This window comes from Schistocerca piceifrons, chromosome 2, assembly GCF_021461385.2.
Source record: "Schistocerca piceifrons isolate TAMUIC-IGC-003096 chromosome 2, iqSchPice1.1, whole genome shotgun sequence".
In the NCBI taxonomy this organism is placed as follows: domain Eukaryota; kingdom Metazoa; phylum Arthropoda; class Insecta; order Orthoptera; family Acrididae; genus Schistocerca; species Schistocerca piceifrons.
In genome coordinates, this window is record NC_060139.1 from 292,959,642 (window position 1) to 294,113,074 (window position 1,153,433).

Sequence of the window (1,153,433 nt, forward strand, 5' to 3'; positions counted from 1 at the left end):
AACCATTTTTTGAGAGGTTCTTCAAAATTGCCTCTGCAGCCTTCACCACTGCTTCTGATGATCGATAATGCCTCCCACAAAGGCATTTCTTCATGTTAGGGAATAGAAATAAGTCACATGGGGCTAAATCTGGAATATAGGGAGGGTGAGGGATGCACTTCATGTTGATTTTTGCAAGATATTCAGCAAAAACATTGCCAATAAGTGGCTGCGCATTATCGTGGTACAGCACCCAGCCTGCTTCATGGAAATATGGTCTTTTACGCCTGATATGGACTTGCAATGTTTTCAGGACATCCCTGTCGTATTGTGCAGTTACTGATGTGTGTGCAGGTACAACATGCTGATAAACCATCCATGAATACCAAAGACTGAGATGACCATAACTTTCCCAGCAGAAGCAACCACTTTTGCTTTTTTGGGGATTGGTGATGAAGGAAATTTCCACACTGAGCTTTGCTTTTGCTCTCAGGATCAAAATGATGTAGCTAAATTTCATCAGCAGTGATTAAATTTGAAAGAAACTCTGGATCTTCCTCTAACATCAACTTTAACTGCATGCAGACCTGAACGCGAATGTCCTTTCGTTCGGGAATCAACAGTCTTGGAACCCATCACGCATAAACACATGTTGTGTAATTTTTCTGTCACCAACATGTGGGTGCCACCCAATGAAATGTTCAGTATTTCAGAAAGTGATATTAGGTAATTTGTCGATCCTCTCTCGCGATAACAGCAGCAGTGTTGACGTTTTTTTCCGTAAGAGCAGTAACTACAGCACCGGGTCCATCTTCCTTTGAAATTGATTGTCTTCCCTCTTTAAACATTTCAAACCATCTTCGAGCTGTGCTGTAGGGAAGAACAGACTCTCCATAGGCCTCCTGTAACATTGTATAGGCCTCAGCTGAAGATCTGTTGAGATGAAAGTAGAATTTCAAGGCCACATATTGAACCTTGTGTGTTACCTCCATTGCAGCGGTAGGCAATACTGAACATGCCTCTCACAGGTGGGAACCAGGAGTCCCAACACTGAAACTACAACGGTGTGTTTGTTGCACATTAAGCAAACAGAATATCGTAAGATTAAATTTTAGTGCAAGAAATTATGACCATGAAAAAATTATGATCATTCTTTATTGAACAGCCCTCATATATTGTATGTCCCTATAACCCCACCCACCCTTAACCTTCAGCAGGCCTTGGCACCAACTAACTATCCCCTTTCTTGCTCCACCTACACAGCCTTCTATTCCACCAACGCACCCACTAGTATTTTCCAGCTTCTCTACACCTCTCCTTCCAACCTCCCCCAAGCTCACTACTGCACCTAGCAACCCTACCTTGTTCCCACCATGTCTCTGCATGCCACACAAGCAGCACTACACCTTCCCTCACCCCTAACCTGCTATCCTTACTTCCCCACTCTATGCTGCCTCCTTACCCCACTGCCGATGCCAGATTGCTTCTCCCATCAGGTGCAGTTACAGTCTGCAGTCACAGTGTGTGTGTGTGTGTGTGTGTGTGTGTGTGTGTGTGTGTGTGTTTTAGTTTGGAAGAAGGTGTTTTTGCCAAAAGCTTATGTGTATAGCAGTCTCATTGTTGTGGTTGTCTGCAACTGGGCGGTTCATCTATACGGAGGGTAAAAAATCTACTCTTTTCATAATACTGTTGTTATTCCATCCTGCACTTTCTATTGTTTGAATATCCTTTACATTATTTAGGCTTATTTTATATTGCATGGATTATGACATTGTTTAAATGATAAAATAAAGTGTGCTTAATTTGTGCACTATAATTTAATATTAACTTTAGTTTTACGAAACAGCCTAAAAACCACGGGCAGTTCGGTACAGCTGGCAAAGCAAACTGCAATCAAATAAAATTTATTTCACCATTTTTCCCACTGGAATATCGTCATGTAATTTGGTGTAAATAGTATACAACAGAAAAATTTTTCAGCACAAAAAACGTGTTATTAAAATATTTTCAAATTAAAAAAAAAATGGTTTGGGAAAATTTAGTAGACTTATGAGTACTGTCAAGTAACACATATTTCTAAACCTTATAAGAAACTAGAAGGTCTGCAAGTCAAATAGTGTTGGAGATATGGCCAATCTGTGGTTTCAAAATTTGTCAAAAATCACACAATTTTGGTGATTAAAAAACTCTAAAATGAAAAGTCCAACAGTCTTAAATATTTCAAGTTACCTTTTTTTGATAGGTAGCATTAAATGACAAAAAATTACAAAATCATAAATCATCAAGATTTAAATTAATTTTTTTAACTGACAACCTATATTTTATCACTTTTATCATTTGTAAGTTTTACAAACACACACACACACACACACACACACACACACACACACACACACACACACACACAGAGAGAGAGAGAGAGAGAGAGAGAGAGAGAGAGAGAGAGAGAGAGAGAGAGAAAAGGGTAGTAACAGATTATTACTTCATGCAACACGGCTTTACAGACATCTATATTACATAGTGCTTTGCCAAAAGGTTTTTATACATACATACATACATACATACATACATACATACACACACACAGCATCATTGACTTATTATCTCCTACTTCTTAAAATGTAACGTGTAATTTTATTTGTTTGGTCAGGTGTACAGATTTCTTTTGTTACTTGGTTTGTGGAATGGTTATGTGGGCTTTTCGTTTTCCTTGTTCCTTTGGTAGAAGATTTAGGCTTTGATTTTTTTGCTTTTTGTAGGACTGAGGCTAAACTCCTTTTGGTTTCCAACTGTAACTGAAACTCAGCAATCTTTTCAGAGGTATCACTTGTGCTCATTTCTGCAATATCATCATCCTCAGCTAAGGATGTGCTTGTATCTTTATTCTTTTTTCTTCTTCCTTTTGGCAAAGATTTTAATTTGGACTTTCTTGTCTCCATCATTTCAGGTGCATCAGTCGTGCTCCTTTCCGCAATACTTTCTTCAGATGATGCTGAGCTATTATGTCCTTTTCTGTTTCTTTTTCCTTTTGCTGACAATTCTGATTTGGACTTTCTTGCTTCTTCCACAACTGGCAACAATCTATTTTCTCTGTTCACTTGTTCAGGGACAGCATCGCTGCTCATATCCTCTGATATTGAGATGCTATCATTAACCTGTAAAATTAAGAATATGACATTTTTTTTAAAATGGTGACCTTGTTTTGAGAATACAATGATATACTAAAATTATGATGATGTATGTCATTATACTTAATTAATTATGGAATTTATTTATTTGTTTGCTGATAGTTATCTTCAAGTGTTCTCACCTCTTCATTCAAGTTTTCATTTGGTACATCTACCTTTGTAGACAATGAAAATCTTTCGGTTTTAATACAGCATATTTCAAAAGCTTCTCTCAAATAATATAATTTGAATCCTGTAAACTGTTCCTTTGCAACAGCTAATTCTTCCTCCTCCATTTCTGTTGAAATAAAATATATCAGGAGATTCCTCTGATGAAAGTGGGAAAGATGTCACAGGAAAATATTGCCAGTATCAGCAGAACATACTCACCACTGCTCTCAATATCAATTGTTGTTGGTAGGTAACAATCTGAATCATAATGGATTACCAGATTCACTGATCCACAATTCGTTACTTTCAGAGTGTCATCCATTCTTGCAGTGATTACAATATAATTTAATGAGAATGGATGGAATACTTTTAGTGTTATATTTTGACTGTTGGCCCATTCCTGAAGAGAGGACAATCATTCGTGAAACATTGCCTTCTAACATAAACCTATTACAATGGAAAATAGCAGTAACAGACTGCACATTTTAAATATCTACCAAAAAAAGTGACAAATGAATGCTGGAAACATATGCACCTTCACTAGAATTGCTAAACATGCAGCAGGATCACGGAAATGATCAAATATGTCATGGACTGGACAAAAACATGGTAACACTGTGAGAAATGCATGCCTGAACATAACTGCAGATGCTAGCCAAGCCCGCAGGCAGCACTGTTGAATTTGACCATGAATGGCACTTGTTCAATGTCCTCAGTTCATAGCCAGTGTCAGTCACGGCCAGAACAGTATGAGTGCATTATGTCACAGCTACATGAATTCGAACTTGGGCAACTTGATGGTGGTCCTATGGTGGGTGCTTTCTTAACCAAGATAGTCAAAGTGTTTGGAGTTTCAAGGCACTATATTGAAGATTTATACTGCACACACGGAAAGTGGAAAAACATCATCCATTCATTTAAATACAGAAAAAAGTGCATTGAGTGATTGTGATAGACAGTCATTGAATGGGGCTTTGATGAAAAATAAAGAGGATGACAGCTGCAAAAGTCACTTAAAAACTTAGTTTTGCCCTCAAGAACCATGTCAGCATCAAAACAACATGAAGGGAGCTCCATAACCTGGGAACTGGAGGGCAAGGTGAAATTCCAAAACCGCTCATCAGTGATGTGAATGCCCATTAAAGGAAAATGTGGTGCTGAAGCTGTAAAACCTGGAGTATGGAGCAATGGAAGAAAGTCATTACATCCGGTGAGTATTGTTTCACACTGTCGCCAACTTCTGGGTCAGTTCACATTCCAAGAGTGAAACATGGTGGGGTGTTCAGTGATGATTTGGGAAGCCAAACTGTAGTATTCCACAGGCCCCATGGTTACTCTCAAGGCCATCTTATGTGACCATTTTGGTTGTCAGGTCAATCCCATGGTACAATGTTTGTTCCCCAATGATGATGTTGTGTTCCAATACAACAGGGCCCCTTTTCACACAATTCCCATTGTCCAAGATTGGTTTTCGGAGCACCAGGAACAACTGTCGCATTTCCTCTGGCCATCAGTCTTCGGATCTCAATACTACTGAGCCTTTGTGGTGTATTTTGGAGGGAAGTGTGCGACTAATGTCTACCTCCTTCACCATTACTCAAATTTGCCACTATTTTACAGGAAGAATGGTGTAAAATGCCTTTGAAAACCATACAGGACCAGTATTTATCCACTCTGAGACAACTGGAATCTGTTTTGAATGTCAATGGGTTTCCTACGCCATATTAGGCATGGTAATGTGTTGTGTTTTTGGAGTTTCCTTATTTTTGTCCAACCCCTGTTTCTACGAAGTCTGCAAAGGAAGTTAAATAACTTAAATCATTTACGTTAAAGAAAAACACGACCAGGGAAAGTTACAGGCGGAAGGTAATTAAAACAATATAAAGAAATAGCCAATCATTAGGTGAAATCACGGAAGATAACAGACTGGAAAAGTAATAAGGTTGTGTAACAGATTACAGAAAGGCAGCACTTTTTCAATAGTGGAAAGATCAATATTTTATTATTATTGTCTAAAGAAAATAAAGTCCAGATAAGTAAAGATCTACTATTTTTTCTGTAGAAAAACATAACTGATCTATATTTTACTGGCTCCATATTGTTTCTTTTCTATTACTTCTCTCTCTGTTTTTGCCATGTCCTCAGGAAATTTATTTTTTATCATAAATAAACTCTGTTTTCAAGTTTCCTAACGATTATAATAAACATCAAAATATTTTAGGAAATTAGTAGTTTTTACCACAGGTTTCTGTGTTGCCTTAATAGAAATCTCATTTTGTGTATTTGCTTCAATTCTTATAGGGAATTAGCAACATTTAAGCTCAACAGATTAAAAGATAATCAGAAGGCTTAATTTCAAGTTATTTGTTCACTGCGCCAGCCAAAATGCAGCCCCGCTGTGAACACTGTTCTCGAACATGGGATGTGTTGGCTGACATTCATATGCAGCCGGAAATTGCCCTGACTATTGTCAAACAACTGGCAGCTGCTGCGAATAAGTGTGTTGGAAGAGTTGCCCAGAGTCGTGTACCCGTGATACCTGGACCAGAGGTACCTCAAGTATTAACAACTCTCATGGATCCTGTCTCCTCTGCGGAAAGTACAGGATCTGTTATTACTCATTCACTTGACTGCAAGTGGCATGTCAATGGCAGAACTAGGTGGCCTGTACAGGGAGGATGGGGACGAGGGAGGACTCAGGGAGTATTGTACTGATCCCCCTAAACAACAAGTTTGGGGTGCTGTGTTTCACTGAAACTGCAACTTAGACAGTGGGACTCACTTCACCTGTTTTTGGGGAAACCTGTTTTTTCTGGTGTCACAAACAAGCAAACACATAAGAGTAGGGTCTATTAATTGTTGGCAGTTCAAATGTATCGTGAATGACAGTACCCCAAAGGGAAATGGCAGCAAGGGACAAGAAAGGACATCAGATGCACTCAGTGTGTATGCCTGGAGGCCTCATTCTAAATATTGAAGAAGCTATTCCAGCAGCCACTGAGGGAATGACACCTGTCGTCTGGGGTCTGAGGTCATTCTTGGGTCATTTCAGCGACTGGCAGAGAAGGTTGAGAAGACTAGCCTTGCACATGGAGTTTCAACAAAGCCCACAATTTGCAACATTGTCCCCAGAACTGATCGTGGCCCTTTGGCTCTGAGTTGAGTGGGAGGACTGAACAATGGACTTTGAAAGTTCTGTGGCAAGCTAGCTACGACTTCCTGGACTTGCACCACACGGTTGAGAACTGTAGGGTCCTCTTAAATGGGTCAGGTGTGCACTACACATCAGAGGCTGCTGCTCAGGTAGCTGACTGTGTGTGGGTTGCACACTAGGGTCTTTTAGATTAGGCGACTCTCTATCCAATCCAGATAATGATAGCTGTAGGAAATCCAGAAGTATTAGTGTAAGACTGAAAGAAATGCCTCCCACAGGTGGACATGACATGGACATGTTTGTATAGGCACACAGCAGCAAGGACTTTAGCACTGGCACGAAAACGAATTGAGACGAGTGTCAGTAAAATAAACAAAACAGAATGTAAAACACAGGTAACAAAAGTTGGAAAACTACATGTGTACCTGCGCAGAACCATGGAATGAAGTACTGCGTCAGTAGTAAAACATTAACAACACAGGAAGACAGTAGTATAAGGAGCCAAAACAATATAGCAGATGGACATGGCTGGCTGACCACAAGAATAAGAAAAGGAGAAGCCAGCCATTCTGCAACACACTAACACCTCCAGCCTAAAAGTTTAGGCCAGAGTTCAGACATATCACAAAACTTTAAAACCTTAGTCACACTCATCAGCTAAAATAGAGGACAGATCTGTACCAAAATTTGCTTCTGCCCTTACAACATGATATAAAATGCACTTTATTAAATATGGCTGATAGAAATGTGCATGCCACAAGCATCACAAAACGGAGGATTCTCTCGCCATAGTAAAAAGCTATATGTAAGAGAGCAGTGCCGAATTCTGAGACACATGAGGGTCATGTCATCCCGCCTGAGAACTGGAAGGAGGAACGCCACAACCAGGTTGTTGACTTCATCAACTGCAGCTTATTGGTCATCACCGCCAGCCATTCCTCATCCCACAACTGCATGCACTTCCTGTGCAGTGCAGAAACAACACCCTGCAAAAGAATAGGACACTGTGCCACATCCTATCCTCTGCAAGCCTCCTTGTCAACCCAGCCTGTTCATTTCCCCTTATCCCTACATGACCTGGCACCTTGCAGAATGACACCTGCTTACCCTGCTGTTGGAGCAAGTACAGTTGGTCATATATTAGCCAGACCAGCTCCTCAGCTGGGTATAGGTTCTGTAATAATTGTAAGGCACTAAGGGAACCAGAGCAAATGAGAAACTTCTTGCCCCCTATACAACACATCTGCTCCAGTGCCTTCAGGATTGCCTGGAGCTCCACTGAGAAAACGGTATACTCATCATGAAGGCGAATCCTGGTGACATGGTTGGGGAACATCACAGAGTAGCCAAGGGAATTCCCTTGTTTGGAGCCATCAGTATATACTACTGTGAAACCATGATGCATATCTAAAATGTTCAAAAACAGAGGCTGAAATGTAAAATCTGACATACAATCTTTCTTAAAATTCGTCTAGTCTAAAATAAGTCTGGGTCTCCGGAGATGACAAGGTGGAAATCTGCTCCCACTGTGATGTAAAACACGAAGACCGGCCACACCTACCTCTAGAAGGGAATCCTGTGGACGAATCCCATATGGCCTCATTGCCTTTTACAAAAAAGCCTTTCCATTGGAAGCTGAGCAATGGTATGATAGCCGGGTGTGAATGATACAGACAGAGTTTTACAAGCCTGGCACACTGTAAGTAGCCATCGCCTGACATGAAGTGGTGGTTCACCAGCCTCTGGACAGAGGCTTGGTATGGGGCTCATTCTGAATGCCCCAGTGGCCAACTGAATCCCTTCATGGTGCACCACATCCAACATCTGTAACTATGAAGGTCTCACACCCATACATTGTGCACCCATAATCGTGCCGAGATTGCACAAATACCCTGTAAAATCTGAGCAGACAAGTCCTGTCTGACCCCATGTGCTGAGGCTAAGACATTTTAAATACTTAAAGACTTAAGTGACCATTTTTTCAGGTCCTTAGGATGTGGTAACCACGTAAGCTTAGTCAACTGTGAGGCCCAGAAACCTCACTGTGTCTTTAAAAGTACGGCCAGTGACCCTCACCCTCAGCTCAGGAAAGTTTAAAATGGAACGAGAATGGTTAAAAAGAACACACACAGACTTCTCGGATAGAAAACTTAAAACCACTCTTCTGCACCTATTCGTCCACACGTCGAAGAGTTAGTTGCAACTGACATGTGGTTGTTGTGAGGCTTGAAGAAGATAAAAACACAGAGAAGTCATCCACAAACAAAGAACACTAGACAGGCCTTTTCACTATGGACGTAATGTTATTAATAGGTATGGCAAAGACAGCATACTTAAAATGCTACCTTGAGTGACACCGTCCTCCTGCTCAAAGCGATCAGACAGGACGTCACAAACTTGGTGTCTAAAATACTATGGTAAGAGGAAGGACTGAATAAAAATGGGAAGACAACCACGAAAATCCCATTTGTGAAGCTGCTCCAGGATAAGATGCCTTCAAGTAGTATCGTAGGCCTTCTCGATATCAAAAAATATACCTAGAAGGTGATGCTGGCGTAGGAAAGCCTGTTGTCTAGCTGCCTCCAGGAGGGCAAAGGTGGAGCGATACCTCCTGAACCCGCACTGAAAGCGACTAAGGAGTTGCGTGGATTCTAAGATCCAGACAAGGCGGTGGTTGAGCATCTGCTCCAAGGTCTTCACCATGCAGCTAATGAGGGCAACACTACGATAACTACTTGGGCATGTACGGCCTTTCCCAGGTTTTAAAAGAGGAATTAAAATTGCCTCACACCACGAGACAGGATACTGACCTGATGCCCAAATGGCATTAAAAAGTGCGAGGAGGATATCTTTGTTCCGCCTTGTGATGTGCCGCAGCATACTGTAATGGATCCTGTCATGACCAGGGGATGTGTCATGAGCCACAGACAACGCAGAATCCAGCTCCCACATGGAAAATGGGCAGTTGTAATCTTCAGAACCACTCTATGGCACTGGAAACCTGGATCGTGACTGGCTTGCAGTAACTGTGGCAAAATATGCTGCCATAGTCTGGGCAATGTCTCGTGGATTGATTTGGAGAGTACCGTTCCCCATTGTGACACTTTGCCCTCGCCACCCGAAAGGCTGCAAGATTCTCTGCAGTTGGCCGACACTTGAACCTACACATAGCCACATGCCTGGTCCTGATTGCAGTGCAGCATTCAGCACTCCAAGGGAGAGGTTGCCTCTTCTGTAGTCCCGTGGACATATTTAAATATGTCTGCTTGTGTCTGTATATGTGTGGATGGATATGTGTGTGTGTGCGAATGTATACCCGTCCCTTTTTCCCCCTAAGGTAAGTCTTTCCGCTCCCGGGATTGGAATGACTCCTTACCCTCTCCCTTAAAACCCACATCCTTTCGTCTTTCCCACTCCTTCCCTCTTTCCTGATGAGGCAACAGTTTGTTGCGAAAGCTTGAATTTCTTGTGTATGTTTGTGTTTGTTTGTGTGTCTATCGACCTGCCAGCACTTTCGTTCGGTAAGTCACATCATCTGTGTTTTTAGATATATATATATATATATATATATATATATATATATATATATATATAAAACAAAGATGATGTAACTTACCAAACGAAAGCGTTGGCATGTTGATAGACACTCAAACAAACACAAACACACACACACAAAATTCAAGCTTTCGCAACCAACGGTTGCTTCATCAGGAAAGAGGGAAGGAGGAGAGGGAAAGACAAAAGGATGTGGGTTTTCTTTTTCGTTACGTCATCTTTGTTTTTAGATATATTTTTCCCATGTGGAATAAACATTCCACGTGGGAAAAATATATCTAAAAACATATATCTAAAAACAAAGATGATGTAACTTACCAAACATTTTGAAGCTGAGAAGGAGGCCTTCTTGTCCCAGATTGTGACAGGTGATGAAACCTGATTTCACCATTTTGAGCCTAAAACCTCAAAACAACTCATTCTGCCAGTAAGGTCATTATCAACGTGTACTGGGGCTGTGAAGGTGTGATTCTCATTTATGAGATGCCAAGACGCGGTACCATTAATTCAGAAGCATATAGCAACACATTAACAAAACGCAAGACACACTTCTGGCGACTTCAGCGTCACAGCATTTCAAGAGATGTTTTGGTACAACACAATAATGCTCGGTCCCACACAAGTCCAAGGTCTACTGAATACATCGCAAAACAGTGTTACCTCATCCACCCTACAGTTCTGACCTAGCCCCCTTCAGATTTCCAGTTATTTTTTTTTTTTTTTTTTTTTATTTACAGGTCAAGTACCATAGTACCAAATTGAGAAGCAAATCTCCAAGGTCATGGAATGTATCAGTACATGAAATTACAACATACAAGTAATAACAGATAAAAATAAAAGTTTATGAACCTGGAAAAAATCAATCCATAACTTTAAGTAAACATAATCAACAATACAACAAGAATCAGCTTAATTTTTCAAGAAATTCCATAGAAGGGGTGAGGAAGCTCTTCAGTTTTGATATGAAAGCGCGTGGATTACTGCTAAGATTTTTCAGTCTGAGTGGTAGCTTATTGAAAATGGATGCAGCAGTATATGGCACACCTTTCTGCAAAAGAGTTAAGGAAGTTCAATCCAAATGCAGGTTTGATTTCTGCCGAGTATTAACGGAGTGAAAGCTGCTTATTCTTGGGAATAAGCTAATATTGTCAACAAGAAATGACAGTAAGTAATATATACATTGAGAGGCCAATGTCAAAATACCCAGACCCATGAACAGGGGTTGACAAGAGGTTCATGAACTTACACTGCTTATTGGCCGAACTGCCCTTTTCTGAGCCAAAAATATCCTTTTAGAATGCGAAGACTTACCCCAAAATATAATACCATATGGCATAAGCGAATGAAAATAAGCAACGTAGACTAATTTTCATGTTGAACGATCATTCACCGTTTGAATAGTAAATATGTCAGCATTAAGTCTTTGAATAAGATCCTGAACGTGCACTTTCCACAACAGTTTACTATCAATCTAAACACCTAGAAATTTGAACTGTTCAGTTTCACTAATCATATGCCCATTCTGTGAAATTAAAACGTTAGGTTTTGCTGAATTGTGTGTTAAAACTGTAAAAACTAAGTCATACTGAGATCTAGTGTTAGTTTATTTTCTACAAGCCACAAACTTTGGTCATGAACTGCACAATTCTAAACTAAGCCAATGTTGCACACATCATTTACTACCAAGGCAATGTCATCAGGAAACAGAAATATTTTAGAGTTACCTGTATAATAGAGGGCATATCGTTTATATAATTAAGGAACAGGAGTGGCCCCAAGACTGATCCCTGGAACAACCCCCACTTGACTGTACCCCACTCAGACCCCACATCACAATAATTCTCAACATTGTGAATAATGAAGACCTTTTGCTGTCTGTTGCTAAAGTAAGAGGTGAACCAATTGTGAGCTACTCTCCATATTTCACAATGGTCCCACTTCTGGGGCAATATCTTGTGATCAGCACAATCAAATGCCTTAGCTAAGTCAAAAAAATATGTGTAGTGTTCAAAACCATTTGTTTAACCCATCCAGTACCTCACAGAGAAAAGAGAATATAGCATTTTCAGTCATTAAACTACTTCTAAAGCTGAACTGTACATTTGATGGCAAATTGTGTGACATAAAATGATCAATTATCCTTACATACATGTTGTTGTTGTTGTGGTCTTCAGTCCTGAGACTTGTTTGATGCAGCTCTCCATGCTACTCTATCCTGTGCAAGCTTCTTCATCTCCCAGTACCTACTGCAGCCTACATCCTTCTGAATCTGCTTAGTGTATTCATCTCTTGGCCTCCCTCTACGATTTTTACCCTCCATGCTACCTTCCAATACTAAATTGGTGATCCCTCGATGTCTCAGAACATGTCCTATCAACCGATCCCTTCTTCTAGTCAAGTTGTGCCACAAGCTCCTCTTCTCCCCAATTCTATTCAGTACCTCCTCATTAGTTATGTGATCTACCCATCTAATCTTCAGCATTCTTCTGTAGCACCACATTTCAAAAGCTTCTATTCTCTTCTTGTCCAAACTATTTATTGTCCATGTTTCACTTCCATACATGGCTACACTCCATACAAATACTTTCAGAAACGACTTCCTGACATTTAAATCTATACTCGATGTTAACAAATTTTTCTTCTTCAGAAACTCTTTCCTTGCCATTGCCAGTCTACATTTTATATCCTCTCTACTTCGACCATCATCAGTTATTTTGCTCCCCAGATAGCAAAACTCACTTACTTCTTTAAGTGTCTCATTTCCTAATCTAATACCATCATCATTGCCCGACTACATTCCATTATCCTCATTTTGCTTTTGTTGATGTTCATTTGATATCCTCCTTTCACGACAATGTCCATTCCGTTCAACTGCTCTTCCAAGTACGTTGCTGTCTGTGACAGAATTATAATGTCATTGACAAACCTCAAAGTTTTTATTTCTTCTCCATGGATTTTAAAACCTATTTTTCTTTTGTTTCATTCACTGCTTGCTCAATATACAGATAGAATAACATCGGGGAGAGGCTACAACCCTGTCGAACTCCCTTCTCAACCACTGCTTCCCTTTCATGCCTCTCGACTCTTATAACTGCCATATGCTTTCCATAAAAATTGTAAATAGCCTTTCGCTCCCTGTATTTTACCCCGGCCACCTTCAGAATTTGAAAGAGTATTCCAGTCAACACTGTCAAAAGCTTTCTCTAAGTCTACAAATGCTAGAGACGTAGGTTTGCCTTTCCTTAATCTATTTTCTAAGATAAGTTGTCGGGTCAGTAATACCTCATGTGTTCCAACATTTCTACGGAATACAAACTGTTCTTCCCCAAGATCGGCTTCTACCAGTTTTTCCATTCGTCTTTAAAGAATTCGTTTTAGTATTTTGCAGCCCTGGCTTATTAACCTGATAGTTCGGTAATTTTCACATCTGTCAATACCTGCTTTCTTTGGGATTGGAATTATTATAGTCTTCTTGAAGTCTGAGGGTATTTCGCCTGTCTCATACATCTTGCTCACCAGATGGTAGAGTTTTGTCAGGACTGGCTCTCCCAAAGCCGTCAGTAGTTCTAATGGAATGTTGTCTACTCCCGGAGCTTTGTTTCAACTCAGGTCTTTCAGTGCTCTGTCAAACTCTTCACGTAGTATCATACCTCCCATTTCATCTTCATCTACATCCTCTTCCATTTCCATAATATTGTCCTCAAGTACATCGCCCTTGTATAGACCCTCTATATACTCCTTCCACCTTTCTGGTTTACCTTCTTTGCTTAGAACTGGGTTTCCATCTGAGCTCTTGATATTCATACAAGTGGTTCTCTTTTCTCCAAAGGTCTCTTTAATTTTCCTGTAGGCAGTATCTATCTTACCCCTAGTGAGATAAGCCTCTACATCCTTACATTTGTCCTCTAGCCATCCCTGCTTAGCCATTTTGCACTTCCTGTTGATCTCATTTTTGAGATTTTTGTATTCCTTTTTGCGTGCTTCATTACTGCATTTTTATATTTTCTCCTTTCATCAATTAAATTCAATATTTCTTCTGTTACCCAAGGGTTTCTACTAGCCCTCGTCTTTTTACCTATTTGATCCTCTGCTGCCTTCACTATTCATCCCTCAAAGCTACCCATTCTTCTTCTACTGTATTTCTTTCCCCCATTTCTGTCAATTGTTCCCTTATGCTCTCCCTGGAACTCTGTACAACCTCTGGTTCTTTCAGTTTATCCAGGTCCCATCTCCTTAAATTCCCACCTTCTTGCAGTTTCTTCAGTTTTAATTTACAGTTCATAACCAATAGATTGTGGTCAGAGTCCGCATCTGCCCCTGGAAATGTCTTACAATTTAAAACCTGGTTCCTAAATCTCTGTCTTACCATTATATAATCTATCTGATACCTTTTAGTATCTTCAGGGTTCTTCCATGTATATAACCTTCTTTTATGATTCTTAAACCAAGTGTTAGCTATGATTAAGTTATGCTCTACGCAAGATTCTACCAGGCGGCTCCGTCTTTCATTTCTTAGCCCCAATCCATGTTCACCTACTATGTTTCCTTCTCTCCCTTTTCCTACTACCGAGTTCCAGTCACCCATGACTATTAAATTTTCGTCTCCCTACACTACCTGAATAATTTCTTTTATCTCATCATACATTTCATCAATTTCTTCGTCATCTGCAGAGCTAGTTGGCATATAAACTTGTACTACTGTAGTAGGCGTGGGCTTCGTGTCTATCTTGGCCACAATAATGCATTCACTATGCTGTTTGTAGTAGCTTACCCATACTCCTATTTTTTTGATTCATTATTAAACCTACACCTGCATTACCCCTATTTGATTTTGTATTTATAACCCTGTATTCACCTGACCAAAAGTCTTGTTCCTCCTGCCACCGAACTTCATTAATTCCCACTATATCTAACTTTAACCTATCCATTTCCCTTTTTCAATTTTCTAACGTACCTGCCCAATTAAGGGATAGATACATACATACGCCTTTTCAATAACTTTAGCAAACACTGATGGCATAGAAACAGGTCTAAAATTGTCTGCATTAACTCTTTCTCTCTTTTTATAAAGCGGCTTTACAACTGAGTACTCTAATCATTCAGGAAACTGACCATTCCTAAAGGAAAAATTACAAATATGGCTAAATTCAGAGCTAACATGTGCAGCACAGTACTATATAATATTCTGCTAGGCATTCCATCATATCCATGAGAGTCCTTACTCTTGAGTGATTTGCTTAGTGACTCAATCTCCCCCTTGTCTGTATCACAGAGGAGTATTTCAGACATCAATCTCGGAGAGGCATTTGCTAAGAAAGTTATATGAGTCCCTGTAGATACTAAATTTTTATTTAATTCACCAACAATGCTCTGAAAATGATTGTTAAATACTGTACATATATCTGATTTATCAATAACAGAAATATTTTTAATACGAACTGATTTTATATCGTCAACCTTGTACTGCTGACCAGACACTTCCTTCACAACTGACCATATGGTTTTAATTTTATCCTGTGAATTAGCTATTCTAGCATACCAAATACTCTTTGTCTTCCGAATAACATTTTTAAGCACCTTACAATACTGTCTGTAATGAGCTACTGTAGCTTGATTGTGACTACTTCTAACATTTTGATATAATTCTCCCTTTGTTCTACATGATATCCTTATCCCACTTGTCAGCCACCCAGGCTGCCTATTACTGCTAGTACCCCATTTAGAACGTTCTAATGGAAAGCAACTCTCAAAGAGCACGAAATGTGTTAAGGAAAGCATTATACTTATCATCTATGTTATCGGCACTATAAACATCCTGCCAATCCTTGACAAGGTTTAAAAAACTCTCTGCCGCTGTTGGATTAACTTTCCTACATAGTTTGTAATTAGATGTGACATTTGTTTGAGTACAAAAGCCTTCTAGTGTTAAAATTTGTGCATCCTGGTCTGAAAGGCCATTCACCCTTTTACTAACAGAATGACCATCTAGTAATGAAGAATGAATAAAAATATTGTCTATGGTTGTGCTACTGTTCCCCTGCACCCTAGTCGGAAAAAACACAATCTGCAACATATCATACGAATTTAGGAGATCTACCAAAATCTTTTTTCTTGCACCACCATATACAAAATTTATATTGAAGTCATCACATATAACTAATTTCTGCTACTTCCTACAAAGTGAATCAAGACCCCTCTCTGGATGGAGCAGAAATGCTCTGAAGTCAGAGTTAGGGGACCTATAAACAAGAAAAATTAAAAGTTTAGTTTCACTAAATTCAACTGCCCCTCCACGACATTCAAATATCTGTTCAATGCTGTGCCATGATACAGCTATGGACTCAAATGGAATACTGTTTTTTATATACATAGCCACTCCCTCACCCCACAAGGAGGTCCTTGAAAAATAGCCAGATAATCTGTATCCTGGTAAAGGAGGCCTCTGAACTGCACAGTTATTAAAGTGGTGCTCTGACATACCAATAATTTCAGAGTCAATATCTATAAGCAGTTCACTAACTTTATCTCTAACGCCTCTTATATGTTGATGAAATATGCTAATTCCTTCTCTACTTGGAAACATGACATCATCTGAAGGTGAACCCTTAGTTAGAGGGACTTCCTTTAAGCAGGTATACCTATCAGCTGACTTCAATCTAAAAAAGGTATACCTCTAACACCAACTACCACAGGAATTTTTCCATGAGTGATTCCACGACCACCCACTACACGGTCACCTATAAGCTTTTCCAGCCTTCCCTTCCTATACCTACCGAGGTGCAGGCCATGAATTATACATCGCTAGAGACAATAAGAAACGTTAGCTGAAAACTAAAGCATGAAATTTACTAAATGACTTCAATGTACAGAAAACTCTTGGGCCATTAAAGGAACATCCTTGTTTCACACTGGAGGAAGGCAATAGAACGGGATGGAGATTACAAGGAAAAGTAGGGCATGTAGATGAAACACCATTCTTTCGTGTGTGTAATTCCCTTTACGTTTAATAAAGAAATGTTGAAGAAAAAATGTGGTGCATTACTTTCTGGGCAACACTCGTACAAACAACAACTAAACAAGCAGAAAGGTATATATGTTCAGTAAACTAGATAAAAAATCAGCAATTTGAAACTTTCAGCACAGGGCAGGAGCATGTAGAGGAACTCGACTCAATTTTGAAAGAATAGTTGACCATGCATTAATAAATGTGTACCCAATAGAAGAGTTCATAATGGGAAGAAACCTCCATGGTATACAGTCACTGTAAAGAAACTTCGAAAGAAACAGAGATTATTGCATAACAGGTGTAAAACAAAGTGTAGGGCTACAGATGGATAGATGCAGAATGAAATGTGTTTGGCTGTCAAGAGAGCAATGCGTGATGCTTTCAATGACTACTGTTGCAGAATATTGTCAAGTCATTTTTCACAGAACCTGAAGAAATTGTGGTCATATGAAAAGGCACCAAAGTTAGTGGTCCAGTCCCTAGTGTATGAGACAGGAACTGAAATTGAGGGTAGCAAAGCAAAAGCTGAGATGCTTAACTCAGTTTTCAAATGTTCCTTTACAAAGGAAAACCTAGGAGAATTGCCCCATTTAATCCTCATACCACTGAAAAGATGAATGAAATAAGTATTAGTCTCAGCGGTGTTGAAAAACAGCTGAAATAATTAAAATTGAACAAAGCTCCATGGCTCGATGGAAGGAATCCCTGTCAGATTCTCTGCTGAATTTCCAGCTGAGTTAGCTCCCCCTCTAATTAAAATCTATCGTAGATCCCTCAAAGAAAAAACCATTCCCACTTCTTGGAAAAAGTCACAGTCACACCCATCTACAAGAAGGGTAGCAGAAGTGATCCACAAATCTAATATCCAATATCCGTGACATCAATTTGTTGTAGAATCTTATAACATATTCAGAGCTCAAACATAATGAGGTGCCTTGAACAGAACGACCAACTCAATGCCAAACTCGATCATGTGAAATCCAACTTGCACTTTTCTCACGTGGCATACAGGATGCTTTGGGTCAAGCCAATCAGGTCCATGCTGTATTCCTTAACATTCAAAAAACATTTGACTCAGTACCACACCTATGCTTATTGTCAAAAGTATCATCATATGGGGTATCACGTCAAATTTGAGACTGGATCAAGTACTTTTCGGTAGGGAGGACACAGCATGTTATCTTGGATGGAGAGGCATCATCAGATGTAGAAGTAACTGCCTCAGGGAAGTATGTTGGGACCCTTGCTGTTCATGTTGTATATTAATGGCCTTGCAGACTACTTTAATAGCAAAATCAGGTTTTTTCTAGATGATGCAGTTATCAATAATGAAGTAATATGTGAAAGAAGCTCCTTAAATATTATAAATTAATATTCTAATATTCTAAATTAATTGAAACGCTCAGCAGCAGACAGGTGTTGTTGATATACCTCGATGGGGACAGCTCAAAATGTGTGCCCCGACCGGGACTCGAACCCGGGATCTCCTGCTTACAAGGCAGATGCTCTATCCATCTGAGCCACCGAGGACACAGATGAATAGCACGACTGCAGGAACTTATCCCTTGCACACATCCTGTGAGCCCCACATTCCCAACTGTTCACAATCTAAATACATAATGTACCTAGTAGATATTTGCCCATCCACTCATTACTCGTTCACACTAAGGTGATGATTCCCGTAAGAGTTCGGGCAACCTGTGCTCATTCGCACAGATGAAGGTCAATGGCTGGGTAGCCTTTTAACTATATATGTGAAGATAAGGGATAAGTCCCTGCAGTCACGCTATTCATCTGTGTCCTCGGTGGCAAGATGGATAGAGCGTCTGCCATGCAAGCAGGAGATCCCGGGTTCAAGTCGCGGTCAGGACACACATTTTCAGCTGTACCCATTGAGGTATATCAACAACACCTGTCGGCAGCTGAGGGTTTCAATTAATTATCATTTATTCTAGAGAAACTGCACGGTCATCAATGGTATCTGTTCTTTCGAGAACAGTTACTATCTTCACATATACCATAAATATTCAGTCAGATCTTGATAAGATTTCAACGTGGCGCAGAGATTGGCAACTTGCTTTACATGTTCCAAAATATAAAATTTTTCACTTCACAAAATGAAAAAAAAGTATCCTATGACTTAATATCAATGAGTCACTGTTGGAACTGGCCAACTCATACAAATACATGGGTGTAATACTTCATAGGGATATGGGTAAAGCAGGTGGTAGACCTCAGTTTATTGGTAGAATACTGGGGAAGTGCAGTCAATCTACAAAGGAGATTGCTTACAAATCTCTCATGCGATAGGTTCTACAATATTGCTCAAGTATGTGGGACCCATGCCAATAAGACTAACAAGGGATATTGAACGTACACAGAGAAGGGCGGCACAAATCGTCACAGGTTTGATTAAACTGTGGGTGAGAGTCAGAGAGATACTGAAGAAATTGAACTGGAAGACTCTTGAAGATAGATGTAAACTATCTCAAGAAAGTCTATTAACAACGTTTCAAGAACCAGCTTTAAATGATTACTCTAGGATTATACTACAACCCCCTACGTATCACTCACATAGGGACCGTGAAGATAAGACTAGAGTAATTACTGCACAGACAGAAGCATTCAAACAATCATTCTTCCTGCATTCCACATGTGAATGGAACAGGAAGAAACCGTAACAACTGGTACAATGGAATGTACCCTCTGGCATCCACCTCGCGGTGGTTTGCATGGTGTAGATGTAGATGGAGCTGTAGAAGGGAACGATGCCAGACTTATGCAATTTAGAGAAATCTGGATCACCTAAATAAGCCAATGCCACTTTGAACTCCAATTGCCATGAATGTCAGCTCGGTGTGCCACTAATTGTGCCATTTTACCTGTTACCTATGTATGTGGAAGGACAGAAGTGTTCCATATTAAATTAATATGGTTAAAATGATCAAGATAGTTGTATCTCTTCTTCTTTAGGCTGGCATAGATTGATAAATAAGATAAATTTAGCTTTAAAGCAAGTTATACAACAGTGAGTTAAAGTATGTGTATCATAATAATCATGATGATGATGATGATAATAATAATAATAATAATAATAATAATAATAATAATCTCGTATGGTTTCCCATCACTGACAGGGTCTGCTTGGAACACAAGCCTCTCCGCATCTTCCATGATCGTCTCACCATCTCTTGGCTACTGCTCTGGCCCAATCCTCTTCTTTCCTCCACATATTCATGTCAATCAATTTATTAAACATTTCCTCGATGCAATACAGAAAACTAGTACAGACAGCTCATGAGTAAAAAAGCACGATGTAGGGAGACAGGTGTGTGTGTGTGTGTGTGTGTGTGTGTGTGTGTGTGTGTGTGTCTGTTTTTCCCTACAAGCTATTCCAAAAGCTAGCAAAGCTCTGTACCTTCTGTTTGTGTACCAACCAATGGCGCAGTTCTTCTGGATTTCGATGAGTTGTCTCCTTTATTCCTAAATAATTCATAATTCTCAAACAGAACTTTCCATACATTACTTTAAAAAATGGAGCATATGTAACAATACTCAACGTAAGTTATCGATTACTGGGGAATTAAGAACATAATTAACTTCCTAAAACATAAAATCCTCCAGGGAGATCGTATATTTTTAAGTGCCTGCACAGGATTACAAATCCATTTTTGTACTCAAGATTTTAACAATTGATTCTGCTGTATCCACCAAATACTGTAAGTGATTGTCTCAGGTCTGCTTGATAAGTGAGCCAAGCAACCTGTTTGGGTATCTGAAAACATATTCTCTATAACAAGACTAATTTTGCTGCAAATCCAGAATGATGAAAAATTCAGATTATACAAAGATGAAAGCAGCAATTGCTTAACATATTTAATGCAAATAACAAAAGATGTTGCAGCAATGAAGACAACACAAGAAGAGAAAATCTCAAACAGAATGTGGCAGGTATTAAAGAAAAGTTGGGAGTTTTGTGAAAATCGTAGTGAGAACTTGATAAAACATGGTGAATTAACAAAACTATTCAAAAATGTCTTTGATAGGATAAGAGAGGCTACAATGAAAATATGATATGAGAAATTACTAAAAACAAAGTATGAAGAAAGCAAAACATTAACTTATTTTGTCAGCTGAAATGGGAGACCGCATAGTAACTAACAACAGAGAGAAAACTGTATGAGCATTCAAAGATTTCTTTAAATGTTTATGTAATCAAAGAGATGAATCAGAAACACAGATATATAATAATGAAAACAACAAAATACCCAAAAAATGCCAGATGAGAGCAGATGATGGTGTCTCAACACAAACAGTTAAGGCCAAATGAAAAGTTGAATGGAAGGAATTTATTTAGAGATTGTTTGTAGAAGAAGACAGTTCCTCAAAACTATAACAACATTGTAATTATTCTCCTCCACAAGAAAGGAAACAGACAAGGCACACAAAACTGTTTACTTATCAGTCTCCTCCTGTAATGTGCAAGATATAAACAAAAATTATAACCATCCACATAGAAAACACTCAAGATTTTAATCAGGCAAACAAACATGCTGTCTTTAGAAATGGATTTGGCAGAATTGACTATTTGCACGATAACCAACAATGAGTGTGTATTACCGCTTTGTCTGGGTTGGTTGGTTGGTTAGTTTGTGGGATTGAAGTCCCAAGATTGCTAGGGCCATCGGTCCCTTTTTCCATGAAAGTGAAACACCCACAAAGAATAAAAACAAACAATGGATTTGACAAGAGACGACACAGGACAAGAAAGACTCAGACAGAGATCAGACAAAAGGAATTAAAATCACACAGTGTGTGACAGTGGTTGGCCGACCATAAAGACAAAAAAGGAAAAGCGAACCACCAACAAATGCACTAAAAAACCCAGTCTAAAATCGAAGGCCAAAGGCCAGACTCAACACAAAAAAGGACAAACACTTAGATCAAGTGATAAAAGCCCCCTGCCCCGGAATAAAACGCAAAACTAAGCCTGCCATGGTAGCGTCATGTGTTAAAAGTGCAAGGAGTATATCAGGCAGCGCAAACGTCTGCCTGAGCGCAGTTAAAAGGGGACACGCCAACAAAATGTGTACTACCGTCAAAGCTGACTCGCAGCGACATACAAATGGGTTCTCACGGTGCAATAAGTAGCTGTGCGTAATCCGGGTGTGCGCAGCCGGCAGAGAAGAACAGGCTCCTTGCGAGAGACCCGCAAGGAGGAGCGCCATGCACCAGTAGACTGCTTGATGGCCCGAAGTTTGTTGGGTGAAGGAAGGGTGTGCCACTCTTCACTCCAGGTGCGAAGTACCATCTGCCACAAAACTGACCTGAGGTCACTCGCCGAAAGGCCAATCTCCAAGGCTGGTGCACCGACAGCCTGTCTGGCCAGCGTGTCAACATGTTCATTTCACGGGATGCCGAGATGAACTGGGGTCCACACAAAGACCACAGTGGCCACAATGGGTAAGAGTATGGAGGGACTCCTGGATAGCCATCACCAGACAAGAGCGAGGGAAACACTGGTTGACAGCTCAAACTGCTCAGGGAGTCACTACAGATAACGAAGGGCTCACCTGGGCAGGAGCAGATATACTCTAGGGGCGCGAGAGATGGTGACCAACTCAGCAGTGAAAACAAAGCAGCCAGTGGGCAATGAGTGTTGTTCATAATCAACACAACCAGCAACCATTGAATCATCAGTATAGACAATGTCAGAGCCTTGAAACGCAGCAAGGATTGAAAGGAAGCGGCGGCGGAGGGCCTCAGGAGGGACTGAGTCCTTTGGACCCTGTGCAAAATCGAGCCGAAGGCATGGGCGGGGCACACACCACGTGGGGATATGCAGAGGGGCCTGGAAAAGAGGTGGAAGACAGAAGACCACAAGCCCAGAGAGAAGAGCTCTGATGCGAACCGCTATCGTACACCCTGGCTGGGGACGCCGTTCCAGAAGATGGACGACCGAACTTAGGGAACAGGAGACGATAATTGGGATGCCCAGGCAAGCTACAAACGTGTGTAGCATAAGTGGCCAGTATTCGTTGGTGCCAGAACTGCATTGGAGGGACACCTGCCTCCACAAGTATGCTGTTGACAGGGCTTGTCCGGAAAGCTCCAGTGGCGAGTCGGATCCTGCTGTGAAGGATGGGGTCCAGTAACTGCAATGCGGAAGGGGATGCCGAACCGTAAGCCAGGCTCCCATAATCCAGATGGGACTGAATTAACGCCTGGTACAGTTGTAGAAGGGTAGACTGATCGGCACCCCAGCTGGTGTGGCTTAAGCAACGAAGAGTGTTAAGATGCCGCCAGCATGTCTGTTTAAGCTGCCGAATATGAGGCAGCCAAGTCAACCGGGTATCAAAAACCAACCCCAAAAACCGATGCATCTCCACCACAGCAAGAGGTTCACCGTCAAGATAAAGCCATGACTCAGGGTGAACAGCGTGTCGCCGACAGAAATGGATAATGCAGGTCTTGGCAGCCGAAAACTGGAAGTCGTGCACTACAGTCCAAGACTGCACCTTGCAGATGGCACCCTGCAGCTGCCATTCAGCAACTGCAATGCCAGCGGAGCTATAGTATAGGCAGAAGTCGTCAGCGTACAAGGAAGCTGAGACAGGCGTTCCCACCGCCACAGCGAGCCCATTAATTGCAATTAAAAAGAGGCAGACACTTAAGACACTCTTGCGGTACCCCATTCTCCTGAACTCAGGAGGAACTATGGGAGGCCGCAACTTGCACGCGGAAGGTACGACGTGACAGAAAATTTTGTATGAAAATTGGCATCGGACCCCGAGGACCCCAACCATGAAGTGTAGAGAGGATGTGATGTCGCCATGTCGTATCGTATGCCTTCCACATGTCAAAAAAGACAGCGAGGAAGTGCTGACTGCAGGCAACGCCATACAGATGGCAGACTCCAGGCTCACCAGATTATCGGCAGCAGAGCAGCTCTTACGGAACCCTTTGTCTGGAAATCAATGGTTCTGAGAAAGCTTTTGACTCTGCTTCACAAAATCTTAAGTGATGGGCCTTACGATAAAAGGCACAGATGACAATTATTATGGTATGCTGAAGAATATCAACATTAATGCTATAGAATTCATTAAGATAGTGGGAAATTCACAACTGAAAGAGGACTCATGCATGAAGCTCCAATGTCAACTATTCCCAGCAGTTCTACAGGAACTTTTCAAGTCCCAACAGTAAGAAAAAAAGTAAGAATACATGGTCCATCTATGTTTTGCTGATGACAGTGTACTGTTCCGAAATAAGTCTTTCATAAAAGACTGCTTCTTAAGGGCTGAGACACTTCACATGCAAAAAATTATTGGTACACTGCTCCAGTCATTTTGACACCACTATACGTTTTGGTGGCCATGTCATCATCTTTTACACTGTAAAATTTGCTTTAACACACACGTTTTGTCTATTCGGCAACACTGATATTGCTAGGATATACCTGAAGATGATGGTATTAAAATCGAAATGTGTAATGTTGTTAAAAATAAAAGTCACTAAAGTAGTGTACTAATAAATGAGTGTACTGTTTGCTTCTAGTGCATATAAACTTCAACAATATTATGAAAAGAATAGATTGCTAAACTCTGTAAGGGTGACACCCTGGGTTGCAGGCAGGCACAGTGAAATGACTGTTATACATTGAGCTTTCAACCAAAGGCTTCTTCAGAAAGGAAACACACTCAGATTTCCGCAAGCAAACACACTTCTCGCACACATGACCCAAGCAAACACACTTCTTGCACACATGACCGCTATTTCCAGCTGCTCCAGCCACAATGCAACTTTGTTGAACTGAAGCAGCAATCTGGAGTTGGGCAGAAAAGGGAGAGGGATAACAGGGAACAGATGGGACAGAGAAATGAGTGCCGCCTGGCAGAGCTTGCAGGTACTAGATAATACCAAGACATAGCTTCCAGATGCAGCATTGGGAGGTTGTGGGGGAATAGAGAGAGTGAAAGGAGAGGAGCAGAGAAGGGGAAGAGACTGGTGGCTCCGTTGGCAGAGTGGCACACAATGACGGTGAGAGGATTGGTGGTTTTAATGTTGACAGATGTGAGGATGGAGCCATCAGAGAGGAGGAGATTGATGTCTATGAAGGTGCCACGCTGGGCTGAATGGGATCAGGTGAAGAGGGTGGGATAAAAGTTGTTGAGATTGTGAAGGAATCACGGTATCTTGGCCCTAAGTCAAACTCATAAAGAGATCATAAATGAACATGAACCTAACCAGGGTTTGGGATTTTTGGAAGGTTAGGAAGATTTCCTCTAGAAGGCCCAAACAGGTTGGCACAGAAGGGTGCCATGTTGCATTGTGGATTTATTTACATACGTTCCCTTCAAAGGAGAAAATAGGGTGTGTGTGTGTGTGTGTGTGTGTGTGTGTGTTTGGAGTTTACTGTGGATGCAAGGCTAAAAAGATTATCACACAGTGAGGAGTAAACTTACAAAATGACACTCCCTCACTCCCACCTCAGTCATGTTGACCTACACAAATTATAAAACAATGGAGAAAGGGTAGAAGATGCTATACCTGGGATGAAAACGTAAGTAGAATGACAGAGAAGCTAAAATAACAGCACAGGGAAATGTGTTTTGTTGACCACTTACACACACACACACACACACACACACACACACACACACACAAACTTAAAACTCTCGTCACATTTGTTTGAACATCATTTAAAATAGATGGCAGATCTGTTGGCAAATCTGCAGAAGCCCTCTCATCTGAAAATAAAACAGTCTAATAAAATGTGGCACACAGTGATCTGTACACTACAAGCACAATACTTCTTGCAGGAGCAAGAGGCCATGCATTAGGACTGTGTCCTATGAGAAGGCAAGTAAGGAGGACCTCATCCCACCCGCATGGCTGGAAGGAGTGACACCACAGCCATGTTGTGGTCTTTACTAGACGGAGCTTATTGTCTGTCACTTCCAGCCACTCTTTGTTCCCTCGATGCGTGACTGTGTACCTAACAGCAAAATGACAGCATGCAGAAAGATTCACTGTGTGATCAAAAGTATTCGGACAGCTGGCTGAAAATGACTTACAAGTTCGTGGTGTCCTCCATCGGTAATGCTGGAATTCAATATGGTGTTGGTCCACTCTTAGCCTTGATGACAGCTTCCATTCTTGCAAGCATACTGTCAATCAGGTGCTGAAAGGTTTCTTGGGGAATGGCAGCCCATTCTTCATGGAGTGCTGCACTGAGGAGAGGTATCGATGTCAGTTGGTGAGGCCTGGCACCAAGTCGGCAATCAAAACATCCCAAAACTGTTCTATAGGATTCAGGTCAGGGCTCAGTGCAGGCCAGTCCATTACAGGAATGTTATTGTTGTGTAATCACTCCGACACAGGCCGTGCATTATGAGCAGGTGCTCCTCCATGATAAACATGACTACACCATAACACCACCGCCTCCGAATTTTACAGCTGGCACTACACACACTGGCAGATGACGTTCACCGGACATTCGCCATACCCCCACCCTGCTAGTGGATCGCCACATTGTGTACTGTGATTCGTCACTCCACACAACATTTTTCCACTCTTCAATCGCCCAATCTTTACGGTTCTTACACCAAGCGAGGCATCATTTGGCACTGACCAGTATGATTTGTGGCTTATGAGCAGCCACTCACCCATGAAATCCAAGTTTTCTCACCTCCCACCTAACTGTCTCAGTACATGCAGTGGATCCTGATGCAATTTGGAATTCCTGTGTGATGGTCTGGATAAATGTCTGCCTATTACACATAATGACCATCTTCAACTGTCGGTGGTCTCTGTCAGTCAACAGACAAGGCTAGCCTGTTTGCTTTTGTACTGTACATGTCCCTTCATATTTCCACTTGACTATCACATCGGAAACAGTGGACCTTGGGATGTTTAGGAGTGTGGAAATCTCGCTTACAGACATATGACCCAAGTGACACGCAATCACCTGACCACGTTCAAAGGTTGTGAGTTACGCGGAGCACCCCATTCTGCTCTCTGATGATGTCTAATGACTAATGAGGTCGTGATATGGATTACCTGGCAGTAGGTGGCAGCACAATGCACCTAATATGAAAAACATATGTTTTGGGGGGTGTCCGGATACTTTTGATCACATAGTGTAGCACACTGAACAAACAGAGGTTCTCGATATGGATTCTGGGGCTGCTATATCCACACTTTCATTCCCCGCAGTAACCATGTGCCCTGGTGTGACCTTTGTGGTCAGAGAAGGGCATCTTGAATACTCTGGACCACTTTATCTGTTGGGTACAAGTGTTGCAGTGACTTAAGGGCACTCATAGAGTTTGAAAGACAAGGAATTTAGCACTGATAACATATTTCATCTGCTTCAGTGTTTACAAAAACCCATATAATTCCATATTAAATACAATAATCTCCTGAGGCAATTCTAGCCTGATGACATGTTCAGGGAAAACAACAGAGCAACCAATGGACCCTCCCTGTTTAGACCCATTTGTAAGTACAGCTACAGAGTTGTGGTGCTCAGTTAAATCTCATTAAATAATGTATTAAAAATTATATGGAGGAGGGCAAACTCATCTGTACTGCACTAAATCTAAAATTACTCTGGGCCTCTGTAGTGACCAGGATGGCAGGTGATTAAAACTGTGGATTTGCAGTTGTCCTCGCTCCACACCAAGGGACTCCAGTTTACACTTCACACAGATCCCAAACAGCCGTGGACAGTTGGTAAAGAGGCATCCCATAGCCAGATGAGCAATGATATGGTGTGCTAAGGAATTGCAAATAGCAAGGAACTTACAAGCCTGATGAACCATGAGTTGTTGTCAGATGGTAAGTGGTGGTTCATCAGCTTCAGCACAGAGACTTGGTATGGGGCTGGTCCTGTAAGCGCCTGTGGCCACAGTGTTTCCTTCATGGTGTGTAGCGCCAATGATCTTCAGTTAATTATGATTCACCGGCCTGTACATAGTGCACCCACAGCCCAGTTGTGATCACATGAAAGCTCTATCTTGAGCAGACATGCTCTGTTCACTCCCCAAGACCAGTGGTTACAATATTTCTGGAGATTCAGTGCCTTCCAGGACCTTGCCTTCAGGTCCTTTAGGTGTGATAGCCACAACAGGTTTGAGTCAAGAATGAGGCCCAGAGTGCTCACAGTCTTTAAAAGGGAGAATGGTGTGCCACACATGCAATTCAGGTAAATTAAAAATACAATGAGAATGATTACAATGAACACACACCCTTATCAGCAGAAAACTGAAAACCCTTCTTTGCAGCCCACTCTTCCAGCTATTACACTGTAAGTTGCTACTGACCAGTCACTGTTGCAACACTGAAGGAGGAAGAGAAATTGCTAAATCGATCACAAATAAGGAGCACGTTACAGGATTCCTTACCATAGACAGGATGCTGTTTATAGCTATGGCAAAGATGGTAACACTTAAAACTCCGTCCTGAGGAAGACGATTCTCCTGCTCAAAACGATCTGATAGCATGTCACCAACTCGGGATCTAAAAAAGCACTTAGACTGGAAGGACTACGAAGATGGGGAGGTGCCATGAAAGACCCATTGGTGTAGCTGAAAGAAATTACGGCATTTCCAAGTAGATCCATATGCCTCACTGATGTCAAAGAACACACCAATACAGTGGTGATTACATAGGAAAGCCTCCTGAACAGCTGTCTCTAGCAGGGTCAAGCTGTCAACAGATGATACAAATCTCCTGAATCCACACTGAGAGCTAATAAGGAGCTAACATCCAGACTAGATGACAGTTAAACATGTAAAAGAGTAAGTGGTTTGGGGATGGGGAGAGAAACTTCTGACCCCAATCTTAATGTATAAAATGGCAGGGAAGGGGGAAGAAGGTTGTTAAATATGCCTCGTGGCGGTAATGTGCAGAAGGTCGAGCAGTCAGGACTTGATAGTGGGCAGCTACAGCTGCCGTTAAATGACAAAACAGGAAATGAAGTACAATAAAGAGGACATATTTCAATATACAGAGCACAAAGGGCGCGCCTAGGGTCAGAAGTTAGTAGGCTTAGGCCAGTCTAGCAGGTCGAACAATTAATTAAATTGGGCAACGGAGGGGGAAGTGGTTCATGTTAACTTACGTAGGTGGCCGGTTGTGAAAAGCAGAGCCAGAGGCTCTGCATTCCAAAAAGACGTCTGTTCTGCTCGAGGTCTGGATTACAAGAGAGAGAAGGAACTGTGTTCTGCACCGCAGACCACTCCAGCGCCCACACATGTGATTGGTATCCCGCACACGCTATTGGCTAAAACCAATGACGTGAATTCTCTAGCAGTTTCAGCAGAGGGCTCAAGGCATCTCCTGTCAGCAGTTTTAACAGGACAGAACTGCCTTGGTTTTGAAAGGCAAGCAACTTGTGTCACGTAGACACGGCGTGAATTACTCTGGGAGAAAACTTGTAACGATTCCATTGGGCCTTTGAAATAAAATTTTTAAACTAATTCCCTAAAATATTCCTTGACTGGCTGCCATCCTGTACAAACATTTGTTCCATAGTCTTTTCTACACAGCTCATCAATGCAATGCTCCGGTAACTAATGGGACATGTTTGGCCCTTTCCTGGTTTGGGTATCAAAATGGCCTCTCACCACAAGTTGGAAAAGTAGCCTCTATGGTGTATCAAATTAAAATATTCAGGGAGGATTCCCTTTAATGCTGCTGTCAAACATCGAAGCATGCTGTACTGTATTTGGTTGTGAATGGAAGCATCATCAAGATTCTCAGATGGTGCCGAATCAAGCTCCTGCGTGGAGAAAGGGCAGTTGTAAGACTCAAAATTGTAGGCTCTGAAATCCATCTTGCCCTTCTTCACAGTCACATTGTAGCGGCAGAACACTGAATCCCAGGTGGCATTAGCAGTAGTCATTGCAAAATGCCCTGCCAACATCTGGACAATGTTTCTGGGCATTATTTGGAGACACCCCTGTTTTAGCAATCCTACTATTGGTAATCAACAGTATTTACTAGAAGCCTTCCTGAAGGTTTCCCACACTTTTGTAGAATGAGTGGAACAGTTTATAGAGATCAGAATTGCTTGCCATGACCTGTAATTACACATTAGCCTTGGCTCCTTCAACTCAAAACACTGTGAGGTTTCCCACCATTGGACGTTACTTAAACCTTCACAGAGCTGCACACCTGACTAGGATTACTGAATGGCACTCATCAGTCCACCAAGGGACAGCTTGCCTCCAGATATGGTCTGAGGATTTTGGGATGGAGACGTTAGCGGTATAGTGTATCACTTTTGTAATGTGGTTTAACCTCCTAGATGCTGTCATGGTGTCCAAACACAGCCAGCTGGCTCAACAGTGTCATGTCAGCTCTGCTTATCATCTATCAGGGAAAGCTCCATCCATTAGGTGAATTTTGAGGGGGAAGTGGTCACTGGAATGAAGGTCATCAGTCAGTTCACGCTGAACAGAGTCCACAAGAACAAAGACAGGTCAATGGCTGAAAATGATTCGGTAGTAGCACATAAATGAGTGGCTACGCCAGTGATGACGAGGAACAATTCATGAGAGGTTATGAGGGTCTCCAAAATCCAAGCCCAAGGGCAAGTAGAGGTTGAGCCCCACAATACATGATGGGGGAGTTGTTCTATAAGAGCTATTAGAGACTCAGGATTAGCCACATTTTGAGGAGGTAACTACAATGAGTAAACAGTGATCCTTTAAGAGATATGAACTTCAACTGCATCTGCTTGCAGGTCAGTAGCTGAGGGGAGAGAAGAGGAGTGGTGCACATTATTGAGAAACACAGTGACCGCTCCCTCGGGTCTTTCCCCAGTCAGGTCATCCTTGTGAAGAAAGGTATAGCTGCATAGTACAGGAGCATCAGACACTTTAAAAAGCATTTTCTACAAATACAAGCACAGGGCGCATTCCTGTGCTAGGAGTTCTTCCACATGTGTCCTGAGCCCACTAATGTTCCACTGTAGTGTGGGAGCCATTTATCATGGGGGTAAAGCTTTCACCCTGTCTTTGAACCAGGGAGGAAAGCCTATAGTGGGAGCAGGCTCCAACTTGGGCTGAGATGAGTACCCCAGGCCAACACCAAGGTCCAACGGCTCCAAAGGCAAATCGTGAGAGATGTCAGAGACAGTGACATTGACATTGTCAGACTCCTTATTTCCTGTCTCCGTCAGCTGCTGATTCTTTACCTTTGACTTTGATTTGTTGCCTGTGGAGGCAGCACTAGACAGTGAACCAGACTGAACCTTTGGAGGAGCCGAGAGCTCCTTAATGTTGGCAGCCACAGGCTTTTCTGGTGTTTTGGGAGGAGGTATGGGTTGGGAGGAGGTATGGGCTTCGAAGTAACTGCAGCAGTACAAGTGCACTGACAAATGCAGGTACTAGTGCCGACACTAGTAAGCTCCGCCTGTGTAACAGCATCGATCTTCTGATCTGGCTGTTTAAGAACAGAAGCAAAGGAAATTGCAAAGGAAGGGGCGCTGCATGGCTTTATATATCTTTCTGGCCTCACCATATGAGATAGGCTTCACAGTTTTAAGTTCTTGTATCTTGTATTCTTCAAAATATATGCTGCAGTACCTACTCCAGATAGGGTCATGCCAGAGCAATTCACACACTTCAAAGGACGTGAGCAAAGGACTACTCCATGGGTGGCCTTACAACATTTGCCACAAGTGGCTTGTCTGTTACACCCCAGAGTAGTATGCTCAAAGCCTTGTCATTTGAAACAGTGCATAGGTTTGGGGACATAAGGTGACACACTTAGGGGAAGGGAAACTGCCTTGACATGCTCTGGAAGTTTTGTGCTCTTACAAGTAAGTATAAATGAGTCTGATTGAACTAGATCACCATCCACCCTTTTCATTACATTTCTGACATGAGTGCGTGTTTTACTAGTAGTGTAAAATAATGTGAATATTAGTACAATCTGACTTTTGTACGTATTCAGTGCAGTAATGCAATAACTGCAAATATGTGTTGTAAAATGATTCTTCTATTCAGTGTTTATCGCCTCATAAATTAAAGGTTTTTTTTTTTTTTTAAAAAAAAAAAAAACCCTGACTCATTCCACATCCATGATCATCATTCCACTTTGGATCAGTGGAAGGTACATTAGCATATTTACTTTTCATATTAATATTTATTGTGTTTTCTCATTGTTCTGACATGTTATACATCCTGGAGGATCTCCTCATTGGATCATTTCGAACTATAAGTACATTCAATCTAATCTAATAATACTTTCTTGGGCCAAGTTCATTTTTGGGAATGTCTGCCAGAGTCCTGCAGGTCACCACACCTTTGCTGTAACATGGTATGGAGCACAGTCTCAAAGGCATATTCCCATAGGCTTTTGGCTTTCTGCAGGTTTGTCGCTTGTTGGGAACTTGATGTTCTGATCAACAGTGTCCCACTGTACAATCACTTAACTGATTTTAATAGATGTTAGCAATGTCCTCTAAGCCTTTTTGAATGTAGAAAAAAGTGTAAGTTTCTCGAAGCTGCCCTCTTTCCTCTTAAATATTAAAAACACATTCTCATTACCAGCAAGCATTCTGTTACTACAGAAAAAGTTTTTGGAACTAATTCCTGAGTCAGACTGGCTACACTAGCCCTCTTGTTGACTGGGTGTTGGTACCTACCAGTGGCCCAACCATTCCACTGGGCAGAGGGGGAGAAAATTACGAGGCTTCCATCTCGGTCCCACACACAGCTAGGGAAATAAAAGTCCATCCAGACAGAGCCCCACGTCCCTTAGGTATGCTTTATACAACTGAGGTGTGGCAGGTCCCCCAGAGGTTGCCTGCTAATGACTGTTCCCCCTCAACAGCAATGCGGCTCATTGGCACAAAGCACGCCTTGATATTGAGGGTTTTTCTATAGAGGTTTTTTTCCATTCCTGGGGTCTTGGGAGGTCAAGCCATGATCCCAGATCCCTGTGACGCACAATTTTCCATCACCGCACCATACAGTGGTTGCTGAAGCATGCCCAGAGCTTATAGTGACACTGGACTGGTGGCACTTACAAGGTCCTAGCTCAGTAACCCTGAGTCACCAAGCCTGTATCCCAGAAACTAAAGCTGAGTTCCCAAGGGCAACAGTTGAGTGTTCGGATAAACTTAGTAAAGTGTATGAGGAATGAGGTAGTCGGCTTTGGGGCTGAAGGACACTGAGAGAAATAGTGTTCAACAGCGGCAAGATCATGGGCATGAAGGTTGTTGGTGTATAGGGAAGTGGCATCAACAGTGGCAAGCAGTGATTCAGCGGGTACTAGCAATTGGCTGGAGGTGTCGTTCAATGATGGCCGAAATTCTTTCAGTGGGATCACAATAACCAGCCACAAAGGGCATCCAGGATTGTTGGGTTTGTGGATTTGGGACGCATTGAGAAGGTGAATGTGCGCAGAGTACCACAGGGTTGAGGATGGAAATGGATTCAGGGAAGAAGTTCTGGAAAGGGTCTATGGCTTCAAGCAGGTATTGGAGGTTCTGTTGGACTTATGGGATGGGATCATTCTAGCAGAGTTTGTAGCTGGAGGAATCAGACAATTGGCAGAGCAGAGGCCTTCCAAAAGGTAGTTACTGTGATTCATACCAACAATGGTAGAAACTTTGACTGCAGGTAGGATGATTAGATCAGGATCTGTTTTGAGGCTATGTATGGCTGTCTTTGCTTCTGCTGAAAGGTTCGTGTTCTTAGGAAGGCCTGCAGGAAAGGATGTGAGGCCAAGATGAAGTTGAGGAATTCCTAGAAAGTGACCAGGGGATAGTTAGTTGTGTGGGGAATGGGGTGGATCCAGCTGGATGATGGTGAAAGTCACTGTGAAAGGAGGAGTGGGATCCAGAGAAAGGGCTTTTGTGGTTAGGCCATTGGGGGGGATTCCACAGTTTCGGCAGTACTGTGGCAGGTATGATGTTGGGGAAATGGTAATAACACGGGAAATGGAAATGACATAGGAAATGGGCAAATGAAGGCATTAGGTGGTTGTGTGGGAAGCTAGATAACAGAAAAATATGAATTAAAATACACACAACCACATAAAAACATGCAAAAATATGTAAAAATATACCCTGAAATGATGGACATCCAACCCAAGATCCTTTCCACCCCTTTCCCTGCTCCTCTCCTTTTCACCTCCCTGTGCCCCCCACCCCCCTCTCCTCACAATACTGTGCTTGACAGTCGTCTTGTGGCACTATCTAGAACCTGCACACTCCACCAGGCAGTGCTCACTTCTCTCCTCTACCCGCATCCTGCTTCAGTTTAATGTGACGCAGTTGCCCTCTGGTTGGAGATAGTAGTCATGTGTCCGAGAGGTGAGCTTGCTGGTTTGAATGTGTGTGAGTATCCTTTCTGAAGAAGGCTTTGGCTGAAAGCTCAATGTGTAACAGTCTTTTCATTGTGCCTGTCTGTAAGTCAGTGTGTCATCTTTATAGTGATTAGCAATCTACTCATTGCACAATGATTTTGGTGTTCAAACTTAAGCATTCCCTTGTTTGATTAAGCTTCCAACAATGAATGCAATAAAAGATTTGAACTGAAAATCAATAACATCAGAGGCAAGCTTACGACTCTCTCACTCCGCAGAAATAACCATATTCCAGAGGGTTTACAATTTTTCTTAACAAATGAATTTCTATTAGATTCTGTTACATTATTAATTTTGATTATTGTTTAATAAATGAATCCAGAAATAAACATAGTAAACAGTACAGAATTGTGTAATTAATAATAGAAATTCACCATATAGCGGAGATGCTGAGTCGCGATATGCACAATAAAAAGATTCACACAATCATAGCTTTCGGCCATTAAGGCCTTTGTCAGCAGTAGACACACATACACACACGCACACACACACTCACTCAAGTGCAACTTGCACACACATCTGCAGTCTCAAAGAGCTGAAACTACACTGTGATCAGCAGCACCAGTGCATGATGGGAGTGGCGATTGGGTGGGAGTAAGGAGGAGGCTGGGGCAGGGAGGGGGAGGGATAGAATGGTGGGAGTGGTGGACAGTGAAGTGTTGCAGTTTAGACGGAGGGTAGGAGAGAAGGTGCAGAGGGGGGAGGGGGTAAGTAGTGGAAAGAAGAGAAATAAAAATAAAAATAAAAGAAATTAAAAGACTGGGTGTGGCGGTGAAATGACGGCTGTGTAGTGCTGGAATGGGAACAGGGAGGGGGCTGGATGGGTGAGGACAGTGACTAACGAAGGTTGAGGCCAGGAGGGTTACGGGAACGTAGGATGTATTGCTGGGAAAGTTCCCACCTGCACAATTCAGAAAAACTGGTGTTGGTGGGAAGGATCCATATGGCACAGGCTGTGAAGCAGTCATTGAGATGAGGGGTATCATGTTTGGCAGCGTGTTCAGCTACAGAGTGGTCCACTTGTTTTTTGGTCCCTGTTCCCATTCCAGCACTACACAGCCGTCATTTCACCGCCACACCCAGTCTTTTAATTTCTTTTATTTTTATTTTTATTTCTCTTCTTTCCACTACTTACCCCCTCCCCCCTCTGCACCTTCTCTCCTACCCTCCGTCTAAACTGCAACACTTCACTGTCCACCACTCCCACCATTCTATCCCTCCCCCTCCCTGCCCCAGCCTCCTCCTTACTCCCACCCAATCGCCACTCCCATCATGCACTGGTGCTGCTGATCACAGCGTAGTTTCAGCTCTCTGAGACTGCAGATGTGTGTGCAAGTTGCACTTGAGTGAGTGTGTGTGTGCGTGTGTGTATGTGTGTCTACTGCTGACAAAGGCCTTAATGGCCGAAAGCTATGATTGTGTGAATCTTTTTATTGTGCATATCGCGACTCAGCATCTCCACTATATGGTGAATTTCTATTATTAATTACACAATTCTGTACTGTTTACTATGTTTATTTCTGGATTCATTTATTAAACAATAATCAAAACTAATAATGTAACAGAATCTAATAGAAATTCATTTGTTAAGAAAAATTGTAACCCTCTGGAATATGGTTATTTCTGCAGAGTGAGAGAGTCGTAAGCTTGCCTCTGATGTGATCAGATGTATTTTTGTGTGAACAATGTAATCTTGGCTTTGCTAATGTGAAAAATCAAAATACTGTATGATATACTAAAATGTGATAAAATATATATGAAGTTAGTATCTGTTCCCAAAAAAAAGAACAGATACCATTGATGACAGTGCAGCTTCTCTAGAATAAAATGATAATTAAATCAACATCCTAGCTGAAACAGGTGTTGATATACATCATTGGGGGCATGTAGCAAATGTTTGCCCTGACCGGGACTCGAACCCGGGATCTCCTGCTTACATGGCAGACACACTATCCATCTGAGCCAATGAGGGCACAGAGGATAGTGCTCCTGCAGGGACTTATCCCTTGCACACTCCTGTGACAAAATATATTTATGTAGAAAATGCTGCAACAACAATTTTCATATTTATTTTGTTCAAATCAACCGTGAGGATCTGAAGTGAAATCTTTGGCTTCAAAAATCAGACCCCTAGACAAGAAGAACTGGAGCTATTTTAACATGACAAGCTAAGTAAATCTGAAAGTTTATTGTAATCTTTGCTCCTCTCAAATCTTCATAAAATACTTTGCTTATTAATTACTTGGACTGGACATTGTTTAATGTGGACAACAGATGGAATCAGGAAGGAAGGGGGAGATTGCAACTTTTAGATGCGAACATACTAATACCAATGTTACACAGGGCAGTACTGCTTTGCTCTTACCCATGAAGATGGTCCATGACTGATACTGGTTGATATTTGGGTTTAAAATAAAATCAGCTGATGGTCAAACATGCATTTTATAAAAACAAATCAGTGGTACAGCAAGAATCCTTATAACCACCAAAACTCCCAAACCCTCACCTGCCTCAGATTTACTGTTGACATCTTCATGGCATGGAGCAAGGGTGAGGGCACACTATCCATATTCCTTCAGAACCTCAACGCCTTCTCTTCCATTCGCTTCAGCTGCTTCTCCGCATACCAACAAGGCACCTTCCTCGATATTGAGCTCCACTTCAATATTGGCTACATCAGTACCTCCATCCATTTCAAACCTACCAACAACCAGCAATACCTCCACTTCAACAGTTGCCACCCATTCCACAAAGAAGCCCCTTCCTTACAGCCCAGCCACACATGGTCGTCACATCTGTAGTGAGGAGCAGTCCCTCTCGAAATATACCGGGCATCTTACTGAGGCCTTTAGAGATCATAATGACCCTCCCAACCTTGTACAAGAACAGATCTCCCGCACCTTCTATCTCCAGTCACCTACTACGTCCCACAGACCCATTGTCTGGCCACAAAGAAGCACTCCCCTCATGGCTCAGTACCACGCAGGACTGGACCAACTGAATCACATTCTCCACCAGGGTTTATACTACCTCTCATCATGCACTGAAAGAAAATACCCTCTTCAGTATCCTACCAACCCCTGACACACAGGTATTCCACCACTCAATGAACCTAGGCAACATCCTTGTCCATCCCCAATCCACTGCTGCTCCATATATTTAACAGTTCAGTACACACATCACCTTTCTTCACAGCAGTGTACGACACACATAGAGCATTCCCAATGGAAACATATCCATTATGTGGTACTCCTTTGAGCGAACAGACAAGGTAGTAAATTTTATCTTTGGCACAACAAGAACCTTGGATATTGTCTGATGGTTGCAGCACATGTCCAGGATTTATGACTACATTCTTCACTAGCAGTTTGCATTAAGATATTGGTGTCTTAAATTTCAGTTGAAATTATTGCAACCAGTCACATCTATTATTCTTTCCCCTATGTGTTTCAGAGGGCAGTACCACAATCATCACGAGTGAGTATATGCGCCTCGTCTCAAGGTTTATATCTCTGCAACAGACCTACATGCAAGACTTGTACCATACAGCCTCCCACTAACACCTACTCTAGTCTGGTCACAGGCCTCTCCTATCCCGTCGAAGGCTACCTGTGAAAGAAGTCAAGTGATCTACAAACTAAACTGCAGCCACTGTGCTGCTTGCTATGTGGACATGACTGCTGACAAGCTACCTGTCCACATGAATGGCCACTGACAAACTGTGAGTCCCTCACCTCCATCTACATATACCATTTCCTGTTCCCACTCCAGCACTACACAGCCTTCTTTCTGTTGTGCCAACGGATCTACCAATCCTTTTCCCCTTCTCTACTTTCCTCCTTTTCAGTTCCACCCAATCCCAGCCCCCCACCCCCACCACCAACCCACCCAACTGCACGTAACAGCCCTCCCACAAGCAGCACTACAGCTTCCCCCACCCATATCCAGCTATCCCTCCCCCTCCTCACTCCATGCCTCCTTCTTACCCCCACCACCCACACCAGATTGCTGCTCCCAACAGGCAGTTACAATGCAGTCTGGTCACAGCAGCCAGAGGCAATGGTCGTGTGTGTAAGTTGTGCATGTGTGAAACTGTGTGTGTTTTCTATTTCAGAAGAAGGCCTTTTGGCTGAAAACTTAAATGAACAGCAGTCTTTTTGTTGTGTCTGTCTGCAACTCAACATCTCCTTTTTATAGAGGGTTGCAATCTATCTTTTTAATGATACTGATATTTTTGTTCTGGACTTTCCATCTTTTGATTATTACAATCAAGATGTCATTCAACAACTAAGGATGCCAGTACTGAATGTCACATACTGCAGATTATTATACAGCCTGAAATCTATCATATTTTTCTAACTGTTAATTATGCAAACATGTCAGAGTGTAGATTCTTTCATACACATGCTTATAATGAATGCAGCATGTTCTACCCAGAACTGACCCTATTTTTCAATATGTCTTCTGCACAGTTTTTTTATATCGATTTATTCGTTAATTAATTCAATATTCACTTGGCTATTTATGTCATTTGAAAGTGATGGTACCTTCATAAATTCTATAGCAGCCATTAAACAAAGCTTGAACAGATAATTCTTAAGAAGAAGGCTTTGGCCAAAAGCTATAATACGCGAGTCTTTTCTGTGTGCTTGACTGCAACTCAGCATGTCGTCTTGATGGTGAGTAGCAATATATCCTTTTCGTAATACTGTAGACAAGCAACTAAGTAACATTTATCTATGTAAAAATTATGGTGTGAGCTTTATCAAATCTAAAAATATATGTAAAAACAAAACTGTGTATCACTCCATTGGAAATAAACTGGAGATTCCTTAGAAAGGTGTAACACATCTGGAAATTAAATACACTGCAGCAAGAAAAAGTCATTTCAACAAATATAACAAATATTTATGGTATATGATGATAAGATCTGTTTGTGCAAAGATCCTGCTCCTCAAAATACCAGGAAGCTGTGGCTAATGATCCCACTTTATTTTCCAGATGACCTTGGTGCACTAGTCAGGTCAGTAACTAGGCAATCTGACATTCTGAATGAAGACACAGTATACCATGGAGATATTTCAGGACATTTGTCCTACCATTTTTCATGATAAAACCAGTGATTAAGAAGTATTTTTAAAACAAATATCATTTATTATTACATACACAGCCATTATTCTCTGACTGTGTGTGCATTCATTGTCCTCTTCTGATGTCACCTACTAGTTTCCAGCACACTACTGTGGCCTCTCTGCTAACTTATTCAATTCAATTCAATGTTCATTTCCGTCTCCTCTCCTTCAGAACAGTCCTCCATACAGTTTTAAACAGCAGTTACAATTATGTGTTGTAACTGTGGTCTTCAGCCCAAAGACTGGATTGATACAGCTCTCCATGCTAGTATAGCCTGTGCAAGCCTTTTCATCTCCGCATAACTGGTGCAATCTGTGACCATTTGAATCTGCTTAGTGTATTCGAGCCATGGTCTCCTGTAACTTTTACCCCATAGCACTTCCTTCCATTACCAAATTTAGATTCCCTCGATACGTCACGTTGTGTCCCATCAACCAGTGCACTCTTTTAGTCAAGTTGTCCCATAATTTATTGTTACCGTTATATTCACCACCTCTTGATTTGTTATTTGATCTACCCAACTAATCTCAGGATTCTTCTACAGCACAACATTTCAAAAGCTTCTATTGTCTTCTTGTCTCAAATGCCTCCCCCCCCCTTCACAGGAGGACGTCGTTATCAGCAAAAAGAAAACTACGGATCGGAGCGTGGAATGTCAGATCCCTAAATCAGGCAGGTAGGTTAGAAAATTTAAAAAGAGAAATGGATAGGTTAAAGTTAGATATAGTGGGAATTAGTGAAGTTCGGTGGCAGGAGGAACAAGACTTTTGGTCAGGCGAATACAGGGTTCTAAATACAAAGTCAAATACGGGTAATGCAGGAATAGGTTTAATAATGAATAAAATAATAGGAATGCGGGTAAGCTACTACAAACAGCATAGTGAACGCATTATTGTGGCCAAGATAGACACGAAGCCCACGCCTACCACAGTAGTACAAGTTTATATGCCAACTAGCTCTGCAGATGACGAAGAAATTGAAGAAATGTATGATGAAATAAAAGAAATTATTCAGATAGTGAAGGGAGATGAAAATTTAATGGTCATGGGTGACTGGAATTCGGTAGTAGGAAAAGGGGGAGAAGGAAACTTAGTAGGTGAATATGCATTGGGGCTAAGAAATGAAAGAGGAAGCCACCTGGTAGAATTTTGCACAGAGCACAACTTAATCATAGCTAACACTTGGTTCAAGAATCATAAAAGAAGGTTGTATACATGGAAGAAGCCTGGAGATACTGACAGATTTCAGATAGATTATATAACGGTAAAACAGAGATTTAGGAACCAGGTTTTAAATTGTAAGACATTTCCAAGGGCAGATGTTGACTCTGACCACAATCTATTGGTTATGAACTGTAGATTAAAACCTGAAGAAACTACAAAAAGGTGAGAATTTAAGGAGATGGGACCTGGATAAACTGACTAAACCAGAGGTTGTACAGAGTTTCAGGGAGAGCTTAAGGGAACAAATGGCAGGAATGGGGGAAGGAAATACAGTAGAAGAAGAATAGGTAACTTTGAGGGATGAAGTAGTGAAGGCAGCAGTCGATCAAGTAGGTAAAAAGACGAGGGCTAGTAGAAATCCTTGGGTAACAGAAGAAATATTGAATTTAATTGATGAAAGGAGAAAATATAAAAATGCAGTAAATGAAGCAGGCAAAAAGGAATACAAACGTCTCAAAAATGAGATCAACAGGAAGTGCAAAATGGCTAAGCATGGATGGCTAGAGGATAAATGTAAGGATGTAGAGGCTTATTTCACTAGGGGTACGATAGATACTGCCTACAGGAAAATTAAAGAGACCTTTGGAGAAAAGAGAGCCACTTGTATGAATATCAAGAGCTCAGATGGAAACCCAGTTCTAAGCAAAGAAGGGAAAGCTGAAAGGTGGAAGGAGTATATAGAGGGTCTATACAAGGGCGATATACTTGAGGACAATATTATGGAAATGGAAGAGGACGTAGATGAAGATGAAATGGGAGATATGATACTGTGTGAAGAGTTTGACAGAGCACAGAAAGACCTGAGTCGAAACAAGGCCCCAGGAGTAGACAACATTCCATTAGAACTACTGACGGCCTTGGGAGAGCCAGTCCTGACAAAACCCTACCATCTGGTGAGCAAGATGTATGAGACAGGCAAAATACTCTCAGACTTCAAGAAGAATATAATAATTCCAATCCCAAAGAAAGCAGGTGTTGACAGATGTGAAAATTACCGAACTATCAGTTTAATAAGTCACGGCTGCAATATACTAAGGCGAATACTTTACAGACGAATGGAAAAACTAGTAGAAGCCGATTTTGGGGAAGATCAGTTTGGATTCCGTAGAAATATTGGAACACGTGAGGCAATACTGACCCTACGGCTTATCTTAGAAGCTAGATTAAGGAAAGGCAAACCTACATCTCTAGCATTTGTAGACTTAGAGAAAGCTTTTGACAATGTTGACTGGAATACTCTCTTTCAAATTCTGAAGGTGGCAGGGGTAAAATATAGGGAGTGAAAGGCTATTTACAATTTGTATAGTAACCAAATGGCAGTTATAAGAGTTGAGGGGCATGAAAGGGAAGCAGTGGTTGGGAAGGGAGTGAGACAGGGTTGCAGCCTCTCCCCAATGTTATTCAATCTGTATATTGAGCAAGCAGTGAAGGAAACAAAAGAAAAATTCGGAGTAGGTATTAAAATCCTTGGAGAAGAAATAAACACTTTGAGGTTCGCCGATGACATTGTAATTCTGTCAGAGACAGCAAAGGACTTGGAAGAGCAGCTGAACGGAATGGACAGTGTCTTGAAGGGAGGTTATAAGATGAACATCAACAAAAGCAAAACGAGGATGATGGAATGTAGTCAAATTAAGTCGGGTGATGTTGAGGGTATTAGACTAGGAAATGAGACACTTAAAGTAGTAAAGGAGTTTTGCTATTTGGGGAGCAAAATAACTGACGATGGTCGAAGTAGAGAGGATATAAAATGCAGACTGGCAATGGGAAGGAAAGCGTTTCTGAAGAAGAGAAATTTGTTAACACCGAGTATAGATTTAAGTGTCAGGAAGTCGTTTCTGAAAGTATTTGTATGGATTGTAGCCCTGTATGGAAGTGAAACATGGACGATAAGTAGTTTAGACAAGAAGAGAATAGAGGCTTTCGAAATGTGGTGATACAGAAGAATGCTGAAGATTAGATGGGTAGATCACATATATAATGAGGAGGTGTTGAATAGGTTTGGGGAGAAGAGAAGTTTGTGGCACAACTTGACTAGAAGAAGGGATCGGTTGGACATGTTCTGAGGCATCAAGGGATCACCAATTTAGTATTGGAAGGCAGCGTGGAGGGTAAAAATCGTAGAGGGAGACCAAGAGATGAATACACCAAGCAGATTCAGAAGGATGTAGGTTGCAGTAGGTACTGGGAGATGAAGAAGCTTGCGCAGGATAGAGTAGCATGGGGAGCTGCATCAAACCAGTCTCAGGACTGAAGACCATAACAACAACAACATGAATCTTAAATTTTCATCTTCTTTATGTATCTGAATAATTTCCTTTCCCTGTTTCAGTCTCTTTATCATCTTCGGAGCTAATTGGCATGAAAACCTGTATTACTAGGGTGGCTGCTGGCATCTATCTTGGATATGATAATGCATTCACTATGCTGTTCATAGTAATTTACCTGCATTCTTATTTTCTTAGTCTTGTTATTCCTGCCACTGTTCTTTACTAATTCCCACGCTATCTATAATGTAATTGAGTAGATTAAAAAAAAATCTACACACCCAGTGGCAGCAGGAGAACACGCATATAAATATACTGAAATTTGTAAGCTCTCAGCTCCTTTTTCTGGCAGAAGGATTGAAGGGGAAGGGAAAGGGGTGAAGAAAAAGGACTGGTGAGGTGTAAAAAATGGGGGCAGTTCCAAAAAGCTGCCCTTTTTGTCTATCCAATTACAGTATATGTTCAAAAATTGATTATTTTAATTGATAATGCCAGTCTATGTGACTGCAGTAAAAATACATACAGTTTTCACAGTCTGCTCCTTTAAATTGCACTTTTCTTAACGTCTCTTTTAGTAGAATTTGGTAACACCTTTACCTTCTTTTGTAGTTCTCACTGCTCTCCGTGTTCTTGTAATTGAAAATTTATAGTCACTTATACCACTTTCTTTTTCTGCAACTTTACTCTGTTCACTCTTCTATGCCTGACCTTTTGTGCGGATGTACGAGGGGTGTTCAATAAGTAACATACCACATTTTTTCTCCTCAGCCAATTTTGGTTCAAAAAATGCAATATTTCTTGTGGGACATCATGAATATTCCTGCTTCATCCCCTATAGGTGGCAGCGCTACACATGGCCTTCAAAATGGCATCTGTAATGAAGGCGCATTCCAAGCAGAGAGCTGTCATTGAGTTTCTTTAGGCAGACAACCAGAGCATCACAAATATTCAAAGGGATTTGCAGACTGTCTATGGAGACCTGGCAGTGAACAAAACCGCAGTGAATTGTTGGGCAAGGTATCTGCCATTACTGCAACAAGGTAGCACAATCTTGTCCAACCGCCCGTGCCCCCTGCAATGTTGGCACATGTGGATACTCTCATTGGATGTGACTGACGAATCACAATCAAATATCTCACTGCACAACTGGTGTGTCTGCTGGTAATGCTGACAAACTCGTTCACCAAGTGGGGTAATCAAAGGCGTATGCCCACTAGGTTTCTCTCCACCTAACGGAAGACCATAAAGAGCAATGAAGGACCATCTGTGCAGAACTGCTTGTGCGTTAAAAAGGTGAACATGACAATTTTTGTCAAACATCATCGCTTTGAACTGGAAACAAAACAGCATTTCATGGAGTGGCACCACATCTCCTCTTCTCTGAAGAAAAAGTTCAAAGCCATACCCTCAGCTGTTAAAGTAATGACGACAGTCTTCTGAGATTCTGAAAGGGTTATACTGCTTGATGTCCTCCCTCATGGTGCAAAAATCAACTCTCAAGTGTTTTGGGCTACCCTCTGGAACAAATGTAAATGAACTTCTCCTTCTCCACAAGAACACTAGGCCTCACACAAGTATGCACACCAGTAGATGCTCACAAAACTCATTGAACTCTTCTTCCTCATTTGTCTTACAGCATGGATCTTACACCTTCCAACTTCCACATGTTTGGCCAAATGAAGGTTGCACTCCATGGGAAGCAGTACGTGGATGATGGGGAGGTTATTGATGCAGCAAGATGTTGGCTCTTATGTTGACAAGTGGAATGGTACCATATGCGCATATAGGTTCTCCGAGTAAATATAAAGCCGTTGCATTGCACAGAGATTATGTTGAAATGTACTGGAATCCTGAACAAAAGCAACTTGTTTTCAGAAAAAAATGTGTTCCATTACTTATTGAACACTTCTTGAGGTAGGAAACACAAAACATAAAGGCCATATTTTACAGCAATATTTGGCCGCAGTAACTTACCATCAACATGGCTACAAAGTAACTGCATACACAAAAATTTTGCTGCATGTCTACGCAATATTGCTGATGTTGCAGGCTGTTGCTGATTTATTGCCAGTGTTGTCCACCAAGGGTGGAGAATATTTCATTTGGCAGGGCATATCTTTGTCCTTGCTGTACATACTTCTATCATCTTTGTTTCCTACTTCTCTCCCAGATAGCACTGCAATCATGTCTGAGTGAAAACAATATCGTTTCACTTTTGTTCAAAAGTTTTCATGTGTACATGTAGCCACCTGTCTTGTTAACTACACACTGTGAGCAAGTTTAATGTGTAAGCAATGGAGAAATGGACATATGAGAAATCTACGAATTTCAAAAATGTCATTCATCTACAATCAGAACTATGGACATCAAAAGCATTGTATACAAAGACAGCAACCTGAAAAATGACACTTGGCACACCGTTCCCGATGAACCTGGGATTACACTCGATGAAGCAGAAAAAAAATTCCGAAGTCTTCAAGCCTATGGCAAATGTGACGTAGAAAAGATGCATAGGAAAAGTGAAACTGCAACTGACACATCATCCACATGCTTTGCATTTCATGCCACAAGTTTCATATTATCTGAAAATGTGTCTGAACCAGGAATTTACAGTGTAAACAGTGGTGTGTACTGGTGAAGAAAAATAAAATTCATCAACTTACTTCAAACTTACCTGAACGAAACTCTTGTTCTACCAAAACAATGCAAATTTTTGGAATCTAGATGATTACTGACGAATAGTGCACTTTAAAGAGGAACATTACACTTCTATACGAATTAGATAAAGAGGTATATTTGATACTAGTCATTGGCTTTGACCAGACATAGGAAACAAGTTACAAGTGTCACATTTGTTGGCTTCGCCAACTAACAACCAAACTGTGAAAACACTCACCAAAACATGACGTCACAGCAGACATTAACATTACGTCACTGATGAAAGCCGATGACTAGTACTGAACATTCCTCTTGACCATATGAATAACTGAAATCTAAAACCAAAAGGGTGATCGTCCATCAGTTTGTAACTGATATACACTCTCTCATATTTGTGTCAGTTTTAACAATTCTTGGACCAGTTGTTTGAGACATTCAAAACCATATTGATATTCTGGCAAAATTCTGAAAAAGCACCAATTCATGAGTTAAATTTTATGAAGCATTCAACTTACTTAAAAAAACAATGCATCCACAAAGAGCCATTTCTACTGTCGTTTATTACTTTAATCCCTGTGTGATGTAAATGCAGAAGAGACACAATCACTTTCACTAGCTCACATTTGTCCATTTTGTGGAAATAGTAGTGTAGCCCCACTTTGGCCCGAAAATGTATTGTCACAAACATTGCTACGCAACAGTGGCTGCTAATGTTGTTGTACATGTGGCAGCAGTTCATGTGATCACAATGTTGCCGGAAACCATTGTCAGGATATGTGCAATTTTTGTAGTGCATATAAACATAGCTTAACATTTATTTGTTGTTTGCTAAATACTGCACACTTACTAAAATTCAAGGTTACAAAAATCTGTTAAAACATATTATTACACACATAATTTCAAGCAATTAGATTCCTATACATTCATTTTACACAGTATGATGTAACTGAGTGTGTGTATTGGTACACATGTGTTTCTGCCAATCCTATTTTACATAAACAATATCTTTTAAAAAATAATAATTTTTTAAAACTAAAATAAAGCACTGCTGATAAGTGTTACTCAACATTAATTACTAGATAGTTTTCACTTCTGTAATTATATTACCTTGAGTTCCAGTACCTGGTTCTGCCGATGATGGAAAGCATTTATCCGCTGTTTTACATCTAGCAAAAAGTTTTTCAAATTGTCCTGTTTGAGAGGAGACCATCGTTGTACCATTGTTCTCATTTGTACCGAGTGTGGTAGATAATACTTCTCAACAGAATAACCTCAAAGCAAAAAACAATGTTAGTAAATTTTTTCATCTTTCAAAAATCAACATAAAACTCACGAAAGACTAGTACAGAAACAAGATGTTAAACTGCATGACAATAAATGTAAAGTCTACTTATTGGTATCATGCTTCACAGCAGCTCCATAATGATTAATTCAGTGCAAAATACACCATTTAAAACAAGAGGTTCCATCTTAGAAAATAGTGATGAAAGAAGAGAACATGGCAAATACTTTTTAATGGATTATGTTTGGATGCCTTCCTGAATCTCTGGTCAAGAGAGAAATCAGACAGCAATAGCTGAAGTTAACAACAAAGAGATAAAATGACAAGCTATGGATATCAATGAAGTTACAATGCTGATCAATTACTGAGCACAATCATGACCATAAAATATCAACAACCAAACTGAGAGTCATAGGAAGAATCCTAAGGAAGTGTTATTCACCGAATAAGGAGACTTTTTGTCAGTTTGAGACAATAAGAATGTAGAATTGTGCAGAAAGCCCAAAGAAGGGAAGTTTGTTTAACCATGAGACGATTCAATAAGCGCGAGTGTGCCTTGCAGGTGTTCGTTGAATTCCAGGGCAGATGGCATACTAGAAACATTATACACCAGGGAGAGGTTTACTGTTAGAATTCCAAAAATGCATATTTCAATAAAAGTCACGTAATATCTTATCTTCTCTCTCACACATCTTACAAAATAACCGTTTCAGTAAAATCTAAACTGTTTAGTTCATACAGGGACTTACCAAGTCATTTCTTTCATGCACAATTTGTGAATGGAACAGGAAAGAAAAAATAAATGTAGTTCATGAAGCATTCATTAATTTATTCTACTAACAACAAATTGTGACTAATACTAACCCAATCAAACTGATAATAATGGGAAAAATCAGTACGTAACTTCATATATGTATGTGAATGCTAGGAGAAAAGCAGCCAGTTTAGGGGAGAAAAATGGCAAGCCAACTTTCCTCATCCTTAATATTATTATCTAACCCTTGAAGCAAAGTATTTATGTAACTTCACACAGAATGTCATAAGCTGTCTACACACTGAGGTAACAAATGTCATGGGATAGTGATATGCATAAATACAGATGATGGTAGTATCACGTACAAAAGGTATAAAAGGGCAATGCACTGGTGGAGCTGTCATTTGTACTCATGTGATTTATATAGAAAGGATTCCGCCATGATTATGGCTGCACGATGGGAATTAACAGACTTTGAATGTGGAACGGTAGTTAGAGCAAGAGGCATGGGACATTCCATTTCAGATATCATTAGGGAATTCTATATTCCCAGATCCATAGTGTCAAGAGTGTGCTGTGAATACCAAATTTCAGGCATTCCCTCTTACCATGGACAGTGCAGTGGCTGATGGCCTTCATTTAACAACTGACAGTAGCAGCATTTGTGTAGAGTTGTCAGTGCTAACAACAGGCAACAATGTGTGAAATAACTGCAGAAATCAATGAGGGACATACAACGAATGTATCTGATAGGATACTGCAGTGAAATTTGGTGTTAATGGGCTATGGTAACAGATGACCGATGCAAGTGTCTTTGATAACAGTAAGAAATTGGCTGCAGTGCCTCTCTTGGGCCCATGACCACATCACACATCAGTTGGACACTAGACGACCGGAAAACCATGGTCTGGTAAGATGAGTACCACTTTCATTTGTTAAGAGCTGGTGGTAGAGTTCAAGTGTGGCAGATACCCCATGAAGCCATGGACCTAAGTTGCCAACAAGGCACTGTGCAAGCTAGAAGTGGCTTCATAATGGTGCGGGCTTTGTTTACATGGAGTGGACTGGGTACTCTTGTCCAACTGAATTGATCATTTGCTGGAAATGGTTATGTTTGGCTACTTGGAGGCCATGTGCAGCCATTCATGAACTTCATGTTCCTAAATATGTCACCGCATTACAATTGTTCACGATTGGTTTGAAGATGATTATGGACAATTTGAGTGAATGATTTGGCCACCCAGATCGTCCAACATAAAGCCCATCGAACAACAGCATGCACAAAGGCATTCAATCAATCATTCTTCCTGCACTCCATATGTGCATGGAATGGGAAGAAATCCTAATAACTGGTATTACAGGATGTACCCTCTGCCATGCAACTCACGGTGATTTGGATAGCACAGATGTAGATGTAGATTCAGATTCATGGTACATAATCAAGAGGTCCGTTCACGCACAAAATTCTGCACCGGCAACACTTTCGAAATTATGGACAGCTATAGAGGCAGCATGGCTCAATATTTCTGCAGGGGACCTCCAACGACTTGTTGAGTCCACACCATGTCAAGTTTTTGCACTGTGCTGGCCAAAGGAAAGTCCAACTCGATATCAGGAGGTATGCCATGACTTTTGTTACCTTAGATTATAATGGCCACACTGAGACATGTTTACTGCAAACGTAAGTGGTATTTACATCCCAACCTATTTATATCCCAGAGTTGATAACATGCAGCAGTTGCTAATAAGGTTTTCTTGTACTTTAGTTCTTATTATCCAAGAATTTTCAGTTCCCTGTTTGATGTGTATCAGCAGCCTGTTAAAGCATATAAAAATCCATTCTCAACCTTATATAGGCATGCATAACCTATACAGAAGTTAAGGAATGCGAAGTCCAGGTTGGAATATCAGCAATTATGAAAAGGATACACTGCCACTCACAATGAAATGACTGCTACATGCTAAGCTTTTGGCCAAAGCCTTCTTCAGAAAAGAAAACAAAATGCACACATATTCACACAACCAGGCACACCTCACGCACACATAACCGCTACTTCCAGCCACTCTATTCCAATCAGAGTGGCCGGAGATAGCGGTCGTGTGCGTGAAGAAAGAGAGAGTGAGAGAGTGAGAGAGAGAGAGAGAGAGAGAGAGAGAGAGAGAGAGAGAGAGAGAGAGAGAGAGTGAGAGTGAGAGAGTGTGTGTGTCCCTCGAAGAAAGCTTTGGCCAAAAGCTTAGTGTGTAACAGTCTTTTTACTATGCTTTTTTCAACCATCAGCTCTTACCAACAAGCAGTAAACTATCCCTTACAGAAATTATTTCACAAACTTCCAGTAGATGGAATAATTGCAGGTCAGCAACTTCTGTTAACCAGTACAACGAAAAACATGCCACAGTTGCAAATTTCACTTGTTTTATTTACTCAATGATTAGTTTTGAGCCAGGACCCATTCTCAAATCTGTATGCACTGCAACTGTTCATTTGCACTTCATAACATGTATATATTTTTCACATGGTTATTTATTTTTGGAAATACCATTTTGACAATCTGGCACGATGATTTGAAAATGGGTTCCAGCCCGAAACTAGTCATTGGGTAAAAAAAAGTGAAATTTGAAACTGTGGCTGGTTTCGTGTACGTTTACTAGAATTACTAGAATCAACAACTGTGTTAAATGGTGTTTCCTATTTTCTTATCTGTCTCATGCTTGGTCAGAATTCTCCTTTTTTTTTTTTTTTTCTTGAAAACAAGTGTACATCTTTGGTCCAGGAAATCCAGCAGATGATACAGTAGTTGGACAGTATAAGAATGCGTTACAGATGAAACACATTTCACCACAGCATACATGTGTATTTCTCCTACATTCGATAAAGTTCATCCACGTACTATTTCATATCCTAATCTTGACCAATCTATTTTCCACTGTACCTTTCACCTGCGATTACGGCATTGGCTTTGTGTACAAATGCTGCAGCAGTCTCCATTGTGTCTTTTTTGTCCTTTATTCCATTCATAGAAATGAATATTGTCATTTTTTGTGAAGGAATGCAGGTTTCTCTTTTAAATCTGTCAACAATATTTTTTGATGCAAGGCATTTTGTGAGTTTGAGTCTTAGTCTGTCACACAGTTTTACTATGCCAGTAAGCTTCATTTAACATTATGTTTTTTGGCGGAAATAACAACCCAATTTCATAAACTGTAATCATGGACAATTAGACCACTACCTCTATATTCTTTAAGTTTTCAAAACATTTCCTTTTTACAGGCTACTAAAAATCCTTTTCCTCAAGAAAGGGTACACATATTAAGTCGAAATTTATGTCACATACTAAGGTCTACTGTCCCTTCACAACGTAAAATGCTGGAGCTTCTAAGTTAATGTCATCAAAAGATATGACTGTTTATGTCATATATTCCGATACTCAAAACACATTCGTCAATACCTGCAGGGAAATTTGGCAAGAAGCAAGGATTAACAGTACATATAAAGGAAAAAAAATCTGAAAATTGTGAATTTGTAATTGCAACACAATGTCCACCTGCCTGCCTGTCTGTCTGTCAATACCACTTTTTCTCAGTAAAGGGTGAATGTATCAAGTTGAAATTTATGTTATATACTACAGTCTACAGTCCCTTGGTGGTGCACACAACTTAAGCTTGTAAGTCAACTTTTTACACTCTCTGAAGTGTAATAATAATAATAATAATAATAATAAAAGAGTTCCTGAGCGATTTCCGTATGGATAACTTGAACCAAAGCAGCCAAAAAAATAAACACTCGAAAAAAATGTGAAGTTTAGCTTTTTATATTTCCAGAAGTAATAGTGGGAAACAGGTCATTCATGTCACATACTTTGATACTCAAAAATTCACTGACCAAAACCTATAGGGTACTTACCGTTGGCCTAGAATCATGAAATTTGACAAGAAGCAAGGATTAAAGGAAAAAAGTCCGAAAATTGTGAACTTGTAATTATATTACACGAAAAAAATATTCTTCTTTTTTGTCATTTGTTGTCCTAATGTCTGTCCATCAACACACCTTTTTCTTGAAGAGGGGTAAATGTATCACGTTAAAATTTAGGTCACATACTAAGGACTATCGTCCCATGGTGGTGTCATAAATGAAGGCTTTTAAAATCAAAATAAACTGCCACTTACATCACATATTCTGATACTCAAACACTATCTCATTGAAACCTGTAGGATACTTACCATTGCCCTAGAACCATAAGATTTGGCAAGATGCAAGGTTCAATAGCACAAATAATGGGAAAAAATCCAGAAAGTGTTAATTTGCAATTATATAACATAATAAATTGTCATTTGTTATCAGACTTCAAACTGACAATAACAAAATTCTCGAAAGTCTTGGAATTCCTGGGACTGATATCTTTCCTGAATCAATGTCAATAACAGGCAAAAATCATACAGATTCTCTATTCCTGGGATGGATGAACAGTCTATATATATAATTATGTCTGTACGGAACCCTCGGAGAGTGAGTCCTACTTGCACCTGGCAAGTTTGTTATTAACCCTTGGATGTATGAGTGGCTCGATTAGTATCAATGCACGAAAGGGCTCTGTAAGACCCCTACCTCAACAGAAGTACTAAATGTTTGTATTAAAGAAATATTATAAAGTTTTGAAGTGACTGGTGATGCAGAATCAATAAGAAAATATTTATTATGATATTGGGTCACTCAATGCCTAGCGATCTAGAGTGTCCCGCATCACCATCACATACGTCCGATGAAATTTTGAATGAACACTTTTACATGCTCCCAAAAAACACCAGTAAGGTTTCACAATTATTAATTCAATACTTTTGGAGGTATAGACTTTGTCTGACCGCACAGCACAGCTGTCAACACTGCACCCCTGAGTTTTCAGCAAATTTGACACATAAAATCTCTCATATTATTTTCTTGAATGAAACAAAACTAGGCCATCGTGTACCACATTTTACACTCTCTGAAGCGAAATAATAATAACAATAAAAGACTTCCTGAGCGATTTCCATACGAATAATTTAAAGCAAAGCAGTCGAAAAAATAAACACTTGTAAAAATGTGAAGTTTAACTTTTTATATTTCCAGAAGTAATAGTGGGAAAGACCTGAGAGCTTGCACATAATAACTTACCAATACAAGATCTTAGAACATAAAATTTCATTCTTCTACTGCTTTCCAATAGTTTAGAAACAAAGGGCAAAGTTTATGATTTTTCTAAAAACACCAAAAGACTAATTTCGGCCCACTTTTACAAAAATAGTCTTCTGTAAACTATTTTAAGCCATTTTCATTAGGAAGATCACTCCCTACACATCCTAAAAATTATATCTGGTTTTGCAATATGATCATATACAAGCATTGAAAATGGGCCCATATTTTGCTGGTGTAGTGGTTAATAAAAAAAGAAAAGAGAGAATAAAAGAAAAAGAAAAAGAAAAAAAAAGTTGAAAATGTGGGAAGAAATGGTGAATAAAAAAGGGGTTTTAATATCGTAAATGACCGTGAAAAAAAAGGGAAAGAATGAAAAGCAAATCGGACTTCGTATTACAGAAAAGCTATTGTTGGGGTGGTCCTTGTGGCGTTTTTGAGCAAAAGTTAAACCAATTTCCACTACAAAAAGTATTGAAAAAGAACAGAGAATAACAAAATGTAACTGACAGGGGGAAATGACGTAGATAAGAGTTCATCCTTTACCAGGTAAACTTGTCTTCTTTCGTACGGCGTTCAGGTCTTCAAAAATCTCCTTCAATTCTGCGTGAAAAGACTGCTCTGAAATCTTGCAATTAGTTTCATTGTCCAGGATTTTGTAATGTATACAAAACTGTCTTGATCTTAAATACAATTTATTTTAGTTGCTTCTCTCCATCCTCCGAATTTCATAACAACTTCCACAATGTCTACACATTACAATCAGATCAAGACTAGCTATTAAGTTTTTTACGTCAGCATCAGATCACGTCTGCCTTAAGCTCCGGCTATCAAGAGACCATTCAGAAATGAATAGAAAACAAAAAAAGAGTTACAATTTTAGTAGTTTCTCTGCCGTCAAGCGCTCATACCGCTGCGACGGGATATTTTTATCTGAGGGAACGAGTGTAGCGCGGCGAAATTCAAAGTCCCACTACATGTGCTTGCTCGTGTGTATGAATGGTGTGTGTCTCTCTTCTACTCATGAAGACTGTAGCCGAAAGCTTTCTTGTAACTGTCTTTTAATTGCACTTGTCTGCAACTTGATGTTTCTTCTTTGCGGTAAGTAGCAATCTGCCTTTTCCTACATAGTTGATATTCATACTTTACAATGCAAAAATATTATGTGACTTTTGCAGATGGTCTGAAATGGCAATCTAGCTGAAATGGAACCATCACAATAAAACACTAAACAACTATAGCAGCAATTTGGATTTCATTAAATAATGTCCCTACGAGATTTCTCCAACGCTGTGGGTCCACTGGATTACAAAGTCAGAAAACGTTAAAGAACCTAGGTCTTGGTATTAAAAAAAAGGGTGTTTTGAATGGTATAGCTGGGGTAATTATTGAACTCCGGTGTATCCATCATTTTTGTTATCCAGTTTGATTTTCCATCTAAGATAGCGGCCAGAGTGAAAAATACACAAAGTTTCATCACAAAAAATTGTGAATTGGGCAATTAAAAAGCAATTGTGTACAAAGTGTAAAGATGAAATCACAAAGCTTAAAGAACATAATTCAAGTCTGCAATTAGTTATTAGTGAATTGAAAATGAGTATCTCGAAAATTCAGAACGAAAAACTAGAGTCAATGTCAAATCAGAACTTGGCAAACCTTCCTCAAGGGAGTTCAAACAACTCCTAAAAGTGGACAAAAAGGTCGTATAAAAACAGCAGACATAAAGTGAAAACCGCTGAAGACTGTGCAGTACCACGAAATTTAGTGAATGACAGCCAATTTCAGATACTTTCTAATATGGACTATGCAAAAGCTGTGAACAATGTGATACTATGTGATAAGATCGAAGACGGTGCAAAGTAGATGAGACAAGAGCATATTCCACCATGGAAAAACAACCAACATAACAGGAATATGAACAAGATACATCTACCGACTATCGGAAATTCTCCAAAGGTATTATCATCTCTTGCTCGCACAAAAAACGACGTGGAAAATGTGACTCAAGATGACATGGGTACCTGTAGCTATAGACTAAATAACAGTAATCTTCCCACAAAAAGTAGGCCTACGTATAAAATTGACATCTATGCTGATAGCCACGTGTGAGGAGTAGCCTCTGAATTGTGAAGTTTATGTAAACACGAGATCAACAGCATGGTAAAACCAGAAGCACATCTCAAGGCAGCAACTACAGCCAATCACAAAACAATCTCAGGGCTAAATAGTAATGATTTTTCCACCTTTCTTGCAGGTACTAACGGTGTAGCAAAAAATGAGGCAAAAGATCTTGTACCTACCCTTAAATGGAGGCTGCACCAATTTAGAAATATGAATATGATTGTATTTTCTATACCCCATCATCATGACCTACGCAGCTGGTCCTGTGTGAATAAGGAAGTGAAAAAAACGGATAAAGCAATGCAAAATCTATGCAGGAACATACGTCAACATAAGCACACTATGGAAACATTCCATACAACACATGGTTTTCACATCAACAGACAGGGAAAAGCATTTATTAGCAGTAAGATCGTGGAAATAGTTCATATGAAAAAAAACATGCTCCGATCACTAGTCGAATTATAGCATTGAAGGACAAAAGTGATTTAACTCCAGAACCAACTTCTATCAAAAGCGATAAAGAAAATGCTTTTTTACCAGAAGTAAACATTCCTGCAGTTCTGACACAGACAGCTAGAGTGCCTATAATTTGGACATATCATGTAACTGCATAACTGAGAAACAAACAGTGCTAAAATATTTACATTGGTGCAGGTCGATATCTATTGTATAAGAAATAAATTATCAGAATTGCAAAATTTTTGTAACATTAAGAATGTTAGATGTGATATGCTTGGCAAAACATTGGCTAAAAGAAAATGAAATTGAAAGTTTCATCCCTCAAGGATATGTAGTAGCTGACATAATCTGTAGGAAAAGGCGAAAAAAGGGTGTCGCTGGGATTTACATCAAGAATGTGCTAAAATTTTCAAAACTAGATGTGACACTGTATTGTTCAGAAATAAATGCTTAGTTTAGTTGTCTGAGACTAACTGAAGGAAATGAAATAATCGTTAGCCTGTATTGGTCTCCAAATGGAGATATAAATGTATTTTTTGAACAATTTGAGTTAACGGTTAAAAAACTCCTTAAACTAAAAACAAAGGTCATTATCTGTGGGGATTTTAATATTGAAATGGGAGACTCAAAGCAACAACTCTCTAGAACATTAAATATTTTGAGATCCTTAAACCTGCACTGTCATAATGATGCATGTCTAGGCAATATTATTGTTAACTTACATAGAGAGGAATATGTGACTAGCCCGGCTGATGGAGTTTTTGAAGATCATGATCCTTTGCTTTTAACAGTTTATCACAAGCATTCAACTTATTACAATAAATCTAATGTGGCATGAGTGAGAGGTCAGAGGGAGGAGCGCATTATGTTGTTCATTGAAAAATTAAAGAACACAAATTGGGACTGTACATATGGGAGTCAAACAGGAAAAGCTAGATTTGAAAATGGTTTTGATGATCTCTTTAAAAAATACAGACTTATGGTATTCATGCTTCCCATTAATAAAAGTTAGTTCCCCACGTAGACCTACACATAAAAGCACAAAAATCAACTTGTATACAAAAGAATTTGCAGAAATTATGAAAAACGCACAAAAATGAGGATAATTGAGGAGAGGAAGAGAGGAGTGGGGTCTACAATGACTACCTCTGGAGTAAAAAAACATTACAAAGATAAGCTCAGAAAGGCCAAAACAGCAGCATGTGAAAGTTATATGGAAGGTGCTACAAAGTAGTGCAGGACAGAATGGGAAGTTATTAGACAAGATAATCCTTTCAGCCACGTGTGTCAAACTCGGAAGGTGCTACAAAGTAGTGCAGGACAGAATGGGAAGTTATTAGACAAGATAATCCTTTCAGCCACGTGTGTCAAACTCTTCTTGATCCATGAGATCTGAATGACCATTTTGTCATGTTAGAGAACTAAGAGATAAACTTAACACCTCAGATACTTCTGCAAGGGATCTCCTCAGTCCCCAGCTGCCTGAAGAACCTTTATTTCGCTTGGACAAAATAACACCTGATGAGGTCTGTAAAACTGTTTCCAAATTGTCCAGTTCCAAAAGTATGGACTGCTACTGGATGTCCAATTATGTTGTTAAAAGATCAGGTCACTTGATAAGTGAGCCACTGAGATTTATTTTTAATAAATGTTTAGAGTATGGAGTTTTTCCAGATTCACTCAAAATCTCAGAAGTTATGCCCAAACACAAAAAGGGTGATAAACTATTCCCCCAGAACAATCGACCAGTTTCTAGTGTGCCAATGATCTCAAAAAAATATTTGATTCACTATGTACATTCAATAAGTAATTAATTTGAAAAACATGCCCTCGAAAAACATGGACTCTTACGCAACAATCAGTATGGATTTCGGGCAGGTAAAAATACAACTGCGGCTGTTCTAGAAACTGTTGACGAAACTTTAACTGCTTTTGAAAATAAGAAGATGGTTTCACTTGTATTATGTGATTTACGTAAAGCTTTCGACTGCATTCCTTTTAACATATTACTAACAAAATTGTGAGTATTATGGTCAACAGAAATGTACATTGGCAGTAATCCGTCCCTACCTGACCAACAGAAGACAGTCTCAATTAGAAACAGACATTCTCCCTTAGTAGAAATTGGTACAGTGCTCGGTCCTTGGCCCCTTCTTTTCCATTGCGGCTATCAATGATCTGCCCCACTGTGTATCGCAGTCTGTAATCTGCTGTGCTGATGATACAACTTCACATTCTTCACATCATGCCAGCCCAAGCCTTAGTAAGAATTCACAAAAACTCTTGACTCTGCACTGAACTGGTTTGCAGCCAATAAACTTGTCTGTAATCTAGACAAAACTCAAAAGCTTATATTAGGACTGACTACGGAGATGAAAATAAATGTCTCAAACTTTTAGGAACACATATTGATGCCAAACTCAGTTGGGAAGAACACATGAATCAAGTCTGTAAAAAAATCCCACAAGTGTCCTACCTCATACGGAAACTGAGATATATGGTCAGTAATAATTATCTAATTCTAAAGGTGGCAGGGGTAAAATACATGGAGCGAAAGGCTATTTACAATTTGTACAGACACCAGATGGCAGTTATAAGATTCGAGGGACATGAAAGGGAAGCAATGGTTGGGAAGGGAGTGAGACAGGGTTGTAGCCTCTCCCCGATGTTATTCAATCTATATATTGAGCAAGCAGTAAAGGAAACAAAAGAAAAATTCGGAGTAGGTATTAAAATTCATGGAGAAGAAGTAAAAACTTTGAGGTTCGCCGATGACATTGTAATTCTGTCAGAGACAGCAAAGGACTTGGAAGAGCAGTTGAACGGAATGGACAGTGTCTTGAAAGGAGGATATAAGATGAACATCAACAAAAGCAAAATGAGGATAATGGAATGTAGTCAAATTAAATCGGGTGTTGCTGAGGGAATTAGATTAGGAAATGAGACACTTAAAGTAGTAAAGGAGTTTTACTATTTAGGGAGTAAAATAACTGATGATGGTCGTAGTAGAGAGGATATAAAATGTAGACTGGCAATGGCAAGGAAATCGTTTCTGAAGAAGAGAAATTTGTTAACATCGAGTATAGATTTAAGTGTCAGGAAGTCGTTTCTGAAAGTATTTGTATGGAGTGTAGCCATGTATGGAAGTGAAACATGGACGATAACTAGTATGTACAAGAAGAGAATAGAAGCTTTTGAAATGTGGTGCTACAGAAGAATGCTGAAGATAAGGTGGGTAGATCACGTAACTAATGAGGAGGTATGAATAGGATTGGGGAGAAGAGAAGTACAGCACAACTTGACTAGAAGAAGGGATCGGTTGGTAGAACATGTTTTGAGGCATCAAGGGATCACAAATTTAGCATTGGAGGGCAGCGTGGAGGGTAAAAATCGTAAAGGGAGACCAAGAGATGAATACACTAAACAAATTCCGAAGGATGTGGGTTGCAGTAGGTACTGGGAGATGAAGAAGCTTGCACAGGATAGAGTAGCATGGAGAGCTGCATCAAACCAGTCTCAGGACTGAAGACCACAATTATCTAAATACAGCATATTTTGGGCTCTTTCAGACACACATCTCATACAGCCTTCTCATATGGGACATTCTCCTCATATCAGCAACATTTTAAAAATCCAAAAACAAGTTGTCTGCATATTATGCAAGGCTTGTTCTTAACAGCATTGTCACCCTCTTTTTACCAGGCTTAAGCTACTAACAGTTGTGAATCTATACATCTATGAGTCTACAGTCTGTCAAGAACAGCATTAAGTAATGTGTTTTAAGAGAAACAATACACAAACATGACACAAAAATAAGGCAAACATTGACATTCCAAGGCACTGGCTAGCTATAACAGGAAACTGTCATAAAGTAAATGCCCTCAAAATTTTTAACAAGCTGCCTCTTACTGCTCAATCCCTGCCATTCGAAACAAAACTGTATGACTGGCTGACAAAAAAACCATTATACAATATGAAAGAGCTCTATGATATGGACAATACTGATGTTAATATTTGAAATTATAGCTGTATATAAGATAGTTAATTTGTACATGAACTATAAAGGTTAACTACAATAATTTAAGTGCGACTGTAACTTGATATTATGAAGATAGTACCTGATATTATTAAGAAAGCCTATTCTATGGCAACGAAAGATTCTGAAAGTCTAGAAACAATGTTTCATCTTTACCGTGAGTTGCAATCTGTCCTTTTCATAATTGTTTATATTCCAACCTGGACTTTCCATTGTAATAGTATAGATATAGATGTCAACCTGCTGAACCTTGATGTGTGAATTTCTTTTCTATATCTGTTTGTACTTTCAGTCCCAACTGTTCCTATCTTTATTATCAAGAGATGTTTAATAGCAGCATATATACAATTATAAATACATTCCTATTAACAATGTACACTCTTTTTCACAAGTGTTTTGCTGTTGTGAGTTCTATTATTACTGTTTCCTTTCGTAAAAATAAGGGACTGGTTTTAAGCTATATGTTACAGATTTCATTCTCATTTAGATGGTTTTTTGCAAACAAAAAATTTTCCTAGTTCAGTCTTGTCCTCCTCTCAATAGTCACTCCTCTTATGTGTCACCTAATGCTGAAAAAACTTCTTTATTTGTTGCAACCTGTTTCCACTTACATAATGAATACACATATTTACTGAAACAGTATTTACAATGCTCCAATAATCGGAACACAGAATGGAGCTCCATATTTTGTTTGTATGGCACAAGCAAAACTTGCAAGAAATATGTAAGTTAATGCATTACAATAACATACGACTCATATTACCATTACTTCCTGCCAAAAGACATATAGCATAGACCTCTGGAAGAATCTTCTCCAGATAAGACGGTCTGAACTGCACTACCAGTTTAGATTTATTGTAATCCACAACCTTCAAACCTGAAAGAAAAGGAATGGTTAAATACAGTAATTAACATTTTAACATGTTAAACATATGACATCTTTTGATCTTGCAGCATTTAAGTTAATTCTCACAGTTTATAAACGACATTCTTACTATCAAATTCTATGACGGAGGACAGATAATTCTGCAGCACCTATTACAGGTACTATATGCCATATTCATTCACTCATACAATAAATTATAATGATGCTGCAAATGACCTCGAGATACTGGAATGTTTTGGATGGCTTACATAATTCTAAGACAGAGATTTAGAATTAAGATTACAAACTAAATAACATCTTTCAGGTCATGTACGGACTCTGACAAGTCTGGCTTCAGCTGCCAAACACCGTGGTCATGTTTGTGTGAGTTGTGTTTGCATGTGTGTGTGTGTGTGTGTGTGTGTGTGTGTGTGTGTGTGTCTTGTGACAGTCTTTTTGTTGTGCTTATCTGAGACTCAGCTTCTTCGCTATATGGTGAGAAGCAACTACCCTTTTCATAATATGAAATGTGTCATAGAAGCAAATGATTTGTAAGATGAGTTGAACAGAATGGATAGCAACTTAAGAAGAGTTTACAAGATGAACATTAACAAAAGTAAAACTGGCTAACAGAATGTAAATGAGTTAACCCATTAACTGCCAAACTACTTTTCTTCAACCTACATTTATTTTTGGGTTACCTGAGTGACACATAGGCTGTGACAATGAAAGAAAATGCTATACTTTAGACAAACCCCAAATGAGGATCATGGCAGTTAACGGGTTAAGTCAGGTGATGCTGAGAGTATTAGATTAGAAAATGAGACACTGCAAGTTAAAGGAACTATGGGTGGCAAAATAATGGTGATGGCTGAAGTAAAGAGGATATAGGGTCCAGAATGACAATAGCACGAAAAGTGTTTCTGAAATAGGAAATTTGTGGACATTAAATATAAATTTAATAGTCAGAAAGTGTTTGAAAGTATTTATCTGGAGTGTAGCCTTATATGAAAGTGAAATATTGATTATAAATAGTATTGGCAAGAAGAGGTTTGAAGCTTTTAAAATGTGGTTCTACAGAAGAATGCTGGAGTAGGATTGATAGACCACATAACCAGTGAAGCAGTAGAAGCTGTCAAGTGTGGTTTAAGCTTGGATTGTATGATTGTGAAAGTCCAGATTGGTGAGGGACAGATGGAATTGGAAAAGTTGAAGGTTCTTTGGTAGGCTGGGTGACAGCCCACCATGCCAGTTTTAATGGTCAGGCCATTAGGTGGGATACCACGTGTCAGACAAGATTTCAGAAAGAGAATGTGTGCTTGTAGTGTAAAGGAATACTGCACTGAGAAGGCATTTTGGCTTCCTGATGTAATGGGAGACATATAGTTCAAAGGCAATGTATATCCAAAAAAATGAAAATTTTCAAGTTACTCATCTATATCTGCAACAATCTACTCTTCATTTATTGATACCCCATTTTCTCAACAACTCTGGTTTGGGAAATAAATAATTGTTACTCATCTCTCAACAAATGAAATATTATATAGTGCAGAGTTGTCATTATTCCATACTGATTTTTCACCTCAGCGAATCTTATATTCATGGGCTTCTGTTAGAGCTAATATAAGAGATCAGGTATATTACATGGTTCATTTAACTGTTGTTGCTGCCAATTGAATCATATTTTGCAGTTTGTTTATTTTTGTTGTTATATACTGTTCTATGAAAATCGTCAGTTTCAATCCACATATCACACATGCATTCAGCCTCCATACACATTAATGCAATTAGATCAGGCCAAAGGACCACCCGTCATTACCACATAGCATGTGGCACTCCAATCGTTCAAGAAACCGTACATCTGAAAATCTATGATGCAATCCATCTGCAATTGATAAAGCCTTTGCTTCAGACAGTGCCCCATACTTGCTACCAAAGTTGATTGGTTGGGTAGTGTGAATATCCTTCTGCAATTGCAATTTAATATCGAGCAACTGCTTCCTTCTCTTCAGCAAATCTTGTTTTTGGGAGAATAGGAGATGCTCTCTCCCATCTGGAAACAAGAAAGGAATTCTTGTTAATTAATACTATAACATTGAATAGACGGCACTGTGTGAGTATGTTTATTAAAGTCATAAAAAAACTAATGAACGATTAGTATTCCAAAGTTTTTACTGACCAACATATTTTCAAGTACTTTACATTCTACATTTGTAAAAACATTTTTTAATTACAAACCAGTCAAATAAACACAATTCAAGAACAATTTTAAATAGAAGCCTAAGTTTGATGACAAAGGACCATTCACCCCCAAACTTTCTAAGCTTGTGTGCTATAGTTAAAAATGAAAAAAAAAAAAAATCAAGAGTTTTTTTTTTTTCTTTATGTGGTACTGCCGACAGCTTAAATCAATTACAGGAATTTACAACAAATCTGTAAGTTACAATGTACAGTTCAACATCACCACTGAAGGTCTGATGAAAAATTTGTTCTCACTCCTCCCCTCAAGGTGTTAACTACCGTCTCTATAAGACAGCACACAGATTAGTTCTGTTTGTAGTGAGCAGTTGCAACTATATCTACATCCATACTCTGCAAATCACCACAAAGGGCCTGGCAGAGGGAACATTCAACCAGCATTCATTTAGCAGTGATGTGAGATTCCAGTAAGTCATTTAGCTAACTATTCTTCTCACAACAATTTTGCAAGTAACCGCTCCAGAAATATACATACCACAAAAAAAAACATTCACCCTGAGCACTTACATTCACTAAATATTCCTCATTCCTCTAGCACAATACTTCATCAGGCAAACATAAATGACTCATCAGGTATGTACAGATGTGGTGATCCCCACTTTCAAAAAAAAAGGACGAAGAGATAGGTACTTTGAGAAACATGTCTCCCATAATACTTCACGGAGGAAAAGGAAGATAGGCAACGACATCAACAGGGCTTGGGCAGCAAGAGCTTAGAAAGAAATTGGCCAAGCCCTGATCAGAGGAATAATCATGGCCTTTGCTTTAAGCAATTTAGGAACACCACAGAAATCTAAATCTGGATGTCCACATGGGAATTTCAACTGACATTCTTCTGAATATGAGGCTATTGTCTTAACCATGGTGCCACACAGTACAGAGCTTCCAAAACCTAGAGTTCAGCAGTGTCTGATCTACATATAATTAGTATAAGAGCATCAGAAAGACAGTTTCATTTGCATACTTCAGTTCATTAATGTCATGTGGAATCTCTTTTTGGGGCAATTCCACACACAGACAAAGTATTCATTGCAGAGATATGACCTTTCCACCCATGAAACTCGCGTAGACAACTATTTTAAAACTAGACATACTAACAACAACCTAACAATAAATTCAGAATTTTTTAAGTTTTGCATGAAGGAACAGTCACAGTTTAAAAACACTAGCAGCATTCATAAACTTAACACTAGGAGGAACCAAAGCAGTACCACATTTCATGCCTTAATTTTATCTTCACACAGAAAGGAGCAAAGTATGCAGCCAGTTGGGTACAGTCTCGAAATAGCTAGAAATTGCACTGGCCACAGTCAGTAGGCATCAGGCTCCAACACTAGGCTGCAGTGACAAAATCTGTAACATCTCTGGAACCCTTGGAAACCTCTTCTTCATTCTGCCTTCCTATGTGCAACATCTTACTGGTTTGTCATCGTTTGAACATAAATGGCAGAAAGTAACAGGGATGTGTGTCTGGAAAGAAGGCAGATGTAGGAACTGGCCGCATACCTGCCCCTCATGCCTTAGCTACAGGTAAGAGGTGCTGCACTGTGTTGATAACACATCTAAGGCAGCACTGTGTGCCTCATGTTGGACGAATGGACAATTTTCTATATCTGGACAACCACATAGATTGGATGTGTAGGTTAATGGGAGCTACAAGGTTTGGCAAGTAATGGAACCTCTAGAGGAAATACCCTCCTGGAAATGGAAAAAAGAACACATTGACACCGGTGTGTCAGACCCACCATACTTGCTCCGGACACTGCGAGAGGGCTGTACAAGCAATGATCACACGCACGGCACAGCGGACACACCAGGAACCGCGGTGTTGGCCGTCGAATGGCGCTAGCTGCGCAGCATTTGTGCACCGCCGCCGTCAGTGTCAGCCAGTTTGCCGTGGCATACGGAGCTCCATCGCAGTCTTTAACACTGGTAGCATGCCGCGACAGCGTGGACGTGAACCGTATGTGCAGTTGACGGACTTTGAGCGAGGGCGTATAGTGGGCATGCGGGAGGCCGGGTGGACGTACCGCCGAATTGCTCAACACGTGGGGCGTGAGGTCTCCACAGTACATCGATGTTGTCGCCAGTGGTCGGCGGAAGGTGCACGTGCCCGTCGACCTGGGACCGGACCGCAGCGACGCACGGATGCACGCCAAGACCGTAGGATCCTACGCAGTGCTGTAGGGGACCGCACCGCCACTTCCCAGCAAATTAGGGACACTGTTGCTCCTGGGGTATCGGCGAGGACCATTCGCAACCGTCTCCATGAAGCTGGGCTACGGTCCCGCACACCGTTAGGCCGTCTTCCGCTCACGCCCCAACATCGTGCAGCCCGCCTCCAGTGGTGTCGCGACAGGCGTGAATGGAGGGACGAATGGAGACGTGTTGTCTTCAGCGATGAGAGTCGCTTCTGCCTTGGTGCCAATGATGGTCGTATGCGTGTTTGGCGCCGTGCAGGTGAGCGCCACAATCAGGACTGCATACGACCGAGGCACACAGGGCCAACACCCGGCATCATGGTGTGGGGAGCGATCTCCTACACTGGCCGTACACCACTGGTGATCGTCGAGGGGACACTGAATAGTGCACGGTACATCCAAACCGTCATCGAACCCATCGTTCTACCATTCCTAGACCGGCAAGGGAACTTGCTGTTCCAACAGGGCAATGCACGTCCGCATGTATCCCGTGCCACCCAACGTGCTCTAGAAGGTGTAAGTCAACTACCCTGGCCAGCAAGATCTCCGGATCTGTCTCCCATTGAGCATGTTTGGGACTGGATGAAGCGTCGTCTCACGCGGTCTGCACGTCTAGCACGAACGCTGGTCCAACTGAGGGGCCAGTTGGAAATGGCATGGCAAGCCGTTCCACAGGACTACATCCAGCATCTCTACGATCGTCTCCATGGGAGAATAGCAGCCTGCATTGCTGCGAAAGGTGGATATACACTGTACTAGTGCCGACATTGTGCATGCTCTGTTGCCTGTGTCTATGTGCCTGTGGTTCTGTCAGTGTGATCATGTGATGTATCTGACCCCAGGAATGTGTTAATAAAGTTTCCCCTTCCTGGGACAATGAATTCACGGTGTTCTTATTTCAATTTCCAGGAGTGTAGTAGGCAAGTTGGGAAAGATAGCCAGTGTGCATTCTATGTGTTTCCTGTGAAGTCTCGTTTAAGATGTGATAGAGGCTTTGGCAGTAGCTGTTGAAAGCAGTGAGCCCAGATGTAACCAGGAGGAAATTGTAGCTCATCTCCACACAAATGGAGTTTGTCATCTGAGTTCTCAGGCCACTCTCGATTCCTATACATGGTTGGCTGAATTGGTGAAGAGAGCTAGCATCGCACTGTACTGGCCATTTAAGTAGTGGCAACATAAGGGAGGAGTAAATAATATGGACTATTTTGAGGTGTGTGGCTGTCGGATACTTTCACCAGCAGTGATTGATGCAACTAAGTTCGCATCTCCACAGTTTCTTGCTACGCTTACCACTGAAATGGTCTAAATGATTAATATTCTCCTTTTAACAGAATGATACTTACTTCTCCTTTCTTGAAGAAACAGGATCATCTTTCATCCCCATGATAAAGAATGCAGTATGATACGATAATAAATGAGGTCACTGTTATACTTGAAGATTGCAGTTTGTTGTGTTTCCAGGTAGCATTTTCTGGATGAATAATTTAGAAGTAAAAACTGCCTCTCTTTCCAGAAGATATATTACAACAAACTTTTACACAAATACACATACCTCACTCATCAATACGTCCCCCCAGAAGTGTGGACAGGAAAAATGCAGATAGTTGAAGAGTGAAAACTTTGATATCGGCGTAAGGAAACATTTTCATATGAGAGTACCTCTTAAACCACTTTTTGGCCTGACTGGGGATCCAATCCTTTTATTTGGGACCAAGATTTTATTTATCCCCTCCCCATGTCAGCATTATTTATGTTACAATTAATGTACATGAAATTTACAAATCTACAAAAGTTCAGTTTACAAGAGATCATGACTCGACGAAGGACATGTTTGAATTAGGAGTCTTTTGCTCCATTATTGAGACATAACCAACGCCTACAGTTCGTGCAGTGACATCTCCACATGCTAAGTGATGTTTGTTGTGAGCATGCCTTGCGGTACCATCGGTACAACTATGGTGAACAGTTCAGCCTTGGATCTATAACTTTGTACATGATGTCAAATTGCATGTCATTATAGTGACTAGAGGGTACTTTGATGTGTGTGTGGTTAAAAAATTCAATGCCGCGACAGTGAAGCCATAAAGTTCTGTCCATGGTTATACAGACCACGGCATCATCACATATTTCGGTGTGCAGAAGGCCATCTCATATCACCGGCACAACATCGACAGCTCACCATATTCCAGGTAAGTCCGTAAATTACTTGCTGTAATTCCTCCTCCGTAGTAAATTTCAACGTCCAATGCCACTGCAAAGGACACTTGGAACATTTTCATCATTGTAGGGACAAGCAAGTTTGATCACTGCTTCAAACGAATGTGTATTCCTCATTTTGTACATGCTACATGTATTATCCATGGACGGTTTTTCTTTAAGCCTCTTTTCATTTCACACATGTTAAATAGCCTTTTCACATACAGTTTTCCTAACATGTCTTTATACATGAGTGTAAAAATTCACATCACATACATAAATAAATTAAGACATATTGCAAATTTATGTAAAACATTCTCAGTTTTCTTGCCACGACAATTCGGGATAAAATCTTGAGCTTTCGATTATTGCCTCCATCGTCATCGTCAGGAGCAACTGACTATCTTCACTGTTGCTGTGATGGCCTTGTATAGCCCGTAGAGGGCTTCTGATTGGTCAGCTTGTGATTGGTCGGCGATTACATACTGTTGGCTTCTGATTGGTCAGCTTGTGATTGGTCGGTGATTACATACTGTTGTCGCAGGCGGTGTCAATGTCTGCACTGGTAGTGCCACTTCTTCTGTCGGAATGTAAACATTGCAAGGAATGTGTCAGCTGCTTCTCTGCATCGAGCACTCGTTTTCGTGCACCATTCAGGTAATACGCGCTATCATGGTGAAAGTTCTTCTCACTCATTCTTATTTCAACAGTCTCCTTAATAACAGAAACCCAGTATGTGGAGGCATAGGAGAAAATTTTTGTTTTGTCAAACAATATTTTGTGTTTGTTAGTGAGACTGTGCGCTACAATTGCCGATTTTTCTAGTTCTCTGATTTTAACATGCCGTTGGTGTTCTGCATAGCAGTCAGAAACTGTACGAATGGTCTGACCTACATAATTGCTTCCACACTCTCAGGGGATATTATAAATTACAGGGACGCTGAGGCCAAGACTGTCCTTAACAGGGTGTATCATCTCCTTAATTTGCTTAGGAGGACAAAAAGTCAGTCTTATACACCATCTATGCAGCACTCTTCCTATTTTACTGGATATAGCGCTACAAAAAGGAAGAACTGCAATCAGTGGTTCATCCTGTGAGTGTGCAGCATTTTCCCGTTTCGTTTTCTTGGAGAACACTGCCTTTATATCACACGCATAATAGTCATTCTTTTGGAACACATACTTCAGATGGTCAATTTCGGACTTCAAGTGGTCCTCATCAGAAACAGTTTTTTCTCTATATACCGATGTGTTCAAAACAGCTCTCTTCTGGGCATTAAGACATAAATCGGTATGTGTCAGCCTGTGGTACACAAGTGGCCGAGACGCCCATCTGCATGTTGTTGTACTAAAACGTCCAAGAATTACAACCTTCCTTTCTTCTTTCCTTCCTTCTCCATCTCGACAGTGAGCTGGATGTTCAGATGTATGCTGTTCATGTGTTGTTCAAGAGCTTCTGCACTGTGTGGCCAGACCATAAACATATCATCAACATAATGATAAAATAAGAATGGACAGAGAGGAGCCGAATTTAATGCACGTTCCTCAAAATTCTCCATAAAAAAGTTAGACAATAATGGAGAGACGATTGCCATACCATCCGTAATTTCACAAAATTTAGTACCATACAAGAAATAGGTGGCCATCATCACATGCCGGAGCAACTTTTTAGTTTCAGGAGGAAAAAGTTCTCACAGCATTTTCAAAGTGTCCTCCACAGGAACTTTTGTGAACAGTGATACCACATCCAAGCTGACTAAAATGTCATTTGGACCAAATCTAATCAGTTTAATTTTTTCAATGAACACCTGGAAGTTTTTGATGTGATGTTCACAACATTCGATTAGAGTTGGTTGGTTTGGGGAAGGAGACCAGACAGCGTGGTCATCGGTCTCATCGGATTAGGGAAGGATGGGGAAGGAAGTCGGCCGTGGCCTTTCAGAGGAACCATCCCGGCATTTGCCTGGATTGATTTAGGGAAATCACGGAAAACCTAAATCAGGATGGCCAGACGCGGGATTGAACCATCGTCCTTCCGAATGCGAGTCCAGTGTCCAGTGTCATTCGATTAGAGGAATCATCAACTTTGTTAGGTATTTTTTTGTCCTCTTAAGAAAATTAAGGAGATGATGCGCCCTGTTATGGACAGTCTCGGCCTAAGGGTCCCTGGAATTCACAATATCCCCTGTGAGTGTGAAAGCAATTATACAGGTCAGAACATTTGTACCATTTCTGACCACTGTGCAGAACACCAACAGCATATTAAAAATAGAGAACTAGAGAAATCAGCAACTGCAGAGCACAGCCTCACTAACAAACATAAAATACTGTTTGATGAAATAAAAATTTTGTCCCATGCCAGGATTCCGTTATTCAGTAAGCTGTTGAAAGAAGAATGAGCAAAAAGAACTTAACTGTGATAGCGGATATTACCTGAGCGGTGAATGGAAATGAGCACTCGATGCAGAGAAGCAGCAGAGACATTCTTTGCAATGTTATATTCCCATGGAAGCTGAGGTGCCACCAGCACAGACACTGACACCGTCTGCGACAGCAGTACATAATCGCCGACCAATCACAAGCCAACCATTCAGAAGCCATCCAAAAGCTATATAAGGCTACCACAAAGGCAGTGAAGATAGTCAGTTGCCCCTTGACGATGACGATGGAGGCTATTGTTGAAAGCTTGAGATTTTATCCCAAATTGACACAGCAAGAAAACCAAGAATGGTTTACATATCAGTGCCATCGCAAAAGACTTCACTCTCACGATGTAAATTTGCTCCTTATAACTACACATAAATGTCATTTTAATATTATTTGACACATGACAACATTTCAGTGACAAGTTATTTCATAAAAATTCTCATCAAATTTTACAATGAGTTAGTACTCCCTTTTACTTTTTAACTTGTGACATAATCTTTGTTTACATGAATAATTTGCAAAACATGTGACACGTCAGAACTGAAAAAACGATATCCATCTATGCAATTCAGTGTACTACCACGGTCACATCTCATTTAACTCAAGCGTTTGTAATTCCAACACAAGCAAGTATAACTACACTTAGCCACGCTTCTCTCAATTCTACCAAAAGGTGGATTACGAATCTACAGGGAGTTATGATAAGGAATAGAAAGAAGCATTTATCATCTCCTGCAGAAATCCATCATTTACACATCACATAATAATTGAGCAAATTCTCTGTAACGATTCTTCGTGTTTTAGGACAAACTATTTATTCAGCATTTGCAGCACTATAGATAAAATTCTAATTTCATTATGTCATACTAGTTTATTAATGTCATTTGCTTAAAAGTACCTGTAATGATTGTTCTTCAGTGTACTTAATTTATACTTTTCTTCGCGGGATACAGCTCTTATGTGTAAATACTTTGCTGCAAAGGTTGTGTCAAAAAGAAATGTTCATGGGAGGGCATTCAGATAAGCCGTTATCACATGTAATTGTGTCTTGGACACTTGTATTCAACATTCATTCATATAATGTTACTTGCATTCTTCAACGCACGGTCCGACCCCCTATTTTTCATTCTTTGGTAGTACAGGGCCTTGATTGCATTTCACAACATTTTACATATATAACTTCTTTATATTCATGCATTAGATTCACATTATCACAGTCATACACATATTTGTATATAAACAATTACTCAAACTGCAGTTTGCACCATTTCTTTTGGTACCAGCTACCTAAATTCTCTTTCTTCTCAAGATGTGACCAAGCATTGTTCCTTGTAAAAAAAATTTAATATTCATTTATCAACTAAACAAGTAGTTGCACCAAGGCCAATCAACATATCATTCACACTTTTAACATACATATTTTCATTCAGTATGCAATTGTTCTTAGTTCATTATTTTTCTGACCGGTTCTCAGAATATAACTCTTGTTTGTGTGAGAGCAAATATTAACAGCATGTCTATCACTTTGACTTACCTTTTCGGTCTCTTCCATATTCATACAATGAGTTCATTACCCCTTCTCACAGCTTATTCAGAGCATGAACACATCCCAAGAATTATTCATTCTGTCATGGTATGCACAGATTTCCTGTACTTTAGTGCTTAGTTTACTTTTATATAGCTATAATGTAAATTTTTGTCTATACTTTGTAAAAGAACATCTTAAATAACTAATGAGTAACCTTATTTTTATTTATACACAAATAAATAACACGAGAGAAAATTATCCTAAAACTAAGTGAACATCTTTCATAATTTATAGTGAAATATTTCTACACTTAAGCATGACAACTTCATAGTTGGTTTAACCTCTTGTCAAACCCAGTCAACATACAAATTCCTTTCGATCTTTGTGTGGATAAAGGCCCTTGTCCATTCCCTTTATGGGGTAATCTAGTCTATTTGATCCTGGACGAGGGACTTACGTAATTACAAATGGATCAGTGTGTAAGAGTTGCCATCTCCAGTTAAGTTTTCCATGTTTGGGTCATTTGCAATAATACTTCTTGTCCTACGTGGAATTGTATGGTGTGCCCTAATCTTTAGTCATAAGACTTTTTTCCCTGCTAATCCTTTTCTCCTAGGTTAATCAAGGTTTGGCGTATTTTTTCTTCAAATAACGTATCTCCCTTAGATACTTTAGGGAGTGATTTTTCTCATTCATCCATTTCTCATTTCTCAAACATTAATTCAGTTGGTGTCAAACCTGTCAAAGTATGTGGCAAGTTATTAATGATTTGCTGAAATCCATTTTGTATGTTTCTGTGGTTTGTAGCAGCATATAAATCTATTAAATTTCTTAAACACCCTTTCTACAGAGCTTGCTTCGGAGTGGAATCATGATACCAGCATGTGTTTAATTATTTGTGATCCTGAATTCTTTCCATCTGTTGCCTATGAAGTACGATGCATTATCAGTAACAGTATCTGTGGCTTCCCTACTCTCAGGAGAAAGCCGTCTGTAATTCTAATAACAGAACCAGCTGTCACTGTCCTCAATGAATACAATTTAACATACTTAGAAAAAATGTCACATAAGGCAATTACATACTTAATGCCTGCTTTTCCTTTTGGAAAAGGACCAGCAACATCCAATGCTACTAATTCTAAGTGTCTTGTGGGACCTATTAGATGCAGTTTAATTGATTTTAATTTGTTGGATTGTTTAGTATCCTGACAAATAGTACATTTTCGAATTATCATCATCATCTCCTTCACATAGTTTGAGTCTTATTTTTTACCAGCATGGATCTACTTCTTGCAATTGCTCCAGGCTATTGGACGATTTTACATAATATGGTTGGTGTGTTTTGTCTTGCATAACTATGACACGGATTTATCATATTTAGTGAGTTCTAAAACTTCATTTAGCCCTTGGGGTAGGCTCCACAAGGTGTCAGCAATTACATTTTGTTTACCTTTGATTACACTACATAAAAACTGAATTCCTGCAACTAAGACACCATCTGGCTATTCTTCTGTGCAGCAATTTGCATGTCAAGAGAAAGGAATGCGTTTGGTGGTCACAATCGAGTTTGGTGTATTTTCCCTACAAATAATATTTGAATTTCTTAAAAGCCCCCACTGCAGAGAGAACTTCATGCTCCATTACTGAATATGACTGCTCACATTCACTAAGAGTTCTGGGAGCAAAACTAATTATCCTGGGTGTTTGTTGTCCATATATCTCAGTGATCTGGAACAGGCACGCCCTCAGGCCTGTGAAGATGCATCAGTAGTTAAACAAAACCCTTATGACATGTCTGGGTGATGCAATATATTTACACAGAGTAAAGCTTCTTTTATGTTTTTGAAGTTGGTTGGAGACTCACTGATCCACATCCATGGGTTATTCTTCCATAACAAGTTTAACGTGACATTGCTGTTCAGCAACTGGTCAGCAATAAATTTTCTAAAGAAAGATACTAGGCCTTATTGCTGTTCAGCAACTGGTCAGCAATAAATTTTCTAAAGAAAGATACTAGACCTTCATAAGCTTTGAGTTGGGGGGGGAGTCTGATTGCATCTAGTTTCCCTGGCTCTGGCGAAATACATTTTTGAGTTTTTTTTCCTGAGGTGGGGCAATATGTCTGACTGCATCTAGTTTCCCTGGGTCTGGGAAAATACCTTCGAGTGATATGATGTGTCCTAGGAATTTGACCTTTTCCTTCCCAAATTCAGACTTCTTTAAATTTGCTGTAACACCGTATTCTGAGAATCCTTATAAGTACTTGCCCCAAAAGTCACAAATTCTCTTTCCGCATAGGTGTTGCTATTAGCGAGTCATCCAAGCAGACAGTGACATTATTAAGGAGTTCTGGACCTAAAACTTTGTCCCACACAGGAATGAAAACACTTCCACTCACATTTAACCAAAAGCCACGACACAAAATTCACAGCTTCTGCCTCCAGATAAAGACTGTGTATTTCCTACTGACCTCATAGAGAGCTACCTGCCAATACGAACTTTAAATCAATTGTGGTAAGGTATTTGACTTTACGGAACTTCAGTAACTGTTCTTCTAAGTTGTTGGGACATGTCCTAAAAAGGAACAATGATCTTGTTTATATTCCGTGCATCAAGTACAAACCTGACACTACCATCAGATTTGGCAATAGCTAAAATCAGATTACAATCTGGCAAGTATGAGCATTGTACGGCTCCACAATCTCTCATCCTCTCAATTTCTTTCCTCACTGCCTCCTCCTTGGACCATGGTACAGGACATTATGAAAAACAGAATGTTTTGTAAAGCTAAACATCCATTTCATATGTGTAACCTTTTATTACTCCTGGGAGCTTTTCAAATACATGCTCATAGTGTAGTATTAATTCCTGTAGCTCCTCTTAGTGGTCTTCCAACAAACAAACTGATTCACTTATGTTTGCTTGTATTACTGCTACATCTATACTTCCTTCATGTAGCTGTTTGTCTTTTTGTGCATTGCGCAACAATGCATCTCTATAAGACATTTGCACTCTAATGTCTATATTTAGCAGAGGTTTGTTTTCTATTGTACCTTTTTTGATTAAATCTACTGATAACCTTTGTTAATTGTAAAGAAAAACTTTTCCAGTCCTATATCAATCTGTACCTTGTATTGATGGAAAGTATCCATGTCAATAAGACAATTAATTACAAGTTTTTCCACCACTAGAAAAATGCATTTTAAAAAAACTTTTCCGATAGCAATGGGTATTAATGCTTGAAGTCTCACCCCTTCTGATTTGCTGTTCTGCTGGTCCTAGTTACCAGGAGGAGGACTGCCTGACCATCTACCACCTGGTGGTTCTTGCCAATTATTATACTGGTTATTACAACCCACCAGGGTTACATTTTGAATCTGTTGTCCAAAACCCCTTTGTTCAGTATAAGCTGGTCCATTTTTATTAGGTTTATGGTTTCCTTTAAAACCTCATTTGTCTCCTTGATTCCCAGTTACTTCTTGTGTGATTATTATTACGCAAGTGGTAAGAGTGCCCACTGTTACTACTTTGCGAATAGTTATTTTGCGGATGTTTACTTCGCACATTATTGTTCTGAGTTTGTAACCACCCTCTTCATAAATTGAGGGCAATCGAATCCAGAATGGATAAAAGTATTCTACATCATTCTCAGGTATTGTGATTAATTTTTCCTTGCTTTGTGGTGGTGAGTGACTTCCGAGTATTTTTAGAACATCCATGTGAGAGACTGGATTTGTCCAATATCTTGTTTTGTTTACATATTTTTTCAAAATATTTCTGTAGGCCCCATGTTTAATGATGAATGGTACTGGGTTAAATAACTCCCGCCTTAGCCTCTCTTCCTCTGCTATGTACCAGAACTTGTCCAAGAAGGCACTCTCAAACTGTTCATGACACTGCTCGGCCATATCAGTTGCCCGTAATAAAGCATCACCCCACAACGAACTTCATCTTCCGTGCCTCAGTCCAGTTGCATGGTAACACATTATGGAAGGCTCTGGTGAATACCACAGGGTGCGTCTTTTACCCTCTGTAGTAAAAATAAGAAACTATGCTGTAGTAACCCCTTGTCAGCTAGAAGAACAGACAGGCAGGAGGTGCAGTCTGATACTGCCATTGCATTGTTCAGCTGCATGTGGGTATACTCTGTGTACGCCAGTGCAACTAGTATTGACATTGGCAGTGCCTCCTGAATTTTATGCTCTCCTTCCTCTCCACCTGAGCGGCCAGCGGTAAACAACAGATATGTATGGCAGCTTTCTAATCCGCCAGACTGCACTTGATTGCTAGTGATTAGTGGCTCCTTTGTGATGTCAGCACCACTAGTTAAACTGTTAGGTAATTTTTCTTCTGCTGCTTTTAAGCATGATTTGGTCCCGGCAATTAGTTCCTTACCTCTTTGAGCCCTTCCACATTGCTCTTGTGCTCTTGCACCACGTTCTTTGCTAATGTTGTATCCTTATCTAGTAATCCTGATTCGGCTCTCTCCATTAAGTTCTTTACATCCTTATCAATTCTTTCTTGGGTTTTCTTTACAAACTTACTGCTCAATTTTAAATTATTCATTTTTACAAACAGTTCCTATACTTACTCAGGCAAATCTTTACATATTGTTTGCGGCTTGGTAATAGTATCTTGCATCTCCTTTACACTTTTAGTAATTTCTGATTGAGTCACCTGCATTTCAATCTGTGTGTCACTCATGTTTTTCACCTTACCTGTCACTTCCCCCTATGCTGTGTCAACATCCAATATCTTTTTATCTAACTTATCTTATTCCCTGAGACAGATCTGTGAATAGCTCCACATTTAATTCTTTTCCCTTTTCAGACAACTTACATGTAAAATCATTTGACAGGTCAGTGCACAATGTTTTACTTACGTCATAAAATTTTTGCATTTGTTGATTTGAAAGTTCCTAAAATTTTTGTGTCACAATTCCTTAAAATCTTTAAATGTTTGTGTTTGCTGGTTTGAAGAATCTTTGACTTTTGTGTTAAATTATTAAATGTTTGTGTTAGATCACTAAAGTTTTCAGTTTGTTCATTAAATTTTTGTGTTTGTTCACTCCTAAATTCATTAAGAGTTTTCATCATCCCTTGCTTAAGTTGCATCAACATTGGGGTACCTTTTCAACACCTACAGGTCTGTTTTGGCTGATGCGGAAATTTTAGATCTACTAATTTTCTCTACCGCGCCTTTCACTAGCCCTCATGTGGAAAACTGCTTCCCAGTGATATTCGTGAATTTATTTCATCTGCCATAAATAACCTCTGTCATTAATCACATTGCTATCCACAATAATAATTGAGCTTAAATAATACTCGCCACTGTCATCTCTCTCGTCGACATTCTCACACTCAGTATCGTTTGTCGTCGCATTAGTTGAAGTGACATTTTGTGCTTGTACATTAATTACTGACTTGTCGACAATGGTTTCATTTGCTTTATCCATTTCTGTCCTTGTGGTTTTCTAATTGCAAAATTTTAAAATGAATATGCTTTTCTTCATTACTCTGAGAAATTTGCTAAATTATCCTGTGATGTGTTGCAAACATATAATGCAACTCATTGTTGCCACACTTACACTTATTCAAAATTCCCAGTCAAAAATTGTTTTTAATAAATACTAATATTATAATGCTCCAATTTTTTAGGATGGGAGGGGAAGGTACTACAACTATTAGATACGAGTGAGGCGCTATCAAGTGCAGCTATGCAAGCTATAAGTTAGTGTCTTCCCACCTTCTCGATGGGTTTCACAATTTCTATTTCTGGTAGTTTCCAAACAAATTTTATTCTCAGTCCATGCATATCCTTTCATAATCCTTCCCTCTTTCTTTTTTCAATATTACTCATTTCATGCAACAAAGAAATGAAAAGATAATTAAAACACTGGAAATTTTTACCACATTTTATATATTGTAATTACTTCAATTATCTATACCTAGCACCATCCTTTTTATGGTCGCCAGTTATACTGCTCAATTAAGTACCAGCCACGTAAAAGAGGTTCGCATAACATGGAGGTGTGTGACTGGCAGATACTTTCAACAGCATTGATTCATGCTTCTAAGTTTGCACCTCCACAGTTTATTGCTACGATTATCACTGAAACAGTCTAATTTATTAATATATTAATTCTTTTTTTAACAGCTACTTACATCTTTTTTCTTGAAGAAAAGGGAACTTCTTCCACCCTTGTGATAAAGAATGCAGTATCGTACAATCATAAATCAGGTCACCATTAGACTTGAAGATTGCATGTTGCTGTGCTTCCAGGTATCATTTTCTGGGCGACAATTTAAAAATGAAAGAAACTGCCTCCTTTTCTAGAAGACATATATTGTAAAACCCTTTAACAAATACAAACAGCTCACACACGCAACACGTCCACCCAGAATCACAGACCGGAAGGGACAGCCTTGAAGAGTAAACATTAGAGTGAAGATACATGTTCACCTTTCTTTTCTTACATCTCTCTTATTGGTGTGGGTATGTTTATATTGCATCTTTGTCATGCAGTGTTCTGATACTTATTAAATGACATATGCTTTATGGGTAAACCAAAATAAGATCTCTATCACAGCACACAGAGTGGAAGCTCAGCTCACTATCTGCAGCATAGTATCCAGAGTCAATTGTGGTTCTCTGGTTCGGAGGCAAGTGGAAGGTCAAAAACAGAGGCTCAGATGATTATGCAGCAATCTCAGATGTGAACTTCTCAACCTCTGCTATCTGACAACAAATTGTGGGGCTCCCCTCAATAGTCAGGCATGCACTGACAGAGCAGCTGGTGGGTAGCAGAGTATCTGTGGTGCGTACTAAAAAAAAAACGCACCTTTTATATATCAATGTTAAATTACCTTTAATCAATGGAGAAAGATTAGCCACATTACTCTTGGAAATGAACTTCTGTCATTGTAGATCACAAAACAGAAAGATTAATGTGGTACATCTACATGGACACTCTGCAAATCACACTTAAATGCCTGGCAGAGGGTTCAACAAACAACCTTCACAATAATTGTCTATTATTCCACTCTAGAACAGCATGCGGAAAAAACGAACACCACTTCCTTTCCATCTGAGTTTTGATTTCCCTCATTTTATCATAATGACTGTTTCTCTCTAATGTAGGTTGGCGTCAACAATATATTTTTGCATTTGGAGGGGAAAGTTGGTGATTAAAACTTTGTGAGAAGATCCTGCCACAACGAGAAATGCCTTTGTTTTAATGGCGTCTACCCTAAATCCTGTATCATGTCTGTGACACTCTTTCCTGTTTTTCTTGATAATACACAACAAGCTACTCTTCTCTGAACTTTTTCAATGTACACCATTAATCCTATCTGGTACGAATCCCACACCTGTAGCAGTACTTCAAAAAGAGGACGGACAGGCATAGTGTGGGCAATCTCTTTCGTTGATCTGTAGCATCATCTAAATGTTCCACCAATAAATCACAGTCTTTGGTTTGCCACAGTCTTTGGTTTACCTTCCCCACATTTCTGTGTGTTCTTTCCACTTTAAGTTTTATGTAATTGTAATTCCTAAAGATAAATCATTTTGTGCGTGTGTGTGTGGGGGGAGGGGAGGGGGGGTGTTCTGCTGCCACTTGGTGAGTAAATTTGTTATCTATCCATTTATATTAGGTATTTAGTTGAATTTACGGGCTTTAGATGTGATTGATTCAATGTGTAACTGAAGTTTAACTTATTTCTTTTAGCACTCATGTGGATAACCCCCAACTTTTCATTATTTAGGGTCAATTGACAATTTTTGTACCATACAGACATCTTTTCTAAACCATTTTGCAATTTGTTTAGATCTTCCAATGACTTTACTAGGATGATAAATGAGAGCATCTGCAAACATCCTAAGAAGACAGCTCAAATTGTCTCCTAAATAGTTTATATGGACAAGGAACAGCCAAGGGCCTATAACACTATCATGAGGAACACCAGAAATCGCTTCTGTTTTACTTGATGACTTTCCCTCAATTACTACAAACTGTGATCTCTCTGACAGGAAATCATGAATCCAGTTGCATTACTGAGACAAAAGTCCATAAGCACGTAATTTGATTACAATCCACCTGTGAGGTACAGTGTCAAAAGTCTTCTCAAAATCTAGAAACGCACAATCAATTTGAAATCCCTTGTCAATAGCTCTCAACACTTCGTGTGAGTAAGGAGTTAATTGTGTTTCACAAGAAACATGTTTTCTAAATCTGTGTTGACTGTTTGTAAATAGACTGTTCTCTTCAAAGTAATTCATAATGTTCGAACATAATGTATGTTCTAAAATCCTGCTGCATATTGACATTAATGGTATTGTTGTTGTGGTCTTCAGTCCAGAGACTGGTTTGATGTAGCTCTCCATGCTACCCTATCCTGTGCAAGCTTCTTCATCTCCAAGTACCCACTGCAACCTACATCCTTCTGAATCTGCTTAGTGTATTCATCTCTTGGTCTCCCTCAATGATTTTTACCCTCCATGCTGCCCTCCAATACTAAATTGGTGATCCCTTGATGCCTCAGAACATGACCCACCAACTGATATTAATGATACGGCCCTGTAATTTAGTTAATTACTGCTATTGCCTTTCTTGGTTATTGGTGTGATCTGTGCAACTTCCCAGTCTTTGGGTATGGATCTTCCGTCGAGCAAGCGGTTGCATATGATTGTACGTAAGTACGGAGCTACTGCATCAGCATCCTCTCAAAGGAACCTAACTGGTACACAGTACAAACCGGAAGACTTGCTTTTATTAAGTGATTTACATTGCTTCACTACTCCAAGGACATCTATTTCTAAGTTACCCATGTTGGCAACTGTTCTTGATTCAAATTCTGGAATATTTACTAGGAAGTGGCCGGCATCACAGGTCTCAGGGATGCGAGATAATGCCGGATTGATTGTGGGACCCTCTTTACTGCAATGGATGTCACAGCAAATTGGAGCAGCCTCAGTTGCAGGCATCTGATGCAATGTCAATCAGCAGGGCAATGCAGCACGACGTGTGTGCTTGGTCATCAGGCACCAGCCATACACTGCATTTAGCACCATAGCATCAACCGCCATCTGACCCCTGCCAGAGAGCAGAGGGTCAAATCCCACGCAAAGCACTCTCCGCATCACCACAGTGAACGCATGCGGAGCTGAGAAGCTATTCTACATGTACACAAATACTCTGCAAATAACACTTAACAGCCTGGTAGGCACTTTGTCAAACCACTTTCACAGTAATTCTATATTATTCCACTCTCAAATAGCAAGCAGAAAAAAACCAAACATCTATATCTTTCCGTGCGAGCTCTGAGTTCCCTTATGATAATTTTATCCTGTATAGTTCAGCGTCAACAAAATATTCTCACATTCTGAGGAGATCGTTGGTGATTGAAATTTCGTAACAAGATCCTGCCGCAATGAGAAATGCCTTTGTTTTAACGGTGTTCACCCCAAATCCTGTATCATATCTGTGACACGTTTCCCCATTTCTCAATTATACATAATGTGCTACCCTTCTTTGAACTTTTCAGTGCACTCTGTTAATCTTATTGGGTAAGGATCCCATACCATGCAGCAGTACTCCAAAAAAGGACAGACAAGCGTACTGTAGTCAGTCTGTTTAACAGACCTGTTGCATCTTCTAAGTGTTCTGCCAATAAAATACAGTCTTTGGTTCACCATGCCACAACATTTTCTATTTTTAGGTTTGATTGATTTATCATGTAACAAAAACTTAATGGCTTCCTTTTAGCACTCATCTGGATGACCTCCCACTTTTCATTATTTAGGATCAATTGCCAATTTTTGCACCATACAGATATCTTATCTGAAATGTTTTGCAATTTCTTTGATTTTCTGATGACTTTATTAGACGATTAACGACAGCATCATCTGCAAACTGCCTAAGGTAGCTACTCAGTCTGTCTCACAAATAGTTTATACAGATAAGGAACAGTAGAGGAGCTAAAACATACCTTGGGAAATGACAGAATTCACTTCTGTTTTATTCGTTGACTTTCCATCTATTATTACAAACTGTGACCTCTCTGACAGGAAATCGCAAATCCAGACACATAACTGAGAAGACATTCCGTAAGCATGTGATGTGATTACAAGCTGCTTGTGAGGTACAGTGTCAAAAGACTTCTGGAAATCTAGAAATACACAATCAATTTGAAATCCTTTGTCAATAGCCCTTCACACTTCATGTGAACAAAATGCTAGTTAATTTCACCAGAATGATGTTTTCTAAATCCATACTGACTGTGTCAATTCACCTTTCTCTTCAAGGTAATTCATAATGTTTGAACACAATGTACGTTTCAAAATCTTGCTGCACATTGATGTTAATGATATGGCCCTATAATTTAGTGGATAACTGCCTTTCTTAAATGTTGGTGTGACATGCGCAACTTTCCAGTCTTTGGATATGGATCTTTCCAAGCGAGCGGTTGTATGTGATGTTATGTATGGAGCTATTGTATCAACATACTATGAAAGGAACCTAACTGGTATACAGCCTGGACCAGAAGACTAGCTTTTATCACATGATTTAAGTTGCTTCACTACTCCAAGGATATCTACTTCTAAGTTACTCATGTTAGCAGCTGTCATCTTTGGCTATTCCAGGCACCATCGCGAGCACGCTGCTGATCGAGAGTTAGCACGCTGCTGATGTCACAACAGTGGCCTACAGTGGCCACCAGCAACCCATGGGCAAGCTGTCAGCAACACAGAAGACCTACACAGCATTCTCTCACCACGATGGAAGCTGCTGCCTGTATGTTAGTGCCGGCCAGTGTCAACAAAATGAGGTATGTTTTGCCCTGTTGAGCTACGACGAAGCATGTACGGTGACTGTATAAAGCATTCCTTACTGTCAGCAGGGTTTCCACTGGGCCCACCAGTCCATCAGCACAGTCAGTCATCTCACCAAGTGCAACTGCACTTTTCGGAGTGGTATTGGCAGGGGATCTTCGAGGTCATCACCACGCCATTTGGTGGCAGAGCTAGCGACAAAACCTACAATGTCATCTGTGGATGAAAAAGATGACTTGATGACTGTAGGGGTGCAGTTTCATCAACGCCTGGTGGGGTAAGTGCAATCTCTTTGTTTTATTTTTAAGTTCAGCAGATGACAGGTGAACTCAGACGGATGAGGAGAATTAAACATAAGTGCTATTTTTCACCTGGTTGATATGGACAAGGTGGGTGTCATGAGGAAGAAATGTGACTCATTGTCTAGTAGTACAAGCTGTCAACTATTAGTAGTGATTCAGAAGGTGAAGCTAGGTTTGCTCATTGCTCTGATGTATAGCAGTGAATTTTGCTACTCAGGTGAGAGTAGTTAAGTGACAGTAAGAAATAATCTGATAGTATTATGGTTAAATGTTTTTGTAACTTGATTTTGTTTGGTGCAGAACTAGGAATATAGCTCAGCATTTACGCACGTAAGGTAGTGATAATCTACGATAATGGTACGTTTAAATAGTTTTTTCTTGTTTATTATTGTGTAATTGATGAGAAGTAATCATGCCATGATCAGTTCCACAGGGATTTCAATACTGCAAGGAGTTATCACAGAAGAGGTATTGAGAATTTTAAGAGGTGAAGTAGGTAAGTTGCTGGCAGAGAAAATAGAGCAGCCTAAGAGTTAGAAGCACTTGATCCTGAGGTGAATGAAACAGCTTTTCACAAAGCTCCGGAGTATAGGGAAAAGATGCAGAGAGAACATGAGAATTGGATATTGAAGAATGGGCCTCAGGATGTGAGTAATATGTTGATTATGGAAAGAATTGGAAAAAGGAAAAGGGGAGGAAGCAGAGAGGAGGAGGCTGAAAGGCAGAGGAACAGACTTGTGGATAGTTTACAGAGAATGGAAAAAAGGAAAAGGATAGTAAGTAGAGAGGAGGGAGAAGGAGAAAGCTGAAAGGGAGAAGAACATGCTTGAAGATAGTTTAGTGAAAACAAAAAAAAGGAAAAGGACAGGAAGCAGAGAGGTGGAATGAGGAGGAAGCTGAAAGGGAGAGGAACAGGATTGTGGATAGCTTACCTAATCAGACAGTGACGAAACACATGTTTCTAAGAATTTACATGAGGCACAGAATAATGACATTACTGAAGTTAGGATGAGTAATGTAGAAGTACCGGCTCTGATAATCAGTGGAATTGTGGAGTCTGAGGCAGTTCAGATTGTATCACGAGTGCAAGTACTGGGTCACAGCCTTGCAGAGCAAGCAGCTAATGTGTGCTGTGAACTGTTTACAGCACAGCCGAAGTCAGATGTAAACAATGAGTATGGGGTGGGTGAGGGGTACAACGTGAGTCCAAAAGTAAACATTCTGACTGAACATCATGCCAAAGTTAACACACAGTGACAGAAAGCTGTTGCCAGCGAAGAGCAATTTCAAGGTGTGTCTACCGCACAAAACAAACCTGTCAAACCATGCACAAATAGATTGAGTAATTCACATGGTATAGTGCCAGAAGACACCAGGAAGTCGTTTTGGGCATGCAGGAGGAATGGAAAATAAAGCACTTCACGGAGAATATGGTCTGCAATGAGTGCTACAGTGGGAGGAACAGGTGGGACTACTTGTCAAAGCTTTGTAAATTGTAGTCATGTATGTGGTACTCTCATGAGGATAGGTTTTGCAATATGTTATCTTGGGAAGCATAAAAAGAACTACTGTTGCAAGGACCAAGTTCCAAAAGTACTGCAAAATAAAGGATTAAAAAACCACCCAGCAGACAGAAGAGATGCCAAGCGTAAAAGTTTACTGAAGCCAAACTATGTTTTGTTGAAGTTGATATGTGTGTCATATTTGCTTGTAAGTGTGGAATGGAGAGTTTCTGCGTACATAAGCATGGCAAGGGGCCTAGCAGTGAAATATGTTTCGTAATATTTGAGTTACTGAGTGGGGCAAGGGACCTTTTAAGCAGTACAAGCGAGAAACAAGAAATTTGTTTATGTTGCTTTTAAAGATTAACGTAGTAAACATATAGCAGTTAAGAATAGCCAACCTGCTAGTATGTACTTGTTTTACAGATTAAGGGTAAAAGTTATTTCAATACAGAACCGGGACAACACATGACATGAGGGAACGGGTCTTTTCTGTGAATGTCAGTGTAGTGTCGCTACCCAGTCTTTTAGTAAAAGTAATAAAAAGTACTGAGAAAGCCACTGTGAAGTATTGCATTAGCACCTGCTGGCTGGTGGCCACAATGTGGTGACACATGGGCTAGCTACACTTGGCACAGAGGTGATAACCAGTGCAGGGCAAGTCTTTTGTTATGGGTGACATGACTAGGTGGCAAGTTTTAGTGAAACAAATGCACCAGTGAGTGATATAAATACACTGATCAGCCCCAACATTATGACCACCAACCTACTATTCATATAAACCCATCCAGGCAATAGCAGCATCACCTGGTGAGGAATGACAGCTAGTCAGGCACACACTCAGCGCATGTAGTATCAGTCACAGATTCTGGTGCCCTGGAGGCTTGGCATGAGCATGTCGGAAATTGCACGACTTGTTGGGTGTTCCGAGGAGTGCTGTGGTGAGTGTCTTCAACACATGGCGAAACCAACGTGAAATCATGTCTACACATCGTGGGGTTGGGCAGCTGCCTCTCATTTCAGATGTTGGACATCGTAGTGTGGAGAGACTGGTAAAACAGGACAGGCGGTGAACTGTGGTGGAGCTAACATCAGACTTTAATGCTGGGCAGAGTACAAGTATGCTAAACACACAGTGTACCGAAATCTCCCAATTGCCGGCCTTCGTAGCTGAAAAGCCACGCATGTCCCAATGTTAACATCACTACATTGACAACTACGACTGAAATGGGCATGTGACCATAGGCACTGGACGTCGATGCAGTGGCAGAGAATTGCAGGGTCTGATGAATCCCGATACCTTCTTCATCATGCCAATGGGAAGGGTGGGTGGGGTGTGCGTGATTCCGTCTTCTTCCAGGTCAACAGCTCCTTCACACCTGTCCTGTGGGTCACAGAGAAGATGGCAGCGGCTCCATTATGCTCCGGGGAACATTCAAGTGAGCATTCATGGATCCACTGGAGCTTGTGCAAGGCACTATGACAGCCAAGGAGTATCGTACGCTTGTTGTAGACAGCATACAACCTTTCATGACAATCATGTTTCCCAATGCCTGTGGCATTTTTCAAGAAGATAATGAGCCATGTCACAAGGCTAGGAGTGTGATGGAGTGGTTCGAGAAACACAGTGGTGAGTTCCAATTGATGTGCTGGTCCCAAACTCACCACATCTGAACCCGATCTAACATGCCAGGGATATGACTGAATGTGACATCAGAGTTCATCAACCCCTCCTCAGAATTTACGAGCCACAAAAAGGCATGTACTGGGGCTGTACAAAGCATTCTTTATCGCATAGTACATTAATTATGAGCTTACTGAATATCATGCCAGATTTGTGACCAGATTCAGGATTTGCCAGCAGAAAGAGTTCAACAAGTTATTCTTTACATGACAAAACTGACAGATGTTAAGGTAATTTTGGAGGTACCTAAAAGAATATTTTAGGACCATTACTGTTCACAACATAATATATAAATAATCTAATGGATAACATGGGACTTCCTGCAGGTGATGCTGTTGTGTATAGGAATACTGCAATGCCAGAAGAATATAGTGAAATGTAAGATGACACGAGAGGACAAACAACTAATGCAGGGACAGGCACTTGACCCTGAATATAAATAAATTTAACATATCGCACCCCCCCCCCCCCACCCCCCCTTGGCTCTACAGCCCTTGGAGGGCCTTGGCCTGCATAATAATATCCTGCCATTCTATACGGTCCATAGCTTTCCTGCATCCTCTGACACCCAGCTTTTTCATGTCTTCTTCAATTCTGTCCATCTATCTCTTTTTGGGACGTCCCTTCCATCGTCTGCCTCTAGCCTTGCCATCAAAAATCTTCTTACATGTTCTGTATTCCTCCATTCTGACCATGTGTCCTGCCCATCACAGTCTTCTTATTTTAATGGTGGTGACAATGTCAGGTTCTTCAAAAAGTTTTTCTAATTCTGCATTCATATGCTTGCGCCAACATTCTTGATCATATACTGGGCCATATATTTTATGCAGAACCTTTCTATCCCAAATGCTAAGGATCCTTTCCACATTTGCAGTTATGGTACATGTCTTGACACCATACACAACAACTGGTCTTATAATTGTTTTGTAAATGAGGATTTTAGATTTTCGTGATAGAAGTGAGCTCCTAAGCATTGGTAGTGTGGCAAAGTAGCATCTGTCGCCTGCTGCTATTCTAGCTTTCACCTCACTGCTGATGTCATTTGTCTCTGTGATAGTCGATCCGAGGTACTTAAGTCTCTCACCCTTTCAAACTCCTTGAGGACTATCCTGAGATTTGGTAGGTTTCACTGGTTGGTCATTGCCAAATACTCGGTCTTTTCGATACTGACTACCACGGCAAGTTCTGTTGCACCTCTCTCCAGATGTTGATAGGCATCAGCCAGCACAGCGGTGTTTCATGCGAGTAATGCCACATCACTTGCGTAGGCCAGGTACTGCAGTGAACAATTAAAAATGGTTCCTCCTCTATTTACCTCTATCTGACTTATGACTTTTTCTAGGCAGCGGTTGAATAGCAGTGAGGAGATATTGTCACCCTGTCTCAGTCCCTTCTAGACTTCCACTTCTCTGGAGATTTCACCCTATATTTTTACTTTACAGCTGGTTTCACTGAGGGTCATCAAAGTAAGTTTAACAAGCTTCTTAGGTATTCCTGCCTCTTCGGGACCGATGACCGTAGCAGTGTGCTCCCTGCCGCCGTTGGATAAGCAGCTGCCACCAGCAAGTCGTATACTCTTAGCTCATTTATTTGTTACATAGTTTAATTCTTAATTTCTTTGCCTGTTTTTGGTACTTGCATTGTTTAATTCATACATTTCGGGCGTATTATAGTATTTGAGAGTTGTAGCATCGCGTTTTAGTACCTGAATAGTGTAAAATCGCGTAGTCTCCTTCCACCGCCGAGCAGTGTGTCAGCAGTGCGCAGGTAGCAGCATTACTGCATTTACTAGGCAATCTTGTATTTTAATAACCGTTTAAATTTTGTGTCGAATTGTTTGTGCTCTCTGTAGATTAGTTCAGACGTTCTTTGCACAACAGTTTTTAGCATGGATAGGGACTGCAACTGCTGTGTTCGGATGCACGCTGAGTTGGCATCCCTTCGCTCCTAGCTTCAGGCAGTGTTGGCTTCGGTCACACAGCTTGAGGCTGTTGCCAATGGGCATCACTGTGGGGCTCCGGATGGGGGTTTGTCGGGGACGGCCAGCTTGTCCCACGCATCCCCCGTTCAGACTACGACTGTGGCTGCCCGGGATACTGCCCACATTGAGGCTGATCCCTCACCTGTGGTAGAGTTGGAGGTCGTCTCGAGGTGTGGCAGGGAGCGAAAGACATTCCGGAGGGCTGAACGGAAGGCCTCTCCAGTTTGTCAAACGAACCGGTTTCAGGCTCTGTCTCAGGCTGATACTGATCTTCGGCCGGACATGGCTGCTTGTCCTGTGCCAGAGGTTGCCCCTCAGTCTGCAAGATCCGGGCGGTCGCAGAGCGTAGGCTTACTGGTAGTTGGGAGCTCCAACGTCAGGCGCGTAATGGGGCCCCTTAGGGATATGGCAGCAAGAGAGGGGAAGAAAACCAATGTGCACTCCGTGTGCATACCGAGGGGAGTCATTCCAGATGTGGAAAGGGTCCTTCCGGATGCTATGAAGGGTACAGGGTGCACCAATCTGCAGGTGGTGTGTGTCGCTATGGGTCGGAGGAAATCCTCTCTGGCTTCCGGCAGCTATCTGATTTGGTGAAGACTGCCAGTCTCGCTAGCGGGATGAAAGCAGAGCTCACCATCTGCAGCATCGTCGACAGGACTGACTGCGGACCTTTGGTATAGAGCCGAGTGGAGGGTCTGAATCAGAGGCTGAGACGGTTCTGCGACCGTGTGGGCTGCAGATTCCTCGACTTGCGCCATAGGGTGGTGGGGCTTTGGGTTCCGCTGGATACGTCAGGAGTCCACTACACGCAGCATGTGGCTACACGGGTAGCAGGGGTTGTGTGGCGTGGACTGGGCGGTTTTTTAGGTTAGATGGCCTCGGGCAAGTACAGAAAGGGCAACAGCCTCAAAGGGTGCAAAGCAAAGTCAGGACATGCGGGGACCAAGCAGCAATCGGTATAATAATTTTAAACTGTCGAAGCTGCATTGGTAAACTACCGGAACTTCAAGCGTTGATAGAAAGCACCGAAGCTGAAATCATTGTAGGTACGGAAAGCTGGCTGAAGCCAGAGATAAATTCTGCCGAAATTTTTACAAAGGCACAGACGGTGTTTAGAAAGGATAGATTGCATGCAACTGGTGGTGGCATGTTTGTCGCTGTTAGTAGTAGTTTATCCTGTAGAAGTGGATAGTTCCTGTGAATTATTATGGGTGGAAGTTACACTCAACAACTGAGCTAGGTTAATAGTTGGCTCCTTTTACCGACCTCCCGACTCAGCAGCATTAGTGGCAGAACAACTGAGAGAAAATTTGGAATACATTTCACATAAATTTTCTCAGCATGTTATAGTCTTAGGTGGAGATTTCAATTTACCAGATATAGACTGGGACACTCAGATGTTTAGGACGGGTGGTAGGGACAGAGCATCGAGTGACATTATACTGAGTGCACTATCCGAAATTTACCTCGAGCAGTTAAACAGAGAACCGACTCGCGGAGATAACATCTTGGACCTACTGATAACAAACAGACCCGAACTTTTCAACTCTGTAAGTGCAGAACAGGGAATCAGTGATCATAAGGCCATTGCATCATCCCTCAATATGGAAGTTAATAGGAATATAAAAAAAGGGAGGAAGGTTTATCTGTTTAGCAAGAGTGATAGATGGCAGATTTCAGACTACCTAACAGATCAAAACGAAAATTTCTGTTCTGACACTGACTATGTTGAGTGTTTATGGAAAAAGTTCAAGGCAATCGTAAAATGCGTTTTAGACAGGTATGTGCCGAGTAAAACTGTGAGGGATGGGGAAAAACCCACCGTGGTTCAACAACAAAGTTAGGAAACTACTGCGAAAGCAAAGAGAGCTTCACTCCAAGTTTAAACGCAGCCAAACCTCTCAGACAAACAGAAGCTAAACGATGTCAAAGTTAGCGTAAGGAGGGCTATGTGTGGAGCGTTCAGTGAATTCGAAAGTAAAATCCTGTGTACCAACCTGACAGAAATTCCTAGGAAGTTCTGGTCTTAGGTTAAATCAGTAAGTGGATCGAAACAGCATACCCAGACACTCCAGGACGATGATGGCATTGAAACAGAGGATGCCATGCATAAAGCTGAAATACTAAACACCTTTTTCCAAAGCTGTTTCACAGAGGAAGACCGCACTGCAGTTCCTTCTCTAAATCCTCGCACAAACGAAAAAATGGCTGACATCGAAATAAGTGTCCAAGGAATAGAAAAGCAACTGGAATCACTCAACAGAGGAAAGTCCACTGGACCTGATGGGATACCAATTCGATTCTACACAGAGTACGTGAAAGAACTTGCCCCCCCCCCCCCCCCCTCTAACAGCCGTGTACCGCAAGTCTCTAGAGGAACGGAAGGTTCCAAATGATTGGAAAAGAGCACAGGTAGTCCCAGTCTTCAAGAAGGGTTGTCGAGCAGATGCACTAAACTATAGACCTATATCTCTGACGTCGATCTGTTGTAGAATTTTAGTACATGTTTTTTGCTCGCGTATCATGTCGTTTTTGGAAACCCAGAATCTACTCTGTAGAAATCAACACGGATTCTGGAAACAGCGATCGTGTGAGACCCAACTCGCTGTATTTGTTCATGAGACCCAGAAAATATTAGATACAGGCTCCCAGGTAGATGCTATTTTCCTTGACTTCCGGAAGGTGTTCGATACAGTTCCGCACTGTCGCCTGATAAACAAAGTAAGAGCCTACGGAATATCAGACCAGCTGCGTGGCTGGATTGAAGAGTTTTTAGCAAACAGAACACAGCATGTTGTTATCAATGGAGAGACGTCTACAGACATTAAAGTAACCTCTGGTGTGCCACAGGGGAGTGGTATGGGACCATTGCTTTTCATAATATATATAAATGACCTAGTAGATAGTGTCAGAAGTTCCATGCGGCTTTTCGCTGATGATGTAGTATACAGAGAAGTTGCAGCATTAGAAAATTGCAGGAAGATCTGCAGCAGATAGGCACTTGGTGCAGGGAGTGGCAACTGACCCTTAACATAGACAAATGTAATGTATTGCGAATACATAGAAAGAAGGCTCCTTTATTGTATGATTATATGATAGCAGAACAAACACTGGTAGCAGTTACTTCTGTAAAATATCTGGGAGTATGCGTGCGGAACAATTTGAAGTGGAATGATCATATAAAATTAATTGTTGGTAAGGTGGGTACCAGGTTGAGATTCATTGGGAGAGTCCTTAGAAAATGTAGTCCATCAACAAAGGAGGTGGCTTACAAAACACTCGTTCGACCTATACTTGAGTATTGCTCATCCGTGTGGGATCCGTACCAGATCGGGTTGACGGAGGAGATAGAGAAGATCCAAAGAAGAGCGGCGCGTTTCGTGACAGGGTTATTTGGTAACCGTGATAGCGTTACGGAGATGTAGTAGAACAAACAGATGTCAGGCTGAGATTCAACAGAAGAAGCTTCAGTAAAAGTAATTCATTCATGCAAGAAGTGACTTACAAAACACTTGTTCTGACTAATTCTTGGGAAATGCAAATCAATCTGAGATCCTTGCCAAGCTGGATTAATAGAAGACATAGAAGAACAACATATGGCAGTGGGTTTTGTCACAAGATTGTTTAGAGATAATCTGGACAATTAACACTAACAATACCACGTGGGTCATTTTTGACCCATGAGGGTTCATCAAGGTCCCTACCCTCCTCCATAACCTTGGCAGAACCAAATGCCCTTGTGACTTTTAATCATTTAAGGTGATGTACAACTCACCAAAATTTCATCCCCCTAGCCCATCTAGAAGTATGAAAAATTTATCTGTTGCACCTGAAGTACCACGTGGGTCATTTTTTTACCTATACACAGTTTAACGCAATCTGATATCAATAACACAGGTATTCAGACTCTAAATAGTTTCTGGGAGATCCTCGGCATTATTAACTAGATTTCAGAGTACATCACGACAGTTTAGGACAAACATAACCTGAAATATGAAGAATTTGAAGGTCAGATGATGCTTTATGTCAGCATGGCTTTCGGTTCCCTACGCACTGGCAACATGCAGACCAACAAAGTGGCACAGAAATATACTGTTGTCTTAGGTTTGATACTATGTGATCAAGGAGGCAACACAAGGAAACATAAATTTTGCCTTGCTTCAGAAATATGAAATCTATTTACCGACAATTGTATTGCCTGATACAAGTCAGGTGAGAAAATGACTGTCGATGAAGAGCTGTATCCCTGCAAGTGCGGGCACCCATTCATACAATACACACTAAGTAAGCCTGATAAATATTGTATAAATTACGGGCTTTTGTGTGATGCTGACAAGCACTACTTTCTGAAATGATTCTCTTATCACGGCAAACATGAAACTCATGATCCGGGTAATCATATTGGTCACGTCATTATGAAGTTGGTACGGCTATTCCTCAGCTGTGGTCATAATATCACAACTGACAACTTCTTCATCCGCCATGAAACTGGAGGATGACCTGAAACAAAAAGTAACAAGTTTAGTTGGCTCTCTTTGGAGATCACTCAAAGAGTGCGGTGCGAAGTGGAGATGGTGAGGTGTATGGAACACACCTGTAAACTCAAGTGACAATCTTCTCACAGTGTACCAACGGGGGGAAACGAAAAAAATTCCTTATTCTAATAGAGTATCATGCATGCTGGATGTCAGGTCAATGAGAATAGTTGACCAAATGCCTATACTCTATAGTGTCCAAGCTTGCATCCACTGATGGTCCGTGCATGTCTTTTACAACATTTTTACCTTGGCATGATCAAGAAGATTTCACGGGAAGACTTTGTCCCTCAGAGTAGCATATGAGCTTGCTGGCCCCTACAAACTGTAGAGATGAGCCAACCTCCATGCAAGAACCTCCCACTAGTACTAAACCTCTGGAAATGTCTCAGCTTAGCTGGTGAGTCCACAGATAGTGGTATAAGGAGCATACAGTATAACTGGCTACACTTTCTCGCACGAATTTTGCGGCAACTAAGCCAGTCCGCTCTTGAACTGACTTAGTGAGCCACCATGCAGGAATTCTTCCTGCATGTTGTGTGATGCTCACTTATGTCCCCTTGCAGAGCCATTACAGCACTGTCGGATTCTGATAGTGCAGTACTACTGTCTATGTTTTATGTAATGAAGTGGGAAGTAGGTTTTTGTGCAAACCATTTTTATACGGGATGCCATTATGGTGTGTTTGTTTAAGAAACACCGTAAAATGAACTTGTTCACACTAATTATAAGCTAACTGTTAATGGTATGAGAGCACAGGCTACCGCATGACTAGATCGAAGGGCAACCTATTGATGACTGCCGACTATGGCGCATGATCTTTAACTTGAGCATATAATTGGTATAGTTCGTATAAGATCATACATCTTCGGTTATGGCAAAGTTATTTATTTATTAACATCAACGTTTCCTTGCACTGTAAAATTACTGTGACCTGTAGACTCCTCCTACTGTCTGAGTGCAAAAGGCAACTTTTGTTAGTAAATATTTATTAATAAAAATTACTTGATTCACACCAGAGTAGATGTACTTTCCCTAAGTATCTATTTACAGAAGTAATGAGCAATTTCTGCATTTGCACCTCATCCCATTGGCTCTGAAAGCACCAGATGGCCAACTGCCTCTGCTAGCCAGCATGCGAACCTATCACTCAGTCCTTCCTCCAAACACTGTCAAATTCAGGTTTCCTGCAAAGAACAAAAGGGGACTAGAACTTCATGTACATGTTTCAACTGCAACAAGCAGGTGTACTGTCACGCCAAAACTCTCATCGAAAGTACAAACTGTGAGCCCATTCCAGGTTAGACACAACAGTTTGAGCCAAACCAGTATCAATATCAGATGATGCTTAAGTGTAGCATACAGGAAAAGGACATTTAAGCGCGGAGAGAACGCAAACTTTGCAGAAGGATATGGCCGACAGCTTTAAATAAACAGGAACTACTGATTCACCATATGTATAATGCTCAGAAGGTCAAAAGACAAGATTATCTTTCCAACATTCTGAGCCTAGAGCAAACAGTATTCTTGAATTAGCAGAGTCTGACTTCTCTGGATGAAAGGAAACAAGGACATTTGAAGGTGCTAGACATTTCTTGAAACTAACAGATAATTGTTCAAGAAAAGTACTGTTGTACACATTTGGTGATAAAAATCATGTACCTGAAAAATTATAAGAGATTTCAAGAACCTACTGTAAAGATACACCAGTAATAAACTTTATGACCAGTGCACTGACAGTGGAAAGGAAAGTGTGAACCAGGAACAAAAACAACAGTAACTTACACACCTAAAGAAAACAAAGTGGCAGAAAGAAACAACAGAACATTATTTTAAAAAAGGGGGGGAGGGGGCAAGTGCCTATTGTCTGATGCATGATTACTAAAAAGATATATGGGTGAAGCAGTGGCTATGGCTGTGTATCTCATTACAAATTTTCATACAAAAACCTTAAAAAGCTAGGTGCCAGAAGAACAATTCCCCAGAAAGAAACCAAATCTTAGGCATCTCAAAATTATTTACCAGCAAAGACAGGTTTACTGAAGTTACGTTACCAGTTTGACAAATCACAAATAAATCGTCCTCTTTCAACTTAAGCCATCCTTCAGACTACTGTGTAGCTCAATCTGTCGCCACATCCTACATTCCAAAACATAATACAGACACAAAAAAGTCAGTGTTTTGTTCTCTTCCTGTTTGCCCGTTTCCTACATCATATGGCAGAACAACATTACTTTCAGGAAAACCAAATATTCGGTATTGGTAGTTTCAACTGAAAAATCAAGTAGGTATAAATGAGATACAAAGAACATTGAATGCATACTGGTAGTATATTACAAGAGAATAGGGCATTATCAGTTATTGCAAGCTACTCAAGAAAAATTAATTATAGCAAGAAATCAGATATCTGAAGAAAACACAGCTCAGAAGAGTGATGATGTACTAACAGGTCCCAAAAAGTCTCTGGAATGGTTAATAATACTTATTCAATTCACCTGCAGAGAAAGATACAAAATTTAGCAACCTAACTCAAAAATAGTTCAATCTGAAATTGTTACCTATGAGACAAATGACAACTCACGATAAATTTAGCCATTAAAAGCAGCTTATAGGAATCAAAGGCAATTGAGTCAAATAAAAATTCTCCTCATTTCACAGCAAATTCAAACACAAAAAAATCATCGAGAATCCCGAATCCAGTAATGATGAACATTTAAGCAACTTATTACTTTTTGTTTATTATTCATACAGGAATCATCTCACAATAATATAGAATTTGTCATCATAATAAAATAAAAACAGATAGCCCAAAACACACACTTACTCTACAAATGCACAGAAATCAGATCCCTCATTAGAAGAAGTACTGTAAAGTGAAGAATCACTCAAATGATTGCATATTAATAACTTTGCAGACAGTACCAATAGTTACTTCAGAATTTTTGCAGATGACACGCAATTATCTACAATGAAATACTGTGAGAAATAGGCTACACAAATACGCAGTTTGATCTTGCTTAAGTTTTGGAGTAGTGGAAAAACTGGCAACTTTGTTTAACTGTTCAGAAATATACAATTGTGAGTTTCACATATGGCAGAAACGTGAAATTTTGAAGTGTCAGTGTGTCACAATTAGTATCAATCAGTCAGCTCATATTAATATCTGTGTGTAACAATTTGTTGTGATGTGAAAAGATCACATGGGCTCAGTCATCAACAAAAGCAGGTGGGAGAATTCGGTTAATGGGTAGGATATAAGGTTAATGCAATGCACCAACGTAATAGTTTGCTTACAAAATCAGATCCAAAATGTTGTTCAAGTCTGTAGGTTCCATACAAAACAGGGCTAAGAGTGGATATCAAATATGTACAAAGGCAGCAGAAATTGTAGGAGGAAGATGCGATTACTGTTTAATGTCCCGCCAATGATGAGGTCATTAGAGATGGAGCACAAGCTCAGATCAGGAAAAGATGAAGAAGGAAAGCAGCCGTGCCCTTTCAAAGGAACCATTCCCCCACTTGTCTTAAGCGATTTACAGAAATCACGGAAAACCTAAATCAGGATGGCCAGACACGGGTTTGACTGTCACAGGTCCATTCGACACATGAGAGAGCATTACTGAGATGCTGAAAGCCCTGAGTTGGCAGACCCTTGAAGACAGGTGCCAATTACACTATGAAAGCCTACTTACAGGGTCTCCAAAACCAGTATTAAGTAATGAATGTTAAGAAAATGCTTGTGATATGAACAAGTTGTACATCGGCTATAAGGTAATAAGTATACAAAATAGATATATGCTGTAACAATTGCTGTATTTTGTACATGTAACTACCATTATGGCTATTACTATTTCTGATGTTTGCAGAAGCAGTCATTGTGATGACTCCATGCAAAGAAAATGTCAATAAATAAACTGTTGAATGCATTTTTACCCATGTATGAAACTCCTTTCTGTACCTAATAACAAGCCCTTGAGGGCTTTGTAAAGGTTGTTTTTGGTCCCAGGGTTATATTCGCGATTTTCACCATTTTTTGTTAAAAGGGAAAAATTGGTAATGACAAAAGACGTCAGTGAGTATAGGTAGTATGCTGTATAGTAGTTTCAAAACACTCAATTTTTTGAAAAGGTATCTATGGGAATTATTACCATATGTAATTTTTAAAACTCGCTTTGTAGTCTGAAAATACTATACCTACAACTTAAATTTCCCCAGAAAAAGTGATTCTATAAATCACTGGTGAATGGAATATGGGCAACGAACTAGTTTCGTTTTCTAAATCAGCCATTGCAGCAATCATGCGTACTGAAATAATAGCTGAACCAAGGCACTTCATTAATGACAGACGTTTTTCCAATTAAGACCGTTATCTATCTGAAGTCCCAAGAACTCAACTCTTTCTACTTCTTGTATTTCATTGTTTGAAAAACCTACATTTATAGTTTATGATATTCCGTGAGGAGTACTGAACCGTACACAAATATCTTTTTCAAGGTATCACGCTAACGACTAACACAAGAACTGTTATTATTTAGATGTCGTGACGCCAGTAAAAATATTGAATTTAATGTAACTGTATGACAAATAAAAATTCTGGTCTGGCACAAACACGTTTGTATAGCAAACTGTAGAAATAATCCTGCGTTGTAATTCCGCTGATTGTATGTATATAAAGCGTTTAACATATTATCTAAAATTTTTAACTAATATTTACCCATATTTGAAATACGACAGATGCAAACACTGTTTACAAAACAGTCGTATTGCCGCTCTAACAAATCAAAGTTTAATGTAACGCCTGGGCGCGAGCCAAAGGGATTTACTGTTCTGCACAGGTTCTGCTTTATCTTCCAACTCTTGTACAAACTTTGGTAGCGCACCGGACACAAATAGAAATAGGTTTGGAATATGGCACTGTGTTACAGGTGAAATTGGCAATAATTTATTTTTCAAGCATTATTGTCGATATTATTAGAGATAATGTGCGTCGTCTACTATTCTATATGTCTGTCACAGATTGCTGGGAAACAGGCAGTTATGTGGGAGCTTCGTACGAGGATTATATAGCCAGCAGTAAGTTTTACTTTTTTCGTTTCCTGTTTTTTTTTTAAAAAAAGCTTTAAGTGACAGTTTATTAATACGTATTTCATTTGCAGCTGTTTGAATGTACACGTCGTTAATATGAGAATCTGTTAATTTATGATGAAATCTTCTCGGGCTATCCGGATGGAAGTCCGAGAAGATTTCACCAGCTGTATACACCGGGAAAGCCTACATTCACACTGTTAATTTATGTTTAAATGTGTAGGAAGTCCAACGTTGATAGTCATACTCTTCTAGTAAAGACTTGCTTCGTCGACTACCGTAAATAGAAAGCAGAAACGGAATTCGTGCACTAGTTAACTCGACTTAACTACTGTACTGAAAGACATGCATCCATCAAGTTAATTCATATAATGTGGTTCTTAGTCGCGTGGAAGACTTGAACCAGAGACTCGGAGGGTTCTGCGACAAGTTAGGCTATGACTCCATAGACTTGCACCATAGGGTTGAGAGTTCTAGGGCCCCCGTAAATAGTCCAGATATTCACTACACATCTGAGGCAGCTAGCCAAGTAGTTCAGTGTGTGAGGTGCACACAATGGTTTTTTAGTTGAGGTGACTCTCCATCCAATCCACATGACAGTAGCTGTGGGAAACCCAGAAGTGCCAGTGTAAGATTCAAAGAAGTGCCTCCAAAAGATGGATGTATCAGAATCCTAGTAGTTAACTGTCACAGCATTCGGAACAAAGTGCCAGAATTTGAAGCGCTGTGAGAAAGCACTGAAGCTCATATGATTGGGTGATTTTGATGATTAGAATGAAGAGAGTATATTTGAAAGCTGCTGTACAGAGTTGAGGGATATAAATGTCATAGTAGTTTCTATTTATAGAGTACCAGAGAAACCTGCGAGTGAAGCCTTTATGGTGAATTTTCATTGCCTGCTGGGAAAGCTCAATAAAGGAAAAAGATAGTAATTAGCTGCTGACTTCAGTATTATCATAGTTGAAAACAGTGATGTGTCGAAATTCACTGAGTTAATAAAAAACTTTGCCTTCAAAATAAACTTCATGCAACCCACTGGAGTAAATACACAGTCAGCTACCTGTGTGATAATATTGTAACAAATTATGTATTTGAAAATGTTTATAAATTTTGCGTAGATTTAGGGCTCTCTGACCACTTCGCATTATTGATTCACCTACCAAAAATTATCGAGATTTCATGTAACAAAAGCCATACAAAAAGGAATTCCACTGAAAAAAATTCAGTTAATTTAGAAATAAGTTGAGAGAGATTGAATGGCCACACAGCAGCATTATTTCGAGTAATAGTAACTTTAACAAATTTTTAAGTAGCTTCCTTGAAATGTTTAATGAGACTTTTCAACTTGTAACCACATGTTACAAAATGACTATTAAACTTAACTATTTAACTCAGGCTATAAAAATTTCTAGTGCCAGGAAGAGGAAGCTCCACAATGAACTGAAATATAATAAAAATAGATGTTTTGCTGAGTATGCTTGTTATTATAATGCTATATTTAAAAAAGCTGTGAAGGCAGCCAAGCAACTGACAAACAATAAGTTCATAGCACAACATAAAAGTACAAGACAAAAGCAGTGTATTCTGTTGTCAAATCAGAGTTAGGTGTTGGAGTTAGTAGTAATGAAATATATAGGATTTATGTAGATGATAGCATTATTGTAAACCCAGCTCAAATATTAGTGTGTTTAAATGAAATCTTCATAAATGTGGAAAAGTCAGATGTTGATGTAGCAGAGTATCAGAGTAAAGTAAATCCCCGTGGGCTCTGGCAAGAAGCTGAGTGTGTTGTGGATTTTAAAACAAGTCTTAATAAAGGATGTGGAAAATGTTATGTTATCAGTAAAAAATAAAACTCTGCTGAGTGGGATGGGATACCCTCTAAAGTGATTAAAACAGTGTGTTACATAACAGTACCTCCCCCTAGCTAAAATGTTTAACCAATCTCTTGAACAGGAATCTTTCCTGTTGTCCTGTAGTGTGCCGAAGTCAGACCTCTGTTCAAGAAAGGGTCAAGGGGAACATGGGAACTACAGCCCTGTTTCTGTTCTTCCAGTCCTGTCAAAAGTGGTCGAGAAAGTAGCTGCAAACCAGATCAAAAATTTTATTGTAAAAGTATTAACATAAGTAAGCAATTTGGATTTCAACCAGCAAAAAACACTCTGGATGCAGTGAATAACATTATTGAAAAGATATGCCAATCATTGGATCAGATGTGTAAAGTTGCAGGTATCTTCTGTGATCTCACAAAGCATTTGACTCCATGATCCATAACTTGATTATTTACAAGTTAGACAAATACAGGGCTACGGACAATGCTCTATATTGGCTCATATCATACTTGCACAACAGAAAACAAAGATAACTACCACTTCAAATGCAGTGAATAATTAATTTTAATGGAGTACAGTATCACAAGGTATGCCTCAAGCTCCATTTTGGAACCAATCCTGTTCCTATTCTACGTAAATAACTTGCCCATAAATATAAATTCTCCATCAGTTCTGTTGCAGACCATAATTCTGTTTTAATTGCAGATGATAATGTAGGAAAAAAATTCAAGCTCCATCGTAAGCATGAAAACTGGTTCCAGTTAAATGTGTTGAAACAGAACTTTGCAAAAACCCATACAGTATATTTCAAAACCAAATGTTCCAAATGTGTGGAACTTAAAATATACAGCATAACAGTTGACTTATGGAAAAAGTTGACACTGTCAAATTCCTAGGACTAAGTGTGGACAAGAACTTAAGCTGACTTCCTATCAAATAAGATATGCCGGTTTGCATTTGCAATGCAAATACTAACAAATTTCACTGATTTCAGTACATGAAAAATTGCTTTTCATAGTTATTTTGAATATGTTGTTAGATATGATATAATTTTCTGGAGAAGTTCAAGTAGTGTATCTTGAATACTGAAACTTCTAAAGAAAATTGTCAGATACGTGTGTACTGCACAGCAGAGTCTTGTCAGCCGTTATTTCTGAAACTACAAATCCTAACTGTTCCCTCCATACACATGTATGAATCAAGAAATGAGAAATGGAGGTGGCGTATTTGTTGCAGTAGACATGAAACTCAAGTCCACTCAGATAGAATTCCCACCCCCCTCCCCCCACCCCCCAAGGCTCAATCTCAGGGGTGAGCAAGTTGTTATAATAGTGTCCTACTTTCAACCATCAGATTCTGCTCCTGATGTAGCCAAAAAACTTGAGAGAAAACCTCAGTTTACTTGTACATGTGAGCTATTATTGTTAAGTTATCTGTTTTGTGAAAAAATATCTATTTCTCTGGCTTCGCTAAATTTATATTTCATCAGCTTCGTGTTATAGCCCTGGTTTAATCAGTGCAATACAATGTTAGATAGCTGTTTCTCTGGTGAGGTTAGTCAGTGTATCACAAGCATTGGGCTTAATTGATAGCATGTTTGTTATTTTATGAAGTTCTGTTACTTTCATCACCAGTGTACACAGAGAATGGGATTTGAAAGCTGTACTCCATAATTAATTGTATGTATTGAAGAATGTTATTTTATAAGTGGAATGAAGTGTCAGATATAACTGCTTGATTAACGGATTTTAGAAGACTAAATTGTGCAGGAGAGAGAATCTGAAAGAGAGCAAAGTTCATGAAATTTATTTGAGCTATTGCTGCCTCCAGTCAAACAGCTCCCAGTGAATTATATGTAGAGCACAATGTGAATACGAAACTGCAGTACCTGTGCTATTCTGATTACGATGCAAAGTTCTTTTGGACATGCATACATGAAAGGAACATGCACTGTGGCAACCACAGTCGTTACAAAACACATCAAATGAATTAGCAATTGCAAATAATGACTAGCATCAGCTGCAGAATGGAATGACGATGATGAAAATTTGTTCCTGACTGGGACTTGAACCCGGGTATCCCGCTTATCGCGAGCAGTTGCCTTACCATTTGACTATCTGTGCATGACTCAGGCCAGACCCAAACTTCCATAGGCTGTCAACCATACATCTAGAACAGTATATGAGTGACTGCCTATAGCTGTTTACAGGGCAGTCATCTTCTGTTCACCATTGTCATACCTCTCTGGTACTTGAGTTGATAGTTACCGGTCAACTGTAAGACAGCAAATCTGGTTTGCACTATTCACACATTCCTTGAAGGCAGTTTGTAAATGAGAATTGTCCTTTGACGCCAAAATACTGGCTTCAATTTCCATTAGCCATTGTGTGACATCCATTTCACTGTCCCCATACATCTACACCCAAACTCTGCAAGCTACTTTGAAAATTATAGGCCAATTTCTCTACTATCATGCTTTGCAAAAATATTAGAAACTATTATGAAAGATAGGCTAATCAATTATTTAAATAAATACAACTTACTGTCTGTTGACCAGTTTGGATTTCGATCAGGGAAAAGCACAGAATCAACAACAGCACACCTCACAAAACACATTCTAGAAGCATTAGATAAAGGGAACTACACAACAGGTATATTTCTTGATCTAACTAAAGCGTTTGATACAGTAGACCACAACATATTGTTAAATAAGTTAGATGAACTTGGAATTAGGTGACTTGTGAAAAAGTGGTTCCAGTCATATCTAAAAAATAGAAGACAGATAACTGAAATCTCACATATTTCAAGTTGCTCAAAACTATATTGTAAAGTATACTTCAGACCCAAATTATGTAAATATAGGTGTCCCACAGGGTAGTGTCCTTGGCCCAGTACTATTCCTCATTTACATAAACGACTTCCCACAGAGCATCAAGCATGGACAAACAATATTGTTTGCAGATGACTCAAATGTTCTAATCAGTGACAAATCACCAGATGCACTAAAAGAAAAAGCCGAACAAACACTAAACAGTGTACGTGAGTGGGCATCCAATAATAAACTAACACTAAATCTTAAAAAAACAAATGCTGTTAACTTCTATGTCTGCAAAAAACCACACTTTAACAACTTTAAGTTAAACAATGAAACTATAGAATGTGTAGACTACACAAAATTTCTTGGTATGCATGTTGACAGTCAGTTAAAGTGGGAAGAACATATTAAAATACTTAGTAACAGAATCGCTACAGCATGCTATGCTCTGAGAATTCTGACTGCAGTTTGTGATACTACATGTGTCAGATCTGCATATTTTTCTTATATCCACTCTGTTATTACCAGTGGAATAATATTTTGGTGGCTCAACAGTAAAAATATTCAAATAGTTTTCAAATTACAAAAAAGAGCAATTCGTATAATAACCAAGAGTGGCAGTAGGGCTCACTGCCTTGAACATTTCCAAAAGCTGGAAATCCTAACTGTCCCCTGTGAATACATTTTTCAAAGTGTAATGTATGTAAAAAAAAATATTGACTGCTATATGAAAAATTCATTAGTACACAGCTATGAAACTAGAAACCAATTCAATCTGCATCTAGAGAGGAAAAATAAAGTTAAAACTCAGCAGAGCTTGTTCTACAATGCTGTTAAATTATATAATAAATTACCCCAAAAAATAAAAGATATTGACACAATCGGACAGTTCAAAACAAAACTAAATTTTTTTTTACTAAATAAAAGTTATTACGCAGTAACGGACTATCTGAATTAAAACATGTAGTGTAATTAAAGTAGCCTGCATTGTAATACATGAGGAAATAATTATGATATGTAATCAAAAATTGTACAGTACTATAAGAAAATTACAAATTACACAAGGATATAAAACTAATTTAAGATACCTCAAAAATGTGTGTAAATACTAATTTTATGTGTATAATTGTAGGTATATTGTATTGTATATGATTTTGCTTACGAAATACACACAATGTAAATTGTTACATGGATTAATAAAGAAATCAATCAATCAATCAATAAGTGCATGGCAGAGGGTACTTCCCATTATTCAAGTTATAAGGGCTTATTTCATTTTCATTCACATATGGAGTGTGAGAAGAATGATTGTTTAAATGCCTCTGTGTACACTGTAATCTCATTTTGTTCTCACAGTTCCTTTGGGAGTGATGCATAGGGAGTTCCTGATATTCCTAGAGTCACCATTTAAAGGACACTGTATACAATACACTTGTGTGCCCGCTCCTAGAATAGTGGACTAGTGTGTTGGACCTGTACCAGATAGTACTAACAAGGGATATTGAATGGGTATAAGAAGGGGAAAAGCAAATGGTCAAAGGTCTGTGTGATCCACGGTAGACTGTCACGGATATGTTTACAGATCTTAATTGGTAAGCACAGGCTATCCCATGAAAGCCTACTTTCAAAGTTTCTAGAATCAAGTTTAAATGATGTATCTACGAATCCACTATAATCCTTTACACATCGCATCCATAATGACTGCGAAGAAAAGATTAGGCTGATTACAGTGTGCACAGAGGTGTTTTAAGTCATCATTCTTCCCATGCTCCATATGTGAATGGAATGGGTGAAAAGCCTTAATAAAAGGGTACAGTGGGACATACCCTCTGCCATGCACTTCCTAGTCTCTCTGGCATTGACATGGGCCAAACAAACCAGTGACTATTTGTGCTGTCCTTCTCTGTATACCTTCAATACCCCATGTTAGTCTTAGTTGGTATGGGTCCCACACTTGAGCAATATTCTAAGATGGGTCGCACAGGTGGTGTGAAAGCAATCTCCTTTGTAAACTGATTGCATTTCCCTCGTATTTGACCAATGAACTAAGTCAGAAGTCTGCCGTCTGCTTTACCTATGACTGAGACTATGTGATAGCTCCATTTCACATCCCTACAAAGTGTTGCATTGTTGTGGTCTTCAGTCTGAAGACTAGAGTGATTCAGCTCTCCATGCTACTCTGTCCTGTGCAAGCTTCTTCATCTCCAAGTAACTACTGCAGCCTATATCCTTCTCAATCTACATACTGTATTTGTCTCGTTCTCCCTCTATGATTTTTAACCTCCGCACTTCCCTCCATTACTAAATTGGTGATCCCTTGATGTCTCAGAATGTGTTCAACCAACTGATCCCTTCTTCTTGTCAGGTTGTGCCACGAATTTCTTTTCTCCTCAATTCTATTCAGTACCTCCTAAGTACAATTCATTCATCATAAGAATAATATAATTCGTTCATCATAAGAATAAACCTCATGTAAACAAACACACATGTGATGATTGGTAAGCAGCTGTAGCTCTCGTACACTGGTGTTGTACTGCTCTTGGAAGGAGGTCTAAGTTATGTATTAGATATCTTATTACTATCTCACTGTAAATGAAACTTTAAGACATTCTGATGTATTAACAGTCATCAACATTTTAGTTAATCACACTGTAGCTAGGTAATTGTTATTTCAAAAATCGTGTACACTCAGTCTCTGTAAGCGCTATTTGTGCTCCGATTGTCTCGCTGTTCACACATACCGTGGAAATGGATGACACTGCTTCCTGATTCGTAGTGAAATGTGCGCGGAACACTGTTAATGGCTAGAAGTAAGTTGTTCTTAATGTTTTTCATAAAATTAGAGAGAAAAATCTGCTCAAATAGTTTTCGAGAAACACTATGACTAAATATATGGGTGGTGTTACAATTGTATGGGTGGCGTATGAGATTGGTAATCTTGTGTGCTGGTGGGCTGTGGTTTGAAACCCATTGTGGTATCTAATTTTTTTTTTAATACCTAAACTAACCACCATTTTTTCAAGAAAAATGCACATCTTTTAGTTTCTAATTGCATATCACACACAGAATTCTGGTTTTCAATGCAAATACACATTCTCAGTTATTGATATTTTATAACTGATTGTTGAAGGGAAATACGGAAGCGTCCGATCCCACCCGTCTGCTTTGACCCATGACGTCACAAATATGGCGGAAACAAAAACAAACACACACACTTTCCACAAGAAGCCTAATGACACTAACGGGACAAGCACGGGAAATGGGGTGTTTTGGGTGGGGGGCAAACTAAATATAAACAAATTTAGATGCCTTGCGTAGCTACAACGTGTAAGTGAAGACAGCCATGCATGAATACCCACCCACCTCCCCAGGGGTCGTAACCCCTGCAACCCATAGAAGATAAAGATGCTTCAGTAGCTGATTAGTGTTTTTTGTCTTTTTTTAAAAAAAAAAAAATCTCATGGGATAGAACGAACAGATCAGAAAGATAAATATAATAAACTAAAACAGAAATTGGAGGAAACAGATAATTAAAATAAGTAATAAGTGTTTTAAAAATAAAAAAAAAAAAAAAAAAAAAAAAAAAAAACTCCTCACGAGATAGAACGAACAGATCAGAAAAGTAAATAAAATAAGATAAAACAGAACTGGAGACGGGTCAAAGACGACGCATGGGATCGGACGCTTCTGTCAACCCTGTTGAAGTTCAGAAAACATTACATAATTAAATTTTTTGGAGAGAAGTGAAAAATCAAATACTCCTTGTTTGAATATGTCCATTGTTTTGTAGGACAGATATGCTTTCACACGAGACAGAGTGGTAAGTATCATAGAAGTATGGAAAACAATAATATTCACAGTGTTGATCACACTGTACAAATGCTGCATTTTTATGATTGTAACCTTAACACTGCAATCTGAACCCAATAGAATTGATCTGGAGCCGAGTTAGGGGATTTGTCACGAGAAAGTAAGACATTTAAGCTGCCAAACATACTGGAATTAATGCATGGAGATTTGACACGTCACTACCAAATGAAGACGAAATGCAGAACAGTGCATCGTAAAAGAGGAGGGAAATGTGGATTTTTTTTGGTGGCTTGGGATTCTGTTGCTGTTCGCTTTGTAATGTAGCAGTACTGAAATGTATTCCTTGGAGTCCCATATGGAAGGAGTCAGAGATTATAAGATGACTGAGTGTGATACCTTCATTGGCTTCAATATTTAACTACATGGTGAAATCCCAGCAGGGCACTTTTACACTGCACATAGCTCATGCAGAAAAATTACCCTTGTTCAAGTCAAGAATTTTCATCACTCTTGTTTTTAATTACAATAATATGTTATCTAAGATCCAGAGCATGTTATGTTTTCCATCAGATCACCTAAGAAGCATATCGCCTGAGTTTTACCATTATTTCCTTCTTTCTAAAAATTAAATGACATGCAAAGCTTTATTGTTCTCTGCTCGTCTCTTTTTATTCTTTACAGCCAGTTGTTCACATTACAGCATGTTAGTTGGACCAGGTGGCTGCCCAGTGCTGTCCAAGTTAAATGCACTGGTAATGCTTTTGTCCTGTATTACAACTGATCCTCATTATTGTACTTGACTGCACACACAACAGCTAAGCTTCCGCTCTACGTGAAACAAAACCCAATGAGGTTTCAGCAAATGCAGAAGAATACATAGTGTAATATTTACTTGAGGTTTATTCTTATGATGAACAGAGTATAGTTATGTGATCTACCCATCTAATTTTCATCATTCTTCTGTAGCACCACATTTCATTACCTTCTACTCTCTTCTTGTCTAAACTGTTTATCATCCTTGGTTCCCTTCCACACATCGCTACACTCCATACAAATACTTTCAGAAAAAGACTTCCTGATGCTTCAATCTATACTGGAGGTTAACAAATTTCTCTTCGTCAGAAAGTCAGACAGTGGAAACTCCATGCATTCTGACCCGAGATGCTGTAGTTGGCAGTTGTGTATACATGAGGTGTACTTCCTTGTGTTTTGGAATCGTTTGTGTCTCTGTTTTACTGATGAAGGCAGTGGCCAAAAGCTATATGTCTTTCAGTTGTGCCTGTCTGCAACTTGATATGTCTCATTTACAGTAAGTAGCACTCTGTCTCTTCTTCAGAAAAGCTTTTTTTGCCTTTGCCAGTCTTAATTTTACATCCTCTCTTCTTCAGCCACCATCAGATATTTTAATTCCCAAATATCAAAACTCATCTACTACTTTCAGTGGCTTATTTCCTAATTTGATTCCCTCAGCATTGCCTGATTTATTTTTACTAAATTCCATTATCCTCATTGTGCTTTTGTTGATGTTCATCTTATATCATCTTTTCAAGGCACTGTCCATTCCTTCAGTTGCTCTTCAAAGTCCTTTGATATCTCTGACAGAATTACAATGTCATCAGGAAACTTCAAAGTTTTTATTTCTTCTCCCTGTACTTTAAATCATACCTCCAATTTTTTCCCCCCTTTACTGTTTGCTCACTGTAAAGCTTAACATCAGGAACAGGCTACAACCTTGTTTCACTTCCTTCTCTTTCATGCCCCTTGACTCTTATAACTGCCATCTGGTTTCTGTACAACGTGTAAGTAGCCTTTCGCTCCTGGTATTTTACCCCCCGCTACCCTCAGAATTTCGAAGAAAGTGTTCCAGTTAACATCGTTAAAAGCTTTGTCTAAATCTACAAATGCTATAAATGTAGGTTTGCCTTTCAATAACATATCTTCTATGAGAAGCCGGAGTCAGTACTGCATCTTGTGTTCCCAAATTTTTGTGGAACCTAAGCTGATCTTCCCCGAGGTCGGCTTCTACCAGTTTTTCCATTTGTCTGTAAAGAATTTGTGTTAGTACTTATTATTGGTGTCAGTGCTGCACCTGCTTTCTTTGGAATTAGATTTATTACATTCTTCGTGAAGACTTGAGGGTATTTCACCTGTGTCATACATCTTGCTCACCGGGTGGAAGAGTCACGTCTTGAGTGGCTCTCCCTAGGCCATCAGTAGTTCTGGTGGAGTGGTGTCTACTCCTAGGGCCTTGTTTTGACTTAGGTCATTCAGTGCTCTGTCAAATTCTTCAACCAGTATTTATCTCCTATTTTATCTTCATCTACATCCTCTTCCACATATATAATATTGCCTTCAAGTACATCACCCTCGTATAGACCCTCTGTATACTACTTCTGCCTTTCACCTTTACCTTCTTTGCATAGGACTGGTTTTCCATCCAAGCCCTTGATATTAGGCAGTATCTACCTTTCCTATTGTGATATATGCTTGTAAATCCTTACATTTGTCCTCTAGCCATTCCTGCTTAGCCATTTTGCACTTCCTGTCAATCTCATTTTTTAGGTATTTGTATGCCCTTTCTCCTGCTTCATTTAATGCATTTTTATACTTTCTCCTTTCATCAATTAAATTCAGTATCTCTGTGTTACCCACAGATTTCTACTAGCCCTCACCTTTTTACCTACTTGATCCTCTGCATCCTTCACTGTTTTCTCCCTCAAAGCTATTCATTCATCTTCTACTGTATTCCTTTCCTCTGTTCTTGTCAACTGTTGCCTAACACTCCCTCAAACTAATGGCAACCTCTGGTTATTTCAACTTATTCAGGTCTCATCTCCTTAATTTCTTATCTTTTTGCAATTTCTTATGTTTTAATCCACTGTTCGTAACCAATAAATTGTGGTCAGTCCATATCTGTCCCTGGAAAAATCTTACAATTTAAAATCTGGTTCTGAAATCTCTTGTCTTACCATTATATAATCAATCTGAAACCTTCCAGTGACTCCAGGTATTTTCCACATATACAGCCTTCTTTCATGATTATGAAACCGAGTGTTAGTGATAATTAAATTATGGTCTGTGCAAAATTCTACCAGGCAACGTTGTCTTTAATTCCTTTGCCCCAGTCCTTATTCACCTACTATTTTTCCTTCTCTTCCTTTCCCTACAAACAATTTCCAGTCCCACATGACTATTCAATTTTCATCTTCCTTAACTGTCTGAATAATTTATTTTATCTCATTATACTTTTCTTCAATCTCTTCATCTGTGCAGCTGGTTGGCATATAAATTTTTGCTTCTGTAGTAGACATGAGCTTTGTTTCTGTCTTGGCTATGGCACTGTGTTCACTTTCTTATCTGCGTGCCTCCACTTTTTAAATATTCTACTCTACCTGCCCACTTAAGGGATGTGACATTCCATACTCTGATCCTTAGAATACCAGGTTCGTTTCTCCTGATAACGATGTCTTCCTGAGTAGTCCCCACCTGGAGATCCAAATAGGGCTATTTACCTCCAGTATATTCTACCCATGAGCATGCCGTCATCGTTATTGAACCATACAGTAGAGCTGCATGCCCTCAGGAAAAATTATGACTTTAAGTTTCCTCTTGCTTTCAGCCATTTGCAGTACCAGCACAGAAAGGCCATTTTGGTTGATGTTACAAGGCCAGATCAGTCAAATCATTCAGACTGTTGTCCCTGCAACTACTGAAAAGGCTGCTGCCCCTCTTCAGGAACCACACGTTTGTCGTGCCTCTCAACAGATAGCTATCTGTTGTGGTTGCACCTGTTATGGTACGGCTATCTGTATCACTGAAGCACTCGAGGCTCCCCATCAGCAGAGCAAGGTCCATGTTTTAGAGGGTGGGGTACAAAGTATTACACTCAGCTCTTTGTGTAAGTAATCTGTCGTTACTTTAGAAATATGCTATTCGAAACTCCCTTACTACCTCTCCACCAATGACAGGCTTCTTGCTTGTTGCCAAGACTGCTTACCCTCCCTGCCTTGATTCACTGTGAAGTGCTTGGCAAAGGCTACATCCCATTGTACCAGTTATTACAATTTTTTCCTGTTCCATTCTTGTATGGAATGTGGGAAAAATGATTGTCTGGATGCCTCTGTGCTTGCTGGAATTACTCTAATTTTGTATTCACTATCCCCATGGGAGCAATACATAGGGGGTTATAGTATACCATGAGAGTCGCCATTTAAAGCCAGTTCTTGAAGTTGTCTATCTTCAAGATACACCACAGCCACTATGGCATCCATTTTTGGACCCTTGAAACTTTATTGCACAATGTTAATTCACTGCAGTATTGTAATCATGGAATCGTGTGTTGTTAATGTGAATGCCGTTGATCCGAATTATAAACTCATTACAAGAGCGGGAACACTGGAGTATTTAAAGGGAGCAACAGGCTATTAACTGTGTTGTCAGTTTCTCACTACAGGCTCTTGTGTAAGAGAGTGAGTTTCTTGCGCCACGTCTTATGAGCTAACGAATATGCTTGTCTCACTTCCTTTGGTTTTCTGTCGCAGTCCTCCTCCTCCTGAATGCTTATTTTCACTTAGTGGATGGTGTTGTAAAGTGTTGACAGCCTGACCCCACTAGCGACATACTGACTCGTTTCCTGGTTCCACTTCTGCCTCTGGGATGACTGGATTTTGAATGTGGTAACATTAATGAGTTTCAGTAAAAATTTGTGATATCCTACCCCTTACTATTCAGTCCTGTAACAGTGTTTTGTTTGCCTTCTGACTTGAGTAAAAATACTCATGACCATCTCCCCTTTTCTTGGGTATCCTGATATTAGCCCAGCCAGTTTACCCTTCTATTTCGTGTTTATGTGAAGACTGTGCCTGGTATAGTCCCATGTACAATTTGAATTAGAAGGAACAACACCAGTGTGTGATATTGCACTCAATATATGGAACCATTCGTCACCAAATATTCTCTCCTGACAGAATTCACATGAGGTCCATCATGGCAACTTAGAAAAAATGCAGGTTCAACACTGTATGTCTTTACCTGATCACACTCTCTGTATTCCATGGAAGAATTTCTGTTACTTTAATGTGAGTAGGAGCCTACTAACTCCAATCTGTATAATTATTTTTTCTCTTTGTACTAAAAAAGAGAATTAGAAATGTTCAGAATGTAAACATATGTACAAATTAATTTGCGATGTGAATGTAAATAACTTGATCCATGTCATTATGATCCATCATGGAGAATGGTCCGTGGAACATGCAACTAACTAGCTAACTAAGTATAGTCAGGCTTTATGCGAATACAATGTCGAGTCCATTCATTATAACCATGGTGTTTTCTTTGGTGACCGAGCATGGAGCTCACTGGGCTCACATTCAGGACAACAACGGTTCAACCCCGCGCCTGGCCATCCTGATTTAGGTTTTCCGTGATTTCCCTAAATTGCTCCAGGCAAATGCTGGGATAGTTCCTTTGAAAGGGCACGGCTGACTTCCTTCCCTGTCCTTTCCTAATCTGATTAGACTGATGACCTCGCTGTCTGGTCTCCTCCCCCAAACAACCCAACCCTCTTCTTTGGTGAAATCTTTACAAAGTGATCCTATTCTCAATCGCCTGACCCAGATCAGCACTATGGTTTTATTTTTTAAAGTGATGACGTGGTATTCTGAAGTTAGCTCATACTGCAACAGTTGGCCTACACTTCTAGCATGAGAACTACCTAACTGTAAAACCACCTAACAACAAAACCATCTTTATTTTTACTGACTTCCCTGTGTCTCTCGCTGAAGAATATTGTGTGAGAGGTCAGCAGTATTTTGTGTTGTTTATGTGCACAATGACAGCTCAGTGCCTCAGCAGTACAGAGAGTGGTTACCTTTACTACAGTAATTGTAGTCCATCCAGTATCCTCAGTATTATCTATGAATTGTAGCTGGTACTGTGATTCACAGTGTATTACTGTCAAATTAATCTTTGTGATACCTCTCTCTTCCTTCATCTTTCCACTCACCTCATCTTCACAACAGTTTCGAACCTTCCCAACCACTTCCCTGAACAAGGTACATATAGTCCTGAAAGCATCTGTTAACAGTAGTATGAGTTCAACCTCATTAAGGTAAATATTTGCCAGATTTTCTTTTCCTGCATTTCTGACTATCGATATCTCTTTTAGGCTACACAATTCTGTACACAATTGTGAACAAAATGGATATGCTGTCCCTTAACATGGGCATTGAACTTTTTGGTGATGTAACTTAATATCAATAAATAAAACTGTTTCTCCATCTCTTGGTTAATTTTCAGATAATTGTAAACACAACCTTACACATCGTAGTTTGTGGACAGTAATAAAATGTTTAATTAGTGAAGATTCATGCACCTTTTCATCTCTCTTATTTTTGTCCATGTTCCAAATATTTACACTGTCCTCTTCACAAAAACTATTTGAGAGAAAATGAATGCATGGGGGATATATTTTTGGTTGGTGATTAACAGGCTGAAGACATTACACAAATAAAACTGTCAGTGCCCACAAAAATAGTAAGGCAGAATGTAAATAATACAGGAGCAAATGAGACCACTCACCAAATAGCAGAAGCATTGAGTCTTTGAGAGGCGCACTCACAAAAGAGAAGAAAACTTTGCCTGCTTTCAAAAGGAGTAATTTCACATGCTGGAGAGCACGTGTATGTGTGCCCCCCCCCCCCCCCCCCCCACACACACACACACACACACATACACACACACACACACACACACACACACACACACACACATTGTCCTGGCTGCTGTTATGCTACAGATGTGTATGTGTTAGTGTTTGTGGGGGCCAGAGCTCATTAAAACATTTCCTGTGAAAGCTAGTGAAGTTTTCATTCTCTTTTGTGTGTGGTGTTAATGATGCACTTTATTTTGTTGCTTGATTTTTATATATTCAAAGGCGGGCACTAATTTTGTATTATCATGAAATAGGGGAGATAGTACCACGGATATGATAATGTGAATTCGAGTGGAATCGTTAAAATAATGGCATTTTTCATTCCAGCAGGATCTTTTCATAAAATTTCAGTCACCAACTTTCTCCTTCAATTGCAAAAATATTCTGTTTGCATTCACCTACATGGGGAGAAACGATCGTCCTGGTAAAAGAAGAGAAATCAGAGCTCGCCCAGAGATATTTAAGTGCTCCTTTTTTTTTTTTATATACCATTTGAGAGTGATCATCATGGTAAACTAAGAGAAATCGGAGCTCCCGCAGAAAGATTTAAGTGCTCATTTTTCTTGAAAACCATTTGAGAGTGGAACAGTAGAGAAATAGCGTGAAGATGGCTTGATGAACCCTCTGCCAGGCAATTAATTGTGAATTGCAGAATAATCTTGTAGACACAGATATTTTATTTTGCACAAAATCAATGGAAAAAACATTTTACAGTGTGAAGAAAGGAAGGAGCCTAAAAGTGTTTGCATTTGTGAACTTGCAAATGCAGAATTTAGCATAGCTTATGCTGCAGGTATTACCTTTCCTTGTCTCATTGCTATTCAGTGTAGTTACGTTATTACATTTGTATGAATTTTGGTATCATGTAACTGCTGCAAACTAATAAATTGTCATATTTTGCATTGAATTTCAAAAAGAAAAGAAATATTACAAATCTGAACAATTTCAGCGGAGTATGTCAATGACTTACCAACATATTAAGTGTGGAAATGTATAAAACTCATTACTAGTTGTAAACAAACTGCAACTTAGGGTCGTCTCCCTTTTAACGCATTGCTGTTAAATAAGAGTTCCATTATTATCCTTCGGATATAAGTACTGAGAACTATAGATGAGTTTAACAGTAATAATAATGTAATAGATGAGACCCACACAGGGGCTCTCACCCTTTTTGTGAGTATTGGATTGGCAAGCATGGGGCTCCAGCCCTTGCCGTACTACTTCCTTTTCTGTGCTGCTTGTCTGTCCTTCTACCATACTTCCCATTGTGCTTCCTTTCTTTTCTTGTCCTCTTCTATCTTACATTCTACCTCCACTTTACGGTTTGAGGTGTTCTTTTTTGTCTCTTTTCCTTCCATGTCTGTTCCCGAAGCATGGCTAATGCACGAGGTGCATAAAGGGTGCCTTAATGCATAATTCTCTCCACTGGGGTTGAAGGGTAGGAATCGCATGTACCCTCTGGTAAAAGCCAGGCCCCGGGTGGGGTGATCACCTGAACCACGGTACCTTCCCAATTTCCAACTGATTACTCTGTCTGAAGTTTGGAAGTGGTGCCCTGAGGTGCGAACAGTCACTAAAATGGGTTAGTACCCTTGTGTGTGGATCTCCCATCAGGAAGGAGCATGCTGTTGGAGACACTGGCAATCGTATCACAGTGATTACACTGAGCCAATCCGCTCGACCTCAGTCTCAAAAATGGTCATGGAAAGAAATCAAGGAAATGTCAAATCTTCCAGCTGCAATGTGCTGCTTATTAAATGCGAACCGAGGCAAATTGTGCATTTCAGGGCTAAGAATTGTTGAAAGCTACACTACTCCTCAGGTACGCTGTACGTATAGTGGCCCATCGCTTACTGAATCACAAATTTGTTTACCACATGGCCCCTTGACAGATTGACTAAGGAAGAAAGGAAAGGTTACTTCTCTGACTAAGAGCATAAAGGCAGTACATCAAATTATTAAGAGGGTTGGTAAGGAATTAGTGCCTACTTATACTCCATTCCTTACAGCTACTAATGTGATGTTTCTGTCAAAGATCAAAGAGGGGTATGAGTTGATTGTTGTGAGACGCTATGGTGTTAGTGTTTCAATTAAATTTGTATGTCCTGTAAAAAGCAACCAAATGTGGAAACTGTGACAGAGATGCATTTGAGGCAGATTGCATACCTGCTTCCACCTACTGGGTAACTGAACCAGATGATGCGCCTTTATCCTGCTAACAGCCTGTGTTCCATGATCAGTGGGATGTACAGGACACCCATGTAGGGAAAAGATCTCAACTACTGCTGTTTTGAAACACTACCATGTTACGCACGTTATGGAGCCCTGAAGGAAATAGGGTCCAGGGCTGGAAAGAAATCCAATGTTCCTTCAATGTGTCTGCTGGGGTTCCTCATCCAAGAAGTGGAAGTGGCCCTGCAGCTATCGAGGATGCGGGGTGCAGTAGTCAGCAACTCGTTGCTCATGTCAGTACCAATAACACCTGTCACTTTAGTTCTCAAGACATCCCCTGTTCCTTCACTTGGCTGCCAGAAGTGCTGCAGTGGATGGGGACGCTTTGCTTTGAAGCCAAATGTAGTCTCAACCAAAGGCTTCATTAGTTCTATGACGATCACAACTGCAGATTTCTGGATCTATGTTACAGGATAGAAAGTTTTATGGCTCCCTTTGATAGGTTAGGGGTGCCCTACACAAAGGAACAGCTTAGGTAGCAGAGTACTTATGGAGTGGACATCAGGATTTTTTAGGCTAAGGTGGCAGTTTGAGGTCCTCTGATGAACACTCACCAGTCGATAACCCTCATAGTGAAAGTTTGATAATTATTTCTTTGGGACCATCTACTCACAACTGAATGAAACAGTTTTTGCGCCTTGCACGTTTCACTGTTATTATTTTCAGTGGCTTGGAAAATGTGCATAATTTTGTTTATGCTGTTTGAGGTTTTGCTTTCCTGTCATGTAGTAATAATTTAAAGTTGTTCTTGCAGATTTCGTGGATGATTATCTGTATGTGTTCTTTTTCCTTTGTTAAAGTTTGCTTCATCTGCTTGCTTCCATTTAAAATTTTGTTTTCACAGCACTAGGAATTGAACACATCAAAACAAGTACTCAGTTATACTTCATAAAAAAGCAAGAATGTGCAAGTACTCATTATAACCTAAACATATAGCATAAGACATCCCAAACATACAACATACAGCATACGACATCCCGAACATAAAGCAAATAGTATAAACAAAGTGAGACATTTTCCAGACCACTGAAAATGCCTTGCAAATAGTAAATATGTAAAAATAGTATGACACAAAAATTGTTTCACTCACTTGTGAAAAGATGGTCCCAAAGTAATAATTGTCAAAATACTGTAAAATTATTGGTATTTGTAACAAAGCTCCTGAACTTAGTGTCCTCCAGGAAAGTTGTCACATTCAAATTATTCTTGGAACTGGGGACTTAATGAAATCTGAAATAGAGGGCTTCCAAATATCTATCAAGACATGTAACGTATATCGGAAAAACAAATCAGACTCCACAGGAGCGGAAATGTTCATCACTGTCAACAAAAATATTGTGTCTATCGAGGTTGAAATTGTGTCATCTGTGAAGTTATTGGACATCGGTAACAAGCCTAGATGAACTCGGTTATCATATATTTTGAGAGACCACCTGATTCTGCCATAACAGTTGTAGAATTGTGCATTTTCAACTTTTCGCAGCATAATGAATGGTCCATTAAATTTTGGGCATGCGACCACGCAAATAAAATTTCTTCCACTGGTATTTCGGTTGCATACGTCCGGCCATTTTCAGAGTAAGTCACGCAGCCGAAATATCAGTGGAAGAAATTTTATTTGCGGAGCTGCATGCCCAAAATTTAATGGACAGTTGTAGACTTATTCAAAGTACACTTATTCAGTAGTGCGGAAATACCCAGTTTGTGCAGCATTAGTTGGAGGCGACTAAGCTACCAAGTATAAACTGGGATGATGCCTATGAATTCAATGTTGCTGATACTGACACTCTTGAGTAATATTTTTGAACACATTACCCGAGAACTGCCTTGAACTACTAGTTAGACAACCAACATACAATGGAAATATTTTATACTTTGTCCGCAGCTCGTGGTCTCGCTGTAGCATTTTGCTTCCCGAGCATGGGGTCCCGGGTTCGGTCAGGGATTTTCACGTGCCTCCATATGTCTGTGTGTTGTGTCATCTTCATCATCATCATTTATCCCTATTATAATCGGAGGAAGGCAATGGCAAACCACCTCCGCTAGGACCTTGCCTAGTACAGCGGTGCGAGTCTCCCACCTCCTCCCCTACGCTCTGTTAAGGAATATGGGACTTCATCATTATTTTATACCTTGAAGCTACAAATAGGCCTGGCAATATTGGCAGTGTAAGTATAGAGACAGGTATTAGTGATTATGATGTCATTATAGCAACAGTTGTTGAAGTTAATAAATCCATCAAGAAGGCTAGGAGAGCATTTATGCTAGAGAAAGCAGATAGGCAGTTGTTAGCCTCCTACTTAGACAGTGAATGGGCTTCATTTAGTTCAAATATGAGAGACTTGTTATGGATGAAGTTTAAACTGATTTTAAATCGCACGCTGGAGATGTATGTTCCAAGCAAGTGGCTTAAGGATGGAAAAAATCCACTGTGGTTTAATAATAGAATATGGAAAATGTAGAGTTTGCTGCACTCTCAGTTCGTGTCAGTAAGAAGACCAGTGCGCTAAGCACACAACTTACACCGTCATATCTTAGCGAAAGATCTTGCCGAGAACCTGAGAAAATTCTGTCTCTCATAAAATCACAAACTGGTCGAAGGCTTCTAACTGGTCGCTTGTTGACAAACCTGGGGTGGCAATAGAAGACAGCAAAAGGAAACCTGAAGTTTTAAATTTAAGAAAGCATTCATGCAAAAGGATTATTACGGACACACAACACCGTGATTCCAGTACAACATTAATTCAAGGATAATCAATATTTCCAGAGTGTCTGTAATTACAAATATCAACCCGCAACACCCTCCCCACCCTGGTCAACTTCTAAAGGAATGACCAGTTGAACGGGACGTGAGATTATGGATCCTTCTGAAGTTCGTAAGGTTACAGTTCGTATTTTACCATCTCTTCCTTCATGAAGATCTTCTATCTGCGCCTTCCTCCACATGTGTCATGGACGAACATCCTCTTGTAGAAGAACGACATCACCCAACTGGAGTCTTCCTGAATCTGGCCTTCGTTGATGAGTTTCATGGAATTTTTTGAGCAGGATCTGATACTCTTTCTTCCATCTGTTCCAGAAGTGTTCTACCATCTTCTGCAGCTGTTGAAATACCTTGGACAAGTCCTTTCTAACTGGTGATTCTGGACCAGTAGGTAGTGTTGTGAGTCCATCACTTACGAGGAAATGTGTGGACGTCAGTGGCTCAGATTCCTCTCCCCCTTGCGTAATTGGTCTAGAGTTTATTGCTGCTTATGGCTTGCTGGGTGAGGTACTTATGCGTCTTGCTTGCCATGAGAGCCTGCCAGAGCTCCTTCAGCTCTAAGTGCATGGCATGGAAGGTAGTAGCATTATCAGTGTAAATTGTGCTGGGTGCTCCTCGTCTTCCGACAAACCTTTGTAGGGCTTGAAGAAATCTGTCAGTTGACATATCTGAGCATAGTTCCAGGTGTATGGCTCGTGTTGTTGCGCATGTGAATAGAGCAATATACGCTTTCCTCGTAATATGTCCTTGTCTGACATATAATGGACCAGCAAAGTCAATACCTGTTACTGTAAATGGTTTCAGTGGTGAAACTCGTTCAGCTGGTAATGGAGCCTCAGTTTGTTGAACAATGTGAGCTTTCACCATCTTACAAGGTAGGCAACGGTGTAGAACATGTTTAATTGCCTGTCGAGCTCTAAGGATCCAGAATTCTGTTCTCAGTTCAGATAACACTATGTTTACTCCAAGCTGTTGCAAACGAATGCGAGTCTGCTGGATCAGTAAACGTGTGAAATGATGATGTCCTTCAAGAAGAATCGGGTGGCATTGATCTCTGGGTAATTCTGCAAACTGCAGCCATCCACCGAGACGAATAAGACCATTATCCAAGAATGGGTTGTAGCGAGCCATCTGAGAATTACATGGTAGAGGCATGTTGTTGTATAGTGCATGCAGTTTGAGCGCAAAATGTTGCTGTTGAACAGCTTGAATCCAGTAAGTGCCGTTTAAAGCGAAGTACCCATTCTGTAACTCTTAACAGCTTGAAGTAGCTACTGTACCGTGTAGCTGTTAAAATAGGAATCATTGTTTGTACCATGAAGACTTGGTCTGTTAATTTCTTCTTTCCTGGCAAGGAGTGCTCTTCCGTCTGCAAAATTTGAGTCTACTGTGTTTTGTTCTTTGTTAACCAAGCAGGTCCATGGAACCATACAGAAGCATGGTGAAGTTCATCTGCTGTGGTACCTCGGGAGGTTAGATCAGCTTGATTTTCGTCACCAGGGCAGTGCCTCCACTGTGACTGATTCGTTAAGTCGTCGTATTTCCGTAACACGGTTTGGCACAAAGGTTTTCCATCAACTAGGGTCATGTTGTATCCATCCTAAGTCTACAGTTGAGTCAGTCCACAATGTTGCACGACTTGCATTATAGCTCGTGGCCCAACAGAAATAATGAAGTAGTCTTGATCCAAGAAGTGTCGCTAGAAGTTCCAGCTGTGGAAGAGTTATTTTTTTGATGGGAGCTAGTCGGTTTTTACTGCAAACTAAATGGACTGATACCATATTTATTGTGGTGCACCGTACGTAAAGGTCTGCTCCGTAGGCCTTTTCTGATGCGCCGCAAAAGACATGGATTTCTGGCTCAGTGTTTTCAGATACACCAACCCATCGGGGCATTTTTGTGTGTGAACATGATTGCAATGTTGATACCCACATTCGCCAGCATTTGCTAAGATCAATGGGTAAAAGCTCATCCCATTCAATTCCTCTTGACAAAATTTCTAGAAAAATTATTTCTGCAGTGAGGGATACAGGCGACAACAAACCCAGTGGGTCATAGAATCTAGCAGTGTTTAGTAGTACTTCTTGCTTAGTGGCAGGATGATTTGTAACATTGTCGGTAACATTGTTGTGAACAACATTGAGCGTATCTGTAGTGTTTATGACACCTTCTGATTGCCATATTCCAATCAGTTGGCTTGAATTTGTGGCCCACTTTGCCATTGGTAGACTGATCTGTCCTATGAGTGATGTAAGCTCATAATATAAGTTAAATACGGCATTGCCATCTTTAGCACCTGCTACAAAATCATCCACGTAATTATTATCTTCAACAAGTAAAGCAGCTTGCGGAAAATTCATTTTGTGCATTACAGCAAGTTCTTTCAGCATGGCTGCAAGAAGAAACGGACTGTTGTTAAGTCTGAAAGGTAGCCAGGTGAAGCGGTATGTAATCCTTTCTTCAGTTGTAATATAGTTTCCATGTTGATCTACGATTACTTTGTACCAAAAAAACCTCGTGAGATCTCTATCTTTCCTGTGAAGAATTAACTGTAGAAATGCTTGTTTGATATCGGCAATTAAGGCTACTTGATGTAGACGATATCTCAGTAATATTGAAAGAATGTCAGGAAGTAAATTAGGACCTATTTCTAAAGAGTCATTCAATGAACATGCATTCTGGTCGTGCGACAAACCATCAAATACAATCCTCCATTTGATGACGCCTAACTTTTCTTTCTTTACTGCATGATGTGGCAGATAAATTGTCACACAATTTCTGTCCAGAAGGGGTGACTTCCACATGTTTCTTCTTGATATGTTCTATTATTTGCGCCTCATAAATTTGTTTCAGTTTCTTGTCCTTCGTAAATTTTTTCTCCAGTGAAGCAAATCTCTTCTCTGCTTGCTGAAGATTATTAGATAACATGACGTTGGGTTTTCTGGGGAAAGACACTACTCTTCTTTTGCCTTTGATGCAGTAGGATTTTGAGAAATCTTGCAATAACGCCAATTCCTTCTGATTCAGAGTTGTTGTTTCATCTTCTGTGATTCCCATTGTTTCTAAATTCCAGAAACGTCGTAAAATATCGTCTGTTGTTGTCGCTGTCTCTAAACTGATGTAGTTTGCCGTCACAAGGTTAGCTGTGGTGTTTGATTTGCTTCCACTAAGAATCCAACCTAGAATGGAAGGTACCAGAACAACTGATGACGTTAGTCAAATCGGAGGGGAATCTTTAACGTTTTTCCATTAGTAATCTGCTCTGATAAGAATCTCGATGGCAAGATCTTATGTACCATCCCTTAGGTCCGCAAACTGAAGTCCCTGTGTGCATACAAGTTTTCTTAAATCGGAAGGCACAGTTGGGTGTGCGGAAAATGAGTATGCGCTTCCAGACACAGTCATAGACGTCTTGGAATTAGTCCATATACCCTGTAGTGTGAATTCTACGACTCTACGATGCGTTGAAGTTGCAGACGACATTTCAAAGGCGTTGACAGGTAGATCACGATGTTCTGTAGTTCTTAAACCTAGCTCATCAATCAGGAACTTGGAAATGAAGCTTGACTGACTACCGCTATCCAGAACGCAGCGAGTAAGTTTGCTTAATCCTACGGGTCCACTGACCCAAACTCGAGCTGTCTGAAGATAACTAAAACCTGCTGAACTTGCGTCGATTCTCCCTACAGATGTAGAGCTAATTTGCTGAGAAGATGAAGAAGAGGCAGCAATGTCAGTACAGATAGCTTTGTGATGACTCTTCTTGCATTTAGAACACGAGACCTTGCCCTTCTTACTGCAGTTTCTAGCATTATGACCTCGGTTTAGACATATAAAACAGCGATTATCTTGCTTTAGTTTATGGATACGTTGTTGGCTGTCAGTTACTATGTTGCAGTCTTGGGTCCAATGAGAGCGAGCTTTGCAAAATACGCAATACGGTTGTACCGGCACTTCTCTTTTAGGCTTAACGCGGATTTTTCGCTTGCTTTGAATTTTGCAGTGGGCGTGAAGCTAGGAGATGACCGATATTCTGTACGAATCTTTTGTGCAGTGAGAGCACCACAAACCTCTTCTTCCAAAAATTTAAGTAGTTTCAGTACATCTCCTTCCGTTACTTCGGTTCTTCTAGCATGAATGACCCATTTCTGGCACATTTCAGCGGGAAATGAACGCAGAATTTTCGGAGTGAGAATTTTACCGTATGCCACGTCGTCTTCTCCTAAGGCACGCAGTGCTTGAATACGACGGTTACATTCCAGTAATGTACTGTTCAGCATTTCAGGTGTCGCTGACTGTACTGGCTTTAGCGCATCCAAATAATCGAGCTATAATGCGATTGCTATCTCCGTATCTATTCAATAAAATTTTCTTTGTTTCTTCGTATGTGTTAGCCGTTATAGGTATTGCATCTACTAGCAACTTCGGCTCGCCTGACAGATACCCTCGTAGGAAAACATGTTTGTTTACTGTAGAAAGGGTCTTTATCAATGGTCGATTCAAATTGTTCCCAGAAGCGGGACCACATTTCGACATCTCCACAAAATGACTCAAGCTTAATTGCTGGTAGCTTGACAGAGTGGAATAAAGTTGGTTATGTGAGCACTGGTGGTGACGTGATATTCATCTGCGACGTTGTGGCTGAAAGCTTGTAATCAATTGCTTTTGTAGCCTTCTGTATAGCGTGTTTGACTTTGTTTATATATTCCTCACAGCTCAGCACGTCTGCATTGTATTCGTCGTCAGAGAGAAAATTATGAATAGCGTCGTCTAATGAAACGAGCTTCTCTAGGGTTTCTTGAAGACGTTCCCTGTAATGTTCAAAACCATCAAACGGGATTTCTATGGTAAGAGCATCAACAGCCGCACAAAACCACGTAGCATTAGTCCTCTCCCTAGTTCGCTTTCTTTTGAAGTGTGCTAAGTGTATCTCTGATTTGTCCTGCATTATGTCTTACCAAAGATGGCTGTTGTAAGATTGTTTACGAGTGCGCTTGTGAATAGCTTAAACGTTTAACAAGCAGCGTACGCGCAAACGTAAGTGAACGAAAATCTTTTAATAAAACTAGCTACTCTGAGTGCAAGTTTCAGGTTTGCAATGCAAAGCCGCAAAAATTGTTTTGAAGCAACCAGTTGATGCGATCATATTATATTGGAATGGACTTAACTTGTGATACGGTCCGACGTCGTCTCTTGTTTCCTACAGCGTGAAGTAAGCCGTTAATTGTTGAAATCACACAGGAAATCGCAATTTCTTCGGCACCAAAATATTACGGACACACAACACCGTGATTCCAATACAACATTAATTCAAGGATAATCAATATTTCCAGAGTGTCTATAATTACAAATATCAACCCGCAACAAGGATTATACCAACAACGTTACCATTGATTGACTGTCACACAGACTCCCACATGTAGGGCAAAGATATAGGCATCACCGGGACAGAGAAGCAACTGAAAGGGTTAGAAAAAAAGGGCAGCAGGTCCAGATGGAATCCAAATTTGGTTTCACAGAGAGTACCCTGTAGGATTACCCCTTTCTTAACTTACATTTATCATGAATCTCTTACCCAGCACAAACTCGAAAGTGATTGGAAAAAGGGCAGGTGACTCCTGTATGTAAGAAAGGTAAAAGAATGGATCCACATAATTACAGAAGAATATCGTTAACTTCGGTTTTCTGCAGAATTCTTGAACACATTCTAAGTTTGAATGTAATAAATTTCCTAGACAAAGTAGATTCTGTCCACAAGTCAGCGTGTATTTAAGAAGAATTGCTCATGTAAAACTCAGGTGGACCTTTTCGTATGTGACATCCTACGAACTATGGATGAAGGGCTACAGGCAGATTCCATATTCGTAGATTTCCGTAAAGTGTTGGGCACGGTGCCCCACTACAGATGGTTGATGATAGTCCAAGGGTACGGAATTTGTGCCCAGATATGTGAGTGGCTCAAAGACTTCATAAGTAATGGAACCCAGTACATTGACCTCGATGGCAAGTGTTCATCAGGAGTGCACCAGGGAAGTGCAGTAGGACTACTACTCTTATTCACTGTGTACATAAATGATCTGATGGACAGGGTGGGCAGCAATTTATGGCTGTTTGCTAATGGTGATGTGGTGTACATGAAGGTGTTGTTATTGATTGACTAGGAAGGGGATATAGGATGACTTACACTAAATTTCTTGTTGGTGCGATGAATGGCAGCTTGCTCTAAATCTAGAAAAATGTAAGTTCATATGGATGAATAGGAAAAACAATCCTTTAACATTCGAATACAGCAGTAGTAGTATGCTGCTTTACACAGTTACATTGATTAAATATCTAGACTTAATGTTGCAAAGCGATATGAAATAGTGGGAGTATGTCAGATTAATAGTAGGAAAGGTGAATAGTCAGCTTCATTTTATTGAGAAAATTTTGGGGAAGTTCTATAAAGAAGGTGTATAGAACAGTAGTGTGACCCAGTCTTAAGTACTGCTAGACTGTTTGGAATCACCACCAGATTGGATTAAAGGGAGACATCAAGGTAGTTCAGAGGCATGCTGATTTATTTGTTAGCAGTAGGTCTGATCAGCACGCAAGTGTTGTGGAGATTCTTCGTAAATTTAAATGGGAATCCCTGGAGGGAAGACATCTTTCTTTTCACCAGGCACTGTTGAGGTAATTTATGGAAACTTCATTTTAGTCCAGCTGCAGAATGATTCTAATGCCACAAACTTACTTTTCACATACTGACCAAAAATCTAAGATGAGAGAAATTAGGGCTTATACGGAGGCTTATATATAGTCATTTTTCTCTCACTCAGTTTGCAATTGGAACATGGTGCTTTCTGCCATACACCGTACGATGGCTTGCGGAGGATGTATCCAAATGTAAATATAGCTAGTATTGCTACACCACAACCGGAAAAGGGTATGGTCACACAGGCCTCCAGCTCCGTGCCGCAAAAGACAGAAGTCTGTGAGCTTTAAAGTAGCATCCTCGTGCACCGCTGCTGTACCAGCAGAAACACTATAAAACTTTTATGCACACAAGGGTAGTATCTTGTAACTCATACAAAAGAACAAAGATTTAAGAGGGAATACTCCTGAGAAAGTTTTCTGCATACATCTTGCCAGAAAAGCTTGAATCCTTGTCCTTCAAATGCAGAGTGTATATGCTCACTTATTATGAATTTCTGGAAGCCTAAAATCTTTGTAGGAATCAACAAGGATTCCAAAAACAATGTTCATGTGAAGCCCAGCATGCTCTGTTTGTCTAAGAGACCCAAAAAGCAGTAGACACAGGTATTGAGGTAGGTGTTATGTCCCTTTATTTCTGAAAGCCATTCAGTACAGTTCCGCACTGCCACCTAATGAACAAAATATGAGGATTCGTAATATCAGACTAGCATGATTGGATTGAAGAGTTTTTAGCAAGCAGAACACAGTAAGTCATTCTCAGTGGAGAGAAGCTTTGAGAAGTAAAAGTAACTTTGGATGTGTTATAGAAACATTACTTTTCCCAATACGTATAAATGATCTAGCAGATAACGTCAAAAGTTCTGTGTGGCTTTTCGTGGATGGTAGTGTATGGAGAGAATTCATAATGGTAGAAAATTGTATCGAAATGGATGAAGACCTGCAGAGGATCGACGCCTGGTGCAGGAAATGGCAATCGACTGTCGACATAAAAAAGTGTAACATATTACAAATACATGGATAACAAACCCCTTCCATCAATAAAAAAAGTGGCTACAAATCACTCGTTCAGCTAATATTTGAATATTGCTCATCAGTCGGGAACCATTCCAGATAAGATTGACAGAGGAAGTAGAGAAGATCCAAACAACGGCAGCAGCATGTTTCATTGCAGGTTCATTTAGTAAACACAAAAACATCACAGAGATGCTTAGCCAACTCTAGTGGCAGATATATTAAGAAAGCATCATGCTGTAGTTTATTGTTAAAGTTCTGAGAGCATACTTTTCCGGAAGTTGACCAATGTATTGCTTTCTCATAAATATGTCTCGTGAAAAGACCACGAACTTAAAATTAGAAATATCAGAGCTCACACGGAGCCTTACCGTTTATTGTTTTTCCCGTGATCCATTCGCAACAGGGACAGGACCCAAATCTGAGATCCTATGCAAAAACACCGCTTGGCGAACTCTCATTTCAGCAGTGCAAATTGCACACCAATCCTGTTCCTTACAGGCAGCATATTGAGCCTGTGAGGAAATTCCTACCTCTGAAAAAATAATAAAGTAGGATCCTCTTGCTTCTGAACTCTTTATTCCAATAGACATGAAACCAGGCACTCATAAACTGCCAATGTGATAGCAACTTGCATCTCTCTTACTTAAATAAGGCTATCTTTCAGTGGAATGTACTTGGCATCAGAGGCCGTAGAGAAGAACTGCAGCTGCTACCATTTTCACAATCCCCAGCTGTTCTAAGCGTGCAAGAAAGGAGATTACTTTTACCTTTCACACTTCAGCCCAGTACACTACAACCTGCCTCTTAAGGAAGGAACTCTAGCTCCCTGGGATGTAATGATGCTCAGCTAAGATGATATCTGTAGCCATTTCATTCCATAGAAAACCCAGTTAACAAGCTGTTGCTGTTTGTATTTCCCCATCAGCAATTACATTTTTTCTTCGCAATATTTATGTACCCTCTACTTGTTCTTAGCAGGGTAGGCATTAGAGTGCTGCAACGCTCAATGTTTGACCAGTCACGGCTCGCCTGTTGACGGGGGGACTGAGCCGCTTGTGTCTGGCCCGACACTACTTGGCTCGGCCAAGTACTCGCCTCATGTCTGTTGTCCGGATTCCGGACACACGGATAACCTAGCATGACCGGTTACCGCTGACTGCTCAGCTTGCCTCGCCTCGCCCCGGCTCGCTGCGCTGTACTGTACAAATCCAACACCCCCCCCCCCCCCCCCTCTCTCTCTCTCTCTCTCTCTCTCTCTCTCTCTCTCTCTCTCTCTCTCTCTCTCTCTCTCTCTCTTTCTTTTTCTCTTTTAGTACAAAAGTAACGCGACACAGCTAAATTTATAAAGCACTTGAAAAGTAAAATGATATTTCCCTACACTCGGGGATAGAAGACGAGTCTCATTTCCAAACAGAAGATATATTTTTCCTTTCATTAATAGGAAACATTAAATAAGTGCTGTCCCTGTAATCTAGAAGGCAACTATCTGCATAAAGAAAGCATACAAAGAAAATTAAACATTTATAGGTGTAACTTGTCATACTTTTCACTTGTTTGCAACAGAAACAAAATTATAGTTATTGTTGATCAGTAGTAAATCACTAACTCGCTCCGGATTTTGTTGGCTGCGGCGATTTATTAGTAACATGCCAGTTTTACTAAAGCATCTTTCGCTAGGTGTGGTTGTTGCTGGGATACATGAAATAAGTCTTGCAACTGCAGCCAGGCCTGGCAGAACTGTTTCAGGTCTGCTCTACCGCTTTAAGGTGTCATCATCATCTCCGGGGTGCATTAAAATGTAGAGATCTACTTTATCTGCTGCGGATGATGTGTTGTTCCTCCATTCCTTGAAACGATCTCTCTTTCTGGGTGGTGATGACACAGTATTTGAAGGATTTATGACAATAGAGAAAAGAAACAAGTAATACAGAACTTATGTGGAAATCATCGAAACGTTCCCGTAAAAATGAGGTGTTTTATGTTAATGAAATATTATATGATTTATAACATTCCCGTTTCTCTATAATACACTATCCACTAACTATGCAAAAACCATTATGTTAATGATTGCATGTTGTACCTGCGTAAGTGGCACACATTTGTCACGCATTGCTAAGAATTTCATGCTTTTCATTTATTTCGAGCATATTAAATCACGGAAAGATAGCCAAAGAAACGAAGCAATTTTATGTCTGGAAGTGATCACAATCTTCTCACAAACGAAAGTCAAGGCTCGATTTTTAATCCTTTGTACCTCCTGTTGAAAAATACATATCTGTTAGTACACATCAGTTACACTAGTTAATTATAAATCTATCGCATATCATAATGAAACAGTGCTTTTAACTGCAGTAATTACTCACTTGACAGTCAGTGTCATTGACACTGAAAGTTTGTTGCAGTTTGTGAAGCCAAAGAACAACTAACTGGATTGTCAGTTCTTTTTCGCCTTCTAATTCATCTGTGGCTTCTTTAAATGGTCTCAGGAAATGCGCAGTTTTTCAATCTGTAAGTGCCATCACCAAGACAGCAACTTCGTTATACTGAGTTTGTAAGGATTCCAGAATAGTGTACAAGCTGTTCCAGCATGTGTAGACCTCTTGTTTCAACGATGATTTCAAAGACGAGCAGAGGCCACTTTTCTTAATGTACCTTACAATGCATTTTTCAGTATTTATTGTTGATGCAATGTTCAGGGAATGATTTGACAAGAAGTTATCTTCTTTGAAAGTATGGCTAAGTGATTATACAATGAGGAGCAGAAGGAATCCTTTCGTGATTTTCCAAAGCCTTTATTACATTGGCACCCTGGTTGGAGACAAAAACAAAACTGTGCAACATGTCCGGCGAATTGTCCCAATCAACCATCCTCTCTTCAATTTCTTTCATAGTATTTACTTCCGTCTTCTTAACGTCCGGGAATTTTGTTGCAAATAAAACAATGTTCACAAGAGACCAATGTGTGTTAATGTAATGTGTTGTAAGCGTCAAATAGTGCACCTGATTATGCGAATCAGTCCACATATCAACTGTCCCAGCACATGTTTTATTAATAACTTCCACAATAACAGAAGGCATTATGCTGTTTCCTATTGCATCAGCTTGTTCTTTGACATTTCTGCTTATAGTAGAGGGATGTGGCATGACATCTGCGCATCTCCATAATGTGCACCTAGATGTATTAATTCTTGGCCTAGTTCTCTGAAACGTTCACCGGAAACAGCATTAAAAGGTCTGATATCTTTAGCACACATTGCAACACACTTTGCTGTATTACTATTTTTTGTTATTGCCGGTATCCCTGAAGGAGCTGTATCTTTGTGAGGTTTCTTGCAACTGTGTTTCTATAAATGAACGGTTCCCGACTGGAAACACACTAGTGTGGAGCAGTTTATGCACGATATGTACCCAGTAGATGCACTGTTTTCGTGTACAACCAACAGAAATGTACTCCATACTTGGCTTTTTAGACCTTCCCGTTTCTTCAATGTGTAAAACATTGGTTTCAATCTTACGTCTTCCTGCACTGGCTTCCTCGCGCTGCATTGTTACAGAGAGAGAGAGAGAGAGAGAGAGACACCATAAATGAGAAGCCCGTACTGGCTGCAGTCTCACACAGAAAATGACATGTGTAATTGTGTGAAGTTACATGCTACATATTCAGTCACGGCTACTATGCTCGGTCACCAGAACTAGTGCGGGCAGCCTATCCAGTTAGGGTGTGCTCGCCCTTCCTCGTATTTTGTGCTCGCTTACTCGGTCATGCAGGACTCTAGTAGGCATACTACAGCTTACTGCCCAGCCCACTGCACTTTTCTTACCGCTCAGTTACTGCAGTGCCCACCATCCAATTTGCGACTCTCTCAGAGCATGTGCAAGGGGCTCGCTCCTTACAAATATTGTGGACCGGTTCTTCCCCCCCTCACACACACACACACACACACACACACACACACACACACACGATGATCTACCATGATGCACAGTTTGTTTGCTCAGCCACATTCAACCAATGCTTAAGATGACTTGACAGCTTTCTAAAGTTGACTGGAAGCTCTGCTCTTTATTGGCGACCTTTGACAAACAACTGTTCCTCAGCATTGAGATCCAGGTAGAGTACCTTATGAATGATACTCTTAACTGCCACTAATTTTCCACACCTCGAATATCTTCCCTCCTGTGACAAACCCAAGCTCCCTGGTGGACTGAGCAATGCTGAACCGTGATTCGTGGGCGATGACATGGTCTCTTTGTATTTGAATACCATCCCACAGTGGAGAACTTTGATGAATATATACAAATGTGTGCAGAGAGCCAGCATACTATCAGAGACAGCAAAAAAAAAAAAAAAACCTCTTGGGTCTTTCGTTAGTTCTCTTAGTCATTTTACTCCCTGTACTGTCATTTGTGGTAAACTTTATCACATTGCTGGCAGAAAGGTCTACCTTCCAATACCCAGTCTTACTGTTGCAAATAATTCTGTCAGTATCTCAACAGTTTAGGCCAGCAAGCTCCACCCACTATCATTCCAACTCCTATCCTGGAAGTGAGTGAGAGAGGCTTGGGAGATCTCATTCACTTTGCATAATCATGAATGCTACAATACATTTTTTACTGCAAAGGAACTAGAGCATGCCCTTTCGCCAGCGTGTTGTTCTGTCCTGAAACCAGGTGACATTCACATTCAGATGTTGCAGCACCTCTCTGTCAGTGGTGTTTTCTCCTGCACACCTAAAATTTTATCTAGGAAAATAGTATATTTCCTTCAAACTGACATGAAGTCACCATAATCCCTAAACCTAAACATCCTAAAGACAGACACGTTCCTTTCAGCTACAGTCACATTTCCCTCACCGGTAATGTGTGCATGGTGATGGAACAATTAATCACCAGCTGCTGATATTAGGGCTGAAGAAACAAAAATTGCTAACAAATGTCCAACATGGCTTTCATAGTCATGACACTGTCGTTGACCATCTCATCACTTTGTTGACTCATATCGTCGACAACTTTTTGCGGAATTACCAGATTGCAGATGTATTTTTGATTTGGAAAAGGCCTGTGACACTTGCTGGAGTACAGGTATCCTTCATACAGTTTACAGACAGAGGCAACGAGGCTGCCTGCGTCACTTGATTAGGTACTTTTTAAAAGATGAGTGCATGGGTTCGGCTTTATTAGACTCTTTTATCCAGAACAGTATAATTTACATTTCAGTGCTGACTATAACGATATTTTAGCAATAAAACCTATTATTGACTGTTTCCTGCAGGCATCTCAGGCGCTCTGTTTGCTGGCATTGTGTGGAATCTGTAAATCTGTTGTATGCTCTGATTCTCTCTGTGCTGCCCAGATCCACTGTCTGATGTATACATACAATCCTATATACAGTACACTGGATCCAGGAATGCTTTCACTCACTCACTAATGCTGGCCATTGTGTCATTTGTACAGGCTCTGAGGCACATCAGGGTGTCGGGGATGAGACTGTTAACACTACTGCGAAGGCTGTTGATTTGCTACCCCATTCTTCTAGCAGTTCTGTCCCCTCGGACTCTCTCAGCACTGCTTCATGTAGGAACATTCTATTACTCTGACGTGAATACTGATCATCTCTCTCTGTGGGAACAAGCTACGTGAGATTAAACTCCTCCTACAGCTCTGGGGACTTTGTCTTGTCCTCTCATTGCGAGGAGATAATTTTAGCTAGCCCACACATTGATCGCTGTCCTTTCAGCCATCATCATGTGTTAAGCAGTGACCCCATCATAATTTTGATCTCACTGCAACAAACAACTGACGGTGCACCACTTGCGAACCCAATGTCAGTTGTCTGTAATGACTATGCTGTCGGCTGGAAGTTAAACTTCCTACCTTCCGAATGTCAGTCCTTTAACCCTTCACACTTTAATGTGTTTTTGTCGTAAAATGATGGAGGAGATTTAATTTTCAACTGTAGATACCAGTTGTCTTAGAAATTCTTCCCAAACAACCTCTTAAACAGGATGGTCATTGTAATTGTTCATTTTACCTTACCACTATGGGTTTTTTTTCTTATAACTGGTGTTTCAGGTTCACTTTAATTATTCATTATAGTTTTAACCACCTGCTAATGCTGTTTAGGTTCAAAAGTATCAACTAACTTCAAGACCCAAAGAATGGTTTTCCTGGCCCATTTTAAATCATGATTAGGCACTTATTACCTCAGCTGTTTCACACCCCAGATCCAAAAAAAAAAAATAAAGAAAAAAATAGATGAGATTATAATGGTATCTCTTCAATACACTTAATGTCCATCATTCTATATTTTGCTATCGAGCAATCTCAGCTTGGGTAGCACTAAGTATCTATATGTAGTGAAATACACAAACATCATGAATTTGACTGTCGTGTCAAAATCCTTACAATAGTTGCAGGGATTAGCCATCACATACAGACAAAAATGTAGCGAGGGACTGCAATTTATAATATGTATAGATATTTTTGCTTCTGTTGTTATAAACTATTCTCCACATACTATATGTAATATGCAAACTACATTTGGCTCATCTCAATATGTGTGTCTATTCTGCAGGTGTCGTTGTGTTTCACTGAGAGTAACTCAGTATGAACCTCCTCCCAGTGAGAGCCACGATGAGCGAAATGCTAGACTGGGACGGCCGCAGTCACCTCATCTTACCATCATCAAATACCAGCTGACAACGGTGCTTTCAATATCCCATCGAATGACGGGACTAGCATTGAGTGTCTATATGACAACGTTGGGCTTAGGTAAAAATTTGTGGACAGTTACGTCGGCCATAAGAATAATTTATTTTCTAATTTACAAAATGATCCATAATATTGTATTCTTTAAGACATATCTGCGTACATTCCTTAACAGAAAACACAGCTGACGTAAAGTCCTGCAAGACAGCACCACAAACCCTAAAAAGTAATAATCATCACTTTGAAAATATGGCAAGCCCAAATTCACAGTGATCATTTGAGGATGGAGCCAAGTATCAGAAACAGACCATTATTGATAAAGTTTCCTTGCAGTTATTTTGCATACCTAAATAATTTAACTTGGTAACATATTGAACTTTTTATAAATATAGTTACATACAAGGATATTTATTAAAATCAGAAGGTAAGTACTAATAATATACACGATAGAATAGGAGCATTTAGTCAGCTGCAGGGTCAATCCATATGAAGTGGCCCAATGAAGATTGCTTGACCATTTTTAAGTATTTTAATTTTTTTGTATGTCATTGCCCTATAGTCGAGAAGTTCAAAACAGTTTTTTAAAATAATTTATCTTGCACTTTTACTGGATGGCGGCCATATTCATTTGTAAGCGTGCAACGATTTTTCAGTCTGAAGACATTAGTGAAAATTGGAATATCTCTGCACTGGATTAAGTTACAACATTGAAATTGACATGATTGTTTTTAGAAAAGTGTCCTCTACAACATTGACTATTATACAAAATACCCTAAATTCAAAAATAACCAGTCAAAATGACCTCCAAAAATAACAAACAAGGAGTGATTTATGAGAACTTAAATATCTTCGACATTTCGCGGCCCTGTCAGCAACTGTATAAATATTAATTTTAAACGAGTGCTGTACTGGAACTCCAGATACTGTTATTCTGAAGAAGGTTGGGTTATCCCGACTGAAACTTAGGTGAATTCTAGGCTATTCAAGGATGTTCATTATTAAAATTAAAATTAATGATTTATGAGAGTGTATTTTTTTCCTATAGTTAGATATCATACACTACTAGCCTTATATCGAGCAAGAACACTTACAAATGTTTCCTTAATTTTTTATGAATTTTTGCATTTTGAAAATTTTTATTTTTTGTAAAGTTTGGGGTTAGTTATCTCAGGTTGGACTGAATATAAAAATACTATTTTGACAGTTTGTACACCTATATGATAGCAACATACTGTAAACATTTCTACATTGATACCTGACTGTGAACAAAGATATGAAATTTTGAAAATGAGGAAATAATTCACATTACTCTACAACTGATCTTACGGCTGTTGCCTATTTAAATGGTTTATTGTTTCATTGTAATAAAATTTAATTGTGACATATATTTAGTTAACGCGATCACCCAATATTCATTTAGTTTATTTATTTTTAATAATGCAGTATTAAACAATAGGAGCTTTCACTTTTGTTCTTTGGTAATAAAAATGCCCATTTATGTTTAGGTTTGTTGTCAATAAAGCAGTACATGATTGCTGAGTGTCACATAGTAGAAGTACATTATTGCTGGGTGTGGCATTGTTGTAGTCAGTCTGTTCTGAAACCTTTGTTGGAGTGGATGTACATACTTAGAGAGTGTAGAACATGTTACGTGCTTTGTTCTGTGTGTAATTTGTAATTAATTGTGAGAGATTAACTGGAATGCAGTAACATGTATGAACAGTGCTCTGTTAGACAGATAGCAAGTGAAGTGTGTCACAAAACAGTTTATGGTTCAGTTTCAAAAAACTTGAAAAATTTCAGTGACTTTGATAAAGTTAGACAAACTTTGTTTAAATTTCGAGTAAGTTCTTCTGTAGCATCAGTGTTTGAGTATCATGTGAAGAAATATATTCTGAAGCACGGCGACATTTTTGGAAGAAAGAGCTGTGATCCACTTAAAGTTCATAAAAAGCCTATTATTAAAGGTTTGAGAGAAATAAAAATTGAACATTTGTTCTTGTTATGTGAGAGTGAAAGAGCTTCTCAAGTGAAACACAATGTGATTCCTGGAAATTCTCTGTGCCCAAATTGTTACTCAAAAATATTTGTTGTGAATCCAGAACCAATATCATGTAACCTTGTTAATGACATTTATATTCCTAATGAGGAAGCTGTTAGCATATTGGATTTTGCTTGTTCTAAGTTAGACGTATCTCCTGCATTGAAAATAATAAAATTAAGTAGCAGTAAAGAAAATCAGCTATTGAAAATAAGGTACAACAAATTTCAGACAAAATTAGAAAAGGCTTGGAATCATGCTTTAATAATACGGATACCAACATTGTTTCTAAAGAAGAAGAAAAGCGACCACCAGCATCATCTGACACTGAATATTTGAGCTTAATAGAGAAGTTGAAAATTAAACATTCAGTGACATCTAAAGAGGAAAAAACTAAAATTTTAAGTTTGCTCCCTTACTCATGGTCAAGAGAAAAATAGATCACGGATTACACATTTCTCATCATTTGGTTAAACTAACCCGAAAATTAGTGAAAGAGCAAGGCATTCTTCCAGTTTTAGGAAAGAAGAAAGGAGTAGATGTAAGTGAAGAAACAATTAAAAAGATCCAGCAGGTTATTGAAGGTGATGAAAACAGTAGAATGTGCCCAGGTTGCAAAAAAGTAACAAAGCAGAAACAAGTAGTGCTGTCAAATTTAAATGAACTTTATGCAGCTTTCAAAAATTCCCATCCTGAATGCAAAATTGGAAGGTCAACATTTTTTGGTCTTCGCCCTAAGTGGTCTATTTTGGCTGGATCCTCAGGGACACGCTCCGTATGTGTTTGTTTATATCATCAAAATGTCAAAGTGATGATTTATGGTGCAAAACTCAGTGATCTTAACTACAAAGAGTTACTAGTGACACCAACAGTTATGACTGCATGATGAGTTTGTGTAATAAATTCCCTGGTAAGGAAACCGTTTTTGAATTGTTTCAGGAATATGATGATGAAATGCCAGACAGTATTACCTTCAAACATTGGGTCACAACTGACAGGGCAGAGATGATAACAGTGGTTACATCTCAGTAAGAGTACTTGGAATATTTAATTGATAACTTACAAAAACTCAAAAGTCATCAGTATGTTCCTAAAATCCAAAGTAAGTTTTTGAAGGACAAAAAAGCACAACTTCATGAAACTGAATGCATAGTGCTAGCTGATTTTGCAGAAAATTTTACATTTCTGATTCAGGATGCAATAGAAGGGTACCACTGGGTCAATTACCAGCAACAGTGCATCCATTTATTCTCTACTTTAAAAATGAGAAAGATGAAGTTTTCAGTTCTTCAATTTGCATTCTAAGTGACTACTTGGAGCACAACACTTTGCCTGTACATTTGTTACAAAAGTACGTGATAAATTTCATAAAAGAAAATTTTCCCTAGGTTGAGAAGCGGATACTTTTCAGATGGAAGTGGTAGGCAGTATAAGAACAAACAGAATTTTTCAAATCTATGCAACCACGAAGTAGACTTTGGATTGGAGGCTGAATGGCACTTTTTTGCATCTTGCCATGATAAAAATGCACGTGATGGAGTAAGAGGTACAACAAAATGTGAAAAATAAAGCCAGCCTACAAAGACCAGCCACAGACCAAATTCTCGCAGTACAGGACGTGTATGTCTTTTGCAAGGATAATATTAAAGGCATTACCTATTTTCTGATTAAGAAAGAAGTGGTTCTGCATATGAAAACAACACTTCAAACCAGATTTGAAAACTGTTTAGCAATAAAAGGAACAAGGCATTTTTACAAATTCCTTGGCATTGCAGAAAACTTGGTTGCATGATGTGTAACATCAGAAACCAAAATTTATGAGGATTATTGTGGTAGTAAAAATACATCTCTGTCCTTAATGTTGAATGACATAGTGGCATGTGTGTAATGGACAGTGGTGGCTTGCAGAAGTTGAAAGATTAAGTTTGGAATACAATGATGTTTTTGCGCATATTTACCACCCTGCTGGCCCAAGAACATAAATCAAGAAATCTGTTAGTGACAAAGTTTGGATACAAATGAAAAATATTTTCAGGAAACTTTCAGTGCTTGAACTTACTACAGCAACTGGTAGGGCTTATTCTATATCACAGAAGCTGTTTGAAGAAATAAGTGTTCTTAACATTCACCAACAGGTTTAGGAACAGTCGCACCTCGAAGGATGTTAATTGAAAATATTTGTTTTAAGTATGTCAGAATAACATAAATGTTAATTTCAGTGAACTTTCCACTTTTTGTATATAAATCAACACCTTACTTCAATAATAATTGATTATATCCTGCCAATATCACACATGAATAGGCAACAGCCATGAGATCAGTTGTAGAGTAATATGAATTATCTCCTCATTTTCAAAAATTCGTACATAGCCAGATATCAATGTTGAAATTTTTACAGTACGTTGCTATCATATAAGTGTACAAACTGCAAAAATCATACTTTTATATCCAGTCCCATCTTAGATAACTAACTCCAAACTTAAAAATATCAAATTCCAAAAATTCATTAATAATTAAGGAAACATTTGAAAGTGTCCTTACTCTATATGAGGCTAGGAGTGTATGATATCTAACTATCCCCCCTGCGGGTCCAGGGATTAGAATAGGCCTGTCGTAAGAGGCGACTAAAAGGAGTCCCTCCCCCTCAAGGGGGTAGTTAGCGCCTGCGTCCGGAGACGTACGGTTCCACGACCTCTATTTGCGGTCATTTTGCTTTTTCACTTCTCGTTTCTTCCTTCCTTTGGTTGGTTCCTTTCTTTGCTCTTCTCCACCTCACTGTCTTCCTTACTCTTTCCCTTGTCTTCTTCTCCTTGCCTTCTCATTGCCTTCTTCTCCTTGCCTTCTTCTCCTTGCCTTCTCATTGCCTTCTTCTCCTTGCCTTCTCATTGCCTTCTTCTCCTTGCCTTCTCTGGTCTCCGCCTCGGCATTTGAGACAGTCTGTCCTCTCTCTCCCTCTCTCTCTTCTTTTTCCTCTTCTTCCTTCCTCCCTGTGCGTGCCTGAAGGCCAACCCACGCGTTCGCACGCGTAGCCGGTGACGGGGTAACGTGTAATTCCCCGCCCTGGGTAGACATGTAAGGCACGCACGTACCCCCTGGTAAAGGCCAGGCCCAGGGAGGGGTGATTGCCTGAGCTGATACCTTCTGACCATCCCCCCTGCGGGTCCGGGGATTAGAATAGGCCCGAGGTATTCCTGCCTGTCGTAAGAGGCGACTAAAAGGAGTCCCTCCCCCTCAAGGGGGTAGTTAGCGCCTGCGTCCGGAGACGGACGGTTCCACGACCTCAATTTGCGGTCATTTTGCTTTTTCACTTCTCGTTTCTTCCTTCCTTTGGTTGGTTCCTTTCTTTGCTCTTTACCATCTCACTGTCTTCCTTACTCTTTCCCTTGTCTCCTTTTCCTTGCTTTCTCATTGCCTTCTTCTGCTTGCCTTCTCATTGCCTTCTTCTGCTTGCCTTCTCATTGCCTTCTTCTGCTTGCCTTCTCATTGCCTTCTTCTGCTTGCCTTCTCATTGCCTTCTTCTCCTTGCCTTCTCGTTGCCTTCTTCTCCTAGCCTTCTCGTTGCCTTCTTCTCCTTGCCTTCTCATTGCCTTCTTCTCCTTGCTTTCTCTGGTCTCCGCCTCGGCGTTTGAGACAGTCTGTCCTCTCTCTCCCTCTCTCTCTTCTTTTTGCTCTTCTTCCTTCCTCCCTGTGCGCGCCTGAAGGCCGACCCTCGCGTTCGCAAGCATAACCGGTGACGGGGTAACGCGTAATTCCCTGCCCTGGGTAGACATGTAAGACACGCACGTACCCCCTGGTAAAGGCCAGGCCCAGGGAGGGGTGATTGCCTGAGCTGATACCTTCTGACCATGCCGATTGGTCCCTCCATCTGTTTCACGGGAGGTGTGACCTGAGGTGTAAACATTCACCTAAGGCGGGAGTGCCCTCTGAGAGGGTCCCCACAAGGAAGGAGCGCGCCATCGGAGACGCTGGCAATCATGGGGGATTCCTCCGCAATGGATTTCACTCCATCTCTCTCGACTTCTGCCCAAAAACGGAAACTTGACCAGCCACCAGTGACCAAAGTACTACTGCCTGCCCCACAGTTCCGCGTCGTTTCTCGATCTGAGGACCTAAAGGATTTTTCCTCTGTCAACCCTTTCGTTACCCAGAAGGGCGTAGATGCCATAGCCGGATCTGTCAAATCTTGTACCAGGTTGCGTAACAGTACCTTCTTACTAGAAACTGAGAGCGCCTTTCAGGCACAAAAACTGCTTCGGGCCACACTCCTGTACACGTTCCCTGTCCGGGTGGAGGCTCACCGAACTTTGAATTCGTCTCGTGGTGTGGTCTATACTAGATCCCTCGACGGATTGACTGACGAGGAGATTCAATCTTTCCTCGCTGAGCAGGGCGTGACGGCTGTCCATAGGGTAATGAAAAAGGTCAACAATGACCTTGTACCGACCCGGACACTTTCCTTGACCTTTGATAGTGTTAAGCTGCCATCGCGCATCAAGGCGGGCTACGAGGTTATTTCTGTTCGCCCCTATGTCCCGACACCTACGCGCTGCTACCAGTGTCAGCGTTTCAATCACACTCGACAGTCTTGTTCCAATGCGGCTAAATGTGTCACTTGTGGTAGGGATGCCCATGAGGGTGACTGTCCACCTCCGTCTCCTCATTGTGTGAACTGTGAGGGTGACCATGCCGCATCCTCCCGTGACTGTCCTGTCTATAAGGACGAACGCTGTATCCAAGAAATTCGGGTCAAAGAGAAAGTGTCCACCTCGGCTGCTCGCAAGCTATTGGCTAGTAGGAAGCCCACGCTGCTCCCAGCGGGGAAATACAGTACTGTCCTCGCCTCTCCTCGGACTACCAGGGAGGTGGCAACCCAGACATGCGATCTGACCTTCAGCACCACGGTCGTCCGTTCGGCCAGTGCTAAGATCGCGCGGTCGACGTCTCCTCTTCCTCCCATCACCCCACAGACACCAGCCCCTTCATCAGCTTCTGCTAAAACGAAGACCCAGAAGTCAGATGCACGGGCCTTCAAGAAGGAACTGCCCCGTGCAGACTTCCTACGTACCTCGACCTCCCAGCCTTCGACCGGTACTTCCACCAAACGACCTTCCAAGAAGGCTCATAGGAAGCACAGTTCTCCTTCTCCGCCACGGCGCATTTCTTCTCCTGCGCCACCCAGCGGTTGCCGCCCCAGGCCGTCATCCGTTTCGCCTGGCCGCACCGCTGGTAGCCGAACATCTGGCCGTTCACCGGCGGAGGAAGCTCTCCCTCCCGGCCATCTTACCAAGATGGCCGATGAACCTATAGACCCAATGGACGATGACTGTCCGCCTACTGATAGCGGCGGCAGTGCTCGCTCGAAGCCAGGCCCTCAGCGGCCTTCGATGTGACCCCTTCTTTCATCTTCCTTTTCTTCTTACGATGGCACTTATTCACTGGAATATTCACAGCATTCGCTCCAACCGAGAGGACTTGAAGTTGCTGCTCCGCTTGCACCGTCCGCTCGGCGTAGCCCTCCAGGAAACGAAGCTACGCCCATGCGATCAAATTGCCTTGGCACACTACACCTCTGTGCGTTTTGACCTACCCCCTGTGGTAGGTATTCCGGCTCATGGAGGGGTTATGTTGCTGGTCCGGGATGATATTTACTACGATCCCATCACATTGCACACCGGCCTGCAGGCAGTTGCCATCCGCATTACTCTCCCCGCTTTTACATTTTCCATTTGTACCGTCTACACTCCATCGTCATCTGCCGTTACCAGGGCAGACATGATGCAGCTTATTGCTCAGCTACCTGCCCCATTTTTGTTAACTGGAGACTTCAATGCCCACCATCCCCTTTGGGGCTCTCCGGCATCCTGCCCGAGGGGCTCCCTGTTAGCAGACCTTTTCAACCAGCTCAATCTTGTCTGCCTCAATACTGGCGCCCCTACTTTTCTTTCGGACACATCTCACACCTATTCCCATTTAGACCTCTCTATATGTACTACCCAACTTGCACGCCGGTTTGAGTGTTATGCACTTTCTGATACATATTCGAGCGACCACTTCCCGTGTGTTATCCATCTCCTGCAGCATACCCCCTCCCCGTGCTCATCTAGTTGGAACATCTCCAAAGCAGACTGGGGGCTCTTCTCTTCCAGGGCGACCTTTCAGGATCAAACCTTCACAAGCTGCGATCGTCAGGTCGCCCACCTCACGGAAGTCATTCTCACTGCTGCTGAATATTCCATCCCTCACCCTACTTCTTCTCCACGTCGCGTATCGGTCCCCTGGTGGACCGCAGCATGTAGAGACGCTTTACGTGCTCGTCGACGTGCTTTACGCACCTTTAAACGCCACCCTACAGTGGCGAATTGTATCACTTATAAACAATTACGTGCACAGTGTCGTCGTATTATTAAAGAAAGCCAGCTGGGCTGCTTTCACAAGCACCTTCAACAGTTTTACTCCTTCTTCTGTTGTCTGGGGTAGCCTGCGCCGGCTATCTGGCACTAAGGTCCACTCACCAGTTTCTGGCTTGATGGTCGCGAATGACGTCCTTGTGGCCCCGGAGGATGTCTCCAATGCCTTCGGCCGCTTTTTTGCAGAGGTTTCGAGCTCCGCTCATTACCACGCTGCCTTCCTCCCCCGCAAACAGAGAGAGGAGGCTAGGCCACCTAACTTCCGCTCCTCAATTCGTGAAGGTTATAATGCCCCATTCACCATGCGGGAACTCGAAAACGCACTTGCCCGGTCACGGTCCTCCGCTCCAGGGCCTGATTCTATTCATATTCAGATGCTGAAGAACCTTTCTCCTGCGGGTAAAGGTTTTCTTCTTCGTACTTACAATCGCATCTGGACTGAGGGACATGTTCCCGCATGCTGGCGCGAGTCTATTGTTGTCCCGATTCCTAAACCGGGGAAGGACAAGCACTTGCCTTCCAGTTATCGACCCATCTCGCTTACCAGCTGTGTCTGTAAAGTGATTGAGCGAATGGTTAACTCTCGTTTGGTTTGGCTGCTCGAGTCTCGACACCTACTTACCAATGTACAATGTGGATTTCATAGGCGCCGCTCTGCTGTTGACCATCTGGTTACCTTGTCGACCTTCATTATGAATAACTTCTTGCGGAAGCGCCCGACCGCGGCTGTGTTCTTTGATTTGGAGAAGGCTTACGACACCTGTTGGAGGGCGGGCATTCTCCGCACCATGCATACATGGGGTCTTCGCGGTCGCCTCCCTCTTTTTATTCGTTCCTTTTTAATGGATCGACAGTTCAGGGTACGTGTGGATTCTGTCCTGTCAGACACCTTTCACCAGGAGAATGGGGTGCCACAGGGCTCAGTTTTGAGCGTCGCTCTCTTCGCCATCGCGATCAATCCAATAATGGATTGCCTCCCAGCTGATGTATCAGGTTCCCTTTTTGTGGACGATTTTACCATCTATTGCAGCGCGCAGTGTACACGTGTCCTGGAGCGCTGTCTTCAGTGTTCTCTTGACCGTCTTTACTCCTGGAGTGTCGCCAATGGCTTCCGTTTTTCTGCCGAGAAGACGGTCTGCATTAACTTCTGGCGCTACAAAGAGTTTCTCCCACCGTCCTTACGACTCGGTCCCGTTGCTCTCCCAATCGTGGAGACAACAAAATTTTTAGGTCTTACATTTGACAGGAAACTTAGCTGGTCTCCACATGTGTCATATTTGGCTGCCCGTTGTACCCGTTCTTTAAATGTCCTCCGTGTTCTCAGTGGTATGTCGTGGGGAGCGGATCGAACCGTCCTACTTCGTCTATATCGGTCGATCGTCCGCTCCAAGCTAGATTATGGGAGCTTTGTATACTCCTCTGCATGGCCATCCATCTTACGCCGCCTCAACTCCATACAGCATCGGGGTTTACGACTTGCGATCGGAGCGTTTTATACTAGTCCCATAGAGAGTCTTCATGCTGACGCTGGCGAATTGCCACTCACCTACCGGCGCGATATACTGCTTTGTCGGTATGCCTGTCGGCTACTGTCAATGCCCGACCACCCGTCTTATCGTTCCTTTTTTGACGACTCTCTCGACCATCAATACGGGTTGTATGTCTCTGCCCTGCTACCCCCTGGAGTTCGCTTTCGTCGCCTCCTTCAACACCTTAATTTTTCACTCCCTGCAACCTTTCGAGTGGGCGAGAGCCACGCGCCACCTTGGCTCCAGGCTCAGGTTCGCGTCCACCTTGACCTCTGCTCGCTCCCGAAGGAGGTTACCCCCGGTTCAGTCTACCATTCCCGTTTTATCGAACTTCGTTCGAAGTTCATTAATATGACCTTCATTTATACAGATGGCTCTAAGACCAATGACGGGTTGGGTGTTCCTTTATTGTCGGGGCACAAAGTTTCAAATACCGGCTCCATGGCCTTTGTTCGGTCTTCACAGCTGAGCTCTTTGCCCTCTACCAGGCTGTCCTTTACATCTGCCGCCACCGACATTCTGCATATGTCATCTGCTCCGATTCCCTGAGCGCTATCCAGAGCCTCAGTGATCCGTACCCGGTTCACATTTTCGTGCACCGGATCTCTTCAGCAGCTGGTGGACGTCGGTTCTCCGGTTAGCTTTATGTGGGTTCCTGGCCATGTCGGTATCCCTGGGAACGAAGCTGCAGATGCCGCGGCCAAGGCTGCGGTCCTCCAGCCTCGGACAGCATCTTGTTGTGTCCCTTCGTCAGATTGTAGCAGGGTAATTTGTCGACGCATTTTATCGCGGTGGCATGCCGATTGGGCTGCACTTACAGACAACAAACTTCGGGCCCTGAAACCTCTTCCCGTGGCTTGGACGTCCTCCTCACGCCCTTCTCGGCGGGAGGAGGTCGTTTTGGCCCGGTTACGAATTGGCCACTGCCGGTTCAGCCATCGCCATCTGCTGACGGCTGCGCCGGTGCCGTTCTGCCCCTGTGGGCAATTGCTGACGGTCAGCCATATTTTAACGGTCTGTCCGGATTTTAACACCCTGCGTCTTGATCTTGGCCTGCCATGTACTGTAGAAGCCATTTTAGCGGATGACCCACGAGCAGCTGCTCGCGTTCTTCATTTTATCAATTTGACAAACCTCTCTAAGGACATTTGATGATGCTGTTTTTTAATCCTATGCCTGTCAGTCTGTCTTTTATCGTGTTTTCCCTTTTAGTTGTTGTTTTAAACTTGTGCCTCGCGGTGCATTTTTAACGTAGTCAGGGCGCTAATGACCATTGAACTTGTGCGCCCTAAAACCACAAAAAACAAAAACAAAAAATATCTAACTATAGGAAAAACCTCTCATAAATCACTCCTTGTGGTGTTTTTATTTTATTTTTTTATTTTGTTTTATTTTTTTTGGGGGGGGGGGGGGGTGTCTAAAAAGTGGATTTTTGAAAATTTGGATACCTAACTTTGGAGGTCATTTTGACTGGTTGTTTTTGAATTTAGGGTATTTTGTGTAATAGACAACGTTGTACAGGACACTTTTCTAAAAACAATCATGTCAATTGCAATGTTGTAACTTAACCCAGTGCAGAGATATTCATATTTTTGCCAACGTCTCTAAACTGAATCATCACCACACACTTACAAATGAAAATGGCCACCATTCAGTAAAGGTGAAAGGTAAATTTTTTTAAAAAAACTGTTTTGAACTTCTCAATTACAGGGTAATCACATATAAAAAAAATTAAAATATTTAAAAATGGTCAAGCAACCAACTTAATTTTTATTGGACCACTTCATTTGGATTGACCCTGCGGAGTAAATAAAATCTCGATCGAAAGTGACTCCCACACGACAATGAAGAAAATGATATTAATCAGTGGGACGTCCGAATAAATAACTATAATATTACGAAAAGGGATAGATTGTTACTCATCATATAGAGGAGACTCTGAGTCACAGACAGACACACTGAGAAGACTGCTATACATTTAAGCTTTCAGCCAAAAGGCCTCCTTCCGAAGTTGAAAACTCACACACACACACACACACACACACACACACACACACACACACACACACACACACAAAAAAAAAATTAGAAGCTCTGTATTTTGTTTGTGTGTCAGTTTATCTTTCAGTACATCAGTTATACTGAGAGGCATTACAGTTAATTTTTCTTACAGTGGTTTTAGTAATGTAATGTAGATAAACCACTATTCTAAAAAAAAAAAAAAGTGTAACATTCTATGTATAGAGATCACCCTAAACTAATTGACACATGTTACATTGTAATGAGAGACCAAGAATAGAGTGCATGTGCTTGTGTGTGTGTGGGCATGTGTCCCTGTGCATGCACACTAGTTAAGTAAACAAAACTCACCAGTATTAGTGACTAGTATTAAGAGTTATACCAAATTAAATAAATCAAATAAAAACATGGCAATGTTGATAGATGGAAGATGTGATGGGAATGATGTGCTGTGTGAGCTGGTTTTGAAAGACTGTTTTGAGTTTTATAATAATCTCTTGGATGTTGCCATCCGATTTTGAAATTCTGATGAATATAATAGGACCAGTTGTTTCTGGGAGAGAAAAACAGTTCCTGTGAAGCAAAGATTTTATGGTATGCTTTGTCCCCCCTCCCTCCCCCCACCCCCAGCAGGAGATACCTTTCAAAGCCTTGCATATTTTTTCCACATTTCAAAGGCAGCTGTATCTTAGATAGGGCATGCAGTTTGTGAAGCTTTGGTTGAAGGTAATTCATTTATGGTAACTCCACCAAAACGTTTGATCATACATTTATTTTTATTTGCATTTAAAAATTAATTCATATTATTTTCAATAACACTTCTTCAGCCTGATGGTCATTAATGTGATGGGGGATATCTGCAGTTGATGATTCCCTCATCCATGTTTACTACTGCCTGCTTCCTCCTACATAAATTAGCTTCTGCGTCAAAGAGAGTGTTGTACATTCTTTTTTGCTGTCACCGTCCTTTCATAGGGCGGCAGCTCACGCAGTGCATTGCTTTTTTGGCCCCCCCCCCCCCCCACACACACACAAAAACCACAATCCTAAATCTCTTCACCCGAAGTGTACTTTCCAGTACATTTGTATCACAGCTTCTCCATTTCTTCTTTAGAAATCTCTTGTGAGGCCTGAAGTGAAATTTACATGTTTCAGATGCTGGTGACTGAAGATGAATGGCATGCAACAGAAATTGTTTTCTGCCAGGTACTCAACTTCCCCTGTTGTGTGGGAACAGTTGATGGGAAGCAAATTTCCCTACAGTGCCATGTTCCTAGTGGGAGAAAATTTTGCAGTTACACAGGGTCATTTATCTGTGTGTTTCTTGCTGCTGTTGTTGTCACTAAATACTGATATTGGCTGCCAAGGAATGATTTCAGATGGAGGTGTTCTGTGAACCCTTGCCATGCCATTTAGTTTGATGAAATCCATGCCCAAGCTATTGGGGATGAACTATGTGAACCGGGCCAGGTGATGTGCAAGTCAATCGCAATACAAACCGATATAAGGCTGCCTGTTACATAGCTACATATGTTTTTCATGTGATACTACTCTTGACACCCCCCCCCCCCCCCCTCCCCCATGAACCATGAACCATGGACCTAGCCCGTTGGTGGGGAGCCTTGCGTGCCTCAACGATACAGGTAGCCGTACCGTAGGTGCAACCACAATGGAGGGGTATCTGTTGAGAGGCCAGACAAACGTGTGGTTCCTGAAGAGGGGCAGCAGCCTTTTCAGTAGTTGCAGGGGCAGCAGCCTGGATGATTGACTGATCTGGCCTTGTAACACTAACCAAAACGGCCTTGCTGTTCTGGTACTGCGAACAGCTGAAAGCAATGGGAAGCTACAGCCATAATTTCTCCCGAAGGCATACAGCTTTACTGTATGATTAAATGATGATGGCGTCCTCTGGGGTAAAATATTCCGGAGGTAAAATAGTCCCCCATTCGGATCTCTGGGCGGGGCCTCCTCAAGAGGACATCATTATCAGGAGAACGAAAACTGGTGTTCTATGGATCGGAGCGTGGAATGTCAGATCCCTTAATCGGGCAGGTAGGTTAGAAAATTTAAAAAGGGAAATGGATAAGTTAAAGTTAGATATAGTGGGAATTAGTGAAGTTCGGTGGCAGGAGGAACAAGACTTCTGGTCAGGTGACTACAGGGTTATAAATACAAAATCAAATAGGGGTAATGCAGGAGCAGGTATAATACTGAATAGGAAAATAGGAATGCGGGTAAGCTACTACAAACAGCATAATGAAGATCATTATTGTGGCCAAGATAGACACGAAGCCCACGCCTACTACAGTAGTACAAGTTTATATGCCAACTAGCTCTGCAGATGATGAAGAAATTGATGAAATGTATGAGATAAAAGAAATTATTCAGGTAGTGAAGGGAGATGAAAATTTAATAGTCATGGGTGACTGGAATTCGATAGTAGGTAAAGGGAGAGAAGGAAACATAGTAGGTGAATATGGATTGGGGCTAAGAAATGAAAGATGAAGCCACCTGGTAGAATTTTGCACAGAGCACAACTTAATCATAAATAACACTTGGTTCAAGAATCATGAAAGAAGGTTGTATTCATGGAAGAACCCCGGAGATACTAGAAGGTTTCAGATAGATTATCTAATGGTAAGACAGAAATTTAGGAACCAGGTTTTAAATTGTAAGACATTTCCAGGGGCAGATGGGGACTCTGACCACAATCTATTGGTTATGAACTGTAGATTAAAACTGAAGAAAGTGCAAAAAGGTGAGAGTTTAGGGAGATGGGACCTGGATAAACTGACTAAACCAGAGGTTGTACAGAGTTTCAAGGAGAGCATAAGGGAATGATTGACAGGAATGGGGTAAAGAAATACAGTAGAAGAATGTGTAGCTTTGAGGGATGAAATAGTGAAGGCAGCAGAGGATCAAGTAGGTAAAAAGACGAGGGCTAGTAGAAAATCTTGGGTAACAGAAGAGATAATTGATGAAAGAAGAATATATAAAAATGCAGTAAATGAAGCAGGCAAAAAGGAATACAAACGTCTCAAAAATGAGATCGACAGCAAGTGCAAAATGGCTAAGCAGGGATGGCTAGAGGACAAATGTAAGGATGTAGAGGCTTATCTCACTAGGGGTAAGATAGATACTGCCTACAGGAAAATTAAAGAGACCTTTGGAGAAAGGAGAACCACTTGCATGAATATCAAGAGCTCAGATGGAAACCCAGTTCTAAGCAAAGAAGGGAAAGCAGAAAGGTGGAAGGAGTATATAGAGGGTCTATACAAGGGCGATGTACTTGAGGACAATATTATGGAAATGGAAGAAGATGTAGATGAAGGTGAAATGGGAGATACAATACTGTGTGAAGAGTTTCACAGAGTACTGAAAGACCTGAGTTGAAACAAGGCTCCGGGAGTAGACAACATGCCATTAGAACTACTGACGGCCTTGGGAGAGCCAGTCCTGACAAAACTCTACCATCTGGTGAGCAAGATGTAGGAGACAGGCGAAATACCCTCAGACTTCAAGAAGAATATAATAATTCCAATCCCAAAGAAAGCAGGTGTTGACAGATGTGAAAATTACTGAACTATCCGTTTAATAAGCCACAGCTGCAAAATACTAACGTGAATTCTTTACATATGAATCAAAAAACCGGTAGAAGCCGACTTCGGGGAAGATCAGTTTGGATTCCGTAGAAATATTGGAACACGTGTGGCAATACTGACCCTACGACTTATCTTAGAAGCTTGATTAAGAAAGGGCAAACCTACGTTTCTAGCATTTGTAGACTTAGAGAAAGCTTTTGACAATGTTGACTGGAATACTCTCTGTCAGATTCTGAAGGTGGCAGGGGTAAAATACAGGGAGCGAAAGGCTGTTTACAATTTGTACAGAAACCAGATGGCAGTTATGAGAGTCGAGGGGCATGAAAGGGGAGCAATGGTTGGGAAGGGAGTGAGACAGGGTTGTAGCCTCTCCCCGATGCTATTCAATCTGTATATTGAGCAAGAAGTAAAGGAAACAAAAGATAAATTTGGAGTAGGTATTAAAATCCGTGGAGAAGAAATAAAAATTTTGAGGTTCTCCGATGACATTGTAATTCTGTCAGAGACAGCAAAGGACTTGGAAGAGCAGTTGAATGGAATGGACATTGTCTTGAAAGGAGGATATAAGATGAACATCAACAAAAGCAAAACAAGGATAATGGAATGTAGTCTAATTAAGTCGGGCGATGCTGAGGGAATTAGATTAGGAAATGAGACACTTAAAGTAGTAAAGGAGTTTTGCTATTTGGGGAATAAAATAACTGATGATGGTTGAAGTAGAGAGGATATAAAATGTATACTGGCAATGGCAAGGAAATCGTTTCTGAAGAAGAAAAATTTGTTAACATCGAGTATAGATATAAATGTCAGGAAGTCATTTCTGAAAGTATTTGTATGGAGTGTAGCCATGTATGGAAGTGAAACATGGACGATAAATAGTTTGGACAAGAAGAGAATAGAAGCTTTCGAAATGTGGTGCTACAGAAAAATGCAGAAAATTAGATGGGTAGATCACGTAACTAATGAGGAGGTATCGAATAGAATTGGGGAGAAGAGGAGTTTGTGTCACAACTTGACTAGAAGAAGGGATCGGTTGGTAGGGCATCTTCTGAGGCATCAAGGGATCACCAATTTAGTATTGGAGGGCAGCGTGGAGGGTAAAAATCGTAGAGGGAGACCAAGTGATGAAAACACTAAGCAGATTCAGAAGGATGTAGGCTGCAGTAGGTACTGGGAGATGAAGAAGCTTGCACAGGATAGAGTAGCATGGAGAGCTGCATCAAACCAATCTCAGGACTGAAGACCACAACAACAACACTACTCTTGAAGAAGATAACACTAGTTTAATTGTTGTTCGTTTGTATATACATTTTTGTATTTGCAATACTTCAAACAATAATCTGTTTTTACACACAAACAGTACTTTAATAGAAAAATCGAATCTCCAGATTCAGGATATCAACAATATTAGGAAAAAGATAGATTGCTACTCACCTTAAAGATAACCCATCGTGTTTCAGACAGGCACAATGAAAAGACTGTGTCACATTATGGCTTTTGGCCAAAGCCTTTACACACACACACACACACACAGTGCCGGTAGAAGTAGTCGTGTGCCTGAGGTATGCTTACTTGTGTGAAAGTGTGTGTATTTTCTTTGCTGAAGAAGACTGGCTGAGAGCTATAATGTGTAAGTCATTTCATTGTGCCATTTTCACAGTGAATAACAATCTATCCTCCTCCAAATATTGTCAATATGTCCCTTGGCATCTTCAAGTGTGACTACTTCAAAAGGAATTTAATAACATGACACACAAATAATTGTCAAAAAAATGTAATTACAAAAAGAAATGCTCCTCTTGAATGAATTTCTCATAGGGAAATAGCTGCAAATCTGAAAATTAGTAGCCCAGCATGGCACGGTACTTTCAAAAGCATGTTGGAGACATAACGCCAATTTACACTTTGTGAATTTCCACAACATTTTGCTCCGTACTTTGTGTTTCATGCAAACTTAACACATCTTTCTTCTTTTCTTTTTTTATGTTGAATCGATATGTTTTGGGAAATGGGCCCAATATTGCACTTGGGAGTCGAAGAGGTGTAACACGCAATCGTGGTTTTCCACGCTTTTCATAGTTCAGCAATTGGACATTTTTTAACATTATTGCTACTATATTTATTCGGTAATCCACATAAGTTTCCTTTGTCTGACCATGTATTACTGTTTGAGCAGTGTGCATATTGAATAGAGCCATATCTAACTCAGGAAAAAAAGTTTGGCCTGACTTTTGTTCACAAGAGTGTGATTCTTGATGTTCATTCTGTCCACATTCCTTTCCACGAGTTGGACTTGTAAAAGTACAGCTAGGGGTTAAGAATGCCTCTATAAGTGAATTTATTTACAAGGAAAACTTGCCACTTCACAAATGTTATACCTAGAGGATAACGCTGCCACTATGTATTTTCATGGCAGATGATGATTTTCCGTTACAGGAAAACATCATGACATGATGTCCAGGAAGACAGAACCGAGGTTCGAACTACTGATTGTGTATGGCAGGGATATTTGCATAAAATGCATTTTTTTTTTATGGTCTCGGTGTTTCTGACATACTGAAAACTGATGTTGTTGCAGTGTGACTGTATAATTTTTTAGGGAGAAATACCTAGTCAAGGAGCTATTAGAGCCTACAAGGAAGCTTCGATTCTTGTTGCCTGCAGGCAGGAGAAATGATGCCAGGCACATGGAGATGAGATACTACTACATTTTCTGTTAGTCCATATATCATGAAGAACTTCAAACACATACAAAGATATTTGTGATGAATTTGCAAGTTACTTTGTAAACCCAGAAGTTGTACAGTGCAAAATAATTACAGCTTTTGAATACTGTTGTATAGTAAAAAATACAAATAAACATAAGCAAGCATAACTTTGTTTCTCTCTGTACCTATTATATCCCATGTTTTGTTTGGGTCCTGAATACCATCCAGGTACCGGACACAACTGAAACCAAACATCTTAGGTTGATACACATCATCTGTATCACACACAGATTTCTTGCTATCTTAAAATTTTCATTTCTCAAATCAGTATTGAGAAATGAAAGACTTGATTTCTTTATCTGTATCACTGCTGCTAATGTCAAGCAACGTGGCAATATTTTGTAACAAGTTGTGCTTTGGTTTAACACTAGGACTACATGCCAGAGGCGTTCCTGTGATTCACAGAGTACGATAAGTTCGTAATTTTGCATCTTGTCCATTCCATTTCATAAGAGAAAACACAATGCAATGGAAAGACAACATACAACACAACAGAGAGAGAGTATAAACACTAGTGCCGCATAGCAACACTAGATCTGTACCAAAACAGCCATGGAGTACTGGTTTTGAATTGTCAACATGTTGCCAGCATTGATAGCCCAGCACTAACTGCAGACAATGTTGGAGAACATGTTTTGAACACAGTGTAAATGTGCCTTTATTCTCATTTGAAAACTGATGAAATAAACTCTAATATTGCAGAATTCTAGTCCTATTTCTGAATCAAAATCAGATTTTCTCTTGTTAATTATATATAGTTAAAGAACAGATTGAAGGCTAAGCTTACACAATTGTGGCAGAAAAAAGTAAGTCCTGTTGGTGGTGGTAGTTATAATTAAGTTTGTGCAATTTGTAGATGTAATGCATTTAAATATTTTCTAGGTACCCTTGTATCACCATATCACTTCACTGATTACATCACTTGGATACAAGAACTGCACTTGAATCCAGTACTTATCGCTGCCACAAAGGCAATTATTGCATTTCCTCTGGCATATCACACATGTAATGGTGTCCGTCACTTGGTAAGTAACAATATGTGTTCTTATAAAGTTCTAGTTGTTTATCTTTCGCTTTGACATCAATGGTATCATACAAAACCCTGCATCTGGTCACATTCAAAACACTATGTATTGAAGAAACAGACCAATTGCGTAGGAAGATGTGCATCCGAAGCAGTAGAATAATGGGATTGATGGAAATTTATAAAGATAATCACTTGTCAAATAAAAAAGTAAATAACAGAAAGAATTGCTAACTTGGTGGAACTGTTGTATTATTTCGTCTTTGATGATGGGTATACTAGCACCAGCAAAAATTTATCCAGCGGTAGGGGGCTGGATGGGGGAAGCAGAGCCTATGCACAGGGACGCCAATGTATGGGGAGGTGGACACTGTTTCCCTAAAATTTCAAGAATACGTAAAGATATAAGGCAAGAGCTACTTTCTTAAATTGTTATGGAGCTGACTCTCATGTTCATGAACTATTCAATTCCAATAGTGTAAAGGTGGCTCGATCATGGAGTGTTATCTGAAATGAAAAATAATGGATTTGCTGGATCAGATGAATTAATTGTACAAATGACCAAAGCAGTTAGAGATGCAGCCACGGTGATTATATAGGGTTGTAGACAGAATTTGGAAAAAAAGTGCAGTACTTAATTGTTGCAAACATCCTGTGGACTAAGAATTAACACCTATAGCTCATTCTGTAGGCTGTCACCAGTGTGTGCCTTTCTTCAGGCATCTGCCAGATTTTTCAACATTTCCATGCCACTCTCCCATGTGTGTCAAATAAATCTGTGGCCCATTGTACTGTCCTGCGTTGTAGACATTTCCCTGTTTTCCTGTTTAGCATGGGTCCCACACACTTAAGCAGTATTTTAAGCAGCTTGTAAATGGTCAGTAATACTGCGCAACATTATCGTCTTTCTCCCTACACTGCTAAGTAATGTTGTGCAATAATACTGTGGTTTGGAATGTTTTATGATGGTGCTACTGCTGTGGGTAATTGCCCTACTTTGTTGCAAGCAAAAAAGAAAGGTGGATGAATTATTGGTGTACATTGGCATCACTGTTCAGAGGCTCTGCCCCCCCCCCCCCCCCCTTTTCTCTCTCAGGATAAATTTGTGGAGGCATTAGTATCCCCATCTTCAAAGACAAAATAATACAACAGTTCCTCAAAGTCAGCACTTATCTATTACTGTATGCTGCAGTACCTTGCTACAGGAAATTCTTTCAAAAACTTGAAATTCATAAATTCAGTTTCACTTACAGTGTAGTTATGGAAATGTGTCATGCAAAAACACATACATGAAAGGATTATATTCGGGTAAGTAATGTATACACAGAGATAAATATCTATATATATCTTTATTCATAACTTTGTATTCGTTAATTATTTTTAAATATCTTCCTCTGTGGCGGTTCCCCATATTTTCTGAGAAATAAATCATACGATTCATCATTTTAACACTTCTGTTTTTGTACTTATCTGAACTGACATCCCACAATGTTGGCAATAACATATTTTTATGCACTCTAATAATAATAATAATAATAATAATAATAATAATACTCTTTCATCTTGTTTTGAACTCTTTTCCACACATAACAACAACAACAACAGCTGCAGCAAAACCTAACCACCTTGATCTATGTATTACCTGAGACTGTCAAGGATATTGTCAGTAGTGCCCACAGATTGATATTGTAGTCATAGAATATTATGGAACTTTTTTATTTTGTTAAGTGCACAGTTTTACATTTCTGGATATTCAAAGCAAGTTGCCTATCTCTGCACTACTGTGAAATTGTATCAAGACCTAACTGGCTATTTGTGCAGCCATTTAGTTTTGGCTAGGTCTTTATTTTTAGATAACTACATTATCTACAAAAAAGTTGGAGGTTAGTGTCAATATCACTGTCGATTCATTAACATAAAACATGGACAATAAGTGTCCTAGCACACTTCTGTAGTAGACATCTGAAGTTACTTCTGTCAACGACTTTCCATCAAAGATAACATGCTGTGTTGCACTCACCAAGAAATCTTCAGTCCAGCCACAAATTTTATTTGATACCCATGTGGTCATCTATTGCTTAATACGTGTTGGAGTGGTACTTGATCTAAGTGTGTGTGTGTGTGTGTGTGTGTGTGTGTGTGTGTGTGTGTGTGTGTTTTAAAAAATTACTATATCCAGTAGTTTGTCACGATTTATTTCTTTCAGAATGTCATGTGAGAAGAGTTGCACTTATTGATAAAGTTTAGTTAAAATGCTGTCAAAATCTACTCATTAACACTTGTGGTGCTGGTCTTGTACATTCCTGCCATTGCACCTGTGTACGGGCTAAAATGTGTGGTTTTTATATAAGTTATAACTCTTGTGTACAAATATGTAGTTGAAATTTCAAAACTTTTTAGGTTTATAGGACTTGCTACTTTAAGTATACATATTTTGGCATTTCTAATGTCAGATCTGAACCCACAGATGAAACTTTAATTTAATAGTACTTGTCACTGAAAAAACTGGAAATGAGTTCTGGTATTCATATACATGCCACAGTAAGCAAACAAATGATCTTTCTGTTTAAATTTCTTTTACAGCCCATTTAAATCTAAAGAAACTCACAAAACACAAGAACAAAGCAAAAGTTAGTGCTCATAGTGGAGTACAGTGTGATACAAATTGAAATATGGGGAGATACATAGTCCACCATTATACTCACCGACATCATATGCTCGTATTATTTTCCTAATTTACCTGCAGAAAAATCCTTCATAACAATACAGTCTATGAAAATAATACAATAGACGTGTTATCTGAATCGTCATCAGATATTTCATTCTCATCATCTGCAGATTCATGAGTGACTTTGTAAATCATTTGCTCCAGATATTTTTCTTGTTCACTGCACATTATGAATACAAAATCCATGTAACAGAGAACTTAAATGTCAACTAACACCTACAAAACAAGAGATAATAATAAAGGTTTAAAAAACAAAAGTTTTTTGCGGTGATACTGCTACTGCCATCTGGCAAAAACTACGATGTCTGAAGACTTGACACACATTTCCAGGAGCCGTAAATATACATTTGACTTTGCGGAAAGTCGTAACAACTGGCGTGACATAATATTACACCTGCCACACATTCCCATTTCCTGCAAGCACTGTAATATTACGTTAGCTGCACACTAACTGTTAACAGAGATAATCTTACGTTAAAAGTTTAACGTAATAAGACAAATATTACAGTTGGAAACTGTGAGTATGTCGTGAGGCAGCATATCACGTGGCACACAAATACCATGACTTTATTCCTCCAGTATTTGAGAATGAGAGCACTTAGTGACCTCCAATAAACTTTACATAAAATTTCAAACTTTTACAAACATTTTTTTCTTGCCAATCCTTCCACAAAATGAAAAACAGTTTGTTGCTTACTACATTTTCGCTGTTCATGCAGTAAAACTTCAGCATCAGGCCTGATGTTGTAAATTATTACTTTTTTACTACTAGTTCTATTCATGACGCAGTTTGTGGACAGAATCAACCTATACCACGCAATTTACCTGCAAAATTATGTCATTGTATGACACATAGTTCAGGAAATATAAGATCCTCATTGAAGTTTGTGAAAAACTATCTTTTGCTTAAAATGGAGTGCAAATTACCTAAACTATATTCATTCAGTGTTTCATAACAACACTTAGTGACTTCCACCTTCTGGGCATTGCCTAAAGTTTTTGTTCGTGGGATCTACGGTTTATTGTGGTTGAGAGATGGGCTAAACAAGTTAGAAATTGTATATGTGAGACAGCCTTCAGTTTTAATAATTTCAGTTGTTTGTGTCTCTTCCTGTGTAACGAAATATTTGTAAATGGTATTCAGAATTTCTGATTTTGCTTTACTGCCCTTGATTTTGGGTACTTTGTAATCATGAGTGTGACATTGTGACGCCATTGTAAACTTTAATGTATTACTGGAATTTCTTTGGGTTTTGACAAAGGTCTTTTGATAAGATCTTGCCATAGTAGTCGTTAGAGGCTTTTATGCAGAATGAGATTTTCACTCTGCAGCGGAGTGTGCACTGATATGAAACTTCTGGGCAGATTAAAACTATGCACCAGACCTCGAGTCCAACTTGAGACCTTAGCCATTCATGGGCAAGTGCTCTGCCGACTGAACTAACCAAGCACAACTCACGACCCATCCTCACAGCTTCAATTCTGCCAGTACTTCATCTCCTACCTTTCAAACTTCACAGAAGCTCTTCTGCAAACTTGCCCATGAATGGCAAAGGTCCCAAGTTTGTGTCTCGGTCCGGCACACTGTTTTAATGTTCCAGGAAGTTTCAAAGGCTTTTATGCATTGCCCTCTTGACAGCCAAACAGATTAGATAGCTTTGGCACAATCACATAATATTTTTGCAAAACGAGCTCCTCGTCCAGGCCATAAAGAGCCAAGGGATGTTAGCCGGCCACATTGTCATTCTCTATCTTGCGGTCTCATGCAGGTGGGATATAGAGGGACGTGTGGTCAGCACACTGCTGTCCCAGCCATTTTGCAGACTTTCCAGACTGTGGAGCCATTACAGCTCATTCAAGTAGCTCCTCAGTTGGCATCATGAGGCTGTGTGCACCCCGTACCAGCCCTCCCACCAAGAAAAAATCCTTTTCAGTTCCAGGAATCAAACACAGGTCTTCTTCTTGGCAACTGTGCTGAAATAGGTGTGTGGAGTCCTTGAAACAACATTTTATTTTCCAAAACTGGCTGTGATGAAGTTGGCATACAGGTGATCAAATGTTGCTTACTGCTGTTATATGCAATTGTGTCGAATAAAAATAAGTGTATAATGCGATTCATTTAGCATCTCTCTCTCTCTCTCTCTACAACCGTAAGCTTCAGAACCAATTCCTCTTCATGCTCTTGTTCATCAGAGTTAAACGTCTCATCATTGCGATATGAATTGCTCCATCTTTCCTTAGTTTGCTGTACATACAGCATAAATATTTCTACTTGCTGTGATTGTTTTTTGTACATTAACAGTTATTTTTGCTACAACTGCGTCGTGATCATTAATATCAGTTTCAACATGGATATCCTCGAAGAGATCAGGTCTGTTTTTTGCCATTAGCTCTAATATATTTGTAATGAGTGGACTTCAAAAGTGTTTTCTATGTGGTTTCCAGAAAAAGCATTTATTATTATTTTGCTGGATGTCTTGTCACATTTTCCTTGTACAAACTATAAGTATTGTAATGTTTTTGAACAATTGAAGTTTCCATTGGTGATAATATGATTGTGGAACACGACATACTGGCAAGCTGATGTTTCCTTTAACATTCTTAGCTACATATGGGATGACTGGTTGTTGATAGGACTCATTATATAAGTTTATGCCCACTCTTGATACTGAGTCTTACCTAAACAATCTCTCATGCAGTTTCAATTTTTTATCGTGTTGGATCATAGTTTCTTGTCTACTGTGACAAATTCACCACATCAGTTTCCCATTAGCCTATCCTTTTGAAATACATTTAGGTTTACCTTAAATATCTCTCCTCTGCCAGTTTCAGATGTTTGCCAACTTTCTGTAATTAGTGTTATGTGAGTGCCACTGCTTTTTAGGTGTGCTTCAAACTCTGGCACATTGTTGAGAATGCTTTAGCAGTTGATCATTAGGATTTTAATATTCTCATCTATGGCACCCTTTCTTCTTGTCTTAACGTAATACATCAGGGTCACCTACAGCTTTTATTATTGGGCCCCTGTGTTACAACACAGTCAGCTACCTGGGTAACAGCTTCTGATGTGTAATACACCCCTGGGCCATTTAGAGTGACCATACAGCACTCATTCCTATGATGCAAGCACAGGAAGCTGCAGCCCAACTTTTCACAGAATTTTTCATGAGTAAACCACTAATTGATGAAACAGAGCTGCATACAGATCCAAAGTGGATGGTCGGGTAGGTGTGATACAATTGAGTCTGAAGAACTTCACAAGATAAACATCATAAATCAAGACATTGGAGAATACAAAAAGTTTCCAAATTCTACCATGCGGTCCATTGTATGCTTTGAAATGCAACAGTACCACAAGGCTCTAAGATCAGCCATTAAGATATATACCTTGTAAGTGTGCTAACATTTGGACTAGAAGCACCAAGTACTGAACCAAGTAAGAACCATCTCTAGGCAAAATAAATTTTCTCGTTCTTGCCTACAGCAATCAAAAATAAATCCGGAGTGAGAATCTGACAGCACACTAGGTTTTGAAGGAAGCTTCCTTGAACTAAGTAATTGCAGTGGTATGAGCACATGAAGGAAGTTTTCCCCAATAGGACCTCCTGGAGCTTGCTTTGACCAAAATGTCTGAGGGAAACCACCAAGAGGAAGACCATTTAACACCTAGGAGAAGTGAATCCTGTAGGACCTCAAATTTAGAGGTGCAAAGTGGCATCAGTTAAATAAGTAGCAGCTGTTGATGTACAAGGAAAGTGTGAGGAGGCCTATTTACAACCACACCCAGATTGCCGGAATGGAAAAATGAGGATGAAGCAAGAGAACTACAAGGGAAGGTCAGATCGTCATTATTCGGGAAATGAAACCTTGTCACAGGAATGGAGAATGTCACTGTGTACCAATTCTTAATTGTTTTATCTGTAATTTTAAAAAATCTTAAAATTTGAGTATTTTGAATTGAATTTAAAAAGAAAAAAGTGAACTACAACTCATGATCTGAGTGTTCTGGCCTCCTTTCAAACCTTCTCTCAACTAGTTCATCCTTTCTTCCTGGAGAGTGAACATATTGTACTGAAAATTAGAAATTCTGTGCTGTAATAGGAAAAACTGAATGGTTCCTACATGCGGTAGCAGTAGTCAAGGCATCCCTATATGCATGTTTGCAAGTGTGTTTGTCTGTTTTCCTGTCCCTGCCTCCCTCTCCATTTCCTTTTAACCTTCTTCTGATTAACCCAATACAAGTATTTGATTTTCCAGGTGCTCAGTGCACCATGCATAAGGTGATTACTTGCTTATGGGCTGCATATGTTAGGTTAAAAACTTTCAACCTTTGCGTTGGGTTAGACTGTTTCTGTCAAATATGATCAAATATTCTAAATGTTGTTGTTTTGTTATTTTTAGGTGTGGGATTTAGGGAAGGCATTAACAATAAAAGAAGTCTACTACACAGGATATGCTATGTTAGCTGCAACATCGATCATGACAGCTTGGTTAATGTCACTGTAATCTAAAATACCTCTCTCATGAAGTGTTTTTGGTGTAGTGTGTTTGAAGACTGTACAACAGTATTTATTTATGAGACCATATGTAAATCATTAACACTTTTGTGTACATAACTGCTCCATGAGTATTAGTTCAAATGTTTAAATACAGAAATGAATTCACATTGTAGTATTTGGTTGTGTAAAAACTGGCACTGTCCAGAATAGTATGTAATTCAATAATAAAATGTGCAAAAGTCTTTTTTCTGCTCACGTGGCTTAGGTGCATTGCCTTAATTGTTTGAATAATTGCATTAAATTGTAAATGGATGTAACTGAAAATACTTTATGGGTCATTCTACATTTAGAAGAGTATTATGTGCAGATTTTTTTTATGATGTAAAAACCATTGTGCCTGACACAGAAAACATTCAGGACAACTATGTGAATTTTGTGGAATGGTGTGTGAAGCCAGTAAATCATTACATAGAATTGAAATGATGTGTTATATTCTTTCATTTGCCAATATCCATAATGTTTTCCAAAATAGATAAATGTGATGCTGCACCAAAGAACAAAGCTTGCAAAAAAATATCCTGTTCAATGTATTACCAACAGATGAATCACTGAACGCCTTGCATAATATTTTGACTCCTAACAGCGAAAGTGCAATGTCAATACCATGTAAGTGACAATTCAGAACAAACAATGTTGTGACGTGTGTGTGTGTGTGTGTGTGTGTGTGTGTGTGTGTAAACAAAGATGATGTGACTTACCAAATGAAAGTGCTGGCAGGTCGACAGGCACACAAACACAAACATACACACAAAATTCAAGCTTTCACAACAAACTGTTGCCTCATCAGGAAAGAGGGAAAGACGAAAGGATGTGGGTTTTAAGGGAGGGTAAGGAGTCATTCCAATCCCGGGAGTGGAAAGACTTACCTTAGGGGGGAAAAAAGGACAGGTATACACTCGCATACACACACATATCCATCCGCACATACACAGACACAAGCAGACATTTGTAAAGGCCTTTTGAAGGAATACCTAGGAGGCTGACAATTCACTTCTGATGAATAGATGAAACAATTTCGGGCAACATGGCTGAATATGCAAATGTAGTTTTTCAAACTCATCCCATTAAGCATTGAGTGCTTCAACCAAAACGAAGACTGTTGAAAAATAACCTAATGTGTGTTCTATCAGTTGGATGTATTGGTTGTATGAAATAAAGTGCACAAGCAGGCTTTTTAACCTTAGTTTCTGATCTCTCCTCATATTTAGAGACTGTGTTAGTGATTAGCTTCTGGCATCACCAAGGATTATGTGTATATTTTGTATGAATAAACTGCTCATAAACAACAAATGCCTTGTGTCTGTGTTTATTATTTAACACGCCACTGCCAATATTGAGAGAGAATGAAAGTGTCTTGTTTTGCAGCCAACTAATGGACAGAGAAGCTTGACATGGTAAGAAACACCATCACCTACTATAAACGAAAATGTTTCATTGTCCACTCTAGTTGACATCATCCATACAATTTGTACTGTCTGTAGATGAATGAATAATTAAATAAATAAATAAAGAGAACTTTTTTTAGTTTACATTATTAAACAGTTGTGGATATTGATGATAATGTCACAGTACATTTACTCCAGTATGGAGCTTGTTGTCAACAATAAATCACATTTATAAAATGGTAACATACATAGATATAATATTGGAAAGAGAAATGACTTAAAACACCTCAGTTTAATGGGGTATTCTCCAATACAAATCTGTAACCACTTACCCAGTGATGCGAAGGATGTGACAGACAATACAAACTAAGAGGGGCCTACCTATTATGAGGAAGGCAGTCTATGAAGGATAAAGTGTCAGAGAGGTTCCTTCAAACTGTTTTTGAAATTATATTAAAAAGTCAAGGAAGTTAGTTTTGCTGTATCTTGATCTTTAAACTGTGGGGTTAACTACACACGATTCAAGGGACAGCGAAGAGATTCAGAAATGGCACAAGAATTAAATCTCATAGTATAATTTGGAGTACGGAAAATATCAAAATAGTGAAGAAAAACCTGTAGAGGTAAGTCGCTACAGTTTTTGCAAATTATCTACATTTCCGTAAGTATTATGCAAGCCACCATAATGTGTCTGGTACAGTGTACCCTGTACCGTTACTAGTCATTTCCTTTCCTGTTCCACTCGCAAATAAAGTGCAGAAAAAATGATTGTATCACTTCACAGTGGCATATAGACATTTACTTTCAAATATATGCGTCCCCAAAGTATTTGCTGTACCACACAACTCTCTTTATATCACCCGCATTTGTTGTACCTTCTTCCCTCACTCACAGCTCACAATTTTCTAATGGGACGTACAGGGATAAACAAAATTATCAACAAGCTAGGACAACACATTTGATTTTGGGACAAGCAAAAACAGCTGCTCCTTTTTGATGCTGATGCTGAATCCTATTGGTGTCCATGAAAATTTGCTCTTGTATCCTATGATTGGCCACATATTTTATTTAATATAAAGAACATATTAACAATCACTAGAGACAAAATAGACTGTGCCAACTGGAGTACTTTACATCATGACTTCCATTTTTAAAAAAGGCAAAAGACTAAAGCCAATGAAGCAAAGGTAGAGTTGCAGGCAGTTGAGCTTACAGCCGTAGTCTTCTTCAGAGAGGAAAATGCACACACTTTCATACGAGCAAGCACACCTCACACACACCACAGCCATACCTTGGCCCCCAGCCAGAATGCAGCTGTATCTTGTTGAATAAGCAGCAATCTGGAGTGATGTGGGAGGGAAGGGGGGATAATAGGGTACAAGTGGGGGAGAAAAGTCAGCACTGCATGGTAGAGCGTGTAGGGACTAAATGTTGGCAAGACAAGGCCGTTGAACACAGCATCGGGAGGCTCTGAGGGTGAGGAAGGGGGGAAGGCTACAGGGAACAGAGAAGAGGAAAACACCAGTGGGTGCATTGGCAGAGAGAGGCACATGATGTGTTTTTCAGTTGTTCCAGTCCGGTGTGGTATCTGCTGACAAAGGGGCCACTTGTTTGTAGCTGAATATTATTATTATTATTATTATTATTTTTTTTTTTGGGGGGGGGGGGGGGGGGGAGGACTGGAAGTGTGTGAGGATACGGCATGAGAAACTGCTCGTGGACTAGGTCTGGGGGATAATGCTTGCTGGTAAAGGCCTTTACGAGACCTTCATCATACTGGGCAAGTGATTTGTCAGAGTAGATACACCATATGCAAATGGCCAGACCACAAGAGAGGAATTTTTGGTGTGGAAGGGATGGCAGCTGACCAAATACTGATGGTGGTTGGTAGTTTAAAGTGTATAGAGCCATCAGAGAGGAGGTAGTCCAGGACTGTGGTACATTGGGTTGTAGACATCATAGTCTGATTTATATTGATTGACTGTATATTCATGATCTGAACTCAGGGCCAAAACACCCTATCATCATTCCTTCACAGCCTCAACACCTTCTCTACCATCCACTTCAACTGGTCTTCCTTATTCCAACATGCACCTTCCTGGACATTGACCACCTATTGTCGTGCCCTGAAATAAGAGACACCGTACACGTGATTCTTTCCACATCTCTGAAAGTGGCATTCTGTTGCCTACCTAACCTCCGCAACATCATAGTCCATCCATACGACACTCTCAGACCCACCTGTTGCCATAGGGATCATATCCCTATGGAGGACCCAGGTGCAAGACCTACCCAATCCATGCACCCAGCACTTCCTATTCCAGACCTGTCACACGTGTATCCTGCCCTTCCCCCTGTAAGATGCCAGGCCACTCGTGACACCAGCCATGTCATATACCAACTCTGCAGCAATCATTGCTCAGTTTTTTATATTGGTATGACTATTAACTGGCTGTCCACAAGGATGAGTGGCCACTGCTAAACCGGCCAAGAGCAAAGTGGACTGCCCTGTGGCACAACATGCACCTGAACATGACAGGCTTCATTCCAATGGCCACTGGAACCTCCCCTTCACCACCAGCTTTTCTGAACTGCACAGATGGGAATTACCCTTACAACACATTCTCCACTTCTAAATTTATCTCGTCCTCAACCTATGGTAACCTGCTGTCCCCACATTCTACAAACAACAGTATTTGCCCCCCACTGTCCTATCACCACCTCCCATTTCATGTCCTCTCACCCTCATTGTGCACCAGTGCACCCAACTGTCTTTTCCCCTTCTCTGTTTCTCTCCTCCTCCACTCTCCATTGCCCCCCTCCCTTCACTCCACTACAGCCTGCTGAAGCTGTGCCTGATAGCCTTGTCCTGCCACCATCTGGTCTCTGAATGCTTCATCAGGCCGTGCCGACTGTCCTGCCCCCTCCCATTCTCTGCTATCCCTACCCTTCCCCGCCCCACCCCGGATTGCTACTTCTGTTCAGTGCAACCCAGGACACAGTTGTATTCTGTCCAGACGGGTCAGGGATAGCAGTCAGGTGTGAATGAGTTGTGCTTGCTTGTGTGAATCGGTGTTGTTTTTTTCCCTCTGAAGAAGCCTTTGGCCAAAAGCTCAATTTGTAGCAGTCTTTTTGTGGTGCCTGTCTGCAACTCAATGTGTCATCTTTGTGGTAAGTAGCACTCTATCTTTTTCATAATATTGTTTTTGAGGGTAGAAACTGTTGGGCGGAGTGTATGGGAACAGTAGGTTACCATAGGTCGAGGCTGGATTGATTTCAGGTGTGGAGAATGTATTATTAGGGTAACTTCCATCTGTGCAGTTCAGAACAGCTGTTGGTGGGGGTGGGGGTTCCAAATGGCCCGTGTTGTGAAGCAGCCATTGAAACCAAGCCTGTTATGCCCAGGTGCGTATTGTGCCACAGGATAGTCCACTTTGCTCTTGGGCAGAAATTCCTTACCTCCAACTTAGCCTCACCATCCTTCGCCAAGTCCCTTCCTAAGAACACTAAATTTTCAGCAGAAGAAAGTACAGTCGTACACAGCCTCAGAACAGATCATGACATAATCATCCTACCCGCAGACAAAGGTTTCACCATTGTAGTTATGAATCACAGTAACTACCTGGCAGAAAGCCTCTGCCAGTTGTCGGACTCCTACACCTATAAACTCTGCCAGAGTGATCCCACCCCAGAAGCCCAACATAACTTCCGTTCCCTGCTTAAAGCCTTAGACCCTTCCAAGACCCTCTCCTTCAAATCTATTTCCCTGCTCACACCTATGACACTCCACACACCCCATACCTGTATATCAGTGGTTCCCAAACTGGGGTAATTACCCCCTGAGAGGTGAAAGTAAAAGTGTTAGATTGAGTTTGTCATGAAATATCTATTTTTAAAAGATCATTTCTTTTTAAAAAAAAGTGTGCTAATCTTCACACCACTTCACTCGGTAAAGGGTCATTACTGTTATCACTATTACTAAGGTTGTAGTAATTACTGCATAAGTTACCGAAATTATTTTTTAAAACAGCATTAATGTGTGACACAATGTTTTGGTGTCACAGATTTTGAAACATTTTCCTTACATAATCCACCCACTACACTACATTGTACTTTGTCATGCATCTATGGTGATAAAATGGAGACACATATGGGAGTGTGTTGTACTTAGAGGATAGTTTACCAAGGAACATGTGATGTTTTCTGGTCACCGTTTCAATCTAATGACCAATTTTAGAATCACATGAAGGATTACACACTAGAGACCTGCCAGACACAGTTTTCAATATTTTCTACTGTTTTTGTTGTAAGAAGTGAGGTTGTGTTTTGTGCAGCATTTGTAAATATTGAGAGTCCTACATATTAAGTGTTGTATAATATATTGAACCTAGTTTGAGGATATTCTTGATTCTTCAGTTGCAGAGTTTTATGGTGAGTAAATTTCTTTATCCATCTTTTTAAAACTTTTAACACAATGTGTAACTAACTGAATGATACTTTGTCAACCATGCGCCATCCTATAGCTGAAGCGGAAGGTACCTTTACTATATAACCTGAAAATTTGCAAATTGAGTTTCATTAATGTCTTAACAATTTTCTGTGTCTCACAAATGGAAATTTGTTGTAATTGCCTATAGCTTCTATTTCAGAATGTTTTTAATGTGTAACTGTTGTTGATGACATTTATTAATTTGATTTCACCCACTGATTATTGATATGGAGTAGAGTAATAATGTAATGTGCAGACAATTAAATAAAGTTGTAGGCAGTCGCTAAACAAGAGGAAATTTTGCACTGCCTTGCTCTTTCATCAGTCCAGGCAAATTCACACACTCATTGCAAAGGAAAGGAAAGATGGCTGAGAATAAAAGTATTTTACTTGTAAAAGTGGATTGTCTGTATAACACTACACTGTGCAAGACAGTTATCAGAATGTCTGAGCAGTTTGGCGGTCACAGGCAGTCATCCCAACCTCTGCCTTCATCCAGCCGTCGTATCACGGTGAAAGCCAGGTAGAAAATCTTATAGTGACAGTGACCAGTTGCTGCTGCACCCTCAAGAGGGCACCTTGCACCAATGCAGAACAGTCTGCCCTCCTAATTTATATGAATTAGACAAACACAAATATTCACAAGCAGCATAAGTTAGGTCAAACAAACAAGAAAATAAAATGATTGAATTAGTCATCTTCACTGTACACAAAAGAATTATGTTCGGCTAGCAGTTGAGTAGTTATGTGGAGGATTGAAGTGTGTTTCCAGATCTTCAATAGCTGTCATTTGTTGGTTCCCATTGCTATGTGCACTAAAACAATGCACCAAATTGTCGAGATCAGCGTGTATGTAAATAATGGCCCCCAGACTGCAAGACAACAACTTGCAAGTTGTCTTCCTTCAGGAGAAACAATGTACCTGTCTGTAGATTCTTTCGTTGAGGAGCGCTTTGTTCTCTGCTGCAGCTGTGATAGGTAGCCCTTTCACCACAGTTTACACACATGCTGCTTACACTGCTGGATGAGCTGCCATCTCAGCGACCTGGATAATGGTTCTGAATGCAAGTCTGACTCTGGGACAGTTGTCTAGGGTTCACTGATAAGAAAATAGACTGAAGTGAGGTATGAGAATTCGTATGGCTTATCAGAAAGGTGTGTAATGGGTCGGGAATCCGAAATGGGCATCAGAGGACTGTATAAATCTTCAGATATCAACACTTGGTTTTCCACAAGTCTGTTTAAATGTGTCTTGATGTATTTTATATCTGCTTCCCATAGTGCACCAAAATGCTGCGCATGTGCGGAATAAAATGCCACTGTATTCCATTCTTTGATGCATAGCTACGGATTTGTGTTGTGTGGAGCAGAGTACTAAATAGTTAGTGCAGTTCACTCAGCTCATTCATTACTCCCACGAATGTCTTCTCATTGTCACTGTACATATTTGTACAAAAGCTTTGTCGTGAAATAAATCTTTGAAGAGCAGAAAGAACTGTTCAGTGACAAGCTTGATGTGTGCTGCCTTTGTTACCATTCAGATGAACAAGGCAGTGTAGATCTTTGCCCTAGCTTTGTTGCTCTTTCCTCCATTCCAGACGTATAGTGACCTTCCATACTCAACCCAGCAGTTAAGGAAAGGTCTCCTTTGTTCTATTCGGACTAAAGGAAGTTGTCCCATTAGCTGGGTTGAAGGGATTGCCTTCTGGTGGTAACAAGGAAGGCTCTCGTGAATTATTTTCTTTCTTGCATATCTTCAGTTGGGTATCCAGTACCTTTATCTGAGGCTTGCTAGTGGGAGTTGAGATCCTGCTCGTAACAAACTAAGATGCTCACCCATGACTATCAATTTAGTTATGTCATGCTTAGGAGGGAGAATCCTGGGGTGCTTCTGACTGTAAGAAGCCACTGACTGTCCGCCCAGGCTTGATGACTATCCTTTGCCCAGAAAGGGATGAAGTGAATTCAATTTGCTTTTTGTGCGCATTGTTCGACCTTGTTGCAGTTCTTCAGTCTCCATGTAATAGTCCAGCTGTTGCACCATACGAGTGATTGCGTGTGATGCCGTGCAAAGTTCTCGTGCAGTCAAGTTTCCATTGTACCTTTGTGGTTTGCTTCTTGAGATTATTTATATATCAAAACACATATGCTATGTCTTTGCAGCAAGGTTATTTCTAAATGATACGTGATTTGACTCCTCTGTTAATGAGAGTTGCTGGATTTCACACACAGTTTCCAACAAATGTTTTCCACAATGTGGCTCTTTCACCAATCGTGCTAAGATAACAGTAGAATGTCTCCAAAATTAAGTTTTTGTGATATTTTAGGTGTAGTCCAGTATTAGTCTTTTCCACTCATCCAGCAAGCAGTAGAACTGCACACAGTTTGTCTTGGTAGTGATACTGGCTTTGGATTTTGAACTCAAAGTTTGACTGAGAAATTACTTTTTTCAGAGACATCTGAGAATGCGTGTGACTTCAGCCTTTTTAGTCAATTGCTGATCACTCTTTGTTCAATCTAAGTACTATTCAGTGACAATAGATTATTCGCCTGCTCATATTGTGTCTTCAGGTCATCTGATAATGGCTTACCCCATTCTATTAGTCTGTGCTAAAATTGATGCAGAAATGTCTTGCAAGTCGCTACCACTGGTCCTAGAAGTACCAATGGATCAAATATGAAGGCAGTTTGAGAAAGCACATTCCATTCAGTCTAATTTGTGTTACTGCTCTCTGCATCAGTAGCCAAGAACTGAAAGGTATCATTATGAAGAAAAAAAAAAAAGAGTACCACAATAGACCCAAAGTCTTGACTGTTGCTTGTTGTTCATTGCCCAGACTCCATTGGATTTGTGCTTCACAGTGTTCAGGTTGGATGTTTTCTGGCTGTACTGAATCATTGCCACAACATTTATGAAAGAGAAGTTCTCCACTCTGAAGTAATTTAATCAGCACTCTTTACAGACTGTTGCCTCCTCTGTTGTGTCTGCTCTACTCAAAACATTGTCTACATAAAAATCTCTTTTTATAAGGGGTGATCAAAAAGTTTCCATTCAAAGGTCATCCAGTCCAGAGTTGGTAAGCCAATCAGGCAAAATTGCTGTGAGCATTGAGGTAACAATCATCCCACTGATGTACTATGTGGAAGATATCTGTTTGGTAAAACCCCTTGTCCATCTGTGTGAAGAAGTTCGTATCTGCCTGCTGCACATCCTCATCTGACAGGAATCGTCGACTCTTCAAGGCCTTTTTTAATGGGCCGAAGGCATGATAATCATATAAAGAGAGATCAGCACTATAGGGCGGATGCTCGAGTGTCTCCCACTTGAGTTGGCATAACTTCTGCATTACATTTGCAGTATGGAGACATTCATCTTCATGAGGGGGAGAAGCACCCCTTGTTGTGGACCATTCCATAACGGTGGTTTCTGACAGTCAAGTTGCCCTATACACATTTCTCATTCTCCAGTGGATGTCTACCAGTGTTCGTCCTTTATTAGCCAAGAAAAGATCTGTTTGGATGCACTTGGTAGTAATGTCTTCATAGCATGCGTTTCCCTGTTTACCACATGCATGTCGGAAAGACATAATGTTACACTGATACGTTGTGTACATGTCAGTGCTTATGTATCTGCATCAGAGTCGTGCTACAATGCATATACATTGCAGCAGTGCCGTCACAAAAAAATTTTTTGATTGCCCCATGTAATATGGTTGCAGACTTCATATAGGCTGCTCTTTCATCTTCTGCTAGTTGTGACAGGCATCTTGTTTCTAAAAAGGGCACATCTACTGTGCCATTGGTGACTATTGTCAATCGATAGGACTCGATTGGTCCATTGGGAGACTCACTCCGTAGTATTCATTGTAGGTCTCTATCCGCCGTTCGGTCCTCAATGCGTCTATACGTTTTTGTAATTTCAGCAGTGGAGGCATATCTGTGTAGTATCTGCAATAGGATCTAAGTAATTCTTTAATGTTGTTCCAACCATCAAGATGGCATTGAAAGAAGTCTTAGATGTCTTTGCAGAGGCATTAAACACTACTTGATGTTTAGCAGCAGTACATGATATGGCATGAAATACATACGGTTCTCTGTATATATGGTGACTATTTCCATATTACCCAAATCTTCGTATTCTCTCATAAAACTAACATAATGTGCCTTTAATTATGGCTGTCGTTGTAGTGTTCTCTCAAAGCTTTGTAAGCAGTGTGTAGCTTTATTTCTGGAATTTTTCAGCCCTACATAATTAATTTTCACTGGTAGTTTCACCACAAACCTACCATTTGCATTCCTCTGAATGTTTGAAAAATGCTCCCCACATAATCGCTCTTCTTCCATGCGCACAGAAAAGACTTCATTTCTTCCTACTGCTAGAGTCGTTCAACCTGAATGTTAAGGCGGTTGTTGCCTGTGAGACATGACAGTACCCTTTGCACATTGGACTTCATTGAGTGATGTGGTATCTTTCTGGACAGAATCCAACTAATGATGTTTCCTGTAATGCTAAATGGTTGTCTCCCTTTAGCTAACCTTATTTCAATACGTCAAAAAATATGAATGAATGCTGCACGCAGAAGATTGGTATCACCAGTTTCATTGAATGTTGGTTATGCTAATCTTATGTGCTTAGGAAGTTGCCAGGTGGAGATATCAGGGGAAGCTGTTGGGAGTGGCCCTGTAGTGCATGGCAGTAACGCACAGATTGCATGTTTGTGGTAGTCGCAACTCTGGAGGATGTGTACACCTCGCCAATGTGTAACGATTCTGTGATTTAAACATCGTTGATACCACTTACTGGAATCAGATGCTGACTGAGTCATAGTCCCACTCGATCTGCTAAACACCTAGACATGAAGTCAGACGTCTGTCAAGCAGTCCTCTGCAATGGTATACCTTCCCAATTTTGTCGGAGATGTTTACAAGGGTAGTTGATAACAGTACATCTGCATGCTGATGGCTTTTTTAAAACTGTGCAGTATGTTTGCTGGTGTGATATACCTATTTCTTGCATTTTATTGACATTATAACTGGCTTGTATATTATGCAGTAGCACATTGTGCTGCTTGTTGCAAATGTGGCAGCTGCTGCCACAGCATTCCTTGTGCATATGATTTGTGCCCAGACAGTTGAAACATAGCTTTTGTCCGTTCACAAAGTCTATCGTGCTTTCAATATCGCTCTCTTTGATCTTAGGATGGCTACTTATTCTGTGTATTGAGGTAAAGAATTCACATTTAGAAGCAGTGTTAAGAACGGTAGTCTTCTGTGATAGCATGCTTTGCGGCTGTCTGCTGGGACTGGTGCAGGATTTTGTCTGGCAATAATCTCTGACATGTGGTTTCTTTAAATGTCACCAGATCTTTCAGACAAGGAAATGTGGTATCAGCAGTTTTTGATTCCCACTATTTCCTCAGATTCACTCTAACATGATCCAGCAAAACGTGCTACAGTAATACCTCACACAATGGAATGCCACCCTACATGACCCTAGTTCTGTTCAGATTCACATCAGCTGGATGATTAGCATCCCTAAGTCATTAGCAGATTTATTTTTGGTGTTAGGCAGATTCAGCCGTTCCTTTGCGTCTAAATCAACAGTTAACGTGGAATTGTTATACCTTTGAAAAGTCAGATCACATGCCATGTTAAAGTTACTTTCTGTAACTGGTAAGTTTTCAGTCAGCTTACGAGGTTCATAGAGACACATGATAACAAGCAATAGTACCGCTGGACATCAGTTAAGGCCTCATTGCTAATAGTGTCTTGAAGGTATCAAGAAAAATGCATGAATTCTGCAATGCTACCATTAAATTTTGGCAGTGAAATCGCTGTAAGCCTTATGTCAAGCGAACCACATGAACCTGCAGAATGAAGTGGTATCACAACATTTGACAGGAGTAATGTCATTATCTTTGATTCTATATGCAAGCACAAGTGTTCAAATGACATCCTGTCTGCATCAGGAGATTCTTCCACATTGTTAATCTCTACCTGAGTTTGTATATTATCATACTCATCTTTACTTGTATTTATCAGTGACTGCTTTACTCTAATGTTGCTGAGATTTGATCCTTCCTGAAAGATATTAACAAAAATTCAGTCACTGTGACTAGATCACTACTCTTTTCTCAATTAAACTTTGTCCCCAGCTCTTGGTCTAGTGGCTAGCGTTGTTCCCTCTGGATCACGGGGTCCCAGGTTCTATTCCCGGCTAGGTCAGGGATTTTCTCCACCTGGGGACAGAGTATTTGTGTTGCCCTCATAATTTGGGAAAGTGGTGAGGCTGGACAGTGAAAAGATTTGGACTTTGTACGGATACTTATAACCATGCACTTGAGCACCCTACAAACCAAATATCTTCATCATCATCAGTTAAACTTCGTTTTTTGACAGGATCTGTCATTAAGGATATCAGAACACAGGATAATAGATTAAGGAAACTGAACTAGACTGCTAAAAGAGCAGGACGACTGTAGTTGTGGCTGTGGCATGCTGATTGGGCTGCAGCTGCTGGTGGTCTTGGCAGTGAGTTGAAGTACAAGGCGTCTGCTGACTTGACACGAATTTTAGGACATGATTCTGGTGGAATTTGTAGCCAGAAGTGCTTTACTGTGGGCGTACCTCAAAATCAAAGCACATGATGTTTTGGATCATGCCCAAATAGCTTTATTCATGCAGAAGGTTTAAAATGTTAGCAGCCATAAAACGTGAGAGTTCTGTGCTACATCACTTTTTACACACTCCAGACAAATGTATACACTTGTTGCAAAAGGAATGTCAGTTGAAAATAAAGGTACAAAAGTGGTAAAAGTGGACTGTATCTTTAACACTACTTTGTGGGACACAGTTACAGGTAAGCGTGAGCAGTTTGGTGGTCACGGCCAATCTCCCACACCTCTGCCCTCATCCTGCCATCGCATTATGTCAAAGGCCAGGTAGAAATTCTTATCTGCATTGACAGCAACCAGTCACTGCTGCACCCTCGCGAAGTCACCTTGCACCAATTTGCTCCACTGCATCTCTTCAATTTGAATGCAAAGTTTGTTCCTGGTTACACTATACTGGAATAGTTTTTCATATTTGGGAAGACCGAACTTTTCTGTAGTAATTTTTGTAATTTCTGAAAAAGACTGCAGCACACGCAAAGTGAATGCTAGAGGCGAAAGTGTGAAAAGAGTTCAGGCATACAACAGTGTCCCCTTTGTCACATATCCTTACCTGAGTTGCAGGTAGTTCCCACAATGGACCCAAAATTGATTCATTATTGACTTTGCAACATATAAATGAACAAGTTAAGAGCACAATGCAGTACTAATTTAACATTGGCTACTACATTTTTGTATGGCCTACACATTATTATTATTATTATTATTATTATTATTGCTTTAATATCTGTGTTAGAAAACTGCTACATAAACAAAGAGAGCTTCATCACAAATTCAAGAGAAGTAAAAACATAGCTGAAAGCAAAAGCCAAAGGGAGCATAAGGAGAGGAATGAGAGAAGCATTCAGTGACAGAAAATAACATTATGTCATCCAATCAGACTAAAAACCATACAAGGTTTTGGTTCTACGTAAAAATCTGTAAGAAGTTCGAAATCCTCTATTCAGTCAGTCAGTGACCACACTTTCGCCTGCCGGGGTGGCCGAGCGGTTCTAGGCGCTACAGTCTGGAACCGCGCAACCGCTACGGTCGCAGGTTCGAATCCTGCCTCGGGCATGGATGTGTGTGATGTCCTTAGGTTAGTTAGGTTTAAGTAGTTCTAAGTTCTAGGGGACTGATGACCTCAGATGTTAAGTCCCATAGTGCTCAGAGCCATTTTCGAACCACACTTTCACCAAAATGGAAGATAATAGAGTGAAGGCCAAAATAGTGAATAGTTTTCTGAAATTGTTTCCATCAGCGTGACCACTATGGGTTTCAAGCACAGTGCACACCACCAAGCTTGTCCAAGGGACAAGTGGTGAGTACGCAGGTCTGCTGAAACAGTTTCCTGTTTTGATGCAACCTCCTGGAGCTCCTAAGGAGGTACATTTTTGTACTGTTCACCATATTAAGACAATGGTCTACTTGTCTCTTGCAGACCTAGACAATTTGCTTCCAACCATCTGGCCACTGTGAAGGCAGAATTTGTTTCCAGATCAAGAAAGACACTATGTGCCTCTCAAGTAGCCCATGGTCATCTTCTTCCACATTAGGCCTAAGGCTCCAGGTATAAAGGAGCGGTGTGGCATGATCAGAGCAGAGAAACAGTGGTGAAACAAACTAGTAGTGTTCAATGCGCATGATTATGGTGGCGCTGCAAGCAGAGCAGTGCTAAGTGAATCAGATATATTTGTTTCTGAGAGCGGCAACCAGAGCATTCAAGTGACCCCAAGTGCAGTTGGGCAGTGCAGGTAGGATTTGTCTGTTGCTGAAGGCAGCAGAGTCAGTACTGTTGGTGGCACTTCTGTTTCTTCTGTTGTACTGTTGAGAAAATGGAGAAATGTAGGGTCCCCCTGAATAGGTCAGGCGTGCACTACACGCCGGAAGCGGCTACAAGGGTAGCGGAGTACGTGTGGAGTGCACATGGGAGTTTTTTAGGTTAGAGAATTCCCTCCCTAGGCCCGACAAGACGCCTCCTGAGACGCGGCAAGGTAGGAGTAGGCAAAATGCAACAGGGAATTACAATATTAAATCGCTAATAGTAAACTGCAGGAGCGTCTATAGAAAGGTCCCAGAACTGCTCTCATTAATAAACGGTCACAACGCCCATATAGGACTACGGACAGAAAGTTGGCTGAAACCAGACGTAAACAGTAATGAAATCCTAAACTCAGATTGGAATGTATACCGCAGAGACAGGCTGGACAGTGAAGGGGGAGGCATGTTTATAGCGATAAGAAGTGCAATAGTATCGAAGGAAATTGACGGAGATCCGAAATGTGAAATGATTTGGGTGAAGGTCACGGTTAAAGCAGGCTCAGACATGGTAATTGGATGTCTCTATAGGCCCCCGGGCTCAGCAGCTGTTGTGGCTGAGCACCTGAAGGATAATTTGGAAAATATTTCGAGTAGATTTCCCCACCATGTTATAGTTCTGGGTGGAGATTTTAATTTGCCGGATATAGACTGGGAGACTCAAACGTTCACAACGGGTGGCAGGGATAAAGAATCCAGTGAAATTTTTCTAAGTGCTTTATCTGATAACTACCTTGAGCAGTTAAACAGAGAACCGACTCGTGGCGATAACATATTAGACCTTCTGGTGACAAACAGACCCGAACTATTTGAAACAGTTAACGCAGAAGAGGGAATCAGCGATCATAAAGCGGTTACAGCATCGATGATTTCAGCCGTAAATAGAAATATTAAAAAAGGTAGGAAGATTTTTCTGTTTAGCAAAAGTGACAAAAAGCAGACTTCAGACTACCTGACGGCTCAACACAAAAGTTTTGTCTCAAGTACAGATAGTGTTGAGGATCAGTGGACAAAGTTCAAAACCATCGTACAATATGCGTTAGATGAGTATGTGCCAAGCAAGATCGTAAGAGATGGAAAAGAGCCACAGTGGTACAACAACCGAGTTAGAAAACTGCTGCGGAAGCAAAGGGAACTTCACAGCAAACATAAACATAGCCAAAGCCTTGCAGACAAACAAAAATTACGCGAAGCGAAATGTGGTGTGAGGAGGGCTATGCGAGAGGAGTTCAATGAATTCGAAAGTAAAGTTCTATGTACTGACTTGGCAGAAAATCCTAAGAAATTTTGGTCTTATGTCAAAGTGGTAGTTGGATCAAAACAAAATGTCCAGACACTCTTTGACCAAAATGGTACTGAAACAGAGGATGACAGACTAAAGGCCGAAATACTAAATGTCTTTTTCCAAAGCTGTTTTACAGAAGAAGACTGCACTGTAGTTCCTTCTCTAGATTGTCGCACAGATGACAAAATGGTAGATATCGAAATAGACAACAGAGGGATAGAGAAACAATTAAAATCGCTCAAAAGAGGAAAGGCCGCTGGATCTGATGGGATACCAGTTCGATTTTGCACAGAGTATGCAAAGGAACTTTCCCCCCTTCTTGCAGCGGTGTACCGTAGGTCTCTAGAAGAGCGTAGCGTTCCAAAGGATTGAAAAAGGGCACAGCTCATCCCCGTTTTCAAGAAGGGACGTCAAACAGATGTGCAGAACTGTAGACATATATCTCTAACGTCGATCAGTTGTAGAATTTTGGAACACGTATTATGTTCGAGTATAATGACTTTTCTGGAGACTAGAAATCTAATCTGTAGGAATCAGCATGGGTTTCGAAAAAGACGGTTGTGTGAAACCCAGCTCGCGCAATTCATCCACGAGACTCAGAGGGCCATAGACACGGGTTCACAGGTAGATGCTGTGTTTCCTGACTTCCGCAGGGCGTTCGATACAGTTCCCAACAGTCGTTTAATGAACAAAGTAAGAGCTTATGGACTATCAGACCAATTGTGTGATTGGATTGAGGAGTTCCTAGATAACAGAACGCAGCATGTCATTCTCAATGGAGAGAAGTCTTCCGAAGTAAGAGTGATTTCAGGTGTGCCGTAGGGGAGTGTCATAGGACCGTTGCTATTCACAATATACATAAATGACCTGGTGGATGACATCTGAAGTTCACTGAGGCTTTTTGCAGATGATGCTGTGGTGTATCGAGAGGTTGTAACCATGGAAAATTGTACTGAAATGCAGGAGGATCTGCAGCGAATTGACGCATGGTGCAGGGAATGGCAATTGAATCTCAATGTAGACAAGTGTAATGTGCTGCGAATACATAGAAAGATAGATTCCTTATCATTTAGCTACAAAATAGCAGGTCAGCAACTGGAAGCAGTTAATTCCATAAATTATCTGGGAGTACGCATTAGGAGTGATTTAAAATGGAATGATCATATAAAGTTGATCGTCGGTAAAGCAGATGCCAGACTGAGATTCATTGGAAGAATCCTAAGGAAATGCAATCCAAAAACAAAGGAAGTAGGTTACAGTACGCTTGTTCGGCCACTGCTTGAATACTGCTCAGCAGTGTGGGATCCGTACGAAATAGTGTTGATAGAAGAGATAGAGAAGATCCAATGGAGAGCAGCGCGCTTCATTACAGGATCAGTTAGTAATCGCAAAAGTGTTATGGAGATGATAGATAAACTCCAGTGGAAGACTCTGCAGGAGAGACGCTCAGTAGCTCGGTACGGGCTTTTGTTAAAGTTTCGAGAACATACCTTCATCGAAGAGTCAAGCAGTACATTGCTCCTCCTACGTATATCTCGCGAAGAGACCATGAGGATAAAATCAGAGAGATTAGAGTCCACACAGAAGCATACCGACAATCCTTCTTTCCACGAACAATACGAGACTGGAATAGAAGGGAGAACCGATAGAGGTACTCAGGGTACCCTCCACCACACACCGCCAGGTGGCTTGCAGAGTATGGATGTAGATTTAGATGTAGATGTAGCAGAAGCCTTGATAGCAGTTGTTTTTACTCACCTTCATTTATCGAACCAGTGAAGCAAGTATCATTACAACTGATTCATTTTGTACAAGTTATTTGATGAGGTGGCAGCAGTATTACAAACTATAAGTCCCAAATACATTTCCTTAATCTCTTATTTCCTTCATTGCTCTTAAAACAATATGCAATAATAAAGTTGAAGTAGCCTAGCTGACAAACACATGAAAAATGTGTTTTATTATGTGAGGAAAAAAATTCAAAATCATCTCATCTGACAGCTTCATTTGAAGCTCTGTTAAAGTTTCATCCTGTCTGATGAGTACCTTGTGTAAAACACTCGATTTTTGCCGTATGTTGCTCATTGACACTCTAGGATCGTTCTAAATCAATAACAGTGTTGTGGAGAACATGTACAGTTCACAGTATCGTGAGCAAATTCTGGTGATGTTTGTACTGGCTTCCAAAATATGCTCAAGTTAGCGCTTATTATTCCAAATGTACATTCAATTAATTGTTGTGGTCTGGAAAAGCGTTTGTCGAAATATTCCTCTCTGGATTGAAACCCATCGACTGAAAGAGTTTATAAAATATCTCAACAGTGGATATGCCTCATATCCAATGAACACAAATGACAACACACCTGATGCCTTTAGTAGTGTTCATCACAGACGAGGGCATCCTCAGGAGTGTCCCAGAGAAGTGTGATAGGACCACTATTATTCTCTGCATACGTAAATGATTTGGCAGACAGGGTGGGCAGCAATCTGTGGTTGTTTGCTGATGATGCTGTGGTGTATGGTCAGGTGTTGAGTTGAGTGACTGTAGAAGGATACAAGATGATTTGGACAAAATTTCTAGTTGGTGTGACGAATGATACTTAGCTATAAATGGACAAAAATGTAAGTTAATATGGATAATTTGGAAAAACAAACCCATAATGTTCATATACAGCTTTAGAAGTGTCATGCCTGACACAGTCACATCGTTTGAATATCTGGGTGTGACATTGCAAAGTGATATTATGCAATTACCATGTGTGGATTGAGGTAGGGAAGCATATGGTTAACCATAGTTTGTTTGGAGAATTCTAGGAAAGTGTGGTTCATCTGCATATAGAACACTAGTGCGACCTATTCTTGAGTATTGGTTGATTGTTTGGGATCCATACCAGGTCACATTAAACGAAGACATCCAAGCAACTCAGGGCTGGGCTGTTAGATTTGTTACTGGTGGATTCCAGCAAGATGCAAGTATTACAGAGATACGTTGGGAACTCAAATGGGAATCCCTTAAGGAAAGGCGACATTCTTTTCGAGGGACGTTTTTGAGGAACTTCAGACAACTAGCATTTGAAGCTGACTGCAGAACGATTCTATTGCCTCCACCATACATTGCACGTAAGGACCACGATTAGACACGGGAAAGTAGGGCTCATACGGAGGCATATAGATAATCGTTTTTCCCTCGCTCTATTTGCAAGTGTATTGTGAAAGGAAGTGACTCTTAGTGGTATGGGGTACCCTCTGCCACGGACTGTATGGTGGATTGTGGAGTATTTATGTAGATGTAGTGGCGAGTCTGGCGGTATATTAAGCTCTCCTTCTGCACCAAGCGCAATACAATAGAAGAATGAAACCTAGCACCTTCTCTTTACTTCTCATATCACCCAACATCGATTATAAAGGATCTGAAACTGCTTGTAGGGAGATTGAATTAAAATCTTTTATGGTTATAAACATTGTAGCAGCGTTTTAGACGAATTTATTTTCTTTCAACATCACTGACTGCATTCAGGGCTTTTGTTTGTTATGTATATCATTTATAGTATTTAGAAAATCATCTTCAAAAGGCAATCGTGTAGTGGCTAGAGGCAATACCGCAATACTTTGGTAGTTGACTCCACAATTCTTACAGTGGCTGTGAATTGTATTTTGAATGTCATGTTTCGAAAACTTCTTGTGGTTTCTAGGAAGCTGTAACTATTATCTTTTCACCAGCTGTCGATGACATTTAAAAATTACATTATTTGATTGAAAAAAAAATCTGGTATTACTTGTATGTCGCGCTAGATAAGGAAGTTACGCACAGTAAGCATATGGCAACATACTGTCCTATTTGCATGCTATCCCTTGCCAATACCCTTTTTTAAGATATCAGTCAGTTTATGAGATACAGGGGTGTTATGAATATTTCATTCTACTTTTATCATTTGGGCATGCGAGTGAAATGGAGTGCACTTTATACGACACATTTTCTCGAGAATGGAGTGAGTTATAGATCCCATCTCAAGTTTAAAGAATAGTTCAGTATGTTAACTACATTTGATATGTGACAAAATACAACCTAACATGCACCAAACGCAAATTCATAGCGACCTCTGTATTTCATTGTAAACTACTCGATTTTCTTGCAGCAGTTTCCTTACTTTTGAAATATCTTAAAAACTTATTTTACACCGAGTGGTTTCCTTACAATCGTTTGAGAAAAATTGCGCGTTAGCCATCCACATTGTCAAGTGAAGCTGCCGCGCCGCGCTCTGCCCCTCTATACCTGTGTCGAAGGACCCTTGCAACTTTGGGACTGATGACCTTCGCTGTTTAGTCCCCCTTAAACATGTCAATAACCACCACCACCCTTGCAACAGCTGGCCTACATGCAGTCCCGCTTTGCTCTGCTGCGCCGTTCTACTATAATCCGAGACTGAGGAGTGCGGTACGTGGCGCCCATGCAGCGACTACTGAAAACTTAATGCTCAGACAGTGGCAGACCTGTACCCAGTACCCCTGCTGCGGAATTACAATTACGCTTCACAAGGCGCAAACGTGTTCAGCACTGCACTAAGGCTTTCACTCAAATCCCAGTAGCAGAAGATGACGTCCCTAAAATAGCCATAATCACTCCACTTGGTTTATTTGAGAGTCTTTTATGATATTTCGCCTACATAAGTCTCCACAGTCGCGGCAAAGGTTCATAGAGTCAATATTGCAGGGAAATATCACAATAACTATGACGACTGACGAAATGATGAACAGTTTATTCTGAAGCTGAGGAATAAAGCTATGCGCGAAAACGTATTGTGTTTCGCGTACTTGGACAGAATCCTTGCCTTTTCGGCCACTGTGGAACACCACCAACAACACCTAATCAAAATGTTGAAATGCATAGACCATCATGGAGTGGTACTGAACACTGCTGTGTGTGTGTTTGGCCAGTCACAGATTAGCTATGTAGGCCATCAGATTACCTCCCCAGGCTCACTACCATCGCTAGAAAGAGTAGAAGTCACTGCGAAGATTACATGACGAAATACTGACAAAGAATTACCCCACTTCTTGGATATGTTGAATTTTTACCGTCACCATTTGCCACATTCCACTAAACTGCAGGAACCACTGACTGCAGCACTAGGTGGTCCAAAAATCAAAGTAAATTTTCTGATTCAGTAGACAGACACAGTGAGCTCTCCCTTTGAACTGGCAGAACAGAGCGTGGCGAATTCTGCACTCCTGGCACACCATGAATTGGATGAACCACTTGCGAATTGGATGAGCCACTTGCTTTAGTGGTAGACTTGAACCAGACTGCTATCGGTATGACATTGCAGTAATTACATGATCTGAGTTAACCGACCTGTGCTTGGCATGAACAAACTGTGTCTGGAGGTTTCACAGAACAAAATGCTTTATTTTACTAACAAAAAATGGTTCAAATGGCTCTGAGCACTATGGGACTTAACTTCTGAGGCCATCAGTCCCCTAGAACTTAGAACTACCTAAACCTAACTAACCTAAGAACATCACACACATCCATGCCCTAGGCAGGATTCGAATCTGCGACCGTAGCAGTCGCGCGGTTCCAGACTTTTACTAACAGTGTCTGCCATAAAGATGGGACAAGTGGTTAATAATTTGGATACAAATCTGAACGTTTAACTCGCAGCTGAAACGTTCTGAACATGCATATAACTCAGGAAGAGGCAAAACAGTAAAACTTTCGTTGACACACACTGTCTTCCCGAGAGACTGGAGAAAACATACAAACATAGACCAAACGAAATCATGTAAAAATTCACATGTCAAGGAGTAAACAATACAAAAGATTATAAAACGTATAATGAAACACAGTGCCACTGGTGGTTGGCACGGAAGCTGTTTGATGGCTGCGATTTCTTTGTTAACAGGGACCACACCATACACAACACTGTACCACTGAACACAATAACAACACCAGTTGGTGCGAACTGTGTAGCAGACGCTACATCAGCCCCTGCAATGAAAGTGAAGTTTTGTCATAGAACTGGGCCGCAAAGTGTACATGACGGCCTGAACGAGTTGTACACTCTTGTCAGTCGAATTTGGCCGGTCTTTGCAATTTACCACACTGTCTAAAGTCTGCATGCTTCATTTTACGAGGGCAGTTCAATAAGTAATGCAACACATTTTTTTTCTCGGCCAATTTTGGTTGAAAAAACCGGAAATTTCTTGTGGAATATTTTCAAACATTCCCGCTTCGTCTCGTATAGTTTCATTGACTTCCGACAGGTGGCAGCGCTGTACGGAGCTGTTAAAATGGCGTCTGTAATGGATGTGCGTTGCAAACCACGGGCAGTGATCGAGTTTCTTTTGGCGGAAAACCAGGGCATCTCAGATATTCATAGGCGCTTGCAGAATGTCTACGGTGATCTGGCAGTGGACAAAAGCACGGTGAGTCGTTGGGCAAAGCGTGTGTCATCATCGCTGCAAGGTCAAGCAAGACTGTCTGATCTCCCGCGTGCGGGCCGGCCGTGCACAGCTGTGACTCCTGCAATGGTGGAGCGTGCGAACACACTCGTTCGAGATGATCGACGGATCACCATCAAACAACTCAGTGCTCAACTTGACATCTCTGTTGGTAGTGCTGTCACAATTGTTCACCAGTTGGGATATTCAAAGGTTTGTTCCCGCTGGGTCCCTCGTTGTCTAACCGAACACCATAAAGAGCAAAGGAGAACCATCTGTGCGGAATTGCTTGCTCGTCATGTGGCTGAGGGTGACAATTTCTTGTCAAAGATTGTTACAGGCGATGAAACATGGGTTCATCACTTCGAACCTGAAACAAAACGGCAATCAATGGAGTGGCGCCACACCCACTCCCCTGCCAAGAAAAATTTTAAAGCCATACCCTCAGCCGGTAAAGTCATGGTTACAGTCTTCTGGGACGCTGAAGTGGTTATTCTGTTCGGTGTCCTTCCCCATGGTCAAACGATCAACTCTGAAGTGTATTGTGCTACTCTTCAGAAATTGAAGAAACGACTTCAACGTGTTCGTAGGCACAAAAATCTGAACGAACTTCTCCTTCTTCATGACAACGCAAGACCTCACACAAGTCTTCGCACCCGAGAGGAGCTCACAAAACTTCAGTGGACTGTTCTTCCTCATGCACCCTACAGCCCCGATCTCGCACCGTCAGATTTCCATATGTTTGGCCCAATGAAGGACGCAATCCGTGGGAGGCACTACGCGGATGATGAAGAAGTTATTGATGCAGTACGACGTTGGCTCGACATCGACCAGTGGAATGGTACCGTGCAGGCATACAGGCCCTCATTTCAAGGTGGCATAAGGCCATAGCATTGAATGGAGATTACGTTGAAAAATAGTGTTGTGTAGCTAAAAGATAGGGGAATAACCTGGTGTATTTCAATGCTGAATAAAACAACCCCTGTTTCAGAAAAAAAATGTGTTGCATTACTTATTGAACTGCCCTCGTAGCACACAGTACAGGCCAGTGTATGATGGTTGCAGCGGTGGCTTAAAACTGTTCAAAGCATCACGTGTGTGCAGCTTTCCAAGTCACAGGGCACATAATTGGTTGCCATACTATGCCTGGAGGCTGTGGGGGGGGGGGGGGGGCGTACACGTGTGATATGGTCTCTTAATTCTTGAAGAAATTCGGACTAATCTGAGTTGGGAACTGTAGAGAGGTAGCCTCAACAAATTTCCCAGAAGAGACAGTGGTTCAGCGTAGACTAATTCTGCAGCCAAGGAGTCCAAATCTCGCAAATGCATTGTCTTAGGCCCAGGAGAACAATCAGAATGGCGGAAATACAGGATGTACCACGGTACAGAAGTGCTACCTTCAGGGAATGGGGCCATCTCTCGACCATGCCGTTAGTAGCATAATGGTAGCTAGTAGTTTCATGATGCACATACCTGCAGAATCTACCCAGCTCGGTGAACAGTTCTGATTCAAACTGCCTGCCGTGTTCGGTAGTTATATGGAGCGGGCAGTCAAACCTAGCTAGCCAAGTTGGTGTGAAGACAGAGGCTAAGGTTTCTGTGGTGATGTTGCTCACAGGTGTTGCCTCCGGACAGGGCGTAAATCATTTGATCACTGTAAGGAAATATTGCTGGCCGTTCAATGGGGAAAGTCGTCCTACAACATCAAGATGTACATAAGTGAAGCGAGATGTTGCATCTCAAAAGTTATCCACGGGCAGATGCACATAATGGGACACTTTGCAATGCTGGCATTGAAGGCATGTCCAGGTTCGAATCCTGCCTCGGGCATGGGTGTGTGTGATGTCCTTAGGTTAGTTAGGTTTAAGTAGTTCTAAGTTCTAGGGGACTTATGACCTAAGATGTTGAGTCCCATAGTGCTCAGAGCCATTTGAACCATTTTGAAGGCATGTCCACTTCCACTCTCAGCAATCCCTCTCCATACCTGACCAAACAAAGCACTGTGACACTAGGCGAAAGGCAGGTTAACTTAGAGTGTGAACACTGTCGAAGGCTTGTTGTTCAAAGGGTGACGGGAGAAAAGGGTGAGGTCTTCATTGGGAGGCATCATAATATTGTCTGGCATCTTCTGCCATAACACCGACGAGTTGCAGCTGCAATGCCGACGTGGGATCGGTGACAAAAGTTCGGAGCTCTTGGTCATCTAGTTGTGCATGTGCCAGTTCCGAAAAGTCAATTGGGCTCACTAAACTGCTGACACGTGAGAGATAGTATGCCACTAAATTATCGATGCCAGATATGTTCCTTAAGTCCATACTAAAGTGGCTTATAAACTTCAAATGGTTGAATCGGCAAGAAGAGCAGTTGACGCTATTCCTTTTTAGTGCATAGATCAGTGTTTTGTGATCTGTGTGTATTGTGGATGTCCTAACGTCTATCTGTGGACGGAAGTATTTAATTGCCTCATACATGGGCACGAGTTCGTGATCATATGCACTCCACTTACTCTGCGATGGTGACAATTTGTCGGAGAAATATGCAATAGGTTGCCACGAATCTTATGACTATTGTTGCAGTAGTGCGCCGACAGCTGTTGTCTTGCATCTACCACTAACACAAAAGGTACATCCAGCTTAGGGTGCACAAGCAGTGCTGCATTTGCTGCGCTCTTTTTTGCAGCCTCAAAAGTGGAGCACATAGTTCCAGTCCACTGCCCTGCAATGCTGCCATGAACCTTGCGGCCATAAAGTGCTGCATTCAAATGCTCTTGTAGTTCCACTGCACAGGGAAAGTTTCGGCGATAATAGTTCAGCATGTCTAAAAACCAGCGTAATTCCACGACTGTCGTTGGTCGTGGTGTTTAAAAGATTGCTTTGACCTACTCAGTTAGTGGTGGGAGCCTGTAGATAAAATGTGGTGGCCTAGGAACATCACGTCAGGCTGTCGACACATACTTGGTCACATTCAACATCACGGCATGTTGCTGTAGATGCTCAAATATTTCTTATAGGTACTGGTTATGTTCTCTGGTGGCAGGAAACACACCAATATGTCATCCAGGTATGTGAAGTAAAGCGGCAGTCCTCGTAGAACAGAGTCAGTAAACCTCTGCCAGGTTTGTGCAGCATTCTGTAACCCAAACGTCGTAAATTTGTGCTCAAAGAGCCTGATTAGATTGATTGTGTCCATCTTGGGAATGCCCTCTGTGGCACAGGTACACTGAATATCGTTGCACTGTGCTGCGCTTAATTATAGTCATGCAACAAAGGCACTGTGTATCGATCAGGCACAGTTCTTGCATAGAGAGCGCGATAGTCACTACATAAGCGCCAGGCTACTCCTTTCTTTGGAACAAGGTGCTGCACAGACGGTCACAGGCTGTTTCATGGCCGGATTATACCTTCCTTAAGCATCACATTGAATTCTACTTTAGCGATGGCGAAACAATCATGTGCCAATCTCCTGGGTCTACAACACACCGGTGGGCCATACGCGGTTTCTATATGGTGTGCCACGTGCTTAGGTGCACTGGTGGCCTGGTCAAGGTCAGATATTGCCACAACAGTGCAGCATACTTCTCGTCATGCATCTGTATTAGCTTGGCACTATGCACTAATGTGTCATGGTGAAAACCCGCTGCAGTAAGTCCAGTAACACTGTCAGTCAGTTTGGCATTGGTTACATCTGATAAAAGAGGGTAACATGCCAGAAGATCAGCTGTTATTATCGGCTCCATAACATCAATTATGATAAAGTTCCATGTAAACGGATGGTGTAATTCCAGATTTAACTCTTCCACTGCATTCCATGTGTAGAGATGGATGAGTTGTTTGCAGCATATAAGTAGAACACAGTAAGCGGTCTACAGCGGCGGACTGGAGTTTGTAGCAGGATGCTTAAGTCTGAGCCAGTGTCTGTTAACTATTTTTGACCATATCTCTTGTCTCTAACAAACAGGCACCATGACTTTATTGAACAGTCGGTTGCACTTACTTCCGGCTGCCACTCGCATTTGGGTGGGGACGTGGTGCTGTAAATTTATGTGCCTGTTCGCCAAACCTAGGGTTGTACCAGTTCCGTGTTCGACGATGCAGCTTTAGTTGATGACCGGCTTCTGAATCTCTGGCGATTACATCCTCTACCATTTCAAACACCGCCCTGAGACAGTAGCGCTCGGGTCTGTGTGCTTAGCGTGTATACATAAAAGGGGCGTTCAAAAAGAAACGAGCGAGAGGCAAAATTACAGAAACCAGTATCTGAATGTTAGAACTATTGACCCTGCCTGTTGAGACACTTGTCCCACTGTGACACAAGGTGTTGAATAGCTGTCTCATAAAATTCCCAGTGCTGCGATGTTAACCAGTTCTGCACAGCCAGCTGGACGTCGTCGTCCGAGGTGAATCGTTTGCCCCCTTGCTGACGCTCTTCTTTGACCGAGATGGCCCCCTTCTGATTCACTTCCTGCAGCACGGGACTACAGTAAATGCCCAGTGTTACTCGCAAACCTTGACCACCCTCCGCCAAGCGATCAAATCAAAATGACCAGGCAATCTCACCCGTGGGGTCACTCTGCACCATGACAATGCAAAGCCTCATACACCCAACACAGTTGCGGCACTCCTGCAGAAATTCAAATGGGAGGTTCTCTGCCACCCTCCATACAGTCTGGACCTCTCACCCTGTGAGTAAGCCACTTTTGATCCCCTTGAAAAGGCTCTGAGGGGCAAACGATTCGCCTCAGATGACAACTGCCAGCTGTACGTGCGGGACTGGTTAACATTGCAGCGCCGGAAATTTTATGAGACAGCCATTCACGACTTGTGTCACAGTAGGACAAGTGTCTCAACAGGTAGGGTCAATACTTCTAACATTCAGGTAATGGTTTCTGTAATTATGCCTCCGGCTCATTTCTTTTTGAATGCCCCTTATAGTTTTGCTGCCAGCAAGTTCATTCCATGTGCACAATTGTCGGTGTCACTGTCGCTCTACTGAATGACACTGTCACTGCATTAGCCTGTGTGGGTGCGATGGCCCCTTGAATCTGATCTCCTAGCTCTGCCACTGCATCCAGTGACATTTCTGTCTGTGATGCAACAATTGCTTTGACTTGCGGAGATAATCAGGTACTCCACAGGGTGCATAGCAAGTTGTTAAGGACGATAACTGTATCGACTTTGCTCCACACATGACGCAGATATTGCGATGGCTTATGGTCACCAATGTCTTCTTGCGTCTACACTCCTGGAAATTGAAATAAGAACACCGTGAATTCATTGTCCCAGGAAGGGGAAACTTTATTGACACATTCCTGGGGTCAGATACATCACATGATCACACTGACAGAACCACAGGCACAAAGACACAGGCAACAGAGCATGCACAATGTCGGCACTAGTACAGTGTATATCCACCTTTCGCAGCAATGCAGGCTGCTATTCTCCCATGGAGACGATCGTAGAGATGCTGGATGTAGTCCTGTGGAACGGCTTGCCATGCCATTTCCACCTGGCGCCTCAGTTGGACCAACGTTCGTGCTGGACGTGCAGACCGCGTGAGACGACGCTTCATCCAGTCCCAAACATGCTCAATGGGGGACAGATCCGGAGATCTTGCTGGCCAGGGTAGTTGACTTACACCTTCTAGAGCACGTTGGGTGGCACGGGATACATGCGGACGTGCATTGTCCTGTTGGAACAGCAAGTTCCCTTGCCGGTCTAGGAATGGTAGAACGATGGGTTCGATGACGGTTTGGATGTACCGTGCACTATTCAGTGTCCCCTCAACGATCACCAGTGGTGTATGGCCAGTGTAGGAGATCGCTCCCCACACCATGATGCCGGGTGTTGGCCCTGTGTGCCTCGGTCGTATGCAGTCCTGATTGTGGCGCTCACCTGCACGGCGCCAAACACGCATACGACCATCATTGGCACCAAGGCAGAAGCGACTCTCATCGCTGAAGACGACACGTCTCCATTCACGCCTGTCGCGACACCACTGGAGACGGGCTGCACGATGTTGGGGCGTGAGCGGAAGACGGCCTAACGGTGTGCGGGACCGTAGCCCAGCTTCATGGAGACGGTTGCGAATGGTCCTCGCCGATACCCCAGGAGCAACAGTGTCCCTAATTTGCTGGGAAGTGGCGGTGCGGTCCCCTACGGCACTGCGTAGGATCCTACGGTCTTGGCGTGCATCCGTGCGTCGCTGTGGTCCGGTCCCAGGTCGACGGGCACGTACACCTTCCGCCGACTACTGGCGACAACATCGATGTACTGTGGAGATCTCACGCCCCACGTGTTGAGCAATTCGGCGGTACGTCCACCCGGCCTCCCGCATGCCCACTATACACCCTCGCTCAAAGTCCGTCAACTGCACATACGGTTCACGTCCACGCTGTCGCGGCATGCTACCAGTGTTAAAGACTGCGATGGAGCTCCGTATGCCACGGCAAACTGGCTGACACTGACGGCGGCGGTGCACAAATGCTGCGCAGCTAGCGCCATTCGACGGCCAACACCGCGGTTCCTGGTGTGTCCGCTGTGCCGTGCGTGTGATCATTGCTTGTACAGCCCTCTCGCAGTGTGTTCTTTTTTCCATTTCCAGGAGTGTATATCTCTCTGATCCACTCTTCGTGCTACGCAGTGACTCTCCAGATTAATTCCGATTTGAGCTTCTCATTTGAATTTTCGTCTTGCGGTGCAGTGATCATGTCTTGTACCTCTGCAGCATAGCGATGGTCAATTTGGCTCTCAACGAGGTCGAATTTTGTTGAGTCAGCTGTAATTCCTGAGTAGCTGAAACTGGCTTCGGCTTGAGAAAACCATGAAATCTGGTTGTTTGGCCAGAACGGAGGTAAACGGATTGCTAGTGTACACACACTTAGCTCATCTGTATCTAGCATGATATTTAAGTTCCATAGTAGTCGCTCAACCATTTTCTTCATCCCAGATCACGTTGGGGGATTAGTACGATTCGAACTGACCAGCCTTTGCTTGGCGTGAACACACTGAGTCTGGAGGTTTGACAGAACAGAATTCTTTATTTTGGTAACATTGTCTGGCAAACAGAATAGACACGTGGTTACTATCTAAGCTGGATGTCAATCTGAACGTTTAACTCGCAGGTGAAACGTGCCGAACGTGCATATAGCTCAGGAAGGGGTGAAACAGAAAAGACGGTCGTTGACACTGTCTCTCACCCACACAAACTGCACCATTGAACACAATAACCACGCCAGTTGGCGCGAACTTCGTAGCAGATGCTACAACACAATGGTGCATGGCAGCTGTTCACTTTTTATTCGCATAAGCTGTCACCCTAGCTGAAAAGTGTGGTGCATATGATCCAGAAGTTCTCACTCTCTAAGAAGCAATCAAGTAATTCCCTTCACAGCTGGAAGCCAGAGAGTCCATCTTCATGGACCATAAACCGGCCACCTATGCCCTTTGACAAAACAATCAATCACATCAATACAGCCGTTTGAAATTTATCTCTCAGTTAAGGACTGATATGAACATATCTCGGGCATCAACAACGTAGTAGCTGATTATCTTTCTTTCACCAGCAGTGTGACGAGAACCATCACAGTTTGCCAAGGCACAATACACAGACCAAGAGCTTCAAAATATCCTAAGTGATGAATCATCAACCTTAAATTTGCGACTAGTCGATGTTCCTGGTGCAGATGTCAAATTATAGCGTGATGTCTCAAGTTGAAGGCCTTGCCCCTTGTTGCGAACTACATTCTTCAGATGTGCCTTCGACAACATGGATAACTTGTGCCACCCAGCTGTCAACCATCATTTCGCCTGGTCTCGAAAATATTCGTCTGGCGTAGAATGCAAAAAGACTGTCGCAAATGGACTTGTAATGTATCATACTATTATTATTTATCTTTTCTCTCTTGCTCGTTTCTTTTTATACACGTAGGATTAGATATATAATTTTGTACCATAGATAATACTAGCATAGAAACAAAACAAGTAGAGATACGCTCTTCAACTGTGAATTTTTGTATGTTCACCTGACTGTCTCAATAAGTGATAGTGCGGGGACATATTACGAGCTTCACTGAGTTAATATTGTAAAAAAAAAAAAATGTATTCCAACGGTACATTAAAAAGTATTATAGAAAGTTATCAGAATAGCAAAGTTTATTCTCACAGTCATATTCTGTTCGTTATTCCGAGACGCGCCGAGAATCCTGCATCAAGAATATTGAAGCTAACAAGAAGAATTTGCGTGAGCAGAGGAGAGGCGATCTGGAACCAGTATTGTCATATCAAACTCCATGCACAATAGTGGTAACAAGAAAAGGCTGTACGTAAATTTACGAATGTTAATCTAAATATGTATCGAATATTGATATTAATGCCAGCTAAAGTTAATCAGGATATGAGTACTTTCCATTTTTTTCAATTATTCTTTCGAAATTTCTTTTTTAATTATTTAAGCAATAATTTTAATCAGTTTCCATTATGTATTATATTTTATGCACGACCCCCTATTATCCTATTCCTCTCAGCAACTATTAAATGGCGGCCATTCAATGGACGGCGCCGAGCGGAATATGAACAGACCTTTCAATTGTTGAGATAAAATTTTTATGAGACAAATGATCCATTTTATCGTTACAAGAAACTACTGAGGCATTTGTTACATGTACGTGGGATTGGAACTATTAACAACTTGAAGGAGCAAATTAAAATTAAATATTGCCAGAATACGTGACGCGGCCGGAATGATGATTTCAGCGATAAAGGGAGGAAGCTGCTACGCTGTATGCTTATATGGCCGCTCTTGGCGTCATCTCTCTCGCAGTAAATAATTCCTTTACCTTCCAATTAATATCCTTTACGGAAAGTGCATTTGTATACGAAAGACGAAAATTTATGTAAAGTCAACATTAAAGTGCAAAATAATTCATTCAAATTCTGTAAGACTGTATCAGAGAAAAATCAATTTCATTAATGAATACACATATAAATCTGCTTTAATTGAAAAATACCGATACAAACAAAATTTCTAGTTTAACTTTTTTTTTTCTTTTCATAATTTTGTTAAACACTGTTCACAGTGGAGTCAAAGGAAACGGCCATTGTTGAAAACTCATTAAAAATGGAATATGCCAAGATGGCAGAAATTTCCCTCAGTAATTCTTCACGGTGTAAATGGAGCATGGTACACTGCCATGTGCCTACACCAGTGAGAGGCTGCCCAGACGCAACTTTAGAATTTGCAGATCAATGTTGTAGGCTTATTATCACTGGGAGATGGTCAACATTTCCTTCTAATAGAGATTGATTGCTTCACTTGCTGGCCGGTTGATAACATTTCAGCAGAAATGCTAACCTCAGTATTGGTATCAAACTGGATATCTTGTGATTTATGTCAGCGATTGTCTTGGAGTTGCAGTTATCAAGGAGAACTGTAAGTGTTAGTCTGATATAAATGAATGATACAAATGAAGTGAGAAGAAAGCATGGTCGAATTTAAGACTAATAATGGTTGATGTCATGAAACGATTCAATTGAGCCCTCTTGAGCCATAGTATGGAGATCACTTGAGGTTGTAGAATTGCATAATAACCACCTTTATGTTGTTTACGTTTATTCCACTTCTCTTGCATTGGATGAGGGTAAGATGCGTGGTGTTATGCATATAATCCGTATACGGTGTTTTGTAGTCAAGAATACTGCCTGCTGAAATCGCGTAGTTAGCTAAGATGATCACTTCCTTGTTGTATTTTATACCTGCATAAGAATAATTTGGCCTTTCTTAGAACAGTGATTAATTTCCTTGATTAATCTCCTTGATTAATTTCCTTGATCACATCCAGAACACATTGGTTATTGATTTATTCCAATGCCGAAGCTTGGAATTTTTCAAGACACTATGGGAATCCAACACAATTAAAATCCTAGAGAATGAAGTTGAAAATATAAATTTAAGAGCCTGTAAAATTGCTACTGCTTCTGTCGTGAATATAGAAGTTGTCTTGGGTAATTTGTATGTCTTCCAGATTTGAAGCTGGGGGCAAATATAAGTGCATCCAGTATATTCCTCTTACGAATCTTTTTAATCCATCAGTATAAAGATAAGTGAAATTTGGCAACTTTTCTGTACAGTAGGGGTGAAAATAGAGTTTATTAAATATATTATCCCAAGCGATCTGTCCAAAATAACGTACTGGTATTTGAAAGCTGAGTACATCTAGATCGTACTCAGATAGTGGGAACAGAGTGGAACATTTAATGTCTGAAGTGATAGTGTTGAAACTAGAGCAGATGGCATGATTTTTAATTCTTCTGTTAGAAACCACGCTAATACATTAAAAAATGCTATATTTAGTTTCATAGACTGAGCTGTCCTTAAATACAGTGCCTTGAAGATAAAATTTATCAGCAAGTTTTTATCGCCGAATGTTAAGGGGATAGCCTTCACCTCCGCTAATAGTGCATTTGTAGGTGTCAATCGCTTAGCCCAAACACAAGTAGGAATGGTTCTGAATTGTAGAGTGTCTAATTCTGATGCCAATAGCTTCCTTCGTTATGGATTCATTATTCATACTCATGTGTAAAAGTTCTCTCAACTGCGTTTTCTTATCGAGAAATGCTTTGTCTATGTTATCCTGAATAAAGATATTTTCCAAGGTAGGCAGAAGTTATATTTCTTGTATCAGCCAGGCTGAACATTATGAGAAGCATTTGGTCAAATTGTTTGGATGGCCTCTGCTTTAGTCTATTCGAAACACTTTTTGCAGACGATACCCGTATATACCACGAAATGTATCTGCAAAATTATATCATTGTATGATACACAGTTCAAGGAATATGAAATCATACACAATTAGATGCGTGAAAAACTAGATTCTGCTTAAAATGATTTACTTTATAACATCATTAGTACTAATTCGCAGCACACTTTGCTGACTGCATCAACATGGATCACTGTACCTGCGAAATTATATCATTGTGTGACAAACAGTTTATCAGATATGACGTAGTAAACATTGAGATGCATGAAAAACTAGCCAAATGGTAATCATCAAGTGTTTCGTAATAAAAACACTCAGCGACTTCCAACAATTAGCCTAATTTCAAACCTTTCTGAAATATTTAACACATTAACGTGTCTGCAAAATAATCAGATGTTTAAAGTTGTTCCGTACATGGGCGTTCGATTCTTTACAGAACTGGCGCTTCCCTGATACTGGGGATATTGAATAGATACAAAGAAGTGTAGAGTAACACATACAGTTACAGGTTTGTGTCACAAAGATGTTGAAACAACTTTACTGGCGGACACTATCCTGTGAAAGCCTACTTAGAAAGTTCCTAGAAACAATTTTAAGTGATTGATATAGGAATATATCGCAAACACTATACAGGCCTATAATATTGCCATAGGTCTCACAAAGATAACATCAATTACATCGCACACAGAGGCGTTTAAGCAATCGTTCATCCTGGCCTCTTTATTTGAATTGAGCAGGAAGAAGCCTGTGGAACTCCAGTACACAGTGATAGCGAATGATAAGGGACACATTAGTATGGCGTACACAACACACTTTATTTTATACAAACTAGATACATACAAGAATAGACAATGTAACACACTTGAGTCACAGAGTGAACTGACTTACTACTGTCAACCGTCATAGATAAGACTGTGAGTCTGAGTCGTTTTCTCTGGCCAGCGATGCTAACGTTCCCACAGAGCCTCCCCCTCCATCCTCGGTAGTGCATAGAATGGTGTAGATGGGGCAATGACTGGGGAGTGGAAGTGCTGCTCTGGTGTAGGGTGTAGAGATGATAATCATGGTAATGGGTGGCCATGTGGATGGCATGGCCTGCATGGGTGGGGGAGGTGGGGAAGATGTATCCCCCAGTATTTGTGCATGAGGTGGATCCGTTAGGAGCTCTCTGTGCAGAGAGGGCAGATGAGTAGTGGAGATGGTCAGGCAGCCATCATCAGTGACATGTGCACACGGCGTTGTGGGGTCGACAGGTGAAAACTTCCTGGAAATGGTGTAGCATGGACCCAGGTGAGACTGTATAGTCATCGTGGGCCCCTGTGACTACCAGCTCCTTTCTGTAACTATGAGGCTAAGATCCTCTAGGCAGAAACAGCACACGAGTAGTGTCTGGAAATGAGGGGATGCAGTCACAGGAGGAGTAGGGTCGGGAGTAGGGGGGATCCACCATGATGGTAGAGTCTGTATCAGGGAGACAGTCAGTGAGATACCATTCATGTTTCAGTCGGTTGATGGAGACAGTGGCTGGCTTCCCTCTAAGCAGAATGTTATAGGAGTTGGGACTGCATCGTAGGACTCTATGTGGGCCCAAGAATGGGGGTCTGAGTATGTTACGGACAGTACCATCATGCAGCATGATGTGGTCGCATGTGGTTATGTCTTTGGAACTAAAATTTTTGGATGGGATGGGGGAGGGTGGCAAAACATGAAGGTTGGAAATGTGACACCAAACATTGTCAACCAAGTTGGGAAGTGCAGCTGATGTAGATGGGCAGCCGGAAGAGACAAAATCACTGGGGACGGACAGTGTCTCACCATATAAAATCTTGGGTAGTAAGGCATTGAGGTCTTGTTTATTTGCCTTGCTGACACCCAGCAGCACCCATGGGAGTGTGTCAGACCAGTCACCCCTGTAACCTTTAGGGTACAGTGCCACCTCTCAATAAGCCCCTTAGCTTCAGGGTGTCAACTGGAAGGAAACTCAGCATTGGCCGTATTTTGTTGTTTTATTGTCCACAAAATAAATTTTCGGTCACTTATCGACCATCCTCAGTGCTGTAATATACAATTAAAATTGGTAGGCACTGGTATCAAGCTATAACCACAAGCTTAGAGCGTTTATGTGATCGCTCTAAGCTTGTGGTTATAGCTTGATACCAGTGCCTACCAATTTTAATTGTATATTACAGCACTGAGGATGGTTACTATGTGACCGAAAATTGATTTTGCGAACAATAAAACAACAAAATACGGGCATTGCTGAGTTTCCTTCCAATTCTATCCACTATTTGGTCGTGGTGCACAGAACACTCCATGGAGTCGCCAATCAATTGAGGGTGTCAGGCGGTGGTTCAGTAATGGATAATCCCACATAGTCTACAGAGTTCAGCAAACAGCAAGGACTAGAATTATCTACCTTGGTCTGTGATTATGGAGGCAATGTGGCTGAAACCCACAAACCATAGACACGAGAGCACTGGCAACTGTTTCCAGCAGTGATGTCTTGGGGATGGTGTACTCTCTACCCAGTGTCAACAATAGAGATGAAGTAGCAGTAGTTGTCAGATGGGGGAAGGGGCTGACCAGGTTCACATGAATGTGCTGGAGGTGTCTCTTTGGTGTGTGGAAGGTGCCTAGTGGGGGCTAAGTGGGCTGGGTGGTTTTACATCGCTGGCTTGGTACACAGGACTTCATCCACAACTTTCAGTCTCACTTAACATAGAGCCAACACATATTACTCAGTTATGAAGCAAGTAATAGGTTTGAGATTGGGGTAGGCGAGGTTGTGAAACAGGTAGAAAATAATTCTGCAGAATTATTGTGGGATGATGGTCATGTGCATCCCTGGGACGTGCCACAGAGAACAGGGCAGGTTGAATTGGGGATAATCTTTGGCTCAGTGATGAGGGTGGAGGAGGCATTATTTAAGAAGTCCTATAGCTGACACTCGTCCTGCTGAAACTGCACGAACTTGGGCTTCTATCCCTAAACAGCTTAGGACAGCAGTGATGGACAGGGGAGCTTCTGGAATAGGGTGAGCTAAGGTGGCTCTCTGAAACAGATCGTCCTTGATCACTTGGAAGGCGCACTGCATGTCTGCGGTCCATTTGAGCTTCCTGTGACCAGCTGTATTTTTGCTTTTGAGGGCCCATGTTAAGGGTGCCTGCAGGGCAGCTCATTGCACTCTGGAGTTGCGATTGCCAGAAGTGTTAACGATGTGCCGCAAGATGGTGACATGCACCCAATGGAGCTGACATCAAGGGCACCGAGAATTGTTTGATATGAGCAGAGTGTGAGTTAATATCTGGCGAAAAAAATGAGGATATATTTCAGATACGCATAGCAAAAAGAAAATTTAAAAAGCAGGCTGTCTATAAAGTGTTGCCATAATTGCGAAGCGCTTTTTAGTCCATAAGGCATAAAAAGGAGCTTCAACAATCCAAAAGGCATGGTTATGGCAGTCTTGTGAATGTCATCTTTGTACATTGGTATCTGAAGATATACCTTCTTACAATCAATTACACCGAACACTTTAGCGCTGGCAAGATAGTGTGTGAAAAACTTGGATATTAGGAAGATGATTGTGTGAGCATTCCAGGCATGATAGTCCCTGCACAGTCTGACTGAGCCATCCTTCTCATGGACGAGGCAGATGGGTGACGCCCAGCTGCTATCTGATGGGTGAATGATACCAGCTTGTAACATCTCGTCCACTGCTGCCTTAGCCATGTGGAGGCAATTAGGGGGTAGACATCAGGGTGCTAACTAACTGGCGGGCTGGGTGTAGTGTTAATGCAGTGCACGATGTTGTAGTGGATTGCTGACAAGATAAAAAGATCACATGGGGTGGAGCCGCTGGTTGAGAGTTTGTCAGCATGAGCAGTGTGGAGGTCAGTGTCCTGAGCAGCAGAAATGAAATTGGATTTCAGCTGTAGAGTGGAGCCAGATTGCCTGACTGAGCAAGGTGGCAGTCTGTGTGTGCACGGCGCGGTCAGTCAGCTGTGGAGTTTCAAGTGTGGTGCAGTGCTACGTGCAGGTGCTGGCTTGGCCTGGGAGGCAGTGGCGTCAGATGGAGGCTGCAAACTGGAGCTGGGCTACCTGGATGAGGCCAGTGCTTGCATGTGCCTAGTGACATTGACAAGTTGCAAAGATTCGGTCATGGTATGGCAGGCAGTGCTGGGTGCAGGTGCTGGCTCAGCATGGGCAGTGGTGTACCGCGTGGGTGTGGTGCAGGTGAGGCTGTTCTGCACAGACTCAGGTGTGGAGCAGGAGGCAGCGTATTGTGTTGGTGTGGGCACAGCATGGCAGGCATCATCTGGCATGGGCGCAAGGGTGGAGAAGGTGAGCAGCAGTACTGTCAGCATAGCAGAGATGGCAGCAGGTGGCGGAGCAGCAGGCACAGAATAAGCGGCAGGCAATGTAGTGACCTGGGTGAACAGTGAGGCAGGGGCGGCTGCGTCAAGCAACTTGAAGTATCAGGTGACAGGTGCAGGTCTCCAAGCATAGGCAATAGGTGAGGTTTGGAGGCACTCGAGGCTGGAGCAAACCTCTGCAAATTCTGCCTGTGCTGTTTGGATGCGACTGTGTAGGGACACGTTGTCCTGTCGGAGGTGAGTGAGTGTTTCTTGCATGTCCACACACTGTTGACAGATGTGTAGCAAGTAGTCAGCGTAGTCCACACACTGTTGTATGTACTGTTGTGTGGGCATGGCTGAGGGTGAAGGAGAACTGGTATCATTGCATTGTGGCTGTGTGGTGGGCATGGTGTGTGTGCTGTTAGCAGTGCAGTCAGGACACATGTAGGTGAGCCTGTTTGTGTGCAGTAAGGCCACAAGCTGAAAGGCCCATAGGAAATAAGCACACAGGACCAGTTTCATAACATCAGCAACAATGAACAACCACATGAACGCTGTTGTCAAGCCAAGATCTAGAGTGCATGTCCGGATACCCCTAATGGCGATAGGAAAGCAATTAGCAGCTGTCAAGGGAAAGCGTGAGTCTTCAGATGTAGGCAAGACAGGCATGTGAGGCGTCATGCAGATCTGCGATCTGCTGTCGACCAGGAAATGCAGTCTGCTGATGCGGTAGAGGATGTAGAAATGATTGTTCAGAGTGACATCAGAAGCCAGCAGCAGGTGGCCACTTAATGTGTGTCAAGGCAGCCTATGCATAGTTCATGGCTCATGGCGCCTCAGGTGAGGCGAGTACAGGGTAGTCACAAGGTTGATGACAGAGGCACACAGTGTCAGCAAAGCACACGTGGTGCCAGCAGAGGCGAGACAGTGTGTGCACGGCTGCTGATTCATTGGGAGTGACAGCTGGAGCCAACTTTGATTTGTATACACAGTGGGTGGTGGTCATTGTGACGCAAACATCAGGCATGGCCGACTGTCGATGGCTCCAGGAGGTCGCGCACGTGGCAGTTCAGCATGCATATCCATACCATTGTTGGGAGCTTTGTTGTTATTGTGCCTATGTCGAGAAATTACAAAAATTCGGTCGGACAAGGACAGCCAGGCGTCAGGAGTCTGGTTACGAGTGGCAAGTAAACTCATCTGTACCTAGGATGGGAGCTTGATGATCCAGATCGTCCACAGCACCTCTTCAGACATGATGCGTGGGTGTATTTTGCTGCAAAGTAGCCGCCACAATTAGGAGGAAGTCCCATTCTGAAATTGTTCATTGTAAAGTACCTGTTGCAGTTGCTCTTAGGGAGTCTGAGAAAGGTATCATAAGAGGATTGTTTTGGCGGTCACATACTTGCCATAGACGGTGGTGCCAGGATGACGTTGTAGATAACGTTAATGTGGGTTCCAAGGTGACTGAGTAGAGTGACGTACTTCATGTCGTCAGTGACGATGGCGTTGGAACCTTTCGACGATCGTGAACCACAGGCGTCTGTTGCCTGTATTGAACGGAGGTAACGTGAGCCATGGAGCAATTGTATGGTAACGTGGTTGGAATACAGCCGCACAGCATTGGGAGAACTGTGAGTGAGTGGTGACCGATAATACAGGCGTCTGCATGGACTGGGACGGACGGCCCGTCATGCGGCGTGGCTGAGACGGGACGCATATTGGGAGGACACGTGTACGGTACGTACGATAGTGGCCACGACGCGGTCGGCACGGATCGGTAATCCAGGTCGTGAAAATGTTGACGAAATGAAAGGGTAAAAGTTACACTGGTAGAGTCCGTAACAAAGTCAATAAGCGAGTTGTCAATTGCTTTGCACTGCTGTGCCCCTGCGATTTGCAATGAGAATGCAATGTGAGAAATGTCACTGTCTCTTTTAGTCACTTGGGCAACATTCGGAGCACTGTTCATCTCTGTCGATAGCAAGAGGCGCGATAGTTCAACGAAATTCGCCGTCGGCGTGACGCAATGGGGGTGTGATGGCCAGATTGTCGCGACGCGAATTTGGACTATTTTAATGTTCACTCGTAGTTCAGGGTCCCCAATGTGGATCTTTGGTATGTAGTGATAGTGAATGATAGGCGATGCAGTGGTATGGAGTACACAACACACTTTATTTTATAGAAACTCGATACAGGCAAGAATACAGAACTGTCTTGCAACCATCATAGATAAAACTGCGAGGCGTTTTCTATGGCCAGCGATGCTAACCTTCCCAAATGCCCTACTAACTTGTCCAATGTAAAGTGCCCTATGCTATTTACTTCACAGTGATTTGAGGAGCGTAGATGTAGATGTGGACACTGCCTCCAAAGATTATAACGGAGGAGATTATTGTGTGCAAGTGTTGTAGCAATCCCGCATGTAGGCTAACATATTGAGGTTTCTAAGCTCAAAGCAAGCAGAACTAATAATTTGTTTATGGTCCATGGGATGTTTTTTCTTTTAAAATTACAGTTTGCTGTTTGCTGCTGCGTCAACCCTCTTATTTTCTCTATTGAAGAATTGAGAGCAGCTGCCTTCTTATCTCAATCACTGTAATCTTTGAGCCTCTCCTTCCACAAACATGTGACTCCTATATAGTTCAGTACATCCACCAATGAATTCGCGAAAGCACTGTCGTGTATCAATCACTACAGAATTGACTGCTTTCCCAATTATGAGAACTACTACACTGAACAAACAGCAGACTCAAAAACTTTCGCGCCCCGTATTTTCGGCAGTCTTCTCTGCAGGCGCTACTATTTTCCTGGACCGATGTGATTTATGACCACAGAATTGGGCAGTTTTACTCAAACCAAATTCCAGGTTTATGCACATCTTTCCACAAATCTCTTGTTCACACGCTAAGATATGTCTCCGTCGTTGAGATGTCCGGTGGGCACAGATTTTTGTGCAGGCACATCGTTCCGTGCTGATTTGTATCAAGGATGTAACCACCACACTACAGTAACCACTACAGTCTTGATTAAGCATCTGGGATTCTGGGAGAAACGAAGTTATTCATCTATCATCTATGACTGAGGAACTGTAGTCTTCGTAGTAACTGCACTGAAACTGGCAGACGAATTGAATAATAACGTTTGTAAACAAGAAGTAATCCATTCCAAAACAGAAGAGCAGGTATATAGTGTAGGTGGGAAACCATAACTTATGTATTGAAAGCTGCACAAATAAGTATATGAAATATCAATGCCAGTCAGGGTGAACTCCATTTACTGTCAGTTACCTGTGAAAACAGGCGGATGGACAGCAGTCACTTTGCAGTGAAGTGAAATCGTGACACCAAATAATAATAATAATAATATGCAAGGGACTATGATTTCAACGCCGCATTGAATTTTATGAGGTCATTTATTACCTTAATTTCTTTTGGCTCCTTATTATAGATAATTTTACCATTGCGTATTGTTTTTCTTTGGCAAAGACACATTTTTATTTGTTGCTTGTTTTCTGCCAGGTGTTATGATAATGAATATTTTGATTTTTGCATAAAAAATATAGAATATGAACAGAAGTTTGTTGCTAAGGCAGAATATTCAAAATTTCTGAATGTGTGCATTGACGAGAAATTGAATTGGAAGAAACACATTGTTGATCAGCTGAAATGGTTAGGTTCACCTACTTTGGGTTATTGCAAATTTTGGCCTACTATGCCTATTTTCATTTACTGCTTTCATATGGCACTATATTTTGGGGCAATTTATCATTAAGAGAGAATGTATTCATTGCACAAAAGCGTGTAATCAGAGTAATAGCTGGAGCCTGCCCAAGATCACCTTGCAGGCATTTATTTAAGGAACTCAGGATGTTCACAGTACCTTCACAATACATATATTCACTTACCAAAATTTGTCATTAATAACCCATCCCAATTCAAAAATAAGTTAAGTGTATAGCTACAACACTTGAAGAAAGGATGATCTCCACTATTCTGGATTAAATCTCACTTTTTCACAGAAAGAAGTGAATTATGCTGCCACAAAAGTCTTTGGTCATTTGCCGAATAGCATTAAAAGTCTGACAGATAGCCAAAAAGTCTATAGCCAACCAACATTTAAAGGCAAATTAAAAGAATTTCTGAATGAGAACTCCATTAACTCAATAGATGAATTTTCAGATAGGAAGTTAAAAAAAAACCTTAATTATATCACGCAAAGAAAACCTGTGTTAAAGCGTGATGGGCAATTCCATAGTTACGGGTGTTACATGTACACACCTTAAAATCAGGAAAAATAATGTAAGAAAAAATATTTATTGAATTTAATATTGAAAACTTTTAAGGCTTACATTATATTTCATGTTAGAAATGTTGATACTGGAATTGTTTTATTGTTCTCCTGGTTATTAATCAAAAAAGTAGTGTTACGGGTGTTACCAAAAGTAGACCTGGTCTCTGTTATGAGTTAGAGAATTCTCAAATTTCTGCAAACTTGATGAAGCTTTTATTCTTGTAAAACAACTGTCAAGAGGTATTGCCCCAAATTTTATTTTGAAATATAAATTTTTATTTTTTTGGACTTCATAACTCAGTATATATATATTTTTTGCTGTTACGGGCGTTACATTAAATGTTACGGGTGTTACATAGATGCATCAGATTTGATTCTTGAAGGAATAAATCTACCTCGTACAATTGCATAAAAAGAAAAGAAGTATTGTAGTTTATTTGGAATAAAAGTACGTACTTAAGAGAACATATTTGAAGGATAAAGCTATTTATTGCACAAAAAATTTTGTTAAAATTTTATAGTAGAACTAGGCCAAGATATCGTTACTTACTTAACATTTACCTCATTTTGTAGGCCTAATAAATTTATGACAAAAATGTTTTCTTACTATTGATAGGTTTAAAAACTTCATTTAATAAACTTCAACATCCGATTCAAAATTGAACTCATAGTACAAACGGTTACCTTGTTTGATTTCTGGTGTTGTTGCCTTAGACAGTACTTGACTGAATTTCACAAAACAAACATCAGTTTCATCTAGTTTAAAAAGTGTTTTACTTTTTCCTGCTGACTTCAGTAACATTATTTTCACATCCTCCTCTTCATCAACCTTACTCTGGCAGATTCCCAAGTAACGGTGTTGAATTTTGGATAGGGTTGGCTTCTTTTTGTCACTTGGAATGTCAACCAAGACAAATAACCCAAATTTTAAATCAGACTTTTCAATTTTATTAGTTAGGCTTAACTCACAAGCACTTCCAATATTGTCTTGTGATTCAGATGGTGAAACAGTCTCCTGATCAGAATCATCAGAATTGCACATTTCATAGAAGTTTATGCATCTTTTTGCATGTAATGTTTTAACTTTGGCATCCTCAGTAATAAATACTGACATCCTTGTCATTAATGACTCTGCTGTTTTTGAAACCAGCAAATCAGTTGTGTTATAAGCCCGAAAGTGATGGCAGCCCGGGATTTGAGGAATTGCTTGTACATTTTTCCACCTTTCATCCAAAATAGGAATGTTATGCTCCACTGTTATCAGTCCATAGTACCTTAATTTTAGAAAAATTCTTCAGAATGTTGTCATAAAAGTCAATTGCGTTGTTAATAATAACTTTCCTAGATCTAACAGCTGTCCACATACTCCTCTTCAGTGCACCTCCTATGCCATCCATGGCTCCTTTACCATGTGAACTGGCAAAAAAAATCCATTCAACTGTCAATCCAAAGTTTCAGAGCCGATTATATCGGAAACTATCTTTTTAATAACACCAGATGTTTTACTGGGGCTTTTTGGAAGTACCTTCAACACTTTTTTCACAGCTTTACCAAATGTCTGTTTACACTTGTAAGTCCCAATAGGAGAAGATTCATTTGGAACTTTTGATCTTGCGAGTTCTAGTTTTTTCTTTTCTCTGAATGCTCTCACTCTCTCTCTTATTTTTCTTCGATTCTTATCTCTAAGATGTTGATGATTTTTCAATTTTTTTTTTAACCTGCAATCTTCTTAATTCGTCTCGTTCTTTCTTCAAGTAAGCTTCTCTGTTTTCATGGTTATCTTTCATCTTTTCTTGGTACTTCTTCACTCTTTCCCTTGCTGGTACTGGTGTCATGGTCTCCGAAGACAGAAATCATGATAATGTAGGCCTATATATGTATAAACATAACGCTGTCCAGAGAGATAAAAGTAAAAGACATTGTTAAACATAGGCTCTTATGAATGACTAGAATCTGCCTCAATGAACAGTTTACTGGGCCTATATAAAATTTAAAACTGAGGTTAGCAATATTGTTGTTCTTGGAAAAGTTAGAATGGAAAACATAAACTATATGTAATCTAATTTTGGGCTTATTTAACTTTTTAAGAGGATGTCAGTTGAGTCAGGTTAATGCCCTAATTAACTTTTATAATGTAGGTGTAGTGCTTAAACAAATGTATGCAGTGGAATAAAAATTTTAGTTTTCATGCTTAAAACTGTTTTCAAAAATGACTCTGAGCACCATCGGACTTAACATCTGTGGTCATCAGTCCCCTAGAACTTAGAACTACTTAAACCTAACTAACCTAAGGACATCACACACATCCATGCCAGAGGCAGGATTCGAACCTGCGACCGTAGCGGTCACGCAGTTCCAGACTGAAGCGCCTAGAACCGCACGGCCACACCGGCCGGCAAAACTGTTTTCATATGTCATAAACATAGTTAAGAAACTTTATTCATTAATAATAATACCATTTGGTTATAATTTAAATGTAGGGCCTAGGCCTACTAAAGATTAAGGTGGCATTAAACCTTCCAATTCAAGTTACGGGTGTTACGCATGTGTTAAGTAACACCCGAAACAAAAATTAGTAACACCCGTAACAGCTCTAAGAGTGTTAAATAAGATTTCAAAATGCCATGTAATGGTATGATATTGTAAAACGTGCATAACCTCACTTTTACAGAAAGGTATTGTGCAGAACAAATTTACTAGATTACAAATTAAACTTTTGTATCTTTTTTGTTATGGGTGTTACAAGCTGCATATATATTATAAAACTAACAGAATAAAGAAATGCAATTAGCTTACCTCAGCAAAATGAATTATTATGAGCTATAACAATGTTGACTTCAATATTCTTTGCAACAATAGAACAATCAGCCATAGATAACACAACTAATATTCATCTGGAAATAGCATAAAACATACCTCTCTTTGGTGCCATAGAGTAGTGCACTTCAACCACTTAATGAAGGTAGAAATTTATTTTTTTCATATTCATGATTATTTTGCAATGAACAAATGTACTTTTAACTTGGCATTTTTAAGGTTATATTTGTAATATTGTCATTTTAATTTTTTTGTCACAAAGTCTCTTTAACATGGAATGACCCAGATGTTCCACACCATTATGAAATGTCGTATTCACGATCTATGGAACAAGGGTTAATGTTGAAATGTCGTATTCACGATCTATGGAACAAGGGTTAATGTATGTATACCAGGACATATTATTGAATACTCCATAATAAACACTGCACTTTCGAGACTGTAAGTCAAAGAGGAAGCATCCCCAGCTTTTAAGAGTCATATACAAGGTTTGATCTTTTCGGTTCATCATGATTCTCACTATTCTTTTGCGCACGCTAAAGAGTTGTAATCAGAATGGTGGGTTGCCCCAGAAAGAGGTCTCATACATTAGGGGAGGACATAAATTAGCATAGTACACAAGTCATCAGACAGTCCTTATGAAACAAGTTTCAGGCTTTTCATTAAGTAGCACAGGGTACTTAATCTGTTAAACATACCATCAATATGTGAATCCAATATAGGGTTGTCTTGAAGCCAGATCACTAGAAATTTTGCAGTGGCTGCACTAACAATAAATGTGTCCGACAAACTGACTTTACATGTCCTCCTCAGTCTCTTTGTCACTGTTATGGAAATTTAATGCTACGATTTTACTTTTACTCATTATCAGCTTTCTTTTTTTCTTTTTGGCTGAACAAGTTTGAAGCATTTCTGCTGTCTCACCACTGATTAATATGCTTCTTCAATCAGCAAACTGAATAATGTGAAAGTGTACGTTTCCTGTTAGATCCCTTAGACAAATCAAAAATAGAACGATTCGCCATACTGACCCTAGTGGCACATTTTATTTTTCTTCATTGTGAACAGAACAGTGGCTGGTTAATTTTTTTTTTTTTTCATTAAATTGTATTTCTACTACTTGCTTGTAGCCAGTACGATCTTAGTCAGTCATTAGGTGCGCTTCTGATACCAACACTATCAAATGTCTGCAGCAATAAATTATGGTCTATAATGTCGAAGGCCTTGGACAGGTCAACATATACACCTGTAACTTTTTTGCCACTATCAGGCTCTCAGAGTTCTTCATTGAGATATTCAAATATTTAAAATTTCTGTTGATCAGCCTTTCTGAAAACTGCATTGGCTGTAGTGAAAATATTGTATTTTCTACAAAATTAACACCTTCTTCTGGAAAACTTTTTGTCCAGTATTTTTGAAAACCAAGACAACAGAACAATGGGTCTATAATCAGCTAACTCTCCTTTTTTCCCCCATTTTGAAAAGTGGCTTGAGCATCATGATCTTTAAATAGCAAGAAAATATTCCACTTGTAAATGTAGTGTCGAACAGGTGGACTAACGTTATTGCAATGAGGCCACCAATGTTTTAAATGATATAGTTCGGCACTTTATACTTCCCAATTGAATATATTGTTTTTAACATTCTAATTACTTGCATAATCCTGTGGGTTGGTTGGAGAAAGGAAGAGGGAGTTAGGTTTTGTATTCAGTTATACAGATGATATTGTACAATATAACCACTCAATAACTGATCACAGATATTTGAAAAAAATGTGGAAAAAGTAGTAGAAGCTGACCTTAGAAATGTAGGACCACATGAGGCAGGGAAAGGTGGCAGGAGAGGGGGGGACCCCTACCACTTATCTTAGAAGACAGGTTAAGGAAGGGTGAACCTACGTTTATGTTTATAGCATTTGTAGACTCTGAAGAAGCTTTTGACAATGTTGACTAGACTACTCTCCTTGAAATTCAGTACTAGCAGGAGTAAAGTACAGGGAGCAAAAGGCTATTCACAACGTGTACAGTAACCAGACAGCAGTTGTTAGATTAGATTAGTACTTGTTCCACCGTGAATACGACACTTCGTAATGATGTGGAATGTGTCAGGTTAATAGTGGGTGTCTATACAAGATATTACATTACACAAAATATTACATAACACTCAATATTTTTTTATATATTTTTTGTGGTGGTTATGGAATTACCTACCCACTTACTATATCCAAAAATTCATCTAATGAGTAGAAGGAGTTGCCATTAAGAAATTCTTTTAATTTCCTTTTAAATGCTATATGGCTATCTGTCAGACTTTTGATGCTATTAGGTAAGCGACCAAAGACTTTTGTGGCAGCATAATTTATCCCCTTCTGAGCCAAAGTTAGATTTAACCTTGAGTAGTGATCATCATCCTTTCTCCTAGTGTTGTAGCCATATACACTGCTATTACTTTTGAATTCGTTCGTATTGTTAATAACAAATTTCATAAGTGAATATATATATTGTGAGGCTACAGTAAAGATCTTTAGCTCTTTAAATAAGTGTCTGCAGGATGATCTTGGATGAGCTCCAGCAATTATTCTGATTACACGCTTTTGTGCAATGAACACTCTTTTACTCTATGATGAGTTACCCCAGAATATTATGCCATCCAAAAGCAGAGAATGAAAATAGGCGTGGTAAGCTAATTTACTCAGATGTATATCGCCAAAATTTGCAGTGACCCTAATAGCATAAGTAGCTGAACTCAAACGTTTCAGCAGATCCCCAGTGTGTTTTTTCCAGTTGAACCCCTCATCAACGCATACACCTAGAAATTTTGAATATTCTACCTTAGCTACCGATTTCTGATCGAAGTATATATTTATTAATGGTGTCATTCCATTTGGTGTGTGGAACTGTATATACTGTGTTTTGTCAAAGTTTAATGAGAGCCCATTTGCAGAGAACCATGTAATGATTTTCTGAAAAACATCGTTTACAATTTCACCAATTAATTCTTGTCTGTTGGGTGTGATAGCTATACTTGTATCATCAGCAAAAAGTACCAGCTTTGCATTTTTGTGAATATAGAATGGCAAGTCATTAATATATATTAAGAACAACAGAGGACCGAAGACCGAACCTTGCAGCATCCCATTCTTGATTGTTCCCCAGTTTGAGAAATCACCAGTTTTTTGCATATTGTATGAACTGTTTATTTCAACTTTCTGTGCTCTTCCGATTAGGTATGATTTAAACCATTTGATTCATACCCCAGTACTTGAGCTTATCTAGAAGTATTCCATGATTTACACAATCAAAAGCCTTTGATAGATAAAAAAAAAAATCCCAATGGGTGACTTCCGGTTACTCAGAGCATTTAATATTTCATTAGTGAAAGTATATATGGCATTTTCCATTGAAAAACCCTTCTGGAAACCTAACTGACACTTTGTTAAAACTTTTATTTTACAAAGGTGTGAAGCTACTCTACAATATATTACTTTTTCAAGAATTTAGAATAAGGCAGTCAGAAGAGAGATTGGGCGGTAGTTGTTGAGATCAGACGTATCCCCTTTTTTATTCAGTGGTTTAACAATGGCATACTTCAGTCTATCTGGAAAAATACCGTGCTTCAGAGAGCTGTTACATATGTGGCTAAAAATCCCACTTATTTCTTGGGAACGCACTTTTATTATCCTGCTGGAAATGCCATCAATTCCGTGTGAGCTTTTGTTCTTGAGAGAGTTTATTATCTTCCTAATTTCAGAAGGAGAGGTGGGTGGAATTTCAGTTGTATCAAATGGTGTGGGTAAGGCCTCTTCCATTAACTGCCTTGCTTCTTCTAATGAAAATTTAGATCCTATTTTCTCTACAACATTTTAAAAATGATTATTCAAAATGTTTTCGACTTCCGGCTTGTTGTTTATCAAGTTTCCATTTGCTTTGATGGTGATGCCGCCATCCTGTACTCTTGGTTGCCCTGTCTCCCTTGTAATAATATTCCCAATTGTTTTGATTGTGTTATCAGAGGTATTAATCTCAGACATGATGCACATGCTTCTGGACTTTTTAATAACCTTTCTTAATGGAGCACAGTAGTTTTTATAGTATTTGGCTCTTTCTGGGTCATTACCCTTTCATGTTGTTAGATACAGTTCCCTTTTGTGGTTACAAGATATTTTTATTCCTTTAGTAAGCCAAGGTTTTTTGCATGGTTTCTTATAATTAGATTTAACTACTTTCTTGGGGAAACAGTTTTCAAATTCTCTTACAAGTGTATCATGAAATAATTTATCTTTTAAATTAGCATCGGGTTCCCTGTACACCTCATCCCAGTCTAACTGCTGAAGATTTTCTCTGAAATTTCTAATTGAGTCATTAATTGAACGCACAACTTTGGAGGGTAGTTTTGAATTACTGAATGGAGCTGTGTCATATACTGTAACTAGCTGAGCATCATGATCAGAAAGCCAATTCTCAACAGGACAATAATTTATGTTTTTAAACCTATCTTGGTCTATAAAAGTGTTATCTATCGATGTGCTGCTGTCCTTTACTACCCGAGCAGGAAAATTAATGACAGATGTCAAATTGAAAGAATCGAGCAAGACTTCCAGGTCATTCTTCCTATTACACTCTTTCAGTGAATCAACATTGAAGTCCCCACAAATAATTATTTGCTTCCCCCTATCTGACAGATAGCACAACAAGGGATCCGAGGAATAAATGAAAGTTTCCTGAAGGGGACCTATATACTGTTGCAATTATAAAAGAGCCCTCCTTCAGTTTAAGTTGACAGGCACATGCTTCTATATGTTCCTCTAGACAAAACTTTTTTGTATCTAAGCTTTCTACACAGTGATAACTTTTGACATATATGGCAACTCCTGCTCCCACCTTATCCTCTCTACTCATATGTGCAGCTAGTTTATAACCACTGATATTTACCTTTTCCATATCAGACACAATGTGATGCTCAGACAGGCATAGTATATCTATTACATTATCAGATTCAATGTCATCTAAACAAACCAGGAGCTCATCTACTTTATTCTTCAATCCTGGAATATTTTGGTGAAATATGGTAAAATTATTTTTTACTTTACTTTTGTGAGGATCTACTTTTTTCTTAATCCAACAATATTTTGGTTAAATATGGTGTACCTCCTTTTTAGACTAATACTAGTGTCCAATGAGAAGTTTAGGCAGGCAGGTGCTAAAGAGGTCCAAAACTCACAAAATTCTCACAACTGGAAAGTACTAGTCCCCACCCTATGGATTTCGCTAACAACCCTGTCAGTTTACCCTTCCATTTCCTATTGAGGTGTAGGCCATGCCTTGTGAAATCCCCCACTATCAATAGCCTCAACAGGAACCAATCCAATGTCTAACAGAGTGGCCGCCGTACGCAACTGATCCAACTCCATGTTTACCCTCCTGACAGAGTGGTTCAACTGGGGCTGATCATGCTGCATGAAAGCAGGCACCAGCCCAACATTGGTATGGGTGGTTGCCAAGGCTATTTTCACCAGGTCACGCTCAATACTGTAGCCCTGATCCCTATCAATACTGTTTCCCACTCCACCCACTATCATCACATGATCCTGCTTTGTGAATCCCTTGCACAATGAACCTATATCGTTTACCACCTGGCTAAGACTTGCACTTGGCTTGAAAAAGTTTGTGACCTAGTACCTCTCACTTAATTTTTCCTGCAAAATCTGGCCCGCACCTCTTCCATGGCTGCTACCTAAGCAACAGAACTTTCCTCTTACTATCTACTTTTTTTGAAACAGTTGGTTTCCTAGTGAGATTCTGTTGCATCTTAACTACATCTACTTCTACTGGAGCCTCTTCCTTACTTAACTGTGGTTAAGTGGCATGTAAAGTAATCAGTGGTTGAGAAGGTAGTGAGACAATGTTGTAGCCTATCTCTGATGTTACTCAATGCGTACATTGAGCAAGCAGTAAATAAAACAAAGAAAAAAATTGGAATAGGAATTAAAGTTCAGGGAGAAGTTATAAAAGCTTTGAGGTTTGTTGATGACATTTTAATTCTGTCATAGACAGCAGTGGACTTGGAAGAGCAGTTGGTTAGTTTGGACAGGGTGTTGAAAGGGAATATATCATGAATAGCAACTAAAGCAAGGCAAGACTAATGGAATGTAGTTGAATGCTGAGGGAATTAAATTAGGAAATGAGACACTTAAAATAGTAGATGAATTTTGCTATTTGGGCAGAAAATAAATGATTGCCAAAGTAGAGAGGATATGAAATGTAGACAGGCAATAGCAAGAGAAGCGTTTCTGAAGAAGGGAAATTTTTTAACATCGAATTCAGACTTAAGGGGAGTTAAAATGCAAAAAAAAAAAATTTTTTTTCACATTTTCGGATTTTTATCTCATTATAAAATTTGCAATTTTCCAAATAAAATGATATGTATATATCACTTATAAACTCACATGGGAAGTAGTTCATTTTATTTTTTTAAAATATAATCTACACTGGTTGAAAATGTTAAAAAATTTTATGTGCGTTACTTAAAGATCTAATAAAAATCAGTAATTTTTTGTATAGTAGGCTGTGGATTGCTGTGTTACAAAGGTTAACAGTGGTGGTCATGTCCAGAAGATGATGGGGACGAGGTTGAGGAAATTGAAACGAAGTTTGAGAGACAAGAAACATTCTGATGGTAAAACCATAAGAGGCAGGCTGGCAGACAGAATGATTGATAAACTACAGCAATATTATGGGATAGCCATTAGAAATAATACTGAGGATTTGTTGAAAATGAAGCAGGCAGTATGGGCTACCTTCTTCCATGGACTGTCAACTGATGAAAGACCAGTACACCACCTTTGCCCTCCTGGACCTGAGTCATGGTGCAATTACTGCAATGCCCAGTACTCAAACAGTTCCTACAGCCATAAACATTTCATCCTAGCAGCAGTCATGGATATCATAAAACCTATTTACAGAGACTGGCAAATCCTGAATTACTGAAGAAGCGTCTGCATAGTCAGACTCAAAATCCCAGTGAGTCATTCAGTTATCTTATATGGACTTACTTACCAGTAAATGTTTTTGTTGGAATGAAGACACTTAAGTGGGGCATTACTGATGCTGTTATTGCTTTTAATGATGGCAAACAGCAAACTGCATCAGAGAAATTGAACAGATGGACAGGTTCATATTGATAAAGAAGAGTATGCATCACAGCTGGCCACTAAGGAGTCCAGAATCAAGAAAAGAAGAAAAAGCTTGGAAAAAGATCGAGAGGATGCTATACCTTACAGTGCAGGGTGCTTCTGAGTGACTAAAAATAAAAAAATAAGCATATATTAACATACATATCCTGAGGCTACTACATTAAAAGAACAACATAATGTTATGTATAATTAAAATTATTTAGGATAACGTACAAAAAAGTACACAAAATTTTAACTGTGTAATTAAAAAACCGTATTTCTGAAAGCAGTGACTGAAATGCAATTATTTGTAGTTCAGTAGACTCAGAACATGCAGTTTAATGCCATGTAAAAGTTCCATGTCAATGGCTACAGTGGTTCCTGAAATATAGGGAAGCTAAGTCACTAAATTTAATATTGTCGGGATAGGGTGTTCCAACTTCCCTTAAGTGTTAAGAAGCCTTTTCTCAAAGTATTTGTATTGAGTGTAGTCATGTATGGAAGTGAAACATGGACGATAAACAGTTTCGACAAGAGGAGGATAGAAGGTTTTGAAATGTGGTGCTACTGAAGAATACTGAACATCAGATGGGTAGATCACATAAGTAATGAGGAGTGCGAACACACACACACACACACACACACACACACACACTCTTTTTTCCCAGTTTATATTCTCATCAGTATGGACACCTAAAATTTCTGAAGTTTTCACTCTATTTAGTATATCCTCATCACATGTTACACTTATCATTGATGTGGTACCTCTAGGTGTGCAAAACTGAATACATTGTGGCTCTTAAAATTGGGAGTTAGCCCATTCGCAGAAAACCAGTCAATTACACTTAAAAAAAATAGTTTATCACTGTTTCTCTTGCTGTATGTATACTTGGATTGATTGCAATACTAGTGTGATCCACAAAAAGAACTATTTCTGTGTGTTGCATTTTACTGAAATCAGTATATATATGAGGAACAGTAAGAAGTCTTAAGTTTGAACCCTGGGAAACCCCATACATGAATTCTCTCTAGTCAGAATAATGTTCCCTAACTACATTGGTTGAATTAGTAAGTAACACTTTCTGCAGCCTTTTGGCTACATATGACATTATCAATGGTTGACTATACCGTCAGTCCTATAACACCTCAGTTTATCCAGGAGAATATTGTGAGTCACACAGTAAAATGCCTTAGATAGGTCACAGTAAATACCAACCAGTGCAGTTTTGTTATTTAATGCTTGTGAAATAAGGCGAGTGAATGTTTAAATGGCATTCTCTAAAATCCAGACTGCAAGATATTACAGCACATAATGTACATTGTGTGAAGAATGAAGAATGCTGCTAGAAACTTGCTTTCAGTGAGTGAAATATTAAGGACAGTAAATTATTTTTTTATTTAAATTGTGCAGAAATAATTGATCAGAGTGGCTTTGTAATAGCCACAGTAAATAAAGAAAGCAGTATTTATAAATTAGATGCTCTTCAAGTTGGAAATTGTTATCCAGTATATCCTGCAAAAGGTTTTTTGTGAAATCAAAGACTTGGCTATCTTAATTGGAAAGGTATTGCCTTGCGAAAAGGTATGGCAACAAGGATAAAAGTAACTTATGAAATTTGAATACAAGGAAAGCTAGCCAGATTACCATTCAAAACAAGTAAAAGTAGATTTATTGAGCTTTTACAGCTGATACTCATAGAAGTGGGCCTGTGGAAAAGGAATTTATAGGAGGCAGTAGTTATTTCCTTAACTTTTTGATGATTTTTCAAGATATACCCATTTTTATTTCCTTAGAAACAAGGACAAAGTGAGTGAAATATTTGACAGTTTTCACGCTATGGTTAAAAGAGATACTGGTAAGAAGATAAAAATTCTCAGATCAGACAATGGTACCCAATTTGTCGACAAACAGCTTAGGCAACAACTGAGTGAATTTGAAATCAGACATCAAACTACGTTATTAGGCAGAAGCAGCATCAACTGCAGTGTATCTAAATAATAGATTACCTTCTGAAACTGTACTAAACAAGATTCCACATGATATTTGTACTGGAAACAAAATTCATCTAGATCATCTAAGAATTTTTAGATGCAACACCATGATCCAAGTTCTCAAATGACTTGGAAGAAAATGCAACCCTAAATCTCAAAAGTATATTTTATTGGTCACTGTGAAGATTCCATATGTTACAGACTTACAAATGCTAAAAAGAAGAAAATAATAACTAGCAGAGATGTAATATTTTTAGATGTGCTTAAAATGAAACAAAGGGCGAAAAAGTATGTGAAGATATTAATCCTGAATATGATGCACAAGAGCATGCAAAGGCAAAGTTAGAAACTAAAAGACTTGAATAAGTTGTTCAAGAGCAGTTATATATATGTTTATTTAAGATGAAATGGATGATGAGATCCAGTAAACTCCAAAAGCAAAGTTCTGTACATGTACATGGCTGCTCAAACATCCAACAATAAACATCTTACAGCTGAGGAAGCTGTGGCCAGACCGAATGCAAATAACTGGAAGAAAGCTATAGAAAAGGAAGGTAACGGCTTGCCACATAGTTGAGGTGCTGTGTCATCAACAGTTACATGAACAAAGACAGAGAATGCTGCTAGCTTTGAGCATCCTTCTTTTGACTGTGATTGACTGACATGCGGACACACAAACACAAACACACACACACACACACACACACACACACACACACACACACACACACACACACACACACACACACACACACACACACACCTGTTCACTGTTAGTGAAAGCTTCCAATGTTCTCAGTCTTTTTTTATGTGCCTGGTGACGACTTGGAACCTCATCTATCCTCATCTATAGAACAGAGTGTACAGCTGATAGTAAAGAAGGTGAAATGTATGAAAAGGAAGTACCTTATTTGGAAGCAGTGGAAAGTCCTGTACATTTAGCTCAAATTTCCGTGCCAGATATTGCCTTAGCAACGAACACTGTGAACAAATTTTGCAGAGACTATAGAATTGTACATTGGGTTGCAGTTAAATATTTAAATGGAACAGTAGATTACAGATTAAGGTATTGTAAGGCAGGAAACTGGAATGTCTTATTGATGCAGATGGGCGGAATGAACTGCATAACAAATTTCTGTTACAAGTAGCTGTTTCAAGTAGATGGGAGGAGTAATATTCTGGTCTTGTGAGAAACAAAGAGTCTGATTGTCTCTCACCTTACGAGGAGTGTTACGGTTAAGAACTCTGAAAGGTGAATCTGAGCCGCATGTGATTACTGAACCGACCAAAGTGCATTGAAAGGAAATGAGAGCTAATCATGTTATCTCAGATTGAAATAACAAGTGGGAGCTCCAAGCACATTGATATTAGGCAACATCTTATTAGGTACCACCAAAAACAGAATGATATTACTATGAAATATTTGTGTACAAAGGAAATGCTTTGATTTATTGGCCAAGCCAATCCGTAAAGACAAATTCCAAAAATTGGTAAACTTGTGTGGTTTAAATGCATAAAGTTCCATGCGTAGTGCTTTGAGATGGTGTAGCGTTCTATATTATTGTGAGCACATAAAAATATTTGTTCAGGGTGGGGTGTTGGGATTTGGCGAACAAAGTATTTGTTGTGTTTGTTGGCAGTGAGTTAATTTGTATTTAGTCTCTGCCTATTATATGTATTCTTAAGTGCTCCGTAGATGGTCAATAATATTGGCAGTATTTCTTGGATGCACAGTAATATTGACCAACTAGGAGTGAGATTGAGAGGTTGCGCAATAACGTTCACAACATCAAAAACTTTGAAAGTATGTTGTGGACCCTGGAAATATTGTGCTGACTGTGTGTGCAGTGTTGATGATATCCTTGACAGTCCCTTGGTGTTACATAGACAGAGGAGATTGTTGTTGTGTGGAAAATGAGTTCAAAACAAGACGAGAGAGCATTATTGTTAGAGTGCATCAAAATGTGTAAATCATTGCTGGCATTGTGAGATATTAGGTCACATCAATATAAAAGCTGAAGTGTTAAGAATGATGAATTATGTGTCATGTTGCTCAGAAAATAAATCGAATGACCACAAAAGAAGATATTAAAAATTAATTAATGCAAAGTTTTGAATAAAACTATGTATGGCTATTTATTCGTGTGTTTATGTTACTTATTTTACTGTTTAGTGCACATATTATTGCATGGTATGTTTCCATAACTATGTCTCCTCGTGAGTCACTTGTGTCCTGTATCACTGTAGTGCCCTTAGTGGCATATTTATATATTGTTTTAAAGTTTTGACTATACCTGTTATGTATTCAGGTGGAAAATGTTTTAATTGTGGTCTTAATGTTTTGACTAGAGCAATGCCTCTCAAATTTCCTTTTAACCACAAATAAGGTAACAGTTTCTTCTGAAGAAGGCGCCCCTAGTTGGTGTTGAAAACTAATTAAAGAATTTTAAATTCTATTTGCAACCCGTTGGCTGGAAATTTGTGACATTGCCAGAATATGAAAATAAACAAATTTGTTTTGGCTTCTTACTACTGCAGGAAAACTGGCAATCAGGGTGGGGTGGCAATTTACACAAATGAAAATGTAGATTTTATTACCCTACCTGACTTAACTAGAACAAATGTCGAAAAGGATTATGAAATTGCAACTATAAAAATTATTTAGTTCAACCTGGTTATTGCCACAGTTTACCGATCACCACCTGGAAATTTTGAACTCTTCTGAAACAAAATGGAGTCATTGCTAAATAAAGTAAATAAAAAGGATTATGAGTTGATAATCTGTAGTGACTTCAATATTGATTTCCTCACAAATAGCGGAAATAGAGAGACCTTTTTGAACCTCACAACAACCTACAATTTAAAGGCTGAAGTAAAAGTGGCTACCCGAGTAACAGAAACTTGCCAAACTGCTCTAGATCAATTTCTAGTCAAGAAGTCTTTACACACCACTTCATTAAAAATTTTCAATGCAGATTTTAGTGACCATCTTGCTCAAATATTAAGCACAAAAGTAATAGGCAGTATTATTAACAAGATGTCTTTAAGTACCTCGTGTAGAAGTTATAATCAGGATAATGTAAACAACTTCAACACCTTATTACAGAAAGAAAAATGGTCAGAAGTGTACAAAATGAATAATGTAAATGAAAAATTCAACACCGTCACTGATACATTAACCCATTTCTATCAAATTGCATTCCCACTGAAAACTGTAACCATAAGGGGAACTCTAGAAAAAACAGCTGGATCACAAGGGGAATAAGAATTTCATGCTAGAAGAAAAGACTGCTTCATGAAATATGTAACTCAAAAAGTTCCTCACTTGAAGTATGAGCGTACTATAAAATATATAAAAAAATATTCCTAGATATTAAGAAAAGTAATAAAAGCAGCAAAAATAATACATAATGATGAATTCATTTATAATTCGGCTAATAAATCAAAGGCTATCTGGAGTGTTATAAAAAAGAATCTGGAGAATGTAGACAACCTTGCAAAAATATAACACCATCACAAAAAATAAAAAAGTGACAGACACCTTTCACAGGTGTTGCTGATAATATGTTACAATCGAACTTACATAAGAGCACCCGGGCAAATGAATATAAAATAAGTGCATGTAGAGGATCAATGTACATAAGTTCTGTTTCACAAGATGAAGTAGTTAAAGCAATGAAAGGACTGAAAAATTCCAACCCTGTAGGCATTGATGGTGTACCTGCAACAATATTAAATAAGAGTGCAAGATAAGAAAAAATTACGTATGAGAAAGTTATGAAATTTTTAAATAAAAACTACATTGTATGTAAAGAACAACATGGATTTAGAAATAAGAGGTCAACAACAACTGCTATTTACGAGTGCATCAGTTCCATCCTAAACCTGATGGACAAAAAACTGGAATCAATAGCACTAATTGAACTGTCAAAAAGCTTTTGACATGGTGGATCATAAAATTCTGCTATGAAAGCTTGAAAGATACAGTATTTGAGGTCTGTCCGACAACTGAATCAGTTCCTTTCAGACTAATCGAAAGCAGACAGTGTGCATCAAGCACACACATATCAAACTAAAAACTGTACCTGAACACTTACCTGACTATAAAAAAAATTAAATGTGGTGTACCCCAAGGATCAGTAATGGGACCCCTTCTGTACATAAATGATCCGAGCTTAACTGTTGATGCACATAAAACAATCATATTTGCAGATGACACAACAATTCTACTAAAAGGAACAGCAACGAAAAGTTACAGCAGTTAGTAAACACGGTCACAAAACAACTTAGCAGCTGGGCGTAGAATAATCAGCTTGTAATAAACGTTAAAAAAACATTTCACTAAAATTCCACAATGCTCCTAACAAGGACATGTTCATCCCATCAGTCTCTATCAATGGTGAACTTGTTGGTAACAGTATTGAAACCAAATTCTTATGACTTTCGCTGCAGAGTGGCTGATTATTGGCCGGACATGGCTGCTTGTCCTGTTCCAAAGGTTGCCCCTCAGTCTGCAAGATCCGGGCGGTCGCAGAGGGTGGGCTTACTGGTAGTTGGGAGCTCCATTGTCAGGCGCGTAATGGGGACCCTTAGGGATATGGCTGCAAGGGAGGGGAAGAAAACCAATGTGCACTCCGTGTGCATATCGGGGGGAGTCATTCCAGATGTGGAAAGGGTCCTTCCAGAAGCCATGAAGGGTACAGGGTGCACCCATCTGCAGGTGGTTGCTCATGTCGTCACCAATGACGTGTGTCGCTATGGATCGGAGGAAATCCTCTCTGGCTTCCGGCGGCTATCTGATTTGGAGAAGACTGCCAGTCTCGCTAGCGGGATGAAAGCAGAGCTCACCATCTGCAGCATCGTCGACAGGACTGACTGCGGACCTTTGGTACAGAGCCAAGTGGAGGGTCTGAATCAGAGGCTGAGACGGTTCTGCGACTGTGTGGGCTGCAGATTCCTTGACTTGCGCCATAGGGTGGTGGGGTTTCGGGTTTCGCTAGATAGGTCAAGAGTCCACTGCACACAGCAGGTGGCTAGAAGGGTAGCAGGGGTTGTGTAGTGTGGGCTGGGCGGTTTTTTAGGATAGATGGCCTCGGGCAAGTACAGAAAGGGCAACGGCCTCAAAGGGTGCAGGGCAAAGTCAGGACATGCAGGGACCAATTGTAAACTGTCGAAGCTGCATTGGTAAACTACCGGAACTTCAAGCGTTGATAGAAAGCACCGAAGCTGAAATCGTTAAAGGTACAGAAAGCTGGCTGAAGCCAGATATAAATTCTGCCGAAATTTTTACAAAGACACAGATGGTGTTTAGAAAGGATAGATTGCATGCAACTGGTGGTGGCGTGTTTGTCGCTGTTAGTGGTAGTTTATCCTGTAGTGAAATAGAAGTGGATAGTTCCTGTGAATTGTTATGGGTGAACGTTATACTCAACACCCGGGCTAGGTTAATGATTGGCTCCTTTTACTGACCTCCTGACTCAGCAGCATTAGTGGCAGAACAACTGAGAGAAAATCTGGAATACTTTTTACATAAATTTCCTCAGCATGTTATAGTCTTAGGTGGAGATTTCAATTTACCAGATATAGACTGGGACACTCAGATGTTTAGGACGGGTGGTAGGGACAGAGCATCAAGTGACATTATACTGAGTGCACTATCTGAAAATTACCTCGAGCAATTAAACAGAGAACCGACTTGTGGAGATAACATCTTGGACCTACTGATAACAAACAGACCCAAACTTTTCGACTCTGTAAGCGCAGAACAGGGAATCGGTGATCATAAGGCCGTTGCAGCATCCCTGAATATGGAAGTAAATATGAATATAAAAAAAGGGAGGAAGATTTATCTGTTTAGCAAGAGCAAGGAGGCAGATTTCAGACTACCTAACAGATCAAAACAAAAATATCTGTTCCGACACTGACAATGTTGTGTGTTTATGGAAAAAGTTGAAGGCAATTGTAAAATGCGTTTTAGACAGGTATGTGCCGAGTAAAACTGTGAGGGACGTGAAAAACCCACCATGGTCCAACAATAAAGTTAGGAATCTACTGCGAAAGCAGAGAGAGCTTCACTGCAAATTTAAATGCAGCCAAAACCTCTCAGCCAAACAGTAGCTAAACGATGTCAAAGTTAACGTAAGAAGGACTATGCGTGAAGTGTTCAGTGAATTCGAAAGTAAAATTCTATGTACCGACTTGACAGAAAATCCTAGGAAGTTCTGGTCTTACATTAAATCAGTAAGTGGATCAAAACAGCATATTCAGACACTCTGGGATGATAATGGCATTGAAACAGAGGATGACACTCGTAAAGCTGAAATACTAAACACCCTTTTCCATAGCTGTTTCACAGAGGAAGACTGCACTGCAGTTCCTTCTCTAAATCCTCGCACGAATGAAAAAATGGCTGACATCGAAATAAGTGTCCAAGGAATAGAAAAACGACTGAAATCACTCAACAGAGGAAAGTCCACTGGACCTGGCGGGATACCAATTCGATTCTACACAGAGTACCCGAAAGAACTTGCCCCCTTTCTAACAGCCGTGTACGGCAAGTCTCTAGAGGAACGGAAGGTTCCAAGTGATTGGAAAAGAGCACAGGTAGTTCCAGTTTTCAAGAAGGGTTGTCGAGCAGAGGCGCAAAACTAAAGGCCTATATCTCTTGACATCAATCTGTTGTAGAATCTTAGAACATGTTTTTTGCTCGTGTATCATGTCATTTCTGGAAACCCAGAATCTACTCTGTAGGAATCAACATGGATTCCGGAAACAGTGATTGTGTGAGACACAACTCGCTTTATTTGTTCATGAGACCCAGAAAATATTATATACGGGCTCCCAGGTAGTGCTATTTTCCTTGACTTCTGGAAGGCGTTCGATACAGTTCCGCACTGTCGCCTCATAAACAAAGTAATTGCCTATGGAATATCAGACCAGCTGTGTGGCTGGATTGAAGAGTTTTTAGCGAACAGAACACACCATGTTGTTCTCAATGGAGAGACGTCTACAGATGTTAAAGTAACCTCTGGCGTGCCACAGGGGAGTGTTATGAGACCATTGCTTTTCACAATATATGTAAATGACCTAGTAGATAATGTCGGAAGTTCCATGCGGTTTTTCGCGGATGCTGCAACTTCTCTGTATACTACAGCATCATTAGAAAATTGCAGTGAAATGCAGGAAGATCTGCAGCGGATAGGCACTTCGTGCAGGGAGTGGCAACTGACCCTTAACATAGACAAATGTAATGTATTGTGAATAATAGAAAGAAGCATCCTTTATTGTATGATTATATGATAGCGGAACAAACAATGGTAGCAGTTACTTCTGTAAAATATCTGGGAGTATGCGTATGGATTGATTTGAAGTGGAATGATCATATAAAATTAATTGTCCGTAAGATGGGTGCGAGGTTGAGATTCATTGGCAGAGTCCTTAGAAAATGTAGTCCGTCAACAAAGGAGGTGGCTTACAAAACACTTGTTCGACCTATACTTGAGTATTGCTCATCAGTGTGGGATCCGTACCAGATTGGGTTGACAGAGGGGAGAGAGGAGATCCAAAGAAGAGTGGCACGTTTCGTCACAGGGTTATTTGGTAAGTGTGATAGTGTTACGGAGATGTTTAGCAAACTCAAGTGGTAGAATCTGCAAGAGAGGCACTCTGCATTGCGGTGTAGCTTGCTGTCCCGGTTTCGAGAGGGTGTGTTTCTGGATGAGGGATCGAATATATTGCTTCCCCCTACTTATACCTCCCGAGGAGATCACGAATGTAAAATTAGAGAGATTTGAGTGCGCACGGAGGCTTTCCAGCTGTCGTTCTTCCCGGGAACCATACGCGACTGGAACAGGAAAGGGAGGTGATGACAGTGGCATGTAAAGTGCCTTCCGCCACACACCATTGAGTGGCGTACGGAGTATAAATGTAGGTGTAGTTGTAGAAAATGGAATAAACATATGCAGTACTGAGAAAAACATGTTACCTTCTTTGCTCACCAAAATTATGCTGTAGTGAGAAAACAGTAATGAACGTATATCATGCTTACTTTCATTCTCCTATTAGATATGGGATCACTTTCTGGGGAAACTCTAAAACTGCTAATAGCACTTTTAAACTACAGAAAAGGGCCATGAGAATCTTATTTGGGTGCAAGTGTAGAGACTCTTGTAAACCTCTGATTAAGAAATCTGGTATTCCACCATTACTCCCCCAGGGGGTCCACAGATCTTTTGTGGATATGTTTGTGGCGAGCACGGGACCCTGAGCTAGTGCGGCCCTCTTTCCTGTCCGGGCTGCATACCTACCTTTTCCACATCCTTCCCCATCCCCCATCCTACCTACCCCCCTCACCTCCGCCTCTTCCCTTCCCCTTCTCCCCCTTTGGGAGTATGTTTTGTGCCTACATCCGGAGATGGATGCTTGTAACTGTAAGACAGTCTCTCATCTTCACTTTCTCTGCTGGAAAGTCTCTGTCCTTCTCTTTTCCTTGCTTCTTTTCTCTACCCTCTTCTCCGCTGAGCGTTTGAGACCTCTCTTCTTTCCTCTCCTTTTCTTTGTACATCCCTTTCTCTTATTTCCCCCCTGTGCGTGTCTGAAGGCTGACCCACGCATTCCCACGTGTAGCTGGTGACGGGGTAACGCGTAATTCCCCACCCCGGATAGACAGGTAGGACACGTACGTACCCTCTGGTAACGGCCAGGCCCAAGGAGGGGTGATCACCCGAGCTAGTACCTTCCGAAAGTGCCGATTGGTTCCTCTGTCCGGGCCCCCACAAGGAAGGAGCGTGCCATCGGAGACGCCGGTAATCATGGGGGATACTTCCGCAATGGTTTCCTCATGATCTACTATGTCTGCTCACAAGCGAAAGTTAAATCAGTCTCAGCCATGGATAATTCTTCTACTAGTGCCACAGTTACTTGTTGTTTCTTGGTCGGACGAAGGTCAAGACTTCTCCACAGTCTACTCTTTCATTATTAAGAAAGGTGTCGATGCAATTGCAGGTCCTGTAAAGTCTTGTTCCCGATTACAAAATGGCACCTTGTTGTTAGAAGCAGTCAGTGCCCTCCGGGCTCAAAAATTGCTGCGAACTTCACTGCTACACACGTTCCTTGTCCGAGTGGAAGCGCACCACACTTTAAATTCATCACGCAGGGTAGTTTATACATGCTCCCTTGACGGATTTTCTGACAAGGAAATTCAAAACTACCTGTCTGACCACGGTGTAACAGCTGTTCGAGTCATGAAAAGGGTTGCTAAGGACCCGGTTCCAACCCGTACTATCTTCTTGACATTTGACAGAGTTCAACTTCCATCGAACATAAGAGTCGGCTATGAGATAATTTTAGTTCGCCCTTACATCCCCAACCCTACGCGTTGCTATCGGTGTCAGCGGTTCAATCATACCAGCCAGTCGTGTTCCAATCCAGCCAGATGCGTTACATGTGGCAAGGATGCCCATGAGGGTGCTTGTCCACCTCCATCCCTCATTGCATCAACTGTATGGGTGACCACTCTGCTTCCTCTAGAGTTTGCCCCATTTTTAAAGATGAATGGCTCATTCAGGAAATCAGAATGAAGGAAAAGGTGTTGACATTTGCTGATCGAAAGTTATTCGCCAGTCGAAAGCCCACTGTGCCTCCCGCAGGTAAATATAGCACTGTTCTTGCATCTCCTCAGCCTACTAAGGAGACAGCCACACCGACTTGTGATCTCACCTTTAGTGCCACGGTCGTCAGATCGGTCAGTGCAAAGATTGCTCATTCAACCTCCCCACTATCACCTGCTCACTCTATGGCTCACCCTTCATTGGCTTCTGCTAAATCACAAGCCCCAAAATCAGAAACCCGGACTTCCAAAAAAGAGCCTACTCGCGAAGATTTTTTACGTACCCCGCCTTACACAACCATCGATTCCTCCCTCATCACAACGTCCTATTTCCAAGAAGGCTCATAAGAAACCCAGTTCCTCTCCTCTTCCACGGCGTGTCTCATCTACAGTGCCACCTGGCGGTAACCGCCCTCGGCCGTCTTCCGTGTCGCCAAAGCGCACTGCTGGCGGCCGATCAACCGGCCTATTGCTGGTGGCAGGAGCTGCTCCTGAACAACCTATGGATCAGGATCTTCTGCCTTCGGCTGAATGCCGTTCCATGCTGTCGGCTGCCAGCTCTTAGCAGTCGTTGAGTTGAGAGCAACCGTGGTAAGATTCTTCCCTTTCTGTCCACCCTATGTCCATTATCCATTGGAATATCCACAGCATTAGAGCCAATTGGGATGAATTGTCGATCCTCTTATGATCCTACCGCATTGTACTGTATATATTCCATCCTCCACACCGATGGCAAGAGTTGATCTCCTTCATCTCCTTGGTCAGCTCCCGCCCCCTTATTTGCTGGGGATCTCCACGTCCTTGTCCGTGAGGCTCCTCATTGATTGATGTCTTCCACCAAGTGGATCTTGTTTGTCTCAACACTGGGGACCCTACATTTTTGTCTGCCTCCATGACACATTTCTCTCATTTGGACCTTTCGGTCGGTACTGTTCAGCTAGCTCGGCACTTTGAATGGTTTGCTCTTGCTGATACACACTCGAGTGACCATTTTTCATGTGTCCTTCGATTGTAGCAACAACTGCCATCTATGCGCCCGAGATGCTGGAAGTTTGCCCAAGCTAATTGGACACTTTTTTCGTCTCTAGCAACATTCTATGACCGTCACTTTCCTAGCGTCGATGATCACGTCACTCATATTACAGAAGTTATTCTTACAGCCACGGAACGTTCAATACCTCGCACCTCAGATTTGCCCCAGTGCCCCCCAGTTCCTTGGTTGAACAAGGCGTGTCATGATGCAATACGTGAGCGGCGACATGCTCTTCGCATTTTCTGCCATCATCCTACCTTGGCCAACTGTATCCGACATAAGCAGTTACGTGCACAATGCCGTCGCGTCATCCGCGGTAGCAAAAAGGGAGGCTGGGACTTCTTTACTAGCTCTTTTAACACCCTCACTCCCTCCTCTGAAGTTTGGAGTCAAATTCGACGGTTATCTGGTGCGCCTAGTTCCCCCCAATCTCTGGGCTCACTGTCACGCATGATACCTTAGTGGACCCCGTCGCAATTTCTAACTCATTGGGTCAACACTTTGCTGAGATTTCGAGCTCTTCAAATTACCCACCAGCCTTTCTCCCAAAGAAACATGCTGCTCTTCAAATGCGAGCTCTTCAAATTACCCACCAGCCTTTCTCCCAAAGAAACATGCTGTGGAAGTGCGACCTCCTGCTTTCTCCTGTCAAAATAGTGAAAGCTATAATATTGTTTTCTCAATGCGGGGACTCCAACACACACTCTCTTCTTCATGCTCTTCCGCCCCAGGACCGGATGGTGTCCACATCCAAATGTTGCCCACCCTATTTGCCAAATCATTTATGTAAATCGAGAACAACAAAAGCCCCATCACCCTTCCCTGGGGCATTCCTGGCTATACCTTTGTCTCTGATGAGCACTCGCCGTCGAGGGCATACTGTGTTCTATTATTTAATAAGTCTTCGAGCCACTCACATATCTGTGAACTTATTCCGTATGTCTGATTCATCACTTAGAACTGTTTCATCCAATTTTGTAATCAGGATTTCAAAGGATAGTTTGCATCTATCTTCAAGTATCTGCCAGTTCAATTTTTTCAGCATTTTAGCACTTTACTAGTATCCTACCAGTGAATTGAGGGCTGCTGCCTACACAAAATTTTACTTGGTTTTCACTCATGGTATTTTCTATTTCTGTGGTATCAGTTATGCTGTGAGGAGCACAAACTTCACTGATATGTACTTAACATCTGTGTGACTGGCTGTGATTTATTGTAAGAATAGTATGTGTGTTAGGAATTTTATGTAAATTTGGCTTTCATTCATAACCCTTTGACATATTTTCTATTTACAACTCCAGGTGACTAAAGACATTGATAATCCTGAGCAAGACATTCATGTAACAGCATAGAAGCTAAAAAGAGGAGATGGCTTCTCATTCGTCATCTAGTAATCCAAACAAAGAAGATAGCTATGAAGGTGAGTTTGAGTTATAAACAAACACCTTCCACACTGACTAATTTGTTCATTTCTAATGTCATTATTGTTACCTCTCTCATCATTCTGAATTTTTTTATTTTACTTACCTTTTAACCAAGACTTATTAGAAATGTATCAAACCGTTAAATTTTGGGAGTGTTACTACTAGATAATCTCATTTCACATTTTAGTAATTTTGAAATAACCCAGATTATAGTTTAACTACGGTTAGTGGGAAGAACAGTCAGATTACGAGGGTAGTTTAAATAGTTCTCTAAGTGGAATAGAAAGAAATGACTTACCTCAGTGAAACATTTCTATTTTACAATGTAGTCTAATACTGACAAAGAGATAGAGGGGCTGGCCAGTACTTACCTCAGCTCAGTACAGCCGATAGATACACAAAAAACAGAACCGAAAATTTACGTTCCTAGCTTTCGGAACAAATGTTCGTTCATCAGGGAGGAGAGAGGGGAAAGAAAGGGAAGAAGGGAAAGTGGATTCAGTTACTCACAACCCAGGTTATGAAGCAACAGGGAAAGGAAAACAGGGAGGGTAGCAAGGATGGAGGCATGGTTGTCAGAGGGAAGCCAAAGAAATTCTACTGTAAGTACTGTGCCAGCTTCAAACCAAAGAGGATGCATACAGAAGTAAAGAGGTATACAGTATAAAGATAAACACAACTATGTAGGATGAATAGATGCGTGAATGGCTAAAGAGGAAAGGGAAATAGGAGAAGACTGAAGAGTAAATGGGAGTGAGGTTGTTTAACATAGGTTCAGTCCTGGGGGATGGCGTGATGAAAGGATATGTTGGAGTGCAAGTTCCCATCTCCACAGTTCAGAGGGACTGGTGTTGGGTGGGAAAAGCCAAATGGCACATACGGTGTAGCAGGTTCCTAGGTCCCTAGAATTATGCTGGAGGCATGCTCCGCTACTGGGTATTGGACATCTCCTAGGCGGACAGTTCATCTGTGTCCGTTCATGCGCTCAGCCAGTTTAGTTGTTGTCATACCGATGTAAAAGGCTGTGCAGTGCAGGCATGTCAGCTGATAAATGACATGTGTAGTTTCACACGTGGCCCTGCCTTGAATTGTGTATGTTTTACCAGTAGCGGGGCTGGAGTAGGTGGTTGTCGGGGGATGCATGGGGCAGGTTTTGCAGCGGGTTTGGTTACAGGGGTAGAGAAGGTAGTCTGGGAATATTGTAGGGTTTAACAAGGATGTTACGGAGGTTAGGGGGCGGTGAAAGGCAACTCTGTGTGGTGTGGGGAGAATTTTGTCAAGGGATGATCTCATTTCAGGGGTTGACTTGAGAAAGTCATATCCCTGGTGGAGTAATTTGTTGATGTATTCGAGGCCAGGATAATATTTGGTGACAAGGGGAATGCTTCTGTGTGGTCTGGGGGTAGGAACATTGTTGTTGGACGGGGAGGAATGTATTGCTCGGGAGATCTGTTTGTGGACAAGGTCTGCAGGATAGTTGTGGGAGAGGAAAGCACTGGTCAGGTTATTGGTGTAATTGTTGAGGGACTAATCACTGGAGCAGATACGTTTGCCACGAATACCTAGGCTGTAGGTAAGGGAACGTTTGATGTGGAATGGATGGCAGCTATCAAAGTGAAGGTACTGTTGTTTGTTTTGTGGGTTTGATATGGACAGAGGTGTGGATGTGAGCTTCAACAAGATGAAGGTCATCATCCAGGGGGGTGGCTTGGGTTTTGGAGAAGGACCAGGTGAAATTCAGATTCAAAAAGGAGTTGAGGTTATGGAGGAAATTAAGGAGTGTTTCTTCACCATGAGTCCAGACCACAAAGATGTCATCTATAAACCACACCAGGGCAGGGGAAGCAGCTGTTGGGTCATCAGGAAAGCCTCCTCCATGCGGCCCATGAAGAGGTTAGCATAGGATGGAGCCATCCTGGTTCCCATGGCCGTTCTCCTGATTTGTTTGCAGGTCTGGCCTTCAAAGGTAAAGTAATTATGGGTTAGGATGAAGTTGGTAAGTGTGATAAGGAACGAGGTTTTTGGAAGATCTTCTGGTGGGCGTTGGGAGAGATAGTGGTCAAGGGCAGAGAGACCATGGGTATGTGGGATGTTTGTGTAAAGGGATGTAGCATCTATGGTGACAAGAAAGGTTTCAGGTGGGAGAGGAGTGGGAATGGATTTGAGGTGTTCTAGGAAGTGGTTTGTGTCTTTGATGTAGGATGGGAGTGTGTGGGGGACAGGTTGGAGGTGTTGGTCTATCAGAGCTGAGATATGTTCTGTTGGGGCTTTGAAGCCTGCTACAATGGTTCGGCCAGGATGGTTCTCTTTGTGGATTTTGGGTAATAGGTGGAAGGTAGGAGTACGGGGCTCAGGTGGAGTAAGTAAGTCTATGGAAGCCGTTGTGAGGCCTTGTGAGGGACCTTGGATTTTTAGGATTTTCTGCAGCTGAGTCTGGATGGAGGGAATGGGATCCTGGGTAACAGCTTTGTAGGTTGAGGTGTCGGAGAGTTGATGCAGTCCTTCTGCCACATATTCCACACGGTCAAGTACCACAGTTGTGGAGCCTTTATCCGCCGGGAGGATGACAATAGAGCGGTCTGTTTTCAGCTCCTTAATGACACGGGATTCAGCTAGGGTGATGTTGGGGGTTGTCGGATGTTCTTCAAGAAGGACTGGGAGGCAACACTGGATGTGAGGAATTCCTGAAATGTCTGCAAGGGATGGGTTTGGGGGAGGGGAGGAGGATCCCTTTGAGAAGGCGGTCGGAACTGTTCCAGACAGGGTTCAACACTGGAGCTAGTATTTGGGGGCTGTGTTTGGGTAGTGAAGTGATATTTCCAGTTGAGGTTCCGGGTGAATGAGAGGAGATCTTTAACCAGGGCAGTGTGGTTGAATTTAGCCGTGGGGCTAAAGGTTAAGCCTTTTGATAGAACAGATGTCTCTGGAGGAGAGAGGGATCTGGATGAGAGGCTTAGAACTGAATTGGGACTGGTGATATGTGGCATTTGACTGTGGTTATAGTTGAGATTTGGTCTGTGTGGGGTATGTGCTGGGATGGGGAGATTGAGTAGGGTGGCTAGGCTAGGTTTGTTGGCTATGAGGGGGGTTTGTTGAAGGTTCTGTTGTGGTTGGTGTTTGTGAGGGATAGGGAGAGGGACCCCACTTCTTAGGTGTTGCACTAGCACTGTGGATAGTTTTTTCAGGTGGTGTGTGGCATGGAACTCAAGTTTGCAGCTGGCTTCTAGGATGATGTTCATGAGCGTGTTCTCCAAGCAAGGGTTTGAGAGGTGGAGGACTTTGAAGAGAGATAGGAGCTGTTGGGAGTGGTGGTTACATGAAGTAGTGTAGAGATTCAGGACAAGTTGGGTAAGGGCTAAGGATTGAAGGTTCTGGAAGTCCAGGAGAGACTGGTGGAAGGAAGAATTGCACCCAGAGATGGGAACTTTTAAGGTAAGTCCTTTAGGGGTAATTCCAAAGGTTAAGCAGGACCGGAGGAAAAGTATGTGGGATTGCAGTTTGGCTACGGTGAATGCATGTTTCCGGAATGAATGTAAATAATGTGGTATAGGATTAGGGTACATAGTGGGTAACTGGTGGGTAGGGAAATTAAATAACTAAAGTTAAAATAGTAATCATTAGAAGGAATAAAACACGGAGGGAAGGACGAGAAAGAAAGAAATTTTGTTGGTAATGTTCAATACCAAAGGAAGACCACTAAATAAGAAAAATACGGAAAAAGTTGACCAGACCAAGCAAGTATGTCCAGATCAGGGGAAAAGAACACACGTTGCTCAAAAACTGAGATAGCGAGTGGTGAAAAAAAAGTCGCGCATGCCGCAAAAAAGATCGCGCGTGACGCAAAAAAGATCGCGCGTGCCGCAAAAAGTTCGCGGGTGGTGCAGAAATGTCCCAAAAAAATTTTCCTGTGGCAGAGAAAGATAGCCAATGACACAAAATTATCGCCAGCAACACGAAATCGACGGAAATGGATGATACTGGTAGGTGTGGAAGAGATTGTTGGCTGGAGAACAGCGAATAACGAACGTTAAAGCTATGGAATGTTAAATAAATAAATCAATAAATAAAAAAGGAGAAGTGGACTATAAATGGAACAAGATAATAGGAGGAAAATGAAACTAGCACAGCTGGTGATGAAACTATTTATTTATGTATATATAAAACACTGAAGAAGAGAAAGTGTTTAGATGACAGATGTAAGTGATAGCTAACAAAAGGGACAAAACAATGAAGGATGTGGACCATATAGGTGATCTAAATGATTAATGGAAAATCTCATATAAAGATGTGAAACAAATACTAACGAAGAGATAGAGGGGCTGGCCAGTACTTACCTCAGCTTAGTACAGCCGATAGATACACAATAAACAGAACTGAAAATTTACGTTCCTAGCTTTTGGAACAAATGTTCCTTCATCAGGGAGGAGAGAGGGGAAAGAAAGGGAAGAAGGGAAAGTGGATTCAGTTACTCACAACCCAGGTTATGAAGCAACAGGGAAAGGAAAACAGGGAGGGTAGCAAGGATGGAGGCATGGTTGTCAGAGGGAAGCCAAAGAAATTCTACTGTTAAGTACTGTGCCAGCTTCAAACCAAAGAGGATGCATACAGAATTAAAGAGGTATATAGTATAAAGATAAATACAATTATGTAGGATGAAAAGATGCGTGAATGGCTAAAGAGGAGAGGGAAAAAGGAGATGACTGAAGAGTAAATGGGAGTGAGGCTGGTTAATGTAGGTTCAGTCCTGGGGGATGGCGTGATGAAAGGATGTGTTGGAGTGCAAGTTCCCATCTCCGCAGTTCAGAGGGACTGCGCTCAGCCAGTTTAGTTGTTGTCATACCGATGTAAAAGGCTGTGCAGTGCAGGCATGTCAGCTGATAAATGACATGTGTAGTTTCACACGTGGCCCTGCCTTGAATTGTGTATGTTTTACCAGTAGCGGGGCTGGAGTAGGTGGTTGTCGGGGGATGCATGGGGCAGGTTTTGCAGCGGGTTTGGTTACAGGGGTAGGAACCGCTGGGTAGAGAAGGTAGTCTGGGAATATTGTAGGGTTTAACAAGGATGTTACGGAGGTTAGGGGGCGGTGAAAGGCAACTCTGTGTGGTGTGGGGAGAATTTTGTCAAGGGATGATCTCATTTCAGGGGTTGACTTGAGAAAGTCATATCCCTGGTGGAGTAATTTGTTGATGTATTCGAGGCCAGGATAATATTTGGTGACAAGGGGAATGCTTCTGTGTGGTCTGGGGGTAGGAACATTGTTGTTGGACGGGGAGGAATGTATTGCTCGGGAGATCTGTTTGTGGACAAGGTCTGCAGGATAGTTGTGGGAGAGGAAAGCACTGGTCAGGTTATTGGTGTAATTGTTGAGGGACTAATCACTGGAGCAGATACGTTTGCCACGAATACCTAGACTGTAGGGAAGGGAACGTTTGATGTGGAATGGATGGCAGCTATCAAAGTGAAGGTACTGTTGTTTGTTTTGTGGGTTTGATATGGACAGAGGTGTGGATGTGAGCTTCAACAAGATGAAGGTCAACATCCAGGAAGGTGGCTTGGGTTTTGGAGAAGGACCAGGTGAAATTCAGATTCGAAAAGGAGTTGAGGTTATGGAGGAAATTAAGGAGTGTTTCTTCACCGTGAGTCCAGACCACAAAGATGTCATCTATAAACCTACACCAGGGCAGGGGAAGCAGCTGTTGGGTCTTCAGGAAAGCCTCCTCCATGCGACCTATGATGAGATTAGCATAGGATGGAGCCATCCTGGTTCCCATGGCCGTTCCCCTGATTTGTTTGTAGGTCTGGCCTTCAAAGGTGAAGTAATTATGGGTTAGGATGAAGTTGGTAAGTGTGATAAGGAACGAGGTTTTTGGAAGATCTTCTGGTGGGCGTTGGGAGAGATAGTGCTCAAGGGCAGAGAGACCATGGGTATGTGGGATGCTTTGACAAGAAAGGTTTCAGGTGGGAGAGGAGTGGGAATGGATTTGAGGTGTTCTAGGAAGTGGTTTGTGTCTTTGATGTAGGATGGGAGTGTGTGGGGGATAGGTTGGAGGTGTTGGTCTACCAGAGCTGAGATACGTTCTGTTGGGGCTTTGAAGCCTGCTACAATGGGATGGCCAGGATGGCGCCAATTCCTGTTTTAGTTTATGTATTTTTGCCATGACAATGTCACTTGTGCATGGGCATACATTCTCATCTAAATCTGCATTACTACTCTGCAGTTCACATTTAAGTGCCTGTCAGAGAGTTCATCAGATCACCTTCAGACTATCTCTCCACTGTTCCTCTCTCAGACATTGCGTGGGGAGAAATGAACACACGAAATTTTCTGTACGAGCTTTGATTCCTATTGTTTTATTATGATGATCATTTCTTCCTATGTAGGTTGACTTCAGTAAAAAAATTTAGCATTCAGAAGAGAAAGTTGATAATTGAAGTTTTATAAAAAGTCCTTGTTTTAAAGATGGCCACTTGTTTATCATATCCATGGCACTCACTCCCCTATTTCACAATAATACAAAATGAACTACCCTTCTTTGGACTTTTTTGATGCCCTGCATCAATTCTATCCAGTAAGGATACCATACCATACAGCAAAATTGTAACAGAGGATAGACAAGTAGTGTAATCTTTTGTTTGTCTTCCCCAACAACATCATCTATGAGATCGTTCCAATTTAAGTTGCTCATAATTATAATTCCCAGGTATTTAATTGAATTGACAGCCTTTAGATTTGTGTGATTTATTGCCTAACTGAAATGTGATGGCTTCCTTCTAGTACTTGTGTGCATGACCTCACATTTTTTGTTATTTGGAGTCAACTGCCTCTTTTCGCACCATACAGATATTGTGTGTAAGTTATTTTTCAATTGGTTTTGGTCTTCTGATGACTTAACCAGATGATAACTGACAGAATTGTCTACAAACAATCTAAGAAGCCTGCTCAGATTGTCTTCTAGATCATTCATATAGATTACGAACAGCAGAGGGCCTTCATAAAATGCTTCTTTCTTCCTTGTCAGACTTGTCTTTTTTCATGTATCTTTTGCTGTAGTTGCTCCATTAGGTTAGTGCAGTATTGTCTTGTAATTGTTTGACCAGTGGGAAGATAATCTATTCTACCAGCGGGAAGATAATCCATCAGCAGAATCCCTTTCTTATCCCAGGAAACTGATGCCACAACCTTTCTGGCCAATTGTATTGCCTTTGCTTCCTTTGGTGGTGATGAATCAATGTTTTCATTACATTGACTGTTTTGTCTGTGGGTGAAAGTAGTGGATCGAAGTTTCATCTTGAGTGGTCTTGTTGTAGATTGATTTTAAGTGATAAATATATTTCAAGATGCCAAGTCCTTACTTGTTCCCTGTAATAACAGTTACCTGATTCTCCATCCGTTGCTGTCTAGTTTTCTCTTGATTATTGTAATAATGTGGTTTGTTTGTTTACCATGAGATGCTAAATTTTGCCCGCCATTTACCTTAAGGAGTTACATGTTAGAATTTCATCTTGTCTTACTTTCCACATTTACAAATCTCAGAATTGTTCTTGTTCAATGTGTATTCAAGAAGGAAAAGTCTGCAAAATCAGTCAGGTCCTGGTAGGTCCATATGCTTTAACTATTGTCGAGAATACTTCCTTGTTTTCATTTAATTTACTTTCCTAGTTTTGTATTTTTACATTTGCTGCATTCTCTCATAAACCAGCTTTCTGGTTCTTCCTTCCTTGAATCCACCTGATGTTATTAGCTATAGGTTCTCTCTTTCATAGGTGTAGGTAAGCCTCCCTCTCATTCCTACCAAACCTGTTCAGGTCCTTTCTTCTGTGAATTCACCTGACCTCAGGTATAGGTTCCCTTTTTCTAGGTAAACCTACCTTCTCGCCCCCCCCCCCCCCCCCCCCTACCTCTCTACAAATCTGGATACACGTCACCTTCATGCTTACAATCATATCCCTAGTCTCTGACCATACAGCTTTTACCATTTCTAATATTGAAGATTTCTCCTTAGCAAAGTGATCTTACCCAAAAGCTACATAAAACATTAGTTTCTTACTTCCTTCATTTCTCTTATCACTCCTCTTTCTCAACCTGTTGTTATTTGTGTGTTATATAAGTGCCTTTGAATAACTTAGCTTATATTACTATGTCCTTCCTCTCTAATCAGTGTGGGCTTGTAGCCATCTGTTGTGTGTGGCCGAGACTAATACAGTGTGGTTCATTAGTAGAGCGTGCAGTGAGGTTCGTAAGGTACCAAAAGAAACACAGGAACAAAGAAAAAGAAGAATGGACATTGAGTATAGTAATGCATTAGAAAATAGTAACAAAGGATTGAAGAAGCCAGAAGCTTAGATTGTGACAGTCTTTTTTTGTGCCTATCTGCGACTCAGCATCTCCGCTAAATGGTGGATAGCAACTTCCCTTTTCATAACATTGGTGCAACATCTTATTTCCCACATTACTCCCGCCGATATCATTAATCCTATACCTTCAAATTGATTACTGTGCCTGTTTCACTCTCCTGTATTTTTGCGTGTTATATCCCACACTTTTCTGGTGCCTCATGATCTTGTATCTCATCATACGAACCCCTCCCCACCACCCACTCTTTCTCCGTTCTGTCACAGTTTGCTCCCACTAATTCCCTCTAATTCACTTCATCCAGTCACATCAACCATCCCCCTTCTTCGCACGTACCCACCCTCAGACCTGCTACCCACAGTAAAACCGTTTTTAAAATTATTTCTATCTGTTTTTTGGTCTTGAAATTCAACAAAAAACCTGCGGTTTTGGAGGAGGGTGCTGAGTAGTCTAACAAGGTGGGCGTTGTTGATCATATTGTATAGTTTTGCGTGGAGTAACCGATGATGGACAGTATCATATGCTGCTGTGAGATCCACGAAGATCACGCCTGTTACGTGACGGGTTTCAAAACCATCCTCTATAAACTGCTTGTGATAATCCTATGTTAGATGTAGCTATTTTGCTTCTGGGTTCCTATTTGGTATCTTCTAATTCTTTCCATAATTTCTGTAACTTTCTCGTATTAATAATAGTGTTATCTGAGGAATTACTGGTAACGCTGTTGGTATCTACTTTTTCTTGTACTTTTTGCTCTACCATTTCTTCTAGACGCTTATCCAAATCGGGTGAAGTATTTGGATCACTAGAAATTTCAATAAGTTTTTTATTTTGTGCTGATATTTCTACCCTACCTCGTGTCTCTAAGTTTTGATTGCATATAGTTTTGTAATTGCTTGAAGATGATTTCTGTAACTGTCATCTTATCATTTACATTTTTAAACTGGATTTTTACTTCTTGTGTAACTATATCGCAATGGTCGACTACTTATATTTCGAACTCCTTAGGTAAATTAGCTAAGGTTTCCTCTAATTTGGAAATTTTATTTTTTTTTGTGGCTAAATTGTCTAATTTTTTATTATTTTGAAATAGTTCATGTAGTTTATCAGCTCAATTTTTTCTATTTTGGGATAGTTCATCTAATTGCTCCATTTTATGAGACGTCTATTTTATTTGCTTGTTCTTCTAGTTTATCTGCTTGACTTTTATTGTTTTGACATAGTTTATCTAATTTTCTAATGCTGTAATTTTATCTAGAATTTCTGCTAAGACCATATTGTCCATACTTCTGGTTGTGATAGGCATGTAATCTAAATCACTGTACTACTTACATCACACTAAAAACCTTCATTGTTAAGCAGTGTATTTGCATCATCACCCAATGTTGTTCACTGTCAATTATTTCAGATTAAATAACTACTCACAAATTCTATACAGCTCACATAATTTGCGTAACCAGGTGCCATAGTGCCCTGCCGATGCCATCGTGTGTAGTGCAGTCTAAGGCAGTTGCTCAGTAGCCGCTGCCATAGTCTGCTGCACTGCTGCTGACTATGAAGCAATGGAGTGTTGCCGTTGGAAGCCTTCACAGTACTTGTCATCATTGAAACCACTCGCCAAAAATCATCTCTGTAGTCAGCTTATCTTCATGTGATTTACATGCCAAGAACAACTCCAACATGTGAATAATGTTTGTTGTTGACCTGATTGCTATGGCCAACTGGTATTCCTTTTGTTATAGATCATGACAATCTAAGTTGTTTGGGTTTAATTAAAGCCACAGTCTCTTTAGTTGGAATAATTCACTGTTGTTTGTACTGTTGCAGCATATCTGCTTACGATACAGTTCTTGATAGCTTGTTTTCTTTTGTCGCCGTTGGCAGTGATGTACATCTTCCCATTTTTTGTAAAATTTTAGTTTTAATTTCTTGTTGCTTCACTTATGATGCCACATAATGTGTTTTTGTTGTTCTGGGTTGATTTTAAGTGATCAGTATATTGCGAGATGGCAAGTCTTTACTCGTTCCTTGTAATAACAGTTACCTTCTTTTCCAAATATCCCAGCCCCTGTCTTGTTTTCTGTTGATGCTACAGTCCTGCTATGTAATGCTACGTATTTGACTGTTGATTTCTTTTCCAATTGCAAGGGGCAGGGGCTGTAAAAAAGCTTCTGCATCTAAACAACTCACTATGAAATCACAAAACACAGTTTCCATAATTCTTCTGTATTCAAATAAATTCTCAAATCACAACTGATAATTAACAAAGCTTCTCAAACAATGTGTTTGTACATGATGCTTCAGTGCTTGTCCACAACTATAAGTTCATACTTAACTACTTAACTTGAGATAGCATAGCATAGAGTCCAAATAACAACTTTCATTTTTCTTTAGTGCTTGACCATTGTCATCAGGCCCCTTTCATGTTTGGAGTCCACAGCACCCCCAAAGCCCACCTGCTAAGGGTAAGTGGCCCCTCATTGGCCAGTCCGAATTACACATATGTTGTCTCTTTCTAGTATCTGCACATAAATTCCAACAAACCTGGTCAAAGTGGATGCTCTTTATGCTACTACTGATTAAAGTCACATTTTTCACATGCACGTCTTTCAGCAGTCTAGTAAAGGGTAAGAGAGACGTATTGCTATGCTTTATAGCAACATTCACCATACAATCTGCTGTCACAAACCAGTGCAAAAAATCTTGTTGGTTGCTCTGGAAGTGAGTCAAACATAGTTTGGACATTTCCATTCTAATACATTTTTTATCTTGCATTAAGAATTGCAGCACCCACCTTACAGACAAGTTTCTCATGTTCAGTTCTACTGGCAAAATGTGATGTGCCCATTCAGGTGACATTCTTACAGCTTCAGCAATTTTTCCCACTTTCAGTCGGCACTCCTCCATGACAATTTTATGCACTTTCCCAATAATTTCTGGGGTAGTAGCATATCTTGGCTGACCACAGCACAGATATAATCTAAGCTGTCCTGATAATGTTTAAACTCGTTTGTCCACCTGGCAGTATTTGAATATGAAGGAGCGGAGTTCCCCAGTGTGATCTGAAAGCCAGCATTAATTTCCTTTTTCTGTCATTCTTTTCTTTATCAAGCACTTAATCACTGCTTGAATCTCAGTTTTTCCATCTTCACAAATAACTACACAAGAACAACAACAGTGGGAGATACTTGTATCACAGAGCTCCACCCAGAGTGTGCGTGCGCGTGCGCGTGCGCGCGCGCGCGCGCGCGCGCACACACACACACACACACAAACACACACACACTCTCTGTCTCTCTCTCTCTCTCTCTCTCTCTCTCTCTCTGCCTCTGCGTGTTTCCTTATAAAAGATGACCTGTTATGTCTCTCTCTCTCTCTCTCTCTCTCTCTCTCTCTCTCTCTCTCTCTCTCTCTGCCTCTGTGTGTTTCCTTATAAAGGATGACCTGTTATGCAGGAATTTCGTTGCAGTAGTTCTGACACCTGGTGGTGATTCCGTGTACTTTTAAAACCACTCTTGCTTCACCTGGTATTTGTCATTCATATTTGTTGTGTCTTATGTAAATTACTTGAGACAAAGTGTACCACCTCATGGCAACAATCTGTCCCATTTCAACTGTTATGTATTATCCCTTATGAAGGAATAATGTGTTTATGTGTTGATGAAACAATGTCAAAGATTTATGTGTTGTGGGAACAATAAGGCACTCACTAATTCCGTAAAAGTGGTGAACATTTGGGCAGTAGGCCAGTGGAAACACCCATTCATCCAAGAGACCCTTGGAAGAATGCCTCCCTGATCAGGTATCATTAAAGAAAAGTACTGTAAAAGAATATGCCTAGCATGTCAAAATGTATGAATAGCCATTAAGTGGCAAGAAGGAACATTCAAGAAGGGTTCATCCTTTGGCATCCAAAGAGCTTCAGAAGTTTAGGTGCATCCCTAAAATCAGTCAAAAGACTGAAGTACAATTAAAAGCTAAGAGAAAAGGGAGATGATAGGAAAACACCAGAGAGCGAGAGTGGGAGATCAGAGGTAGCAGGCGAATAAGACTTAATAATAAAAAACACAATAAAATGATGATAGTGGAAAAATAATGACAGTTGAAAAGAGGAGGTGGTTTATGTTAATGGAGATTAGGTTCAGAAGAGTATTGGGATGCAAAGATATGTTGCAGGGTAAGTTCCCCTCTCAGAGTGGAGGATCACTATACTTCATTTGTCATAAGAATAAACCTGATGTAAACAAACACAAACGCTATGATTGGTCAGCAGCCATAGCTCTCGTAAACTGTTGTTGTTGCTCCACTCTTGGAAGTAGGTGCCACTTATGTATGTATGTATGTATGTATGTATGTATCAAAGCATGTGGTGCATGCTAAAAATCTTTTCAGTGACAAATCTAAAGTGTTCAGTGAGAAAGATTTATGTGAGCAATGATAAGAATGCAGTGGGAATGTGTTCACATCTGTTGGACGAATGTTATGAAAACAAACACTCCAAACTGACATTTCACATAATTCACATCCAATGAAAATCTGTAACGCAACCATCTGTGTGTGGCATGCTTATAATTATGTATTATTTATATTTTAGGACAATTAATCTGTAAAAAAATGCACCAAATGTTGTAAGGAAAGCATGTAAACCGTCTGAAGATGAATCACAATGATTCGAAACTGGTAACAGTACCCTGTGAATAAAGGAACTGAAAGTAAATTTGTGGCTGGTTGCTGCCAAACACCATAAACATTTGTCTTCGAATAACAGCCATGGTCTCCAACCATGCCATCATATGACAAAATTGCAAATCGTTGAATATTTTGAAATGGGTAGCTGACAGGTTCTACCTCCTGCAGCTTTACAGGGCATTTTTCAGATAGATTACGGGAGCATGGTTTGTGGATCAACATGCACCTCCTATCTCAAGATGTTAGATGCTGCCTTCCATGAGGGCATTCGGATATCAACTGGAACCTATCGGACTGGCCCAGTTCAGACACCTTGTGCCGAGGCCAGTGAAATACCACTCCAGATTTGGCACCAATCCTTCTGGCTTGACAGGCCCTGAAAATCTTTGCATTGCCTCAGTCATCAGCAATAAATCTGGCCACCCATCTCAACTCTGAGCGGCTGTTCAGGAATAGGCCCCATACGACCAAACCATTTATGATATGTGCTACTGACTGTCTCACAGATATATCATAGATATGCAGCCAGGGACAGAACAAATTGCTACACTGGTGTCTTCAGAGGCCCAAAATAATTGTAAGCTTGATGCGCTTCTATAAACATGCGCCCCAGAGTACATTTTACATAATTTATTTTCTTCAGTTTTAAGTATATACCATGGTTTTATCATTGTATATACTGATGGCACTCAGCACAGGAATGCACTCACTATGTTCTCTAATGGGGTACTTTCCAAGTACACCTTCCAAAACATTACAGATTATAATGTGGATTATGAATGCACTGGATTGAATCCAGATCATCACAGTGTGAAGTTTCTCAGCTACTCAGGCTGATTCAGTGCATTACAAGCAATCCACCAAATGTATCCAGTAGACCTGTTGACTTAGATCATGCACGACACACAGCAGATCCCACACCAAGGGGGAGGAGGTGGTGTTTTGTTGTGTACTTGTACATGTCAGTATTGTTAGTATACAGGGTAATGCCATAGCTGACAATGAAGCCAAAGAAACATCTAGCGATGTTGTGCATCGATGTACCTTGTATGCCATCATCTCATTGACAAACGAATTGTGCATCCCAAGTGGTGACCAACAAACTGCGGTCACTTGTATTGACCACACAAGCTTGGTGGACTCATGCCAGCCACACAGGTAGAAGGAAGTGCTGCTCACTAGTCTCTGAATAGGACATTGCCCACTAACACATGGTTTCCTCTTCCAGTGGGAGGATCCACCACTCTGTGAAGTTTGTGGTGATCTCTTTCCAGTTCAGCATGTTTTGGCTAAGTGTGTTTTACATACTGACAGTAGAGCAACCCCCAGTTTGGCAAGATATCTGCCCTCCACCATCGCTGATACTGACACCAATGCAATACTGGCACTGAAATTTTGTAAATTGCTGTGCCTCATCCATAAAGTGCTGGGGAGGAGAGGTCAACATGCTCTGGTTGGATAGCTTGCCCAGGCAGTTTGACATTTTTATTAAATGGGTTTCATTTCAATAGTTCAATTAATAATGAGAGTATTTTTTTATAATTGCTAGGTGGTGTGTCAGACACTATAATCAACTCCATCTGTGAGGACAGCCTTCGTGCTCCCCCTCCCCAGCAAATGGCATGCTGACATTTCATAATGGTGCTGATAACTATGCTGTTGGGTGCCCCACACTCAACATTATCATCATCATCATCATCATCATCATCATCAGATAGTTATGATTCCAAATCTCGGAAGTCAGATTAAAATGGAATACTTGTTTCTCTTTGGTCAGTGCCGTTGGGCCCTGATGGCCTGTTTTGGCGGAGGTTTTTTTTTCCTTAATGGGACTGGACCACACACAATGTGCAGTAATAATAATGTCCTCTTATTACCAGAAATAGCACTTAATGATATGTTAAATGAAAAATGAGTAAAATTATGTATAGTCCAGGTAGCTAATGAACTAAAACACAAGCAACATCTGCTAAAGCAAAGAATTTGTTCCTTCTTTCCTTTCTTTCCTTCCTTCCTTCATTCATTCATTCATTCATTCATTCTGTCATCCATCAAGTCTTGTAGATATGAACATGAAAATTAATTCAACATGATGACCTCCCAAGTGCAAGCTTATCTTCTTTTGCTTTAGCTTATAGTTCACTGTAGGACTTAAATGTGCCCAAGATGGTTAGCTACCAACTTGTGCTAGCACTGATCCAGAGCTGTGTTACTGTCAGTGAGAACTTGTGGCCTATAAATGCCTGTAAGTTGTCTAGGTGTCACCATACAGCCTCACACTGTGTCCCCGAACTTAAATAAAAATGAGTTTATATTCATAAAAGATAGGAATGTGGTTGATTCTCTTAATTAATGTTTGGGCAACCCATAGTTTGAATTTTAAACAGATAGCAATCTGTTTCACCCCACACATCTCAGATGTGAGACAAAAAAGCATTTCATTGGCAGGACACTTAGAAGATGCAACAAGTCCACTAAAGAGACAGCTTACACTACACTCGTTCGTCCTCTGTTAGAATATTGCTGCGCGGTGTGGGATCCTTACCAGTTGGGATTGACGGAGGACATCGAAAGGGTGCAAAAAAGGGCAGCTCGTTTTGTATTATCACCTAGTAGGGGAGAGAGTGTGGCAGATATGATACGCGAATTGGGATGGAAGTCATTACAGCAAAGACGTTTTTCGTCGCGGCGAGATCTATTTACGAAATTTCAGTCACCAACTTTCTCTTCCGAACGCGAAAATATTTTGTTGAGCCCAACCTACATAGGTAGGAATGATCATCAAAATAAAATAAGGGAAATCAGAGCTCGAACAGAAAGGTTTAGGTGTTCGTTTTTCCCGCGCGCTGTTCGGGAGTGGAATGGTAGAGAGATAGTATGATTGTGGTTCGACGAACCCTCTGCCAAGCACTTAAATGTGAATTGCAGAGTAGTCATGTAGATGTAGATGTAGATGTAGAGGATTTAGCCATAGGCAAAAATTGACTAACACTAGAAAGCATGAATTAATGTTTTGCAGAATTGTATGCAGTGGGCCAAAAATGAAATTGTAATTTGTAATTTGGCTAAGTACCAGAATAACTTTTGTCGTTGTTCCCAAGTGCAATAACAAGTAATTTAGAGTCTTGTAAGAAGCTCCCAAAAATGACACAAGTTCTGTCTAACTCTGCATTAATTTTAAACAGTGGAAAATCCAGGATGGAGTAGCGACAATATTATGGAAAGGATAGATTGCTACTCGCTACTTGCTACTTTTAGAGGAGATGTTGAGTCACAGACAGGCACAGCTGGAAAGCTGCTTTACACCTGAGGCCACCGAGGCCTTAGTGGCCAGAGACAGTGCTCGTGTGTGTGTGTGTGTGTGTGTGTGTGTGTGTGTGTGTGTGTGTGTGTGTGTGTTTTTTGTGCTTGCATGAATTTGTGTGTTTTCTATGTTAGAAGAAGGCCTATTGACCAAAAGCTCGTGTTTATAGGAGTATTTTTGTTGTACCTGTTTTCAACTCAACATCTGCTCTATATGGGGAGTAACGATCTATCCGTTCCATAATATTGTCGACACTAATTTTATAAGAGATAACTAGTATTACTGTTTTACTTTGTGTATGTGTTTTGGCTCAACAGTTTTCAGTCTGTGGTTGTTTCCTTTGATAGAGCTGTGCATCTAATTAATTAAGATAGCAAAATCCTCATTGGACTTCTGACCTCTAACTAATGGGAAGAACTCCTAATTACAATAGGGACCTCATAAGTCCTGTTACAATCTCTCATAAGCAACAAACGCCCTGTTCTGCATGCAAAAATATTATGTTCCATGTTTTTTCTTTCTTTTATATTCAAATAAAAAGTCAAGTAATTGTGTTTACCCATGACCTCGATCATATATCATATTAATTCTTTGATCACATGCTGTATTAATACTTTGAAATCATGTAATTACACCGATGTTACAGACTGTAGATATTACCTGCTTTATGCATTTTAAAATGATTTATCCTTTTTCAGCAACTGCGGAGGAAAAGCTTGCTGCAGTTGATTATGAACTGCAAGAAATTGAAGCTAAAATTCAAAGTTTACAGGAGAGAAAAAATGCATTGGTGAAAATGAAAGAAAAACTGAAGGATGAAATGCTTTTGAGGAAAAGCGAGCAGGCAGCAAGTCGTAAATGGGATACAAAAGGTAGGACTGTTCTAAATAATCTAGTTTCAGTACTTGCAAGAGTAATTACTCCTCAAATGAATGGCAGGAAATCCATTCATATTAAACATGGGATTGAGAGAGGTGAACCTTTCCTGACATTAATGTTTTTGTAATACTTAAGAAATTGCTGGTTTTTCAGTTTAAAGCTTTATAAAAAGAAGACAGTATCAGAGGTTTGAAACTTTGTTAAAGAGTCTGTGAGTCCATGATATAGTCAGTACCATGGTTTTCTTTCTCAAAACAGCTACAGTAATACTTCACTGTATTTTAAGTGCATGGGAGAACAGAAAGGTGGAACGAATAATGAAATCCTCCATCTTCTGGTGGAAACTGGCCATCGTATAATTTCTGGTGATGACTGGTGTAGCTTAACTCATCCCATATGCTAAGATAATGCTGACTCAGGGTAAGTTAAACAAACTCAGCAGCCTACTTAGTAAGTAAAAGTGAACAGAGATATATGCAGCCAATGGCACAGCTTTGAAGAAGCATTACCATAAAAAACCAGTAAGGTTTAAGGGAAACAAGAATGAATTACACCAGCTATAAAAACCTCCTGCCGGAGTGAAAGAATATTCCACAAGTTGCGCAAACAAAGTAATGGCTCCCGTCAGTTACTCAAATACTATAAAAATTATGTTTCTATCCTCAGGAGTGATAAGACAGGCAAAAGGTTGCACAGTGATGAGTACCTTGACAAACACAACAACAAAGTAAAAGCAGGTTGGAGTATCATGTAAAGAGAAAGAGGGGAAAACAAAGCATGCATGCAAACATAGAAATTAAACACAACAATAAAGTAGCAAACTAATCTGGAAACTTTGGTGACCACTGCCAGAAAACTCTTTTCAGGCATTAACTAAAAGTAATGCAGTCACAAAATATCAACCAGAAAACTAAAAAAGTGCATGTGCAAAGAATCAATGTCTTTTAGTACAATCACTAAAGGTAGCAATGAAAAGCCTTCAGAGGATTAAAAAGTTCTTATGCAGTGGGCTTCGATGGTGTTCCAGCGATCGCCAAAAAATGCGGGCATACTATGGTATTGCTGAACCACTAACTCACATCTGTCACTGTTCTTTGCAGGCAAGTAATTTCCCAGAGTCACTGAGAAAGACAAAAGTAATTCCCATTTTCTAAAAAAAACATGACAAAATGGACATGAACAGTTATTGGCCTGCGTCTGTTAAATATTTGAGAAAAAAAATTATGCCCAAAAAACTGATGGGCTTCATTGGCAAAAAAGTTGTACTAGCGTACATGTACCTCAGCGTGGGTTTAGACACAAGTCTACACAAACAGTTGTATACGGCTGAATTAATATGATACTAGATTCAAAATGATGGAGCACAGCAATCAGTCATCCTTTTCTTTCAGACTTTATTAAAGCAAATCTGGATTTCAACTAGTGCCTAGCCATTATCAGTGCACACTATTTCACAGTTTCAGTACATGTCCTAGTCCATCAGTCCCCTGTTGTTCAGACTTCTGTCATAATTCTTTCAAGACTACTGTATAATGAAAGTAGGCTTTGCGAAGAACTTGTTTCTCTGCAAAGCCAATGTCCTGTCACAGTCATGGAGTGTATCCACATTCCTAATGGAAGGTAACGTGATGGTACTAGATCTTTTGGATGCAAAGTAACCTGCCACAGGCATATTTATAGGTCTGTCAAAGCCTTTTGATACAGTGAATAATAAATTATTGCTGCTAAAAATTGAACAGCATGATATCAGAGGACTCGCAAACAAATGGATTGCATCATTCCTAAGCAGTTGTGTACAGGAGGTTCAATATGACATGTACAGATGACTAACTTATTTCAGCAAATGACATGTTTATCTGGAAGTAAAACAGTCAAGCAAGGTGTGCCTCGGGGCTTGATACTGAGACCTCTTATATTCCTCTTGTATATCAGTAACTTAACCGTGAATATTGATCCCCATCGAACTGTTATATTTGCAGAGGATGGAACTGTTTTCCTTAAAGGGGATAACACAGAATACTGTGAACTTAGCTACTTAGCAACTTAGCGACTGATCCATAAATAGCAGACTAATGATCATTGTTATAAAGAGTGTTTTACTAAGTTTGGCACCACACAAAATACAAACCCAGTCAACTATCTGCAACAATTAATAAGCAACCAATAGAAATTATCACTGAATTCACAGTTGTGGATCTGTGGTTAAAAGATAATCTGAAATGGAATGAATATATTGACCAGACAAATGTTAAAATAAGCACTAGCTGCTATGCCTTAAGTGTGGTGTGAGCATGTACTACTCAGAAAACAGTAAAAAGGGCATACTATACATACATAACAAGTTCACTTAAGATATAATTTGATATTCCAGGTAATTTTTGAACTGCTCTTATCATTTTCCAAATCAAGAAGAGAACCGTGAGGAACATTAATGAAAGCAAAACTAGAGACTCTGGCAAACCCATTTTTTAGGAAACTGGAAATCCTAACACTACCTGCTTATATATTCTCGAGACTGTAAAATCCTCAAAAAATCTCATAGTGCCAACTGAATGCAGACTGAAGAAAAACAGTGAAATTCACAATCATTACACTACAATATATTCAAACCTGTATTTGTTACATGCTAATACATGACTTTGTTCAAAGGGATAAACTTCATGGGCCTTCAGCTGTTGAATAAGCACCCCACAAGTGTAAAGCTTATTGAAACTATCCACAATTTTATGGGCCATACTATATTTGCTGTGGCACTGTTCTTACTTGTAAAACAATACCTAGAACTGTAAATGTGCTGGTTATGATTAAGTGCAACACATGAACTATCCAGTGAAGCAAATTTTATACAAACTTGTTGCAATATATTGTAAACCATAATTTACCCAGTATAAATATTAACACACCTGTAGCACACTGATGATTTCATATCACATGGACCAAATAAATAAAAGAAATGACACATTGCAGATCATGTGCATAGTCCTTGTGAAACTGAAAAAATATAGATGCATTTGTAACATGAAATACAACACAATGTCTAACATTACGTACATATGTTATAACAGCATATTAATTGCAATTATTTTTTGACAAGTTGTCTTACTTGTTGTCATGCATGTGGAAAAGACTGCAGTGACAATACAGTGTGCCAAGAGATTTTACACAATAGTGCTATGACACATCAAGAGATAAGTGATTAAGTGTGTTAAGTGCTATAACCACTTTTATCAGCTCTTTGTTTTTTGTCTTTGAGTAAGGCTAATTGTAATGGTCTTCTGTAAGTCAAAGGCAGTTCATATATGTTAGTTTTACTAGGAAGGTTCTAAAGTAATAGGGTGGTTTGCCCTTTGCTTATATGTAAATAGCTTTTATAACTATTTATGGAAACGCTGACTAAATTTATATATTTTTGTTTGGTACAGAATTTCCATGGTCAAAACAGCTTGATGAAGCACTGCACAAGGTTTTTGGCCTGACAGACTACCGTTCATTACAGTTGTCTACTATTAATGCTGTTTTGTCAAAGGAAGATGTAATATTAGTTATGCCTACTGGGGGAGGAAAGAGTCTATGTTACCAGTTGCCAGGTGTAGTTTCTCAAGGTAAGGTAGGTAACACTACATTGTTCTGTGTACTTTTCACTTCTGTCAGTTTATCTTCTTGATCTTTTCGTGTTAATAACGTGGTGAAATATCTTAATGCTTTTTGTGTTGTTTAAAAAAAGGTTGGTTAATGTGTATTTTCTGTTTTATAAGGTGTTACTCTTGTAGTTTCACCACTAATTGCTCTGATGGAAGACCAGATAATGGCATTAAAGGCTCTGAAAGTGGGAGCAGAGATGTTAACTGCTACAGCTACAAAAGCAGATGTTAACTCTATACAGGCAGTAAGTATACATGATACATCTGATTCAGTTACTGTAAATTGTCAGTCTGTGCTTCAAATAATTAAATAAAATGTGTACATTTCTGGACATAGCATGGCATTATGCTTCTGTAAATAAAATGTTGACATCTGCTAAACTCATACTAAGCTTCTGAAGATTACAAATTAATTTATCAAAACCGGTAAAGCATAAAAAAATTATTTGCAACTGATGACTGAATTTTGTCCTGAAAAAATACATACTATAGTTTCTGTAAATTAGAGCCATGTACAAAATAATATGTATATGTTGTGTTAGTAAATCACAGTGGGCTACTCTCATTTTCAAATTTGTCTTAATGTCAATAGTATTTTTACAACAGATAGAAAATAAGCATGAAATTTTGCTTAGTTGCAGCAAAGCTGTAGCTTAAGCATTGGGTGTCATTAACCTATAATAAACTAGTGAATTTTACTGAATATTTTCCAAAATTTGTAGTGTACATTATGTCTGGCCATTATGCTTTACACTAATAAAATGCCAGATGAATGGAAATTAGTTTTTGAACATTTGTAGAGTGATTGTCACTGCTTAATTGATATTTTGAGTAAGTTGGAAACATTGTGTTATTGGAGTGAGTGGTGTGTGTAAAGAAATAAGAATATAAAGCTACTGACATCTGCATCACTGCTCTGCATTCCATATCCAAATGGTTGGCAGAGGTTTCTCGGAACTACTTTTCGATTATTTCTCGACCGTTCCACTCTCAAATAGCACATGAGAAAAATGAAAACCTAAATCTTTCTCTTTATTTTCTATTTATTTTACTATGATGGCCATTTATCCCTACGTATGTGGGAGTCAACAAAATATTTTCACATTCTGGGGAGAAAGCTGGTGACTGGAATCTTGTGAAAAGATAACTGGTGCAACGAAAAGTGCTTTTGTTTTTCCCATTGCCATCCTGCTCGCACGTCATATCCATGAAACTCTCATCCCTATTTCGCGATAATAGAAAATGAGCTGCTCTTCTTCAGCCTTTTTCAATGTCCTCCATCTATCCTTCATGGTAAGGATTCCATACTAAACAGTAATACTCTAGTAGAGGACAGACAAGCATAGTGTGGAGAGTCTCTTCACTAGGTTTGTTGCATCTTCTAAATGTTCTGCCAATAAAACACAGTCTTTGGTTTCAATTCCCTACAACATTTTCTCTGTGATGTTTCCAATTTAAGTTGTTCACAGTTGTAATCCCTAAGTGTTTGTTTGAAGTGAGATACTTTAGATTTGCACACATTTATCATGTAACAGAAATATAATGGATTCATGTCCACCCCAATAGCTGAATGGTCAGTGTGACGCGCTGACGTCCTAAGGGACCCAGGTTCAATTCCCGGCTGGGTCGGGGATTTTCTCCACTCAGGGACTGGGTGTTGTGTTGTCTTCATCATCATTTCATCCCCATCCGGTGCACAGGTCGCCCAATGTGGCATCGAATGTAATAAGACGTGCACCAAGGCGGCCGGACCTGTTCCGTAAGGGGCCTCCCGGCCAATGACGCCAAACGCTCATTTCCATCTTTGTACTCAAATGGAGGACCTCACAGTTTTTATTGTTCAGTATCAATTGACACTTTTTACACCATACAGATATTTTGTTCAAGTTATTTTGTAATTCACATTGCTCATCTGGTGACCCTACTAGATGATAAATAACAGCATTGTCTGCAAGCAATCTAAGAGGGCTGTTCACATAGTCTCCCAGATCATTTGTATAGATAAGGAACAGCAGAGAGCCTATAACATTTCCTTGGGGAATGCCAGTGTAGCTTCTGTTTCCCTTGATGACTTCACTCCAATTAGTAGGAATTATGTCCTTTCTGATGGGAAATCACAAATCCAGTTGCACAGCTGGCAAGCAGTTTGATTAGAAGTCACTTATGAGGAACAATGCTGAAAGTCTTCTGGACATCTAGAAATCAGAATGCCTTTTATGTACACAGTGTTGCAGGGCTTGTAATTGATTCTCATTTTGAGAATAAGATATTCATATCAAAGTATTTAATTTCTTTGCTAAGTTTTCAGCTGTATAATTCCTCAGAACTACAATTTTCTAGCTAATATGAAAAATACAAAGGTCATTTAGAAAAATTTGTGATTGCGTCCAGAGCCGCCATGTTGATAAACTGGAATTCATGTTTATAGTAACAGAGAAGGGGTATGAGGCAATAATGTGGTGCAATTTCAATGTTCTGATGTCAGTTTTTATGTAACAGTTCTAGGAAAAAATGGGAGTGTTAAGATTGCCTCCAACTGATTGTGAGCATCATGCGGTTGTATTTCTATGTTCTCAGAAGCAAACACCAGCAGAGACACCATGAGCTGAGTCATGTGTATCGACCTAACATTATGAGAGTGTGGTTGGAAAGAAGGTGCAAGAAATGCAGTGAAGGCTGAACCAACGTGCAAGACAAAGACCATTGTGACTGGCTACTCTGGGAAAATCAGGGGCACTTTGTAATCTTTTAATTAGAATTTTGACTTTCCGATAAAAATATACGCTGCTCAACCAAATCATTGTGATCACCTAGCTAATAGACAGTTGTCCACCTTTGGCATGGATAACAGCAGCAACACGTCATTGCATGGAAGGAGTGAGCCTTTGGTAGGTCGCTGGAGGGAGTTGGCACACCTGCACACTTAAGTTACCTAATTCCTGTAAATTCGGGGGAGGAGGGTGATGAGCTCTGATGCCATGTTCAATGACTTTCCAGATGTATTCGCCCAGGTTCAGATCTGGTAGGTTGGGGGGACCAACACATTAATTGGAAAACACCATTGTTATCGGGATACATGAGCACCATCAAGGTGTGTATGTGGTCTGCAACCAGTGTGCGATGCACCTTGGCCATCATGATACCTTGCACGAGCTCCACTGGACCCATGAATGTCCACGTGAGTGTTCCCCAGAACATAATGGAGCCACCCCTAGCTTGTCTCCGTCCTGCAGTACAGGTGTTAAGGAGCTATTCCCCTGGAAGGTGACCGATTTGCGCCCTCCCATTGGCAAGGCGAAGAAGGTAGTGGGATTCGCCAGACCATGCAGATCTCTGCCACTGCGGCAATGTCTAATGCCAATGGTCACATGCCCGTTTTAGCTGTAGTTGCCGTTGTCATGGTGTTAACATGCCCAGCATTAAATTATGATGTTACTTCTGCCACAGTTCGCCTCCTGTCCTGTTTTACCAGTCTGCCCAGCCTACAATTTTGGACAAAAAGTAATGAGGGGTGGCCGTACAACCCCATGATGTCTGGACGTGGTTTCACCTTGGTTTCGCCACATGTTGAAGACACCACAGCACTCCTCAAACATCCGACAAGTTGTGGAGTTTCCAAAATGCTCGTGCCGAGTCTCTGGGCCATCACGGTCTACCCTCAGTCAAACTTGGAAAGAGTGTGCGACCTCCCCATTCTACACAAGGACAGCATGTTCACTGATACTACATGCACCATGCTTGTGTCTGACTAGCAGTCATTCCTTGCCAGTTGACACTGCTATTACCCAGGTGGGTTTATATTGATAGTAAGTCAGTGGTGATAATCTTCTGACTGATTAGTGTACATCACAGAGTTGAGCAAGACGAGTATTTTTGGGTGGAATGATCTTCCTCATTGTCAAATGTCTCATCATACACTGTAAAATCTGCTTGGCCACCTCACGAATTCACCAATAGAACAAAGTTGTTGTTAGCAATGTAAGTTTTTAAATGTTGTTTCCAGAAACTTTTAATAAAGCTCTTTTGTTAGTGTTAATGACTTGAAGCAAGAAACGATGATATTCTTATATTCTTCTTCTGATTTTTTCACGGTACCAGCAACTCGAGGACCAAATTTAGTGCCAGGCTCTTGCATACATAAAAACACAAGGGGTAACAGTTTCCATCAAGCAATTAAACTGTACTGTGCTGTGCAACAGTGGATGGTTTGGGAGAGAGTGAGTTTGTTCACCAAAATGGTCTTCGAACTCTTGTAGTTGTGTGTGCTGCTGTACACTGATTCATACTGGCATCCAGTCTGGTCAGTGTTAATTACATAATCAAGGTTGAAGTTTTGAATTATACAGGGTGATTCAGAGAAATGGGAAATATTGAAAGTTGTGTTGGTAGTCATGGGTGATTAGTAGCACTGAATAGAGTATGCATGTCAGTGATATCCTGCCATGTAGTTATCACTGATGCTGGGAGTGGTGTGCAATGTGCATCTGCAGTCAAAGCGTTTTACGAGAACAATGATTGTGTTGAGGGGGCACATAGAGAATTCTGCTGTCATTTTAATTTAGTCTGCCATGATTGTGTTCCATCAGCACATACAATTAAAACATGGATATGTAATTTTGAGGAAACTGGTTTGGCAATGAAAAAGAAGCCTCCAGGCTGTGTGCAAATGGTTCATACACTGCACAATATAAAAATTGTTTGAAATGCTGTCATAGGAAGTCCATACCTGTCAATCTGTCGCTACGCAGCATCTTTACGGTTGCATAGTTCAAGTGTTCAAAGAATATTAGTGCAAGACTTGTAATGCCTTCTGTACAAGTTGCAGATCGTCCAGGAACTGATAATCAGTGATCATGTTCTGGAGATGCACTTCTGTGAATTAGTGCTTGGAAAGATAATTGAGGACGAGGAGTTTATTAAAAAACTATGAATATCAGATGAAGTCCATTTCCAACTCAGTGGACTTGTTAATAGACTAAATTTTAGATATTGGCACAAGACAGTCTTACGGAACTACACAAGCATTCATAGCACAACCATAAAGTTGCTGTGTGATTGCTATGTCATCATATAATGTGATCGGCCCTTATTTTTTTGAGGATGAGACTGGCCATGCAGTTTTAGTCACATCAAATTGTTCCATCACCATACTGGAAACCTTTCTTGTGGAACAACTTCAGAGATTTCCACACATTAATGGCACAACCTGGTTTCAACAAGATGGATCAAGGTCACACACGTGCAACAATGCGGTTTCTATGTGCTCGTCCAACAGAAATAATGTTCCCTCACTTTATGGTGAATTTCTTCTTCCGCAGTCTGGTCCACACACCTTCCCTGTAAAAAAGGAATGATGTTCTTCTTCTGGAATAGCTGTAGTAGAACCAGTAGCATTATATCAATTGAGCAGGAGCAACAAATGCTTTTCAGTATCAGGTTAACTGAGCAATTAATAAAAAGATACTTTGTGTGTGAAAACTTCAATATATTGTTACTTTTTTATACAAAAACACTGTTAAGCCTGTGCTAATCTTAAGTTCTAGTTTCAGCACTCTCAATCAATCATAGTCGCTCGTAATAGCCAGCTCATGGTATTGAACCGAACATGTTACCTGAAAGGATTACAAAATGGATTAACCATGACAGTATTCTCGCTCAAATATTATACAATTTAACCACCAGAAGTGTTCAGCTTGTGGGCACTACTTGTATAACATGCCACAGGGATTTCATGTGTTCAATTTTCTCACATGTCCACATCCACTTTGCAGCACTTCACACTCAAGTTTTAATCATTATTCTGCAAAACCAACACATATGTTCAGAGATCCTTATATCCACATCTGAACATGATGATGGCTGAGTGCTGAACTGGACCGTAGACTTCACAAAGAAATTCTTTAGCCCACAAAATTTGCTCGTACATACTTTCCTTTGATTGGCTGATACACATCATAGCCAATCTGATCCTAGTATTAAATCGTGCAATCCTGAGTCTTTTACCTTTGACCGATCACAACTTTATACATTTTATGAATAATTTACTAAATGAACAAATTCAGAAAATGCACAATTATAAAAATAACTCCTCTTTAAATAACAGACTTAGTATAATATATTTTTTGTTTCCCCAGTCCCTTAAGCTGGCTAGTTGCACCTTACAATTTCCCCTGAATATGATTCACTCTCACACTAATGCATACTCAGTTGATAGACACAGCATTATTAATTTCTTATCTTATTTTCCATTCACACCATCATTCATACTAATAAACAAATTAAATTAACAATAATTAATGAAAGTTGTAATAGACACAGCATTATTAATTTCTTATCTTATTTTCCATTCACACCATCATTCATACTAATAAACAAATTAAATTAACAATAATTAATGAAAGTTGTAGTTGTCACAGTAGGGCAGTTTTGTTTCTAAAATATATTTTAACTACATATTATTTTATAGTATGTAAGATACTGATACCTTTCGACCACAGTCATAACTGCTTGCAGATAGCTACTGGATCAGAGCACAGCTGTTATGTGATGGTATGAATCGTTGTATCTATCTGCTTGCTTCGGTCTCATACTTACATAGGTGCGAAGTAAGGCACTGCACCTTACAGCGTGAATATCGATGGCTGCTTTACAACAATTGTTTGGGGAATGTGTAATTTCAGAGAAGTAATTGCTGAAATTCCAGTTGAGATGTTACATCAAAGCGTGAACAAGGTAACGATGAAACTGCAGGAATATTTGCGTAAAGGAGGAGCTCACCTGCAAGATGTCATCTTCAAAAAATGAACTGTACTTTATGTATTCCAAAAAGGCATTATGTTTACTACCAAATGATACAAATAAATATTTTTAAAAAATTGTCTTCATGAAATTATATAATTTTCTAAATTCCCAATTTATCTGTATCACCCTGTATGTCTTGTCTGTATATAAAACTTATCTGCTGCTTCCGCCGTTTCTTCAAAACTTGCAACTTCTTTTTTGCTGACAAACTTGGTGATTTTTCACTGCCTTATTGAATGTTCATGTTTGAAGGCTTTTGTTCAGATATCACTAGCAATAAACTGACATTTTTCTGCTAAATATGGGAATGCGACTGCCATTGCCCATTGTTGTAATGTTCTCACCATTACTTGTTCTTAACAGCCTTATACTTCCTGAAATCTTTACCATGTTTTGGAGCTGATGAATGCAGTTTTGTCATTTCTTGTGCCACCTTGTCCTGTTTCTTTACTCGAAATCTGGAGATTTTTTTCTCCTCCAAGGTTGAAAATTGTGATTTTAGTGATGGGGACTCCCATTTGGGATGGGTATCACCAAAACAGATCACTTTCTTCTTATGAACCAGGGGCACCAGAGTGTGAGAAGAATATTTGTCTGGATCATACTCATCATCATTCATGGCTGTACTTGATGAAAGAACCTGTTACAAATAAAATAGGACTGCATACAGCAAAAGTGTATGTGGGCACATAGAGGAAGAGAGAATAAGAAAATCCACATACCTCTTCATAGAGATTTTGTTCATTTGGTTCAGTGTGTAATATTAAAGCTGTATCATTTACTATGAAATTATCGGTCATAATTTCAGTAACCTGCTCTGCAGTTGCTTGACCTATGGCTGTTGCTGCAGGGCCCACAGGTGTGTGAGGATTGTCCGTTATCATGCATTTTTCTTTACGAAATTGAATAAGTGTAACAAAGAGCACTGGCGATTTATTTTTTTTTTTTTTTTTTTTTTTTTTTTTTTTAAAAAATCTTCATCAAAAGTTTTATTTACAATATTTTCACCAGTCACTTCTCTGGTAGAAAATCCTTGCTTGGTTTCCATTTTCCAATAAAATAAGTTTTTATGATAAATCACCACAGACACTTGGTGAAATACTGTTCACAGTTGTAGAAATTGTTACATTATCTCTTAAAACGGGTGAAACAACAAACTGTTAGAGATGAATCATTTAAAATCAATCCCTGTGTAACTATTCTCATTATTCAAATTAAAGTAATCATAACTAATTGTAAATTGTATATATTAATTTTGTGTACATAAATTGAACTGTTAAACTATATTTAAATTTTGTAAGCGATGATTTAACTTTGTTGAGGAATAAAATACAATGAATTAAAAAGAAATAAAAATAAAAAAAATTGGGGAACAGTGGAAATCAAACTTGAGCCACGGAATTATCACTCCATTATACTTTCCAACTGTACCCCACCACTAACTGGACAATATTTATTCCAACATTACTCACAACGTAAGCAAAAAACTTTTGAGAGCATTTTCTCTTTTTCTTCGGCCCAGTCAGACAAAATATTTTAGGAACTTCAAAGGATCATCATGTACTTGTTTCTACTCACACAATTTGAGCCAAATCGATGGGACTCGTCCCATGCCCTCCCCTTGTCAGTTTAAAAAAGAGTGCAGAAATTTTTAGAGGAAAAAGTTAAAAGAAATTTGTACATCTAAAAAATGATTGATGTGTGAAGCCTACAACAACTTCCACCATGATATGTTAGGGGAAGATCTTGCTGAGAACCTGAGAAAATTCTGGTCCTACATAAATTTGCTGAGCAGGTTGAATGCTTCTCTCATATCACACATTAACCAATCTGTTATGACAAGAGAACACAGCAATAGGAAAGCTTAAGTTTCAAATTTTATGTTTAAGAAATCATTTGCACAGGAGGGCTGTACAGACATACCATTGTACAGACTTTTGTATGGGGGACATAGTAATACGAATCCCAGGTGTTGAGAAGTACCTGAAAGGGTTGAAAACAAATAAATTGCCAGGTCCAGGTGGAATCCTAATTCAGTTTTACAGTATTTGACATCGGTTCTTTATTTAGCTTGTGGATATGACAGATCTCTAGCCCACCAGTGGAGAAGCCCATGTGACTGGCGGCGGGGGGAGGGGGAGGGGGAAGGGAAGGGGGGGGGGGAAAGAGAGAGAGAGAGAGAGAGAGAGAGAGAGAGAGAGAGAGAGAGAGAGAGAGAGAATGCAGTTGACCCCTGAGGGTAAGAGAACGAGAGATGGATCCACAAAATTACAGACGAATATCCACAAAATGCAGAATTTTGTAACATTTGGTGTAGAAAGCTTGTTTTTCAATTAGAGCAACTGGAGACTGTTTCGTGATGAGCTTTCGATATTATTAACTTGAGATTTACCAACAGTGCAAATGCCATTTATATGGCAGGTAAAGCTATATGTTCCAGGAGGGTGTCTTGGTATATTTTATAGATTGAACTATGATGCAGATAACTATTCACATCTTATCAACAATATTAGGATAAGAATAGACTGCTACTCACCATAAAGATGATTTGTTGAGTTACAGATAGGCACAAGTTTTTTGTTGTGTCTGTCTGCAACTCAATGGGTCATATTTACAGAGAGTAGCAGTGTACCATTTTCCTAATATTGTTGATATTCCAACCTGGAATTTCTATTATTCACGTCTTATGTTTCATAACTTGTCCCGATAAACATTTCACTACCTTAACCTCATTTGTGATCTACTTTTGCACACTTTTACATATATTTGTTTTGTTTTGTTTACTAACCTCATTCTCTTCTTGAATGTTCCTGTGTTTACTGTTCCTGGATTGTTGCCTTTGTTTACATTTACAGGGTTATTACAAATGATTGAAGCGATTTCACAGCTCTACAATAACTTTATTATTTGAGATATTTTCACAATGCTTTGCACACACATGCAAAAACTCAAAAAGTTTTTTTAGGCATTCACAAATGTTCGATATGTGCCCCTTTAGTGATTCGGGAGACATCAAGCCGACAATCAAGTTCCTCCCACACTCGGTGCAGCATGTCCCCATCAATGAGTTCGAAAACATCGTTGATGCGAGCTCGCAGTTCTGGCACGTTTCTTGGTAGAGGAGGTTTAAACACTGAATCTTTCACATAACCCCACAGAAAGAAATCGCATAGGGTTAAGTCGGGAGAGCGTGGAGGCCATGACACAAATTGCTGATCATGATCTCCACCACGACCGATCCATCGGTTTTCCAATCTCCTGTTTAAGAAATGCCGAACATCATGATGGAAGTGCGGTGGAGCACCATCCTGTTGAAAGATGAAGTCGGCGCTGTCGGTCTCCAGTTGTGGCATGAGCCAATTTTCCAGCATGTCCAGATACACGTGTCCTGTAACATTTTTTTCGCAGAAGAAAAAGGGGCCGTAAACTTTAAACCGCGAGATTGCTCAAAACACGTTAACTTTTGGTGAATTGCGAATTTGCTGCACGAATGCGTGAGGATTCTCTACTGCCCAGATTCGCACATTGTGTCTGTTCACTTCACCATTAAGAAAAAATGTTGCTTCAGCACTGGAAACAAGTTTCGCACTGAACGCATCCTCTTCCATGAGCTGTTGCAACCGCGCCGAAAGTTCAAAGCGTTTGACTTTGTTGTCGGGTGTCAGGGCTTGTAGCAATTGTAAACGGTAAGGCTTCTGCTTTAGCCTTTTCCATAAGATTTTCCGAACCGTCGGCTGTGGTACGTTTAGCTCCCTGCTTGCTTTATTCGTTGACTTCCGTGGGGTATGCGTGAAACTTGCCCGCACGCGTTCAACCGTTTCTTTGCTCACTGCAGGCCGACCCGTTGATTTCCCCTTACAGAGGCATCCAGAAGCTTTAAACTGCGCATACCAATGCCGAATGGAGTTAGCAGTTGGTGGATCTTTGTTGAACTTCGTCCTGAAGTGTCGTTGCACTGTTATGACTGACTGATGTGAGTGCATTTCAAGCACGACATACGCTTTCTCAGCTCCTGTCGCCATTTTGTCTCACTGCGCTCTCGAGCGCTCTGGTGGCAGAAACCTGAAGTGCGGCTTCAGCCGAACAAAACTTTATGAGTTTTTCTACGTATCTGTAGTGTGTCGTGACCATATGTCAATGAATGGAGCTACAGTGAATTTATGAAATTGCTTCAATCATTTGTAATAGCCCTGTATATAGGACTATTCATATGCCTTTGTTAAAGTGACTAGCATTTTTTTCTATGAAACTTCTTCTTTGTATCAACATTCCCAAGTATAACAACTTTGTAAAATGTAAAGCCAGGCTTTCATTACTTTGATATGGAGAGAGGCAGTGGAAGATTAAATGGAAAACTGCCTTGAGTTGCGCTCGAGTTGCTAAATTTATAAGAGCACTGCTCTAAATAAGCGGGCATCTGTGTTCAAATTCCATCTGGTTCACAATTTCCATCTTGCAATTAATGTTTAATTCTTAACTAGAAATGAAAAAGGATATATTTTTAAAATTACATTATTAAAAGGTATTAACAATATTTCTGGAATCCTCAGATGTTAATTAACAAATATATATTTTTAAAAAATTACAGCATTTTTTAGTGAGAGCACTGAACGTGATGTAATGGTACTAATTTTTCAATATTTGGTATCGTGTTTGTCACGATCAGTTTTAAATCACCATGCTCTGTGGTTGACAGTATGTTTCTGTTCTTGCTAACCACGCTAAATCCTCTTTGCACTAAATACTTCTTTGTTGCAGCTCATAAAGGTGTATGTACTATAGGAATTTGCCTTTGAAGCCATAAATAAATCTTGATATCCCTCTTGGAATTTTAATTTTAACCTTTCGTTTGTTGAAAGTTCCATCAGTGGTTCCTGAAAGGTGTCAGTACTGAACCTGAAATGGTCGCTTGATGATCCTGTAATCTGTTTGTAAAATCTTCCACAAGTGCGTCCGAATGTTGACAACAATGTCCTAAAATATCATCATTTGTTTCCACAAGAGAAAGATTTGGAAAGTTTCATACACAATGATAAGGAGAGGTGGGCTCCAGAGCAGCACAGCAGTGTTGTAGGGAAACTGGACAGGAGCAGAAATGATTAGCAAACACGTAAATACAGCAAACAAAAGTTTTATTTAACTTGTTACTTTCTCTAAGTTTTGTGAAGAAACTGTAGAGAAGACCAAACAGCAATAAAGTCCAGCTATCCCAAGAAGCAAACTAAAGAGCCTCATGCAGTGTGAAGCTCCCACTTCTAATGCACGGGTGAACTGTTGAAGGCTGGTTAAGAATGAAGATGGTCAATCACTGCAGCTGAGACTGGGCATGCAGCTGCTGCAGGTCATCCTATATCGCGGTGGCAGAGGGAACTTGTAGTCGGTGCTGCTGAAGGTGTGGTGCAGTGGGCACACATTATCGCATCTGCTGGGTCCCCACGTGACTGCTGTCAGTGTTTGTCAGAATGTGCGTTTCCATTTTCAGCTGAGAGACGCGAGTGAGCGTGCTATCGATCTATAACACCACAGTTTTTGACAAAAATTATATCTGTACTAGACAAATTTTGACACAAAAGTAGAAATATACTACACAACAGTTGAAAGGATTACTCTTTCAGCGTCCTGTAATTGTTTCCCATTGTGCCACACAAGTTTGAAATTTGGCTTGAAGGTGCCTACAACCTTCATCTGTAATGGTGCAAAATCATGACATTCTGCTACATGACTCTCATGCTGAGCGATGATTCAATCAGCAAGGTGTCAACATGTGCGAAAGAAAGGCCACAGCTCAGAAGTTTATGTGAGATATAAGGTGGGCTAATGCTGTCATTTTGGCACCAAATTTCACCTTAATTCTGCTCAACACCACCTCAGCTGTGTCACACAATGAGAAGGTCATCACAGCTCCTCTTACCCACATTTCACCCCTTCTTTTGACGTCTCAGCAGTGGAAGTCAGAGCCGTCACAACTGGCACTGAAGTAATGCAATTTTCTGATTTGTAGCTGAGCAAAACATTTTGGACACACCACTGCTCAGAATTGACATGAAAAGGCCACAGGGGATGGCATAAATGGTGTCAATGAAACTATCCCTTTCCCCGGGGCACTCATTCTCACACATTATGTGATTGAAAATGATAGTTCGCAGTGTGATGAGCAGCAGGAAGAAATTCTTGTCGCCCTGACACTGCTGACACCCTCATACACTTCAACCTTTCTCTGAGGACATGTGGGGCTACATTCCCACTGAGTGTGATCAAACCCCTTTGGAGTGCAGTCCGAACACAAGTTTTGCTCTTGTGTATGGGTTGGAGCCACTAGGAACCGTTCAAAACCATCTGATGAAATTTGAACATGATCCGAGGCAGTGAAGGATATATATGTTTTTTCAACTCTCCTATTTTTCACCCTCCTATGGCATGATCACATGTGTGTTAATAAAAGAGCAAAGGGTCTCTCTAAGACCCTCCAGTTTGGTAATGCCCTTGGTGCCAATGACGCACCTATATTGAGCATGTTAGAAATGTACCTTCAGAAATTTTGACACCAAATTAGCCTGGCAGCTACTCTAGCAGTTGAAGGTTAGGCAACACGTTCACCACCCCTCAGGTGCGGTTTACCTATCTTCGGACTCTAGAGCAGGTGCGGGCTGAATTGGTGTCAAAGTTTCTGACAGGTACATTTGTAACACACTCAACAAAGGTGGGGTGGGTGGTTCCAAGGGCGTTGCCCAACTGGGAGGTCTTAGATGGACCCTTTGCTCTTTTATTCATGTATATGTTACAGTTGCACTCCCATGTGATAGCACCACAGGAGGGTGAAAAACAGGGGGGCTGAAAAATCATAAGTACCCTTTGCTACTTCAGATGACATTTAAATTTCATTGAATGATTTTAAACATTTCCTAATTGTTCCAGCTTGTAAATGAGTGCAAACATTATGATCGCGCAGCACTCCAAAGGGATGCCATCATGTTCAGCAGGGATGCAGACCCACAATGAACTTGGGGAAGAATTGAAGCATATGATAGTGTCAGCAGTGTCAGGGTGATTGCACTGTGAACTATCATTTTCAACTGCATAATGAGTGAGAATCAGCATCGTAGGGAAAGGGGTGGTTTCATTGAAGCCATTTATGCCATACCTCCCAAGCCCTTTTTATCATGTCGATTTTGAGCAGCGGTGTGTCTGAAATGTTTTGCTTAACCACCAACAAAAAAACCACATGATTTAAACACTGGTTGTCGTGTCTCTGACTGCCACTGCTGAGATGTCAAAAGAATGGATGAAATGTGGGTAAGAGGGGCTGTGACATGTCCACAGTGCTGGGCAGAATTGTGCTGACATTTAGTGCCAATGTTGACATCAGTGACCCACCTTACAGCTCACATAAACTTCTGAGCTGTGGCCTTTCTTTCGTGCTTGTTGACATGTTGCTGCTTGGAGTGTTGCAGAGCCTGAGAGTGACTTTGCAGGGTGCCATGATTATGTGCCATTACAGAGAAAGGTTGTGCTCTGAGCCAAAATTTCAAACTTGTGCACTGTAATGGGAGACAATTACGTGGTTTAGAAAAAGTGATCCTCTGAATTTGTTGTTCTGTGTAGTTGCTGTTCTGTAGATTAAATTGAAATCCTTACCTTGCAGCTAAGGATTTGTGTCATTAAATTTACTCTGTAAGTAGTGAAATATGCTATATCATTCTTAAACTTCAGTAAATTATCCCTTAAAGAGTGATCTTTGTTTGCAAAAATGTTACAACTGTATCAAAGAGGTTTTAAAATCTTTTGAGTAGGTACCCTCTGACAGCCAATTTTGTTGAGGAACATCTTTTTCTTTAAAAATAGTGCCCAGTAGATAAAACACTGATTTTCCTTAAGAATTGGTTTATAATTTTCTGGCAAATAATGATGCGTGACAGATTTTATCATGTTTTATGAAACGAATGTAAGCAAGAAGTGAATGGTCATTGTTTGGTAATATTGATTCATTGACCTGCAAAGGAAATTAACATATCATATAAAAATAAAAATAATAAAGAAAAAATTGTTAGTGTTCTCGACATTCTTGGACAGTCCATTGATTCGTCCCTGTACTGAGCTGTTACTCAGTGGGACTTTCTTAATGGTATCTGACAATGGTTTATGCAATGCAGTTTGCAAGACCTCACTAACAGTTGTAGTATCAATTCCTCTCCAATAGTGTGGGGTTTTTCAGATTTAGCAGTAAGTAAAGAAATTTTATAAGAGGCAAGTAACCCATCCTTATTTTGATTCAGGGCCACGCTAAACATATTAGGTATCATTTGATGCATTGAATGTCGTTCTTTGAGGCTTTGTAAGTAAGACAAATTTTTATTTTCTTTATCAGGATGCATTTTTATCAAATGTTCTTCTAATCTCGAAGATTTCGTGACTTCATTTGGAAGTACTTTCTGGCATATCACTCACATTGGTAATTTCTAAAAACCTGCTTTAGCCGCCACCATACAAATCATTGCTATATTAAATTAGTTATTATGATTTAATTGTGTAAATATAAATAACATTTTGATCTGTGTTGTTATTAGAGTCTGCAAATACAAATATAACATGAAAAAAATAAAAATTTGAAGTTTAATTGAAGATAATATTTCCTGCATGTTTTTTTACCTGTGTTTTCTATTGTAACTCGTCCCTCATGGGAAAAATTTATGAAGCTGTTCCGTAGTATCTTAGTGCACTAGTGGCCTATGATGCACAATTTTTGTATTTTTTTGTTGCTAAGTGTTTTACCTTTCAAGTGCATACAACAATAACTGCTTACAAGATTTAGCAATATTTATTTATTTATTTATTTATTTATGCATTTATTTTACCTGGCAAGATTAGGGCCTTCAGGCCCTCTCTTACACCTAACCAGGCATACTCAGATTCAACAAATTTCAGTGTCTACAGAAAATTAGGACATATAACATGTTATACAGTATTAATGTTAAAGAAAAAAAATAGAGATATAAAAGTAGTACAATGATAATTAAAGCAATCAAAAATAATTATAACAATCAAGAATAATAAAAATAAAAATAATAATAATAATAATAATAATAATAATAATAATAATAATGACTATGTATATGAAAGTAAACATATTTTTCTTTTATGAGTGTCAGTCCTATTGCTAGTTGGGAATTTTCTCGTTATATTCTTGCAGCTTGTGAGCTATTCTCATCAAGCAGAGACATAAGACGATGGAATGGGGTGAAAGAGATATAGAAGAGGTAGATAGGTTAGAGGAAGAGAAATAGAATGGTAAAATTCGAAGCTATGATGGAGAGGAGAAAGAAAAAGATGAGGGGGGGCACAACAATGGTGGCTATACCGTCCCTAATATGTAAGTCTTAAGTTCCCTCTTGAATGTTGAGTGGTTTTGGATAAGACGCAGATCACAGGGGAGCGCGTTCCATAGTCGTATGGCTGAGATGGAGAATGACACGGAGAAAGATTTTGTGTTATGTAAAGGTACAGCCAAGATGTTGGACGTATCCGATCTGGTATTGCGGTTGTGGAATGATGATAGGTGTTTAATGTGAGAAGATAAGTATTGGGGGCACCAGTTGCTAAGAAATCGATGAAGTAAGCACATCGTGTGGAGATCGCGTGCCTTATGTGGGCGTATCCAACCTAGCTGGGAGTATGAAGGACTGATATGATCATACAACCGTATGTTGCATACGTATCTAACACAAGCATTCATCACTAGCTCGAGGCATCTCGAATTTTCATTATTTGTGCCATGTTGAACTACATCACAGTAGTAAAGATTAGGCAAGACTAGTGTTTGGACTAATTTTTGTTTAACATGGGTTGGAAATATTTTTCTAAATTTTTGAATTGCATGTAGGGAGGAGAGCGATTTCCGGCAAGCTGTGACTGTTTGTTCTTCCCAGTTTAGGTGTTCATCCAAGATTATTCCAAGGTTTTTTACTGTTTTTTGGTATGGTAGTTGGGTACCATTGAGGAGTATTTGAGGGACTATTTCGCGAAAGTACCGACTGATTAACTTTGGATGGGATATAAGTATGACCTGGGATTTCTTGGGGTTTAGTTTCAGACCTAGGTTCTGTGCCCATCGAGAAACAGAGCAAAGATCTGCGTTCATACTCGCTACTGCGTCAACAATGTTCTTGGGGCTTGCACTTATGTACAGTTGGATGTCGTCGGCATATAGATGGTAGTTGCAGGAGTGAATCACTGAAGAAATATCATTAATGTACAGTGAGAAGAGTAATGGACCAAGGACGGAGCCTTGGGGAACTCCAGAGCGCACGTTTTTCCATGATGACTTTTCCGACCCACAAATGACTTGTTGACTTCTGTTTTTGAGGTAGCTGTCGAACCAGTGTATTGCGCTGTTTGAGAAATTCAGCTGCTTCATTTTAATTAGTAATATATCAAAGTCAACTGTATCAAAAGCCTTGCTAAAGTCAAGCAGTGTTAGGATGGTAGCTTCACGTCTGTCCATAGCATGTTTAATGTCATCAGTTACTTTGATTAATGCAGTTGCTGTACTATGGTGCTTTCGAAAGCCTGACTGATATTTGTCGTGGATGTTATGAGTTTTGAGGTAATCCGTCAGCTGTTCATGGACGATGTGTTCTAGGGCTTTAGATATTGCAGGAAGTATGCTGATCGGCCTGTAGTCACCTGGCGACTTAGGGTTGTCAGTCTTGGGTATAGGTTGAATTAAGCTTTGCTTCCACTGAAATGGTGGAGTACAAAATACCAGCATGCAGTAATGGATTTTTTCCCTAGCTATTATTCAGTTATGGAGATAATATATCAACTTTTGGCGCAACACTTCCCAAAGTCCCACCTAAGTAAGCTATACTTCAAAATATGTCTTTTTGAGAAATAACTTGCAGTGTTGCCCTTATACAGAATATATTTAGAGTCTGTGCCAATAAACCAACAAATGTTCTTTAAAGGTGCCATAAGAAAAGTAACTGAATTCCTATCAAACGAAATACTTTTTTACATCATGGAACAAGTGTTTGTTCATATGATATTATTATTATGTAATGGTAAGACAGAGATTCAGGAACCAGGTTTTAAATTGTAAGACATTTCCAGGGGCAGATGTAGACTCTGACCACAATCTATTGGTTACGAACTGTAGATTAAAACTGAAGAAACAGCAAAAGGGTAGGAATTTGAGGAAATGGGACCTGGATAAACTGAAAGAACCAGAGGTTGTAGAGAGCTTCAGGGAGAGCATTAGGGAACGATTGACAAGAATGGGGGAAAGAATGGGTAGCTTTGAGAGATGAAATAATGAAGGTAGCAGAGGATCAAGTAGGTAAAAAGACGAAGGCTAATAGAAATCCTCAGGTAACAGAAGAGATATTGAATTTAATTGATGAAAGGAAAAAATATAAAAAATGCATTAAATGAAGCAGGCAAAAAGGAATAAACACGTCTCAAAAATGAGACCAACAGGAAGTGCAAAATGGCTAAGCAGGGATGGCTAGAGGACAAATGTAAGGATGTAGAGGCTTATCTCACTAGGGGTAAGATAGATACTACCCACAGGAAAATTAAAGAAACCTTTGGAGAAAAGAGAACCACTTGCATGAATATCAAGAGCTCAGATGGAAACCCAGTTCTAAGCAAAGAAGGGAAAGCAGAAAGGTGGAAGGAGTATATAGAGGGTCTATACAAGGGCGATGTTCTTGGGGACAAATTTATAGAAATGGAAGAGAATGTAGATGAAGATGAAATAGCAGATATGATACTGCATGAAGAGTTTGACAGAGCACTGAAAGACCTGAGTCGAAACAAGGCCCCGGGAGTAGATAACATTCCTTTAGAACTACTGACAACCTTGGGAGAGCCAGGCCTAACAAAACTCTACCATCTCATGAGCAAGATGTATGAGACAGGCGAAATACCCTCAGACTTCAAGAAGAATATAATAATACCAATCGCAAAGAAAGCAGGTGTTAACAGATGTGAAAATTACTGAACTATCAGTTTAATAAGCCACAGCTGCAAAATACTAACACGAATTCTTTGCAAATGAACGGTAAAACTGGTAGACGCCAACCTCGGGGAAGATCAGTTTGGATTCCGTAGAAATGTTGGAACAAGTGAGGCAATACTGACCCTATGACTTATCTTAGAAAATAGATTAACGAAAGGCAAACTTACGTTTCTTGTATTTGTAGACTTAGAGAAAGTTTTTGACAATGTTGACTGGAATACTCTTTTTCAAATTCTGAAGGTGGCGGGGGTAAAATACAGGGAGCAAAAGGCTATTTACAATTTGTATAGAAACTAGATGGCAGTTATAAGAGTCGAGGGGCATGAAAGGGAAGCAGTGGTTGGGAAGGGAGTGAGACAGGGTTGTAGCCTATCCCCGATGTTATTCAATCTGTATATTGAGCAAGCAGTAAAGGAAACAAAAGAAAAATTCGGAGTAGGAATTAAAATCCATGGATAAGAAATAAAAACTTTGAGGTCCGCCAGTGACATTGTAATTCTGTCAGAGACAGCAAAGGACTTGGAAGAGCAGTTGAATGGAATGGACAGTGTCTTGAAAGGAGGATATAAGATGAACATAAACAAAAGCAAACTGGGGATAATGGACTGTTGTCAAATTAAATTGGGTGATGCTGGGGGAATTAGATTAGGAAATGAGACACTTAAAGTAGTAAATGAGTTTTGCTATTTGGGGAGAAAAATAACTGATAATGGTCGAAGTAGAGAGGATATAAAATGTAGACTGACAATGGCAAGGAAAGCATTTGTGAAGAAGAGAAATTTGTAAACATCAAGTATAGATTTAAGTGTCAGGAAGTCGTTTCTGAAAGTGTTTGTATGGAGTGTAGTAATGTATGGAAGTGAAACGTGGATGATCAATAGTTTAGAGAAGAAGAGAATAGAAGCTTTCGAAATGTGGTGCTACAGAAGAATGCTGAAGATTAGATGGGTAGATCACATAACTAATGAGGAGGTATTGAATAGAATAGGAGAGAAGAGAAATTTGTGGCACATCTTGACTAGAAGAAGGGATCAGTTGGTAGGGCATATTCTGAGGCGTCAAAAGATCACCAATTTAGTATTGGAGGGTAAAAATCATAGAGGGAGACCAAGAGATGAATACTCTAAACAGATTCAGAAGGATGTAGGTTGCAGTAAGCACTGGGAGATGAAGCAGCTTGCACAGGATAAAGTAGCATGGAGAGCTGCATCAAATCAGTCGCTGGACTGAAGACCCCAACAACAAGAAGTAAGCAGTGTTTCATTATATTTCTGGTATTTCATTTATCATATTACATACAACATAGGCTACTTTGTTCTTTGTCAGAAAGCTTAACAGACACAATTATAATCTGTATAAATACACGTTCATTTGCCACCATGAAAATTACTAATGTCAGGTGCTAGAAGAAATACTAAACATATAACTCTAGAAAATGTGATTGTAAACGTACCTCTGTTGTAAACAGTTATTGCAACAGATATGTGTTTTTAACGAGCGGTCCGTGTAAGTAATCCTTTGAATTGGTGTGCAGTGGTTCACAGTTGCTCTGAATGACCTTTGAAAAAAATCTACTGGAAACAAAAAGCCTTGGGTGTTTGAAACACTGTAAAGCATAATGAACCATTTGGGGGGAAAAACAGGTATCTTCACTATTCTGCACATATGTTGATCTTGCCACAAACCACTGCAAACTGGTATAATGTAGGCTTTATTGATTCAGCCACATCAATTGCAGATTATTCCACTTGGTTTTGCTGTGTGTCAGGTAGCTAGGTGCATCAGAAGGTGTACCAAAGAAAAGACAGCAACATAAAAAAAGGGGAGCTTATACTTACTAAGTAAACTGTCATGTACTCCTTGTCAAAAATGTTGTAAGGATGAGAGCTGATTGTTTTAAATTTGCTCTGGATCAACCCCCCCCCCCTCCCCTCCCTTTCCCAGACATCATGACTGGCCACCGGTAGGTGGTACCACCCCAGTAAGAACTGCTGCACTTGAAATAACTATAAATGAGAAATATCTTACATGAATAAGTCAAAAGGTCCAGTTTCAGATACTGGAAACATAACTGTGTGCAGCCTCTCAGTGATACTAGTTGCCGGAGAATATTTCTCTGGAGATAATTTAATAGCCTTTTGTTTCTTTTTTATTTACCTTGTTTCTTTCAAGGTTGTGTTACCTGTTTGTGACTTTCCAGGCTATGCTGGACCATAAGGCTTCATTAAAACTGTTGTATGTTACCCCAGAGAAGCTAGCTAAGAGCAAACGGTTTATGGCAAAGCTGCAGAAAATGTATTCAATGGGAAGACTGTCACTTCTTGCTATTGATGAAGTACATTGCTGTTCCCAGTGGGGCCATGACTTTAGGCCAGGTATGACAAAAAAGTACTATAATGCTTGTGTGAGTGTGTAAATCATTTGTTTCATTTTGTTTCTTAGTATAGACGTAATATAAAACTGGACAGGACACCATAGTAAGTAATGGCATACCATTTGAAAATGTTATTCTTGTTGAGTTTGTGTTAGTGGTAAAATTTTTATTAGATGAGTTTTGAAACTGATATCAGGCTCATTCTTTGAAATATGTACAATTATAAGTGTGATAGATCACAGTTTATTGAATAGACTGAATTATGGCTTTTAATCAGAATATATGGCAAAGATGCAGTGAACACCCGAAACCAAGAATTTCCATTTTTAACTTGAAACAGGTTGTGGGATGGAAAGGACCAGACTGCTGCGGTCATCGGTCCTAACTTGAAACAGGAAAAATAATGCTCATACATCAGTATTTGTGTTGGCCAAAAATTTGTGTTTTCTAAGGCTTTTCCATTTCAGTTTTGTTAAATTCTTCTAGCTATCAAAAGGAGTCAGGTGTTCCCAATTTCTTTGGTGATAAATCCCATCTGAAATGTCTTCAATTTGATCACCCTATTGGTGTCACATGTTGAAATACACACATCAAAAATAGTTTTACATCAACCCGGTTCCCAGAATTTCTGAAGATAGACATTGATTGTGGATATTGTATCACAGACACAGTCCTTTCGACTGTTCAGAGATCTCACTAAACTCGCCCAAAGATGTAAACAACCATGCATGAGCAGTGCCTATTAGACGGAGGGGGTCGGACAGCTGATCAGTTCCAGTCATTCCACCAGGAAGGAGGTACATGGCTCGTATTGTCTGTAGTTCAACTGTGCCTAGACGGTCAATACCTTGGTTCGACCACACCCGCATTGTTACTTTATGCCAGGAGGAGCACTCAACAAGGGAAGTGTCCAGGCATCTTGGAGTGAACCAAAGCAATGTTGTTCGGACATGGAGGGGATACTGAGAGACACTGTTGATGTCATGCCTCGCTCAGGCTGCCCAAGGGCTACTACTGCAGTGGATGACTGCTACCTATGGATTATGGCTCAGAGGAACCCTGACAGCAATGCCACCATGTTGAATAATGTTTTTCGTGCAACCACAGGACTCAAACTATGCGCAGTAGGCTGCATGATGTGCAACTTCAGTCTCGATGTCCATGGTGAGGTCCATTTTTGCAACCACGACATTGTACAGTGCAGTTCAGACAGGCCCAACAACATGCCGAATGGACTACTCAGGATTGGCATCATGTTCTCTTGACCAATGAGTGTAGCATATGCCTTCAATGGAACAATTATCGGGGACGTGTGGAGGCAACCCGGTCAGGTTGAATGCCTTAGACACATTGTCAAGCAAGTGCAGCAAGGTGGAGGTTCTCTGCTGTTTTGGGGTGGCATTATGTGGGGCCGATGTATGCCGCTGGTGGTCATGGAAGGCACTGTAATGGCTGTACAATATGTGAATTCGCTGTACCATATGTGAATTCGCTGTACCATATGTGAATTCCACCCTCCAGCGAGTGCAGCAAGGTGGAGGTTCTCTGCTGTTTTGGGGTGGTATTATGTGGGGCTGATGTATGCCGCTGGTGGTCATGGAAGGCACTGTAATGGCTGTACAATATGTGAATTCGCTGTACGATATGTGAATTCCATCCTCTGACTGATAGTGCAACCATATCGGCAGCATATTGGCGAGGCATTCGTCTTCATGGACTACAGTTCGCACACCCGTCGTGCACATCTTGTGAATGACTTCCTTCAGGATAGTGACATCGGCCGACTCGGGTGGCCAGCATGTTCTCTAGACATGAACCTTATTGAACATGTGTGGGATAAATTAGAAAAGGCTGTTTATGGATGACGTGACCCACCAACCACTCGGAGGGATCTACGCCGAATTGCTGTTGTGGAGTGGGACAATCTGGACCAATAGTGCCTTGATGAGCTTGTGGATAGTATGCCACAATGAATACAGGCGTGCATCAATGCAAGAGGATGTGCTACTGGGTATAAGAGGTACCAGTGTGTACAGCAGTCTGGACCACCACTGCTGAAGGTTTCGCTGTATGGTGGTACAACATGCAATGTGTGGTTTTAATGAGCTATAAAAAGGGAGGAAATGATGTTTATGTTGATCTCTATTCCAATTTTCTGTACAGGTTCCAGAACTCTTGCAAAACGTTTTTGGTTGTGTGTACTTTTCACAGCCTCAGAAATATGTTCTTTTACTTTTGTATTTTCTTCTTAAGTAATAAAACAACATTCAATGCAATGCTTCTTATCAGTCAAATATTTTCTGTTCCTCAGTTTTCATCTCATAAAGATTATCATTTTTTCCAGCATATTAACACTTTCTTTTTTCTGTACCCCTTTTTTCTGTCCAGCACTTTCACAAAGCCTTCAGACCCATTGTAATTTTAGTTTTGCATGCTTCCTGATGGCTGAGCAAGGTGGTGCAGTGTTAAGACATTTGACTTGTATTCAGGAGGACAGCAGTTCAAATCCACATCCAGCCATCCTGAGTGAAGTTTTCTGTGATTTCCTTAAATCGCTCAAGGCCAGCATCAGGATGTTCTGTAAAAAAGGCATGGCCAGTTACTTCATGCAAACTGGTTTAGTGCTCTGTCTCTAATGAACTTATCACTGATGTGATGTTAAACCCTAACCTTCCAGCTTCCTGGTCATTACAACTGTAAAGTAATGTACACAGTTGCTTTCTTTTGTCTGTTCCAGAAATCAGAAAATTAACAATAATATGAATTAGGTCAGATTGCTACTCCATGCATAGAGGAAGCATTGAGAGTCATATGGGCACATGTAAAATAAAAAGTGGGGCTGCAACATCCAGACTACAGATGACAGTGGTCATATGTGTTTGAGTTGTGTGTGTATGAATGTGTGTGTGTTTCTTTGTCTGATGGAGGAGGATGACTAAATAATATCCAGCAATCTGCTTTTAAATCTACCTGTCTGCTGTACCACACCTCCTCCATGTGGTGAGTAGCTATCCGCTACAATTTATACGCTTGTTCCGTCTTGTATTTTCTGTTCTTTTGTTTCAGAATTAAGCTATTCTGCCTGTCAATTAGTCCAGAAAAGATGTCATCTGTGAGCTGTGTCCTGTGATAAGCTCTCAACCCTTGAATTTTTTTGTATGTTCCATTTTATGATGGTTCTTTTCAGACAATATGCTTGTAGGCTAGGAGTGGGCAGGGGGCATTAGGAGTGTGCTTGCATTTCCAGCATTTGGTTTCGCTGACAACCAAGAGAAACCTCCTAAAAATGTTTCTAGGTAATGGGGGCTTGGAACTATTATTTCTGTACATGACGTATGTATGTGTGTGTACGTCCTAGGACCTCAGGGTAACACATTATAGCAGTTCCCTGAAGACATTTACATATGAGTGAGTTATTCAAGTTTTAGTAGTTGTTGCATAATGCATTTGTAATTTTTACCATCGTAGGTGACTTTTTGTCAAAATGAGGTTTTAGGGTGATAAAAATGATGCCTTTATTTGCAATCAATATGGTACTGGGAAAGGGCATGGATCAGGAGCATGTAGGCCTTGTATATGTGCACTGTTAGTATGGTGTGATGTGATAACAGTAATGGCAAGAAGTGTGTTATGTTGGAGTACAGATTTGAGGCAATTAAATCTGTGGTTAGTGTCCTGTGTTAAGGTTGGGAATTGACAGACAATGACATATAGTTGGTAAACTAATGACAATGTATGTTGAGTGGAAAACTTAAAGGTAGCAACAGCATGACTGCCAACATGACTGGGACAATGTCTTAGGAAATGAGTAGAAGATACAAATGCAAAATTCACACTGTGTGACAAATTTAATGGAGCCAGGAGCTACACACTTACCTGAAACAGCTGATTTTGAAGGCCTTTGAAGTAGGCTCAGATTTTTCACATAGAATCACAGGGATAGATTTTGTGCACTGTGTGTAATTGAAGAAGGCCCTTGACCATATAAAAATTACTATGTAGCACAAATGTAGTGGAATCTTTGTCACCTACGAGGGTTATATACCATGAGCACAAGAGCAAACAAATGATACAATGTTTAGCAGGACTTTTATTGGGATTCTGAATGCCCCTGTATAAGGACTGGAAATAACCGAGTTCTAAAAGGTTATTGGGAAATGGTGGAAAATCATAGTTTGCTGATGGACAAGATTATTCTCTTTCAGGGTCACATATAGCAGCTGATCGTGCTGACAGTTGATCTTTCCATAATAGGGCAATGCATTTCTCACTCAACAGTTGTATGTAATGTGTTAATATAAAATGAAAATGGAAAATCTGCGATGGAAAAACAAAAATATGAAATAGGATATATCACTGCCCATGACATGAAGGAGGTATTGAGCAGCAGACTTGCATATTGAATGAAGACTATTACGTATTATAAGCTGTGGGATAGAGTTCTTCTTCAGGCACACACACACACACACACACACACACACACACACACACACACACAGCCATCATCATCTCTGGTCATTAAGGCATGAAGGCATGACTGCAGCGAACCAGAATCTCAGATGGGATGGAAGATAGCAGGCATGTGCGATGCCAGAGTGGGAGCAAGGAAAGTGGTAGAGGTGGGTGTGGACAGGGACTAGCGAAGGTTGAAGTGGGGTAGGTGGGAAAGTGAATGTAAGTAAATGAAAGATATGTTGTAGGGAGAGTCCCCACCTGTGCATTTCAGAAAAGCTGGTGTTGGTGAAAGAATCCACATGGCGTGGTCAGTGAAGCAAACAGAGAGAGAGAGAGAGAGAGAGAGAGAGAGAGAGAGAGAGAGAAGAGAGAGAGGGAGAGTTGTATGTTTATGTGTATGTGGTTTTCTATCTGAAGAGTACTCTTCTATCCATAGGTTATGATACCTAACAGTCTTCTCTCAACATGCCTGTCTGCTGCTCAGTGCCTCCTCTATGTGGTGAATAGCAATCTGTCCTCTTTCAGATTGTTAATATTGACGCTCCGTGTGATTCTTTTTCCTTACAGCCTATTTTGGAGGATGAGGAAACACCTGGATTGTCACTTTATATGCTAATTTTTCTCTTCATTCACTTAAAATAAAATCTGTGATTCTGAAACTAAATAGTTCAAATACTTGTCTTGTCTGAAAACAAATTGTTTTTCTAGCTCTCCTCTCCGTGTCTCTCCTTCTCTTCATGTACCTCGTGTTCCATATCTTTCTTATTTATCTTGTAGAGATGTGGAAAACCAAACAATGGAAACTCCAGGATGGAATAATGACAATGTTGTGTGAAGATAGATTGCTACTCATCATGTAGTAGAGATTTTGAGTCACAGATAGGTACAACAAAAACATTGTTAAACAAGTAAGCTTTAGGCCAAAAAGGCCTTCATCAGAATTGAGCAAAACGAAAAAAAGAAAAAAGAAACACCCCACAAAGACACACACACACACACACACACACACACACACACACACACACACACGACCAGGGTCTCCATCCGCTGAGACCAGACTGTAAACAGCGGCACATGATGGGAGGAGCAGTCTAAGTGGTGGTGGTAAGGGAGGGGGGAGGAGGGTGAAGCGGGGATCAGAAAAGGAGAGAAGTAAAAAGACTGCGGGTGTGTTGGTGGAATAGAGGGCTGTGTAATGCCAGAGTGGGAACAGGGAACAGAATAGACAGGTGTAGGACAGTGACTGACAGAGGTTGAGGGCAGGAGGGTCACAGGAGAATAGGATACATTGCAGGGGGAGTTCCCACCTGTGCAGCTCAGAAAATCAGGTGTTGGTAGGAAGGATACAGATAGCACGGGCTGTGAAGCAGTCATTAAAATGAAGAATGTGTTGGGCAGTGTGCCCAGCAACTGGGTGGTCCAGCTGTTTCTGGGCCACAGTTTGTTGGTGGTAACTAATGCAGACCGACAGCTTCGTTGGTGGTCATGCTCACGTAGAACACAGCACAGTGGTTGTAGCTTAGCTTGTAGATCACATGGCTGGTTTCACAGGTAGCCCTGCCTCTGATGGGATAAGTGATGCTTGTGCCTGTACTGGCACTGGTGGTGGTGGGCAGATGTGTGGGACAGGTCTTGCATCTTGCCTATTACAGGAATATAAGCCATGAGGCAAGGGATCGGGAGCAGGGGTTTGGTAATGACTATTGAAGGAGTGGGAAGGGTAGTGGGTAGGACATTTCTCATTTCAGGGTAGGACAAGAGGTATTTGAAACCCTGATGGAGAATGTGATTCAGTTGCTCCAGTCCTGTATGGTAATGAGTACCAAGGGGAATGCTCGTCTGTGGCCAGACAGTTAGACTTTAGGAGGTGATGAGTGACTGTAGAGATAAGGCAAGTAAGATCTCTTTGTGTACAAGGTTGGGAGGATAATTACAGTCTGTGAAGGCCTCAGTGAGGCCTGTGGTATATTTCGAGACGGACTGCTCATCACTAAAAATGAGACATCCACACGTGGCTTGGCTGTGTATAGAAGGGACTTCTTGGTATGGAATGAGCAGCTGTTGAAGTGGAGCTATTGCTTGTGATTGGTTGGTTTGACATAGACGGAGGTACTGATGTAGCCATCTTTGAAGTGCAATCAGCATCAATGAAGTGGCTTGTTGAATTGAGGAGGACCAGGTGAAGTGAACTGAAGAGCAAACAGCTGGACCACCCAGTTTCTGAGCACGCTGTCCAACACCCAACACAACGTTCTTCATTTCAATGACTGCTCATTGTGGAAAACAACACACACACACACACACACACACACACACACACACACACACGCACACGCACCTACACCTATCCCCTTCCCTGTTCCCACTCCAGCACTACACAGCCTTCTATTCCACCAACACACCCACAGCTTTTTTACTTCTCTTCTTTTCATATACTCGCTTCAAGGATAGGAAAGTCAAGGCAAAGGGAACAGAACGTTCAGAAGAAAAAATAGTGTGTAGGTAAGGTTGTAACGGCCAAGATTTGACTTGCACAGTGCCAATAATAGAAACTTTACAGTTACCAAATCAAAGATACTATAGCAAAAAACTGAAAAAGGACCATTATTTGCAGATAGAAATGTAAGTTTACAGATTGAATTAGAGGTGTGGATGAGAACTTAAAAAGGTGAAACATCATGTTAGAGAAACACTTGATTAATGCAGAAATGTTTCATAATAATTGAGAATCTACATTTTACCATTGCAATACATTGACGATTGCCTATTTTGATACCATTTTCTCTTATTTCAGATTATAAATTCTTAGGAGTGATGAAGGCGATGTTTCCTGATGTTCCTATTTTGGGGCTAACAGCTACAGCAACTGCAAAAGTGATTACAGATGTCCAGAAAATGCTCAATATTCAAGGGTGCCTTGTCTTGAGAGCTTCATTTAATAGGCCTAATTTGTATTATGAGGTAATATTCAGTTCCCCTACACATACGTATCACTTTTTTTCATGATGGTATAACAACAGTATTGTGAAAAGGTTACATTGCCACTCGCCATATAGAGGAGATGTTGAGTCACAGACAGACACAATGGAAATACTGCTATACATTTTAGCTTTCAGCGAAAAGGTCTTCGTCTGAAGTGGGAAACACACACACACACACACACACACACACACACACACACACACACAAAGAATCTTCAAGGATTGAACAAAAGACACATGAGTGAAACACAGGTTGCTTTATTCACACCTAACATATTGCAAATATTAGATGTAGGTGAACAGATATCTGTAAGCATTTGACACCATAATTAATAGTCAATGTGATCATATGGATCATCGTCACAAATATGTGATTAGTTCATGGAATATTTGAGTAATAGAGCACAGTATGTTATTTTGAATGTCAGATATTCCATTTGGCGAGCAGACATTTCAACTCCAGCTGAGATTATCTAATCCTATAACATTTTATACTTAATAAAACAATGTAACCAGGCACTACTGAATTTGTTTTTAATTTTAAAATATGAAAATTCAAAATAAGATCACGATGATTTGTTGTGCTGTTTTATTTGTGTGTAAAACGTGGACCTGGTCTACCCACCATTGTTATTTTTAACTCAATGTAACCAGATGTCATCTGTTCAACATAGAAAAGCATGGCCTTCAATGTTGAACCTTTATATAGGTTAGGCAGTTATGTCATCTTTTTCTGTGTCTGTCTGAGAGTCTAGCCAAGACAAGTGATTGTGCAGTGGTTTTTGTCTTGGTTAAACCATTAGCAAAAATTTGGAACACTCGCTGTGGGTTCAGGAAGATCCTCAGACATCCCACATCATCATCTTCAGAGAGAAACTGGGCTAGATGGTACAGTGGTCATCATGGTGGACTTACATGTGGGAGGATGGCAGTTCAGATTCGTTTCTGGGCATCATGATTGGATTCCAGGGTTTCCGAAAATCAGATGAGACAAATGTCCAAGTACTTCCTTCAAAAAAAAAAAAAAAATATGGCCAATTTCCTTCCACATACTTTCTAATCCACATTTACATCTGTACTCTGCACACCATTGTGAAGTGCATGGCTGAAGGTACTTCCCATTGTACCTTCCCGTCCATTCACTTACGGAGTGCAGGAAAAATGATTTCTTAAACACCTCTGTGCACATTGTAATTAATCTAATCTTGTCTTCATTGTCTATGAGAGCAATAGATTTATTATTTATATTCCTAGTTTTTCCATTGAAATTTGTTTCTTGAAATTTTGTTAATAGGCTTTCACTGGATTGTTTGCATTTATGTTCCGATGTCAGTTAATTTTTTTCCCTGCATCTCCATGATTTATTTCTATGTGTCAAGCAAATCTGTCACAGTTTGTGCTACTCTTCTGTATATATGATCAATTTTCCCTTATAGTCTGGTTTGATACAGGTCCCACACACTTCAGCAATACTCTAGGATGGGACACAACCTGCTTTGTTATGATTGAGCCTCTGTGATCATTCATTTTGTATCCCATTTTGTATCCCAACAAAATGTGATTCCCAGCTATTTGTATGTTGGGTGAATCCAGTTGTGACTCATTGATATTGCAGTTATAGGATACTACGTGTTTTGTTTTGTGAAGTGTGCAATTTTACATTTTTGAACATCCAAAGCAAGTTTGCTAGTCTTGTCACCACTTTGAAATCTTATCAACTGGGTGTCCACTTTTGTTTTCCATGGTTTCCCAAAATCAGATAAGATAAATGCCCGAGTACTGCCTTTGAAAAAGTATGGTCAGCTTTCCCCATTCTTCCTGTATCTATATTTACATCTATGCTCTGCAAACCACTATGAAGTGAAAATTCGTGCAGCCTTTTTTGGTAAGTGCTTTATTACAGACAACTGTAACTTAAAAAGGTCAGAAGGTACTATTAACATTATGTGCGAGGTCATTAATATGCAGTGTGAACTCCAAGAGTCCCAGGACATTTTCCTGTGGCACACCTTAAGTTATTTGTACCTTTGTCAATGACTCTCCATCCAAGATAACATGATTGCATCCTTCCTGCCAAGAAATCATCAATCCACCCATAAATTTTGCATGATACAATACAGTTCTACTTTTATTAATAATCATTGGTGTGATACTGAGTCAAATATTCTTGGAAATAGAGTATCACTGCATCTACATGCCTCCTGAGATATCATGTGACAAGAATGCAAGTTGTTTTCCACAGAAACGATACCAGTTTTGACCCTTTCCTCAGACCATCTTCAGACTTTTCCTTGCTGTTATGGCAAGGTGGCAGCAGATGGAGCGAGATCTGTAGAAGTAAAGTTGTCACTGCTGCTGGAGCTTTGTTCAATTTGAGTGATTTCAGCTTTTCCACAATATCACTGGCACTAATAACTTATCTCACTCATCTTTCCTGTGGCATGAGAATTAAATTGGGGCAATATTCCTGGGTTTTCCTGTGTGAAGGAACATTTGACAATGAGGTTCAGCATTCCTGCTTTTGCTTCCCTAACCACAATTTCAGTTCCAGAGTAATCCATTAGTGTGTGAAATCCGACTTTCATGCCACTGACAACCTTTACATAAGACAGAATTTCTTTGGGTTTTGTGAGAAATGTTGTGATAATATTCTGCTGCGACAGTCATTTGAAAGCCTTATGCCATGTGTTCTTGACAGTGAAATGAATTTCATTTAACATTTCCCTATGTATAGATCCATGCTTTGTTTTGCAGGTATTGTACAGTAATCTATTTATTTATAGTGGCTTATACCATGGATGGTTGTTCTGATCATGAACTGTTCTATTAGGTATGTTTCTATCCAGTGCAGGGTCAACAATGTTGTAAACGTGAGTCACATTTATTCTGTGTGCTCCTGGCCGGAGATAGAAGTTTTCAAGTTCCCTATTGAGATACACACAACTCCCTTTTTATTTATTTTAACAACAACATGAAAGGAATAGATTGCTACTCCCACGTAGAGGAGATGTTGAGTCACAGACAAGCACTATGAAAAAGACTGGTAAAAACTTAAACTTACAGACAAAAAAGTCCTTCTGAAATAGAAAAGATTTGCACGTTCTCACAAGCACAACTCACCGTTGTGCTGCCTGTGTGGATATGCAAGTGTTGGAAGGCTGAGTGGGGATGGTGGCAGGAGGAGGGGGAGAGAAGAAGAGAAGAGAGAAGTAGAGAAGGGGAAAAGACAAGTAGGTGCATTGGTGGGAAGGGAAGGGATAGGTAGGAGGAGGACAGGGATTAGGGAAGGTGAAGGCCAGGAAGTTTACAGGAATGAAGGATATATTGTAGGGAGAGATCCTACCTGCACAGTTCAGAAAACCTGGTGTTGGGAGGAAGAACCCAGATGGTGTAGGTTGTGAAGCAGCCATTGAAGTGAAGCACATTGAGTTGAGCAACAAGTTCAACAACTGGGTGGTCCAGCTGTTTCTTGGCCATAGTTTGGCAGTGGCTATTCATGTGGACCGAGAGCTTGTTTTTGTCTTGCTCACATAAAAAATGGCACAGTGGTTACGGCTTAGTTAGTAGATCACATGGCTGCTTTCACAGGTAGCCCTGCCTTTGATGGGGTAGGACATGGCTGCTACAGGGCTGGAGTAGATTGTAGTGGGAGGATATACGGAAAGGGTCTCGTATCTAGGTCGGTTGCAGGGATGAGTCATGAGGCAAGGGGTTGGGAGGAGGAATGGAATAGGGTTGGGCCAGGATATTGTGTGGGTTTGATGGGCAGCAGAATACCACTGTTGGAAGGGTGGGGGAGGATGTTCTTCATTTCAGGGCGCAACGAGAAGTAATAGAAAGCCTGGTGGAGAATGTGATTCAGTTGCTCCAGTGCTAGGTGGTACTGAGTCATGAGTGAAGTGCTCCTTCGTGTCAGATTGTGATTATGTGGAGGATGGTAGGTGACTGGTGAGACAAGGCACAGATTGTGATTATGTGGAGGATGGTAGGTGAGTGGTGAGACAAGGCACAGGATATCTGTTTCTGGGTACTGCATCCGGACTGTTCCAAGCTGTCAACAAGAACAGTTTTAAAGTCTGAAGCACTAAACCAATTGAAGCAGAACATGAGCAAGAACGTCAAAAGGGCACATAACGTGACAAGAGGCAAACTGAGAAAAAAAACCCTAAATATGCAAATGTGTAAGTGTGGTAGAATGTAGGCAGGTCAGGCTTCTAAGGAAGCAAAAATACAACTGACATGAGTCAGAGGCAACCTTAACTCCTCACCGCGGAGGCTCTCTCCAGCACCGACAGCGCGGGCATGCTCTGCCAGTGACCACAGTGACTAGTTCGCTGGCTGCCAGCACTGTTGGTTCTGCATCCTCCATTGCCACGGCATTATCAGCAGCCACAGACACCAAACTGAACAAGGTTTGTAGTGTATTTTCAGTCTGAGTAGGCCGCAGTGAGACCCTTGGCATATTTGGAGAGGGACCACTCATCACTGCAGATGTGATGACCTTGATTGGCTAGGCCTGTTGTTGAAGTGGAGATATCTTTGTCTGGTTTGCTTAACATATGAATCATTCTACTTGTTTTAGTTGCCATTTGTACTCTGGTAATCATTGTTGCTATAATTATTTCATAGTCTGTGACCTTAGTTTCAGCACGGACATTCTCAAAGAGATCAGGTTTATTTGTTCCCATTAGGCCCAATATATTTCCATAGTGAATGGCTGCCTGAACTGTTCTACATATTTTACAGAGAAGGCATTTAGTATTGTTCCACAGGATGTCTTGTCAGGCTCATCACTTACAGAACTGTAATCATCTCAATTGATTGCTCAATGACTAAAGTCTTTGATTATAACAGTGTGATTGGAACTTTTGTACTAGCGAAATGAGTCATTCCCCTCCCCCCTCCCCCCTCCCCCCAAGGTTTTCAGTCACATTTGAAGGTGAGTCTCATGGTTGAAAGAAAGATCAAATTGTAGGTTTACACCCATCCTGGGGACTGAGTTTTGTCACGTAGTCTTACATAAAGTTTCAGTTTTTATCTCAGTGGAACTGATTTTCTTGTTATTGTGACCAATTCACAGTCTCTGTTTCCTATTAGGCTATCCCACTGATATTCGCCTAAATTGTGCCCAAAAATCTCACTGCTATCATTTTTGTGTTTTAACCAGAATCTTGTGCTCAGTATTATGTGAGCTCCACTGCATTTTAGGAGTGTTTCAAACTCTGGTGCATTGTTGTGAGTGCTTCGGTAGTTAAACTCTAGGATTTTAGTTTTCTCACCTGTGGATGGCATTCTGTGGCTGTTAAATACTTTGGAGTCTCCTGCAGTTCTCATTACATTGAGTAGCTGCAGAGATGCCTCATTATATATTATTGATATTGAGGTAAGTCAACAATGTAGGAAAAGATAGAGAGCCACTTACCATAAAGAAGACACGGCAAGTTGCAGACAGGCATGATTATAAGACACTCACATGTTGCTTTCGGCCACAGCCTTTGTCAGTCAATAGACACACACACACACACATGTGTGACTGTTGTGTGTGTGTCCCTCTTTACTGACGAAGGCTGTGGCCAAAAGCTACATGTGAGTGTCTTTTAATCGTGACTATCTGTAACTTGACGTGTCTACTTTACGGTAAGTAGCTGTCTGTCTTTTCCTACATTGTTGATATTGAGGTAAAATAAGTGTGACAACACAAATGTATTGTAATGTAATGTTTATTGTCTCTGTAGGCAATATACATTGTATAGACCAAGTCAAATTTGTACTACAAGCATGGAAAAAATATAAACTACAATGTCCAATTTGTAGCATTTAGCAAATTATAATGATATACCTCAATATTGTAGGCCTATGTCATACTAAATTACAATTTCGTATGTGTCACCTATGCTGTGAGCAAGTTTTATTTTAACTAAACAACCTTTTTCATAACTAAAGATTTCATTTTATTGTGGTGATTACTATGTGAAATTGTAATCTATGCTCATGACATGAATATAATGATATTCAACCACCTGAGCAGACAGTGATTGCCTTAGTGTTAGAGAGAAGCCAGGCATCTTTCTGTTGTTGGTCTGTTGAAGAATTCTAATTGCTAAAAATATGACTAAGATACATTCCTGCTATAAATTAAAACCCTTCATTTGTAAAGGTACGCCCAAAGCCAAACAGTCAAGCTGATTGTGTCGCAGAACTCGTAGACCTCTTGAAGCACAGATTTGCTGGCAAGTCTGGCATCATCTACACAACATCCATTAAGGATTGTGGTGATCTAATGGACGAGCTGCGCAGCAAGGGATTGGCTGTAGGCATGTACCATGCTAACCTGGATGCTCAGTTACGAAGCCGCTGCCATGCCAAGTGGCTTAATGGTGAATATCAGGTGTGTTAATATGTTAACATGACTGATTCATTAAGTGAACTATTTCTTGAATCATTGTTTTCTTCTTCTTGACTGTATTATCTTACTGTCAGTACTCTGTAAGGTTTTTTTATCTAAGAAATTATGTTTTGGTTTTGTATAACCTCTGCATAAAGGAACTACCTTTTTATATTGGTTAGATAAAAAAATCTACTCACCAAGCGGCGCCAGAACACACACATAAAAGGAGGTTGCAATTAGGCAAGCCTTGGGAGCCAGTGGCTCCTTCTTCAGGCAGAAGGGTTGAAGGAGAAGGAAGAGGGATGAAGGAAAAGGACTGGAGTGGTGTAGGAAAAGGGATAGATTTTGAGAAAGTCACTCAGAACCGTGGGTCAGGGGAGACTTACCACACGGGAGGAGATGGAATGAGTCTTTCCTTTTCATCCCGTGCGGTAAGTCTCCCCTGATCCATGGTTCTGGGTGACTTTCCCGAAATCTACCACTTTTCCTAGATCTCTCCAGTCCTTTTTCCTCATCCTTTTTTCTCTTTTTTTACCCTTCTGCCTCAAGAAGGGGCCACCGGCTCCAAAAGCTTGTCTAATTACAACCTCCTTTTATGTGTGTGTTCTGCTGCCTCTCAGTGAGTAGATTTTTTATCTATCCAATTAAATTATTCTGTCACAAATTGATTTTAAGAATATGTATGTTATTTTTTTCATGAAGTCAGCAGACTTACATATTTTGCAAAAGTTAGAAATAATAGTATTACAATAGTTATGCTTATAATGTATGTGTTTGAATGTCCCTTTACTCTGATCAGTGTACATTAGGATTTTGGAAGCAAGGCTGTTGGTTCCAAATACTGTCAGATCTAAATGGTGATATGAATTTAACTCACTGCTGGGAATGGCAATGACGTGTCACTCAACTGCAATACTTTTGATATGGAGTTATTAATGAATACAATGATTTAAGTTGCTTCTAATGTTCTGTGGAAATTAATATTTACGCTGGCTGAATAATTCAGTTGCTTCAAATGAACTAGGATAATTTTGAAGTTTATACAGTTGCCAGGCCAGCTCAACAAACTTCACTGCAAATCAGTCGATTACAGCAATATGTAAAATAAGGGAAAGGCAACCACTCACCCTACAGAAGATCCATGCATAGTGCACAGACACACACAGTAGAAATTAGCAGTCACGCATAATGTTGTGGGTCAATACTGTAGTCTACCACACAGATCTACACTGGTACAAAACACAATATTCTAGGTAAATTACTTTTTTCAAAAGAGTCACTGGGATAGACAATTTGAATTATTGATGACTCTGTGTGTCAATCTTACATTCTCGTGATGCTGATGTGTCAAACATCGTACTCTTGTGGAGATGTTGGTCCTTGACAACAATGCTCCTGAACAATTCCATTTCTGAAGTTTGCGACAGCTCATTAATATCGTGCTGTGACCGAAACTGGTGGCCCAGTTTTCTTCTCTGCCTACTGCAAACCATGAATGCCAGGATTGTGAGAAATCACATGCTGTTAAAGTCACACCTCACAAATGAATGTGAGTTCAGTCTGCCATTTATGAGCCCACCTTGTGGCTCAAACCTGCTGCTTTGCAATGCTCTTTGCCCTGTCGTATTCCAGCAATTGCAAGGATTACACATCAACACTAGAAGTAAGGAATGTTTGATTAAAATAAACTTCATCATTGCTCAGGAACAGTAAACCTGACTATGTTACTATATATTAGAGAAATAAAAAAATAAAAAAAAAATGCGTAACTAACTTTGTTGTGCTTTTATATGTGCCTTACGGTTTCTCAGTGAATGATTACAACATGAAAACAAGGCAACATCCAAACAAACAATGTGTCACAACGCTCAGGAATCTACAATGTTTCCTTACAGAACCAAAATTTCTTACATAAAAGAATCTCCACCACTATTAGGCTCTGAAGATCAAGTGATTGTCTGTTGGTCACTGTTTCATCCTCTGCCATGGCGTATCATGTGGATGCAGTATGGGAGGCATAGTTCAGCACGCCGCTCTCATAGGTGTTCTCGAATTTTCAGACCTTGGAGCTGCTTCTCAGTGTACTCTGTTCTAGTCCTTCGTATGAGTGTCAGACGTCCTGACTACTCGGCTGTGGAGGTGGACTTCTTACATAAAGCAGTTAAAAAAAAATGTGTGAATTATCTTTTTTGCATGAAATAGAAATGTGTACCAGTTACATTATTTTGTCTGTGTAATGTTCTCTCATACATAGTGCATGTTGTATATGAATAAATTTTTCATGTTCATGGAAAAATCTTACACAACAAATTTGTGTCACAGTCACCTAAAACACAATTGTAACATTTTTTCTTGTGTACTTCAAAACATAGTTGTAAAACACCTTAAACTGTTAATTAATGCACCAAATTGTAAAAATGTTATGCACATATGAAGAATATTGAAATCTTAAGGATGTAATGCTTTTTTAAAATACTATTATCGAAATAGAGTGATGATAACGAGCCTTTTATTTACCACAAAATGTATATTGAAAACCAAAAGATGTGTTGTGCATCTTGTTGTACAGTATATTTAACAAATATACATAATTTTATTAGTTAACTGAAAACAGAAAGATTCAAATGGTCATTTGTTGCAAAAGAATCAGATTAATACAAAATTCTCCTTTTCTCCTACTACAGGTGATATTTTTAAGGGTGAATTCTGTAGCTTAATTCACAGAATTATATATCTTTTTCCATTATTCCTCAAATATGCCCCATGTGGACACATTTTACCACTTAGTTTTGCACGTGCAAAGGTTCAGTTGACATACATCTGCCTTTGCTCATGCATCATATCACTGACATTCCCTTTCCTCTTTTTTCCTCATAATCACTGGATGACTTACAGTGTCCAAAAACAGTACTTTTCACCTGTATGTTATACAGTTGTCTAAGTACATTCACAAAATAGAAAATGTTTTGCTCTTAAAATGTTTTTTGAGCTGCATCTACGACCTTAGTTTAAGATTTCTTTAACCTAATACTTGGTGTCGTAGATGATCACTATTGAGACTGCTCACCATGCAGCTAAATGCTCTTGATTACATTTCAAATAAGACTTGCATAGGTATCGGTGTGCTGTGTATCAGAAATTTTGAAATGACCTTGAAAACAAATCTGAACTTCGAGATTTCATTATTCAGTTCACATGTGTTAATGGGGACAAGGACACCTTCCTTAAATTTCACAGGTGTTTTTTTTTCACTTGTTCCTGTGATACCTCCTTTTTCTGGACAAGGTCCAAGTCATGCCTTAGTGATAAGTTAACCGCTTCTCCCACTAACTTTTTGACCTTTTGTTTTTCAGAAGAAAACTCTGTACATTCATGAACTAAAGTGTGTAATGTGAGTTTGAATTCAGGTACTTATTTGCTCCGTACCCTGTAGTTATGATGACTACACAGTCTTAAATAATCTGGCTAGCTCATGCATGTAGTGTCCCATTGTCCCCTTTTAGAACGTTTTTCTCTACTGCCAAGTCATTCCATAACAGACCTTTCAGTTTGCTGTTTCTTGTCTCATCTGCTTGGTTTCTTTCTTTTTTTTCCTTTTTTCCCAATTGCTTTAGTAACTTTGTAGTGATGCTGTAACAAATGTCTGTCTCTGTCGGGCAGTGTTTTCACTCTTTTTCTCTCTTCAATCTTTTGCTACTTTATTTCAGTTTTGCATGTGCCTGACATTTCATTATTGTATGACTGTTTCTCATCTGACTCATCATTATCAGACCATTTTATGTCCATTTCACTTTGTAGATACTGAAATCTCTGTGTTCCCCAATGATATATACATGGTCATCAGTTTTACCTTCCTTCCACCCCCAAGTGCTGTCCTTGCTCAAAAAGTTTTGTTAACTGGTCAGCGTGATTTGGCTATGGCATCAACAATGAACTGAGCCACTTGCATCTGTTGTATGGTGCACTTCTCTTTAAACTTGCTAATTCATCCGGGTCAGGTGACCTATGATGACTTTTCCCACCACCTCTCCCTTTCTGTTCTCTGTCATGATGTACAAGCCCTTAATACAGTCAACCAAGCTGCTTAAACCAAATCACCAAATATTCTGATTCATTATCCTGTATAATGGCAATTTTATCCATTTCCAGATGATGTATTCCAGAATGCCCCTTTGTTCAACAGGGCTATTTCCTTGAGTGGTAACTTTCACCACAACTAAATTTTCACTTTCGACCATTATTGTTTTGTCTTTATGTATGCTAGGTTTGTCTCCTCTGCAAATATCACATTTTAATTCTTGGGTCACTTTGTGAAGCTCATGCATCTTTGTGTTCTCTAATTCAACTTCATGGCAGTTTTCTGTCAGCTGTTTTCACCAGTAAGGTAAGCCATCGATGTTTTTAGGCTTTTGGTTGGGCTGAAAACACCTCCCTGTGCCCACTTTGCCCATGGCTAAAGGTTCTACAGATTTCCTGCTCTTCCCATAGAAGCATCATTGCTGTTCTCTCTTTCTGTTTAAAGAGGTGTATTATTCCACCATCATCTCCTCCCATCATTCCTCGCCATATTTACATGCTAGCTCTTTCATTCATTCCTGTAATGTTCCCTGTTCCTATCTTGACCACAATCATAGCTTTGATGAAAAGTTCTCTGGTTTCCAGCCAGGTGGTAGTGTTAAAATACCGTGACATTTCGAAGAGTGTCATATTCGTGATCTTCTGGCAGAGCGTAGGGGTGTTGTAATACACTCCTGGAAATTGAAATAAGAACACCGTGAATTCATTGTCCCAGGAAGGGGAAACTTTATTGACACATTCCTGGGGTCAGATACATCACATGATCACACTGACAGAACCACAGGCACATAGACACAGGCAACAGAGCATGCACAATGTCGGCACTAGTACAGTGTATATCCACCTTTCGCAGCAATGCAGGCTGCTATTCTCCCATGGAGACGATCGTAGAGATGCTGGATGTAGTCCTGTGGAACGGCTTGCCATGCCATTTCCACCTGGCGCCTCAGTTGGACCAGCGTTCGTGCTGGACGTGCAGACCGCGTGAGACGACGCTTCATCCAGTCCCAAACATGCTCAATGGGGGACAGATCCGGAGATCTTGCTGGCCAGGGTAGTTGACTTACACCTTCTAGAGCACGTTGGGTGGCACGGGATACATGCGGACGTGCATTGTCCTGTTGGAACAGCAAGTTCCCTTGCCGGTCTAGGAATGGTAGAACAATGGGTTCGATGACGGTTTGGATGTACCGTGCACTATTCCGTGTCCCCTCGACGATCACCAGTGGTGTACGGCCAGTGTAGGAGATCGCTCCCCACACCATGATGCCGGGTGTTGGCCCTGTGTGCCTCGGTCGTATGCAGTCCTGATTGTGGCGCTCACCTGCACGGCGCCAAACACGCATACGACCATCATTGGCACCAAGGCAGAAGCGACTCTCATCGCTGAAGACGACACGTCTCCATTCGTCCCTCCATTCACGCCTGTCGCGACACCACTGGAGGCGGGCTGCACGATGTTGGGGCGTGAGCGGAAGACGGCCTAACGGTGTGCGGGACCGTAGCCCAGCTTCATGGAGACGGTTGCGAATGGTCCTCGCCGATACCCCAGGAGCAACAGTGTCCCTAATTTGCTGGGAAGTGGCGGTGTGGTCCCCTACGGCACTGCGTAGGATCCTACGGTCTTGGCGTGCATCCGTGCGTCGCTGCGGTCCGGTCCCAGGTCGACGGGCACGTGCACCTTCCGCCGACCACTGGCAACAACATCGATGTACTGTGGAGACCTCACGCCCCACGTGTTGAGCAATTCGGCGGTACGTCCACCCGGCCTCCCTCATGCCCACTATACGCCCTCGCTCAAAGTCCGTCAACAGCACATACGGTTCACGTCCACGCTGTCGCGGCATGCTACCAGTGTTAAAGACTGCGATGGAGCTCCGTATGCCACGGCAAACTGGCTGACACTGACGGCGGCGGTGCACAAATGCTGCGCAGCTAGCGCCATTCGACGGCCAACACCGCGGTTCCTGGTGTGTCCGCTGTGCCGTGCGTGTGATCATTGCTTGTACAGCCCTCTCGCAGTGTCCGGAGCAAGTATGGTGGGTCTGACACACCGGTGTCAATGTGTTCTTTTTTCCATTTCCAGGAGTGTATTTACACTAGCAGTGGACCCCCTCTTGGGTACTGTCTGACTGGCGGGCGGGGTGAGGGTCGAGGTTGCAGTGCTTGGTATAACAGGTGTGCTAGAGGCTGTGCATGAATCTCTGTCTGGCTGTTCCAGTTGCATCTTGGTGTTGTGGTGTTCTTGTATTGTCACTAGTGCAGGATTCTATTCCAGACTAAGTTATTGTCCTTCATCCATATTGACCAGGTACCACAACATCTCTACACTTTCCCAGATGATGATGATTATGTCACTCTTCAAGACATCACAGTATTTTAACACTGCCACCCTCTTGGACAACTGAGCACTTTTCATCATTAGTACACACTGGAAAAGTCAACATTCCCAAGTAATTCCTTAATTATGATTATCTCGGTTATCATAATTATTTCTTCAATAGTTGTCCTGATTAACATGTCAATTATCTTCATTTTCAATGCTTTCTAAAACTGAAGCGAATGCTCTGCATTTGCAACCTATAATCTAGAGTCATCTGGCAATTTTTTCCAGAGCTGTCAAATAATTTTCAACTCTGCTCTGCCTTGCAGGTACTCCACTCTGCAAATCCAACCTTAGCAAAATTCCTTGATTATCAGCCTATTCGCGAAATGTCATGCCATTCAGAGGTAAATTTAATACTCTCCCCTTTGCAGATCCAGCAAACACATCAATTACAACATTAATCTTTTCACTGTTGGAAATTACTGCAAGTAAAACAGATTCACAGTTCCTTATGAATTCCACAGAATACCAGCCACCCTCTTTCTTTTGGATTGAAATTTTCTTCTTTCAGTCACACTTCCATGTAGTCCATTTACCTGCGGCATGTTTTGGCTGTTCAAGTAATCTTCTTTCTGTAGCAGCCAGTTTGTTACTGAGTTCAGATGTGGTAGTGGTTAACATATCTACTGATTAACCTTTCTGTCTGCAGGATTGGTGTGTATGTTAACTTCAGATTTTGAAATTTTGGTTCTCACATTTGAGACCTCTACATAAGTAACTTGCTTACTTTCATGTTTTACTACTGAAAATGTAATTCAATGACAGTATTTTCAAAAATAGGACTTATATTCTCCTCTATTTTTGTAACTTTTTAACTGCATTGACTATTTATCACATGCACAGTGCATTGTGTTGACTTCTGGTTTCAGGATTCGTTGTCCCAATGGTATTATTTATAGTATTCACTTTATCATCTAAACTACGTACTTAGCTTGCCATTCAGTGCTGATGATTGTGTATTAAGCTATGATTTTATTGTTGATGCCTATGCATCTTGCTAGTCAAAACTGTTAATAAATCATTAATTGATGAAAAAGAGGTTTGGATTCTGGTTCTGATTTGAATTTGGTTTGTACAGTATCAAATTCTGATTCTGTCTTAATTACTTGTTTAGGCTCCACACTCGACACCTTCTATGAATGTGTGGTCCATTCCAGGACCATCATAGTTTTCTACATAATCATGATCAGTGTGAGCTTCTCCAGTTCCGACAGTGGCATATGGTCCCTAGCGTGAACTATCAACAGTGGGCTCCACTTCGAGTGTGGCATCTGTTATTCCGTTCACATTTAATTAAACAGTTATTTCTCTATTGTACAATTTTATTTGTGTGATATCAGTGCATTTTGCACAGTCTGGGCTGTGAGATACACCAGTTTCTGGTATGTCCTGTCATCTCAAGCCAAGTTTAATGTCATCACACGCTGATTGGTTAAACCACTTGACCTTGTCATAGTGTACCTAAGGCTTTCAGAAGTGAGGTTATCAGTTCTGAAAACTGTTGAAAGGGGAATCACATACAGCACACTGCCATGAATACCAGGGGGGATTAGAAAACTCTTCAGTCCCACTAGAGTTTATCACTCTTATCTTAGGCTCTTATGTGACCATCCCTCCCTCACAACCTTCCCCAACCTCTCTCTTGCTGCTCCCCAAATAAAGAACTAATAGTTCCAAAACCTAAGAATGTACTATTTACTTTTATATATGTCTATTGGTAGTAGTAAACATTTCGTTTCCTGAGGGTAAGGGCTATCCAGAAATTCTATATCATAATTTTGTATTTTTCCAAAGTGAATTTTCCTTTTTATACAAAGTATAAAAACAGTAGCAATTATCTACCACGCAAGAATAAACACTATGAATTTACTCCGAAGAGAACTTGAAAAAGGCCTTAATGGCCGAAAACTATAATTGTGTGAATATTTTTGTTGTGTCTATCGCGACTCAGCATCTCCGCTGTATGGTGAGGAGCAACTTTCCTTCTCTGGTATTGTTACATTCCATCCTGGATTTTCCATTGTTTGACTGTAACCCTTCTCAGATCAGAATCTAAGCGTAACAAATATGCAGTCTACTGGATTCTGGAACAGCCAGACACAAAAAAAGTTCAGCTTAACAATGCACTCCCCTCCATTCTCTCTCTCTCTCACTCGCTCTACACACACACACACACACACACACGCACACACACACACACACGTCTTTCTTACAGTGCGACAGCATCCAGTATCTTAGAAAGATAAAAAAAAAAAATAATTTTTCTGTTACCAGGAATGAAGTGCTTTAGAACCCTGTAATAGAAAATTGGGAGAATGATACTGTCAAATACATTGCAAATAGTAAAGAGGGAGGAAGATTAAGACTTAACATTTCATCACTGACATATTCACTAGAGACAGAACACAATTCTGGATTGGGAAAGAATAGGAAAAGAAGTTGGTTATGTTCTGTAGCAATTAACAATTTAGGAAAAGTGTAACAAGCCAAAATTTGGATGGACAGGCAGATGTTTGAAACCCAATGCTCTCAATACAAACCAAGTGTCTTAAAAACTGCACCTCCTCGCTTGGAAAGAAACAGAGACAAAAGAAACTGGTTTTAAAATACCTGTTGTTTATACTGTCAGAAATTACAAAACTATAGGACTCAGTCCTTTAATGGAGTGTATGACTACCGGCACAACAAAAAGTTTATAATAAGATAGATGGGGGAAAACAAGAAAGGAATGGATTGAAATGATGAGGATTGAGAGAAATGGATCAGAAAGAGAAACAGTCCTGGATCAATAGCACCAAGAAGAAACCTCAAGTGCTTCAATGCTGTACCTGAGATACTGGACTTGAAAAATGGTGAGTTTGATGATGATGATGATGATGATGATGGAAGAGTAGAGGTATATGAGCAAGGGTAGCAGGACTGAAATATAAATAGACCACAGACGAAATTTTGCACTCATCTGATACTCGCCATAGCCTCACCTAAGGGTCTAATACATTATATTTTCGTTACTCCTGTATTTGTAATTTTTTGAACCATCCTAAAATAACAGTTGTTATAAGTAGTGTAATACATTAATTTAATGTATCCTGGCTTTGAGTAACTGCATAAATTACATTAATTTCAGGCAGTTGTGGCAACAATAGCATTTGGACTCGGAATTGACAAACCAGATGTACGATTTGTAATTCACCATGCCTTATCAAAGTCCATGGAAAATTTTTATCAGGTGAGGAACATGATGTGTTTTTAATGTTTTTTTTTTCAAATTAATGTATTTCTGAAGATATTTTTGAGCTAACAAAAACATTGTGTAATATTTGTGAAGAGGACACATTCTTGAAATGCATTTGCATATGCACTATATAGCTTTTGCAGAGGTAATTTGTAGAAAAATAAAAAATTCCATGTTGACATAAGATTTCAGTTTGCATAGAATACTTTAAAAAGCACTGAGAAACAACTCAGTTTTTTGCTGTGTATTGGTTGGATTAATAAATGGTCTCATCATTAACTCGTTGACACCTCTTCTCCAATGTTAGCAGCCACTAGTTCTAACTAGATCATCGATTTCATATGTTCATTGATAGTATTGCTGGGCACCAGTAGTAGATGACATTAGAAAACATGCAAGTGCAACATGGATGCATATAGGCAAAGACTGTAGTGCATGGAGAATTCTAGAAGAGGCCTTCGTCCAATGGTGGATGTCAAACGGCTGATGATCTACTTCAGCTTCTTCCAGGACTTTATAATTCTTACAGTTGTTGGCTGGAACTTTTAGTTCTTATTACTCCCACACGTATGAGATGGGATCTGGAAACTCTAGAAATTCAGAACTTAATTAAAAGCATTTCTTAATTACTGTTGGGTCTGTAAATCATCTGAATATCTCGATTCTGAATTTGAAATATTACCTTACACAGTGAGAAGTTTACTAAACAGGAAAACAGAAAATTTATAGTGAAAGTTAAAATAATGTGTAAATTATAAATCTGTGACCCTTTTTGGTAATACTCACTTTTTTAATAACTTGTTATTTTCTAACTATAGATAGAAGACAGCTATTGTTAATGGTATCTTTAGTTTTAATTTGCAAAAACTTTCATCAGTGTTTTTTGTATATTTTGACAATTTCCACATACACAAGCTTTCGTCGGAAGGACATCTGCAACTGAGCTTCATTGTAGAATCAGAAAATCAATAGCTTCAATTGTAAATAGGTTTACTGCTTCAAATGCACAACCGGTTTCAGGCAATTATAAACCCATCTTCAACTGTACAAGAACAGTGAGATGTGGGGCCACCGCACACTGTGAACACTAGGCTGTCGACAGCTGGCTGCCGCACGTGATGCCAAGATGCCTGTATCTCAGCTTCATTTGCGGCGGTCACCTGCACACAGCCTAGTGTTCACAGTGTGCATCAACCACATGCCTCATGGTTCTTGTACACTTGAAGATGGGCTTATAATTTCCCAAAACTGGCCATATTTTTTTCATCTACATTGTCTCCAAATTGGATCTACAGAACATTGTGTGGATTAATGTCTTCAACATGATGGCCACCTCTAATTTGTCTTCAGTGTATTTTAGATTTTTCATTATATTACTTGATATTAATGTATTTTTTTCATAGCTTTCAGTTTTTTTGCAGTAGTTGATAAGGCCGTGTGTTGTAGGAAAGCGGTCGTGCAGGGCGTGATGGGAAACCTTCAGACTGCATTCTCTTCTATAGGTTTGCTGACATTTTCCGTTTAAGTACCATGGTATTTTCTCAGCAGACTGGTCTGGAGAATCTTTACAGTATTGTAGATTACTGTCTTGATACAAAGCGGTGAGTACATGATGTATATGATTGATTGTGCATTTTCCACCTTTCCTCTTATTGTTACTTTAAGAACAAGCTAGCTTTCAAATCAAATAGCAAGTACAAGGTTTTTTTGGCACATGGCAAGGTCTTTAGTGTCTGTACTAAATTGTTAAAGTAACTTAACATTTTTTTAAAAAAGAACTACACTAAAATGGGAATAAAATATTTTCATTAATCTTCTTTTACTCAACACACACACACACACACACACACACACACACACACACAGAAAGTAATACAAAAATGACTAGTGCAAATACACAACACTAACGTTAGCAGACAGTTATTAGTATTCTGGTAATGCTTTGGTCAAGTTTTGTTGTGCCACCAGTCTTGTTCTAGAATACTAATTAAATGCACGAAAGTCTATTAAAAAAACTGAAAGTAACCCTAAAAGTGAATGAAACTTTCAATAGGGGGAAAATAATTATACTAATAATAACAAAGACAGAAAATTAATATTTCTCTTGGACTAGGTTGAGAAATACATTAAGTGTATTGTAAAAGTGCAGTGCATCTGCAGAGTATCTCCACAGCAGCAGCACATATCGCACGGGCATGTTCCGTGGACCTGCAGTGATAGGGTGGGTGTAGTACTGTTGCGTGTGTGTTGCAGTTCAATTGTTAGCTGTGTTATTATCAAGTTCTTGTGTAAGGTGAGTGTAGTGAGAATGCTTACTATTGCACAGAGTGTGTTTTTAGTGGAAGAGATTTTTTTTTGTGCAGCAGGAATTACGGAGCATGAGGGGCAGCAATTTAGATTGCATTTTCCTGCTTCGAGGTGTCCACATTGTTACACTGTATGTGATTTAATTAAAAAATTCCAGCCAACAGGTTCAGTTCATGATGCACCACAAACTGGTAGACCAACAATTTTAACAGAATGGAAGCTTGACATTTTGGGCATCACGTTGTGGAGTTCGACAAAATCAGTGATGAGATTGTAGCAGGAGGCGAAAGTCTCTCATACAGCAGAACACAGGACCTTACCAAAGATCTTGGGGTGTATTCCATGTAAAATTACTGCTGTGCAACAATTAGATTCTATGGACCATGCGAAATGAATAGTGTATTGTGAATGGTTTCATCGATTTGTTAACTGATGTGGAGTTGGTATTTTAGATCAATTTTTTTCACTGATTAGGCTTGGTTTCACCTATCTGGCTACATTAGATCCCAAAATTCTTGAATTTGGCCATCAGAAAATCCATATGCCTTAAGAGAAATGCCATTGCTTGCAGAGAAAATTGGAGTGTGGGCTGCCATAACACAAGTGCGAATTGTAGGGCTGATCTTTTTTGATACTACAGTCGCTTCTGACGCATATTGGTCCCAGATAATTTATCCATTTATTGCTCTGCTGAATGAAAATGAGATCAATCATTCATTTTTCCAACAAGATTGCTACTGCTTATGTGGCACACCAGTTTCTATGGCTTTTGGATGAAATGATTGGAGACAGAGTAATTATGAAAGGTCTGTGGCACCCGTGCTCACTTGGTCTGTCTCCACCTATTTCCTTTAGGGTGCAGCTAAAACATTTTTGTTCTGAAATAACCCGGAGACTATAGATGAACTGAAGATTATCTGCATTTGATTATGCATGAAGCACTGGTTAAGGCATTCACAAATAAATGTAAATGGCCTGAGCTATGCCTTCAAGAAAGAAGAAAACATTTCCAGCACCTACTGTGAATTGGTGAGTACAGTTTATTTCATTGCAATTATAATAATTAATTAATTTCATTGTTTTAGTTGTAATAATGTTGAATCTCAGCCCCTAGCTTATACGTTGACATGAATGTGCTGCCAACGTTACGCACCCCGCAAGGCAAGACACGTGGAGCTCGCCACAGTTGAGAGACTTTACGGATGCACTGTATCTCTAGGAGAATGAACATATTCTTTTATATGCTTAGAGCTCTCCATAAGCACAATAAACCAAGAACTTGAGTTCCTGCTTCAGGGTTTCTGTAGCTGTTGATCAGAAACTGGACAGAGGAAGGAAGAAATACAAACAGTCATATTGTTAATTTTTCATTAGGAGGTAAAATGCTTATAGGTGATCTGTTCAGTACTGAAAGATAACTTTTCACATTGCCCTGTGATATGCAGATGACTTGTGGAGTGTGAAAGGAGAAACTTCTTGAAGAAAATGTTGCTCCATTATGGAAACTAGTCCAGAAAAACCAGTGTGTGTCATATTTGTGGAGATATCATGTGCAAATCCCTAATTCCCAGTGCTCTGCAACACCACATTGATGTAAAAAATTGTTCTTTGTGGGTACTAAAATCTTATAAGGAGGATCTGATGGCACATTGTGTGTAGTGATTCAAAGAAACTGTCAAAATATTTTAAACTGTTGTGTTTCAGCATGTAAGCAGAATGCTTACATATCACAAAAACTATTTAATTTCCATGCTGTTCCAACCGAATCACTGAACAAAATGTGCGTGTTTAATTTGATCATTCACTCACTCATTTACTCATCCGTCACATTCTGTAGAATGTTTGAAGGTGAGGGCACACCAATTGCAGTCTGAATTCTCTGTTTGTAGAGAAGAAAATGAATTTATTGAAATCTTTCACCCCCTCCCTTACACACACACACACACACACACACACACACACACACACACACACACACACCCTGACAGTGACAGTGAATGACAACCTGAAGTTCCAAGGGCACTCTAAACTATGTGTTTAAGGATGAAACATTTTTAAATATTTGTTACCTTTATACAAATTTGATATCGGCATTTTAAAACTGCAGTAAATTGCAAAGTCCTGGAGCAATCTCCCACCAACCATGATACTGTCATATGTAATGATGCCCTGCTTCCACAGCCACAGACTTGAATAAAAGGTTGTAGAGAGAGGTAGATTGCTACTTACTGTAAAGAAGACACATTAAGTTGTAGACAGGCATGATTAAAAGACACTCACATGTAGCTTTCAGCCACAGCCTTCATCAGTAAACACACACACACACACACACACACACACACACTTATACACATACACATGTGTGTGTGTGTGTGTGTGTGTGTGTGTGTGTGTGTGTGTGTCCCTCTTTACTGATGAAGGCTGCGGCTGAAACCTACATGTGAGTGTCTTTTAATTGTGCCTGTCTGCAACTTCATGTGTCTTTTTTATGGTGAGCAGCAATCTATCTTTTTTCCTAGATTGTTGATATTCCTACCTGGAGTTTCCATTGTTTGAATGAAAGGTTGGTTAGTTTATGCAGATGAGGAGTTGATGTGTTTCTAGGGGACAGTGAATGTGCGTAGTAAAATATACAATTTTCACCCCTTGGAACAATGTTTGATGTTTTATTTTCTTGATTTAAAAGCAGCATTATGTGTTGTGTCAAGTGCTGTAAAAATTAAAACAAATTGATCTGTATTTCAGTATTTTGCGAGTTCCGTCCCTAACAGTTCACAGTTCTACTGCATTCTAACTACTCACTGCCATAAAAAAGTGAAACAACATTAATTTCTGTGTAATGAACCTGAGCTGACGATTGAAAATTCTTGCCAGACCAGGAGTCAGACCCTGATTTCCCACTTATTGTAAGCATTATATTTAACCATTAGACTGCCCCAAACACACCTCGACTCTTGACTCAAACTTTCATTGTCACTAATATCGCCACCTACAGTAGTGCTTGGGCAGTTTTGTGATTAAAGTGACTTCTTGAGACAGGGAGGAAATGTGAATTTTCACCTTGGCAGTCACACCTTTGTGAGTATATTTGAAAACTGTTTCACTAAGAAAACAGTGAAACATAATTGGAAGAACCCATCTAAAAATCCATGGCTTACTGAAGGGATAAAAATACCTTGTAAACAGAAAAGGGAAATGTATCTTATAGCTAGAAGGGCTAATGATCCAGAAACAGCCAAACATTATGAAAACTACTGTACTGTATTAAGAAAAGTTATTAAAAAGTTCAGAAGTGTGTGCATTATACTGGGATCATTACCTCTGATAATTAAATTAATACTTTTTGGAATACTGGTAAAAGGGAAACAGGGTAACTGAGAACACGAGAAGGCTGTGTTTCTATTGAACTCAGTGAAAAGTTTGTTAGCAAAAAGTCAGAATGAAAATAATTAATAATCATTTTTAAGTGTTGTAGAGAAAATAGGATCCAGCTGTTCATTAGAACATGCAAGGCTGCATATGGGATAGGTAAAACCTATGCAATTTGATAAAATTGGAATTCATTCCACCCCTGCTACTGAAATTAGGAAAATAATAAATTCACTCAAAAGTAAAAGCTTGCGTGGAATTGGTCGTATTTCCAACAGAAGACTTAAAGCTTGTTTTCAAAAGACAAGTAGGATTCTCAGCCATGTATTTAGTAGTTCATTGAAACAGGGCACTTTCCAGATAGACTGAAATATGCTATCATGAAACCATTGCAGTAAAAAGGGGATAGGTCTAATGCTAACAGCTACCGCCCACTCTCACTTCTGACAGCTTCATCTAAAATTCTTGAAAAAATAATGTATCAAGACTAGCTTCACATATTTGTGAAAATCAAGTACTAACAGGATGTCAGTTTGAGTTTCAGAAAGCCTTTTCAACAGAAAATGCCATATATGCTTTCATTGATCAAATATTAAATGCTCTGAAAAACTGATCATCACCCATTGGGATATTTTGTGATCTCTCAAAGGATTTTGACTGTGTAACAATATTCACCATATAATGGAGATGCTGAGTCACAGATAGGCACAACAAAAAGACTGTCACAAATAAGCTTTCAGCCAACAAGGGCTTCGCCAAAAATAGATCTCACACACACACACACACACACACACACACACACACACACACACACAAAACTCACACACATACATTCCATCCTGGATTGTTTGAATCACAAAATTCTTTTATATAAGCTTAATTATTGTGGTATGAGTGGGACAGTGTACAAATGGTTTAATTCATTAATTCATATTTAGCTGGAAGAATGCAGAAGGCTGAAATTATCTGTACAGGTCGTCTGCAAACATTGGCAGAGTCCTCTAACTGAGGAGCTATCAAGAATGGTGTCCCACAAGGTTCAGTTTTTTTTTTTTTTTTTTTTTTTTTTTTTTGGGGGGGGGGGGGGGGGTGGGGTTCCTTATTGTTCTTAATACATATTAATGACTTGCCACTCTATATTCATAAAGATGTAAAGCAAGTTCTTTTTGCTGATGAACAAGTATACTAAGCACACCCAACAAACAAAAATTAGCTGAGGAAATTGTAAATGTCGTCTTTCAGAAAATCTAGTTTGCAAATGGACACACACAAAATTTTGAGAAAACACAGTATATACAATTTTGTACAGTAAATGGTAGTATAACACCACTGATAAATAAGGACTTTGAACAGAAGTGTGTTGCTAAGGCAGAATACTCAAAATTTCTGGGTGTGTGCATTGATGAGAAATTAAATTTGTGATGAAGCAAGCTGGGATCTCTGTACTTCCTCTCTTGTTTTGTCATCTGACTCCTTAAATTCATTTTGTTTTAATTTTTGCCTAATACCATTAACATGCATGAGTATAATCTGCATTTCCATAAAAGAGAAAGGTTGGCCCTCAGTCTTAAAGAATATAGCACCAGTTCTAATTATGTGCTTAGTTTTGTGTATGTAATTTATTTCATAATTTATTTTTACCATTCCTAGTTAATACCTATGTTATAGGATGAAATAATTAATTGTTTTGTGACTTAGATTCTATTGTTGACTTACAAACAATTATAAATTGTGTACTAATTATAAACATTTGGAAGACATACTACTAGTATTCTTATAGTATTTATTTGGCTCTATTTGAAAACACATTAGCAAAGCCACCCCTTAATTAATTTCAAAATAATTACCATGTTTGTTAAAAGCATTGTTTATGTAACTGTGTCTCTTAATTTCATTACTTAAACAAATGATTTGGCGGAACCTTTGTGGTAGAAGAAACTGTTAAAAAGAAGGAATTTTTCGATGAATCCAGTTAATTGAATGAGTTATGTTTTAATTGTAATTTCTGTAACTTAAGCATTGAACAATGTACAGTTTCAGTGCCTATTATTGTGAGGATATATAAAGGACAGATTTTTGGTCTAGAGGCAGTCAGTCCACAGTCAATTTTCAGAGGGGAATAGTATACTGTTTCAAGTAATAACAATGCATCAACTTAACAATAGAATTAGTGTAACACAAATAGGCCATGCGTTAAATAATGACAGTGTATGTTCAATTTATTTGAGAAATAGTGTCACACGTACTGAATTATTTTGCAAGAACTGTGAACTTGTGGTTAGGTTTTTACTGCTTGCAGATGTTCAACAGCAAACTTGTAGCAGTGTGTGGTGTTTGCCTGCACACTATGAATGAGGCTTATCAAACTTTACCAGTAGTGAAGTGGCCATATAACTATGTAATATTGGGGGGTTGTGAACAGTGAAGGGGTGTGCAACTGTTGGCTACGTGATTTAAAGTAGTCAGTGTTGAACTTCTATCCCCCTCCCGTTTTTCAGCCAGTATAACATTGCAGTATGTCAACACCGAGGACTATCAATGAAGGAATAAAGCAGGCAAACATCATAAATTCTAAGAAACAATTAGGTTCAGCTTCTTATGCTACTAGGGTTATTGCAAATTTTGGCGATAGACATACCAGTGGATTAGCCTACTATGCCTATTTTCATTCACTGCTTTCATATGGCATCATATTTTGGGGTAATTCATCATTAAGAGAAATGTATTCATTGCACGAAAGCATATAATCAGAATAATATCTGGATTGCACCCAAGATCACCTTGCAGACATTTATTTAAGGAATTTAGAGTGCTCAAGAACTTTCGCAATACATATATTCACTTATGAAATTTGTTATTAATAACTCATTCCAATTCAAAAATAATAATGAAGCGCATAGCTATGACACTAGAAGAAAGGATAATCTTCACTATTCTGTGTTAAGTCTGACTTTGGTACAGAAAGGGGTAAATTATGCTGCCACAAAAATCTTTGGTAATTTGCCAAATAGCATTAAAAGTCTGATAGATAGCCAGTCAATATTTAAAAACAAATTGAAAGAATTTCTGAGTGTCAACTCCTTCTATTTAATAAATGCATTTTTAGATATGAAGTAGTAAAACAAATTTTATATATATGTGTATAAATAAATGAAAACATGTTAAACTGACGTATTCCACATCATTATGAAATGTCATTTTCACGATGTGTGGTACAAGAATGTGGTGTAATGTAATGTAGGTTCAGTGCATTTGAACAAATTGCAGTGACATCATTTCATGCAACAGCATCTTCATCAATTTCACAACCATCTATCAGTTATTTCATTGTAGCGCAGTTAATTCATTTCATTAATGTCTCTCTCCCCCCCCCCCCCCCCCTCCCCCCCCCCCCCTCTCTCTCTCTCTCTCTCTCTCTCTCTCTCTCTCTCTCTCTCTCTCTCTCTCTCTCTCTCTCTCCCTCTCCCTCTCCCTCTCCCTCTCCCTTTTTTCCTTAAAGTTATTTATACATTTTATTTTTTACTGTAAGGTGTCGACGGTCAGTCATAGCATCACACTTTGATGAGACATGGGAACCAGAACATTGCAGGGCTATGTGTGATCACTGCAGATCTCCACGGGAATCTAAGGAGATTGATATCACAAAATATTGCAGACAGCTGTACCAAATATTGCAAAATGCTGCTAAGGGTGATGTTAAACTTACAGGTAAAGCATAATAATTATGTTTAGGAATGATATATTTGGACTGCTTAAATAATCTTTGTTCATGTAGCATGTGAAGTTTTGTTGGCAGAGGCGTACTGAAATGTCTGTGTTCGCCTGTAAAATGAAATATGTTGGCTGCAATCTGTGGTACTGTTAATGAAGGAAACTGATTCCACTTGTAATAGGAAATGTATGACTTAGTAATGTATTTTAATTCTGTTTCCAGCATGCATACCCGCTTCTCTCTCTCTCTCTCTCTCTCTCTCTGTGTGTGTGTGTGTGTGTGTGTGTGTGTGTGTGTGTGTGTGTGTGTGTGTGTGTGTGTGGGTGGGGGGGGGGGGGGTTACAGAGTATAGATGTAGAAGTGGCCTTTACAAATGTCTGCTTGTGTCTGTGTATGTGCGGATGGATATGTGTGTGTGTGTGTGTGAGTGTGTGTGTGTGTGTGTATGTGTGTGCGCAAGTGTATACCTGTCCTTTTTTCCCCCTAAGGTAAGTCTTTCCGCTCCCGGGATTGGAATGACTCCTTACCCTCTCCCTTAAAACCCACATCCTTTCGTCTTTCCCTCTCCTTTCCTCTTTCCTGATGAGGCAACAGTTTGTTGCGAAAGCTTGAATTTCATGTGTATGTTTGTGTTTGTTTGTGTGTCTATCGACCTGCCAGCATTTTCGTTCGGTAAGTCACATCATCTGTGTTTTTAGATATATTTTTCCGAAGTAGATACGAATATAGATTTTCTTGACTGGACAGGTGTGCACAGATGTCCTTGTTAGCAGGTAATGCTAAGTTTAAAAGCTAGGCTGCAGATTTTGGGACAACGTTCTTGTCACAGTGAGACGCTCAACAATTTTCTTATTTGGTGAGTACTTGTCATTTTGCTCATAATTATCCCTTTTTCATAAAAATTAAGCACCCATGAATTTTAAAATTTCGCCAGTGAATCAATGCGCAAACAAATTTCAGGCTTGCAGCCGGTTGTTGTTGAATTCATCGCACGATATTTCGACTGGGCACCTACCAGTCATCTTCAAGTGACCCATCAAAGACTGGCGAAGACTTGCTCTTCCACCATATACATCACGCAGTGGGTATTCCGCACGTGCATCAAAATTCAAGTTGGCTGATGGACCACACATTCCGGCAACAATGCCCTGGCTGGTGGAACTGCGGAATTTAGCTGTCCACTGTGTTACCTGTCACCGCAGCCCTTGGTGCACTCTGTTGACATTAATTAGAACAAATTGTGGAAATGATGGGGTTCCATGAACTCCCCAACTGATAGCTGATATCACAGTTCATCAGATTTTCTGCCAGGTGAATTTCCACTGATTTTTTAATGTTGGAGTCCCAAAACCACACACACTGTGAAAGAATGCTGCACTGAGCATCAACATTGCACTCACCTTTTGCATACAATCAAGTCTGCCATTGCTGAACACTGTCTTTCGACTGGACAGTCAGTGGGGTATGATTAAACGTAGATTCTGAACAAAGAAACATGTTTTTGGGATTACATTATTGAAGAATCTGAGGAAATATGCTGGAGGAAAATCTGATGAACCGTGATAACAGTTGGACAGTGCATGGAAACCCATCATCTCCATGATTTATTCTAATTGAAAATGACAGAATGTGTGAATAGCCACGGTGAGTGGTAATGCAGAGCACAGCTGAGTTCCACAGTTCACCAGTGAGGTGCTGCCTCCGGGAAGTGCGGTCTACCTGTCAACTTGAATTTTGTCGAATGCACGGGATACACACCACACTATATAGGGTGAAACGGAACAAGTCTTTGATGGCTCATCTGAAGATGTCTGGCAGGTGCTCAGTTGAAATATCTACTTCTACATCTACATCTACATCTACATCCTCACTCCGGAAGCCACCTGATGGTGTGTGGCGGAGGGTACCTTGAGTACCTGTATAGGTTCTCCCTTCTATTCCAGTCTCGTATTGTTCGTGGGAAGAAAGATTGTTGGTATGCCTCTGTGTGGGCTCTAATATCTCTGATTTTATCCTCTGGTCTCTTCGCGAGATATACGTAGGAGGGAGCAATATACTGCTTGACTCCTCAGTAAAGGTATGTTTTCGAAACTTCAACAAAAGCCCATACCGAGCTACTGAACATATCTCTTCCACTGGAGTTTATGTATCATATCTGTAATGCCTTATTCATTACTGAATGATTCTGTAAAGAAGCGCGCTACTCTCCGTTGGATCTTCTCTCTCTCTTCTATCAACCCTATCTGGTACGGATCCCACACCGGTGAGCAGTATTCAAGCAGTTGGTGAACAAGTGTACTGTAACCTACTCCCTTTGTTTTTGGACTGCATTTCCTTAGGATTCGTCCAATGAATCTCAGTCTGGCATCTGCTTTACCAATGATTAATTTTATAAGGTCATTCCATTTCAAATCACTCCTAATACCTACTCCCAGGTAATTTATGGAATTAACTGCTTCCAGTTGCTGACCTGCTATATTGTAGTGAAATGATAAAAGATCTTTCTTTCTATGTATTTGCAGCACATTGCACTTGTCTACATTGAGATTCAATTGCCATTCCCTGCGCCATCCGTCAATTCGTGCAAATCCTCCTGGATTTCAGTACAATTTTCCATTGTTACAACCTCTTGATATACTTCAGTGTCATCCTTAAAAAGCCTCAGTGAACTTCTAATGTTATCCACAGTGTCATTTATATATATTGTGAATAGCAACGGTCCTACGACACTCCCTTGCGGCACATCTGAAATCACTATTACTTCAGAAGACTTCTCTCCATGCTGTGTTCTGTTATCTAGGAACTCTTCAATCCAATCACACAGTTGGTCTGATAGTCCATATGCTCTTACTTTGTTCATTAAACGAGTGTTGGGAACTGTATCAAATGCCTTGCAGAAGTCAAGAAACACGGCGTCTACCTGAGAACCCGTGTCTATGGCCCTCTGAGTCTCGTGGATGAACAGCACGAGCTGGGTTTCACACGATCATCTTTTTCGAAACCCATGCTGATTCCTACAGAGTAGATTTCTAGTCCCCAGAAAAGTCATTATACTCGAACATAATACGTGTTCCAAAATTCTGCAACTAATCAATTTCAGAGATATAGGTCTATAGTTTTGCACATCTGTTCGACATCCCTTCTTGAAAACGGGGATGAGCTGTGCCCTTTTCCAATCATTTGGAGCACTATGCTCTTCTAGAGACCTACGGTACACCGCTGCAAGAAGGGGGGGGGGGGGGGGGCAAGTTCCTTCGCATACTTTGTGTAAAATCGAACTGGTATCCCATCAGGTCCAGTGACCTTACCTCTTTTGAGTGATTTTAATTGTTTTTCTATCCCTCTGTCATCTGTTTTGATATCTACCATTTTGTCATCTGTGCGATAATCTAGAGAAGGGACTACAGTGCAGTCTTCCTCTGTGAAACAGCTTTGGAAAAAGACATTTAGTATTTTGGCCTTTAGTCTGTCATCCTCTGTTTCAGTACCATTTTGGTCACAGAGTGTGTGGACATTTTGTTTTGATCCACCTACCGCTTTGACATAAGACCAAAATTTCTTAGGATTTTCTGCCAAGTCTGTACATAGAACTGTACTTTTGAATTCGTTGAATGCCTCTCGCGTAGCCCTCCTCACATTACATTTTGCTTCGTGTAATTTTTGTTTGTCTGCAAGGCTTTGGCTATGTTTATGTTTGCTGTGAAGTTCCCTTTGCTTCTGTGGCTGTTTTCTAACTCAGTTGTTGTACCGCGGTGGCTCTTTTCCAACTGTTATGATCTTGCTTGGCATATACTCACCTAACGCATATTGTACGATGGTTTTGAACTTCGTCCACTGATCCTCAACACTATCTGTACTTGAGATAAAACTTTTATGTTGAGCCATCAAGTACTCTGAAATCTGCTTTTTGTCACTTTTGTTAAACAGAAAAATCTTCCTACCTTTTTTAATATTTCTTTTTACAGCTGAAATCACTGATGCTGTAACCGCTTTATCGTCACTGATTCCCTGTTTTGCGTTAACTGTTTCAAATAATTCGGGTCTGTTTGTATTCAGAAGGTCTAATATGTTATCGCCACGAGTCAGTTCTCCGTTTAATTGCTCAAGGTAGTTTTCAGGTAATGCACTTAAAAAAATTTCACTGGATTCTTAGTTCCTGCCACCCATTATAAACATTTGAGTCTCCCAGTTTATATCTGGTAAAGTAAAATCTCCACCCAAAACTATAACATGTTCGGGAAATCTACTCAAAATATTTTCCAAATTTTTCTTCAGATGTTCTGCCACAACAGCTGCTGAGCTGAAGGGCCTATAGAGACATCCAGTTACCATGTTTGAGCCTGCTTTAACTGCGACCTTCACCCAAATTAATTCACATTTCGGGTCTCTGTCAATTTCCTTTGATACTATTGCACTTTTTATCGCTATAAACATGCCTCCCCCTTCACTGTCCAGCCTGTCTCTGCCATATACATTCCAATCAGAGTTAAGAATTTAATTACTATTTATGTCTGGTTTCAGCCAACTTTCTGTCCTTAGTACTATGTGGGCATTGTGACCATTTATTAATCAGAGCAGGTCTGTGACCTTTCTATAGATGCTCCTGCAGTTTACTATTACCACATTAATATTGTCATTCCCTGTTGCGTTTCGCCTACTGCTACCTTGTCGTGTCTCAGGAGGTGTCTTGTCGGGCCTAGGGAGGGAATTCTCTAACCTGAAAAACCCACATGTGCACTCCACACATACTCCACTATCCTTGTAGCCGCTTCCTGAGTGTAGTGTGTGCCTGACCTATTCAGGAAGATCCTACATTTCTCCACCCGATAGTGGAGGTTGAGAAATTTGCAGCCCAGATCTCCGCAGAATCGTCTGAGCCTCTGGTTCAAGCCTTCCACTCGGCTCCAAACCAGAGGACCGTGATAGGTTCTGGGAACGACACTACAAATACTTAGCTCAGATTCCACACCGCGAGCAACGTCTTCTGCCTTCACCAACTCCACCAACCGTCTGTATGAACTGAGGATGACCTCTGAATCCAGACAGCAGGAGTCATTGGTGCTAACATGAGCACAATTTGCAATTTGCATTCGGGTGCTCCCTGTGCTCTCTATCACTGCCAGCAGGGCCTCCTCCACGTCTCGGATGAGACCCCCCGGCAAGCAGACAGAGTGAACACTGGCCTTCTTCCCTGACCTTTCCGCTATTTCCCTAAGGGGCTCCATCACCCGCCTAACATTGGAACTCCCAATCACTAATAACCCCCCCCCTCCCCCTCCCCGTGTGCCTGCTTGGACCTTCCTGAAGGAGCGACCACATGTCCATTCACAGTACCAGAGCATGCTCACCAGCACAATTCAAGGGACTTAGGAACCTGCTACAACATACGTGCCATTTGGCTTCTCCCACCCAACACATCCTTTCATCCCGCCATCCCCCTGGACTGAACTTACGTTAACCAGCCTCACTCCCATTTACTCTTCAGTCATCTCCTTTTTCCCTCTCCTCTTTAGCCATTCACACTGTTATGTCCTAGCCAGTAATGCCACCCGAGCCCGCTGCCAAAAGGTTGGCAGCATCAAAGTTCGGACGCCGTCCGTATAAGCAGGGCCAGCGATACAGGAAATCGCCGCAAGTCTGCGCGCGCCACCGCTGGCTTCTGGCTTCTTAAGCGCTGGAGTCGCGAGCGCTAGGACAGTTCTGTATTCGCCGCTCAGTTGTATACTCGCCACCGAATTGTGTACTTGCTACTCAGTTGTGTGTTCATCGCGGCAGAGTTGTTGTTTATCGTCAGCCGACGCTGACCTAGCCGCTCCGACTCGAACTAGACAGATTTCTGTAGACACCGAGTTCACTACTGTGTTTCTGTATCTTCATGAATAAAGATAAGTACCGACTTATTTAATCAGAGTGTTTGGGGTTTCATCTTTCTGTTTACTGTTCCAGCGGACCGGTCGGCCCGCTATTAAAAGTGTGGCGGTGACTTCGTAAGCCATTTCTACAGCCAAGTGTTTGTCGCTACGAACACCGCCACAAAACTGGCGACGAGGTCTTCCGAACTCGTGTGCAGGGCTGGTTCAACTTGTTCTTGTTATACTAATTCTAGCGATAAACTTTTGGGGGCTGGTTTAATTTGTGTTCACTATGTCTGCCGAATTACAACAGTTGATCTTGTTACAGAGTCAGCAAATACAAAGTCTGGTGGAAGCAATCGCCAAACAAGCGGCTAATCCTCCAACACAAAAGGAACAAGCACAGGCAGCACCACAGTTCCGGGCTTTTGATGAATCCAGAGAAGAATGGCGAGAATATTTCGCGCAGTTGCAGGCGCACATGACAGTCTACAAAATCACAGGTACTGAGCGGCAGCTTTATTTAATTTCCACTGCAGGCGTGGAAGTCTATCGACTACTTTGTAAGTTGTTCCCGGAATCCCAGCCAGAAGCTTTAGACTATGACGTTGTTGTTAACAAGCTTGCTGAGTATTTCGAGTCGCGAGTTCATGTGGCAGCAGCCAGATTCAAGTTCTTCAGATTAAAGAAACTGCCACATCAATCTAATAAACAGTGGTTAACAGATTTACGGGGCCTCACCCGTCAGTGCCGATTTAATTGTGTGTGTGGAGCTTCCTACAGTGATGTCATGCTACGAGACGCTATTACTCAAAACATTGCAGATTCTCGTATTCGTGCTGCTATCTTAAAGTTGCCTGACCCGTCATTAGAGACGGTGATGAACATCATTGAAGCCCAAGATACTTTTGACTATGCTGAGTGTGAATTAGATCAGCCATGTATTTCTCAAATTGCCTGTGCTAAGCAAGTTATGTCACGCACGCGGCCCCACCGGCAGAGTCAGACTGTAAACACTAGCCGGCCGCGGCGTGTTACACACATTCGTCAGCCGCGTGTGCAAAATGATAGAGTTAAGTCTTGCCCTAAATGTGTTCTTGCACATCCTCGTGAACGTTGCCCGTTAAGAAACACGGTTTGTCACTTTTGTCAAAGGAAAGGACACATCCAGACTGTTTGTTTGCGTAAAAGCAAGAACAATTCTAGTGCTGCCCAGCCCATGGATATTCATGTTCTTCAAAGCCAGCCCGCCCAGAAGGTCGCGTTTAAAGACTCTTCCACGGTTCGTGTGGGTAATAAACTTGTTCGCAATAAGCCACCCACCCAGCCCTCTGCTATGCGCCCCAAGTGTCATTCAAACACTGTAAAAAGTAATGTACAGACTGCAAGTGAAGCGGGAGTTGTTGTTCCACCCGCCCAACCCACGAGTTGTCGTAAGCAGCGAACACGCGCTAAACGCGCTGATTTTGTGTCTTCCGCCTCCACTGCACCAATCCAGAGACAGTGTAATAAACTATTTGTGAAGCTACGCATCCGGGATAAGACCTTCAATTTTCAATTAGACACTGGTGCGTCTGTGACTCTCATAAATAGTGCTACATATGCGGCTATCGGCTGCCCTAAACTTTCAGCGGCAAAACATTCTTTGGCTACTTATAGTGGAGAACGAATGCCTGTGTTAGGTGTATGTAGCGTGCCAGCCACATTCTGTGGCAATACAAAAACAGTTTCATTCACAGTGCTCCGCGCTACAGACAGTGTAAACATTTTCGGATTAGACTGTTTTGACTTGTTTGGCCTGTCTATCCAAGACAATGTGTTGCAAATTAATTCTGTTGTTGTTCCTCAAGACAGCATAACCGAGTTGTGTAAACGATACAGTGACATATTTAAAGACGAACTAGGTTGTGCTGCGAACTTTTCCGCTCATATTACGTTAAAAGATAATGCTCAGCCTCGATTTTGTCGTGCTCGTCCAGTGCCTCACGCCCTCCGGGCACCTGTAGAAGATGAACTTCGTCGTTGGCAAAACAACGGTGTTATTCAACCCGTTTCAGCGAGCCAGTGGGCTTCTCCCTTAGTTATTATAAAGAAACCGTCTGGCAAGTTACGTTTGTGCGCTGATTTTAAGTCGACAGTTAATCCTCAGACTGTCATTGATTCTTTTCCTTTGCCTAGACCGGACGAGCTGATGGATAAGTTAGGGGAAGCTCGTTTCTTTTCCAAAATTGATCTCCGTGAAGCATATTTGCAATTGCCCCTCGACGAGCAATCACAACAGTATTTTGTCATAAACACGTCGTTGGGGTTGTTCCGTTTTCTGCGTTTGCCTTTTGGTTGTGCATCAGCTCCGGCTGTTTTTCAGCGTTTTTTGTCACAACTTCTGGCTAATGTGCCATCGTGTTGCAACTATTTAGACGATATTGTTGTGTCCGGTCGGACGCCTGCTTGCCTACGTTGCAACATCGATAAATGTTCATTTTTCCTTACGGAATTGGAGTATCTGGGACATGTTATTAATGCTCAAGGCATTCATCCCTCCCAGTCACATTTAGCAGCTATTCGTGATTTGCCCGCCCCTCGCAATCTGCATGAATTGCAAGCAGTTCTTGGCAAATTGACGTATTATCTTAGGTTTATACCTAATGCATCACAGATTGCTGCACCGTTGCATCGTCTCCGCCGTAAGAATGTTCCGTTTGTGTGGTCAGCTGATTGCCAATCAGCCTTTCAGCAGCTTAAAGAGGCCTTATTGAATGATCGTTGTCTGGTCCATTACGACCCTAACAAGCCTCTGGTGTTAGCTTGTGATGCCTCTTCTTTCGGCCTCGGTGCTGTGTTGTCTCACCGAGTCGGTAACACCGAACGTCCTATTGCGTTCGCATCTAAATTGCTAAACAAAGCTCAGTGTAATTATAGCCAATTGGACAAGGAAGCGTTGGCTCTTGTGTTCGGTGTCCCAAAATTCCATCACTACCTCTATGGTAGACCATTCTATTTAGTAACAGATCACAAGCCTCTGACGTCACTGTTTCATCCGTCTAAACCAGTTCCTCAGCGGACAGCTCAGAGACTACAACGTTGGGCTCTTTTGTTATCACAATACCAGTATGAGATACTGTATCGCCCTACAGCTCAGCATGCAAACGCTGACGCGCTTTCTAGATTGCCGATTGCTGCGGATGATGTCTTCGATTCCTCTGAAGACTCTTGCCATCAGATTGACGCCGATGAGCATCAATCCCTCCGGGATTTTCCGATTGATTATCGTCAGGTGGCACGTGAGACAGCTACGGATCCTCATCTGAGTTTACTATTACGTTTTGTTCAACGTGGTTGGCCGTCCAAGGCAAAGGACATATCGGAACCTGTGGTTCGTCGCTATTATCCGCAACGTCATCTGTTGTCTGTTTCGCACGGAGTTTTGCTGTTACGCACCGAGAATGACCAGCTTCGTGTAGTGGTTCCCCAAGTGCTCCAATCCAAGGTCCTCGACTTGTTGCATCAAGGTCATTGGGGAGTGGTCCGCACCAAGCAGCTTGCCCGCCGTCATTGTACATGGATCGGCATTGATAAGCAGATTACGCAGATGTCTACAGATTGTTCGACGTGTGCCGAACACCAAGCTGCTCCGCCTCAACGCTATTTTGAGTGGGCACGCCCTGCCGGTCCCTGGCAGCGAGTCCATATTGATTTCGCTGGTCCATATTGGCATTCTCGTTGGCTCATCGTGATAGATGCATTTAGTAATTTTCCGTTTGTTGTGCCCATGCAGTCTACAACGTCTGCACAAACTATACAGGCGTTGACTTCAATTTTTTGTATTGAGGGTCTTCCAGAAGTTTTAGTGTCTGACAATGGTCCACAATTTACCTCTGCTGAATTTGAAAGTTTTTGTTCTGCCAATGGCATTCGCCATGTTCTTACTCCGCCGTTCCACCCTCAATCGAATGGTGCAGCGGAACGTTTGGTACGCACATTCAAGGATCATATGGACCGCCTTCGTGCTACGCACTCTCGTCAGCAGGCCCTCATCACGTTCCTGTCGTCGTACTGGACCACGCCACGCGACGGCCCTTCGCCTGCGGAGCTTCTCCACGGCCGTCGTCATCGCACCCTACTACGGTTGTTGCACCCCCCCGCCGCTTCTGAGCATCGCACGCGTTTTCAGCGCAACGACGCCGTTTTTTTCAGAGTTTATCACGGTCGCCGTCGTTGGGAACGTGGTACAGTGATAAGTGTCCCGGGTCGCGGTTTTTATACTGTTCAAGGTGCTACTGGGGTGCACAGGAGGCATCAGAACCAGTTGCGCCGCGCTGGCCGCCCGGATTCTGCCGCTCGTTCTTTGTCCACAGATTTGGTCCGCGGCGGGTTCCAGCCGCGCCTTCCGACTTCGCTGCCGTCCCAAGGGCAGCAGCAGCAGCAGCAGCCGTCGCCGCTACCACGCCGACAGCCCGTCCCGTTGATGCCTCCCGCGCAGCTTCATTCGGGAGCGCCCCAGGTGGTCGCTCCGGCGCCTGCGGTCCCTCTTCAGTCGCCACCGCCTTCGGAGCAGATGGACGTCGACCCCTCAGCCGGGCCGCCTTCCCAAGCGGTGGCTGTGCAGCCTGTCCTGCAGCCGCTTTCCCTGGGCACCCCCAAGGAGTCTGACACCGCAGCGCCTTGTCCGGCGCCCACTCAGCAGCCGTCGACGCAGCGTCAGGAGACGCTGCCTCTCTTCGTGGGTCCCGACGCCCCGTCGCGTCCAGTACCAGAAGCTGCGCCCGTGGTCACAGGCGTGCACCCTGACCTCGGTTTTCAGTCGGTGTTTCCCGAGGCCCCGCGCAGCCAATGCTGGGGTGCGGACCGGGGACTGCCACCGACAACAGTCTCCGCCCCGGTCTCTTCTGCTACGCCTGCGACCAGACCCCTCCCCCGCCGTCGACGCTCGCCACGTCATTATTCAACGACGGTGTGACGATTTGGGGGGGAGGAGTGTTATGTCCTAGCCAGTAATGCCACCCGAGCCCGCTGCCAAAAGGTTGGCAGCATCAAAGTTCAGACGCCGTCCGTATAAGCAGCGCCAGCGATACAGGAAATCGCCGCAAGTCTGCGCGCGCCACCGCTGGCTTCTGGCTTCTTAAGCGCTGGAGTCGCGAGCGCTAGGACAGTTCTGTATTCGCCGCTCAGTTGTATACTCGCCACCGAATTGTGTACTTGCTTGTCAGTTGTGTGTTCATCGCGGCAGAGTTGTTGTTTGTCGTCAGCCGACACTGACCTAGCCGCTCCGACTCGAACTAGACAGATTTCTGTAGACACCGAGTTCACTACTGTGTTTCTGTATCTTCATGAATAAAGATAAGTACCGACTTATTTAATCAGAGTGTTTGGGGTTTCATCTTTCTGTTTACTGTTCCAGCGGACCGGTCGGCCCGCTATTAAAAGTGTGGCGGTGACTTCGTAAGCCATTTCTACAGCCAAGTGTTTGTCGCTACGAACACCGCCACAAAACACACATCTTTTCATCCTACATAGTTGTGTTTATCTTTATACTATATAACTCTTTACTTCTATATGCATCCTCTTTGGTTTGAAGCTGGCACAGTACTTAACAGTAGAATATCTTTGGCTTCCCTCTGAAAACCATGCCTCCATCCTTGCTACCCTCTCTGTTAACCTTTCCTGTTGCTTCATAACCTGGGTTGTGAGTGACTGAATCCATTTTCCCTTCTTCCCTTTTTTCCCCTCTCTCCTCCCTGATGATGGAACAAAGTTCCGAAAGCTAGGAATGTAAATTTTCTGTTCAGTTTTGTGTATCTATCGGCTGTACTGAGCTGAGGTAAGTACTGGCCAGCCCCTCTATCTCTTTGTTAGTATTTGTTTCACATCTTTATATAAGATTTTCCATTAATCATTTAGAATTTTAATATGTATATTTCTTACCCAAACAGTTTCTTTACAGAACGACCATTTTGTGTCTCCCTCTTTCAGGGACAGGGATGAGTCCATTCCTCTGAGCACAAGAGATATCCCTTCTCTCAAACGGCATCTTTGTTTTCAGTTTTGCCACAGTTGTATCCATACACTAACCTTCTAGAAGCTGCTGTATCATGTAAATCTTCCGACCATGTCAGCGACCCCACTCAGCCGTTTCTTCTCCCATCTTCTGAACCACTGGCAGATATGGCTCTCTCTCACTCCCTTGAATTCTGCTGCTCCACTGTCTTCAAAATTGTATACAAATCAAACTGTAAGTCTGAGTTAAATGCTGATCACATCAATTAAATGGAAATTTTCTACTGCATATTTTCGATCCTAGTACCCATAATTTATTCTTTATGTTAACTTACATTATAATGAAATTTAGTTTTGGTGATGAGCGTGGCCACTGCCTTGTGTCATGTGATTAACATTTAACAATATGCAACATGAGACAACTTGTACGATGTTTTCTTCTCAGCAAAAGGCCTTGAATGTAAATGAGGATCAAAAATTGTTTTGTATCACTCTTAGATGCAGAATGAAATGTTTATATTTGATATGACTGACACCGAAACATGCAAAGCTTCAGAATAGAGAACAAACATCTGTAGACAAAAATTCAGGCTATGTGTGAGCCTATTGTGAAGTCTATTGTCAGAACTGCACCATACTAAGTGGATTAAAATGCTTTATCAAACCTTAATGTCTTCAGAGTCTGATCAGAGACATGAACGTGCAAGTGTGAATACAGATAAGGACTTGTGTGTGGATAGGGATAGCATACCTCTACCAATATGATATAAGCATCACCACCAGCATATGAAACTACTAATGGAGACACACATCTTTCTTGTAATATTTGTAGTGGTGTCGATAATGTTCATAGAATGTAACAGTGGTAACTCAGCAACTATTTGCACCAGTACCCTACAACAAACTCCATTGCAATTTATGTCTTTTCTACTATCACAGTAGTACTAATAGCGTAGTACTAATAAGTTGAAAAATGTATTTGGGATGATATTAAACATTATTATTATTATTTAAGCTAACTTCATGAGTTCCATTCAGTATAAACAACTCTCTGTTGCACGTCTTCTTATGGGAAATATTCATGGTGAGAGATTCCATTGAATCACGTGGTGTACAAAGTGACGTATATTGTGCAAAAATTAATAAAATGCATTTAAGTACTACTCTAGGTTTCGGTAATACTTTACTTAATTTGAATGTCATTTTGTAAATTAGTATCTGGTATGTTGTTGTGCTCTTCAGTTTGTAGACTGGTCTGATGCAGGTCTTCATGCTACTCTGTCCTGTGCAAGCCTCTTCATCTCTGAATATACCTACACATGCACACACATGCATGCATGTAGCTACATTGTACCAATGAAACACACAATGCCAGGGCTACAGTGTGGCAGGTAGTTTGGCATGAAGAGTTGTGTTGGGTGGGATGGATAGAGGGAGAAAGAAGCAGGAAGGAGGGGAGTATTGGAGATGGGTAGCTGATGGCTCAGAGGGAGGCAGTAAGTGTATAGGGTAGGAATGCAACACACAGGGAGTTTGTGCAGCACATGATAAAATGAGGTGGAAAATGGATTGGGAGGAGGTGACAGGACACAGGAAGGGGAGATTGTTGGGTAGAAGATGTGGGTATAGTGAGTTAGCAAAGATTGAGGCCAGGAGGGTTAAGGGAGTGGAGGATATGTTCAAAGGATAAATCACATTTGCATAGTTCAGAGAACATGATGGGATGAAGGATCCAGATGGCACCAGTTGTGAAGCAACTATTGAACTCGAGTGTTTTGTGCTCAGCAGTGTGTTCTGCCAGTGGGTGGTCAGCTCTGCTCTAGGCCACGGTTTGGTGATAGGCATTCACTCTTTTGGACAACTGATTGGCGGTCATGCCCACATAAAATGCTGTGAAGAAATTGCAGCAGACACAGATGCTTCCACAGGTTTCCCTGCACCTATCAGTATTGGGTAAGCCTGTGACAGGACTAGAGTAGGATCTGCAGGGTGGGAGACTCAGGCAGGTCTCGCACCTGGATCTTCCACGGGGATATATGACCCCTTTGGCAAAGGGTTGGGAGTGGAAGTGGCATAAGGATGGACCAAAATGTTTTGTAGCTTTGGTGGCGGCTGAATAACACTTCAGGAAGGGTGAGAAGGATTGTGGGTAGGATTACCTCATATACAAGCCTGGTGATAGTTAAATCCTTGACAAACAACTTGGTTCATTTGTTCCAGGTTGGCAGGATATTGGGTAATGAGAAAGGGGGGGGGGTACTCTTTTACCTTTTACAGCTGGTTCTTGGGGGATGTGGGATTAGGGTGTATTTGAGAATATGGTGCCGTTAATCTGTTTGTGGACTGGGTTTGGTGGATGGTGCCTGTCTGTGAAGGACTAAGACTGTGAGCAAAGGAATTCTCATCACTACAAATACACTTTCCACAGGTGGGTATGAGAAATGGCAGCTATTTTTTGTGTGGAAGAGATGGCAACTGTCAAAATGCAGTTACTATTGGTGGTTAGTGGGCTTGAGATGGACAGAGGAGTGGGTGGAGCCATCAGAAGGATGTCAGTGTGTGTTTGTCTTGGGTCCAGATCTTGAAGATATCATCAATTAACCTGAACCAGATCAGGGATTTGGCAAATACTTTCGTTATTTGCAGTATTATGTAGAGAACTTAAAAAAAAATCATTCACATAGCTTATGAAGGGATATGGAGCACTGGAGCACTGAGGAACACCAAAATCTGTATGTCTTATTCTTGACCATCTCATCTCTAGTACTTCTCAATTTTCTTATGTAATTTCTCAACACTGTTGTTTAACATTAAATATGTTGCTAGTCATTGCATGGGTTTTCCAATGACACCACCTATTGTAATTTATGACAAGACTGCATCAAGATGTTCTGCGTTGAGAGGTCAGTTAATAGTTCTGCTGCTGACGTGGGACTTGAACCATTTCTCAAACCTGGAAATCCCTTAATATATCTGCGTTGTTGTAATGTTCCAAGATGCTTTTTAAGATAGTTTCTCAACCAGTTTGCTGTATGCGGTTTCATGCAGACACCACTTTCAACAGTATCTATAAAGTAATGAGTAAAAATATTGCTAAGTAGAAGGGAATCAGAAGTGGTATAATTATTCACAGTTAATTCTACATTATTAATATTAATTTATGTTGCATGGTTTCTGATTATATTTATAACTGACCAGCAAGACTACAAAATTTTACCTTAGCATCCCATAGGAAACTTCCTGACAGATTAAAGCTGTATGCCGGACCGAGACTCAAGATTGGGACCCTTGTCTTTTGCGTGTAAGTGCTACCCAAGCACAACTCGTGAACTGTACTCACAGGAGAACTTCTGTGAATTTTGGGAGGTAGTACATGAGGAACATGTGGAAGTAAAGTAGTGAGGACAGGTTGTGAGTCTTGCTCCAGTGCCTCAGATGGTAGAGCACATGTTCACAAAAGGCAAAGGTCCTGGGTTTGAGTCCCAGTCCAGCACACAGTTTTAATCTATCAAGAAGGTTCTTGAGAACTCTCATGTTTGTTGCACTACTTCAGATGTTGTATGGATGTCATCACTAGCTGAGTGAATACATTCAACAAATCTTGTGGAAGTGTTTTCACTGTCAGAGTATAATGATGTGTAATGCTGTGGCTGATCATTGCATTTGAAGCAACCTCTTTCACCAATGTGCACAATCCAGAGTGAATGCTCACCAAGGAATATGCCATGTATGTTCATAACACCTGCCAGCTTTGACCAGTGCAATTCGGTATCCTCAACAAAATTCTTCAGTGACTGGAAACCAAGTTCCTCATGTGTAGAGGTGTCCATTGAGTCTGGGAACAAGTATTTTTCTCTCATTTTCTTTCATGACATCATCTTTTGTGTGCTGAATGTAAACAAGCAGCAGTGAATGAAATCCAACATTGACCAGTTTATCATCCCATGAAAGGAAAAAATCTCACAGCAATCACTCTTTCTCCTCACCCCTTATGATCAGGTATGTCATGAAAAGCATAACAGTATCATTGCACACTTATATTTAAATGAGGAAATCTGACTGTGCCACAACTTCCAAAAATGCTCTCCTTATTCTGCACCTTTGTATTTTGTACTTCACAATGTCTTGTGAGTACAAGTCGTGAGTCATGCTTGGGTAACTCAGTCGGTAGACTACCTGCCCGCAAAAGGCAAAGGTCCTGAGTCGAGTCTGTGGCACACAGTTTTAATCTTCCAGGAAGTTTCATGTCAACACACACTCTGCTCCAGAATGAAAATTTTATTCTGGAAATATCCCCCAGGCTGTGGCTAAGCCATATCTCCACAGTATTCTTTCTTCCAAGAGTGGTAGGCATTCAGGCTTTGCAGGAGAGCTTCTGTGAAGTTTGGAATATAGGAGATGAGATACTGGTGGAAGTAAAGCTGTGTGTTTGGGTTTTGAATCATCCTTGGGTAGCTCAGTTGGTTGAGGTAAGGCAAAGGTCCTGAGTTCGAGTCTTGGTCTAGCACATGGTTTAAATCTGCCAGGAAGTTTTGTACCAGCACACACTCTGCTGCAGAGTAAAAACTTCATTTAGGAGCTTCATATATGTTGGGTAATTCTTTTCTGCATTCAATCTCCTAGCTTATTTTCAGACCTGATATTTGTGCTGCTTCTAGAATTGTTTATATAACTTGTAGTTAGTCTGTGCAAGCTATACAATTTTCAGAACTTTTGTTATAACATATAATGGCAAAGGTTTTTATTTTAAAGGTGGATTTTTATAGATATTATTCACTTTTTTTGAATGTGATTGGTACTGTTTTTGTCCAGTGAGGACTTCTAAGAGGAGGTTCCATTTATTGTTGACCCACGACTGTGTCTACGTATAGCAATTATGTGCAGATAGATATCTTTTGTGTTTGTACATTTTTCTTGGTTTTAATTTGGTATTGCAATATCTGCTGAGATGATGTGGTCATAATGATCTATTAAAATACCGTTTGTGTTAACTGTACTGCAGGTACTTGTCATCATAGATCTTTAACCTCATAAGATAGGATGCAATATGTTAAAGTTTGCTTTCCTGACAATCATGAGAAGTGTTCATTTTCAGATCTCCGGGTATGGTGTTATTTAAATTCCTACACCATGGCATTAATTTATTCAAAACTCCATCAAAAGATTTCAGGAATGAATTAAGTTTTCCAGATGAGGGTATGTATCTACCAACAACAAAGAAATAAATAGAGTGAAACGTGAATTGAAATTTTGACTCTTTGTCAACATAAAACTTATTCACGCATGACACTTTCCCTGTAGTGGATAGAAGCTTATGTTTTCTCAAGTATATGATGATGCCACCTACTTTATCACGTGTCATGCAGTAAGATGTTTCTAGCTTATAATTTGAAATAGTGAATGTTATCTACTGATTTCTGGTGTTCTGTTACAAACTACTGTAGATGGAGTCAGTCCTGTAATAAATGATGCAAAAGCATCTCATTAACATCTTGTACTTATAACGCAAAAATGATAGCGTACTCTTTCATGAACTTAAGGATGTATGAGGCATATATGAAACATATTTTCATTTTCCAGGCCTTTATTGTGTTTCTTCATGGGATCAGAACATCAATTTTTGGATTTGGCATTGTTAATGTTAGAGTATGGCCAGATGCATTTTCTGTCACCAGCCGCAAATGTTTGAGTCTAGTATTATCTCGTGTAAAAGTGTGCAAATATTTTCTGTACATTTAGAAATTGTGTAACTGAGGTAGGACATGAGAAGCAGCCTGGTATTCTCTTGTTGAATGTTAGAAACTGCCTAAAAACTACATCTGTGCTAATTGGCGCTCTGAATCTCATTGTTAATCCACCAGGTGAATTCCAGCCTGCTGATGTGTGCGGATAACCACGTGGGTCCATAAATGAAACACACACGCTGGTGTTATCTCATGTAGCACCAATGCAGTGTTTATTTGTCCTTAAAAAAAAGGTCACGTTTGTCTTGCATGTGCATTGCTTCAGTGACATAGTATTTCAGGATTAACTCTCCCAAGAAATTGTAATTTTTGTCCTTGAGATGAATGACCTCTGTAACATTACATTGCACATTCAACTTATTGTTTACTATTTCTAGAAACTGTGTTTGTTACCAAGTCCTTCCCTAACCTACTGAGATGTAGATGATGGGTCATATGGAATTTTATTCCTGTGCAGCTTATGTCAGCAAATGTTATATTATTAAATCTTGTGTATGTATTTTGTATCTCCTTATTTACACATGACCAGTCTGCTTACTCGTTATGATGCTTCTCAGTGTGTGCAGTCTTCTTTTGTCAAGATCACTAGATCTTTTGTTTCATTACTTGCTACATTGTTCGTTTCCACTAAGATCAAGAAAAAGTCTTTGTTTGATAATGGTGACATCCGAACAGAAAGCATCCCATAGAAGTTGCTGCCTGGAATTTTGTGCCTAGTTTCACTGTACTGGTTATATTTTAATGTACGACTTCTATTTTGAAACTTTGCAGCTAAGATTTGCCCTTCCATATAGAATTATTTTACATTTTTTGACAGTTTACTGATTTTAGGCATAATAGTACTTTGGTGCTGTGTGATGACACTGTTTTGTCTTTTGCCCATAGTTGCTGATAACGTCGTATGAGAAATTCTTTCAGATCACTTCATTATCAGTGACCACACTATGATAGCATTATTTTTATAATACTGAAAATGTCTGTGTCATGCTTTGATTTCAGTTTAGTTTTTCTTCTCATGTGATTCGAGACTGCTCATTGCACTCTCACAGTCTGTAACTAAAAGCCCATAAAAGGGGTTTGGATTTTCATGTACAAATTTGTGTTGCATGCACTGTTTACATGATTACGGACTTCTTACATGTTGTATTTGTGTGTAACTTCCATCCACTTTCAGAAGCAGATTAGATACTTGCACAACTTCTAGCATATTCAGCTTACTTTTTCCTACATGACATTTCAAAGTGTCCATTTTCAGTGCATGAATTGTAAACTGTAACCTCTATGCATTCAACTTCGTGATTTTCACATGCTTTCTTTGTCATGGGGAAAAATTAACATTTTTATGAAGAGAAATGTGATCAACATACACATTGGATGCCATCTTGATCTTATCTGTGTATTTTTCTCTGGCATTTCAGTGAGTTCCCTTTCACATTATGGCAGTGGCATGACTGCAGTTCTCAAAATCTCTGTACACAAAAATTTGGCGTTTTTTTCTTTGTACATCTTGCACGGCTGTAATCAGACATGATTGGTATGGTTGGTATGGGCCCCACACACAACTGCACTACTACATATGATGTCTTACCAGGAAAAAGTACTCTTCTTGCTTCACCTTTCGCAACCAGCCCTCCAAGATTCTTGTCACTTCCAAGAAGACCCTGTTTGCCTTGCAGCCCACCCCACTTTCATGCATTTGTGTTTTCAGCCAAAATAATTAGATGGAAACTTTGGTTCCCTACAGGTCAAATGTTGATCGATGCCTGGCTGGGTAAAGGAAAAGCCAACCTCAGGGTGAGTGATGTTCCTATACCACAGTTCAGCCGTGAGAATTGTGAGGCAGTGGTGGCATATTTATTGATCCAAGGGTTCCTGCAAGAAGATTTTCATTTCACCCCATATTCAACTCTTAGTTACATCAAAAGAGGTAGGTATTTAGCTTATCACAGTTTTGAAGATACCCTTTTGATGAAGAAATTTTAAATTTTTGGATAAAATAATCATCATTTTCTAAAATTTTTGAGAAGGTAATGTACTCCATGATTGTTGCCCACCTGTATAGTAATTGGGCAGCCTACTTAGCCAATCACAGTTTGGATTTCAAAAGGGCGTATTCTATTGAGTCAGCTTTTTATACATTTATACCCACATAATACAATCATCAAATGATAAAGTATAATCAACTGGGATCTTCTGTGACATGTTGAAGGCTTTTGATCATGTCAGTCTTTATATTCTATTAGAGAAGTTAGGTTTTCATGGCATGCATAACTCACCTAATACCAAACAGTGTTGTGAAGCTGAGCAAAGCAGCATCATCAGAGAAGATAGTAAATGATGTTTTTGTGATAGTTACTGAATAGTTTTGCATAAAGGGCTAACTTTAAACTTTAAAAAACACAGTTCATCCAGTTTTGTACTGTCAAAAATATCCCACCTAGTATGCCAACAATAAATAATAGAGTAGAAAATAATAAGTGCTTAGATGTACATGTTGATGAAAACTTAAACTGGAAAAACCATTTAACTCAGCTACTTTTGCCACAAGAATAATTGCCAACATTGGGAAACAGAAGTCAGTAAGATAACATATTTTGCATATTTTATTTCGTTGATGTCTTGTGGGATAACATTCTGCAGTAACTTCTCAATTAGGCTAAAAGTATTTATTGCACAAAGCAAGATAATTAGAATTATGTGTGGAGTTCACATGTGTACATCTTGCAGGGATCTCTTTAAGCAGCTAGGAATACTAATGACAGCCTACAGTAGGTCTACATTTATTCACTTATGAAATTTGTAATCAACAATCCATCTAAGTTTAAGATGAACATAGATATTGACAAGTACTACACTAGAAGAAAAAAATGATCTGCATTATGCTTCAGGGAATGGCACTTTATCACCAAGTGGGGTGAGATACGCAGCTATAAAACTCTTTGGCAATATACTTGTGGAAATAAAATGTCTGGCAAGTGGCAGAAATGTTTTCAAATGTAGATTTAGCAACCTCGTCTATATCATACAGGAATTCTTAAGTAGAGATAGACATTTTTAAATAAAAGCACCTGTAAATGACCAGCACATAGCCTTATAATTATTATATTTTATTTTTTTAAATTTTTTAGTTTTTTGCATTTGTTCTGTTGAAATATTGCATATAATAAGGTTTATTGTGAATTTAATGTGTATAACAAGTAACTAATTAAACTAAAAAAAGGTGTTTTCTGTAATAAATTAAAGTTATATGTTAAATCCAGTTACTGGACAACAGTCCTGACACCATGCATTTAAAATAGATAAGCTGTTGCACCACAGTTTGGAGTCCACATTAAACTGTAGGTCCCCCAGTAACAGATGAGGTAAGTCAGTGTAAAGGCTGAAGGAAGGTAATGGCATACCATCTCCATTAGGAGGAGAGGGCAAATTAATGCCTGAACATAATTCGTGAGTTATCTTGTTTTATTATTTTGACAGAAACTTAAAATCCTGAGCATACTTGGGCTATTTAAGGACAGATCTTGCGGAGGGGGGACCACTTGTATCTGTTTCAACACTTATAATTAAGTGTGCGGCTGTTGAGTTTCGGTTCAGGTTGTTGCCACTAGGTATCCTCTTTACTGTGTACGGCTTTGGATACTTGACAACAAAACACGCACTTTCAGCCCCTCTCCTGTGGTGTTGTCAATTCGACACTTTCAACAGAGGATGGCGATAATGATTCTGAGTTTGACGTTGAATATAGCAGCTCAGAAAGTGAAGTAGAAATTGATGTTACTTCATTAGAGCTGAAAGTGACAACAGTTTGTCAGTTGAATGACAAGTGCTTGCCAGTGGTACGAGATAAATACACCCACTGAGCTTCAGACAGCTTCTCCATGATTTTTGTTCACATTAAACCATTGTAAAATACATGGTTAGACTTCATAGTTACACAGAAACTAAAAAATAACTTCAAGTTTCAGGATATTTTAGTGAAAGTCCAGTGCATGAGTATACTACGGATTTTATTATTGGTGAGATTCAATTTTTTTTAACCCATTATTTTGAGCTTTGAAAGCTATCTTTATATTCTGTGTGTAATGCCCTTCATTATAGGATGTTTTTCACCAGTAAAGAAATGTTTTTGTAACATAATTTGAAAAAAAAAGTCATTAAGTGAAGCAGTTGATAAATTTGAAAAAAAAAAAGCAAAGTTTAGTTAACTTACAAAAGTTGTTCAAGGAGATGAAGTATTTATCTAAAGCTGATATGAAGTTAGACTGGCCAGTTGTGTTACCAAAACAAAAAATTAATTTAACTGGATAGATAAAAAATCTACTCACCAAGCGGTGACAGAACACACATGTAAAAGACAATTGTAATTGTCAAGCTTTCGGAGCCAGTGGCTCCTTCTTCAGGCAGAAGGGTTGAATTGGAAGGAAGAGGGGTGAAGGAAAAGGACTGGAGAGGACTAGGAAAAGAGGTACACTTCAGGAAAGTCACCCAGAACCATCGATTAGGGGAGACTTACCACACAGGATGAGAAGGAAAGACCGATTGTTGGGGCTGCATCGGATGAGATTTGAAAACCTGAGAACTTAAAGGTTTAAGACGGGATAACATGCAGACAGAGATTACTGCTTAAATATCATGCATGAGTTAATAAGGGGGGAAAACTAAGTGCATTGTACATAACAGAGGTGGGAGGGGGGCAGTGAAAAATATATGGGTGAGACAATGAAAGATGTAGAAAACTAAACTAGAGTGAAGCAAATAGTAGTTACTGTGAAGAAATGCTGAGACAGAAGAAATTAACATAAATTAAGGCCAGGTGGGTGGCGAGAACCAAGGACATGATGTGCTAGTTCCCAACTGCGGAGTTCTGAGGAACTGGTGTCTGGGGAAGAATCCAGATGGAACATGGGGTGAAGCAGGCGCTGAGGTCACAATTGTCATATTGTAGAGCATGCTCTGCAGCAGGATATTGCGAGTTGCCAGTATACACCATCTGCTTATGCCCATTCATCCTAATTGATGATTTGGTGGTAGCCATGCCAATGTAGAAGGCCGAGCGGTGTTTACATAACAGCTGGTATATGACGTGTGCCGTTTCACAGGTGGCTCTTGCTTTGATAGTATATGTTTTGCCAGTTACAGGGCTTCTATAGGTGGTGGTAGGAGGGTGCATAGGGCAAGACTTACAGCGGGGACGGTCACAGGGGTAGGAGCGATAGGGTAGGGAAATTGGTTCAGAAGGAGCATAGGGTCTGACAAGAATATTGTGGAGATTGGGAGGGTGACAGATAACTATTCTAGGTATGGTGGGCAAAGTTTCAGACAGAATGGATCTCATTTCAGGGCATGATTTTAGGAGTTTGTGGTCCTGTCGAAGTAGCTGATTAACACATCCCAGACCAGGATAATACTGAGCCACCAGTGATGTGCTCCAAAGTTGTTTTTTGGAGGGATCAGCAGTAACAGGATTGGATGTGATGGCCCAGGAAATCTGCTTTTTAACTAGGGTGGGGGTGTAATTATGTGCAGTGAATGCTGAAGTGAGAATGGTGCTATATTGCTGTAAAGAGCCTGCATTCGAACAAATACATTTGCCTCAGATCCCAAGGCTTTATGGGAGGGAATGTTTGACATGGAAAGGATGGCAACTGTCAAAATGCAAGTACTGTTGTTTATTGGTAGGTTTAATGTGGACGGAAGTGTATAGCTGGCCTTCGGTGAGGACAAGATCAACATCAAGGAACGTGGCATGTGATTTGGAATAGGACCATGTGAAATTTAATTGGGAGAAGGTAGTCAGAGATTCCAGGAATTTTAGCAGGTCAGCCTCACCATGAGTCCATATGGTAAAGATGTCATCAATGTATCTAAACCAAACCAGGAGCTGAAGACTTATGGATCCCAGGAAAGTGCCCTCCAAGCGACCCATGAAACGGTTGGCATTTGAGGGAGCCATCCTGATTCCCATGGTCGTACCCCTGGTCTGTTTGCACGTCTGTCTGTCAGAGGTGAAGTAGTTGTTGGGAAGTATAAAGTTGATTAAGGTGAGTAGGAAGGATGTCGTAGGTTTGGAAATGTTCAGCCGCAGCTGACCATGTATGTGGGGGCTGTTGGTATAGAGGGAGATGGTGGGAGTGGGACGGGCATGGATTTCAGACGATCTAGGACATGGTTGGTATCTTTGATGTAGGAAGGGAGTCTTTGTACTGTGGGTTGCAGGTGTTGATCAACTAAAGCAGATATATGTTTAGTGGGTGCTTTGAAGCCAGCAACTATAGGATGGTCAGGATTATTGGGTATGTGGATCTTAGGAAGAAGGTAAAAGGTGTGGGTGTGTGGTTTGAGTGGGGTGAGAAGCTCTATGGATTGAAGTGTTAGCCCTTGTGAGGGGCCTGATGTTTTAAGGAGGGACTGCAGGTCAATTTGAATCACAGGGATGGGATCTTGATGGCAGACACTGTATGTAGAGGTGTCAGGCAGCTGGCATAGACCTTCACTAACATACTCCTTTTGGTCAAGTAATGCAGTGGTAGACCCTTTGTCTGCTGGGAAGATAATGATGGAGTCATCAGCATTTAGGGAATGTAGAGTCTGGAGTTCTGTAGAGGACAGGTTAGGGTCATGTTGTAGGGAAGATGTTTGAAATGTCTCATAATAAACATAGAATGTCAATGCTGTGTAAGGTAGTGATGCACTGCAGGAATTCTTGATTTCACCTAATCAGTGAGAAAATTCCACTACCAAATACAAAGATGTCTGATTTAACTATGAATGGTTGTACTGTGTTGTGGAAGATGGCCAGTGGTTTGTAGGTCTTGAGTGAAGGTGGTTTGAAACTCAAACACTGCATTAAATTTGTTGATGGTCAGAGCTAAGTGTTTAATTCTCTGTGTTCACATAGGTCTACATTATCAGGACAAATCCTTGATAGAGAAGTACACATGGTAAGAATATGTTTTTGACATGAGTAACATTCTAGTTTGAAGAATACTTTAATGTAAAAATTGAAAGCTTTCTGACAGCATGTTGTAAATTAGGCAGAGCAGTTGTCATAAGCTGTGATTTGCAACTAAGATATCTAAAGAAGAAAAAGCAAACAAGAAGAGATGTACAAGAAAGTAGTGTGTACCAGTCTCTTGGCATCCCACTACAAAATGTTTCCAGTGGATGAGGGTTCTGGACTTGGGTTGACCGGGGCAACAGTCAAATACCTTCTGGCTCCAGAAATAGGCCAAGGCGGCACGGGAAACAGGCAGTATTGCATTATCCAAAATAGAATTTCAAGAAGACTTCGAAGATAGAGCACAGTCACCATACGTAACACATCAAGAATGAAATGCATAGTATCTAAACAACTTTAACAATTGTTGCATGCAATCTTCAAGGTGTTGCAATTTTAATGAGCAGTGTTGTATGCAGTGTTGGATCACAAGCCTTGCCACATCTCATATTATGAGCATATGCCAGACATTGGTGACACATAATTTGATTGGTTGATTCAATGGAGCATGTACCACTTCTTTACTTGAGTAATAGTCTCACATGTTTGCTGAACACATGTCACACTAGTTTTTGGTAAACGGGGTGTATACTTCTCCTTGTGCTGCTTTCATAGAATTTAGCAATGTTGAGTAATCTTCCTGTATGAAGAAACATTTGAAGAGTCTGTTAATGGTGATGTACATTTTCCCCTGTTTTTGCTTATCATTTGAAAAATTTTTGTAATTTAATTACTGATGTGATTTTTTTTTTTTTTTTTTCCAGGGCCGAGGGCAGCAAGTGTGTTGGCAAACAGCTACTGTATAAAGATGGCCGTCCCTGGCAAGAAGCTCCCAATGCCAGCCATGGTGAAACCTGCACTTGTGTCATCTGGTGCAGCTGAGAGAGAACCAGGAGCATACAAAGAGAAGTGTACAAATAATAAGACTACAATTGTGATAAGTCCTGATAGGGAAACGGATGTGAAAAAGGAAAAAATGAAACAGGGTGGTGGGCACTCGAAGTTGAATGGTGGTCCGAGTGCTTCCTCTGTAAAGAAACGTAAGAGTGATCATGAAACATTGTCCAACAAAAAACACAAATCAGAATCAAAATCTGATGTGCTTAGTAGTTCTTCTAATCATATTACCAAGAAATCAGATTTCATACCTACAAGCAGTGTTGAAACTGTGACGTTAGAGGACTCTGATAGTGAAGAGGCACCTGTTTTGAAGAGCACATCATTTTCGGCCAAGAAGCACAAGAAATATATAAGTTCAGGTAGCAGTGATGAGGACTTGGAATGTGGTCGAAATATGACCAAATGAGACTGTAATATGGCTATTTTTGTTACAAATGTATTGTGTAAAATACTGAAATATTAATATCCATTGCATTTTTCTAAAAGTAATTTACATATTTATTTATTTATTCATTCTGAATCATTCCATTAATGTGGAATAAGAAATAGTCAAACAAACTTTGTGTTGTGACTTAGCACGACAGCCAAGTCACAACGAGAGGAAGCCGAAAGGCACGCGTTAAGCTCACGCAGATTGGCGTGAGGTCTGGAACAGTTAAAAGGAAATGAGAACTTAGAAAATGGATGCGGTTGCTGTAATACTTAACTTTAATCCACATTTGTAGAACATCGCTCTTGATGATACATGCTTCACAATATTAATTATCAAAGCTATGGCGCCTTGCTAGGTCGTAGCCAATGGCTTAGCTGAAGGCTATGCTAACTATCGTCTCGGCAAACGAGAGCGTAGTCGTCAGTGAACCATTGCTATGAATGTCGGCTGTACAACTGGGGAGAGTGCCAGTACGTCTCTCTAGACCTGCCATGTGGTGGCGCTCGGTCTGCTATCACTGACAGTGGCGACACGTGGGGCCGGCGTATACTAATAGACCGCGGCCGATTTAAAGGCTACCACCTAGCAAGTGTGGTGTCTGGCGGTGACACCACACTTTGATTTGTATATTTTCAACCTCAGCTTGAGTATTTTGTGTATTATACAAGTAAATATGCAATAAGTAGATAGATCAAATTGAAGTGTATTGTGACATCATTTAATACTGTCAGTCAGCTTCCAAAACAAGAATAGCATGATCGTGCTTGACAAGCCAATAAAACTCTTTAATTACACCACTTTTAAAATGACACGTCTGTAGGAGAAACAACAAATTAGAATGTAAGATGGGAGGAAAGTAAGCATGGGGACTTTAAGAAAATATGTGTTAACACTTTGAAGTGTGTGATTTGGGGAATAACAAACTGAAGAAAAGTATTTAGAAATAACAGTGAATTATAACATAAGATTCAGGTTCCAGTTTGCTTACAATGCATTGGCAGAATTTTATATGTAAAAAAATTGAGAACTTCATTTGAAATAAAGGACAAGATAGAAACAAAAATAAAAGAAATGGTGAGAAAGGAGAAAAAAGCGAGGCAAAGATTAAGGGGGAAGTGAAGGTGGTGGTTTTTTGAGAGGAGGGGGAAACAGTAATAATAATAATAATAATAATAATAATAATAATGTAGCAAGCCTAATGTATACGTCTCTGTTAACTTCAAAAAGGCCTATGACTCAATCCACAGACCCCCACTATTTAGGATTCTTGAAGAAAAAGGATTGGATTGGAAAATACAGAAAATCATTCAGCAGACACTAACAAATACAACATCCAAAGTGAAATTTATGGAAAAACTTTCAAGACCATTCGAGATAAAAACATGGCTTAGACAATGTGATGGGTTATCGCCTTTGTTATTCGGTTTAGTTCTAGATAGAGTCATGGAAGAATGGGAAAAGAAACTTCAAGAAAATTGCTGGAAACCATTTTAATTAGGGGGGGGGGGGGGACCTATGAATCCCCTACGTAGCCTTTGCAGATGATCTCCCAGTAATGGAAGATTCTTGTGAGACGGCTATAAAACAGATAGAAACTCTAAAAGAATGCACAGAGAAAGTCGGCCTGTAGATCTCATTTGGAAAGACAGTGTTTATGACGACAAATTTAGAAATTTTCAAATTACAAACCAAATATGGAGAAATTAACAGAGTATCACACCTTAAATACATAGGAGGAATTATCTCTGAAAAATATGCACAACAAGAAAGAATAGAAAAGCTCGTAAAGGTTTAGGATTTGTGCAAAACCTCTATAATAAAAAATGCTTATCTTTAAATGCCAAAATTAGACATTACAAAACAGTAAGTAAACCATCAATGTTATATGCCAGCGGAACCTTGGCACTAAACAGGAAAATGGATATAGAAAATCTAAAGAAAGAAGAAAGGAAAATAATTACAAAAATTTTTGGACCAAGATGGACCGCGAATGGATGGAGACTACAGAAAACGCCCAAACTTGAGGAATATTCTAACAAAGAGAGAGACATGAGGAAAGGATGCCTCAAATTCTATGCCTTCATAATGAGGCTTCCCGAACACAGACTAACAAAAAGAATAGTAAAATACATAGATTCCCTCGCTAATGGAGGAGAGTGAATCCAAAATGTTAAAAAAGACTTGCAATTAGCCAAAATCACCAAAGAAGAAATAGACGTAAGGAACAATTTTAGAATAAAAGTAGAAAAATGGGAAGTTAAATCAGAGACAAAAGCCCAAAGAACCGGAATGAAAGGGAGCAAAGAAAGAAGAACTAAATTCTCACAAACAATAAAAAACTCATGGGCAAATAAAAAGAACAAGAACAGAAAATGAATGATCCTTACGTAGCGTCCTCCACTCCGGGAGCTTTAAGACTAATAATAATAATAATAATAATAACAATAAGGACAGAAAAGGCAATATATACAGTGAGATGGAAGGATTCATGATTGCAATACAGGATCAAACAATAAACACCAGACATTACAGCAAGCATATTATTGAAGATACCAATACTACAACAGATAAATGCAGACTTTGCAAACAACAAATAGAAACAGTAGATCACATCACAAGCGGATGTACAATACTAGCAAATACAGAATACCCCAGAAGACATGACAATGTAGCAAAAATAATACATCAACAACTTGCCATACAACATAAACTAATAAAACAACACATTCCCACATACAAGTATGCACCACAAAATGTACTGGAGAATGATGAATACAAATTATACTGGAACAGAACCATTATAACAGATAAAACAACACCACATAACAAACCTGACATCATACTCACCAATAAAAAGAAGAAATTAACACAATTAATCGAAATATCCATACCCAATACAACAAATATACAAAAGAAAACAGGAGAAAAAATTGAAAAATACATCCAACTGGCTGAGGAAGTCAAGGACATGTGGGATCAGGATAAAGTTGACATTATACCAATTATACTATCAACTACAGGAGTCACACCACACAATATCCACCAGTACATCAATGCAATACAGCTACATCCAAACTTATATATACAACTACAGAAATCCGTAATTATTGATACATGTTCAATTACCCGAAAGTTCCTAAATGCAACATAACATATACTGTACAGTTAAAAGGAAGTGATGCTTGATCAAGGTCCGTGTCACTTTCCATTTTTAACCAGACTTAACGTCTGAGAAAGTAAAGAAATAACAATAATAATAATGTAGAGGGAGACAACAGCTGCTGATAAGCCAAATAGTAAAATGCATGAATCTATATAGATGGGGTGGGGTATGTGTTGTAAAGTCACTCCCTGCCTCTGAACTTGAGTAGTGTTGTTATTTGGGTTGGAAATACAAATGATGTGAGTGGCTAGGTGTGAAGGAAGTATACAAGTTGTCTCTGTTATACATCATAATGTGCTTGAGAACGGAATACTGAATTTTGTTTGTGGACATTCATTCTGAGCGTGACTTGTAACATTCACCTGCTTTAATTCCTCATTGATTGTCCTCAGTGTCGACATACAGCGTTGCTACACTGGCTGAAAAATGGGGCGTGGAAGTTCATCACTGACTACTTTAAATGATGTAGCTGACAGGTGTAGTTCTTTACTTTCACAGTTCATAACCCCCCAATAATACACAGTTATATGGCCAGTGCACTTTTGTTTAACTTTCAATAAGTCTCATTAATAGGTTGCAAGCAAACATCAACATACTGCTACAGTATTTTACTGTTGAACATCTATGAGCAGTAAAAGCCTAACCTCACAGATCTTGCCGCATAATATGGTACGTATTGAACAGACACTGTCATTGTTTTAGCACATGGCCTATTACACTTATTTCACAGTTAAGTGGATACATTGTTGTTAATCTAACCAATGTTCCTCGTGTGATATTCGGCTGTGGACTGACTGTCTCGGGGCCAAAAATCGAGCCCTTATATATCTTCACAATAATAGGCACTGAACCTACACATCGTTCGATGTTTAATTTAGAGAAATTACAGTTAAAACATACCTCATTCAATTAACTGAAAATGTGGAAAAATTCTTTCTTTTCAACAGTTTTTTCCACTACAAGGGTTAAGCCGAATTATTTGTTTAAGTGATGAAATTAACAGATATAGTTATGCGAACAATACTTTTGACAAAACTGGTAATTACTTTGGAATTAATTAAGGGCTGACTTTGCTAACATTTTTCGAACAGAGCCAAATAAATACTTAAAGAATGCTATTAGTTGTTCCTTCAAATGTTTGTAATTACTACAGAACTTATATTTGTTTATAAGTCAACAATAGAATTTAAGTTATGAAACAATTACTGATTTCGCCCTAAAACAAAAGATATTAACTAGGAATAGTCAAAATAAATTAGAAAATTACACACATAAAACTAAGCACTTACATAAAACGAAGCACAAAATTAGATCTGGTGTTATATTCTTTAAAACTGAGGGACAACCTTTCTCTTGTATGAAAATGCATATTAAACTCACACATGTTAATGGTAATTAGCCAGACATGAAAAAATGAATTTTAAGGAGGCAGATGGCAAAACAAGAGGGGAAGTAAAAAAAATCCCAGTTTGCTTCGTCACAGACTGGTGCAGGTAGAAATTTAAAAATGGGGCTAGGCACAATGTTCACAAATATGAATATAAATTAATAACAGTTTTTCTCTCTTTGTAGCATCTTGTCCTGTAGAACTCCATACCTACGTATTTTTGGTATTCTGTATTCAGTCAAATGCTTCCATAAATTACATTATCATCATTCTTATGGTTATAACTGATTCTGCTTATACTTTGATATTGAGCTTTTGTCCAAATTAATTACATGACATAGTGCTTGTTACTGTGCAAGATTCAGAAATGTATTTCTGCCCTTTCTGTCAGCGTGAAGGGAGTCGTTGACTAGTGTAAGGTTTGTTACTGTGCAAGAATCGTAAATGTATTTCTGCCCTTTCTGTCAGCGTGAAGGGAGTCGTTGACTAGTGTAAGTTCATGTAAGTGTGTAAACAACCTGGCACAATTATTGTCATAGTACTATCATGGTTGAAGCCCTAATAATTCCAAAACATGTTTCAATTCTTCAATGAAAAAATTGTAGATAGGTGGGTGAGCTACCGAAGCCTGTTTCACAAATAAACTTTGGTCTCTCTTGTACCCTGCCAACAACAAATAACAATAACTTTTCCCCATTTCAAGTTGAACTAATGAAAGCCTCTCTATTTTTCCCCTCCTCATGCGGTTACTCCAGTTTTTATAGCAGACGTAGACATCATATTTTCAGGTGTCTAGTTGGATGTGTAATTCCATTTCATATGCTGAATATTCCTGTGAGTAATAAAAAAAGTACAAAAGGCAATCATTCAGTTTTAGTTAAATGATGAGTGGTGCTTAGGTACACTTAACAGACAAAAAAGTCACTCTTGGTTTCAAACTTTTGTTCTTCTGCTGTTACCCATTGTTGGTCATTGTTCTCTCTATCTCAATCAATCAGAATCATCATCATCATCAGAATGATCATCATTATTTTTTGGGTGTGTGTCCGGGATAGCATTTTATCTTCTTTCAACATTTTGGCTGGTAACCTCACAGCCATCTATTAGGTGAGTCGCTGGCAGTATTTCAACCACTTAATGCAGTACTGTGAAACTGTGGATTAAATGGATGTGTGTCAGAGGTAACTTTGTCAATAACCCAACTTGAAGATGGCTGTAAGATTATCAGCTGAAATATTGGAAGAAGAAATAATACTGTCCTGGGTTCATGTCCAAAAGATGATGGAATATTTTATCTGCTGGTAAAACCTCAAGGAACACATGATAAACCTCATTCATTCTAATGGAACAACATCCAATTTCATTGTGTTTGTATTGTATCTTTAATGTCTTTGAATTTATATTGAAAAATTTTAATCATATCATCTGTATTGTTTATATTTATTTCACCATTACATCCAACTCATTAGGAAATCAATAACAGTCAAAACAAAAGCAGTGACAGGTGGAACTGTTCAGTTTCACTAACAAACACAGACATCTAATTCCTGTGTTTGTTAACTGTTCTAACATTCAATTCTGTGACTCTTTTTAGCTTGCTGATATTCATCTCGTTGCAGTGCCTGTACAAGCCAGTCATCTGTTTCAGCAATTTCATTTTCTTCTCCATCACTGCTGGCATCAGATTCGGTGGAGGCAATAGAAAATGAATGTTGTCGTGCCTGCTGCCTCTGGTTTGCAGTACACCTTGCCACCCTGAAAATGAGTAAATGAACCAGTGTCACCCATGAAAATATTCTACAAATTGATGTATGTTTTTCTGCCTGCTTTTAAAGCAAACACAAAAAAAGGAAATTTAAAAATGATTTTTATTTGCTGACAATCATAATTGTGTTTTCAGATGATGGGTTTCAACCATCTGCAATGGAATCCTCAGACATTTGTGTGCTGCACAGCAGTGTCATGCATTGTCCAGGCAGTACATGGATATGAGGATGGTTGTTGGAGATGTTTGGAACCTGTTATCTGAAAACACAGTTGTGATTGTGTCAGAAAATTAAAACACTTTTAACAGTTGCAGCAGTTATGGTTATCTTCACTTTATGATTAAAATATGGTACCGTACAATAATATATGATATCGTTCTGCAGTTTCTCTAAGTACATTTGATGGCAACAAACTGCTTCCTATTTTGTCCAAATGGTACAGTATTTAAGAGTGGGTCCAAGACAAAATAACAATATTATGAAAAGGATATAAATCCAACATGATTTCCAGCCCCTCCTCAAATCTGTAGGTCCGCCCCAGAACCACCCCCTGAGTCTGTCTACCTCCTGATCCTACAACTCCCCACACTCCTACCTTCCTGAAGTCTATAAACCCAACCACCCAGATGCCTTTTGTGGCCAGTTACTGTGCCCCCACTGCTCTTGTGAACCAGCACCTTCAGCCTATTACCCATGACCTACCTTCCGATATGAAAGACACCAACAATTTCCTTCACCAACTTTCTACAGTTCCTGTTCCTTTACCACACATTACCCTGCTCATCATGGTTGTTACTACCTCCCACTACACTAAAACCCCCAATGCTGTAATTACTTCTCCTTTGAAGGCATCACCTGCAAAAAATTCATGGCACCATCCTGTGTCAATCTATTCAAGGGTCATCCAGAGGAACCACTCCTAACCACTCAGAATCCCAAGCCCCTCACCTCGTCCAGATTCATTGATGACATTTTCATGATCTGGGCTGAGGGTGAGGACAACACTATCCACACTCCTCCAGAACCTTGACACCTTCTCTCCCATTCACTTCGCCTGATCCTCTTCATCCCAACAAGGCACTTTCCTCAAATTTGACCTCCACCTCAAGGGTGGCGGGTGGCTACATCAGTACCTCTGTCCATATCAAACCTACCAACCTCTAGCAGTACCTCTACTTGAATATCTGCCACCCATTTTAGAATGAGCGTAGCCACCCATGGTCATTGCATCTGCAGTGATGATCAGTCCCTCTCCAAATATACCAAGGCTCTCACTGAAGCTTTCGCAAACCAAAATTACTCACCCAGCTGTGTACAGAAGCAGATCTGCCATGCCTTATCCCTCCAGCCACTTACCACCTCCCACATATCCACTGCCTGACCACATTCTGCTCGTGTTCAGTGCTGCCCAGGACTGGAGCAACTGAATCATGTACTCTGGCAGGGTTTCGACTACCTCTCCTCATGCCTTGAAACGAGGAACATCCTCCTCACTATGCTTCCCACCCCTCCCACAGGGGTATACAGCTGTCTGTACATCCTCCCACCACTCCTGTCAGATCATGAGCATCTTCTATCCCATCTGAAAAAGTAGTCCGTGATCTACAGATTAAGCTGCAATCACTATGCTGCTTTCTATATGGGCATGATGACTGACAATCTGTCTGCCTGCATGAATGGCCACTGCCATATTGTGGTCAAGAGACAGCTCAACCACCCAGTTGCTGAACATGCTGCTCAACAGTGTGTTTTACTTCAACAACTGCTTCACAGCCTGCACTGTCGGTATCCTTCCTACCAACACTAGTTTTTCTCAGTTGTGTAGGTTGGAACACTCCCTGCATTATATGAGGGTGGTTTTTAAAGTTCTCAGAATCACCATGAGAGGTCAGTGCTAGCGCAATGAGTTGTTCATGTGATATTCATCGGGCTGTGGCCTGTAAACACATGTCATGTCAGTGCTCTTGGAAGAGATCTGTGGCAGTGACGTGGCTCTGTTGTTGTTCCCGCATAGTGATTTGCAAAGATGGGAAAAATTGAGATTAGAGCAGTGATCAGTATTTCATAAAGAAAGGTACGAAAGCAAAGGACATTCATGCTGATTTCCAGAATACACTGGGCGACTCTGCTTTTTCATAATTCAACTGTTATCAAGTGGACAAATGAATTTAAATTTGGTCGGGAGAGCTTCAGTGATGATCCACACAGTGGTCAGTTAAGATGCGTCAGTACTCCAGAAATCATTCCAAAGTGCACAAAATGGTCATGGAGGATTGCTGATCGAAAGTGTATGAAGTTGCTCACGCTTGCCATATCTCATCTGTAAGGGTATATCACATTCTGACAGAAGAATTAGAAATGAGAAAATTATCTGCAAGATGGGTGCCATGACTCATGATGCACGCCCGCACACGTGCTGTCCCTATGGCAAAATTATATGAACTCAGGTATGAATTGTTGCCACATCTACCTTATTCACGTGATATGGCTCCATCAGACTTCCATCTTTTCCCAGAACTGAAAATTTTTCTTGGTGGTCGAAGATTCACTTAAAATGAAGAATTGGTAGCCAGAGTTGACAGCTGTTTTGCAGGCCTGGAGGAAACTCATTTTCAAAATGACATTCACAGCTACATGGTTCTCTACTCGTCTCTTTTTACGTCTCTACTACAGCTGTTCACATCACTGCAGGTTAGTTGGATCACTTCCCTGGCCAGTGCTGTCCAAGTTACATGCGGCGGTAAAGCTGTTGCCCCATATTATCTATGAGCCGATGGACACGTAATGTACAGCATAGAACATATCCTCATCATCATACTTGACTGTATTCGAACATCTTCACTTCTGCTCCATGTGAAACGAAATCCAATGAGCTTCCAGCAAACGAGGAAAAATACATCATGTAATGTTTACATGAGGTTTATTCTTAAGATGAATGGAGTATAGTTATTCAACAACAGCTCCAATGGCCATGCCATTTTTATTCCACCATTCTCCATCACTGTCTTCTCAGAACAGTCTTTCTATCACATCCTTCAGTCTTGCAATCCCTTCAGTCTACACCTCATAGTTTACATACACAGCTGTCCTAAAATATATGGTAGCTTTTTGAGAGCAGTAAGGAAAGATTTCATTCATTCAGAATATCAGTAATTAATTCAGATGCTGCCTTCCCCATTCTGCAGTCTTTATGGGATTCCAGTTCATAATCCTAATTAGAGTTGTCATATTTATATACTTTAGAATCCTACTCTTCTTCTTGGCCTACATAAATAACTTACTAAGACATTAGAGAATTATGAAACAAATACAATGATAACTGATCCAAACACATTCATACCAGAGGCAGCATGGAGAAGTGCAATATGGGCTTACAACTGGTTCACAACAAACAGCTCAACTCTTTGATCTTACAAAAACTCATATTATTCACTTTCTAGCCAACAGAAATGTCTTACAGGTACTGGAGCTATTTATTATTTCCTTAGCATTGATGTAGTACCTCTAGATGTGCAGAACTGAATACTGTATGTTGTGTCTTTTAAAAACTGAGGGTGAGACCAATTGCAAAAAACTAGTCAATAATACTTTTAAGGACCTTGTTTACTATTTCTTCTGTTGCTATATGTGTGAAAGGACTGATTACAATACTAATGTCATCTGCAAAAAGAACTAATTCTGCTTGCTGTATTTTAGATGGAAGGTTGTTTACACATTCGTATATGAGGCACAGTAGCAGACATAAGACTGAACAATGGGGAACCCCATATGTGATTTCTCCCATCGGAATGATGTCCCCAGACTACATTGGTTGAATCGCTAAAGGTTGAACAAGTATGTAGCCTACAGAAATGTACAATAACAACACTAGCAGAGATGCTGAGTCACAGATAGGCAAAACAAAAAGACTGTCGAACATGTAAGCTATCAGTCAAAAAGGCCTTCATTGGAAATAGACAACACACACACACACACACACACACACACACACACACACACACGACCACAGTCACTGATGAATGCCTTTTTGGCTGAAAACTTACTTGTTTGACAGTTTTTCTGTTGTGCCTATCTGCGACTCAGCATCTCCACTATATGGCGAGTAGCAGCTATCCTTTTCATAAAATTTTCATTATTCCATCCTGGATTTTCCATTGTTCAGTATCAATGTTTGTTAGTTGTGTGGTCCATAGACCATTTTGCATGATAAATCACAATGATGTGGAATGAAGCATGTAAAGCTGATAACCCGACTGCTTACATTAACTTCTTCAGTGCCCTTGGATTCCTTACACTTAAATGATAAGGAATTTAGTCCCTAATGGTATTAGTGGTCAATGACAAGAGTGGAATGAATGTGAAATACACAATCACAATACATCGCAACTGGTTTTCAGTATGCTTTACAGTAATAGTGTGCAGTGGCTACTTCTGCCAATTGATGTATTGTGACTGCCCCAAATCCCTAATGATTTTTGTTAGTGATGGGATCTGCAAAACATGATGTGCAAATTAATTAATTTATTTGTATACCGTAGTATTAAAAATATTTGAGTTCATTGGGATGTTTCTGAATGGATGACTCTGTAAAGACAAACACTTCCTTTTTCTTCATTGTTTATCTTCTTCTTCTTCTTCTTCTTCTCCTCCTCCTCCTCCTACTCCTTATGCTCCTTGTTTGTGGCTTTTATACCAATCTTAATGGGGTCAGTATGTTAATTTATTGATTTGACAATGTTAGTGGTAGAGGGTGGCCAGATGCCTGTTCGTGAACCCCTCCCCTCCCCCTCCCCCTATGGGACAGATGTTATATGTCCCTGTCTGTGTCTAGTGTTACACCATGTGAACGTGAGTGAAAGTTTCCGAAATGTTTGCCAGTTGTGTGTCTGGAGCTAGCCTGCTAATCCGTGCAGGCTTCAGAAAGGACTTCCTAACAGTTAAATTTGTATTAGAAGTTAAGAAATTCCTCTTTTTCAGATATGTGTTCTTGCTATTTCCTGTCTGCATTTTATATCCTACTAGCTGACAAACCCAGCATTGCCTGGGTATTAATTTTGCCAATTTTCTGTTAGAAACAAAAACGAAAAATTAACTGGGTTTGTAGTGTAATACCTAAAAAATTTAATTTCCATGTATTCATAGAAACACCTGAGAAATTGTGTGAGAATTTATGTGTGCTGGGCACAGCTGCTTCATGCATTTACAATTTGATGTTGCAAGTGTCTCTGTGACAACACCTCTTCATAACTCTGTAGGCAGCTATTGTTTTTTTGCATACAGCCATTTGCACTTCACATTTGAAAGCTGTCAAAAGCTTTGCCAGGTATCAGGGATTTCCTTAAGTTGACTTGACTGTATCAGTGTCCTAGTAGTAAAGAACAAAAGTATTAAAACTTCATGCATGATACAGCATTTTTTCACACATCTCAGTATTAATGATATCATATCTCCTGAATTGTGTGTGTTATCATGACATAATTTTCTAGGTTCATTTTGTGGCATATATGGATACTGTCTGTGAAATTTTTTGTGAATCGAGCTAGTAGGTAGGTGGTTCTTATGCCAATAGTGATTTTTGCCTGGCAGTAAGGGATACGTGTACCAAGGTTGGCTGAAATCGGCTGCTTTGGTTTAGGAGATATGAAACATACACTTATATATTCTAGGGATGGCCATTATTTCTGGAACAACAAATTTTTTTGTCTGCAGTTAACCTCACTATTAAAGCCATTCAAAATAGCCAGTTTCTGAAACAACTAATTTTTTAAGAATTGTTTTTACTTCCAGTAATAAATGTGGACTTCATACAAAGATTGGAAAATTATAATGAAGGTGAAGGTACACTAGATCACAGTCAAGATGGGGTTTAGGCTATGTCATACATCAGTCTCATTGTCCCCATGAAGGACTGTGATGGTGTAGGAGATGGGCGCGACAATATTGAGAGAGAAAGTTCACAAGCTGATGTCTTCCCTGTGTCTTCAGGATGGTATCAGTTTTTCACCCTAAAGCAACCACAAAATTATGAGTTCAGTTATTGTCTCGAGTTTAGAGCTCATCAATAAAATTGTAGCTAGGAGGATGTGATGAAAAGTGATGATGATGATGAGGTCCCATACTCGAGGAGCGTAGGGGACGATGCGAGAGACCCGCACCGCTGTACTAGGCTAGGTCCTAATGGAGGTGGTTTGCCATTGCCTTCCTCCGACAGTAATGGGGATGAATGATGCTGATGAAGATGACACAACAACACCCAGTCATCTTGAGGCAGGAAAAATCCCTGACCCCACCAGGAATCGAACCCTGGACCCCGTGCGCGAGAAGTAATGCCTCCAAATTTTTTATGTGAAAATGTTAAAGCTTTTTATATAAAACAAACATGATTAACGTTGTACATCATTATTCTTCATATCTAGATAATTGCAGCCCTCTGCCACTAGAGAGCTCTGAATTGTAGCATGTAACAGGGTGGTGTGTAATGTAACTGTCGGTGCGTGAGGAACAGCTGCTGTAATCGAGTATTGATTTCGAAAAGTTTATCCACACATGAAGCACCTTCTTCTTCAGCTTCACAATGCTAGACCGCACATGAGCACTGCGCCATCTGCAACAATCCAGGACCCTAGATTCACTGTCATCAAGCACTCTCCATAATGTACAGTCCTGACTTGGCCTCATCTGACTTTCATCTGTTCCCAGTACTCAAAGAACTACTTCAAGGACTTCACTTTGATAGTGATGGAGTGGTGCAAGCAGAGGTGAGGCTGTGGCTCCATCAACAAAGTCAAATATTCTACAGTGACAGCATCGACAAACTGGTCTGTGGTTGGGAGAAATGTGTTTGTCTCCAGGGTGACTATGTTGAAGAATAAAGATGCTGAATAGTAATGATGTTTTGTTGTATTTAAAAACTTCAAAGTTTTCACATAAAAGCTTCAGAGGCATCACTTTTCAGCACAACCTCATACATCAATTAAATTTACCTTCTCTTCTGTGGAACATTGTGGACGTTTTCTCGTTATATGATGTCGCAAGTTTGTTGTGCCTCCTCCCATCTTTAATCTTTGAGAGCAAATGTAACATTGTACTTCACTGCTACTGCACTTTCTAAAATACTTGTAAACAAGGGATGGTATCGTTCTGCAATGCAACTGATGTCCGAGGCCATCACTGAGAAACTATCATATAGACCAGGTGGCGGCAAAAGAAAGGAAGAAAGATCAAGATTTAACGTCCTGTTGACATCTAGGTAATCAGAAATGGTGACGAGCTCTCAATGTTTCAAGGATGGGGAAGGAAATCTAATTTCAAAGGAACACCTGATGCAATTTAGGGAAATTATGGGAAGCCTAACTCTGGATGGCTGGATGCAGATTGGAATTGTTGCCCTCCCAAATGAGAGTAGTGCACTAACCACTGGAGCATCTTGCTCAGTCAGTTTGGGGGCAAGTCTTGCACACTGCATGTTCACGTACACCGTCTGATAGGCCACGCCACATGCCAACAGATACATTATTGTCACTGCAGTGTTGAACTAATTCTTATGTCATGTGTAGGCATTGTTATTAAAATAGTGCTAATAGCATTTCTCAATTTCTGTACCAGTCCAATATTTGAAAGTAATATAAATTCTATGAGAAAAATTAACTCATTTCTAAAAAAAAGTTTTATTTAAAAACCAAAAATTTTACTACTGTTACTATGGCAAATAGATTTGCTGGTTTTATACCCGATTATCAGTAAAAAATGAAAGAAACTTGTTATAACTGAGACTAAACAAGTACTGGAAAATAATGGTCATTCAGAACTAAAATACTGGTATCATTTTTAACCAGTCAGTTTTTCCCATCCCTAGTATATACATCAATTTTTATAACATCTGCTTAAACTATCCTAAGTTATTTTGCTGCCCAAATAGCAAAACTTATCATTACTTTTAGTGTTTCACTTTCTAATTTAATTCCTTCAGCATTGCCTGATTTAATTTGAGGACATTCCTTAATTTGACTGCATTCCATTATCCTTGTTTTGCTTTTGTTGATGTTCATCATACACTCTCTTTTCAAGACACAATCCTTCCCATTCAAATTCTCTTTTAAGTCTTTTGCTGTGTCTGACAGAATTATAGTGTCATCAACAAACCTCTAAGTTTTTATTTCTTCTACGTGAACTTCAATTCCCTTTGCAAATTTCTCCTTTACTGCTTGCTCAATATATAGATTGAATAACATGGGGCTTAGTCTACAACCCTGTTTCACTTGATCCTTAGCTACTGTCCTTTCACTCCCTGTATTTTACCCTGCTACATTTAGAATGTCCAAGAATTATTTCAGTCAACATTATCAAAAGCTTTTTCTGAGGCTACAAGTGTAAGTTCACCTTTCTTCAACCTATTTTCCAAGATAATGTGTAGGATGAGTATTGCGTCACATGTTCCTGCATTTCTCCAGAACCTAAATTGATCTTTGCTGAGTTCAGCTTCCACCAATTTTTCCATTCTTCTGAAAATAATTTGCATCAGTATTTTGCAATGTGACATGTTGAAACTGTTTTACCATCAGGTATGATGCTAATAAGTGCAAAACAAGTCGTGTCTGAGGTATAAATAATTGAATATTTGCTGTCCAGACTTAACTCATTAGTGAAAGTGCCAAAATTGCTGTTGCCTCTAGTTTTTCTTGATAGATGAAAGAAAACTAAGATTGGAGAAGTTCATAAACCAGCCTTTCCAGCATCAAATTCCATACTGTTTTCTTGGACACTTAAAGAATGATCAATACACTAATAAATTTCTTTTGTGACTGTTCCTTCCACACTGGAATGTGAACAACTTTAATGTTGATATATAAAAAAAGAAGGCATTTGAAGCACATACATGCACTAAGTTGTCTCAAGGTATAATTTTCTGGCCTGATTTTCCCGAGATGATCTGTAGAATATTTATTCGCGAAAATTGAGGAGTAAGAATGTAGTGCCGTGTAGAGAAATATACATCTCAAAGCTATCTTTATGGTAAATGTCCATTTGCATGACAGTATTTTTAAACAATGTTATGAAAAGGAAAGTTGCCACTCACCTTACTGGCCAAAAGCGTTATTTGTGACAGTCTTTTTGTTGTGCCTATCTGCGACTCAGCATCTTCGCTAATGGTGAGTGGCAACTTCCCTTTTCATAATATTGTTACATTCTATCCTGGATTTTTTTACAGTATTTTTAAAACTTTATGATTATTAAGGAAAAGTTGCAACTGTGTCAGAGCAATCTGTACAACTTCAGAAGTTGTCTGGATTGGGTCGCCGAAGCCATAACATTTCCACTGCTGGCAAAAAGGAGTTACTGCACAGTGCTCCACTTTTTCAGTGAGCTGCACCTTCTTATTTTGTCTCCTCTGGTGGTGTGCTATGATACCAGGATTCCTGACTTGTACTTGCAAACAAACAACAAATGAATTACAGAAATTTATTTTTCGAAGTAATGATTAAAACTTTATGGTTACCCCTCATACATATGAGGAGTGCATTGTCAAAGACGGTCAATTCCACCTTTAATTACTATGATCCTTTAAAAGTAAATTTCAGTTCATTTTTTTGATATAGAGTGAATAACAAAGTTGAAATTTGTGAGTAAATTTAGGAGCTGTCCAGTTATGTTGCACATATGAGTATTCTGTGGTCATGTTCTGATTACTTCTATCTCTTGACTTTTCTTGCTTGTTTAAAATGAACTTCTTACACATTCCCTTCTGTAATTGCACTTTATTATGTTAAATTGTAATGTAAGATACAACTGAAAATACAAAATCTTACAACATAAGCGGTTCCACCAAACTGGATATGCGTAGCAGTATGGGAATGCCAGAAAGGTGATCCTGTCATTTTATTGGCTGCTGCTGAAGTTGGCCTGATATGAAGCTGAAATATAATGGAGATGCCCAAATTTTGTCCATTTTTGAAACTTGAGAAGTTTATGATTAGATTTGACTTGAAAAGTACTACTGGAATCAGTTAACATCTAAACTTAATGAAAAATGGAAGTGTCCATCTTTGTAATGAACTCATTTGAGTCAGAGCCATTTGACTGAAGAAGATGATGAATACTATTTCTATTCTTTGGTATGATGCATAGACAACCAAAATCAGTGCTTTCCTATTCTTTTGCATATGACAGATCACTTTGTGTTTACATGTGTTTATTTTGATTTTTGTTGTATAATTTGTTTGGTTCAATTTAATGAAACACTGCCAGGAGAAGAAATGAAGAAACCACTGAAATGTGACACTCTTCATATAAAAAAGAAAAGGAAATAATTCTTCATTCTCCTTATGGGATTGGTTGTTGCATATCTCAAGAAATCTAAATTGACTTGCTGAATCTAAAGTGATACTTTTAATAGTTTGCAACTATTGAATGTAATGTTTTCTCTGGCAGAAACAGAGTAGGTGATTTCTTCATGACTGGTTGATAGAAACATTTTAATTAAATTTTTCCAGTAATATTTGATTAAATCATATATGCAATATACCTGACACATTAAGATATATCACAGTCACACATTTAGAGCTAGAATAACACTTCACCAAGAATTTGATAATGCTTCATAGATGTTGAGAACTCTATCCCAGCCTTATGAGAGTATTTTACCACTCAGCATGGTTAGCAAATTTTCTGGTTCAAGGTAAATGTTGATTCCCTCTTCTCTCTCTCGAAAGTATAAACAGAATGTGCTATTATAATACATGAGACAAAAAAGGCCAGAATTTTGCCATTTTTGCACTATTTGGAGATTGAGTTCAGAAATGGAACTGCACACTGAAAGAATGATAAATATCTATGACATAAGCATGATGTGAATGCCACACAACCAAAGATTATAATTTGCTGTGGATGAAAGCAACTCTCGAACATTTGAAAATATTGTAAATGTGTTCTCTGAAAGCAAAACCAAAACTGTGTTAAGTAAATTACACAATGGAAACAAATAATTGTGAAGATAAATTTTATTATAGCCATTATCACGAGGTCAAAGTGTACATTATAAACAGTTTCACATACATACACACAGTGTTTAGAGTTAGTTTTAGGTAACATTAAATTTCTGGATGTGTGCTCAATGATTTCACAAAGTTACGTGTCACTAATGAATAATGCAGTTTATTTCATACAAACCTTAGCAGTTATGAATATATAGCTACCTCATTTGTCAGAGATTTTATAATATTACAGTTATAGAACACAATCTATGACAAATATTTTACCGCTCAAATGAAAAGATAAAACTGCTATTAAACTGAGTGCAAAACTGAAGCTGTAAATATGTTTAATTTGATATGAGTTTTAGCTGAGAATCTGAAGTTATATGCTTAACTAGAAGATGTGTTCAGACTGATTTTCTACCTCTGATGTCATATAGCCTCCCTCCCTTTGTTGAAAGTGGAACAGATTTCATGAACAGCAAACAGTTTCATTTAACAAGGACTCACACACCACACAACATCCAGTCATTTATCATTTGGATCACAGTTCTTATGAATTCTATATTATTACTTGCTCAGTGGATCAGTACATACACAAATACATATTTACAAAGTGGACACAGTATTTTTACAGATAACACAAGTAGCTGATAGCTTCCAAATACATAGAACATCTCTCAGACCATCTGCAGAATTTTCTGAAGAAAATAACGAAATAATATGCCATAAAATACACAACTCACATCTGTCATGTGCCCAAAATTTTGGAAGAAGAATTGTACCGATGCATTTTGCAGGCAAAGGTTTAAAAAATATTTCCCTATCCTACATGAATTTTGGTTAAGCTTATAGCTCCTTTGTAGGACGTGACATCAATCATTAGCTGAGGGAATCATATGAGATTTTGTTGGTTAGCCGACTACAAAAATCCATCTGCCCCCCAAGCGCGCGCGCGCGCGCACACACACACACACACACACACACACACACTCTCTCTCTCTCTCTCTCTCTCTCTCTCTCTCTCTCTCTCTCTCTCTCTCTCTCTCTCACACACACACACACACACACACACACACACACGCACACGTGTGCACTGAAGCTAAAGAGGCAGCTGAATGGGAGGAATGATGCAGCGGACAATGCTGCCCTGTAATACTATTGGGAATACCAAAACCCATTTTAATTCTTATGCTGATGATGTTACATTCAAGGTAATTGTCAAGTATTTCTGTTACTGAACAGCATAACGTGGAGGAGGAGGAAGTAAGTCTGTTCTGTATTAATTTTGTGGTATTTTTCTGTCCAAGTGATAACAGATTCCGTGCCAGATGACTGCCTTTTGCTGGTGAACTCTCACTTTCCACATACTGACAGATTCAGCCTCCTTCCTTCTACAGATCCACCTCACAGCCAGTCTTCTGACAATGTAAAGTGGTTTTGTTGTCTTTAAACAATTTGACGGTGAAATTAGACACACTCAAAGTGTCGCTGTAGAATATAAAAGTGGCCAGCACAGACATGTCGCTGCTAGCTAAATGCCTGTCTTCTTTTACAAATGGAAAACTTGATACTAAAGTCCGTCTACAGGGTTATCAACGGCGTTTTTACTACGCCAATGTGCATTTCAAGGCACAGCTCCATCACCAGGGGTTAAGTCTCTTATGGAAGGAGCTTCTTGTGACGTGAAAAAACCAGAAGCTCGATTATGGCTGATATCTGTCGTAATGTATCCGACATCGGATCCAAATACATAGAACATCTCTCAGACCATCTGCAGAATTTTCTGAAGAATATAACGAAATAATATGCCATAAAATACACAACTCACATCTGTCATGTGCCCAAAATTTTGATAGAAGAATTGTACCGATGCATTTTGTAGGCAAAGGTTTAAAAAATATTTCCCTGTCCTACAAGTTGTTTACACTATTGTACGATCACAGACAGTTGTCAACGATGATATGGAGTTACTTCAGTGTGATGTTGTTTAACTCAGAAATTGGAAAAATTTGTAGATTCGCTTTTCTAGTGTGCTGGCATAGAAATGAAGGTCCTTTGACAACTCGATGAAGCCTTTACGTGGATCTGTGCTTCAAAGTGTCCATTGGCAGTAGAGGGGGCTCGTTTATTAAGTTTTCCATTTATTTCACTGTCTCAGTTTTGCGAAGAACAGAGACTACGGTTACCACGAAAGAAGTACAGCGAATTTTGAAAATGTTGGTCGAGTGCCACACACTAAGAGTGTTCTCGCTTGTAGCGAGCGTCGTGCGGCGCGACTAAGTACGAGTGCTCGGTGATTTTTACTTCACAGTTAGCACCTCAGGCTAGAACGACTAGCATCGGCAACAGCAGTAACGAGTAGAGTAGCACCGTGACGGCCGGAGCGGAAGCCCCGCCGTCTGCGTGCGGCGGCACTGTAGTGGTGGTGACGAAGCTACTGGTGCTGCTGCGGGTGGTGGCGGCTGCTCCGGGCACGGTGAAGGCGCTGCCCTGCTGAGGCGTCCACGCGTCGTCGCTGTACAGGTACGACTTTGCGTCGACGAAGGCGCGGATGACGCGGTAGTTGGGCGTCTGCTGGTTGACGGTGCCGGCCATGAAGTTCTGCAGCCGGTTGCTGACGACCCAGAGGTTGCGGTCGGCGTCTACGGCCAGCGACGAGATCCACTGCAGGCGCTCCGGGTCCTGCGTGAGCAGGCGGGCCTGCGCCAGAGGCTGCGAACTGTCCCAGCGCGCGACGGCGTCCTGCTGCAGGTAGCCCAGGTAGAGGTTGCCGTGCCAGTCGGCCGCCGCCGCCTGCACCGGCGACTGCATGCGGCCGTGGTTCCTGACGAGCGCCGAGACGGCGACGCCGGGCGCGGCCAGCGCGTCCGCGGGCAGCGAGAATAGGTCGTAGCTGCTGAGCGGCGAGTAGAAGAGGCGGCGGGGACCGGCGCGCGGCCGCGGCGACAGCGCCAGCGCGAACACGTTGTGGCGCAGCTCGGTGCGGCGCTGGCCCACCTGCACGAAGGTGCTGTCGGCGCGCATGGTGCGGTCGCGCACCTTCCAGGCGCGGCTGTCGCGCGCGCTCACCACCACGATGCCCGGGTCGCTCGGGCTCGCGTCGCTCACGTACGCCACGTCGTCGTCGCCGACCACGACGTCGGCGAGCAGCGAGTCCGGGGCGAGCAGGCCGGGCTCGAACTGGACGGTGCGCTGAACGCGCCCGCTCTCCACGTCAATGACGAGCAGCTTGGGCGGGCAGCGCGCGTCCGCGTTGCCCGACTGCGTGTTGACGCGGCCCGAGTCGGGCACCCACATCCTGCCGGCGGCGTCGATCTCGACGCTCTGCACGTACTGCAGCGCGGTGCAGTTGCCGACGGCCTGCATGTCCCAGGACGGGAAGGGGTCGAGCGGCGGAGAGTAGGCGGCCGGCGGCGCGGCGGCCGGCAGCGAGGCGAGCGTGGCCGGCACGCCCGGCAGCAGCCGCGGCACCGTTACGTACAGCCGGTCGCGCCACGCGCGGATGCCGGACAGCGCGCAGTTGACGGGCTGGAAGCGCGCGTCCGACAGCGCGCGCAGCCTCGCCGACTCGTCCGGCCACTTAAAGTCGAACTGGTTCCACATGTACACCTCTTTGAACTCGTTCAGCTCGGGCCTCTGCGCCGCGGCGACGCAGAGGAACGGCAGCAGCAGCACCAAACACCGCATGGTGCGACGGAGACTTCGACGCGCGGACGGAACGGCAACTCTAGTCGATTGGGTTCGCATGCGTGCGCGCACGCTCACAGAACGGTCGTGGAGGGACTGGAGCAAACCCCGCCTGTGCGCGACCCCTCTCTATATACCCGGTGGCGATACGACGCGTCACGCGGACCCACACGGCGCAGTCCGAAGTATCCCGAAGCGTGACTGCCTAATCTCTCGACTGTAGTGCGCGCGACTGTGGCCTGCGGCTGGCGGCAAGCACGAGGCCGTGGAGGGGGGCGGGGGCGCCTGCGCCCGAGGTGGGGACGGCGGCCGCCTACGCGCAGACGGCTCCCTCCACTCTCCGCGACAACTCGGTTTAACCCTAGCGTACTACCAAGGGGAGGGAGGGTGAGGTGGTAGAGGGGCACTTTATACCCAATTTCGTCAACTGCTGTTAATGTTCACTAGCAACATCCTTTTTAAATAGATACTGATGCATAACAAGGATGCAGGACCTGAAAATATCTTTTGCGCAGTCCTAGCAGTACCAACGCATTTTCCATAGAGTGTACACAGAGAGGAGGGGTAGTTTATGACCACAAAAAAAAAACAGATTTCGTTAATTATCGTTAAGTTTTATTCGTTTTATTCACACCATACTTTTTAAAGATACAGGGATGTGAAGGAAGGGAGCTGAACTTGAAAATACCGGTATGACATCGGTTCGAATCGCCTAGTCACTCATCATCAGATGGTACATATATTAATTGTTTGCAACAGTGAGGCAGTCATGTAGCTGTGCCAAGATGTGTAAACGAAACATGTAAGCACTGAGCGTGGCGAGAATTATTCACATTTTGAGGTAGGTTTTGTTGCTTTACTTAAAGCGATAAGTATCCGTTGTACACCGTATTCTGGAAAACGTAGTGAATGATTTCCAGGGGATTTTTGCGTTACATTTAACTGAAAAAGTCAAAACAGTTACGCAATCAGCTTTAAGAAAGCATTAAAACATGTTTTTTCAGAATTTTAAGATATTTTCAAAAGGTGGGCATAAAGTACCCTCGCCCCTCTCTTCGCTTGGTGTTGAGAGGGTTAATACGACGCAAAATGTACCACCTGACAAATTTTGTTCACAAACAAGTTCTTAAATGCCCCGCCTCGTGTAGTGCAAACCGACCAGGTAAGTTGTAAGAGGAGGACGTAACTCGAACCTGTACCGAATACGAACGGCTGACTGTTGTAGCATCCCAGCCAGCTTGAATGAGGCATTTAGGTTTTCTTCCCACTACCGACTGAGCAGTACGTCTCAGAAACCTTGCAGGTAAATAATTTCAAAAGGACATGTCTGAGTAACAGATAGCGATTAGTTTTGTTTTCCACACTTAAAATGAAAGGTAATGTAATTTTACAATTTGGGATAAAAATAGGTACACTACAGCAAAGAATAGAGAGTATCATGCCCGGCTCGACGTACCACGTTTCGTACCAAGTATCTCGTCAAAATCACTCCGTGTATAACGTTTTAACTGGTCTGAAGATGACAAACGTCCGAAACTAGTCATTCCTGAAGTAATGTTCCGAAGTGACGGACGAAAATATCATTGACAATGAAAGCCTGGAGGTGTGTTCAAATGGCGTACAAGTTGAAGCGAGTACTCGCTAAAAGCAGGAAATCCAGGTTCGAGTCACCGCCTCGCATAGCTTTTCACTTATCACTCCAGACGCAGCAGTAACTGATGAGAGACGAGGACATGCGTGAGCTTGCGCGGCTGTGTTCCGCGCTCTTTATTGCGTAAGGCCGGAACTGTGGACGCCGCCGTCTCCACCCCAGCTATATCGACCACCGCGTGCTCGGTAAAACCCAGACAGCTGGCACGGCGTCGATTTTCGACGGGGGAACGCGTTAGGCGGGCAACACGGTGTGGGTTACCCCACAGCACAGCACTGCGCTGCCTTGCCGTGCCCTGCCCTGCACTGTCACTGACGAGGTGGCGCAGTGGTTAGCACACTGAGCTCGCATTCTGGGGGACTGTTCAAACCCGCGTCCGGCCATCCTGATTTAGGTTTTCCCTAATTCGCTTCAGGCAAATACCGGGATGGTTCCTTCGAAAGGACACGGCCGACTTCCTTCCCCATTCTTCCCTAACCCGATGGGATCGACGACCTCGCTGTTGATCACCTCTTCCCAAATCAACCGTCTCTCGTCAGAAGTAAATCACTGAACTGGGTGCCACAGCTGTAAAACAGTGGAACTTAGCGTCTCAGCAGAGACTTCCGTTAACGTATCCTAAGATCTGCTCAGAATTTCTACCATTTCGGGGGGTCACACGTGGTCAGTATGACAACATGATAACAGGACATTTTGGCTGTAGACTGATAGATTCAAAATGTCTGCAGAAATGACACTGGAGCTCAGACCTGATGGTTTTCTAAGGATTCGCATAAAGTCTATAATAGAGTGTTGCAGCAACTGTTAGAAAATTACAACCGGCTATTTATTTCAGACGCAGTTCCGATTTTAAGTCTACACACAGCCGTCCTTTGAAATACAGTTCGGTATAATTCACGTTATGGGACACAGCTCGTATTTGAAGATCAGTAATCTAGATCTACACACCACTGTGTAAACCACTCTCAGCGCATGGAGATGACGCTTACGCTTCTACGAACTGATTAGACTTGTTCCAATTCCATTAGGGTACAGATAACGGGAGTAATGACTGTTTAAATGCCTCCCTGTGCGCTGCAATGTTAGACTAATCTTGTCTTCACGTTACTGCACGTAGGTGACTGAAGCAGATTCCTACATTCTTCATTTAATATTCAAATAAAATGTGTGTGAAATCTTATGGGACCTAACTGCTAAGGTCATCAGTCCCTAAGCTTACACATTACTTAACCTAAATTACCCTAAGGACACACACACACACACACACACACACACACACACACACACACACACACACACATGCCCGAGGGAGGACTCGAACCTCCGCTGGGACCAGCCGCACAGTCCACGACTCTAGCGCCTCAGACCTCGCGGCTCATTTAATATTGGTTCTTGTAATTTTAACGTACGCTTTCGCGGGAGAGTGATATTTACCTTCAAGCGTCTCCCAATTAAAATTTTTCAGCATCTAGGTGACATTCTCCCGCGGGTAAAACAAAGCTATGACTATTCCTGCAGCCCTTCTTTGTATAGCCTACCTACAGTAACTTCTGGTAGTCCTATTTGGTAGGAGTCCTACACACCTGAGCAATGCTGTAAGACAAGACGCACAACCGTTTTGTAAACACTTTCCTTTGCAGACTTACTGCATTTTCTCAGCGATGAACCCGACCGCCACGTGCCGTACCTAAGATTCCATTTCATGTCTCCACAAATGGTTATTCCCCGGTGTTTGTATAGGTTCACTGATATCAGTTATTAGTCACGAAATTTTAGTCATAGAATACTACTTACCAGCGTTTTCTGACTTGCACTAGTTCAAATTTAAAACCAGTTGCTAAACTCTGCAGCTCTCTGAACGCTTATCAATATCTGCTGGGATATGTGTGCAGATTTGTTCGTAGAGCACTTCGTGGTAGATAACCACATCTACAAAAAGTCTGAGGTTGCTGTTATCTGCCAGATCACAAATATACAACATGAACAGCAAGGGTCCTAAAACGCTTCCCTGAGCCACTCCTGAAGCTATTTTCGACTCTCCACCCAACACAACGTGCTACGTCCTCCATACCAAAAATTCATTTTATATCCCACTGATAGAACATTCTCTCAGTAAAATTTTGTATGCTACTGAGACAAATGTTTGTTGGAGTCATGAAATACTGGATCTACATGACTGCCTTGAGCCACGGCTTTCAGGATGTCATGTGAGAAAAGCACAAATTGGATTTCGCATGCTAGATGTTTGATCTTCGGATACCTTAAGCTTACTTACGGGGCACCTCGTTAACGTTGTATTTCAATGCTGAGGGAGCCACATACGGCGAATAAGTCGATGAGTTACAATGTAAGTAATGTGAAGAAATGTGAAGATGGCTACAACGCTCTGAAGTAAATAATGATATATTACTCCTGAAGTTTTGAACTGGCGTACAAGGCGTGCGCAGTTGGGAAATGTCATGTCTTACGGTTGGATACTTCCTCTGCTAGCAATCCCTTGTCGCGTTTCTGACAACTGGGACAATCTTCTTTAACTGATTATGCGAAATTTTTTTTTAATTTTTCATAGTAATGATCAAATTTATATTAAGATATTGTGTCACAGTCCGCAGCTCGTGGTCGTGCAGTAGCGTTCTCGCTTCCCACGCCCGGGTTCCCGGGTTCGATTCCAGGCGGGGTCAGGGATTTTCTCTGCCTCGTGATGACTGGGTGTTGCGTGATTTCCTTAGATTAGTTAGGTTTAAGGAGTTCTAAGTTCTAGGGGACTGATGACCATAGATGTTAAGTCCCATAGTGCTCAGAGCCATTTGAACCATTTTTCGATATTGTGTCACTAATGTAGCGGAGAAGTTCGATGTTCAAATCTGTATTCATCAATGCTGCTATATTTTTTCTCTTGTTTTTTTTTTCAGTAGAAAGCAGGGATAGTTGTTTTAATATGGAGAGGGAAGCAAGCTTAGAGAGCAACGCTTTTTATACGTCAAGCTCATTACGAGGGAGCATTAATTCCAATTAGACGAAGAGAAAGACGCATTCATTCCTCTCCTTGTGGAAGGAACCATTCTGGTATTCTCCTGAAGTGGTGTACGATGGGGGGAAGGGGGGGGGTCGAAATTTTCTAAGCTGACTAAAGAATAACAAAAATTTCATAATACGAATTTATTTTTCAATATAATATCCGCTTAGATAACTTCTGTAAACCATTCAGCCGGCCGGAGTGGCCGTGCGGTTCTGGGCGCTACAGTCTGGAGCCGAGCGATCGCTGCGGTCGCAGGTTCGAATCCTGCCTCGGGCATGGATGTGTGTGATGTCCTTAGGTTAGTTAGGTTTACTTAGTTCTAAGTTCTAGGCGACTGATGACCTCAGAAGTTAAGTCGAATAGTGCTCAGAGCCATTTGAACCATTAAACCATTCAAATAAAAGGTCTTCGGTTTTGAGTCCAACGAAGCCTTCACTGCATCAATCATTGCACCATCATTGTCAAATCGTCTTACTTTGATGTCTTTTTTTAGGTTTGGGAATAGAAAAAGTCTGATGAAGCCAAATATGGAGAAATGGCGGATGACGTCACAATTCGAACCCGCAGTCACGCAGAGTTTCCAGTATTGCGAGGGCTTTGTGCTCTGGTGCGTTGTCCTGATGCAAAAGAACTCCGCGCACCAATTTTCCGCGCCTTCTTTTCCTTTATCTCTACTCTCAAACGGCGTAGGAGGGTGCAATAGTATGATGTACTGACAGTTACGTCTTTTTGCAAGTAAACTACAGTAATTAGCCCTTCTGCATACCAGAAGATGGATGCCTTCACCTTACCGGCTGATTTTTGCACACAGAATTTTTTTTGGGGTAGGGGATGAAGGATGCTTCCATTATTGTGACTGTTGTTTTCTCTCAGGATAAAGTGGTGAATACACGTTTCGTCCATTGTCACATACCTTGCAAGAAAGCCGCCTTCATCCGCTTCAGATTGGCGGACGATTTCTTCACAACACTGCACACGCTCCCGTCTCTGATCCGCATTCGTCTTTCGGGACCCACCGAGGTGAAACTTTCCGCATTCCAAAAATATTCACAACAATGTCATGAGCACGCCCATGGGAGATTCCAAACGTGGTTTGAATGTGCTGTAACGTTGTTCGACGACCCTGCAAAATCGTATCGTGAATTGCACTGTTTCATCAGTGGCAACGGTGACAGGCCTTGCGCTCCTTGGCGCCTTTTCTACACTCATTCTTGCACGTTTGAAGTCGGACATACAGATTTTCACTGTTGCATAAGACGGATCACTGCCCTTAAGTGTGTACCGCATGTCTTCCGCAATTTCCTTGGGCGTCATTCCCTTCATATGAAGATACAGAACACAGCATGTTCTTCTCAATGGAGACGTCTACAGACTTTAAAGTAACCTCTGGCGTGCCACAGGGGAGTGTTATGGGACCATTGATTTTCACAATATATATAAATGACCTAGTAGATAGTGTCGGAAGTTCCATGCGGCTTTTCGCGGATGATGCTGTAGTATACAGAGAAATTGCAGCATTAGCAAATTGCAGCGAAATGCAGGAAGATCCGCAAACAGAGACAAATGTAATATATTGCGAATACATAGAAAGAAGGATCCTTTATTGTATGATTATATGATAGCGGAACAAACACTGGTAGCAGTTACTTCTGTAAAATATCTGGGAATATGCGTACAGAGCAATTTGAAGTGGAATGATCATATAAAATTAGTTGCTGGTAAGGCGGGTGCCAGGTTGAGACTCATTGGGAGAGTCCTTAGAAAATGTAGTCCATCAACAAAGGATGTGGCTTACAAAACAGTCGTTCGATCTACACTTGAGTATTGATCATCAGGGTGGGATCCGTACCAGGTCGGGTTGACAGAGGAGATAGAGAAGATCCAAAGACGAGCGGCGCGTTTCGTCACAGATTTATTTGGTAAGCATGATAGCGTTACGGAGATGTTCAGCAAACTCAAGTGGTAGACTCTGCAAGAGAGGCGCTTTGCATCGCGGTGTAGCTTGCTGTCCAGATTTCGAGAGGGTGCGTTTCTGGATGAGGTATCGAATATATTGCTTCCCCCTACTTATACCTCTGGAGGAGATCACGAATGTAAAATTAGAGAGATTCGAGCGCGCACGGGGGCTTTCCGGCAGTCGTTCTTCCTGCGAACCATACGCCACTGGAACAGGAAAGGGAGGTAATGACAGTGGCACGTAAAGTGCCCTCCGCCATGCACCGTTGGGTGGCTTGTGGAGTATAAATGTAGATGTAGACATTCAATCACAGCACGGTTGCTGATTCTCTCGATATTCGCCATTTTGCTTACACTGCGGTATACAACTCATCGTAGTGGCAAAACTAACGAGGCTGGAACCGCGAAATTTGACTTGCGTACCCAAAATGGGTCACCATAAAAGTCGGTGGTGTTGTTTGTGAGAGACATTACGGTAACTATCTCGGGCTAGAAACTTTTCGACCGCCCCTCGTACGGAAGCTACGGCAAAACTAGACCAGGGCGGCCGGTGCGGGATGTGAACGGCGGTCTTCCTGCATGCGAGACCAGTGTCGTGGGGCAGCCGCCACCACAGAGTCACCGCAATCGTTCCCCCCGTGCGAGTTGCGCCCGGCATACTTCCGCTTGCTGCCGGGTCCACGAGGGATCGCCCATTCTTTGAAGGTTTCTGATTGTGGTTCTTCAGGTTATTCTTTCAACTGCCAATATCTTCCTTTTGCCTTTACGTAAATTATATTTTCTACTTTTGTCCAGCACCACACCCCGAAGCTCCCTAAATACTTCCTTACCGTCCTGCATTATGCCCCATACAACAACCAGCGTCGTATGCAATCCTCTTTGGCTACCGTGGTTCTATTGACACACATTCAACATGGGTTTAGAAAACAACGTTCCTGTGAAACACAGCTGGCTCTTTATTCACATGAAGTGTTGAGTGCTATTGACAAGGGATTTCAGATCGATTCCGCATTTCTGGATTTCCGGAAGGCTTTTGACACTGCCACACAAGCAGCTCGCAATGAAATTGCGTGCTTATAGAATATCGTCTCAGTTATGAGACTGGATTTGTGATTTCCTGTCAGAGAGGTCACAGTTCATAGTAACTGATGGAAAGTCATCGAGTAAAACAGAAGTGATTTCAGGCGTTCCCCAAGGTAATGTTATAGGCCCTTTGCTGTTCTCTATCTATATAAACGATTTTGAAGACAATCTGAGCAGCCGTCTTCTGTTGTTTGCTGATGACGCTGTCTTTTGTCGACTAATGAAGTCATCAGATGATCAAAACAAACTGCAAAACGATTTAGAAAACATATCTGAATGGTGCGAAAAGTGGCAGTTGACCCTAAATAACGAAAAGTGTGAGGTCATTCACATGAGTGACAAAAGGAACTCGTTAAACTGCGGTTGCACGATAAATCAGTCTAATCTAAAGGCCATAAATTCAACTAAATACCTAGGTATTACAATTACGAACAACTTAAATTGGAAGGAACACATAGAAAATGTTGCGTGGAAGGCTAACCAAAGACTGCCTTTTATTGGCAGGAGAGTTAGAAAACGTAACAGACCTACGAAGCAGACTGCTTACACTACGCTTGTCCGTCCTCTTACAATACTGCTGCGCGGTGTGGTTCCTTACCAGATAGGACAGACGGAGTACATCGAAAAAGTTCAAAGAAAGCAGCACGTTTTGTATTATCGCGAAATATGGGAGAGAGTGTCAAAGAAATGATACAGGATTTGGGCTGGACATCATTAAAAGAAAGGCGTTTTTTGTTGCGACGAAATCTTCTCACAAAATTCCAATCGCCAACTTTCTCCTCCGAATGCGAAAATATTTTGTTGACACCGACCTACATAGGGAGGAACGATCACCAGGATAAAATAAGGGAAATCAGAGCTCGTACGGAAAGATACGTGTGTTCATTCTTTCCGCGCGCTATACGAGATTGGAATAATAGAGAATTGTGAAGGCGGTTCGATGAACCCTTCTGCCAGGCACTTGAATGTGATTTGCAGAGTGTCCATGTAGATGTCGATAACTAAATTCATTGATGAAATTAGCATCTCTTGTTATGAGACCTCGCTTGTATTCGAACCGCTTGACTTCTGCAGCTGTACCGAGCGAGGTGACGCAGCGGTTAGCAGACTGGGCTTGTGTTCGGAAGGACGACTGTTCAGACACGTGCCCGGCCATTCAGATTTAGGTTTTCCGTGATTTCCCTAAATCGCTCCAGGCAAATGCCGGAGTGGTTCCTTTTGCAAAGGCACTGCCGCTTTGCTTCTCCAGCCTAGACGCCATCCGAGCTTGTGGTCCGTCTCTAATGACCTCGATGTCGACGGGAATCTTCCTTCTTCTGCTGATGCGACGGAAGAAGGAGAATGCACTTGTTTGGAGGGCACTGTTTCAGTCAACAGGAGGGAATGGGCGACAACCATCTCAATGACACACTCATCTGCTTTACAATAGGTATTAAATAGTACGAAAAGAACTACACATTCTTTCCTAGCAACAAACATGGACGTCCAGTGCGAGAGTATGGAAGGAACCCGTTACGCAAACGGTTTTTTTAATCTTTTGTTCAATCCGGCAGCGTCGTTTTTAAAATACAGGGTAGTTATAAATGAACTTTCGCTACCAGAGTTGCGCACAAGAAAATCTATTTATCCATATAGGTACCGAACTTCATAGGAATGACGTTCAGTGCGTTGCAGCATTTGCGGACACGGAGACGCCGTGAATTAGTTTGAGACAGAGTTGGAAAAGGGCCTCATTGTGGGTTCCCATTTCGCCGGCCTGTCGAATTGTGGCCTACGCAGATTGTGGGGCATTCAGATGGTACAGTGGTCCGGCGTTGGACTGCATGGAAGCGTGAGGCCGGCAGGCATATTCGTCGTCAACGTTCCGGTCGAACACGTCTGACCACCGAGAAGGGAGGATCGCCATAGTGTGCACCAGCAACCACCTCACATGTGCGCCTGCCATCCGAGAACAAGTGATGAAATCCCTGAAACACTGTGTGCGCCATTCCACGCCATTGGTTGGACACCAGCAGAAGGCGAACTAGGGAACTACTGTCCGATACGTAGATTGCCATTAACACCACAACACAAATGATTGCGTGTGGAGTGGTGCTGTGACCGGAAAGCATGGACTGCTGCGTCGCAGTGTGTTCAACGACGAATCGCAGTTCTGCACCATCGTCGGCGAAGGTGATGGCTTTCTCTGCCTCGTGGTGACTGGGTGTTGTCTGATGTCCTTAGGTTAGTTAGGTTTAAGTAGTTCTAAGTTCTAGGGGACTGATGACCATAGTGCTCAGAGCCATTTGAACCATTTTTGAAGGTGATGGTGACCTGGGGAGAGGTCCGACTCTTCCAATGTTTTGGACAGGCACAGTGATGTTACTCGTGGCGTCAACGCGTGGGGAGCCGTCGAGTATGATTCCAGGTCAGAGGTGATAGCGATTAAGGGAACTCTGATCGTTCTAAGGTATGCTACGGACATCCTGCGTCCTCGTGTCTTACCTTTCGTGCGGCAGTATTGTGGTGCCATTTCTCAGCAGGACAATGGTCGCCCACACTTGGCGATTGCGTGACGTTTAGGTACTCCCATTACCAGCAAGATTCCCACATCAGTCCCACACGGACCTCAACTCTGTGCCATTGCCGATAGCCAGGATATCAAGGACCATTTGCAACAGTCGGCGCTAACTTGCCTCCGGAGAGAACACAACGGCTTTATGACAGCACTCCCAACCGACCCAGTGGATGCGTCCAGGTCAGAGTGAGTGCAACGTCGTACTAATACATGGGCCCATACTGCTAAGTTCTATATAAATCTGACTCGATTTCGTAATCGCTGAGATAACACCCTCTATGACATTCAATGGGGTGCTAACAAGCCCTTCCATTTGAAATGAATGTACATTAATTCTGATGTTTTGGCATTAAGCCTTGTTCTTTACATTACACGTGATAGTAATTGCATAGTAATAACATTGGTTTTTATTTTTCTGGGCAGATTTGAAGTGAACATGGCTGCAAGAAAATAGGTAATTCGTAGTGAAAGAGAGCCGTGCTGTGATTGTCTTCTTTTTGAAAATGTAACACCGCTAAACAAATTTATGATGATATGTCAGTTACATTGAGTGGTAACTGTCCGTCCTACTCCATTATGAAGGTTTAAAACAGTGCTGAAAATCAAGCGCGTCCTACAAGGCCAACTTAAGTCACAGTTCCTCAAACCGTGGATGCTGTTCATTCCATCACAGGCTGTGTGCATATCCCGAGAACTTCAGCGTAATATTATTCATCAGATTTCGGACATGAAGAAGATCTCGGTCAAATGAGTTCCCAAATGTTTCAATACAGACCAAAAGCATGTACGAATGATTGCTTCACAGTCCGTTTTTGTCCAATTTCGCCGGAATCCTGAGAGATTTTTGGATCGTTTCGACACCATGGGTAAAACGTACACTTATGATCCAGAGACCAAAGAACAGTCCAAAGAATGGAGACACAGTGGTTCTCCACGTCCAAAGAAGTTGAAAACACATAGATCAGCAGACAAACTGCTCATGTTCGTCTTTCGGGATAAAGATGGAAGCTTACTTATTGACTACTTACAACAGTGTTAAACCATAACGGCAAAGTACTATGTTGAATTTCTCGAGGTCTCCAAACGTCACGGCAAGCTGAGAAAAGGAACCTAGTTTTTGCTGGACAGTGCCGCTCCTCACAAGATGGCCATCACGCAGCAAAAACTGGCAGGTATTCACTCTGAAATACTCAAACGTCCACTGTATTCACCTGACTTGATTATTTGTTCCCAAACCCCAAGAAACGTCTCAAGGGAAGACGATTTCTGAACTCTGAGGAAGCCAGAAAGGCTGAGGATGAGTGGGTTGCAGTACAATCGAAACAACTGAAGCTGGAACAAAGCCGTCATAAATATGTTGAGCTCAAGGGGAAATATGTTGAGCAAATAATTTTTTGTCAATCCTGTAACAGTACTTTTTCTTTATAAAGCCGAGGACTTATCAGCACCTTCTCATATATACGTAGGAGGCTGTTGAATATTCGTAGTTTGTTCCCTGCGAGTCGGTTCTTGAAGTTTCCTCAGGCTTGCCTGTCTGTCTGCCTGCCTGCCTGCCTGCCTGTCAAGATTTTTAGACGTTTCTGTTATAGGTCTCTCGCTGGTGAAACGAATCTGTGACCATTCGCGCCGCCTTTTCTGTATGCCCGCTGTCTCCTGCTGGTCCGACCTCATTTAGTAGAGAAATAGTATGAAAATGGTTCGATGAATCCTCTGCCAGGCACTTAAGTGTGTGAATTGCAGATTAACCATGTAGATGTAGATTTTGATCACAAACACTTGAGCAGTGTTCAAGTACGGGCCTTTGAAGTGTCTTCTGTGCACACTCTACTGTAGACGAACAGCAGTTTCCCAGTCTCCCACCAGTGAATGAAACGTAGCCTGCCATTTGGGTTACCTACAACTGAGCGTCTGCAGTCGTTCAATTTCACGCACAATGTTAATCTGCAATGTCCGTACGGCGTGAATGACTCCAAATCGCGTGATATACAGAACTTTTCATTTCTCTACATCAAGACCGAGGCGCCTATCTTTCCATCACGCTCGTATTTTGTTGAAATCTAACTGAATATTGTTTCACTTTTTGCCAGGTATAATTTTCTCATAGACAACCGAAACATGTGCGAAAAGTTTTAGACTGCAACTAATATTACCCGCTTAGTGATTAGTGTATAACATGTACAGCAAGACTCCTATTACACTTCCGAAGGTTGTCTGGGATGCATAAGCGATTCCCGTTACTGATTACTTCTGAATCGCTGAAACAATAAGTGATGAATTCTAAGCAAATCTTGAGGGCCAACCGAGCAATGATGAGCGCTTACGAAAATCTTCCTGCCAGTGCCTTCGCTGTGGAACAACAGAACGATCTGAAGCACGATTTGCAGGGATCTCCATCCCACCCAAGAGATTTGGCTTTCTCATACTTGTACCTGTCCCACATGCAAAGAAATTTGCGACTGGAGAAATATTTTTGGTTTAAAACAGAGACTGTGCTATCCGTAGGTGGATATCTTCCAGATCTTCCGAAACTGCAATTAAAGGATAGAAACAGCTTTGCGTAATAAAGGTTCCAGAATTGATGTGATGTCTGATAGGGGAGAGAAGTAGTGATTTCGCTGGTTCCCTTATACAGGATGCGCAGGTAGGAGTGGTCAAACTTCGTGGACAAAACAGGAACGATCATTCGAAGTAATAAAGTCCAGTAAACGTGGATTCTAAAAGCATACCTTAAAAGCTGTGAGCATTTGTTCAGTAGAAGAGTTGTGTTTCACAGTAGCAATGATGAGTAAGTGCCTTTTAGAGCGTGTGTTTACAGAGACATTTTTGCTTTCAATGGTCGTTTCTGTCATATCCCGGAATAATGACCATTCCTCCTGCATAACCCGGTATAGGAGTACTGTTAGATTACAGTTAAAGGCTTTCTAACTTCCAAGTAATGATTAAAAACTCTGCTCGCCGTTTGGTGTTGCGGAACCTCTAGACCGGCGGCAGATGGCGTTACGCCATCGCCCGTAGCGAGAGCGATTACTTTTCCTGAAAGGGTCAAGACTTTCAACTCTGCTCTACTGGTCGTGGGAACACTGGGGGAATATCACTCGTATCAACAGTTCCCACGAACATACGTCAAGTGGCGAAGATTTATTGGACTATCAGTGACACAAGTCAAAAGACGCACTTGTTTTTCTAGCTCCCATTTAGGGCTGTGTGTGATGATTAGCGTGTGTGAAACTCTGAACAAATGGAACATAAGAAAAATTGAAGTCAACGAAATGAAGCAAACTCTCACACATCGACAACATCACACAGAAATGGCATAATACACAGAAAACGCACTTGAAAATGGGAATCATTTCCCGAAACGCGTAGTGTGAAAAGCAAATAAAAAATCGTGACTGGTAGCAGAAGAATTATTTATAAACAAACCTCTCGGTAAGTCATGACACTAATGCTACTAACAACGCACGTGCTTCACAGCGATCAACATCTGACGCTGTTGACGCCTCTTACCCTACCCTGCCAGGCCTGGTGACGGCACTAAACACTAACAACTCCACTGCTCCCTGGTGGCTGTACTTCCTGTCACAGAGAATTGCAACTCTAATCACTTACAAGCCCGCCGACGGTGTGTACGCGTACCTAGTTACACTGACATCCGACTATGTTTTCCGAATGTTTCACATTTTTTTGTCGGTCAGTGTATACAGTGCAGTAGACAAGGACCCTTCGCCTTGCCTTTAGGGAGATGTAGGTATCAAAACATTTCCAGCACATGAAATCGACGCCTACAACTCTGGTGTCGGGCCCTCGACTTCCTCCCACTTCTTAGGCAGATATTTCGTTTCTGCTGTGACTTTATTGAACTAACGACCCACGCTCAGCAACAAAGCGACCCACAATAATTCCCGGATTCATCTTAAAATGGTCCAGTTGCTACTGAAACGTTGTTTTCGCATTGACCTTTGAAAGTTGGAAGTTGTGGTAAGGTTCTATGGAACCAAACTGCTTAGGTCATCGGTCCCTAGGCTTACACATTAATTAATGTAACTCAAAGTAACTTACGCTAAGGACAACACATACACCCATGCCCGAGGGAGGACTCGAACCTACGACGGGGGGAGACGCGCGAACCGTGACAAGGCGCCCTAGACTGCGCGGCTACCCCGGCGGCATTGACCTTTCGTCTACTTTTGTCTCAGCCAAATCTTCATGGATGACGTACCGCTCCCTTTCTTCTTATTGGCCCGCGTCGCCAGCTGTACGATACACTATTACCCGTCGACCGTCCAGTACCGTACTGTCTACGCTGCCAATGTTTCCTCTGTCGTTGCTGGCCGCGGTGGTCTAGCAGTTCTAGGCGCTCAGTCCGGAACCGCGCGACTGCTACGGTCGCAGGTTCGAATCCTGCCTCGGGCATGGATGTGTGTGATGTCCTTAGGTTAGTTAGGTTTAAGTAGTTCTAAGTTCTAGGGGATTGATGACCACAGTAGTTAAGTCCCATAGTGCTCAGAGCCATTTGAACCATTTTTTTTTTCCCCTCTGTCGTTGAGTTTGGAGCATCCATCGTGTGGATTGTCTGTTGTGCAATAGAAGTACGGCGACGCTTGAATTCATCTCAAAAAGAAGAGAAAGAATGTAATGTATTAGAACTCATGTGGTGCTGTTCTCCACGTTTTACTATCTTGGACTGAACTTTTAACCTATAATTCTTGCACCCTATGGTCTGTGTAACCTGTTTTATGTATTGTACCCTTGGTCTGCTTCTGTTACTTTTCCCCTCCATTACTTCCAGTGCCATCTGTTAACTGTCCCTGGCGGCCGTCGAATATGTCCCAGTAAGCGTCCCTTCTCCTGGCAAGTGTCAGACTCGTATCCGCACCCGTTCTTGTTAATGCGTGTTTATTATTAAAAGCAAGGACGTAAACATTAAGAGTGCAGTGGGAGAGAGAGAGAGAGAGAGAGAGAGAGAGAGAGAGAGAGAGACCGTGTAAGTGGAAACCAGAGCCCTACTGAGCCCACGGCGAGATAGGCCCCCGCCCAGGACGCAGGTATACAGAGGGCGCAGAAACTGGATGAGGGTGAAAAAATCACGGAGGTCGGTTTAACAACTAACTGCGAGAATTGCGTCAGTTCACTTGCCGTGTGTTACTACCTTCTGCCTGCGAGAAGTCGAGACCGTAGACGAACACTGCTGTCACAATGCCAGCTCCTCCAAGTACCATCATAACGAAGTTACTACCGAACAGGCGTCACAGAGGTTATGCGCCAACGCTGCAGTTGCTTCATACAACTGCCGCCTGCACTGTTTGCTCCTGGTCAGCAACTGAGTTTTAAAGATTTTGCTGCAACTTCGCAATGTTATTAGAGGACCTCGAAGGTTCGCGAGTGGGTGCTGAGGCAAATATGCTGCCTGACTCAAAGCATACGATTTTTGTCGATTTCTGTACTACTCCAGTTTTCATTTTACAGCCTCTGGCTCATTTCTTCTTAAATGATGATAATATACAGCGTCATTTTTTTCCACCGTGTACAAACCCTAGGGACTGATCGATGAGAGGATACGAAACAAAAGAGGTATAATGGGTTTATGTCCGGAAATGCATGGTTTCCTTGCTACAGACCACTTATTCAATCATACATTGTCACAGAGACTGCGGTCTAATGCGCGCTGTACCATGCAGCCACAGTTACAGTATGTGCTGAAAATGGTTTCCATGTACCTCAATGCATGCGTGTACGCGCCATAGCATGTTCTGTCTTACATGTTCACATCGGCCAGGCTCCATCCGAACAGTGTCAAAGGCAGCATGAATATGCCGCTCCAGTGTCTCCACACCCCGAATGAGCTCTGCGGACACGATACTTTTGAGGTGGCTCCATAACCAGAAATCGCATGGGCTGAGACCCGGCGAACGAGGAGGCCATGCAACTGGATCCCCTCGTCGGATTCACAACCAGGGAAGACACGATTGAGATTAACTCCTTGAATCATCAATGGCACTTCTTCCAGTAGGGAAGGCGTAGTCACCCGTAAGAAACGCCGATAGTTCCGGCCTACTACGCGACGTGGAAGGAAGACTGGTCCCAAACTGCAGTCGCCGATTACCTCGGCCCACACATGCCGGCTGCACCGATGCTGATTATTCGCCGTCACCATTCCGTGGCGATTCTGCATACTATCCCACAGATGACTGTCATGAAAGTTGAAGATACCACTCCGCGTAAAGGTGACCTAATCTGTGAATAGGATGGATGACACAAACCCCGGAATCGTGGTTGCCTGGTGAAGAAGCCAGTGACGAAACTGCTCCCGATGTGGAAAATTTGTCTATAGTAGGTTCTGCACACGCTGTAACTGATAAAGGTAGTAACAATTGTCACGGAGAATGTTCCACGCGGTCATCTGGCTTACCCTGTACTGGCGGGCCAACTGCCTGGTACTGACACGGCGGTCGCATTCCACAGTGTTAATCATATTTTCCTCCAAGTCTGGTGTCCGAACATTTCAGGTACGTATTTCATGATTTCGTGCTTCCTGAAATGACCCTTTCTCAGATAGACGGTGAAACACTTTTGCAAATATTGAATGCTGTGGTTGTTGTCTGTGAAGATAGGTCTCCTGATGAAACCTTGCTGTCCGCCGCCCTCTGCCATCTGCCTTTCCGTAAGTAAACACCATGTCGGCAAGCTCTCGATTCGAATACAGAACCACTGCGTACAACGCTGTATCACATCCACTACATGGTGAGTCAGCAAGAGAAGTGAATCGGATACAACATTGCCAATGACTGTGGCAGGAGAGAGCGCGAGGGCATGACGTGTGAGGAGCAGTACCACCCTCCAGCCGCAAACCATGCATATTGTAAATGTGGCTACAAGGTACAGCTCGTATTAGACCGCAGTCTCTGTAACAAAATATGATCGAATAAATGGTCTCCAGCACGGAACATACATTTCCGGACATAAGTTCATTAGACCTTTTTTGTTCCATATCCTCTCGTCGATCAATCGCTAGAGTTTATACACGCTGGAAAAAATCACCCTGTGTAGCTCATTTAACTAATATTTTCCAATAATGCTTAATTTTTTGTAACTTGTGAGACAGAAGTTACAAAAATGTCCTAAATCTATACAGAAAAAATTGCAGAGTGTTAGTTTGTGTGTGTGTGTGGGGGGGGGGGGGGGGGGGGGCGCAGACTTTGCATTCTGCCAAGGGCACAGGACCACCACCGTCCAGCTCTGGTGGAAAGAGTACACGATCTCTACGAGGGGAAGGACGCGTCTGATGATGTGATAGAAGAAGAAATGAGAGTCGATATGAAATACGTAAGGAGTCCATATTAGAGTCAGAGCTTTGGAAGACTTGCGATCAAATAAGGCAGAAAACACAGATAACGTTCCTTCGGAATTTCTGAAATCGTTGTGGGACGTAGCAACCAAGCGACTATTCAAGTTGGTATGTAGAATCTATAACTCTGGAGACATATCGTCACTCTTTCGGAAAAATATCACCCACACAGTTCTGAAGGTAGCCATCGCGAGAACTACCATGCAATCAGCTTAACGGCTCATGCTTCCATGTTCCTGACAACAGTAATCTACAGAAGAATGGAAAAGGAAACTGAGAATCTGTTAGGTGACTATCAGTGTGGCTTTTGGAAAGGTAAAGGCACCAGAGAGACAGTTCTGTCGTTGCGTTTCATGATGGAAGACTTAAGAAAAATCAAAACAAGTTCGTAGGATTTGTTTACCTGGAGAAAACGTCCAACAGTAGGGAATGGTGCAAGACGTTCCAATGTATGGGGAGGGAGGATGGCGGCGGGGTGAGCAACACAATTCTGAACGTTATCCAGCAACAGAGTTCGATTTCACACATGTGCACCTTAGAACAGGCTACCTTTATTCTAGCTGTTGTTTTGTTTTTACTCCACATCAAAAGTTTTTGGTCAGATGGGGCTGCTAAGTGCTATACCACCTACTGCACTCCGCTGACTTAGGCTTTCGTGAGTTCAACTCGGTTTCTAAACTGAAAGAAACACTTCGCGGCATTCGCTTCAGATCTGCTACAAATTCGTCGGACAATAGACCACGCAGCTCGAACTGTCAGCACAACTGGCACTGCTAAGAGTATCCTACGACTTCCACAACGGGTTAGACACAATGCTGGTGACTACTTTGAAGGTCAATAAAACTTTGAAACACGTATCTATTTTGTACGAGCTGTAAATAAATAGTTGCCAGTATTAAAATTCCAACCCTCGTATATTACACATATATTTAATTTGCTTTTGAATAATGCTAGAAATCATGTACAACAAATCAGGTGCGTCAAATATTTCTTTTAAGTAAAAAATTTCACAAAACATTTCACAGATTTTTTCCAAAATATTTTGTTATTCAGTTTAATGAGGCTTATTCTTTCTTTCTCACTCACTCCTGGTTATATTTATGGGTCGTGAAACGCGTTTGAGCTGTTTATTTTAATAACTGGCAACTGTTTGTTGTCCATAATGATTTCCACATTACACACAAGCGTCGAAAGCCAAGGATTTCATATCTGTTATTGTATTGCTTGTAAGCGTTGACGAGACTCATAAAAAACAGTAAACAGCCCTAATCAGTCAAACCATTTAAATGGCTGTGAGTAGTAGTACGAAGCGATGTCAATGAAACGAATTTGTGGTTGTAAGACAGCGATTTTTTGGGTGAATAATGCGGTGTGTTAACGAAAGCGCATGCAGTACTCCAGTACGAATACTCGTCCAGTGTTTGAATCCTTGTCGAATGGATCTGATGGCTGACGTTGAAAGAATTTAGACTCGCGCTGCTTGTCTGATAACACCTCGAGCGCTTCCCACACGAAAGTGTAACGGAGATGCTGAGAGAACTCGGAGTTGAAATCTTTGGAAGAAAAGTGAATTCGTTCTCGCCATACACTATTGGATAAATCTAGAAAACAGATATTCGAAGCAGGCTGCAATACATTTACAACCTTTGGGCGTGGGTACCACGCGAATGAGATACGTCATACGCGAACGGGATACGTTAGGACTACGTAAAAAGATTACGAAATACCATCCGCAGTTGTCCTTAAGTAAGAGACTAGCAGTAAGAAGATAAGTAAAAATAGAGGGTAGCAACAAACTGTTTGCTAAAAAACAATTGCAAATCGGATTTTTGGCTATTACTTATCAGTATGGGGCCCTTATTGATTTGGATTAATGAAGGAGACAGAGAAAATTCACAGAAGAGCGGCGCGTTTCGTCAGGGAATCATTTAGCCAGCGCGAGGTGCCCAACAAACTCCAGCAGCAGACGCTATGAGGAAAAGAGGCGTTCGTGCATCATAGAGAGGCTTATTGTTGAAAAGTCAGAGAGCGTACGTTCCGGTAAGAGTAGGACAACAAATTAATTCATTTTCTATGGCAGGGTGTCGTCGTCGTCCCAAACCATCTCGTGAGATGAGTCTGACGAGAAAAATCAGAGAATTCGGAGCTCATACGTTAACTTTACGGACATTCATTCCTGCTACGCACCGTTGGCGAGTGAAACAGGAAGGGGCAGAGGTACCCTCCACCACAAACAGTAAGGTGACTTGAGGAATGTAGATGTAGAGGTAAATAGTGTAGTTTTCGGAATGTGGATTGAGCAAAGAAAGCAAATTAAGAAATGGAGGAGAAAAAAACCAGACAAATCTATTTAAACCTACTGAAATTTCCCAAGAATGGCATAATTCATGAACCACCCCGCCTCCCTCTCCCTCCTACACCATCCATATACCTTCATTTCCTTTGCCAGGAAATTTTGGATACAGATCACAGTCCGTTAGAGCACATCACATTCTAGAGAACCTTTCTGGTGGGGCACTAAAGTGCTCGATCTCTGGATGGATGCAACACAAGATTCCATCTCATATCTCTTACCTATTCCTGTGCATATCAGTTACCTTTCAACAGTGTCATTACCTTATGCCAAATTTGTATTGATTGAAGAGAATACAAAAATTGCAAAATAGCAAATGTTTTATAATTTTAGAAAGGCCAGTTTATGAAATTTTTGTAAATGGTTCCTAGCCAATTCTTTGTCAATAAACTTTGAAAAACACACTACATACAGTTCAGAACTTGTAGGAGGTTTCCCGCCAGTAAATGCCTCAAATATGATAATAAGCAGATGGAAACAGTTGACAGCGTTAAATTCTTGCGATTACAACTCGATAATAAATTCAACTGGGAGAAGCATACCGTAGAACTTGTGAAGGGCCTAAGGAAATAACTATTTGCAATACGAATGTTGTCAGACGCAATTAGGTGATATAAAAATAAAAAATGCTAGCTTACTACGCTTACTTTCATTCCATAATGTCATACGAGGTTATTTTCAGGGGTAACTCATCAAGTCAAACTAAAATTTTCCGCGTCCAAAAACGTTTAATCAAGAATTATTTGTGGCGCGAACTTAAGCACGTCCTGTTCAGGCGTGATTAGGAAACTACGGACACTAACTTTTGCTCACCAATATATTTATTCCTTAAGGAAATTTGTTATTAAAATGTATCTCTTTTCCAAATCAACATAACTAAAGTCGCTTACTTTCGGCCAGAAATGTGTCCATTATTCAGGAACGCATATCTTCAATAACTTGCCAGCAGCGATAAACAGTTTAACTACAGATAAAGTTTAGATTAAGAGGAAAATAAAGGATTTATTGGTGGCTATCTGCTTTTTCTCCATTGACAAATTTGTTGGTGAGTCAACTTATGTGTATATGTTATTTATAATATCAAACAATGCGAGTATTACGTACAATCTAACTTCTGCACAAATTAAAAGCAGTAATGCGATTATTGTAAATTAGTCTAGTGATGGTGCATGGCTAAGAATTATCACAGACACTTCAATATATTTAGAATTTACCTGTTTTGTTCAAAAATGGTTCAAATGGATCTGAGCACAATGGGACTTAACATCTGAGGTCATCAGTCTCCTAGAACTTAGAACTACTTAAACCTAACTAACATAAGGACATTACACACATCCATGCCCGAGGCAGGATTCGAACCTGCGACCGTAGCGGTCGCGCGGTTCCATACTGTAGCGCCTAGAACCGCTCGGCCACGTCGGCTGGCTTACCTGTTTTGTGACAAGATTGCTATTACCTTTTAAATGAAAATATTTAAGATTTTTAACTTATTCCACACCCATAAGGACCACTTTACTTGGTATTTGGGGAAGGTACATTGGCATATCTGTTGTTCTTGTTCTCTGACACAGTCTGCATCCTACAGGATCTCCTCACTATGGATCTATTGGAACAATAGGAACGTCTAATCTAATGTAGACGACAGGCAGAAGCAGCGGCAATGCTGGCTTCTCCGTCGTGACTTTCTTTGTGATCGATACGCAGAGCCCGCACTTCCCGGGTTTTCCCAGCCCCACTGGGTTATCCCCGCCTAGGAAACCGCATTGCGGAACAGCAGCGAGAGGTCTGTAGCACAACTGCAGGCCGCGTACCCCAGGTGCCCGTCACATCCTGAGATTTCTCGTTTCCTGTGGCAGGTGGCCTCACGGTCCCGGACCGCAGGCATCACGGTTCTCAGTGTGTGGGCGTGCTGAGTTCGCCAGAGCGAAATGACGCAGTGGTCAAGACAGACAATGGACTCGCACTTGGAAGCAGTGGGGTTCAAATCTACGTCCAGCCATCGAGATTTCTGTTTTTGCTGGTTGCCCTGAAACACTTCCTCTACAGACATCACTCCGCAAGCTACTGTATTAGTATCCATGCGACAGCACGCGTACGTAATATGTTCTAAAACGCCGCGCATAAAAACGGAGTTTTATGGTGCTCATACCACGGGTTCGATTGGTAATGAAAAGGTAGGGTAAAGTGTTTTGGATAGCCCCTGGCCCAGGGACCATTTGTCTACGCAACAAAGGATTGTCCTGTTGTACATGGTCAAAGTGTGAATATCACACTTCCTCCTATTTAGGAAAAAGGACGAAATAGTTTGGTTCTTTTGCATCTGATGTGGTCTATGATGGGCTTGATAGGAGTTGTGGAGGCACCAATAGTTAATGGGCACTTTGTCGGAAAACCGATCTCGAACAATCTTGAAAATTTTCTGGATGTCTTTATCCGTTTCCGAGACACAGAGGTTCAAAGCTACCCCTACTTGTACGCGTAAAATCCGGTGTGAGGCGAAAACGTTGTTTATAAGATGATGTAGCACGGAGAAATATGCTGTAAAGTATCTCTGTCATCATCTTGGAATTCCATGTTATAGTACTGAAGCACATGCAAAATTTTTTGCACGTAAAATCATGTCTGAGGTGTGAAGTTAGTTTAGCGTTATTTCAGTTTGACATAAATAAACTATCTAAATTTTAATGATCCATTGCATTTCTTTTCATATGAGTTACATCCCCTGCTGCAGCAGGGAAAAGATGGGAACAAGCGGAAAAAAGGTTCCTATTTGAGCACAAAAAATTGCGAATATGCTGCTGTTTTTTTAAAGACTCTGACTGAAAAGTGGGGTATGAGCTGCATTTTTCTACCTTCCTCAGCACCTTTAAAAATGTTCCCAAAAATTTTGGGATGCGAACATATTCGCGCTTTTTTCTGAGAGAGAAGAAGACAGGAGCAATGACAAAGAGACGGAAAAGTAATAAATACTGGAAGATAGGAGACAATGGGAATGTGAAAGAAAGAGAGGGACACAGTGGAAGTGGAATATAGGTGACAGTGAGAGAACAGTGATAAGAAAGGAGTGAAGGGACAGTGCCAGTGGGAGAGGAATAAAGAGGAGAAAGGGGAAATGGGTGGGAGCCAGTGATAATGAGAGACTGGGTATATGACGACGACTACGAAGAAGAGAGATAGTGACAGTGAGAAGACACCACAACAGTGTGAAGGAATAAATGAGCCAGTAGCAGTAAAAGAAAGCAAGAGGGAGACAGTGCAGTGGCAGTGACAGTGAGAGGAGACTGGAGACAATGACAGTGAGAGAGACACAAACGGATAATGGCAGTGGGTTTGGCTAAATGAGTGAATGAGAATGGTCAAGTAGTAGAGTGGATGGGTATGAGCGACTTACAGTGATGGATTAGTAAGTGTGAATGAGTTACAGGTAGGGGAGCTTGGGGGAGCGAGAGGTGAGTTGCATGTTAAAGAGAATGCGCTTATGTTTGCACTCCAAAATGTTTGGGAAAATTTTTCGAGGTGCCGAAGAAGGTAAAATGAGGCACCTGGTACTCCACTTTTCAGTCAGAGTCTTTAAAATAAATGGCAGCATATTCGCAATTTTTGTGCTCCAATAGGAGTATTATTCTGCAGGTGGTACATGGCGGAGTGTATTTCGTACCACTGCTAGGCATTCGCTTTCCCTTCCACTCGCAAACAGAGGGAGCACAAACGACTGCTTGTGTTCCTCTGTATGAGCCCTTATCTATTTAGTCTTTGTAAGATGAAACATTAGAGGCTGTAGAAACACCTTGCAGTCTGTTACAACTGTTGGTTCTCTAAACTTCCTCAACAGCAAACGCAGTGATAGAAATTAATGTACGTACGAATCCGCCGCAGATCGCGTGTTATTTTTTGCCTTATTATTAGTTTAGGTCTTCAGACGAGAGCATTCTCAGATATTCATTGTTCTAAAGACAACGCATTCAATGATTTAAAGTTTTGTAAGCAACCATTGTCAACACAAAGTGTGAGTTGGATCGATGAGGTACAGAATTTCAGAATTATTTCGTCTTATTAGGAAAACGTACGAAAGACGACTATTTACAGAAAAAGCGTTACGGTGATACTAAAGAGGAAACCAGAACCGGACAGATGTGATAATTATTGGACCATCAGACTGACTTCTCATCTACATATCTAACTCCCTTTAGTAATATACGGAAGAATAGAAAGAAAAATGTAAGCGTTACCGGATGAAGATCAGATTAGCTTCAGAAGATGCGGGTTACAGGAAAGCTGCTCCTCTATATTGCTGTGGACGGCGGGGCGTCCGATGTATATAAAGATACATAAGGATACCTTCATCACTTTTATGGACCCAGACAGACGCGTCTAGATTGTAGGGTGTAATACGATGTTCGGAATTTGGATGATGATGATGATGATGATTGGTTTGTGGGGCGCCCAACTGCGCGGTTATCACCGCCCGTGCAAATTCACAACCTTTCTCAGTCCAATCTCGCTACTTACACAAATGATGATGAAATGATGAGGACAACGCAAGCACCCAGTCATCCCGAGACAGGTGAAAATCCCTGACCCCGCCGGGAATCGGACCCGCGACCCAGTGCTCAGGAAGGGAGAACGCGACAGCGAGACCACGAGCTGCGACGGGAATTTGGAAAAGAAGAGGATAAATGAATGATCTTATACCCGTAAAAAATTTAAAAAGTAAATAAAGATGAAAGAAATAAAACTGAAAAATTGAACACTAATTATTATGGTGGGCGCTATTGTGTTAATAAAACTCGATTTCAGAGCAGAAAAAAAATTGCAAGCATAACAGATGCCAATTCGTAAGAACTTAACAGAACTGCTTACTCGAATCTACAACGTATGTACTGTACAATATGTATCAATGAAAACAAATGAAAGGAATTCATAATAGTTGAAAACAAATTATCGACTTTCTAGACATCAGATTAAGGGAAGATGTGGATTGCACAAGAGAGCCAATGAGAGGATGTCATCAGAAGCTGATAGAGCCAAGCGAAGAAAGTTTTCCCATACAGCAGAGCATCACTATGCGTCACATTTTGGCACATAACAGCGAAAGGATATGTGTCACGCTGTTCCTTCTGAGGAAAGCATTGAATGAAAGTGTAATAGGAACACACGAGAATGATCTGAAATCATCTGAAATGTGCTGTTGCAAAAGGGTGTAAAAATTAATCGGATAAGTACTTTACGGAAAGAAGAGAAAGTAAGTATAATAGTGTAGGAAGGAAGTCAATTACCGGCAGAACGGGACGGGTTAGTGGGTACACGTGTCCAAAACTAGTTACCTTGTAGACCAAGAAACAGTACAAGGGAAACGCTACGGAAACACAGAGTACTGAAATAAGTCTTTTCATATCTGCGTGACTCCTGCAACCTATATCCATTCCAACCTGATTCCTGTATTCATCCGTTGGTCTCGCTTTACAATTCTTACTCCCCACACTTTCTCCTGGCGATTCATTGATGCTTCAGAATGTGTCCTGTCTAACGATTCCTTCTTTTAATCACGTTGTGCGACAAATTTCTTTTCTTCTCATTTCGATCCAGTACTTCCTCATTAGTTATTACGACTATCCATGCAATATCCAACGTTCTTCGGCAGCACAGCATTTAAAAAGCTTCTATTCTCTTCTTGTGTGAATTATTTATCGTGTACGTTTCACTTCCGTACAAGGTTACATTCCAGACAAAAACTGGCTGCAAAAGACTTTCTAACACGTAAATTTCGTGTTAGCAAATTTATATTTTTTATAAACACTTCTCTTGATATTTCCATTCTGCATTTTATGTCGTCTCTACTTCGGCCATTGTCAGTTATCTTGCTGCCCGTGTACGAAAACTCAACAACTACTTTTCGTTTCAAATTTACTAATCTAGCTCCCTTTGCGTCGCCTGACTAAATTCGATCACACTCCATTATTCTTCTCTTCCTTTTTCTTCCAAATCGTTTTCAATCTCCCACAGAATTATAAGATCAGATTTTATTTCTTCTACCCGAAGTTTCATTTCCTTTCCAAATTTCCGTTTGGTACATATGTATAGCTTGAATAACGTAGGGGATAGGCCATAACTATGTCTCACACCTGAATTTTCAAACACTGTTTTCCGGTCAACATTGTCGAATACTTCGTCTGTATTTGCTTAAGGCAATACTGTTTTTCTCCGCAGTGAGTTTTTAACGTCAGTTGAGTAGCGAGGTCGCAGAAACCCTCGTCCTGTGCCATCAGGTGACGCAACAACGGAAGCATCCGTGGCCGTCATGGGTCACATACAACAATTCCACTCTGACGTGAGAGAAAAGTCAGCGTGTGTGTGTGTGTGTGTGTGTGTGTGTGTGGGCGGGCGCGCGCGCTTCGGGGAAGTTGCGTGCCTGCTGAAACCACGGCCATTGGTTTCGAACTTGACTTATCACAGTGACGGATCAATCCGATATCATGGCTGGCTGCATATTATACGACGAGTTCCTCAAAAACACACCTTTTTCTCGACACACCCCGCGTGTACCAGCTGTAGAAGTATGAAACCGGAATTTGGTTGCAATAATTACACGTCTGTTGTTTGAAACGGATAAACAATATTTTATTAAAAACAATCTCCATTCCTATTTATACATTTCTCCCATCTCTCCAGCAGGCTATGAATGACAAGCCACTAAAACAGTTTTTTCTTTTGAAGCTAACCAGTCAGCGAACTTATTGAAGCTTTGCTCAGCGAGAGCGTACCCCAGTGACGCAAATAGATGGAGGATAAGCCGTATGCCCTAGTGTCTCCCAACTGAACGCCTCGATCGTTTCCCTAACGCGTTTTTCTTTGTGTGATGGGGCGTTATCATGGAGCACCCTTTGTGTTGCCTTTTCCCATATTCCGGTCGTTTTTCATTTAATGCTCGATTGAAGTCGATCATTCGCTGTTGGTAGCGATCAGTGGTAACGGTTTGACCAAGTTTTACCAGCTAATAATAGATGATACCGCCGAAGCTGACCGGCCGGTGTGGCCGAGCGGTTCTAGGCGCTTCAGTCTGGAACCGCGCGACCGCTACGGTCGCAGGTTCGAATCCTGCCTCGGGCATGGATGTGTATGATGTCCTTAGGTTAGTTAGGTTTAAGTAGTTCTAAGTTCTAGGGGACTGATGACCTCAGCTGTTTAGTGCTCGGAGCCATTTGAACCATTTGAATAGATGGCACCCTTCTGATCCCACCAAACACAGAGCATTATCTTCTTTCCAAAGCGATTTGGTCTTGCGGTGAAAGTGGATGGTTTGTCTGGATTCACGCATGATTTAGACGCTTAGAATTCTCAAAATATATCCATTTTTCATTTCCTGTCACTACTCGATGTAGAAAGACTTTCTTTTGTATCTGGTGAGCAGCATTTCACAAGTAGTCCTTCGATTTGCTTGCTGTCTTTCATTCAGTTCATGCGGAAGCCATTTTCTCACTTTCTGTACCTTTCCTAGAGCTTTCAACCGAAGAGAAACGGCTTTCTGCGTCACATTCAACACATTCAATTGTTCCACAATTACCTGGTGAGTTTGAGTATCATCGTCATCCAATAAGGCCTGCAATTAGTTGTCTTAGAACTTTTTCGGTGGTTTCTCGCGCTCGTCGTTTCTCACGTCAAAATGACCACTTTCGAATTTTTTTGAACCACAGAAAGCTTCGAGAAGCATTCAATGCGATTCTGCAGCAGTTTTTTCAAATGATAACAGAAAACCAATGCTGCACACAAATCGTAGTTCGTAGGCACAAAACTTGACATTTTTATGGGTTTGAAACAGATACCGATGTATGGAACTTGGGTTACTGTGTGTTGACATTCGTCGTCAGCCGTTACAGGAAGCAGATGGTGCTGTAGACGAGGTCTCAGGGCCCCTAATCTGACGGCTAGCACCATCTATAGGGAAATTTCGGTTTCATACTTTCTACACCTGGTAATTCGACACAGATACTTCACCAGTTCTGTGTTTCCGAGTCGTAGAGAGGGGAGAAAATCTTCGCACGTATACGTCAACCTGAAGCGTCAGCAGAGTCATGCCACAGGGTTCTTGTCCCGCATAGATCTTAGAATTCAAACTCTTTCATCAATCTACATAGAGGATGACTCAAAAGTAATGTTCCACAGGGCAAATAGAGCGAACCACCACTCCACCGACAAACGAACAAATGCTAATACCTTGTAAGATACGCATTTTAGTGCCCATGTTCACTAGGTACTTTTTTTTCTTGTTTTGGTCCATACTACCACCTCTATAAAGTTCGTCGGTGGAGTTTTGGTTCACCCTGTTTGTCCTACGGGACTAGACTTGAATCACCCTGTATACACTAAAATGGGATTTGTTGTCGACTATGTCGACTGACTCAGAAGAAACTGGAACATTTATTCATTGAACACCAGATGGAAAACGATTTGCAATTGAATAAAACTTCCTTAAGCGTTGTAAAGAAACGTGTGAACTTTTCAGCAGATTTCATTTCCAACAAGACTTCAGCGGAACCGAAAAGAAAGTGACTGACAAACCGCAAATCTTCAAATACAAGCGGAAAGATTTCTGTACAGGAGTTCCTCGCAGAAACTGATGACCTTTCTCTATAATCTGTTATGCGCTGCCGGGAAAAAATGCAGCACCTTCAACGACTATGTTCAGCGGAACCTCGGTGTAATGTGTGCACACTGAGGAGCTGTTGTGTTAGTGATTCATTTGTCATCGGCGTGCGTGTGTGCGCGCTGTGTCTTGACTCCGCAGGCTCTAACTTTTCTGTGTTTAGATGTGAACGGTATCTGCAGTGTTCATTGTAGGATACAACCTTGTCCCACAGACGAGTACGTAATCCTGTTGAACAGCTTCAAGCATTTGAAAGGGGTCGCATTGTGGCATGCGGGAAGTTGGGTGGGCGTATCGAAGGACTGCTGCTCATGTTGGGCACAACTTATCGGTGGTGGTCGCTGCTTTCAACAGTGGTATGCGGAACATTTCCATGCCTGTAGACCAGGTTATGGACGTCCGCGTAGTACAGACTCACGTCAAGACAGACGCACTGTGCGTGAAGGAGTGGCCGGCCGATCATCGTCCAAGGGCGAAATGGGGTAAGAGTTGCCGTATCATCAGGGACCATAGGGAAGCGCCTACTTGCAGCAGGATTAAAATCGCGTGTGCCTCTGGCCAGGCTACCACTGATAGCACGATACTGGCAAGCGTGGCTACTCTAGTGTTGCGAAAGAGACGACTAGAGAATGGAATGGCGCTCTGTTGTCTTCAGTGATAAGGGTAGGTGCTACCTGTATGCGGGTGATGGTCGTACACGTGTACGATGTAGGCGTGGTGGACGGCCTATTCCGGAGTGCATCCACCCACGCCACACAGGTCCCACTCCGCGCGTCATGCTGTGATGGGCCTCCAGTTACAACTCGCGGCCACATTTGGCGTTCTTGCAGGGTAAAGTAACCAGTATCCGCTACAGTGCACAGGCTGTTGGCCCAGTGTTACTACCATTTCATCGACAGGAAGGTAATATGCTTTTCCTGCAAGACAATGCAGGTCCACTTATAGCTGCTGCGACACAATGTACCCTTCGTGGTGTGCACCAACTTCCCTGGCCAGCAAGAACACCAGATCGCTCGCCAATTGAACACGTATGGAACATCATGAAGCAGGAACATAATGGTTCTCCACAGCCCGTAAGAACCAGTGTCGAATTACAAAAAGAGGCACATTGTGCTTGGGACAATCTATCGCAGTTTCATGCCGTTTGCGTTCCGGAATAACACCCGTGTTGTTGCCAGAGATGGGGCGCACTGTGTATTGATGCGACTGTTTGGCAACTCTTTACCGTGACGTGTGCGTTTCATTTGGTCTCAATTTGTTATCATACACTCCTACAAAGGTGATCTAACTGCGACCTTATCTGTCAATAAAATGACTGGTCATTGTGGTAAAAAAAATGGTTCAAATGGCTCTGAGCACTATGGGACTTAAAATCTGAGGTTATCAGTCCCCTAGAACTTAGAACTACTTAAACCTAACTAACCTAAGGACATCACACACATCCATGCCCGAGGCAGCATTCGAACCTGCGACTGTAGTGGTCGCGCGGTTCTAGAATGAAGCGCCTAGAACTACACGGCCACAGCGGTCATTGTGGACGTTGCATTTGTAGTGATATATACATACCTATTGATGTGCGTGTTGTTGAATGGAATGTGGGGTTTTATTATTTAATATAATTTATATTTTATTTTTATTTTTAATTTGATTTTGGTTTCACTGCAAAGAACGCGAAGGCACGGATCGTTTTTAGATTTTACTGACACAAAAATGTAGCGTGAGATCCTGTATAACTACTGAAATTACTTAGACGAATCCGTGCTCAAAAACAGTTAATCATTATAGGCTATATACACACACAAAAATGTATTTCACCATTTTCAATACGTAAGGACCTACGTAGGATTTAATTACGTCTTAGTGCAGGCCAAATCTGTGTCCTATTGCATGTAACATAAATCGTCTGAATAAATCGTTCAGTACTTTGTAAATAGTTTCCCATAGATCATAAACGAAAGAAATAACATCGCCGATCTCCATCGTCCCCTATGGAAAGAACGAGATAAAAATTACGATAATTTCAAATTGCCGCTTAATGGCGGCCAATTGTCGCCGCACAGCGATGTTCAGCTTGCTGCCGGCGCGGCGTCTGAAATTCTTTTAAGAATGATGGGACAAGCAAACGGAATATGTGGTGCAGGTTACAGTTAAAATTAACAACAGCAGTACTGTAGACATATATTGGAGCTCACTGCTCAAATAATAAAACGTGTACACACCTTCTTATGTAGACTGCGCACAATGGCGTCCTATCCGAACAAGACAAAGCAGGATAGAGCCTGGCGCTTTTTGTTTCACGCCGATACCAAAAAGAACAAAGATAATAATACTTTCAGTAGAGTTTCTTTTACACATGACAAATATAATTGCTTAATATCGTGAAAAAATATTTAATCCAGAATGAGATTTTCACTCTGCAGCGGAGTGTGCGCTGATATGAAACTTCCTGGCAGATTAAAACTGTGTGCCCGACCGAGACTCGAACTCGGGACCTTTGCCTTTCGCGGGCAAGTGCTCTACCATCTGAGCTACCGAAGCACGACTCACGCCCGGTACTCACAGCTTTACTTCTGCCAGTATCTCGTCTCCTACCTTCCAAACTTTACAGAAGTTCTCCTGCGAACCTTGCAGAACTAGCACTACTGAAAGAAAGGATGCAGCGGAGACATGGCTTAGCCACAGCCTGGGGGATGTTTCCAGAATGAGATTTTCACTCTGCAGCGGAGTGTGCGCTGATATGAAATATTTAATCATTTGAAATATTTAATCATTTATAGTTAACCTAATCTGAGCCATGGGACGTCATACATCTTTGTCCCTGGCTGTATATTATTACACTATCTCATATTTGTTTTCGTGTTTCATGAACTCTTTAGTTTCTTTTCTTATATACGTTTTCTAACCAGCGTTCTGTAAACCATATACCGACTCGTATGACGAAGCAGTTTTGGCTCGCTGGGTCTCACGGAACCTGACAAATAAATAAATAATGTGCAGAAGTCTATGAGAGACTGCCGATAGATATCAGATAGAAAACTGAAAATCACCGGATATATTGAAAAGCGAAATAAAAGAGTATCTTATGAGCCACGCTAACAATTGGTCAGAATACCTGGACCGTGGGATCTAAGTTCCACTGACCACTCAGCCTATGTTCGTGTTATACACGTTTCCAACTTTACCTGTATATAGACAGCTTAAAGTAGTGACATCGGCAGAGTTACATAAATGCTTAGTATGAAGGAGCAGAACGAAAAAAAAGTTAGTGAGTGAAAGAGAAGAATCATTGTTTTTCCCCAAATTAGCAGCTTCTTCTCTAATATAAATCAAGTTATTTGGAAGTAATTGCCATAATTATCAGCGCGAGTAAATATGCATTAGTTGTAAATTGATGTTAGTATACGTTACAGAAGCAGCCAGGACAATTTGCTCCTGCCTTTTGGTGTGTAATTTGAGCCTTTCCTCAACCCTGAAGCGTCTACTTTGTCATGGGATTTATGAAGCGCAATGTGTGACTGAACCAGAGATTGAATGAATCAGTGTGCTTTGTCACTGTACTCTCCTAGTAGATATTCAGGTGAAAATATGGATCCAGGAGGTGACGTCTGGCGTTAAAATCACAAGCTGGGAGGCTTGTTTCTTCCTTCACGTCTCTCCGCTCCCGACTCACGAGTCTCCGCCGCCACTCATCTAACTGAAAACTCGTCGCTTGAGTCTTTTGTCGGGAATAAGGGGCTCGACCCGTCTGGGAAGGAGGCGAGCACACGACTTTACAAGTATAACCGCTAACTAGTGGCACTGCCACTACATACGCAACGGTTGGGCATGGCGATTATTATATACCAATAGAGTGACTGACGGGAAAAAGATCGCGAAAACCAAGCAGGAGTAGTGCGACATAAACGGAAGTTGGTAGGCGTGTTTCTACATCTGAAAGACGATGTCTATGCAGACTTCGTGACAGTCGCATACGAGTGGCGCTAGCAGAGCTACTATGGATGCAAACCAGGTTTGCTTTAAATACACGTTGTAACGGTCGTGAGCGTTAGATACCTTTGAGATTGGACGTGGTGAAGTGACGTTAGACAACAACGAGTTTGAACGAGTCGTGTAATAGGACAAGAAGAAGCTGGACGTCCCTACTGCAATACTGCAGAGACTTGGAAAGAATGCAGCCAGTGTACATGATTGCCGGCAGCGGTGGTCGCAAGAATGTACGGTCGCAAAAAGACTGGGCTCCAGACGGCCACGTGGCACTACCGAGAGGGAAGACCATCGTCTTCGGCGTATGCCTCTGGCGCATCGTACTGCACCTGGAGCACCAATTTGAGCAGTAATTGGCACCACAGTGACACACCGCACTGTTACAGACACGTTACTTCAAGGAAAGCTCCGAGCTAGACGCCCTGAAGTGTGCATTACAGTAACCCCATACAACCAGTATTTGCGACTTCAGTGATGTCAAGCGAGAGCTCATTGGAGGGCCGGGTGGAGGTATGTTGTGTTTTCTGATGAAAGGTGGTTCCGCCTCGTTGCCGATGTTGGTTAGAAGAAGGCCAGTTGAGGACCTTCGCCGCGCGGAATTAGCCGAGCGGTCTGGGGCGCTGCAGTCAAGGACTGTGCGGTTGGTCCCGGCGGAGGTTCGAGTCCTCCCTCGAGCATGGGTGTATGTGTTTGTCCTTAGGATAATTTAGGTTAAGTAGTGTGTAAGCCTAGGGACTGATGACCTTAGCAGTCAAGTCCCGTAAGATTTCACACACACATTTGAGGACCTTCAACCAGTCCATCTTCGTAGTAGGACCTACTCCTGGAGTTATGGTCGGGGTGCTATCTTGTATGACAGCAGGAGCACTGTCGTGGCTATCCCATGCACCCTGACCTCAAATTGTACGTCAGTCTGGCGATTCGACCTGTTGTGCTGCCATTCATAAACAGCATTCTAGGTGATGTTTCCCAACAGGATTACGCTGGCCCACATACCGCTATTGTAACCCAGCACGCTCTACGGAGTGTCGACATCTTGCCTTGGCATGCTCGATCACTAGATCTGTCCCCAGTCGAGCACATGTGGGACATCATCGGACGACAACTCCAGCATCATCTACAAACAGCATTAACTGTCCCTGTATTGACCAACCAAGTGCCACAGGCATGGATCTCCAGACCAAAAACTGACATCTGGCACCTGTGCGACACGATGCAAGCACGTTTGCATGCTTGCGTTTAACATTCTGGTGGTTGCAACGGTTATTAATGTACCAGAATTTCACATTTGCAATGGATGATCTTGCGCTTACATTAACCTATGATATTGCAGCGTTGATCACTTAAATATGTTACCTAGATGAATGCATTTCCGAAACTACATTACTCTACATTAATTATTTTTTGTGTTGCGATTTTTTCCCGCCAGTTGGTTGGTTGGTGTGGATAGAAGGGGTCCAAACTACATCTATTCAGGGAATGTCTAATAACTACGTTGCCATACACACACTTTTAAGGCGCTGCCAAGCATGTGATGACAGTACAAGAAAACATGACATGAGGACGAAGTACTTTCTCTAAATGGTGATTACTTATTAAAATAGATTTACAATAGTCTACAACATAAATACAGAAGCGAACGATAAATTACACAACTCGCTGTTAGTCCACAAACGAATGTTACCATGACCATGATCGAAGGAATAGCGCGCTTTTTGGTTGCGGGGCAGAACAGTGACGTTCCTCTGTGGCCAGTTTTCGTATGAAGCAGCACACATGTTTTCTCATGTTGAAGGTGGAATAAACAAGAATATAACCACTTTGTTTGCACTGGACGAAATCTCTATGTTTGCATCTGAAGCTTGGACTGTAGTATGGAACTTATTTAAGACATCACTCCTCTTCTAATGGAACACATTTGCAATTGTATAGACTGCATCGCTCAAGTTCCGCCTTACACCATCCACAGTCTCAGAAAACACAGTTTCGTTGCCCATTTGATCCCGACAATTGGTCATTTCGCGTTGTTGGTACTACTTTACAACAGCAAGATCGTGTACTCAACTTCCATATTAACAAGTAGTCACGACTAGCCTTATACTCCTGCACGCTTCATTTATGAAGAAAAAGTCTACAAGTATGAAGCGACTGCAGCGCCACATTTCTCGGGCTCATCACACTCGCGGAACTACAGAAGGAAGGCAGGCAGGAAGGCAGGAAGGAAGGACTGACGTAACAGCGGCGCCTTGATTTGTTAGGTATGCAACCCGCAATGTTAGACTCTTAACGCGCTCCATTTGTGATCTCCACTGCTGACTCATCGGCGCGCCGGTTTACCGCCTCGCGCTGCCCCACCACTGCCACAGCTTGTTAGTCGAGGTAACAGGCACATGGGTATTTGAAAACACCAAACAGCATGTCTGTTTCTACCGAGTGAGTCAGTAGAGTAGGTAAGATACAAAGTTTCTGTCAGGCAGCAGTTGGGTTCAAATCCCTGCTGCCCCTATCGAATACAGTTTACCACATGTTCCATGCAATCAGCTCTGGCCAATTCTAAGATAATTCCCTCTAAAAAAAAGTTGCAGTCGATTTCCTGTTCCCTACTTGCCTGACTGTAGTAGTGTTGCATTTCTAGTGATGCGGCATTGATAGGCCATCACCTCTAACCTATCTTCCTTTCTTCCCTCTTTTGACCCTTCTCTGCACCTGCATGAGGCCCCATCATTCTTGCATCATGCCCTGTCATAGGATGTCTTAATGCCTCAGTGCCATACTTGGAAAGGTGATAGCTCACATGGATAGTATTACTCACTGTTCACGAAAATAATGCATCAACTTCTCATTCATGATCTATGTACCTGAGAAATCTGTAACATTCCAAAACCTTTCACGAATTATATTTCATTTTTAATATATTTAGGTACTGTAACACTCAAGTTGTAGCAATACCCAGCCTTACGAAAAGAATGGAATCTCCCTAGCATGACACATCACAGCATCTGAAAAAGCTAACTCTGTAAGCTGTTCCCTCCGTGAAGCTGCATATGGAGGGCAACGTCGGACAAATTACGAGAGCGAATTCTTACAGTCTGCATGTCATGATTGGTTGATTGTAAGAACAGAGATCTGCTCATCTTGTGCCATCTAAAAATGTCTCGTTGTCCCAATTGGAATTGCTCTCCATAGGTCAAAGCTTCTAACTTAGCTATTTTCAACAGTGAAAATAAGTGTGGCTATGGGGATCGCTACTCATGGCACTACAGGAATGTTCATAGTTTTTGACTTAATAAAAACGGACGCCATCTTATTTATCTGTATAACTGCTGAAATAATGGAAATGCTTGTATCGGTAGGTATGGTAATATAACTGCCGCATGAGAGCCAGTAAAAATCCATAGATCAATGTTACAATCGCGATGTCTAATCATGACATCGGACGCAGCAACTGTTGTGCATAATATCACTGTCTTTTCTTGAGAACCACTTGGAAGGGTTGTTGGAAGAAGTCTCTGTTTTGCATGGATTAAAAATGGTTCAAATGGCTCTGAGCACTATGGGACTTTAACTTCTGAGGTCATCAGTCCCCTAGAACTTAGAACTACTTAAACCTAACTAACCTAAGGACAACGCACACATCCATGCCCGAGGCAGGATTCGAACCTGCGACTGTAGCGGTTGCGCGTTTCCAGACTGTAGCGCCTAGAACCGCTCGGCCACTGCGGCCGGTACTGCATGGATTAGTCCGATCATATTAACAGTTGTGTTTTCGAATGCACATCATGCTGGTAACACATATTTCAATTGGTACCGCTAGGAAGAACTATTTTCTAAGTAAATTCTTTTGTCTTACTCTGCAATTATGTTTTTGTATTGGAAGTTAAACGATCGTGAAAGGTGCAGTAACTCAAAATGAGTCTCTCGTGGGTTACCACTTTACTCCACAAATCCCTTAATTTAATATTGCATTAGGCGTCGTCGAGGCACTTTTAACATGTATATCTTTCGTTAACGAGTTAAATGTTAAACATTACCGAGCAACCGAGCTAAACTGATTGATGACCTCATCTAATAGTTTGCTCCCCTGGCCTCTCAAGACGCATACCCATCAGAGATGGGCGCCATTTCTGCTGACATTCGTTACGTTAATTTGGTTCATTTGTGTTTTTTCCGAAAGCTTTTGTTAAAAAAAATAATGTTGCATTTATGAAACTTCAGCATGAATAAGGATTCCCTTGTGCTCAGCTTGCTTTTTGATGAAGTGTTTATTAGTTACCGTAAGCTAAAGCTGTAGCTATTACCGTCAGCTTTTACGGGAGTCTTCTGACGGGCACAGCCATAGCACTGAACGTAATTCTGTATCGGAATTACAGTACGACAAGCAGCGTGGTATAAACGCCACAACGTGTGAACCTCACTGCAAGCTTCATACCAGCCAGAAGGAAGGAAGCTGAGGCACGCTTTAACGTCCATCTGCGACGAGTGGGATTGACGCCCCACCACGGCGAGTTCATTAGACACAAATCTCACGGTTTGGGTAAGGAAATCGGCCGTATCCTTTGCAAAGGACCCATTCCGGCGGTTTCCTTACGCAATTCAGAGAATCCTAGATCTGCATGGCTGGACAAAGATTCGGACAGCTTTCTCCCTGTCTAGAATGGGAGTCCCGTGTACTGACCAAACGACCTGGGTCCTGGGTTCGAACCTAGCCCCTCCTTAGATATTGAACAAAATCATGAGCAATACTGGATGGAGACTACCTTCATAAGAAGTCACCCTCGTTCGGCCAACGGCCTTGTCAAAGAGGGCGGAGGAGCGGACAGAGGTTCAGGCACTCTCTTGCCTTTGGGGCGGGACACTGCCCCTAAAAGACGGAAGAATCAGCAATGATCGACACCATGAGAATGCAGAGGCAGCAGAAACCACTGACTTAAGGGCATGTAAGATGTATCCACAAGATATGTAACGTGTAATTAAAAAGTGTCTTGGAGATCTCTCTATTGCCAACTAGGCCCCTATTCAGATCTTCGGGAGGGGACTGCAAAGCGAGAGGTGACCATGACAATGATTTCTGGGCAGATGAAAACAGGGTAATATCAACAGCAGCAGAAAAGGGACGCAGGATGTAGAATTCAATTATGAGTAGGAAGATCGGACAGCGAGTGAGTTACTGTGTAGAGTGCATGATAGGATTGCTCTCATCAGAATCGACAGCAAACCAACACTGACAATAAGCCAGGTATACATGCTGACATCGCAAGCAGAAGACGAAGAGATAGAGAAAGTATATAAGGATACTGAAACGGTAATTCAGATGCAAAGGAAGCTAGTCATAGGCAATTGGAATGAAGCAGTAGAGAAAGGGATAGAAGAAAGGTTGGGGGAGAACGTGGGCTTGGTAGTAGGAGTGAGACAGGAGAAAGGCTCATTGAGTTCTGCAATAGATTTCACAGCTTGTTATAGCTCATTTTCTGTTCAGGAATCACAAGAAGAGGAGGTAACCTGGGAAAGGCACGGAGACACGGGAAGATTCCCGCTGGATTTCATCATAGTTAGACAGAGATTCCGAGATCAGATATTGGATTGTAAGGCGTACCTAGGAGCAGACACAGACTCAGATCACAAATTAGTAATTATGAAGAGCGGACTGAAGTTCAATGGAACCATCTGGAGGATTCAATGTGGAACGAAGTAGGATACTGATTATGAATGAAATGCGTTTCATGTTCTCTGAGGGTATGGGTAATGTGACAATGAATTTCACAGTAGGCAGTTCAGTTGAAGACGCATGGACATCTTTAAAAAGAGCGATGACAGAAGTTGGCCTGCCAAACATACGTTCAAGGAGGGTGAAACTTCCCCTTTTGAACATTTATACATGACTGTGCTTAAACTGACATAAAATATTTGTAGCGCAACGCAATTTGACTATCAAACCGTGTAGTTGTCACATAAACTAACCACTGTGTCGTCTGGTATCTCACAGAAAGTACATTAAACCCAGAATGTATTTTCAAGTAAACCAAAATGTTGCATTAAAATCTCATTAGCAGTACCAGATATAATGTTATTTTTCTCGGAGCCAGCCGGCGCACGTGTATGCCTGCGGTGCGAGTCATTGTCTGTCTCTTTGTTGCCGCGCGTCGTTACTGGGATTAGGAGGCCTAACTTCCACAAATTCGCCTTGCTGAGAGGGACCAGCTCTGTTTAAAGCTCGCCAGTTCTGATGGAATTCAGGTCTGTCGTTTTGTCGGTAGTTTACACAGTTTCTTTCGTGTCGGTCATGTGGTGGAGAATTTCTCCCTGAATCGTAACTGCGCGCTGAACTGTTGCGTCTGAAATTATTCTGTCTCCCTTGATAATAATAGTTCTGATTACCATATTGTCTATTTCTATGGTTATCTCTGTCATATTCATTACTACGGAAATGTGATCTTTCTCTGTAACTATTACTCTGCCAATGGTTGTCATATGGGTGGTGTCTGTTTTGGTCACGATTTGCGTTGTAAGAATAGGCTTGTCGTGGCCAGTTATTGTTTCTGTCGTCACGGAATTGTGACGGATGTGACCTGTAGTGATTGTTTTCCTGTTTTCGCATCCCGCGACTGTCTGTGTCAATTTCTAATTCTTGTAGGAGTCCCTGAAAAGCTTCAATGTCATCTTTGCAACGTCCTGCCAAAATAATATGTCGTAAATGTTCAGGCAATTTGAGTAAGCAAATGCGGATGAGTTCTGAGGGGCTGTATGGGTTTGAAAGATACTGATTCTTATGCAACATGTCTTCAAAATATTTGACAAGACTGGAAAATTCAGATTGTTCAAAGTGTTTCATCATCATGATGCTATGTTTTACTCGGTCTTGTGTGGCTTGAGACCAATATGCTGAGAGGAAGGCATGGTAAAACTCTCCTTCACTGTGGCAATCGTGAATGACCGATCGCATTCTTACAGCTGGTTCATTCTCTAAGTAGCCACACATAAATTCTAATCTGTGTTCTAACGACCAGTTGGGAGGAAAACAATGAGAGAATTGATGGAGCCATGCTTGTGGATGAATGTCGTTGCCAGAATTCTTAAATGTTTTGAATTTACGTGTAGTAATGAACAGCTTATAGTCAAAATCGTCATGTCGGCGAGTCGCATGTTGGTCATTGTTACTTCGTTTCGGCGGTTCCATCTCAAAATCCAATGCGCCTTGCCAATTTCTTTCATAATTTCCGAAGTGTCCTGTGTTATTATTTTGTGGTTGTTCCGTATTTCTATGTCCCTCTTCCCGTATTGGAGCGCGAGTGTCCTCTGAAATACGTAATTCTTGTATTACCTGCGTCAACTGATCTTGTACTTCCCGGATTTCTCTTCTACCTTTGTAGATAAGTTAGTGAACTGATCTGAAAGTTCGGCTACTTTATCCGACAGTGAAATTATTTCCTCTGTATGTTTTTCTGAACCAAGTTTCAGAGTATCTACTGTGTCCTTTAAGTTTTCCTGAGTTTTTGCAAGTTGCGTAACCGAATCGGTAGATGCAACTGAGTCAATTTTAGCTTGCAAGGTGTCGTGATTTTCATGAACAATGGTTTGCAGTTCTTTTATGGCTGCTTCGTGATTCTGTAATACATTTTCATGCCGCGAAAAAATAGGTTGAAAATGCTCACAAATTTGTGTTTTTACGTCATTACAGACTTTTTGACATTTCGATTCAATGTTATGTAACTCAGTAGTTAAATCTTCACGTGTTTTTTCAAGTGTGGTGTCTAACTTTTGAAGCTTTTGCTGTGTTTGTCTCTGATTTTGTTCCATTGTGTCTAACTTTTGAAGATTTTGTCCCATTTGTTTCTGATTTTGTTCAAGTGTTGTGTCTAACTTTTGTAGCTTTTGTCCCATTTGTTGCATTAACTGTAATAACAATGCACTGGTGTCTGAAACATGTTCCTCAGTGCTTTTCGGCAGTGAATTTGCACCGGCAACATTCACATTTTGACAAGCGGAAAACGTGTCTTGACTCATTTGGGAAAATGGTGAGGACGCAAAACCTGAATCTACAGTATTTGCAAAATTGTGTCCTGTCATTTCGGATTCCTGAGGCGAGCTGTTGCCGACCGATCGATCGATAGTGCTTCCCTCTTCACTAATTGTTTCACTGTCCACGCCATTGTTTGCCGCCCGCTCCATTTCCCTATGCACAATTACCAAATTACTACTTTGAACATCAGTTAATTCATTACTCGGTGGCGCTAACACATTGCTTTCATTTTCACTGTCATTTCTCAGTTTACTTTGGAGCCTAGTATTACGTTTTTCACACGCCATTATTGTCACAGTATTTCACACGACAACACAGAAAAACACAATTTGAAGATCAAAAATAAGAGAACACATTAACATAGCACTGAAAATAATGTTTAGTTAATTGCAGCTGCGAAATACTTGGTGCAAATCTACATGCATGCCACAACTGTTTTACCGTACAACAATGAAAGTCTGCAACTACAAAGGAGATTTTCTCTACAATTACACGCTAGCAATAAACAAAATCTACACTAATTACACAAACTACAACAAAAAATCAGAAGATTCCAGTGAGGTATCCTCGGCTAAGGGTCGACATATGAAACTTCCCCTTTTGAACATTTATACATGACTGTGCTTAAACTGACATAAAATATTTTTAGCGCAACGCAATTTGACTATCAAAGATCCCTGCAAATGAAACTTCCCCTTTAAACAATTTATACAAGACTGTGCTTAAACTGACACACAATATTTTGTTAGCGCAATGGAATCTGACTTTCAATAATCCCTACAAAAGAATGGGCCCTGACTAACAGTAAACTATACCTTTCACAAATCACTTACCTCACAAAAATCTTCGCTACTCAAGCTACTGCAATACAGCGAGCGCCACTACTGCCAGCTAAATAAAAGATTCAAACTACTGAAGGCACTAACTACTGATAGGGATAGTTAGCAAATGAAAGATATTAATAGAGAAATGGTTCAAATGGCTCTGAGCACTATGGGACTCAACATCTTAGGTCATAAGTCCCCTAGAACTTAGAACTACTTAAACCTAACTAACCTAAGGACATCACACACACCCATGCCCGAGGCAGGATTCGAACCTGCGACTGTAGCAGTCCCGCGGTTCCGGACTGCAGCGCCAGAACCGCTAGACCACTGCGGCCGGCTATTAATAGAGAACGAACAATGTATTTACCTTGATATCATCATATATAAATATAGCAGTTCATGACAAATTACAAACCTCCACCATCTCTCTCCCCACATCCACCACTGCTGGCGGCTCACCTCCAACTGCGCAACGCTACGCGCTGTTCACAGCCAGCTGCCTAACACTACAATGGCGAGTATTACAACAATGCAAAGCAGCCACAGACTGCACACAGCACAGCCAGTGATTTTCATACAGAGGTGGCGTTACCAATAAAAAAACCTAAACAGCCTACTTACATAGCCCCCATGCTCCCCACAAAAAATTTTACAAATTTTTTTTGGGCACTGGCCAATACATATTTGTTAAAATTTTTTTTCACAATTACAATAACAAAGAAATCAGATGCACACACTTATTGATCAATGTTGGTCAAAAGCTAAAATTTTCTCACAGACTATAAAGACAGTCCTGATTCATCACAGTAAAATTACAGTGTTTTTCCTTTTTTTTTCAAAGTCTGAACAGTAAAAGAAAATGCACACAGAAGTAGTGGATTTCCATGCTGTCTTGAAGAAGTAGTGTTGTCCTTCCAATGGAAAGACAGTGCTGACTCTTGACATGCAGACAGGTAATGGGCCACAACAGAGCAAACCCACAGCAGAGTCAGTCGTAATTTTGAAGAGTATTGGTAGGTAGGTCATCACAGAGCAGACCCACTGTAGTCCTGGTAGAGATTACGGTATTGGTGGGCCACCAGAGGTGCAGACCCACTGCAGTCCTTGTAGAAATGATGGTATTGATGGATCATCAGAGGTGCAGACCCACTGTAGTCCTTGTAGAGATAGGTATTGGTGGGCCATCAAAGATGCAGATCCACTGTAGTCCGTGTAGAAATAATGGTATTGGTGGGCCACCGAAGGTGCAGACCCACTGTAGTCCATGTAGAGACGGCCAGCAGCCATCTGTTGCGACTGTGCAGGTGCACAGTCACCATCGAAGAGTCTTGCGGAGAATATAGCAAGTCCATAAACCACCACTTGTCCACTCACAAAAAGATTTTTTTGAAATGTCCTTAGAACCAGCAATGCTGTTATCCAGTCCCTTGCTGAATTTTTAACACACGTGCAAACACTAACAGTCCCTACTTCTCACATATTGTCCATATACTATGACCAACAGAAACGTGTGCAGTGAAATGTAACTTAATTTGAAGAACTGGTGTCTATACAATTATAAATTTACAACATGAAAACAAAATTACAAAGGTACAAAATACATCATTAAAGAACATAACAATACAGATAACATTTGTAGTACAGGCTTTACAAAAGAATCGAAATAACATATACATCAGAGTTACAGGAATTATGACATAAGTAAATATATAAAATAATGAGAATAGTTTTCGAAACATTAATTTCACACATGAACATTGAAACAGAACAGAATTGTAAACAACTTTACAAAGAAAATAACATATTATAAATGCAAATTATGTTTGAGGATAACAGTATTCCTCATCATAGTGAATGTAGCTTAGTATTAGAAAAATTCTACAACATAAGTCTTATCAGATAAACATATAAATACAGGAAAAACATAAATACCCAAGGGTACACAAACATATAGAGGGATGACACCAAAGGAAAGGACAGGGTTTGTTTTACTGCAGTATTTTGCATGGAGATCTCCCTTTGTTCATCATTATTCCCAAAAGTACCATCTATACCTGCTTTCTGTACTTTTTTCGTTTAACTTATCAATGCATTTCTTCCAATTCATCGCAACTCATTCTCTTATATAGTCTACCCCCTCTTAAGCTAACTTAAATCTACTGAGCTCAAATGCTAAACTAAGGGACGAGGCAATGCAGCAGCACAAAACAAGTAACACAAACAGCAATGACCAAAAAAATGGAAAATTGCAAAGCAAGCTACAGTAAATCTAAATTAACAGAAAAAAATGCAAAATTACAACTAATATGAGCCAATGTGCAGCAACAAGAAAAGCTTAACAGAGTAATACAAAGTTAAATTTAGCAGCACTATGCCTGGCAAACAGCAGTAACTTATACCTAAACATGACATAGCTCAAGCAGAAAAAATATTACAGTAAAAACAACAATGCAGATAAGGGAAATGTATATTCACATCTTAATGTCTATGTAATTAAAGTGGTGCACCACAACAACTTGTTGTAAAAGAAATATTACCATGTACTTGAAAAGAAAATTATGTGTTACTGTTACTAGTCCCTTCTTATTGTTCTTTCCTTTCCAAGTGCTCCTTTTTTGAAGAATGTGGATCACAAAATTATTATTTAACAGATCTGTTGACAGAAAGTGTTCACATTAGCAAATGCATTTAATTTTATTTTATGAAACCAATGCTGCAACACAGCTGAAAAACAGATGTCAAATGAAATAAGCAGTTACGCAAACCAAAGCATAAAAACATCATTCAATAGTCATGTGGCATTTCGTAAGTCAGTAGCTCTCAACTCTCATAGAAACATGCTTGTCATAATCAGGTGTGCAGATGTAAAAATATTTCTTGTCAATTCATAAGCATTTCAGTAATTAGCACAAAGTACGAGTAACCATATGTTTTCAGGTAATGAGCGTGTAATATTTGCAATGCTTTCTACAAAGGAACGTCAATAGCCAGGATAATGGCCTCCCTTTTTTTTTCTACCTGTGCCCCTGAAAGGCGAATGGCTTTTTTTCGGGCGGCTGCCGCCCAGGTGGGTGCCCGCGACGCATTACGTGCAGGTGGTCACTTAACTTTCTTACGGAAATATTTACGACACCAGTTTCCGCTACAGTGACAGTCTCACATAAAAATATTTCACAGGTCAAGAATTAGCGTTGCAAATCTGTAGAAAGAAAATCCTATAAATATAAGTGTCCAAATAAAATATTCGTCAGCATTGTGATACAGTCACGCATTTACGCACATTTCATAACTCTTAAAGTACGATTCTTGGTTTCCAACATCCTGTTTCACAAGTCAAGAGTCCCTACCCACTATTCATTACTCCTTACCTTATTACACATATACGTATCCATCAACACTCGTCAATATTTCGTCATTATAAATATGAAGCATAATCAAATAACTCATATAGCCTCAGCCTATTAATCATAAACATACCTCAGCAGCATAATACACATCGTCGTTGTAAAAATAACATCATAACACCTCAGTCAAATCTCAAAATCGTCGTAGCTTCCTCCAATAATTAAAAAAATTCTCTGCTCATGTCAAAAGTGTCATCTGCCTCAAACGTACTTTAAAAATCATGAATCCATACCAAATACATCATTCAAAGCTCTCATAGTATCACAATGGTTCCAAAAAGAATATGAACAGTTTACAAAGTACAGACAAAATACAATTTCATAAGTGTGAAGTTATCCAACTGTGTAATTGCGTAAACATCTGTCACTGATGTAGTAAAAAAATGTTTATCTCTCAGTTAAATGATCAGATAACTCTGTAATTTGTGTGTTAGAGAAATATGGTACCGATGAGTAAAGTTGTATAAGCAAATACCATATTAGCTAGGGTTCCTTGTGGTTGCCACACGCATGGTACACAAAGTAAGCGTGTACCCCCCTGAGGATTAATGTAATTATACCCTCAGGTGTTACAGATTACAGCAATGGAATGAAATGTATCACGGAAAACTTTCTTTGTAATTAAAAAAAAATCTTTAAAAATAAGTGTTTTAAGTATAAGATTAATCACTCAAATACGTGTACTGTAGCGCTAAATGTGCGTCTTGTTGCAACATAATCTGTGTGGAAGTGTCGTAGTTATCGTCCTCCGAAAGCTAAGTTCTGCAGAAGTCAATGTACTTACCTCATAATACACAAAAGTGAAATGCTTTGCGTATAAATGTCTTAGTTATTACGCTTATTGCCGTGATGAAGAAAGTACTGTACTGTAACGTATTGTTGTGCTACGGAAAAGGCAGTCTCATTGTAGCTATACTACAAAAGTTACTACTAAAACCTGTTTTACTTTCCAGAATAAAACAGAAAACTGTGCACATATAAAACAGAAACACTGCAAAAGCAACATTGTAAATTTTCACTCATTAGTAGCGTCGTGATAAAACCGTGTAGTTGTCACATAAACTAACCACTGTGTCGTCTGGTATCTCACAGAAAGTACATTAAACCCAGAATGTATTTTCAAGTAAACCAAAATGTTGCATTAAAATCTCATTAGCAGTACCAGATATAATGCTATTTTTCTCGGAGCCAGCCGGCGCACGTGTATGCCTGCGGTGCGAGTCATTGTCTGTCTCTTTGTTGCCGCGCGTCGTTACTGGGATTAGGAGGCCTAACTTCCACAAATTCGCCTTGCCGAGAGGGACCAGCTCTGTTTAAAGCTCGCCAGTTCTGATGGAATTCAGGTCTGTCGTTTTGTCGGTAGTTTACACAGTTTCTTTCGTGTCGGTCATGTGGTGGAGAATTTCTCCCTGAATCGTAACTGCGCGCTGAACTGTTGCGTCTGAAATTATTCTGTCTCCCTTGATAATAATAGTTCTGATTACCATATTGTCTATTTCTATGGTTATCTCTGTCATATTCATTACTACGGAAATGTGATCTTTCTCTGTAACTATTACTCTGCCAATGGTTGTCATATGGGTGGTGTCTGTTTTGGTCACGATTTGCGTTGTAAGAATAGGCTTGTCGTGGCCAGTTATTGTTTCTGTCGTCACGGAATTGTGACGGATGTGACCTGTAGTGATTGTTTTCCTGTTTTCGCATCCCGCGACTGTCTGTGTCAATTTCTAATTCTTGTAGGAGTCCCTGAAAAGCTTCAATGTCATCTTTGCAACGTCCTGCCAAAATAATATGTCGTAAATGTTCAGGCAATTTGAGTAAGCAAATGCGGATGAGTTCTGAGGGGCTGTATGGGTTTGAAAGATACTGATTCTTATGCAACATGTCTTCAAAATATTTGACAAGACTGGAAAATTCAGATTGTTCAAAGTGTTTCATCATCATGATGCTATGTTTTACTCGGTCTTGTGTGGCTTGAGACCAATATGCTGAGAGGAAGGCATGGTAAAACTCTCCTTCACTGTGGCAATCGTGAATGACCGATCGCATTCTTACAGCTGGTTCATTCTCTAAGTAGCCACACATAAATTCTAATCTGTGTTCTAACGACCAGTTGGGAGGAAAACAATGAGAGAATTGATGGAGCCATGCTTGTGGATGAATGTCGTTGCCAGAATTCTTAAATGTTTTGAATTTACGTGTAGTAATGAACAGCTTATAGTCAAAATCGTCATGTCGGCGAGTCGCATGTTGGTCATTGTTACTTCGTTTCGGCGGTTCCATCTCAAAATCCAATGCGCCTTGCCAATTTCTTTCATAATTTCCGAAGTGTCCTGTGTTATTATTTTGTGGTTGTTCCGTATTTCTATGTCCCTCTTCCCGTATTGGAGCGCGAGTGTCCTCTGAAATACGTAATTCTTGTATTACCTGCGTCAACTGATCTTGTACTTCCCGGATTTCTCTTCTACCTTTGTAGATAAGTTAGTGAACTGATCTGAAAGTTCGGCTACTTTATCCGACAGTGAAATTATTTCCTCTGTATGTTTTTCTGAACCAAGTTTCAGAGTATCTACTGTGTCCTTTAAGTTTTCCTGAGTTTTTGCAAGTTGCGTAACCGAATCGGTAGATGCAACTGAGTCAATTTTAGCTTGCAAGGTGTCGTGATTTTCATGAACAATGGTTTGCAGTTCTTTTATGGCTGCTTCGTGATTCTGTAATACATTTTCATGCCGCGAAAAAATAGGTTGAAAATGCTCACAAATTTGTGTTTTTACGTCATTACAGACTTTTTGACATTTCGATTCAATGTTATGTAACTCAGTAGTTAAATCTTCACGTGTTTTTTCAAGTGTGGTGTCTAACTTTTGAAGCTTTTGCTGTGTTTGTCTCTGATTTTGTTCCATTGTGTCTAACTTTTGAAGATTTTGTCCCATTTGTTTCTGATTTTGTTCAAGTGTTGTGTCTAACTTTTGTAGCTTTTGTCCCATTTGTTGCATTAACTGTAATAACAATGCACTGGTGTCTGAAACATGTTCCTCAGTGCTTTTCGGCAGTGAATTTGCACCGGCAACATTCACATTTTGACAAGCGGAAAACGTGTCTTGACTCATTTGGGAAAACGGTGAGGACGCAAAACCTGAATCTACAGTATTTGCAAAATTGTGTCCTGTCATTTCGGATTCCTGAGGCGAGCTGTTGCCGACCGATCGATCGATAGTGCTTCCCTCTTCACTAATTGTTTCACTGTCCACGCCATTGTTTGCCGCCCGCTCCATTTCCCTATGCACAATTACCAAATTACTACTTTGAACATCAGTTAATTCATTACTCGGTGGCGCTAACACATTGCTTTCATTTTCACTGTCATTTCTCAGTTTACTTTGGAGCCTAGTATTACGTTTTTCACACGCCATTATTGTCACAGTATTTCACACGACAACACAGAAAAACACAATTTGAAGATCAAAAATAAGAGAACACATTAACATAGCACTGAAAATAATGTTTAGTTAATTGCAGCTGCGAAATACTTGGTGCAAATCTACATGCATGCCACAACTGTTTTACCGTACAACAATGAAAGTCTGCAACTACAAAGGAGATTTTCTCTACAATTACACGCTAGCAATAAACAAAATCTACACTAATTACACAAACTACAACAAAAAATCAGAAGATTCCAGTGAGGTATCCTCGGCTAAGGGTCGACATATGAAACTTCCCCTTTTGAACATTTATACATGACTGTGCTTAAACTGACATAAAATATTTTTAGCGCAACGCAATTTGACTATCAAAGATCCCTGCAAATGAAACTTCCCCTTTAAACAATTTATACAAGACTGTGCTTAAACTGACACACAATATTTTGTTAGCGCAATGGAATCTGACTTTCAATAATCCCTACAAAAGAATGGGCCCTGACTAACAGTAAACTATACCTTTCACAAATCACTTACCTCACAAAAATCTTCGCTACTCAAGCTACTGCAATACAGCGAGCGCCACTACTGCCAGCTAAATAAAAGATTCAAACTACTGAAGGCACTAACTACTGATAGGGATAGTTAGCAAATGAAAGATATTAATAGAGAAATGGTTCAAATGGCTCTGAGCACTATGGGACTCAACATCTTAGGTCATAAGTCCCCTAGAACTTAGAACTACTTAAACCTAACTAACCTAAGGACATCACACACACCCATGCCCGAGGCAGGATTCGAACCTGCGACTGTAGCAGTCCCGCGGTTCCGGACTGCAGCGCCAGAACCGCTAGACCACTGCGGCCGGCTATTAATAGAGAACGAACAATGTATTTACCTTGATATCATCATATATAAATATAGCAGTTCATGACAAATTACAAACCTCCACCATCTCTCTCCCCACATCCACCACTGCTGGCGGCTCACCTCCAACTGCGCAACGCTACGCGCTGTTCACAGCCAGCTGCCTAACACTACAATGGCGAGTATTACAACAATGCAAAGCAGCCACAGACTGCACACAGCACAGCCAGTGATTTTCATACAGAGGTGGCGTTACCAATAAAAAAACCTAAACAGCCTACTTACATAGCCCCCATGCTCCCCACAAAAAATTTTACAAATTTTTTTTGGGCACTGGCCAATACATATTTGTTAAAATTTTTTTTCACAATTACAATAACAAAGAAATCAGATGCACACACTTATTGATCAATGTTGGTCAAAAGCTAAAATTTTCTCACAGACTATAAAGACAGTCCTGATTCATCACAGTAAAATTACAGTGTTTTTCCTTTTTTTTTCAAAGTCTGAACAGTAAAAGAAAATGCACACAGAAGTAGTGGATTTCCATGCTGTCTTGAAGAAGTAGTGTTGTCCTTCCAATGGAAAGACAGTGCTGACTCTTGACATGCAGACAGGTAATGGGCCACAACAGAGCAAACCCACAGCAGAGTCAGTCGTAATTTTGAAGAGTATTGGTAGGTAGGTCATCACAGAGCAGACCCACTGTAGTCCTGGTAGAGATTACGGTATTGGTGGGCCACCAGAGGTGCAGACCCACTGCAGTCCTTGTAGAAATGATGGTATTGATGGATCATCAGAGGTGCAGACCCACTGTAGTCCTTGTAGAGATAGGTATTGGTGGGCCATCAAAGATGCAGATCCACTGTAGTCCGTGTAGAAATAATGGTATTGGTGGGCCACCGAAGGTGCAGACCCACTGTAGTCCATGTAGAGACGGCCAGCAGCCATCTGTTGCGACTGTGCAGGTGCACAGTCACCATCGAAGAGTCTTGCGGAGAATATAGCAAGTCCATAAACCACCACTTGTCCACTCACAAAAAGATTTTTTTGAAATGTCCTTAGAACCAGCAATGCTGTTATCCAGTCCCTTGCTGAATTTTTAACACACGTGCAAACACTAACAGTCCCTACTTCTCACATATTGTCCATATACTATGACCAACAGAAACGTGTGCAGTGAAATGTAACTTAATTTGAAGAACTGGTGTCTATACAATTATAAATTTACAACATGAAAACAAAATTACAAAGGTACAAAATACATCATTAAAGAACATAACAATACAGATAACATTTGTAGTACAGGCTTTACAAAAGAATCGAAATAACATATACATCAGAGTTACAGGAATTATGACATAAGTAAATATATAAAATAATGAGAATAGTTTTCGAAACATTAATTTCACACATGAACATTGAAACAGAACAGAATTGTAAACAACTTTACAAAGAAAATAACATATTATAAATGCAAATTATGTTTGAGGATAACAGTATTCCTCATCATAGTGAATGTAGCTTAGTATTAGAAAAATTCTACAACATAAGTCTTATCAGATAAACATATAAATACAGGAAAAACATAAATACCCAAGGGTACACAAACATATAGAGGGATGACACCAAAGGAAAGGACAGGGTTTGTTTTACTGCAGTATTTTGCATGGAGATCTCCCTTTGTTCATCATTATTCCCAAAAGTACCATCTATACCTGCTTTCTGTACTTTTTTCGTTTAACTTATCAATGCATTTCTTCCAATTCATCGCAACTCATTCTCTTATATAGTCTACCCCCTCTTAAGCTAACTTAAATCTACTGAGCTCAAATGCTAAACTAAGGGACGAGGCAATGCAGCAGCACAAAACAAGTAACACAAACAGCAATGACCAAAAAAATGGAAAATTGCAAAGCAAGCTACAGTAAATCTAAATTAACAGAAAAAAATGCAAAATTACAACTAATATGAGCCAATGTGCAGCAACAAGAAAAGCTTAACAGAGTAATACAAAGTTAAATTTAGCAGCACTATGCCTGGCAAACAGCAGTAACTTATACCTAAACATGACATAGCTCAAGCAGAAAAAATATTACAGTAAAAACAACAATGCAGATAAGGGAAATGTATATTCACATCTTAATGTCTATGTAATTAAAGTGGTGCACCACAACAACTTGTTGTAAAAGAAATATTACCATGTACTTGAAAAGAAAATTATGTGTTACTGTTACTAGTCCCTTCTTATTGTTCTTTCCTTTCCAAGTGCTCCTTTTTTGAAGAATGTGGATCACAAAATTATTATTTAACAGATCTGTTGACAGAAAGTGTTCACATTAGCAAATGCATTTAATTTTATTTTATGAAACCAATGCTGCAACACAGCTGAAAAACAGATGTCAAATGAAATAAGCAGTTACGCAAACCAAAGCATAAAAACATCATTCAATAGTCATGTGGCATTTCGTAAGTCAGTAGCTCTCAACTCTCATAGAAACATGCTTGTCATAATCAGGTGTGCAGATGTAAAAATATTTCTTGTCAATTCATAAGCATTTCAGTAATTAGCACAAAGTACGAGTAACCATATGTTTTCAGGTAATGAGCGTGTAATATTTGCAATGCTTTCTACAAAGGAACGTCAATAGCCAGGATAATGGCCTCCCTTTTTTTTTCTACCTGTGCCCCTGAAAGGCGAATGGCTTTTTTTCGGGCGGCTGCCGCCCAGGTGGGTGCCCGCGACGCATTACGTGCAGGTGGTCACTTAACTTTCTTACGGAAATATTTACGACACCAGTTTCCGCTACAGTGACAGTCTCACATAAAAATATTTCACAGGTCAAGAATTAGCGTTGCAAATCTGTAGAAAGAAAATCCTATAAATATAAGTGTCCAAATAAAATATTCGTCAGCATTGTGATACAGTCACGCATTTACGCACATTTCATAACTCTTAAAGTACGATTCTTGGTTTCCAACATCCTGTTTCACAAGTCAAGAGTCCCTACCCACTATTCATTACTCCTTACCTTATTACACATATACGTATCCATCAACACTCGTCAATATTTCGTCATTATAAATATGAAGCATAATCAAATAACTCATATAGCCTCAGCCTATTAATCATAAACATACCTCAGCAGCATAATACACATCGTCGTTGTAAAAATAACATCATAACACCTCAGTCAAATCTCAAAATCGTCGTAGCTTCCTCCAATAATTAAAAAAATTCTCTGCTCATGTCAAAAGTGTCATCTGCCTCAAACGTACTTTAAAAATCATGAATCCATACCAAATACATCATTCAAAGCTCTCATAGTATCACAATGGTTCCAAAAAGAATATGAACAGTTTACAAAGTACAGACAAAATACAATTTCATAAGTGTGAAGTTATCCAACTGTGTAATTGCGTAAACATCTGTCACTGATGTAGTAAAAAAATGTTTATCTCTCAATTAAATGATCAGATAACTCTGTAATTTGTGTGTTAGAGAAATATGGTACCGATGAGTAAAGTTGTATAAGCAAATACCATATTAGCTAGGGTTCCTTGTGGTTGCCACACGCATGGTACACAAAGTAAGCGTGTACCCCCCTGAGGATTAATGTAATTATACCCTCAGGTGTTACAGATTACAGCAATGGAATGAAATGTATCACGGAAAACTTTCTTTGTAATTAAAAAAAAATCTTTAAAAATAAGTGTTTTAAGTATAAGATTAATCACTCAAATACGTGTACTGTAGCGCTAAATGTGCGTCTTGTTGCAACATAATCTGTGTGGAAGTGTCGTAGTTATCGTCCTCCGAAAGCTAAGTTCTGCAGAAGTCAATGTACTTACCTCATAATACACAAAAGTGAAATGCTTTGCGTATAAATGTCTTAGTTATTACGCTTATTGCCGTGATGAAGAAAGTACTGTACTGTAACGTATTGTTGTGCTACGGAAAAGGCAGTCTCATTGTAGCTATACTACAAAAGTTACTACTAAAACCTGTTTTACTTTCCAGAATAAAACAGAAAACTGTGCACATATAAAACAGAAACACTGCAAAAGCAACATTGTAAATTTTCACTCATTAGTAGCGTCGTGATAAAACCGTGTAGTTGTCACATAAACTAACCACTGTGTCGTCTGGTATCTCACAGAAAGTACATTAAACCCAGAATGTATTTTCAAGTAAACCAAAATGTTGCATTAAAATCTCATTAGCAGTACCAGATATAATGCTATTTTTCTCGGAGCCAGCCGGCGCACGTGTATGCCTGCGGTGCGAGTCATTGTCTGTCTCTTTGTTGCCGCGCGTCGTTACTGGGATTAGGAGGCCTAACTTCCACAAATTCGCCTTGCCGAGAGGGACCAGCTCTGTTTAAAGCTCGCCAGTTCTGATGGAATTCAGGTCTGTCGTTTTGTCGGTAGTTTACACAGTTTCTTTCGTGTCGGTCATGTGGTGGAGAATTTCTCCCTGAATCGTAACTGCGCGCTGAACTGTTGCGTCTGAAATTATTCTGTCTCCCTTGATAATAATAGTTCTGATTACCATATTGTCTATTTCTATGGTTATCTCTGTCATATTCATTACTACGGAAATGTGATCTTTCTCTGTAACTATTACTCTGCCAATGGTTGTCATATGGGTGGTGTCTGTTTTGGTCACGATTTGCGTTGTAAGAATAGGCTTGTCGTGGCCAGTTATTGTTTCTGTCGTCACGGAATTGTGACGGATGTGACCTGTAGTGATTGTTTTCCTGTTTTCGCATCCCGCGACTGTCTGTGTCAATTTCTAATTCTTGTAGGAGTCCCTGAAAAGCTTCAATGTCATCTTTGCAACGTCCTGCCAAAATAATATGTCGTAAATGTTCAGGCAATTTGAGTAAGCAAATGCGGATGAGTTCTGAGGGGCTGTATGGGTTTGAAAGATACTGATTCTTATGCAACATGTCTTCAAAATATTTGACAAGACTGGAAAATTCAGATTGTTCAAAGTGTTTCATCATCATGATGCTATGTTTTACTCGGTCTTGTGTGGCTTGAGACCAATATGCTGAGAGGAAGGCATGGTAAAACTCTCCTTCACTGTGGCAATCGTGAATGACCGATCGCATTCTTACAGCTGGTTCATTCTCTAAGTAGCCACACATAAATTCTAATCTGTGTTCTAACGACCAGTTGGGAGGAAAACAATGAGAGAATTGATGGAGCCATGCTTGTGGATGAATGTCGTTGCCAGAATTCTTAAATGTTTTGAATTTACGTGTAGTAATGAACAGCTTATAGTCAAAATCGTCATGTCGGCGAGTCGCATGTTGGTCATTGTTACTTCGTTTCGGCGGTTCCATCTCAAAATCCAATGCGCCTTGCCAATTTCTTTCATAATTTCCGAAGTGTCCTGTGTTATTATTTTGTGGTTGTTCCGTATTTCTATGTCCCTCTTCCCGTATTGGAGCGCGAGTGTCCTCTGAAATACGTAATTCTTGTATTACCTGCGTCAACTGATCTTGTACTTCCCGGATTTCTCTTCTACCTTTGTAGATAAGTTAGTGAACTGATCTGAAAGTTCGGCTACTTTATCCGACAGTGAAATTATTTCCTCTGTATGTTTTTCTGAACCAAGTTTCAGAGTATCTACTGTGTCCTTTAAGTTTTCCTGAGTTTTTGCAAGTTGCGTAACCGAATCGGTAGATGCAACTGAGTCAATTTTAGCTTGCAAGGTGTCGTGATTTTCATGAACAATGGTTTGCAGTTCTTTTATGGCTGCTTCGTGATTCTGTAATACATTTTCATGCCGCGAAAAAATAGGTTGAAAATGCTCACAAATTTGTGTTTTTACGTCATTACAGACTTTTTGACATTTCGATTCAATGTTATGTAACTCAGTAGTTAAATCTTCACGTGTTTTTTCAAGTGTGGTGTCTAACTTTTGAAGCTTTTGCTGTGTTTGTCTCTGATTTTGTTCCATTGTGTCTAACTTTTGAAGATTTTGTCCCATTTGTTTCTGATTTTGTTCAAGTGTTGTGTCTAACTTTTGTAGCTTTTGTCCCATTTGTTGCATTAACTGTAATAACAATGCACTGGTGTCTGAAACATGTTCCTCAGTGCTTTTCGGCAGTGAATTTGCACCGGCAACATTCACATTTTGACAAGCAGAAAACGTGTCTTGACTCATTTGGGAAAACGGTGAGGACGCAAAACCTGAATCTACAGTATTTGCAAAATTGTGTCCTGTCATTTCGGATTCCTGAGGCGAGCTGTTGCCGACCGATCGATCGATAGTGCTTCCCTCTTCACTAATTGTTTCACTGTCCACGCCATTGTTTGCCGCCCGCTCCATTTCCCTATGCACAATTACCAAATTACTACTTTGAACATCAGTTAATTCATTACTCGGTGGCGCTAACACATTGCTTTCATTTTCACTGTCATTTCTCAGTTTACTTTGGAGCCTAGTATTACGTTTTTCACACGCCATTATTGTCACAGTATTTCACACGACAACACAGAAAAACACAATTTGAAGATCAAAAATAAGAGAACACATTAACATAGCACTGAAAATAATGTTTAGTTAATTGCAGCTGCGAAATACTTGGTGCAAATCTACATGCATGCCACAACTGTTTTACTGTACAACAATGAAAGTCTGCAACTACAAAGGAGATTTTCTCTACAATTACGTGCTAGCAATAAACAAAATCTACACTAATTACACAAACTACAACAAAAAATCAGAAGATTCCAGTGAGGTATCCTCGGCTAAGGGTCGACATATGAAACTTCCCCTTTTGAACATTTATACATGACTGTGCTTAAACTGACATAAAATATTTTTAGCGCAACGCAATTTGACTATCAAAGATCCCTGCAAATGAAACTTCCCCTTTAAACAATTTATACAAGACTGTGCTTAAACTGACACACAATATTTTGTTAGCGCAATGGAATCTGACTTTCAATAATCCCTACAAAAGAATGGGCCCTGACTAACAGTAAACTATACCTTTCACAAATCACTTACCTCACAAAAATCTTCGCTACTCAAGCTACTGCAATACAGCGAGCGCCACTACTGCCAGCTAAATATAAGATTCAAACTACTGAAGGCACTAACTACTGATAGGGATAGTTAGCAAATGAAAGATATTAATAGAGAACGAACAATGTATTTACCTTGATATCATCATATATAAATATAGCAGTTCATGACAAATTACAAACCTCCGCCATCTCTCTCCCCACATCCACCACTGCTGGCGGCTCACCTACAACTGCGCAACGCTACGCGCTGTTCACAGCCAGCTGCCTAACACTACAATGGCGAGTATTACAACAATGCAAAGCAGCCACAGACTGCACACAGCACAGCCAGTGATTTTCATACGGAGGTGGCGTTACCAATAAAAAAAACCTAAACAGCCTACTTACAAGGGTAACTGCGAAGAATCACTGGAAAACGGAAGTAATACTTCAAGTGATCAACGAAAGAAGGAAGTACAAAAATGTTCAGAGAAATACAGGAATACAGTAACTTAAATGGAATGAAATAAACAGGAAGTGCAGGGAAGCAGAAGCGAACTGACCACAGGACAAATCTGGAGAAGTAGAGAAAGAAATGTTCGTCGGAACGATTGGCTAAGCGTGTAGAAAAATCAAAATAATCTTCGGTGAAATAAAAAGCAAGAGTGGTAACACTAATTGTGCTATGGGAATTCCATTGTAAACGCAGAGGAGAGAGCGTATAGGTGGAAAGAGTACACTGAATGCCTCTACGAGCGGGAAGATTTGTCTGATGACGTGATAGAAGAGGAAATTGGAACTGATGTGGAAGAGATAGGGAATCCAGTATTAGTCAGAATTTAAAGAAGCTTTGTAAGATTTAAGATCAAATAAAGCAGAAGGAATAGATAACATTCCATCGGAATTTCTAATTTCATTGGGGGAATCGGCAACCAAACGACTATTCAGGTTGGTGTGTAGAAACTATTAGATTGGCGAAATACCATCAAAGTTTCGGAAAGACATCAACACAATTCCGAAGATAACAAGAACTTACAAGTGCGAGAACTGTCGCACAGCTTAACAGCTCATGCATCCAAGGCGTTGACAATATACAGAAGAATGGAAAAGAAAATGAAGGATCTGTTAGATAACGAGCAGTTCCGCCTTAGAAGGGTAAAGGTACCGGGGAGGCGTCCTCACGTTGTGCTTGATAGCGGATGCAAGACTGAAGAAAAATCAAGATATGTCCACAGGATTCTTCGCCCTGGAAAATGCATTGGTCACTGTAAAATGATGGAAGATGTTCCAAATTCTGGGCAGAATATGAGTAAGCTATATGGAAAGAAGGATAATATTCAGTATGTACAAGAACCAAGAGAGAACAATAATAATGGAAGACCAATATCTATATGCTCGGATTAAAAAGAGCGTAAGATAAGGATGTAGTCTTTTCATCGAAGGAGCAGTGACTGAAATGCAAGAAAGTTGCAAGACGTGGATTAAAATTCAGGGTAAAAGGGTATCAATGACAAGATTCTCTGATGACATTGCTACCCTCAGTGAAAGTGAAGAAGAATTATAGGAAGTACTGAATTGAATAACAGCCTAATAAGTACAGAATGTGGATTGAGAATAAACCGAAAAAAAGACGAAGGTAATGAGGAGTAGCAGAAATGAGAGCAGCGAGGAGCTTAACATCAAAGTTAGTGACCACGAAGCAACGAGCAAGGAGGACATAAAAAGCTGACTAGCACAAACAAAGAGAATGATGCCAATGGCGGAGGATGACACGGCGGTAGATCGGTATCGATTGCTCCCCAGGGCCTGTGGACGGAGCACAGTCAAAGTGGGAATTCATGGCCAAGAGAAGTCTGCTAGTATTCCGATGTCCTCACATCACACCCTTCATCGCCAACATGCTCACCAAGTAGACTCCCAATTTTTCAAAAGCGTCGATATTGTGCAGCAATTTTACTTTTTTATTGTGTAGATGTACTTTACACAAAAACTTCTATACTACTGACGTTTACTTCAGTTTTAGATACGTAGCATGGTATGTCGAACCTAAACTTACATTCAGGAACGTTTACATACAGTACGCTGTCGATTACATTTTGCTTTGATGAAAGTCATTTAGTATGGTACGGAATGTTACAGGACGTCTAAAAACGCTTCGAGGACCGGTAGGAACGTCGCAGTGGTTCATTTTGTGATGAAGAATACATCGTTTATTACTGATAACTGATGGAGACACACAAAGCAGATTAATGCTGCGACGGAACAACTTAAGATGCGGTGCATATTGACCAAGTCACCTAGGTCTGAACTGCCACACTGCTCCGTTCTTAAACGAACACGATCCAACACTGAAAGGTGTGCCGGCTCTTTTTACAAATGGAAGAAAATAACTTCTCCAAGTTGTGACTGTGGTGTTGAAAAGCAGACTATGTGGATCAAGAATGTCCTCTGAGACCTTCTCCTTGAGATCCAACAGAGTTCCTGGTGATGACGGAGAGACCAGTAGACTACATTCGTGGCCTGGATGTTACACTACTGGCCCTTAAAACTGCTACGCCAAGAAGAAATGCAGATGATAAACGGGTATTCATTGGACAAATATATTATACTAGAAGTGACATGTGATTGCATTTTCACGCAATTTGGGTGCATAGATGCTGAGAAATCAGTACCCAGAACAACCACCTCTGGCCGTAATAACGGCCTTGATACGCCTGGGCATTGAGTCAAACAGAGCTTGGATGGCGTGTACAGGTAAAGCTGCCCATGCAGCTTCAACACGATACCACAGTTCATCAAGAGTAGTGACTGGCGTATTGTGACGAGCCAGTTGCTCGGCCACCAAATACCAGACGTTTGCAGTTGGTGAGAGATCTGGAGAATGTGCTGACCAGGGCAGCAGTCGAACATTATCTGTATCCAGGAAGGCCCGTACAGGACCTGCAACATGCGGTCGTGCATTATCTTGCTGAAATGTAGGGTTTCGCAAAGATCGAATGGAGGGTAGATCCACGGGTCGAAACACATCTGAAATGTAACGTCCACTGTTCAAAGTGCCGTCAATGCGAACAAGAGGTGACCGAGACGTGTAACCAATGGCACCCCATACCATCACGCCGGGTGATACGCCAGTATGGCGATGACGAATACACGCTTCCAATGTGCGTTCACTACGATGTCGCCAAAACGGATGCGACCGTCACGATGCTGTAAACAGAACCTGGATTCATCCGAAAAAATGACGTTTTGCCATCCGTGCACCCAGGTTCGTCGTTGAGTACACCATCGCAGGCGCTCCTGTCTGTGATGCAGCGTCAAGGGTAACCGCAGTCATGGTCTCCAAGCTGATAGTCCATGCTGCTGCAAACGTCATCGAACTGTTCGAGCAGATGGTTGTTGTCTTGCAGACGTCCCCATCTGTTGACTCAGGGATTGAGACGTGGCTGCACGATCCGTTGCAGCCATGCGGATAAGATGCCTGTCATCTCGACTGCTAGTGATACGAGGCCGTTGGGATCCAGCACGGCGTTCCGTATTACCCTCCTGAACCAACCGATTCCATATTCTGCTAGCAGTCATTGGATCTCGACCAACGCGAGCAGCCATGTCGCGATACGATAAACCGCAATCGTGATATGCTACAAGACGACCTTTATCAAAGTCGGAAACGTGATGGTAAGCATTTCTCCTCCTTACACGAGGCATCACAACTACGTTTCACCAAGTAACACTGGTCAACCGCTGTTTGTGTATGAGAAATCGGTTGGAAACTTACCTCATGTCAGCACGTTGTAGGTGTCGCCACCGGCGTCAACCTTGTGTGAATGCTCTGAAAAGCTAATCATTTGCATATCACAGCATCTTCTTCGTGTCGGTTAAATTTCGCGTTTGTAGCACGTCATCTTCGTGGTGTAGCAATTTTAATGGCCAGTAGTGTAGTTTACAATTTGAGGTGATAGTAATTTTTTGTGATCTAGCCACACGCTAAGGAAATAAATAAAACGTGTCGTTTATGAGAAATATAATTTGGAGAGAAGGACTGCTCACAGGACACCAAGCGCCATCATGGTGAACTTGTAGTTTGTTATTCTGTTCCTAGGCCTGAAACCTCACCAGTTGTTGTTTACACGTGACGTTTTGAGTCCAGTGTATACTACGAACTGTTTTACCCACCTACACGATTTTGTATTACAACGAGTCGCGTCTACTAGTATCGATTTTCAAAGAGGAGACATTCCTCTAGATAAACAGTATTATCACACTTCCGTGCATTTCAAATCAGAAGCTTACCAACATTTAAAAATTCTGGCAACTGGCTGTCAGATGTTACTTCTTGGTCGCGAGGCTTTCCTTGAGACAAGTTCTTGTGATTCGGTACTGTGCTGAAACGTATGCTCAGAATTGTGCTTCAGGCGTAATGACCTACAACTAGCTACTTAATACTATAGTTAAAGACATAACATTAAGAACATCATTGTACATTCTGAATGTTAGGTGTCCCTCATACAATAGAGTGTGCATCTTTGTACGTGTCTTTCTGCTTGTGAACTATGATTCTAGGAGGGTGAGGGCGCAGCGTAATAGAGATAGATATGCCTAGGTCTGGCTATGCGTAAGTAAACTGTTCGTGCATTTTCATCACTTCAGACAGAAGAGGCTTGAACATTCGCAGTAGCACACATCGTTTTCTAAAGCGGAGTATTGATTTCACAGTCGAGGAGTCATGGGAATGCCAGAGGAATTAGGCCGGAGATCCCGCATGTAGCATCAATACCCGGGTTCCGCAGCTCCGGAAAAGAGAGAAAACTGAGCCGCACTTTATCCAGATACAGTTACAAACTTTCCCCAATTAGTGATAAGCTCAGTCGCCTTTTGTAGCATTCGCGGCTTTCCAGCCGAGTAAAATAGTTAAATCCGCAAAATTTACTGCCAGAAAATCTTTCTAGAGTCACTGAGTTGAGTAGAAATGCTGTTACAAGCTAGAATGAGTTCACGTCAGGATCAGCGGTCGTGATTTCTGCGTAAAATTCAGCTTCTCGTCCCGGCAAGTAATCCACCTGTGCAGGATAGCTTCTACGCCGATATACACCGAAACGCCATAGAAACTGGTATAGGTATGCGAATTCAAATACAGAGATACGTAAACAGGCAGAATACGGCACTGCGGTCGGTAACGCCTATGTAAGACAACAAGTGTCTGGCGCAGTTGTTAGATCGGTTTTTTCTGCTACAATGGCAGGTTATCAAGATTTAAGTGAGTTTGAACGTGGTGTTATAGTCGGTGCACGAGCAATCACCGGGGTAGCGATGAACTGGGGATTTTCCCGTACGACCGTTTCGCGAGTGTACTGTGAATATCAGGAATCCGGCAAAATATCGAATGTCCGACATAACTGCAGCCAGAAAAGATATAACTGCAAGAACCGGACCAACGACGACTGAAGAAAATCGTTCAACGTGACAGAAGTGCAGCTCTTCCGTATATTACTACAGATTTGAATGCTGCGTCATCAGTAAGTGTCAGCGTGCGAACCATTCAACGAAACATCATCGATATGGGCTTTAGGAACGGAAGACCCATTCGTGCGCCCTTGATGACTGCATGGCACAAAGATTTACGCCTCGCCTGGGTCCGTTAATACTGACATTGGACTGTTGATGACTGGTAACATGTTGCCTGGTCGGACGAGTCTCGTTTCAAATTGTATCGAGCCGATCGACGTGTACGGGAATGGACACAACCTCATGAATCCATGGCCCCTGCATGTTAGCAGGGGACTGTTCAACCGAGTTGTAAGTGGGCTGCTTCTGTGTTGGCAGCGCTGTGTAGCGCTTGGCATTGGATCTCTGACTGCGCTTTCTTTGTAAGAGACTCTGTGACTGGTTGGACTCGTTGTTGGAAGTTAATCGCCAGTAGTGTTGGGTAGTTGGAAGTTAGTCACCAGCAGTGACGAAAGTACTGTTGGGCAGTTGGAAGCGAACAGCCAGCAGTGATGGATGTTAAATGTGAGAAGTTGGCACTGATGGAGGATAGAGGTCTGAAGTGTTAGCGTAGGCTAACGATCTGGAAGTATCCGACTTGGAGATTGAAAATTATTCATGACCATATATCTTTGTATTGGATGTCAATGACGATTTATATTCGTGTTTGAACTGGGTGTCATATTATTAAGGTAAAAAATACATTATTTGGTTTGCAACAAAATCTTTCCTTTGCTAACCACATGCCTATTAGTAGTTAGTGGCTTTAGTGGTTAGAATCTTTTATTTAGCTGGCAGTATTGACGTTCGCTGTATTGCAGTAGTTCGCGTAATGAAGATTTTTGTGAGGTAAGTGCTTAATGAAATGTATAGGTTATTGTTAAGATTTCTTTTTCGTCAGGGCCATTCTTTTGAATTAATTATTTGAAGTCAGGTTGTAATTTTTTGAGCAGTCAGATTGCGTTGCGCTAGAATATTGTGGGACAGTGTTGACATGATAAGAAAAAGTAAAGAGAAAGCAGGCTCAGTACGTTCAGTTTTGCTCAGTTGTTTCAGAATCAAATAACGTAGAAGTTTCATCTTCTCAGTCATTCAGCAATTTAAGTACAGACACACACATTTAAATAAAGAAGTTTTAAAGTGGAGGCTCTGTAATGGTGTGGGGTGTGTGCAGCTGGAGTGATATGGCACCCCTGATACGTCTAGATACGAGTCTGACAGGTGACACGTACGTAAGCATCCTGTCTGGTCACCTGCATCCATTCATGTCCATTCTTAACAGAATTCCGGCAGGACAATGCGACGCCCCACACGTCCAGAATTTATACAGAGTGGCTCCAGGAACACTCTTCTGAGTTTAAACACTTCCGCTGGCCACCAAACGCCCCAAACATGAGTATTATTGATCATATCTGGGATGCCTTGCAACCTGTTGTTCAGAAGAGATCTCCACCCCTTGGTCCTGTTATAGATTTATGGACAGCCCTGTAGGATTCATTGTGTCAGTTCTCTCCAGCACTACTTCAGACATTGGTCGAGTCCATGCCACGTCATGTTGCGGCACTTCTGCATGCTCGCGGAGGCCCTACACATTAGGCGGGTGTACCAGTTTTTCGGCTGGGCAGTGTAATTTACGCTGCGTCATTGCTACTGAGTTGGGTGAAATTTTTTTATTAAAATGAAATACATTGGCACAGTAGATAACGTCAACCCCCAACTAATTTCGCCCTCCTCTCAGGCGTAGGAGCATGAGAAATGGAACACAATTCGCCATTTCAGCATATAGAAGGAAGGCAAAGTCGTAATAAAAGCATGTCCGCTAAATCAGCGGCCGTCTTTGCAGCTACAAGTCTTTCACCAGCAGGTCTGTTTCTAATTTAATGAAGAAACCAATGAATGGATCTTCGAGTTTAGCGTCCAGACGGCATCGAGGTCGTTACAGATGGAGCATCAGCCCAGGCGAAAGAGAGAGCTTAGCAGGGAAGGGACAGGGAAAGCAGTGCATGATTATCTTAATGACCCATCCCTGCATTCGTCTGAACCACAGAAAAGCCAAATAAAAATCGTGGATCTGAGCTGCTTTCCTACCGAATCCATCGCACCAAACACCTCACTTGATGATGCCAAATGAATCTGAACCCTATTTCCCGATGACGTCAATATTCCCAGGATATACCGTTTGGTTTTTCATTATCAGTACTATGATGTTCCTCTGTTGAAATTTGTCTGGTAAGAATATTTGTCAGTAGGAGTATGCTTCTACATCAGCTTCAACTAAAGAAGCCACTACTATTGTTTATAAATGCACAATGATGACTCAGAAATATGACGATGTATGAACAAGCTGACCAACTACAGGGCGATGTAGTTAGCTACAGGCCTTTAGCCTTGAAATTAAATTCAGCACATACACCTTCAGTGCTGTAATGTACACACTTTAACAAGTAACTCCTGATAAAACAAGTCTCCTTATGGCAGAACTGTGTATAAGATAGTGAAAGAGCTAATACAGGGCGTTTCAAAAAGAAAGAGCAGATTTCAAACATTTATTTCTCAAAAACTACAAATGATAGAAACACAATTCCAACGGTCCTTCACTCAATATGAGTACCAAATGTTACACAACAAATATCAAAACTGTACCTCAATATGAGCACCATTTGTTACACGACAAATATCAAACCGGTATCTCATTTCTTGCCACACACGACGCAACTGGTCTTTAGTTACCGAATTCACGGCCGCAACAATTCGATGTCGTACCTCTTGAAGAGTAGCGGGCATAGGTGGGACATAAACACAGTCCTTTATGTACCCCCACAAATAAAAATCGCAGGGAGTAAGGTCTGGTGACCTGGGAGGCCACAGACGATGACATTGATCTTGTGCTCCTGCTCTTCCAATCCACCGTCCTGGAATGGTGTTATTTAGGTACCGTCGTACAGGTTCAGAGAAGTGTGGTGGGGCGCCATCTTGCATGAAGATGAAGTGATTTGAATCTTCCTGAAGTTGAGGAAATAGCCAGTTTTCTAACATGTCCAGGTAAATGGTTCCTGTGATAGTTTTCTCCATGAAAAAGAAAGGTCCATAAACTTTGTTTACCGAAATTGCACAAAAGACGTTAACCTTTGGTGAGTCTCTTTCATGTTGAATAACGTCCCTCGGAGTTTCACTCGCCCAAATTCGTACGTTATGCCGATTAACTTTACCAGAAATGTGAAACGTTGATTCATCTGAAAAAATTAATCGTTCGGCAAAATTGTCCTCTTCCATGTCCTGTAGAATTGCAGTTGAAAATTCGAACCTTTTGTTGTGGTCGTCAGGACGCAATGCTTGCAATAACTGCAGTTTGTACGGCTTCATGTGCAGACGGTTACTCAGAACGCGCCATACCGTTGTTTTAGACATGTTTAGTTCGTGACTTGCCCGTGCCGTGGATTTTCTAGGGCTCCTTTCGTAAGCTGCACGGACACGCTCGACATTTTCATCCGATGTGCGTGGACGACCCGTGCTTTTTCGCTTGCAGATGCAACCATCTTCTACGAATCTGTGATGCCACTCATAAATTTGCTTATGACGAGGCGGCTGTTTGTTGAATTGACGGCGGAATGCACGTTGCACACCAACAATGGACTCTAACTTTGCAAATTGCAGCACACAAAATGATCGTTCCTGTGGTGTCGTCGCCATTTTCCTACAAACAAACGCCAGCGCCACTGCGGATTTGCATGGAACTTCTGCGCGGACCATTGAAAAACTTTGAACCTTTCTCTGACAAGAAACGTTTGAATTGTGTTTCTATCATTTGTAGTTTTTGAGAAATAAATGTTTGAAATCTGCTCTTTCTTTTTGAAACGCCCTGTATAAGAGCGATGAGTGAAAAGCGACGTGCCCTTACACAGAACTTCTTAGGACGTGTCTTACAAAAGAACATTACTTGAAAATTTTCTGTCACATCGAAGTAAGAGTAACAACACACACAAGATTCATGTCCACGGAGGGCACATAATTCAGACGCAGAATTATTTACTCAGACCATCACAGAAGGTCAAAGTAGCAAAAGAGATCATCTGGCAGAAATGCTCACTACCACGAAGTCAACCATTTCGATGTGAAAATGTCGTTTGAACAGCTCTATAAAGCAGACGCAATAAAAAGCAGACGTGGTGCAAATATGGAGAGTCACAAGGGAGGAAGCTGCTATTAACATCGTTGTGCAGCCTCAAAATTAATTTTACGTTATACCACAAGACGAAATCGAAAGTAACTGTAACGACAGAAGTACAATAATTATAATGTGATTCCTTACGCTCTAACTGAAAACAGGTTTCTAGAATAAATAATTGCATCGGATTCTGCCTGTTGAGGCAAAACACCAATTCTCCTTAATTTAGTTTCTTGTTCACACACTTTACAGCACATCTTAGTGTTCTTCCGTCGGTACCTAATGTATTGAAATATGAAGTTACATGATACTTTACAGTAACAATTGCCAGCGAAAATTAGCGCTCAGAACATTTTTTTCAGTTCTTAAAAAAAATCACAGTCACATTTGTTGACCACTAAGTTGCCCGCAGCCACTGTTCAGTAAAAGTGGAAACAGTTCTAAAAGAACAACTTGCACCAAAAACTTGCCATTGAAGAAAACTTTCTTTTTGTATCATTACATTACGCTACCCAGCACAATGTTTAATACATTCAAAGAATTATACAGAAAAGAGCACACATATAGAGTTAGAAGGTTGGAGTGCACACACACACACACACACACACGCACACACACACACACACACACACACATATACGCGCGCGCGCCCGCGCGCGCGCGCTCTAGTGCTTGAGAAAACAAGATCAAGCCAGAAATTCAAATGATGCGCCATATTAAGTAGTACAACAATAGAATATCGACGTATAGCAAGAGCATGAGCATTGTGTTTGCAGTTAACGAACTTGTAAGTGCCGTTACAAAGAATAACAAAAAATGGGTCAAATGGCTCTGAGCAGTATGGGACTTAACATCTATGGTCATCAGTCCCCTAGAACTTAGAACTACTTAAACCTAACTAACCTAAGGACATCACACAACACCCAGCCATCACGAGGCAGAGAAAATCCCTGACCCCGCCGGGAATCGAACCCGGGAACCCGGGCGTGGGAAGCGAGAACGCTACCGCACGACCACGAGATGCGGGCAAAGAATAACATGTGCAGCGTTTTTACACCCCCATTTTCACTGGAAGAACATGTCCTTAATGTTAAGAACGTCTAAATATTTTCACAGAATTAGAGTGAAAGAATTGAGTTTCAATAACTAATTAATTATTACCATGAAATACCATCTTGTTGTAGATATGCGACCCATCCAGTTAGTGAACATTCTATCTGTCCATACATTTTCTTCAGTGTGTCTTCTTCTAATGAAGAGGCCGGCCGAGACACAAGCAGCAAAAGGGAAGTAACCGATTTTGTGACATTTTAAGAGATCCTAACCAGGAGCGAATTATATAGTTTCACCTGTGTGCTTTAGTGGTTTAGTTTCTTGAATTTCTGGGTGTTTACGTTTGTGTCGGAAAGTAAACAGATTTTTGGAGATTCAAAAGGATGTAGGTTGCAGTAGGTACCGGGAGATGAGGAAGCTTGCACAGGATGGAGTAGCATGGAGAGCTGCATCAAACCAGTCTCAGGACTGAAGACCACAACAACAACAACAACAATTACAAGTTCCTAATCAGGTGCGAATTATTTAGTCTCACCTGAGTGCTTTGGTAGGACATGTTCTGAGGCATCAAGAGATTACCAGTTTAGTATTGGAGGGCAGCGTGGAGGGTAAAAATCGTAGAGGGAGACCAAGAGATGAATACACTAAGCAGATTCAAAACGATGTAGGTTGCAGTAGGTACCGGGAGATGAAGAAGCTTGCATAGGATAGAGTAGCATGGAGAGCTGCATCAAACCAGTCTCAGGACTGAAGACCACAACAACAACAACAACAACAACAACAACAATTACAAGTTCCTAATCAGGTGCGAATTATTTAGTCTCACCTGAGTGCTTTGGTAGTTTAGTTTTTGTATCTCTGCGTGTTAATCTAATTTATTAGACACCTTTCTTGCGTTTTCGTCAGTGTCGACAGTAGAGTTCCATACCGTGTGTCGCTAGTCCTTTGTCTGTGTAGTGTAGTTTTCCGTTATCTGTAGTATGGATAGGGACTGTGATTCTTGTGTGTGGATGCGAGCCGAGTTGGTGACACTTCGCTCTCAGCTCCAGGATATGATGGCTTCGGTTTCACAGCTTGAGGCTGCAGTGGATGGCTACCTCTGTTGAGGGCCGGCCTTGGCGATCCAACGGACATCCATACCGACTCAACAGTCCGCCGATCGGTCCGCACCGGTGGCCAGCCCAGTTATTGTTCCCACTGAGATTGACCCCTCACCGGACCGGTGGTCGAGTAGGAGGTCTCCTCGGGGCGTGGCAGGCGCCGAAAGATGTGCTGGGGAGGGGGGGGGGGGGAGGGGAGGCGAACGTAAGGCCTCCCCGGTTAGTCTGACAAACATGTTGCAGGTGCCATTCATGGCTGACACTGCCGCTCAGCCAGATGTAGTCACCTGTCCAATTTTAGAGGAAAGCACTCAGCCTGCGTGGAACGGGCGACCACAGAGGGTGGGATTATTGTTGGTTCGGAGCTCTAACGTTAGGCGCGTTATGTGGCCACTTAGGGACATGGCTGCCAAGGAGGGGAAGAAAGCCGGCCGTTGTGGTCGAGTGGTTCTAGGCCCTTCAGTCCGGAACCGCGCTGCTGCTATGGTCGCAGGTTCGAATCCTGCCTTGGGCATGGGTGTGTATGATGTCCTTAGGTTAGTTAGGTTTAAGTAGTTCTAAGTCTAGGGGACTGATGCCCTCAGATGTTTAAAGTCCCATAGTGCTCAGAGCCATTTGAACCATCTGAGGGGAAGAAAGTCAATGTGCGCTCCATGCTCATACCAGGTGAAGACATTCCAGGAGTGGAATGGGTCCTTCTGGATGTCATGAAGAGAACAGGGTGAAGCCAACTGCAGGTGGTGGCTCACGTCGGCATCAGTGATGTGCGTCACTTTGGATCAGAAGAGATTCTCTCTGGTTTCGAGCGGCTAAGAGAAGTGGTAAAGGCTGCCAGTCTTGCTTGCGAGTTGAGAGCAGAGCTCATCATTTGCAGCGTCGTCGACAGCACACATTGCGGACCTCTGGTACAGAGCCGAGTGGAGGGTCCAAATCAGAGACTCAGACGGTTCTGCGACCGTGTAGGCTACAGGTTCCTCGACCTGCGCCATAGGGTGATTGGGTTTCAGGTTCCGCTGAATAGGTCAGGGGTCTACTACATGCAGGAAGCGGCTACACGTGTAGCAGGGTCTGAGTGGAGTGGACTGGCCGGTTTTTTAGGTTAGAAGGTCTCGGAATTACACAAAAAGGGCTTCAGTCTCAAAGGTTGCAGGTCGAAAACAGGAAGAACCTAGACCCAGGAACCATCGACATAACAGCTGTAAACTGTCGTAGCTGTGTTGGGAGAGTACCAGAGCTCCAAGCGCTAATAGAAAGCAGTGATGCTCAAATAGTTATAGGCACTGAAAGCTGGCTAAAGCCGGACAAAGGTTCAGCCGTAATTTTGCGAAGGACCTAACGGTGTTCAGAAAGGATAGGCTAAACAGAGCTGGCTGCGGCGTGTTTGTTGCTGTTAGAAGCAGTTTACCTTGTAGCGAAACTGAAGTAGATAGTTCCTGTGAGTTAGTGAGGATAGAGGTCATTCTTGGCAACCGGAATAAAATAATAATTGGATCCTTTAACCAATCGCCCAGCTCAGATCATAAAGTTGCTTAAAGGTTCAAAGAAAACTTGAGTCTAATTTCAAACACATACTCGACTGATACAATTTCAGTTGGTGGTGACTTCAATTTACCCTCGACTTGTTGGTGAAAATACATGTTTAAATCCGGAGGTACTCACAAAATTTCGTCCGAAATTGTGCTAAACGCGTTCTCTGAAAATTATATTCGCGCATTTAGTTCATGAGCCTACTGGAATAGTAAGCGGTTGTGAAAACACACTGGAACTCTTAACATCAAATAGTTCTGAGCTAATAACGAGCATCAAAACTGATACAGGGATTGGTAAACTCAGGGTTACCGGAGGGAGTCACTGTAACTCCCAAATACTCAAAAAATAAATGAAAAATATATCCATTTAAAAAAGAAGATAAAAATTCGCTTTACGCCTTCCTGAGAGACATTCTCCACTTCTTCCAAATTAACAATGTAAGTGTAGACGAGATTGGGATTGAATTCAAAGAAATAGTATCGACAGCAACTGAGAGATTTATAAATAAATTAACAAACGATGGAGCTGATCCTCCATGGTACACAAAAAGGGTCAGAATATTTTTGCAGAAACAACGGAAACACCACGCCAAATTTAAACGAACACAGAATCCCCAAGAGTGGCAGTCTTTTTCAGAAGCTCGAAATTTAGCGCGGAATTCAATGCGAGATGTTTATAATAGTTTCCAAAACGAAATTTTGTCTCGAAACCTGCCAGAAAGTCCAAAGAGATTTTGGTCGTATGTAAAGTATGCTAGCGGCAAGACACAATCAATGCCTTCTCTGCGCGATAGCTATGGAAATACTATCGACAACAGTGCTGCTAAGGCAGAGATACTAAACTCAGCCTTCCAAAATTCCTTCACCAAAGAAGACGAAGTAAATATTCAAGAATTTAATCAACAACAGCTGCCAATTTGAGTAGCTTAGTAGTAGATATCCTCGGAGTAGTGAAGGAACTTAAATCATTTAATAAAAGCAAGTCTTCTGGTCCCGAATATATACCAATTAGGTCCCTTTCAGCGTATGCTGAGGCAGTAGTCCCACAGTTAACAGTCATATACGTCTGCTCGCTCGATGAAACATCCGTACCCAAAGACCGGAAATTTGCACAGCTTAAACCAACATTCAAGAAAGGCAATACGAGTAATCCAATAAATTACAGGGGCATATCATTAAAGTCGATATGCAGGAGGAGTATATATTCTGTTCGAGCATCATGAATTACCTCGAAGAGAACGTTCTATTGACACATAGTCAACACGGATTTAGAAAAGATTGTCGTTGAGAAACACAACTAGCTCTTTACTCACACGGCATGCTACGTGCTATTGACAAGGGATTTGAAATTGATTCTGTATTTTTAGATTTCCATAAGGCTTTTGACAACGTACCACACAAGCGACTTGTAATCAAACTGCGTGCTTATGGAATATCGTCTCAGTTATGCGAATCGATTAGTGATTTCATGTGAGAGAGGTTACATTTCGAAGTAACTGACGGAAAGTTATCGATAAGACAGAAGTGATTTATGGCGTTCCTCAAGGTAGTATTAATTGGCCTCTGCTGTTCCTTATCTGTTTAAGCGATTTAGGAGGCAATATGAGCAGCCGTCTTGCGTTGTTTGGAGATGCCGTTGTCGTTTACCACCTAGTAAAGTGATCAAAAGATCAAAATAAACTGCAGAACGATTTAGAAAAGATATCTGTTTGGTGCGAAAATAGGCAATTGACCCTAAATAAATGAAAATGTGAGGTCATCCACACGAGTGCTAAAATGAATCCGTTAGACTTCGATTACACGATAAATCAGTCAAATCTAAAGGTCGTAAATTCAACTAAATACTGAGGAATTACAATTACGAACAACTTAAATTGGAAAGTACACATAGAAAATGATTTTGGGAAGGGGAAACTAAAGACTGTGTTTTATTGGCAGAACAGTTAGAAGATGCAACAGAGCTACTAAAGAGACTGCCTACATTAAGCTTGTCCGTCCTCTTTTGGAGTACTGCTGCGCTGTGTTTTGTATTATGGCGATATAGGTGATTATGCAGGATTTGGGATGGACCTCATTAAAAAACAAAGTCGCGTCTCATTGCGGCGAGATCTTCTCACGAAATTTCAATCACCAGCTTTCTCCTCCGAATGCGAAAATATTTTGTTGACTTCGAGCTACATAGGGAGAGACGAGCATCATAATAAAATAAGGAAAATCAGAGTTCGCACGGAAAGATATAGGTGTTCGTTTTTTTTCTGCGCGCTGTTCGAGATTAGAATAATAGAGAATTATTGTGAAGGTGGTTCGATGAACCGTCTGCCAGACACTTACGTGTGATTTGCAGAGTATCCGTGCAGGTGCAGATGTAGGTGTAATGTCTGAATTCCTTGTACCTATGTGACCGGTGTCTCCCTCTTTTCTTCCTTCGTTGTGATGCCCGTTCCGTGATTTGTAGTGGCTGTTTGTCCTCTGACGTGCTTTACGTATGTCGATACCATAAGAGTTGTTTTTCCTCCATAAAATCAAAAATCGAACTTTTAATATTTGTTTTCATCCCCAGAACTTCATTTCTGACCCTTTTACGCTGGATACCCTGTAAACCGTCTCAAATAGTCCACCTGATTTGCTTTTGACTAATTCGGATTGAACTGTCGATGCTACTGATCCACATGTCATAACGTTTCTGATAATTGTTTTGAAGACTTTTTCATTTGTCTCCTTTCTGATCTGTTTATCCCATAGGGCGCCTACACAAGTGGCGGGTGGAGGAATGATCATTAAATACGGCGTATCTCGGAAAAATGAAATACTCCGGGCGGACCAAAACTGCCAGCTCCTGCCTGTTGTTAGATATTAGCTTATCAAAGGCTAAAGGAAGACAACAGTGAACAAAAATTATCTGGTCCTCCAGGCTGGGGGTTGATCCGATAGATGAAGTTCCCCATTCATCGTAAAATGGACTCTGAGCACTATGGGACTTAACATCTATGGTCATCAGTCCCCTAGAACTTAGAACTACTTAAACCTAACTAACCTAAGGACAGCACACAACACCCAGTCATCACGAGGCAGAGAAAATCCCTGACCCCGCCGGGAATCGAACCCGGGAACCCGGGCGTGGGAAGCGGGGACGCTACCGCACGACCACGAGCTGCGGACTCATCGTAAAAAAACAGATGTTAACGAAGTAGTAACTTAAGTAAAAAATCGCAATAGACGCTAACATATTTTTCGACACAATTTTTACTTGTAGCTGTCTTCATAAAAGTTTTGTATTTTCAGATTTGATAAAAACCCCACTGATGATGGCGCAGATTTGTTGAAACACGTCTAGGGAGAAAATTAAGATAAAAAGTTTATTTTTCAAAAAACAGAAGGAACCGAGTCATATAACTGGATTGCCCAGTTACGTTCATGTGACCGCCTGTCAAAAGCCGGAATAACCACCTTTTTCAGCCTGGACTGGTTCGAGACGTGCAGGAAGGCAGTCAGTGAGGTTCTGGAAGGTATCACCAGGGACGTGGAGCCATGCCGACTCCAGTGCCGTGGCCGTGGCCAGCTGGGTTGCCGCTCCATGGCAAGAACAGCACGATCGAGGTGGTGCCACAGATTCTCGGCTGGGTTTTAAATACGGGGAGCCTGGTGGCCAGGGAAGTACTATGTAGTCGTGCTAGTGCTCTTGGAACCACGCACATACACTGTGAGCTGTGTCACACGTTGTATTGTTCTGCTGGTAGATGCCATCGTGCCGAGGAGCAGACACGATCCCCAAGGATAGATGAATACTTGTTGATCCAGTGTACCTTTGAGAATGATGAGGCTACCCAGGGAATGCCACTAAAACATTCCACAGACCATAACACTTCGTCCTACGGCCTGGACTCTTCAGATGATTTTTGTAGGATGTTTTTGATTCCAGACGTTTCACGACGGATGGGGCATAAAACGTGATTCATATGAAACGCCCACGTGTCGCCACTCAATTAAAGTCCAGCTGCTGTATTGGCTAGCAAATACCAGCCTACGACGTGGGTGCTTGAACCAGGCGCCTGCCACAGAGGCCCATACGCTGCAACGTTCGCTGAGTGGTCGTTGAGGAGACACTGTTGGTAGCCCCTTCTGACATCTGGGCGGTCAGTTGCTCAACAGTTGCAAGTCAATTCGGCCGTACACATATACAGACCTCCGCAGCCGTCGTTCATTCTCCTGTCATCTATGGCCCGTGATGCACCATAGTTGTCTCGGCACCGGTTTTGGATAGCGCCATTTTACCATGCACGATATACTTTAACCACGGCGGCACCCGAACAGTTTAGAAACTTATGCTTCCATGCTTGGGCCGAAAGCCAATGACCACGCCCCTTTGGACATCTCATAAATAGCTCCGTTTCCGCTTTATGACAACGAGTGCGTTGTTTTCCTCATTCCCCCGACACGCTTTATATACCGTCCACTGCTAGTACTGCCCCCTCCGGTCTGTGAGTGATTCTTGAACGTTGACCTCGGATATAGGCGGCAGTCACATTAATGTGACTGGACTGTGTATAATTTGCGAGAGATGCAATACTTTCTCGAATATCTTCTATACATCTGTAAACTGAATACGCGAGACAATAATAGGAAACTTGACCAAAGTTGTATACAACAGTAGCACCCAAGAGTGGTTTTTTTATATACTTATTCCAGAACTCAATTATCCAAAATACTTTTTGCTCTCGACGATGTTTACCTCGGAATGGCATTATTTTTGTTTTATTACTAGAAAGTTTAAAGTTGAGTCTCTTACGTATTTGATTCAGCTGGTATATTGAACTTTGGATGTCATCTTCACTCTTTTGAATAATAACAATGTCGTCTGCAAACGAAAATACATTCAGGTATTCCTCATTCGTACTCTTAATTCCTTTATTTACTTTACATTTCCATTATTTAGGCTGTGTCATAAGCTTCGATTTTGACTCTGATATTGAGAGTAAAACAAACAGATTCCAAGCTGTCCGTAGCACCATTAGCAGAACATTGGGCCATAAAGAACAAAAAGAGAGCGTCATGATATTCTACACTGAAGCGCCAAAGAAACTGGTACAGGCGAGCGTAGTCAGATACAGAGAAATGTAAACATGCAGAATACGGCGCTCCGATCGCTAACGCCTATACTACTGCTACAATGGCAAGTTGTCAAGATTTAAATGAGTTTGAATGTGGTGTTATAGTCGGCGCACGAGCGATGGGACTTAGCATGTCAGAGGTAGCGATGAAGTGGGGATTTTCCCGTATCCGGTAACACATCAAATTTCCTAAGAGAATCGTTCAGCGTGACAGACGTGCAATCCTTCAGCAAATTGCTGCAGATTTCAGTGCTGGGCCATCAACAAGTGTCATCGTGCAAAGCATTAAACAAAACATCATCCACATGGGCTTTCGGAGCAGAAGGTCCAATCGTGTACCCTTGATGAGCGCACGGCACAAAGATTTACGCCTCGCCTGGGCCCGTCAACACCGACATTGGACTGTTGATGACTGGAAACATGTTGCCTGGTCGGATGGGTCTCGTTTCAAATTGTATCGATCGGATGGATGTGCACGGTAATGGTGACAACCTCATGAATCCATGGACCCTACATGTCAGCAGGGGACTGTTCAAGCTGGTGGAGGCTCTGTAATGGTGCGGAGAGTGTGCAGTTGGAGTGATAGGGGACACCTGATACATATAGATACGACTCAGACAGATGACATGTACGTAAGCATCCTATCTGATCATCTGCATCCATTCATGTCTATTGTGCATTCCGACGGACTTGGGCAATGCTAGCAGGATAATGCGAAGTCCCAGACGTTCAGAATTGCTGCAGAGTGGCTCTAGGAACACTCTCCTGATTTTAAACATTTCCGCTGGGCACCAAACACCCCAGAAATGAACATTATTGAGCATACCTGGGATGTTTTGCAACGTGCTGTTCAGTAGAGATCTCCGCCCTGACGTCCTCTTACGGATTTATGGACAGGCCTGCAGGATTCATGGTGTCTGTTCCCTCCATCACTACTTCAGACATTAGTCGAGTCCATACACGTCGTGTTGCAGCACTTCTGCGTGCTCGCGGGGGCCCTCCACGATATTAGTCAGGAGTACCAGTTTCTTTGCCTCTTCAGTGTATATGTGCTCTCATTTACTTTACATTTCCATTATTTAGGCTGTGCTGTAAACTTAGATTTTGACTCAGATATTGAGAGTCAAATAAACAGCTTCCAAGCTGTCTGTGGTGCCATTAGGAGAACATTGGGCCGTGAAGAACAAAAAGTGACCCTTCATGGTATTCTCTAAAGTGATGGCAGTTCCTGTGTTATCCTATGAAAGCGAAAGCTAGGTTACCACAAAAAATAAAAATAAAATAAAAATCAAACAGGAAAGATGAGGTTGCTAAGGAAGAAGAAGGGCTGCACGAGAAGAGATGTGATTAGAAATGAAGACATTAGAGCAGAATTAAATATCTGCAAGATAAATGAGAAAATTCAAACATATGGTGAAGACTGGAGACAATACGTCAGGAGAATGACAGGTTACAGAATCCCGCTTATCCTGATCAACAGGCGGAAATGGGAGAAGAGATACCAGAAGTCCCCGAAAAAGATGGGAATGTTTTTGTGAAGTCGGAACAGGCAACAGGATAATCCTTGAAAGGATAATGATGATGATGATGATGATGGTGACGGATTTTTTAACACATTGGGGACTGTGTATTTGCTACGCCATTGTAGCCTGTTTAACACTTACAGCACGGTGCCCGTACGCCATACGGGCGCGGCCGCTCTGACGTTGGCGACGGCGCCCGTATACCGTACGGGCGAGCCTTTATTTCGCTCCGTAAGCGCGTTTAGCGCGTCTTCGAAGCAGTTTCAATAACTAATGTGGAGGTATTTCATTCTTCTTCCGCAAGAGGCAAGCACTTATCGGCTATCTCATCACGGGAGCGGCTATGAGCACTGCAATGACGAAGTTACCTGCAGTTCATTCACAGGTGTTTACGATCGTGAAAATATCGTGCAGAGAGTTGACGGAGGCAGAGATCTTAGATATTCTTTATGGAGATGCAGGATCTGACATTGACGATTCTTACAAAGAGGATTCGTACTCTCCAGACGAAATTACAAGTGATGATTCAGGTATGTATATGTCTCAATTGTTCATAAAGTGAAGAGTTCATTATCGCATTTTGTATTGTGAGTAATGTTCATTACTTCACTTGCATTTAGTACCTTGTAGTACCAATCTTAGCATTATTTTTTTTCTATGCAGACAATGGTACAGACCATCAGTCACACCATCTGTGGTACCTGGTCGTGTGTGCCTCACTGAGCACAAAGAGCAAGATTGGTCGCAACTGGACGACCAGCCAGCACTGCCGGATTTCCAGAAAGTAGTCGGCGTAGCATCATATTTTTCAGATGCCACTGAGGAGCTTCAACATTTTAGTTATTTCTTTGATGACAATCTTATTCGGCTCATCAAAAGTGAAACCAATCTGTACGCTGGTAACGTTATTACGACAATGAAACGCAAAGGTAGCTTGAAAATAAACTCTGTTTAGCATAAGTGGTCTGCAGTAAAATTGCAAGAGATTTACTGGTCTCTCAGTATTATTTTGCATACGTGCGTCGTCAAATTGCCGAAAATCAGTGATTATTGGGCAACAGATTCGTTTCCGCAGAAAGGATTTGCGAGTAAATTTTTGAGTCGCGATCGATTTTGCGCTACATTGTCGAAGTTACACTTGAATGACAATACTACGTTCATTAGCAGAGGCGAAGTAAAGCACGACCCACTTCACAAAGTGAGGCCTTTGTTTGATTTCTTTGTGAATAAAAGCAAAATTAGTTTTCGTCCAGGCACGAATCTGACATTAGAGGAGGCAATGTGTCCCTTTCGTGGTAGAACAAGCTTCAGAGTATACATGAAAAACAAACCCAATAAATATGGGATAAAATTGTATGCTCTCTGCGATTCATCAACTGGTTATATACTAAACTGTGATGTACATACAGGTTCTGCAGGCAGTGTTGACAATAGTATCCAGGACCTTGTAAAAAGGTTGTGTTCACAGTACTTTGGCAAAGGAGGGAAAATAAAGCTCTTGGAGTGGGAACTGTAATGAAAAACAGGAACGGTTTGCGACGAATATTCAGAACACTAAAACTACAAAAAAAGATCGTTTTTCAAAGGAAACACACCCTCTTGGCAGTGAAGTGGAAGTCAAAACTAGATTTTTTTTGTCTTGCCACAAAGCATAAGTCTACCAGCACTAGTATTCAAGTGAGGGCCAAAGGTGGAATAGCAGAAATTGTAAAGCCAGACGTTATTATTGATTACAATAAGAATAAAGCTGGGGTTGACAGAGCAGATCAGTTCTCCAGCTATTATCCGTTTGACCGAAAAACTTTGAAGTGGTGGTAAAAGCTGTTTTTCCACTGTTAATCGTGTCAACTGTCAACAGTTTTATTTTATATAAAGAGAACACTAGGAAGAATGTATCCCTAGTAGACTTTATTCACAGAGTGGGGAAGAAATTGGCTGAGAAGGGCGGAAATATCTTTCAGCAACAAGCCGCTTCATCCTCACAAATTGAGAGGACATTTGCAAGGCACTTTCCAGAGAAGGTCCCACCCACTGCAAACAAGGTGAATACTACTAGGTACTGCAAAGTATGTTCAGACAGGGGGAAGAAAGAGACGGGTAAGCGCATCAGGAAGGAAGTAGATGGTGGTGCAAGGACTGTGGCGTTGGCCTTTGCCTCCCACAGTGTTTCCAGGATTTTCACACAAAGGCTAACTACATCTGAACTATTAAAATATTCTAGTTTACAGGTACCTGCAGTTAGACAGTCCAGTGATATTTTGTTTTAAATTTAGTTACAGTAATAATGGCACTACTCAAGAGAGAGATCATGTAAAACTTCTTTATCCACTATATTTTTGTGTTTTCTTGTTTTAATTATAACACCCATTTGTATTTTATATTGTAAAATAATCTCAGATTCATGTAAAGCTCTTACTTTTTGCTTTTAAATGATGCAATTCCTATCATTTTTCTGTTCTTTGCAATCTAATTTCAAACATCCATTAAATATGCCAGTTCACAGCCAAGTGCCGGTTGTAAAGAGGGCAGTGTTGAAAGTGTTAACATAAATAACTCGAATTTTAAAAGTGAATTTAGAGGACTTCTCGGGACCGGCAGAAGACGGCCTGGAGATTGGTGGTACCGAAGTGAGTGCGGGAGGACGGCTACAGGACGTACTCTGACTCTCTGGGCACCACAGGTGAGTCAGCACACCGTGCGTCACTGGCGAGCCGCGTCCAGGTGCGTTGACACCCGCCCGGCAGGCCGCGGCGGACTCGCCTGTTGGCGGCCGCGGACGCTGTTTGCGAGCCACTTCTGGCCGTGACGGCGTTCCTCGAAAATTCAGCGGACGGCGCCGAGGGAGCGACTCTGCGCTCACAGTGTGGGAACGTCGGGCTGCCCTCAAGATGCAGCACTTGCTCCCAAAACAGTTTAGTTACCCATATCTACGAACGTAGTCCGTAAGCCAATGGATAGCGCGTGGCGGAAGGTGATTCGTAACAATATTAGCGATTCTCTCTCCTAATCGATTTGCGTACTGAGCGCAGAAAGAAAAATGATGTGTATATATCTGAACACAATCTGATCAAGAGTATCAGGACATCTACTGGTGGATATGAAAATGGGATGTGTCACGCCTTCGCCCTTATGACGGCTTCAGCTCTGCTGGGGACGCTGTCAATAAGGTCTCTAAATATCTGTGGACGAATGGCAGCCAGTTCTTCCTCAAGAGCCGGAACGAGAAAAGTTGGACGCTGGGGTCTGCGGTGAAGAGGACGCTCTAACTAACCCCAAAGAAGTTCCAAAGGGTTCAGGTCGGAACTGCAGCCAGGCCAGTCAATCTCAGTAATGTTAATGTCCACAGACCTCTGCCTCGCAGATGCCGCTTTATAACACGGTGCATTGTCATACTGATACAGTCTCTGTGTAGCAACTGTTGCTCTGCTGTACGCAGTAGAAAATGCTGTAAAGTGAGTTCGTATTCTTCCACATTAAGAGTTTTCTTAAGTGCAAAAAGTGGACCACACCCTAACTACGAGAAACACCCCCACGCCGCAACACCATCTCCTCTGTACTCCACTATTCGCACAGCAGGTCATGCATGGCACGTAACGTCCTCCAGCCAGTAGACCAAATCAGATCTTTCCTGCATCCACTCCCTCTTTACACCGTCTCAAGCGGTCATCTAGCATTGACTATAGAAGTACGTCGATTATGAGGAGCTCCTCGACCATTGTCCTCCCCCCCCCTCCCCCCCCCCCCCACGTACCGATTCCTTTTGAATCCCTTCGCACAGTTATCGTGCTACCTAGACTGTTGGCAGCACTTTCGAGCTCACGAGTGATTCTTTCGCCTGATTTCACGTGATTTTTTACAATTACCCAATACAATCCTCCTTAGTCCCTATCCCTCAGTACATGACCTCTGCCTGGTCTCGGTTTAGCTGTGATTGTTCCTTCGCGTTTCCATTTCACAATCGCATCACCAACAATGGATGGAGCAGCTGTAGAAGGACTGAAATATCCCTAGTGGATTTGTTGTTCTGGTGATATCTAAAGACTGGTCCACGTTCCAATTCAGTGAGCTCTCCTGGACGACCCATTCAGCTGTTCCTGGTTCTCTACTAACAACGCAGTACTAATGGTTCAAATGACTCTGAGCACTATGGGACTTAACATCTGCGGTCATCTGTCCCCTAGAACTTAGCACTATTTAAATCTAACTAACCTAAGGACATGACACATATCCATGTCCGAGGCAGGATTCGAACCTGCGACCGTAGCAGTCGCGCGGTTCCAGACTGAAGAGCCTAGAACCGCTAGGCCACGCCGGCCGGCAACACAGTACTACCCGCCAACTTTTGTGCTTGCGGGTCTGCCTCTCGTGACATCTGGTGGTCAGTTTCGCATTACACAGCGGTTAATTTTGATCAGATAGCGCATATGGGCTTCAGTTTGCTTTAAGACACGCAGGAATTAATGACATTTATCTGACAGCGGACATTGACTTACATCCATGGGGGATATTTAAAATTTGTGCTGGAATGATATTCGAATCCAGGCCTCCTGCTCACTAGCTAGACGGTCTGACCACTAAGCCGTCCCGACACAGTGGTCATCACAACTGTACAAACTACCCTAGCATGCTTCCCGTCAGGTCCAAATTCTCACCTTATCCACACACTACTGACGTAGTGCCCCTGCCCATTATGTTCTTTACTCGCGGCATTTCGTCGATTCCCGTTAAGAGTTCGAGCATGGTGTGCATCTGCACTTAAGACATCACTAGCCAGCTTTGATTATATACGTGTTGTCTGTTCTTTCGGACATCTCATAAAGAATTGACACAACGTACATGTCAATTTGTTTTATTTTATCATCACGGTTCCTCCGCGAAGCATACGATGGTGGCACCAGAATTCTCCTAAAATTTCCCTTCAACAGAGTCCGCAGCTCGTGGTCGTGCGGTAGCGTTCTCGCTTCCCGCGCCCGGGTTCCCGGGTTCGATTCCCGGCGTGGTCAGGGATTTCCTCTGCCTCGTGATGACTGGGTGTTGTGTGCTGTCCTTAGGTTAGTTAGGTTTAAGTAGTTCTAAGTTCTAGGGGATTGATGACCATAGATGTTAAGTCCCATACTGCTCAGAGCCATTTTTCCCTTCAACAGTGGTTCTCTAAATTTACCCAGCACGTTTCGCGACGGTAGCGTCACCTTTCTTGCAGATGTTCACTGAAGGAAAAAATATCTCAACACCAATGAGTTGTGCGACATAATCGAAAGTTCGTAGGCGTGTTTCTACATCTGAAAGATGATATCTGTTAAAATTCCGCGCCAGTCGCGTAAGAGTGGCGCTAGTGAGTGAGGATCCAAATCATGTTTGCTTTACATACACACTGTAACGGTCGTGAGCGTTAGTTACTTTTGAAATTGGACGTAGTGAGTCAATGTTAGTCAAGAATGCCTTCAAGGCTACAAAGACGTGGTTATCAACACCTCACTCACTTTGAACGAGGTCTTGTTATAGGGCTACGAGAAGCTGGATGTTTCTTCAGCAATATCGCAGAAAGAATTGGCAGGAATGTAGGCAATGTATGTGACTGCTGGGAGTGACTGTCACGAGAATATATGGTCGCAAGAAGACTGGGCTCAAGCCGACCATGTGGCACTACCGAGAGGGAAGACAATCGTTTTCCGTTTCTGGCTCTGGAGCATCGTACTAGATCTGCAGCAGCAATATGAGCAGCAGTTGGCACCACAGTGACACAAATCGGTTACTTCAAGGACAGCTCAGACCCAGACACCCTGTACCGTGCATTCTTTTGACCTCAAACCACCGCCATTTGCGACTTCAGTGGTGTCAAGCGAGAGCTCATTGGAGGGCAGGATGGAGATCTGTCGTGTTTTCTGATGAAAGCTGGTTCTGCCTCGGCGCCAGTGATGGCCGTGTGTTGGTTAGGAGGAGGCCAGTTGAGGTACCACAGCCAACCTGCCTGCATTTTAGTCACACTGGACCTACACCTACACCGCGCCCAAGCCATAAATCCATTATTGTCTGTGATGGGATTTCGAATGACAGCTCCGGCGCTCTCGTCGTTGTCTCACGCATCCTGATTCCAATTTGTGCGTCAATCTGGTGATTTGACCTGTTGTGCTGCCACTCATGAATAATATTGCTGGGGGTGTTTTCCAACACGATAACGCAAGCCCAAATACAGTTGTTCTAACACAAAATGCTCTACAGAGTGTCGACATGTTTCCTTGGTCTGCTCGATCACCAGACGTGTCTCCAATCGAGCACATATGGGACATTACTGGACGACAATCCCAGCGTCATCCACAAACGGCATTAACCGTCCCAGTATTGGCCGACCAAGTGCAACAGGCATGGAACTCCATACTACAAACTGACATCCTCACTTGTACGACACAATGCATCCACGTTTGTATGCTTGCACTGAACATTCTGATGGTTACATAGGTTACTAATATACCACCATTTCACATTTGCAATGGCTTATCTTTCGCTTACATTAAATTTTGGTGTAGCCATATTAATCACTTAAATACATTACCTAGACAAATGTATTCCCGAAATTTAATTACTATACATTAACTGCTTTGGAGCGTTCCGATTTTTTTCCGTCAAATTTCTCAAAAACCTCTTACATATTTAGTACGATCTTGGCCAACCCGTTGCGATTCTGACAGCGTGTTTTTGAATTCGTTCCAAGTCTAGCGCGATGCCTATTTCCTAAAGACCCGAGAAGCTGGAATAAAACTCTACAGTGGTCGCATTAATGTCTTGTAAGCAATTTGCCTTACAGATGCAATGGACTTTTCTAGTACACCACTCGTCACATCGAGTCACTTTCCTTAATACTGATAACATCTGTCACACCTGTTCATATTACTTTTCAATATTATCCCTCGATATTTATGCGATGTGACATGCTCATAACATTCGGGCCTAATCTTGTAACTGATTCTTTCTCTTTGTTACAGGTGTTTCGTGTATTTATCCACACTGAAAGAGAACTGCCATGGACTGTGCGGCTTGTCCCGGCGGAGGTTCGAGTCCTCCCTCGGGCATGGGTGTGTGTGTTTGTCCTTAGGATAATTTAGGTTAAGTGGTGTGTAAGCTTAGGGACTGATGACCTTAGCAGTTAAGTCCCATAAGATCTCACACACACACAAAGAGAACTGCCGTGACATAGCACCAAGTAGTAATTTTATCCAGGTCTATGTACACTTCTGTACGATCATTCTACATAGTACTTTCGTGCAGACAACAGCATCGCCAAGTTACAGACTGTCAGTGTTGTTGTTCTTTGATAAACCGTTATGTATACTGAGAACTTTAGAAATCATATTCCTCTTTCTTGGGGCACGCCCATTATTTATTTTCTGTGTGTGGAACTTCATCGAACCAGTCGCATATCTCTTGCTCTACATGATCATATATAGGGTGTTAATCAGTATGTGATACAGTCCTGAACGCCTTTCATAAGCCGGCCGCGGTGGTCTCGCGGTTAAGGCGCTCAGTCCGGAACCGCGCGACTGCTACGGTCGCAGGTTCGAATCCTGCCTCGGGCATGGATGTGTGTGATGTCCTTAGGTTAGTTAGGTTTAAGTAGTTCTAAGTTCTAGGGGACTGATGACCACAGAAGTTAAGTCCCATAGTGCTCAGAGCCAATTGAGCCTTTCATAACCGAGGACGACGTAATGTAGTTGTTCACCTCAGTCTGTTGTTTGCAAGATATCATCTGAGAATAAAGCAAGCTTTGTTCCACATTTATGTGGGTTCCCAAAATCTTTACACGACTTTTTAGATTATCAACATTAAAAGCTTCGTTCGCGTTGGCCCCAACTCTGAGTATATAGTGCTCTGCTTAGACTGGCCGTGCTTTTGCCGGGTACTCCCTGATCATCCTGAAGGAAAAACTGATTATTACCGTGTGCACGTATTTTTTTACACTTTTAGTTTCATTCCCAAAATGGGATGCATACGTGGAAGAGACGTGGAGAGACCGAAAGTTTTCTTACTGTTTACATAACGGCAAGGCAGGGTTTTCAAAACCAAATTTTAATTTGCACATCATTTCCGGGGGCGGTAGATGAGAACCATGACCATTTGTTCATGAATTGCAGATCAAAATTCATGAAATTGCAGAAAGACTAGAAATTAAGGAGGTGACTCCTGGATAAATTGATAGAACCAGAGATTGGTGAGAGTTTCCAAGAGACCACTAGCCACGATTGACTGAAAGGCGGGAAGGACTACATAACTGAAATGGTGAGTGAAGTAGAAGTCAAACGGGGAACATTACATTGAGGCGTCCAAAGTCATGGGATAGTGATATGCACATATGCAGATGGCGGCAGTATCGTTTACACAAGGTATAAAAAGGCAGTGCATTGGCGGAGCCGTCATTTGTATTCAGGTGATTCACGTGGAAAAGTTTCCGACGTGATTGCGGCTGTACGACGAGACTTATCGGACTCTGAACGCGGAATGGTAGTGGAGATAGACGCATGGGACGTTCCATTTCGGAAATCGCTGGGGAATTCAATATTCCGTGCTGCACTGTGTCAAGAGTGCGCCGAGAATGTGAAAGTTAAGACAAAGCTGTGGCCAACGGCATTCGCGTAACTACCGAATACATTGACATTCGCGTAGAATGGTCAGTGCTAACAAACATGCAACACTGCGTGAAATATCGGCAGAAATCAATGTGGGACGTACGTCGAACGTACCCGTTCGGGCAGTGCGTCAAAATTTGACGTTAAAAGGCTACGTCAGCAGAACACCAACGCGAGTGCCTTTGCTAACAGCACTACATCCCTGCAGCGCGTCTCCTGGGCTCGTGACACATCGGTTGCGCCCTAGATGAGCGGAAAACCGTGACGTGTTCAGATGAGTCCCGATTTCAGTTGGTAAGAGCTGATGGTGGGGTTCGAGTGTGGTGCAGACTCCACGAAGCCATAGACCCTAGTTGTCAACAAGGCACTGTGGAAGCTGGTGATGGCCTCATATTGTTGTGGGCTGCGTTTACGTGAAATGGACTGGGTGCTCTGGTCCAATTAAATCGACCATTCATTTTAAATAGTTACACTCGTCTACTTGGAGAGCATTCGCTTTCATGGACTTCATGTTCGCAAACAATGATGTCACCGGGCCATAACTGTCTGCTATTGGTTTAAAGAACATTAGGGACAATTCGAGCGTTTATTGGCCACCCAGACATCAATTCCATCGAACATTTATGGGACGTAATCGAGAGCCCAGTTCGTGCACAAGATCCTGCACCAGCAATGCTTTCGCAATTACGGACGGCTAAAGAGGCAACATGGTTCAGTATTTCTGCAGGGGCTTCCAACGACTTGTTGAGTCCATGCCACGTCGATCTGTAGTACTACGCCAGGCAAAAAGAGGTCCGCCATGCTATTAGTAGGTATCCCACGTCTTGTCTCACTTCAGTGTAAAATGAAGGCTTTCACGACCGGATCACATGGCTGCTGGTAAACCTTTCGGGATGTGAGGTCGTGATCCAAGAAACTCTTCCGTTCCTGACGTTTCGTCCAGGACTGCGCTGGACATCTTCAGACGCACTGAGTCGACATGACTCAAAGGAGGAGCGCCTCTGAAGATGTCCAGCGTAGTACTGGACGAAACGTCAGGAGCGGAATAGTTTCTTGGACCACGACCTCACATTCCGAAAGGTTTACCCGCAGCTACTTCAGTGTAAACTGGAAACTTACGAATGAGTAACTGCAAGTCTGACAGCCTTCAAACTTACACCTTTACTTGAAATGTAGAAAAAAATTATTTCATATCTCTGGTATGACATGGCTTGATAGCTCCCTACCAACGTTTGACAACGTTAAGAAGGGGAACCAGCAGTGGAGAGGGACCAGCAGCACACACGACGCCCGTGTGAGCTCCCCGCTGTCGTCTGGTGAGGTGAGGTCACCCAGCGTGGGAGGGCAGAGGCGGCGCTGCGCTGCGTTGCGAAGTTCGCCCTTCGAGCACGCGCCGCGCTTCCGCCGCACTTTGCGAGCTGGGGCCGGGAGCGTCCAACCGCGCAGAAAGCGCGCGGGCGTGCGTTGCTCGCGACTGCGACTGCAGTGCGCACCTCCTGCCTCAACACACTGACAGGTGGGCGGGAGAAAGCACTGGCCTACTTGTGAACGTTATCAAGCTATAATCTGTCTTGTCCACCCGATCAATAAAAAAAAAAAAAATGGAAATGTCGTGTGGCTAGGGCCTCCCGTCGGGTAGACCGGTCGCCTGCTGCAAGTCTTTTTGGTTGACGCCACTTCGGCGACTTGCGCCTCGATGGGGATGAGATGGTGATGACAACACAACACCCAGTCCCTGAGCGGGAAAAATCTCCGACCCAGCTGGGAATCGAACCCGGGCCCCTTGGCGTGACAGTCCATGGCACTGACCACTTTTTTTTTTTTAATTATCTTCATTTTGTTCGGTATTGTTCGTTGCGCTTGGTCTGGGCGGACGACACAAGACTTCTGTTCAAGTTGATCGTTGATTCCTTGACTCAGTTTTTTTTATTTTTTATTACAGAGAACACGCAGCCCTCTGACCGAACACGCTGAGCTACCGTGCCGGCACACAATACCCAGTCCCTGAGCGGGAAAAATCTCCGACCCAACCGGGAATCGAACCCGGGCCCCTTGGCGTGACAATCCGTCGCGCTGACCACTGAGCTATTGGGGTGAAACCGATCAATAAAGGGACGGCGATCTGATCGCTTTTCAGCACGGAAACTACGCCCGGAAATTTGTTGATCGGGCGTTGTGCGAGGTCAAATTTTGTGAACGGTTCGGATGTGGTGACTGGGCGTGCCCTCCACAGTAAGAAACAGAGCACCGAGCAACAAATGCCAATTCGCTACGAAAACGTTGACCCCCAACCCACTTGCACAGTGCTCGTCGACAGCGTAAAGATTGACGCGCTTGGTGGGTTACTATGTGTGGCGGTGCGCTCAGTACGAAGTTGGTGCATAATCCGTAGCGTTTTTCCATAAGTTTATTAAACACAACAAACAGACATAACAGAGACCTTAGTCATCAACAATGTATTTTCCTTTACAACCGCCTGCCAATGTAGAAACTACTTGGTTTTGAAGCGAAGAACTCGTTGCGCCGTGCTCGGAGCGCATTTTCTTTCGGAAAGGAAATTCCTTGAAGGTTGTTCGATAGAGGGCGGAAAATGTGAAAATCTGAGGGCGCAAGATCAGGTGAATAAGGAGGTGCGGATTGACTTCCCAACCCAACTCCTGTGTAGTGCCTTTTGTCAGACTAGCAGAATGCGGACTGGCGTTATCGTGGAGTAGCATCACGTCACGCAGTCTTCCTGATCGTTGCTGCTGGATTGCGTCTGCAGGATGTCTCAGTTGTCGAGTTGGATTGTTTTGCCGGCCGCTGTGGCCGAGCCGTTCTTGGCGCTTCAGTCCGGAACCGCGCTGCTGCTATGGTCGCAGGTTCGAATCCTCCCTCGGGCATGGATGTGTGTGATGTCCTTAGGTTAGGTTTAAGTAGTTCTAAGTCTAGGGGACTGATGACCTCAGATGTTAAGTCCCGTAGTGCTTAGAGCCATTTGAACCATTTTGAGGTTGGTTTGTTTGGGGGAAGAGACCAAACTACGAGGTCATCGGTCTCATCGGATTAGGAAAGGACGGGGAACGAAGTCGGCCGTGCCCTTTCAAAGGAACCATCCCAGCATTTGCCTGGAGCGATTTATGGAAATCACGGAAAACCTAAATCAGGATGGCCGGACGCGGGACTGAACCGTCGTCCTCCCGCATGAGAGTCCAGTGTGCTAACCACTGTGCCACCTCGCTCGGTTCCTCAATTGTTGACAATAAATGTCAGCAGTGATGGCTATGCCTCGGGGAACCAATTCCTAGTAGACCACAACCGTCGCTGTTCCACCGTATCCATAACATTGTCTTTTGTGGATGTGCGGAAGTCTTTGCTCGGGGAGTTGCTGCTTCGTTTTGGCTCAACCATTGCTTTGTTTTCGTTACGTTATCATAAAGACACAATTTCTCGTCACCTGTAACGATACAGGATAGGAATGGTCGGCGTTGTTCACGAGCCAGCTGATGACGAGCAAGCAGAGATGTACATATTGCCACCCGCTGATTTGTCTGATTTTGACTTAGAGCATGTGGTAGCCATGCATCCGATTTTTGATGCTTCCCCATTGTATGCAAACGTCACACGATGGAAGAAAATCACAGTTTATCGCATTTTCCAGATACCGAGCACACCGACGTGGATCATTGTGGATTAATGCGTTTAAAGGATCTTCATGAAACCCCGAGGGTCTTCCTGAACGTGGAGACTCACTAATGACAAAAAACGAAAAAACCTGATTTCTTTCCGTGCTCTGTGCAATGGCACAAATGTTAATGGCTATTTCCGCTGCTGCCCCCCCCCCCCCCCTATATTGAACTCAAATAGTTGAATACGTCAGAAATGTTCCAAGTTCTCCACTGGGCACTTCTTTTTCTAGAGTCCGCAACACCACTCACTATCTGCAAATGACAAAATGAAAATGTGTAAACTCAAATAGAAACAGTGAACTAGAAATAAAAAATGACAATCGATAAATAAATCCATAGCAACCAGAACACTAACATAGGGAAAAAAACGCTACGAACTTATGCACCAATCTACAGTAGTACTCTAGTTGCAGCGTGGATTCGAGAACTGAGGTCGTACTCTAATGTTACAGGAGTAACGGACTCCGTATTGGCCGGCCTGAGTGGCCGAGCGGTTCTAGGCGCTACGGTCTGGAACCGCGCGACCGCTACGGTCACAGGTTCGAATCATGCCTCGGGCATGGATGTATGTGATGTCCGTAGGTTAGTTAGGTTTAAGTAGTTCTAAGTTCTAGGGGACTGATGACCTCAGAAGTTAAGTCCCATAGTGCTCAGAGCCATTTGAACCATTTTTTTTTTTTTGACTCCGTATTGTTCGTACTGTGCCACGAAAGGCAGGATTGTCAGAGGGTGTAAGGGCTAGTGACATTTGCAGAGGTAGGTGTGGATGTACAGTAGCCAGGGTGCAGTTCACCCTTTATTATTCCAAGGGTCTGTGGCGTCCAGATAGCGTCGCGAATTTGCATCGGAGTGACCTGTAGCTTCATCGTCTTGCAGCCACATTGTCTAACGACCTAGTAGGCACCTCAAGCAAGGAAATCTCTAACAAAAGAGAGGTAGGACAGTGCTATTAGAGCAGCTGACATGTTAAGCGGCTCAGCGATATGATCACAAATTATCGCAGCCCTTTCGTTCAAACTGATCTTGTGTTGGTTACTCCTAAACACTCAAGATCGTGGAATTTCGTTTGCCCAGATATTAGTTTTGTGTAAGTTCGTAGTGACGTCTCGAGTGAAGTGCGTTCATCATGAAACTTTCGTCGGCGCCCAGAACCTTCCGTGGCGTCACGCGAAGCCACTCTCGCGGTTGCGGCCAGAATCGACGCCACTGTTGGCGGCGTGAGCCGCGCAAGACGTGCTGCTTCGCGGATTTAATTGGAAACGTTTCCTCGGGTAAACTGACTGCACCGCTGCGTTAGCGAATACGTATGAATAAGGATCGCTAGCCTCGCTTTCATCCGCGAGACAGGCTTAAACTTCTGACAATTGCAGATGGTTTCATTAAGAGCCCTATAGCTATCTAAGTACTCTCTGGACGATAAGAGTGGTTCGGTGTGGGGCGGCGGAGGGGTGAAGTGGACTGCGGTAGTCGTCGTGGGGTTGTGGACCACTGCGGCTGCGGCGGGGACGGAGCCTCTCCGTCGTTTCTAGGCCCCCGGTTAACATACAATACAATATAATACTCTCTGGACGATTCCAAGGTCCGACCATCCGCAAGGAATTCAATACACCAAATAGTTCCTAACAATTGCCATTGATAATTACCAGCTGGTCGCTGTGGCCGAGCGGTTCTAGGCGTTTAAGTCTGGAAGCGCGCGACCTCTACGGTCGCAGGTTCGAATCCTGCCTCGGGCATGGATGTGTGTGATGTCCTTAGGTTAGTTAGGTTTAAGTAGTTCTAAGTCTAGGGGACTGATGACCTCAGATGTTAAGTCCCTTAGTGCTTGTAGCCATTTGAACCACTTGAAAAAATTGTACAGTGCCTAAGCAAGAATCGATGCCCGCGTGAATGAATGCACTTTTGAATACTTCCTAGGCTTTCCATACCAGAAAAGTAACTTGGTTGGTCCCAGAGGATCACTAACTCCAGAATTCCGAAACGAGAAAGACTTAAAAAACACAAACTTGGTCCCAGAGGATTCGCAGCTCGCCACCCCAGCTTCGCAAAAAGTCCCGGCCAGCTACTCGATTTCGCGACCCCGCACTCCTCACGAAATTATTTAGCACCAGTTGTTAGTCACGGCTCTGCTCGTTTATCAGCTGAGTGACGGTGAGTAAGTAAACTACTGTACTTGCAATTACGACAGCCGCCCTCACGAGTCTACCTGTTCAGGTTAGCGTAACTCGTGATGTGCACATCAGTCTTCCAACGCCCACTCCTTCCCCCCGTGCCCCTCTAACTGCCCAATACAAGACGCGGCGGCAATGCACTGTGCTATTGAAGTAGCTATACAGTATACAACGTGGACATAACGCAACAATTCTTAATATGGTTCACGTTTGCCGATGTAAAAAACAATGTTCCATTCCGCGCTTCACCCTCTTAGGGGCGCCGCCCTTCTCTTCCGGCGAGCCGCGCCTGCCTCCTTGTTCACTTGTTGCTCACGCGTACGCTCAGCATTCTGCAGGCATCCGTCCATGACGGTTCTCACTGACTTGTATCAGTTCCGTTCCGTAGGAGTTTAAAATATCAAGTCCTATTTTGCATCTTTTTACTGTTTCTTCATTCATTCTCATTTTATTGTACGACCCCTTGTTAGTGCTTTTCACTCCGTCCTGTCTTTTAATAAGATTGCTATATAATTTCACTTCCATCCGTAAGCCCTCCTTTCCCCTGGTTTTACAGTTTCGTTCTTCTTTTTGGAGCTGACTTTCGTCTATCGTCGTCTTCTTCATTCCACCTGTTTAAAGCTTTGACTTTCGTCACTATTTTCACGTATTATTACAACCAGACTGGGAATGGTGGGACCTCCAATGCGCTCAACTTTTGCCTGGAAATGATCTGAAGGTAAGTCGGCTCCAAACGGCACCCATTTACGAGGATGAGCTAAAATTCATCTCGTCTTCCTCAGGCCGAACAAAAACTTCCTTTCCTGGCGTAGACAACAGTTGCCGAAACGAGGAAACAGGCACGGTCCGTAATACGTCGCAATCAGTGAATAAAGCAAATCACAAACTCTGGCTGCGATATCCGGCGCTGTAAATGAAACTGATTTCTGCAGATGGTGTGACTGTAGCTCCCAATCAGACAACTCCCACGTGTCAGCGTGAGGTCTGCCCAATGCTTGTCTTATTTCGTAGATACTGGTCGGCGGTTGGCGTTCAGACTGTCTCAAAACGCTCTCTTCAGAGGCAACTGTTATAACCGAGCGTAGACAGCCGACATTCCCGTGTGAGACCAAACACTCGACAGGAATTCAAAGAAATTGCCCGGTGCTCAGATGTCCTACCATATATACAACTAATTTCTCAGTATCACACAGTACTATTGTACACACAGGGAAATATAACAAGAGCAAAAAACGTACTTTGCTTTGAATACAGGCAGCATTGGGAAGAAATTCAGGCGCTAAGCTCGTTATCTACTTGCAACTTTCCGGTCTCTTGCAGTCTTCTCTAAATTCTTGCGAGCACCGAATCGAATGATGTGGAGTATATATATATATATATATGTTAGGCATACCACCTTACGGTGTGCGATGGAGGCCTCTCGTAGGACTACCGTTTCTCCTTTTGCTTAGTGGGGTGCAGGACAAATGACACTCGACTGAACCTCCGTTGAGATCTGATTTCTCCGATTTTCCTGTCGTGGTATTTTAGCGACATTTATGTTGCCAGACTACTACGTAAGGCTTCGAAATTTTTACTGGAATCTGATACCATTCATCCTAAAAACGGTGGCTAGATCAGGCGACGATGATGGATGTGGACAGCGATCACTCACCCCTCTCCGAAGTAGACAACAAAGGCTCAATAATATTGAGACGAGGTAACTGTGGTGGCCAGGGGAGATGCGACAATTCATGCTGGTGCTCACAAAACCAGTCCTGTACCATAGAATGGACCTAATCTGCCAAAATGGTCACATAATCCTTAGCAGTAATTCGACCTTGCAGAGTAACGATGAGACCGATGGATTACCACGACACGGCTGCCCAAATCACCACCGATACCCCCTCCATGAGTCATGTTTGGCGTCTGCATCGTAGGCTTGAGGTGGCGTACGCCAGATGTAAACTCGCCAAGAGGTTGGAATCACCGTGAAACGAGACTGATTCTACGAAATGCCTTTCTTCCATTGCTCTATAGATCAGGTTTTATGGCTTCGGTACCACGTTTTTGCCGGCCGGTGTGGCCGAGCGGTTCTAGGCGCTTCAGTCTGGAACCGCGCGACCGCTACGGTCGCAGATTCGAATCCTGTCTCGGGCATGGATGTGTGTGATGTCCTTAGGTTAGTTAGGTTTAGATAGTTCTAAGTTCTGGGGGACTGATGACCGCAGATGTTAAGTCCCATAGTGATCAGAGCCATTTGAACCATTTGAACCACGTTTTTCTGTTAACGTCATTTGCATCACTAATGTGTGGTTTTGCAATTCCAGCTCGCCATGCAATTGTCTGCTTCTGGAGCTCCCTTCGTGTTGTTCTGGTGCTGATAGGGTTCACGAGTGCGACATTCAGTTCTACAATGACTTTTGTAGCTGGCGTCCTCATATTTTTCTTCACAATGCTCTTCAGTGACTGCCTGTTACGATCAGTCAACTAGCGCACACACTTTCGTCCGCGTTGTGACTTAGCATATGGTGCTTTTCCGCTTTGCCCGCTTTCGAATTCACTTTGCTCCGACATAATGCACTCACTACTACACAGAACACTGTTCGCACCACAACCGACACTTGTAAGTTATTCAGGGCATTTCACAGGAGCCATTCGTGGTCAAATGCAGCAGCGCCCCCTACAGGCTTGGCTAGCATCTAGATTTCTCGCGACGTTTTCATATTTTCGTTCAACCACCGTATTGTTACAGTGTTGCTTATGGAAGGTATGGGTGGGGATTCCGGTGCCAGCTCTTAGGAGGCAGGCTACTCATCTGCCAGGAAATACCGACGGCCCGGAGGACCGCGCATTCCCTCCCTCTAGATGGATCTGCGTCACCGTTCTAGCGCAAGCTCACCCCGCAACACACTGCCGGTAGTTCTAACTGCAGGTACTGACACAGGGGCCGTCTGCTGGCGCTGAACCGTACACCGCACGCTCTCCTTCCTTCCTTGCCGGTAATGAATGTTCGTAAAGGGAAAATCGTGATGACCAGTTAGCGTCAGCTCGTTAATAGGTGTCAGCCGTGAAGGTAGTCCTACGTAATGGTGTACTGGAGGATTTTTCCATTGCCTGATTCTGACACACACACAGGATGTTTCAAAAAGGACTTGACAACTTTGAAAACTCATATAAATTAATTGACAGTACTTACAGCGGTGATTGTAGTGTCAATTTGTAGGGAAATACATAAAGTTTTGTCTCTCGTACTTCGCTAGTGCCGAATCGCACAGTAAGGAGCGCTAGCTGCAGTTGCGTTAAAGATGGCTGCCTTCACTGGACCCGAGCGTGTTAGCTGTGTGTTTTGGTTTGAAGAATCGAAGTCGGCGAGAACAGTTCAGGGTAATTTCTGTACCAAGTACGCTAATGATCCTCCTAAAAGGCCTACAATTTATGAGTGGATTAATGTTTTGTAGAAACAGGTTGCTCGGTAAGATACGGGAAATCATCAGGTCGTCCAAGCACATCTAACGACGTCATTGAGCGAGTGAGACAACGTTTTGTCAACAGCCCTACGAAATCGACCCGGCGTGAAAATCCCACATACTGTTTGGTGTATGTTCAGAAACCGTTTGCATTTGAAACCGTACAGATTGATGATCGTACAAGCAATAAAAGACACTGGAAAAATTGCTCGCAAGAACTTCTGTGCGGATATGTTAAATCGATTACATGAGTATGAACATTTCTTGGACAAAATCATATTTTCTGACGAGTCGACTATTCACTTAAGTGGCAAGGTTAACACACACAACTGTAGGATTTGGGGCAGTGAAAATCCACATCAAACATTGTAACATGTTCGTGATAGCCCTGGACTGAACTTTTTTATGCATTGGGCAAGAACAAAGTGTACATGTCCTTTTTTCCATGAGGGAACCATCAGTGGGATAATGTACCTGGATATGTTACAACAATTTTTGATACCACAGATCGCTGAGGATGACCAAGAACGAAATGTTTACTTCATGCCAGATGGTGCAAAACCCCACTACCTGGTTGACGTCCGGGATTTTCTCAATGACCGCTTTCCAGGTCAATGGATTGACCGTGATGCGCCAATTGCATGGCCCCCTCTTTCCCCAGACCTGACACCATTCGATTTTTTTATGGGGATTCATCAGAGATATATTGTTTCTTCCTCCTGTGCCGGCTTCCCTACCAGAAATTAGAGCAACAATTTACGCCGCCACTAAGAAAGATACACCTGCAATGCTACAGCGAGTTTGGGAAGAAATTGACTTCCGATGGGACGCGTGCAGGATAACTTTAGTCAAAGGTTAAAAAAAAAAAAAACTTGATGGGTTTCCCTTCTAAATAACACTAAGCCCAGCTCTATATCTTCTTTCAATAAATTTATATGAATTTTTAAAGTTGTAAAGTCCTTTTTGAAACATCCTGTAGACTAGGTGCCACGTCCAGTGACGTACAGAATTGGTGCATGCGCTGGATGAGTATTTTTGTAACAGGCGGAAAAGCTGAGGAAGGGCAAAAGGAAAGGGAGAGTATATCAGGAGAAAGAGGAAGAAGAAGAAGAAGAAACAGGAGGGCAGTGAAATGGGAAGGGGGCGGAGTTGTCTGAAACTCATCACGCTGGAATTCGGATCGAGCAAGAGCTCCGTAATATGTTCTTACTGCCACAGAGGCGCTCTGCACGCGTACTGCCATTCCGAGGTAGCCTTGTTTTGAAAATTTCAAGCTGCTGTTGAGTGCAGCTGGTCATTGTCGCTGCCCCCCCCCCCCCCCCCCATGGCCACGTCAGTACAACACACAGAGCATACACACAACCGTGTGAAACTATCAGAGAAGTCCTTCTTTTTCGGATGTTCCTCAACTCGCGCGTCACATTGGCTTGAATTTCAGTTACGTCATTAAAGCGTTTGAGCCGTCATGTGAATTTCTTCACATTGTCATTTTTTAATATGTGAATTTCTGGACATTGTATTTTTGTGGTGTGTGAATTTCTGTACATTGTCGTTCTGAGGTAGGTTCGTACTGATAACACCAAATCTCGTCACCTGTGATGGTTTCTTCCAGAAAACAACTGCCCGCGTTTTTCATTTCCTCTTCTTCAAAACATTCTGGAAAAGTCTTAACAGTCGGTTTAGAGGTGTTTCTCTACTGCGAGTTTTGGCACAGCAATCTTGACGCACTGCGGCCGCAGGTCCACTACTTAAGACTGCTGCCCACAACTGAATGGTCGAATGCAAGCCTGCTGCTTACAGTTGTTAGTTGATGTTGCAACCGTAATTACTGCGCTGACGTTGCTTACACGCAAGGAATAACATCAGCCTCGTATCTTTTTTGACGGCTGTTGTATGTCCTATGGAAGAGCGGTTGCGGTATACAAACAACGCGGCGTTGGTATTAAGCACAGAGTGTGATTTTAATGCGACGTATTGATGGTATAAAAACGCCTCATTTATTGTAGTAAACTGCATTCTGGCAAAATCTGGTGAGCAGAAGGCGACTGATTACCGAAGCAATAAGTACGCACTCATGCGGTACATCTGGGGCGGTAATACGACGAACTCTAAAATATTTTCGGAACACGATCAGACAAACCCCTATCGGGGCTGAGCTAGAGGCAGTGCAATTTCGGCAATTCAAAATGGCACCTCACGTAACTACCGTGAAGCATTCAGGACTTGTAATTGCAATAATGGCCGGCCGTTGTGACCGAGCGCTTCTACGTCCTTTAGTCCGGAACCGCACTGCTGCTACGGTCGCAGGTTCGAATCCTGCCTCGGGCATGGATGTGTGTGATGTCCTTAGGTTAGTTAGTTTAAGTAGTTCTAAGTTCTAGGGGAATGATGACTTCAGATGTTAAGTCCAATAATGCTTAGAGCCATTTGAACCATTTTTTTGCAATAATGGTCTGCCGATAGTCCGCCCTGGCCACTAGTAAATCAACTATAAAGAACTGTGTAAAATGTAAGTAAGTAATTTATATGAACCACTTTCAGAATATAAGGAAGTGTCAAAAATGGCTCAAATTGCTCTAAGCACTATGGGACTTAACATCTGAGGTCATCAGTCCCCTAGACTTAAACCTAACTAATCTAAGGACATCACACACATCCATGCCCGAGGCAGGATCCGAACCTGCGACCACAGCAGCAGCGCGGTTCCGGACTGAAGCGCGTAGAACCGCTCGGCCACAGAGGCCGGCTTAAGCAAGTGCCCTAGTAACTCGTGGAACGTTACCTAGCACGAAGTTTTGTGAAACTGCAGCTGGTGTACCGAAGCACTGTGGCGCAAGGCTGAATCAGTGCATGAATCAGTACAAAGGTGGATGATTTCAATGAACTGTGTTCAAGTGAATCACCGTCATTCAAAACTACGTAGGCTCTCGCACTTTATTTGTAATGCGCCAACTGCGAAGTTTAGGCACGCCACCCACCTGCCAAAGAACGGTTTACTATCGCACCGGGAAGGATATGAAATCGCTAACCATGTGATGTAAGCAATTACGGGAGCTCACAGCTTGTGTCTTGTTCCTGGCTACTAGACAGAGCCACACTCGCTATGCCAAGAAACCCAATGCAATGAAAATGGAAGAGGTATATTTTACTTTTGTTGATTTGCTTGTTACGGCTTTGCATTCATCGCCAATGGAACAGTGAAAAGAGACTCATGTCACTTTAGTAAACAATACACGTTTTGAAAGTACTAGGGGCGTTTGAAAAGTCTATGCAAAGTCCGAGAGTTGGCACCGCCGGCGCGTATAGAGGTCATGTTTAGTTAGTAGCATCTTCGGAAAGAGCGCACACCAAGTTTCAACCATATTGGTCTATTTCGCCGGCGATTGGACCGCTAAAAAGTCCTTTTCCATCACGACAATGCACCAGCACACACCTCAGCAGTTGTGGTCGCAAAATTAATGGAAATAGGATTCCAACTCGTTTCATATCCCCCCTATTCTCGAGACTTGGCTCCCTCGGAATACCATTTGTTTCTCAATTTGAAGTAAATGCTCGCAGGACAAAGATTTTATTCAAAGGAGGAGGTGATTGCAGCAGCTAGTAGCTGTTTTTCAGACTTTGACAATTCCTATTAATCGGAAGGGATCAACAAATTAGGTACAGCGTTGGACGAAGTGTATAAGTCTACAAGGAGACTATGTCGAAAAATAAAAAAAGGGTACTCCAAACAATTAAGTAGTTAATATTTTTGCACGGACTTTTCAAACGCCCCTCGTAGTATAACTGACATAAGAACCCGTTACCTCATTGTGAATTCGAGTCTATCTCAGTACAACAGCCGGCCGGTGTGACCGAGCGGTTCTAGGCGCTTCAGTGTGGAACCGCACGACCGCTACGGTCGCAGCTTCGAATCCTGCCTTGGGCATGGATGTGTGTGATGCCCTTAGGTTAGTTAGGCTTAAGTAGTTGTAAGTTCTAGGGGACTGATGACGTCAGACGTTAAGTCCCATAGTGTTCAGAGCCATTTGAACCATTCAGTACAACAATAAAAGGACTGCGCAGCGATGAAGATAAAAGGGAATAAAAAGTGGGAGTAATGATGGCAGGAGCGGCGTGGGAGCGCCAAGCTGACGTTCGCTCAGGGCCTCCTGTCGTTCTCGGAACACTGGATGTGATAATTTCGTTACCAGGGGACGAACGAACCACTTCCGCAAGGTGTGCTGCCGCCGCGCACGTTCCTCCCACGCAGCGAAACCCTCCACCTGCATGGCGGTGCGGCGGGACGCAGGAGACTGGGACTTCCCTGCGCTGACGTGGCACCGGCTCACGTCACACTGACTCACCCCTGCTCCGCCGGCTGAATCCCGAGGCGGCCGCAATACTATACAGGACGTATTCTACAGCCGCGTTGCTGTGGTGGGGAGGGGCGGGTTGCGACACGCGCCACTCACCCACTACCTGACCGGCTTAGCGAGTGCCGACGCCACCGCATCCTTCTGTGGTTATTAACGTACCTTACAGCATGCTGCAATGGAAACGTCCGTCCCATTTGAACCCTGGCAGAAAATTGGTAAAGAGCCCCTGAAGCAACGATCCCTAATAAGTGAAAGTTTATTCACATACTATCTACGATCTCTTTTTAATTCCATATTTCTGCCTCCTGTCATCCTTAGGTTCCTTTGTGACATCGAAAATGCAGATTACCTTCTGCACCATCCAAAAATATTTGCCGTTTAATATCCGTTGATAACTCGCACTGTACTTCTGTTTATGAATCTCTAAGCCGTACTACAGAAACCGTATTTAATGCGTAATCGATGCAATAATGTATTTATTTTTGACTGTATCTAACTGATTGCAATTATAATGAAAAATTTTAAATTGCTGGGTGATAGCCAAGGGAACTTTGTTTAAATGTATCGATAGCAACGACGAAACGGCAGTAGCTGTGCCGTCGTTTATCTTCGCGTATGGAGAGTCTCTGTCGCGCCGTGAGCAGAGAGGAGGCAGAGCAGCTTGAGTTATGAAAGAGTGCGGAAGTGTTTGTTGTGCGCTCCCGCAGACGTGGCGTGCAGCAATGATGGCACTAGTGTTGGCGCGCCTAATTCTTTCTAAACTCCTCCAGAACAGGCCATGAAGGCCCAACGGTACCGACCGGCCACCGTGTCATCCTCAGCCCATGGGCGTCACTGGATGCGGATATGGAGGGGCATGTGCTCAGCACACCGCTCTCCTGGCCGTATGTCAGTTTACGAGACCGGAGCCGCTACTTCTCAGTCAAGTAGCTCCTCAGTTTACCTCTCAAGGGCTGAGTGCACCCCGCTTGCCAACAGCGGACCGGATGGTCGCCCATCCAAGTGCCTGGAACCGGTGTTACCACTGCGGCAAAACCGTTGGCTGCCTAATTCTTTAAGACGCAATTACTGAGCGCACGGTAGGTGTGGACAGGCGGAGGAAGCTCCAGCTGTTCCCTGTCCCATAATTATCCGTGGCTCTGGAGACGACACCGGACTCCTCACCGAACAGCAGCAGCAACAAGGCAGGTCAGCATTGTGGTCGGCTACATTCTTCGTCGTTGCACAGCTACAATATCGTAAAACTGTTAAGTGAAAAATTATAAACTTACGTAGGCGGCATAACCCAACAACATTTCTTTCATGAAGTATGGCTAACCTGAATAATAACATGCAATAGTTAATACTTGTAGGGCACCTGTGGTGTCATTGACCTCAGACATTATTACCAAGCAGGGTCCCTTTTCCTTTCCATGCAATCACGGAATGTCGTAATAATATGAAAATTGATTAAATATTTACTGCCAGTTTTGCGTGTTTGCTATTGACCAGTTTCAGTCTAAATTTTATGCCTCAGTAACTGTTCATTGTCGTATTTCGTGACAAAGGCTACTTAAAGTAACCTAAAATTTCACTGGCAAAACTAATAACTAAAAGATACAGCACAAATTAAGAGTGCACGTTTCATTTATTCTGTATTTGCCTTAGTGAGTGACTTCTGCTGGCTTGGTATGTATCTTACTGCAATTACATTAAAAGTAAAATCAGTTGCTCATTTGCTTAAATTAAACTTAATTCAATCTTTCAATAATGAGAAATAAATTGCTTGCCTTTTTCTAAATTTTGCATTACGTTACACTACGGTTACTGAAAGTAATTTTTTTTACATAATAAAGTTTTAGTTACATTTAACCAGTAATTCCATTTAACTTTATTTTTAAAATTTAATATTTCAGAATAAGTAACTGCAAAATCAGTGCTTTCTGATTCATTTATTTTCTCGTGAACTGTTGTGGTGCGGAATAGGGTGACAATCTTCTGTTGCCGCGCCAGTGATTATTGCTTAAATTTCTTTGCCATTGCCTTTCTTAAGATTCTGGAGCTAATGAGTCTTTTCTTTGTATTATCAGTAATATTGTAGTAAATATTAGTGCTACCCTCCCCCTCTCCCCCCTGTGTGCTTCGTGAGCGATTGCAATATATTCCACCCATTTCAAAATAATCATAAGTGTTCAGCTTAAGTTTAGAACAGATTCTTCCTTCAGAAGAGTCTGTTGTACATTTTCCTCCAACTGACCGGTATTATTTTCCTTCCATAACGTTAGTCTTACTACCCACTGTAAAATTTAATTAGGCATATGCGATCACGGTCAGTCATATTGAAATCCAGTAGGCCGATTAGGAAGGTGCAGGTTACACCTTACATTTAAAAATTACCAAAAAGTTCCGTATCTGATTTTTTTTCCTGGCGTAAAAGCAACGTCAGCGCAATAACTGCGGTGGCAGCTGGAAGTAAGAAGTATAAACAAGAGATATGCACGTCCGACCATTCAGTTGTGAGCAGGCAGTGGTAAGCAGTGGCCGGAGGCCATTTCGTGTTGACGTCGTTGTGTTACAAATCACAATGCAGCAACATGTCTAAACCAAGTGTTCAAGACATTCTCCAGAAGGTTTTAAAGAAGAGGAAAGTCTGCGCAAAGTTTGTCCCACACACTTTGACTTCCGAAGAAAAACAATGGCGCGTGGACCCCTGCCGTGACTTGCTGTAAAAGCAAAACGCGGATTGGAAAACACCATCAACGGTGGCAAGACTTGGTGTTATCAATGCGAGCCTACCAGATGACGATACAGTGTGGAAATTTCAGTGAAGGGTCAACGGTTTGACGACATGACGACACTGAAACCAAATGATTCCCGAGTTGATTAGATTCACTTAATTACATGAAAGTTGTGTCCGTTGTACTCAAGTGCAGGGAGACTTTATAGAACACCTGAATCATTAAAACCATGATCTTAACTTTTCTCTGTTGTTTATCAATCCGGACTCGAAACTTTATGGGCTGATGGGGTACGCAATACTGCAATGGAGGTTCAGGAACCAAGGTGCATAAACTGAATAAAGTATAAAGTATCACAAACAATATTTAAAACAAAGAGTCAAAAAATGAAGAATATGACAGGATAAATGAGATACTCTGTCTAATCGTGCAGAATACACTAATAACTTCCTTTTTACGCTGCCAGGCAAAAACAGTGAAGCATCGAGAAGACATGGTGGGATGTCAACGTATCTTCACACACACGCTGGGTATGTAAACGATTAGAGCTGCAGTTCTCTGTAGCAGGTAGAACGGCCACCAGAGTGCAATGCATTAGTTCGTGTTTAGTGTTGTTATCAGGTCTGCTAGGGTGTATAATGGGCGTGGACACTGTCGTATACTGAGAGATTACTGTGAAGGACACGGAGACGCTGCGCACTCGTGTGACACAGTGATATCAGCACCTGACGGAGTTTGAAAGCGGCCTCACAGTGTGTCTCCATTTGGCTGGCTGGTCAAGTCGTGCAGTATCCAGATTTGTGGGACATCGCGGAAGTCACAGTTGCCAGATGTTGGGAACATGAGGACAGGTTTAATAGGCGTCAAGGTTCCTGTCGGCAACCTCTGACCACCATAATGGAGGATCACCATAATTTGCACCAGTTGCTTACTAACCCCTTCACGTCTACGCCTGCCAAGCGAGGATATGTTGTGGATTCTCTGCAGATTCTGTGTCACCTGCATCATTGGTAAGACACTAGCAGCAGCTGGACAAGAGAATTACCGTCCCAATGTAGGCTGCCGCTGTGGGGCCATTTTTCAACAGTATAATACTCGTCCAAACATGTCTCGCGTCTCTATGAACCATCGTGGTAACCACGTGGCCAGCAAGATCCCCCGATCGTTCTCGACAGAACATGTGTGAGGCCAGGTCGGACATTAACTCCGTCCCAGTGCCAATATCCGGGATATCAAGGATGAGTTACAACAGCTGTGGGCCAGCTCGTCTCAGGAGAGGATACAATGGATTTATGGCACCCTACACCGATCGAGTCAGTGCGCGCATTCGGAGCAGAAGGGGTGTAACGATGTACTGATAAGTGGTCCCATACTACCATGTTCTTTGTAAATTTGGTGCTATATTGTAATCACTGAAATAACATCACACATCCTGTCAAGCTTTGACCCGCCAGGTTAGCCGAGAGCGCTAATGCACTGCTTCCTGAGCTGGAGTAGACGCGCCGGCCCCAGATCGAATCCGCCCGGCGGATTAACGACGAGGGCCGGTGTGCTGGCCAGCCTGGATGCTGTTATTAGGCAGTTTCCCACATCCCACTAGGTGAATACCGGGCTGGTTCCCACGTTCCGCTTCAGTTACACGACTCGCAGATATTTGAATACGTTTGCACTATTTCGTGGTTTACACTAGATGCAGATAGCTGGGTTATAATACTTCTGTCCCAGGGGGATACGGGGTGGTGACAGGAAGGGCATCTGGCCACCCTCTGACACTAACATCGCCAAATCCGTAGTAGCAAGGCCGACCCCGCGTTGAAGTGGGACAAAGACCCAACAAAAATGATGATGATGATCCTGTCAAGCTTTGCTTTCATTTCTGAGTGATTCACTTTCTTGTCAGGCAACGTATAAGGTATAGACACTTTCCATGTCTCTCTAGATCAGTATAAACCTGCCTAAAACTGGTTATGCGGCTAAATGTGTTACAAATGTTGAAGGCACAGCACGAGTTCCATTAGTTCAGTAGCTCAGTTTCCAATAGTGACTTGTTACCGTTGATTGTTAGCTCGGACAATAGTCGATAAGTTGCTAAATCGTTTAAATTTAAGTGGGTTTGGATTCTAGTTGGAAACTGTTGGCCAAGTTTTTTAAGATTACTTTCGAGTATTTTACGTGCTCGTTCTCCCTGACACATCGAAAAAAGAACGAAAACTTGTAGTTTGTATCACATAGTGGTCTGGTACTAAGGCTGACCCTGTGAAGATGTTTCTTGAAGTTCCAATGATTAAACTTCAGTCTCGCAATAGCTGTTGTGTTTTTCTCATGAAAACCACGTAACTGCAGGGTTATTCGATTAATTAATGCATAATAGCCACCTTTGATTTTAGATATTCTTGACCATTCACCTTGCGATTTGAATCTCATCTGCTGTTTGAGCAAGGGAATCATATTTTTTACAACGATTTTCTCGTATTTAACGTTCCCATTTGCAGATGCCTGCTTAGTGAGGATGTTTACCTTTTCATTTCCAGGTATTCCAGAGTGGCCTTTCATCGCAGTTATTCCGATTTTTCGATGTTTTCTATTCATCTCGAACATGACAAAGGCCATGTTAGCTACTGGATTTGTATGACTACTGTGGTGCTTTCTGATTAATTGCAGGTCGGTTATGTTGTCGAATGTTTCGACTGTTGTGATCTCTCAGTGTTTCTCGTCGCCGTTGATTAAAGGCGTGCTTCGGCGTGTTCTGGAAACGCACTATTAGTTATGATTGTTTTTCCTTCAATGGTCGTCTGCGCAAATATCAAGGCTCCCAGTACTGTAATCATGTCAGAAGTCACCACGGTATAGTCTGGGTCCAACTTATATTGTATGATCCTCGTTGTTAGGCACATTATATTCTTTGTACATGCTACTCCCATTTGTTGTAGCTGTTGCTCAGTGTAGGCCCCGGAATATAAGAAACATCCAGGGGAGTACGGTGGGTCATGTGCGAAGCCTTCTGCCCTGCTGGAAGAGCACGCCTTCCTGGATGTTGTGGTCCGACGCACTCTGAAGGATTTCCCTCTCCTGGTCGAAGCGTCACCAAGCGGGTCGAAGCAGTGACACGAGAGGGCTGCGGCTTACGTCTCAACACGCCTTCTCAGCCTACAACGACGCGCGAGACAAGAGGCTGCTCCCCATGAGACACACATTCCCAACTTAATGTCACCACACTACATTCGTAGTGCCCCTGCCCATTACACTCATTACTCGTGGCAGACGATCTTACCGACTCCCGTAAGGGTTCGAGCAATGCGTGTTCATCCAGCACAGAAGAAGACGGTCAATGGCTGGTTAGCCTTAACTATATGAAGATGGTATCTGTTCTTTTGGACATGTCCAAAAGAACAGATACCATCTTTATAGAGTACACTGTTTGTTTGTTACATATTTTTACGAGCATCCAACAGGAGCGACTTCAGTAATGCATAGGAACAGTGATTGCTGTGTGCAGATGCGAGCTGAGTTTGTGAACGTTCGCTCAGAGCTGCAGGCAGTGTTGGCTTCTGTCACACAGCTTGAGGCTACTGCCAAGGGGCATCACTTTGGGGGGGTGGGGGGGGGGGCGGACGCCGGGATGCGAGGGACGTCGAGCACGTCCCACGTGTCCCCCGATCAGTCCACTAACTGTACTGAGGTCGACTTGTGGTCGAGTGGGAGATCATTCCAACATCTGGCAGCCAGCGAAAGACTCTCCGAGGGGCCGATTGCTGAGCCTCCCCGATTCGTTTGACGAACAGGTTTCGGCTCTTATCTGTGGCTGACGAAGTCTCTAAGCCGGATGCAGCCGTCCACCATGTTCCGGAGGAAGCTTCTCGGCCCGGAAAGTCTGGGCATTCACAGAGGGTGGGTTTGCTACTCTATCCTGTGCAAGCGTCTTCATCTCCCAGTACCTACTGCAACCTACATCCTTCTGAATCTGCTTAGTGTATTCATCTTTTGGTCTCCCTCTACGATTTTTACCCTCCACGCTGCCCTCCAATACTAAATTGATGATCCCTTGATGCCTCAGCATATGCCCTACCAACCGATCCCTTCTTCTAGTCAAGTTGTGCCACGAATTTCTCTTCTCTCCAATTCTATTCAATACCTCCTCATTAGTTATGTGATCTACCCATCTAATCTTCAGCATTCTTCTGTAGCACCACATTTCGAAAGCTTCTATTCTCTTCTTGTCTAAACTACTTATCGTCCACGTTTCACTTTCATACATGGCTACACTCCATACAAATATTTTCAGAAACGACTTCCTGGCACTTAAATCGATACTCGATGTTAACAAATTTCTCTTCTTCAGAAACGATTTCCTTGCCATTGCCAGTCTACATTTTATATCCTCTCTACTTCGACTATCATCAGTTATTTTACTCCCTAAATAGCAAAATTCCTTTACTACTTTAAGTGTCTCATTTCCTAATCTAATTCCCTCAGCATCACCCGATTTAATTCGACTACATTCCATTATCCTCGTTTTGCTTTTGTTGATGTTCATCTTATATCTTCCTGTCAAGACACTGTCCATTCCGTTCAGCTGCTCTTCCAGGTCTTTTCCTGTCTCTGACAGAATTACAATGTCATCGGCGAACCTCAACGTTTTTATTTCTTCTCCATGGATTTTAATTCCTACTCCGAATTTTTCTTTTGTTTCCTTTACTGCTTGCTCAATATACTGATTGAATAACATCGGTGAGAGGCTACAACCCTGTCTCACTCCCTTCCCAACCACTGCTTCCCTTTCATGCCCCTCGACTCTTATAACTGCCATCTGGTTTCTGTACAAATTGTAAATAGCCTTTCGCTCCCTGTATTTTACCCCTGCCACCTTCAGAATTTAAAAGACAGTATTCCAGTCAAAATTGTCAAAAGCTTTCTCTAAGTCTACAAATGCTAGAAATGTAGGTTTGCCTTTTCTTAATCTATTTTCTAAGATAAGTCGAAAGGTCAGATTTGCCTCACGTGTTCCAACATTTCTACGGAATCCAAACTGATCTTCCCCGAGATCGGATACTACCAGTTTTTCCATTCGTCTGTAAAGAATTCGTGTTAGAATTTTGCAGCCGTAGCATATTAAACTGATAGTTTGGTAATTTCCACATTTGTCAACACCTGCTTTCTTTGGGATTGGAATTATTATATTCTTCTTGAATTCTGAGGGTATTTCACCTGTCTCATACATCTTGCCCACCAGATGGTAGAGTTTTGTTAGGCCTGGATCTCCCAAGGCTGTCAGTAGTTCTAATGGAATGTTGTCTACTCCCGGGGTCATGTTTCGACTTAGGTCTTTCAGTGCTCTGTCAAACTCGTCACGCTGTATCATATCTCCTATTTCATCTTCATCTACATTCTTTTCCATTTCTATAATATTGTCGTCAAGGACAACGCCCTTGTATAGACGGTCTATATACTCCTTCCAACTTTCTGCTTTCCCTTCTTTGCTTAGAACTGGGTTTCCATCTGAGCTCTTGATATTGATGCAGGTGGTTCTGTTTTCTCCAAACGTCTCTTTAATTTTCCTGTAGGCAGTATCTATGTTACCCCTAGTGATATGTGCCTCTACATCCTTACATTTGTCCTCTAGCCATCCGTGCTTAGCCATTTTGCACTTCCTGTCGACCTCATTTTTGAGACGAAAATGGCTCTGAGCACTATGGGACTCAACTGCTGTGGTCATAAGTCCCCTAGAACTTAGAACTACTTAAACCTAACTAACCTAAGGACATCACACACATCCATGCCCGAGGCAGGATTCGAACCTGCGACCGTAGCGGTCGCGCGGTTCCAGACTGTAGCGCCCTTAACCGCGCGGCCACTCCGGCCGGCCATTTTTGAGACGTTTGTATTCCTTTTTGCCTGCTTCATTTACTGCATTTTTATATTTTCGCCTTTCATCAATTAAATTCAATATCTCTTCTGATACCCAAGGACTTCTATTAGCTCTCGTCTTTTTACCTACTTGATCCTCTGCTACCTTCACTATGTCGTTTCTCAAAGATACCCATTCTTCTTCTACTGTATTTCTTTCTCCCATTCTTGTCGTTCCCTAATGCTCACCCTGAAGCTCTTTACACTCTGTGGTTCTTTCAGTTTATCCAGGTCCCATCCCCTTAAATTTCCACCTTCTTGCAGTTTCTTCATTTTTAATCTACAGATCATAACCAATAGATTGTGGTCAGAGTCCACATCTGCCCCTGGAAATGTCTTACAATTTAAAACCTGGTTCCTGAATCTCTGTCTTACCATTATATAATCTATCTGATACCTTCTAGTATCTCCAGGCTTCTTCCATGTATACAGCCTCCTTAAATAATTCTTGAACCAAGTGTTAGCTATGATTAAGTTATGCTCTGTGCCAAATTCCACCAGGCGGCTTCCTCTTTCATTTCTTCCCCCCAATCCATATTCACCTACTACGTTTCTTTCTCTCCCTTTTCCTATTATCGAGTTCCAGTCACCCATGACTATTAAATTTTCATCTCCCTTCGCTACCTGAATAATTTCTTTTATCTCGTCATACATTTCATCAATTTCCTCATCATCTGCAGAGCTAGTTGGCATATAAACTTGTACTACTGTAGTAGGCATGGGCTTTGTGTCTATCTTGGCCACAATAATGCGTTCACTATGCTGTTTGTAGTAGCTTACCCGCTTTCCTATTTTTTTATTCATTATTAAACCTACTCCTGCATTACCCCTATTTGATTTTGTATTTATAACCCTGTAATCACCTGACCAAAAGTCTTGTTCCTCCTGCCACCGAACTTCACTAATTCCCACTATATCTAACTTCAACATATCCATTTCCCTTTTTAAATTTTCTAACCTACCTGCCCGATTAAGGGATCTGACATTCCACGCTCCGATCCGTAGAACGCCAGTTTTCTTTCTCCTGATAACGACATCCTCCTGAGTAGTCCCCGCCCGGAGATCCGAATGGGGGACTATTTTACCTCCGGAATATTTTACCCAAGAGGACGCCATCATCATTTAACCATAGAGTCAAGCTGCATGCCCTCGGGAAAAATTACGGCTGTAGTTTCCCCTTGCTTTCAGCCGTTTACAGTACCAGCACAGCAAGGCCGTTTTGGTCAGTGTTACAAGGCCAGATTAGTCAATCATCCAGACTGTTGCCCCTGCAACAGCTCGTTTTGTATTATCGTGAAATAGGGGAGATAGTGCCACAGACGTGATACGCGAATTGGAGTGGCAACCATTAAAACAAAGGCGTTTTTCGTTGCGACGGGATCTTCTCATGAAATTTCAATCACCAATTTTCCCCTCCGGTTACGAAATCATTCTGTTGGCACCCACCTACATAGAGGGAAATGATCATCACTATAAAATAAGAGAAATCAGGGCTCGTACAGAAAAATTTAAGTCCTCGTTTTTCCCTCGCGCCGTTCGAGAGCGGAAAGGTTGAGAGACAACTTTAATGTGGTTCATTGAACCTTCTGTTAGGCTCTTTGTTGTGAATAGCAGAGTAATCACGTAGATGTAGATGTAGATGTAGATGAAGAGCGGAGAAAGCATGACGTAGCTTCGAGTCCTGAGAGGTCGTGAGAGGGGTAATACTTACTCGTTCCTTGGTCCGTACTGGCAACCAACGGATGTGCTCGGCTGGTACCGATCAGTAGCTGTAGTATAAATAAAGCACGGAACTAACAAGGACTCGCGAAAGCAGGTTATAGGGACATTCGGGTTCAAACACACTCGTTATATTATATACTTCTCTGCAGACCTGCACAAGGTTACTGTCAGCTGTGTAAGCGTGACTTCAGAATGGCTCAAAGGGTAATGTCGATTAAAATCAACGTTCTTGTTGCAGAAGTTCATCATTGGAACGACAAAGAAGTGAAGGCGTTCTCAAATCTACTAAAATATTTTGGTAATGGCAGCAAGGACATTAAAAGCATTACAGGTGAGCTAGCCATAGTTTTTCACATTGTCAAAGATAGTATCACAACAGAAGTATGGATTGTGGAAATAAATTATCTACTGATGGATATTTTCCACGATTCCAATTTAGGAAAGGTGATGACATGTGCTGGAACTAAGGCAGAAGCAACTGTGAAACAGGTTTTGGCTACAAAAAGTGTTGAGAACTTCAGTGGTGTCTTGAAAGATCCAGCTAAATCAAGCAACTTTTTCGCTCCAACGAATAAAATAGAAGGTATTTTGACCATGAAAAGGCAATAAGAAATATGTTTCTATACGTTACTGAACAGGCTGATGTTCACAGACTCATCAAGCCTTCACTGAATCATCACTGCATACTGTGCCGATAATTAAACGTTAATAAACGAAAGCATAACTGTATGTTTGAATTGTTTCAAGAAGACAACAGGGACTTGGTGAAACCACATATTCAAATAACATGCTGCATAATGCAACAAAACATGTATGTGATGCAGTAGATATAGAAATTGAAACATTATTCTTTAAAATATATGGACATTTGTCTGTATCACCAAATCCAAGAAAACGCGATGTAGTCGTGCAGTTGAAATTTATTGCGACTAAATTCCCCTTGTTGTTGTTGTTGCCTTCAGTCCTGAGACTGGTTTGATGCAGCTCTCCATGCTACTCTGTCCTGTGCAAGCTTCTTCATCTCCCAGTACTTACTGCAACCTACATCCTTCTGAATCCGCTTAGTGTATTCATCTCTTGGTCTCCCTCTACGATTTTTACCCTCCACGCTGCCCTCCAATGCTAAATTTGTGATCCCTTGATGCCTCAGAACATGTCCTACCAACCCGTCCCTTCTTCTTGTCAAGTTGTGCCACAAACTCCTCTTCTCCCCAATTCTATTCAACACCACCTCATTAGTTATGTGATCTACCCATCTAATCTTCAGCATTCTTCTGTAGTACCACATTTCGAAAGCTTCTATTCTCTTCTCGTCCAAATTATTTATCGTCCATGTTTCACTTCCATACATGGCTACACTCCATTCAAATACTTTCAGAAACGACTTCCTGACACTTAAATCTATACTCGATGTTAACAAATTTCTCTTCTTGAGAAACGCTTTCCTTGCCATTGCCAGTCTACATTTTATATCCTCTCTACTTCGACCATCATCAGTTATTTTGCTCCCCAAATAGCAAAATTCCTTTACTACTTTAAGTGTCTCATTTCCTAATCTAATTCCCTCAGCATCACCCGACTTAATTCGACTACATTCCATTATCCTCGTTTTGCTTTTGTTTATGTTCATCTTATATCCTCCTTTCAAGACACTGTCCATTCCGTTCAACTGCTCTTCCAACTCCTTTGCTGTCTCTGACACAATTACAATACCAGCGGCGAACCTCAACGTTTTTATTTCTTCTCCATGGATTTTAATACCTACTCCGAATTTTTCTTTTGTTTCCTTTACTGCTTGCTCAATATACAGATTGAATAACATCGGGGAGAGGCTACAACCCTGCCTCACTCCCTTCCCAACCGCTGCTTCCCTTTCACGCCCCTCGACTCTTATAACCGCAATCTGGTTTCTGTACAAATTGTAAATAGCTTTTTGCTCCCTGTATTTTACCCCTGCCACCTTTAGAATTTGAAAGAGAGTATTCCAGTCAACATTGGCAAAAGCTTTCTCTAAGTCTACAAATGCTAGAAATGTAGGTTTGCCATTCCTTAATCTATTTTCTAAGATAAGTCGTAGGGTCAGTATTGCCTCACGTGTTCCAACATTTCTGCGGAATCGAAACTGATCTTCGCCGACGTCGGCTTTTACTAGTTTTTCCATTCGTCTGTAAAGCATTCGCGTTAGTATTTTGGAGCTGTGACTTATTGAACTGATAGTTCGGTAATTTTCACATCTGTCAACACCTGCTTTCTTTGGGATTGGAATTAATATATTCTTCTAGAAGTCTGAGGGTATTTCGCCTGTCTCATACATCTTGCTCACCAGATAGTAGAGTTTTGTCAGGACTGGCTCTCCCAAGGCCGTCAGTAGTCCCAATGGAATGTTGTCTACTCCCGGGGCCTTGTTTCGACTGAGGTCTTTCAGTGCTCTGTCAAACTCTTCACGCAGTATCGTATCTCCCATTTCATCTTCATCTACATCCTCTTCCATTTCCATAATATTGTCCTCAAGTACATCGCCCTTGTACAGACCCTCTATATACTCCTTCCACCTTTCTGCTTTCCCTTCTTTGCTTAGAACTGGGTTTCCATCTGAGCTCTTGATATTCATACAAGTGGCTCTCTTTTCTCCAAAGGTCTCTTTTATTTTCCTGTAGGCAGTATCTATCTTACCCATAGTGAGATAAGCCTCTACATCCTTACATTTGTCCTCTAGCCATTCCCCTTAACATCCCTTAAAATCAAGGCCAGGTGTTGATCATCTCCCTCAAAACGATCTTCATATGCTGGTCACCCTATTTCGCTTCCAGACCATAAAGTCAATCCTGAGCTCTATCCAATCAATTGTAACCTGCTCCACCTCTTCCATTCCAAATGAAGGCTCCAGTTCACCCCTCCCCTATATTCTGCCCACCTACTACCCTACTGCCTGTAGTGCATGCTGTTGTGGACCTGAATGGATATGCCTGGGACCAGTTCAAACACCAGTCGCATCGCCGTAGGAATCGTCTTCTCACCTGGGTGACGTCGTTAAGACAGTGGAATCTATGTAGAACAGAGTGAGGCACTGACGATATGAGAGACAGACTAGCGGTCCTGATGGTATACTGAGTGATTCAAAAAGAATACCACAACTTTAAAAATGTGTATTTGATGAAAGAAACATAATATAACCTTCTGTTATACATCATTACAAAGAGTATTTAAAAAGGTTTTTTTCACTCAAAAACAAGTTCAGGGATGTTCAATATGGCTCCCTCCAGACACTCGAGCAATATCAACCCGATACTCCAACTCGTTCCACACTCTCTGTAGCATATCAGGCGTAACAGTTTGGATAGCTGCTGTTATTTCTCGTTTCAAATCATCAATGGTGGCTGGGAGAGGTGGCCGAAACACCATATCCTTAACATAGCCCCATAAGAAAAAATCGCAGGGGGTAAGATCAGGGCTTCTTGGAGGCCAGTGATGAAGTGCTCTGTCACGGGCTGCCTGGCGGCCGATCCATCGCCTCGGGTAGTTGACGATAAGGTTTCATAACTAACCTTTTTCGTAGGACTCTCCATACACTTGATTGTGGAATTTGCAGCTCTCTGCTAGCTCTGCGAGTCGATTTTCCTGGGCTGCGAACAAATGCTTGCTGGATGCGTGCTACATTTTCATCACTCGTTCTCGGCCGTCCAGAACTTTTCCCTTTGCACAAACACCCATTCTCTGTAAACTGTTTATACCAACGTTTAATACACCACCTATCAGGAGGTTTAACACCATACTTCGTTCGAAATGCACGCTGAACAACTGTCGTCGATTCACTTCTGCCGTACTCAATAACACAAAAAGCTTTCTGTTGAGCGGTCGCCATCTTAGCATCAACTGACGCTGACGCCTAGTCAGCAGTGCCTCAAGCGAACAAATGTACAACTAAATGAAACTTTATAGCTCCCTTAATTCGCCGACAGATAGTGCTTAGCTCTGCCTTTTGTCGTTGCAGAGTTTTAAATTCCTAAAGTTGTGGTATTCTTTTGAATCACCCTGTATTTTCCAGTGACCGGTGACGCTGGACTTCGGGCTGCTAGATGTTTACACCACTTTACATAGACTTAGGAGAGACGTCACAGAATGAAAGGCCAGGCAGTTCCTCGTCGCAGCTCGCTGGCACTCTTCTTCCGGCTGCGATGTGTTTACGTTTGCTGGGCAGGCGTTTAGGAAGCGCAGACGCGGTGCTCGTTCACCAGGAGGCCCACACTCAGCTGGAGCACGTATGCAGGAAGCAGCGACTAATTCAGCTGAGTAAATCGTCGTTAATGTTAAAATAAGCACCATCTCCAAACTAATTTTTTTAACTGAGGAGTTCATCCGGTTCTTTGCGTTTCAGAAAGTAAAACACCAGTTATTCTGAACTTTCTAACCATCTTCTTGCTTCGACACTATGTACGATTTTTAGTTATTGGCCAATGCTACGAATATCATGTTCCTCATTTTGCGTATGTAAACCTAATGCTGTTTTTATTGCTGGCTTAGGTATATTATTTGAATCTTAAGTCAAACGCCGGCCGGAGTGGCCGAGCGGTTCTAGGCGCTACAGTCTGGAGCCGCGCGACCGATACGGTTGCAGTTTCGAATCCTGCCGTGGGCATGGATGTGTGTAATGTCCTTAGGTTACATAGGTTTAAGTAGTTTTAAGTTCTAGGGGACTGATGACCTCAGAAGTTAAGTCACATAGTGCACAGAGCCATTTGAACCATTTTTTTCAAGTCAAACGACATGCCAGTTTGGCCAATATACTGCTTCTCACAGTCATTACGTAGTATTGTGTAAATGCCTGACTTATGGTATATATTTGATTCCCCAGTTGTGTGTTTCAGTTTCATCTTTAGTGGGTTATTGCTTTTAAATGCTATTGTCACGCTTGTATTCTTAAATAAGTGGCCGTAACTTTCTAACACGAATTAAGGAACATACTACTGGTACTGTACGTACCAAATCAATATTTGGTCAACATCTTGATGGATACAATCATTCTGAGGGTTGCGTTTCTAACAAAGGACTACTGCTAAATACTTTAGAAGAAATTGAAATCTTTTCACTTCACAAAAGTAATCCGTTATCTGTTTTAAACGAACAACTTCAGTTCAAAGACAGACATTTCTTTGAGCTTTTCGATGATCTGCTTTAGAATGTTCACTCTTCTGTCCTTCGTTTTTAAAATTATTAAGACTTTTAGGAAATATTTTGTCTTTACTTTGTAATTTTATTTCACCAAACATTATTTTATGACTGACTATCTGTTTTTAGAATGTTTGCTTATTTGATTTCAGACTGTATATTGCTAATTCACTTCCCTTTATTTTTGACACTACGGCTCATAGTATTATTATTCTAAATTCATTCCATTTTCATTATTTTTTATAAGACTGGTATGCAACATAAGTAATAGCAATGTCTTTTTAAAAATTGTCACATGTTATTTAAAAAAAATTTGGAATCTACATACGAACTTCGTAGACAATATTTCATAACTATGCACAACTACTGTGCCCTCTCGATTTTTTTCTCTTAGTATTGATCTGTAAGAATTGTTATGTAACCTATGTAAATGAAAGTCTCTTATTACACCAGTAAATCGTATCTGTGCAGCATGTACTATACATATCAGATAAAGATTATTGCAGCCTACTCATTGAAAATCGTTTCAATAAAGACATGTTGCTGCTCAATAGTACATCGTCTGACGTTACAGTCTTTGCCATTCCACTTTCGCAACAACTTCGTTTGAAAGAAGCCTGCTGCCACATCTTTGCACTGGCGTTTATCCTCACCATGGCAACCACTAGTTTGCCTATCGACTTTACAACAACTTCAGTGGAAAGGAGCCTGCTGCCTCATCTTTGGAACGGCGTCCAACTTCACCATGGCAACCAGTGGTTCCAAATGGTTCACTGACAGGCCTTGAGAGGGCAACCCGTGTACTGTCAAAACGAAGTTCATTTATCCTACATGTTTAAATATTTTTAACGCTTCTTAATTGACAATAGCTGTTAAATGAGCTAAGTTTAGTGTGTGTTTATTTTTATTTCTTGACAATGTTCTTTTAACTAAGAAATTTTACATTGTTATTCGACCTATAACCCATTGGTTAGTAATGACATCATTTCGTCAGAAGTGAGCGGAGTCTCCATTATACAGGGTGAGTCACCTAACATTACCGCTGGATATATTTCGTAAACCACATCAAATACTGACGAATCGATTCCACAGACCGAACGTGAGGAGAGGGGCTAGTGTAATTGGTTAATAAAAACCATACAAAAATGCACGGAAGTATGCTTTTTAACACAAACCTACGTTTTTTTAAAATGGAACCCCGTTAGTTTTGTTAGCACATCTGAACATATAAACAAATACGTAACAGTGCCGTTTGTTGCATCGTAAAATGTTAATTACATCCGGAGATATTGTAACCTAAAGTTGACGCTTGAGTACCACTCCTCCGCTGTTCGTCGTGTGTATCGGAGAGCACCGAATTACGTAGGGATCCAAAGGGAACGGTGATGGACCTTAGGTACAGAAGAGACGGGAACAGCACATTACGTCCACATGCTAACACCTTTTTATTGGTCTTTTTCACTGACGCACATGTACATTACCATGAGGGTTGAGGTACACGTACACACGTGGTTTCCGTTTTCAATTACGGAGTGGAATAGAGTGTGTCCCGACATGTCAGGCCAATAGATGTTCAATGTGGTGGCCATCATTTGCTGCACACAATTGCAATCTCTGGCGTAATAAACGCCGCAGTACATCTGGTGTAATGTCGCCGCAGGCTGCCACAATACGTTGTTTCATATCCTCTGGGGTTGTAGGCACATCACGGTACACATTCTCCTTTAACGTACCCCACAGAAAGAAGTCCAGAGGTGTAAGATCAGGAGAACGGGCTGGCCAATTTATGCGTCCTCCACGTCCTATGAAACGCCCGTCGAACATCCTGTCAAGGGTCAGCCTAGTGTTAATTGCGGAATGTGCAGGTGCACCATGATGCTGATACCACATACGTCGACGCGTTTCCAGTGGGACATTTTCGAGCAACGTTGGCAGATCATTCTGTAGAAACGCGATGTATGTTGCAGCTGTTTGGGCCCCTGCAATGAAGTGAGGACCAATGAGGTGGTCGCCAATGATTCCGCAACATACATTTACAGTCCCCGGTCGCTGTCGCTCTACCTGTCTGAGCCAGCGAGGATTGTCCACGGACCAGTAATGCATGTTCCGTAGATTCACTGCCCCGTGGTTTGTGAAACCCGCTTCATCGGTAAACAGGTAGAACTGCAACGCATTCTCTGTTAATGCCCATTGACAGAATCGCAGCCGGCCGAAGTGGCCGTGCGGTTCTAGGCGCTGCAGTCTGGAACCGCGAGACCGCTACGGTCACAGGTTCGAATCCTGCCTCGGGCATGGATGTGTGTGATGTCCTTAGGTTAGTTAGGTTTAACTAGTTCTAAGTTCTAGGGGACTAATGACCTCAGAAGTTGAGTCCCATAGTGCTCAGAGCCATTTGAACCATTTGAACAGAATTGCACTCGATGATTAAAGTCATCACCATGTAATTGCTGATGTAGTGACACGTGAAACGGGTGAAAGCGGTGACGATGCAGTATGCGCATGACACTACTTTGACTCTGTCCACCGGCTCTCGCAATGTCCCGTGTACTCATGTGTGGGTTCATGGCAACAGCAGCTAACACACCAACTGCACCCGCTTCTCCTGTGACGGGCCTGTTGCGGACCCGTTTGCGTGCTACGACCATACCTGTTGCATACAGTTGGTGGTAGATGTTTTGCAATGTGTGGATGTTCTCTGTCCGGGTACCGTTCTGCATACACCCTGCAGGCTTCAGCTGCATTTCGTCGACACTCGCCATAGATGAGTATCATCTCCGCCTTTTCAGAGTTCGAATACACCATGGTCACAGTTCCTACAACACTATACTATCACAGACGTCTGGTAACACGGTGTACTACAGTTGGTCTGCGTGCGGAGACGAATGCAGGATAACAATAGCAGCAAGCGCTACGTGCGGACACAGCGACAGCTAGACCAAACCACAACAGTGCACCACAGCTACACTCGTAAACACGGTCGTCATCGTAAACATGTCCCTGCAGATGCTGCTCGCCGACCGTGGCCCGTGTTTGTTACAACACGCAACTGAACGTCGGAGGTTTCAAGCGTCAACTTTAGGTTACAATATCTCCGGATGTAATTAACATTTTACAATGCAACAAATGGCACTGATTACGTATTTGTTTATATGTTCAGATGTGCTAACAAAACTAACGTGTTTCCATTTAAAAAAACGTAGGTTTGTGTTAAAAAGATACTTCCGTGCATTTTTGTATGGTTTGTACTAAACAATTACACTAGCCCCTCTCCTCATGTTCGGTCTGTGGAATCGGTTCGTCAGTATTTGATGTGGTTTACGAAATATGTCCAGCGGTAACGTTAGGTGACTCACCCTGTATATAGTAAGACGTGCACTGGTTTCTCCAGTAGTGATTCTCCAGCAGAAGGAGATTCTTACTCATTGGTAATTCATCGTTTTATAGCTTTATAGCTGTATGTATTTTCTTTAATGTATGTAGCCCTCTAATTAAAGCTTTGTATACGACTTGTAGGTCTGAAGATGACCACAGTAGTGGTCGAAACCGGTCACCGTAATAAATAAGTTGTGATCAGGACTGTTTTTGATAGTAAATATTTGTAACACATTGATCACTGTCACTCCCATAATGTATTCAAAAGTAATTAACTTCTTACTGGTGGCTGGAAGAAGTAGTGTCATGTAGTCATGCGTGAACTTTTCAGCGCAGCCTCTTTTTCGTTTGAGGAATTCAATGTCTTTTAATCTCCCGGATCTCATACTCTTTTCTGTTATCATTCCACTTGACAAAACAAACTGCGCTTTTCATTAGCTTTATTCACTGTCATGGTAAAATCCCGTTTCAGAAAAGCTTCTTTGTAAGAGTTTTTCAGGTGGTATGGCCCTTAAAGAAGGGAAGAGTGTCTGAAGAACGGGTAGCAGAGAGCGAGAAACACACGGTAACGTATTTCTGAACAAAAGTGTCGCGAAAATGTAACATTATTTGTCAAGAATGTATTGCAACTGACATTTACTATACTGATGAGTTTAATATTACGTCTATTTGCAACTGAGTTAATACAATTTATATTTCGCTAAGAACTTTTCACCTCAATTCATTATTAAGCACCTTCAGTAGCCTTACATGCTGCTCATGCCATTTTTTTTTTATCCGTATACGCAAGTAAACTCAAAATTCGCAATACAATATTGCTACATTTTGTTCATTGTAAGTTTAACACAGATATCATTGCGCTGTGTATTACCCGGCAAAGAACAGTGTAACGGCACCGTGTTTACAGCCCCGTACAAACTGAGCGCTCACGAAGGCTCCGTTTCCTCTGACGTACTGACGACAGGCGGACTGTGTTCGGCACGGCACGCTCAGTATGTACGCGCCTTAACATATTCAGATAGTATTTGCCTGGACACTTTGAATTTACAGTATATGCAGAAAGACTAAGAATAGCGTTAAATTTGAACAACATATTATGGACGGAGAGGAAACCGCCAAAAAAAAAAAGTCAAATTTTACCAACAAATGGCTCTCTAGGCGTCTTAACGTAAATGGGTCGGCTACAAAAGGTAGATGAATCGCAATACGGCGGCTATGGTTTGAGTTACACATTACACTATCCATACTGTTCAATGTGCATCACTGCACAAATTCGACAGTCAACAGTTGTTTCACTGTTAATTAGGTAAGCCCATGCGCCAAGGCACGGTCGTACCACACCGGATGGGAAAAGTCGGTTTTTAAGTGTCCCGAGGCCAAAAACATCATTAAAAGCAAAGTGATAGCGGTTTTTAAATGTCTTGGAGCCAAAGACTGCGTAAAAAACAAAATGACATTGGTTTTAATCGTCGTGAGACTGGCGTAAGACATGTTCAGTATGCTGTCCACCGTTTTGTATCACAAATTGAAATCGAGCAACATCATATTCCACAACAGATCGCAGTGTCTTGGGGATGACGTTCAAATGGCGTTGCACTATGCGAGCCTTCATTTCAGCTATGTTCGTAACTGGAGCACTTAAAATAACACCTTTCACATAACCCCATAGCCAGAAGTAACACGGATTAATATCACAAGATCTAGACGGCCAGGCTGTAGGGAAACAACGGCTGATAATTTTAGCATTTCCGAAATGTCTCTGCAGCAGCCGCTTCACTGCCTGTGGAATATGAGGAGGAGCGCTATCTTGCATAAAAATGATCATACCCACATATCCACGCTGTTGCAGGGTTGGTATGACGTTGGCGTGCAAAAGACTCCCATAGCATTTACCAATGACGGTACAGGTGATAAGACCCGCAGGACATATCTCCTCGAAATAATAAGGCCGTGTGATAAACGATGCCGCAAACCTTCACCACACAGTCACCTTTTGCGGAATGAAGTGGTACCGGCTGATGTGCGAGTGGATTTTCTGTTGTTCACAGTATGCAGTTCTGCATATTGACATATCCTTGGAGTTGGAAATGGGCTTTGTCTGGCCACATGATGTTCCATGGGCATCTTGCGTACAAGAAATTCCAGATCGAACGTTTGTCTCGTTGGCAGGTCAGCAGGAAGCAACTCCTGAACTGGGTAATTTTGTATGGATAGCAATGCAGGATGTTTCGTGGGATTTTATGCACTGTGCTTGCAGGCATGTCCGATGTTCGGGCGATTCCCCGTGCACTGCATGTTCGCACACCACCTCTCGACCCCTCCAGCAATGCCGTGGCCACAACTTCAACAGACGTCGCGTCAACTGCTTTCCTCCCTCTGTTGCGCTTCAAAAGAACCCGCCTTTTCGAATTCTGTAATCATTTACTCCAGATTTCTTGCAGACAACGCACCAATGACTTTTTCATACCGTTGAGTGTCCGAAATTTCTGCAGGGCTACTGGCGTACAGTCACCGTTCTTGTAAAAGAACTTTACCAGCCGTTATGCTGGTAGTGATGGGGTGGAGTAGCAGTCATGGAGGCAGTCATGTTGGCCGTCTCTGATGCACACTGAGGAACAGCCGTGTGCCGTGCGTCTGTTGGCGTGCATATTCTGACGCTTGCAGCGTCATCTACTGATCGAAGTTTCGTTAAAATATTTGTTGTTCTCATATTGAGCAGTGGCTCTCTTTCTACAGCGTTGTCAAACTGGAACTTTAATTATTGATATCCTGTCTAAGACTGGTAAACGAATCCCCACAGGCGAGAAAGATGTATAGGTATTTTACAAGCATAAAAAATCATTCAGATGTGTTAGCTGCATTTGGTACATAGCAATGTATAATATAAAGTACACCAACCGAAAAGTAGCAGAATTCCTCATAAACAATGGTAGATGCGGGAGCTTCTTGAAAGAATTTTTATGGCAAAAATCTTCTTCAGACGCTAAAAACGAAGGTTGTGATGGAATTCAGAAACTCCTTGCTGGTGACTACACAAGTTTTCGAAAGACTTCTAGAGTTGATTGGGGAATGCATTTTGAAAGAAGACGACAGTGTGAAGCTCCCAATTTCTGCTTTCCTCACAGTATCAGTCGCACTTCGCACTCGTGAGTCACTGAAAATACTTCGAACAACGGGCAGTGAGTTACTTAACTTCTAATATCGTAATAAATATTGTCAGTAATGAAAAGATAGCCACTTCATCATCAAGCTGCGATGTGAGACTATGAAATACAAAATATTTTTACCGAATAGTTTCCTAGAAATCGTTTGAAATAGACAGAATAGCGAGAAAACAAGCTGATCCAAAATCTGTGGCTTTTAATTTTTTATGTAAAAACCAAACCTTTTTCCGAAAACCTACTTCAGCAAACGATGCAGCTTTGTTTCGTTTGCATAAAGAAATTTTTTTCATCAGTGCAGCAGATGACTGACTTTTCAGCTTTCTGGTTTCCTTGAATTAAACCTAGACACAGACACGATTATTTGCACGGTAGCGTGAAAAAGTCTGCGACAAAGAATCCGCGACAGAGGACTGAGGCACTGAGTCTGAACAATGAACGACCACAGTGCGCACTGAGGTTATCAAATGAAGTGCTGCCACGGGCTACACGCCCAGATCGTCGAGCTCTGGACGCGCCGTGATGAAAGAGGGGGACCAGACGGACACTGCAGTCTCGGCGCTGGTTACATTTGTTGTAGCGTTCATCCCATGCAAAGACACTTGCTGTACTGTGACAATATCGAGTATTCCATCCTTTTATGTTCATGAAAACATTGTAACAAATTACATCTCATAGAATTCTGTAAGGATTTTCCTCACCCTAAATCACCTCGATTTCACAAGCTTGAAACCACTATTATCTTTGAAATCGACCTACGTCTGTGCAACTTTCATTGCACAGTGAAAAAGGTGACTTAAACAACATGCAGAATTCAGATGTGTCTAGTGATCTTTTCACGATTACAGCTCAGTGGCAACGGAACTAGAAAGGAACTTACACAGCTATTTACATCTTGTCAAATGGGCTATTTATGTCTGATAGCTAAACGACAATCAGTGGTCCCAAATTAGCAATTTCTTACCCGAGCGATGGCACTTGGATAGGAAAATTTTCACTTACTCGCTTCTCTTTCCTTCTGGTTCTCGTCTAACAGCCAGAAATACGTTCAGAAGATAGTGAAATCAGAGGTACCGACAATGCATTTATTCACGTTTTCATCATCTGGGTTGGTGAGTGAACGACTTACAAACTAAAGATGAACGGTGAACGAACCAATAATTCGTTGGAACCAATAATGGACGTCCCACGCCAAGCAAGTGGCCGGCAACCCGATAGACAGCCCTTAGTTTCCGCATGCCTACAAACAGGCGCTAGAGCAGCAGCAGAGCTTCGCTCAGCTGAATGAGCATCGAAGTCTCTATACAGGTACAAATTTGAAGTGTTCAACAAAGGTGTACAGGTGGAGCCAAGGTTGTTGCCGAACTAAGAGGGATCCTTCATCATTTTATTCATTCACGTACATGCCAATGCTACACCCCCCCCCCCCTCCCGCAATCACCACGCCACAGGGGCGCGTAATACAAGGGGACTCAAAAACACAAACATCCTTTGCTACCTCGGATCTCATTCAAATTTCGTCGAATGGCTTTTAACAGTCCAAACTGTACAGCAGAGCAAAGATTGTGTGGTCGCGCTACATTGGAAAGATATCAGATCTCGTTCAGTGGTGTTGCAACCCTACGATGTCCTTCGTGAAGTGTTCAGTCGTCCGGTGGTTGTCAGCAGACTCTTTGGCATTAGTCAGTCATGCAGGCAGGCAGCAGCAGCCGACCGTGACAGCGGCAGCAACAACACGGAAGCAACAGATTTTGTGATATTCATAAAATGTCTAACTAGGAGCGAATCATACAGTTCCATCTGTGTGCTTTGGTAGTTTAGTTTTTGAATCACTGCGTGCTAATCTAATTTATTAGACACAGGTCTTCCGTTTCCGTCAGTGTCTACAGTAGAGTTTCGTAGCGCGGGTCGATAGTTGTTTGTACGTCTGTTAAGTGCAGTTTTCCAAGGTCGTTAGTATGGATAGAGTCTGTGATTGTTGTGTACGGATGCGAGTCGAGGTGATCATACTTCTCTCTCATCTCCATGCTTTATTGGATTCAGTTACTCGTCTTGAGGCTGCTTTGGATGGGAATCACTGTTGTGGGACGGCCGTGGGGATCCAAAGGACGTCCAGCACACCTGAGTCCTCCGATTGGTCCTCACCTGTGCCCAGCCCAGTTACAGTTCGCATTGAGTTGATTCCTCACTTGCGGTTGAGTGGGAGGTCGTCCCGAGGCGTAGCAGCCGGTGAAATACTTCCCAGGGGGTTGTACGTGTCTGTGTCTAGGTTTAATTCAAGGAAACCAGAAAGCTGAAAAGTCAGTCATCTGCTGCACTGATGAAAAAAATTTTTTTATGCAGTTAGTCTGACAGACAGGTACCAGGTGCTGTGTGTGGTTGTCATTGCCCTCAGCCAGATACAGTCACTTGTCCTATTTCAGAGGAAACCTCTAAGCCTGCAACATCCGGGCAACCACAGAGTTATTGATAGTTGGGAGCTCCAATGTTAGGCACGTTATGGTGGCCCTTAGGGACGTGGCTGCCAAGGAGGGGAAGAAAGCCAACGTGCACTCCGTGTGCATACTGGGTGGAGTCATTGCATACGTGGAACGGGTCCTACCTGATGCCATAAAGAGCACAGGGTGCAACCAACTGCAGATAGTGGCTCACGTTGGTACAAATGACGTGTGTCGCTATGGATCGGAAGAGATTCTCTCTGGTTTCGAGCGGCTATCGGAAGTGGGAAAGGCTGCCAGTCTTGGTTGCCAGATGAAAGCAGAGCTCCCTACTTGCAGCATAGTCGACAGGACCGATTGCGGACCTCTGGTACAGCGCAGAGTGGAGGGTCTGAATCAGACGCTCAGACGGTTCTGCGACCATGTAGGTTGCAGATTCCTCGACTTGCGCCGTAGGGTGGTTGGGTTTCGGGTTCTGGGGACTAAACAGCGAGGTCATCAGTCCCATCGGATTACGGAAGGACGGGGACGGAAGCCATTCCGGCATTTGCCTGAAGCGATGTAGGAAAATCACGGAACACCTAAATCAGGATGGCCGAACGCGCGTTTGAACCGTTGTCCTCCCGAATGCGAGTCTATTGTGTTAACCACTGCAACACCTCGCTTGGTAAATAGAAAGCGCTGATGCTCAAATCGTTATACGCATGGAAACCTGGCTAAAGCCGTAGATAGTTCAGCCGAAACTTTTGCGAAGGACCTAACGGTCTCAGAAAGGATAGGCTACACACAGCTGGTGGTGGCGTGTTTCTTCTTGTTAGAAGTTGTTTATCTTGTAGCGAAATTGAAGTAGATACTTCCTGTGAGTTAGTGTGGGTAGAGGTCATTCTTGGTAACCGGAATAAAATAATAATTGGATCCTTTTACCGACCTCCCAACTCAAATGATACAATTACTGAAATATTCAAAGACAACTTGAGTCTAATTTCAAATACATACCTGGCTCATACATTTACAGTTGGCGGTAACTTCAATTTTCGCTCGATAGTTTGGGGAAAACACATGTTTAAATACGGAGGTATGCATAAAACTTCATCTGAAATTGTGCTAAATGCATTCTCTGAAAATTATTTCGAGCAATTAGTTCACGAGCCCACTCGAATAAAAACGTTTGTGAAAACATTCTTGACGTTCAAAATGGCTCTGAGCACTATGGAACTTAACTGGCTCAAATCAAATGGCTCTGAGCACTATGGGACTTAACATCTATGGTCATCAGTCCCCTAGAACTGAGAATTACTTAAACCTAACTAACCTAAGGACAATACACAACACCCAGTCATCACGAGGCAGAGAAAATCCCTGACCCCGCCGGGAATCGAACCCGGGAACCCGGGCGCGGGAAGCGAGAACGCTACCGCACGACCACGAGGTGCGGACGGACTTAACTGCTGAGGTCATCAGTCCCCTAGAACTTACAACTGCTTAAACCTAACTAACCTAAGGACGTCACACACATCCATGCCCGAGGCAGGATTCGAACCTGCGACCGTAGCGGTCGCGCAGTTCCAGATTGTAGCGCCTAGAACCGCTCGGCCACCCCGGCCGGCCACTCTTGACATCTTAGCAATAACCTAATAACGAGCATCAGAACGTATACAGAGATTAGTGAATGCAGCGTTGTCGTAGTGAGACTGAATACCGTAACTACCAAACCCCGCCAAAAATAAACGAAACATATATCTATTCAGAAAAGCTGGGACAATCTCCACTCCTTCCAAACTAACAATGTAACTGTAGACTAGGTATGGCTTACATTCAAAGAAATATTATCGATAGCAGTTGAGAGATTTATACCGATTAAATTAATAAACGACGGAGCTGATCCCCCCATGGTACACAAAGGAGATCAGAACAGTGTTTCAGAAACAACGGAAAAAACATGCCATATTTAAACGAACGCAAAATTCCAAGGTTGACAGTCTTTTACAGCAGGTCAAAATTCAGCGCGGAATTCAATGCGAGATGCTGATAGTAGTTTCCACAACGAAACTTTGTCTCGAAACCTGGTAGAAAATCCAAAGGGATTCTGGTCGTATTTAAATTATGCTAGCGGCTAGACAGTCAATGCCTTTTCTGCACAACAGCATTGGAAATACTATCGAAGACAGTGCTGCCAAAGCGGAGTTCTAAACGCATTCTTCCGAAATTCCTTCAGCAAAGAAGACAAAGTAAATATTCCAGAATTCGAATCAAGAACAGCCGCCGATATGAGTAACTTAGAAGTAGATATCGTCGGATTAGTGAAGCAACTTAAATCACTTAATAAAAACAAGTCCTTCGGTTCAGACCGTATACCATTTACGTTCCTTTCAGAGTATTCTGATGAAGTAGCTTCATAGCTAACAGTCATATACGACCGCTCTCTCACCGAAAGATCCGTACCCAAATACTGGAAAGTTGCATATGTTACACCAATAATATAGAAAGGCAGTAGGAGTAATCTACTGAATTACAGGTGGATACGCAGCAGGATTTTGGAATATCATGAATTAACTCGAAGAAAACTGTCTATTGACACATCGTCAAACCGGATTTAGAAAATATCGTTCTTGTTAAACACAACTAGCTTTTTATTCAGATGGAGTGTTCAGTACTACCGACAAACGATTTCAAATTAATTCTTTTTTTTTTTTTTTAGATTTCCAGAACGCTCCAAACACCGTACCTCACAAGGGGCTTGAAATTAAATTGTTTGCTTATGGAATATCGTCTCAGTTATGCGATTGGGTTCGTGGTTTCCTATCAGAGATGTCACAATTCGTAATCATCGAGTAAAACAGGAGTGATTTCTGGCGTTCCCGAAGGTAATGTTATAGAGCCTCTGCTGTTCCATATCTATGTAAGCGAATTAGGAGACAATCTGAGCAGTAATCTTGGGTTGTTGGCAGATGGCGCTGTCGTTTACCGGCAAGTAAACTGATCAGAAGATCAAAATAAATTGCAAAACGGTTTAGATAAGATATCTCTATGGTGCGAAAATTGGCAACTGACCCTAAATAAATAAAAGTGTGAGGTCATCGACATGAGTGCTAAAAGGAATCCGTTATACTTCTAATACACTATAAATCAGTCAAATAAAAGGACGTAAATTCAACTAAGTACCTAGGAATTGCAATTACGAACAACTTAAATTGAAAGGAACATACCGAAAATGATGTGGGGAAGGCGAAATAAAGACTGTGTTTCATTAGCAGGACACTTAGAAGATGGAACAGGTCTACTACATTGCGCTTGTCCGTCCTCTTTTGGAGTACTGCTGCGCGGTGTTTTGTATTATGGCGAAGTAGGGGAGAGAGTGTCACTGGTATGATAGAGGATTTGAGGTGGATCTCATTAAAAAACAAAGGCGTTTCTCGTTGCGGCGTTATCTTCTCAAGAAATTTCAATCACCAAGTTTTTCTTCCGAATGCGAAAATATTTTGTTGACGCCGACCTACATAGAGAGAAACAATCATCATAACAAAATAAGAGAAAGCAGAGCTCGGATGGATAGATATAGGTGTTCGTTTTTTCCGCGCGCTGTTAGAGATTAGAATAATAGAGAATTTTTGTGAAGGTGGTTCGATGAACCCCCTGCCAGGACTTAGGTCTGATTTGCAGGGTATACATTTAGATGCAGATGTAGATGTAGCGGTGTCGAAGGGTGTCAAAAACATCCTTCTGTTGCTTATCGCATTCCGAATTGTCGTTTTTGACCTCGAAATGTGTGCGAATCAACGCCCCAAGCGAAGGGGTAGTTTTCATTGACTCCCTTTATGCCACCCCTGAGACCTTTCCGTGTTGATTCCGAGCGGCGGCGTGCGTCAAATGTTTAGCTCGGCCACCCAGAAGACCCGCGTGATTTTAACGCTGGGTGTCGCGGTTCTGACCTCCATCGCAGAAGCGTCGAAAGAAGGGGTGAAATGTGGTTAAGAGGAGGTGTGTACCTTACCATCCTGCGAGATGTGCATGGTGGCGCTGGGCAGAACTGTGGTGAAATTTGGTGCCATTGTGACATCATTAACCCGCCTTACAGCTGACACGAGCGACTGAGCTTTCTTTTTTTTTCTTTCCGCGCGTGTCGACACCTCTCTGTTTGAATCGTTGCCGAGTTCGAAGGTAACGTCGCAGGACGGCCCGCTTTTTCACCATTACAGAAGTAGGTTGCAGGCATCTTTGGGCCAAATTTCAAACTTATGCGTTGGAAATGGAGACAATTACCATGCTTAGAGAAAGTGATTCTTTAATTTTGTTGCACAGTGTATGTCTGGAAACCAGCACCCGTGGATTGTAACGGGACGTCCTCCTCTAGAATTACTTTTCCTCAACAGTAGTTGTCGATAGCAGTATTATTTTTCGAATTTTGGACAGGTCAATATTATCTCAGTTGCTTTTCTGAAAAAATTCATATAATTTTATACACGGTATGGTATATTTCAAGCTAAATTTTATGAAAAAGAATTACTGTATAATGTATTTTAGTCTCGGTGTTATAATCGATAAGTCCTAGTTCTGAACGCACAGTTGAAATTATTTTTGTTTAGAAACATTTGAAATTACGAATTATTGACACACTTAAAATTTCTATTATTAATTACTCAATCGTGTACTGTTTACTATATTTATTTCTGGATTTATTTATGATATAATAATCGAAATTAATAGTGTAACGAAAACTACTACACATCCATTTGTTAAGAAAAATTGTAAACCCTTTGGAATATTGTTATTTCCTCAGAGTGTGACAGTCGTAAGTATGCCTCTTATGTGATGGGACGTATTTTTGTATTTTTGTGCGAACAATTTAATTTCGGCTTTGGTAATGTTAAAAATCAAAATACTGTATGGTACACTAAAATTTGAGAAAATATATTTACATAAAAACAAAAATTCTGCAACAACAATCTTCAAATTTGTTTAGTTCAATCCACCGGTGCGGACTTAAGATGTAACGTTTTCAGCTTCATGAATCAGACCCCTAGACATGACAAGCTAAGTAAACAAGAAAATTTTCAGTAATCTTCGCTTCTCTCAAATCTTGATAAAAGACATTGAGCAATGTGGACTATAGATGGAAGTAGGAAGGAGCAGGTAGATTGCAGGAGGTAGAGCCAGTCTGTTCTCTCATCACAACCTGCCTGTTAACGGGGAAGTAGGTACTATAGGCATATCCGCATGTGTTTACCTCGTATCCTGACACATACTTCAGCCCCTTTTAGCAGTGAATCACACACTCTATCAACTGCATCTGGCTCATTTCGGATTGCGTAACAGGCATCGGTGACACACACCCGTAACATCTGCAAATTGTCGATAGCTTGGGCTTACCCAGCGCCTTTAAATGTAATTACAAATAATTTCAAAGGATTCGGGTCCAGTGAACATTCTACCTGACCTAGACCAATCCATCGTTCATGAAACTTTGCAGTAAGGTAGAGTCGCACGATCCGCCGGGAAATCAATGGAGCCCCGTCGTGCATAAGCCACAATCGTCTTTCGCATAGGTAAGTTTCAGCAGTAGCGCTGGTAGTCCATCGCCCAGACACTGGTGATACACAACACCTTTTAATCTGTTTGGTAAAGTGTATGACCCTGTAAGTCGCTCGCCGACAATTTCTGCCAGTACAGTGATAGTGAAGCTATCCTGAGGCCTCACCTCCACATTTGCTTGAGAACGCCCACACGTGCGTATTGCGGTTCTTTCCTACGCCACCTCATGTGAATCCTGCCCTATCTCAAAACAAAATGCAGGCTGCGGATTGCTGATCTTCCACGACCCGCATTGCAACAGCTTTTGGTGTCCGGACACATCATTATAGGAAATCTTCTTCTGTTTTTGACCAATACTTCATGTGACACTTTTTTTAAACCCACTGTATTTCTTAATTCAAAGCAGCTGTGAGTTTCATTGCATAACATACGAGCTTAATTATGCTACATTGTGGAAATGTCCGATTCTGAAACGCAGCATACCTTCTTGCATTGACGTGCACCGAAATTTAATATCATGTGGGCAATAGTAACCATGTGGAACAGATGTGCTATTATCAACGGAAAAGAATTACCCTGTAATTTGCTTAAAGACCTAGGGAAAGCTCCGTTTCATATAATGCTTTTGTTCCTCTTCCTGTTCACATGAGATGCGGAAGTAATTGCTAAGGCCGTAACGAGAGACAGGAATAATGCCTTTCCTTAACGACTTCAGAAGCAATGATTTGCAACTGTCGCCAGACAGTACGGAGTCGCTTGGTGCCTTCTGCTGCACGGCCAGAACTGAACAATGGCAGCGAGTTCAGTAGGTGAGAGAGAACAAAGACCCAGCGGGGCCTGGGGTTCCCAGAGCTACTGCAGTCCATCAGCAGAAGTAACGTGAGAACTGTGATCTCTCTGGTGAGATACAACTCCAGACCGGGCCGCGTGGGACGCTATATACACAGTTGCATTTACTTTTCCCAATCTGCTTTAACGTAGATGCGAGGATGCAGCTCTTTTATCACTCCCTGTTAACTGTTCCGTTTTTGAAAGTGGATTAAAACATTTTGTAGTCGAGTATTTCTTTGCTCGATAAAAAGAAGAAACTGCGCAGCTAATTTGGTCTCTCATAGTTGCAAGATGACCCTGTTTCCAGTGTTAGACAACAGAAATACGCTCGGTCACAGCTACTGTCTCAAGAGGGGCAACACGGACGGGTCTGAATAATATCCGTAGATAGCTCGATGAATACTCGTTCTTGGTGTTTTCTGAGTTCGCCTTTACCACGACACGAAGACTTATTTTTCTACTCTAAATTTTTCTCTAGGTTTCTGTATCACCTTCTGAGTAGACAAACAAGCCTCTGAACATTAGAGTCCGTGTACCCTGGATGACGGTAACGTCACCATGTCAGTGAACAGTATTCCAGCGTACGCCACACAAACGTATAGTACAAAATGTTCTTCAGAGACATCTTACCAATGAAACAAAGCTTTCCTCTTGTTTTATATACGTTTAAGTTTGAATCAGAATTTCACTTAATACACATAACCATTGTTGTTTCATGACCATGGACTGACAAAAGTCTTTGATCTTGATAAATGACATCTGCATTTATATTCCACACACCACCTTACGGTATATGGCAAAGCTCTTTCGTGCAGAACTACGATTTTGCCCCCATTTCCCTGTTTCCTTCGCTTATGTCGCCGTAGTATCAGGTCGAATGTCCCTAACTTTCTCGTCCAAGTCAGTTCGCAAGACATATGTGGGAAGACGGAATACGTTACCCGATTCTTGTTGTAACGTACGCTAATCAAATTTTAACAACAATCCTCTGAGTGACTCACAAGATTCTCCTGCAGCGTCTGCCCCAGGTGTTTGTTCAGAACCTCCGTAACGCTTTCGCGGTAATTATACAATCTAACAACGAAATGTGCCGCTCTTCGTTCTTCTACTAACACTTAACTGCATAGTGTTCCATATTTGAAACATGGATTGTAAAAATTGTTTTGTGCACCTCTAGTGGAAATTTGGTGAACTAATCAAGTTTTACAGATGCAAAGAAGCTCACAGAGAGAATCTCTGATACTAGGCATGTAGTTGTTGGCTGCACTGCGGACTTCTGGTAACCTCTTTGGATGAGACCAGAGAAAGCTGTCGAGTACGAATTTTTCTTGGTTTTGGATTGCGTTTGCCTTACTAAGAGCCAGTTTAGGAAGTAGGGGAAAATCACACAAACTAAAGCAAGTATGTAGAAACATATTAAACAAAAACAGCTGTGCAAGTTATACAACTTCAGACTGTGTATGTTGCATGTGTGGAACCTAGTGTGAATACTGAAACACAGCACTATTCAGACCGCTTTGCTTTGTCAGGATTTTTTAAGTAAGTATTCTCATTCAATGTTCTGTTTTTGTGTTGGGTGTTATGTTTTAGGATGGTACAGGTACTACAGCAGTTAATTATTGGCTGTTTTTTTTGTGGTGGTAAGACCCTGTGGAACCAAACTGCTGAGATCATCGGTCCCTAGGCTTACACACTACTGAAACTAACTTACGCTATGGACAACACACACTCCCATGCCCGAGGGTGGACTCGAACCTCCTATGGTGGAAACCGCGCGAACCGTGATAAAGTGCCCAAGACCGCGCGGCTACCAATCGCGGCTGTTGGCTGTGATTTAAAAAAAGTGTTTTAGGTTAATCACAGTGTTTTCTTGAAAAAGGCGCTGCTGTAGAGAACATAAGGCAGCTATTAGATTTACCTTATGGGAATGCTGATGAGTTATGATCTCTCAGCGAAAGATAAAACAGAGACTGTAGAGTTATGACACATCCCTGCAAGTAGTTCACAAAGGGTTGGAAATGAGCATATTTCTCGTTATGTTAAATGAATAATCGAGCACCATAACAGCAAACCCAATGACTGTGCTCATAAGCATTCTCACAAGAATGGTGAACCTAAAAGCATGAAAGCAACTAAAAAACTCAACCAGTGCATATGGGAAAGAAAGAACCTCTCCCTCATTGAGGAACTAAATAAATTTAAAAGGAACTTAAATTATCGAGACGAAAGAAAAATATTTCAGGCTGGTTTACCGTTTGCTTGATCTTTCAATCAGAAATTTTTGGGCCGTTTATAAGGAAGTAGTGCTGAGCAACCCTTAAATCAGCAACAGTTCAGGATTAAGATTTTTTCGTAACACAGAAAGATCTGGACGAAAGAAGGGAAGATCAAACAATATAATACAGCAGTAGCTAGAGACAAGAAAGAAGTGTCCCAGGAGTATTCTCCCACAATAAGATATGCGAAGTGACACTAATGGCCACTGCCCTACATCTGCGTCATGCTCCGCAACCACCTAATGGTGTGTGGCAGAAGGTAGTTTTGCACCTTTAGTGGAATGCCAAAAGAAATCGATGCAGGTATCTTCGATGTCGTGGGTATACTTTCGTTTCTTGTAGAAAATGTGATGTATACCTTTGTTCAACAAAGACAAGAACTGCTATTTAAGTTTCCATCAGTAGTTGGAACTTACTGTTACTACGTAGAACATTGGTCAAAATTCATACGCGATGTTACCATTGCAGTTTGTGTTAGTTACATATTTATAAAAATGTCAGATTGATGTAGAGTAAGTATGTGAGTTTAATTTCAAAATATTTTAGAAACAAAATTGTAGGATTGATGTTTTTCTACGTTGTATTGTGTTGTTTATTGACTGGCAACAGTATGATTCCACACGGTGTTGCATACAGGGTGCTCAGAAAGCAATTCGATACGTTGAGCTGTTTCCTGGTTAACTAGCATTGAAGTTAGCCAATCTGGCCGTTGAGCGCCCAAATTCTAACGGGCCGCCACATACGATTAGTATCAGTTGTTCTCACAGCGTAGATGATAGCACACGAGACTGCGTATAGTCCGTGAGACGAGTGATTGGTACTGACAGGTCCGGCGGGCAGACGGCGCTGTTGCCGAACGTGGTTCACAGCACGCGGCGCCCTGTCTGCTACACGCATTCTCCAGCAGCAGAAATAAAAGCGAGACAAAGTACAAGTCGTATTGGTACGCGTGAATTTATTTAAAGTTGATGCTTTAAATATATTAACTCGAAAACTGATAAGAGCTATTTAGTACAAGTATCTAAGATGCTGAAACATAATAAAGTTATTTGTTAAACTTCACAACTGAAATGAAAACTATTTTCGCAAGTTGTTGAACATTAGCAGATTTGGTTTCCATTGTTAAGTATTAGCATTATTAATTTGTTCTACTACAAGCTACAGAATAATTGGTCAGTGTATTAAGAGTTATAATCTGAAGAAAGTACTCACAATATGATGATCTGGTTGTAGATCGATAGCAAACTCCCTCCTTACATTCCTGAATACGTTGTAGTTACTGTAATGGAAAAACACCACTCACATCACTGTCAGAATCTGATTTGACATTGTCTTCCGCAGCACTACTCGAACTATCACTGCTCTCTGCCAGATGTATAATTAAATTTTCGATGCATTCTTCCACAACCCCTTCGGTTTTGGCCGCCTCTCTGATGGCACTTGCAGTGCTGTTTACAATTTTAGCCCACGTCTCGCTTGTCACTTTATTGATAGCTGCTGGAAGGAGAGTTTCCACTTCAGAGATCGTGAATTTTTTATTGTTTGCAGCAATGTAATTTTTTATCTGCACCCACACTCCTTCAATTGCATTGAAGTGACAGTGGTATGGAGGAAGCCGAACGATTTCATGCCCGTGCCTTTTAGCAATCTCGTCAATTACATATGTTAGAAATTGGGGTTTCTTTTGTGCCACAATTTCGAGCAGTTCTGCCTTCCTTAAATCTTCTCTGAAATCTACTTTTCGCCGTTTCAACCACTGAATGATATCGTCTTTTTTTGTTGCCAAGGTTGGTGCCTTATCGTGAACAACGGAATAATAAGGCGCATTGTCCATCACAATCACTGATGGACTTGTCAGATTCGTCATAAGCGATGTCTCGAACCATTCTTGAAATACTACACTGTTCATTTAATCATGGTAATCTCCCGTCTTTTTTGACCGAAACATTTTCAAGCAGTTTGGCACAAAACCTTTCGATGTTCCTGCATGTAAGACAATAATACGCCCTCCTTTGCCAACAGGCACTGCCATTGTCCCCTCGGGCGTTCCATCATTCCAGCCTCTACGTAAAGAATGGCTGGCATTGACCCAAGTTTCATCTAACCACACTATACTTTCGAATTCCACACCCATGATCCTGCGCAGAAATCCACACCGCCATGCAACTACATCTGTCCTTTCCATTAATACACTCCTGGAAATTGAAATAAGAACACCGTGAATTCATTGTCCCAGGAAGGGGAAACTTGATTGACACATTCCTGGGGTCAGATACATCACATGATCACACTGACAGAACCACAGGCACATAGACACAGGCAACAGAGCATGCACAATGTCGGCACTAGTACAGTGTATATCCACCTTTCGCAGCAATGCAGGCTGCTATTCTCCCATGGAGACGATCGTAGAGATGCTGGATGTAGTCCTGTGGAACGGCTTGCCATGCCATTTCCACCTGGCGCCTCAGTTGGACCAGCGTTCGTGCTGGACGTGCAGACCGCGTGAGACGACGCTTCATCCAGTCCCAAACATGCTCAATGGGGGACAGATCCGGAGATCTTGCTGGCCAGGGTAGTTGACTTACACCTTCTAGAGCACGTTGGGTGGCACGGGATACATGCGGACGTGCATTGTCCTGTTGGAACAGCAAGTTCCCTTGCCGGTCTAGGAATGGTAGAACGATGGGTTCGATGACGGTTTGGATGTACCGTGCACTATTCAGTGTCCCCTCGACGATCACCAGTGGTGTACGGCCAGTGTAGGAGATCGCTCCCCACACCATGATGCCGGGTGTTGGCCCTGTGTGCCCCGGTCGTATGCAGTCCTGATTGTGGCGCTCACCTGCACGGCGCCAAACACGCATACGACCATCATTGGCACCAAGGCAGAAGCGACTCTCATCGCTGAAGACGACACGTCTCCATTCGTCCCTCCATTCACGCCTGTCGCGACACCACTGGAGGCGGGCTGCACGATGTTGGGGCGTGAGCGGAAGACGGCCTAACGGTGTGCGGGACCGTAGCCCAGCTTCATGGAGACGGTTGCGAATGGTCCTCGCCGATACCCCAGGAGCAACAGTGTCCCTAATTTGCTGGGAAGTGGCGGTGCGGTCCCCTACGGCACTGCGTAGGATCCTACGGTCTTGGCGTGCATCCGTGCGTCGCTGCGGTCCGGTCCCAGGTCGACGGGCACGTGCACCTTCCGCCGACCACTGGCGACAACATCGGTGTACTGTGGAGACCTCACGCCCCACGTGTTGAGCAATTCGGCGGTACGTCCAGCCGGCCTCCCGCATGCCCACTATACGCCCTCGCTCAAAGTCCGTCAACTGCACATACGGTTCACGTCCACGCTGTCGCGGCATGCTACCAGTGTTAAAGACTGCGATGGACCTCCGTATGTCACGGCAAACTGGCTGACACTGACGGCGGCGGTGCACAAACGCTGCGCAGCTAGCGCCATTCGACGGCCAACACCGCGGTTCCTGGTGTGTCCGCTGTGCCGTGCGTGTGATCATTGCTTGTACAGCCCTCTCGCAGTGTCCGGAGCAAGTATGGTGGGTCTGACACACCGGTGTCAATGTGTTCTTTTTTCCATTTCCAGGAGTGTATTTTGCGTCCGTTAAACAGTGAATAGCTGAAGCCTATGTCTTTCAACACTGTACGCAATGAAAATTTGCTGCCTTTAAAAAGATCGTCTTTCTGAAGCGACACCTGTAATTTAGATAGAGTGGGATGTTCCCTTCTCTTATAATAGCTGTATATATGACGACGAATAGCGTCTTTCTGAAAATCGTCCAAAGTTGTCACCTGCTTATTTCTCGGTCGCTTCTTTCCTGGTGTGTGCAGCTTTCTTGTGCCACTCTCGTCACAATCTACACTATACTGTTCTTTCCCTATCTTTACAACAGTGTTCTTACTTATTTTCAATGCTGCTGCAGTTCTCTTCACAACCTGAACAACAGGAATCAAGGGCCCACCTTTGTCCTTTTCTTTCTCAAAGTAATCCCTCACAGAGCACACGAATTCACGGGCCTGGGTGTGTAGCACACTTTTCTTCATCCGTTTCACTTATTGTGTTGGGCTGGTACTACCCGCCGCACTAGACATTGTTTACAACGAAACATAAACAAAGAAACACTAAAAACAACAAAAACGAAATAAACTGCTAATTCAACTTCAGACAAACGACGAACGACCGCACCGCCTGCACGCGAGACACTGGTAAGTTTCATAAGCGCGCGCGACCGGGTTTCAGAGCGGCAACGTGGCCCTTGCTACCCGCTCAAAGTCAGGCCGTTATTGGCTGCCTGCCTGCGGTCGCTAGGCAACGGAAAGACGCTACCGAGCTGTCAATACCAAAGACTCGTCTCCCAGACTATAACCGTTGGGTTGGGTTCAGTCTTTATTACCGCCTGATGTCCAATTGTTGCATCGCTCTCTTGTTTGGTTTTAGGAAACCAAACGAGGAACACGTTTGGCGACACCATCTCTGGTGGGCCGCTTGAATTTGCGCGCGCAACGGCCTGATTGCCCAACTCCAATGGTAAATAACTGGGAAATGGCGCATCGTATCGAATTTTTTCGAAACAATTATTTCTCAGTACAATCTACCCTGCAATACAATCTACCCTGCAATCCTTACACGCTTTTCAGACTTTTTCTGACCACTCTGTATATTCAAAATGTGGAAAATATGTTTTCTTTTTAAGTTTTTGGTTTTTTGTTTTTGGAAACTGACAACGCAGGATTTTGCCTCTGTTGTCCCCTTGCTATGAACCTACTTAAAGCAGTGGACGTCAACCATTTTTGTCCAAGAGCCAGTACTAACATGATGGGGCGTCCTCTCGGGCCGCATACGTACCGATCTTACGATTTATTTGTAAGCTACGTAAATTAGTGTGTTACGAGCCGCCAGCAGAGTAGCTACAGTAACGGCTTCGTAAGTCGGCCGCTGGCTCCCAAGTACTGATCGTTAACAGTCGGCACCATTCGGAACGCTTTATGTTGACTCTTCTGTTTCATATTCCTGCCACTTTGAGTGACCCAAAGTACTGTACTTGCCTGACGAAGTTTTGTTGTGTTGTCTGTGTGAGCCGATGATTACTTCATTAATAACAGTAACTCCGCTTATACGGGGGTAATCCCAAAAGTAAGGTCTCCTATTTTTTTATAAGTACAGAACTCTGTTTGTGTGGCAGTTGGTCACACTGTTATGAAGAATGCTTCACGCCATCATGCGCACGCCGCGCTGAGGCGCTCAGTCTTGGCTAGGCAGCTGTTGAGAATGGAGCTCCCGTTGCATGTTGCCGCCAAGTGCGAACTGCGCGCAGTTATTCGGTTTTTGAACGCAAAGGGCACTGCGCCTATTGAAATCCATAGCCAATTGACAGAAGTGTATGGTGAGTCGTGCATGGATGTTCCTAAGTGGTGTAGAGAGTTTGCAGCTGGTCGGACCGAAATTCACGACTAACAAAGGAGCGGGGGACCGTCAATTTCCGAGGAACCAGTGTTGAAGGTTGAGCAAAGCATGCGTGAAGATCGGCGGATCACCCTGGATGATCTTTGCACGTTGGTTCCTGACGTTTCCCGAAGCATCGCTCACAGAATTTTAACGGAAACATTAAACTACCGGAAGGCGTGCGCAAGATGGGTGCCACGCATGCTGACTGAGGAGCACATGCGGCAACGAGGTGATGCTTCCCGCGCTTTTCTTCACCTCCTTGCAGTCGAACAGGACAACTTTCTGGACTCAATTGTCACGAGTGACGAAACCTGGGCATACCACTTTACACCTGAGACCAAGCAACAGTCACGCCAGTGACAGCATCCTTCTTCAGCATGGCGACGAGCTAGTATGACAGGGGCATACAAAAACTGCCACAGCGTCTACAAAAATGCATTGACAGAAATGGTGATTATGTCGAAAAATAGCTAAACGTTCAAGCTGTAAACTGAAGTAAATCATTGTAGAAATAAACAGTTCTGTGTACTTATAAAAAACTAGGAGACCTCACTTTTGGGATTACCCTCGTATTTAAATACACTATTGAACGTGAGACACCTAAAAAATCTTACTAAGTATTTTGAATGTTATTTTTCTTTTATCGTTTTGGTATATTGCTGCACTCTTAATTTCATGTTACTTGCTACAAATATGTGCCGCATTTGAACACGACAGTCTCTATAAAGCGCACTAACGAATCCATGTTACTTCCGTGTCAAAATCTACGGTATACCGCAGCAGTGGATCGGTACGAGCAGCGCACGACCGTTAGTGGTCAGTACTGGAAGACAAACAGTAAAACATTCGCAGTCTCGCATCTCTAACCCCGCAGTGACCACGCTATTTGAGGTATGCAGACAACTTTACTTGGTTCGCAGCCAAATTCACCAACTTCAGTTAAAATTAAGCACATATTGAAATGTTACTGCCTCTTAAAGTACTTCTGTACCTCACGGAGCAGGAAAACTACTTTGTTAAGAAGCTCTTAACGTCGGTTGACTTTTTGGATTCGGCTGTTATTTGCTACATGCACATTATGATAAAATAGGCTGAGAACCGATAGCCACACTAACACTTGATTGAACACTAGCCATACTAACACCCACTAACACAGGCCACCGTTTGACGACCACTGTCTTAAAGATTTCAAAATTAACTTCTGAAGAAAACACAAAAAAATCGTGTATACCTCGAGATGCCTGGATGTTGTTGTATCGTCTTCATCATCATCATTCATCACCATTACGGTCGGGGAAGGCAATGGCAAACCACCTTCGCTAGGACCTTGCCTAATCGGCGGTGCGGGTCTCCCGCATCGTCCCCTACGCTGCTCGGAGTATGGGACCTCATCATAATCATCATTTAACGGTTAACACTTCCTGGTAATCGTCGCAAGCTACAGAGCTATCTGTCAAACGACGGCCGGCCCCTGTGGCCGAGCGGTTCTAGGCGCTACAGTCTGGGGCCGCGCGACCGCTACGGTCGCAGGTTCGAATCCTGCCTCGGGCATGGATGTGTGTGATGTCCTTAGGTTAGTTAGGTTTAAGTAGTTCTAAGGCTAGGGGACTGATGACCTCAGATGTTAAGTCCCATAGTGCTTAGAGCCATTTGAACCATTTGTCAAACGACGGTTTTACAAGTTACCTCCTTCGTGAATGAATTCTTCCAATGAATCTCAGCCTAGCACGTGCTTTTCCTGTGACTCGCTTTATGTGGTCGTCCCGCTTGGGCAGTTCTGTACGATTACATCTGTGTGTTTTACGGCTGTTGCTGTTGCCATTGATTTATCGCCAACCGCGTAATCAGCCAGTAGTATCTCTTCGCCTGTTTATGTGCAACACGTCACACTGATTCACGATCAGAGTCATATGCAAGTCTCTGCGCCAATCTTAGATCCTTACATATCTCCATACATTTCCATACAATCTACTGGTATTCTAACCTTTGTATAGACAACAAAATTGTCCATGAACAGCATCACGGATTTTCCGACTATATGCACTGGATCATTTATATGTATTGTATGTAGTAATTTTCTTTAAAAACTCCCTTGGAACACTCTTGAAATTACCTTTACAGTTATTGAACTTGTCCCTTTAAGAGCGGTGTGTTAAGTTCTGCCGGCCGGTGTGGCCAAGCGGTTCTAGGCGCTACAGTCTGGAACCGCACGACCGCTACGGTCGTAGGTTCCAATCCTGCCTCGGGCATGGATGTGTGTGATGTCCTTAGGTTAGTTAGGTCTAAGTAGTTCTAAGTTCTAGGGGACTGGTGACCTCAGCAGTTAAGTCCCATGGTGCTCAGAGCCATTTGAACCATTTTTGTTAAGTTCTGTGTGCAGGGAAGTCCCGAGCACAGTCACAAATGTGATCTGATACTCAGCAAGCTCATTTTTTTCACTTATCTACAGTGCGGAATTGTGTCGAATGTCTTGCGAAAGTGAAAGAAACATGAATGTTTTCGATCTCCGAAAAGGCCTTAATATGTGAGCACAAAACAGGTTCCACACTTGTATGTAGTGCTGCGTTCTCCTTACGGGAGACGAGGAACAGTGCTGCGCCCTATTGTCAGTCGTATTTTGCACACCGTTTTCTATTTTTGTGACTAGGAGGATGTCGCCGTGGCAGACTGGCTGGTTTTATCTTCGTGTTTTGTTATTGTGTACCTTCAGGCACTCATTGTCATACAACGTTTCTCACCAACAAAGAGGCAATAACAGCCAAGAGAAATGACGTGTTAGCGCATTTTCTTCGGAGCAAGCGTCTCTTGCTGCCGTGCCTTCTGGCTCGTTTCACTGGTTTCGCACGTGATCTGGCACCCAGCAAAAGGATAAAGCCGTCCTCTGTCGGTTTTTTAGGTGAATGGTGTCTTGTACATCATGTGCCAAATTGTCTGCTAGGTATGTCTGCATAATTTATTGGTATATTTCGTGACGGAACCTATACGCTTTACAAACTCCAAGAAGAAACTATGGAATATTTAACATGACATGAGTGTTTGAAACGACGAACACTAAGACATTTCTAACAGCAGCTTAAATTTTCTTGTGATAATATTCTGCCTGTTTTGTTGCTTAGACGGCCGCTAATAGTAGAATCGTCATGCCGCACGGCGCGGCATTTGAGGTCAGGTTAAAATATGCGTCATTGATTGACTTTTTCACATATGAGACCCGGGTCTTCTAATATGAAGCACTTAACTAAATTATCTTTTCACGTGTCTTCTTCAGTCCTCAACCGCTTAAGGGTTCTGCTGCGCAGTTTCTTCAGCAGTTCTCACACACTCACTCGCGTTGAAAGAAGTTGCTTTCTTTTGATCCACACGAGCTTTCTCTGGTGATTGTGCTGGCTCTTGGATATTCTTTATAAAGCTCCTCTTTGACCTAAATCGCGACGTGCAGTAAATGTAACAGTAATAGGAACACCTACTGCCTTTCAGAGACTTATAAATTTCACATCAGTACAGACTATTCTTCTGATGTTTGATCGCAGACTTGGGTATAAGACAACCAGTGACAAATCGTGCAAGTGTTTTTGAGTTCAGTGTCGCCCACCTAATGGTCTGAACGGTACTTACACAATCAGAACACACCCTTGAATTATTACATAGCTCAGACACACCTCATCTGTTGCAGGGACTTTAGGACCGCGCAGTGTTCTGCGTCAAATACCGCAAATTAATTTTCAGACGTCATGGAAAATTACCGAGGCAGCGGAATTTTCTTCTAACTTAGACCCATCGCTACGTACAACTGTAAAGAACAATTACCCCTCTAAAACAACTTTGTAACAAGAATATTTATTAATTCAGTCTTGTGTACAGGGGCTCTTGTCCTTTGTCAAGTGTTAAAATGGCTCTCACTGCCGGCTAGGGACAAAACTTACTGTAACACTGTGTCATAACGTTCAGCTTTGCTACACCAAGAAACATTCGTCAACCATCTTACATCAACTGATAGAAAAAAGTGTTCCGGCGTAAAGACAAGCGCGGGCACAAAGATCAAGAACGATACAGCAGAGGGGGCTGTGAGACGACGTCACGCTGACGGGGACCGCACCACGACGGGAGCGGCCTCTACACGAAGAGAATAAAAGAGACGCGCCGCCTAGCCTCGGCCGCTCTAGTAGACCGGCACCACATGACGGACTAGAAGAGAGGCACTAGAAGAGCCGTAGTCATATTAACGACAGCAGTGACGTATGAACTTGTGTGATTAGCTTCCATAGAAATTGTATCTGTCAAAGGACACTCGAGCAGTACTCAAGACTGGGTGATGCTATTATTCTACATGCCGTCTCGTTTATAGATCAGCTACACTTCCCCAAAATTCTTCCAATAAAATCAAGTCGAATATTCACCTTCCGCACTACCGTCATTACGTGCTCGTTCCAGTTCACTAGCTTTGCAGCATTACGCCCAGATATTAAATCGATGTGACTGTGTCAAGCAACACGCCACTAATGTTGTATTCGAAAATTACGGGTTTGCGGAATGACATTTTCGCTACTACTAATGTTGTATTCGAAAATTACGGGTTTGCGGAATGACATTTTCGCTACCACTAATGTTGTATTCGAAAATTACGGGTTTGCGGAATGACATTTTCGCTATGGAGAGAGTATGTGCTAGTATGAAACTTCCTGCCAGATTAACAGTTGTAATCTGACAGGAAGTTGCGTTACAGATTTGTTTTTCTTACTCATTTGCATTAACTAACATTTTTCTACATTTAGAGCAAGCTACCATTCATCATACTAACTAGAAACTTTGTCTAAGTCATCTTACATCTTTTTTCAGTTAGTCAACAATGTCACCTTCCTGTACACCGCAGTGTCATCAGCAAAAACAGCCACAGATTGCCGCTCATCCTGTCTGCCAGAACATTTACACATGTACAGAACACTTTGCAAGACTGTACTGCACTTGCGGTATGTTTTGGACGGGGACAGGCGACTCTGGTTTACCGCGCTGACAGAAATCGTTTTAACGAGTAAACCTTCCACTTGCCTACCTGTCCCAAGCATCTGATACATCGATTTTGCCCTTCAACTGTGTGTGTTGCTGATAGCACAGTTATCAGAATCTAAATGAACATGAATGCTGAAACAGTGTTGACGAAATGGTGGTCGTGTCATTATTTTTGTCAACTGTTGATGGGTGATTAATATATCAGTAGGGGATTGGTCTTTTATAAAAGTTATGGCACAAGTTTATTGCTAAAAATTGGACAAAATACATGTTACGCATGATGATAAAAAATAAACATGATCTGATGGTAGCACAAATATGCAACGAACAGTTGACAACCGTGTGGGATGGCTGGTTGGCGAGAACTAACGTTTGTCTGATTGAACTATTTACTCTGGCTCTAAATATGGATAACTCATTTTGAAATTATCTAACACTCAATAAACCTTGATGCATTTATTCTACACAGAAGTTATACTACGTTGGTGCACCTGAGAACAAGTGGCAAGATTGTCATCTTGTTTGCCCTAGCAAGCCAGAGCAGCTTTTCTTGATTTGCAGTGCTGTCTCAGGTGACAGTCGTGGTTCAAGTGTCTGCAGAGCAGCGATGTGTGGCGCCTGTAATTCCCCACCGTGACCACAAAATATGCAAAGTCGCTGATAGCTATCTGTTAGATGGTTCGCAAATACTCTCTAATGGAGCTCTGAAATCGCAGCAGATCCAGTGTGTGACACTCCCGTTCACCAGTCGCACCGTGGACCAATTTGACTCACTTATACAGCAGTGCACACAAGGAGATCAAACGTCAAAGCGGCAGACCTGTCACGAATAAGATTACCTCGGCACAGCCGGTTGTCCGAGATGACTGAGGTCTAAACTGTCGCTACATCTAAGCATTCACCACAGGTTCCCCAGTCAACATCAGTGCTAGCGCAGAGTCATGTTCAGGTTAGTGGTCCCAAGTGCAGCCCACTCATAACAAAAGTCAAGACCAGTACCCTCTCTAGACCGAAGTCTGAATCAGAAGGCCCACTACAACCCAGAGTCTGAATTGGAAGGCCCACTCCAGAACAGAGCCTGAATTGGAAGACCAAATATCTCCTCTCCTCACTTTACATCAAACCTTGGTAAACTCTACAAAGCATTCCTGCAACTGCCCAAATAAGGGTTTCCCGCCAATCATAAGTCTCCATGAGTTCCATGTCTCCCCTCTAACTTATCTGCTCTACTCATCGACGAATCCAAATCAAAGTTCACAATATTCTTCACTTCTCAGGAGAAGCGGCCAATCCCTGACTCAGATATTACTGTGCAGAGAGGAGGAGCCGCTGCGCTCCCGAATTGCTTTTTTTTCTTTTTTTTTTTTTTTTGACAGCATCTTATTTTGAGTTTCCTCAAAACTCTAGAGTGAACAACACATTTATCATGGAGATCATTTTCTGGACGGCCTGAACGCTACCGCGTGTCCGAGCATTGGTCGTGGTCAAACCAAGAGAAGTGATTTTGTATCTCAACATCATCGTTTCAGAGCTCCCATAAATGTTCTATTCCTTCTAAAATTGTTTTGAAGGTCTGAGGCTTCCCAAAAAAACTCTGGCAGGCTGAGGGATGACAGCACCTGATGGCTCCCTCAACAGCGTCCTGCCACGATCAGCATGGAAACTCGCGAATTTTTATGGTCACCATCAATGTTCACTAAGGCCGTTTATGATGCTGTCGTAACGCATTGGCCGGGTGAAGTGGATTTCTCTCACGCCCCCGACATATGCTGCGGCAAGGTGCGCCTAACAGATAGATCTAGGTAGGCTCTTTTTCCACATCGTCGACTGAATGCACTATCTGCACACCATGGGAGAAGTTCTTGGGCCCAGAATTCTGTCCCCAGTAAGTGCTTTGAGACGTCCCTTTAGCTAATAGGTGCACGTGGCTTTCAAGCCCTAAACGTTCACTGCAAGATTTGTTGTTAAATGACCAAAGTGCCTCTTGTTCTCAACTCCAGAAAAATACTGTTGGAAGGAGGGCCACCATAAAGACCACGCGTACATTAACAATGTGCATGCTTCCAACATTCCCTGCTCATGTTGATACTTCAAGTCGTCTCACAAATTTGATGTCAAAAAAATGGTTCAGATGGTTCTAAGGACTATGGGACTTAACATCTGAGGTCATCAGTCCCCTAGACTTAGAACTACGCAAACCTAACTAACCTAAGGACATCACACACATCCATGCCCGAGGCAGGATTCGAACCTGCGACTGTAGCAGCCGTGTGGTTCCTGACTGAAGCGCCTAGAACCGCTCGGACACTGCTTGTGATATCGTAGGAGAGAAACCAACATCACTAAATTGTACCCTTGAGAGGGGAGAATAGTGAGAGAGTGACTTGTCCTCTCTCAACTTCCCTGGGGCACTCCTGACGATACCCTTGTCTCTGATGAACATTCGCCGTTGAAGAAACCTACATGGTTCTATTACTCAAGAAGTCTTTGAGCCATTCACATACCTAGCAAGCTATTCGGTATCTCAAACTTTTGTTAACAGACTGCAGTGGGGCACTGCATCAAACATTTTTTGTAAATCTATGAATATTTATGAGACACTGTGGGGAAGTTTGGAATGTAACCCAGAAGATTGGCGTAGAGAGAGAGAGAGAGAGAGAGAGAGAGAGAGACATGATCAGAAACTTTACGCCGCCACCTCTTCTCCCCTCCCCTTGCCGACCGATTACTGGCAGTGAGAATTCCATCCACCACCAGGATTCAAACCGGCTTGCCTCCGAGTCTGTGCTGACGCACAGGAGTGCGTTGGTGACGTATGCGGGATTCACTACGGTGATGTGTCCCCCACTCTCACTGGCCCAGCGTCGCAAACGTCCATTACTGGCATCCTTGTGAGCTTCGCGCCTGAAAGTATTAAGCTACATATTGCACACGAAAATGTCAAATATCCGATCTCTGCCAACTCATCTCGACGAGTCCCAGTTATATATTTCAACACACAGAAACGCATCTAATACTTCTGTCAGAGACCTGGTGCAAACCTAGTATTCGCACAAGTACGGCAAATCTAGAGGGGTTGGAGTAGGGGATTTCTCACCTAGGTGCTACACACGTCCAACAATATCGAAGATAGACAAGTGGAATTTATGTTCATAGAGACTAAATCCCTCGACAGAGAGTGCCTGATACGTCTCCTCTACAGAATTTTAAAAAAAAAGCTGGTTTGTATCTTTCGAAACTGCTCTTTCAAGTCTCGAAGCGACACACGAGCACGCAATTATAGTTGGTGACACTAATACAAATTTGATGTAAAATAGTCCATACAGTGCGAATGTAGGCGGGTGCTTTCTTCTTCAGACGTGTCACTACTTCAGCCTACTCCTACCCATCACACAAACAGTAGTCACACTCTCACAGATATATTTGCAACTAAATCCCCAGAGTAAATCGTACTTCTCTATTGTCTGCATTGCTATTGTCCGCCCATGACATAATTTATATGACGTATTCGTTAGAATATCCCAGAAAGAAACCGCAGTTGACTACATACCGACACTTCAAATGCATTAATTTATCTGAACTTGCAACTGATGCGAAATAAATAGCTTGAGGGACGTCTTCTATTACTCTCTCGGAGATAAAAGAAAAACTTCGTAGGTTTACTAATAAACTTGCTCAACTACGTGAGAAACATGCCCCCTTAAAGACCAGAAAAATAAGAAGGAAAGCTGCACCTTGGCTAACATTCCATTAACCACGTTTTGCTTTTATTGATGTTCATCTTTATGCTCCTTTCAAGACACTATCCATTCCGTTCAACTGCTCTACCAGGTCTTTTGCTGTCTCTGGCAGAATTACAATGTCATCGGCAAACCTCAAAGGGTTTATTTCTTCTCCTTGGACTTCTACTCCAAATTTTTCTTTCGATTCCTTTACTGCTGGCTCAATAAACAGATTGAATAACATCGGGGATAGGCTACAACCCTGACTCAGTCCCTTCTTAGCCACTGCTTCCCTTTCGTGTCCCTCGACTCTTACAACTGCCATCTGCTTTCTGTACAAATTGTAAATAGCCTTTCGCTCCCTGTATTTTACCCCTGCCACCTTCAGAATTTGAAAGACTGTATTCAGGCCAACATTGTCAAAAGATTTCCCTAAGTCTACCAATGATAGAAACGTAGGTTTGACCTACTTATGTTCTAAGATAAATCTTAGGACTCTGTAAGGAACGGGAAGAAGGGAGATTCATCTGTAGTGATTCACATTAGATTTGTCTCCTTTTTAGTGAAGTGGGTGGATGAGTGCGCATTTCCAGTCGTCTGGGAGTTCTTCACTTCGCTATATGTTCTGAATGATCTGTGTGATTTCCTCTAATGACTGTATTCCGAGTTTTTTCATTAATTCTGTCATGATCCCATCTTCTCCTGATGTCTTTCAGTTCTTCAGTTTTGTGATGTTGGGTAGGATTTTTTTTGTTTCGGCGGATCGGCGTCGGGTACCGTGTGACTTGGGGATGTGTGTGGGAATCGTTCGGATGGTTAAGGGCAATTAAGAAGGTCGGAAAAGTAGTGTGTTAGTTCTTTGCAGTTCTCGGTTGGCGAGTGCGAGTTTCCCATATTTTTTCATGAAGGTCAAATTTCGTGGTGAGTAACCTTTGATTCTGTTAGCGAAAGCTCTATAGAAATTTCTGCTGTTGTAATTTCTGAAGTTGTCCACAATGGAGTTCAGCTGTTCGGTGATGTAGTCACGTTTGGTTTTCCTGATGGTTCTGTTGGTCTCTTGGTGGATACAGAGGATGTGTTGTAGGATTTCCGCCGAGTTGTTGCTGTTGTATTTCTGAAAGGCGATTCGACGATTGATGATGGCCTGCTCGCAGTTGGAATCCCACGATGGGTGTTCCGCCTTTTTCTGAAGTGGGATTAATTCTTTGGCTTTGGTAATTATCTTACAACAGAAGTCAGTCCAGTTGTTTGTCTTTTTTTCATTCTTCTGTGATCTTTGTTTCTTGAATTCTAGATGTGTCGAACTTTTCGGTATGCGGTCACAATTATTATTGTTATTATTATCGAATTTTCTCATTTTGAGAATATAGAAGGAGCGATCTGTTGTACTTGCTAAAACACTCAGCAGCCTAGATCATTGAAATATTTCTTAAAGACTGGTTGTCTCAAATAAAGAAATATTTAGGCGATCTATGCTCTTGAATGGTTTTGGCAGTTAGTGTTGTTACTATTTGTGGCTGCAGCCGCAGTAGCAGAAGTAATGGCAATATTAACTTTGTTAGTTCATAGTCAGTATAATTTAATCATACCGCCAATGCAGACATTCAAATCATTTTAATACTAGTTGTCATACTAAAATTGTTATTGTGTTATTTATTTTACACGTCTAGTTTCGTAGGACCAAACTGAGAAGCAAATCTCGAAGGTCATGCAACGTGTTAGTGCATTAAATTACAACATAAAAGTAATAACAGATAAAATAAAATGTTTATGAATCCAAAAAAGACAAATCGTACGTTTATGTAAACGCAGTCAACAATATAACACAGGATGCAGGTCAATTTTTCAAGCAGCTCCTCGGCAGAATAGAAGGAGTGACCCAGGAGGAAACTCTTCAGTTTCGATTTGACAGCGCGTGGATTTTTGAATTCTTGTGGTAGCTTAACGAAAATGGATGCGGCAGTGTACTGTACGCCTTTCTGCACAAGAGTCAAGGAAGAGCGAATCAAATGCAGATCGGATGTCTGCCTAGTATTAACTAAGTGGAAGATCCTAATTCTTGGAAATAAGTTGATATTGTTGATAAGAAACGACAGTGAAGAATACATATATTGAGAGGCCAGTATCAGAATGTCCAGACTAGTGAAGAGAGGTTCGCAAAGTTACACCATTTATTGCCCGAACCGCCCATTTCTGAACCAAAGATATCCTTTGGGAATGGGAAGAGTTGCCCCAAAATATAATACCATAGATCATAATCGAATGAAAACAAGCAAAGTGGACTACTTTTCGTGTCGAACTGTCACTTACTTCAGATGCCCTTCGGATAATAATAATGGCAGCATTAAGTCTTTGAACAAGATCCTGAACGTGGGCTTTCCACAACAGTTCTATCTGAACACCTATGCCAATGGCATGCCAATTCTGTGAAATTAAAACGGGTTTTGTTGAATTGTGTGATAGAAAATGCAAAACGGAGTCTAACTGTGATTTAACGTTAGTTTATTTTCTACAAGCCATTAAGTTATGTCATGAACTGCGCTATTTGAAACAGAGCCAATGGCACACAACATCCTTACTACCAACCTAGTGTCATCATCAAACAGAAATATTTTAGAATTACCTGTAATACTAGAGGGCATATTATTTATATAAATAAGGAACAGGAGTGGTCCCAGCGAGGATCCCTGTGGCACCCCCCATTTGACCGTATCCCCTCAGACCCCACATCATAGCCATAGGTAACTATGATGTAATATGTACAGTATGTGTGAAGTCCTCGTCCGGTGTAAGAGAGGGTCTGATGGCCCCTATCAGATAGGGTGAAATAAATAAATAAAATGAGAATATGTTGATAATTAGGCCGCCTGGGGTGGCCAAGCGGCTCTAGGCGCTTCAGTCCGGAACTACGCGACTGCTACGGTCGCAAGTTCGAATCCTGCCTCGGGCATGGATGTGTGTGATGTCCTTAGATTAGTTAGGTTTAAGTAGTTCTAAGTTCTAGAGGACTGATGACCTCAGATGTTAAGTCCCATAGTGCTCAGAGCCATTTATTTTTGTTGATAATTATGTCGCCTTCCGTAGTCTGCTCTCCGATCAATTCGTTTGTTTGTTTTTTCTTCTGCCTTTCTAGTAATTCCCAAAACACGAGCACGGTTTCCGTCGGACAGCAGATGATTGGCTGTAGGCGGCCTCTGTCTGGTTTACCTAGAGTTGTCGATGCCGCGACGCAGCGAGGACGGTCGCGCCGGCGGCAGCTGTCGGGTGACCTCTGTGTCTTCTGTTGGAGGTCAGACCTGCTCGTCCCCATTGCATGCTGTCCTAGGACGAGGCGTCTGGAGAGGCCACCGCGAACGGCAAGTGGCGCTTGTGTTTCACACCTCGGCTGTTGCTGCTCCTGTTGCGCGAGCACCAGCGACTCGGTGCTAAACGGGTTTCTCGGGTGGAAACCTTCCACCTTCCTGCCTGTCACTCAGACGCAAGTGAACCTCGCCACTGGTGGCGGCCCTCGGTAGTCTGATAGGCCGGTCAGCCCTGTGTACTAGCCACGGCCTGAGGCCAGTATTCATATGTCGCTAGTCGAGGTCGTACGGCTGCCAAGTCGATGATCGAGGTTATTCCAGCACTTTATCGCCGCACACGTCCGCATCAGAAACCGTCCCAAACGTTATGATTCTCTCACTGATATACGGGCCGCTTCTTTCACGATGTTGCAAACTTTCAGGTATGATAGAGAAGGGTGAGAGTGTCAATTTGAGGTAAGGGACTCTGGTTCGGAAGCAACCGAGCCGGAAGTTATAAGCGAAAATCGTTTTTGGAAATTTGTGGTAAGGTGTTATGTACCAAACTGCTGAGGTCATCGGCCCCTAAGCCTACACACTACTTAATCTAACTTAAACTAACTTACGCTAAGGACGACACACACGCCCATGCCCGAAGGAGGACTCGAACCTCCGGCGGGGGGAGCCGCGCGAACCGTAACAAGGCGCGTCAGACCGCACGGCTACCCAGCGCGGCGAGCGAAAATCGTTCTGATGCCTCTGACAATCGACCTCTTGTACTGCAAGCTCTCCATATTTTGGGGGGAGCAGAATAAAAACAAAAAAAATGGTCAAGTGCCGCTGGGACTCGTCCACAGAGGGTTCTGTACTAACTTAGCTATGTGTATAGATAGTTCACCCATCCCGGGAATCTAGAATCTCGGTAGTTTTTTCCTGTTGTCGATGTCGATACTGGCAAGATATCGGTCCCAGGGATTCGAATGCCGTATAGAAATGTCCACAGTAGCTCCTGGGACTAGCCTGGACATACAGAATGGAGCGAATAGGTGACTTCCATTTATATATCTATAAAGAAAGTATTTAATAAAATATTTTTTATTTACTTAGTAGAAGATCACAACTTACATTTTATGATTGCATGCGGTAATATTTTTTCAATTACGCTTCTGACGCATGATGAATGCAGTTTAAGTTATAATGGCGAAAAGATATTTTTTATATAAAATAATTACAATTTAAATATTTTCGGACTTCTTTTTTCTATACTTGTACTGTGAGAGATCGTCTCCTGTCAGATTTGTTATGCTCCAGGATAGTACTCTCGGCGGACACTAAAATCTCGTTCAACTTCTACCTTGGCAGCTGCTGGAAGCCGAACCGCCTGTGTCAATGACCAGTAGACCGCCAGCTAGGAGGAAATGCTGAGCGAGTTGCTGCAAACACGGAAGCTGTCGCAGCATGGGGAACGACCGAGAGCCCTAGTTTACAAGCTAAGCGTAATGACGTTATGGAAGCTGAGAGATACTGTCATACTAATGACAGAGTTTCGTAAGGAAGGCTAGTTACGACACAACAATGATTATTCAGGTGTCGAGCCAGCAGAAAAGAGCCTCTGAAAGGTGAAGTTGCGAAGATCGGAAAACATTAGGAGAACTGACAGCGAAGGAAAACCAGGACACATGACGTCATTGCCACCACCACAAATACCCCGCACATTCATAACAAATGTCTCACTGCTGAATGGTGATAGCTGACCGCCCAGTGCGTAGTCTCAGTCCATTTGTCAGTTGCATCTACCGAGTGTGAAGGGAGGCTATGGAGGTCGACCCTTGGCAAGCGTATCTGTCTTCGAACTTCTACGGAATGATGAATTTGGTTGGAAGGACGCTGCTGCTGCCAGCAGCACTGCCATCTTCTGAGAAAACAATGATGGGGCGCGTCTTTGCCGGAGTCTTGACCTGCATGACCTGGGCAAAGTTCGTCATCCGCCTCCGAGAAGGGGGTCACTGCAGCTGCTATTCCCGCTCCAGTGGTAGATGCCAGTGCTGCCGACTTCTAAACAGGGCTGAGAGCCGACACCTGCATGCCAGCGAGTACTTCCGGTGCAACTGCGCGAGACTTCTGATTGCAGATCTTCGACGACAATTAGTGCACTTTGGGGATCGACACGTACAGCTGGACGCCGCAGATCGACGGCCGCTCCTTGATGTAACAGCCGCCACCCGAAGCCTCGGTGTCCTGGCAGTATGGCAAGACAATCACTGCTCTGCTGGCCCAACTGTGGCGTGGCGCTCTGGAAGATAATCGTTTTTACTGCCCAATAAAACTACTATTGTCAAAGACGTATTCTTGGCACTCATGAGCGTAGCTATGTCTTCGTCACCGCATCCCTTCCAGCGCTCTCCTGACGACTGTAAGAGTCTGGGACTGGATTCCTGTAGATTTCATGACTGTAGGTAAACGAGAAGTAGCCCTTAGGTTTTGATGAGTGAATCTGAGAGTATCTTTTGCTTGTACCGAGTTAGAAGATTAAATATTTTATTCCAAGAGAGCGTAGACCTTAATACACTACTGGCCATTAAAATTGCTACAACACGAAGATGACGTGCTACAGACGCGAAATTTAACCGACAGGAAGAAGATGCTGTGATATGCAAATCATTAGCTTTTCAGAGCATTCACACAAGGCTGGCGCCGGTGGCGACACCTACAAAGTGCTGACATGAGGAAAGTTTCCAACCGATTTCTCATACACAAACAGCTGTTGACCGGCGTTGCCTGGTGAAACGTTGCTGTTCAAATGGCTCTGAGCACTATGGAACGTAACATCTGAGGTCATCAGTCCCCTAGAACTTAGAACTACTTAAACCTAACTAACCTAAGGACATCACACACATCCATGCCTGAGGCAGGATTCGAACCTCCGACCGTATCAGTCGCGCGGTTCCGGACTGAAGCGCCTAGAACCGCACAGCCACCATGGCCGGCAAACGTTGTTGTGATGCCTCGTATAAGGAGGAGAAATGCGTACCATCACTTTTCCGACTTTGATAAAGGTCGCATTGTAGCCTATCGCGAATGCGGTTTATCGTATCGCGAGGTTGCTGCTCTCGTTGGTCGAGATCCAATGACTGTTAGCAGAATATGGAATCGGTGGGTTCAGGAGGGTAATGCGGAACATCGTGCTGGATCCCAACGACCTCGTATCACCAGCAGTCGTATCGCGCAGCCACGTCTCGATCCCTGAGTCAACAGATGGGGACGTTTGCAAGACAACAACCATCTGCACAAACAGTTCGACGACGTTTGCAGCAGCATGGACCATCAGCTCGGAGACCATGGCTGCGGTTATCCTTGACGCTGCATCACAGACAAGAACGTCTGCCGTGGTGTACTCAACGACGAACCTGGGTGCACGAATGGCAAAACGACATTTTTTCAGACGAATCCAGGTTCTGTTTACAGCATCGTGATGGTCGCATCCGTGTTTGGCGACATGGCGGTGAACGCACATTGGAAGCGCGTATTCGTCATCGCCATACTGGCGTATCACCCGGGGTGATGGTATGGGGTGCCATTAGTTACACGTCTCGGTCACCTCTTGTTCGCATTGACGGCACTTTGAACAGTGGACGTTACATTTCAGATGTGTTACGACCCGTGGCTCTACCCTTCATTCGATCTTTGCGAAACCCTACATTTCAGCAGGATAATGCACGACCGCATGTTGCAGGTCCTGTACGGGATTTTCTGGACACAGAAAATGTTCGACTGCTGCCCTGGTCAGCACATTCTCCAGATATCTCACCAATTGAAAAAATGGTGACCGAGCAACTGGCTCGTCACAATACGCCAGTCACTACTCTTGATGAACTGTGGTATCGTGTTGAAGCTGCATGGGCAGCTGCACCTGTACACGCCCAGGCGTATCAAGGCCGTTATTACGGCCAGAGGTTGTTATTCTGGGTACTGATTTCTCAGGATGTATGCATCCAAACTGCGTGAAAATGTAATCACATGTCAGTTCTAGTATAATATATTTGTCCAATGAATACTCGTTATCACCTGCATTTCTTCTTGGTGTAGCAATTTTAATGGCCAGTAGTGCATTTTATTCCATGAGAGCGTAGACCTTAATATGCGACAACTTGATACATTTATCTGTACCTGAGGAAAAGGGTTCTAAACAGTCGGACAGATAGAGAGCAAAGCTATCCTATAAGGGTCCCCTTTTTACGGATTGGGGTGTATTAAAATGCAAGCCTCTCCAGTTGTGAGCACTTCTTCTGTTGCAAGAGACGTGTTTCAGAGTAACAAAGATGAACAAGATCTCATACCTCGTAATGTTTGCAGTTCGCAGCCCATGTTTACCGGAAATTTCTTTCTTGTTATGGTCCATACTACCTCACCCCAAAACATGGAAAGCAAAGAACCTGCAGTAGCAAAGGTCCACTGTCAGAGGTATGAGAATTATCTTCGCTTATAACTTTCGATTCTGTCGTTTCCGAACCACGGTCCCTGACCTCAAATTGATACATTTACCCTTCTCCCTCATCCCTCAATATTCGCAACCTCGTCACCGAATCACCCTGTATACTAGTGAGCCACAGCGCTTGCCCACACTACGTGTGAATTGTCGCCTGGTGGCGTTACTGGCACGTGCCGCCGTAAGGAAAGTACATAAGCTGGTCAGAGACAAATAGAGGGTCAATCCTCAAATGCGTGTGTGTGTGTGAAATCTTATGGGACTTAACTGCTAAGGTAATCAGTCCCTAAGCTTACACACTACTTAACCTAAATTATCCTAAGGACAAACACGCACACCCATGCCCGAGGGAGGACTCGAACCTCCGCCGGAACCAGCCGCACAGTCCGTGACTGCAGCGCCTTGTCTGCTCGGCGCTCAATCCTCAGAAGCGTAAAATTTTCGCTTCACAAAACGGGAAAATGTAGTACCCTATGACTGCAATATGAATGAGACACCTCTGGAATCGGTTAACTCGTATAATTACCTGGCTGTAACGATTTGTAGCAATACGAATTGGAACATTCACATAGACTTAGACGTAAATAATGCAGACGACAGACCACGGTTGATCGGTAGAATACCAGGGAAATGCACGAAGTCTACAAAGGAGATTGAATACAAAACTCTCGTGCGACCCATACTAGAATACTGGTCAAGTGTGTGCGACACTTGAAATAAATTGTCGTATTTCCTCATTTTTATGTCAAAGTACAAGATGTGAGGCATAACATATTTATATGGATGTTGTTACGAGACTGCCACACTTTGTGTGACATTACACGCATAATGCCCCAGATAAGTCTAGTGAATGGTAAACGTGCACTCAAAATTCATCTCATAGACAAACTGTTGTGATAATTAAACTATTACAGATAAATAAAGTTTCTGTATGACGAAGCTCACGGGAATGGAAGAGCTGCCCGTCGCATTTATCAAGATCGTTAGCCACAACGTCCGGCTCCATCGCATACCCTTTTCGCCACAATTACGCAACGGCTTCGAGAAAGGGGAACCTTCAACGTCAGCAGGCGTGACTCATGCTCCAAGGAGACGCCGCAAACCTGAATCGGAAGAGGCACGGTATTCATGAAAACTGATTAATTGTTTGTTTCTTTATTAATGAGTGGAGTTGTAAAAAAAAGATTTACTGGGTTATACCTAATAAATTACTTGTAAAAGTGGTCGCGTCATCAACATGTTTTTAAATGGTTGTAGCGCGAAAATGATACTTTTCAGGACGACGGGTTCCCATTCAAAATATTATCGTCTTTGTCCCCTCTACAAGTCCTAGAACTTTTTAAGGGGAATTTTAGAGCACCCTGTAGATAAAGGCTAAGGTATTCTACATGCGTGGGGCGAAAATGCTACCTGTTCACCACCAGATATTTCGTGGAACTATCAAACCTCCTTAAAAAATTTATATACAAAGTGTCCCAGGAGGAACGGTAAATATTTAGGGATATAACGGAACGATCATTTGAAGCATTAAACTTCACACAGACGTATGTCCCATTCCGAATGGTTTTTCGAGACAGAACAATTTAATATATAATGTTATTTATTTTCTCTACTATTCGGTACATTGTCAGGTTTACACTTCCACAACAGTTAGTGAACATTAAAACACGCGTATCAGTTGATAAATACGTATTTTAACACACTCACCTCAAACCATTGTCGTACACGTCACATTACAGCTGCTGTACTGTTCACAATAAATGTTCGAATATCCCACGGTCAGCTTCAGTGCATTTGTGCGCTCTTCAGAGACATATGTTGCTTGTCTGAGTGTGTGTGTGTGCACTTTCCCTAAGGACGGCAACAGCGTCCATTCTGCGACCAAGCAGTTCATCTCGCTTCTTTCGTTTGTACATCTCAGACTTCATCCAACACTATAAACAAAATTCTAACGGTGTAAGGTCTGTCGATCTCCGTGGCCGGTTAATTTTATTACAACGAACAATCCAGTGATTAGCAAAAGTATGGCTCAGATGTCCCCTCACATGACTGAACCTATCAAAATGCTACCGATCATGTTGCACCAAACAATTATTGAAAAACAAACCCGGAAATTGGTTTCCGCTGTAACGTGTGGATTTTCCTGCTACCGTAGATGATTATTACGTGTGTCGTTAATTCCACTCCGTGTACACGTGGCTTCCTCAGTGAACAGTATCAACGGGAGCAATTGAAGATTGTCATGCAATCATCGACAAAATCCAAGTAGTGAGGCATTGTCGCCAAAGCGAAAATTGTGGACACACTATACATATGTGCTACGGACACAAGTTTTCCACATGTAATGTTCGCCATACAATTGTTCGTGGCCCATTGGTACGTGCAGAAAGTCTCTGTGTGCTGGTAGCAGCACTACGCTGCACCATTTCAACGCTGTGTTGCTGTTGCTGGAGAGGTTGTTGAACTGCACGTTCAGAAGAAGAATGGGAACTTGGTTGAATACTTGTTTCAAGCAGTGTGCTAAAAACTCTGGTGAATGCTCCACGATCAGGTATTCGGCATGTCGGAAATGGCGGACGGTATTCTTCGACAGCAGCAGGAACACTACGGTTGCAGAAGTGGTAAATATACACCTTACCTGCAATTTCAACATTAGTGTAGATTTGTGGCATTTTGGCCAGCGCGTGTACAAACACAGTTAACCGATGCTTCTGTCTGTTACAGTCTCCCGCACTATTTCACTCACAAACAAACCAGGAACAACGGCACGTTCAACGAGCTAGTGTAATGGCAGAAAGAGATCCTGAGCGAAGAGGTTGGAAACAGCGAGGTAGTTTGGGCTGGAGTAAAACATTACAGAGGCTGACTGTCTAGGGTCACATACATTGATGAGCCAAAACATTGTGACAACTGCCCACCGCGAGGTTGAGTTCCTGGTACTGTTGCAGACGTGTGAAGCAGTAAGGAAAGAATACGAGCGGAAGAGAGACGAACGGGCAGTCACTAAAGCGGATATACGGGCCGCAAATGCGGAAATCCACTGATATAAGCGGTTTTGACAAAGGCTAGATCGTTGTGCCGCTGCGGCTGGAGACGAGAATCTCTGAAACGGCATATCTGGTCGCCTGTTGGCGTGCTAATGTCGTGAGCACGTATGGGATGTGGTTGAAGGATGGTGGAATAACGCGTAGGCCATATGGTACTGGGTGACCACGACTCATCACAAAACGTAGAGGTCGGAAGGTCCCCCACTGTGTAATACAGGATAGGCAGCAATCTGCGGCAGATCTCACGACATAATACAATGGTCGTGCAGTCACAAATGTTTCGGAGTACGCCGTTCAAAGCCATTGTTGAACATGGAGCTCCACATCACACGACCCCAACGTGTGCCTGTGTGGACTCAACTACATCGTCAGTTATGATTGCAGTGGGCACAGACTCACTGGGTTTTCACCCTGTCGCCTGTCGAATGAATCGCAGGCATTTCTTGTTACACCAGGTCGATGGCTGGGTCCTCACACGCCGTCGTGCAGGCGAATGGCTGCAAGAAACATGCACCGCGCCACACGTGAAGGCCGGTGAGGGCAGAATTATGCTGTGTGGCACAATGAGCTGGGCTTCCATGGGGTCTGTGGTGGTAATCGAAGGCACTGACATCTTCTAGCAGGATAACTGTCCGTGTTGCAAGGTCAGAATCGTTCTACAGTGGTTTCAGGGGCTTTGTAGTGAACTCACATTGATGTCTTAGGCAGAAAATGTGCCTGATCTGTATCCATTGGAACACATATAGGATGCCAGCTGCGTGCTCGTAAACCACCATTCTGTAATTAGCGGGAATTGCTTGACGTTTGCGTAGACGTCTGGTGCCTCATATTTCTGGAATCCTGTCAAGGATTTGTAGAATCAATGCTAAGCAGAATTTCTGTTGTATTGTGTTTGAAAAGTGGAACAACACGCTGTTAAACAGTTGGTCGTAATGTTTTGGCTCATTGGTGCACGTGCGCGCCACTAGCCCAAAAACGAATTTTAATTGAGTGAGTTTTGTCTCAGAAGCCATCAGGAATAGGGCATACTTCCATGTGAACTTTTTTGCTTCAAGTGAGCGTTCCTGTCATATCCCTGAATATTGACCATTTCTACTGGGAAACCCTGTATGTACAAGAACACGTCACAAAGGGGATATTTCCTGTTGACGAATCACATGCCGACGGTTGGTTATCGTCACATTAAGTGACATTACGAGTGAGACAATGCGCTGGAGGTGAAGTACCGTTGCGAGCGTTTGTTTTCGTGAGGAGGGGGTAGGGGGAGGGCAGTGAGCGCGTCTTGTACGCCGCAAGGGCCCACGGCTGATTGTGAGCGGTCGACAATGCGCATTGTGCGCGTCTGACACGCACGCCACGCATGCCGTCGCGTCCCTCACGCACGCTGCGTGCCAACGTCCCGGCACAGCGCCACAACGCCGCTTGCGAACCGTCTTCCAATGCTGTCTTCTGAGCAGGACGGTACCTTATACACTGTAGCTGTGTGGTCTTCAGTCCGAAGACTGGCCGGACGGAGCTCTCCACGCTACTCTATCTTCAGTATATCTTTTCGACACTGCATAACTACCACAACCAGAATCCACTTCAACCTGCTTTGTATACTCAAAAACTTAGTCTTACTCGACGACATTTCACTCTCACACGTCCCTACGTTAGAGAATTCCCTACTCCTTGAGCCTCAGGATGGAAACACTTTTAGCTAAGTTGTGCCGTAAAGTTCTTTTCTTCACAGTTTAATCTCTTCGTTAGTTACTTGAGCTACCCATCTAATCTCTAGCATTCTTCTGCTGCCCTACATTTCAAAGGTTTCTATTCTCTTGCTGTCTGAACTCTTTACCGCGGACTTTTCACTCCCGTGCAAGGCTAACCCTAGACAAATCTTTAGGAAAAGGTTTCCTAACACTTAAATTTAATTTGATGATAACAGTTTTGTGTTTTTCATAAATGATTTTCTTACTGTTGCCAAACTGCATATCAAAATTTCACATACTATCTACTTTGGCCATCGTCAGTTAACCTACTTCCTCCAGCATCACTTACTTCGACTTACTCCTTTACCCTCTTTTTACTTTTATTGATTTTCTTCTTGTAACCTATTTTCAGGACACTGTGGATTCCGTTTAACTCATGTTACAAGTAGTTTGCCGTCTCTACCAGAATCACAACACCATCGCCAAACCTCAAAATTTTTACTTCCTCCCGTATGACTTTAATGCCTGTTCCAGATTTCTTGTTGGTCCCCTTTACAGCTGCTCAGTGTACAGATGGGCCAGAATCCTGTCTTATTCTCTTCTCATTTATTGCCTCAGTTTCTTGTACTTACACTCCTACAGATGCAGTCTCGTTTCTGTTCTAGTTGTAAATAACGTACTATTAGTGCTACAAAATATATGGATTTATAACTGGAACAATAATGTTTTCATAATTCGAACACGGTAGCATCTTGTGTGTACAATACCTGTCCTGTGCATAAAATGCACTTGTCTGTAACGAGCGCTTGTACAGTGTGGTGTAGTTTCTTGTTACAGGTTTGGACGATGGAAGCGCTGCATCACATCTCCGCTGTACCACAGCGGTAACTGCCTACGGTAGGGTCACTAATGTACCCCGGAAAGATGACGTTCTGGATGAAGACAGTTTCGTTGGCTGGGAGGAGCTACACGTTGAGCAGATAGCTGGTACAATCGATGGGAATGTCTTCTGCCTCACTTCCTGCCACTCTCCCAGTCAAGGATGCATGATGCTGTGGAGGGACGGTGCATGTAGGGGGACTACGTGCTAGGTAATGTGCAGACTTCCCATACTACTGTATCCGCCAATTTATCTTTCCGAGTTCCCAAATGATCTGCCATCTAACTAAGCATTACCTTCTTCCATAGTCGGAACAGGAGGCGGACGAAATCTTCAATTCATTAGGCTATGATTACATTTCCCCTGCTTAAGTAACCTTAACATCAGAGGTACCTCGATGTAAACACTGCAGTTGATTATCAGATGCAGACCAGACGCTTAGACGAACCAGTGTAATTTGGGAAATAACTACGTTGTTTACTTAGGAGGTCGTGGACTAACCATTTAAATTTGCAATCCAGAATGTAATTTCTCTTGTACTGCAGGAGATCGGAAATAGCTCGGAATCTCCTGACCATCCAGTACGACAGTCGGCTTTAGCCGTGGACTGACACTTATCTCCGATCTCCTTCGTTCCCGACTGGCTTTGTGGATCGCTGGTGATTGGAGGAACACGACTGCATAGCGGGAGCGATCAACCAAGTGGCGTCGATAGTCGATCGAACAGGATGCTGTATGATGCAACTCGAGGCGCTTCAGTCAGATAGACAGTGGTCACTTACTAATTCCAGCACAGAAAGTGTCTATGCCGTTGGTGTCGTTGTCACCTGTGGTCACCAGAATCCTCTCATGGTGGACAGCGTCGATGATATTTTAATGCATATCTCTTGGTACTCTTTTCAGCTGGAATTCATGCAGTCCATTCCAGGCACAACCATCTGTGGACTTCAGAAAGTTGTAGCAGATACTCTCTGTCCTCTCTCCAAGAACTGAGTCTGTAGCTTGAGAAACCGTGCCATCAGAGCATGCAGGAATGCCTATTAGCTGAGCTTGCTATCAAGTATGATCCTCGTTATGTAACTGGCCTCTCTTGTACCTCGTCTCTCTGAGTCTGAAGCACTGAGAACATTTACAAAGCATGTGACTTAAAAAGGAGCCATGAATGCTGCAAATGGACGAATCCAAACTTATCTGTAGAAAATCTAAACCCAGAGCATCCCATGATTGATCCAAGGCTTTTACCTCACTACACTCAGTTGCAAAGTCATTCACAAATGTGGAGGGCTGAGTTAGTCTCCTAATGGTGAACATTTTACTGTTGATGGCTGGTTATGACTGTTACTTCAGTTCTGTACGGACTTCTTCAGGCGACGCTTGCTTATGCGAAATTAATGAGGTAAGAATGAACATTTATTTTTTCGTGCAGTTAGAAGGAATTAAACGGAGCACATCGGATTCAAAAGGTAAAACGATGTGTAACAGTCATTGGAAGGAAGGATGATAGATGGCGTAACGTCGATTAAAGTATGTTCAACTGATCGCTGCAATGTAGCCACGAGATCTAAACAAAGATCAAACAGAGCTTGCTACACTCACATGCGATTAGCTTCGGACTGCGGACAGTAGACGAAGGTGAGCAGCTAGATTCCTCCATCTCAGGTTTCCGAAAGACTGTTGTTGATCATTCTTTGGGGTTATATGGCCGTGGTCTATGGAATACTTCTATTCCTAACGTTTCGTCCAATACTATGTTGGACATCCTCAGAGGTATGGCTGGTCCTGTTGAGTCCTGCCGACTGACGAGTCAGGCGTCGGAGAGCGGCCTAAATACCGAGGAAAGTGGGCGTGGTCTAGCTTGCACATAGTAGCAGAGAGAAAACTAGTCAAAGATAAAATGTAACTATCGATAGTAGTCCGTCATAAATAAAAATCACTTATCGATTCTGTAACGCCACTGTCCATATCTCGCTTAATTTCAAGGCCTCTTCTTTTCTATTAAAATTATCTTCATATTTATAAATTTCAATAGCCTCCCTATACAGTCGTGGATAATAGTTCGCGGTAGCACTTAAAACTGTAGTTTCAGAAAACTTAACTACATGGTCACCGGACTGAAGAGCATGTTCCGCAACGGCCGATTTATCTATTTTACCCAGTCGGCAAAGACTTTTATGCTCCTTTACCCTCGTGTTCACACGTCTTTTCGTAGTACCAATGTAGACCTTGCCACAGGTACACGGAATTTTATACACACCGCTAGATGATAATGGTGGCCTTCTATCTTTAACAGAACGAAGTACTTGTCCTATTTTTCTGGTAGGTTTGAATACCGGTTTCACTTTATGTTTCAGCAAAATTTTGCCGATTCGATCTGTAACTTTACTAATGAAAGGTAAAGACACCGTGTTCTTCCATTGTTTGAACCATCCTTGTCCTTTGGCTTGCTGTAATTAGGTTTTAAAACTCTATTAATTTCTTTGTTTGAGTACCCATTCTTTTCGAAGGCCTGTTTCAGATGATTCAGTTCCGTATCCAGATGTTCCGGCGTATAAATCCGCTTTGCCCTGTCTACTGAACTCTGAGGATGTCCAACGTAGTATTGGACGAAACGCTAGAAATAGAAGTATTCCATGGACCACGGCCATATAACCCGGAAGAATTATCAACAACAGTACCATCCGGTCGTGAAAGCCTTCATTGTTTCCTAAAGACATCCCCTACTGTACCACACCATCCAGGTGACTCTCATGCCTATCTTTACAAATATGTTGTTGTGTCGAGGACTTTTGGCAACCGAACACAGTACGTTATACTGGGCAGTGGACGTTCAGCAGAAAGGAAAGTTCCAGTGAAGTCTAACAGGACCTCTGATGCTCTCCGTGTCCACCTTTGTAGCTGGTCAGCATGGCTGCCTTCCATGCGGGGTACCAGGTTTCGATACCCGGGGTTTTTCCTCTGTCGTACGTGGTGCACTCAGTCTCGACCGATCAGTAGCGGTTCGAAGGTCGAAAAAACCCGACAAACGCCGAGAGAGTGCTGTCCTGACAATACGCCCCTCAATACCGCATCCGATGACGCCATTGTCGGAGGATGGCACGACGGTCGGTCGGACCCCACTAACCCATCTAGGGCGAGAACGCGCAAGTCTACCATCACCTTTAGTGTCCTCTGTACACATTAACGATGGATCAGATAGGATCTGCAACATTGTCAGATTGTTCGCTGACGATGTCGTCTACAGGAAATTATCATCGATGGGCACTTTTAAGGCTATTCAGAAAAGTTTGCCCAACATTTCAACGTACTGTAAAGAACGGCAACTCTCTCTGATTGTGGGTAAACGCAATGTAATTCCCAGAAGAAAGAGAAACAGCCCGATAGTAGGTTACTCGCTTTCAAGGTAAGTGGTCAACATACACGGACTATATCACGTCGTCTCAGTTTTTAATGTAATACTGGAAAGATGGAAGGCGAAGGGATAATGAGAATAAGATACGGGTCATTAGGGAGTAATTCAGAGGAATACAGACCGTCGCTTTTCCCTCCTTCAGTACGTGATGGGACAGGAAATGTACTTTCAAAGTACCATCCGCCACGCAGAGGACAATGGTTTGGGAACTATACGTGTAGATGTAGATATGGATATTCCGATTAGGCGCGCGTTCGCATGTCAGTTAACGTTTACATACATGAGATGAAGTAAAACAGACGTCCACGTGGTTCCTTTCTTCTACGGGTTTCGGCAGGTTCAGTCGGAATCTGTGGATGGCAAGTTAAATATTCCGCGGAGCTGTGGAGATAGAAGAGCGCCGCTTGGCACAGAAGTCTGCCTGTTCTGGAGCCGTGGTTCCACGTGCAAGCAGTCGCGGGTTCTGATCTCACGTAGGCAGATAGCGCGCGCACCTCCCGCGCGGCTTGGACTGCCTGCCTGTGTGTGTGTGTGTGTGTGTGTGTGTGTGTGTGTGTGTGTCTTGTCTCCAGTCTGACGTAAACGCGCTGTTGCGCATCGTCCGCTCTCCATGGTCGCCTGTAAGACGCATCTTCAGCAAAAACCAGTGCCAGGATATGTTCCGCGGTGTTAGGCCGGTGGCCATTAGTAACAAACTGATCAGAGCAAGTTCTGTAGTAAATTAAACGAAACAGTTCTACATGACAAACCCACTTCCAAATGATGAGTACGAAATTACCTATTAAATATGCTCATAAAGTTTCGCACCGCCTTCTAGCTCTGCATAGTTTGTGGCTTTTGAGCGGAAACACTTTTCTCAACATTCTTTTGATCGCAGGTAATTGCTATCTGTGTAACAGAGGGAAAGTAAACCAGCATTCAAGATGAAATTTCGTAGAACTCGCTGTACCTCCAATCATGAACGGGACAGTGCGGCGTTGTGAACGATCTTCAATCCGTCCCTTTACACCAAGAACGGTTTTCAGTACACGAAGTTTCCTGTTGAACTGACGCACCCCACCGAGCATTAAACCACTAACGCGAGACACTTAACATAAAAGATCTGCTTTGTGGTCACATACGATCAATAACATCAGCTGATAGCCGCTGTCTCCTACCTATAGCTCAGAGGTACCCCGATAAGAACACAACAGAACTTTCTGGAGGGAACTGGTGGACTCTGTCGACTGTACGTAACCGTCTCCGCACTATCTACAACTACAACTACTCCGCAAGCCACAGTACGGTGCGTGGAGAAGGGTACCCTGTACCACTAGTTGTCATTTCCTTACCTGTTCCCATCGCAAATCGAGTGAGGGAAAAACGACTATCTGTATGCCTCCGTATGAGCCCTAATTTCTCGTATCTTCGTGGTCCTCACGCGCACTGTATGTCGGCAGCAGTAGAATCGTTTGGAAGTCAGCTACAAATGCCGGTCCTCTTAGTTTTCTCACAAGGGAACCTCCCCATCGCATCCCCCTCAGATTTAGTTATAAGTTGGCACAGTGGATAGGCCTTGAAAAACGAAACACAGATCAATCGAGAAAACAGGAAGAAGTTGTGTGGAACAATGAAAAAATAAGCAAAATATACAAACTGAGTAGTCCATGCGGAAGATAGGCAACATCAAGGAGAGCGTGAGCTAAGGAGCGCCGTGGTCCCATGGTTAGCGTGAGCGGCTACGGAACGAGAGGTTCTTGGTTCAAGTCTTACATCGAGTGAAAAGTTTAATTTTTTATTTTCAGACAATTATTATCTGTCCGTCCGTTATGTTTTCATCACTTTTTTGGGAGTTATTATCACATCCACAAGAAAACCTAAATCGGTCAAAGTAGAAGAATCTTTTTACCCATTCGCCAAGTGTACAAGTTAGTTGGGTCAACAACATATTCCTGTCATGCGACGCACATGCCGTCACCAGTGTCGTATAGAATATATCAGACGTGTATTCCTGTGGAGGAATCGGTTGACCTATGACCTCGCGATCAAATGTTTTCGGTTCCCATTGGAGAGGCACGTTCTTTCGTCTACTAATCGCACGGTTTTGCGGTGCGGTCGCAAAACACACACTAAAGTTATTACAGTGAACAGAGACGTCAATGAACGAACGGACAGATCATAACTTTGCGAAAATAAAAAAAGTAAACTTTTCACTCGAGGGAGGACTTGAACCAAGGACTTCTCGTTTCGCAGCCGCTCACGCTAACCACGTGACCACGGCGCTCCTTAGCTCACACTGTCCTTAATGTTGCCTATCTTCCGCATGGACTACTCAGTTTGTATATTTTGCTTATTTTTTTTTCATTGTTCCACACAACTTCTTCCTGTTTTCTCGATTGATCCGTGTTCCGTTTTTCAAGGCCTATCCACTATGCCAACTTATAACTAAATCTGAGGGGGGTGCGATGGGGAGGTTCCCTTGTCAGTAGTTTCTCGGTCAGCGTGGTCTCTGGGCGTGCCCTACAAAAAACAGTAAAAAGCTCCAAGCCTGTGGTGCTTGTAAATGATGGGCAATGAAATATCTGAAATCCAACCTGGATCAGTGGCAACGGGTTATCTTGACTGACGAGTGTAGCATCTGTCTGACGCTTACGATCATCGTAGAAGTGTGTAATGGCGGCCAAACACCAAAGTACAGCACATCTCAGACATATAGCTCCATGGCTTCAGAAGGAAGCTGGGTGAGACTTGTTTTGGGCTGGTGTCAGGTACGAATGTTGGACGGCTCTCAAAGCTATCTAGGACAATTTGAGGGCTGTGCAGTATGGGAGATCCTGTAACCTATTGTCCAGACCCACAATCAACATTTCGGCGATGGGTTCTTCTTTCAATACAATAATTCCTGAATACACTGCGCCCTCCTCGTGAACATATTCCTCCAACAAGCAGCAAACATCCGAATTGAACGACCTGCGGTACCTGCTTCCGAGAGCATGCCGAGCTGAAGCCCGCAATGCGTCGTCGTATGGGCTCTCCTCATGCACTGTACGACCTCAGGAGAGATGCACATTACGGACTTGAGCAGCAGCGCCTCCACCACCTCGTGGATAGCATGCCAACTAGCATCCAGGCGCGTAAGAGTGCTAGGGATGGAGAAAGATGGTACTGTATTTCACCCAGCAGTAGATTTTGATTTCACAGATGTGGAAAGATGTGTACTTTCGAACAGACTGGCTGTTCAATTCCCTGCTCCCCTTGAACCAAAGTCATATTTGCGGAAATATTGTGGCACTAACCTTTTTTGAGCTGTTTATGTCAGAAGGCGCGGACGTGTGTGAATGTTCTAATTTAACACTGGAACTGCTGGCAAAATTTCAACCAATCTCGGTACACATATGAAAAAAGTGATGTATGGTAAGTCACTCTTAGGAGCCACAGTGAAAAAAAGTCTCCAACAGACTGTCCACATCAGAAAATACTGACTTTTATTTTATTTTACACATCGTTCAAGTTGTTCACAGTGAAAACATATATATTGGCGGCCGTTGTGGCCGAGCGGATCTAGGCGCTTCAGTCCGGAACCGCGCTGCTGCTACGGTCGCACTTTCGAATCCTGCCTCGGGCATGGATATGTGTGATGTCCTTAGGTTAGTTAGGTTTAAGTAGTTGTAAGTCTAGGGGACTGAAGACCTCAGATGTTAAGTCCCATAGTGCTCAGAGCCATTTGAACCATTTGAAAAAAAATATTACTACGATAATAGTTCCGAACATCGATCAGCGGCCACGACAGAATGTCAATGGGAAAGCTCATGTGGCACCGAAGGCACGGGAGCCTGGACCACACCTTCCCGTATGATGTGTTTCCAAACTCTGCTGTCAGCTCCTGGGACATAAATAAACCAACTCACATGTGTCTGAATGCGGACTCCATCAGGAGCTGCGTGAACTACCACGACCACACCAGTATTAATATCAAAAGATGGGTCAGCATTGGTCGTTGAAGTAGAAATCTTTATTTCTGGTGCAAATACATTTCGATCACTACGTGACAATCATCAGTGCTGTAGATAAAACAAGAATAAAATAATCAGACTTCACTACAACATACAACATCTACCCAAATATACAAGTAAGGACATACAGAAGCGACCGTTTACATTAACATATCTGGTAGTACAGCCTTGTGGACTTATAAATGCAAGCAGTAAAACTGTAATAAGTGCATACATCAGTGACGAGTACTAGTAAGACCGAAAATACAAGTGCAGCTGTGCTGGATGCTTACACTGGCCTACGCAGCTGCGCTCACTGCCAACATCGGACACAACAGCGCCCTCTTTAATTACCATTATCACAATTTTTTTTATTAATAAAAATAGAAGACATGACGAAGTATAGTATCTAATCTGCGCACACATCGAGAATCTTAAACGTAAAAATCAGGAGGATTAATAGTAAAATCATAAAACTGACAGTGCTGACGCCTTGTACCGTGTGTTGCAGGAACCATGCCCCGATGTACGCGGTGTAGCATGAGTCATTCGAGAACATATCATTGCAACCATTATATTAACATAACACTGAAATAATTCCAGCGAAGCCAAAAGAATTGGGTTACACTTTTATGCCGTTTGACATTAATTTTTATACTCATACAATTTCAAATGCCCATATGATAGACAATGTTTAAAATACAATGTAGATATGAAAATACACAACACCGTGTAAAAACTTTTAAAAAACCAAATTCCAAATTCGTCATTAATCATATTTAGGTAGAGTGACTGTATTCACACCCTCAGCCTTAATTCTGACGCTCATATGTTTTTGAATGACGAATGGAAAACATCTAGATAGAAACACAGATAAAACACCATCTAAAACCTTTTAAAACCAGCATAGAAAATTCTCATAATGATATTTAGGTAAAGTGACATTGATATCATGTATTGCTATATCGTGCTCATTGAGTTTGAATCCGAAGAATGATTACCCCACCTTACCGCAGTTGAGACTTAGTGTACAATAAAACATTACAGTTTGCTGTTAAGAAGTGTTTCTTGTCTATCTTGTATATGTTCTTACTTGTATGACTGGGTAGATGTTGTATGTTATGGTGTAGTCTGATTATTTTATTCTTGTTTCATCTACAGCACTGATGATGGTTACGAAATGATTGAAATCGATTTGCAATAGAAATAAAGATTTCTACTTAGACAACCAATACTGACCCTCCTTTTGTTATTAATATTTTTTTACCATGACAATCTTAAATCTATGGATCAAGGCGGTCAGGCAGATGTAACTTATTTTGACTTCGGAATGGCATTGGACTCAGTACTATACGTATGCTTATTAACGAAGGTACGATCATACGGTGTATCAAATGAAATTTGTGGCAGTATTCAGGATTTCCCGGTAGGGAGTACGCAGCATGCAATCTTGAATAAACAGTCATCAACAGATATACACTCTGCTCAACAAAAGTTTGCAGTACTTTTGTAAAATGTTGTCTACTACCCTGGAGGTCTTATTAATGTAGGCGCTTCATGCATTATCCAGTCAGAGCCCATGTAATGCACGGTGTTTACCACAGGCATGGGTTGCGGCCGTTTCCCAGCCATGTAAACATACCGCTGCCGCAGCGGCATACCGCGAGCAGTCTAGTATCGACAACAGCTTCATTCACTTGTGTTCAGCACTGCAGTAATATGCCACATACGGGCATACAACACATTGACAGAGTCGGGATAGAGGCTCTATCTTCAGCGAGTCACATGTCACTCAGCATGTTGTGTGTAAGGAGTGGAGAAAGTACAGAGAGACGAGAAATGTGAACGACAGACCTCGCAGTGCTCGTGCTCGTATGACAACACTAATGCAGGTTCGTTTCCTCCAACCGTCGGCTCGCAGGCGTCCAACATCAACTGCCAGAGATATTGTAAATGACTTCTCTCGGGTAACAGGGATTCGTGTCTCGGACCAAACAGTGCGTAGAAGATTGCGTCAGGGTGATCTTCATTCCATTAAACTAATGAGAAGTTTTGCACTGAACCAACGGAACCGACGCAGTCGAACGACCTGGGCTCTTGCACATCAACACTGGACCATTGCAGAATGCAGTAACGTCCCTTTTGCTGACCACACCAGGAAGTCCTACAGTCCTGCTCAGGAGCACATTCAAACCTCTCAAGATATGAAGTCCCTTCAAAAGTTGAAGTATAGCATCGGCCGTTCACCGTCCAGAATTAATCACTTATAAGACCGAATCACGCACTTTACTGCAGGCAGGTCTGCCTTCTTCAAGAACTCGACGTAAAGTGCCAGAATCGCTCCCTTGAGCTCTTCACTCGAAAAATCCCAGTCTCCAGTTGACTCCCGCAGTGTTCCACTACCGTCGGCTTTTTAATTGGCCGAAGGCTGTCTCCACCAAAAATACGTCGTTCTGAAGCTCTACAGACATTATTTGATTCAGCATTACCACTTCCCGAACTAAAGTAATATACAGAGTCCGCCAGAAAAACGTATACACACGTTAAGGAACGAGAAAGTATTACTTATGTGTTTATTTTACATTTAATAATTGATCACACATGGTTACTTTAAATGTTCAAAACGTTCACCGTAGGCCGCTATAGACATAACAGAACGACGAGCGGTCGCCCCAACTACGACAGTCAATGTTACAGTGAAGATCGCTGCACATGTCGCTGTAATCTCCTGATGAAGTTCCTCCAGCGTGCGTAGCTTACGTCGATAGGCGTTATCTTTCACAGTTCCCCACAAGTGAAAGTCCATTGTTGTTAGATCTGGCGCCCCTGGAGGGCATTCAATGGGCCCTCTTGGTCCAAACCAACGCCCCGGAAAACTGTCGTCCAGGAAAGCTCATAATGCTAAGTGGTAGCATGGAGGCGCCCTGTCCTGTTAGTAGAAGACCTCTTCATCAGCTCTATAAAGCGCACGTATACCTGGCAAAATTAATTTGCGTAACATTTCCAGGTACACTTCTCCAGTGACAGTAGCATCAAAGAAAAATGGTGCTACTAAGCCCCTAGAAGACAGTCCACACCACACATGAACCTCTGGTAGATTGAACGCTTTATCCAGATAAACATGCGGATTTTCCGGTGCCTAGTACACACTGTTATGCGAATTCACGGTTCCATTAAGTTTAAATAAATTGTGCATCGTCACTCCACGCTACCTTGATCACAAATTGTTCGTCATCAGTTACCATTTGCTGGTACCATTCGCAAAATTGCATTCGGCGATCAGAATCGTCATCTTTAATCTCGTGCAGTAATCGTGCAATGTAAACTTTCCACTTTGCAACTTTCAGAATTCTTCGTCCACTTGTACTGCTATTCACCACTTCACGTGCACATTGCCTAGCAGACTTCTGTGGAGAATTAACAAACGTTTACAACAGGAGAGCAGACGAAGCAGAACTTGAAGCTGTACGCTGTCTTCCTGATCTTCGTTTGTGAATATCACAAATCGTTCCATGCAATTCAAATTTGTCAATGACGCGTTTAATTGCTAGGCGGGTTGGCGGTTATGTTTCAAACTCCTGCCTCCATTGACATCGCACTTTAACGGCATTATCAAACTTGAAAAACCACTTCACAATACATTTTCGTTGCTCGAATGTCAAGCGTGCTCCAGCCATCTTGTTTTCTTAATACCGAGATGAAAGTACTAACATCTGTTGAGCCAAACATATTCGTAACTCAAATCGAACGGCAATATCGATATCTCGATAGAGCCTGACAAAGAGTGCATACATTTTTCTGGCAGACTCTGTATTTTTTTTTTTGGTCATCAGTCTACTGACTGGTTTGATGCGGCCCGCCACGAATTCCTTTCCTGTGCTAACCTCTTCATCTCAGAGTAGCACTTGCAACCTACGTCCTCAATTATTTGCTTGACGTATTCCAATCTCTGTCTTCCCATACAGTTTTTGCCCTCTACAGCTCCCTCTAGTACCGTGGAAGTCATTCCCTCATGTCTTAGCAGATGTCCTATCATCCTGTCCCTTCTCCTTATCAGTGTTTTCCACATATTCATTTCCTCTCCGATTCTGCGTAGAACCTCCTCATTCCTTACCTTATCAGTTCACCTAATTTTCAACATTCGTCTATAGCACCACATCTCAAATGCTTCGATTCTCTTCTGTTCCCGTTTTCCCACAGTCCATGTTTCACTACCATACAATGCTGTACTCCAGACGTACATCCTCAGAAATTTCTTCCTCAAATTAAGGCCGGTATTTGATATTAGTAGACTTCTCTTGGCCGGAAATGCCTTTTTTGCCATAGCGAGTCTGCTTTTGATGGCCTCCTTGCTCCGTCCGTCATTGGTTATTTTACTGCCTAGGTAGCAGAATTCCTTAACTTCATTGACTTCGTGACCATCAATCCTGATGTTAAGTTTCTCGCTGTTCTCATTTCTACTACTTCTCATTACCTTCGTCTTTCTCTGATTTACTCTCAAACCATACTGTGTACTCATTAGACTATTCATTCCGTTTAGCAGATCATTTAATTCTTCTTCACTTTCACTCAGGATAGCAATGTCATCAGCGAATCGTATCATTGATATCCTTTCACCTTGTATTTTAATTCCACTCCTGAACCTTTCTTTTATTTCCATCATTGCTTCCTCGATGTACAGATTGAAGAGTAGGGGCGAAAGGCTACAGCCTTGTCTTACACCCTTCTTAATACGAGCACTTCGTTCTTGATCGTCCACTCTTATTATTCCCTCTTGGTTGTTGTACATATTGTATATGACCCGTCTCTCCCTATAGCTTACCCCTACTTTTTTCAGAATCTCGAACAGCTTGCATCATTTTATATTGTCGAACGCTTTTTCCAGGTCGACAAATCCTATGAAAGTGTCTTGATTTTTCTTTAGCCTTGCTTCCATTATTAGCCGTAACGTCAGAATTGCCTCTCTCGTCCCTTTACTTTTCCTAAAGCCAAACTGATCGTCACCTAGCGCATTCTCAATTTTCTTTTCCATTCTTCTGTATATTATTCTTGTAAGCAGCTTCGATGCATGAGCTGTTAAGCTGACTGTACGATAATTCTCGCACTTGTCAGCTCTTGCCGTCTTCGGAATTGTGTGGACGATGCTTTTCCGAAAGTCAGATGGTATGTCGCCAGACTCATATATTCTACACACCAACGTGAATAGTCGTTTTGTTGCCACTTCCCCCAATGATTTTAGAAATTCTGATGGAATGTTATCTATCCCTTCTGCCTTATTTGACCGTAAGTCCTCTAAAGCTCTTTTAAATTCCGATTCTAATACTGGACCCCCTATCTCTTCTAAATCGACTCCTGTTTCTTCTTCTATCACATCAGACAAATCTTCACCCTCATGGAGGCTTTCAATGTATTCTTTCCACCTACCTGCTCTCTCCTCTGCATTTAAAAGTGGAATTCCCGTTGCACTCTTAATGTTACCACCGTTGCTTTTAATGTCACCAAAGGTTGTTTTGGCTTTCCTGTATGCTGAGTCTGTCCTTCCGACAATCATATCTTTTTCGATGACTTCACATTTTTCCTGCAGCCATTTCGTCTTAGGTTCCCTGCACTTCCTATTTATTTCATTCCTCAGCGACTTGTATTTCTGTGTTCCTGATTTTCCCAGAACATGTTTGTACTTCCTCCTTTCATCAATCAACGGAAGTATTTCTTCTGTTACCCATGGTTTCTTCGCAGCTACCTTCTTTGTACCTATGTTTTCCTTCCCAACTTCTGTGATGGCCCTTTTTAGAGATGTCCATTCCTCTTCAGCTGTATTGCCTACTGCGCTATTCCTTATTGCTGTATCTATAGCGTTAGAGAACTTCAAACGTATCTCGTCATTCCTTAGTACTTCGGTATCTCACTTCTTTGCGTATTGATTCTTCCTGACTAATGTCTTGAACTTCAGCCTACTCTTCATCACTACTATATTGTGATCTGAGTCTATATCTGCTCCTGGATACGCCTTACAATCCAGTATCTGATTTCGGAATCTCTGTCTGACCATGATGTAATCTAATTGAAATCTTCCCGTATCTCCCGGCCTTTTCCAAGTATACCTCCTCATCTTGTGATTCTTGAACAGGGTATTCGCTATTACTAGCTGAAACTTGTTACAGAACTCAATTAGTCTTTCTCCTCTTTCATTCCTTGTCCCAAGCCCATATTCTCCTGTAACCTTTTCTTCTACTCCTTCCCCTACAACTGCATTCCAGTCGCCCATGACTATTAGACTTTCGTCCCCCTTTACATACTGCATTACCCTTCAATATCCTCATACACTTTCTCTATTTGTTCATCTTCAGCTTGCGACGTCGGCATGTATACCTGAACTATCGTTGTCGGTGTTGGTCTGCTGTCGATTCTGATTAGAACAACCCGGTCACTGAACTGTTCACAGTAACACACCCTCTGCCCTACCTTCCTATTCATAACGAATCCTACACCTGTTATACGATTTTCTGCTGCTGTTGATATTACCCGATACTCATCTGACCAGAAATCCTTGTCTTCCTTCCACTTCACTTCACTGACCCCTACTATATCTAGACTGAGCCTTTGCATTTCCATTTTCAGATTTTCTAGTTTTCTTACCACGTTCAAGCTTCTGACATTCCACGCCCCGACTCCGTTATCCTTTCGTTGATTATTCAATCTTTTTCTCATGGTAACCTCCCCCTTGGCAGTCCCCTCCCGGAGATCCGAATGGGGGACTATTTCGGAATCTTTTGCCAATGGAGAGATCATCATGACACTTCTTCAATTACAGGCCACATGTCCTGTGGATACACGTTACGTGTCTTTAATGCAGTGGTTTCCATTGCCTTCTGCATCCTCATGTCGTTGATCATTGCTGATTTTTCCGCCTTTTGGGGCAATTGCCCACCCCTAGGACAAGAGAGTGCCCTGAACCTCTATCCGCTCCTCCGCCCTCTTTGACAAGGCCGTTGGCAGAATGAGGCTGACTTCTTATGCCGGAAGTCTTCGACCGCCAATGCTGATTATTTATCAAAATTTAGGCAGTGGCGGTGATCGAACCCGGGACCGAAGACGCTTTGATTATGAATCAAAGACGCTACCCCTAGACCACGGGTACACTCTGTATTATAAGAAAATTTAAATAACGAAATGTTATAAACAATTGGTCACAGTCAGACCATTCACAGTAAATATAAATAAAGTTTTGTCCATACACAAATAAGCCTGTATTCTTGCACAAGTATGCTCACGACAACAGATTGTCGTTATATATTGTTTAAAGAATTGTTTAGACCTGCTTGTCAGAAGTGTCTTTTGGTACTATTTTGGAAAGAAGGTGTCAGCTAACACATGCAACTGTCCACTTCTTGAATTAGCTCAGTTTTTAATAGCACTTAAAGTCATCATTTAAATAATGTTACTGGCTAAATAGGAAACAGTTCATTAAATAAATACGCAAGTACTCATACTGTGTTCTCTTTCTGTGTAACTTTGGAAAATACGATGTTCTGACAAATATTTGTTTAATAAAAAAGATGCAAAAGACTTCAAAAGCCAATATAAGAAAATAAATACAGATAAATTTCTTTCTGTGATGGTAGCTATCGTGCAAAGCTATCATACATGATATCGTCTGCTGACATCGCATGAAGCGCTTAAAAGTTGCTAATTCAAAGGTTCATCATGTAAATTTTTATTCACTGTGATACATTAACCTCTGCAGTTTTAAAAATATTGAAATAATGTTGTGTCTTTCGATGCGCCTCGTTTATCTGGGGTCACCGATTATCCAGATTTGCGTTAATACACGACTGTGAGTTACTGTCGAAACTCAGAGAGCTGTAACTTAGCCACAAGACTCTGTGACACTCCGCCATTTTTGGAGTGTCGTCTCCTGCACAAAGGCCATGTGAACAGCAGCCATCACAATTTCCCGTACTGGAATTTTTCCCATTTCTGGCCCAACTGCTAGTCTTTGTACCTGGACTCGCTCGTAGCGGTCGCCTAGCCGCAAGCCGGAACTCCCGCAGTGCGTCCTGAGACCTTTACCTGCTAGTGTTCAGCCGTACAACAAATTCATCTTACAGCGTACCAATATTGGGCGACCGATTAGCTGGCCTAAACACGCGTGACGTTATGTGGAGAAAGGTGGTAGAAATCGCAACAGAAATAAAAGATTTAGAAAGTAGCACAAAGACGTGTATCCTGAAACAGCGGAGAACAACTTACTCTTAACCGAGGGCAACCTTCACTGACATAGACACATTCAAAGAGTCACGTATAGAGATAGCATTCAAGTATAGCTGGGCCATAGAAGTGATGGCTTCCTTTCTTTCCCCAGAAGTTTGCTAACCTGGCGCAGCCTCGGCCGTTGGGATGGCTGGATGTTCTGTGTTTGTAGCTGCCTCAAGAAAAAGAAGACGCTCCGTTTCAACTTGAATCTTTCTAACGGCCGCCGCCATTTTGAACAGTTTATTAATTCTTCTCAAAATGACGCCAGCTGAGACTTGTTTACAGTTCTTCTGTACCTAGAGAATTATTATTACAAAGTTTCTTTAGTTTCTGTATTATTTAGCTGCTTTAATTCGCGGTTCAATCCTTGTTGTTATTGTGGTCTTCAGTCCAGAAACTGGTTTGTTGCAGCTCTCGATGCTACTCTATACTGTGCAAGCCTCTTTATCTTCAAAAAGTACTGCAACCTATATCCTTCTGAATATGCTTAGTGTATTCATCTCTTCCTCTCCCTCTACAATTTCTACCCTCCACGCTTCCCTCCAATACTAATTTGGTGATCCCTTGACGCGTCAGAATGCGTCCTGTCAACCGATACCTTCTTCTAGTCAAATTGTGCCACAAATTCCTCTTCTACCCAATTCTGTTTAGTACCTCCTCATTAGTTACGTTATCTACCCATCTGCTTCAGTCCAGAACCCCGCGCCTGCTACGGTCGCAGATTCGAATCCTGCCTCGGGGATGGATGTGTGTGATATCCTTAAGTTAGTTAGGTTTAAGTAGTTCTAAGTCTAAGGGATTGATGACCTCAGATGTTAAGTCCATAGTGCTTAGAGCCATTTGAAACATCTACCCATACAATATTCTGTATTCTTGTGTGGTAGCACATTTCAAAAGCTTCTATTTTCTTTTTGTCTAAACTGTTTATCGTCCATGTTTCACTTAGATACGTGGCTACACTCCATACATATACTCTCAGAAAAGACTTCCAGTCACTTAAAAGTATACACGACGTTAACAAATTTCTCTTCTTCGGAAACATTTTCCTTGCCATTGCCAGTCTATATTTTATATCCTCTCTACTTTGGTCATCATCAGTTATTTTGCTCCCCAAACAGCAAAACTCATTTAGTACTTTAAGTGTCTCATTTCCTAATCTAATTCCCTCAGCATCACCCGACTTAATTCGACTACATTCCATTATCCTCGTTTTGCTTTTGTTGATTTTCATCTTATATCCTCCTTTCAAGACACTGTCCATTCCGTTCAACTGCTCTTCCAGGACCTTTGCTGCTCTGACAGAATTACGATGTCGTCAGCAAACCTCAAAGTTTTAATTTCCTCTCCACGGATTTTAATTTCTACTCCAGGCTTTTCTTTTGTTTCCTTTACTGCTTGCTCAATATACAGATTGAATAACATCGGGGGTAGGCGAAAACTCTGCCTCAGTCCCCTCTCAACCACTCGTTCTCTTTCATTTCCCTTCGTCTCTTATAACTGCCATCTGGTTTTTGTTCAAATTGTAAATAGCATATCGCTTCCGGTATTTGACCCCTGCCACGTTCAGAATTTGAAAGAGGGTATTCCAGTCAATGCTGTCAAAATCCTTCTGTAGGTCTGCAGACAATAGAAACGTAGGTTTGCCTTTCTTTAATCTATCTTCCAAGAGAAGCTCAAATGGCTCTGAGCACTATGGGACTTAATATCTGAGGTCATCAGTCCCCTAGAACTTAGAACAACTTAAACCTAACTACCCTAAGGACATCACACACATCTATGCCCGAGGCAGGATTCGAACCTGCGACCGTAGCGGTCGCGCGGTTCCAGACTGTAGCGCCTAGAACCGCTCGGCCACACCGGCCGGCTCAAAGAGAAGTCGTAGGGTCAGTATTCTGTGTTCCTACATTTCTACGAGATCCAAACTGATCTTCCACGAGGTCGGCTTCTACCAGTTTTTCCATTCAACCATTAGATACTTCGAATTAAAATTGATACAAATTATAGATAGAGAAGCGGTCTATTCCTCGTCAGAAAGTCCCGAATCCGTCAGCTGAGTTCATATTCATTAATTACTTCTTGACTCATCCCGTGTTTCCGCCCTTGCGTGGCCGCTCAGGCCCTCCTCACTGCACGTGGCAAACTAGGGAGGGTTCGCAATTCGATTTGTTACAAGAGTACGGTGTGGAGTGGCGGACGGCTTTCGTAGCTGATGACGGCGCAGTGGAATGTTTGCGCTTGCTGGAGTGGCGTGCTCGCCAGTGCCGGGTACCACGTTACCGCGCTACCACGTGCAGGGGGAGCCCCCCATCTGACCGCAGTGTGTGTACACTGTACAGCGCCGCTCGTACCCAAGGCCGACCGGTCTCCGTCTGTTTACCGTGCCGGCAGTGACGCAAGCGCTTCGCCTCGCTACGCCGCCCCCTCAAGACGGCACGCATTAGGCACGCCGCAGCACGGCACACCAGGACGTGTCGTGCCGCGCTACGGCAAGGCCCGAGCGAGTTCCCACCCGTTGCGGGGTGGGGTGGCGTCGCAGTGGCTGCCGCAACCGCCTTGTACGCGCTGTCGGCGATGCCGATGTAGCCCTTATCGGAACATCATACTTCGCTTCCAGTATGCCTCTAGTTGTAAGGACTCGCAATGTTCGTAAGGCTAATGAGACTGAATCTGTTTTTGCACGGTGGTGGTTGTTGTGCAAAAGTAGAAATTCTAGCTTATTTTACGAGGGTCGTTCAATAAGTAATGTCCCACATTTTTTTTTAGAACGTATTTATTGTTAAGAGTCAGAATTTGGTGACAATGTACATCAACATGTCTTATCCATGTCCTATTTTTCTACGTAGTCTCCGTCACATTCTACGGCCGTACGCCAACGTTGTGGAAGAGCATGTATTCCCTGCTCATAAAAGCTCTAGCCGGCCGCTGTGACCGAGCGGTTCTAGGCGCTACAGTCCGGAACCGCGCTGCTGCTACGGCTGCAGGTTCGAATCCTGCCTCGGGCATGGATGTGTCTGCTGTCCTTAGCTTAGTTAGGTTTAAGTAGTTCTAAGTCTAGGGGACTGATGACCTCGGTGTTAAGTCCCATAGTGCTTAGAGCCATTTGAACCATCATAAAAGCTGTTGTCCTGTAGGCGTAGCCATATTTTCACTGCATGACTGACAGTCTCGTCATCTTCAAAGTGTGTTCCCCGCCCAAAGAGATGGAAGTCCGAGGGTGCCAGGTCCGGATTGCAGCGAGGATACACTGCACACAAACGTTTATGGATGTTCACCACGGTTTCTTTTTCTGCACACAAGAATTCAATAACAGCACGCTGCTTATAGCGTGAGTCCTATGTAGGAGCCATTTTGACGCTATGCTATGGCTCTGCCATCTTCAGCGCCAACAAGGAGGTTTGTCTGTGTATATTAATGGCTTAAAAAAATGTGAACGACTTTGGTACAATGTCAGTCGAAGGAGGTCAGTCAAAGCAGGGCACGAGGTGACCTACAGAAGCGGGACGACGGCGCTAGATTCGAAATGAAAACGCAGGTGGCGGTAGTGAGTCATGAGCAGGAGATATGGCGTCAGCTGGTTCGTCATAGGAAACGCAAATTAACGCTAATGACTCACCGAAACGTATCGTAGCCCATTAAATGCATGACAGTAATTTTATCTCGTTATCCAAAATTATGAAACAAAGATTTACCCACTAAACAATTGTAATTACTGACTTCACTCTTACGTTAGATAACATCCCACCTCCACGACACTGCTTCCATCATTTAGCGACTGTATATCGAGAAACTCTTTTTCATCCTCTCCCCCTTCTCTAAGGAATTCTACGTCATATATGTGGTTAAAGAGTGAAAGTGCCCCTACCCCACTCAGCTGAAATCTTGGTTGTGGTGGCAGATTGATCTTTACCATAGCTCAAGGTCTAAATTAGGTCGGAGGGTGACAGTTTGCTTGTGAGTTGGCGAAGCCAACGAATGTGAATACGAAATGAAGTTTGTAGTATCGGATATGCTTGTAGCATAGTACAATGTCTGCAGTCGCGCCACATCTAATGCACTATTCGTTATGATAGTTAAAACTGCGAAATAAATGCAAAACGCTGTATTAGATAGTAGATAAATTTACGACGATTATTTTAGAGTATATTATGCACGTGCTTCTACCCGCATGATCCGTTTCAATCCTATCACACTACTCTCTTGCCGGGCTTTCCAATACACTGGCCTGCAATCGTAAATCACTTTTGATATTTTTCCATTCCCCATCCTATTTAACTGCTCCTTCCAATTCCTTCTCATATCTTTTATTTTATAATTGATACCAAACAATTTAAGTTCTTCTCTGACTACATTAATTGTTATCTTTTGTATGTCCCTTGACTGATCTAAGGAATTCCTTCTCCGCCGGCCGGTGTGGCCGTGCGGTTCTAGGCGCGTCAGTCTGGAAGGGCGAGACCGCAACGGTCGCAGGTTCGAATCCTGCCTCGGGCATGGATGTGTGTGATGTCCTTCGGTTAGTTAGGTTTAAGTAGTTCTAAGTTCTAGGGGACTGATGACCTCAGATGTTAAGTCCCATAGTGCTCAGAGCCATTTTTGAATTCCTTCTCCGCTACGTAAGAGTAACAGCTGTCACGAATATCAGATAGATGCGATTTCACAACGCATAACAAAATGCGAAAGCAAACTGACACGGCTACTATCCACAACAACACACATAAAACTTAAACAAAAAATTTAAAAAATCTCCGACTCAAAAAATCTCTAAAAAGAATATATATTTGATGTTTCACTAAATCTGTTTGCCTCTGTAAGTTACGAAGTAATAGGCGACGAAAATGTTTATTGAGGTAGGCCACCATAAGAAACGTTACACTGTCTGCGGAGCTATGAACATAGTTTATTGTGTTATTATCCAAAGAGTTACAGCGAAAAGATATAATTTTTTAAATGGAACAATAGTTGTTTCTATCATGCACTGGAATTAGTAACACGAGCTGTGAATACATCAATTTAATTACATTCCAATCGCTATTAGTTTGGGAGTTACAACCTTTCTGGGTTTCAGGGGCAGATACCACATACGCTGCGCATAATGCAATGCGCCTTCTAAATGTGGTGCGGCCGAGTTGTAACGTCGCCGGTGTCACGGAGCGAGAAGCTTCCTCGATGCGCTGTTAGACTGCTGACTGTTGCCGCACACGGCCGTATACCCGACAGTTCGAGTCACACAAACAAACGGAGCTCAATATACCACGGTTACTGACATCGAATGACGATGGCACACACGAACAACGAGTACTTTGACATGTTGCAGATGCTCGGTGAGTGCCGACTCGATCCCACTGAAGCAGCCATGGCGTACACCGTGAGATATCCTAGGCGAAGAGCTCCGGCAGCCATTACGTTCTTACGTACCGAACAACGACTTCGGGAAACAGCCAGCTTGGTAATGCGCTGCAGTAACAGACGAAGAACTGAAAGAAGTGAGGAGACGGAGGTGTTTGTTTTAGCTGCAGAACACCACGATCCTCATGTCAGGTTACGAGCCGTTGCTGCAGTCGCTGGTGTCAGTCTCACATCTGTGTAGCGTATAGTACACAGCCACAGGTTTGACCCGTATCACCTGTCACTGACCCAGGAGCTGCATGGAAAAGATTTCTGTGCGAGAGTTACATTCTATGAATGGGCCATGCATAATTTCATGCTGTAGTCTTTACAAGGTGTTATGTTCTCTGATGAGTCCACGTTCACAAACTATGGTGCAGTGACTCGCCGTGACGTGCACTACTGGGATGCAGACAATCCTCGGTGGATACGACCTGTCGACCGTCAACGCAGGTGGTCTATTAACGTATGGTGTGGAATCCTTGGGGGTGAAATCAAGGGTCCACACTACTTCCCAGGTACACTGACAGGTGAGTTATATCGCGCGTTTAAAGTCGACTGTTTGGGTGGTCTCCTTGAACATGTGTGTTTTCACACGAGAGTCCATATGTGGATGCAGCACGATGGTCACCCACCCCATACTGCGCGTGCTGTTGTGGAAAAACTAAACAACAGATTTGCAGGAAGGTGGTTGGGGCGCCATGGTCCTCATTCATGGTCCGCAAGGACGCCCGATTTAACACCGTTATATTTGTTTTTGTGACGACATCTAAAGGATCGTGTTTATGTCACTGAGCCCACATCCCCAGATGATCTAAAACGGCGCATCGAGGACGTATGTTGCTCCGTGACACCGGCCATGTTACATCTCGTCCGCAGATCCTTTAGAAGCCGCATTGCATTGTGCATTCAGGAACATGGACACACATGTGAACATATCTTGTAAATCAACTTCCCACCGCCAGAACATCCATCACACAGCACACAGCCATGTATTAGGTACAGCGTTTGGTATCTGCCCCTGAAACTTTGAAGGGTTTTAGCTCCCCAACTAAAAGTGATAGAAATGTAATTTAAATTGATGTACACACAGCTCGTGTTACTAATACCAATGCATGATAGAAACAACTATAGTTCCATTAAAAATATTTTCTTTTTGCTATAACTCTTTGGATAATAACACAATAAACTATGTTCATAGCTCCGCAGACAGTGTAACGTTTCTTATGGTGACCTACAGCAATAAATATTTCCGTGCCTGTTACTTCGTAACTTACAGAGGCAAACACATTTAGTGAAACACCCTATATATCTCTAAGTTTAACATAAGTATTAATATTCTGATCCAAGCGCCATCGCCTCGGGGGTCCGCTAAGTAAATAAAATAAGTAAGAAGTTAACAAAAATGGCTCTGAGCACTATGGGACTTAACTTCTGAGGTCATCAGTCCCCTAGAACTTAGAACTACTTAAACCTAACTAACCTAAGGACATCACACACACCCATGCCCGAGGCAGGATTCGAACCTGCGACCGTAGCGGTCGCGCGGTACCAGACTGTAGCGCCTAGAACCGATCGCACACCCCGGCCGGCAAGAAGTTAACAGCAGCTATAATTTCTGTAACAGCCTACTTTCATTGCTTGCATAAGGCTTTTCTAATTGACGTCATCTCTTCCAATCCTGTGCATCCCGCAGTCGCACCTCAGAACAGCTAGTGAAGTTATAATTACTTATCATATAAAATTTGAGAACCAGTCCGTCCTTAATAAACCTAACGTAGTTAAAGAATGAGGTTACCTATTTATGTTTACCATATTTTACATAATTACGTACGAAGTTAGTTTGATGCCTTGATCTGTCTTACGAGGCCAATGTCCTGCACTGGTTTGGCTACAGCGTACTAACTCACGCTTCATCAAAGCCCGGGGCGTTACGTTATGGTGGTGGTTTTATTATTATTTTTTTATTTTATATTTTATTTTATTTTTGGAATTTAATTACCACCATCAAGATTCATATTTCTTTAGCTAGGCTTATCTACCGAGATTGTCTATTGGCGAATATAATTTTGGGACGTGATTTACTTCTAGCAGCTATCGTACTTCGTTTTGGAAAAAGGGGATTTTAGATGCAGGTTCTATTTTGAAAGCAAACCAAAGGTATTACACTGATTGGTGCCGTTAATATGCGTTCATTCACCAACAAAAATCCCCACACAAAGTAAGCCACATTTACTTATCAAATTCATGAGAAAAGCTGAGGAAAAAAGGTATGATTAGTCATAATGATAAACAGAATCAAATTAAGTAGTTATTGTTACGCAAAATGAGCATAAAAAACATAATCTCTACGTAACACAGATTATTGCGACCGTACCGGACAATGGCTGAACAGGAAGAGAGCGAACAAAAGGTTGTCGGTCCGGTTCATTTAAAATTACATAGATAATGAAATTACAGAGAGGTTTTATTGTAATCACAGAGTCTGTTAAGCAGCGATAAAATCGTCCCAGCGCTACTGCACGAAAGCACACTGTCACGAAATCCGCTAACACTTGGGGAACATTACAACGTGACCAAGTACGGCGATCCGAATGTGCATTCGTGTGAGGGCAGGTGTCAATGACGGATGTGTCTGTATTGCGAATTATTCGGAGTAAATTATTTAAAGATTAGGTAGTGTTATTATGATATTTACCTACGTTGCCTAGGTGGCTTACTTGTATTTAAAATTCATACTTAATCATTTTTAGATGTATTGTGTTTTATTTTATTTACTTAGTGGTTCATCGATGCGACGGCACTTGGATCATAATATTACTACTTATATTAAAATTAAAGGACAATACATATTTTTAAAAATTTTTTAGACGATTTTTTGTGTCAGGGTTATTTTAAATTTTTAATTCAAGTTCTATTTCATACTTTCCATACTTTATATCTTACTAGTAGACACGGCTCTATCGCTACTCTATCCCCATAGTCACATAAATACTTTTCGGGACGAAGCACGAAATTGCGACGCGAAATATTGCCTCACCGAAATCTGCGTATTCCGACAATGGATGTATTTTCGTAAATATTGCTACAGTTACACGATTTTGGAAATGTAATATCGCATGTACTGTTTTGAGTTTCAATCTGAAATTATTATTCCAACTTTTTCTTTTATTTGATATTTTCTTCACTTACTCAATTTACGTGTTTCTGTTTTTGATTCACAAGTATATTCATTAACTGTGTTTTAGTATATCGTTGGCTAATTTAGGTGACATAAGCAATAAGCAGTGGCGATAGTTCTATATCAGATCGGAAGAAAGTGGGTTGCCCTTGCGCTCTCTTGCAATAGGCTGGCTAAACTATTAGGGCACAATCATTTGGTTTGGTACTGAAATGTGGAGCTCAAAAAGAAGTACAAATGTATGCGAGTGCTTATGTTTATCTTTTACAGTTGAGTCACAGTCACCCTTTTTCTGCTTTGTAGGTGCTGAAACAGGCGACCTCAAACGACCGAAGTCATCATTGTTGGTCAACCGTAAACGGTAAACATATATTCTCTTGGATGTCTAAGATCTTTTTGAGCTCTATAGTCTAGTACTACGTAAATTGATGTTGCTCTTATGTATTACGTAGCACATATCAAGGGACCGCTCTGGCGGAAAACATTTCCCTGGTGAAATTTAAGCGGCTGAACAACAGAAAAAGAAAAAAAAAATCATCAATGTTGGTCAACCGTAAAAATAGATATATGTTCTGCGGACTTTTATTTGTATCTTTTTGAGCTCTACAATCTGGTACAACGTAAATGGATGTAGCTCTTATTTATTTAGTCACGTATGTCAAGAGAGCGCTCTGGCGGAAAACATTTTTTTTTTTTTTTACTTAATGTCTCTGATAAAATTTAAATAGCTGAACGGACTCCCATGGAACATAGCTAAAAACCATCCCGATTAAATCAGCTTTCAAATATAAAAAACTGCGTTAAAGTCGGGCCTTTCGTTTGGGGGCCACAGACAGATACACATGTTAAACTTATAACGCCCCTCTCTTAGCATCGGTGGTTAAAAACTCGTAACTCCCTTCTCTTTGGGGCGGCAGTGAAAAAGCCTAAGTATATAACTGTACCATATTTAGGAGTCACTTCACACAAAATAACCAGCCTTTTTAAAAACACAGCTATGAGGGTCACTGTTGCCACCACCAATAACTTAAGGAACAGACTAATGCATGACATCTCACAACCAGTTGACAAACTGAGCAAATAAGGAATTAGCTAACTAATATGCAGTCACTGCAACAAATACTACATTGGCCAAAGGCGTAGAAATTTTAATAGTGTTACAATAGACAATATTCTGAAGTACTGTCCGCCCCGGTAGTCAGTCGGCTCGCAGCCGTGCTAGCGTGCGGAGCTGCTCCGCGCGCCGTGTGACGCTCCGCTCTTGGCGGTGTTTACTTCCGCGTCGCGGTGTTTGTGTCTATCGAGTCCAGTACTAACGTACACCATGGCGCACTCGTACCGCCGTGCAACGGTCAAAGTAACGTTTCAGGCCGAACATCCACGACCCAGAGCTTTCGAAGTCGAACAGTTCATACGTGAGGATCTACGTTTGAACCCCCAGGACGTAATCGGCATACATTTTTCCATCACTGGAAGTGTTGTCTACATCAAGATGTCGACGGAGGAAATTTGCAATGACATAATTCACCGTCATGCCACCGGACTGAAATTTAAACACTCTGATGGACATATGGGTGCTGTGACAGTCGCCCATGCTGGATTCGGTCTCCGGACATTGCGGGTGTTTGAACTCCCGTTCGAGGTGCCTCAGGATGTGGTCATTGCCGCTTTCCAACCATATGGCACCGTCTTGGGTCACGTCGCGGAGAAGTGGCAAACATTTACGACCTACCCCGTATTAAATGGCGTCAGACAAATAAAAATTGAGCTGACGAAACATGTCCCATCGTACCTGCTGATTGGCGGTGTGAGGGCCATCGTCATGTATGATGGACAGCCACGAACGTGCGCAGGATGTGGCCAGGAGGGACATGTACGTTCCGAATGCTTACACGCCGTTTAATACAGACGCCGTTACGTGAAGAGACCCAGGCTTCGACGGTCACGTCCTTACCCATCACCTACGCCAAGGTTGCGCAGGACCCCGTCGTACCAATCTCGATTGCGCCAGCAGCATCGTCAACGCCACCCGCCGCAGCACAACGCGCCGACGACACAAGCACGGCGTCGCCTCCAGTGCTCGCTTCAGGACCGTACGGGTTGCAGACCGAAACCGATGTTGCTGTTGGAACCATGGACGTCGACCTCGGTGTCGTGCCGACGTCTGCCTTTGTCCAGACGGGTTCGGCGTCAGACGACGGGCGACCACATTCTGATTCAGAAGGCCACATCAGAAAACAGCGGTCGCCTCGCAAACACAGGAAACGACGACGAACGCCTTCCGATGACGCCCTTTCTCAGACGGCCCCACGAGATGTCGACCTGATGTCTGACGGTGATCTCCCACATTGCGTCCAGTCACGCGATGTGGCAGCAACAGGAGCCCCTCCTGTGACGCCTACTCTCCCAGCCAGGGACGTGTCCTCGCCGTTGTCAACGAATAATGACGGCGGTCCCCCTGCCACTCATGTTGCGGAATCCACAACACCCGTTCCGGAAGTACGTGACCGTCACATGTCCACGTCGTCAGCTTCCTGGGCCGATGACGTTGAAGAAGAAGCGGAACAGACTGCCAGCGTGTCTGCACAGGAGTCCACCTCGGCGACACTGGGGCTGGCGCCCCGCCAGTAATTATCACCACTGCGGGACCACCGGCGGGTCTCCACCTGCCGACTACTTCTACCGCACGTTCTGCAAATACTGCGGATGGCCGCACACAGCAATATCGTATCGCCACGATGAATCTTGCCACCATTCGTGCCCCCCATAAACTGGCCATGTTCAGAGACACTATTTACTCTGCGGATGTGGATATAGCACTCTTACAAGAGGTGTTTGTGGTTGACTTCCTAGTTCCCACCGGATACAACGCCCAAGTTTCCCCCGCATCCGATACCGGTAGCGGCGTCGCCATCCTGCTACGCGACGGACTCCCTGCAGAGGACGTCATCTACCTCCGCACTGCGCGAGGTATGGCCCTCACACTGTTCGGCGTGCGTATTATTAATATCTACGCTCCGTCCGGCACTGGCCGCCGTCATGATCGACAAACTTTTTTTGCCGAAAGCGTCACACCCCTCGGCACCGGTCCGCAGGACGATTTGGTACTCGGTGGGGATTTTAACTCGACACAAGAGCCCGCGGACCAACTCCCGCGACATTCCCCTTGTGCATCTCTCTCAGTGGTCATCGACCGTCTCCGACTTGTTGACACATGGAAGAAGCTCCACGGAATTCAACCGGGCTATACATTCTACACCTCTCACTCGTCAAGCCGCATAGATCGCATCTTCGTTACCCGCTCCCTTGCTGATGGCACACGCCATGCGGAAGTCAGGCCCTTGGCCTTTTCAGACCATGATGCATACCTCTGTGACGTCACTCTCGCCCGACAGCAAGTGTGGCATAGTCGTGGTCTGTGGAAACTCAATGTCGCTCACCTGACCTCCTCAGACTATCGCCGTATGGTCGAAGAAGCGTGGGCACGCTGCCACCATCGTCGAGAAGCCTATGACTCCACCTTATCATGGTGGCTCTCCTGTGCAAAGCCGACCCTCAGGAAGACTCTGATGAGTTTTGGGAAGGAATTAAAGGCGTGGCAAACTAATACCCTGCACTTCTACTACACCATTCTACGTGACTGTGCGACGATGCCTTTCTCGCCAGCCCGGCAGTCGATGGTCCATCGCACGAAGGCGCAGATCTCCTTGATCATGCGGCGTAACTTGGAAGGCACTGTAGTCCGTTCTCGATCTTCTAATCGAATCCCTCAAGAATGTCCGTCGATGTACCACCTCCTTCAGGAAAGACAACGACGACGACGAGCTCAGATCCAAGTCCTCACTGATGTGGAAGGGCGCCGGCACGACACCCAACAAAGCATCGGCCGTGCTCTCCATGCTCATTTTGCCGGGCTATACGCAACCGTACCGCATTCTGCAGCACTGATCACAGAAGTCGCTCAGCTCACTACGAACACTCTTCCGGAGGATGCAGTGCATGACCTCCAAGACGACGTAACCACAGATGAAGCGGTAGATGCTATCAAGGCGGGTTCCGATAACAGGTCTCCTGGACCTGACGGTATACCCATCGAATTTTATAAAAGTTTTCAGTATTTGTTGGCTTCCACGTGGACGGCAATCGCACAAGAGCTGATGTCACCGAGGACAGTGGTCCCGAGCGCCTTTCTAGAAGGAATTATTATCCCCGTACATAAACCGCGCGGGTTATCGAGGGTCCAGGACTATCGACCAATTACTTTGCTCAACAGCGACATGAAAATATTCACACGGCTACTGGCATCGCGACTCAAGAAGGTCGCACGTTACGTCACATCCTGCGACCAGACTTCCCTAGGAGGCGACAACAACATCCGTACGGCCCTTTGCCGTTACAGAGACATGATAGCATTAGCGCATCATCAGCGTCTCCCTGGCGCCTTGGCTTCACTGGACTTTAGCCAGGCTTTCGACCGTGTTGACCACTTCTATTTACGGACAGTTCTTCAGCATATGGGTTTTCCTGGCGGTATTGTAACAGTGGTTATGCGCCTGTTAGTAGTGCAACCTCTAAAATCATGTACAATGGTCGTCTTACACCGTCCCTGGTCATCGCACGATCTGTACGGCAAGGATGCCCTCTTTCCACGATTTTGTATGCTTTCGCCTTGGAACCCCTGCTCCAGGGCATGCGCCAACGTTTGGAAGGCGTGGCTGTGCAAGGCCACCGTTTTTGTTGTACAGCCTACGCAGACGACATAGTACTATATCTGCGCAGTGAAGATGAAGTACGAGCAGTACTGACATGGGTGGCGACTTACGGCGAAGCGTCGGGGAGCTGCCTCAACGTGTCAAAATCCAAGGTCCTGCTCATTGGTGAGGGCTTGCCGGAGAGATGTGCTGCCTCCCTTAGTGTCGCCGCCACCATACGGTGTCTTGGACTTGATTTCACAGCAGACCTGCGCCGCTCAGCGGCTATCAATGGTAGACGCTTGCTACAGACAATCAGAGCAAATCTAGCAGATCACCGGCTACGAGCTCTCGACGTTATCCAACGCGCGCAATACGTGAACATGTATCATGCTTCCCGTATACCACACGTGGCTCAAGTACCACCAGTCCCAAATCTCCTGGCGCGACGACTGTTGATGGCTTTCGGCTCCTTCGTCAGCTCGGGGATGTTATTCAAGGTGCAGTATGAATCCCTTGCACTGCCACGAGATCGTGGCGGGGTGGGACTCATCCACGTGCCGACTCGTGTCAAGGCACTATACGTCAGCTCCCAACTCAAACTTTGGCATCGTTGCCCGCAGAGCCTTACTAGCTTCCTGCTTCACAACTTTGCACCGGCCTCCTTGTCCGCCCCAGTACTGATATCGACCATTCCAACCCCCTTTTATTACATTCAACGATTTTTCCTGGAGTTCAGTTATATCTACCGGTCCTTACCACTTACACGTTTGTACCTCACGAAAACAGTCTCCGAATTGTTACAACAGTGCCGCCCGTCCAACCCCATCGAACGTAAGTATCCACAGTACGTGTGGCGACACATATGGAAGGCGATCCATGCGCGTTTTCTCGAATCAGACGTTCAATCAGCGTGGTACATCACCCTGAATGGCAAACAAGTTAACCGAGATCGTCTGCACCGCATCCATCTCGCCGATTCATCCCTCTGCACCCACTGTGGCGTGGATGACACGGATGTCCACCGGTTCCACTGTGGCACAGCGCTAGACGTCTGGACACTTGCGCGGCGAATTTTGGCGTTTCTTACTCGCCAGACACCGGCTCAGATCGACGTCCACATGCTTTTGTACCCCGATAAGACTTTCTACCCCTCCGCCAAAACTAACTCTGTGAATTGGATCTGTGGCCACACGATCCGCTATCTTTTTACTTCAGGCGACAATTCTACGCTAGGATATAGGACTTACCTCAACGAACGACACTGCGTCCTGATACGCAACCCACGCTATAAACAATATTTTTCTAATTTCTTACGGAGCACTTTCGATGACCCACCTAGTAGCTGGAACGTCCAAGCCCTGAGAAGCTGAAAACTGTATAAAACGAAACGAACTGAATAGATCTGCTACCCAGAACTCACGCCTACGCCATGAGAAGACACGTTTGGACGAGCTGGCATGCTGTAGGCGGATACACTTCAGGAGCTCCTGTAAGAACTGGACTTTAACTACAAGTCGCATGACGACTTAAAAAGCTTTTCCTTATTTCTTCCTCATAGTTTATTCTTAAAGGAAAAAGAAATTTGATTTTGACTTTGAGAAACTTTTTTTTGTTCCAAAGGATTGCTTCTTCGCCAACAAGACGATGGAGACTCATTTTTGTTTACTGGAAGGAGAAACCAGTATAATCGGAGTCTTTGTTTTCTTTCGAAAAAACAAAAAAAACCTTTTTCTTATTTATTCCTCACAATTTGTTCTTAAAGGAAAAAAAAGGTAGCTGAGTGGTCAGCGTGACAGACTGTCAATCCTAAGGGCCCGGGTTCGATTCCCGGCTGGGTCGGAGATTTTTTTCCACTCAGGGACTGGGTGTTGTGTTGTCCTAATCATCATCATTTCATACCCATCGACGCGCAGGTCGCCGAAGTGGCGTCAAATCGAAAGACCTGCACCAGGCGGACGGACTACCCGACGGGAGGCCCTAGCCACACGACATTTCCATTTCCATTTCTGAAGTACTGCATGCTTTACTAAAGAGCTGGATCATGTACATCTCGGAGGAAATGGAAATATTCATACATTACCAAAAGTTGAAAAATTAGATCCTAAAATAAATTACAAAGTTAAAGACCTCACATTTTTTACGTATTTCAATTCAATACTCTTAATATGAAACACACGCAAAAATTACGGACGTACATGAAACTGTGTTCCAGAAATATATTTGTAATTCTTTAAAATAATTTTGTACTGTCATTTTTAACATCAGAGTGTCACAGTCTCGCTAATTGCAACATATTTCGTCTGCTAAAATCAGAGATGCGACAACGAGTTGCACAGAAGTCATTAAATCGAAACAAGCTTTGTTTTGACTGCCATCTTGTTTCTACTACACAATAATTGCTTGTGATGTGTTTTAAGTATCCCTTACAGGTTCATGAAGAGTAGTTAACAGCATCCTAGAAGCCATAGCAACGGAAATATATGAACACACCACAAGAAGAAAGCCATTTAATATGAACACAGTGGGCGATTACTTAAATTTTTTTATGTGAGCTGCAGGCCAACAAAAGAAATGAATACTTGCTCATATTATGTTATCCTTCTCTTTCTCCATAGGACGACCGCAGCACGTGCCAGCACCCTACAGAACAACTCTGAGATCTACCTGGATTTTTATTAAATTATTTTTGTATTTGCTCTTGTAGCTTGAAGATGAGGTTTGTACTTAGAAACATGTTGCTCCATTAAATAGCTTGGGCAGTTAACAAATTTTGTGAGCGGTACCGGTCTCTGAAGAAAACCTTTTCATATAGTGAGAAACTTGTCGAACTGGTTTATTATCGATAGTTATTTTTTGCTCAACACATGTATGTTGCTACGAATGCGGTTACTTGATTTTTTCAGGTCAGTAAATTCTAGTCAGAGCAGATCTGATTCATTTTATGAACAGAGAATTGCAGACCGATTACTGCGTCACCTACAGTTAAAACATGATAAGCAGCAATAAGCCCCTGTGATATCCTACTGTCGTCAGTTTTACTCATTTGTGTTTCAAACTGAAAGGTTGCATCCATTTCGGAGACCATGATCCATAATTCTTTTTTCATCATTTGACTTTTGAAGGTCGATGACTGTTTTGGTATTCTTGCTGATTTTAGTTTTATGGACATGAGGCTGTGATCTAAGGCTTAGTGCCCATACAGATAAACTCACCAAGGATGTAAATGGTGGCCGGGAAAAACTACGTTGTACTAAGTAATGTGTAACTTTCCAGTATTGTGTATAAAGTCTATCAGGTACCTGTATTCTTTAATGATCTGCCGTAGCAGTTTTCTGCCAACTCAGTAGAAGGCTTTTCACAATTTATAATTGCCTTGTGAGTTGATTTATTGAATTTGCTGCGCTTTTTAATTATTTGTTTATTAACACGTATAGGATAGGCGAAAAGTCATGAAGGGGTTATAAGTGTGCATAGCTTTTTTATTTATTGTGCTCAATAATTATGATGTTTTTGAAGAAACAAAATCAGTTCTATAAAAATCAATATGAATTCCGCAAACTGAGATCTTTCGAGACCCACCTCACTCTGTTCCTCCATGAGATTCATAGCGCCGTAGACAAAGGCGCTCAGGCGGCTGCCATGTTCCTTGGCTTGAGGAAGGCATTTGACACTGTCCCATATTTCCGTTTAGTGAAAGAAAAGCGAGATTACCGATTACTGGGCCAGATTTGATACTGGATTCAAGACTTCATTGCAGATAGAACTCAACACGTCACTCTTGACGGAATAAAATCGACAGATGCAAAGGTAATTTCCGAAGTACCCCAAGGAAGAGTGATAGGCCATTACTGCTTACAATATATACAAATGATAGAATAGAAAAAAGCGTCGGAAGCTTTTTAAGACTGTTCGCAGATGATTCGATTGTTTATAACAAAGTAGCAATGCCAAAAACAGTGACCATTTGCAGACTAATCTCCAGAGAATTGATAAATCGTGCATTTTGTGGCAGTTCACCCTGAACGTGAATAAATGTTAACACATTGAGCAAATATAGAAAATAAATCAGCTACTGCACAACTTCACTACTGACGACGAATTACTGGATACAGTATCTACCGTAAAATATCTAGGAGCAACTTTAAGTTTAAAGATCGCATAAACCAAACAGTGGGAAAAGCTGATGCCAGACTGAGATTCATAGGCAGAATCTCATGGAAATGTGACTCATCCACGAAGGAAGTGGCCTATAAGGTGCTTGTTCGACCGTTTCTTGAGTACTGTTTATCAATATGGCCTCCCTACCAGGTGGGATAGACAGAGGAGACAGAGAAAATTCAACGACGAGCGGCGCGTTTCGTCAAGGATCATTTAGTCGGCGCGAGAGCTTTACAGAGATGCCCAACAAACTCCAGTCGAAGACGATACAAGAGAGATGTTGTGCATCACAGACAGGTTTACTGCTGACATATGGAGAGAGCGCTTTGCGGGAAGAGTAGTGCAACATATTACTTCCTCCTATACATCTGGCAGAATGAGCAAGACGAGAAAATTCGAGAAGTTAGAAGTAATATAGAGGCTTGCAGACAGTCATTCTTCCCTCGCGCCATTCGTGAGTCGAACAGTGAAGGGGGGATCAGTGGTAAAAGAAGTACCCTCGGCTACACACAAAGGTGGTTTGCGGAGTATTGATGTAGGTATGGATATTCTTTTCCCCTTTTTTGCTTTAGAGTCTGACAGAGGAAGGAAGGGAGATTGACCACGGAAAAACTGAGTAGCTACTATTCAACGAATCACGAAAATTAATGATAAACGTTATTTGGAGCTATAACCCTTTCCTGACTTCGTGAGTTTCGGCGCACCCTGTGTTTCAAAATCTGTTTTATAAATGTTATCAAGTAATAAATAGAATTATTTCTCTATTTAATTCTCTATTTACCCCCAAGTCCTGGAATATACAAATCTAATATCGATGAACCTGAGTTTTCTCCCTCATTCATAGAGAAAGGGAGTCAGTCTACCGTGTACATAGCGTACCTGCTTCCTTCCAACCACCACTCCCTAACACTACATGTAAAGAAATATTTTTTTCGTTCTCCACAACATTTAGCATTTCAGCTGAATGTACGAATTGCGGTTTGTGTGTGTGTGTGTGTGTGTGTGTGTGTGTGTGTGTGTGTGTGTGTAGTGCTTTCTCTTTATAATTTTAGCGTCTATTTCTTCGTTTCATTTATTTCAGAGACGTTTGTAGCACTATTAACAACGCGAAAGGGCCCAATAATAAGCAAGCCGGATAAGGAATTAGTCACTCCCAGGAGACATGACGTTAATACTGTGTAACACCGCTTGTAGACTTCATCGTGTCCTCAGTTCGGTGAGGAAGACAATCGATACGTTTGTTCAGGTATACCATACCGAGGTGAAGCCAGCCATTTATGATTAGATACCGGAGAGCTACCAAATTACGGGGATGTCAATTGCTACGCTACACACTGTGTTCCAGGTAGTCTCAGACATTTTCTATGGAATTAACAACGGGCGATTTTGCGGGCCAGTTGTGGTGATACAGGCTGAGTTTTCGCCAAACCAGGAACGTACGCGTGAAGTACTGTGAAGGCGGTTGTTGTATCTTGGAAGACAGGAGTGTCCGCAGCAGACTCGCCACGAAGGTGAGGGAAGGGCGACACTTGGTTACCGAGAACGTTGAAATACTTCACGTTGAGAGTTAACCGAAGTCATGGTTTGCGAAATATCTCAAAAGTATCACGGATCCGTATCTGGTCTCAACTACCCTCTCCAAACGCTCTAGGTTAAACGCCTCATTTGTCCATCCGTGCACCCGACGCCTTTCTTCGTTTGAAAAGAGGCAAAATTGCGACTCGTTGGACCACAGTACATTCCCGTCATCTTCTCTCTAATTCCTGTGATGTATTACACAGTGAAGAAATGCAGCTTTCTGTGCCGCTATGGACAATCGCCTTTTTAGAAGTACCCGATTCCAAATGTCCATTGCATGCACTTCCCGTAGCGACGTTCACTCGGAAACTGGTTTAGACTGACCTGCGTTGGCTGAGAGCAGCAATTCCTATCGAATTTGAAAACGATTGTCGTAACACTTGTCTGTGGTTCCTGTCGGGTTGGGTAAGAGACCAAACAGCGAGGTCATCGGTCTCATCGTATTAGGAAAGGATGGGGAGGGAAGTCGGCCGTCCCAGTATTTGCCTGGAGTGATTTAGGGAAATCACGGAAAACCTAAATCAGGATGGCCGGGCGCGGGATTGAACCGTCGTCCTTCCGAATGCGTTCCTGTCGGTTACGTTCTTTCTAGAAACACTGTTCTCACGCCCTGTTACAAGGCCGCGAGCGGTGCATCATTCTTCGTAGACACATTGGACAGTCCACGTTGATACGGAAGCAAGTCAGGTAAGCTACTGATAGCTTGGCAATGAACACGTCCAAACAAGATAGCTCGTTTCTGCCATTACGTCACATGGACTCGTCGACTCACGTTCCATACAGCCGACTGGCTCAAGCACACCATTTTACTACCGTGAGTTAATGCAACCGACTTCACATGACAGTCTGGTAACAGATGTACGGCGCTCCACAGAGGCCTTTGTGTTCTTTTAAGGCGTCACTAACATTTCGTACCGTCTGTGTACAAACACAGTCGAACATAACTCGTACTCGGGGTGGTCATTACTACCCTTCCGTTTCTTAGGTGCAGTATAAAGCAGACTGTAAAGTGATAAATTCATCGAAAAAGTAGTATACTTTAGAAATGCTATCCAGAACGCGGCTTTAGCGTGGGCTTGCGGAAACCAGCTGCTCGGAGGACGTTGGCTTCTTTGCCTTCAGCACTCGTTTTTACGACTGCCACCTTAGCGTGTGGCATCGCCTCTTGGCCGTGAATGTCTTGCGTGCGTGCAGCCAGTGCTGACTGGCCGTTTCGGCGACTACCGGTCGTGCGGTCAGTGGACAGTGACCTGGGCGGCAGAGGACAGCTGTATAACGTGGTCTGAAGGTGGTCACAGAAACAAAAATCAATGATGTTTGCATCTGTAGGATACTTGAACTTAATGCTGTGACAGATTACATCAAAATCCGTCATCTCTGTGGAAGTGAACCGTCAGTTTACTGGAGACATGTTGTGAGGAGTGTGTCAGAACTCTCCATTACATTGGAAACAATATAGTCAGCTCAGAACTCTCCATGACACTGAAAACAATATAGTCAACTCAGAACTCTCCATTACACTGAAAACAATATAGTCAACTCAGAACTCTCCATTACATTGAAAACAATACAGTCAACGCTATTCTTTGCATTGTGTAAGCACCTAGATATAGATAGTAGCAATCTGAGGGCGAAATATGGGAGCGCGATTCTAAGCATTGTTCTGAGACGAGGTCTGTCTGAGAGAGTGGGAGTAGTAGTGTCGGTCGAGAGATCGGAGACAGATGACGTGTCACGCTGCCTTCACGTAAGTGGTGGCAGATCTGACCACAGTCAAGGCCTGATTTCATTGATATAGCCGGGAGAGGTTTAGATGCCATAACTACGCCTGAAGATGGAATTCAAGGTAAAATTCGCAAGCATAGCGTAAAAGTAATTGCAGGGTTAGGCTCGTGATTGTTAGTCCGAGTTTGCAACAATCCAGTGTTTTGCTTGTCAGTTAAAGAAAGCCTCCTTATCCTCCAAATAATAATAATTACTCTCCACATCTAATTAATTAATAAATGCTGTGGTGATTAAATGTTAATGTAACTTTAAAATTGAAATAACTTGTTAATCTGGCACTCAGCGTTGATTGATACCTATGTCATTGTCACTTAATTAATGAAATCCCTTCTCACAAGTTATTTAGTAGTTAACAGGACCTAAACAAACTCCTTTTTATTAAATTCATTCTTACTAACAATAAGCTTTAGCCGCTGCTGCTGCTGCATCCTGCTGCGAATTGCTGTAAACCACATGGAAAAAAGCAGTCTAAAGAGGTGAGGGCAAAACTTAGGGCCAAAACAGAGACGCTGACACACCACAACACGCCATGTACTCTAATCCAGTAAATTCAGTTGCACAAGTCAGATTCTGTATCACTTGTAAATTCTTGTTCAAAAACGCAGTTAGATAGCTTAGGTATTCATTGTTACAGGTTTTTCGTATTCAAATACGCAGTCAGATAGCTTATCCAAATTTTAATTTTAAGTTTTTCATGTAACGATCTGTTGAGGGCTTAAATGACAGTGAAGCTGACACTCTTACAACACGCACACAGTGTTATGCAGGTTACATTCTGTTTACTGATAGCTCATGTTGATTATCGAGTCCAATTTCACAGACGAATATAGGCAATATTGGCTGTAGCTACGGTACTTATATTAGCTGCATATACGTTACAATGTCTTGCTCTCCGCCGCAAAATGTGTACGAGATCCGACACAAGAGAATACAGAATGATGATGCCAATACGTATACTAACCAAATATGATCTGTCAGTGGTGGTTATCTTCAAAAGTAGGACACACGTAAGCCCACACACGTCTGCATTTGTTCCCACCACGGCTCAAAGCGTGTATGCATATCGCTCTTCGTAGGCTGAAAGAAAATTTGCGGAAGGAAATAAACGTGAGAAGAGAACAGGCGCAGGTACTACAGTTCGCAGGCGACGTGGGCCACAGAGACGGATGTATAGAAGCAATGGATAGCATATTAGCAGAGAATACGGCTAACGGGTAAATAAAGAAAAGGTAATGAGCAGTAGTGACAAGGAGCGTAAGGACGCGCTTCAAAACGAAATTGCGACAGACACGATGGTGAAAGAAGTGAGGGAATTCCGGTTACGAATTACAGTAACTCGCGACAGCCGAAGCCAGGAAGGTATTAGAAGTACCGAGTGGTTATAACTAAAATGCAGCTATTCACGGAGGTCCATTGTGGGCTGTTATTGTCATATGCAACCGAAATTTTGTGAATATGCTAATGCGTTAATGTGGAAACAATCTACGCTGGAAAAAATCAGTTCTAGTTGTGGGCACCAGGCGCAAATCTGGCGCTGTGCACTGTTTGTATGACGGATCGTTTGACAAGCCATAACGTGAGGGAACAGTACGGCTGTCGAGCAGAGAGACCGTGCGCTTTCAGTGAAACTGTTGGACGTAAATGGCAGCAATTACAGTGCTGCATTGCTGGAGAATCGAGGACCGAAAGGCGAGTCTCTATGTCATTAAATGGTTTAAAGAAGATGATAATTAAATTCGAAAACACGGGTGAGCTTGGTGCGACATCTGGAAGACGAAGGCGTCCTATCCCGATAGAAGTTACTGACGAGGTTGCTGTTTGTGTAACTGATCATGCAGCACGTTCCCCCGGTAGTGCTAGTCCTCGTGCAGTGTAACGAGAATTGCCCACCCCACGGTCAACAGAACGGAAATTTTTGGGTATGTTTTACAGTGGTACCCGTAAAAGATGTAACTGAAATTTCAAGATCCGTAGCAATGTTCTGAATTTGCTCTTCGGTTTCTTGCATGGATCGAATTTGATGACTCGTGGCCGGGCAATATTCATTAGAGTGACGAGGCACATTTTACACTACAGAATGCAGTGCATGCATAGAATTTCGGATAATGTTAAATCGCATGTTGTGCGCGAAGAGCCACTGCACTCGCCATATGTGACTGTGTGGCGTGAATTCACAAGCACCTTTATCGTCGGTCCGTTCTTCTTTGAAGAGAATACTGTCAGAGGGCATGTCAGGTGTACCGTGACGTCGGTACGTTATCGAGATCTCCTTGTACAGCATGTGATTCCTGCTTCGGAAGAGCGCAACTGTGTGCAAACCACTGTTTTCATCCAAGATGGGGGCAACGCCTAATGTTGATCGCCCAGCGAAAGCTCTGCTTAATGCAACCTTCCACGAATGTGTCATGTACAGAGGTTTTTGGCCTGCAACATCACCTGATGTGAATTCGTATGACTTTTGGCTCTGGGAACATCTGAAATAATGTATTTGGCAGGGACACATTCGGTCTCTACCTGGTCTGAAGGCCAGTATACAGGAACACGTTGCTCAGATTCCACCGAAACTGCTGCGAACAACTGTTGATCACGTTGTTTTACGAATGCAGCATCTGGCCGACGTCTCCAGTGTTCATACTGAACAAATTATGTGAGAGGAGGGTAGTAATAAAATCAGAATTATGCCTTTGTCTCTTGTTTGACCTTTTGTGCCCACGTCCTAATTCATTGCATATCGAAACATTTCTATACGTCTCTCTCGCATTCTCAGCGCCAGATTTGTCACACCTAGTGGCCAAAATTGGAACTAATTTTTTCGAACGTAAATTGGTTCCGCATTAGCATGTGTACCACGTTTCGCTGTCAGTCGTTAATTAAAGCCCACACTGGACGTCTGTGAGTAACTATACTGTAATTATAACCACCCAGTAGGCTGGCACAGGTGAAGAAAGTTTAGTACGATAAAGCAATTCTACTGATTATCACATATTTGATACTAACATGGAACTAGGAATACGTTCGTGAAAGAGTTGGTCTGCAGGACAGTATTGAATGGAAGTGAAACATAGTCCATCGGAAATCTTGAAAATCAGAAACCCGAAGCATTTGAAAAGTGGAGCTGCCGAAGAATGTCAAAAATTAAACGTGCAGCTAGAGTAGGAAATGAAGAGGTACCAAGAAGAGTACCATGAAAGACCTCTACCAGAAGAAGCGACACGCCAGTCGGACATTTGTAGAGGCTCTAGGAATTTGTTAACTTGGCGTTGGAAGGAACAGTGGAGGAGAGAAATAGAGGGAGCAGACAAAGACTAGAATATGCAAAGAAGATTGTAGACGGTGTTTGGTGTAGTAGTTGCATGGGGATGACAAGTTTCGCACTCAGTATGAAAATGTGGATGTCAACGTCAGGCCACTCGAAAAGTTGACGGCTTTAAAAAAAAAAAAAAACTGCGCTGGAATTCCGCCATCTTTGCCTTCCCGTGTGAGTGCTTGCACGTCTAATGGCACTGCGCTGATCGAGTTTGATGAAATGTGTTGCAGCGAAAGGATACAGCGTAAGTGCCAAAAACAATGGCGCACTGATACGTCACGACAAGCACATCGTTGTCAATGTGAAAAGTCTCGTGTTAGAAAATCTAGTATGGTTGGTGCCCGTAGCTTGTAAATATCTATTGAAACACATCTTGCTGTACGCCTTGTGCACATGAACCTCTTGGTGTAAAGCAAGATATCTTTTAACAAAATGTCGTACGCCGATTATTCCTGAGATCCCCATTGGCAAACGAGACTTGACGTGTTGTTGATATCCAGTTTACATAAGGCGCGATACTACTGTAGAAATGGCCACGTGCAAGGTTATGAACCGAAGAGGCCAGGACGACTGGGTAGTAATGCGACACAGAGTCCAAAATGTGACAAAACTGTGGGATGACAGAGATCTCAACCTTCTCGACAGGAGAGATATCTTCACATCGAGTGTTAAAATAATAATAACAAAAATATACTTGACTACTTCCTCGTGTACGACACCTCCTTCTTCTTTTACAAGAGAAGTACACCTGTTCGAATGCCTAAAGCCAATTAAAAATTCTTATAAAATACGGAGATGTGTCTACTCTACCACTAATTAAGGATATTTGTCTATTAAGCTCTGTTTGCGTGTAAAATTGAAGCTCGTAAATAAATGAATCTAGTGTACATAAGGACAAGTCACGGAAGAAAGAATTCTGTGAAACAGTGTTGGTCAGCAGACTCATGAGAGTCACATATGAGATGATATTTGACAAAAAGCTGAACATTTGTCTGAAACAATGTATGCTAACATACGTAGTACTTACAGAGTCACATTTCTCACACGAGAAGTTTCTGAGTTGTAGAAAGATCGTCGCCTATTCGTCATCGACGTGGAAATGAGTCCCATCTAGCGTATTAAAACTGTATGCAGGAGCGGGACTCGAACCCAAACCCGCACTCACAGCACCACTTCTATCAGTACCTCATCGCCTACCGCGCATACTTCGCGGAAGTTCTGGTGCATACCTGCAGGTCGACCACATATGTGAGAAAGCATAACCGGGAGAAATGGATTAGCTGGAGATTGTTTACGGAATGCAGGGCTTCTGGGTTCGAGTCCGGTATGGCAGACATTTTAAATCTGCTAGGAAGTTCCAAATTTCACAAATTTGCAATGAGCTTGTGCATTTCATAAGTAGCATAATATCATAAACGGCTTGCTACTACAGATCGAGGCAACAGTTGAGTAAAGGCATCTTATCTCTCGGCTTCTGAAGTAAGTGCTTCGAGTCTTATCTGCCTCCGGAGCAGTCTGGAAAGCGCGCAGCAGACAAGTTTACTGCATACAGCACTTTGACCGCTGCGTTATGAAGCGCGCAAGAGGTTGTTCTGAGGGCACACCAAGGCTGTTGTAGTTTTTACTCTCCTACAGGCGCGGATTATATGTATGAGCGCTGATTGCAGTGCTGCGGAAAGTCGTGTAATACACCGCGTCCCAACTCCTCCAACCGGCGTTACGTGCCGCCATCGCTGGCTTCCGCTAACAGCGAATATTTGTAGGAAAATTACTGCGCTTCTCATCAAAAGGACTCTCAGAGGTGCCTGCCAGGTTAGGGTCTAAATGGATACCGTGAGGCGTCGGAGTCCGTGATAACGAGGGGTTGTTGTATTTAACAGCCAGGCGGCTTACTCAGACAGTGTGCGCCGTTTTCGTGATTTAGAGTAAACTTCAATGCGAGATGCTTTTAGTATTTTCCGCAACGAAACTCTGTCTCGCCGCGCGGTTAGAGGCGCCATGTCACTGATTGCGCGGCCCCTCCCGCCGGAGGTTCGAGTCCTCCCTTGGGCATGGGTGAGTGTGTTGCTCTTAGCATAAGTTAGTTTAAGTAGTGTGTAAGTCTAGGGACCGATGACTTCAGCAGTTTGGTCTCTTAGGAATTCACAAACACACAAACTCTGTCTCGAAGTCTGGCAGAAAAACCAAAAAGATTCTGGGCGTATGCAAAGTACACCAGGGCAAGACGTAATCAGTACCTTCGCTGCGCGATAACAATGGTGATGTTATTGATGACAGTGCCACTAAAGCAGAGTTACTAAACACAATTTTCCAAAATTCCTTCATAAAAGAAGATGAAGTAAATATTCCAGAATTCGAAACCAGAACAACTGCCAACATGAGTAACTTAGAAGTAGATATCCTCGTTGTATGGAAGCAGCTTAAAACACTTAAGGAAGGCAAGGCTTCCGGTCCAGATTATATACCAGTCCGGTTTCTTTCAGAGTAAGCTGACACAATAGCTCCATACTTAGCAATCACATACAACCGCTCGCTCGTAGCAAAGTCCGTATCGAAAAACAGGAAAGTTGCAAAAGTCAGACCAATGTCTAAGAAAGGAAATAGTAGTAATTCGCTGGGTTACAGACCCATATCACTAATGGTGATTTGCAGTAGCATTCTGCGACATGTATTGCGTTCGAGCGTCATGAATTACCTCGGAGAAAAAGATTTATTGACAAACAGCTAACACGGATTCAGAAAATATAGTTCTTGTGAAACACAACTAGCTCTTTATTCTAGCGACGTAATGAATGCTATCGATAGGAGTCCGTCAAATTGATTCCATATTTTGAGGTTTCGAGAAGGTTTTTGACACCGTTCCTCACACGCGGTTTCTATTCAAATTGTGTGCCTATGGAATATCGTCTCTGTTGTGCGACTGGATTCGTGATTTCCTGTTAGAAAGGTCACAGTTCGTTATAATTGACGGAAAGACATCGAGTAAAACAGAAGTCATCTTTGACGTTCCCCAAGGAAGTGTTATAGGCGCTCTGTTGTTCCTGATCTATATAAACGATTTAGGAGACAATCTGAGCAGCCATATTAGGTTGTTTGCAGATGCTGCTGTCATTTATCGAAGTCAAGTCATCAGATGATCAAATAGAAGTACCAAATGATTTAGAGAAGCTATCTGTATGGTTCGAAAAGTGGCAATTGACTCTAAATAATGAAAAGGGTAAAGTCATCCACATGAGCACTAAAAAGAATTAGCTAAATTTCCGTTACACGACAGATCACACAAATCTAAAGGTTGTAAACTGAACTAAATACTTAGGGATTACAATTACGAATAACTTAAACTGGAACGATCACATAGATAATTTTGTGGGAACGGAAAACCAGAAACTGAGATTTATTGGCAGAATGCTTAGAAAAAAAGAGACTGCCTACACTACACTTGTCTGCCCTCTTCTGGAGTACTGCTGTGCGGTGTGGGATCCGCATCAGATAGGATTGACGGAGGACATCGAGAAAGTTCGAAGAAGAGCAGCAAGTTTTCTAATATCGACAAATAGGGGAGAGAGAGGCATGGATGTTATACACGAACTGGGGCGGCAGTCATTAAAATAGTGGCTTTTTTCGCTGCGACACTACCTTCTCATAAAATTTCTCTTGCTGTCTCACCTTGTAGTGGAAGTGATGCAGCATTGTACACAACGCTTCCGTATTCGAATAGTGAGCTTGCTGACATGATGTTTACTTACGGAAAGGCAAATGGCAACGGGAAGCAAGATTGTATCGGGGGACCTGTCCCCGCCGACAGAAATTACAGCATTCAATGTTTGCAACAGTGTTTTGCCGTTTCTCAGAGACAGGGTCGTTTCGGAAACAAGAAGTCATGAAGGACGTACTCGAAATGTTCGGACACCAGACATGGAGGAAAATGTGATTAATACTGTGGAAGGCGGCCGCCGTGTCAGTACCAGGCAGCTGGCCCGCCAGTACAGGGTAAGCCAGACGACCGTGTGGAACATTCTCCATGACAGTTGTTACTACCCTTGTCACTTACAGCGTGTGCAGGGCTTAGTAGCGACAGATTTTCCGCATCAGGAGCAGTTTTGTCACTGGTTTCTTCACCAGGCAAGCACGATTCCTGGATATGTGTAATCTAAACTATGCATGATGCGGCCACCTTTACGCAGAGTGGTATCTTCAACTTTCACAACAGACAACTGTGGGATAGTATGCAGAATCGCCATGGAATGGTGACAGCGAATCATCAACATCAGTGCAGCCGGCATATCTGTGCCGAGGTAATTGATGACCGTACTAGGGAACCAGTCTTCCTTCCATGTCGCGTAACAGGCTGGAACTATCGGCGTTCCTTGCGGCTGACTTCGCCTCCCCTGCTGGAAGAAGTGCCATTGATAATTCGAGACGTTACGTGGCTGTTCCGTGATGGTGCTCCAGCCCACTTCGCCGTTAACGTCCACATGCATCTCAATCGTGTCTTCCCTGGTTGATGGATCGGACGAGGGGGTCCAGTCGAATGGCGTGCTCGTTCACCGGATCTCAACCCATGCGATTTCTGGTTGTGGGGCCATCTCAAAAGTATCGTGTATGCAGAGCCCGTTCGAGGTCTGGAGACTCTGGAGCGGCGTATTCACGCTGCCTTTGACATTGTTCGTATGCAGCCTGGCCGATGTGAACCTGTGAGACAGAACATGCTATGGCGCGTACTCGCATGAATTGAGAAACATGGAAAACATTTTCAGCACATACTGTAACTGTGGTTGCATGGTACAGCGCGCATCACATCGCAGTCTCAGTGACAATGTATGATTGAATAAATGGTCTGTAGCGTGAAAACCATGCATTTTCGGACATAAATCCATTAGACCTCTTTTGTTTCGTACCCTCTCGTCGATCAATCTCTAAAGTTTGTACACTGTGGAAAACATCACCCTGCATGTGACGCAATTCTGGCAGCAGTAATCATGTATCTGGGAGTGGCAAGGTTCTACTCTGTGTCTGTAGAGGGAAATGACGGCGTCACGGGTGTTGAGGTGATCGATGGATGATGACATTTCCGAGAACACGCGGACGACGAAAGAGGGGCCGGAAGAGTTGGCCGCTACATAGATCTTATCTGATCGTGGCGTCAGGGATTGATTTCTACTCTTGAAAGCAGTAATGCTGGTTAACTGTGGCAGACTGGGTAATAAATTCAAAGTGTACTATCCCCTTCACGTCCAAAAAACAGTTTTAGAGTTGATTGGTAAAACTAACAGTAGTATACAGCTAAAACTCATCAAAATGCCATCCCGGTACAAGAACTAATAACGAACCCTTGATATACAGCAATGAAGACGTGTGCAATCCACGAAACGCATGTGGCATCCTATAACTATAGGAGTAATGAGACACTCTTAGATTCTGCCACATCATAACAATCCAGGGTGCGTAAAAAATGTACATGTACTTTAAACTCTCAGAGAATATTTATTTTTTAGTTACAAACTTAGATTTCTGTGAAAAAGTAACGTTATGTTTTCCCAACGCAGGGCAGTAGAATCACAGATCTAGCTGCGAAACCCGGTAAGTGTGAGAAGACTAACGTCAAAATGGACGACATTAGTTGGAGCTCTGAAGAGTGGAATCAGAAGCAGGTTATTAAATATTACTGGAAATCTGAGAATGTTTCAATGGTTCAGAGACAGCCTAGGCGTGAATGTGAATCTGAGCCACAAAAGAAGCCCACAAATCCCTGACCGTATTTCATTGTTTCCTAAAATCATTCACAAAATTATATCTTCCCGTCTTTATAGTTGTCGCTTAGCTGTTGCGCAAGCCTCGAAATGAAATAACACAACGTGTTTCTCTTCAAAATGCGTCGAACACTTCTAGAACTTAGATCCTTGAACTGAAGAGCCTCGAGGTGAACACTGAAATAGTTAAGGATTGTAGCCACGAGAGGTCGCACTGATCAGCCTTCCTGCGCATCACATACTGCTCTGTGGACGTAGAATTTTTTCTTGTAGGTGTGTACTTGCTAACCTCCTAGGTGAATCATTCACAATCCCATCTCCGATGTCTCTGAATCGCAGTAACACTCGCCTACCATCTGTTGAGAATACTTACGGTTTCATTTTCTCATAAATTTAACCTTGTAGGTAGGGAAATAAATTTTCTGTGATAACTCAAAGTGTACGTACATCATGTGACATTATTGCCGCATATCCCTCAGTGATATTTATACTGGGAGTACTGGACATGTGGGCTTCGGAGGAAAGTTTTGGTTTCTTCGCAGTGGTGAGGTGTACCCCCGGCGTGGCCTCAGGGTCCTGTTGCCAGTAGAAGATGTTACGGGCACCATCTGGTGCCGGTGGAACATGTTTTGCTGGTTTTGGGGAAATGGAAATTTCGCAGTCTACGGCAGCGAGATCTGCACTCTGAGCAGCTTGCTAATTATTTGTTTTGGTATTTGATTACAATTTGTGACTCCGTCTCATTAACATAGAATTCGCGAGCTGCCCCACACAAGGATAAGTTATTGCGTTTTCTCCCCGCAGTCCTCCATATAATTCATTACATCGCCACAGTGTTATGAACATTTTTGTGTGATTTCTATCCAGAGTTTCAGAAAACTTTACTTTCTGCTACTTGTGAATTGTGACCAATAATTAGACCAAATAAAAATCTGTTAGACTTGGTTCAAATTACTAGATCATCTAATTCCTTTACACCGTTAGGCGACTCACTAATAATTAATATAACTTGTGGCGTCCCTCTGACGCTGTTATTGTCGTGCACAGTGGCCAAACACAACAATAACTCTCTTATTATTCAGTGAAAGTAACGAACATTGCAATCCCTCGTCTTGTTTGATAACGTTTGTTCATTGACTAGGGAGAGATGTGTCGGTTTCCCCTAGGATTATAAGTTTGCTACGTGTTGTTTCACGACTATTTGGTTAACGAGCTTGCAGTATTCAGTTGTAAGCAACCACTTTTTATAGCAAAGTCATAGCATACCGCAGGTCCAGAGTCTCTGCATTCGAAGTACCAAATTTTTTGAAGCATACTGTGCTTGGGAGTAACAGTATGCAGAGACCTGAAATGGAACGAGCACAAAGGCTGCGTTGTGGATGGATAAAGTGACAGGTCACGACTCAGTGTTAGGATGCCGGGAATTCCAGGTCATCTGCAAAAGAGATCGCGTATAATATGTTTATAAGGCCCATAGTTGAGTTTGACTGGCGAGAAAGTGCGACAAAATGAGTCGAAAAATCTTAGCTGCAAGACAGTCGAAGAAGGATTTGTATATCTCACGAGTACCTGCTTAGAAAACTGTGGTGTCACCGCCAGACACCACACTTGTTAGATGGTAGCCTTTAAATCGGCCGCGGTCCGTTAGTATACGTCGGAACCGCGTGTCGCCACTGTCAGTGATTGCAGACCGAGCGCCGCCACACGGCAGGTCTAGAGAGACGTCCTAGCACTCGCCCCAGTTGTACAGCCGACTTTGCTAGCGATGCTTCACTGACAAATTACGCTCTCATTTGCCGAGACGATAGTTAACATAGCCTTCAGCTACGTCATTTGCTACGACCTAGCAAGGCGCCATTACCAGTTAATAGTGAGATTATAAAACATGTACCGTCAAGAGCGATGTACACCAATTGTGTATTAAAGTTAAGTATTCAAGCAACTACGTTCTTTTCTTGATAGGATAATTACTTTACCTTGTTCCAGACCTCACGCCAGTCTGCGCGAGATTAAAAGCGTGCCTTTCGGCTACACGTCACTGTGGATTGGCTGTCTTGCCAGTCCACAACAAAAACTTCGAGAACCGTCTTAAAGGGCAGAAACTACCAACATTCCTTCGTGCTCTCCACATCTATCCCTTGGAGATGGAGCAGACGTTATTAGGCAAATACGAGGGGTATTCAGTAAGTAATGAAACATTATTTTTTTCTGAAAGCAGGTTGGTTTTATTCAGGATTGTAATACATCATGTTATGGCCCACTCTTTTGGCTACAAAACCCGGATTTCTATGTAATCTCCGTTCAATGCGACGGCCTCAAGTTACCTTACTGGGAGGGCCTGCATGCGCTCATGGTACCATTACACTGGTTAATGCCGGAGCCAGTGTCTTGCTGCATCAATAACCTCCCCATCACCAACCTACTGCTTACTACCAGCGGAGTGCATCTTTCACTGGGCCAAACAGACGGAAGTCGGAAGGTGCGAGATCCGCGCAGTAGGATCAGGAAGAACAGTTCAATAACGTTTTGTGAGTTCCTCTCGTGTCTGTGTTGTCACGGAGAAGGACAAGTCCGTTTGCATTTTTGTGGAGACCAACACTCTGTAGTCGTTTATTTATTTTCCTGAGGACAGCACAATAAACTTCAGAGTTGATAGTTGCAATATGAGAGAGGACATCAAATACACTACTGGCCACCAAGAAGAAATGCAGATGATAAACGGGTATTCATTGGACAAATATATTATACTAGGACTGACATGTGATTATATTTTCACGCAATTTAGGTACATAGATCCTGAGAAATCAGTACCCAGAACAACCACCTATGGCCGTAATAACGGCCTTGATGCGCCCGGGCATTGAGTCAAACAGAGCTTGGATGGCGTGTACAGGTACAATGCCAAAGCAGCTTCAACACGATACCACAGTTTATCAAGAGTAGTGACTGGCATATTGTGACGAGCCAGTTGCTCGGCCACCATTGACCAGACGTTTTCAATAGGTGAGAGATCTGGAGAATGTGCTGGCCAGGGCGGCAGTCGAACATGTTCTGTATCCAGAAAGGCCCGTACAGGACCTGCAACATGCGGGCGTGCATTATTCTGCTGAAATGTAGGGTTTCGCAGGGATCGAATGAAGGGTAGAGCCACGGGTCATAACACATCTGAAATGTAACATCCACTGTTCAAAATGCCGTCAATGCGAACAAGAGGTGACCCAGACGTGCAACCAATGGCACCCCATACCATCACGCCGGGTGATACGCCAGTATGGCGATGACGAATACACGCTTCAAATGTGCGTTCACCGCGATGTCGCCAAACACGGATGCGACTATCATGATGCTGTAAACATAACCTGGATTCATCCGAAAAAATGTTTTGCCATTCGTTCACCCAGGTTCGTCGTTGAGTACACCATCGCAGGCGCTCCTGTGTGTGTTGCAGCGTCAAGGGTAACCGCAGCCAAGGTCTCCGAGCTGATAGTCCATGCTGCTGCAAACGTCGTCGAACTGTTCGTGCAGATGGTTGTTGTCTTGCAAACGTCCCCATCTGTTGACTCAGGGATCGAGACGTGGCTGCACGATCCGCTACAGCCATGCGGATAAGATGCCTGTCATCTCGACTGCTAGTGATACGAGGCCGTTGGGAACCAGCACGGTGTTCCGTATTACCCTCCTGAACCCACCGATTCCATATTCTGGTAACAGTCATTGGGTCTCGACCAACGCGAGCAGCAATGTCGCGATACGATAAATCGCAACCGCGATAGGCTACAATCTGACCTTTATCAATGTCGGAAACGTGATGGTACGTATTTCTCCTCCTTACACGAGGCATCACAACAACGTTTCACCAGACAACGCCGGTCAACTGCAGTTTGTGTATGAGAAATCGGTTGGAAACTTTCCTCATGTCAGCACGTTGTAGCTGTCGCCACCGGCGCCAACCTTGTGTGAATGCTCTGCATATCACAACATCTTGTTCCTGTCGGTTAAATTTCGCGTCTGTAGCACGTCGTCTTCGTGGTGTAGCAATTTTAATGGCCAGTAGTGTAGAATAACCCCTTCAGAGTCCCAGGAGAACGTCGCCGTGACTTTACCGCCTGAGGGCGCGGCTTTAAACTGTTACTTCAGAGGATAGGCGGCGTGGCGCCACTCCATGGATTGCTGTTTTGTATCCGGTTCGACGTGATGGGCCCCTATTATTTCACCTGTGACTATGTTCGACAAAAATTGTCACTATCAGCCTTGTAACCAGCAAGCAATTCTGCACAGATTGTCCTTTGTTGCTCCTTACGGTCTTGTGTTAGGCTGAGAGGAACCCAGAGGGCAGTACCCCAACTGGTGGACGAGTGTACTAGCTCAACAAACAGAGACGTCCAGTTGTGCAGCGAGGTGTTTGATTGTAACCTTTCGACCACTCGAATGAGAGTGTCCGCAAGTTCCAACATTGCAGGAATCAGAGCCATGTGCGGACAGCCGGCATGCGAGAGGTTTGCACGACCTTGTTGCGATAATGACAGACACCTCTCACAACGACTCACCGCGCGTTTCTTCTCTGTAGGTCGCCATAGACATTCTGCAAGCACCTTTTAATACTCGTATGTTCGATGCTTTGGTTTTCCGTCAAAAGAAACTCAGTGACAGCTCTCTGCTTGGGACAAACCTCTGTTACAGACCCCATTTTGAAGACTACGTACAGCGCCGCCACCCATCAGAACTTCATGAAACCACAGGGGCTGAGGTGAGAAATTTCCATGATGTCCTGCAACAAATTCTGCATTTTTTCAGTCGCAACTGGACAAGAAAAAAGTGTTGCATTACTTACAGCAAGCCCCTCGTAGCAGCTCGCAAACTCTATGAGTGATGTGAACGAGTAACAACTGTTAATGCGTCAGGATTGGCCAGGAGCGGAAAGCGGTAGGCGCCCGTTGAGGTGAAGAATAAAACATAGTTTAACCTGTGTGAAGTTTTAACGCCGTAAAGAAAGGCAGGCCTGGAGAAGCCGCCGAGACTGAATGGGCAGCCGCCCAAGAGAAGCAGGTGAGGAGGGCGTCTGATCGGTTTGGAAGCTGCCAGCAGAAGAGAGCGAACGGCGTGTCCGCCCACGGCAGCCGGCCGCGGTTCCACCCCCACTTGACCGCCTCCAAGCCTCCCTATTGACGCGTAGTTCGGTAGCGTTACCTCGTCAGCAACACGTGAGTTTAGCTGCTGATGCTTCAACACGTGAGTTTCAGGGTGGTTCTATCCAGTTCTGGGCAACGTGACTGAGACGCTGGCAGCTTACCGCCAGGCAGAAGGCACTGACGAACATCAAGTGAAAAAATAAAAATAAAATTTTTTATATTAATGAACCCATTCAGTAACGGCCCCCTACTGTACACAACGTTAATGTAATATATGATACCTGCTGCTACGCAGTTCAGTGTTTGGAAGAGTGTAGATAAAAAAAAAATAAAAAAAAAATAAAAAAAATTGGAGTTAATCCACAGGGCTTGATATGAGCGAAACTGAATGCGTGGACTGTTGGACTCACTGCCGTAAGTATTTGTGCCTCTGTTGCGAGACTTTCAGTCGCAGAGGTGTGGTAAACACATGCACGAATCGCACCCTCGGAAATGATTAAAGTTTCATGCGACGGCGCGTCGCTGTGTGCATGTCAGACGACGCCGTCGAGGAAGCTCTATGTGTGATTTATACAAACCGTCTTTAGAACAAAGAGTGTGTCGTCACACCCACAATACTTGCAAGCCCTGAGTCATGAGCGGTCGCTACGCATAGGAAATGGCTGTGGCGGTTGTGCGAACAAATGACGGGGCTTGAGGGAACGCCTTGTCAAGCACGGGAGGAGACTGTGTGCCGAGCAGTGGAGTGGCGAGGCGCGTGTGTGTGCTCCATTTTAACCGCGCATGCCGCGAACTCTAACTGCGTTTCCCAACACCGCGATCAAACGGTATCTGATCTGGAAGTAGAACACTGTTATAGAATTGATCCGAAAGACGGTGGTGAACGTGCAACGTTCTAGCTCGAAGCCCCTTGACTGGAAAGATTTGAACACTTTGGAACACACTTGCACCTCTGCCATATAACAATTTAAGCGGGGGGGGGGATCATACATGAAATTGGCCGAGAATGTCAATTTTCATTTTACTTTTTATTTATTACTAGACACTAAGTTCCCAAAGGTTAAATGACGAAATCGCATCCGAAGTGCGTGAAAAATACAGAGGAACATCCCATTCATCACCTGTGCCACATTAGCCGTTGTAAAGATCAACAGGCTCAGAGGGTAACAAACCATACATTCACAAGGAGGCTCTTTAAAATTGTAACCGGGATGTTGCGAAGCCCACTTACTGGTTTCTGGCAGTTCCTGAAATTGTAAAAATAAATAAATAAATAAATAAATAAAAGTGTTCATGGCAAAATCCAGAATTCAAATGAGGTTGTAAATTCACTCACATGGAAGTGATGTCCTAGAACCACGTTTTCATCTTCTAAAGTTGTTAAAATTGCAACTTGTGTTCAGTTCTTGTACTTAATAGTGGGAAATTAAAGAGAATGAAGATATTAGAGATAATAGTCGTTAAGATAGGAAATTTCACTCAAGACATCTTGAGGAAAACAGATTTACAGCGTCTCTCTGCAGCTGAAAAGTCAGTCGAAGACCAGGTAAAGGAAAGAAGGCAGAAAAAAAGAAACCTTGACAGAAAAGAGGAGCCTGAACACAAATCTACGCTCTTCTGAATAGACGGCATAAGAAAAACGACAGGTTGAGCTTCAAAATGGAGTTCCCCCAACATTATGTTTTTTAAAGTTTATGCACCTTTTTCGTAAAACCTATGAAATTTAGAATTATGAAATGTTGTACACTTATTTCTATAAACCCAGTAAATGTTGTCTCAACAGTAAATTTTGAATTCTGAATGTAAGCTGAGATATGGAGCAAAGTGCTTGAAATTTTGCATGAATTTTGTATTATACTTACATATTTATACTTAAAAAATTCGATTTTTTAAAAAATCTCAAGGGACAAGTGTACTACATGCAAAGAGATAAAGCAGAGAAAAAAATTGTAGAAATCTCTTGAATAGTTTATGAGAAAAACGTACATATATTATTTTTGTAAATAAAGTTCCATGAAAAGATTAGGAACTTTGACAGTAAATGTGTTAATATCATGTAAAGCGTGGTACAAAATTTCATTGCCGTATATTCAAAATTGTGGATTTGGTGCATCTTTCAAACAATGTGTGTTTAAATGTCCCCCTTATGCGAAGATTATGTACACCTCACAACACCCTAAGATCAGTTTCGGACACTTCTCATGACGGTCAGTGTTCGTCAGAAACAAAGGGAATGTCAGGAGTGCCCCAGGGACGTGTGATAGGACCGCAACCGCTCTCCGTGTAAATAAACCTCTGTCGGATAAGGTGGAGAATCTGAGATTTTTTTGCTGCTTACACTGTTATCTAAATGGCAGTGTTATCTTCGAATGATTTCTAGGAGGATTGATGATGATTTGCGCAGAAAATCTGTTTGATGCGATTAATGGCAGCGTACATTAAATGTAGACACATGTAAGCTAACGCGGATGGGTAGGAGAAGCATTCTTGTCACGTTGGAGTACAGTATTATCGGTATACTGCTTAAGTCTGTCATGTCGATTAAGTACGTAGATCCAACGCTGTGAAACGATGTCAGATGGAACGACTACATAAGGTTAGTTGAAGCGAAGGTGAATGGCCGTCTAGGTTTATTGGGAGTGTTATGGGAAATGTAGCGCGTCCATGAAGAAGAAACCACACAGAATGCTTGTGCCACTTTTTTCTGAGTATTGCTAGAATGTTTGGGATCCTCATCTGATCCGATTAAAGGGATACACGAAGCAGTGCTATACTGCCGGGAATGCAGCCGAGTTTGTATTTCCATTTTGCCACCAGAACATCACGTAGAGTATCAGCAACGCATCCAGCTAAAACAAAAATGCAAGTCAACAATCACCAAGCACTGCGTCGAACATAATCATGAGATGAAATATACTACATAATCGAGAAATACATCCATATGTAGAACCATTCAAATGGTTCAAATGGCTCTAAGCACTATGGGACTTAACATCTGAGGTCATCAGTCCCCTAGAACTGCTTAAACCTAACTAACCTAAGGACATCACACACATCCATGCCCGAGGCAGGATTCGAACCTGCAATTGTAGCAGCAGCGCGGTTCCAGCAACCATTCAGGTCTGGCACAATTCTGAAATATGGAAAGTTCTTGATCGCACAATTCTTTATTGAGCTTAATAAAGAATTGTGCGATCAAACCATTTCCACAATTCAGGGTTGTACAAGAAATGAAATATGTTGAGACTAGTATAGTAGTGCAAATGCCAAGTTTCTGGGGCAGCTTAGTTACCGAGTCCATTTAAATAAAGATGTTGGAGGATCTAACAAATGTGGATGGAAGTTTCAATATAATTTTTTTTTTCAGTCTTCCATCGGTCGTGAAATGGAAATCACAGTGAAAGTAAAAAAGACTTATTCGTAAAATTTGGCTGTACTTTGCAGCTACTTCTGCACATAACTGACACTCTGACTTAGACATGGGTCATATCATGGTACAGACTTTCCAATACCCTTACCATAGAAGGCGCTTTCTGCAGTTCTCTACGCTGGTCTGCAGCCCATTATCTGCGCCTACATGCTGTGCTCATAGCCAGGAGTTCTTGTGCGTGAAGACTTAACAATCAGAGGGAGCCAAGTCCAGGCTGTAAGGACGATATTGAGACACTTCCCATCGAAAATGCTGTAGGAGTGTATTCGCTGCATCTGCAATTGAGGCCGAGAATTGTCCTAAAGAAGGAAACCCATTACAGTTACGTTATGCAGGCTGTGTGAAATCAGGCGCAGCCTCTCAACAGGCACTTCACACTTGGCGGAGACATCTGTAGGCACCTGTAAGTGCTAGCTGTGCGCTTAGAACTGAAAAGTGTGACTTGATGCGATCGATGGGCACACTAGAGACACTGCTCAACAGATTTGTACAAAGCTTCATCGGATTTTACGGTGGTTTTGATTTGGAGACCGATTGGTGGTTGAAAAAAATAGCTCTCTTATTAAGAACTCTGTGGCCATCACAAGTACAAGAGTGTGGAAACACTGAGCAACTGTGTGTTTCATGGAATATCATTGCAGTCTCCGAGAAACAAAACAGGCTCAAAGGTCCTAGTGGGCATCTGGAGTGGAACACACAACAAGCTACAAATGGCGGCTCAGGAACAACAATAGTTCACTGCCTGGTTGGAATCCAGGCAACGAATACAAATAACAGCAAAACTCGCAGCGCCTGAGGAAGACAACTGGGTCGGTGGTCGAAATTGTGTGTAGATAACCGAAGAAGTGAGAAATTGGAAATACAAACTCTACTGAACACCTGGAAGTACGTCGTCGATTAACCATGCCAGGAAGACCTGAGAGATCGCAGGCACGAACCAATTCGCAGGACTGCTGTAAGACTTGTTACTGGTCTCTTTGCTCTGCAGTTGATCCATGGTCTTAAGTGGGACTCCTAGGGCGGAAGAAGACAACCTTTTTACAAAACGCTATTGGGGAATTCTTGACACAGGCTGCAGAAAGATTCTACTGTATGCAACGTACGTCTCGCCGATCGTTTCTAGGCGCTTCAGTCCGGAACTGCGCTGCTGCTACGGTCGCAGGTTCGAATCCTGCTTCGGGAATGGGTGTGTGTGATGAACTTAGGTTAGTTAGGTTTAAGTAATCTAGGGGACTGATGACCTCAGATGTTAAGTCCCATAGTGCTTAGAGCCATTTGAACGTTCGTCTCGCATAGGGACATTGAAATGAAATGATCATATGGCATTGTTGCTGGGATGTCCCGGTCGGGCTCGGCCGCCAAGTGCAAGTCTTATTTCATTCGGCGCCACATTGGCCGACTTGCGGCCGGTGATGAGGATGAAATGATGATGAGGACAACACAACCCCCAGTCCAAGTAAGGGAGTTGGGGGCTCGTACAGAAGCATACAAGCAACAACATTTCCCTGTCTCTGTTTGCCAGTAGCAATGACAATGGCACGCCCGTGACAGACGAGAACTCCTAATAGGCCTAACGTGTGGATTACATTTTTCCACCATTCTCCACACTTATTAAGGGCTTCTCTTACCTAAACTTAAACATCGCTTACGTAGCTTGGAGCTCTACACCTACTATATTTTTACCACCCCTTACAGCTACTTCAACGTCTTGGATTAGCCGGCCGGAGTGGCCGCGCGGTTCTAGGTGCTACAGTCTGGAGCCGAGGGACGGCTACGGTCGCAGGTTCGAATCCTGCCTCGGGCATGGATGTGTGTGATGTCCTTAGGTTAGTTAGGTTTAATTAGTTCTAAGTTCTAGGCGACTGATGACCTCAGAAGTTAAGTCGCATAGTGCTCAGAGCCATTTGAACCATTTTTTTCGTCTTGGATTCTGTCTAAATTTGTGAGTCTATCTTTCTTCTAAGAATGCATCCTGTTGCAGCTAGTCATATTTTCTCTTTTCTGTAAATTCGTCGGACATCTTCGAAAATCCTACTGTTCCTTCAACGTCAAATCATTGTAATGTCGGGCCGCTGCCCTGCCTTCTTCCAGCACCTTCCCACGACCTCAGAGCTACTTCGGTGTGCCCCTTCTTCCTGAACATGACGTCAACTTTCCCTTTTTACCTACAGCCTGAGTCTGCCATGCTGTACGCACCGCGGTTCCCGTATCCTGTCTCACCTCATAACAACGGCGCACCTCTCACTCCTGTCCGATCCCTCTGTCACGTATTGTTAATGAATTGAGGCTCAAGACTAACAGTATGGCTGCTACCTAACCGACCATGGTGTGAAAAAAGGGAAACTAGGGTAGCCTAAGTATTAAAATAGAATTAAAAAAGTACACAACCAGTCACTAAATTTTAAGTATTAGTGTAATGTAATAACTATTCTAGTTGAAATAACTGCAGAACTTTCAGGCCCATTACGGATACGATAGAAACGATCCACAGATTTGGAAACGTGCAGATGAAACGAAACTGAGAAGAGCAAGAAAACATATGGCGCTTAAACTGCATCACGAAACCAAATTTTTCAATGAACAAAGGAGAGCAGAAATATTAAAAGCATTCGTGTTTTCAACGGTGTATAACGATCCTAGGCTGACGCTCTGTGCCCAGCAGTGAATTATCGAAGCCTGATTTCGTAAACGAAGATTCTGCTACAGTTTTTGTTAACTTACGCGTCTTTCGGTTTTGACGGGGGCGCCCATTTATATCTGCTCGGCGTTCGGCTTTTTGCAGGATAATTTCTGATTTAAAGTTTTCAGTAGACGTAAATGCTGTAGCTCCAAGAAGAATAGCCATCCAGGTACTTCACACGATTTAAAACGAATTTGAATATAAACGATAACTAAATATATTAAGACAAATGATATTTTTAAATAAAAGATAAATTTCTACCTTTTCATGTACAAAAATTTATGTCACGGTCTATATTTTTTCATACCAACGCAATTTCTTGGAAGCCTATCTTTGGTACAAGTGTATCTTTGCCTTTGGAAGGTACCAGTCAGTCAAGTCGGCATATTTGTAACGAAGTCTGAGGAAGGAACTGTGTTAGCGTGCTTGTAACTCGGGAATAGATGAGTCATGTATGTGAGCAGTTATTGGACTATGCAGAAGGAAGTTCCATTTCGCTGTTTTTACGATGAAAGTGGACTGTATCGTCTATGTCAAACTAAACGAAGATATTATTGGTATTTTATCATTTTTCAGCAAGTATAGTTATATATCGAAATAATCAGCAACTAGTTACACAAAAGGAATTTTATTTCCTCAACCTGTTTGAGACACTTAGTGCCCTCCTTCAGAAGTTCCGGTTACAGTTTCCAGTCCCAAGATGCGATTCGCACATTGTTTTTGCTGACAGGCTCTCTGCTATGGTCCTATCTACTGACGATGGTGGTTCGTACATGTCGAGGCACGTATGGGGATGGCGCTGTTGGCGATTCTAAGCGACAGTTGCGGTAGGCGCACGCGCATGCTTTCCGCTTGAAGAAAGCATATATATGCCGCAAGTTATGTCCCTGGCTTCCTTATGCAGAATTTATCGCTTAGCACCACCATCGGCGACAGCAAATGGAATAGAAATTCACTAAACAACGCGCTACCACCATATTTAATGCTCGCCTTAGCAGCATTCGCACAGCATTCGCAGCAGAGTGCTCAGAATACTTCTGAATGCTCATTGGCTGTCGGAGAATGCGTGACGTAGACGAGCAGAACAAGTGCAAACTCGACTGCCATCGTTCTGACTCCAACTATAACACGCTAACGACCTCGTTATAGCTGTTCGGAGAGGTGCATCATGGGACTGCAAACTGTAACCGCACCTAAGTGCCTCAAACCGGTGAAGGGAATAAAATTTGTTTTATGCAACTGGCAGCTGGTTATTTCGATGTATGAGGGAATTTTTCTTGAAGCCAACAAGGAAGCTTGCGTTTTAGACAAGCAACTGTTAAAAACCGGAACCATTATTAACACCAGGTCAGTAGAACACAACTCTCAAATCATTTACTCCACTCCAACCTAATTCGAAGTGCAAAACTGTTTCGTCTAAAATGCTTTCACCAACTAACTTTTACCGCTAATATCATTGTGAGATGTGGCTACATTTAAAAGTGCAATTACCTCCCTAGTTTGCGCCTCTTATGCCACTTCACACCTTTCGCTGTATTCCACTCCACACCCAAACCCCTCCTCTCCCATACCGTCTCTCTATTGAGACGGCCCTATTGCCATTGTCAAATGTTGTTTCAATTGGTAGCGAACTTATCTTAGATCTACTTTGGCTCGTAGTAGGAAAATGAACGCCTCCTGCGTGTAAGCAGAGATAACGTCATAAATTGCGTGCTGAAATCCTGGGCAGAGCAATAAAGCAAGCAACGTGGTTGTAATAAATGAGTTTAGACGCAGCCAGACTTAACTTGACATATGACGACAGAATAGCGTCATTCATTTACAAAAAAAATACCAGATTTTATTTTTTAAACCGGTGCAATATCTCGTTTTCACTAGTCCCACCGTGTGCAGTCTCTCTCTCTCTCTCTTTCTGTCTGTTTGTTTCTCTCTCTCTCTCTCTCTCTCTCTCTCTCTCTCTCTCTCTCTCACACACACACACACACACACATCTCACACACACACACACGACTATAAACACGGCTATGACGCTGTAAGGCTTGGCTTGCAGAGACGACAGAAACCGGCCCGCTCTCCTTGACGCTGGTGAGCTGGGAACGATTTGTTTCACTGCCTACGGCCTTGACCGTCACCCCGTTTCAAAAAGAAAACCACCGGGATTATGAAAGCACAGGTAGCCTTGTACAGAGCCAGCGTTCTGCGGTGCTTTGCTAGCGATGCGACTGGTGCCCCAGACGCCTCGAGTTTCCTCGTATGCGGCCACGGCTAGCAGAAAGTGTTAAGGAGATAAAGCAGTCCACAACCCGAAAATTGGTCCGGACACCGCCGTGGGGACCGATGACCTAAGCAGTTTGGTCCCATAGGAACTTACCACCACACCGCCGTGCTCTGCTAAGTGCGGTCTTCCATCCGACCGCTGAACTCACTCACCCCATTAGTTATATAGTGGGGGGAGGGGGGCGAGAGGGGGAGACCTACAGTTTAGTTCAGACTCCCAACCATGGCGCAACTTCGCACTTTACACATTTACAGATCAATGCAAGAAAGGACTGAACTTGGACTTTGAGGGTTTTGAAACTCTCACTGTAAAATTTGGAAATTTCTGGTAAGGTCTTATGGGACCTAACTGTTAATGTCATCGGTCCCTAAGCTTACACACTATTTAATCTAACTTAAACTAACTTATGCTAAGGACGACACATACACACCCATGCCGGAGGGAGGACTCGAACCTCCGACGGGGGTACTCTCACTGTAACTTCATCGGTTTATACGTAGGATATAAAAAACCCTTCTGTATACTGCTCTTTCCCTCCATAACGACTATCGAACTTCATCACACTGCACATATGTTTAACAGAAAAACTAATAATTGAACGCTCCGTTCGTGTCCTTTCACGCACATCATTCCAGAATTAACCACAGTGTTTGAAGAGGAGAGTCTTTCTCTCTGTCTCCCCCCCCCCCCCAAAAAAAAAAAAAAAAAATCTTAAGACCTCACATACACATTTGGGTTTGTAATCAAGTAGCATTTTGATGCTGTTTAAATTCAAGAGAGGAGGTGAAATGACGGTGAGTTTGGTACTGGACAAGGGGAGGTGCAGATAAGGAGAAGGGCCTGACTTTGTAGGTGAAAGCGATTTTACAAAACTTCCCCGGCCCCAACTCCTCCTGCTGTTGAAGCTTTTGCAGTCGTAACTCCGAACACAATAAGTTTTTTTTCCCTTTACAAAGATATCTAGGGCATTTAGAGGCTTTCATTAAATTCCCATTAGCATCACACAGTTAAGTGTGATTTGCAAAGTATTCATGTAGATGTAGATGAAGCAGTCGTTGGTTACAATTTCAGAAAACCTGGATTATTTATTCACGGGAAAAAGCTTCACAAAGTGGGCAAGTTAGCAACGCGTTGGTCTACCTCTTACCCTTATGTAAACACCTATTCTGCTTGCCATTAGTCGATGAAGTTGTCGGATGTCCTCCTAAGCGATATAGTGCTAATTCTGTGCAATTGGTGCGTTAGATCGCCATAATCACGAATAGATTTGCGGATCCTGCTCATAATGCTCCAGACGTTGCTCAGTTGCGGAGACATTCGCTTACCTTACTGGCCAACGTAGGGTTTGGCAAGCGCAAAGACAAGCAGTAGAAACTCTCTCCGTACACGGGCGGGCATTATCTTGCTGAAATGTAAGCCCACGGCGGCCTGCAATGAAGGGCAACAAAACGACGAGTAGAATATTGTCGATGTACATCTGTGCTGTAAGGGTGGCACGGATGACAACGAAAGGGACCCTGCTACATATGAAATGGTAGCCAGGCTGGTATCCCAGCGCTGTTCGGGGCGCTTCCAGACACGTCTTCGACTGTCATCGGGGCTCATCACTGAAGCGGGGCTCATCACTAGACAATTCTGCTCCAGTCAATGAGATTCCAGGCCGCATGTGCCCGACACCACTGCAAACGGGCTTATTGGGGTCCAGACGTCAATGGTAGTTGTCACAAGGGCCACCTTGAGCTCAGCCACATTTTCTGTGGGCCGCATATTAATGGGCCTTGTGGTCACTGAAGCAACAGTTGCACGTCGGATCGATGATAATGACGAATCCGTTGAAATTGGTCTGCAGAGGCACACATCCATCCATCGGCCGCCAAAGTTTACAATTTTACTTTTCCGGTCGATGTTGTTGTTGTGGTCTTCAGTCCAGAGACTGGTTTGATGCAGCTCTCCATGCTGCTCTATTCTGTGCAAGCTTCTTCATCTTCCAGTACCTACTGCAACCTACATCCTTCTGAATCTGCTTAATGTATTCATCTCTTGGTCTCCCTCTACGATTTTTACGCTCCACGCTGCCCTCCAATATTAAATTGCTGATCCCTTGACGCCTCAGAACATGTCCTACCAACCGATTCCGTCTTCTGGTCAAGGTGTGCCACAAATTTCTCTTCTTCCTAATTCTAATCAATACCTCCTCATCAGTTATGTGATCTACCCATCTAATCTTCAGCATTCTTCTGTAGCACCACATTTCGAAAGCTTCTATTCTCTTCTTGTCCATACTATTTATCGTCCACGTTTCACTTCCGTACATGGCCACACTTCATACAAATACTTTCAGAAACGACTTCCTGACACTTAAATCTATACTCGATGTTAACAAATTTCTCTTCTTCAGAAACGCTTTCCTTGCCATTGGCAGTCTACATTTTATATCCTCTCTACTTCGACCATCATCAGTTATTTTGCTTCCCAAATAGCAAAACTCCTTTACTACTTTAAGCGTCTCAGTTTCCCGTCGATACCTGTATGAATATAAATTTGTGACCAATTTGTATAACTTCTTCGCTGCGCGTCGTTTCTCTCTCTTTTTTTATCTTAGAGTGCACATAAAAATATTCGTTGCAGCTTGTTTCTGTTACGACAGCTTGCTGTTTATGCTCGAATACTCCAAGTCTGAGACTGTGGAGATACACATCGTCGATCTTGCATTCATTCTGTGACCCTGTGGAACCTTAAGATGTAAATTTCGAGCAAATGTGTTTGAGGACACGATTTTACGTTCGTGTACAAAGACGGGAAACAAGAATTCTTTGAATCGTGAGGCGGTGTTACACAACTGTTGTAAACTGCGATCCAGCAGACGCCAGAAGAAAACCTTCTAATATTTGGAGTAAACCTACTTTTAAAAAAATCCGAGAATCGGTTTGCGGCATCGAATTCCTCACACGTTCCCTAAGCGCCAACGCTGGCAGAGGCATAGAAACACGCATTCTTCTTTCTATCCTTACGTGAATAGTAGCAAAAGAATTCTCTAATATTCAGTAAAAACTACTATTCACCACGCAGTTCGTAGTAATCTGCAGACTATGGATGTAGATGTAAATGCAAAAGCTAAATCCGTATGACAAAAAATTTGTTTCAATTAGTTGCATATATAAGGAATCATGAAGAGTGTAACATGACATAACTAAGAAGCAGCCCCCATAAGCATCGACTTATGCATACGGGAGTCACATGCTTCTAATTTGTATACTGGTACATAATTACTGGCGAATTTTGTGATGTGAGGTACAAAGGAAAAGGTTATAAAATCGTCAGAGATTTCTCATACTGATGAGAGTGCCGCTCGTCAGGAACGAAAATTAAAGCTGGCGATTTACGACTGGAATGATTGAACGGACGAACGAAGTGTCAAACCTCGTTCGTGCATGTCATACGTACGTGTCTTGAAAACTGACCACCAAGCGCGTGTGTCGTGATTAGCGGCTCATATGCACGCCAGGCACAGAACGCAGAAACGAGGTCTGGCTGTTCGTTTACACGTTCGCTGGCCGTGAATTTGAGGACGCAGACCGGAGTGTCCGGTACTTTTCCTACTCTGTTCGAGGCTGCGATGAGTCAGCGACGCTGTACTGCGACAGCAGACGACACTACGTGCAGGGGAAGGTCGCGAGACCCCGTGAGCTGGTTGTTCACGGCGCGTTTGCCGCCCGGCTCGCCATTAGAGGACGTTCTGACACAGCCTTGCCGGACCACTGCTCACGTGCGTTTTCCAGGGTTTTGAGGCAGGCCTTGACCCCATCAGAGTGTTCTTCCTGCATCGTTTATTTTAATGCTGAGTAGTCTTATGGCAGTATAATCAGGTGTTTTTAATGACAGCATACGGTCATAAATGCATTGGCTGTGTGTGGTCCTCTTTTGTCCTTCATTAAATAACCTTAGGCCTTTTCAATAATTGCATTTAAAGTTCTCGGATTACTTGCCGCTTCAAATACTGATAAAATTCCAAGCTTTGGATGACTGCCTCCATCATCGTAGTCCGCGGCTCTGTCTGACGTAGTGAAACCAGCGAGGCTCCAGCTTTTATATCCAGATCACAACGTCTGCTTGGCTCGATTACGTCATCATCTGAAGGTGTTCAGGAGGAACGGGTATTTGTCTGTGATGCGTGAATTGGATAAAAAGCAGTGGCAACAATGTTATAATTCGTATCAGACTTTATTGACAGACGCTACCCATATTACATTGGAGAGCCAAAGAAACTGGTACACCTCCTAGTATCGTGTAGTACCCCTACGAGCACGCAGAAGTACCGCAACACGACGTGAAGTAGTGTTGGAGGGAATTGACACCATGGATCCTGCAGGTCTGTCCATAAATCGGTAAGAGTACCAGGGGTTGACATCTCTTCTGAACAGCACGTTGCAAAGCATCCAAGATATGCTCAATAATGTTCATGTCTGGAGAGTATGGTGTCCAGCGGAAGTCTTTAAACTCAGAATAGTGTTCCTGGAGCCACTCTGTAGCAATTCTGTACGGGTGAGGTGTCGCATTGTCCTGCTGGAATTGCCCGTCGGGGTGGACAACGGACACGAATGGATGCAGGTGATCAGACTGGATGCTTATGTACGTGTCACCTGTCTGAGACGTATCTAGAGTATCAGGGGTCCAACATCACTCCGACTGCACAAGCCCCACACCATTACAGAGCCTTCACAAGCTTGAACATTCCCTGCTGACATGCAGGATCCATGGTTTCATGAGGTTGTCTCCACACCTGTAAAGGTCCATCCGCTCGATACAATTTGTAACGTGACTCGTCCGGCTAGGCATCAACAGTCCAATGTCGGTGATGACGGACCCAGGTGAGGCGTAAAGCTTTGTGTGGTGCAGTCATCGAGGGTACACGAGTGGGCCTTCGGCTCGGAAAGTCCATATCGATGATGTTTCGTTGAATGGTTCGCACGCTGACACTTGTTGATAGCCCAGCATTGAAATCTGTAGCAATTTGCGGAAGGGTTGCACTTCTGTCACGTTGAATGATTCTCTTCAGTTGTCGTTGGTCCCATTCCTGCTGTCTCTTTCTCCGTCCGCAGCGATGCCGGAGATTTGATGTTTTACCGGACTCTTGATATTCACGGTACACTCGTGAAATGGTTCAAATGGCTCTGAGCACTATGGGACTTAACATCTGAGGTCATCAGTCCCCTAGACTTAGAACTACTTAAACCTAACTAACCTAAGGACATCACACACATCCATGCCCGAGGCAGGATTCGAACCTGCGACCGTAGCGGTCGCGAGGACGTGAAATGGTCGTACGGGAAAATCCCCACTCTTCTATTGACAACTCAGTAGTCGCTGCCACAAATTTAAAGTGGCGGGTGCGTCTCTCGTGACATCTAATCGTCAGTCCCGCGTGACATAGAGGTCTCTGGATGTCTATGATCAGATAGTGTACACTGTCAAGTTCATAGTGCATCATATCCCTGAGTCAGGGTTTCAAATCCAGTCGGAGCGCTGTTGCTCATGTCCGCAGGGATCACCTCTCTTTTACCTCCCTCTTACTAAGCGAGAAACAACTATTAAGATGAGACGGAGCCGTCTTAAACGATCTCTAGGTGAGAAATTAAGGAGTGGAGATACTCGAAGAAGTCCTTAAGAGGACCTTTAAGTTCGTATTATGAGTCCTTCAATTGCCAGAGATGAAAGAAGTGATAAGTGAGAGAGGAAATCCCACGGACTCATTGGGATTGAACCCCAGACATTTTGAGCTTTAATCTGGCTTTTAACCACGACACATTTTTCTTTAGAATATCGTAAACATTACACACACACACACACACACACACACACACACACACACACACACGAGCTCTTTGACAGATGTGGAAGGATACCCGTAAAATGAAAGAAAGAGGCAGATTATACGTAACGCTCTGCCTATGTGGCTTTGGGCTCTAAGGCAGTTCGTGTTCGAATTTACGCAGCGGATTAACGGTTACTTGTCTGATATACCGGCCAGATTTCCTGTGGCTTTTAGTCGATTTCCTACACTCGTCTAGGCCGATACCCATAAAAAGGAGACACAAATAGCCGAAACGGGAAGTGAAATGTGCGTACGGCATAACTGACTGGTGCGAGTCCTTTATTTGCCGCTGCTTCGGCGACTTACGAGTCCATAATAATGATGATGAGGGCAACACAACACCCAGTCCCCGAGCGAATAAAATGTCCGACCCTTCCGTGAATCGTGACCTAGAGGCATCAACGCTAATTTTTTTCTTCTTAATTGTGAATTATATGATGAGGAAAAAGTTTTCATTTTGTGGAACTGAAAAAGAAAAGAAATAATACAATAAAGTTCTTGTTTCTTTTTCAGAAAAATTAACGAAATAAATAAAATAAATTTCTTCTCCTTCGCTGTAGCATATTTTCTTTTTACTATGTACTTGGAGATCGTGAGGTGCATTTGAAAGTAACATAATGAGTAAAAGCATTAATCTTAGTTACAGAGTAAAAGGAGCAATCTATACACAGGCCTTCATAGCCCAGGTACAGAGATACCATGCGCTTGCGTAGATTGCGAAATTGTTTTGATAATTTCGTTTGTTCTGCAGTTCATGGTGTAATGTTGTCAATTTAGACTTGAATTCCGCTGATCTCCTTGCTTCTGATATTATCACGACTGTACGAATTGACCCGATAGCCAGCTTACAATATCGTTTTCCTTGCCGGGGTATCGGTTTTGGTCAGGTGTCACAGTTTTTCGTATCTTCACATACTGCGGTGTCGTCCGCAGTAGTGATGCAAGTTTGTGTTGAGTCAATTCCCAGACTCTGCGTGCGTTGTGACGTGTGAACCGGTATATCACAATTCAGTGAATCCGCAAGATGAATGGAGTATAGCTTTGTGCGCACTGGAATTATTTCATTGACGAATTTTTGACATTCTATCCTAATCTCTGGCGTAAGATGATTTTCGTGAATGTTCCTATACACGTCAGGCCAATTGACGTGAGGATATTTAGTTTCCAATCTGTTAGAAGCTAAAAGTTAATATGATGGTACCGTTTCCTTGCGTCGCGCATTTTGTCTTCCTGGGTTACGTAATGGTTCTCTAATATGGCAGTTTTGAGAAAGCCGAGTTTTGAATGTATTTTGCCAATGTTGACGGTTGCTACTTTGCTTTGTTGCTGCTCTTAGAAGTATACTTGTCCGGCTGGTAGAGCTGAATTTTGACCTTTTGAGGACGTTGTGTGCTGGTAATGCTTTGCATTTTGCTTCAGTATCTATTAACACTACCCCACTGTCCGCCCCTGGTAGCTGAGTGGTCAGCGCGACGGAATGTCATACCTAACGGCCCGGGTTCGATTCCCGGCTGGGTCGGAGGTTTTCTCCGCTCAGGGACTGGGTGTTGTGTTGTCCTTATCATCATCATTTCATCCCCATCGACACGCAAGTCGCCGACGTGGCGTCAACTCGAAAGACTTGCACCAGGCGAACGGTCTACCCGACGGGAGGCCCTAGCCATACGGCATTTCATTTTACTACCCCACTTTCTTCAGAGGGCAGTGTTAGTGTGCTGTAATTTACACTGAAAATATTTCCACAGGATACGAAACATCCAGTCGCTGATAACAGACGTCCGGCGCTGGTACTGGCAAAATGGACGCTAGGTAATACACTTTCGAAAAGATGAATTCGTTCATTAGTTTGACTTTCTTTTGCGGAGTATAGCTGTGCGCTGGTCCTAACTTTGTTCATCATCGGCCGCTAGTTGCTAGCAGGTATCATTCGTGCGCCTAACACCGTCCACTAGACCAAGAGCCGCGGACACTGATATGGGAAATCACTCAGCACATTTTTTTACACGATTCACAAAGTGGTGGTACACCCAACTTTCCCTCCCACTTTAGGTTAAAGCGACGATGCAGAGACAGATATCATCGCATGAAGCAATGCTAAATCCAGGAATTACAAACCCGGATGCCGTCCAGTAACTAAGAAAAAACTGAAACTCAGCGCACAGAAAAATTAGTCACCCCATTAAAAGATAGCACCGGTCGCTTTGGAGCGCTGAGATAATTTAGGACTCGTCCCATGGGGTGAAGCGACCCTCCAACGCTGAGGTAATGTAAGACGTGACAGAAAAGTGGAATGTGTCAGCCTCTCGGTTATGTGGGACCGGCGAGGCGAGATGGGACGACTTGACAGAATGGAAGAAAGACGCTGTTGTATGTGGAGGGGACTACGGCTACACCGTGAATGTGGTTGCCCGATTGGACACGTTTCTATAAGGAATGTCGCACCACTCGCAACAACCACGTAACGCGGTGTGACAAGCGGTCGCACAAAGATCCTAATGGACTACGACGGTCGATTTGGAATTCGACAGGAATTTCTGCTGTCAGTGAATGCAGGTTAGACTCAGCCAGTTTCCGAGCGAGGGGAACCGCATGGAACGAACACTTTGATTCGGGTGTCCCGCAAGAGTCACATAAAACTGCACGTTTTCATATCCGCCAAGAAACAGAAACTGGTTTGCCGTTGACTGACACGTGTAGTGTGGTCCGGCGAGTCGCGATTTTGCCTCTTTTCAAATGATTCGAGGCGTCGAGTGCACCGACAGTCCAATGAGGCGTTTACCTGCAATATGTGAAAGGTATAGTTCAGACCTGATGTGGTTCTGTGACGTCTTGGGGGTGTTTTTTGCGCTGTGACTTCGGCCTTCTCATTCACATTACCGTGGAAATGAATCAAGATGTTTATTTAAACATTCTCGTTGACCAGATCTCGCCATTTTTTTACATCACTGTGACGAATATGTACTGGACACTCCTGTCTCCCAAGAGACAACAGCTGTGTTCACACACGACTCCCGGCGTGGGTTCCTAGATTGACGACAACTCAGGCACGCAATGGCACTTCTAGTGGTCCGTTAAATCAGCCGACCTTAACCCGATAGAAAATACACTACTGGCCATTGAAATTGCTACACCAAGAAGAAATGCATATGTTAAACGGGTATTCATTGGACAAATATATTGTACTAGAACAGGCATGTGATTACATTTTCACGCAATTTGGGTGCATAGATCCTAAGAAATCAGTACCCAAAACAACCACCTCCGGCCGTAATAACGGCCTTGATACGCCTGGGCATAGAGTCCAACAGAACTTGGATGGCGTGTACAGGTACAGCTGCCCATGCAGTTTCAACACGATACCACAGTTAATTAAGAGTAGTGACTGGCGTATTGTGACGAGCCAGTTGCTCGGCCACCATTGACCAGACGTTTTCATCTGGTGAATGTGCTGACTAGGGCAGCACTCGAACATTTTCTGTATCAAGAAAGGCCCGTACAGGACCTGCAACATGCGGTCGTGCATTATCCTGCTGAAAAGTAGGGTTTCGCAGGGATCGAATGAAGGGTAGAGCCACGGGTCGTAACACATCTGAAATGTAACGTCCACTGTTTAAAGTGCCGTCAATGCGAACAAGAGGCGACCCAGACGTGCAACCAGTGGCACCCAATACCATCACGCCGGGTGATACGCCAGTATGGCGATGATGAATACACGCTTCCAATGTGTGTTCACCGCGATGTCGGCAAACACGGATGCGACCATCATGATGCTGTAAACACAACCTGGATTCATCCGAAAAAATGAAGTTTTGTCATTCGTGCACCCAGGTTCGTCGTTGAGTACACCATCGCAGGCGCTCCTGTCTGAGATGCAACGTCAAGGGTAACCGCAGCCATGGTCTCCGAGCTCATAGCCCATGCTGCTGCAAACGTCGTCGAACTGTTCGTGCAGATGGTTGTCTTGCAAATGTTCCCATCTGTTGACTCAGGGATCGAGATTTGGCTGCACGATCCGTTAGAGCCATGCGGATAAGATGCCTGTCATCTCGACTGCTAGTGATACGAGGCCGTTGGGATCCAGCACGGCGTTCCGTATTACCCTCCTGCACCCACCGATTCCATATTCTGCTAATAGTCATTGGATCTCGACCAACGCGAGCAGCAACGTCGCGATACGATAAACCACAATCGCGACAGGCTACAATCCGACCTTTATCAAAGTCGGAAACGTGATGGTACGCATTTCTCCTCCTTACACGAGGCATCACAATAACGTTTCACCAGGCAATGCCGGTCAACTGCTGTTTGTGTATGAGAAATCGGTTGGAACCTTTCCTCATGTCAGCACGTTGTAGGTGTCGCCACCGGCGCCAACCTTGTGTGAATGCTCTGAAAAGCTAATCATTTGCATATCACAGCATCTTCTTCCTGTGGGTTAAATTTCGCGTATGTAGCACGTCGTCTTCGTGGTGTACCAATTTTAATGGCCAGTAGTGTATCTAGGGCTGTTTGGTATAGTGGGTGCAACTTGGAAATCAACATACCGGAAATCTGTCGGCACTGCTGGATCTAATTATCAGTGAGCGACTTCAGTTGGGTACATCATCATGAGTGTTCTGACCTGGGGCAGATTTTCACGTGGTAACTCTGCACGCTCTCCTGTCTTCTGCCATCCCCTTCACGCCTGTGTAATTTCCGCTTCCCTTTATCTTACTGTCAAATAGTACCTTCTTCTTGCTCTGTCGCCTCTTACAAACTAGTCCTTCCAAAGAATCTCATAGCAAGCACTCCCATTTCAGCGAACGTCCCATCCAGTTGTTCTTCCCTTCGCTTGTAAGCTGCAGCAGTCTTCTTTCCTCACCAATCCTTTCCCAAATTCTTTCGTTATTCACTCTTTCCAACCAGCTAATCCTCTCCATGCTCCTCCGCACCTACATCTCGAATGCTTCTCGCATTTTTTCATTCTCTCGTCTCAGTTTCCATGTGTTGAGTGCCACACTCCAGACAAAGTATTTGCCAAGCCTTTTCCTCGGACCCTTATCTATTTTGTCACGTAATAACTTCCTCTTCCTGCTGAATGCCTCTTTCGCTATACCAAAGCGAGTTTTCACCTCCTGATGACAATTCAAGTCTTCAGTGATTGTGCTGCGGAGGTATTTAAATGCTTTTACTTGGCTTATAATACCTCGTCCTATCTTAATATTTGTCAATGTCTTTCCTCTACCCAGCACCGTACTCTTTGTTTTTACTCTATTGATTCTAATCCAATATTTCACACAACATTCATTCAGATCTGTCAGCGTTTTATTTACGGTTAGTTCACTTTCTGTCACTGATCGTCAGAAAATCTTATACATTCTGGCCTCTTCCCACCAATTCATTCTTCTCTTTTTCCATTTAAACCTTTTGCAACAATCTCTGCTAGATATTAGTTGAAAACAACGGGGAGAGGCAACAACCTTATATAACTCCTCTTACATGGCTGCTTCCTTCAGACATTTCACTTCCAATCCCTATTCTTACATTCTGTTGCAAATGTAGATTTTGTACCAGTCGTGTCTCCTTCCAATCGACTCCTCTTCAAAATATCCATCAAGTCGGTCTACTGAATCCTGCCGAATGTTTTTTCCAAATAATAAAAATAGCGTAAATCTTCTGCGTAACTCAATATATCTTTCCCCTCTAATTCCTAACAGGTCATTCGCCTCTGTTGTTCCTTTCCCTCTTCTAATTCCGAACTGCTCCTCCCCAATCCATCTATCCAACTTGTCATAAATCCTTTTACTCGGTACTCTCAGCAGTACTTTAGCTGCACTAGAAATTACGCTGATAGTCCCATGCTCTTCACTTTCTTTGCTATTTTCCTTTTTCTCAGTTGGTATCAATACCGTTGCAATAAAGTCATCAGGCCATTCCCCTGTCCTATATCTCATTACTTGCGGTTTCATACAGATGACTTGAAAAACCTCGTACTCTTCGTCGGGGATTAGTGAACAAAGGGTTGTCGTAGCGAGATGGACTATTATAACCCACAAATCCTCGGAAAATAAACGAAAAATATACCTACCCAAAAAAGCAGATAAAAATCCGCTTGACGGCTTCATGAGATACAATCTCCACTCCTTTCATATTAACAATGTAGGTGTAGACCAGATGTGGCTTGAATTAAAAGAAATAGTATCGGTAGCAATTGAGATATTTATACCAAATAAATTGACAAATGAAATAGTTGATCCTCCTTGGTACACAAAAATCAGAACATTTTATGAAGGAGCCAAGGTGGCCTCTGAGGGCCGGCAACCCATATTACACCACAGAGGACGGGGCTGTCTATGTCCAAGGCATACCAAAAGCACCATGGTAAATACCGTCTATTTACATACAACATAATGGAAACAGACATTCCGAGCACTACTTGCTGCAGGTGGAGCTCGAGCCATGGCCTGCAGCAAGTATCACTACGCCAAAACTTGACTGGCTGGAGACAGCTATTTAGGGGCTAGAACCAGCCCAAAGTTCAGTTCACTCAGGATGCCGACCTCGTGGACGTCGACCGCTGAAGATTACGTCTTCGTCTCTGAATTGGACTTTTACTAGTGTGCGTGTGTTACCACGAACCTTTATGGAAAATTAGAAGTGAACTTTTGTTTGCCTCAATTACGAGACTTTTACTGGCATCGTAATTGTTACCTTTCGTTTGTATATTCAGTCATCAACCTTGTAAACGTACATAAGTAAAAGTTGTGTTTGTGAAAAATTGCGAATTGTCAGTCACTACAGAACACTGTTACAGAAACAACGAGAAAGCATGCTAAACTTAAACGAACGTAAAGCCTCCAAGATTGGCGATTTTTTACAGAAGCTCGAATTTTAGCGCGGACATCAATGCGAGATGCTTATAATAGTTTCTACAACGAGACTTTGTCTGGAAACCTGACAGAAAATCCTAAGAGATTTTGGTCGTATGCTAGCGGCAAGACACAATCAATGCCGTATTTGCGCGATAGCAATGGAAATACTATCGACAACAGTGTTGCCAAAGCAGAGTCACTAAACACAGCCTTCCGAAATTCCTTCACCAAAGATGACAAAGTAAATATTACGGAATTCGAATCAAGAAGAGCTACCAACATGAGTAACTTAGAAATAGATATCCTCGGAGCAGTGAAGCAACTTAAATCACTTAATAAAAGCAAGTCTACCGGTCCAGACTGTATAACAATTATATCTTTCCTAAAGGAATAGCTCCATAGTTAACGATCATATATAACTACCTGCCCGACGATAGATCCATACCCAAAGACTGGAAAGTTGCAGAGGTCACACTAATATTCAAGAAAGGTAGTAGCCAAATTACAGGCCCATATCATACGCAGCAGGACTTTAGAACATATATTGCGTCTCAACATTTTGAATTACCTCGAAGAGAACAGTATATTGACACATTGTCAACACGTAATTAGAAAGCATCATTGTTGTGAACCACAAGTAGCTCTCTACACAGACGAAGTGTTCAGTGCCATTGACAAGGGATTTCAAACTGATTCCGTATTTCTAGATTTCCGGAAGGCTTTTAACACTGTTCCACACAAGCGTGCTTATGGAATATCATGTCAGTTATGTGAGTGGATTCTTGATTTCCTGTCTGAGCGACCACAGTTCACAGTAACTGACGAAAAGTTATCGAGTGAAACAGAAGTGATTTCTGGCGCTCGCCAAGGTAATGTTATAGTCCCTCTGCTGATCCTTATCTATATAAACGATTAAGGAGACAATCTGAGCAGCCGTCTTAGGTTGTGTGGAGATGATACTATCGTTTATCTTCTAGTCACGTCATCAGAAGATCAAAACCAATTGCAAAATGATTTAGAAAAGATATCTGTATGATGCGAAAATTGACAACTGACCCAAAATAATGAAAAGTGTGAGGCTATCCACATGAGAGCTAAGAGGAATCCATTAAATTTCGGTTACACGATAAATCAATCAAATTTAAAGGCCATAAATTCAACTAAATACCTGGGAATTACAATTACGAACAACTTAAAGCAGAAGGAACAGATAGAAAATATTGTGGGGAAGGCTAACCATAGTCTGCGTTTTATTGCCAGGACTCTTAGAAAATGTAACATATCTGCTAAGGAGACTGCCTACACTACGCTTGTCAGTCCACTTTTAGAATACTTCTGCGCGATGTGGGATCCTTACCAGATAGGAGTGACGGAGTACATCAAAAAAGATCAAAGAAGGGCAGCACGTCTTGTACGCACATCAAAAAAAGTTTTGCATCACCTCGGTTCCGACAGTTTCGAAACCTGTACTGAAAATTGGAATAGAGATCAACATAAACATCATTTCCACCCTTTTTATTGCTCATGGAAACCGCACATTGCTTGTTGTACTACCATACAATGAGACCTTCAGAGGTGGTGGTCCAGACTGCTGTACATACTGGTACCTATAATACCCAGTAGCACGTCCTCTTGCATTGATGCATGCCTGTATTCATCGTGGCATACTATCCACAAGTTCATCAAGTCACTGTTGGTTCAGATTGTTCCACTCCTCAACGACGATTCGACGTAGATCCCTCAGTGGGTCACGTCGTCCATAAACAGCCCTTTTCAATCTATCCCAGGCATGTTCGATACGGTTCACGTCTGGAGAATATGCTGGCCACTCTAGTTGAGCGATGTCGTTATCCTGAAGGAAGTCATTCAAAAGACGTTCACGATGGGGGCGCGAATTATCGTCCATGAAGACGATTGCCTCGCCAATATTCTGCCAATATGGTTGCACTATCGGTCGGAGGATGGCATTCACGTATCGTACAGCCGTTACGGCGCCTTCCATGACCACCAGTGGCGTACGTCGGCCCCACATAATGCCACCCCAAAACACAGGGAATCTCAACCTTGCTGCACTCGCTGGACAGTGTATAAGGCGTTCAGCCTGACCGGGTTGCCTCAAAACACGTCTCCGACGGTTGTCTGGTTGAAGGCATATGCGACACTCAACGGTGAAGAGTACGTGATGCCAATGCTGAGCGGTCCATTCGGCATGTTGTTGGGCCCATTGTGCCGCGCTGCATGTTGTCGTGTTTGCAAAGATGGACCTCGCCATGGGCGTCGGGAGTGAAGTTGCACATCATGCAGCCTGCTGCGCACAGTTTGAGTCGCAACACGACGTCCTGTGGGTGCACGAAAAGCATTATTCAACATAGTGGCGTTGCTGTCAGGGTTCCTCCGAGCCATAAGCCGTAGGCAGCGGTCATCCATTGCGGTAATAGCCCTCGGGCGGCCTGAGCGAGGCTCTCTCTGTATCTCCTCCATGTCCGAACAACATCGCTTTGGTTCACTCCGAGACGCCGGATACTTTCCCTGTTGAGAGCCCTTCCTGGCACAAAGTAACAAAGCCTGTGCTATCGAACCGCGGTATTGACCGTCTAGGCACGGTTGAACTACAGACAACACGAGCCGTGTACCGGGGTGGCCGAGCGGTTCTAGGCGCTACAGTCTGGAACCGCGCGACCGCTACGGTCGCAGGTTCGAATACTGCCTCGGGCATGGATGTGTGTGATGTCCTTAGGTTAGTTAGGTTTAAGTAGTTCTAAGTTCTAGGGGACTGATGACCTCAGCAGTTAGGTCCCATAGTGCTCAGAGCCATTTGAACCATTTGAACCGAGCCGTGTACCTCCTTCCTTTTGGAATGTCTGGAAGTGATCGGCTGTCGGACCCCTTCCGTCTAATAACCGCTACCCATGCATGGTTGCTTACATCTTTGGGCGGGTTTAGTGACATCTCTCAAAAGTCAAAGGTACTGTCTGTGATACAAATATCCACAGTCAACATATATCTTCAGGAGTTCTGGGAATCGGGGTGATGCAAAACTTTTTTGATATTTGTATTACAGCGGGAGAGAGTGTCACTGAAATGATAAAGGGTTAGGGATGGGCGTTTTTCGTTGCGGAGGAAGCTTCTCACGAAATTCCAATCACCAACATTCTCTTCCCAATGCGAAAATAATTTGTTGACGTCGACCTACATAGGAGAAAACGATCAGCGCGATAAAATAAGGGAAATCAGAGCTCGTACGGGAAGATACAGGTGTTCGTTTTTTGCGCGCGTTATTCGAGATTGGAATAATAGAGAGTTATTATGAGGGTAGTTCGATGAATCCTCTGCCAGGCTTTTAAATGTGATTTGCAGAGTACCCATGCAGGTGTAGTTGTAGGTGCTGTGTTACTCGCTATTGACGTAGTGTCACACGGGGTTAAGTAATCCTTCTTGACGGCAGTCTGTGTTGAGTTATCGACAGAGAAAGCAAAGCGAGGCGCGGCGCTTGCCCGGTAGCCAGCCGGCGGTGGCGAAATCAGCGCCATCCGGTCACGAGCAGGTGGTTAGCGAGCGGCCACTAACCGCCGACCCTCCCGCCTCTTAGCGACGCGCCGCGACCGCCACAGCAGCCCCGGTAACAGCCGGGAGCGTCCTCGCCTTCACTTGGCGGCGGGCTGCCGAGGGCGAAAGCCTGCACGAGATCTGTATCTCTGGGCCACGGCAGGCGTTAGCGCGAGCAAACTCGGGAAGACACCCAGGACATAAGAGAAACTGTATCAAACAATTTCATAGCTGGTCAGCGCAGTTCTTGTGGCGTTCTTAAACTAAATTCTGCATCTACATCTACGTCTGTATCCCGCAAGCCATCTTACGGTGTGTGGCGGAGGGTACTTTTTGTACCAGTCCCTCTTCCCCCTTCTCTTTTTCCAGTCGCGATGGTTCGGGGAAAGAGCGATTGCTGGTAAGCCTCCGTTTGGGCTGGAATTTCTCTGATTTTATCTCCGTAGTCCTTACGCGAGATGTACAAACGAGAAAGCAATATATTGCTTCACTCTTCTAGGAAATCACGCTCTCGGAACTTTTAACAGTGCGAGGGGCGTTTGAAAAGTCCGTGCAAAGTCCGAGAGATGGCACCACCGGCGCGTATCGAGGTAATGTGTACTTAGTAGCATCTTTGGAAAGAACGCACGTTAAGTTTCAGCCATATTGGTCTATTTCTTTGTGGCTATATGGGCACAAGTGATGCTGAACGTTCTGGACGCCCTGTGGAGGTTACGACTCCAGAAATCATTGATAAAATCCATGATCTGGTGATGGATGACAGAAGAGTTAACGTGCGTGATATTGCTAGTGCTGTCGGCATCTGGAATGAACAGGTACATAATATTTGGCATAAACATTTGGACATGAGAAAGCTATCCGCAAGATGGGTTCCGCGACTGCTCATGCTTGACGAAAAACGGAATCGTGTGAAGTGTTGCAGTGATCGTTTGCAGCTGTTTAGGGTGAATCGGGAGGACTTCAAGCGTCGTTTCGTCACTGTGGATGAAACATGGATGTTGTTGTTGTTGTGGTCTTCAGTCCTGAGACTGTTTTGATGCAGCTCTCCATGCTACCCTATCCTGTGCAAGCTTCTTCATCTCCCAGTAACTACTGCAACCTACATCCTTCTGAATCTGCTTAGTGTATTCATCTCTTGGTCTCCCTCTACGATTTTTACCCTCCACGCTGCCCTCCAATACTAAATTGGTGATCCTTTGATGCCTCAGAACATGTCCTACCAACCAATCTCTTCTTCTAGTCAAGTTGTGCCACAAGCTCCTCTTCTCCCCAATTCGATTCAATACCTCCTCATTAGTTGTGTGGTTTACCCATCTAATCTTCAGCATTCTTCTGTAGCACCATATTTCGAAAGCTTCTATTCTCTTCTTGTTCAAACTAGTTATCGTCCATGTTTCACTTCCATACATGGCTACACTCCATACAAATACTTTCAGAAACGACTTCCTGGCACTTAAATCTATACTCGATGTTAACAAATTTCTCTTCTTCAGAAACGCTTTCCTTGCCATTGCCAGTCTACATTTTATATCCTCTCTACTCCGACCATCATCAGTTATTTTCCTCCCCAAATAGCAAAACTCCTTTGCTACTTTAAGTGTCTCATTTCCTAATCTAATTCCCTCAGCATCACCCGACTTAATTCGACTACATTCCATTATCCTCGTTTTGCTTTTGTTGATGTTCATCTTATATCCTCCTTTCAAGACACTGTCCATTCCATTCAACTGCTCTTCCAAGTCCTTTGCTGTCTCTGACACAATTACAATGTCATCGGCAAACCTCAAAGTTTTTATTTCTTCTACATGGATTTTAATACCTACTCCGAATATTTCTTTTGTTTCCTTCACTGCTTGCTCAATATACAGATTGAATAACATCGGGGACAGGCTACAACCCTGTCTCACTCCCTTCCCAACCACTGCTTCCCTTTCATGTCCCTCGACTCTTATAACTGCCATCTGGTTTCTGTACAAATTGTAAATAGCCTTTCGCTACCTGTATTTTACCCCTGCCACCTTCAGAATTTGAAAGAGAGTATTCCAATCAACATTGTCAAAAGCTTTCTCTAAGTCTACAAATGCTAGAAACGTAGGTTTGCCTTTCCTTAATCTAGCTTCTAAGATAAGTCGTAGGGTCAGTATTGCCTCACGCGTTCCAATATTTCTACGGAATCCAAACTGATCTTCCCCGAGGTCGGCTTCTACTAGTTTTTCCATTCGTCTGTAAAGAATTCGCGTTAGTATTTTGCAGCTGTGACTTATTAAACTGATAGTTCGGTAATTTTCACATCTGTCAACACCTGCTTTCTTTGGGATTGGAATTATTATATTCTTCTTGAAGTCTGAGGGTATTTCGCCTGTCTCATATATCTTGCTCACTAGATAGTAGAGTTTTGTCAGGACTGGCTCTCCCAAGGCTGTCAGTAGTTCTAATGGAATGTTGTCTTCTCCCGGGGCCTTGTTTCGACTCAGGTCCTTCAGTGCTCTGTCAAACTCTTCACGCAGTATCATATCTCCCATTTCATCTTCATCTACATCCTCTTCCATTTCCATAATATTGTCCTCAAGTACATCGCCCTTGTATAGACCCTCTATATACTCCTTCCACCTTTCTGCTTTCCCTTCTTTGCTTAGAACTGGGTTTCCATCTTAGCTCTTGATATTCATACAAGTGGTTCTCTTTTCTCCAAAGGTCTCTTTAATTTTCCTGTAGGCAGTATCTATCTCACCCCTCGTGAGATAAGCCTCTACATCCTTACATTTGTCCTCTAGCCATCCCTGCTTAGCCATTTTGCACTTCCTGTCGATCTCATTTTTGAGACGATCGTATTCTTTTTTGCCTGCTTCATTTACTGCATTTTTGTATTTTCTCCTTTCATCAGTTAAATTCATTATCTCTTCTGTTACCCAAGGATTTCTATTAGCCCTCGTCTTTTTACCTACTTTATCCTCTTCTGCCTTCACTACTTCATCCCTCAGAGCTACCCATTCTTCTTCTACTGTATTTATTTCCCCCATTCCTGTCAATTGATCCCTTACGCTCTCCTTGAAACTCTGTACAACCTTTGGTTTAGTCAGTTTATCCATCTCCTTAAATTCGCACCTTTTTGCAGTTTCTTCAGTTTTAATATACAGTTCATAAGCAATAGATTGTGGTCAGAGTCCACATCTGCCCCTGGAAATGTCTTACAATTTAAAACCTGGTTCCTGAATCTCTGTCTTACCATTATATAAGATTATATATTCTATCTCAGACGTACCAATGTCTCCAGGCCTCTTCCACGTATACAAACTGCTTTCATGACTCTTAAACCAAGTGTTAGCTACGATTAAGTTATTCTCTGTGCAAAATTCTACCAGGCGGCTTCCTCTTTCATTTCTTCCCTCCAATCCATATTCACCTACAACGCTTCCTTCTCTCCCTTTTCCTACTACTGAACTCCAGTCACCCATGACTATTAAATTTTTATCTCCCTTCACTATCTGAATAATTTCTTTTATTTCATCATACATTTCTTCAATTTCTTCGTCATCTGCAGAGCTAGTTGGCATATAAACTTGTACTACTGTGGTAGGCGTGGGCTTCGTGTCTATCTTTGCCACAATAATGGATACATGGATACATGGATACATTACTATAATCATGAGACTACTCAACAATCTAAACAATGGGTTACCAAGGGAGAATCTGCACCAAAAAAGGCGATGACTTTTCCTTCGGCCGGAAAGGTGAGGGCGACTGTCTCTTGGAATTCACAAGGGATAATCCTCATCGACTATCTGGAAAAGGTAAAACTATTACAGGTACATATTATTCATTGTTATTGGACCGTTTGAAAACCGAGCTGCTAGAAAAACGCCGGAGATTGGACCGCAAAAAAATCCTTTTCCATCACGACATTGCACCAGCACACACCACAGCAGTTGTGGTCGCAAAATTAATGGAAATAGAATTCCAACTCGTTTCACATCTCCACTGTTCTCCAGACTTGGACCCCTCGGACTACTGCTTGTCCCTCAATTTGAAGAAATGGCCGCCGGGAGCTGATTGCAGCAACTAATAGCTATCTTGGAGACTTGGACAACTCCTATTATTCGGAAGGGATCAACAAATTAGAACAGCGTTGGACGAAGTGTATAAGTCTAAAAGGAGACGACATCGAAAAATCAGAAAGGTTTACCCCAAACACTTTAGTAGTTTTTGTTTTTGCACGGACTTTTCAAACGCCCCTCGCACACCACAACGTGATGCAGGACGCCTCTGTTGCCGCGTCTGCCACTGGAGTTTGTTGACAATTTCTGTGACGCTTTCGTGCTAACTAAATGAACCTGTAACGGAAAGCGCTGCTCTCCTTTGGACAGTCTCTATTTCCTCTGTCACTCCTATTTACTGCAGATCCCAGGTAACAAGTGATGTTCAAGTATCTGACAAACTAAGGTTTTTTTTTTAAGTAGCACATTTCAAAAGGTTTTAATATCTTCCATTCCATACAATATATTGCGCACATTTTGCTTCCATAGAATACTACTGTCCAAACACTACCCACCTAACACTTAATTTGTATCAGTGTTAACAAGTTACAAGGAAAACTTTTCTTGCTACTGTCAGTCTACATCTTGAATCTGCAACACTTCTGATAGGTGGAAAGGTAGCGACTCACAGAATAGTGGACGTGAGTTCGTACTCTTAAATAATTTGTATTACATTATGACTTTCATTACTGTATTTATACTTATATTATTGTTAGCTATTTTTCTGTGCAAAGAACAACACTCATCTACTACTCTTAGAGTTGATTTTCATACAAAATTCCCTCAGCATCACGTGACTTAATTCAAGTGCACTTCATTACCACTGTACTACATTTGTCGGTATTCACGTTATAAACTCGTTTCAAGTCGGTGAGTATTCTATTCAACTGATCTTACAAGTTCTCTGTCATCGCCGACAGGGTTACAGTGTCCCCGACAAATCTAAAACGTTTAATTTTTTCTTCCTAAACTGTAATTGCTTTCCCCAATTTGCCCCTAGTTCACTTTACAGCCTGCTCAATGTATAGATTACGTGGGGTCTCGCGGGATACCCGTGCAGTCTGCACCATTGCCGCAGTCTGCTGTCGTGCTTGGCAGTTACGCTAAGTGGGTTACATGAAACCAGGCGGAAACCCTCACCGAATCGCAGCCAGCGCTTCACACTTCGCGGGACGCTCTACTGTTGCAAGCCTCTTTATTTCCTCACTGTGCACTCGCTATTGAAAACTGCGACGTGATGCTATCGACAGGCATACTTAAGACAGAGGGCAACACATGTGCACAAAGCTTCATCGGATTTTCGCTGTGGTTTTAATTTCGCGATCGATCGCAGCTTTAAAATAGCCCTCTTACACTGAAGAGCCAAAGAAACTGACACACCTACCTAATATCGTGTAGGGCTCCCACGAGCACACAAAAGTGCCGCAACAAGACGTTACATTGACTCGATTACTTTCTGAAGTAGTGCTGGAGGGAACTGACGTCATGAATCCTGCTGGGCTATCCATAAATCCGTAAGAGTACGAGGAGGTGGAGATCTCTTCTGAACAGCACGTTGCAAGGCATCCCAGAAATGCGCAATAATGTTCATGTCTGGAGAGTCTGGTGGCCAGCGGAAACTCAGAAGAGTGTCCCTGGACGTGTGGGGTGTCACATTGTACTGTTGGAATTGCCCAAGTCCGTCGGAATGCATCCTGGACATGAATGCATGTAGGTGATCAGACGGATGCTTACGTATGTGTCACCAGTCAGAGTCGTATGTAGACGTATCAGGGGTCCTATATCTCTCCAACTCACCACGCCCCTCAGCATTACAAAGCCACCACGAGCTTGAACTGTCCCCTGCTGACATACAGGGTCCATTAATTCATGAGCTTGTTTCCATACCCGTAAGCGTCCATCTGCTCGATACAATTTGAAACAAGACTCGTCCGACCAGGCATCAACAGTGCAAATGGCTCTGAGCACTATGGGACTTAACATCTGTGGTCATCAGTCCCCTAGAACTTAGAACTACTTAAACCTAAATAGCCTAAGGACATCACACACATCCATGCACGAGGCAGGATTCGAACCTGCGACCGTAGCAGTCGCGCGGTTCCGGACTGAGAGCCTAGAACCGCTAGACCACCGTGGCCGGCGCATCAACAGTCCAGTGTCGGTGTTGACGGGTCCAGGCGAGGCGTAAAGCTTTGTGTCGTGCACTCATCAAGGGTACACGACTGGACCTTCGGCTCCGAAAGACCGTATCGATTATGTTCCGTTGAATGGTTCGCACACTGACGCTTGTTCGTGACCCAGCACTGAAATCTGTAGCAATTTTCGGAAAGGTTGCACTTCTGTCACTTTGAACGATTCTCTTCAGTCGTTGTTGATGCCGTTCTTGAAGGATCTTTTTCGGTCACAGCGATGTCGGAGATTTGATGTTTTACCAGATTCCTGATATCCACAGTACGCTCGTAAAATGGTCGTACGGGAAAATATCCACTTCATCGTTGCCTGGTTGATGTTGTGCCCCATCGCTCGTACGCCGACCATAAGACCACGTTCAAACTCACTTAAATGTTGATAACCTGCCATTGTAGCAGCAGTAACCGATCTGACTACTGCGCCAGACACTTATTGTCTTCTATAGGCGTTGCCGACCACAGCACCGTATTCTGCCTGTTGACATATCTCTGTATGCCTATACCAGTTTCTTTGGCGCTTCAGTGTATAGTTCAGTGTCACGTAAGATATTTGCGACAAGTAAACACAGGGAAGTACATAATTCAGGTCAGTATACGAAGAGAACGAACGATAGGAGCCCATGATATTCCTGAAATAACTGCAATTGCCGCCGAAGTGCTACTTTCATTTCATCATTTTCTTGCTATTGGATGCAGTGCTCGCTAGATCAAAACTAAGTTGCAAGAAATTTATGGGGACTCCACAGCACCACCGAAGGCCGTTTACTCCTGGATGGTCGAAGGTGAAATGCTCTCCGGCCACCCTGCCACCCAGTTGGGATAATAAAAACGGAGTACATAGAAAACAATCTGGGAAAGCCGAGCGAAAGGGCATTAGTGAGGTTAGACGGTAAGTATAGACATGTGAACTTAGCATAGTCTCTCGCATTAAAAAAATCAAAATGAAAATCCTGTGTGCACGATAGGAGTCGCGGTTGCTGACATTCGACCAACAACGCATCTGTAAAACTGTTTCAGTGCAGTCTTTGGTGTTGTGTAACCGCACTGCGCCCCACTTTTCGCGGCGATTCGTGATTGCGAGTAAAGCGTGGATCCATCAATGCTGAGCTTAATGAAAACAGCGGAAAAAATGGAAAAATGCCGATGGGAGTGCGCCGGAGACGGTATAGACCGTTTTGTCAACTGGTAAGGTGATGACCACCATTTTTTTTTAAAGTTTGTCATGCTGCGATCATCACAGATTACCTGGAACACGGCAGAGAGATAACTGAACACTACTATACTTTAAAGTTGGATTATCTGAAACATGAGTGGGTGGAAACAATCATAAAGGGTTAGAATTGGATCCTCAACCAGTGGCGGACTGATAACACGCTAGACTCACATTCGAGAGGGTGGAGGTTCAGTTCCCGTCCAGCCATTAAGGTATAGGTTTTCTGTTATTCCTCTCAATCGAAAAATCGGGTAAGTGAATGCCGCGATGATTCATTAAGGAGAGTACAGCGGATTACTTCCACAGTGAGAGCGTGTGTCCCGTCCTAATGACCTCACCGACCACGGGACGGTACACCCTAGCATTATTTTTTATACATCACTCAACTTTTCAGCAAGCCAAGACGTCTGGGAGAGCAGTGTTACTGATGCAGAGTGGAAAAAAAATCTATAAAGGCACTGTTGCTATTGTCTAGGATGATGGTGTGAGAATTATAGCTCAAGTTCAAATTGATACACTCAAACACACACACACACACACACACACACACACACATATACATAAAATCGAGCGAGCGTTCGTTTTCAGAAATGTCGTCTAGACTATCTACATTGAAATGCACGTGCTGATTCTTCCAGCGTCTTGCTGATCTGTGAGTGGAGATCCGATATTATTGCGCGTGTTATAATCATATGTATTCTCCGAATGACAAGCAATTACGCTACCTGCATCTTCCCTGTTTCCTTTTCTTTTATTTTCTTTTGCGTCATGTCAGAAAAGTAGCTTTAAACCACGACTGAGACGTCAATGATACGAATACCTCTACTGTGTCTGAAATTCGTAGTTTTCATGGTGCTGTACGTCTCTATGTTCAAATGGCTCTGAGCACTATGGGACTTAACATCTATGGTCATCAGTCCCCTAGAACTTAGAACTATTTAAACCTAACTAACCTAAGGACATCACACAACACCCAGTCATCACGAGGCAGAGAAAATCCCTGACCCCGCCGGGAATCGAACCCGGGAACCCGGGCGTGGGAAGCGAGAACGCTACCGCACGACCACGAGCTGCGGACTGTACGTCTCTGGCAGGCGTGCTAACACCGCAGCCAATTCTTGATGGCACATGTATGAAGGCACGGATTCAATTTCAAAAGACATTCTATTCCACTGTTAAGATTTTCACTTGAGTGAAATAAAGATAATCCTAATTTCTGGTAACGTGTAAAGATAAAAAATATGGTAAGAAGATATAAACATGAGCTGCTACGGGGTGCCGGCCGCGGTGGCCGTGCGGTTCTAGGATCTGCAGTTCGGAACCGCGGGACTGCTACGGTCGCAGGTTCGAATCCTGCCTCGGGCATGGATGTGTGTGATGTCCTTAGGTTCGTTAGGTTTAAGTAGTTCTAAGTTCTAGGGGACTGATGACCTAAGATGTTAAGTCCCATAGTGCTCAGAGCCAGCCAACCGGCTGCTGCGCCCAAATCAGACACCAACAACTAACGAAGAAAGTGCACTCAAGCCAGTTGCATCTGAAATTATTACATGTCACAGTAAGTAAGCTACAACATACGTGGTTATGCACTTCGCAAATACTGAGATATCCCAATAGTGACACGACCTCTTTTGCTGGGTAGTATTCCCTGATACAAAATAAAATGTTTATTATGACTGGGAATACCACTCCTTACTGTCCAGCTGAATGGAACCGCATGTTACACAGAATGAGATTTAGAAAATCTTAGAAGGATATATGATACGTAAACAAAGGAGAGTACCTCTAATTATAACAACATAATTTATGATGATGCTGAAACGTTTAGGGTTGAATTTAGCTGTTTTCGAGGAAGCGTTATTTCACACCTTTGTTTGACAAAGAAAAGAGGAAATGTGCTTCATGAGTTTGATGACCTTGGCTGGGTTTGTCCCCTCTTACGTGCAAAACATAAATTTGGTAAGCTATATGTGGAACGCGGGCCGAGCTAAACGAAGCATAAGGGAAAACAATCTGATATAGCAACTGATGCTACATGCTAAGCCATCAATACATAAAAGAAACAGCAGTGGTTCTGTCAGACCTCCCTCACAGAAGCCCTTCATCCGGGATAACGTGCTGTGTTCCACATTACAAGAAGTTTCTGTGTCAGTCTCAAATGAGACTGCCGTATGATGGCAGTTTTTTAGTGGACGTGGTTGTGCTACGGAATCAAAAGCTTTCTGAGTCTTGGTACATCTTGTCCGCCTGGTTACCTCCATAATTAATGTTCTCACAGCTGATGCTAGGTGGCAGGTAGAGAGTTATATTGTTCTATTTGGGACATTCATGAAATCTATACAAGTTGAGGGGAGAGGTACAGCACAACCGTTTTGTGAATCTGTTCTGCAGACCTGTTATTTTTATTTCTTTTTTTTTCAGACGCCTGAAACTCTGCCCTTTTCCAGTCTGAGGAAACACTCCGTTGCTGGTCGGATATGCGGGACACTAATGTTGTGTTAAAATGTTGGAAATGTTAGACTTCGAGATGTGGAACTTCAGAATCGTATCATTATGGACAGAGGTGAAAAGCGTTCGACACTGTATCACAACCCAGACGGTTGACAAAGGTCCAAGCATACGAAACAAGTTCCAGATGTTTGTGACTGGCTCCAAGACATTCTGAGTGACAGATCCAGGAACGTTGTCTAAGACGACGAGAGTTCAGCAGCGACAAAGGAGTGCCACAGGTTAAGTGCCACACGACCTCTCCTTTTCTGTACCCCCACAGGCCATCTGTCGGGCAGGGTGAAAAGCATCTGAGGCCGTTCACTGGTGACGCCGACGTGCTCTGGAAAGCGTCGTTGTCGAGTGAGTGGGAGGGATTTGGAATGACTTGGACGGGATAAGTAAATGCGTATGCAAAGGAGAAAGAATTCCCTAATGTTCAAATACATTTGAATGACTTGCTGCTTGACTCAGCCACATGATTAATTATCAAGCGTAACGTAACAAAACGGCGTAAACAAAACGAGCACATAAAATCAACTGTTGTTGGGAAAGCAAATGGTCGGAAACGGTTTATTGGAAGATTTCTGGGAAATTGAAGTGCACAGAACGTTTGTGCGATCCGTTGTTGAGTACTACTCCAGTGTTGGAATCGCCTAAGTCCGATAGAGGAAGACAGGGAAGCAATTGAGAGGCGTGCCGCCAGATTTGTTACCAGTAGGTTAGATCAGCACGAGAGAATTGGGAAAATGATGCACGAGCTTAGATGGGAATCTTTTGTGGGAAGATCTTTTCGCGAAAAGCTACTGAGGAAGATTAGAGAACCAAACTTTCTCACAAATAGCGGAACTGCTGTATTATCTCCACCGTCCATTTCGCTGGACAGAATTAGAGAGTTTGAAGCTTGTAGAGAGGCATACAAGCCATGCCTGTCGGTCGGTCCATTTGGGAGTGTTATAGGAAAGAAAATGACTAGCAGGGATGCAAGGCACTCTCGAAAAAGAATAGCCCTGCATACAGGGTGCTTCACAATTTCTATTACAGACGTCTACTGGTTGTAGAGAGCTCTTACTGGACGAAGTTTCGATAAGCAACCCGCGTCCGGAAATGTACCGTTTGGATGTAAAATAAGTTTGAAGATCGTATCACTTTCAAATCTCCAACTTCATGGTACACACACGGCAGAGGAAATAAGCTCTGGCCTGCGTGTCCCGTGGGTGCCCGTGCTGTGTCCCGTGGGTGCCCGTGGCGTGGTCAATGTTTCCAGTACTCGTCGTCGGATTCTCTTCTACGTAACGGACAGGGAATCTCACACTGACTCCATATGTTTATACTTCCAGAGCGCTTTCTACACCGTTCTTCACAAGAATTCTTATCAAATTGCATACCTACGGAGTATAGTCTCAGTTGTGCGACTTCATTCGTGATTTTCTGTTAGAAAGATCACAGTTCGTATTAATCAACGGATAGTCATAGAGTAAAACAGAAGTGATCACCTTTAAGCTACTTCTCTACCATTCCACTCTCGAACAGCGAGCGGGAGAAAGGAAAGTTAAAGCTTTCTGTGCGAGCTCTAATTTCCATTATTATGTTATGATGATCGTTTCTCCCTAAGTACTTGGGAGACAATAATGATCGTTTCTTTCTATGTAGTTGGGCGCCAACAAAATATTTTCACACTCTGTCCAGAAAGCTGGTGACTGAAATTTCATGCAAAGGCTTTGACGCAGTGAAAACACCTTTTTCTTAATGAGTGCTAACCAACTCGTTTATCATAGCCGTGGCACTCTCTCCCCTGTTTCGAGACAATACATAACGAGCTGCCCTTCTTTCAACTTTTTCGATGTCCACCGTCAGTCCCATCTGATGCGGAACCCGCACCGCACAGCAATACTCCAGAAGAGGGCGGACAAGCAAAGTGTAAGCAGTCTCTTTAGTAGACCTGTTGCATTTTCTTAGTGTTCTGCTAGTAAATCGCAGTCTTTGGTTTGCTTTCCCCGCCTCATCACCTATGTGATCGTTCCAGTTTTAGTTATTCGTAACTGTAGTTGAGTTTACAGCCTTTAGATTTGTGTGATTTAACGTGTAACTGAAATTTAGCGGATTCCTTAGTGCTCATGTGTTTGATGTCACACTTTTCATTATTTGAAGTCATCTGCCACTTTCTAAACCATACAGATATCTTGTCTAAATCATTTTTCAATTCGTTTTGATGATCTGATGACTTTGCATGACGGTAAATGACAGCTAACTGTACACTATTTAGGAGACACTCTGAGAGTCCTTTTAGATTGTTTGTAGATGGTATTGAAATTTGCCATCTACTAAAGTCATTATAAGATCAAAATAAATTGCACAATGTGTTAAAAACGATATATGTATGGTCCGAAAAGTGACAGTTGTCCCTCAGTGAGGAAAAGTGTGAGGTTATCCACATGATTATGCCTACTAAAAGGAATCCCTTGAATTTCGGTTACACGTTAAACCACGAAAATCTAAAGGCTGTTAGTTCCACTAAATACTTAGGGTTTACAATTACGAACAACTTAAACTGGAACAAATAGATAATGTTGTGGGCAAGGCAAACCAAAGACTGCATTTTATTGGCAGAACACGCAGAAGATGCAATAAACTTAGTAAAGAGATTGCTTACACTACGCTTGAACATCCTCTGCCAGTGTATTAACGGTGTGGTATGGGATCCTTAGTAGATAGTATTGACGGATGACATCAAAGAAATCCGAAGAATGTCAGGTCGTTTTTTATTATCGCTAAATAGGGTGGAGAGTGTCACGGATATGATACCGAGTTGGTGTGGCACTCATTAAGCCAAAGGTGTTTTTTTTTTAATAAATTACAATCACCAACTTTCTGCTGTGAATGCGAAAATATGTTATTGGCGGCAAGCTGTATAGGAAGAAATGATCAATGGAATTAGAGAAATCAAAGCTCGTACAGGAAGATTTAGTGTTCATTTTTCCCGCGCACTGTTCGAGAGTGGAACGGTAGACAAATAGCTGCAAGGTGGTTGGATGACCCCTGTATCAGACAGTTAGGTGTGAATTGGAGAGTGGTCACGTAGACGTATAAGGAGGATGTCCTCTTCAAAGTTGAGAGTACGGCGCGTCCATTGAGTACCGCAGTCCACCGCACCTAGCTGCGGCCGTACCGGTTTCTCGCTGCCGTTGTTACAGTCGGACGAAAATGGTGTGTGATGTCATAACTTCGTCAGCGACTGACGACGGGGCCCTCCTCTCAGTCTGTGTGCGTAGTGTTAAGCGGGAGAGTTGGAAATGATCCGATGCTCAAGTTTATGTTATATCCAAACGGTACATTTCTGGACATGGGTTCCTTACCAAAGTTTATCAACTTAGTCTCTATAGCTACTAGAAGCCTGCAACAAGAATTGTGGAAAAGCCTGTATGCGCAGACGTAGACGTTCGGATAGTTGTTTCAGAGACTGGTCCCCAATACTTGGCCCGCCGGCTGCTGAGAACATAAGCGACGTGCAGCCGTTGAGATTCGCGAGCAGCGATGAGCGCGTGTCGTGGGAATGCTAGGCGGGGTCCCGTTGTCCCATTCCCAGCATTGTGCTCGCCCGCTGACCCCGGGGAAGCTGCACGTTGCGCGACCCGGTTTACAGGAGGTGCGGGTCTGCGAAACCACGCGCTCGCTTTTACAACAGCGACACGCTTCGCTATTATGTTTGGAGAGATCACAGTTATTCTCCTGCAGGAGAGAACGCGACCCACTGGCAAGGGATGCGGGCACTCGACTGCGCATCTTAGGTTAGTTCACTTCATCCAGACGCGGGATACCAACTGCCAGCGTGGCCTTGTGCATCTACCTTTCCAAAGCTAGTTGCACGATGCGAATTTATTCCTCACACACAACCCCAGAATAACGAGTACTAATTCGGAAATTATAGCGATTTTGAGAAACGATTTTCTGTAGCATTTGTTTTCTTGAAAATGTACATAAACAGTCTCGACCACGAAAATATTTATTTTGTGGTAACCGGTTTCGTTCAGTTTTTGACCGTTCACAATCCTTATACCATGATGGTAAGCGGTGGCCGTTATTGGTGCGGGTGTTGTAACTCCACGAACGTCAACTGCTCGAGTTACAACACCGCCCCAGTCATCGCCATCGCTTACCATCATGGTATGAAGATAGAGGATGGTCAAAAACTGAACGAAACCCGTTACCACAAAATAATGGTTTTTGCAGTCGAGACTGTTTTTGTCCATTTTTAAAGTACATTTTGCCAGACCGTTGTTCTCCACGAGAAATGTTATCAAAAATTACCTTTTTCTTGGGTCACGGTAACACGAAAAGTTACGGCAATTCAGTAATCTTCTATATAAAAATGGGTATTAATGTATACGTTTGAGATTAATAGATTTCGACATTGCTTGACTGATCACCATGTAATTTGGCTCATATATGTATACAGATTTTTCATGGAGAACGTTCTTATGGTATCCACTTTGCTGTAACTTGACAGTAAATAGCGCTGTAGCACATCAACTTCTATGCCGTTCAACCGCTCGCCATGAAAAGTGGTAAACATAGGTATTTGAGTGAGGAGAATATTTTCGCGCAATCTACCTTGTTCTAACTCTCCACTAAATGGTGCTGCAGCATACCAATTTCTCTATCGTCCAGTCGGTCGCAAAAATCATACCGACGCCTCTGTCCTCGGAAGGCCGTTGTAGCCGAGCGGTTCTAGGCGCTTCAGTCCGGAACCGCGCTGCTGCTACGGTCGCAGGTTCGAATCCTGCTTCGGGCATGGATGTGTGTGATGTCCTTAGGTTAGTTAAGTTTAAGTAGTTCTAAGTCTAGGGGTACTGATGACCTCAGATGTTAAGTCCCATAGCGCTTAGAGCCATTTGAACATCTGTCCTCAATAATAACAAACTCTATGGTTCGAAATTGGTGACTGAGTTTGAATTGGAATACCATTTACATTTTGTCAACACCAGCAGACGAGACGAGTGCATGTCTGAAGAATTCGGCTCTCTGGAGACATGTGAAGAAAATGATATTGCCGGACCAATAATGCATGTGCATTTACTTGGAGATGTTCTGCACAAACATTAGCCAAGCAAGTTTTGGATATGGGCAACGGCAGACTTCAAGTTCTTTCTGAAACACAGGAGATATAGTCGTCACGGAGCTTTTGTGTTTTTCAGTCGTCAACTGAAGATTTTTAGAAGGTTTTTCTGAACATCGCCGACAACTATAGGGATCACGATTGGCTATGTGAGCGAACTATCTTAGTTCCAAAGACTGATGACGTCAATCGAAAAAGTAATAAGAATCAATTGAAAATTCCTGGTGGGGGTCACGAAATACAAGTCCGTTGACACAGTTACAGACCGAGCGAGGTGGCGCAGTGGTTAGCACACTGGACTCTCATTGGAGAGGACGACGGTTTAAAACCGCGCTCTGCCATCCTGATTTAGGTTTTCCGTGATTTCCCTAAATCGCTTCAGACAAATGCCGGGAAGGTTCGTCTGAAAGGGCACAACCGACTTCCTTCCCCATCCTTCCCTAATCCGATGGCACCGATGACCTCGCTGTTTGGTCCCTTCCCCACAACCAACCAACTAACCAACAGTTACAGAAGAGGATGAAGCTGTTAATTGTGTAGAAGAATTTCTCAATTCATTGGAGCCTACCGGAACGCCTCCGCAGATACTGAAGTTAAAAGCGGTCGCACTAATACTGTACCTTCGGAAGCTCGCGTCGTCAAAGTTGTGCAAAGGGCGCACGTTCTCCATGAAAAAACTGATGGTGAATGTCATTGAAGCAACAATAATTAACGGCAGCTGTAAAGGAAGAAGATATGGTGATTACGCGCATTCCAGTGATTCCCAGTGATTTGCCGTTCACTTTCAAAAGACTGAACTGTAGTTTCCTGTGCGCCTTGCTTTCGTGGTGACAATCAACAAAGCTCAAGGGCAGTCACTGTACGTTCCCAGATTAAATTTAGAAAATGCATGTTTTCCTCGCGGTCTACTACAAGGAGTGTTCAAATAAAAAAAGAGCGAAACGTCGTAATAATCAAACCGGTTGAAAGCTCCATATGCTGCTTTGGAATGACCTAGTGAGACATGTACGGACGCGAACGCGTCATCACCTCACCCTAAAGATTCAAAGCTGTGCTTTGAGCAGGCAAGGTGACGCTCGCCTCTTTTTCGACGTCCGACGTCCGATACTCATCGTATTCCTCGAACACGGAAAGCCCATTAACAGCGACGTGTACAGTGAAACACTCCGTAGTCTACGAAATTCTGTCGAGTGCAAACATCCTGGGCTGCTCACCGAGGAAGTGATTCGGCTCCATGATAACGCACGTCCACGCGTCTTCAAGGCCACTCAACGTGTAGTGGCCAAGTTCAAGATGCAGCAGCTTGAGCATACGTCCTACAGCCTGGACATATCGCCTTGCGACATCCATGTGTCTGGTGCGCTAAAGCGAAAAAAAAAAAAAAAACTCAAAGGTAAGCGCTTCAATATGGACGACGAACTGAATGAAACAGTGGAGGTCTGGCTCCTGTCACAGCCATAGTAATTCTGAGAACAGGGAATCGTTCGGCTCGTGAAACAGTTGGGCAGTAGTGGTCATGTTTCTGGTGACTACTTTTGAATAGAAACTCCAACTATGCCCACTATGTGGTTTCGTATCTTTCATTTTGAACTGCCCTCATACATGTTGCTTGTTCTAGATCAGAAACTCCATAACCTCTGTACATCTATATACCAAACCATGCAGCCAAAAATATTTTTTATCCACTCGAGTTATGCTAAATGTTAGCTTTACTTTAAATTATTTTAGTTTGGTACAATTATACAGCGAATGGAATAATGAAACATATTGTTCAGTTACGTGATTTATGAATAAAAGTGCACCATTTTTTTTTTACATATGCAGAGGTAAATAAGTATACACAGGTAGGACAATGTCCACTAGACACAAATATTTGTTTTCATTAACGCGCACCGAAGAACAGTCTTAATGCTCACAAACTAATAAATAAACGAGTAAAGTTCTATCACAGCGGAACTTGCAAACTTCCAACGGGGGCAAAATGTTGGTGCCCACTCAATTAATGGATTCGTGAGAACAGTCGAAAGTCTGTTATACAAAATAGACGATTAGAGTTGTTTTACCCATTGTCATATACAGTTATTGGGAATATGTCGTCTACTAAACACGGTTCTTTGGAAAAAGAAAAACTAATGATATAGACAGGAGGGTGTGAAAGAGGTTCACTGCCCTGATAAGAAGGCCATTATCGTGAAAGTTGGCGGTACCCTTAACAGGTATCAGCAGAATGTAGTGTTAAATTGAAACAGCGGGACTAGAGTGTATAGACAAAACAATTATGACAGAGCTGCGATTGCCGAACATCTTGTAAAGTAGAAGTAAACCAATAAAAATAAGTCATGTGCTCCAATAAGCATGCGTTCAAACAATTCCATATCGAAGCACATTAAACAATGGTGACTTTAGTGTTGGCTGGCATGCCATTCCACTGGTGACACTAAGTATTTGTACAGCCGGTATCGATCCTGGTCATATGGCAGGGCTAGGGTCTTTGGTCGAGGAGTGTGTTGTTGGGTTTCACGGGCCGTGGTAACCCCAGTCAGCGGGAAGCCACGTGGCTGGCGAGTTGGTTTTTGCGGCACTCCTGGTGCCCGGGCGTGGAGCTCGTGAAGTCGCAAGTTGTTAAGTTGGTGCAGCCAAAATTTTCAGTCTGGATTAAGTACTGATAGCGGCGAGCTGCGGAAAGGGCAGCTGACGCCGCGTGCAACCTCGTCAGCAAGCACAGGGCCAACTCTGGAGGCTTAAACATTACGGCAGCTGTAGATTAGCTGCACGGATTGGAGGCAACACCACTGCTTGGAATGCTGGATGATGATGATGTTTAGTTTGTTGGGCGCTCAAATGCGCAGTCATCAGCGCCCATACGAAGTCCCAATTTTTACACAGCCTAATTTTTGTACACAGTCCATTCTAACCACTGTCACGAATGATTATGATGGTGATGATGAAATGATGAGGAAAACACAAACACCCAGTCCCCGGGCAGAGAAAATCCCCAACCCGGCTGGGAATCGAACCTGGGACCCCATGATCCAGAGGCAGCAACGCTAGCCACTAGACCACGAGCTGCGGACAGGAATCCTGGAGTCACGGTTTCTTTGCACCTGAGTGGAGTGAAGTGTTGATCTTTCATTGGTACCTGTTATCGTAAGCCCGCGTCTGTGTTAATGTTGAATTGGCCTCGTCATTTTCATTACGCCTCCGATGATTGTGTGGATGGTCACCGGTCTGTGTAACTGGATTTAATCTGTTTGTTCCCCATATCATATCTATTGCAAGTGTATGAAGACTATCTGTTGTAAACTGAGTCAAAGTAATTGTGTCTGCAATATAATCTATGTCGAAGTCAATGCACTATTAAAGGAGGGTGTGCCCTGGTATTTGGATTTGCAGGTGGTTTTAGTTCACGCCCTCAGTTTTCATATAATATTAAGGAGTGTCAAGCTCGTGACTTGTATGTGTAGCCACTTTTGCAATAATTGAATATTTCCTACATCTTATATATTGTCGTTTGTAGCGTTGTTTGGACAGATTACTGGTTCCTTTCTGGTGCATGTTAACAGTGTAGTCCTGGCAGCGGACGACGCGTTCCTGTCTTCTGGGCCTGCAGCAGAGCCGTGTTTGCTTCCTGCTGCAGCGACACGTCCGTCGTCGCACGACGTCTTGGTTCGCCCGCAGCCAGGCGCCTCTCTCAGCTGCCTCGTGTCAGCTCAAGTTAAGTAAATTTGATCGTTTTTGTACGTGCAACGGCGGAGTGTAGCCCAGTTAATTCCGGAACCCTTGATCTATTCAAATATTGAGAGTTGAGCAAGCACACAGGCCTTAAAGTGTTTTCTACAAGCCCGAAGTTCCTTGTGAGTATATTTGCCCTTTAACAACTTGTTTAAATCTTCCAGGCCCTATTTTGCTACTTCTGAGCGTGTTGAGTTTTAAAGGCTTTTACTTACGAGTATCAACTGTTGAGTGTTTTTACCCGCAGTCATTAGCTAACTCCATTCATTCTCAAACTTTCGTGGTTGCTGCCAGTTTGCTGTGAGAACTGGTTGCTATAATTTGTCACCTTTCTTGTAATCTGAGGGTCTGTATATTTATTTAAGGGTCATTATTAATGTTTCTATTGGTGTTTAGGAGTCACGTTTAAATTGTATGCTTTCCGAGGGGGTTGTGTATTGTATTGCTTACGGGATTTTATTAAGGTTTATAATTTGTTAAAAGCTTTCCAAGAACCATAATCCGTGGTGTGACTTATTATCCTTTCTGAATTTTGGGTGGGTATTGTCTATTTGTTTTAAATTTTATCCATGCTTGGTAATTGTCAGTACTTTTAGCGTCAGCCATGTGTAATTCATTTTTCTGGTAAAACTCAGTTTTTTGAACCAGCTTGCAGTGACACATGGTTGGTGTGACTTTTTACTTGAATTTGGGGACTTATGTATATTCCTGGTTTTAAGCCTTGTTCTTAATGCTATAAATCGCCAAAGATTTTTATTAATAAACAGATGCTTTTCAAGTTCTTTAAATTATTGTGGGCATTGTTACTCATTTTTGACAAGGATTTTAATGTGTATTCAGAGTAATCGTTGTTAAGCAATAAAGTGTATTCCATGAAATGACAAATGACTAAATGTGGTGCACCTTCCATTCGCTTTTCCTTAAAATTACCCCAACCCCTGTTCTGAGGTATCACACATCTTAATGCACAAAGTACACTCCTGGAAATGGAAAAAAGAACACATTGACACCGGTGTGTCAGACCCACCATACTTGCTCCGGACACTGCGAGAGGGCTGTACAAGCAATGATCACATGCACGGCACAGCGGACACACCAGGAACCGCGCTGTTGGCCGTCGAATGGCGCTAGCTGCGCAGCATCTGTGCACCGCCGCCGTCAGTGTCAGCCAGTTTGCCGTGGCATACGGAGCTCCATCGCAGTCTTTAACACTGGTAGCATGCAGCGACAGCGTGGACGTGAACCGTATGTGCAGTTGACGGACTTTGAGCGAGGGCGTATAGTGGGCATGCGGGAGGCCGGGTGGACGTACCGTCGAATTGCTCAACACGTGGGGCGTGAGGTCTCCACAGTACATCGATGTTGTCGCCAGTGGTCGGCGGAAGGTGCACGTGCCCGTCGACCTGGGACCGGACCGCAGCGACGCACGGATGCACGCCAAGACCGTAGGATCCTACGCAGTGCCGTAGGGGACCGCACCGCCACTTCCCAGCAAATTAGGGACACTGTTGCTCCTGGGGTATCGGCGAGGACCATTCGCAACCGTCTCCATGAAGCTGGGCTACGGTCCCGCACACCGTTAGGCCGTCTTCCGCTCACGCCCCAACATCGTGCAGCCCGCCTCCAGTGGTGTCGCGACAGGCGTGAATGGAGGGACGAATGGAGACGTGTCGTCTTCAGCGATGAGAGTCGCTTCTGCCTTGGTGCCAATGATGGTCGTATGCGTGTTTGGCGCCGTGCAGGTGAGCGCCACAATCAGGACTGCATACGACCGAGGCACACAGGGCCGACACCCGGCATCATGGTGTGGGGAGCGATCTCCTACACTGGCCATACACCACTGGTGATCGTCGAGGGGACACTGAATAGTGCACGGTACATCCAAACCGTCATCGAACCCATCGTTCTACCATTCCTAGACCGGCAAGGGAACTTGCTGTTCCAACAGGACAATGCACGTCCGCATGTATCCCGTGCCACCCAACGTGCTCTAGAAGGTGTAAGTCAACTACCCTGGCCAGCAAGATCTCCGGATCTGTCCCCCATTGAGCATGTTTGGGACTGGATGAAGCGTCGTCTCACGCGGTCTGCACGTCCAGCACGAACGCTGGTCCAACTGAGGCGCCAGGTGGAAATGGCATGGCAAGCCGTTCCACAGGACTACATCCAGCATCTCTACGATCGTCTCCATCGGAGAATAGCAGCCTGCATTGCTGCGAAAGGTAGATATACACTGTACTAGTGCCGACATTGTGCATGCTCTGTTGCCTGTGTCTATGTGCCTGTGGTTCTGTCAGTGTGATCATGTGATGTATCTGACCCCAGGAATGTGTCAATAAAGTTTCCCCTTCCTACGACAATGAATTCACGGTGTTCTTATTTCAATTTCCAGGAGTGTATAAAGAGGGAAGCGGTTTCATGTGCAATACCAACGAAGTCATTAGTGTCGTTACGCAGACTTGGATTAGACAAAGACTGGAGAGGAGACTCGCTGTAGACACTTCAGAGAAACTTCTCAGTATTTGCCTGAATCTCACTGGCAGTAAACCTAAATCTGCCCAGTGAGACAGGAATATGAATCCCTCTCTTCACAAATGAGACTCCATTTAATGCTGACCTCTTCCAAGTGTAACGCATGGTTTTGCAATGGTTTTACCGGCCATGTGGGCACGCACACTAACTTATAAGTTAAGGAAATTCTACATATTCATATTATTATTTACGCACCGACTTCAGCTGTTTAATATACACTGCGCAACGGAATTAAAGGATCAATTTTTCGAAACTCTGCAGTTGTCTCCCATTGCAATGTAGATGTTTGAAACTTGAGTTAAAGGCGGCTGCAACCTTTCTCTATACACGACTGCAAAATCGTGGCGTCGTGTGACGTCACTCTCGGGCTCGGCGAAATTCCAGAAGGCGAGGTGTCGACACTTGCGAAAACAGGCTACAGCTCAGTTCATGTGACGAGCAAGATGGGTTAATTATCTCACATTGGCACCAAATTTCACCACAACTCCGCCCAACGCCACCGTGGACGTCACCCCCTCTTCGGACGCCTCTGCAAAGAAGGCCAGAACCGCACCGCCGAGCCTTAAAATTACACGGTTTTATTATGGATGGACTAGGAAAACATTCTAGATGCACCGCTGCTCAAAATCGACACGGAAACTTATTAGGAGGTGGCATAAAGGACGTCAATGAAATAACCCCTTTCCTTGGGGCGTTGATTCCCACACATTTCTCGATCAAACCTTCAGTTTGCAGTATGTTGAGCGACAGGATGACCTTCTTAACAACCTTCGAAAAAGCTGACAGCTGACACACGCCCCCCCCCCTCCCCCGCAGACGATTCAACCCTTCTCTAAGGACATTATGAGCCAGGAGCCCTACTGATTATGATATCACCCTTTTGGGGTGCAGTGAGACTGCAGTGTTTGCTCTGGTGTGCAGGGTGGAGTCACTAAGGGCCGTTGAAATCTATTCGATAAAATTTAAACGCAGTCTGAAGGATGCAAAGGGTTTTATCCTTTCTTAGCCCTTCTATTTCGCACCCTCCTGTTGAATGATCACGGAGGGTTGTGTCATTGACATACGCGTGAACAGAAAGGCAAAGGGTCCTCCAAGAACCTCCAATTCGGTGCCGCTCATCCGCCTTTGTGCACCATCTTAAAAATCACCCTGTATAGAGACTATCTGTGACGGGAGTCCTAGACGCCTGCAGGGAGGTAACATTGCAGCTCTTGCGCCTGCAGCTAGCCTACTAGGCATTCAGAGTCGGAGTGTTGCCTTTAAGAAAGCACCTAGTACGCTGTCACAGTTAGTCTTAGTACAATTACATTTTTGAAGTGCTCAATAAAGGTGGGCAGGTGACACCGAAGGTGTTGCCGAACTGGCGTGGTCTTAGAGGGAGCATTTAACGTTTTGTTCACAAATGTTCTGTTCACACACCGAAACAGAAGAACTGAAAACGGATAAGCACCCTTTGCTGCTTCAGACGGCATATTTTATCGAATGAATATGAATGGTCTCTGGTGGTTCCAACCTGTACACCAGAGAGAATCTGCAGTCGCAGTGCACTCCAAACTGGTGCGATCATGTTCAATGGGATTGCTGGCCATGTGTTCTTGGAGAAGTGTTGAATCGTCTGTGGGTGTCAGTTATGTCAAAGGATGTCAAGAACGACGTCTCATTGCTTACCACAGAGCGAACTGGTTTTAGACCCTGAAATGAGTGTATGAATCAATGCTCCACACAGAGAGAGATGTTTCCATTGAGCCCTTGTGCTACCTCCTTAGGCCTTTTCGTGCCGATTCTGAGTGGCGGTGTGTCTGAAATAGTTTCTCGGCCACCATAAGAAAACCGCGTGACTTCATCGTATTAGTACTACTATCGAACATTGGATTTATTTGATTCGCCTGGTAGCTGAGTGGTCAGCGCGACGGACTGTCATACCTAATGGTCCAGGTTCGATTCCTGGCCCGGTGGGGGATTTTCTCCGCTCAGGGACTGGGTGTTGTGTTGTCTTTATCATCATCATTTCATCCCCATCGACATGCAAGTCACCGAACTGGCATAAACTCGAAAAACTTGCACCAGGAGAACGGTCTACCCGATGGGAGGCCCTAGCCACACGGCATTTCCATTTACCTGTATTTGAAAATATATGCATTAATGATTTATTTGCGATTTAATGTTAAAGGTCAGTTTCAGTTTTACGATTTTAGTATATTTTTGCATAACATGTGATCAATACCAATGATTACTATTCTTTAAGTCTTTATTGTTACCAATCTGGGACAGAATTTCGGAATCTTGTCTTAAATGAACAGTACCAAAGGGACGTTAGTTGCACTGCGGACTGAAGATGAGGACACGGAGATCTTCCTCATTTTTGATGTACTTCCTATTTTGGTCGTATCAGCTTTATGTCTGAGTCATTCCTAATTCGTTCGTATTAAGAACTGCCGTTTATGCAGTTACCGAAAGTTGCCATACAGAGACCGGGAAGGTATTTTTAGGACGCTCCATACACTGGAATTTTCACTTCAGCGCCCGACTGCCGTTTGCATATCACATACGACGTGAATAATGTTCACTATTATCAACTGTTTCTCTTAAAAATGTTAATAAGTACACAAATCATCTCTTGTTACGTTCGGAAGTATAACACATTAATGCGATTTAACAATATATTTAATTAACATAGTTAATAAACATACATCTAACATTTAGCAGTTTGCAAGATGTGGCGAAAACTTGTAACACAACATCCTAGTGTCGAACAAATGTTCGACACAACTTTTCACAATATTCCTTTCTGTAAGGAGAACAGGAAGGTATAATTTACGGATCGTAGCAATAACATGACAAGACTTTCTTCTATCAAAATGTGGTCGCGATGGGCACTTACGTTCTTAGTCTGTGAAATGTAAATCAAAAGGTCCGACGAAAATTCGGGTTTGGCGCAAGCCTACCGTCGTGCACTGAGGAGCCACCGCCAGCTACGACATCAGCGAGTTTGAGAAAGGGCAGACTGTTATTGCCCGGTGACTGGGAGCGTGCAGCTCAGAAAACGGCCGAAGAACCTAGTCGGCAGTTCTCGTGCTACTGTCATGAGCATCTATGGAACGTGGTTGAAGGACAGTGAAATCACAAGTAGGCGACAAGATGTTGGACGTCCCAGCATCGCCCCATACATGGAAGCTGGGGGTTGCTCGCTCCGTGAAGCTCCTTTTACACGATCGATTTTCTTGTTTCAATTGACTGCTCGTAACAAGTGAGTCTACGGCAGAGCCCCTAGCGCCTTATTCCTTACTGGGTGTCGCCTGTTTCGAGTGTTAATTTTGTTTACAAGTCAGAACCGAAATTTTTGAGAGTTGTCTGCTGTCGCGTTTGGCATCTTAACGGCGAAAGAAAGGTTATGAGAGACTTCTTTGCACAAATACTCGGAATATGGCAACAAAATGTTGTGAGAAGTAATGATGGTAAAGTTTATCAATGTCAACAGCAGAATTCATTGTGGAAGCTCTTTTCAAAAGTCGGATGATAAATTTTTTACACTCCTGAGAACTGTAAGAATACGAAAAGTGTCATCCAAACATTTCATAACATACTGGCGTACATTTTATTTGCTCAAGAAAATGTATACCTGCAAAGCGCAAACACATCAAACGATATCCCGAACGCAGTAGAAACCTTTTTTTTTTTTGCTTTCCCCTTTTATATCTTATTTTCTTGCTGAGTGCCAAATAACATGGAAAATTATTCTTTTCATCAAGTAACTCTGACCTTTTAACAGTTGTAACAATTTTTCATTACATCAATTTATCTATTTATGTTCTTGTTTCTGTATACGGTGGGCTAGGCTTTTTCACTGTAATCTACAGATACCATTTTCGTTTCAGGTACTGCAAGATAACACTAGTGCGAAGAAATAACTGTACTTTATGTAACATTCCAAAGAGCCACAAAAACAAAGCAAACAACAGAATAAAGATTAAGCAGACAGGAAAGTACAAAATCCATTTCTATAATAGGCGTGAGGTCGTGCAGTATAGATTAACTTCAGATTTTAGAAGACTCCGCCAAACTGCCTTGTTTCTTCGCATGCGCAGTATGCAGCATCCTAGGATGTTTAGAAGTCCACAATCTCTAGATCATTGACCTTATACACACATTCTCCTGCTGATTTACAAGCAGGAATAGCAGATGCACGCACTTTGAGTAGTCGATTTTGACCAGCAAATCGCTCATGTAAAACGGGCTTAACGCACGATAGGCGTAGTTGCAGGGGCAACAGTCTGGATGATTGACTGATCTGGCCTTGTAACATTAACCAAAACGGCTTTGCTGTGCTGGTACTGCGAACGGCTGAAAGCAAGGGGAAACTACAGCCGTAATTTTTCCCGAGGACATGCAGCTTTACTGTATGATTAAATGATGATGGCGTCCTCTTGGGTAAAATATTCCGGAGGTAAAATAGTCCCCCATTCGGATCTCCGGGCGGGGACTACTCAAGAGGACGTCGTTATCAGGAGAAAGAAAACTGGCATTCTACGGATCGGAGCGTGGAATGTCAGATCCCTTAATCGGGCAGGTAGGTTAGAAAATTTAAAAAGGGAAATGGATAGGTTGAAGTTAGATATAGTGGGAATTAGTGAAGTTCGGTGGCAGGAGGAACAAGACTTTTGGTCAGGTGATTACAGGGTTATAAATACAAAATCAAATAGGGGTAATGCAGGAGTAGGTTTAATAATGAATAAAAAAATAGGAAAGCGGGTAAGCTACTACAAACAGCATAGTGAACGCATTATTGTGGCCAAGATAGACACAAAGCCCATGCCTACTACAGTAGTACAAGTTTATATGCCAACTAGCTCTGCAGATGATGAGGAAATTGATGAAATGTATGACGAGATAAAAGAAATTATTCAGGTAGTGAAGGGAGATGAAAATTTAATAGTCATGGGTGACTGGAATTCGTCAGTAGGAAAAGGGAGAGAAGGAAACATACTAGGTGAATATGGATTGGGGGGGAAGAAATGAAAGAGGAAGCCGCCTTGTAGAATTTTGCACAGAGCATAACTTAATCATAGCTAACACTTGGTTCAAGAATCATAAAAGAAGGTTGTATACCTGGAAGAAACCTGGAGATACTAAAAGGTATCAGATAGATTATATAATGCTAAGACAGAGATTTAGGAACTAGGTTTTAAATTGTAAGACATTTCCAGGGGCAGATGTGGATTCTGACCACAATCTATTGGTTATGAACTGCAGATTGAAACTGAAGAAACTGCAAAAAGCTGGGAATTTAAGGAGATGGGATCTGGATAAACTGAAAGAACCAGAGGTTGTAGAGAGTTTGAGGGAGAGCATAAGGGAATATTGACAGGAATGGGGGAAAGACATACAGTAGAAGAAGAATGGGTAGCTCTGAGGGATGAAGTAGTGAAGGCAGCAGACGATCAAGTAGGTAAAAAGATGAGGGCTAATAGAAATCCTTGGGTAACAGAAGAAATATTGACTTTAATTGATGAAAGGAGAAAATATAAAAATGCAGTAAATGAAGAAGGCAAAGAGGAATACAAACGTCTCAAAAATGAGATCGACAGGAAGTGCAAAATGGCTAAGCAGGGATGGCTAGAGGACAAATGTAAGGATGTAGAGGCTTGTCTCACTAGGGGTAAGATAGATACTGCCTACAGGAAAATTAAAGAGACCTTTGGAGAGAAGAGAACCACTTGTATGAATATCAAGAGCTCAGAAGGCAACCCAGTTCTAAGCAAGGAAGGGAAGGCAGAAAGGTGGAAGGAGTATATAGAGGGTTTATGCAAGGGCGACGTACTTGAGGACAATATTATGGAAATGGAAGAGGATGTAGATGAAGACGAAATGGGAGATAAGATACTGCGTGAAGAATTTGACAGAGCACTGAGAGACCTGAGTCGAAACAAGGCCCCGGGAATAGACAACATTCCATTAGAACTACTGATGGCCTTGGGAGAGCCAGTCATGACAAAACTCTACCATCTGGTGAGCAAGATGTATGAGACAGGCGAAATACCCTCAGACTTCAAGAAGAATATAATAATTCCAATCCCAAAGAAAGCAGGTGTTGACAGATGTGAAAATTACCGAACTATCAGTTTAATAAGTCACAGCTCCAAAATACTAATGCGAATTCTTTACAGACGAATGGAAAAACTGGTAGAAGCGGACCTCGGGGAAGATCAGTTTGGATTCCGTAGAAATGTTGGAACACGTGAGGCAATACTAACCTTACGACTTATCTTAGAAGAAAGATTAAGAAAAGGCAAACCTACGTTTCTAGCATTTGTAGACTTAGAGAAAGCATTTGACAATGTTAACTGGAATACTGTCTTTCAAATTCTGAAGGTGGCAGGGGTAAAATACAGGGAGCGAAAGGCTATTTACAATTTGTACAGAAACCAGATGGCAGTTATAAGAGTCGAGGGGCATGAAAGGGAAGCAGTGGTTGAGAAAGGAGTGAGACAGGGTTGTAGCCACTCCCCGACGTTATTCAATCTGTATATTGAGCAAGCAGTAAAGGAAACAAAAGAAAAATTCGGAGTAGGTATTAAAATTCATGGAGAAGAAGTAAAAACTTTGAGGTTCGCCGATGACATTGTAATTCTGTCAGAGACAGCAAAGGACTTGGAAGAGCAGTTGAATGGAATGGACAGTGTCTTGAAAGGAGGATATAAGATGAATATCAACAAAAGCAAAACAAGGATAATGGAATGTAGTCAAATTAAATCGGGTGATGCTGAGGGAATTAGATTAGGAAATGAGACACTTAAAGTAGTAAAGGAATTTTGCTATTTGGGGAGCAAAATAACTGATGATGGTCGAAGTAGAGAGGATATGAAATGTAGACTGGCAATGGCAAGGAAATCGTTTCTGAAGAAGAGAAATTTGTTAACATCGAGTATCGATTTAAGTGCCAGGAAGTCGTTTCTGAAAATATTTGTATGGAGTGTAGCCATGTATGGAAGTGAAACATGGACGATAACTAATTTGGACAAGAAGAGAATAGAAGCTTTCGAAATGTGGTGCTACAGAAGATGCTGAAGATAGGGTGGGTAGATCACGTAACTAATGAAGAGGTATTGAATAGGATTGGGGAGAAGAGAAGTTTGTGGCACAACTTGACTAGAAGAAGGGATCGGTTGGTAGGACATGTTTTGAGGCATCAAGGGATCACAAATTTAGCATTGGAGGGCAGCGTGGAGGGTAAAAATCGTAGAGGGAGACCAAGAGATGAATACACTAAGCAGATTCAGAAGGATGTAGGTTGCAGTAGTTACTGGGAGATGAAGAAGCTTGCGCAGGGTAGAGTAGCATGGAGAGCTGCATCAAACCAGTCTCAGGACTGAAGACCACAACAACAACAGGCGGTGATCAGTGGCAGATCTGACGCCAGATTACAACACTGGTACAGGGACAAGGGTATCGGACAACGATGCTCGGCGCACATCGTAGAACACGGGACTCGCTTGTGTGCCACACCTATATGCTGCCATGTTGACCCAACAATGTCGTCAGTTAAGACTGCAGTGGAGGCTGGACGATGGGGCAATGGAAACGTGTCGCCTGGTAGCGTGAATCAGTTTTCTTGTTACACCAGGTCAGTGGTCGCGTTAGGAGAGGCCCTAATCTAGGGGAAAGCCGCACCACTACACGGACGCAGGCGGGTGTGGGCGGTCTTAAAAGGACGATTAGGTGGTAAGTTCCTACGGGAACAAACTGCGAAGGTCGACGGTCCCTAGGCTGACACATTACTTAATCTAACTTAAACTTACTTCCCTAATGACAACACACACACCCATGCCCCAGGGTGGACTCGAAACTCCGACGGGGAGAGCCGCGCGAACCGTGGCAAGGCGCCCCAGACCACGCGGCTACCGTGCACGGCTGGAAGATTAGGGTTTCACGTCCTGTAGACAAATGGGACACTAGGAACGGAGTACAAGCTCGGATTGTTTTAAGTAAAGGGAAGGAAATATGCCTTTTTAAGGTATCGTCGCGGCATTTACCTGCAGTGATATAGGAAAAACAAGGAAAATCCAAATCTGGATGGTCGGACGCGAATTTGAACCTTCGTCATTCCGACCGAGAGACCAATCTGCTAACCGCTGCGCCCGATGGGATAGTGTTATGCTGCCGTAAGGTCTCTGGTCACAATCGAAGGCAGCAGAACACATGTGCACTACGTTAACATAACGGCGGACCATCTGCATCCATTTATGTTTCATATCTTCTCAAAAACCGACAGCATCTTCCAGCTGGGTGACTGTCCGCGTCACAGTTGTTATAATTGCAAATTCGCCCGATCTGAATCCGATGGAATACATTCGGTACGGAATCGGGCGCCAGCTGTACGATTACCAAATACCGGCTCGTAATTTACCGGAGTTGTGTGTCCTGTGCGAACACGTCCGGTGCCACATTCCTACGGAAACCTAACAGGGACTTACCGAATCCTCGCCACAGCGGTTCACCAACACACTTCTAAGCAGGTGGTCATAATGTTTTGCCACATTAGTGTAACCGCAGCACACGGAACGTTTTGGTGTACAATATTTTGTTAGGTTGGTGCATGAATTCGTAGCGTTTTTGTTTTGTATGTTGGCATCCGGTTGCTATAGATTTATTTAGCGACTCTCATTTTTTATTTTTATTTCACTGTTGCTGTCTTTTTGTCACTTGGAGATAGTGAGAGGAGCTGAGGACGCTAGAACATGGAGTGCAAAGTGGAGAAATCGGAACATTTCCGACATATTCTGTTGTCTGAGTTGAATAGATGGGTAACAGCAACGTAGGCAGCCAGAAACATTCGGTCCTTGTATGGGGATCATCCCGCTGGACAGAGCATGGCGAGAAAATGATTTTCTCGTTTCAAGGAAGATCGCTTTGACATTAGCGATTCTCCACTTTCAGGAAGACCTTCGGGGTATGATGAAGATCGTTTAAATACGTTAATCCACAATGATCCACGCAGTGTTCTCAAGAACTGGGAAATGTGATGAACGGTGATCATTTCACCACGGTGCGAAATTTGCAAGCAATGTGGAAGTTTCCAAAATCGGGTGTACGAGTACCGCATGCTCTATGCATCTGCGCTTGCTCGTCATCAATTGGCTCATGAAAAACATCGACCATTCCAAGCCTGCATCGTTACTTGTGCCGATAAACGGTGTGTTTATGCAAACATAACGAAAAGAAAGGATTGATTAAGCCCAAACAAAGCAGAAATTCCCTGTACAAACACCTACGTGCTTCCACAAAAGATAGTGTTATGACTATGGTGGAACAACGACGCTGTGGTGTACTACGAATTGCTTCCCACAGGTGTAACGATCACTGCTCACATTTATGACGACAAATGAGACGTCCTGCAGACGCAAGCGAAGAACAACGACCAGGAAGACTGTGTGAACTGATGCTACTCCATGATAATGCTCGTCCGCATGCTGCTAGACGCCGGCACTTGTGGCCGAGCGGTTCTAGGCGCTTCAGTCCGGAACCGCGCTGCTCCTACGGTCGCAGGTTCGAATACTGCCTCGGGCATGGATGTGTGTGATGTCCTTAGGTTGGTTAGGTTTAAGTAGTTCTAAGTTCTAGGGGACTGATGACCTCAGATGTTAAGTCCCATAGTGCTCAGAGCCATCCTGCTAAACTGACAAAAGCACTGCACAGGGTGGGAAGTCATTCCGCACCCACCTCATTCACCTGATCTTGCGCCCTCAGAATTTCGCCTTTTCCACTCTCTATCGAACAACTTTTAAGGAACACCGTTTCTGGGTTAAAATGCACTCGAGTTACTGCTCAACGAGTTCTCCACGTCAATGCCACGTGATTTCTACAGTCGCGGAATGGAAACGTTACTCCAGCGTTCGCAGACTGTTCTAAATAATGAAGGAGATTATACAGGATGAGTCAAAAATGACTTTTCGGCTTTGGAATGACATAGTAATTTGTTGAGATAGCTTACAGATCTGTAGATGTGTCATTTTGCAGCAAACAGCCTCACGTTTGATTCACTTTGTGCATCAGTAACCCATTCCGCCACCACGGGCGCCAGCGTAGAGCACAGTTAAAATAGCTACATTGGCTGGTGCGTAGTATACGCGCAGTGTGTTTTGGTTTCATGAAATAAACTCTGCAACAACTGCTCGGCGTAAATTTCGCACCTAATACTCTAAATAAGCTCGAAGCAGACCAACAGTTTACTCTTGGCACAAGAATTTTGTTGAGCCTGATTGTTCACTGCGACATAAAACTTAAAGTGTACGGCCCTTTCTCCTTTATTGAGAAAACTGTCGCTGGTATTGCGCATATGGATATACTTGAAAACTTTTTAATCCCACAGATCGATGAAGATGACCGAGATGAGACGGTTTACCTTGAAACGTCCTGTTAGAAAATTTTTATAAATTACTGTGCGGATAAACCTCTTACGTTATTTGATTTACAAACAACTGAGCAAAACTGAACGTACTCAGACATTTCTCTCTTTACTTATTCTGATCATCACTAAACTGACACACAATATTTTTAGCGCAACGCAATCTGACTTTCAATAATCCCTACCAAAGAATGGCCCTGACTAACAATAAGCTATACCTTTCATGAATCACTTACCTCACAAAAATCTTCGTTACTCGACCTATTGCAATACAGAGAGCGCCAATACTGCCAGCTAAATAAAGGATTCTGACTACTGAAGGCACTAACTACTGATAGGCACAGTTAGCAAATAAAAGATTTTGATAGAGAACAAACAATGTACTTACCATAATAATGTTCAGAAGTCATAATATACATTATATATATATATATATATATATATATATATATATATATATATATATATATATATATCAGTTCATGGTATCCAGTATTACAAATTTACTCTTTCTGGCGGACACTCGTCCAGATTGTCCGCTCTTAAAATTCTTCCATCTCTCTCCTCACATCCACCACTGCTGGCGGCTCACCTCCAACTGCTCAACGCTACGCGCTGTTCACATCCAACTGGCCAACACTACAATAGCGAATATTCCAACAATGCAAACCAGCCACAGACTTCACACAGCACAGTCAGTGATTTTCATATAGAGCGCTACGTGGCGTTACCAATATAAAAACCTAAACAGCCTACTTACAACCTTCAGGAAGACGGTGCACCACCAGATTTCCTCACGGAAGTGCGAGGTTTCCTCGATAATCGCTTCCCAGGTCGGTGAATTGGTCGTGAAGGGCTAATCGCGTGGCCACCTCGCTCCCCAGACCTGCCATCACTGCCTTTCTTTCTCTAGTGTTTCGTTAAATGCCGTGTGCATGTTCTCCCGTAGCGAATAATTATAGCCGACGTGAAGAGTCGAATCTACACTGCCCTTGCACGTTACACACCATTTGCTGCAACGAGATTGGGAAGAAACTGATTACTGGAGGGATGTTTGTCGCATCGCAAACGATAGTCACATCGAATGCAAATGGCACTTGACAATTTTACGTGAAACTTGAGGTTGTTTGCTACAAAAGGAGACATCTACCGTTTCTGTAAGTTATGTCAGTAAATTTCTAGATCATTCAGAGGTTGTAAAGTCCTTTTTTGACTCTCCTGTATTATCGATGACTAAAGTCTCTGTTACGCACCAAGCTAATAATATCTGCAGATGTGGGCGGGGATGACAGACTTTGGCCTTTCGGTGTGGGATGCGCACAGCACTTCTGGTACGCGCGCAGACGTGTACCGGTAGCAGCCGGACTGCTGGCAGTGTGTACAGGTTTGGGTAGGGTGGGGGTTGGGGGAGGGGCCACATGGCTGCACGTCGCGCAGGCGCCCTCTGCATGCTGAGCACTGTGCTGCTGCGCTGCGCTGTTTCGCTGGCTGTGGTCTGTCCCGCACTGTCTGGCGGACAGGAAGCAGACGGCCAGGGCGCAGAGTTGCTGCACTCAACAGCTTTACGGCCGCCATGTCCCACCGCTTGGCACCGATCCTTTCTCCCAGCACCCAGCTCCGCGCTTTACTTCTCCCGTGCTGCGAATCCAGTTGGACGATGCCCAGAACAGGGTGGCGGTGAGAAAGTGTTGTACTTAAACGGTCAATGAACTTGTATTTCCTTCCTGTAGATCAACATCTACATACACTACTGGCCATTAAAATTGCTACACCATGAAGAAATGCAGATGATCAACGGGTATTCTTTGGACAAATATATTATACTAGAACTGACATGTGATTACATTTTCACGCACTTGGGGTGCATAGATCCTGAGAAATCAGTACCCAGAACAACCACCTCTGGCCCTAATAACGGCCTTGATATGCCTGGGCATTGAGTCAAACAGAGCTTGGACGGCGTGTACAGGTGCAGCTGCCCATGCAGCTTCAACACGATACTACAGTTCATCAAGAGTAGTGACTGGCGTATTGTGACGAACCAGTTGCTCAGCCACCATTGACCAAACGTTTTCAATTGGTGAGAGATCTGGAGAATGTGCTGGCCAGGGCAGCAGTCGAACATTTTCTGTATCCAGAAAGACCCGTACAGGACCTGCAACATGCGGTCGTGCATTATCCTGCTGGAATGTAGGGTTTCGCAGGGATCGAATGAAGGGTAGAGCCACGGGTCGTAACACATCTCAACTGTAACGTCCACTGTTCAAAGTGCCGTCAATGCGAACAAGAGGTGACCGAGACGTGTAACCAATGGCACCCCATACCAACACGCCGGGTGATACGCCAGTATGGCGATGACGAATACACGCTTCCAATTTGCATTCACCGCGATATCGCCAAACACGGATGCGACCATCGTGATGCTGTAAACAGAACCCGGATTCATCCAAAAAAATGACGTTTTGCCATTCGTGCATCCAGGTTCGTCGTTGAGTACACCATCGCCGGCGCTCCTGTCTGTGATGCAGCGTCAAGGGTAACCGCAGCCATGGTCTCCGAGCTGATAGTCCATGCTGCGGCAAACGTCATCGAACTGTTCGTGCAGATGGTGGTTGTCTTGCAAACGTCCCCACCTGTTGACTCAGGGATCGAGACGTGGCTGCACGATCCGTTACAGCCATGCGGATAAGATGCCTGTCATCTCGACTGCTAGTGATACGAGGCCGTTGGGATCCAGCACGGCGTTTCGTATTACCCTCCTGAACCCACCATTTCCATATTCTGCTAACAGTCATTGGATCTCGACCAACGCGAGCAGTTATGTCGCGATAGGATAAACCGCAATCGCGATAGGCTACAATCCGACCTTTATCAAAGACGGACACGTGATGGTACGTATTTCTCCTCCTTACACGAGGCATCACAACAACGTTTCACCAGGCAACGCCGGTAAACTGCTGTTTGTCTATGAGAAATCAGTTGGAAACTTTCCTCGTGTCAGCACGTTGTAGGTGTCGGCACCGGCGCCAACCTTGTGTGAATGCTCTGGAAAGCTAATCATTTGCATATCACAGCATCTTCTTCCTGTCGGTTAAACTTCGCGTCTGTAGCACGTCGTCTTCGGGGTGTAGCAATTTTAATGGCCAGTAGTGTAGGTACTCTGCAATCCACAGCGCAGCTTGTGGCGAATCGTAGCCCGTACTAATCATTTCCTTTGCAGTCCCACTCGCAAACAGAGCGAGGGAAAAACGACTGTCTATACTCCTCCGAAAGAGCACGATTTTTATCTTCGTGGTCCTTACGGGCAATATATGTTGGCGGCAGTAGAATCATTCGGCCGTCAGCTTCAAACGCCGGTTCTCTAAATTTTCTCAATAGTGTTCCCGAAAAGAACGTCACCTTCCCTCCAGTGATTCCCATTTGAGTTCCCGAAGCATTTCCATAACACTTACGTATTATTCGAACCCGCCAGTAATAAATCTAGCAGCACGCCTGTGATTTTGGTTCGACGTCTTTCTTCAATCCGATCTGGTACTGGTCCCAAACACTCGAGCAATACTGAAGAATAGGTCGCACCAGCGTCCTACCTGCGGTCTCCTTTACAGATGAACAATTTCATAGAACTCACCCAATAAACCGAAGTCGATCATTCGCCTTCCCTACCACCATCTCCACATGTTCGTGTTATTTCATATCGCTTTGCAACGCTACTCCCCGATGTTTAAACGACGCGACTTTGTCATGCAGGACACTATTAATACTGTATGCAAACATGACAGATTTATGTTTCCAACTCATCCGCATTAACTTACACTTTTCTATATTTAGGGCTAGCTTTCATTCATCACACCAACTAGAAATTTTGTCTAATTCTTCCTGTATCCTCATGCAGTCACTCAACTTCCAGACCTTACCGTACACCACGGCATCATCAGCAAATAACCGCAGATTGCTGTCCACGCTGTCCGCCAAATCAGTTATGTATACAGAGAATAACAGCTGTTCTATCACCCTTCTTTGGGGCCCTCCTGACAAAAACCTTGTCTCTGATGAACACTCGCCGTCGAGGACAAGTCTTCGAGCCGCTCACACATCTGTGAACCTATTTCATATGCTCCGTACCTTCTTTAACAGCCTGTAGTGGGGCACCGAGTGAAACGCTTTCAAGAAGTCTAGAAACTAGCAATAGTAAGAAACTATATTACGGGGTGAAGTCTCTCCGCAGTGCCGTATAATCGTTAGCAGCGTGTCCCCCTTGTTGTTGAATACACGATTCAGTTCGTCTAATCATGTTTCCAAACACAAGCTGTAACATTTCTTCTGTAACAGAAGCAGTGAAAGTGGATATTGCAGTTTTCAAATAATCGATGGATTTAGGACGATTTTTATAGACAACTACTTTCCCTGCACCCCAGAAGAAAATGTCTGGTAGTGTTAAGTCAGGCGATCGTGGAGGCCAAAGTCCCTGTGAAATTATGCGATCACCAAAAACACCAGCAAGCAATGACATTGAAACGCGAGCTGTATGAGCGATTGCACCATCTTGTTGAAAATAACCATACAGTATTTCACTTAACACAAGTTCTCCTATGAATGGGTAGAGCATATCACTGCAGTATCGTTGTGCGTTTATTGTTTCGTTGAAAAATATGGGACCCATAATCCTACGTCTAGAAATTGCAATCCAAACTCCTATTTTCACAGAATGAAGTGGTTCCTCACGAATAAACAATGGATTTGCAGTACTCCACGTACGAGAATTTTGCGAGTTCATGTACCCGGATAAATGCAACCACGCCTCATCAGCGAAAAACGTTTCATTAAGAATATCCCTTCCATTTTGTTGAACGAAATTTTTGAACCATTGACAATAATGCAGTCTCTTGCCATGATCAGTATTTTTAAGTTCTTGCACGACTGGCACTTTGTATGGGAAAAGTTCTAATTTTTTCCTTACAGCTACGTGGGCCATTCCGACACTGTCATCGATTTCCTGAGCGAGTTTTCTTACTGACCTGTTCGGGCCCATGGACATTTTATCGGGAATATCGAGTAGTTTATTCTCAGACAAAACCCTAGGACGACCACTTTTCGGCGCATCTGCCACTGAACCCGTACTTCGAAATTTGTTAATCAAATCTCGCACAGTATCGTGATGTGGGAGTGTTGTCTCCGGGAAAACTGAATTAAATGTTTGGCCAGCTGAAACTGTGTATTTAACGCCAGCTTTGAACACTTGTTCGACTAAAAAAACACGTTCTTTAATGGTTAGGATTTTAACAGTGACAAAAACGAAACAAACAAACAAAGGAACTAAACTTAAACGACGCACACCAACGATACTACTGACGCTGGCTGAGATAAACGAAGCGGTGGAATGTTGGGAGAGTCCACCTGGAGGGAAGTAACCCAGCCAGGCACGGCACGCGCGACTGATAATCATACGGCTCTACGGGGACACGTTTTGAGCACCCTGTACGTTCTGCTCACCCACAGCTGTTGAAAGCCGTGATGTTAGCACGAATCCCGCTAATAGCTGGTGCCGGCCGCGGTGGCCGAGCGGTTATAGGCGCTTCAGTCCACAACCGCGCGACTACTACGGTCGCAGGTTCGAATCCTGCCTCGGGCATGGATGTGTGTGATGTTCTTAGGTTAGTTAGGTTTAAGTAGTTCTAAGTTCTAGGGGACTGATGACCTCAGATGTTAAGTCCCATAGTGCTCAGAGCCATTTTTTAATAGCTGGTAAAATTGTTGTTTATTGAAACAACCGGTTTCGCGGCCTGAAGCCACATCATCAGGCACAGCCTACGTGGTAAAGAGCAATGTACAGCGTCACCACTTCGTGGATATTAAGATTCATAAAGGAATGTCTAAAATATACCCACAACGTTAAAAGATGATAGGCATAACCATCGGTCCTAGTTAAAATTTAGTATTCAGTGAATGTTATCAATACTACCGCGAACGGAAAGTAGCGAAGCTGTGCTCCATTCGTTTAGACAAACTGCTGATAGGTGCAATTTGCAGTTACAGAACCATGTTTTAAAATTTGCCTGCATCTAAAAAGAAAAAAGAAAAATGTTTATAGTGAGAGGACGCTAAAAATATTTTTGAAAAAGAGTAGAATTGGCGATGGCGATAACAAATTGTCACTGCTAACATGATTAGTCGCGGCAGTATGAAAATTACCGTGTGGAATGTATCTTACCAATGCGACAGCAGGGCAAGCCGGAATGGTTCAAATGGCTCTGAGCACTATGGGACTTAACATCCATGGTCATCAGTCCCCTAGAACTTAGAACTACTTAAACCTAACTAACCTAAGGACATCACGCACATCCATGCCCGAGGCAGGATTCGAACCTGCGACCGTAGCGGTCACGCGGTTCCAGACTTAAGCGCCTAGAACCGCACGGCCACAACGGCCAGTAAGCCAGAATAATACAGAAATTTATTACCTAACCGTGTAAACAATCAAAATTACCCGGAATATTATGGTGCTTTAAATCTAATTTTTTATTCAACGTTAACTGTGAATTTCCTTTTTTATATCTAAAAATTTCTACTTCCTCTAATACATTCGAAATACGGCTTTTTTTATGAAATAGTTTAAATCTTTCTGAAGGGCTTGTGTGCTGGCCGCGGTAGTCTCGCGGTTCTAGGAGCGCAGTCCGGAACCGTGCGACTGATATGGTCGCAGGTTCGAATCCTGCCTCGGGCATGGATGTGTGTGATGTCCTTAGGTTAGTTAGGTTTAAGTAGTTCTAAGTTCTAGGGGACTGATAACCACAGCAGTTGAGTCCCATAGTGCTCAGAGCCATTTGAACCATTTTGAAGGGCTTGTGATACTGCACCCCTCTTCGGAATTATTTAAATCAAAATGTTCCTGAGATATTATTCTAAATGACATACCGGTTTGCTCTACATATTTCTAAGGGCAATCACTGCATGTAACGCAGTATGCACCACTTCATTATACACGATGTGATCAAAGGAATCCGGACACCCCCAAAAACATATGTTTTTCATATCAGGTGCATTGTGCTGCCACTTACTGCCAGCTATTCTATATCAGCGACCTCAATAGTCATTAGACATCGTGAAAGAGCAGAATGAGGCGCTCCGCGGAGCTCACGGACTTCGAACGTGGTCAAGTGATTGGGTGTCACTTGTCTCATATGTCTGTACGCGAGATTTCCACACTCCTAAACATCCCTAGGTCCCATGCTTCCGATGTGATAGTGAAGTGGAAACGTGAAGGGACACGTACAGCACAAAAGCGTACTGGCCGACCTCGTCTGTTGACTGACACAGACCGCCGAAAATGGTTCAAATGGTTCTATGCACTATGTGACTCAACATCTGAGGTGATCAGTCCCCTAGACATAGAACTACTTAATCCTAACTTACCTAAGAACATCACACACATCCATGCCCGAGGCAGGATTCGAACCTGTGACCACAGCAGCAGCGCGGTTCCGGACTAAAGCGCCTAGAACCGCTCGTCCACAGCGGCCGGCAGAGACCGCCGACATTTGAAAAGGGTCGTAATGTGTAATAGACAGACATCTATCCACACCATCATACAGGAATTCATAAACTGCATCAGGATCCACTGCAAGTACTATGACAGTTAGGTGGGAGGTGAGAAAACTTGGATTTCATGGTCGAACGGCTGCTCACAAGCCACACATCACCCCGGTAAATGGCAAACGACGCCTCGCTTGGTGTAAGGAGCGACGATAGGACAGTGGAAAAACGTTGTGTGGAGTGTCGTATCACGGTACACAATGTGGCGATCCGATGGCAGCGTGTAGGTATGGCGAATGCCCGGTGAACGTCATCTGCCAGCGTGTTTACTGCCAACAGTAAAATTCGGAGGCCGTGGTGTTATGGAGTGGTCGTGTTTTTCATGGAGGGGGCTTGCACCCCTTGTTTTCTGTGGCACTATCACAACACAGGCCTACATTGATGTTTTAAGCACCTTCTTGCTTCCCACTGTTGAAGAGCAATTTGGGGATGGCGACTGCATCTTTCAACACGATCACCTGTTCATAATGCACGGCCTGTGGCGGAGTGGTTACACAACAATAACATCGCTGTAATGGACTGGCCTGCAAAGAGTCCTGACCTGAATCCTATAGAACACCTTTGGGATGTTTTGGAACGCCGACTTCGTGCCAGGCTTCACCGACCGACATCGATACCTCTCCTCAGTGCAGCACTCCGTGAAGAATGGGCTGCCATTCCCCAAGAAACCCAGCACCTGATTGAAGGTATGCCTGCGGGAGTGGAAGCTGTCATAAAGGCTAAGGGTGGGCCAACACCATATTGAATTCCAGCATTACCGATGGAGGGCGCCACGAACTTGTCATTTTCAACCAGGTGTCCAGATACTTTTGATCACATAGTGTATTTATGCTTGTTCCTTGCGCCTGAGTTGCCTACCAAGATCCGAAGAAAGTAAAATACGCTGTAATAACGTTTTTGGGTCTCATAAATCTGCCTATTTTTTTGTATACAGCACTTAGATATGGTATTCTACAGAAAATAGAGCGTTCCTTTGTCTTCTCGGCTGATATAACCGTCATAAAATCTCCCTCCGACCCGTTATGGGAAAGAAGATTTTTCCTTTCTTAAAATACTTCATGATGCTACTCCAGGAGGGTGTAAAACTGAATGTGCGCAACGGAAAATAATCAACGCTAAAATGGTGATTTGGCCCTGTCTGACTACCCCCCGAATCAGATGTTAGGATCTCTTAATGCTCTTTTTAACATATAAATTACAATCTAAGCATAAATGAATGATGAAGGCACGTAATACTGGTAAATGATAAACGTTTTTCTTCAGTATATATTTATTATAGATTAAAATGAATATAAAGAGATACAAATGGATTTCCCAACTAATATGATTGAGCAGTTGCCGTAATCCGCCCCTTATTATGACTGCGCGGTCTAATGTCAGTAACGCGAAATGACTGACATCATCTACGTACCAAACACTAGAAGATTCTATTTTCAAAGATGATATAGAGTGGTGTGCAGCCTCAGTGAAAATAAACTAACATGATCACAGCTGTTTAGCTTTATAGCCCTAATACGCCAAGGCAATTTGCGATATCACCGTATGTACTGCGTCGAAGTGATGGCTCCCGTACTCGTCTGCGACTATGGAAGAACTCCTGCCACAAATAAACTCTTTCAAACACTAGGACGGCAGAAGGCGGTCCTCTGACTAATGTACTCTAATACTAGCTTCTTCTCTCTGCGTTCTACAGACGGGAGACGCGAACTCCTAGCCACAAGGACGGAGTTCAAATAACGTTCAACGTAAGTATAGGCAGGAGAGGTGCTCTCAATTACTGAACGCTGCGTACTCAACGACGACTGCCATCCCGGAGGTGAAGTCCAGAATAGTATAGGTTCAAAACAGTACAGTGCCTAACTGTTCTAACTATAAACTCTACTGAGAGCAAAGACAGCAAGTCCCTCTGTACCAACAAAGCTGATACCGAGCGATCGTCACACATTGGCGCTCATAACGGAAGACCACATCTCTCCCAGCAAGGCTCGGCTCCCCACCCTCGTAATTCCGAAACCGAATCATATTCCCGAAACCACGGAATATTCTCCCTTTCTACAGATTCTTCCGAACGCCGACCAACCATATTTTAGTCTTTTGTCGTCCAGCGCGGAAAGTTTGCGAGGAAAAACCTATACTCATACAATAGTACGCTTCTGAGTAAAAATCCTTGGAAATAACCCAGCTTGCGTGGTTTCCGAGGTGTCGCTTCTTCGTTCCTCTCAGCTGCGTCCAAGATCTGCAGAGTTCCCAGTTATCCCTCCAGTCCAGCTACCGTAGCGGCCGGCCGTCACCCTATTGTGCTCCAGAGCTCAAGTGCCATGACGTCCATCTAGCTACTTCCTGTTTTTAAGCAGGACCAACACCTGTGCGGCCTTCCACCCAGAGCTTGAGTTCTGTCGTTTCATCTCCACTGGCTTTCCAACCTCTACTAGTATAGGCAATCATTCATTACGCCGTTCTGATAATAAAGACACCCCGTCACCTTTCATGCAATAAGCGTTAACAATTATTTACAAGGCGTACGTGACAATGTCAGTCTCCTTTAAATATTCATATATACTATGTACAACCTATCAAATGATACCTAATAGTGGTTGTAGTTCACGGCAAAGTATGTGAATGAGTGCTTGTAAGTTGCGAAATTATAGCCACCTTACATTACTTCTATCATTTGCGTTAACTAATTCTGTATCGTAATCGTTTTGAAACGCTATATATTCTGTATATCCTCACATTCAGGCTTTTGAGCTTCACTAGTAAGGGGCACTTCGTACATACATTTTTAACATGGCTCGGAATGCCGCGGATTTATATTTCATTGGGTGAAATGACTGCCTATGTATAACAGGATCTGTCTGGTTGAATTTCGGTAAATATGGGAGCCAGTATTTCCGTTTCTTACGGTCACTTTACGCTCCATGAAACAGATTTTCAAAACATTTCTATAAAGTCCAACCTTTTAAAATTTTAATTTCAATCTCTATATATTTTAAGCTCTCTTGGTCGAAGAGATGAGTATTCTCACGCTGCCAGCCCACCCTAAACTCTCGAGGACGAAGGAATGAAATAACAGTAAAGGAACATGTATGTCACATTTGTCGTCAACTCATCACCTAAGCCACATTTGGTTGATTATCTGCTCCACCAAAGTTCCACCAGTCTCTCAAAGTAATTGAACGCCACACACTCAACCTTATCTTCCCGATCCGTTTACCTCCATCTGTATAGACCCTTTACATGTAATCAAATTATCACCACTCCTCACCCAACTCGAACACCTTCGTACATTCAACACTATCTTGAAACTGCTCCAATAACCCCATACCCCACTGTTTGCTCCCTACTTTCCAGTCACGGTACGCTGCCGCGCCTGTACAGGTACATCACACATGCACACACACGCACACACACACACACACACACACACACACACACACACACACACACACACTGATGAATACGCTCTCTCTCTCTGTACTACTAGACATGCGAGTCCCCTCTTCCCTTTCAACCATTACCTGTTCCTCCACATTCTAGTTCCCTATTCCATCCACTAGCAAAATTTTCCCCTACTGCTGAAAAACTTAAATACATTATTAATTGAAACAGTATATGAAATAAGTACACTCAAATTGGCAAAATGCATTTTTAAACATTGAATGTTAATTGTAAAAAAAATTGCCGATGCGACTTGTTTTGTTGTAATATTAGGGTTCTGTTAATAAACCGTAGTCGTTAAAATTGTTTTCCATCGTTCGTCCGTGTTTAGAACTAATGAAAATTTTATCGTGTGTAGCCTATGACACAGACCCAGACAGCAGCACTGTGCCATATCCAGGCCGTGAGTCGCAGCCAACCAGCTCACGTTTCTGCCATGCCGGCAGCTTCCTCAATAGCGAATCAGTTCTTCGGACAATGAGCACCTTCAGGAAGTTTTGACGGCATTGCCTTCTGCATCAACAAGCCCCCATGGGCCATATACTGGGGTATATACCATGGGCCAGACAAAAAGAAGAACATTAGCACGCATCGACACACATCGTCTGTCGGCCTCCACAGCAGGATTGACCGCGTTCTCCATACGCAGCTACCATCGACACAGCCGGGCTGCAAATCAACGACCGCTGCCAGACAGCCTAGTCACCACGTTGCCTCTACTCTGCCGCCATCTCCGTGAGACCGCCTGCCGGGGATCCTGCCAGCAACTCGAAGTCCTCCCGATGGGGAGCCACTGGAATCCGACGCAGCCAGATGCAGTCAGACTTAATTCTTCAACCACCTACCCACTGTTCGCCCCCAGGCGACATTGCTGTCTCCCGCTTAGTTGGACGACAACGTGCCTTGGTGAGGTCACACGAGACGGGACACTGACAGCGCAAGTTAAGTTTGCCTACCTTAGAGGTGAACTGTTTAATATCATCACCAAAAATTATCGTCGTTCAGGCCTGTTCCAATAACACGTGTCAATTTTTCATTTTTCCAGTTTAAGAATTTACATCTATCTACATCTACATCATTACACTGCCATTCACAATTAAGTGCCTGGCAGAGGGATCTTCGAATCACTTTCAAGCTGCTTATACAGGGTTTTTCGGGTTTTTCACTAAATGTGTTTGCCTCTGTAAGATACGAAGTAATAAATCACCATAAGAAACTTTACACTGTCTGCGGAACTATGAACATAGTTTATTGTGTTATTATCCAAAGAGTTACAGCAAAAAGATACAATTTTTAAAGGGAACAATAGTTGTTTCTATCACGCACTGGGATCAGTAACAGCAGCTGTGTATACATAAATTTAAATTACATTCCTATCACTTTTAGTTTGGGAACTACAACCCTTCAAAGTTTCAGGGGCAGATACCACACGCTGTACATAATACATGGCTGTGTGGTGGGTGATGGATGTTCTGGCGGTGGGAAGTTGATTTAAATGAGACGTTCAAATGCGTGTCCATGTTCCTGAATGCACAACGCAATGAGCCTTCTAAAGGATCTGCGGACTAGATGTAACATCGCCGGTGTCACGAAGCAACATGCGTCCTCCATGCGCCGTTTTAGATCATCTCGGGATGTGGGCTCAGTGACATAAACACGATCCTTTAGATATCATCACAAAAAGAAATATAATATTGTTAAATCGCGCGACCTTGCGGGCCATGAATGAGGACCATGGTGCCCCAACCACCCTCCTGCAAATCTGTTGTTTAGGTGTTCCACAACAGCACGCGCAGAATGGGCTGGGTGACCATCGTGCTGCATCCACATATGGACCCTTGTGTGTAGACACACATGTTCAAGGAGACCACCCAAACTGTCGACTATAAACGCGCGATATAACTCACCTGTCAGTGTACCTGGGAAGTAGTGTGGACCGTTGATTTCACTCCCAAGGATTCCACACCATACATTAATAGACGACCTACGTTGACGGTCGACAGGTCGTATCCACTGAGGATTGTCTGCGGCCCAGTAGTGCAGGTTATGACGATTCACTGCTCCGTAATTCATGAACGTAGACTCATCAGAGAATATAACACCTTGTAAGGACTCGAGCGTGAAATTACGCATGGCACAGTAACAGAATGTAACTCTCGCATGGAAATTGTTCCCATGCAGCTCCTGGGTCAGTGACAGGCGGACACGGGTGAAACCTGTGGCCATGTACTATAGCCACACAAATGTGAGACTGACACCAGCGACTGCCGCAATGGCTCGTAAGCTGACATGAGGATCGTGGTGTACTGCATCTAAAACAAACAGATCCGTCTCCTCACTTCTTGCAGTTCTTCGTCTGTTGCTGCGGCGTATTACCAAGCTGCCTGTTTCCCGAAGTCGTTGTAATGGCTGCCGGAGCTCTTCGCCTAGGATATCTCACAGCGTACGCAATGTCAGCTTCAGTGGCATCGTGTTGGCACTCGCCGAGCATCAGCAACATGTCAGCGAACTCGTTGTTCGTGTGTGCCATCTTCAACCGATGTCAGTAACTGTGGTATATTGAGCCCCGTTTGTTTGTGTGGCTCGAGCTGTCGGGTATAAGGCCGTGTGCGGCAACAGTCGGCAGTCTAACAGCGCATCGAGGAAGCTTCTCGCACCGTGACACCGGCGACGTTACAACTCGGCCGCACCACATTTAGAAGGCGCATTGCATTATGCGCAGCGTATGTGGTATCTGCCCCTGAAACCCAGAAAGGTTGTAACTCCCAAACTAATAGCGATTGGAATATAATTAAATTGATGTATACACAGCTGGTGTTACTGATTCCAGTGCGTGATTGTATCTTTTTGCTACAACTCTTTGGATAATAACACAATAAACTATGTTCGTAGCTCCGCAGGCAGTGTGGCGTTTCTTATGGAGACCTACCGCAATAAATATTTCCGTCGCCTGTTACTTCGTAACTTACAGAGGCAAACACGTTTAGTAAAACACCCCGTATATCGTTCCACTCTCGAACAATGCGCGGGATAAACGAACTCTTAACTTTTTCTGTGAGAGGTCTGATTTCTCTTATTTTATTACGATGGTCATTGCTTCCTGTGAACGAGGACGCTAACAAAATATTTTCGCATTCTGAGGTGGAAGTTGATGATTGAAATTTCATGAGAAGCTGCGCGGGGTAGCCGTGTGATCTGAGGCGCCTTGCCACGGTTCACGCGGCTCCCCCCGTCGGAGATTCGTGTCCTTAGCGTAAGTTAGTGTAAGTTGGATTAAGTAGTGTGTAAGCCTAGGCACCGATGACCTCAGCAGTTTGGTCCCATAGGAACTTACCACAAATTAAATTTCATGAGAAGATCCGGCCGCAGTGAATAGGTCTTTGTTTTAACGACTGCCATCCCAATTTTTGTATCATATCCGTGGCAGTCTCTCCCTTATTTCGCGATAACAAAAACGAGCTGACCTTCTTCGAACTTTTTCAGTGTTGTCCATCAGTCCTCTGTGATAGGGATACCATACCGCACAGCAACACTGTAGTGGACGACAGAGAAGCATAGTGTGGACCGTCTCTTTAGTAGACCTGTTGCATCTTCTAAGTGTTCTGCCACTAAGGCGGCACAACATTTTCTATGTGATCGTTCAAATTTAAGTTGTTTGTAGTTGTAATCCCTCAGTATTTACATGAACTGACAGCGTTTAAATTTGTGTCATTTATCGTGGAACCGATACACAACGGAGTCTTGCTAGTACTCAAATGGAGGACCCCTCAGCTTTTATTGTTCAGTGTCAACTGCCACTTTTCGCACCACACAGATGTTTTGTGTAAGTCATTTTGTAATTCACGGTGATCATCTCATGACTTTACAAGACAGTAAATGACTCCATCATCTGCGAACGATCTAAGAGAACTGCTCAGATTGTCTCCTGAATCGTTTATGTAGATTAGGAACAACACAGAGCCTACAACACTTCGTTGGGGAACGCCAGATATTACTTATGTTTAATCCTATGACGTCGAATCAGTTACTACGAACTGTGACATTTCTGACAGGAAATCACGAATTCAGTCACACAACAGACAGACAATTTGGTTAGAAGTTTCTTGTGAGCAACGTTGTCAAAAGCCTTCTGGAAATCTAAAAATATGGAATCAATCTGACATCTCCTGTCGATAGCAGTGATTGTTTCGTGAGAACAAAGAGCTACTTGTGTTTAACAAAAACGATATTTTCTAAATCCGTGTTGGCTATTTGTCAAGAAATTGTTTTCTTCGAGCTGATTCATAATGTTCGTAAACGGTATTTGTTCCAAAATCCTCTCCAAATCGACGTTAGTGATATGGGTCTCTAATTCAGCGAATTACTCCTCTTTCGTTTCTTGGATATTGGTGTGACTTGTGCAGCTTCCCAGTCTCTGGGTACGGATCTTTTTATGAGCGACCGGTTGTATATGATTGCTAAGTTGGGAGCTACTGTGTCAGCATACTCTGAAACGTTTTAAGCTGCTTCGCTACACCGAGGATATCTACTTCTAAGCCACTCATGTTGGCAGTTGTTCTTGATTCGAACTCTGGAATATTTACTTCGTCTTTATTTGTGAAGGAATTTTGGAAAACCGTGTATAGTAACTTTGCTTAGTGGCAGTGTCATCCATAACACTACCACTGTTATCACGAGGTGAAGGTACTGATTGCGTCTTGCAGCTAGTGAATTTCCGTGAGACCAGAATCTCTTTGAGTTTTATGCCAGATTTCGAGACAGAGTTTCGTTGTGGAAACCATTGAAAGCATCTCGCATTGACGTTCGCACTAAATTTCGAGCTTCTGTAAAATTTCGCTAATATTGGGGATTTTGCGCTCTTTTAAATTTGGCATGCTTTTTTCTTTGATTCTGCATTAGTGTTCTGTTTAGTCGACCAAATGCCGTCGATACTATTTCTCTGAATTTAAACCACATCTGCTCTACGCTTATGTAGTCATATTGGACGGAATGAAAACTGTCTCTTAGGAGAGTGTCAAGCGAAATTTTATTTGCTTTTTTAAAAAGATGTATTTTGCGTTTATTTTTGGTGAGTTTGAATGTTACAGTATTTAGTGTAGCTACAACAACTTTGTTGTCACTAATCCCCGTATCTCTCATGATGCTCCTAATTTGGTCACGATTATATGTTGCTAAGTATGTTTTCGCTCCTGAACTAGTTGTGGGCTCCTGAACTAGTTGTTCGGAACAGTTTTCTGAACAGGCATTCAGTACGACTCTGGACGAGTTTTATGCCCACCACCGACTTTAAACATATATTTTCCTAAAGCTCCTTCAACTGTTGCTGAGAACAGTCGCGGTGATATGGTATCTTGTTTCTCGAGACCTCCTTCAATCGTGAATTTTTCATGTTTTTATGTCGGGAGTGGGCGAGTGATTCTCTGATGGAGGTGGGTGGAGACACAGACGATGAAGGCAGCGAAATATACCGGTGCGGGTGCGAGGCTCCAGTTCCAGGAACCAGAGCCTCGGATGGATATTGGTCCCGTATTTAAAGATACAGAATGGTAATATTGTGCTCCATGATAATTGGTAACATGAAAAAGAGCCATGTGTAAATTATGTAAACACTTATGTTGAGCCTACGTAACACTCTGTGACGCCAACGCAGCCCCTCGCAACGTCACCTCGAGGCGAAGTGCTGTTTTCATCAGAATACTAAAACACAAGGGCCAGTGTTTAATGTGTTGACAGAATTCAGCTCATGTATTTATCCAGACTGTCAATGACGCAAGTCATGTTACCTGTGATAGGATCCTCGTCAGTGTTCTAAAATCTACTACAATGACAGAAAGTAAAATTTATTCTAACGCGGACGTCAGAGATTAGTTACCTTGAGCTTGAGAAATATATTACAGATTGAGCAAAGCACCAAGAAAAGTATCAGACGAGCTATTCCGAAGTACTGAAGTAAAATTTGAAGTTCAGTGATACAGTCACTAGTCTGAAAGTAAACTGAATCTGACGGTCCTATTTAACAAATTTAAAACAAATTTTTTAAGTTTTGTTAAGCATTCCATTTATGTTGGACTAGAGTATATTCGTCCATGTTTACTTGTGTTAACAGAATACTTATGTAGAGAAAGTAGATCCGCAGGTAAATGTACATGATAATTTTAGACGTTGATTTATTCCAAATCAATCAGATTATTTTCGTAATCGTTAGTGTGAGGATGTCATTTTCCTGTTACTTAGTATACCATAGTAAAGTGAATGTTGAAAATTAGGTGGACTGATAAGGTAAGGAATGAGGAGGTTCTACGCAGAATCGGAGAGGAAAGGAATATGTGGAAAACACTGATAAGGAGAAGGGACACTAAGATAGGACATCTGTTAAGTCATCAGGGAGTGACTTCCATAGTACTAGAGGGAGCTGTAGAGGGCAACAACTGTAGAGGAAGACAGAGACTGGAATACATCCAGCAAATAATTGAGGACGTAGGTTGCAAATGCTACTCTGAGATGAAGAGGTTGGCACAGGAGAGGAATTCATCAGTCATAAGACTGATGACACAAAAAAAGGTAAGCGACAAAATTAATAAGTTAGTGAAAAGATGATCCCACGTAATAGTTCTCTCATGAAACTGTACGTGGAGAAATGTAATTAGCTTATTTTGAGTTTAATGCTTGAAATTGCCGTGTTTACTAAAATTAATGTCCTGTTACGTTGCTACAACTACAGACAACTGCATTGTGTGACGTAACAAAAAACGTTTCAAAACCCGCATTATTCTGTATACTGATTATGGTATGTTTTGAAAACAAGAACTCATAGTCGATTACCTAAGTAGACCTCTATCAGCAAGATTACAGTCAAAATTTACTAAAATAATTACACCATAACGAGAGATTGTTACAGATGCTCCATCATCATGGTGATTGCAATGCCTATCCTCGACGCAGCAGATTACTCTGGCTCATCCACGTGCAGAACCTACAGCCGAAATAACAGGCTCGGAGCTTGACTTGCTTCACTCGCGTTTCTGGAACTGTCTATCTTACGTATCGACACTGTGTAATGTACTGTCATTCATCACGACACAGAACGTCTTTCCATCGGTTACAACGACCTATCATGTCACTCCTTAGTGCTCGTGATATACTATTGTGTCTAGCTTCTACACAGCTGACCGTTTCTGGATACTTGGTTTATACTCTTACGCCTTTACACTCACAGTTTAGTAACACTACTTAGTTCTTTGATTGCGGTGGTGATGGTTAATCCTGTGAATGTCAGAATAACATTTTTATGTTCGGTACTGGAAATTTTAAGTGTGTGGTGACACTGGCTACTCCACGATTGCGGAAGTTCAAATGGTTCAAATGGCTCTGAGCTCTATGCGACTCAACTTCTGAGGTCATCAGTCGCCTAGAACTTAGAACTAATTAAACCTAACTAACCTAAGGACATCACACACATCCATGCCCGAGGCAGGATTCGAACCTGCGACCGTAGCGGTCACGCGGTTCCAGACTGAAGCGCCTTTAACCGCACGGCCACACCGGCCGGCCATTGCGGAAGTTCTGCGATGTGTCCATACAATTGTGAAACATGAAGCACCGCTCGGACTTTTATACAGAACAGTTCAGCATAATTCTCGCACTGTACTGTAGGTAAGGTTTCCATTTATAAAGGTCCAGTTCAGTGAACTTTCGGCGTACGAAACTGCGAATAAGGGTGCGATCACTGAACCTAGTTCAGTTGAAACCCGAGATATTGTTTAGTCTTAGAAAGAAGAGTGCTTACGTCTTTCTGTTCTGCCATCAGCCTTAATAACGTTCAGTCACTGAACACCCGGTAGCATATTTTTACGAGACTGTGTTCACAGGAGGCTGACTAAATTACGTACCTTCAGAAGTTACTCCAACACATTTAAGTCAGAAAAGGCACAGAAGCATTCTCGCCGAATGCTTTGCTAGAGGCTTTTCACACTAACTGTTCTATTGTCAGGTGATGCCCGCCGATTTGTCAGGTTGCCCTCAGTGCTTTTCCACCCTTCGGAGGAGTCAATCCGCCAACCGCTGTTGGCACCGTGACCACTTTGTGCAGCCCAAATGGTAGTGTAATAGAGACGCTTGAGGAACGTATGTACAAAATCAACGTTATCTTCGCAAAATCTTTTTGAGTAAATCCAGAGAAACTGTATCTGAGGATGATTTGCTGCCGCCATCGTGTATCTCGCATGGGTACCGTTAGAACAAGAGAGGGATTAGGACGCTTGCAGAGACAGCTATACCGTCATTTCTCCCTCGAGAATGGAATAGAACAAAAAATCGCTAATAATGGTCGAATTACCCTCCTCCACGCTCTGTACAATGGCTTGTGGAGTATAGATGTTTATGCTGATATACACTGTTCTTCAATCGACATTTCGAAGAAGAATCTGTTAAACATATGAATAACAATGCCTTCTGGCCAAATTATTGACAGTGACGCAATAATAAATATGTAAATTGAGGGTGGAGAGGGGAGGCAGGTAGGAAAGGAAAGTCGTGGTGTCACCTGCATCGAGCCTTTACGCGGAGTCAGCGGCGATGAGTGACAGTGTGTACCGGACAAGGATTCGAACCCGGGGCCTCCTGCTTACTAGGCAGTTACGTTAACCACGTTGCCAGTCGGAAACACTGTTTGTCGCAAATGCTTGGACTATAGAAGGTCGAACGTGATCGTGCATTCGTACAGAAGGTGCTGGATTCATAGACTGTCGAGTGGAGTCAGTTATGTGAATGCTTGGTGTCTGTTCTTTCGGACGTGTCTGACTCACCTAAATGGGCAATGAATCCACAACCTTCAGTGCCGATGCACAGTCACGTTCGACCTTCTGTGAGAATCTCAAAGCAGTGAGCAAGGGCACAAGAATGGGGACTGCGGATAGGTGGCGGTATGTGGGAACATGAATCGGCCGAGGGGCGTACCGAGGGAGTCCACGGATTTGCGCTAAACACTGTCTGGATGGCGCAGTAAGTAGTAGATTCCGGGTTCGACTCCCAGCCCGGCACACATTTTCACTCGTCGCCGCTGACTCTGCATAAAGTCCCGATGCAGCTGAAATCATGAATTTTTTCCCTTTCCTTTCTTCCCCCTCCTCCCCTTAACCTTCTATTTACATAATACGTATCACAGCTGCGGATTCCGCAAGGTGTCTGTTCTCTTGGACATGCGCGAGAGAAGAGACACTATGCACTCCTTTAATAATAATTTACATATATGAGAAGCGATACAACAAATTACTGATACTAGTACTTCGCTAGGTAGCGATTCGAAAAATAATCTGCATCTTTAGATGATGCACTTGACTCACTTTGGTTGCAGGCTTGTTACACACTTAGCTGTCATCGAAAGAAGGCCTGTGAAACCAAATTTCAGAATTTAGACTGAGGTGATGTGGAAATTATTTTACGTTCAATAAACATTGCAAGTCTGCTCACGTTATTGTTTGACAAAACTTCAGTTTACTTTTCAAGAATTGAAGATACTGCAAACGCACCAGGATGGAGTGACGTCCTCCTAGGAGACAAAGAGCTTTGCGAGGTTTTCCAGAAGCCAGACACGTCTCCCTACAAGGCCGCAGCTGCTGCCGCCACCCAGGCGACACCCCGGTGACGTAAGCGGCTTCGATGCAGAACGTCACTTCCGCCGTTTATTTCGCTTGTAACATTTTGAAACAGAAGCGTGATAACAGTGTAGAGGTCGACGAAATAATTGTCTCTAAAACTGAAAACTAACAACTGGAGTGACATAGTATTTCCCTTCGTAATCATTTCTTTGCAAAAACATTCATTTAGTAACAAGTGAGGCTACCTTTTAGCACCGTAGTTAAGTGAATATATAGACAGACGGGCGTAGGTCGCAAAAGTTACTGGTGTACTACTTCATACCGCAGTCTATATCTAATCTACATCTACATCCATACTCCGCAAACCACCTGGCGGTGTGGGGCGGAGGGTACCTTGAGCACCTCTATCGGTACCTCATACGAGAGACGTTCAGTAAGTAATGCGACGCATTTTTTCTCGGCCAATTTCGGCTGAAAAAATGCGAAATCTCTTTTGAGACATCGTGGAACATTCCCACTTCATCCGCTATGTTCCAATAGGTGGCGGCTCTATACGTAGCCTTCAAAATGGCGTCTGTAACGGAAGTGCGTTCCAAGTAGAGAGCTGTCATTGGGTTTTGCGGAAAAGCAGAGCATCGCTTGCAGATTGTCTACGGTGTCTTGGTAGCGAACAAAAGCAAGGTTAGTCGTTGGGCGAGGCGTCCGTCATCATTGCAACGAGGTCGTGCAAATGTGTCCGATCTCCCACGAGCCGGCAGGCCGCGCATGGCTGTGACTGCTGCAATGTTGCGACGTGCGGACACTCTCATTCGAGGTGATACATCAGTTTGGAATACCTCGCTGCTTAACTGGACGTCTCTGTTGGTAGTGCTGACACACTCGTCCACCAGTTGAGGAAATTGAAGAAATCACTTCAGCGTGTTCGCCGCTTCTGCACTACAACTCAAGATCTCACACAGGTTTGCGTATTTGAGATGGGATCAAAAAATTTCTTTGGACTGTTGTTCCTCATCCACCATATAGCCCGGACTTCTCACATCCCGACTTCCATCTGTTTGGCGCATGGAAGGATGCACTCCGAGGAAGCAGTATGTGAATGATGGGGAGGTTATTGATTCAGCAAGACGTTGGCTCCGACGTCGTTCATTAGAGTGGTAGCATGCGGCCAAACAGGCCTCCCAGTAAGGCGCGATAAGGCCGTCTCATTGAACAGAGACTGTATTCAAAAATATGGTTTTGTACCCAAAACAGTGCGGTATAATACGGTGAATGAGAATCCTTAACGAAACCAGTTCAAATGCTTTAAATGGCTCTGAGCACTATGGGACTCACGTTCTGAGGTCATTAGTCCCCTAGAACTTAGAACTACTTAAACCTAACTAACCTATGGACATCACACATATCTATGCCCGAGGCAGGATTGGAAACTGCGACCGTAGTGGTCACGCGGTTCCAGACTGTAGCGCCTAGAACCGCTCGGCCAATCCGGCCGACAATGAAACCAGTCTACTGTCAGAAAAAAAAAGTGTTGCCTTACTTAATGAACGCCTCTCGTAGTAACTGTAGTTATAATAACGCATCTTTGTCCCTCGTAATGTAGCAATCTTGCTTTTTAGTACAGCACGTACTTGAAAACAGCATGTGCCATACCGAGAGATCTCCTTAGTCTGACTTACAGACACACAGATGTTTGATAGGCTATTCTCCTGACTGTTTCATATATAAATAAAAACACAACGCAAGCAGCCACCAAATTTTAGTTTTTTTTAATATTTACGATGCATTTAGGAAGGTTTGATGCATCATTAGCTGCGAGTTATGGCGTTGAGATCATCTACATTGCTCCTGGAAAACCAATGATGTCAAAAACTCAGAATGCCTTAAGTTCATCACTTTAATTGCAGAATGCTTTTGGTGGATTAATAATAAGAAATCTTTTGCAAGTCGTCTAGCAATCGTGCAGTCCTCTTCATCTTAGTTGTCAAATAAGTATACAGAGTGTGGCATGGGAAGGAGTGATGTATTCAGGCGCGTAAGTCTTTGAGTAACTACCCATTGACGTAACGGTTTAATAGATAAAAAATTAACTTCAAACACATGGTAAAATCATATCTGCTCGATATCTCTTTATTATTTTCAGCCATGATGGCTTTGTTTGTGAACCGTGACTGTGTGGGATAATTATTTATTTCAAGTTTCTGCTACCAGTCACTTTTTATTTTATGCGTAATCTAACATAATGCAACGCGTTTCGAACATGTTCTGTTCATCTTCAAGCGTTTGTACATACATACATAGAGAAATGATACTTAAAAATAAACAGTCTTAAACTAGGTTAATCTAGAACACTTTGTTTTTTACTGTAGCTGCTGGTGTGGCATTGGGGGGGGGGGGGGGGGGGGAAGAGGGCAGCGTATATCTAGAAATCGAAGTCAGTGATGTCTTCTGCTGGTTTTCTTTTTCTTCTTTGTTGTTGACTATGTATATCACAGCCTGTATCGGATGCAGATAGATTTGCATCAGTTATGTGTTACGAAAATAGTGTGAAAGGCTTTTATATGACAGTTGATCACTTACAATTACATCATCTTGCTGCTTCACTTGCATCACTGGTGTAATGGCGCAACTGTTGATTGACATTACACTATTGCACATTATATTTTGTCACTGATTGATACTGCACAAATTGCTTCGATGTTATACACACAACACAAGGTTGCCGACTGTAGCATGTGAGTCTGTATCGACTATCGAGGTTTTGTATCGATATTCTTGGTTCAGTCAATTATTTGCATTGACATTTCTTAAATCTACTGAGTTAGAACTGGCTTAATACTGTTGAAGAATTTTGAGTTTTTGAATACGGTTATTTCATTAAGAATGTAATCTCCATGCTTAGATGGAACATAAGCACAACGGTCAAAAAACTAGTCATCCCAAGGAGATAACACTCCGGTAACGCGAAAGAGCGCCTCTAGCATTGTGGTCCCAGCTCAGCGAGGAATTCAAGAATGACTTGTCTAGCTGTAGCCACACATTGATGATTAGATGCCGCTTATTACCAGTGCAGGAATCCTGATTGTTACTTTTTTCCCGTTGTTCTGATGATTTGCAGTCGTTTTCTAAAGAATTACATTCAGACGGTTTAGCAGGCCGGCGGAACTGCGACGGAGTGCCCGAGTGTTCGTCAAACTACGGACACAGTGCGTGCAGCTCCGTGAACACGGCTGTCGCTATCTTGGAAGACGTGAGTATCCCCAGTGCACTCATCATGAAGATGTAGAATAAAAGCAACGCTTGCTCACCGAGAACACTGAAACAAACATCTTGTTTTACGTGCACGGCGACCTGAATGGGTGGAAAAACGCCACTAAAACATAACAGAGCTGTCTCCAGCCCGTGTTACGCACCACACGCACTGAGGGTTAAACGTTTCACTCGGACGCTGCCGAACTCTCCACGCTTCGCATCATTCCAAAGTGTGACTCGTCAGAGCACAGTACACGGCTCCCATCAGCGACCGTTTCTATTAAATTTTTGTTACGTGATGAACCACACAAATCTAAAGGCTGCCAATTCATCAAAATACTTAGGGATTACGATTACGAACAACTTAAATTGGAACGATTGCATAGATAATGTTCTTGGGAAGGCAAACCAAAGATTACATTTTATTGGCAGAACACTTACAACATGTAACAGGGCTACTAAAGACGCTGCCAACACTACACTTTGTAACGTAGCAAGTTATTACGGGATAACATTCTGTACAGTATAGCATGCAACCGTGTATCAAGGTGGCTGCAGGATTTACTCTCCGCTATGACTCACAGCGCAGCTAACGCTATCGGCCGTGAGAAAGGTCTCCAGTAATATCTAGTAGGAACGTAAATTCATACCCCCTACGAATCTAAATAAACTATAGTAATTATAATCCGATTTTGTTCAAACTTGGAATATCATCTTTTGTTATTAATTAGAAGAGCGTGTTAAAATTTCAGATTTTTATACCATATAGTTTCGGAGATTGAGAAAATTACTGAAATGTTCAAAAACCGACACTTATGTTTCAAAACTCAGTTAGGAACAATAGCAGTTTGTCTTTTATTAGCATCTAAAGTCATACCAGAATTCTCAATAAATAAAATCATTTAACTGGAATTTTTCTTTTCAAAATTACTCTGCATTTCGTAGTGTAAAAAATTATTCAAAATTATTATCTGCTTATTATTTTGTTGTGTGTATACATGGGAACGAATGAGAGAGTGTCTGTGGGACATACGAAAAAAACTTAATATTGTTTTATGTAAAACCTGATAAAGTTGAATCGTGGGAAAACTGTGGTGCAACCACGATGCTGATGACGTATGTCGAAGTGTGCATGCTTTTGTAAGAGAGCAGCCAGAACAGAAGTCGGAAGAGAAATAAGTATCTAGATTAATTTAAAGATTATTTTGTATTTCGGTCTATTTTAATAAACATTATATTAGAAAGTGGAAGTGTAATGATGTCAATATTTTCTGAGTAGTGATTGGCTCAGGCAAGTTTTGCCGCGAGAACGATCTAGAAGGATCATTCTGATTGGTCAATCAGACCCATCAACCAATCAGAATTAAGCTGTTCCCGCGCACAGATAGTTAGATATGCAGAGAGTGGGGTGCCATCGAGAAAGTCGCTCGCTAACCTTCGTACGTGTAACATCATGTTAGATGTTGTCGAGAAAATAACTTGCAAAATGAAGAACTGTTGAGTTAATTGCTGTTAGGAAGTGTCGTGACTCAGCAGTTTAAGATACGAACTTTTTGAGAACAATTTGATTAATTAATTGATGTGTTATGAGCGTGTGACATTTCGGTCTTAGTGAAATTCCACGTGGCATATTCCATATACTTTATGGAATACTTGGGTGAGCACTTCTAACTTTGAAGACCACTGATACGACCGAAGATTCAACTCGCTGTAGTAGTGGGTCAGTGACTGTCAGATCGAATATTAATCGGGTCGGACTGGTAGATATTCTGGCTGCTTTTTTCGTGCGAGAAAATTTTGTGCAGACTGTGAGATGGGAATAGCAGAGCAGTTAAAATAGTAAATTCGAACTTGATAGCTAATTTATGTGCTTTCTTAAGAATAAAAACCAATTTGCTAGAATTTCCGAAGGCTTACTGCAGGTAAACTGCATTTTCCCACTATCCGAAATTTGTTAAAAATGTACTAACAGGAACTGATTAGCAACTTGAGTCATGCGGCCTCTGTGTGGTAGGTATTAGGTCGTGGATTCATCAGCACTGCTTTACACGGCGTAGTGAGTATCTACTACTGCAGAGTGAAGGGACGTCGTAAGAAAGCCCAACTGAGGTAGGTGGACAATTAATGAAGACAGTACGAACGAGCGTGCGACAACAAACCCGACCCACCGCAGCTTGTCCGCCCCCTTATGGAGTATTGCTGTGCGGTGTGGGATTCTTACCTGATAGGATTAACGGATGACATTAAAAAGTCCGTAGAAGGGCAGGTCTTTTTGTATTATCGCGAAATAGAGGAGGGAGTGCTACGGGCATGATACTTGAATTGGCGTGGCAATCACTAAAACAAAGACGTTTTGGCTCTGAGCACTATGGGACTTAACATCTGTGGTCATCAGTCCCCTAGAACTTAGAACTACTTAAAGCTAACTAACCTAAGGACATCACACACATCCATGCCCGAGGCAGGATTCGAACCTGCGACCGTAGCAGCCGCGCGGTTCCGGACTGTGCGCCTAGAACCGCTAGACCACCGCGGCCGGCACCAAAGACGTTTTCCGTTGCGGCAGGATCTTCTTGTGAAATTTCAACCATCAACTACCTCCTCTGAGTGTGAAAATATTTTGCTACTGCACACCTAAATAGGGAGTAACGATCATCGTAATAGTGTAAGAGAAATGAGGAAGGCCAGTGCCCCACCAGTTGTGTTGAGATTGAAGACCAGAGCTGTTTTAATTGCACTCTGAGAAGTGCTGTGTCGTACCCTTTCGAACTTTCCCCCCCTGTATCCACATAAAACGAAAGATCACATCAAGGAGAACAATAAGCATTCAATGAATTTGAAAGATTTTTGTTTCCAATCGATTAGACTAAACATTCTGAAAAGCTTTTGTCTTATATAAAGTCAGCAGACGGGACAAATTGATCTATTTAGTCGTTCAGTGACCATACTGGTGTCGCAACGGAAGGTAACGAGAGAAAGCGGAAATATTGAAGTAAGTTTTCCTAAACTGCTTCACTGTGGAAGATCGCTGCACGAATGCCGAAACGGCAGATGTTGAGATAAGTGACTGCGGAACAACCTCAAGTAAAGCTGCTTAGTAGCAGAAAGACACAGAAAGATCCTGCAGATATTGTGTGAAAGAAGTTGCTCCCCTTCTAGCAGTAGAGTTGGTGGGTCGCTGCGGCGACCAAAGCGACTGGATTACAACGCAGGTAATTCGTGAGGTGGCTGCTGAGCTGCTTAGCATACCCCCAAGCTGCTATAAGGCTGACCCCTGGTGACCTACAGCAAAGCGGAATTCCCCATAAAATCACGCAAATTTAACAAAAAAAAAAAGTAATGGTGCACAAGGAACATCTCGCTGAAGGAAAAGTAATAGGGGTGACACAATCAAGCATGAAAATATGGGTACCACACTACAAATGGATATATTAATGAAGGGGCTCATCTGTCTACAATAGAAAAAAGCGTTTACGGTGACAGTTTCGTTTATTACTACGGAATAGGAACACATGAATTACCCACTGAGATATGGACGTGAACATTTAACAACGGGACAAGAAATTGTAATTGTGAAATCTAATCTTGCCACAGGCTGCTGAACACGATAAAAGCGTAATCATGAGAATAAATTGCAGATGCAGCCAATGATTGAAATAGCTGTTAGTGGTTTGAAGAAAAAAAAACACGGAAAAATAAGTAGAAACATCAGTAGAATCGTCAAAGTGCATGAAGGAAGCAATTAGCTGGCTGCGAACATTAAAGCTGTGTGATTCAGTGACTGCATAGCCAGCTCGTTCTTACTATTGCCGTATTCTGAGTCCAGCTCGACCTCTGTACTCTGTTCTAGGATGAGGACATCATTCTGTAGGACGCCTCAACAGCTGGTCTTTACTCATCGATCTGCCAGCAGCGAGTGTGTTTACTAACCGATCGCCAGGCAGAAACTGCCCTTGCACTTAACTCTCTTAATCTCGGCTGTTTCTGCCAGTGCAGTGTATGAATCTCACTGGACAGCTACAGTAGATCTTGTGAGTTCTGACCAATTTAATTTTATAAATAATGTAAACGAACTCCTGCTCTCACTTATTTTTGTCATGATTAACAAGTGATGGTCTCGCATGGTGAGGAAGGCAGGAAATCTCTCCTACTCCGCGACAGGTTTCTAACAGTGGCGTATCGAACGGCTTTCATCTAGGCACATACAGAACAACACATGTTCTACAGAAGGGTTTTAAATGACATTCTTTCGTGGCGTGACAACAGAGAAATGGAAGGTACCACGCTTTGCCAATTCTGCCAGCTACAACTGCCTTCACCCGTTATCTTTCCAAAAGGATTCCATCAGGCGTCTCACACAATGGAGACTCGTGGCAGGCAGCCTGGCCCCTGAGTCGCCCACTAGGGATGGGGTGATGCGAATTCTGCGTTGTCTACCTGCTGTGGAGGACAACTTTCATGTCCTAACACGTTTATGACTCTGTAGTCCTTTTAAGGAAGCGTCCATGTTGCAGCAACCAGCTAGAAAGAGCTCTCAGAGGCTGCAGAAAATAGCAGGTCCCTCACTGTAATAAAAGGAAAGGAAGAGAAGAAGTAATTAGCTTGGCAGTCGCTGGTAGTAATGAATACTGTCTGTACCTATGACACAGCGTTACAGGTTCGACTATATTGACCAGGGGGATGTGCATATAACATTATAAAACACGCTGAGCGACAGTTTGGGGATAAACTGCCAAGTAACGCATTCCAATTTTCGACCTCGATCACAGATTGATCACTTCCAGAGCGCAGCATCTTCCTTGACTTCAGGATGGCATTTGATACAGTTCCATAGTGTCGTGTAGTGAACAAAATATTAGCTTACCGAGTAAAAGGCCTGATTTGTAACTAGTTTCAGTATATCCTTGCACGCAGAATTCAACAAGTCTCTCTTATCGGAACAAAATCGACAGATATAAAAGTAATTTTCGTGGTTACACCATTACTATAACCTTCTGTAGTGGTCAATCCAAGGATTGGTTTACAACAGCTACAATGGCAGCTTGTCTCCATTCTGTGCGTCTTTCAGTTTTCCTCTTCATTTCTTTATAGGTGTTACATCCCACATCTTTCATGATTCGATCCATGTACCTCAGCCGTGGTCTTCCTCTTGGTCCTTTTCCCTCGACATATCCCTCTACGATTGTGTTCAGGAGTCCTTTATGTCTTGATAGATGGTCTGTAAATTGCACTCTTCTTTTAAAAATGAAACGATTTCAAGGCTGATGCTCTTAGATGTTAAGATGTTTTTCTTCTCGTTAAAAGCAGCCTTTGCTTGAGCAATTCTACTTCTCACTTCTGCCTTTCTCCTTCCATCCCTGGTAATATTACTGCCCAGATAAGTAAATTAATCAACTTGTTCAAGCAGTTCATTGCCTACATGAACTTGGACTTTCACTTGATCTTTTTTGTCGCATGCCATTGCTTTTGTTTTTGCTTTATTAATTCTCATATAACATTCTTCCCCCATAACTTTATCCATTCTATTCAGTAGGAGTACAAGATCTTCTTCACTTTCAGCTAGGACAGCTATATATCGGCATATCTTATCATATCTATTCGTTGGCTATGAATTACTACGCCTGTCTGTGAATTTTCCCTTACTTTTTTCAGCGCCTCTTCAATGTATAGGTTAAAGATAACAGGGGATAGTGCGCAACCTTGTCGTACACCTTTCCGCATCTTATTGTTTTGTCCGTCCACGGATAACTGCTGTCTCGTTTTTGTACTGGTTCCATATCATTTTTCTATCTTTATAGTCTATTGCTACTTTTTTGAGAACCTCAAACATCTTATCCCATTTAACATTATCAAAGGCTTTCTCTACATCTACGAAAGCTATGTATGTTGTCACGTTCTTATCTAGTTGTTTCTCTATTATTATTTTTAGAGCAAATATTGCTTCTCTGGTTCCTCTATCTTTCCGGAATCCAAACTGGTCTTCGGAGAGTGTAGCTTCGAATTTTTGTTCTATGCGTTTTAGGATAATTGAGGTTACTATTTATAGGCGCGAGTAACTAGGCTGAGCGTCTTATAATTTTCACATCTTGTAGCATTTGCCTTCTTTGGAATGGGGATCATAATGTTTTTCTCGAAGCATATACCAGCATATACATGACAGAAAAAAACACAACACCAAAAATTGATTAATATAGAGTGATGAAAATTCTGGAATACATTTGTCTAGGAAACATATTTCAGTGATTAACACTGAAGATCGCAAGTAATGTAAATCCAAAACAAGCCACTGCAAATTTGAAATACTTGTATATTAATAACCGAGGAGGTACCAGAATGTTGAACGCAAGCATGCAAACGTGTAATGTACAAGTACCGGATGTCAGTTTGTGGGTTCGAGTTCCACGCCTGTTGCTCTTGGTCAGTCAGTGCAGGGACAATTAATGCTGCCGGTGAATGACGCTGGAGTTGTCGTCCCATGGTGTCCCGTCCGTGACCGACTACAGACAGATCTGGTGATCGATCAGGCAAGGCAAGACATCGACACTCCGTAGAGTCTTACGTGGGCGAGCGTTGTTCCGCTGTAAAATGCTGTTTACGAATGGCAGCTCAACAGGTCGAGTCACCAGATTGACGTACAGATTTGCAGTCAGGGTGCGTGGGATAACCACGAAAGTGCTCCTACTGTCATACGAAATCTGCCCCCAGACCATAACTCCAGGTGTAGGCCCAGTGTGCCTAGCACGCAGACACGTTGGTTGCAGTCCCTCAACACGGCCATCACTGGCACCGAGGCAGAATCAGCTTTCATCATAAAACACAACAGTCCTCCACCCTGCCCTCCAGTGAGCTCTCGCTTGACACCACTGAAGTCGCAAACGGTGGTGATTTGGGCTCAGTGGAATGCACGCTACAGGGCGTCCTTGATGTAACCGATTTGTAACAGTTCGTTGTGCCACTGTGGTACCAACTGCTGCTCAAATCGCTGCTGTAGATGCAGTACGATGCGCCAGAGCCATATGTCGAATATGGTGGTCTTCCCTCTCCGTGGTGCCACGTAGCTGTCTGGAGTCCGGTCTGTTTGCTACCGTACATTCTCGTGACCACTACTGCCAGTAATCATATACAGCGGCTACATTCCTGCCAAGTATTTCTGTAATATCGCAGAGGGAACATCTAGCTTCTACTATGTTTATTACACAACTTTGATCAAACTCAATGTGTTGATAATGCCGTCTTCATCTCGACCAACATCAACCAAGGGCGTCCAGTCTCAAAGGTAACTAACGCTCACGACCGCTACAGCGTGCACTTAAAGCAAACCTGATTTGCATTTTCATAGTGGCGCTACAAGAGCCACTCTTATGCGACAAGCGTGAAATTTGAATATACATCTTCTTTCAGATGTAGAAACACGAATACCAGTATTCATTTATGTCACACATAACATTGGTGTTGGGACTTTTTCCCGTCAGTGTAAAATGATTTGGTGGGTAACGTCGTGAGCTACGTAAGGTTGTTGGAAAACCTTGCGGTTACTTACAACAAGGTAGCAACGTCATAAGAGTATAGCGAAATACAGGAAGACTTCCCGGGGATCGGTTATTGGTGCGAGGACTGGCAATTCTAACGTACTGCACACAAATGGGCTAAGAAACCCATCAATGTTCCATGACACTAGTGGCGACAAATCACTAGCAACAGTAACTACAGTAAGATACCTAGGGGTAGCCATTCGGAGCGACCGTATTGGAGTAGCCATTTAAAAGAAAAACCAGATGCCTGACTGAAGTCCAATGGGAGAATCTTAAGGGAGTGTAAACCATGCACGAAAGCAGTGGCTTACAAAACACCTCTCCGGCAGATTCCGATTGCTCATCAATCTGTGACCCTTACTAGGTTATACGAGGGGCGATCAAAAGAACAACATTGTGGCTATAAATGAAGCCTTAATTCAAAAGCAATCACCAGAGGCCTGAACACAACTAACCCACTGTTTCACGAGTCGAAAGAGTCCCTGTTCCCAAAATTCCTGTAGCTGTGACAGGCGGCAGTCCTCCACTGTTTCATTCAGTTCGTCGTCTGAGTTGAAGCGCTTCCCTCTGAGACGTTTTTTTTTTTTTTTTTTTTTTTTTAACTGACTAAAGACACGGGAATTGCAGCGCGACATGTCCGTACTGTAAATCGGATGCTAAAGTTACTCCCACTTGAATTTGCCCACTACGTTTTGTGTGACCTCGGAGACGCGTGGAAACGCGTTATCGTGCAACAGAATCGCTCCCTCCGTCAGCAGCCCAGGCCGTTTTCTATAGACTTGCGCAGGTTAGGGAGTGTTTGAGAGTACACGTCACTGTTAATGGTTTCTCCGTGCATGAGGAATTTGATGAGTATCGGACCACAGACGTCGAACAAGACTGTGAACAACTCCTGAGGGCACAGTTGTGACTTTTTTAGGGGGAAGTGACGAAGCACGCTTCCTTTGCCCAGATGTCTCACCGCCTTACTTCAAAACGGCATATGAAAACTTCAACCGGTTTAGTTGTTACGACGTTTCTTACCTTTTCATTTGAATACTCCTGATACACTGAAGGGCCAAAGAAACTGGTATAGGCATCCGCATTCAAATACAGAGATATGTAAACAGGCAGAATACGGCGCTGCGGCCGGCAACGCCTATATAAGACAACAAGTATCCGGCGCAGTTGTTAGATCGGTTACTGCTACTACAATGGCAGATTATCAAGATTTAGGTGCGTTTGAACGTGGTGTTGCAATCGGTGCACGAGCGATGGGACACAACACCTCCGAGGTAGCGATGAAATGGGGACTTTGCAGTACGACCATTTCACGAGTATACCGTGACTAACAAGAATCCGATGAAACATCAAATCTCCGACATCGCTACGGCCGGAAAAAGATCTTGCAAGAACTGGACCAACGATGACTGAAGAGAACCGTTCAACTTGACAGAAGTGGAACCTTTCCGCAAATTGCTGCAGATTTCAATGCTGCGCCAGCAAGTGTAAGAGCACGAACCATTCAACGAAACATCATCGATATGGGCTTTCGGAGCCGAAGCCCCACTCTTGTACCCTCGATTACTGCACGACACAAAGCTTTACGCCTCATGTGGGCCCGTCAACACCGACAGTGGACTGTTGATAACTGGAAACATGTTGCCTGGTTGGACGGGTCTCGTTTCAAATTGCATCAAACGGATGGCCGTGTACGGGTATGGAGACAATCTCATCAATCAATGGACACTGCATGCCAGCATGGGAGTGTTCACGCTGGTGGAGGCCCTGTACTGATGTGCGGCCTGTACAGTTGGAGTGATATGGGACCCCTGATACGCCTAGATACGACTCTGACAGGTGACACGTACGAAAGCATCCTGTCTGATCACCTGCATCCATTCATGTCCATAGTGTATTCCGACGGACTCGAGCAATTCCTGCAGGACAAAGCGATACCCCACACGTCCAGAATTGCTACAGCGTGGCTCCAGGATCACTCTTCAGAGTTTAAACACTTCCGCTGGTCACCAAACTCCCCAAACATGAACATTATTGAGCATATCTTGGATGCCTTGCAACGTGCTGTTTAGAAGAGATCTCCAATCCCTCGCACTGGTACGGATTTGTGGATAGCACTGGAGGATCCATGGTGTCAAGCCCTCCAACACTACTCCGGACATTAGTCTAGTCCATGCCACGTCGTGTTGCGGCACTTCTGTGTCCTCACGGGGCGCTATACGATATTAGGCAGATGTACCAGTTTTTTTGGCTCATCAGTGTATTAATACACGAGATAGAGAAGGTCCAATTAAGACGGCACATTTCGTCACAAGATCGTTTACCCGCCGTAAGAGAGTTACGGAGATGCTCAATGAACTCCAGTTAGAAACGCTTCTCTACAAGAGAGAGTTCGTGCAGAGTACAGAGGACATTGCGTGAAGAGGTGCACAACATATTACTTTCTCCCACATACGAGATAACAACAATGGGAAATCTGGAAAAAAAGGTAGAGCTAATGCAGAGCTCTATCTTCACGCTTCCCAGGCGCCATTCACACTTGGAACATTGAAAAAATGGCTCTGAGCACTTATGGGACTTAACTTCTGAGGTCATCAGTCCCCTAGAACTTAGAACTACTTAAACCTAACTAACCTAAGGACGTCACACACATCCATGCCCGAGGCAGGATTCGAACCTGCGACCGTAGCGGTCGCGCGGTTCCAGACTGTAGTGCCTAGAACCGCTCTACCACCCCGGCCGGCGGAACAGTGAAGGCGAGCTCCAGATGGTGGTATCTGAAGTACCCTCCGCTACACGCGTAATACGGCCTGCGCAGTACAGGACAAGGGACAAGAATAGACGAGTGTGAAGCAGGAGCGCGACGTGTTTGCCCGCCCTCGTAGCGAGAAACTTCGACCCAGCATCGCTAACGAGCAGCGTCCACGCCTGACGCAACTTCTCCCTTCACAGGTGATGGCGATAACCATCTGCAGCTGACCGCGACGCTTGCGAGGCTGGTTGGCTCACCTAGTTAGTCTCTCGGCCGTTTCAAATCGACTAAAAAAGGTAACTGTCGTACGTTGTCTGTGACAACGGCAAACACGTAACATATTCCATTGTTTATTTCCGTCGCCTATGGGCGAAAAATATTGGTTATTTGGAACGTTGCTTTTGTGCATTTCGTTGCTCTCGGCAATCGCATATTGCTACTAACCACATTTATTTTTTAAGTCAATTAACGACCAGCGAATGTTTCCCCTGCTACAAAATTACATTTGCTTTAATTATATTCTGCACGACACATTTCAGGGAATAATTTATATTATCAGGTGTGTTTTTCGGGTGCTACGATATTTTGAGACGTGGTTTCCACTGTATGAGCTGCTGCGTTACATGGGTGCCTTTACTTTAAAAAAGACATGCTCAATTTTGTAATCATCCTCGTCAGACACCAGAGGCAATGCCTTACTGCTGTAGGCCTCACCATCTTTGCAAAAAAATTTGTGGTAAGGACTATGGGACCAAATTGCTTAGGTCATCGGTCCCTAGGCTTACGCACTACTTAATCTAACTTTAACTTATCCTAAGGACAACACACACATCCATGCCCGAGGGAGGACTCGAACCTCCGACGGGGGGACCCGCGCGAACCGTGACAGGACGTCCTAGACCGCATCGCTATCCCGCGCTCACCATCTTTACGATTTGTTTGTAATCACTGCAGCTCCTTCCCCTGCTAACACTTTGTGAGGGAGATGATCTTGGCTTAGCTCTCGATTTTTTTCCCAGGATTTTTCGTTTTAATTTTTGTTTAAGCCGATACGTCTAATTAAATGTCCAGTTAATTTAGCTTTTCTTCTCTGTATCATGTAAATCACTGTCCTTCTCTCCTTAATTTCTTTTAGTATTTGTTCATTAGATTTTCTGTCGGCCCAAGATGTTGTTTTGGCCCTTCTCTGTATCCATATCTCTTTTGCTTCTAATATTTGCTTTTCTTGTTTCCACAGAGTCCACCCCTCACAACCGTAGCTTAAAATGGTTAAAATACATCTATAATTAACGTTTTCCTTGTTTCTGTATTAAGGTGATTTCTGTTAGTAAACATTATTTCTCAAGGCTTGTTTATTCATTACAATTCTTCTTTTAATATCCATGACATTTCATCTGTTATTGTAATTTCCAAATACGAAAATTCATTTATTAGCGTTAGTACTTTATTTCGTATCTTAATATTTACAACCACTGCCCTCTTTGGTTTATCTGACACGGTTATTTTAGTCTTGTTTGCGTTTATTTTCATTTTTCTGTTGTCCAAGGCATCAGGCAAAATTTTTAACTAATGCTTCAAATCCTTTTCAGAATCCGTGAGGACTAGTATATCAACAGCAAATCGAATGCTATTTATTTGTTTACGATTACTTTTGACTCCTTTCGTGTACATTTTCATTGTTTATATTGCACTTTCTATAAACAAGAAAGGAGATAGAGGACAGCGTTGCCGGACACTTCTTCTTATCCTAGCCTCCTTAATACCATCAATATCGGCTTCTGTACTTTGCTCTTTGTATAAACTGGGAATCAATATTTTGCCTCTGGACTCTGTTCCAGTTTTATCTAATTTTACAATCAGTATCTTCCCGTCTACTCTCTCAAAAGCCCTCTGTAACTCAATAAATGCAGCATACGTTTTCCTATTCTGCTTTATTCTTCTTTCTACGATCATACAGCTACCCTGGCTCCTTTTCTGCTCCTAAATCGAACTAAGCCTTCTTCGAAATGTGGTTAATCTTTGCTTTTAATCTTTCCTTGACAATACTGAGTATAATTTTTGAAGCATGACTTACAAATCCAAGGTTCTATAGCTCGAACAATCATTGGCATTTCCTTTCTCAGGCAAGGGTAATCATTTTGCTTTTTATTAATTCCACTGGTAGAGTTCCATCCTCATACCAGATACATATGGATTTGTACAGTTCTTCTCTGGCCTTGTCTCCAGCATCCTTTAACAACTCAGCACGGATGTTATCTGTTCCAGTCGCTTTGTTGTTGTTAGAGTTGTTATTGCAGAGTCGAATTCTGACTTGGTAACTGTTGGTCCTATGAGTTCATTACCACTTCTTCCGTTGTGCTTATGGCATCTGAATTATTTGTGACATGCTCTCCATCTCGTAGTATTTTTTACAGATTCAAATATAATATTACCTTGTTTATCTTTAAGCATGTTGCAACTAGTTCTGCATTTAAACAGGAGTGATTTAATTTTTGAGTTCATCTTGTCTCTTTTTCTCTGGGGTGCAGAGTGGGTTTTTTTTTTTTGTGTCGGCAAAAATCTCATTTTCTCAACCTATTTCGTTCTTCGATGACGTCCAGAATTTTTTTGTGTCATCCGTGATTTGCTTGGCTTCAGTTCCTTTTCCCCTAGTACATTCTCTGCTCCCATACTGACACATCATCTTATTTACTCCCGGCTTACAGTTTCCTGATACGTTGTATGTGTTTCCACTCTAAATTTCACACCTGTGGTTTTCTATGCATCGTTTAATCCCAACTGTTCGTTATTGCTTTTTATATCTAATACTGTTCTTGGCTGTAAGTATTACGTGATCGCAGTCAGTGTCTAAACTCAAAATAAAATACTGTAATGAGAAGAAAGTAATGAATTTACACAATGTGACAGCATCTATATCTTTTTGACACTGTTTTCGTGAAACCTATCAGTTTGTAGACACTTATCCAAGATTGAACTGTACCACCATGAGCTGCAATAGAAAAAAACTTTATTATTGCTGCTAGATTCAGCTGTCACAAATCATCGTCAGGAACATGGAGTTTGACGATCAGAGTACTTTTGTGGATACATACAAGCTGTCCAGCCGCATTCTTCATACTCTGAAGGGCACAAAGTGAACAGCAGAAAGCGGGTGAGGCGGTGCAGTGGTTAAAACGCTAGACTCACGTTCCGGCGGACGACAGTTCCAATTCCCGTCAGCCCGACCACATTTAGGTTTTCAGTGATTTCCCTAAATCGCTTAAGATGAATGCCGGAATGTTTTCTTTGAAAGAGGACGGGCGATTTTCTTTCCAGTACGTCCCTTATTAAAATTTTTACTTTGTCCACGATGATCTTTCCGTCGAGCACCTTTCTTCTTTCTAAATATGAGAAAGTGTTAGATAAAATCTGGACATCGTTCACAAGATGTGTGAGTAATAAAACGGTACGAGGCACCCAGCTTCGGAATACTGGTAAGGTGTCATGCGTCTAAACAACAATCAGTCGCGATTAAGAGGTCTAATCGTGATTTGTAATCAGAAGATGGTAACCAGAAGCTGGATGGTTTATATCGTTTTATTTTTTGCGGCACTGGACCTTGCGAACGATGTTTAGATTTTATAGGGACGTTCTAAAGTTGACTTTCAGTTTTTGACGTTACGTAGAGTGTGGCCACCCTCATGTACTTATCCCAACAAATGCTCTGGTTGAAAAATTTTGTGAATGTGATGATGTTTTGTGACAATCATAACTAGTACCAATAATACAGGTTTTTCGAAGAATTTGATGGTGGTGCAGTATCATTTTCTATGAATAGCTTTTGTTCGTGAATTACTGATTAATACAATACAGCATTTGGATTGTACAGTCCTGACGTCACGTCCATGTTGTGATGACATTTCTTGTCTCTGCAGCTGCGGTAGTGTTCAAATGGCGTCAAAGGGCGGAATATCATCTAGTTAAATTTTGTTCGCTGTGAGGAGTTGATCGACTGAAGAATTTCCCGAGAGCTACAGTAATTCTGTGTTTATTTCAGTATTTTATGTGGCAAGATAAGGCTCTTCAGACCCTCTAATGCAGGCATCTACAGAGCCAATTGCCACAAATGTCAACTCAGCATTTACTATGTATTTTCCGCGCTCTATAAATCACGAGCACGTTACTAATGTATTCTGCGCCCAGTAATCGATGTCTGATGTGAGGATAGTCGTTTGCTAGTCGTAAAGCGGAGACTTTGACGAGCAGAGTCTCAGCCAATGGGAGCTCAGAGCGGCCTCGTTCCTGTATTAGCCTGAACTGCGTTCCAATGGGAAGACGGAGAACTGGATAAAAGAGAGAGAGAGAGAGAGACTTGCTTAATGATGTTTACGGTTCGGGGCGGGATGCATGGTTCTTTTGCGTGCAGCTCTGTGCTTACACGTCCTTAGTGAAGGAGACAGCTTTGCAAACTTGCCACGAGATTGCTTTCGGCATACTCTAATTACGAGTTTCGGTGAGGCAACGCCTAGGGCTGCACAGTTTAACATATTAATTCAGTGCAATGATTGCAAGCCTGCAACGACACATATCAAGTGACAGGACTTACCGCGCTTTCTGCTGTGAGATAATGTCGATTCACGTGGGCCAAAATAAGTTTCCTAATAGTACGTACGTATCGTAGGCAAACTAAATACGTCTACATTTCGTTGCCACCATTAAACTGATAACTGTAACGTAACGCTTCTACATAACTTGCCTTGGGCTCCTGTACTTTGCAGTAAAGCTAAGTAGACCTTTGTTACAATCATTTGCCTTTAGCAAAACTGTTTTTTCATGGAAGCTGCTCTACAGTCAGTACTTACATATTCGGCAGCACCATTAGCTACCAGCTTCTCTGTATGATCTTTCAAGTTAGTGAAGAAAACTTTCGTCGAGATTTTCGCTGCAGACGCCGATATCCCATTCTCTATTCGATGTTTACTCTCGTATAATACAATTTCGTTGAAAAGTTTTGAAATAGCAGTTCGAGACATGTCTGGCATTGCATATGCTTTCGTCTACAAGATGGGGCATTGATACAGTTCGTAAGTCAGATCATGAATTTGCCGATAGGAAATTTGATCACTATAGTTCATTTCAATGTGCATTATACACCTAACCATTGCTCAAAGTAAGCCTTCTTCTTCTGAATTTGTGCTTAAAATTATACTCAGACAGTGTTTAATAAAATTTCATGGTTCAAAAGTGCTGTGTTATAGCCAGGAATTTTTAAACAGGACAATTTTCTGTAGATCTTCTCATTTAAGATACATAGGGCAGCTTACAACTTGACACAGGAATGTGCGTGGCAGATAACCTCCACACAGTAACAATAACAGCTACAGTAATGACTATAAGTAATACAGTAATGTCATGCGTGTTAATATAATTTTGAGTACACTTCTCACAAAATCATGGTCCTGTCGCATGGGTCTGTTGCCACTGTAACAGAAATGGGTACGAGTAGAGAGAAAGTTTGAAGAAATTAACTAGTCAGGGAAAGTTCGAGCTAGAAAAGGGTTAAAGTTAATAGAAGGGGCGAAAGACAAAATAAATAGAAATATGGGACGTGGCTGAGAAAGCAGGGAGTCTATTAATGTGACAGATGGACTACTTCGCTCTTCTACAGCTATGTATTTACTCCACAGACAACTGCACAGTGCACGGCAGAGGGTACATCCTTCCTTTTTGAGCGAGGGGAAGATGACTGTCTACATGCCTCTGTATCCGCTCTAACCTCTCATATCTCATTCTCATCGCTGTGTGACAGCATAATGGTCCCAGGAATTTCTTCGAACACAGCCTCTCTAAATTCACCCAATAGGGTTTTCCTCAAAGCATTCTCACTTAGGCTCCCCGAGTCTTCCTGTCCCATGCTGGTATGTGTTAAACCAACTTGTTACGATCGTCGCAGCACGCCTCCGAATACGTTCGATGTCTGTTCTCATGCCTAACTGATAAGGCCTCGAGAATTTCGTAGACTACACGATAAGTGGGCGCACTAACCTCTTGTATTCGATGTGCTATACAGATGCAATGAAATTTCCCAGAACCCTTGCAACAAACCTGTCTTCCATTCGCCACCCCTAAGATTGTTTTTATGTGACCGTCCCATTTCGTATCGCTTGTTAGCATTACCTCTAGATACAAATGCGATGCTATGTTCTCGATATATTCACCACTCATCTTGTAATGGGGAGCTTTCTCTTTGTAGTAAGAAACTTTATCTTGAATTTATCCCCATTTAAAGACAGCTGCAATTCATTAAATCAAGAGCAAATTTTATCCCAGTCTGCATTTCCTTACAATCGTCAAGCGACGATATTTTGCTGTACACAGCAGGAAACAAACTGATAGTACTGCTGATCCTATCTGATAAATGGATGTGGGCAAGAGGAGGACGGTTGTAGCGCGGCCAGCTCGCCACTATTAAGGTCCGGCCACGCATGTCCAGGCCGCGTCAGGGCCGAGCATCCGACGTGTGACGCCCGTACTCCACCCTGTTTCTCTAGGAACCACACATACACGAGGCTCGTCCGCATTCCTGCTGTTCCTTGTAGTGACTTGAAGGTGGTGGTCTGTATTCTTGTTCGTGAAAGTTGTAAATATGTTGGCTAATTTTCGTAATAGTGAATTAGTACTTACAGCACTTGCCTTAGAGCAAATATAAAATGAAGTGAGACAAAAAAAGAAGAAATATATGGATCCACAGTGCCTGGAAAACAACACCAGTAAGGGAGAGTTTCGAATATTATTTCCTAGTCTTATGGATGATGAGACAAAGTTTTATGAAAATTTTAAGACGGCGCACAGTACACCTGCTGTCAACTTTTAAAGCAAATAGAACCAAAATCGAGAAAAAAACATACTTTCTGGAGATTACCAATTTCACCCAAAGTACGCCTGGCTGTTTTTTAAGGTAGATTCACTAGAGACTAAACATAATGTAAACAGAAAAGAAGTTAAGAAAAGTTTACGAACTTCTTCTATGAGCCTTTCAACAACCATTTTTTGTACACCAATGTCTTTCTCAGTTGCAAAGCCTACAAATAAATTTACCGTTGTATTGTCCTTCACGTGAAAAATTAAAGATAATTTCCGGGTGACGGCCGATACTCGGACGTGTCTCGGGACGGACACACCCCGGACATGGGTGACCACACCATCGGCGTTAGCCAATCCACCAGGTGCGGTCAGCCCCGCTCGCGGCGAGGTGCAGAAACAAGAGAGCAAGTGTTCGTGGGAACTACGCTGCGTGGTAGGTACCATCGCGCATCAACCACAAAATTAGTGGGCCAGTGAGGCACCATTCTCTTCAAACCTATTTTGAGTTGCGCGATAGTGCTGGCAAGATCAGGAAACTGCTGAGCTACGGCTGCACTTCAACGACGCCCCGCCAGCCTCCTACGCAGAACAAGCTCACCTTCAGGATCTCCTTGAACGGCGATGCAATCACCTCTGAGTCACAAGCAAGCCAAACGCTGCCCTGCTGTTACCATCTAGGTCTTCAGTCTTTCCAGCTGGACATCCAATTTCTCAAACTGTTAAGATATACGCTGAACAGCCAAAGAAACTGATATACCTGCCTAACATCGTGCAGGTCCCCCGCGAGCATGCAGAAGTGCAGCAACACGACATAGCATGCACTAGACTGATGTCTAAAGTAAGCTGGAGGGAACTGACGCCATGATTGCTGCAGGGCTGTCCATAAATCCGTAAGAGTACCAGGGCTTGGAGATCTCTTCTGAACAGCACGGCGCAAGGCAACCCAGATATGCTCAATAATGTTCATATCTGGGGAATTTGGTGACCACCGAAACTGTTGAAACTCAGAAGAGCATTCCTGGAGCCACTCTGCAGCAATTCTGGACTTGCCGGATGTCACACTGTCCTGTTGGGATTGCCTAAGTCCGTCGGAATACGCAATGGAAACGAATGGATGCAGATGAACAGACAGGATGCTTACGTACGTGTCACCTGCCTGAGTCAGATCTATACGCATCAGCGGTGTCCCACACCATTAGCTGGCCGCTGTGGTCGAGCGGTTCTAGGCGCTTCAGTCCGGAACCGCGCGGCTGCTACGGTCGCAGGTTCGAATCCTGCCTCGGGCATGGATGTGTGTGATGTCCTTAGATTAGTCAGGCTCAAGTTGTTCTAAGTCTACATCTAGACATGACCTCAGATGTTAATTCCCATAGTGCTTAGAGCCATTTGAACCAACCCACACCATTACAGAGCCTCCACCAACTTGAATAGTGACCTGCTGACATGCAGGGTCCATCGATTCATAAGGTTGTCTCCATACCTGTACACGTCCATCCGCTCGATACAGTTTGAAATGAGACTAGTCCGACCTGGCAACATGTTTCCAGTCATCAACAGTCCATTGTCGGTGTTTATGAGCCCAGGGGAGGCGTGAAGCTTTGTGGTGTGCAGTCAGGAAGGCTACACGAGTGGGCCTTCGACTCCGAAAGTCCATATCGATGATGTTTCGTTGAAAGGTTCACACACTGATATTTGTTGATGGTCCGGCATTGAAATCTACAGCAATTTGCGGAACTGTTGCACTTGTGTCACGTTGAACGATTCTCTTCAGCCGCCGATGGTTCCATTCTTGCAGGATCTTTTTCCAGCCGCAGCGATGTCGGAGATCTGATGTTTTCCGGATTCCTGTTATTCACGGTGCACTCGTGAAATGGTCGTAGGGGAAAATTCCCACTTCATCGCTACCTCGAAGATGTCGTGTCCCATCGCCCGTGCACGGACTACAGCACCACGTTCAAACTCACGTAAATCTTGATAACCTGCCATTGTAGTAGCAATAACCGATCTAACAACTGCGCGAGACCTATAGAGGCGTTGGCGACCGCAGCGCCGTCTTCTGCCTGTTTACATGTCTCTGTATTTGAATACGCATGGCTGTACAACTTTCTTTGGCGCTTCAGTGTTGAATCTATGGTAAGCATTGATTTATAGCCTCAAATCTGTCTTTGCAAATTCGCGTGGCTGTGACGAGGTTGGAAGAAGAGCAGAAAACAGTAAAATCTTCCGCAAAACAAGCAGCACTGAACCAAGATCCTATTTCGTGGACGCTAACTGTAATGGCGAAAACTGTCATGAGAGACATTGTAATAATCCAGAGTCTTGCGGCAGTAGCAGTCAATGGAATGTTCTCCGGTCTCCAGCCGCGTCAAATGGTTAAAACGTCACGAACTTTCCACCAAGCACTCCATCACCGTTGTCTGATGGGATGGCTGACGATGGGCTGCCGGTAGGCCCTTAGATACTCTAGCTGCCGGCTGTGACGTCACTGGTGCTCACGACATCGCGATGTATGGGCATACGTTGACTCCGCGTACGCAGCACCCACTTCAACCGCGCGATCGCTGAGTCCCACTCCAAGCTGTGCTGTGGCCCCCCGTCTCTATTATCGGTGTTTTATTTCGGTGGCTTCTATAATCACGCAGTCCCTGAAGCCGCTAATGCGAGCCACACAGAGGTTTCGTCAAATTCGATCCGATGACTGCAGGAAGACGCATGAGAGCTTTCATCGCCTACGCTACCCCGAAAAATCCGCTTTGGTCTGTGTCACCGGATCATATTCGGCGTGGCAATGTGTGACAGAGGGTACTTCTAGTACCACTAACTCATACTCACTTCCCTATTCCTCCCGCGAATGGCGCGTGGGAAGAATAATTTCGGTAAGCCTCTGTATTAGCTCTAATTTCTCGAATGGTCTCATTGTTATCATTCCGTGATAAGCATTCAGGAGGAAGTAATATGTTGTCCGACTCTTCCCGGAAAGACTCTCTCTACATTTCAATAGCAAACCTCTCCGTGATGCAGTACGCCTCTCTTGTAATGCCTGCCATTGGATTTTGTTGAGTATCCCTGTAACGCTCTCGCGCCGACAACTCGATCCCGTGACGAAACGCGCCGCTCTTCTTTGGGCCTTCTCTATCTCTTCTATCAGTTGTACCTGATAATGGTCCCAGATTGATGAACAACGGTCGAACAAGCGCCTTGTAAGCCAATCCTTTCGTGAATGAGTTATATTCCCTTAAGATTCTTTCTATGAATCTCAGTCTGATATCTTCTTTAGCTATTATTTGTTTTTTGTGGTAATTCCACTTAAGGTCGGTCCAGACAGATACTCTTCGATATTTTACGGAGGTTACTGTTTTTAGCAATTTTTCATCAATAGTGCAGTTGTAGAGTAGTGGATTTCTTTTCCTATCTACGCGCAGTATGTTGCATTCATTTATTGTTCGATGTCAACTGGCACCATTCATCAATCCTCTGTAGGTCCTTCTGCAAATCAGTACTGTCTTCTGGCGTTGCTACCTTGTCTGCCAACAGCCTTAAAGAGCTTCCCAAGTATTCTACTAGGTCATTTATACACTCGCACGCTGTAAACAGTAGTGATCGTAACATACTTCCTCGGAGTACTCCCGAAATTACCTTCATAGCTATTGATTTTGTACCGTGTTGAGATCTACAATAATTCTAAAACAGATCAACATCAGCCGCAGAGGCCTCTAATTATGTGAACTAACTGCTTCTACAGCGGTGTAAATATTAGAGAAGCGATCGAAGTATAAATCACCGATAACGCACTTAACACTGTGCGGCGTCGGATCCAGCATCACGAGGATGAAGCGGGTGCAACGAACGGGAAGTCCACGTGCGCCCGTATGTGATGATACCGTGAGCACCAGTGACATCATAGCCGGCAGCACGAGTTTATAAGAGCGTACCAGGAGCGCATCAACAGTGATTCCACTTGAAAAAAAAAAAAAAAAAATGGTTCAACTGGCTCTAAGCACTATGGGACTTGACATCTGAGGTCACCATCCCTTAAACTTAGAACTATTTAAACCTAACTAACCTAAGGACATCAGATACATCCACGCCCGAGGCAGGATTCTAACCTGCGACCGTAGACATTCCACTTGACAATGGTCGAAAGCTCGCGTCATTCTAACCACATGACGCTGCTGGAAACCCGATGACATTCCACTGAGAGACGTTTTCGTCTTGTACAAACCCGTTTTACAAAGTTTCAAATAGTTCAAATGGATCTGAGCACTATGGGACTTAACATCTAACTTAGAACTACTTAAACTTAACTAACCTAAGGACATAACACACATCCATGCCTGAGGCAGGATTCGAACCTGCGACCGTAGCAGTCGCGCGGTTCCGGACTGAAGTGCCTAGAAACGCTTGACCACCACGGCCGGCTACGGAGTTTCGACAACAGGGTATCAAAAATAAAGCTGGAAAAGAAAAGACGGAGAGATGTCCCTACACATACAAGGGGCTGTCTGGCGATACTACGCCTTCGAGTAAGATCGTGTAACACTCCTGAAGTGCGACAAGACTCCTTTTACATGTTGTCTGAGGATTAAAGCGTGCGGATGTCTGTCTCAGCAGCCTCATAATACCGACAATGGGACGCCACCACCTGAGACCACACTGAAAGCGCCTGAGGAGTTGTATGTATCCTCAACTCCGAGCTGGCAATAAGTGGTGGACAGCCTTCCCAAAGTCTACGGAGTGAGCAACCAGTGGGGCAGCTATCGGGATGGAGCGACGCTTCTCATATGAATTGCCAGTGGAATTGCGCATTCCATTGTTAATAATCACGATAAACATCGTGACATAAAGCGAGACCTGCTCACATTTCTATTAAAAATAAAATAAACTTATATAGTCACAATTTCGGCTTTTACAGGTTTCTAATTAACTATTTCTTCTTGTTCAAGGTTTCACCTATGCCACAGAATCAGTGAAGGAGAAACAACTTTAACAGGTATTTTAAAACTCTACTGTTACCTGCCAAACATTTCGCTTCCGTGGCCAGACTATTAAATACTTTTAAAGCTGTGAATGGAAAAACAAGAACGGAACGCACAATTTAGAAAAGCCCCTACTGTTCAATCTATACATCGAGGAAGCCTTGACGGAAATAAAAGAGTGTAAGCAAAATTCAGAGAGAGAGTACGGTATCGCGGTTTTAAGGCTTTGTGGCATTTATTGCATTCAATTTACAATGATAAATAATACATCAAAACTCAAACAGCGTTGTTTGTATACTTGTACACATGCGTATGCATTGTTTCCTGTGTCTTCCGTTGGCAAGCTGTAGTAGCAAAGATGGCAACTAGTGAACAGGTACTTTTCTGTGTTTTCAGCTTTCAAGGACTGAAGCTGTTGTTACAGTGCAATGTGCGTTCCGTATTAAGTTCCTTTGTAACCCTCCAGGGATTTGTAACATCTGTAGATAGATCATCAGTTTGAAGACACCTTTCCTTGCAAATGGAAGAGTATGAGTCGACGAACAGTGACTGAAGAACTTGCTGAAAGAGTGAGAGAGGCTTTCACGCGTAACCCAAGAAATCTTCGGAAGGCTAGTGGTGAATTAGCAATCCCAGTGATGTCTGTGCCTAGACTTTTAAGGAGATGCTTGCAGCTACATTCTCATCGTCGCAGTTGCTACAGTCTCTAAAGCCAACAGACTACTGTATACGTGCCAGCTGTGCAAATGGAATGTTGGCCACGGTGATTACTTTTTTCAGCTGCCTGTCGTCTTCAATGACGAATGGACGTTTGAGTTAAGTGAAAATGTGCACACACATAATGTGTGCATCTGCATGTCAGAAAGTCCCCACGAGACGATACAGTAACAACGATACTTCCCTAAATCCAATGTTGTTCTTTTACCATGTGCCGGCAGAAACGTTATGGACCGTCCTTTTTCGGTGAAGTGACTCTGAATGGTGTTTCTTATCTCGATCCTCTGGAGCTATGACTCTTTCCTCACTTAGAAGAAGCTGAAGCACAGAACTTTATTTGGCAGCGAGATTGTGCGCGGCCTCAATGGCATAACTCAGTACGCGATTGATTCAGCGACGACGTGGCCGACCGCTGGATTGACCGCAAGGGTCTGGCGGACAGAAATTGTTTTAACTGGCCTCTATGTTCACACATGATCTGACATCATGCGATTTTTACCTTGGAGGGTTTATTAAAGATCGTGTGTATGCGCCTCCGCTACCAGCTGATCTTCCCGATCAAAGAAACAGGATTGAAGCAGTTGTTGCAACAATTACTCAAGAAACACTGATCACCGTTTGGAAAGAATGGATCTCACATTGCACACTAGTAAGAAAAACTGTCGAAGTTGTTCTTTCATTGATGTATTATTTATAACTTTCAATTGAATGTAATAAATGCTACAATGCCTTAAAACACCGATATTCATTTTGGGACACCTGATATAAGTGATAAGATTCTATGATGACATTGCTATCCTCAGGAAGATCTGCACCATCCACTGAATGGAACGAACAGTATTATGACTACAAACTAACTATAGATCGGCAGTAAACTGAAGAAATACAAAAGGAATGAAGAGTAGCAGAAATGAAATTTCAGTCAAACTTAACGTCAAATGGTTCAAATGGCTCTAAGCACTATGGGACTTAACATCTGAGGTCATCAGTCCCCTAGACTTAGAACTACTTAAACCTAACTAACCTAAGGACATCACACACATCCATGCCCGAGGCAGGATTCGAACCTGCGACCGTAGCAGCAGCGTGGTTCCGGACTGAAGCGCCTAGAACCGCTAGGCCACAGCGACCGGCACTTAACGTCAAGATTGAGGACCGCGAAGCAAATGAAGTGAAGCAGTTCTGCAGCCTTGGAAGTAAAATAACGAATGATGGGCGAAAAAACCAGAATGTGTGCTTGGAGCACGGTATTGTATGACAGTGAATCATAGCCTGTGCGAAAACCCTAATAGAAGAGAACGGAAGAGTTGCAGATGTAGTGCTTTGGAAGTATGTTGAAAAGTAGGTGGGCTGGTAAGATAAGAAATGGGATTGATCGCAGAATTCGCGAGGTGGGAAACATGTGGAAAACGTCGACACCAAGAAAGTATATGGCTTAAGAGGTCAAAGAATATCTACCATAGCGCTTGAGGGACTGTAGAGGGTAGAAACTGTAAGGGAAGACAGATACTGGAATGTATCCAACAAATAACTAAGGACGTTTTGAAACGATGAAATAATCAAGACACAAGCTGTCGACAGGCGTTGATATACATAAACGGGGACAGTTGAAAATGTGTGGTACGACCGGGACTCGAACCCGGGATCTTCTGCTTACATGGCAGGCGCTCTATCAGCTGAGCCACCGAGGGCAAAGAGGTTAATGCGACTGCAGGGATTTATCCCTTGCACGCTCTCCGTGAGACCCACATTCCCAACTTAACGTCCACACACTGCATTCGTAGTGCCCCTGTTACACTCATTGCTCGCGACAGACAATCTTACCGAGTCCCGTAAGAGTTCGGGAAATCTGTACTTTCGGGCATGTCCGAATTAACAGATACCATCTTCATTTAGTTAAGGCTAACCGGGCATTGAGCTTCTTCTTCTGTGCTGGATGCACACGCATTGCCCGAACTCTTACATGACTCGGTAAGATTGTCTGCCGCAAGTAATGAGTGTAATGGGCAGGGGCACTACGAATGTAGTGTGTGGACTTTAAGTTGGGAATGTGGGTCTCATGGGGAGCGTTCAAGGGATAAGTCCCTGCAGTCGCATTAATCTCTTTGCCCTCGGTGGCTCAGCTGGATAGAGCGTCTGCCATGTAAGCAGAAGATCCCGGGTTCGAGTCCCAATCGTGGCATAAATTTTCAACTGTCCCCGTTGATGTATATCAACGCCTGTTGACAGCTTGTGTCTTGATTTAATTATCATTTAGTTCTAAGAGAGCTGCATGGTCACCGATGAAGATACCATCTTTATATAGGATGTTTTGTGTGGGTGTTACTCTGATTGCGAGATTAAAAGGTTGTTAGAGGTGAGAAACTTGTGGCGGGACGCATCAAACCTGTCAGAACACTGACGAAATTTATATCAACTAATAAATACAGTTTGTTCGACGTCGTTGTTAATAACTTCAATTGCGTAAACAACCAGTAATGCAACATATTTTTTCCTCGGCCAATTTCAGTTGAAAAGATGTGCAATTTGTTGTGGGACATCGTGGAATATTCCCTATGAAGCCCTGTAGTGCCACAAAGTTCCGATAGATGGTGGCGCTAATGGTAGCCATCGCAGCAGCATCTGTAACGGAAGTGTGTTCCAAGCAGAGAGCTGTCATTGAGTCACTTTTGGCGGAAAACCAGAATATCTCCGATATTCATAGGCGCTTGGAGAATGCCTACGGACGCCTGGCAGTGAACAAACGCACGGTGAGTCGTTGAGCGAGGCATCTGTCGTCATCGCAACAAGGTCGCACAAACCTCTCCGATCTCCCAGGTGACGGCTGACCGCACACAGCTGTGACTCCTGCGATCTGGGAGCGTCCGGACACTCAGTCGAGGTGACAAATCACTATGGAGCGCCTCGCTGCTCGACTGGAGGTCTCTGTTGGTAGTGCTGACACGCTCGTCCACCAATTAGGGTACTCAAAGATGTGCGCCTGCTGGGTTCCTCACCTCATAACGCGAGACCGTAAAGAGCGACAAAGGACCATCTGCGCGGAATTGCTTGCGCATTACGAGGCTGATCGTACCCTTTTTTTCTTTTCTTGTCGAACATCATCACAGGTGATGAAACGTGGGTTCATCACATCGAAGCAGAATCCATAGAGTGACGCCACAATCACATCGGCTCCGAGGAAAACGCCGGTAAAGTCATGGCGACGGTTTTCTGGGACTCTGAAGGACTTATGCAGTTTGATGTGCTCACTCGTATTGTAACGATCAACTGTGAAGTGCATTGTGCTGCCGTCAGGAAATTGAAGAAACGACTTCAGCGCACTGGTCTCCACAAAAGTGCAAACGAACTTCTCCTTGACTGCGCAAGGCCACACACAAGTCCGCGCACCCGAGAGGAGCTAACAAAGTTCGTTGAATTTTCTCATTTTCAGGGTATTGAGGGGCGATCTGTTTTAATCGTTAAAAACCATTCAAAAGTCAAGATCGTATAAAATGCGAGCTTGGCTTTTGATTGGTTTTTAATAGTGACAAAACTTAATTGGATTGTTCTTCGCCATCCATCCTAGAGCCAGAATCTCGGACCTTCCGTCTTTCATGTGTGTGGTCCAATGATGGATGCACTCCGAGAGAAGCAGTGCGTCGATGATGGGGCGGTTACTGATGCACCAAAACGTTGGCTCCGAAGTCTACCAATAGTGTGATACCAAGCCGGCATACAACCCCTCCTAGTAAGACGGCGTAAGACTGTCGCACTGAACGTAGATTATGTTGAAAGCTAGGCTTCTGTAACCAAATCAGCGGGGCACAATATGGTGTGTTGTAATCCTGAATAAAAACAACCTGCTTTCATAAAAAAAGTGTTTCATTACTTAGTGAACGCCCGTCGTACCTGTGTGGACCTCACACAAATTCAAATTGTTGTCTTTCCCGACCTGACTACTCGTCAAAGTCAGCGATATGATTATGTGTATTTATCCGACGCCCTTCTTGAAAACTGGAGTGACCTGCAATTTTTTCCCATTGCTAGGTACTTTTATCTACATCTACATCTACATGGATACTCTGCGAATCACATTCAAGTGCCTGGCAGAGGGTTCATCGAACCACCTTCACAATTCTCTATTATTCCAATCTCGTATAGCGCGCGGAAAGAATGAACACCCATATTTTTCCGTACGAGCTCTGATTTCCTTTATTTTATCGTGGTAATCGCTCCTCCCTATGTAGGTCGGTGTCAACAAAATATTTTCGCATTCGGAGGAGAAAGTTGGTGATTGGAATTTCGTGAGAAGATTCCGTCGCAAGGAAAAACGCCTTTCTTTTAACGATTTCCAGACCAAATCCTGTGTCATTTCTGTGACACTCGCTCCCATATTTCGCGATAATACAAAACGTGCTGCCTTTCTTTGAACTTTTTCGATATACTCCGTCAGTCCTATCTGGTAAGGGTGACACACCGCGCAGCAGTATTCTAAAAGAGGACGGACAAGCGTAGTGTAGGCAATCTCCTTAGAAGGTCTGTTACATTTTCTAAGTATCCTGCCAATAAAACGCAGTCTTTGGTTAGGGTTCCCCACAACATTTTCTATGTGTTCCTTCCAATTTAAGTTGTTCGTAATTGTAATATCTAGGTATTTTGTTGAATTTACGGCTTTTAGATTAGACTGATTTATCGTGTAACCGAAGTTTATTGAGTTCCTTTTAGCATTCATGTGGATGACCTCATACTTTTCGTTATCAGGGTCAACTGCCACTTTTCGCACCATTCAGATATTTTTTCTAAATCGTTTTGCAGTTTGTTTTGATCTTCTGATGACTTTATTAGTCGATAAACGACAGCGTCATCTACAAACAACCTAAGACGGCTGCTCAGATTGTCTCCCAAATCTTTTATATGGATAAGGAGCAGCAAAGGGCCTATAACACTACCTTGGGGAACGCCAGAAATCACTTCTGTTTTACACGATGACTTTCCGTCAATTACTACGAACTGTGTCCTCTCTGACAGGGAATCACAAATCCAGACAGATAACTGAGGCGATTTTCCATAAGCACGCAATTTCACTACAATCCGTGTGTGTGGTACTGTGTCAAAAGCCTTCCAGAAATCCAGAAATACGGAATCGATCTGAAATCCCATGCCAATAGCACTCAACACTTCATGTGAATAAAGAGCTGGTTGTGTTTCACAGGAACGATGTTTTCTAAACCCATATTGACTGTGTGTCAATAGACCGTTTTCTTTTATTTTTCTATTTTATAATGTTCGAATACAATATACGTTCCAAAATCATGATACATATCGACGTTTCCATTGCAGCAACGACCTACGAGAAACTACAGCTGAGAGAGGAGCAAGATCTCTCTTTGGCGTGTTGCCTGTGGAACCTCCCCCGGTCCAGACGGAGTTCCATCGTCATGTCTAGCTTTGCCGCGTTGCGGTGAGGATGTCCCAGGAGCGCGGTGAGACACAGGGCCGTCCAGCCACAGGGGCCGCGCTCGTATCTGGCGCGGGGCCTTGTCCCAGTCCTGTCCTGTCCAGGCCAGGCCTACCAGCTGAGCAGCAGCAGGACGTACAGTAGGTGTCCTCGCACAGTGCTCGACGCGCAGCGCAGGGCCGCGCCGTGCCGCGTGCGCTCGGTCAGGATGCTGCGGTCGCGTTGTGCTCTCGCCGAGTCGCTGGCCGGCCTCGCGTGCGTTAACTGAGAGAGGCGCGAGCTTTTTCACGGACTGTCCTCCGAGCCCAAGAACCATTGACCGCAGATCGTGGTCTAGTGGCTAGAGTTGCTGCCTCTGGATCACAGACTCCCGGGTTCGATTCCCGGCCGGGTTGGGGATTTTCTCCACCCGGGGACTGGGTGTTTGTGTTCTCCCATCATTTCATGATCAATCGTGGTAGTGGCGAGATTGGACTGTGTAAATATTGGGAATTTGTACGGGCGCTGATAACCGTGCAAATGGCTCAAATGGCTCTGAGCACTATGCGACTTAACTTCTGAGGTCATCAGTCGCCTAGAACTTAGAACTACTTAAACCTAACTAACCTAAGGACATCACACACATCCATGTCCGAGGCAGGATTCGAACCTGCGACCGTAGCGGTCACGCGGTTCCAGACTGAAGCGCCTAGAACCGCAAGGCCACACCGGCCGGCCGATAACCGTGCAGTTGAGCGCCCCATCATCACCAAGAACCATCCCTTTTGGGTAATAACGAATAAAGCGTAAACTAATAACCAAGGTACCGGCACATTCGAGCAGAGCACCTTCGCAGATGTGTGATCTGCTCGGTGAATCAACAGCGTGGCCCAAGAGTCCGTTAAATTTGAAAATGCACTAATTCATAGAATATTGTACACTACTGGCCATTAAAATTGCTACACCAAGAAGAAATGCAGATGATAAACGGGTATTCATAGGACAAGTATATTATACTAGAACTGATATGTGTTTACATTTTCACGCAATGTGGGTGCATAGATCCTGAGAAATGAGTACCCAGAATAACCACCTCTGGCCGTAATAACGGCCTTGATACGCCTGGGCATTGAGTCAAACAGAGCTTGGATGGCGTGTACAGGTACTGCTGCCCATGCAGCTTCAACACGATACCACAGTTCATCAAGAGTAGTGACGTGCGTATTGTGACAAGCCAGTTGCTCGGCCACCATTGACCAGACGTTTTCAATTGGTGAGAGATCTGGAGAATGTGTTGGCCAGGGCAGCAGTCGAACATTTTCTGTATCCAGAAAGGCCCGTACAGGACCTGCACTATGCGGTCGTGCATTATCCTACTGAAATGTAGGGTTTCGCAGGGATCGAGTGAAGGGTAGAGCCACGAGTCGTAACACATCTGAAATGTAACGTCAACTGTCCAAAGTGCCGTCAATACGAACAAGAGGTGACCGAGACGTGTAACCAATGGCACCCCATATCACCACGCCGGGTGACACGCCAGTATGGCGATGACGAATACACGTTTCCAACGTGCGTTCACCACGATGTCACCAAACACGGATGCGACCATCATGATGCTGTAAACAGAACCTGGATTCATCCGAAAAAATGACGTTTTGCCATGCGTGCACCCAGGTTTGTCGTTGAGTACACCATCGCAGGAGCTCCTGTCTGTGATGCAGCGTCAAGGGTAACCGCAGCCATGGTCTCCGAGGTGATAGTCCATGCTGCTGCAAACGTCGTCGAACTGTCCGTGCAGATGGTTGTTGTCTTGCAAACGTCCCCATCTGTTGACTCAGAGATCGAGACGTGGCTGCACGATCCGTTACAGCCGTGCGGATAAGATGCCTGTCATCTCGACTGCTAGTGATACGAGACCGTTGGGATCCATCACGGCGTTCCGTATTACCCTCCTGAACCACCGTTTTCATATTCTGCTAACAGTCATTGGATGTCGACCAACGCGAGCAGCAATGTCGCGATACGATAAACCGCAACCGCGATAGGCTACAATCCGACCTTTATCAAAGTCGCAAACGTGATGGTACTCATTTCTCCTCCTTACACGAGGCATCACAACAACGTTTCACCAGGCAACGCCGGTCAACTGCTGTTTGTGTATGAGAAATCGGTTGGAAATTTTCGTCATGTCAGCACGTTGTAGGTGTCGCCACCGGCGCCAAGCTTGTGTGAATGCTCTGAAAAGCTAATCATTTGCATATGACAGCATCTTCTACCTGTCGGTTAAATTTCGCGTCTGTAGCACGTCATCTTCGTGGTGCAGCAATTTTAATGGCCTGTAGTGTAGGTATATAGGTGAAAATTGACAAACATGCCTGAAATGACCTTTGGTTTTATTGAAACCAAAAACGAATGCAAGAACCGACCAGGAGATGACGCTAGACAGCAACATGTTGGTGACGCTGAATGAGAATCGTGTATAAAATGAGCGGTAGTGAGAGAGGGACTCAGATCATCCCTACAGTGGCTGATAAATACCTGATGGAATGTACAACTTTTATGCAGGTTGGCGCTCCACCCCATATTGCTACACGAGATGAAGATCTCTCGCGCACATCATTTGGTGAGGATCGCGTGCTGAGCCGCCAGTTCCGTCATATGCTTGGCCTTCCAGGTTCCCAGACCGCAGTCCGTGTGATTATTGGTTGTGGACTTATCTGAAGTCGCAAGTATTCAGCGATCGTCCGACCTCATTAGAGATGGTAAAAGACAACATATAACGGCAGTTTCTCACCAAACGTACTCGCATGCTGTGCAGTGCTGTTGACAACGTTGTCCCTCAAGTGCAGGTATCGTCGAAGAATGGCGGTCGACGTGTTAAGCGCCTATTATAAGGAACATCGTCGTCTCTACAAATCTATTGTATCATATGAAACGACATCTGTTGGACTTTCTGTGTACATGTTTTTGCTTTCAGTAAAACTCCATGTCGATTCAAGCACAGGTTTGTCAATTTTTACCTCTCTACCTACGTTACTCCGTGAAGTACTGAATTTTCAAACGTTAACGGACCTTTGTGGCACCCTGTATATTACTAAACTACTAACCTGGTACCATTTCCAGGCTGCCTGCCTCATAGCTTCGAGCGGCAGCAAAAATTCGGTTTCAAGTATTTTATATAAGTATTAACGAAATTTGAAAATTTGAAATACTGTCATAATCTCCTCATAAAGATGTATAACCATATGTTAAAAGTATAGCACAGGAAAGTCAGTATTGCAGCTAGATACTGTGTAGGTGTCTTGACGCAGAGTAACTCACGCCGCCCTGATCATGCAGAATATGTTGTACATCCAGTGTCAGAGAAGGAGAGCACTCAGTGACTTTCAGTAAACCTTACATATACACTCCTGGAAATTGAAATAAGAACACCGTGAATTCATTGTCCCAGGAAGGGGAAACTTTATTGACACATTCCTGGGGTCAGATACATCACATGATCACACTGACAGAACCACAGGCACATAGACACAGGCAACAGAGCATGCACAATGTCGGCACTAGTACAGTGTATATCCACCTTTCGCAGCAATGCAGGCTGCTATTCTCCCATGGAGACGATCGTAGAGATGCTGGATGTAGTCCTGTGGAACGGCTTGCCATGCCATTTCCACCTGGCGCCTCAGTTGGACCAGCGTTCGTGCTGGACGTGCAGACCGCGTGAGACGACGCTTCATCCAGTCCCAAACATGCTCAATGGGGGACGGATCCGGAGATCTTGCTGGCCAGGGTAGTTGACTTACACCTTCTAGAGCACGTTGGGTGGCACGGGATACATGCGGACGTGCATTGTCCTGTTGGAACAGCAAGTTCCCTTGCCGGTCTAGGAATGGTAGAACGATGGGTTCGATGACGGTTTGGATGTACCGTGCACTATTCAGTGTCCCCTCGACGATCACCAGTGGTGTACGGCCAGTGTAGGAGATCGCTCCCCACACCATGATGCCGGGTGTTGGCCCTGTGTGCCTCGGTCGTATGCAGTCCTGATTGTGGCGCTCACCTGCACGGCGCCAAACACGCATACGACCATCATTGGCACCAAGGCAGAAGCGACTCTCATCGCTGAAGACGACACGTCTCCATTCGTCCCTCCATTCACGCCTGTCGCGACACCACTGGAGGCGGGCTGCACGATGTTGGGGCGTGAGCGGAAGACGGCCTAACGGTGTGCGGGACCGTAGCCCAGCTTCATGGAGACGGTTGCGAATGGTCCTCGCCGATACCCCAGGAGCAACAGTGTCCCTAATTTGCTGGGAAGTGGCGGTGCGGTCCCCTACGGCACTGCGTAGGATCCTACGGTCTTGGCGTGCATCCGTGCGTCGCTGCGGTCCGGTCCCAGGTCGACGGGCACGTGCACCTTCCGCCGACCACTGGCGACAACATCGATGTACTGTGGAGACCTCACGCCCCACGTGTTGAGCAATTCGGCGGTACGTCCACCCGGCCTCCCGCATGCCCACTATACGCCCTCGCTCAAAGTCCGTCAACTGCACATACGGTTCACGTCCACGCTGTCGCGGCATGCTACCGGTGTTAAAGACTGCGATGGAGCTCCGTATGCCACGGCAAACTGGCTGACACTGACGGCGGCGGTGCACAAATGCTGCGCAGCTAGCGCCATTCGACGGCCAACACCGCGGTTCCTGGTGTGTCCGCTGTGCCGTGCGTGTGATCATTGCTTGTACAGCCCTCTCGCAGTGTCCGGAGCACGTATCGTGGGTCTGACACACCGGTGTCAATGTGTTCTTTTTTCCATTTCCAGGAGTGTAATTTCAAACGAATGTTCAAATGTGTGTGAATTCCTAAGGGACGAAGTTGCTGAGGTCATCGGTCCCTAGACTTCCACACTACTTTAAACTAACTTATGCTAAGGACAACACACACACCCATGCTCGGGGGAGGACTCGAAACTCCGGGGGGGGGGGGGGGGGGGGAGGGGGTGCGCAATCCGTGACATGGCGCCTTAAACCACGCGGTCACTCCGTGCTGCTATTTCAAACGATTTCGGACCTTTCTCTCCCTGACACTATCCACAAAATAATGAAACGAGAAAAGTTTATCACTTACTAAATTCTCGCTGTTCGTGCGGTAGAACTCTAGCGTCAGACTTTACTTTATGACTTCCTCACCACTGACTCTATTCGCAACACATTTTTGCAGACAGAGTCCACATATGCCGCTGAATGTATTCGCAACGTTGTATTACAGTACGGCTCACAGTTCAGGAGATATGACGTCACAAGCATTGAATAAGTGAAAAAGTAGATTTTGCTTGAAACTGAACGCAAATTACCCAGCTTATACTCATCCAGTGTTTGATGATGAGAACACCTGACGAGTCCCAACAGACCTTTTCTAAACTTCTTCTCGCGTACACCTGGGACTTCGATTCTAAGACGAATCACGCAAATGTTCAAGAGAAGTAACATCGTGTGTGCCGCAAGCCACCCTTATAGGACCTCGAACGTCGTCACCACACATAGAACATTTACCAGGAAGGATCAGCAGCAACGCAAGGGTGAAGGCCGACGATGCTGTTGTCTGCACGGAAGTGTCGTAGTTTCCCGGCCATAAGAAAATGCAAAGACACTTGCGCGAAATTCCCACTTGCCGTAATGAACGACAGCTCTCTTTAAATATGGATAAATGCAAAGTAATGTCTATAACAAAGAGAAAGAACTGTATAGTACCAGATTACGAGATCAGCCGTGCACACCTTGAGCCCATCAGTTTCTATAAGCACTTACGAGTAATACCGAAGCCAGTATTAGGAAAACTGGTGCAATACTTGGTTTTGCTGGAAGGGTTCTGAGGAAGAGCAGTCGATCTGTAAAGTAACTCCAACACTACACAGCAACAAATTGCTGTAGCGTTTGCGATCCTTAGAGGTTGGGTTGTTTGGAGGACGTGACCAAACTGCGAGGTCATCGGTCTCGCCGGATTAGGGAAGGAAGGAGAAGGAAGTCGGTCGTGCCCTTTCAAAGGAACCATCCAGACATTAGCCTGGAGCGATTTAGGGATATCACAAACCTAAATCAGCATGACCGGAAGCGGGATTGAACTGTCGCCCTCCTGAATGCGAGTCCAGTGTGCTAACCACTGCGACACCTCGCTCGGTAGGATCCTTAGGCCAAAGGTGCGGTACCAGATATGTAACGAGTACACAGACTCGCTGTGAGAATTGTTACTAGTCGGTATAGGCAATACGAACCAGTATAGGAAAGGCTTGGGAAACTCAAATGGAAATTCTTGGAAGAAAGTGAGCGTAGTTCTTGTGAACCCATATTTCGTAAATTTGGAGCGGAAGACCTTTCGACAGTTCCGCTGCCACTGCCATATATCTTGAGTAGGCATCGCGAGAACCGCATGAGAAGCACACGGGGGGGGGGGGGGGGGGGGAGTTATTTCACAGTTCCTTTTATAGCTCTAGGGGTTGTACGGGCACTTAGTAAGTAAAGTTTTGACAAAATAAAAATTGCGATACAAAACTAGTTGAAGATCGGATCACTTTCAAATTACCCACTTAACGGTCCAGTGTTTGATGGTAAAGCTGCTCATTGGGAATATCCGAGTCGCCTCAGCGCATCACATACCATTTCCAGCAGACTACAACAACGGCTGCGAGAGACTGGTACACTCGCAACTAGGAGGGTTGGCTGTGTTATGTCGCCGACGCGCGCCAGGGTTTGTGGGCCGTTTTTGTGAAAGCGTGCGTAGCAAGTACACCCGGTGGCATGGACAGCAGGGTCGCCACATGGAGCAACTGCTGCAGAGCACACACGTCACAGCTCATTGTCTCCGCTGTGTGCGTACCGTAAGACGAGAGATTTGAAAATGATCCGATGTTCAAACTTGTTTTACATCCGAACAAGACATTTACAGACATGGCTTCCTTATGAAAACTTTACCTTCTAAGTCCCCTCTACAAGCTCTAGAACAGTGATTCCCAACCTACGGGATTATTACTGCCTGAGGAATAAAATGAAATTTTCTAAGAGACAAAAACTAACGGGTTCGACTGTGTTTCAGTCCCGAAACTAAATTATTTTAAAACGTAATTACTATTATGCTACTTCGTAACGTTGTAATCCTGATCACATAGGTCTCGAGCAATTCATTTTTCCCCGAATACTAGCTGGAGGGAGGGGGTTCTAAAGGAGAGCTGATGGGAAGAGGTTCTGGCCGCCCCTTATAAATGAACGTGCCAGTTCCATGAATAACGATGATAACCGTGTATCAAAGGCACAAGAAAAAGATGAATCAATTCACTAAATTCAACGAAAAATAGTATTGAGAGCGCGGTTTTCATTTCATTCTCTCTGAACTGCAGTATATCTTTTGCAGTGCATGTTTTCTGGTATATTAATGCAGTGGAAGAGTTCCCACTTGACAACGATGAATGATCGTTGGAGGAATAGGTAGTGTTTCCATCAGGCTCTCGTTAAAACGACAGCAGCTGTGGCGTAGGGAAATAACGGTGAACATTACAACCTTTAAAGCGACAATCAGCAGGAACCACTACAGACACGAAAGGCTATTACAGTGGAAGTGACACACTCCAAAAAAATTCTTTACAAGGTTTTCAGGTAGTACCCAACTGGAAACCACCGCCCACATTGATCAGGTACCCATACACTCGTACTTGCATTGATTTCTACATGAAAGGGTTGATGTATGGGTGACAACTTTCGTTCATTTTTAGTCCAGCTGAAGAGCAGTAGAAATACAGAGTTCGGTAATAGCAGATTTGTTGCCTTGGAGGAGTGCTGTACGCTGCTGGTGATCCATAATTAGTTATTGAACGTTGCGCGTGATTTAAAAAAAAATGGTTCAAATGGCTCTGAGCACTATGGGACTTAACATCTAAGGTCATCAGTCCCCTAGAAATTAGAACTACTTAAACCTAACTAACCTAAGGACATCACACACATCCATGCCCGAGGCAGGATTCGAACCTGCGACTGTAGCGATCGCGCGGTTCCAGACTGAAGCGCCTAGAACCGCTCGGCTACAACGGCCGGCCGCGCGTGATTTGTTCTACGTAAAATATTTGGTACAAAATCCTATAAATCCTGCCTTGTGCACCACTAAATCGTCTTTGATCTGTCCCAGAAGCGCCGTGGGTTTTGCTGGTGGAAGACGCACCGTTTTAATCTGTCGCTGTCTCTGTACTCTACCTTCGCACAAAAATTTCCTATCTCTGACAGTAAGGTGTCGTTACCCAACACCCTGCAGCTCTCCTGAAATTTCACAGGAGAACTATAAGCCGGGAAATTCTTAAACTATACAGCAACCATTTATTACTGGCATAGTTAAATTTAGACAACACTAACCAGGTATTCTGGGAAAGCTTTGTCACTGAATGGAGTTGGGGTGCACAGTTCACGAAAATAAAAGATGAGGTAGAAACATTACTTTAGCATGTGACTATATCAGAAGGCAGAAAAGGTAATGATTTCATTCAACATAATAGAGACAAAATAGGGGCCATGTAGAAGGCACGACAAAACGCTGTGCACACAATAATAGTTTTTGACTTTCTGTCGTTCTGAGCACTATTCCGAGTCAGTGAATGGGACTGCCATACCAGGATAAACTATAAACTCCATCAATTTGAATCTGCTTACTGCAGTCAAGATTTTTATTTCTGTCTGTATCAACAGACACGATACTTCCAAGAAAGCTCTTCATCAAACTTAAGCAGGAACAATAAAAAGAGCTCGACTTCAGCAATTATTTGCTATCTTCTGTTAGTAAAATATCGATTTTTTTCAAAGTTTATTGTCACTATTTATTGTGTGTTATCGCAGACGAAGCTACACTATATCCCCCAGACGGTGTTACCTGTCTCTACAATTACTGTATCAACGACGTTGATTCACGTTATCTGTATAAATAAATAAATAAGAATTAGAGTCATTTGTCACGTTTAGTGGTTAATCAGTATTACATTTCAAGAGAAACAGTGGAACAAGAACTAAATCTTGTACCACACCTTATACCTGTTGTGTTGTTGTGGTCTTCACTCCTGAGACTGGTTTGATGCAGCTCTCCATGCTACTCTATCCTGTGCAAGCTTCATCTCCCAGTACCTACTGCAACCTACATCTTCTGAATCTGTTTAGTTTATTCATCTCTTGGTCTCCCTCTATGATTTTAACCCTCCACGCTGCCCTCCAGTACTAAATTGGTGATCCCTTGATGCCTCAGAACATGTCCTACCAACCGATCCCTTATTGTACTCAAGTTGTGCCACAAATTTCTCTTCTCCCAAATTCTATTCAGTACCTCCTCATTAGTTATGTGATCTACCTGATCTACCTATCTGATCTTCAGCATTCTTCTGTAGCACAGCCTATGCCTATACCCACTCAAATATACAAGGTGATCAGAAACAGTCTGAAAAGCTTGTAAGGGTGTTGCAGTGCAGGTTGTGCTGAGAAATATGTGTTCAGAAAATAATTTGATTCGTTGCTCCGTTTCCGAGTTATTCAGGAACCAGGCCGTTGCGCGCGCAAATTCAAGCGGCCCCGCCATAGAAGCCGTCGCTCAACGCGTCCTTCGTATGATTTCCAAAAAACCAGCCAAGAGAGAGGTAAAAAAATTGGACGCTGGACAGTATTAAGGATAGAACCCGAGCCAGAGAGTGAGCAGTCTCGTGCTCTATCATCTACGCTTTGAGAACAAGTGACGCCAATTCTACACTACAGACAAAAAAAAAAAAAAAAAAAAAAAAGAGGCCCCACAAAGAAATTATCTGAATGGGACGTAAATCGGTAGGTGTGATGTACATGTACACACTAACAAGTGATTACAGTTTCAGAAAATTCTATGATTTATTCAAGAGAAAGAGCTTCACGAATTGAGGAAGTCAATAAAGCATTTGCCACCTCTGGCCCTTATGCAAGCAGTTAATTGGCACTGATTGGCAGACTTGTTAGCTCTCCTCCTGAGGAATGTCATTCCTAATCCCGTCCAACCGGCGCGTAAGATCGTGAGAATTCCCAGGTGGTTGGAGGTCTCTGCCCATAATGCCCCAAACGTCCTAAGTTGGGGAGAAATTCTGCGGCGAGGCGGGGTTATGAAATTCCGTGCTCCTATGCCGGCTGCAAATTAGAAATTCACCTCCCTCAGAATGGCGTCTGCTCGATGTCCCTTCACTCGGCAGCATAGATACTTACAAGATGATGTAAAAGCAGTATTGATAAAAAACACATCTACAATTACTGCGGCCGCGCAACTCTAATAATGAAAAAAAATTTCTGTAGAAAAACTGTCATTAAAAATTTATCGGGAAGTAAGATAATGGATTGGCTTCTGGTAAATAATGTCCGAAATTTCCACACACAAAATTTTTTGTTCTTATAGCCAAAGAAACAGTACTATTCAGTCCACATTTAAACTATTGGTTATTTTCGCCAAGTTCACATTTCATACACTCATTTCGCATGCCCAGCAGTCAGAAATCTGTCAAAATCCCACCCGAGTTAAACAACGTTACCACAGTCATTAATTCCACCACTAACATGAGTTATTACATTCGGTCCTTCTGGTGGATTTCAAAAAAGAAATTGGTTGTCAAAAATGCTCAGTGGTTGAATACTGAAACATGCCACGCGGATACTATGAAGGCCAAATCGCACATGCGAATATTTGTCCAATTAAACAGTTCTAGAACTTCCGAACTTCAAAAAACTGTCCATAACTACATCAGCGTAAGTCACGACACATATCAAATGCGAGGAACTCAATATTTCGTCATTTTACACATAAAGAGAAAAATCACATTTAAATTGTACTTCCGCGACCGAAGTTGGCGAGCGACTCCTCTCTTGCAGCCTCGCTCCCAATATAACTCAGGTAACGAGTGGGAACCATCTCAGTTCTGATTGGCTGATCATAGTGACTGCCAATCAGAATCCTCGCTCATGACCATGCGCCAAAACTGGCCTGCAGCAATCCTTATACACAGACGCATTTGCGTCATTCTGACATACAAATATTAAAGCAATGTTTAATGAACGAAAACTAAAAGACAATAATTCTGAAAATATTCTTTAGATACAGATTTTACTCCAGCTAACTTTCTGGCTGCTCTGTTACGATAACAATCACACCTAGACACACGTCATCAGCAAAGTGGGTAATTTCCCTATGATATTTTCCCACGACAGGCTTGCGTAACTCTTGCACGTTACTTAAGACGGTATATCATGCAACATTAATATTTCATGAATGTCACGTGCACACTCTCATTCACTCACACATACTCCCACAACAATATCAGACACCAACAATAATTTTGTCTGATTTTTATATTACGAAAACAAAAAATAATTAAAATTTTAATACGGAAATCTCAATTAATTAATTCCTCTCACTGAGAGTTCTGTTTATGTTTTTAGACAATACCAAAAGATAACCTACTATATTTCCAAACTGAATTCAGTTCCGTAAGTGTCGGGTTTCTACTTTTTTAGCAATTTTTTTCTATCTCTGAAACTATGATACTTATAAATCTGAAATTTGAACACAATCTTCTCCTGAATGTCAAAAGGTAGTGTACCGATTTCGAAAATGATTGAATAATATTTAATATCATTTATTGAGGTTCTTATAGGTGGTGAATGTACGCGTCCAGTAAGAGACAATAGATAGCTTTCCCACGGCAGCTACTGACACATGCGCGTGTGTCTTCCGGTTAGGCCGGCAGATGTCAGCCCCCAAAATTACACTACTGGCCAATAAAATTGCTACACCAAGAAGAAATGCAGATGATAAACAGGTATTCATTGGACAAATATATTATACTAGAACTGACATGTGATTACATTTTCACGCAATGTGGGTACATAGATCCTGAGAAATCAGTACCCAGAATAACCACCTCTGGCCGTAATAACGGCCTTGATACGCCTGGGCATTGAGTCAAACAGAGCTCGGAAGGCGCGTACAGGTACAGCTGCCCATGCAGCTTCAACACGATAACACAGTTCATCAAGAGTAGTGACTGGCGTATTGTGACGAGCCAGTTGCTCGGCCACCATTGACCAGATGTTTTCAATTGGTGAGAGATCTGGAGAATGTGCTGGCCAGGGCAGCAGTCGAACATTTTCTGTATCCAGAAAGGCCCGCACAGGGCCTGCAACATGCGGTCGTGCATTATCCTGTTGAAATGTATGGTTTCGCAGGGATCAAATAAAGGGTAGAGCCACGGGTCGTAACACATCTGAAATGTAACATCCACTGTTCAAAGTACCGTCATTGCGAACAAGAGGTGACCGAGACGTGTAACCAATGGCACCCCACACCATCACGCCGAGTGATACGCCAGTATGGTGATGAAGAATACACGCTTCCGTTGTGCGTTCATCACGATGTCACCAAACACGGATGCGAGCATCATGATGCTGTAAACAGAACCCGGATTCATCCGAAAAAATGACGTTTTGCCATTCGTGCACCCAGGTTCGTCGTTGAGTACACCATCGCAGGCGCTCCTGTCTGTGATGCAGCGTCAAGGGTAACCGCAACCATGGTCTCCGAGCTGATAGTCCATGCTGCTGCAAACGTCGTCGAACTGTTTGTGCAGATGGTTGTTGTCTTGTAAATATCCCCATACGTTGACTCAGGGATCGAGACGTAGCTGTACGATCCGTTACAGCCATGCGGATAAGATGCCTGTCATGTCGACTGCTAGTGATACGAGACCGTTGAGATCCAGCACGGCGTTCCGTATTACCCTCCTGAACCCACCGATTCCATACTCTGCGAACAGTCTTTGGATCTCGACCAACGCGAGCAGCAATGTCGCGATACGATAAACCGCAATCGCGATAGGCTACAATCCGACCTTTATCAAAGTCGGAAACGTGATGGTACGCATTTCTCCACTTTACACGAGGCATCACAACAACGTTTCACCAGGCAACGCCGCCCAACTGATGCTTGTGTATAAGAAATCGGTTGGAAACTTTCCTCATGTCAGCACGTTGTAGATGTCGCCACCGGCGCCAAGCTTGTGTGAATGCCCTGAAAAGCTAATCATTTGCATATCACAGCATCTTCTTCCTGTCGGTTAAATTTCACGTCTGTAGCACGTCTTCTTCATGGTGTAGGGATTTTAATGGCCAGTAGTGTACATGCAGCTAGCTATCCTAAAACAAACGTTCGCTCGGAACAAACTTGAAACGCTACAATCCGGCGACCTTGCTGGTCAAGGTAGGGATCACCATGTGCAGGTGGGTGTGGTGTCACCGCCAGACACCACACTTGCTAGGTGGTAGCCTTTAAATTGGCCGCGGTCCGCTAGTATACGTCGGACCCGCGTGTCGCCACTGTCAGTGATTGCAGACCGAGCACCACCACACGGCAGGTCTAGAGAGACTTACTAGCACTCGCCCCAGTTGTACAGCAGAGTTTGCCAGAGATGGATCACTGACAATTACGCTCTCATTTGCCGAGACGATAGTTAGCATAGCCTTCAGCTACGTCATTTGCTACGAACCAGCAAGGCGCCATTACCAGTTAATATTGAAATTATAAAACATGTACCATCAAGAGCGATGTTCTCGAATTGTGGATTAAAGTTAAGTATTCCAAGAACTACGTTCTTTTCTTTATAGGATAATTACTTTACCTTGTTCCAGACCTCACGCCAATCTGCGTGAGCTTAACGCGTGCCTTTCGGCTACCTCCGAGTGGCTTGGCTGTCTTGCCACGCCACTACAGTTGGCGACGAGCTAAATCGCGTTTGTACCAATTGATCTTGCCTTAATTTACTTGTGTCATGGCTTCGCCACAATCTCCAGATGTACTGTCCGAATTTTATCGCTTGCAGAATCAGCAGACGCAGGCGTTATTGGATGCCCTTGGACAGCTCGTCCACGGTCAACGTGCAATGCAAAACGATGCGGCCGCCGCCGCTCCACCGCTACCGCAGCCACAACACGCAGTTGCACCACCTTTTCGTCTTTTGATGCGGCACTGGAAAGCTGGACGGAGTGGTCACGCCAATTTGGATTCCATCTCGCCGCCTACAGAATTCAAGGTAACGTGCGGCAGCCTTTCTTGTTAGCATCCGTTGGGGTGCAAACGTACAGGGCCTTGGTTGCGCTAAGAACTATAAAGCACATTTGGAACTGAAAATAAACGCGCAACCGAAATTTTTCAGAGCGCGCAATGTTCCCCACACATTGCGTGATGAGGTCGCGAGAACATTACACGATTTGGAATCACAAGGTGTAATTGAACGTGTGCAGGGTTCTCTCTGGGCCTCACCCTTAGTAATTTTGCCAAAACCTTCCGGAAAATTGAGACTTTGTGTGGACTTCAAGGCTACGGTGAACCCACAACTAGTGATTGCAACTTTTCCTTTACCCCGCCCGGAAGATCTTTTTGACAAACTGTGCCCGGGTAAATATTTTTCGAAGTTGGACCTCGCAGATACGTACTTGCAAATACCAGTGGACGACGAATCCCAGCGCGTCTTGGTGATTAACACGCATCTTGGTTTGTATAGATTCAAAAGACTGCCATTCGGGTGTGCATCCGCCCCTAGATTGTTTCAGCAATATCTGCAAACTGTTTGTGCGTCGGTCCTTACTGCAGCAAACTATCTGAACGATATTGTGATCTCCGGAAAGACGGAAGAAGAACATTTAGCCAATCTCAGAACATTATTTCAGGTCTTGCGACAAAATGGTCTTCGCTTGGGGAAGGACAAATGTGTGTTTTTTGCTCGGGACTTACAAGGGGAGGCCGCCAATTGTGAAATTCAGATTCGATTCATACTGCGCATAATAAAAGCTCATGGCCAGAGGTGTAATGTGGCAAAGCACCAAGATGCACTTCTCGGCCGTTGTCGAGAAAATCGACAGTTAAAAGAAACCGTTGTGGTGAAATACTCTATACGATTGATAATTCTCTACAGCGTCATGGCGCAGCGGTAAGCGATCGCGTTCGTAATCCGAAGGTCGCCGGATCGAATCTCTCGCTATGCAACCTTTTCTTTTTAGTATTTGTTTTTTATAATTCAAATATATATATATATAATTCCCGGCAATCTGTGCAACAATTATGCATATAATAAGTTGTTGAAAGTCGTTTGTCGTGGAAAAACTGGCGACTTCGAACATCATTATGTTTTCCGCAAACAAAGTTGTATTTCACACATGTTATTAATTGTCTTCATAATGTTAACCACGTATAGTTAACGGAAGACGTAGAAACGATATTGCGAAACTAATACGTATAGCGTAAGTCAAACGTTCGAATTAGAACAGAGACCCCACGAACACAAATTTGCTGTGGCAGGTATGAAATACACTCCTGGAAATTGAAATAAGAACACCGTGAATTCATTGTCCCAGGAAGGGGAAACTTTATTGACACATTCCTGGGGTCAGATACATCACATGATCACACTGACAGAACCACAGGCACATAGACACAGGCAACAGAGCATGCACAATGTCGGCACTAGTACAGTGTATATCCACCTTTCGCAGGAATGCAGGCTGCTATTCTCCCATGGAGACGATCGTAGAGATGCTGGATGTAGTCCTGTGGAACGGCTTACCATGCCATTTCCACCTGGCGCCTCAGTTGGACCAGCGTTCGTGCTGGACGTGCAGACCGCGTGAGACGACGCTTCATCCAGTCCCAAACATGCTCAATGGGGGACAGATCCGGAGATCTTGCTGGCCAGGGTAGTTGACTTACACCTTCTAGAGCACGTTGGGTGGCACGGAATACATGCGGACGTGCATTGTCCTGTTGGAACAGCAAGTTCCCTTGCCGGTCTAGGAATGGTAGAACGATGGGTTCGATGACGGTTTGGATGTACCGTGCACTATTCAGTGTCCCCTCGACGATCACCAGTGGTGTACGGCCAGTGTAGGAGATCGCTCCCCACACCATGATGCCGGGTGTTGGCCCTGTGTGCCTCGGTCGTATGCAGTCCTGATTGTGGCGCTCACCTGCACGGCGCCAAACACGCATACGACCATCATTGGCACCAAGGCAGAAGCGACTCTCATCGCTGAAGACGACACGTCTCCATTCGTCCCTCCATTCACGCCTGTCGCGACACCACTGGAGGCGGGCTGCACGATGTTGGGGCGTGAGCGGAAGACGGCCTAACGGTGTGCGGGACCGTAGCCCAGCTTCATGGAGACGGTTGCGAATGGTCCTCGCCGATACCCCAGGAGCAACAGTGTCCCTAATTTGCTGGGAAGTGGCGGTGCGGTCCCCTACGGCACTGCGTAGGATCCTACGGTCTTGGCGTGCATCCATGCGTCGCTGCGGTCCGGTCCCAGGTCGACGGGCACGTGCACCTTCCGCCGACCACTGGCGACAACATCGATGTACTGTGGAGACCTCACGCCCCACGTGTTGAGCAATTCGGCGGTACGTCCACCCGGCCTCCCGCATGCCCACTATACGCCCTCGCTCAAAGTCCGTCAACTGCACATACGGTTCACGTCCACGCTGTCGCGGCATGCTACCAGTGTTAAAGACTGCGATGGAGCTCCGTATGCCACGGCAAACTGGCTGACACTGACGGCGGCGGTGCACAAACGCTGCGCAGCTAGCGCCATTCGACGGCCAACACCACGGTTCCTGGTGTGTCCGCTGTGCCGTGCGTGTGATCATTGCTTGTACAGCCCTCTCGCAGTGTCCGGAGCAAGTATGGTGGGTCTGACACACCGGTGTCAATGTGTTCTTTTTTCCATTTCCAGGAGTGTATAAACTCCGTTACTCGCTCGTTACACTTGAATGACAGATGTTGAATGGGCCGAAACGAGCCGCCGCATAACAGCGTAGTTGCCTGCTAACTTCTAAAGAAGGTAGATGCGGTCCCTGGCGCAACTTATAACATTGTCGAAAATCAGTGCGGACGGGAGAGCTTTGGTACACCCTGTTAAAAAAAAACGGAAAAATGGATCCGCCTTCACCAACACGCATAAGCCATTCATTAATACTTTATATATATATATATATATATATATATATATATATATATATATATATATATATATATATATCTGAATTACAAAAAACTAATAATAAAAAAAATGCATCGCACGAGATTCGATCCAGCGACCTTCGGATTACGAACCCGAGCTCTTACCGCTGCGCCACGACACTGTAGAAAATTGTTAATCGTCGAGAATATTTCACCGCAACGGTTTCTTTTAACTGTCGATTTTCTCGACAACGGCTGAGAAGTGCATCTTGGTGCTTTGCCACATTACACCTCTGGCCATGAGCTTTTATTATGCACAATATGAATCGAATCTGAATTTCACAATTGGCGGCCTCTCCTTGTTAGCCTATCTGGGCCATGTGCTCAATGCCCAAGGCATACATCCCAGTCCAGAGCACCTCCGTGCCATACAAGACTTGCCTTCGCTGCAGAATTTGAAGCAGCTACAGAGTGTGCTGGGAAAAATACATTACTATAACAAATATGTGCGCCACGCCTCTTCCATTTCAGCTCCGCTTCATCGCTTACTCCGTAAAGGTGTTCCGTTCGTCTGGACGACGGAATGCGAACGCGCCTTTCGCCAGTTGAAATTGGCGTTGCTTTCTAATACTTGCCGTACGCCATTCGATCCCCAGAAACCCCTTTTGTTGATGGTAGATGCATCGTATTTCGGGATCGGTACTGTGCTTGCGCACAAAGATGGTTCACACGATCGTCCTATTGCCTTTGCGTCCAAATTGCTCTCGTTTGCGCAAAGAAATTATTCACAGATAGAGAAGGAAGCTTTGGCTCTCGTATTTGGTGTTACTAAGTTTCATGATTTCTTGTATGGTCGTCACTTTACCATCATCACAGACCACAAACCTTTGACGTCGCTTTTTCATCCGAACAAGCCTGTACCTCCACGTACAGCGCAGAAATTCATTCGCTGGTCTATTTTCCTCTCGAAGTACCGCTACGATATCTTGTATCGGTCCACTGCTCAGCACGGAAACGCCGATGCGTTGTCCCGTTTGCCTGTTGCTGAGGATAGAGCATTCGATTCTTCCGAACTTGCTTGCATGTTCATTGATGCGGAAACCGATGACGTGGTCGACTCCTTTCCGACTGATTTTCGTCGTGTAGCTACGGCCACAGCTGCTGACCCTGTCCTTGCTACAGTTTTGCGTTTTGTTGCTACGCAATGGCCCTTGTCAAAGTCACGGATCGAGGATCCGTTGGTTCGCCGATTTTTTGCTCACCAGGAGAGACTTTTTGTTCGACGTGGTATTTTGCTGTTGCGTTCTGATAATGATCAGTCCAGGGTCGTGGTCCCGCGTTCGTTACAGTCCTCTGTCTTACGGCTTCTCCACCAAGGACATTGGGGTATAGCGCGAACGAAACAACTTGCTCGTCAGCACTGTACTTGGTTCGGAATCGATGCTGCAATTACGAAAATGTGCTCTTCTTGCATGGCGTGTGCCGAACAACAGTCCGCACCGCCGCGGAAATCCTTTGCATGGCCGAAAGCCACTTCCCCTTGGCAACGCTTGCACATCGATTTTGCTGGTCCATTCTGGAATGCTCGATGGTTGGTCTGGTCGATTCCTTCAGTAATTTTCCTTTTGTTGTCCGGATGTCTTCCACGACGTCATCTGCCACCATCCAAGCGCTATCCGCTATCTTTTGCATTGAAGGTCTTCCACAGACTATTGTTTCCGACAATGGCCCACAATTCATGTCCGCAGAATTTCAGTCATTCTGCAAGGCCAATGGTATTCAACATCTGACATCCGCGCCGTTTTCGCCTCAGTCAAACGGTGCCGCTGAACGATTGGTCCGGACTTTCAAGTCACAGATGTTGAAGTTGAAAGAGTCGCATTCTCGGGAGGACGCGTTCTTGCTCTTTTTGTCCTCGTATCGCTCTCAGCCCCGAGATGGTCGCTCGCCGGCTGAGTTGCTGCACGGTCGTCCTCATCGAACCTTGATGTCTTTGCTACATCCGCCGCATCAGGTTCCTGTGCAGCGGCAGCCACATGCTTTTGCTCCAGGCGACGTTGTATACCATCGCCACAATCGAGGTTCACGGTGTTGGCTCGCATGGCGCATTCTTCGCTGCCTCGGCCGCGCTATGTATTTGGTTTTGGGGGCCTCTGGTGAGGAGCGTCGGCATCTCAATCAGCTGCGCCTCTGTCGTCGCACGGGTTCTGCCGCTCCCCGTCTGCTTTCAGCGACGGTGCCGTCCGGTCAGCGCCCTGGGGACCCATCTACTGGCTCCCCTCATCCCCAGGTGTTACCGACGCTGCCTTCCATTTTTCCCCATGGCGACGCACCGCCGCCGCCGCCGCCGCCGCCGCCGCCGCCGCCTGTTCTCCCGCCGCCGCCGCCCGCAGTGGACGCGTCGCTGCAAGCGCCGGGCGCCTCCCTGGGTCACGCGCCGCCGATCGCTTCCCGTGAGCAGCTGTCCTCCGACATGGAACTCTTGCCCGCTCCGGACCAGATGTCGTCTTCGCCCGTCGGGTACCCCGACGCGATGGAGACCGAGCGCCACCACACGGCAGGTCTAGAGATACTTACTAGCACTCGCCCCAGTTGTACAGCAGAGTTTGTCAGAGATGGATCACTGACAATTACGCTCTCATTTGCCGAGACGTCCGCAGCTCGTGGTCGTGCGGTAGCGTTCTCGCTTCCCGCGCCCGGGTTCCCGGGTTCGATTCCCGGCGGGGTCAGGGATTTTCTCTGCCTCGTGATGACTGGGTGTTGTGTGGTGTCCTTAGGTTAGCTAGGTTTAAGTAGTTCTAAGTTCTAGGGGACTGATGACCATAGCTGTTAAGTCCCATAGTGCTCAGAGCCATTTGAACCATTTTTTTGCCGAGACGATAGTTAGCATAGCCTTCAGCTACGTCATTTGCTACGACCTAGCAAGGCGCCATTACCAGTTAATATTGAAATTATAAAACATGTACCATCAAGAGCGATGTTCTCCAATTGTGGATTAAAGTTAAGTATTCCAAGAACTACGTTCTTTTCTTTATAGGATAATTACTTTACCTTGTTCCAGACCTCACGCCAATCTGCGTGAGCTTAACGCGTGCCTTTCGGCTACCTCCGAGTGGCTTGGCTGTCTTGCCACGCCACTATAGTGGGCATTATGTTGCTGAAATGTATTCCGAGGGTGGCTTCTCATGAAGAGCATCAAAACGGGACGTAAAATATCGTCGACGTACCGCTTCTCTGTAAGGGTGCCGCGGATGACAACCAGAGGGGTCCTGCTATGAAAAGAAACTGTACTCCAGACCATCACTCGCCGTTGTCGTGCCGTATGGCGGGCCAGAGTCAGACTGGTATCCCGCCGCTGTTTGGAGTGTCTCGAGACACGCCCCCGCCGGTCATCGGAGCTCAGTTAGGAGAACAACTCTTCACTGAAGACAGTTCTACTCCAGACAATGAGATTCTGCCCCGATCAACAACGACGACGTGTCTGGAGACGCTTCGGGCAGCGGTTGGAAAGAAAAGTCCGCGCTTAATACAGTGGCCTATGCACAGTGACCAATTTTCGTCCAAAGCGTTCGGCGAGTTCATTCTTTTGTTCAGAAGGGGAGGCCGACAGTGTCTGATTCCTTTCGGCCGGTCGGAGATGACAGAATAGAGGCACACACCGTGCTGTTTCTCTCAAAGGATTTTACAGTGATGATTTGGTAAAAAAAAAAATTCGTTTTTGCATCACATACAGCTTTTATGTTAGCTTCATCATAATGTGCCCATCATTTTGTTAATGGTTACAGTTATCGTATTTCTGCATGGAAGCATGATACTGTGCGAAATTCGAAAACGTTTGCAATGGAAAGAAGGGGGGTCGCTTTGATTTTGCCTTTGGTGCATATTACATAATATGTTGCTATGTACGAAACTTAGCTAATATACTGAATTTTTCTTTTAGACTTGGATGGAGGCCACTATCTATCACGAACCTCCAGAAAATTGATCAGATGTACACTACTGGCCATTAAAATTGCTACACCACGAAGATGACGTGCTACAGAAGCGAAATTTAACCGACAGGAAAAAGATGCTGTAATATGCAAATGATTGGCTTTTCAGAGCATTCACACAAGGTTGGCGCCTAAAACGTGCTGACATGAGGAAAGCTTCCAGCCGATTTCTCATACACAAAAAGCTGTTGACCGGCTTTTCCTGGTGAAACGTTGTTGAGATGCCTCGTGTAAAGAGGAGAAATGCGTACCATCACGTTTCCGACTTTATTAAAGGTCGGATTGTAGCCTATCGCGATTGCGGTTTATCGTATCGCGACATTGCTGCTCGCGTTGGTCGCGATCCAATGACTGTCAGCCTAATATGGAATCGGTGGGTTCAGGAGGGTAATACGGAACGCCGTGCTGGATCCCAACGGTCTCGTATCACTAGCAGACGAGATGACAGGCATCTTATTCATGGTTGTAACGGATCGTGCAGCCACGTCTCGATCGACGTTTGCAGCAGCATGGACTATCAGCTAGGAGACCATGGCTGCGATTACCCTTGACGGTGCATCACAGACAGGAGCGCCCTGCGGTGGTGTACTCAACGACGAACCTGGTGCACGAATTTGCAAAACGTTATTTTTTCGGATGAATCCAGGTTCTGTTTACAGCATCATGATGGTCGCATCCGTGTTTGGCGACATCACGGCGAACGCACATTGGAAGCGTGTTTTCATCATCGCCATACTGGCGTATCACCCTGCGTGATGGTATGGGGTGCCATTGGTTACACGTCTCGGTCACCTCTTGTTCGCATTGACGGCACTTTGAACAGTGGACGTTACATTTCAGATGTGTTACGACCCGTGGCTCTACCCTTCATTCGATCCCTGTTAAACCCTACATTTCAACAGGATAATGCACGACCGCATGTTGCAGGTCCTGTACGGGCCTTTCTGAATACAGAGAATGTTCGACTGCTGCCCTGGCCAGCACATTCTTCAGATTTCTTACCAATTGAAAACGTCTGGTGGCCTAGCAACCGGTTCAAATGGCTCTGAGGGCTATGGGACCTAACACTTATGGTCATCAGTCCCCTAGAACTTAGAACTACTTAAACCTAACGAACCTAAGGACATCACACAACACCCAGTCATCACGTGGCAGAGAAAATCCCTGACCCCGCAGGGAATCGAACCCGGGAACCCGGGCGTGGGAAGCAAGAACGCTACCGCACGACCACTAGCTGCGGACCCGAGCAACCGTCTCGTCACAATACGCCAGTCACTACTCTTGATGAACTGTGGTATCGCGTAGAAGCTACATGGGCAGCTGTACCTGTACACGCCATCCAAGCTCTGTTTGACTCAATGCTCAGGCGTATCAAGGCGGTTATTACGGCCAGAGGTGGTTCTTCTGGGTACTGATTGCTCTGGATCTATGCACCCAAATTGCGTGAAAATGCAATCACATGTCAGTTCTAGTATAATATATTTGTCCAATGAATACCCGTTCATCATCTGCATTTCTTCTTGATTTAGCAATTTTAATGGCCAGTAATGTAGTACATTCATTTGCGATCACTCGCGCCAGCGATAAAGCCTGAGTGATATATCTACAACATTCCTCATTATTTCATAAACAGTTTGAGATATCGAAATGACATTTTGGCGAACGATAGCAGTCAAAGAGGAGAGTAATATATCATATGCTTATTATGCAAAACTTCGTTATCTACCGATTATTCCACTAACTACAGACGTTTCGATGAAAGAATGTAATTTTTAAGGGCCATCGATAAATGGCGAATGAGAAATCCTAGGGGCTTTAGAACAACGTAAGTGAAGATATTACAGGATCATTTCTGTATCGAGGATAAGATTTTTCAGAAGTACTGACCTTACTTTTCCTCAGTTTTTCACTTAATAAACCTAACCGTTTCAGAATTCTCCCGCAATTGCATCTGCACAATATGTTAGTGAGGTGGCACTGTAAAATCCGCTATGTTTTTGGGAAAGAAAGCGGATTCTAACATGGCAACCAGAGAAATGTGTAAGTCTTACTCAAAATTTGCCACTCATGACACTTCTCTGAAAGTTACAAATCGTTAACAAGCCAGGTCATAATGTCACTTCTTTTATTGGATTTTTGCGGAATTCCTTTTAGATACTAACAACGTAAGTGTAGACTGGGAAGGCCTCCACTTCATATTTACAAAAAATGTGAGTGTGGGTTGAGTTTAGAACGCCATTTCTCCTCCAGCGCTTGGTATTTCCCCTACAGCGACTGTCTGCAACCCCCACCACTACCGCTCTAGCCACACATGACCTGCCGATTGCGCATCTAGTGGCAACGTTATCCTTCGTGAACTCTCAAATGGTTCAAATGGCTCTGAGCACTATGGGTCTTAACATCTGAGGTCATCAGTCCCCTAGAACTATTTAAACCTAACTAACCTAAGGACATCACACACATCCATGCCCGAGGCAGGATTCGAACCTGCGACTGTAGCAGCAGCGCGGTTTCGTGAACTCTACCAACCTGTCATCCGCTATATGGCTCGACAACCAGTAGTGGTAGTCCGTGACCTTGCGGTATGTCGACAAATTTTATGCTTGAATTTTCTCATTTTGAGAGATCAGAAGAGCGACTTGCTTGATCAACATTCAATATCGCATAAAATATATTTATTTAAAACAACCAGTTTCAACAGACTATGCTGTCATCTTCAGGTCTTAAAATCTTTTGTTGTAAAACACGTTCATTTTACGCTGAAGTCACGCACAAGATGTCAAGTGGATAAAAATAGCATATTATAAAATGTTTGTCATCGCTAAAATATTTAAAAGCGTAAAGTAACTTGTGCAACAGTCTATGTCTAAGTACATTTTGCTCACAGTTCTTTGTTGCATCGTACAAACACAGTACACAATAGCACAACTGTTTGCACATGCTCGGCATATTCCAAAAACAGTGTGAATCCACTTTAAACAGCGTATAAGGTACCAACCTTTTATAATGTGCTTGGCATCTTGTGAGTGAGGTCAGCGTGAAATGAACATGTTTTACAACAAAAGATTTTAAGGCCTGAAGATGACAATGTAGTCTGTTGAAACCGGTTGTCTTAAATAAAAAATATTTCATGTGATCTTGAGTGTTGAATGGTTTGTAACTATTGATATTTTATGCCTCGTTTTATTGCTCTTCAATGCAAGCCGTCCTGGACTCAAATTTTAACAATATAAGGCCCGCCACGCTCATAGCGAGATTTTCTACTGCTTTCTTCGTGCTTGTCAAATCCTGCCTTGGCCAGCAAGGTCGCTGGATCTCTCCCCAACTGAGAACACTTGCTTACTTATGGGCAGAGTTCTCCAAGCAGCTCGGGATTTTGACGATCTAACTTGCCAGTTGGACAGAATTTGGAATGATATCCCTTAGAAGAACGTCCAACAAGTATGTCAATCAATCCAAAGCCGAATAACTGCTTGCATAAGGGCCAGCGGCGGACCAACGTTTTCTTGACTTGCTTAGTTTGTGAGGCTCTTGAATAAATTATCCAATTTTTCTGAAATTTTAATCATTTGTTTATCTGTACGCGTACATCACATCTGCCGATTTCCGTCGCATTCGGATAATTTCTGCTTGGCAAGTGCTTTTTTATAGATGGGCTTCTATCGATCTTTAAGAGCTGTTTTCTGAAGAAAATAATAGACGATGGTATTAATAAGACATTGAAATGCACTGAATTACATAAGAAATCAAAAGTCATGTTCAAGGAAAAGGAATTTTTCAAATACTTAGGACAAACAAAGAAATAGGACTGATAACGTATCTCAAAAAAACTTTGCTGTCTTTTGAAAAATGGTTAAAAATCAAAATGTTTAATGTATGAAGCCAGTTATTCAGGTAATATCGTGTGACTAGGGCCTCCTGTCGGGTAGACTGTTCGCCGGCTGCAAGTCTTTCGATTTGACGCCACTTCGGCGACTTACGCGTCGATGGGGATGAAATGACGATGATGATTAGGACAACACAACACCCAGTCCTTGAGCGGAAAAAAATCTCCGACCGAGCCTGGAATCGAACCCGGACCCTTTCTTTTTTCTTTGATCTCATTTTGTTCGAATAGTTCGTTGCATTTGTTCGGTGCGGATGTCCCATGTAACTAGTTCAATTTCAGTGCTGTGCCGTTGACTCAGTTTTTTATTACAGAGGGCAGCTAACCCTCTGACCGAACACGCTGAACTACTGCGCCGGCAAGTGTTGTTTATACCGAGATTATTTTTTTTTTTTTTTTTTGCATTTTGTTCGGTATATTTGATCGTAGCGTACGTCACGCGACATCAGTTGAAGTTCGTTGTTTCGTTGTTGATCCTTTCGCCCAGGGTGGTTTTTTTTTTTTTAAAAAAAAAAAAGAACAGAGGCCATCCAGCTCTCTGACCGAACACGCTGAGCTACCGTGCCGGCGTGGGTCTTAGGATTGACATTCTGTCGCGCTGAGCACTCAGCTACCGCTACCGGGGGCGGACATTCCGCTAATAATATTAGATATATATGGGCAATAAAAGAAAGCAGGAAATTAGGTAAGGAATATGGGGACTTTACTACTAAAGAACACAGTTGAATGGTAAATGACGGTATGTTGGCAGATAAAGTATTTAATAACTACGGTCTTTAGCAGCTCAGACGCTTGGCATGGACAGTTCAAGTGATACGTAAATATAATATGCAAGTAGCAACGCCTCATATGTACAGGTAAATCACAAATAATCCACGCCCTGTCAAAGATTTTAAGAATGTAATTAACTCTCTCAAAACGAAAAAGTCACAAATAATGGACAATACATCAAGTAAAGTAAAGAAATCCCGTTATTTAGAAACATGCAGTGTATTTAATGGTATATGTACCACGTCAGTACAACAGAGTATATTTCCAGACAGACTTTAATATGGTATTATCAGATCCATTTATAATAAGGGTAGTAAGAGAAATGTTAATAAATCCCGACAAATCTTACTACTTATTGAACTTCTCTCAAAACAAGATATTAAGTGAATCTCAGTTTCATAAAGGTTCCTCCATGGACATGCTACACTCCTGGAAATTGAAATAAGAACACCGTGAATTCATTGTCCCAGGAAGGGGAAACTTTATTGACACATTCCTGGGGTCAGATACATCACATGATCACACTGACAGAACCACAGGCACATAGACACAGGCAACAGAGCATGCACAATGTCGGCACTAGTACAGTGTATATCCACCTTTCGCAGCAATGCAGGCTGCTATTCTCCCATGGAGACGATCGTAGAGATGCTGGATGTAGTCCTGTGGAACGGCTTGCCATGCCATTTCCACCTGGCGCCTCAGTTGGACCAGCGTTCGTGCTGGACGTGCAGACCGCGTGAGACGACGCTTCATCCAGTCCCAAACATGCTCAATGGGGGACGGATCCGGAGATCTTGCTGGCCAGGGTAGTTGACTTACACCTTCTAGAGCACGTTGGGTGGCACGGGATACATGCGGACGTGCATTGTCCTGTTGGAACAGCAAGTTCCCTTGCCGGTCTAGGAATGGTAGAACGATGGGTTCGATGACGGTTTGGATGTACCGTGCACTATTCAGTGTCCCCTCGACGATCACCAGTGGTGTACGGCCAGTGTAGGAGATCGCTCCCCACACCATGATGCCGGGTGTTGGCCCTGTGTGCCTCGGTCGTATGCAGTCCTGATTGTGGCGCTCACCTGCACGGCGCCAAACACGCATACGACCATCATTGGCACCAAGGCAGAAGCGACTCTCATCGCTGAAGACGACACGTCTCCATTCGTCCCTCCATTCACGCCTGTCGCGACACCACTGGAGGCGGGCTGCACGATGTTGGGGCGTGAGCGGAAGACGGCCTAACGGTGTGCGGGACCGTAGCCCAGCTTCATGGAGACGGTTGCGAATGGTCCTCGCCGATACCCCAGGAGCAACAGTGTCCCTAATTTGCTGGGAAGTGGCGGTGCGGTCCCCTACGGCACTGCGTAGGATCCTACGGTCTTGGCGTGCATCCGTGCGTCGCTGCGGTCCGGTCCCAGGTCGACGGGCACGTGCACCTTCCGCCGACCACTGGCGACAACATCGATGTACTGTGGAGACCTCACGCCCCACGTGTTGAGCAATTCGGCGGTACGTCCACCCGGCCTCCCGCATGCCCACTATACGCCCTCGCTCAAAGTCCGTCAACTGCACATACGGTTCACGTCCACGCTGTCGCGGCATGCTACCGGTGTTAAAGACTGCGATGGAGCTCCGTATGCCACGGCAAACTGGCTGACACTGACGGCGGCGGTGCACAAATGCTGCGCAGCTAGCGCCATTCGACGGCCAACACCGCGGTTCCTGGTGTGTCCGCTGTGCCGTGCGTGTGATCATTGCTTGTACAGCCCTCTCGCAGTGTCCGGAGCACGTATCGTGGGTCTGACACACCGGTGTCAATGTGTTCTTTTTTCCATTTCCAGGAGTGTAATTTCAAACGAATGTTCAAATGTGTGTGAATTCCTAAGGGACGAAGTTGCTGAGGTCATCGGTCCCTAGACTTCCACACTACTTTAAACTAACTTATGCTAAGGACAACACACACACCCATGCTCGGGGGAGGACTCGAAACTCCGGGGGGGGGGGGGGGGGGGAGGGGGTGCGCAATCCGTGACATGGCGCCTTAAACCACGCGGTCACTCCGTGCTGCTATTTCAAACGATTTCGGACCTTTCTCTCCCTGACACTATCCACAAAATAATGAAACGAGAAAAGTTTATCACTTACTAAATTCTCGCTGTTCGTGCGGTAGAACTCTAGCGTCAGACTTTACTTTATGACTTCCTCACCACTGACTCTATTCGCAACACATTTTTGCAGACAGAGTCCACATATGCCGCTGAATGTATTCGCAACGTTGTATTACAGTACGGCTCACAGTTCAGGAGATATGACGTCACAAGCATTGAATAAGTGAAAAAGTAGATTTTGCTTGAAACTGAACGCAAATTACCCAGCTTATACTCATCCAGTGTTTGATGATGAGAACACCTGACGAGTCCCAACAGACCTTTTCTAAACTTCTTCTCGCGTACACCTGGGACTTCGATTCTAAGACGAATCACGCAAATGTTCAAGAGAAGTAACATCGTGTGTGCCGCAAGCCACCCTTATAGGACCTCGAACGTCGTCACCACACATAGAACATTTACCAGGAAGGATCAGCAGCAACGCAAGGGTGAAGGCCGACGATGCTGTTGTCTGCACGGAAGTGTCGTAGTTTCCCGGCCATAAGAAAATGCAAAGACACTTGCGCGAAATTCCCACTTGCCGTAATGAACGACAGCTCTCTTTAAATATGGATAAATGCAAAGTAATGTCTATAACAAAGAGAAAGAACTGTATAGTACCAGATTACGAGATCAGCCGTGCACACCTTGAGCCCATCAGTTTCTATAAGCACTTACGAGTAATACCGAAGCCAGTATTAGGAAAACTGGTGCAATACTTGGTTTTGCTGGAAGGGTTCTGAGGAAGAGCAGTCGATCTGTAAAGTAACTCCAACACTACACAGCAACAAATTGCTGTAGCGTTTGCGATCCTTAGAGGTTGGGTTGTTTGGAGGACGTGACCAAACTGCGAGGTCATCGGTCTCGCCGGATTAGGGAAGGAAGGAGAAGGAAGTCGGTCGTGCCCTTTCAAAGGAACCATCCAGACATTAGCCTGGAGCGATTTAGGGATATCACAAACCTAAATCAGCATGACCGGAAGCGGGATTGAACTGTCGCCCTCCTGAATGCGAGTCCAGTGTGCTAACCACTGCGACACCTCGCTCGGTAGGATCCTTAGGCCAAAGGTGCGGTACCAGATATGTAACGAGTACACAGACTCGCTGTGAGAATTGTTACTAGTCGGTATAGGCAATACGAACCAGTATAGGAAAGGCTTGGGAAACTCAAATGGAAATTCTTGGAAGAAAGTGAGCGTAGTTCTTGTGAACCCATATTTCGTAAATTTGGAGCGGAAGACCTTTCGACAGTTCCGCTGCCACTGCCATATATCTTGAGTAGGCATCGCGAGAACCGCATGAGAAGCACACGGGGGGGGGGGGGGGGGGGGAGTTATTTCACAGTTCCTTTTATAGCTCTAGGGGTTGTACGGGCACTTAGTAAGTAAAGTTTTGACAAAATAAAAATTGCGATACAAAACTAGTTGAAGATCGGATCACTTTCAAATTACCCACTTAACGGTCCAGTGTTTGATGGTAAAGCTGCTCATTGGGAATATCCGAGTCGCCTCAGCGCATCACATACCATTTCCAGCAGACTACAACAACGGCTGCGAGAGACTGGTACACTCGCAACTAGGAGGGTTGGCTGTGTTATGTCGCCGACGCGCGCCAGGGTTTGTGGGCCGTTTTTGTGAAAGCGTGCGTAGCAAGTACACCCGGTGGCATGGACAGCAGGGTCGCCACATGGAGCAACTGCTGCAGAGCACACACGTCACAGCTCATTGTCTCCGCTGTGTGCGTACCGTAAGACGAGAGATTTGAAAATGATCCGATGTTCAAACTTGTTTTACATCCGAACAAGACATTTACAGACATGGCTTCCTTATGAAAACTTTACCTTCTAAGTCCCCTCTACAAGCTCTAGAACAGTGATTCCCAACCTACGGGATTATTACTGCCTGAGGAATAAAATGAAATTTTCTAAGAGACAAAAACTAACGGGTTCGACTGTGTTTCAGTCCCGAAACTAAATTATTTTAAAACGTAATTACTATTATGCTACTTCGTAACGTTGTAATCCTGATCACATAGGTCTCGAGCAATTCATTTTTCCCCGAATACTAGCTGGAGGGAGGGGGTTCTAAAGGAGAGCTGATGGGAAGAGGTTCTGGCCGCCCCTTATAAATGAACGTGCCAGTTCCATGAATAACGATGATAACCGTGTATCAAAGGCACAAGAAAAAGATGAATCAATTCACTAAATTCAACGAAAAATAGTATTGAGAGCGCGGTTTTCATTTCATTCTCTCTGAACTGCAGTATATCTTTTGCAGTGCATGTTTTCTGGTATATTAATGCAGTGGAAGAGTTCCCACTTGACAACGATGAATGATCGTTGGAGGAATAGGTAGTGTTTCCATCAGGCTCTCGTTAAAACGACAGCAGCTGTGGCGTAGGGAAATAACGGTGAACATTACAACCTTTAAAGCGACAATCAGCAGGAACCACTACAGACACGAAAGGCTATTACAGTGGAAGTGACACACTCCAAAAAAATTCTTTACAAGGTTTTCAGGTAGTACCCAACTGGAAACCACCGCCCACATTGATCAGGTACCCATACACTCGTACTTGCATTGATTTCTACATGAAAGGGTTGATGTATGGGTGACAACTTTCGTTCATTTTTAGTCCAGCTGAAGAGCAGTAGAAATACAGAGTTCGGTAATAGCAGATTTGTTGCCTTGGAGGAGTGCTGTACGCTGCTGGTGATCCATAATTAGTTATTGAACGTTGCGCGTGATTTAAAAAAAAATGGTTCAAATGGCTCTGAGCACTATGGGACTTAACATCTAAGGTCATCAGTCCCCTAGAAATTAGAACTACTTAAACCTAACTAACCTAAGGACATCACACACATCCATGCCCGAGGCAGGATTCGAACCTGCGACTGTAGCGATCGCGCGGTTCCAGACTGAAGCGCCTAGAACCGCTCGGCTACAACGGCCGGCCGCGCGTGATTTGTTCTACGTAAAATATTTGGTACAAAATCCTATAAATCCTGCCTTGTGCACCACTAAATCGTCTTTGATCTGTCCCAGAAGCGCCGTGGGTTTTGCTGGTGGAAGACGCACCGTTTTAATCTGTCGCTGTCTCTGTACTCTACCTTCGCACAAAAATTTCCTATCTCTGACAGTAAGGTGTCGTTACCCAACACCCTGCAGCTCTCCTGAAATTTCACAGGAGAACTATAAGCCGGGAAATTCTTAAACTATACAGCAACCATTTATTACTGGCATAGTTAAATTTAGACAACACTAACCAGGTATTCTGGGAAAGCTTTGTCACTGAATGGAGTTGGGGTGCACAGTTCACGAAAATAAAAGATGAGGTAGAAACATTACTTTAGCATGTGACTATATCAGAAGGCAGAAAAGGTAATGATTTCATTCAACATAATAGAGACAAAATAGGGGCCATGTAGAAGGCACGACAAAACGCTGTGCACACAATAATAGTTTTTGACTTTCTGTCGTTCTGAGCACTATTCCGAGTCAGTGAATGGGACTGCCATACCAGGATAAACTATAAACTCCATCAATTTGAATCTGCTTACTGCAGTCAAGATTTTTATTTCTGTCTGTATCAACAGACACGATACTTCCAAGAAAGCTCTTCATCAAACTTAAGCAGGAACAATAAAAAGAGCTCGACTTCAGCAATTATTTGCTATCTTCTGTTAGTAAAATATCGATTTTTTTCAAAGTTTATTGTCACTATTTATTGTGTGTTATCGCAGACGAAGCTACACTATATCCCCCAGACGGTGTTACCTGTCTCTACAATTACTGTATCAACGACGTTGATTCACGTTATCTGTATAAATAAATAAATAAGAATTAGAGTCATTTGTCACGTTTAGTGGTTAATCAGTATTACATTTCAAGAGAAACAGTGGAACAAGAACTAAATCTTGTACCACACCTTATACCTGTTGTGTTGTTGTGGTCTTCACTCCTGAGACTGGTTTGATGCAGCTCTCCATGCTACTCTATCCTGTGCAAGCTTCATCTCCCAGTACCTACTGCAACCTACATCTTCTGAATCTGTTTAGTTTATTCATCTCTTGGTCTCCCTCTATGATTTTAACCCTCCACGCTGCCCTCCAGTACTAAATTGGTGATCCCTTGATGCCTCAGAACATGTCCTACCAACCGATCCCTTATTGTACTCAAGTTGTGCCACAAATTTCTCTTCTCCCAAATTCTATTCAGTACCTCCTCATTAGTTATGTGATCTACCTGATCTACCTATCTGATCTTCAGCATTCTTCTGTAGCACAGCCTATGCCTATACCCACTCAAATATACAAGGTGATCAGAAACAGTCTGAAAAGCTTGTAAGGGTGTTGCAGTGCAGGTTGTGCTGAGAAATATGTGTTCAGAAAATAATTTGATTCGTTGCTCCGTTTCCGAGTTATTCAGGAACCAGGCCGTTGCGCGCGCAAATTCAAGCGGCCCCGCCATAGAAGCCGTCGCTCAACGCGTCCTTCGTATGATTTCCAAAAAACCAGCCAAGAGAGAGGTAAAAAAATTGGACGCTGGACAGTATTAAGGATAGAACCCGAGCCAGAGAGTGAGCAGTCTCGTGCTCTATCATCTACGCTTTGAGAACAAGTGACGCCAATTCTACACTACAGACAAAAAAAAAAAAAAAAAAAAAAAGAGGCCCCACAAAGAAATTATCTGAATGGGACGTAAATCGGTAGGTGTGATGTACATGTACACACTAACAAGTGATTACAGTTTCAGAAAATTCTATGATTTATTCAAGAGAAAGAGCTTCACGAATTGAGGAAGTCAATAAAGCATTTGCCACCTCTGGCCCTTATGCAAGCAGTTAATTGGCACTGATTGGCAGACTTGTTAGCTCTCCTCCTGAGGAATGTCATTCCTAATCCCGTCCAACCGGCGCGTAAGATCGTGAGAATTCCCAGGTGGTTGGAGGTCTCTGCCCATAATGCCCCAAACGTCCTAAGTTGGGGAGAAATTCTGCGGCGAGGCGGGGTTATGAAATTCCGTGCTCCTATGCCGGCTGCAAATTAGAAATTCACCTCCCTCAGAATGGCGTCTGCTCGATGTCCCTTCACTCGGCAGCATAGATACTTACAAGATGATGTAAAAGCAGTATTGATAAAAAACACATCTACAATTACTGCGGCCGCGCAACTCTAATAATGAAAAAAAATTTCTGTAGAAAAACTGTCATTAAAAATTTATCGGGAAGTAAGATAATGGATTGGCTTCTGGTAAATAATGTCCGAAATTTCCACACACAAAATTTTTTGTTCTTATAGCCAAAGAAACAGTACTATTCAGTCCACATTTAAACTATTGGTTATTTTCGCCAAGTTCACATTTCATACACTCATTTCGCATGCCCAGCAGTCAGAAATCTGTCAAAATCCCACCCGAGTTAAACAACGTTACCACAGTCATTAATTCCACCACTAACATGAGTTATTACATTCGGTCCTTCTGGTGGATTTCAAAAAAGAAATTGGTTGTCAAAAATGCTCAGTGGTTGAATACTGAAACATGCCACGCGGATACTATGAAGGCCAAATCGCACATGCGAATATTTGTCCAATTAAACAGTTCTAGAACTTCCGAACTTCAAAAAACTGTCCATAACTACATCAGCGTAAGTCACGACACATATCAAATGCGAGGAACTCAATATTTCGTCATTTTACACATAAAGAGAAAAATCACATTTAAATTGTACTTCCGCGACCGAAGTTGGCGAGCGACTCCTCTCTTGCAGCCTCGCTCCCAATATAACTCAGGTAACGAGTGGGAACCATCTCAGTTCTGATTGGCTGATCATAGTGACTGCCAATCAGAATCCTCGCTCATGACCATGCGCCAAAACTGGCCTGCAGCAATCCTTATACACAGACGCATTTGCGTCATTCTGACATACAAATATTAAAGCAATGTTTAATGAACGAAAACTAAAAGACAATAATTCTGAAAATATTCTTTAGATACAGATTTTACTCCAGCTAACTTTCTGGCTGCTCTGTTACGATAACAATCACACCTAGACACACGTCATCAGCAAAGTGGGTAATTTCCCTATGATATTTTCCCACGACAGGCTTGCGTAACTCTTGCACGTTACTTAAGACGGTATATCATGCAACATTAATATTTCATGAATGTCACGTGCACACTCTCATTCACTCACACATACTCCCACAACAATATCAGACACCAACAATAATTTTGTCTGATTTTTATATTACGAAAACAAAAAATAATTAAAATTTTAATACGGAAATCTCAATTAATTAATTCCTCTCACTGAGAGTTCTGTTTATGTTTTTAGACAATACCAAAAGATAAACTACTATATTTCCAAACTGAATTCAGTTCCGTAAGTGTCGGGTTTCTACTTTTTTAGCAATTTTTTTCTATCTCTGAAACTATGATACTTATAAATCTGAAATTTGAACACAATCTTCTCCTGAATGTCAAAAGGTAGTGTACCGATTTCGAAAATGATTGAATAATATTTAATATCATTTATTGAGGTTCTTATAGGTGGTGAATGTACGCGTCCAGTAAGAGACAATAGATAGCTTTCCCACGGCAGCTACTGACACATGCGCGTGTGTCTTCCGGTTAGGCCGGCAGATGTCAGCCCCCAAAATTACACTACTGGCCAATAAAATTGCTACACCAAGAAGAAATGCAGATGATAAACAGGTATTCATTGGACAAATATATTATACTAGAACTGACATGTGATTACATTTTCACGCAATGTGGGTACATAGATCCTGAGAAATCAGTACCCAGAATAACCACCTCTGGCCGTAATAACGGCCTTGATACGCCTGGGCATTGAGTCAAACAGAGCTCGGAAGGCGCGTACAGGTACAGCTGCCCATGCAGCTTCAACACGATAACACAGTTCATCAAGAGTAGTGACTGGCGTATTGTGACGAGCCAGTTGCTCGGCCACCATTGACCAGATGTTTTCAATTGGTGAGAGATCTGGAGAATGTGCTGGCCAGGGCAGCAGTCGAACATTTTCTGTATCCAGAAAGGCCCGCACAGGGCCTGCAACATGCGGTCGTGCATTATCCTGTTGAAATGTATGGTTTCGCAGGGATCAAATAAAGGGTAGAGCCACGGGTCGTAACACATCTGAAATGTAACATCCACTGTTCAAAGTACCGTCATTGCGAACAAGAGGTGACCGAGACGTGTAACCAATGGCACCCCACACCATCACGCCGAGTGATACGCCAGTATGGTGATGAAGAATACACGCTTCCGTTGTGCGTTCATCACGATGTCACCAAACACGGATGCGAGCATCATGATGCTGTAAACAGAACCCGGATTCATCCGAAAAAATGACGTTTTGCCATTCGTGCACCCAGGTTCGTCGTTGAGTACACCATCGCAGGCGCTCCTGTCTGTGATGCAGCGTCAAGGGTAACCGCAACCATGGTCTCCGAGCTGATAGTCCATGCTGCTGCAAACGTCGTCGAACTGTTTGTGCAGATGGTTGTTGTCTTGTAAATATCCCCATACGTTGACTCAGGGATCGAGACGTAGCTGTACGATCCGTTACAGCCATGCGGATAAGATGCCTGTCATGTCGACTGCTAGTGATACGAGACCGTTGAGATCCAGCACGGCGTTCCGTATTACCCTCCTGAACCCACCGATTCCATACTCTGCGAACAGTCTTTGGATCTCGACCAACGCGAGCAGCAATGTCGCGATACGATAAACCGCAATCGCGATAGGCTACAATCCGACCTTTATCAAAGTCGGAAACGTGATGGTACGCATTTCTCCACTTTACACGAGGCATCACAACAACGTTTCACCAGGCAACGCCGCCCAACTGATGCTTGTGTATAAGAAATCGGTTGGAAACTTTCCTCATGTCAGCACGTTGTAGATGTCGCCACCGGCGCCAAGCTTGTGTGAATGCCCTGAAAAGCTAATCATTTGCATATCACAGCATCTTCTTCCTGTCGGTTAAATTTCACGTCTGTAGCACGTCTTCTTCATGGTGTAGGGATTTTAATGGCCAGTAGTGTACATGCAGCTAGCTATCCTAAAACAAACGTTCGCTCGGAACAAACTTGAAACGCTACAATCCGGCGACCTTGCTGGTCAAGGTAGGGATCACCATGTGCAGGTGGGTGTGGTGTCACCGCCAGACACCACACTTGCTAGGTGGTAGCCTTTAAATTGGCCGCGGTCCGCTAGTATACGTCGGACCCGCGTGTCGCCACTGTCAGTGATTGCAGACCGAGCACCACCACACGGCAGGTCTAGAGAGACTTACTAGCACTCGCCCCAGTTGTACAGCAGAGTTTGCCAGAGATGGATCACTGACAATTACGCTCTCATTTGCCGAGACGATAGTTAGCATAGCCTTCAGCTACGTCATTTGCTACGAACCAGCAAGGCGCCATTACCAGTTAATATTGAAATTATAAAACATGTACCATCAAGAGCGATGTTCTCGAATTGTGGATTAAAGTTAAGTATTCCAAGAACTACGTTCTTTTCTTTATAGGATAATTACTTTACCTTGTTCCAGACCTCACGCCAATCTGCGTGAGCTTAACGCGTGCCTTTCGGCTACCTCCGAGTGGCTTGGCTGTCTTGCCACGCCACTACAGTTGGCGACGAGCTAAATCGCGTTTGTACCAATTGATCTTGCCTTAATTTACTTGTGTCATGGCTTCGCCACAATCTCCAGATGTACTGTCCGAATTTTATCGCTTGCAGAATCAGCAGACGCAGGCGTTATTGGATGCCCTTGGACAGCTCGTCCACGGTCAACGTGCAATGCAAAACGATGCGGCCGCCGCCGCTCCACCGCTACCGCAGCCACAACACGCAGTTGCACCACCTTTTCGTCTTTTGATGCGGCACTGGAAAGCTGGACGGAGTGGTCACGCCAATTTGGATTCCATCTCGCCGCCTACAGAATTCAAGGTAACGTGCGGCAGCCTTTCTTGTTAGCATCCGTTGGGGTGCAAACGTACAGGGCCTTGGTTGCGCTAAGAACTATAAAGCACATTTGGAACTGAAAATAAACGCGCAACCGAAATTTTTCAGAGCGCGCAATGTTCCCCACACATTGCGTGATGAGGTCGCGAGAACATTACACGATTTGGAATCACAAGGTGTAATTGAACGTGTGCAGGGTTCTCTCTGGGCCTCACCCTTAGTAATTTTGCCAAAACCTTCCGGAAAATTGAGACTTTGTGTGGACTTCAAGGCTACGGTGAACCCACAACTAGTGATTGCAACTTTTCCTTTACCCCGCCCGGAAGATCTTTTTGACAAACTGTGCCCGGGTAAATATTTTTCGAAGTTGGACCTCGCAGATACGTACTTGCAAATACCAGTGGACGACGAATCCCAGCGCGTCTTGGTGATTAACACGCATCTTGGTTTGTATAGATTCAAAAGACTGCCATTCGGGTGTGCATCCGCCCCTAGATTGTTTCAGCAATATCTGCAAACTGTTTGTGCGTCGGTCCTTACTGCAGCAAACTATCTGAACGATATTGTGATCTCCGGAAAGACGGAAGAAGAACATTTAGCCAATCTCAGAACATTATTTCAGGTCTTGCGACAAAATGGTCTTCGCTTGGGGAAGGACAAATGTGTGTTTTTTGCTCGGGACTTACAAGGGGAGGCCGCCAATTGTGAAATTCAGATTCGATTCATACTGCGCATAATAAAAGCTCATGGCCAGAGGTGTAATGTGGCAAAGCACCAAGATGCACTTCTCGGCCGTTGTCGAGAAAATCGACAGTTAAAAGAAACCGTTGTGGTGAAATACTCTATACGATTGATAATTCTCTACAGCGTCATGGCGCAGCGGTAAGCGATCGCGTTCGTAATCCGAAGGTCGCCGGATCGAATCTCTCGCTATGCAACCTTTTCTTTTTAGTATTTGTTTTTTATAATTCAAATATATATATATATAATTCCCGGCAATCTGTGCAACAATTATGCATATAATAAGTTGTTGAAAGTCGTTTGTCGTGGAAAAACTGGCGACTTCGAACATCATTATGTTTTCCGCAAACAAAGTTGTATTTCACACATGTTATTAATTGTCTTCATAATGTTAACCACGTATAGTTAACGGAAGACGTAGAAACGATATTGCGAAACTAATACGTATAGCGTAAGTCAAACGTTCGAATTAGAACAGAGACCCCACGAACACAAATTTGCTGTGGCAGGTATGAAATACACTCCTGGAAATTGAAATAAGAACACCGTGAATTCATTGTCCCAGGAAGGGGAAACTTTATTGACACATTCCTGGGGTCAGATACATCACATGATCACACTGACAGAACCACAGGCACATAGACACAGGCAACAGAGCATGCACAATGTCGGCACTAGTACAGTGTATATCCACCTTTCGCAGGAATGCAGGCTGCTATTCTCCCATGGAGACGATCGTAGAGATGCTGGATGTAGTCCTGTGGAACGGCTTACCATGCCATTTCCACCTGGCGCCTCAGTTGGACCAGCGTTCGTGCTGGACGTGCAGACCGCGTGAGACGACGCTTCATCCAGTCCCAAACATGCTCAATGGGGGACAGATCCGGAGATCTTGCTGGCCAGGGTAGTTGACTTACACCTTCTAGAGCACGTTGGGTGGCACGGAATACATGCGGACGTGCATTGTCCTGTTGGAACAGCAAGTTCCCTTGCCGGTCTAGGAATGGTAGAACGATGGGTTCGATGACGGTTTGGATGTACCGTGCACTATTCAGTGTCCCCTCGACGATCACCAGTGGTGTACGGCCAGTGTAGGAGATCGCTCCCCACACCATGATGCCGGGTGTTGGCCCTGTGTGCCTCGGTCGTATGCAGTCCTGATTGTGGCGCTCACCTGCACGGCGCCAAACACGCATACGACCATCATTGGCACCAAGGCAGAAGCGACTCTCATCGCTGAAGACGACACGTCTCCATTCGTCCCTCCATTCACGCCTGTCGCGACACCACTGGAGGCGGGCTGCACGATGTTGGGGCGTGAGCGGAAGACGGCCTAACGGTGTGCGGGACCGTAGCCCAGCTTCATGGAGACGGTTGCGAATGGTCCTCGCCGATACCCCAGGAGCAACAGTGTCCCTAATTTGCTGGGAAGTGGCGGTGCGGTCCCCTACGGCACTGCGTAGGATCCTACGGTCTTGGCGTGCATCCATGCGTCGCTGCGGTCCGGTCCCAGGTCGACGGGCACGTGCACCTTCCGCCGACCACTGGCGACAACATCGATGTACTGTGGAGACCTCACGCCCCACGTGTTGAGCAATTCGGCGGTACGTCCACCCGGCCTCCCGCATGCCCACTATACGCCCTCGCTCAAGTCCGTCAACTGCACATACGGTTCACGTCCACGCTGTCGCGGCATGCTACCAGTGTTAAAGACTGCGATGGAGCTCCGTATGCCACGGCAAACTGGCTGACACTGACGGCGGCGGTGCACAAACGCTGCGCAGCTAGCGCCATTCGACGGCCAACACCACGGTTCCTGGTGTGTCCGCTGTGCCGTGCGTGTGATCATTGCTTGTACAGCCCTCTCGCAGTGTCCGGAGCAAGTATGGTGGGTCTGACACACCGGTGTCAATGTGTTCTTTTTTCCATTTCCAGGAGTGTATAAACTCCGTTACTCGCTCGTTACACTTGAATGACAGATGTTGAATGGGCCGAAACGAGCCGCCGCATAACAGCGTAGTTGCCTGCTAACTTCTAAAGAAGGTAGATGCGGTCCCTGGCGCAACTTATAACATTGTCGAAAATCAGTGCGGACGGGAGAGCTTTGGTACACCCTGTTAAAAAAAAACGGAAAAATGGATCCGCCTTCACCAACACGCATAAGCCATTCATTAATACTTTATATATATATATATATATATATATATATATATATATATATATATATATATATATATATATATATCTGAATTACAAAAAACTAATAATAAAAAAAATGCATCGCACGAGATTCGATCCAGCGACCTTCGGATTACGAACCCGAGCTCTTACCGCTGCGCCACGACACTGTAGAAAATTGTTAATCGTCGAGAATATTTCACCGCAACGGTTTCTTTTAACTGTCGATTTTCTCGACAACGGCTGAGAAGTGCATCTTGGTGCTTTGCCACATTACACCTCTGGCCATGAGCTTTTATTATGCACAATATGAATCGAATCTGAATTTCACAATTGGCGGCCTCTCCTTGTTAGCCTATCTGGGCCATGTGCTCAATGCCCAAGGCATACATCCCAGTCCAGAGCACCTCCGTGCCATACAAGACTTGCCTTCGCTGCAGAATTTGAAGCAGCTACAGAGTGTGCTGGGAAAAATACATTACTATAACAAATATGTGCGCCACGCCTCTTCCATTTCAGCTCCGCTTCATCGCTTACTCCGTAAAGGTGTTCCGTTCGTCTGGACGACGGAATGCGAACGCGCCTTTCGCCAGTTGAAATTGGCGTTGCTTTCTAATACTTGCCGTACGCCATTCGATCCCCAGAAACCCCTTTTGTTGATGGTAGATGCATCGTATTTCGGGATCGGTACTGTGCTTGCGCACAAAGATGGTTCACACGATCGTCCTATTGCCTTTGCGTCCAAATTGCTCTCGTTTGCGCAAAGAAATTATTCACAGATAGAGAAGGAAGCTTTGGCTCTCGTATTTGGTGTTACTAAGTTTCATGATTTCTTGTATGGTCGTCACTTTACCATCATCACAGACCACAAACCTTTGACGTCGCTTTTTCATCCGAACAAGCCTGTACCTCCACGTACAGCGCAGAAATTCATTCGCTGGTCTATTTTCCTCTCGAAGTACCGCTACGATATCTTGTATCGGTCCACTGCTCAGCACGGAAACGCCGATGCGTTGTCCCGTTTGCCTGTTGCTGAGGATAGAGCATTCGATTCTTCCGAACTTGCTTGCATGTTCATTGATGCGGAAACCGATGACGTGGTCGACTCCTTTCCGACTGATTTTCGTCGTGTAGCTACGGCCACAGCTGCTGACCCTGTCCTTGCTACAGTTTTGCGTTTTGTTGCTACGCAATGGCCCTTGTCAAAGTCACGGATCGAGGATCCGTTGGTTCGCCGATTTTTTGCTCACCAGGAGAGACTTTTTGTTCGACGTGGTATTTTGCTGTTGCGTTCTGATAATGATCAGTCCAGGGTCGTGGTCCCGCGTTCGTTACAGTCCTCTGTCTTACGGCTTCTCCACCAAGGACATTGGGGTATAGCGCGAACGAAACAACTTGCTCGTCAGCACTGTACTTGGTTCGGAATCGATGCTGCAATTACGAAAATGTGCTCTTCTTGCATGGCGTGTGCCGAACAACAGTCCGCACCGCCGCGGAAATCCTTTGCATGGCCGAAAGCCACTTCCCCTTGGCAACGCTTGCACATCGATTTTGCTGGTCCATTCTGGAATGCTCGATGGTTGGTCTGGTCGATTCCTTCAGTAATTTTCCTTTTGTTGTCCGGATGTCTTCCACGACGTCATCTGCCACCATCCAAGCGCTATCCGCTATCTTTTGCATTGAAGGTCTTCCACAGACTATTGTTTCCGACAATGGCCCACAATTCATGTCCGCAGAATTTCAGTCATTCTGCAAGGCCAATGGTATTCAACATCTGACATCCGCGCCGTTTTCGCCTCAGTCAAACGGTGCCGCTGAACGATTGGTCCGGACTTTCAAGTCACAGATGTTGAAGTTGAAAGAGTCGCATTCTCGGGAGGACGCGTTCTTGCTCTTTTTGTCCTCGTATCGCTCTCAGCCCCGAGATGGTCGCTCGCCGGCTGAGTTGCTGCACGGTCGTCCTCATCGAACCTTGATGTCTTTGCTACATCCGCCGCATCAGGTTCCTGTGCAGCGGCAGCCACATGCTTTTGCTCCAGGCGACGTTGTATACCATCGCCACAATCGAGGTTCACGGTGTTGGCTCGCATGGCGCATTCTTCGCTGCCTCGGCCGCGCTATGTATTTGGTTTTGGGGGCCTCTGGTGAGGAGCGTCGGCATCTCAATCAGCTGCGCCTCTGTCGTCGCACGGGTTCTGCCGCTCCCCGTCTGCTTTCAGCGACGGTGCCGTCCGGTCAGCGCCCTGGGGACCCATCTACTGGCTCCCCTCATCCCCAGGTGTTACCGACGCTGCCTTCCATTTTTCCCCATGGCGACGCACCGCCGCCGCCGCCGCCGCCGCCGCCGCCGCCGCCTGTTCTCCCGCCGCCGCCGCCCGCAGTGGACGCGTCGCTGCAAGCGCCGGGCGCCTCCCTGGGTCACGCGCCGCCGATCGCTTCCCGTGAGCAGCTGTCCTCCGACATGGAACTCTTGCCCGCTCCGGACCAGATGTCGTCTTCGCCCGTCGGGTACCCCGACGCGATGGAGACCGAGCGCCACCACACGGCAGGTCTAGAGATACTTACTAGCACTCGCCCCAGTTGTACAGCAGAGTTTGTCAGAGATGGATCACTGACAATTACGCTCTCATTTGCCGAGACGTCCGCAGCTCGTGGTCGTGCGGTAGCGTTCTCGCTTCCCGCGCCCGGGTTCCCGGGTTCGATTCCCGGCGGGGTCAGGGATTTTCTCTGCCTCGTGATGACTGGGTGTTGTGTGGTGTCCTTAGGTTAGCTAGGTTTAAGTAGTTCTAAGTTCTAGGGGACTGATGACCATAGCTGTTAAGTCCCATAGTGCTCAGAGCCATTTGAACCATTTTTTTGCCGAGACGATAGTTAGCATAGCCTTCAGCTACGTCATTTGCTACGACCTAGCAAGGCGCCATTACCAGTTAATATTGAAATTATAAAACATGTACCATCAAGAGCGATGTTCTCCAATTGTGGATTAAAGTTAAGTATTCCAAGAACTACGTTCTTTTCTTTATAGGATAATTACTTTACCTTGTTCCAGACCTCACGCCAATCTGCGTGAGCTTAACGCGTGCCTTTCGGCTACCTCCGAGTGGCTTGGCTGTCTTGCCACGCCACTATAGTGGGCATTATGTTGCTGAAATGTATTCCGAGGGTGGCTTCTCATGAAGAGCATCAAAACGGGACGTAAAATATCGTCGACGTACCGCTTCTCTGTAAGGGTGCCGCGGATGACAACCAGAGGGGTCCTGCTATGAAAAGAAACTGTACTCCAGACCATCACTCGCCGTTGTCGTGCCGTATGGCGGGCCAGAGTCAGACTGGTATCCCGCCGCTGTTTGGAGTGTCTCGAGACACGCCCCCGCCGGTCATCGGAGCTCAGTTAGGAGAACAACTCTTCACTGAAGACAGTTCTACTCCAGACAATGAGATTCTGCCCCGATCAACAACGACGACGTGTCTGGAGACGCTTCGGGCAGCGGTTGGAAAGAAAAGTCCGCGCTTAATACAGTGGCCTATGCACAGTGACCAATTTTCGTCCAAAGCGTTCGGCGAGTTCATTCTTTTGTTCAGAAGGGGAGGCCGACAGTGTCTGATTCCTTTCGGCCGGTCGGAGATGACAGAATAGAGGCACACACCGTGCTGTTTCTCTCAAAGGATTTTACAGTGATGATTTGGTAAAAAAAAAAAATTCGTTTTTGCATCACATACAGCTTTTATGTTAGCTTCATCATAATGTGCCCATCATTTTGTTAATGGTTACAGTTATCGTATTTCTGCATGGAAGCATGATACTGTGCGAAATTCGAAAACGTTTGCAATGGAAAGAAGGGGGGTCGCTTTGATTTTGCCTTTGGTGCATATTACATAATATGTTGCTATGTACGAAACTTAGCTAATATACTGAATTTTTCTTTTAGACTTGGATGGAGGCCACTATCTATCACGAACCTCCAGAAAATTGATCAGATGTACACTACTGGCCATTAAAATTGCTACACCACGAAGATGACGTGCTACAGAAGCGAAATTTAACCGACAGGAAAAAGATGCTGTAATATGCAAATGATTGGCTTTTCAGAGCATTCACACAAGGTTGGCGCCTAAAACGTGCTGACATGAGGAAAGCTTCCAGCCGATTTCTCATACACAAAAAGCTGTTGACCGGCTTTTCCTGGTGAAACGTTGTTGAGATGCCTCGTGTAAAGAGGAGAAATGCGTACCATCACGTTTCCGACTTTATTAAAGGTCGGATTGTAGCCTATCGCGATTGCGGTTTATCGTATCGCGACATTGCTGCTCGCGTTGGTCGCGATCCAATGACTGTCAGCCTAATATGGAATCGGTGGGTTCAGGAGGGTAATACGGAACGCCGTGCTGGATCCCAACGGTCTCGTATCACTAGCAGACGAGATGACAGGCATCTTATTCATGGTTGTAACGGATCGTGCAGCCACGTCTCGATCGACGTTTGCAGCAGCATGGACTATCAGCTAGGAGACCATGGCTGCGATTACCCTTGACGGTGCATCACAGACAGGAGCGCCCTGCGGTGGTGTACTCAACGACGAACCTGGTGCACGAATTTGCAAAACGTTATTTTTTCGGATGAATCCAGGTTCTGTTTACAGCATCATGATGGTCGCATCCGTGTTTGGCGACATCACGGCGAACGCACATTGGAAGCGTGTTTTCATCATCGCCATACTGGCGTATCACCCTGCGTGATGGTATGGGGTGCCATTGGTTACACGTATCGGTCACCTCTTGTTCGCATTGACGGCACTTTGAACAGTGGACGTTACATTTCAGATGTGTTACGACCCGTGGCTCTACCCGTCATTCGATCCCTGTTAAACCCTACATTTCAACAGGATAATGCACGACCGCATGTTGCAGGTCCTGTACGGGCCTTTCTGAATACAGAGAATGTTCGACTGCTGCCCTGGCCAGCACATTCTTCAGATTTCTTACCAATTGAAAACGTCTGGTGGCCTAGCAACCGGTTCAAATGGCTCTGAGGGCTATGGGACCTAACACTTATGGTCATCAGTCCCCTAGAACTTAGAACTACTTAAACCTAACGAACCTAAGGACATCACACAACACCCAGTCATCACGTGGCAGAGAAAATCCCTGACCCCGCAGGGAATCGAACCCGGGAACCCGGGCGTGGGAAGCAAGAACGCTACCGCACGACCACTAGCTGCGGACCCGAGCAACCGTCTCGTCACAATACGCCAGTCACTACTCTTGATGAACTGTGGTATCGCGTAGAAGCTACATGGGCAGCTGTACCTGTACACGCCATCCAAGCTCTGTTTGACTCAATGCTCAGGCGTATCAAGGCGGTTATTACGGCCAGAGGTGGTTCTTCTGGGTACTGATTGCTCTGGATCTATGCACCCAAATTGCGTGAAAATGCAATCACATGTCAGTTCTAGTATAATATATTTGTCCAATGAATACCCGTTCATCATCTGCATTTCTTCTTGATTTAGCAATTTTAATGGCCAGTAATGTAGTACATTCATTTGCGATCACTCGCGCCAGCGATAAAGCCTGAGTGATATATCTACAACATTCCTCATTATTTCATAAACAGTTTGAGATATCGAAATGACATTTTGGCGAACGATAGCAGTCAAAGAGGAGAGTAATATATCATATGCTTATTATGCAAAACTTCGTTATCTACCGATTATTCCACTAACTACAGACGTTTCGATGAAAGAATGTAATTTTTAAGGGCCATCGATAAATGGCGAATGAGAAATCCTAGGGGCTTTAGAACAACGTAAGTGAAGATATTACAGGATTATTTCTGTATCGAGGATAAGATTTTTCAGAAGTACTGACCTTACTTTTCCTCAGTTTTTCACTTAATAAACCTAACCGTTTCAGAATTCTCCCGCAATTGCATCTGCACAATATGTTAGTGAGGTGGCACTGTAAAATCCGCTATGTTTTTGGGAAAGAAAGCGGATTCTAACATGGCAACCAGAGAAATGTGTAAGTCTTACTCAAAATTTGCCACTCATGACACTTCTCTGAAAGTTACAAATCGTTAACAAGCCAGGTCATAATGTCACTTCTTTTATTGGATTTTTGCGGAATTCCTTTTAGATACTAACAACGTAAGTGTAGACTGGGAAGGCCTCCACTTCATATTTACAAAAAATGTGAGTGTGGGTTGAGTTTAGAACGCCATTTCTCCTCCAGCGCTTGGTATTTCCCCTACAGCGACTGTCTGCAACCCCCACCACTACCGCTCTAGCCACACATGACCTGCCGATTGCGCATCTAGTGGCAACGTTATCCTTCGTGAACTCTCAAATGGTTCAAATGGCTCTGAGCACTATGGGTCTTAACATCTGAGGTCATCAGTCCCCTAGAACTATTTAAACCTAACTAACCTAAGGACATCACACACATCCATGCCCGAGGCAGGATTCGAACCTGCGACTGTAGCAGCAGCGCGGTTTCGTGAACTCTACCAACCTGTCATCCGCTATATGGCTGGACAACCAGTAGTGGTAGTCCGTGACCTTGCGGTATGTCGACAAATTTTATGCTTGAATTTTCTCATTTTGAGAGATCAGAAGAGCGACTTGCTTGATCAACATTCAATATCGCATAAAATATATTTATTTAAAACAACCAGTTTCAACAGACTATGCTGTCATCTTCAGGTCTTAAAATCTTTTGTTGTAAAACACGTTCATTTTACGCTGAAGTCACGCACAAGATGTCAAGTGGATAAAAATAGCATATTATAAAATGTTTGTCATCGCTAAAATATTTAAAAGCGTAAAGTAACTTGTGCAACAGTCTATGTCTAAGTACATTTTGCTCACAGTTCTTTGTTGCATCGTACAAACACAGTACACAATAGCACAACTGTTTGCACATGCTCGGCATATTCCAAAAACAGTGTGAATCCACTTTAAACAGCGTATAAGGTACCAACCTTTTATAATGTGCTTGGCATCTTGTGAGTGAGGTCAGCGTGAAATGAACATGTTTTACAACAAAAGATTTTAAGGCCTGAAGATGACAATGTAGTCTGTTGAAACCGGTTGTCTTAAATAAAAAATATTTCATGTGATCTTGAGTGTTGAATGGTTTGTAACTATTGATATTTTATGCCTCGTTTTATTGCTCTTCAATGCAAGCCGTCCTGGACTCAAATTTTAACAATATAAGGCCCGCCACGCTCATAGCGAGATTTTCTACTGCTTTCTTCGTGCTTGTCAAATCCTGCCTTGGCCAGCAAGGTCGCTGGATCTCTCCCCAACTGAGAACACTTGCTTACTTATGGGCAGAGTTCTCCAAGCAGCTCGGGATTTTGACGATCTAACTTGCCAGTTGGACAGAATTTGGAATGATATCCCTTAGAAGAACGTCCAACAAGTATGTCAATCAATCCAAAGCCGAATAACTGCTTGCATAAGGGCCAGCGGCGGACCAACGTTTTCTTGACTTGCTTAGTTTGTGAGGCTCTTGAATAAATTATCCAATTTTTCTGAAATTTTAATCATTTGTTTATCTGTACGCGTACATCACATCTGCCGATTTCCGTCGCATTCGGATAATTTCTGCTTGGCAAGTGCTTTTTTATAGATGGGCTTCTATCGATCTTTAAGAGCTGTTTTCTGAAGAAAATAATAGACGATGGTATTAATAAGACATTGAAATGCACTGAATTACGTAAGAAATCAAAAGTCATGTTCAAGGAAAAGGAATTTTTCAAATACTTAGGACAAACAAAGAAATAGGACTGATAACGTATCTCAAAAAAACTTTGCTGTCTTTTGAAAAATGGTTAAAAATCAAAATGTTTAATGTATGAAGCCAGTTATTCAGGTAATATCGTGTGACTAGGGCCTCCTGTCGGGTAGACTGTTCGCCGGCTGCAAGTCTTTCGATTTGACGCCACTTCGGCGACTTACGCGTCGATGGGGATGAAATGACGATGATGATTAGGACAACACAACACCCAGTCCTTGAGCGGAAAAAAATCTCCGACCGAGCCTGGAATCGAACCCGGACCCTTTCTTTTTTCTTTGATCTCATTTTGTTCGAATAGTTCGTTGCATTTGTTCGGTGCGGATGTCCCATGTAACTAGTTCAATTTCAGTGCTGTGCCGTTGACTCAGTTTTTTATTACAGAGGGCAGCTAACCCTCTGACCGAACACGCTGAACTACTGCGCCGGCAAGTGTTGTTTATACCGAGATTATTTTTTTTTTTTTTTTGCATTTTGTTCGGTATATTTGATCGTAGCGTACGTCACGCGACATCAGTTGAAGTTCGTTGTTTCGTTGTTGATCCTTTCGCCCAGGGTGGTTTTTTTTTTTTTTAAAAAAAAAAAAAGAACAGAGGCCATCCAGCTCTCTGACCGAACACGCTGAGCTACCGTGCCGGCGTGGGTCTTAGGATTGACATTCTGTCGCGCTGAGCACTCAGCTACCGCTACCGGGGGCGGACATTCCGCTAATAATATTAGATATATATGGGCAATAAAAGAAAGCAGGAAATTAGGTAAGGAATATGGGGACTTTACTACTAAAGAACACAGTTGAATGGTAAATGACGGTATGTTGGCAGATAAAGTATTTAATAACTACGGTCTTTAGCAGCTCAGACGCTTGGCATGGACAGTTCAAGTGATACGTAAATATAATATGCAAGTAGCAACGCCTCATATGTACAGGTAAATCACAAATAATCCACGCCCTGTCAAAGATTTTAAGAATGTAATTAACTCTCTCAAAACGAAAAAGTCACAAATAATGGACAATACATCAAGTAAAGTAAAGAAATCCCGTTCTTTAGAAACATGCAGTGTATTTAATGGTATATGTACCACGTCAGTACAACAGAGTATATTTCCAGACAGACTTTAATATGGTATTATCAGATCCATTTATAATAAGGGTAGTAAGAGAAATGTTAATAAATCCCGACAAATCTTACTACTTATTGAACTTCTCTCAAAACAAGATATTAAGTGAATCTCAGTTTCATAAAGGTTCCTCCATGGACATGCTACACTCCTGGAAATTGAAATAAGAACACCGTGAATTCATTGTCCCAGGAAGGGGAAACTTTATTGACACATTCCTGGGGTCAGATACATCACATGATCACACTGATAGAACCACAGGCACATAGACACAGGCAACAGAGCATGCACAATGTCGGCACTAGTACAGTGTATATCCACCTTTCGCAGCAATGCAGGCTGCTATTCTCCCATGGAGACGATCGTAGAGATGCTGGATGTAGTCCTGTGGATCGGCTTGCCATGCCATTTCCACCTGGCGCCTCAGTTGGACCAGCGTTCGTGCTGGACGTGCAGACCGCGTGAGACGACGCTTCATCCAGTCCCAAACATGCTCAATGGGGGACAGATCCGGAGATCTTGCTGGCCAGGGTAGTTGACTTACACCTTCTAGAGCACGTTGGGTGGCACGGGATACATGCGGACGTGCATTGTCCTGTTGGAACAGCAAGTTCCCTTGCTGGTCTAGGAATGGTAGAACGATGGGTTCGATGACGGTTTGGATGTACCGTGCACTATTCAGTGTCCCCTCGACGATCACCAGTGGTGTACGGCCAGTGTAGGAGATCGCTCCCCACACCATGATGCCAGGTGTTGGCCCTGTGTGCCTCGGTCGTATGCAGTCCTGATTGTGGCGCTCACCTGCACGGCGCCAAACACGCATACGACCATCATACGACCATCATTGGCACCAAGTCAGAAGCGACTCTCATCGCTGAAGACGACACGTCTCCATTCGTCCCTCCATTCACGCCTGTCGCGACACCACTGGAGGCGGGCTGCACGATGTTGGGGCGTGAGCGGAAGACGGCCTAACGGTGTGCGGGACCGTAGCCCAGCTTCATGGAGACGGTTGCGAATGGTCCTCGCCGATACCCCAGGAGCAACAGTGTCCCTAATTTGCTGGGAAGTGGCGGTGCGGTCCCCTACGGCACTGCGTAGGATCCTACGGTCTTGGCGTGCATCCGTGCGTCGCTGTGGTCCGGTCCCAGGTCGACGGGCACGTGCACCTTCCGCCGACCACTGGCGACAACATCGATGTACTGTGGAGACCTCACGCCCCACGTGTTGAGCAATTCGGCGGTACGTCCACCCGGCCTCCCGCATGCCCACTATACGCCCTCGCTCAAAGTCCGTCAACTGCACATACGGTTCACGTCCACGCTGTCGCGGCATGCTACCAGTGTTAAAGACTGCGATGGAGCTCCGTATGCCACGGCAAACTGGCTGACACTGACGGCGGCGGTGCACAAATGCTGCGCAGCTAGCGCCATTCGACGGCCAACACCGCGGTTCCTGGTGTGTCCGCTGTGCCGTGCGTGTGATCATTGCTTGTACAGCTCTCTCGCAGTGTCCGGAGCAAGTATAGTGGGTCTGACACACCGGTGTCAATGTGTTCTTTTTTCCATTTCCAGGAGTGTATTTTTCTGTTCAGTTTTTGGTAAGATTGTAAGGCAGACAACTTTCAGAGGTGGTAGTATGGACCGACACAAGGAATAAAGTCTATTAAATGTGGGCTCGGATATGCACGCCTTAAGAGCTATGGGATTTGTTCAGTAGAAGATATGTGTTTCACAATAGCGAATATGAGCAAGTGCTAATAGCTCCTCAGGTATGCATTGTAAACCCCATGTTTACCAGACTTTTTTTCTTGTTTTGGTCCATAAAATGTCTCTGAAAGTTGCCCATCCTATGATCTTGGTAACAATATGACCGGTTCATGTACTCCAGTGTTAGGGTATCAGAACGATTTTCACATATAACTTTCGACTCTGTCATTTGCGGACCAGGGTCCTTACCTCAAACTGAAGCATTTACCCTTCTTCACCATCCCTGAAAGTTTGTAGCATCATCACGGAATAACACTGTATATATACCTGTCAGTTCATCGTTGCTTCACGACCTGATATGGTCACCGATGTCTCATGTATTAACTGCGAGCAGGCAATCTCGCTGTCGCTTAATACTATAGTTAATTTATTCAGGATGTAAGTTGATATGTCAGACACGACAGCAGTGTGGCACAAACTTGTCTTTAAACTATACTTCTAATGGTTGCTAGAAGTCCTCGTTTTCTGTACAGAGAGCGCAATTATCGTTTGCGGTGAAGTTAAGACGTCCATTTACTGCAACTGCTCACCGTAATATACAGCAGTTCTCGCCGTTTCTCTTTCGACGACGTTTTAAAGTCTTCAGCGTATTCCTTAACTCGCCTTCCTGCCGGTTACACGTGTGCTATACTTTAGGACATTAAAGTAATAGGTAAACTTGGTCTCACCCCACACCCAGAAATAAAAAGAATTTGACTACCTTCTGCTACTAACCCCTGTTTGCTTGCCACAGATTGTTCTCAAGCCGCTTTTTTTTTCTACTCAGAGCAGCTCTCGCTCTTGTCTGGTGACCTTGGCGCAGCAAAGCACACAACATGTTTACGTTCTGCTTTATCGTCCCGTCACGACCCACTGTGGCTCTTTGCTATTTCCTTCTAGGATACCTATCTGTAGAAACCCTTTTCTTGTCTTTCTTTTTTTAAGAAAAAATGTCTTAAGAGATATTTGAGCCACATTCTCCTCTTGTTTGCAGAGTAAATACAATTGTGCAATTGTGTTCCACTGTTGCTACTCCAAAACAAGACTTTTAGTAAAAACACTGGAATGACTGCAAGCCAGAAAACACAAATTGTTATTACCAGATGACGTGCTTAACGGAAAGAGGAATAGTTTTCCCCGTAACCTGTAAAGGGCCTCTCGGAGATTAAACGACTTTTGATTATTTTTTATACGTTCCATTATCGCTGTTGGATTTTCAGGAGCGGCAACTCACACAGTGGCGAATGTTAAGTGGCGAAGAATATACGTTGCGCATCGTAACAATTGCAAGTAGATATGATTATAGAGTGAAACGTACGGCCCTTTCTAGTTAACAGAGGAGGAACAAAACTGTACTGATAAAAGGTTCCCTATGTCTGCCCGAGGGAAAACTGGGACGCAATTCTACGTTGGGCTTTCAATAAGTAATGCAACACGTTTTTTTTTTATGAGAGCAGATTGGTTTTATTCAGGATTCCAATACACCATATTATTCCCCACTTTTTTGGGAACAAAATCGTATTTTCCAGCAAAATCTGCGTTCAATGCGACGGCCTTACATCACCTTGCTCGGTGGGCCTCTACACCTGCATGGTATCATTCTACGTAGATGCCAACGAATTACTGCGTTAGTAACCTCCCCATCATCCACGTAATGCTTCCTGCGGAGTACATCTTTCATTGGGCAAACACATAGAAGTCGGAAGGTGCGATACGGGCCGTGGGGTGTATGAGGAAGAACAGTCCAATCAAGTTCTGTGAACTCCTCTCGGGTCCGCAGACTTGGGTGAGGCCTTGCGTTGTCACGGAGAAGGAGAAATTCGTTTGCACTTTCGTGACGATGAACACGCTGAAATCGTTTCTTCAGTTTCCTGAGTGTAGCACAATACACTTCAGAGTTAATCGTTGCACCATGGGTAAGGACATTAAACAGAATAACCCCTTCAGAGTCCCAAAAGACCGTCACCATGACTTTACTGGCTCAGGGTGCGGCTTTGAACTTTCTCTTCGGAGGATAGGTGGTGTGGCGCCACTCCATAGATTGGCATTTTCTTTCCGGTTTGAAGTGATTAACTCATGATTCATCGCCTGTGACGATGTTCGACAAAAAATTGTCAAGATGAGCTTCGTAACGCGCAAGCAATGCCGCACAAGTGGTCCTTCGTTGCACTGTATGGCCTTCCTTCCGTAAGGGACGAGAAACCCAGCGGGAACACACATCTGGCTATCCCAACAGGTGGACAAGCGTGTCAGCACTACCGACAGGGACTGATAGTTGTGCAGTGAGGTGTTTGACTGTGATCCGTCGATCACCTCGAATAAGAGTTTATATGGATATGGTGTCTGTTCATTCGAACATGTCCGAAAGAACAGACACCATTGATGACCTGCAACCGTCTAGAACAAAATTAGAATTATATATTAATACCACAGTTGCTGACAGTATATCAACGGGGACAGGTGAAAATGTGTGCCCCGACCGAGACTCGAACCCGGAATCTCCTGCTTGCAAGGCAGACGCTCTATCCACCTGAGCCACCGAGGGCACAAAGGATAGTGCGACTACAGGGACTATCTCGCGCACGGCTCCCGCGAGACCCACATTCTCACCTTATATGTCCACACACTACATTCGTAGTGTCGCTACCCAACACACTCATTTCTCGTGGAAGACATTCTTACCAAGTCCCGTAAGAGTTCGGGTAATATGTAATAGAGCTAGATATTTTGGAGAACGAAATCCAGTGGGCCCTTGAAAATATGGCTGATAACAAAACTAGTGGACATGATGAAATACCAGCAGAATTGTTTAAAGTCACTGGAAAGGATGCAATGAAAGTGCTGCACTCAATATGTCAAAAAATATGGATCACGCAGCAGTGGCCAGAAGACTGGAAAAGATCAGTATTCATCCCCATTCCAAAGAAGAGAAGTTCTAAAGAATGCTCAGATTACCGAACAATCGCACTTATCTCACTTGCTAGCAAAATCATGTTGAAAATCTTAAAAAATAGACTTCGCCAATATCTAGATCGAGAGCTACCAGAAGAACAACCTGGATTTAGGAAAGGAAGAGCAACTAGAGATCAAATTGCTAACATTCGGTGGATTATGGATAAAGCAAGAGAATTTCAGAGAGATGTGTACCTCTGCTTTATTGACTACGCCAAAGCCTTTGACTGCGTCGATCACAACAAATTATGGAACGTATTGAGCAAGCAATAAAGGAAACAAAAGAAAAGTTCGGAGTAGGTATTAAAATCCATGGAGAAGAAATAAAAACTTTGAGGCTCGCCGATGACATTGTAATTCTGTCAGAGACAGCAAAGGACTTGGAAGAGCAGTTGAACTGAATGGACAGTGTCTTGAAAGGAGGGTATAAGATGAACATGAACAAAAGCAAAACGAGGATAATGGAATGTAGTCGGGTTAGGTCGGGTGATGCTGAGGGAATTAGATTAGGAAATGAGACACTTAAAGTTGTAAAGGAGTTTTGCTATTTGGGGAGCAAAGTAACTGATGATGGTCGAAGTAGAGAGGATATAAAATGTAGGCTGCCAATGGCAAGGAAAGCGTTTCTGAAGAAGAGAAATTTGTTAACATCGAGTATAGATTTAAGTGTCAGGAAGTCGTTTCTGAAAGTATTTGTATGGAGCGTAGCCATGTATGGAAGTGAAACGTGGACAATAAATAGTTTAGACAAGAAGAGAATAGAAGCTTTCGAAATGTGGTGCTACAGAAGAATGCTGAAGATTAGATGGGTAGATCACATAACTAATGAGGAGGTATTGAATAGAATTGGGGAGAAGAGGAGCTTGTGGCACAACTTGACTAGAAGAAGGGATCGGTTGGTAGGACATGTTCTGAGACATCGAGGGATCACCAATTTAGTGTTGGAGGGCAGCGTGGAGGGTAAAAATCGTAGAGGGAGACCAAGAGATTAATACACTAAGCAAATTCAGAAGGATGTAGGCTGCAGTAGGTACTGGGAGATGAAGCAGCTTGCACAGGATAGAGTAGCATGGAGAGCTGCATCAAAGCAGGCTCTGGACTGAAGACCACAACAACAACTGAAAAACATGGGTGTACCAGATCACCTCATTCATCTGATACTGAGTTTATACCTAGACCAAGAAGCCACGGTGAGAACTATGTATGGAACAACGAAATGGATAAAGATTCAGAAAGGGGTCCGGCAAGGCTGCATACTGTCACCGTACTTATTCAATCTGTATGCAGAACATGTTACGAGGAATGCGAGGCTAGACGAAGGAGAAACGGGAATTAAAATAGCTGGAATAAATGTAAACAACCTCAGGTACGCGGATGATACGATCCTGTTGGCAGAAAGTGAAGAAGAATTGAGAGCATCCCTGCTGAAGGTGAAAGACGAAAGTGAAAAGGCCGGTCTTAGGCTGATGGGAAGAAAACGAAAATTATGGCAATTACACCTACCAATTCGTGGGATATAGCAGGAGAAACCATGGAGGTAGTGACCACATTCAGTTATCTCGGTTCCCAGATCTCTGCTGATGGGGACTTCAGCCTTGAAATCCGGAGACGCCTGTTGCTCGGTATACAGGCGATGTCAAACCTTGACGAGGTTATAAAGTCCAGAGATATAACACTAGCAACAACGATCCGTGATGTGAGGGCTACGGTCTTTCCACTTGTGATGTATGGATGTGAGACCTGGACCATTAGAAAGACTGAACGGCGAAGAATTGACTCCTTCGAATTGTGGTGTTGGAGGAAACTTCTTAGGGTTCCATGGACTGCAAAGAGAACCAACAGATCAATATTGGAGCAAATAAAACCATATTTCTCCCTGGAAGGTCTAATGTTAAAACAAAAGCTGACGTACTTTGGACACACAATGCGAAGGCATGCCTCGCTGGAAAAAACATTAATGCTGGGGAAGATTGAAGGAACTAGAAGAAGAGGACGTCAGAGGATGAGATGGATCGGTGGCATCACAGAAGCTATGTGTTCCAACCTGGAAGGTCTACGGGAGAAAGTGCAAGACAGGAAAAAGTGGCGTGATTTGGTTCATGGGGTCACGAAGAGTCGGAACCGACTAAACGAATAGAGAGAGAGAGAATATGTTTGCATCCGCACAGAAGAAGGAGGTCATGGCCGGTATTGCCAGAACTATATATTTATATGCATATGGTGTCTCTTCTTTCGGAAATGGGGTAGGGACACTACGAATGCAGTGTGTGCACATTAAGTTGGGAATGTGGGTCTCGCGGGAGTCGTGCAGTCGCACTATCCTTTGTGCCCTCGGTGGCTCAGATGGATGGAGCATCTGTCTTGCAAGCAGGAGATCCCGGGTTCGAGTCTCGGTCGGGGTATACATTTTCACCTGTCCCCGTTGATATATATCAACGCCTGTCAGCAGCTGAAGGTAGTAATATATAATTCTAATTTTGTTCTATACGGTTGCAGCACTACGTTGTATTCTTGTATTCATGATAAGTTAAACACGGAAGCCAACATTGGGCCCTGTGTTGTTTTTCGTTTGTACTAACTCCACTGGATTCTCCTACTCGCGTGACTGAATTTACGCCCTGTCGAGTACAGTCGCTTACGAATACAAGGGCATGTTTATGCTACAGGTTGTGTAAAGTACTAGAGGGATCTACGAAATTCCGTTAAGGTCCTAGACACGACGAAGGGAAACTCCTACACCTCCTCCTAATTGGGGGGGGGGGGGGGACGCCACTGTGTGTGACGACTAACCACTTGGAATGTAAGAACACTGCTGCAGTAAGGGAAACTGCAAAACCCAACACTTGAAGTCAACGACTGTAAATCGGTGTCCTTGGCATATCTGAGATGAGATGGCACCTACCAAGAGACTTTTGGCTTGGAGAGTACAGAGTCACGTCGCATTTGATCAAGACAGTCCAGACGTAAGAGGAATTGGAGTGATTTTAAGAAAAACTCGCTGCCTAACGTGTCAACCGATATGAGCAATACAGCTCTAGGATAATACTGGTAAAAGTTCAAATTAAACTAAAGTACACTATAGTAATACAATTGTGCACGCCAACATCCAAAGAAGTGGCTGTGATAGTTGACGAAATGTTGTTGTTGTTGTCGTCTTCAGTCTAGAGAATGGTTGGATGCAGCTCTCCATCCCTATCTATCCTGTGCAAGCTTCTTCATCTCCAAGTACAATCTGCTTAGTGTATTCATCTCTTGGTCTCCCTCTACGATTTTTACCCTCCACGCTGCCCTCCAATATAAAATTGGTTATCCCTTGATGCCTCAGAATGTGTCCTAGCAACTGATCCCTTCTTCTAGTCAAGTTGTGCCACAAATTCCTCTTCTCCCCAATTCTGTTCAGTACCTCCTCATTAGTTACGTGATCTGCCCATCTAATCCTCAGCATTCTTCTGTAGCATCACATTTTTAAAGATTCTATTCTCTTCTTGTCTAAATTATTTATCATCCATGTTTCACTTCCATATACGGCACACCCCATACAAATACTTTCAGAAACGACTTCCTGGTACTTAAATCTATACTCGATGTTAACAAATTCTCTTCTTCAGAAACGCTTTCTCTGCGATAGCCAGTCTGCATTTTATATCCTACTTCGACCATCATCAGTTACTTTGCTTCCCAAATAGCAAAAGTCATCTACTACTTTAAGTGTCTCATTCCCTAATCTAATTCCCTCAGCATCACCTGATTTAATTCGACTACATTCCATTATCCTCGTTTTGCTTTTGTTGATGCTCATCTTATATCCTCCTTTCAAGACACTGTCCATTCCGTTCAACTGCTCTTCCAGGCCCTTTGCTGTCTCTGACAGAATTAATGTCATCAGCAAACCTCAAAATTTTTATTTCTTCTCCATGGATTTTAATTCCTACCCCAAATTTTTCTTTTGTTTCCTTTACTGCTTGCTCAATATACAGACTAGATAACATCGGGGATAGGCCACAACCCTGTCTCACTCCATTCCCAACCACTGCTTCCCTTTCATGCCCCTCGACTCTTATAATTGCCATCTGGTTTCTGTACAAATTGTAAATACCCTGTATTTCACCCCTGTCACCTACAGAAGTTGAAAATTAGTATTCCAGTCAACAATGCCAAAAGCTTTCTCAAAGTCTACAAATGATAGAAACGTAGGTTTGCCTTTCCTTATCTATCTTCTAAGATAAGTCATGGGGTCAGTATTGCCTCACGTGTTCCAAAATATCTACGCCATCCAAACTGATCTTCCCCGAGGTCGGCTTCTACCAGTTTTTCCATTCGTCACCAGACGGTAGAGTTTAGTCATGGCTGGCTCTCCCAAGACTATCAATAGTTCTAATGGAATGCTGTCTACTCCCAGAGCCATGTTTCGACTTAGGTCTTTCAGTGCTCTGTCAAATTCTTCACGCATTATCGTATCTCCCATTTTATCCTCATCTGTGTCCTCTTCCATCTCCACAATATTGCCCTCAAGTACATCGCCCTTGTATAGACCCTCCATGTACTCCTTCCAATTTTCTGCTTTCCCTTCTTTGCTTAGAACTGTTTTTCCATCTGTGCTCTTGATATTCATACAAGTGGTTCTCTTTTCTCCAAAGGTCTCTTTAATTTTCCTGTAGGCAGTATCTATCTTACCCCTAGTGATATATACCTCTACATCCTTACATTTGTCCTCTAGCCATTCCTGCTTAGCCATTTTGCACTTCCCGTCGATCTCATTTTTGAGACGTTTGTATTCCTTTTTGCCTGCTTCATTTACTGCATTTTTATATTTTCTCCTTTCATCAATTAAATTCAACATCTCTTGTTACCCAAAGATTTCTACTTGTTCTTGTCTTTTTACCTACTTGATCCTCTGCTGATTTCACTATTTCATCTCTCAAAGCTATTCATTCTTCTTCTACTGTATTTCTTTCCCCTGTTCTTGTCAATCGTTCCCTAATGCTCTCTCTCACACTCTCTACAACCTCTGGTTCTTTCAGTTTATCTAGGTCCCATCGCCTTAAATTCCCACCTTTTTGCAGTTTCTTCAGTTTTACTCTACAGTTCATAACCAATAGATTGTGGTCAGAGTCCACATCTGCCCCCGGAAATATCTTACAACTTAAAACTTGGATCGTAAATCTCTTTCTTACCATTATATAATCTATCCGAAATTTTCCAGTGTCTCCAGGCCTCTACCAATTATACAACCTTCTTTCATGATTCTTAAACCAAATGTTAGCTATGATCAAGTTTTTCTCTGTGCAAAATTCTACCAACGGCTTCCTCTCTCGTTTCTTACCACAATATTGACGAAATATACGAGAAATAAGTAGCGTGATAAGACATGTTAAGGGAAGTGAAAACTTGATTGTCATGTGGGGGGGATGCTTGTCTGGATGAAGAGCGGAAAGTGGGGATTGCCGGTGACTATGCACTTTGAAGAAGTAATGAAGCAGGAGCCCGATTAATCGTGTTCTGCTAGAGGCTGGGGCGGTGGCAAGGGGCTATAGTTCCTCACCCCCCCCCCCCCCCCCAAATAGAATATCATATTACACTGGATAAAATGACTTCAGAAATCAGCGAATATCTTACTTCAACAAATTCACTCTCTTTTTTATAATTATGTAACAATATAGGTTGCAATGTATTTCAACATTTGAACAAAAGAATAAGAGCGGCAAATAGCGTACTATCCAAACCAATAAATATCATTTAACTTAAAACGGGCGTCTTATTATTTATTAATATACTGGATGTATATTAATGCACGAATACCACTCAAGAATCAAGAAAGCTAAATATGCCGGGTATGCCTACAAACACTTAAATTTCTGACCCCAGACAAAAACTTCGAATTCGCCGGAGATCTGGGTCCAATTGTATTATTTTCCCGGGCACACACAAGCTGTAGGCATGTTTTTACCCTGAACTCCAAAACAGTTACCAAAAACTAAGCAACACCAAATTTTACCAATTTGTCGGTGGAGGACCCCAACTCTCCTTTTGTTAAGCGATATTCCGTTCCCCCAAACCCCCTTCCTCCCGCCATTAGCCCCACTACCCCCACCCTTGACCGATTTCCGACATAACAAGCGATGAAGATACACCCTGACGGCCCCATGAGTCGTAAGGAGACAACAGTCGATTACACTTTTAATGAAACCACGTTTCAGAAAGCAAGTTAAAGATTGTAGCTGGTATCCAACTGCAAACATAGAAAGTGACTACAGCCTGGTCCTGATGAAAAGTTCGCTCACATTCAGATGTCTGAAGAAAAAGACAGTAAAATAGAAAAACTGAAAAAACAGAGATTGCCAAGGCATTATGAACAGCAAACGACAACATAGCTAAAAATTTCCAAAATGGTGGAGTAAAAAAAGACTGGGAACAAATTAAATCTGCTATATACAAATCAGCGGGAGAGTGAGTTTGGAAAACTAAATCCAAAAATAAAAGGAAATGGATTACACAAGAAGTTAATCAGCTTACCGAAGACAACGTAAAAACGCAACTGATGAACAAGGAAAAGCTGATTACAAGAGACTGAGTCCATAGAGAAGCTAGGAAAGCAAAAGAAAGTTTTCTCGAGCAAATGTGCAGAACAGTGGAAGAAAAAATACGAGAAAGGAGACCCGATTTATCCTACAGAACAGCAAACAAATTTTAAAAGAAAACTCCAAACAAAAATGTCGCGTACAATCGAAGATCAAGAGGAGAAAATGCTGTTTTGTGAAGACGTCGCGAAGAAATGGAGAGAATACATTGAAGAACTGTATGATGAAACACGTTTATCGGCGGATATAAAAGGACAAGAAGAGGAATCAGACAAAGATGACAAAGGAGACGACATTCTGTAGGAAGAATTTGAGACATCTCATAAACATTTACAAGACAACAAAGCAACGATCTTGACGACATTCCTGCAGAAATAATCAAGAGTGTTGGTAAAAACATGAAAATGATGCTGCTGAAAGTTATTAGGTCCATCAGGAGACACAGCAACCGAATTCCAGAGACGCATCACGGTTCTCTTACTGAAGAAGGCGGCAACTGCGAAATGTGAACAGTATCGAACCTTAAGCCTAGTGCCACATCCATCAAAAATTCTCATATTGTAATTCTGAGAGGAACTGAAAAGGAAGTGGATTCAAGAGGGGATTAGGTACCAGAGATGCGATTGTGGCACTGAAGCTTCTTATCGGAAAGCAAATAAAGAAAAATAAACCAACTTATATTCCCTTCGTTGGCCTGAAAGAGACATTTATTTTGTTTTATTTACACGTCAAGTACCGCAGGACCAAATTGAGGAGAAAATCTCCAAGGTCATGCAACGTGTCAGTACATAAAATTACAACATAAAAGAAATAACAGATAAAAATAAAATGTTAATGAACATGAAAAAAGTCAATCCATAAGTTTAAGTAAACGCAATCAACAATACAACAAGAATCAGCTTCATTTTTCAAGGAACTCCTCGACAGAATAGAAGGAGTGATCCATGGGGAAACTCTTCAGCTTAGATTTGAAAGCGTGTGGATTAATGCTAATATTTTTGAATTCGATTGGTAGCTTACTGAAAATGGGTACAGCAGTATACTGCACACTTTTCTGCACAAGAGTTAAGGAAGTCCGATCCAAATGCAGGTTTGATATCTGCCGAGTTTTAACTTGGTGAAAGATGCTTGTTCTTGGGAATGAGCTAATATTGTTAACGAGAAATAACAGTAATGAATATATATATTGAGCGGCCAATGTCAAAATATCCAGACTCGTGAACAGAGGTCGACAAGAGGTTCGTGAACTCACACCACTTATTGCCTGAACCGCCCGTTTCTGAGCCAAAAGTATCCTTGTAGAATGGGAAGAGTCACCCCAAAATATAATACCATACGACATAATTGAATGAAAATAAGCAAAGTAGACTAATTTTCGTGTTGAAGTATCACTCACTTTTGATACCGTTCGAATAGTAAAAATGGCAGTATTAAGTCTTTGAACAAGATCCTGAACATGGGCTTTCCACGACAGCTGACTATCTATCTGAATACCTAGAAATTTGAACTGTTCAGTTTCACTAATCATATGCCCATTCTGTGAAATTAAAACGTCGGGTTTTGTTGAAATTTGTGTTATAAACTGTAAAAAATGCCCCTTGCTGTGATTTAGCGTTAGTTTATTTTCTATAAGCCAATAACTGAGGTCATGAATTGCACTATTTGAAACCGGGCCAATGTTGCATCCTTTACCACGAAAGTAGTATCATCAGCAAACAGAAGTATTTTAGAGTTACTCATAATACTAGAGGGCATATCATTTATATAAATAAGGAACAGGAGTGGCCCCAACACTGATCCCTGGGACACCCCGCACTTGACTGTACCCTGCTCAGACCCCACATCACAGCCATTCTCAACATTGTGAATAATGACCTATTGCTGTCTGGAGCAATATTTTGTGATCAACACATCAAACGCCTTCGTTAAATCAAAAAATGTGCCTAGCGTTTGAAACATTTTGTTTAACCCATTCAGTATCTCACAGAGAAAAGAGAATATAGCATTTTCAGTTGTTAAACTGTATATTTGATTGCAAATCGTGTGATATGAAATGATCAATTATCCTTTCATACACAGCCTTTTCAATAACTTTAGCAAACACTGATGGCATAGAAATAGGTCAAAATTGCCTACATTATCCCTTTCCCCCGTTTTATAAAGCGGCTTTTCTACTGAGTACTTTAATCGCTCAGGAAACTGACCAAATGAAAAATTGCAAATATGGCTAAATACAGGGCTAACATGTGCAGCACGGTACTTTAATATTCTGCTAGGCAGTCCATCATATCCATGATAATCCTTGGTCTTCAGTGATTTAATTATTGACTCAATCTCCCCCTTATCTGTATCACAGAGGAGTATTTCAGACAGCAAGCTCTAAAAGTCATTTGCGAAGAAAGTTATGTGATTCCCTGTAGAATTTACGCCAGCAATGCTCATAAAATGATTGTTAAATACTGTACATATATCTGATTTATCAATAACAGAAATATTTTTACTACGAACTGACTTTATATCGTCGACCTTGTGCTGCTGACTAGACACTTCCTTCATAACTGACCATTTGGTTTTAATTTTATCCTGTGAAACAGCTATTCTATTTGCATACCACATACTCTTTTCTTCCTAATAACATTTTTAAGCACCTTACAATACTGTTTGCAATGGGCTTCTGTAGCTTGATTGTGACTACTTCTAACATTTTATTATAATTCCCACTTTGTTCTAGATGATATCCTTGTCCCACTAGATCATATGAATTTAGGAGATCTACCAACATCCTTTTTCTTGCACCATCATATACAAAATTTATTTTTAAGTCACCACATACAACTAATTTCTGGTACTTCCTACAAAGTGATTCAAGAAACATCTCTAGCATGAGCAGAAATGCACTGAAGTCAGAGTTAGGGGGCCTACAAAAAACAACAATTAGAAGATTAGTTGCACTAAATTCAACTGCCCCTGCACAACATTCAAATATCTGTTCAGTGCAATATTGTGATACGTCTATGGACTCATATGGAATACTGTTTTTAAGTACATAGCCACTCCCCCACTCCGCAAGTAACTCCTTCAACAACTATAGGCAGATCACTAACTTTATCTCTAATACCTCTTAAAAAATGGCTCTGAGCGCTATGGGACTTAACATCTGAGGTCATCTGTCCCCTAGAACATAGAACTACTTAAACCTAACTAACCTAAGGACATCACACACATCCACGCCCGAGGCAGGATTCGATCCTGCGACCGTAGCGGTCGCGCGGTTCCAGACTGAAGCGCCTAGAACCGCTCGGCCACACCGCCTGACCTAATACCTCTTATATTTTGATGAAATATGCTAATTCCTTCTCCGCTTGAAAACATGAAGTCCTCTGAAGGTGAGCCCTTAGTTAGAAGGACTTCCTTTAAGCAGATATACCTATCAAAAAAAACGTGCAGCTTTAACACCGGCTACTACAGGAATTTTTCAGTGGGTGATCCCACCACCACGTACTACACTGTCACCTATAAGCTTTGCCAGCCTCCCCTTCCCATACCTGTTGAGGTGCAGGCCATGCACAGTGAAACCCAATCTACTGATAGACCTAACTGACACCACTGAAATGTGACCCATGCCCTCTGCCATCAGCGTCCCCTCCAGCCTCATGTTAATGCGCCTAACAGCCACATTAAGATTAGGCTGATCATGACGCTGAAACAGTTGCACGAAATGCACATTAGTGCCACCAGTTTGAGTAGCTATCTTTACCAGATTACCACTACATCATATTCCACGTCCCTATCAAGGCTGTTCCCTGCTCCACCCGTTAATACTACCTGATCCTCCTTCGTAAAATTCCTACATAACTCCCCTATGCTGTCAGTCACCTGAGCCAACCCTGCACTAGGCTTCACAATGCTGGTGACCTGGTATTCACTCCCCAACACTTCCTGCAGCTGCTGGCCCACACCTCTACCGTGCGAACTACCTAGCAGCAGAACCACCTTCTTTCTGTTAGACTTTGCAACTGACCTAGGCCTCCTAACTGCTGAGGACTGCTGCACGTTGCCTACATCTACAGCTGCAAGGGGCTCCTCTCCACTCAACTCTGACAACTGGCCAAATCTATTGTACATATACGAAGTATAACTCTCTTAATACCTCCTCTTCCTAGCTGCCTTCTTGCCATCTGCCAGTTCCCATTCCGCGCCACCCTTCACCCTCCTCAACCTATCTAGTTCTTCCTCTGCGCGTTGTAAATGCACCTGAAGGGCACATATCTTACGCTCCTGCTTGTCTATCAACTTATTTCTACTACAGATTCTGCTTTCCCAGAAGAGGATCTCGCTAGAATGCCCACTGGCTTCCCCTCTGCACCCCCCCCCCCCCCCTCCCTATGAAAATATTTTGAACAAATAACACACCGTAACCCACTACTCACAAACCTACGACAGAGACCACACTTCTCACTCATGGCAAAATGTTACAGTCACTGAAAAAAACTATACGTCTACGTTACCTAAGTTTAGTTACACCAGCAGAACTATTTATAGAGCTAATAATAGTGGTCTCGAAATTCTCTGTCTACTAAGAAAGGAACTACTTTTAACACTACTACACCACAGCTAATACAAATACCAACAAAACTTCACAATATTGTTAGCTAAAACCAAAAATTCAAGCGGCCGCTGGAACACTCAACGAAGTTAAAACACTGAATGAAAATTTTACTGAAATATTTCGCTAGAAACAATAAGAAACTTCAACTGAAACCTAAAGCACGAAATTTACTAAACGACTTCAACGCACAGAAAACTCTAAAAAACACAGCGAGAGAACGTTTCTAAAAGTTTATTAAATCGTTATTTCGCCACAAACAGCACGAAACACCGCTGAAAACTATTAAATTTAATAACTGCATAACAGTGCACAAATAACTTTGTCAGTAATGAGGTTTATAAGCGCTACAGCAGCAACCGCACGCCGTAAAATGTAAGCACACTACATAACAATGTTATCCAGCAAGACATGAGCAGAGCGCTGACGAAAGCAGGTCTAATAATACAAAGGCATACTAGTGATGCTCAGCTTCTATAAGAACGTAGTGACGGTGATCACAAATTTTCACCAGAAATAAGAAGCAAAAATTAGAAAACGCTTGAGGCAAAGATGTGCTCCCTTTCGTCTTATATTCAGAGCTTACGTCCTGAAAGCCACAGACCAAGTTCACGAAACTACTGATGTGGGATCAAGAGTAAAGGACAGTTAAGACAGACATCGTGCTTTATGGAGATAATATTGCTGTGGTCATGGAGACGAAAAGAGATCTAGACAAGGTTCTCAACAAAGTCGATGGATTTTCTTTAATCATTGTGATATGAAAATAAAGAATCGAAAAAAGAAGAATATGACACTCAAAGAATAATAATTGGAAGAGAGGTATTAGAAGGGATACAAGAATGTTCCTATTTGGAAAGCAGCATCGTACGAAACGGTAGAAGCCGGAAAAAAATGTAGGCCACAATTGCATTAAATTTGAGCATTCATCAGCAAGAACATCAGTCTGGAAATAATGGAAAGGATCACTGAAGCATTGAAGCACTTGTGGCACAAGTTGTGAAAATTGGATAGTAGGAAACCAAGAGAGACAGAAAAGATGGGGCAAACTCGTAGTATACATTTTAAGACACAATAACATCATTGAAACAACAGCAGAAGGAGCTACAGAGGGAAAGTACCGCCGGGGGGGGGGGGGAGGGGGGGGGGGAGGGGACCAAGGATGTCATGCATGCAGTATATTGTGAATGACGTGGGGTGCGCTACATACCCAGAAACGAAGAGAACGGCAAACAAAAGAGGGAAATGGTGTACTGCTGCAGATCAACCACAGGGTTGAACACTTAATAAGAAAGGATACATCCTTGCGGTTCGCATTTTGCTTCACTGGCGCACTTAATGTCAGAATACCAAAAATACTTTTCACAACTACGGAAATTATCTCCTACATTGGTGAAAGGCCGAAGAAACACAGCATCGACATTATACACAAGCTCTTTCTCGCCACATTTTAATGGTTTTTCGCACAATTGTTTCACTTCTGAAGACAAAACAGCCTCACTCTATCACAGTGCGCACGAACGACAATACCATATGTGCATGTGCGACGGACAGGACAGAACAAGCGACTGTCCAATGGGAATCGGAACAGTATGCTCTGCGTCTGGCAAGGAAAATGAAGTCTTAAAGTTTTTCAGTTCTTTAGCGTGCCGGTTCAGTGTATCATTCGCACTTAAGATTAACAAGATACCTACCTAATACATACCATAAATAGGGCCTCTTTCCAGTAGTACCACAACAGCTTGCAGGTATGCACTATAGCCGACGAACAATCTTTTAAATTTTATAGACCGAAGAGCAAAAGAAACTGGTATACCTGCCTAATGTCGGGTAGGCCCCCGCGAGCACGTAGAGGTGCCGCAACACGACGTGCGTCGACTCGACTAACGACTGCAGTTGTGCTGGAGGGAACTGACTCCACGAATCCCACAGAGTTGTCCATAAATCCGTAAGAGTACGAGGGTGGGGGGGGGGGGGGAGGAGAGAGATCTGTTCTGAACAGCACGTTGCAAGGCATCCCACATATACTCAATAATGTTCATGTCTGGGGAGTTTGGAGGCCAGCGGAAGTGTTTAAACTCAGGAGAGTGATCCTGGAGACATTCTGTAGCAATTTTGCACGTGTGGGGTGTCCTGCTGTAATTGCGCAACACGAGGAACTTGAATGGATGCAGTTAATCAGACAGGATGCTTACGTACGTGTCACCTGCGAGAGTCGCATCGAGACATATCAGGGGTCCCATATCACTCCAACTGTACACGCTCCATGCAGGGTTTATGGATTCAAGAGGTTGTCTCTGCGTCCGTACACGTCCATCTGCTCGATACAATTTGAAACGAGACTCGTTCGACCAGGCAACATATTTCCAGTAATCAACAGTCCAATGTTGGTGTTGACGAACCCAGGCAAGGCGTAAATCGCTGTGTCCTGCAGTCGTCAAGGGTGCACGAGTGGGCCTTCGGCTCCGAAAGCCCATATCGATGATGTTTCGTTGAATGGTTCGTACACTGATACTTGTTGATGGCCCAGCACTGAAATCTGCAGCAGTTTTTGGAAGGACTGCACTTCTGTGACGTTGAAAGATTCTCTTCAGTCGTCGTTGTTCCCATTCTTGCAGGATTTTTTTTTTTTTTCGGGCGCAGCGATGTCGGAGATTTGATGTTTTACGGGATTCCTGATATTCACGGTACACTCGTGAAGTGGTACTACGGGAAAATCCCCATTTCGTCGCTACATCGGAGATGCTGCGTCCCATCGCTCGTGCGCCGACTATAACGTCACGTTATAACTCACTTAAGTCTTGATAACCTGCAATTGTAGCAGCAGTAACCGATCTAACAACTGCGCCAGACACTTGTTGTCTTATATAGGCGTTGCCGAACGCAGCGCCGTATTCTGCCTGTTTACATATCTCTCTGTTTGAATACGCATGCCTATACCAGTTTCTTTGGCACTTCAGAGTATACATAGAGTGTAATAAATAGGTATAGCCTAAGTTTCATTCCGCACACTTAGAGGAACAAAATTTTGTATGGACATGAACCATGGAGCTTGCCGTCGGTGGCGTGCCTTGCGCACCTCAGCGGACAGATACCCGTACAGTTGGTGGAATCACAACCGAGGGGCATCTGTTGAGAGGCCAGACAAGCGTGTTGTCCCTGAAGAAGGGTAGCGGCCTTTTCAGTAGTTGTAAGGGAAACACTCTTGATGATTTTCTGATAATGATCTTGTGACATCAACCAAGACGACGTTGCTGTGCTGGTACTGCGTACAGCTGGAAGCAAAAGAAACTGCAGCCGTAATTTTTCCAGAAGGCGTGCAGCTCATCTGTATTTTTAATAATGATGGAATCCTCTTCGGTAAAATATTGCGGGGGTAAAATAGTCCCTCATTCGGATAGCGGGGCTTCTCAGAAGGATGTCCTCATCACGAGAAACAAAATTGTCATTCTATGTGTCGGAGCGTGGAATATTAGATCCCTCAGTCGGGCAAGTAGGATAGAAAATTTAAAAAGGAAGATGGATAAGTTGAAGTTAGATATAGTGTGAATAAGTGAAGATTAGTGGGAGGAGGAACAGGACTTCTGGTAAGGTGAGTAAAGGGTTCTAAATACAAAATCAAATAGGGGTAATTCAAGAGTAAGTTTAATAATGAATAAGAAAATAGGAACACGTGTAAGCTACTACGAACAGCATAGTGAACGCATTATGATAGCCAAGAGAGACACTAAGCACACACCGACCACAGTAGTACAAATTTATACGCCTATTAGATCTGCAGATGATGAAAAAATTAAAGAAGTGTTTGATGTGATAAAGTAAATTATTCAGGTAGTTAAGGGAAACGAAAATTTAGTTGTGATGCGGAACTGGAATTCGATAGTAGCAAAACGAAGAGAAGGAAAAATAGTTGGTGAATATTTACTGGAGAAAAGGAATGAAAGAGAAGTCCGCCTGGTAGAATTTTGCACAGAGCATAAATCAATCATCATTAAGACTTTATTGAAGAATCGTGAAAGAAGGCTGTATGCGCTGAAGAGACCTGGAGACAACTGAAGGTTTCGGATTGATTGTGTAATGGTAAGACAGAGCTTTCGGAACCAGATTTTAAATTATAAGAGATTTCCAGCGACAGGTGTGCACTCTGACCACAATTTATTGATTATGAACTGTAGATTAAATCTGAAGAAACTGGAAAAAGGAAGGACATTAAGGCCATGGGACATGACTAAGTTTAAGGAACGAGAGGTTGCTGAGAGTTTCGGAGGGAGCGTTAGGCAACAACTGACTGAAACAAGAGAGAGGAATGCAGTAGAAGATGAATGGATAGCTTTGGGAGATGAAATAGTGGAGGCAGAAGACGATCAAATAGGTAAAAAGACAAAGCCTAGTAGAAATCCTCGGATAACACAGGAGATATTGAATTTAATTGGTTAAATGGAAAGAATAAAAATGCAACAAATGAAGGAGGCAAAAGGGAATACGAATGTCTCCAAAATGAGATTGACAGGAAGTGATAAATGGCTATTCAGGAATGGCTAGAGGACAAATTTAAGGATTTAGAAGCGTATACCACTACGAGAAAGACAGAGGTCTTTGGAGAAAAGAGAAGCATTTTTATGAATTTGAAGAGCTTAGATGGAAAACCAGTCCTAAGCAAAGAACGTGCAGTTGAAAGGTGGAAAGACAGCATAGATGGCCTGTACAAGACAGATGAAATTGAACGCAATATTATACAAAGGGAAGAGGACACAAATGAAGATGAGGTAGGAAATATGACACTGCGAGTTGAACTGTACAGAACACTGAAAGACCCAAACCGAATAAATGCCTCTGAGCAGACGACATTCCGTCAGAACTACTGATAACCTTGGGAGAGACAACCATAACAAAACTATTCCATCTGGTATGCAAGATGTGTGTGTCACGCCAATACCATCAGACTTCATGAAGAATATAATAATTTCAATTCCAAAGAAGGCAAGTGATGACTGGAGTAAAAGGCCTTTTACTTACAGAAGTTACACATGTGCTGTCGCATTTGTTCGTGGACCTTAGGGATATGATTGCGTTGCTGTATAGTTATGTCAATGGAGCATATGTTTACAGTTTTTTGTGACTTCAGTGCTATTTTTATGCACGGTTTTGACCGTGATTTACATTGTTTACATGTTGAAATAATTAGAGTAAATGAGATATTTCGGTGGCTTTGCGATGTCTATAGAACGTTTGTTCATTATGTTTTTTTTTGCATTTGTTTACTCCAGTCGTTTGATTTTATGTAATTAGGTTGTTTCGTTTTACTATTGGTACATCCTGCATTCGTAGGTGTTCCGGTTTGGGAGGTACACGACTTCGGTTACTTTGCGGGTGTAATACATTACATCACTGATTTATGTAATTATTATATACATATAAAAACATTTAAGCAATATAAATTACATGGTCAATTTTATTTTCCACGGGTACCAATGGTAAATTTTTATTATTTGATTTTATGACTATATGATTTTTGTTGTCAGCACTCTCATTATACTTTACTTTTATTCTGTGTTTGTTTCCATGTTCAGGGGCCTGAAGCTGACGCTTTTTCGCGTCGAAACTGGTAGCATTATTTAAATAAACGATGTTTGAACTACAATAGAGTTGTTGGTTTCAGTGTTCATCATTCAAGTGCTTCAGGTAAGGCTGTTGTCCCACTGTCTTCGACGGATTAGCAGGCGTATCAGTATGGTGCGAAAAGTGGCAATTGACTCTAAATAATTAGAAGTGTGAAGCCATCCACATGAGTACTAAAAGAAATCCGCTAAATGCCAGTTACACGATGAGTCACAGAAACGTAAATGCTGTAAATTCAACTAAATACTCAGGGATTAGAATTACGAGTAACTTCAGGTGGAACGAATACAAAGATAATGTTGTGGAGAAAGACTGCGATTCATTGGCAGAACACTCGGAAAGTGCAACGCAGTCTACTAAAGAGACTGCTTACACCACGCCTGTGCGCCCTATTCTGGAGTATTGCTGTGCGGTGTGTTACCCGTATCAGGTGGGACTGACGGATGACATCGAAAAAGTTCAAAAGAGGATGACTTGTTTTGCATTATCGCGAAATATGGTAGAGAGTGCCACAGATATGATACATAAATTGGGCTGGCAGTCATCGAAACAATGGCGTTTTTCGTTTCAGCACGATTTTCATGAAATTTCAGTTACCATCTCTCTCCTCCAATTGTGAAAATATTTTGTTGGCGTCCACCTGCACAGGGAGAAATTATCATCATAATAATATAAGAGAAATCGCAGCTCGTACAGAAAGATTTACGAGTTCGTTTGTCCCGCACGCCGTTCGAGAGTGGAACGGGAGAGAAATAGCTTGAAACTCTTTCGATGAACCCTCTGCCAGGCACTTAACTGTGAATTGCAGAGCAGCTGTAGATATCTGTTTCATTCTTTCTTTTGATGAAACAGACGTTATGGGGGTCATGAGCAGTCGATAGACTTGCCACTGTGTCATTAACTTACCGCTCTATAGAAAATAAACAGCCTTCCAAGGGAAGACAAACTCCACGTTGTAATAGGTCATTCCTTTTCAAAATGTCAGAAAACGCCTTCTTTTGTCCCGATGGTGTCCACTGCACAAACACCTGAGTCATATAACAACTTTATTAGTTGGAAAGAAATATACGAACTGTCGAAGGCCACTAATTGATGAGCATACTTGTGGCTCAGTGTTCAAGAGAAAAATTGGAATATTGGCATCTTGTTATCCTTTCGAGTGGTGTACATGTAGAGAATTGGGTAATAAATATAATAAAAAGGAAGCAAACTGCGCTGCTGGAACTGCCTCTTCCCACCGATCTCGACACAACACTTGTAACGCCACATCCTCCTCTAGTATTACTCTTGCTCAACAGTAGTTGCCGGTACCAGTATTATTTCCGAACTCTGGACAGATCAATATTATCTCAACTGGTATTCTGAAAACTATCATATAATTTTATACACAGTAAGTTATATTTCAAGATAAAATTTATGAAAAGGAGTTACTTTACAAAATATATTATCTTCGATGTTATAATCGGTAAGCACTAGTTCTGAATGTACGGTTAAAATAGTTGTTTTTAGAAAGATTTGAAATTACGAGTTATTTGCAGACTTCAAATTTCTGTTATTAATTACGCAATCCTATACTGTTTACTATGTTTATTTGTGGGTTCATTTATGAAATAGTAATCGAAATTAATAATGTAACGAAAGTTAGTAGGAATCCATTTGTTAACAAAAATTATAAACCCTTTGGAATATCGTTATTTCCGCAGAGCGTGGGAGTCGTAAGCTTACCTCTGATGTGGTCGGACGTATTTTTGTGTAATAGGTGCGAATAATGTAATTTCGGTTTTGTTAATGTGAAAAATCAAAATACTGTGTGATATACTGAAATGTGAGAAAATCAGTGGAAAACTTACTGAGTTAAAAAATTTTGCAACAGCAATCTTCACATTATTTAGTTCAAACCAATCGCGAGGATCTGATGTTAGATTTTCAGCTTCAAGAATCAGACTCGTAGACAAGAAGAACTGGAACCATCTCAACATGACAAGCTAAGTAAACCTGAAAGTTTATAGTAATCTTCGCTCTTCACAAATCTTCATAAAAGACTTTGCTTATCAATTAGCTGGACTGGGCATTGTTTAATGTGGACAACAGATGGAAGAAGGAAGGAGGGGGGAGATTACACACTGCAACACCTACATTTACATCTACATACATACTCCGCAATCCACCATACGGTGCGTGGCGGAGGGTACCTCGTAACACAACTAGCATCTTCTCTCCCTGTTCCATTCCCAAACAGAACGAGGGAAAAATGACTGCCTATATGCCTCTGTACGAGCCCTAATCTCTCTTATCTTATCTTTGTAGTCTTTCCGCGAAATATAAGTTGGCGGCAGAAAATTGTACTGCAGTCAGCCTCAAATGCTGATTCTCTAAATTTCCTCAGTAGCGATTCACGAAAAGAACGCCTCCTTTCCTCCAGAGACTCCCACCCGAGTTCCTGAAGCATTTCCGTAACACTCGCGTGATGATCAAACCTACCAGTAACAAATCTAGCAGCCCGCCTCTGAATTGCTTCTATGTCCTCCCTCAATCCGACCTGATAGGGATCACAAACGCTCTAGCAATACTCAAGAATAGGTCGTATTAGTGTTTTTAAGCGGTCTCCTTTACAGATGAACCACATCTTCCCAAAATTCTACCAGTGAACCGAAGACGACTATCCGCCTTCCCCACAACTGCCATTACATGCTTGTCCCACTTCACATCGCTCTGCAATGTTACGCCCAAATATTTAATCGACGTGACTGTGTCAAGCGCTACACTACTAATGGAGTATTCAAACATTACGGGATTCTTTTTCCATATGCATTAATTTACATTTATCTATATTTAGAGTTAGCTGCCATTCTTTACACCAATCAAAAATCCTGCCCAAGTCATCTTGTATCCTCCTACAGTCACTCAACGACGACACTTTCCCGTACACCACAGCATCATCAGCAAACAGTCGCACATTGCTATACACCCTATCCAAAAGATCATTTATGTAGATAGAAGCCGGCCGGAGTGGCCGAGCGGTTCTAGGCACTACAGTCTGGAACTGCGCGACCGCTACGGTTGCAGGTTCGAATCCTGCCTCGGGCATGGATGTGTGTGATGTCCTTAGGTTAGTTAGGTTTAAGTAGTTCTAAGTTCTAGGGGAGTGATGACCTCAGAAGTTAAGTCCCATAGCGCCCAGAGCCATTTGAACCATTTTGTAGATACAAAACAACAGCGGACCTACCACACTTTCCTGGAGCACTCCAGATGATACCCCCACCTCCGATGAACACTCACCATCGAGGACAACGTACTTGGTTCTTTTACTTAAGAAGTCTTCGAGTCACTCACATATTTGGGAACCAATCCCATATGCTCGTACCTTAGTTAGGAGTCTGCAGTGGGGCACCGAGTCAAACGCTTTCCGGAAGTCAAGGAATATGGCATCCGTCTGATACCCTTCATCCATGGTTCGCAAGATATCATGTGAAAAAAGGGCGAGCTGCGTTTCGCAGGAGCGATACTTTCTAAAGCCGTGGGAAGCGAAAAGACGCTCTTGACGCGCCAGGTAATGGGCATGTCTTCAAACATGTGGTACACCCAAAAATAACAGCCGTACCACATTGTCGTCTCTGTAGTCACTAGGAAGCAGGAATGTAGGTGGACCACACGACTGCACTGGTCCTCAGATTACTAAAAAGCATTTTTGTTAGACTTTCCTGGGACAATCAGTACGGATGCGGAGCACGGGGAGTTGACCAAGCTTCCGCACTGGCTGCTACTGTTGAAAACGGGCGTTTAACACGGGAGCTGACAAATCGCCTGCGTCTGACCTTGGCCGTGGGCTTCCCGCCGCATCCAACTGCTAATGAATGCTGAGCGGCAGTGGCGGAGAACACTCCTCCTCGCAGCCCGCTGGTGCGTCGCCAAGCACGTAGCCGCAGCCGCCTGGCAAGCTGCCCTCGCGCTCACCGTCTTCTGCTGACATCACCGGCCGCACTCAAGTTCTGCCGCTCACCAGCTGTTCTCGCGGCAAGTACACAGCTCATAGTCCAGGGAGGCGCCTGGAAAATTTTACAACACTACTTTCCTAGTCAGACGCACGTAGGGCACTTTTTTTGTGTCTGGCGGAGAGGAAATGTGGAATATTATACTCGGGTTGTACAGAACAGTCACCGACAAGCCTGATCGATTCCATATATTGAAAAACAACAGCAGGAATATTATATGTACAACGCTGCATCAGTATTCCTAACACACGCGGCCAATCGCACAAGGCACACAATCAAAACTTAATCACTTGTTACTGAAGCACAATGTGAACAGCACTTACACGCGTTCGGCAAAAATATGGAAGGACGTTACTCAACATAAATGCAGATACAGGTCAAGCCTGCAGCTTTCGCTGTTTATTTGACCAGAAAAGCCCCTGTGCGATGTCCTCAACAGGTTACAAGTGTCACTCGTGGCCAGAACAGTGTTCTGTGTGATTGTGAGTGCATTATGTCGGAGATGAGTGAATTCGAACTTGGGAAAATTGTTGGTGCTCTTATGGTAGGTGCTTCCGTAACCGAGGTGGCCGAAGTCTTTCATATTTCAAGAGCCACCATATCGAAGATTTATACCGCACACTGGATAAGCGGGAAAACGTCACCCGCTAAGTCACGACGCGGACGAAATGATTGTCGGGTTTATTACATGAAATGAATACGCCTAGCTGCATACAGGCGTTGATATAAGTCAACGGGGACAGGTGAAAATGTGTGTCCCGCCCGGGACTCGAACCTGGGATCTCCTGCTTACATGGCAGACGCTCTATCCATGTGAGCCACCGAGGACACAGAGGTTAGTGCGACTGCAAGGGACTTATCTCTGGCACGTCTCCCGTGAGACCCACATTCTCAAATTATTGTCCCGCACTGTATTCAAAGTGCCCCTGTGCATTATACTCATTACTCGCGGATTTTTGCCGATACCCGTAAGAGTTGGGGCACTGTTTGCGCATCAGCACAGAAGAAGATGGTCAAATGGCCGGTGAGCCTTAACTATATATATATTGTCGGGCTTGTTAAGGACGGTCATTGACGAGGGTTGTGACAAAAAATAAGAAGGCGAACTGGAATCCAAAGCCGCTCATCAGTGATGCAAATGTCCGTAACTGGAAAACGTAATGCCGAAGGTATAAAACGTGGACAATGGAACAATGAATGAAAGTCATTTGATTTAATGAGTCTTCTTGCACATTGTTTCCGATGTCTTGCCGAGTTTACATCTACATCTACATCTACATCTACATCTATACTCCGCGAGCCACCTTACGGTGTGTGGCGGAGGGTACATATTGTACCACTACCTGATCCCCCCTTCCCTGTTCCATTCACGAATTGTGCGTGGGAAGAACGACTGCTTGTAAGTCTCCGTATTTGCTCTAATTTCTCGGATCTTTTCGTTGTGATCATTACGCGAGATATATGTGGGCGGTAGTAATATGTTGCCCATCTCTTCCCGGAATGTGCTCTCTCGTAATTTCGATAATAAACCTCTCCGTATTGCGTAACGCCTTTCTTGAAGTGTCCGCCACTGGAGCTTGTTCAGCATCTCCATAACGCTCTCGCGCTGACTAAATGTCCCCATGACGAATCGCGCTGCTTTTCGCTGGATCATGTCTATCTCTTCTATTAATCCAACCTGGTAAGGGTCCCATACTGATGAGCAATACTCAAGAATCGGACGAACAAGCGTTTTGTAAGCTACTTCTTTCGTCGATGAGTCACATTTTCTTAGAATTCTTCCTATGAATCTCAACCTGGCGCCTGCTTTTCCCACTATTTGTTTTATGTGATCATTCCACTTCAGATCGCTCCGGATAGTAACTCCTAAGTATTTTACGGTCGTTACCGCTTCCAATGATTTACCACCTATGGCATAATTGTACTGGAATGGATTTCTGCCCCTATGTATGCGCATTATATTACATTTATCTACGTTTAGGGAAAGCTGCCAGCTGTCGCACCATGCATTAATCCTCTGCAGGTCCTCCTGGAGTACGTACGAGTCTTCTGATGTCGCTACTTTCTTGTAGACAACCGTGTCATCTGCAAATAGCCTCACGGAGCTACCGATGTTGTCAACTAAGTCATTTATGTATATTGTAAACAATAAAGGTCCTATCACGCTTCCCTGCGGTACTCCCGAAATTACCTCTACATCTGCAGATTTTGAACCGTTAAGAATGACATGTTGTGTTCTTTCTTCTAGGAAATCCTGAATCCAATCACAAACCTGGTCCGATATTCCGTAAGCTCGTATTTTTTTCACTAAACGTAAGTGCGGAACCGTATCAAATGCCTTCCTGAAGTCCAGGAATACGGCATCAATCTGCTCGCCAGTGTCTACGGCACTGTGAATTTCGTGGGCAAATAGGGCGAGCTGAGTTTCACATGATCTCTGTTTGCGGAATCCATGTTGGTTATGATGAAGGAGATTTGTATTATCTAAGAACGTCATAATACGAGAACACAAAACATGTTCCATTATTCTACAACAGATTGACGTAAGCGAAATAGGCCTATAATTATTCGCATCTGATTTATGACCCTTCTTGAAAATGGGAACGACCTGCGCTTTCTTCCAGTCGCTAGGTACTTTACGTTCTTCCAGCGATCTACGATAAATTGCTGATAGAAAGGGGGCAAGTTCTTTAGCATAATCACTGTAGAATCTTAAGGGTATCTCGTCTGGTCCGGATGCTTTTCCGCTACTAAGTGATAGCAGTTGTTTTTCAATTCCGATATCGTTTATTTCAATATTTTCCATTTTGGCGTCCGTGTGACGGCTGAAGTCAGGGACCGTGTTACGATTTTCCGCAGTGAAACAGTTTCGGAACACTGAATTCAGTATTTCTGCCTTTCTTCGGTCGTCCTCTGTTTCGGTGCCATCGTGGTCAACGAGTGACTGAATAGGGGATTTAGATCCGCTTACCGATTTTACATATGACCAAAACTTTTTAGGGTTCTTGTTTAGATTGTTTGCCAATGTTTTATGTTCGAATTCGTTGAATGCTTCTCTCATTGCTCTCTTTACGCTCTTTTTCACTTCGTTCAGCTTTTCCTTATCAGCTATGATTCGACTACTCTTAAACCTATGATGAAGCTTTCTTTGTTTCCGTAGTACCTTTCGTACATGATTGTTATACCACGGTGGATCTTTCCCCTCGCTTTGGACCTTAGTCGGTACGAACTTATCTAAGGCGTACTGGACGATGTTTCTGAATTTTTTCCATTTTTGTTCCACATCCTCTTCCTCAGAAATGAACGTTTGATGGTGGTCACTCAGATATTCTGCGATTTGTGCCCTATCACTCTTGTTAAGCAAATATATTTTCCTTCCTTTCTTGGCATTTCTTATTACACTTGTAGTCATTGATGCAACCACTGACTTATGATCACTGATACCCTCTTCTACATTCACGGAGTCGAAAAGTTCCGGTCTATTTGTTGCTATGAGGTCTAAAACGTTAGCTTCACGAGTTGGTTCTCTAACTATCTGCTCGAAGTAATTCTCGGACAAGGCAGTCAGGATAATGTCACAAGAGTCTCTGTCCCTGGCTCCAGTTCTGATTGTGTGACTATCCCATTCTATACCTGGTAGATTGAAGTCTCCCCCTATTACAATAGTATGATCACGAAACTTCTTCACGACGTTCTGCAGGTTCTCTCTGAGGCGCTCAACTACTACGGTTGCTGATGCAGGTGGTCTATAGAAGCATCCGACTATCATATCTGACCCACCTTTGATACTTAACTTAACCCAGATTATTTCACATTCGCATTCGCTAATAACTTCACTGGATATTATTGAATTCTTTACTGCTATAAATACTCCTCCACCATTGGCGTTTATCCTATCCTTGCGGTATATATTCCATTCTGTGTCTAGGATTTCGTTACTGTTCACTTCCGGTTTTAACCAACTTTCCGTTCCTAATATTATATGCGCACTATTTCCTTCAATAAGAGATACTAATTCAGGAACCTTGCCCTGGATACTCCTGCAGTTTACCAATATTACGTTAACTTTTCCTGTTTTTGGTCTCTGAGGACGGACGTTCTTTATCAACGATGATAATGTCCTCTCTGGTAAGCCGTCAGGTATTTTATCGTTTCGCCCAAGGGGGGGTCCCTCTAACCTAAAAAACCCCCGTGTGCACGCCACACGTACTCTGCTACCCTAGTAGCTGCTTCCGGTGTGTAGTGCACGCCTGACCTGTCTAGGGGGGCCCTACAGTTCTCCACCCAATAACGGAGGTCGATGAATTTGCAACCATTATAGTCGCAGAGTCGTCTGAGCCTCTGGTTTAGACCCTCCACACGGCTCCAAACCAGAGGACCGCGATCGACTCTGGGCACTATGCTGCAGATATTAAGCTCAGCTTGCACTCCGCGTGCGATGCTGGTTGTCTTCACCAAATCAGCCAGCCGCCGGAAGGAACCAAGGATGGCCTCAGAACCCAAGCGGCAGGCGTCATTCGTTCCGACATGTGCTACTATCTGCAGCCGGTCACACCCAGTGCGTTCAATAGCTGCCGGAAGGGCCTCCTCCCCGCCCGGGACTCGAACCTGGGATCTCCTGCTTACATGGCAGACGCTCTATCCATCTGAGCCACCGAGGACACAGTGGTTAGTGCGACTGCAAGGAACTTCTCTCTGGCACGTGTCCCGTGAGACCCACATTCTCAACTTATTGTCCCGCATTATATTCATAGTGCCCCTGTGCATTATACTCATTGCTCGCGGCTTTTTGCCGATACCCTTAAGAGTTCGGGCACTGTTTGTGCATCCGCACAGAAGAAGATGGTCAAATGGCCGGTGAGCCTTAACTATATATATATATATATATATATATATATATTGTCGGGCTTGTTACTGACGGTCATTGACGAGGTTTGTGACAAAAAATATTAAGGCGAACTGGAAGCCAAAGCCGCTCATCAGTGATGCAAATGTCCGTAACTGGAAAACGTGATGCCGAAGGTATAAAACGTGGACAATGGAACAATGAATGAAAGTCATTTGATTTAATGAGTCTTCTTGCACATTGTTTCCGATGTCTTGCCTTTGGCCACCATACTCACCAGATCTCAGTGTTACTGAGAGTTTGTGGTGTACTTTACAGAGAAGGGTGCGTCATCGCTATCCATCTCCGTCACCATTAACAGAACTTGTCTCTAATTTGCAGGAAGACTGGTACACGATTTCATTGAAAAACCATACAGGACCATCATTTATCCATTACGGGACGACTGGAAGCTGCTTTGAATGGCAAAGGGATTTCTAGACCGTATCTAGGCATGGTATGTGTTATGTTTTTGACGTTTCGATATTTTTGTCCACACCCTCCTCCCCTGTACAGACGTTTCTCACTTTCCTGACTCAGTTTTTGAGATAGACGCATGAGAATGAACGAATCATACAACGACGAGGCAACCGTATCATCACTGACCTCGTGTCAACGGAAACACAATGAGTGTGTAACGTACACAGTGATTCTTGGTGAGATTTAAAGGAACAATGCAAACATTTTTGAAACTTGGAGCAACATACAGGGTGACAATTGTGGAACTATATGAAATTAAATCTTCATAACTTCTGAGCGGTTTTCATTAGGATGCTCAAACTACACGGTTGGCCGTGGAGAATGTTGAGAATTACTATGCGCAGTATGGCTTGGTTTAGAGTCGAAGTCCACTTTCATTTGTATGGGTCCGTCAATAAGCAAAATTGGCGCATTTGGGGGACTGAGAAGCCGCATTCCGCCATCTAGAAGTCTTTTCACCCTGAACGGGTGACTGTGTAGCGTGCAGTGTCCAGTCACGGAATAATCTCTGCGATGCTCCTTGTTGGCACGGTGACTACCGGACGGTACGTGAAGGTTTTGGATGATGATTCGTCCCCATTATCCAAAGTGACCCCGATTTCGACAAGATATGGTTCATGCAAGGCGGAGCTCGACCCCATCGAAGCAGGAGAGTGTTTGATGTAGAGGAGCACCCTGGAGACCGCACTCTGGCTCGGGATACCCAAAGGCCACTGGCATGGGCCACGATTGGCCGCCATACTCTCCGGACCTGAACAGATGCTGCTCCTTTTTGTGGGGCTATATTACAGACAAGGTGTACAGCAACAGTCCGAAAACCATTGCTGGCCGAACGGTTCTAGGCGCTGCAGTCTGGAACCGCGCGACCGCTACGGTCGCAGGTTCGAATCCTGCCGCGGGCATGGATGTGTGTGATGTCCTTAGATTAGTTAGGTTTGAGTAGTTCTATGTTATAGGGGACTGATGACCTCAGATGTTAAGTCCCATAGTGCTCAGAGCCATTTGAACAACTTGAACCAAAACGATTGCTGAGCTGAAAGCAGCTATTCTGGAGGTCATCGACAGCATCTGTGTTCCAACACTTCAGCGGGTCCTGCAGAATTTCGCTATTCGTCTGCACCACATCATCGCCAATGATGGCAGACATATCGAGCATGTCATAACCTAAATCCGAATATCTTTAGTGACGTTTATGTGTTGAATAAAGTGTGTGCACGGTGTACGTTATAACTAATTTACGTATTTTCATGTAGTTCAATAATTGTCACCCTGTAAATGAAACACACACTATTTTTTTAAACAAAAATACCGTGTATTTCAGTTTTTGGACAGTGTAAAACAAGTTACACAGTTTACTAGCCCAGTAAGTAATTTTAGGACTGCATGCCTCTTACCTTTCGATTACGTTTTATTATTGTATGAAGCTGATTGATCTGATAAATATAATTCAAAAGTTATCTGCAGATCAATAATGTGTAACCAACAAAGATCTGTCACAAGTGTAGTTAGGAAATTAAGCAGAGCTCATTTTTGCGATGGAAGAACGAATGTTGGAATTAGATGTTTGACAACATTTACGTTGTACACGAAGGAGCATGTGCCACTTGAACAACAGCGGTATGCAAATTAGGAGACCTTGCTGCCTCACAAATGACGGAGCGTGATCCGAGTGCGAGAGCGCGGGACTAGCGTGCTGTGGCTGGACGGAGACCCTGCGGCGGCGGGCGGGGGAAGGGGGCGCCCGCAGCTCTTATCTGTTGTGGCTGCTGCTGCCGCCGCAGCTGTGCGGGTGCTGCCTCGTGTCGCTACTAATGACCCCGCCACCTGACGGAAATAGCGCTCAGTTCAGTTCAGTCACGCTCTACACATAGGCCTATTTTCCTGGATGACTGTATCTAATGGCGACGTTATTTTGTTCAATGCCGCAAGAAAAGGAAAAAAAATGTTATCTGTTTTGGTTGCAAAACACTGCAGCTGTTCTCGTAAATTACACTGCAGGAGCCGGCCGCGGTGGCCTAGCGGTTCTAGGCGCTCAGTCCAGAATCGCGCGACTGCTACGGTCGCAGGTTCGAATCCTGCCTCGGGCATGGACGTGTGTGATGTCCTTAGGTTAGTTAGGTTTAAGTAGTTCTAAGTTCTAGGGGACTGATGACCTCAGATGTTAAGTCCCATAGTGCTCAGAGCCATTTGAACCAGCCACACTGCAGGAAATACAGCAACCAGTCACAACTTTTCTCGAAATTATTTTATTATACCATTACCAGTTTCGGAACTGAGCCCATCGTCAGATAGTACCGCTGACTTCAGGCAAGTCCTAAAATACAATAAAATTTTTTGTGTTGCAAAGTTCACAAAAGATTTTAAATTTCCATTCTAAAATTTAACAAACTTTTTGTGATTACACAGTTTTATACTTATTAATTTAGCGACTAGTAAAATCATCAGACGATCAATTTCAGTTACAAAATGATCTAGAGAGAATTTCTGTTTGGTGCAAACAGTGGCAATTAGCGCTAAACAAAGAAAAGTGCGAGGTCATCTACATGGGTACTAAAAGAAATCCGATAAATTTTGGGTATACGATAAATCGCACAAATCTAAGGGCTATCAACTCGACTAAATACCTAGGAATTACAATTCCGAGCAACTTAAATTGGAAAGACCACATAGATAATACTGTGGAGAAGGCGAAACAAAGACTGCGCTTTGTTTGCAGAACACTTAGAAGATGCGACATACCCACTAAAGAGACAGCCTACATTACACTTGTCCGTCCTCTGCTGGAATATTGCTGCGCGGTGTGGGATCCTTACCAGGTAGGATTGACGGAAGTGCAAAGAAGGGCAGCCCGTTTGGTGTTATGGCGCAATAGGGGTGAGAGTGTCACTGATATGATACACGAGTTGGGGTGGCAGTCACTGAAACAAAGACACTTTTCTTTGCAGCGAGATCTGTTTACGAAATTTCGATCACCAACTTTCTCTTGCGAATGCGAAAATATTTTGTTGACACCCACCTACGTAGGGAGAATGATCATCATAATAAAATAAGAGAAATCAGAGCTCGAACGGAAAGATTTACGTGTTCCTTTTTCCCACTCGCCACTCGAGAGTGGAATGGTAGAGAAGTATGAAAACGGTTCGATGAACGCCCTGCCAGGCACTTGAGTGTGAATTGCAGAGTAACCATGTAGATGTAGATGTAGATGCAGATGTATGCTCCTTACATATTATAGAACAGAGGTCGGATTTTTATTTTACAATCCACACTGTTCAATGACTTGAACTAAAAACAAGATAACGGACACATTTATTTACATCGACTGCTGACCTGAAGTGTCAAACAACGTGGTATGTGTACAGATATGTTACACTTATGGAGTTACTTCAAAGATATTTCTGCATAGTACAGATAATTTTATACAGTCAGATATTTAATAACTTAGGTTTGAAAGATACCGGTAGTGACCAATGAAGAATTTTCTCTCTATCAATTGACTGCTTCTGTCATTTCAAATTATAACAGTTGTATGAAATTTTGGAGGTACATTTGGTTTTTTAATCTTAGGTGATCATTCAGTATACACTCACTTTTGTTGTCAATGTGGTTGTATATTTCTAATTCCTCTAACAAATTCATCTATACTCTTTTTTTACAAAAAGTACTATTTCTAAGTTTTCGTCCATGCTTATGTCTGCGTTCCCGTATTGGGCCAACTGAGTAGCGAAAGTTGATTTATTTAAGTTTTTGAGCCTGAGATTATTCATGTACTCCCGGAATGGTACACTGAAACTCCCACCAGTTTGGCCAACATAGAATTTGCGGAACATAGAACAATTTAGTTTGTAAGTGCCAGACCTGTGGTGTAGCTTGGTTTTTAAATTTAAGCTGTGAACAATTTTGCCTTTCATTTTATTGTTTGTAGAAAATATAATTTTGATATTTTTTGACACGGAATAGGTTTGCAACCTGATATGACACTTTACCAATGAATGGTACCCAGACGTATTTCACAGAGTTTTGAGGACCTATTTCTGCTAAAGTGCTGTTTCCTTTGAACTTACAGCTACCTTTGTTACAATATTTTAATTCTGTTGTGAAGTTTAGTGACGGTATTAGAGCTGTTACCACTATTGTGGGCTATTAGTTTGATTGAATTTAGTTCTTCTAGTTTATCTTGAGTGCCCAAGGGATTTTTTCCATTCTGTTGGGCATTGTCCTATCATAAGCCATTTGGTGTTGCTCAGGGTTACATGATGAGCTGCTGAATGTGACATCTGTTCTAGTGGGTTTTCTGTAAATCTTAAATTTATGTTTACCACTGTATTTACTCATTTTCACCCTTTAACCGTTTAAAATATTTAAACTTATACGTCAGTGCACTCAAAAGATACAGTCGTTTAAGTTACATCTTTTGACATATTGCCAGTATGGCTATCGATAACAGGCAAAAATCGTCGATTTCTCGATTCCCGGGACGGATGAGCCATCTGTATACATACTGAACACGTGGTGTTCGAGTCCTACGAGCACTTAGCCAGTTCTTTTTGTAGGATACCTCGCTTTATTAATTCAAATTTACATTCGCAAATATCTCAACACTAGAGTCCAGCCAAGAAATTAAATCTGACAGCAAGATAACGATTTCAAAAATTTCTAAACTAAACAACGTTTTAACAATGTCATTCATGATAAAGGTTCTCACTTTTTTTGTTCTCGGGAAAGTGAGTTGTCGTTAGCATAATACAAAAAGTCCTATTATGCAAAAGAACGTCTGCAGTTGTGCATAGGTAGCACTTTTTTCGATATTGATCAGTCCAGAAATCGGCCGTTCACTTGCAGGCAGACGCACCCGCGGCCTCAACACTCCCAAACCATCATATCAGTTTGTCTTCCAACATTGTGTATGACACATAAGATGAGATAGAATGTTGCAGGCGTCCAACCTTCCAAATTGTGAACCGACTTCTACAAGATCTTGACATTAAGCGTGAACTCCTCCACCCAATACTAATGTAAATGATCTAGGTAATAATCTGAGTAGCCCCCTTAGATTGTTTGCAGATGACGCTGTAATTTACCGTCTAGTAAAATCATCAGACGAACAATTCCAATTACAAAATGATCTAGAGAGAATCTCTGTATGGTGCGAAAAGTGGCAATTAGCACTAAACAAAGGAAAGTGCGAGGTCATCCACATGGGTACTGGAAGAAATCCGATATTTTTTTGGGTATACGATAAATCGCACAAATCTGGGGGCTGTCAATTCGACTAAATACCTAGGAATTACAATTACGAGCAACGTAAATTGGAAAGACCACATAGATAATATTGTGGGGAAGGCGAAACAAAGACTGCGCTATGTTGGCAGAACACTTAGAAGATGCGACAAACCCACTAAAGAGACAACCTACATTACACTTGTCCGTCCTCTGTTGGAATATTGCTGCGCGGTGTGGGATCCTTACCAGTTAGGATTGACGGAGGACATCGAAAAAGTGCAAAGAAGGGCAGCTCGTTTCATGTTATCGCGCAATAGGGGTGAGAGTGTCACTGACATGATACGCGAGTTAGGGTGGCAGTCACTGAAAGAAATGCGGTTTTCTTTGCTGCGAGATCTATTTACGAAATTTCAATCACCAACTTTCTCTTGCGGATGCGAAAATATTTCTTTGACACCCACTTACGTAGGGAGAAATGATCATCATAATAAAATAAGAGAAGTCAGAGCTCGAACGGAAAGATTTAGGTGTTCCTTTTTCCCACGCGCCGTTCGAGAGTGGAATGGTAGAGAAGTAGTATTAAAATCGTTCGATGAACCCTCTGCCAAGCACTTAAGTGTGAATTGCAGAGTAACCATGCAAATGTAGATGTAGGTACACGTATTTATGCACTTTTTAGCAACAGCATCTTTCATCGAGGCTGGTAGTGGTTCAGGACTTACTCTCTGGCATTTAATGCAGACGTGTGGTCCAGAAGGCCGCCGTAGAGCCGAAAGAGATCAGAACAGAGCACGTGCCACAGTCACTTAATCAATGCGACTTCTAGCCTGTTTCATCGCGAGTGAAAATCTTTAAAAAATACTGCCACGACGAGCGTTTTTCACACTCAAGACAAATTCCTTGTAATCTAGATAATCTTTCACATCCTCTTTAGGCTCACGTTCATACTCCACGAACCTGCGGTGTGCAACCGAGCGGCTATCGGGTAGTTAGACTGTCGTGCCTTTCGAGCATTCTATGCCCCAACGACCGTGAGCAAAGCCGAATGCAGTTTGCTCCCCGCATCCGACGCGGCTGCATTTACATTGTCGGACTCATGCGGAACTACCTGAGCCGAGCAATTCGACTGAACATAAACTGCAGAGGCAGACCTCTATTGCACATCTATGGCGGAAAGGAAGGGAAAGGTCGTATGGGATTGTTGGCTGTGACTACCGAGGGAGTGTTCAGTTTCGTAAGCGGAAAGGGTTTTCTTCCTGGTTTGTGAGATTTATGTTTTAAATCTATCGGTTGAATGCAGGCAATTGTAATGGGTATGTGTATAATATGATATCATCTTTTTGTTGTGCAATAATGAGAAAAGGGAGCCTACTGCCCTCGAATAAGACGAAGGGAGCAGCCGAACTTAGGGTCACCATCAAATGGACAAATCAGTATCAACAGAGTTATATGCCCACACCACATAAGAGACAGCAAAGATTTGGAATTCAAATCACGAAATTGGGAAAAATCTGATGATCGTAAACTTTGCGCCAGTACTTCTCCTCCTTTCGCCGGCAAATACTGACAGCGAAAATTTCATCCTCCACCGGGATTTGAAACGGTTTTCTCGATGTCGAGTGGCACTACACGTTTTAGAGACCTTAGGTCGGGAGGTAGACAAGTATGGTGGGAGAAATTGGCGATCGGCCACTCATCTGACCGTAAGCTTCAAATCTCTATGCCTGGACTGGATGCAGACTCGCTCGTTTTATGCATTTCCCAGCCGTAGGTGTGATGGGCTTCAGATTTTTCACTACACTCCCTCTCCGTCGGAACACTTCTCGAAGAAAGGCTAACGCCGAGAAATGGCTTAATGTTAGTCACAGCCTGGGGTACAGGTATGTGCTGTCAGTGCGGGACGCGCCTGGTATGCAGGCTCGTCTGCAACACACCGTAGAAGCGCTGGCTGCAGAGTCCAGCGGCGGCGCGGCGCACAACTGTAGCAGGAAATCCTCTCCAGATTAGAGGTTCAAAACACGCCTTTCCAGGGATAGGAACAGAACGGCTAATTCACTGCAATGAACTAACTCTTTTTACTGAAATAGATCTAAAGCGAATTTGTTTTATAATTATCACACACATAAACAATTTTCGTGGATTCTCCATCATTTACTTTTATTTTTAAACAAATACACTCCTGGAAATGGAAAAAAGAACACATTGACACCATACTTGCTCCGGACACTGCGAGAGGGCTGTACAAGCAATGATCACACGCACGGCACAGCGGACACACCAGGAACCGCGGTGTTGGCCGTCGAATGGCGCTAGCTGCGCAGCATTTGTGCACCGCCGCCGTCAGTGTCAGCCAGTTTGCCGTGGCATACGGAGCTCCATCGCAGTCTTTAACACTGGTAGCATGCCGCGACAGCGTGGACGTGAACCGTATGTGCAGTTGACGGACTTTGAGCGAGGGCGTATAGTGGGCATGCGGGAGGCCGGGTGGACGTACCGCCGAATTGCTCAACACGTGGGGCGTGAGGTCTCCACAGTACATCGATGTTGTCGCCAGTGGTCGGCGGAAGGTGCACGTGCCCGTCGACCTGGGACCGGACCGCAGCGACGCACGGATGCACGCCAAGACCGTAGGATCCTACGCAGTGCCGTAGGGGACCGCACCGCCACTTCCCAGCAAATTAGGGACACTGTTGCTCCTGGGGTATCGGCGAGGACCATTCGCAACCGTCTCCATGAAGCTGGGCTACGGTCCCGCACACCGTTAGGCCGTCTTCCGCTCACGCCCCAACATCGTGCAGCCCGCCTCCAGTGGTGTCGCGACAGGCGTGAATGGAGGGACGAATGGAGACGTGTCGTCTTCAGCGATGAGAGTCGCTTCTGCCTTGGTGCCAATGATGGTCGTATGCGTGTTTGGCGCCGTGCAGGTGAGCGCCACAATCAGGACTGCATACGACCGAGGCACACAGGGCCAACACCCGGCATCATGGTGTGGGGAGCGATCTCCTACACTGGCCGTACACCACTGGTGATCGTCGAGGGGACACTGAATAGTGCACGGTACATCCAAACCGTCATCGAACCCATCGTTCTACCATTCCTAGACCGGCAAGGGAACTTGCTGTTCCAACAGGACAATGCACGTCCGCATGTATCCCGTGCCACCCAACGTGCTCTAGAAGGTGTAAGTCAACTACCCTGGCCAGCAAGATTTCCGGATCTGTCCCCCATTGAGCATGTTTGGGACTGGATGAAGCGTCGTCTCACGCGGTCTGCACGTCCAGCACGAACGCAGGTCCAACTGAGGCGCCAGGTGGAAATGGCATGGCAAGCCGTTCCACAGGACTACATCCAGCATCTCTACGATCGTCTCCATGGGAGAATAGCAGCCTGCATTGCTGCGAAAGGTGGATATACACTGTACTAGTGCTGACATTGTGCATGCTCTGTTGCCTGTGTCTATGTGCCTGTGGTTCTGTCAGTGTGATCATGTGATGTATCTGACCCCAGGAATGTGTCAATAAAGTTTCCTCTTCCTGGGACAATGAATTCACGGTGTTCTTATTTCAATTTCCAGGAGTGTATATATAGGGTGGTCCATTGGTCGTGACCGGGCCAAATATCTCACCAAATAAGCGTCAAACGAAACTTGTCTAGTTTGGAGGGGGAAACCAGATGGCGCTATGGTTGGCCCGCTAGATGGCGCTGCCATATGTCAAACGGATATCAACTGCGTTTTTTTTTTTAAGTAGGAATCCCCATTTTTATTACATATTTGTGTAGTACGTAAAGAAATATTAATGTTTTAGTTGGACCACTTTTTTCGCTTTGTAATAGATCACGCTGTAATAGTCACAAACATATGGCTCACAATTTTAGACAATCAGCTGGTAACAGGTAGGTTTCTTAAATTAAAATACAGAACGTAGGTATGTTTGAACATTTTATTTCGGTTGTCCCAATGTGATACATGTACCTTTGCGAACTTATCATTTCTGAGAACGCATGCTGTTACAGCATGTTACCACATTAATGCAATAAATGCTCAATATGATGTCCGTCAACCTCAATGCATTTGGCAATATATGTAACGACATTCCTCTCAACAGCGAGTAGTTCGCCTTCCGTAATATTCGCACATGCATTGACAATGCGCTGACGCATGTTGTCTGGCGTTGTCGGTGTATCACGATAGCAAATATCCTTCAACTTTCCCCACAGAAAGAAATCCGGGGACGTCAGATCCGGTGAACGTGCGGGCCATGGTATGGTGCTTGACGACCAATCCACCTGTTATGAAATATGCTATTCAATACTGCTTCAACCGCACGCGATCATCTATGTGCCGGACATCCGTCATGTTGTAAGTACATCGCCATTCTGTCATGCAGTGAAACATCTTGTAGTAACATCGGTAGAACATCACGTAGGGAATCAGCATACATTGCGCCATTTAGATTGCCATCGATAAAATGGGGGCCAATTATCCTTCCTCCCATAATGCCGCACCATACATTAACCCGCCAAGGTCGCTGATGTTCCACTTGTCGCAGTCATCGAGGATTTTCCGTTGCCCAATACTGAATACTATGCCGGTTTACGTTACCGCTGTTGGTGAATGGCGCTTCGTCGCTAAATAGAACATCGTCCCGTAATTTCTCTTGTGCCCAGTGGCAGAACTGTAAACAACGTTCAAAGTCGTCGCCATGCAATTCCTGGTGCATAGAAATATGGTACGGGTGCAATCGATGTTGATGTAGCATTCTCAACACCGACGTTTTTGAGATTCCCGATTCTCGCTCAGTTTGTCTGCTACTGATTTGCGGATTAGCCGCGACGACAGCTAAAACACCTACTTGGCCATCATAATTCGTTGCAGGTCGTGGTTGACGTTTCACATGTGGCTGAACACTTCCTGTTTCCTTAAATAACGTAACTATCCGGCGAACGGTCCAGACACTTGGATGATGTCCAGGATACCGAGCAGCATATATAGCACACGCCCGTTGGGCATTTTGATCACAATAGCCATAAATCAACACGGTATCGACCTTTTCCGCAATTGGTAAACGGTTCTTTTTAACACGGGTAATGTATCACTAAGCAAATACCGTTCGCACTGGCGGAATGTTACGTGATACCACGTACTTATACGTTTGTGACTATTACAGCGCCATCTATCACAAAGCGAAAGAAGTGGTCCAACTAAAACATTCATATTTGTTTACGTACTACACGAATATGAAATAAAAAAATGGGGTTCCTATTTAGAAAAACGCAATTGATATCTGTTTGATCTATGGCAGCGCCATCTAGCGGGCCAACCATAGTGCCATCTGGTTTCCCCCTTCAAGCTAGACGAGTTTCGTCCTTTGTAGTTTTTTCATTTGATGCTTATTTCGTGAGATATTTGGCCCGGTCACTATCAGTGGACCACCCTGTATATAATTATCACACAGATAAACAATTTTCGTGGATTTTCTATCATTTAGCTTTTATTTTTAAACGAAAAAGCTAATAGTTTTATTTTTAAAACAGAAAGCTAATAGAAGGCACTTTGCTTCAGCAGCTTAGTTCTACAGAACGGTATTTCTACCTGATTTGCTGATTTGGTCCTCTTTAGAAAATAAAGAGTGAAATTAGATTAAAATTTTCAGTAACGTTCTTCCAGATACAGTTTTGGTATTTACGAAAGATCCTAAATCTATTTGTCAATAAAGTTACAATTAGAACTAACAGATACTGAAAAAAATATTCCACGTTTGACCATGAGAAGGCAGCAAGGCACACGCAAATTACACTGACTGCCCTCATAGCTGCATCATCAGGAAGCAGAGAAATAAAGAACTTTTCCTTATTTTGCATACATATATGAGGAAGGAAGAAAACACGAATGGGGAATGGGGGGTGTACGGGGAGTGACATGTAGCACACAGAGCTGCGATCCTCTGCAGCAACAATGAATCACCAAATCGAACTGAGCTTGGCTGACATCCATGGACAAGTCATCCGTGCTGCTTCAGCCTCAAGCAAGTGGCTGGCGAATGCTGGCGTGCCGGTCTCTTGGCAACGAAAGTGTTACGGCCGAGTGCACCAACCTCAACCAAAAGTTAATGGAACTGAAGTCGGCATTTAACATTCTTCATCGCAAAATTCTGGTGCACCGACCTCGATGAAAGTGAAACACGGGAGTTCACCGCGGTTAAATTTGACCGCCGCTCAAGCCCCGTTTCCGAGAGATGACCAGTGTCTTACAAGCGTACGGTATTAAGAGGACGGCACCTTTCGATGTACTGAGAGAGACTCAGGGCATCGTATACCGTACCCTATATGTAAGATTGACCCAGAAAGTTTATTAATTTATGAATCAAACTTACCAGGCGTGGAATTACATTGTGCATCCACATGTGACCATATTGACTGTTTTCGGTAAAAAGATTTTTGTAATTTTTTATGTTTATATTTATACAAGGTGAATCACTTAAAACTTGCACAGCAGACATTGCGAAAATGGGAAGTGCTATTGATGAGTGGTTTTCACAGACTGGGTTATTAGTCAGGGGCTCTATTGTTAGCCATTAAACAGAAGATAATAATACTTAGAAAGTGTAATTTTTGTGCAGATATACACTTTTTTAAATCTAACAATGCCTGTTGACATTAACAGACTAAAAGTACAGAAAATTGGAATGTCAGTGGTGTTTGTTGCAGGAGGCAAGCGCGAGTCGTTTAAGAGAGTCGTATTGTGCAAAATTTCCACACAGACACTTGTTTGTGCCATTCAACATGCGTAGTTGCTACATACGATGTTGTGCTGTTTGCTTACAGTGTGCTTGCGTGTTCCTTCAGTTCATTGCGACTTGCTTGTCAGTTAGTGTGTGACGGTCCAAGCAGTAATTCGTAAGTGGAGAATGGGATTTACGAATGCAGAAAAAGCCGACATGCACATGGTGTATCGACATAATAAAATGAATGCAGTTCGTTCTTGTACGGTGTATACGGCAAGATATCCCAATAGACGTCATCCATCTCAGCAATTATTTATCAACCTCTTCAACCAAATGGTCCAAATGGCTCTAAGCACTATGAGACTTAGCATCTGAGGTTATCAGTCCCCTAGACTTAGAACTACTTAAACCTAACTAACCTAAGGACAGCACACACATCCATGCCCGAGGCAGGATTCGAACTTGCGACCGTAGCAGCAGCGCGGTTCCGAGCTGAAGCGCCTAGAACCGCTCGGCCACAGAGGTTGGCAATCTCTTCAACCAGTCATGTGAAAGTGGTAGTGTAACACTTAGACAACGTAAGAGAAGGAAACAGGTGACGACAGAAGAGGGGGAAATTAATGTCCTTGTTGACGCTGCAGTTGCTCCGCACTTTAGTTCCCACGCAATCGCACGAGGAACTGGCATGAGTCAGGCAAGAGTCCTACGCATTCTCCATCGAAGAGCTGCATGGAAACAACTCTGAGAACCGTGTTGACTCTGTACATTGGCATTAAGATAGGATACCCTAGATGCTTTATGTATCTCGTTTAGTGACGAACCCGCATTTAGCAATCACGGCCAGATAAACCGTCGAAACATGTACTATTGGTCTGCCGAAAATCCCCGTCGGCTTCGTCCGGTGGAACGTCGGCGGCCGTGGAGTGTAGACGGGTGATGTGAGACAGCGAACCATCAGCTCATTGGCCCGTTGTCCGTAGACGGAACACAACGTGCACAACCATCGCAGCCTTCTAACAGCCCATCTTCCACGGATGCTAGAAGACGTTCTTCTGCAGACGGGGAGAAACCTGCGGTACCAACATGATGGCTGTCCAGCCCGTAGTGCACGAAGTACTACAGCATGTTTTTACGAATTGTTTCGAAGTCGTTGGATCGGACGCAGAGGACCTGTACCTTAGATGGCTTGTTCCCTCCATTTGACGCCTGCTGACTTTTTTCTGTGGGGAAAGCTGAATGATGATGTCTACAAGGACATACCAGTTACACCGATGATATGCAAAGATGTAGTGCTGCATCCTACACTACTGGCCATTAAAATTGCTACACCACGAAGATGACGTGCTACAGACGTGAAATTTAACCGACAGAAAGAAGATGCTGTGATATGCAAATGATTAGCTTTTCAGAGCATTCACACAAGGTTGGTGCCGGAGGCGACACCTACAACGTGCTGACCAACCGATTTCTCATACACAAACAGCAGTTTGCCTGGTGAAACGTTGTTGTGATGCCTCGTGTAAGGAGATGAAATGCGTACCATCACGTTTCCGACTTTGAGAAAGGTTGGATTGTAGCCTATCGCGATTGCGGTTTATCGTATCGCGACATTGCTGCTCGCGTTGGTCGAGATCCAATGACTGTTAGCAGAATATGGAATCGGTGGGTTCAGGAGGGTAATACGGAACGCCGTGCCGGATCCCAACGGCCTCGTATCACTAGCAGTCGAGATGACAGGCATCTTATCCGCACGGCTGTAACGGATCGTGCAGCCACGTCTCGATCCCTGAGTCAACAGATGGGAACGTTTGCAAGACAACAACCATCTTAACGAACAGTTCGACGACGTTTGCAGCAGCATGGACTATCAGCTCGGAGACCATGGCTGCGGTTACCCCTGACGCTGCATCACAGGCAGGAGCGCCTGCGATGGTGTACTCAACGACGAACCTGGGTGCACGAATGACAAAAAGTTATTTTTGGGATGAATCCAGGTTCTGTTTACAGCAGAGGTTCCCAAACTTTTGTTTGTCACGCCCCCCTTCTGATGAAAAGAAAACTTCCGTGTCCCCCCACCCCCCCTAAAAAAAAATAGAGATTTTTATTAATTATCAAGAAACTATTGAAAAATTTGCAATGGTGACGTCATGTAACATGGCGGGCTGTTAATGTATCGAGTCGCAGTTATTACGTCATCAGTCTAGTCTAGTGATTATAAGCCACTCCTAAAGTAAAGAAAGTCCTTGGTAAACAAGGAAAAATATTTGCGACCTTGAAAGGTGGCTACACTGAGCCACAGCGCCAGAGAGTTTTGTTTCGCCGCCTCCACTGGCAGTGTTTATTGAGAAGTAGCGGAGGGCAATGCTTGTTGAGAACTCGTGGTAGTAGAGTGCTTGCTGAGATGTAGAAGTGAAGAGTTCTTGTCGAGAGGTCGTAGTAGGGAGTTCTTGTTGAGATGTGGTAGTAGCGAGTCGGTGTGGAGATATATTGTAATGATTAGAGTGCTTTTCGTCAATATATGAAGGTAAAAGAAAAAAAAAATTTCTCCTTTTCTTTTTATTGTCTCAATGTCTTAAATAATGCGTCATTACAGGTTCAGTCAACAAAGCATCTGGCTTGTGTTCTTGTATTAGAGTGTAATTCTGCTTTTCTTGCGCAATTATAGTATTTCTATTTTTTTTAATTACTTCAGTATAAATGGTATTTAAAATTTCTTGTCTTGTTGAAGAAGAACCGTGCCAGATGTGTACGTTGAATCACACTCCCACACACAGAACAATTACACTTGTGTTTTGGTTTCGTAGGTTAATAAATTGTGTTGCTGTTCTATGCAGTCAGATTGCGTAATAATACTAGTCAGGGCCAACCGTTTACGAGACACAGTGTAATCGGATACACAGCTACGAAAAATAAAAATTATTTTCAAATTTGATATAATTAAGCCCCCATGCACGTGGCGACCGCTGCTTCGGATCGTCCCTTGGAATCTTCTGATTGTAAAAATAGTAGACAGTAGTATTGTTGTAGTAATTTGTAGTTTAGTAATTGTAGTCTATTTTGCATGTGTAGATTTGGTAATTGTCATTCTTCTAATGGTATTTTTTTCAGAATTTAATTTTGTTGTCTTGTATACGCGATTCACAATTTAGTGCAATTATTTCAATTGTTCGATTAATCGTGTTTCAGGGAAACATTTCGTGTAAATGGTATTGTTAGAGATGAGGAGTCATTGTGTGTAATTTTCGTACAGTGACGAATTTTGTATGTTTTGTAAACGATTACGCGGTCGATGAAAAAGGCAAAAATGATGGATAGTCAGAATGACGAAATTGTGGACATGGCGAACTCGTCAACACAGAAGAACAGTATGATGAATAATGAAGTGGAAAACAATTTAATAAGTCGGGAAAATAGTCCGGAACCATTTCAAAATTTTTTCTCAATCAAAAAATTTTCAGAATCCGAGATTAACGACAGAAGATTCTGTAATAGTATCAAACACAGATAGCCTTACAGCTATGACGAAGGAAGCTGGTTTTGTGGGAAATGTTAGGGGCGAAAGGAATTTTGAACTAGTTTATACAGAGCAGTTGATGGGTGCAATATTAAATTTGGGATCACGGTTAGACTCACTGGGATCACAGTTACGATCTGAAATTAAAATTGATATGGGAACAATGGAATCACAGTTGGGATCTAAATTTAAAACAGAGATGGGAACTTTGAGATCTGAATTAAAAACTGATATGAGAACAATGGAAACACTGTTAGACTCACTGGGATCACAAATAGGAACAATTAAAACAGAGATGGAAACAATGGAAACACGGTTAGATTCACGAATAGGGACATGTTTCAAAAACATGAAAGATGAATTAAAGAAAGAAATTAGAGAAGAAGTACAACCGATTTTGAATTCTCACAATAATAGATTAATTGCAGTAGAGATTAGACAAAGGGAACAGGATAGAGAACAGGAAGAAAGAGATCGCGTGATAGTACAGAAATTTTCAGAGTTAAATTTACAACGTGCACACGATAAGGAAGAAATATTTGAGAGAATCGAGGAATCCGTACCAAATGACAGATTAAATAACCTAACACAACAATATGAACAGTTAACTACCAAATGTGTCAACACTGAAACCCGAGTCGCGACACTTACGGAAAACGTAAATAAGCAGAAAGAAAAAACAGGTGACTTATCGGAAAGAGTTGAGGAGATTTCAGATAAATTGACAAATCTTAGTTTACATGGGGACAGAGATTCGGATGATACAGCTCCATTACCATTTGCAGAAACCGAAGAGTACCAGAACATACATAAGCATGTTGAAAATCAGGGAAAATTTAATGAACGCGTGAAAAGGGAATTTGAGGCATTACAAAAGCAAGTCAAACAAATTGAAGGAGAAATCGTAGGAAAAGACAGCAAAAGAAATTTAGAATCACAGATACCAGAGGGGTTTGAAGAAAGTAATTTGTTTCATGTACGTGATGCAACAAGAGAGCGCCAGGCGCGCGAACTAGACAATAATCGACATTGGGACAGGGACAGGCGCGGTAGGTCTTTGTCGCCACGAGGCGAAAACTTTGACTATAAACACTTTTTGACTGTTCGGAAATTTAAGATCTTCCGCAATTCTAAGAATGACATACATCCATGTGCATGGTTAGATCAATTCATGTACACACTTCGACCAAATTGGCCACTAAGTCACAAACTGGAAATTATGTGCGGCTATTAAAGTCCTCAGGGGATTCACTACACTAAGTGAATATGTGCAGTAGCGTGCACAGGGCCCCGAGCTGTAGTGATGCTATTTACCTTTTAGTTTTCTGCACCGCTGCCTACTCTTTTACTATTCTTTGCATCTGTCAAAACAACTCTTCTACTATCAATCTGTCTAGAGAGTAAGTAAACAATAACCGGATATGATTATTTTACCTAAAAGTGATTTCGGAAATTACCATTTGGACTTACTGTATCTTCATCAGCATTCATTCGTAGTTTAAACGAAATTTTACCTGTTTATCTTCGTGACAATATTACTTCATATGTTGACGATATTCTTATTGCTAAACGTTCTTGGAGTGAGCACAACCAAATTTTGGATTCATTATTACGTATTTTTGCAAGAGTTGGCACTACAGTGAACTTGGAAAAATCTGAATTTGGTCGTTCTCAAGTGAAATTTCTCGGTCACATTATTTCTACAGAAGGTATTCTTCCTGATCCAGAGAAACTAGACGCTATTCGTAATTATGCTGTTCCTAGCACAAAACGTGACGTTCGTTGTTTCCCTGGTGTCTGTAGTTTTCTTAGACGCTTTGTTAGATTGGACGATTTGGCCACACCTCGTTTTTGCGATCTATCTGGAAAGTTCTTTTTAAACGAAAATCGGTCGACAACTCTGTTTGGTTAGTTTGTATTCCTGATGAGTGGGTTACTAAGCTGATTTGGTATACGCATTTCAGTTATGCACACTTTGGTCCCAGAAAATGCTTTCATAAATTATGGGAAAATTGCTACTTCAGTAATATGGAAAAACGTATTCGATCTGTTCTTGCCAAATGCAAATTATGTCAAAAGGCTAAGCCACCAACAATTTCTCACAGAGCACCGTTGTTTCCTATCATTCCAGCGAAATTAAAGGAGATGGCTGCAGTCGATTTGTTCGGTCCAGTGGTTCGTTCTATTTATGGTTTTGCGTACATTTTCGTAGCAGTGGAGTTGACATCAAAATATGTGTGTTTTACACCGTTACGCAAAGCAACAGCTCGTTCAGTATCTAATGCTTTCATTAACCATTTTCTTAAAGAAGTTGGTCATGTTGATAAGGTTATATCAGATAATGGATCACAGTTTCGTTCTAAAATTTGGCTTCGTACTCTACGGCGTCGTAAAATTAAACCAATTTTCATTTCACTTTTTCACCCTCAATCTAACGCTTCAGAGAGATGGATGAAGGAAATCAATAAATTGTGTCGTCTTTATTGTCATCAGATTCACAGAACGTTGGATCAGTATCTTCGTATTTTTCAAAACATTCTGAATGAACTTCCCAATGACTCAACTTCTTTACCGCCTATACCGATATTAAAAAACAAAGCACCGACAAATCGCATATCTGAAATTGTTCTTTTCCCGCCTTCACGGAAACTGCGGCATTCTGAAGTTGTCAACCTGGCTCTACAAAATATTGCTTCTGCGGCTGCTAGAAGAGAGAAATCAGCTAAGCGTCCTGGTTGTTTAAAAATCTTGTCAGTTGGTCAAAAGGTGATAATTAAGTCTCATCGTTTGTCTCACAAAGGAAAAGGCTTGTGTCGCAAATTTTTTCTGCTTTATAACGGTCCATATAGAATTCGCAAAATTATTCATGATAGCACTGTTGAAGTAGAAACTCTTAAATCTCGACGCTCTAAGGGAATACATCATATATCTAACGTTAAAATTTTTATGGAATAATACACTTTTGAAAAATTTTTGTGGAATGACATACTTGTGAGAAACTAACAGCTACATGTAAACACGCAGAGAGTACAAGGATACCGCGCTGTGTTTTGGCGGCGGCACATACTCAAAGCAACAGTCAAGTCTGCGCGCCGCACAAGGCAGTCGTTGACCGCAAACAATTGCTTCCTACGTCACGCGCCTACAGCTGATCGAGCGCTCAGTGCGAATGCACTGACAGCCGTAAACAAATACACAGTCTAATTTCTCCGACTAAATTCAGTATAAAGCTATAGTGACTTGATGAATTATGTTATTAACGTTCAGTATTTTTCAGGATACGGTTGTATAAAATATTTAAGAACTTCAGGTAAATTCTGTGTGTCTCCGACGTTAAGAGGACTTGCTATCGAGAAAATTTCAGAAAGAATGTAATTTCCAAGAAGAAACTAATAAACTAAAAAGGTAACTATTAATTGAGTTTATTCTTCAGGTAACATATTTCCACTTAGGTACGTACTTTAGACGTAATTTGCTGCTCGCAATTACGTGATTCATACTTTGTGCTAATTTCATGTTCTATGAATTTACTTGTGAAGCGACGTGCTTGCGTACATTTGCTGATTTTTGTCAATGTTTTATTAATGAACAGGGTTGTTATTTGTATATATTATGCATCGCTTGGCTGCACTGCTTTTTCACTGATGTCATATTTTTTTATTATGTGTCTGCTGTGCTCATTTATTTAAATTATAATTGTCACCTGATTAGTTGTGCTGATATGTATGTAAGTTATACTTTGTGATTTATCTGCTTGCGCCTTCATGTTTACTTATTAAGATGACATATGAACATTTATTTGCTTATGCTGATATGATGCTAATGACCTGTTTAGTACGTAAGATATATGTTTGCTGCTATGCGTGTGGATTGCATACTTATACATTTCTGTTTGTTGTCATAACTACTCTTTAATTTGGTATATAGAAATGCTGATATGCTGTGTACAAACATAGAGTTTAGGTCACACTATTGTATTAATTATAGATTGTTCGCTTGGCAGAGCCTCGTTGTAAGAATTGTGCTGCATCCACTTGTTGACATTCAGTTCTCTACTGGTATATTTACTCGCTATCGCATGTTTTGCTTACGCTCAGTGCCTTATATTTTTAAGATAGGAAAATGAACTGCTATAATTCGACATAAACGACATTAGTACAAGAAACTTCATAGAAGTCACGGGAGCTGGAGGTTTTATGGAAGCTGTATAAATTTATGCTAATAGGAAGGAAGCTAACGACATGACATACCAAAACTAGGTTTAGACCATTGACAGTTATTACACTGCATTTTTCGTGAGCAATTGAAATAGGAAGTGACACTTGACACCAGAAATACTCCACATGTTTGCTTCTGTTTGCCATAATTCTTGAAGTGGTGTACACACTGTGAAATATTATGATCATTCACACTCCGTAATCGTGCTTAATTACTGAGAGTTATTCGAACTAAGTCTGTTAGAGGTCATGTATGCATTTCTTTTATTTAATGATGGACAAGGTAACCAACATCCATCTTATAATTTATAATGAGTAGAAGATTTGGGTCAGTTGGATTACACAGAGGTTGTGTGTTGACAGTGTGTCTTCGGATTGTATGGGATGATGGGGTTTGCATTAGGATTTTATCTGTACTTGTTCGAGGAGACTTACTAGAGGAAAGAGTTGTTATGGAAGTAAAATGATATTGGCGATAAGGTTTATATGTGTCGGCGTATTGAAGAGATATTATTGAGGTATTGAGATTATATGAAGTTGATGATTATTGGAGTTTTTTTTGGACAAGAGGTAAGGTAAATGATATTGATGATAAGATTTATATGTATCGACGTAAGAGTTATTATTGAAGTATTGAGATTATGTGATGCTGATGATTATTGGAGTTTTGGTGGATAAGAGGTAAAGTAAGTGAGGTGCATATTTTTTTTTGTTGGTCTATATGGAACAAGGAGGATGAAGATAGCAGACTAGAACACTCAAGTAGAAGGAAGATTGTCTACACACACTTTGTTAAATCAATAAGCAGTACATATTTTTTTTTTTTTTTTTGGAGAGAGGAAGTAATTGCATATCTTGGCTCACTGACAGTTGTTCAGCAACCGTACATTTTGATCTGGCTTGGCAAACATTGTTCTTGACATGATGACTATGACGTTGACTTAACTATTATTGACTGTTATACATTGCTGCCACTACTACTTGATACACATGATGAACATCAAATTTTGACAGAATTTCATTTACACAGTTAACACCATTCAATTACACAGTAGTACTTAATGTGGATGAAAGATGAGTGAGCGTGTTTTGTGTGTTTTCCTTTCCTAATCCTACCCACCTATCTCCTAAATATTATTTTATTTGTTTGTAGTGGCTTGCACTGACACCCATAAATATTATAGGTTTACTGATATTTGAGTATTTGTAATAGTTAATATGACAATTATCTGATATCATTTGTGTGTTTATTAGAATTTGTATGTTTAGTGTAAGAGCATTGAGAATAATTTTGTAAAAGCATTTGTATGTGCATTCAAACTATTGTTCATGCCTGAACTGTCTGATTAGTGATGGTGAATATTATGGATTGTTACCTGCACTTTTTCAACATAATGGGTGCCACTTAGAAATGATTAATTTCTGCTGATGAACTGTGTGATTAGGATAGTGAATATTATGGACTGTTACTTGTACTTTTTCTACATGATTGGTGCCACTAGGACATGTTTAATTTCTGCTTATAAACTCTGCTGAACAGTGTGATCAGTGATAGTGAATATTATGGACTGCTCTCTGGACCTGCTCATCATTGCTAGGTGCAACTGATGGACTGCTTCTACTGAAATGAAGTCACTTGTTGGTGTCTGCACTTGTTCAACATTGCTGGGTGCCACTAATGGAACTGCTTGTACTGAAATAATGTCACTTGTTGCTGTCTGCACCTGCTCAACTTTGCTGGGTGCCACTGATGGACTGCTTCTACTGAAATGATGTCACTTGTTGGTGTCTGCACCTGCTCAACAATGCTGGGTGCCACTAATGAAACTGTTTCTGCTGAGTGATGTCACTTGTTGCTGTCTGCACCTGTTCAACATTACTGGGTGCTACAGATGGAACTGCTTCTACTGAAATAATGTCACTTGTTGCTGTGTGTACCTGTTCAACATTGCTGGGTGCCACAGATGGGACTGCTTGTACTGAAATAATGACTTGTTGGTGTCTGCACCTGCTCAACATTGCTGGGTGCCACTGATGGACTGCTTGTACTGAAATAATGTCACTTGTTGGTTTCTGCACCTGTTCAACATTGCTGGGTGCCACTGATGGACTGCTTCTTCTGAAATGATGTTGCTTCTTGCTGTCTGCACCTGTTCAACATTACTGGGTGCCACAGATGGAATTGCTTTTATTAAAATGATGTCACTTGTTGGTGTTTGCACCTGTTGGCCATTGCTGGGTGCTGCTGCTGGAACTATCAACTATTTTTTTTAATAATTAAAAGTATTTTATGTGAACATTTGTATAAACTGATTTTTTGTGTATTGTGTAAACTATTATGTAAAGCCACATGTATGAAAGAATTTGTATTGCCTACTGTATTTTATATATTGGGTTATTGAAAGGTCAGTGCAAAGCCAAAATTTTATCTAATTATGTGATATTTACGTATTAATATTATCTTTTATTTTTGTCTGTATTTTTTTTACGAATTTGGTGGTATTTTCACCACCAATGCTGGCAAAAATACCATCAAATTCTAGCCCGTGGAGGAAGGGCATATGAAAGGTGGCTACACTGAGCCGCAGCGCCAGAGAGTTTTGTTTCGCCGCCTCCACTGGCAGTGTTTATTGAGAAGTAGCGGAGGGCAGTGCTTGTTGAGAACTCGTGGTAGTAGAGTGCTTGCTGAGATGTAGTAGTGAAGAGTTCTTGTCGAGAGGTCGTAGTAGGGAGTTCTTGTTGAGATGTGGTAGTAGCGAGTCGGTGTGGAGATAAATTGTAATGATTAGAGTGCTTTTCGTCAATATATGAAGGTAAAAGAAAAAAAAATTCTCCTTTTCTTTTTATTGTCTCAATGTCTTAAATAATGCGTCATTACAGGTTCAGTCAACAAAGCATCTGGCTTGTGTTCTTGTATTAGAGTGTAATTCTGCTTTTCTTGCGCAATTATAGTATTTCTATTTTTTTTAATTACTTCAGTATAAATGGTATTTAAAATTTCTTGTCTTGTTGAAGAAGAACCGTGCCAGATGTGTACGTTGAATCACACTCCCACACACAGAACAATTACACTTGTGTTTTGGTTTCGTAGGTTTTATAGTTGCTGGGGACTTAATTAATTAATTGTGTTAACGAAAATTTTCATTTCATTCTTTGTTGTTGTTCTATGCAGTCAGATTGCGTAATAATACTAGTCAGGGCCAACCGTTTACGAGACACAGTGTAATCGGATACACAGCTACGAAAAATAAAAATTATTTTAAAATTTGATATAATTAAGCCCCCATGCAACCTTTGCAGATTAGTGGATGCGGGCCATTATTCTAAGTTGAGTGTAGCTTATTACTTTCACTCATTATCAAAAATAGTCACTCAGTCGCGGTGTTAACGAACACCACTGATGTACGCCTATAGCGCTCCCCATTGTCATTGCGCATAGGTTGGCATTTAAGTCAACGACGACAGTTACCGAACGTCGGCAAATGCCCAGCTCCCAGAACCAGACAAAAAATGAAAAATAAGTTTTACGAAATAATTTGCAGACTACACAGAACTTTAAAAAATATGAATAAAACAACTTCCTTACCTTGATTACATTCCCTTGCTGCACACTAATTCTTCACCAGTATACGATTTTAGGACTACTCTTCGCTTGCCATATCTAGGATAAACTTTCGCTGTGTCTTCATCCAGAAGAAATACTATTATTAGTTGAAATAGCATACCACACGTAACATCAGAATCCATAAGGACCACATGCAGTATTTATATTTAAATCAGAGTCACTATGTTTATTTTATATTGTTTCTTCGAAATAGTTTTTTATAATTTTACAGTGTTACCTACATGTAAGAATAGTTAGGAGGAAAATAATAAGTTCTCTTATAATGTGACGTATTTATTATAAAAATATTTCCACACACACATGGCAAGAAACAAACAAATTATCAATGTGAATAGTAGAAACTGCGCAACGTAAATCATTGGCAATACAGAGTTTGCTTCTAAGCTTATTTTTTATCGCCACTACCGCTGAAAATGCTCTTTCGCACGAATAAGTGCTTGAAAATGGTAAATATAGTTTCAGTGCTTGTTATGCGGTGCTGGGATACACCGTGAGATATTTCACCCAAAATAAAGGCTTATCCATCTTCTCAAAGTCATACTTCGCTGCAGAATCATTTTTAATTTCTAAGACTTCCTCTTGTAGTCTGTCTGGCAACACATCCACGTCAACGTGAAATGGATCCGTCGCTAACCTATAATAAATTTTAGCATTACAACTGTTAGGGAAGTATCGTTCGAATTCATCAATGAGGTGCTGCAAATGGTTCGATATTTTACTCTAAGTATCAGTATCCTTATAATCGTTTTGAAATCGGGCTTCTTCCAGGATTCCAAACAATCTGGGAAAGCAGGAATAATTGCAGGCTAACATTTTACGTTTACATAGGCACCAAGTGCCTATCCGCTGCAGATCTTCCTGCATGTCGCTGTAATTTTCTAATGCTGCAACTTCTCTGTATACTACAGCATCATCCGCGAAAAGCCGCATGGAACTTCCGACACTATCTACTAGGTCATTTATATATATTGTGAAAAGCAATGGTCCCATAACACTCCCCTGTGGCACCCCAGAGGTTACTTTAACGTCTGTAGACGTCTCTCCATTGAGAACAACATGCTGTGTTCTGTTTGCTAAAAACTCTTCAATCCAGCCACGCAGCTGGTCTGATATTCCGTAGGCTCTTACTTTGTTCATCAGGCGGCAGTGCGGAACTGTTACGAACGCCTTCCGGAAGTCGAGGAAAGTGGCATCTATCTGGGGGCCTGTATCTAATATTTCCTGGGTCTCATGAACAAATAAGGCGAGTTGGGTCTCACACGATCGCTGTTTCCGGAATCCATGTTGATTCCTACATAGTAGATTCTGGGTTTCCAGAAATGACATGATACGCGAGCAAAAAACATGTTCTAAAATTCTACAAGAGATCGATGTCAGAGATATAGGCCTATAGTTTTGCGCGTCCGGTTGCCAACAATGACTTGTCCTTCTACTAATTCACAGGAATTATCTACTTCAATTTCGGGAACGATCTGAGCGTCAGTGCATTCTATTAGCGCTTGTAGCTCTGGTACTTCCTAACACAGATACACTTAGCAACTGTTATAAGTAGTATAGGCGTAGGTATGGGACACCACATATTTTTCACTTAAAAATATTTTCACATATTTTTCTCTTAAAAATATTTTTGTCTTATAAAGTTTCCACTTAAATTTTCTCTTAAAATTATTTTTGCACATAGTTTTCTCTTTAAAAAAATTCCCTGATAAACTCCTGTCATAAAAATTTCCTGTTAAATTCCTGTTAAAAACATATATCGAGAAGACTATTTTCATCATTTCCACATGTTTCCCACATAAAAATTTTCCACATCTTTTTCACTTTAAATTTTAAAACATTTTGCGCAAAAGTGGTCGCCTCTTTGAACCCACATCTTTTTGTTTGCGCAAAAGGTGGCAGCCATTTATTAGTAGACACTTTTTTGCGAAATCTTGGTGATTTTAAATAAGGGAGGATGTTTGGGACAAACCCGCATCTTTTTGACGAAAAGACGGCGGCCCCTATTTGCGACAACTTTTTTACGACCACTTTTATATGGCCACTTTTTTGCGATTTCGAAGCAGCGCTCAGTCGTCGCTCGGTGCGCACTTGGTTGCGATCACTTTTTGGCGGCCACTTCTTTGTGCATTTTTGCAACGACTTTTTTGCAACAACATCACACCAAAATTTTAAAAGGCGTCCACCCTTCAAAATCAGAATGTTGCGATGTAGTTATTAGTTACCTCAATTATTTCCTCGCTGATAGGTATCACTTTAATTATATCTGTTTTATCATCCACCAGCAGGTCGTACCAACGATCAGTATCATCAATGCGTTCTGTAATCTCTGTGGAAGTGTAGCTGTCCTCCATTTATATATAATTTTATTTCATTATTAATAACTCCAGGGAAGTGTATCGATTATTCCATCATTCTCTTCTACAACCATACCTTTGTCGTAGTTAAAGTTAAATTCCTTAGCTGCAGCTTTATTTACCAAGTTCTTTTCTCTTCGTTATCATATCGTTGTTTATTTTTGTGGTGTCACCGCCAGACACCACACTTGCTAGGTGGTAGCCTTTAAATCGGCCGCGGTCCGGTAGTATACGTCGGACCCGCGTGTCGCCACTATCAGTGATTGCAGACCGAGCGCCGCCACACGGCAGGTCTAGAGAGACTTCCTAGCAATCGCCCCAGTTGTACAGCCGACTTTGCTATTGATGGTTCACTGACAATTACGCTCTCATTAGCCGAGACGATAGTTAGCATAGCCTTCAGCTACGTCATTTGCTACGACCTAGCAAGGCGCCATTGTCAATTCCTATTTATCTTGTGATGTATGTACAGTCAGACCGATGTTCACCAATTATGGATTAAAGTTAAGTATTCCTGAAGCTACGTACTTTTCTTGATAGTATAATTACTTTACCTGTTCCAGACCTCACGCCAGCCTGCGTGAGCTTAAACGCGTGCCTTTCGGCTACCTCCTAGTGGTTTGGCTGTCTTGCCAAGTCACTACAATTATGACTTTGTCTTTCGAAACGTGTACCAGCTCAGCCATCGTTTCCATATTCAAACCGTTAGCATTACGATGGTTGAGAGTGAAGCCTTTAATTTTGGTAGTCTGTTTGCCTTCATATGTTTTGTATGCATAAATTTTTGGTCCTGTGCTTATCGATTCAGTACCGTAATCATCTTAACCAAACTCGTCAGTCCATTCACTGAGCATGCAACCTGTTTCTACGGTATTTGTACCATAGACAATATAAACAACAGAGTCGGTGTCGTAGTACATAATTTTATCACCTAATCTATCGAGCATATCATACAGCCTCATTCTAGCGTTGGAAGTGATGAAGGCAGCCACAAATATGTTTGTACTTCTGCTATCTTCGACGCAGAAATCATCGTAGCGATATGTCACCTCAGTTATTGATCGGTATCACGTTAGTTATTTCTGTTTTATCGTCGAGTAAGAGCTCGTACCATCGCTCAACGTTGTCTATAAATTCTGTTTATGACAAGTTCTGTCTCTGGCCGAATTTTCCCCACAGGGAATTAGGCATATTTTGGCAACAGACCGCTTGCTAGCATTTGGGTCAATATTGTTAATATTGAGAGCGATATCTTGCTTTTCCTCGGTAATTCGACCGTACCTTCTTTCTACTTGTAATTATCTTCACAAGAACAAGTTTCCAGTTTGATCTACATGAAGGTTTTAACGTAGTCTCTGAACAACTCTTTACTTTTCCGTTCAAAATGCCACACCTCGTAAATTTTCTATATTTTGTAGCCTTTCTCGATGGCTTTATTGAGCTCTATCGCTGTCCACGCTCCTACAAATGCTCGCTCATCGTCACTATGGTTGCAACAACTATGAGGCTTTTCTTCTACACATTTCGTACGTAGAGCGAACAAATGCTTTTCCTGCTTAACTGGAAGCACAGGATGCGCAAGCACTTTGCATTTAACAAAACCAAACCATTCTTCGTCGAATTTTTCTGGTGTCAGTATCTGTACGGGATGACCAATAGGATAATCGTCGTGAAACATCACTGTTCGATATACACTGCAGATGTCTTATTACAACTCCACATCTCGGCAACGTTACAACCAGCATTTCTCAACTCTTGCGTACGGTCTGTTGTCTCTGAAAAGAGACCATCCATGGTTTCGTTGGTGAAGTTATTGATACTATCGGGCGAATAACACTCTGGACAGCCGTGCCAGAAACAACCGTGATTCTGGTAAACTGTTTTCGTGTTTGCATAGTAGGCGTCAACTTTTGCACCATATATTGTAACTTCCCCACCGCTCAATGCATGTTGTACATTAGGAAATGAATTTAACCACCCAACTGACTCTTTGCTGAACGTTTCCTTTTTTTGATCTTTGACTACAGCAGTCGCGTTAGGCTCAAGGTATTCTGACCTGTAAATAGCCATACAAACAATAGCAATTGCTATGTATTGGAAAGAATCAATGATTGCTATTTCCAGGAAAATCCTCCTAAATTCAAGGCAGCCGCGGCGCAATATGTCGACATCAGAATGGCAATACTCGGCATGGGCGTGCCATTCTAAGAACGCTTTTCTTGCTTCAGGTTTCATAGTATCAACACCGTAGTACTTGGTTGCTGGAAGTCGCCCTACGTAATTCTGATTTTCGCGCCTATTGAAGAAGTGCGAAAAGTAACCTTTCTTCAACTGTTTCAAACCGAATGTCTTGGGAAACGTCACGAGACCTCCTTGGATAAAGTTTATGCTGTCAATTATTTTGGGCCTTAGGGAAGGAATTTTTGGCTCCATAATCTTCGTTCCTTGGTATATGATTTTGATCTTAATTCCGTTATTCACACAATACTGTAAAATGAAGTACGCTTCCTTTGCATTGTGTGCTATACACGTGTACCCCCTGTTACTGTGTGATAGCAACCACTCACAAAATTCATTGTTATTTCTAAATTCGTATCTGTTTCCTTTGAAGTCAAGCACAGCCACAAAGTTTGGCGTGTGTACGCCTGTATCTTGTTCTGCTTCGAAATCGAAAAAGTAGTACCTTTCTGTGTAAGTGCATTTTTTAAAAATTTTTTAATGCCACTCCCATTGCAAGTATGTTTATCATAGCAGTAACCACCACGACTTTTTCTCCTTTCTATGTACCATTTGTGTTCATTTATCATCACACATTCTTCACCACAGTTACGGCAATCAGAGAAACCACAGTTGTGTCCGCCGAGGTTTCTTCTACATATTTTTTTACACTTCTCGCACTTGTAAACCTTTTCACACACTCGCTTGTTATTATCCATCCTTTACCAAAGCAATGTCTGTTGCACTTTTTGCAATAAATTATTGGTCGTTTACCTTCATGCTTTGGTCTTAAACACAAATTGCACACATTTCCTTTATCTTTTTTGCAAGAGTGTTTGTCTTTATGGTCATAGGGTTCATCAAACTTCTTGCAATAAATAGTACACGCTGCCTAAAAAACCCTTCATATTGTTGATGACGTCACAGTGGTCATTATTTAAGTACAAATAAAATGTAATTTCCTTTTCGGCGCCAGAGGAATGAACTACCCTGTTAAAATTAACAGCTGAAACACCTTTAATCTGAACATTCAAAAAAGCTGCTGCATCGTTGATATCGTCCAGACTTAAACTTTCTTCACAGTTCTTTCCGAGTCTTGCGCACAACTCTTTTGCTAATTCTTCCCGCAGAACTCTCCCTTTCCTAATGTAGAGAACTTCCTTATCCATCGATTCCTTGCCCAGTATGTTTCTAGTTTCGTAGGGAAGAGCTGTGATTACTGCTCGAGGGCCGCACAGGTTATCCTTGTTGGTTATTTTGTTTATACTTCTCTTGCCAATTATATCTTAAGCAATATTCACTTATTTCTTTCCCTTTGAACCTTTACCTCTAGGTATTTTGCAGACCTCAAAGTAAAATTTGGTGTCGTTTATGTCTACATTTTTGTTGGATGTTACTAGTCTTTCAATCTGATCAAGTAGCCGTGAAGCATTGACTTTTAAATTCCTTTTCGACGAAATTTCATAATTAAAATGATCATTTTCAGCAACTACTTTCTTTTTGTCTCCTTGCTTGGAATCTGTTAATTTTCTTATTGCTTTTATAGCTGCGTGTACAGTGTTTCTGACAGTTTTCATTTCTTCCAAGGGATTACCTTTCTTCAAGTCTTTGATTTTAATAGTGTAAGCTGTCTGCCAAACATTATATTTCTTTAACAATACCGTACGATCATATGGTTGAATCTCGAACGGTAGTTTCTTTTCTTTCACTGAAGTGAACAGTTTTTTCTTGAACGGGAAAATTTGGCCTAGTTTTTCTGTTTTCCTGGATCCTCGTTGTTATTGTTGTTGATGTTTTTCTTCGAAAACCTATGGAGAGAATTGGAAGTGCCGAATTCTTTCCAGACGTTCCTTCTCTGAATTTGCCAAGTTCAGCAGGCCTTTCTTTGTATGTACTAGAGAGCAACCTTTGACCCTATTTTCCCTCGCTATTTTTTTTCAGTTCACGAGTAGTTTTCTGAGACAATCCTCCATAGTTAAACAAACCACTATCATTTGCTACTGAGTAAACTCGTTCTATAGCTTCAACAAGTGCTGCTTTCTTCATTTTGTACAAACCTTTGATCCTGAGCTCTTTTTCAAGAGCTTTTAATTCCTTTAACTGTTTTATTTTCTTTAGCGTTGATTATATTAGACACAATATTTTTCTACATTTCAATTACGCAATTCAGTTTTTTTCGAGACACCGCTACGTTGCTAAGTCATACGCGTATGTATGATACCAACGGCGGTGTTATCGCCAAGGCCATTTCCCCTCAGCGCTAACTTCCTTGTCCTCGCGAGGCTGGCGCGTGATTCATAGCTTTAGCGGACTAGAGATGTCGCTGATGTTTGGTCCATTTACATTACTAAGGTACGTGTTTTGCATTAAACATGAATTTCCGAGAGGTAAAAGCTATTTCCAGTAATCATAATGACATTTACATGAAGTTTGCGTTTAGTCTCTTCAAATGAGCTGATTGTGAATGTAGGTTCTTCTAGAAAGTACTTTATAGATGCTACACCAACTATATATACAAGTTTCCAAACCACTGGAAAGAGTAACATTTGGCATTTCACAGACTTAACAATCCTCCATCAAAACATGCAATCAATAAAAAATAAAATGCAACTATTAGAAGTTGAGCTCCAATCTTTGAACTGCACAGTAGTTTGTGTTACTGAGCACTGGTGTAGAGACACAGAAATCCAACATGTAGTATTATCATTGCATGAAAGGGCAAACTCTTACTGCAGAACTGCTTCAAGCGGTGGAGGATCATGCACTTATATCAGAAAAGGAACATAGTTCAAATCAAGACAAGACCTCAGTACAGTAAGTGAAGACAAACACTTTGAAACATCATCTATTGAATTTACTGGGCTTGATATCACCAAGAAATTAATCATTTTGTGTGTATATAGATCTCTCAGTGGTAGTGTGGACACCTTTTACAATAAATTAACAGAAGTTCGTGATAAAGTCTCAAGTATAAGGGTGAACATAATTCAGTGTGGGGCCATTAACATCAACACTAATGTCATAAATGAATCCAGCAGCACCCTCATAAATATCCTTCAAAGTTTTGGCATGTTCCTATTGGTCAATAGCGCAACAAGGGTACTACAGTGACTGTATCAGTAGTTGACCATGTGGCCACAAATATGGACAGGGAAAAATGTGATGTAGCTGTAAAAGATCTCGGACTATCAGACGATCTCTGTCAAATAACAACATTAAAATCAGGCATCAAATCGTTCCCTAAACTACAAGCCTACAAACGCATCTATTAGAAATCAAAATAAAAGATTTTTCAAGGGAGAGCAGTTAAAACAGGCAAGAGTTGTACCTTTGCTTAAGAAAGGTAATGCAGAAGACATGGAAAATTACCGGCCCATTTCTCTGCTGTCACCATTCTCAAAAATAATATAAGAAATTATGAAAGACAGATTAATGAATTACCTGAATAAATACAATCTTTTAAGCGAATCACAGTTTGGTTTCCAAAGTGGCAAAAATATGGAGTCATTCACAGTAGAATTCAAAAAAATTGTACTTGATGCTCTTGATAAAGATGAGAGTGTCACAGGCATATTTTTGGATCTTTCTATGGCCTTTGATACAGTCAACCACAAGATTCTACTAAATAAATTAGAAGCATTAGGTATAAGAGGAGTAGCTAATGACTGGTTCCGATCATACCTAGCAGATAGAGTACAAAGAGTAGAGATAAAACATACTTCAAATAGATCCAAACATTTAGTAAAACTCTTATCAGAACCAAAATACATTAATATAGGGGTTCCGCAAGGTAGCATATTAGGACCAATACTATTTCTGATATACATCAATGACTTCCCCAGTAGTGTAACTCATTGTGAAAAAATTCTCTTCACCGATGACAGCAATATTATAGTCACTGAAAAAACAAGAGAACTCCTTGCAGAGAACGCAAATGAAACTCTCAAGCAAGTTAACGGCTGGTCAATAAGTAATAAAGTGACAATGAACATAAAGAAAACTAACGTCATCAATTTCAGTTTTGCGAGGAAAAATGACAATGTTAAATTAAATGTAGATGGCACCTCTACACAGTGTGTAGCAAATGCAAAATTTCTAGGAATGAATATTGATTCTCATTTGAAGTGGTGTGAACACACAAAGGTACTTGTAAACAGAATGTAATCAGCATGTTATGCCCTTAGAATCCTATCATCAGTGTGTAACATGCAGTGTCTTTTAGTTACATACTATTCATATGTACCCTCAGTTCTTAGCTATGGCATTCTTTTCTAAGGGACAAATGCACAAAATAGGAACACAATTTGCAAACTCCAGAAAAGAGCCATAAGAACAGCAACCAAAAATAGTAGTCGAGCTCATTGTAGAGATCTGTTTAAAACACTGTGGACTGTAACTGCTCCATGTGAATACATTTACCAGTCAGTTGTACAGATCAAAAACAACATTGGTAATTACTGCACAAACAGTTGTTCCATGAACATGGAACAAGAGCTCGACTCAACTTACATTTACCAATAAAAAATAAACATAAAACTCAAAACAGCATTTTCTACCAAGGAATATAACTGTACAATAAATTACCAAAAGAGCTTAAAGAAATTACAAAAATACACTTATTTAAAAAGGCAGCTAAAAAGTACCTGTGATGCAATACATTTTATACATTGAAGGATTACTTAAATAAACAGCGTAGGGGTTTGGTAAAAAAATGTTATACAAATAAATAATAATAGTGATTATAAAACATCCAACATTCTATATAAAACCTTCACACTATGTTTTTTCCTTCTTTTTTCCTTTTCTAGAAATAGTTACCCCCAAGTTATGCATAGCACAATACTAACACCTCTTCCTCTTTTTGAGCACATCATCTCACTCATTATAGAGGAATACTGAATCAGTTTTTCAGGATAGCAAATGGGAAGTTGCGGTACAGAAAATGGCCCAGAGATCACCAGTGTGTGTGTGTTTGTGTGTGTTATGAAACAAAGTGTGTATTGTGTGTGCAGTGACTGATAGTGACATATGAATAAACAGTGTGTATACCAGGAGTAAATGCAATGATTTTCTCCAACTAGAAGTTTGTAAATGTACGTGTATACGAATTAGCTTATTTTAAATTGGTCTAAACTTACAAATACTTCGACATGTCATATATCCTTGTAAAAAGAGATCTACGGATGAATAAATCTGCTACTGCTACTGCTCCCTGGTTTGCCTCAGGCTAGGGAGCTGGTCTGACCACCCAAAGCAATGAGGATCATCATCATCATCAAGTCGCTGCTGTTCCTGTGCCCTGTGCCCTGCCCCCTCAATTAGAGACGACGGGTGACAGATGCAAGAAGGAGCAGCTTCCATCTCGTCGCGGATCATTGGACCTGGCAGTGGACTTGGACATCGAGGGAAAAAACTCCGGAGGTTAAAAGATGAGAGAGAACTTGGAAGAAGAAAAAACTCCCTCCGGACTTTCCTTCAGGTGGCGCCGTAGGTTTTGCACTCTTTTAATGGATCTCGATCCATTAAAAAATTATGCCAACAGCTTAGCCTCATGGAGATACTTGATATCGTTAATCAGTTCGTCTTGCGTGTAGTTCATGTGGTAGTCTATGTTCAAGTTTTCCTTCATTCTTCGGTAAAAATATATCGTACTTGATCGTACTCGAGCCTCAGCATTTCTTCGCTATTTGAATGTCTGTCCATAATACCGTACAAATGCTTTTGGAAATTTCTTCTCTCACTCTGATGACGTAGTAAGCGTAGTTCCAATCATCGTCAAATAATATCAAGAGTACAAACATGTGTCTCAAATTTTCATTGACTGTTTGAGGGTCAACATGAGGTAATAATTCATTTAAAAGTTGAATGTCCTATTCGTGAATTCTACTTAAATTTTCCAAGTGAGTTTTTGGCCTTGATACATGTCTTTAATTCTGTACTCACCGTGTTTTCGAATCCAAGGCAAGGCTTCGCGGGTGACCCATTTTCTAACCTGTTTAGCCTCATTTTTAGTGGATGTAAATAACAGTGAATAAAGTGCAGATTCGTTGATGAATATTGATGACTTCGTTACCTCTTAACTCGCTATCCGATAGCGGGTTTAAAATTTCTTCATATTTTAATTTGTCATCTTCATCAACATTTATTGTAATATATTTGAGTGCAGACGTTCATGAAAAAATTGAATTGCATGAAAAGTAATAATAATATTTTTTCTATGAACGGAATACTTGTTCTTTCAATCTTTTTATCCTTATTAGTATCTCCTCTTGATGAAACAGCAATGAAGTACTTGCACAGCTTTGGCTATCTGGCTGCCCAAGGAGAATATCAGCTTTCTAAACTGAGTGACGAAGTGTTCAAAGAGGCGCTTACGTTACTTCAGCAGAAATATAATCTAGTGGCTAGTGGCGAGCTGACTCACGAAACTTTGCAATTAATGGAGAAAGCAAGATGTGGCGTGTAAGAGGACGTTTTGAGCTTTACTACACACATCTACAAGTGCAACACGAAGAATATAAAATGACATTGCTATCTTGCGACTAGAAAAATGTTGCAGGTAGCTGAAGCAGCTTTTAAAATGTGCCGAGATCACACATATCTTACTTTTGAGAACAGCAACCAAAATCCTGATATTGTTATTTCGAACAAGAGAGGAGGTCACAGAAGACAAAATACAGTGCTGCAATTCTGTCAACGCAGTTTTGATGGGAGAGGTCACATGCTGCAGATTACCCTAATTTGTACAACGATCCTATTGAAATTCACGTTGAACAGGATGAATAATGGTACATGGAAACGGACAATAATACACCTTCTTCGTAAACAAACTTGCTCGCTTAGTTCACGAAATTGGCCACACGCTAGGTTTGGCGCATTCAGACGTCGATGAGTCTACAACAGCACTATCATGCAGCTATCAGAAGACGATGTACGCGGTTTTCAAAGTTTATACGGCAAACGTGCTGCTGCTGCTGCTGCTTCTGAGCCTACTCAGCCGTAGACGCCAGCAGTGCCTGAAAGAGTTTGGAAGCTGTGTTGGCTCTGAGCACTATGGGACTTAACAGCTGAGGTCAACAGTCTCCTAGAACTTAGAACTACTTAAACCTAACTAACCTAAGGACATCACCCACATCCATGCCCGAGGCAGGATTCGAACCTGCGACCGTAGTGGTCGCGCGGTTCCGGACTGAAGCGCCTAGAACCGCTCGGCCACACCGGCCGGCGGAAGCTGTGTTATTGTGGAAGAATTCCTGTACATTTTCCACGGAAGATGGGTTTGGATGAGCGCTCTTCATACTAATGACGAGCACGCTACTACTAACCCTTTGCTAATCACAGACTGGATAAGATTTCTACCTCAGAACTTCAAAAATATATCTGCTGTTTATCAGAGGCCACCAGGTCAAATCGCGTTGATTGTCAATAATATGGTATACATGGTTCAAGTGCCGAGTTTAGCGCTAGAAGCTGGCTACCCTCAAAAAGTGTCTGATATAGGCCTGCGGCAAAACTCTGTCATCCACGGAGCTTTAAACACTTATTCAGGCAGAACGTTTATTTTTTATGATGACGTATACTTTGCAGAAATAGACGCATGCAGCTTTAGAGCAAAGGCCTATGGCGTTATCAGTAAAAGTTTTCCTGGCGTGCCGTCAGCATTAGACTCTGTATTTAGATACATAAACGGCATGTTGTACTTCTTCAAGGACGACATATTATACGAATACAATGAATTCTCGAACGTTCTAGTGAGAGCAGGTAAATTTGAACTGTCATTATTTTGCATAAACTGCCCAAAGACATCTTCTTCATTCAGGGCAATAATGAAGACTTTACGGAATACTGTGGCGCAACTAGAAGCGATAAATCCCTAAAAAAAATTATATTTCGTATAATAAAATGGAGCCGGCCGGTGTGGCCAAGCGGTTTGGTCTGGAATCGCGCGACCGCTACAGTCGCAGGTTCGAATCCCGCCTCGGGCATGGATGTGTGTGATGTCCTTAGGTTACTTAGGTTTAAGGAGTTCTAAGTTCTAGGGGACTGATGACCTCAGATGTTAAGTCCCATGGTGCTCAGAGGCATTTGAACCATTTTTAATAAAATGGAACGAGATAAGTTGATGACGAAACTCAATAACGTGAACGCACCAATGTGTCATAAAAAGCTTAGTGACTTAGAAGAAGAACGTTTATACTCAATTACAAACGCCAGCAACGTAAATATGAGACATGGATATAAAACATCTGTAGTTCTCGATGGCGAGTTTAAGATTCTTTTACCAGATAGATAAAACAAAGTGCTGACTTACGAGGGCTATGCAATGCTGATAAGCATGATGATGATATATAAAGGTTACAAGAATGTCAATGGCTATAACGTTCACGATATCGAATTCTGTTAAATTTTTATGGTTGATAAAACCTGCCAGGCGGGTCTCAAAATATACGCAAAATAGTGGCTACATGTTTGCATGCTCAGTGAGACGTGAAAACGTAGACGTGAGACGTAAGATGTGAGACGTGCATCTTTAAATGTTTCTCCTTAAACAAAGATGTTTGCAAAGTATGATCAAAAGCTTGCTAAACAAGCAAAGAAGAACAGAAAGAAGTCTGAACAGCTGAAAAACCAGTTCAAAGAGTGGAAGATGAAGCCGATAACAGAACACGGGAAGTATAAGAAAGAAGCCAGCCTGTTACCGATAAACTGGACGCTTTAGGGAAAGAAGTTCTCAGTGTTATCGTGAAAAATCTAGAGGTTGAAAAATAGCTAGTTCCTTACAAAGGGAAGTATGACGATGTGTTTCCTATCCCGCCTACACCTAAGGAATCATATTTTGAAAGAAGCTTATTTGTTGATGATGAACCGAACACGCCAAAGACGCGTAAGAGACTTGAGCCAATGTAGCAGCAAACTGAGGAAAAAGAGCGGGAGAAGATGAAAGCTGTTACAGACTACTCGACAACATATCTTGAGCCAAAAATATCAAAATACTTGGGCGGTCTCGGTGATACAGTATTTGGCCTAAGGTTTGACGATGGAAAGCACTACATAGGCGATTCCGAAGTAACGTTTCACAATGACACTATTTCTATCAGAGGTAACGGTTTCACTGCCAGCGACGGAATGATGAAACCGCTAACCCGGAAAAACGTATAATTCGAAGACTACACACCTGATGACCTTGAAGCATATACAACTATGCTGAAGGAAACGAATGCAATATTTCACCACAATGGTCCAAGTACGAATAAACCAAAGTCAAACAGCAGCGAAAAGTGCAACAACATCATTCAGCCGATATGGCAGTCGTTAAGGAAAGTACGTAGTAATTCGACGTCGAAGTTACCAGGCAACAGCAGCAGAGGAGGGATGGGCTTTGTAAAAAACTATACAGCAAAACCTGTCGAGTATGTCTGGATGAATGACGTCAGAGATTTATCGACAGCCTGATAGTGATTCGCGGTGAAGAGAATGCAGGAAATAATAGTTATCGTGTGTGACGTCCTTAGATTAGTTAGGTTTAAGTAGTTCTAAGTTCTAGGGGACTGATGACCTCAGCAGTTAAGTCCCACAGTGCTCAGAGCCATTTGAACCAGCCAATAGTTATCATAACGAAAAAGTAGGTATAACTAAAATTCTTACCAGTAAATTTAACGACTTTATTGTGAACAATGAGATGTAGGAATTAATCGTTTAGATGAAGCTTGCAAGAGACATGGTACGGCAAACAGAGACCATAAAAATCTGGAAAAAAGACATGAAGCAGATAAAGAATTTCAGAAAGCAGCAAAAGAGAGAATTTTCAGCAAAGACGCATCGCTAGGCGAAAGATTAGCTTCTACTGCTGTTGCAGGGATAATGTATGGAAAGAGAAAATTAGGCATAGGCTTAGTAGACGATAATGGTTGGACATTGTAATTTTTCTCTCCTGTTAATAAATGAAAGGATTTAGTATTGATTTTAATGTAACATCTAGTGGCAAGCCAAAGCTATTAAGCTAAAGCTCTCCAACGACGAACTGTAAAGTCACGCCTTTCTTGATAATTTTCTTACCGAATCACAGGTGAAACAGAAAGCCAGTAAGTTAAAAAAGGCGGTAGTTTACTCCTACTTGAATATCTTACAGCAAAAAAAGAAGCTAAACACGAAGGCGGCTTCTTACCGCTGATTCTAGCTGCATTTGGCGCAATTGGATCATTGGCCGGTGGTGCTGCAGCAATTACGAATGTTGTCCATAAAAAACAAAAGGAAGGTGCAGAGTTAGTTTAACAGAAGAGACATAATCTAGAAATGGAGGAAAGAAAATTGGGGGCAAGTTTACATAAGAAATCATGCCTTACAAAGAAGAAGTCAAAGAAATGATGCATAAGTATAGCCACCCGCTAACCAGCTTTGATATAGAAAAATTAGTAAATCAACTGAAAATTGCAAATTTTAGGGGCGTCTTTATGATCGATGAACTACCGCAAAAAGCAGCAAACGTTGAAGCAGAAATTGTTAACATAGACACGTCTGATCACGTAGGCACTCACTGGATATGTTACTAGTGAAAAATTTGTGTTTGACACGTTTGGTGGCGATATTCCATAAGCGTTAGTGAACTATCTAGGCCGGGATGACTTGTCTTACAACGCAGAGAGGGTTCAATATTTTGATCAGCGCCGGCCGGTGTGGCCGAGTGGTTCTAAGCGCATGAGTCCGAAACCGCTCTGCTGCTGCTGTCGCAGGTGATCTCAGATGTTAAGTCCCATAGTGCTTAGAGCCATTTGAACCTTTTTTTTTTCTTTACTCAGGTGATCTTGACGCTGCATACAGACGGGTGGTCGTTTGATAAAATTCTCGATATAATAAATGGATATATTTGGGAATAAGAGAGAAGAAGGGGTTATGGAGCAACTAGAATCGACTGCCAGTAAAGCTGACTTGGGGGAATTAGCTTCAAAAATCAAACAATTTTATAAGGAACTAAGATCGACTGCCAGTAAAGCTGACTCAAAAATGGAAGGTGAGGCTGAACAATTTCGAAAGTAATTAAATAGCGTTTTTAAAATAACGAAAGGTTATATTGACTTCAAAGGTAAGAGATAAGTAAATGTAAAAGACCCTATAGATGGCCTTGATGTAGTTACCAAAAGATATCTAGAAAAGCAATTAAATAACTACGCGAGCAAAGCTGAATACACAAGTATTCTCACACTATTGAATAACTGCTCGAGCAAAGCTGACCTCGGCGAATACTACAGCAAAAATGACTTATAGGTAAATAACATGAAAGGCAGGATTGATGCACTAGAGAGGAAGATGAAAAGTTAATTATAAGTGAATGACGACGAGAGGCGTACTTGGTGCTTGAGGCGCAAAAGAATTACTTTTACAGTTCACCCTCAGTTACCACAAAAAATGGACGAGCCAGAATCGAGGGCAATTGTGCAGAATGTAAGAGTAAGAAGAGCAAGTTTGTAAAAAAAAGCTGAAGTGGTCGACTGAGAATATTCGTGAAGAAATTGTGAACGAGCTGCACAAACCGTTGAGAAAGAACTTCCCAAGAAGAGCTGTTGTGCCATTTGGTATGGACGATTTGTGGCAAGCTAACTTGGTTGAGATGGATTCTGGTAATCTAAAGAAAGTATCCAAAATCAATAAAAATATGCGGTGTTTGTTGACTGTGATAGACGTGTTCTCGAAATATGCTTGGGCGCTTCCTGTTACAGATAAATTGGTGAAAACGTTACTAGCGCTTTCAAACATGTATTGGCGGAAAGGAAGCCGAAAAATTTGCAGAGAGATAACGGTAAAGAATTCTACAGCAAACACTTTAGAGAGTTGATGAAGCTTGAAAACATAAATCACCATTATACTTTTTCAGAGATTAAGCCGTCAGTCGTCGAACGGTTTAACAGAACACTCAAGGAAAAAATGTGGAAACAGTTTGCACTTCATGGTAATTACAGGTGGGTCGACCTACTGCCAAAGTTAATACACAAGTACAACAACAGTGTGCATAGTTCAATAGGCAAGAGCCCTGTAAATGTAATTGATTCGCTACGGCAAAAAGCGGTGGAACTCAGAGGTGAATCAGCCAAGTACGCATCAGGTGATAAAGTAAGAATCAGTAAAATGAAGGGTTTGTTCGAGAAAGGTTACACAGCAAATCGGTCTACTGAATTATTTGAAGTCGTTGATGTCAGCAACACAAATCCGTCTACTTATAAGTTGAAGGATATGAGTGGTGACGAAATTAAGGGAAACTTCTATGAGCAGGAATTACAGAAGACGAAATACTTAGATGTTTACCTCGTATAAAAAGTTCTGAAAAAGAAAGGTGATAAAGTTTATGTGAAGCGGCTAGGCTTTGATAGCTCACACAATAGTTGGGTGAATAAAAGCAGTGTATGGATGTTGATTCATTAAAATCTGATAAAAGTTTTAACTTTATCCCCAGTATTTTCCCGAATTCGCTTTCCGAATCATATCGATAGTTATAAAGCCAAAGTTCTCGTTCCAAGATTTACTGCAAATTTCCGTAAAGTCGTTCCACTTCAAATCTCCACCCACAAACTCGTCGTAGATGTGCTTTAAATTCGTGTCATATTGCCTAAAAACGTTGAGAAAATTAAGGTTATCTCTCACCAACTGATTGGAATTTCTGAGTACGTTTGTGCAAAATAGAAGAAGTCAATGTTCTTATGTCGTCCTCTGGTAAATTATTCTCTGACTATATCTTGATTTACAAGAATGAAGTCGTCAAAAGAAACAGCGGAGTTGTCTATACATTCATCTAGTGGAATAATTTCATCAGTGTTGCTGATAAAAGTAGTAGTTTTTTCTTTGTGTTTATCTTCACTTTCTTGCATGCTTTTATAAATTCTTGATATTTCGGCTTATTTAAACTTCTAGAGTAAACATACAGATGGTTAATTTTTTCCCAGTTCAACCATCCTGGCGCTAAGATATAATTGTCAATTATTAACGTTGTTTTTCCACAGCCACTTGGGCCTATTATTGCACATCAAATAGAATTAGGTAAGAGATCATCATGTCTCTTTTTCTGTTTCTTTACACGAATTCTGATTTTTTGCTCCCAATCAGTCGTCATTTATTATAATAATAAATGAACAATTTTTGAACTCAGTGCTAAGTCTTCGACTTTAGAAAAAAGACTGAACGTACCTATACGAGGTGTGGTTACAAAAGTAGGACTGGTTGGTTTTTACTTGACATTTTAACTCCAAATGTTATATGTGAAAACAACATACTGTACTTTGAGAAAGACGGTGTCATTAACACATTAACTATTCCCACAGGCCAGTACAGTCTAGATAATTTAGAGAAATATATACAGCGTCAGTAGCCATTCAATGTTGATAATTTAAAGACTAAGCCAAATAGTACGCTCAACAGAGTCGAAATTCAGAGCACTCACCGCAAGCTGTATTTTGATAGAGAGCACAGCATTGGGCGGTTGCTGGGTTTTACGGAGAATCAAACTGTGGAGCTCGCAGTAAACGCTGTTTTAGCACAGCTGCCGAAAATCATACCTTTCGATAAAATCAAAGTCCATTTGAATTTATGGCTCTGAGCACTATGGGACTTAACATCTATGGTCATCAGTCCCCTAGAACTTAGAACTACTTAAACCTAAGTAACCTAAGGACATCACACGACACCCAGCCATCACGAGGCAGAGAAAATCCCTGACCCCGCCGGGAATCGAACCCGGGAACCTGGGCGTGGGAAGCGAGAACGCTACCGCACGACCACGAGATGCGGGCATTTGAATTTAGCAGATGGCATGTTTGTAAAGGACTCTGATCATTTTCATAGGGAAACGAACATTATCGCTTCATTTGAACCAAACATCTACATCTACGTGATTATTCTGCTATTCACAATAAATTGCCTGGCAGTGGGTTCAATGAACCACCTTCAAACTATCTCTCTACAGTTCCACTCTCGAACGACGTGCTCTGATTTCTCTTATTTTATCGTGATGATCATTTCTCCCTATGTAGGTGGGTGGCAACAGGATGTTTTCGCAATCGGAGGAGAAAACTGGTGATTGAAATTTCATGAGCAGATCCCGTCGCAACGAAAACCGCCTTTGTTTTAATGATTGCCACTCCAATTCACGTATCATGTCTGTGGCACTATCTCCCCTATTTCGCGATCCGTCCCAACTAATGCGGCTCCCACAGCGCACAGCAATGCTCCAGAATAGGGCGGACAAGCGTGGTGTAAGCAGTCTCTTTAGTAGAGCTATTTGAACTAGCTGATCATTTGCAATTTGGCAGTTCTATCATATATGAGCCAAGCTATCCGTTATTTTTCCCAGTTAATGATAAGTTCAAAATGTGCAAGTCACTATAACGGATGAAAACGATTCTGTCATAGATTTTGGTGGTGCGAATGTAACTGTACTTCTGGAAATGCTATAATAAATATGAGCAAGATAGAAAGTTATCAGTGGCAGTCTTTTCCAGTAAACGAGAGGACTAATAAAAATTTGAACTTGCCAAACAAAGATGTAAAATAGACGTCAAAGTTGGTGATCGCTGGTTTGATAATGATGCTTATTTGTACATGACGTTTAATGGGACACATGAAGACGACTCAGATTACACTGCCTATGAAGGCAAATCGAACGTGAAACCTTGTACATGACGTTTAATGGGACACATGAAGACGACTCAGATTACACTGCCTATGACGGCAAATCGAACGTGAAACCAGTTGAGAATTTTCCAAGTCAACTATGGGTTGTAGTAATTATCAAGAAAAGAGAACAGATTATATACATGCTAGAACATCCAAGTGTTTCTTCAACAGTTTTGTATCACCTAACGTCTTCTCTGGATGATGACGCAAGATTCGTGGGAAATTTCGTTAACAACGGGAAGTTGCAAAGAAAAGAAAATGAAGTACTTTACCCGCTGAAAATGCTGGGCGGCTTTTTTAAAGATTATAGAGAAATCATATGGGAAAGAGATTTAACGATAACGTTGTAGGAAGTCCAAATGCTGTCGACGCGTTATGTAGATAGTTTTCAAAGAAGGGTGAAGGCACTGACATTCCAGGTTCTCGGTCATACCATGGCAAAGTGACAGTTACGAATATGGAAAATCGAGTACCTATTGTAAAGTACGAACCAAACCATGAAATGGAATTGAGAGAAAAGATGCTTAAGCAGCCTGAAATACCTATTTCATTTTTTTACCTCCAAATGCAGGAAACGGCGGGAATCAGCGGCAAAAGAATTTTTGAATTGGATATAACAAATTACTATAATTCTATGGAGATTGACATGCAGTAATTTGTGTTTGTGGTGTTTCAGACCAACAGGAAAGAAAATCAGGATGCCGACTCGTCATTGTATGATCATGTTAAGCTGCAAGACATCTATCTGAAGAACGGCAGGAGCAAGTTATTTCCCGAAGAGCTGTGGAACATTAACCACCAGCCACATGTTTGAAGGCATACAGTGCGTTCACAGATTTCAAGAGAATAACTGAATCGAGTAATGGCGCTAAAATTAGCCCATACGCTTTCGTTCATTCATATCCAATTTATGCTATCAATACGAACAAGCGCAAGAATGTTGCTACTGCTCAAAAGACAGCCATGAAACGGTCAGCGACTTTTAATGAACCTATTCCTGATGGCATTTTGGCGTACATCATTAGGTACGGCAAGAGGAATTTGACTTATGATCTTAAGCATGGAATAATTACTGAGAATTTTTAAACAAGTTGAGAGGTATAGAGTTTTTTAATGGATCTTGATCCAATAAAAAGGTTCACTCTCACGCTTAGAAGAAGTACGAAAATAAATTGCGGATGCTGTTGTTGGTTATTGTTGTTGTTGTTCTCTAAGATAGTTGTTCTACACATTGGACAATTGTTTTGCATTGCTCGCCACTTTATGAAGAAAGTGCTTGCATCTTGTTACCACAAATTGCCGTTGCTGGTTTTCTTCTTCACCTAAGCAGATGGCACAATTTTCCTGACACTGTTCAATTAGATCATACTTTTGAAACAATTTTTCAAAGAATGATGCAGATAGTGTTTGGTACATTAGAATTACTTGCAAGTCTAATCTATCTCGAAATTCCATTATAAAATCTTCCGACAGGTCCTGTATCTTGTTATCTTGTACCAGTCTACGTTATGTTGAAATTCAGGAATGAAATTTTCAGATAGCTTTTGTTTTTCGGATATGATATGCCAGTCTACTTTATCATGAAATTCGAGCATGAATTTCTGAGATAATTTTTGCCAGCATGAAATTCCCTCCCAGTCTACTTTATGTTGAAATTCACGATGAATTTGTCAGATAATTTTTGACAGTCTGAAATTCCCTTCCAGTCTACTTTATGTTGAAATTCACAAATGAATTTTTGAGATAATTTTGATTATATGAAATAAATGGCCAGTATACTTTATGTTGAAATTCCCATATGATTTCTTGAGTTTGTTTCCGGTACAATGACATCTCTTTCCAGTCTAATTTATGTTGGAAATCACGAATCAAATTACCTGATAGCTTTTATTTGTCACCGGATATCCTCTCCCAGTCTGGTTTATCATGAAATTCGCGCATGAACTTTTCAGATAAATTTGTACGTTTTGAAATGGCACGCCAATTTAATTTAATTTCTTCTCTCATGATTAACTGCACAATTACTTCTCTGCATTTTTCATTCATTGAATACAATTTGTATAACTCTCTAAAGCCTAATTGTTTGCACACGTAACTCAACCCATTAAGAAATTGTTCTTCTGTAGTGTAATTCTTCAGTTCTTCGGTAACCACTTATAACACAAATAATTTTAATTTTTTCAATAATGCAATTCAGTTTCTTATAAGACAACTCGTCAGTTGCACTGACCAACGCCTGTCCGCAGGAAAGTGGTCGCCAAAAAGTGGTCGCAATGAGGCGCCTGCCATAAAGTGCTCGCCATCTTTTGACCAAAATGTTGAAGGTTTGTCCTCAATCTCCGCACTTACTTTAAGCCGCTAAGATTTCCAAAAAAACCGCTCACCTGAAAGTGTCCGCCATCTTTTGTCCAAAAAGATGCGGATTCAAAGAGGCAACCGCTTTTCCAGTAAAGTCACCATGATTCCGCAAAAAAGCGAACGCCAAAAAGTGGCCGCAGCTTTTGGCCGAAAAGATACGGATTCAAAGAACCGGCCACTTTTGCACTAAATGTTTTAAAACTTAACGGTGAAACAGTTGTGACAATTTTTTATGTGGAAACTCTGTGGAAATATTTTTATGGGAAAAACATATGGAAATGATGAAAATAGTCTTATCGATACAGGTTTTTAAAAGGAATTTAACAGGAAATTTTTATAACAGGAATTCAACAGGGATTTTTTAAAGAGAAAACTATGTGGAAATATTTTTAGGAGAAAAATATGTGAAAATATTTTTAAGTGAAAAATATGTGCCGGCCGTTATGGCCGAGCTGTTTTGGCGCTTCAGTCCGGAACCGCGCTGCTGCTACGGTCTCAGGTTCGAATCCTGCCTCGGGCATGGATGTGTGTGATGTCCTTAGGTTAGTTAGGTTTAAGTAGTTCTAAGTCTAGGGGACTGATGACCTCAGATGTTAAGTCCCATAGTGCTTAGAGCCATTTGAACCATTTAAAAAATATGTGGAATTATTTTTAAGTGAAAAATATATGGAAATATTTTTAAGTGAGAAATATGTGGTGTCCCATACCTACGCCTGTACTACTGTTACACCGATGGGTCCTGTATTTACATTCTTCCTGTGTTTGCCCTGCACCCTTTGTGACTGAAGCCCTTTTTGTGTTTTCCCGAGGCCCTCTAACCTAGAAAACCGCCCAGTCCACGCCACACAGCCCCTGCTACCCGTGTAGCCACCTCCTGCATGTAGTGGGCTCCTGACCTATTCAGCGGAACCCAAAACCCAACCACCCTATGGCGCAAATCGAGGATTCTGCAGCCTAGACGGTCGTAGAAACGTCTGAGCCTCTGATTCAGACTCTCCACTCGGATCTGTACTGGAGGTCGCAATCGGTCCTACGACAATGCTGCAAATGGTCAGCTCTGCTTTCATCTCACAAGCATGACTGGCACCCTTTACCACTTCTGTTAGCCGCCCGAAACCAGAGAGAATCTCTTCTGATCCAAAGTGACACACGCCATTGGTACTGACGTGAGCCACCACCTCCAGTTGGCTGCACCCTGAGCTCTTCATGGCATCTGGAAGGACTCACTCCACATCTGGAATGACTTCACGCGGTACCCACACGAGTGCGCGTTGGCTTTCTTCCCCATCTTGCCAGCCATGTCCCTAAGGGACCCCATTAAGCACCTAACGTTGGAGCTCCCAACTATCAATAGCCCCACCCTCTGTGATTGCCCAGATCTTGCAGGCTGAGAGGTTTCCTCTGAAAAAGGAAAGGCGATGGCATCTGGCTGAGCGACAGTGTCAGCCAAACAGCACCTGGAACCTGTTTGTCAGACTAACTGGGGAGGCCTTACGTGCGGCTCCCTGGGAAGTCTTTCGCCGCCTGCTACGCCCCAGGGCGACCTCCCACTCGACCACAAGTGAGGGGTCAATCTCAGTGTGAGCAGTAACTGGACTGGCCACCGGTGAGGACCGATCGACGGACTCAGACGTGCTGGACGTCCGTTGGATCCCTACGGCTGGCCCAGAACATTGGTGGCCATCCACTGCAGCTTCAAGATGTGTAACTGAAGCCATGACAGCTTGGAGCTGAGGGCGTAGTGTCACCAACTCGGTTCGCATCTGCACACAACAATCACAGTCCCTATCCATACTAAAGACTGCGGAAAACTAAATATCCAGATAAACGGACTATCGGCAAGTGCTACGGAACTCTACTGTAGACGCTTACGAAAACCCAGGAACTGTGTCTAATAAATTAGATTAATACGCTGAGACACATAAACCTGATTAGTGTAGCACTAAGGTGAAACTAAATAATTCGCCCCTGATTAGGAACTTGTAATATGTCAAAAAATCAATTTACTTTCCGACGCAAACGAAAACGCGGGAACAGTGGTTATCAGATATAAATTAACACCCGGAAACCCAAGAAACTAAACCATCAAAGCACACAGTTGAAATTATAGAATTCGCTCCTGGTTAGCAACTCGTAAAAGTCATAAAGTCGGATACTTCCCTGTTGCTGCGTTTGTCTCGCCCAGCTGCTGTTGCCTGAATGTGACTTCTGTGAACAGATGTGGTGCCAACTCCCTCCAGTGACTTAGGAATGCCTTATTGCTTGCATGCTAAGACTCGTCGACTCTGTCATCCGTGCCAAAGCTGGACATACTGGCTATCAAATAGGTGGTCATAATGTTCTTGTTGATTAAGTAAATATTCCAGAATTCGAATCGAGAACAGCTGCCATCATGAGTAACGCAGAAGTAAATATCCTCGGAGTAGTGATGCAACTTAAATCACTTAATAAAAGCAAGTCTTCTGGTCCAGACTGTATACAAATTAGGTTCCTTTCGCAGTATGCTGATGCATTAGCTCCATACTTAACAATCATATACAACCGTTCGCCCGATGAAAGATCCGTACCCAAGGACTGGAAAGTTGCACAGGTCACACCAATATTCAAGAAAGGTAGTAGGAGTAATCCACTAAATTACAGGCCCATATCGCTAATGTCGACATGCAGAGGATTTTAGATCATATATTGTATTTGAACATAATGAATTACCTCGACGAAAACGATCTATTGACACACAGTCAACATGGGTTTAGAAAACGTCGTTCTTGTGAAACACAACTAGCTCTTCATTCACATGAAGTGCTGAGTACTACTGACAAGGGATTTCAAGTCGATTCCGTATTTCTGGATTTCCGGAAGGCTTTTGACACTGTACCATACAAGTAGCTTGTAATGAAATTGCGTGCTTATGGAATATCGTCTCAGTTATGTGACTGGATCTGCGATTTCCTGTCAGAGAGGTCAAAGTTCGTAATAATTGACGGAAAGTCATCGAGTAAAACAGAAGTGATTTCTGGCGTTCCCTAAGGTAGTGTTATAGGCCCTTTGCTGTACCTTATCTATATAAACGATTTGGGAGACAACTGAGCAGCCATCTTCGGTTGTTTGCAGATTATGCTGTCGTTTATCGACTAATAAAGTCATCAGAAGATCAAAAAACTGCAAAACGATTTAGAAGAAAGTGGCAGTCGACCTTAAATAACGAAAAGTGTGAGGCCGTCCACATCAGTGCTAAAAATAACTCGTTAAACTTCGGTTACACGATAAATCAGTCTAATCTAAAAGCCGTAAATACAGCTAAATCCTAGGTATTACAATTACGAACAACTTAAACTGGGAAGAACACACAGAAAATGTTGTGGGGAAGTCTAACCAAAGACTGCGTTTTATTGACAGGACACTTAGAAAATGTAACAGACCTACTAAGGAGACTGCCCACACTACGCTTGTCCGTCCTCTTTTAGAATACTGCTGCGCGGTGTGGGATCATTACCAGATAGGACTGACGGAGTACATCGAAAAAGTTCAAAGAAAGGCAGCACGTTTTGCATTATCGCGAAATATGGGAGAGAGTGTCAGACAAATGATACAGGATTTGGGATGGACATCACTAAAAGAAAGGTGTTTATCGTTGCGACGGAATCTTCTCACGAAATTCCAATCACCAACTTTCTCCTCCGAATGCGAAAATATTTTGTTGACACCGACTTACATAGGGAGCAACGATCACCAAGATAAAATAAGGGAAATCAGAGCTCGTACAGAAAGATATAGGTGTTAATTCTTTCCGCGCTCTATACGAGATTGGAATAATAGAGAATTGTGAAGGTGGTTCGATGACCCTCTGCTGGGCACTTAAATGTGATTTGCAGAGTATACATGTAGATGTATATCAGTGTAATTAGAAATAGGAAGACAAGCATTTTCCATAAAAATGATAGATGTGATAATGAGCATATGTTTGATGATTTTTAAATCTAACTTAGGTATTCGAACTGAACGGAGTCAGTTCTTTTATTTTCAAGAAGTGATGCATTCGCACCTACCAATCCGAGAAGTATATCCATTTCGTACTTTGAAAAATTTGGTGTTCTTCTATTGTTTTCCAAATCGCCAAACACTAATGAATGGGCTGTTAGCGAGGTATTAAGACATTCCTACTTGTAAAATAAAATGTAACAATGACGTCACTCAGCACTGATTGCCTAGGAAACTTATGTATACAGGCAACTGCCTGCAAATTCATATCTCTATTAACATGTTTGCTTCTCGAGGGCGCCTTCCATTATGGCGATAACCATGGTCAAATGCAAGTTTCGCTGACCGATGATTAATATTGGTGCACCGCAGAGACACTGTAAAGGCGGTTTGCTTTTAACCGTGGTCATGGGACCTTGGCCACCTTGCTTTTTGACCGAGGTTGGTGCACTCGGCAGTCAGTATAACGCCTGCTGTGTGATTGTATTGTATGTAAACCGGGGACCTAGAAACGAAGGAGAGGCTCCGTCCCCGCCGCAGCCGCAGTGGTCCACAACCACACGACGACTACCGCAGTCCACTTCACCCCTCCGCCGCCCCACACCGAACCCAGGTTTATTGTGCGGTTCGGCCCCCGGTGTACCCCCCAGGGAACGTCTCATACCAGACGAGTGTAACCCCTATGTTTGCGTGTTAGAGTAATGGTGGTGTACCCGTACGCGGAGAACTTGTTTGCGCAGCAATCGCCGACATAGTGTAACTGAGGTGAAATAAGGGGAACCAGCCCGCATTCACCGAGGCAGATGGAAAACCGCCTAAAAACCATCCACGGACTGGCCGGTTCACCGGACCTCGACACAGATCCACCAGGCGGATTCGTGCCGGGGACCAGGCGCTCCTTTCCGCCCAGAAAGCCGTGCGTTAGACCGCACGGCCAAACGGGCGGGCGCTGTGTGATATGCGGGAGATCTGGAGAGCGTGCTTACCAAATTAAGGGTCTGTACATCAGGACAGCATGGAAAACATTCGGTCTTGCGTTATGTTGTTGAAAGATAACGCCACGTAGTTATCGAAGACGGGGAACAGCCACCATCCTTAACACGCCAGAAATGTAAGGTCAGCCCTCTAAACAGCCTTCTCCGCGAAGCAGACGTGATCGTGTTGTGTGCCCAATGGCACTTCGTACCGAGTGCTGGGCCAGGACGACAGTAACGAATGCACACATGGACGCCCCACCGTGATGCAATACACAGAACCGGGACTCGTCTAAGAGGCGGCGCGCTGCCACTCCTGTGTCCAGTGCCGTTGTCAGTGGCACCACTTCGCTGCGCCCCTCTCTGTTGCGCCATCCAGGGAAGCGTGCCGGAGTCCATGGCGCGCCACACGTCGTCGCACTCTTCCCGTGCGTCCTCGGCCAATTCGATGGCAGCAGGTTCCGCAAGGCCGTTGACCCGTCAAAATGTTTGTCAGTCACCTACTGGCGTCGAATTGGTCGAAGACGAACCTCGGAATGTGCAGGTGGCGAAGAAGGCATCCCATAACGTACTATCTCGGGGTGTCCATTGTCTGCCTATGTTGCCGATGCTGATCGGCAGCAAGTGAATCAGCACGGAAGACTCGACGCCAAGGAGATACTGCGTTCCGACACAGAACGGTAGATTCTGGAGAATTCTGCCGAAGCTACCATATTTTGCGGCCTATAAGACGCTACGGAGTATAACACGCATCTTAATTTTCAAGCAATTCTTTTAAATATCATTTTTATTATTACATTACAAAGCCAGACTTAAAAGGATTCTTAGTTTATAAAGCTGAACTGACCCTTAAAATCCCTGAAAATCGTCATCTAAACTTTCTTCTTGTTCTCCGTCATTATCGTTGTCCTTTTCGTATATAAAACAGTCTTCACTGCCATCGAGAGCGTTACTCATGCCGCACTTCTTGAAAAATTTAACAGTAATGTCTACTCTCACTCTAGACCACGACTTTTTTATGCACTAACACACTTGTTTTCTTGTAGTATCCAGGATGTAATGTATTGTTTGATTGTAGATCGTTTTATAGCTCCCTTCAGCGTGAATTCATCCATTTGTTCCATTCCTCTCTCATATACTCTTTAAATGGTTTATTTGTCGACACATCAAGAGGCTGTAATTGTGAAGTAAGTACCCCGGGGTAACAGCACACTCTGTATTTCGCTGTCTCAGTTTCTCTTTTACAGAATTTTTCAAATGACTACTAAATGGATCTAACATAACAAGATAACTCTTCTTCAATAAAGCACCTTTCCTTCTCTCCCACACTCTATTAATCCATACTAATTTCATACTATCCCCCGTCCATCCAATCCTTATCATGTAGGTGAACAATACCTGGCGGTATTTCAGAAGATTTTGGCATTATTTGGAGCTTGAAAATGTTCAACGGATTACGTTTAGTACAGTCAGCACAACATGAGAAGCCAACAGCGTTGTTTATTTTCTCATGTTCACTTGTTATTATAGTTACAGTTTTAGCAACTTTCAAGTCAACAGTTTTGTCACTTGTCGCATGAAATGTCGGAGGAGTTTGGCCGATATTCGCTATTTGGCTTACTTCCACACTGGTTTTCTTTCCATACTGAATAATAAAGCGATGTAAATCATAATATGTAAGCTTTCACGGCCGGCGTCTTCATTAATTAAAACTTCCGGGCTGAATTGCCGTGGTCCATATATAAAACTTCTTCTCCTTCCAAACGTTTCGTTGCCTACTGCGGGCAACATCTTCTGAGGTGAGTCGGCGATGTAAAGATAGTGTTTTCTTTTTATACTGTTGTGGCATTTCCTGAGATATTTTGGTTTTGGTTCGCATGCTACGTCCATGACGCCTCATACACTTGTATCACCAACCAACTCAACCCTTAAGTCTGTTCCACTGTAGCGCTAGCTTACGAGTGTGTGTTTGAATCATTTTTGTATTAATTCCAGTGCCGTTTTGACAGTGTTCTTGAATTCATTTCAATATGTCACCTTCCAGTTTTGGCCATTTCGCATTCAGTCCTCAATTTACACATTTAGCCTTCCTCATTTTATACAGTTCTTCTTTACCAGCCCGCCAGTAGCGAATGGTTTTTTTACTGTTGTTGGAGGGCCGAAATGCCGCTCTGCTGCTTTGTCTCCATCTTGTTCTGCATATGCTGTTATATGCTATTACTTTCAATTTATGACTCGCATTATTTGAATACCTTTTATTTTTCTCCATTACTAAACTAGCTACTAACAAAAGAAATTGTACTGTTACCGATAGCACAAATCACTTTCAGTTCAAGTTGACTGGCGCTGTGGACTGCAGTGACGCACCGTAGACTAGACAGGGGCATGATAGGACGATGATTTGAAAACACTGAAGAAGTCAAGCAAAAACTGAGGGAGGAGCTGTCAGCCATTTCTAAAGATGATTACAAAAAACGTTTCGAACAGTGGAAGTACCTGTGGGACAAATGTATTAGTTGTAAAGCATAAGGTTGTTTTGTAACCAATTTGAAAATATGTAGCTTTTAAAAAATAATTCCCGCTTTTTCGGTACCCTTCCGTAATTTCTAGTATAAAACGCGCCTTAATTTTGGAGACAATTTTTTGAAGAAAAAAGTGCGTCTTATAGTCCGTAAAATACGGTATTTCAAGTGAGGCTTGGGTAGCACGTTACCTTGTAAGTTAACCCCCATGTATTCCATGTCGTGGCAGAAGACCGAGAAGCAATTCAGCGAAGACATCTGAGATCCACAGTACGAGGTGCATTCAAGTTCTAAAGCCTCCGATTTTTTTTCTAATTAACTACTCACCCGAAATCGATGAAACTGGCGTTACTTCTCGACGTAATCGCCCTGCAGATGTACACATTTTTCACAACGCTGACGCCATGATTCCATGGCAGCGGCGAAGGCTTCTTTAGGAGTCTGTTTTGGCCACTGGAAAATCGCTGAGGCAATAGCAGCACGGCTGGTGAGTGTGCGGCCACGGAGAGTGTCTTTCATTGTTGGAAAAAGCCAAAAGTCACTAGGAGCCAGGTCAGGTGAGTAGGGAGCATGAGGAATCACTTCAAAGTTGTTAACACGAAGAAACTGTTGCGTAACGTTAGCTCGATGTGCGGGTGCGTTGTCTTGGTGAAACAGCACACGCGCAGCCCTTGCCGGACGTTTTTGTTGCAGTGCAGGAAGGAATTTGTTCTTCAAAACATTTTCGTAGGATGCACCTGTTACCGTAGTGCCCTTTGGAACTCAATAGGTAAGGATTACGCCCTCGCTGTCCCAGAACATGGACACCATCATTTTTTCAGCACTGGCGGTTACCCGAAATTTTTTTGGTGGCGGTGAATCTGTGTGCTTCCATTGAGCTGACTGGCGCTTTGTTTCTGGATTGAAAAATGGCATCCACGTCTCATACATTGTCACAACCGACGAAAAGAAAGTCCCATTCATACTGTCGTTGCGCGTCAACATTGCTTGGCAACATGCCACACGGGCAGCCGTGTGGTCGTCCGTCAGCATTCGTGGCACACACCTGGATGACACTTTTTGCATTTTCAGGTCGTCATGCAGGATTGTGTGCACAGAACCCACAGAAATGCCAACTCTGGAGGCGATCTGTCCTCACAGTCATTCGGCGATCCCCCAAAACAATTCTCTCCACTTTCTCGATCGTGTCGTCAGACCGGCTTGTGCGAGCCCGAGGTTGTTTCGGTTTGTTATCACATGATGTTCTGCCTTCATTAAACTGTCGCACCCACGAACGCACTTTCAACACATCCATAACTCCATCACCACATGTCTCCTTCAACTGTCGATGAATTTCAATTGGTTTCACACCACGCAAATTCTGAAGACGAATGATTGCACGCTGTTCAAGTAAGGAAAACGTCGCCATTTTAAGTATTTAATGTTGTGGCGCAGCAAGACAGCCACGCCACGGAAGTAGCCGAAAGGCACGCGTTTAGTTTACGCAGGCAAGAGATAGGTCTGTAACAGGATACGTAATGAATGCTATAAAGAAAAGTACGTAGCTTCTGGAATACTTAACTTTAATCCATCCTTGGTACATCGCTATTGACGAGACAAGTGAGACTCTGTAGATTCAGGCAATAAACTACTAGTGGCGCCTTGCTAGGTCGTAGCCATTGACTTAGCCGAAGGCTATTCTAACTATCGGCTCGGCTAATGAGCAATGCTTCGTCCATGTAGTCGCTAGCAAAGTCGTCCGTACAACTGGGGCGAGTGCTAGTCCGTATCTCGAGACCTGCCTTGTGGTGGCGCTCGGTCTGCGAGCCCTGACAGTGGCGACACGCGGGTCCGACATGTACTAATGGACCGCGGCCGATTTAAAGCTACCACCTAGCAAGTGTGGTGTCTGGCGGTGACACCACATTTAAAACAGTTCTCAATCTCGCCGCTGGCGGTAAAATTCCATCTGCCGTATGGTGCTGCCATCTCTGTGACGTATTGACAATGAACGCGGCCTCATTTTAAAACAATGCGGATGTTTGTATCTCTTTCCAGTCCGGAGAAAAAAAAATCGGCGGCCTTAGAACTTGAATGCACCTCGTAGTGACAGACAAATCGACAACAGCGCCAGCACGCAGATCGTGACAACGCCAGAGTGGAAGCGCGGCTGTGGATCTTGTCTCGTGACCCAAGGAACAAGTACCAGGGTGACCTGTGTCGGTATGTTGCTACACTCCTCTCCGGGAGAAACGATGCTCCCTCAGAATAAGGAAGTCGTCCCGTGCAACTAGGAAGCCTACGAACATTGGAAGAGGCGGACAAAATCACAACACCGTGCACAGTGACCAAGGAATCGTCACGTTGTGCCCACGGAACGGGTAGCGATGGAGTGCATTGTGGAAAATGCCAGTCAAGACCTGGCGTTATTACTGTTTATAACCTTTGTCAGTTGTTTATAGGGTTTACCAGTGACAGACAGGAGGGAAACAAGCTGTAGGGCAATAACAGTGGCAGACCTACTTAGATTTGGAAGTGGGTGTCGTTTTATTAATATGGTTCAAATGGCTCTGAGCACTATGGGACTTAACTTCTGAGGTCATCAGCCCCCTAGAACTTAGAACTACTTAAACCCAACTAACCTAAGGACATCACACACATTCATGCCCGAGGCAGGATTCGAACCTTCGACCGTAGCGGTCGCGCGGTTCCAGACTGTAGCGCTTAGAACCGCTCGGCCACCGAGGCTGGCGTTTTATTAATGGTACGAATAGTAGTGGTGGTGGGAAGAAGTATTGTTTAGGATGTAATAATGCATATTGTATCATTGATTGCTGCCGTATAGGAAAAAATTAGCCTAGGTTTTCAATAATTTGTGTAAGAATGCGTACAGCCTGTGTTTAAATTATACATAACAGGCTAGACTGTGGTGTGTGACGTTGCCACACGATCCTGCATGGCCGAGCAAACGTGCCCACTCGGGCGCTAGTCTCGTGGGGCCGTTGAGATCCAGTGTAGCACTGAACATGGCCATCCTGAACTCATCGATTCCATATTTCCATAAAAGTCTTGGGATCCTGACTAACACGAGGAGCTGCACCGCGGAACGATTTACAACAGTCTACTTAGGTCACGACCACGCCTCTGTCGAATTCCAACCCATGCTGATGGAAATTTCTCGTTTTTACGCAAGACATAACGCGATCTTCTCGCAAACAATATCATTCAGATTTTATTTCTGAATGATAAACTCCGTACTTAACCTTTCGATATGTAAGAAATGTAAGTTGCACTACTGCTATCTGCTTCGTTAAGTTACAATTAAATGCCAATCATCTGCGTATCTAAAGCAGCACACGTCATGCCATTTGACGTTTGTTGCACGCCACATTCATGGTGTGTATAAATCACGTATTAGCAAACCTGACACACCTTTGGCCAATTGAAAAAATGATTCTCCCGGCTCGCCACGCTGGCGTTAGAATCGAACAGTCACGTGACCACAATAAACGTATTCACATTTTTACGTAATATAAACGAACCTACAGATGTCGTTGTACAGGGTGACCCAAAAGACCGTTAACATTTGAAAATTCGTTACTTCGCGGGATAATGTAGATAGACAGATAAAAGATGACACGCGCGCCTGAAATGACGTGGAGTTTTATTGAAACGAAAACAGAGCTCAAGAACCGGCCAACAGATGGCGCTGGGCAACAACACGTCAGTGACGCCTCACGAGGGTGCGAGGTACGTCCTATACGTTAGAGGATCACATCATCCCTAGCCTGGGTGATACGATTCATGCAAGATGGCGCTCCACCCCGTACTGCTACACGTGATAAAGACCTCTTGCGCACATCGTTTGGTGAGGATCGCCTGCTGAACCGCTACTTCCACTGTGCTTGGTCTCCGAAGTTCCCAGACTTCAATCTGTTTGATTATTGGTTGTCGGGTTACCTGAAGTCGCTTTAAGTCAACCGCGATCATCTGACATCATTAGGGAAGGTAATAGACAACATACGACGGCAGTTTCTCACCATACCTAGCTGGAAGTTGAACAGTGTTATTCACAACATTGTCCCTTGACTTCAGGTATTGTTGATGAACGACGGCCGACATGCTGAGCGTTTGTTACAAACAACATCACCTTTTCTAAAAACCAGTTGTTCCGCTAATTACTGCTTTTTTATCATATGAAGCGCCATCTGCTCGTCATTTTGTGCACCTTTTTTAGTTTCAGTTAAGCTCCACGTCATTTCAAGTATGTGCGTCAATTTTCACTTCTTTACCTACATTATTCCGTTATGTATATAGTTTTCAAATGTTAACGGAGTTTTGGGTCACTCTGTACATCATCCAAATAGATAAGTTACGTATTAATTAACATAAAATTTATTTTATTTTTATTAATTTTCCTTCATGTCATATTAGTAAACAGTGTTTTTTAAGTAAGTCCTATGAAAATGTACCTATTACATTAAAAAAACAAACGACTTTAAATCACCTTTATTTCATTCCTTTGCACTATAGGCGCACTGTAGCTTGGCGTTTCGCGCAGGTGATGCTGGAAGCAGAAGCATGTGGTCCGTTCCCCCCACAAACGCTAGTCTCGTAAGGTGGACCGCATACAAAACAACCGTGCACTCGCAATTCTACGAAAGCAGAGGTGACATCTAAGATAACGATCGCTTACATATTTCTACGAGTACGTATGTAGTCAAACAAAAGGTTTTTTTTTTCCTATATGGAATTTACAGAATACATTGTCAAGACAATATGCTCGCATTTGGGAGGACGTCGGTTCAAATCCCCACCCGACCACGCAGGTTTACGTTTGCTGTGATTTTCCATAATTAGATCAAACCGGTAAGCACCCATACCCGAACCCATCCACAGAACACCTTCAATCGTCTGATATTTACAAATGAGTTTGTGTTGAATATTTGACGTTCAGCATGTGAGCGAGAAAAAGTTTAGGTGAGGTTTGAAATTGTGTTTAAAGTTTGCTAGAAATCGCTAAGTGCTCTTATCATAAAACACTGGATGTATACATATAGTCTGGGTAGTCTGTACTCCTTACAAGCAGAAGCCAGTTCTTCATGCATCTCAGTGTTTACGACATTTCTTCTCCAGTACGTCTCGTATACTCATATAATTTTGCAGGTCCGTTCAGTGGTATATGTGGATACCGTCTGCAAAATCTGTTGCTAATGCAGTTAGTAGTAAAGAAGAGATATTTGAATTGAAATTAGTCTTGGGTGCAATTTATTCTTTTATTAAGAACGAGTTTCGCCTTCATAGAGCATCTTCAGATAATCTTAAAAATGTGATTCCACAACATTAAAATAAAACCATAAAACGGATCTATGCCACACTGAAGCACGCGTCGAATCAGATGAATGGGTACTTTAGCCTAGCACAGAGCCGATTTATGGTTTTTAAATATTGTAAAACAAAAATTTTAAGATAATCTTAAGATGTGATACGAATGAGAAACGCGTTGCTAATAAAAGAATAAATTGCAAACAAGACTGATTTTAGTTCAAATATTCTACATACGATTGCTGTGTCAGACAGCCTAATGGAGTGGTAGGTTATTTAAAAGAAAAAATAAATTAAATGTCATGCCTGCTACTGAAATTTTACTGCGCAAACAACGAAAATATGTTAAGCGACAAACGTTTATCCTTTTCCCATTTTATAGGATTGTGCGCAAGGAAAAGTTCCGTAAAGATTTGAAATTCTGTGTAAAGTTTGTTCCCAGCTGCTAAGCGCTCTCATTATCGCATAGTGTATGCATATAGGCCGGGTAATTAGCGCCCCGCGAGCTACGATTCCTCAAGGTACACAAACTGTAACACCTGTCTTACTGTATGAAACCATTAACGTAAGATTATACATCGTAATGACTAGATTTCGAAAGCGTTTTAAATTTTTAAATTCGGTCAGTAATTACGGGCAATACCGAAAACCAAATTTTTGTTGCCCAGACAGGACGTTAGATGGGCAACCTGCAGCTAGGATTGTGCACCATGACACATGAAACGGGTTGTAGACTATAGATGCCGGGCTGCCATCCATACAAAGTTGAAGTATTTATTTATTGCCCCTGAACTTTCATCCACTTTCCAAACTTCTCCTTGGTCTCCTTTACTTCTTTCTCTATGTGCATTTTGAATAACTTGTGGGATAGGCTACAACTCTGTCTCACGCGACCGCCGTTTACCATCATGGGATGAGGGTCTGAGAATGGTCGAAAACAGACCGAAACCGTTTATTTCTGGGGAAATTGTTTGGGTCCATTTTCAAAGCATTTCACTACAATTCTAAATTACTTCCTTAGCCTTAGAGTCATGGGAGAAGATACGCTAGTAGACAGCCCCCCTTTCATGTCCTGCGACTCTGAGCACTGCAGTCCGAATTCTGTACAGGATGCACCTAACCTAGTTCGTGGAGCTGTAACAGAGATATCTACGGAGCCTCCTAAAATCTGCGGCAGTGTGGAGGTGCCCCCTGCGTGCCTGGGAGGAGCCCCCCGCGCTAGCGCCAGCTGAGGCTGCCGGCGGTTGCGGCGGCCAAAACGCAGTCCTTGACCCGCGGTGAGCGGCAGCCTGGGAGCCCCTCCCTCCCCCTCCCGCGGCCAGCGCTCTGTGCCGTGCCGTGCTGTCTGCTGTGCTTTCCTTTGTTGCCCTGCTGGTGCTACGTGGCCGGCTTCCCACGGCCCAGGCAGCCGCCGTTACTCTTACTGCTGGACCCGTAAGGCGACGCCTACTCGTTCACTCCGCTCCTGCTCCGCGCTTTACCTCTTGGTGACAGGTCGCCTCCGTCCCTCGTGTCGCAAGGGACCAAACGCTGTACCTCGATCCCTCACAGCTCGATTTCTGGATATACTCACAAGGGGAGGCCACGACGTTTGGAACGCGGATTTACTGTAAACTTCGTACACTCGTAGTACCCCACGGGGACAACAAAATGTGTAAGCAGTAGCGCGTACTCCTCAAGCGTTGTTGATAAAATCGCAAGATAACTTCGGTCGTCGAATATATACTGTATTTGTGCGTGACCATTTTAACAATGAAGCGGCTGCGACCGAGTGGTGCTGGCACGGAAGCTCAGCATGCCGGCACGGTAGCTCAGCGTGTTCGGTCAGAGGGTCAGCTGCCCTCTGTAATAAAACAACTGAGTTAATCGATCAACGACGAACTTAAACGGGTGCCTTACGACGTCCGCCCCGAGCAGAGGCAACGAACGAAAACGAACAAAAATGAGATTAAAAAAAAAGCAAAATAAAAGCGTGTTTGGTCAGAGCGTTAGCTACCCTTTATAATAAAAAAAAAAAACTGAGCGAACGGATAAACGAACAAACTGCACTGGTGGCATCGGACGTCCGCCCTGAACAAATTCAACGAACAATATAGAACAAAAAGTTAAAAAAAAAAGTGTTTGGCGTTCAAGCCGCTGGATCGAGTTCCGTTCGTCAGATTTTTTTTATTTTCAACACAGTCATTTTCTTTATTATTTAAATTACTGTGGTGTGCGTACTATAAGACCTTCGGTACACACACCATCAGATTATTTGACTTGTCGCTCTAACGAAGTAGGCGAGTGTCAGCAATATGTCGTGTGGTCTTATCGTGGCGTGTTTATCTTCTGCTGTTGGGTCAGACGATAGAAATGCCACTTGCACGCTTAGAGTAGCAGATTGACGGTGACCAACTTTAAACAGAACTTGATTAATTTTCACACACATTTATTAAAATAGTAACAAGCATAAAGCTTACGTAACTTGATTCTGGATGCTATTTACAACTGACAATCTGAAGTTCCTATGGTCTTGGTATGTTAATCTTATTCTCACATATCTCTGATACTTGACAAAGTGTCTATTCATTTATCTTCATGGCTATGTACAGGAATATGATAATCTTATTAGGCGCAGACCGAAACTTGACTATAGACTGGTACAGACTAATGCAGACTCATACAGACTAATGCAGACTGACTAATTGGAGGTATGTACACTCGTTATAATACCTCACGCATTCACGTATCACTGCGCGAGTGTGATCCGCGAGGAGAAAAGGTTCTATGTTAGCAGCAAACTAATTGGCTGCATTACATATTAATACGCAGATCGGCAGAAGCAGAATTTGGTCCGTCTCTAAGGTAGCGCCATCTCGTAGTGCGAAGATGGACGAGCGCTGCGCCTGTGCTGTTGGGCTTAGTGGGGCGCGCTCTAGTGGGAAAGTTCAGTACGCGCAGACTACGTGGAACTATGTACACAACAATTACAATTGATATAATGGCGAAAATACGTGTAATCAGATGAACTTATATTAAATTTACAATGTTATTTGGCAGTCTATATTTTTACTATCATAAATAATGTAATATTCATAACTATCGACTAGTAAACGACCAAACGCATAAAGTGATACTAAAAATGTATGCTTGTCCGTGATTTGAGAAATCCCTGGCACAGATGGCTTTCGAAAGACGTACAATTAATCGTCGCTTTCGACATTACGAGTACAAGTTGCAGGATGGTATTTTTCGTAAAAACATGGAAAACATAAAGTTAAATGGCACCAGCTGCATTGAATAAATGCCATGTTTCCGCATACGCAAGGTCTTTTGGCGGTTTCCATGGAAAAACAAACTTCGTTAACATTTTCAAAAACCTCTCTTTCAGCCGATAGTTTGGAAGCAAACCATGCATCTCGCAGTATTTCCTTAAAAATCGGCGCTGATAATTGGTTATGCAGTATCGAGTGTATTTTAATAGCGTCTTCCGAGAAGCAATTTCTCGTTCTCTTTCGATTAAATACGAACAGTTTTGAAGACACGGACAAACATACATTTTCAGTATCACTTTATGCGTTTGGTCGTTTACTGGTCGATAGTTATGAATATTACATTATTTGTGATAATAAAAATTAGTAGACTGCATTGCGTGGCCCTTCCCACCGGAGGTTCGAGTCCTCCCTCGGGCATGGGTGTGTGTTTTGTTCTCAGTTTAAGTTAGTTTAAGTACTTCGTAGGTCTAGGGACCGATGGCCTCAGCAGTTTGGTCCCTTAGGAATTCACACACACACACACACACACACACACACACACACACACACACACAAAGATATTTTTTTTCTTTCTCCTGTTGGTGCTCCTGTTGCTGTGGGAACAGTCTAACACATATATAACGACACTCCTCTAACTTTTGGTCTATACTGCAAAAACAGCACTCCCTGCGGCCTGTAAGCTACACTTCTGAATACGATGTCAGATGAGTAGAAATAGTATCTTTTATATTGATTTGCAACACAGTCTTTATAGTACGAAATGAACACAGTACACTAAAAACTGGAAATAATTAAAAAATTACTCCACATTTGTATTTCTTTAATTTTCTAAGGACCCTGGGACGTAGAGTATATTATGGGACAGTTTATTTACAAGTCTCTTGTAACCTACAGATATTTACTGAAGAATATCGTTTTCTTTTAAGAACAAAAAAGGCTAGCAAACAACAGAATATCTGATCTTTTGTAGAAAGGCTTCGTATAAGTTTTCATCACTACACTTCCATTCAAATCGCTGAATGTGGAACGCAGGAAACTTGTGTGGAATGCAATACCCGTACGTACGTTATTTAACCTACTAAATAAGGCATCACAACTGTAGCTGAAGTGAAAATCACAAAGACGTCATAATAAAACGTCAAAAAAAAACTAATTCCCAACAGAGACGAAGCAAATTTCACAATTGTTACTACATATGAGCCACATACGGAAGGAATCTTCAACAGTTTCGCTTTTGAAACAAAAATAATTACAATTACAAAAATATTAGCGTATTAGAAAGTCTAGTGAAGTGCAAAAATGTGCGAACAAGAGAAGTGACTATCATAATAAGAACAGACAACAGTAATATTTGCGTCTCATGCAAGAAATACGTGTTTATATACTCTTGCTTTCAGTGGAGTAAGCTGTAATTATACATATATTCGAAAGTATTTCTTCACGAATAAAATGTAGCTTAAATCACTAAATCACTGAGATTTCGCTGTTTTGGCATTTATTTCATGATTATCCGTGTCTCTTGATAATTTATCAGTGCTTGGAACACAAAAATATAATAACTATTTTCTTAATTACGCAGAAAAGCAATTAAAAACAAACATTAATCTTACGACTCGTTTCACGTCGCTATAATCCGTTCATCATAAGAATAAACCTGATCTAAACAAACACAAACGCGATGATTAGTCAAAAGCCGTAGCACACGTACACAGATGTTATTACACTCTTGGAAGTAGGTCCAACTTACGTATTAGATATCTTGTTACTAAGTTACGTTAAATGAAACTTTAAAATATTCAAATGTATTAACAGCCGTCAACGCTTTTGTTAATCACGCCGTAGCTATGTAGCTTTTATTTCAAAAATCGTGTACAGTCGCAGCCTCTGCAGGATTGTGCTCTGTCGCGCTGTTAATGCGCAGTATGAAAATGGTTAAGGCTGCTTTCTGTTCCGTAGTGAAACACCGCCTGGAACACGGTTAGAAAGTGCCGAGAAACAGGCTGTTCTTAACGTTTTTCATAAATTTACGGAGATAATCGGCTTCAAAGTTTTCCCAGAGCTGTACACAATGCAGTTATAGATAAATTTGCGTTGATTGTGTAGCGCAGTTGGTAGAGTATTGGCGCCGTCATACGTACGTTGGTTCAAATCTCCACAGTATCAGTTTTTTTTCTCGTTCATTTTGAGATACCTACATCTCATAATTATAAAACTCATCGTTTTTTATGAATAATGCACGTCTTCTTGTTTCTAATTACATATTGGACGCGAAATTCCTGTTTCCATTTCAAATACGAATTCTTAAAATGGTTCAAATGGCTCTGAGCACTATGGGACTTAACATCTGTGGTCATCAGTCCCTAGAACTTAGAACTACTTAAACCTAAGGACATCACACACATCCATGCCCGAGGCAGGATTCGAACCTGCGACTGTAGCAGTCGCGCGGTTCCGGACTGCGCGCCTAGAACCGCTAGACCACCGCGGCCGGCTACGAATTCTTAATTATCGATGTTTTATGAAAGACTGTTAATAAAAGTTGCTTAAATTAACTCTTCAGGCGAAAATGAAAAATCAAATCCTCTTTATCTGGACTATGTCCATAGTTTTATACCACAGAGGTAAATAAGTATCGTAGAAACATGAAAAACAATCATTTTCACAGCATCGAGCACGTCATACAAATGCTGCATTTTTACATTTGCTACTGTACCACTGCAATATGAACCCAACAGAACGGATCTGGACCCAAGCCGCACGATTTGGTCCGGGAAGTAACAAGGCTGTTAAACTGCCAGTCGTACTGGAACTAACGCACGCAGCTTTTTCAGACGTCACTGCCGAACGGTGGCGGGATGTAGAACGGCTCGTCATAAAAGAAGAGAAAATGCTGCGCCTGGTTGGCTTCGTGGATTATGTTGTTGATAGGCTCGTTATAAACGTAGCAGGTGACACTCCCAGAACTGAAATGTATTTCTCGGATTTGGAAAAGGAAGGAGCTAAGAGATTACCAAGCGACTAACTGTAAGAAATGCCATCAGTGGCTTGAATATTTATTTATACGGTGAAATCCTTCAATACTCACTTACGTTTACACACAGCTTATGCAGGAAAATTACCCTGTGGTTAAGTCAGGAATCTTCATCATTCTTGTTTTTAATTACAATCGTACGTTAGCTAAAAAAAATAACGTGTTGCGGTTTTCGTCTAGTCGTCTAAGGAGTGTATTGTGGTAGATTTGCAATGTATTATTTCATTCTGCTTAAAAATTAAAAGACACTGGAAGCTGTATTGCTCCTCTGCTCGTCTCTTGTTAACGTGTGTACTGCAGCTGGCCACGTCACTGCACGCTAGCTGTACCAGCTGACCGGCCAGTGCTAGTGCTGTCCAAGCTAAATGCGCCGGTAAAGCTGTTTTCCCTTATTATCATTAAGTCGGTGTGCGCGTAACGCACAGCACAAAACATACCCTTATTATAGTACATGATAGTACTCGAGACGGCTTGGCAGCAGTCCCACGTGAAACGGAAATACAATGAGGTTCCAGCAAACGCGGAAGAATACATAGTGCAATGTTTACCTTAGGTTTATTCTTATGATGAACGGATTATAGGAACTCTACTGATGCTTCAATGTCAGACTGCAATAACTTTCTCAGCAGTAAGAAAAAAAATGGCTCTGAGCACTATGGGACTTAACATCTATGGTCATCAGTCCCCTAGAACTTAGAACTACTTAAACCTAACTAACCTAAGGACATCACACAACACCCAGTCATCACGAGGCAGAGAAAATCCCTGACCCCGCCGGGAATCGAACCCGGGAACCCGGGCGCGGGAAGCGAGAACGCTACCGCACGACCACGAGCTGCGGACTCAGCAGTAAGAGTTGCGATTTTATGTGTTAGATTGCGCTATGCGCTTATTGATCGATTGTCATCTTTGTTTGTTCAACTTCTGAAGCTGAACTCGAGGTTACATAAATGTATTTTTCTACTGTTATTTGCATCTGTAGGGTCACTTCTGCGTATCGCTCAGGCGGGCAGCACGTACGTACAAATGATGAGAACTTCGATATAGTATTTGAGTGCGGGTTGTGTAGCCAGAAACGCTGCTGCTGATTGTAGGATAACACGGGAGACGATCTGATAGCCACAGAGTACCAGATTCATGATTGTTCCCTCGTACTTTCACCAAACAGCAAGAGACGGATGCAGTCCATATCAGTCATAGTGTATTAATCGGAACGTGTAAATGAACAGATTATAAATACAGTAAAAGACATTATTCATCTCGTACAACGTAGACGTTCAACAAGGACACGCAGAATTTCTGCACGTGTCAGTATTCCATATACAAGAATATAGCAGATATTACGTATGTACAGCCTCTTGTAGAAGATGGGAACTTTGTTGTTGGCTAATTGCAAACCGCCAAGAAATTCCATTGATTATGTTTACTGGTGTTGCCACTTTTACTTGTGACGATATCAATAACACTCGCAACTGACATCAGTGCTGAGACGAATATCCACGTGCATTTGTAGAGACATATTTTCGAGGATGCTTCCCTGTTAATGTGTGGTGTGGTGTGTGATAGACAGTTCATATGGCCTGTTCCATTACGGCATCGTCTTTTTTTTAAAAACGAGCTCTCAACATTACTGCAAGAGGTTCCTTTGGCTACGAAAATGAGTGTGTTCTTCCAGCACGACAGGAGCCCTACACATTCTAGTCGCCAGGTGACACATCACTTAAGCCTGACACTCACCGGAAGATGGATCGGCAGAAATTGTCACCTTCCCTAGCCACCGAGGTTCCCGAACCTGACCCATTTACATTTTGCCTACGAAGTTGGTTCAACGCGAAGTATACAAAGGAAAAGTGAACACAAAAACCGACTATGAATTGCGCTGTCCTCGTAAAAAAAGAGGACCTCAGGGTTATGTGAAATGTTTTATTGGTCTATACTACTATCTCCTAAAAAAATTACTATTCCTGTCGGTCTTTTTCGTTGTTCTCGTTGTTACAATTTGGGACCCGTTCCGGAACGTGCCCGCTTTTAGCTGTTCGACCTCTCACAGAGGAAAGCACCTCCTCTAGGAGAACTGTTCGCTATGTATACACGACGTCTTATGTGACATACACACAATTTGCTAAGAATAGCGAATGAAAATAAGCATAGTAGACTAATTTACTGACATGTGTATCACCAAAATTTGCAATAACCCTAATAGTATAACCGGGTTCGATTCCCGGCCGGGTTGAGGATTTTCTCCGCTCATGGACTGGGTGTTGTGTTGTCCTCATCATCATTTTATCCTCATCACCGCACGCAAGTCGCCCAATGTGGCGTCGATTGAAATAAGACTCGGCCGAACTTCTCCGGAGGGGGCCTCCGGCCAACAATGCCACTCACTCATTTCATATTTTTATCATCAAAAAGAACTAGCTTTGCATCTTCATGAATATACAGTGGCAAGTCATCAAAAACAGTTTTGCATCACCTCGGTTTCGAGAGTTCCGGAACCTGTATAGAAAACTGAAATAGAGATCGACATTAACGTCATTTCCGCCCTTTTTATTGCTCATGGAGACCACACATTGCATGTTGTACCACATACAACGAGACCTTCGCAGGTGGTGGTCCAGATTGCTGTACACACCGGTACCTCTAATAGCCAGTAGCACGTCCTCTTGCATTGATGCATGCCTGTATTCGTCGTGGCATACTATCCACAAGTTCATTAAAGTACTGGTGGTTCAGACTGTCCCACTCCTAAAAGGCGATCGGCATAGATCCCTCAAAGTGGCTGGTGCGTCAGGTCGTCCACAAACAGCCCTTTTCAAGCCATCCCAGGCATATTCGATACGGTTCAAGTCTGGAGAACATGCTGCTGGCCATTCTAGTCGAGCGATGTCGCTATCCTGAAGGAAGTCATTCACAAGATGTGCACGATGGGGGTGCGAATTGTTGTCGATGAAGACGAATGCCTCGCCAATATGCTGCCGATATGATTGCACTATCGGTCGGAGGATGGCATCCAAGTATCGTACAGCCGTTACGGTGCCTTCCATGATCACCAGCGGAGTACATTGGCCCCACATAATGCCACCCCAAAACAGAAGGGAACCTTCAACTTGCTGCACTCGCTGGACAGTGTGTCTAAGGCGTTCAGCCTGATCGGGTTGCCTACAAACATGTCTCCCACGATTGTCTGGTTGAAGGCACATGCGAAACTCATCGGTGAAGAGAATGCTATGCAAATCCTGAGCAGTCCATTCGGCATATTGTTGGGCCCATCTGTACCGCCCTGCATGGTGTCGTGGCTGCAAAGATGGACCTGCTAAGGACGTCGGGAGTGAAGTTGCGCATCATGCAGCCTATTGCGCACAGTTTAAGTCGTAATACGACGTCCTGTGGCTGCACGAAAAGCATTATTCAATGTCCGAACAACAACGCTTTGGTTTACTCCGAGACGCTTGGACACTTCCCTTGTTGAGAGCCCTTCCTGGCACAAAGTAACAATGCAGACGCGATCGAACCGCGGTATTCACCGTCTAGGCAAGGTTGAACTACAGACAACACAAGCCGTATACCTCCTTCCTGGTGGAATGACTGGAACTGATTGGCTGTCAGATCCCCTCCATCTAATAGGCGCTGCTCATGTATGGTTGTTTACAATTTGGATGGGTTTAGTGACATCTCTGAACAGTCAAAGGGACAGTGTCTGTGATACAATAGCCACAGTCAACGTCTATCTTCAGGAGTTCTGGGAACTGGGGTGATGCAAAACTTTTTTTGATGTTTGTATATTAAGAACAATGAGGGAGCCAAAACTGAATCCTGTGGGACGCCATTCTCCATACCTCCCCAGTTAGAGGACGCTGGTGATTTTTGCAGACTATCTGTACTGTTAATTTCAGCCCTCCGGATTCTTTCAGTTAAATATGAATTAAACCATTTGCGCACTGTCCCATTCGTACCACAATACCTAAGCTTGTATAGAAGAATTTCATGATTCACACAGTCAAAAGCCTTTGAGAGATCACAAAATATTCAGTTATTCAAAGCATTTATTATTTGATCAGTGAAAGCATATACAACATTTTCTGTTGAAAAGCCTTTCTGGAAACCTAACTGACACTTTATTAGCCGACTGGTGTGGCCGTGCGGTTCTAGGCGCTTCAGTCTGGAACCGCGCGACCGCTACGGTCGCAGGTTCGAATCCTGCCTCGGGCATGGATGTGAGTGATGTCCTTAGGTTAGTTAGGTTTAAGTAGTTTTAAGTTCTAGGGGACTGACGACCACAGATGTTAAGTCCCATAGTGCTCAGAGCCATTTGAACCAATTTGACACTTTATTAGCTTCATTTTTAGAAATACATGATGCTGCTGTTAAATACATTACTTTTTCAAGAATTTTGGATAAAGCTGTCAGAAGTAAGATTGGGTGGTAGTTGTTAACACCAGGCCTCTCCCCTTTTTTATGAAACGGATGCAATGGTTTAACAATAGCGTATTTAAGTCTATCTGGAAAATGCCCTTTTTCAGTGAGCTACTACATATGTGGCTGAGAATCCTACTTATCTGTTGGGAACAAACTTTTAGTGCTCTGTTGAAAATGCCATCAATCCCATGTGAGGTTTTATTTTTGAGTAAATTTATTAGTCTCCCAATTTCAGTAGGAGAGCTAGACTGAACTTCAGTTTTATCAGATTGCATAGGTATTGCCTCTTCCATATAAGACTTTGCATTTTCTAATCAATAGCTGGTTCTCTCTTCTCTACAACACTTAAAAATGGTTATTAAAAACGTTATCTACTTCTGACTTTTTGTTAACAACATTTTCATTGAATTTGATAAAAATACAATCTTCCTATGCTCTCAGTTGCCCTGTTTGCCTTTTAACAATATTCCAAATTGTTTTAATTTCATTATCAGATATGTTAATTTCAGACATAATGCACATACTTCTGGAGTTTTTAATAACTTTTCTTAATACAGTGCAGTAGTTTCTATAATGTTTCACTGTTTCTGGATCATCACTCCTTCTAGCTATAGGATACGTTTCCCCTTTCTGTGTACAAGATATTTTTATCCCTTTAGTAAGTGTCTTTTTAGATGGCTTCTACCGGTTATGTTTCACTGTTTTCTTAGTGAAACTGTTTTTAAATATGGTCACAAAGGTATCATGAAATAGGTGAAATTTTAAATTAACATCAGGTTCCCGTACACCTCATTCCAGTCTAACTGTTGCAAGCTTTCCCTAAAATTTTCAATTGTTAAATCGTTAATCGAATGCACTTTTTTGGAAGACTGTTTTGCGTTACTGTGTGGACCTATGTAATACTGTAACTAGCTCTGCATCATGATCAGACAGACCATTCTTAACAGGAAAAGTTGTTATTTGATTAAATTTATCTTGGTCTATAAAAACGTCATCTGTTAAAACTGAAGGTGTAAAATTTGCATGTAATAGTGCTTCTATAGATTGTTTTATCTTTGTATTATTTGAAACTTGCTACCAAAATTAGATTGCCGCAATAGCCTCTTGTCATACAAAGATAGTTCTCGATGTAAATGAATAAACTATTTAAGACATTACATTCGCTGTCTGATAATTTAGTTTGACAGAAAAATCATTCACCCGTAACGAAATTCCAAACAAATACCGATGCCTGCTAGCGTAACAGACAAGCAATATCACGTTCCTGTGCATACATCGTTGCTGACCGAATACTCGTATTTCAGAGGTGGCTGGCTCTGAGCACTATGGGACTTAACTTCTGTGGTCATCAGTCCCCTAGAACTTAGAGCTACTTAAACCTAACTAACCTAAGGACATCACACACATCCATGCCCCAGGCAGGATTCGAACCTGCGACCGTAGCAGTCCCGCGGTTCCGGACTGCGCGCCTAGAACCACTAGACCACCGCGGCCGGCTTCAGAGGTGGAGACCAGTAAAATCAGATTATGTAGTTTACTGTCGTCTTGGATCACATTAACTTCGTGTCTCTAACTGAAAAATAATTATTGCGAAGGAACGTTTTATACGATTTCGAGCAAACGTACCCAAGTGCTTACTATGTTACAGAATTAACGGAGACCAAACTGGTGAAGCGATGGGCGAAAGGTACTCGTCTGTAAATCACTCCAGAGCCAGTCATACCGGGGTATTATTATAGACGCAACAATACTACAGTTGCAAAAGTTTATTCTGTACTGTTTCTCAACTGAAGCGCTACATCATTATGTAGTGTACATTAAAGCGCATGGTCCCGGCGGAGGTTCGAGTCCTCCCTCGGGCATGGGTGTGTGTGTTTGTCCTTAGGATAATTTAGGTTAAGTAGTGTGTAAGCTTAGGGACTGATGACCTTAGCAGTTAAGTCCCATAAGATTTCACACACATTTGAACATTTGATTTTGAACCTCAGATGTTAAGTCCCATGGTGCTCAGAGCCATTTGAACTAGAGCATTTTCCGCCAGTGCGCTTTCCAGAACACAAATGCATTGACCATTCGTTTGTTCTCAGATTCAGACTCGGCAGTTTTCGTTTGTAACTTGAAGTTCCTTTCTAGTTTCAGTATCATTTTGATTATGTGCACATTACCAAGGCCAATTTCAAATCATGCGCCGATGTTTAGTTTCCACTTGGTCATTTGTAAGGTTAAGTCTGTCCGTTTGCAATATATTTTCACGAACGGTAAACATAAACATTCTAAAACCTGTGTTCCTTTTGATACGCCATCCTTATCATTAAGCTCGATAATTATGCAACTCTAATAAAACACGCACTTCTTTCATAAACTTGCTTAAGTTGACAGTTTGGGCAGCGCAATAATGAAAAACAGTAAGTCCATAACAGTCAATCATTACTTCAGTTACAATAGCTATGTGATGGGCTGCTGTGTTCTGCCGCCATATTTGAGTTCACCCTGTATTGCAGATTTGATTCTTCCATCCCCTGTTCCTCAAAGCTGTGCTGCACCTTCCGCGTGACTCCTCTACGTGGGAACTGCACGAAGAGTGATGCCCGTTGTTCCGGCCCCCATGCAGTCTGACTGCACACTAGTTTTCCGGCAAGACACAGTACACGGATAGTCAAGTGACTTGACTCAAGTCACAGTCTACATCTACATCTACATTTATACTCCGCAAGCCACCCAACGGTGTGTGGCGGAGGGCACTTTACGTGCCACTGTCATTACCTCCCTTTCCTGTTCCAGTCGCGTATGGTTCGCGGGAAGAACGACTATCTGAATGCCTCCGTGCGCGCTCTAATCTCTCTAATTTTACATTCGTGATCTCCTCGGGAGGTATAAGTAGGGGGAAGCAATATATTCGATACCTCATCCAGAAACGCACCCTCTCGAAACCTGGCGAGCAAGCTACACGGCGATGCAGAGCGCCTCTCTTGCAGAGTCTGCCACTTGAGTTTATTAAACATCTCCGTAACGCTATCACGGTTACCAAATAACCCTGTGACTAAACGCGCCGCTCTTCTTTGGATCTTCTCTATCTCCTCCGTCAAACCGATCTGGTACGGATCCCACACTGATGAGCAATACTCAAGTATAGGTCGAACGAGTGTTTTGTAAGCCACCTCCTTTGTTGGTGGACTACATTTTCTAAGCACTCTCCCAATGAATCTCAACCTGGTACCCGCCTTACCAACAATTAATTTTATATGATCATTCCGCTTCAAATCGTTCCGCACGCATACTCCCAGATATTTTACAGAAGTAACTGCTACCAGTGTTTGTTCCGCTATCATATAATAATACAATAAAGGATCCTTCTTTCTATGTATTCGCAATACATTACATTTGTCTATGTTAAGGGACAGTTGCCACTCCCTGCACCAAGTGCCTATCCGCTGCAGATCTTCCTGCATCTCGCTACAATTTTCTAATGCTGCAACTTCTCTGTATACTACAGCATCATCCGCGAAAAGCCGCATGGAACTTCCGACACTATCTACTAGGTCATTTATATATAATGTGAAAAGCAATGGTCCCATAACACTCCCCTGTGGCACGCCAGAGGTTACTTTAACGTCTGTACACGTCTCTCCATTGATAACAACATGCTGTGTTCTGTTTGCTAAAAACTCTTCAATCCAGCCACACAGCTGGTCTGATATTCCGTAGGCTCTTACTTTGTTTATCAGGCGACAGTGCGGAACTGTATCGAACGCCTTCCGGAAGTCAAGAAAAATAGCATCTACCTGGGAGCCTGTATCTAATATTTTCTGGGTCTCATGAACAAATAAAGCGAGTTGGGTCTCACACGATCGCTGTTTCCGGAATCCATGTTGATTCCTACATAGTAGATTCTGGGTTTCCAAAAACGACATGATACTCGAGCAAAAAACATGTTCTAAAATTCTACAACAGATCGGCGTCAGAGATATAGGTCTATGGTTTTGCGCATCTGCTCGACGACCCTTCTTGAAGACTGGGACTACCTGTGCTCTTTTCCAATCATTTGGAACCTTACGTTCCTCTAGAGACTTGCAGTACACGGCTGTTAGAAGGGGGGCAAGTTCTTTCGCGTACTCTGTGTAGAATCGAATTGGTATCCCGTCAGGTCCAGTGGACTTTCCTCTATTGAGTGATTCCAGTTGCTTTTCTATTCCTTGGACACTTATTTCGATGTCAGCCATTTTTTCGTTTGTGCGAGGATTTAGAGAAGGAACTGCAGTGCGGTCTTCCTCTGTGAAACAGCTTTGGAAAAAGATGTTTAGTATTTCAGCTTTACGCGTGTCATCCTCTGTTTCAATGCCATCATCATCCCGGAGTGTCTGGATATGCTGTTTCGAGCCACTTACTGATTTAACGTAAGACCAGAACTTCCTAGGATATTCTGTCAAGTCGGTACATAGAATTTTACTTTCGAATTCACTGAACGGTTCACGCATAGCCCTCCTTACGCTAACTTTGACATCGTTTAGCTTCTGTTTGTCTGAGAGGTTTTGGCTGCGTTTAAACTTGGAGTGAAGGTCTCTTTGCTTTCTCAGTAGTTTCCTAACTTTGTTGTTGTACCACGGTGGGTTTTTCCCGTCCCTCACAGTTTTACTCGGCACGTACCTGTCTAAAACGCATTTTACGATTGCCTTGAACTTTTTCCATAAACACTCAACATTGTCAGTGTCGGAACAGAAATTTTCGTTTTGATCTGTTAGGTAGTCTGAAATCTGCCTTCTATTACTCTTGCTAAACAGATAAACCTTCCTCCCTTTTTTTATATTCCTATTAACTTCCATATTCAGGGATGCTGCAACGGCCTTATGATCACTGATTCCCTGTTCTGCACTTAAAGAGTCGAAAAGTTCGGGTCTGTTTGTTATCAGTAGGTCCAAGATGTTATCTCCACAAGTCGGTTCTCTGTTTAATTGCTCGAGGTAATTTTCGGATAGTGCACTCAGTATAATGTCACTCGATGCTCTGTCCTAAACATCTGAGTGTCCCAGTCTATATCTGGTAAATTGAAATCTCCACCTAAGACTATAACATGCTGAGAAAATTTATGTGAAATGTATTCCAAATTTTCTCTCAGTTGTTCTGCCACTAATGCTGCTGAGTCGGGAGGTCGGTAAAAGGAGCCAATTATTAACCTAGCTCGGTTGTTGAGTGTAACCTCCACCCATAATAATTCACAGGAACTATCCACTTCTACTTCACTACAGGATAAACTACTACTAACAGCGACGAACACTCCACCACTGGTTGCATGCAATCTATCCGTTCTAAATACCGTCTGTACCTTTGTAAAAATTTCGGCATAATTTATCTCTGGCTTAAGCCAGCTTTCTGTACCTATAACGATTTCAGCTTCGGTGCTTTCTATCAGCACTTGAAGTTCTGGTACTTTACCAACGCAGCTTCGACAGTTGACAATTACAATACCGATTGCTGCTTGGTCCCCGCATGTCCTGACTTTGCCCCGCACCCGTTGAGGCTGTTGCCCTTTCTGTACTTGCCCAAGGCCATCGTAGTCCGGTCGGGGGATGCGTGGGACGAGCTCGCCGTCCCCAACAAACCCCCATCCGGACCCCCACAGTGATGCCCATTGGCAACAGCCTCAAGCTGTGTGACCGAAGCCAACACTGCCTGAAGCTGGGAGCGAAGGGATGCCAACTCAGCCTGCATCCGAACACAGCAGTTGCAGTCCCTATCCATGCTAAAAACTGTTTTGCAATGAACGTCTGAACTAATCTACAGAGAGCGCAAACAAATCGAAAAAATTTAAACGGTTATTAAAATACAAGATTGCCTAGTAAATGCAGTAATGCTGCTACTTGCGCACTGCTGACACACTGCTCGGCAGCGGAAGGAGACTACGCGATTTTACTCTATTCAGGTACTAAAACGCGATGCTACAACTCTCAAATACTATAATACGCCCGAAATTTATGAATTAAACAATGCAAGTACCAAAAACTCGCAAAGAAATTAAGAATTAAACTATGTAACAAATGAGTGAGCTAGGAGTATACGACTTGCTGCTGCAGCTGCTTATCCAACGGCGGCAGGGAGCACACTGACTGTGACCAACCGACACTGAGCGTTCAAAACAAAAACAGAAGACAAACGACTACGCGAATTTACACTATTCAGGTACTAAAACGCGATGCTACAACTCTCAAATACTATAATACGCCCGAAATTTATGAATTAAACAATGCAAGTACCAAAAACACGCAAAGAAATTAAGAATTAAACTATGTAACAAATGAGTGAGCTAGGAGTATACGACTTGCTGCTGCAGCTGCTTATCCAACGGCGGCAGGGAGCACACTGACTGTGACCAACCGACACTGGGCGTTCAAAACAAAAACAGAAGACAAACGACTACGCGAATTTACACTATTCAGGTACTAAAACGCGATGCTACAACTCTCAAATACTATAATACGCCCGAAATTTATGAATTAAACAATGCAAGTACCAAAAACACGCAAAGAAATTAAGAATTAAACTATGTAACAAATGAGTGAGCTAGGAGTAGGAGTATACGACTTGCTGCTGCAGCTGCTTATCCAACGGCGGCAGGGAGCACACTGGGTCTGTGTTGCGGAGAGGGGGCGATTATGTAATAAGCTATATATAAAACAACAGGGAAAGCTGTACAGGAAATCCTTATCAGTATGATTGCACAACCGGAAGTGAGTTTTCCAGCAACAAACAGACAAGTAATACTAGGTCTGTGTTGCGGAGAGGGGGGCGATTATGCAATAAGCTATTTATAAAACAACAGGGAAAGCTGTACAGGAAGTCCTTATCAGTATGATTGCACAACCGGAAGTGAGTTTTCCAGCAACAAACAGACAAGTAAAATATTAGATGGTGTAACATCAGATAACGAAAAAGGTTTTACCTTGCAGTAAAATCGCAGTGAGGGTATTTATAAAATACTAATTGCATGGTACTTTTTCCACTTTTATGAACTGCAAAACTACCTTTTATGTAATCTAAAAACAGGTAACTTTTTCTCTCTGATTGTCTTCGAAGGAATATTTGTACCTTCGTTTAATGCAAAATTCTTTCTTTCAAAGTTACCACATAAGGGTGCACTCAGCCTCGTGATGCCAATTGAGGAGCTACTTGACTGAATAGTAGCGTCTTCGGTCAAGAATACCATCGTAACGACTGGGAGAGGGGTGTGCTGACCCCACGCACCTCCTATTCGCAACCTCCACTGAGGATGACACGGAGGTCGGATGGTCCCGGTAGGCCACTCATGGCCTGAAGATGGAGTGGTACATAAAGCTATGCCTCAAACGTTTTGGCCTCAATGTTTTGACGCTCAAATGTTTTTCATCAAAGGAAAACTGAAACCAGATGCTGTGCACCTATTTTTCATTTTCCTGTGCGTGTAACACTCCAAGAAAAATGCGAAAACCACCAATTCATAGAAGTATGAAAGAAGTGCTACCTGGATCGGAAAATGAAGTTCAAGATCTTATTTATACTTTTGTCAATATGACAGTTAAGAAAATAGTTATGCATAAGTTTCAGTTACTGAAAAATCCAGGTTCATACCATCTGAAATGCCATTTATCAGAAGTTTGTAGAAAATCTACAAGAAACCCTATGAATAGTGTTGTTGAATAAGAGCAGCTACTATTGGAGCTTTCATAGGATACTGAAAACAACACTTCAATGAATATACTTTTAAATTTTAGCAGTAATTTTTTGTCAATTTCAGAATGCAGAAAGCTTGTTTAACATAACATAACTGTTTTTTCACTGTATCACAAATATTGTCTTCTTTATGAGCAACTCTTTGTTGATTTTTTTGTTGTGCATTTTTACCACCTAAGAAATGTGCTGAACTTCCTGGCTCCAGGCCAAGAAGTCAGTTTTATAGACACTAGAAATGCACTTATGATTCACACTTCGTTAGGTAACACTTTCATTCTCTAAAATATATTACATAATTTACAGCTTTTGCTCCATAGTAGGTTGATATTGTTTCAGTATATGGAGTGGATATCGTAAATATCCTAAAATCTGAATACTCATTTTGTGTAAAAATAGAACTTCATTGATAAAATATTATGTCATTTCCTATAATATCATAGCATAGTTTTTTTTCCTCTCATGTTTCTGGAGTAATCATTTGAAAACAAAATGCATTCTATCGAACTGACATTTTGTCTTCCAGTTTTGTGGAAGAATGAACTACATGATACACAGAGTAGCAAAAAGGGGCATTCATTGGAAGAAAATGTAATTATGGTCTTTGTGAAAAGTATACATAGAACTGTCAGTACAAAGCATCAAAATCTGTTTATTGAACTTTCATCTGGCTGACTGTTAAAATAATAAATGTTAAGATTTTTGCAGAAATTACGTTAACTGCAGTGCTATAGCAGATATTGTATGCATTACTAATACAAGAAGACACTCAGATGTCAAAATCAGTGCTTCATTTCAGCTAAAAATTAGAAACACCTGTAACAGTTAGCTCCATTTTGCATCATGCAGAATGACAGAGTATATGGCTTTATTCCAGCCATCCATCATGTGACTGAGATGTCGGTTTCAAACAGTGACCTTTATGGTGTATGAGTGCAGAACTCTGGTCTGGGAGTGCAGTACGTTCATGTGCCTGTGGATTTCTGCTTCATGCTTTGTCCAGCATGTTCTAGTCAGACAAAATGTTATCATCGGTCTGTTCATGATTATGAATTATATTCTTATTTGTTATTCGCTTTTTGTCACTGACTGTAATAGCTACTGAACCAGAAGACTATCAGATCAGCACAAATATGCAACACTTTGTTAGAAGATGCCCACAAAACAGAATAATTTCTTCCTCACATATGCTGCTAACCCCACAATTTCTCTTGTGGATTTGTTTAGCAAATGGTAGTAGAAAGTTCAGTGCTCCAGAAACATTTTTTGTGCTTTGTATCATTATTGTGTATGTCTTGTTAATAGGGCCAGATTAAGGTCCAAGTGACACATTATGTTCAGCCAACTTTTGAAGAACAAAAGACAAGGAGAACCAAAAGTCTTGAAAATGGCAAGAAAATTTAAAAGAAATCACAAGCTTAGTTTAGCTTAGGATCTCTTCCCTGAGGGGAACTCGTGTGCGTTCGTTTGCAGCCCAATGGGCTGCAGTAAACATTTCAACCAAGAAATGGCACAGACTTACAAGCCTGACCATACCTGCTAGAAACAACAGATATGACATGGTTTCTGAGTCCACAGGCTGGATCAGCAAAACACAGTTGGTTGACTAAGGCAAGACAGAAGGGGAAAGACACTCCACTAAGACACAAATGACAGAAAGACTTCACACATCAATGTTCTATCACATAAATTATCAAGTTATAAAATTAAGAAAACGTTTACATTATTTGCTTGATACCAGTACTCCAAGAATTTTTAGATAGATGATATTTAAATGATATATTTCACTGAATCGCAATTTCTTGGAAGCTATGCTATATTGATGTACCGGTATTTCATTAATGTTAATAAGAACTGCTGCAGCTGTATAAAGGTACATTTATTATGTCACAGCTTGTTTCATTCAATGAATGTCACCAAGTGATGCTCCCAATAGTCTTCCTGACAAATTCTCACAGATTTCAACAAATTGTTATTATATTAAATCATTTTATGTACTTTACTGTCACTGTTATTAAAATCTTAGGCATCTGTATTTCATCAAAAGTGGGGATGACAGCTGGTTTTATTTGGGGGGGGGGGGGGGCGGAGGGGGGGGGGGGATACCCCTCAGAATCCAAACCAAAACGATAGATCTGTGCGCTTATGGTTTTAAACTATTACAGTGTTACACAAATATCGAGCAAGATGATGTACAACATATGTTAAAACAGGAAATGACCATTTAATTAGCATTTCAAACATTTACTTGGCTGATGTATAGTGTCTCCCTTTTTTAAAAAAATTCATGATGATTTCACGAGGCTAGGCTTTGATGTTAATCCTGATTCATCGCTTCAAGAGTAGGACACGGAGAGTTACATAACTATGCTACCTTTTTTGTGAGTGAAATGGAGGTTTCTCTTCCAAATGTGCTGCACGAAATTTTATTTCTAGGCTGTTCTTTTAAATCAGCATATAAAAGAAATGTATACTTACCTTTCACTCACTGTGTTCATCTTTTCCAGGTTATTTCATCTGGCATGCACTTTAGAAGCCGTTTCACTCAAAAGTTGCTGAGGATCAACTCATGACATTACATCTTCAATGCAAAAATAAGTATATAAATTCATTCAGCAAGTAACCACACTATATGATATGACATGTCATGTGTACTGGTTTGACATCTAATGTGCAGATATGGGAAGTTATACAAACAGATAAATAACACAGAGCCTTGAAAGTAACATCGGATGAATGGCCATGGAAAAAAGCTAATGAGTAACAAATTTTGCCCTGGTAAAGATCAGAGTTATTAATCTATAGTTCCTACAAAAATAATTTATGTTTAAGAATGACTATCTGCAAACTGTGGTTCAAACCTGAAAACTGAAGTCTTGTCCTGGAATATTAAAAGTGTATGGTATTGTGTGACTTAGAGCCACCCCTTACCTTTCATCTCTGTATTTATTGGCTGAATGTATTAAACTGGAGAATTTTAGTAATTTTAACCATTCTGCATATGAAAATTTACATTTTATAGCTTCAAGCTTTGTCCTTAACTGCGAGGCACACTTGATATTTAAATTGAGGGGTCGCTGAGCACAAAAGGGAAATTCAGGGTTTGGTTCTGCTCTTGTACTCATTAACTTGCTATATATTTTCAAGTCAGGGAATGTCACCAAGAGGAAAAACTTACATCAAAGTTGGCAAGTCTGTCTACTAATCAAAATTTTACTATCAGGGGTAGATACCAAGTGGAAGCACTCTGCCTTCTCTTCAGCAACAGAACTGAAGTTAATGCCGTTCCTAATTGCTGTAAGTAGTGCTGCAGAAACTAAGCAGCAAAATAAGTTGAGACTTACCCCCTAATGATGGCTGCAACTGCTGCACATGCTGAGGTTCCCAGGCTGAGCACCTGGAACAGTACAGCTGCTCCCCACTTCTGGACAATGAAACCCGCAACCAGGCAGCCGCACCCGTAGCCGATACCGTAGCTCGTCCTCACACCCCCAACTGTTCCACCTGAGGACAGGGCATAGCCAGCCCCCTGCAGGGTTCCCAGCAGTGGTGGCAGCACCCACACTGGCTGAAGCTGAGCTGCCAGCTGCTCGACACCAAGCAGCAGGGTGCCAGCCTCCCACAGCCACCACCACCGCTGGTGGCCGGTCACTTCTCTCCTGAGCAGTTGCCAACGTCCGTCCCCTGTCTCGTCGTCAGACTCACTTTCAGCATCCTCTCCAGCTTCAGTTCTCTTCCTCAGTACCCTATTTGAACAGTAGTGTTTACCCTGTTCCACTATGTCATAGCCAGAGAGAGTACACGAACTTATCTGCACATGTATCTACATTATGACATCATGCAGCCAAAATTAAAGCAAAAATTAATTCTAGTAACATTCATCACAGAAGACAAGTGTTGCTTACCAGCTACCAAATCAGGAGCATTGCATCAATTATCTCTCTCCATCACCTCCTAGATAAAATTTAAATTGGAATACCAATACTGATAACCTATTAGGGACATTGTCCTGCTGTGCATTTGCAATGCAAATATTATTCAGAGCCACTGATTAGAACATTTGCAAAACTGCATACTGCAGCTATTTTGAAACAATAATCAAGTATGACATTGTTTTCTGGGAAAGTTGTAGTAACACATCATGTATACTGGAGTCCCAGGAACAAATTATCAGAAATGTGTGGTGCCCATCCAAATAGCCTTTATCTAAAAACCTGGAAATTTTAAAAATCCCCTCCCTATACATCCATGATATAGCCATCTTTTTAAACAGCATACCATAATTATTCACAAAAAATAATTTTGATCATTCATTCTGTACCTCTTGTGCAACAAATGATTTATGAACCAAGAAAGCAGAATTACAGTTACAATATATTATACAGAATAAAGATCATTTTATGGCTCCTGTTCACGCATTGTCATTATATGCCCCGACTCCTCAACATATGGGAATGAAAATCTCCAACAGGCTAAAAGACAAGAGTATTTGGAATGTGAAGTTAGATCCACTAAATAAAAGCTAGATGATACCCTAATACAGAAAGGTTACCACTCAGCTGATAAGGATGAGCTGATAATTCAAGCAGGATGTCTGTCAATGATCATTAGCATTGTTGTTTAAATATAACATGAGGAAAAAATATTAATTTTAGAATACTGCTTCATTTCATTAGCTATAATTTTACCTAATTAAAATGAATTATTGATTTGTGATGTCTCTCATGTATGCTAATTTGATGATTAATGAACATTTATGAGATGATTAAATCACTATTCATTTCTCTCTCTCTCTCTCTCTCTCTCTCTCTCTCCCTCTCTCTTTTCAGAGGCTATGCTCAACTATTTGCTAGTTGTTGTAACGCTATTCAGCTACTAACTTCAATGTTCTTTGCTCTTACTGACTATGAGATTGTTCATTTCAACATTTTCAAGAGCTCATTCATGCTGAGAGATAACTCAAGGAACCCATACAAAGGAGACAGGAAATCCAGTATCAACCATCAGAATAATGCAGAATAATAGCTATCTTCCTAGAAAGCAATATCTTAATATTACCCTATGGTAATGCTCTAGGGACAGGGTACAACTATACAGATGAGATGTTATTAATACAACAAACTTCTGTAAGGTTATGAGAAAACAATTTTTTTCTGTTTACTCTTGTTTTTGGAAATCAGGGCCAAATTTATTTATACTCAAAACATCTTAGTGGCTTGTTTAGTGAGGGAAACATTAAATGTCATACTGACCTATTTAACAGAAACTGTGTGACTGAAGCAGTGGCAGAATATCCACAGTACAGATATTCATAGTTGTGAGAGAATGTTTCTTGTGCTTCCATGTACCACATCATGAACTCCATATTACATGCTGTTATAAATCCTGTTATACCCATTCTAAGTGAGAAGGAAAATCTGAAAAAAAAGATTGTCCATACATAAGTGGTGTTTTTGGACCAAAGAAATATGTTGTAGGTGCAAAAGAAAGCAAAAAAATATGTAAGGAACAATGCATATATTCAAACAACTTAACAGTCTGTAAATTGTAAACAGAAGTGTGTTGCTAAGTGTACTACCAAGAACTCAGCTTATTGAAAAAACAAAATTAAATAAAATCATAAAAATGATCATAAGAAATGTGAGACAGCATGACAAACCAGATGAAGTACATCAAAACAAAATTTGTGTGATTATAGCAATTAACAATAAGTCAGTACAGTTTCAATGAATATGCTGTGCCACTAATAACTGCAGGCATGGATTTGGGAAATTCTTGTAGATCTCAAACAGCTATGGCTGGAAGGCAGTAGATGAGGGACCAATCAGCACATCGGATGGCAGGCGCGGGTGATATTTTGCTTACAATTCTGTGAGGCAGGTTTACAGCACCACTCACAGACTAGAAGGCATGGCCCAGTGGACACTATATATGAATTTGAAGTAATCAAGGCAGCACAGGGCACAAATGTGCTGGGAAGGACCCATGCATTGCAGTTACAACAGCACCTAGTGTCCTGTAAGTAGGGGTCGCAGTGGGCTGAGGAAAGCTGATGTTGTAATTATCAAAGAGCCCTCCACTTTTCCCCTCCAGAGGAACTACATCAGAGGCATAGGGAAAAGATATATAAATAAGGGAGCCCAGAGGCTCAAAGCAGGCAGTCGTGCCACCATTTTGTCGCATCTAGGACCAGAGAGAATGATGATTGATTAAGTTGCAGGTAAACCACAATGACTTTCTAGTGATGGATATAGGCTGGCCCGCTGCTCAGATGAGTTACTGCTGTAGCAGGGTGAGTCGCACCTTGGCAGAGGGGCAAGAGGGCTGCTAGCCTCCACTCTCTGGGTAGCATCGACTGGTGGACTGCATGCTGCCGCCCACAGGGGCTGCGCCAGGGCTCGAATTTACAGCCTCCTAGGTGCAGAGCTGTTGGTGGACACTGAACGAGCTGCCCTGGGCGGATGACCAGAGCAGCTAAGGCTCACTACAATGACGGCAGTTGGCTGCTTCCCTTTGGTGCTCTACACAGGGTCCACAAGTCACACTTGAGGAAGCAGTCAGCCGTGTTCTGGGCCATGGGCACAGTTAACATGCACAGTGGCCACTTAGCTATGGCATGAGTAGGACCTCTACATCAGCAACCAGATGCCGATGCTGCAGATTCGGACATTCGTGTAGGCTGACCCAAGCATTCACTGTGCGATGCCATCACCAAGTTCAGTGCAAGGCTGGCTGTTTACCTTCAGTGTAATAAAGTCAATGACACACTTGCCTGTATTCCTCTGTATGCTTCAGCACGAGTCACCCCTTGCTCCCAAACCATACCTCTTGTTTGATCTGACATACTACAACCCATGAGTGAAAGTGGTTGTAACAGTGTACTGCAGAAGAAAATGTGTTGCACTGTTTACACAGTTAAAATTCAAGCCATAAACCCATCACAGGTTGTTTATTGTTTGATTTATTGGGTAGTTTTGTTCATCAAATGTGAGCACCATCGAATATTTATTTCTTAATTGGCAACTCGTTACAGGTTTAAGCCACCACTCGACACCATCATCAACAAAAAGTATTTTGTATATATACCTCTGGTATTTGTTGACAGAACACCAAACAATGTACATAGACATCTATACTTGGCAAACCACTATGAGGTGCATGGCAGAGGATACATCCCATTCTACCAGTGTAGAGTGCGTGGAGACTATTGTGCATCCAATTCTATTGCTGTTTCTACAATGTCGAGAAGATATGCACTTCCAGCAGGTCCAGTGCACAAACACCCATATTACCCAGTGCCATGCAATATCATTGCCAGCTTTTTTGGCCAACAGAAACACTAGATCCCACTGGGCATGTGTTGGCTACACTGGAAAAATGTGTATTGTTTATTGAAGTATTGTCAACAGTGTTTAACCAGCTGCAACAAAAGATGGAAGAAACTTCTACACGTACTTCTGTGCTCTGCAAACCACTGTGAAGTGCATGGCAAGGGGTATGTCTGACTGTACCAGTTATTAGGTGTTTCTCATGTTTTATTTCCATATGGACTGTGGGAAGAACAGTTGCTTGAATGCCTCTCTGTGTTCTGTGATTATTCCAGTCTTCTCTTAGCAATCCCTATTGGAAAGACACATATGCAGTTGTAATTAATTCCTAGATTAATCACTTAAACTTGATTCTAGAAACATTCTAAGTAGATTTTCTTGGGTAGTTTGTGTCTGACTTAAAACATCTGTCCAATCAGTTCTTTCATTATATTTGTGACACTCACAAACCTGTGACCATTCATACTGCCCTTCCTGTAGCCATTCAATATATACTGTTAGTCCTGTTTGGTATGGTCCCATGCACTTCAACAACATTCTAGGAGTGGGTACACAAGCGCATTGTATGCTGTCTCCTTTGTAGACTGACTGCATTTCCGTAGTAGTCTATCCACGAATCACAGTCTGCCACCTGCTTCACCTATGACTGAGACTACATGGATATTCCATTCCATATTCCTACAAATTGTTACATCCAGATATTTGTGTGGGCTGACCAATTCCAACTGTGACTCATTGATATTATAATCATAGCATGTGTTTAATTTTTGAAGTGCACATACTTACTGAATGCTCTTTCAAATTAATTCTGTAAATTTTAAAACTATGTGTGATTATTTGGCGTTATTACACTAATGGGGCACTAGTACAACAACAAGACATCCCATTTTAAACAGATATCAAATTTACATAAATTTGAAGCAAAACTGAAGGAGAATTGCAGGATCCCAGTGTGGTACTCCTGCACCATTTGGCTGTACCATGTCACATATCTATACACCCTTCTGCTGTGGCCTCACCACAACTCAGCTGCTGGAAAATAAACATGAGACTTCATACTTGCAATGTAAACATAAGCATATTTACCAACCAACTTATGGAAAGCACCGCATGGTACTATAGTGCCAGTGTCACTCCAGGTGGCACCACAAAGGGCATATGCCACCCAGAAACTGTCCGTGTTTGCTTCTGCTGGGCATGTACTTAGACAGCCATGTGGCCCACAGCCATCCACTTGTTCTGCAGGTTCCATCTTTCCAAGCAGCCAAACCAGCAGCAACGCCATTCACAGCCACAAAGGACTTCACCAGTAGCACACTTCATAGTTTCCTTGCTATTGCCCTAAGTGTTCTTTGCTTGCCACCATCCACAGGCTCATTAGTCTAGCATCTTATGCCCTTTGAGCTGCTATTTTGTCACTGTGTAGCCATTGCTAACACGCAAACCATGACCTCGCTGTAAGCTGCCTGGCTGACATCCCTGACCTGCTCAGCTGTCACCAGGTGCTGCCATTGCTCACCACAAACCCCTACACCATGGGACTCAGCAATTATAAATGCTACTAGTCAATCCAACTTCAGAGAACTAATCTAGACTCTGACTGAACTATCTTACTTGTGGATACAGTGTAACCTTGTTTTTTGCTATCCAGAGGTGACTATTTTGTTCTTATCATCAAGTGGTGGCTCTTTATATTCCTATTACTCATGTTCCATGTTTACTGACTTAATAAACTACGTTGATCATTACCAGTGGCACACCAATAAGTGTTCTCTCCTTGCGGTCACAGACATAAAAGGAACTATTGCCTGTATTCTGTTTCCGGGATTTTGGAATACCACAAAAATTAGTATAATTGATGAAATATTCTTACCATACTATTCTTTCAATTGTCTTACTTTTTTTATAAACATGTTACCAATATACAATTATTTTTCAAAATTGTAATATATATAATTGTATTTACTACATGAAACCTGACTTGTCCTATTTTGTTTGTGAAAACTACATATGAAATCATGATTTTCAAGACCAATAAAGAAATATAGATCCAGACTGCCAAATGGTGTTGTAGGAATGACAAGTAATTCTTGGTCGTGGTCAACTTGTAGATTCTGTTTCAGTGAGCTTGAAATTTTAACTACACTTGTGTAACACATATGTGGTTATGAAATGTATTGTACATAATTCTCAGGTTTAAAATACTTGTACATTACCAATATGTAATTACAATAAGTAACAAAAATACTTCCATAAATCTTCTATAAAGCTAGCTTCAGCTTAAAAATGGATGAATTATACCACAACGAAATCTTCAGTGAGTTGCCCAGTGATTAAAATGCCAGATAGTAAGGTTAATGTCAAAAACTAAATGCAAAAATTTTTTTTTTTTTTAAATAAACTTGTGCAAAAAATATGATTATGAGCATTGCTGTTAATAAATGGAAACATTTTTTGCTGTTGTTGATAGCAGCACGTAAATGTGAATAAACCTATTTTTTTAATAACTGAAAACAGACTCATTCCACACTCTTATGATCGGTCAGACAAATGATCAATAGATGCTGTAGTTAACACACCTGCATCTATGACAGTGTTGAAAAAAAGTTGACACATTTTCAATGTATGCATTGCAATGCAGTCCAGCAATGTGCATAGAGCCACTGTAGAGACAGCAGTAATGGTAGTCATTGTAGTAATAGTTTTAAACAATGTAAAATCTAGCTAGGAATATCAACAATGTAGGAAAAGACAGATTGCTATTACCGTAGAGAAAACATGTCAAGTTGCAGACAGGCACAATTAAAAGACACTCATAGCTTTCGGCCACAGTCTTTACTTACACACAAACACACACACACACACATTTTATATATATATATAAAACAAAGGAAAGCGCTGGCAGGTTGATAGACACACAAACATACACACAAAATTCAAGCTTTCGCAACCAACGATTGCTTCATCAGGAAAGAGGGAAGGAGAGGGAAAGATGAAAGGATGTGGGTTTTAAGGGAGAGGGTAAGGAGTCATTCCAATCCCGGGAGCGGAAAGACTTACCTTATGGGGAAAAAAGGACAGGTATACACTCGCGCACACACACATATCCATCCGCACATACACAGACACAAGCAGACATTTGTAAAGGCAAAGAGTTTGGGCAGAGATGTCAGTCGAGGTGGAAGTACAGAGGCAAAGATGTGTTGAATGACAGGTGAGGTATGAGCGGCGGCAACTTGAAATTAGCAGAGGTTGAGGCCTGGTGGGTAACGAGAAGAGAGGATATACTGAAGGGCAAGTTCCCATCTCCGGAGTTCTGACAGGTTGGTGTTAGAGGGAAGTATCCAGATAACCTGGATGGTGTAACACTGTGCCATGATGTGCTGGCCATGCACCAAGGCATGTTTAGCCACAGGGTGATCCTCATTACCAACAAACACTGTCTGCCTGTGTCCATTCATGCGAATGGACAGTTTGTTGCTGATCATTCCCACATAGAAAGCTTCACAGTGTAGGCAGGTCAGTTGGTAAATCACGTGGGTGCTTTCACAAATTGCTCTGCCTTTGATCATGTACACCTTCCGGGTTACAGAACTGGAGTAGGTGGTGGTGGGAGGGTGCATGGGACAGGTTTTACACCGGGGGCGGTTACAAGGGTAGGAGCCAGAGGGTAGGGAAGGTGGTTTGGGGATTTCATAGGGATGAACTAAGAGGTTATGAAGGTTAGGTGGACGGTGGAAAGATACTCTGGTGGAGTGGGGAGGGTTTCATGAAGGATGGATCTCATTTCACGGCAGGATTTGAGGAATTCGTATCCCTGCTGGGGAGCCACATTCAGAGTCTGATCCAGTCCCAGAAAGTATCCTGTCACAAGTGGGCCACTTTTGGGGTTCTTCTGTGGGAGGTTCTGGGTTTGAGGGGATGAGGAAGTGGCTCTGGTTATTTGCTTCTGTACCAGGTCGGGAGGGTAGTTGCGGGATGCGAAAGCTGTTTTCAGGTTGTTGGTGTAATGGTTCAGGGATTCCGGACTGGAGCAGATTCGTTTGCCACAAAGACCTAGGCTGTAGGGAAGTGACCGTTTGATGTGGAATGGGTGGCAGCTGTCATAATGGAGGTACTGTTGCTTGTTCGTGGGTTTGATGTGGACGGACGTGTGAAGCTGGCCATTGGACAGATGGAGGTCAACGTCAAGGAAAGTGGCATGGGATTTGGAGTAGGACCAGGTGAATCTGATGGAACCAAAGGAGTTGAGGTTGGAGAGGAAATTCTGGAGTTCTTCTTCACTGTGAGTCCAGATCATGAAGATGTCATCAATAAATCTGTACCAAACTTTGGGTTGGCAGGCCTGGGTAACCAAGAAGGCTTCCTCTAAGCGACCCATAAATAGGTTGGCGAACGAGGGGGCCATACTGGTACCCATGGCTGTTCCCTTAAATTGTTGGTATGTCTGGCCTTCAAAAGTGAAGAAGTTGTGGGTCAGGATGAAGCTGCCTAAGGTAATGAGGAAAGAGGTTTTAGGTAGGGTGGCGGGTGATCGGCGTGAAAGGAAGTGCTCCATCGCAGTGAGGCCCTGGACATGCGGAATATTTGTGTATAAGGAAGTGGCATCAATGGTTACAAGTATGGTTTCCGTGTGTAACAGACTGGGTAAGGATTCCAGGCGTTCGAGAAAGTGGTTGGTGTCTTTGATGAAGGATGGGAGACTGCATGTAATGGGTTGAAGGTGTTGATCTGCGTAGGCAGAGATACGTTCTGTGGGGGCTTGGTAACCAGCTACAATGGGGCGGCCGGGATGATTGGGTTTGTGAATTTTAGGAAGAAGGTAGAAGGTAGGGGTGCGGTGTGTCGGTGGGGTCAGGAGGTTGATGGAGTCAGGTGAAAGGTTTTGTAGGGGGCCTAAGGTTCTGAGGCTTCCTTGAAGCTGTTGTGTTGTCTGAAAGCTGACGCAGTCCCTCAGCCCCATACTCCCGACGATCAAGTACCACGGTCATGGAACCCTTGTCCGCCGGAAGAATGACGATGGATCTGTCAGCCTTCAGATCAAGGATAGCCCGGGCTTCAGCAGTGGTGATGTTGGAAGTAGGATTAAGGTTTTTTAAGGAGGATTGAGAGGCAAGGCTGGAAGTCAGAAATTCCTGGAGAGCGTGATTTTGAGGAAGAGGAGTGGGTCCCGCTGTGATGGAGGACGGAACTGTTCCAGGCAGGGTTCAATTTGAATAGTGTCTTGGGGAGTTGGATCATTAGGAGTAGGATTAGGATCATTTTTCTTCGTAGCAAAGTGATATTTCCAGCAGAGAGTACGAGTGTAGGAGAGTAAATCTTTGACGAGGGCTGTTTGGTTGAATCTGGGAGTAGGGCTGAAGGTGAGGCCTTTGGATAAGACAGAGGTTTCGGATTGGGAGAGAGGTTTGGAGGAAAGGTTAACTACTGAATTCGGGTGTTGTGGTTCCAGATTGTGTTGATTAGAATTTTGAGGTTTTGTGGGGAGTGGAGCTGGAAGTGGGAGATTGAGTAGATGGGAGAGACTGGGTCTGTGGGCAATGAGAGGAGGTTGAGGTTTGCTGGAAAGGTTGCGAAGGGTGAGTGAGTTGCCTTTCTGGATGTGGGAAACCAGGAGATTGGATAGGGTTTTGAGGTGGAGGGTGGCATGCTGTTCTAATTTGCGGTTGGCCTGTAGGAGGATGCAAGAGCAACGTTCACCATTAATGGATTAAAGTTAAGTATTCCACCAGCTACATCCGTTTTTCTAAATTCTAATTTCCTTGTCCTGTTCCAGACCTCACGCCAGCCTGCCTGAGCTAAAACGCGTGCCTTTCGGCTTCCTCTAATAACACAGTGTTGGCTCTCCTGCCAACCCACAACATGGCGACGAGACAATACCGCTTGCGTAACTATACTGCCCTGATTTACTTGTGTAATGGCTTCGCCACCATCTCCAGATGTACCGTCCGAATTTTATCGCTTACAGAATCAGCAGACGCGGCCTTACTGGATGCCCTTGGACAGCTCGTCGAGGGTCAACGTGCGCTGCAAAACGGTGCGGCAGCCGCTGCTCCACCGCTAATGCAGGCACAACACGCAGTTGCAACAACTTTTCGTCCTTTTGATGCTGCACTGGAAAGCTGGACGGAGTGGTCATGCCAATTTGGATTCCATCTTGCCGCCTACAGAATTCAAGGTAACGAGCGGCAGCCTTTTTTGTTATCTTCCATCAGGGTGACCATGTACCGTGTGATAGTCAAATTATTTCCCCGACGCGACGTAGCAACTCTGTCCTACGAACAAATTTTGTCTGCATTAGATGCATATTTCAAAGAATCAGTCAATGTAGTTGCCAAACGGTATACCTTCTTTCGTACAAAACGTACGGCAGGTCAGACTAATCGGGAGTGGGTTGGAACCTTGCACGACCTTACTAGGGATTGTGCTTTTGAGTGTCAATGTGGACTCCCCTATTCAGATACTATGGAACGTGATGCAATTGCACAGAACATTTCTGATGTTAGTATAAGGGAACAGATTTTGAAACTAGTCAATCCCTCCCTTCAACAAGTGATGGACATATTGGATTGGCAGGACACACTTGACTTTGCTCAGGAATCATTTGAAACTTCGCCACCCGTGTGTCAGGTTAACCGGCCCGCCGGGCGAGCTGCACGGAACAGTAAACAGTCCTCGCGCCCGGCCGCGCCGCTGCTACCAGGCTCTCAGCCACGTGTACCGCGCCGGCAAGCAAATGCAGAGCTAAAATCATGCCTGCAGTGTGCTACTAGACATTCGCGTGAGAATTGCCCGTCACGCCAAGCTATTTGCTTTTACTGTAATAAAAAAGGACAGTTCAAAGTGTTTGCCAGAAAAAGCTCAGATCGGAAGCTCAAAACCATTCCAGGCCCTTTGCTTCGCGCCGGAATCGGAATCGAACCAAGGATACTCAGGCTCGCAACACTTCGCTCATGGAAATTCATATAGTTCATGCCACTCCACCCAGTGCCACTCTCTCTAACAGTGACTGTGTTCGTCCCACAAACAGTGTGCGTCGACATCGCAGGAACTCCCATCAAGTCGCAAGTGATTTTGTACCAGTGTCAGTTCATGCTGCACAAGACAGTCGCTCTTGTCGTCAGCAGGGCAATAAACTTTTTGTGGACTTGGACATTAACGGCAAAGTGATACCATTCCAGCTCGATACCGGGGCTGCAGTTCCACTGATCAATCAAGACACTTACAAACTGCTGGGCACACCTCCGTTGTGTGCCACAACTGTTATGTTAACTACCTATTCAGATCCCTGTGTTAGGACAGTGCAGCCTTCTTGCAACATACAAGGGACAAACAAAACTTGTGTCATTTTACGTCCTTCGTTCTTCTTCTGCAGTGAACTTGTTTGGTTTCGATTTATTTCAGTTGTTTAACTTGTCTATAGTAAATCAGGTCCTATCAGTGAACCAGACTGTGCCTTCCGACAGTGTTTCTCGTCTATGTGATGAATTTGCAGACATTTTTGCACCGGGTCCTTGGTTGCGCTAAGAACTATACAGCACATTTGGAACTGAAAGTAAACGCGCAACCGAAATTTTTCAGAGCGCGCAATGTTCCCCACGCATTGCGTGATGAGGTCGCAAAAACATTACACGATTTGGAATCACAAGGTGTAATTGAACGTGTGCAGGCTTCTCTCTGGGCATCACCCTTAGCCATTTTGTCAAAACCTTCCGGAAAATTGCGACTTTGTGTGGACTTCAAGGCAACAGTGAATCCCCAACTAGTGACTGCAACTTTTCCTCTACCCCGCCCGGAAGATCTTTTTGACAAACTGTGCCCGGGTAAATATTTTTCGAAGTTGGACCTAGCAGATGCGTATTTGCAAATACGAGGGGGACGAAGAATCCCAGCGCGTTTTGGTGGTTAACACTCATCTTGGTTTGTATCGATTCAAACGACTGCCATTCGGGTGTGCATCCGCCCCTGCATTGTTTCAGCAATATCTACAAACCGTTTGTGCGTCGGTCCCTACTGCAGCAAACTATCTGGACGATATTGTGATCTCCGGGAAGACGGAAGAAGAACATTTAGCCAATCTCAGAACGTTATTTCAGGTCTTGCGACAAAATGGTCTTCGCTTGCGGAAGGACAAACGTGTGTTTTTTGCTCGTGACTTACCCTACCTGGGACATGTACTCAATGCCCAAGGCATACATCCCAGTCCCGAGCACCTCCGTGCCGTACAAGACTTGCCTTCGCCGCAGAATTTGAAGCGGCTACAGAGTGTGCTGGGAAAAATAAATTACTGTAACAAGTATGTGCGCCACGCCTCTTCCATTTCAGCTCCGCTTCATCGCTTACGCCGTAAAGATGTTCCGTTAGTCTGGACGACGGAATGTGAACGCGCCTTTCGCCAGTTGAAATCGGCGTTGCTTTCCAATACTTGCCTTACGCCCTTCGATCCCCAGAAACCCCTTTTGTTGATGGTAGATGCATCGGATTTCGGGATCGCTGCTGTGCTTTCGCACAAAGATGGATCGCACGATCGCCCTATTGCCTTTGCGTCCAAATTGCTCTCGTCTGCGCAACGAAATTATTCACAGATCGAGAAAGAAGCATTGGCTCTCGTATTTGGTGTTACAAAGTTTCATGATTTCTTGTATGGTCGTCAATTTACCATCATCACAGACCACAAACCTTTGACATCGCTTTTTCATCCGACCAAGCCTGTACCTCCACGTACAGCGCAGAAATTCATTCGCTGGTCTATTTTCCTCTCGCAGTACCGCTTGTATCGGTCCACTGCTAAGCACGGAAACGCCGATGCGTTGTCCTGTTTGCCTGTTGCTGAGGACAGAGCATTCGATTCCTCCGAACTTGCTTGCTTGTTCATTGATTCGGAAACCGATGACGTGGTCGAATCGTTTCCGATTGATTTCGTCGTGTAGCTACAGCCATAGCTGCCGACCCTGACCTTGCTACCGTTCTGCGTTTTGTTGCTACGCAATGGCCCTTGTCAAAGTCACGGATCGGGGATCCGTTGGTTCGCCGATTTTTTGCTCACCATTAGAGACTTTTTGTACGACATGGTGTTTTGCTGTTGCGTTCAGATAATGATCAGTCCAGTGTCGTGGTACCACGTTCGTTACAGTCCTCTGTCTTACAGCTTCTCCACCAAGGACATTGGGGTATAGTGAGAACGAAACAACTTGCTCGTCATCATCGTACTTGGTTCGGAATCGATGCCGCGATTACGAATATGTGCTCTTCTTCCATGGCGTGTGCCGAACAACAATCCGCAGCGCCGCGGAAATTCTTTGCATGGCCGAAAGCCACTTCCCCTTGGCAACGCTTACACATCGATTTTGCTGGTCCATTCTGGAACGCTCGATGGTTGGTTGTGGTAGATTCATTCAGTAATTTTCCTTTTGTTGTCCGGATGCCTTCCACGACGTCATCTGCCACCATCCAAGCGTTATCCGCTATCTTTTGCACTGAGGGTCTTCCACAGACTATTGTTTCCGACAATGGCCCACAATTCGTGTCCGCAGAATTTCAGTCATTCTGCAAGGCCAATGGTATTCAACATCTGACGTCCGCGCCGTTTTCGCCACTGTCAAACGGTGCCGCTGAACGATTGGTCAGGACTTTCAAGTCACAAATGTTGAAGTTGAAAGAGTCGCATTCTCGGGAGGACGCATTATTGCTCTTCCTGTCCTTGTATCGCTCTCAGCCCCGAGATGGTCGCTCGCCGGCTGAGTTGCTTCACGGTCGTCCTCATCGAACCTTGATGTCTTTGTTGCATCCGCCGCATCAGGTTCCTGTGCAGCGGCAGCTACCTGCTTTTGCTCCAGGCGACGTTGTCTACTACCGCCACTATCGAGGTTCACGGCGTTGGCTCGAAGGGCGCATTCTTCGCTGCCTCGGCCGCGCTATGTATCTGGTTTCGGGGGCCTCTGGTGAGGTGTGTCGGCATCTCAATCAGCTGCGCCTCTGTCGTCGCACGGGATCTGCCGCTCCCCGTATGCTTTCAACGACGGTGCCGTCCGGTCGGCGCCCTGGGGACCCATCTACTGGCTCGCCTCAGCCCCAGGTGTTACCGACGCTGCCTTCCATTTTGCCCCATGGCGACGCGCCGCCGCCGCCGCCGCCGCCGCCGCCTGTTCTCCCGCCGGCGACGCCCGCAGTGGACGCGTCACTGCAACCGCCGGGCGCCCCCCTGGGTCACGCGCCGCCGATCGCTTCCCGTGACCAGTTGTCCTCCGACGGAACTATTGCCCGCTCCGGACCATATGTCGTCTTCGGCCGTCGGGTGCCCCGGCTCGATGGAGGTCGACCCTCCGGCCCCTCCTGTAACTCTGCGGGCGCATACACCGCATGCTGGCGTGCACCCTGGAGCAGGTTTTCAGGCGTTTCCTAGCTCCCCGCGGTCCGAATGGCAGGGTGTGGGTGGCACAGCCTCGCCTGTTGTTAGGCTCCCCACCTCGTCGCATACGTCAACATGGGGTCCTCCCCACGGCGGACGGAAGCCTTATGCCACAACCGTGCGCCGATTTGCGGGGGAGGAATGTGGTGTCACCGCCAGACACCACACTTGCTAGGTGGTAGCCTTTAAATCGACCGCGGTCCGTTAGTATACGTCGGACTCGCGTGTCGCCACTATCAGTGATTGCAGACCGAGCGCCGCCACACGGCAGGTCTAGAGAGACTTCCTAGCACTCGCCCCAGTTGTACAACCGACTTTGCTAGCGATGGTTCCCTGACAAAATACGCTCTCATTTGCCGAGACGATAGCTAGCATAGCCTTCAGCTACATTTGCTACGACCTAGCAAGGCGCCATGTTCAGTTACTATTAATATTGTGAATAATGTACAGTCAAGAGCGACGTTCACCATTAATGGATTAAAGTTAAGTATTCCACCAGCTACGTCCGTTTTTCTAAATTCTAATTTCCTTGTCCTGTTCCAGACCTCACGCCAGCCTGCCTGAGCTAAAACGCGTGCCTTTCGGCTTCCTCTAATAACACGGCGTTGGCTCTCCTGCCAACCCACAACAAGATCTACAGCAGTACAAACAGTTTCTGACCAGAACGTCTTACTTAATTTACATAGAAATATCAAACAGCGAGCTTTCTCAATCAGAGCTCCGTTCATTCACTCTGAGGCACCTTTCTGCTGAGGAGTATATCTGATTGTAAACTCAAACTGTATTCTTTGTTCTGCAAAAAACTGCTTTAACTCATTCAACATTTAGTCATGACCATTGTCACATCGCACTCTGCTGATCTTCAACATGAAATGAGCTGTAGTCATGGCATGAAACATCTTCAGATAGTGAGTTACCTCCAACTTTGATTCCAGTGCGTAGGCCACTGTGAAATCTGTAAAGCCATCAATGAACGTGAACACATACTTCATAGTTTCGAATGACTGTTGAAATTGGGCCACACAGGTAACTGTTGATCAACTCAGGAGATCTGGTGCCACTTTTCCTAGTATGATTGTTTTCCTTTGACACAATCTGAGCATTGTTCTGTGGGGAATGTGGAAGTGTCCAGTTCCATACCAACAACTTGTGACTGCAGGAATTTAATGCTATCGTAACTCAAATGGCCTAATCGGCAGTGCCACACTTTCACATTAGTTTCAGCTGAAGTAACTGACAAGGCTTTATGTTGCAAAAAAATTAAAACCTTTAGCTGAGATTTATTCCTATTTGCGATGACAATGATTTCTTTTTCCTTTTTAATAGAAACCTTGAGTTTTTACAAATGTGATACTAAAACCATTCATTTCCAATATTCTAACTGACAGCAAATTATAATTAAGATCAGGCACAGATAAAACATCTTTGATTGTTATCTCAGTTTCCTTTCCTTTCACAACACCATGAACCATGGACATTGCCGTTGGTGGGGAGGCTTGCGTGTCTCAATGATACAGGTAGCCGTACCGTAGATGTAACCACAATGGAGGGGTATCTGTTGAGAGGCCAGACAAATGTGTGGCTCCTGAGGAGGGACAGCAGCCTTTTCAGTAGTTGCAGGGGCAACAGCCTGGATGATTGACTGATCTGGCTTTGTGACACTAACTAAAATGGCCTTGCTGTTCTGGTACTGCGAACGGCTGAAAGCAAGGGGAAACTACAGCCGTAATTTTTCCCGAGGGCGTGCAGCTTTACTGTATGATTAAATGATGATGGCATCCTCTTTGGTAAAATATTCCGGAGGTAAAATAGTCCCCCATTCGGATCTCCGGGCGCTGACTACTTAGGAGGACGTCGTTATCAGGAGAAGAAAACTGGCGTTCTACAGATCGGAGCGTGGAATGTCAGATCCCTTAATTGGGCAGGTAGGTTAGAAATTGAAAAAGGGAAATGGATAGGTTTAAGTTAGATATAGTGGGAATTAGTGAACTTCGGTGGCAGGAGGAACAAGACTTTTGGTCAGGTGAATACAGGGTTATAAATACAAAATCAAATAGGGGTAATGCTGGAGTAGGTTTAAAATGAATAAAAAAAATAGGAGTATGGGTAAGCTACTACAAACAGCATAGTGAACGCATTATTGTAGCCAAGATAGACACGAAGCCCATGCCTACTACAGTAGTACAAGTTTAAATGCCAACTAGCTCTGCAGATGACGAAGAAATTGATGAAATGTATGCTGAGATAAAAGAAATTATTCAGATAGTGAAGGGAGACAAAAATTTAATAGTCATGGGTGACTGGAATTCGAGAATAGGAAAAGGGAGAGAAGGAAACATAATAGGTGAATATGGATTGGGGCTAAGAAATGAAAGAGGAAGCTGCCTGGTAGAATTTTGCACAGAGCATGACTTAATCATAGCTAACACTTGGTTCAAGAATCATGAAAGAAGGTTGTATACATGGAAAAACCCTGGAGGTACTAAAAGGTATCAGATAGATTATATAATGGTAAGACAGAGATTTAGGAACCAGGTTTTAAACTGTATGACATTTCCAGGGGCAGATGTGGACCCTGACCACAATCTATTGGTTATGAACTGTAGATTAAAACTGAAGAAACTGCAAAAAGGTGGGAATTTAAGGAGATAGGACCTGGATAAACTGAAAGAACCAGAGGTTGTACAAAGTTTCAGGGAGAGCATAAGGGAACAATTGACAGGAATGGGGGAAAGAAATACAGTAGAAGAAGAATGGGTAGCTTTGAGGGATGAAATAGTGAAGGCAGCAGAGTATCAAATAGGTAAAAAGACGAGGGCTAGTAGAAACACTTGGGTAACAGAAGAAATATTGAATTTAATTGATGAAAGGAGAAAATATAAACGTGCAGTAAATCAAGCAGGCAAAAAGGAATACAAACGTCTCAAAAATGAGATCGACAGGAAGTGCAAAATGGCTAAGCAGGGATGGCTAGAGGACAAATGTAAGGATGTAGAGGCTTATCTCACTAGGGGTAAGATAGATACTGCCTACAGGAAAATTAAAGAGACCTTTGGAGAAAGGAGAACCACTTGCATGAATATCAAGAGCTCAGATGGAAACCCAGCTCTAAGCAAAGAAGGGAAAGCAGAAAGGTGGAAGGAGTATATAGAGGATCTATACAAGGGCGATGTACTTGAGGACAATATTATGCAAGAGGATGTAGATGAAGATGAAATGGGAGATATGATACTGCGTGAAGAGTCTGACAGAGCACTGAAAGACCTGAGTCGAAACAAGGCCCCCAGAGTAGACAACATTCCATTAGAACTACTGACAGCCTTGGGAGAGCCAATCCTGACAAATCTCTACCACCTGGTGAGCAAGATGTATGAGACAGGCGAAATACCCTCAGACTTCAAGAAGAATGTAATAATTCCAATCCCAAAGAAAGCAGGTGTTGACAAATGTGAAAATTACCGAACTATCAGTTTAATAAGTCACAGCTGCAAAATACTAACGTGAATTCTTTACAGGCGAATGGAAAAACTGATAGAAGCCGACCTCGGGGAAGATCAGTTTGGATTCCGTAGAAATGTTGGCACACGTGAGGCAATACTGACCCTACGACTTATCTTAGAAGAAAGATTAAGGAAAGGCAAACCTACGTTTCTAGCATTTGTAGACTTAGAGAAAGCTTTTAACAATGTTGATTGGATTACTCTCTTTCAAATTCTGAAGGTGGCAGGGGTAAAATACAGGGAGCGAAAGGCTATTTACAATTTGTACAGAAACCAGATGGCAGTTATAAGAGTCGAGGGGTATGAAATGGAAGCAGTTGTTGGGAAGGAGTGAGACAGGGTTGTAGCCTATCCCCGATGTTATTCAATCTGTATATTGAGCAAGCAATAAAGGAAACAAAAGAAAAGTTTGGAGTAGGTTTTAAAACACATGGAGAAGAAATAAAAACTTTGTGGTTTGCCGATGACATTGTAATTCTATCAGAGACAGCAAAGGACTTGGAAGAGGAGCTGAACGGAATGGACAGTGTCTTGAAAGGAGGGTATACGATGAACATCAACAAAAGCAAAACGAGGATAATGGAATGTAGTCGAATTAAGTTGGGTGATGCTGAGGGAATTAGATTAGGAAATGAGACACTTAAAGTAGTAAAGGAGTTTTGCTATTTGGGGAACAAAATAACTGATGATGGTCGAAGTAGAGAGGATATAAAATGTAGACTGGCAATGGCAAGGAAAGCGTTTCTGAAGAAGAGAAATTTGTTAACATCGAGTATAGATTTAAGTGTCAGGAAGTCGTTTCTGAAAGTATTTGTATGGAGTGTAGCCATGTATGGAAGTGAAACATGGACGATAAATAGTTTAGACAAGAAGAGAATAGAAGCTTTCGAAATATGGTGCTACAGAAGAATGCTGAAGATTATATGGGTAGATCACGTAACTAATGAGGAGGTATTGAATAGAATCGGGGAGAAGAGGAGCTTGTGGCACAACTTGACTAGAAGAAGGGATCGGTTGGTAGGACATGTTCTGAGACATCAAGGGATCACCAATTTAGCATTCAAGGGCAGCATGGAGGGTAAAAATCGTAGAGGGAGACCAAGAGGTGAATACACTAAGCAGATTCAGAAGGATGTAGGCTGCAGTATGTACTGGGAGATGAAGAAGCTTGCACAGGATAGAGCAGCATGGAGAGCTGCATCAAACCAGTCTCAGGACTGAAGACCACAACAACAACAACAACAAGTGGCTTTAATTTCTCCTTTTACTTTAAACCTCAAGAAAAATGTCTGATGTACCTACTTTAACTTTAATTGGTTGTTCCAGTTTCTTCAAATTAGTGAGAGGCATCTTACTGTTAATGAAGTGTTCCATTGCCCCAGAGTCGAAGAACCAATTTATGTCGTTCACTGACTGATCTTCACTTGATGCTAGAAAACAAAAACTTCAATTGTTGCTGCAAAACAAAAACCATCTTCCTCTTCGACATTAGACAAGACCACTGAACTGCTGGTTCCTGACTTCTTGTTTGGTACCTTAGCTCCATAGGTAGCCCTTTTGTGACTACAAAGCTAAATGAGATCCCTGAAGTTCCTTGCTGATTATTTGCTTTACTGGCATCTGACGAACCTTTTTCTGATACCGTTGGGTCTGATTCATTTTTGTTTTACCCAGCGACTAGCTTCCCATTTGACTCTTCATCCAGTAGCCTATTTTTCACGAAGCTCTGCGTCAAGTCTTTCATCGAGATTGTTTCGATTGCAGTGACCACTACGCTGTATTCTGTAGGTATTGTTAAAAGTATATGGCATACGATGTCGATTTCTTCCATAGTAGCTCAAGTCAAACGTAATTCTCGAATCTGTTTATCAAACTTAAGAAAGTGATCAACTAGCATATCATTTGTCGCATTAAATTTCGTGGTTAACAACTGTTTTCTCGACAAAATTTGACTAGCAATGCCTTTTCTCCCAAACGTACTGCACAGAGATGTCCATAAATCGAAAGATGTTACCTTATCTTTCACATATTCCAAGTGACTGTCAGTGATGCATTGAATAAGCTGAGGCTGAATAAGCTGACCTTGTTTAGCCAGTTCAACCAGTCGTGTTCCTTTTGCGACACACTACGTGTCTGCCTCTCCGTCCATAACTTTGTGAGATAATTCGCTTATACAAACGGTAAAGTTCCAGTTCCTCGAGAAGGATTTCCATCCAGAATTTCCCATTTCGAAATTTGTTCCATCAAATAAAGGAATATGATTTTTTTCCGCTTCAGTTACCATCTTGAAAAAATTTTACATGAGTGTCCACTCATGGCCAGGTATTTTATTACAAATTCCATTTTAAAACAACCCTGGACCCAAAACCTGATGCATTTTCAGTTTTTCAGCCTTAAATAACACTCGCAAAATGTTGGAGACTATCCTTAATAAACATACACGAATTTTAGATACTATTGTGGTAGCAGAGCGTGGTTGTGGACCTCTGCTACCATCATAGTCTTTAACATTTGTGAGTGTTAATTAACGATAGTTAAGGGTAGTCTCTAACATTTTGCGAGTGTTACGTAAGGGTGAGAAACCGAAAATTCATAACTGTTTTCTCAGAATTTATTATTAGCCTGTTAGTTCTGAACAACTGTGTTAAATCTTGTCTTACATCTATAGCTGTTTTTTGTAGGCTGTCTTCATCTCACTGGAAACCTTCTTTCTAAAGGTGAGATGCACCAAATTGTTGCTCCATAACTCAGCAATGAATTAAAATGGGAGAGTCTTGGTGACATATTGGTCTGTTTGTCTCCAGAACTTGCAAAGATACATTGCTGAATGCAGCAGAGTTATAGGAATTTGTCTATTTACAAAAGATTAATATAAATATGAGAAATTGGGATGTCAGTTGTTATCAGTTTACACCGTTTTATGCCAGTTATAGATAAACTAAAATTACTAATAATTTATAAATACTTTGTTTTGAAATAATCTGTTAGGATGTGGTGACTCAACATCGATTGCCTTAGCAAACCCTTTGGTCAGCGCAGTAGAGATCTGCTGTGGCACTTTCTTTGGCCAGCAGTTTGCTCTGAACAATAGCTGTGTGTGTATGTGCTCTCCAGTGTAGCACAGTATTGGTAATAAAGTGTAAATTATATGCAACTGCTGCCTACATTATCCAGCTATGATTATCCACAACTAGATCATCTCCACATTGGTGACCCTGCGATGAAGGGCAGTACCCACTATGAAATGCTCAGCATACTCCATCTCATGTGCTGACAATGCAGTCATTTGTGTGACGACTCCATTGTCGTCACATAGGTAATGAGATGGAGTATGCTGAGCATTTCATAGTGAGTTCTAGTGAACTCCAAGTGCAAGACAGAGACTCTCCTAATGTTCTGCTTAGTGCTCCAAATCAGCAGGAAAAATCTGAGTTTTCTGTGAAATGTGGAAGTGATGCTTTTCCGTACCATGCTGTTGGTAGCAACAATGATCCTTGTGTATGTAGACAATGTGTAGTGACTGCCGACCTTCTGGGTGATTTCAGTAATGAGTGTAGCCTGTTTGTGTACCAATAAGACAATTTATATCAGACGGTCGCAGACGGACACAGTGGCATGCTATCCAAGTACGAGTACATAGCATCAGCTGCGTCAAAAACTTTTCTGCCAAACTCATCTGTGATGTCATATGGAGCCCAGCTGGACTGGGATTTTCTTCCACGCCATGTCTGGACTAGGGAAACTCGTCCGCTGTTGCTGTCCAATCTTTCATGTCATCACATCTATTCCAAAATTCTTGTGTAACTTTTATTTGACTGGGATCCCACCCCAAACTAACACCCTTCCGCCTGGAACAACCAGCGATGTGGTTTCCTATCAAGGGGTGTATTCTACACAACTACATAATTTTTGATGACAGCTGCAAGTTTGTCACACTGTTGAGCCATATAGTGGAGCAAGACAACATCATCAGTGACATCATTCAGACATCTCTGACTATAGACATGTACAACACGGTGAAGGCAGCATACTTCACCAGTTATTGAGGACACCAGAACAACAATTATGCTAAATCATTTAAAGTGAGGGACTAGGCACCTGTGCCCTCTCAAGTTTGGAGCTGTCTAGGAGAACCACATCGAACCATTCGTGATGCTCGCATGCGTGCAATGCTTCTTCATCGGGTCTCAGTCGTTTATGAGTTGCAGCATGCCCCTTTCTCTGAAGCCAAATTGCTCTTCAGAGAGCAGAGAGCAGGCCCAAACTAGTTTTGCTGCGATTTCACAGGACAGTGCCAGACTCCATGCGCTACATCACTTAAAACAACTAATACTTTCTCATCGAGAAGTGGTGAGGAACCACCGACACTTTGTGCCACAGACGATTCCTCCATCACAATTAATGGAACTGCCTATCAGAATGTGAACCTTGTGTTGAAAGACATGTTCCCTTGGCAGATTTTAGTTGCCAACACCAGAGAGCCTGTACTGCAGGCGGATTTCCTCTGACATTTCCATTTTTCTCTCGGCTTGGCTCTCCTACCAAAAGCAGCAGAGAATCTGTGACCAGCATCATCGGCACACCACCACCACCATACACTCAGCCGCCGTTGACAGATACTGATCAGCAGCTATCTCACTCCATCTCTGCACAGGATAGCTGCTGACAGATCCTCCAAGACTGCCAGGTGTTGGAATTATGACAGATCACCCTGCATTGTGAGTATGTCAGGCGAGAAAGTCTCGGTTTACGATGATAACTGCGACCTGCGCATCAGAATTCGTTAGATTGCCGACGAGCTTAACGCTGCATGCTCTTACTAGAAACACCTCACAGGAAAGCAGTCACATTTTTCCAACACCACCATCACACACGAGGTAGTGGCGCTGAGGCGCCAGAAGCAGACGCACAGCCTGCAATGTTCGTGCCATCATCAACAAGAGGTCACTACAGCGAATTTTTCTCACAGTGCCTGTACACCCCTCTCTACCCCCCCCCCCCCCCTATGGACTTCCCCAGCCCTCAGAACTTACATGGGTCGTTATAACAGATTGCTATCCAACGCAGAACTGTATATAAGATTTCCAGTTATCCACAATGCTTGACGACTAGCCCCTGACAGATTTCATGCAGCCAAGGTGGCTATAGACAATTATTACTATCCAGAATTGTGAGACAGTCTGATAGTTCCTGGGCCTCACCAATCCAACTCGTCCCAACAAAGCACGTATAGATTGTGCGCAATTGCTGGCCTCTCAGTGCCCAGCTACCCAATCCCAATCCCGAACATTCAGGTCTTCACCCATAACTTACTAGGTGCCCCACTGTTCATTGTTTTAGATTGTAGGAAGACATAATCTAAGACAGAGATTATCATCACTCCATTTGGACTTTAGGAACTTTTTTACATACCCTACCACCAGAAACGTGGCACAGACGAGGGAGAGGTTCACAGACAATATTCTCTTCAAGTTCACCTTCTGCTACACATACCTCAACGATATGCTAGTCTTTTTCACTTTCCCACACATAAACGCAAGGAGCATCTCAAATTCGTTTTCGAAACACTGAAACATTTTCGTGTTGTGATCAGTGACGACAAGTATCAGCTGTAGAAACACGAAGTTATCGTTTTTGGTCATTCCTTCGGCAATGAAGGCGTATGGCCTACAACACAATGCACGGAACTCATCTGTTGGCTGCCACAACCATAAAACTACGCGAATTACCCTGTGTTCTCGGAATGGTAAACTTTAACTTCTTGTATGTAGCTCCTGCTGCCATTCAGGCCCCACTAATGAACACTCTGGCATAAAAACACGCATTCAGCAAGCGAGATCTTGTACGGACCCCACAGATGCAACGGGCGTTCGACCAGTCTCTCTCAGGCTACGACGCTGGCATACCCACTTCCCACCACAGCCTCTGTCGATCATTTCCAACTTGAGTGATTCTGCTATTGGAGTAAAGCTTTAGCAGGTGTACAACAACCGCTACATTTCTTCTCTAAGGCACTGACTGATTCCCAGTGCAAGCGGTCGGCATATGATAGGGAACTGCTCATAGAATATGAAGCAATGCGCAATTTGAAAGACGATACTGAGGGCAGACCACTTACCGTCTATACTGATCACCAGCTATTGGCGGATTCCATCTGCAACCTGTAAAAAAACTTCAGCCCACAGGGTTTCAGTATCTAGATTATATTGCACGACATTCCACTGATATCCTACGTCTCTGTGCTACAATGTCATCACAGGCTATCTCTCTCAGATCAAGGCACTCTCAGTGAATAATGATTACGATGAGGTGATCGAGGCACAAATACAGGACACACAATTGCTTGATTTCCTTTGCAACACCAGAACTGAATTGAAAACTGGACGTCACATCATTCCTTGTTCACCAGCAGTAGTTTTGCGTGACGTGTCGCAGGATCGCCCTAACTCCTCGTTCCACTCATCATGTGGAAGGCTGTTTTCGGCCGACTGCTCAGGCTGTCACATCTGGGTGTCCATCCGACAGCTAGATTCATCACAGACTTTTTTGTATGGCCGAATGTAAACATTCGACCCAAGCTTGTACAGCCTGTCTACACCCTAAGAAAGGCCGGCAGGCACAGCTAAAACACGGCCGCTACCCCGTACCAAAGGGTCGCTTCCAGTACGTTCACCTGGACCTCATCGAGCCCCTCCCTGAGTCAGGAGGCTTCTACTACATTCTTTCGACCACCAAACGAGTTACTCGCTGGTGTGAGGCCATGTCACTCTCTAACATCATGGCATAATCCATGCCGAGGAAATCTGTTCACTTGTGGATTTCCTGTTTTGGCTGCCATGCCTCTGTCACGACTGATCAAGGCTGCCAATTTGAATTGGTTCTCGTCACCGAACTCTACAACTAATGTTCAGTGTTTCTGAATCGTAGCATATCACCGTCAAAGCAATGGCTTAGTGGAGTGTTGGCACAGCACAGCACACTTAAAATGTGTGATGGAGGTGATTGGATAGAATCCTTACTATAGGTACCCTTAGGCGTATGTTGAGCATATAAACAAGACCTCCAGGGTCCCCTACTCGAAATCATATGCTGCGAACCTCTCACACTACCGGCAGACTTTATATCACCAACATCAATGGATAAGAAACTCACAATGTGCTCATCCACAAGGTTAAACAGCAGCTACATCTACAGATACTCCACAAGCCATCGTACAGTGTGTGCTCTATACGACTACTAGACATTTCCTTTCCTGTGCCAATCGCAAATAGAGCGAGGGCGCAACAACTGCCTGTATGCCTCCGTATGAGCCCTAATTTCTCATATCTTATCTTCATGGTCCTTACGCGCGATTGTATGTTGGCTACTGTAGAATCATTTGGCAGTCAGCTTTAGTTGCCAATTCTCTAAATTTTCTCAGTAGCGTTTCTCGAAAACAACGTCGTCTTCCCTCCAGGGAGTCCCATTTCAGTTCCCGAACCATCTCCATAACACTTACATCGTATGCTTCAAGATATCCACCTGCAGGCACATGGATCACACAAAATCTTTGTCCATCGACCCCTGAAAGACTGGACTTTGACATGCTGAGGGATGACACGGTCCGTCCTGTCTTGCAATCATCTTATACTGGCCCTCACAGCATGATAAAATGAGGAGTCAACATCTCTGATATTCTACTACGGGAAACTGACAACTGTAACAGTGAATCGTCTACCCACGTGGATCCTATGAGACACAACCGGTACAGCCAATGCTGCTACCGCTCACAAATACACCTCAGTCTGCTGGATATGTAGAATGAGAAAGATACATGCGTAATGCGACTCGATATGCAGCACTTTCAAACAGATAACGTGATGGTGAAACTACTCGATGCCTTCCCCGTCATCGAAGAACAGTATGGGGAATGGCAGGCCGACGAAAGGTCACTTCCTTGGCCATTTACCCACAGACTCCCGTATGACGTCGATCGAGAGACGATTACGTCAACGTTATGAGCTGACAGAGCCCTTACCGTCGTGGCTACATGATGACGACATCCACTTCGGCACGCGCAAATAAAGTTTGATGTAACTCCCACTACAACGCCGTCGCCTCCCGCAGCCCATCTCCCAGTACACCCACCCCACTCCACAGTAGGACTGTTGATATTTTTAAAAATATCGGGAATCTGATACATCGAAATCATTATCGGCCCTCGGTATTTCGGTATATCGGCGGAAAACATATCGACGGACCAGCCTATAAAAATATCGACTACTTATTGTAAATATAGCGCCGGGTTTAGAATTGTATATTAAAATATTGATTTATTATTGGACATTCTGTACATCAACGAGCTAGCGGGCTGCTTATCTCCCTTAGAGGAAGGACTGAAAGGAAAACGATACACATTCACGTTTGACGATAACTTTGCTAGCAATGGTAACAGCATTTAAGTAGCACAATAAAAGGTGTCCAGTGGGTCCGTCGACCGGGTTTTGTCACATATCGGATTTGCGCAGAACAGTTCATGTCGATTTCCCTGTTTGTTTTTTTTCATTTCTGCAAACAACCACTAAGACCAGTTTTGTCAATTAGATTTTTGTTCATCTTCCCTGTTTTTGAAGAATGCCAATGTGAAGAAACAGCACACTAGTTGGATTAAAAATTACTTTTTAACGCAACTGGTGTGCTATTTCTTCACATCGGAAGTCTTTTTATTCTGTTCACACTGCCATCCCCAAGGGCAATCTGACATCTTTTGTGCGACCTATACTTGTTTCACACAGTCAAAGAGACCAACTGGACGTGATCAAAGTTCAAAAATTAGCTAGATTCCTTCACACAGTGAAAGTAAAATTGTTTTCTACTACAATTTCATAATAACAGTTTCAAATATTAACCGAAAATTGCGAAAAAAATATGATCTGAAATAAAAATATCAGCACCCGATATTGCCATTTTGATACCGAAATATCGACACATCTGTGAGAAAGATATTGCTGCCATATGTCTACATTTCGTGGAAACTAGCGATATATCTATATTTTATCAACAACCCTAGCAGCCAAAGCAGACAATCTATCACATTATGCCTGACCACGCCGTCTTCTTCCTCATCTCGCACAATATAATCCGTATTAAGTCGTGACAAGGACTGCACCCACAAACGGTCCAGCCGTGCCCAGTATAAGCTGCCAGCCACAGCACTGCCGGTCACACACATCTGCGTAAAGATGTTACTTCGCGCTCCCGGGAAAGGGTGGTGGGGACTTTGTAGTGACTCAACATCTATTGCCCTTTTATCTTTCTTTTCTAAGTCATCAGTTTTCTGACTGGTTTGATGTGGCACGCCACAAATTCCTCTACCATGCTAACCTCTTCATCTCAGAGTAGCACTTGCACTCTACATCCTCAATTATTTGCTGGATGTATTCCTATCTGTCTTCCTATACAGTTTTTACCCTCTACAGCTCGCTCTAGAACCATGGAAGTCATTTCCTGATGTCTTAACACACATTCTATCATTCTGTTCCTTCTTTTTGTCTGTGTTTTCTACATGTTCCTTTCTTCAGCGATTCTGGGGAGAATCTTCTCATTCCTTACCTTATTAGTCTATCACATTTTCAACATCATTCTGTAGGATCACATCTCAAGTACTTAGATTCTCTTCTTTTCCGGTTTCCCACATTCCTCCACTTACTACCATAGAATGCCGTCTTTCAGATGCACATTCTCAGATATTTATTTCTCAGATTAAGGCCCACGTTTGATACTTGTAGATTTCCTTTGGTCAGGAAAGCCCTTTTTGCCAGTGCTACTCTGCTTTTTATGTCTTCCTTGCTTTGTCCGTCGGGAGTTACTTTGTTTCCAAGGTAGCAGAATTCCTTAACTTCATCAAATTTGTGATCACCAACATAAGCTTCTACCTATTCTCATTTCTGCCACCTCTCATTATTTTCGTCTTTCTTCGATGTACTCTCAGTCCACATTCTGTACCCATTAGACTGTTCATTCCATTTAAGACGTCCTGTAATTCTTCTTCGCTTTCACCTAGGATAGCAATGTCATCAACGAATCTTATAATTGATATCCTTTCACCCTGAATTTTAATCCGACTCTTGAACCTTTTTCTTATTTCTGTCAATTGCTTCTTCGATATATAGATTGAATAACCTTGTTATCCACAGATAAACAGGCATCAAATTTGTAATTTTTAATAGAATAATGCTGCATTTTTGCCGCAGAATGGAACTGACCCAATAAAACTCTTTCATAATTCTGAAGCTTCGACCACACTGGTGACCTGCAGAACTTGTAAGCTATGCGTCAAGGTAAATATCACTGAAGAATTAAAAGATATTTGCAGCTAGAAGATTCACTCGCCCAGTCTGCAAAGAGATAGGAACAGAAACTTCTTTAGTTTTTCATATGTCAAAGATAACTGCAGTTCAGAAATCTAGTGAGCAAGATGTATGAGACAGGCGAAATACCCTCAGACTTCAAGAAGAATATAATAATTCCAATCCCAAAGAAAGCAGGTCCTGACAGATGTGAAAATTACAGAACAATCAGTTTAATAAGTCACGGATGCAAAATACTAACGTGAATTCTTTACAGACGAATGGAAAAACTGGTAGAAGGCGACCTCGGGGAAGATCAGTTTGGATTCCGAGGAAATATTGGAACACGTGAGGCAATACTGACCCTACGACTTATCTTAGAAGCTGGTTTAAGGAAAGGCAAACCTACGTTTCTAGCATTTGTAGACTTAGAGAAAGCTTTTGACAATGTTGACTGGAATACTCTCTTTCAAATTCTGAAGGTGGCAGGGGTAAAATACAGGGAGTGAAAAGCTATTTACAATTTGTACAGAAACCAGATGGCAGTTATAAGAGTCGAGGGACATGAAAGGAAAGCAGTGGTTGGGAAGGGAGTGAGACAGGGTTGTAGCCTCTCCCTGATGCTATTTAATCTGTATATTGAGCAAGCAGTAAAGGAAACAAAAGAAAAGTTCGGAGTAGGTATTAAAATCCATGGAGAAGAAATAAAAACTTTGAGGTTCGTCGTGCTTCGGTAGCTCAGATGGTAGAGCACTTGCCCGCGAAAGGCAAAGGTCCCGAGTTCGAGTCTCGGTCGGGCACACAGTTTTAATCTGCCAGGAAGTTTCATATCAGCGCACACTCCGCTGCAGAGTAAAAATCTCATTCTGGAATCGGATTATTGTTCGAATGGCAGCTGTGTGAATAAGAACTAGCACATGCCCTTGTTCTTGCGATTTTAAACAATTTGGTAAAACATTTTGCACACTTACTGTGCAGCCTGATAATAAACTATTTTTCCATTTACTCCTAAACCATTAACTTATTTCAATTTCTGCTTTGGTTGGGCAAAAGAAGGAAAAAATGGCATCTAGATAAATATACCGTATGCGTTACTCAAAATTCGTCGCTAATGAGTGACATTTCTGAAGAAATCAAGTTTAACAAGTCAGATTAAAACAGATGGCCAGTTCTGTTGCAGTTCCAGGGGAATTCTGTAACTCAGTACATCATTAACAATGAACATCTGGGAATTAACTTGTTGTTGTGGTCTTCAGTCCTGAGACTGGTTTGATGCAGCTCTCCATGCTACTCTATCCTGTGCAAGCTTCTTCATCTCCCAGTACCTACTGCAACCTACATCCTTCTGAATCTGTTTAGTGTATTCATCTCTTGGTCTCCCTCTCCGATTTTTACCCTCCACGCTGCCCTCCAATACTAAATTGGTGATCCCTCGATGCCTCAGAACATGTCCTACCAACCGATCCCTTCTTCTAGTCAAGTTGTGCCACAAACTTCTCCCCAATCCTATTCAGTACCTCCTCATTAGTTATATGATCTACCCATCTAATCATCAGCATCCTTCTGTAGCACCACATTTCGAAAGCTTCTATTCTCTTCTTGTCCAAACTAGTTATCGTCCATGTTTCACTTCCATATATGGCTACGCTCCATACAAATACTTGCAGAAACGACTTCCTGACACTTAACTCTATACTCGATGTTAACAAATTTCTCTTCTTCAGAAACGCTTTCCTTGCCATTGCCAGCCTACATTTTATATCCTCTCTACTTCGACCATCATCAGTTATTTTGCTCCCCAAATAGCAAAACTCCTTTACTACTTTAAGTGTCTCATTTCCTAATCTAATTCCCTCAGCATCACCCAACTTAATTCGACTACATTCCATTATCCTCGTTTTGTTTTTGTTGATGTTCATCTTAGATCCTCCTTTCAAGACACTATCCATTCCGTTCAATTGTTCTTCCAAGTCCTCAAGATTAATTTGCCAGGAAGTTTCATATCAGCGCACACTCCACTGCAGAGTGAAAATCTCATTCTGGGAACACCCCCCAGGCTGTGGCTAAGCCATGTCTCCGCAATATCCTTTCTTTCAGGAGTGCTAGTTCTGCAAGGTTCGCAGGAGAGCTTCTGTAAAGTTTGGAAGGTAGGAGACGAGATAATGGCAGAAGTAAAGCTGTGAGGACCGGGCGTGAGTCGTGCTTCGGTAGCTCAGATGGTAGAGCACTTGCCCGCGAAAGGCAAAGGTCACGAGCTCGAGTCTCGGTCGGGCACACAGTTTTAATCTGCCAGGAAGTTTAATAATCCGATTGTGTGTCTCCAGCACCACCAGGGTGCTTGTGGTGAGAGGGCAGCGGGTTTACGACTTGGTTTAGATAGTCATCTCCGTGCTCAATTTCTGTTGTGTTTTGGCAAAAGAATCAAAAGTCAACGTGGAATCTCGACAAATGCACCATGTATTACTCAAAACTCGCCCTGATGACACTTTAAAGAAAAAAATTTAACAAGGCACATGAAAATGAATTGCCAATTCTGTAGCACTTCCAGGGGAATCCTGTAACCCAATGTATCTTTAACAATGAAGAGCTGGGACTGGAAGCGCGTGCGTCTTCTTGCTACAAATATCTTCTAATTCATCAGTGGTATTTACTTTGAAAAAGATTCGGCGAAGTTCTGCAAGTTGACAATATGTTCACAGCTTCAGAGTTACAAAATGGCTCTACTGGGCCAGTTCTACTCTGCAGCAAGAATTCAGCCTTGTTCTATTAGAAGAAACACGTTTGATGTCTGTATACCTGTAGATAACAGGGTAACAGAAACGTGATATTTATCACCTTATGAATCGCTTGAGACTACTCATTACGGCTAAAATATATTATAAATATAAATAATCTACTACCTTTAACACATTACAAAATAATTATAGCGAAGTAGGTCACCACAGCACCCTCAATGGGGATAGGAACAGAAATATGGTACACTATTTGCTGCGAATTATTTTCATATCTCTCAGATGAAGAGCAGGAAGAAATTCCTTTGGTAAGTTCAATTCCAGTCGTTCACTATTAAAAGAACGATGGGTTCCACCTAAATTGCAACAGAATTGGCGACTAATGTTTATCTGGATTGTTAACCATTTCTCATTTGGAGAAACATCATCAGTTATGAGTAGCGGCTGCATTTCTCTTGTTGACTCGTTGAATTTTGTTTCTTTTCCCAAAACACAGTAAAAATTACACAAACCCATCTTGCAATAGCTATTGCGACAGAATCGTGAAATCGAGTGTTTTATTAAACAGGTAAAAGGTGATCAGAGAGATCATTACCTTATAGAAAAACTCATTATATCGGTTTGCAGTGACATAAGAGAACAACTTTAACGTTTATTTTCATACTAACAAATTGTTTTTCCTCTAGCTACCGACGAGTTTTAAAAAAATTACAGTAGGCTAGATTGGAAAAAAAATTAAATAAAAACTGTATCTACAGCTATATCGATGTAGATAAGAAACTTCAATATGTTAAGCATATGGCAAAATACTCTCCTTCGTGTGCTACTGTTAGTCAAAATCTCGGTTTAGGAGATATGAGATGTATTATGAATATTTCACTGTCATGCTTGTACGATTGTAAGTGAAGGTGCTACATAAAATCCATTATCTTGAGATTCGAGACAGAGACTTCCTCTAAAGTCAAAAGATATTTTCAATGCATTAGCTAAATTCCATGTGCAGAAACCTATGGTACAATATGCACCAGACGCAAAATCATAGCGACCCATATTTTTCATTGCAAATTCCTTCAATTTTGTGCAGTATCGTACGTAAATGCGAATATCATAGGAAGTAGGACTCTTTAGGAGATGATGAGTATTTCATCATTAAGCTGACGTAAAAGCTAAAAGTAAAATAAAAATTTAAAAAATTAGATTAAGCAGAAAATAAAATTTTACCGAGTGTGGTGGCGCAGTGGTTAGCACAACAGACTCGCATTCTGTAGGACGACTAATCAGACCCACGTCTGGCCATCTACATTTGGGTTTTCCATGATTTCCATAAATCACTCCAGACAAATACTGGTATGGTTCCTTTGAAAGAATACATTCGATTTCTTTACTCATCCTTCACACCAGCGGAGCTTGTGCACTGTCTAATGACATCGATGTCGATGGGACGTTAAACCCAGTCTTCCTTTCTTCCTTAAAATCAATTTTTTAATGAATAGTTTATGTAAAATAGTTGAAAAAGATGGTAGCATGTGTGCCTCGATTTTGTCGGCACAGCGCTTCGCCAACAGGTAAGGAATGTCTCGGTCACTCTGGCTCGCCGGCAGCTGCACGAGCGCTCCAGTCAGCGCCACCGACCAGCAACCATCGTGTGCTGCCTCATTAGATAACACCGGGACATCTACCGTGCTGGTTCGAGCGGCCTTGCGCTTGGTCATCCCGGTGCACCTGACTCGCTTTCTTTCTGTGCGCTCCCTAACAGGCTGTGAATTTGGGTCAGATGGGATGCATGCTCAGATGGCTGAGGCGAATAAGGCGACTGCTTGCATCAAACAGGAGATCCAGTTCTCAGTCCCAGCGTCCTGGCCTGGCATAAATTTTCACCTGTTACCGGTGATCCATTTCAATGCCCAAATGTGGCCACCATAATTGAAAACCATTAAGTAGTATTTGTTTGGCAGCTGGAATATATATATATATATATATATATATATATATATATATATATATATATATATATATATATCATAAAGCTTCTGACAGTCTGGAGGTGCAGTGGAACAGTGTAACCAATGAAATTGTCAAGTATTTCAACGAAAGCTACCTAAATGTAGTTGCTTTAGTGACTGCAATAATGAAATGTAACACCAAGAAACGAACAGAATTTGGTATATCCACAGAAAACAAAATTTTAAAAAAGGCAGAATGAAAAAAAAGTCTTCAGAATCACGATCGAGGACGACTTCAGGTGGGAAGTACATACATATTCCTTAGCTTCCAAGCTGTCTGCAAATATATTTGTCATAACCATGATTAGCAAATATTGTAAAGATATTTATGTACTGATAACTGCATGACATTCACTATACTCTTTTAATTTGAACTATGCAGTAGAAATACGGTATGCAACAACGCAAAACAACATAAGTACATTAAAATTGCTACACCACGAAGATGACGTGCTACAGATGCAAAATTTAACCGACAGGAAGAAGATGCTGTGACATGCAAATGATTAGCTTTTCAGAGCATTCACACAAGCTTGGCGTCGGTGGCGACATCTACAACGTGCAGACATGAGGAAAGTTTCCAACAGATTTCTCATACACAAGCAGCAGTTGACCGGCGTTGCCTGGTGAATCGTTGTTGTGATGCCTCGTGTAAGGAGGAGAAATGCGTACCATGACGTTTCCGACTTTGATAAAGGTGGGATTGTAGCCTATCGCGAATGCGATTTATTGTATCGCGACATTGCTGCTCGCGTTGGTCGAGATCCAATGACTGTTAGCAGAATATGGAATCGGTGGGTTCAGGAGGGTAATACGGAACGCCGTGCTGGATCCCAACGGCCTCGTATCACTAGCAGTCGAGATGACAGGCATCTTGTCCGCATGGCTGTAACGGATCGTGCAGCCACGTCTCGATCGCTGAGTCAACAGATGGGGACGTTTGCAGACAACAACCATCTGCACGAACAGTTCGACGACGTTTGCAGCAGCATGGACTATCAGCTCGGAGACCATGCTGCGGTTAACCTTGACGCTGCATCACAGTCAGGAGCGCCTGCGATGATGTACTCAACGACGAACCTGAGTGCACGAATGCCAAAACGTCATATTTTCGGATGAGTCCAGGTTCTATTTTTCAGTATCATGATGGTCGCATCGGTGTTTGGCGACATCGCAGTGAACGCACATTGGAAGCATGTATTCGTCATGGCGTGATGGTATAGGGTGCGATTGCTTACACGTCTCGGTCACCTCTTGTTCGCATTGACCTGACTTTGAACGATGGACGTTACATATCAGATGTCTTACGACCCGTGGCTTACCCTTCATTCGATCCCTGCGAAACCCTACATTTCAGCATGCACGACCGCACGTTGCAGGTCCTGTACGGGCCTTTCTGGATACATAAAATGTTCGACTGCTGCCCTGGTCACCACATTCTCCAGATCTTTCACCAGCTGAAAACGTCTGGTCAATGGTGGCCGAGCAGCTGGCTCGTCACAATACGCCAGTCACTACTCTGGATGAACTGTGGTATAGTGTTGAAGCTGTATGGGCAGCTGTACCTGTACACGCCATCCAAGCTCTGTTTGACTCAATGCCCAGGCGTATCAGGGCTGTTATTACGGCCAGAGGTGGTTGTTCTGGGTACTGATTTCTCAGGATCTATGCACCCAAATTGCGTGAAAATGTAATCACATGTCAGCTCTAGTATAATATATTTGTCCAATGAATACCCGTTTATCATCTTCATTTCTTCTTGGTGTAGCAATTTTAATGGCCAGTAGTGTACATTACTGACACTTCAGAAAAAAGTTAACATAATTAACTGTGGTGCTCAACCTAGAAAATCATATCAGAAACTCTTTCCCAAACTGGGTGTGTTACCGACGTACACTATGTGATCTAAAGTATCCGGACACCCCCTAAAACAAACGTTTTTCATATTAGGTGCATTGTGCTGCCACCTACTGCCAGGCACTCCATATCAGCGACCTCAGCAGTCATTAGACATCGTGAGAGAGCAGAATGGAGCGCTCCGCGGAACTCACGGACTTCGAACGTGGACAGGTGATTGGGTGTCACTTGTGTCATACGTCTGTACGCGGGATTTCCACACTCCTAAACATCCCTAGGTCCACTGTTTCGGAGGTGATAGTGAAGTGGAAACGTGAAGGGATACGTACAACACGAAAGTGTACAGGTCGCCCTCGTCTATTGACTAACAGGGACCGCCGACAGTTGAAGAGGGTCGTAATGTGTAATAGGCAGACATATGTCCAGACCATCACACAGGAATTTCAAACTGCATCAGGATCCACTGCAACTACTATGACAGTTAGGCGGGAGGTGAGAAAACTTGGATTTCATGGTCGAGCGGCTGTTCATAAGCCACACATCACGCCGATAAATGCCAAACGACTCCTCGCTTGGTGTAAGGAGCTCAAACATTGGACGATTGATCAGTGGAAAAACGTTGTGTGGAGTGACAAATCACGATACACATTGTGGTGATCCGATGGCAGGGTGTGGGTATGGCGAATGCCGGGTGAACGTCATCTGTTAGCGTGTGTAGAGCCAACAGTAAAATTCGGAGGCGGTGGTGTACGGTGTGGTCGTGTTTTTTGTGGAGGGGGCTTGCAGCCCTTGTTATTTGCGTGGCACTATCACAGCACAGGCCTACACTGATGTTTTAAGGACCTTCTTGCTTCCCACCGTTGAAGAGCAATTCGGGGATGGCGACTGCGTCTTTCAACACGATCGAACACCTGTTCAAAACGCACGGCCTATGGCGGAGTGGTTACACGACAATAACATCCCTGTAATGGACTGGCCTGCACAGATTCCTGACCTGAATCCTGTAGAACACCTTTGGGTTGTTTTGGAACGCCGACTTCGTGCCAGGCCTCACTGTCTGACTTCGATACGTCTCCTCAGTGCAGCACTCCTTGAAGTATGGTTTCCATTCCTCAAGAAACATTCCAACACCTGATTGAACGTATGCCTACGAGAGTGAAAGCTGTCGTCAAGGCTAAGGGTGGGCCAACACCATACTGAATTACAGGCTCACCACACACAATTAATGTCAGTTTGTTCTCATAGCATAGACGCTAGCACGTGAGACTGCTCAGCCTTTGGCTCGGGTACGATCCTTACTACCGTCCCATGTCCAATTTTCGTATCGCTTTCTTGTTGAGTTTTAGAAAACCAAATGAAGAGCACATTTAATGATATCATCTTTGGCGGCCTGTTTGAATTTGCATGCACAAAAATCTGATTGGCGAACTTCAATGCTAATTATCTCGGAAACTTTTTTTCTTAACAATTCACTCTCAGCACAGCATAACATGCAACATCCTTACAAGCTTTCCAGACTGTTTCTGATCGCCCTGTATATTAAAAGTATAAATGCTTGTGAGAACAGTAATTCCAAACTTAAACTGTGTCCTACACCAGCGTAATACAAGATAAAAAGTAAGATACCATGTAAATTGCCACAGAAAAGCTTTATATGGAAAAAATGCATTTCATGCTGGGCTGAGTCAATTTCCTTCCGAAGAATCTCATAGCTCTTCCTACTGGTAACTTAAGAGCCCAAGTAAAAAGAATTTTAACTGAAAATCCATTTATTCCCTTGATGAGTACTTTAGTTTCATCTTGTGAAAAGTGCTGTCCGAGTATTGTAATCTCATAGTTTTAGGTAGTTAACAAGTGACCTAATGATAACAAAAAAAATTTACCACTGTTATTTATATGTTGACAAACGTAAAAAGCATTAAAATGTAAAAGTTTAATTTAGTTTGTAATTTTCAAACTGACGTATTCACAAGAACAGTCTATACAATACCCTGGAATTGTATTAATTCTAGGGATTGTATCTGATTATTCGATGCTGAATAACTATTATTATTATTATTGTTATAATTATATCCTAGAGCTTTGATTGTCATGATTATACTTGTCTGACGAGTTTAACAGCAGACATTTTTAAGTGATACAGGCGCTTGTAGAAATGCTTCCTGCTGCCTTGAAGTATCAGAGGCAGCAAACACAATTGAAAAAAAATTTAAAGATATGGAACCTAACGAAATGCAAATAGACTCCCTCTTAGGGGTGAATCATAAGGGATGTTTAAATTGTGCACAACATACTGACAGGTAAAAAGAACAACCATTTTTTACAGGGCAGAAGAAATAGGGATAAATAAATAAAAAACAACAAAAAACCTAGCAAAGAGAAAAACATTGCTGTAAGAAGAACTATTCAGGAGTTAAGCGAAAAAATCATCCCAGACCTTGGGTGGGGGGAAATTAATAGAAAATAATGACTTTAAATGTGAGACAAGTCAGCAATCATACATACACCCAACAATGTGTAGCATTGCATCCTTTTTACGAGATTTAGCCCTGTTCTCATATCTTCTCAATTTATCTAGGCCTTGGCAGTCTACAGTACAATGGATAGGATTGTTAGATGTCATACTGCCATGTGCAAAATCCAGGCATGTCAGATCCTGGTACAGTAGTTGGGAGTAGTCCACTGAGGAAAATCGAAAAACTGTTGCTTGTAACAGCAAGCATCTTCTGCATCCATATCACGCTACACGAAGTTTGGCTATATAGACAATAATATGGACCTTATAACTCCACCTGCCTCTGCCATTTTTTAGGGATGCAAAGAAAACTCAGCGAAGTTGAACGAAGAGTTAAAAAAGAAAATCTCCAGAATTGGGTAGAAGAAGTTAATGCAACCAAGACCATTTTACTGCAGAGAAACAGAGCTTGGGGAACATTCTAATGAATGCTTTGTAATAAATAAAGAAAATTGAAATCAATTTTAGAATTTTAGACAGAAGTGCTAGACTTGTTTTTAAAATTTTGGGGATATTGATAGCAACCTGTATCGCCGGCGAGCGAAAGGAGGTTTATCTTTGGACAGAGCAAAGTCTTCAGTGCGTTCTGTGTCATAATTGAATGTGGACGTGTCTTTATATTGCAGCTTGTAACTAAATCATTCATACAACTAACAGTTTCAACTACATCACTGGCACATTCCATGTCATCCGGTTGGGGAATGTCTCTTCAAAATTAAACAAAAATTATTCCATTCCAATTATTCATTATTGTCATTACTCGTCCATTTGACTGCGAGTGGCGTTTCTACGGTAGATCCAGGCGCCTTGACCAGGGCGGACTGACGGTGTTATACCGATTCCCCTAAGCAAAATGTTCGAGGTGCTGTCTTTCGCTGAAACTGGAACTGAGCTGAGCCAGTGGGAGTCACTTCAACTGTTTTGATGAAACCTGTCTTGTCCAGTGTCAAGAGGAGGGAAACGCAAAGGGTAGGGATCTATTAATCGTTGTCAGTTCAAACGTTGGGTGAATGATGGCACGCGTTAGGAAAATGGCAGCAAGGGACAGGGTAGGACAGTCCATCCAACTGCAGATTGTGGCGAACGTTGGAACACCTTATGCCTGTGGTCTGGTATTCTAGGTCGTATTTCGATTGTTCCAGTGCCTAGCAGAGGGGGTGGAGAATACCAACCTCGCTCAAGGAGTTTCAAAAAAGCTCACAATTTGCAGCATTGTCCCCACATCATACCATTGTCTCCTGGTTCTGAGTCCAGTGGAAGGATTGAGCCAGAGACTTGGAAGGTTGTGTGACAAGCTAGGCGGCGACTTGCTGGACTTGCGACATAGGGTCAGGTGTGCACTATACATCAGAGGTTACTACCCAGGTAGCTGACTGTGTGTGGGGTGCACAGAACGGTTTTTTAGATTAGGAGTTCTCAATCCAATAACGATAACTATGGCTAAACGAAATCTAGAAACTTTTCCCACAGCTGAGAGTATTAAAATCTTATAGGTTAACTACTGAAGGATTCGCAACAACGTGTCATATTTCAAAGTGCTTCTGAAAAGCAGTGAAGCTCACATGATACTAGGTACAAAAAGCTGGTTGAAACCAGTAACTGATGGCAGTGACATTTTTGGCGAAAATTTAAATGGATATCGATAAAATAGGCTAATAGGAAATTCATGTCCACCAAGATAGAAATAGAAGCTTCATGTGAGATTCTCTGAGCAAGACTTAGTATCAGGAGTGGGCATAAAATGGTAACTGGACCCTTCTATCGCCCACCAGAGACATCTCCTAATGCAACGGAAAACTTAAGAGAAAACCTCAATTCACTTTCCCAGTCATACTGTAATCGTCGATGGAAACTTTAATCATCCAACAATCAATTGGGAAAATTACAGTTTCGTTAGTGGTGGGCGCGATAAGACATCCTGCGAAACATTACACAAAATGTATTCTCCGAAAACCGCCTATAACAGATAGTTCGGAACGCCAGTCATGGTGGAAGTATGTTCAGTGAACTAGATATAATGTGGCTAGTGTCATATCTCAGTAAGGAACTTGAAACTTTCAGCAGAGGGCAGGAGCATGTAGAGGAACTATGGCTCAAGTTTAAAAGAATAATTGGCCATGCACTGGATAGATATGTACCCAGTAGAAAAGTTCATAATGGAATAGACTCTCCATGGTGTATAGTCACTGCGGAGAAACTGCTAAAGAAACAGACATTGTCACATAATAAGTGTAAAACAAAGCATAGGACTATAGGTAGAGAAATAAATAAAGCGCGTTTGGCTGTCAAGAGAGCAGTGCAAGAAGCCTTCAATGATTACCGTAGCAGAACTGAAATTGAGGGCAGCAAAGCAAAAGCTGAAATGCTTAACTCTGTTATCAAATGTTTATTTTCAATGGAAAATCCAGGAATTTCTCTAAGCACGTCCGACGTTACCTGAATGACACCATTCCAAGACGTTGGATGGGAGAGGAGGAGCAGAAGATGACCTACACCGCCGGTCGCCTCCCATGTCACCAGACCTCACACCTTGTGACTTTTATATGTGGGGTTACGTGAAAGACAGCGTTTTCATCCCCCCTCTCCCCTTCTCTATACCTGACACTTTTGAAAGTCTGCGACATCCCATTGTTGACGTTCTGAATTCGGTAACTAGAGACCAGCTGCTAGCAGGAAATGAGCCACCGTTTTGATGTTTGTCGTGTAATATATAGTCCTCACATTGAATGCATAAAAATTTGAACTTTTCTTTTCCCAGTTAGTAGTTGTTAAAGTCACAGTGCAGAACAAATTGTAAAATTTTATTATATGGAACTGAATAATAACTGTGATCAGCCGCAGAGCTAAATGATATCATGGAATGAGATGATGATGAACAAATGAATAATTGTTAATATAGTGAAAAATCAACAGTGTAATTAAGTCAACCATCTATTGTAAGGTAATTTTTATTATTTTTATTCGCATGCGCATAGTTAAGTCACTTGTCTGAGATGTTAATATTAATTTGTTTCAATCTTTTCTTTTGGGATTCGTCAGCACCACTTGACCCAGATTTGTAATATATTCAATTTTCCTGTCTAATGGATTGTAGATCTTTATCAATAACGTAAAAAATTTTCAGAATAAAATTGTTTTTATCAGTCAGCTATAAAAGTATAATTTCCCCTTACGTCATTGCCAGTCCCGATCCAGTCATTTATCTAAATTAAAATATTCCAGAACTTTTGTCATATCATAGTCATGCGCTCTTTAGCAATCAGACGACCAGCTGTGCAGCTGTGTCACTAAGTAAAGTCAGTTTTTCTAGTAATTCAGGTCTCAGACAAATGTTATCCAGTATTAGTAGATAGGCCAGCATTGCACTAAGCTGTGCCATTTACGAGCAGATATATAGACAGCGTTATCCAGTGACACCATCACGATGTAAGAATTTTTCAGTTTATTTCTCTCGGACAGATTCAGATTGATTTCACAGGGTCATGGCATAGCGCTGCTTACGTCAAAATTTATTTGTTTTTCATGAGTTAAGATTTATCAGTTTTCATACATCAGAACTTAATTATCCAAATTTCATTATTTTATATTTTTTTATTTACACGGGAAGGTTACAATGGTGAAGAAACTGAACTGGCAGACTCTTGAAGGCAGACGTCAACTATCCCGGGAAGATCTACTAAATAAGTTACAAGAACCGGCTTCAAATGATGACTCTAGGAATGTATTACAATCCCCTAGATATCGCTCTCATAGGGATCGTGAGTACAAGGTTAGAATAATCACAGCACGCACAGGGGCTTTCAAACAATCATTTTTCCCACGCTCCATACGTGAATGGAACAGGAGGAAACGCTAATAACTGCTACAATGGGACGTACCCTCTGCCATGCACCTTTCTGCAGAGTATAGGTGTAGATGCAGATGTAGATTCTAATGTATGCACCAATGTGCTAACAATCAGCTGAAGAGGCGGAAGAACGCTATGAAGAATTACAGGAACTGGTAAATAACACCAAATCCCACTCCAAGACAATCATTGCCGATTTTAGTACATGTACTGAAGAAATCATTTGTCACAAGTGTCATACACGACGGCTATTTGAAAAGCGTGGAACGATCAGTCGCGAAATGTAAACCACTGTGAAAATTCGATGAGGCTTTTCACAGATGTTTTGGGCAGTGTCTCTAGTACGCCCGTGGATCGCATCAAGACGCTCTTTTCAGTTGTGAGCGCACTGTGAGCTTGTAAAGGTGCCTCGAACAACACTGTCACCCGCCAAGTGGGAGGGCCCGCTGAGAGGCTTCACCTTAATGAATGCAGCCCACCTAACACAACTTACACGCACTTCCTTCTTCATGGCAATTCTCAGCTGCACTCTGCAGGGGCAGTGAAGACGCTCCTGTAGCCTTTTCGATGCAAAGTGTTCGATCACCCACAACACAGCCCTAATTGTCTCGTCCTGAGTATCATCTCTGTTCACATGAAACGCTGGATGCGAAGACAACACTTGGGCGCAGGCTACGCGCTATAGACCAGCGTAGAGAACTATCGGGAAGCACAGGCGGCTGCCTCATATAACGATGGTGTTGGAAATTTGATATAACGATACGACAAACTTCTAAGTCGGAGCGGCGACTATGTGAAGAAGTACCTGGAAAGTGTAGCTAAATGTGCAAAGAAAACAGTTTTGATTTTCACTGCGGTTTCCATTTCGCGACCGATCGTTCCTTACTTTCCGAACAACCCTCGTATTAACAGAATTTGGCAAGAACAAAGTTAACACACTGCTCAACAAAATTAAAGCATCATTTATTCGAAACCCGGTAACTGTACCCATTGCGACGCATGGGTCTGGCATTTGGCTCAACGGTGCCTAAAACCTTCCGCTGTAAGGGTGCAAAAGCGCGGCTGGGCGACGTTTGAGACAGCAAGTGGCGACACATTAAAAAAAAAGGTCAGAGCTTAGAAGTTCAGCCGGCCGAAGTGGCCAAGCGGTTCTAGGCGCTTCAGTCTGGAACCGCGCGACCACTACGGTCGCAGGTTCGCATCCGGCCTCGGGCATGGATGTGTGTGTTGTCCTTAGTTTGGTTAGGTTTAAGTAGTTCTAAGTTCTAGGGGACTGATGACCTCAGATATTAAGTCCCATAGTGCTCAGAGCCATTTTAGAAGTTCATGTGAGCTGTAAGACGGGTTAATGATGCCACATTGGTACAAGACTTTACCACAATTCTGCCCAACGCCACCGTGGATGTGTCACATGATGGAAAGGTCGTCACAGTACCTCTTACACACATTTCACCCCTTATCTTGACGCTTCTGCGATGGAGGTCAGAACCGCCACATCCAGCGTTAAAATCACTCGGTTTTTTTATGAGTGGCCTAGGAAAACATTTCTCACACATCGCAGCTCACAATAGACACGAAAAGGTTCCATGGGGTGGTATAAAGGGCGTTAGTGAAAATCACCCCTTCGCTTGGACCGTTGGTTCTCCCACTGTTCGCGGTCGAAAACGGCAGTTCGCAGTGCGACGAGCAACAGGACGATGTTCTTGACAACGTTCAAAACCGCTGACATCCCCGTGGGCGTTTCAACCCTACACTGACGACATCATGGGGCTGCAACCCCATGGAACGTGACAGATCCGCTTTGGAGTGAAGTGTGACCGCAATTTTTGCTCCGGTATGCAGGATGGAACTACTAGGCACCGTTCAAAACCATTCGACGAAATTCGAACGAGATCCGAAGCAGTAGAGAGTGTCTATGCTTTTTCAGACCTCCTGTCTGACGTCCTCCTTTGGCGTGATCACACGGGGGGGGGGGGGGGGGGGAGGGGCGGGGCGGTACATTAACAAATGAATGAATAAAACAATGTAACGGTAAAGGGCCCCTATAGGACTCCTCATTCCGGCAGCACCCTCGGTACCACACACGCACCTTTGTTGAGCACGTGTTGAGCACGTTACGATTTTGGAGACAATTTGAGCAGCCGTCTTAGGTTGTTTGCAGATGACGCTGCCATTTATCGACTAATAAAGTCATCAGAAGATCAAAACAAATTGCTAAACCATTTAGAAAAGATGTCTGAATGGTGCGAAAATTGGCAGTTGACCCTAAATAACAAAAAGTGTGAGGGCATCCACATGAGTGCTAAAAGGAATCCGTTTAACTTCGTTTACACGATAAATTAGTCTAATCTAAACGCCGTAAATTCAACTAAATATCTAGGAATTTCGGTTATGAACAACTTAAATTGGAAGGAACACGTAGAAAATGTTATGGGGAAGGTTAACCAAAGACTGTGTTTTATTGACAGGACACTCAGAAAATGTAACAGATCTACTAAGGAGATTGCCTACACTACGCTTGTCCGTCCTCTTTTAGAATAATGATGCGCGGTGTGGGATCCTTACCAGATAGGACTGACTGAGTACATCGAAAAAGTTAAAAAAAAGGGCAGCACGTTTTGTATTATCGCGAGATATGGGAGAGAGTGTCACGGAAATGATGCACGATTTGGGCTGCACATCATTAAAGGAAAGGCGTTTTTCGTTGCAACGGAATCTTCTGACGAAATTCGAATCTCCTCTGAATCTTTCCGTGCGCTATACGAGATTGGAATAATAGAGAGTTGTGAAGGTGGTTCGATGAACCCTCTGCCAGGCACTCAAATGTGATTTGCAGAGTATTCATTTAGATGTAGATGTTAGAAATGTACATGTCAGAAACTTTGACACACATTCAGCATAGGAACTGCTCTAACACCTGAAGGCTAGGCAACCACTTCGACACTCCATGGGTGGGGTTTGCCTGCTTCAGGGGCTACAGCAGCCATTTTATTGTCGCACATGTTAATATTGCAGCCCCCTCCTCCCTCATGATCACACCACAGCAGGGCTCGAAACAGGGGGGCTGTAAAAGTATTAACACCCTCTGCCGTTTCGGGTTAGGTTCGAATTTTGTCCGGTCCCTAGTGGTTCCACACTGTATACCGAAGCAAAAATTGCGGCCGCAGTACACTCCAAAGGAGACAGATCATTTTCAATAGAGTTGCAGCCCCATGATGCCCTTAGTGTAGGATTGAAAGGCCCTGGGGGTGGAAGTTATCAAGAATGTCGTCCTGTTGCTCGTAGCACTGAGTGCTGTTGTTTTCGACAGCCTAATGTGTGGGAATCAACGCCCCAAGAGAAGAGGTAGTTTCATTGACGCAATTTACGCCACCCCCTGGTCCTTTTTGTGTCTGTTCTGAGCGGTGGCGTGTCTGAAATGTTTTCCTCGGCCACTCGTGAGGAAACAGCGTGATTTCAAAACTGGGCGTCGCGGCTCTGACTGCCATCGCAGAGACATCAAAAGAAGGGGTGAAATGGGTGTACGAGGGACCGTGACGAGCTTCCTATCATTTGACACGTCAGCAGTGGCTTTGGTCAGATCTGTGGAATAATTTGGTGCCAATATGACGTCATTAACCCACCTTACTTCTCACGTGAACCGACCCATTTTTTTTCTCTCTCTCTCTCGTGTGTCGACACCTTGCCGTTTGAAATGTAGTAGGGCCTAAAGATGACGTCCCAGGGTTGAGCACTTTTGCTCCATTACAGAAGATTGTTAGCATTTTTGAGCCAAATTTGAAACCTATACGTCGGAATGGGAGACAACTACTGGGTTAACTTCGTTGCGTAGAGTACATTCCTTCATCCATTCTTTCATTCACATATTATGTCACATAAATCTCACCTTCACGCAAGGACTTGACGGATATGGAATAAATCAGTTAATACATTGACAGGCAAAAGCAGCGACACTTCACTTACTCATTTAATTGTGTTGTGCAGATCCCATCAGAAAGAAGAATCATCAGGTATGTGGAACAAGTCAGGGAATACATTAACAAAAGACAATCAGATAACACAAAGTTAACCTCTAAAATGTGTTAATAATAATTAATTACTATTTTGTTTGAGATTTTCACGTTTATGACAGCTAAATTTAACATAGTAAATTAGAGGACCAGGTCTAAACGAGACAAAAGTGCACGACAAGCAGGATTGCAAAATTCTTCAGAGTATGATTAAGAAGGCAAAAACCATGCACTATGCACAAAAAAGTGAAAGTCCCAAGAACGAGACAAGAAAAATTTGATGAGTTTTAGGCATAAGCTAAATGTAAGTTGTAAGACAAATAGCGTTCAATTCCCTTATGATAGGGAGATAGATGATATGAGATTCATGTCATTAATTCTTCCTAACAGCGTCTGAAAACACAGGGACAATGAGTGGTTCATCAAAGACAGACCCAATAGATTTACTTATACAGGCATTACATTGTCCACTAAAAGACGTCAGTTTTTTAAAATCGTATGTTAGAAGATGACAAAAGTTATTGGCTCACTAAGATACTGTCATTTTTCTGGTTGTGCAGGTACTTCAACAAAATTACTAATATCTTATAGTAGTGCCACTCTTGTGGTACCTTTGTAACTAGTCAATCACCCAACGTATATTTGCTGAAAGACCAAAGTATATAGTAGTTACACCATTTACAGAAGTGGTGATGTGCAAATGACGTCTAATTATAGGCGGTTCTGTCTCCTTTCGACGATCTCAAACATATTTGAGAAAGTAGCTTACAACAGAATATTGAATCATCTTTCTGAGAATAACTTGTTAATTATAGTTCAGTTCGGCTTCCATAAAGGCTTCTCCATTCACGAAGCAATATATGATCTCACTGATTCGATTTCAGTAGAACTAAACAAGAAAATGTATCCTGTTGGCGTTTATTGTGATCTTGCCAATGCCTTTGATCGTGTAGATCATAAAATCCTACAAAGGACCCTAAAATGATACGCCATTGAAGGCGTTGTATGTATAGACTCTTACCATAACAACAGAAAAAAGGGGTTCACTTTAACAAATAAAGCTACCGGAATAAGATTAAATTCAGAAGGGAGAACATTAAATATGGTGTCCCACAATGTTCAGATCTTGGCCTCTCATGTTTTTGGTCCACATAAATAAATTATTGTGGATACTGGAGAACTCTTCAGACTCGTGCAGGTACTTTATTTATTTGTTTGGTATTTTATTTTAGTCTATTACCTAGGTACAAGAGCAGACCAAATGGCGCACAGGAATCGGTATGAATGTAAGATGTAATACTTTTACATAATTGCGAATATGTTAGTTTAGTTAAACTTGGTGATGTTTAAGGAAGAAAAGAAAATAGACATAAAATTTGTTCATAAAAATATTATAAAATAATTTTTAAAATCCACATTCTACCCTTTGGCATCTGGCGCACAGATATACCTATGTTCATGTGGAATCCAGAAGGCACTTGCCACTGGTCTACTGAACAATGCTACACTGCTACATCACAAATTTTGTAGTTTATACTTCTGGACTACAATACCATGAACTCCACAGCACTACACTGCACTACTGTACTTGGTATTATAGCCAAGTTAGGTTCCCAAGTTTGTCTGGAAGGTTACGACCTGGTATGTCGAGGCACAACTCAGGATTCGGAGAGGCGGTTGCTATGACACCCAGGGTGCAGAGATTGAGAGATGGTTGACAGGATATCAGGAAATCCCTCCTGGTCCTCCCTGAGGCTCACCTCCTCACTGCTTCCAGAATGTTGTTGTAGATGTATGTTCTACCATCTTGCGTCTAACTGCCTATGATGTGTGACCTCTTCTTGGTTGTCCCTCTGCCATATAGGGTTTGCATTTCATAAACTGATATTTTGGCCGTCAGCGAGCTCAGGTAGTGCCACAGCTCCTCATTCCTTATTATGTTGTAGACTGGTGTATTATGAAAGATGTTCCTATCCTGATCTGTAACATTCTGCGTAATGGCGTACTCCCAGACGATGTGGTCCGGCATGGTGATTGCTCAGGATGCACAAGTGTCTGTGGTGTGTTGTCCTACTTGGGATATGGACTATGTCCCAACTGGTAGTGTGTATCTCCCTTCGTTGGTAGGAAGTTCTTCATCTTTCTTTCACATTAGGAAGGAACCGATAAGTTCTCCTACCTGTTTCTGCCCTATCGCAGATTTCTTTCCACTTTGTATAAATGCATGTGTTTATTTCCTTATTTGGTGTGTCTCTCGTGCCCAGTATCTCGTTTACCTTCCCATATTCATCCTTCTTGAGCCATATTGAACTCCTCTCTTTCCTATTACTAAGTCTGAAGGTATCAAGCCTAGTATCACCAGCAGCGCCTCAGTCAGTGTTGTTCTATACGCGCCTGTCACACGAGGGAGTACACTCCTCTGTGTTAGTCGTAGAGCTTGTGCTGGCCAAATACCCCAGACAGCCATGCACATTAACATTCCACTGCCGGGATTTGGCGAGGCATGCCGCCCCTGACCGAATCCACCCAGGTCGTTAACACGCAGTTCACAAATCTTTCGAAGACGTTCTTACATATTCATATGGTTAACGCTTGACACAGACTGATTTGATGCACAAATTTCGTCCCGAGGGACGGGGGGCGGGGGGGGGGGGGGGGGGGTCTAGGGGAGGGGGAATAATCTCACAAAGCCTCATATTATGCAGTTAAAAACAAATGAAAAACCCCTCAAGATACTAGAAGTACGGATTGGTGGGCACACAATGGATGAGGCTCCATGTGTGAAGTTCCTGGGATCTTGATAGTTCATAAACAGAGATGGTACCGGAATACGAATGAATTAACCAAATCATTCAGTTCCGCCTGCTCTGCTCTTAGGAATTTCTCTCAGTGCTTAGTCTTACTTATTAGTCTTCTGCGGCGTTATCTTCTGAAACAGTGCAGACAAGATGAGAAAAGAATTTACATCGACAGATATGTGCATTAAGAATACTGTGGAAAATTGAAAATCTAACGTCTTCAGGGACATAACTAGTCTTAGGCTTGCGTGCCAAAACATGTAATTCCTAATGGTATTTGCGGTTAATAACAAGAGTAATTTTAGGATAAATTCTGCAGTTCGCTCACAGCACTGTGGAGTCGTTAAAAAACGAAACTGTTGTAGGGATGTTTCAGGGCAGTTCCTACTGAGATATAAATGCTGAGAAAAAGATTCGATATGTTGCGTTGTGTTCCGAGTTATTTAGCACTGAAGTTAGCCTATCAGGACGTCGCACAGCCCACAATCAGTCAGCCACCTGTGCTCTATTTGTTTAGCCTGAACTTGAATTTGAGCCGGCAACGACCCGATTGGCTGACTTCGATGGTAAATAACTAGGAAACGGCGCAACATATTGAATTTTTTCTCAACTTTTATGTCTCCTTACAACCTGCCCTGTAACATCCCTACAAACATTTCAGACATTTTCTCACAACTCTACCCCTCTCTAGCCATCAGTATTTCTACTGTATTTCGAAAGTCTATAATAGGTTTAGTCAGAAATCGATGTAATGTAACATATCACTCTAGTAAAAAGATATGCTGGATGAGCATTTACCAGAATTGGGGCAAAGAGAGTCTGGTGCCACTCTGCATTGTTGCCACATGTATCCAAGATGGTGTCGATGACGTCATCCAAGATAGCGGCGTGTAGGCTTGGCAACAGCGCATTATGTCACCCAAGATGGCGGCCATAACGTCATCTAAGATGGCGGCCGTGACATCAGCTGATGACACAGGTAGCATTATCCAAGATGTTGGGGGAGTGCCACACACACACACCCTTGCCACGTCCCCCCCCCCCCCCCCCCCCCCCTGGTGGGAAGTTCAATTTCCATCAGGACAATTCAGCCTCCACTAACCTAAGAAAATGGCGAGAAAGAAAGGTCACTTGGGTTACCTCCACTAATCTACGTCATCCGACTGCCACCTCTTCCTAGGGATTGGTGTGAAGTTTCAATTTTGGCAGTAAAGAAAGATCACTTGGGCTATCTCAACTAACCTAAGAAAATGGTGGGAAAGAAAGAGCACTTGGGCTACTTCCACTAACCTAAGTCACCCGACCGCCACCTCTTCCTAGGGATTGGTGGTACAAGGGCTTGACCTGTGCGGGACATGAGTCTTTATTATTTTGCATGCACCAGTCTTTATTTAAACAATTAGAGGCAGTACCACCATCCAGTGTGTTCGCCACGAGGTCTGGACTCCAACTGACCTAGTACACAGTACCACTGCCAGGGGGTGCTCTCATCTATGACATAATCTAAGATGGCAGTCATGACGTCAGCTGATGACACAAGTACCTTTAACCAAGATGGTGGGAAACAGTGTGTTCACCACGAGGTCTGGACCTAGTACACAGTACCACCACCAGAGAGCACTGTTGTCCATTCCATGACATAATCCAAGATGGTGGGGGGAAATGGTGGGAAACAGTGCAGTTGCCATGAGGTCCATAGTCCAACTGACCTAGTACACAGTACTACCACCATAGGGCGCTGTCATCCATTCTGCGGTGTAACCCAAGATGACAGTCTGGGGTGGGGGAAAATCGTGGGAAAATGACTCTGCCTGTGCTGGACATAAGTCTTTATTTTGCAGGCAACTGTCCTAGTAAACAATACTGCCGCCAGAGGGTGCTGTAATCCTTAATGTGACATAATCCAAGATGGTGGTCTGGAGGGGAAAATGGCGCGAAAATGACTCAGCCTGTGCTGGGCTGCTGGAGAGAGTAAGAAAGGAGTGTACTTTATTTATTTTGGAACAGTTTATTTAGTGATGGATTTTAAGAGATAGTATATTTATCACACTGATACAAAACACATGCTCTGACATGCTGGTGGTCATGCCACACAGTCCACAGACCTGTAAATTACTCCTAAATAACACCCTGCACACACACAAACAACTCCTAAATTACTGAAATAATTTCAGTACAGACATGCAAACTCCTCCTAAATAATGCACTCCACTGATGTTCAGACATGAAATCAACTCGTAAACTGTTCAAATAATGCACAGCACAGCCTACAGACCTGCTAGCAAAATAATGCAACAGTCACACAATCAATGTGCACAAGCACCGCCCGACACCCCTGTCCACAAGACCACACGGGAGGCTACCGGCAGCCCCTGTGAAGTGACGCGGCCATCAGCTGTCAAACCACGTGCAGGTGCCCTCAAGCATGAGGCAGCAACATCCCTTTCATACTTGACACATGAGAAATCTCTCTCAAAAATACGTGATCACCTAGGCACCATTGCTGACACGACTGGACGGGAGCAAAGACCTATTTGCAGAGCGCAGACACTCCAAAGGTGTGCACGCATTGAAGCCACCACAGGACAAAAGCCAGTGCAACACATCACTCTCACGCCGCTGCTGCCTGCAGTGAGCAGGTGAGAGTTTCTTCTATTTTCGGGTATACAGTTAGAGTTCTATGAGTGTTATACTGATGTCACAGAACTCCAATGCATGCTCACACTGCTCCCATATGTGAGACACCTTTGGGCAGCACATGTGTTTTACCATTGCTGTTGCGATACCTAGTGATACTGATGTCACTGAACAGCACAGGGTACATTGTTCCTAGCGCAACGTGCGAGACACATCCAGCCATGCTTACCTGCCCCAGCATGACTGACGCCTCGCTGCGAAACGTCCACGTGGCAACTCACCATCCCAAAGGTTCTCAATGTTATACTGACATCACATGGCTATGTAAAATAAGAAGTGACTCGACCTCTCAGAAACTGTGTAGTGTCCCAGAAATAGTAATGCTCGCTTTCTTGATGTCACAGCTTCTTTGCACGGAAATTCTTGTCCTAACAGAACCTGTTTACGAAAATAACTCAGAATAACGTCAAATGAATTCTTCCTCGCGGTCCTAACGTGGCACCACGTCCATCACATGTTACCCTTCCTGCTTTCAACATACACAAACGTTCTCATCAATATGTAGAGACTCCTATACCCAGCACAAAAGGATGTCATGTGAATAAATGGGGGATTATGATTGGCTCTTATCGAATTTACCCACCGAATTACTGATGCAGCCAGTATGGAAGCACCGTCTGCCCTTTCTTTTCGTTTCTGCAGACAAGACTTTCAGCAGGAAAAAAAAACTATTTTACACAGATCGCCATATAGCACCGACAATTAAACCCTGCAAAGTGCCCATACATATCGCCAAATACAGTAAGACTCTTACTCAATTACACTGCCCTTCCACTGAGAACAGGAGCTTGAATATTACCGACCTAGTACACAGTACCACTGCCAGAGGGTGCTCTCATCCATTAAATAATCCAAGATGGCAGTCATGACGTCAGCTGATGACAAAAGTACCATTATCCAAGATGGTGGGAAACAGTGTGTTCACCACGAGCGAAACCGATCTCCAACCCAACAATATATCACTGCATTACGTGTTGGTGTAGTAAACATATATTTCCTATCCTGCGCCATACAAAAATCATCCCTTTTACATCATTCATACATGTACCGTGAAGACAGACAGCACCGTATATACTCCTCACAGCACTAGAAATTTCCATGTGAAGTCAGCGGTCATCCACGTCTGACAGGTGACCAGAGCACCCTCAGTGGACCGAAGTCACTCTCAGAACTGTTCAACAAATTCGGGCGTGAAATGTGCAGAAGCAATCAACCAAACAATTTACATTGGAGGGAATAAAGGTCCAGCGCAAACACACCTTCACATTCAATCTTCTCCAACTTACATGTGATCACCAAAGCTATCCAACACATACTAAGTATTAGTTCGCTATCTGGCTGTCTCCATTTGGACAGTCTCTGTCGTTAGATGTAAACGTGAATCATTCCCACCACAGGCCATGCATAGATGGAAATATCCTGGGAAATCAGTCACATATATATTTGATCGTAATACTTACAATTAAATGTTACGAATACGATTTTAGTTGAATGACATTTGACAATGAACGAAGTATCGGAAATACATCCTGCTGATGACTGTGGCTCTGGAAATAGAAATATCTGTACCATTCTTATGACTTGACATATTATCCCCTTTGCTATCACAGTATTCCACAGTCATCTCCTCTGCACATGTCAGAACACAAACACATGCTTTATAAGCCTGATGCTCAAGGTGAACCTTTCACACATCCCCTACTACTACTAAGTATAATACTTCATCAATAACTGATTGCCTACGATACGAAATAATACTGAGAGAAAATCAGCGTGGGTGGACATGTCTCATAAGTTTCTGTTGTGAATGATACCAATGTGTCTTAGAAAGATAGGCGTAATCGTCTCATCTGTTAAAAACCCCAACCGCAACTACTACTATATGTTACTGTCACAAGCAGTCTTGATTCTCCAGGTGCACACAAGTATTGTTGTTAAAAGCTATACCGGCTTTATAAATCGTGGTACGACATTACCTCTGAATTATAGATGATTACCTCTGAATTATAGATGGTTTTGTGGCCAAACAAATACCGAGACAGTGATCACTGGAGTGTATATTATCAGAGCAGCAGTCCGCTTACACATAGCCCACAATGCAACCTCATAATAAAATCATTAAATTTTGAAAGTGATTCAGCTAAGGAACGTGGTATGTATGCGATATTTGCGACTCCCTCACGCTACCCCAGCTAGATATTTCTCCAATATGTGTAACGTATTCTGTCTCGATACCATGTCAGAGGTTCTGCGATATATCCACTGAGTTAAGGGCAATGACTGATTGAGAAGGATCACAAACAGTAGTAGTAGATGGTGTGCTGATTGTGGTCATAAGAAAATGTACACTAGCCTTTCAGGCCTCTAGTGTAATGCTGTCTGCTAGAAACGATGTTTATGATTTGGAATACGGTCTTTCCATTCAAGCACATACCTGCATTGGATCCTATTAACAAGTCCTTTAATGATTACAACCACTACTCAGTCATATTTCTAGCACTCTTGTATATCGAAACAAGTCATCTTTCTCGAACCTATCTGCTACAGTAAAATTCCCGCCTCGTTTTCGATAGCCCTTATGCAATCTGCAACTGCCCTCCTCAGACTCTCTGCTACCATCCCTGCAGCTTTGCACACATGATCGTTCCCATGTTAGTTGGAACTGAGCAGAAATCGGAGAAAGCCATATCCACTACCTTCTACAACCCGTGTAGAAACAGAATGACCTTAGTGCAACAGAACCGTGTTTTGACCATTCAGTGGAAATGCGTGCATTGTGGTGGTTCTCCAAACTACATACAAGTACTACAGATCCATGTCCATTCACATCTATCTCCCCAACGTGCTATCTTCGTTATTCTGTACCATCCATCAGAGAAAAATTACGAACTACAAAAGCTCAACTAACTTCATCCGATAGATAATTAGATAAGATTTTTACCGCATATCCCTCCTACCATATATCGAAAACAAATGCTGCATGTGTGCAGATATCGACCATGTGTGACGATCCTATTGAATATACAGGTATTGATCAACTGCACAGACCAGTTTAAAGTACCATCACCTGTACTCTAGGAGGATGATCGTATCCCGCAGACTATATTGTAAGTCGCAAGAGACGCCCCCTGTGGCCCTGTCTCATTGTTTGTAACATTGTTTTTTTTTCTACTCTAACACGCTTTGTACACTGCCAAACATTTTGTTTTTCTGCCATGACTTCGAGGTCTGTGTCAGGTTCTAAACTGACAAAAAAATGGTTCAAATGGCTCTGAGCACTATGGGACTCAACTGCTGAGGTCATTAGTCCCCTAGAACTTAGAACTAGTTAAACCTAACTAACCTAAGGACATCACACACATCCATGCCCGAGGCAGGATTCGAACCTGCGACCGTAGCGGTCTCGCGGTTCCAGACTGCAGCGCCAGAACCGCGCGGCCACTTCGGCCGGCTCTAAACTGACATTAAGACATTCTGAACCACTGCCTCTCACAGACAACAAGGACATCACCCCAAAGTACCATTATCCAAGACGTCACACTGTGATGCAATTGACGTCATTCAAGATAGTTGCTGCGACGTCAGCTGATAATGCGATTGACGTCATTCATTAAGACGTTCTGATCCATGGATTCTTGCAGACAACAAGGAAATCACCCCAAAGTATAGTTATCCAAGACGTCGCACTGTGACGCGACTGACATTCCCTGACATTGCTGCCGGGGGCAGATACCCCGATTTGATCCCCCCCTAGATCTGGGCCTCACCGTAAATGACACTATGTTTCTTGGAGTGCACATCAGTGACAGACTAAGCTGGAAATTACATCCAGATATTGTGTAAAAAAACTTAACAAAGTCTGTTTCTTACTGCAATCAGTAACAGATGCAACTAATGTAGACACTTTAAAACTTGAGTACGACGCCCTATTTGAGTCTGTTAGCAACTAGGGTCTGATTTTCTGGGGGAAATAGCTCTGAATCTCTTATCATTCTAAAATTACAAAAGCAACAAGTGAGGAAGTACGAACACTGTACGCCACTTTTAAAACAGTTTAAAACCTTGCCCTTAGCATACATGTACATAATTAATTTGGTTTGTTTCACACTACAGCATTCTGAGTCCCTAAACAATAGCCCAGATCACCACTCCAAAGATTCAAGAAACAAAAATCACTCATGGATTGTACCACACAATACAAAATTTGATGAATACTGTGCAGAGTATAAGGGAATCAAAATATACAGACATCTTCCACTAAATTCAAGAGAATTAAATCAGATGGAAATGAAAGGCAAACTGAAACAACTTTTATTACAACATTGCTCTCATTTGGTTAAATCATTTTTAGAAACAAAGTTATGATTTGAAATTCACATTTTTTTCCCACTACATGATTTATGTAGCTATATCAACATCCCCCCCATGAACCATGGACCTTGCCATTGGTGGGGAGGTTCGCATGCCTCAGTGATACAGATAGCCGTACCGTAGGTACAACCACAATGGTGGGGTACCGTAACTGTCGCGAGGCCAGACAGATGTGTGGTTTCTGAAGAGAGGCAGCAGCCTTTTCAATAGTTGCAGGGGCAACAAAATGGCTCTGAGCACTATGCGACTTAACTTCTGAGGTCATCAGTCGCCTAGAACTTAGAACTAATTAAACCTAACTAACCTAAGGACATCACACACATCCATGCCCGAGGCAGGATTCGAACCTGCGACCGTAGCGGTCACGCGGTTCCAGACTGAAGCGCCTTTAACCGCACGGCCACACCGGCCGGCCAGGGGCAACAGTCTGGATGATTGACTGATCTGGCCTTGTAACATTAACAAAAACGGCCTTGCTGTGCTGGTACTGTGAACAGCTGAAAGCAAGGGGAAACTACAGCCGTAATTTTTCCCGAGGGCATGCAGCTTTACTATATGGTTAAATGATGGTGGTGTCCTCTTGAGTAAAATATTCTGAAGGTAAAATAGTCCCCCATTCGGATCTCCGGACGGGGACTACCCAGGAGGAGGTTGTTATCAGGAGAAACAAAACTGGCGTTCTGCGGTTCGGAGCTTGGAATGTCAGATCGCTTTATCGCGTAGGTAGGTTAGAAAACTTAAAAAGGAAAATGGAGAGATTAAAGTCAGATATAGTGGGAATTAGTGAAGTTCGGTGACAGGAGGAACAAGACTTCTGGACAGATGAATACAGGGTTATAAATACAAAATCAAATAGGGGTAATGCAGGAGTAGGTTTAATAATGAATAAAAAAATAGGGTAAGCTACTACGAACAGAATAGTGAAAATATTATTGTAACCAAGATAGACATGAAGCCCACGTCCACCACAGTAGTACAAGTATATATGTCAACTAGCTCCGCAGATGACGAAGAGATTGAAGGAACGTATGATAAGGTAAAAGAAATTATTCAGATAGTGAAGGGAGATGAAACTTTAATAGTCATGGGTGACTGGAATTCGATGGTAGGAAAAGGAAGAGGAAGCTGCTTGGTGAAATTTTGCACACAGCATAACTTAATCATAGCTAACACTTGCTTTAAGAATCATGAAAGGAGGTTGTATACGTGGAAGAGGCCTGGAGACACTGAAAGGCTTCAGACAGATTATATAATGGTAAGACAGAGATTTAGAAGCCAGATTTTAAATTGTAAGGCATTACCAGGGGCAGACGTGGACTCACCACAATCTATTGGTTCCGAACTGTAGATTAAAACTGAAGAAACTGCAAAAAGGCAGGAATTTAAGGAGATGGGACTTGGATAAACTGAAAGAACCAGAGGCTGTAGAGAATTTCTGAGAGAACATTAGGGAACGATTGACAAGAACAGGGGAAAGAAATACAGTATAAGAAGAATGGTTAGCTTTAAGGAATGAAATAGTGAAGGCAGCAGAGGATCAAGTAGACAAAAAGACGAGCGCTAATAGAAATGCTTGGATAACAGAAGAGATATTGAGTTTAATTGACAACAGGAGAAAATATAAAAATGCAGTAAGACCTTTGGAGAAAAGAGAACCACTTGTATGAATGTCAAGAGCACAGATGGAAAACCAGTTCCAAGCAAAGAAGGGGAGGCAGTAAGGTGGACGGAATATATAGAGGGTCTGTACAAGGGTTATGTATTTGAGGATTGAGGACAATATTACGGAGATGAAAGAGGACGTAGATGAAGATGAAATTGGAGAAGAAGTTTGACAGAGGACTGAAAGACCTAAGTCGAAACAAGGCCGCAGGAGCAAACAACATTACATTTGATTAGAGCTACTGATAGCCATAGGAGAGCCAGCCCTGACAAAGCTCTGCCAACTGGTGAGCAAGATGTGTGAGACAGGCGAAATACCCTTAGACCTCAAAACGAGTATAATAATTCCAATCCCAAAGAAAACAGGTGTTGACAGGTGTGAAAATTACCGAAGTATCAGTTTATAATCCACGGTTGCAAAATACTAACTCGAATTCTTTACAGACAACTGGAAAAGCTGGTAGAGGCCGACCTCGGGGAAGATCTGTTTGGATTCCGTAGAAATGTTGGGACACATGAGGCAGCACAGACCCTACGACTTATCTTAGAAGATGGGTTAAGGAAAGGCAAACCTACCTTTCTAACATTTGTAGACTTAGATAAAGCTATTGACAGTATTGACTGGAATATTCTCTTTCAAATTCTGCGGTAGCAAGGGGTCAAATACAGGGAGCGGGAGGCTATTTAAAATTTGTACAGAAATCAGATGGCAGTTATAAGAGTCGAGGGGCATGAAATGGAAGCACTGGTTGGGAAGGGAGTGAGACAGGGTTGTAGTCTATCCCCGATGTTGTTCAATCTATATATTGACCAAGAAGAAAAGGAAACAAAAGAAAAATTCGGAGAAGAAATTAAAATCTGTGGAGAAGAAATAAAAACTTTGAGTTTTGCCGATTACATTGGAATTCTGTCAGCGTCAACAAAGAACCTGGAAGAATAGTTGAACGGAATGGGCAGTGTCTTGAAAGGGGGATATAAGATGAACATCAACAAAAGCAAAACTAGGATAATGGAATGTAGTTGAATTAAAACAGGTGCAGGAATTAGATTAAGAAATGAGACACTTAAAGCAGGATGAATTTTGCTGTTTGAGGAGCAAAATAACTGATGGCTCAAATGGCTCTGAGGACTATGGGACTTAACGTCTAAGGTCATCAGTCCCCTAGAACTTAGAACTACTTAAACCTAACTAACCTAAGGACATCACACACATCCGTGCCCGAGGGAGGATTCGAACCTGCGACCGTGGCGATCGCGCGGTTCCAGACTGTAGCGCCTAGAACTGCTCGGCCACCCCGGCCGGCCAAAATAAATGATGATGGTTGAAGTAGAGAGGATATAAAATGCAGACTGCCTATTGCAAAGAAAGCGTTTCTGAAGAAGAGAAGTTAGTTAATATCGAGTATAGATTTAAGAATCAAGAAGTCGTTTCTGAAAGTATTTGTGTGGGGTGTAGCCATGTATGGAAGTGAAACAAGGACGATAAATAGTTTAGAGAAGAAGAGAACAGAATCTTTCAAAATGTGGTGCTACAGAAGAATGCTGAAAATTAGATGGGTAAATCACATAACTAATGAGGAGGTACTGAATAGACTTGGGGAGAAGAGGAATTTGTGGCACGACTTGACTAGAAGAAGGGATCGGTTGGTAGGACACATTCTGAGGCATCAAGGGATCACCAATTTGGTATTGGAGAGCAGCGTGGAGGGTAAAAATCGTATTAGGGGACCAAGAGATGAATATACTAAGCAGATTGAGAAGGATGTAGGTTGCAGTAGGTACTTGGAGATGAAGAGGCTTGCAGAGGATAGAATATCATGGAGAGCTGCATCAAACCAGTTTCTGGACTGAAGACCACAACAACACATCAAGGACATGTGTCGTTATGAATGTGACTCTATATTTTTCATATTTAAGTCACTGAAATTTGTAACCACACTGTTTGTTTATCTTGTAAATAGCAGCATAGCTCCGTCGTTGACATAGGACTCTAAGTGTACATGTGTACATGACATATTATGTTGCATATGTAAAAGTGTGTGTATGTAGGAATCCACAAATTGTGTGTATGCAACTCATACATATGTATGTATGCAAAAATATGAATGTAGCTGATGAAACCCATGACAAGTAGGTGGTTGGTACATGATCAGTGGTTGATTAACAAATAAGAAAAACAAAATAAATCATTTTCTGTAGTTTCATTGCTAATATGGGGGAAAGTAGGGGAGGAGCGTATTTTGATTGTGTTGTTGTAGGTATCTGAGCATAAATTGCAAAATATTGTATAAAATAATAGTGGGACAGTTGAATGCTTGGTAGCAGGGAAGAATGAGTGGTACAGCATCAAGTGTATATGTTTGTAGATAGAAAGAGTAGATTTCTTAACATCAGTGAAATTTTAATAGGGTCGCTTGTAGGCTGAGGATAACACGGCGGCCGGTCGGTACTATTGGGCCTTCATGGTCTGTTCAGGCAGAGTTTAGTTTTTTTAATATTTAATGAGAGTTAAAAATAATTAAATTAAAAAACAGGGTGAAGTGCATTGCTAGAAAAACAAAGGCTTAGAAGTAAATTAATTTTAAGACAAAATTCAAAGATTTTATGTTTTTTTCCGTTGACCTGATGAAGTATTCTTTCTCGTGCAATTCTAGAAACGCTGCAATATCTATGAAGCAAAGGTAATTCTAGGGCAGCTAGCAGCACATTAAAAATAGTCGCTGTACTCCGATTAGAAGTTCTTTTTTGAAGTTGAAATTATATTACCACCTTACTAGAAAATTCAGAGTTGGTGATGAAAGTTCTAACGTTTTTTTTTAATTAGTACCTGAATGCGATGCACTCAGCATATGTCGTCAAAGACTTAAGAAAAATCTGAGAGATTTTTCACAATGTCATAAAAAAATTAAGACTGGATGTTCTTACGAAATCACAATGTTTAACCGGCTACAACTGTAACAGTTACACGGAGCATATCAGATGCCACTATTTTAAAACTACACGGGCCAGAAGATTAATACCTTCCGATACCTTTGTGTCTGTGGCAACCCTACACCACAAACACTTTTGGCTAATAAATTTACTACCTTGTCTTTACTCCTCCTACTCCGATGAAAGCAATGAAAAGGCAACAACCTGTAGACTGAAAAATGTAAGAAGTCCAAGCATACCTTGTAATGAGTGTGGCGTGCATATCTTCATAGGTTTTCCGGTAGGACGGTTTCGATGGCTTCCTTTTCCTCGATCTCGACACTGGAGCAACCAGTGGCAAAAGAAGAAGAGCGCAGAAGGTGAGCGCGGCGGCGACCGCCATGTGTGCTGTTATCTGGAACGGACAGGGAGACAGGGCAGCCACCACGCCCACCAGGGGACACACGACGAGCGACCACCCAACCAGCACCTGGCTGCTCGTAACGAGTTCCCCGAGCACCGCGCAAGTGTCCCGCGTCATTACTCCGCACAGTCTCAGCATCCAGACCAGAGCTGACTGGCACCCGGTCTCTAGAAACAGTGATATAGCAAACACCGTGTAGAATACAGTTGACCACGAACCGTACTTGCTGGCACCAAAGTCTTCAAGAGTAGAAAAATATGCGATGCTGTCCGTGTACATAGAGTTTGCATCTGGACGTGAACTATTTCCTATTTGACTTTTAACGTTCAAGTGGCTATTCAGTGCAGTATTCTTTTGTAATAACGGTGATAAATCTGTTACACTACCCGACGCTCCCCTCCTCGTCGTAATTTCACTCTGTAGCACATGATCAGAAGTAACTGGTTCCAAATGGAGCAGATCAACACTGTTCACGACGCCACTATTTGAAATTCTATTATGAACACTGCGTACACTACGCTTGACAATGCCATTTTCATTCATATATTGCGATGGTAATTGGTATTGATATATCGGTTTTACACTGTCATACTGCTGTGATAAGTCCAAAATTTGATCTTTTTGTTGTTGCTGATTTCTGTACTGCTTCTTGGGACTATTGGAGTAGTCCAGATCATTATCAGCGCCATTTAATTGTTGTTCGCGATATCTGGGAGTGTGGAGAGGCTGTTTATGCTGATAAGGATTTCCGACGGTCGGCATATTGTTAACGCCGTTTGGCTGATTCTGTTGGAAAATTTTCGGAAACATCTTCCTCCTAGGATTTGCAAACGTCTTGCTGCCACCTTCGGCTTGTCCTCCTGAAACGTCACCATGTTGCATTTCATCAAACTTACTCTGGTCAATCCACTGGTAGTGATGACTGTCTGAAGGCTTGGGCTTCAAGTATTGTGATACGTAGTCATAGTCAGTATGCTCTGGCGTTACCAACATATTGTTATCATTTTCACCATCTGCAATATACGGTGGGCTATTTTTCTGAGAATTCTCCGCGACTGGCAAATCATAATTAAAAATGAACGGAGTGTTAGTGATTTTGTGGTAGGAATTGAGAATTCCCTTCCTTTCCTCCATTTGCCAGGAGACTGGCGAAGTCTTTCTTTCTGACGATTTGTCGTCAGATGTTTGCTTGGTGTCAGTATCAGCAGAATTATGCTCAGGCGAATCGTTATCCTCCATATCTCTGTTTTTCTGCCCGATGAACTTGTGCCAGCTGTAGTCACCTTTCGAAGTCTCAACTCTCTCTGGTGTAGATGCAGTGGTTTTGCTTTGTACAGTCTCTGGATCGACTGCAGTTTTTATCTCTGGCGCTGAAATGTTGAATGTCTTATTTTTGGTCTCCTGTAAAATACGACTGATTGATTCGTGGGCCTCTAACTTCGTAGTGCCGTTTGGGTCGTCCAGAACGAAGAGTCCCCAGCCTGGCCCTGGAGTGGCGGTGTGCGAGCAGTGAGTTACATCCCTCGGAACGGCGAAGGGCGGCACGAAGACGAGGCTGACGTAGGCCGCCACGGAGGTGAGCAGCAGCAGCGCCGCGAAGGCCCCGCGGCCGCGGCCCGAACCGAAGAGTGAGCTGGACAAGGCGGCGGCCGCCGGCGCCGCAGCGACGCCCGCCCACGCCTGCAGAGCGCGGACGGCGCCAGCGTCGCCGGCCGACAGGCCCAGGTACTTCAGGTACAACGAGAAGAACTGCGCCGCAGCGCTCTGGGCCGCGAACAGCAAGAAATACGAGAGCCTCGCTGCCGCCGAAAATTCGACGGGATCTGTTTCGTCGATCATAGTGCGCTTTTGTTACCTCCGCTTCCATGCGAAGTCGACACCTTTGTATCCAATAAATCTGGGGGCTAGCTGCTCGTCGCAGGTTTCAACCATTGGCTTCTTTAAACACGTCTTCCTGCACAATAAAAAATATTATTTAGTTTATTATGATTATTTCTTAATAATTTCAATTATGACCAACTATTGCAATAAAGTATATGCAACGGAAATTTGTAAAAGTAAAGTTTCAGAATTTAATTATGAGAGAAATAATCCAATCAAATTCTCAGAACAAAGCAGGTAACATAAAAAGAGCCAGGAAAATAGAAATGAAACTCTACTTAACAAAGAACATTTACAATAAAAAATCCTTTTTAATAAAATAAAATACACACATTAAAAAACTGTTTAATACAAAACTGAGGCAGTACAATATATCGATTAAGATCAGATGTCTTTATGCCTCAGAACACCTCGCCATAAACACAGCCAAACACTTAAATACTTTTGAGAAGTAAGAAAAGGATAATTTCCAAAAAAATGGATCCAAAGTATCAAAATAGGGCTTCGAAACTCAGAAGCATCTATGCGTTGTATGAAAAAACTCAGAATATTATCGATACAACGAGACAGCAGAGCATTATACTTTATGCCCATTTAAAAAGAACTGACAACAACAGACTAATAAAAAAAATACAGAACTTCTTTGCAAAACCCAGAAACCAAAATTCCATGGTTTATAGAAGTTACGAGAGATATGCAGGGCCGTCCGCTGTGGCCGAGCGGCTCTAGGCGCTTCAGTTCGGTACCGTGTTGGTGCTACGGTCGCAGGTTCGAATCCTGCCTTGGGCATGGATGTGTGTGATGTCCTTAGCTTAGTTAGGTTTGAATAGTTCTAAGTCTACGGGACTGATGACCTCAGATGTTAAGCCCCATAGTGTTTAGAGCTATTTGAACCATTTAGATATGCAGGAAGTGGGAACAAAAGACAAAGACGTAGAAAACAGACACGACTTCAAGGAAAAGGTTCAAAAAGTCCAAGGGTTTCCAGAAGAAAACACAAAAGAATAGATTAGGGACATGGATAGCAGAAAATGGTTCAAATGGCTCTGAGCACTATGGAACTCAACATCTGAGGTCTTCAGTTCCCTAGAACTTAGAATTACTTAAACCTAACTAACCTAAGGACATCACACACATCCATGCCCGAGGCAGGATTCGAACCTGCAACCGTATCAGTCACGCGGTTCCGGACTGAAGTGCCTAGAACCGCACGGCCACCGCAGCCGGCATGGATAGCAGAAAGAAGAGATCAACAGAGAGCAACAACGATGAAGTGTTTGCTAGCCAAGTAAAATAAAAGATTACGATGTCATAAAGCAGCTGTTTCACATGGTCCTTAGTTGGCCATCTTTGAATAATAATAACAACAAGAGCTCAGAAGTTAGCAAACTCTCGATTTCAGTTTCATTACTTAAATCACCTTGAAACGTTTTCGTTACCATTCACGCCCATCATTATGAAAAGCACCCAGTTGAGGTGACTCTTGATACTTACAGGCCCTAGGGCAGAAAAGTATTGGGCATTACCTACCAAAACCTGGACAAGCTCAAGAATATTTTTCAGACAAGCGACTTATCACTTAGCGCCCCCACGCGCCACCCCCACCCAGCCTCCCCCATTTTCCCACGTACATCTCCACCAATTGTCAGTTTTCAAATGGTTCAAATGGCTCTGAGCACTATGGGACTTAACTTCTGAGGTCATCACTCCCCTAGGACTTAGAACTACTTAAACCTAACTGACCTAAGGACATCACACACATCCATGCCCGAGGCAGGATTCGAACCTGCGATCGTAGCGGTCGCGCGGTTGCAGACTGAAGCGCCTAGAACCGCTTGGCCACACCGGCCGGCTGTCAGTTTTCGCGACTAATTGAGACACGCACTGTATACAAATCTTGCACTTGGACTCCCCTGTTGCCCCTCTGAACTTGGCGCTCCAAGCAGCCTCTACTAATTTTATGTCCTGTGTAGAAATCTCAGTTGTGCCAAATCTGGCGCCCCTTTCAGTATGGCGATCCAAGCGGTGGCTTATGTCGCTTGGGCCGTAAGCCTCAGTGGGTGTTATGGAGTATACGAGTACGAATAGCCCATCCATGTTCCAATGCACGTAAGGCCAGAATTTTCCGATGTGCGCACTTCTGCTTCTCAACGTTGTTTTGAGCGTTTCTTTGTTTGATTAGGAAAGTGAAGTAAGTTGCTTGGGGTAAGCCGCTCTCCGACCGCACTGTTCGCTTTACAAATTAAATAATTTTAGGCACTTTATATTTTTATTATTTACACAACTATTGCTATGGCTAGCACATCTAAGGACATTGTGTGTGTTGGGGATCCAAACTAAAGAAACATTCTAACTCAGTGGTTAAATAATGTTGATGTTTCCGTCTTGAGCTCACGGCAGTTTCATTAAAGAGAATTACACCAGACGTATGTCGCTTTTATTTATAAAGCATCTTCCGTGGTTATTCTGCAAATGGGAAAACACGTAAAGAATATGCATATACGCCGCTGAATGTACCTGCAAAATTATAAAATTGTACGACACGTAATTCAGAAAATAAGACATCGTAAACATTGAACCATGTGAAAATCAAGTTGCAGGACGAAATTCGCTATATATATGGGTGAAATATGTGTACAAATACACTCCTGGAAATTGAAATAAGAACACCGTGAATTCATTGTCCCAGGAAGGGGAAACTTTATTGACACATTCCTGGGGTCAGATACATCACATGATCACACTGACAGAACCACAGGCACATAGACACAGGCAACAGAGCATGCACAATGTCGGCACTAGTACAGTGTATATCCACCTTTCGCAGCAATGCAGGCTGCTATTCTCCCATGGAGACGATCGTAGAGATGCTGGATGTAGTCCTGTGGAACGGCTTGCCATGCCATTTCCACCTGGCGCCTCAGTTGGACCAGCGTTCGTGCTGGACGTGCAGACCGCGTGAGACGACGCTTCATCCAGTCCCAAACATGCTCAGTGGGGGATAGATCCGGAGATCTTGCTGGCCAGGGTAGTTGACTTACACCTTCTAGAGCACGTTGGGTGGCACGGGATACATGCGGACGTGCATTGTCCTGTTGGAACAGCAAGTTCCCTTGCCGGTCTAGGAATGGTAGAACGATGGGTTCGATGACGGTTTGGATGTACCGTGCACTATTCAGTGTCCCCTCGACGATCACCAGTGGTGTACGGCCAGTGTAGGAGATCGCTCCCCACACCATGATGCCGGGTGTTGGCCCTGTGTGCCTCGGTCGTATGCAGTCCTGATTGTGGCGCTCACCTGCACGGCGCCAAACACGCATACGACCATCATTGGCACCAAGGCAGAAGCGACTCTCATCGCTGAAGACGACACGTCTCCATTCGTCCCTCCATTCACGCCTGTCACGACACCACTGGAGGTGGGCTGCACGATGTTGGGGCGTGAGCGGAAGACGGCCTAACGGTGTGCAGGACCGTAGCCCAGCTTCATGGAGACGGTTGCGAATGGTCCTCGCCGATACCCCAGGAGCAACAGTGTCCCTAATTTGCTGGGAAGTGGCGGTGTGGTCCCCTACGGCACTGCGTAGGATCCTACGGTCTTGGCGTGCATCCGTGCGTCGTTGCGGTCCGGTCCCAGGTCGACGGGCACGTGCACCTTCCGCCGACCACTGGCGACAACATCGATGTACTGTGGAGACCTCACGCCCCACGTGTTGAGCAATTCGGCGGTACGTCCACCCGGCCTCCCGCATGCCCACTATACGCCATCGCTCAAAGTCCGTCAACTGCACATACGGTTCACGTCCACGCTGTCGCGGCATGCTACCAGTGTTAAAGACTGCGATGGAGCTCCGTATGCCACGGCAAACTGGCTGACACTGACGGCGGCGGTGCACAAATGCTGCGCAGCTAGCGCCATTCGACGGCCAACACCGCGGTTCCTGGTGTGTCCGCTGTGCCGTGCGTGTGATCATTGCTTGTACAGCCCTCTCGCAGTGTCCGGAGCAAGTATGGTGGGTCTGACACACCGGTGTCAATGTGTTCTTTTTTCCATTTCCAGGACTGTATGTGTGAAATATGTTAAATGTACACTGAAGTGACAAAAGTGGATGACATCGGAAGTTCACTGAGGCTTTTTGCAGATGATGCTGTGGTGTATCGAGAGGTGGTAACAATGGAAAATTGTACTGAAATGCAGGAGGATCTGCAGCGAATTGACCCATGGTGCAGGGAATGGCAATTGAATCTCAATGTAGACAAGTGTAATGTGCTGCGAATACATAGAAAGATAGATCCCTCATCATTTAACTACAAAATAGCAGGTCAGCAACTGGGAGCAGTTTATTCTATAAATTATCTGGGAGTACGCATTAGGAGTGATTTAAAATGGAATGATCATATAAAGTTGATCGTCGGTAAAGCAGATGCCAGACTGAGATTCACGTGTTGAGCAATTCGGCGGTACGTCCACCCGGCCTCCCGCATGCCCACTATACGCCATCGCTCAAAGTCCGTCAACTGCACATACGGTTCACGTCCACGCTGTCGCGGCATGCTACCAGTGTTAAAGACTGCGATGGAGCTCCGTATGCCACGGCAAACTGGCTGACACTGACGGCGGCGGTGCACAAATGCTGCGCAGCTAGCGCCATTCGACGGCCAACACCGCGGTTCCTGGTGTGTCCGCTGTGCCGTGCGTGTGATCATTGCTTGTACAGCCCTCTCGCAGTGTCCGGAGCAAGAATCCTAAGGAAATGCAATCCGAAAACAAAGGAATTAGGTTACAGTACGCTTGTTCGCCTACTGCTTGAATACTGCTCAGCAGTGTGGGATCCGTACGAGATAGTGTTGATAGAAGAGAGAGCAGCGCGCTTCGTTACAGGATCATTTAGTAACCGCGAAAGCGTTACGGAGATGATAGATAAACTCCAGTGGAAGACTCTGCAGGAGAGACGTTCAGTAGCTCGGTACGAGCTTTTCTTAAAGTTTCGAGAACATACCTTCACCGAAGAGTCGAGCAGTCTATTGCTCCCTCCTACGTATATCTCGCGAAGAGACCATGAGGATAAAATCAGAGAGATTAGAGCCCACACAGAAGCTTACCGACAATCCTTCATTCCACGAACAATACGAGACTGGAATAGAAGGGAGAACCGATAGAGGTACTCAACGTACCCTCCACCACACACCGTCGGGTGGCTTGCGGAGTGTGGATGTAGATGTAGATGTAGAATAGCGATATGGACATATACAGACTGCGGTATTATCACGTACACAAGGTATAAAAGGGCAGTGCAGTGGCGGAGCTGTCAATTTCATTCAGGAGATTCATGTGAAAAGGTTTCCGACGTGATTATGGCCTCACGACGGATATTAAACGGACTATGAACGCGGAAAGGTAGTTAGAGCTAGACGCATGGGACATTCCATTTCGGAAATCGGTACGGAATTCTATATTTCGAGATCCACAGTGTCAGGAATGTGCCGAGAATACCACATTTCAGGCATTAACTCTCACCACGACAACGCAGTGGTCGACGGCCTTCACTTAACTACCAGGAGCAGCGGCGTTTGCGTAGAGTTTTCAGTACTAAAAGAAAAGCAAGACGGCGAGAAATACCAATGTGGGACGTACGACGAACGTATCCGTCAGGACAGTGCGGCGCAATCTGGCGTTAATGGGCTGTGGCAGCAGACGATAGACGTGAGTGCCTTTGCTAACAGCACGACATCGCCTGCAGCGCCTCTCCTGGGCTCTTGACCATATCGGTTGGACCCTAGACGACTGGAAAACTGTGATCTTGTCAAATGAGTCCCGATTTCAGTTGGTAAGAGCTGACGGTAGCGTTCGAGTGTGGCACAGACACCATGAAGCCGTGGACCCCTGTTCTCAATAAGGCACTGTGTAAACTGGTGGTGACTCCATCATGGTGTGGGCTCTGTTTACATGGAGTAGACTGGGTCCTCTGGTCCAACGGAACCTATGATCGACTGGAGATGTTTTGTTTGGCTACTTGAAGACCATTTGCAGCTATTCATGAACATTATGTTACCAAACAACGATGCGCCACGCCATCGAGACACAATTGTTCACAACTGGTTTGAAGAACATTCTGGACAATTCGAGCGAAAGATTTGGCAACCAAATTACCCGACATAAATCACATCGAACATTTATGGAACATAATCGAGAGGTCATTTCGTCCACTGAACCCTGCACCGGAAATTATTGATGGCTATAGTGACAGCACAGCTCAGTATTTCTGCAGGGGACTTCCAACGACTTGTTGAGTCGATGTCACGCCGAGTTGCTACACTACGCCGGGAAAAGGGGGTTCGAAACGATATTAGGAGGTATCCCATCGCCTCAGTGTATGTGAAATATACGTGAAGTACGTACACAGAAGAAGCCAGAGGCAAAAAGTTCCTCCTAAATTCTGGATTCATATGAGCCAAACATAGTACAGATGTCAGTTACTAACTGGAAAGAAATACTGCGGTGGTAAGAACCACCAGTTTCCTATTTGTGAGGAAGGGATGGAGAGAGAATCATGGGAGAAGACTAAATGAGAAGACATAGAGGGGAAAGGAGGAGATCGACAGATATAGGGGGAGGAGGAGATGGACAGAGGGAGAGGGAAGAAGAGATGGACAGAGGGAGGGAGATGAGGAGACAGACAGAGAGAGGGCAAAGGTGAATGTGGACAAAGATAGGGGAGAGGAGGTGATGGACAGAGAATGGGAAGAGGAGGAGGAGAACAGAGAAAGGGAAGAGGATGAGGTGAACAAAGAAATAAAGATGATGGATGGATAGAAAGAGGGGGAGGAGGAGATGGACAGAGAGGTGGGAGGATAACTTGGACAGAGGAAGGAGAAGGAGGAGATCTTCAGAAAGAGGGGGAAGATGGACAGAGAAAGGGAAGAGGATGAGGCGAACAGAGAAAGGAAAGAGGATGGAATGGACAGAAAGAGAGGAGGAAGAGATGGACAGAGAGAGGGGGACGATAACATGGATAGCAGAAGGAGGAGGAGGAGATGGTTAGAGAGAGGGGGAAGGTGGACAGAGAAAGGGAAGAGTATGAGGTGAACGTAGAAAGAAAGAGGGTGTATTGCCAGAAGGAGTGGGAGGAGGAGATGGACAGAGAGAGGGGGAGGATAACATGGACATAAGATGGAGGAGGAGGAGATGGTCAGAGAGAGGGGGGATAACATGGACAGAGGAAGGAAGAGGAGCAGATGGTCAGAGAGAGGGGGAAGGTGGACAGAGAAAGGGAAGACTATGAGGTGAACATAGAAAGAAAAGAGGATGGAATGGACAGATAGAGGGAAGAGTATGAGGTGAACATAGGAAGGAGGATGGAATGGACAGATACAGGGTCAGGAGGAGATGGACAGAGAGTGGGGAAGGTGGACAGAGATGGGGAAAATGATGAGGTGATCAGAGAAAAAAAAGAGGATGGAATGGACAGAAATAGGGGAAGGAGTTGATGGACAGAGGGAGGGGGAGGAAAACATGGACAGAGGAAGGAGGAGGAGGAGATGGTCAAAGAGATGGGGAAGGTGGACTGAGAAAGGGAAGAGGGTGAAATGTACAGAAAGGAAAGTGGATGGAATGGACAGAAAGAGGAGAGGAGGAGATGGACAGACAGAGAGGGAGAATAACATGGACAGGGGAAGGAGGAGATGGTCAGAGAGAGGGGGAAGGTGAACAGAGAAAGAGAAGAGGATGAGGTGGATAGAGAAAGGAAACAGGATGGAATGGACACAAAGAGGGGTAGGAGGAGATGGACAGAGAGAGGGAGAGGATAACATGGACAGAGGAAGGGAGAAGGTGCACAGAGAAAGGGAAGAGGATGAGGTGAACAGAGGAAGGAAAGAGGATGGAATGGACACAAAGAGGGGGAGGAGGAGATGGGCAGACGAAGGAGAAGAAGATGGATGAGATCAGGGGCAACAGGAGATGGAATTAGACGGAATGAGAAGGAGATAGGAGTGGTAGGAGGAGGCTTGAAGGCAGAGAAGGAGATGGGCAGAGGGAAGGAGCAGGTTGGATTGGGCAGCTGGGGGAAGGGGGCGAAGGAGCAGCTGGGCAGAGATATGAATGAGGAGGAGATGGATAGAGAAAAAGATTAACAGAATTTGGACAGAGAGAGGGGGTGAAGATTGACAGACAGAAGAGAGAGGTTGAGGTGAACACTGAGAGTGGGGAGGAGTAGTCAGAGGGTGCAAGGAACAGGTAGAGGGGATGGACGAGATGGGCTTAGAGTGGGGAGGAGGCGATGGACAGAGGGGAAGAAGCATATGGACAGAGGAAGGTAGGTGAAGCAGATAAAGGAGGAGGAGAAGATGGGCTAATAGAACATTCTATTAAATACATATCTGGGCAACATCGCATACTCAGCTAGTATTTCATAAAGGTACCACAATACTGGTTCAGGTTTACACTGGTCCTTCCCTAAACACAATAGAAAAAGTGCGACATGGCGCATAATTCGCCTAGTTGTGAGCTGAAACACGTTGGCAAAATGTCGACATCTTCTGCCTGCAATCCCGAAATATCCTGAAGTATTATTACGGCGGTAAACTTCAAGACTATCAGGAGCATGCCTTGTTAAGTACTGTGGCGTTCAAACCAACCCTTAGGCTGAGGACAGCTTAACCTTTCTCCAAGATTAGATGCGTTATGAATGTACAACATATTTGTGCAATATATTTACGTTCCACTGTTACTTATACAGGGTGTTACAAAAAGGTACGGCCAAACTTTCAGGAAACATTCCTCACACACAAAGAAAGAAAATATGTTATGTGGACATGTGTCCGGAAACGCTTACTTTCCATGTTAGAGCTCATTTTATTACTTCTCTTCAAATCACATTAATCATGGAATGGAAACACACAGCAACAGAACGTACCAGCGTGACTTCAAACACTTTGTTACAGGAAATGTTCAAAATGTCCTCCGTTAGCGAGGATACATGCATCCACCCTCCGTCGCATGGAATCCCTGATGCGCTGATGCAGCCCTGGAGAATGGCGTATTGTCTCACAGCCGTCCACAATACGAGCATGAAGAGTCTCTACATTTGGTACCGGGGTTGCGTAGACAAGAGCTTTCAAATGCCCCCATAAATGAAAGTCAAGAGGGTTGAGGTCAGGAGAGCGTGGAGGCCATGGAATTGGTCCGCCTCTACCAATCCATCGGTCACCGAATCTGTTGTTGGGATGCGTACGAACACTTTGACTGAAATGTGCAGGAGCTCCATCGTGCATGAACCACATGTTGTGTCGTACTTGTAAAGGCACATGTTCTAGCAGCACAGGTAGAGTATCCCGTATGAAATCATGATAACGTGCTCCATTGAGCGTAGGTGGAAGAACATGGGGCCCAATCAAGACATCACCAACAATGCCTGCCCAAACGTTCACAGAAAATCTGTGTTGATGACGTGCTTGCACAATTGCGTGCGGATTCTCTTCAGCCCACATATCTTGATTGTGAAAATTTACAATTTGATCACGTTGGAATGAAGCCTCATCCGTAAAGAGAACATTTGCACTGAAATGAGGACTGACACATTGTTGGATGAACCATCCGCAGAAGTGTACCCGTGGAGGCCAATCAGCTGCTGATAGTGCCTGCACACGCTGTACATGGTACGGAAACAACTGGTTCTCCCGTAGCACTCTCCATACAGTGACGTGGTCAACGTTACCTTGTACAGCAGCAACTTCTCTGACGCTGACATTAGGGTTATCGTCAACTGCACGAAGAATTGCCTCGTCCATTGCAGGTGTTCTCATCGTTCTAGGTCTTCCCCAGTCGCGAGTCATAGGCTGGAATGTTCCGTGCTCCCTAAGACGCCGATCAATTGCTTCGAACGTCTTCCTGTCGGGACACCTTCGTCCTGGAAATCTGTCTCGATACAAACGTACCGCGCCACGGCTATTGCCCCGTGCTAATCCATACATCAAATGGGCATCTGCCAACTCCGCATTTGTGAACATTGCACTGACTGCAAAACCACGTTCGTGATGAACACTAACCTGTTGATGTTACGTACTGATGTGCTTGATGCTAGTACTGTAGAGCAATGAGTCGCATGTCAACACTAGCACCGAAGTCACCATTACCTTCCTTCAATTGGGCCAACTGGCGGTGAATTGAGGAAGTACAGTACATACTGTCGAAACTAAAATGAGCTCAAACATGGAAATTAAGCGTTTCCGGACGCATGTCCACATAACATCTTTTCTTTATTTGTGTGTGAGGAATGTTTCCTGAAAGTTTGGCCGTACCTTTTTGTAACACCCTGTATAACTGTGATGAATTATTACCTTTCAGTCGTAGCATTGTGAACAGACGAAACTTGTTTCCATTGCTCAATTTAATGACAAAGAGTGGATTATATTAAAAGGTTGGTTGTTGCTCTAGTTTTGGTGGCGTCTTAACAGTAAAGTCGAGGGAGTACTTCACTAATTTATCTTAATAGAATACAGAAAGCTATCAATACTGAGTTATTAGGTTTATTATTAAATAAGCAACATAAAATAATTACATATCTTTCACTCCCAAATTATAAATGGGGTGTTTTCATCTTCGTATGCGTAAAATACAGATAAATAATGGGTTGTCGTGTTACGTGAGGTTGGCGGGGAGGGGGGCGGGGAGGGTTTCGTGACGCTGGAAGAGCGAGATAGTTGCAAGTGTCAGATTGTTGCCGATTTAGATTATACTTTGTTTTAAATTGTGGCATTATTCCTAGTGTGAGCGTATTGGAAGTTTAAATATTGTCAGTAGCCCTATATTAGTCAATTTAGTTTTAGTCGTTGGTGTAGCAGCGAGTTGATATGGGCATGCTGGTTATAACTTGGGTATTATTGACAAGTGTGCGTAGTTTTTGAGAGGTGCTGTGTGTGACTGTTCTTGATTTGGTCAGAAGGGCAATGCATTTACATCACGTTGGTTGGAGGATAAAGCAAGTAACAGTATAAACATACAAAAGTCAGAATTTTTGAAAGTTTCTGTCCAAATTTCGGCGACCTGGTACATAGACTATTAACTGTTTCTATGGAGCTGGCACTGCATCCATCACTCTGTTGGCTGCCCTGCATTTTCTAGCGCTGGACGACATGCGCTCTAGAAGAATCTGCACAGACACCTGAGTCTAATGAAGAGTCTACTTTGTGTGAATGTCAACCTGTCAGAGCATACTTACAAAGCAGATTCAGAGAATGCTTAAATTGTAACATTAGCCGCCTAGAGGTGATATGACAGGAGGTGAATTTGTTGTGTGGCTGAACGATAGCGGACCAAGGACTCAAGGCACGCAGTGTCAGGTCGTGTTAGGTGACCGGTACTGGCGAGACCAGGTACAAAGACTAGAAGTTTGTCAGAAATGAGGCAAATCCCAGTACGGGGAACTTTGATGGCTGTTGCCCACATGGTATTTGTGCAGGAGATGCACCAAAATGTCGGAGTGTCAGACAAGCTCAAAGACGGCTACAGTCAAGTATAAAAGCTAATCTGACTATATTTGCGATATCAAAAAAGTGAGGCGCATCAAATGACACAACAATATTTTCAATATATTTGAAAATATGGAAGTTTATATTTTACAGTGAATAAATATTTTCAGAGTGAACCACTGATTTAACAACTATTAAACGCTTCATGCGATAGCATTGCACTAAAGTTATCATCTCTGAAAGCTATGTATCTGCATCTATTTTATTTCTTGATTTAATACATTTTTAAATTTTTTCATTATGCAGATGTTTGTCAGAAAATTGTATCCTCCACAATTACATAGCAAATGAATGCAGCATGAATACCTCATATCTTGACATACTTTTATAGTTAATTAAAGAACAGTTTACTATATTGCCAGTAACTTGATTTAAATGTTGATTGCAATATCTATTTCAAGAAGTGTGCTAATTTAATAAGTGATCAGCCGCAGGTGTTAGCTGACAAAAGAGTGCCAAAAGACGCTTCTGACAAGCAGGCCTAAATAACTGCTTAAACAATATTTAACGACCATTTCTTGTCATCTATTGTGAACACTCTTGCAGAAGAATACTGGCTTATTTATCTATGGACAAAACTTTATTTATATTTATTGTGTGTGGTCTGACTGTGACTGAACGTTTATAACATTTCTCTATTTAAACACTATTGAAATATATTAGTTTACTCGGATAAGTGGTGAACTTGAGTCAAATCATGCCTGTAGAACTTAAGAATGATGTATTTTTGGTGGAGACAGCCTTCAGTCAATGGAAAAGCAGACAGTAGTGAGACATTTGGGAGTCAAGTTGAGAATGAGACTTTTTCGAGCGAAGAGGTCAAGGGAGCGATTCGACGCACTTTTACGTGATTTCTGTAAGAATGTACACCTACCTGTGCTAACAAGTGGTATTCGATCATGGAGGGTTTCTTAATTTGGGTGCTGAACGTGCACTACCATATTTCAACTTCTGAAGGGACTTTATATTTTGAGAGGTCTGAATCTTCTCCACAGTAGAACTCTAACTTTTCCGCTTGTATTATGAAACTGAGAACAGAGAAGGTATGAGTGTCTGCTTGTCATCTCAAGTGTGTTAATATGTAAATCATCGCGTTGAACTTTGAACTCTTTTGAGCTGATGAATATTTCGTGTATTGTGATCACGAAATTGACTTTGTTTTCGTATACCTTTGATGACTATTTAGTTTGGGGTTATTGCTATCATTCTCGTAAAACTCTCAACATTACTGCAATTGAGGAAGATATTTTTTGTCTGTATTTTAACTGAATATCGTAGGACCACTTCCTGTTTATTTGAGATGTCCTTTTTTGAATAAACATTATTCAACGTAATTCTCTGTCGTCTACATCAATTACGGACATTATCAAATTACTCATTTATCTTTTACTTTGTATTGCTGTGCATTTTATTAACTTGCAATTCTAGCCAATGCATAGACTATATGAGTGCAGAATCACAGCTACATATTATTTGCAGCGAATTAGCTGCGGGGCATCAAAGCAGACGTGCGCGGCTCGATCCAATGACTACATCGAAGCCGGCCGAGTTGGCCGAGCGGTTCTAGGCGCTACAGGCTGAAACTGTGCGACCGCTACGGTTGCAGGTTCGAATCCTGCCTCGGGCATGGATGTGTGTGATGTCCTTAGGTTAGTTAGATTTAAGTAGTTTTAAGTTCTAGGGGACTGATGACATGAGATGTTAAGTCCCATTGTGCTCAGAGCCATTTGAACCATTTTGACTACATCGAGGTATTCTTTTTAAACAGAGCTGTGCATAACCCAAGTACGTAAAGTATGAGTAACCACGGGCAGAGAGGCAACTGGTTTGCTCATATGGGATACTGTTTGGGAGAGAAACTACACTAGCTGTAACTGCTAGGTACCGTCGCACAATAATAAGGGAAATACCTGAAAATTACTTCATCAGTTACGCCGAAAGTGAAAATTTAAGAAAGAGTTGGGATCTGGTCCGGACTATTATTGTTGCCTCGCTGTGTAATACAAAACAGGTTTTTCCAGACACCAAGACGACTGACAGCCTGTGAGGATACCACACTTGAAATTGTAATTGGTTGTTCAACCTAGCAGGTAACGAACTACAACTGTACGTAGCAATGTGAACAGCTAACGGCTGAGTATTATCAGGTGGTGTAACGAGCGCTTAGTGGCTCAGCACTGAGTAGGCCAGACGTGTATCATATGCAGCGCATATTTCGCTGCCATAAAAATATGCTGATATACGTCGTACCAGCTTAAAAATGAAGGAAGGGAGCAGTGGCTGCCAGTTGTCATTTGCTGATGTGTTACAGCACAGCGTAAATATTGCGGTAAATTACGCCGTTCCTTCTCGAATGCGAGCCAGAAATCGCACTAAAATTGCGCCATTTCTCTTCGAATACGTGCTGGTATGCAAATGAAACGTACGAAAACATGTTTTGTACTACTCTCTCCAAGATAACTAGAAACCAGTGCTGGTTGCTGAAATGGTGGTCAGCCGTACTACAATCAACTCGTTGATGGGACGCAGCGAATTTGTTTTCGACTGCGCATTCTCTGATGTGATGTCTTCCTTTCCGTCACTAGGAGTGTTACAGTGCTCAGAGCAACAGGTGAGTATTTTCCTTTGAAACTTCTTGTAACGGATTACGCCAGTGTAGAGTACGAAGGGTTTTTGAGGAGCTATTCTCGTAACGGCAGCGCGACCGAGTGCCAAAGCGCACTGACTGGCAATTCGTCGACTCGGGTTTGATGCTCACTGTCAAGAGCCTTTTATTTTTCTCAATGTTAAATTGCTAATTATAAAACGCAAAAATATTTAAATACTTCAATTTATATACGTAAAATTAATACATCCAATATAGTTACGACTACAACCCACGTACGTCAAAAGTCTGCAGGCCACCACATTGTGATGAGAACAACACTATCGCTGAACTGTTCACATAGCAATTCACTCTCTGTCCTGCCCTCCAATTCATAACCAGTCCTACTCCCATTATATCATTTTCTGCTGCTGTTTATATTACCCTATACTCGTCTGATCAAAAATCCATGTCTTCTTTCGATTTCATTCCACTTACACCCAATATATCTAGATTGATTGGTTCAAATGGCTCTGAGCACTATGGGACTTAACTTCTGAGGTCATCAGTCCCCTAGAACTTAGAACTACTTAAACCTAACTAACCTAAGGACATCACACACATCCATGCCCGAGGCAGGATTCGAACCTGCGACCGTAGCAGTCCCGCGGTTCCGGAATGAAGCGCCTAGAACCGCACGGCCACCGCGGCCGGCTTATCTAGATTGAACCTTAGCATTTACCACCGAGCGAGGTGGCACAGTGGTTCTACATCCACATCTACGTAATTACTCTGATATTCACAACTAAGTGTCTGGCAGAGGGTTCAATGAACCACCTTCAAGCTGTATGTACCGTTCCACTCTCGAACGGCGCATGGGAAAAACGAGCACTCACATTTTATTCTGTGCGAGCCCCGATTTCTCTTGTTTTATCGTGATGATCATTTCTCCCTATGTAGGTGTGTACCAACAGAATGTTTTCGCAATCGGAGGAGAAAATTGGCGATTGAAATTTTATGAGAAGATCCCATTGCAACGAAAAACGCCTTTGTTTTAATGATTGCCACTTCAATACACGTAACTTGTCTCTGGCACTATATCCAATATTACGCGATAGTACAAAACGAGCTGCCCTTCTTTGAGCTTTTCCGATGCCATCCGTCAGTCCCACCTGATGCGGATCCCACACCGCACACCAATACTCCAGGATATGGCGGACAAGTGTGTTGTAAGCAGTCTCTAATACATCTGTTGCACCTTGCAAGCATTCTACCAATGAATCGCAGTCTTTGGTTTGATCTACTCACAACATTATCTATGTGATCGTTCCAATTTTGGTTACTTGTAATTGTAATCCCTAAGTATTTAGTTGAATTTCCAGCCTTTAGATTTGTTTGACTTACCGCTTAATTAAAATTTAGCGTATTTCTTTTAGTACTCATGTGAATAACTTCACACTTTTCTTTATTCGGGGCCAATTACCACTTTTCGCACCACACAGATATCTTACCTAAATCATTTTGCAATTCGTTTTGGTCATGTAATGACTTTACAAGACGGTAAATGACAGCATCATCTGCAAATAGTCTAAGAGGGCTACTCAGATTGTCTCCTGTGTCGTTAATATAGATCAGGAACAATAGAGAGCCTATAACACTTCCCTGAGGAACGCCAGATATTACTTCTGTTTTACTCGATGACTTTCCGTCTATTACTACGAACTGTGACCTTTCCGACAGGAAATCACGAATACAGTCGCACAACTGAGGCGATATTCCATAGGCACGCAGTTTGGTTAGAAAATGGTTCAAATGGCTCTGAGCACTATGGGACTCAACATCTTAGGTCATAAGTCCCCTAGAACTTAGAACTGCTTAAACCTAACTAACCTAAGGACATCACACACACCCATGCCCGAGGCAGGATTCGAACCTGCGACCGTAGCAGTTTGGTTAGAAAACGCTTGTGAAGAACGATGTCAAAAGCCTTCTGTAAATCTAAAAATATGGAATCAATTTGACATCCCCTGTCGATAGCACTCATTACTTCATGAGTATAAAGAGCTAGTTGTGTTTCACAAGATCGATGTTTCCTGAATCCGTGCTATGTTTCAATAAATCGTTTTTTTCGAGGTAATTCATAATCTTCGAATACAGTATATGTTCCAAAACCCTACTGCAAATCGACGTTAGTGATACGGGCCTGTAATTCAGCTGATTACTCCTATTTCCCTTTTTGGGTACTGATGTGACCTGAGCAGTTTTACGGAACTTTCTGTGAGCGAGCGGGTGTATATAATTGCTAAATATGGAGCTATCGCATCAGCATATTCTGAAAGGAACCTGACTGGTATACAATCTGGACCGGAGGCCTTGCCTTTATTAGCACACTGGACTCGCATTCTGGAGGACAACGGTTCAAACCCGTCTCTGGCCATCCTGATTTAGGTTTTCCGAGATTTACCTAAATTGATTCAGGCAAATGCCGGGATGGTTCCTTTCAAAGGGCACGGCCGATTTCCTTCTCCATCCTTCCCTAATCTGAGCTTGTGCTCCGTCTCTAATGACGTCGTTGTCGACGGGAGGTTAAACACTAATCTCTCCCCCCCTCCCCCTTAGCATTTACCTTTTCAGATTTTCTTGCTTCCCTACCACGTTCAAGCATCTGAGATTCCACGCCCCTCCTCGTAGAGCGGTTATCCTTTCATTGGTAATTCAATCTTTTTCTCATGGTCACCTCCCCTTTTGCAGTGCCTTCCCGGACTAGTCGGAAATCTTTTGCCAATGGAGATATCATCGTGACACTTTTTTCAGTTATGTGCCACATGTCCTGTGGATACTCGTTATGTGTCTTTAACGCAATGGTTTCCATTGCCTTCTGCATCCTCATGACGTTGATCATGGCTGATTCTTCCGCCTTTAGGGGCAGTTTTCCACGCCAAGGGCAGGAGTGTGCCCTGAACGTCTGTCCGCTGCTCTGCCCTCTCTGACAAGGCCGTTGGTAAAATGAGGGTGACTTCTTATGCCGGTGGTCTTCGGATGCCATTGCTGATGATTTTTATTCAAAATTTAAGTAGTGGCGGGGTTCTAACCCGGGACCGAGGACGTTTTGATTGCTAATCAAAGACGCTACCATTAACTTATTATAAAGCGCAACTGGCACTTCCTGAGCAACGAACACTCTGAGGGCTACAAGATTAGCCCTATATTATTGAACTATTCAGTAGTGTTGTTCAATAGTTCACACACCCACCTGGCTGATGTTCTACTTCGACAAGCCATAGAGACTGCATCTGGCACATATCTGCCTTGGCCTGTTCGGGGCGGCCATCGTTCAGTAGCATCACTCGATCTTACATAAGTAGACAGCAAGTCGCTCATGGGAACGAGTGCAGAGGGACCTCCTACGTGCGATAAAATCCAGCAGGGCTCTCAGTTCGACTGACTCCTCTTCAGGCAGCCTGTAGAGCCACCGAGGGCTTTTCAGGTGCGATTCCACTGTGTTGGATGTGATGACACGTTTCGCACTGCAGTAGCCACGGGCCTCTGCAGTGGCGCTCCTCTATTGTGACTGAATGCAGCCTCATCCAGTGGTGAGTCTGCAGTGGCGCGACACTAGAGACGCCAAAACGGCGCGTAAGGTGACTGCTGCGTCGCACCTTTAGCCACCGCTTCCAACCACGAGACTGACTGGCATCGTCACCCTAGCAACGCTTCATGCTAGCCGAAAACCTAGCTCTCAAACTTACACACGAGACATTGCTAAATTGCGCTAATATCCTGTGTTTAAACAATTTCTCCCACCCACTCATGCTGCTACCACCACTAGGACAGCTATGCACTGTAAAAAAAAAATAATAAAAAAATAAAAAAAAAACTCTGACTCTGAGACGTCGCCAGCAGCAACAGAATTAAAGCTCCCCCCCCTCCTCTCCCAATCCACCTCCATGCAAGTACGGTGCCAACGGGCTTACAGGATCCATTGTATGATCTCCTTCTACTTGACTAGGCACAGAAAGCATGCCGCAGAGACATGAATCTGTGCACAGCCGATAAAATACATGTAGACAGTCTTAAAATGTAAGAATTTTGTATAACTTGTCTTTTAGTCGTTGTGCATATTTCAAGAAACGAAGCTTTATAAACATCAGCGGAAAAATGTTCCTATGGAGCACAAAAAAGGTGAATATGCTTCTGTCTACAAGGCTGACTAAAAACTGGGGCACAATCTGCCTCATTCTATCTTCCTCAGCAGCTTCAAAAATTTTCCCGAAAATTTTGGCATGCAAACATGTCCGTGCTCGTTTTAACATGCAACTCACCTTCACTCCCACAACTTCCCCTAATTGTAACTCGCTCTCACCCACTAGTCCATCACTGCTGGTCTCATGTCCATCCACTCCCAATTGGCCACTCTCACTTATTCATTAGCCTGAACTCACTGTCATTATATTTTTGCGTCTCTCTAACTGTCACTGTTTCCTGTCTCGTAGCCACAGTAGTTCTGTCCTACTACTACTGGGTCCTCTCCCTGTCAGTTTCTCCCTCTTACCCTCTCTTACTGCCACTATATCACTCATTCCGTCTCACTGCTGCAGTCTCTCCTCATTGTCACTATCTCTCTCCTCCTCGTTATCATTGTCATAGACTCCGTCTCCCATTATCACTGACTCGCCTACTTCCACTTTCTCTCTCTGTTTACTCCTGTCCCACTGGCACTGTCACCTTACTCTTTTCCTAGCACTGTTCTGTCACTGTCAATTATGTTCCACCATCATTATGTCCCTTTCTTTGTCTCACACCGTCATTGTCTCCTTCGCTCTTCCTACATTGAAGAGCCAAAAACACTGGTACATCTGCCTAACATCGCGTAGGGCCCTCGCGAGTACGCAGAAGTGCCACAACACGAAGTGGCATGGAGGGAACTTTAACCATGAATCCTGCAAGACTGTCCATAAATCCGTACGAGCGGGTGGAGATCTCTTCTGAACAGCACGTTGCCAGACATCCCAGATATGACCAATAATGTTCATGTCTGGGGAGTTTGGTGGCCAGCGGAAGTGTTTAAACTCAGAAGAGTGTCTCTGGAGCTACTCTGTAGCAATTCTGGACCTGTGGGGTGTCGCATTGTCCTGCTGGAATTGCCCAGATCCGTCGGAATGCACAATGTGTATGAATGGATGCAGATGATCAGACAGGGTGCTTACGTATGTGTCACCTGTCAGAGTCGTACATAGACGTATCACGGGTACAATATCACTCCAACTTCACAGCTCCCATATCACTCCCACTGCACACATCCCACACCATTACAGAGCCTCCAGCAGCTAGAACAGTCCTTTGCTGACATGCAGGGTCCGTGTATTCGTGAGGTTGTCTCCATACCTGTACATTTCCATCTGCTCGATACAATTGAAACGAGACTCGTCCGACCAGGCAACAAGTTTCCAGTCATCAACAGTCGAATGTCGGTGTTGACGGGTCCAGGCGAGGCGTACAGCTTTGTGTCGTGCAAACATCAAGGGCACACGAGTGGGCCTTAAGCTCCGAAAGCCCATACCGAGGATGTTTCGTTGAATGGTTCGCAGGCTGACACTTGTTGATGGACCAGCATTGAAATCTGCAGCAATTTGCGGAAGGTTTGCACTTCTGTCGCGTTGAACGATTCTCTTCAGTCATCGTTGGCCCCGTTCTCTCAGGATCTTTTTCTGGCCACGATTCCTGATATTAGCGGTATACTCGTGGAATGGTCGTACGGGAAAATCCCCACTTCATCGCCACCTCGGAGATGCTGTGTCCCAACGCTCGTGCGCCGACTATAACACGACGTTCAAAGTCACTTAAATCTTGATAACCTGCCATTGGAGCAGCAATAACTACGCCAGACTCTTTTTGTCTTATATAGGCGTTGACGACCGCAGCACCGTATTCTGCCTGTTTACATATCTCTGTAGTTGAATTAGCATGCCTATACCAGTCCCTTTGGCGATTCAGTGTACACTACTGGCCATTAAAATTGCTACACCACGAAGATGACGTGCTACAGACGCGAAATTTAACCGGCAGGAAGAAGATGCTGTGATATGCAAATGATTAGCTTTTCAGAGCATTCACACAAGGTGGGTGCCGGTGGCGACACCTACAACGTACTGGCATGAGGAAAGATTCCAACCGATTTCTCATACACAAACAGCAGCTGACCGGCGTTGCCTGGTGAAACGTTCTTGTCATGCCACGTGTAAGGAGGAGAAATGCGTACCATCACGTTTCCAACTTTCAAAAAGGTCGGATTGTAGCCTATTGCGATTGCGGTTTATCGTATCGCGACATTGCTGCTCGCGTTGGTCGTGATCCAATGGCTGTGGGTTCAGGAGGGTAACACGGATCGCCGTGCTCCATCCCAACGGCCTCGTATCACTAGCAGTCGAGGTGACAGGCATCTTATCCGCATGGCTGTAACGAATCGTGCAGCCACGTCTCGATCCCTGAGTCAACAGATGGGGACGTTTGCAAGACAACAATCATCTGCACGAACAGTTCGACGACGTTTGCAGCAGCATGGACTATCAGCTCGGAGACCGTGGCTGCGGTTACCCTTGACGCTGCATCAGAGACAGGAGCGCCTGCGATGGTGTACTCGACAGCGAACCTGGGTGCATGAATGGCAAAACGTCATTTTTTCGGATGAATCCAGGTTCTGTTTACAGCATCATGATGGTCGCATCCGTGTTAGGCGACATCGCGGTGAACGTACATTGGAAGCGTGTATTCGTCATCTCCATACTGGTGTATCACCCTTAGTGATGGTATGGGGTACCATTGGTTACACGTCTCGGTCACCTCTTGTTCGCATTGACGGCACTTTGAACAGTGGACGTTACATTTCAGATGTGTTACGACCTGTGGCTCTACCCTTCATTCGATCCCTGCGAAACCCTACATTTCAGCAGGACAATGCACGACCGCATGTTGCAGGTCCTGTACGGGCCTTTCTGAATACAGAAAATGTACAACTGTTGCCCTAGCCAGCACATTCTCCAGGTCTCACACCAATTTAAAACGTCTGGTCAACGGTGGCCGAGCAACTGGCTCGTCACAATACGCCAGTCACTACTCTTGATGAACTGTGGTATCGTGTTGAAGTTGCATGGGCAGCTGTACCTGTACACGCCATCAAGGCTCTGTTTGACTCAATGCCCAGGCGCATCAAGGCCGTTATTACGGCCAGAGGTGGTTGTTCCGCGTACTGATTTCTCAGGATCTATGCACCCAAATTGCGTGAAAATGTAATCACATGTCAGTTCTAGTATAATATATTTCTCCAAAGAATACCCATTTATCATCTGCATTTCTTCTTGGTGTAACAATTTTAATGGCCAGTAGTGTATAGTAGAACCACTGTCTACTATCCTCTAGCACTTATTGCTTTTCCGTCTCTTTCCCACTGCCTCTACCTCATTCAATCTCAGCCTAAAAAAGTTGGAATATGTTCCCATGCCAAAATTTGTGGGAAAAGCTTCAAAGATTATACGGAGGTAAGAGATGCCTTTTTGTGCTCCATTAGAGAAATTTTGCCGCTGGTTCCTTTCTTTTTCCTGGAACAGCAAGGCATGTCACTCATATGAAAACCACTTTACAGGTCAGTAAAACTTTGACAGCGTACTTATACAAAACTGAAATAACACAAAACTAATTTTAAACCTTAGACAGGATTTTACATACACAAAAATATTGCTTGTGCAACAGTACTACAACATAGAGTTTCTAGAACCCATTTGATGGTAGGGGAGACACTTTATAGCATATTTGTCGGTGCTACTTCACTTTATAAACTTCACCGGATTTTGCGTGTACAAGTAGCGTAACTTTAAAATTCTGTATCTCGGAAAAAGACATGCAGAAAATTTTCAAGGGTGTTCAAGATCGGGATCTTAGGAATATATCGTGAAAATTGTTGCCATTTGCTGTGCATAGCCTTCTTGGAATCCGCGGCCCGATTTTGGCACGAAAAAATTGTAAAATACGCTTTTTGGAGCTTTTCTAAGGAACCGCCAATGAGCTGATGGTGCCTCCTAAGCCCCTTAGGGCCATCGTGGACAACAGACGCGAAAAGAACCAACCGCTTTATTCCATTTGTCTGAGCAGGAAGAACTGCTTAGTATTCATACTTTCACACTATAATGTGGGATAGCGAGAACTAAGGCGATCGTTCTGTTGGGTAGACAAATGGTCTGTAGCCCTACGGTTATCCACAGCACTTGACGCTAATCTTTATATCACCAACAGAATCCGAGGTTTGGGTCCCGGAAGAGCCCCGTTTATATGCACTGCGCTGTGGAACTTGTTACTTAGTTCCATCACCCTAACATATTTCCTGTGTAGCAATACCTGTATAGTAACCCTTGTGGCCGAGTGGTTCTAGGCGCGTCAGTCTGGAACCGCGCGACAGCTACTGTCGCAGGTTCGAATCCTGCCTCGGGCATGGATGTGTGTGATGTCCTTAGGTTAGTTAGGTTTAAGTAGTTCTAAGTTCTAGGGGACTGATGACCTCAGATGTTAAGTCCCATAGCGCTCAGAGCCATCTGAACCATTTTGAACTTAACATCTGAGGTCATCAGTCCCCTAGAACTTAGAACTACTTAAACCTAACTAACCTAAGGACATCACACACATCCATGCCCGAGGCAGGATTCGAACCTGCGACTGTAGCAGTCGCGCGGTTCCAGACTGAAGCGCCTAGAACCGCTCGGCCACACCGGCCGGCTCGTCACCAGAGAGAGCACTGTCAGTCGTGGACTACTTTTCTTCCGCCTAGTATCAGAGGTAGAGAACCTTCCGCCAACAAGCAGAAAAGTTGACAGGCCAAGGACAGTTTCTCAGTTCAGTTCTTGCGACATCAACAGTTCCGTCTGCAGTTCACTTAGTAAACGAACCCATGAGGAAATTTGCCGATTCTGTTAATCTAATCCGGTCTCATGCTGACGAGTAGTACTTCTGTACATCTGTCAAACCATTGTTTTGTATGTCACTTCTTTCGTGGACAAGATTCCGCTCTGCTTTCTCTGCTACTTACTTCATGTGCAGACTCGACCTTAAATCGGTCCGATTGCTTGCTCCCAGATATTTTACGATTGCTCCTGTTTCTAGTGATTTGTAATCAGTAGTGCATTAGAACAGTAGCGGCTCTCTTCGCCTACTTATAAGCAGTACATTCAGCTCCTACTCCCATTCTCGGCAACAATCGTCAATCGTCTGCAGCCCTTTCTGCAAATCACTCCAGCCTGCTGGCGTTACATCCCTCCTACAGTAAACAGCATCGTCTGTGAACAACGTACATCTTCACACATATTCCGCGGGCAGGGAACCGTAGTCACAGTATTATCGGTCTTCGTCCCACTCCCCTCTCGAGCACTGACTGAGGAAAAAGCATTTATCTATATACCTCTGTATGTACCCTTACCTATTTATGATCATTGCACTAGATAAACAGTTTCTCTAAATTTACCCAATAGTGTTTCACGATAAAGAACCTCGTCTTCATGTCCAGGGATTTCCTGAGATTTTCTATCACATTTTACTAATAGGGTATAGCGACCTGATACGATCCGCTGGATGGTTTATATTGCTACAGTTTATTTGCGGGTTAATCATAACCAATGAATCATGTAAGGTTATTTTATTAGTAGTAGTGCCAATAAGTGATCCATGGGTATCGCTTTTTCCTGCATTTTGTTTTTATGTGATCATTCCAATTTAGATAACTCTGGATGGTTACTTACATATATTTTACGATTCTAAATACTTATGACACACAACATTCAGAATCCAATTAAACCATATCCTAAAGAGCCAACTTGGACACAACAAATCACACTCCACTAATCTAACATCAGTAATAAAACATCTCGAGGGAACAGCACTTAACATACCTGCCACCACCCTTCTACTACATGTAACATAATAATAATAAACCATCAGTTTATACGTTATGATGATGAGGTTTAGGTCTCAAGGTACGGTTTGTAAAATTACACAATGTTAATCCTATAGAAAATGCGTGGGATTGTTCGGAACAACGAGTGAAATGTAACAGACAGCATCCCCACAACCTGATAGGTCTACTTGATTTAGTCATCAATGATCAGGTCAGCTGGATATGGCATACCAATACAAACCTTCTCCCCAAATTGAGAGCATTATCAAGGCTAGAGGCGGTGTTGCACCGTGATGTAACTAAGTCTTTGTCTGGTGTGGTTCTCTTAGATTATGTTTTGATATTCTAGCGTATTGGAGGTACAGATGCAACTATGCAGATATCCATATATATTATATAAATGGCTGCACGTGTGTGTGTGTGTTGCCCATCTCCTCCTAAACAACTGGACCGATTTCAACCAAACGCGATACGCATATCTCTTACTGCCAGCCAATAATCGCTGTGGGAATACTTATCTGTCATCGTTCAGAAGATGATACAAAGTCATAAGGAATGAGATACTTGAAAAACTGCATCATCAAGCATGAGGTTTTAAAACATTTATTCTTTATTACTAAAATCCTCCTACAGTCGAATCAACTTAGGGAAATCCTTAAGACATGGCAGCGCTTTTGACAGCTTTCAACTGTGAGCGAGAACGACAGCCATCTCTAAAGGTATGGAGAGGCGTTGCCGTAGAGACGTTTACAAAATTGCGCTGTAGACACGAGGAGCAGCTGCGCCCAGAGAACAGAAACTATCTGGCATCATGTTTCTTAATCTGAACATTGTACTTATATATTTGTACAGTGTGCGCATTTCTCTGGCGACTATACCATAATTTCGATGATGTTTTCACGAATGCATGGAAATGAAATTTCTTCGATAGTTCACTTTTTGGCAAACTGCCAGTTGGCTTCTGTCTCGGGTTCTTCGGACGCCGTTCGTCTGATGATTTTTCTGTCGTTTCACCAGCAAGACCCTATTCACCGCCTCTCAAGCACATCGTATGTACGACAGAATGGAACCCGCTTTTCTTCGTGAGTGAATTCATATAACACGGAGATACTTAGCAACAACGGGTGAGGATCTTTTGGACATTTTCTATCAACTAAGTAGCAGAATGCATCGAGACGACTGGGACAAGATCGACAGCATCACTCACAAGAGCATGCAGAACGAACTCGAGCACTGCGCTGAATGACAGAAGGAAAAGTTTGAAAGATGCCGGAAGCAGACTGACAAGGCGATTCCCGACATGTCACGCACAGTGGTCAACCTCACTGAAAGACAACTGACCGAAGAGGAAGAGTCCGTCCTTCAAAAAAAAAAAAAAAAAAAAAAATGGTTCAAATGGCTCTGAGCACAATGGGACTTAACTTCTGAGGTCATCAGTCCCCTAGAACTTAGAACTACTTAAACCTAACTAACCTAAGGACATCACACACATCCATGCCCGAGGCAGGATTCGAACCTGCGACCGTAGCGGTCGCGCGGTTCCAGACAGTAGCGCCTAGAACCGCTCAGCCACTCCGACCGCCAGTCTGTCCTTCAAAAAGGAGGAAATTTTGCTCTCATCCCTAGAACTGTACCTATGGAAGAAATGGTTCAAATGGCTCTGAGCACTATGGGATTTAACTTCTGAGGTCATCAGTCCCCCAGAACTTAGAACTACTTAAATCTAACTAACCTAAGGACGTCACACACATCCATGCCCGAGGCAGGATTCGAACCTGCGACCGTAGCGGTCGCGCGGTTCCAGACTGAAGCGCCTAGAACCGCTCGGCCACTCCAGTCGGCACCTATGGAAGACATGCTGAAGCGGCCATTCGTACCCCTTCCTTGTGAAAGAGCAGACGAAATACGCAATGCAACAGCCAGGATACTGCGCCGAACCAAACCACGAATTTGCAGCCTGAAGAAAGAAGAGGTACAAACTATTAAGAACCTTAATGCCGACAAGAATATATTGGTACTGCCTGCCGATAAGGAAAATGCGACCGTCGAAATGAAGACTGAAGATTATGAGCAGAAGATCCGGGACCTATTAGATCCGACCACGCACAGGAAACTAAGCACAGATCCGACGCAGCGTATCACGCGGAATACGAATCGGTTAATCAAGGAGTCTTCTCTGCCGGCGGACATACAGAGGAACCTGCGTAACACAGAAGCCCTACCACCTCCGCTGTATAGATTACCTAAGATCCATAAGAATAACGTTCCAATGAGACCGACTATTGGCGCTGCTGCCTCACGGACATATAAACTGCCAAAACACTTGGCCTCTCTGCTCCAGCCACACGTGGAAAAAACTGACACATACATAAAGGACTCAGGACATTTCATTGAGAAGCTGAAGAAACTGAAACTTGCACCAAACGACATCCTGGTCAGCTCTGATGTTGTTTCTTTGATTACCAAAGTGCCACTCAATGACTGTCTGGAGCACATCGGTTCCATTTTCCTGCAAGACGTCACAAAGCTCTTTCATGCATGTCTCACCACGAGCTGTTTCACATGGAACGGCGACTTCTACGAACAGATGAAAGTCGTCTTCTTAGTTGAGTGATGGCCAACTTCTTCATAGAACATTTCGAAGCCCAGGAACTGAACCCGCTACCTTGTAAACCTAAGGTATGGTACAGGTACGTCGAAGATACCTTCGTTGTGTGGAACCATGGTGAGGAACAGCTCCGTGACTTCATAAGACACTTGAAAAACCTCCATGCCAACATAAAATTTACCATGGAAGTAGAAAAGGACAAAAAAGTACCACTTCTAGATGTGCTGGTCACAAGGGATGGTGAAAACCTGGGACAGCGTGTATCGAAATCCGACACACATGGACCGATACCTGCACAAACTATCAAATCGCCACCCGAGTCAGAAAAGAGGCCTGGTTAACACGGTTGTAACGCGAGCAAGACGAACATGTGAGCCGCACCACCTCAGACGAGAAATACGATACTTGGAAACTGTTCTGAGGAGCAATGGGTACTCCACAAGTTATATTAGCAGTATATCAGAGTCAAACACTCGGCGAAGTGACACATCAGAGAAAGAAATGTCGGTTACAGCCTTTCTGCCATACATTACCAGAGTGAAGGACAGAATCGGCCGTATTTTGCGCAAACACGGCGTAAAGACTATTTACAAGCTGACAAAAATGATCGAAGAGTTTCTGAGATCGGCAAAGGATAAAAGGGACCCTCTTGCAATGTCGTGAATATACAGCATACCATGCAGATGCGGAAACGATTGTCGGACTGACTGGACGATGAATCACGGAACATAAGCTGCATTTCAGGTTGGGGTAGGTGGAGAAATCGTCCGTGGCAGAGCACGCACTGTGTCAGGCCGACCGCGTAGTAAAATTCGCCAACACGGAAGTTCTGGCTGTGGAGAAGAGTTATCACACCCCCTTCTTCAGAGAAGCTGTAGAAATACACAAACAGGAGAACAGCTTCAACAAGAAAGAAGGAAGTCTCAAGGTAAACGGATCCTGGCTTCCCGTGCTGCAGAAAACGACCGTTGCAGGAGCAAGAGGAGAGCCCCACCGGAAATGACCGCGGAGAAGCCCTCGGACGTTGGTGCGGCAGATACATATAGTCTGCGACCGCGAGTTCGGCTCCAGTCCACCACCAGCAATGGAGGGTGAAACTTTAACAACGCCAGCCACTCGTGCTGGCGAAACGTCAGAAAAATAAGCAGACGAACGTCGGCCGAAGAACCCAAGACAGAAACCAGCAGGCAGTTTGTCAATAACTGGGCACAAAAGCCTCAACAACTTTTTACTTCGTTTTTTGTTTTCGTTTCTAATACAAAATTGACTAAATGAATACCCAACAATGCCATGTTTGTCAGCTAATGTTACATAAAATTAGGGTCACCCTAAGAATACACTCTAATTAAGCAACATACAAAAGGATCAAACAGTTAATAGTGCGGTAGGACGCAAGAAATGTTCTAGATTCAATTCCCTATCCTGGGCTACTACACTGCCAGTATTCAGCAGCAGTGTGCGTGTTTTTGATGAGAGGCAAAATATTGTACATCTATTCCACAAGCTACTGTACAGTGCTGGGTGCAGTGTTGTTGAAGTAAAGTTAGGTGTTTTCTGTTCCATTAAGTGAAGCAAAACTGAGCTGCTTCTATAGTCTAGCGCGCTAACATGCCAGGCAGGTATACGGCATCAAGCCCACACGGTGGATTAACGACCTTTGGTCCTTTGCACTAGCCGGCCTAAGGGTGATTTTTGGACAGCTCCTCACACTAGCTTAGGCAAATGCTGCGCTGCACAAACTGGTTAATGTGATTCACAGTCAGATTGAGCCCAAAACTTCCGATTCTTAGGAAATGTTATGTACTTGGTCCAAGAGGTTCACGGCACTACTGCGAGAGGCTGCCACCACATGGGAACAGCCACTCCCTTGGCGTGTGACTCAGGTTTGTGCAGCAGCCTCCAGATGACGCTGGCAATCCCCGCACCACGTCCATCACGAGTCGTATTTGTTTGCCGATAATGTCACCGGTCACTAGAGGGAGCGCTGTCAATCGGGATCCGGCTAGTACCAGAGATAGTTGACACGCGTTCCTGCTGCGGATCACTTAGTACAGCGCCAATGTTTCCTGCCCTTACGCTTTGGAGCACAGCTCTGTAAGCTCCACTCAGGAGACAACAGTTAACAAATGCTAATCGTTATTTCTTCTTGAAGAAACAGGAAAGAATCAATGAGTTGCAAAACAGAAGGTTTATTTAAACCCCTTAAATAAACCTTCCATTTCGTAACTGAATGGCTGTTTATTATTTCTTCAAGAAGATTTCATCCTACGGTTGCTGCTGCAGCCATGTACAAAATTTTGCGATCATTTCTTATTGTGTTGCTGCATTTCTGTTCTAGCCCCATCCTGTCAAGCAAGCATTTAATAAGTAATAACTAGTGTACAAATTCCCACCTATTTTATTGAACTCTAGTGGAAATACGTTCGGTGCTACCGCAAATGTTTGGGCTGAATAAACACTAACATTCAGTTACAGCATCCCAACAGGTTAAATGACGACTGCGATGAGAGGATGCATATAAGCTCACGTAGTTAAATCGCATTAATACACTGACGGAAAAAATCTCAACATCAGAAAGTTATTAATGTAGAGTAATGAAGTTTCGGGAATGTATTCGTCTATGTAACATATTTAAGTGATTAACATTGCAAGATCAGAGGTTAATGTAAGAGAGAGATAAGCTATTGCGAATTTGAAACGCTGGTACATTAAAAACCAAAGTAGCCGCCAGAATGTTGAATGCAAGCATGGAAAAGTGCACGCATTGTGTTGTACAGGTGCCGGCTATCAGTTTATGGGATGGAGTTCCTTGTCTGTTGCTCTTAGTCCATCAGTATAGAGACGATTAATGCTGTTTGTGGATGACACTGGAGTTTTCGTCCTCTGATGTCCCCTATGTGACCAACCGAGACATATCTGGTGATCGACCAGGCCAAGACAACAGCGGTATGAAGGTGAGCGCATACTGTTGGAAAACATCCCTGAGATGCTGTTCATGAGTGGCACCACAACATGTCGAATTACAACACTGACGTACAAATTTGCAGTCAAGATGCGTGGGATAGCCACGAGAGCGCTCCTGCCGTCGTACGAAATCTCACCCCAGACCGTAACTACAGGTGTAGGTCCGGTGTGTCTAGCACGCAGATTGTTTTGTAGCGAGCTCTCAACTGGTCTCCTGCTAATCAAACCATGGCCATCACCGGCACCGAGATAGAACCAGCTTTGGTCAGAAAACTCAACAGACCGCCATCTTGCCCCCCATTGAGGTCTCCCTTGACACTACTGAAGTCGCAAACGGTGGTGGTTTGAGGTCAGTCGAATGCACACTAAAGTGCATCTGTCTCGGAGCTGCCCTTGAAGTGAGCGATTTGTAACAGTTCGTTGTGTCACTCTTGTGCCAGCTGCTGCTCAGATTACTGCTGCAGATGAAGTACGATGCGCCAGATCCAAATGCCGAACACGATGCTCTTCCCTCTCGGTAGTGCCACGTTGCCATCCGGATCCCGGTCGTCTTGCGACCGCACTTTCCCGTGACCACCGTTGCCAGCAATCATGTATAGTGGCTACATTCCTGCCAAGTCTTTCTGCACTATCGCAGAAGGAACATCCAGCTTCTCTTAGCTCTGTTACACGACCTCGTTCGCCGGCCGAAGTGGCCGTGCGGTTAAAGGCGCTGCAGTCTGGAACTGCAAGACCGCTACGGTCGCAGGTTCGAATCCTGCCTCGGGCATGGATGTTAGTGGTGTCCTTAGGTTGGTTAGGTTTAACTAGTTCTAAGTTCTAGGGGACTAATGACCTCAGCAGTTGAGTCCCATAGTGCTCAGAGCCATTTGAACACGACCTCGTTCAAACTCAATCAGGTGTTGATAATGGCGACCTTGTCGCCATAAACGCATTCTTGACTAACATCAACTCAGGAGCCGTGCGGAGTGGCCGCGTGGTTTGAGGCGTCATGTCACAGACTGCGCGGCCCCTCCCGCCGGAGGTTCGAGTCCTCCCTCGGGCACGGGTGTGTATGTTGTTCTTAGTATAAGTTAGTTTAAGTAGTGTGTAAGTCTAGGGACCGATGACCTAAGCAGTTTCGTCCCTTAGAATTCACACACATTTGATTAACATCAACTCACCACGTCCAATTCCACAGTTTACTAACAGTTACAACCGTTACTGCATGCATTTAAAGCAGGTCTGTATCCTTATCGTGGCGCTACTAGCGCCACTCTTATGCGACTGGCATGAAATCTGAATAGGCATCATCTTTCAGATGCAGAAACACGCCTGCCAACTTTCGTTATTGTCGCATAACTCCTTCGTGGTATTGCGATTTTTTTCTGTCAGCACATTAATAAATACTATTGATCATTTCTTATTGTGTTGTCTCATTTCTGTTGTAGATCTGCCCTGTCAAGCGAGTGTTTAAAAAGTAATAACTAGCGTGTAAATTGCCACCCATTTGATTGAGATCTAGCAGAATTATGTTTCTTGCTACCGTGGATGTTTTTTCTGAATTAATAGTAACATTCTGTTACTACATCCCAACGGGTTAACACTGACGACTGTGGTGAAAGGATGGTTATCCGGTCACAAAGTTAAAGCAAATAGATATTTCTAAACCATGCAAACAGCAAACCCATCTTTACGGTATAAACACTAGGAAACAGAGAGGTTAAGTGAGATAAAACGCTCCCTAACCTCCCATGATGCTTCCGCTAGATACCGCGAATAGACAACTGGACTATCGCCCAGTCTTCCTCAAATAACAGACCCCTAAAGCCTCGATTTGAAATTTTCTAAGCACCTCTGCAACTATGTCGTATGAGCTGTACCAGCCTGCCACGACCACAGCAGCGAGTCTCTGGATTCGATCGATTTTGCTGTCACTCCCTACTGATAAGGACTACAAACGTCATAGCAATATTGTCGTTTGCTGCTCGTCGTCTGCAGTGCCGTATCTGCTGTAATTGCTGCCTGGCAACGAGTGGGGTAAGCGATTCGATTCTCACTTCCTGGAATTATTTATTGTTTAACGTCTGTGATTTCTGGAAGGTCCAGGGACTTACTTGTGTACGGAATACTGGAGTTTGCTGAAACATTCTACATATGTATAAATATGAGCACTCTCTCTTGAGGCAGACTTTTGAATCCGTCCGTACGTTCGTCTGTTCTGAACACGTTTTCAGTGCGTAGTGATACTTCTCGTTGATGACCCGACTGTCGTAACTGGTTCTTAATTCAGGATTCTACGAGACAGTATTCTAGAACTCGTCTCACTGGCGTCTTGTACAAGGTTTCCTGTACAGGTCTACCGTACCTCCTAAGAACCCAACTAATAAATCTAAGTCTTCGATTTGTTTTACCTATTACAGGTCGTACGTGATCGTCCCTTCTCGTATCGCTTCTTAGCATTACATCTAGATGTGACGTGCTGTCGAAGTTCACCACTAACCTGGTAATCGGATACTGTCGGGTTATTTCCCTTTTCTACGGGCTTCACCTTTCATTTATCAACATTTACGGAGAGATATCATTCATCACACTAAGAGGACATTTCTTACGCTCTTCAAACGCCAACACGTTCCTATAGATCCCCATTGAACAATCTCATAATACTGTTGGCCGTATTTGATAGAGAATTCATGTACAGTATATTGAGAATATTAGCTGTCCTTTTTCACTCTCTTTGAATACGCCCGAATTTACTATTGTTTCTGTTCAACATTTGTCGCTCATCATAACGAAAGAAATATCTTTGACCAACAACATATGAGTAAAAATACTCCGTATGATAGAATCTTGGCCATCAGTGGACAAAGAAATATACCATCGAACCATTTTTGGAAATGTAGGCAGGCGAAATCTGTCTATTCACACACATTTAAGATTTACTTTTTCTCAGTGCGAGCTGGCTCTTTGAAACAGCTTAATTTCCTTCAGGAACGTCATAAAGTTTGAGTTTAGAATATGCTCTTGCTCTGTAATTCTGTATAACTGTTATTTTAGCCTTTTTAAGTAGGAGTAACGGGCAGGCTTTTCCATTCATGCTGGATACCTTAACTCTGTCTGCAATAAAAGGTGAACTGAAGTTCTATAGAGTGTTCGAGCGATGTACGATTCCGTTTACTAACAGAATTACGAAGACAACTCAAATAAAAGCTTTTAGTGTATTGTAAACTTAATGGACCGAAACGCACAAAAAAGTACTGACCTACCAGTAAGCACAGCGTCGGTCCCTGTCGTTTACAGTAATACCAGGCTGTACCACTTCGGGTACAGGTACAGACACAAGGGCAGAAACTACATTTAACAATTAAGGAAAGGCAAAACTTAGGACAGAAACCGATAAGGCAAATCGTGTAAAGAAAAGCGTCCTGTGCTACAGTGGTATATTATACCCAAAACATTAACAGCGGGAAAATGCTCCAACAGGAGCACAAAAAATGCGAGTATGTTCCTGTTTAATTTAAGACTCTGACTGAAAAGTAGGGTACCAGCTATCTCAATCTACCTGCCTCAGCACCTTTAAAAAATTTTCCGAAAAGTTTGGCGTGCGAATATATTCGCGCTCTTTTTAACATGCAATTCACACCTTACTCACACAAGCTCCCCTAACTGTAGCTCTCTCACATTCACTGTTTCATCGATGTAAGTCGCTCACATCCACCCATTCCCACTTATCCATTCTCACTCGCTCATTCAGTTCAACTCATTGCCATTACCTCTTCGTGGTTACCAAACTGCCACTGTCTCCTGTCTCTCAGCCATAGTTACCTTCATTCTGTCCTACTGCTACTGTTTCCTCTCACTGTCACCTGTCACTGCCTCCCTCTTGCTCTCTCTGACTGCTACCATTTCATTCATTCCTCCGCACTGCTGCTATCTCTTCTCACTGTCATTACCTCTCTCTCTCTCTCTCTCTCTCTCTCTCTCTCTCGTTGTCACTATCATAGACTCTGTTTTTCATCATCACTGGTTCTCTAAGACTTCCACTGTCTCTTTATCTTCATTCCTCCCTTCCTTCCCCCCCCCCCCCCCTCCTGGTACTGTCTCCTTCACTATTTCCCTAGCACTGTTCTGTCCCTGTCAAGTAGCTTCCACTGTCACTGTGTCCAACTCTTTCTCTCACACTGTCTCTGTCTTCTTCGGTGTTTCTACGACATAACCATCATCTACTACCTTCCAGTGTTTATTCCTTTTTCGTCTCTTTGTCACTGCCATTGTCTTCTTCTCTCTCAGTATAAAAAAGCGCGAATATATCTGCACACCAAAATTTTTGGGAAATTTTTTAAAATTGCTGAGGAAGCTAGAAAAAAGAAGCTGTTGCGCCACTTTTCAGTCAGAGTAGAGTACTTTAAATTAACACGAAGATATTAGCGTTTTTTGTGCTGCGATAGGAGCATTTTACCGCTGTTTTTTCCCTTCTTTTCTCTGATGCAGCAGGGCGTGTAGCTCATATGAAAAAAATGTATTGGTCAATAAAATGTAGAAATTAAAATAACGTAAAACTAATTTTACATCTCAGACCGAGTATTACGTGCAGAAAGTTTTGCACGTGCTTCACTACTACAACATGGGGTTCATAGATGATAACGAAGTCCCTTCACTGCACGTTCCTCCGTGCTACGTCACTTTATAAACTATGTTTTCAGCTCACACCAGTGTTACGTGCGTTTTTACGTGTACAAATAGGGTAACTTACAACCTCTGTATCTCGGAAACAGGTAAGCTTATGAAGAAAATTTTCAAAGTTGTTCTGGATCGAAATCTTAGGAATATATCGTAGAAATTACGGCTATTTGCTGCGCTTAGCCGTCTTGGATATCGCGAGTAGGTTTTGGTACGCAAAAAACAAGTTATTGTGGTGTTTCTCGATAACGGATAGAGATTTTTGAAAACGGGGAGATGGGTCTTCTAGATAAATGTGTAGCGAATATACTGTTCCAATTTGAGCAACTTGCCGCAGTTATTTATTATTTAGCTTTCGCCTTATACCAGATTTTAAGGGTAGAAGCAGAGTAAGTTTTAATCTCCGTATCTTGGAAAGGGACAATGATATCAAGAAAATTTTGAAGTTTGTTCGAGATCCGGATCCTAGGAGTATACCGTAAAAGTTTTAGCCATTTGCTGTGCGTAGCCATCTTGGAATCCTCAGCTAGGTTTTGATGCGCTGGGGTTTTTTTCCAAGGAACCGCCAATGAACTAATGGTGTCTTCATAAGACCGATAAACCCCACTGTAGACCACATAAAATGCAAAAAGAACCGGCCATTTGCTCCGTCTACGTAATTAGGATCCTGTCTGTATGATAGTGGCACTAAGACGATCCCTCTGTTGGGTATACATATGGTCCCTAGCCCCAGGGCTATCCAAAACACTTGACCCTTACGGCCAATAGAAACCGAGGTATGATATCGGAAACTCTAATTTTTATCCGAGGCGTTTTGGAACATATTACGTATGCATCCCGTCGCATGCTCACCGATGACCACTGCGCCCATCGCAAGATCAATGCCGCCTGTGGGGCTTTGGGCACATAGCGCGATAACGGAACTATATGAGCGAAGCAGAGACGATTGGGGCTTATACTAGTGACTACACAGGCCGCAAATGAGGAAATCCACTGACAAGAGAGCCTTAAACAAAGGGCAGATTGTTATGCCCTGGCGCCTGAGAACGAACATCTCGGAAACAGAGAAATCTGTTGTATATTTGCGTGACATTGTAGTGAACATCGATGGAAAGTGGCTGAGGGACGATGAAACCACGACTAGGCGACAAGAATTTGGACGTCGGCGCTGCAGAGAAGCGCTTCTCGGTGGTTCGTGTGAAGCAGCCCTTAACCATCTTCGGGCTCAAGAATGAGTTTTATGGTTGCTTGTTTTAAGCGCACACCAGTGCGGCAGTCGTTAACGTGAATTGTTCAGATGTCTGTCGCGAACTCTAGATCGGGGAAAGCGAAGTAGCAGCGTAAAACTGACGGAAAAGTTCAAAAAACATTTTATGTTAAATATCTGTAGATCGGTGATGAAAATTCTTTTATTTCAGTTATTATACTTACTGTCCGAAACTTCTTAATTTGTGGCAATGGCTAAATGTACAGTATTCTGTAGTTCTATGGGAATGTTGATCGTTTTCAAACGGATGGTTTTTTATTAACTTTTTTAATGAGCTAAAACTTTTACTCGTGTGACTGGCGTAAAACAAACCATGCGTCTAGGTCTTATGTATGTCGTGCATTAATCCTTCACAACGACAATTATAGCAATAACAAAAGATAATCTATTATACTTACCTATTTGTGGATACATAAATCGAACTTTGCAAATCCTTGATAGAATCAGAGTGAAGTTGTTCGTTTTTTCTCGAGCGGTGCTTTTATGAATAAACATTCGTGACTGCGGAAGAATGTGACCTGACGAATGCAACAACAGTTGTCTATAACAGTCTAGTAATGGAGTGAGGTGGTCATTATTACAAGAGACTGGATGTTAACTTACGAATTTGGCATGTAGCACGCAGTTCTGTTTGTTGCTTCGTACGGTTGAGATCGCAACGGTTGTCAGTGTGAAAATGGCGCGTGTGTACAAACGTAAATCGCGTGAATTGAGAAAATATAGCCTGGACGTTTTAGAACTGTGTCTCACAGAAATTTTAAATGGAGAAATAAGCATTAAGAAGGCTAACCGAGTGTATAAAATTCCAAAAGGAATCCTGAGAAATAATATTCATGGTCATCATTCGGGAGGACCACGGTTCAAACCCGCGTCGGGTCATCCTAATTTAGGTTTTCCGTGATTTCCCTAAATTGCTTTTGGCGAATGCCGGGTTGGTTCCTTTGAAAGGGCACGACGACTTCCTTCCTCATCCTTCCCTAATGCGATGGGACCGATTACCTCGCTATTTGGTCCCCTCCCCCGAAACAAACAACCAACAGTTTTTAGTGCTAAAGAAGAAGAGTGTGTGTCTCTTCGGAATTTCATAAAGCAAATTTGTGATCACATTTTTTCTCCTTAAACATTGTTAGTATGTTACTCTGAAATTAGTATTAAAATTTAATTATTATTTAGCCAAATTTATTTTTCAATTATTGACAAAGTTTCATCACCATAGAGTTATAAACAATCCACAATTGTCATATAACAGATAATCGGTCAACTCACCCTCTGGTTTTATTGATTTCAAAGCTATTTAAGTTCAAAGTCCAAATTCGATCAACTTCACTCGATCTGATGGTACTGAAATTTATGGTCAAGTGTTGGAAGAATGCTGAAAGGTAATTCGCAGATAGAGTATGTTGTACAAGAATGAAGTTTTGTTCAAATCTCGTGGCATGAATTTATTACTGTGATTCAATAACACCTTTCGACAAAGGGTACAATAGACCAATAGTGCCAGCTCAATCCACTCTTTTGAATTAACTTCACACAACCGATAACTAAAAACTACGGTAAGGAGAAGGGTAAATATAGACCTACTGAGGCAATGCGACTCGAGACTTTTTTAATTCTTTTTGTTTGTTAGCTTTCGTTACGTGCGCATACAGCCATCTCAACAGTGAAATGTCATTTATGACGATAGGAACGTAAGGACAACACAACAATCAGTCCACTAGCGGAGAAAATCTCCTACCCAGCCGGGACGGTCGCACTTAGTGCACAGTTACTGACGCGGGTGAGCCTTACAGCTTCGTACTCTGCAACCGACAAACCCACGTGTTTCCATGTTGACCCAACGTCATCGTTAGTTAGGACTGCTTTGGGTTGTGGATCAACGGTAACGTGTCGCCTGTCATATGAATCACGTTTCTTGCTAAATAAATCTAAATACATTACGTTGATGGTTGTGTCGAGATCTGCCTTCATCCAGGTGAACGGGTTCTCAACAGCTTCACCGCGCAACAGACTGGCCGGTGGGGGCCGTACTGCACAATGCCGGACGTTCACCTGGGCTTCCATAGAACCCGTGGTAATAGTCAAAGGCACCATGACACTGTTAAGCAGCTGGTCGTAATAATTTGGTTAATCAGTGTCACTGTAGGCAGGAAATCAGCGTGCAGGTCGCCCAATGTGTAACAAGGCCTTCACCAAGGCGGCGGGACCTGCCCCGCATGGAGCCTCCCTGCCAATGACGCCAAACGCTCATTTCCACTTACGCAGGAAGCGAAGGAGAGGCTGCGGTATAACGTCTCATTGGGGTCAAGGCACCTAGGCACGGAATATTATTTTGAGGAACATCCTCAATAACACTATTTTTCATGTCAGATAAAAATTATCAACCGTTGTACTGAACAATATACCAGCAACTCAAAAAATTAACCAAATTTGTCAGCCCCACTTGTTTGCTTTAAAAAAAAAAAAAATGTTGTCACCTGGATACAAAACCTGCAGACCCACATAGTACATGTATCATATTTTCCAAGGCTGCGAGCAGGGGGATTAGGAGCTGGCAAGGGGGGCTATGGGGGAGTGGGGGAAGCCGTCATCCGACTGGCTATTGTGTACCTTCTGGTATATGGGAGGGGTCTGGGCTTTTTCTGGTGGAAACGAGCTTTCGTAATCCCCTGACAAAAAGCCAAATGTTATTGATGTGATTAAGAAATGGCCAATGGAACTGTTTGCATTCTGCCCCTGAATTTGATTGGTGAAAAGGCCAGAATGTAAAAACAATTTTCGTCAGCTACTTGGAACTGACGAAATCGATAGTCGTTTAGCAGCCCTCAGGGATTGGTGAGCAGTGGGGGGATGTAGGAATCATTTCGTGAGTCCTGTGAGGTGGGGACAATATTGTTAGTGGTGCGTGTTCGACGTCGGGAGTGAGTGAGCCTCAGTGGTAGTTAAAATTATTTTGCTAGTACGGAAGACTAAACAAATTTGAAACTTCTTTCCCGTGAATGGTCGTGGATCGTGGCTTAGTCATTTCTGATCAGCTGTTGAGTGAGTGAGTGTGCGCTCGACACACAGATTTCTCATACCAGAACGTGAAGCCATTAGCTGTCTGGAGGTAGTGCTTAAGAAAAATCCTGTCTTGCAGATATAAATGATGCTGGCGACAATTATAAGGAACGATTTGATGACTCAGCAATGAGTTAATAAATAAGTCTCAAATGCCAGAATATCGGGTATTGTTTTAAATTTAGGGGCCCTACGTATCTGGAACTTGTGCTGACATGTCGTGTGGAAGGTAGCCTATATTCTGCGGCCGTTGGTTAATGATCTGTAGTCAGACCAAGACGGCAGCTGTGCCCTCAGTGTATACCCGACCGGAACATCGCGATTTTCTTGAGCCGAGGGACTGTCCGCAGAGCACGCCCATAGCGAAATTCGTTCGGTACATGGTAAGAACTGTACTTCATAAAAATTCGTGTTCAACTGCATACAGGAATTCAGCAAAGAACAAGAAAAAGTCACAAACAAAGAGCGTCCTTGCCGCCCCGGTTAACCGGTGAGGCCACATTGTTTCGCCATCAAGGGGTATTTCGCTACCCCTTGGACACATCGGTCTTGTGGGTTGCAGCAACGTAAGGAACCAAAGGACCTCCTGCGAGGCCACTCATTAGATACGAACGCTGCCACATTAATTCTACACTGAAGCTCCAAAGAAAATGGTATAGGCATGCGTATTCAAATACAGAGATATCTAAAGAAGCACAATACGGTACTGCAGTCGCCAACGCCTATATAAGACAGCAAGGTCTAACGCAGTTGCTAGAGCGATTGCTGCTGCTACAATGGCAAGTTATCAAGATTTAAGTGACTTTGAACGCGGTGTTGTAGTCGGCGCACGAGCGATGGGACACAGACTCTCCGAGGTAGTGAAGAAGTGGAGATTTTCCCGTACGACCATTACACGAGTGTACCGTGAATGTCAGGAATCCGGTAAAACATGAACTCTCCGACATCGCTGCGGTCGGAAAAGGATCCTACAAGAACGGGACCAACGACGACTGAAGAGATTCGTTCAATGTGACCGAAGTGTAACACTTCTGCAAATTGCTGCGGATTTTAATGCTGGATCATCAACAAGTGTCAGCGTGCGAACCATTCAACGAAACATCATCAATATGGGTTTTCTGAGCCGAAGGCCCACTCGTGTATCCTTGATGACAGCACGACACAAAGCTTTACGCCTCGCTTGAGCCCGTCAACACTGACATTGAACTGTTGATGACTGGAAACATGCTGCCTGACCCGTTTCAAATTGTATCGAGAGGATGGACGTGTACAGTTGAGGAGACAACCTCATGAATTCATGGCCCCTGCATGTCAGCAGGAGACTGCTCAAGCTCGTGGAAGCTCTGTAACGGAGTGGGACGTAGGCAGACGGAGTGATATTAGACCCCTTATACGTCTAGATACGATTCTGACAGGTGACACATAAGTAAGCATCCTGTCTGATCACCTGCATCCATTCATGTCCATTGTGCACACCGACAGACTTGAGCAAATGCAGAAGGACATTGCAACTCCCCACATGCCCATAATTCCTACAGATTGGCTCCAGGAACACTCTTCTGAGTTTAAAGGCTTCCGCTGGGCATCAAACTCCCCAGACATGAATATTATTGACAATATCTGGGGTGCTTTGCAACTTGCTGTCCAGAAGAGATGTCAACCCACTGGTACTCTTACGGATTTATGGACAGCCCTGCAGGATTCATGGTGTCAATTGCCTCCAGCACTACTTCAGACATTAGTCGAGTCCATGCTACGTCGCGCTGTGGCACTTCCGCGTGGTCGCGGGGGTCCTACTCGATATTTGGCAGGTGTACCAGTTTCATTACTCTTCAGTGTATGTTGCACGTTTATCGAACGATGGTACTAAGTGTTAAAGCTTACGAGGGGAGTATGTTGAAAAGGAACAGCAATTTTAGGCTGGTACACGCCAATCTGATGTCTCTATCCCAGTTTGCAACTTATTTATTGACTCGCCCTCGTAATAGTGTAGCACCTGTACTGCACATATCCAGTAATTTGTGTGTACACTTAAAGAAACACACCTATATACCCACTACACTTCCATATTTTCCATTTGTGACACATTAAAGATAGTTCCAATCCCCAATTTTGACCGGGGTTTTCGGGAGGTTTCCCCCTGGTTGTAAGGCAAATTCTGTAACTGGGAACCCTCTCCCAAATATTCCCACTTGGAACCTCCTTTACCCGACTGCCAGCTCTCCTCGTATTTGTCTGGGAAGTCCCTCACTTTCCAATGGACCGCCACCGAAAGAGCCCGCTCTAGCTCGACCTCGCGTAATTTGTCTGGCACACTGCCAAGAACGCCGTTCTGCAACCGTGTAGGCTGCGTGTTTCTTAACTTGCACCACTGGGTGGAAAGTGTCGGGATCCGCACAATGGTCAGGGGTCCACAACACGCAGGAGGCGACTTACTGGAAGCGGGGGCTGTGTGGAATGGACTGGGTTGTTTTCTAGGTTAGAGGGTCTCGCAAAACTACAAGGAGTGCTGTTCAAACACAGGACGAGGGTAGACCTAGTAAACAGCCATATTATAGTTGTAAGCTGTATCGGGAAAGAACCCTCACAGAAAGCACTGAAGCGGAAATCGTCATACGCACTGAGATATGGCTAAAGGTGCAGAAAGTTTTACCAACGATGAGACAGTGTCCAGAATTCTGTTGTTGAGTGCTTTTGTTGCTGTTAGAAGTAAATTAAGTAATTTGTCTTGCATTGAAACCGAAGTAGATAGTAGGGTTAGAGGTTATACTCGGCGACTGGAAAAAATTAATACCTGGTTGCTTTTACTGAACCCCCGAATCACACGATACAGTTGCTGAGGAGGTCAAGGAACATTTCAGTCTCGTTTCAAATAGACTTAAGGGGGTAGGGGGGGGGGGGGAGGGGCACTGTTTACAAGTGAGAGAACACCAGTTTTTTAGGGTAGAAAGGACAGAAACAGAAGATGTTCGGAGACGTGTTGAAAGTGACATTGATAAAACAGCTAGCCAGAAAGCAAATTAAATACACAACTCATGCAAAGAGCTGTTGACTGAAACTGAGATACTCAAAAATTGACAGAAAAATTAGGTTCATCAATTTTTAATGCAGAAAATGCGCAAAATTATTTGTCCTTATTGCGTCAGAATATCCGAGGGCTAAGGTGTAAGCTTAATGAGTTGCTTATTTACGTTGAAGAATTAGAGTTGAGCAAACCAGGTGATATAATCGGCCTCTCTGAACATTATGTGACCACTGGTACAGGTACGTTAAATGTTACAGGATTCAAGTTAGCTTCTTACTTCTATAGAGAAAATATGGGGAAAGGAGGAGTTGTCACATTTGTTAGAAATTGTTTTAATTTCAAAAATACTGGTATTAATAAATTTTGCTGAGAGCAGCACTTAGAAGCCTTTGCATAAGAATTAGTATTTCATAGTAAGTCCTTTATATTAGCAAGTATATACAGAGCAATTTCCGAATGCTTTAACTTCTTCATAAAAAATCCGGAAGCTCTGTTGTCCCATCTCACAGTAAAAGACAAGGAAATAGTGGTTGCTGGTGATTTTAATGTGGATTTATTGGAAAGCTCTGTCAGTGAAGAATTACTGTAATCAGTAACATTGTCATTCAGTTTAATTCCTACTGTGAACTTTGCAACTAGGGTGTGTAAATGCTCTTAGACTGCTATTGATAGCATCTTTGCAGACAAACCAAGGGAAAAAGTCATATTACAAAACCAATAGTAAACGGGCTATCTGATCATGACATGCAGCTTCTTCTGTAAAATGTTGAAACTTGTCAGGATAAAAAATTTACTAAATCTGAGTACAGGAGGGTAATAGATAAATAAAAAATTGAGAAATTCAGGAAATTGCTCAAAGACATGAACTGGATAGATGTTTAGAATATTTCTGACTCAAAAGAAAAATACAGAGCTTTCATTAACAAAGTTACTTACTCTTCTGAAAATCGTTTTCCCCTAAAGGTAACTCAAATACAACAAATGTCTAAAAATAAACCATGGATTACATAAGAAATAAAGATTTCGTGTGGGGCAAAGAGAAGACTGTATCTATTATTTAGAAATAGCTCTGATGTTTGCATAGTAATGCATTACAAAGAATACTACAAAATATTGAACCAAGTAATTCAGAAATCTAAGCAGATTTATTAGGAGAAAAATATAATTACATCAGGCAACAACAAAAAAATGTATGGGAATAGTGAAGTGGGCCAGGAAGGAAGAGTAACAGAGAGCTCTAAAAATAGAGTGCATGTACTGTTGCAAACCTCTTAAACAAGTATTCTGTTTCTGTTACTGACAGCTTGAAGTTATCAGGTTGAGTCAGTGTAATGGAATATCTGAGACCAGTCTTCACAAATAATCTCAGTAAAATGGAAATGACATTCACATCTCCCAGGGAAGTAGCATCCATTACAAAATCCTTAAAGTATTCTAGTGGTTATGATCACATACCAGTGAAGTTAATCAGAGGGTGATCATGTGAGTTGAGTTCTATCTTGGGTTATTTGTGTAACCAGTCTCTTATCAGTATTACATTTCAAGACTGTCTAAAATATGCTGAAAGTAAGCCCTTTTACAAGAAGGAAGATAAAGAGATACCGTCAAACTATCGACCATCTTCACTTTTGCTGGCTTTTTCAAAAATATTTAAAAAGATTGTGTTCAAGCGTCTTCTTAAGCACCTGAGTGCAGATAATATTTTGTTCAACTCACATCTGGGTTCCTTAAAGGTCACGATATAGAGAAGGCTACTTACACGTACAGTGATAATCTACTTAATTCATTAGATAATAAATGAGAGACTACTGGCATTTTCTGTGAGTTCTCAAAAGCCTTTGACAGTGTGAATCACATCATTCTCATAAGTAAATTAAAATAGTATGGTGTCACAGGCTGCTGCAAAATGATCTGCATCTTATTTAACTAAGAGGAATCAAAGGGTGTCGTAGCAAAATACATGTGGAGTAAGTAATCAGTCTTCAACTGGTACGGAATCAATTACATGTGATGTTCCTCAATATACCATTTTGGTTCCATTACTTTTTCTTGTGTACATTAATGACCTATCGTCTGTTACTTTGCCAGATGCTAAGTTTTTTTTCAGATGATACCAGCATTGCAATAAATACCAAATCAAGTACAGTTTTAGAAATGGCTGCAAATCGAAATTTTAATGACATTAATAAATGGTTTAAAGCTAATTCACTGTCATTAAACTTTGAGAAGAACCACTACATGTAGTTCAGAACCTGTAAGAGATTTTCTTCCAGAAATTGTATAACATATGAAGACAGGCACGTCGAAGGGGTTGACAGTGTTAAATTTCCGGGGTTACAACTCGATAATAAATTCAGTTGGGAAGAGCATATCACAGAATTGCTGAAGCGGCTAAGCAAGTCTGTGTTTGCAGTGAGAATGATGTCAAATGCAGGAGATAAAAATACAAAATAACTTGCATACTTTTCTTACTTTTATTCTATTACGTCATAAGGGATCATATTCTGGAACAACTCGCCAAACCACTCAAGAGGAAATTTGTGCCTTCGAGCCTGTTGCAGAAATTAATCATTTTTCATGTTAGTGTTTAGCGTTGTTACTAGACCTTGTAGACTGTATTATGGGCGTGAACAACATCAGATGTTGAGTGATCAGCTGTGAAGGACACGAAGATGCTGTGTACTCATATGAGCCAGCGTTATCAACAACTGACAAAGTTAAGAAATGGGCTTCACCTTGGTTCTCCATTTGGCTGGCTGGTCCAGTCGTACAATATCCAGATTTGTAGGGCATTTGGATGTCACATTTGTCGGATATTCACACTCCTTGAGAACGTGAGGGCACTTATATTCGTCATCAAGGTTCCAGCCAATCACATCTGACCATCACAGGACAGGATGACCTTATTGTGCACCAAGCACATCGTAAACCCTTCACATCTGTGCTTTCCTTACGGGAGCAAGTAGTAGAATGCCTGTAACATTCAATGTCATCCCGACTAGTAGCAGCTGGAATTACCGCGCCATGCGTCCGCTGTCGTTAACGCCACAACATAAACGGCTGCGTTTGGGCTGGTGCCTTGACCGGAAAGCACGGACTGCTATTGGATGGCGCCAGCAGTGTTTCAGCGTTTAGAGTTGCACCACTGCAGGTCATGCCGCCTACACAACACAGGGTGTTTCAAAAAGGACTTTACAAATTTGAAAATTCATATACATTAATTCGTAGTACCTACAGAGGTGATTGTAGTGTCAATTTCTAAGGAAATACATCAAGTTTTGTCTAGCATAGTTCACTAGTGCCGAATCGCACCATAAGGGGCGCTAGCGGCAGTTGTGTTAAAGATGGCTGTCTTCACTGGACCCGACCGTGCTAGCTGTGTGTTTGAGTTTGATGAATCGATGTCAGCGACAACAGTTCAGCGTAGTTTCCGTACCATATACGCTAAAGATATTCCTAGTAGGCCTACAATTTATGAGTGGTATAAATGTTTTGTAGAAACAAGGTGTTCCGCAAGACATAGGAAATCATCAGGTCGTCCAAGCACGTATGACAACGTCGTTGAGCCAGTGAGACAACGTTTCTATAAAACATTTATGCCACTCATAAATTACAGGCCTACTAAGAGGATTTTTAGCGTACTTGGCACGAAAATTACGCTGAACTGTTGTCGCAGACGTCGATTCTTCAAACCAAAAACAGCTAGCACGCTCGTGTCCAGTGAAGGCAGCCATCTTCAACGCAACTGCACCTAGCAGTAGCGTCAGTAGCGAACTGCGCGAGACAAAACTTGATGTATTTCCCTACAAATTGGCACTACAATCACCTCATTAGGTACTATGAATTAATTTTTTGAATTTTCAAAGTTGTAAAGTCATTTTTGAAACACCCTGTAGATAGCGAACGAAGTTCTTTATTTCAATGTATGGCAACTATTTGTGTTACATTAAGGGCAATTTGCAAAATACTAAAATTTTTTTCTGTTTCTTTTGTGTTCAACGTCGAACTTTGGCGTTAGCGAAAGGATACTCTGCTGCAGTTATCCGGCTTGAGGTGCTGGGCTAAGTTAATGCTAGACCGATACTCAACCCTCTGCGAAGGATGCGTGCTAAAATGCCGCTGGTAATTATAGAACTTGCGATTGTGCAATAAATTCTTGCGGTGTGCTGAACGTTAATCTGGTGGTTGACTGATGAATTTTTATCGAAAACCTCTCAGCTAAAACGCTTAAAGTTTGACTACTGGAAGAATAATCCAGATATGCATTACTAACACCGAGTGAAAATATTTTGCCAATACGACGGGGGAATATTAATATAAAATGCATCTCCGGTGTTAGAGAATTACGACGACTTCAGTTTACAGAGGCAGATTTTATTGCGTTTTAATACAGAAGATCTACAAGTTACCTATTACAGAAATTACGAGGTTCACCTGTCAGAAAGTAACAAGCGGTAAGAAATATCTGAAAGTCAAAAAGCTAGCTGCGATTCATTTAAAAGTTTTAATTGCAAGATATGAGAAGTTATTGTGTCCCCTATTCTTTAAAGATTTTCTGAGTGGTTCTACACACGTATGGCTGTCGTGGGCGGGTATTACGACAACCTCCGGGGGGGTCCCGTTCTTCCAGTTTTTTCGAGAGACACAGCAGGAATAGCAAATACTGTGTTTTAGGAGTTGCTAGTATAGACTAATTCCAATAAAAACAGTCAATATAATACGCGTACAATTTTTATTGGTTGCAGAGGTACAGAGGTTAGAAAATAACCCAAACAAATACTCACAGAAAAAAAATTTGATTTTTAATTAGATTTTCATAAACTCTATCTCCGACTTCTCTGGAGATGTGCGATATGGTGTAACAGACAATTAGGCGACTATGCCCGTTGTGCCACCGTTTCGTCCTACATGGCCCCGACACCTCGACTTACTTGTCGAAAATCTAGCTTTATTGGAAAAGGATTCTTTGACTAAAAGGATGGGTACGTTCTTCCAGCGTGATGGGGCCCATGCACATCCTAGTCGTCTTCTAAACCTGGTCGGTCACATTTCCTGCCCACAAGCGTCACTGGACGTTATATTTTTAATTTTTTGCACGTGGTAATGGTTCAAAAGCGAAGTCTGGAATGGGGGAGTACACACAAGAGAAGAAGTGATCGTTGAGATTATCAGTAGTGCTGCCCCCACACAACAACGCAAGTAACAACACAAACACCATGTGTCGTCAAGAGAATTCGTAAGAGCATTGACATCGGAAATTGAATTTATGAAAATTAACTTTCGGCTTACACCTTCTGCGAATATTTGTTTAGGTTACAGTCTTACACCTCTGATTCTGTAATCAATAAAAATTGGTCACATGTTACACGGAATGCTTCATTCGAACGGGTCTTTGCTACCACCTCCTCAAGCATTTACTATTCTACCTGGTCAATATTCGTGGATGTGACAGCAACGATCATTCTAAGCAAAAGTTTAGCAAAAATCGGCTCTAAACTGATGCCTTAACAGCTATGAGCATTTCTTCATCTTCCTTACTGTAAAACAAATCTCTTCCGTTGCCTGTTGACACCTACGGTCGCAGGTTCGAATCCTGCCTTGGGCATGGATGTGTGTGATGTCCTTAGGTTAGTTAGGTTTAAATAGTTCTAAGTTTTAGGGGACTGATGACCTCAGAAGTTAAGTTCCATAGTGCTCAGAGCCATTTGAACCATTTTTGAACCGTTGCCTGCTCTTCGCTTTCTATATTTTGCCAGATGGCAGCATGGACCAAAACAAGAAAGAAATGTCCAGTAAACATGTACTTTAAAGAGTATACTTTCAGAGCTATGAATACATGTTCATTTTGCTGCTGTGAAACACATCTCTTCTACTAAAAAAGTGCCAACAGCTCATAAGCTACGCGTTTTACAGCCCTAGTTTACCGCCCATATTTGCTTGTTTTGATCCATACTGCCTCCTCGCGAAATATTGAAAGCATAGAGCTTGCATTTTAAACCGACGCATTCCGTCGTCGCTGAGCGTTGCCCTCAGCAGCATTTGCTTCCTGACAGGCCACAGACCGTATCCGGTACACTTAAACCACATGGGAGTACCTAACGCCGCGCGACTGCTACGGTCGCAGGTTCGAATCCTGCCTCGGGCATGGGTGTGTGTGATGTCCTTAGGTTAGTTAGGTTTAAGTAGTTCTAAGTTCTAGGGGACTGATGACCTCTGATGTTAAGTCCCATAGTGCTCAGAGCCATTTGAACCCAGTACCTAACGATGAAACGCGTTTGCGGAGAAACTGGGACAACAGGACATGTCACACTGCTATGCAACACGCTGGCACAAGTGAGAGCTATACAGAACGACAGTAATTTATTGTCGTTCGCCGGGTGAAAGTCTTTCGATTTGACGCCACTTCGGCAACTTGCGCGTCGATGGGGATGAAATGATGATGATTAGGACACTTTTTTTCACTAGCTGCTTATATTTTATGACCCACCGTCTAATTTCTTATGGTGGGTCGTATGTTGCCACTTAGCCGCTGTGACTGGGTCCGGGGTCCGGTGTGGCTGAAAGTAAAACCACCCCGGCTCCCGTCCCCACTCACACCGTTGCCCGTGTCCCGCCACGTGGAGGCGGGCTCTATTTGTTTACATCCATTTGATATCTTTTTTTGTGCAGCATTAGAAAAACTTATAACTAATACAAACAATTAGGACAACACAACACCCAGTCCCCGAGAGGAGAAAATTTCCAGCTCTGCCGGGAATCGAACCCAGGCCCTTATGATTGACATTCTGTCGCGCTGACCACCCAGCTACCGGGGGCGGACAGATCGACATGTGACATCGCCAGAATAATAGGTAATCCCGATGACTGGAACACAATAAATAGTGTAGCCCATATTGCATCGAACACACTGCATGAAGAATACAAGCGCCAAAACGCATATGGAAGGAGGCGTAGACAAGCACAAACAACACAACAAACCACATGGGAGGACACAAGCGCGACCACAGATTCCGAAACCGAGGAACGAACCAACACACTAAATGAACGTGACTCAGAAGGGATCAACACGTAAGGGTCCCGAATCAACAACGCTTGACACTGCATGGAACAACACAGTCACAAACAACACAACAGGCAGTAACAATGAAAAAAAACACCCACACCACATACTAAGACTCTAGTAATAACGTAACGCCGCTAGGGAGGAGAAGGCTCGAAAAACTTTTATTCTGAGGCTCATACCGCCAACGACATTTTGCATAGTGTTTAAAGTATACTACACACCAGCAGTAATGTATTGTGCGAAGATAGAAGTGCATTCTCTTCTCTGTTTAAAGCGACGATGAATTAATTTTATATATCAAATATATGTTCTGTATAAAGTATGTATAAAACTAAAAATGTTGAGTATTAAGTTATTTAAGGAACAATGCATTCAAGTAGCAATGATCTATATTCTATTTCTACGAACAAGTTTAAAAACGCAAGTGTATTTCTCATGTAAAGCTACAATTCATGTATTACATGTATCAAATGCTCAATCAGTATTTAATCTGTGTAATATCAGGTGTATGTATCTAACGTATAACATAGAATCTACCACAACTACCAACAATAGGATAAACAAACAGCTGCTAAATATCATGTAGTGTCCTGACTTGCAACACTCCCAGTAATATACCAATACACACAAACACGGTAAAATGGTTCAAATGCCGGCCGAAGTGGCCGTGCGGTTAAAGGCGCTGCAGTCTGGAACCGCAAGACCGCTACGGTCGCAGGTTCGAATCCTGCCTCGGGCATGGATGTTTGTGATGTCCTTAGGTTAGTTAGGTTTAACTAGCTCTAAGTTCTAGGGGACTAATGACCTCAGCAGTTGAGTCCCATAGTGCTCAGAGCCATTTGAACCATTTGGTTCAAATGGGTCTGAGCACTATGGGACTCAACTGCTGAGGTCATTAGTTCCCTAGAACTTAGAACTAGTTACTTAAACCAAACTAACCTAAGGACATCACAAACATCCATGCCCGAGGCAGGATTCGAACCTGCGACCGTAGCGGTCTTGCGGTTCCAGACTGCAGTGCCTTTAACCGCACGGCCACTTCGGCCGGTCAAACACAATAAACACACATAAGAACAAGCCATTTCAGATGAGAATAGCTCGAGGTTCTATCGAGACCTTCTCACCGGAAATCGGTAGAAACAGGCCATTACTAACCAACATGCTACATAGGCTGTACTACATATCCATATAGAGTATATCACTTCCCTCTACATATTGCAAATCATTCTCACCACACTTATTGTATTACTTATTTCTTTTTATTATTCTTTGACATTTGCATTACATAAACTATATTCTCATCAACTAGGCAGAAACAAATTATATAGAACCATTTTAACAATTTTTAAGCGCCGGCCGGTGAGGCCGAGCGGTTCTAGGCGCTTCAGTCTGGAACCGCGCGACCGCAACAGTCGCAGGTTCGAATCCTGCCTCGGGTATGGATGTGTGTGATGTCCTTAGGTTAGTTAGGTTTAAGTAGTTCTAAGTTCTATGGGACTGATGACCTTCGATGTTAAGTCCCATAGTGCTCAGAACCAACCAATTTTTAAGCACTCAATTCGCTATAACCTTAGAGAAATTTTTATATATTATGTTGTTTATATTATTTAAAATAGCGTGAACAATTGTATACCAATAAGACTGTAATAACGAGAAGTGCTTGCTGTTGGATTTAGAAGCATCCGACCCATCTTACATTTCAAGGCGATGGGTTACTCTGCACTGTTAATGAAATGAATAAATACATTTGTTTGGACTGACTCCGGCTACACGGTGCGAAAACAAAATTCCAAATGTCTAAGGAGAGACACCAAATGCAATCCTGTTTTCGCAACGTGTAGGTGGAGTCAGTCCAAAGAAATGTTGCTCATCGCGTCTTTCACGTAACGCCCAGCGTCGGCGGAATGCGTCAGTTTGTTTCTCATTTCAAACAAAATGATTTTTAAATCAGAATTTTACGTGTCTGTTCAACACAGCACTACCAGATTAGCGTAGTGCGTCGTCCGTTTTATTCGTATCCAGAAAGACGGACAGTATAAGGTGAAGAATACAGGATAATCCAGCAGCGACAGTACCGCCCTGGCTCGTGTTTTACTGTGCCTGTTAACAGATATGAGAAAAACGAAGATCGCACTACCCTAATCTGATAGTGCTCTATCGATCAGGCACGTAGAATTCTGACTTAAAAACCATCTTGTTTGAAATGTGAAACAAACCGACGCGTTCCTTCGTCACTGGGCGTCACATGAAATGTGTTGACCAGTATCTCTTTGGACTGACTCCAGCTACACGTTGGGGAAACGAAACTGCGTAAATCTGGTGAAACTCCAGAGAAAATGGCTCTGAGCATTATGGGACTTAACAGCCGAGGTCATCAGTCCCCTATAACTTAGAACTACTTAAACATCACACACATCCATGCCCGAGGCAGGATTCGAACCTGCGACCGTAGCGGTCGCGCGGTTCCAGACGGAAGCGCCTAGAACCGTTCGGCCACAACGGCCGGCGAAACTCCAGGGAGAATGAGCCCTATGACTCTTAGGAGACACACTGGGTATACAAGATGATTCAGCTGATCCTACCGATCTGTTTTATGTAATACACAACGCCTTCAAAAACGATGCTGGAGATTTCCATGTTCTCTCGCTCACTACACGCGAATTATTAATGCCACATAAAAAATGTACAGGACCTTTTTGTGGTAAATTTAATATACTTAAATTTTGTACTGGGATACGTTTTAGCCAGAGACTGTACTTTTCGGCTTATTCGAGAAAAACGTACAAAGGAGACTATTAAATAACTCGAAAACCATGGCCTCCAATGAAGACGTATCCCAGTAAGAAATATAACTACATTAAATTTGCCTCAAAAAGGTCCCGTACATTTTTTATGTAGGACTAATAGTTTCTGCCTAGCCAGCGAGAATATGAAAATCTTACACGTGGTATCTTACACGTGGGTTCCATAAAACCCGTAGGTAGGGACAGTTGAACGACCGTACATGCCGCCTGTCTCTCCTGATTGTGAGAGTCGACAGGCTCAGTTTCTCTGCTGCTTCCTGTAGTTTCATTTTTGCAGCGTTTAGCTGGACGCAGTCCAAACAATTACCGATCGTCAAGTCTTTCATGTGACGCCCAGGGTAGAGGTAAATTTTCGATTTGTTACCCGTTACAAACAAAATTGTTTTTAAAAGGCACTTTTACGTGCGCATTCGACAGAGTGGTCCCAGATTAGTCCGGTGCGATATTTGCTTTATCGCTATGCTTTAACTGGGACAACAAGACACGAAGAACAACAAACACTACCCCGGCAGCGTCAGCACCGGCGCCTGGCTGTCGCTGACTACTTCCGCCACGGAACAGCGCTGCTCGGTAATTGCTTGTGGAGTACTCATTCTTCGTCGCTTTTTACTGCCCTTGTTAATAGATATCGATAAAATGAACGCGACAATAGACTACTTCGAGCACGCAAAATTCAGCTTTAAAAACGATTTTGTTTGTAACGGGAAACAAAACGAAAATTTCCCTCTACCCTGGACGTCACATGAAAGATGAGGAGATCGGCATTTGTTTGGGCTGTGTCCAGATACACGCTGCAAAAACGACATCTGCAGAAACACAGAGAAAATGACGACCCTCAGTAAAGTCACCCGGGCATTTGAGTGAACCTCTTCCAAGCAACCACGGAAAGCCTAAATCAAGGCAGAGAACGTCGGTCCTTTCATATATGAAGATGGTACCTGTTCTTTCGGACATGTCCGAATGTAGTGTGTGGATTTTAAGTTGGGGATGTGGGTCTCACGGGGAGCGTGCAAGAGATAAATCCCTGCAGTCGCACTATCGTCTGTGCCCTCGGTGGCTCAGATGAATAGAGCGTCTACCATGTAAGTAAGGGATCCCGGGTTCGAGTCCGGGTCGGGGCACACATTTTCAACTGTCCCTCGTTGATGTATATCAACGCCTGTCGACAGCTTATGGTCTTCATTTAATTATCATTTCGGTCCTTCCAATCTTCCTTAATAGCTACACAATCTCGTCTACTGACACGAGAAACGCTTAGGGCATTAGAACAGCGGAATATCAAGCAGGTAGTTCATTCTAATAGAATACGCGGCAGCTGGAGACGTATGTGCTTCCAGTTCGAACTGAATGCGTTGTGGTAATCGTACTGGACGACGGCTTGTTACAGCAGTCTTCCTGTGGTATTGGTCACTACAGTACGCATTTGTAGTCGTAGCAGACACTATAACATAATGGACTTCGTGGGAAAAACTACTTCGCAGCGAACATCATGGATTCCGAAAAAATCAATCCTCCGAAACACGACTCAACAAACGCACTGTTGATGTCCTCAGTCCCGTGAACAAGCGAAGCCCGGTCGATTCGATGTTTCTAGACTTCCGGATAGCTTTTGATTCAGTACAACATCCAGACCTTCTAAAGTAAATACAGAACGTCCCGATGAGAAATCTAACCATGCTTGCGACTCGATCTAGAATCTTCTAACAAGTAAAACGCAGCACACCCTGGCTGGAGAATCATCTACGGAGACTAAACTATTATCTGATGTGTCCCAGGGCAGTCTAGAAGGGCCAATCTTGTTCATATTAAACATTAATGACGTAGCTGAAGGTCGTACCAAGGAGTCCTGAAAATAAATGCTTCTGAATTTTCAGTATGAAATCCCTTAAAGATTTTTAAATAAAGCAAATATTATTTACATTCTACTTCAAGAAGCACCCTCTCCTTCAGCATGACAACGCTGGGAGAAATGCGTTATCGACAGGGTGACTATCTTCAGAAATAAATATGTAGACATGAGGAATAAAGATGTAGAATGTTAATAACGTTTGTTTCATTTAAACAGCTTCACGAGTTTTCGCAAAAAAATTCGGAGGCATTGCCTTTCAGTGCGCTCTCATAATTTCCTTCACGGACTTTTCGCAGATGATGGGAAAGATTTATCGAATAAAAATTGCGGTATTATCCATTGAGATCTCGGCACCATATTAAACCAGTCCAAATCCGACAATGGCTATTTATGTTGAGTAATGCAAAGCCGTTCCTCAAAAGACGTAAAGCCGTGGTATCCTTTGACTATAGAACTTAGGACACAACCAGACTTGTGTCATGTCATACAAATATTTTGGAGCAACAACGTGAAGCGGTATGAAGTGAAACGAGCACATAAACTCAGACTGAGATTTGTGAGATGTATGTTTACCCTTAGTGCCCCTGTATTGTGTCGATGTATTGAATGCGTGTGCCTGTCCCTGAATTATACACTGTTGTGGGAACGTGAGAGTTCGTTTGCTTCTGATCTCAATAATGGGCCTCCTTTGGCGCGCGCCAGCATGTTGCGAGTGTTGTGTGGGAATATTCGTGAAAGGGAGACGACGTCGTCCAATAGGCGGTAGAACTGTTGATATTTTTAAAAATATCGGGACTGCGCTATATCGATATTTATAAAATAACATAGCCGGCCCTCGTTATACCGAAAAGAATTATCCGTATATTGACGGAAAAAATATCCACTGACTGGCAATACAAGAAAAAAAAATCGACTGCACATTGTAAATATATTGGCAGTTTTAGAGCTGCACACTCAAGTATTAATTTGTAATTAGACATGCTGTAAATCAATAAGCTAGCAGCCTGCTCATCCCCCTTACAGCAAGAATTGAAAGAAAAACTATAAACATTCACGCTTGGCGATAACCTCTTTGCTAACAATGGTAGCTGCATGTAAGAAGCACAATAAAAGGTGTCCGATGGGTCCATCGTTTGGTTTCATTACATGTCGGATTTGTCTGGAACAGTTCATGTCGATTACCTGTTTTTTCGTTTCTGAAAATCGCCAGCGACCTAGTGTCAAAATTGCGTGGTGAAGTTAAACGTTGCAGTTTCTGTTGGTAGCGCCGAGCGCCGATTACGTCAGCATTTCCCCTACTCGTCTCCGCCAACCGCAAAGACCAACCTCGTCATTTAGATTTTTGTACATCAGTTTCAGTAACTGTATTAGAAGAATGCAAGTGTGCAGAAATAGCACACTATTTGCGTTAAAAATTATTTTTTAACGCAACTGGTGTGGTACTTCTTCACATCGAATGTCTCGTTATTCCATTCACACTGTCACCCCCCAATGAAATAGGACTTCTTCTTTGTGCCATCTGTACTTGCTTGACGCAGTCAAAGAGAAAGACTGTACGTGATGAAAGCTCAAAAACTAGTAAGACTACTTCACACACTGCAAGTAAAATTATGTTCTAGTACAATTTCATAATAACAGTTTTAAATACTTACAGAAAATTGCGAAAAAATGCAATGTAAACTAAAAATATCGCACTCAATATTGCCATTTCGATATCGATATATCAGTGAATATGATCTTGCCGATACGTGTCGATGTATTTTGGAAAAAATCGATATATCGGTGTTTTATCAACAGACCTAATAGGCGGCACTGATGTGGCGCGTTTCTTGAGTAACATGATTAATATTTTGGGTGTAGGACTGTCTGAATCGTAGTGGCACATGACCATAAAAAATTTAAAAAGTGTCACGGCAGACTTTTGAGGAATCAATAATACAAACGTAGTCTTTGTTCCGCATTAGTCGACTTATGTATTAACTTGCGACCATCACAGACCTAACGTGAACCTGGCAATCAGGGTCCTATCTATAAAGATTGTAAGCTAGCTGCCTATGCAGCCCGCAAGTCAAAACGAAGACGAAAAATACACTCTGCAAGAGGATAAGTAGGGGGTACATGGTTTGTATACTGGGAAACAGCAGCGTGTCTAACAAAGAGATTGCATACGAGACACTACGTGAATGATGTTCGGGTGTGTGGGACCAAACCAGGTCGGAGTGACAGCACAGACTAAGATGGGCGGCGCGAATAGCTATAGGCTGGTTTGCCCGTCGAGAGAATGTAACGGAAATATCGAATAATTTTAGGTGGCGTACACTCATAGAAAAGCGCCTACATGTCGCGAAAACTTGCTTCGAAAACTTCAAGAAGCATCTTTGAAGACATAAACTACGAATATTCTACAGCCTATCAACTACAGGGTATCCCAGGAGGAATGGTCACTATTTAGGTATACGACAGGAACGATTGAAGCAAAAACATCTTGTGGACGTGAGCTCTAAAATGCGTAGCTTAGGAGTTATGAACATTTGTGCGTCTTCAGTACTGTGAAACAAATCTCTTCTACTGTAAGATCCTTGCTTTCCATAGTTTGGGAGGTGGTAGTATTGGCCAAAAGAAAAAAAAAATGCCAAGTACACATGGGCCTTGAAATGCATACGTTAAGAGATACGAGTACTTGTTCATCTTCGATGCTGTGAAACAAATCTCTTCTACAGCAAGCTCTTTGCTTTCCATATTTTGAGAAATGGTAGTATGGACTAAAATAATAAATAAATGCTGTAAAGTGCAGACGTTAATAGCTATGAGCACTTCTTCAGTAGAAGAGATGATGAACACGTGCTCATAGCTCTTAACGTACGCACTTAAGAGCCCGTGCTTACTGGGCATTTATTTATTTTTTGGCCATACTACCGTGTCTCAAAGTATGGAAAGCAAAGGGCTTCCTCTAAAAGAGATTTGTTTCACATCATTGAATATAAACAAGTGCTCGTAGCTCTTAAGGTATGCATTTTAGGGGCCATGTTTAACAGATTTTTTTTTACTTAGAATGATGGTTTCTGTTATATAACTAAATAATGACTGTTACTCCTGGGACACCCCATATTTCCCGTGTAAGAAGAAAAGACAAAAACCATGCGGATATCAGCTCGCACTTAGTTGTACAAACAGTAATTCTTCACGTACTCCTTTCGTGAAAAGAAGGTTCAAAATGGTTCAAATGGCTCTGAGCACCATGGGACTTAACCTTTGAGGTCATCAGTCCCCTAGAAATTAGAACTACTTAAACCTAACTAACCTAAGGACATCACAGACATCCATGCCCGAGGCAGGATTCGAAACTGCGACCGTAGCGGACTTGCGGTTCCACACTGTAGCGCCTAGAACCACTCGGCCACTCCGGCCGGCTGAAAGGAAGGGGATGAGACTTTAATGTAAGATACAACAAAACTTAGCCTCTGCCTTCTACTTCACAGTTTTTTGAACAGTACAAATATCGATGCAGAACCAGTATTTGGTCGCTTTATGTAATAGTGAAATATAGAGATGACTTGAACGACATTGACAACATGCAGTTTTGGGTGATTCATGTTGACAGCTAAAACATCAACTTGATTCATTTCTAATGTAAACGGTCTGGTCTAAGTTACTCTCTAACTTTCCGAAAAAGCATTCGTTGGAAAAGAAACGATACACTAAACGGTATTTTCAAGAAATTAATAAAATTACGAATAAACGGAACCAATAAGAAATAAAGAATTACAAACGGCAACTACTCGTAGTTTACAGCTAAAACAAGGAACTTACGATTCGAGGTCAAGAGGGCACAAATCTGAAACACATCCCGCTCAATCCGGAACACGGAATCAGTCACACACGTCGGCTAGCTCTGCCGTATTGAAACTACTGTCGACCAGAGTGTGGGCACCGGCGGCGGCCCGTCCGGGTTTAATTTCCGACTGCAGGGTATTGCACCATACGGCGGACCTCTGGCTGCTATCAGCAGCGCCGGAAACCCACAAGCGAGATAACTGCCCTGCTGTGTGCCGCGCCATCTCACCATCAGGTGGAAGGGCAGTGCTCCAGCCAGCCAGCTGAGGGGTCAGCGCAAAACGGGGCCACGTACACTCTGAAGCTGAAACTTCCCGACAGACTGAAACTGTGCGCAGAGCCTAGCTGCTCGTGGACAAAGCTCCATCCAAATGACCGATCTGGACAAAGAAGTGATTCAACCATTTTGCTAAACTTCCCGACTTGTCACAGCCTTAGGAATGTAACAGTCTTTTCGTATGCTTATAATAACCCTCAGCTGGAGATCTAGCCCGACTAGCCAACCACACTGCACCAGTGTCCACTGTGACACTTACGAGGGTCACTCCAAAAGAAATGCACACTATTTTTATAGAAATACAGTTTTCATTCTGTATGTGTGAAAGTTTTACAGTGTGTAGATACATCCTTTCCACTCGTTTTCAAACTTAGTTCAACCCGTTCCCGCGAGTGGCGCCGCCACAGCATGTCTTCAAGATGGCTGCTACACTTGACGTTCGCCAGAAGCAACGTGCTGCCATAGAATTCCTGTGCTGTGAAAACGAGACAGTGGGAAACATCCACAAGAGGTTGAAAAAGGTGTATGGAGATGCTGCTGTCGATCGCAGTACAGTTAGTCGGTGGGCAAGCAGGTTACGTGATGAAAGCGGGCACAGCAATATTGAGGATTGTCCTCGCTGCGGCAGGCCTCGTACTGCTGTAGTGTAACGACGTAAGTTTTGTATAAATGATTTTCTTTGGACGTATGACCATGTGCAGACTTTGTCACCTACGTCAGTTACAACACACTTCAAAATTATTTAAACTGTTTTAAAATTTGTCTCTGAATGGTTCTTGAACGAAACTGTAATTAAAACATCATCATTTGAGTCGTATGCGCAGAATTACGTCACTTAGTCCAATTGGTTTGAGCAAACTTTTTCCAATTTAGACGTCGTTTGTTTCTCCTCAGAAATTATATAAATGCAAGTTATCTGCTTTACTACATATTAGAACCACACTGAATCAAACTCGCGATGAACGCTGTCAAAAATTAATAATCTTGTCAAATAAATTACGTAGCATAATTCCTCATAAATAAATTCTCGGAACACGTATTTAAACTTTAGTAGCATCCACTAGTTTATTATCTTCCTACATATAGACGTGAACCTGAGTCTTGACAAGACAGAACTGAACATTTACAACATGATTAAACTTTCTATGACGTCATTGTTGTAGAAACATTACAAAATTCTTAATTTTCAATTTTTAGAAGCACGACGCAACAACTCGGTTTCAGGATCTTCTGTTGCTCTTTGGCTGTCGACCCGCGACGTATAGTGACCAGCAATTTTCTCTCTGGTCCCGGCAGCGAAGATGCTGTCTCCGTTCGTTGCGCCGCCCTCTCCGTACATGACACATAAAAAATAAATACAAAACTTTAGACAATTCACAACCATTACAAAAATACATAAACAAAAACTAAATTAACTTATATTCACCTGCAAACTGGGCTGACACTGGTGGATGGGTGACGCTTCAATTTCACGTCCCACTACACTGCACACACTCCAGACAGTGTGCAGAGAGTTAACGAATTGGTGACTGCTTACAGACGCATCACAGTGAACGAATTGTCACGCTACCTTGGGATAGGGGAAGGAAGTGGTTGCAGAATACTGAAAGTGTTGGGGTTGAAAAAGGTTTGTGCCAGGTGGGTCCCAGGTTGTTGACAGTGGCTCACAAAGAAACAAGAAAAAACGGTATGCATCGAACTTTTGGAACAGTACGAGAATGGTGGAGATGAATTTCTTGGAAGAATTGTGACAGGTGATGAAACATGGCTCCATAAGTTTTCACCCGAGACGAAGAGGAAATCAATGGAGTGGCATCATGCAAATTCACTCAAGAAAAAAAATTCAAAACCACACGCTCTGCTGGAAAAGTTATGGCTGCGGTGTTTTTCGATTCCGAAGGACTCTTGTTTCTGGACATCATGTTAAGTGAACCACCATAAATTCTGATGCATATGTGACCACACTGAAGAAACTTCAAGCTCGACTGAATCGTGTTCGACCACATCGGCAAAAGCAGGATGTTTTGCTGTTGCACGACAATGCACGGTCACATGTCAGTCAAAAAACCATGGAAGCGATCACAAAACTCGGATGGACAACACTGAAACACCGGCCTAACAGTCCTGACCTGGCTCCATGTGACTATCATCTCTTTGGGAAACTGAAAGACTCTCTTCGTGGAACAAGGTTTGAAGATGATGACTCCCTTATGCACGCTGCCAAACAGTGGCTCCAACAGGTTGGTCCAGAATTTTACCGTGCGGGTATACAGGCGCTGGTTCCAAGATGGCGTAAGGCAGTTGAGAGGGATGTAAATCATGTGGAGAAATGAAAATATTGTTCCTAAAGGATGTATCTACACACTGTAAAACTTTGAAACATGTAGAATGAATAACGGATTTAAAAAAATAGTGTGCATTTCGTTTGGAGTGACCCTCGTCATTCCGCCTGGAGGCATTTCGGGAACGTGACGAGGCAAGGAAAGTATTACACGAATTGGGGGGGGGGGGGGGGGGAATTATTCTAGCGACAGTACGACCTTATACTTTCCCAAATCCCCTACGACACTTACAGCTGTAATACCGGTGGTTCCTAGATCTACGTTCTTGCTGTGTTTGACCTGTATTCTTTGATACTGAAGCCCATTCTGTGTTTCCCCTATACCTTCTAACTTAAAAATATCGCCCAGCCCACGCCAAATTCGTCCAAACGGGAAAATTAATTGACACAAACGATTTCTATAAAGGCAAGTTTGTTATGGCGCGAAGCTTGGGAGCGAGCACCTCGGAAGCGACCAAGCCGGTGCGCTGTTCGTGTACTGCTGTCATGAGCGTCTACGGAAAGTGGTTCAAGGATGGTGAAACCAGGAGTAGGCTACTAAGTGTTGGACGTCCACGCCTCGCCACAGAACCGGGAGGTCGGAAGCTTGCTCGTTTTGTAAAGCAGGGTAGGCGTCTACCTGTTGCTTATCTGACGATAGAGTACAATGCTGGTGCCGGCGCAAGTGTTTCAGGGCACGTCTTTGAGCGCACAGAGTTGAACGTGAGGCTCCGCAGCAGACGAGCCTTACACGCTCCCGCGTTGACCCAACGACATCGTCATTTAAGACTGCAGTGCGCTCGAGATCATCGAGACTAGACCTTGAATCAATGGAAACGTGTCGTCTGGTCTGATGGATCATGTTTGTTGTTACAGTTTGTCGATGGTCCTGTCCGGATAAGCCATCAACTGGGCGAACGGCTGCTCGAAACATGCACTGGGCCACGAACATAGGCCGGCAAGGCAGTGATCTGCTCTGGGGGACAGTCATCTGGACTACCGTGGCACAATCGAAGGCATCGTGACAGCTGTGGGCTGAGTGAACGTTACTGAGGACGGCCTGCATTCCTTCGTGCTCGGCCGGCCAGTGTGGCCGAGCGGTTCTAGGCGCTTCAGTCTGGAACCGCGCGACCTCTACGGTCGCAGGTTCGAATCCTGCCTCGGGTATGGATGTGTGTGATGTCCTTAGGTTAGTTAGGTTTAAGTAGTTCTAAGTTCTAGGGGACTGATGACCTCAGATGTTAAGTCCCATAGTGCTCAGAGTCATTTGAACCAGCCTTCGTGCTCGATGATTTCTCCCACGGGCTACTGTCGGTGTCACAAGACAGAATCGTGCTATAGTGGTTTGAGGAGCGTGACAATGGATTCACGTTGATGTTTCGACCACCAAGTTTGCCTGATCTGAACCCGCTGGAGAGATTCCGAGATACTATGGAGAGCCAGCCCTGCACCCGCAAACCACCAGCCCATAAACTATGGGAACTGCGAGACCAGTTCGTACACATCTGATGCCACATATGTACATTCGGGAACCCAGTAAGGACCTGTCGAACCGATGCCATGCAGGATCACTGCTGCATTGCGTTCTAAAGGCGAAGCAGCAGCTTATTAAGCAGGCGGTCATAGTGTTTGGGGGAGGAGACCAAACAGCAAGGTCATCGGTCTCATCGGATTAGGGAAGGACTGGGAAGGAAGTCGGCCGTGCCCTTTCAAAGGAACCATCCCGGCATTTGCCTGAAGCTATTTAGGGAAATCAAGGAAAACCTAAATCAAAATGGCCGGACGCGGGATTGAACCGTTGCCCTCCCGAATAGTGTTTAGGTTCATCAGTGTACGGACTAAATAAAAACGAAACATTTTCTGGTCGGTTATGTTTCCTTTAAGAACATGGAATTAAGTGATTAATCATTCACTTATTTTGGCGCTCGAGTGACATGTTGTTATATATATATATATATATATATATATATATATATATATATATATATATATCTGGAACAATAACAGCTATTGGAGAACGACTTTCACCGGTATCAATGTAGGGCTGGGGCCCATGAATGTACTTATTTGGAAACATTCTAAAACGAAACCATATGTGTTTTTTAACACAAACTTATGTTTTTTTTTAAATGGACCTCCTATATTTTTTCTTCAGCAATCCATAGCATGACAAAGCACATACACAATGGCGTTGATTGCATCGCAATATTCCCATTACATACCGAGATATTGAGACGCGAAGTTGACGCTTGAAACACCCGACATGGCTGCTAGCGCACGTCCTGAGGCTCAGGCGTGAACCCCATGCTGCCCGTAATCGCGATGAGATTGACAAGTAAGTGTCCCTCTTGATAAGTATGGAAGTGTGATTACGCATGTCAATCACATCGCGATTACGGGCAGCATGGGGTTCACGCCTGAGCCTCAGGACGTGCGCTAGCAGCCATGTCGGGTGTTTCAAGCGTCAACTTCGCGTCTCAATATTTCGGGATGTAAAGGGAATATTGCGATGCAATCAACGCCATTGTGTATGTGTTTTGTGATGCTATGGATTGCTGAAGAAAAAATATAGGAGGTCCATTTAAAAAAACATAAGTTTGTGTTAAAAACACATATGCTTTCGTTTTAGAATGTTTCCAAATATGTACATTCATGGGCCCCAGCCCTACATTGATACCGGTGAAAGTCGTTTTCCAATAGCTGTTATTGTTCCAGAGATATTTTGGGTGGACAAGATAGCTGGGACACCTTGTATATATACAGGTTGAGTCACCTAACATTACCGCTGGATGTATTTCGTAAACCACATCAAATACTGACGAATCGATTCCACAGACCGAACGTGAGGAGAGGGGCTAGTGTAATTGCTTAATACAAACCATAAAAAAATGTACGGAAGAATGTTTTTTAACACAAACCTACGTTTTTTTAAATGGAACCCCGTTAGTTTTGTTAGCACATCTGAACATATAAACAAATACGTAATCAGTGCCGTTTGTTGCATTGTAATATGTTAATTACATCCGGAGATATTGTAACCTAAAGCTGACGCTTGAGTACCACTCCTCCGCTGTTCGATCGTGTGTATCGGAGAGCACCGAATTACGTAGGGATCCAAAGGGAATGGTGATGGACCTTAGGTACAGAAGAGACTGGAACAGCAAATTACGTACACATCCTAACACCTTTTTATTGGTCTTTTTCACTGACGCACATGTACATTACCATGAGGGGTGAGGTACACGTTCGACGGTCGCTTCATAGGACCTGGAGAACGCATAAATTGGCCAGCCCGTTCTCCTGATCTTACACCTCTGGACTTCCTTCTGTGGGGTACGTTAAAGGAGAATGTGTACCGTGATGTGCCTACAACCCCAGAGGATATGAAACAACTTATTGTGGCAGCCTGCGGCGACATTACACCAACTGTACTGCGGCGTGTACGACATTAATTACGCCAGATATTGCGATTGTGTGCAGCAAATGATGGCCACCACATTGAACATCTATTGGCCTGACATGTCGGGACACACTCTATTTCACTCCGTAATTGAAAACGGAAACCACGTGTGTACGTGTACCTCACCCCTCATGGTAATGTACATGTGCGACAGTGAAAAAGACGAATAAAAAGCTGTTAGCATGTGGACGTAATGTGCTGTTCCAATCTCTTCTGTACCTAAGGTCCATCACCGTTCCCTTTGGATCCCTACGTAATTCGGTGCTCTCCGATACACACGATCGAACAGCGGAGGAGTGGTACTCAAGCGTCAACTTTATGTATATATATATATATATATATATATATATATATATATATATATATATATATATATACTCCTGGAAATTGAAATAAGAACACCGTGAATTCATTGTCCCAGGAAGGGGAAACTTTATTGACACATTCCTGGGGTCAGATACATCACATGATCACACTGACAGAACCACAGGCACATAGACACAGGCAACAGAGCATGCACAATGTCGGCACTAGTACAGTGTATATCCACCTTTCGCAGCAATGCAGGCTGCTATTCTCCCATGGAGACGATCGTAGAGATGCTGGATGTAGTCCAGTGGAACGGCTTGCCATGCTATTTCCACCTGGCGCCTCAGTTGGACCAGCGTTCGTGCTGGACGTGCAGACCGCGTGAGACGACGCTTCATCCAGTCCCAAACATGCTCAATGGGGGACAGATCCGGAGATCTTGCTGGCCAGGGTAGTTGACTTACACCTTCTAGAGCACGTTGGGTGGCACGGGATACATGCGGACGTGCATTGTCCTGTTGGAACAGCAAGTTCCCTTGCCGGTCTAGGAGTGGTAGAACGATGGGTTCGATGACGGTTTGGATGTACCGTGCACTATTCAGTGTCCCCTCGACGATCACCAGTGGTGTACGGCCAGTGTAGGAGATCGCTCCCCACACCATGATGCCGGTTGTTGGCCCTGTGTGCCTCGGTCGTATGCAGTCCTGATTGTGGCGCTCACCTGCACGGCGCCAAACACGCATACGACCATCATTGGCACCAAGGCAGAAGCGACTCTCATCGCTGAAGACGACACGTCTCCATTCGTCCCTCCATTCACGCCTGTCGCGACACCACTGGAGGCGGGCTGCACGATGTTGGGGCGCGAGCGGAAGACGGCCTAACGGTGTGCGGGACCGTAGCCCAGCTTCATGGAGACGGTTGCGAATGGTCCTCGCCGATACCCCAGGAGCAACAGTGCCCCTAATTTGCTGGGAAGTGGCGGTGCGGTCCCCTACGGCACTGCGTAGGATCCTACGGTCTTGGCGTGCATCCGTGCGTCGCTGCGGTCCGGTCCCAGGTCGACGGGCACGTGCACCTTCCGCCGACCACTGGCGACAACATCGATGTACTGTGGAGACCTCACGCCCCACGTGTTGAGCAATTCGGCGGTACGTCCACCCGGCCTCCCGCATGCCCACTATACGCCCTCGCTCAAAGTCCGTCAACTGCACATACGGTTCACGTACACGCTGTCGCGGCATGCTACCAGTGTTAAAGACTGCGATGGAGCTCCGTATGCCACGGCAAACTGGCTGACACTGACGGCGGCGGTGCACAAATGCTGCGCAGCTAGCGCCATTCGACGGCCTACACCGCGGTTCCTGGTGTGTCCGCTGTGCCGCGCGTGTGATCATTGCTTGTACAGCCGTCTCGCAGTGTCCGGAGCAAGTATGGTGGGTCTGACACACCGGTGTCAATGTGTTCTTTTTTCCATTTCCAGGAGTGTATATATATATATGTATATATTGTGTGTGTTGTGACTGTGAATGAATGATCTGTGTGTAATGTAGTTATAACGTGTTTTATGAAACTGTCTTTTAAACAGATAACGGTTAATTATTTTTATCACAAATCACCTTACAATCTTTTAAACTGTGAAAATGTTAACACATGCGTATTACACTCAACACTTCGGTGCGCTAAATAATTGGTTATAAATTTTTCCTTTTATTGAAGTTACGTTATCGTGCAGATACGTTAATGCACACCGAAGCAAAAACAACATATGAGCATATCTCTTTTCAGAATGAAATTTTTCACTCTGAAGTGGAGAGTGCGCTGATATGAAACTTCCTGCCAGATTAAAACTATGTGCCGGACCGAGACTCGAACCCGAGACCTTTGCCTTTCGCAGGCAACTGCTCTACCAACCTTTTTTACTTTATTTTAAAGGTATAGTAGATCAGGGGGCAGAGTGGGCAGGGATCGTACTTGGAGGCCTGGCCACGGTGTCCCCGTCTCCTGTCAGGATAAGGGAGAGGCAGCGGGAAGGAAACATTGTACATGTATGTAATTCTTTTTTATTATTTATTTATTTATTTAATTTTAATGTCCCAGAAGAAAAATCGTACATGAAAAAGAAAGGAAAGAAATATAGGGCCGAAGTGACATCCTCGTCACTTCACTGGGAGTAATATCCTATCCCTCAAAACTACGTAAACTTGGGGCTCCCCACCGCGTCGGGGGGTACTGAAACATGCTGCCTAAAAAGTTCGCAAAGTGCGCTTTATATTTATAGTGGCGTCGGATGATTTCGAGTTGTTCTAGTAGATAATGCCAATAGTCCATGCCCGATATCAAGGTCCGCGAGAGCACGTAGTACGATGAGTGTCCTCCAGCGGTTTGCCGATGCTTTCTGTGAGGGGAAAAAGACAGCGTCAGGGAAAAATAAAGCGTCCGTTGTGATCGTGGAATCGTCGGTGCGTCGGAGGAGTGCCATGACACGTTGCGTCAGTCGCCAAACATCCTTTGCCTCACCACACTACAGAGAATGTTCGGCGGTGTCCTGCATGCCACATATAAGGCAGAGTGGGGAATCTACCATGCGAATATCGTACAGTCGTTGGTGGTTGACTGTCTTGCGGTTGATTAATGTATACCAAGACGATCTTGCTGCCGTGGTGAGGAGAAGCGTATGGACAGCTTGCCAAATCTGTCACCAATCCCGCGTTGGGTATTTAAGTTCGACAACATTGCTGCCATGATGACGCCTCAAGTATCGATATATCTCACGGGTAGGGGGGATTCTCGTAGTAGGTAGCTATAACTGAACATAACTAAAATCAACAAAGAATCGTGCGAGGTGAGAAAAAGAAGGCGATATTGTGCCTACCGCCACCGGCGGTTCAAAGGAAAAACTGTGTGCCGGACTGAGACTCGAACCCGAGACCTTTGCCTTTCGCAGACCAACTGAGCGACCCAAGCACGACTCACGACAACTCCTCACAGCTGCAATTCCGCCAGTACCTCGCCTCTTACCTTCCAGAAGCACTTGCCCGCGAAAGGCAAAGGTCTGAGTTCGAGTCTCGTTCCGGCACACAGTTTTAACCTGCCAGGAAGTTTCACGATCTCTTTTGGTGCCAGGGATTGAAACTTTAGAGTTCTTACGTATGTATACTTATTAGTAGCACAATTGTTTGTTAATATTAATTGCACGAAGCGTTTTTAGTTATAGCTCTCTCAGTAACGGCGCCTATGTGAAAAATAATGTACTCGATATTTGTCTCCCAGCACGGCAAAATTTGCATCAGAAAATGAAAATAGTGACGGAGGTGCTTTAATATTTTCCTAAATGCATAATCCAATTTAGTTATCTAAATCATATCGGGGCTAGAAGAGCCGTAATTACCAAAAATAGTTGTGCCGACCGTGATGGCGAACAACAACAGGATAAAATCGTAACTAATAAAACTTTTAATAGCTGTTGGAAAGGACGGAATTCTCCTACAAATAAAAGATGGTTTCAATAGTAACAAATAACATTTTGTATTCTGACAACGATTTAGATAAATTAACAATGATTACACTTATTACAGACCTCTTAATATGGAACGCAGGAAGAGTGCGTATTGCTAGATCAGCGTGTAACACTATTTGTTTATGGTTCATCTATATTTTTTCAAATTTTTTGCTTTAAAATTTTCGCGTATTGGTACTATATTTCCTGTATATGTAAAGTAAAGCGTACTATATTGGAGACTGAAGTTCTTTGCATTGTATGTCAGTAATGTATGTAAAATACGACGTAAATTCTTTATTACGTTAAATAATTTTCTGATGACATTTGTATTTAAAAACATTTGTGTGTGTAAACTATTCATGTTGATGTAAATTTGACAATTTTAAGAAATGATCACCCTTAGGAACAATGTAAGAAATAGTTGTTATGTAAAAGCCAGCGCACTTTTGCTTGAAACGAAAGTGGCTCTGGGAGTGGAAAAGATGGCAATGGCGAATTGTCGCGCTCCCTAGCGCAAGTGCGGGAAGTAAGTCACACAGTCTGTAGGCAGCAGTGGTTGAGGCAACAACCTTGTGGAGCAGGAGAAACTTTGGCTGCAAATTTGAACAAAAATGCCTCTGACGAAGACTGCAAACGGCTTACGGCGTAGTTGCGAGTTGTTGGGCTACTATATGTAAAACTGAACGACGGCAAGAAGAGAATTTGAGGCCATGCAGCAAGATACTTGCAGGCCGTACTGTGGGAGTGTAGGAGTGTAGCCGCTATAATTGTTCGCCACTATCAAGCCTACAGCCACCACATAAGATTTTTTTTTTTTTGTATTCTACTTTTTTACAGCGTGAATCATTAACATAAACATATGAAGATGGTATCTGTTCTTTCGGACATGTCCGACCTCCTTCTGTGCGGATGCACACGCATTGCCCGAACTCTTACGGCACTCGGTAAGATTGTCTGCTGCGAGTAATAAGTGTAATGGGCAGGGGCACTACGAATGTAGTGTGTGGACATTAATTTGGGAATGTGGGTCTCACGGGGAGCGTGCAAGTGATACATCCCTGCAGTCGCACTATCCTCTGTGCCCTCGGTGGGTCAGATGGACGAGTTCCGTTTCAGTCGTGATGCACTTCCGTGTTTACATCGCTATATTTGTGCTTCGCCGAGTGCTGTCTGTCCGTTAATCTCCGTGTTCGTTCATATTCCTTGTGATCTGATCGCTCTTTCTGGTCTTGATGCTTCTAATTGGAATTTCGGTTGTTTAACCGAAATTGCGTCGCTGAATTAACCATAGCTACAAACCTCAGGAACAAGACTCTGGTATTTGCTTTTGACAAGGGATCTCGTGCTGTTCAGCCTACATCGCTGGAAATAGATGACTGGATTACACAGGTAATTGGTCTCAATTTTGAAACCGCCCGTACCTGGCAACTGGATCAGGAAAAATACTAAGTTTTTATGAAGTTAATCAGTGCTGCGACTGTTGTTAAAGTGTTACGAAAGTGGGGCTATGAAATACATTTTGTGCATAAAAATGGTTATAAAAGTAAGGTTTCCATCTACAGAGCGGACATTCATTACGAAACCGTTCGTGTCTTGAATCTTCCCATTGAAATTGAAAATGATAAGATTAAGGAAGCTCTTTCAAACTACAGGGACGTTAAATCAATAGCAAATGAAAGACGGTCGCCTCGCTTTAAACTGCAGTTTTTCAACGGGGTCAGTTGTGTAGAAATGGGCGTTAGACGAATATTCCGTCTCACATAACTGTTTGTGGGTATAAGGCACAAATTGTTTATACAGGTCAGGAAGCTACATGTCATACATTTAACGAAACCGTCCACTTCAGACAGGAATGCCCGCGGCGAACTGTTGTTCTTAAAAGTAATTTGATACAGAAGCTTACCTTCAATGATCTGTTACCAAAGAGTAGCCCGGATCAACTGGTTGACGATGTTAACGCAGCGGGCCAAGCTGATGTCTCCCGTCACGATAAGTCAATTTCCCCCGTTAACAACAAAGGGAAACCCCGTTACCACTACTCGTGAAACTGGACTGCAACCGAAAAACCGACCTCTGGAGACAACTGATAGTTGCGGGCTGAATCGATTGGGACGTGGCCTCTACGGTGATGGGTGAATTGGGTGACGGCAACTCACGGTGAAGCACCATCTCCTTCTCGGACATGGGCTACGGGCGCGGTGGTAAATAGAGTCTTACGGCGACCCACCAGTAAAACATCCCTGGTCATGACAGTCGTAAAAGTCTGTTTCAAGGATGGAAAACGTAATCAGAGAGAAGGTTCAAAAAATGGTTCAAATGGCTCTGAGCACTATGGGACTTAACATCTGTGGTCATCAGTCCCCTAGAACTTAGAACTACTTAAACCTAACTAACCTAAGGACATCACACACATCCATGCCCGAGGCAGGATTCGAACCTGCGACCGTAGAGGTCACGCGGTTCCTGACTGTAGAACCGCTCGGCCACTCCGGCCGGCCCCAAAGAATGTTCGGTCCGAAACGGTCCTACACGAATCACTGGAGGAAAAATCAGTAAGTTTACCAGGAAATCAGTCTGCTTGCGGTACAAAAGAAAACATCAGAAGTAGAAAAAAAAGAAAACGGGACAGTAACTAATAAACTAACTGAAGTGTTATTCCATGTTCAGCCTTCCGAGCAAACTGTTACAGCTTAACTGAACCCTTAACCACAGAAAACTAAATTAGTTCATCAAAACAGCGATATAGTGGCAGCGCAATGACGCAATCTTATTCTGTCACCACTACAAACATAAATAAAATTACGTCCGGTTTGAAATTATCGGCCCTTAAGAAATTTTTGTACGAATCAGCGACTGATATTGCCCGTTACAAGAAGTTCTAATTTCGGATTTAGTAATTCCCGGTTTAGTCAGTTACATAAATGTGTCTCCCGAAACAAGTGTTCGAACAGCTGTTTTGGTGAATGAAAGGATTATAGTAAGCGAGGTGGAACGACTGGAATACGGAAGGGAAATAGGACTAAATATCTATGATGTGGCTATCATCAACTTGTATGCCCCTTAAGGAAGTTCTCGCCGAGCTGACAGGGCACATTTCTTCAAAGATGATCTGATATACTTGTTAAGGAAAACTCCAAGACAGTTATTACTTGGAGGTCATTTTAATTGTTTTTTAAATGGAAAATATCAGTTACCTAATTTTAATTTCTCAGGTGAACTAAAACAACTAGTCACTGGTTTAGAATTAAAGGATATATGGGAAATCAAATACCTCTCCATTGTTGAGTTCACTTATGTCACGGCAACATCAGGTAGCAGGGTTGATAGATTATACATCTCTAAAAATCTTGAAACTTCCGCGACGAAAGTAGAAACCATTCCTACGTACTATTCAGACCATCCAAGTGTCTTAGCTTGCATGAATCTAACAAGACAGCCAGTTCGCTGATTCAAGAGTCAGTGGAATTTGGACACTTCCTTGTTAGTAAATCATGATTTAGAAGACCTGATTAAAGACACGTGGGCAATATGCCACTGCTATCGACTGGTGGGTTAAAATGGCGAAGCCAAAGCTGAGAAAGGTTCTTATTCAATACAGTGCCCAGAGCGCAAGAGAAATGAAATACACTACAGAATATTACTATTCCGTTTTGAGGGATCTATATGATGACGTCTCAGCAGGTTCCTCACTGGGGACAGCAGACATCAATAAAGTCAAAGCCAAGTTACTTAATATCAAGAGAAGTCAAATGGATGGGTTGAAAATAAAATCGAAGGCAAATTCTGTGTCAGAAGATGGAACTTCTTCCCTGTATCATTTAGTGAAGCATAAGAGAAACAGGAGAAGGACTTTTATTGATGGAATTAGAAGAAAACACGGTACGATTCTCAGAACCCAGCAGGGTATCATGGACGAGATTTATCGCTATTATTGCGAGCTATATTCTGTGCATCAAAGTAGTGATGCTTCCTTCGAAGAATTCCTTGACATCCTAGCCCCACAGCTGACAGAAGATGACAACGAAAATTTTCTAGAGGTTGTCGGTGAAGAGGACGTGTATGAGGCTCTATGCGCCTCACCACCAAAAAAATCCCCAGGACCGGATGGTCTGCCAGCAGAGGTTTACATTCGTTACTGGCCGATAGTAGGTGCGAAAATCACGGACATTGTAAATGAGGTTATTCAGGGTAAAATGATTCCGGCTGAGTTTAAGGAGAGTAAAATTGTTCTGGTGCCAAAAAATAATGGAAACAAAGATTTTAATAATTTTCGTCCAATTTCACTGCTGAATTCTGACTATAAATTAATAGCTAGAATAGTAAACAAGAGAATTTCATGCCTACAGATAAAATTATTAGTCAAGATGAGAACTGCGCGGAAGGCAGAACCATTTTTTAAAATCTAGCAGAATTCAGGGATATCACTGCAATTACTTTTGTAACAAACATAAAGTGTGTTTTTTTTTTTTAGATTTTTTATAAAGCGTTCGATGTAGTAAATCATGAATATCTTCTACAGATATTGAAGAAAATAGATTTCAACGATAGGGTCATACAATTGATTAAGAACATAGCAACTGGAATAAATGCTAAAATAGAGGTGAATTGTCAACAACCCAGACCGATGCAAATACAATGAGGTGTTCCTCAAGGAAGTCGTCTGTCCATGTCGCTCTTAGCCATTTCGCTGGAACCTTTCCTCCGACATGTCCATGCTAGATTAAAAGGCTTAACATTATCAGGGCATAACACTGTTATAAGAGCCTATGCTGACGATATAGGGGTCATTATAAGGAATAATGACGAGGTAACCACGCAAGCAACAGTGATTGATTCGTACTGTAGAGCATCTGGAGCCAATGCAAACGAAAAAAGAGTAAGATGTTAAATCTCAGAGGTTTTGATGATATCAGCATCGAGTGGGCAAAATTAATCCGACAACATAAAACACTTGGGATCACGCTGACAGCATGCCCCATGAAAAAGACTGCTTTAAATTGAAAAGTTGCAGTAGATAAAGTGCGAAGAGCCTTTATAGAGAATTTAACTCGATACATGAACCAAATTCAAAGAACAAAGTATATCAACTCATGCATCCTTGCTAAAGCTTATTATACCGCCCAGCTGTTTCCAATACCGAGAATGATAACAATTAGAATAATGTCCAAAATCAGCAACTTTTTGTGGAGAGGTGAAGCGTTCAGAGTACCTGCTAACGCAGCCACTTTAGATCCTAAAAATGGTGGACTAGGATTAACTGATATAAAGCATAAAGCCTCTGCACTTTTTATCAAAAGGCAAGTTTATTTAATAAGAGACTCACGAGGAAGCATAACCAGCCAACTTTTCGAGATCATTAATCCTCGAAGCCTGTTTCCCCCGATTGACGTGCAGAATATCAACAGTCGTTTACAGCATGTGAGGATTTTCTATGTTGAGTTTAGTTATGTAAGTGTCGAACGACACTTAACATCAAGAGCCACAATGCGGGAACGAAAGAAAAGCGAAGGAAGGAACAAAATAGAACGACAGTTTCCAAACATTGAGTGGACTGAGATTTGGAAAAACATTAGTTCTAATGTGCTCACGTCTAATATAAAAACTTCATGGTACAAAACAGTTAACAAAATAGTTAGCACCGTTGAAAGACTGTACGCAAACGGACTCTGTGAAACAAATTTATATCAACAATGCCATCTAGTTGACATAATAATTCATAGATATACTTGCAGTGGTCACGTGAATAGTTGGAAGTGAATCAGGGAGCAAATAGCTCTGATTACGAGGACATCCCCTGAGTATATATCGCTGTCATTGATACACAGGCCTGAAGCACGCTATTTCCCAGAGGCAAAAAATAACGCTGTGTACAGGTTGCTGGGAAATTTTGTTAATTACGTCCTTAACGAATTAGGATCCGACAGCACCATAGAGTTCAAGGTACACATGCTGTGTAAATTCCACAAGATTAGAAGGTATTCGAATCACAAGAAAAAGTTCGATAATATGTTAAAAATTGTATTTGAAACAATTGGCATTTGTTAATGTAAAAAAGAAGACTGTGTTGACAGTGATGTATTGTAGTTACCTTAAGGATATTATTTAAAATTTTACTGTACATTTTTGGTGTGTGCTCTTTCTACTTCAGTGAGCAGTTTTTGAAATTTTATAGGCTAATGTACAGAACTTATGTGACAGTCAGATTGTGTGTCTAATAGTGTCAAAACACAAAACATTAAAGCTGCATTATTGATTTATATTATAAATCTGGAAATTGACAGTTTTTATGTAAATGTCCTTATCGATTGGTTAAAACCATAAGATTCTATCTGATATAATGTATTATTCAATGGCTGGCACATTGCCCTGTTCACTTTTGCAATGTGATGTGTAAGTCAGTTTTGCAGTGAAAGACTTATGATATAGGTCTGATCACTCCATATACTTAACATTCAATTAATGTCGAGAGAGTGTAGTTGGAAGGCTAGTCAACTTTACAATATCTCTTTTCTGCGATTCTCAAGTATTTCAGAAATTGTCTAATATGATTATTCAATTGTTTTTATGTGCGATGTGCATAAATCTTCCTTATTCTGTATTTGGTGACTTCCATACATTTGTGTGAAATGCTCATAGCTAGTCTGACTAAGCTGAGAAGGTTAAAGCTCAGTTTCTACCCTTAGCCTGTCTCTCACAGAGACGATTTCCTTGTGTACATTTATACATTAAAAATTATCCCACCAACTTGCTGATATCCTTCATGAAGAGATATTTATGTTTCTGTAAAGATTGGAGCACATGTAATTCTAAGTGCGGATTTTATTTCTTCATGTTTGAAGTTTCAATGTCTTTAAAAAAACTTTTCTTGATGTTTAGCTTAATTCTTTCTGTTAATTTAGTCGGTAACACAATCTTCTATTGTATTTCTTTAACACCAGTATAACTGCAATGATCAAACTGTTTTTGTTTAAATCATTTCATGTATAACATGTGTACATGGTTAGTATATGTACTTCGTATGTATTTGGAATGTGTAACATTGTTTCTTTAATAATTTTTTTTTAAAGGATTGATAGAGCGTCTACCATGTAGCAGGAGATACCGGGTTCGAGTCCCGGTCGGGGAACACATTTTCAACTGTCCCCGTTGATGTATATCAACGCCTATCGGCAGCTTAGGGTCTTGGTTTAACCATAATTTCATTAACTTAAACTGTGAACAATCATTCTTGAACTTGAAAGAAACTGGTTCGCCCTGTTATTTCATCCTAATCATACAGCTATATATATGGTGTTTGATTGATCCGAGTATCCTGTTTTACAGACTTATAAAGTGCCAAGTTAATATAAAGATGCTCAATTTAAATTGTTTTCTGTAAATAATGAGATAATTGCAAAGTGTTATAGTAAAAGTTTGCATACGTAAAATTCAATCAGAGTGGAGCCAAGTTACTAGAATCTGTTAAATGCCTATACAGAGTTAGTTCAAAGCATAATAGTTTTTGAAAGTAAATTCCAATAAGAAAGAGCTTTTTTCAATATAAAAAGTGTGTGCTTTAGTATGCAAGAATTTAATATTTAAGTTTTTTGATTATGTAAAGTGCTTTACTAAAGGTCCCCCCAGGAAAAAAATTTTTTTGGCTTCCTTGAAATTATCTACTGGGCTTTTTCTTTTTTAAAAACGTAATGTATAAGGGTGCACCCCAACATTGTTTAGGTGAAGTAATATTTATTTGGAAAAGCAACTTAAACAGTAGCAAGAAAGTAGACAAAATTTATACTTCTGCTTTTCCAATACTTCACTGTTCATATTTTAAACCATTAACTGAACTTGGAACTGAGTTGTCCTAGCTTCAATATAATACTATTCATACTGCGTTTCTTTCTAACCGCTGGGTAAGATCTTAGGAAAAGAATAATCTCATTTAGTTATCCATTAGACACAACACACGGTCAAATCCTGTAAAAAGGGTAACTCTATTGATTAGCTTTTCTATTAACAGGACTACCCTCCCATTGTGTACATTATTTGGAAACTAAACTAAATTTAGTAAAAGGGTTATACGTGGCAACTTAGAGATAGGGTTTTCTGTTTTTTAGGTAAAATCATACTAAATTACAATAGTAGTGGTAGGGTTAAAAGAGGTACTACTCGAAAAGGTACAACGTCTTCTTTTTTATTAGACAAATGAAAATTAACAGAGTATATATTGTCTTCTTTAATCATTGTCTACACAGATAAAAAATCGTGGTTATTGTCGTTGTCCTTTTCACTCGATGCACTTCACAGGAAAAAAGTCAATGTTTTTCACATATTACAGAAAAAAATGTGAAGTTCCTTTTTTTTTTCAACTATATTCACAGAGGAAAATACCCAAGGAGACGGCACAGTGGACACTGGTTTGCAGTAGACTGTTTCATCTGCTACCACATTTGAAAATACCGTAAGGCGTTGGCTTTAATCTGGCATCAACTAGTAGGTAGAACGGCCGTATCTGTGTCACTTATGAAAGCTATCTTTTGTTATAGTCTGTAGCTGAGTGCTTTTCATCCTGCGAGGCTACCTAACGAAGTGTCTAGCTTGCGGTCTGGCAGAATCATGGCTGCTGGCAGAGGTTTGGCCACTCTCCCTGCCTCCCACCCGCAAAAACGTGTTTACACGAAGTCTGCCGCTGACACTGACGCAAAACATAGTGACATGGTTGGTTGTTGCTTGCATTCTGCTAGGAACGTTTTTCTGTGTCTTTATAACCAATGTGCCTTCTCGTACTTGTTTCAAAGTTTCAGTGTCGCTAATGATTTTCACGGATCGTTCACCTGTCAACAAACACACTCAGCGACGAGCGTTCGTAGTACTTGTCTCACAGTGTAGTTGTATGGAGTGCGCACATTCCTAAGTTTGCAAGTAAAGTGGCTGTTGACCCCGATACTAGCTGTTGACCCCGATACTAGCGTCGTGACGACAACGATGTGCGTGCAATTGGACAACGCTGCTATCGTAATGGATCCAGAGTTGGTGAAACTCTGGCAGCAATTGCTGTCACTCGAGGGTGCAGCCAACTGCAGGTGGTGCCTCACGTCGGTACCAATGATGTGTGTCGCTGTAGATCGGAAGAGATTCTCTCTGGTTTCGAGCGGCTCTCACAAATTGCAAAGGCTGCTACTTTTGCTTGCCAGATGAAAGCAGAGCTCGCCATTGGCAACATAGTCGACTTGCGGATCTGTGGCACAGAGCCGAGTGGAGGGTCTGCATCAGATTGGTTGATTTGGGGGGGGGGGGGGGGGGGGCGACCAGACAGTGAGGTCATCTGTCGCATCTGATTAGGGGAGGATGGAGAAGGTAGTTTGAAACGCAAATTTTTCATGCTGAGATATTATTGGCAGAAAAAGGAATTATAAGTAAGGAAATAAAGAAATAATTTAGGCCACAGATATAGTCCACGGCTGTATAAATATTGTATGCAGCCGCTAGAAACATTGGAGGATTTTTCATCGTCAGATTATTGGCGGAATAAAAGGCACCTGTCGTTTTCTAGGTCTTGTCCAGATCGGACGTATTTTGGCACATTGTCATTAATATTACATTATTTTATTAATACATGCACGAGATGCAACCAATCGACACTCGTAATTGCATAATACAAGTCTCAATGTAAGTGTCGTAATTTAATTGTGTTTTGTTTCAGAATATACTGTTATTACTAACCTAGGTATGTTTTATTTTGTATCTTTAGTCATTTTAAGATTGTTGGGTGACTTGGCATGGCAAAAGGCTACGAACTTCTAAGCAAAAAGTCGTCCAGCTCGACCAGCCGTCGTCTGAACGTCAGTTCAGGCGTGTTTATCACCGCATTGGATACTGTACTTGGTGATGAATCAGTTGCTCGCTAGTTGATGTCCTGCTGATAGCTAGGAAGACTTGGTCGGAACACACTGATACTTTGCAAAAGATTCTGCATAAATTCTCACAAGATGGAGTGACAGCTAATCTCAAAAAGTCGAAATTTGCTTGCAGTGAAATTAAGTATCTAGGACATATTATTAATGCTCGAGGTATACGTCCTAACCCAGGTAAGTTAGACGCAATTAGGAATTTTCCCAGTCCACAGACTAGAAAGCAATTGAAATCTTTCCTTGGACTTTGTTCTTTCTTTTGACGATTTTTACCACACCAACTTTTAAGCATCAAACATCTATGGAACCTACTCAAAAAGGAATCAGTTATGGATATGGTCTGACCAATGTCAGAAAGACTTCGATAGTATTTAGCATTCTTTGGTTATCGCAAATATTTTGGATCACCCTGATTTTAATTTAGATTTTTGTATGACGTGACGCCTCATTCTATGGCTTAGGCTGTTTTGTTTCAAGTTGTAAAGAACGGAGAACAAACATGTAAAAATTATTGGTTTTGCGAGCCTCACACTTAGTGAATGTCAACGCACTTATTCTACCACAGAACTTGAAACACTCTCTACTGTGTGGGCCTTTAAGAAATTCAATTATTATTTTTATGGTAAGCACACAAAAATTTATACTGATCACCAAGCTCTCACATTTCTTTTAACTTCTAAGCTTGTATAGCCCAGATTATCTCGCTAGGCTTTATCTTTGTAAAACTATTCCTTTGAAATTGTATATATTAAGGGCAAAGACAACATCATTGTCGACGCTTTGTCTCGTCTGTCTCAAGGCTTGAATGAGCGTAACTCTGACCTGGAGAACGTGAATGATTACCGACTACTTCTTATGCAGGATAAGCTATATCACCAATGTTATATCGGCTTATGCAAAAATATGTCAACGTTGTAGAAATCTGATCCGCACTTGAATACGGTAAGAGTTTTACGTACAAATCAACTTGACCATCCTCTGTCTAACCGATATTTGATACATAATGATGTGCTATTTTATCGCCGTCATCCTGAAACCACTACTTGGTGTGTTTGTGTTCCTAAGGATTCTGAACGCAACCTAATTTGTCGCACACATTTTGATTGGGATGATACCAAGAAGTGCCTAGCAAAGCTTAGTAACTACTGTTACTTTATCAGTATGAGACGTAAGATCCATAGTGTACTCAAAACATGTGTGGTTTGTCAAAAATCTAAACCGCTGAACTTGTCTACGAAGACTGATTTGCATTCTTTTCTACCTAGTGAACCTCTAGAAATTGTAAGTTCTGATATAAGTGGTCCACATCCCACAAACAGTGGTGGTGTGAGATATATTCTTGCATTGTACGATTTATTCTCCAAGTATGTTAAACAGTATGCTATAAGATCTGTTACTGCCCACTGCCATCATTAGTCGTATCTCATGTGACTACATTCCTCACGTGGGAAAATCAGAAGCTATTTTATCCGACAATGCTGCGTACTATACTGGGTACAAGTGGCGTAAATTTCTCAAAGACAATAGTATATGTTTATCTCAAGTTACAGTCCCCAGTGTAATCCCACTAAACGTGTGTTCCGTGAAATTAAGAGATTTATGAGAATCTACATTTCTACCAAACATACCAATTGGGTAACATATTTGTCTTTATTTGAAGAGGTACAGAACAACCTCAATGTTTATGAAACTCCGTATACTACTAATGAGCTCATTTTCGATCGCAAAGAAGAGAACGATTGGATAACGCCGTTACCAAAACTTTCTTTTCAGCAAACAACATACGTCGAAAAGGTTAGGGAAGTCTGTGCGACGCTGTCTACGGAAGCCAAAATTAGGAGCAAAACTAATGCGCGCACTGTCAAGAGGAAGCAGGAATTTAAAGTTGGAATGTTAGTGCTTTTGCGTACTCACCATAAGTCGTCTGCTCTTCAGCGGCGCAACGCGAAGTGGCGTCTGCTGTACAACAGTCCTTATGTTATTGTCAGCATTCCGCAATCTGGTGCATATCTGCTGCAGCATCCTAAGACAAACAGAATTGTTGGACTATATGCTCGCCATTATCTTAGAGTATACCATGCTCAACAGTAGACACATCTATGGATCACGCTTAAGTTATACACAACTATTAAATACACGTACATAACAGTACTTTTACAGAGAAGCTGCGTAGTATGAGTTTTATTTCAGCTGTTCCTGTCAGCAGCAGAAGGAGAAGGAAGAGGCTCGTCTTCGCCGAATACTTACAGCAGCAACTTAAAATTTTAAAGCAAATTTTTTATTAACTTTTATGCAGGTGTGAAGAAGATATATTTTCAGCCTAGAGATTGACTATGTGCACCGTCAGTCGTCGATTACTCACAATTAATTGACGTGAATACTTAATCGTTCTACACTCTTACACTTTCAACTTGAAACTGACTGGATACGCATCTCATCATTGAACACACACACTTACGATTAGCTGAAGCCGCGCGGAAAAGCCGAGCGGTCCAAGACGCTGCAGTCATGGACTGTGCGGCTGGTCCCGGCGGGGGTTCGAGTCCTCCCTCTGGCATGGGTGTGTGTGTTTGTCCTTAGGATAATTTAGGTTAAGTAGTGTGTAAGCTTAGGGACTGATGACCTTAGTAGTTAAGCCCCATAAGATTTCACACACATTTGAACATTTTTGATTAGCTAAGGCCATGCTTACACTGCACACTTACACTCGTGCCGAGAGTATTTTTTGTGTTTCATGTTAGTTCATTGCTTTTGTTATTTGGCTATTTGAAGTTGTGTGCTTGATCTCATTGCTGGTGTGGGATGTCGTGTCTAATCCTCTATTTCAGGTGACAACATTTGCAAAAGCAAAACATGGATCTAAACTTGTAATGATAGTAAATAATGTAAATATTGTAAACTTATGTAAAGCTACATAAAAATATTTCTGTGTGTGCAATAAAAGTTGTGTGGAAATGGAAATGCCGTGTGGCTAGGGCCTCCGGTCGGGTAGACCGTTCGCCTGGCGCAAGTCTTTCGAGTTGACGCCACTTCGGCGACTTGCGTGTCGACGAGGATGAAATGATGATGATGATAAGGACAACACAACACCCACTCCACGAGCGAAGAAAATCTCAGAGCCAGCTGGGAATCGAACCCGGGCCGTTAGGTATGACATTCCGTCGCGCTGACAGCTCAGCTACCAGGGGCGGACTAACTTGTGTGAAGACAAGAGAAATATTTTTATATGTTTATGTAAAGCCAATATGTAATATGTGTGCGTGTATTTGTACTTATGTAAAAACCTATATGTAATATATTTCTATGTATTTATCTGTATTTAGGTAAAGCTAAATGATATTTGCTGGCTTGTGTATGTTATCCGTACTTGTTACATGTGCCCATACGTGAAAAGTTATGAGACTTGTATAACCTGAAACTATTTGTGGACGTTTACTATACGTCGCTGAACTGGTGTGCAAAACCGCATAATTGAGAAAGACTATTCAGATGGTGTGCTGATTGAGATCATAAGACATGTACACTAGCTTTTCAGATCTCTAGTGCCACGCTTTTGGTAGAAACCCATGTAGAAACAGGCTAAGCTGAGTTACTGCGACAGGACTGTATTTTAACCATTCGATGGAAACGGGAACTGGGAGAAGGACGAGGATCATGCTTGTACACTGTGGTGCGCCCCCAAACTACATACAAGTACTACAGATCCGCATCCTTCAGGACCCATTCACGTCTATCACCCCAAAATGCTATCTTCGTTATTCTGTACCATGAAACAGAGAAGAATTACGAACTATAAAAACTTGACTAACTTCACCCGATAGAGAACTCGATAAGATTTTTACCGCATCTCTCTCCTCACATATAACGAAAATAAATACTGTCTGCTTTCCGGCATAGAGCACATGTGACGATCCTATTAAATATACAGCTATTGATCCATTGCACGGACCAGTGTAAAGGTTCATCGCCTGTACTCTAGGAGGATGACCGTATTCCACAAACTATACTATAAATCGAAGAGACCCTCCCTGTGACCCTGTGTCGTTGTTTGAAACATTGTTTTTTTTTCTACTGTAATGCACTTTGTACACTGCCATACATTTTGTTTTTCTCCTCCACGACTTCGAGGTCTGTGTTAGCTTCTAAACTGACATTAACACATTCTGATCTATTGCTTCTCACAGAAAATTAGACGTAGCACGGTATAAGTAATGTTGCTACTGCTGCTGCCATATCACACCACACACACACTGGATGATTTTAAATAAAATACAGTTACAACATAAGGAAACTGGAAGAGTTTGGCAGCGTTGTGTAGAGTTTCCACACTGCTATCCGAAGGTGGTTTATGACCTCTACTTTTAAACTCATCTGTCACAAGGATAGAATAGCTGATGGCTCTGCGTTCCGTTTCGAGTGATACCTCATACTGTAGTCACGTACACCATCATTGTTTCGGTGCTATCCATCTCCAGAAGGTGTTGCCTCTCCACCAAAACTCTTCCTCCAACTCAAACAAGCGCTATCAGTCAATCATTATGTAGTAACCAACAGAGTACCAGTGGATGGATTGGATGGAAAAGACACCGTCGATGTACTGTAATAACAAGCATCACAGCTGATAGTGCGAACAATTTTATAGTAATTTCAACACAGAACAGTGATGCGACAGCATATCTCCCAATTTCACTATAAAAGCTAAACCGCCCCTTCTCTACTTTGCGAGTATCGTTGAAAACGTAGATAGATGACTGTGCAGTAGCTCCATTCATTGCTAACTCTTGAACATGTACATCATCAAAGTATACCAGACACACTTCTAGCTCCTCGAGCATAGTGCTTAATTTATGATCTCTCTTTCTATGTGAAAGGGAGTCACAGAGCATTCTCGCACTTAGGGTAAAATTAGAGACTGAAAGACCCCTCACACTGTCTTTGTTTGACCATCCCAGTGGATGGATTGGATGGAAAAGACACCGTCGATGTACTGTAATAACAGGCATCACAGTTGATAGTGCGAACAATTTTAACAATTTTATAGTAATTTCAACACAGAACAATGACGCGACAGCATGTTTCCCAATTCACTATCATAGCTAAACCGCCCCTTCTCTACTTTGCGAGTATCATTGAAAATGTAGATAGGTGACTGTCCAGTACCTCCGTTCATTGTTAATTCTCGAACATATACATCATCAAAGTATACCAGACATACTTCTAGCTCCTCGAGCATAGTGCTTAATTTATGGTCTATCTCTATGTGTATGGGAGTCACAGAGCATTCTCGCAGACTTAGGATAAAATTAGAGACTGAAAGACCCCTTCACACTGTCTTTGTTTGACCAACCCACTCTGCAGCACCATTTCCGATTTAATCTGCAGCTGACCAGAAGTAGACCGCTACATTCCGCATCTCATGAATGAATGGAGTTGCTGAGTCCTAGCCCATCCAAGCGCACAAGATTTCTCCAGACGCGCCCATGTCGAGGAGGTTAGCACCCCTTATCGGTGTATAGTAGCAGATTTGAAAGTGTTGAGATTTAATAGCAGACTGTTAAGAATAACAAGAAACAGGTGATTTTTTTATGCATGATGGTGCTCCAGATGGATGGACTTCGAAGCATTTTACGTAAATCGAATATGCTATCAATTTTATAGTATTGTTCCAGTGTCTGGGATCAGTACCAGGAGGGTATTGGTAAGAGGGAACATAAACACACACACTCCTAAGGCTACACGGTTCTGCACTTTAAAACAGGCTATAATGTTAGATCGCTTCAGTTTCCGACCTATCAGTCGTGTGGAATGCAGTGCTGTTAATATTCCAATGTAAGAAATATATTTCAAGTGCATGACATACATCCTTCTTGCGGGTTTCTCTACGATAAACTGTGGTAACTCTAAAACAAAAAAACTACTTATTTAAAACAGTGGCTCTGTGTGATACATGCACAATGTAGCTTTCCAGATATGTATAGTGTCCACTGTTCACATCCGATCATGGTTCAGAAATTATACTATGCCTACATCAGCTCTATATAAAATGATCGTTAGTAATGGAGAATACCTCTTACAAGGAAACAAATAAATGAATAGCAGTGGCGTCCGAATGTGAAATTACTAGTCATGCCCCCACTAACTCTGTAAATAGCACATCTGTCAAGCAGATGTATACATGGGGATTGCAGTGTCTCACAAACACCTATCGCTAACTTAGTTATGAAACTGAAGTCTCGATTTTATACCCAAGATGCGACAATGGGGTGGAGTACATTGCATAAATCTTCTTACGTGTAGCGGAATATGTCACATTTCATCATACATGAGATGGAAGTCCTCTGATGACCGAGAGGTTTACTGCTAATGATCGCAAGTAGGCAGTGCTCTAAGTCAAATACAGAACACGTGGTTGTACACGAGTCAAACACAGGCTATGTCACACAACTGATGCATCCTGACAGAACATCATGAAAAAATGGTCAAATGACCTGCAACAACTTCTCCCTCCCTCTCTAGAATGCATCATCAGTCAACCATTAAATCGTACCTCGTTACAGCTCTATCTCAGTCAGTCACCCCGTCCACTCTATGTCATCCTTAACGCAGATGGAAGTGAGTTTAGAGGCAGATGGTTCTCTGTCTTCCTCAAAAGCGTCAAATACAATAGTCAGGTCGCATGAATCACTGTTACCTCAATAGACATACAGTAGAATGCTGCCTCGATGGAAAAAAGTGACTCCCTGGTTCCCGTCACTACCACGTTGACTTTTTCTTGGGTTCCTCTTGCTGTAGCATACTTGTTTCCATGTACAAACTGTTCTGTGATAACAAGAAGACACACAAGTAGTTCCTCAATTTCACTGCATTTCGGTGTATATTCCTTCAATTTATATGTATTTTACGCAATTATATCAATTTTATGTCAGTTCTACCCACGCGATCATGACATAACCTCTCGTTCCATGTTCTAAAATTGCTTGTAAATGTAGTACAGCTGCCGACACCTACCACAAATGCACTGATTGGGAGGCATAGTATAGCACTGTACTCGATTGTATCCAGTCGCCTGCACACCACATATTCCACATTTGCAGAGTGCAAGCAGGTCAGGTCCAGAAACAGTAACGCGTTTGTGCCGAGGTGAAACGAGCCCATCTTTGCACAACAGTTCTGAGAGTGACTTCAATCCATTGAGGGTGCTGTGGTCACACATTGGGAGTGGATGACTACCCGACCTTGCAGGAAATACTAGTGCCGCGAGTATACCTATGGTACATGTGCTTGTGCTGCCTGTCTCTGCGATATAAGTACAAATGATGTGTAAGGGGCGATTTTGTATGGCACAGGATATGAACTGTATGTTTACTACATCGACATGGTATGCGGTGATATATTGCTGGGTTTGAGACCAGTTTCATGCTCTAATATTCAAGCTCCTGTCCTCAGTGGGAGAGCAGTGTAATTGAGTAAGTCTTCCTGTATTTGGCGATATGTAGAGGCACTTTGAAGGGTTAATTTTCGGTGCAATATGGCGATCTGTGTAAAATAGATTTTTGCCACTGAAAGTCTCGTCTGCAGAAAGAAAGAAAAGTTGGATGATGATTCCACACCAGCGGTATCAGTAATTCGGCGGGTAAATTCGATAAGAGCCAATCATAATGCTCCATTAATTCACAAGACAAGGAATGCAAGGTTTCCAAAAACTCTGGGTTTAACGTGGAGTTCAAATATGTCAGATTCCACACTGGTAAATCTCCAGAACCCCTTCTGGATAAAACAACGTTCCCTCTGACAAAGTTAAAGCTGTTTCATCCGTAGGTGTTGCTGGAAGATGGAAATCCTCCCCCTCAATTTCACAAACCGTACCATTTATAACTATTCCACTCTTCCGCAGTTGCAACCTCCTTATTTTATCCTCTCTCTGATTGGTATAAAAAGTGACCAACACCTATATCGGTGTAAATACCGAATATAACCAATGCCTCCCTACCTTCTGGAAGTAGGAATGTGTCGATAACACCTCTTTCTCACAATCTGAGCCATTCGTAATCCCCAGGAACAATCCAACTTCGCATGTAGTACTATTCGAAAAAAACTGGTCGATTAGGGCAAATCATCACTCGTCCCTGCGGAGAAAAGGAACGAAACATGCCTGTACCACCCCTTTCCACTACAAGTTACTACAACATAATACGACATCCTCAAAAATTCCTGATAGTTCATTCTGCCCCTATCGAATTCTCTGAATAAAAAAAAAATAGTCTCCCCATACAATGACAAAACTAAAACAACAAACAAGAAAAACGCAACTATTATCGAACCCACCAAAACACGAGAAAAAGAGAGAGAAAAAAAACACACACACGCAAGAAACAAAACGCAAATGACCGCTTGATACAGAAACACAGAATGTAAACATGCCATACAATATTACACATACAATAATTTACTCCCTCCGTGATCGTAACTCATACAGCACGTTATGCGTCCACTGTTGCCCTTCCGTTTGCTATGCCTAGCCTCTGCAGCCGGGTCACTTCCTTGTAATTGAGGTAATCCGTCCACCATTCCTTTAAAAGGCTTTACTTTACTCACGTGGATAATGGATGTTTTTGTTGGCAGGTGCACTTTAACATTCACAGGCACAGTCATCTCCACGACCTGGTATGGTCCATGGTACTTCGTCAAGAATTTTTTCTTCTTTCCCTTAGGTGTATATGGATTCGTGATTAATACCCATTGACCTACCCTGTACTGTGGTAAGGGTCCCAACCGCTTATTCGGTTCTTCCTGCCTCTCTAACGCTTTCGTATTGGCCTTCTGTACCCTCTTGCAGACTTCCCGTGTTGTTCGCGCAAATTCCCTCACTACGTCCCCTTTAGCTCCCGATTTTGGACATAGAACGTCAAATGGCGATGGCATCTTCTTTCCATAGACCACCTTGAACGGTGACATTCCGACCACCGAATGTATTTTATTGTTATAGCTCGATACCACGTATGGAAGATAAACGTCCCAGCTATTGTGGTTTCCATTCACAGAATAACTTAGCATTTTCGAAATTGTCCTATGTACTCGCCCCGTTCTCCCATTCTCCTGCGGATGAAATAGACTGGTCCGTAATTTTTTAATTCTCAATAGACGACACAACTGTGACATTAATTCGGACATGAAGTTCGTTCCCTGATCCATAATTATGGTATCAGGCACCTGAAACTTCAATAACCAGTTATTGACTAAAGCTTGGCTCTGAGCACTATGCGACTTAACTTCTGAGGTCATCAGTCGCCTAGAACTTAGAACTAATTAAACCTAACTAACCTAAGGACATCACACACATCCATGCCCGAGGCAGGATTCGAACCTGCGACCGTAGCGCCTAGAACCGCACGGCCACTCTGGCCGGCGGCTAAAGCTTGTTCTACCGTATCTGCCTGTTGGTCTGGTATCGCGACCATGGCTAGAAACCGCGAAAAGTGATTAATTATAGTTAAAACATAAAGATTCCCTGCCGGTGTTTTGTTGTATGGCCCGCAAACATCTAGCCCGATGAACTCGAATGGTTTTGAAGCCTCTGGTAACCGTTGCAATGGAATTCTTGCGCGCATCACATCCGCTTGCTGTGCACATGGCACACAATTTGCTACATATTGTTCCACATCCCTTCTCCGAGTGCGCCACCAAAGTCGTTCTGCTACTCGTCTTCCCGTTGCTCAACAACCACCATGCCCCGAGAGCACATGATCGTGGGCCTGCTTTAAGACTTCCTCTCTCAAACTCTTTGGTACCACTACCCGTGGTCCGCACCTGGTAACTCTACACAACAAATTTCTCTCCACAATGAAATGCGGTTCACTTCTAAAACCCTGGCACTCCTCATCCTCTGCTTGTGCCCTTTGCCATTCCGCGACACTCTTACCCATAACTTTTAATGCGTCTAACTTGTGACTTAATGCATCTGCATTCTCGTCTTTCTTCCCTGGCTCATGAATTCCTTCAAAGTCAGATTCACTTAATTTTAGAGCCCACTGTGTTAATCGACTAGAAGGATCCTTGAGTCCCAGTAACCATCTCAACACTGCATGATCCGTCACGACCTTAAACTTCCTACCATAAAGGTAACAACGAAAATACGTTACTCCATATATATTACAGCCAACATCTCCTTTTCCGTTGTGGAATAATTCCGCTCTGCCCTATTTAACAGTCTGCCGGCTCTTTCTAGGGGGTCTCAGCCACCTTTCACCAAATTGTGTAAAATAATGAGTAAAATTATTGAATAAAAATGTGAAAATCAAATTCATCACTATTTTTTTTTTTTTCGTGTGAAAAACATGTGTACTTTTGCTTCAGGTCGTATTCCCAAGTAGCCTTTGCGGTTCCTAAGTGAAAACGCATACACCGTTTAGTGCCGGTGAATGTGGCTTCTCTGATCGACTGTTTCGCAACAATACGGTGGTCGTTTGTGTGCCGACTCACGGCGCTAGATGCGCTGAAACCTTTTACGCATGCGTGGAGCGAGCTTTGTCGACCAGTCGCAGAGCTCGCTGGCACGTATGCGGGCCCAGGCATCATTAAATGTTAAACTTGCTTTTTTAGTGCACTACCTATTTCATAAGTCGATTTTTGACCAGTTTATTACTTCTAACATGGACCGGTGGCTGAAGTCAGGATCATTGAAGAAGGATGCAGTTTCTCCATCGCCTTCACAACAAAAGAAGTTTCCAGTTGAAATGAATGAGGAGGGGGGATGACCAAAGGACGAACAATCACAAGAAGCTCCACAGCCTGATTTATTACGTCAAAACGCTGCAAGTACTCCATTGGTTGCAATATCCTGTGGAAGTGGAATAACCAAGAAGCGTAAGTACAACGAAAGCTACACTCCTGGAAATTGAAATAAGAACACCGTGAATTCATTGTCCCAGGAAGGGGAAACTTTATTGACACATTCCTGGGGTCAGATACATCACATGATCACACTGACAGAACCACAGGCACATAGACACAGGCAACAGAGCATGCACAATGTCGGCACTAGTACAGTGTATATCCACCTTTCGCAGCAATGCAGGCTGCTATTCTCCCATGGAGACGATCGTAGAGATGCTGGATGTAGTCCTGTGGAACGGCTTGCCATGCCATTTCCACCTGGCGCCTCAGTTGGACCAGCGTTCGTGCTGGACGTGCAGACCGCGTGAGACGACGCTTCATCCAGTCCCAAACATGCTCAATGGGGGACAGATCCGGAGATCTTGCTGGCCAGGGTAGTTGACTTACACCTTCTAGAGCACGTTGGGTGGCACGGGATACATGCGGACGTGCATTGTCCTGTTGGAACAGCAAGTTCCCTTGCCGGTCTAGGAATGGTAGAACGATGGGTTGGATGACGGTTTGGATGTACCGTGCACTATTCAGTGTCCCCTCGACGAACACCAGTGGTGTACGGCCAGTGTAGGAGATCGCTCCCCACACCATGATGCCGGGTGTTGGCCCTGTGTGCCTCGGTCGTATGCAGTCCTGATTGTGGCGCTCACCTGCACGGCGCCAAACACGCATACGACCATCATTGGCACCAAGGCAGAAGCGACTCTCATCGCTGAAGAAGACACGTCTCCATTCGTCCCTCCATTCACGCCTGTCGCGACACCACTGGAGGCGGGCTGCACGATGTTGGGGCGTGAGCGGAAGACGGCCTAACGGTGTGCGGGACCGTAGCCCAGCTTCATGGAGACGGTTGCGAATGGTCCTCGCCGATACCCCAGGAGCAACAGTGCCCCTAATTTGCTGGGAAGTGGCGGTGCGGTCCCCTACGGCACTGCGTAGGATCCTACGGTCTTGGCGTGCATCCGTGCGTCGCTGCGGTCCGGTCCCAGGTCGACGGGCACGTGCACCTTCCGCCGACCACTGGCGACAACATCGATGTACTGTGGTGACCTCACGCCCCACGTGTTGAGCAATTCGGCGGTACGTCCACCCGGCCTCCCGCATGCCCACTATACGCCCTCGCTCAAAGTCCGTCAACTGCACATACGGTTCACGTACACGCTGTCGCGGCATGCTACCAGTGTTAAAGACTGCGATGGAGCTCCGTATGCCACGGCAAACTGGCTGACACTGACGGCGGCGGTGCACAAGTGCTGCGCAGCTAGCGCCATTTGACGGCCAACACCGCGGTTCCTGGTGTGTCCGCTGTGCCGTGCGTGTGATCATTGCTTGTACAGCCCTCTCGAAGTGTCCGGAGCAAGTATGGTGGGTCTGACACACCGGTGTCAATGTGTTCTTTTTTCCATTTCCAGGAGTGTATTTAGAAATGAGCTTTATAGAGACAAAGGAGGGTAAATGTGTTAATGATATTGTTTCTTGCATGCTAGACGAAAAGGCAGTAAAGCTTGTATCTTCGGTGCCATTATCAAACAATACTGTCAAGAGACGCATTGTTGACATGTCGAATGATGTGAAAGACACTCTGGTTCTTCGCATCCAACACAATTCATTTTCTCTGCATATAGATGAATCCACTGATGTTGCAGGATTAGCGATTTTATTGGATTTTGTCCGTTATGAATATTCTGGATGTTTTGAGTAGGACCTCCTATTGTGCAGACCACTACCTGGCAACACAACAGGTGCTGAAATATTCCGTCTATTGGATGATTTTTTAAGGACTAGCGAAGTTTCATGGTCGAATTGCACAGATGTGTGCACAGATGATGCAAAAGCTATGACGGGTCCTACAGTCGGAGCAATAACGAAAATAAAAGAAAATGCCAAGAATTGCAGCAGTGGTCATTGTGCTTTCCACAGATACGCTTTAGCTACGAAACAAATGCCTGTTTCGTTCAAGAAAGTCTTAGACGAATCCATTCAAATCATTAGCTACATAAAATCAAGGTCGTTGAATTCAAGACTTTTCACAATACTGTGTGAAGATATGGGAAGCCTTCATCGTTCCCTGCTTCTCCACACAGAGGTGAGGTGGCTCTCACGTGGGAACACACTCTCTCGGTTGTACGAATTAAGATTGGAAGTCTCAGCTTTCCTTTTGAAGCATAACACCAAATTAGCAGACCTTACTAATGAGGAAAATTAACAGTGTATACTTGCTTGTTTGTCAGATATTTTCTCCAAAATGAGCGAAATGAATATTTCACTCTAAGGGCAAAGTAAAATAAAGGTCACTGCTATCGACAAGTTCGAGCATTCAAGAGAAAAATCAATTTTTGGGCAGAGAGTGTCGAGGAGGTGGAGGTCGAGTGTTTTCCTCTTCTCAAAGAGTTTTTGAAAAACAAAACATTGGCACTTGGGAAGAATTTGTTTCATCAAATCCTGGAACATCTCCGAAACTTAAAGTCATTGATGGAGCATTATTTCCCAACAGCTGAAGATGAGAAGCTGCAGAAATACGAATGGGTAGTCAACCCATTCACTGTATCCAAAAAGCCGAACATTCTATCATCAAATCAGTATGAGTTGTTGATAGAAATTGCCACAGACCCTACTTCGAAATCAAGTTTTAACATTGACGGTTACTCATACTTTTGGATCCGTTTGGATAACAAGAAATACTACCCCCATGTTGAAAAGGCAAAATGTGTACTTCTTCCGTTTGCCACAACATACATGTGTGAATCTGGAGTCTCGCTCTATGCTGCCCACAAAACTAAGTACCGAAGCTGTCTAGATGCGGTACCAGAAATCCGTCTCCAGTTGTCAAGAATTGAACCCAACTTTTCAGAATTGTGTCAGCAGAAGCACCCTCAACCATCACATTAGGATTCCTTTATTATTCCTACAGACTCACCTATAGTAAAGAAGAAAGCATTTTTCTTCGTAGATGCTCAGTTAACGTACCTGAACTATAACTCTGTAGGAATTTTGTTTCTGTCTTCTATCATTTACAAAATAATTATTAATTGAATTCTGTTGGCATTGATATGTTTGTTACGAAAATTAAAATGGTCTCTAAATCTAATTTCTTTTCTTTATAATATATTCCGTCCTCTCAGTTAAAAATATGTCCTGCCTATACTTCAATTACAATTACTTGCAGTTCACATGGGTTTTGCTCTGAAATTTAAAGTTACTGTTCTCTTGACTGACTAGGGGTCCGCCATGGATTTTCGACTGAAGAAGGGGTCCACCAGCTGAAAAGGTTGGGAAGCCCTGGTCTAGAAGCATACGCCACCGGATGCTCCTGTCCATTCACCATCTGCCCCAAAACACATCCTACTGCACCATTTGAAGCGTCACATGATAAGATGAAGTCTTCTTCAAAATTTGGAAACACGAACACCGGACCAGAAACTAATCTCATCTTTAATTCATCGACAGCTTCCTGACATTCCTCCGTCCATTGAAATTTAACCCCTTTCTTTAAAAGCTTTGTTAAAGGCTCGGCTATTTTAGCAAAATCTTCTACAAATTTATGATAATATGAACATAACACAATATACGACTGTAATTGCTTCGTTGTACGTGGTGCCGGAAAATTTTGAACTGCCTGTGTTAACCGAGGACCGGTTTGAACCCCTTGTTCACTAATTACATGACCTAAATATTTGACATGCGCCTGCGCAAAATTACATTTTTCTAAACTTAACGTTAACTGTGCCGACCGCAATCTTCCAAAGACTTCTCTTAAACGCGATACATGATCTAGTATACCCTTCGAAAATGCTATAATGTCGTCTAGGTGAACCATACATGTCTTTAGTTTCAATCCCCTTAAAAACCCATCTAACAATCGCTGAAAAGTTGCCGGTGCATTCTTCAACCCGAACGGCATACGTATATACTGATAGTGTCCCCCAGGAACGGTAAAAGCTGTCTTCGCCCTATGCTCTGGTGCTACTTCCAACTGATGGTATCCACTCCGTAAATCCATCGTCGTAAAATACTTACATTGTCCCAGATTGTCCAATGTGTCCATAATATTCAGAATCGGATATGCGTCCGAAATGGTTTTCGCATTCAGAAACTTATAATCACAAGAAAATCTATATTTCCTTTTACCATCCACCGACTTCTTAGGTACGAGAACTACACTGCTTCAATACGGACTATCGCTATGCTCTAAGATTCCATCCCGTAGTTGTTGTTCTATAAACTCCTCTAGTAGCGGTTGCATATGACGTGCTATCCTCTATGGTTTCCTAAACACTGGTGTATTATCCTCCGTTTGTATGTGAGGCTTCGTAATCTGTGTTGTCGGTAACCTCCCCTCCGTTCCGAATAAATCGCTAAATGTCATTAATAATTCCTCCAAAGCGACCCTGTCGTCTCCCTGCAAATTCTGTAATTTTCCTCTTAATTGCGTTGCATCGACGTTTTGCTTATGGCTCGCCTCTAAATCCTCCCTATCGAGGTCGCCTTCATCAAAAACCCCCAACGAGGCCAATAACAACCATTTCGACAAGCTAAAATCCGCTCTGCCGAAGTTATCTATACTTACAGGAACCATATAATCTCCTTGCACATAACTTGCGTGAGCTAAACTCCTCCGCACAAAACAGTGCGCATTATCCAACTCCTCATTACTCGGGAGTGGCTCCACCATGTTCAACGTCTCCTTTGGTAAGTCCGTGTTTATCGAAACCCAGACTACCTTCCCTGTAGCTGCCGGCATGTTATCCTGCTGATCGACCTTTAACGAATCCGTTCGCAGTTTAGCTGGCGTCTCCTTCATATTAAGTGCGCCTTGCGACATTTGTCCATTTGCAGCCGTTTCCCCCATGTGAAACATTGTTCCATCGAGTTTCACTGTTTGTTGCCAAAGATCTATCTTCGCACGATGTTTGTCAAGGAAGTCCAGTTCGAGAATCACCGAATACCCCTCACCCACACACGGTAACACCTCTACCTGCTCACTGAACTTAGATCCTACGATCACAAATTGAAGTACCGTCGTACCCAATGACTCCACTTTATTATCCCCCACCCCACTTAACCTATAACGTGGTGGCTCAAGCCTTTTCCTGCTAACCAGGTCCAGAGCAGTAACAGACACGTGTGCCCCGTGTCAACCAGAAACATTTGTTAACTCCCATTCACCAAGCCTATTAAGCAGCATTCCGTCTGTGCACCTACAAGCGCATTACCTAATTTCACTGGGACTGCTCTCCGACGGTGGAAGCAATCCCGTTCTCTTTTAACGGCTGCTGCCGCCGTGGTTCCCCCCTACTTTTACTCCTGCAGTTCACTGCCCGGTGACCATTCCACATGAGTAACACCGCAACTGACGCTGACAATACCTTCTAATGTGCCCTACCTGACCACAACTAAAATACCTAATTTCCGCTGCCAGGACTCTATGCACCACCCTTTGCTTCGTTGCATAATCTACCTCCTCTAAGTATGTGGCAATCCTTAGAGCCGCCGCAAGATTACTGGGATTCTCCATTCTCACCTGACGTGACATCTCCGGCGGTACTCCCCACAAAAAGACATCTAACGTCCTGTTCTCGGCCTCTTGTAACAGCACTTTATTAGTCTCCCCATTCTGTGACAGTTCGAAATTTTGTACATCCAGTTTTCAAATCCTGTCTTAGAAAACCTCCATAGTCTCATTTCTCCTCATAACTAACGCACTTAATTTTTCACGAAAATACCTGGTATTATTCTGTTTTTGATACCTCTGGCGTAACCCAGCCTCAAGCTCTGAAAACGTCCCCTCATTGTTCAACGTTTCATGCTACAATGTGTACGACTTGGCCTCCCCTATTAAGCGTAACTTAGCCACTCTCAACATTACAACCTCCGACCACCTATTGGCCTCAGCCATTGAGATAATGTCATTAAGGAATACCGACACATCCTCCGTTGCTTTACCCGAAAAGGGGTTAATCAATGCCGTGACTGCCGGGTTAAAGGGTCTATGACACTCCCCGACTTGCAATTTACTTTCACCCGACGTCCCTTCCCCTACTCGCAGTGCCTCAAATCTCCCAGCTAATCCTTCGTATTTTTTTTTTCTTCCCCTTATACTTGCCTCCGGCAATAATCGAATATGCTCTGTTAGAGCGGCTACAGCTTCTGCTGTAGTTACTGCCGCAGCATCCGCTGCTTGCTGTGTTTCCACCACTCTTGCTTATAGCTCCACTGTTGCCATTAATTTCACTCTGCTACTCCTTAAACTTAATTCTAGCGGCGAATCATCACCCATCTACATTCTGAACAATTGCGCGCCAAATGACCAAATCTCTTACAAATAAAACAATTTTTTGGCACCCGCTTTGTACACGGTAATCCGTGGCCTGACAGGTTACAAAAGTTACATCGCTTAGGCGCTATGTTATCATGTCCCCCATTTCCCCTCCGGCCTTACAAAAGACACCTTTAAAAAGTCCATCCTAATTAACAAAAGAATGACACTAAAACCATAAATCAAACGTCACTCACCCCTCCACATCGTGCTCGTCTACAGGTGAACAGTCCTGTTTTCTTCCCTATACTGGTATGGACGAACACCTCCCGAACGACAAGACGTAACAAGAAGTGCACGACCACCCATCACGAACGCAACCAGACACCTCAACTATCCCTCTACACAGACACAAATCAACGCTACTTGCTCGACATAAGATGTGGGAGTCGAAATCCGGTACCTGCGTTGTAAACGGCACCACTTCTGACACCACTGTTTCGGGGTCGGGGGGTTCGAACCTGAGACTCCAGTTGTCAGAGCTGAAGCCGGATCCCACATCGCCATATTTTGTCAGGAGGCCGAGCAAGTTCAAGAGCGTCGAGGGGCAGTGCAGAGTGATACAGAGGTATTCAATAACATTCGTTTACTCAGCTAATTTACAGTACTCGATGTGTGAAGCGTAATGTCGGTGTGGCGCCGCGCGCTGTCCCATGAGTCCAGCAAACTCCTGGTATGCCGACGCTGCTGCTGTCATCATCAAGCTCCCCTGCCAATGGAAGTCAGCCGTGCTGTTCCAGTCGCCGCCCACCGGGACATTGTTCCGCTGCCCATGGCTCTGGAGACTGCTACAGTCCCTGGACCTCATCTACATCTACATCTACATTGATACTCCGCAAGCCACCCAACGGTGTGTGGCGGAGGGCACTTTACGTGCCACTGTCATTACCTCCCTTTCCTGTTCCAGTCGCGTATGGTTCGCGGGAAGAACGACTGTCTGAAAGCCTCCGTGCGCGCTCTAATCTCTCTAATTTTACATTCGTGATCTCCTCGGGAGGTGTAAGTAGGGGGAAGCAATATATTCGATACCTCATCCAGAAGCGCACCCTCTCGAAACCTGGCGAGCAAGCTACACCGCGATGCAGAGCGCCTCTCTTGCAGAGTCTGCCACTTGAGTTTATTAAACATCTCCGTAACGCTATCACGGTTACCAAATAACCCTGTGACGAAACGCGCCGCTCTTCTTTGGACCTTCTCTATCTCCTCCATCAGACTGATCTGGTACGGATCCCACACTGATGAGCAATACTCAAGTATAGGTTGAACGAGTGTTTTGTAAGCCACCTCCTTTGTTGATGGACTACATTTTCTAAACACTCTCCCAAACAATCTCAACCTGGTACCCGCCTTACCAACAATTAATTTTATATTATCATTCCACTTCAAATCGTTCCGTACGCATACTCCCAGATATTTTACAGAAGTAACTGCTAGCAGTGTTTGTTACGCTATCATATAATCATACAATAAAGGATCCATCTTTCTATGTATTCGCAATACACTACATTTGTCTATGTCTAGGGTCAGTTGCCACTCCCTGCACCAAGTGCCTATCCGCTGCAGATCTTCCTGCATTTCGCTACAATTTTCTAATGCTGCAACTTCTCTGTATACTACAGCATCATCCGCGAAAAGCCGCATGGAACTTCCGACACTATCTACTAAGTCATTTATATATATTGTGAAAAGCAATGGTCCCATAACACTCCCCTGTGGCACGCCAGAGGTTACTTTAACGTCTGTAGACGTCTCTCCATTGATAACAACATGCTGTGTTCTGTTTGCTAAAAACTCTTCAATCCAGCCACACAGCTGGTCTGATATTCCGTAGGCTCTTACTTTGTTTATCAGGCGACAGTGCGGAACTGTATCGAACGCCTTCCGGAAGTCAAGAAAAATAGCATCTACCTGGGAGCCTGTATCTAATATTTTCTGGGTCTCATGAACAAATAAGGCGAGTTGGGTCTCACACGATCGCTGTTTCCGGAATCCATGTTGATTCCTACATAGTAGATTCTGGGTTTCCAGAAATGACATGATACTCGAGCAAAAACATGTTCTAAAATTCTACAACAGATCGACGTCAGAGATATAGGTCTATAGTTTTGCGCATCTGCTCGACGACCCTTCTTGAAGACTGGGACTATCTGTGCTCTTTTCCAATCATTTGGAACCCTCCGTTCCTCTAGAGACTTGCGGTACACGGCTGTTAGAAGGGGGGCAAGTTCTTTCGCGTACTCTGTGTAGAATCGAATTGGTATCCCGTCAGGTCCAGTGGACTTTCCTCTATTGAGTGATTCCAGTTGCTTTTCTGTTCCTTGGACACTTATTTCGATGTCAGCCATTTTTTCGTTTGTGCGAGGATTTTGAGAAGGAACTGCAGTGCGGTCTTCCTCTGTGAAACAGCTTTGGAAAAAGGTGTTTAGTATTTCAGCTTTACGCGTGTCATCCTCTGTTTCAATGCCATCATCATCCCGTAGTGTCTGGATATGCTGTTTCGAGCCACTTACTGATTTAACGTAAGACCAGAACTTCCTAGGATTTTCTGTCAAGTCGGTACATAGAATTTTACTTTCGAATTCACTGAACGCTTCACGCATAGCCCTCCTTACGCTAACTTTGACATCGTTTAGCTTCTGTTTGTCTGAGAGGTTTTGGCTGCGTTGAAACTTGGAGTGGAGCTCTCTTTCCTTTCGCAGTAGTTTCCTAACTTTGTTGTTGTACCACGGTGGGTTTTTCCCGTCCCTCACAGTTTTACTCGGCACGTACCTGTCTAAAACGCATTTTACGATTGCCTTGAACTTTTTCCATAAACACTCAACATTGTCAGTGTCGGAACAGAAATTTTCGTTTTGATCTGTTAGGTAGTCTGAAATCTGCCTTCTATTACTCTTGCTAAACAGATAAACCTTCCTCCCTTTTTTTTATATTCCTATTAACTTCCATATTCAGGGATGCTGCAACGGCCTTACGATCACTGATTCCCTGTTCTGTACATACAGAGTCGAAAAGTTCGGGTCTGTTTGTTATCAGTAGGTCCAAGATGTTATCTCCACGAGTCGGTTCTCTGTTTAATTGCTCGAGATAATTTTCGGATAGTGCACTCAGTATAATGTCACTCGATGCTCTGTCCCTACCACCCGTCCTAAACATCTGAGTGTCCCAGTCTATATCTGGTAAATTGAAATCTCCACCTAAGACTATAACATGCTGAGAAAATTTATGTGAAATTTATTCCAAATTTTCTCTCAGTTGTTCTGCGACTAATGCTGCTAAGTCGGGAGGTCGGTAAAAGGAGCCAATTATTAACCTAGTTCGGTTGTTTAGTGTAACCTCCACCCATAATAATTCACAGGAACTATCCACTTCTACTTCACTACAGGATAAACTACTACTAACAGCGACGAACACTCCACCACCGGTTGCATGCAATCTATCCTTTCTAAACACCGTCTGTACCTTTGTAAAAATTTCGGCAGAATTTATCTCTGGCTTAAGCCAGCTTTCTGTACCTATAACGATTTCAGCTTCGGTGCTTTCTATCAGCGCTTGAAGTTCCGGTACTTTACCAACGCGGTTCCTGGTGTGTCCGCTGTGCCGTGCGTGTGATCATTGCTTGTACAGCCCTCTCGCAGTGTCCGGAGCAAGTATGGTGGGTCTGACACACCGGTGTCAATGTGTTCTTTTTTCCATTTCCAGGAGTGTATATTTATTATTATGAGATTCTTCGAAACTATTTTTTACATTATAATCGAATTTGAACATTCTACGGCAGGAAACTGAATCTTGTTTTATTGCTTATGAGACTGGGTTGCAAAACACTGCCGATCACAATAAGTTTGGAGGTCCTGTACGCTAGACGTACAAACGGAGGGCTGCAGTAGTTTCAAAGCGTGTCTTGTGGATCCACGAGATTTCCGTGCGGAGACCTCTGAACAGACGGGTCGTAGCGCGTGAGACGCCTTTTACGTCACGCCGCCTACATGACTGGGAAGACAATGGTCGCGTGCGTTCACAGCTGGTCCCGTCGCTGCTGGTGCGAGGCCAGCCATCGAGTGTCAGCCGGAACCTCTGATCTTCACACACGGCGGAAAGTTCGTACGTGTGACTGGTGATGGAGAACTGGATATGCTTTGGCGGAACATCCAGGAAGCAGGAGAGAGGATTAGTATTTAACGACTAGGTCGCTGGGCACGCAGTAGGAGCCCCGAGGGTTTGAGGATGTGAAACAAAATCGTAATCAATAATATGAAAAGTTCTTTGAAATTCCGAAGATCTCGGGAATAAAACACACGGACTGAAAGGTTGCCTCCAGTTTGTACACTAACCAGACAGTACTTACAGGCGTAGGTCTGAAACATGAAAACACTGTGAGAAACGTATGCTTAAACACATGGTAGCCAAGCCTGCAGGTTGCACCGTTGTATTTGGCCACGAACGGCACCTGTGCAGTGCTCTCAATACGGTGCAAGAGTCAGTCGCGGTCAGAACAGTAAGTTCTGAGTGCGCTGTGTCGTAGCTACGTGAATTAGCACGTGGCGCTCGTGTGGTAGGTGCTTCCGTAACCAAGGTAGCCGAAGTGTTCGACGTTTCAAAATCCATTGTACCGAAGATTTACACCGCATAGAGTGGAAGCGGAAAAGCATGATCTGCTAAGTCACAACGCTGACGAAATCTGTGTTGAGTGATCGTGACGGACGGCCATTGAACAGGATTGTGACGCAAAATAAGAGGACGACAGCTGCAGAAGTCACTGCACAACTGAATGTCGCGTTCTAGAACCTTGTCGGCACCAAAACAACACGAAGGGTGCTCCATAAGCTGGCAATTGCAGGGTGAGCTGGACACGGACTACATGGGTAGAGGGGCTGTATAGAAGGGACTGGGCGGCTTTTTAGGTTAGAGAGTCTCAGGGAACCACAGAAAGGGCGTCGGTCTGAAAGGGAGCAGGCAAAACACAGTAAGGTAGTTGTAGAAACGATCGGTATTGTAGTTGTAAATTGTCGTAGCTATGTTGGGAATGAACCAGAGCTCCCAGCCCTAATACAAAGCAATGAAACTCAAATAGTTATAGGTACAGAAAGTTGGCTAAAGCCGCAAATAAGTTCACCTGAAATTTTTTCAAACGATCTAACAGTGTTCAGAAAGGATAGATTAAATGCAGTTGGTGGGGAGTATTTATTGCTGTCAGAGATAGTGTGCCTTGTAGTGAAATTGAAGTAGATAGTTCCTGCGAAATAGTATGGTTAGAGGTTATACCTGACAATCAGACTAAACTATTAATTGGATCGTTTTATCGAACCCCGACTCAGAAGATATAGTTGCTGAACAGTTCAAAGAAAACTTAAGTCTCATTTCAAATAGGTACCCCGCTCATACAATTATAGTCGGTGGTGACTTCAATCTACCCTCGATATGCTGGAAGAAGTATACTTTTAAAGCCGACGGCAGGCATAAAACGTCATCTGAAATTATGCTGAATGCTTTCTCAGAAAATTGTTTTGAACAATTAGTTCACGAGCCCACTCGAAGTGTAAATCATTGCGAAAACTTACTTGACCTCTTAGCAACAAATAATCCTGGACAAATAGTGAGTATCGTGACGAATACAAGGATTAGCGACCACAAGGCAGTTGCTGCTAGGGTGAATACCGTAACACCTGCAACATCTAAAAGAAACGCAAAGTATATCTATTTAAAAAAAGCTGATAAAAATGCTCTTAACGCGTTTTTAAGAGACAGTCTTCACTTCCTCCTCTCTGATCATGTACGCGTAGAAAAGTTGTGGAATGGTTTGAAAGAGATAGTATCGACAGCAATTGACAAATATGTACCATATAAATTAATAAGTGATGGTACTGATCGCCCGTGGTACACAAAACGGGTCAGATCGCTGTTGCAGAGGCAACGAAAAAAGCATGCCAAATTTAAAAATCCCCAAGACTGGCAAAGTTTTGCAGAAGTTCGTAATATAGCTCGTACTTCAACGCGAGATGCTTTTAATAATTTCCACAACGAAATTCTGTCTCGAAATCTGGCAGAAAACCCAAAGAGATTTTGGTCATACATAAAGCACACCACTGGCAAGACGCAATCAATACCTTCACTGCGCGATAACAACGGTGAAGTAATTTTTTTTTTTAACTGTTGACAGTACCACTAAAGGAGAGTTATTAAACACGGTTTTCCAAAACTCCTTCACCAAAAAAGACGAAGTAAATGTTCCTGAATTCCAATCAAGAACAACTGCCAAGATGAGAAACATAGAAGTAGATATCCTCGGTGTAATAAAGCAGATTAAATCAATTAATAAAGCCAAGGCCTCCGGTCCAGATTGTATGCCAGTCAGGTTCCTCTCTGAGTATGCTGATACAATAGCTTCATATTTAGTAATTATTTACAATCGCTCGCTCACAGAAAGGTCAGTAGCTAAAGACTGGAAAATTGCTCAAGTCACACGAATACCCAAAAAGGGAGGTAGGAGTAATCCGCAGAATTACAGGCCCATATCACTAACGATGATTAGCAGTAGGGTTTTGGAACATATACTGTATTCGAACATTATGAAGTACTTTGAAGAAAACGATTTATTGACACATAGTCAGCACGGATTCACAAAATATCGTTCTTGTGAAACACAACCAGCTCCTTATACTCATGAAGTAATGAATGCTATCGTCAGGGGATATCAAATTGGTTCCATATTTTTAGATTTCCAGGAGGATTTTGACACCGTTCCTCACAAGCGTCTTCTGACCAAACTGCGTGCCTATGCAGTATCGCCACAGTTGTGCAACTGGATTCGTGATTATCTGTCAGAAAGGTCGCAGTTCGTAGTAATAGACCGAAAGTTATCGCGTAAAACAGAAGTTCCCCAAGGAAGTGTTACAGGCCCTCTCTTGTTCCTGATCTATATCAACGACATATTAGACAATGTGAGTGGCCGTCTTTGATTGTTTGCAGATGATGCTGTCATTTACCGTCTTGTAAAGTCATCAGATGACCAAAACGAATTGCAAAATGCTTCAGATTAGATATCTGTATCGTGCGAAAAGTGGCAGTTGATCCAGAATAAAGAAAAGTGTGAAGTTATTCACATGAGTACTAAAAGAAATCCATTAAATTTCGAGTTCGTGATGTTGTTGTTGTTGTGGTCTTCAGTCCTGAGACTGGTTTGATGCAGCTCTCCATGCTACTCTATCCTGTGCAAGCTTTTTCATCTCCCAGTACCTACTGCAACCTACATCCTTCTGAATCTGCTTAGTGTATTCATCTCTTGGTCTCCCTCTACGATTTTTACCCTCCACGCTGCCCTCCAATACTAAATTGGTGATCCCTTGATGCCTCAGAACATGTCCTACCAACCGATCCCTTCTTCTGGTCAAGTTGTGCCACAAACTTCTCTTCTCCCCAATCCTATTCAATACTTCCTCATTAGTTATGTGATCTACCCATCTAATCTTCAGCATTCTTCTGTAGCACCACATTTCGAAAGCTTCTATTCTCTTCTTGTCCAAACTATTTATCGTCCATGTTTCACTTCCATACATGGCTACACTCCATACGAATACTTTCAGAAATGACTTCCTGACACTTAAATCTATACTGGATGTTAACAAATTTCTCTTCTTCAGAAACGCTTTCCTTGCCATTGCCAGCCTACATTTTATATCCTCTCTACTTCGACCATCATCAGTTATTTTGCTCCCCAAATAGCAAAACTCCTTTACTACTTTAAGTGCCTCATTTCCTAATCTAATTCCCTCAGCATCACCCGAATTAATTAGACTACATTCCATTATCCTTGTTTTGCTTTTGTTGATGTTCATCTTATATCCTCCTTTCAAGACACTGTCCATTCCATTCAACTGCTCTTCCAAGTCCTTTGCTGTCTCTGACAGAATTACAATGTCATCGGCGAACCTCAAAGTTTTTATTTCTTCTCCATGAATTTTAATACCTACTCCAAATTTTTCTTTTGTTTCCTTTACTGCTTGCTCAATATACAGATTGAACAACATCGGGGAGAGGCTACAACCCTGTCTTACTCCCTTCCCAACCACTGCTTCCCTTTCATGTCCCTCGACTCTTATAACTGCCATCTGGTTTCTGTACAAATTGTAAATAGCCTTTCGCTCCCTGTATTTTACCCCTGCCACCTTTAGAATTTGAAAGAGAGTATTCCAGTCAACATTGTCAAAAGCTTTCTCTAAGTCTACAAATGCTAGAAACGTAGGTTTGCCTTTCCTTAATCTTTCTTCTAAGATAAGTCGTAAGGTCAGTATTGCCTCACGTGTTCCAGTGTTTCTACGGAATCCAAACTGATCTTCCCCGAGGTTGGCTTCTACTAGTTTTTCCATTCGTCTGTAAAGAATTCGTGTTAGTATTTTGCAGCTGTGACTTATTAAGCTGATAGTTCGGTAATTTTCACATCTGTCAACACCTGCTTTCTTTGGGATTGGAATTATTATATTCTTCTTGAAGTCTGAGGGTATTTCGCCTGTTTCATACATCTTGCTCACCACATGGTAGAGTTTTGTCAGGACTGGCTCTCCCACGGCCGTCAGTAGTTCCAATGGAATATTGTCTACTCCGGGAGCCTTGTTTCGACTCAGATCTTTCAGTGCTCTGTCAAACTCTTCACGCAGTATCATATCTCCCATTTCATCTTCATCTACATCCTCTTCCATTTTCATAATATTGTCCTCAAGTACATCGCCCTTGTATAGACCCTCTATATACTCTTTCCACCTTTCTGCTTTCCCTTCTTTGCTTAGAACTGGGTTTCCATCTGAGCTCTTGATATTCATACAAGTCGTTCTCTTATCTCCAAAGGTCTCTTTAATTTTCCTGTAGGCGGTATCTATCTTACCCCTAGTGAGATAGGCCTCTACATCCTTACATTTGTCCTCTAGCCATCCCTGCTTAGCCATTTTGCACTTCCTGTCGATCTCATTTTTGAGATGTTTGTATTCCTTTTTGCCTGTTTCACTTACTGCATTTTTATATTTTCTCCTTTCATCAATTAAATTCAATATTTCTTCTGTTACCCAAGGATTTCTACTAGCCCTCGTCTTTTTACCTACTTGATCCTCTGCTGCCTTCACTACTTCATCCCTCAAAGCTACCCATTCTTCTTCTACTGTATTTATTTCCCCCATTCCTGTCAATTGCTCCCTTATGCTCTCCCTGAATCTCTGTACAACCTCTGGTTCTTTTAGTTTATCCAGGTCCCATCTCCTTAAATTCCCACCTTTTTGCAGTTTCTTCAGTTTTAATCTACAGGTCATAACCAATAGATTGTGGTCAGAGTCCACATCTGCCCCTGGAAATGTCTTACAATTTAAAACCTGGTTCCTAAATCTCTGTCTTACCATTATATAATCTATCTGATACCTTTTAGTATCTCCAGGGTTCTTCCATGTATACAACCTTCTTTCATGATTCTTAAACCAAGTGTTAGTTATGATTATGTTGTGCTCTGTGCAAAATTCGACCAGGCGGCTTCCTCTTTCATTTCTGTCCCCCAATCCATATTCACCTACTATGTTTCCTTCTCTCCCTTTTCCTACACTCGAATTCCAGTCACCCATGACTATTAAATTTTCGTCTCCCTTCACAATCTGAATAATTTCTTTTATTTCATCATACATTTCTTCAATTTCTTCGTCATCTGCAGAGCTAGTTGGCATATAAACTTGTACTACTGTAGTAGGCGTGGGCTTCGTATCTATCTTGGCCACAATAATGCGTTCACTATGCTGTTTGTAGTAGCTTACCCGCATTCCTATTTTCCTATTCATTATTAAACCTACTCCTGCATTACCCCTATTTGATTTTGTGTTTATAACCCTGTAGTCACCTGACCAGAAGTCTTGTTCCTCCTGCCACCGAACTTCACTAATTCCCACTATATCTAACTTCAACCTATCCATTTCCCTTTTTAAATTTTCTAACCTACCTGCCCGATTAAGGGATCTGACATTCCACGCTCCGATCCGTAGAACGCCAGTTTTCTTTCTCCTGATAACGACATCCTCTTGAGTAGTCCCCGCCCGGAGATCCGAATGGGGGACTATTTTACCTCCGGAATATTTTACCCAAGAGGACGCCATCATCATGTAATCATACAGTAAAGCTGCATGCCCTCGGGAAAAATTACGGCTGTAGTTTCCCCTTGCTTTCAGCCGTTCGCAGTACCAGCACAGCAAGGCCGTTTTGGTTATTGTTACAAGGCCAGATCAGTCAATCATCCAGACTGTTGCCCTTGCAGCTACTGAAAAGGCTGCTGCCCCTCTTCAGGAACCACACGTTTGTCTGGCCTCTCAACAGATGCCCCTCCGTTGTGGTTGCACCTACGGTACGGCTATCTGTATCGCTGAGGCACGCAAGCCTCCCCACCAACGGCAAGGTCCATGGTTCATGGGGGGGAGGGATAAGTCACACAAATTTGAAGGCTGTAAACTCAACTAAATAGTTAGGGATTACAATTACAAATAACCTAAATTGGAACGATCACAAAGATGACGTTGTGGGTAGAGCAAACAAAAGACTGCGATTCATTGGCAGGACACTTAGAAGGCGCAATAGGTCTACTAAAGAGACTGCTTACACCGCACTTGTCCACCCTATTCTGGAGTATTGCTGTGCGGTGTGAGATCCGCATCAGGTGGGACTGACGGATGACATCGAAAAAGTACAAAGAAAGGCAGCTCGTTTTGTATTATCGCGAAATAGGGGAGATAATGGCACAGACATGATACATGAATTGGAGTGGCACTCATTAAAACAAAGGCGGTTTTCGTTGCGACAGGATCTTCTCATGAAATTTCAATCACCAGTTTTCTCTTCCGATTGCGGAAACATTTCTGTTGGCACCCACCTACACAGGGAGAAATGATCATCATGATAAAATAAGAGAAACCAAGGCTCGGACAGAAAAATTTAAGTGCTCGTAACGGTAGAGAGACAGCTTGAAGGTGGTTCATTGAACCTTCTGTCAGGCACTTATTGTGAATAGCAGGGAAATCACGTAGATGTAGATGAATTCCAAAACCACTCATCAGTGATGCAAATGCTCGTAACAGAGAAACGTGGCGTCGAAGCAATAAAACCTGGACTACGGAGCGATTAGCCATTTTCTCGGCTGAATGTTGATTCACACTGTTTCCAATCTCTGGCCAAGTTCTTGCCCCAAGAGTGAAACATGCTGGGTGTTCAGCGATGATTTGGGCAGTGGTATTGTGGTATTCCATGGGCCGCATGGTTACTCTGCAAGGTAGCATTACTACCAAGGGGCAGTGACCATTCTGGGAAAAAAGCAAAGCCCTTTTTGACACAACTGGCATCGCCCAGGACTCATTTTGTGTGCACGAGAATGAATTGTCGTGTCTCCCCTGGCCACTGCAGTCACCAGTCTCAATATGATTGAGCCCTTGTAGTCTGCTTTGCAGAAAAGTTTGCGACATCGCTATCCACCTCAATCAGTGTTATTTGAACTATCCTCTATTTTGCGGGAAGAATCGTGTAAGAGTCCCTTGAAAACCATACAGAATCTGTATTTATCCATTCCAAGACGGCTGGAAGCTGGTTTGAACGGCAACAGATTTCCTGCATCGTATTACGCACGGTAACGTGATCTGTTGTTGGTACTTCCACGTTTTTGTGAACACTGTATACATCTAAGTCTACGTCTATACTCTGCAAGCCACCCCACGGTGCGTGGCTGAGGGTACTGCTGGTACCACCGTCGCCCTCTTCTCTGTTCCTTTTCTGAAGGGCTTGGGAAGATTGATTGTCTGTAAACCTCCGTACTTCGCCGAGTCTCTACATCTACATCTACATTTATACTCCGCAAACCACCCAACGGTGTGTGGCGGAGGGCACTTTACGTGCCACTGTCATTACCTCCCTTTTCCGTTCCAGTCGCGTACGGTTCGCGGGAAGAACGACTGTCTGAAAGCCTCCGTGCGCACTCGAATCTCTCTAATTTTACATTCGTGATCTCCTCTGGAGGTATAAGTAGGGGGAAGTAATATATTCGATACCTCATCCAAAAACGCACTCTCTCGAAACCTGGCGAGCAAGCTACACCGCGACGCAGAGCGCCTCTCTTGCAGAGTCTGCCACTTGAGTTTCCTAAACATCTCCGTAACGCTATCACGGTTACCAAATAACCCTGTGACGAAACGCGCCGCTCTTCTTTCGATCTTCTCTATCTCCTCCGTCAATCCGATCTGGTACGTATCCCACACTGATGAGCAATACTCAAGTATAGGTTGAACGAGTGTTTTTTAAGCCACCTCCTTTGTTGATGGACTACATTTTCTAAGGACCCTCCCAATGAATCTCAACCTGGTACCCCCCTTACCAACAATTAATTGTATGTGATCATTCCACTTCAAATCGTTCCGCACGCATACTCCCAGATATTTTACAGAAGTAACTTCTACCAGTGTTTGTTCCGCTATCATATAATCATACAATAACGGATCCTTCTTTCTATCTATTCGCAATACATTACATTTATCTACGTTAAGGGTCAGTTGCCACTCCCTGCACCAAGTGCCTATCCGATGCAGATCTTCCTGCATTTCGCTACAATTTTCTAATTCTGCAACTTCTCTGTATACTACAGCATCATCCGCGAAAAGCCGCATGGAACTTCCGACACTATCTACTAGGTCATTTATATATACTGTGAAAAGCAATGGTCCCATAACACTCCCCTGTGGCACGCCAGAGGTTACTTTAATGTCTGTAGATGTCTCTCCATTGATAACAACATGCTGTGTTCTGTTTGCTAAAACTCCTCAATCCAGCCACACAGCTGGTCTGATATTCCGTAGGCTCTTACTTTGTTTATCAGGCGACAGTGCGGAACTGTATCGAATGCCTTCCGGAAGTCGAGGAAAATAGCATCTACCTGGGAGCCTGTATCTAATATTTTCTGGGTCTCATGAACAAATAAAGCGAGTTGTGTCTCACACGATCGCTGTTTCCGGAATCCATGTTGATTCCTACAGAGTAGATTCTGGGTTTCCAAAAACGACATGATACGCGAGCAAAAAACATGTTCTAAAATTCTACAACAGATCGACGTCAGAGATATAGGTCTATAGTTTTGCGCATCTGCTCGACGACCCTTCTTGAAGACTGGGACTACCTGTGCTCTTTTCCAATCATTTGGAACCTTCCGATCCTCTAGAGACTTGCAGTACACGGCTGTTAGTAGGGGGCAAGTTCTTTCGCGTACTCTGTGTAGAATCGAATTGGTATCCCGTCAGGTCCAGTGGACTTTCCTCTGTTGAGTGATTCCAGTTGCTTTTCTATTCCTTGGACACTTATTTCGATGTCAGCCATTTTTTCGTTTGTGCGGCGATTTAAAGAAGGAACTGCAGTGCGGTCTTCCTCTGTGAAACAGCTTTGGAAAAAGGTGTTTAGTATTTCAGCTTTACGCGTGTCATCCTCTGTTTGAATGCCATCATCATCCCGGAGTGTCTGGGTACGCTGTTTCGAGCCACTTACTAATTTAACGTAAGACCAGAACTTCCTAGGATTTTCTGTCAAGTCGGTACATAGAATTTTACTTTCGAATTCACTGAACGCTTCACGCATAGCCCTCCTTACGCTAACTTTGACATCGTTTAGCTTCTGTTTGTCTGAGAGGTTTTGGCTGCGTTTGCATTTGGAGTGATGCTCTCTTTGCTTTCTCAGTAGTTTCCTAACTTTGTTGTTGAACCACGGTGGGTTTTTCCCGTCCCTCACAGTTTTACTCGGCACGTACCTGTCTAAAACACATTTTACGATTGCCTTGAACTTTTTCCATAAACACTCAACATTGTCAGTGTCGGAACAGAAATTTTCGTTTTGATCTGTTAGGTAGTCTGAAATCTGCCTTCTATTACTCTTGCTAAACAGATAAAGCTTCCTCCCTTTCCTTATATTACTATTAACTTCCATATTCAGGGATGCTGCAACGGCCTTATGATCACTGATTCCCTGTTCTGCACTTATAGAGTCGAAAAGTTCGGGTCTGTTTGTTATCAGTAGGCCCAAGATGTTATCTCCACGAGTCGGTTCTCTGTTTAATTGCTCGAGGTAATTTTCGGATAGTGCACTCAGTATAATGTCACTCGATGCTCTGTCCCTACCACCCGTCCTAAATATCTGAGCGTCCCAGTCTATATCTGGTAAATTGAAATCTCCACCTAAGACTATAACATGCTGAGAAAATTTATGTGAAATGTATTCCAAATTTTCTCTCAGTTGTTCTGCGACTAATGCTGCTGAGTCGGGAGGTTGGTAAAAGGAGCCAACTATTAACCTAGCTCGGTTGTTGAGTGTAACCTCCACCCATAATAATTCACAGGAACTATCCACTTCTACTTCACTACAGGATAAACTACTACTAACAGCGACAAACACGCCACCACCGGTTCCATGCAATCTATCTATTCTAAACACCGTCTGTGCCTTTGTAAAAATTTCGGCAGAATTTATCTCTGGCTTCAGCCACCTTTCTGTAGCTATAACGATTTCAGCTTCGGTGCTTTCTATCAGCGCTTGAAGTTCCGGTACTTTACCAATGCAGCTTCGACAGTTTACAATTACAATACCGATTGCTGCTTGGTTCCCGCATGTCCTGACTTTGCCCCGCACCCTTTGAGGCTGTTGCCCTTTCTGTACTTGCCCGAGGCCATCTAACCTAAAAAAAACCGCCCAGTCCACGCCACACAACCCCTGCTACCCGTGTAGCCGCTTGCTGCGTGTAGTGGACTTCTGACCTATCCAGCGGAACCCGAAACCCCACCACCCTATGGCGCAAGTCGAGGAATCTGCAGCCCACACGGTCGCAGAACCATCTCAGCCTCTGATTCAGACCCTCCACTCGGCTCTGTACCAAAGGTCCGCAGTCAGTCCTGTCGACGATGCTGCAGATGGTGAGCTCTGCTTTCATCCCGCTAGCGAGACTGGCAGTCTTCACCAAATCAAATAGCCGCCGGAAGCCAGAGAGGATTTCCTCCGATCCATAGCGACACACGTCATTGGTGCCGACATGAGCGACCACCTGCAGATGGGCGCACCCTGTATCCTTCATGGCATCTGGATGGACCCTTTCCACATCTGGAATGACTCCCCCCGGTATGCACACGGAGTGCACATTGGTTTTCTCCCCCTCTCTTGCTGCCATATGCCTAAGGGGCCCCATTACGTGCCTGACGTTGGAGCTCCCAACTACCTGTAAGCCCACCCTCTGCGACCGCCCGGATCTTGCAGACTGAGGGGCAACCTCTGGAACAGCCATGTCCGGCCGAAGATCAGTATCAGCCTGAGACAGAGCCTAAAACTGGTTCGTCAGACAAACTGGAGAGGCCTTCCGTTCAGCCCTCCAGAATGTCTTTCGCCCCCTGCCACACCTCGAGACTACCTCCCACTCTACCACAGGTGAGGGACCACCCTCAATGTGGGCAGCATCACGGGCAGCCACAGTCGTAGTCCGATCGGGGGGTGCGTGGGACGAGCTGGCCGTCCCCGACAAACCCCCATCCGGACCCCCACAGTGATGCCCATTGGCAACAGCCTCAAGCTGTGTGACCGAAGCCAACACCGCCTGAAGCTGGGAGCGAAGGGATGCCAACTCAGCCTGCATCCGAACACAGCTATCTATGCTAAAAACTGTTGTGCAAAGAACGTCTAAGCTAATCTAGAGAGAGCACAAACAATTCGACACAAAATTTAAACGGTTATTAAAATACAAGATTGCCTAATAGATGCAGTAATGCTGCTACTTGCGCACTGCTGACACACTGCTCGGCGGCGGAAGGAGACTACGCGATTTTACACTACTCAGGTACTAAAACGCGATACTACACTCTCAAATACTATAATACGCCCGAAATTTATGAATTAAACAATGCAAGTACTAAAAACACGCAAAGAAATTAAGAATTAAACTATGTAACAAATAAGTGAGCTAAGATGTTGTGGTCTTTAGCGATACGCACGTGGGAAGAAGTAATACGTCTCGTATCGTTTCTGTGATACTTCTCACGGCCTCTCTCTTGTAACTTTTGCCGCTGGAGGTTGTTGTGCAATCTGTAACGCTCTCGCGCCGACTAAATGGTCCCGCAATGTAACGTACCGCTCTTTGTTGCGTCTTCTCTATCAATCTCCTATTAATCCACCTTGGTAAGGGTCCTAGATTGATGGCAAATACTCAAGAATCTGGCGAAAAATATTTTGTAAGCCACTTTTTTCGTGGGTAAATTACATTTTATTACGACTATTCCAGTGAATCTCAGATCTGCATTTCCTACTAGTTTTGTGGTCATTCCACTTTGGATCGCTTCGGACGCTCGTCTCTAGCTATTTTACGTCAATAACTATTTTCAGGCCGGCCGGTGTGGCCGAGCGGTTCTAAGCCCTACAGTCTGGAACCGCACGACCGCTACGGTCGCAGATTCGAATCCTGCCTCGGGCATGGATGTGTGTGATGTCCTTAGGTTAGTTAGGTTTAAATAGTTCTAAGTTATAGGGGACTGATGACCTCAGAAGTTAAGTCCCATAGTGCTCAGAGCCATTTGAACCATTTTTTGAACTATTTTCAGTGACTTGTCGTCATTTGTGTAGTCGAACATTAGTGAGTTTCTTCGCCATTTCATGCATAATATTTTGCTTTTGTTTACGTTTACGGTCAACGGCCAGCCCTTCCCTCCATCAATAATCTATCCTCCGCAGGTGTTCCTGCACTTCCCTACTGTCCTCTGGGATTATTATGTTTGCACAGACAAGTGTTTGGTCTGTGAACAGCGTCACGCAGCTCCCATCGCTATCTGTAATGTACTGCTACGTCGTTAAGAAAAATTGACTTGACCTTTGACTTTGACACAGATAAGACAGGTACTGCATTTAAACTCTCTTTTGATTTTTTGCCTAGATGCATAGATTTTAAAATTTTGACCTGTCTAATATAAAAAACTGAAAAAATTTGCCTACAGATGAATATGTTTTCCTCGTGGCTGCTGTAAGGAGAGCACAGGTTAGGTACAGGATGAGTTGGCGGTCGGAGGTTTCTGTTTCTCCGGTTCTCAGAGAATGCCAGCCGAAGTCGGAGAAACCTGCTACAACTCGCGAAAAACTCTGTCTCTCGTGGCAGCTAAAGTACTCACAGTCACCGTAAGATTTTCTGGAAACACTTTCAGAATGAGAAGGCTGAACAGCAGTCGTAGTATGATATCTTCTAACAGACTGGTCGCTTAGGGAAAGTCTTTAATACACAAGGTGACGGCGAAATACTGCGCGTCTTTCGGGCCGTGATAATAGCAGCTTCGCACAGTATTGTTAATTGCGAAGAAATCACTATGCACTGGATTGCTAAACACACTAATCGTTTTATGAAGACCGGGAGATCCAACATCGAATAAAAGTTCGTAGACGATATTAACCTTCTTTTTAACAAGATAATTTTTTTATTCTTGATAATTGCGATTACAAATTGTATCTCCTCTGCACTTCAAATTCCGTCTATATGCAAACAAATTATGCAAACAAATTATGCAAACAAGTCCAATAGACATTCCATATCTACAACAATTACAAAAGACATAGATGCTCTTCTTCACAGCAAAGAGAGTTGTCGTCTCAATTACGATAGCGCATCATCTCTGGTACTCGCAGCCGGAATATTACAATAATATTAGTTAACCGCTCCGCAGGGACAATGCTTGCGATAATTGTCTTTAAATCTTCTAAACGTATTGCAGTGTAGCGTTTACTTAGAGTTAACTATTACGAATCTTTCGCGCTGTTTCCGAGTTAATGGGCAAAGTTAGCTGATCAGGTCTTTGCGCTCGCAAATTCAAGCAGCGTTTGTTTTCCTAAAACCGAACAAGAGAGCGATACTAAAATTGTATGGGGACGATAGTAAGGATCAAGCCCGAGCCAATGGCCGAGCAGTCCTAACAGGTGGTCCGGGAGTCCGCGAGCTATGCCAGAGGGGTCCGCAAGATGCTATTAGAATAAAAAATACATTAAATATATTTCGTATGATAACAGATTTTTTTGTTTTGGCCGCTTCCTGCATGAGCAGAGCTTTAACGACTTCTAACTTCTGCGTCTAGCGTCATCCTAGAGCCAACTGACACCAGCACACTCTAGCGCAAAACTAGAATTAGATAGAGGCAAATAGTTCTGCTGTATACCGTTAGACTGCGCTAGCGGCCTCTTTGCAGAAACTACAAGAAACTTGGAGATCAGGCAATGAAAAAGATCGTTCCATTTGCAACCACATATCGGTGTGAGCAATCATTTTCTTCCATGTGTCCCATGAAAAACAAATATAGGAATCGGCTCGACATGCGGTCGGATTTCAGAGTGAAAGTTTCAAGTTTGGAAACTAATATTTCAGAAATAACGGACTCAAAAGTCAGATTGAACTCATCTCATTAAGAACTGAAAATTAAAACTAACTGGATACTGATGGAGTACTCTGTTGTAATTGTATTTTTCAAATAAATAATACCTTGTATGAAATTAGTGTTTTCTTATTTTTCACACATGTTTACTCAATGCAATCTCAAGTGTAATACACTTGAAAGACCAATACACTCAGTTTTTTTCTGTCATTTTCAGTTCATACTCAATTTTTATTTTTTTAAGGAGTTTGTTATACTAAACACAGAGATTTGAAGACAAAGATTTTGATCAATAATCAAAAATTGAACGATAACAATGATGGCTACATTGAAAAAGTTTTAAGCTCAATATTTTTTCAATAATGAATATGTCAATGTTTTTTCTAAGTACCAAAAATAGAAAAGTTTAAAAAGACTCTTAATTTGTCTTTTTTAGGTACTTCATACTGTGATATGACAAGGTACCAATCATGCTCGCTGAGGGGGTCCACGAGAAAATTTTGTTGGGAGCCATGACAATAACAGATACTGACTATGTGGCTTGAATCTGCGGACGCAACGGCCTGATTGGCTAACTTAAATGCAAATTAACTTGGAAAGGGCGCAACGTATCGAATTCTTTTCATAAGAGTTATTTCTCAGCACTATATTTCCTGCAACACTCTTACAAGCTTTTCAGACTGTCTCTGTCTACATGCTGGTACACAGCAACAGTCCTATCACACTTCCTTGACGTACTCCAGAAATTCCATTCGACACTGCCAATTTTGTTCCGTTAAGAGCGACGTTTGAATATTATCTGATAGAAAGTCTTGAATCCAGTCATAAATCTGCCCCGATACCTCGCACACTCGTATACTTTTACACACTAATCGATAGCACTGAACTGCATCGAAGGCCTTTCGTAAGTCAAGGTACACAACAGCAACCATGGCGCCTTTGCCTGGGACGTTCTGAGTCTCGTGGACGAACAGAATGATTTCAGTTTCGCAGTTATAACAACCAAGAAACTTGAAAATAAGACAGTTCAAATGTGTGTGAAATCTTATGGGACTTAACTGCTAAGGTCATCAGTCCCTAAGCTTACATACTACTTAACCTAAATTATCCTAAGGACAAACGCACACACCCATGCCCGAGGGAGGACTCAAACCTCCGCCGGGACCAGCCGCACAGTCCATGACTGCAGCGCCTAGACCGCTCGGCTAATCTCGCGCGGCTAATGAGACAGTAATAGAGAATGGAGTGACCCAGGGTTTTAGTTTATCCCTCACAATATTTACTCTGTACGTAAAACAAGCAGTAAAAGAAAGCCGAGAAGGAAAAGTGGGAAAGAGATTAAAACTCAGAGAGAAGAAATATGAGCTCTGAGATTTGCCTATGACACTGTTGTTGCGTCAGAGACGTACAAGATCGTGAATATCAGTTTATCAGAATGCGTAATACAAGCATAATTTGAGTGTAGTCGAATTAAGTCAGGTGATGTTGATGGAGTTAGAATATGAAATGAGACTAAAAGTAGTAGATAAGTTTTGCTATTTGGAAGGCAAAATAACTGATGTAATAACAGAATTAATGAGGATATAATATTAGAGTCGACACAGTTGAATAAGTAATAGTGAGTAAAGACGTTTAGTGCCAGTAACTATATTTGCACTTCCAGGTAAAATACATCGAACACAACAACCAAGGAACATTGCATTACACACATAAAACTCAGAGCCTTACAATAGCACCAGAAAGGTCTATAACGAGGTGCATTCAAGTTCTAAGGCCTCCGATTTTTTTTCTCCGGACTGGAAAGAGATAGAAACATGCGCATTGTTTTAAAATGAGGCCACGATCATTGTCAATACGTCCCAGAGACGGCAGCACCGTACGGCAGATGGAATTTTACCGCCAGCGGCGAGAATGAGAACTGTTTTAAATACTTAAAATGGCGACGTTTTCCTTACTTGAACAGCGTGCAATCATTCGTTTTCTGAATTTGTGTGGTGTGAAACCAATTGAAATTCATCGACAGTTGAAGGAGACATGTGGTGATGGAGTTATGGATGTGTCGAAAGTGCGTTCGTGGGTGCAACAGTTTAATGAAGGCAGAACATCGTGCGACAACAAACCGAAACAACCTCGGGCTCGCACAAGCCGGTCTGACGACATGATCGAGAAAGTGGAGAGAATTGTTTTGGGGGATCGCCGAATGACTGTTGAACAGATCGCCTCCAGAGTTGGCATTTCTGTGGGTTCTGTGCACACAATCCTGCATGACAACCTGAAAATGCGAAAAGTGTCATCCAGGTGGGTGCCACGAATGCTGACGGACGACCACATGGCTGCCCATGTGGCATGTTGCCAAGCAATGTTGATGCGCAACGACAGCATTTGTTCAAATGGCTCTGAGCACTATGGGACTCAACTGCTGAGGTCATTAGTCCCCTAGAACTTAGAACTAGTTAAACCTAACTAACCTAAGGACATCACAAACATCCATGCCCGAGACAGGATTCGAACCTGCGACCGTAGCGGTCTTGCGGTTCCAGACTGCAGCGCCTTTAACCGCACGGCCACTTCGGCCGGCGACGACAACATGAATGGGACTTTCGTTTCATCGGTTGTGACAACGGATGAGACATGGATGCCATTTTTCAATCCAGATACAATGGAAGCACACAGATTCACCGCCACCAAAAAAATTTCGGGTAACCGCCAGTGCTGAAAAAATGATGGTGTCCATGTTCTGGGACAGCGAGGCGTAATCCTTACCCATTGCGTTCCAAAGGGCACTATGGTAACAGGTGCATCCTACGAAAATGTTTTGAAGAACAAATTCCTTTCTGCACTGCAACAAAAACGTCCGGGAAGAGCTGCGCGTGTGCTGTTTCACCAAGACAACGCACCTGCACATCGAGCTAACATTACGCAACAGTTTCTTCATGATAACAACTTTGAAGTGATTCCTCATGCTCCCTACTTACCTGACCTGGCTCCTAGTGACTTTTGGCTTTTTCCAACAATGAAAGACACTCTCCGTGGCCGCACATTCACTAGCCGTGCTGCTATTGCCTCAGCGATTTTCCAGTGGTCAAAACAGACTCCTAAAGAAGCCTTCGCCGCTGCCATGGAATCATGGCGTCAGCGTTGTCAAGAATGTGTACGTCTGAAGGGCGATTACGTCGAGAAGTAACGCCAGTTTCATCGATTTCGGGTGAGCAGTTAATTAGAAAAAAAATCGGAGGCCTTAGAACTTGAATGCACCTCGTATATTCCACATGATGCACTTTGCCGCCGTCTCACACGAAATATATTGTTCATACAATTCCAACACTCCCCTTTGAACATATATTTTGTGGCTTGCCTTCACAAGATAAACCAAATAGCTCCACAATCTGTTCAAACTTCTCTTTGTCCAAGGGTTTTGTCAGGTCAGCCAACATGTCTTCTGTGCGCAGGTAGTCCACGGCCAAGTTCTGTCGCTCTATGTGGTCACGAATAAAATGGTGCCTTATATCAATTTGTTTTGTCCTAGCACTAGTAACATCATTTGCAGCTATGTTAATGGCTCCTTTATTGTCACAGAAGATAATTATAGGTTGCACGAATAAATTGGGTTCTATTTCACATATTAATGTTCTTAGCCACAATGCTTCCTGTGTGCTGTAATATAGCTCCATATACTCGGCCTCTACGGTACTCAATGCAACAGTTTTTTTTCTTTTGACAGGACCACGAAATGAGACCCCACCATTAATTTAAAGCAGCAGCCAGTAGTGGAGTGCGTATCTCCCAATTCACTCCCCCAGTTCGCATCGCTGTAGCATTCTAGTTTTGCATTACCTTCTCTGTGGTACTTTAATTCGTGGTTTGAAGTTCCTCTTAGATATCTGAATATCCTTTTCACAACTTTCCAGTGCTTCTCCTTTGGGTCTATGCAATATCTGCTCACTGTGTTGGTGGCAAAAGCAGTGTCGGGTCGTAAAGTTTGAGACAAATATAACGGACTGTCTACTGCTTCTAAATACGGAACACTCTTATCACATTCCACATCTGTCACATTTATATTTAACTTCACTCCTACTTTCATTGGAGTATTATGGGTTTACAATCACTCATACCAAATTTCTTTAAGATTTTTTCCGTATATGATGATTGATTTATGCCTAATTCTTGTCTCTCTTCATCCTAAGTGATTTGGATACCTAAATAACGTTTAACTTCTCGCAAATCAAGCACCTTAAACTTGGTTTGCAGCTGTTTCTTAAAAATTCTCATTTGGGTTTCGTTTTCAGCCAGGATAAAGAAGTCCTTCACCCATATTGCCATTATTATTATCCCTTCTCTTCCCCTTTTGTAGTATATTTTGGGATCTGCTTTAGATTGCTTCATATTCATATTTTTAGAGTTTTATGTAGACATCGATTCCAGAAATGTCCACTCTGTTTAAGTCCATAAATACTTTTTCGCAAACGCCAAATATTTTTCCTTTCCGATCTGGTTTTCAGGCTTCTCCTGGTGGAACGCCATGTATCTCCTCCTCCAATTTCCCACTTAAATATGCTGTTTTTACATCCATATGATGAATTGTTAAATTTCGTTTTGCTGCCAAGTGTAAAAGATATCTCAGTGAGGGATACTTGACTACAGGTGAAAAAGTTTCTATGTAATCTACCCTTGTTGTTGTGAATATCCTTTTATTACAATTCGTGCTTTATATCTTGGTGGTGAATTCTCGGAGCTCTTCAAAGTGAATACCCATCTTGCCTGTAATGGTTTCTTATCTGCTGGCATATTTACCCATTCAAAGGTTTCGTTCTGAGATAAAGCTTCCAACTCCCTCTCAATTGCTTCTTTCCATCCTTGAGAGTTCGGGCCCCTCATCGGTTCTTCTGCTGTTGCTGGTTCATCTTTAAAAGACGGGGCTGCGTGCATCTCAAAACCCAGATATTCTTTCGGTTTTGGCACGCGAGAAGAACGCCTCACAGTGTTCTTTTCATTTTGTTCGTCCTCAAACTTATCGTCGTCATAAATAGTCTTCATGTGCTATTTGACTATCCTCTTCCTGTTCCTCACTTTCTATTTCTTCACATAAGGTTTCACTCTCAGAACTAGGTGCAGTTACCTTAGTAGTCTTGCCCTCTTCAGAGTTCTTCCTATTTTCAAAGGATACTACATCTCTGCCTGTAACAATCCTTTTATTCAATGCATCCATTAACCGGTGGCCATTTGAATTCTCACAATACCCTACAAAAATATACTTTTTAGCTTTTGGGTTCCATTTTCCTCTCAGCTATTTTGGAATATGCGCCATTGCACCACATCCAAAAACCCTTATATTGCTTAGGTCAGGTTTCCTTCCTACCCATATCTCATAGGGGGATTTATTCCTTAATGCTTTTGTAGGTGGTCTATCGTTCAAATATATGGCTGTTGACACCGCCTCTACCCAAAAATCTTTTGATAATCCAGCATCAGTTATCATGCTCCTTACTTTTTCGAAAATGGTCCTATTAGGCCTCTCAGCAACTCCATTTTGAGATGGGCTGTACCTTATGGTAGTTTGACGCCTGATTCCCATTTTTGTCGGAAGTGTCTTCAATTCTGGTTAATATATTCTCTCCCACTATGAGACCTGATGATCTTAAGCTTCTTTCTTGTCCACCTTTCGACCATATTACGATATTCCTCAAAAATGTAACTCACTTGGTCTTTGGAACTAAGAAAATAAACACGAGTATATCGTGAATAATCATCAATAAACGTAAGAAAATAATAATTTCCACCTGTGGATTAGCACTCCATCGGGCCACATACATCGGTATGGATTAACTGTAAGACCTCTGTAGATGTACTTTTACTAGTCTTAAAAGGTAGCCTCGCTTGTTTCCCTTTTATGCATATCTCTCAAGGTTCCTTATACACTATAATTCTGTATTCCCTTTGCCATATTCCTTATTAAGGACATACTCTTTCTATTTAGGTGTCCAAGTCTGCGGTGCCATAAAAAACCTTCCGCTGAGTATACTGAATGACTAACATTTCTGTGTTTACTGTTAATGGTATCCAACTTAAAAATACCCCTTTCTTTGCTTGCTGTAGCTGTAACTTCACCATTTTCGTTGATTACTCTTGCTCCGTGCATGTCAAAAATAGCTGTATTTCCCTTCTTGACAATTTCCCCTACAGTCAGTAGGTTAGTCGCAACAGTTTTTACATTATGAAAATCATGTGCCGTAACCATATTGTGTTCACCGTTTACACTTGCATGTAGGTCTAGTTCCCCAGCCAAATGACGCTGGAGCTTGCTGCCATCAACAGTAGATATTCCCATATGAGTCTTATCTTTAACATCATAAAGAAGAGATTTGTCTTTAACAATATGCACAGAGGCAACTGAGTCTAAAATCCATTCCAGCTGACAATTACCCACATCTCCAAGAGAATAAAAACATGAGAGTACCTTAACTTTATTTTATTGGTCCCTCTGTCTGGGCTATCAGCAACATACCTCTTTTGCTGCGTGTCTGACTTTCGATTTACCTCCTTTTCTCTGCACTGCTGCACTGATATGCAATATGCCCCTTCTTCTGACATCTATAGCACCTCACTGATTTCTTCGTTTTGTTTTTTTGAATAAAGAGCAGATGCAGTTTCCTTCTCCAATTCATAACAGCTTGAAGTACTGTTTACATCCTGTAGGATTTTCACTTTAACACAGTCGCCCGTGGTCGGTATAACTGAGCTTTCCAGCTCCTTAATCATAGGCGCGTACCTTTCGGGTAGTCCAGCCAACACTAGTGTCCCTATCCACTCGCCAGCGATCTCAAACCCAATGTTTCTCAGTCGGTCCCACGTGGCTATTACTTTGTTGACGTGTTCGTCTACACTCTTGCATTTGTCCAGCTGAGTGGTAAATAACTCACGTAATAATCTTACTTTCGTTGTAAGACCTCAATCCTCAAATGCACTTCGTAATTTGTCCCAGACTTCTTTCGCCGTTGCAGCTTTTTCAGCGTCAACACAATTCACTGGGTCAACTAGTAATATCAACTTTGATTTTGCTTTCCTATCCTTACTTTAATAATTCTTATCTGTGGGTTTCATTGTCCCATCCACCACATCTCAAAGGTCGTCCAAACGTAAATACGCTTCTACTGCAAATTACCACGTTGCATAGTTTTCGCGACCCATAAGTCTTTCAATCTGCTATATTTGTGCCGCGCTCATTTAACGGTAACGTTGATCTTTCTTGACGGAAATAATAATACCGAAGAATAATACAAAAGAGTTACGTTCGTCTTGTAAGGATAACTCGTACTTCACGCGAGTGCACTAACTGAAGCTTTTCCAGTACTTTCTCACTATTATATTACTCAAAATGCATCGGGAGAACCATAACCTATTAGAGTCGACACAGTTGAATAAGTAATAGTGAGTAAAAGACATTTAATGCCAGTAATTATATTTTCACTTCAGGTAAACACATTGAACACAACAACCAAGGAACATTACATTACACATATTAGAACACAGAGCGTACAATAGCGCCAGAGGGGTCTATTATATTCCACATGATGCACTTTGCCGCCGTCTCACACGAAATATACTGTTCTACAAATAACATGTCGACTCCGACTCACTGTCACGAGAGTCGTATTTTATTAACGTACCAGGTGCATTCAAGGTTCAACATCTCCGATTTTATTTCTCAGAACTGAAGATAGATGGCAACGTACGGTTGTTTCAAAATACGCGTGCACTCACTGTCGATGGTTGCAGAGTTGGCAGTACTGTAAGACACAGAACTCTGCGGCCAGCAGGGAGAGTGAGGGCTGTTTTTGACACTTAAAACTGACGACGTTTTCGTTACGAGAGCGGTGTGGAATCATTGTTTTCTCGATTTGCACGGAGTGACGCCGATTGAAATTCATCACCAGTTCTGTGAGACATGTGGTGATGTTGTCATGGATGTGTCTAACGTGCGTTCGTGGGTGCAACGGTTCAAAGAAGGCAGAACGTCGTGACAACAAACCAAGACAGTGTCGGCCTCGCACCAGCCGGGCTGGCAACATGATCTAGCGGGTGGGGAGAGCTGTTTTGGAGGATCGCCGAATGACTGTGAAACACATCGCCTCCAGAACTGGCCTTTCAATGGGATCTGTGCACAAAATCCTGCATAAAGAACTGAAAATTCGGAAAGTGTCCTCCAAGTAGGTGGCACGAATGCTGATGGTCGACCACAAGGCTGCATGGTTGGCATGTTGCCAAGCAATGTCTATGCCTGATGACGGCATGAATGAAAGTTACTTTTCATTGATTATGACAATGGATGAGTCATGGATGCCGTTTTTCAATCCTGAAACGAAGCGACAGTGAGATGAACGGAAGCACACTCACTCACCGCCAGCAAACATTTTCGGGTAAGCGCCAGTGCTACAAAAGTAATGGTGTCCATGTTCTAACACGGCTACGATGCAATCCTTATTCCCTGCGGTCCAAAGGACACTACCGTGATAGGTGCATCCTACCAACATGTTTTGAAGTGCAGGCTCCTTCCAGCATTGCGTGAAAAACGGCTGGAAAAGGCTGCTCTTATGCTCTTTCACCAAGACAAAGCGTCAATGCTTGGGGCAAACACAATGCTGTAGTTTCTCCGTGACAACAACCACACTGGTTCGGCAACCACGCCGAAAGGAAAGCGGGACATCTCTTGCGGGCACTGTCCCTACGATGCGACAGCATGCAGAACACAAGTGCCACACAACCTAGCAAACACGGGAGCAGCAGCGAGGCCGCTCAGGTTTGAGAGTCTCTCCAACCAAAGGTGGGTGGAAGGTTTCAGGAATTAGGAAGGGCTGTAAGGGGAAGTAGAAACTAAATTACAAGACACTCTGCACACACGGAGCTACTTCGCCCATTGGTGGACTATCAATTAGGGGTTACCGAGAATAAGCAGCAGTTACTTAGCTGAACGTCAACAAAAGCAAAACGACGCTAATGGAATGTAGTCGAATTAAATCAGGTGATGCTACGGGAATTAGATTAGGAAATGAGACACTTAAAGTAGTAAAGGAGTTTTGCTATTTGGGGAGCAAAATAACTGATGATGGTCGAAGTAGAGAGGATATAAAATGTAGACTGGCAATGGCAAGGAAAGCGTTTCTGAGGAAGAGAAATTTGTTAACATCGAGTATAGATTTAAGTGTTAGGAAGTCGTTTCTGAAAGTATTTGTATGGAGTGTAGCCTTGTATGGAAGTGAAACGTGGACGGTAAATAGTTTAGACAAGAAGAAAATAGAATCTTTCGAAATGTGGTGTTACAGAAGAATACTGAAGATTAGATGGGTAGATCACATAACTAATGAGGAGGTATTGAATAGAATCGGAGAGAAGAGGAGTTTGTGGCACAACTTCACTAGAAGAAGGGATCGGTTGGTATGGCATATTCTGAGACATCAAGGGATCACCAATTTAGTAGAGGGAAGCATGGAGGGTAAAAATCGTAGAGGGAGACCAAGAGATGAATACACTAAACAGATTCAGAACGATGTGGGTTGCAGTAGGTACTGGGAGATGAAGAAGCTTGCACAGGATAGAGTAGCATGGAGAGCTGCATCAAACCAGTCTCTGGACTGAAGACCACAACAACAACAACTTAGCTACGAGTAGTATAGTCGAAGATGAGAACCGTACCAAGATGCCTACAGAACAGCAGCATAGCCTTAACGTTACAGAACTGGGTGCCTTGCAGCAGTAAGCATTCTAAGAAGAAGTCTGTGTTCAGTTCCAAGGAGTAGTTGATTTAGATAACTAGACAGCAGCACGAATACTGGCAGTCTTCGTTGGTGTGTCAGATAATAGTTAAAAGGACAAGATCAGCCTGCATGTGAGCTAATAGCAGTGGTTCTGTAAAGAGTTCAAATGGCTCTGAGCACTATGGGACTTAAAATCTGAGGTCATCAGTCCCTTAGACTTAGAACTCCTTAAACCTAACTAACCTAAGGACATCACACACATCCACATTCGAACCTGCGACCGTAGCAGGCGCGCGGTTTCGGACTGAAGCGCCTAGAATCACTCGGCCACAGCGGCCGGCTTGTAAAGAGTTAGAGTGAGCCATGGCATAGTACTCATCTCAAACAAAGCTGAATAGTTAAGAGAACAGACCGAGGTACATGTATTCCGTACACGTAAGCAGCACTCGTCTGTGGTAGCTAGGAACCAATATCGTTAAAGCAACCAGAGCAGTTTGCTATAACGCACCTGTCTCTTGGAGGAATTAAGACAGCAAACCTTCAAGGTAAATCCACTATAAGACACCTGAAGCGATTGGATCAAATGGCTCTGAGCACTATGGGACTTAACATCTATGGTCATCAGTCCCCTAGAACTTAGAACTACTTAAACCTAACTAACCTAAGGACATCACACAACACCCAGCCATCACGAGGCAGAGAAAATCCCTGACCCCTCCGGGAATCGAACCCGGGCGTGGGAAGCGAGAACGCTACCGCACGACCACGAGCTGCGGGCTGAAGCGATTGGGACGTGGCCTCTACGGTGATGGGTGAATTGGGTGACGGCAACTCACGATGAAGCACCACCTCCTTCTCGGACATGGGCTACGGGCGTGGTGGTAAATGGAGTCTTACGGCAACCCGCCAGTAAAACATCCCTGGTCATGACAGTCCTCGTAAAAGTCTGTTTCAAGGATGGAAAACGTAATCAGAGAGAAGGTTCAAAAAATGGTTCAAATGGCTTTGAGCACTATGGGACTTAACATCTGTGGTCATCAGTCCCCTAGAACTTACAACTACTTAAACCTAACTAACCTAAGGACATCACAGACATCCATGCCCGAGGCAGGATTCGAACCTGCGACCGTAGAAGTCGCGTGGTTCCGGACTGAGCGCCTAGAACCGCTCGGCCACCGTGGCCGGCTCAGAGAGAAGGTTATAGGGAGGGATGAGCATTGCAGTTGTTCATGGATCACATGCTGTGGTGCCTGACATGACGCAAAATGATGACGTGTACTTGCCCCATGCGAAAGTCAGTGGCAATGTATGCCTGTATAGGGTGCATTACGGTGGCAGTGTAGCTGGGCAGCAAACTTGACCAGGCTAGAGCTTATGGACCGCCGGGAAGGGCGCCAGCAACAGCCCAGCAGGTGACTAAGCAGAGTAGAGGCACCAAGTTGACAACATGCGCATCTCGGTTCAGGCCGCAGCCTATAGCAGCATCTGCATCTACACAGAGACTCCGAGGCCTACGAGAAAAGACAGGCCGCGGCGCGTACGTCACGAAGGTAGTCCTGCGCTCGCTCGCTCGCTCAAAACAGCAGACAAACTACGTTTCTACACCTGTTAACTCGTAACTAGGCATGCCAGTACAAACGAAATCTGAATTTTCTACTGGAATGCGCTATTATGGAATCTTACTGTTATTAGTCCTATAATTATGGGAATTCCATGGGCCTACTTATAATTTGTTACGGCTGTACTGGCGTACAATAAAATAAAATCATACTAAAATGACTATCAGTTGCATAAGGCACCACTTCCAGTATGTAATGAGTACTGTTAAGCAGAAGAGACTAAATGCTATAAACAAGCCGCTATACCGTTTATATCGAGTACTGATCTTAAATTAAATTTTGCTGTAGTACTGTTAATCAGTAAGACTTCATAATAGCAGAGTCCAGTGGAAGATGCAGTTCTCGTTAGTACTTACACTCCCAGCTGCGAGTTAACAGGTTTAGCAACGCATTTTGTCTGCTGAGCTGAGCGATCGAGCGAGTTGAAGATTACCTTCGTGATGTACGCGCCGCGGCCTGCCTTTCTCGTGGGCCTCATATACTCCCAAAGCCACCGAGAGTACTCGTACGACTACAAGTCATTTCCCCTCCTGTTCCACTCGCAGATAGAGCGAGCACTAATTTCTCGTGTCTTATCTTCGTGGTCCTTACGCGCAATGTGTGTTGGCCGCAGTAGAATCGTTTGGCAGTCAGCTTCAAATACCGGTTCTCTAAATTTTCTCAACAGTGCTCCTCGAAAAGAACGTCCCCTTCCCCCCAGGGATTCCCATTTGAGTTCCTGAAGCATCTCCGTAACATTTACGTATTGTTCGAACCAATCGGTAACAAATCCAGCAGCCCGCCTCTGAACTGCTTCGATGTCTTCCTTCAATCCGACCTGGTACAGATCTCTAACACTCGATCACACTCGCGTCCTATGTGCGGTCTGCTTTACAGGTGAATCACTCTTTCCTAAAATTCTCCAAGTAAACTGAAGTTAACCGTTCACCTTCCCTACCACAGTTCTCACATGCTCATTCCGTTTCATATCGATTTGCAACGCTACTCCCAGATATTTAAACAACCAGACTGTATCAAGCAGGACGCTAGTAATATTGCCGGCCGCTGTGGCCGAGCGGTTCTAGGCGATTCAGTCCGGAACCGCGCAACCGCTACGGTCGCAGGTTCGAATCCTGCCTCGGGCATGGATGTGTGTGATGTCCTTAGGTTAGTTAGGTTTAAGTAGTTCAAAGTTCTAGGGGACTGATGACCTCAGATGTTAAGTCCCATAGTGCTTAGAGCCTTTTGAACCATTTGAGCTAGTAATATTGTATCCGAACATTACAGGTTTGTTCTTCCTACTCACCCGCATTAACTTACATTTTTCCATATTTAGAGCAAGCTGTCATTCATCACACCAAGTAGAAGTTTGGTCTAAGTCGTCTTTTATCTTCCTACAGTCACTCAACTTCGACAACTTACTGTATACAACGGCATCAACAGCAAACAACCACAGATTGGTGCTCACCCTGTCCGCCAAAACTTTTGTGTATACAGAAAATAACAGCAGTCCTATCACACTTGCCTGGGGCACTCCTGACGATACCCTTGTCTCTGGTCTCTGATGAACTCGACCCATCGCGGACAAAACACTGGGCATTGTTACTTAAGAAGTTTTCGAGACACTCATAGATCAGTGAACTTATTCGACATGCTTGTATCTTCGTTAACAGCCTTCATTGGGGCATTGTTTCAAATGATTTCCGGAAATCTAGAAATATGAAATCTGCCTGTTACCGTTCATCCATAGTTTGCACTAGCTACTGATGACAAAGCCCATGAACCACGTGTGGCTGTGTCATCTTGTGCTGCAAGCAGTCGCCGTATTGTAGTCGTCAGCTGGCATAGACTGTGTCTTGCTACGTACCTGGATACTGCTGGATAAAACGAACCTCTCAGAATGTCGGTCTGATTTGAAGGCATATATGTGAGCTGCTTATTTAGTATTTCTCCAGTGGCAGCATTCAATCCCGGAACTCATAGCAGGCCAGAGCGCCAGGACATCGCCAATGGGCGACAGTGACTTAATGTGCTCCAGTTTTCTTCTTTAGTCAGTTCCCCTAGAAGCTCTGTCGGAACCGTAAGGTTTCACAACTTTTGCTTTCAGGGCTACTTGCTGGCGTCTTCCGCTTTGTCAGCATCCTGAATGAGTGCTCTTGCACTCTGAATACGCCTTCTTCCATATGGGCACCTGGACTTCAAGGTGACAAACACTTCCCTCTCTACGACATGTTCCGCTCATCGATGCAGGAAGAAAAATGGTTCAAATGGCTCTGAGCACTATGGGACTTAACATCTCTGGTCATCAGTCCCCTAGAACTTAGAACTACTTAAACCTAACTAACCTAAGGACATCACACACATCCATGCCCGAGGCAGGATTCGAACCTGCGACCGTAGCGGTCACGCGGTTCCAAACTGACGCGTAAGTTAGAGCTAAGAGAATACAGTGATAATGTAAATGCAGAATTTGAGATCGTGTAGAATGAATATAATTCAGATATTGTTGTTTCAATATGTAAAGTTTAAAATTAGTGAGGATGCAAGGGCCAAGTTAACCGTATGGAGAACGAATTGCACGTGGAATCATGCAGTCGAAATATTAGAATTACTGAAATAAACGACTATCGATTCTTAGACATGCTAGATGTTTCAAGGCGGGCACCCACCAGATGAAGCAATCTCATCATGCGAAAAGAGAATCAATGAGCTGTCCACAGCGGCCATAACAAGAGTGGCAGACGCAGCACAATTAAAAGATACTTACATTTGCTATACGTATTAGGGCAGTCATGCTTTATCCGGGTTTTAGCGAATGACTGAATTCAAAGCGTTGCACGAAGTCGCGATGGAAAGATAAGTTTAAGTGATGCAGTGGAAGTGACACTAAAGAAGAAAGCGCACTGCTGTCAAGTAGAAGAAGGGCATCTGTTCCCAAGGACTACCCACAGAAAAATTATAGAAAAAATAACACAGAGGCTAAACGGTATAATTGTGGATGAAAAGGCCAGCTAATTGCACATTGCCAAAAACGAAAGGCAAATGCGTAACTACAACAGGTAATGACACCCATAAAAGCACAAGGTGACAGAAAGTTTCGGAATTATTGTCACCATTGTGAAACTGGGAACATACAGATGCCAAGCGGGAAAAATAATTATCTGCAAACAATTTCACAGATGTAGCATGTTGTCAGACATGAAAAGCCTATAGCTGGAACAAGTTTGGGATATTAGGCTTTTGTATAGAGAGAAAGTGATAGAAAATTCGGTGGACGAAAAGGAAAACGAATAACATGGAACATGAAGCAGTTATATGTTACCACAACAAAGAGGCCAAAAATTAGAGCCATGAACAGCAAAGCAAAAAACGAGATAATTACTACACAGTGTTATGACTCAGGTAAAAGTTTATGGTTATCAACTGATATGGTGGCACATATAAGATAGTGAAGGAAGAGTGGCTAGAAAAGAGAAGTCAATAATGGTACAGAAATCGGAAGACTGGAAGGCACCACGCAAGAAACGTTGGACACAATGGGGACAAATGATCTGCGATTGATCATAGCAGAGAAAGCACAAGTAGAATACAGATTTTATGTCATACGAAGAGGGAATGATACCCCTTAGGCTGGTTTAGTATGACGATTCTTTTCGAAAACGCAAGGCATTGTAACAGTTTATAGTGATAAAGTGTTCGGAATCCGTGGTCAAAGTATTCCACTGCTCACAGTGACCAAAATAGACAAAGTAATGCAGCTAGTTTCCAAGAAACGCGTATGTGTGTGGAATCAGTATGGAACACAAAAAGAAGTGTTACTAGTCGAACGGAATTACAAGCGTTATATGATAGTTGGCTCTAGAGAAGCGAAAATCTTGTGGATAAGTGTAGAAACAGAAAAAACTCCTACGGATGCAAAGGATGTGATTACGCGCAAGCAGGAAATAATGAAAAGCGTATATGTAACAGAGCTGATGGTACATGTAAGATAAGGAAAATGTATCAGTGTACTAAATATTAATGAAGTTGACTGTGGCAAAGCTCAGTGAAAGTAATAACAGAACAACCAGTAAAGCTAATGTCAATGAGAAGTATAAAGGTGAGAGCAGACAGGTTAGAAACATGTAGGTCCGTATGACTCGAGTAAAAGCAGTGACCTGCACAGAGCATTTGAATAGAGAAGAGAAATATGAATTAGGGAAACTATGTAGCGAGTATTGTAACATATTTTATTTGAAAGATCACCGATGCCAAACAGTGAAGCATGCTCTCCCTATGTTATCACTGCTCAGTGTTTGTGTTTAGAATACATTTGTACCAACTAGGAAAATGTATCGTACTGGAGTCGCGGCGCCTCGTAACAACACACATTCGCAGTTATGTCGCAAATGGTGCACTTACAGACTGTGTCTACTGCAACGGTTTTGTTTTAAATTGGTGCGTTCACCAGGAATCAAACTCAGGTCCACCTCATGATTTCTCTTTTGTATCAAACGCAATTTGTGTTTTCCTTTTCAGTTGTATATATAAAAATTTTGATAGCGATTATCTACTTTCAACCATTTTCATAGCAAATGCTTAGCACTGCAATACGAACCAGAAATTAATTTCTGTTACAAAGGAATATTCAAAAAATGGTTCAAATGGCTCTAAGCACCATGGGACTTCACATCTGAGGTCATCAGTCCCCTAGACTTAGAACTATTTAAACCTAACTAACCTAAGGACATCACACACATCCATGCCCGAGGCAGGATTCGAACCTGCGACCGTAGCAGCAGCGTGGTTCCGGACTGAATCGCCTAGAACCGCTCGGCCACAGCGGCCGGCCCAAAGGAATGTCTGTGTAACAGTTACTTTAATATAAAAAAAATTCTATATCCACGATCACCAGATTTACTTCATTTATAAGCCCACAGAAAGACAACTAATATCTAAGGGATGGGTTTGGGGCAGTGCGATCGCCAGCAAATGATATCTGGGTTGCGTGGGGAAGATGTTTTCGAGCCGGCCCTGGGTGTGCCAATTCGTTTTTGGTGTTTGACAACACTGTAAATGTTTGCGCCGCCCAGGCGCCGTCTCATGTTGTGGTGCATTGTTGGCAGACGCTTTCACCACACTAGCATGTGTTCTTGCAGCGTTGTTCTCCTTGAAATTCATAAAACTAATTACCGCTCCATCCTCCACTGTACCAATGACTGCTGCATTTTTATCTGGGTCCTCTAGCTGCATGCTGACGGTCCATGGCGCGGGGATTTCAATATGTGCCCGTCTGCAAACATGTAACTGGAACTAACTAAAAGTTAATTACGTAACTTTATTTCTTCGATCCCACAATTATAATTTTCTGGCTAGTTGTCGTACAGTTCCCCCAAAGGGAGGAGTACTGTGATCATTCCACTTCACAAAAAGACAGCTAAAAAGTGTTGCTGTATCACCCTTCTCTTTTTCATGTACAACCTTGTCAAATGGCGTTCATAAGAAAGATAGGGAACATTTTGACTCGGTTTCAACTAATGTTTAGTTACAGGCAAATTCTGTTATTTTGACTTTAGTTGTGCAGGTGTCACCAGTTTCCCATGAAAATTATGAAATTAATTCGACGCGCTTTGCTTCGAAAACATATTTCTTGCCGTAGCATATTTTGATGGTGTTTCCTCGAGTATCAGAAGAGACCTCAACAGACACAACAAAACAGTAATTTTTTAGATCCTCCTCTAGGCATCACCAAAACTTGGTGTGTGCGGGATTCCTCGTGAATGTGGAATGACATACACTAGCTAGACTTGTCATACAGTGTATCTCAAACAACTCACCTATCTGGGCAAAATGGATAAATCTGCAATAGCAGTCCTTTGCCTTACTACATGATTCATGATGTACAAAACGACAACCATTATATTCTCAGTCTTTCTGGCACCGTGTGAGAAAAGAGGCAATACATATTCACAGCACGGATAACCCAATAAATGGGGACTCATGATTCCAGTTAAGAAGAAGCTGGAAACCTATGGTACCACCATTAGCTATAGGGAGAAACAAAGAATATTCTGATGACAGTTACAGCCGAAGTGACACTCGGTAGGATCTGCACAGAACACCGTGGCCGGTAAATTCGCAGACGACAGGGCACACGGTGGTGGTGGGGCTCGTGGAAAGTGCTGTAGGGGAAATGCCGAGCGCTGGAGGGGAAGCTCTGCTCGAAACTGAAGCCTACACTTGCATTTCTTGTAAATATTAAATGAGGTCCGTCCACGCCCCCATTTTTATGGTGACCCTTTAAAAAGATCTGTTACCTCTGCTTTGTTTAGTATCTAAAAGAATTCTGCCGAAAATGCAGTGATTTATTTTCGCCTGACTTATTAATCATTTGTAACTTTCAGAGAAGCATCATGAGTGTCGAATTTTGAGTAAAACCCACACATTTCTCTTGGTGCCGTATTAAAATTTTCTTCTTTGGCCAAAACATAGCGGAGTATACACAGTCTCACCTCACTAATATACCATGCAGAAGCAATTGCGAGAGAATTCTGAAACAGCGGTTTATTAAGTTTATTAAGTGATGAACTAGGAAAAAGTAAGTTCAGTATCTTATGAAAAAGTACATCCTCGGTAGAAAATAAATTTGTAATGTCTTCACCTATGTTGTTCCAAGACCCATAGCAATTCTCGTTTCACCAGCTATCGATGCCCCTGTAGTTGGTGGAATAACACGTTAGATAATGAAGTTTTGCCCAATAACCGTACGGAAAAACGCATATATCTTTGCGTGCTACTATTTTCCAAAACCTCATTTCGATAACTCAAACTGTTTAAGAAATATGAGAAATGTTGTGGACATTTCACTCTGGCTTTACCACTGGCGCGGTTTGACCACAACTAAGTCTGTTACGTCATATCAGTTTTCTGGAGACTCTAAGAAAAAAGTCTAAAGAAAAATTCAGTATTTTAACTAAGTTTCATATGCAGCAACATATTGTGTAATATGCTACAAGCACAGTATCACGGCGACCCCTATTTTTATTGAAAATTTTTTCGAATTTCGTGCTGTGGGGTGACTTCCACTTAAATATCACAGTAACTATAACCGTTAAAGAAATGACTGGTACATCATCATGAACCTGACATATAAAGCTACAAGTAAAGAAAAAATGAAATTTTTCTACTGAATAGTTTGTGTAAAATCGTTTGAGAATGATCGTAGGGGGTGCCCCTCGAATCTGTTATCACCGACCGGCCGAAAGGTGGCAGACAGTGTGTAGGCCTCCCCTCCCGAACAAACGAAGGAACTCACCAAGCGCTTTGGACTAAAACTGGTCACTGCTCATCGGCCACCGTGTCCTGCATAGATTCGAGGAGCAGCGGTTACCTGGCCCATGAGCGAAGAGCCGCACCTCGGCTCCCAGTGGGGACTCTAAACACGCTATGACGCTGCCGTCATTTGTCTGGAAGCTAACAATCGTTCACGCCCAGCAGTAAAACAAGGTAACCGTGCAAATAGTCACAATGGACACACCAGAAGTTGCTACATTCCAAGCAATAAGAGACAGCCACCGTCTGACGATATCAACTAGTTGCCTCGAAGAAATATCGTGGGGTACACGAAATGACGTACCTGAGAGCATAAATTGATCATCTCGTATTGCTTGTGAAAGGCTATGATCAGGAAAATTTGGGGTCCTTACGTGAGCTGGACAAGGATAAGGACGATCTTGTATGGTTACTATGGAAAATGGAAAAACAGAGGTACACTCATGCTCATACATTAAGGATAATTGCAGAATGTGGTGCCACACAACGTGGGAGAGCAAGGAGCAGGGAAGGCGGCGGGATGAAGAGAGTAGGGGCGTCAGCAGGTACAGAAAGAGGCAGGAGACTGGTGGGGCAGAAGATGAAGAGGGAAGATAAGGCAGGAGGGAGTGCAGAGACACTGAAAGGGAGCGCAAGAGAGAGGGGGGAGTAGGAGGGGGAAGCCGCTCAGGAGAAGGGAGGGGGAGGAGAGGGAGAGAGGGTGGGACACAGCCGTAAAGGTGTGGCAACAGATTGGGGGTGGAGAGGAAGGGCGACAACAGGGGGTGAGAGTGATGAAGGTGGCAGACGATATATAGTGTGCGGATGTGTTCAAAGAAAAGGAGAAGGTGGGGGAAGGGATGAGGTCGTAGAGGATGTGTGTGGGGGACTGAAGGCAGATGAGGAAGGCGAGGCGGAACGCATGGCGTTCGAGGATTTGGAGGGCGTTATAGAACCAGGGAGGGGCGGAAATCCAAGCTACAATGGCGTAACAGAGGATTGGGTGGATCAAGGATTTGTAGGTGTGAAGGATGGTGGAAGGATGCAGACCCCACGTCTTGCTGGTCAGAAGTTTCAGGAGGCGGAGTCTGTTGTGAGCTTTGTTTTGGATGGTAAGGAGTTGGGGAGTTCAGGTGAGCTGGCGGTCGAGGGTGAGGCCAAGGTATTTGAGGGTAGGAGTGAGGTGGATAGGACAGACATAAGTCGTGAGGTAGAAATCATGGAGACAGAAGGAGCGGGTGGTGCAGCCTATGATGATCGCCTTGGTCTTGGGGGGGCTGATACGGAGGAACCACTGGTTGCACCAAGCGGTGAATTGGTCAAGGTGGGTTTGGAGGGAACGATGGGACTGTTGAAGGGTAGGATAAAGGGCTAGGAAGGCGGTGTCATCAACAAACTGGAGAAGATGAACAGGTGGGGGAGGTTTGGGCGTATCAGCAGAGTACAGGAGATAGAGGAGAGGGGAAAGGACAGAGCCTTGGTGCACGCCGGCAGAGGAATAGATAGTACGGGAGTTGGAATTGTGGATAGTGACATAGGAGGGATGATGGGAGAGGAAGGAAGCAACGAGACGGACGAAGTTGATGGGGAGAGCATAGGTCTGGAGTTTGAAGAGGAGACCGGGATGCCAGACACGGTTATAGGCGTTCTGGAGATCAAGGAAAACAAAAATAGCGGAGCGACGGGAGTTAAGTTGGAGGGAAAGAAGATAGGTAAGGTTAAGAAGCTGGTCGTCAGCGGAGGAAGAAGCTGGCTGAGTGAGAGGCTGGCGCTTAATTACGCTATCGGGGGCGCCGCTATTGGCCGCTGGAACCACGTGTTCCACTGTGGCGCCCTCACATTAAAAGCGGGCCAGGAGGCGCGCGCCGCCACAGCTTACGGTGCAGAGACGTCTAGGGGTCTTCAACGTCCATGACGTCTGGCGCGGATTCAAATTCCGCAGTGCGCGGTACCAGAGAGGGGTTTGCCGTTAACCATTGCAGACAGATAGTGCTATAAGTTAGACAAAGAACGTGCGATTGCATGCGAGTCGAACGCAGGTTATACTACACAACTGATACACCCCGAGAGAACAACGGAAGAAAATGGTTAGATGTGCGATAAATGACCTGCAGCAACAACTCCCTCTCTCTAGAATACATCATCAGTCTACCATTAAATCATATCTCGTTACAGCCCCATCTCAACCGGTCATTCTATCCACTCCCTGTCGTCCTTTAACGCAGATGCGAGTCAATTTAGCAGCAGATGGTTCTCTTTTCCAGGAAAGCATCAAAGACAGCAGTCAACTAGCATGTACCAACATTACCTCAATAGACATACAGTAGAATGTTGTTCAAAAAACCATACAGCAACTGTTTTTATGGTATTTGTTAGCTGACACCGCAAGATTGTGACTGGTGGGGGATACAGAAAAGCACACTGTAAATACTGCTTGTTAGAGTTCAAAACACCTAAACAGTCCTGCACGTGTTCAAACACACGATCCAGTCTGTAGCTGTCTATTGCAGCCACCCCAGCTCTTAATACAACGCTCTTTAGGTAAGGACAGTTTATAAAAATCTATAAGGTGGTTGCCAACAACTCTGGGGCCACAAATATATAAATTTATTAATCCAAATTTGGCCAAAACATTCTGTTCCAGCCGCTGTTGACGAAAAATGATTGTTTCCCTGGTTCCTGGCGCTTCAATGTCAACTTTTTTTGGTAATCATCTTACTGCCACATAATCGTTCCCATGTACAAGAATTTTCCTGCACCAATCAGAAGATATGCAAGTACTCCCTCAATCCCCACCCCCCACTTTTGATGTATCTTTCCTCAAGTTATAAGTAGTTTCCGTCGTTTTTCATAATTTGATCGATTTTATGTCATTTCGGCCCATGCGATCCTGACATTACTTCTCGCCACGTATTCTAAAATTGCTTGTAAATGTAGTACAGTTGTCAACACCCCATCCTCCCACTGGTGGATCCTACTTCAGATATAGAACAAATCTCCAGACGTAACACGTGGTGGATCCAACTTGGAACCCTATCCTGGATTTGGCGTATTGTTGATCGCCTCTGAACATTGCTCCGCATGTAATGTATGACAGATCCACAATCAAACACTACCTCAGGTCTACTTTTGGTCGTGGGAACCATCCACAACACATGCAAAAAAACAGACACACAGAAAACTAAGTAAACGCACTGCAACTGTATAGTATGTGGTTGGAGGTGACTGGATGCATTCAGCTATAGTGCTTTACTATACTGTCCGATCAGAAAAGTAGTGGATTTGCAGGGAGAATGTACACCCTGTGATGGAAATATATTTCTTACATTGGAATATTGACGGCATTGCATTCCACACGACTAATAGGTCGGAAACCACCTGGCTTCAACATCATAGTGTATTTAAGTGCAGAACCGTGTAGCCTTAGGAGTGCATTTGTTTGTCTTACAGTCATTTCTCTCTTACCAATAAATACATTTTCGGTACTGACCCCAGACGCTAGAACAATACTTTAGAATTGATAGTGCAGTAGATTTATGGAAAATGCTTCAAACTCAGTCTGTCTGGAGCTCCAGCATGCATAAAACACAATTTGGTCTTAACTGTCTGTTATATTGTCACAACACTCTCATATCTACTATACACCGATAAGGGATGCTAACCTCCTCAACATGTCCGCATCTGGAGAGAACTTGTGCACTTGGATGGGTGCCATGAGTAAGATTGCTGAGGAACAGTCTTCGCTGAACAGCTGTTAAGGGCTCGGCTCGCTCTGACCCTTCACGAGACGTGGAATGTTGTATGTATAGTAGCGTCCTACCTCTGGACAGCTGCAAATTAAGTCGGTGACAGTGCTGGAGGGAGGGTTGGTCAAAGACAATGCGGTGAGACCTTTCAATCTCTAACTTTATCCTAAGAATGCGAGAATGCTCTGTGACTCCCATCAGCATAGGGAAAGATGGGTAATCGTAATCGTAAAATGCGCACTATGATCAAAGTGATAAAAATATGTAGACAACATAACTGCATCGGAATAGGACGCTGTCTGGTATACTTTAGTATATGTGGTGGTCCATTGATCGTGACCGGGCCAAATATCTCACGAAATAAGCGCCAAACGAAAAAACTATAAAGAACGAAACTTGTCTAGCTTGAAGGGGGAAACCAGATGGCGCTATGGTTGGCCCGCTAGATGGCGCTGCCATAGGTCAAACGGATATCAACTACGTTTTTTTAAACAGGTTCCCCCACTTTTTACTACATACTCGCGTAGTACGTAAAGAAATATGAATGTTTTAGTTGGACCACTTTTTTCGCTTTGTGACAGATGGCACTGTAATAGTCACAAACATATGGCTCATTATTGTAGACGAACAGTTGGTAACAGGTAGGTTTTTTAAATTAAAATACAGAACGTAGGTACGTTTGAGCACTTTATTTCGGTTGTTCCAATGTGATACATCTACCTTTGTGAACTTATCATTTCTGAGAACGCTTGCTGTTACAGCGTGATTACCTGTAAATACCACATTAATGCAATAAGTACTCAATGATGTCCGTCAACATCAATGCATTTGGCAATATATGTAACGACATTCCTCTCAACATGGAGTAGTTCGCCTTCCGTAATGTTCGCATATGCATGTTGTCAGGCATTGTCGGTGGATCACGATAGCAAATACCCTTCAACTTTCCCCACAGAAAGAACCCGGGGACGTCAGATCCGGTGAACACGCGGGCCATGGTATGGTGCTTCGACGACCAATCCATCTGTCTTGAAATATGCTATTCAGTACTGCTTCTACCGCACGCGAGCTATGTACCGGACATCCATCATGCTGGAAGTACATCGTCATTCTGTCATGCAGTGAAACATCTTGTAGTAACATCGGTAGACCATTACGTAGGAAATCAGCATACATTGCGCCATTTAGATTGCCATCGATAAAATGGGGCCTATTATCCTTCCTCCCATAATGCCGCATCATGCATTAACCCGCCAAGGTCGCTGATGTCCCACTTGTCGCAGCCATCATGGATTTTCCGTTGCCCAATAGTGCATATTATGCCGGTTTACGTTATCGCTGTTGGTGAATGACGCTTCGTAGCAAAACAGAACGCGTGCAAAAAATCTGTCATCGTCCCGTAATTTCTCTTGCGCCCAGTGGCAGAACTGTACACGACGTTCAAAGTCGTCGCCATGTAATTCCTGGTGCATAGAAATATGGTACGGGTGCAATCGATGTTGATGTAGCATTTTCAACACCGACGTTTTTGATATTCCCGATTCTCGCGCAATTTGTCTGCTACTGTTGTGCGGATTAGCCACGACAGCAGCTAAAACACCTACCTGGGCATAAACATTTGTTGCAGGTCGTGGTTGACCTTTCACATGTAGCTGAACACTTCCTGTTTCCTTAAATAACGTAACTATCCGGCGAACGGCCCGGACACTTGTGTGATGTCGTCCTGGATACCGAGCAGCATGCACAGCACACGCCCGTTGGGCATTTTGATCACAATAACCATACATCAACACGATGTCGACCTTTTCCGCAATTGGTATACGGCCCATTTTAACACAGATAATGTATCGCGAAGCAAATACCGTCCGCACTGGCAGAATGTTGCGTGGTACCACGTACTTTGTGAGTATTACAGCGCCATCCATCACATAACGAAAAAAGTGGTCCAACTAAAACATTCATATTTCTTTATGTACTACAAGATTATGTAATAAAAAATGGGGGTTCCTATTTAAAAAAACGCAGTTGATATCCGTTTGACCTATGGCAGCGCCATCTAGCGGGCCAACCATAGCGCCATGTGGTTTCCCTCTTCAAGCTAGACGAGTTTCGTTCTATGTAGTTTTTTCGTTTGATGCTTATTTCGTGAGATATTTGGCCCGGTCACTATAAATGGACCACCCTGTATATGTGTTCGAGAATTAACAATGAATGGACGTACTGGACAGTCATCTATCCATATTCACAATCTCATAAAGTCGTGGAGGAGTTATTTAGTAATGATACAGAAATTGGGAAGCATGCTGCTGTGTAATTAGTCGGCATTGAAATTCCGCAAAAACTATTAAAAATTGCTAAAATTGATCACTCTATCAACTGTGATGCTTATTTCAGTACATTGTCCCATACTGACGGTGTCTTTTCCATCCCATCCACCACTGGAGGTATGCTGTTGATTACCATGTAACGGTTGACTGACATCACTTGTTTGGGATGGAGAGAGAGTCTTGGTGGGAGCAACACCTTCCAGGAATGGCCTGCACGAAACAGTGATCGCGTACTTGCCTGCAATGTGAGGAATCAATCGAAATGGAACATCAAGACATCTGCTAGTCCATCACTGTGGAAGATGAGTTTAATGTAGATGTTGTCAGTTACCGTTAGGCAGCTGTTTGGAATCGCCCCACAATACCGCACACTCTTCCAGTTTCCGTATGTTTTGATGTCTTTCACATTTTTTTGCCAATAAGAAACACTGCCTCTGTCTTTTATTTCAATCATCCTGTGTGTTGTGAGAGCAGCAGTAGCATAATTTACACCACACAACATCTGCAACATCTGGCTTTCAGTCACAGTCAATGGACCGAGACGTGTTAATGTCTGTTTAGCACCTGACACAGACACTGACGTCATAGTACAAAAACAAAATGTATAGTTGTGTACACAACTGCAGTCATACACTGCTTTGATACCTTACAGCAAAAAAGCAAATGTATCAAATAACAACAACACAGGGACTCTCTCTTTTGACTGATAGTCTGTGGGATGTGGTCCTACAACAGCACAGATGTTGAAACTTTACACTTCCAGAATGAAATTTTCACTCTGCAGCAGAGTGTGCAGTGATATGAAACTTCCTGGCAGATTAAAACGGTGTGCTGGACCGAGACTCGAACTCGGAACCTCTGCCTTTCATGGGCAAGTGCTCTACCAGCTGAGCTACCCAAGCATGACGCACGACCCATCCCCACAGTTTCGATTCCGCCAGTAACTCGTCTCCTACTTTCCAAACTTCACAGAAGCTCTCCTGCAACACTTGCAGTACTTACACTCCTGGAAGGAAGTGCTTCCAGGAGTGCTAGTTCTGTAAGTTTTGCAGGAGAGCTTCTGTGAAGTTGCTGAGGTCATCAGTCCCTAGACTTACACACTACTTAAACTAACTTATGCTAAGAACAACACACACACCCATGCGCTAGGGAGGACTCGAACCTCGGGCGGGAGAGGCCGCTCAATCCATGACATGGCGCCTCAAACCACGCGGCCACTCAGCGTGGCCATCACTTTGTACATGTCCTAATTTCCTTTATCGTGTTCCAATCATTACCCAGAAATACGACAGAGTAATTGTGACCGAGCCTTCACTGACAGCACAGTGTCTCCCCCACCCCCCCTCCCTCTCGTTATTTTAGTAACATCCAATAGAGTAAAACTACGAACTATAAAAACTTCGCTAACATTGCCTGTTAGAGAATTCAATAAGATTTAACTGTGTGTCCCTCTCCTGATATATGGTGGAACAAATACCGTCTGCAAGCTGACATCGACCATATGTGGTGATCCTCTTAAATATAAATGTATTGGTCCACCGGAGCAGACGACCAGTGATCGAAGTCACTTCCACAGATGTGTGTAAAATCTTGTTGCCTGTACTGGAGGAAGACCATGAATTGTTGTTTCATAAGCCATTTGATACATTTGTTTTTTCTGCGACACATCGAAGCAGTGTATGACTACAGCTACTCACACAACCATACATTTTGTTTTTCTACCATGACTTGAAGTCAGAGTCCAGTGTTAAACCGCCATTAATATGTTTCGATCTATTGGCTCCCACAAAAAGCTGGACATCGCTTGGTGTACACTATGCTGCTCTCACAACACACAGTACGGATGAAATAAAAGACAGAGGCGGTGTTTCTTGTTGACAAAAATGAGGAAGATATCACAACATACGAAACTGGATGAGACTGTAACATTGTGGAGCGTTTCCAAATAGCTGTTTGAAGATGATTACCTCTACATTTAACCTCATCTTCCACAGAGACGTGGTAGCACGTGTCTCAAGTTACATTTCGAAGAGATCAAGAGAATTTATTACTCATATTGCACCCATGTTAGTGACCACTATTTCGTTGCTGGCCGTCCCTTGGAGGTGTTACTCCCACCAAGACTCTCCTAATCTCAAACAAGTGATGTCAGTCAATCATTATGTGGTAATCAACAGCGTACCAGTGGATGGGTGGGTGGAAATGACACCGTCAATAAGGGGCAATGCACTGTAATAAGCTCCATTGTTGATAGTGTAATCAATTTTAGCAATTTTACCATCTTTTCTGTATTTTCAGCGACAAACAATTCCCAATTTCTGTATCATCGCTAAACCACTCCTCCGCTGCCTTGTGAGTAGCATGTACTAGACTGCAAATAGATGTCTGTGCAGTACGTCCATTCATTACTCATTCTCAGACATATAGACAAAATTATGCCAGACAGCGTACTATAGCAATGCAGTTAGGTTATATACATGTTTCTAGCACTTCGTTCATAGTGTGGAATCTACGATTATGGTTGGTCATCTTTCCCTTATCGGTGTATAGTAGATATGGGAGTGTTTCAGTGATATAACAGACTGATAAGAATAAACGTGTGGTTTATACATGATGGAGCTCCAGATGTATGGAGTTTGAAGCATTACTATCAATTCTGTGCTATCAATTCTGAAGTATTGTTCTAGTGTCAACAAAGTATTGGTAACAGAGAAATGATTATAGAACATAAACACGCACTTCTAAGGCTAAATGGCTCTGCACTTAAAAATGCTATAATGATTGAGTCATGTGGTTTCCGAAATATTAGTCATGTGTAGCGCTATGCTCTTGATACTCTAATGCAGGACATGTAAGTCCAACATCTGATGAACATCCACCCTGCAAGTTTTCTATTTAACTCACTATGATGACGAACTTTAAGATGATATACTACTTCCTTCTATACCCAGAGTAGACTTGAATTAGCATTTGAGCGTTGAGCATTTGAGTGTTGAGACCATGTGTTATATCTGGAGCAATGTTCGGAGGCAGATCCCCAATACACTATGTCCTGGATAGGATTCAAAGGTGGATCCACCACGTATTCAAGTTATGTGCAGAATGCTGTTTAGGGGTGGACCTATGATGCATCACATCTGAGATAGAGATAGGATTGGAAGGTGGCTCCATCACACCTTATGTCCAGAGATGTGTTCTATATCCAAATGTGAATCCACCAGCAGGAGGACTGGTTCATGGGAGCCATCCGTGACACAGACATGCAGAAAATAGAGCAAATGCAATGCAACTGTAAAATACGTGGTTGGAAGTGAATGGATACATTCAAGTACAGTGCTATACTATACCATCAGACTAACGTGCTGTTCTATCTCTTACATAAGAAAGACACTCATGAGGGATTGTCTTGCTCCAGTCAATGGACATCTAGCAAACAAAATGGTGTGAGTGGGATGAAAATGTGTCATTATCAAGGATCCTTAGAGTATAAAAGGAGGTGTGATAGACACAGTGGGACTCCTAGGAGGGTTGTTATTACTTAAGAATCTAGAAAATCTTGTTACAAATACTAATAGTATAAATTATATGGAAGATGTTATGTTCTTCAGCAGGATGAATTTAAATGTGCTTACATGGCTGCAAAACCATTTTGCAAAGAGTATTTCACTATTTGCAGGGCTGTAGGACTGTCGAAAATAATGTACAAGTGATTGAAAGCGAGATGTCACGGTTGGTAATATGGGTCCAGAGTCTCTATTTGTGTGTGTGTGTGTGTGTGTGTGTGTGTGTGTGTGTGTGTGTGTGTGTGTGTATGTGTGTATGTGTATGTGTGTGTGTGTGTGTGTGTGTGTGTGTGTGTGTGTGTGTGTGTGTGTGTGTATGTGTGTGTGTGTGGAGCTTTCAGCAGGTGATAGCTGTAGTTTGGATGCATAAACTGCTAACTGATCATCTATAAATAAAGCTGTCGGTTAGACACATTATGTACACAGTGTACGTAAAGGAGGGAAACTCTTATGACCCAATATGTTACCTGCAATCGACACACTGTCAACTAATGAATAACTTATTACTGGGGTAATAAAAATAAATGCCCAATAGCTGTAGTTTGTAAATGGCCTCACAAGGTTATGGGTACATATCTGAGTTATAAGGTACAAACAGAAATAACAAAGCACATCTGCTAAGTAATAAGAACATATACTCGTGGAAAAAATCTGAGCAGCAACAGAAATCAACTCTACACACATGTCAAATCCATGTTGCAGACCCCTACACAATGGAGTGGACATCAAATGAACATGTAGAACTGTTTCCAGACATTAATTCTGCATCTAGTGCAGCACTATGTGAGTCTGCAGCAAACTCTCAGATGGGTCAGACTAGTACTCGAAATTGTTTCCAGACTTCGAGTTTTCAATACATCCATTATCTGCACCACTTGTTGAGTCTCATATAGGTACAAAGCAACAGATACTAGACTTTTCATGATCGTCCTATTTAAAATGCATGCGTTTTGGAGGACAAGTCTTAGGCTTTTTTAGTATGTTGGTGTATAAGATGTGCAAATATTCCCACAGAAAATCAAACAACATGTGGGTTTGTCAGCAATATGACAATACACACATGGAAAACTATCAAAAAAAGAAAAATAGCATAAAATCAGTAATATTCGAGGAAAACCTAGTTGTTGTTGTTGTTGTGGTCTTCAGTCCTGAGACTGGTTTGATGCAGCTCTCCATGCTACTCTATCCTGTGCAAGCTTCTTCATCTCCCAGTACCTACTGCAACTCCCTCTACGATTTTTACCCTCCACGCTGCCCTCCAATGCTAAATTTGTGATCCCTTGATGCCTCAAAACATGTCCTACCAACCGATCCCTTCTTTTAGTCAATTTGCGCCACAAACTTCTCTTCTCCCCAATCCTATTCAAAACCTCCTCATTAGTTACATGATCTACCCACCGTATTTTCAGCATTCTTCTGTAGCACCACATTTCGAAAGCTTCTAATCTCTTCTTGTCCAAACTAGTTATCGTCCATGTTTCACTTCCATACATGGCTACACTCCATACAAATACTTTCAGAAACGACTTCCTGACACTTAAATCTATACTCGATGTTAACAAATTTCTCTTCTTCAGAAACGATTTCCTTGCCATTGCCAGTCTACATTTTATATCCTCTCTACTTCGACCATCATCAGTTATTTTACTCCCTAAATAGCAAAACTCCTTTACTACTTTAAGTGTCTCATTTCCTAATCTAATTCCCTCAGCATCACCCGATTTAATTTGACTACATTCCATTATCCTTGTTTTGCTTTTGTTGATGTTCATCTTATATCCTCCTTTCAAGACACTGTTCATTCCGTTCAACTGCTCTTCCAAGTCCTTTGCTGTCTCTGACAGAGTTACAATGTCATCGGCGAACCTCAAAGTTTTTACTTCTTCTCCATGAATTTTAATACCTACTCCGAATTTTTCTTTTGTTTCCTTAACTGCTTGCTCAATATACAGATTGAATAACATCGAGGAGAGGCTACAACCCTGTCTCACTCCTTTCCCAACCACTGCTTCCCTTTCATGCCCCTCGACTTTTATAACTGCCATATGGTTTCTGTACAAATTGTAAATAGGCTTTCGCTCCCTGTATTTTACCCCTGCCACCTTCAGAATTTGAAAGAGAGTATTCCAGTTAACATTGTCAAAAGCTTTCTCTAAGTCTACAAATGCTAGAAACGTAGGTTTGCCTTTTCTTAATCTTTCTTCTAAGATAAGTCGTGAGGTTAGTATTGCCTCACGTGTTTCAACATTTCTACGGAATCCAAACTGATCTTCCCCGAGGTCCACTTCTACCAGTTTTTCCATTCATCTGTAAAGAATTCACGTTAGTATTTTGCAGCTGTGACTTATTAAAGTGATAGTTCGGTAATTTTCACATCTGTCAACACCTGCTTTCTTTGGGATTGGAATTATTATATTCTTCTTGAAGTCTGAGGGTATTTCGCCTGTCTCATACATCTTGCTCACCAGACGGTACAGTTTTGTCATGACTGGCTCTCCCAAGGCCATCAGTAGTTCTAATGGAATGTTGTCTACTCCCAGGGCCTTCTTTCGACTCAGGTCTTTCAGTGCTCTGTCAAACTCTTCACGCAGTATCGTATCTCCCATTTCGTCTTCATCTACATCCTCTTCCATTTCCATAATATTGTCCTCAAGTACATCCCCCTTGTATAAACCCTCTATATACTCCTTCCACCTTTCTGCTTTCCCTTCTTTGCTTAGAACTGGGTTGCCATCTGAGCTCTTGATATTCATACAAGTGGTTCTCTTCTCTCCAAAGGTCTCTTTAATTTTCCTGTAGGCAGTATCTATCTTACCCCTAGTGAGACAAGCCTCTACATCCTTGAATTTGTCCTCTAGCCATCCCTGCTTAGCCATTTTGCACTTCCTGTCGATCTCATTTTTGAGACGTTTGTATTCCTTTTTGCCTGCTTCATTTACTGCATTTTTATATTTTCTCCTTTCATCAATTAAATTCAATATTTCTTCTGTTACCCAAGGATTTCTATTAGCCCTCGTCTTTTTACCTACTTGATCATCTGCTGCCTTCACTACTTCATCCCTCAGAGCTACCCATTCTTCTTCTACTGTATTTCTTTCCCCCATTCCTGTCAATTGTTCCCTTATGCTCTCCCTCAAAGTCTCTACAACCTCTGGTTCTTTCAGTTTATCCAGGTCCCATCTCCTTAAATTCCCACCTTTTTGCAGTTTCTTCAGTTTCAATCTGCAGTTCATAACCAATATATTGTGGTCAGAATCCACATCTGCCCCTGGAAATGTCTTACAATTTAAAACCTGGTTCCTAAATCTCTGTCTTACCATTATATAATCTATCTGATACCTTTTAGTATCTCCAGGATTCTTCCAGGTATACAACCTTCTTTTATGATTCTTGAAGCAAGTGTTAGCTATGTTTAAGTTATGCTCTGTGCAAAATTCTACCAGGCAGCTTCCTCTTTCATTTCTTCCCCCCAATCCATATTCACCTACTATGTTTCCTTCTCTCCCTTTTCCTACTGACGAATTCCAGTCACCCATGACTATTAAATTTTCGTCTCCCTTCACTACCTGAATAATTTATTTTATCTCGTCATACATTTCCTCAATTTCTTCATCATCTGCAGAGCTAGTTGGCATATAAACTTGTACTACTGTAGTAGGCATGGGCTTTGTGTCTACCTTGGCCACAATAATGTGTTCACTATGCTGTTTGTAGTAGCTTACCCACACTCCTATTTTTTTATTCATTATTAAACCTACTCCTGCATTACCCCTATTTGATTTTGTATTTATAACCCTGTAATCACCTGACCAAAAGTCTTGTTCCTCCTGCCACCGAACTTCACTAATTCCCACTATATCTACCTTTAACCTATCCATTTCCCTTTTTAAATTTTCTAACCTACCTGCCCGATTAAGGGATCTGACATTCCATGCTCCGATTCATAGAACGCCAGTTTTCTTTCTCCTGATAACGACGTCCTCTTGAGTAGTCCCTGCCCGGAGATCCGAATGGGGGACTATTTTACCTCCGGAATATTTTACCCAAGAGGACGCCATCATCATTTAATCATACAGTAAAGCTGCATCTCCTTGGGAAAAATTATGGCTGTAGTTTCCCCTTGCTTTCAGCCGTTCGCAGTACCACCACAGTAAGGCCGTTTTGGTTAATCTTACAAGGCCAGATCAGTCAATCATCCAGACTGTTGCCCCTGCAACTACTGAAAAGGCTGCTGCCCCTCTTCAGGAACCACACGTTTGTCTGGCCTCTCAACAGATACCCCTCCGTTGTGGTTGAACCTACGGTACGGCCATCTGTATCGCTGAGGCACGCAAGCCTCCCCACCAACAGCAAGGTCCATGGTTCATGGGGGGGGGGGGGGGGGAACCTAGTATAATCATGAAAACGTGATGTGAAATACTTAAAAATTGAGGGAAATATTATGAAATATGTATAATCGCGATAACCTGGTAAAATTACAGAAACTGATTCAGAATACATAAAATTAGAGAAAAAATACAATGAAATGAGTACTGAGCGAATTCAACAAAAATTGCATGTTCTGGAGGAGGAGAGTGTACTGATGCTACATATACACGCCTTAAAAGTTGAAAGAGGTGGAGGCATTCTAGAAACATGATGTCAAGGCGAAACAGCAATATTATCCTCCGCATGAGTAATTCAACATGATATCAGACCATGACTTCTGGCTACTGATCATGGTCTTTATTTCCTTATAAGATGTCACTGTTTCTTTATATGCTTTTTCAGCTGCCGACGATAATTTTATAGGACTGTTGTGAAGATACAATAATTTCTGATCCGCAATCGAGCTTGAACTTCGTAAACAGCAGGTGTCGTACACCACCAGAAACCTATGTAGTGTTTGTATTACAAAGACACAATGTATTCTTTGGTGGATAAGGTAGTTGTTTTATCACCTTACAGTTTGTTACCATAGTTTATAGGAGAGAAATTTGCAGGGAGAATGTGTGCTATGCACTGGAAATATATTTCTTATATTGGAATATTAATTCCACACGACTACTATCATAGCACGTTTAACAGCAGAACTGTGTAGCCTGTGGAATGTGTATATGTTCTACAAACACTTCTGTCTTGCCAATACCTTCTTGGTACTAAACCCAGACACTACATCAATACTTCAGAAGTGATAGTACAGTTGATTTAAGTAATATGCTTCAAACTCCTTCCATCTGGAGCTCCAACATGCATAATCCACATGTTTATTCTTATCAGTCTGTTATATCACAACACTACTCCCATATCTACTAAACACCAATAAGGGGTACTAAACTTCTTAAAATGCACAGATCTGGAGAAATCAAGTGCACTTGAATGGGTGCTGTGAGTAAGATTGGTGCAGAACAGTACTCACTGAACAGCAGTTACAGACTCAGATCGCTCTGTTTCTTCACAAGACACAGAGTGTATGGGTGTACCTCCCGCTTCTGGTCAGCACTGTCTGGTATACTTTGGTGTATATCTCCGAGTTTTAATAATGAATCGACTTACTGTACAGTCATCTATCCAATTCGCAATCCAGTGTGTGGTATTTGCAAAGTAGTGGAGGGGTAGTTTAGTGATGATACAGAAATTGGAAAGCATGCAGCCTTGTCATTGTTTGGTGTTGAAATTACCTACAAGCATGCAAAGGGACTCTCATAATCAATTTAATTACTCTATCAGTTCGATATAAATGACATGCCACCAGGTGTGTGGAAGCAAGGGTGGACATGATTCAAGAGTTGAAGTAGCAATCAGAAGTTTTTTCATTGTAGTGAGTTCTTTAAACAGTGTTTCAGTCTCCCACCCACATAAGAGGAGATGACCATCATAGTAAAATCAGCTATATTATCAAATTTATAAAGTGATTCATAGTATAAATGTGATATATACAACTTCTCTGTGCTGTTGCCTTGAGAGAATTTGTATGTGATGACACATTTGTTTACTTTAAGAGATATCGAAAATGAGGAGGCATCTTGAGACAGAGGTAGAGGATGCTCTTAGCACTCTGTCCTAAGGCAAAAACGAGTTAATTTTCTAGTCCTGCGATGCAGGATGTGGCAGAAAAGACCAGATATTTTTCTACCTGATGAGAAAATACTTAGAGGTAATAGAGCCTGTGCCACAGTATTGTACAGGATTTTCACAACAAGTAACGATACTTTAGCAATGTGAAAACGCATCCATGGTGCGATTTCTTCTATCTTCGAAAATAACTCGCATGAAAGGGAGCAATTTAAATTTCACATTAGAAATTAGAGGTGTATGAATAAAGAACATCCCCATTTCGGATTTTGTGAATGGAGGAGTCTGTGACAGGAGTGGAGCTGGAGTTAGTCCACGTCACACCCACTGTGCCACGGTCAGCAATAAGGGTGTCAGAAGTAGAGGCTTAAGAGGTCTGTCACTAGCCACGGTTTCCCAGCTGGCCAGATCTTCAGGTACACAAGACACTTGGTAGATAGTGCTGAACTAGACTGGAGGTGACTGGTCAGTTTTCTTTTTAGTCTTGAGACACGTTCAGGTAAGTTAATGAACACATAATGAAGACATAAAAATATCGTACAATACATTTCCCATGTTTCTGTTGGCTGGGATACGACTTGAGACTCGTAAATAGGTATAAGTGTGTTTCAGTCCCAAATGATGTTGCTACAAGAGTACTGTGTACAGGGGGAAGGATGTTCCTGGTGCAGTGGGACAAGTGGGTAGCTAATCTAATGTTATTATCACCCATCCTTATGTTCCTCCCAACAGCAGCTTTTCTAGATGTCATATCATTATTATCCATCCTTCCCATAGAGAGCTATCGGCTAGATGGCTGGAGCAACTCTCTCTAGTGTTAGACTAATAGCGAAAATATCCACTCCACATCCAGCTGGTATTCACTTGTAGGTTGGCAGGAGGCTACTCCCCTGTACTCCAGTGATAGCATGCTGCCCTATTGTTATTACTACCCTTCTATCCCTTTTAGGGCTATTGGATAGACTGGCTGCAGCAACTCTCGAATGGTAGACTAATAGCGAAAATATCCACTCTGCCTCTAGCAGTTATTGCTGCAACTGGGTAGATGTATTGTCTAGTGTTCAATCAGCGGCAACCCGAATTGTTTAAATACACAGTATTCTGCACTGTGTACAAAATAATAAATACTTGACAAGTGGGTAGCTAATCTAATGTTATTATCACCCATCCTTATGTTCCTCCCAACAGCAGCTTTTCTAGATGTCATATCATTATTATCCATCCTTCCCATAGAGAGCTATCGGCTAGATGGCTGGAGCAACTCTCTCTAGTGTTAGACTAATAGCGAAAATATCCACTCCACATCCAGCTGGTATTCACTTGTAGGTTGGCAGGAGGCTACTCCCCTGTACTCCAGTGATAGCATGCTGCCCTATTGTTATTACTACCCTTCTATCCCTTTTAGGGCTATTGGATAGACTGGCTGCAGCAACTCTCGAATGGTAGACTAATAGCGAAAATATCCACTCTGCCTCTAGCAGTTATTGCTGCAACTGGGTAGATGTATTGTCTAGTGTTCAATCAGCGGCAACCCGAATTGTTTAAATACACAGTATTCTGCACTGTGTACAAAATAATAAATACTTACATCCATCCTATCCAGCAGCCCTTCACAGACTGAGTTTTTTTCCCACCAGTTTCCAGATGGAGGATGGGAAGGGAGGGTAGAGGAGTGAAAGGGAGTGGGGGATACCCAGCAGCGCCCTATGGTGGTGGTGTTATGAAGGTCAGTTGGTTTCCAAACCTCTAGGTGAACACCCAAAATTTGATATTGCCCCCAATATATTTGAGTTTCCCACCATTTTCAGGGGTAGGGGTGGAGGGAGAGGGGATGAGAGGGGAAGGAACATGTGGCAGCTGGGAAAAACCCATGACATCATCAGTGCTAATTAATTGAGCAATTTCATTTATTTGCATAATTAATTTGATACTAATTTGATATCAAAATTGTGTCAGAAAAGCTTTGTCGCACTACTTGCATCACGCTGCTGAGTCCGGAGACCATATTGAACACATGATCTAGCTTGTGACCATATCATAATGAATATGCCAGAATTGCCATGTCTTGATTGTTTCTTTACTGCACCCACACTGCATTCTGATTGCTTATAGTGCGATAGTTTTACCTGTTGGCAGGAAGTGGAACTATTATTTTTTCAGCATACTACAGGAGTATACTGATTAATTAAAATACCTATGATGTTTCAGCATCATGCGATGTATACAGTCCATTGCAGCTCTCAGAACACTGTTAATTTAATTATAACCACACAGTACTTCCACACCAAAGGTATAGCATTTCTTATTTTTGTAACTCTCTTTTTCAATACAGGAACACAGAAAAATTTATCACTTATTGAACAATAAATAATTCACTAGACAATATACCATTCTTCAGTTCATGTCATTTCACTTCAATTTTGATCATACTATTATACTAACATCTCAACTCCTTTCTCTGTCATACAAAATTTTTCAAATTCCACATGTTGTCCAGAGATGACGCCATGTCTGCCCAACAATATTATAGGACAGTATGTCTTTTGCACATGCTGTGCAAACCATAGTACTAACACAAAGCACCACTTTAAAGAGGAGAAATAGATATATAGACATACTATGAAACTGATGTGTATGATTGGATACAGAGTCAAGTAGATTTCTGAAGCAGAAATACAATAAATAATTAATAGCAATCGCAGTTTTATATCCACAAAAGAGATCAACTATCAGTTTATAACACTCATTGACATTCATCGACTGAGCTACATACATATTTGATTGCATACATAATTAACCAGTGAAAGGGAATTTAACTGGACACTTAATGAAGTCAGCTTGATTAATAAACCAAAGCAAGTACGTCATCATCACTGCGGTAAGTGTTTTGAATATACATGTGTATCACTTACAATGTTTACATTATAAAAATTGTTAAGTTTAATTGTCAATTTTAATTAATTATTCAATATTTTCATATTTTTGTCCATAATTTAAATATGGTTAGAGACACGTGTATTCCGATTGCAGCAGTGAAATGAGCAAGTCATTTCCTGTAAGGATAAGCTGCCTTATATTTGGGTGTACACTAATTATTTAAGACATGGAGAGCAAAGACTGAAATTGATCATGGCAATTAAAATATATATTTATTCAACTGTGATTTGTGGGAAAATTACTAGACACAGGATCAAATATAAAATGTCGTTTTATTCGGATTTCTGATGTGATTCTGATGACACATCCAGTTTTGAGGTTGAATGTTTGTATGAAAAGTTATATGTAAGGCTGGTGATTGCTCAGACTTGTTAAGTGACATAGATGATTGGGATTTCCACAGTAGGTTGGCTGTGGGCATGATGCACATTCACATGTGCTGGAATGGAACTGAGGAGGCAGTAGCAATGATGGTCTCGGCAGTGATCGAGTCACACGTTTTTGGAACATCGAAGATTTTTTTTTGTGACGATGGTCATGACACTATTCCATGCAGTAACTCAGTGGAGACTTAGAATAGTCTGCAGTGGTCAGCATTCTGATTTATTCTACCAGAAGCACTGTAGAACTTGCATCTTTCACATGTTAAGCAGGTTTCGACTTAGAGTGATCTTATACTGTGTTGAACTGTAACTCAGTCTCTTTGGTAGGAACTCTGCTTATTTCAGCGCTGATTGACATATGGAATCATTCTATCATGTGACTATTCGACTTGCGTATTTTGTGTCGATCCAAAATTTAAACAATGTTGAGCTGTTAGTGCATGCTGTGTTTTAATAATGTAGTGAGTTTGATGTCCACTGTATTGGGTCTCAAGCTATTTAAATCCACTTGATGTCACTGTTGAGATTTATCACGTCTGCATTCAGAGTGTGGAAGAATAATAAACTATTATTATTGAACTTAAAAATTTATAGTTCAGAACATCATTTAGACTATTGCACTTATATTCAACCTAACATTGTTTAATCTGATTCATAGCTCAGGAAAAATTTGTTGGTAGGGTTGCGAACATCCCCTATCACAATGCAGAGACAGAGCCAAACAACATTTGTTTCAAAATATTTGACCATAAAAGTTGCAGTTCTTTCAGTGAAGTTGTGCCATAAATTTCTTATCTTCTCAATTTCATATAGCACCTTTTCATTAGTTATACAATCTTCCTCTCTAATCCTCTGAATTTTCCTGCAGCACTACATTTCGAAAGAAAGCTTCTATTCTCCTCTTTGCTGTAATGTGTATCATCCTTTCGTCACTTCTGTACAAGGCTACACTCTGTATAAATTCGTTCAGAAACGACTTCCAAAGATTTAAATTTAGATTTGAAGTTAGCACACTTCCCTTTTCCAGATACGCTTTTCTTGATATTGCCAGTCTGCATGTCATATCATCTCTACTTTGGACCTCAAGAGTTACTTTGCTGCCCAAAAATAACAGCTCAACTACTACCTCTAGTGTCTCATTTCCTAACGTAATTCAATCAGCATTACTGAATTTAATTCGACTAGGCCTACATTCCATTACCCTCGTTTTAGTTTTGGTGATATTCATATTATAATTACTTTTTGTGCACTACCCACTCCATTCAATTACTCTTGTAAGTCCTTTGTTGTCTCTGACAAAATCACACTACCATCAGCAAAGTCCGAAGTTTCTTCTTCCTAAACCTTAATTCTCTTTCCAAATTTGTCCTTGGCTTTCTTTTCTGCTTGCTGAGTGTACAGATTCAGCAACATTGGAAGTAGACTAACTCCCTGTCTCACTCCCTTCTTATCTGCTGACTCCCTTCCATGTTCCTCAACTCTTTGTAACTGTTGTCTGGTTTCTTTACAAGTAGTAGATAACCATATAATTAAAAACAGTGTTTCCTTTTTTGCTATTAGTTATGTGTAATGCATTAGCCTGGAATCAGTAGGTATACGTATGTTTTGGTACTACCACTCGCCATCACGTCACGTCACATCAAGTCAGAATATTCCTCAATGCATTTCAGATCGTATCATTCACACTGGCCGTCATCGGAAGTTTACCTATTTTTGCCGCTCTCACACACATGTTATAGTAGTGGATTTTGTGCTTTTGGTTCTTCTTTTGGTTCTTCTTTGATAATTGTGATTTGTTTTCCTGGTAAACTGCAAATGTTCCAAAGCGATTTGGATATTATTTTCCATTGGGTATTCTTCTACAGGCGGGGCCAGATATCTGAAAACGAAAAATTATTTAAGTTTTACGACAACAGGACAGAACTCACACCCATACCGTTTACAAAGAAGCATATAAGTTGATGAAGCGATTTTTATAATAACGCTTTGAGTGAAAAAAGTCAGAACTAACAAGGGAGGAAAAGGCAATTGTTTATGATGTTATTAGTTACATAAGGAAAAAACATCGTGTTTAAGGCTCTCTATTCCTGTATAAATATTGTTTGATTTGGCTGTATGTATATATTTTCGCTAGCACATAAATGTCAAAGTTTTGAAATCTTGTTTCCCTTTTCAGCACTTTACTACCCAAAAATGATCAAGAACATACGTTATGAAGTTTGAGTTGAACATTAATAATTTTTTTCGTTGTTTGTTCTCAATTCCGATATTATACTCCGACTTTTTCTAACGTGGATGATAACTTATAACCTCACATTCACAGTTTCGGTACTGAACTAAGCCAATTGTCGTGACGTCACGTGATGGACAGTGTGAATACATCCTGGCGTGGCTTGACATGACATGACGGAAGGTGTGAATGGCCTGTAGTGAGGTGCCACCTGCATGCAGTAGACAGGGCACTGTGAAAGTAGATCGTTTATATGTATATAATAAACAGATGCCGGTATTTAGATAAAAATGGTTGTGGGCGTATTCACTGTATAATACTGCGGTGCAGAAATTGTTTGTCGTAGACCACCAACATATTTAGTTAAATACAAAAGAACATGACATTGTATCTCTCTTTCTCGCAAGAATTATGTTATCTCTCTAGGCAATTTTTCACGCTAAAGTTTCAAACAATAACACTAATAAAGCAGTCCGATGGACAGTGTCACGCATGTCTGTGTCAATGACCTGGTGATAAAGTATGAATCTGACATTGCTACCATCTAACGACAAACTCCTGAGGTCAGAAACGGGGATCCTTACACTATATGAAAAAAAATCTATATTTACCACATATCGCGGTCTTCGCGCATCCGGTTTTGTCAACAGCTTGATGTGGCGCTTTCGCTTGGAAATCGATTAGCCGTCTTCTTTTTTTTTATCTAGAAAAATTGCAATCTCGAAGCTACAGTCGAGTTACCGTATAATCGATTACTGCATAAAGTACTGACGTATGATAATGCCGCACGTTGCGAACTGGTGTTCATTTGTTTACTGTGACGTTCAAGAGTTTTGTGTTTCTATGAAGATAAGTAATTGCCACGATGGCTGATGCCGGTGTAAACATTGGGAAAACGGAAATGGAAGCCAGTGACAAGCATCTCGAGGTATTTGTCGCGTAATGAGTAACATCTTATAAAAAACATAAAAACTCGATTCATCAATCGCCTCAGTAAACACATCGCAGTTTTATAAAATAATGTACCAAGAAATGTTAAGTCTTTGGAAGAGTTCTTTTTATTTACTGTTGCCACCTTAGGCACAATTGTCTCTACTTTTGGTAAAAATAATATCATGTTAATTTCAGGAACCTACACAGGCTTTGACAGATATTGAATTCCAGGCGTCCCAGGTTATTGAACGCCTCGAGGAAGCTGTGGAGAAAGCAGAAAAAGGAAGAAGTGAAAGCAATGGACAGGCGTGGGAAAATTCATATGGATTTTTACCATTCCTACGGAAGCCAAAGGATGAAATAATGAATATTTTGGAGGTATTCGCTACACCTTTCATTTTGATTGTTAGGTACTTGTAATGATGGAACGAATACGTACCTTGTCTTCCCAGCGACACAGTAGTGTTTCTTTCCATGCAGGTAATTGTAACAATTGCGAAGAAATATTATTTCAGGTAATAAGCCATCTTGTTGAAGGTTGGTGCACCTCTCTTGTATCCCTTTTACTCATGTTTTCAAAATAATAATTTATGGGTCTTGCAGACAACCTCTTCCTTCAACAAAACTTTGTATTAAGGTAATCCTCCTGTATTTGTTGTTCAGCGTACTAGTATCTTTATGAACACTGATTGTTAGTTGTACCAATATTCTCGGAGTCATAAATACACCAGTGGAATTTATAAATTTTTGGAGTGTCCTTTATACACCTTTACAACATACATTGTCCCTGTATTTGTTTCTCTCCAACATCTTTTGGTTATGCCCAGCATGTTAAGGGCTGATTGAAGCTCAGAGGAAGGCATGATCCTGTATTATTATTATTATTACGCACATAAATAAAATGAAGAAAATTCTGTTTTCATCCATACATCCAAAGAAATATAAACTGCAGTGATTTATTGTGGCTTAACATGGTGCTGCTTTTGTTTCGAAAACCCAATGTCTTGAGTTTTACATACACGGATATGCAGTGATGGTAGTCTGTTCTCGTTAAATCGTTTGTATGTGAACACCATTGCACTTACACATATCGGAAATTGTGGATTTTCACTGTTCATATCCACTTGACAGTGTAATTTTAGAGAATGACAATGGCTGCTGTACACACACAAGAATACGATTGATATGATATACAATTTTTTGTGTATTTGCATCTATTGATGTACCGATAATTTTATTTTAAACAATAGATGTATACACAATACACTAGGCCTACGTATGTAATATGCCATTTCTCACAACTACATCGATACTCTGCAAACCACTGTGACGTGCATGGCAGAGGGTACATCGCACTGTACTAGTTATCAGGGCTTCCTCCCATTCGGCTCACATATGCAGTTCGGAAGAATGACTGTTCGAATGCGTCTGTTAATAGACTTTCTCAGGATAGTTTACTTCTGTCTTAAAGAGTGTGCCATTTCAGTTCCTTCGGCATCTCTGTGACACTACCATGGATTAAACAAACCCGTGACCATTCATGCTGCCCTTCTCTATATACGTTCAATATCCCTCGTTAGTCCTATCTGGTATGAGTTCCACGCACTTGAGCAGTGTTCTAGGATGAGTCGCATAAGTGATTTGCAAGCAATCTCTTTTGTAGACTGATTGTACTTCACCAGTATTCTACCAATAAAGTCAGTCTACCAAATGTTTTACCCATGATTGAACTTACGTGATCATTCCATTTCATATCCCTACGAACTGTTACACCCAGGCATTTGTATGAGTTCACTGATTCCAACTGTAACTCATTAATATTATAATCACATCTCTCCTGCAATAGCCCGAAAACTTGTAGTTGTATAAAATGGAATGGCTTTTTAACTTACTGTGTGAAGCTAATGTTCACAGCCTGCTCGTTCTTCTAATTAAACCAATACACAGCTGTGTTCAAGGACATGCCGCAACACAAATCTCAGGAAACGCTGATGCCAAGTCCCTGGCAAATGGTTGGGAAAGAGTTGCAAGCTATTCACTGAGAAGTAACTCTGCAGTCGTGCCTTCTGCAGAGTGCTGTTTAACTGTACAGGAAGCAATTTGCTGCCAACCTGTTTCCAACTCCCATCGTTAACATTACTTTGAGTCGCTCTGTGTGCGGGGGCCTAAGTTGTTCAATTTTAATTGCACATACCTAGGGCAGCCATACTGTTTTAATAGTTATATTGAAAAAAATCAGTGTGCGATCATGAAAATTGGTAGTGGTGTCAGTCCTCTTCCACATGTTCAACCTTCAATGCCGCACATTTTTCACAATGTAGAGTGGTTTGGTAGAGAGGTTGGTTGTAGAAATCTGTCTTTTGGCTGTACAGGAAACATTCCACCTTAAAAATCACGTAGTCATTGTTCTGGAAATGCCCACCACTCTGCAGTTTCTTCATTAAGGAAAGTGGAAGAAGTCATTAGGTGCCGTATCATGAGCGTAAACGGCGTGAGGCAAAATTTGACAGATCAAACAAGCAGCATATGTGACTAGGTCCTCTGCAGAATGAGCGGGGGCATCATTGTAGATCAAAAACGTCACTTCAAGCAGCTTCGTGCAACACATTGTCTTACACTCCTGTAACCTCGTTCAGACTTAGTATGCTCCTGTGACTTTTTGCCCCAAGTGAGCACAATCTGTAAATGCCACAGCATGGCAGCCCCAAAAACACACACACTGCCTTACCCAATGAAGCTTTCTTCGCTGTTTTCATCGGTGGTGAAGCCACGTTTCCATTGGTTCTTTGTCTTTGGGTCATTGTGATACTTATCGACACTGTGGTTAGCACACTGGACCTTAATTCGGGACGACGATGATTCAAACTTTCGTCCATCCATCCTATTTAGGTTTTCCGTATTTTCCCTAAATTGCTTCAGGCAAATGCCGCGACGGTTCCTTTGAAAGGGCATGGCCGACTTCATACCCCATCCTTCCCTAATCCAGCGAGACTGATCACCTTGCTGTTTGGACCCGTCCCCCGAATCGAACAAATAGGTAGCTTAAAAATATACAGACATGAAGAATAAACAAGCATGCTTCATGAAGATAGGACAGGTAGTCAGTTGTGACCTTAATGACGGAATCGTCCTGGCATTTGTGTGAAATGATTTAGGAAAGTCGTGGAAAACCAAAATAAGGATAGCCGGAAATCCTCTTGAATGTGAGGTCAGCATCTTAACATCTGCACTGCTGCATTTAGTTGGTACTTATCGTACAGTGTTCTTTGATATAAACAAAATTTTGCTCCTCATCGTTGCACATGTCAAGGGCACCAGCTGGTGATTCAGGAACTTCGAACTCGCTGCCATGTCCCATGCGCCAACTCTAGACCATTTGGGAAACTATCTCCAGGCGTGCCATCAATAGTGTAGCTGTATTTTCTCCTTTTGTTTGTGCTTATCGACAACTTAGTGCTTCTGCCTTTTGGTGAGTGGTCTCCGTTAATTCTAAAGTATTTATGTTCTACAAGATCTTTCCTATAATGTTTGACTATAGAAATAAATAATCCCATTCAGAAATTTGTGAAATATACAGAGGTAGGTATCCAGCATCTCCGAGAAATAGAGAAACAATAAATAGCTACAATGATTTAAAAGTTTTGGGATTTGCAACATGAGTTAAATTTTCACGACAACTCTTTAGTTGTCTCTCTCGGGTGAATGCCAACCTTACAGTGAACAGCACATGTTGTGTGTCACTCTAGCAGTTGTTTCCTGCTCCAGAAGAGGACGGACAAGTACAGTGAAGGCCATCTCATTAGTAGACCTGTTGCATTTTCTAAGTGTTCTGCCAATAAATCGCAGTCTTTGGTTCACTTTCCCCACAACATTATCTATCTGATTATTCCAAGTTATTTAGTTGAATTCACGGCCTTTAGATTTGTATGCTTCATGAAATAACTAAAATTTTTTGACCTCACACTTTTCATTACTTAGTCAGTTGCCACTTTTTGCACCATATCTTGTATAAATATTTTGGAAATTTTGATTCTTGTCTTTGCTTCTTCTTGATACTGTAGCCATATCATGTATCCTTTGTTGTACCATACGCAAAATAGTCTACTTTTCCTATACTTTTTTGTCCAGTTATCTCATTCCACAAAGTTGTTTGCCCCCCATCTTTTAATGTTGCTTGTTCTTTCACAAACTAATGCTGCAGCTTCAAGAGTGTTGGCTTAATTTTTTTTAAATATTTTTGTCTTGTTTCTTCTTCTGTCTTGTTTCCAAACTTTTATTGGACTCACCTGTTGTGCTCTTAAATCGATCCTGGCTATGAGACTCAGGACTGTTAGTCAGTGGTCACTATCTAAGGATTTTAGTAGCTAAGAGTACTGTTGTTCTTTATTTTTTGTTTGCTTTTGACCACTGTACTGAGAGCTGACCCTTCAGAAAATAAGAAGGCGTACTGCTCATGCCACCTGCCTCTTCCTAAAATGACCATTGTCATGATGTAGCAGTAAATGTGATTCATATGATCCGGTGACATATTTCCATTGGTCCACAGTTCAATGTCAGTGATCGCATGCCCACTGCAGTTGTGGTTGACAATGTCGGGTTGACACAGAAATAGGTAGGGGTCACCTGCAACAGAACTCTGTGTTCAGCAGTGTGCGCTGAAGGGCTTGCTGAGAAACATTTTTGCCTGTGCCAACACTGAACTGTATTAGATCTGCCACAGCTCGTACTGTATCCTGCTTTATGGAATGGGTAAGCCTCCAGCCTCCACATTCTGTGATGAGGTGGCATTGCCCAATACCTTGTTGTTTTCTTGTGGTTCACCAGCCATCAACCACTTTCTATAGCTACTCACAACAGTAGCAAGAGAATAGCTGACCAGCTTTGCTGTTTCTGATAGTGAAATGTTTGTTCCCATGCAGCAGATCCTAACAAACTGATGTTTGTCAAATGGACTAATGTAACAATGAAAATATCAATTATTGATACTAAAATGTATAGTGAATGATACTATAATGCATACTAAATAATGCTATAGTGTATAGTGAATAATACTATAATGTAATTATGGTGTCAATGATGTTTGTCAAAGTCACTCATTTGAAGGCCATATTGCTGCTAGAATGATTCCTTATTCTGTCTGCTGCCCTTGTATAGTTTCTTTATCACGTCATGTGACCACTATGCCAGCAGCTAGCATTCGATGGGCTTTATGTTTTGGTCCATCAGTGCATATTTTGTACAGGTATGGACCAGTTCATTACTTTCTTAAATTATAGTGGATAATCGGACGAGCATAAAGTCTAGTTACCACTTACTGGTTTCCGAGGTAACCTTTCTTGTAAAGAGGCCCAACAATATATATTTTAAGTTGTATAGAAAATTACCCAGAATTAATTATCCATGAAGCACGAGACTAAGAATATGACAGTATAGAGCCCCAACTTTTTAGTGTCTTCCTGGAAATATGTGGCTTTGGTCAATCATATTAGAAATTAGTTCATTTGTAAACATGTGTCTTTTCGATTGATGTTGTGCACTTATATTTGCAGAATGGGACCATACAGTATTTTATGTAACAATGATGTCAGTCAAGACTGGAAAAATAGAAAAGTATTACAATCCTGAAATTATATTCTTCTTGAAAACTTCAGTATTTTCTACATTGCTTTGTCTGTAAAACATGGATACACACCAGCCTGTTCCTTGTTCACATTCCAGCACTACACAGCCGTCATTCCACCATCACATCCAGTCTTTTTATTTCTTTCCTTTTCCGCTCCTCCCCCTCCCGCCCCTCCACCCCCGCCCTCCGTCTAACCTGCAACACTTCACTATCCGCCACCCCCACCATCCTCCTTACTCCCACCCAGTCACCACTCCCATCATGCACTGGTGCTGCTGCTCGCAGTGTAGTTTCAATTGCCTGAGACTGCAGTCGTGTGTGTGTGTGTGTGTGTGTGTGTGTGTGTGTGTGTGTGTGTGTGTCTTGTCTATTGTTGACAAAGGCCTTAATGGCCAAAAGCTTTAATTGTGAGAGTCTTTGTTGTGCCTCTCTGTGACTCAGCATCTCCGCTATATGGTGAGTGGCAACTTTCCTTTTCATAATATTGTTACAGTCCATCCTGGATTTTCCATTGCAGAAGAATGTAATGTTGGTGGGTAAATAACTAACTAAAGGTTGCATGTAGGATTTCACAAGGAGCAATTTGATTGTATTATAGCTGTGCATTGGATTTTATCACAGCTTGGAAGCAGATTATCTGGCCACTGTACAGACAGTTGAGATTTTAATTCTGGATATCCCTTGTTTTTCAGGATTTAATAGTATTTGAGGAAGGTAAAAATCGAGATGATGTTGCAGAAGATGAGGGAGTCAGCACTCCAGCAATTGCAGTTCTGCCTCCCCTGGATTCCATTTCGAGGCTAGCAGTGCTGACTCAAAGCATTGCTGCATACGCATCGGGGCTGGAGAGACAGCATCTTCAAAGACTTGTCACTAAAATAACATCAGACGTTACGAGATGGCTGAGTCACATATTCAGGTATTTATACATATGTTTTATATGTGACATACTGTTACTCACTCTTCTAATGAATTTTGCTGTTCATATAAATTTGTCTAATTAATTTTTACAGACGAGCAGGAACAAAACTTCTATGTAACCTAAACCACCCGTAAAAATGATCCCACATCATCAAAGGAAAATTATTTTTATAACTAATATAAATGAAATAGCAGCTTTGAAAACAGTCAAAAAATAGCGACAAAGTGAGTTGATGCAGTGGTAAACACTCTGCACTTTAATTTGGGTGGACAGTGGTTCATATCGCTAGCTGATCAGTTGGATACAGGGTTTCTGTTTGTTCCTTATGACCAAGAAGTGTTCCTTTGTGGAGAAACTGGCAGATTTCCTTCCCAGTCTGAGCGTGTGCTCTGTTTCTAACGAGCTTGTTGTCAGCAGCGTGTTAAACCTAAATCTTGTTTCTTGACAAAACAGTGATGTGTGGTCTATCTGAGCCAATTCCACAAGGCTTTTGCAATAAAAGATGTATGTAGGTTACATGGACATATCTGTAGCTATTTGGTTATGAGAAAATGAGAGAAGCTATAGGTTACTAAAGACAGTTTTAATCTATGTCAAGCATCTTCTAATGCAAAATCATCAATTTGTTGCACATTATGACAATATGATTCCACAGAAATAAATAAGCATGTGACACACAATGTTAGTGCAGTTGTAAATGAAGAAATGTAATTCATTTCCCTCCTCTGTTAAATTAAGTTTAATTGATGTGTACAAGACAGAACTGGATAATGACAGTAAAATAAGCTTTAAAATGTAACCATTTAATCTTGTATGAAATACATATTTTTAATTTTTAATAACTCATAATATGTCTGTCACAAGTGACAGTATCTTTGGTTGTGACAGTTATTATCTGCTAATGCACTAAGCAGTTGAAAACTGGGTAGCAGTAAAATAAGAATTGTTGCATGAACCTCAGTAATGACTAGGAAACACGCGGATGTGATTTGCAGCACTACGGAAGTTGTCTGCACAGTTTTTCAAATTTCACAATGTGCAATCACTCAGCTATATAACAAACCTCTATTTTACAAGAAGTTTGTTTTACAGTTTGACCAAGTGCACTTGTCCATTTAAAAGGTAAGAAAATGTATGTCAGATTGTAAACCTTAAGTTGGTTTGCTACATAAGTGATTGCTTGTGCGTCGTTAAATTAAGTTAAACAGTGGAAAATCCAGGATGGAATAATGACAATATTATGAAAAGGATAGTTGCTACTCACCATTTGTGGATTCAGTGCGACTAAGGAAGCATAATATTGTGTTGAACACTGGTATTACCATCAGGGAATAGCTTGAAACTACAAATTTGATTCATGTATCATATTCAGACTTAACACTTATACGTCACAGATTTATATGTCATCTTCAAAGGGCTATGTCTTTGCACTCACTAAATGTTGGACACTGTTCATATGAAAGTTTTATGTTGAAATTGTCTGTTTAGCTGCCTCCTGAAATAATGAAATATTTGTCATTCGTCCTGCAACACCCTGTATTTAGGAGTGTATGTAGAGCACTGCACTGTAGTTAACCTTTATAGATCCTGCCACATAGAATGATATTTTTTCTTCTGCTTATTTTGCCAGCTAAATTACAGCATTTTTAATTACAGCATGCTCGGTTAGCAGTCTTTAAACTCTGATGACAGTATCATCTTTGTTTATTGTATTGAGTTGTGGTTATGGGCCACTTCTATGATAAACATTTTATATTCCATTTCTCAGAAGAAAAAGGAAGAATATTAAGAAATTATCTTCAGGAGACATCTCTTTATTGGACAATACGGTGTTCTGTCAAAATTATTGTGTTGCTTTGTTAAATTTCATACAAGAAGTTTCTCTTTGAATTGTAATTGCAATTACATTTCTGCCAGTAGGTGACTGTAAAAATATTTAGCTTCCGTATTTACTTTCGACAATAGTGAGCTTGAGACGGCACAGTTCCTTCCATCCTTTTTACTAGCACCTACCTGTGAACTAGTCACAGCAGATCACCGGTAGGAAAGCCGAGCAGAAATTTACCATACTGCGACTCGCACCAGGCTGAATATATGACATAACTACTCTGAAAATCGGGAAAAGGTCTTAATTTTGAATGAAAGGTGGAAATACTGGCAAAACTTTGGTATATTCTGAAGTTGAGGATTACACATTCACTGCCAAGCCCATGCTAATCCTAACACGTTAGCAAGTTTATGGTAACTTATTTCCCGAAATCTGAACAGCTACTAAACACAGACTGTTCCTAAATGAAAATGCTCGCTACACTATTATGTTTATCGGTGTCTAATGCACTCAAGCTTTCGCTCACCAATCTGCTGAATATATGACGTGGGTTTACTGTCTTTTCTCATACAAAAAATTACTTAAGAAATTTGTACTTTCTAAAAGAAACACACTGGTATAAATATACCTTCAATTTAAAACACGTTCAAAACATGTAGCACAAATAAAACCTGCAAACTATAACTTCCTTTGGAACTCCTACGACACATGACCGTATCATCTAGGCTCCAGCTGCTTAACTCATGTTAGCATTCTATATCTCGGAGAGAAAAGACGCACCAAAAATACTCTGTTCTCATTGGTCATTTTTTTAAGGCCAATAGAAAAACATCATTCTCCCACATTAGTCCATGCTTTTCATGGCTAACCAATTAACAAATAACACACTTTCGACCTGTACTTTTCCCGAAATAAATATTTAACATTTTGATATTTGTATTATACTTTACATTATTAACTATTTTCATTTGCACTCGAATTAGCTTTCCTTTTACTATAAACTTACTTAACAAATTATGATACAAAATTCTCCATCTGCATTCACACTGTTTCAAAACTTCTACAGCATTCATGAGCAGAACAATGATTTACATATTTACTTTAGTTCACATTCATGCATCATTCACACTACTAAAAGCAATACAGAACTGTACAAACATAAATAAACAAGAAAGCCTTCAAGAAATAAACCGAACAATTCACAAAAACATTCTCTTGACCTGTTTCTTGAATGTCTCTGTCCGCTACTGTACTCCGGTGGGTGAAAATTAGAACTACGTACTCGACTGAACCCACTTCAGACCATCTGTCACTGTGCACGCACGGGTCATTCTCCCAATACACAGGCTCTAGATAGGAGCAATATAAGATGTCATGCCTCAAGCATTATTCTTGGATTGCTTCTTTAAACTGAATGTCATAATAATATTGATATAGCCTAATCCTTGAAGTATCAAAAGATAAAAAGAATTGTTTATCCTTGCAGGTTTCTTGACAGTGCTTCATTTTTCCATGATGATCCCATGGATGGTGTTGTACGGCTGACTCGTATGATGCTGCATTATAAGTATCCGAAATACCTCGAGGATGGCTACGAAGCCCTCTCGTCACACCCTCCTGTTATTTACAGTAGTGTTGCTTCACCTCTAGGAGTTGTTCAACATATCTGCCGTCAGGTAAACCTTTTGTATTTTATGTAGAAGCACTTAATCGTCATAATACAACTAAATAGAACAATAACTTATACCTAGTTTTGTTGTCATATTTTTGCTGTTACTAGATAGCTTGGCTTCCTTTCAGGATGGAAGTAAAAAAGAAAGAAAGAAAAGAAAAAGAAAAAGAGGTGTGTAATGCAGATGTTCAGTTACTGTACAGTGCAGACAATTTTGTATTTGTATGTGGTGGAGGAGGCACTTAACTGTTTTGGATAGTATAGCTAGATCATTTGGTCCACACTAGATTTTATTTTGAAGGGATTTCATGGATTTGGTATTAGATAATTTATTGTAGACTGCTGTCAGGCTATATATCCTCCCAAAAGTTACTGTGTTTGAAATCTCTTTATGATATTTCTGTCGTGTCTATTACTTTTTTATCTTCTTAAAAATAAAAGTTAGTGGTGTTGTTGTACGTAATGAAACATTTTTTTTTTTTAATTTCATGTGGATTATGATGTTAAGTTGAAGAAAAAATTGCAGTGTTTCATTAAATCTGTGGTGTACGATTCATTTATCACAAATCAATTTTCCAGATTTAATGCATTCATATGAGGAGCTGAAATGAAAAACGTAAATGCCATTTTTCTGAGAAACATGTAATCTGTGTTTCTGCATTCTCAGTACTCTGTTGCACATTCCTAGACTTGTTCCAAGTGTCAAATCGGAGAGAAAATGTTTTAGACATTCATTACTAAAAGGTGCATGGTCTTTGTGTCAAGCAGTGCTTCGCTCAGGAGTTCAGTCAGTTAAAGCTATGAACCCATTCCATGTAATTCCAGTGCACACAACTGACTACTTTGATTTTAAAGGTACTGCTGAAACATTGTTGTCAATGCAAGTAAGTAAAATCTCCAAATTCAGTATGATCAAAGTGTCTTATACTCATCCATCTCAAGTAGCTATTTAAAACTCTAATTCCAAAACAGAAGAATGGAAAAATGTCAGTTTACTTAAGAGGAAAGACCATGGCAGACACAGGCTATGCCATACTTCTTTCCATGCTGCAAAACAGGAAGAACTGTTGAGTTGCCATTTCCTTAACAGCATGAGAGTTTACCGTAAACTTTGCGACATCTGATCACAATAATGGAGTTGTATAAGAAACAAGTCAATACTGAGGGATGTTTTTTTGTGAATTTAATATTTTTATGCTGCAGAAATGTGAAAGAAATGAGAAATGATTTTTTTTTTTACTACAGCTCTGCTAGTTTAAATATTATTGCTTTACTCCTCTACTTGTATTATCACAAGTAAAACATAGTGCCTGTGTATTAATGGCACTTGGAACTGTTAGGATTAGGACTTGAAATTATGGCGACGACATGTGTTTAATGAACAACTTTATTCATAAAGGACCGCACGCTGAACAAGGAACACACACAGACAGAGAACACACACTGCTAGGACAGCTATGTACATAACAACATCTGCGGACACCAACGATATTATGTGGTGGTAAAATTTGAATCTCAACATGCCCCCTCAATTTTTACACATAGGTATAAATCGATGAATCTGAGTCCTTAAGTTTGTGGTTCTAAGTTCACAGTCAGTCCAACAACACACATCTCATGCTTCGGCGCAGGAAGGGCCTTCGTCAGCACATCTGCTACCATGTCTTGTGTTGACCGATATTCCAGTTTCAGTGGATAATCTTGCAGGGCCTGGCGAATGAAGTGGTACTTTATGTGAATATGTTTTGTCTTTGAGTGGAAAACTGGATTATTTGCCAGTTTTCTAGCTGACTGGTTGTCATTGAACAGTACAATGTTTGACAGCTCCACTAAACCCAGCTCCTTCACGAAGGTTGATAGGTGAATTGCCTCCTTTGCTGCTTCAGAGATACTCATATACTCAGCCTCAGTTGATGAGAGAGCGACGGTCCTCTGCTTGCGCGAACACCATGAGATTGCTGACTTGCACAAGATGAAGTTGTAACCAGTATAAGACTTCCTGTCAGCATCAGAATTTCCCCAGCCTGCATCTGCAAAACCGAATATTCCCTCTTTATCCTTGACGTAGGTTAGTTTCTTGTCAATTGTTCCCTTGAGGTATCCAAGGATTCGTTTAGCTGCCTGCCAGTGAACAAGACTATGGCTGTTGTTGTATTGGCTTAGCTTATTGACTGCATATCCTATATCAGGTCGAGTGCCAATGGCGATGTACATCAACGCTCTGAGCAGTTCCCTGAACGGACACTGAGTCCCATCTGCTGTACTTGCAACATCCAGTTTGATCCTGGTCACCAACAGGGTTCTTACGGGCTTGCAGTCATCCGTTCGGAATCAGTGTAAAACGTCTCTGATGTAGCCACTTTGACACAGCGTGAGTTTGTCAACAGACTGATTTACATCAATGCCCAGGTAGCATTTCACAGGATCAAGATCCTTGACGTCGAATCTGACAGATAATGACAGATAACTTGTCCTGGATCTGCCTTGTCCTTTCCGGGTCTGATGATGCAGTTGTGATGTCGTCAACATAAGTGAGCAGGAAGACTTGAGAATTTCCCACACTGTCCATATATACACAAGGATCTGCACTAGTGGGCTGCAATCTGATTGACATCAATGTGGTGTTTAATTTGGCATGCCACTGTCTACCAGCTTGGTGCAATCCATAGATGGCTTTTGTAAGCTTGCACACTTTGTCACCAGATTTTAACTTCTGGAGCATATCATCTGCGTTTTTGGCTATGTGATGGTCCTCCTCTACATCTCTCATCTTCTGTAAGAACTTGGCTAATGAGTCCGGCTGTTTCATGAAGATTTCAGTATCTATTTCACCGTTGAGGAATGCAGTGGTGATATCCAGCTGTGAGACATGCAAGTTAAACTTCACTGCCAGAGCCATGAGGAGTCTGAATGATTCTTGCAACTGGAGAGAATGTTTCCACAAAGTCAACTCTGGGTCTTTGGTTGAATCCTCGTGCAACTACTCTGGCCTTTCTTTGTAGCAAGGATCCATCACTACCGTATTTGTTTTTTAAGACAGTTGTGCAGTCAATTATTTTTCTGTTTGCTGGTCTGTCCACAGTGTCCCAGGTTTCATTCTTGACTAGCGACTTGACTTCGTCGTATATAGCGCGAAACCATTCTTGACTATCTGGACCGTTCAATGCATCCTCAACACTCATTTCTGTTGCACTAGCAGCGAAGTTGATGTGATGACTTGAAACATCTGGTACAAGCTGTGGAGCAGGTGTGACACTTGAGGAATTGCTGTCCTTGCCACGCTACAGGTTATCATCTGAAATGATATTGTGTGGTAGCGAGGTGACTTCTTCTTCTTCAAAACCGTAAAGTGGTTCTTCATCAGAGAATGATTCTGACTCACAGCTTCTGTTGTCACTCAAGTCTCCTGGTGAAAGCTCCATGCAGATGATTCTTCTTTGGCAATGATGTTGTTCATCTGCAGAGAGGTCTACATAGGTTTGCTTGGGTTCAAAACTGTTGTGATCAAGGAACCTGACATCTTATGATGTGTGTATCTTGTGGTCTTTTGGCACCCACACACGATAGGTACTTGAACAGTCTGAGTAGCCTACGAAGATTCCTTGGTTGCCTCTCGAATCGAACTTCCCCCTATTTGGCGATTTGTCCAGGATGATGATACTTTCACTGAATACACGAAGATGTGACAGGTCTGGTGTCTTCTCCATCCACTTTTCATATGGAGTTCCACCTGAAAGTCCTTTGGTTAGTCAGCGATTTTGGATGTGGTTGTCTGTGTTAATAGCTTCGGTCCAAAGTGATGGTGGCTGTCCAGACTCCAGCATCATGCAGCGAGCCACTTCAACCAAGGATCGGTTCTTTCGCTCAGCAACACCATTCTGTTGTGGTGAATAAGGAACTTTTCAACATCGCTGTATTCCTGCCGCTCGGAAGATGGAGTCCGTCCTTTCATTGCAGTATTCCTTGCCGTTATCTGACTGGAAAGATTTGATTTTACATCCAGTCTGATTTTCAGCAAAGTTCTTGAATTCAACAAATCTGTCCACAACTTCCCCCTTGTGTTGAAGACAGTAGACTTGACACCATCTGCAGTGGTCATCTATGAAGGTTACAAAAATCTTGCACCACCTAGAGATTTTTCTCTCATTGGCCCACAGACATCTGAATGTACTAACTCCAGAAGTTCACTTTTGTTTTCATCCCGCCTGGTGAAGGGGGTGGATGTGATCTTTCCTTCAAGACATATGCGCTTGGTGAAGTCTGCATCACTGAATTTTAAGCCTGTCACATACTCATCCTTGAGCATTCTAATCATATCTCCAGAGTTCAAGTGTCCTAATTGAGCATGCCAGATTTGCGTGTCACATTTCGTAATTTTTGTCTCGGCAGCTGTACAGGCCTTTGGGCTTTTTTCATGCAAGTAAAACAGGTTACCAACTCTGTTTGCAATCACTTTAACTTTATCGTTAGTGTCCCTTATAAATCCACGATTTTTCTCAAAGGTAACAGTGTGATTGCTGTCCACAACCTTCGTGACTGAGGTTAGATTGATTCCGAGTTTTGGCACATACAAAGTGTTTTTCAGCGTAATGGAGTTTGTATCACTGGCTGAGATTTTGATGCGTACGCCACCTTTAGCTGTCACTTGCGTAGCACTGTTGTCTGCAAGCGTTAAACTTTCATGCACTTTGGTTACGCTTGTGAACACTTTAGGGTCGTTACACATGGGTGATGTGCAACCACTGTCTATACACCACAAAACGTTTGGTTCACGAGACTTCGGAGCATGTTCGTTAATAGAAAAACAGCAATGAGCTTCACCAACTTTATTTGCAGCTTGCGCAATTAGCTTCCTTTTGAAGAAACACTCTTCTTCTTTGTGGTCATTCTTGTTGCAAAAACTACACCTGAATGATGATTTTTCCCGCCTTCACTTCTGTTTTGATTTTTGTTCCGATTTGGCACAGTCACTTAAGGCACCTTTTGATTTGTTTACGAAATGTTTAGGCCCGACAGGTTTGACAAACATTGCAGCACTTGCATTTTCGCTGTCTTTCTGAACTCTCACGTTGTTTTCTTCCAAGATTTTCACTTTTAGTGTCTCGACATCAGCTAGGTTATCACGAGATTCGATTGCACACCTAAAATTATCGTAAGTATCTGGCAAACTGTAGAGCTACATTATCGATAATAAATCATCGTTTATATCGACCTCCATTGCTTGTAATTTGTCCACTGCATCGAAGAATTCATTAAGATGTGTTACATCGTCACTAGGTTGCATCTTGTGAAGAGTAAGACGTTTCAGTAGCGTTGCTTTGCGAGCAGGTCCTTTGGATGCATAAATTGATTCAAGTTTGAGCCATACCTTACGTGATGTGCTGCAGTTCTTCACTTGCTTCAGTTCTGTGGGGCTGGTGGATAGAATGAGGTGTGCCTTCGCCTTCCTGTCTGCAGTTAACCACGCTTTGTACACGGCTTGTGCAGCGGCGAGTGTGGCGTCTTCACCAGTCACTGCAGGTTGCGGTATGTCTCCAGATACATACCCCCACGTGTCGTTCTTGATGAGTACTGCTTCGACTTGAATTCTCCATGTGTTGTAGTTATCGCATGCTAACGTTTCCACTCGAACTCCGTGTGCAGCAGCCATGTGCACTGCACTATGTTTGTCGTGTTAACAGACTCAGTTTATTCCCACACTTCAGCTTACGAATTTCCATTTTCCTATAAACAAAAGAGTATCGCTTTTACTGCTCGCATGAAACCTGGGCCCATAACCTGTTAGGATTAGGATTTGAAATTACGGCAACAACACGTGTTTAATGAACAACTTTATTCATAAAGGACTGCACACTGAACAAGGAACACACACAGACAGAGAACACACACTGCTAGGACAACTGTGTACATAACATCATCTGTGGACACCAATGATGTTATGTGGCGGTAAAATTTGAATCTCATCAGGAACAAAACCTTTCTTATTAGCACTAAGAACCAGTTAATTTCCTGATATGGCACTTAGAACATTCTTGATAAATTAGTTTTTTTATAATTTTTCTCATTTTTTTCAGTCATAAGGTAGGCAGGATAATTATGTGGTGTCAGTACCTTCTCATTGTGTGTATACAAATAAGTTTTGTTCAAAAACAGATATATTGGTTCTGATTCTCCTGACAAATGTGAGATTTGCAATTTAGAATGTTTCCCACTTCCTCTCTTCAGATGTTCATAAAAAACCATTTTCCTCCATAGAACTGAAGTAGTAACTGAATTCACTGTCACAAAATTTCTAATTGGGCGTCAGATGAGAGATAAAAATCTGGATTTTTAGAATTTTATCATTTCTTACAAATCCTTCTTGCCTTTTAAACAATAATAATCAGCCATTATTGGTTGGATTTAAAATATTCTTCTTTTAAGTACTATAATTCTGTTCAGTTTTGTCTGTGTAGAAATTTTCTTGTGGGTGTACTACTGTATAATGCATGAAACAGATATGCTGTGGTTACAGTCCAAACATTCAGTCAGTCATACATAACTAAAATTTTGTGAGTTAGCCAGACAATAAAATTAAATCATAATTCCATGTGTTTCCAGAATAGTAGTGAAGTACAGAATAGTAGTGAAGTAACATATCATGTACGAATAAGAGTGTTTACTTTACTACATACTGCAACATCACACATCTATCGATCCAACTGAAGGGCAGTTAGTGTCATTAAAAAGACCCCATAATACTGTGACAGGTGCATTAGTAGTGTGTACACTTGACGGGGTGTCTTTTTGTCAGTTGTTACTTCCACTCTCTTGTTTGCTTACCTGTCTGAAGATGAGATTGGGTCAGGAAGGAAGAACACCAAACAGTCTGAATTTATTGAAAAAAGAAGAACAGTAAAACAGTGCTTACAACCAGTGTCACACAGCCACGTGAGCTGTATGTAAAAGACGGCATGCCAGAAAACACCTGGTGTGGTCACATTGATATGCAGTCGTGCACTTGTACACTACAATTTGAATACAGAAATGCATATAGCAGTCATTACAAAAGATACAGCCAGTGACCAAAGTGGTAGGCGTTTAATACAAAACTGAAATCTGTTGCTTGCAAAAGACTGCAGGTGCCTTTCATTACTTCATATCCAAACATTCACACCCTCTGTATGGGCATACCATTAATTACATCAGACTCAACCATTTTGTGATGTCACCGCCAGACACCACACTTGCTAGGTGGTAGCCTTTAAATCGGCCGCGGTCGCTACTATCAGTGATTGCAGACTGAGTGCCGCCACACGGCAGGTCTAGAGAGACTTCCTAGCACTCACTCCAGTTGTACAACCGACTTCGCTAGTGATGGTTCACTGACAAAATACGCTCTCATTTGCCGAGACGATAGTTAGCATAGCCTTCAGCTACGTCATTTGCTACAACCTAGCAAGGCGCCATTACCAATTACTATTGATATTATGAATAATGTACCGTCAAGAGCAACATTCACCATTAACAAATTAAAGTTAAGTATTCCACCAGCTACGTCTGTTTTTTCTAAATTCTAATTTCCTTGACCTGTTCTAGACCTCACGCCAGCCTGCGTGAGCTAAAACGCGTGCCTTTCGGCTTCCTCTTGTATCCCGGTGTTGGCTCTCCTGCCAACCCACAACACATTTTATTGAAACAGATTACAAAAATCAATGTACATTTATTGCATCATACTGTAGGCATATAATGTGATTTTTTAAAAAAGTGCATAAAATGGGTAAACAATTAAAAATGAAAATATGTAACAGCTAAGGTGTATTGGAATAAAAATTGCATAGAAAGAACACACACATCCTCTATAAGGGTTGGGCGAAAATATTGGTCCAGTAATTCATGTTGCTCTAATTGCACATGACACTCATGTTTCCAAAACACGCAGAGGCTCTTGACATGAGTGATAAGGATTTTGAGAACTCCAGTGTTGATTATTCTGCGAGTTCATGTACCCCCATAACCACAGGCATTCTTCTTCATCAGTTAAAAAAATATTAAATTAGTATACAGTTGTCTGAGCTGATGCTGATGACACGCCTTTCTAAATGCCAGAATGATTTTATTTTCTCTGGCTTCCTTCCAAGGCTGCTCCTAATGCATCTAGTTAAGCTAAAACTGATACGCTACCAGTCAGTCCCAGAAATGGGGCAAAGAGTATGCTGCCTCTCCAGCATCGGTCCCAGTGCAACGCCAGACACAACATTTGTGTCGTACATGAAACCCCCATGTACAAATGAGCAGCTAATAAGACTTGCATAGAAACAATAACCACAAAAAGATTGATTTATTCTTTTGAGTGTGGCCCACTTTAGGGCTAAATGATAAATTGAGACAGTAGTCATATTCGATTTAACATAATCATGAGATTGTTTGAACCATGCAAACATATGCACTAATTGGAAAATTATAAAATTAGAGGAAAGATAAACAATGCTTCATTACTCACCTGCGATATAGGAAACAGAGCAAGGTTGCCACAAGTTCTGGAAATCAGGAAATATCAGGAAATTTCAAATGTATCAGGGAAATTTGGGGGGGGGGGGGGGGGGGGGGGGAATTGGAAAAATCTTGTTTTTTGTCTTGGTGGATGTAAAGGTTTGTTTACTGAGAAGTCATGTATCATCACTGGCTTGGCACAGCTTAGTACTGCGTCGCTTCCCAACACACACATTCTTACTGCTTCTCCCCTTTCTACCAATCCCTTCAGCTTCTAGTCAGTGGTGCCACCACTTTTTGCCGCTAGCCTAGCAGCTGCCGACAAGAGGCAGGGAGGCATGAGGAGTGGTTTGTTTGGATATGATTCTCAGAGACTGTTGACACAGTGGCCAGAGATGGCAGTCGTGTGCACAAGTTGTGTTTGAGTGATTGTATGAAAATGTGAGAGCTCTCATTTTCTGACAAAGCCTATGGCCAAAAATTTCGTTATGAGACTGTTATTGTCATTTCTATTTGCCTGTCTGCAGCTTGGCAATCATCTTTACAGTGAGTTGCTACCTATTCTGATTCGTACTGATTCTCTGAGTATTCACGCAACTTACCTGTTGCATGGATTGATCGCCATGGTCTCATTCATCAACATGGTGTCTGTGACATGTTAATAGCTGACCACACGAGTGGATTTCCATCACAGGCCAAAACCGTAGGTCATTGCTGTGGGTATCTCTAACAGATCAGGCTTGCCGATCTGAAGCCATTCGGTTCCCACTAATGTGCAGACCCTTCCCACCAGATCTAGTCTCACCAATCTGCCTGCAGTCCAGATCTGTCTTGTGTGTGGCATAATGCAGCGGATTTTTGTGGTTTATCCATGGATCCATCCCATGAACCATGGACCTTGCCGTTGGTGGGGAGGCTTGCGTGCCTCAGCGATACAGATAGCCGTACCGTAGGTGCAACCGCAACGGGGGGTGGGGGGGGGGGGGGTGTATCTGCTGAGAGGCCAGACAAACATGTGGTTCCTGAAGAGGGGCAGCAGCCTTTTCAGTAGTTGCAGGGGCCATAGTCTGGATGATTGACTGATCTGGCCTTGTAACACTAACCTAATCAGCCTTGCTGTGCAGGTACTGCGAACGGCTGAAAGTAAGGGGAAACTACAGCCGTCATTTTTCCCGAGGGCATGCAGCTTTACTGTATGGTTAAATGATGATGGCGTCCTCTTGGGTAAAATATTTCGGAGGTAAAATAGTCCCCCATTCGGATCTCCGAGTGGGGACTACTCAAGAGGACGTCGTTATCAGGAGAAAGAAAACTGGCGTTCTACAGATCGGAGTGTGGAATGTCAGATCCCTTTATCGGGCAGGTAGGGTAGAAAATTTAAAAAGGGAAATGGATAGGTTAAAGTTAGCTACAGTGGGAATTATTGAAGTTTGGTGGCAGGAGGAACAAGACTTTTGGTCAGGTGAATACAGGGTTATAAATACAAAATCAGATAGGGGTAGTGCAGGAATAGGTTTAATAATGAATAAAAAAAATAGGAGTGTGTGTAAGCTACTGCAAACAGCATAGTGAACGCATTATTGTGACCAAGGTAGACACGAAGCCAATGCCTACTACAGTAGTACAAGTTTATATGCCAACTAGCTCTGCAGATGACGAAGAAATTGATGAAATGTATGATGAGATAAAAGAAATTATTCAGATAGTGAAGGGAGATGAAAATTTAATAGTCATGGGTGACTCAAATTCGGTAGTAGGAAATGGGAGAGAAGGAAACTTAGTAGGTGAATGTGGATTGGGGGGAAGAAATGAGAGAGGAAGCCACCTGGTAGAATTTTGCACAGAGCATAACTTAAACATAGCTAACACTTGCTTCAAAAATCATAAAAGAAGGTTGTATACACGGAAGAAACCTGGAGATACTGACAGGTTTCAGATAGATTATATAATGGTAAGACCAAGATTTAGGAACCAGGTTTTACGTTGTAAGACATTTCCAGGGGCAGATGTGGTGTCTGATCACAATCTGTTGGTTATGAACTGTAGATTAAAACTGAAGAAACTGCAAAAAGGTGGGAATTTAAGGAGGTGGGACCTGGATAATCTGACTAAACCAGAGGTTGTACAGAGTTTCAGGGAGAGAATAAGGGAACAATTGACAGGAATGGTGGAAATAAATACAGCAGAAGAATAATGGGTAGCTTTCAGGGATGAAGAAGTGAAGGCAGCTGAGGATCGAGTAGGTAAAACGACAAGGGCTAGTAGAAATCCTTGGGTAACAAAAGAAATATTGAATTTAATTGATGAAAGGAGAAAATATAAAAATGCAGTAAATGAAGCAGGCAGAAAGGAATTCAAACATTTCAAAAATGAGATCGACAGGAAGTGCAAAGTGGCTAAGCAGGGCTGGCTAGATAAATGTAAGGATATAGAGGCTTATCTCACTAGGTGTAAGATAGATACTGCCTATAGGAAAATTAGAGACCTTTGGAGAAAAGAGAATGACTTGCATGAATATCAAGAGCTCAAATGGAAATCCAGTAATAAGCAAAGAAGGGAAAACAGAAAGGTGAAAGGAGTATATAGAGGGTCTATACAAGGGCGATCTACTTGAGGACAATATTATCGAAATGGAAGAGGATGTAGATGAAGATGAAATGTGAAATATGATACTGCGTGAAGAGTTTGACAGAGTGCTGTAAGACCTAAGCCGAAACAAGGCCCCAGGAATAGACAACATTTGATTAGAACTACTGATAGCCTTGGGAGAGCCAGTTCTGACAAAACTCTACCATCTGGTGAGCAAGATGTATAAGACAGGCAAAATACCCTCAGACTTCAAGAAGCATATAATAATTCCAATCCCAAAGAAAGCAGGTGTTGACAGATGTGAAAATTACCGAACTATCAGTTTAATAAGCCAGAGCTGCAAAATACTAAAACGAATTCTTTACAGACGAATGGAAAAACTGATAGAAGCCGACCTCGGGGAAGAACAGTTTGGATCCCGTAGTGGATTCTCTAGAAATGTTGGAACATGTGAGGCAATACTGACCCTACAACTTATCTTAGAAAATAGATTAAGGAAAGGCAAACCTACGTTTCTAGCATTTGTAGACTTAGAGAAAGCTTTTGACAGTGTTGACTGGAATACTCATTCAAATTCTGAAGGTTGCAGGGGTAAAATACAGGGAGAGAAAGGCTATTTACAATTTTTACAGAAACCATATGGCAGTTATAAGAGTCGAGGGGCATGAAAGGGAAGCAGTGGTTGGGAAGGGAGTGAGACAGGGTTGTAGCCTCTCCCCGATGTTATTCAATATGTATATTGAGCAAGCAGTGAAGGAAACAAAAGAAAAATTCGGAGTAGGTGTTAAAATCCATGGAGAAGAAATAAAAACTTTGAGGTTCACCGATGACATTGTAATTCTGTCAGAGACAGCAACGGACTTGGAAGAGCAGTTGAACGGAATGGACATTGTCTTGAAAGGAGGATATAAGATGAACATCAACAAAAGCGAAACAAGGATAATGGAATGTAGTTGAATTAAATCGAGCAATGCTGAGGGTATTAGATTAGGAAATGAGACACTTAAAGTAGTGAGTTTTGCTATCTGGGGAGCAAAATAACTTATGATGGTCGAAGTAGAGAGGATATAAAATGTAGACTGGCAATGGCAAGGAAAGCGTTTCTGAGGAAGAGAAATTTGTTAACATTGAGTATAGATTTAAGTGTCAGGAAGTAGTTTCTGAAAGTGTTTGTATGGAATGTAGCCATGTATGGAAGTGAAACGTGGACAATAAATAGCTTAGACAAGAAGAGAATAGAAGCTTTCGAAATGTGGTGCTACAGAAGAATGCTGAAGATTAGATGGGTAGATCACATAACTAATGAGGAGGTATTGAATAGAATTGGGGAGAAGAGGAGTTTGTGGCACAACTTGACTAGAAGAAGGGATCGGTTGATAGGACATGTTCTGAGGCATCAAGGGATCACCAATTTAGGTTTGGAGGGCAGCATGGAGGATAAAAATCATAGAGGGAGACCAAGAGATGAATACACAAAGCAGATTCAGAAGGATGTAAATTGCAGTAGGTACTGGGAGATGAAGCAGCTTGCACAGGTTAGAGTAGCATGGAGAGCTGCATCAAACCAGTCACAGGACTGAAGACCATATAACAACAACAACAACATCCATGGACCCGGGACTGTGGTGCTCCAGGGCAGGCCAGAGGCCACGGGCAATGGTTTTCAAGAATTGTGACTGTCTCACTGCAAGTATATTGTACAGTATGTCGTTTTATAGATATTCTGTTTATTCTAGTACATTTTGGCACTTCAAAAGTAGTTTGTATATTAGAAAGTATGGATGATGAGAAGAAGAAAATTGTGCCAGTCCCTGGGAGTTTTTATGCTATGTGCTCATGTATTTCATGAAAGAAAAATCACACATTACCTGTAAAATAATAAAAATAACACAGTGGGTAATAACCAACAATAACAAACATAGTAGAACCATCATTTCATTGGCAGTCACTTATAGTGTTGGTTTACACAACTCCTCCCTGCCTTGTACACTTCTTTCAAGAGGCCTACTTTTTTCTGAGGTTATTTCTGAAATCAGTGAAGGTATTTTAAATCTTCTTGCGGCTCCAACGAAATGCGTATTTTTGTCACAAAAGGTTTATTGAAATATATGACATCAGTGGTCTTAATGAAACATATATACCATTTCACTTGCTTTCTCCATCTGGAAACAGTTCATCACAAAAGATGTTGATGTTAGTACTTAAGAGTTTTGCTCACACATTTGGAAGTACAGAAGTCCTTTTCTTTTTGTCAACTTAAGTCTTTAGTTACCATTGAGATCTCAGAATTTGTCAGGGAAAAATGCTAAAACTAGTGTGGCAATCAGGGGATTTCACATGGGGAAACTTGTAGCAACCCTGCAGAAGTTTTCCTTCCAGTTTCAATAAACAGGGAATTGATTTGATCTGGATGGGATTATGTAAAGTCGGAGGTGCCGTAGAATTCTGTTCTGGGTTCATTGCTTTTATTAATTTGTATCAGTGATTGGCCACTAAAAGTGGTACCGGATCTGAGGATGATCATTGTTGCCCGAAATCGATAGTCCAAGGACAATATCTTGTGATTGTAGACTGGAAATGTCAGATGGACAAAAGGGCATACCTACTCCAATAGAACTGTGCTTAGTTAAGTATTATGGGGTTCAAATCAACCTTTGTTTTGGGGACAGCTTTCCGTTCCCCCAATCCGAAAATCAAGAAATTCCTGATGGCTATTATGCTTTAGCTAAGTCTTGTTGGTTAAGTGAGCACTAGCAACTGGGACATAGAGTAGCACCCATATCATCCAGATTTTCATTTTATTTTTAAAAATAATTAAACATAGGAATAGAAATGTGAATAGTTTTATTTATGTTAATGCCTCTGTCTCTTCACATCAGCTGAATTCATTCACTTTTTTCGTGTTTTCTTCCGTACGTTTCATCAGTGTCAACCCAATTTGTATTAGCATTTTGTCCTTTTAACAGTTGGGTTTGCCAATGTTCTGTGTTCGCCCAGTGCCTTGCAACACAATGTTTGGATCGCAGCAGAAAATTGATGTCGCTGCCCTTGAGAGGCTTATGGAAGAAGATGCTGCTGGAGGGCGGATCCCTCTTATTGTTTTGGCAGATGCAGGTAATAACATATGGAAGAAAAAAGGGATTTTTATCATATTTGAAAATTCTTGTACTTCTTTCTATATGTTGCACTGTTTCATTATGCAAGTAACTTTGAAAATGATATATTGATGTAATGATAAGTAATTGGTGTTTGAGCTGTTTCCAGAATTCCAACCATGGTAATACAGAGTTGGTGCCTGAATACTGCCCCCAGAGCTTACTGTCTAGGACCAGTGAACTCTGTGAGCATGTAGTGCTATGACTGCATGATGTGTTGGACAAAATCCATCCACATGTAGCCATATTTTTTTTAATTCCCAGTGTCAGACACAAAAAGGTAGAGAAAAAATTGGATACCAGAAATTTTGATCAGTTAGTGTTTGATTGTGCAACAAAGTATAGTTTTGTAACGGTGTTGGGATGGATGAAGTGAAGTGAGCACGTGGTTCTCTGCAATGGGTGGAGGGAGGTACAGACAATGAAGGCTGCCAGATCTTGTCAAAGTTATTTATTGTCAACCGTAAACAGACGCCGTGCAGTATGCCTGCAGTAATCGGACGACAGACATCATGTGTTCAACCCTGGACCTAAAATGTAACGGCCGGGTGTGCAGTGGTCACCACAGAGTGGTCATTTCTGGGAACTCTGAGATTCACACCCACTCACTCACTCCAACGCCCAACCACCCACCTTCCTTCCTTCCTTCCTTCCTTCCTTCCTTCCTGCCTTCCTACCTACCTACCAGATAAAGCAGTTGAAAACTAAGCTCATTACTTCTGCTTTGTAAATGTAAAACTCCTCATCTTCATCCACAATTCAGAAGCCCCTTATAGCATGTGACCAGGGTTACTTCTGAATTTAATTTTGTATTATATGATGTCAAAAAACAAAACAAAAAAACCACCTTTTAAACTTTGACTTTACTATGCTAGTTTGTGCAAAGTAGCATAAAATAAAATAAGCTTTCACTTTGTATGGAAAAACTGCCAGTCCTCAATCCAACAATGTACGTTTCAGGGACAGCTGTTGCCGGACATGCCGATTCAGTTGCTAGGATTTATGAATTGTGCAGACACCACGACGCGTGGCTTCACCTCCGTGGTCATGGCTTGGCTGCACTGGCCCTTGCTGCTCAGCCCAGCATTGCAACTCCAAATTCTCAGCCACCATCTCCACTTGGTGACATAATGGTAAGCAATAATTTTGTCTAATGCTGAACAATAACAGATATATTGACAGAGAGTGAAAACTTTAGCACTGTTTAGTGCCGTTACGTTCATTGCCATTGTTGGATGATGATAACTCCACGGCTCCACAAACAGAGTGATGATGAGGCAGAATACAATCACTGGACTCTTGTTTGGGAGGAGCAAGGTTCAAATCCATGTCTAGATCTCTAGGTTAAAGTTTTCTTTAAACTGCTACCTCCAAAAGCCATGATGGTTCCTTTGGCAGGCCACACTTGATTTCCTCGTTCATCCTTCATCAAATAAACCAATGCTCTGCCTCTAATGCCTTCACCATTGATGAAAGGTTAAATCCCAGTCTTACTTTTGGTTACTCTGTCTGGTCCAAACTTTACGCTATGAAATAATAATTTATTTTGTAAGTTAACTCTCACGTGCAGTTTTATCAACACCACAACAAATTTATAACAAAAACATAACAACATTTGTTAAAAAGAGTTGTTACTCTTTTCCATTAAATTGAGGAAACAAATTGTTAAATGGAGAATAGAAGCTGAATTTTGTTATTGGTGTCATGTCATTTTAATTGAAATGGTCAGTGAGAAAAAGTGCCAATCTTCAATTTCATAAGGATTAGTGTGATTAATTTATCTTTTGCATTTTTGAATGCACCACGTGCTGGTAACAAGTAGTTTCACACGTACCTCTAGAAAATGCCGTCTGCTATATAAACTGATTTGTCTTATTGAGCTATATTCTTATCTTTGAGTTTAATGAAACATTTAACATCCACTAACACAAAATCTCATGATTTAGCCTTTTCTTCTGCCAACCCCATTCAATTCAGTGTTACAGTGTCTTAATTTGTATTACAGTTTTCAGATTCATCTTCTGGGCTTGATAGTATTGTATTTGTTTCCCTCGTATGTCTCACATGATCGCATGCACTAATTTTTCTGTTAGATTTAAAAACTGCACTTTGCCTCTCTGTTTGCAGTTGCTCAGCTAATGCATAAATAAATAAACAGTAGGAGAGCATTATTAGTCTTCAGCAGCTAGTGATGATAGTTGGTTCGTGAAAAGTAGGCTATAAATAATAATTTAAGAGATGTATCAGTTTTTTTCACAGGGCTTTGTAATCAAAACATTTAAGACAAGGGTTTATCTTACGAATTAATGTGTACACATAAATGTTGGAAGCCATTTGATACATACACATGCACAAAGGAAGTGATCAGAGGAACCTGGTGAAGCAGGTATTGATGATGTCATGGCTGTTGCGTTGTTGAGCATGCTTAGCGATGAGGTGTTGCCCCATAGAAGTATTTCATCAGTTTCTGTTAAATCTTACATGTGATTGCTAGAGGTCAAGCCACTGCGGAAAACTCAGTAGTGATTGCATATGAGCTTGTGTATGACCTTGATCATTTGAGAGATGGGTGGTCCTTCACTTGGTAAACCAGATCGTAGCCAGTGTGTGGCTGATGTAGGAAATGGTAGGGGATATCGTGCTAGGTGCGTTCATTAAGTTCATAGGCTAAGGCAGTAATAAATCCTTAATCAGAGATGTGGATTTGACTGTATTTATTCTAAGTGTAATGTGACACATTGCTCAGCATTAAGCACAGGAGATGTTGGCTTTCAGAATTGCCCTGAGCGTGCCACAACCTTCAGTCAGCCATCAAATCAGTTGAATCCAGACCCTTCATTGCATTTTCAGTTTTAAGAAGGGGAAATAGTCCAAATGTGACAGATCTGAGAATAAAGTTATGTTGCATCATTGAGGTTTTCTTTTCAGTGAGGAATCAGAGATTTATGGTTGCCAAATGAGCCAGGGTGTTGTTATGCAAGGAAAAAGTAGAAGTGTTGAAGATGTCTATTTGAAATAGTTGAATTCAAGTCAGCAAGTTGTTCATTGTTCTTGTTGATGCAGCTGCTGTTATATGCAGTCCTGAGTGTGTACTCATGCGACTTTCCATGCTAGTTTATGCTCTGCAAGTCTCTTCGTATCTGTATCCATTTGAACCTGCTTACTGCAGTTAAGTTTTGATCTCCCTCCTACTGACCCCTCAACCTCGCAGCTATTTGGATAATCTTCTCCTTTACTCTTTCCATTAGTTATATTCCACCTAGAGCTTTCCATTAACATATTTGTACCACCTCAAGGATTCCTTGTACCCTATTACCTTGTACTGAGTGCGGTTGCACAATGGTTAGCACATTTAGATTTTCCATAATTTCCATAAATCATTTAAGGCAAATGCAGGGATGGTTCCTTTGAAAGAGCATGGCCGATTTTCTTCCCCATTGTTACCAGTACAGATTTTGTTCTGTCTCTAATGACCTTTTGTCAACAAGATGTTTAACACTAATCACCCTTGTTGCTTTTATTACCTCATGTCATCCACTCTTTATTTATGTGAGGTCTACATCTTATTTTCTCTCTCATGTTATCCATCCACATTGATCTTGTGTTTTTCTTCGTGCCTTTCTCACACCACCTCAGTAAATGTTTCAGCTGGGCGATAAGGTACACAATTACACTGCCTGACAAAAAAAGTGAACATCCCAGTATGGGAGGATAAATGAAATGAAATTTCATGGGTTTACTGTATTTACTCGAATCTAAGCCGCACTTTTTTTCCGGTTTTTGTAATCCAAAAAACCGCCTGCGGCTTAGAATCGAGTGCAAAGCAAGCGGAAATTCTGAAAAAAGTTGGTGGGTGCTGCCACAACTTACTTCTGCCGTCGAATATATGTAGCGCTACACAGGCATGCTTTGTAGGCACAAAGATAAATACTGGTGCCAAAACCTCTGCGTCAGTAAATAAATTTAAAAAAAAGGTGGAAGACAAGCTATTTTCCCCGCCCCGAGTTTCGACCAATGCATTTTCATACATTATCCAACGAAGTAAATACACATTCCGTATTGTTCATCTTCGAATGTAGCAGCATTTCAATGTACTACGAAAATCCGACTGGCAAGACTGTTTGGGATGTTTGTCAATATGGCCAACTCTACATTCTGAATTTTTTCCTATCTGTGAGAAGGGATGGTTGCTAATAGGAACTTTTATAAATTGTGAATCACATGCAGTATTCTCGTCACCATAAGAAGAATACACCTATAAACATTTTGCCATGTATTGTTTCATGTTTGCTGCTATCTCATTTTAATCCTGTCTGCCTAATAAACTACGAAACTAGACCAAGACAACAGCAAACGCGGAAGAATATAGCCTAAATATCATGTCATGTTTATATTCGTATTATTCTTATGCTTAATAGTGATACAGTCAGAAATGAAGCACAGCAATTTACTAGATTTTTAAATCTAAAATGACTCTAATTTCTGTGTAGAATGTAATGTACTAAAGAGACGCCTGCAAAGATTTTCAAACAGAGAAAAATTTTCGCTAAATTCTCGTTCAGAACATCTTCTATCATACGCAGTCTATTATTTGGTTCTTATTGATCATTATCAAAGAAAGCAGCAGCGTAAGTAACCACAAATAGCAGTTTCTTGCCATTGTTTCGCTAATGAGACGATTCCTCTCTCTCTCTCTCTTTTTAAGCTTTAAGTGGCAGTAGCGCGCACAAAAGCAAGCCATGCCGCGAGCGGCGACAGGCCGTAAACAGGCACTATCAGAATGCGACAAACAGTGCACGACCCAGTACAGTAATGCATTTTCAGCTTAGAGTGACGTAAACACCTATAACAAAGAAAACTGCACTTATCAGGTCAAAGAAATATAAGCAATCAATTCAAACCAGACGAAGCACGTGGAAAAGGAAGGGTACCCGTATAAATACGGACGGAGCGCCTGACGCATAGCAATGGCTACCTGGTAAAGCTTAACTGCTAAGCTTACGACTTGAACCAAACTACTGTAGCTGTATCATCATTCATTCCACCTAAATTGTGTCTCATATTACAATGGACCAACTTTGTTTCGATTTGGAGATGCGGCCTATAATTTTTCTCTCCCCTTGAATTTCGAGTCTCAACTTTCAGGTGTGGCTTAGATTCAGGAAAATTTTTTTTCCTTGATTTCGAGTCTCATTTTTCAGGTGCGGCTTAGATTCGAGTAAATACGGTATGTTATTTCATTGATTACAAAGTAGAGTGAAATTTGCAAAGAACTTAGCAGTATGAGAGACCACTTATCAGTATGGTGTTGCACCTGCTGTTACCTTGATGCATGCACTGATTCAGTTCTTAAGGGTGTCATAAAGCTATTGGTTCCTCTCCTGAAGCAAACTTGTCCATAACTGCTGTAACTGGTCCTTGATATCCTGGATACTGGCAATAGGATTGATTTGAAATTAAGAGTTGACTCCTCACGTCACTTTTGGGAGAAGATTGGGAATCTTGCTAGCTACAGGAGTACCTCATAACATCACACAGACAGTTCATAAAGGCATGGTGTATCCAGACGAATATTGTCCTGTTGAAAATGTCACCATAATACTGCCGCATGAGAAGCAACAGGTGAGGATGCAGAATGGCCATTGCATACTGTTGTGGCATCAGTTCTCTTGGTCTTTACCAATTGTGACTTGAAGTCATACACCATGGTTCCCCATACAATGACAATAGGAGTACCGTATTTACTCGAATCTAAGCCGCACTCGAATCTAAGCCGCACCTGAAAAATGAGACTCTAAATCAAGGAAAAAAAAATTCCCGAATCTAAGCCACACCTGAAATTTGAGACTCGAAATTCAAGGGGAGAGAAAAGTTTTAGGCCGCACCTTCAAATCGAAACAAAGTTGGTCCATTGTAATATGAGACACAATTTAGGTCGAATGAAAGACGATACAGCTACAATAGTTTGGTTAGAGTCATAAGCTTAGCAGTTAAGCTTTACCAGGTAGCCATTGCTATGCGTCAGGCGCTCCGTCCGTATTTATACGGGTACCCTTCCTTTTTCACGTGCTTCGTCTGGTTTGAATCGATTTCTTATTTTGCTTTGATCTGATAAGTGCCGTTTTCTTTGTTATAGGTGTTTACGTCACTCTAAGCTGAAAATGCATTACTGTACTGCGTCATGCATTGTTTGTCGCATTCTGATAGTGCGTGTTTACAGCCTGTCGCCGCCCGCGGCATGGCTTGCTTTTGTGCGCGCTACCGCCGCTTACGATTAAAAAAAAGAGAGGAATTCTCATTAGCAAAACAATGGCAAGCGACTGCTACTTGTTGTTACTTACACTGCTGCTTTCTTTGATAATGATCAACAAGAACCAAATAATAGACTGCGTATAATAGAACATGTTCTGAAAGAGACTTAGGCGAAAATTTTTCTCCGTTTGAAAATCTTTGCGTCCGCTTCTTTAGTACACAGAAATTAGTCATTTTAGATTTAAAAATCTAGTCGGTTGCCGTGCTTCATTTCTGACTGTATTACTATTAGGCATAAAAATAATACGAATATAAACAGGACACGATACGTATTTTCTTCCGCGTTTGCTGTTGTCTCACTCTAGTTTCGTAGTTTATTAGATAGACAGGATTTAAATGAGATAGCAACAAACACGAAAGAATACATGGCAAAATGTTTATATTCGTATTATTCTTATGGTGAAGAGAATACTGCATGTGATTCACATTTCATCAGGTTCCTATTAGCAACAGTCTTTTCAGTCGAATTTTCGTAGTACATTGAAATTCTGCTACTTTCGAAGATGAACAATACGGAATTTGTATTTACTTCGTTGGATAATGTATGAAAATGCAGTGGTCGAAACTCAGGGCGGAGAAAAAATAGCTCGTCTTCCACCTTTTTTTTATTTATTTACTGACGCCAGGTTTTGGCACCAGTATTTATCTCGTTGCCTATAAAGCATGCCTGTGTAGCGCTACATATATTCGACGGCAGAAGTTAGTTGTGGCGGCACCTACCGACATTTTTCAGAACTTCCGCTTGCTTTGCACTCGATTCTAAGCCGCAGGCGGTTTTTTGGATTACAAAAACCGGAAAAAAAGTGCGGCTTAGATTCGAGTAAATACAGTAACAATGCTGTGCATCTCCAAAGCAGTGGAAGAAAGGGACCTTTCCCCAGATCACTGCCATACTTGCCAATGATGGTCATCTGGAGTAGGGCAGACAGCGATTGATTCCCAAATACAATGCAGTACCATTCAATCACAGTCTGTACTTCTTAGTCATGGCACCACTCCAAACATGTTTGTGTTGTGTTGTTATTGGCAGCCTATACGTTGGACAGTAATTCCGTAGTCCAGCAGCTGCTGGTCTCCAATCAGTTACGGTTAATGATACAGAATGTTCCAGGGAGTCCAGTCTTGTTCTAGGATGATAGGCACAGACTGAAGCAATTATGATGTGCTTGATGTACAATGGGGGGACCCTCCCTTGGGGCGGTCAAAGGTGGTCAGCCAGAACCTTGTGGTAAAGCTCTGACAGTATGCAGCATCTTAGTGATCACTCAAACATGTGGTACTGTCCACATCCCTAATATACCCTACCAAGCGTGGTAATGATACTAAAGACGAACAACACTAACGTATGCTGTTGGCCACTCTGTCACAGAAAATTGCAACTCTTAATCATTTACTTACCCGCTGACAGTGTGCATCTACAAAGATACATTGACATTTGAGCATGTGTTCTGGGTGCTTCATTTATTTTGTCATGCAGTGTAAATATTCCTATGGTACTGAAACATTCTGCAGCCAGTTGTGGAAAAGCTTTTTGCATTTTCTTTCCCAAGCAGTTTCCACTGATCCCTTCACATGTGTTCATTTTTCTGTTTCATGATTCTAATTTTTCTGTTTCACGTATCTAGTCCAACCTCAGATAATCTCTACAGTATTTGTCCTTACTTACTACTCCCTGGCATCATTTGGATTCCTCCCCCCCCTTTATCAGCAACCAATTCTTTCCAGAAGAAATCAGTTGACAACTTCATTCAATCATTCAAGAGACCAGTATATCACCAAATCATAAACTGTTCCTTCCACATTAGAAATTTAACAATTATGTTTGAGTCACATCTCATTGTTTTAATTAGGCTCCGTGGGTGCTCACTCTAGAAATGAAATCTTAGATGTACAATTTGTTGGCAGCTTCTGTTTCATTATCAGATGAAGGTAAAGCCTTTCTTCGTAATATTTTCACACAGATGAAATTTGATTACACCAATATAAATGTGAAACAAACGATCGGTAGACAGATTGCCTGCACAAAGACATCACAGCCATATAAAATCAAGACACAGTCAAGGCTTGAAAATTAAACTTTTTTGGGAGGGGTGGGGAGGAGAGGAGGGGGGGGGGGAGGTTTTTAGGCTACAACAGTAAATTTATTGCAATGCATTATTATACTCAAACTTTGGAAGCGCAGTTGAAGATAATCCAATTGACAAACACATTTATTATGAAAAGGATAGATTGCTCCTCACCTTATAGTGGATATGTTGACTTGAAGACAGGCATAACATGCTAAACAAGTAAGCTTTCGACCAAAAATCCTTCTTTGAAATTGAACACACACACACACACACACACACACACACACACACACACACACACACACACACACACACAACTACACACATGAGCACTTTCTCTGGCTGCCAAGACCAGAGGAGTCTGGAGTCATATGTGTGAGTTGTGTTTGCATGAATGTGTTTATGTGCATGTCATTCAATGCAGAAGAAGGCGTTTTGGCGGAAGCTTACTTGTTTAGCCGTTTTTTTGTTGTGCCTGTCTGTGAGTCAACATCTCCAGTATACAGTGAGTAGCAATCTATCCTTTCCATAATATTGTCATTATTATTCAATCTTGGATTTTCCATTGTTTGATAAATGCCTTTGTTGTTTCTGAATGACAATGGTATCCACAAATGTGTGTGCCACCATGACAACCAAAAGAAACTGTCATTCAGTACTTAACTGCTTCTTCCACCGTACAGCCCATACCTGGTGGCTTTTTCCAGAATATGAGCGTGACTTTCACTATAATACCAGTAATGAAAATGTGAACCGCATTCAGGATGTGGTTGAAAAGAAGTTGAGTGGCTTGAGTTCTTCACTTAACAGGTTTATTGTTTTGTGAGATGTGTTTGTATAATGACATTAATTTGGATATTTTCTTGATGTAGCAATCATTTACTGTCCAACCAAATCCTGATCTTAATTTTTCTATTTTTCAGGTTGGAAGAATTGCAGATAGCTTTACTCTACCGATCGGTACATGGTTAGGCATTCCTACATTGCCTATGGTTGTATCCTTTTTCCTGTACATTCAGTGAAACAATAACAGGAATTTAGAATCTTCAGTTGGTCCAAATTTTTATTGTCACTAGTCATTATTTTCTGCCATCCAGTGAAAGTTGCACATCATCTGCTTGTATGCCAATACATCAGTGGCTCAAAGTCAGCACAAAAGTACTTTTATGAAGGTGTGGTGGCTTGGTGCGACTGTGCTGCGGATATAAAATTCTTCACCTTGTGTTGAAGCTCTTCTCACATGCATGCCTCCTTGAACTTACTGTTGAAATCTGAATATGCAGCACAGTGCACTTTTTTTGTAGTTGTTAAGGAAGAATAGTTTCCATCCTGGCATTCGTGTCTACCCCAGTATTTTCAAATCACTGTGAAGTTTTTAATGTAACATACATTGAGGCTTCTTCCCATTCAATTTACAGATTGAGCCCAAGAAGAATGACTGTTTGTATACCACTGCGCAAGGTGTTGTTTGCTTATTTTCTCTGCACAGTTTCCGCAGGAGAGATACATGAGGTTCAAAAATATTTGTAGCTTTACAGAAGGTGGAAGAGGGCCAACTCCTACACTTCCTGTCAGTGCTTTCCACAGTGAACATAAAAACTTCGAATGTGAGTGATGTTGTAAGTTAACACATACAAACGGATATCTGTATGAACCTTTTAATCGAAACATAGCAGGTGCATAATCAATTTTCTTGTAGTGTGTGTGATTTAAATATGCTACACTCATGCTCATAAATTAAAGATAATGCTGATACATGGTGAAACAACGCATTGGTGGGCGGTTTGCGGGTTTAAATCTCCTCGGGGTATGATCATGCGGGCATTTTACCTGCGGTCGTCACACGGTCGCGCTGGCAGCAGTCCACATACGCCGAGATGTGTTGGTGCATGTCAGAGTATGGTGCAGCGAGTAAGTGTGCAGACGTTTTCAGATGTGCTAATGGTGACTGTGTGTTGAAAACAGCTCAAAGAACACACATTGATGACATTTTGGGGGGTAGAATACTAGGACGACTGGAGGCTGGTCAAACACAGCAGGTCGTAGCACGGGCCCTCAGTGTGCCACAAAGTGTGACCTCAAGATTATGGCAACGATTCCAGAAGACAGGAAACGTGTCCAGGTGCTACAGTATTGGACGTCCACAGTGTACAACACCACAAGAAGACCAGCATCTCACCATCAGTGCCCGCAGACAGCCATGAAGTACTATAGGTAGCCTTGCTCGGGAACTTACTGCAGCCGCTAGAACAGTTGTCTCCAGACACACAGTCTGCAGACAACTGAACAGACATGGTTTATTCGCAAGGTGCATTCCACTGACCCCTGGTCACAGGAGAGCCCATAAAGCCTGGTGCCGAGAAAACAGTACATGGTCATGGGAACAGTGGTGTGTTCACAGACGAGTCCAGGTATAGTCTGAACAGTGATTCTCGCTGGGTTTTCATCTGGTGTGAACCAGGAATCAGATACTAACCCCTTAATGACCTTGAAAGGGACCTGTATGGAGGGCGTGGTTTGATGGTGTGAGGTGGGATTATGATTGGTGATCCTATACCCCAGCATGTCTTTGACAAAGGAACTGTAACAGGTCAGGTGTGTCAGGATGTCATTCTGCACCAGTATGTCCGCTTTTTCAGGGGTGCAGTGGGTCCCACCCTCCTCCTGATGGATGGTAACGCAGTATTCCTAACGGAGTGCCTTGAAACAGAAGATATCAGGCGAATGGAGTGGCCTGCCTGTTCCCCAGACCTAAACCCTATCGAGCATGTCTGGGATACTCTCGGTCAATGTATCACTGCATGTCTTCAAATCCCTACAACACTTCAGGAGCTTCGACAGGCACTGGTGCAAGAATGGGAGGCTATACCCCAGCAGCTGCTCGACCACCTGATCCAGAGTATGCCAACCCGTTGTGCGGCCTGTGTACGTGTGCATGGTGATCATATCCTATATTGATGTCGGGGTACATGCGCAGGAAACAGTGGCGTTTTGTAGCACGTGTGTTTCAGAACAGTTTTCTTACCTTATCACCAATATCATGGACTGACAGATCTGTGTCGTGTGTCTTATGTATATGCCTATGCTATTAGCACCAGTTTTGTGAAATGCCACATTGTGTGGCATCACATTCTGCAATTATCCGTAATTTATGAGCATGAGTTAATTTCAGCACCTCTGATGCAGGGTGAATGCTTAGAGTGCATTCTTAAGAACAATGGGTATTCCACAAAAAATTAAGAGTTGTTATCAAACCACACCTGTGTAAGTGGCATCCCACAAGAGGAAGTCTTGGTAGTGATTTTTCTGCTGTACATCTCCAGAGGGTCTGTTTGAAAGTCATACATTAGACAAGCACATTGCGAAATCATTATAGAAATAGAGAGATGATCAGAAGTGATGAAGGAGAAAAGGAGGAAGCTTACAGCATCAAAGAGTATATAGTTCACCAACATCTTAGAAGAAAAATTCGTTGGCCTTACAGGAAGATCCATCAACAAGATCACTGAGTATACATCAGTCACATAGTAAAATTAAATCATAAATAAGTGTTCACTGTGAAGCAGAACTGAAAGGCCCATTTGACTAGAGGAACCACTGAAATACGGAAGTGTGATATCTTCCACAAATAGGTGGGAGCTGTCGAATTAAATGGATACAGGCTCCTGTGTTTAGCACAAATGCCTGTCATAGGTAACTTGTGTGAAACTACTGTGGAAATGCACAGGGAAAGACCTGTAGGCAGTGCCATGAGGTTGATATAACCTCAAGCTGTGAGCTAAGTTTCTAGTTTGCCGCCAGTAATGAAGGTGAAATTTTGACAGTTGCAGCCACTTGTGCTTGAGAAATGTAAAAAGCAATTGAATATCAGTCCACTGAAGATTCTAAGAACAATGTCAATTGTAACGGTATCAAGAACTCCCATCCTTAACTGCACAGAAAAGCGAAGGATGTCTTGTTTTACTGAGTACCATGAACCATGGACCTTGCCGTTGGTGGGGAGGCTTGCGTGCCTCAGCGATACAGATAGCAGTACCGTAGGTGCAACCACAATGGAGGGGTATCTGTTGAGAGGCCAGACAAACGTGTGGTTCCTGAAGAGGGGCTGCTGCCTTTTCAGTAGTTGCAAGGGCAACAGTCTGGATGACTGACTGATCTGGCCTTGTAACAATAACCAAAACGGCCTTGCTGTGGTGGTACTGCGAACAGCTGAAAGCAAAGGGAAACTACAGCCGTAATTTTTCCCGAGAGCATGCAGCTTTACTGTATGATTACATGATGATGGCGTCCTCTTGGGTAAAATATTCCGGAGGTAAAATAGTCCCCCATTCGGATCTCCGGGCGGGGACTACTCAAGAGGACGTCGTTATCAGGAGAAAGAAAACTGGCGTTCTACGGATCGGAGCGTGGAATGTCAGATCCCTTAATCGGGCAGGTAGGTTAGAAAATTTAAAAAGGGAAATGGATAGGTTGAAGTTAGATATAGTGGGAATTAGTGAAGTTCGGTGGCAGGAGGAACAAGACTTCTGGTCAGGTGACTACAGGGTTATAAACACAAAATCAGATAGGGGTAATGCAGGAGTAGGTTTAATAATGAATAGGAAAATAGGAATGCGGGTAAGCTACTACAAACAGCATAGTGAACGCATTATTGTGGCCAAGATAGATACGAAGCCCACGCCTACTACAGTAGTACAAGTTTATATGCCAACTAGCTCTGCAGATGACGAAGATATTGAAGAAATGTATGATGAAATAAAAGAAATTATTCAGATTGTGAAGGGAGACGAAAATTTAATAGTCATGGGTGACTGGAATTCGAGTGTAGGAAAAGGGAGAGAAGGAAACATAGTAGGTGAATATGGATTGGGGGACAGAAATGAAAGAGGAAGCCGCCTGGTCGAATTTTGCTCAGAGCACAACATAATCATAACTAACACTTGGTTTAAGAATCATGAAAGAAGGTTGTATACGTGGAAGAACCCTGGAGATACTAAAAGGTTTCAGATAGATTATATAATGGTAAGACAGAGATTTAGGAACCAGGTTTTAAATTGTAAGACATTTCCAGGGGCAGATGTGGACTCTGACCACAGTCTATTGGTTATGACCTGTAGATTAAAACTGAAGAAACTGCAAAAAGGTGGGAATTTAAGGAGATGGGACCTGGATAAACTAAAAGAACCAGAGGTTGTACAGAGATTCAGGGAGAGCATAAGGGAGCAATTGACAGGAATGGGGGAAATAAATACAGTAGAAGAAGAATGGGTAGCTTTGAGGGATGAAGTAGTGAAGGCAGCAGAGGATCAAGTAGGTAAAACGACAAGGGCTAGTAGAAATCCTTGGGTAACAGAAGAAATATTGAATTTAATTGGTGAAAGGAGAAAATATAAAAATGCAGTAAGTGAAACAGGCAAAAAGGAATACAAGCGTCTCAAAAATGAGATCGACAGGAAGTGCAAAATGGCTAAGCAGGAATGGCTAGAGGACAAATGTAAGGATGTAGAGGCCTATCTCACTAGGGGTAAGATAGATACCGCCTACAGGAAAATTAAAGAGACCTTTGGAGATAAGAGAACAACTTGTATGAATATCAAGAGCTCAGATGGAAACCCAGTTCTAAGCAAAGAAGGGAAAGCAGAAAGGTGGAAGGAGTATCTAGAGGGTCTGTACAAGGGCGATGTACTTGAGGACAATATTATGGAAATGGAAGAGGATGTAGATGAAGATAAAATGGGAGATATGATACTGCGTGAAGAGTTTGACAGAGCACTGAAAGACCTGAGTCGAAACAAGGCCTCCGGAGTAGACAATATTCCATTGGAACTACTGACGGCCGTGGGAGAGCCAGTCCTGACAAAACTCTACCATCTGGTGAGCAAGATGTATGAAACAGGCGAAATACCCTCAGACTTCAAGAAGAATATAATAATTCCAATCCCAAAGAAAGCAGGTGTTGACAGATGTGAAAATTACCGAACTATCAGCTTAATAAGTCACAGTTGCAAAATACTAACACGAATTCTTTACAGACGAATGGAAAAACTAGTAGAAGCCAACCTCGGGGAAGATCAGTTTGGATTCCGTAGAAACACTGGAACACGTGAGGCAATACTGACCTTACGACTTATCTTAGAAGAAAGATTAAGGAAAGGCAAACCTACGTTTCTAGCATTTGTAGAGTTGGAGAAAGCTTTTGACAATGTTGACTGGAATACTCTCTTTCAAATTCTAAAGGTGGTAGGGGTAAAATACAGGGAACGAAAGGCTATTTACAATTTGTACAGAAACCAGATGGCAGTTATAAGAGTCGAGGGACATGAAAGGGAAGCAGTGGTTGGGAAGGGAGTAAGACAGGGTTGTAGCCTCTCCCCGATGTTATTCAATCTGTATATTGAGCAAGCAGTAAAGGAAACAAAAGAAAAATTCGGAGTAGGTATTAAAATTCATGGAGAAGAAATAAAAACTTTGAGGTTCGCCGATGACATTGCAATTCTGTCAGAGACAGCAAAGGACTTGCATGAGCAGTTGAATGGAATGGACAGTGTCTTGAAAGGAGGATATAAGATGAACATCAACAAAAGCAAAACAAGGATAATGGAATGTAGTCTAATTAAGTCGGGTGATGCTGAGGGAATTAGATTAGGAAATGAGGCACTTAAAGTAGTAAAGGAGTTTTGCTATTTGGGGAGCAAAATAACTGATGATGGTCGAAGTAGAGAGGATATAAAATGTAGGCTGGCAATGGCAAGGAAAGCGTTTCTGAAGAAGAGAAATTTGTTAACATCCAGTATTGATTTAAGTGTCAGGAAGTCATTTCTGAAAGTATTCGTATGGAGTGTAGCCATGTATGGAAGTGAAACATGGACGATAAATAGTTTGGGCAAGAAGAGAATAGAAGCTTTCGAAATGTGGCGCTACAGAAGAATGCTGAAGATTAGATGGGTAGATCACATAACTAATGAGGAAGTATTGAATAGGATTGGGGAGAAGAGAAGTTTGTGGCACAACTTGACCAGAAGAAGGGATCGGTTGGTAGGACATGTTCTCAGGCATCAAGGGATCACCAATTTAGTATTGGAGGGCAGCGTGGAGGGTAAAAATCGTAGAGGGAGACCAAGAGATGAATACACTAAGCAGATTCAGAAGGATGTAGGTTGCAGTAGGTACTGGGAGATGAAAAAGCTTGCACAGGATAGAGTAGCATGGAGAGCTGCATCAAACCAGTCTCAGGACAACAACAACAACAACAGATGATTTGGGAATAAAGGGCAGAATTTATGAGATGAAGTAGCTAACAGAACCTCCATAAGATAAACTGTTAATTTGCCTATCCGACCTCAATGTCAAAGTGTAAGACCTAAAGTCATTTGGAGGAAGGACGAAGATAGAGAAAAATCACACTTTGGCTAGGGAAGTGTGTCACGTGATTGCAGCAGTCCTCATTCCAGCCATGAATGCGGGAGGAATACTTGAACCCACCACTGGGTCGAGCACTTTTCAGTACTACATGCTGCATCCAGTTCTACATGCCGAACCCTGTTTTACTGCAGTGTGTTTTATATTGTAACAAGAGCCAGTTGACAGATGTGGGGCAAATTTTAAGATTCTGTGATCTGTTTGACCTCCTTCCCCAGTTGTTAGGTAACAGATGGTAAAAGATTTTATTAGGTTTTCCGGGCGACATCATAATATTGGCCAAAAAAACATGTATGTGACTTTTCAGCTATTTCTATCCGAATTTAAACTTATTTGAGCAACACCATTTCAAACTATAAAAAGTTTATGCTAATTTTTGGTTTCATTTTTGGAATGGTAGGCATCTAACAGCTTCACCTGAGGATCTTCAAATATGTGATTGGAGAGACTTGCTCACCAGAGCTATGCTGAATACCAGAAATGCACACCCCTCCAGTACTCACAGGAAAATACCTCATCACTCTGTAATTGTTATGAAAAATCCAGTGTTGTAATCAAATTTTTGAAGTAGTGAAATGGTCCTCTTTTTAAAATTACATGAAAAACAACTCTTGCTGTTTTGTATCCAAATTGTGTACACTTCATGCATCACAAATTGCTAGTGTAAAACATTTTTAAATTTGAAGGAAAGAGAAATCATTTACTAAAAAGTTTCATGATTAATAATATAAAGAAAAATGTACTCATCTTTTTGCTTATCCTCAATACATTACTTATCATTTTGGTAGCAAATGATCGCAGGCCTCGGATTTTTTTACTGACAGACTAAAAACAGTTTCTCAAATTACAGCACATTTTATTCCTCATTTTAACTTGTTGCAAGAGTGAAAATCCACTATTCAGCTTTTTAGCACTAAATATAGCCTCTTACTTGTGCCTTTATGAAACAACAGATGTATTGTAGGCTGCTGAAACAAAGACTAATGCACCTCTTGACTGTCAGCTACTGACTCGTAATTTTGTATGTATTCAGTTCTCTATATTGAAACATGAACTTCTAGAGTGCTCTAGAAGCTGTATTGTTCAGATTAATGATTATAATATCAGGTTTCTGTATCATTAACAATTTTATGTAAACTTATCTTCTCTCACTTTTGCAAAGGAATAAAATAATGTTAAAATTTATTTTATAAAATTACAAAAGAGAAATCTCCAGATTATAAAATATGCCACACGTAAAAGACAGTATATTTGGCTTTTACAAAATATCATATTATTTATGAAAAAGTTGTGTGTTTTTAGAACATAATAATAGTTTTGTTTAGTGAACAATAAATTTCCATAAAATATTACGTAAATTACACTTAGAATAATATTCAAACCTTTTGACCTTTGTTGTAACTTGTGTAAAATGAAATCTATGGGATAACTAATTTTTGTGATGGAAAAACTTTACATTGAAGACACGATAAAACTTACGTAGAATAAATGCAAACAACTGTCAGTGATACCGTCACGTGTTCTACATTTGAACAGGGCCAATTTAAAGTGAAAGCAAAACAAGCTGCTGCTTGGGGCGCCAAAGCCAAACTGAGAGAAGTGCCAGAGGCTCAGCAACTGTACCTTTCCATGCAGGGCGTATCAGTCCGTTGCTGCTTGGGGTGTCAAGCTGAGAGGGGTGCCTAAGGGCAAGACTTTTATACAGTGCGTAGCAGTGCTTAATAGCAAGTAGTAGCAAAAACTGACACAGGAAAATGTATGAGGGAAATTGGGGGGGGGGGGGGGGGGCTGAGGGGGTCACTTGTGTGGAAAAATGTTCTTGAACAGACCCTTCCTCTGAAGGCATGTGACAAGTGTACCAGGTTCTTATCCTCCCTTTGGCTCTATTAAATATTCATCACGTTGTAAGTAGGCTGTTTAGGTTTTTTTATTGGTAACGCCACCTCTGTATGAAAATCACTGGCTGTGCTGTGTGCAGTCTGTTGCTGCTTTGCATTATTGTAATACTCGCTGTTGTAGTGTTAGGCAGCTGGCTGTGAACAGCGTGTAGCGTTGCACAGTTGGAGGTGAGCCGCCAGCAGTGGTGGATGTGGGGAGAGAGATGGCGGAGTTTTGTAATTTGTCATGAACTGATATATATATATTATGATTATTAAGGTAAATACATTGTTTGTTCTCTATTAAAATCTTTCATTTGCTAACTATGCTTATCAGTAGTTAGTGCCTTCAGTAGTTTGAATCTTTTATTTAACTGGCAGTAGTGGCGCTCGCTGTATTGCTGTAGCTGGAGTAACGAAGATTTTTGTGAGGTAAGTGATTTGTGAAAGGTATAGGTTAATGTTAGTCAGGGCCATTCTTTTGTAGGGATTTTTGAAAGTCAGATTGCGTTGCGCTAAAAAAATATTGTGTATCAGTTTAAGGACAGTCGTGTATAATTGTTCAAAGGGGACGTTTCAACGTGTCTTGGTGACAAGGGTTTGATGATCAAGGAAAAGGGGCATGTGTCACAATTTATTTTTTCACCTTGGGCTTTCAGTTGTCATTAGTGTTTCTATGTTAACAGGGCAGGTCCAAAAGTCTTGTCTGATAGTAGACCCACAGTTTTCTATACTATACATGCAACATTTACAAGGTGAAGCCCTAAATTTTCTTAATTTCAGTCTTTTGATTTGATTTTGTTAAGATGATTTCCTTGACTAATGGAATTAGACTTTGTACAGGCTGTTTGAACAGACAAGTATGAAGCCGTCCAGGCTGGTCGCTGCTGTGGGTGTGCCTCGTGAGAGCACACTTCCAATAATTGCTGGTTTGACAGCCGACCACAGCACTCGTCGGCTGAGCTGTATGTCACTCTGGGTCACTCTTCAGGTAAGTGTGTGCAACAATTAGGAGCAGTAGCAGAGAGAAGTTAATAAACTGCTTGAGAGGTGGAATGGTTTTAACAGTTTTACACCCCCAACTTCAAACATTTATTAGTCTCTCTCTCTCTCTCTCTCTCTCTCTCTCTCTCTCTCTCTCTCTCTCTCTCACACTGTCGGTTCAACATGTCATAGAATTCCTTCCTTCCCTTCTTGCCCCTTTTTCTGTGTGGAATATTTGCAGATGTGGATGTGTGCTCAGTAGTAATATTCTTAAAACATTTGTTGCTGTCATTTACATTCAGTTGTTTTCCAGGCTCTCGGTAGAGAAGGAATACATCAAAGGATACGACAAGCATTTGAATCGACAGAACAACTCTGGAGAAGATTGTCAAAATATCCATGCCTTCGTTTGTTGGTAAGTCGCCTGTGTATGGAGTTGTTAACTTTGGTAAAAGTCATCGGAGGAATACATTTCTAGCTATTATACATGCAACACCATGAAGGCATCATTCAGTAAAGTCCAATTGGTGTGAAGTTTACCTACATGTGGTAATATGAAAATGACCAGCACAAAGTAGGCAGGGGAATGCCATCTACATTCAGTATATGAGGAAAGATAATGCAGCAGGTTTCTCATTCAGAAATTCCACTTGAATGTAGGTTGTTTGTGAGAAGTTTGCATTATGCCTTTTGTAGAGGAGAAAATTCAACAGTGGCAAGATAATAGTGTATCAAGACAGAGATTTATCGTTTTGCGATATTGCTGCTTGCATTGGACAGGATTCCACTACCAGCATATGAATATTGTATCAATAGGTTCATGCTGTGCCGCATAAATCGGTGATCCCACATGCACCTGAGAATGCAGACATATTGTTTGCTCAGCTTTGCAGGTTTGTGCACATCATTTAACTTTAGTCAGGAAATGGGGATGTTTGCAGCAAGAGAAGTATTGACATACACAATGCTGTGATGTCTGGAACACCACAGAGTGTTAGCAATGTGACAATGTTGTGGCTTCCATTGGCATAGCAGCAGAAAGATATGCCAAAAGGGGTACACAGTGAAAACACTTGATGTAGGAGTGGCACCTTATCTTCTCGGATGAGTCCTTATTTTGCATCCAGCTTATAGTTGCGGCAAACGTCTGTATGCTGCAAGGGTGACAAATGTTGCAAAACTGCCCTTGTCATTGTCAAATGGGCTCAGCTCCTGGCATGATGTTGCAGAGTGCCATTAAGTATGCTACATGGTCATTTCTGGTTCGTATAGCCTGTAATTTGTACAGAGTTGTTAAGTTTATGATTTGTTAAGACCAGTGGCTGTGTCGTATCGTAGAAGTCTCTGTGCCGTTATCTTTCAGCAAGATGATGAAAGGCCACATTTTGCTGGTGCTGTCTTGACCTACCTCAATGGGGAGTGTGTCACTGTTGTCCTGGCCAGATCTGTCACCCACTGGGAACATCTGGTCACTGTTTGCCTAAAGGCTGGAACACCATGAGCTGCTAGCAGCTATGATACATGAACTCCGGCATAGAGTTGAAACAGCGTGTAATGGCATCTGTATTTGTCATCGGAGCTCAGTTTGTCTCATTGCCCAGCTATACTCTTCCTTCTGTATCGTATGCACATACAAGTCAAATTTTATTATTTACTGTCCTTCCTGGTGTTCCAGTTTTAATGATCAGAAATGTATAACTACTTTGATGGAGTAAGTGAACGTCTCGTGGAGTAGTTGAGGTTCTGACTTGTCAATAGACACATAAACAAGACTGACAATGTTGCTATATTGTGGACAAATGCTTCTCCAGATCCGTAGGACGCGCACGCGCCCGCGCGCGCGCGCCCACACACACACACACACACACACACACACACACACACAGAGTGTTAGGGAAATAGATATTGTGGTCATTAGTATGTTAATATGTACCCATTTCATTGTGTTAGTTTTTTTCTCTGCACCTAACAGTCTTCCTGCAAAGACATTGCATAATTTACTACCTAATGTTCACTGCACGTTAGTAACTGTTCTTTGAAGTGAACTACAGCTAGTGGTATAGGCTACCCAATTTGCATTCACATTTCAATACCTGATCTGCTGCCCAAGAGAAAATAAACAATAATGGCTTGCATACTATGAGGTACTAACCAACCTAAAAACATACTACTTATAATAGCTATAATTATTATTCTGTAAATGGAGTAAATACTAATGTACTGTTGTTCAGTACACTGTCCTCAGTTGTGAATAGAAATATCTGCACTTATACCCCGACAGGCTATATATACTCACACATATAAACACATGCACCTTCACAGCTATATTGTATAGGTTGACTACCTTATGCCAGGACTGCAGCTCGACTGGGGTCTGAGGGTTCGAGCGGGGGGTAAGGTTTCCTGTCTTGTGGAGTGAAGAGGAGGGGCATTGATGGGGATGAGGTTGAAGGGTTGTGGGTTGGTGGCTGAGGGCTGGGAGGGAGGGTCAGTAGGCATGCAGGATAGGAATGTGGCACCACTGTGCTCCCTCTGGTCGTAGCTAATAACGACATGGAAAAATGGATTACAAGGAAAAGATAGAATACCAGAAAAGGGACACTATGGAGAAGAGGATATGGATGACAGATGAATGAAGTTAGGGGCAAGGGGCAGAAGTTAGCACAAATTGAGGCTGAGAGGGTATGGGATCAACAGGGTGAGGCTGTGATTGTATGGGATCAAAGGAGGTGTTGCAGGGGCAGTTCACACGTACGTAGCTTAAGTGTGCGTGCGTGCATGCATGCATGCCTGTGTGTGTGTGTGTGTGTGTGTGTGTGTGTGTGTGTGTGTGTGTGTGTGTGCGTGCGTGCGTGCGCGTGTGCGTGTAGCACACATGCACATGATCAGTAAAGGTGGAGGGAGCATATGGCACGGGCTGTGAAACAGCTATCGAAACAGAGCATGTGGTGCTCGGTAGCATGTTCCACCACTAGGTGGTCGTCTGTGCTATTGGCTGCAATTTGGTGGTGGCCATGTGTTCAGCTGGGTAACCACATAAAATACTGTGCAGAAATTGTGATGGGATTGATACACAACATTATTTCTTAAGTAGGTGACCTTGCTTCTGACTGTACAGGATAAACCTTTGATGGGGCTAGTGTAGTATGTGTTGTGTGGGTAATGGAAGCTTCATGCACTGTTGTCTTCCACAGGGATATGAATCTAGTGACAAGGTGTTGGGAGGATGTGTGGTGGAAGGCTGGACTAGGGTATTGTTTAGATGAGTGGATGGCAGAATACCACTTTAGGAGAAATGGGAAGATTGTGAGAAGGATAATCTTCTTTCTCAGGGATGATAAGTAGTCTGAGCCCAGACAAAGGATATGATTACATATGTGTCTTTGGAGTCTGAGGCAGTGGTACATTTCAATAAAATCTTCTTGGTTTACAAGCCCTGTCGTTTCTAACGACTCGAGCTTTAAACAGCTGTCTCCACCATCGTCATAAGGATTTGAAATCATTGACTACCAGGGCTGGCACGGTGTTCTGCTTGTATAGGTGTAATGGCAGCATCTGGAACCTTAGAGGAAGGCCAGAGTGGTGCATGCACGGAAGGCAAGTTGGGCAGAATGTAGCAGCTACGTCTGTCACAGGCTCAAGTAACATCACATGGTGCGAGAGCCCAGTGCCGCATTTGAAATGCTGTTCCCAGTCCATGTCTATTCAGCATGCACCCTATCTTGCTAGTAGTTGCTCCACAGAATGGAAGGAAAGCAGCAGGCTTGACCTCTTCTGCCGATTCACAGTGTCTTTCCTCGTTGGCACTTGAAAGCTTTAGCAATTTCTCCCTTGCTGTAACCATTTTCTCTGAACACACTCTTCAGCGGCTCAAAATTCCCTCTAGATGGTTGTTGTCTGATGTAATCTTTGCACTGTGTACAAATGTGTTAAGTAGTGCTTTCTTGTGTACAGGGTGTTGAAATCTGTTGGTGATTAAGTACGTAAATTTCCTGTACACTGAGTGACCAAGCTGGCCTCCTGCCTTCCTCCTCCAACTTGACAGTAAATTTAATGTTGGGAAGAACACTGTTCAATTGATAGAGGAACTGCAACATTACATTTTCACCATAAAGCGATATGAAGAAGGTGGCGTCAGCGTATTGTAGGAAGCAAGATGGTCACAATGTATCAGAGTTCAGAGCTTGCTCCTCAAAGTACTCAATGAAAACACCCACGAAGTCCAGGGACAGTGGTGATCACATAGCTGTGCCAGGCGTCATATCATAATATTTGTCGCAGAACATTAAAGTACATTGTTGTCAAGGCATAGCGAAACAGCTTGATGATCTCAGGTAGAAACTATTGACCCAAAAGATCCAGTATATCTTGTACTGGCACTTCATAAAAAGTGACACAACATCCAGACTAACCATTATAATGATGAATAACATAATATAAATGGATAGATAAAAAAATCTACTCACCAAGGGGGGGCAGGGGAACACACACACACACACACACACACACACACACACACACACACACACACATGTTTATCTATTACATGCTTTCGGAGCCAGTGGCTCCTTCTTCCAGCAGAAGAGTTGAAGGGGAAGGAAGCAGGGTGAAGGAAAAGGACTGGGGAGGTTTAGGGAAAGGGGTAGAGTTCAGAAAAGTCACCCAAAAACCCTGGGTTGGGGGAGACTTACTGGACAGGATAAGAAGGAAAGACTGACTGTTGGGGCTGCACCGGATGAGATTTGAAAACCTGAGGGCTTAAAGGTGGAAGACAGGTTAACATGCAAGACAGAGATTACTACTAAAACATCATGCACGAGTTAATAAGAGCAAAAAGCTAAGCGCATTGTTTGTGACAGAGGTGGGAAGGACGGGACAGCGAAAAATAGACAAATCAGAAAATGAAAGATGTAGGAAACTAAAATGGAGTGAAGAAAGTGGTAGTTACTGTGAATAAATGCTGAGACGGAAGAAATTAATGTAAATTAAGGCCAGGTGGGTGGTGAGAACCAAGGACATATTGTTGTGCTAGCTCCCACATGCAGAGTTCTGAGAAACTGATGTCTGGGGGAAGAATCCAGATGATGCGATGGTAAAACCGGCACCAAGGTCATGACTGTCATGTTGTACAGCATGCTCTGCAGCAGGATATTGTGTGTTGCCTGTAAACACACTCTTCCTATGCCCATTCATCCTGATGATAACGGTTGGTAGTCATGTAAAAGTCCAAACAGTGGTTACATAACTGCTGGTATATGATGTGTCGTTTTGCAGGAGGCTCTCCCTTTGATAGAATGTGTTTTGCCAGTTGCAGAGCTGAAATAGGTGGTGGTAGGAGGGTGCATAGGGCAAGTCTTGGTGGGGATGGTCACAGGGGTAGGAGCCATAGGGTAGGGAGATGGGTGCAGAAGGAGCATAGGGTCTGCAAAGGATGTTGCGGAGATTGGGAGAGTGACGAAAAGCTATTCTAGGTGTAGTGGGCAAAACCTCAGATAGAATGGATCTCATTTCAGAGGATGATTTTAGGAAGTTATGGCCTTGTCAGCCAGTGAAGACTGAAGCATTCCACCAAGAATGACTTTGATGACACATATAATTCCTCTATGGTGACAACATAACGTGCAGAAAATCTTCAGAAGAAGAAATCACAGCTGCTCAGTTCTGTGTCTCAGCATTTTTACAACAGTGCTGGAACAAGGAGGTAATTCCTTGCTTTGATGTAATCAAGTACTACATTCAAATGTTGGAGTGGGCAGATTTTGATGAGATTAGTCACGCCATAGTGAGAGAGCGAATAGGACGCACAAGGTATGAACTTGATGTTAATGCCAGAAATTTACCCTATTTTCATCTCCTCCTGGCATCAACCATGTAGGCCTTCAATTGGGACTGGGTAGACATAGTCACAGCAATACAACAGTGCTTAGGTTTGTGCAAGATGACCTCTGAAGAACGTTCCAAGTTCGACCACTTAAGTTGCAGAGGTTGGACTACAATAAAACCCACAAAATGGTTGATAATCATTCCAACCGAGAACTGGATGGCGGCTCTGTTGCAGCACGGAGTAAAGGCCTTAATTTTTCTCCAGCATCATGACACCTGCCAATATTGGGTATTGTTAGTGGAACAGATCAGGGCATTAGACATCTCTCGTGTGATGCAGCTAAGGACATCACACTAACTACTGACCGTATGCTTGTGAAAGCTAAGCCACCAAATTGCAGTGTTAGCTGGGAGGAACAAATGGCTTATGCTTATTACATATAAAAGAGGACTTGGTTGCCACTGTGATCCTGAATGCCGAAGGCTACCACCTGACATGAAGGTGCTGAATTTATTAGAAGATGATACATATTGGACACTTAGTTACGATCCAACACAGACCATTGTCAGAAAGACAAGGAAGTGAATAAAGGACTCTGGTTTGCCAGAAGAAATGATGAAGAAATTAATGCCACTTACTGCCAGACGTCCCTGGCTTAATGAATTGCTGAAGACACACAAGGAAAATGTCCCTCTGAGACTTGCAGTTAGTGCAATCAGTTCACCCACCTACAGATTGCAAAACATCTGGCATGGTTATTAGCATCCAAACTGGGACACTGCAACAACACGATGTTAACTCACAATCATTCGTTGAGACCTTCAAGAAACTGCCTGCTGCTTTCCTTCCACTCTGTGGAGCAACTACTAGCAAGGTAGAGTGCATGTTAAACAGACATGGACTGAGACTGGTATTCTGGCCTGCCTGCAAGATGAGATATATGTTATGCCCTTTTAAAGACAGCATTGGTCTTAGAGTTCCTGGAATGTATGATGTCCCCAGCGAATGCAGTAGTATTTGCGTAGTTCAAACCATTTCCACAGTTGCCGAGTCTTGTGCAGAGCATTCATGACACATCAAAGGGAAGTTGTCCGTGCCTGAACATTTCCTAGAAAGTTAGCAAAAAGTACAACCTGAGAAAAATGTGCATTTGGGCTCAAACCACAACATACTGGTATACCGTTACCAAAAAACTTGCTGAAATTAGAATAAATAGCAACAATTTTAACAGGGGGCAGGTGTTCACACTTGGTAGGCCATGGGGGCGGGCTTTGGACACTGAGCGAAAACAAAGTTGTATGCTTGACACTTTTAGGGAAGCGGAACAGCAGTTCCAAACTAGGCATTGGCCCATTGCAATTTGTGATATCACTTGGTCCCACAGCATGTGGAGCCACTAGGAGCTACCCAATTTGCCTTCCTGCATATGCTTCACTTGGGCCTTCTCTGGAAGGTTCCAGATGCTGCTGTGTCAGTCCCAACAACCAGTAATTTCAACTCTTGATGATGACAGCGGAGACAGCTGTCGAAAGCTCAAGTGTTTTACTCAAAATGATGAGGCTTGTAAACCAATATGATTTTATTGAGATATGATTACATTGTTCCTGTTGGGATGCTACTGGTTGATGAGGGTGGTGTGCTCCTTTGCATCTGCTTTGTAGTGGGTGGTCAGAGGATTAGGAGTATATGTGAATGCATCAGGGGAAGTCTGTGTGCAGACTAGGGTTTGGTTGGAAGAGGGAAGGGGAGGAGTAGTGGTGGTGGTGGTGGTGGTGGTGGTGGTGGTGGTTGTATGCCTGCCTTGTCCTGTGTGCCTGCTGCTGCTTCCATCTAAGCTGTTAGCCGCCCTTTCCCAACCTTCTCTCCCACTTCCTCATTCACACACACGCGCCCCCCTCCTCCCCACTGCACAACTCCTTTTTGGTGAGCTGCATTTCCAGAACTGTGTGTTCTGACAGGACACTGTAGCCATGCAAGGGCATGCCTGGCAATAACTGGTTTAATAATGTGTTTTAGTTACAGGCCTGTGCCCATCAGGTACAGTTACATATCTGAAATACAAATCATAGTTACTAAAACATTTCAAGGTAATACAAAACTTTGAAATTGATGAAATCTTTTAGACTTTCATCTGGGTGGTTGCATTTAAATTCTGCGACAGTTCAGTCAGTGTCACACTCGCCATCTTGTGCAAAGTGTTGAGATTGTGCAGGTGTCCCCCCCCCCCCCCCCCCCCCCCCTCCCCCGGTGCGGGTGTCGGGGACTGACCATTGTTCGCTTTTGGTGCATTCAGACTGGTCCAGACATGTGAAGCATTAACTACTAGGTGCAGTCTTGGTGTATAGGTGCTGGTGCAGGATTCCATGGTGAACTTAGCTGGTAGCCCTCATCTGTGTTGACAAGATTGTCATGGAGCCTCATCTCAGTCGAGCTTTAATGGTACTCTCTGAAAAGTCACTAACTCGGCACATCATTTTCCTTTTCCCAAATTCAAACATAGCTTCCATGTTCAGGCTGTGATCTACCATGCTGATTTATCTTTGTCCCGGAGACATGCATCTAATGTGTTCCATATAGCATTTCAAGATATCAGTGCCATATTCGACTGTTGTTGTACTGGAGGCCACACTTGCAAGGATGCTGTATACACCAGATATTTGCAATTGTAGTTTGTCCTTTGCCGTGCCAAGTGTATATTTCATTTTTTGTGGTGGTTGAAAGGTGACCTTGCTGTTGTTTTTTCTGAGGATCTTGCAATTTTTGCCGAAGCAAGCCCAATGTATGGGATAAAGGCAGGTTTCTCAGCCTCTTCTTTGTAGGGGCCATATCACTCGTTTTCTTCAGTGTGGGTTTAATCTATGCTCCACTGAACCAATTTTAGAAAACAAATCTCTAAGACATTGCAGTTCAGCTGGAGGCTGTCTTTGTCACAAATGGTACTTGCCCTGTGAGTTTGAGTTTTCAGAACACTGCATCAGGTGATGAGAGCTCATTGCATGAAGATACAGATCTATAGCTACATCTGTATGGATGCTCTGCAAATCACACTTAAGTGCCTGACGGAGGGTTCATTGGTCCCACCCTCCTCCTGATGGATGGTAACGCAGTATTCCTAACGGAGTGCCTTGAAACAGAAGATATCAGGCGAATGGAGTGGCCTGCCTGTTCCCCAGACCTAAACCCTATCGAGCATGTCTGGGATACTCTCGGTCAATGTATCACTGCATGTCTTCAAATCCCTACGACACTTCAGGAGCTTCGACAGGCACTGGTGCAAGAATGGGAGGCTATACCCCAGCAGCTGCTCGACCACCTGATCCAGAGTATGCCAACCTGTTGTGCGGCCTGTGTACGTGTGCATGGTGATCATATCCTATATTGATGTCGGGGTACATGCGCAGGAAACAGTGGCATTTTGTAGCACATGTGTTTCGGAACAGTTTTCTTACCTTATCACCAATATCATGGACTGACAGATCTGTGTCGTGTGTGTTCTAATTCATGCTAATTCTAATTCATGTTGTTCTAATTTGCGGTTGGCCTGTAGGAGGATGCTCTGAACAGCCGGTGTGAATGTGGGAGAGGAAAGATTGAGGACTTTTATTAAGGATAGGAGTTGACGGGTGTGTTCATTGGCTGAGTTGATGTGTAGGTGAAGGATTAGGTGGGTGAGGGCAATGGATTGTTCAGTTTGGAACTGGCATAGGGACTGATGGAAAGAAGGGTTACAGCCAGAGATGGGAACTTTAAGTGTGAGGCCTTTGGGGGTAATGCCAAATGTCAGACAAGCCTGAGAAAATAAAATATGGGAGTGTAATCTGGCTAGGGCGAAGGCATGTTTGCGGAGGGAATGTAAATAAAACTTAATGGGGTCGTTTTGGGGATGTTGTGAGGGTTACATGGTATTAGAAGGTGGAAAGTGTACAACTCAGCCAATGAACACACCCGTCAACTCCTATCCTTAATAAAAGTCCTCAATCTTTCCTCTCCCACATCAACACCGGCTGTTCAGAGCATCCTCCTACAGGCCAACCGCAAATTAGAACAGCGTGCCACCCTCCACCTCAAAAAACTATCCAATCTCCTTGTTTCTCACCTCCGCAAAGGAAACTCACTCACCCTTCACAACCTTTCCAGCAAACCTCAACCTCCTCTCATTGCACACAGACCCAGTCTCTCCCATCTACTCAATCTCCCACTTCCAGCTCCACTCCCCCCAAAACCTCAAAATTCCAATCAACACAATCTGGAACCGCAACACCCTAATTCAGTAGTTAACCTTTCCTCCAAACCTCTCTCCCAATCCGAAACCTCTGTCCTATCCAAAGGCCCCACCTTCAGCTCCACTCCAAGATTCAACCAAACAGCCCTTGTCAAAGATTTACTGTCCTAACCCGTACTCTCTGCTGGAAATATCACTTCACCATGAAGAAAAATGATCCTAAACCTACTCCTGATGATCCAACTCCCCAAGACACTATCCAAATTGAACCCTGCCTGGAACAGTTCCGTCCTCCGTCACAGAGGGACCCACCTCCTCTTCCTCAAAATCACCCTCTCCAAACTTTCCAGGAAATTCTCACTTCCAGCCTTGCCTCTCAGTCCTTCTTAAAAAACCTTAATCCTACTCCCAACATCACCACTGCTGAAGCCCAGGCTATCCGTGACCTGAAGGCTGACCGATCCATCGTCATTCTTCCGGCGGACAAGGGTTCCACGACCGTGGTACTTGATCGTCGGGAGTATGTGGCTGAGGGACTGCGTCAGCTTTCAGACAACACTACATACAAAGTTTGCCAAGGTAATCCCATTCCTGATGTCCAGGCCGAGCTTCAAGGAATCCTCAGAACCTTAGGCCCCCTACAAAACCTTTCACCTGACTCCATCAACCTCCTGACCACACCAACACCCCGCACCCCTACCTTCTACCTTCTTCCTAAAATTCACAAACCCAATCATTCCGGCCGTCCCATTGTAGCTGGTTACCAAGCCCCCATAGAACGTATCTCTGCCTACGTAGATCAACACCTTCAACCCATTACATGCAGTCTCCCATCCTTCATCAAAGACACCAACCACTTTCTCGAACGCCTGGAATCCTTACCCAGTCTGTTACCCCCGGAAACCATACTTGTAACCATTGATGCCACTTCCTTATACACAAATATTCCGCGCGTCCAGGGCCTCGCTGCGATGGAGCACTTCCTTTCATGCCGATCACCTGCCACCCTACCTAAAACCTCTTTCCTTATTACCTTAACCAGCTTCATCCTGACCCACAACTTCTTCACTTTCGTAGGTCAGACATACCAACAATTAAAGGGAACAGCCATGGGTACCAGGATGGCCCTCTCGTACACCAACCTATTCATGGGTGCCTTAGAGGAAGCCTTCTTGGTTACCCAGGCCTGCCAACCCAAAATTCGGTACAGATTTATTGATGGCATCTTCATGATCTGGACTCACAGTGAAGAAGAACTCCAGAATTTCCTCTCCAACCTCAACTCCTTTGGTTCCATCAGATTCACCTGGTCCTACTCCAAATCCCATGCCACTTTCCTTGACATTGACCTCCACCTGTCCAATGGCCAGCTTCACACGTCCGTCCACATCAAATCCACCAACAAGCAACAGTACCTCCATTATGACAGCTGCCACCCATCCCATATCAAACGGTCACTTCCCTACAGCCTAGGTCTTTGTGGCAAACGAATCTGATCCAGTCCGGAATCCCTGAACCATTACACCAACAACCGGAAAACAGCTTTCGCATCCCGCAACTACCCTCCTGACCTGGTACAGAAGCAAATAACCAGAGCCACTTCCTCATCTCCTCAAACCCAGAACCTCCCACAGAAGAACCCCAAAAGTGCCCCACTTGTGACAGGATACTTTCCGGGACTGGATCAGACTATGAATGTGGCTCTCCAGCAGGGATACGACTTCCTCAAATCCTGCCCTGAAATGAGATCCATCCTTCATGAAATCCTCCCCACTCCACCAAGAGTGTCTTTCCACCATCCACCTAACCTTCGTAACCTCTTAGTTCATCCCTATGAAATCCCCAAACCACCTTCCCTACCCTCTGGCTCCTACCCTTGTAACCGCCCAGGTGTAAAACCTGTCCCATGCACCCTCTCACCACCACCTACTCCAGTCCTGTAACCCGGAAGGTGTACACGATCAAAGGCAGAGCCACGTGTGAAAGCACCCACGTGATTTCCCAACTGACCTGCCTACACTGTGAAGCTTTCTATGCGGGAATGACCAGCAACAAACTTCCATTCGCATGAATGGACACAGGCAGACAGTGTTTGTTGGTAATGAGGATCACCCTGTGGCTAAACATGCCTTGGTGCACGGCCAGCACATCTTGGCACAGTGTTACACCGTCTGGGTTATCTGGATACTTCCCACTAACACCAACCTATCAGAACTCTGGAGATGGTAACTTCCCCTTCAGTATATCCTCTCTTCTCATTATCCGCCAGGCCTCAATCTCCGCTAATTTCAATTTGCCGCTGCTCATACCTCACCTGTCCTTCAACAACATCTTTGCCTCTGTACTTCCACCTCGACTGACATCTCTGCCCAAACTCTTTGCCTTTACAAATGTCTGCTTGTGTCTGTGTATGTGTGGATGGAGATATGTGTGTGTGTGTGTGTGTGTGTGTGTGTGTGTGTGTGCGTGAGTGTATACCTGTCCTTTTTTCCCCCTAGGGTAAGTCTTTCCGCTCCCGGGATTGGAATGACTCCTTACCCTCTCCCTTAAAACCCACATCCTTTCGTCTTTCCCTCTCCTTCCCCCTTTCCTGATGAAGCAACCGTTTGTTGCCAAAGCTTGAATTTTGTGTGTATGTTTGTGTTTGTGTGTCTATCGACCTGCCAGCACTTTCGTTTGGTAAGTCACATCATCTTTGTTTTAAGATTCTGTAACTTACCAAACGAAAGCGTTGCTACATTGATAGAAACAATAACAAACACACACACACAAATTTCAGGCTTTCGCAATCCATGGTTGCTTCATCAGGAAAGAGGGAAGGAGAGGGAAAGACGAAAGGATGTGGGTTTTAAGGGAGAGGGTAAGGAGTCATTCCAATCCTGGGAGTGGAAAGACTTACCTTGGGGGGAAAAAGGGACAGGTATACACTCGCACCCACACACATATCCATCCGCACATACACAGACACAAGCATACATGTGTAAAGGCAAAGAGTTTGGGTAGAGATGCCAGTCGAGGCAGAAGTACAGAGGCAAAGATGTTATTGAATGACAGGTGAGGTATGAGCGGCGGGAACTTGAAATTAGCGGAGGTTGAGGCCTGGTGGGTAATGGGAAGAGAAGACATATTGAAGGGCAAGTTCGCATCTCCGGAGTTCTGATAGGTTGGTGTCAGTGGGAAGTATCCAGATAACCCGGGCGGTGTAACACTGTGCCAAGATGTCCTGGCGATGCACCAAGGCATGTTTAGCCACAGGGTGATCCTCATTACCAACCAACACTGTCTGTCTGTGTCCGTTCATGCAAATGGAAGTTTGTTGCTGGTCATTTCCACATAGAAAGCTTCACAGTGTAGACAGGTCAGTTGGTAAATCACGCGCGTGCTTTCACTAGTGGCTCTGCCTTTGATCGTGTACACCTTCCGGGTTACAGGGCTGGAGTGGGTGCTGGTGGGAGGGTGCATGGGACAGGTTTTACACCGGGGGCGGTTACAAGGGTAGGAACCAGAGGGTAGGGAAGGTAGTTTTGGGATTTTGTAGGGATGAACCAAGAGGTTTACAAAGGTTAGGTGGACGGCGGAAAGACACTCTTGGTGGAGTGAGGAGGATTTCATGAAGGATGGATCTCATTTCAGGGCAGGATTTGAGTAAGTCATATCCCTGCTGGAGAGCCACATTCAGAGTCTGATCCAGTCCTGGAAAGTATCCTGTCACAAGTGGGGCACTTTTGGGATTCTTCTGTGGGAGGTTCTGGGTTTCGGGGGGGATGAGGAAGCGGTTCTGGTTTCACAAGTCCCTTCCAGAAACTACTTTGGTGGTAACCATACACCCCAAGAACCATTAAATCGTCGTCATTTGGTGGGATATTTATTTGCCACAGTTCTGAAGGCTACATTTCACAACAAACAGACACAGCAGGTAGTTTAGTGGAATGCCAGGAGTGTACAGAAGTGGTAACACATATTCCCTTATTATTAATATATTATATATAAAATAACACAAAACAGCACACAAAAGGGAAAAAATAATCAAAAAATAAGTACAGTCAGTTGATCATAATTCTAATAGGTCTAATAGGATAGAAAAAAAACCTTTGCTGAGTTGCTACAAAAAATTTGCCTGCGAAAGGGTTAAAGAAAAGCTTTTGAACATACATCAATTTTCAAATGTGTATGATGTTCTGAATATTAAAATGTCACAGATTACTTATAATAGAATATATGTTCAGCCAGGGATTTTTGAGTATAGAACATGAGATTATCAAAAAATAACACATTTAACCAGTAGGCACTAAGGATTATGCTTAATGAATCATTAGCAGGACAGTTCCTATGAAAAACTACTAAGCTACCATTATCTTTCTCACACACTTTCGCATGTGGGCACCCCATCCCCCTTACACACACACACACACACACACACACACACACACACACACAATCACACAAATAAACAAACAAAATACTTATACCTTAGTTTTAAACCTATAATTACTATTTGGAAATATCATACTTACATTATGTACAATTGTGATAGTTCTTATTACTTCTTTTGCAGAGCCAACAGCCAGGTGGTGAGTCTGGAACAATTACTGTCAATGAATTAGTGACCCGTCCAGTTAATACCTCAGTGAGTCCAATATTTATTACTAATAAACATTAACACCTAAGGACAGTGATGAAAACCAAATTGCTTAGTATCTTTAAATAGCAGTTATATTTCTTCAGTGTTTCTGTGTGGAATGGGGAAGGCAAGAAAAACTTACTGTATTGAAGAGTACAACTAAGCAGTATCATTATGTGCATTGAGGATTAGATTAAACTGAATGTGCTTCCACCGTGGATATTTCTGTTTTACAGATGCTTTTTGAAGTTGTTGCCTCCACAGTTGTGTTCCAGTTCATTCCTGAAGCAAGTGAAGGAAATGAAAGTGGACGTGTGCCCTCGTACTATGACAAGCTCAATTCATGGGTACGTTTGAGGTATTTTTTGGTTCTCAATTCACCTTTGCAAGTGCCTGTAATAATAATCCATATTGTTGCATGCTGAGTGTTTCTGAATAGCAATATTTTATTTTACATTTTCTCAAAATACCTCTTTAAAACCGAATATTATTATTGTTGTTGCAGCTCGGGCAGATCCTTCAGCGAGATGCCCCACAAGTACCAGTGGAAATATGTGAACTGGAAACTAGTGGTGTGGTTTTACGATACTCACCTCTGGAGTTGGGGCAAGACAGGCAACCTACAGTAGAAGACATTGATTCATTTATTATTTGTCTAGAGCAACAACTGGTATGTAAAACAGTTGTAAAATGGAAATATCACATCAAGAACTTTGAATGATACAATCTTCCTTATAATTTTAAATTTTGTCACCACCTTCAAACTTCCTACCACAATGAAAATGGTCAAAAATAGCACTCTGTTGTTTGTTCTTTGCTTTTTTTGTTCTATGCTGCAAAGTGGTTATAGATTTGCACCAGGTTTGTCCCTACATTGGCACACAATCCCCACCCCTCTTTTCTTATTCTAAGCCGTCACTTTGCTACTCCTTCATTGCAAAAGCCACCTCAAAATATTAAGTCTTTCTCTTTTTATTAATTAGCAATGTAATAAAAGATAGATTACTACCTACCATAAAGATAACATGGTAAGTTGCTGACAGGCAGAATTGAAAGACACTTACAGTCAGCTTTCGGCTTCAGCCTTCGTCGGAAAAAGAGCAAAAGCAAGCACACCTCATGCACACATGACCATCAACTCGAGCATCCCGGGCCAGAATGCCTCTATCATCTGAAATGGTAGAAGCAATCTGCAGGGGGTGGGGAAGGGGAAGATATAGCAATGTACAGGTGGGGTAGAGAAGACCGCTGAGGTGTGCAGGGGCTAGAATGCCAACAAATGCAGCATCAGTAGGTTGTGAACAGGGAGATGGAGAAAACATAACGAAAAAGGAGAGGAGCGGGGAAATATGGGCAGGTGCCTTGGCAGAGGGTGGCAAACAAAGACTAAAGGAGATGGGAATGGGAAGGAGGTGGTAGGACAGAAGGGGTGGAAACTGTTGGGTTGTAAGGTTGAGGCCAGAATAATGATAGGAGCAGAGAATATGTTGTAAGGATAACTGACATTTGTGAGTTAAGAAAATCTGGTGGTGGTGGAGAGGATCCAGATGGCTCAGGCAGTGAAGTAGAGATTGAAATCAAGGATGTTATGTTCGGCTGCATGTTGTGCCACAGAATGGTCTACTTTGCTCTCAGCCACAGTTTGGCAGAGGCCATTCATCCTGGTGAACAGCTGGTTGGTAGTCACATCAATATAAAAAGCTGTGCAATGATAGTAGCGTATCTGGTAAATGGCATCGCTGCTTTCACAGGTAACCCAGACCCTGATGGGGTAGGATGAAACTGTGACAGGTGCTGAATGGTGGATTGGCCACGTCTTATACCTGGGTCTTCCACAGGGATATTGTCCTTGTGGCAAGGAGTTGGGATTGTGAGTGGCAAAGGAATGGACTAGGATGTTGTGGATGTTGGGTGAGTGACGGAACACCACTTCAGTAGGGGTGGGAAGGATCTCACGGGTAGGCTGCCCCTCATTTCAGAGCATGACGATAGGTAATCAAAGCCCTGGCGAAAGATGTGTTTTAGTTGTCCCAGTTCAAGGCAGTATTGGGTGACAAAGGGGAACTCTTTTGTTGCTGATTCTTGGGGTTGGTGGGAGAGTTTGGGCTGTGAGGGGAAATGGCATGGGAGATGTGTTTGTGGATTGGGTCTGGGGGTAGTGCCTGTCTGTGAAGGCCTTGGTGAGACCCTCAACATACTTAGCAAGGAAGTTCTTGTCACTGCAGATACATCGTCCCCTGGTGGCCAGGCTATATGGGATTTTTTTGTGTGAAAAGGGTGACAGCTGTCAAAATGCAGGCATTGTTGATCTTTGATGGGTTTAATGTGGACAGAGGTGCAGATGGAGCTATCAGAGAGGTGGTGATCAATGCCTGGGAATGTGAAGGAAAGAGGATAGGGTGTCTTGGCCCTGCCAGATCATGAAGATATCATCAATGAACCTGAACGATGCTAGGGTTTTGGCATTGGAAGGCTAGGAAGTTTTCCTCTAGAAGGCCTGTAAAAAGGTTGGCATAGAAGGGTGCCATCAGGTGCTCATAGCTGTGCCGCAGATTTGTTTGTGTACTTTTCCTTCAAAGGGGAATTAGTTGTGGGTTAGGATAAAGGTTACTAAGGTGTATGAGGAATGAGGTAGTCGGTTTGGAGTCTGAAGGACTTCGGGAAAGGTAGTGTTCAATAATGATAAAACCATGGGCGTGAGTGATGTTGGGTGGTGGTGTCAACACTGATTAGTAGAGGTCTAGGAGGTGAAGGATTGTGGACAGTGGAGAGTCAATAAAGGAAGTGGTTGGTATCTTTGACATGGGAGGCTAGATTACAGGCAGTTGGTTGAAGATGTTAGTCAATGAGGACTGAAATTCTTTCAGTGGGGGCAAAATAACCAGCTACAGTGGGGCATCCAGGATTTTTGCGTTTGTAGATTTTGGGGACCATGTAGAAGGTAGGTGCGTGAGGTGTCATAGGGGTGAGGAGAGAAATGGATTCAGGGAAGAGGTTCTGGGAAAGGCCTAAGGCTTTAAGCAGGGATTCAGTGTTGTGTTGGACTTCTGAGTGGGATCATTCTGTCGGTCTATTGGTGCAAGTGTCAGATAACTGGCAGTCACTGTAATTCATAACAACAATGGCGGGATTTTGTCTTCAGGTAGGATGATTAGGTCAGGATTTGTTTTGGGGTTGTGTATGGCTATTCTTTTATCTGCTGAAAGGTTAGTATTCTGAGAAAGGGACCTGGGGAAGGATTGTGAGGCTAAGTTGTAAGTTGGAGGTAAGGAATTCCTGGAAGGTGACCAGCAGATGATAAGATGGGTGGGGGGATTGCAGTTGGATGGTGATATCATCTGGGAGAGGCAGGGTTCAATGTTGGAATTTGGTTGGCTTTGTTTGGAGGGATTGGCACCAAAGAAGTGTTTCCATTTCAGGGATTGGGAGAATAAGAGTAGGTCTTTCACAAGTTCAGTGTCACTATATTTGGGCTGAGAATATAATTTCCGCAGTAACTTTTTTAACACCAATCTATTGTTTCGTAGGGTGTTGTTGTTGTGGTCTTCAGTCCTGAGACTGGTTTGATGCAGCTCTCCATGCTACTCTATCCTGTGCAAGCTTCTTCATCTCCCAGTACCTACTGCAACCTACATCCTTCTGAATCTGCTTAGTGTATTCATCTCTTGGTCTCCCTCTATGATTTTTACCCTCCACGCTGCCCTCCAATGCTAAATTTGTGATCCCTTGATGCCTCAAAACATGTCCTACCAACCGATCCCTTCTTCTAGTCAAGTTGTGCCACAAACTTCTCTTCTCCCCAATCCTATTCAATACCTCCTCATTAGTTACATGATCTACCCACCTTATCTTCAGCATTCTTCTGTAGCACCACATTTCGAAAGCTTCTATTCTCTTCTTGTCCAAACTGGTTATCGTCCATGTTTCACTTCCATACATGGCTATACTCCATACAAATACTTTCAGAAACGACTTCCTGACACTTAAATCTATACTCGATGTTAACAAATTTCTCTTCTTCAGAAAAGATTTCCTTGCCATTGCCAGTCTACATTTTATATCCTCTCTACTTCGACCATCATCAGTTATTTTGCTCCCCAAATAGCAAAACTCCTTTACTACTTTAAGTGTCTCATTTCCTAATCTAATCCCCTCAGCATCATCCGATTTAATTTGACTACATTCCATTATCCTCGTTTTGCTTTTGTTGTTGTTCATCTTATATCCTCCTTTCAAGACACTGTCCATTCCGTTCAGCTGCTCTTCCAAGTCCTTTGCTGTCTCTGACAGAATTACAATGTCATCGGCGAACCTCAAAGTTTTTACTTCTTCTCCATGAATTTTAATACCTACTCCAAATTTTTCTTTTGTTTCCTTTACTGTTTGCTCAATATACAGATTGAATAACATCGGGGAGAGGCTACAACCCTGTCTCACTCCTTTCCTAACTACTGCTTCCCTTTCATGCCCCTCGACTCTTATAACTGCCATCTGGTTTCTGTACAAATTGTAAATAGCCTTTCGCTCCCTGTATTTCACCCCTGCCACCTTCAGAATTTGAAAGAGAGTATTCCAGTTAACGTTGTCAAAAGCTTTCTCTAAGTCTACAAATGCTAGAAACGTAGGTTTGCCTTTTCTTAATCTTTTTTCTAAGATAAGTCGTAAGGTTAGTATTGCCTCACGTGTTCCAACATTTCTATGGAATCCAAACTGATCTTCCCCGAGGTCCGCTTCTACCAGTTTTTCCATTCGTCTGAAAAGAATTTGTGTTAGTATTTTACAGCTGTGACTTATTAAACTGATAGTTCGGTAATTTTCACATCTGTCAACACCTGCTTTCTTTGGGATTGGAATTATTATATTCTTCTTGAAGTCTGTTGGTATTTCCCCTGTCTCATACATCTTGCTCACCAGATGGTAGAGTTTTGTCATGACTGGCTCTCCCAAGGCCATCAGTGGTTCTAATGGAATGTTGTCTACTCCCGGGGCCTTGTTTCGACTCAGGTCTTTCAGTGCTCTGTCAAACTCTTCACGCAGTATCTTATCTCCCATTTCATCTTCATCTACATCCTCTTCCATTTCCATAATATTGTCCTCAAGTACATCGCCCTTGTATAAACCCTCTATATACTCCTTCCACCTTTCTGCCTTCCCTTCTTTGCTTAGAACTGGGTTGCCATCTGAGCTCTTCATATTCATACAAGTGGTTCTCTTCTCTCCAAAGGTCTCTTTAATTTTCCTGTAGGCAGTATCTATCTTACCCCTAGTGAGACAAGCCTCTACATCCTTACATTTGTCCTCTAGCCATCCCTGCTTAGCCATTTTGCACTTCCTGTCGATCTCATTTTTGAGACGTTTGTATTTCTTTTTGCCTGCTTCATTTACTGCATTTTTATATTTTCTCCTTTCATCAATTAAATTCAATATTTCTTCTGTTACCCAAGGATTTCTATTAGCCCTCGTCTTTTTACCTACATGATCCTCTGCTGCCTTCACTACTTCATCCCTCAGAGCTACCCATTCTTCTTCTACTGCATTTCTTTCCCCCATTCCTGTCAATTGTTCCCTTATGCTCTCCCTGAAACTCTGTACAACCTCTGGTTCTTTCAGTTTATCCAGGTCCCATCTCCTTAAATTCCCACCTTTTTGCAGTTTCTTCAGTTTCAGTCTGCAGTTCATAACCAATAGATTGTGGTCAGAATCCACATCTGCCCCTGGAAATGTCTTACAATTTGAAACCTGGCTCCTAAATCTCTGTCTTACCATTATATAATCTATCTGAAACCTTTTAGTATCTCCAGGATTCTTCCAGGTATACAACCTTCTTTCATGATTCTTGAACCAAGTGTTAGCTATGATTAAGTTATGCTCTGTGCAAAATTCTACAAGGCGGCTTCCTCTTTCATTTCTTCCCGCCAATCCATATTCACCTACTATGTTTCCTTCTCTCCCTTTTCCTACTGACGAATTCCAGTCACCCATGACTATTAAATTTTCGTCTCCCTTCACTACCTGAATAATTTCTTTTATCTCGTCATACATTTCATCAATTTCTTCATCATCTGCAGAGCTAGTTGGCATATAAACTTGTACTACTGTAGTAGGCATGGGCTTTGTGTCTATCTCGGCCACAATAATGCGTTCACTGTGCTGTTTGTAGTAGCTAACCCGCACTCCTATTTTTTTATTCATTATTAAACCTACTCCTGCATTACCCCTATTTGATTTTGTATTTATAACCCTGTAATCACCTGACCAAAAGTCTTGCTCCTCCTGCCACCGAACTTCACTAATTCCCACTATATCTAACTTTAACCTATCCATTTCCCTTTTTAAATTTTCTAACCTACCTGCCCGATTAAGGGATCTGACATTCCACGCTCCGATCCGTAGAATGCTAGTTTTCTTTCTCCTGATAACGACGTCCTCTTGAGTAGTCCCCGCCCGTAGGGTGTACGGCAGGATAATTATATCTTTTTCTACAATAGTCTGTCCAATGGACGCAGGGTTAGCATGATGTGATAACATTATTGCAGCACTCTGTTGCAGTGTTTACCACATCTAATTACAGTTCCACAGACTACATCAGGACTATTGACACCCTCATATACCGGGTGTTTAAAAGTGTCTTGTATTCTTGTAGAAGACAATACTGGTAAAAATGCATAGAGAATACATCCTATGTCCAGAAATATGCTTATTGAGCCATGGACCATTTTACTTGTGCCAATAAGTGAGTACTTGGATGAGTAGGCTGTCGTCTTGTTTATGTTCATTGCTTTATTGGTTGTGTTTGGTAGCCCACTGACTGTGATGCTGTTGTAAGAAATAACACCTAAAACTGTGCCCTACATCAACCTTTCCATACATATCGTATAGAGGTTGTGCTGGCATCAGAAAAAAGATTAATGATTCAGTAGAGTATGAACAACATACACAGAGAAGTGGCAGGCATAATATTCTGCTATGGTTTAGCCAACAGTATTAATCAACTGGCACACGTCATATATGCCACACAACAATGCCAATACTGCTGGAAATCCTTAATGTGGTATTTCGTCTGAAAAAATCTTCGGAAAATTGTTCCAATGACTTGCAGGTACAAGGTTCTTCGCAACAAGGGCAAGAGTGTTGAGTAAAGTTATCACAGTTTGCATTCTGGATACAGAGGAATGAGTATTGTGATGACCAGATAATTAACCTGAAACAAGTGTGCAATGAATTGGAGCTACTGAAGGCAAAAACCATGCACTTCTATGAGCAGATCTTCATAGTCAATTAATGTATCTCATAATTCACAGTTCATTCAGTGGAAGAACATAAGGATGTGTAAGAATGAATTTGTTAAAGAACCTTTTTCCTAAATTTCACCAGTACTATTTCCTATAAGAATATGGGACTTTTTGTACAGCCAGTATTTTTAATTACAGAGAGACAGAATTACTGGCCAATTCCTATTTTCTAGAGATGGAATTCAGGTGCTACTGGCACAAAACATTCCTAGCTTTTGCAACTGTTCTTGCACAGGGAGGAAATGTGGATAGGTTGGGAAAGTTTATAATAGAGGGTCAGGTTACTAAGACCCTAGGCTGATACTCCTGTTGTAAGAATGACGAGATCTGTGTGACTGACAGCCTTCGTCCCATCACATCCTTCTTTCATCCATGATGAAGGAATTAACGCTTCTGAAAATTAGTACTGTGTGCAGGCCGGTCATTGTCTCCCTGTTATTTTCAGTTTACTCAAGTGAATTGTCTTTTTGATATATCTGTCTCTTGCTGTTAGATTTGTTTTATGCAGCTATTATCAGTATGAATCAAATTTCTTACAACATGTTCTCCTGGCCTGAAGTTTTTAGTGTTGTAACTACATTCCATTACCAGAGACAAACTAGCACCCTCAACAATGTATTTGTAAATAGACTTTTCTCAGCTTCTTATAGACAGAAATGAGGGAAGTCAGCCATATACATGTGCAGCTGATAAGTGTGTGGCATATAAAAACCACAACACTTCAGAAATTGCTAGCTTTCAGTGAGGGATGTCACGTGATTTGTAAACTTGAGACTCTGGCTGTTGTGGCAAACTTGCATCTCCTTACCGTACCTTCATTCTGCGATGACTTGCTGTGTGTTTCACACTTTCAATATATCAAACCATTTATGCACTAGAAGCATTGCTTCTTAATTTTTGTAATGTTTTAACGTCCCATCAGAAACTTTATTTGCAGTATTCTGTGTTTTCTGAATACATGCATATGTGAATTGTGTCATTGTTAATATTGTTCTTGTTTTTTCTTGTGATATCTTTCATTTTTATGTGTCAGAAATTATTAAAATGTTCTGATCAATTTTATTTTCTTGTCTCATTTGAAAGGATGGAAATAAGTTATTTTCAAGAATAACAGTTAGTCACTGTGAAATTTGTGGGGAAGATGTTAACTTATGATGTATGTACTTTCTGCTTTTTCTTTATTGTTCTTGCCATTACAATGTTTTGTGTGTATGTGTTGTTCAGGACATTCTTTCAGCAACAGTTGCACATAAAGCAACATTTCAACGACTTGTGTCATCTACGCCAAATCTGTGCTTGGTTGAAATGGAAGGATGGGCCGGCTTGGGTGGTGTCCGCTATGTGCCAGAAGCGTGGCAAACTTTACTTACTGACCAGGCCAAAGAAGAGCTCAATAAACTCAATGTATCGCTCGTCGAACAGCTGCGGAGTACAGATGCTGCATTTTCTTTGGGTGAGGCAGCACTTTAAAAATATTTTTTTGAGTCTTCAGATATACTGTTCTGCATAAATATTGGCCTTTACAACCTGTTATTTGCTGATCTTTAGGGCATGCAGTTTTGAATAATGAATTTTTGTTAGACCTGCATTACAACCGTGACTCTGTAATCATTTTAATGTCTTTTATCATATAACAAGAATACATACGTTAATTTTAATTGTTGTCTGCCCTCTACTTTAGCTGGTGAGAAGACATATGGTGTGTATTTTATAATTGTGTGTGTTGTTTCTCAATATTGGATAATTTTGACCATATAGTCATCATCAAGTGTCATGTACTTGTGATCGTATGTATCCTGACAGCAGATTGTATGTGCACTCATAAACAAAAAAGGAAATGTCAGTTTTTTATTTAAGACTGCATGTATGATTTGCTGTTAATATATTTACCATTTAACCCCCATCCCCAATTCCTTAAGGAATCAAATCCAGTATATAAATGCCATCTCCCCCAAACCGTGTGTCATACACCTGTGATATAGTTTTGCAGTTACATTCAGTGGTGTATGTGAGTACTGTCTGCAAAATGTGTTATGAATAGAGTTAGTAATAAACGAGTAATAAGCTTCATCGTTATGCCTGTTGTTGCAATTTTAGTGAATGAACAGTGAAAATATAGTAAGGAACAGTCTCTCTTCCTTTCATGATTTGGTGGGGGTGTGATGTACACTGCCTCAAGACATATATACAGACATAAATACATTAGAAATGTCCTGCCCACTATCCTTCCCACCCCTCCTACAGTGATATTCCGCCGTTCACCGAACCTACACAATACACACATCCATCCCTACACAACCCCCTGCTCCCAACTCCCTTACCTCATGGCTCGTACCCCTGTAATAGACCTAAGTGCAAGACCTGCCCCATACATGCTCCCACCATCACCACCTACTCCAGTCAAGTCACAAATATCGCCTATCCCATCAAAGGCAGGACTACCTGTGAAACCACTGTGCTGCATTCTGTGTGGGCATGACAACCAGCAAGCTGTCTGTCCATACAAGTGGCCACTGACAAACTGTGGCCAAGAAATAAGTGGACCACCCTGTTGCTGAGCACGCTGCCAAACACAACATACTTCATTTCAATAACTGCTTCACAGCTTGTGCTATATGGATCCTTCCCACCAACACCAGCTTTTCTGAATTGTGCAGGTGGGAACTTGCCCTGCAATATACCCTACGCTCCCATAAGCCTCCTGGCCTCAACCTTCATTAGTCATTTTCCTCATCCATCCCCTGTTCCCATTCCAGCACTACACAGCCCTTATTCCAGCATTGCACCCAGTCTTTTTACTTCTCGTGATCTGAAAAAGAGTTATCATATGTCAAGACAACATGTTCCATAATTCTGCAACAGACATATATAACAGTGTTCTACATTTCTTCCCATTTGTCTTTAAAATCTTCTCAAAAACAGACCGGACCTTACCAGGCAAGGTGTTGCATGGCCAAAATTATTTAAGACAAATGCCAGGATGGTTCCTCTGAAAAGGTAATGGACGATTTCATTTCTCATTCTTGCCCAATTACTGCCTGTGTTCCCTCATCACCATTGATGGGATGTTAACTTGTTTGCTGCAGGTTTGTGTGGCTGACACATAACTGCTGTGTGTGTTGCTGGGTGTATGTCATTCTCAGGCTCACATTCTCTTTCTATAATCAGCAAGAATGTGTGTCTTCCTCTTTCAGTAAAATGGATGGTCATTGTTTGGGGCCCACTATACTGAAGTAGGGCCACCATTGTTCTTTAATTTGTTGCATTATTTTAAAAGTCAATAATGACACTACTTACCGCTATGTGTATGTAACCAGTTAAAAAGACCGGAAATTTAACAGATTATCAGCTGGTGCAGTTGTTATACACTCCTGGAAATTGAAATAAGAACACCGTGAATTCATTGTCCCAGGAAGGGGAAACTTCATTGACACATTCCTGGGGTCAGATACATCACATGTTCACACTGACAGAAGCACAGGCACATAGACACAGGCAACAGAGCATGCACAATGTCGGCACTAGTACAGTGTATATCCACCTTTCGCAGCAATGCAGGCTGCTATTCTCCCATGGAGACGATCGTAGAGATGCTGGATGTAGTCCTTTGGAACGGCTTGCCATGCCATTTCCACCTGGCGCCTCAGTTGGACCAGCGTTCGTGCTGGACGTGCAGACCGCGTGAGACGACGCTTCATCCAGTCCCAAACATGCTCAATGGGGGACAGATCCAGAGATCTTGCTGGCCAGGGTAGTTGACGGGTGTTGGCTCTGTGTGCCTCGGTCGTATGCAGTCCTTATTGTGGCGCTCACCTGCACGGCGCCAAACACGCATACGACCATCATTGGCACCAAGGCAGAAGCGACTCTCATCGCTCAAGACAACACGTCTCCATTCGTCCCTCCATTCACGCCTGTCGCGACACCATTGGAGGCGGGCTGCACGATGTTGGGGCGTGAGCGGAAGACGGCCAAACGGTGTGTGGGACCGTAGCCCAGCTTCATGGAGACGGTTGCGAATGGTCCTCGCCGATACCCCAGGAGCAACAGTGTCCCTAATTTGCTGGGAAGTGGCGGTGCGGTCCCCTACGGCACTGCGTAGGATCCTACAGTCTTGGCGTGCATCCGTGCGTCGCTGCGGTCTGGTCCCAGGTCGACGGGCACGTGCACCTTCCGCCGACCACTGGCGACAACATCGATGTACTGTGGAGACCTCACGCCCCATGTGTTGAGCAATTCGGCGGTACATCCACCCAGCCTCCCGCATGTCCACTATATGCCCTCGCTCAAAGTCCGTCAACTGCACATACGGTTCACGTCCACGCTGTCGCGGCATGCTACCAGTGTTAAAGACTGCGATGGAGCTCCGTATGCCACGGCAAACTGGCTGACACTGACGGCGGCGGTGCACAAATGCTGCGCAGCTAGCGCCATTCGACGGCCAACACCGCGGTTCCTGGTGTGTCCGCTGTGCCGTGCATGTGATCATTGCTTGTACAGCCCTCTCGCAGTGTCCGGAGCAAGTATGGTGGGTCTGACACACCGGTGTCAATGTGTTCTTTTTTCCATTTCCAGGAGTGTATTTAAAAAAAGCTTGTTCACCAGGTACCTGGATATATCAACAAATTGCTAATGACCGAAATGCAGTTTCTTGTGTTATGAAAATGTTGTCAAGGAAGTATTAATCCTGTGCAGTTTCTTGTGCTGTCAAAATTAACAGTTTAGTTCCGCCGTTGATACCATATTATATAATTATTGAGTGTCTTTACAGTGGTAGTCAAAACAATAGTTAAAAGAGAAGATAATATTAATTGTTCGGCAGTTTTAATGAGATGTATGGAGATTTAAAAATTGGGTGCATTAGAAGCACTTTTGGTGGAGAATGATATGCATATATTATTTCTTTGACCTTCATCGAAGTACTTATGAACTGGAAGGAATTTTGTCTGCAGGAGAGGGACCAGATGGCCTGGCTTGTGTAAGGTTTGGCATGGTGACAGCAGAAACAGATGTTGAGGAGTTGCTGGGGTTGGTGGTCAGTTTCGGGCAAGAAGTTGAAGAGTCTTCACGTTTCCTTGAAACAATGACGGAGATAGTGAAAAAAGGTAATGTCACTTCCCGCTTAAAATGGATTACTTCTTTTTTTAGACCAGTAGTGTACACAGAATCTGAAATGTTTTAAGGTTATGTTTGAATATTAGAGTTGTTGAGTTGTAAAAAATGCACATAAACAAGACTGAAAACTTTTCTAGAATGAAAAACGATTTGTCCAAAAGTTAGCGAAGTTAACATTGCTGTTTTTATTCCTGTCGTCGCCTCTACATCTCTCCTATTCATATTCAGGAAGTTGGGTTACCTTTACTTATAGATTATTTACATTTTACCAGAACTACCCATTATCGTAATTGTGTTCTCACTTATCACTTGTAAAGTTTTCGAAGAGTAATTAAATAGCTTATCAGTTTCGTATGCCTGCAGAGGTGTCATCCATTGTTCACACACTTTTGTTTGTCCCTCAACCCCGTTAATTCTGAATTGGCAGAAACCATAAGATAGATGACAAATAGTGTGATTGCTAACCTGCATAAAGCAAAGTCAATAGCATTATCATTTGGAAGACTATGATTTCTATGCTTTTAGTACATTTGTGCAAAAACAAGTGATGCAGAAATTTCCAGTCTATCAAAAGTATCACCCACAACTATACCTTTAAGCAACCTCTGTAGGTTAATTTTAGCTTACTGGCAACAAATGTAACCATCTTAAAGAGCTGCTTTGTAATTTTTGTGAAATATGACTGCTTATACTTCAGAATTATCTATCAGATGATATGGTTGCATAACTATTTGGGCATTGGTGGCAGTACGAGTAATCATTAGGGATAATTGATATAGCTGCACAGCAAATTCCAAGGTTATGTAATTGTTGCTTGAACCTCTATAAGTATAGTGCAGTTTGTAACATTCCAAGTCCATTACTGCATTAGTACTATAATTTTTACAGGTATTGAAACAGCTACACTAGATTTACAGAAGGAAAATGAAGAAAGGCTGTGGCAAGAGGGTATACTAAGGCATGTTCCAGTATTTGGTAGTCTCGTGAACTGGTGGTCACCTCCAAGCAAAGAGGGAGGTATCAAAGGGCGCAGCTTAAATCTTACAGCAGGTAATGTGTCTGCAACTGCACTTGTGCTTGTTGGTAATTCATTATGTGTTCGATGACAAATGTTGCAAACCTAGTTTAAGTTATTATTTATGTCTTGTGTGAGCAAGTTGCAGAAGGTGAAAATAAGGTCTTATCTGTGCAAACGTAAGTAAATGCTTTTGCCAGCAATAGAGTTGAAAGGAGAGTAGGTATGCAGTATCAGGTGATAAAAAAATCAACAATGGTAATAGTAAATATGCTAGGCGGACACTGCTAATTGCAGAATGCAAATCATCATCCTTTGGTTTTAATACTGTAACAACCACCTTGTTTGCATGATAAACTATAGCAGTTGTAAGAACTTGCACCATGCTGGAGTATGTGCTGCAAATGTAAATTACACATTTTGTTGACATCTTTGGAAATGCCATTTTCGACTTTGTTATGTTGATTTGAAAATGGGTCACAGCCCAAAACTAGTTATCGAATGAAAAATAAAATATTTGCAAATTATGCTTGTTTATGCAAACCACAATATTTTCTTATCACTCAAACATGTTTCGGCACATTTGTGCCATTGTCAGTGGGCTACAAGCTTTACCACAGAACTTCAAAACACAGTATATATTGTACATATGTAAAAATAGTGTTTTCAAATCTACTGGTGAAACATGAGTGCTGCTCACTAAAAATAATGTACTGTGTTTTTGCTCCTCTCTTTGCAAGATAACATACCTACAAAACCAAATCTTACAGAGATTAAGACTTCGGTAAAATATGATACACCAATGATGACACAAATGTGCTGAAATGATTTTGTGATTTACATAAACAAGGGGAATGGAAATCCCTATAAAGCAGAATGAAAACTTGAGAGTTCTAACAATTTGTTTCTTATTTATAAAATTGAATTGGTATGAATTGTTATGACTTGCTGCTATAATTGCACTGATTTCATCCAATCATGTTAAAGAAATAATTAAAAATTAAGTGTTTAAATTCTCCCAGCATTGCCTGACTTAATTCCACTACACTTCATTATCCTCATTTAACTTTTGTTGTTGCTTGCTTTCACTGCAGGTGTCGTAGAGAGCACAGAGAATATCTACCGGTACCACATGCAGCTGCAGCAGGGCGTGCCCCCAGCGCCTGGCACACGATCACCGCCGCAACCGCAGGTGCAGACTCCGATCGCTCCCCCCAGCGGCAAACATTCACGTTCGTCATCGCACAGTTCACAACAGTCTCAGTCGCACACCACTCCCATTGGAGCTGTCAGCAGTACTCCTGTTGAGCAACACCAGACTACTCCATAGAAAATTTTGTCTTTTTAAAACTAATTATTATTGGAATCATGCACGAGCTATCAGCACAGCTGCCAGGTGTCAATAATGCCTGTTTATGCATTTGTGCTGCTACCAGCAGCTGAGGAGCAGGTAGAGTTTTGTTCTCACCGTGAGTGTGATGGAGCTCTGTTCTGGATGAGAGCTCTTATTCACATCACAGTCCAGAAGAAATTCTCTTGTGAAAGGCTTTCCTGGTTATTATCTTGTGTTGCTAAACTTGTCTGAATCACTTGAGAAGCGACGTACTTGAACATTACTGTTGCCAGACATTATGCCTGTCCTGATAGTCCATGAGAATGTTCTCTATTTGTCTGGGACAGGGCTGCTGGATAGGGAGTTTACATTTTATGCTTTTATAAATTTTCTGTTTGGTAAAATACTGCTTTCCACTGACATATTGAATTGCACATTTAGATGTAATTTTTATTCTTTGGTACTGTGTGTATTCTGTTCTTAAAGATCATACAGAATGACTATATGATGATACACATGTTCATCCTTGGTGAGCCACAAAGAGAGATTGACAATTTATGGTGCTACATTTATTGTGCAGTTTAGTGTATATTAAACCCAAGAAAATGATTTGGGTTAGCTAGGTCTCTCCGCTGACAGCTGCAGTATATCAGGACAATAATAGCACTGCTCTGATTTTTCTCATAATCTTTTTACTGAAATACATTTTTTGAGTTACAGTTTATGGGCATGTCTGATTATAAGTTCTTGGTATCTAAATGGTAATCCACTTTCAGATTTAAAAATACAGCTTTGTTACAGAAACTTTGGTGAATGTACCACACAGTTTATTGATAAAGAATATTGAATGGATTTATAAATTCATTAACCATCAATTTTCTAGAAATACTGTCATATGTGAAAGCTCAGCAGATTTGGGTAACATTCAAACTGTATTTGACTTGGAAAAAATTCCCATAATGATGGTTGACTAAATGAATATCTCTATGAACCCTATGGAAATACAGGAATAAAACCCATTTTTCTGTTTGATACTCTATATGAAATTTGTGAAGTTTGAAATTATAAAATCATTTCATTTGTCTGTAGAAATCTCCAACTTTGATGTAATAGATGAGGAAAACTGTTGGTATTTGCTGTGAAAAATTGTAATGAGATGAGAGAAGACAGAAAAAGAAAATGATTTCAGGACTGTCTCAGTTGCAGGAAGTATTTATTTAGTGCAGGCGTGTGTTTTGTGACCACAAAGAACATTAATTTGGCCATTGCCAAGTATTTTTCACTTCCCATTAAAAGTACCAAACCACAGTATTTTTTTCTGTTGCAAAATCATGTACTTCTCATACTTATGATGTGATTTATTTATGAATCGTAGTGTGTGTGTTTTATTTGTGCTGTCAGTGCCTTATTCAGTGCCTTGTATTTTTATTGTTCTGTAACTGTGCACATGAGTGTAGACATTTATTTTCCAGTTTGATCAAAATACCCCTTACCTCAGTGACACTGACAAACATTGTGTAAAGGGTCTGCAAGAGAGGTTCTTTCTGCACAAAGCTTAAATAATTCACATTTGTTTAATACTGACAATCAGTAATTGCAGTGAATATACTGTTTCATTTTACCCCCTGATGCAGTCTGATGCAGTTCACTTACTATTGCCATTAATCATGTGAGCTTCATTGAAATTCCACTTGCTACCATGTAGATCAAATTTTAAATCTTTTGGATCTCATCAGTTGCTACTGAAGGAATTGTATGAAATCAGCTAAAAACTATATGTATGATAGTGTAGTCACAATTTCTTCTGGTGTTTTACATTAATTTTTTATTTTTATTTTTTTAGATGGCCAGCCATTCTCCTGGTTGTAATAGTTCACATGTTATTGTGAGACTGAAAAGTATGTCTAATTGTAAGAATTTTTAATAGAAGTTACTTTTATATCCATCTGTTGAATAATGTAGGTATGATAAGCTATTTAGCAAACAATCAGAAACAAAACACCATGCGAAGTAGACATAATCGATACTACTTTTGGATAAAGCAACTCCCAAGGCACAAAAAAGAAAAGCTAAAATGCACGGAAGTGTATGTTCCTTCTTCTAGGTAGACAAAACACTGTAGAATATAACTAAATGAGATTAGCAAAGAAGATCAGGTGGTGAGAGAGAAAAGAAGATAATAGTGTAGAATGTGACTGGTGACATTTTGTTTGGTGACAACCAATCAAAATGGAGCCTATCTGTGACAGAGAGAACAATAAAGTTGGAAGTAATAAAGTGAAACTGGAAGTGAAAACTTAAGATTGAACAGAAGTATGGAAAGAGGAATGAGTAGTAGGATTAGTATAAATGGGCAAACATTTGTGGCTAGGTCTTTCTTCCTCTTAATTTCTTCATTCATCATTTGTGTTCTTTTACTTTTGCCAGCTGTATTATTTATTTTGCCTTGCCAAGCTATAGATTTTTCTGCTAATGTGTCACTCAGTTCATAATTCAACTCAGTGTTGCCCTTATCTGTGTCTCGTTTCCCAGGGTCATGGGTATTTCATTTGATTTTATTTTTAAAGTCCTTGTACCTTTCCCTTCCCACTCCACTCCATTTACTGTAAATTTGAAGTACAGTAGGCTATTAATTGTACCTGTGAAACTGCTGCAGCTGCTGCTCCAACCTGCATTGCTTGTAGGCAGCTCTCTCTCTCTCTCTCTCTCTCTCTCTCTCTCTCTCTCTCTCTCTCTCTCTTTCTCTCTCTTTTCCCCTTCTCCCTCTCTGCCTCCCCCACCCCCGTCATGTGAGTATGTGTTCGTTCTGTGTACTGTGGATTTTCTTACAGTGTAAACTCTTGAGTGGCATATTTTCTTGTAGTATTTAAATCAAGCATCAAATATGTCTTCCATAACATGTTTAAACTCACGCATCTGGAAGGACTTTGTCAGTGGATTAAACAGGGAATTCCAGTACTGCAGCCTGGAGTCTCTGCATTGTAAGAGACTGCAAATGATACACCAAGTTTTCGAGAACAATCTTTAAGAAGCTGACTTATAAGAGTGTTTGTCTATTTTTCAACAACAATTGTAACAGCAATAACAACTGTACTACTCCTATTTTATAAAATGTAATGTTTACTTCCAGAAAACGACAAGAAATTCAAGCAGTTTTTTCATGTATTTATTTAATTATTTGCCACTGTACAGGAAATTAATGCAGCCTCTGATTATGAAATACTGCATTTGTTGAATTTTGTTATTTATTTTCATAGATTTAATAAATAAGAAAACTACCAAACATGTAAACTATACTTTCAGTATGCAAAGTAGTTCTAGAATTTTATTTTTAAATGTGCCTGAGAAAAAACTATGATTTCACCTGTCCTATTCCTTTTAGATTGGTACAATAATTGTTAATAGCATTGATTTCACTCGTAAGACACCTGCAACACCTATGAAGCTAGAGTTCATTAACGTGCTCTTTCTCTTCCATTACAAACTTGTGTGTGTGTGTGTGTGTGTGTGTGTGTGTGTGTGTGTGTGTGTGTGTGTGTTTCTCATAATACTGCCATTCATATTGGTGCGTTACCCCATTAACATATTTCTGACTAAGCACTAGAAGCTTTCCTGTCACGTCATGGCAAGTTGGCCTGGAGCCTAAATAAGTGTGTGAATCAGGCTTGCCGGTCACCATGGGTTTCCCACATCTGAGCTTAATGTTTGACTTGTGAAACAAGCTGACTGAAGCAAGGACAGGTCTGAATAATTTTCAGAAGTAATCTTGGTACAGTCATTTTCCAGAATTATAAAAAATGGAAATGCTTTCTTCAAGTATGAAACAGAGTTAAGGTCATGAAGAAAAAATGTGAGAAAAGGTAAATTCATAATATGAATACCAGTGAATATATAAGGAACAAACCAAGGATTTCATTGTTATTGACAGAGAGCACAGACCTGAACCATGTATCCATTGTTTTCACTCTCTAAAAACTTTTGTGTTGTGCCATAGTTCCTATTCTGAACAAATATGTTTTGCAGGTTGTCATTTGAGAAATAGTCACTCACATTTCTTAAAAATTATATATTTTTTTCTAATTGACTGATCTCCACACAAAAATGGTGCAGAAGAAACAACTTTAATCTGCACACTACTGATGCAGACATTTTATCTTTGTTGGTAGTTTATTATAACTGTCGTTTTCACTTCTTTTTGTACCAAAATGATGTTTGCTAGAGGTTAGTGCAGATCATGTTTACTTTTAATACTTCGTATCAGTGTCTATTACTGTCAGACTCAAATTGATTATGGACATTGAAAAAATCTCATATGTAGTGTTACAGTTAATGTCCACAACTTCATAAATATATTGCCTATAACATCCTCCTCCCAGTGAACATTTTATGCTAAAGAGCTGAAATCGAGTGGGGGTAGCTGTCCGATCTTGGATATTGGAAGAAAGGGGGTGGGGGTCGTATAATTCAGACTTACATTCTTCCCCGTGCATTCACAATATGCATGTAAAAATATTGTAGTATTCAAAACAGAACTTTCATAGAGAACAATGTTCATTCTTTTATTTTTTGCTATGGGCTAAACTGAACATCTTCACTACATTCACCACTCAGTGAAACCATAATTGTAATGAATTCAGATCGTAACTGAAATTAATTTTCTCCCCAATTGTGATTTTGCTGGTAGTGTGTGTGTGTGTGTGTGTGTGTGTGTGTGTGTGTGTTTGTTTGTTTGTTTGTTTGTTTGTTTTCTGTACTAGTTACCTTGGAAGGGGGGACATCATCCAGAAGCTTACCTCAACTGCATGGTGAGTTGTTATATTTAATCCTCTGATTGTTTAAATACTTACTCTTCTTTAAGCACACAGAGTAAAGCTAAAACAGAACAACATTGGCTTGAGATAAAAGGTAGTCTCAGTCTGGCATATGGGATTAATCGGCCAGCAAGTTTCATATCAGCCTACACTCCGCTGCAAAGTGAAAATTTCATTCAAATAGTTGTTGCGTTTGAAAAGTCTTCGTGTTCTGTGGATCATTTGTATGATTAATTATAATGATGTGGAATGAGTCATTTATCATTCACATTACACATTCATATGTAAATATGGGTGCATGCTTGCTTGTGTGGTGGTGGTGGTGATGGTGTGTGTGTGTGGTTTTATTTATAATGAAAAGGATAGTTGCTACTCACCATATAGCGGAGATGCTGAGTCACATAAAGGCGCAACAAAAAGACTGTCGACGGGAGAGGCAACCGGGTGGGGGTAAGGAGGAGGCTGGGTGGAGAGGGGGAAGGATAGCAGAGTAGGAGTTGGAGACCGTAAAGTGCTGCTGGAGCATGCAGGGATGAGGCTGAGAATGGGTCATATGATGCAGTTAGGAGGTTAGACGGAGGACAGGGGAGAAAGTGGCGAGTTAGTGGAAAAGGAGTAAAAAGACTGGGTTCATTTGTGGAATAGAGGGCTGTGTAATGCTGGAAAGAGAACACTTTAAGAAAGAAAGTTAAGTGGTCCCAGAACATTGTTCCATAGGAGATTACTGAATGAAAATACACAAAATATGTCAGCTTAGTGATTTGTGTAAAACATGTTGTTTCAAACGAGAGTACTTTTGAAGCTTTAATAGGATACATTATTTGTAAATGAAGCGTCGTCGTCGATATCATACCCTATCCTCTTTTCTTTCTTTTTTTTTTATGCTGCTTGGTGCGTAATCTTTATCGATCCAATTATTGGTTATTTAGTAGGGATCCATATGCAGTTACAATCAAAAGTGAACTGCGTTCTGCCTTAATTTATGTGACAATTCGTCTTTTTCCTATGTTAGTTCTGCATGAGTAAGATGCTAGAGATAATCTTTTATAATTAACTTCCCTAACCCTGTGGTTATGTGGTGCTCAGATAGGCACAGGATGTCGTGTCTATCCAGAGCTCTCTAAATTTTCCAGAAGAAAAAAAGTCTTACTTTATTACTTAGTACCGAAGTATACTGAGGAAATAAGCTTAACTTAACTTTTCTGTGCTTTCTTGAGCATTGTGTGGAACTGTTTGTCATTTCAACTTCTTTCACAACATAGTGCCTAATTCCTGACAGACCTAGAAAAGGTTCCCCTCTGTCAACATTAACCACAGGGATCTTGCTACAATGTCATAGCCCCCTGTACATTTTGTACAAGAAGCTCAACCCACTTATCTTCCCTCTCTTATTCATGTCTAGTATATCCCCATCTACCAGTTGTAGCAATGGGCACACTGCACTCATATGAGAATTCATTTCGTACAGTAGCAGACGGCCGAACTGTGTTCATACGGCCCCCAACAGCGTTAACCCATAGCTGGTCATTGCACCATAGACCTCCATATAACTCTCACTTGTGTGTGAAGTTGCTACAGCTATTCCATAAGGTCATCCCTAAGGCTGCAATTTCTGTCTTTAGCCAGGCTGTTTCTTGCTCCACCTAGTATGATCTCATGATCCTGTTTATCAAAATCATCACACAAATTCCTTGTGTCCCCTGCCACCTGGCTAAGACTTGCACTTGTCTTCACAATGTTTGCGACCTGGTAGCTTGTTCCTTATATGTCCTGTATCATCTGGCCTGCACCTCTGCGATAGCTACTGTCTAGCAGTAAGACTCTTTTTTTCCAAATTTCTTTTGTTACCAACCTACACTTCATTTCTTTGCTAGAAGTCTCCTGCACCCTAATGTGGCCTACAGCTGGATGAGGTTCTGCCCCTCCTACTGGAGGTAACAAGTCAAAGTTATTAGATATTGTAAGCTCAAATGTAAATTAAGAAACTGAAAGGCTGTTCTCCTTTCACTTGTCACCTTTACCAATTTCCCACAAATTTTATACCCCTTCAACCTATGTAGTTCAGATTTTGCGTGATCTAATTGAGACTGAAGGGCACAAATCGTTGCTTTCTGTTCAGTAATTCCCTCATCTTTTTTGCAGAGCCTACAGTTCCATGGGAGAGCCTGACTGCTTTCCCCATTCAGGTCCCCAGTACTATCACACTAGTAGAACTCAAACACACAATCTATCCCTGTCAGATTACCATGCAGATATGTCCACACTAATCAAGCATTGCAACACAGACTAAACTCTTAAAAGTTGAACCAGGTTACTTAAAAGTATTCAGTCTTTTTCTGCGTAGGATGTTAGTATATGTAGAATACACGAGTTACCTGTGAGTGGTTACTATGGAACATTTCTTACAGGGTGTTAATTATGAAGATAGTTTTCCTCCTTCAACTAGTGGCTGATGAGAGACGGGAGGCTGACAGAAAATGTTCTGTCTGGGCTTCACAAATATAGTGATCAATGGTGAAGAGTGTGTTCAGTGTGAGATTTGTGTAGCCATTTTAGCTTCAGATAGTATAAATAAATGTATTTTGAATGATCCATCTCTGCGCGGTTTGAGGTGCCATGCTGCAGACTGCGCGGCCCCTCCCGCCGGAGGTTCGAGTCCTCCGTGTGTGTGTGTGTGTGTGTGTTTTTGTTCTTAGTAAAAGTTAAAGTAGTGTGTAAGTCTAGGGACCAATGCCCTCAGCAGTTTAGTCCCTTAGGAATTCACACACATTTGAATGATTCAGCATCATCTGGGCTGTATTCAGCCACCCAGAGACACAGTAAGAATCTTGAAGAAGATCCCAGCAGATGACTGGAAATCTCAAATAATTTAGAATTTTGAAGAGGAATGAAGTGGCCCAACGACTCAGAAGAGTTTACCAACAGTGACAACAGCCATAAAAGCCTGCATACGTATCGTAGTTTCTGTTCTAGAAGCAAACAGTACTTTGCCACCAGAAAAATGATGGTTTAGACAAATTTCCTGAATAAATGTCTATGAAAAATAGTTGGAAAAAAGAATCAGGCAAGGCAATTATTTGTCAGTTAAATTTCTCACGATTCTTTCAAAGTCTATTAAAAGCTGCAGTATCAACATATACAGGGTGGTCCATTGATCGTGACCGAGCCAAATATCTCATGAAATAAGCGTCAAACGAAAAAACTGCAAAGAACGAAACTTGTCTAGCTTGAAGAGGGAAACAAATTGGCGCTATGGTTGGCCCGCTACATGGCGTTGCCATAGGTCAAACGGATATCAACTGCATTTTTTAAAATAGGAACCCCCATTTTTTATTACATATATGTGTAGTACATAAAGATATTAATGTTTTAGTTGGACCACTTTTTTCGCTTTGTGATAGATGGCGCTGTAATAGCCACAAACGTATAAGTACGTAGTACCGTATCACGTAACATTCCGCCAGTGCGGACGGTATTTGCTTCATGATACATTACCCGTGTTGAAATGGACCGTTTACCAACTGCAGAAAAGGTCGATATCGTGTTGATGTATGGCTCTTGTGATCAAAATGCCCAATGGGCGTGTCCTATGTATGCTGCTCGGTATCCTGGACGACATCACCCAAGTGTCCGGACCATTAGTTACGTTATTTAAAGAAACAGGAAGTGTTCAGCCACATATGAAATGTCAACCACGACCTGCAACACATGATGATGCCCAAGTAGGTGTTTTAGCTGCTGTCGCGGCTAATCTGCACATCAGTAGCAGACAAATTGCGTGAGAATCGGGAATCTCAAAAATGTCTGTGTTGAGAATGCTACATCAACATTGATTGCACCCGTACCGTACTTCTGTGCACCAGAAATTCCATGGCGATGACTTTGAACGGCGTGTACAGTTCTGCCATTGGGCACAAGAGAAATTACGGGACAATGACAGATTTTTTTGCACGCGTTCTATTTAGCGACGAAGCGTCATTCACCAACAGTGGTAACGTAAACCCATAATATGCACTACTGCGCAAAGGAAAATATGCGATGGCTGCGACAAGTGGAACATCAGCGACCTTGGCGGGTTAATGTCTGGTGCGGCATTATGGGAAGAAGGATAATTGGCCCCCATTTTATCGATGAAAACCTAAGTGGTGCAATGTATGCTTGTTTCCTATGTAATGTTCTATCGATGTTACTACAAGACGTTTCAATGCATGACTGAATGGCGATGTACTTCCAACGTGATGGATGTCCAGCACATAGCTCGCGTGCGGTTGAAGCGGTATTGAAAAGCATATTTCATGACAGGTGGATTGGTCGTCGAAGCACCATACCGTGGCTCGCACGGATCTGACGTCCCCGGATTTCTTTCTGTGGGGAAAGTTCAAGGATATTTGCTATCGTGATCGCCTGACAACATGCGTCAGCGCATTGTCAATGCATGTGCGAACATTACGGAAGACGAACTACTGGCTGTTGAGAGGAATGTCGTTACACGTATTGCCAAATGCATTGAGGTTGACGGATTTCATTTTGAGCATTTATTGCATTAATGTGGCATTTACAGGTAATCACGCTGTAACAGCATGCATTCTCAGAAATAAGATAACAAAGGTACATGTATCACATTGGAACAACCGAAATAAAATGTTCAAACGTACCTATGTTCTATATTTTAATTTAAAAAAACCTACCTGTTACCAAGTGTTCTTCTAAAATTGTGACCCAAATGTTTGTGGCTGTTACAGCGCCATCTATCACAAAGCGAAAAAAGTGGTCTAGCTAAAACATTCATATTTCTTTACATACTACACAAATATGTAATAAAAAATGGGGGTTCATATTTTAAAAAACGCAGTTGATATCCGTTTGATCTGTGGTAGCGCCATCTAGCGCGCCAACCATAGTGCCATCTGGTTTCCCCCTTCTAGCTAGACAAGTTTCGTTCTTTGTAGTTTTTTCGTTTGATTCTTATTTCGTGAGATATTTGGCCCAGTCACGATCAATGGACCACGCTGTACACATTCTTCGGGTTATTAATCAAAGACTGAATAAGCACCTGTTTCTCAAGGGCTGTCAGCGCAGATTTCATTGAAACTGAGTCGAACGCTTTCTCGAAATGAATTCCACACAAAGTGGTAATTCATGCTCATTGCTAGGTTGTATAATTTAGTTTATGGGTTGCCAATGACCCATTACGCTGCACTACCTGCAAAAGACGGTTTCTTTTGGTTAATGGTTTTTCGTATGTGGATGGTAGTAATTTTAATCACCTTTGAACATTACATAGAAGAGACATTTTTAAATCTTTGTCCACTTTGTTATGATAAAGATTGATTACAGGATTATTCCTATTTTGGAGAAGTGTTTTCTTTTTCGTAAGCATGCTGTAAATAACAAGTTTGTTATTTTGGCCATTTTCTATAGCACGTGCATAATTATTAGTTTATAAACGCCTTCTTACATTAGTCCAGTAAAACTAGATCAAAGCGGAACGTGTACATTCGGAAATCTGCCCAAACCGTTCAAGCATTTCAAGCCCACACATTCGATACACTTTCATATGTAAAATTTTTGTATAAAGCGGAACGTGCCTAACACGGAAATGGAATGAAAACTTTAAGACTTAATTAATAATCCACTGTATAATGCGGAAAAGGTCATATATAGTACTACTGTATTACAGTCTACATTAGTTATTCACGATTCTACAAGAAAGCTACTTTCAACACAGTCTACAGCACTTCCGGTGCTCTTAACCGGCGCAAAACCAAGAAATTCCGCGCAGCGCTGTGTGCAACAACGAGAGAGATCTGCACAGTGTCGGTACTTCAAAAGAAATTGTTCATTCGTGAGCACTCTGTTTGTTGGCGTATCTCGTTTCCCATTATTATTGACACGCGCGGGCGCACACTGCAACATTGTTGAGCATCTATGAACATTCTGCTGCAAACTGCGTAGCGGAAGAGGTGGGTATTGTTCCGTTAAACAATGGTTTTGCCCGGCAAGGTCAAGCATTCCAACAAAGAAATGCATTATAATGTTGTTGCATTAAATTGAGGTGTAAGCGGTGCTGATATTCAAGACCATAAAAGTGGGTTAAAAGCTGTGAGCTATGTGGGGAAGTTAACCTTGCATTGCTGCACAACTGTTTCACCAAGTATCCAGTCTAGCTTACCAAATTCCCAACCAGACTAGCATTAATTATAATCTTTTAGTATTCATCTTACGATAACCGGTGATATACATAAAAAAGGACAATTTAAATAAAAATAAAAAAATCAGTTTATACAGGGTGTTTCAAAAATGACCGGTATATTTGAAACGGCAATAAAAACTAAACGAGCAGAGATAGAAATACACCGTTTGTTGCAATATGCTTGGGACAACAGTACATTTTCAGGCAGACAAACTTTCGAAATTGCAGTAGTTACAATTTTCAACAACAGATGGCGCTGCGGTCTGGGAAACTCTATAGTACGATATTTTCCACATATCCACCATGCGTAGCAATAATATGGCGTAGTGTCTGAATGAAATTACCCGAAACCTTTGACAACGTGTTTGGCGGAATGGCTTCACATGCAGATGAGATGTACTGCTTCAGCTGTTCAATTGTTTCTGGATTCTGGCGGTACACCTGGTCTTTCAAGTGTCCCCACAGAAAGAAGTCACAGGGGTTCATGTCTGGCGAATAGGGAGGCCAATCCACGCCGCCTCCTGTATGTTTCGGATAGCCCAAAGCAATCACACGATCATCGAAATACTCATTCAGGAAATTAAAGACGTCGGCCGTGCGATGTGGCCAGACACCATCTTGCATAAACCACGAGGTGTTCGCAGTGTCGTCTAAGGCAGTTTGTACCGCCACAAATTTACGGAGAATGTCCAGATAGCGTGATGCAGTAATCGTTTCGGATCTGAAAAATAGGCCGATGATTCCTTTGGAAGAAATGGCGGCCCAGACCAGTACTTTTTGAGGATGCAGGGACGATGGGACTGCAACATGGGGCTTTTCGGTTCCCCATATGCACCAGTTCTGTTTATTGTCGAAGCCGTCCAGGTAAAAATAAGCTTCGTCAGTAAACCAAATGCTGCCCACATGCATATCGCCGTCATCAATCCTGTGCACTATATCGTTAGCGAATGTCTCTCGTGCAGCAATGGTAGCGGCGCTGAGGGGTTGCCGCGTTTGAATTTTGTATGGATAGAGGTGTAAACTCTGGCGCATGAGACGATACGTGGACGTTGGCGTCATTTGGACCGCAGCTGCAACATGGCGAACGGAAACCCGAGGCCACTGTTGGATCACCTGCTGCACTAGCTGCGCGTTGCCCTCTGTGGTTGCCGTACGCGGTCGCCCTACCTTTCCAGCACGTTCATCCGTCACGTTCCCAGTCCGTTGAAATTTTTCAAGCAGATCCTTTATTGTATCGCTTTTCGGTCCTTTGGTTACATTAAACCTCCGTTGAAAACTTCGTCTTGTTGCAACAACACTATGTTCTAGGCGGTGGAATTCCAACACCAGAAAAATCCTCTGTTCCAAGGAATAAACCATGTTGTTTACAGCACACTTGCACGTTGTGAACAGCACACGCTTACAGCAGAAAGACGACGTACAGAATGGCGCACCCACAGACTGCGTTGTCTTCTATATCTTTCACATCACTTGCAGCGCCATCTGTTGTTGAAAATTGTAACTACTGTAATTTCGAAAGTTTGTCCGCCTGAAAATGTACAGTTGTCCCAAGCATATTGCAACAAACACTGTATTTCTATCGCTGCTCGTTTAGTTTTTATTGCCTTTTCAAATATACTGGTCATTTTTGAAACACCCAGTATTTGGACATGTATTTTAACATTGATCATTGTTCCGTTAAAATTTCAGCATATCAAACTTGATTCATAACTAAACTGGTGCCTTATTTAGGATTGTGAAAATGTGAGTTTGTAATCTTACGGAACACATCAAATAGGGAGCCAAGATTGGGAGACTGCATACAACACTGCATTCATAAAATAACACACAAAGAATGTTGAAACATATCCAAGAGGAAACTGACCACAACCAACTGATTCAATTTTCACCCAAAGAAGTTTACGTTCGTAGCGCAACCCTGTCCGTCATGAAATTACCACACACCAGTATACTAAATTCATACTAACTCTCTGTGAAATCTTCCCGAACAGAATAGCTGAGGGCTACTTTGATGTTACACCACATGCTTCACGTGGTCAACTTGGTTTACACAAAGAGTGTAACTCTACAATAATTTTGATAATTAAAATAAATTAGATCGAAAAGCAATTTACAAAAGAAAAACCTCGAACTGGTTACTATTGTCTCACTATTAACCTGATGGGTCAAACAATTGTATAAGCATGTGGTACTGGTCTCACAAAGTACACCCCACATGGGTTGAACATAAGGAAAAGTTGCTATACTGAAAAATATTGGCAAGACGAGACGTTATAATCCCACACACATTCGAATTTAAGACTGATAGTCTTAATTAGATTTTCTGATCAACACGTGGTTCCACTTTACTCACAAAGTAGTGACAAAGCAACTACCGGAAGATATTCTGAACTTCACACTCGAAATACACTGCGTTGCAATTTAAGATAACATTAGATATTTTAGAGCTAAACCTGAAATAAAGGTGATTAAATTTTCAGTTAGGCTGAACTTAAGAAATCCATTGTCCTACGGACTTAGCAGACACGCGCTTAGCCGGAGATCTTTCCACTTCAGACGCTCGCCACGGACAGACTGCCGTGGGTCCCCTACCAAGGGTGCTTCCCGATACAAAACTGAAGTGACCAGAGAGGCAGCTTCCTATACCAACATGACAAGGGATGGACAGGACCATACTAAGAATAGAAACCTCTTTGCTTCTAGAAAGCGTAGCTACCTGTTCCGACGTTGTTCTCTAGCAGACAGGCTTATCTGCTACCATCAAGCATGCAACTACTAATACATTTGCTCATTCATCCTCTCACACAGAAGGGAAGGGGGATGACAGTATCTTATCATATACAGTATATAAAAGAAATGAGACTGTGTGACATGAATTACATATAAACTGTGTTTTAAAGTGTAGTAGTGTGACAGATCGTTCTTGTTTATGTGTAAAACTAACACATTTCACTGCTCAGGCTCCTCCCAGATAGTCAGAAACACCACAGTAAATTTAGAAGAGGAATTTATGCCGTAAATGACAACAGATTTAAGAAATTAACATGAAAGGAATCCAACAGAGACCTTTCATAACCCCAACGCTCCGGGAAAAGATTGTGCAGGGAATTTTCTGGCCATGCTAGGACATTCCCAAGCAGGCTTCTCACGCCCAACTTAAACCAAAAATGTAAGAGAAAAGGCAAAAGGTCACCAGCTACTTGCTAAAACACAATAATTTCAACACATCTTTAGAATCTACCAATTTCAAAGAGAAAAAAACAATCTGTGACACCTATTTAAAAGATAGTGTAGACTTAATTCGGTCAGGAAGTAAAAACAATGGTTCCTGTGTCATTAATATGAAAACAATTTTTGCTTGTTATCCTTATGGAGTTCACAAGTATTTGCTCATTGCAAGAGCCAACTGATCACAGGAAAATTTATGACTGTTTATTAACAAGTAAAATTTATGAAAATAGCAAAGGTGCCACAACAATTAAAAAAACATGAAAATAATATCAGTATTATAAAGCAGAACATTGCAATGCACAATCCGAAAAGGCAAAAAAATATAAGAGAAAAACCATGTTTTACAAAGTGGTTATCGCAAAAAAATCTATATCTTATTAAACTAATAATTTGTAGAATTAAAATAACTTTGTGGCACTAATTTAATCACTCTACTATATTTCAGTTAGTTAGCAAACAATGAGCACTGTGTCATTATACTGAAACTACAATTAAATATGTGATTGTTACCCTTATGGGGTTCCTCACTATAAATATGCCACATGCAAAGGCTAATCGATCACAGTCCAATGAGAATGAATAGCTATCTGACTGATAAACGAAGCAATGCCACAGGAATGAATTTACGAAACAAAATATCACAAATCTAATACATCACACAAGAACAAACATTGATCAATAAAACAGCTCTGAAAGTGCAATAGTAAACGTCTCACAATAAATAAAACACCCGCAAAATACAAGAGTCAAAGTCTAAAAAAAAACAATAAATAGAACACCTGCAAAATACAAGAGTCAGTCTAATAAACACCAATAAATCGAACCCTGCAAAACACACGAACACACGAGTCAAAGTTTCTCTGACAGAAACACACGTATATGCATTGAACTAAGAACCGTATAATCACTGTTCATGACACACTCAGTAGTTCCACTGTTCTGAGGCACAATATAAGGGGAGGGGGCGGGGGTTCGTCGCCGCAGCTGTCAGTAGGGATTTTTGTCCATCTGTTGCGTGCAATCCCGTCTTCTCTGCACTCTCGTGAAGTTTCTCTTGGTGGCCCGTGTCACGTACAACTCGATTTGGTTCCATGTTTGTGTTGTCAAATTCGTGCGGTATCCTCGTTTGACACGCCAGGTTGATATTCCTGGGCAAGGATGACACTTAATGGCTCTTCTTTGTGCCACCCTTAGCTACCAGAGAACATCGAACTATGATTTATTGTCGCTTGACAGTGGGCATCCGCCAGGAAATGTTAATAGTCGTCCTTGACGCCTACAAGTTTCTCTGGACAGTACCTGTCAAAAGGCTCCACGCCCCTTTATCCCCTGTCTTCTGTCGTTTCACCGCGGCCGTCTCGTCACGGTCGCGTGCGTGTGGTGCGTTGCCAGCAGATGGATTTCCGCGCTGTGGATCGCTCGGCCATCTCAGGTCATCGCCTCCACGAAGGGTCGCACTGGTGCGGCCGGCCATTAGCTCCGGGTGCAAGGGAAAGTGTTTGTCCCGTACCCTTCTTTTGTTGTGACCGCGCTCCCGAAGTGGCCCGGTTGACAGTGTGTCCTGCTGGGAAACCCGCCTGTTTACAACTAGTCCTCCTCCTCGCTGCTCCCGCTGTCTCATAAGAGTTGAGCCGGTTCGCTTTCACATTCCCAACTGCATTCGCAGAAATTGTTCATCATAGTTATGTGATTACATAATGTCATACATAATACCACTTAGTATTGTCTTTCACAATTTTTAGGAACAAAAGTGAGACTTAATTTTTTTTTAATAAAAAAGTTAGATGAATCGACAATATAAAAATAAAAGTTAAATGACTTGACAATATAAAAAGTAAAAGTGAAATGACTTGACAGTATAAAAATAAAAATTAAATGAACTGACAATATAATATCTACATTCACATCACAAATGTGGTTCACTTGCGTTTTAATAAATCAAATGCTTCTTATTAATTCACTAAAATGAATAGGATTATGCCTTGTGTAAGTATAGGTCAGGACAGCATAGGGTTCAAATGTTATTTACACACACATGCACACCTGTTGACTATTCTACAAACTAACTACCCATAAACATGAATTACTCAAAATTCTACTTCAATCCACTACTAGTTAATCCAACAGGCTACTTCAATGCTACTTAAACACCGTGTTTATACCACTACAACATTGTTCTAATTAGTCCTCTTCTTGACGCTCGCGGCATATGTCTTGTCACATGATAAAAATGGAGAAACTTTCCTTAAACATACATAGTAAAAGGAACAATGGTTATTTGCACGCCAAAACATTTATACCAGTTGACACACCTGATAAGAGACTCGCAATTACACATTTATCATACTCATATGTTCATATACAAAACAGTAAGACAATTTCATCTAAGATTACGTTATCACAAGAATTAATCACACTGATGACTGTGAGAAGGGTAAAAATATTTTCATTATACAGGTTATACTACATTTTCTTACCCATTTCGTTCCTTCTTTAAGTTACCTTTCGCTTCCAAATCAGTTATTTCGCCTGTGGTGGTCATTCTGGATTCATTTCTCATGAATGGCAAAATTGTGGTCACCTCTATTCTGTAAAACAGTTTCATCTTAACATCCTATTGAACTTACAACAGACACAAAAGTTCCGAATCCTCCTGTAGTTTAAATGACAAATGTTTTGCTTCATCCTTATTACATTAAACCAAGCTTTCCTTCGGTCCCATAATCAAAATTATTTAATCTTCCTCTACCTTCAAGAGGGAAATTTCCTCAGTACAAAACATATAGGATGCAGTGCATAGATGTGTGAAGTTAGCACCCCTTTTTCGAGAAATATACATTTTTTTCACAGTGCTTGATAGATGTACCATAGTTCTAGAGTTCTTTGCATAAAATTTCAATAGTTCTGCAGAATTTAGCGAAGAAAATAACAATACTCGAAAAAATTTTCGTATCGAAAACATTCTTTGTCAATTTCCGCAAAATGTAAATAAGTACAAGACTTCTGAGCACAGTTCTGAACAGAGCTCCAAGAGTTCTTTCGAAAATCTAAGTAACATTTTTTTTGTGCAGCTAATAGTTTACGAGATAATTGCATTTTGATGAGAAAATCTTTTCACTTACTGTGATGTTGGCACCCTTTTTTCAGAAATTTATATTTTTTTCAGAGTTCTTGATAGATATGGCATAGTTCTAGAGTTCTTTGTACAAAATTTGAATAGTTCTGCAGAATTTAGCGAAGAAAACAACAATATTCGAAACAATTTTCGTATCGAAAACATTTTTGGTCAATTTTCGCAAAAATTAAACTTGTACAACAGTTCTGAAGACAGTTCTGAACAGAACCCAAAGAGATCTATCGAAAATACCAACAACATTTTTCTATGGCGATAATAGTTTATGAGATAAATTGATTTAATGTGGGGCACACTTTCTCTACGAAAAATATAAATATATTCGTACAACAGTTCTGATGACAATTCTGGACACCACGTGGAGAGTTCTATTGAAAATCCTAGTAGCATTTTTTTGTGCAGGTAATAGTTTAAGGGGTAATTGCAACTTAATTAAGAATTCCATAAGAGCTCCTACTGTGAAACTAGCACCCTTTTTTCAGAAATATATATCTTTTTCAGAGTTCTTGATAGATAAGTCATAGTTATAGAGTTCTCTGTACAAAATTTCAATAGTTCTGCAGAATTTAGCGAAGAAAACAACAATACTCGAAAAAATTTTCGTATCGAACACATTCTTTGTCAATTTCCGCAAAATGTAAATAAGTACAAGAGTTCTGAGCACAGTTCTGAACAGAGTTCCAAGAGTTCTTTCGAAAATCCAAGTAACATTTTTTACTGCAGCTATTATTTTACGAGATAATTGGATTTTAATGAGAAAATCTTTTCACTTACTGTGAAGTTGGCACCCTTTTTTTTAGAAATGTAAATTTTTTTCAGAGTTCTTGATAGATATGGCATAGTTCTAGAGTTCTTTGTACAAAATTTGAATAGTTCTGCAGAATTTAACGAAGAAAACAACAATACTCGAAAAAAATTTCGTATCGAAAACATTCTTTGTCAGTTTCCGCAAAATGTAAATAAGTACAAGACTTCTGAGCACAGTTCTGAACAGAGCTCCAAGAGTTCTTTCGAAAATCCCAGTAACATTTTTTACTGCAGCTAATATTTTACGAGATAATTGGATTTTAATGAGAAAATCTTTTCACTTACTGTGAAGATGGCACCCTTTTTTTCATAAATTTATATTTTTTTCAGAGTTCTTGACAGATATGCCATAGTTCTAGAGTTCTTTATACAAAATCTGAATAGTTCTGCAGAATTTAACGACGAAAACAATAATACTCGAAAAAAATTTCGCGTAGCAAACATTCTTTATTAATTTTCGCAAAAAGTAAATTCGTACAACAGTTCTTAGGGCAGTTCTGAACAGAACCTCAATAGTTCTATCGAATATCCTAATAACAATTTTTTGTACAGCTAATAGGTTACGAGATAATAGCAATTTAAGGAGGAAACCACTTACTGTGAAGTTGGCACCCTTTTCTGCAGAAATATATATTTTTTCAGAGTTCTTGATAGAAATACCGTAGTTCTAGAGTTATCTGTACAAAAGTTGAATAGTCATGCAGAATTTAGCGAAGAAAACAACAATACTCGAAAAAATTTTCGTATCGAATACATTCTTTGTCAATTTTCGCAAAAAGTAAATTCGTACAACAGTTCTGAACAGAACACCAAGAGCTCCTAATAACATCTTTTTGTGGCGATGATAGTTTATACGGTAACTGCTTTGATGTTAGACCCACGGTCTCCACAGAAAAAAGTAAATTCGTACAACGGTTTTGATGAACAGTTCTGGTTAACACCCCAAGACCTCTATCGATAATCATTATAACACTTTTTGTGGTTATAATAGTTTGTAAGGTAACTGATTAATTGTGGGCCTCACTTACTCTACAAAAAAGTTATGGCTATTCGTATGTTCTGATGACAGCTCTGGATAGCATTCTAAGAGTTCTATCGAAAATACTAGTAACATATTCTGTGCAGGTAATTGTTTACGTAGTAACTGCATTTAATAAGGAATGCTTATGAGCATTTCCCGTGAAGTTTGAACCCCTTTTACGAGAAATATACATTTGTTTCATAGTTCTTGATATATCTGCAATAGTTCTAGATTTCCGTGCTCAAAAAACGAATAGTTCTTCAGAATTTCGGGAAGAAAACAATAACTCAGCAAAATTTTGGTATGTTAAAAAATTATTTGTCAGTTTGGAAAAAATAGCACCCGAAGAGTTGTACTGAAAATGATATGAACATTTTTGTGGCGATAATATTTTATACGTAATTGTTTTAATCTGATACTCACTTTCTCTACGATAGCAAAATTGGTAGAATAGTTCTGATGACAGTTCTGAATAGCACCCACAGAGTTCTACCAAAAACTATACCAACATTATTTGTGACAATGACATTATATGAGATAATTAATGTGGGACTCACTTTTGTCATGTAAAAGTAATAAATTCGTACAAAAGGTCTGATGGAATTTCTTAATAGGGCCCTAAGAGATCTACCGAAAACTGTAATAACATTTTTTGTGGGGATAACAGTTAATGAGATAATAGCATTTTCGAGAGACACACTTGGTCTACATTATAATAAATTGGCTCAACCCTTTTGCTGACAGTTCTGGACAGCACCGAAAGAGCTCTTTTAAAAACCCTCATAACATATTTATGGTGCCAGTAGATTATGAAATAGATTGTGTGTTCACTCTGCAGTGGGTGTGCGCCGATGTGAAACTTACTGGCAGATAAAAACTGTGTGCCGGACCGGGTCTCTAACTCCAGACTATGACGTAGGAATATCGTCACAATATCCTTTCCTCCAGGAGCGCTACTTCTGCAATTTTCGTAGGAAAACTTCTACGAAATTGGGAATGAAGGAGATGAGGTACTGCTGGAAGTAAAGCTATGAGGAGGATCGTAAATTCTCACTTTTATTTTGGGAAAACCGGAAACCCGGATGTATATTCTACTAAATACAAAAAGTCTAAATGTTCAGCACTATACAAATGCCAGTACACCTTCTTAAGACTGACTGTAGTAACTGTAGGTGGAAGCGTGGGATGTGCACGCTTAGATGATTCAAGGAGAGAAGGCTCGTCAGTGCAAAACAAACAGATGGCTGAGAGAACAGATACATTCACACGCGCCACTAACCAGATGGTGTCACACCTGTTGAGAATCGCACCAGAGGTACAATGAGCTGTGGTAGAGTGCTGTTGGCGTGGTTACTATGCAACTTACTTGATGGGCACCAATACACCGTTATATTAATGTACAATACTTGAGAAACAATGTCATTCACCCACTCTGAGTTCCTTATCACTCAGTACTAGACTAAATTACCGGCCTAGTGATAAGCAGCCTATGTACCTCACCGACTACACATCTTCGTGTTACAAGAAAAAAAGAGAAAAATACCAAGGGACACAAAATATGAATCCAGAGAAACCGGAAATCCGGATTACTGAGGACAAGGTAAACGAGGTTCTTGTTTACAAATTTCGAACTCCTTATTAACGTTAATACTGTATCCCCTCAACATAATAACACCTCTATCAGTCATGTATTGAATTAGGATTTAAACATACTACTCAGTTCGTTTGTACAATATATTCATTTAAATATACTTACATTTCTATACATTGTAAAGACTTTTGATTCTCGCTGTAGTGTAACTCATCAAACTTCCTTTCTAACTAGAACAAATGTTTGCAACAATATTAACGACAGCAATTTCAAATTTATTCGTTACACACAGCACATGTTTTTATGTATCCTAGCGTCTGGTGATGTTGCCACGTAACTTTCATCCATGAGGGTCCTGGGCATATTTTTAGCTGTTAGTGGGTCCTGGATGTCATGAGAGCTCAAAACAATTACTGTTTTACGTAATAAAATTCATCTGGTTCTTCCTGATTCTAAAAATATGCACCTCATGTACAGTGCCTCGTAATTCTCGTGCTTAAATGTCATTTTGTTTAATTTGGCGTGCCGCGCCGGATTAGCCGAGCGGTCCAAGGCGCTGCAGTCATGGACTGTGCGGCTGGTTCTGGCGGAGGTTCGAGCCCTCCTTCGGGCATGGGTGTGTGTGTCTGTCCTTAGGATAATTTAGGTTAAGTAGTGTGTAACCTTAGGGACTGATGACCTTAGCAGTTAAGTCCCATAAGATTTCACGCACATTTGAACATTTGATTTGGGCGACGCAGTTTCCGTAGAACCTCGTTTATGTAATACCTTTGAAGAACCTGTCAACTGTCGTATGTGCAGGAAAAATGTTTACATGGCATAAACCAAAATCAGAATGCGTTTCAACAGTTGTAATAAGTTTTAATGGTGGAGTAAAAATGGTTCAAATGGCTCTGAGCACTATGGGACTTAACTTCTGAGGTCATCAGTCCACTAGAGCTTAGAACTACTTAAACCTAACTAACCTAAGGACATCACACTCATCCATACCCGAGGCACGATTCGAACCTGCGACCGGAGCGGTCGCGCGGTTCCAGACTGTAGCGCCTAGAACCGCTCGGCCACTTCGGCCAGCCTGATGGAGTAAAGATTAAAAACAATGAGCAGAACAGGCATCAAAACTAGAACAACATGAAAATTGTGCTGGTATGGGCGGACAGACAACATGTCACATAAACTGAAAAAGCTGCTAAAAGCATGAAAAAGGAGGCCAGAATAACAAAGAAAAGAAGCAAAACTAAAGAAAATGAAAAGGACATGAAAGGTATCAACAGGATTATGGAGCAGGAATGGTTTGCAATGTCGTCATTGAGAAGAAAATGACATGCAAATCTTTAGTTTCAATTTTCTGCAATCAACGTGTTTGTATACAGAGATACTGTTTCCGGTATCTCATCCACTATTAAAGCTACATAAACAAAGCTATGAATGAATAATAATAAAGTGCTTGCCTACACACTTAACCACATTATTCAACAATGGATTAAATATTTTAACCTGCAGTATGTCATATTATGTTCTTAAAATATTAGGAGAAAAAATTTTCTCTTAAAATACATTGTTTTTAAAATAATCAAAACATGAAACTGAAAAATATTACTGGTTTGCTGTTTCAACAAGGTAATAATTCAAAGAATAAAATTTGTTTTTTATCTTTTATTTCGAACAGTGTGTAAGTACAGTGAACCTAAAATAACAATTACGTGTAATTCAGTATGTAAGAAAAACATCAATATTCACTGCACAATGTATTGCACAGATTTACAATGTATTTCACCTAGAGCTCACAATATACCAATTCTTTGATAAAAGTTTCATTCCGGAATCTATTGACAGTCTTGCATTATTAAATTTCAAGTACAAGGAAAAACTACAGGCCGTGAGGTACAGGTCCCCTTAACAGCTCTTCTTCAGGATACACTAAAACCGAGAAGGAAATACACATGTAGGGAATTCAGTAATAAATAAGCATAGAATTTATGGTGTGTGAAACAACTATGAAAAATAAGTACAAAAAATATATACGTGAAATTTAGGGCATAAAATGCTCTTATTCTAGTAACTAAAACAGGAGGGCTGTGGTTCCAGAAAAAAAGATACGAAGAACTAACATAAGAGCTGTATTTGTAATATTTAGATATCAACTTTTAGCAATTGCTTACTTTATAAAGCAAAGTTCCTATGTAGGAACTACTTGTTTCGTCTCGTCGGTCTTGTAGCTGCCATTTGAAAATTTTCCTGTCTTGACATACATGAACAGATGTGGAGGAGTTATCGTTTCTTTTGAAACTCTCTGTACATCTTTATACAGGTCATCGTACTGCTTCCAGTAGGTTCCATCGAAGTCATATGCCGTGTAGTGTTTGATGGAGCTATTATAATGAATGGCACCAACGAGAGTGTACTCTTGATTGTCGACTACGATTTCTTTCGTGATCGTTTGCAACACACATTTCTTCCTTTGATTCGGAGGAAACTGATCTTCAGTTAGTGGACAAGTTGTTATACTAGTATCCATCATCAAGTAGCATCCGAATTTCTTTCCTTCGACTGCGTCTCCTTTACATTTTTTGCATTTTATGATTGCATCTACAGCCTCTTGCATGAAATTATAACCAAGTCTGAAAAGCACATACGTATCAACGGAAATATATGTAGTTTCACATAGCGTGAATTTAGGCACGCCAGACACGATATCTTTTTGTTGCAAATCGGGTTATCTTTTAATATTGTCTCGTATAATTCCCCAACATTCGACTCTGCATTCAGAGACAATATTTTTCGAGAGATTACTCCTTTTATTAGGAACGGTATCACATATAAAGTATCAAATCTATGCTTAAAATGCGGGAGTTTATAATTTTTTTGTCCAAAACATCCAAAGCCAGATCCAAAAATGGATGGCTCACCATTTGAATGGTACTTTTGAAATCATCACTGAGTGATATTGCTTGCATGCATAAGGTTATCAAAGAATCGAAACCGCACGTTTCCTTCAAGTTGTAGGTAGCAGATTTGAATTTGCTTGAGGACCCATTTGGGAAAAGTGGCAAATTAATGTCTATGAATTTCTAGTCGAATTCCAGTTTGGGCAATCATCTAAGTAGTTTTTCTTGCTCTTAGTTTGCATGCTCGATGTGACAATGATTTCATTTTGAAGCTTTTTCAGCATTTCACTCTCCTCAATTTTATTGTTACAGGTCTCTCGGTTTTCTTCTGTTTTCGAACCACAGGATGAAATTTCAGTAACATCCCTGGTGAAGCATGATTCTCGATAGTCTTTTGTGGAATGACATATCTCTTTCGAGTCCAAATTTGGCAGTAAATTATTATCTGGAGAGCGCTGAAAACACACACTATCACTTTTGACTGAGAGACTGTTGTTCTCCGCATTCATAACAAGTGAACTCGAAGTAGGAGAAAATCTGTATTCAAAACTATTAAAAATTTTGTTTAACTCTGTCTCACTGGCATCATCGAGTTGGGTCTCACTTCGAAAGGTATTGTTCAGTGTGCTCTCAGAATTATCAAGGATATGATTGCTTTTGGGGTTTGTTATCTTCAGCTTCTTATTTTTTCCTCTCCAGTTTTCTTCTTCATGGTAAGGCAACGATGCTTCAGTTGGTTTGTGCTTCACAGCTTGCTTTGAATCTTGTTTTTCCATCATAAGTGGCGCTAACAGTATTGTTTCCTCACGCAGCCACTTCAAATGTTGAAAAATGAATTTGTCTACTCGTAAAGGCAGCTTGTCAAAGCCCATTGTCTTTAATTTTGAAAATTGTCCTTCAGTCACTGCTGACGAACGAATAGATAAAGGAATATGGAAAGAAGGATACATCACAGCTGTCCACAGTGGTATATAGTACATCAACTCTTTCAGCATCTCTGCAGCATTAGGAATGTTGTACGGATTCACATCAAAGAGATTGTCATCCTTAATCTGATTTGCGATGACTTCAGCTTCATTGTAGATACGTTTTGCCCAACCAATCCACGCGTTTGCAATAGATTCCTTAGAGTTCAAAATTGATTCCAAAAGACAGTCATCATCGTTTTCAACATCATCAGTTTTCTTGTCATCATCTTTCTTTTCGTCAATACATGAATGATGTGGACCACCTCTGATAATGTTATCAAGGTGGCGCTGATGTTCCATTGATGAATATTCTTGACCACACTCATCAATACCAAGATATTCACTCAACGCAACAACCAAAAGTGAGCGTAAAGCACTTTCAATATCACGAAAATCTGTCATCATGTAAATATGGGCCAAAACTCGAAGATAAAGTTATTTGACTTGTGATTTACCTCTCGAGAAGCATTTCCACCTCAAAATCATGACCATAAAATGGTTTAAGTCTATTCTCAAACAACACAAGGGTAGAATTACTCTTTCATGCAAAACAATATGACTGTAACACCTATTCAAATAATCTGTTAAGTCCGAGCAATTGGCTATTGCTCTAGAAATGGCAACCAACAAAGCCTTACCAAAATCAGTTTCCATGATTTTTGGTCTGGGAGCTCCAGATCTGACGATTTCCATAAAGAAAAATGACAAGAATGATGTGTCATGCCTAGAGGATATCATCTGATAAGTTGGGCAACTGATTGATGATCGATTGACGATATTTGGATCTTCACTAGTGACGTTTACTTTGCGGATGCACATGTACTGATACAGGTATATGTACTTTGACTTAATTTCCACACAGTCAGCTCTGTTTGACAGATCCCCAAATCGTGGAATAACTAGAAATTCAACGCCACCTGTAGCATCTACTGAATCGTATACACTGCTATTGATTTGATGACAATATTTGTGCAACTGACTTTGATCTTTCAGCCAATATATACAGAAGAATGGGTCCAATTCGATTGCGTGAATTTCGTCCCGATGCGTTGTATGTTTCGCAATTTGCAGGTTTTCAACAGGCTTACTAGTTATACCAAATCGTTTGTCCCTTTCCTCTTCTTTAGCCTTTCTCAAGACATCAGCATTTGGGAAATTTGGAGGAATCATGTCTCCGAAAGACATATTTTTCGCTTCATAATTTCGCCAAAGAGCTGCAGGCATCCTGTTATCAACCAATTTAGCAGCTACCTGTTGTCTTCTAGTGTCACGAAGTTGCCTTCTTTTCAGGTGAATACTATCGTCTGAAAAGTTTGAAAGTCTGCAGTTTAGAATAATATCGTTGTCCTTTTTTGGCTTCTTCAGAGCAATCCCTTCGAAAGTGGCTCCGCATTCTGTACATCTTCCTTTGATCTTCAAGATGTACTTTGAACTTGAAATTTCACGTATTTGAAAGGAAAGGCACATGGAATTTTGTGATGTTCATAAATTTTATCAGCCATCAAATCGGTCCATTTCCCTATTTCTAGTCTTGAAGGCTTCCCAAGTTTCCTCTTTGTTGGTTTTATGGTAGACCTTTTTTCTGCTGACAGTAGGAAGTCGAATTGCTTTGTCATGTCCTTGTTGCACGAAGAACCAAAAACATTCCACAACTCATCTTTGCTATCGTCGTCTTTTTCTTCAACGAAACATTCCAGCCTGAAAGTGTTTCTAACAAAAGTAAGCAGATCATGACGATCTTCTTTAATTGTTGTGTAAATATGTTTTGAAGACATTTTCGAGCCGATGTCGGCCATGGCGTCGGACAGTTTTTGGAAGACCGGATGAGACGGAGTGAATTGAATGCCTCTATCATCGATTACTTTAAATTCCTCCATGCTGAGAAGACGTTTCAATTCTGGTAGATTGTACATTTTTATGAGTATTACGGTTCATAAATATCACTTACACAACAGCACCGACTGCACAACAGGCACCGACTGCACAAGAGCTCTGACTGAACGAGCATAGTGATTATTCGCATGAGAGTGAGCAGTATTGTTACGTTTAGTCATTAGGGGCAGATCAAGGAGCGAAATGTAGCACAGGCGGGCGGCTTCACACGACGCGGCGCGCGCCACCCCAAAAAGTGCAGCTGTTGTTGTCATTAGCTTTGATGCAACCGCGAGAAGCTTTGATGCTACCTTTATTGTAACTACTACACAGACGTCATTTTCCGATTGTTTAAAAGACGCAGTTCACGTGTTCATTGTTTCCAGATGTAGTGCCACGACTTTTGCATTGTTGCTGTGCTTTGTTTATTATTTTTTGGTCTTGAGAGGTCTCAGGGACGTATCATAGTTTTCATTATCCTTCCATCGGGCGCAGCTGTTCAGATTGACACATGTCGAAATTTTCTGTAAATTACTTGTCAACAATTGGCCTCTTCTCGTTATAGCTTCCTTTCTGTGTATGTGTTTCATTGTTGTATGATTCAGTATCGACGCTAATGCTCTCTTGATGAGATATGAGCCGACTGCTCATTTTTATCCACTGTGCCCTTTCGTATTTCATTTCAGCAATTAATTTATTTGTTTATCAACGTAGTAAGTAGTACAAAGCTAATCCAGAATGTAAACTGCACTTAAATTCTGTTTGAACTGTTTAATCGTCAGTGTCCGCTGTTTGAAATCAAATATCGGATTACTACACTGCGCCTGGTTGCCTTTTTTTATAGGAATTTTATTATTTTAGGTGGGAAGTACTAGATCTAGTTGAAGAAATCCAAAGCATATTGTTCGAAGAGGATAATATTATTCGAAATTTACCTGGACCAATAGGTGCAGCCAAAGCAGCCTTGTGATGCTGTAATTACCTCATAGATGACGATGTTTGTCTATTGTAGTTTTGAATTCCAATCAGAATTTTGAGAGCATCAAAGCTTCATTTCAGCGTGAGAGAGGGGCAAAATCAATAGATGTTATTGAATTGAAAGCCTTCATCAGTCTCTTGTTTTTAATTGTTGTTAACAAAAGTAACAGATAAAGCCTGGAAGATCTGTGTGGAACTGATGGTGATGGCATTGAAAAATTTCACCTCGTAAATGAACATAAAACGTTTCAAATTTATTGTGGAGTGCCTTAGATTTTACAGTCGCGCTATTCGTGATGAAAGGAGACAATTAGACAAGCTAACAGCAATTTGGGAAATATTTACTGTGTTTGTACGCAACTACCACAAATCTTACACCCTTGGAGTAAATGTTGTAGTAGACAAGAAGCTGGAAGGATTCTGTGGAAGGTACAGTTTTCGCCAATATGTACCTACCAAAACAAACTAGTATGGATTCTTAAGTGTGGAGTCTTAAGTATTTTACCTGTACAATTTGGAAATATACGCTGTGTTGCAACCAGAAGGATTTACCAACTGAGCAATAAACATTTTGATGTTGTTCTGTGATTGTGTAAACCTATATATCAGTCACGTCAAAGTGTGAAAGCGACAACTGGTTTACTAACACTGGAATGATAATAGAGCTATGAAGGGAGAATTTTTCTTTTGTTGGCATGATAAAGAAAAACAAGCGTGAAATTTATCTAGAGTTTGCTATCAGTAAAAGAAGGGCTGCCCACATTTCCTTTTTTGGTTTCCACAAGACTGAACTCTAGTTTCCTCCGTATCTAAAAAGGGGAAGTGTGTGATCCTGGCATCACGTTTGCATGAAGATAATTCGATAGATGCTGACACTGTAGATAAACGGAAGCCATCCATCGTAAATTTTACAATAGCATTAAGTGTGGTATTTTCACAGCGGATAAGCCAAATGCTTTGTACAACGCTGCAAGAAATGTGCGCCGCTGGTCAATGGTTATATTCTTGTAATGATCAGTACAGTTGGACTCTATGCACAAGTGATTTATTGTGGCAACAGTAAGAATTGTATCAGAAGGAAAGGGTTCCTGAATCAGCTATCTTGTACATTGTTGTTTTCTTCGCTAAATTCTGCATAACTCTTGAAATTTTGTACAGAGAACTCTAGAACTATGACTTATCTATCAAGAACTATGAAAAAAATATATATTTCTGAAATAAAAGGGTGCCAGCTTCACAGTAGGAGCTCTTATGGGGTTCTTAATTAAGTTGCAATTACCTCTTAAACTATTACCTGCACAAAAAAATTCTACTAAGATTTTCGATAGAACTCTTCACGTGTTGTCCAGAACTGTTGTACGAATATATTTATATTTTCTGTAGAGAAAGTGTGTCCCACATTAAATCAATTTATCACAAACTATTATCGCCATAGAAAAATGTTATTAGGATTTTCGATAGAGCTCTTGGGGTTCTGTTCAGAACTCTCCTCAGAACTGTTGCACAAGTTTAATTTTTGAGAAAATTGACAAAAAATATTTTCGATACGAAAATTTTTTCGAATATTGCTGTTTTCTTCGCTAAATTCTGCAGAACTATTCAAATTTTGTACAAAGAACTCTAGAACTATGACATACTTGTCAAGAACTCTGAAAAAAATATACATTTCTGAAAAAAGGGTGCCAACTTCACAGTAAGTGAAAAGATTTTCTCCTTAAATTGCAATTATCTCGTAAACTATTAGCTGCACAAAAAAGTGTTACTGGGGTTTTCGATAGAACTCTTGGAGTTCTGTTCAGAACTGTGCTCAGAACTGTTGTACTTAATTACAATTTGCGAAAATTAACAAAGAATGTTTTCAATACGAAAATTTTTTCGAATAGTTTTCCTCGCCAAATTCTGCAGAACTATTCAAATTTTGTACAAAGAACTCTAGAACTGTGTCATATCTATCAATAACTCTGAAAAAATATACATTTCTGAAAAAAGCGTGCCAACTTCACAGTAAGTGAAAAGATTTTCTCCTTAAATTGAAATTATCTCGTCAACTATTAGCTGCACAAAAATATGTTACTTAGGTTTTCGATAGAACTCTCGGAGTTGTTCAGAACTGTGCTCAGAACTGTTGTACTTATTTACAATTTGCGAAAGTTGACAAAGAATGTTTTTGATACGAAAATTTTTTCTAATATTGTTGTTTTCTTCGCTAAATTCTGCAGAACTATTCAGATTTTGTACAAATAACTCTAGAACTATGTCATATCTATCAATAACTCTGAAAAAATATACATTTTTGAAAAAAAGGGTGCCAACTTCACAGTAAGTGAAAAGATTTTCTCCTTAAATTGAAATTATCTCGTCAACTATTAGCTGCACAAAAAAATGTTACTTAGGTTTTCGATAGAACTCTCGGAGTTGTTCAGAACTGTGCTCAGAACTGTTGTACTTATTTACAATTTGCGAAAATTGACAAAGAATGTTTTTGATACGAAATTTTTTTCGAATATTGTTGTTTTCTTCGCTAAATTCTGCAGAACTATTCAGATTTTGTACAAAGAACTCTAGAACTATGGCATATCTATCAAGAACTCAGAAAAAATATACATTTCTGAAAAAAAGGGTGCCAACTTCACAGTAAGTGAAAAGATTTTCTCCTTAAATTGCAATTATTTGGTAAACTATTAGCTGCACAAAAAAATGTTACTTGGATTTTCGATAGAACTCTTGGAGTTCAGGACTGTTCTCAGAACCGTTGTACTTATTTACATTATGCGGAAATTGCCAAAGGATGTTTCCGATACGAAAATTTTTTCGAGTATTGTTGTTTTCTTCGTTACATTTTGCAGAACTATTGAAATTTTGTGCAAAGAACTCTAGAACTATGGCACATCTAATAAGAACTATGGAAAAAATGTATATTTCTCGAAGAAGGAGCGCTAACTTCGCACGACTGCAGTGCATCCCGCACCAGCGGAAACAGTAAGCTGTAATGCTCACAGCATCAGCAAAATACATAAACGTCGCTTTTCTAGGACAAGTATTAACGCAGAATAATTTTTCAGGCTCTGGCTCAACATCAATCAAGACTACAGAAAGGATCCATATTTCTGTTCCATTCTCCATTTGCTGAAAAACTGCTTGTATTTGACTAACACAATAATATTTCAAGGCCACGTAAATTACACAAACCACAATTCTTCTTTCACCTTGAAGGGAATCAATATACTGACGAAATCCACAGACAGCACTGTACATACTCAGCTATAAAGAACAAAAAAGACATATATCATCAATATTAACATATCATCGCATATTGGGAAGCCAATGGTTAAACAATCGTATTATTGCATCCTGTTTTCAAGATTCTAAACTTACTCATTCCTTTCTCAGAGTTCTCCTATCTTAAAATATTCATACAGCACACATACTATAGTAAGAGATCCTCATTTATACTGACAGATATAGAATAGTAATAGATAGATAGTAGCACTGAAAGCAGACCCATAATACCCACAGATTGGATATTCCCCTGAGTTTTGCATTAATTCAACACAGATCTTGCTTCTCTCAGGAGCAACTCTTTTCAATTTACACCAAAAAACCATAAACAGCATTTCACTCGTTCACAAAGAAACCTTTTATCTTCACATTTGAACCAACCTAAATCCTAATTGCACAAGGAAAGAAAAGAAAACTAAAAACATCACTTCAATCACATAGAAACATCTTTATCATTATTTTCACCGACATATTATTCAAAATGGATATGTCACAAATATAAACTAATCAATTCATTCTCCTCTCTATATGCCCTATGTACTCATTTGCCATGTCGCTCATTTGTTCCGATTGGGCGCCTTCTGCGCTGATCGTTTGTCATTGCCGATTTTGTTCATTTCCATTTGCTGGATTATGCCTAGGGTTAGCCGGCCGAATTTCAAAATCATGAGGTGCTCCGCCTACAGTCCTATTCCCACTGTGTTCACCTTAGTATCGATTCTGGTTGCCGTACCTGTAGCGTTCACGATATTGTCCACGTCCTCGATCATATCCGTTGTTCCACCTGTGCTCGCGAGTGTTACCCCAGTTTCTATACGGGCGGTCCCGATTATTGTTCCGTTCGCGTCGCGGCGACCAGTCACACCGTTGATTAGTACTACGGCCAAGACTGCAATCGCGCTGCTGTGCCCCGTAATAACTTTGTGCCTGATTAGGTCGGCATTCTCCTGTATTATATTCCAACTCTTGGAGAAGTGTCTTAAACGTTTCCACATCCTCTTTGCATCGTCCCGCAAGAATGATGTGGCGCAAGTGCATCGGCAATTTGGTGATGCATATCCTAATTAGTTCCGCAGGCCCGTATGGGTCGTATAGAAATTGATTTGCCTGCAGCATGTGGTCGAATAGGCGTGCTGGGCTGCCGAAACCAGACTGGTTCAAATTTGGCAGCATAATTATCCCATGTTTGACCCTATCTTGTGCCACTTCCGACCAATAGGCGGACAAAAAGGCTTGTCGAAACTCCCGAGTGGAGTTGCAGTGACGCGCTGCCGACCTCATGCAAATTGCCGGTTCGCCTTCCAAATAGCCACACATATGTTCTATCTTACGTGAACTTGCCCAGTCGGGGGGAAGACAGAACTCAAATTCCTCGAGCCATGCTCGTGGATGTATTCCTTTTTGGGAATTTCGAAATATCTCAAACTTTCTCACCGAAAGGAAATGTTTGAAATCAAATCCCCGCATTTCCTCCCAGCGAGGCCCTTGAATGTTTCTATTTTTCTCATGTCTGCCCCTCAAAATACATTCTTCCCTGTCGTCAAAATCTCCCTCGTGGCCGGAGTCCCTCTCTCCACTGTTCGTACGGCTATTTCTAGTGCTATTGGCGAGTTCGGAATCACATTCCATGCGGCATTTCAAATTCACCACGCGTTCTTGTAATTCGCCTGTTACAGCTTTGTGTCGCCTGTTCACTTCGAACTGTCCCTTCTGAAATCTAAGAAACGAACGCACTTCTTTGGTCTCTGCGACCGCTACTGGTGTAGTATTGTTATCGCTCTCAGTCATCTTCATCGTGCCTACGATGTCCGCTAATGCCGCAATCTTATCATGTATTTGTCTGTTGCCCTCCGCCCCAGTCTGCTTCAATTGTTCTACTTGCTGTTCGAGTGCGTGAATCGTTAGACTGTTGTCCGCTACTGTGTTGCTAACGGACGCGGGACAATGCATTTCCGCCTCCTGGACCCTGGAGAGTACCTGCTGGTATTCCCTTTGGCATTCTTCTCTCAGCGCTTGGAAATTCCTAAGTAGATGTTCCTTGCTCTCTTTAGTTTCCGCATCACGACTCCGCTTGCCCTGTTCTAAGGCTTGCAGACGATCATCGATTTGTTCAAATGTACGGCCTAATTCTTTCATAATATCACTTTTTATTTCACTTGCCAGATTGTTTAATCTTTGTGAGATATCATCGGGACACTCTCTGCATCGATTTGTCGACTTTATTTGTCTGCTGGATTAGTTTTTCGTCTATTTGTTCGTCCAGCTCGCGGATCGATTTTTCAGATTTCTGCGTCATTTGTTTGCCTAGGTATCGGATCGATTTTTCAGATTTCTCTGCGTTTTCTTTATTTTGTTGCAATAAGGCTTTCATGAGTTCTGCCAAATCAATTTGGTTAGTTGGAGGCAAATTAATTTCTGGCTCTGATGTAAGCCCGTTCGTCCTGTTTTGCATTTCCTCTAAAGTATTCCCCAATGTATTTTCGGAACCGTCCGACGCGTTAATATTCGAAATCAAATTATCCCGTTGATCCATGTTGCTTAAGTTGTTGGACAGCCTACTTTTAGCTTGGTTACGTGTCTGCATTAGTTCAATTTATACCCGGTACGCAACACACTAATCATAATAAATGTATCCCCCAAAAATTACGACAGTCACACGAAAGGTACCCAACCTAGTACGCAGTTTTTCACACGCAAAACAAATTTATATCCTTGATCGAAGTCAGTGCAATTTACAACCGAGAAGTAAAAACACATACATATAAAACACACAAATATAGAAAACAAAACAAGACAAACAATACAACGCCGCTCAACAACGCCGTGAATCTTTTGAAAGTCTGCTCAGAAACAACGCAGAAGTTGTTTAAGCGCTGCAGGGAAAAAAATGAAGATTATACAACGCTCGCAATCTAGTGTTTCAGAGATTCCAGAGTCTAGCAGAATCACAGAACAGGGTCGCCATGTGTAATGTTGTTGCATTAATTTGAGGTGGAAGCGGTGCTGATATTCAAGACCATAAAAGTGGGTTAAAAGCTGTGAGCTATGTGGGGAAGTTAACCTTGCATTACTGCGCAACAGTTTCACCAGGTATCCAGTCTAGCTTACCAAATTCCCAACCAGACTAACATTAATTATAATCTTTTAGTATTCATCTTACAATAACCGGTGATATACATATAAAAAGACAATTTAAATAAAAATAAATAAATCAGTTTATATTTGGACATGTATTTTAACATTGATCATTGTTCCGTTAAAATTTCAGCATATCAAACTTGATTCACAACTAAACTGGTGCCTTATTTAGGATTGTGAAAATGTGAGTTTGTAATCTTACGGAACACATCAAATAGGGAGCCAAGATTGGGAGACTACATACAACACTGCATTCATAAAATAACACACGAAGAACGTTGAAACATATCCAAGAGGAAATTGACCACAACCAACCGATTCAATTTTCACCCAAAGAAGTTACGTTCGTAGCGCAGTCCTGTCCGTCATGAAATTACACAAAGAGTGTAACTCTACAATAATTTTGATAATTAAAATAAATTAGATCGAAAAGCAATTTACAAAAGAAAAACCTCGAACTGGTTACTATTGTCTCACTATTAACCTGATGGGTCAAACAATTGTATAAGCATGTGGTACTGGTCTCACAAAGTACACCCCACATGGGTTGAACATAAGGAAAAGTTGCTATACTGAAAAATATTGGCAAGACGAGACGTTATAATCCCACACACATTCGCATTTAAGACTGATAGTCTTAATTAGATTTTCTGATCAACACGTGGTTCCACTTTACTCACAAAGTAGTGACAAAGCAACTACCAGAAGATATTCTGAACTTCACACTCGAAATACACTGCGTTGCAATTTAAGATAACATTAGATATTTTAGAGCTAAACCTGAAATAAAGGTGATTAAATTTTCAGTTAGGCTGAACTTAAGAAATCCATTGTCCTACGGACTTAGCAGACACGCGCTTAGCCGGAGATCTTACCACTTCAGACGCTCGCCGCGGACAGACTGCCGTGGGTCCCCTACCAAGGGTGCTTCCCGATACAAAACTGAGGTGAGCAGAGAGGCAGCTTCCTATACCAACATGACAAGGGACAGACAGGACCATACTAAGAATAGAAACCTCTTTGCTGCTAGAAAGCGTAGCTACCTGTTCCGACGTTGTTCTCTAGCAGACAGGCTTATCTGCTACCATCAAGCATGCAACTACTAATACATTTGCTCATTCATCCTCTCACACAGAAGGGAAGGGGGATGACAGTATCTTATCATATACAGTATATAAAAGAAAGCAGATGTAGGTTCCGTATGAGACTGTGTGACATGAATTACATATAAACTGTGTTTTAAAGTGTAGTAGTGTGACAGATCGTTCTTGTTTATGTGTAAAAGTAACACGTTTCACTGATCAGTCTCCTCCCAGATAGTCAGAAACACCACAGTAAATTTAGAAGAGGAATTTATGCCGTAAATGACAACAGATTTAAGAAATTAACATGAAAGGAATCCAACAGAGACCTTTCAGCATTACCTGCATTATTTTCTGTCAGTATTATTTGACTAGTGGCACTTTAAGCGATAACACGATCCCGAACAAAACATGTGTCGCTAACACTTGGAATGGAAATGAAGTCCCATGCTTCTTTACGGAGCGTAGGGGAACGATGCGGGAGACCCGCACCGCCTTACTAGGCAAGGTCCTAATGGAGGTGGTTTGCCGTTGCCTTCCTCCAACCGTAATGGGGATGAATGATGATTATGAAGACGACACAACAACACCCAGTCATCTCGAGGCAGGAAAAATCCCTGACCCCGCCGGGAATCGAACCCGGGACCCCGTGCTCGGGAAGCGAGAACGCTACCGCGAGACCACGAGGGGCGGACCGCTAACACTTAACGAAAAGATAAAAATGTAGTGGAGGCGAGTGAAAAAAAAACACACACTGTGCGCGAAATAATATTGTATTTCAAATGCTGTAAGACACAAATCTATGACACTTCAAGAAACAAGACAGAGGAAGAATGGATGGAAGGGGACGGGTAAAAGAAAAGAAAGGCGAGGAAGACGGGAAATGAAGAAATTAACGAGGTAGTGTGAGAATGAGTCGTTAGTGCGCGTTTATAAACCTATCTTTGTCTGAAACCATGTTGGCAGAATGAGACTCTGAAAGTCACTAAAGAGCTTGAAAATATGGAGTTTAAGGCATCCACAGGACGGCTGGACAGTTCTAAAATTAGGCACAACATCGTGTGGAGTGACATTTGGAGAAGCGAGGTGCAGGGAAGTGTAACAACAGAATGGAAGAGAATACTGTACTACCTAAATGTGAATTATGACCCGAAAGACATGTTCAGTGCCGATGAAACGAGACTTTTATCGCGCGCTGCCTTCAAAATCCCTACCAGTTGAGGTGAAAAGTGCACCGGCGAAAAATATCCAAGGAAAGGCTCACCGTACTACTGGGTGGAAACATGTGAGGTGAATGGAGAAGCCACTGGTGATTGGAAAGACACCAAAAAACATAGATGCCAATAAGCCTCCTGGCTGGTGTGTGGTCTTCTGGAAGTATGGCTGGGTTCTTGCAATCCCAAAATGACTAAAGGAAATCACCAAGTTCTCCTATTGCTAGACGGTGCAACCTGCCACCCGAAAGTCAAGTTATCAGACGTTAAACTGGCTCGGTTCCCGCCTGGTTCAACCAGCCCCACACAAACCATCGACCAGGGTGGTTAGTTTCTGTCCTAGATGCAGTAAATTCGATTGTCTTGACAGTAAGTGAAATAAAGCCCGAAAATGTTACCAAGTTCTTCGGCAAGCCAGCATTTGGAGGTCAAGAATTAGACGTTTCTGTTGCCATCGAAGTTTAAGAAAATGCAGCAAAAACTACTGAATTAATTGAAACGCGAAACATTTCACACAGTACCGATGATTACATTCGAAGTGATGTTCAAATGTGTGTGAATTCCTAAGGGACCAAACTGCTGAGGTCATCGGTCCCTAGACTTACACACTACTTTAACTTATGCTAAGAACAACACACAAACCCATGCCCAGGACGGACTCGAACCTCCGGCGGGAGGGGCCGCGCAGTCCGTGCATGGCGCCTCAAACCGCACGGCTTCGCAGTGATGACTTTCTTTCAGATCAATCCATTTTTACCTCAGTAGCAGATTTAATAGAAATTGGCAACAGAAGAACCAAAAGAAGAAGAAAAAAATGATATCCCTAGAAAAATTCATGCGCCTGAAGCAGCTGTTGCATTGATAAACAAAGTTAACGCACTTTGCAGCACACACTAACTCTCCCAATCCGTTGGAACTACTGCATAGTGCAAAAGAAAAACAGTTTTGAGCAGGAAATGCAAATAGGTTTCCTTCCTTGATATGCGGCGAAAAAAGTGAAACGTAAATAAACACAGGAATAATAATTATTTATATACATACAACAATAAACGAATTTGATGTTAGACGTACAGAAATATCGTATTTTTTATCAATTAGTTAAATAGTCTAGTGTTCTATTGTACAATATACAGTAAATGAAAGCCTAATGAGTAGGAATGAACGGCCGGCCGGAGTGGCCGAGCGGTTCTAGGCGCTACAGTCTGGGACCGCTCGACCGCTACGGTCGCAAGTTCGAATCCTGCCTCGGGCATGGATGTGTGTGACGTCCTCAGGTTAGTTAGGTTTAATTAGTTCTAAGTTCTAGCGGACTGATGACCACAGCAGTAAGTCCCATAGTGCTCAGAGCCATTTAAACCATTTTTTTTAGGAATGAAGGTACGCAAATACATACATATTTACAAATTTATACCTTTGCGCATGATACCTGACAAATTTTATATATCCTAGTGAGTTTTGTGTAATCAGGAAACGTCCAATTTGCAAAATTATTTTAGTCCCACGCGATTCTGTTTTCAGTAAGTTTTACTGATTAGTATTTAATTTCCAGACATGTTGCACCTCTGATTTAAAAGGCATCTGCTGTGGATTTTTATGTAATAATAGTAATATTGCAACAAGGAAAATGTATTTTAATTTTTTAATGAATGCTCTGTAAATAATTTGCCACATCCCTTTGTATGACTTGTCCTCCAGGTAAGATCGTGTTCTTTCTCATGCCCTCCCATTCTTCGTACTGGGATTTAATTTGTACACATCACCTAAGTCCTAACATTACTACCAAAATGTCAGTTTCATAATTAACTTTTTGTCTTGCTGCACAATTATAAAATGCACATTTCTAATTTGTTTAAAACATTTTTTATTTTTTAAATGCTCAGGAAATTGCAATTTACAACTTGCTTTTCAGATAGCAGCATCATTAAGTATTAATGTTTGTCCATAATTTTGAAGCCACCTTCTCAAATTTATGTTATTTGGAAGAATATTGCGTGGTCATTCATTTCATGCACATAGACAAAAATTCAGTTTGACAACAGGAACTGAAGTACAAAAGTTAAACTCAGCAGTCAGGCCCTGAAGACTACGGTTTCTTGACCAGCTGCCACGTGTCGTCATGACTATGTGGTATTGAGGGGCACGGTGCCAGGCGCCAGCAGATTGCTGTCCCAGCTGTTGTCAACTTTCCAGACCTGGGAGCTGCTACTTCTCATTCAAGTAGCTCCTCAGTTCCAGAATGAAGGTCCGAAAGGTAGGAAATGGAGTTCTGGCAGAAATACAGGTGTGAAGACTGATCGTGAGTTGCTCGGGTAGCTCAGTCGGTAGAGTTTTTGCCTGTGAAAGGCAAAGGTCTCATGTTCAAGTGCTGGTCGACACACATTGTTAATCTACCAGGAAGTTTCAGCTTCCCAATTGGCATCATGAATGCACCCCGTTCGTCCGACCATGAAGGAAAACGTCTTGGTAGGACCTGGAATTGAACTTGGGCCTCTTCTTTAATTATGAGGATGATTTTCCATAGCGGGTTTCTAGTTGCATAGCCGCGCGGCCTACGGCGTCTTGTCATGGTTCGCGTGGCTCCCCCCATTGGAGGTTCAAGTCCTCCCACAGGCATGTGTGTGTCTGTGTGTGTGTGTGTGTGTGTGTGTGTGTGTGTGTGTGTGTGTTGCCCTTAGCTTAAGTTAGATAAAGTGGTGTGTAAGCTTAGGGACCGATGACCTCAGCAGTTCGGTCCCATAAGACCTTCCCACAAATTTCCAGTTTAGTTGTGTTTGCTAATAGCAATGATAAGCACTACGAAGACAAAAACAAATTACGAGCGTCGTCCACAAAGTAAGTTCCGTTTCTATTTCTATCCGCGGCAGCGCTACGATCGCAGTTCCGAACATGGCGCGGCAGTTATTCTGACTCTAGGAGAAGACATGCACGCCATTTTCAGATCGCTGCTGTCGACCTATGCTTTGTAGTGCTTCTTCATAATGTCATCCGTAATTGAAAGTGCCCCCGCGTGCGAAATCAGATCTGTGATTCGTTTTCTAAATCCAAAGAAAGTTAAACTAAACAAAATTCATCGGCAAGTCTGCGAGGTTTACGGACAAAATGCTATGAGTGATTCAATGGTTAGAAGATGCGTCAGACTGTTCAATGAAGGATGTGATCAAGTGCACGATGAAAACCGAAGTTGACGCCCGTCTGTGGTTACAGATGAACTGGGTCACACAATGGAAGAGAAGATTAAGCACAACTGTAAGTTTACACTTACAAGGGAACCTCCCCATTGCACCCCCCTCAGATTTAGTTATAAGTTGGCACAGTGGATAGGCCTTGAAAAACTGAACACAGATCAATCGAGAAAACAGGAAGTAGTTGTGTGGAACTATGAAAAAAATTAGTAAAATATACAAATTGAGTAGTCCATGCGCAACATAGGCAACATCAAGGAGAATGTGACTTCAGGAGCGTCGTGGTCCCGTGGTTAGCATGAGTAGCTGCGGAACAAGAAGTCCTTCGTTCAAGTCTTCCCTTGACTGAAAATTTTACTTTCTTTATTTTCGCAAAGTTTTGATCTGTCCGTTCGTTCATTGACGTCTCTGTTCACTGCAATAAGTTTAGTGTCTGTGTTTTGCGACCGCACCGCAAAACCGTGCGATTAGTAGACGAAAGGACGTGCCTCTCCAACGGGAACCGAAAACATTTGATTGCAAGGTCATAGGTCAACCGATTCCTCCACAGGAAAACACGTCTCATACATTCTATACGACACTGGTGACGGCATGTGCGTGACATGATAGGAATATGTTGTCGACCCACCTAACTTGTACACTTAGCGAATGGGTAAAAAGATTCTTCTACCTTGCCCTATTTAGGTTTTCTTATGGATGTGATAACACTCCCAAAAAAAGTGATGAAAACATAAGAGTTTTCACATAAACTGAAAATAAAAAATTAAAATTTTCACTGGAGGGTAGACTGGAACTCACGACCTCTCGTTCCGTAGCTGCTCTTGCTAACCACGGGACCACGGCGCTATTTGACTTCCACTGTCCCTGATGTTGCATATCTTCGCATGGACTACTCAGTTTGTATATTTTACTATTTTTTTTCATAGTTCCACACAACTTCTTCCTCTTTTCTCGATTGATCTGTGTTCAGTTTTTCAAGGCCTATCCACTGTGCCAACTTATAACTAAATATGAGGGGGGTGCGATGGGGAGGTTCCCTAGTGCCCTTGCTATGGAAGTTCCGCAAATATCACGATCACTGATTCATGAAACTGTTACTGAAAAACTGAAATTTCGAAAACTTTGCTTACGTTGGGTACGCAAAGTTCTTACTTAACAACACAAAAAACAACAGACGGTCACTTCAGTTTTTGACACGCTATAATGAAGAAGGCGATGGTTTTCTTTCTCGGCTAGTAACGGGGGATGAAACTTGGGCCTCGTACGACACCCCTGAAAAGAAAAAAAGAAAAAAAAAACGGCAATCAATGGAATGGAGGCACACTTCAACCCCCAACGAAGGTTAAGTCTGAGCAAATCTTGACACCTCGAGAAGTCTTGTGCGCCGTTTTTTGGGACAGAAAAGGCATTTTGCTGATTAACTTCTTACCACGAGGCCAAACGATCAGTGCACATGGTTACTGCGAGACCATTAAGAAATTGCGCCGCGCAATACAGAACAAGCGCCGAGGATTACTGTCAAAAGGTGTTTTTTTCCACGATGATGCCAGACATCACACGGCGTATGTGACCAAACAACTCTTGCGGGAATTTCACTGGACGCGTTTGATCATCTTCCGTACAGCCCGGACCTCGCTCCTAGGCAGTTTCATCTCTTCTTACACCTAAAATCTGTCCCTTAGTGGTCATCACTTCAACGATGATGACGAGCTGAAAGAACATGTTACCACATGGCTGAATACACAGGCGGCAACCTTCTATGAAGAAGGCGTACAAAAAATTGTGCCACGCTATGACAAGTGCCTACATAATTTCGGAAGCTATGTAGAAAAGTAGTTTAACAGTTGTAGATTTTTGTACAATAAATATTTATTCTGTATCTGTACACGTTTGTTTTATATAACCAACCGGAACTTACTTTGTGGACATTAGTAAATTAGTTCTTCGCAGAAGTTCGCTTCCCAATACAAAACCGAGCGAGGTGGCGCACTGGTTAGCACACTGGACTCGCATTCGGGAGGACGACGGTTCAATCCCGTCTCCGGCCATCCTGATTTAGGTTTTCCGTGATTTCCCGAAACCGCTTCAGGCAAATCCCGGGATGGCTCCTTTGAAAGGGCACGGGCGATTTCCTTCCCCATCCTTCCCTCACCCGAGCTTGCGCTCCGTCTCTAATGACCTCATTGTCGACGGGACGTTAAACACTAATCTCCTCCTCCTCCTCCCAATACAAATACACTCCTAACATATACCATACTAAGTTTGCTTCTCAATACGAACATTCTCCTAGCACATACCATACACGTAGCTATCGTCCTTCTCGGAACAAAACAATGCTACGGAAAGAGACGATACAAGCACATAGCTATATTGTCGCATAATGGTAATATCCTTCTCTGACCTGATTCTTAACGGGAAATGCTTTTATGTATTTCAATGTAAATTAATTTGACTTATTTAATGAAAGCTGTTATCTCACTGTTACTGAGCAATGATATTATTACTGATACAGGATAGAGCTTTGAAATTTATTCTGCTTTAAATTCAGGTTGTAATCACCGTCAAATATTACGCAAAACTGATTGAAAATATTTCCTAAGCTTAATTTGTCGGGTGAAGCCCGTAAATAATTATTGTTTTTGTCTAGAGGAATGTTCGATACTTTGACCTGTGATGTGCCATCACTTTTTGGTGCGTAGTTTGAAATGAATTTCTGTGTAGCCTTACGTTCTGTGGATCGTAATCTCGTTGACTTATACAAAAAGTAATTTGTTAATCTTTGCGCGGATTTAAAATTGCTTTTCAAGTATTAGTAGCATCGCGAAATATGGAAGGAAGTGCGGGGCCAAGTCCTGCCCATGATTTTGATGTGGAAAATAGTGGTAACGGGGAACAACATATTCCTCATGTTCGTTTCACTATTGTGAACTTAGCTGATGAATTGAGGGAACCAGTTAATGTGTCACTTTTGGTAGAAAGTACAATTTAATTGCTTGCTACTGTAAGTGTAGTCGGTTCTAGACCTTCAGTCCGGAACCGCGCGACTGCTACGGTCGCAGGTTGGAATCCTGCCTCGGGCATGAATGTGTGTGATGTCCTTAGGTTAGTTAGGTTTAAGTAGTTCTAATTTCTAGGGGACTGATGACCTCAGATGTTAAGTCCCATAGTGCTCAGAGCCATTTGAACCATTTGAGAGTAAATCGCCGGCCGGAGTGGCCGAGCGGTTCTAGGCGCTACAGTCTGGAACCGCGCGACCACTACGGTCGCAGGTTCGAATCCTGCCTCGGGCATGGATGTGTGTGATGTCCTTAGGTTAGTTAGGTTTAAGTAGTTCTAAGTTCTAGGGGACTGATGACCTCAGATGTTAAGTCCCATAGTGCTCAGAGCCATTTGCGCTGTAAGTGTAGTGTTTGTGGCAACGACACATTGTGCAAGGTTTCGAAGAAACGCGCGAGCCATCTGTATAGGTGGCGCTGTGCACAAGATCGTGTGTGGCGGTCTATTCGTAGAGGGACGTGGTTTGCGAAATCAAGGCTTCCTATGAAAACTAGGTCTCCTATTTGGTTTGATGCTCATGAGATAGAAACAGACTGTAAAACTGTTATAGACTGCTATTCGTTTTGCAGGGAAGTTTGTTTGGATTTAATTATGAGAAGGGGGAAAATTGGTGGGCTAGGGGTTATTATAGAAATAGATGAACTGAAAAAAAAAAAAGATGAGAGAGGGCGTGATGTCGTCGTTCCGTGGGGGTGCGTCTGTGTGTGTGTGTGTGGGGGGGGGGGGGGCAGTTGT

At 42.3% G+C, this 1,153,433-nt stretch overlaps 6 protein-coding genes and 3 non-coding genes across 18 annotated transcripts; 3 read left to right on the top strand and 6 right to left on the bottom strand.

Moving 5' to 3' along the window:
• Positions 1 to 2,528: 2,528 nt before the first annotated feature.
• On the bottom strand, positions 2,529 to 96,698 carry LOC124777932. 4 transcript variants are annotated; one of them, XM_047253483.1, is made up of 7 exons: positions 96,551 to 96,698; positions 62,208 to 62,441; positions 60,287 to 60,400; positions 46,824 to 46,972; positions 3,537 to 3,717; positions 3,290 to 3,444; positions 2,529 to 3,134 (listed from the first exon to the last, which is right to left on the bottom strand). In XM_047253483.1, the coding sequence occupies exons 1-7, from the start codon at positions 96,552 to 96,554 to the stop codon at positions 2,580 to 2,582; spliced, it is 1,392 nt and encodes a 463-aa protein (XP_047109439.1). In that variant the 5' UTR covers positions 96,555 to 96,698; the 3' UTR covers positions 2,529 to 2,579. The 4 variants fall into 4 exon arrangements, with proteins under 4 accessions (XP_047109439.1, XP_047109438.1, XP_047109440.1 ...); XM_047253482.1 differs by having other exon boundaries at positions 46,809 to 46,972; XM_047253484.1 differs by lacking the exon at positions 96,551 to 96,698 and adding an exon at positions 77,164 to 77,861 and having other exon boundaries at positions 46,809 to 46,972.
• Positions 18,489 to 18,562, bottom strand: Trnat-ugu. The gene has a single exon. It is a non-coding gene; the product is annotated as a tRNA-Thr (tRNA).
• LOC124777933 (succinate dehydrogenase cytochrome b560 subunit, mitochondrial-like) lies at positions 96,678 to 158,601 on the top strand. The gene is made up of 5 exons (XM_047253486.1): positions 96,678 to 96,761; positions 96,853 to 96,909; positions 131,371 to 131,567; positions 150,753 to 150,895; positions 158,024 to 158,601. The coding sequence occupies exons 1-5, from the start codon at positions 96,745 to 96,747 to the stop codon at positions 158,126 to 158,128; spliced, it is 519 nt and encodes a 172-aa protein (XP_047109442.1). The 5' UTR covers positions 96,678 to 96,744; the 3' UTR covers positions 158,129 to 158,601.
• A 39,748-nt stretch (positions 158,602 to 198,349) lies between these two features.
• LOC124776905 (ATP-dependent DNA helicase Q1-like) lies at positions 198,350 to 324,637 on the top strand. 7 transcript variants are annotated; one of them, XM_047252109.1, is made up of 13 exons: positions 198,350 to 198,541; positions 223,572 to 223,690; positions 240,739 to 240,912; positions 244,342 to 244,521; positions 244,690 to 244,805; positions 265,578 to 265,752; positions 273,001 to 273,167; positions 279,345 to 279,575; positions 289,166 to 289,267; positions 290,720 to 290,874; positions 298,479 to 298,657; positions 317,996 to 318,178; positions 324,013 to 324,637. In XM_047252109.1, exons 2-13 carry the CDS (start codon positions 223,639 to 223,641, stop codon positions 324,552 to 324,554), a joined length of 2,256 nt encoding a protein of 751 aa, XP_047108065.1. In that variant the 5' UTR covers positions 198,350 to 198,541; positions 223,572 to 223,638; the 3' UTR covers positions 324,555 to 324,637. The 7 variants fall into 7 exon arrangements, with proteins under 7 accessions (XP_047108065.1, XP_047108062.1, XP_047108063.1 ...); XM_047252106.1 differs by having other exon boundaries at positions 198,356 to 198,554; positions 244,675 to 244,805; XM_047252107.1 differs by having other exon boundaries at positions 198,356 to 198,550; positions 244,675 to 244,805.
• A 5,915-nt stretch (positions 324,638 to 330,552) lies between these two features.
• On the bottom strand, positions 330,553 to 884,257 carry LOC124774937. The gene is made up of 4 exons (XM_047249628.1): positions 882,498 to 884,257; positions 824,524 to 824,688; positions 822,616 to 823,017; positions 330,553 to 330,886 (listed from the first exon to the last, which is right to left on the bottom strand). The coding sequence occupies exons 1-4, from the start codon at positions 883,898 to 883,900 to the stop codon at positions 330,697 to 330,699; spliced, it is 2,160 nt and encodes a 719-aa protein (XP_047105584.1). The 5' UTR covers positions 883,901 to 884,257; the 3' UTR covers positions 330,553 to 330,696.
• On the bottom strand, positions 341,858 to 345,781 carry LOC124774938 (protein yellow-like). The gene has a single exon (XM_047249629.1). It carries the CDS (start codon positions 345,615 to 345,617, stop codon positions 344,190 to 344,192), a length of 1,428 nt encoding a protein of 475 aa, XP_047105585.1. The 5' UTR covers positions 345,618 to 345,781; the 3' UTR covers positions 341,858 to 344,189.
• On the bottom strand, positions 716,563 to 716,637 carry Trnaa-ugc. Its single transcript has one exon. It is a non-coding gene; the product is annotated as a tRNA-Ala (tRNA).
• On the bottom strand, positions 742,426 to 742,499 carry Trnat-ugu. Its single transcript has one exon. It is a non-coding gene; the product is annotated as a tRNA-Thr (tRNA).
• Positions 884,258 to 1,037,755: 153,498 nt separating the features above from the next.
• LOC124776241 (pyridoxal-dependent decarboxylase domain-containing protein 1) lies at positions 1,037,756 to 1,113,496 on the top strand. Its single transcript, XM_047251106.1, has 16 exons — positions 1,037,756 to 1,037,904; positions 1,038,105 to 1,038,287; positions 1,044,225 to 1,044,451; positions 1,047,769 to 1,047,958; positions 1,061,982 to 1,062,129; positions 1,063,131 to 1,063,303; positions 1,071,475 to 1,071,546; positions 1,080,680 to 1,080,838; positions 1,081,145 to 1,081,246; positions 1,095,433 to 1,095,504; positions 1,095,735 to 1,095,845; positions 1,096,004 to 1,096,168; positions 1,104,015 to 1,104,243; positions 1,107,743 to 1,107,895; positions 1,108,794 to 1,108,955; positions 1,110,015 to 1,113,496. The coding sequence occupies exons 1-16, from the start codon at positions 1,037,842 to 1,037,844 to the stop codon at positions 1,110,248 to 1,110,250; spliced, it is 2,445 nt and encodes an 814-aa protein (XP_047107062.1). The 5' UTR covers positions 1,037,756 to 1,037,841; the 3' UTR covers positions 1,110,251 to 1,113,496.
• Positions 1,113,497 to 1,153,433: the final 39,937 nt, after the last annotated feature.

What these genes read in the sequence shown, in the direction of transcription:
- LOC124777932 (XM_047253482.1), bottom strand. An exon ending in TCTTTTGGCAGGAAGTAATG is followed by an intron (nt 46,973 to 60,286) that starts GTAATATGAGTC and finishes TTTTGCTTTGAG; the next exon opens with GTTATTCTGTTGAGAAGTAT. An exon ending in ACCAGGTACTGGAACTCAAG is followed by an intron (nt 3,718 to 46,808) that starts GTAATATAATTA and finishes TCCTCTCTTCAG; the next exon opens with GAATGGGCCAACAGTCAAAA.
- LOC124777933 (XM_047253486.1), top strand. An exon ending in TATGACAACGTTGGGCTTAG is followed by an intron (nt 131,568 to 150,752) that starts GTAAAAATTTGT and finishes AATATTTTCTAG; the next exon opens with GTACCCTTGTATCACCATAT. An exon ending in GTAATGGTGTCCGTCACTTG is followed by an intron (nt 150,896 to 158,023) that starts GTAAGTAACAAT and finishes TGTTATTTTTAG; the next exon opens with GTGTGGGATTTAGGGAAGGC.
- LOC124776905 (XM_047252106.1), top strand. Translation starts at nt 223,639, where the DNA reads ATGGCTTCTCATTCGTCATCTAGTAATCCAAACAAAGAAGATAGCTAT. An exon ending in GGCCTAATTTGTATTATGAG is followed by an intron (nt 273,168 to 279,344) that starts GTAATATTCAGT and finishes TCATTTGTAAAG; the next exon opens with GTACGCCCAAAGCCAAACAG. An exon ending in GGGTGATGTTAAACTTACAG is followed by an intron (nt 298,658 to 317,995) that starts GTAAAGCATAAT and finishes GGTTCCCTACAG; the next exon opens with GTCAAATGTTGATCGATGCC.
- LOC124774938 (XM_047249629.1), bottom strand. Translation starts at nt 345,617, where the DNA reads ATGCGAACCCAATCGACTAGAGTTGCCGTTCCGTCCGCGCGTCGAAGT.
- LOC124774937 (XM_047249628.1), bottom strand. Translation starts at nt 883,900, where the DNA reads ATGGAGGATAACGATTCGCCTGAGCATAATTCTGCTGATACTGACACC. An exon ending in CACGCCACACTCATTACAAG is followed by an intron (nt 824,689 to 882,497) that starts GTATGCTTGGAC and finishes CTTTTTTTTCAG; the next exon opens with ATTTTCCTTCTCACTTAGAA. An exon ending in GTTGCAGCCATCATTAGGGG is followed by an intron (nt 330,887 to 822,615) that starts GTAAGTCTCAAC and finishes ACTCATTTTCAG; the next exon opens with GGTGGCAAGGTGTACTGCAA.
- LOC124776241 (XM_047251106.1), top strand. Translation starts at nt 1,037,842, where the DNA reads ATGGCTGATGCCGGTGTAAACATTGGGAAAACGGAAATGGAAGCCAGT. An exon ending in CCCGTCCAGTTAATACCTCA is followed by an intron (nt 1,095,505 to 1,095,734) that starts GTGAGTCCAATA and finishes TCTGTTTTACAG; the next exon opens with ATGCTTTTTGAAGTTGTTGC. An exon ending in ATGACAAGCTCAATTCATGG is followed by an intron (nt 1,095,846 to 1,096,003) that starts GTACGTTTGAGG and finishes TTGTTGTTGCAG; the next exon opens with CTCGGGCAGATCCTTCAGCG.